At 45.2% G+C, this 1,046,699-nt stretch overlaps 5 protein-coding genes, 1 long non-coding RNA gene, 1 other non-coding gene and 2 pseudogenes across 11 annotated transcripts; 7 read left to right on the plus strand and 2 right to left on the minus strand.

The window, feature by feature from the left end:
- The first annotated feature begins 112,282 nt into the window (after positions 1 to 112,282).
- On the plus strand, positions 112,283 to 129,165 carry LOC139239095 (olfactomedin-4-like). The gene is made up of 5 exons (XM_070867618.1): positions 112,283 to 112,335; positions 117,631 to 117,783; positions 119,240 to 119,449; positions 123,937 to 124,087; positions 127,289 to 129,165. The coding sequence occupies exons 1-5, from the start codon at positions 112,288 to 112,290 to the stop codon at positions 128,125 to 128,127; spliced, it is 1,401 nt and encodes a 466-aa protein (XP_070723719.1). The 5' UTR covers positions 112,283 to 112,287; the 3' UTR covers positions 128,128 to 129,165.
- A 29,473-nt stretch (positions 129,166 to 158,638) lies between these two features.
- On the plus strand, positions 158,639 to 180,171 carry LOC139239044 (olfactomedin-like). The gene is made up of 6 exons (XM_070867549.1): positions 158,639 to 158,734; positions 167,234 to 167,305; positions 168,516 to 168,668; positions 171,688 to 171,897; positions 173,127 to 173,277; positions 179,342 to 180,171. Exons 1-6 carry the CDS (start codon positions 158,639 to 158,641, stop codon positions 180,169 to 180,171), a joined length of 1,512 nt encoding a protein of 503 aa, XP_070723650.1.
- A 5,360-nt stretch (positions 180,172 to 185,531) lies between these two features.
- LOC139239218 (ryanodine receptor 1-like) lies at positions 185,532 to 691,999 on the minus strand. Of its 5 annotated transcripts, none has more exons than XM_070867894.1 (105): positions 691,877 to 691,999; positions 627,104 to 627,223; positions 609,113 to 609,217; positions 589,819 to 589,893; positions 586,819 to 586,897; positions 586,025 to 586,137; positions 584,898 to 584,997; positions 578,205 to 578,301; positions 576,338 to 576,412; positions 575,149 to 575,305; positions 573,708 to 573,872; positions 572,680 to 572,801; positions 571,142 to 571,328; positions 569,154 to 569,289; positions 564,336 to 564,431; positions 563,439 to 563,557; positions 562,938 to 563,071; positions 561,631 to 561,872; positions 558,009 to 558,201; positions 549,171 to 549,387; positions 545,226 to 545,330; positions 543,908 to 544,011; positions 543,728 to 543,811; positions 538,893 to 539,052; positions 533,183 to 533,330; positions 531,904 to 532,109; positions 530,284 to 530,458; positions 528,446 to 528,654; positions 525,534 to 525,892; positions 524,426 to 524,552; positions 520,748 to 520,908; positions 518,568 to 518,733; positions 515,628 to 515,714; positions 508,602 to 508,828; positions 507,512 to 508,385; positions 503,315 to 503,515; positions 501,490 to 501,601; positions 500,380 to 500,526; positions 479,819 to 480,092; positions 476,733 to 476,847; positions 470,949 to 471,081; positions 446,773 to 446,867; positions 445,631 to 445,766; positions 441,334 to 441,520; positions 437,332 to 437,440; positions 433,090 to 433,210; positions 429,601 to 429,770; positions 428,022 to 428,242; positions 424,576 to 424,666; positions 416,818 to 416,958; positions 414,835 to 414,998; positions 413,162 to 413,240; positions 406,377 to 406,466; positions 406,079 to 406,222; positions 403,887 to 403,964; positions 403,599 to 403,674; positions 398,448 to 398,571; positions 390,450 to 390,565; positions 385,253 to 385,320; positions 379,167 to 379,288; positions 368,840 to 368,889; positions 360,825 to 360,885; positions 360,244 to 360,482; positions 357,646 to 357,727; positions 354,406 to 354,536; positions 350,301 to 350,621; positions 346,885 to 347,125; positions 344,175 to 344,262; positions 337,883 to 337,975; positions 331,733 to 331,750; positions 324,294 to 324,461; positions 321,715 to 321,774; positions 319,312 to 319,449; positions 310,302 to 310,414; positions 298,590 to 298,686; positions 283,550 to 283,656; positions 278,612 to 278,663; positions 276,278 to 276,343; positions 272,149 to 272,248; positions 271,233 to 271,312; positions 270,913 to 270,989; positions 261,593 to 261,666; positions 261,158 to 261,175; positions 259,419 to 259,439; positions 248,545 to 248,625; positions 240,527 to 240,615; positions 239,602 to 239,730; positions 237,764 to 237,868; positions 228,556 to 228,637; positions 223,836 to 225,121; positions 223,228 to 223,295; positions 221,650 to 221,962; positions 218,746 to 218,832; positions 216,116 to 216,355; positions 212,493 to 212,623; positions 211,499 to 211,541; positions 211,022 to 211,152; positions 210,493 to 210,553; positions 209,617 to 209,763; positions 209,368 to 209,502; positions 207,774 to 207,930; positions 202,675 to 202,739; positions 199,199 to 199,299; positions 198,155 to 198,206; positions 185,532 to 188,152 (listed from the first exon to the last, which is right to left on the minus strand). In XM_070867894.1, exons 1-105 carry the CDS (start codon positions 691,922 to 691,924, stop codon positions 188,057 to 188,059), a joined length of 15,180 nt encoding a protein of 5,059 aa, XP_070723995.1. In that variant the 5' UTR covers positions 691,925 to 691,999; the 3' UTR covers positions 185,532 to 188,056. The 5 variants fall into 5 exon arrangements, with proteins under 5 accessions (XP_070723995.1, XP_070723999.1, XP_070723996.1 ...); XM_070867898.1 differs by lacking the exon at positions 691,877 to 691,999 and adding an exon at positions 632,771 to 632,800; XM_070867895.1 differs by lacking the exon at positions 331,733 to 331,750.
- On the plus strand, positions 449,720 to 464,760 carry msantd1 (Myb/SANT-like DNA-binding domain containing 1). The gene is made up of 3 exons (XM_070867900.1): positions 449,720 to 449,973; positions 455,445 to 455,723; positions 464,502 to 464,760. Exons 1-3 carry the CDS (start codon positions 449,720 to 449,722, stop codon positions 464,758 to 464,760), a joined length of 792 nt encoding a protein of 263 aa, XP_070724001.1.
- LOC139239272 (U2 spliceosomal RNA) lies at positions 502,729 to 502,879 on the minus strand (annotated as a pseudogene).
- LOC139239256 (U1 spliceosomal RNA) lies at positions 663,921 to 664,056 on the plus strand (annotated as a pseudogene).
- A 509-nt stretch (positions 692,000 to 692,508) lies between the features above and the next one.
- Positions 692,509 to 750,540, plus strand: LOC139239220 (uncharacterized). The gene is made up of 3 exons (XR_011588616.1): positions 692,509 to 692,525; positions 694,400 to 694,511; positions 750,337 to 750,540. It is a non-coding gene; the product is annotated as an uncharacterized lncRNA (long non-coding RNA).
- A 67,594-nt stretch (positions 750,541 to 818,134) lies between these two features.
- LOC139239096 (myb-related transcription factor, partner of profilin-like) lies at positions 818,135 to 903,474 on the plus strand. The gene is made up of 4 exons (XM_070867619.1): positions 818,135 to 818,154; positions 858,752 to 859,014; positions 859,290 to 859,520; positions 903,413 to 903,474. Exons 2-4 carry the CDS (start codon positions 858,787 to 858,789, stop codon positions 903,449 to 903,451), a joined length of 498 nt encoding a protein of 165 aa, XP_070723720.1. The 5' UTR covers positions 818,135 to 818,154; positions 858,752 to 858,786; the 3' UTR covers positions 903,452 to 903,474.
- A 124,629-nt stretch (positions 903,475 to 1,028,103) lies between these two features.
- Positions 1,028,104 to 1,028,259, plus strand: LOC139239257 (U1 spliceosomal RNA). The gene has a single exon (XR_011588627.1). It is a non-coding gene; the product is annotated as a U1 spliceosomal RNA (small nuclear RNA).
- Positions 1,028,260 to 1,046,699: the final 18,440 nt, after the last annotated feature.

Here is a 1,046,699-nt window from a genome sequence, read left to right on the forward strand (position 1 = left end):
GGGATCGGTATTCGAGTGAAGTTAAGTTTTAGAGTGAGGGACTGCATTAGAGTGAGGGTCAGTATTAAAGTGAGGGACCAGTATTAGAGTGAGCGATCAGTATTAGAGTGAGGGTCAGTATTAGTGTGAGGGATCAGTATTAGTGTGAGGGGTCAGTATTGGAGTGAGGGTCAGTATTAGAGTGAGGGATCGGTATTAGAGTGAGGGTCAGTATTAGAGTCAGGATCAGTATTAGAGTGAGGGTCAGTATTAAAGTGAGGATCAGTGACGGGTCAGTATAAGAGTGAGGGTCATTATTGGAATGAGGATAAGTATTAGAGTGAGGGACTAGTATTAGAGTGAGCGATCAGCATAAGAGTGAGGATCATTATTAGAGTGAGAATCAGTATTAGAGTGAGCGTCAGTATTAGAGTGAGGGACCAGTATTAGAGTGAGGCTCAGTATTCGAGTGAGGGGTCAGTATTAGAGTGCGTGTCAGTATTAGAGTGACGGTCAGTACTAGAGAGTGGGTCAGTACTAGAGTGAGGGTCAGTACTATAGTGAGGATCAGTATTAGAGTGAAGGTCAGTATTAGAGTAAGGATCAGTATTAGAGTGAGGGATCAGTATTAGAGTGAGGGTCAGTATTAGAGTGAGGGTCAATATTAGAGTGGGGGTCAGTATTAAAGTGAGGATCAGTGACGGGTCAGTATAACAGTGAGAGTCAGTATTGGAATGAGGATAAGTATTAGAGTGAGGGACAAGTATTAGAGTGAGGGACCAGTATTAGAGTGAGGGAGCAGTATTAGAGTGAAGATCAGTGTTGGAGTGAGGGTTAGTATTTGAGTGAGCGACCAGTATGAGAGTGAGGGACAGTATTAAAGTGAGGGACTAGTATTAGAGTGAGCGATCAGTATAAGAGTGAGGATTATTATTAGAGTGAGAATCAGTATTAGAGTGAGGGTCAGTATTAGTGTGAGGGATCAGTATTAGAGTGAGGGGTCAGTATTAGAGTGAGGGGTCAGTATTAGAGTGAGGGTCAGTATTAGAGTGAGGGATCGGTATTAGAGTGAGGGTCAGTATTAGAGTCAGGATCAGTATTAGAGTGACGGTCAGTATTAAAGTGAGGATCAGTGACGGGTCAGTATAAGAGTGAGGGTCAGTATTGGAATGAGGATAAGTATTAGAGTGAGGGACCAGTATTAGAGTGAGCGATCAGTATAAGAGTGAGGATCATTATTAGAGTGAGAATCAGTATTAGAGTGAGCGTCAGTATTAGAGTGAGGGACCAGTATTAGAGTGAGGCTCAGTATTCGAGTGAGGGGTCAGTATTAGAGTGCGGGTCAGTATTCGAGTGAGGGGTCAGTATTAGAGTGCGGGTCAGTATTAGAGTGACGGTCAGTACTAGAGAGTGGGTCAGTACTAGAGTGAGGGTCAGTACTATAGTGAGGATCAGTATTAGAGTGAAGGTCAATTCTAGAGTGAGGGTCAGTATTAGAGTGAGGGACCAGTATTAGAGTGAGGCTCAGTATTCGAGTGAGGGTCAATATTAGAGTGGGGGTCGGTATTAGAGTGAGGGGTCAGTATTCGAGTGAGGGTTCGGTATTAGAGTGAGTGTCAGTATTAGAGTAAGGATCAGTATTAGAGTGAGGGTCAATATTAGAGTGAGGGCAAGTATTAGAGTGAGGGCAAGTATTAGAGTGAGGGTAAGTATTAGAGTGAGGGATCAGTATTAGAGTGAGGGTCAGTATTAGAGTGAGGGATCAGTATTAGAGTGAGGGTCAGTATTAGAGTGAGGGTCGGTATTAGAGTGAGGGTTAGTATTCGAGTGAGGGTCAGTATTACAGTGAGTGATCGGTATTAGAGTGAGGGTCAGTATTGGAATGAGGATAAGTATTAGAGTGAGGGTCAGTATTAAAGTGAGGGACCAGTATTAGAGTAAGCGATCAGTATTGGAGTGAGGATCAGTATTGGAGTGAGGATCAGTATTGGAGTGAGGGGTCAGTATTAGAGTGAGGGTCAGTATTAGAGTGGGGGTCAGTATTAGAGTGAGGGATCAGTATTAGAGTGTGGGTCAGCACTAGAGCGAGGGTCAGTACTAGAGTGAGGATCAGTATTAGAATGAGGGTCAGTATTAGAGTGGCGGTCAGTATTAGAGTGAGGATCAGTATTAGAGTGGGGGTCAGTATTGGAGTGCGGGTCTGTATTACAATGATGGGTCAGTATTAGAGTGAAGGTCAGTATTTGAGTGAGGGTCGGTATTAGAGTGAGGGGTTTGCATTAGAGGGAGGGATCGGTATTAGAGTAAGGGGTCAGTATTACAGTGAGGGTCAGTATTAGAATTATGGTCAGTATTAGAGCGAGGGTAAGTATTAGAATGCGGTTCAGCATTAGAGTGAGGGTCAGTATAGAAGTGGGGGTCAGTATTAGAGTGGGGGTCAGTATTAGAGTGGGGCTCAGTGTTAGTGTGACGGTCAGTATTAGAGTGAGGCATCAGTATTAGAGTGAGGGTCGGTATTAGAGTGAGAGGTCAGTATTAGAGTGAGGGACCAGTATTAGATTGAGGGACAGTATTAGAGTGAGGGTCAGTATTAAATTGAGAGACCAGTATTTGATTGAGCGATCAGTATTCAAGTGAGGGATCAGTATTAGAGTGTGGGGTCATTATTCGAGTGAGAGATCGGTGTTAGAGTGAGGGGTCAGTATTAGAGTAAGGATCAGTATTAGAGTGAGGGTCAGTATTAAAGTGAGGATCAGTGAGGTGTCAGTATAAGAGTGAGGGTCAATATTAGAGTGAGGGATCAGTATTAGAGTGAGGGTCAGTATTAAAGTGGGGGTCAGTATTCGAGTGAGGGATCGGTATTCGAGTGAGGGTCAGTATTAGAGTAATGATCAGTATTAGAGTGAGGGTCAGTATTAAAGTGAGGATCAGTGACGGGTCAGTATAAGAGTGAGAGTCAGTATTGGAATGGGGACAAGTATTAGAGTGAGGGACAAGTATTAGAGTGAGGGACCAGTATTAGAGTGAGAGAGCAGTATTAGAGTGAAGATCAGTGTTGGAGTGAGGGTTAGTATTTGAGTGAGCGACCAGTATGAGAGTGAGGGACAGTATTAAAGTGAGGGACTAGTATTAGAGTGAGCGATCAGTATAAGAGTGAGGATTATTATTCGAGTGAGAATCAGTATTAGAGTGAGGCTCAGTATTAGAGTGAGGGATCAGTATTAGAGTGAGGGTTCAGTATTAGAGTGAGGGATCAGGATTAGAGTGAGAGTTCAGTATTAGAGTGGGGATCAGTACTAGAGTGAGGGTGAGTTTAAGAGTGAGGGTCAGTATTAGAGTGTGGGTCGGTATTAGAGTCAGAGGTCAGAATTAGAGTGCGGGTCAGAATTAGAGTGCGGGTCGTAATTAGAGTGCGGGTCGTAATTAGAGTGCGGGTCGTAATTAGAGTGCGGGTCGTAATTAGAGTGCGGGTCGTAATTAGAGTGCGGGTCGGAATTAGAGTGCGGGTCGGAATTAGAGTGCGGGTCGGAATTAGAGTGCGGGTCGGAATTAGAGTGCGGATCAGTGAGGGGTCAGTATAAGAGTGAGGGTCAGTATTGGAATGAGGATAAGTATTAGAGTGAGGGCCAGTATTAGAGTGAGTGATCGGTATTAGAGTGAGGGTCAGGATTGGAATGAGGATAAGTATTAGAGTGAGGGACCAGTATTAGAGTGAGAGTCAGTGTTAGAGTGAGGGTCAGTATTAGAGTGAGGGACCACTTTTAGAGTGAGTGACAGTATTAGAGTGAGGGTCAGTATTAAAGTGAGGGACCAGTATTAGAGTGAGCGATCAGCATTAGAGTGAGGATCAGTATTGGAGTGAGGGGTCAGTATTGGAGTGCTGGTCTGTATTACAATGATGGGTCAGTATTAGAGTGAGGGTCAGTATTCGAGTGAGGGTCGGTATTAGAGTGTGCGGATTGCATTAGAGGGAGGGATCGGTATTAGAGTAAGGGGTCAGTATTACAGTGAGGGTCAGTATTAGAATTATGGTCAGTATTCGAGTGAGGGTCAGTATTCGAGTGAGGATCAGTATTCGAGTGAGGATCAGTGTTAGAGTGAGTGTCAGTATTAGAATGCGGGTCAGTATTAGAGTGAGGGTCAGTATTTAAGTGGGGGTCAGTATTAGAGTGGAGGTCAGTATTAGAGTGGGGCTCAGTGTTAGTGTGAAGGTCAGTATTAAAGTGAGGCGTCAGTATTAGAGTGAGGGTCGGTATTAGAGTGAGACGTCAGTGTTAGAGTGAGGGACCAGTATTAGATTGAGGGACAGTATTAGAGTGAGGGTCAGTATTAAATTGAGGGACCAGTATTTGATTGAGCGATCAGTATTCAAGTGAGGGATCAGTATTAGAGTGAGGATAGGTATTAGAGTGAGGGTCAGTATTCGAGTGAGAGATCGATGTTAGAGTAAGGGTCAGTATTAGGGTAAGGATCAGTATTAGAGTGAGGGTCAGTATTAAAGTGAGGATCAGTGAGGGGTCAGTATAAGAGTGAGGGTCAATATTAGAGTGAGGGATCAGTATTAGAGTGAGGGATCAGTATTAGAGTGCGGGTCAGTATTAGAGTGACGGTCAGTACTAGAGAGTGGGTCAGTATTAGAGTGAGGGTCAGTATTAGAGTGAGGGTCAGTATTAGAGTGAGGGATCAGTATTAGAGTGAGGGTCAGTATTAGAGTGAGGGTTAGTATTCGAGTGAGGGTCAGTATTAGAGTGAGTGATCGGTATTAGAGTGAGGGTCAGTATTGGAATGAGGATAAGTATTAGAGTGAGGGTCAGTATTAAAGTGAGGGACCAGTATTAGAGTAAGCGATCAGTATTGGAGTGAGGATCAGTATTGGAGTGAGGATCAGTATTGGAGTGAGGGGTCAGTATTAGAGTGAGGGTCAGTATTAGAGTGGGGGTCAGTATTAGAGCGGGGGTCAGTATTAAAGTGCCGGTTGGTATTAGAGTGAGATGTCAGTGTTAGAGTGAGGGTCAGTATTAATGTGAGGCGTCAGTATTAGAGTGAGGGTCGGTATTAGAGCGCGGGTCAGTATTAGAGCGCGGGTCAGTATTAGAGAGAGGGTCAGTATTAGAGCGCGGGTCAGTATTAGAGCGCGGGTCAGTATTAGAGCGCGGGTCAGTATTAGAGCGCGGGTCAGTATTAGAGAGCGGGTCAGTATTAGAGAGCGGGTCAGTATTAGAGCACGGGTCAGTATTCGAGCGCTGGTCAGTATTAGGGAGCGGGTCAGTACTAGAGTGAGGTTCAGTACTAGAGTGAGGATCAGTATTAGAGTGAGGGTCAGTATTAGAGTGAGGATCAGTATTGGAGTGGGGGTCAGTATTAGAATGTTAGGTCAGTATTAGAGTGAGGGTCAGTATTAGAGTGAGGGCCGGTATTAGAGTGAGAGGTCAGTGTTAGAGTGAGGCGTCAGTATTAGCGTGAGGGTCAGTATTAGAGTGAGGTTTGGAATTAGAGTGAGAGGTCAGTGTTAGAGTGAGGGTCAGTATTCAAGTGAGGGACCAGTATTAGAGTGAAGGTCAGTATTAGAGTGAGGGTCAGTATTAGAGTGAGGGTCAATATTAGAGTGAGTGATCGGTATGAGAGTGAGGGAAAGTATTAGAGTGAGGGTCAGTATTAAAGTGAGGGACCAGTATTAGAGTGAGCGATCAGTATTAGAGTGAGGATCATTATTAGAGTGAGAATCAGTATTTGAGTGAGGGTCAGTATTAGAGTGAGGGATCAGTATTAGAGTGAGGGGTCAGTATTAGAGTGAGTGATCAGGATTAGAGTGAGGGATCAGGATTAGAGTGAGGGATCAGGATTAGAGTGAGGGTTCGGTATTAGAGTGAGGATCAGTACTAGAGTGAGATTCAGTCCTAGAGTGAGGGTCAGTATTAGAGTGAGGGTCAGTATTAGAGTGAGGGATCAGTAAAAGAGTGAGGATCAGTATGAGAGTGGGTGTCAGTATTCGAGTGAGGGTCAGTTTTCGAGTGAGGGTCAGTACTAGAGTGAGGGTCAGTAATAGAGTGAGGGTCAGTACTAGAGTGAGGATCAGTATTAGAGTGAGGGTCAGTATTGGAGTGGGGGTCAGTATTGGAGTGGGGGTCAGTATTGGAGTGGGGGTCAGTCTAGAATGATGGGTCAGTATTAGAGTGAGGGTCAGTATTAGAGTGAGGGTCGGTATAAGAGTGAGGGTCAGTATTAAAGTGAGGGATCGGTATTAGAGTGAGGGTCAGTATTAGAGTGAGGGTCGGTATTAGAGTGAGGGTTCTGTATTCGAGTGAGGGTCAGTATTAGAATGAGGGATCGGTATTAGAGTGAAGTTAAGTTTTAGAGTGAGGGACTGTATTAGAGTGAGGGTCAGTATTAAAGTGAGGGACCAGTATTAGAGTGAGCGATCAGTATTAGAGTGAAGGTCAGTATTAGTGTGAGGGATCAGTATTAGTGTGAGGGGTCAGTATTGGAGTGAGGGTCAGTATTAGAGTGAGGGATCGGTATTAGAGTGAGGGTCAGTATTAGAGTCAGGATCAGTATTAGAGTGAGGGTCAGTATTAAAGTGAGGATCAGTGACGGGTCAGTATAAGAGTGAGGGTCATTATTGGAATGAGGATAAGTATTAGAGTGAGGGACTAGTATTAGAGTGAGCGATCAGCATAAGAGTGAGGATCATTATTAGAGTGAGAATCAGTATTAGAGTGAGCGTCAGTATTAGAGTGAGGGACCGTATTAGAGTGAGGCTCAGTATTCGAGTGAGGGGTCAGTATTAGAGTGCGGGTCAGTATTAGAGTGACGGTCAGTACTAGAGAGTGGGTCAGTACTAGAGTGAGGGTCAGTACTATAGTGAGGATCAGTATTAGAGTGAAGGTCAGTATTAGAGTAAGGATCAGTATTAGAGTGAGGGATCAGTATTAGAGTGAGGGTCAGTATTAGAGTGAGGGTCAATATTAGAGTGGGGGTCAGTATTAAAGTGAGGATCAGTGACGGGTCAGTATAACAGTGAGAGTCAGTATTGGAATGAGGATAAGTATTAGAGTGAGGGACAAGTATTAGAGTGAGGGACCAGTATTAGAGTGAGGGAGCAGTATTAGAGTGAAGATCAGTGTTGGAGTGAGGGTTAGTATTTGAGTGAGCGACCAGTATGAGAGTGAGGGACAGTATTAAAGTGAGGGACTAGTATTAGAGTGAGCGATCAGTATAAGAGTGAGGATTATTATTAGAGTGAGAATCAGTATTAGAGTGAGGGTCAGTATTAGTGTGAGGGATCAGTATTAGAGTGAGGGGTCAGTATTAGAGTGAGGGGTCAGTATTAGAGTGAGGGTCAGTATTAGAGTCAGGATCAGTATTAGAGTGACGGTCAGTATTAAAGTGAGGATCAGTGACGGGTCAGTATAAGAGTGAGGGTCAGTATTGGAATGAGGATAAGTATTAGAGTGAGGGACTAGTATTAGAGTGAGCGATCAGTATAAGAGTGAGGATCATTATTAGAGTGAGAATCAGTATTAGAGTGAGCGTCAGTATTAGAGTGAGGGACCAGTATTAGAGTGAGGCTCAGTATTCGAGTGACGGTCAGTACGAGAGAGTGGGTCAGTACTAGAGTGAGGGTCAGTACTATAGTGAGGATCAGTATTAGAGTGAAGGTCAGTATTAGAGTGAGGGTCAGTATTAGAGTGAGGGTCAGTATTAGAGTGAGGTTCAGTACTAGAGTGAGGATCAGTATTAGAGTGAGGGTCAGTATTAGAGTGAGGATCAGTATTGGAGTGGGGGTCAGTATTAGAATGTTAGGTCAGTATTAGAGTGAGGGTCAGTATTAGAGTGAGGGCCGGTATTAGAGTGAGAGGTCAGTGTTAGAGTGAGGCGTCAGTATTAGCGTGAGGGTCAGTATTAGAGTGAGGTTTGGAATTAGAGTGAGAGGTCAGTGTTAGAGTGAGGGTCAGTATTCAAGTGAGGGACCAGTATTAGAGTGAAGGTCAGTATTAGAGTGAGGGTCAGTATTAGAGTGAGGGTCAATATTAGAGTGAGTGATCGGTATGAGAGTGAGGGAAAGTATTAGAGTGAGGGTCAGTATTAAAGTGAGGGACCAGTATTAATGTGAGCGATCAGTATTAGAGTGAGGATCATTATTAGAGTGAGAATCAGTATTTGAGTGAGGGTCAGTATTAGAGTGAGGGATCAGTATTAGAGTGAGGGGTCAGTATTAGAGTGAGTGATCAGGATTAGAGTGAGGGATCAGGATTAGAGTGAGGGATCAGGATTAGAGTGAGGGTTCGGTATTAGAGTGAGGATCAGTACTAGAGTGAGATTCAGTCCTAGAGTGAGGGTCAGTATTAGAGTGAGGGTCAGTATTAGAGTGAGGGATCAGTAAAAGAGTGAGGATCAGAATGAGAGTGGGTGTCAGTATTCGAGTGAGGGTCAGTATTCGAGTGAGGGTCAGTACTAGAGTGAGGGTCAGTAATAGAGTGAGGGTCAGTACTAGAGTGAGGATCAGTATTAGAGTGAGGGTCAGTATTAGAGTGGGGGTCAGTATTGGAGTGGGGGTCAGTATTGGAGTGGGGGTCAGTCTAGAATGATGGGTCAGTATTAGAGTGAGGGTCAGTATTAGAGTGAGGGTCGGTATAAGAGTGAGGGTCAGTATTAAAGTGAGGGATCGGTATTAGAGTGAGGGTCAGTATTAGAGTGAGGGTCGGTATTAGAGTGAGGGTTCTGTATTCGAGTGAGGGTCAGTATTAGAATGAGGGATCGGTATTAGAGTGAAGTTAAGTTTTAGAGTGAGGGACTGTATTAGAGTGAGGGTCAGTATTAAAGTGAGGGACCAGTATTAGAGTGAGCGATCAGTATTAGAGTGAGGGTCAGTATTAGTGTGAGGGATCAGTATTAGTGTGAGGGGTCAGTATTGGAGTGAGGGTCAGTATTAGAGTGAGGGATCGGTATTAGAGTGAGGGTCAGTATTAGAGTCAGGATCAGTATTAGAGTGAGGGTCAGTATTAAAGTGAGGATCAGTGACGGGTCAGTATAAGAGTGAGGGTCATTATTGGAATGAGGATAAGTATTAGAGTGAGGGACTAGTATTAGAGTGAGCGATCAGCATAAGAGTGAGGATCATTATTAGAGTGAGAATCAGTATTAGAGTGAGCGTCAGTATTAGAGTGAGGGACCAGTATTAGAGTGAGGCTCAGTATTCGAGTGAGGGGTCAGTATTAGAGTGCGGGTCAGTATTAGAGTGACGGTCAGTACTAGAGAGTGGGTCAGTACTAGAGTGAGGGTCAGTACTATAGTGAGGATCAGTATTAGAGTGAAGGTCAGTATTAGAGTAAGGATCAGTATTAGAGTGAGGGATCAGTATTAGAGTGAGGGTCAGTATTAGAGTGAGGGTCAATATTAGAGTGGGGGTCAGTATTAAAGTGAGGATCAGTGACGGGTCAGTATAACAGTGAGAGTCAGTATTGGAATGAGGATAAGTATTAGAGTGAGGGACAAGTATTAGAGTGAGGGACCAGTATTAGAGTGAGGGAGCAGTATTAGAGTGAAGATCAGTGTTGGAGTGAGGGTTAGTATTTGAGTGAGCGACCAGTATGAGAGTGAGGGACAGTATTAAAGTGAGGGACTAGTATTAGAGTGAGCGATCAGTATAAGAGTGAGGATTATTATTAGAGTGAGAATCAGTATTAGAGTGAGGGTCAGTATTAGTGTGAGGGATCAGTATTAGAGTGAGGGGTCAGTATTAGAGTGAGGGGTCAGTATTAGAGTGAGGGTCAGTATTAGAGTGAGGGATCGGTATTAGAGTGAGGGTCAGTATTAGAGTCAGGATCAGTATTAGAGTGACGGTCAGTATTAAAGTGAGGATCAGTGACGGGTCAGTATAAGAGTGAGGGTCAGTATTGGAATGAGGATAAGTATTAGAGTGAGGGACTAGTATTAGAGTGAGCGATCAGTATAAGAGTGAGGATCATTATTAGAGTGAGAATCAGTATTAGAGTGAGCGTCAGTATTAGAGTGAGGGACCAGTATTAGAGTGAGGCTCAGTATTCGAGTGAGGGGTCAGTATTAGAGTGCGGGTCAGTATTCGAGTGAGGGGTCAGTATTAGAGTACGGGTCAGTATTAGAGTGACGGTCAGTACTAGAGAGTGGGTCAGTACTAGAGTGAGGGTCAGTACTATAGTGAGGATCAGTATTAGAGTGAAGGTCAATTCTAGAGTGAGGGTCAGTATTAGAGTGAGGGACCAGTATTAGAGTGAGGCTCAGTATTCGAGTGAGGGTCAATATTAGAGTGGGGGTCGGTATTAGAGTGAGGGGTCAGTATTCGAGTGAGGGTTCGGTATTAGAGTGAGGGTCAGTATTAGAGTAAGGATCAGTATTAGAGTGAGGGTCAATATTAGAGTGAGGGCAAGTATTAGAGTGAGGGCAAGTATTAGAGTGAGGGCAAGTATTAGAGTGAGGGTAAGTATTAGAGTGAGGGATCAGTATTAGAGTGAGGGTCAGTATTAGAGTGAGGGATCAGTATTAGAGTGAGGGTCAGTATTAGAGTGAGGGTCGGTATTAGAGTGAGGGTTAGTATTCGAGTGAGGGTCAGTATTACAGTGAGTGATCGGTATTAGAGTGAGGGTCAGTATTGGAATGAGGATAAGTATTAGAGTGAGGGTCAGTATTAAAGTGAGGGACCAGTATTAGAGTAAGCGATCAGTATTGGAGTGAGGATCAGTATTGGAGTGAGGATCAGTATTGGAGTGAGGGGTCAGTATTAGAGTGAGGGTCAGTATTAGAGTGAGGGTCAGTATTAGAGTGAGGGATCAGTATTAGAGTGAGGGTCAGTATTAGAGTGAGGGTCAATATTAGAGTGGGGGTCAGTATTAAAGTGAGGATCAGTGACGGGTCAGTATAACAGTGAGAGTCAGTATTGGAATGAGGATAAGTATTAGAGTGAGTGACAAGTATTAGAGTGAGGGACCAGTATTAGAGTGAGCGATCAGTATAAGAGTGAGGATCATTATTAGAGTAAGAATCAGTATTAGAGTGAGCGTCAGTATTAGAGTGAGGGACCAGTATTAGAGTGAGGCTCAGTATTAGAGTGAGGGGTCAGTATTAGAGTGCGGGTCAGTATTAGAGTGAGGGTCAGAACTAGAGAGTGGGTCAGTACTAGAGTGAGGGTCAGTACTATAGTAAGGATCAGTATTAGTGTGAGGGTCAGTATTTAAGTGGGGGTCAGTATTAGAGTGGAGGTCAGTATTAGAGTGGGGCTCAGTGTTAGTGTGAAGGTCAGTATTAAAGTGAGGCGTCAGTATTAGAGTGAGGGTCGGTATTAGAGTGAGACGTCAGTGTTAGAGTGAGGGACCAGTATTAGATTGAGGGACAGTATTAGAGTGAGGGTCAGTATTAAATTGAGGGACCAGTATTTGATTGAGCGATCAGTATTCAAGTGAGGGATCAGTATTAGAGTGAGGATAAGTATTAGAGTGAGGATCAGTATTCGAGTGAGAGATCGATGTTAGAGTAAGGGTCAGTATTAGGGTAAGGATCAGTATTAGAGTGAGGGTCAGTATTAAAGTGAGGATCAGTGAGGGGTCAGTATAAGAGTGAGGGTCAATATTAGAGTGAGGGATCAGTATTAGAGTGAGGGATCAGTATTAGAGTGCGGGTCAGTATTAGAGTGACGGTCAGTACTAGAGAGTGGGTCAGTACTAGAGTGAGGGTCAGTACTATAGTGAGGATCAGTATTAGAGTGAAGGTCAGTATTAGAGTAAGGATCAGTATTAGAGTGAGGGTCAGTATTAGAGTGAGGGATCAGTATTAGAGTGAGGGTCAGTATTAAAGTGAGGGATTGGTATTAGAGTGGGTGACAGTATTAGAGTGAGGGTCGGTATTAGAGTGAGGGGTCAGTATTCGAGTGAGGGTTCGGTATTAGAGTGAGGGTCAGTATTAGAGTAAGGATCAGTATTAGAGTGAGGGTCAATATTAGAGTGATGGCAAGTATTAGAGTGAGGGTAAGTATTAGAGTGAGGGATCAGTATTAGAGTGAGGGTCAGTATTAGAGTGAGGGTCAGTATTAGAGTGAGGGTCAGTATTAGAGTGAGGGATCAGTATTAGAGTGAGGGTCAGTATTAGAGTGAGGGTCGGTATTAGAGTGAGGGTTAGTATTCGAGTGAGGGTCAGTATTAGAGTGAGTGATCGGTATTAGAGTGAGGGTCAGTATTGGAATGAGGATAATTATTAGAGTGAGGGTCAGTATTAAAGTGAGGGACCAGTATTAGAGTAAGCGATCAGTATTGGAGTGAGGATCAGTATTGGAGTGAGGATCAGTATTGGAGTGAGGGGTCAGTATTAGAGTGAGGGTCAGTATTAGAGTGGGGGTCAGCACTAGAGTGAGGGTCAGTACTAGAGTGAGGATCAGTATTAGAATGAGGGTCAGTATTAGAGTGGCGGTCAGTATTAGAGTGAGGATCAGTATTAGAGTGGGGGTCAGTATTGGAGTGCGGGTCTGTATTACAATGATGGGTCAGTATTAGAGTGAAGGTCAGTATTTGAGTGAGGGTCGGTATTAGAGTGAGGGGATTGCATTAGAGGGAGGGATCGGTATTAGAGTAAGGGGTCAGTATTACAGTGAGGGTCAGTATTAGAATTATGGTCATTATTAGAGCGAGGGTAAGTATTAGAATGCGGTTCAGCATTAGAGTGAGGGTCAGTATAGAAGTGGGGGTCAGTATTAGAGTGGGGGTCAGTATTAGAGTGGGGCTCAGTGTTAGTGTGACGGTCAGTATTAGAGTGAGGCATCAGTATTAGAGTGAGGGTCGGTATTAGAGTGAGAGGTCAGTATTAGAGTGAGGGACCAGTATTAGATTGAGGGACAGTATTAGAGTGAGGGTCAGTATTAAAGTGGGGGTCAGTATTCGAGTGAGGGATCGGTATTAGAGTGAGGGTCAGTATTAGAGTAAGGATCAGTATTAGAGAGAAGATCTGTGTTGGAGTGAGGGTTAGTATTTGAGTGCGCGACCAGTATGAGAGTGAGGGACAGTATTAAAGTGAGGGTCAGTATTAAAGTGAGGGACTAGTATTAGAGTGAGCGATCAGTATAAGAGTGAGGATTATTATTAGAGTGAGGATTATTATTAGAGTGAGAATCAGTATTAGAGTGAGGCTCAGTATTAGAGTGAGGGATCAGTATTAGAGTGAGGGATCAGGATTAGAGTGAGAGTTCAGTATTAGAGTGAGGAACAGTACTAGAGTGAGGGTGAGTTTAAGAGTGTGGGTCGGTATTAGAGTCAGAGGTCAGTGTTAGAGTGCGGGTCAGTACTAGAGTGCGGGTCAGTACTAGAGTGCGGGTCAGTACTAGAGTGCGGGTCAGTACTAGAGTGCGGGTCAGTACTAGAGTGCGGGTCAGTACTAGAGTGCGGGGTCAGTACTCGAGTGCGGGGTCAGTACTAGAGTGCGGGGTCAGTACTAGAGTGGGGGGTCAGTACTAGAGTGGGGGGTCAGTACTAGAGTGGGGGGTCAGTACTAGAATGAGGGGTCAGTATTCGAGTGAGGGACAGTATTCAAGTGAGGATCAGTATTCAAGTGAGGATCAGTGACGGGTCAGTATAAGAGCGCGGGTCAATATTAGATGAGTGTCAGTATGAGAGTGAGGGATCGGTATTAGAGTGAGGGATCAGTATTAGAGTAGGGGTCAGTATTAGAGTGAGGGTCAGTATTAGAATGAGGGGTCAGTATTAGAGTGAGGGACAGTATTAGAGTGAGGGTCGGTATTAGAGTCAGTGGTCAGTATTCGAGTGAGGGATCGGTATTAGAGTGAGGTTCAGTATTAAAGTGAGGATCAGTGACGGGTCAGTATAAGAGTGAGGGTCAATATTGGAATGAGAATAAGTATTAGAGTGAGGGACCAGTATTAGAGTGAGGGATCAGTATTAGAGTGAGGATCAGTGTTGGAGTGAGGGTTAGTATTTGAGTGAGGATCATTATTAGCGTGAGAATCAGTATTAGAGTGAGGGTCAGTATTAGAGTGAGGGACCAGTATTAGAGTGAGGCTCAGTATTAGAGTGCCGGTCGGTATTAGAGTGAGAGGTCAGTGTTAGAGTGAGCTTCAGTATTAGTGTGAGGGATCAGTATTAGAGTGAGCGTCAGTATTATAGTGAGTGTCGGTATTAGAGTGAGAGGTCAGTATTAGAGTGAGGGACCAGTATTAGAGTGAGGCTTAGTATTCGAGTGCCGGTTGGTATTAGAGTGAGATGTCAGTGTTAGAGTGAGGTTCAGTATTAGTGTGAGGCGTCAGTATTAGAGCGCGGGTCAGTATTGGAGCGCGGGTCAGTATTAGAGCGCGGGTCAGTATTAGAGCGCGGGTCAGTATTAGAGAGCGGGTCAATATTAGGGAGCGGGCCAGTACTAGTGTGAGGTTCAGTACTAGAGTGAGGATCAGTATTAGAGTTAGGGTCAGTATTAGAGTGAGGATCAGTATTGCAGTGGGGGTCAGTATTAGAATGATAGGTCAGTATTAGAGTGAGGGTCAGTATTAGAGTGAGGGCCGGTATTAGAGTGAGAGTTCAGTGTTAGAGTGAGGCGTCAGTATTAGCGTGAGGGTCAGTATTGGAGTGAGGTTTGGAATTAGAGTGAGAGGTCAGTGTTAGAGTGAGGGTCAGTATTCAAGTGAGGGACCAGTATTAGAGTGAAGGTCAGTATTAGAGTGAGGGTCAGTATTAGAGTGAGTGATCGGTATGAGAGTGAGGGACAGTATTAGAGTGAGGGTCAGTATTAAAGTGAGGGACCAGTATTAGAGTGAGCGATCAGTATTAGAGTGAGGATCATTATTAGAGTGAGAATCAGTATTTGAGTGAGGGTCAGTATTCGAGTGAGGGTCAGTACTAGAGTGAGGGTCAGTACTAGAGTGAGGATCAGTATTAGAGTGAGGGTCAGTATTAGAGTAGGGGTCAGTATTAGAGTGAGGGTCAGTATTAGAATGAGGGGTCAGTATTAGAGTGAGGGACAGTATTAGAGTGAGGGTCGGTATTAGAGTCAGTGGTCAGTATTCGAGTGAGGGATCGGTATTAGAGTGAGGTTCAGTATTAAAGTGAGGATCAGTGACGGGTCAGTATAAGAGTGAGGGTCAATATTGGAATGAGGATAAGTATTAGAGTGAGGGACCAGTATTAGAGTGAGGGATCAGTATTAGAGTGAGGATCAATGTTGGAGTGAGGGTTAGTATTTGAGTGAGGATCATTATTAGCGTGAGAATCAGTATTAGAGTGAGGGTCAGTATTAGAGTGAGGGACCAGTATTAGAGTGAGGCTCAGTATTAGAGTGCCGGTCGGTATTAGAGTGAGAGGTCAGTGTTAGAGTGAGGGTCAGTATTAGTGTGAGGGATCAGTATTAGAGTGAGCGTCAGTATTATAGTGAGTGTCGGTATTAGAGTGAGAGGTCAGTATTAGAGTGAGGGACCAGTATTAGAGTGAGGCTCAGTATTCGAGTGCCGGTTGGTATTAGAGTGAGATGTCAGTGTTAGAGTGAGGCGTCAGTATTAGAGCGCGGGTCAGTATTAGAGCGCGGGTCAGTATTAGAGCGCGGGTCAGTATTAGAGCGCGGGTCAGTATTAGGGAGCGGGTCAGTACTAGAGTGAGTTTCAGTACTAGAGTGAGGATCAGTATTAGAGTGAGGATCAGTATTAGAGTGAAGGTCAGTATTAGAGTGAGGATCAGTATTGCAGTGGGGGTCAGTATTAGAATGATAGGTCAGTATTAGAGAAAGGGTCAGTATTAGAGTGAGGGCCGGTATTAGAGTGAGAGGTCAGTGTTAGAGTGAGGCGTCAGTATTAGCGTGGGGGTCAGTATTAGAGTGAGGTTTGGAATTAGAGTGAGAGGTCAGTATTAGAGTGAGGGTCAGTATTCAAGTGAGGGACCAGTATTAGAGTGAAGGTCAGTATTAGAGTGAGGGTCAGTATTAGAGTGAGGGTCAGTATTAGAGTGAGTGATCGGTATGAGAGTGAGGGACAGTATTAGAGTGAGGGTCAGTATTAGAGTGAGCGATCAGTATTAGAGTGAGAATCACTATTAGAGTGAGAATCAGTATTTGAGTGAGGGTCAGTATTCGAGTGAGGGTCAGTACTAGAGTGAGGGTCAGTACTAGAGTGAGGATCAGTATTGGAGTGCGGGTCAGTATTAGAGTGCGATCAGTATTAGAGTGAGGGACCAGTATTAGAGTGAGGCTCAGTATTAGAGTGAGGGGTCAGTATTAGAGTGCGGGTCAGTATTAGAGTGAGGGTCAGTATTAGAGTGCGGGTCAGTATTAGAGTGAGGATCAGTATTAGAGAGGGTGTCAGTATTAGAGTGCGGGTCAGTATTAGAGTGACGGTCAGTACTAGAGAGTGGGTAAGTACTAGAGTGAGGGTCAGTACTATAGTGAGGATCAGTATTAGAGTGAAGGTCAGTATTGGAGTAAGGATCAGTATTAGAGTGAGGGTCAGTATTAGAGTGAGGGATCAGTATTATAGTGAGGGTCAGTATTAAAGTGAGGGATCGGTATTAGAGTGGGTGACAGTATTAGAGTGAGGGTCGGTATTAGAGTGAGGGGTCAGTATTCGAGTGAGGGTTCGGAATTAGAGTGAGGGTCAGTATTAGAGTAAGGATCAGTATTAGAGTGAGGGTCAGTATTAGAGTGAGGGATCAGTATTAGAGTGAGGGTCAGTATTAGAGCGAGGGTCAGTATTAGAGTGAGGGATCAGTATTAGAGTGAGGGTCAGTATTAGAGTGAGGGTCGGTATTAGAGTGAGGGTTAGTATTAGAGTGAGGGTCAGTATTAGAGTGAGTGATCGGTATTAGAGTGAGGGTCAGTATTGGAATGAGGATAAGTATTAGAGTGAGGGTCAGTATTAAAGTGAGGGACCAGTATTCGAGTAAGCGATCAGTATTAGAGTGTGGGTCAGTACTAGAGCGAGGATCAGTATTAGAATGAGGGTCAGTATTAGAGTGGCGGTCAGTATTAGAGTGAGGATCAGTATTAGAGTGGGGGTCAGTATTGGAGTGCGGGTCTGTATTACAATGATGGGTCAGTATTTGAGTGAAGGTCAGTATTTGTGTGAGGGTCGGTATTAGAGTGAGGGGATTGCATTAGAGGGAGGGATCGGTATTAGAGTAAGGGGTCAGTATTACAGTGAGGGTCAGTATTAGAATTATGGTCAGTATTAGAATGAGGGTCAGTATTAGAGTGAGGATCAGTATTCGAGTGAGGATCAGTGTTAGAGTGAGGGTAAGTATTAGAATGCGGTTCAGTATTAGAGTGAGGGTCAGTATAGAAGTGGGGGTCAGTATTAGAGTGGGGGTCAGTATTAGAGTGGGGCTCAGTGTTAGTGTGACGGTCAGTATTAGAGTGAGGGACCAGTATTAGATTGAGGGACAGTATTAGAGTGAGGGTCAGTATTAAATTGAGGGGCCAGTATTTGATTGAGCGATCAGTATTCAAGTGAGGGATCAGTATTAGAGTGTGGGGTCAGTATTTGAGTGAGAGATCGGTGTTAGAGTGAGGGGTCAGTATTAGAGTAAGGATCAGTATTAGAGTGAGGGTCAGTATTAAAGTGAGGATCAGTGAGGGGTCAGTATAAGAGTGAGGGTCAATATTGGAATGAGGATAAGTATTAGAGTGAGGGACCAGTATTAGAGTGAGGGAGCAGTATTAGAGTGAAGACCAGTGTTGGAGTGAGGGTTAGTATTTGAGTGAGCGACCAGTATGAGAGTGAGGGACAGTATTAAAGTGAGGGACTAGTATTAGAGTGAGCGATCAGTATAAGAGTGAGGATTATTATTAGAGTGAGAATCAGTATTAGAGTGAGGGTTCAGTATTAGAGTGAGGGATCAGGATTAGAGTGAGAGTTCAGTATTAGAGTGGGGATCAGTACTAGAGTGAGGGTGAGTTTAAGAGTGAGGGTCAGTATTAGAGTGTGGGTCGGTATTAGAGTCAGAGGTCAGAATTGGAGTGCGGGTCGGAATTAGAGTGCGGGTCGGAATTAGAGTGCGGGTCGGAATTAGAGTGCGGGTCGGAATTAGAGTGCGGATCAGTGAGGGGTCAGTATAAGAGTGAGGATCAGTATTGAAATGAGGATAAGTATTAGAGTGAGGGCCAGTATTAGAGTGAGTGATTGGTATTAGAGTGAGGGTCAGGATTGGAATGAGGATAAGTATTAGAGTGAGGGACCAGTATTAGAGTGAGGATCAGTGTTAGAGTGAGGGTCAGTATTAGAGTGAGGGACCAGTATTAGAGTGAGTGACAGTATTAGAGTGAGGGTCAGTATTAAAGTGAGGGACCAGTATTAGAGTGAGCGATCAGTATTAGAGTGAGGATCAGTATTGGAGTGAGGGGTCAGTATTGGAGTGCTGGTCTGTATTACAATGATGGGTCAGTATTAGAGTGAGGGTCAGTATTAGAGTGTGGGGATTGCATTAGAGGGAGGGATCGGTATTAGAGTAAGGGGTCAGTATTTCAGTGAGGGTCAGTATTAGAATTATGGTCAGTATTAGAGTGAGGGTCAGTATTCGAGTGAGGATCAGTATTCGAGTGAGGATCAGTGTTAGAGTGAGTGTCAGTATTAGAATGCGGGTCAGTATTAGAGTGAGGGTCAGTATTTAAGTGGGGGTCAGTATTAGAGTGGAGGTTAGTATTAGAGTGGGGCTCAGTGTTAGTGTGAAGGTCAGTATTAGAGTGAGGCGTCAGTATTCGAGTGAGAGATCGGTGTTAGAGTAAGGGTCAGTATTAGGGTAAGGATCAGTATTAGAGTGAGGGTCAGTATTAAAGTGAGGATCAGTGAGGGGTCAGTATAAGAGTGAGGGTCAATATTAGAGTGAGGGAACAGTATTAGAGTGAGGGTCAGTATTAAAGTGGGGGTCAGTATTCGAGTGAGGGATCGGTATTAGAGTGAGCGATCAGTATGAGAGTGAGGGACAGTATTAAAGTGAGGGTCAGTATTAAAGTGAGGGACTAGTATTAGAGTGAGCGATCAGTATAAGAGTGAGGATTATTATTAGAGTGAGAATCAGTATTAGAGTGAGGCTCAGTATTAGAGTGAGGGATTAGTATTAGAGTGAGGGATCAGGATTAGAGTGAGAGTTCAGTATTAGAGTGAGGAACAGTACTAGAGTGAGGGTGAGTTTAAGAGTGAGGGTCAGTATTAGAGTGTGGGTTGGTATTAGAGTCAGAGGTCAGTGTTAGAGTGCGGGTCAGTATTAGAGTGCGGGTCAGAACTAGAGTGCGGGTCAGAACTAGAGTGGGGGGTCAGTACTAGAGTGGGGGGTCAGTACTAGAGTGGGGGGTCAGTACTAGAGTGGGGGGTCAGTACTAGAGTGCGGGGTCAGTACTAGAATGAGGGGTCAGTATTCGAGTGAGGGACAGTATTCAAGTGAGGATCAGTATTAAAGTGAGGATCAGTATTAAAGTGAGGATCAGTATTAAAGTGAGGATCAGTGAGGGATCGGTATTAGAGTGAGGGATCAGTATTAGAGTAGGGGTCAGTATTAGAGTGAGGGTCAGTATTAGAATGAGGGGTCAGTATTAGAGTGAGGGACAGTATTAGAGTGAGGGTCGGTATTAGAGTCAGTGGTTAGTATTCGAGTGAGGGATCGGTATTAGAGTGAGGTTCAGTATTAAAGTGAGGATCAGTGACGGGTCAGTATAAGAGTGAGGGTCAATATTGGAATGAGGATAAGTATTAGAGTGAGGGACCAGTATTAGAGTGAGGGATCAGTATTAGAGTGGGGATCAGTGTTGGAGTGAGGGTTAGTATTTGAGTGAGGATCATTATTAGCGTGAGAATCAGTATTAGAGTGAGGGTCAGTATTAGAGTGAGGGACCAGTATTAGAGTGAGGCTCAGTATTAGAGTGCCGGTCGGTATTAGAGTGAGATGTCAGTGTTAGAGTGAGCTTCAGTATTAGAGTGAGCGTCAGTATTAGAGCGAGGGTCAGTATTAGAGCGAGGGTCGGTATTAGAGCGCGGGTCAGTATTAGAGCGCGGGTCAGTATTAGAGCGCGGGTTAGTATTAGAGCGCGGATCAGTATTAGAGCGCGGGTCAGTATTAGAGCGCGGGTCAGTATTAGAGCGCGGGTCAGTATTGGAGCGCGGGTCAGTATTAGAGCGCGGGTCAGTATTAGAGCGCGGGTCAGTACTAGAGTGAGGTTCAGTACTAGAGTGAGGATCAGTATTAGAGTGAGGGTCAGTATTAGAGTGAGGATCAGTATTGCAGTGGGGGTCAGTATTAGAATGATAGGTCAGTATTAGAGTGAGGGTCAGTATTGGAGTGGGGGTCAGTATTGGAGTGGGGGTCAGTCTAGAATGATGGGTCAGTATTAGAGTGAGGGTCAGTATTAGAGTGAGGGTCGGTATTAGAGTGAGAGGTCAGTGTTAGAGTGAGGCGTCAGTATTAGCGTGAGGGTCAGTATTAGAGTGAGGTTTGGAATTAGAGTGAGAGGTCAGTGTTAGAGTGAGGGTCAGTATTCAAGTGAGGGACCAGTATTAGAGTGAAGGTCAGTATTAGAGTGAGGGTCAGTATTAGAGTGAGCGTCAGTATTAGAGTGAGTGATCGGTATGAGAGTGAGGGACAGTATTAGAGTGAGGGTCAGTATTAAAGTGAGGGACCAGTATTAGAGTGAGCGATCAGTATTAGAGTGAGGATCATTATTAGAGTGAGAATCAGTATTTGAGTGAGGGTCAGTATTCAAGTGAGGGTCAGTACTAGAGTGAGGGTCAGTACTAGAGTGAGGATCAGTATTAGAGTGAGGGTCAGTATTAGAGTGCGATCAGTATTAGAGTGGGGGTCAGTATTGGAGTGGGGGTCAGTATTGGAGTGGGGGTCAGTCTAGAATGATGGGTCAGTATTAGAGTGAGGGTCAGTATTAGAGTGAGGGTCGGTATAAGAGTGAGGGTTCTGTATTAGAGTGAGGGTTCTGTATTAGAGTGAGGGGTCAGTATTAGAGTGAGGGATCAGTATTAGAGTGAGGTTCAGTTTTAGAGTGAGGGACTGTATTAGAGTGAGGGATCGGTATTAGTGTGAGGGTCAGTATTAGAGTGAGGGTCGGTTTTAGAGTGAGTGTCGGTTTTAGAGTGAGGGTTCTGTATTAGAGTGAGGGTTCTGTATTAGAGTGAGGGTCAGTATTAGAATGAGGGATCGGTATTAGAGTGAGGTTCAGTTTTAGAGTGAGGGACTGTATTAGAGTGAGGGTCAGTATTAAAGTGAGTGACCAGTATTAGAGTGAGCGATCAGTATTAGAGTGAGGGTCAGTATTAGTGTGAGGGATCAGTATTAGAGTGAGGGGTCAGTATTAGAGTGAGGGGTCAGTATTAGAGTGCGGGTCAGTATTAAAGTGAGGGATCGGTATTAGAGTGGGTGACAGTATTAGAGTGAGGGTCGGTATTAGAGTGAGGGGTCAGTATTCGAGTGAGGTTCGGTATTAGAGTGAGGGTCAGTATTAGAGTATGGATCAGTATTAGAGTGAGGGTCTGTATTAGAGCGAGGGTCAGTATTAGAGTGAGGGATCAGTATTAGAGTGAGGGTCAGTATTAGAGTGAGGGTCGGTATTAGAGTGAGGGTTAGTATTAGAGTGAGGGTCAGTATTAGAGTGAGTGATCGGTATTAGAGTGAAGGTCAGTATTGGAATGAGGATAAGTATTAGAGTGAGGGTCAGTATTAAAGTGAGGGACCAGTATTCGAGTAAGCGATCAGTATTAGAGTGTGGGTCAGCACTAGAGCGAGGGTCAGTACTAGAGCGAGGATCAGTATTAGAATGAGGGTCAGTATTAGAGTGGCGGTCAGTGTTAGAGTGAGGATCAGTATTAGAGTGGGGGTCAGTATTGGAGTACGGGTCTGTATTACAATGATGGGTCAGTATTTGAGTGAAGGTCAGTATTTGAGTGAGGGTCGGTATTAGAGTGAGGGGATTGCATTAGAGGGAGGGATCGGTATTAGAGTAAGGGGTCAGTATTACAGTGAGGGTCAGTATTAGAATTATGGTCAGTATTAGAGTGAGGGTCAGTATTAGAGTGAGGATCAGTATTCGAGTGAGGATCAGTGTTAGAATGAGGGTAAGTATTAGAATGCGGTTCAGTATTAGAGTGAGGGTCAGTATAGAAGTGGGGGTCAGTATTAGAGTGGGGGTCAGTATCAGAGTTGGGCTCAGTGTTAGTGTAACGGTCAGTATTAGAGTGAGGGACCAGTATTAGATTGAGGGACAGTATTAGAGTGAGGGTCAGTATTAAATTGAGGGACCAGTATTTGATTGAGCGATCAGTATTCAAGTGAGGGATCAGTATTAGAGTGTGGGGTCAGTATTCGAGTGAGAGATCGGTGTTAGAGTGAGGGGTCAGTATTAGAGTAAGGATCAGTATTAGAGTGAGGGTCAGTATTAAAGTGAGGATCAGTGAGGGGTCAGTATAAGAGTGAGGGTCAATATTAGAGTGAGGGATCAGTATTAGAGTGAGGGTCAGTATTAAAGTGAGGGACCAGTATTAGAGTAAGCGATCAGTATTGGAGTGAGGATCAGTATTGGAGTGAGGATCAGTATTGGAGTGAGGGGTCAGTATTAGAGTGAGGGTCAGTATTAGAGTGGGGGTCAGTATTAAAGTGAGGGATCAGTATTAGAGTGTGGGTCAGCACTAGAGCGAGGGTCAGCACTAGAGCGAGGGTCAGTATTAGAATGAGGGTCAGTATTAGAGTGGCGGTCAGTGTTAGAGTGAGGATCAGTATTAGAGTGGGGGTCAGTATTGGAGTACGGGTCTGTATTACAATGATGGGTCAGTATTAGAGTGAGGGTCAGTATTAGAGTGAGGGTCAGTATTAGAGTCAGGATCAGTATTAGAGTGAGGGTCAGTATTAAAGTGAGGATCAGTGACGGGTCAGTATAAGAGTGAGGGTCAGTATTGGAATGAGGCTCAGTATTAGAGTGAGGGGTCAGTATTAGAGTGCGGGTCAGTATTAGAGTGAGGGTCAGTATTAGAGTGCGGGTCAGTATTAGAGTGAGGGTCAGTATTAGAGTGAGGATCAGTACTAGAGAGGGTGTCAGTATTAGAGTGAGGGTCAGTATTAGAGTGCGGGTCAGTATTAAAGTGAGGGATCGGTATTAGAGTGGGTGACAGTATTAGAGTGAGGGTCGGTATTAGAGTGAGGGGTCAGTATTCGAGTGAGGGTTCGGTATTAGAGTGAGGGTCAGTATTAGAGTATGGATCAGTATTAGAGTGAGGGTCTGTATTAGAGCGAGGGTCAGTATTAGAGTGAGGGATCAGTATTAGAGTGAGGGTCAGTATTAGAGTGAGGGTCGGTATTAGAGTGAGGGTTAGTATTAGAGTGAGGGTCAGTATTAGAGTGAGTGATCGGTATTAGAGTGAAGGTCAGTATTGGAATGAGGATAAGTATTAGAGTGAGGGTCAGTATTAAAGTGAGGGACCAGTATTCGAGTAAGCGATCAGTATTAGAGTGTGGGTCAGCACTAGAGCGAGGGTCAGTACTAGAGCGAGGATCAGTATTAGAATGAGGGTCAGTATTAGAGTGGCGGTCAGTGTTAGAGTGAGGATCAGTATTAGAGTGGGGGTCAGTATTGGAGTACGGGTCTGTATTACAATGATGGGTCAGTATTTGAGTGAAGGTCAGTATTTGAGTGAGGGTCGGTATTAGAGTGAGGGGATTGCATTAGAGGGAGGGATCGGTATTAGAGTAAGGGGTCAGTATTACAGTGAGGGTCAGTATTAGAATTATGGTCAGTATTAGAGTGAGGGTCAGTATTAGAGTGAGGATCAGTATTCGAGTGAGGATCAGTGTTAGAATGAGGGTAAGTATTAGAATGCGGTTCAGTATTAGAGTGAGGGTCAGTATAGAAGTGGGGGTCAGTATTAGAGTGGGGGTCAGTATCAGAGTTGGGCTCAGTGTTAGTGTGACGGTCAGTATTAGAGTGAGGGACCAGTATTAGATTGAGGGACAGTATTAGAGTGAGGGTCAGTATTAAATTGAGGGACCAGTATTTGATTGAGCGATCAGTATTCAAGTGAGGGATCAGTATTAGAGTGTGGGGTCAGTATTCGAGTGAGAGATCGGTGTTAGAGTGAGGGGTCAGTATTAGAGTAAGGATCAGTATTAGAGTGAGGGTCAGTATTAAAGTGAGGATCAGTGAGGGGTCAGTATAAGAGTGAGGGTCAATATTAGAGTGAGGGATCAGTATTAGAGTGAGGGTCAGTATTAAAGTGGGGGTCAGTTTTCGAGTGAGGGATCGGTATTAGAGTGAGGGTCAGTATTAGAGTAAGGATCAGTATTAGAGTGAGGGATCGGTATTAGAGTGAGGGTCAGTATTGGAATGAGGATAAGTATTAGAGTGAGGGTCAGTATTAAAGTGAGGGACCAGTATTAGAGTAAGCGATCAGTATTAGAGTGAGGATCAGTATTGGAGTGAGGGGTCAGTATTAGAGTGGGGGTCAGTATTAGAGTGAGGGATCAGTATTAGAGTGGGGGTCAGTATTGGAGTGCGGGTCTGTATTACAATGATGTGTCAGTATTAGAGTGAGGGTCAGTATTAGAGTGAGGGTCGGTATTAGAGTGAGGGGATTGCATTAGAGGGAGGGATCGGTATTTGAGTAAGGGGTCAGTATTACAGTGAGGGTCAGTATTAGAATTATGGTCAGCATTAGAGTGAGGGTCAGTATTAGAGTGAGGATCAGTATTCGAGTGAGGATCAGTGTTAGTGTGACAGTCAGTATTAGAGTGAGGCATCAGTATTAGAGTGAGGGTCGGTATTCGAGTGAGAGGTCAGTATTAGAGTGAGGGACCAGTATTAGATTGAGCGATCAGTATTCAAGTGAGGGATCAGTATTAGAGTGTGGGGGTCAGTATTCGAGTGAGAGATCGGTGTTAGAGTAAGGGTCAGTATTAGAGTAAGGATCAGTATTAGAGTGAGGGTCAGTATTAAAGTGAGGATCAGTGAGGGGTCAGTATCAGAGTGAGGGTCAATATTAGAGTGAGGGATCAGTATTAGAGTGAGGGTCAGTATTAAAGTGGGGGTCAGTATTCGAGTGAGGGATCGCTATTAGAGTGAGGGTCAGTATTAGAGTAAGGATCAGTATTGGAGTGAGGGTCAATATTAAAGTGAGGATCAGTGACGGGTCAGTATAAGAGTGAGAGTCAGTATTGGAATGAGGATAAGTATTAGAGTGAGGGATCAGTATTAGAGTGAGGAACCAGTATTAGAGTGAAGATCAGTGTTGGAGTGAGGGTTAGTATTTGAGTGAGCGACCAGTATGTGAGTGAGGGACAGTATTAAAGTGAGGGTCAGTATTAAAGTGAGGGACTAGTATTAGAGTGAGGGTGAGTTTAAGAGTGAGTGTCAGTATTAGAGTGTGGGTCGGTATTAGAGTCAGAGGTCAGTGTTAGAATGAGGGTCAGTATTCGAGTGAGGGATCAGTAATAGAGTGAGGATCAGTATTAGAGTGGGTGTCAGTATTCGAGTGCGGGTCAGTATTAGAGTGCGGGTCAGTATTAGAGAGGGTGTCAGTATTAGAGTGAGGGACAGTATTAGAGTGGGGGTCAGTACTAGAGTGGGGGTCAGTACTAGAGTGGGGGTCAGTACTATAGTGAGGGTCAGTACGAGTGTGAGGGTCAGTACTAGAGTGAGGGTCAGTATTAACGTGAGGATCAGTGACGGGTCAGTATAAGAGTGGGGGTCAGTGTTTGAATGAAGGGTCAGTATTAGAGTGAGGGACAGTATTAGAATGAGGGTTGGTATTAGAGTCAGTGGTTAGTATTCGAGTGAGGGATCGGTATTAGAGTGAGGTTCAGTATTAAAGTGAGGATCAGTGAAAGGTCAGTATAAGAGTGAGGGTCAGTATTAAAGTGAGGGACTAATATTAGAGTGAGCGATCAGTATAAGAGTGAGGATACATTATTAGCGTGAGAATCAGTATTAGAGTGAGGGTCAGTATTAGAGTGAGGGACCAGTATTAGAGTGAGGGTCAGTATTATAGTGAGTGTCGGTATTAGAGTGAGAGGTAAGTGTTAGAGTGACGGTCAGTATTAGAGTGAGGGTCAGTGAGGGGTCAGTATAAGAGTGAGGGTCAACATTAGAGTGAGGGATCAGTATTAGAGTGAGGGTCAGTATTAAAGTGGGAGTCAATATTCGAGTGAGGGATCGGTATTAGAGTGAGGGTCGGAATTAGAGTGAGGGTCAGTATTAAAGTGAGGATCAGTGACGGGTCAGTATAAGAGTGAGAGTCAGTATTGGAATGAGGATAAGTATTAGAGTGAGGGACCAGTATTAGAGTGAGGGATCAGTATTAGAGTGAAGATCAGTGTTGGAGTGAGGGTTAGTATTTGAGTGAGCGACCAGTATGAGAGTGAGTGACAGTATTAAAGTGAGGGTCAGTATTCAAGTATGGGACCAGTATTAGAGTGAGAATCAGTATTAGAGTGAGGCTCAGTATTAGAGTGAGGGATCAGGATTAGAGTGAGAGTTCAGTATTAGAGTGGGGATCAGTACTAGAGTGAGGGTGAGTTTAAGAGTGCGGGTCGGTATTAGAGTGCGGGTCGATATTAGAGAGGGTGTCAGTATTAGAGAGGGTGTCAGTATTAGAGTGAGGGACAGTATTAGAGTGAGGGACAGTATTAGAGTGAGAGGTCAGTGTTAGAGTGAGTCGTCAGTATTAGCGTGAGTGGTCAGTATTAGAGTGAGGTTTGGAATTAGAGTGAGAGGTCAGTGTTAGAGTGAGGGTCAGCATTAGAGTGAGGGACCAGTATTAGAGTGAAGGTTAGTATTAGAGTGAGGGTCAGTATTAGAGTGAGGGTCAGTATTAGAGTGAGTGATCGGTATGAGAGTGAGGGTCAGTATTAAAGTGAGGATCAGTGACGGGTCAGTATAAGAGTGGGGGTCAGTGTTAGAATGAGGGGTCAGTATTAGAGTGAGGGACAGTATTAGAATGAGGGTCGGTATTAGCGTCAGTGGTTAGTATTCGAGTGAGGGATCGGTATTAGAGTGAGGTTCAGTATTAAAGTGAGGATCAGTGAAGGGTCAGTATAAGAGTGAGGGTCAGTATTAGAGTGGGGTTCAGTACTAGAGTGTGTGTCAGTACTAGAGTGAAGGTCAGTACTATAGTGAGGATCAGTATTAGAGTGGGGGGTTAGTATTAGAGTGAGGGGTCAGTATTAGAGTGAGGGACAGTATTAGAGTGAGGGACAGTGTTAGAGTGAGGTACAGTGTTAGAGTGAGGGTCGGTATTAGAGTGAGAGGTCAGTGTTAGAGTGAGTCGTCAGTATTAGCGTGAGTGGTCAGTATTAGAGTGAGGTTTGGAATTAGAGTGAGAGGTCAGTGTTAGAGTGAGGGTCAGCATTAGAGTAAGGGACCAGTATTAGAGTGAGGGACAGTATTAGAATGAGGGTCGGTATTAGCGTCAGTGGTTAGTATTCGAGTGAGGGATCGGTATTAGAGTGAGATTCAGTATTAAAGTGAGGATCAGTGAAGGGTCAGTATAAGAGTGAGGGTCAGTATTAAAGTGAGGGACTAATATTAGAGTGAGCGATCAGTATAAGAGTGAGGATCATTATTAGCGTGAGAATCAGTATTAGAGTGAGGGTCAGTATTAGAGTGAGGGACCAGTATTAGAGTGAGGGTCAGTATTATAGTAAGGGTCGGTATTAGAGTGAGAGGTAAGTGTTAGAGTGAGGGTCAGTATTAGAGTGAGGGATTAGTATTAGAGTGAGCGTCAGTATTAGAGTGAGTGATGGTATTAGAGTGAGGGTCAGTATTGGAATGAGGATAAGTATTATAGTGAGGGTCAGTATTATAGTGATGGTCAGTATTAGAGTGAGGGTCAGTATTAGAGTGAGTGATCGGTATTAGAGTGAGTGTCAGTATTGGAATGAGGATAAGTATTAGAGTGAGGGACCAGTATTAGAGTGAGGGATCAGTATTAGAGTGAGGATCAGTATTGGAGTGAGGGGTCAGTATTAGAGTGAGGGTCAGTATTAGAGTGGGGGTCAGTATTAGAGTGAGGGATCAGTATTAGAGTGTGGGTCAGTATTGGAGTGCGGGTCTGTATTACAATGATGGGTCAGTATTAGAGTGAGGGTCAGTATTAGAGTGAGGGTCGGTATTAGAGTGAGGGGATTGCATTAGAGGGAGAGATCGGTATTAGAGTAAGGCGTCAGTATTACAGTGAGGGTCAGTATTAGAATTATGGTCAGTATTAGAGTGAGGGTCAGTTTTCGAGTGAGGATCAGTATTCGAGTGAGGATCAGTGTTAGAGTGAGGGTAAGTATTAGAATGCGGGTGAGTATTAGAGTGAGGGTCAGTATAGAAGTGGGGGTCAGTATTAGAGTGGGGGTCAGTATTAGAGTGGGGCTCAGTGTTAGTGTGACGGTCAGTATTAGAGTGAGGCGTCAGTATTAGAGTGAGGGTTGGTATTAGAGTGAGAGGTCAGTATTAGACTGAGGGAGCAGTATTAGATTGAGGGGCAGTATTAGAGTGAGGGTCAGTATTAAATTGAGGGACCAGTATTTGATTGAGCGATCAGTATTCAAGTGAGGGATCAGTACTAGAGTGAGGATTCAGTATTAGAGTGAGGATCAGTATTAGAGTGAGGGTCAGTATTAGAGTGTGGGGTCAGTATTCGAGTGAGAGATCGGTGTTAGAGTAAGGGTCAATATTAGAGTAAGGATCAGTATTAGAGTGAGGGTCAGTATTAAAGTGAGGATCAGTGAGGGGTCAGTATAAGAGTGAGGGTCAATATTAGAGTGAGGGATCAGTATTAGAGTGAGGATCAGTATTAAAGTGGGGGTCAGTATTCGAGTGAGGGATCGGTACTGGAGTGAGGGTCAGTATTAGACTGAGGGTCAGTATTAAAGTGAGGATCAGTGACGGGTCAGTATAAGAGTGAGAGTCAGTATTGGAATGAGGATAAGTATTAGAGTGAGGGACCAGTATTAGAGTGAGGGATCAGTATTAGAGTGAAGATCAGTGTTGGAGTGAGGGTTAGTATTTGAGTGAGCGACCAGTATGAGAGTGAGGGACAGTATTAAAGTGAGGGTCAGTATTCAAGTGAGGGACTAGTATTAGAGTGAGCGATCTGTATAAGAGTGAGGATTATTATTAGAGTGAGAATCAGTATTAGAGTGAGGCTCAGTATTATAGTGAGGGATCAGGATTAGAGTGAGAGTTCAGTATTAGAGTGGGGATCAGTACTAGAGTGAGGGTGAGTTTATGAGTGAGGGTCGGTATTAGAGTGCGGGTCGGTATTAGAGTGCGGGTCGGTACTATAGTGAGGATCAGTATTAGAGTGAAGGTCAGTATTAGAGTGGGGGGTCAGTATTAGAGTGAGGAGTCAGTATTAGTGTGAGGGACAGTATTATAGTGAGGGACAGTGTTAGAGTGAGAGTCAGCATTAGAGTAAGGGACCAGTATTAGAGTGAAGGTCAGTATTAGAATGAGTGATCGGTATGAGAGTGAGTGATCGGTATGAGAGTGAGGCACAGTATTAGAATGAGGGTCAGTATTAAAGTGAGGGACCAGTATTAGAGTGAGCGATCAGTATTAGAGTGAGGGACAGTATTAGAGTGAGGGTCAGTATTAAATTGAGGGACCAGTATTTGATTGAGCGATCAGTATTCAAGTGAGGGTTCAGTATTAGAGAAAGGGTTCAGTATTAGAGTGAGGATCAGTATTAGAGTGAGGGTCAGTATTAAAGTGAGGATCAGTGAGGGGTCAGTATAAGAGTGAGTGTCAATATTAGAGTGAGGGATCAGTATTAGAGTGAGGGTCAGTATTAAAGTGGGGATCAGTATTCGAGTGAGGGATCGGTATTAGAGTGAGGGTCAGTATTAGAGTAAGGATCAGTATTAGAGTGAGCATCAGTATTAAAGTGAGGATCAGTGAAGGGTCAGTATAAGAGTGAGAGTCAGTATTGGAATGAGGATAAGTATTAGAGTGAGGGATCAGTATTAGAGTGAAGATCAGTGTTGGAGTGAGGGTTAGTATTTGAGTGAGCGACCAGTATGAGAGTGAGGGACAGTATTAAAGTGAGGGTCAGTATTAAAGTGAGGGACTAGTATTAGAGTGAGCGATCAGTATAAAAGTGAGGATTATTATTAGAGTGCGGGTCAGTATTAGAGTGCGGGTCAGTATTAGAGTGCGGGTCAGTATTAGAGTGCAGGTCAGTATTAGAGTGCGGGTCAGTATTAAAGTGAGGGACTAGTATTAGAGTGAGGGATCGCTATTAGAGTGAGGTTCAGTATTAAAGTGAGGATCAGTGAAGGGTCAGTATAAGAGTGAGGGTCAGTATTAACGTGAGGGACTAATATTAGAGTGAGCGATCAGTATAAGAGTGAGGATCATTATTAGCGTGAGAATCAGTATTAGAGTGAGGGTCAGTATTAGAGTGAGGGACCAGTATTAGAGTGAGGGTCAGTATTATAGTGAGGGTCGGTATTAGAGTGAGAGGTAAGTGTTAGAGTGAGGGTCAGTATTAGAGTGAGGGATCAGTATTAGAGTGAGCGTCAGTATTAGAGTGAGTGATGGTATTAGAGTGAGGGTCAGTATTGGAATGAGGATAAGTATTAGAGTGAGGGTCAGTATTATAGTGAGGGTTAGTATTAGAGTGAGGGTCAGTATTAGAGTGAGTGATCGGTATTAGAGTGAGTGTCAGTATTGGAATGAGGATAAGTATTAGAGTGAGGGGTCAGTATTAGAGTGGGGGTCAGTATTAGAGTGGGGGTCAGTATTAGAGTGAGGATCAGTATTAGAGTGAGGATCAGTATTAGAGTGAGGGACCATTATTCGAGTGGGGGTCAGTATTAGAGTGAGGGATCAGTATTAGAGTGAGGGATCGGTATTAGAGTGAGTGTCAGTATTAATGTGAGGGTCAGTATTAGCGTGAGGGATCGGTATTTGTGTGAAGGTCAGCATTAGAGTGAGGGTCAGTCTTAGAGTGAGGGTCAGTACTAGAGTGAGGGTCAGTACTAGAGTGAGGGTCAGTATTAGAGTGAGGGATCAGTATTAGAGTGAGGGGTCAGTATTAGAGTTAGGGATCAGTACTGGAGTGAGGATCAGTAGTCGAATGAGGGTCAGTGTTAGAGTGAGGTTAGTGTGCGGATCAGTATTAGAGTGAGGAATCAGTATTAGAGTGAGAATCAGTATTAGAGTGAGGGTCAGTATTAGAGTGTGGGTCAGGATTAGAGTGAGGGTCAGTATTAGAGTGAGGTTCAGTACTTGAGTGTGGGTCAGTATTAGAGTGAGGGACCAGTTTTAGAGTGAGTGGTCAGTATTAGAGTGAGGGACCAGTATTATAGTGAGGGTCAGTATTAGAGTGAGAGTCAGTATTAAAGTGAGGGTCAGTATTAGAGTGAGGGACCAGTATTAGAGTGAGGGTCAGTATTAGAGTGAGGCTCAGTATTAGAGTGAGGGTCAGTATTAGAGTGAGGGTCAGTATTAGAGTGAGGGACCAGTATTATAGTGAGGGTCAGTATTAGAGTGAGAGTCAGTATTAGAGTGAGGGTCAGTATTAGAGTGAGGGACCAATATTAGAGTGAGGGTCAGTATTAGAGTGAGGGTCAGTATTAGAGTGAGGGTCAGTATTAGAGTGAGGTACCAGTATTAGAGTGAAGGTCAGTATGAGAGTGAGGGACCAGTATCAGAGTGAGGTTCAGTATTAGAGTGAGGGTCAGTATTAGAGTGAGGGTCAGTATTAGAGTGAGGGTCAGTATTAGAGTGAGGGTCAGTATTAGACTGAGGGTCAGTATTAGAGTGAGGTACCAGTATTAGAGTGAAGGTCAGTATGAGAGTGAGGGACCAGTATTAGAGTGAGGATCAGTATTAGAGTGAGGGACCATTATTAGAGTGAGGCGTCAGTATTAGAGTGAAGGTCAGTATTAGAGTGAGGGTCAGTATTAGAGTAAGGTACCAGTATTAGAGTGAGGTACCAGTATTAGAGTGAAGGTCAGTATGAGAGTGAGGGACCAGTATTAGAGTGAGGATCAGTATTAGAGTGAGGGACCATTATTAGAGTGAGGGGTCAGTATTAGAGTGAAGGTCAGTATTAGAGTGAGGGTCCAGTATTAGAGTGAGGATCAGTATTAAAGTGAGGGACCAATATTAGAGTGAGGGTCAGTATTAGAGTGAGGGTCAGTATTAGAGTGAGGGTCAGTATTAGAGTGAGGTACCAGTATTAGAGTGAGGTACCAGTATTAGAGTGAAGGTCAGTATGAGAGTGAGGGACCAGTATTAGAGTGAGGATCAGTATTAGAGTGAGGGACCATTATTAGAGTGAGGGGTCAGTATTAGAGTGAAGGTCAGTATTAGAGTGAGGGTCCAGTATTAGAGTGAGGATCAGCATTAGAGTGAGGGACCATTATTAGAGTGAGGGGTCAGTATTAGAGTGAAGGTCAGTATTAGAGTGAGGGTCAGTGTTAGAGTGAGGGATTGGTATTTGAGTGAGGATCAGTATTACAGTGAGGGATCAGTATTAGAGTGAGGGTCAGTATTAGAGTGAGGGTCAGTATTAGAGTGAGGGTCAGTATTAGAGTGAGGGATCAGTATTAGAGCGAGGGTCAGTATTAGAGTGAGGGTCGGTATTAGAGTGAGGGTTAGTATTCGAGTGAGGGTCAGTATTAGAGTGAGTGATCGGTATTAGAGTGAGGGTCAGTATTGGAATGAGGATAATTATTAGAGTGAGGGTCAGTATTAAAGTGAGGGACCAGTATTAGAGTAAGCGATCAGTATTGGAGTGAGGATCAGTATTGGAGTGAGGATCAGTATTGGAGTGAGGGGTCAGTATTAGAGTGAGGGTCAGTATTAGAGTGGGGGTCAGCACTAGAGTGAGGGTCAGTACTAGAGTGAGGATCAGTATTAGAATGAGGGTCAGTATTAGAGTGGCGGTCAGTATTGGAGTGAGGATCAGTATTAGAGTGGGGGTCAGTATTGGAGTGCGGGTCTGTATTACAATGATGGGTCAGTATTAGAGTGAAGGTCAGTATTTGAGTGAGGGTCGGTATTAGAGTGAGGGGATTGCATTAGAGGGAGGGATCGGTATTAGAGTAAGGGGTCAGTATTACAGTGAGGGTCAGTATTAGAATTATGGTCAGTATTAGAGATAGGGTAAGTATTAGAATGCGGTTCAGCATTAGAGTGAGGGTCAGTATAGAAGTGGGGGTCAGTATTAGAGTGGGGGTCAGTATTAGAGTGGGGCTCAGTGTTAGTGTGACGGTCAGTATTAGAGTGAGGCATCAGTATTAGAGTGAGGGTCGGTATTAGAGTGAGAGGTCAGTATTAGAGTGAGGGACCAGTATTAGATTGAGGGACAGTATTAGAGTGAGGGTCAGTATTAAAGTGGGGGTCAGTATTCGAGTGAGGGATCGGTATTAGAGTGAGGGTCAGTATTAGAGTAAGGATCAGTATTAGAGAGAAGATCTGTGTTGGAGTGAGGGTTAGTATTTGAGTGCGCGACCAGTATGAGAGTGAGGGACAGTATTAAAGTGAGGGTCAGTATTAAAGTGAGGGACTAGTATTAGAGTGAGCGATCAGTATAAGAGTGAGGATTATTATTAGAGTGAGGATTATTATTAGAGTGAGAATCAGTATTAGAGTGAGGCTCAGTATTAGAGTGAGGGATCAGTATTAGAGTGAGGGATCAGGATTAGAGTGAGAGTTCAGTATTAGAGTGAGGAACAGTACTAGAGTGAGGGTGAGTTTAAGAGTGTGGGTCGGTATTAGAGTCAGAGGTCAGTGTTAGAGTGCGGGTCAGTACTAGAGTGCGGGTCAGTACTAGAGTGCGGGTCAGTACTAGAGTGCGGGGTCAGTACTCGAGTGCGGGGTCAGTACTAGAGTGCGGGGTCAGTACTAGAGTGGGGGGTCAGTACTAGAGTGGGGGGTCAGTACTAGAGTGGGGGGTCAGTACTAGAATGAGGGGTCAGTATTCGAGTGAGGGACAGTATTCAAGTGAGGATCAGTATTCAAGTGAGGATCAGTGACGGGTCAGTATAAGAGCGCGGGTCAATATTAGATGAGTGTCAGTATGAGAGTGAGGGATCGGTATTAGAGTGAGGGATCAGTATTAGAGTAGGGGTCAGTATTAGAGTGAGGGTCAGTATTAGAATGAGGGGTCAGTATTAGAGTGAGGGACAGTATTAGAGTGAGGGTCGGTATTAGAGTCAGTGGTCAGTATTCGAGTGAGGGATCGGTATTAGAGTGAGGTTCAGTATTAAAGTGAGGATCAGTGACGGGTCAGTATAAGAGTGAGGGTCAATATTGGAATGAGAATAAGTATTAGAGTGAGGGACCAGTATTAGAGTGAGGGATCAGTATTAGAGTGAGGATCAGTGTTGGAGTGAGGGTTAGTATTTGAGTGAGGATCATTATTAGCGTGAGAATCAGTATTAGAGTGAGGGTCAGTATTAGAGTGAGGGACCAGTATTAGAGTGAGGCTCAGTATTAGAGTGCCGGTCGGTATTAGAGTGAGAGGTCAGTGTTAGAGTGAGCTTCAGTATTAGTGTGAGGGATCAGTATTAGAGTGAGCGTCAGTATTATAGTGAGTGTCGGTATTAGAGTGAGAGGTCAGTATTAGAGTGAGGGACCAGTATTAGAGTGAGGCTTAGTATTCGAGTGCCGGTTGGTATTAGAGTGAGATGTCAGTGTTAGAGTGAGGTTCAGTATTAGTGTGAGGCGTCAGTATTAGAGCGCGGGTCAGTATTGGAGCGCGGGTCAGTATTAGAGCGCGGGTCAGTATTAGAGCGCGGGTCAGTATTAGAGAGCGGGTCAATATTAGGGAGCGGGCCAGTACTAGTGTGAGGTTCAGTACTAGAGTGAGGATCAGTATTAGAGTTAGGGTCAGTATTAGAGTGAGGATCAGTATTGCAGTGGGGGTCAGTATTAGAATGATAGGTCAGTATTAGAGTGAGGGTCAGTATTAGAGTGAGGGCCGGTATTAGAGTGAGAGTTCAGTGTTAGAGTGAGGCGTCAGTATTAGCGTGAGGGTCAGTATTGGAGTGAGGTTTGGAATTAGAGTGAGAGGTCAGTGTTAGAGTGAGGGTCAGTATTCAAGTGAGGGACCAGTATTAGAGTGAAGGTCAGTATTAGAGTGAGGGTCAGTATTAGAGTGAGTGATCGGTATGAGAGTGAGGGACAGTATTAGAGTGAGGGTCAGTATTAAAGTGAGGGACCAGTATTAGAGTGAGCGATCAGTATTAGAGTGAGGATCATTATTAGAGTGAGAATCAGTATTTGAGTGAGGGTCAGTATTCGAGTGAGGGTCAGTACTAGAGTGAGGGTCAGTACTAGAGTGAGGATCAGTATTAGAGTGAGGGTCAGTATTAGAGTAGGGGTCAGTATTAGAGTGAGGGTCAGTATTAGAATGAGGAGTCAGTATTAGAGTGAGGGACAGTATTAGAGTGAGGGTCGGTATTAGAGTCAGTGGTCAGTATTCGAGTGAGGGATCGGTATTAGAGTGAGGTTCAGTATTAAAGTGAGGATCAGTGACGGGTCAGTATAAGAGTGAGGGTCAATATTGGAATGAGGATAAGTATTAGAGTGAGGGACCAGTATTAGAGTGAGGGATCAGTATTAGAGTGAGGATCAATGTTGGAGTGAGGGTTAGTATTTGAGTGAGGATCATTATTAGCGTGAGAATCAGTATTAGAGTGAGGGTCAGTATTAGAGTGAGGGACCAGTATTAGAGTGAGGCTCAGTATTAGAGTGCCGGTCGGTATTAGAGTGAGAGGTCAGTGTTAGAGTGAGGGTCAGTATTAGTGTGAGGGATCAGTATTAGAGTGAGCGTCAGTATTATAGTGAGTGTCGGTATTAGAGTGAGAGGTCAGTATTAGAGTGAGGGACCAGTATTAGAGTGAGGCTCAGTATTCGAGTACCGGTTGGTATTAGAGTGAGATGTCAGTGTTAGAGTGAGGCGTCAGTATTAGAGCGCGGGTCAGTATTAGAGCGCGGGTCAGTATTAGAGCGCGGGTCAGTATTAGAGCGCGGGTCAGTATTAGAGCGCGGGTCAGTATTAGGGAGCGGGTCAGTACTAGAGTGAGTTTCAGTACTAGAGTGAGGATCAGTATTAGAGTGAGGATCAGTATTAGAGTGAAGGTCAGTATTAGAGTGAGGATCAGTATTGCAGTGGGGGTCAGTATTAGAATGATAGGTCAGTATTAGAGAAAGGGTCAGTATTAGAGTGAGGGCCGGTATTAGAGTGAGAGGTCAGTGTTAGAGTGAGGCGTCAGTATTAGCGTGGGGGTCAGTATTAGAGTGAGGTTTGGAATTAGAGTGAGAGGTCAGTATTAGAGTGAGGGTCAGTATTCAAGTGAGGGACCAGTATTAGAGTGAAGGTCAGTATTAGAGTGAGGGTCAGTATTAGAGTGAGGGTCAGTATTTGAGTGAGTGATCGGTATGAGAGTGAGGGACAGTATTAGAGTGAGGGTCAGTATTAGAGTGAGCGATCAGTATTAGAGTGAGAATCACTATTAGAGTGAGAATCAGTATTTGAGTGAGGGTCAGTATTCGAGTGAGGGTCAGTACTAGAGTGAGGGTCAGTACTAGAGTGAGGATCAGTATTGGAGTGAGGGTCAGTATTAGAGTGCGATCAGTATTAGAGTGAGGGACCAGTATTAGAGTGAGGCTCAGTATTAGAGTGAGGGGTCAGTATTAGAGTGCGGGTCAGTATTAGAGTGAGGGTCAGTGTTAGAGTGCGGGTCAGTATTAGAGTGAGGATCAGTATTAGAGAGGGTGTCAGTATTAGAGTGCGGGTCAGTATTAGAGTGACGGTCAGTACTAGAGAGTGGGTAAGTACTAGAGTGAGGGTCAGTACTATAGTGAGGATCAGTATTAGAGTGAAGGTCAGTATTGGAGTAAGGATCAGTATTAGAGTGAGGGTCAGTATTAGAGTGAGGGATCAGTATTATAGTGAGGGTCAGTATTAAAGTGAGGGATCGGTATTAGAGTGGGTGACAGTATTAGAGTGAGGGTCGGTATTAGAGTGAGGGGTCAGTATTCGAGTGAGGGTTCGGAATTAGAGTGAGGGTCAGTATTAGAGTAAGGATCAGTATTAGAGTGAGGGTCAGTATTAGAGTGAGGGATCAGTATTAGAGTGAGGGTCAGTATTAGAGCGAGGGTCAGTATTAGAGTGAGGGATCAGTATTAGAGTGAGGGTCAGTATTAGAGTGAGGGTCGGTATTAGAGTGAGGGTTAGTATTAGAGTGAGGGTCAGTATTAGAGTGAGTGATCGGTATTAGAGTGAGGGTCAGTATTGGAATGAGGATAAGTATTAGAGTGAGGGTCAGTATTAAAGTGAGGGACCAGTATTCGAGTAAGCGATCAGTATTAGAGTGTGGGTCAGTACTAGAGCGAGGATCAGTATTAGAATGAGTGTCAGTATTAGAGTGGCGGTCAGTATTAGAGTGAGGATCAGTATTAGAGTGGGGGTCAGTATTGGAGTGCGGGTCTGTATTACAATGATGGGTCAGTATTTGAGTGAAGGTCAGTATTTGTGTGAGGGTCGGTATTAGAGTGAGGGGATTGCATTAGAGGGAGGGATCGGTATTAGAGTAAGGGGTCAGTATTACAGTGAGGGTCAGTATTAGAATTATGGTCAGTATTCGAATGAGGGTCAGTATTAGAGTGAGGATCAGTATTCGAGTGAGGATCAGTGTTAGAGTGAGGGTAAGTATTAGAATGCGGTTCAGTATTAGAGTGAGGGTCAGTATAGAAGTGGGGGTCAGTATTAGAGTGGGGGTCAGTATTAGAGTGGGGCTCAGTGTTAGTGTGACGGTCAGTATTAGAGTGAGGGACCAGTATTAGATTGAGGGACAGTATTAGAGTGAGGGTCAGTATTAAATTGAGGGGCCAGTATTTGATTGAGCGATCAGTATTCAAGTGAGGGATCAGTATTAGAGTGTGGGGTCAGTATTTGAGTGAGAGATCGGTGTTAGAGTGAGGGGTCAGTATTAGAGTAAGGATCAGTATTAGAGTGAGGGTCAGTATTAAAGTGAGGATCAGTGAGGGGTCAGTATAAGAGTGAGGGTCAATATTGGAATGAGGATAAGTATTAGAGTGAGGGACCAGTATTAGAGTGAGGGAGCAGTATTAGAGTGAAGACCAGTGTTGGAGTGAGGGTTAGTATTTGAGTGAGCGACCAGTATGAGAGTGAGGGACAGTATTAAAGTGAGGGACTAGTATTAGAGTGAGCGATCAGTATAAGAGTGAGGATTATTATTAGAGTGAGAATCAGTATTAGAGTGAGGGTTCAGTATTAGAGTGAGGGATCAGGATTAGAGTGAGAGTTCAGTATTAGAGTGGGGATCAGTACTAGAGTGAGGGTGAGTTTAAGAGTGAGGGTCAGTATTAGAGTGTGGGTCGGTATTAGAGTCAGAGGTCAGAATTGGAGTGCGGGTCGGAATTAGAGTGCGGGTCGGAATTAGAGTGCGGGTCGGAATTAGAGTGCGGGTCGGAATTAGAGTGCGGGTCGGAATTAGAGTGCGGATCAGTGAGGGGTCAGTATAAGAGTGAGGATCAGTATTGAAATGAGGATAAGTATTAGAGTGAGGGCCAGTATTAGAGTGAGTGATTGGTATTAGAGTGAGGGTCAGGATTGGAATGAGGATAAGTATTAGAGTGAGGGACCAGTATTAGAGTGAGGATCAGTGTTAGAGTGAGGGTCAGTATTAGAGTGAGGGACCAGTATTAGAGTGAGTGACAGTATTAGAGTGAGGGTCAGTATTAAAGTGAGGGACCAGTATTAGAGTGAGCGATCAGTATTAGAGTGAGGATCAGTATTGGAGTGAGGGGTCAGTATTGGAGTGCTGGTCTGTATTACAATGATGGGTCAGTATTAGAGTGAGGGTCAGTATTAGAGTGTGGGGATTGCATTAGAGGGAGGGATCGGTATTAGAGTAAGGGGTCAGTATTTCAGTGAGGGTCAGTATTAGAATTATGGTCAGTATTAGAGTGAGGGTCAGTATTCGAGTGAGGATCAGTATTCGAGTGAGGATCAGTGTTAGAGTGAGTGTCAGTATTAGAATGCGGGTCAGTATTAGAGTGAGGGTCAGTATTTAAGTGGGGGTCAGTATTAGAGTGGAGGTTAGTATTAGAGTGGGGCTCAGTGTTAGTGTGAAGGTCAGTATTAGAGTGAGGCGTCAGTATTCGAGTGAGAGATCGGTGTTAGAGTAAGGGTCAGTATTAGGGTAAGGATCAGTATTAGAGTGAGGGTCAGTATTAAAGTGAGGATCAGTGAGGGGTCAGTATAAGAGTGAGGGTCAATATTAGAGTGAGGGAACAGTATTAGAGTGAGGGTCAGTATTAAAGTGGGGGTCAGTATTCGAGTGAGGGATCGGTATTAGAGTGAGCGATCAGTATGAGAGTGAGGGACAGTATTAAAGTGAGGGTCAGTATTAAAGTGAGGGACTAGTATTAGAGTGAGCGATCAGTATAAGAGTGAGGATTATTATTAGAGTGAGAATCAGTATTAGAGTGAGGCTCAGTATTAGAGTGAGGGATTAGTATTAGAGTGAGGGATCAGGATTAGAGTGAGAGTTCAGTATTAGAGTGAGGAACAGTACTAGAGTGAGGGTCAGTATTAGAGTGTGGGTTGGTATTAGAGTCAGAGGTCAGTGTTAGAGTGCGGGTCAGTATTAGAGTGCGGGTCAGAACTAGAGTGCGGGTCAGAACTAGAGTGCGGGTCAGAACTAGAGTGGGGGGTCAGTACTAGAGTGGGGGGTCAGTACTAGAGTGGGGGGTCAGTACTAGAGTGCGGGGTCAGTACTAGAATGAGGGGTCAGTATTCGAGTGAGGGACAGTATTCAAGTGAGGATCAGTATTAAAGTGAGGATCAGTATTAAAGTGAGGATCAGTATTAAAGTGAGGATCAGTGAGGGATCGGTATTAGAGTGAGGGATCAGTATTAGAGTAGGGGTCAGTATTAGAGTGAGGGTCAGTATTAGAATGAGGGGTCAGTATTAGAGTGAGGGACAGTATTAGAGTGAGGGTCGGTATTAGAGTCAGTGGTTAGTATTCGAGTGAGGGATCGGTATTAGAGTGAGGTTCAGTATTAAAGTGAGGATCAGTGACGGGTCAGTATAAGAGTGAGGGTCAATATTGGAATGAGGATAAGTATTAGAGTGAGGGACCAGTATTAGAGTGAGGGATCAGTATTAGAGTGGGGATCAGTGTTGGAGTGAGGGTTAGTATTTGAGTGAGGATCATTATTAGCGTGAGAATCAGTATTAGAGTGAGGGTCAGTATTAGAGTGAGGGACCAGTATTAGAGTGAGGCTCAGTATTAGAGTGCCGGTCGGTATTAGAGTGAGATGTCAGTGTTAGAGTGAGCTTCAGTATTAGAGTGAGCGTCAGTATTAGAGCGAGGGTCAGTATTAGAGCGAGGGTCGGTATTAGAGCGCGGGTCAGTATTAGAGCGCGGGTCAGTATTAGAGCGCGGGTTAGTATTAGAGCGCGGATCAGTATTAGAGCGCGGGTCAGTATTAGAGCGCGGGTCAGTATTAGAGCGCGGGTCAGTATTGGAGCGCGGGTCAGTATTAGAGCGCGGGTCAGTATTAGAGCGCGGGTCGGTACTAGAGTGAGGTTCAGTACTAGAGTGAGGATCAGTATTAGAGTGAGGGTCAGTATTAGAGTGAGGATCAGTATTGCAGTGGGGGTCAGTATTAGAATGATAGGTCAGTATTAGAGTGAGGGTCAGTATTGGAGTGGGGGTCAGTATTGGAGTGGGGGTCAGTCTAGAATGATGGGTCAGTATTAGAGTGAGGGTCAGTATTAGAGTGAGGGTCGGTATTAGAGTGAGAGGTCAGTGTTAGAGTGAGGCGTCAGTATTAGCGTGAGGGTCAGTATTAGAGTGAGGTTTGGAATTAGAGTGAGAGGTCAGTGTTAGAGTGAGGGTCAGTATTCAAGTGAGGGACCAGTATTAGAGTGAAGGTCAGTATTAGAGTGAGGGTCAGTATTAGAGTGAGCGTCAGTATTAGAGTGAGTGATCGGTATGAGAGTGAGGGACAGTATTAGAGTGAGGGTCAGTATTAAAGTGAGGGACCAGTATTAGAGTGAGCGATCAGTATTAGAGTGAGGATCATTATTAGAGTGAGAATCAGTATTTGAGTGAGGGTCAGTATTCAAGTGAGGGTCAGTACTAGAGTGAGGGTCAGTACTAGAGTGAGGATCAGTATTAGAGTGAGGGTCAGTATTAGAGTGCGATCAGTATTAGAGTGGGGGTCAGTATTGGAGTGGGGGTCAGTATTGGAGTGGGGGTCAGTCTAGAATGATGGGTCAGTATTAGAGTGAGGGTCAGTATTAGAGTGAGGGTCGGTATAAGAGTGAGGGTTCTGTATTAGAGTGAGGGTTCTGTATTAGAGTGAGGGGTCAGTATTAGAGTGAGGGATCAGTATTAGAGTGAGGTTCAGTTTTAGAGTGAGGGACTGTATTAGAGTGAGGGATCGGTATTAGTGTGAGGGTCAGTATTAGAGTGAGGGTCGGTTTTAGAGTGAGGGTCGGTTTTAGAGTGAGGGTTCTGTATTAGAGTGAGGGTTCTGTATTAGAGTGAGGGTCAGTATTAGAATGAGGGATCGGTATTAGAGTGAGGTTCAGTTTTAGAGTGAGGGACTGTATTAGAGTGAGGGTCAGTATTAAAGTGAGTGACCAGTATTAGAGTGAGCGATCAGTATTAGAGTGAGGGTCAGTATTAGTGTGAGGGATCAGTATTAGAGTGAGGGGTCAGTATTAGAGTGAGGGGTCAGTATTAGAGTGAGGGTCAGTATTAAAGTGAGGGATCGGTATTAGAGTGGGTGACAGTATTAGAGTGAGGGTCGGTATTAGAGTGAGGGGTCAGTATTCGAGTGAGGTTCGGTATTAGAGTGAGGGTCAGTATTAGAGTATGGATCAGTATTAGAGTGAGGGTCTGTATTAGAGCGAGGGTCAGTATTAGAGTGAGGGATCAGTATTAGAGTGAGGGTCAGTATTAGAGTGAGGGTCGGTATTAGAGTGAGGGTTAGTATTAGAGTGAGGGTCAGTATTAGAGTGAGTGATCGGTATTAGAGTGAAGGTCAGTATTGGAATGAGGATAAGTATTAGAGTGAGGGTCAGTATTAAAGTGAGGGACCAGTATTCGAGTAAGCGATCAGTATTAGAGTGTGGGTCAGCACTAGAGCGAGGGTCAGTACTAGAGCGAGGATCAGTATTAGAATGAGGGTCAGTATTAGAGTGGCGGTCAGTGTTAGAGTGAGGATCAGTATTAGAGTGGGGGTCAGTATTGGAGTACGGGTCTGTATTACAATGATGGGTCAGTATTTGAGTGAAGGTCAGTATTTGAGTGAGGGTCGGTATTAGAGTGAGGGGATTGCATTAGAGGGAGGGATCGGTATTAGAGTAAGGGGTCAGTATTACAGTGAGGGTCAGTATTAGAATTATGGTCAGTATTAGAGTGAGGGTCAGTATTAGAGTGAGGATCAGTATTCGAGTGAGGATCAGTGTTAGAATGAGGGTAAGTATTAGAATGCGGTTCAGTATTAGAGTGAGGGTCAGTATAGAAGTGGGGGTCAGTATTAGAGTGGGGGTCAGTATCAGAGTTGGGCTCAGTGTTAGTGTAACGGTCAGTATTAGAGTGAGGGACCAGTATTAGATTGAGGGACAGTATTAGAGTGAGGGTCAGTATTAAATTGAGGGACCAGTATTTGATTGAGCGATCAGTATTCAAGTGAGGGATCAGTATTAGAGTGTGGGGTCAGTATTCGAGTGAGAGATCGGTGTTAGAGTGAGGGGTCAGTATTAGAGTAAGGATCAGTATTAGAGTGAGGGTCAGTATTAAAGTGAGGATCAGTGAGGGGTCAGTATAAGAGTGAGGGTCAATATTAGAGTGAGGGATCAGTATTAGAGTGAGGGTCAGTATTAAAGTGAGGGACCAGTATTAGAGTAAGCGATCAGTATTGGAGTGAGGATCAGTATTGGAGTGAGGATCAGTATTGGAGTGAGGGGTCAGTATTAGAGTGAGGGTCAGTATTAGAGTGGGGGTCAGTATTAAAGTGAGGGATCAGTATTAGAGTGTGGGTCAGCACTAGAGCGAGGGTCAGCACTAGAGCGAGGGTCAGTATTAGAATGAGGGTCAGTATTAGAGTGGCGGTCAGTGTTAGAGTGAGGATCAGTATTAGAGTGGGGGTCAGTATTGGAGTACGGGTCTGTATTACAATGATGGGTCAGTATTAGAGTGAGGGTCAGTATTAGAGTCAGGATCAGTATTAGAGTGAGGGTCAGTATTAAAGTGAGGATCAGTGACGGGTCAGTATAAGAGTGAGGGTCAGTATTGGAATGAGGCTCAGTATTAGAGTGAGGGGTCAGTATTAGAGTGCGGGTCAGTATTAGAGTGAGGGTCAGTATTAGAGTGCGGGTCAGTATTAGAGTGAGGGTCAGTATTAGAGTGAGGATCAGTATTAGAGAGGGTGTCAGTATTAGAGTGAGGGTCAGTATTAGAGTGCGGGTCAGTATTAAAGTGAGGGATCGGTATTAGAGTGGGTGACAGTATTAGAGTGAGGGTCGGTATTAGAGTGAGGGGTCAGTATTCGAGTGAGGGTTCGGTATTAGAGTGAGGGTCAGTATTAGAGTATGGATCAGTATTAGAGTGAGGGTCTGTATTAGAGTGAGGGTCAGTATTAGAGTGAGGGATCAGTATTAGAGTGAGGGTCAGTATTAGAGTGAGGGTCGGTATTAGAGTGAGGGTTAGTATTAGAGTGAGGGTCAGTATTAGAGTGAGTGATCGGTATTAGAGTGAAGGTCAGTATTGGAATGAGGATAAGTATTAGAGTGAGGGTCAGTATTAAAGTGAGGGACCAGTATTCGAGTAAGCGATCAGTATTAGAGTGTGGGTCAGCACTAGAGCGAGGGTCAGTACTAGAGCGAGGATCAGTATTAGAATGAGGGTCAGTATTAGAGTGGCGGTCAGTGTTAGAGTGAGGATCAGTATTAGAGTGGGGGTCAGTATTGGAGTACGGGTCTGTATTACAATGATGGGTCAGTATTTGAGTGAAGGTCAGTATTTGAGTGAGGGTCGGTATTAGAGTGAGGGGATTGCATTAGAGGGAGGGATCGGTATTAGAGTAAGGGGTCAGTATTACAGTGAGGGTCAGTATTAGAATTATGGTCAGTATTAGAGTGAGGGTCAGTATTAGAGTGAGGATCAGTATTCGAGTGAGGATCAGTGTTAGAATGAGGGTAAGTATTAGAATGCGGTTCAGTATTAGAGTGAGGGTCAGTATAGAAGTGGGGGTCAGTATTAGAGTGGGGGTCAGTATCAGAGTTGGGCTCAGTGTTAGTGTGACGGTCAGTATTAGAGTGAGGGACCAGTATTAGATTGAGGGACAGTATTAGAGTGAGGGTCAGTATTAAATTGAGGGACCAGTATTTGATTGAGCGATCAGTATTCAAGTGAGGGATCAGTATTAGAGTGTGGGGTCAGTATTCGAGTGAGAGATCGGTGTTAGAGTGAGGGGTCAGTATTAGAGTAAGGATCAGTATTAGAGTGAGGGTCAGTATTAAAGTGAGGATCAGTGAGGGGTCAGTATAAGAGTGAGGGTCAATATTAGAGTGAGGGATCAGTATTAGAGTGAGGGTCAGTATTAAAGTGGGGGTCAGTTTTCGAGTGAGGGATCGGTATTAGAGTGAGGGTCAGTATTAGAGTAAGGATCAGTATTAGAGTGAGGGATCGGTATTAGAGTGAGGGTCAGTATTGGAATGAGGATAAGTATTAGAGTGAGGGTCAGTATTAAAGTGAGGGACCAGTATTAGAGTAAGCGATCAGTATTAGAGTGAGGATCAGTATTGGAGTGAGGGGTCAGTATTAGAGTGGGGGTCAGTATTAGAGTGAGGGATCAGTATTAGAGTGGGGGTCAGTATTGGAGTGCGGGTCTGTATTACAATGATGGGTCAGTATTAGAGTGAGGGTCAGTATTAGAGTGAGGGTCGGTATTAGAGTGAGGGGATTGCATTAGAGGGAGGGATCGGTATTTGAGTAAGGGGTCAGTATTACAGTGAGGGTCAGTATTAGAATTATGGTCAGCATTAGAGTGAGGGTCAGTATTAGAGTGAGGATCAGTATTCGAGTGAGGATCAGTGTTAGTGTGACAGTCAGTATTAGAGTGAGGCATCAGTATTAGAGTGAGGGTCGGTATTCGAGTGAGAGGTCAGTATTAGAGTGAGGGACCAGTATTAGATTGAGCGATCAGTATTCAAGTGAGGGATCAGTATTAGAGTGTGGGGGTCAGTATTCGAGTGAGAGATCGGTGTTAGAGTAAGGGTCAGTATTAGAGTAAGGATCAGTATTAGAGTGAGGGTCAGTATTAAAGTGAGGATCAGTGAGGGGTCAGTATCAGAGTGAGGGTCAATATTAGAGTGAGGGATCAGTATTAGAGTGAGGGTCAGTATTAAAGTGGGGGTCAGTATTCGAGTGAGGGATCGCTATTAGAGTGAGGGTCAGTATTAGAGTAAGGATCAGTATTGGAGTGAGGGTCAATATTAAAGTGAGGATCAGTGACGGGTCAGTATAAGAGTGAGAGTCAGTATTGGAATGAGGATAAGTATTAGAGTGAGGGATCAGTATTAGAGTGAGGAACCAGTATTAGAGTGAAGATCAGTGTTGGAGTGAGGGTTAGTATTTGAGTGAGCGACCAGTATGTGAGTGAGGGACAGTATTAAAGTGAGGGTCAGTATTAAAGTGAGGGACTAGTATTAGAGTGAGGGTGAGTTTAAGAGTGAGTGTCAGTATTAGAGTGTGGGTCGGTATTAGAGTCAGAGGTCAGTGTTAGAATGAGGGTCAGTATTCGAGTGAGGGATCAGTAATAGAGTGAGGATCAGTATTAGAGTGGGTGTCAGTATTCGAGTGAGGGTCAGTATTAGAGTGCGGGTCAGTATTAGAGTGCGGGTCAGTATTAGAGAGGGTGTCAGTATTAGAGTGAGGGACAGTATTAGAGTGGGGGTCAGTACTAGAGTGGGGGTCAGTACTAGAGTGGGGGTCAGTACTATAGTGAGGGTCAGTACGAGTGTGAGGGTCAGTACTAGAGTGAGGGTCAGTATTAAAGTGAGGATCAGTGACGGGTCAGTATAAGAGTGGGGGTCAGTGTTTGAATGAAGGGTCAGTATTAGAGTGAGGGACAGTATTAGAATGAGGGTTGGTATTAGAGTCAGTGGTTAGTATTCGAGTGAGGGATCGGTATTAGAGTGAGGTTCAGTATTAAAGTGAGGATCAGTGAAGGGTCAGTATAAGAGTGAGGGTCAGTATTAAAGTGAGGGACTAATATTAGAGTGAGCGATCAGTATAAGAGTGAGGATACATTATTAGCGTGAGAATCAGTATTAGAGTGAGGGTCAGTATTAGAGTGAGGGACCAGTATTAGAGTGAGGGTCAGTATTATAGTGAGTGTCGGTATTAGAGTGAGAGGTAAGTGTTAGAGTGACGGTCAGTATTAGAGTGAGGGTCAGTGAGGGGTCAGTATAAGAGTGAGGGTCAACATTAGAGTGAGGGATCAGTATTAGAGTGAGGGTCAGTATTAAAGTGGGAGTCAATATTCGAGTGAGGGATCGGTATTAGAGTGAGGGTCGGAATTAGAGTGAGGGTCAGTATTAAAGTGAGGATCAGTGACGGGTCAGTATAAGAGTGAGAGTCAGTATTGGAATGAGGATAAGTATTAGAGTGAGGGACCAGTATTAGAGTGAGGGATCAGTATTAGAGTGAAGATCAGTGTTGGAGTGAGGGTTAGTATTTGAGTGAGCGACCAGTATGAGAGTGAGTGACAGTATTAAAGTGAGGATCAGTATTCAAGTATGGGACCAGTATTAGAGTGAGAATCAGTATTAGAGTGAGGCTCAGTATTAGAGTGAGGGATCAGGATTAGAGTGAGAGTTCAGTATTAGAGTGGGGATCAGTACTAGAGTGAGGGTGAGTTTAAGAGTGCGGGTCGGTATTAGAGTGCGGGTCGATATTAGAGAGGGTGTCAGTATTAGAGAGGGTGTCAGTATTAGAGTGAGGGACAGTATTAGAGTGAGGGACAGTATTAGAGTGAGAGGTCAGTGTTAGAGTGAGTCGTCAGTATTAGCGTGAGTGGTCAGTATTAGAGTGAGGTTTGGAATTAGAGTGAGAGGTCAGTGTTAGAGTGAGGGTCAGCATTAGAGTGAGGGACCAGTATTAGAGTGAAGGTTAGTATTAGAGTGAGGGTCAGTATTAGAGTGAGGGTCAGTATTAGAGTGAGTGATCGGTATGAGAGTGAGGGTCAGTATTAAAGTGAGGATCAGTGACGGGTCAGTATAAGAGTGGGGGTCAGTGTTAGAATGAGGGGTCAGTATTAGAGTGAGGGACAGTATTAGAATGAGGGTCGGTATTAGCGTCAGTGGTTAGTATTCGAGTGAGGGATCGGTATTAGAGTGAGGTTCAGTATTAAAGTGAGGATCAGTGAAGGGTCAGTATAAGAGTGAGGGTCAGTATTAGAGTGGGGTTCAGTACTAGAGTGTGTGTCAGTACTAGAGTGAAGGTCAGTACTATAGTGAGGATCAGTATTAGAGTGGGGGGTTAGTATTAGAGTGAGAGGTCAGTATTAGAGTGAGGGTCAGTATTAGAGTGAGGGACAGTGTTAGAGTGAGGTACAGTGTTAGAGTGAGGGTCGGTATTAGAGTGAGAGGTCAGTGTTAGAGTGAGTCGTCAGTATTAGCGTGAGTGGTCAGTATTAGAGTGAGGTTTGGAATTAGAGTGAGAGGTCAGTGTTAGAGTGAGGGTCAGCATTAGAGTAAGGGACCAGTATTAGAGTGAGGGACAGTATTAGAATGAGGGTCGGTATTAGCGTCAGTGGTTAGTATTCGAGTGAGGGATCGGTATTAGAGTGAGATTCAGTATTAAAGTGAGGATCAGTGAAGGGTCAGTATAAGAGTGAGGGTCAGTATTAAAGTGAGGGACTAATATTAGAGTGAGCGATCAGTATAAGAGTGAGGATCATTATTAGCGTGAGAATCAGTATTAGAGTGAGGGTCAGTATTAGAGTGAGGGACCAGTATTAGAGTGAGGGTCAGTATTATAGTAAGGGTCGGTATTAGAGTGAGAGGTAAGTGTTAGAGTGAGGGTCAGTATTAGAGTGAGGGATTAGTATTAGAGTGAGCGTCAGTATTAGAGTGAGTGATGGTATTAGAGTGAGGGTCAGTATTGGAATGAGGATAAGTATTATAGTGAGGGTCAGTATTATAGTGATGGTCAGTATTAGAGTGAGGGTCAGTATTAGAGTGAGTGATCGGTATTAGAGTGAGTGTCAGTATTGGAATGAGGATAAGTATTAGAGTGAGGGACCAGTATTAGAGTGAGGGATCAGTATTAGAGTGAGGATCAGTATTGGAGTGAGGGGTCAGTATTAGAGTGAGGGTCAGTATTAGAGTGAGGGACAGTGTTAGAGTGAGGTACAGTGTTAGAGTGAGGGTCGGTATTAGAGTGAGAGGTCAGTGTTAGAGTGAGTCGTCAGTATTAGCGTGAGTGGTCAGTATTAGAGTGAGGTTTGGAATTAGAGTGAGAGGTCAGTGTTAGAGTGAGGGTCAGCATTAGAGTAAGGGACCAGTATTAGAGTGAGGGACAGTATTAGAATGAGGGTCGGTATTAGCGTCAGTGGTTAGTATTCGAGTGAGGGATCGGTATTAGAGTGAGATTCAGTATTAAAGTGAGGATCAGTGAAGGGTCAGTATAAGAGTGAGGGTCAGTATTAAAGTGAGGGACTAATATTAGAGTGAGCGATCAGTATAAGAGTGAGGATCATTATTAGCGTGAGAATCAGTATTAGAGTGAGGGTCAGTATTAGAGTGAGGGACCAGTATTAGAGTGAGGGTCAGTATTATAGTAAGGGTCAGTATTAGAGTGAGAGGTAAGTGTTAGAGTGAGGGTCAGTATTAGAGTGAGGGATTAGTATTAGAGTGAGCGTCAGTATTAGAGTGAGTGATGGTATTAGAGTGAGGGTCAGTATTGGAATGAGGATAAGTATTATAGTGAGGGTCAGTATTATAGTGATGGTCAGTATTAGAGTGAGGGTCAGTATTAGAGTGAGTGATCGGTATTAGAGTGAGTGTCAGTATTGGAATGAGGATAAGTATTAGAGTGAGGGACCAGTATTAGAGTGAGGGATCAGTATTAGAGTGAGGATCAGTATTGGAGTGAGGGGTCAGTATTAGAGTGAGGGTCAGTATTAGAGTGGGGGTCAGTATTAGAGTGAGGGATCAGTATTAGAGTGTGGGTCAGTATTGGAGTGCGGGTCTGTATTACAATGATGGGTCAGTATTAGAGTGAGGGTCAGTATTAGAGTGAGGGTCGGTATTAGAGTGAGGGGATTGCATTAGAGGGAGAGATCGGTATTAGAGTAAGGCGTCAGTATTACAGTGAGGGTCAGTATTAGAATTATGGTCAGTATTAGAGTGAGGGTCAGTTTTCGAGTGAGGATCAGTATTCGAGTGAGGATCAGTGTTAGAGTGAGGGTAAGTATTAGAATGCGGGTGAGTATTAGAGTGAGGGTCAGTATAGAAGTGGGGGTCAGTATTAGAGTGGGGGTCAGTATTAGAGTGGGGCTCAGTGTTAGTGTGACGGTCAGTATTAGAGTGAGGCGTCAGTATTAGAGTGAGGGTTGGTATTAGAGTGAGAGGTCAGTATTAGACTGAGGGAGCAGTATTAGATTGAGGGACAGTATTAGAGTGAGGGTCAGTATTAAATTGAGGGACCAGTATTTGATTGAGCGATCAGTATTCAAGTGAGGGATCAGTACTAGAGTGAGGATTCAGTATTAGAGTGAGGATCAGTATTAGAGTGAGGGTCAGTATTAGAGTGTGGGGTCAGTATTCGAGTGAGAGATCGGTGTTAGAGTAAGGGTCAATATTAGAGTAAGGATCAGTATTAGAGTGAGGGTCAGTATTAAAGTGAGGATCAGTGAGGGGTCAGTATAAGAGTGAGGGTCAATATTAGAGTGAGGGATCAGTATTAGAGTGAGGATCAGTATTAAAGTGGGGGTCAGTATTCGAGTGAGGGATCGGTACTGGAGTGAGGGTCAGTATTAGACTGAGGGTCAGTATTAAAGTGAGGATCAGTGACGGGTCAGTATAAGAGTGAGAGTCAGTATTGGAATGAGGATAAGTATTAGAGTGAGGGACCAGTATTAGAGTGAGGGATCAGTATTAGAGTGAAGATCAGTGTTGGAGTGAGGGTTAGTATTTGAGTGAGCGACCAGTATGAGAGTGAGGGACAGTATTAAAGTGAGGGTCAGTATTCAAGTGAGGGACTAGTATTAGAGTGAGCGATCTGTATAAGAGTGAGGATTATTATTAGAGTGAGAATCAGTATTAGAGTGAGGCTCAGTATTATAGTGAGGGATCAGGATTAGAGTGAGAGTTCAGTATTAGAGTGGGGATCAGTACTAGAGTGAGGGTGAGTTTATGAGTGAGGGTCGGTATTAGAGTGCGGGTCGGTATTAGAGTGCGGGTCGGTACTATAGTGAGGATCAGTATTAGAGTGAAGGTCAGTATTAGAGTGGGGGGTCAGTATTAGAGTGAGGAGTCAGTATTAGTGTGAGGGACAGTATTATAGTGAGGGACAGTGTTAGAGTGAGAGTCAGCATTAGAGTAAGGGACCAGTATTAGAGTGAAGGTCAGTATTAGAATGAGTGATCGGTATGAAAGTGAGTGATCGGTATGAGAGTGAGGCACAGTATTAGAATGAGGGTCAGTATTAAAGTGAGGGACCAGTATTAGAGTGAGCGATCAGTATTAGAGTGAGGGACAGTATTAGAGTGAGGGTCAGTATTAAATTGAGGGACCAGTATTTGATTGAGCGATCAGTATTCAAGTGAGGGTTCAGTATTAGAGAAAGGGTTCAGTATTAGAGTGAGGATCAGTATTAGAGTGAGGGTCAGTATTAAAGTGAGGATCAGTGAGGGGTCAGTATAAGAGTGAGTGTCAATATTAGAGTGAGGGATCAGTATTAGAGTGAGGGTCAGTATTAAAGTGGGGATCAGTATTCGAGTGAGGGATCGGTATTAGAGTGAGGGTCAGTATTAGAGTAAGGATCAGTATTAGAGTGAGCGTCAGTATTAAAGTGAGGATCAGTGAAGGGTCAGTATAAGAGTGAGAGTCAGTATTGGAATGAGGATAAGTATTAGAGTGAGGGATCAGTATTAGAGTGAAGATCAGTGTTGGAGTGAGGGTTAGTATTTGAGTGAGCGACCAGTATGAGAGTGAGGGACAGTATTAAAGTGAGGGTCAGTATTAAAGTGAGGGACTAGTATTAGAGTGAGCGATCAGTATAAAAGTGAGGATTATTATTAGAGTGCGGGTCAGTATTAGAGTGCGGGTCAGTATTAGAGTGCGGGTCAGTATTAGAGTGCAGGTCAGTATTAGAGTGCGGGTCAGTATTAAAGTGAGGGACTAGTATTAGAGTGAGGGATCGCTATTAGAGTGAGGTTCAGTATTAAAGTGAGGATCAGTGAAGGGTCAGTATAAGAGTGAGGGTCAGTATTAACGTGAGGGACTAATATTAGAGTGAGCGATCAGTATAAGAGTGAGGATCATTATTAGCGTGAGAATCAGTATTAGAGTGAGGGTCAGTATTAGAGTGAGTGATCGGTATTAGAGTGAGTGTCAGTATTGGAATGAGGATAAGTATTAGAGTGAGGGGTCAGTATTAGAGTGAGGGTCAGTATTAGAGTGGGGGTCAGTATTAGAGTGAGGATCAGTATTAGAGTGAGGATCAGTATTAGAGTGAGGGACCATTATTCGAGTGGGGGTCAGTATTAGAGTGAGGGATCAGTATTAGAGTGAGGGATCGGTATTAGAGTGAGTGTCAGTATTAATGTGAGGGTCAGTATTAGCGTGAGGGATCGGTATTTGTGTGAAGGTCAGCATTAGAGTGAGGGTCAGTCTTAGAGTGAGGGTCAGTACTAGAGTGAGGGTCAGTACTAGAGTGAGGGTCAGTATTAGAGTGAGGGATCAGTATTAGAGTGAGGGGTCAGTATTAGAGTTAGGGATCAGTACTGGAGTGAGGATCAGTAGTCGAATGAGGGTCAGTGTTAGAGTGAGGTTAGTGTGCGGATCAGTATTAGAGTGAGGAATCAGTATTAGAGTGAGAATCAGTATTAGAGTGAGGGTCAGTATTAGAGTGTGGGTCAGGATTAGAGTGAGGGTCAGTATTAGAGTGAGGTTCAGTACTTGAGTGTGGGTCAGTATTAGAGTGAGGGACCAGTTTTAGAGTGAGTGGTCAGTATTAGAGTGAGGGACTAGTATTATAGTGAGGGTCAGTATTAGAGTGAGAGTCAGTATTAAAGTGAGGGTCAGTATTAGAGTGAGGGACCAGTATTAGAGTGAGGCTCAGTATTAGAGTGAGGCTCAGTATTAGAGTGAGGGTCAGTATTAGAGTGAGGGTCAGTATTAGAGTGAGGGACCAGTATTATAGTGAGGGTCAGTATTAGAGTGAGAGTCAGTATTAGAGTGAGGGTCAGTATTAGAGTGAGGGACCAATATTAGAGTGAGGGTCAGTATTAGAGTGAGGGTCAGTATTAGAGTGAGGGTCAGTATTAGAGTGAGGGTCAGTATTAGAGTGAGGGTCAGTATTAGAGTGAGGTACCAGTATTAGAGTGAAGGTCAGTATGAGAGTGAGGGACCAGTATTAGAGTGAGGATCAGTATTAGAGTGAGGGACCATTATTAGAGTGAGGCGTCAGTATTAGAGTGAAGGTCAGTATTAGAGTGAGGGTCAGTATTAGAGTAAGGTACCAGTATTAGAGTGAGGTACCAGTATTAGAGTGAAGGTCAGTATGAGAGTGAGGGACCAGTATTAGAGTGAGGATCAGTATTAGAGTGAGGGACCATTATTAGAGTGAGGGGTCAGTATTAGAGTGAAGGTCAGTATTAGAGTGAGGGTCCAGTATTAGAGTGAGGATCAGTATTAAAGTGAGGGACCAATATTAGAGTGAGGGTCAGTATTAGAGTGAGGGTCAGTATTAGAGTGAGGGTCAGTATTAGAGTGAGGGTCAGTATTAGAGTGAGGGTCAGTATTAGAGTGAGGTACCAGTATTAGAGTGAAGGTCAGTATGAGAGTGAGGGACCAGTATTAGAGTGAGGATCAGTATTAGAGTGAGGGACCATTATTAGAGTGAGGGGTCAGTATTAGAGTGAAGGTCAGTATTAGAGTGAGGGTCAGTGTTAGAGTGAGGGATTGGTATTTGAGTGAGGATCAGTATTACAGTGAGTGTCAGTATTAGAGTGAGGGATCAGTATTAGAGTGAGGGTCAGTATTCGAGTTAGGAACCAGTATTAGAGTGACGGATCATTATTAGAGTGAGGGACTAGTATTAGAATGAGGGTCAGTATTAGAGTGAGGGACTAGTATTAAAATGAGGGTCAGTATTAGAGTGAGGGGTCAGTATTAGAGTGAGGGTCAGTATTAGAGTGAGGGTCAGTATTCGAGTGAGGGATCAGTATTAGAGTGAGGGATCAATATTAGAATGAGGGTCAGTATTAGAGTGAGGGGTCAGTATTAGAGTGAGGGTCAGTATTAGAGTGAGGGACTAGTATTGCAGTGGGGGTCAGTATTAGAGTGAAGGATCAGTACAAGAGTGAGTGTCAGTACGAGAGTTAGGATCAGTATTAGAGTGAGGGTCAGTATTAGAGTGATGATCAGTATTAGTGTGGGGGTCAGTATTAGAGTGAGGGTCAGTACAAGAGTGAGTGTCAGTACGAGAGTTAGGATCAGTATTAGAGTGAGGGTCAGTATTAGAGTGAGGGTCAGTATTAAAGTGATGATCAGTATTAGTGTGGGGGTCAGTATTAGAGTGAGGGTCAGTACAAGAGTGAGTGTCAGTACGAGAGTTAGGATCAGTATTAGAGTGAGGGTCAGTATTAGAGTGAGGGTCAGTATTAAAGTGAGGGTCAGTATTAGAGTGAGGATCAGGATTAGAGTGAGCGTCAGTATTAGAGTGAGGGGTCAGTATTTGAGTGTGGGGTCAGTATTAGAGTGAGGGTCAGTATTAGATTGAGGGTAAGTACTGCAGTGAGGGATCAGTATTAGAGTGAGGGGTCAGTATTAGAATGTGGGGTCAGTATTAGAGTGAGGGTCAGTATTAGAGTGAGGGTCAGTATTAGAGTGGGGTTCAGTACTGGAGTGAGGATCAGTATAATTGTGAAAGTCAGTATTAGAGTGGGGGTCAGTCTTCGAGTGAGGGTCAGTATTAGAGTGAGTGTCGGTATTAGAGTGAGGAGTCAGTATTAGAGTGAGGATCAGTATTCGAGTGAGTATCAGTAGTACAATGACGATCAGTATTAGAACGAGGGATCAGTATTAGAGTGACGGTCAGTATTGGAGTGATTGTCAGTATTAGACTGAGGGTTCGGTATTAGAGTGAGGGTCAGTATTAGAGTGAGGGTCAGTATTAGAGTGAGGGACCATTATTAGAGTGGGGGTCAGTATTAGAGTGAGGGACCAGTATTAGAGTGAGGATCAGTATTAGAGTGAGGGACCATTATTAGAGTGAGGATCAGTATTAGTGTGAGGGACCAGTATTAGAGTGAGGATCAGTATTAGAGTGAGGATCAGTATTAGAGTGAGGGACCATTATTAGAGTGGGGGTCAGTATTAGAGTGAGGGATCAGTATTAGAGTGAGGGATCATATTAGAGTGAGTGTCAGTATTAATGTGAGGGTCAGTATTAGCGTGAGGGATCGGTATTAGTGTGAAGGTCAGCATTAGAGTGAGGGTCAGTCTTAGAGTGAGGGTCAGTACTAGAGTGAGGGTTAGTATTAGAGTGAGGGTCAGTATTAGAGTGAGGGATCAGTATTAGAGTGAGGGGTCAGTATTAGAGTTAGGGATCAGTACTGGAGTGAGGATCAGTAGTCGAGTGAGGGTCAGTGTTAAAGTGGGTGTCAGTATTAGAGTAATGGTCAGTATTAGAGTGAGAGCCAGTATTAGATTGAGGGTCGGTATTAGAGTGCGGATCAGTATTAGAGTGAGGGTCAGTATTAGAGTGAGGAATCAGTATTAGAGTGAGAATCAGTATTAGACTGAGGGTTCTGTATTAGAGTGAGGGTCAGTATTAGAGTGAGGGTCAGTATTAGAGTGAGGGACCATTATTAGAGTGGGGGTCAGTATTAGAGTGAGGATCAGGATTAGAGTGAGCGTCAGTATTAGAGTGAGGGACCAGTATTATAGTGAGGGTCAGTATTAGAGTGAGAGTCAGTATTAGAGTGAGGGACCAGTATTAGAGTGAGGTTGAGTATTAGAGTGAGGGTCAGTATTAGAGTGAGGCTCAGTATTAGAGTGAGGCTCAGTATTAGAGTGAGGGTCAGTATTAGAGTGAGGGTCAGTATTAGAGTGAGGGACCAGTATTATAGTGAGGGTCAGTATTAGAGTGAGAGTCAGTATTAGAGTGAGGGTCAGTATTAGAGTGAGGGTCAGTATTAGAGTGAGGGTCAGTATTAGAGTGAGGGTCAGTATTAGAGTGAGGGTCAGTATTAGAGTGAGGGTCAGTATTAGAGTGAGAGTCAGTATTAGAGTGAGGGACCATTATTAGAGTGAGGGGTCAGTATTAGAGTGAAGGTCAGTATTAGAGTGAGGGTCAGTGTTAGAGTGAGGGATTGGTATTAGAGTGAGGATCAGTATTACAGTGAGTGTCAATATTAGAGTGAGGGATCAGTATTAGAGTGAGGGTCAGTATTCGAGTTAGGAACCAGTATTAGAGTGACGGATCATTATTAGAGTGAGGGAGTAGTATTAGAATGAGGGTCAGTATTAGAGTGAGGGACTAGTATTAGAATGAGGGTCAGTATTAGAGTGAGGGGTCAGTATTAGAGTGAGGGTCAGTATTAGAGTGAGGGATCAGTACTGGAGTGAGGATCAGTAGTAGAGTGAGTGTCAGTGTTAGAGTGGGTGTCAGTATTAGAGTGAGGGATCAGTATTAGAGTGAGGGGTCAGTATTAGAGTGAGTGTCGGTATTAGCGTGAGGGATCAGTACTGGAGTGAGTCTCAGTATTAGAGTGAGGGTCAGTGTTAGAGTGGGGGTCAGTATTAGAGTAATGGTCAGTATTAGAGTGGGGGTCAGTATTAGAGTGCGGATCGGTATTAGAGTGCGGCTCAGTATTAGAGTGCGGCTCAGTATTAGAGTGCGGATCAGTATTAGAGTGAGGGTCAGTATTAGAGTGAGGGTCAGTACAAGATTGAGTGTCAGTACGAGAGTTAGGATCAGTATTAGAGTGAGGGTCAGTATTAGAGTGATGATCAGTATTAGTGTGGGGGTCAGTATTAGAGTGAGGGTCAGTACAAGAGTGAGTGTCAGTACGAGAGTTAGGATCAGTATTAGAGTGAGGGTTAGTATTAGAGTGAGGGTCAGTATTAAAGTGAGGGTCAGTATTAGAGTGAGGATCAGGATTAGAGTGAGCGTCAGTATTAGAGTGAGGGGTCAGTATTTGAGTGTGGGGTCAGTATTAGAGTGAGGGTCAGTATTAGATTGAGGGTAAGTACTGGAGTGAGGGATCAGTATTAGAGTGAGGGGTCAGTATTAGAATGTGGGGTCAGTATTAGAGTGGGGGTCAGTCTTCGAGTGAGGGTCAGTATTAGAGTGAGTGTCGGCATTAGAGTGAGGAGTCAGTATTAGAGTGAGGATCAGTATTCGAGTGACTATCAGTCGTACAATGACGATCAGTATTAGAGTGAGGGATCAGTATTAGAGTGATGGTCAGTATTGGAGTGATTGTCAGTATTAGACTGAGGGTTCTGTATTAGAGTGAGGGTCAGTATTAGAGTGAGGGTCAGTATTAGAGTGAGGGACCATTATTAGAGTGGGGGTCAGTATTAGAGTGAGGATCAGGATTAGAGTGAGTGTCAGTATTAGAGTGAGGGGTCAGTATTTGAGTGTGGGGTCAGTATTAGAGTGAGGGTCAGTATTAGATTGAGGGTAAGTACTGGAGTGAGGGATCAGTATTAGAGTGTGGGGTCAGTATTAGAATGTGGGGTCAGTATTAGAGTGAGGGTCAGTATTAGAGTGAGGGTCAGTATTAGAGTGGGGGTCAGTACTGGAGTGAGGATCAGTATAAGTGTGAGGGTCAGTATTAGGGTGGGGGTCAGTCTTCGAGTGAGGGTCAGTATTAGAGTGAGTGTCGGTATTAGAGTGAGGAGTCAGTATTAGAGTGAGGATCAGTATTCGAGTGACTATCAGTCGTACAATGACGATCAGTATTAGAGTGAGGGATCAGTATTAGAGTGATGGTCAGTATTGGAGTGATTGTCAGTATTAGACTGAGGGTTCGGTATTAGAGTGAGGGTCAGTATTAGAGTGGGGGTCAGTATTAGAGTGAGGGACTATTATTAGAGTGGGGGTCAGTATTAGAGTGAGGGACCAGTATTAGAGTGAGGATCAGTATTAGAGTGAGGGACCATTATTAGAGTGAGGATCAGTATTAGTGTGAGGGACCAGTATTAGAGTGAGGATCAGTATTAGAGTGAGGATCAGTATTAGAGTGAGGGACCATTATTAGAGTGGGGGTCAGTATTAGAGTGAGGGATCAGTATTAGAGTGAGGGATCAGTATTAGAGTGAGGGATCAGTATTAGAGTGAGTGTCAGTATTAATGTGAGGGTCAGTATTAGCGTGAGGGATCGGTATTAGTGTGAAGGTCAGCATTAGAGTGAGGGTCAGTCTTAGAGTGAGGGTCAGTACTAGAGTGAGGATCAGTACTAGAGTGAGGGTCAGTATTAGAGTGAGGGATCAGTATTAGAGTGAGGGGTCAGTATTAGAGTTAGGGATCAGTACTGGAGTGAGGATCAGTAGTCGAGTGAGGGTCAGTGTTAGAGTGAGGTTAGTGTGCGGATCAGTATTAGAGTGAGGAATCAGTATTAGAGTGAGAATCAGTATTAGAGTGAGGGTCAGTATTAGGATGTGGGTCAGGATTAGAGTGAGGGTCAGTATTAGAGTGAGGTTCAGTACTTGAGTGTGGGTCAGTATTAGAGTGAGGGACCAGTTTTAGAGTGAGTGGTCAGTATTAGAGTGAGGGACCAGTATTATAGTGAGGGTCAGTATTAGAGTGAGAGTCAGTATTAAAGTGAGGGTCAGTATTAGAGTGAGGGACCAGTATTAGAGTGAGGGTCAGTATTAGAGTGAGGCTCAGTATTAGAGTGAGGGTCAGTATTAGAGTGAGGGTCAGTATTAGAGTGAGGGACCAGTATTATAGTGAGGGTCAGTATTAGAGTGAGAGTCAGTATTAGAGTGAGGGTCAGTATTAGAGTGAGGGACCAATATTAGAGTGAGGGTCAGTATTAGAGTGAGGGTCAGTATTAGAGTGAGGGTCAGTATTAGAGTGAGGTACCAGTATTAGAGTGAAGGTCAGTATGAGAGTGAGGGACCAGTATCAGAGTGAGGTTCAGTATTAGAGTGAGGGACCATTATTAGAGTGAGGGGTCAGTATTAGAGTGAAGGTCAGTATTAGAGTGAGGGTCAGTGTTAGAGTAAGGGATTGGTATTAGAGTGAGGATCAGTATTACAGTGAGTGTCAGTATTAGAGTGAGGGATCAGTATTAGAGTGAGGGTCAGTATTCGAGTTAGGAACCAGTATTAGAGTGACGGATCATTATTAGAGTGAGGGACTAGTATTAGAATGAGGGTCAGTATTAGAGTGAGGGACTAGTATTAGAATGAGGGTCAGTATTAGAGTGAGGGTCAGTATTAGAGTGGCCCTCAGTATTAGAGTGAGGGTCAGTATTCGAGTGAGGGATCAGTATTAGAGTGAGGGATCAATATTAGAATGAGGGTCAGTATTAGAGTGAGGGGTCAGTATTAGAGTGAGGGTCAGTATTAGAGTGAGGGACTTGTATTGCAGTGGGGGTCAGTATTAGAGTGAGGGATCAGTATTAGAGTGAGGGTCAGTATTAGAGTGAGAGGCAGTATTAGACTGGGGGTCAGTATTAGAGTGAGGGTCTGTATTAAAGTGAGGATCAGTATTACATTGAGGGATCAATATTGGAGTGAGGGTCAGTATTTGAGTGAGTGTCAGTATTAGAATGAGGGCCAGTATTGGAGTGAGGGTCAGTATTTGAGTGAGAGTCAGTATTTGAGTGAGGGTTAGTATTAGACTGGGGGTCAGTATTAGAGTGAGGGGTCAGTCTTAGAATGAGTGTCAGTATTAGAGTGAGGGCCAGTATTGGAGTGAGGGTCAGTATTTGAGTGAGGGTCAGTATTAGAGTGAGGGTCAGTATTAGAATGAGGGGTCGTACTAGAGTGAGGGTCAGTACTAGAGTGAGGGTCAGTATTAGAGTTGTGTCAGTACGAGAGTGTGGGTCAGTATTCGAGTGAGGGACCAGTTTTAGAGTGAGGGGTCAGTATTAGAGTGAGTATCAGTATTAGTGTAAGGGTCAGTATGAGAGTGAGGGATCGATATTAGAGTGAGGTTCAGTATTAGAGTGAAGGTCAGTACTAGAGTGAGGGTCAGTACTAGAGTGAGGGTCAGTATTAGAGTGAGGGTCAGTATTAGAGTGAGGGTCAGTATTAGAGTGAGGGATCAGTATTAGAGTGAGGGTCAGTATTAGAGTGAGTGTCGGTATTAGAGTGAGGAGTCAGTATTAGAGTGAGGATCAGTATTCGAGTGAGTATCAGTGGTACAATGACGATCAGTATTAGAGTGAGGGACCATTATTAAAGTGAGGGTCAGTATTAGAGTGAGGGACCATTATTAGAGTGAGGGTCAGTATTGGAGTGAGGGTCAGTATTGGAGTGAGGGTCAGTATTAGAGTGAGGGTCAGTATTCGAGTTAGGAACCAGTATTAGTGTGAAGGATCATTATTAGAGTGAGGGTCAGTATTAGAATGAGGGACCAGTATTAGAATGAGGGTCAGTATTAGAATGAGGGTCAGTATTAGAGTGAGATACCAGTATTAGAGTGAGGATCAGTATTAGAGTGAGGGGTCAGTATTAGAGTGAGGGGTCAGTATTAGAGTGAGGATCAGTATTAGAATGAGGGTCGGTATTAGAGTGAGGAACAGTATTAGAGTGAGGAACAGTATTAGAGTGAGGATCAGTATTAGAGTGAGGGTCAGTATTACAGTGAGGATCAGTATTCGAGAGGGGTCAGTATTAGAGTGAAGGTCAGTATTAGAGTGAGGGTCAGTGTTAGAGTGAGATATTGGTATTAGAGTGAGGGTCAGTATTAGATTGAGGGTAAGTACTTGAATGAGGGACCATTATTAGAGTGAGGGTCAGTATTGGAGTGAGGGTCAGTATTGGAGTGAGGGTCAGTATTAGAGTGAGGATCAGTATTGGAGTGAGGGTCAGTATTGGAGTGAGGGTCAGTATTGGAGTGAGGGTCAGTATTAGACTGAGGGTTCGGTATTAGAGTGAGGATCAGTATTAGAGTGGGGGTCAGTATTAGAGTGAGGGTCAGTGTTAGAGTGAGGGATCAGTACTGGAGTGAGTCTCAGTATTAGAGTGAGGGTCAGTGTTAGAGTGGGTGTCAGTATTAGAGTGAGGGACCAGTATTATAGTGAGGGTCAGTATTAGAGTGAGAGTCAGTATTAGAGTGAGGGTCAGTATTAGAGTGAGGGTCAGTATTAGAGTGAGGTACCAGTATTAGAGTGAAGGTCAGTATGAGAGTGAGGGACCAGTATTAGAGTGAGGATCAGTATTAGAGTGAGGGACCATTATTAGAGTGAGGGGTCAGTATTAGAGTGAGGATCAGTGTTACAGTGAGTTTCAGTATTAGAGTGAGAGTCAGTATTAGAGTGAGGATCAGTATTAGAGTGAGGGACCATTATTAGAGTGAGGGGTCAGTATTAGAGTGAGGATCAGTGTTACAGTGAGTTTCAGTATTAGAGTGAGGGATCAGTATTAGAGTGAGGGTCAGTATTCGAGTTAGGAACCAGTATTAGAGTGACGGATCATTATTAGAGTGAGGGACTAGTATTAGAATGAGGGTCAGTATTAGAATGAGGGACTAGTATTAGAATGAGGGTCAGTATTAGAGTGAGGGTCAGTATTAGAGTGGCCCTCAGTATTAGAGTGAGGGTCAGTATTCGAGTGAAGGATCAATATTAGAGTGAGGGATCAATATTAGAATGAGGGTCAGTATTAGAGTGAGGGACTAGTATTAGAATGAGGGTCAGTATTAGAATGAGGGACTAGTATTAGAATGAGGGTCAGTATTAGAGTGAGGGTCAGTATTAGAGTGGCCCTCAGTATTAGAGTGAGGGTCAGTATTCGAGTGAAGGATCAATATTAGAGTGAGGGATCAATATTAGAATGAGGGTCAGTATTAGAGTGAGGGGTCGTACTAGAGTGAGGGTCAGTACTAGAGTGAGGGTCAGTATTAGAGTTGTGTCAGTACGAGATTGTGGGTCAGTATTCGAGTGAGGGACCAGTTTTAGAGTGAGGAGTCAGTATTAGAGTTAGGATCAGTATTCGAGTGAGTATCAGTGGTAAAATGACGATCAGTATTAGAGTGAGGGACCATTATTAAAGTGAGGGTCAGTATTAGAGTGAGGGTCAGTATTGGAGTGAGGGTCAGTATTGGAGTGAGGGTCAGTATTAGAGTGAGGGTCAGTATTCGAGTTAGGGACCAGTATTAGTGTGAAGGATCATTATTAGAGTGAGGGTCAGTATTAGAATGAGGGACCAGTATTAGAATGAGTGTCAGTATTAGAATGAGGGTCAGTATTAGAGTGAGATACCAGTATTAGAGTGAGGATCAGTATTAGAGTGAGGGGTCAGTATTAGAGTGAGGATCAGTATTAGAGTGAGGGGTCAGTATTAGAGTGAGGGGTCAGTATTAGAGTGAGGATCAGTATTAGAATGAGGGTCGGTATTAGAGTGAGGAACAGTATTAGAGTGAGGATCAGTATTAGAGTGAGGGTCAGTATTACAGTGAGGATCAGTATTCGAGAGGGGTCAGTATTGGAGTGAAGGTCAGTATTAGAGTGAGGGTCAGTGTTAGAGTGAGATATTGGTATTAGAGTGAGGGTCAGTATTAGATTGAGGGTAAGTACTTGAATGAGGGACCATTATTAGAGTGAGGGTCAGTATTGGAGTGAGGGTCAGTATTGGAGTGAGGGTCAGTATTAGAGTGAGGATCAGTATTGGAGTGAGGGTCAGTATTTGAGTGAGTGTCAGTATTAGAATGAGGGCCAGTATTTGAGTGAGGGTCAGTATTTGAGTGAGGGTCAGTATTAGAGTGAGGGTCAGTATTAGAGTGAGGGATCAGTACTGGAGTGAGTCTCAGTATTAGAATGAGGGTCAGTATTCGAGTTAGGGACCAGTATTAGTGTGAAGGATCATTATTAGAGTGAGGGTCAGTATTAGAATGAGGGACCAGTATTAGAATGAGGGTCAGTATTAGAATGAGGGTCAGTATTAGAGTGAGATACCAGTATTAGAGTGAGGATCAGTATTAGAGTGAGGGGTCAGTATTAGAGTGAGGATCAGTATTAGAGTGAGGGGTCAGTATTAGAGTGAGGGGTCAGTATTAGAGTGAGGATCAGTATTAGAATGAGGGTCGGTATTAGAGTGAGGAACAGTATTAGAGTGAGGATCAGTATTAGAGTGAGGGTCAGTATTACAGTGAGGATCAGTATTCGAGAGGGGTCAGTATTGGAGTGAAGGTCAGTATTAGAGTGAGGGTCAGTGTTAGAGTGAGATATTGGTATTAGAGTGAGGGTCAGTATTAGATTGAGGGTAAGTACTTGAATGAGGGACCATTATTAGAGTGAGGGTCAGTATTGGAGTGAGGGTCAGTATTGGAGTGAGGGTCAGTATTAGAGTGAGGATCAGTATTGGAGTGAGGGTCAGTATTGGAGTGAGGGTCAGTATTAGACTGAGGGTTCGGTATTAGAGTGAGGATCAGTATTAGAGTGGGGGTCAGTATTAGAGTGAGGGTCAGTATTAGAGTGAGGGATCAGTACTGGAGTGAGTCTCAGTATTAGAATGAGGGTCAGTGTTAGAGTGGGTGTCAGTATTAGAGTGAGGGACCAGTATTATAGTGAGGGTCAGTATTAGAGTGAGAGTCAGTATTAGAGTGAGGGTCAGTATTAGAGTGAGGTACCAGTATTAGAGTGAAGGTCAGTATGAGAGTGAGGGACCAGTATTAGAGTGAGGATCAGTATTAGAGTGAGGGACCATTATTAGAGTGAGGGGTCAGTATTAGAGTGAGGATCAGTGTTACAGTGAGTTTCAGTATTAGAGTGAGGGATCAGTATTAGAGTGAGGGTCAGTATTCGAGTTAGGAACCAGTATTAGAGTGACGGATCATTATTAGAGTGAGGGACTAGTATTAGAATGAGGGTCAGTATTAGAATGAGGGACTAGTATTAGAATGAGGGTCAGTATTAGAGTGAGGGTCAGTATTAGAGTGGCCCTCAGTATTAGAGTGAGGGTCAGTATTCGAGTGAAGGATCAATATTAGAGTGAGGGATCAATATTAGAATGAGGGTCAGTATTAGAGTGAGGGGTCAGTATTAGAGTGAGGGTCAGTATTAGAGTGAGGGACTAGTATTGCAGTGGGGGTCAGTATTAGAGTGAGGGATCAGTATTAGTGTGAGGGTCAGTATTAGAGTGAGAGGCAGTATTAGACTGTGGGTCAGTATTAGAGTGAGGGTCTGTATTAAAGTGAGGATCAGTATTACATTGAGGGATCAGTATTGGAGTGAGGGTCAGTATTTGAGTGAGTGTCAGTATTAGAATGAGGGCCAGTATTTGAGTGAGGGTCAGTATTTTTTGTGAGGGTCAGTATTAGAGTGAGGGTCAGTATTAGAATGAGGGGTCGTATTAGAGTGAGGGTCAGTACTAGAGTGAGGGTCAGTATTAGAGTTGTGTCAGTACGAGAGTGTGGGTCAGTATTCGAGTGAGGGACCAGTTTTAGAGTGAGGGGTCAGTCTTAGAGTGAGTGTCAGTATTAGAGTGAGGGCCAGTATTGGAGTGAGGGTCAGTATTTGAGTGAGTGTCAGTATTAGTGTAAGGGTCAGTATGAGAGTGAGGGATCGATATTAGAGTGAGGTTCAGTATTAGAGTGAGGGTCAGTACTAGAGTGAGGGTCAGTATTAGAGTGAGGGTCAGTATTAAAGTGAGGGTCAGTATTAGAGTGAGGGATCAGTATTAGAGTGAGGATCAGTATTAGAGTGAGGGGTCGATATTCGAGTGCGGGTCAGTATTAGAGTGAGGTTCAGTATTAGAGTGAGGGATCGGTATTAGAGTGAGGGTCAGTATTCGAGTTAGGGACCAGTATTAGAGTGAAGGATAATTATTAGAGTGAGGGACAGTATTAGAATGAGGACCAGTATTAGAATGAGGGTCAGTATTAGAATGAGGGTCAGTATTAGAGTGAGATACCAGTATTAGAGTGAGGATCAGTATTAGAGTGAGGGGTCAGTATTAGAGTGAGGGGTCAGTATTAGAGTGAGGATCAGTATTAGAATGAGGGTCGGTATTAGAGTGAGGAACAGTATTAGAGTGAGGATCAGTATTAGAGTGAGGGTCAGTATTACAGTGAGGATCAGTATTCGAGTGAGGGGTCAGTATTAGAGTGAAGGTTAGTATTAGAGTGAGGGTCAGTGTTAGAGTGAGATATTAGTATTAGAGTGAGGGTCAGTATTAGATTGAGGGTAAGTACTGGAATGAGGGATCAGTATTAGAGTGAGGGATCAGTATTAGAGTGAGGGTCAGTGTTAGAGTGAGATATTGGTATTAGAGTGAGGGTCAGTATTAGATTGAGTGTAAGTACTGGAATGAGGGACCATTATTAGAGTGAGGGTCAGTATTGGAGTGAGGGTCAGTATTGGAGTGAGGGTCAGTATTAGAGTGAGGGTCAGTATTGGAGTGAGGGTCAGTACTGGAGTGAGTCTCAGTATTAGAGTGAGGGTCAGTGTTAGAGTGGGTGTCAGTATTAGAGTGAGGATCAGTATTACAGTGAGGGATCAGTATTAGAGTGAGGATCAGTATTAGAGTGAGAATCAGTATTAGAGTGTGGGTCAGTATTAGAGTGAGGGACCAGTTTTAGAGTGAGGGGTCAGTATTAGAGTGAGGGTCAGTACTAGAGTGAGAGTCAGTACTAGAGTGTGGGTCAGTATTCGAGTGAGGGACCAGTTTTAGAGTGAGGGGTCAGTATTAGAGTGAGTGTCAGTATTAGTGTGAGGGTCAGTATTAGAGTGAGTGTCAGTTTTAGAGTGAGGGATCAGTATTAGAGTGAGGATCAGTATTAGAGTGAGGGGTCGATATTAGAGTGCAGGTCAGTATTAGAGTGAGGTTCAGTATTAGAGTGAGGGGTCAGTATTAGAGTGAAGGTCAGCATTAGAGTGAGGGTCAGTGTTAGAGTGAGGGATCGGTATTAGAGTGAGGGTCAGTATTACAGTGAGTGTCAGTATTAGAGTGAGGGTCAGTATTCGAGTGAGGGGTCAGTATTAGAGTGAGGGTCAGTATTACAGTGAGGGATCAGTACTAGAGTGAGGATCAGTATTAGAGTGAGGGGTCGATATTAGAGTGCGGGTCAGTATTAGAGTGAGGTTCAGTATTAGAGTGAGGGGTCAGTATTCGAGTGAAGGTCAGTATTAGAGTGCTGGTCAGTGTTAGACTGACGGATCGGTATTAGAGTGAGGGTCAGTATTAGAGTGAGGGTCAGTACTAGAGTGTGGGTCAGTATTCGAGTGAGGTACCAGTTTTAGAGTGAGGGGTCAGTATTAGAGTGAGTGTCAGTATTAGTGTGAGGGTCAGTATGAGAGTGAGGGATCGGTATTAGAGTGAGGGTCAGTACTAGAGTGAGGGTCAGTAGGAGAGTGAGGATCAGTACGAGAGTGAGGGACCAGTTTTAGAGTGAGGGGTCAGTATTAGAGTGAGTGTCAGTATTAGTGTAAGGGTCAGTATGAGAGTGAGGGATCGGTATTAGAGTGAGGGTTAATATTAGAGTGAGGGTCAATACAAGAGTGAGGGTCAGTATTAGAGTGAGGGGTCAGTATTAGAGTGAGGATCAGTATTAGAGTGGAGGTCAGTATTAGAGTGAGGGTCAGTATTGGAGTGAGGGTCAGTATTAGAGTGAGGTTCAGTATTAGAGTGAGGGGTCAATATTAGAGTGAAGGTCAGTATTAGAGTGAGGGTCAGTATTAGACTGACGGATCGGTATTAGAGTGAGGGTCAGTATTACAGTGAGTGTCAGTATTAGAGTGAGGGATCGGTATTAGAGTGAGGGTCAGTATTCGAGTTAGGGACCAGTATTAGAGTGAGGGATCATTATTAGAGTGAGGGATCATTATTAGAGTGAGGGTCAGTATTAGAGTGAGGATCAGTATTAGAGTGAGGGATCAGTATTAGAGTGAGGGGTCAGTATTAGAGTGAGGATCAATATTAGAGTGATGGTCAGTGTTAGAGTGAGGGATCGGTATTAGAGTGAGGGTCAGCATTAGAGTGAGGGTCAGTACTAGAGTGAGGGTCAGTACTAGAGTGAGGGTCAGTATTAGAGTGAGGGTCAGTATTAGAGTGAGGGTCAGTATTAGAGTGAGGATCAGTATTAGAGTGAGGGGTCAGTATTAGAGTGAGTGTCAGTATTAGAGTGAGGGTCAGTACTAGAGTGAGGGTCAGTATTAGAGTGAGGGTCAGTATTAGAGTGAGGGTCAGTATTAGAGTGAGGGTCAGTATTAGAGTGAGGGTCAGTATTAGAGTGAGGATCAGTATTAGAGTGAGGGGTCAGTATTAGAGTGAGTGTCAGTATTAGAGTGAGGGTCAGTACTAGAGTGAGGGTCAGTATTAGAGTGAGGGTCAGTATTAGAGTGAGGGTCAGCATTAGAGTGAGGGTCAGTACTAGAGTGAGGGTCAGTACTAGAGTGAGGGTCAGTATTAGAGTGAGGTTCAGTATTAGAGTGAGGGGTCAGTATTAGAGTGAGTGTCAGTATTAGAGTGAGGGATCGGTATTAGAGTGAGGGTCAGTACTCGAGTTCTGGACCAGTATTAGAGTGAAGGAGCATTATTAGAGTGAGGGTCAGTATTAGAATGAGGGTCAGTATTAGAATGAGGGTCAGTATTAGAGTGAGATACCAGTATTAGAGTGAGGATCAGTATTAGAATGAGGGATCAGTATTAGAGTGAGGGGTCAGTATTAGAGTGAGGTTCAGTATTAGAATGAGGGTTGGTATTAGAGTGAGGGGTCAGTATTAGAGTGAGGATCAGTATTAGAATGAGGGTCGGTATTAGAGTGAGGAACAGTATTAGAGTGAGGATCAGTATTAGAGTGAGGGTCAGTATTACAGTGAGGATCAGTATTCGAGTGAGGGTCAGTGTTAGATTGAGATATTGGTATTAGAGTGAGGATCACTATTACAGTGAATGTCAGTATTAGAGTGAGGGATCGGTATTAGAGTGAGGGTCGGTATTCTAGTTAGGAACCAGTATTAGAGTGCGGGATCATTATTCGAGTGAGGGTCAGTATTAGAGTGAGGGACTAGTATTAGAATGAGGGTCAGTATTAGAGTGAGGGTCAGTATTAGAGTGAATGTCAGTATTAAAGTGGGGATCAGTATTAGAGTGGGGGTCAGTTTTAGAGTGAGGGTCAGCATTAGAGTGTGTGTCAGTATTAGAGTGAGGGTTAGTATTAGAGTGAGGGTCAGTATTAGAGTGGCCCTCAGTATTAGAGTGAGGGTCAGTATTCGAGTGAGGGATCAGTATTAGAGTGAGGGTCAGTATTAGAGTGAGGGATCAGTATTAGAGTGAGGGTCAGTATTAGAGTGAGGTGTCAGTATTAGAGTGAGGGTCAGTATTAGAGTGGGGGTCAGTATTAGAGTGAGGGATCAATATTAGAATGAGGGTCAGTATTAGAGTGGGGGTCAGTATTAGAGTGAGGGATCAATATTAGAATGAGGGTCAGTATTAGAGTGAGGGTCAGTATTCGACTGGGGGTCAGTATTAGAGTGAGGGTCTGTATTAAAGTGAGGATCAGTATTACATTGAGGGATCAGTATTGGAGTGAGGGTCAGTATTTGAGTGAGGGGTCAGTCTTAGAGTGAGGGTCAGTATTAGAGTGAGGGTCAGTATTGCAGTGTAATCTATGTATCAGACTGCAGTATTAGCGCTGATTATAGTTCACAGGGTGACAGAAAGCCATTAATTACAAGTCCAGGCAATGTAATTCATGCTGTATTGTCGGAGGTGCCGTCTTTCAGATGAGACGTTAAACCGAGGTCACGCTGCTCTCTCATGTGAACGTAAAAGATCCCATGGCACTATTTCGAAGAAGAGCGAGGGAGTTCTCCTCGGTGGCCTGGGCAATATTTATCCCTCAATCAACATAACTGTAATGTATTTGCTTCCTGGGTTCTTTGCTTAAGAATTCAAAACAACACATTGCTGTTAAGCACTAGTTGGTTTATTAGCGAAAGGTTTAACAATCACACTACACATTACCAGTTCATCCACCGGGCTCACAACTGCATACCTCATCGTGGATCCCCTGAACCCAACTGGCTAGGGTTTTATTGAGTCTTGTGAACATCACGTGACTGGCTAATCCACTCACAACTCAACAGCTCTACAAACCTGTGAGCTCCCTCACAAGTGCACACATTGCAATAACAAAAACAGATTATCTGGTCATTATCACATTGCTGTTTGTGGGAGCTTGCTGTGTGCAAATTGGCTGTCGTGTCTCACACAATACAACAGTGACTACACTCCAAAATTGCTTCATTGGCCGTAAAGCGGTTTGAGACGTCCGGTGGACGTGAAAGTGCTAAAGAAATTCAAGCCTTTCTGTCTTTCTTTTCCTTCCACAGCGTGCAAATCCCAACTGGGCTTTGGACGGAAGATTCTGGAATACCAGAGGAGCTGCTGGAGGATGACACCCTCAGGTATGCTGGCCTCCAATTTCTCACAGTTCAGGTTTATGTTTTGTGCCAATCAGGGTAAGGGATGTTAGCGCCGGGGAATGGAAGAGGTGCAGAGGAAAGCTCCCAGTGCTCTCTGCTCGAGCAACAGTGTCGTATTATTTCCAATCGCCAATCCAGCCATCTCTTGCGATTAGGATAGTCTCTCTCCTTTATTCCTAATTCAGGCATACGGTGGGGGGCGAAATTCAGTCTTCCTGTCAAGACAACGCCTTCTGTTACTCGGTGTCAAAAGTGTTTTTATCGCAATCGCTCTTGTTACGCACCTTGGGACATTTTGCTCTGTTAAAGGCGCTATATGAATGCAAGTAGTTATTGTTGGATTCAAGAGCTAGCGAGACATCTGGCAAATAATCTTTATTGATTACACAGCCCATTACATATAGTGCTCATGAGATTCATGTCAATTATATTCTAAAGCAAAGATTTCTACATTTTACAGCACGGACACAGGCCATTTGGCCCAACGGGTCCGTGCCGGTGTTTATGGTCCACACCAGCCTCCTCCCACTCCTCCTCATCTCACCCCATCAGCAAATCCTTCTATACCTTTCTCCCTCATGGGTTTATCCAGCTTCCCTTTAAACGCATCGATACTATTCGCCTCAACCACTCCCTGTGGCAGCGAGTTCCACATTCTCACCACTCCCCGGGGTTAAGGAATGTCTCTTGAATTCCCTGCTGGATTTATTAGTGACTATCTTATCTTTATGGCCCCGAGTTTTAGATTTTCCCACAAGTAGAAACATCTTCTCGACATCTACCGTATCAAATTGCTTCGTCATGTTAAAGACCTCTATCAGGTCACCCTCGGCCTTCACTTTTCTAGAGAAAAGACCCCCGGCCTGTTCAGTGGTCCCTGATAGATAAGCTTAGTCTGGATTTTCGTCACCGTCCATTTTGTGGCGTTATTCATGGCGGGGCGGTAATTATAGCGCCCAAGAAATGTTTGCGCCTCAGTCAGCAAAATTCATCAGCTGGGCCCTGAGTGTGGGGCGGGTCGCTGGGGGTTGGCGTTACACACCTCTCTCAGGGCGCTAGGCCGGCGGAGCAGCTGAAAATCCCGCTGCTAAACAGCCGGCCTCGGAGCGCCCGAAGGGAGGATTCTGCGGCAGAAAAAAAAAAGGCACCTAAAAACACAACAATACCTTAAACACGCCACAATAAGCAACGTCACAAAAGTAAAACTCAACAAAGCAATCGAACTTGCCTCATTCACCGATTGCACTGCTCACCGGCGCTGCCGGGACAGCCCTGCCCTGCGGTTTTCCAGGCCGTCCCACCGCAGCGCACTAGGGGGCGCTACAGGGTCAGCTCACCACAAATGTCAGCGCGCAGTCGATGCCTATGGCGTTGAACATTGTGCACCGGCTTGACGCTCCTGGGCGGTGCTGCTCCGCGCCTCCCCCCCCCCCCCCCCCCCGCTAAAACCAGAAACTAATTTGCTGTTGGGGCCGTCCGGAAACCATTCCCGCCGCCATTACCAGCCCTCCCGGGGAGCGAACAGAGGCGGTGACATAGCGAAAAATCCAGCCCAACCGCTCAGTTCTGCTATCGTTCTTGTGAATCTTTTTTGCATCTTCTCCACTGCCCTGAAATCCATTTTTTTTTTTGTAAAATGGAGACCAGAACCGTGCATGCTATTCCAAGTGTGATTTTGTCCCCTGACTGGTCAATGGGAGACTGGGTCGGTTCCGAAAGTGCGGCGATTGGCGTACACTACCTCAGTATGGTCCATTTGTAGGATCTTGCGGAGGCATCGTTGGTGGTGTCTACTCTACCTGGTCCATGTCTCTGAGCCATACAGGAGGGCGGGTATCACTACAGCCCTGTAGACCATGTGTTTGGTGGTGGATTTGAGGGCCTGATCTTCAAACACTCAGGTGGACGAAGGCTGCGTTGGCACACTGGAGACGGTGGTGAATCTCGTTGTCAATGTCTGCTCTTGTTCATAGGAGGCTTCCGAGGTATGAGAAATGGTTCACATTGTCCACAGACGCACCAACATTAGCGTCCCCCGACCAGGCCAACATCCCCAGCATCGAAGCACTGACCACACTCGATCAGCTCCGCTGGCCGGGCCACATTGTCTACATGCCAGACACGAGACTCCCAAAGCAAGCGCTCTACTCGGAACTCCTTCATGGCAAATGAGCCAAAGGTGGGCAGAGGAAACGTTACAGGGACACCCTCAAAGCCTCCCTGATAAAGTGCAACATCCCCATCGACACCTGGGAGTCCCTGGCTAAAGACCGCCCTAAGTGGAGGAAGTGCATCCGGGAGGGCGCTGAGCACCTCGAGTCTCATCGCCGAGAGCGTGCAGAAATCAAGCGCAGGCAGCGGAAGGAGCGTGCGGCAAACCAGACTCCCCGCCCACCCTTTCCCTCAACCATTGTCTGTCCCACCTGTGACAGGGACTGTGGTTCTCGTATTGGCCTGTTCAGCCACCTGAGGACTCATTTTAAGAGTGGAAGCAAGTCTTCCTCGATTCGGAGGGACTGCCTATGATGATGATGGTCCATTACGTAAGGTAAGCGCGGGATTCGCGTGTTACCGCGCTCTGGTTACGTGCGGTTAGCGCGTAGGTGCCTGGGATGAATGGAAAAGTGCGCCAGCAGTCAGGGAGAGCTGCTCTTGCTCCCGGGCATGCCCATTGGTGTCACCACCTGGTGATTGTCCTCCCAGCATTTTCCAAACATGAGTAACCGCACGTCTCCTTCACAACAATCACTTTCTTATCTCCTTTAGAGATTTATTACCATGACTTCCAGACATTCTGGCACTAGTCCGATAATTAGCATTCCATTCATACACCAGCCTACTGTCAGGGTAATGGAAAACTTCAACACTGAGAGCGACAGGTTTTTGTTGGGCAAGCATTGCGGAACCAGGGCGGGTAGGCGGAGTTAAGATACAGGTTTGCCGTGATCGACTTGAATGGCGGAATAGGCTCAAGGAGCTAAATGACCTACTTCTGTTCCTTTGTGTGTCTGGAGTACGGTTTAATCCAGTTTTAAACCTTAATACTATTCTAGCCTAACCAATTCTGCCTGTTTTACCAACTCTTAGACTACCACATAGCCTCTCTGAGAGAGATTGCTAAGGATGGGTTGATTTTTTTTCCCATTCTAGTGATTTGAGCACATAAATGTAGGCTGACATTCCAGTGCAGTGCTGAGGGAGTGCCGCACAGTTGGAGGTGCCGTCTTTTGGATGAGACCCTGTCTGCTCTCTCAGGCGGACGTAAACAATCCCATGGCACTATTTCAAAGAAAAGCAGGGCAGTTCTGTTTCAGGGATAAATATTGGCGAGAACACCAGGGAGAACTCCCCTGCTCTTCTTCAAAATAGTGCCATGGGACCTTTTACATCCACCTGAGAGAGCAGACAGGGCCTCAGTTTAACATCTCATCCAAAAGATGGCACCTCCAACAGTGCAGCACTGGGAGTGTCAGCCTAGATTTATGTGCTCAAGTTCCTGGAGTGGGACTTGAACCCACAACCTTCTGACTCAGAGGTGGGAGTGCTACCCACTGAGCCACGGCTGACACAGGACTAAGGATACCATGTTTCGTAATCAGCAATGAGCACAGATCCGCATTCATACCTGGAACCTTCTGATCTGCTCAGCTCTGTCGCAAATTGCGAGGTGTCAGCCGTGGCTCAGTGCGTAGCACTCTCCCCTCTTAAGTCCTGAAGGTCATGGGTTGAAGCCCCACTCCTGAGCCTTGAGCACCAACCGCAAGATCCTACAAATCCCCTCGGAGGACAGACGCACCAATGTTGGCGTCCTCAACCAGGCCAACATCCCCAGCATTGAAGCACTGACCCCATTCGATCAACTCCACTGGGCAGGGCACATTGTTCACATTGCCAGACATGAGACTCCCAAAGCAAGCGCTCTACTCGGAACTCTCTCACGGCAAACGAGCCAAAGGTGGGCAGAGGAAACATTACAAGGACACCCTCAAAGCCTCCCTGATAAAGTGCAACATCCCCACTGACACCTGGGAGTCCCTGGCCAAAGACCGCCCTAAGTAGAGGAAGTGCATCCGGGAGGGCGCTGAGCACCTCGAGTCTCATCGCCGAGAGCATGCAGAAATCAAGCGCAGGCAGCGGAAAGAGCGTGCGGCAAACCAGTCCCACCCTCCCTTTCCTTCAACAACTATCTGTCCCACCTGTGACAGGGACTGTGGTTCTCATATTGGACTGTTCAACCACCTAAGGACTCATTTTTAGAGTGGAAGCAAGTCTTCCTCAATTCCGAGAGACTGCCTATGATGATGATGCTGCACTGTCCGAGGTGCCGTCTTTCGGACGAGACGTTAAAGCGAGGTTGCATCTTCCCTCTCAGATGGGCGCAAGAAATCCCGCGGCACTTTTCGAAGAAGAGCAGTGGAGTTCTCCCCTGTGTCCTCGAATATCTCTCAACCAACATCACAAAAATAAATGATCTGGTCATTGATCTCACTGCTGTTTGTGGGAGCTTGCTGTGCACAAAAATGGCTGCCACGTTTCCAACAGTAAAATGCTTTGGGACGTCCCATGGTCGTGGAAGGCACAACATCCAACCAGCGAGGCCACGCTGAGCACTCTGGGAATCAGTGCTGACCTCACAGAGAAGCTCCGGACGTGCTGATTGGCCGACACAAGTTGGCATTGGTCAAGACGCTCGGAGAAGGTAAGGACATGGGCTCGGTTAGCAGGGGGGGCGGCACTTCCCCACCGAAGTGAATGCGCAGATGCGATCATCGTGGGCCCTGGCTTCTGAAGGGCAGGCCCGTCTAGTGCAATGGGTTGACCTGAGGTCACGGACATCTCCTGGAAGTGTAAAAAAGAACAAGGGAAAGTGGAGGCAGCTTTGTGCCAGTGCATGAGGCGAAATGCCGGGGGCAAAAGGATCAAAGGCGACATGAGGAAAAACTTCTGTTGCGCAGCGAGAGGTGAGGATTGGGAACGCGCTGCAAGGGCGGTGGAGGCTGACTCAATCATGGCTTTCAAAAGGGAGTTGGATCAGTATCTGAAAGAAAAATAGGGAATTCTTTTACCCAGAGGGTGGCGGGGGTCTGGAACTCACTGCCGGAAAGAGTGGTAGAGGCAGAAACCCTCACCCCATTTCAAAAGTACTTGGATGTGCACTTGAAGCGCCTTAACAGACTCAATCGTGGCTTTCAAAAGAGAGTTGGATAAGTACCTGAAAGAACAAATTTTGCAGGGCTACGGGGAAAGGGCGGGGGAGTGGGACTGGCTGAGGTGCTTTTGCAGAGAGCCGGCACGGGCTCGATGGGCCGAATGGCTTCCTTCCGCGCTGTAACCGTTCTCTGATTCTGTGATAAATTCAATTCTTTCTTTTTCTTCAGCAGCTGAGCCACAGAGGGGCCACTGGCTCTCAATATTTACAGCATGCTTGCGATCATTAAACGCCTACTTGCTCTGTTCCAGCCACGCCTTTGATCATCTGATGCTGGTGGTGATGGAGGACGATGGCGATGATGACCCGCGGAGTGCCGCGTGTGGAACGAGCCTGAGCTTCTGACTCCTCAAGCACCAAACACGATGATTCCAGCCTCGGGGGAAAGCTAACACTGCTGTCAGATAATGTTGTGCATGGAAGCATTTCCTTCTTGCTGAATGTAAATAAAGGCAGTGTTGGAATGATTAGGATGGAGTGTAAAAAGCTGACAGAAAGTCGTGTCTTGCTCCGCTAAGGAATGTGATTAACCAGCAGGCCCCGAGTAAGACCATTAGTTATCACTGCAAGGCTAACAACTACAGGCACGATGTGATTGCGCTAGAGAGGGTGCAGAGGGAATTTACCAGGATGTTGCCAGGACTGGAGAATTTTAGCTATGAGGAAAGACTGGATAGGCTGGGGTTGTTTTCTCTCAAATAGAGGAGGCTGAGGGGAGACTTGATTGAGGTGTATAAAATTATGAGGGGCCTGGATAGAGTGGATAGGAAGGTCCTATTTCTCTTAGCAGAGAGGTCAACAAACAGGGGGCATAGATTTAAAGTAATTGGTAGGCGGTTTAGAGGGGATTTGAGGGGAAATATTCTCATCCAGACGGTGGTGGGGTCTGGGACTCACTGCCTGAATGGGTGGTAGAGGCAGAAACCCTCACCACATTTAAAAAGGATGTGCACTTGAAGTGCCGTAACCTACAGGGCTACAGACAAAGAGCTGGAAAGTGGGATTAGGCTGGCACGGACACGATGGACCGAAATGGCCTCATTCCGCAGTGTAAATTCCTATCATTCTGTGATTCTAACACGGCCTCGTAGATCTCGCTGACGGAGTCGCTTACACCGGTGAGTGGTATGCATCAATAATACCGCGCTTGCTAACATCACGTGAACGTCGCAGAGCTCAAAGCTCTCAACAGGTCGGGCAGCATCTGTGGAGAGAACAGAAAACAGGACAAATCACAGAAATAAAAGGCAGATATAAAAACAGGGAGGAATACACACAAATGGTGTCAGGAGATGGGATGGGGCAGGTAGAAGGGGAAACTGGAAATGTTACCCACAGCAAGGGTGCAGAGCACCTCATCAACACTGTGCCCCACAGAGCGTCCAACAATGTCTTTTATTTCTTTGTTCTCGCTCATTATTATGTTATCATTCTGCCATTTCGCCATCATCAGCTTTTCCTTTAAGCACTTAAAGTCATTCTACAATTATTTAGGGCCCTGGTGAGATTGCACCTGGAGTATTGTGTACAGTTTAGGTCTCCTTACCTAAGGAGAGATATACATGCCATAGAGGGAGTGCAACGAAGGTTCACCAGACTGGCTCCTGGGATGGGGGGATTGTCCTATGAGGAGAGATTGAGTAGACGAGGCCTATATTCCCTCGAGTTTAGAAGAATGAGAGGTGATCTCATTGAAACATATACCATTTTTAAGGAGCTTAACAGGGTTAATGATGAGAAAAAGTTTTCCCTGGGAGTCTAGAACCAGGGGTCACAGTCTCAGAATAAGGGGTCAGCCATTTAGGACTGAGATGAGAAGTTTCTTCACTCAGAGGGTGGTAAATCTTTGGAATTCTCTACCCCAGAGGGCTGTGGAGGCTCAGTCTTTGAGTATATTCAAGACTGAGATCGATAGATTTTTGGGAACTAAGGGAATTAAGAGATACGAAGATCGGGCGGGAAAGTGGAGTTGAGGTAGAACATCAGCCATGATCTTGTGGAAAGGCGGGCAGGCTCGAGGAGCCGAATGGTCGACTAATGCTCCTAATTTTATTGTTCTTATGTATCTGTGTGAGAGTGTGTATCCAAATGTGAGCGTGTGCATATATATGTATATTTGTACATGTATATGTGCATGTATGTGTGTGTTTATATGTGTATGTATGTTTGTGTGTCTTCCCATCATGAGAAGATGCTCGAAGAGATCCTAAGATCAACAGGATCACTAAGATGCCCTTCATGACCATTGTGAAAGAGAAGGAGCCATTAGAGATAGTCAACAGTGCGTCCTGAAAAGAAGGTTGTGTCTTACAAACCTGTTTGAGCTTTGAAAGATGTCACTTGGTTAGTGGATGAGGGAAATCATGTTGACATTATCAACCTGGAAAGCCTTCGATAAGGTAACTCACACTAGTATACTTCACAGGATGGCATCCTGTGGGATGAGTGGGAATTTGAAACGCTGGGTCAGGAATTGGCTCCAACCCCACAGTCAGATGTTATAATGAACAGGATGGGGTTGAGCCTGGAGATACGTTACTGGTGGTGTCCCCCCAGGGCTTGCCCCTAGGCCCACTGCTCACGGTCTATATTAATGATCCGGACAACAGTGCTGCGAGTTTGGTCAATAACTTTGCAGTTGATACCAAAATCTGTGCAAGTGTTAAGACAGTAGAGGATGCAATCGAATGCAAAGAGGTTGAGGTGTGCATGGTTTCACACCTCAACCTCTTCCACCTCGATAATTGAACATGCATGTAGGTCGGGCCAACACTGACTACCAATATCATTTACTGGGAACAATGCTGAAAATGGTTTCAGGATTAAAGGGTCGAGGTGTTGTGCACAGATCACTGAAGAATCCAGTCGGCGATCAGAGGGTTGTTGGGACCATCGGCGGGGTCGGGGCCCAGGTGCAGGAGGAGAGGTGGTGAGCAGCAGAGGAGCGGCGAGAGATCATGGTGGAGGAGCAGCGAAAGGTTGGGGCCCAGGAGCGGCACGATCAGGACCCAGGAGAGGCGCGTGGTCGGGGCAGCGGGGTCAGGGCCCAGGAGCCGCGGGGTCAAGGAGTGGTGGGGTCGTGGCCCAGGAGCGTCGGAGTCGAGGAGCCCAGCAATGAGGCAGAGGTCCTGGAGCGGCGCAGCGTATAACAACAGCGGGGTTGGCGCCCAGGGACGGTGCAGCACGGGCCCAGCCCACACTGCGATATGTGTGTACAATAGGTCCGTGCAGCAGAGCAGGTCTCCAGTCGTCTTGGGTAACCCTTGCCACTGGACCAAGACCTAGCTCCGTCAAGCCCGTGTGGTGGCTGGTGTGCAACGGCCACCCCACGTTCAAAAAGTCCACGCACAGGCATCTTCCACCCTTCAGGATGCAGTTCGGGAAAAACCTGTGAACTCATCCTTTTTGGTGTGAAAGCGGGTCATCGTCGACACGAGGGACTGTTTAATACGATACTATACTCAGGATTCATTTTCAATGCAGAGAAGTTGTAACTAAAGGAAACAGGGTATTGACTGGTATTAATAGAACCACTCAGTATAAATCAAAACACACCATTCTGTGATTATACAGGTCGTTGGGGAGGCTGCATTGGGTGCACTGCACCCAGTTTTGTATCCCTCACATGGAGTATGTTCTAGTGGCCTTGGAAAAGGCTCAGAGGTGAGCTACAAGAATTATTCCTGTATTGTATTTGCTTCACGGGTTCTTTGCTTAAGAATTCATAGCAACACATTGCTATTAAGAACGAGTTGGTTTATTAGCAAAGGTTCAACAACCACACTACACATTACCCATTCAACTATTTTAGTTGTGCACTTTAAACAAAATATTTTTTTTCCAGTGTCCTTTTTTTTTGGGGGGGGGGTGGGGTTTAGGGTACTAAAAACAGAAATTATACAATTGTCCCCTGGCTAAAAGGGGGGGGCACTAAAACCGGAAAATTAAACAAATTTAACTTTAAACTTAAATGATCAAATTAAAATTTGGTTGCCAGGGGTGATGATGCACTCCAGTCCCTCCGGCACCCACCTAAACATTACCCATTCCCCCACCAGGCTCACAACCACCTGCCTCATCGTGGATCCCCCGAACCCAACTGGCTGGGGTTTTATTGAGTCTCGTGTATGCTCACAGCTCTACAAACCTGTGAGCATGCTCACAGGGGCACACATTACAATGCCTAACTTAAAGAACTTTTGTTACTCAGATTGGTTTAAAGAGCTGGGACTATTTATTTTAGAGCATCGTAGATTTAGAGGCGACCTGATAGAGATCCACACCATGAGGTGCCCTGTTTGACCCAGTACCACACCATGAGGTGCCCTGACTGACCCAGTACCACACCATGTAGGGCCCTGTTTGACCCAGTACCACACCATGTAGGGCCCTGTTTGATCCAGTACCACACCATGGGGTGCCCTGTTTGACCCAGTACCACACCATGTAGGTCCCTGTTTGACCCAGTACCACACCATGTAGGGCCCTGTTTGATCCAGTACCACACCATGTAGGGCCCTGTTTGACCCAGTACCACACCATGGGGTGCCCTGTTTGACCCAGTACCACACCATGTAGGTCCCTGTTTGACCCAGTACCACACCATGTAGGGCCCTGTTTGACCCAGTACCACACCATGCAGTGCCCTGTTTGACCCAGTACCACACCATGTAGGGCCCTGTTTGACCCAGTACCACACCATGGGGTACCCTGTTTGACCCAGTGCCACACCATGTAGGGCCCTGTTTGACCCAGTACCACATCATGTAGGGCCCTGTTTGACCCAGTACCACACCATGTAGACCCTTTTTGACCCAGTACCACACCATGAGGTGCCCTGACTGACCCAGTACCACACCATGTAGGGCCCTGTTTGACCCAGTACCACACCATGTAGGGCCCTGTTTGATCCAGTACCACACCATGTAGGGCCCTGTTTGACCCAGTACCACACCATGGGGTGCCCTGTTTGACCCAGTACCACACCATGTAGGTCCCTGTTTGACCCAGTACCACACCATGTAGGGCCCTGTTTGATCCAGTACCACACCATGTAGGGCCCTGTTTGACCCAGTACCACACCATGGGTGCCCTGTTTGACCCAGTACCACACCATGTAGGTCCCTGTTTGACCCAGTACCACACCATGTAGGGCCCTGTTTGACCCAGTACCACACCATGCAGTGCCCTGTTTGACCCAGTACCACACCATGTAGGGCCCTGTTTGACCCAGTACCACACCATGGGGTACCCTGTTTGACCCAGTGCCACACCATGTAGGGCCCTGTTTGACCCAGTACCACATCATGTAGGGCCCTGTTTGACCCAGTACCACACCATGTAGGGCCCTGTTTGACCCAGTACCACACCATGTAGGGCCCTGTTTGACCCAGTACCACACCATGAAGTGCCCTGTTTGACCCAGTACCACACCATGAAGTGCCCTGTTTGACCCAGTACCACACCATGTAGGGCCCTGTTTGACCCAGTACCACACCATGTAGGGCCCTGTTTGACCCAGTACCACACCATGTAGGTCCCTGTTTGACCCAGTACCACACCATGTAGGGCCCTGTTTGACCCAGTACCACACCATGGGGTGCCCTGTTTGACCCAGTACCACACCATGCAGTGCCCTGGATCCAGAACCATGACATTCCTAGATTGCAAAGAGCGGGCGGGAATCAGGAAGTCGTGGATTGAGTTGGGGTTTAAACAGCTGAAAGTTGTAGGAGATGCAAGCGTGAACCAGACATGAACTTTCTGGGCGATGGATAATTTGAGTGTCAGCAGCCGCTGCTATAACCGAAATAAAGAATTAAAAGGCTCAGCTCCAAGCTCGTTTCTCATTTGCAGTTCACATCCCCAACACAGTGACCCGTGTGTCGTAAATCACTCCACTGGCTGTGACTCTACTAAGCCCACCTGTAAGTCACTCTCTTTGTGCAGAAGATCTTCCACAGTTTATAGTGTCAGCTATGGCTCAGTGGGCAGCACAATTACCTCTGAATTATAGAAGGTTGTGGGTTCAAATCCCACTCCAGGGACTTAAGCACAAAAATCTAGGCTGACCCTCCCAATGCAGTGCTGAGGGAGTGCTGCACTGTCAGAGATCTGTCTTATGGATGAGATGTTAAACTGAGGCCCTGTCTGCCCTCTCAGGTGGATGTAAAAGATCTCACAGCACTATTTGAGCAAGGTGAGTTCTCCACAGTGTCCTGGCCGATATTTATCCCTAAAACCAGATTATTATCACATTGCTGTTTGTGGGAGCTTGCTGTGTGCAAATTGGCTGCCGTGTTTGCTACATTACAACAGTGACTACACTTCGTTGGCTGTGAAGCACTTTGGTGATCTCCTGAGGGTGTGAAAGGCGCTATATAAATGCAAGTTATTTTTTTTCTTACATTAGTCCTAAATTTGTCGTCTGCTGGTCCTGTCTTTATCGTCGGGATTGTTCTCATAAATGTTTTCTGGAAGTCTATATGAACTTCTCATAGAGGTCAAAGGGGATTGAAAAAGTGACCAATTAAAGGAATCAGCACGGTGGGTCTGTCACCAGTGGATTCAATCGGATCAGCTTCGGTTCTGATGCCATCCCAGGGCACAGGGAGAGATTTTCCTCAACTTGTGATTGGGTGCCGAGGATTGTCTGGGCATGGTGGGAAATCGGGAGCAGACAGGAGGTTTGTACGGCGGCAATGGAGCTGTCCACTCTTCTGCCCGTTTAAAGTTCTGTGCTAAAAAAGCAGCTCCATTATAAACGTACTATTTCGCCACCCGATTCCCCTCTCTGTGTTGTTACATCGGATTTACAGCCCAGAAACAGGCCATTCGGCCCAACGGATCCATGCCGGGGTTTATGCTTCATACCTCTTCATCTCACCCTATCAGCATATCCTCCTATTCCTTTCTCCCTCATGTGCTTATCTAGCGTCCCCTTAAAGTCATCATCATAGGCAGTCCCTCGTATCAAGGATGAATTGCTTCCACGCCAAAAAAAAGGATGAGTTCGCAGGTGTTTCAATGAAGGACCTAATCGTTCCAGATCCCGAACTACATCCTGAAGGGTGGAAGATGCCTGTGCGGGGATTTTTTTAACGTGGGGTGATCGTTGCACACCAGCCACCACACGGGCTTGACAGTGCGAGGTCTTGGTCCAGTGGCAAGGGTTAACCAGGACGACTGGAGACCAGCTCTGCTGCACGGACCTAGTGCGCACACATAGGCTGGGCCCGTGCTGCCCCTGGGCCCCTGGCGCTGAACTCAGGCACCCCGGGCCTCAATAACGTCCCTCTACAATCTCTCGCCGCTCCTTCGCCCCGACCTCCCCGCTCCTGCTGTACCTGCCCACGCTCCAATCACCGACCTGGACCTTGATGATGTCACTCTCCGTTACCGTCGCCCTCCTGCACCAGCTCACGCTGCTCCCTGGAGTAATATGCCTCCACGCTGTCCAGCAGCCGCTCGCTGCTCCCTCCACGGCCTTTTATGCGTGAGAACACCAGTGGTACGTCGGGGCGATAAAAGGAGCGGTGAGTGGCGGACAGCTGGACAGCGTGGCGGCCCCGACCTGCATGAGAACACCGGCGGCAGGTCTCTCTCCCCTCAAAGGTATCTCTGCCATTGGCCTCAATCACCCCATGTGGCAGTGAGTTCCACATTCTCACCATGTTGTGCCCCAGGAAACGCTTTACACTCAATTATAAGTCAGGAGAGATCTGCCCCATGCAGTCTAACAATACTCCCTGGCCTCCTACAATGGAAACATCACTTGGGTAAGGTCACAGAGGCGACTACCATCTGCGGCCCCAGTGAGAGTCAGGATTTTATTGATTCACGGGGTGTGGGCGTTGCTGGCAAGGCCGACATTTATTGCCCATCCCGAATCGCCCCTTGAGAAGGTGGTGGTGAGCCGCCTTCTTGAACCGCTGCAGTCCGTGTGGTGAAGGTGCTCCCACAGTGCTGTTGGGGAGGGAGTTCCAGGATTGTGACCCAGCGGCAATGAAGGAACGGCCGATATATTTCCGAGTCAGGATGGAGTGTGACTCGGAGGGGAACGTGGAGGTGGTGGTGTTCCCATGCACCTGCTGCCCTTGTTCTTTGAGGTGGTAGAGGTCGCGGGTTTGGGAGAGGAGGGGGCAGGGGCAAATGGAATTGAAAAAATGGGTGAAAGTGATGGGCTGTAACTGGCTCTGGTGGAATATCACTCTGTAAATCTGACTTGCACTGAATCAGAGTTTTAAAAAAATGACACACTCGAAGATTAAAAGAAAGAGTGAATGATGTGTTGTCAAGTAAGCTCCAATATCGAACAATGATAGATGCTCTCAGGTAATACATAAACATTGAACACATTCTATTTAACAAAGGCTTATTGTTGAGTTACTGGCATAAGAACCGAAACAAACATAGTTCAGTGACACTGTTATTGTGGCTGGGCCCAGCTCCAGGGCTCGATCACTGAGGGAGAACCGGTTCCAATATTGTGCAAGACACACCCTAGGGTCACATTAGTGAAGAACGAAGAGAGCGAGAGAGAGAGAAAAAGAACGTGTGCAAAGTTCCCTGTAATGAAACTGTCATGTATTCAACTATCATTGTAACCCATGTATAAACTGACCTAAGTTGTACACTGTGAGAACATTGACCACTAGGCAGTGAACTTGTGGGAGACACTCCTAACCTGGACTTTCAGGTATAAAAGGGGAAGCCCCACCCAACTTCATCACTTGAGGTCTTGGTAATAAAGGTAACTGGTCACAGAGTGACCTTCTCTCAAGTATGGGCCTCGTGTGCATTTGTACTGTATAGTAAGGATATATCATTGGCGACGAGAAACTGGGATTTAAACCACGCGACCATGGCCACTAGCAGCACAGACGAGAGGTACTGTGTTGGTGATGATTGGGACGATTTTATTGAGACTACAGCAAAGTTTCGTCACCAAGGAATGGTTGGGACAGGATTCGGCCGTCAAACGCGGGGCTCATCTCCTGACGGTTTGTGGATCCAGGACGTACTCCCTGATGAAGGACCTTCTAGCGCCAGAGAAACCGGCGGACAACACTTTTGAAGAGCTCAGTAAGTTGATCGGGGAACACCTTAAACCGGTGAGCAGCATACACATGGCGAGACACCGGTTTTACACACACCGGCGGCGAGAAGGGCAAAGCGTTCCAGACTTCATGGCAGACCTCTGGCGACTGGCGAGCCTATGTAAGTTCCCAGATGCATGCAGAGTGGACATGCTGCGAGACTTTTTTATTGAGGGCATCGAGCACGCTGGGGTTTCCAGGAAACTGATTGAGACCAAAGACTTGACCCTGGAAACGGCGGCTTTGATGGCCCAGACATTTATCTCAGGGGAGGAAGAGACCAGAATGATGTTTGACAAAATTCTTGGTTTAAATGCAGCAAATGGACAGGGAGTCAACATTGTTAACACGGCACACAGTTCTCCAGACAGACAAGGGCAATCGGACATGCCCCAGCATGTAGTCGAACCCAAAGGGAGAATTCAATAGAGACAATGGCTAGCTGAATGGCGATTCATGTCATCGCAAAGGACAATGCGGCCAGTAATGGGGCCATCAACACCTGTCAATGGTGCAGTTAAGGACAGTTACAGAGACAGTCAGAGACAATCGACTGGTAATGGACCTTTTGTTGGAGGTGTGGAGGCAAACACACAGCCAGAGCTTACAGGTATCAGCAATATACCTGCAGAAACTGCAACGTCAGCGGTCACTTGGCGCATATGTGCAGGAAGCCTGCAGCCAGGTTGATGTACGAGGAGGACGGGCCCGATGTAAGCCCTACGAGGCCAAATGGACACTGGGGGAAATCGCTGGAAGCTGAAGTTCAGCGAGTTCATGTGGAGCACACATACTCCACCGATAATGATGAAAGTGCTCTTCAATGGCATCCCAGTATCAATGGAGCTAAACACGGGGGCCAGCCAGTCCCTGATGAGTATCAAACAGTTCGACAAGTTGTGGGCGTCCAAGGCCAGGAGGCCAAAATTAGTGCCAATTGACGCACAGCTACGGACATATACAAAGGAGATCATTCTGGTGCTAGGCAGCGCCACGGTAGTCATGACCCACAAAGATTCGGAGAACAGGTTGCTACTCTGGATTGTCCCGGGGGACGGTCCCGCACTGCTGAGGAGGAGTTGGCTTGCTGTCATGAACTAGAAATGGGGTGATGTCAATGCAATTTCTTCTCTGGAGCGAATATCATGCTCACAGGTCCTGGACATATTTCAACCCGGCATTGGCACTTTCATGGGGACCAAGGTAGTGATTCACACAAACCCGGACGCCAGGCCAGTACACCACAAGGCCAGAGCAGTGCCGTACGTCATGTGGGAAAAGATAGAAGGCGAATTGGACCGCCTGCTGAGGGAAGGCATCATCTCGCCAGTCGAATTCAGTGACTGGGCGAGCCCGATTGTGCCGGTGCTCAAGGCAGATGGGTCGGTCAGGATATGTGGTGATTACAAGGCCACCATCAATCGGGTGTCACTCCAAGACCAGTACCCGCTACCGAGAGCGGAGGACCTCTTTGCGACGCTATCCGATGGCAAACTTCTTTCAAAATTGGACCTGACCTCAGCTTACATGACCCAGGAGCTGGCGAGTGAGTCGAAGAAGCTGACCACCATCACGACACACAAGGAGTTGTTTGAGTACAACAGATGTCCATTCGGGATTCGCTCGGCCGCCATGATCTTTCAACGAAACATGGAAAGCCTCCTCAAGTCGATTCCAAGGTCGACAGTTTTTCAAGACAACATCCTCATCACGGGTTGCGATACTGAAGAACACCTCCACAACCTGGAGGAGGTGCTACGCGACTGGACCGGGTAGGTCTGCGACCGAAAAGGCGAAGTGCGTCTTCCTAGCTCCAGAGGTAGAATTCCTAGGGATGAGGGTAGCAGCAGAGGGGATCAGACCTACTGCATTCAAAACGGAAGCGATCCAGAGAGCACCCAGACCCCGTAACAGGACTGAGCTGTTTTGGTAACTTTCTTCCCAAATTGAGCACGCTGTTACAGCCGCTACACGTGCTCCGACGCAAAGGTCGCAAATGGGTCTGGGGGGACAACCAGGAAAGGGCTTTTGATAGAGCACGCAATTTGTTATGCTCCAAAAATCTGTTAACGCTATATGACCCATGTAAGAAACTTGTTTTAACGTCGTCCTATGGGGTTGGGTGTGTGTTGCAGCATGTTAATGGCAAGGGTCAGTTACAGCCGGTAGCTTATGCCTCCAGAAGTCTTTCCCAGGCAGAAAGGGGCTATGGGATGGTCCAAAAAGGAAGCGCTTGCAAGTGTATATGCAGTAAAAAAAATGCACCCGTACTTGTTTGGCAGGAAGTTTGAGCTGGAGACAGATCACAAACCCCTAACATCCCTTTTGGCCGACAACAAGGCCATAAATGCAAATGCGTCGGCCCGCATACAGAGGTGGGCACTCACGTTAGCCGCCTATGACTATACAATTCGGCATAGACCGGGCACTGAAAACTGCGCCGATGCACTCAGCAGGCTCCCACTAGCCACCACCGAGGGGGCAACCGAGCATGCTGCTGAGATGGTCATGGCTGTTGAAGCTTTCGAAAGCGAAGGCTCACCCGTGACAGCCCGTCAGATCAAAGTCTGGACAAACAGAGACCCGCTACTGTCTTTAGTCAAGAAATGTGTCCTGAATGGGGACTGGGCAGCCACATACAGGGCATGCCCTGAGGAATTTAAACCATTTCACAGGCGCAAGGATGAACTCTCGATTCAGGCCAATTGCCTACTATGGGGAAACCGAGTAGTCATGCCCCAGATGGTCAGAGAGGTGTTCATCAGAGAACCCCACAATGAGCACCCGGGCATTGTCATGATGAAGGCAATTGCCAGGTCACACGTTTGGTGGCCAGGGATAGATGTAGACCTGGAACTTTGTGTTCGCAGGTGCAACACATGTGCCCAGCGGGGCAATGCGCCCAGGGAAGCCCCCCTTAGCCCCTGGTCTTGGCCCGCCAAGCCATGGTCACACATCCATGTGGACTATGCAGGTCCTTTCATGGGAAAAATGTTTTTGGTTGTAGTAGATGCCTACTCCAAATGGATCGAGTGTGACATTCTCAATTCAAGCACATCCTCCATCACGGTATAAAGTCTACAGGCAATGTTCGCTGCCCATGGTCTAACGGACGTCTTGGTCAGCGACAATGGCCCATGCTTTACAAGCATTGAATTCCAGGACTTCATGGCAGGAAATGGTATCAACCATGTCAGTACGGCACCGTTCAAGCCGGCCTCAAACGGCCAGGCGGAACGAGCAGTGCAGATAATCAAACAGGGGATGCTCAGAATCAAAGGGGGTTCCCTACAAAGCCGCTTATCACGCCTCCTGTTGGCCAATAGATCCCGACCACACTCGCTCACAGGGGTTCCACCCGCAGAGCTGCTAATGAAAAGAACGCTCAAAACCAGGTTATCCGTTATACACCCCACCATGAAAGAAATTGTTGAGAGCAGGCGCCAGTCACAATGTGACTACCATGACAGGAATGCGAGGGCGCGATGTATTGATGTCAATGACCCTGTCTTTGTCCTCAACTACGCTGCAGGGCCCAAATGGCTCGCATGCACTGTGATTGCCAAAGAGGGGAATAGGATTCTGGTAGTTAAACTTACCAATGGAAAAATCTGCCGCAAACTCGTGGATCAAACAAAAAGGAGGTTCAGCAACCCCATAGAAGAAGCAGAGGAAGAACACGACGTAGAGTTCACTCCACCACAGGTGACCGAACACCGGAACCAAGTGGAGGAGAGCCCAGTCACTGGGGACAGTCCGGACAGGCCTGAGGCACCGCAAACAGCAGACACTCAGGCCAGCGCCCAACAACCGGAGCCCCAACTCAAGCGCTCTACAAGGGAGCGTAAACCACCAGAGAGACTTAACCTGTGATCCCAATAAGACTTTGGGGGGGGAGGTGATGTCATGTATTCAACTATCATTGTAACCCATGTATAAACTGACCTAAGTTGTACAACGTGAGAACACTGACCACTAGGTGGTGAACTTGTGGGAGACACTCCTAACCTGGACTTTCAGGTATAAAAGGGGAAGCTCCACCCAACTTCTTCACTTCAGTGCTGGAATAAAGGTTACTGGTCACAGAGTGACCTTCTCTCAAGTATGGGCCTCGTGTGCATTTGTACTGTTTAGTAAGGACATATTAGAAACTTAACGCAGAAAAGTGCTAAGTGATACATTTTGGTGGGAAGAACGTGGAGAGGCAATATAAACAACGGAGTGACTCTTGTCAACAAACTGGAAGCTACTGGAAGCTGCACAGTAGCACAAGTGTCAGGTCCTAAAGATTAACGGTTCTAACAGAATTCTCTAAATCTGCCTCTTTATTCCTCACTTTGGGAGGTCCAGCGACAACTAACAAAACATAACATTGCAACTGCGTAAGTCTGACGACTTCATTGGCAGCAGTCCCTTTAAACACAGTGGTCCAATCCTGAAGTGGGTGCATGAACAGAGAGACCTGGGGGTATGTGCACAAATCGCTGAAGGTGGCAGGGCAGGTTGAGAAAGCGGTTAAAAATGCTTACAGGATCCTGGGCTTCATAAGTAGAAGCTAAGAGTACAAAGGCAAGGAGGTTATGATGAACCTGTATAAAACACTGGTTCAGCCCCAACTGGAGTATTGTGTCCAATTCTGAGCACCGCACTTTAGGAAGGATGTGAAGGCCTTAGAGAGGGTGTAGAAAAGATTTACAAGAATGGTTCCAAGGATGAGGGACTTCAGTTACATGGATAGACTGGAGAGGCTGGGGCTGTTCTCCTTGGAGCAGAGAAGGTTGAGAGGAGATTTGATCGAGGTGTTCAAAATCATGAGGGGGTCTGGTCAGAGTAGATCGAGAGAAACTGTTCCCATTGTCGAAAGGGTCGAGAACCAGAGGACACAGATTTAAGGCGATTGGCAGAAGAACCAAAGGCGACATGAGGAAAAACTTTTTTACGCAGCGAGTGGTTAGGATCTGGAACGCACTACCTGAGAGGGTGGTGGAGGCAGACTCAAGCGTGGCTTTCAAAAGGGAGTTTGATAAGTACCTGAATGAAAAACAATTGCACGGCTACAGAGAAAGGGCGGGGGGAGTGGGACTGCCTGAGATGCTCTTGGGGAGAGCCGGCACGGGCTTAACGGGCCAAAGGCCTTCTTCTGCGCTGTAACCGTTCTGTGATACTAATTTTCTTTGGCACGCACGGCTCCTTTAAGGTACTGCACGAGCCAATCAAAATAGCCGCATGCGCAGTTTTTGCATTGAAAAACCAGCAAGTCGGCTGTACGGGATCCTTGGAGCGTATGTGTGTGTGAGTGTATGTGTGAGTGTGTGTGTGTGTGTGTATGTGTGTGTGTGAGTGTGTGTGTGTGTGAGTGTATGTGTGAGTGTGTGTGTGTGTGTATGTGTGTGTGTGTATAAACATAGAAACATAGAAAATATAAGCAGTTGTAGGCCATTCGACCCCTCAAGTCTGCACCATCATTCAGTATGATCATAGCTGATCCTCTATCTCAACACCATATTCCTGCTTTTTCCCCATACCCCTTGATGCCTTTTGTTTCTAGAAATCCATCTATCTCCCTCTTAAATATATTCAGTGACTTGGCCTCCACAGCCTTCTGTGGTAGAGAATTCCACAGGTTCACCACCCTCTGAGTGAAAACATTTTTCATCTTGGTCCTAAATTTCCTACCCCGTATCCTGAGACTGTGACCCCTTGTTCTAGACTTCCCAGCCAGGGGAAACATCCTCCCAGCATCCATTCTATCCAACCCAGTCAGAATTTTATACGTTTCAATGAGATCCCCTCTCATTCTTCTAAACTCTAGTGAATGCAGGCCTAGTCGATTCAATCTCTCCTCATACGACAGTCCTGCCATCCCAGGAATCAGTCTGGACTCCCTCTGTGGCAAGTACATCTTTCTTAGGTAAGGAGACCAAAACTGCACATAATACTCCAGGTGTGGTCTCACCAAGGCCCTGTATAACTGTAGTAAGACATCCTTGCTCCTGTACTCAAATCCTCTTGCAATGAAGGCCAACATACCATTCCTAACTGCTTGCTGCACCGGCATGTTTACTTTCAATAACTGGTGTACAAGGACACCCAGGTCTCTCTGTACATCGACACTTCCCAAGCCATCACCATTTAAATAATACTTTGTCCTTATGTTTTTCCTACTAAAGTGGATAATTCACATTTATCCACGTTATACTGCATCTGCCATGTGTTTGCCCACTCACTCAACCGATCTAAGTCGCCTTGCAGCGTCTTTGCATCCTCCTCACAACTCACAATCACACCTAGTTTTGTGTCGTCAGCAAACTTGGAAATATTACATTAGGTTCCCTCATCCAAATCATTTATACATATTGTGAATAGCTGGGGCCCCAGCACTGATCCCTGTGGTACCCCACTAGTCACTGCCAGCCACCCCGAAAAAGACCCCTTTATTCCTACTCTCTGTTTCCGGTCAGTTAACCAATTTTCAATCCATGCCAATACATTACCCCCAATCCTATGTGCTTTAATTTTGCACACTAACCTCTTATGTGGGACTTTATCAAAGGCCTTCTGAAAATCCAAATACACTACATCCACTGGTACTCATTATCTATTCTATCAGTTACATCCTCAAAAAACTCCAGTAGGTTTGTCAAACATGATTTTCCTTTCATAAATCCATGTTGACTTTGTTTAATCCCGTTGATATTATCCAAGTGTGCCGTTATCACATCCTTTATAATAGACTCCAGCATTTTCCCTACTACTGATGTTAGGCTAACTGGTCTGTAGTTCCCCATTTTCTCTCTCCCTCCTTTTTTAAATAGTGGGATTACATTTGTCACCCTCCAATCTGCAGGAATTGTTCCATAATCTATAGAATTTTGGAAGATGACAACCAATGCATCTAGTATTTCCATGGCTACCACTTTTAGTACTCTGGGATGCAGATCATCAGGCCCTGGGGATTTATCTGCCTTCAGTCCCATTAGTTTCTCCAGCACTTTTTTCTTAATAATTATCATTTCCTTTAATTCCTCTTGCTCACTAGATACTTGGTTCCCTAGCATTTCTGGGATGTTATTTGTGTCCTCTTCCATGAAGACAGAACCAAAGTATTTATTTAATTGTTCTGCCATTTCCTTGTTTCCCATTATAAATTCTCCTGTTTCTATCTGTAAAGGACCTACATTTGTCTTCACTAATCTTTTTCTTTTTACGTACTTGTAGAAACTTTTGCAGTCGGTTTTTTAATGTTCCTTGCAAGTTTACTCTCATAATCTATTTTTCCTCTCTTAATCAATCTCTTGGTCCTTTTTTGCTGAATTCTAAACTGCTCCCAATCCTCAGGCTTGATACTTTTTCTGGCAACTTTGTATAACTCTCTTTGGATCTAATAGTATCCATGTGTTTATGTGTGTGTGTGTGTGTATCCATGTGTATATATGTGTGTGTGTGTGTGTGTGTGTGTGTGTGCGTGTGTGTATCCATGTGTATATGTGTGTTTGTGTGTGTATCCGTGTGTATGTGTGTGTGTGTATCCGTGTATGTGTGTGTGTGTGTGTGTATATCCGTGTGTATATGTGTGTGTGTGTGTGTGTATCCATGTGTATGTGTGTGAGTGTATCCGTGTGTGTGTATATGTGTATGTGCGTGTATGTATGCATTTGTATATGTACATGTGTATAGATTACAAATTTGATTGAGCTTTTTGGAGATGTCACTAGGCTAGTGAATGAGTGAGATAGGATCACACAGGATCTACAACACAGAAACAGATCATTTGGCCCAACCAGTCCATTCCGGCGTTTATGCTTCACTCGAGCCTCCTCCCATCTTTCCTCATCTAAATCTATCAGCATAACCCTCTATTCCCTTCTCCTCCATTTGCTTGTCCAGCCTCCCCTTAAATGCATCGATACTATTTGCCTCAACCACTCCCTGTGGCAGCGAGTTCCACATTCTCACCACTCTCTGGGTAAAGAAGTTTCTTCTGAATTCCCTATTGGATTTCTTGGTGACTATCTTATATTGATGGCCTCTAGTTATGCTCTTCCCCACAAGTGGGAACATTCTCTCTGTATCCACTCTATCAAAACATTCAGAATTTTAAAGACCTCTATTAGGTCACCCCTCAGCCTTCTTTTTCCAAGAGAAAAGAGACCCAGCCTGTTTACCCTTTCCTGATAGGTATACCCTTGCATTCATGTTGACATTGTCTACCTGGACTTTTAGAAAGCCTTCGATAAGGGAACTCACACTAGTATGCTTCACAGGATGGCATCCTGTGGGATGAGTGGGAATTTGAAACGCTGGATCAGGAATTGGCTCCAACCCTACAGTAAGAATGTTCATTATAGATTTTTTAACCAATAAGGGAATTAAGGGTTATGGGGAGCGGGCGGGTAAGTGGAACTGAGTCCACGGCCAGATCAGCCATGATCTTGTTGAATGGCGGAGCAGGCTCGAGGGGCTAGATGGCCTACTCCTGTTCCTAATTCTTATGTTATGTTATGTTCTTATGTAGCTACAACACTGGCATCTATCTGACAATGTGGAAAACTGCCCAGGTATTTCCGCAGTATAAACGCAGCATAAATCCAGCCCGGACAATTACCGTCCCATCAGTCTACTCTCAATCATCAGCAAAGTGATGGAAGGTGTCGTCAACAGGGCTATCACGCGGCATTTACTCATCAATAACCTGTTCACCGGTGCTCAGTTTGGGTTCTGCCAGGACTACTCGGCTCCAGACCTCATTACAGCCTTGGTCCAAACATGGGCAAAAGAGCTGAATTCCAGAGGTGAGGTGAGAGTGACTGACCTTGACATCAAGGCAGCATTTGACCGAGTGTGGTACCAAGGAGCCCGAGTAAACCTGAAGTCAATGGGAATCAGGGAGAAAACTCTCCACTGGCTGGAGTCATACCTAGCACAAAGGAAAATGGTTGTGGTTGTTGGAGGCCAATAATTCAGCCCCAGGACATCGCTGTAGGAGTTCCTCAGGGCAGTGTCCTAGGCCCAACCATCTTCAGCTGCTTCTCAATGACCTTCCCTCCATCATAAGGTCAGAAGTGGAGATGTCATTCGGGCTTGGGCTGATAAGTGGCAAGTAACATTCGCGCCACACAAGTGCCAGGCAATGATCATCTCCAACAAGCGAGAGTCGAACAACTGCCCTTTGACATTCTTTGGCATAACCATCATTGAATCCCCCATCATCAACATCCTGGGGGTTACCATTGACCAGAAACTTAACTGGACCAGCCACATAAATACTGTGGCTGCAGGAGCAGGTCAGAGACTGGGCAAGTTCTGGACAGTTCTGCGGCAACTGTCTCACCTCCTGACTCCCCAAACCCTTTCCACCATCCACAACAACAACAACTTGTATTTATATAGCGCCTTTAACGTAGTGAAATGTCCCAAGGCGATTCACAGGAGTATGATGGAATACTCTCCACTTGCCTGGACGATTGCAGCTCCAACACTCAAGAAGCTCGACACCATCCAGGACAAAGCAGCCCGCTTGATTGGCTCCCCATCCACCACCTTCAACATTCACTCCCTCCATCACCGGCACACCGTGGCTGCGGTGTGCACCATCTACAAGATGCACTGCAGCAGCTCGCCAAGGCTTCTTCGGCAGCACCTCCCAAACCCGCGACCTCTACCACCTAGAAGGACAAGGGCAGCAGGCGCATGGGAACACCACCACCTCCACGTTCCCCTCCAAGTCACACACCATCCCGACTTGGAAATATATCGGCCGTTCCTTCATCGCCGCTGGGTCTTCACCACACGGACTGCAGCGGTTCAAGAAGGCGGCTCACCACCACCTTCTCAAGGGGCAATTAGGGATGGGCAATAAATGCTGGCCTTGCCAGCAATGCCCACATCCCATTAATGAATAAAAAAATGTGTGCTAGGGGAGTGAGCCATACAATGGCACATCGCATTTAACCTTGATAATTGCATATAGGTCAGGCCAAAACTGACCACATGAATCATTTACCGGGAACAATACTGAGTGTGGCTAAGCGATTGAAGGATCTCGGTAATAAAAACAGAAAGTGCTGTTGGGTCAGGCAGCACCTGTGGAGAGAGAAACAGAGTTAACATTTCAGGTCGATGACCCTTCATCAGAACTGGAATGGAATCAAAAGGATCTCGGTGTTGTGCACAGATCACTAAAGGGAATAAGGGGTTATGGGGAGCGGGCGGGGAAGTGGAGCTGAATCCATGATCGGATCAGCCATGATCGTATTAAATGGCAGTGCAGGCTCGAGGGACCGCATGGCCTACTCCTGTTCCTATTTCTTATGTTTTTATGTTATCAAAACAGGAAAGATGTAGCTGGACCAAGCAGGTATTGGGTTGTTGAGTATCCTCGATTGTAATCGCTCCACCAATACTGGCCGTGCCTTCAGGTCCCAAGGTCCTAAGCTCTGGAACTGCCTCCCTTAACCTCTCCGCCTCTCTAACCCTCTTGCCTCCTTTAAGATGCTCCTTAAAACCATGCTATTGCCCTAATATCTCCTTCAATGAGTGGTGTCAAATTTTTTGTTGATAATCGCTGCAGTGAAACGCCTGGGACGATTTCCCACATTAATGGCGCTATATAAATGCAAGATGCTGATGTTGTTGCATTAATAGAAGCGTTCAGTATAAATCAAAGTGATTCTGTCATTAAACAGGTTGTAGGTTAGATCGGGTCTGGTAAGGTTGGGGAACGGAGGCAAGTGCCATCAGGGGCCCCAGCGAGAGTCAGGAGAGGAGGGGATGAGGGAGTGGGGCGAGGGCAAATGAGGACGTAATCGCAATTTAGAAATTGGTGAAAGTGATGGTCTGTAACTGGCCAATATGGATTCTCACCCTGTAATCCGGGGGTGTTCGGCATTTGGGAAGGATTTTGACGGGACGGGGCGGGTTGGGTGCGGGGGGAGTGTTCCCGGAGTTGGGTGGTCCGGAGCCGGGGGGTGGCACGCTCTTGGGATGGGGCGTGGGTTGTTTGGGGCTGGGATTGGGAGAGACTTCTTCACTCGGGTATTTTTTGTTGGCCTGTGGAGTTCCCTGCCGCGGAGAGTTGTTGATGCCAGTTCATTGGATGTGTTCGGGAGGGAGTTGGATGTGATCCTTGCAGCTGGGGGGGGTCAGGGGGTATGGAGGGGGCGTGGGGGGGGGGGCGGTGCTGGGGTGGGTGATCAGCCATGATCTTGTTGAATGGCGGCGCAGGCTCGAAGAGCCGAATGGCCTACTGCTGCACCTATTTTCTATGTTTCTATGTTTCTATGTAATCTGACTCACACTGAATCAGAGTTTAAAAAAAAAGCACACACCAGAAGATTAAAGGAGATAAAAAGTGATGTGTTGTCAAGAAATGTCCAATGTTGAACAATGATAGATGCTATCAGGTAATGCATAACCACTGAACACAAAGGTTTATTGTTGAGTTACTGGCATGATAAATATAGCTCAGTGACTCTGTTATTGTGGCTAGGCCCAGCTCGAGGGCTCGTGTCACTGAGGCAAAACCAGTTCCAATATTGGGCAAGACCCGAGAGTCGCGTTAGTGAAGAAAGGAGGGGGAGAGAGAAAGAATCGGCAGGAAGATGGAAAGAGGGATATAAAGAAAGAAAATAAAGAAAGAAAGAGTGAGAGAAATAAAAAGTGAAAGAAAGAGAAAGAAAAAAAAAGATAGAAAGGAAGAAAGAAAGAGGGAAAGAAAGAAAGGAAGGAAGGATGAAAGAAAGGAAGAAAGAAAGGAAGAAAGAAAGGAAGAAAAAGAAAGAAAGAAAGAAAGAAAGAAAGAAAGAAAGAAAGAAAGAAAGAAAGAAAGAAAGAAAGAGTTATATATTTAATCCCTTGTGACCTGCACCACACCTGACCACCAGAGGGCCTACCTGTTAGAGTCTCAATGGATCCCAACATCCCTTGGGAGTACAGTGTATAAGCAGGCCACCCACGAGGTACCTGTACTCTGGAACTACAATAAAGGAGCTAAGGTCACACTTGCTCATTACACACAGTACTCGGTCTGACCATTTATTATGAGTATAAAAATTGCCGACGAGATAACGAACCGCGCAAAAATGCAAAGAACAGTCGGCATCCTGGAGAAGTTCTCAGAAGGGAATGATTGGGAGGCCTACGTGGAGAGACTCGACCAATACTTCGTAGCCAACGAGCTGGAAGGGGACGAGAACGCGACCAATCGAAGGGCGATCCTCCTAACCGTCTGTGGGGCAACAACCTATAGCCTCATGAAGAATCTCCTGGCCCCGGCTAAACCAACAGAGAAATCCTAGGGAGAACTGTGTACGTTGGTCCGGTAGCACCTAAATCCTAAGGAAAACATTTTGATGGTGAGATATCGGATCGACACGTGTCAACGATCGGAGGGCCAGGAAGTGGCGAGCTGCGTCGTCGAACTAAGGCTCCTTGCAGGACATTGTGAGTTTGAGGAATTCCTAAAACAAATGCTCAGAGACATCATAGTTGACCACAAAACAGAACTCACCATCCCCAGCAACCTGGCAAGGCCGGCTGCCCAACAGCCCGATGAAGAACTGACCAACCCACCCACACCAGTATTTGTACCGAGACGATCGACAAGGGAGCGCAAAGCCCCAGATCGTCTCACCTTGTAAGTAAGTGTATTGTTGACTTCACGGGGGATTTAATCCCTTGTAACTTGCATCACACCTGACCACCAGAGGGCCTACCTGTTGGAGTCCCAAGGGATCCCAGCATCCCTTGGGAGCACAGTATATAAGCAGACCCCCATGAGGTACCTGCACTCTGGAACTACAATAAAGGAGCTAAGCTCACACTTGCTCATTACATACAGTACTCAGTCTGACCATTTATTATGAGTGTAACAGGGTGCAAAGAAGATTTACCAGAATGGTACCTGTAATGAGGGACTTTAATTATATGGTGAGACTAGAGAAACTGGGGGAGTTTTCTTTAGAACAGAGAAAATTATGGAAACATTTATGGAGTTGTTCAAAATTGTGAGGGGATTTGATAGAACAGATAGGGAGAAATTATTCTCACTGGCAGGAGGGTCAGTAACCAGAGGACACAGATAAAAGGTCATTGGCAAAAGAACCAGAGGTGAGATGAGGAGCTCTATTTTACGTAGCGAGTTGTTGTGATCTGGAACGCGCTGCCTGAAAGGGCGGTGGGAGCAGAATCATTGGTAACTTTCAAAAGAGGAATTTGATAAATATTTTGGGGGGGGGGGGAAGAAATTATAGAGCTACGGGAAAGAGCTGGGGGAGTGGGACTAATCGGATCACTCTTTCAAATCGTCAGCCCAGGCATGATGGGCGAATGGCCTCCTTCAATACTGTGCACTCTGTGATTCCTCATTGAGTGACTGCTGAAATGATGCTTTCCCCGAGTGACATTGAAACAAGCTCATCCCCAGCTGATCCTAGTGAAGCCGTGGTTCTGCCCGGTTCGGGCACTATCCAATTTCTAGGCCCACATTTCTCTTAAACATCTCAAAATGCTTCGCTTACACCTTGAATGCAGTGGCTGTGGTATGTTACTAAACAAAGAAAGAAAGACAGACCTTCCTTCCTTCCTTCCTTCCTGTTATATTCATAATAAATGGTCAGACTGAGTACTGTGCGTAATGAGCAAGTGTGAGCTGAGCTCCTTTATTATAGTTCCAGAGTGCAGGTACCTTGTGGGTGGCCTGCTTATATACTGTGCTCCCAAGGGATGCTGGGATCCATTGGGGCTCCAACAGGTGGGCCCTCTGGTGGTCAGGTGTGGTGCAGGTTACAAGGGGTTAAATAACACACCGTTTCCGAGGTTTGTTGAGTGTCACTTGAATGTTACATTTTTTACAGGGTTCAGACAGGTTACGGTGGAATCGTGGTTATGTTACTGGATTAATGATCCAAGGGCCTGGACTAATAATCTGGAGATGTGGGTTAAAGTCCCACCCATTCAGTTAATTAAATAAATCTGGAATTAAAAAGTTAGTATCAGTAATGGTGATCATGAATTAGTCTCACCACCTGATTCACTAATGTCCTTTCGGGAAGGAAATCTGCCGCCCTTACCCGGTCTGGCCTACACGTGACTCCAGGCCCACAGCAATGTGGTTGACTCTTACCTGCCCTCTGAAACGTAACAACCCGCTACAAAAAACTATAATAAGAATAAAACCAGATGGACCACCCAACGACAATGGCAGACCGAGCCCAGTCAACCCTGCAAAGTCCTCCTCACCAACATCTGGGGACTTGTGCCAAAGGAGAGCTGTCCCACAGACTAGTCAGGCAACAGCCTAACATAGTCATACTCACAGAATTATAATTCAGCCAATGACCCAGACTCCTCCATCACCATCCCTGGGTATGTCCTGTCCCACCGGCAGGACAGACCCACCAGAGGTAGGGGCACAGTGGTATACAGTAGGGAGTGAGTGGCCCTGGGAGTCCGCAACATTGCCTCCGGACCCCATGAAGTCTCATGGCTTCAGGTCAAGCATGGGCAAGGAAACCTCCTGCTGATTATCACCTTCCGCCCTCCCTCAGCTGATGAACCTGTTCTCCTCCATATTGAACATCATTTGGAAGAAGCACTGAGATAGCAAGGGCACAGAATGTACTCTGGGTGGGAGACTTCAATGTCCATGACCAAGAGTGGCTCGGTAGCACCACTACTGACCGAGCTGGCCGAGTCCTGATGGACAGAGCTGCCAGACTGGGCCTGTGGCAGGTGGTGAGAGAACCAACACAAGGGAAAAACCTACTTGACCTTGTCCTCACCAATCTACCTGTCGCAGATGCATCTGTCCATGACAGCATTGGTAGCAGTGACCACCGCACAGTCCTTGTGGAGACGAAGTCCCGTCTTCACACTGAGGACACTCTCCATCATGTGTGTGGCACTACAACTGTGCTAAATGGGATAGATTCAGAACAGATCTAGCAGCTCAAAACTGGGCATCCCTGAGGCGCTGTGGGCCATCAGCAGCAGCAGAATTGTATTCCACCACAATCTGTAACCTCATGGCCCGGCATATCCCTCACTCTACCATTACCATCAAGCCAGGGGACCAACCCTGGTTCAATGAGGAGTGCAGAAGAGCATGCCAGGAGCAGCACCAGGGGTATCTAAAAATGAGGTGCCAACCTGGGGAAACTATCACAGGACTACATGCATGCCAAACAGCAGAAGCAGCATGCTATACACAGGGCTAAGCGATCCCACAACCAACGGATCAGATGAAAGCTCTGCAGTCCTGCCACATCCAGTTGTTGAATGGTGGTGGATCATTAAACAACTAACGGGAGGAGGAGGCTCCATGAATATCTCCATCCTCAATGTTGGCGGAGCCCAGCACGCGAGTGCAAAAGACAAGGCTGAAGCATTTGCAACCATCTTGAATGGATGATCCATCTCGGCCTCTTCCTGAGGTCCCCACCATCACTAAAGCCAGTCTTCAATCAATTTGATTCACTCCACGTGATATCAAGGAACGGCTGAGCGCACTGGATACAGCAAAGGCTATGGGCCCTGACAATATCCCGGCTGTCGTGCTGAAGACTTGTGCTCCAGAACTAGCTGTGCCTCCAGCCAAGCTGTTCCAGTACAGCTACAACACTGGCATCTATCTGACAATGTGGAAAACTGCCCAGGTATGTCCTGATCACTAAAAGCAGGACAAATCCAATCTGGCCAAATACCGCCCCATCAGTCTACTCTCAAACATGAGCAAAGTGATGGAAGGTGTAGTCGACAGTGCTATCAAGCGGCACTTACTCACCAATAACCTGCTCACCGATGCTCAGTTTGGGTTCTGCAAGGACCACTTGGCTCCAGACCTCATTACAGCCTTGGTCCAAACATGGGCAAAAGAGCTGAATTCTAGAGGTGAGGTGAGAGTAACTGCCCTCGACATCAAGGCAGCATTTGACCGAGTGTGACATCAAGGAGCCCTAGAAAGAAAGAAAAAAAGACTTGAATTTATATAGCACCTTTCACGACCACCAGACGTCTCAAGGCACTTTACAGCCAATTAAGTATTTTTGGAGTGTAGTCACTGTTGTAATGTAGTAAAATTGAAGTCAATGGGAATCAGGAAGGAAACTCTCCACTGACTGGAATCATACCTAGCACAAAGGAATATGTGGTTATTGAAGGCCAATCATCTCAGCCCCAGGACATCGCTGCAGGAATGCCTCAGGGCAATGTCCTAGACCCAACTATCTTCAGCTGCTTCATCAATAACGTTCCCTCCATTGTAAGGTCAGAAGTAGGGATGTTCGCTGATGACTACACCGTGTTCAGTTCCATTCACAAGTCCTCAGATAATGGAGCAGTCCATGCCCACATGCAGCAAGACCTGGACAACATTCAGGCTTGGGCTGATAAGTGGCAAAGTAACATTCACGCCACACAAGTGCCAGGCAATGACTGTCTCCAGCAAGAGAGAGTCTAACCACCGCCCTTTGACATTCAACAGGATTACCATCGCCGAATCCCCCACCATCAACATCCTGGGGGTCACCATTGGCCAGACACTTAACTGGACCAGCCACATGAATACTGTGGCAACAAGAGCGGGTCAGAGGCTGGATATCCTGCGGTGAGTGTCTCACCTCCTGACTCCCCAAAGCCTTTCCACCATCTACAAGACACAAGTCAGACATGTGATGGAATACTCTCCAGTTGCCTGGATAAGTGCAACTCCAACAACACTCAACAAGCCTTTGCGTGTAGAAGTCCTTCCTAACTTTACTCTTGAACTCTTAGACTAATCCCCTTAGTCCTCAACTCCCGAACCAGCAGAAACAGTTTCTCTCTATCTATCCTGTCAGTTCCCCTTAATATCTCAATTCAATTCCTCTTTGAAAGTTACGACTGAATCTGCTTCCACCACTGGTTCAGGCAGATCACAACAACTCGCTGCGGAAAAACAAACAATTCCTCATCCCCGTCTGGTTCTTTTGCTAATTATCTTCAATCTGTGTCCTCTGGTTACTGGACCCTCCTGCCACTGGAAAGTTTCTCCCCGAGCTACTGTATCAAAACTCCTCATGATTTTCAACACCTCTATTAACCTTCCTCATCGCCTTCTCGGCTCTAAGGAAAACAATCCCGTAGCTTTTTTAAAGTGTGATGTATTTGCAGCCATGCTCTGTACCGTGCTCTGTACCATGTAATTACATGTAACAGCCAACAGATGGGGAAAGCCCGGGAGGCACACATTACTGCACCTCGTGCTGCCCCCATATATAAAGCAGGCTCCCCTTGCAGGTTTCACTTTTGGAGTTTACATTAAACCTAAAGGTCACAAGGTGATCAGCTTCAGTAGTGGGCCATGTGTGATCATTACAGTGATAAGTATATGTATCATAAAGGGTCGGTACAAATACAAAGGGCCGAATGGCCTCCTTCAGTGTCGTGGGTCTCTCTGATTCCTCATTGATTGACTGTTGAAACAATGCTTTCCCCGGTTGTCAGTAACACAAGCTCATCCTCAGCCAGTGGCTCAGTGGGCCGTACTCTCGCCTCTGAGTTAGAAGGTTGTTGGTTCCAACCCCACTCAGGAACCTAAGTATAAAAACAATCTACGCTGACACTCCAGTGCCAGTAGTGAGGGAGAGCCGCACTGCCGGAGATGCAGTCTTTTGGATGAAACATGGCCCCATCTACTCTCTCAGGTGGACAAGATCCCACGGCACTATTTTGAAAAAGAGCAGGGGAGTTATCCCCGATGTCATGGCCAAAACTTATCCACTCAATCAACATAATAAAAAAACAGATTATCTGGTCATTATCACATTGCTGTTTGTGGGAGCTTGCTGTGCGCAAATTGGCTGCCGTGTGTCCCACATTACCACAGTGACTACACTCCAAAAAGTATTTCATTGGCTGCAAAGCGCTTTGGGACGTCCGGTGGTCGTGGAAAGTGCTGTAACAAAAGCAAGCGCTCTACTCGGAACTCCTTCACGGCGAGCGAGCCCCAGGTGAGAAGAGGAAACGCTACAGGGACACCCTCAAAGCCTCCCTGATAAAGTGCAACATCCCCACCGACACCTGAGAATCCCAGGCCAAAGACCGCCCTAAGTGGAGGAAGTGCATCCGGGAGGGCGCTGAGCAGCTCGAGTCTCGTCGCCAAGAGCACGCAGAAACCAAGCGCAGGCCGCGGAAGGAGCGTGCGGCAAACCAGTCCCACCCTCCCTTTCCCTCAACTACTGTCTGTCCCACCTGTGACAGGGACTGTAATTCCTGTATTGGGCTGTTCAGTCACCTGAGAACTCACTTTTAGAGTGGAAGCAAGTCTTCCTCGATTTTGAGGGGCTGCCTATGTTGATGATGATGATATATAAATGTCTTTCTTTCTTGCCTCTTGTCTCAAGACTTGACGAGCTGCCTGAGCAAGTGTCAAGAGAAGGGGCGAGGCCGAAGGAGATATTTCCAGTAATTAGTTTACACAATGGTTACACTGTGGTTATTTCCCATTCACAGCTTGTGCAGAGACCTGAGGGTAAAAGGATTAGTGAGAAGGCTGCATCTAAGTGGTTTAAGATTTCAGGGCCAGATTCATTTGTGGGCAATTAGCCACAGATTCTCAGCATCACGTTAGGTTCAATGAGAAACTGTAGGACGCAGACTTCACAGGCAAAGTCCACGGACAAGCGTAATTTTACATGGCCGCAACTTCAGAATTTCCGTGTTAGGCTGCGCACGCGCTCAGTCCTGAACGGCCAGTTTGAAAGGTGAAATGACGGTGAGCGCTGAAAGTTCGGCATCATCAGGAGTGCAAATTCCGGGCTATGATCTTGAAAACTTCGATCAAATCACCCTTTAATCTCCACTAATAGGTACAATCCTAAAGGGGGCTGCATGAACAGAGCGATCTGCGGGTATATGTGCACAAATCGTTGAAGGTGGCAGGGCAGTTTGAGAAAGCGGTTAAAAAAACATACGGGATCCTGGGATTCATAAATAGAGGCACAGAGTACAAAGCATGGAGGTTATGATGAACCTGTATAAAACACTGGTTCGGCCTCAACTGGAGTATTGTGTCCAATTCTGGGCACTGCACTTTAGGAAGGATGTGAAGGCCTTAGAGAGGGTGCAGAAAAGATTGTCGAGAATGGTTCCAGGGATGAGGGACTTCAGTTACGTGGGTAGACTGGAGAAGCTGGGGTTGTTCTCCTTAGAGCAGAGAGGAGAGTTGATAGAGAGGTTCAAAGTCACGAGGGGTCCAAACAGAGTGGATCGAGAGAAACTGTTCCCATTGGTAGAAGGGTCGAGAACCAGAGGACACAGATTTAAGGCGATTGGCAGAAGAACCAAAGGCGACATGAGGAAAAACCTTTTTACGCAGCGAGTGGTTAGGATCTGGAATGCGCTGCCTGAGAGGATGGTGGAGGCAGACTCGATCGTGGCTTTCAAAAGAAAATTCGATAAATACCTGAAGGAAAAGAAATTGCAGGGCTACGGGGAAAGGGCGGGGTGAGTGGGACTGGCGGGGTGAGTGGGAGTGGGAGTGGCGCTTGCAGAGAGCCGGCACGGGCTCGATGGGCCGAATGGCCTCCTCCAGTGCTGTAACCATTCTCTGATTCTAAATTCCAGCAAAGACAACCATCATTTGTGTAATCACTCCTCGTAATTTAACCCTTGGAGGCCAGGTGTCAAACTGTTAACCCTACGCTGTACTCCCTCCAAGGCAAATGTACACTCCCTAAGGTGTGGCACCCAGAACTGCTCACAGTGCTCCAGGGTCTAACAGGACTTTTACCTGACATTGCTGTACCTTTCCAGTCAGTGCTGATGACCTAGTTCTTGCCTGGTGTATTTCTAGGGCTCAGGTACTGCAGCTTGTCATATCACGGCCTAGAAATTGGATCGCACTGTGCCAATTTTTACAGGTCCAAAACAGCGAGAATCAGGCGCTCGCTAAGTCCTCGACGGACGTGCGCCACCCACCTTATTGGTTCAGGGTCCTCCTTACATGTCCGGGGCATTTACTTTCAGGCCCATTCGCAAAATTAGCACTTGTGAATGACCAAATCCTCTGATGATTTCATCTCCCCCCCAACCCAGCTATTCGCACTCTCCCGAGGACCTCAACTGCTTTCTGAGCCGGATGAATTCTTGATGTCATCCTGAAAGAAAATGAAGACTTTCATTTATATAGCGCCTTTCACGACCACCAGATGTCCCAAAGCGCTTTACAGCCAATGAAGTACTTTTGGAGTGCCAGTCACTTTTGTAATGTGGAAAACGTGCGCACAGCAAGCTCCCACAAACAGCAATGTGATAGTGACCAGATAATCTGCTGTTTTTTGTTACATTGATTGGGGGGTCCTCAAGGTCGGTGATTGGAGTGTGGGCAGATACGGCAGGAGCGGCGAGGTTGGGGCGAAGGAGCGGCGAGAGACTGTAGAGGGACGTGATCAGGGCCCAGGGGAGGAATGAGTTCGGGGACAGGGGCCCAGGGGCAGCACGGGCCCAGCCCACACTGCGATATGTGCGCGCACTCGGTCTGTGCAGCAGAGCAGGTCTCCAGTTGTCCTGGTTAACCCTTGCCACTGGACAGTGAGCAGTAAATGTGTCTCAGGATCCCAGGATCTGAGTACCTATTGTGCAGCAAGTTTAATCTAATGATGCAGTAATTGCACCACTTGACTATCCTCCAGTTCAAGAGGATTAAAATCCAAACTCTGAATGGGCAGCTGATATTCCTTAATATCTGCTGCTGGACATAACTAGTTTCCCTCTTTGAGTTGTGTGACTTCCTGGAGACCCACTACTTGGATGAACAAGAGATGAACAAAAAGCTTGGAGATCTCATCACCAACCTGAAGAGACTGGGAGCCCCTGAGAATGGCCTGGGAGAGTACCTGTTTGACAAGCACACCCTGGGGGAGAGTGATTAAACTGACCGATGGTATCAACGCTTTGTGCTTAGTAATTGTATGTGTGTGTATATAATATATAGACACACACGCAATCGTCCTACTGCTATACCGAGCATGGCAGTGGTGTAGATGTCAGCTAATGCAGAGGACATGTGTTGCTGGCGAGGGCTCACTGGGGATGGTGTTGCACTTTTTCCATTTCAGTATAAATATTCCAATAAATGTGTGTTCGGATCGGTGTGGTGGCTGGTGTGCAACGGCCACCACACATTAAAAAAATCCACGCACAGGCATCTTCCACCCTTCAGGATGTAGTTCAGGTCCTTCATTGAAACACCTGTGAACTCATCCTTTTTTGGTGTGGAAGCAAGTTATCCTCGTTCGGAGGGACCGCCTATGATGATGAAATATTGGCAAACTCGCTGGCCTCCCACGACCACCTGAAGAAAGTAGCCACCAAGGCAAAGACAGGGGGCATTCTGGTCCAAAAATCTGGGAAGCACAATCCGGGGAACATCAGTGCTATGGACATCAGCGATGGCCCTTGTGTTCTCCATCGCCGAGTACTGTCCACGGACCAGAAGCAGCCACACTCGACTTGTTGATGTCCAACTGAACACCGCAGTGCGGTACATCACTGGAACCCTCAAGTCGACCCCAACAGTCTGGAACCCGAGCCACACACTCCCCCCACCCCCCCCCCAATCCATTGGCCGTAAGCCTCCCGGAATTCCAGCCAGTCGTGGAAAGCTAACGTCTCCCCATCCATCAGGGTCTCAACCCCGTACCCCATCATCGCTTCAAGTCACATCAAGCCCCTTTGGACCCACGCGCTTAACCTTCGACAACGCGAGGTCAACCCTGATGATGCTTGGAAAGCCGACTGGTGTTCACAAGAAGTCACAAACAAGCAGCCGGTGAGAGATCTCAGAGAGCTGTGGAAGCCGGGACATTGAATAAATTTAAGACAGAAATAGACAGTTTCTTAAACGATAAGGGGATAAGGAGTTATGGGGAGCAGACAGGGCAGTGGAGCTGAGTCCATGATCGGATCAGCCATGATCTTATTGAATGGCGGAGAAGGCTCGAGGGGCCGTATGGCCTACTCCTGCTCCTATTTCTTATGTTCTTATGTTTTGTTCTTCGGTCTTCAGCGAAGCTTAAGGGAAGCCCTGAACCACAGCCGCACCAACCACAGCAGAAGTGGATACACAAATGCAGATTTTAAAGCTCTCCAGTGTGCGACTGTGGTCACCCAGAACAGACCATGGATCATCGAATGACTCAATGCCCCATTCACAAATACAATGGAGCATCACAGCGATTCACTCCACCACTCCTGCTACAACTATCAGCTTACCAGTCTGTGCCAGCTGTGCCAGCTGTGGCTCAGTGGGCAGCACACTTGCCTCTAAGTCACAAGGTTGTGGGGTCAAGTCCCGCTTCAGGGACTCTGAGCTTAAAAATCGAGGCTGACACTCCAGTGCTGTACTGAGGGAGTGCTACATTGTTGGAGGTGCCGTCTTTCAGATGAGATGTTAAACTAAAGTGCTGTCTGCTCTCTCAGGTGGGCGTAAAGGATTCCCTAGCACTATTCTGAAGAAGAAAGGGGAGTTATCCCTGGTGTCCTGGCCAATATTTATCCCTCAATCAACAATACCAAATAATAGATTATCTGGTCATTATCACAGTGCTGTTTGTGGGAGCTTACTGTGTGCAAATTGGCTGCTACATTATAACAGTGATTACACTCCAAAAGTACTTCATTGGCTGTGAAGTGTTTTGGGGTGGCCAAGGAAGGCGCTATATAAATGCAAGTCTTTCTCTTTTAACCAGGCAAATGTAAAATGATGTTGCTCTACTCCTACATCAGCCAATAGTAATGAGTGATTTTGATATGCGCTGAGTGTCTCGAGACGTGACCAACAATTGAGCAAGGGGCGAAGCTGGTGGGGCCTTTCCCAAGAACAGGATTACACAATGCCCGCACTGTGTTGTGCTTCTTGTTCACAGGTTGCGCCGAGCCCTGAGGGGAGAAGGATCAGTGACTGAGACCGCGCCTTCACCGGGGAGCTCTTGCTCAATAACCAGAGACAGGCGGGCTGCACCTCAAGGGCGACGGGAGCCACTGATTCCCACGTTACCACGGTGACCACACTCCAAGAGCACTTCATTGGCAGTAAAGCGACGTGCGGTGGTCGTGAAAGGCGCTATACGAATGCAAGTCTTTCTTTCCTTAGTGTGTGATGGCCTGGGGGTGTCTCTGTTGCTCAGGCGCTGTGTTCGCTGCTAGCGCAGGCCGCTCACCCTCAGCCCGTACAGCAGTTCCAGCTTCTCGAGGGCCACTCGAGGTGGGCAATAAATTCCGGCCTCGACAACGACAAAAAAACGCCCTGCAGTGCCACACATTTCCCCCAGCATGGCCTCTCCCCACCTCCCTCAATGCACTCGCCACTTCTGCAAACACACAGTGACACCCCCTTCAGTGTATACACAAACCTCCGTCAGTGCAGCACTCCCTCAGCACTGCACTGGATTTTTGTGCTCTTGTCCCTGGAGTGGGACTTGAACCCACAATATTCTCAAAGACTGAGCCTGCACAGCCCTTTGGGGGTACAGAATTTCAAAGATTCACCACCCTCTGAGTGAAGAAATTTCTCCTCATCTCTGTCCTAAATGGCCGACTCCTTATTCTGAGACTGTGACCCCTGGTCCTAGACTCCCCAGCCCGGGGGAAACATCCTCCCTGCATCTACCCTGTCAAGCCCTGTAAGAATTTTGTATGTTTCAATGAGATCACCTCTCACTTTTCTAAACTCTAGAGAATATAGGCCCAGTCTATTCAATCTCTTCTCATAGGACATTCCCCCATCCGAGGAATCAGTCTGGTGAACCTTCGTTGCACTCCCTCTATGGCAAATATATCCTTCCTTAGGTAAGGAGACCAAAATTGTGCACAATACTCCACGTGTGGTCTCACCAGGGCGCTATATAATTGCAGTCAGATGTCTTTATACTTTTACAGGTGCAGCATCAAGAATCCAGGGTTCCAAAGTGGCAGCCAAATTGAGCACACCGATAAACACAGGCGAAAAAACAAAAAAAAAATTAAGATTACATTGTAAATACAATAAGGAATATACAATAGTAAAATCAGTATAAAAAAGATTAATTATAATTAAACAAAATTAAATTATATATACCATAATTATTAATCAAGTTAAAATTGGAAAATCAACAATTGAAACAAATTAAATTAGTTTTTAGCTTTCTTTAAGATTCATTCCCTGTCCAGTGATTTAATTAATATGAAAGAAACAATCACTGTCCTCCATCCTTGCGATGTCATAATTGTTATATATGTAAACCTGTAAATACCTTGTTTAAACCACCAGAGGGCTCATCCCCTGGAGTCTCAAGGGATCCCACAATCCCTTGGGAGCACCTGTACATAAGGAGGCCTCACAGGCTGGAGAAGCACTCTGGAGATCTGTAATAAAGGACTACGATCACACCTTACTTTCAGCTCACAGTATCTGGTCAGACTCTTTATTCAATACATAACAATAATTTTATTACTTTTTATTTCTCATTTTGTCCTCTTGATAGGACATAATAGCTCCAGGCTTGAGCTGCCTCCGCTGTCATGGAGACGCTGATGTTTAAATCTTTAAATGTTTAAATCTTTAAATGTTTAAATCTCCATAATATTGTGAATAGCTGGAGCCCAAGCACAGATCCTTGCGGTACCCCACTAGTTACAACCTGCCAACCTGAAAATTACCTGTTTATTCCTACTCTCTGTTTTCTGTCCGTTAACCAATTTCCAATCCAATCCCATGAGCCCTAATTTTACTTAATAACCTCTTGTGTGGCAACTTATCGAATGCCTTCTGAAAATCCAAATACACCACATCCACTGGTTCCCCCTTATCTATTCTGATAGTTACAACCTCAAAAAACTCTAACAGATTTGTCAAACATGATTTCCCTTTCATAAATCCGTGTTGACTCTGTCCGATCTTATTATTTTCTAAGTGCCCTGTTACTACGTCAATAATAGATTCTAAGATTCTAGTATTTTCCCTACTACTGATGTCAGGCTAACTGGTCTGTAATTCCCCGTTTTCTCTCTTCCTCCTTTCTTAAATAGCGAGGTTACATTTAGAAACATAGAAACATAGAAAATAGGTGCAGGAGTAGGCCATTCGGCCCTTCAAGCCTGCACTGCCATTCAATAAGATCATGGCTGATCATTCCCTCAGTACCTTTTCCTGCTTTCACTCCATAACCCTTGATCTCTTTAGCGGTAAGGACCATATCTAACTCCCTCTTGAATATATCCAATGAACTGGCATCAACAACTCTCTGCGGCAGGGAATTCCACAGGTTAACAACTCTCTGAGTGAAGAAGTTTCTCCTCATCTCAGCCCTAAATGGCCTACCCCTTATCCTAAGACTATGTCCCCTGGTTCTGGACTTTCTCAACATCGGGAACATTCTTCCCGCATCTAACCTGTCCAGTCCCGTCAGAATCTTATACGTTTCTATGAGATCCCCTCTCATCCTTCTAAACTCCAGTGAATAAAGGCCCAGTTGATCCAGTCTCTCCTCATATGTCAATCCAGCCATCCCTGGAATCAGTCTGGTGAACCTTTGCTGCACTCCCCTAATAGCAAGAACGTCCTTCCTCAGATTAGGAGACCAAAACTGAACACAATATTCCAGGTAAGGCCTCACCAAGGCCCTGAACAACTGCAGTAAGACCTCCCTGCTCCTATACTCAAATCCCCTAGCTATGAAGGCCAACATACCATTTGCCTTCTTCACCACCTGCTGTACCTGCATGCCAATTTTCAATGACTGATGAACCATGATACCCAGGTCTTGTTGCACCTCCCCTTTTCCTAATCTGCCGCCATTCAGATAATATTCTGCCTTCGTGTTTTTGAACCCAAAATGGATAACCTCACATTTATCCACATTATACTGCATCTGCCATGCATTTTCCCACTCACCTAACCTGTCCAAGTCACCCTGCAGCCTCTTAGCGTCCTCTTCACATCTCACACCGCCACCCAGTTTAGTGTCATCTGCAAATTTTCTATCTTCCAATCCACAGGAACCATTCCAGAATCTAGAATTTTGGAAGATGACAATCAATGCATCCACTATTTCTATAGTCACCTCTTTCAAAATCCTAGGATGTAGACCATCAGGTCTAGGGGATTTATTGGCTTTCAGTCACATTAATTTCTCCAGTACTATTTTTTACTAATCCTAATTTATTTCAGTTCCTCATTCTCACTAGACACTTGGTTCTCCACTATTTCAGGCAAGTTTTTTTTGCGTCTTCTTCTGTGAAGACAGGCACAAAGTATGTGTTTAATTTTTCTGCCATTTCCTTACACCCCATTACAATTTCACCCGTCTCAGCCCGTAAGGGACCCACATTTATTTTTGCTAATCTTTTCCCTATAGAAGCTTTTCCAGTCTGTTTTTATGTCTCTCTGGCTCAGCTGTGGCTCAGTGGGCAGCACACTTGCCTCTGAGTCAGACAGTTGAAGGTTCAAGTCCCCACTCCAGGGACTGAAGCACATAAATCCAGGCTGACACTCCAGTACAGTGCTGAGGGAGTGCTGCACTGTTGGAGGTGCTGTCTTTCGGATGAGACGTTAAACCGAGGCCCCGTCTGCTCTCTCAGGTGGATGTAAAAGATCCCATGGCACTATTTCGAAGAAGAGCAGGGGAGTTATCCCCAGTGACCTGGTGCTAATATTTATCCCTCAATCAACTTCACAAAAAAGAAAAGATTATCTGGTCATTATCATATTGCTGTTTGTGGGAGCTTGCTGTGCACAAGTTGGCTGCTGCGTTTCCCACATTACAACAGTGATGGAAGGGCATTGAGTTCTTTGAGTCTCAACGCCGAGAGCGTGAAGAGGTCAAGCGCAGACAGCGGAAGGAGTGCGCGGCAAACCAGCCCCACCCACCCCTTCCCTCGACGAATGTCTGTCCCACCTGTAACAGGGTCAGTGGCTCTCGTATCGGACTGTTCAGCCACCAGAGAACTCACTTTGGGAGTGGAAGCAAGTCTTCCTCGATTCCGAGGGACTGCCTATGATGATGATGATGACAACAGTGACTACATTTCAAAAGTACTTCATTGGCTGTAAAGCCTTTTGAGACGTCCGGTGGTTGTGAAAGGCGCTATATTTATTTATTTATTTATTAAGTTTCTTCTTCTCCTCCTCCTCTTCTCCCTCCCTCCCTCCCTCCTTCCCTCCTTTCCTCCCTTCCTCCCTTCCTTCCTTCCACTAGTTTATTCTCATATTCTAATTTCTCTTTCTTTATCAATCTCGGTCTGCCTTTGTTGAATTCTAAAATCCTCCGAATCCTCAGGCTGACTGCTCTTTTAGGCAAAATTATAAGCCTCTTTCTTTGATCTAATACTATTTCAATTGTTCTTTTTACCCACGGTTGGACCACTTTTCCTGTGGTGTTTTTGTGCCTTAAAGGAGTGTATATTTGTTGTAAATTATGTATTCATTATTTAAATGCTATTCATTGCTTGTCTACTCTCATACCTTTTAATGTAGTTTCCCAATCTACCATAACCAACTCGCCCCTCATACCTATGCAGTTTGCTTTCTGCTAACTTTGTTCACGCTTTACACTGTATCCACTTTCTCTTCGCCCTCTTGTTCAATCGCCGCAGTCTGGAGTGCATCTTCACTGCACAATGTCTAGTTAAACAATAACATGGTATACTGGGCAAAAACTCACTTTCAAGGTAGTTGTTAATAAGACAACTGGCATTGCACAATCATACAGCTAGTTTAGCACCCTCTGTCTGTCAGAGAGAGAAGGGGAAATAAAGACTGGCATTTATATAGCGCCTTTTATGACTGCAGGACGTCCCGAAGCACTTTACAGCCAATGAAGTACTTGTTGGAGTGTGGTCACTGTTGTAATGTAGGAAATGCGGCAGCCAATATTTCACACAGCAAGCTCCCACAAACAGCAATGTGATAATGACCAGTGAAATACAAACAGAAAATGCTGGAAATACTCAGCAGGTCAGGCAGCATCTGTGGCGAGGGAAACAGAGTTAATGTTTCAGGTCGATGACCCTTCATCAGAACTCCACAGATGCTGCCTGAGCATTTTCTGTTTTTATTTCAGCTTCCAGCATCCGCAGTATTTTGGTTCTGTCTGTCTGTTTTATTGGTGTTGATTGAGGTATAAATACCAGCAGCAGGGAGAATTCTCCTCCTCTTCTTCATAGTGCCATGGGATCATTTACTTCCACCTGAGAGAGCAGGCAATGCCTCAGCTTAATGTCTCGGTTTAATGTGTCATCTGAAATACAGCCCCTCCGACAGTGCATCATCATCATCATCATCATCATAGGCAGTCCCTCGAAGCGAGGATGACTTGCTTCCACGCCAAAAAGGATGAGTTCACAGGTGTTTCAATGAAGGACCTAATATTCCAGGTCCTGAACTACGTCCGGAAGGCTGGAAGATGCCTGTGCGTGGATTTTTTTAACGTGGGGTGGCCGTTGCACACCAGCCACCACACGGGCTTGACAGAGCTAGGTCTTGGTCCAGTGGCGAGGGTTAACCGGGACGACTGGAGACCTGCTCTGCCGCACGGACTGAGCATGCACACATATCGCAGTGTGGGCTGGGCCCGTGCTGTCCCTGGGCCCCTGGCCCCGAACTCGCGCCTCTCCTGGGATCCGATCTATATATAAAATATACACAATTGGACTAACATTTGGGTTCTCATTTCAAATAAACTAGAAATTCAACTTGGACCTTTACAAAGGCAAATTATGAGCTAAAGAGGGAGACTTGTAGAAAATGCACTTGCAGTACCCCACTAGTCACTGCCTGCCATTCTGAAAAAGACCCATTTATTGGCTCCTGTCAACCAGTTCTCTACAGCATTTAGTTATCAGCCGAGATTTTTGTGTTCAATGTATCTGGAGTGGGACTTGAACCCACAACTTCCTGCCATAGAGGCAAGAGTGCTGCCTATTGAGCCACAGCTGATACCTAAAGGAACGGGCTAGCAGGTACCACTGGTTACGACCCAATACCTCTGTGCGCTGGGTAAACTTGTCTCCTCCAATTTTAGATGGGTGTTGCCAGAAAGTTCTCCTTTTCTGACATATACCCAAAAGAATGTTCATTTGGGGAGGAGTTTCCGGTGAGCCTGTTATTTAAAGCTGTTCTGCAACCCATGCTTCTGCATATTGAAGGTGAGCAAAGAAGCAGAATGAAGATGCTGTTCCTCCTGCTGCTTGCAATCTTCCTCCGGCTTTCCGTAAGTTTATTTCTAATTTACATTGCCTTGAAGTCAGGTTATGTGTTTGTCATTTATATTTTGGGTCTTTCTGTGCTTCAGTCAGCTGTGGCTCAGTGGGCAGCACTCTCATCTCTCAGGCAGAATGTTGTGGGTTCAAGTCCCACTTCAGCGACTTGAGCATATAATCTAGGCTGATGCTCCCAGTGCAGTGCTGGAGGTGCTGTCTTTTGGATGAAACGTTAAACTGAGGCCCCGTCTGCCCTCTCAGGTGGATGTAAAAGTTCACAGGGCTCTCTTTGAAGAAGAGCAGGGGAGTTCTCCCCCAGTGTCCTGGCCAATATTTGTCCCCCATCCAATATCACAAAAAACAGATTATCTGGTCATTATCACATTGCTGTTTGTGGGAGCTTGCTGTGCGCAAATTGGCTGCCGCGTTTCCCACATTACAACAGTGACGATGCTTTGAAAAGTACTTCGTTGGCTGTAAAGTGCTTTGCGATGTCCTCAGGTGGTGAAAGGCGCTATATAAATGCAAGTCTTTGTGTGCACAGTCACTACAAGGATCCCTCACAATTCACTCAGTTTGAACTGAGACAAAAAAAAGACTTGCATTTATATAGCGCCTTTCACAACCTCAGGACATCGCAAAGAGCTTTACAGCTAATGAAATACTTTTTGAAGTGTAGTCACTGTTGTAATGTAGGAAATGCAACAGCCAATTTGCGCACAGCAAGCTCCCACAAACAGCAATGTGATAATGACCAGATAACCTGTTTTTTTTGTGATGTTGATTGGGGGATAAATAATTGGCCAGGACCCCAGGGATAATGCCCCTGTTCTTCTTATAAATAGTGCCATGGGATCTTTTACATCCACCTGAGAGAGCAGACATGGCTTCAGTTTAACGTCTCAGCCAAAAGACGGCACCTGTGACATAACATAAGAAATAGGAGCAGGAGTAAGCCATTCGGCCCTTCGAGTCTGCTCATTCAACAAGATCGTGGCTGATCTTCTACCTCAACTCCACCTTCCCTCATTATCCCCATATCCCTTAATTCCCTTAGTTCCCCAAATATTATCGACTTCTGTCTTGAATATACTCAACGACTGAACCTCCACAGCTCTCTGGGGGTAGAGAATTCCCAAAGATTCACCACCCTCTGAGTAAAGAAATATCTCCTCATCTCAGTCCTAAATGGCTGACCCCTTATTGTGAGACTGTGACCCCTGGTTCTAGATTCCCTAAACAGGGGAAACATTTCCTCAACATTAAGAATTTTATATGTTTCAATTAGATCACCTTTCATTCTTCTAAACTCCAGGGAATATAGGCCTAGTCTACTCAATATCTCCTCATAGGGCATCCCAGGAACAAGTCTGATGAACTTTCGTTGCAATCCCTCTAAGGCAAGTATGTCTTTCCTTAGGTAAGGAGACCAGAACTGCACACAGTACTCCAGGTGTGTCCTCACCAGGACTCTATATATAATTGTAGTAAGACATCTTTACTCTTATACTCTAATTCCTTTGTAACAAAAGCTAATTGCTTGCTGTACCTGCATCTTAATTTTCTGTGATTCATGTACAAGAACACCCAGGTCCCTCTGAATACAAACATTTCTCAGTCTGTCGCCATTCAACAAATATTCTGCTTTTTGGTTTTTCCTACCAAAGTAGATAAATTCACACTTCCCCACATTGTATTCCATTTGCCATGTTCTTTCCCACTCAGTCAACCTGTCTATATCTCTCTGTAGCCTCTTTGCATCCTCCTCACAGCTTACTTTCCCACCTAACTTTATATCATCAGCAAACTTGGATTTGTTACACACAGTCCCTTCATCTAAATCATTTAATATAGACTGTAAATAGCTGAGGCCCCAACACGGATCCTTGTGGCACCCTGCTAGTTACAGCCTGCCAATCTGAAAATGACCCATTTATCCCTACTCTCATTCTCCTGTTCATTAACCAATCCTCAATCCATGGTAATGTATTACTCTCAATCCCATAAATCCTAATTTTGTGTAATAACCTCTTGGGTGGCACCTTATTGAATGCTTTTTGAAAATCCAAATACACTACATCCACTGGATTCCCCTTTTCCACCTTACTAGTTACATCTTCAAAAAAACTCTAATGGATTTGTCAAACACGGTTTCCCTTTCATATATGCCTAATCATATAACGATTTTTTAGATGCCCTGTAACCACGTCCCTAATAATAGATTCTATCATTTTGCCTGCCGAAATTGCAAGATACTCCATTTCCCAGTGCTAACATCCCTCACTTTGGTACACTCCAAAATAACATTTACATGGTGGTGTGGTGTGCCTGGGTCCATTTTAAGGCTCCCTTTCTATTTGGCTGCATCATCCACAAGGTCCATTTATTAAAAATAAAGAAATGAATTAATTCCGGGCTATTTATTGTGTAAAATGTGGGCCGAGTTGTGCTATAGGAAGAGTTAGACTTGGGTCAATATGCCTGTTCTGTCAAACTCTGAACACATCACGGTAAGTTGTGCCTCTGAGTCGGAAGGTTGTGGGTTCAAGTCCCACTCCAGCAAATTGAGCATAAAATCTAGGCTGACACTCCCCGTGCAGTGCTGAGAGGGTGCTGCACTGTCGGAGGTGCCGCACTGTCGGATGAGACATTAAACCAAGGCCCCCGACCGTCCTCTCAGGTGGATGTAAATGATCCCATCGTGCCACTTTAGAAGAAGAGAAGGGGAGTTCTCCCCAGTGTCCTGGGCCAATTATTTATCCCTCAACCAACATCACTATAACAGATAGCTGGTCATTGTCACATTGCTGTTTGTGGGAGGTTGCTGTGACAGTTCAGTAAGCACCAGTGTGAAACATTCTGGAATGTTGTCTCCAGACACACTCCAGGTCGTAGATACAGAATCTATAATTAGACTGTTGGGTGGATGTAGAGGGACGTGATCGGAGCCCAGGAGAGGTGAGAGTTCGGGGCCCAGAAGAGGCGAGGGCCCAGGGGCAGCACGGGCCCAGCCCACACTGCGATATGTGCGCGCACTAGTTCCGTGCAGCAGAGCTGATCTCCAGTCGTCTTGGGTAATCCTTGCCACTGGACCAAGACCTAGCTCTGTCAAGCCTGTGTGGTGACTGGTGTGCAATGTTAAAAAAATTCACGCACAGGCACCTTCCATCTTTCAACATGTAGTTCAGGACCTGGAATATTAGGTCCTTCATTGAAACACCTGTAAACTCATCCCTTTATTGGCGTGGAAGCAAGTCCTCCTCGATACGAGGGACCGTCTATGATGATGGGACGTAAGCCTTTCTCTTCAGTTCAACACAAGTGCAGACCAGAGATAGATCTATAATCTGATCTCCAACTCACGCTCACATCCAGCGATGTTCCACATCAGCAGCAGAGCCTCGTGAGATGACCCCTAATGTCAGACTATTCACACAAGGACAAAGGCGACAACACTGGCAGTGCTCAATCAGCTTTGTGGAATCGGCAGACTGGTGTCATTTCTCTATCGTTTGTTGTATAAGAATTAAGCTTTCAAAATGATGCAGGGTAAATGCAGAGAAACTGTTGCCACTGGCAGCAAACCGGAGGGCACAGATTTAAGGTCATTGGCAATAGAACCAAAGGGGGGGTGACGCGATTTGGAACGCCGCTGCCTGAAAGGGCGGTGGCAGCAGATTCAATCATAACTTTCAAATGAGAATGGGATAGATAGTTGAAGAGAAAATAACAGGACGATGGGGAAAGGGCGGGGCTCATCGGATAGCTCTTCCAAGGAGCTGGTACAGAGACAATGGGCCAAACGGTCTCCTGCTGTGTTGTGTGATCAATGAGCTGTCCGGTAACACACTGACTCTCGAATCTCGGAGCAGCTCAATCTCACATTAGTGGGGACCGAAAACTGGCAGGAATAGATCGGCCATAAAACAGAAAGGAAAATTGGGCAGGACATATAACGGGCAGGGCATATAACGGGCAGGACGTATAGCGGGCGGGGCGTATAACGGGCAGGACGTATAACGGGCAGGGCGTATAACGGGCAGGACGTATAACGGGCGGGGCGTATAACGGGCAGGACGTATAACGGGCGGGGCGTATAATGGGCAGGACATATAACGGGTGGGTTTTTAACTGGCGGGCATATAACGGGTGGGTGTATAACGGGCAGGGCATATAACGGACGGGGCGTATACGGGGTACAGGCGGAGTGTATAATATGTGGCCAATCCGTTACTACCAGTTTCCGCCCCCGTCCCCCCACCAGATGTATTACCTGCCCCGGGGGAGGGGTGAGGGGTGAGGCCATGTTACCTGTCCCGGGGGCGGGGAGGGGCGAGGCTGTGTTACCTGTCCCGGGGGAGGGGGGAGGGGTGAGGCCATGTTACCTGTCCCAGCGGGGGGGGGGGGGGGGGGGGAGGGGTGAGGCTGTGTTACCTGTCCCGGGGGAGGGGGTGAGGGGTGAGGCCATGTTACCTGTCCCGGCAGGGGGGGGGAGGGGAGGGGTGAGGCCATGTTACCTGTCCCGGCAGGGGGGGGAGGGGAGGGGTGAGGCCATGTTACCTGTCCCGGCGGGGCGGGGGGGGAGGGGAGGGGTGAGGCTGTGTTACCTGCCCTGGGGGAGGGGGTGAGGGGTGAGGCCATGTTACCTGTCCCAGCGGAGAGGGGGGGGGAGGGGTGAGGCTGTGTTACCTGCCCCGGGGGAGGGGGGGAGGGGTGAGACCATGTTACCTGTCCCGGCGGGGGGGGGAGGGGTGAGGCCATGTTACCTGTCCCGGCGGGGTGGGGTGGGGGAGGGGTGAGGCTGTGTTATCTGTCCCGGGGGAGGGGGGGAGGGGTGAGACCATGTTACCTGTCCCGGCGGGTGGGGGAGGGGTGAGGCTGTGTTACCTGTCCCGGCGGGGCGGGGGGGGGAGAGGGGAGGGGTGAGGCTGTGTTACCTGCCCTGGGGGAGGGGGTGAGGGGTGAGGCCATGTTACCTGTCCCAGCGGAGAGGGGGGGGGAGGGGTGAGGCTGTGTTACCTGCCCCGGGGGAGGGGGGGAGGGGTGAGGCCATGTTACCTGTCCCGGCAGGGGGAGGAGGGGAGGGGTGAGGCTGTGTTACCTGCCCCAGGGGAGGGGGGGAGGGGTGAGGCCATGTTACCTGTCCCAGCGGGGGGGGGGGGGGGGTAGGGGTGAGGCTGTGTTACCTGTCCCGAGGATGGGGAGGGGTGAAGCTATGTTACCTGTCCCGGGGGAGGGGTGAAATGACATTACCAGCCCACACAGTACTGTATGAGGTGCACTAATTCTGATTTCTATGGTTACAGCTTGCTCAGACTGCCAATGGGACAGTGAGCAGCGATGGAGTGTGTGTCTGCTCGGTGATTCTGCCTGACAACACCTTTCCGGTGCAAAGAATGGAATATTTGGAAATATCATCACAGGAACTCAGTGTCAGTGTGCAACGTGAAATCAGCAAGGTATGGCTATTCCTGGTACACTTCAACCTCCTTCAGACCCAGTGCTAACTAATTCATTATTATATTCAAACACCCTAGAACCAGAGTCAAAATAATGGTGAGACAATCGTGTGAGGCAATATCAACCCCATGGTATTAATAGAGTGATACTGACCGGTGACATGATGAGGTATTTATCAATGGGGGATATTGATACATGTTAATATTCAACTATTAGTCAACCTCTTCCCTTCTATGGTTCAAAATGGCACATTTCGAATATGCACAAGATGGTAGAGTAAACGGAAGAGTCTTTATTGATATCTCGTGTAGGTGCTGTTCCTCGAGCTTGCGTTGAGCTTCGTTGGAACAGTGTAGGAGGCCGAGGACAGAGAGGTCAGAGTGGGAGTGGAGCGGGGAATTAAGATGACAAGCGACCGGAAGCTCGGGGTCACGCTTGTGGACTGAACGGAAGTGTTCCGCAAAACGGTCATCCAATCGACGCTTGGTCTCCCCAATGTAGAGGAGACCGCATTGTGAGCAGCGAGTATAGTGTGTTAAATTGCAAGAAATACAAGTAAGAGTGTTTGGGGGCCTGGTCAGTGGGAAGGGAGGAGGTCAAAGGGCAGGTGTTGCATCTCCTGAGCTTGCACGGGAAGGTGCCGTGGGAAGGGGAGGGGGTGCTGGGGGTGACTGCGGAATGGACCAGGGTGTCACGGAGTGAGCGGTCCCTTGGGAATGCTGAGAGGGGAGGGGAGGGGAAGATGTGATTGGTGGTGGGATCACGCTGGAGGTGGCGGAAATGGCGGAGGATGATCCGTTGAATGTGGAGGTTGGTGGGGTGACACTCTATCCAGACTCATCTTTTCTTTCTTAACTTGTCCCATTGCCATCTCCTTTTGCCTGGCACCATCGTCCCTTTTGTCTTTTAATCTCTCCTGCCTTCCACCCTATCACAGACCTTCCCTTTTGTCGTGGTTCTGAGAGGGAGGGGAAGGGGTGGGGAAGAGAATGGACACGGTCGAGGGCCATGTTAACCGTGGCGGAGGGGAATCCTCGGTTGAGGAAAAAGGAAGCCACTCCAAGAAGTCCAACAATACAACAATTCCACCCTTGGGGTGGACTTTCGGCTCCCCTTCGCTCTGTTAATCGCCCCGGAGCGGCGGCAATGGCAGCGGTCAGCCCCCAGCGCCCCGTGGCGATCCTTGGGTCCGATTTTGTGGCAGCCCGGAGGAGTGCGCCTGGTGTGCATCGCCTCTGGTTGCGACACCGGCGCTAGGTTTGACTCCTGCCCGACCCCCCGCCCCGCAGCGCACCACGCAGTGACCGCCTGGGAAATCAGAGCGGTCCAACGATACCAACTGCAGAGAGGTGAGTAATGCCGCCCTAAGGTGAGTATGATTGTTTTTTTGGCGAATAGTTCAGTATCTGTGGAGGTGGCTGTAACTCTGTGTGTTCGCTGCCCCACTCCATCCAGGTGCAGCAATATTCGCGGACTCTCTCTGTGTACTCTGTGAAGCTGGTGAATCTGACACGGCGCGTGCAGAGAATGGAGACCGGAGGCTCCTACACCCAGCTCGACTTCGAACTGCTGAAACTGGAGATCCGAGAGCTGGTGTCCCTCACCAGCCGGCTGAGGCTCACAGTCAATGGAAGCAACACCATTATCGAGCAGCTCTACAGCGAGGTCATAAAAATAAGCCCAAATAATCCAATTTATTACATTGTGTTTCTCTGTCCTTTATTGGTTGAACATGTTTTGTGTTTTGTTTAAAAATGGATCACCAGGGGAACAGACTGTAGAGAGTGACTGACCTGATGGAGGCGGCCCATTAGCTCGACAACAATTTGCATTGATATAGCACCTTTAAAATAGCAGAATGCCCCAAGGCACTTCACAGGAGCAATTATCAAACAAAATTTGACACCTAGCCACATAAGGCGATATTAGGGCAGGTGACCAAAAGCTTGGGTAGGGACGTAGGTTTTAAGGAGCGTCTTAAGGAGGATAGCGTGGTAGCAAGGATTAGGGAGGGAATTCCAGATGAGGGCCCAGGCAACTGAAGCCACGTCTGCTAATGGTGGATGCGCAAGGTCGGGATGTGCAAGAGGCCAGAATCGGAGGAGCGCAGAACCATAATAACCATTGTACTTGCCATAGAGGGAGTGCAACGAAGGTTCAACAGATTTATTCCTGGGATGTGAGGATTGTCCTATGAGGAGAGATTGAGTAGACTAGGCCCATATTCTCTCAACGAAAATTAGAGGTGATCTCATTGAAACATACTGAATTGTTACAGGGCTTGACAGGGTAGATGTTTCCCCGGGCTGGGGAGTCTAGAACCAGAGGTCACAGTTTCAGAATAAGGGATCGGCCATTCTGGACTGAGATGAGGAGAAACTTCGTCACTCAGAGGGTGGTGAACATTTGGAATTCTCTACCCCAGAGGGCTGTGGAGGCTCAGTCGTTGAGTATATTCAAGACAGAGATCGATAGATTTTTAGATATTAAGGGAATCAAGGAATATGGGGACAGTGCAGGAAGGTGTTGAGGTGGAAGATCATCCATGATCTTATTGAATGGTGGAGCAGGCTCGAGGGGACGAATGGCCGACTCCCACTCCTAATTCTTATGTTCTTATGTTCTTAATAGCAGTAACCATTATAGGAACAATATTAGTTACAGGCACTATGGCCTTCGCTGTGCTGGGATTTCTATATTCTGTAACCCAGACATCTGCAATCCCAACATTGTAACTGCGTGTTTTAATTCAGTCCCTCACACTATTGGCCTCATTAACTCCAGTCAGCTAGTTTCTTCGTAACCTCAGTTAATGTCACCTGTATCCATTCTTAATCTGCAACACTCACTGATCAGTGGAACTAAATATCAATGGAAATATTAGTCAGCCTTCCACAGGTTAATTGTTCAAAAGGAAGCCAAATGTTTAGATTGAGGTCTTGATTGTGAGTTCTGAACTTAACTGAGGTCCTAATGGTGAGACTCCCTCTTTTATTGGGTTACTGATGGATAGATACTCTGTATAGTTGGGTTCCCGATGGTGAATTTGTGTCTCTAGTTGAGCCCTGATGGTGAACTTGTCTCACTAGTTGGGCTCCTGATGGTGAATTTGTCTCACTAATTGGGTCCCTGATGGTGAATTTGTCTCAGTAGTTGGGTCCCTGATGGTGAATTTGTCTCACTAGTTGGGTCCCTGATGGTGAATTTGTCTCACTAGTTGGGTCCCTGATGGTGAATTTGTCTCACTAATTGGGTCCCTGATGGTGAATTTGTCTCACTAGTTGGGTCCCTGATGGTGAATTTGTCTCACTAGTTGAGTCCCTGATGGTGAATTTGTCTCACTAGTTGGGTCCATGATGGTGAATTTGTCTCACTAGTTGGGTCCCTGATGGTGAATTTGTCTCACTAGTTGGGCTTCTGATGGTGAAAGTCTCTTTCATTATGTTTCAGCCTGCAACCTCTTGTTGGAATCCCTCCAATTCCGTTTCCAGCCTCCCCACAGTACCAAAACAGCTCTAATCAAAGTCACAAATGATATTCTGTGTGTCTGTGGCACATTCTTCCTTCTCATACTCCTTGACCCCTTCACAGCCTTTAGTCAGGTTGACCTCACTATCCTCCTCCAATGCCTCTCCTCAGTTGTCCATCTCCATGCAACTGCCATCACTAGAAGCCACTCTTACCTCTCCAACTGGAGCCTGAGCAGTTCTAGCAAAGGCTTCTCTTCCCATTCTCACATCTTTTCCTTCAGGGTGACCCACAGTTCTATCCTTGCCCCTCCTTCCTCTTCTTCTGCATTTACCCCATTAGCAATATCATCCGTAGACAATGATTCAGCTCACAGCTAATACATGTCCACTGATGATACCCAGATCCACCTCTCCTGATCCCTCCGACTCCCTCCACTGTCACACTCCATCTCTGACCCCCCAGTCCATAACTTCCTTTAGTTAAACATTGGGAAGGCTGAATCCATCATCTTCAACCCACCGCCGCCCCCCCGCCCCCCCCCCCACTCCTCCTCCCCACCCTCCCCCCGATTCCTCACCACTGAAAGAATCAACCTTTGCAGACATGGCAAAAGAACCCGAGACAGGAGATGAAGAGAATCATCTCATGATCTGGAATGCACTGCCTGAAAAATGGTGGAAGTAGTTACATTGCTAACTTTCTAAAGGGAATTGGATAAATACTTGAAATGGTAAGATTTTCTGGGCTATGGGGAAAATTTAGTGGATTGGGACCAATTGGATAGTTCCCGCCCCAAATTTTTCCGCCTCTTTATATCTCTCCTGTTTCAAGTCCCTCCTTGGGCACAATCTTTTCAACCAAGATTAAGGGGTGATCTAACTGATGTGCTTAAGATCATTAAAGGAGTTGATAGGATTGTGAGCAAAATGATCACATCTGGTGGGAGAATCCAGTGCAAGGGGTGTATAACCTTAAAATTAGAGCCAGGCCGTTCAGGGGTGATTCAGGAAGCACTTCTTCACATAAAGGGTGGTGGAAATCTGGAACTCTCTCCCACAAAAAGCTGCCGAGGCTGCAGGATCAATTGAATGTGACAAAACTGTGATTAATAGTTTTTTGTTAGTTAAGAGTTACAGAACCACAAGAACACCAGAGCACAAGAAATAGGAGCAGGAGTCGGCCATTTGGCACCTCAAACCTGCTCCACCATTCAATACGATCTTGGCTGATCTGATCATAGACTCAGTTCCACTTCCCTGTCCACTCCCCATAACCCTTTTTTCCTTATCGCTCAAAAATCTGTCTATCTCCGCCTTAAATATGTTCAATGAACCAGCCTCCACAGCTCTCTGGGGCAGAGAATTCCACAGATTTACAACCCTCTGAGAGAAGAAATTCCTCCTCATCTCAGTTTTAAATGGGTGGCCCCTTAATCTGAGACTATGTCCCCTAGTTTTAGTTTCCCCTATGAGTGGAAATATCCTCTCTGCATCCACCTTGGAAAGCCCTCTCATTATCTTATATGTTTTGATAAAATCACCGCTCATTCTTCTGAACCACAATGAGTCAACCTATCTTCATAAGTCAAACCTCCTCATTTCCGGAATCAACCTAGTGAACCTTCTCAGTGCAAGTATATCCTTCCTTAAATACGGAGACCAAAACTGCACGCAGTACTCTAGGTGTGGCCTCACCAATACTCTGTACAGTTGTAGCAACACTTCTCTGCTTTGAAACTCTATTCCCCTTGCAATAAAGGCAAATATTCCATTTGCCTTCCTGATTACTTGCTGTACCTTCATACTAACCTTATGTGTTCATACACAAGGACCCCCTGGTCCCTCTGTACTGAAGCACTTTGCAATTTTTCTCTATTTAAATTATAATCTGCTTTTCCATTTTTTTTCTGCCAAAGTGGATAACCTCACATTTTTAGACATTATACTCAATCTGCCAATTTTTTGCCCACTCACTTAGCCTGTGATTTGCTTAAGATCAATAAAGGAGTTGATAGGATAGAGCAGATTGTTTGTGTCCTCCTCACAATTTGCTTTCCCACCCATCTCTTTGTATCATCAGCAAACTTGGCTACATTATACTCGGTCCCTTCATCCAAGTCGTTAATATAGATTGTAAATAGTTGAGGACCCAGCACCGATCCCTGCGGCACCCCACTAGTTACTGTTTGCCAAACAGAAAATGACCCATTTATCCCGGCTCTCTGTTTTCTGTTAGTTAGCCAATCTACTATCCATGCTAATATATTACTCCCAATCCCGTGAACATTTATCTTGTGCAGTAACTTTTACGTGGCACCTTATCGATTGCCTTCTGGATATCCAAATACACCGCATTCACTGGTTCCCTCTTATCCACCCTGCTCGTTACATCCTCAAAGAACTCCAGCAAACTTGTCAAACATGGTTTCCCTTTCATAAAACCATGCTGACTCTGCTTGATTGAATTATGCTTTTCCCAATGTCCTGCTACTGTTTCCTTAATAATGGACTCCAGCATTTTCCCAACGACAATGTTAGGCTAACCAAGGGGGGTAGACGGAGTTAAAGTACAGATCAGCCATGATCTCACTGAATGGCGGAACAGGTTTGAGGGGCTGAAGGACCTCCTTGTGTTCCTATGATTTCAAACACTGCTCTCTTTAACGGCCCTGTTTATTTCAGATTGCGAACATGTCACGCACTGTCAGCCAACTGGAGACATTCGATAAAGAAAACGTGCTGGCGGTCCGCAGAGAAATTGCGTTGCTGAAGAAACGGCTTCAGGACTGTGAAGAGAATCAAGTTGCTCCGACTCTTGCTCCCGTTGAGTACGGTGAGTTATTAATCGCGGTTAGCGGTGACTGGGTGAAACAGTGTGCCACTTAAAGGGGAAGGGAAGGCATCAGCTCGGGATCATGATTCGGCCAATAAACTCACAAATGTAATGACATCACTAGAGTCATAATATACATCATTGCTTTCAAAGTACGACATTGCATCACTTCCTGTGACATCACTTATGAGCAATGTTTCCTCAGAATTTCTCCTTGTTATTTAAATGCCAGCCATGGCTCAGTGGGCAGCACTCTCACTTCTAGAATCAGAAGGTTGTGGGTTCAAGTCTTGAGCACAAAAATCTAGGCTGACGCTCCCAGTGCAGTGCTGAGGGAGTGCTGCACTGTTGGAGGTGCCTTCTTTCAGATGAGATGTTAAACCGAGGCCCATCTGCTCTCTCAGGTGGACATAAAAGATCCCGTGGCACTATTTCCCAGAAGCGTTATCTCTGGTGTCTGGCCAATATTTATATCTCAATTAACATAACAAAAACAGATTATCTGGTCATTATCACATTGCTGCTTGTGGGAGCTTTCTGTGCACAAATTGGCTGCCACAACAGTACTTAATTGGCTGTAAAGTGCATTGGGACATCCTGAATCATGAAAGGCGCTAGATAAATTCTTCTCTTATTTATTTTATTTTTGAAACCATCTATGTTATGAAGCCTGTTATTTAGAACACACAGTGTCACCTGCCCAAAGCGGGCGGGGCCCATCTTTAAATATGCAAAAATTGCACTCACAAATGAAAGACTTTTTTTAAAGGTAGATTAGGAAATGTATCCTTTAAGTAAATGACGAAGCGTTTTTGTACTGTTTTGTACGGTTCAAATGCAGATGACATCATCGAGCCCCAAGTGCAATTTTAACTCAGGCCTGAGCGAGGAAACATAAAAACATAGAAAATAGATGCAGGGGTAGGCCATGGCTGATCATGCAACTTCAGTACCCCACTCCTGCTTTCTCTCCATACCCCTTGATCCCTTTAGCCATAAGGGCCACATCTAACTCCCTTTTGAATATATCCAACGAACTGGCCTCAAACAACTTTCTGTGGTAGAGAATTCCACAGGTTCACAATTCTCTGAGTGAAGAAGTTTCTCCTCATCTCAGTCTTTTGTGCCGTTCCTGCCAGGGTGAAGTTTAGGCCTCACCTGCGCCCTTCCCTTCCACAAGACCCTCCTGGAACCCCTGACCACATACTTACCTGAGCGCTGGCCTGATTTCTGTCACAGTGGGTGAGTTTCCACTTCATCACCCGACCCTCCCTAAACCTTGCCTGGAATCAGTTAAAATCACGCTCGATCTTCAGGTGACGCGGTATTAGAGGACAGATTGGACTAAGATGCTCAGATGTAATTGCATCCCTAATTTAAAGTCACATATGCTGCCCATTTTATTATAATAGCTCGGAATTTGTGGTCTGCAGCGAATGGCAGGCCCAAAGTATGCAATCCCCCAATCGAGAACTTTGGGTTTTCCAACCTTCAATTCAATTCAACGGACTGTAGCGGGGATTCCCTAGCGCGAGCTGCTGTGATGTCAACATGCTGTCTGAGCAGCCAATCAAAAGGCAGAATTCTCACAGGCAGCAAACAGGGAAGTGAGTAGAGAGCAAAAGAAAGATTGGGGCTCTCGGATAGGAAAAAGCAAACCTGAAATAAAGATGGACAAACTTTTAAAAAAATAACTTTTTTTTCCTGAAAAGTTTCTTAAAATGTTCAGTGGGTATCACTTTTGGCTTTGGGCCGAAAGGTTGTGGTCCCACTCCAGTGACCCACTCCAGAGACTTGAGCACAAAGTAAATCTAGGCTGACAATCCCATTGCAGCGCTGTGCAGTCCTTCGGATGAGACGTTAAGCCGAAGCCCCGTCTGCTCTCTCAACTGGATGTAAAAGATCCCACTATTTCGAAGAAGAGCTGGGGAGTTGTCTTGGCCAATATTTGTCCCTCAATCAACATAACAAAAACAGATTATCTGGTTATTATCACGTTGCTGTTTTTGGGAGCTTGCTGTGTGCAAATTTGCTGCCGCGTTTCCCACATTACAATAGTGACTACATTCCAAAAGTACTTCATTGGTTGTAAAGCACTTCGAGACATCCAGTGGTCGTGAAAGGTGCTATATAAATCCAAGTCTTTCTTTCTTTCTTTCCACCTAATCTCATTGGGTTTAACTTTCAGTGGGGAATTTAACAGCGTAATTACTGGAGATGATACAGCACCACCATGGGGCAGGAGTGCACAATGACAGTGTGACAATTTACATAGGTAGTTGCTTTATAAAAGTGGAAATAGCAATTTGGAAAAGGCTTTACACAAAAGGGTGAGAAAAATTTGCCAATCCAAAGTGGATGCAGATGTAAGATATTCTGCATACAGTTTTGGTCTCCTTATTTAAGGAGCGACATACAGTTAAACCTCTCTTATCCGGAACCCTTGGGACCAGACCCGTTCTGGAAAAGGGATTTTTCTGGACGAGGGGAGGTCACGTTAAATTGTATGGTACAGATACTGAGCAAGGGGCTTTCGGGGCTGGCTGGCTTGGGGCTGGGAGTGTGGCAGAGAGAGATTGTGAGGGGGAGGGGGGGGCGGTGGATCGCGGGGTCAGGCCAGCGATTGCGGGAGTCGGCAGCGAGGAAGGACTTCAATTTGTTCATGTCGGAGTTCTGCGCATGCGCCACCCGCTAGCCGGGAATGGTTCCAGACAAGGGGTGGTTCTGGATAAGGGAGTTCTGGATAAGAGAGTTCTGGATAAGAGAGTTTCAACCTGTACTTGCATTGGAGACAGTTCAGAGAAGGTTCACGAGGTTGATTCCTGGGACGAAGGGGTTGTCTTATGAAGAAAGGTTGAGCAGGTTGGGCCTTTCCCCAGAGCCCTACAAATTTATTTCCTTCAGGTACTTATTCAATTCCCTTTTGAAAGCCACAATTGAGTTTGCCGCCACCACCCTCTCAGGCAGCGCATTCCAGATCCTAACCCCTCGCTGCGTAAAAAGGTTTGCCCTTATGTCGCCTTTGGTTCTTCTGCCAATCACCTTAAATCTGTGCCCTCTGGTTCTCGATCCTTTGGCCAATGGGAACAGTTTCTCTCTATCTTTCTCTGTCCAGACCCCTCATGATTTTGAAACCAAAACATCAAATTGGAAAAAATGCCAATACCGAAAGCTGAACTCGACCGTACTTTTTTCAAACAGGGAGCTGCGATCATGGTGGCCTTCTGAATATAACTGAGCCCTTCGTAACCCAACTGAACTGGAGAGGATTCAGTTATAAGTATGGAGGCTGGGGCAAAGATCCAGCTCCACTGCCCACTAAAAAGGAGGTGTATTGGGTGGCACCACTGAACACAGATGCACGAATACTTTACAGCTTCAGACTCTACTCTTCATACGATGATTTACTGCTCTACAAGAACCAAGCAGACAAAGTGATTTCAAGATATTCCTCAAACTACGGGCAGGGAAGTGGAATGGTTTTGTACAGTAACTTCTTGTATTACAACTGTTACAACTCTCAGAGCATGTGCAGGTATAACATAGACACTGCTGCTATACAGAAGCAGACTCTTGTTAATGCTGCTTACAACAACAGGTTTTCTTATGCAGGCGTTACATACCAGGACATGGACTTTGCTGTTGATGAAGCCGGGCTGTGGGTCATTTACTCCACCGAAGCTAATGCCGGAAATATTGTTATCAGTAAAATTAACGTGACCTCTTTCACTGTGGAAAGGACATGGGTCACCAGCCAGTATAAACCTGGCGTGACCAATGCCTTCATGATATGTGGGGTGTTGTATGCAGTTAAGCCCGTGAGCACACGGATTGAAGAGATTTTCTATACATTTGACACCAGAACTGGTGAGGAAGGTAAGGTGAACATAAAGATGGATAAAGTATTGGAGAAACTGCAAAGTGTTAGTTACAATCCATCTGACCACAAGCTCTATGTGTACAATGATGGCTACCAGGTAACCTACGATGTGATATTTAAACGTAATGAACAACCATCAACTCCACAATTAGCAAACTGATTAACAGGGACTGGGAATCATGGGGGGGATCCGGGTCCAAATTGGAATTTCTCGACCTGAATCTTGGGTTCGATTTAGACTCCATCTTACATTCTTCTTACCAGCACAGTTTAACCTGCAGCACCACAGATCCCGAAGCTACATTCACCCAGAGTAGCTAGCATGTGTCCTCCAAGGTCTGATTCACCCTATCTGAAGAGGTTCATTATCTCAGTGTGAATCATTACATATTACATAGCATTTACAGCACAGGATCAGACCAATCATCCCAAGCAGTTTATGCTCCACTCGAGCCTCCTCCCATCTTTCCTCATCTAAATCTATCAGCATAACCCTCTATTCCCTTCTCCCCCATATACTTGTCCAGCCTCCCCTTAAATACATCGATACTATTCGCTTCAACCACTCCCTGTGGCAGCGAGTTCCACATTCTCACCGCTCTCTGGGTAAAGACATTTCTTCTGAATTCCCGAGTGGATTTCTTGGTGACCATCTGATATTGATGGCCTCTAGTTATGCTCCTCCCTACAATTGGAAACATTCTCCCTGTGCCTGCTCTCTCAAAACCTTTCATCATTGTAAATTAAACCAAAATTAAAGCAAACATAATTACAATTGGCAGTGTTTGGGCTGGAAGGGCATTCAGTGTGAGAGTTGCCAGCTGGGTATCTGCATTGAAACTAAGGCTGCACCTTCGGGCTTGGAGGAAAGGCGAAGTCACAATGGGTTCAGTGCAATCTGCAAAATAGCTCTTGGATTGATCTAGCAAATGCAAGAGGCAGGCGATCTATTTGTTAAGGTGTAATTCACCTGAGCTCTCGCTCAACCAGTCCTTTCAACTGTTGGACAAGTGACACAGTGAGTGTGAAGAGGTAACCTTTCTGATCGATGGTAACATTCTGACTGTGAGAGAATCCATGGGTGTGACGGTTCATTAAATATCTGTAACTGTCCTGCTCGCTGGGCAGATTGTAAAAACCTTTACGCCGGGAGAAAGTGCTTTTGACATTGCTTGGTGTTGTATTCATTCATTGTCTGTCTCTGTCGCTAATTATTATCGAAGTTAATGATCAGATACAAGTGTTTATTTGGAGATTTACACTGGAATTTTTGGCAAATTTACTAATAAACAGCAGCATCTACAACGATTGTGTTGTGTGTTACTAAACGCGTTATTTATTCTAAGTTTCTTCACTTTTCAGCCCTTCAGTCCCATGTATAAACATTTTTATTTCCTCCTCCCCATCTCTATCACTCCACAGCCTCACTGATAAGAGAGCCAAGGATTATGGAGAGCAGGCAGGGAATTGGAGTTGAGGGCAAGATCAGATCAGCCCTGAACTTATTGAATGGCGGAGCAGGCTCGAGGGGCCGAATGGCCGACTCCTGCTCCTACATAAGAACATAAGAACTAGGAACAGGAGTAGGCCATCTAGCCCCTCGAGCCTGCTCCGCCATTCAACAAGATCAAGGCTGATCTGGCCGTGGACTCAGCTCCACTTACCCGCCCGCTCCCCATAACCCTTAATTCCATTATTGGTTAAAAATCTATCTATCTGTGACTTGAATACATTCAATGAGCTAGCCTCAACTGCTTCCTTGGGCAGAGAATTCCACAGATTCACAACCCTCTGGGAGAAGAAATTCCTTCTCAACTCGGTTTTAAATTGGCTCCCCTGTATTTTGAGGCTGTGCCCCCTAGTTCTAGTCTCCCTGACCAGTGGAAACAACCACTCTGCCTCTATCTTGTCTATCCCTTTCATGATTTTAAATGTTTCTATAAGATCACCCCTCATCCTTCTGAACTCCAACGAGTAAAGTCCCAGTCTACTCAATCTATCATCATAAGGTAACCCTCTCATCTCCGGAATCAGCCTAGTGAATCGTCTCTGTACCCCCTCCAAAGCTAGTATATTCTTTCTTAAGTAAGGTGACCAAAACTGCACACAGTACTCCAGGTGCGGCCTCACCAATACCTTATACAGTTGCAGAAGTATCTCCCTGCTTTTGTACTCCATCCCTCTCGCAATGAAGGCCAACATTCCATTCGCCTTCCTGATTACCTGCTGCACCTGCAAACTAACTTTTTGGGATTCATGCACAAGGACCCCCAGGTCCCTTTGCACCACAGCATGTTGTAATTTCTCCCCATTCAAATAATATTCCCTTTTACTGTTTTTTTTTCCAAGGTGGATGATCTCACATTTTCCAACATTGTATTCCATCTGCCCAACCTTACCCATTCGCTTAACCTATCTAAATCTCTTTGCAGCCTCTCTGTGTCTTCTACACAACCCGCTTTCCCACTAATCTTTGTGTCATCTGCAAATTTTGTTGCACTACACTCTGTCCCCTCTTCCAGGTCATCTACGTATATTGTAAACAGTTGTGGTCCCAGCACCGATCCCTGTGGCACACCACTAATCACCGACTTCCAACCCAAAAAGGACCCATTTATCCCGACTCTCTGCTTTCTGTTCGCCAGCCAATTCTCGATCCATGCTAATACATTTCCTCTGACTCCGCGTACCTTTATCTTCTGCAGTAACCTTTTGTGTGGCACCTTATCGAATGCCTTTTCGAAATCTAAATATACCACATGCATCAGTACACCTCTACCATGCTCGTTATATCCTCAAAGAATTCCAGTAAATTAGTTAAACATGATTTCCCCTTCATGAATCCATGCTGCGTCTGCTTGATTGCACCATTCCTATCTAGATGTCCCGCTATTTCTTCCTTAATGATAGTTTCAAGCATTTTTCTCACTACAGATGTTAAACTAACCTGCCTTTTGTCTGCCCCCTTTTTTAAACAGAGGCGTTACATTAGCTGCTTTACAATCCGCTGGTACCTCCCCAGAGTCCAGAGGATTTTGGTAGATTATAACGAATGCAATAGCTATAACTTCCGCCATCTCTTTTAATACGCTGGGATGCATTTCATCAGGACCAGGGGACTTGTCTACCTTGAGTCCCATTAGCCTGTCCAGCATTACCTCCCTAGTGATAGTGATTGTCTCAAGGTCCTCCCTTCCCACATTCCCGTGACCAGCAATTTTTGGCATGGTTTTTGTGTCTTCCACTGTGAAGACCGAAGCAAAATAGTTGTTTAAGGTCTCAGCCATTTCCACATTTCCCATTATTAAATCCCCCTTCTCATCTTCTAAGGGACCAACATTTACTTTAGTCACTCTTTTCCGTTTTATATATCGGTAAAAGCTTTTACTATCTGTTTTTATGTTTTGCGCAAGTTTACTTTTGTAATCTATCTTTCCTTTCTTTATTGCTTTCTTAGTCATTCTTTGCTTTCGTTTAAAATTTTCCTAATCTTCTAGTTTCCTGCTAACCTTGGCCACCTTATGCACATTGGTTTTTAATTTGACACTCTCCTTTATTTCCTTGGTTATCCACGGCTGGTTATCCCTTCTCTTACCGCCCTTCTTTTTCACTGGAATATATTTTTGTTGCGCACTATGAAAGAACTCCTTAAAAGTCCTGCACTGTTCCTCAATTGTGCCACCATTTAGTCTGTGTTTCCAGTCTACTTTAGCCAACTCTGCCCTCATCCCATTGTAGTCCCCTTTGTTTAAGCTCGTTTGAAACACTACTTCCTCACCCTCAATCTGTATTACAAATTCAACCATACTGTGATCACTCATTCCGAGAGGATCTTTTACTAGGAGATCGTTTATTTTTCCTGTCTCATTACACAGGACCAGATCTAAGATAGCTTGCTCCCTTGTAGGTTCTGTAACATACTGTTCTAAGAAACAATCCCATATGCATTCTATGAATTCCTCCTCAAGGCTACCCATGCGATTTGATTTGACCAATCAATATGTAGGTTAAAATCCCCCATGATTACTGCCGTTCCTTTTTCACATGCCTCCATTATTCCCTTGATTATTGCCCGCCCCACCGTGAAGTTATTATTTGGGGGCCTATAAACTACGCCGACCAGTGACTTTTTCCCCTTACTATCTCTAATCTCCACCCACAATGATTCAACATTTTGTTCATTAGTGCCAATATTGTCTCTCACAACTGCCCTGATATCATCCTTTATTAACAGAGCTACCCCACCTCCTTTCCCTTCTTGTCTATCTTTCCGAATTGTCAGATACCCCTGTATGTTTAATTCCCAGTCTTGGCCACCCTGCAACCACATTTCTGTAATGGCCACTAAATCATACCCATTTGCAATGATTTGTGCCGTCAACTCATTTGCTTTATTTTGAATGCTGCGTGCGTTTAGGTAGAGTGTTTTAATACTAGTTTTTAAAACATGATTTTTAGTTTTGACCCCTCCTGCAACCCCTTTATATTCATACATATTGTCCCTTCCTATCACCTTGTGGTTTACACTTACCCCAGTGCTACTCTGCTCTGTTGCCTCCTGCCTTTTGCATTCTTTCTTGGGGTCCTGTTCATCTGAGCTCTCACCCACTCTAACTTGCTCAGAGCCCTCTCCTGGGTTCCGAATACTCCTCGCATTGAGGCACCGAGCTTTCATGCTGGCCTTTTTATTACACTTTAACCCTTTAGAATTTTGCTGTACAGTGGCCCTTTTTGTTTTTTGCCTTGGGTTTCTCTGCCCTCCACTTTTACTCATCTCCTTTCTGTCTTTTGCTTCTGTCTCCATTTTGTTTCCCTCTGTCTCCCTGCATTGGTTCCCATCCCCCTGCCATATTAGTTTAACTCCTCCCCAACAGCACTAGCAAACACTCCCACTAGGGCATTGGTTCCAGTCCTGCCCAGGTGCAGACCATCTCTGCATTCGGGCTACAGCTAATTGGAAGTGGGGACTTTGGATGGAGAATTGATGTTAGGGGTTCATGGTCCATAACGATGATAAACTTACGATAATACAAATATTTGTGGAACTTCTTGATCCCAAAAATTAATGCCAAAGCTTCCCTTTCAATTTGCGCATAATTGCTCTCACTGGCACTGAGGGTGCGTGAAGCAAAAGCATTTGGTCTATCCTCCCCACTACGTAATACATGAGAGATTACTGCTCCAACTCCATACGGAGAGGCATCACATGCTAGCTTAATCTCCTTAGATATATCGTAGTGAACTAACATGGTGCTCTCTACCAATTTGCTTTTACACTCCTTGAATGCTGTATCGCATTCTTTTGACCACTTCCAATGGACCTGTTTTTTCAATAGTTCATTCAGTGGATGTAATACTGTAGCCAAATTTGGTAGGAACTTCCCATAATAGTTCAAAAGACCCCAAGAATGAACGACGTTCAGTGACATTCCTGGGAGTGGGTGCATTTCTGATTGCATCCAACTTTCCCATGGTTGGATGTAAACCATCTTTGTCTACTCTGTACCCTAAGTACTCCACTGAGTTTTTAAATAACTCACACTTACAAGCAGACACTCGAACTCTGTGCTTCTCTATCTGTTTGAGGACTTCATTCAATATGTTATTATGAATTTGCCTATTTGGTGCTGAAATTAATATGTCAGCCAAATAACATACTACCCCTTCAATACCTTGCAAAATCTGGTTCATCACCCCTTGGAATATGGCAGGGGCGGAAGACACTCCAAACGGTAGCCTATTAAATTTATATAGGCCTAGATGAGTATTTATAGTCAAACATGACTTGGACTTCTCATCTAGTTCAAGCTATTTGTAGGCATACGTAAGATCCAGTTTTGAGAAGATCTGACCACCTGTCAGTGTTGTGAACAAATCTTCTATATTCGGCAATGTATTGGGGACATTACCCTCTAGAACCTGGTTTACGGTTACTTTATAATCACCACACAATCTTACCTTACCATCGGACTTAGGTACAACAACAATGGGTGTAGCCCAATTACATCAATCTATCTTACAAATAATGTTCTCAGTCTCTAGTCTTTTTAGTTCTTGCTCAACTTTCTCCTTGAGTGCATATGGTACAGAACATGACTTGCAGTAAACTGATCTAGCATCCTTCTGTATCCTGACACTCACCTTGAAGCCTTGGATCGGACTGCCCGTTTCACAGAACACCTTCGGATACTTCTTGATATCATCTGTTGATGCAAATCTCGCTTCCACACGGAAAATCTTACTCCAATCCAGCTTCAGTGATCTCAACCAATTTCTTCCTAGTAAGGTAGACTTGTCTCCTTTCACTACTATTAGAGGCAAGTTCTGAAATTGATCTTTATGTTTCACCGGTACAGTGATATGACCTACCACAGGAATGTTGTCTCCCGAGTAGTCTCGCAGCTCTATCTTGGATTTCTCCAATGGGAAATCACGCAATTTGTCGAGGTACAGCGACTCCGGTACTACACTCACGGATGCACCCGTGTCGATTCCCATTGGTATCTTGAATCCCGCAACATCTATGTGGATTTTGATACTTTCCGAATCGCTGTCCATTAACCTCGTGCTCCTGATGACGTGTAACTCTAACATCTCCAGGTCCTGTTGTTGTTCTTCCATGCTACGTAGTCTCTGGGGATTTCTATACATAGCTTTAAACGCTGGACACATAGCTTTGAAAGCTGGTTTACCCTTCAGTCGGCATGCCTTCGCAAGATGCCCAGTCTTTCTGCAGAAGAAACACACTGCCTTCACATATGGACAACTTTGAGCAATGTGTTGTCCCAGGCACCAATAGCACGACTTCGATACTTTTACTTTGAATCTGCAGGCGATTCATCTCGGTTGACTGACGATTGTAATTATTATTTAATTCTCGGGAATATTGATCGGCTCTGCCCATTGACCTCACTGTCTGACAAGCAATCTCAAAAGTCAAGTCATCCGTTGTCAATAACTTTCTTCAGATCACATCATTTTTCACCCCACAAACAAATCGATCCCGCAATGCTCGGTTTTGAAAGTTTCCGAAATTACAGTGAACAGATAGCTTTGTTAATGCTACGATGTAATCACTGATATATCATCAGCCTTTTGATTTCCTATACCAAAACGATAGCTTTAAGCAATTTCTAATGGTTTGGGGTTATAGTGCTGCTCCAGCTTCATTAAAATCTCTTTAAGCGTTGTGTCTTTTGGCTCGTCAGGCACAAGCAGATTTATAAGGGTTTCATACAATTCAGGTCCAGCTTCCGATAAGAAGTTAGCTCACTTCCGTTCCAATATCGCCTGATTCTGAACTGCATTGTCTTGAACTTCAATTATGTTATTTGCAGTGAAATACATTTCTAGCCGATCCATATGCGCTTTAAATCGATCCCAGTCATGTCTATATTCACCCAAATGTCCCATTACACCTGCAGGTGCTGTCATTTTAATTTCTAGCTGTTCACACAGTGTGCTGTATTTTACATCAGATTTTGTAACTTTTTCCAAGGACAGAAGCTTCCAAAGTCTCTCTGTTGACTGGCTGAATCCTTCATCAACAAAATTTCAGCTTTAATCATCCAAAAAATCCTATCCTCGCCACCAAATGTGATATATTCACAGAGCACAGCACATACACAGCTTTCTAACATGGCAGGTAGCTCTCTCGGAAGTCTCCGGAACCTGCTTCTTCTGTTTAATTATTAACTCTGTAGTTGCAGCACACAATAATTCCACATTCACAGTGTGGAGCTACAAACATTACAAGCTTACAGACATTACAGGGGGGGGGGGGGGAAGGGTGTCAGAGAGAGAGAGGGAGTGGTCAGAGAGAGAAAGGGAGGGGAGAGAGAGAGAGCGGTCAGGGAGGGGTCAGAGAGAGAGGGGTCAGGGAGGGGTCAGAGATAGAGAGGTCAGAGAGGGGTCAGAGAGAGGGGTCGGAGAGGGATCAGGGTGGGGTCAGAGAGAGAGAAGGGTCGGAGAGGGGTCATAGACTCTGGACTCTATCTGGAGCCCTCATGACTTTGAACTCCTCTATCAAATCTCCTCTCAACCTTTGAGGGAGAACAACCTCAGATTCTCCAGTTTATCCATGTAACTGAAATCCCTCAACCCTGAAACCAACCTTTTAAATCTTTTCTACACCCTCTCCAAGGCTTTTGTATCCTTCCTAAAGTGTGGTGCCCAGAATTGGACACAACACTCCAGTTGAGGCCAAACTAGTGTTTTATACAGGTTCATCATAACCCCCTTTCCATTGTAGTCTATGCCTCTATTTATGAAGCACAGTGTCCTGTATAAGCTTTTTTAACCACTTTCTCAACCTGCCCTGCCACCTTCAGCGATTTGTCCACATATACCTCCAGGTCTCTCTGTTCAAGCACCCCCTTCAGGATTGTCCCCTTTAGTTTATATTGCCTCTCCTCACTCTTTCTACCAAAATGTATCGTTTTGAACTTTTCTGCGTTAAATTTCATCTGCCACCTGTTCACCCATTCCACCAGCAGTCTATGTTCTCTTGGTCTATCACTCTTCTCCTCACTGTTCGTTATACTTCCAAGTTTTGTGTCATCTGCAAAGCTTGAAATTGTGCCCTGTACAACCACGTCTAAGTCATTAATATACATCAGGAAAAGCAGTGGTCCCAGTACCGACCCCTGGGGAACACCACTCTATACCTTCCTCCAGTCCGAAAAACAACCGTTCACCACTACACTGTTTCCTGTCACTGAGCCAATTCCGTATCCATGCTGCCTCTGTCCCTTTTATTCCATGGGCTTCAGCCTTGCTGGAAGGCCTATTATGTGGTACATTGTTGGATGTCGTTTGGAAATTCATGTCCATGTACACCATGTCAACCGCATTGCCCTCATCAACAATAAATATGTCACTCAGTAAATACCCTCTTCAGATGCTGTCAGTCAGCTTTTCCACATAAGTTCTCAGCTGAACTTCGAGTAGATCCTTGAAGGGCTGGAAATTTGTTATAGCCGAGGAACGGGCAGTTTAGACTAAAAATGGTGAATTAGTGCCAGGCGAGTATCGTCAAGGCTGCATGCAAAATTCATCCTCACTCCTCATTGAAATGAATGGAGCCTAAAATCCCAAGCTCATTGGTGATACACTGAACAGATGGACCAATATCAGGGAGCAGCGTGAGCTGGTGCAGGAGGGTGACGGCAGCTGAGAGCGACGTCATCAAGGCCCAGGTCGGTGATTGGAGCGTGGGCAGGTACAGCAGGAGCGGCGAGGGCGGGGCGAAGGAGCGGCGAGAGACTGTAGAGGGACGTGATCGGGGCCCAGGAGAGGCGTGAGTTCGGGGCCAGGGGCCCCGGGGGGCAGCACGGGCCCAGCCCACACTGCGATATGTGTGTGAGCGCACTAGGTCCGTGCAGCAGAGCAGGTCTCCAGTCGCCTTGGTTAATCCTTGCCACCTGGCTCTGTCAAGCCCGTTCGGTGGCTGGTGTGCAATGGCCACCACGCATTAAAACAATCCACGCACGGGCATCTTCCATCCTTCAGGATGTGGTTCGGGTCCTTCATTGAAACACCTGTGAACTCGTCCTTTTTTTGGCGTGGAAGCAAGTCATCCTTGTTGCGAGGGACTGCCTAGGATGATGATAATGGACCAATATCAGGGGCAGTCCAAATCAGCATCATCATAGGCGGTCCCTCGTATCGAGGATGACTTGCTTCCACGCCAAAAAGGGATGAGTTTACAGGTGTTTCAATGAAGGAGCTAATATTCCACATCCCGAACTATACAGTGAAGAGTGGAAGATGCCTGTACGTGGATTGTTTTAACGTGGGGTGGCCGCTGCATACCAGCCACCACAGTCAGATGCAAGTAATGATTGCTACAGGGGCTTTTTTCATTGCTTAAAGGGGAGGTTCATTGATGCTGCAGCTCCTCATTTTCAGCATTGCTGGGTGAGCAGCCGCCTCAACAACCATAAGAAGGACAAAGAGAAGGAGCACATTTACAAATGCTGATGGCAGATCGCCTCCCCAGGGAAAGCCCTCGGTCCCAGATCAGCCGTGATCTAATTGAAAGCTGGAACAGGCTCGAGGAGCTGAATGACCTCCTCCTGTTCCTGTGTAACAGGTTGGAGGGACTGAATGGCCTCCTCCTGTTCCTGTGTAACAGGTTGGAGGGACTGAATGACCTCCTCCTGTTCCTGTGTAACAGGCTCGAGGGGCTGAATGACCTCCTCCTGTTCCTGTGTAACAGGCTCGAGGGGCTGAATGGAGTCCTCCTGTTCCTGTGTAACAGGTTGGAGGGACTGAATGACCTCCTCCTGTTCCTGTGTAACAGGTTGGAGGGACTGAATGACCTCCTCCTGTTCCTGTGTAACAGGCTCGAGGGGCTGAATGGCCCCTTCCTGTTCTTGTGTAACAGGCTCGAGGGGCCGAATGACCTCCTCCTGTTCTTGTGTAACAGGCTCGAGGGGCAGAATGACCTCCTCCTGTTCCTGTGTAACAAGCTCGAGGGGCTGAATGGCCTCCTCCTGTTCCTGTGTAACAGGTTGGAGGGACTGAATGGCCTCCTCCTGTTCTTGTGTAACAGGCTCGAGGGGCTGAATGGCCTCCTCCTGTTCCTGTGTAACAGGCTCGAGGGGCTGAATGGCCTCCTCCTGTTCCTGTGTAACAGGCTCGAGGGGCTGAATGGCCTCCTCCTGTTCCTGTGTAACAGGCTCGAGGGGCTGAATGGCCTCCTCCTGTTCCTGTGTAACAGGCTCAAAAGGTTGAATGGGCCTCCTGTTGCTGTGTAACAGGCTCGAGGAGCTGAATGGCCTCCTCCTGTTCCTATGCCAGATTTCCACCAGGCGGAGGGAAGTTAAAACCCCACTCTGTACTTTTTCAGAATGTTTATAAGAATATAAGAATTAGGAGCAGGAGTAGGACATTCGGCCCCTCGAGCCTTCTCCGCCATTCAATGAGATCATGGCTGATCTTCTCCCTCAACTCCACTTTCTCGTCTGATCCCTTGATTCCCCAAGAGTCCAAAACCTATTGATCTCAGTCTTGAATATACTCAAAGACTGAGCCTCCACAGCACCCTGGGGTAGAGAATTCCAAAGATTTACCATCTTCTGAACAGAAATTCCTCCTCATCTCAGTCCTCAATGGCCGACCCCTTATCCTGAGATTGTGATCCCTGGTTCTGGACTCTCCAGCCAGGGATACATCCTCCCTGCATCTACCCTGTCAATCCCCCTCAGAATCAGTCACTGTGATGAGCAACGTGTGACTGTGACAATAAAACTTGGTGCACCAACAGAGACTGCGCTCTGTAAACCTGTGTCTGCCCCATTTTAAGGACCATCTCAGTCCTAATTCAAACTGCTCCCCAAATGAGGCCCAATTGCTGACGTGCTTGTGTAGGGAGTTGGCACAGCATGGAATCACATAATGACTGGGCTTTTAAAGACAGGGGCAACAGCAAATACCATGGATGCTGGAACCTGAAATTAAAACAGGAAATGCTGGAAATCTCAGCAGTTCAGGCAGCATCTGTGGAGAGAGAAACAGAGTTAGCATTTCATCAGTCAAACACGAGAAGGGAAACAGAAAGCAAATAAGTTTCTTAACCGATAAGGGATTAAGGGGTTATGGGGAGCGGGCAGGGAAGTGGAGCTGAGTCCATGATCAGATCAGCCATGATCGTTTTAAATGGTGGAGCAGGCTCGAGGGGCCGTATGGTCTACTCCTGCTCCTATTTCTTATGTTCTTATTTTCTAAGATGAACAAGGTAAAAGAGACAAATGGAAATCCTGTCTGAGGGAAGAGCAGAACTTCAAGGTGCTGTCTGTTTCCGTTCTTGTGTTTGACCCACCTTGACGAACTGCTCTTCCCTCAGACGGGATTTCCGTTTGTCTCTTTTACCTTGTTCATCTTCTTTGCTTTCTGTTTCCCTTCTCGTGTTTGACTCCTGAAGAATCTGTTCTTTTCAAACATTCGCCAGTTCTGACGAAGAGTCATCGACCTGAAACGTTAACTCGGTTTGTCTCTCCACAGATGCTGCCTGACCCGCTGGGATTTCCAGCGTCTTCTGTTTTTATTTTAAAGACGGGGGTTTGAAACCATCTCCCCGAGCCAGCTTCAACAACAGCTAACTTCTACCGCTGGTGAGGACTGGCCTTGGGGCTTGCTGGCGCCCAGAAATGAGAGTCATTTGGAAGTCCCATAGCATGAAAACTCTTTCTGTGCACACTGGGTTCATTATTTCCAGGGGAGAAGATTTCCTCAGTGTGTTTATAAACCTGCAGACTAGCACCCGGACAAAATATCCCCCCCTCCCATTACTAAAAGAAGCTGTTGCAGGTCGTGGTCACAAGGCCCCTCATAAAAAGGACAAACTTTATGTAATAAATGTAGGTCATAAACTTCCAGGATGATGAGATAGCTGCTGCAATTAATGTATTTTATACAACAATGGCTTTGTTTCTGTTTGCAGCCCTTATTGTCAGATGGCCACGTTGTTGCCTCGTTACAGGCAGTTTTGTATGGCGGGCACACAGTGCTAATAATCCCCTTTTTAATCTCATCATAGGCAGTCCCTCGGAATCGAGGAAGACTTGCTTCCACTCTTAAAATGAGTCCTTAGGTGACTGAACAGTCCAATACGAGAACCACAGTCCCTGTCAGAGGTGGGACAGACAGTGGTTGAGGGAAGGGGTGGGTGGGACTGGTTTGCCGCATGTCCTTCCGCTGCCTGCGCTTGGTTTCTGCATGCTCTCGGCGACGAGACTCGAGGTGCTCAGCGCTCTCCTGGATGCACTTCCTCCACTTATGGCGATCTTTGGCCAGGGACTCCCAGGTGTCGGTGGGGATGTTGCACTTTATCAGGGAGGCTTTGAGGGTGTCCCTGTAACGTTTCCTCTGCCCACCTTTGGCTCGTTTGCCGTGAAGGAGTTCCGAGTAGAGCGCTTGCTTTGGGAGTCTCGTGTCTGCCATGCGAACTATGTGGCCTACCCAGCGGAGCTGATCAAGTGTGGTCAGTGCTTCAATGCTGGGGATGTTGGCCTGGTCGAGGACACTAACGTTGGTGCGTCTGTCCTCCCAGGGGATTTGTAGGATTTTGCGGAAACATTTTTAATCTATTGACATTCTTCACACACAGTCTCTTTTAATGCAGCACTCACATACGCTCAAAGATGCCATTTCTAGGCCATTAACTATAGTCAGCCCAAGAGCCTCCACGACTTGAATACTGGCCCCATATCTCAAGAGATTATTCTAACACCTCTCCCAACACTGATAGATTACCAGAAACAGCTTGTCATCTGATAGATTCTTCTCTCACCTCTAGCCTTCAGCCTGTCGAACTCTTGCTTCTCTTTCTCTGTTTTGTCAATGCTACTATAGTCAGTGTTTCTCTGAACTTTCTTCTTTTAATCACTCTACCATTAGTGGCCGCGCTTACAGCGGTCTGGGCCCCAAGTTCTGTAATTCCCTCTTTGCCTCTCTACCTCTTTTTCCTCCTTTAAGATGCTCATTAAAGCCTAGGTGATCCGCCCTAATATTTCTTTATGTGGATCAGTGTCAAATTTTGTTTGATAACGCTCCAGTGTGTCAACCAATGGCTCAGTGGGCAGCACACTCGCCTCTGAGTCAGAAGGTTGTGGGTTCAAGTCCCACTTCAGAGATTTGAACACCTAAACCAGGCTGACACTCCCAGTGCAGTGCTGAGGGAGTGCTGCAATGTTGGAGGTACTGTCTTTTGGATGAGATGTTAAACCGAGGCCCCGTCTGCTCTCTCAGGTGGACGTAAAAGATCCCACGGCACTATTTCGAAGAAGAGCAGGGGAGTTCTCCCCGGTGTCCTGGGGCCAATATTTATCCCTCAATCAACATAACAAAAACAGATTATCTGGTCATTATCACATTAGAAACATAAAAAATAGGTGCAGGAGTAGGCCATTCAGCACTTCGAGCCTGCACCACCATTCAATAAGATCATGGCTGATCATTCACCTCAGTACCCCTTTCCTGCTTTCTCTCCATACCCCTTGATCCCTTTAGCCGCATGGGCCATATCTAACTCCCTCTTGAATATATCCAATGAACTGGCATCAACAACTCTCTGCGGTAGGGAATTCCACAGGTTAACAACTCTCTGAGTGAAGAAGTTTCTCCTCATCTCGGTCCGAAATGGCCTACCCCTTATCCTAAGATTGTGTCCCCTGGTTCTGGACTTCCCCATCATCGGGAACATTCTTCCCGCATCTAACCTGTCCAGTCCCGTCAGAATCTTGTAAGTTTCTATGAGATCCCCTCTCACCCTTCTAAACTCCAGTGTTTAAAGACCCAGTTGATTCAGTCTTTCCTCATATGTCAGTCCAGCCATCCCGGGAATCAGTCTGGTAAACCTTCGTTGCACTCCCTCAATAGCTAGAGCGTCCTTCCTCAGATTAGGAGACCAAAACTGAACACAATATTCCAGGTGAGGCCTCACCAAGGCACTGTACAATTGCAGTAAGACCTCCCTGCTCCTATACTCAAATCCCCTAGCTATGAAGGCCAACATACCATTTGCCTTCTTCACCGCCTGCTGTACCTGTATGCCAACGTTCAGTGACTGATGAACCATGACACCCAGGTCTCGTTGCACCTCCCCCTTTCCTTATCTGCCGCCTCAGATAATATTCTGCCTTCGTGTTTTTTCCCCCAAAGTGGATAACCTCACATTTATCCACATTATACTGCATCTGCCATGCATTTGCCCACTCACCTAACCTGTCCAAGTCACCCTGCAGCCTTTTAGTGTCCTCCTCACAGCTCACAACTCCACCCAGTTTAGTGTCATCTGCAAACTTGGAGATATTACACTCAATTCCTTCATCTAAGTCATTGCTGTTTGGGGGAGCTTGCTGTGCGCAAATTGCCTGTCGTGTTTCCCACATTACAACAGTATCTACACTCCAAAAGTACTTCATTGGCTGTAAAGCGCTTTGGGATGTCGGGTGGTCGTGAAAGGCGCTATATAAATGCAAGTCTTTCTTTCTTTCCTGTGAAGGACCATGGGATGTTTTACTATGTTAATGGCGCTATATAAATACAACTTATTGTTGTTCCATTCCTCCTAAGCATCAAACACTCCGTTCCATTCACTCTTCCTTTTCGCATGTCATCGCTGCTCACTGCAGTATCTTCTCTGAGCTAAGTCTTTCCATGGACCTCCGATTCTTCAGACTTTCATGGCCTGAGTTTTATATTGGCTAATAACTTCATCCTGATTCACTCGTCTTTTCAAAACTCGTTACAAACTTCTTGCTGCCCGGCCGATGGGTCTTTGTTCTTCTCCTGGGCTTTTATTCGAAGGGAGTGTTTTGAGGTTGCCCAAACTCATTTCACGCAAGACCCTTGAAACCATAAGCGTGGGCTGCACTTGACGACAGGCTGCAGAGCTGGATGGACAATGAGTTTTTCGCTCCCAAGCCTGGCTCTTCACCGAGGAGACCCCTGTTGTCCAACGCGCGGTAAACTAACAAACAGTTTTCTTGATTTGCTGTCAGATTCACTTTTTTATGAAATCAGGTCCCTTTTCATTTTATTTTTGTTCAACGGGAGCGAAAAAGGAAGTCAATAACCCGGCAGCACTTCTCAGGAGATCGAACTGCATTAGCAGGAGGAGATTAGGATCACCGAGGAACGGCATTGGGGCTGAAATTCAGGGTCGCTCTCAGGCCCGATACCGTTGTTTAGAGGCGGCCATGCGGCGGAATCGAGTGTCCGCCATGTTGCGGTCCATTGGCCGCCCCCCCGACCCAAATTCAGCTCGGGGATTTTTCGGCCTGTCCCTACTTCCGGCCCGCTGCTGCCGACCGCCACAAGCGCGTCATTAATGTACGTGCTGCCGATATCGCGCACCTGCACTGCAATCCGCCCCAAACTTACCTTAAAAAATCCACGAGCCTCTGCACGGTGCCCCCGACAGCATTTTCTGTCGGTGCACCTTCTGCTGACAGTGTGCGGCCCGGCAGCGCAGCGGCACTTCAAGGGGAGGGTGCACTGCCGCGGCCGCCATGGTTTTATTTTTGCCGGCCGACCTCCTGATCGGCGCGACGATTATGCCCCGGGTGCAATACTGAGGTGCCGTCTTTCGGATGAGACGTTAAACCGAGGCCCCATCTTCTCTCTTCGGTTGGCGTAAAAGATCCCGCGGCACTATTTGGAAGAAGAGAAGGGGAGTTATCCCTAGTTTGTGGGATCTTTCTGTGCACAAATTGGCTGCAGTGTTCTGGAATCAACATGCAATGGCTTCCTCCTACGCCAGTCACTATTGGTCAGGGCATTTGGGCTGCTAAAGACATGGCCCATGAGCTCATTGCACAATGCAACGATACCAGCATTTCGATAACATGCTCCACCGTATGTTGTCAAGTAGCAATTCTGACCCATTGACAAATTGGCTGGGGCAATGGGAGAAGCATAGAAACATAGAAAATAGGTGCAGGAGTAGGCCATTCAGCCCTTTGAGCCTGCACCGCCATTCAATGAGTTCATGGCTGAACATGCAACTTCAGTACCCCATTCCTGCTTTCTCGCCATACCCCTTGATCTTCCTAGTAGTAAGGACTACATCTAACTTCTTTTTGAATATATTTAGTGAATTGGCCTCAACAACTTCCTGTGGTAGAGAATTCCACAGGTTCACCACTCTCTGGGTGAAGAAGTTTCTCCTCATCTCGGTCCTAAATGGCTTACCCCTTATCCTTAGACTGTGACCCCTGGTTCTGGACTTCCCCAACATTGGGAACATTCTTCCTGCATCTAACCTGTCTAAACCCGACAGAATTTTAAACGTTTCTATGAGATCCCCTCTCATTCTTCTGAACTCCAGTGAATACAAGCCCAGTTGATCCAGTCTTTCTTAATATGTCAGTCCCGCCATCCCGGGAATCAGTCTGGTGAACCTTCGCTGCACTCCCTCAATAGCAAGAATGTCCTTCCTCAGGTTAGGAGACCAAAACTGTACACAATACTCCAGGTGTGGCCTCACCAAGGCCCTGTACAACTGTAGCAACACCTCCCTGCCCCTGTACTCAAATCCCCTCGCTATGAAGGCCAACATGTCATTTGCTTTCTTAACCGCCTGCTGTACCTGCATGCCAACCTTCAATGACTGATGTACCATGACACCCAGGTCTCGTTGCACCTTCCCTTTTCCTAATCTGTCACCATTCAGATAATAGTCTGCCTCATATTTATCCACATTATACTTCATCTGCCATGCATTTGCCCACTCACCTAACCTATTCAAGTCGCTCTGCAGCCTCATAGCATCCTCCTCACAGCTCACACTGCCACCCAACTTAGTGTCATCCGTAAATTTGGAGATACTACATTTAATCCCCTCGTCTAAATCATTAATGTACAGTGTAAACAGCTGGGGCCCCAGAACAGAACCTTGCGGTACCCCACTAGTCACTGCCTGCCATTCTGAAAAGTACCCATTTACTCCTACTCTTTGCTCCCTGTCTGCCAACCAGTTCTCAATCCATGTCAGCACACTACCCCCAATCCCATGTGCTTTAAGGGAGTGCTTTATGATTGGCCAAGGAGCGTCGAACCACTGTCACCTGCTGCACGCTGATTTAACCTCGGGGCTTTGTACAGAATGATATTTCCTTTCACATTTCATCTCTCATCACAGATCACTTCACACATGCGGTGTGGAGCCCGAGGATGCTCTCCCGCCTCTGTCGAGGATTAGCTGTGTTTGTTTTCACTATCTGCGGTGTAGCTGGGGCTTTGATGTGTATTGGCGGCAGTGCAACCCGAGCGGCAATAGACGTCTTCAGATGATGTTTGCACACTCTCTTATCATCACTGAATTGCCGCAATTACCTTTCTTCCTCAACCAGCCACATCTGCGTTTTTCACTTTCGTCACACGACTGCTTGTGACACTGTTAGCCATGGAAACTTCGCCAAGTGCCAGTGAGCTCAAATATAACCTGGTGTCGACGACCCCTCATCACCCGCCTTATCTCCACATGTCCTGGGCATAATTCCTGCTACAGTAGCTCCAGCTGCCTGTTCAACTCTCAATAAGAAATAGGAGCAGGAGTAGGCCACCTGCCTTGAGCCTGCTCTGCCATTTAATGCCTGATCCGACCACTTCCCCACCCGCTCCCCATAACTCTTTACTCCCTTATCACTCAAAACTTTAAATATACTCAATGACCCAGCCTCCAAAGCTCTCTGGAGTAGAGAATTCCACAGATTTACATCCCTCAGAGAAGAAATTCCTCCTCATCCCAGATTTAAATGGGCGACCCCTTACTGTGAGACTATGGGCCCAATTTTCCCCAGCCCCTTTTTTCGGCGCACTTACCTTAAATGCGCCGACTTTGCGCGTTGGAAACGGCGCCGAAAGAATGTGGCCCCATCCTGCCCGCTCTGCCGAGTCTCCAGTGTCCCAGCGAGGCGTAGCTAATGCAGTGGGAGGGGGGGGCGGAGCAACAGCCCAGCGCAGAAAGTACTGCCGGCGGCTGCGCGCATGCGCAGTGAAGTGTGTGCGCATGCTCCTCGCCCTCCCAGCGTGTCCTGCGGGCTGTGAGCAGGACCCGATGCTTGCAGCCCCTATCTGCGGCCGAAGGGACGCCCCGATGTTCTCCGCACCCTATCCCCGGCCGAATGGCCTCCCGCACCAGCCGGCCGTCCCCCTGACTTCCCGGGCCAAGGTAGGACTTCAGTTTTATTTTTTATTTGTTCATGGTTGTGCTTTGTTTCGTGAAGAGAGTTTTGATTGGCGGGGGGGTGGGGGGAGGAGGAGGAGAGTTTTGATTGGCGGGGGAGGGGGTGGGGAAGGAGGAGGAGAGTTTTGATTGGCGGGGGGGGGTGGGGAAGGAGGAGGAGAGTTTTGATTGGCGGGGGGGTCGGGGGAGGAGGAGGAGAGTTTTGATTGGCGGGGGGGTTGGGGAAGGAGGAGGAGAGTTTTGATTGGCGGGGGGGTTGGGGAAGGAGGAGGAGAGTTTTGATTGGCGGGGGTCGGGGGAGGAGGAGGAGAGTTTTGATTGGCGGGGGTCGGGGGAGGAGGAGGAGAGTTTTGATTGGCGGGGGGGTTGGGGAAGGAGGAGGAGAGTTTTGATTGGCGGGGGTCGGGGGAGGAGGAGGAGAGTTTTGATTGGCGGGGGGGTTGGGGAAGGAGGAGGAGAGTTTTGATTGGCGGGGGTCGGGGGAGGAGGAGGAGAGTTTTGATTGGCGGGGGTCGGGGGAGGAGGAGGAGAGTTTTGATTGGCGGGGGTCGGGGGGAGAAAGATTGTTTTGATGGGGGGTGGGGAACTTTAAAAAAAAAACTTGATTCCGGCATAAATGTAGGACTTCTATTTTTTATTTGTTATTGATTGATTGCTTACTACTTTTTGTGCTTTGTAAGTCTTGGTGCAAGACCTCAGCTTTCTTGTATTTTTTATTGTTATTGAAAGCTTATTTTTGTGCTTTGTTTAGTGCTTTGTAAGTCTTGGTGCTTTAAATGTACTAACCTGAGCCGAATTCTTAACTGCCTGTTTTTCAGAGCTGGCCACATACGCTGACCTAAGTGGATTTGGAGTAAGTTTTAGCTGGCCAAATTGGCATAAATGGCCAAAACTGGCTAAGTGTCTGGGAACGCCCCCTTTTGAAAAAAAACTGAACTAAAAAAAAATCATACCTAACTGACTTACTCTGGAGCAAATTTTGGGGGGAAAATGGCATTTTTTAAACTTAAGCCAGAAAAAACAACTTACTCCAAAAAAATTGATGCAAGTCACGGCCAAAATTGGGCCTCATGTCCCCTAGTTTTAGTTTCTCCTATGAGTGGAAATATCCTCTCTGCATCCAACTTGTCGAGCCCCCTCATTATCTTATGTGTTTCGATAAGATCATCTCTCATTCTTCTGAACTCGAATGAGTAGAGGCCCAACCTACTCAACCTACCCTCAGAAGTCAACCCCCTCATTTCCGGAATCAACCGAGTGAACCTTCTCTGAACAGCCTCCAATGCAAGTATACCCTTCCTTAAATACGGAGACCTTAACTGTACGCAATACTCCAGATGTGGCTTCACCAATACCCTGTACAGTTGTAGCAGGACTTCTCTGCTTTTATACTCCATCCCCCTTGCAGTAAAGGCCAACATTCCATTTGCCTTCCTGATTACTTGCTGTACCTGCATACTAACTGTTATGTATGCAAATCTGTAAATACCATGTCTAACCACCAGAGGGCTTACCCCTGGAGTCTCAAGGAATCCCACAATCCCTTGGGAACACCTGTATATAAGGAGGCCTCACAGGCTGGAGAGGCACTCTGAGGTCTGTAATAAAGGACTACAGTCACACCTTACTTTGAGCTTGCAGTATCTAATCTGACTCTTTATCCAAGATATAACAACTGGCGACGAGATACAAATGACGAACCCCACCGCAACAATGCAGAGAACCGTGGGCATCCTGGAGAAATTTTCAGAGGGCGATGATTGGGAAATCTTCATGGAGTGACTCGACCAATACTTCGTGACCAATGAGCTGGAAGAAGAAGCGAACGCTGCCAAATGAAGGGCGATTCTCCTCACCGTTTGCGGGGCACCAACGTATGGTCTCATGAAAAATCTGCTCACTCCAGCGGAACCCACAGGCAAGTCGTACGATGAGTTGTGAACACTGGTCCGGGAGCATCTAAACCTGAAGGAAAGCGTTCTGATGGCGAGGTACCGGTTCTACATGTACAAGAGGTCTGAAGGCCAGGAAGTGGTGAGCTATATCGCCGAGCTAAGGCGCCTTGCAGGACATTGCGAATTTGAAGGACACTTGGAGCACATGCTCAGGGACTTCTTTGTACTTGGCATTGGTCATGAAGTAATACTTCGCAAACTTTTGACTGGAGCGACCCCAACCTTGAGTAAAGCCATAGCGATAGCCCAGGTGTTCATCGCCACCAGTGACAATACCAAACAAATTTCTCAGCACACGAGTGCTGTTGCACATACTGTGAACAAAGTAACGTTGTTTTCAAATCAAAATGTACATGGCAGGACTTACACGCAGATGACTCAGAGTCCACCATCAAGGGTGGTGAATACAAGGCCATTAACACCTTGTTGGTGCTGTGGGGCTGATCATTGTTTCCATTCATGCCACTTCAAAGGATATGTTTGCAAGGGCTGTGGAACAATGGGACATCTCCAATATATGTGTAGGTGAGCTGCAAACCCTGCTAATTCTGCAAACCACCATTTTGTTCATGGGAATAAAACTCATTTTATTGTAGGAGAGAGCAATTTCAGATAAATTTTTGTTTATGTTGCAGAGGAGGATGGATCCACGGTGGATCACAACAAACCAGAGCCTCAGACCGAGGAGGCAGAGGTAATCGGCAGTACTACCGTAAAGGTCTCCTACGATGGAGCGGTGCATGAGTTACCACTCTGGGTGGTACTGGGCGATGGCCCCACGCTGTTCGGCAGGAGCTGGCTGGGAAAGTTACGCTGGAACTGGGACGACGTCCGAGCGCTTTTGTCCGTCGACGACATCTCATGTGCCCAGGTCCTAAACAAGTTCCCCTCGCTGTTCGAACCAGGCATCAGGAAGTTCCAAGGAGCAAAAGTGCAGATCCATTTGATTCCGGGGGCGCGACCCATCCATCACTAGGGTGAGAGCGGTACCTTACATGATGAGAGAGTGGAGATCGAGCTGGACAGGCTGCTACGAGAGGGCATCATTTCGCTGATCGAATTCAATGGGTCAGTCCAATTGTTCCAGTCCTCAAGGGAGATGGCAACTTCAGAATCTGTGATGATTACAAATTAACTATCAATCGTTTCTCACTGCAGGATCAATACCCGCTACTGAAGGCAGACGACCTATTTCCGACGCTGGCGGGAGGGAAAACGTTCACGAAACTGGATTTGACCTTGGCCTACATGACGCAGGAGCCGGAGGAATCATCGAAGGGCCTCACCTGCATCAACACGCACAAAGGTCTCTTCATTTACAGCAGATGCCCGTTTGGGATTCAATCAGCCGCGGCGATATTCCAGAGGAACATAGAAAGCTTGCTGAAGTTGGTCCCGCGTACCGTGGTCTTCCAGGACGACATCTTGGTTACAGGCTGGGACACCGTCGAGTAGAACCTGGAGGAGGTTCTTAGTCGGCTTAATCGTGTGGGGCTCAGGCTAAAATGCTCGAAGTGTGTTTTCCTGGCACCTGAAGTGGAGTTCCTGGGGAGAAGAATCGCGGTGGATGGCATCAGGCCCACCGATTCGAAGACGGAGGCAATTGAAAACACACCGAGGCCACAGAACGTGATGGAGCTGCGGTCGTTTTTAGGACTCCTGAACTATTTTGGTAACGTCTTACTGGGTCTTAGCACATTGTTAGAACCTCTGCACTCTTTACTGCGTAAAGGAGATGAATGGGTATGGGATTAAAGCCAAGTAAATGCCTTTGAGAAAGCTAGGAAGCTGTTATGTTCAAACAAATTGCTTGTGTTGTACGATCCATGTAAACGTTGGTACTAGCATGTGATGCATCATCGTACGGGGTCGTGTGTGTATTGCAACAAGCTAATGAATTTGGGAAATTGCAACCGGTTGCTTATGCCTCCAGAAGTCTGTCTAAGGCTGAGAGGGCCTACAGCATGACCGAAAAAGAAGCATTAGCGTATATTTATGGGGTAAAGAAAATGTATCAATATCTGTTCGGGCTCAAATTTGAATTGGAAACCAACCATAAGCCCTTTATATCCCTCTTTTCTGAAAGTAAGGGGATAAATACAACTGCATCGGCCCGCATCCAGAGATGGGCGCTCACAACTACATCATCTGCCACAGGCCAGGCACAGAAAACTGCCAATGCTCTCAGTAGGCTGCCATTGCCCACCACAGGAGTAAAGATGGCACAGCCCACAGATTTAGTCATGGTAATGGAAGCATTCGAGAGTGAGCAATTACCTGTTACTGCCCGACAGATTAGAACCTGGACGAGCCAGAACCCCTTAATGGGCCCAAGTTTTGGGTGGAGTTGCTCCTAGTTTTTTGGAGCAACTAGTTTAGTTTGGAGTATGTTCGAAATTGCAATTCTCGGATATTAGTTTGCTCCAGTTCTAGTGAGTTAGTTTAGGTTGGCTTTAGGTAAGGTACCTTTTTTTCAAAAGAGGGTGTGTCCAGCCAGTTTTGCAAGTTTCGGCAGTGAAAACTTACTACAAACTAACTTAGGATGGAGTAAGTGTCCACTTTTGTAAGTTCTGAAAAACCTTACCTAGAGTTAAGTTTAGTGCAGGCACAGCCAGAGAAGCATTAAACACAAAGGACACATCAACATCACAACAGCGGGGGGTAAGAGAAGTTAGAGGATTTTCCATAAATACCTTCACAACAACATTAAAGAAGCAAAGTACACTTAAAGCACTAAGCACTAAACGAAGCACAAAAAGTAATAAGCAATTAATTAATAAAAAATAGAAGGAACCCTGCACCTAAAGCATCATGACCAAAGTAATAAGTAATCAATCAATAAAAAATAGAAGTCCTACCTTTATGTGAAGGGAAGGTGTCTCATTCAGTGTCTCTCTCTGTAGTGTCTCTCTCTGTAGTGTCTCTCTCTCTCTCTCTCTCTCTGTATCTGACAGTGAGGGGTGCAGGGGGTGTGTGTGTATGTGTGTAGGAGTGGGGTTGTGGGGGTGGGGTGTGGGAGGGGTGGGGTGTGGGAGGGATGGGGTGTGTGTGGGGGTGTGTGTGTGTGTGTGTGGGGGGGGGGTGTGTGTGTGTGGGGGTGGGGTGTGGGAGGGGTGGGGTGTGGGAGGGATGGGGTGTGTGTGGGGGTGGGGTGGGAGGGGGTGTGTGTGTGTGTGTGTGTGGGGGGGGTGTGTGTGGGTGGGTGGGTGTGTGGGTGGGTGTGTGTGTGGGTGGGTGTGTGTGGGGGGGTGGGTGGGAGGGGGGTGTGTGTGGGTGTGTGTGTGGGGAGGTGGGAGGGGCGGGGTGTGTGTGTGTGTGGGTGTGGGGGGGGTGTGTGTGGGTGGGTGGGTGTGTGGGTGGGTGTGTGTGTGGGTGGGTGTGTGTGGGGGGGTGGGTGGGAGGGGGGTGTGTGTGGGTGTGTGTGTGGGGAGGTGGGAGGGGCGGGGTGTGTGTGTGTGTGGGGTGTGGGGAGAGACTGGAAGGAGGCACCCCTGCTCTCTCCTCTGGCCCTTCGATCATTGAGTGCCCCCCAACTCACGCTCCCCCTCTACCCCTTGCCATGCTCCCCCCCTCCCCACCCCGGTTGCCACGCGCCCCCCCCCCGGTACCCACGCTCTTCCCCCAGTACCCACGCTCCTCTCCCCCCCCCCACGCTCTTCTCTCCCCCCCCCCCGGTACCCACGCTCTTCTCTCCCCCCCCCCCGGTACCCACGCTCTTCTCTCCCCCCCCCCCGGTACCCACGCTCTTCTCTCCCCCCCCCCCGGTACCCACGCTCTTCCCCCAGTACCCACGCTCCTCTCCCCCCCCCCACGCTCTTCTCTCTCCCCCCCCCCGGTACCCACGCTCTTCTCTCTCCCCCCCCCCCGGTACCCACGCTCTTCTCTCCCCCCCCCCAGTACCCACGCTCTTCTCTCCCCCCCCCCACGCTCTTCTCTCCCCCCCCCCCGGTACCCACGCTCTTCTCTCTCCCCCCCCCCCGGTACCCACGCTCTTCTCTCTCCCCCCCCCCCGGTACCCACGCTCTTCTCTCCCCCCCCCCCGGTACCCACGCTCTTCTCTCCCCCCCCCCCAGTACCCACGCTCTTCTCTCCCCCCCCTCCCAGTACCCACGCTCTTCTCTCCCCCCCCCCCCGGTACCCACGCTCTTCTCTCCCCCCCTCCCAGTACCCACGCTCTTCTCTCCCCCCCCCCCAGTACCCACGCTCTTCTCTCTCCCCCCCCCAGTACCCACGCTCCCTCCTCCCCCCCCCCCGGTACCCACGCTCTCTCCCCCCCCCCCTGTACCCACGCTCTTCTCTCCCCCCCCAGTACCCACGCTCTTCTCTCCCCCCCCCCCCCAGTACCCACGCTCTTCTCTCTCCCCCCCCCCCCAGTACCCACGCTCTTCTCTCTCCCCCCCCCAGTACCCACGCTCTTCTCTCTCCCCCCCCCCCAGTACCCACGCTCTTCTCTCTCCCCCCCCCCAGTACCCACGCTCTTCTCTCTCCCCCCCCCCCCCAGTACCCACGCTCTTCTCTCTCCCCCCCCCCCGGTACCCACGCTCTCCTGAGCCATTGCGCAGACGCCCATGCTCCAGCGCGCCTGCGCAACACTGCCGGCTCTGAGAAGAAGGCATGATCCCTAGCCCCGCCCCCCTGCAGGCAGGCTCCTCCCCAGGGAGTCTATGCTGCGCCACGCCACTCCATGCCATGGAGAATTGATGCAGAATATTCCGGCGCACCTTCGAGCCCAGGCAGGTCACTAAGTCTCGGGGGTGTGCCGTTTTCACCAGATGCCGAAACTTGGGCCCAATGTCCTTAGTAAAAAAACCGTGTGCTCCAAGGGAGTTGGTCAAGTGTCCCGTTAGAGATGCAGGAAGAAATAAAGCCGTACCAGTGGAGCAAAGATGAAATGTCTACACAGACAGTCTGTCTCCTATGGGGTAATCGGGTAGTGGTGCCAAAAAAGGGCAGGGACACTTTCATCAGTGATCTCCACAGTACCTACCCAGGCATCGTAATGATGAAAGCGATAGCCAGATCCCTCGTGTGGTGGCTCGGGCTCGGTATCGATGCAGACTTAGAGTCCAGCGTGCACAAATGTAATACATGTTCACAGTTAAACAATGCACCCAGGGAGGCGCCACTAAGTTTATGGTCCTGGCTCTCCAAACCATGGTCCAGGGTCCATGTCGACTATGCAGGCACATTCTTGGGAAAAATATTCTTAGTGGTTGTAGATGCATACTCCAAATGGATTGAATGTGTGATAGTGTCGGCAAGCACGCCCGCTGTCACCATTGAAAGCCTATGGGCCATGTTTGTCACGGCCTGCCTGATGTCCTTGTAAGTGACAATGGGTCATGTTTTACCAGTGCCGAGTTCAAGGAGTTCATGACCCGCAATGGGATCAAACATGTCACATCTGCCCTGTTTAAACCAGCGTCCAACAGTCAGGCAGAACGAGCAGTTCAAGTAATCAAGCAGAGCTTGAAAAGGGTAACTGAAGGCTCACTGCAGACTCGCTTACCCCCAGTCCTGCTTAGTTACCGCACTAGACCCCACTCACTCACTGAGGTCCCTCCTGCTGAACTTCTCATGAAAAGGGCACTTAAGACAAGGCTCTCGTTAGTCCACCCTGGTCTACACGAACAGGTAGAGAGCAGGCGGCTTCAACAGAATACATATCATGATCGCGCAAATGTGTCACGCGAAATTGATATAAATGATCCTGTATTTGTGTTGAACTATGGTCAAAGTCCCAAGTGGCTTCCTGGCACTGTTTTGGCCAAAGAGGGGAGTAGGGTGTTTGTGGTCAAACTCTCAAATGGACTCACTTGTAGGAAACACTTGGACCAAACCAAACTCAGATTTACAGACTATCCAGAACAACCCACAATAGACTCCACCTTTTTCGACCCTCCAACACACACACACACACACAAGTGGCAACCGACCCAGAGGTTGACTACAAAGCAGAACCCATCACCCGCAGCAGCCCAGCAGAACTCACCACACCAGGCAGCCCAGCAAGGCCAGCTGCACAGCAGCCCAGTGAGGGCTGAACAAACGACTACCAAAACCAACATTTGCACTGAGACGCCAGAGAAAGGAAGGCTCCAGATCGACTCACATTGTAAATAGTTACACTATTGACTTTGGGGCCGGGGGGGGGGGTGCGGGGGGGAGTGTTGTTATGTACGTAAACCTGTAAATACCATGTCTAACCACCAGAGAGCTTATCCCCTGGAGTCCCAAGGGATCCCACAATCCCTTGGGAGTATCTGTATATAAGGAGGTCTCACAGGCTGGAGAGGCACTCTGAGATCTGTAATAAAGGACTAAGGTCACATCTTACTTTGAGCTTGCAGTATCTAGTCTGACTCTTTATTCAAGACATAACACTAACTTTTTACGTTTCATGCACAAGGATCCCCAGGTCCCTCTGTACTGAAGCACTTTGCAATTTTTTTCCATTTAAATTATAATTTGCTTTTCTATTTTTTCTGCCAAAGTGGATAACCTCACATTTTCCTACATTATACGCCATCTGCCAATTTTTTGCCCACTCACTTAGCCTGTCTGTATCTCTTTGCAGATTTTTTGTGACCTCTTCACAATTTGCTTTCCCACCCATCTTTGTATCATCAGCAAATTTGGCTACGTTACACTCGGTCCCTTCATCCAAGTCATTAATATAGATTGTAAATAGTTGAGGACCCAGCACTGATCCCTGTGGCACCTCACTAGTTACTATCTACCAATTGGGAAAAAAAACATTTATCCTGACTCTCTGTTTTCTGTTAGTTAGCCAATCCTCCATCCATGCTAATATATTACCCCCAACCCCGTGAACTTTTATCTTGTGCAGTAACCTTTTATGTGGCACCTTATCGAATGCATTCTGAAAATCCAAATACACCACATCCACTGGTTCCCCCTTATCCACCCTGCTTGTTACATCCTCAAAGAACTCCAGCAAATTTGTCAAACATGATTTTCCTTTCATAAAACCACGCTGACTTTGTTTGATTGAATTATGCTTTTCCAAATGTCCTGCTACTGCTTCCTTAATAATGGACTCCAGCATTTTCCCAACAACAGATGTTAGGCTAACTGGTCTTAGTTTCCTGCTTTCTGTCTGCCTCCTTTCTTAAATAGGGGCCTTATATTTGCGGTTTTCCAATCCGCTGGGACCGCCCCAGAATCCAGGGAATTTTGGTAGATTACAACCAATGCATCCACTATCTCTGCAGCCACTTCTTTTAGGACCCTAGGATGTAAGCCTTTAGTCCCATTATTTTACCAAGTACTACTTCTTTAGTGATAGTGATTGTATTAAGTTCCTCCCTCCCTATAGCCCCTTGATTATCCACTATTAGGATGGTTTTAGTGTCTTCTACCATGAAGACCGATACAAAATTTTTGTTCAAAGTGTTCAATGTCATATCTGACTGCTAGCTAGCTCAAAACATGCTAGACCAGAGAAGGAGTTATTTAGTTTCCGATCATAACGACTAACCCAGGCCCCTTTTTAACAACAAACTTTTCCAGTCATCTTCGCCTCCCACACCACCGCCAAGAACTTGTATTTATATAGCGCCTTTAACGTAGTGAAACGTCCTCAGGAGTATTATGAGATAAAAAATTTGACACCGAGCCATGTAAGGAGAAATTAGGGCAGGTGACCAAAAGCTTGGTCAAAGAGGTATGTTTTAAAGAGTGGCTTGTGGAAGGAGGGAGAGGTGGAGAGGCGGAGAGGTTTAGGGAGGGAGTTCCAGAGCTTGGGGCCCAGGCAACAGAAGGCACAGCCACCAATGGTGGAGCGATTATAATCAGGGATGCTCAAGAGGGCAGAATTAGAGGAGCGCAGACATCTCGGGGGATTGTGGGGCTGGAGGAGATTACAGAGATAGGGAGGGGCGAGGGCCATGGAGGGATTTTAAAATAAGGATGAGAATTTTGAAATCGAGGCGTTGCTTAACCGGAAACCAATGTAGGTCAGCGAGCACAGGGGTGATAGGTGGGGGGGACTTGGTGAGAGTTAGTATTATGTCTCAAATAAAGCAATGTGATGGCATACTGTAGACTTGAGCAAGTGTGACCTTAGTCTCTTTATTCTGACTCCAGTGTGCTGGCACAGCATTGGAGGCCTGCTTATATGCAGTGCTCCCAAGGGATGCTGGGATCCCTTGGGACTCCAGCAGATGCGCCCTCTGGTGGCGGTAGAATGCTGGTTACAAGGTGCTGCATACATAACAGTTAGGACATGGGCAGCTGAGTTTTGGATCACCTCTAGTTTACGTGGGGGAGTGTGGAACTCGCTGCCACATGGAATGGTTGAAGCAAATAGTATTGCTATCTTTAAGAGGGAAGCTTGATGCATACATGAAGGAATAGAGGAATGGGGGCGGGATGGGAGGAGGTAGTTAGAATGAGAGGAGTATGAACACCAGCTGGGCCAAGTGAGAGAAAGAATGTAGACAATGGCTCCAAAGATGCAGGGACCGAAATCCCCGTGGTTGCACCAGAATAATGCCCACCTGTGCTCTCCGGCAGTGACCTGCCACTGCTCGAGCACCATCGGAGCAGGCTGGGGAGCGGAAGGAGCAGTGTGGCGGCATACCTCTCCAGGGAGCAGCCCGTACTGGAGCAGGAGAGCAACGGCAGCGTAGAATGTCATCACCAAGATCCAGGTCGGTGATTAGAGCGTAGGCAGGTACAGCAGGAGCAGCGAGGTCGGGGCGAAGGAGCAGCGAGAGATTGTAGAGGGACGTGATCGGGGTCCAGGAGAGGCAAGAGTTCGAGGCCCAGAGGAGGCGAGGGCCCAGGGGCAGCACGGGCCAGCCCACACTGTGATATGTGTGTGCACTAGGTCCGTGCAGCAGAGCTGGTCTCCAGTTGTCCTGGTTAACCCTTGCCACTGGACCAAGACCTAGCTCTGTCAAGCCCCGTGTGGTGGCTGGTGTGCAACGGCCACCACACGTTAAAAAAATCCACACACAGGCATCATCCACCCTTCAGGATGTAGTTCGGGATCTGGAATATTAGGTCCTTCATTGGAACACCTGGGAACTTTTCGGTGTGGAAGCAAGTCATCCTCGACTCGAGGGACTGCCTATGATGATGATGATGATGCCACTGTTTGGAGGGTTAGCGGGAGAGGACCCCATTCACACGGGGCTGGCGGTTGCTCACTGGTCACTAGGGACGCATCCCCAACGTGCACCAGTCCTGTGTAACCAGAAAAGCTGGTTCCAGCCCGCCATTGAGGGTGCAATAAAGATTTACCAGAATGATTCCAGGGATGAGGGACTTGAGTTACATGGATAGACTGGAGAAGCTGGGCTTGTTCTCCTTGGAGCAGAGAAGGTTGAGAGGAGATTTGATCGAGGTGTTCAAAATCATGAGGGGTCTGGACAGAGTAGATCGAGAGAAACTGTTCCCATTGGCGGGAGGGTCGAGAACCAGAGGGCACAGATTTAAGGCGATTGGCAGAAGAACCAAAGGCGACATGAGGAAAAACATTTTTACCGCAGCGAGTGGTTAGGATCTGGAATGCGCTGCCTGAGAGGGTGGTGGAGGCAGACTCAATCGCGGCTTTCAAAAAGGAGTTGGATAAGTACCTGAAGGAAAATAATTGGCAAGGCTTCGGGGAAAGGGCGGGGGAGTGGGACTGGCTGAGGTGCTCTTGCAGAGAGCCGGCACGGGCTCGACGGGCCGAATGGCCTCCCGTGCTGTAACCGTTCTCTGATTCTATGAGGTGGAAAATGATATTCAGAAACCGTTGAACTACGTGTTCGCTGAGCAGGCTCCAAAATGCGGCTTTAGTACAAAACAAGTCAGCGACTGGAGAAAGGAAAGCCGAGCGAGAGTTTCGCAACCTTTATGTGAGATGTGCAGCTGGGAACAACACAATTGGATCAGGATTGAGCCAAGAGGATTCACACTGAGGAGCTGAGCCAAGGTTCTGTGTGAGGATAGCTGCTGACAGCAGCTGGGACCTGTGGGGAATGAGCTGTTTATCTGAAATAATCCCACGGATGGTATTGTCAGAGCTGAGCAAAAAGCAGGCCATGAATATTCCAAGATATTGGAAAACAAACATCATAAATAAAGATGAGAATCAGAAGATAAAAGTGAGCCAGGGATCAGAGGCGTGGGTGGGGTCAGTGAGGAGAGATGCTCACGGAGAGGACGGGAATTGCTTTGTTCCCGATAAACGAGAGAACATTCACAACAAAGGATCTTAGAGCATGGATCTACTCCCCAGGTTTAATCAGTTAACATTGGCCCAGAAATTCCTGCCTCCCGGGTCAGTGCCGAGTGTCTATGGACCCAGAAAAGCATGCGCTGAAAACCAGCTTTTCCAATCTGTTAAGTTTCTGGCTTGACAGATCCTCCATATCTCGGGAGCGAAGACATTTGCAAGGGCAAGATTGTGGGATTTGCCCATATCTTGCCCGGCAAATGTCCTCAAAACTCTTGCGCCTGATAAAACCAGGCACATAGCCTACTGTTACAGGCGTAAGAGTTTAAAAACATACAAAAATATAAATTAATTAAAGTAAAAAAACACATATTATTATTAAAAACCCTGCCCAATACATTACATTTATTTTTAACCATAATTAAAACTTTTTTAAAAAATTGGCAAATTGTTTTTCTTTAAAAAACATTTCTAACAACTTTAATTTCTATTAGTGTGTTTATGTGAGGTGTTTCTTTAATGTTTTATGTCATCATCATCATAGGCGGCCCCTCGTATCGAGGATGACTTGCTTCCACGCCAAAAAGGGATGAGTTCACAGGTGTTTCAATGAAGGACCTAATATTCCAGATCCCGAACAGGTCCTGAACTAAATCTTGAAGGGTGGAAGATACCTGTGCGTGGATTTTTTTAACGTGGGGTGGCCGTTGCACACCAGCCACCACACGGGCTTGACAGAGCTAGGTCTTGGTCCAGTGGCAAGGGTTAACCAGGACGACTGGAGACCTGCTCTGCTGCACGGACAGAGGGCGCATACATCACAGTGTGGGCTGGGCCGTGCTAGGCCCTCGCCTCTTCTGGGCCCCAAACTCACGCCTCTCCTGGGCCCCGGTCACTTCCCTCTACAATCTCTTGCCGCTCCTTCGTCCCTCTTGCTGTGCCTGCCCGCACTGCAATCAGTGACCTGGCTTCACAGCCCTCGCCCTCCTGCAGTGGTATACCGCCACACGCTACTCCCTCTGTTTTATGTAGTGTTAGTGTGTTTGCGGGTGTTTCTCATTCATAGTAATAGCAGCTTCAGATTTACGAAACTCCTATTACAATGAATGAGAAAATACTTTGCCGTGATTAGGTGTCCAGGCCCACGTGACTCCTGCGGACGTTCCAACGAGAACGCGCTCCGTTGCGCAAGAAGATGAGGCTTCGAGTCTGGGATCTCGGGCGGGCGTTTGACCAAAACATAAGTGCGCAGCTTTTCTCTTACTTTTAGTCGAATGCCCGCGGGAAGAAGAATCAGGAATTTTTGGGCCATTGTGTTACACAAGTTCACTGACTGTGATTGGCCAACATCAACAACTTGCATTTATATAGCGCCTTTAATGTAGCAAAAGGCGCTTCACAGGAGCGTTATCAATCAAAATTTGATACCGAGCCGCATAAGGAGAATTAGAAAAGCTTGGTCAAAGAGGCCAGTTTTAAGGAGCGTCTTAAAGGAGGAAAGGAAGAGCATTTTTGTTTTAATTCGTTCTGGGATGTGGGCGTCGCTGGCAAGCCCGGCATTTATGGCCCATCCCTAATTGCCCCTTGAGAAGGTGGTGGTGAGCCGCTTTCTTGAACCGCTGCAGTCCGTGTGGTGAAGGTGCTCCCACAGTGCTGTTAGGGAGGGAGTTCCAGGATTGTGACCCAACGACGATGAAGGAACGCCGCTATATTTCCAAGTCAGGATGGTGTGTGACTGGCATGGGAACATGGAGGTGATGGTGTTCCCATGCGCCTGCTGCCCTTGTCCTTCTAGGCGGTAGAGGTTGCGGGTTTGTGAGGTGCGGCGAAGAAGCCTTGGCGAGTTGCTGCAGTGCATCTTGTAGATGGTGCACACTGCAGCCACGGTGCGCCGGTGATGGAGGGACTGAGTGTTTAAGGTGGTGGATAGGGTGCTTTGTCCTGGATGGTGTCGAGCTTCTTGAGTGTTGTTGGAGCTGCACTCATCCAGGCAAGTGGAGAGTATTCCATCACACGCCTGACCTGTGCCTTACAGATGGTGGAAAGGCTTTGGGGGGTCAGGAGGCGAGGCCTGGATGGCTGGAGGCACAGCCACCAATGGTGGGGAAAAGGAATTGGGAGATGCACAAGATGGCCAGGATTGGAGGAACGCAGATTTCTTGAAGGGTTGCAGGGCTGGAAGTGGTTACTGAGATTGAGCACAAGCGACACTTCCTTGGCTGGCCTTGTCAATGAAGGGGTTGGAGTAGATTGCTACCGAGTGAGTTGAGGGTGTTGGTCTTGAAGTAGCTTCCCTGGCTAGGACGTTTGAGGCTGGTTGCTGTCCTTTTGTTACTTGACTCGAACTCTCTGATCTTTTAGCAGGACATTTGCTTTTATGACGGACAACCCATATGAAGGGCCAACGCAACACCGAATGGGAAGAGTAATGGAGATGAGCTAAATCAGTTAGAAATGTTTAGGTAACGTCAGTCTTGGGTATTTAAAGCCTGAATGCTATTTGGGGAAGAAAACGTTGAAGAACGTTAATGATTTTGAGGTCCACCAAGGCTCATGGCCTACAGGACTGTAGTAATAACTGCCCTCCTGTATGGCTCAGAGACATGGATGATGTACAGAAGATACCTCAAGTCGCTGGAGAAATACCACCAACGATGTCTCCGCAAGATCCTACAAATCCCCTGGGAGGACAGACGCTCCAACATTAGCGTCCTCATTCAGGACAACATCCCCAGCATTGAAGCACTGACCACACTTGATCAGCTCCGCTGGGCAGGCCACATTGTTCGCATGCCAGACACGAGACTCCCAAAGCAAGCGCTCTACTCGGATCTCCTTCAAGGCAAACGAGCCAAAGGTGGGCAGAGGAAACAAGGATATCCTCACAGCCTCCCTGATAAAGTGCAACATTCCCACTGGCACTTGGGAGTCCCTGGCCAAAGACCGACCTCAGTGGAGGAAGTGCATCCGGGAGGGCGCTGAACACCTCGAGTCTCGTCGCCAAGAGCATGCAGGAAACAAGCGCAGGCAACGGAAAGAGCGTGCAGCAAACCAGTCCCACCCTCCCTAACCCTCAAATCTATCCCACCTGTGGCAGGGACTGTGGTTCTCGTATTGGACTGTTCAGCCACCTAAGGAGTGGAAGCAAGTCTTTCTCGATTCCGAGGGACTGCCTATGATGATGATTTGAGGTCCTATAGTGCGAGTTACAATAGGAGACTGTCCAAGAGCCTTGATTTCAAGGCAGTGAAGATGCCGGGATGGGAAGGGGCATGTAAGAGCTTCCTCGAGTTCAAAGCTTTAGAGGACCACCAACGATGGTAATAGGGAGGGAAGACAGGTTGACAAAAACAAGGTAGCTGAAGGGTAGATGTGACAGGGGAATCACCGTTGTTTTTCAGGATCTTTTTCCACAGAGGGTGAATCGTACCCAGCTACAACTCTCCAGGTGAGGTGCAGAAATGGACCGTGCCAACGGAACCTCCTCTGTTACAAAATGCCCAGGCTGCTTGGCTGGAACTCGGAGACAAAGCAACAACTACAACAACAACTGATATTTATATCGCGCCTTTGTTGGGGTTAAAAAGGAGGCTTCTCTTCTTCAAGGTGGCTAACTGATATAGTTAACCGACACCTCGCCCAGCTTCCCACTGTATAACGACGACGAAACCTCAGCTTTATCGGTTTTATTACGAGCAATGCACGGGAAGGTTCAGCCTTAAACCTGCGAAATACAAGAGGTTTCAAGTAGAACTTATACAGGTTTTGGAGAGAAGCACTCTCCTACAAAATCCTCCATAGGTCTAATTCTATCAGCGAAGTTACACTGATTTGTCGACTCTTATCAAACTGTCTCTGAGTGGTATATACATTGCCCATCTTCTATGGTGTTGTTCCATGACTTGTTCTTTGCCACAGTATAATAGACGCCTAAACTGGCTTCCTTACCGCTTTCTCGGAGACCTCGGATCAACAACTGCTGATTTTGCTGTTTAAGTATTACAGAGGTTACGGATTCAGTTTAATGCGTTATACATTTGTGCTATATCTACATAAACAAGTGTTCCATATATAGGCAGTTATACACACTCTCCTAATACTGATAAGTTCACTACCTTCAGCATCATTCTGACCACCTATTTGCTACTCTTACAATTTATCCCTTACAGCCTTTAACGTAGTGAAATGTCCCAAGGCCCTTCAAAGGAGTATTATGAGATAAAAATTTGACACCGAGCCGCATAAGTAGAAATTAGCGCAACCGCTCGGTCAAAGAGGTAGGTTTTAAGGAGCGTCTTAAAGGAGGAAAAGGAGGTAAAGAGGTTGAGGGAGGGCGTTCCAGAGCTTGGGGCCCAGGCAACAGAAGACACGGCCACCAATGGTTGAGCGATTATAATCAGGGATGCACAGGAGGGCAGAATTGGAGGAGCGCAGACATCTCGGGGGGTTGTGGGGCTGGAGGAGATTACAGAGATAGGGAGGGGGCGAGGCCCATGGAGGGATTTGAAAAGGAAGAGAATTTTGAAATCGAGGCGTGGCTTAACTAGGAGACAAAGTCACTGCAGGCTCCACCATTCAATGGACCTGGCAGCAAATGCCTTGAAAAAAAATCAATACGCTCAGTAAACTGCCACGGTAGTGCTACTGGGCACTGCACAACACCAAGTCAATGGACAATGGATCCAGCCCACAGTGCGTTCTCTCATCATGTTCCATTCTGACTGAGAATACATGTAAGCCCTCAGAAAGTAGCTTTTTCTAAGCTTTGCACGTGGAACAGCAGCATTAGACACATTAGTCAGAAGGTTCAAGCCCCACTCCAGAGACTTGAGCACATCAATCTAGGCTGACACTCCCAGTGCAGTGTGGTGGGAGTGCTGCACTGTCGGATGAGACGTTAAACCGAGGCCCCGTCTGCTCTCTCAGGTGGACGTAAAAGATCCCAGGGCACTATTTTAAAGAAGAGCAGGGGGAGTTCTCCCCGGTACCCATGCCAATATTTATCCCTCAATCAACATCACAAAGCAGATTATCTGGTCATTATCACATTGCTGTTTGTGGGAGCTTGCTGTGCACAAATTGGCTGCTGCGTTTCCTACATTACAACAGTAAACTCCAGAAGTACTTCATTGGCTGTAAAGCGCTTTGGGACGACGAGTGGTCGTGGAAGGTGCTATATAAATGCAAGTCGTTCTATCTTTCTCCCACCCCGAAGGTGCAGTGAGATAAACACTTGCGGTGGGAGATGTCAGAGTTAATTGGTGGTGTGTTGAAAGACAAACTTTGAAACCTGCTGCTGAGTTCCCAAGATTCAGAAAGGGATAGAGTATTGCTTTGCACAGCTGTCACTGGGCGCTGCTCGTATCCGTGAGAGCCCTTTGATCCTACCTTCAAAGTTTACCGAGCCGGGTAATTCGCGGTGCTGGTAACAATAAAACAAGATAAGGTGTGTGATGTGCACTCAGTGACAGGCCTATATAAACCTGGGCCTCCCTGGGCTCCATATCCCAACCCGAGCACCTCCACTGTCCTGCTCGTCGGCACCCCAAGACAAGCAGCACTCGCTCCGCTGACCATCCATACTCGGGTAAGTCCCACTGCTGATCAGCTTTCTCCCCGGGAGCAGGTTGTCCAATCAGCGGGATTCGTTGAAATGGGTTACATTAACATTGATTATCCAGACCAGCGACTCTGCCGTCTGGCAGCTTTACCCTCGGGATGCTTTTCATTGTCGGGGTACAGACAGTGAGGATCAGCGGTCTGCTCCACCACAGGGCCACCGCGACCAAGCTCAATTCTGCCCTCACTTTCCAGCGGATTCACTTTGTAGGCCTCCCGGTTCCCGGGTAAGCAACGCCTCGATTTCAAAATTCTCATCCTTGTTTTCAAATCCCTCCATGGCCTCGCCCCTCCCTATCTCTGTAATCTCCTCCAGCCCCACAACCCCCCGAGATGTCTGCGCTCCTCTAATTCTGCCCTCCTGTGCATCCCTGATTATAATCGCTCAACCATTGGTGGCCGTGCCTTCAGCCTGGGCCCCAAGCTCTGGAACTCTCTGCCTAAACCTGTCCCTCTCTCTCTCTTTCCTCCTTCAAGACGCTTCTTAAAACCTACCTCTTTGCCCAAGCTTTTGGTCACCTGTCCTAATTTCTCCTCATGCGGCTCGATGTCAAATTTTTTATCTCACAATATTCCTTTGAAGCGCCTTGGGACATAAGAACATAAGAGATAGCAGCAGGAGTAGGCCATATGGCCCCTCGAGCCTGCTCTGCCATTTAATACGATCATGGCTTATCCGATCATGGGCTCAGCTCTACTTTCTTGCCCACTCCCCATAAACACCTTATCCTCTTACCGATTAAGAAACTGTCTATTTCTGTCTTAAATGTATTCAATGTCCCAGCTTCCACAGCTCTCTGAGGCAGAGAATTCCACAGATTTACAACCCTCTGAGAGAAGAAATTTCTCCTCGTCTCCGTTTTAAATGGGCGGCCCCTTATTCTAAGATCACTACGTTAAAGACGCTATGTTGTTGTTATCGCATGTGTGAACTCTGGCTGATTTTCAGCTCTCCGGCCCACAATTGTGACAGGTCCCTGGAGCAAGTAGCAGTTGTAGGTGTACATAGTGTGTTACGCATCAGTCAGTTGCTGCACAGAAGCCCTGGATCAGTAACTAATGAAACTCCCACACTGCTGTTCAAGTGAGCAGGGGCACTCCAGCCACTTCGGTTGCCAAGTGAAGACGGGGTCAAACTGTGAGCGTCCATGATAGTAAGTTTGGTAAGAGGGAGAACTGAGACTGGGGGGATAGGAACACAGGCCATTCAGCCCCTCGAACCTGTTCATGGCTGATCTAATCAGATAGGGTCTAACCAGAGCTCTATACAACTGCAATATAACTTCCCCCCTTTTTGTATTCCAACCCCCTTGAGATAAAGGTTAACATTCCATTAACCTTTTAAATTATTTTTTGTACCTGTCCTCTAGTTTTTAGTGATTTCTATACCTGGGTCTCTAGTTCTCTCTGTTCCTCCACAGTTCATAAGAACATAAGAAATAGGAGCAGGAGTAGGCCGTACGGCCCCGCGAGCCTGCTCCGCCATTAAATGGGCGGCCCCTTATTCTAAGATCGTGCCCTCTGGTTCGAGTCCCACCCATCAGTGGAAACATCCTCTCTGCATCCACCCTGTTAAGCCCCATCATATTCTTATACGTTTCGATAAGATCACCTCTCATTCTTCTGTATTCCAATGAGTAGAGGCCCAACCTCCTCAACCTTTCCTCAGAAGTCAACCCCCTCATCCCCAGAATCAACCGAGTGAACCTTCTCTGAACTGCCTCCAAAGCAAGTATATCCTTTTGTAAATATGGAAATCAAAACTGCACGCAGTATTCCAGGTGTGGCCTCACCAATACCTTATATAGCTGTAGCAAGACTTCCCTGCTTTTATACTCCATCCCCTTTGCAATAAGAACCAAGATACCATTGGCCTTCCTGATCACTTGCATACTAGCCTTTTGTGTTTCATGCACAAGTACCCCCAAGTCCCGCTGTACTGCGGCACTTTGCAATCCTTCTCCAATTAATAACTTGCTCTTTGATTTTTTTCTGCCAAAGTGCATGACCTCACACTTTCCAACATTATACTCCATCTACCAAATTTTTTCCCACTCATTTAGCCTGTCTATGTCCTTTTGCAGATTTTTAATGTCCTCCTCGCACATTGCTTTTCCTCCCATCTTTGGATCGTCAGCAAACTTGGCTACGTTATACTCAGTCCCTAGCACCTTGCCATTTAGAAAATACTCTGATCTATCTTTCTTGGGTTCAAAGTGGGTGACCTCACACTGAACTCCATCTGCCACAGTTTCGCCCAATCTGTCAATGTCCCTTTTTGCTCCTGTCTACACTACTTACTGTGCCGCCTAACTTAGTGTCATCAGCAAACTTAGAAATATGGCTCTCTATTGATTCATCAAAGTCATTGATCAATATAGTGAAAAGCCAAGGCCCCAGCACAGATCCCCGGGAAACACCACTGGTCACATCCTGACAATTGGAGTATGGACCCATTATTCCTACTCTCCGTTTCCTGTCTGCTAACCAGTTCCCTCTCCGATCGAGTGCTTGAGCGACCCCCTGGTCAGCTTCAGGAAGGATAAGGGTTTGATCAACTGAAAGGTTACTGCCCATCTCTATCACCGATTACCATCTCTGTTGTGGGAAAGAGAACTTTGTGCAGTGACTTTATCTCATAACAAGTCCACAACTGTTAATGGAAAAGGGATTGGAGCAGATGAAGAATTGGTACCAGAGTAACCACAATGGGCAAAATGGACTCATTCTGTGCTGTAATCTCTAAATGTGATAAGGAATTCTTGGTGAGCCTGCTGTTTAACCTTTTCTGAAACGTATCCTTCTGCAGTTTGTTGCTGAGCTTAGAGGTAGAACGAAGATGTTGTTCCTGCTACTGGTTGCAGCCACTCTGCAGCCCTCCGTCCAACTTTACGTGAGTTTACATCTCGTTGATATTCGCTTAAAATGACTCCAGGATAAAGGCTTTTACATTTCCGGGTGTTTCTGTGTTTAAGTCACCGTGGATTGAGGAGATCACAGGGCTGATCAGTCAATGGTCTGGTGTGTGCAATAGCTGAGGGGTGAGACTGAATTGCATTGAGATTGTTTCCCCATTAATGCACCGGTCACTATAGCACCATCAACATCATCATCGGCAGTCTCTCGGAATCGAGGAAGACTTGCTTCCACTCTAAAAATGAGTTCTTAGGTGGCTGAACAGTCCAATACGAGAACCACAGTCCCTGTCACAGGTGGGACAGATAGTCGTTGAGGGAAGGGGTGGGTGGGACTGGTTTGCCACATGCTCCTTCCGCTGCCTGCACTTGACGTAGCACCATGTGTACAGTCACTGCAAGGAGCCCTCGCACTGCACTCTGTGCAGATCGAGCCCCTTCCTACTGTCGCGAGTGAAGCCGTAGCAATAGTGTGGTGGTTAAAGGCTGCATGTTGTCTAAGCTTTTCTTTCCTGATGGTGGATATTACTCTCTGGTCCAATTGCTGTACCTCACTGTATTTTACACTAAATTTATTTTATAAACAGCATTGTATATTACCTTCGATACGTTAATTGAGGAAATCACATCAAAGTTAACTCTGAGATTACGGCCAGGAGATGCAGGTTTAAACTAGAAAAAGGCAAATTCAGGAGCAATGCTAGGTAGTTGTACTTCACACCATCAATAGTCAACACATGGAGAGGGAGGGTAAGTAGGGTGTAACTATGAATTATTTCGGAAAGAATGATGGAAGACTATAGAGACCTTCTGGGTGGTTGAGGTAATATGGGTTGACTGAGCTACATCACCCACATTGGTCTTGTGAACATGCAGAGAGATATCACCTTTATATCGGTGAACATAATAAGGTCTGCAGCCTCTCTCCTCAGTGTGTTACTGAAGAACTGTGCAGATATGGGAATAGTTCCACAGTTACGAACCCACATGTTAATGTTGTTACTACAACACTACTCTAGACACCATTGAAGGTGCTTTTTTGGGGCACTTGTTCACTTTTTAGTACCAGTCGAGTTTAGTGAACTGTGATATGAAGATGTCACTGAGTTACTGAAGAACTGTGCAGATAAGGAAATATTTCCACTGTTGCTAATCTACATGTGGATGTGGTTACAGATCTCCCAGGCTGTCAATGGGACAGTCAGCAGCGATGGAATGTGTGTCTGCTCAGTGATTCTGCCTGATAACACCTTCCCGGTGCAAAGAATGGAATATTTGGAAATATCATCACGGGAACTCAATGTCAGCATGCAACGTGAAATCATCAAGGTATTACTAGATATTACTGGTACATTCCGTCCCCTTTAAAGGCTCCGAATTCATGAGCTGTATCATCCATATGAAAGGTGAATGCAGACTGCTCCCTGATGTTTCACTGGGCACATTCCCCGACCGATAGGACATATTGGCTCAGAAATCCCGGTTTCTCCTTCCCGCAGGATTCAAATAGATTTTAGAAAAAAGATGCGCACCTACCTGAAGCTGCTGGGCCCACTCGAGTTCCCGGTCCTGAGGCCTCCACTGACTGCGCATCGCAACACGTGCACGTTGGGAATGCGCAGTGCTGGAGCTGGAGTCACATGGCTCTGGGCAGCCAATCAGGTGCGGTATATTCTCATTCATAGCAATAGGAGTTTCGTAAGTCTGAAACTCTTATTACTATGAATGAGAAACACTCCCAAAACATTAATAAAAGATTTTAAAAATGCACATCATATTTTTATTAATTTAAATTAAAGTTATTAATGTATTTAAAAAATAAATATTTTGCAGATTTAAAAAAAAGTTTTTTTAAAATTATGCTTTAAAATAAACTTATTGTAGTGGGGAAGGTTTTTAAATGGTAAAATTTGTTTTTATAACTTTATTTTAAAATGTTTTTGTGTATTTTAAAACTCTTACGCCTGTAAAAGTAGGCCATGTGCTTGCTTTTATCAGGCACGAGAGTTTTGAGGATATTGGCTGGGCAAGATATGGGTAAATAACCCAATCTTGCTCTTGCATATGTCCTCGTTCCCGAGATACAGAGGATCTGTCAAGCCAGAAATTTGACAGATTGGAAAAGCCGGTTTTCAGTGTATGCGCATTGCGCGCTGAAAACAGGCTTTTCCAATGCCTTCCTAGGTCCGTAGAAACTCCGTATAGACCTGGGGAGGCCGCGATATCTGGGCCGATCACTCCAGAGACTTGAGCACAAAATCTAAGCTGACACACTCCACGCAATGCACCGTCGGAGGTGCTGTCTTTTGGATGAGATGTAAATCCCAATTCGGGATGGGCAAAAGTGCTGGCCTTGCCAGTGACACCCAAAACCTATGAACGAACAAAAAAAACTCCAAGTGTGGTCTAACCAAGATTCTGCCATGATCTGCTTTTGTTCTAGATCAGCAGCATTTGTGGGTTTCTCTTTCCATTGGTCTTCCCTTTAAATGTTGATCGCCTGTCAGCATTGAAGACATTTCACTCCAGGGACTGGAGCACATAAATCTAGGCGGATACTCCAGAGCAGTGCTGAGGGAGTGCTGCACTGTCGGAGGTGCCGTCTGTCACATGAGAGGTTAAACTGAGGCCCCGTCTGCTCTCTCAGGTGGACGTAAAAGTTCCCATGGCACTGAAGAGCAGGGGCGTTATCCCCGGTGTCCTGGGCCAATATTTATCCCTTAATCAACATAACAAAAACAGATTATCTGGTCATTATCACATTGCTGTGTGTGGGAGCTTGCTGTGTGTGGGAGCATGCTTTACGCACATTGGCTGCTGTGTGTGGGAGCTTGCTGTGCAGATTATTTCAAATGTATCACCCTTTAAGAACACTTTTTTTGTAAAAATCGGTTTGAAATTTACTCTTCACTATTTTTTTCCTCTTGTCCTATTGGTCTGGCCTACCTTGAAGTAATATTCTGGGTGCAATATTTAACAGCTTAGATACTTCAGTGAAGCAGTTCCCCTCAAACGACCTTCTGACTAGACTGTGGAGCTTTTATGCTCTCTCATTTTTCCTCTGAACTCACCAACTTATACTTGCTCCTTTCTGCACTCCCCCAGTGCTACTATGACCCTCTTGAAGTGTGGCATTGTTGAACTTGGCGCAGTATTTCTGCTGGATGAGGGGAGTTTCCACAGGCAGGAAGCTGGTGGAGCAGATTGTCCACCTGATCTTCGTTTCCATTGCACTGGATGGAAATGAGGATTGGACAGGGTCCGTCGGGATGGGCGATACCCTCCACCAGTTTACTGTCCCTGAGCTGAGGGTGAAAGTTGCCCTCAAGGTCTGACCAGTGCATTAAGAAGCCTCAGCATAAATTCTGTGACTTGTACTCTGCCGTGCTACATTGCCCCATTTGTTTTAATTATTTCTCCTTGATGTTGAAATTGTCACTCCCAGCTCTCTTTCAAAGTCTACCTGCGCTGTTCACATTGCAATCGTCAGTACTGAATTTCATCTGTCTAATTACATAACCACACCCCATTCACTGACATCAGTGCAGTGAGGTGTAACTGGTTCAGTGACCGTGAAGGTGGTTGTAACTTAGAACATAAGAAATAGGAGCAGGAGTAGGCCACTTGGCCCTTCGAGCCTGCTCCACCATTCAACAATATCATGGCTAATCTTCTACCTCAACTCCACCTTCTCGCCTGATCTCCATATCCCTTAATTCCCATAGTTCCCAAACATTTATCGACCTCTGTCTTCAATATACTCAACGACTGAGGTAGAGAATTCTAAAGTCTCACAACTCTTTGAGTGAAGAAATTTCTCCTCATCTTAGTCCTAAATGGCCGAGCCCTATTCTGAGACTGTGACCCCGTGTTCTAGATTCCCAGCCAGGGAAACATTTTCTCAACATTAACCCTGTCAAGCCCCTTAAGAATTTTATATGTTTCAGTTGGATCATTTCTCATTCTTCTAAACCCAAGAGAATATAGGCCTAGTCTACTCAATCTCTCCTCATAGGACAATCCCCCCATCCCAGCAACCAGTCTAGTGACCCTTTGTTGCACTCCCTCTATGGCAAGTATGTCTTTTCTTAGGTAAGGAGACGAGAACTGTACACAGTACTGCAGGTGTGGCCTCACCAATGCCCTGTATAATTTTAGTAAGACTTCTTTACTCTTACACTCTAATCCCTTTGTATCAAAAGATAGTATACCATTTGCTTTCCTAATTGCTTGCTGTACCTGCGTGTTAACTTTCTGTGATTCATGTACAAGGACACCCAGGTCCCTCCGAGTGCAAATATTTCCCAGTCTCTCACCATTTGTGTGTTCGCTGTTCCACTCCATCCAGGTGCAGCAATATTCGCGGACTCTCTCTGTGTACTCTGTGAAGCTGGTGAATCTGACAAGGCGCGTGGAGAGAATGGAGACCGGAGGCTCCTACACTCAGCTCGACTTCGAACTGCTGAAACAGGAGATCCGAGAGCTGGTGTATCTCACCAATCAGTTGAGGGTCACAGTCAACGGAAGCAACACCATTATCGAGCAGCTCTACAGCGAGGTCAGGGAGAGACATATCCGGAACTCAATTCTGCTCATCGGTGTGAATAGTCAATGTTTCATCATTGATGGAAGGAGCTGGAGGAGTTACTGATCTGACAGTGCAATGCTGCTGAATTAATGTTAGCAGAGCCAGCCACTGATCTTTTCATTGACTCTGTGTGTGTGTAAATTCAGCTCCTCACACCATTAGTCTCAGTAACTCCTCCCATCAACCCTTAATTGTCACTGGGTCAAAATTCTGGAACTCCCTTCCAACGTTCCCTCTAAGCTGAGGGGTCCTGACTTCTAAATTTACAAAAAACACGCACGTGCGGAATTTTGAGTGGACCCTGCGGCCCATTAAAGAGTGAAAAATTATACAGAATTTTGCTTCATCCCTAACAGCACTGTGGGAGCACCTTCACCACACGGACTGCAGCGGTTCAAGGTGGCGACTCACCACCACCTTCTCAAGGGCAATTAGGGATGGGCAATAAATGCTGGCCTTGCCAGCGATTTCCACATCCTCAGAATCAATTGAAATAAAGACAATCCTCAATAACCTCAGTAACTGCCATCAGTCGAAATGTTAATCTAAGGTTTGACAGCAAGAAATGGAACAAGACACAAAACAGAAGCTATTGAAACGAATTATTCACGCGCGGTTAATTTTATAAAGGAATTCAGAGGTTGAGGTTGTTTTCCATTGAGATCTTGATTTTCCTCTTTCACTTTTTTTAAGGAGTGCAGTAGAATAGTGGTCATTTTACTGGACCAGTAATCCAGAGGCCTGGGCTCATGATCCGGAGGCCCGAGTTCCAATCCCATCATGGCAGCTGGGGAATTTAAATTCAATTAATTAAATAAATCTTAAATAAAAAGCTAGTATCAATAAGCTGAAAGATTGTTGTACAATCTAATGGCCTGTAGGGAAGGAAATCTGCTGGCCTTACCCGGTCTGTGCTATATGCGGTTGACTCTTAAATGGCCTAGCAAGCCATGTATTCAGGAAGGCAGCTCACCACCTTATTGAGGACAGTTAGAGATGGGCAATAGTTGGTGCTGTGGCTATTCCTCCTCTGAGGCTGCTCTTGTCTACAATGAAGACTAAAGGACAGCAGGATTTGGACATTGAGCTTAAATTAGTTTGGCGAGCCAAGCCAGGCCATTGGATAAGATGTCCAGTTACATCAACTGGTTGGTATGATTTCTAACTGCTTCTCCCTTTAACCATTCCCCGTGCTGCAGATTGAGAACATGTCCCTCATCGTCCACCAGCTGGAATCCTATGATAAGAACAATGTGCTGGAGATCCGCAGACAAATCACAACCCTGAAGAAACGACTGGAGGAGTGTGAGAATAACAAGGTCCCACCAATCCTTCCTCCCATTGAATACGGTCAGTTATTGATCAAGGTTTAATGGGAACTCATTGAATGAAAGGGGGGGGGGGGGTTATTATGTCTGTCCAGTTCTGAGGAAACCATTTTCCTATTTCTGAGTTATGTTCAACGCAATGATAGCGTTATTGCAAACAAAAATGGAGCCAGACATTTGCAATTTGCACAACTATGTACATGTTTTATTCCCTGGGGGGCTATCAAAGGATCTGGCCAGGAAAATAGTGCCAATATGCTCCTTGATGAACTTCTCATCACTTCTGGCTGAAGCTTTCTCTGCTCTTCAATCTGTCTTTTCTTTCTGACTATCTCTCTCCTCTTCCCCCTCTGTGTATTTTTCTCTCTCTCCTCTTTTCCTTGTTTCTGTTACTCTCTCGATTTTCCCCTCTGTCTCTCCTGCTCTCTCTTTTTTTGTCCATCCTGTCTCCTTCCTATTTGTCTCGTCAACATTCAATTAGACACTTTACAGCCTTCTGGATTCAACATCGAGTTCAACAATTTCAGACCATAACCTCTGCCCCTATTTTTTCTACACAGCAGCTATTGATGATTCTGACATTCCCATTTACACCTCTGGACCCATCCTTTGTTTCTTTACTTGTTTCATTGCCATCTCCTTGTGCGTTGTACAATCATACCTTTTGTTATTTAATCTCTTCTGCCTTCCACCCTATCGCAGACCTTCCCTTTTGTTCTTTCCTCCACTCCCTCCTTTCCCTGTCTCTGCACTTGCTTAAAACCTGATACATTGCTAACTTTTTCCAGTTCTGACGCAGGGTTATCGACCTGAAACGTTAACTCTGTTTCTCGCTCCACAGATGCTGCCTGACCAGCTGAGTATTTACGGCATTTTCTGTTTCTATTTCAGTTTTCCAGCATCTGCAATATTTTGCTTTTGTCTCTTCTTCCCTTTTTTGTCTCTTTTTTTCTCTCCTGCCAACCTTCTCTCTTCGGGTCTCTATATTATGAACAGGGTACAGAGACACTGGAGAAGGTTCAAAAAAGATTTGCAAGGATGGTACCAGAACTGAGTGGTTATACTTATCAGGATAGATTGAGCAGGCTGGTACCTGTACGCTCTTCTCTAGAGGAGAGAAGGCTGAAGGGTGACCAGACATCGAATCGTAGAAACTTACAGTACAGGAGGCCATTTGGCCCGTTATACCTGTGCTAGCTCTTTGAAAGTGCACTCGTGCTTAGTCCCACATCCCCGCTTTTTGTCTGTAACCCTGTAAGTTCCTCATCCCCAAATACCTGTCCACCTCGCTTTTAAAATTATTGATGGAAACAGCTTCCACCAATCAGGTAGAGTGTTACAGATCCTGATAACCTGAGTGAAAAAATTTCTCCTCATCCCCCTCTAGATCTTTTGATTTTAAATCTTTAACCTCTGGTTATTGACCCACTCACTAGAGAGAATAAGTTTTTCTCTATCCATGCTGTAAAAGCCTCTCATCAGCTTGAAAAACTCTTATTAGGTCTATTATCAGCTTGGACCTTTGTTCCAAGGAGAACAGCCCTAACTTTTCCAAGCTCTCCTCATAACCGAAGTCCCTCATCCCTGGTAACAACAAGTGGAGCTCTTTATGATTATGAAAGGGTTTGATAGAGTAAACATACAGAGATGTTGTGGAGACAAAAATTAGGGGTCATCAATATAAGACAGACACGAATAAATCCAGCAAGGAACTCAGGAGAAACTTCTCTACCCAGAGAGTGGTTAGAATGTGAAACCCTCGACCACAGGAAATGGTTGGAATGAATAGTATCGGATACATTTAATGGGAAGCTAGATAAAGACGTGAGGGAGAAAGGAATAGAAGGATATGGTGATGGGGTGAGATGAAGAGGGTTGGGAGGAGGCTGGTGTGGAGCATAAACACTAGCACGGACCTGTTGGGCCGAATGGCCTGTTTCCGTGCTGTACATTCGTTCCTATCCTTCCCCTCGTTCTTCTTTCTGTTCTCTCCATTCTCTTTTCATCCTCTATACTCCTTCCTTTTAACTGTCACTCTCTTCTCTTCCTTTATTGCTCCCTCATGTTTCTCTTGTTTACTTCCCTGCTCCTCCTCATTTTCTGTTACCTTCGTCCTTCCCGTCTCTTGCCTTCTTTTTTTTTACCTCACCTTGCTTTTAGTTTGCTTTTTCTCTCCCTTTTCTGATTCACTCACCTGTTTCTCTCCTTTTGTTCCTGTTCTGAATCTTCCTCCGCCCTCTTCTGGCTCTCCCCTTCCTATTTGGTTCTATCTCTTTCCCAAAAAGTTAGTTTGCAGGTGCAGCAGGTAATCAGGAAGGTGAATGGAATGTTGGCCTTCATTGCGAGAGGGATGGAGTACAAAAGCAGGGAGGTCCTGCTGCAACTGTACAGGGTACTGGTGAGGCCGCACCTGGAGTACTGCATGCAGTTTTGGTCACTTTACTTAAGGAAGGATATACTAGCTTTGGAGGGGGTACAGAGACGATTCACTAGGCTGATTCCGGAGATGAGGGGGTTACCTTATGATGATAGATTGAGTAGACTGGGTCTTTACTCGTTGGAGTTCAGAAGTATGAGGGGTGATCTTATAGAAACATTTAAAATAATGAAAGGGATAGACAAGATAGAGGCAGAGAGGTTGTTTCCACTGGTCGGGGAGACTAGAACTAGAGGGCACAGCCTCAAAATTCCGGGGAGCCAATTTAAAACCGAGTTGAGAAGGAATTTCTTCTCCCAGAGGGTTGTGAATCTGTGGAATTCTCTGCCCAAGGAAGCAGTATGTATTCAAATAACAGATAGATAGATTTTTAACCAATAAGGGAATTAAGGGTTACGGGGAGAGGGCGGGTAAGTGGAGCTGAGTCCACAGCCAGATCAGCCATGATCTTTTTGAATGGCTGAGCAGGCTCGAGGGGCTAGATGGCCTACTCCTGTTCCTAATTCTTATGTTCTTATTTATCATTTTCTCTCTCTCCAGCCTTATTCTATCTCTTCTCCCCCATCCCGCTTCTCTCTCCTCTTCTGTTCCTCACTCTCCTCCATATCCATCTCTCCCCTTGTCCTTTTTGTTCTCTGTCTCTCTCTCCCTGAAGGAGCGGGGAGATGGCCATTCGGCCCCTCAAGCCTGCTCCGCCATTCAATAAGATCATGGCTGATCTACCTCAACTCAACTTTCCTGCACTATCCCCATATCACTTAAGATCCAAAAATCTATAGAAACATAGAAAATAGGTGCAGGTGTAGGCCATTCAACCCTTCGAGCCTGCACCACCATTCAATAAGATCATGGCTGATCATTCACCTCAGTACCCCTTTCCTGCGTTCTCTCAATCTCTGTCTTGAATATAGTCAACGACTGAACCCCCACAGCCCTCTGGGGTAGAGAATTCCACAGATGCACAACCCTCAGTGAAGAAGTTTCTCATCTCAGACCGAAATGGCTGACCCTTATTCTGAGACTGTGACCCCTGGTTCTAGACTCCCCAGCCAGGGGAAACATCCTCGCTGCATCTACCCTGTCAAGCCCTGTAAGAATTGTGTATTTTTCAATGCGATCTCCTCTCATTCTTCTAAACTCTGGAGAATATAGGCAGAGTCTACCCAATTATATAGGCCTAGTCTGCTCAATATATAGGCCTGGTCTACCCAATATGGAGGAACACTGGCAGGAAATTTAATAGAGAGAAATGAAGCATCTGTGTTGAAGGGACTTGCATGATGGACACTAGATTGTTCTCTGCCTTGCTCCCTGAAGGAGCAGGAGGGAGGAGTATAAGGGAAGTGGGAAGGATGGGATTGGGATTAGTTTATAAGAACATAAGAAGTAGGAGCAGCCAATCAGAGATAACCCAGGCAGCCCTACAAGCTATCTGCATGAGCGTACTCATTGGCCTAGAAATTGGGTCACGACCCCTGTGTCTGAATGGCAAAGCCAGGGGTGCCCCCAATTTTGCATTGAGCCAGTGAGCTGTGGATAACAGGCAGCTTCCCTGCGATGCGCAATCGATGATTGGGCCACTGCTGACCTTGCAATGGCCCTCAGGTAACCGAGGAAAGGCTCAGGTTGGGTCCAGAGGGGAGGGCGCGGTGGTGGTTGTGTGGGGTGGGGGTAAAGGGAAAGAAGATGGCACAACACTACATCTCAGTGTCAGCTGTGGCTCAGTGGGCAGCACACTTGCTCTCTGAGTCAGAAGGCTGCGGGTTCAAGTCCCACTCCAGCAACTTGAGCACAAAAATCCAGGCCAAGCCTCCAGTGCAATGCTGAGGGAGCATTCCCTTGTCGGAGGTGCTGTCTTTTGGATGAGATGTTAAACCGAGGCCCTCTCTGCTCTCAGGCCGATGTAAAAGTGCCTATGGCACCACTTCAAAGAAGAGCAGGGAAATTCTCTCTTGGTCCTGGGGCCAATATTTATCCCACAATCAACATAACAAAGCAGATTATCTGGTCATTATCACATTGCTGTTTGTGGCAGCTTGCTTTGCACAAATTGGCTGCTCTGTTTCCCATATTACAACAGTGACTACACTCCAAAAGTACTTCATTGGCTGTGAAGCACTTTGTGACGTCCGGTGTTCGTGAAAGGTGCTATATGAATGCAAGTTTTTTTTTGTTCATCCAAATCCCGAGAAGGAAGATCCAACTGCCATGGGCAGACCTTGCATAAATGGACGGGGTGTTGCCGTGCTACCAGTCAGGCAGCGTTGATCACGCCGACACACCTTCCTACATGCAGTGTCTCTAAAAGCAAAGCATATGGTTTTAGGTTTGTTTCTATGACCCTTTTGGGACCTAGTAGCCCAGCTTCCTTTGGGAAGACATGCATCAAAACGCACTAAAGGTCTACCAAAGCGAGACATTTTACGGGCACATAGAATCTTTTGTACATCATTCTGTAGGTCTTGCTGCCATTCCGTGGGATTCCCATTGTAGTAATCGTGCTGGGGGGAGGAGCGGGGGCAGAGAAATAAACTATTGATCAGAACTGGTGCAAAGTCTCATCAGAAAATGTGAAAAGAGGAAGAGAAAGCACAAGAAAATGAAGAAAAATATTCAAGAAAAGACTAAAACACCTTGGTATAACTGATCCTCTGCATGGTTTGCAGAACACACACTGCCGCCTAACAACCCTGGAGGCCTATTTTACGAGGACTTTCTTATAGAGCAGAATTGGGGCAAGAGGCATGGGCTGACATGGTCCCTTAGCACCTATTAAAATGAGATGTACTTTATAATAATAAATACCCAGAAGGTTGTGGACGCTCAGTCAATGACTATATTCAACACCGAGATCAATAGATTTAAGGGAATCACAGGATATGGGGATCAGGCGGGAAAGCAGAGTGGTCTACTCCTGCTCCTATTTCTTATGTTCTTAGGTTTGCGATGGGCACTTGTACAACTGCTCCTTGCCCTCACCAGAAAATGCCCCAGGAAAAACAAAAAAGACTTGCATTTATATACATTCGACCACCGTATGTCCCACCGGATGTCCCAAAGTGCTTTACAGTCAATTAAGTACTTTTTAATGTGTAGGCATTGTTGTAATTAGGAAATGCAAATTTGTGCCCAGCAAGCTCCCACAAACAGCAATGTGATAGTGACCAGATAACCTGTTTATGTTATGTTGATTGAAGGATAAATATTGGCCAGGGCACCGGGGATAACTCCCCTGCTCTTCGAAATAGTGCCAGGGGACCTTTTATGTCCACCTCGGAGAATAGGCCTAGGTTTAACGTCTCGTCCGAAAGACGGCACCTCTGACAGTGAAGCGCTCCCTCAGCACTGTACTGGTGTGCCTTTATGTGCTCCAGTCCCTGGAGTGGGACTATGAACACACATCCTTCTGACTCACAGAGGCAGAGGGTGCTACCCACTGAGCCACAGCTGAAAGGGACATAAATCCGTCAAATTTTCAGTGGGGTGGGACGTTCGACAATGATCCTCAAATAGCCACCAGAATAGCATCCGGAAACAGGGTGGTACCAGGGGAAGGAAAATACAGGCTGATGGGTTGACACACTGTACAGATGGAAACGTCACATATGAAATAAAATTGATCACAAATATCCTTTTATTTGTTTAACAGGGAGCTGCGATCATGGTGGCCTTCTGAATATAACTGAACCCTTTGTAACCCAACTGAACTGGAGAGGATTCAGTTATAAGTATGGAGGCTGGGGCAAAGATCCAGCTCCACTGCCCACTAAAAAGGAGGTGTATTGGGTGGCACCACTGAACACAGATGCACGAATACTTTACAGCTTCAGACTCTACTCTTCATACGATGATTTACTGCTCTACAAGAACCAAGCAGACAAAGTGATTTCAAAATATTCCTCAAACTACGGGCAGGGAAGTGGAATGGTTTTGTACAGTAACTTCTTGTATTACAACTGTTACAACTCTCGGGACATGTGCAGGTATAACATAGACACTGCTGCTATACAGAAGCAGACTCTTGTTGATGCTGCTTACAACAACAGGTTTTCTTATGCAGGCGTTACATACCAGGACATGGACTTTGCTGTTGATGAAGCCGGGCTGTGGGTCATTTACTCCACCGACGCTAATGCCGGAAATATTGTTATCAGTAAAATTAACGTGACCTCTTTCACTGTGGAAAGGACATGGGTCACCAGCCAGTATAAACCTGGCGTGACCAATGCCTTCATGATATGTGGGGTGTTGTATGCAGTTAAGCCCGCGAGCAAATGGCTTGAAGAGATTTTCTATACATTTGACACCAGAACTGGTGAGGAAGGTAGGGTGAACATAAAGATGGATAAAGTATTGGAGAAACTGCAAAGTGTTAGTTACAATCCATCTGACCACAAGCTCTATGTGTACAATGATGGCTACCAGGTAACCTACGATGTGATATTTAAACGTAATGAACAACCATCAACCCCACAGTAATAGCGACAGATCAATTGTAACAATTAGAAAACTGATTAACAGGGGCTGGGAATCACCGGTGGGAATCCGGGTCCAAATTGGAATTTCTCGACCTGGATTTAGACTCCATCTTACATTCTTTTTACCAGCACAGTTTAACCTGCAGCACCACAGATCCCGAAGCTAAATTCACCCAGAGCGGCTAGCATGTGTCCTCCAAGGTCTGATTCACCCTATCTAAAGAGGTTCACGGTTTGTGGATCTAAAGTCTCCCAGTAGGATTCAGTCAAACATTGGCTCAACCCTAATGAGAATCAGCTGGTTGATGTGAAAGATCACGCTGGGCTGTGGATGGTTGGTGTGGGTGTAACGATATCTTCTGGTGGAGAATGCAACATGAAGGGTAACATTGATCCTGAAGGCATTGCGCATTTCAATCGCTGGGACATTGTGAAATTAATACAAAATCGCTGCAAAAGCCCCAAACAATCGCTAATAATGAAATAAGTAAACTTAATCCTTGATTAAAGGCTGATGCCATTAGAAATTGATACGGTCATAAGGATTTAATTGTTTAACATGTATAAGAAATTCATTGTCTTTGAGTTGGAAGTGTATCTGTGAGAAAGGACCCAAATACACGGGAAGGAGGAGGAGGGGAGGGGAAGGAGGAGGGAAGGAAGAGGAGGGCGGGGGGAGAGGAATGTGAAACGAAAGAGTAATTTTTTGTGCGAAACAAGTTTGTGAAAGCCAGACTGTGTGACCAGCACCGGCAGTTGTATAGGGATATCAGATCACGCAGCTGAGAGTGAGAAACTGTTAACAGCCTGTTAAAGTGCTGATAGAATCATAGAAATTTACAGCACAGGAGGCCGCATTCGGCCCATCGTGTCCGTGCCAGCAGACAAAGAGCTATCCAGCTTAATCCCACTTTTCAGCTCTTCGTCCGTAGTCTTTTAGGTTGAGGCACTTTAAACACATATCCTAGTACTAGAGGTTTCTGCCTCTACCACCCTTTCAGGAGGCAAGTTCCAGAGCCCCATCACCCTGCATGAAAACGCTTCTCCTCAACTCCCCTCTAATCCTCTACCAATTACTTTAAATCTATGCCCCCTGGTTGTTGACCTCTCTGCTAAGGGAAATTAGTCCTCCCTATTCACTCTAGGCCCCTCAAAGTTATACACCTTGATTAAATCTCTCCTCAGCCTCCTCTGTTCCAAGAAAACAACCCCAGCCTATCCAATCTTTCCTCCAAGCTAAAATTCTCCAGTTCTGGCAACATCCTTTTAAATCTCCTCTGTACCCTCTCCACTGCAATCACATCTTTCCTGTAATGTGGTGACCAAAACTGTACACTGTCATAGGCAGTCCCTCGAAATCGAGGAAGACTTGCTTCCACTCTAAAAGTGAGTTCTCAGGTGACTGAACAGTCCAATACGGGAATTACAGTCTCTGTCACAGGTGGGACAGACAGTGGTTGAAGGAAAGGGTGGGTGGGACTGGTTTGCCGCATGCTCCTTCCGCTGCCTGCACTTGATTTCTGCATGCTCTTGGCGATGAGACGCGAGGTGCTCAGTGCCCTCCCAGATGCTCTTCCTCCACTTGGGGTGGTCTTTGGCCAGGGATTCCCAGGTGTTGGTGGGGATGTTGCACTTTATCAGGGAGGCTTTGAGGGTATCCTTGGAATGTTTCCTCTGCCCACCAGGAGATCGCCTGCCGTGTAGGAGTTCCAAGTCGAGTGCTTGCTTTGGAAGTCTTATATCGAGCATGCGGACAATGTGGCCCGCCCAGCGGAGCTGTACACTGTAGTCTAGCTGTGGCCTAACAAGTGTTTTATACAGTTCAGCATTAACCTGATAATGGGAGGCAGCCTTTGAGAGAAATTGCTGAGCGCAGGTAAAGATGAAAAACAAAAAGTTGTGCTTGGACTGAAAAGATGCAAAAACAAGCTGTCATAACCGCTAAGGCAGTTGAGTGACACACCCCAAGCAGCCAACTGGTAATGTCTAACAATGAATCATGGAATGGTTACAGCACGGAAGGCTATTCGGTCCGCCAAGCCCTTAGTGGCTCTCTGCACTTCAGCTAGACCCACACCCCCACCATTTCCCCGTAGCCCTGCAAAATTTTTTCCTTCAGGTACTTATCCAATTTCCTTTTGAAAGCCGTGATCGAGTCTGCCTCCACCACCCTTAATTATTTTTTCTAATTCAAGCAGTCCAATTTCGGGTGGTATTGTAGATTCTGATCTGCTAGATTACAATTACTAGCAAGACTCATGTCTTTGTTTGACTGTATATTCTGTAACTCTTCCATCACCTCCGCCATATTATTCAGCTTCTCCTCGTTCAGCTGCTGCAGGCTCAAAGAGCTGAGGTCAGGCAACGACATGTTGGCGAGGATTCCTCACTCACTCACGGATCTTCCCCGAACTTTAATTTATGTCTCAACTGGCTGATACATTAAAAGACATTACGGCATGTCTGGGGCTGCAGTCGATGTGCGCGCCAAGGTCGTCATCTAAGGGAGGATCCAAGTGGTCTGATCAGCCAGGTACACTTGAAAACTCCTAAGAAATGTCGTTTGTGATAACCAATCTGTTTGATTTACGATTGTGAAATAAACAAGATTTCTGTGTGACCTCAAGGTGTATTAGTGTTGCTGCTAAGAAGGATTCAGGCTCAAAAACCACCTTTTGTGGGGGGGATGCGGAGTTTAAAAATCCCACACACCTTACCTTAGCTTGAGAAAACCGAGTGGCCTCAGTTCTGATTTTTAATGTTGTAAAAGAAAGATGACCTTCACGAGCCCAGAATGTCCCAAATAGCTTTAGTCAATGAAGTATTTTTGAAGTCTAGTCATTATTGCAATGTAGGAAACATCCAATTTGCGCACAAGCTCCCACAAATAGCAATGTGTTAATGACCAGGTAATCTATTTTTCAGTGATTGAGGGATAAATATTGGCCAGGACAACGGGATAATTCCCCTGCTCTTCTTTGAAATAGTGCCATGGAATCTTTTTCGTCCACCTGAGAGAGCAGACAGGGCTTCGAAAGACGACACCTCCAACAGTGCGGCACTTCCTCAGTACTGGACTGGAGTGTCAGCCTGGATTATATAAATGTAAGGTGCATAGAATATACGAATTACACAAGTAGTATTTCTTCAACTTTCATATAATCAATGCCTGCAGCTTCCAACAACTGAGACAGATTCAAGACGCCTGGTAACACATTGGCTGCATGTATAACTATGGGTGTCAGGGTTAACTAAATGCAGGGAAACCTGTACTGATGGGTAAGTAGGTGGTTAAAAGCTTCCAGTAGCAGAAAGTGTCTTCAGAAGCAGAGTCATTACTGGATGTTGTATTCATTCAATTTCTATCTCCATCACTGATTATTAGAGGAGTCAATTATTGGACATGGTTCCAAGTGGCAAGTTCTTACATAAGAAATAAGAATGTAATAAATAGCAGGAGTAGGCCATTTGCCCCTTAAGCCAGCTCCACCATTCAAAAAGATCATGGCTGATCTGAAGAATCATCAATAAATGTATTAAGAAACAGCATCCACAAAGAGTTGGGTCATATGTTGGTAATTGTGTCAATCTATGCTTTTTATTCCAAGTTAAATTGTATCTGCTTTTTACTTCCCCTCTCATCTCTGCACCTGTCTGTGCCACACTCGGCTACCTCACTGACAGGTCAGGTAGCAGGCCGCTGTCCTGACTTGATCCAACCACCACATAGCACACAAACATTTCATGGGACTGGAGTTCTGTGGAGTGTGCTTCTTTTGTACTTTAAAAAAAAAATTCATTCCTGGGATGTGGGCGTCGCTGGCAAGGCCGGCATTTATTGCCCATTCCCAATTGCCCTTGAGAAGGTGGTGGTGAGCCGCCTTCTTGAACCGTTGCAGTCTGTGTGGTGAAGGTGCTCCCACAGTGCTGTTAGGGAGGGAGTTCCAGGATCTTGACCCAGCAACGATGAAGGAAAGGCCGATATATTTCCAAGTCAGGATGGTGTGTGACTTGGAGGGGAACGTGGAGGTGGTGGTGTTCCCATGCGTCTGTTGCCCTTGTCCTTCTAAGGTCGTGGGTTTGGGAGTTGCTGCAGTGCATCTTGTAGATGGTACACACTGCTGTCACGGTGCGCTGGTGGTGGAAGTAGTGAAAATTTAAGGTGGTGGATGGAGTGCCAATCAAGTGGGCAGCTTTGTCCTGGATGGTGTCAATCTGGAGGCTTCAAAGCACTGCCCTCCAAATAAAACAATTTCACAGAAGATTTTCAATTTAAAATCATGCAGGGCAAACCTTCATATTATGCTGTAGAAAACAGATGTGTAACACATATCTCCAAGTACCATTAATACAGGCAAGACATAAATATATTTTTCCCCACTGTTTATCTATTTCCTTAATTGTAAATAAGAAAAATACAGACTAAACAGGTTGGATTAGCGCAATGTGTACATCCAAAAATGTGTTTGTGATGCAGCCAAAGTTGTGTGAGCACTGTTGGTATTGGAAAGACTCTGGCTGACTCTGGACATTGTGTTCCCAGAACCCAAATATAGCTAATGGGAAGGCACAGCTCTCAGTTGGGATCCCTCAGCCGTCCGTTATATTTGCACGGTAACTATCTTGCTCACACTGCTGCTTTGACTTCAGTGCAGCAGAAAATCAGGTGTTCTGTAAAATGGATGGCCGAACTATCGCTTGTGGGGCGATTTTAACCCTACTCGCTCTGCAGAAACCTAGCGGGTGGGCAGTTAAAAGTTCCCCTGACTCTTACCTGTCCGAAAGCCACCATGATCGCAACACATACAACTTTAACCAGCCCTCCTGAGCAGGCAGCAAGGACTCGCTCCCGGAGCCAAAAGGGTCCTTCTTTATATACGCATGTTGCGGCCTAATGACACCATCGAGGCCTGACTGCAATTTTAACTCAAGCATGAGCGGGGAACCCAGCTGGAGTTACAATCGGGGCTTAATTCTTGGGATATGTGCATCGCCAGCATTTATTGTCCGTACCGAGTTACCTTCAGAAAAAGGTGGTGAGCTGCTGCACTGAAATGGCGATATATTTCCAAGTTAGGATGGTGTGTGACTTGGAGGGAAACTTAGAGGTGGTGGTGTTCCCAGGCGCCTGCTGCCCTTGTCCTTCTCGGCGGTGGAGGTCGTGTGTTTGGGAGGTGCTGCTGAAGAAAGGGCTTTGCATTACTGCCGGAGATCTATTTCACCCCCACTGAGTTTCCTGTAAGGTTGACAGGAGGACATCAATGGGCTGAACAGATACAAATGGTTTCAGTTTTATTTTCGTTCACAAATAGATTTTTCAGTTTTGCCGTTGACAGTCAGGAGAAACTACAGAAAAATAGCTTGCAGAGTTTAACCAGTTTATTTCGAAATGCGTGACGTTGTAACACTGCTTTGAGCCGCAAATCTGCTTCGCAAAAGTCTGTCAGTATTGTAGATTCCTCCACAATTTCTTAATACAACGAAAAACAAAATTGTCTGACATGAATTATAGATCTCTGCTTGAACTGTTAGAACTCTTTCACCATCAGAAGGCATATTTGCTACCCTGCTGAATTTCCCTGCTTTATATAGCTGAACAATGATTAACTAGCAAACTAGTTTTATTTGTGCAAGTGGAGATGGGAACTAAGTTGGTTTCCCCAGAGTTAAACTTTTTATAGGTCATAATTAGTGCAGACATTAAAGCAAGTTTAATTTGATCTCTTGTGCCGCCTTTGATCTATTCACGTCGTTTGATTTGTTGGCCTAGAAATATGTTTTGGGCGTGGTGTAAAACAGACGATATCGGATGGGCCGCCCGTTAAACACAGCGTCTGATAGCCAGTTCCACTGCAGTCAATGCCACTGAATATCGGGCGCTGCGTATAACAGGCGGCAAGTCTGATAGCGTCCAATTTGCACCACCGACTAAGATGAATTTCTAGGCCATTGTATTTTACTACAACTCTAGAAATGCAACCTACATTATTTTAATATTTTTCCAGAGCCAACTGGCTGAAGAATTGACCCTGAGCACTATACAGGCAAGGCCACAGAATGAGATTTTAGCCTTATTTGTAAAGTGCATTCATATCAGCTAGATTGCATTTGAGTTTTCCTATAATTAACAATTTGCACCATATAAGTGCTCCTCTTTTTTCAAAAACTTTGAATTGGATTTATGTGAACACGTTGTGTGAGTTATGTGCTCATTGGCTGTTCCTGGATGATTTTTACATTTAGAGAGGAACATTCAAGAGGGATGTTCAAGTCTAACTTGGAATAAAACTGCATTCATTCCTATCCTTGCAGAAAAGTTCAATTTGAATGAAAATTGCAAACAAAACTGGGCTTCTAAGCGCTATAGTCATCACCCCTTTCCGAAACAACGAGCAGAACTAGGGGGGCATAGTCTCGGGATAAGGGGTTAGCCATTTAAGACTGAGATGAGGAGGAATTTTTTCACTCAGAGGGTTGTGAATCTTTGGAATTCTCTACCTCAGAGGGCTGTGGATGCTGAATCGTTGAGTATATTCAAGGCTGAGATCACCAGATTTTTGGACTCCAGGGGAAATCGAGGGATATGGGGATTGGGCGGGAAAGTGGAGATGAGGTCGAAGATCAGCCGTGATCTTACTGAATGGTGGAGCAGGCTTGAGGAGCCGTATGGCCGACTCCTGCTCCCAATTCTGATGTTCTTTTGAGAAAGAAACCTTTGCAGCCACTTTCGAAAGATCTACCAACAAAGCATTGAATATACCTATTCTAGATGCAGCACGTGTGGTATAAATATCTGGTATCAGGCTGCTCAATGACTCATACAATACACTCCTCTTATACACAAGATGGATCTGTCTGAGCAAAATAACTTGCATCAACAGATCATAAACTTAGAAAAGATATGAGTAGCAGTTTGAGACAACATAAATAGCAAATTAAATAAATACTTGATTAAAGATACTTCCACAAAGTGAATTCTTTTAGTTATAATAATTATTTCAACTTAAAAAATGTCAGGATCCCAGTGTAATATTTAAGCTTCGGGAGCACATTTTTAAAAATCCATTAAAAACGTACCTTCCTGTCTTCATGTGGGTGAATCCTTTTTACCTTTGGTATCCATGGGTCTGATCTGGCTATCCATTATAAACAGGTGCTCAGGGCATTATCTAAAAATGCTGTTCAGGTGCCAGCATTTAGGTATAGAGTTAAAAATATTGTATTATTTGTTGTTTTGAATGCATTGCCTGCTCTAGTTAGCATGTCTTTTGATGGCAATAGACAGGTTTTGGGAACTCCACATCAAGTAACACTGCGATCGGTAATATTGCAAGTACAATATAGCTGCTTGAATTCAAAATGGCTATTTCAGTGATTAGTATTGAAATAATTATCAGAAGTAGGATGCAGTTACTATGGTTCCAACTATACTACCAAAAGTTACAGAAATGTGGCATCCCCATAGCAGCACGTCAGAAAAGATAAAAAGGCCTTTGTTCTATATAACTTATTACAGGATAAGGCTAAGGCACTTATTTTCAACCTTTTTCCCCATTCACAAAAAAAGTTACACAAAATATTTATCCAGGCTTTTCGATGTATACTAAAGTACAAATCTATATCAAGGCTCATTAACTGGGTCGTGTGTGCAAAAGCAGCATGTCCAGTTTACATATGCAGTCAAGTCCGATCCAGGTATTCTGTTTAAAAAAACTGTATATATAACAAAATCCACTTTAGGTATTTGTTCTTTGTACAAGCATTTGTCACACAGTAAAAGTGGCGACTCTCATTCCACAAACTTTAGCAAGGATCCAGGTAGAATTCATCGGTCGTTACAAGTGCAGTATTCCAGCAGCTGCTCCCTCAGCTGCAGAGGCTCGCTCCTATCCAAGCTGATCCTCATATTGCTTCCGGAAGCAGTCGCCAGCAGGGAAGAAATCCCAGCATCGTTCCTGGTACATTTTCCACACGTAGGATTCCTGCAACACACAAGGGCGAGACTGGGTCAGTCGGCCTATGGCTTACTCTCGAAACCTGGGGAGTAGATTTTTCACGTGGCCGTTTGCATTGGGTGGGAGGTGGGCCGACGAGCCCGCTGCCAGCCCGTTACACACGCTGCAAAGCCCCTAGACCACCTTCATTGTCAGGCCTCGGGTGCATTTGCCGGCGAGCTGCTCGTGCTTTTGAAGTAGCTCGCTGGTCCGAACGGGCAGGAAATCTAGTGGCCCCACTGTGGATTCCAGCTGCTGCAGGTAAGTTAAGAAGTAGGGTGTGGGGGGGGGGGGGAAGCGATCCCTTTGGATGGCCATGGAAGGGGTGGAGTCTATTTTTTGTGGGACCAAGTGCAGCGGTCCACCCACTGGTACTTCAAAATTCAGGGTCCGGTTGACGTCACAGGGCCCTGACCTGTATGGGCTAATGAGGTTGGCACCTATTTTGGGTTGGACGCCTGGGTCGTCCATTTCAATGGCCTCACCAAAATGGCGGCGACCCAGATGTTGGTGGGAATGGATGGCAAGTGCTGCACTACTATTCAGATCGCACTACTGCCCCATTCCCTCCAAAGGAAGGGGATGAAAACTGGCCCCATGGAGACAGAAATTCTCTGGTCAATATTGTAACGCTTAGGTGCCCTCTGTCCGACATTTTGCTGGTAATAATGAGAAAAGGAAATTTTCACGAGCATATTTTCTAAGCATATATTCAGACCCTCAGTTCATTCACTGAGAAAAACCCTAAAATCCTCCCATTTCAGCATCCAATTATTGCATAAAAGATTCCACTGTTTTCATCTCCACTCATTTTATTGGAAGTCTACAGGTTGCTCACTCTTTGTATTTCAATTTTCATTTTACTATTTGTGATAGTCCCCATATTTAACTGAAATATTCCAGATTTACCTTTTGTATTGTCTTAAACATCTTAAAAACTCTTGTAAGGTCAGCTCTCAGACATCATGCCCACGTTTCTTCAGCCTTTCCACAGAACTCAGACAGTTGTCCCTTGGGGGGGTAATTTAACCCCCATTAAATGGGTGGGTTTGGGTCGGGTGAGATGTTAAAATGTAAAAGATCTCAAACCTGACTTCCAACCCGTCCACTTGTGGGTTTAGCGGATGCAGGACAGGGGGCTAGGAGCCAACGCGCTCACCCGTCTTAAACTGTGAACATTTGCTCACAACTCATCATTGTTTAAATAAAAATATTCAAATACGCCAAAGGAACTGGCCACAGCAAAAAAAGTGTTCATTCTTTTCAACATAAGCAGGTTCTCAGGCAATAAAGTTACTGTACCACAACTGCTTAATCTTCAGGCAACATCAGCGTGCATCAGTGACACACAGAGCACAAACCAGCAAAACCAGAGACTCAACATGGAATAAAGCCAACTCCATGAACTTCACAGTACACATAACATCAGATAAACTAATATCCTGAAATAATTCTAAGGTTGTAATGTTTTCATCGGAACTTCATCTGAGCCCTTCACCAAGATTACTGTCTGCAATCGCTCACGGGTGCCCATTATTACCCATATGGAGCAGTTTCATTACGCAGCTGTCCACAGTTGAAATTCCAGTAGGCTTCAGTGACTAGATCACAAATGTAATCTTTTGGTGAATATATAATCAAAAATTGACAATGTCACCCAGTGAGAAAAAAACCCAGCCCTTCGGAATGTAACAGGCCAGACTTAGGCCCCTATTTTCTCCAATAAAGATTTCTGGCGCCCACTTACCTTTACGTACATTTTTCTCCCCAACGCCAGTGCCCCCCTGCCCCCAAAAAAAGTTTCCCAGAAGTGAAAGCTATTTTTAGTGCCGCGCTACGATCGTCCATTTCAGGGGGACGGAGCTTACAGAGTGCGCCGAAAATTCACTGCGCATGCGCTTTTAAAAACTCACTGCACTGTATAAAAAAAACATTTCAGCACGTGTCGGGTCTGCCTGGTCTGGATCACCAGTGAGAACCCATTGGTGGCAGAGGTGGATTTGCAGATAGGAAATACAGCTTCAATCAAAAGATGGATGCAAGGGAAAGATGCAGTGAAGGCGAAAGGGTCAGAGACAGAGACGGAGAAGGGGAAGCTGTAAGAGCCAAGAGATTTCTCGTGGAAGAAACTGAGCCCCTAGTAAACATAATTGAGAGTACATGGGAAGTTCTTCAAAACAAAGGGAGCTTTGGTAAAAAGAAACTTAAACCCTCTGTACTTGTAAAAGTTTGAGACCAGGTTGCAGTAGAGTGTAGTGCAATGTCCATTACCCCGAGAAGCTCAAAATGAAACATAGAAAATAGGTGCAGGAGTAGGCCATTCAGCTCTTCGAGCCCTGCACCACCATTCAATAAGATCATGGCTGATCATTCACCTCAGTAACCCTTTCCTGCTTTCTCTCCATATCCCTTTAACCGTAAGGGCCATATCTAACTCCCTTTTGAATATATCCAATGAACTGGCCTCAACAACTCTCTGCGGTAGAGAATTCCACAGGTTAACAACTCTCTGAGTGAAGAAGTTTCTCCTCATTTCAGTCCTAAATGGCTTACCCCTTATCCTTAGACTGTGACCTCTGGTTCTGGACTTCCCCAGCATCGAGAACGTTCTTCCCGCATCTAACCTGTCCAGTCCCGTCAGAATTTTACATGTTTCTATGAGATCCCCTCTCATCCTTCTAAATTCCAGTGAATACAGGCCCAGTCGATCCAGTCTCTCTCATATGTCAGTCCTGCCATCCCAAGAATCAGTCTGGTGAACCTTCGCTGCACTCCCTCAACAGCAAGAACGTCCTTCCTCAGGAGAACAAAACTGTACACAATATTCCAGGTGAGGCCTCACCAAGGCCCTGTACAACTGCAGTAAGACCTCCCTGCTCCTATACTCAAATCCCCTAGCTATGAAGGCCAAAATACCATTTGCCTTCCTCACCGCCTGCTGTACCTGCATGCCAACTTTCAATGACTGATGTACCATGACACCCAGGTCTCGTTCTCCCTCCCCTTTTCCTAATCTGCCGCCATTCAGATAATATTCTTCCCTCGTGTTTTTGCCACCAAAGTGCATAACCTCACATTTATCCACATTATACTGCATCTGCATTCATTTGCCCACTCACCTAACCTGTCCAAGTCACCCTGCAGCCTCGTAAGAGTCCTCCTCACAGTTTACACTGCCTCCCAGCTTAGTATCATCTGCAAACTTGGAAATATTACATTCAATTCCTTCATCTAAATCATTAATGTATATTGTAAATAGCTGGGGTCCCAGCACTGAGCCCTGCGGCACCCCACTAGTCACTGCCTGCCATTCTGAAAAGGACCCTTTTATCCCGACTCTCTGCTTCCTGTCTGCCAACCATCCGCGTCAGTAGATTACCCCCAATACCATGTGCTTTAATTTTGCACACCAATCTCTTGTGTAGGGCCTTGTCAAAAGCCTTTTGAAACTCCGAATACACCACATCCACTGGTTCTCCCTTGTCCACTCTACTAGTTACATCCTCAAATAAATTCTAGAAGATTTGTCAAGCATGATTTCCCTTTCATAAATCCATGCTGACTTGGACCGATATTGTCACTGCTTTCCAAATGCGCTGCAATTTCATCTTTAATAATTGATTCCAACATTTTCCCCACCATTGATGTCAGGCTAACCGGTCTATAATTACCCATTTTCTCTCTCCCTCCTTTTTAAAAAGCGGTGTTACATTAGCTACCCTCCAGTCCATAGGAACTGATCCAGAGTCGAAGACTGTTGAAAAAAGATCACCAGTGCATCCACTATTTCTAGGGCCACTTCCTTAAGTACTATGGGATGCAGACTATCGGCCTTCAATCCCATCAATTTCCCTAACAAAATTTCCCGCCTAATAAAGATATCCTTTAGTTCCTCCTTCTCACTAGACCCTCGGTCCCCTAGTACTTCCGGAAGGTTATTTGTATCTTCCTTCGTGAAGACAGAACCAAAGTATTTGTTCAACTGGTCTGCCATTTCTTTGTTCCCCATTATATATTCACTTGAATCTGACTGCAAGGGACCTACGTTTGTCTTCACTAATCTTTTGCTCTTCACATATCTATAGAAGTTTTTGCAGTCAGTTTTTATGTTCCCAGCAAGCTTCCTCTCATACTCTATTTCCCCCCTCAAAATTAAACCCTTTGTCCTCCTCTTCTGAATTTTAATTTCTCCCAGTCCTCAGGTTTGCTGCTTTTTCTGGCCAATTTATATGCCTCTTCCTTGGATTTAACACTATCCTTAATTTCCTTTGTTAGCCACGGTTGAGCCACCTTCCCCGTTTTATTTTTACTCCAGACAGGGATGTACAATTGTTGAAGTTCATCCATGTGATCCTTACATGTTTGCCATTGCCTATCCACCGTCAACCCTTTAAGTATCACTCGCCAGTCTATTCTAGCCAATTCATGTCTCGTACCATCGAAGTTACCTTTCGTTAAGTTCAGGACCCTAGTCTCTGAATTAACTGTGTCACTCTTCATCTTAGAAAAGAATTCTACCATATTATGGTCACTCTTCCTCAAGGGGCCTCGCACAACAAGATTGCTAATTAGTCCTTTCTCATTACATAGACATAGACATAGACATAGAAAATAGGTGCAGGAGCAGGCCATTCAGCCCTTCTAGCCTGCACCGCCATTCAATGAGTTCATGGCTGAACATGAAACTTCAGTACCCCCTTCCTGCTTTCTCGCCATAACCCTTGATCCCCCGAGTAGTAAGGACTTCATCTAATTCCCTTTTGAATATATTTAGTGAATTGGCCTCAACTACTTTCTGTGGTAGAGAATTCCACAGGTTCACCACTCTCTGGGTGAAGAAGTTTCTCCTCATCTCGGTCCTAAATGGCTTACCCCTTATCCTCAGACTGTGACCCCTGGTTCTGGACTTCCCCAACATTGGGAACATTCTTTCTGCATCTAACCTGTCTAAACCCGTCAGAATTTTAAACGTTTCTATGAGGTCCCCTCTCATTCTTCTGAACTCCAGTGAATACAAGCCCAGTTGATCCAATCTTTCTTGATAGGTCAGTCCCGCCATCCCGGGAATCAGTCTGGTGAACCTTCGCTGCACTCCCTCAATAGCAAGAATGTCCTTCCTCAAGTTAGGAGACCAAAACTGTACACAATACTCCAGGTGTGGCCTCACCAAGGCCCTGTACAACTGTAGCAACACCTCCCTGCCCCTCGCTATGAAGGCCAACATGCCATTTGCTTTCTTAACCGCCTGCTGTACCTGCATGCCAACCTTCAATGACTGATGTACCATGACACCCAGGTCTCGTTGCACCTTCCCTTTTCCTAATCTGTCACCATTCAGATAATAGTCTGTCTCTCTGTTTTTACCACCAAAGTGGATAACCTCACATTTATCCACATTATACTTCATCTGCCATGCATTTGCCCACTCACCTAACCTATCCAAGTCACTCTGCAGCCTAATAGCATCCTCCTCGCAGCTCACACTGCCACCCAACTTAGTATCTTCCGCAAATTTGGAGATACTGCATTTAATCCCCTCGTCTAAATCATTAATGTACAATGTAAACAGCTGGGGCCCCAGCACAGAACCTTGCGGCACTCCACTAGTCACTGCCTGCCATTCTGAAAAGTACCCGTTTACTCCTACTCTTTGCTTCCTGTCTGACAACCAGTTCTCAATCCACGTCAGCACACTACCCCCAATCCCATGTGCTTTAACTTTGCACATTAATCTCTTGTGTGGGACCTTGTCGAAAGCCTTCTGAAAGTCCAAATATACCACATCAACTGGTTCTCCTTTGTCCACTTTACTGGAAACATCCTCAAAAAATTCCAGAAGATTTGTCAAGCATGATTTCCCTTTCACAAATACATGCTGACTTGGACCTATCATGTCACCATTTTCCAGATGCACTGCTATGACATCCTTAATAATTGATTCCATCATTTTACCCACTACTGAGGTCAGGCTGACCGGTCTATAATTCCCTGTTTTCTCTCTCCCTCCTTTTTTAAAAAGTGGGGTTACATTGGCTACCCTCCACTCCATAGGAACTGATCCAGAGTCAATGGAATGTTGGAAAATGACTGTCAATGCATCCGCTATTTCCAAGGCCACCTCCTTAAGTACTCTAGGATGCAGTCCATCAGGCCCTGGGGATTTATCAGCCTTCAATCCCATCAATTTCCCCAACACAATTTCCCGACTAATAAAGATTTCCCTCAGTTCCCCCTCCTTACTAGACCCTCTGACCCCTTTTATATCACCCAGTCTAGGATGGCCAGCCCTTTAATTGGTTCCTCGACATATTGGTCTAGAAAACCATCCCTAATACACTCCAGGAAATCTTCCTCCACCGTATTGCTACCAGTTTGGTTAGCCCAATCTATATGTTGATTAAAGTCGCCCATGATAACTGCTATACCTTTATTGCACGCGTCCCTAATTTCTTGTTTGATGCTGTCCCCAACCTCACTGCTACTGTTTGGTGGTCTTTATACAACTCTCACTAGCGTTTTCTGCTCTTTGGTATTCCGCAGCTCCACCCATACAGATTCCACATCTCCAAGCTAATGTCCTTCCTTATTATTGCGTTAATTTCCTCTTTAACCAGCAACGCTACCCCACCTCCTTTTCCTTTCTGTCTATCCTTCCTGAATGTTGAATAACCCTGGATGTCGAGTTCCCAGCCTTGGTCACCCTGGAGCCATATCTCCGTGATGCCAATTATATCATGTTCGTTAATTGCTGCCTGCGCAGTTAATTCGTCCACCTTATTACGAATACTCCTCGCATTGAGGCACACAGCCTTCAGGCTTGTCTTTTTAACACACCTTGCCCCTTTAGAATTTTGCCGTAATGTGGCCCTTTTTGATTTTTGCCTTGGGTTTCTCTACCCTCCACTTTTACTTTTCTTCTTTCTATCTTTTGTTTCTGACCCCATTCTACTTCCCTGTCTCCCTGCATAGGTTCCCATCCCCCCGCCATATTAGTTAAATCCCTCCCCAACAGCACTAGCAAACACTCCCCCGAGGACATTGGTTCCGGTCCTGCTCAGGTGCAGACCATCCGGTTTGTACTGGTTCCACCTCCCCCAGAACCGGTTCCAATATTCCAGGAATTTAAATCCCTCCCTTCTGCAACACTCCTCAAGCCACGTATTCATCTGAGCTATCCTGCAATTCCTACTCTGACTAGCACGTGTCAGGACCTCGGGCAAGCAGTGACTCTAAGTAATATTTTTATTTAAATGTATTTACATTTATATTTATGCACTGCAATAACAGTGTAAATGTGATTCATCTGTGTGTGTGTGTGTGTGTGTGTGTGTGTGTGTGTGAGTGAGAGTGTGCAGAAGGACCTTCTCTTAAAAAGTTCTATTTTCATCTTTGCAGAAGATGGTGTCACAGAACAACAGATCAACCGAGAGCGGTCACAAACTGGAGGAGGTCCGGAAGTAGGCTGCAACTAACAGCCAGGGAGCAGAGGATCGCGTACATGATTAAATCTTACAGGAGACGACCAACCACCAACGCTGAAGTTGGGCCCAGTTTATCAAGAGCGGGTAAGCCCCGCAAATTACACAGTCTGGGTTGGCTAAATGTTAAGTACTGCGTGTGCTGGCTACGCTTCCCTTTCCTCCCTGCTAACCAAGCATTCCTGTTATGTTTTGCAGATGTTGCGCATCAGGAGGAGACAGAAGGTGCACCTGAAGTAGAAGAAGAGCATGTTCAGGAAATCGCCATTCCAGATATTCTACATCAGGAGAATGAAGGGCAGCAGGAAAACTCCATTAACGAGATGGTTACACTGGAACTGGAGATGGTGAACGCCCTGAGGATTCCAAGCCCTTTCCTGAGCGAATCAACCGACGCGACATTTCAAGGTGAACCATCTGAGGCTGCGGGTCTCAGTGTGTCACAGCAAGCCACGCCTGCGAGACGGCAGAGGAGGGTGGAAGAGAGAGCTGAACCAGAAACACAGAATGCAGTGAACATAGGACATCTCGTGGGGATGAGTGGCGAGAACATCCAACTAACGAGATTGCTCCTGGAAACTTCGGTAGGGTGAGGGTAGAATTAGCGGGACTGCTTTTCTATGAACAAGTCAAGATCCATGAACACCTTGGTACTAGTATGTAATCTTGTACAGCCAGGATTTTCAAATGTGACCCAATGCGAGGCAGTTAATGAATGATGGGAGCCTGGTGGCACAAACAAACAGACCCATTTAGGCGGGTTTCAATTTAGCGCAAAAGTATTATGCTCAATTCGTATTTGACCAGGCTCTTTGCAATAACTACTACAGAGAGTGCAAGACATTTTAGAGATTCTAATAAGGTCTACGCCAATCATTATTAATTTTAATCGGTAAGAATATCTGATTGGGAATCAAGTTGTCATTAGGCGGGTTTCAATACAAGGTAGTAAACATACTTATAGAAACATAGAAAATAGGTGCAGGAGTAGGCCATTCGACCCTTCGAGCCTGCACCACCATTCAATAAGATCATGGCTGATCATTCCCTCAGTATCCCTTTCCTGCTTTCTCTCCATACCCCTTGATCCCCTTAGCCGTAAGGGCCTCTTGAATATATCCAATTATGTGGTTGATCAGGCCCTATTCTGGTGGGTAATAAAATTTTTACATAAAATATCCCTTAAAATATATTATTGTTTATTCAGGTCAACCTAAGCATTGCAACATTGTCTTCACACATTGCAAATGTAAGGGAGACTATTTAAAAACAGAAATTAATGTCTAGTCTTTAATATAATGCAGTGATCCTTTCCAAGGTCCTCCCTGCACATGGCTGGCTGCTATCCCTGTGTAGCACTGTCTTGTGTGGAGGACCTTCGGCCAGGGATAGCAGTGGGTCGGGTCGACTGCGTTGCAAAGTTTCTCTCCGAAGGAAAAGGTTATCCTGAATGTTTTCTGAAAGCTTCTCTTGATGTGATGTGCCTGCAGTTTGGTCTTTGAGAGAAGAGGCTACTCTGAATTTTTTGTGATGTGCCTGAAAGTATCTTTGGAAGTTTGGCTGGAGTTGGAACTTTGAGGGAAAAGGCTGCTCTGAAAGATTTGTTTTAAAGTTGGCTGCAGTTTGCTCACCCATGAAAAAGGCTCAACAGTAAGTGTTATTTTGCCTGGTTTACTTTTAACCTCCAGTTAATTGCTCCGAAAAGCGTTGAGGACCTTCGGCCAGGAATAGGAGTGGACCAGCACCGATTTCATAAAGTGAAGGTAGGGTTTTTCCAAACGGTCTTTAATGCCTCTGAGTGCGTTTTTTTTAAAAATCGGTTGGCGGGGGCGGGTGGGGGGAATGGCCAAAAACAGCGCGGAATCACTTTTCTACGTAGACCAGTGCCAAAATATATGGCGCCAAAAATTCTGGCACCCAAACATTGAGGAAAATTAGAACTGCCCATCTATGCCAATAAAAAAATTGCTGGCCGCCAATTTTGGGGAAAATAGGGGCCTTAATATTTACTTTAAGCAATTGTAATAAAATAATCAGTCTAAAGATTCAGATAGCAGTTAACCACTTCCACGTCACTTCTGACAACATTTAAACTTTCTTGTCAGCAAGATGCAAGCACTTTGTTTTCAGATTCAATAAACCAATGAAAAGACTTCTTGGGGTACAAGTGCTGTAGCTGTGGAGGGTTCATACTTCCCGTTGGATGAATTATCCTCTTGGCTTGTAATAGTGAGCCAGTCGTTATCCTTAGTGAGGCTATTTTCTTGTAAGCAATCCAATCTGCTGATTTGTGCTTTGACTTTTAAAAGAGGTATTAAATGGGGACGATATGCAATTCCAAAGCTGTCTGCTTTTTGTAATTTTGACTGAATGCTCAAGTTTTATTTTTTAAAATTGTAGTTCCACCATGAGCACCTACTGAGTTAAGCAAAACTTTCCACATTTTCATGAATGAGGCCAAGTGCTGCTGGTGTAAACACTTCACACAGCCAAGGCCACAAAGGCAGCTTACCTGACCCGTGTGCTCCGTTTCATCTTTATTGATCAGATACATCAGGAAGAACCTGAAACAGAGAGATTACAAATGTGAAATGCTATGAGAAGATGAAGTTATTATTTAAATGGAGAAAGATTGTAAAGTGCTGCAGTACAGCGGAACTTGGGAGTACCTGTGTATGAAACACAAAAGGTTAGTATGCAGGTACAGCAAGTGATCAGGAAGGCCAATGGTCTTTATTGCAAAGGGGATGGAGTATAAAAGCAGGGAAGTCCTGCTACAGCTATATAGGGTATTGGTGAGGCCACACCTGGAGTACTGAGTACAGTTTTGGTTTCCATATTTACGAAAGGATATACTTGCTTTGGAGGCAGTTCAAAGAAGGTTCACTAGGTTGACTCCGGGGTGAGAGGGTTGACTTTTGAGGAAAGGTTGAGTAGGTTGGGCCTCTATTCATTGAAGTTCAGAAGAATGAGAGGTGATCTTATCGAAACGTATCAGATTATGAGGGGGCTTGACATGGTGGATGCAGAGAGGATGTTTCCACTGATGGGGGAGACTAGAACTAGAGGGCGTAATCTTAGAATAAGGGGCCACCCATTTAAAACTGAGATGAGGAGAAATTTCTTCTCTGAGGGTTGTAAATCTGTGGAATTCGCTGCCTTGGAGAGCTGTGGAAGCTGGAACATTGAATGAATTTAAGACAGAAATAAACGATAAGGGGATAAGGGGTTATGGAGAGCGGGCGGGGAAGTGGAGCTGAGTCCATGATCAGATCAGCCATGATCTTATTGAATGGCGGAGCAGGCTCGAGGGGCCGTATGGCCTACTCCTGCTCCTATTTCTTATGTTCTTATGATTCATGCTACAACCAACAGGTTGAAAGCAGGTGCCAGCTGTATTGCTGAGGTGAAAACTCCGAGACTTGGGACACCAGCTCCTGGAAGCTGTTACCTGGCGGTTAGGGATGAGTACATTTATATACCTGATTTTATAACAGATTGTATTAAAATAATTTTTTTAAGCTATGGCTCAAGTATTTGCCAAACGATTTCTTACATGTAATTTGCTAAGTTGTGTTCCTCCAAAGTGTGCGTTTCAAACCCATGTGGCGTTGTGTCAAAGTAGTCACTGCCGATTCCACAAATGAAGCACTTGGTCTGTTAAATCAAACAGAAACAAAGAGGTGATTATTAAAACAAAAGTACAGCCCTAGATATAAGCCGATACCACACAACTGTCACACAGAGTACAAAGAAAAATTGCAACACCGAAGTTAGTGGAATTCTTTGAAGGTTTGGCGCCAACATGAGGTCGAGAAGCAAATGGATGATGGAATACGGACGAGCTCAGACAATACACGGATCATTTTGTGAGACTCCGCTGCTGGTGTAGAGTTTCGTTAGCGGCAGGGTGACCAGCGATATATGTTATAGCCTTAACATCATAGCCCCAATTCCCCAACTCACGCTTGCCACTGGCGTGGCTCTACACAGGCAGAAATACTCCCTATATTGCAGTAATGCCCATAATGAAGAAAATTGGAAGCAGTGAGAATTTTTGAGACATTAGATGGTAGATTGTAAACCCACTGAAGTTAAGAGGTTTTTTTTGTACACAGAAAGAGTTTATAATATTTTAACGAACACCAAATCACTAAGCAAGGGAAGCTTTGACACGGATTAGGAGCAGAAGCCTGTATTGCCAGGACTCCATCCCGTTCGGAAAGCTGCATCAGGCACTGAGGTTCCATCATGGTGAGGGTAGGCAGTTCCTGCCTGACACAGGCGGGAACATTTAAAGTACATGGACAACAGAGGAGTGCATGATAAGAGAGAATATGAAGGGATTAGGAGAGAAGTCAAAAAAAACAATTAGGCAGGCAAAGAGCAACTATGAAAGTAAATTATCAAGGATCATAAAACAAAATAGTAAAATATTTTACAGGCAAATCAAAAAAAAAAGGAAGGCTGGGATGGGAAGAGGGCCATTAAGGGATAGACAGGACACTATCACTATTAACGATAGGGAGATGGCAGAAATATGAAATCATTATTTCACTGCGGTATTTACCAGGGGCATTGAATGATGAGATAAATGCATTTAAAAAGAGGATATATTAAATAAACAAATCAAACTCAGAGGCTAAAACTCCTGCTCCGGATGGATTTCATCCACGCATTTTAAAAGAATCTAGGGAAGAGATAGCGGAGGCATTACTATACATATTTAATAATTCGTTAGAAAAAGGTGTAGTGCTAGAGGATTGGCGGATAGCTAACGTAATACTTATAGTTAAGAAGGGGGTTAGAACATGTCAATGGAATTCTAGACCAGTCAGCTTAACATCGGTGGTAGAAAAAAATAATGGAATCCCTAATAAAGGAGAGAATGAAAAGAAAATCTAGAAATAAAAAGTGTAATAATGAATAGTCAGCATGGATTTCAAAAGGGAAAGTCTTACTTGACCAACTTTATTGAATTTTTTGAAGAGGTAACAGAGAGAGTAGACAAGGGTAATGCAGTAAATATAATTTATCTAGATTTTCAAAAGGCCTTCGATAAGGTACCCCATAATAGACTGATGAACAAGGTCAGTGAATGCAGAGTCAGGGGACAAGTAGCAGAATGGATCGTTAGTTGGCTTCAAGACAGAAAGCAGAGAGTAGGGGTAAAGGGTAGCTATTCACAGTGGCAGAAGGTGGGTAGTGGTGTTCCACAAGGATCAGTGCTGGGACCACTGCTGTTCATAATTTACATCAACGATTTAGACTTTGGAATCAATAACACAATTTTAAATTTGTGGATGATACCAAATTGGGGGGATAGTCAATACTGCAACAATTTACAGGAGGACATTAATAAACTTGCAGAATGGGCAAATAATTGGCAAATGAAGTTCAACACAGATAAATGTAATGTAATACATTTTGGTAGCAAGAATAGGATGCTCACATTTCTTGGAAGGTGTGAGTCTAGGTGGGGTAGAGGAACAAAGGAGTACAAATACATCAATCACTAAAAGTTGCGACACAGGTTAGCAAGGCCGTAAAAAAAGCAAACCAAGCACTAGGGTTTATTTCTAGAGGGATAGAGTTGAAAAATAGGGAAGTTATGCTAAACCTGTATCGAGCCTTGGTTAGACCACACTTACCATGCAGTTCTGGTCGCTATATAAAAAGGATATAGAGGCACTGGAGAGGGTGCAGAGAAGATTTACAAGGATGAATGTGAGGGTAAACATATCAGGATAGGATGAACAGGCTGGGTCTCTTTTCTCTTAAAAAAAGGCTGAGGGATGACCGAATAGAGGTGTTTAAAATGATGAAAGGTTTTGATGGAGTGGATACAGAGAGAGTGTTTCCACTTGTGGGGAAGAGCATAACTAGAGGCCATCAATATAAGGTAGTCACCAAGAAATCCAATAGGGAATTCAGAAGAAACTTCTTTACTCAAAGAGTGGTGAGAATGTGGAACTCGCTGCCACAGGGAGTGGTTGAAGCGAATAGTATCGATACATTTAAGTGGAGGCTGGACAAGTATATGGGGGAGAAGGGAATAGAGGGTTATGCTGATAGATTTAGATGAGGAAAGACGGGAGGAGGCTCGAGTGGAGCATAAACGCCAGCATAGACTGGTCAAATGGCCTGTTTCTGTGCCGTATCTCCTATGTAATCCACTTAAATGATGCGGAAGTGACACCTGCCTTGAAGACTGCCCATTAAACCAGGTAGTAGTTGTGGGACCGCACCGTCAGATACCTCAGGTGGTAAATTTGGTAGTTCTTTGGTGCAGCAACACTGCACTATGTGGATGGAGGCCATTTGGCAGCTGTAGCTGACTTTATGCTGCAGCAGTCCTTTAAGGCTTGCAACACCAGACAACGTCTTATCCCCGATTTACAGCAAGCTTGGTTGTACTAGCTCACGGACGCAGGTGATCAATACGAGTCAAAAATAAAACATTTGCATTTTTATTTAGACCTCAGTTAGAATTTGTAGAAATTTTAACTCAATAAAAACGTTTTCTTTTTTGTTTCTTTGCTTTTTCCTGACCATCACTTATCATCCTCTGCCTGGTGCTCTCTCCCAGGCTTTTATCAATCCTGGGGGAATAATTTTTAACTTATCTTTGGAGTGTAAAACCAGGCGCCCGTTATAGAAACAGTACTATTTTCCCTTCCATTGCCTGATTCACAATGCTGGTTTTACGCATCCGTAATAAGTTCAAAAATTTCCCCCGTTCTTTAATAGAAACATTTTCCATTCTGAAGATAAAACATCTCATCTCCTGACACCTCCTCCTAGCTACTTTGCAAAGACTCACAACTCAAAGGGTTATTGCAAGCCATCCCGGCCATAAAACCCCATTGCACAAACCATAAAACATTGCTATTGGGGCACCATTTTACATGTTTGTATTTAATCTGACACCTCCCTGACACTCATCCATATAAGTAAGATATTACAGTTTATTTATCACACACATAGTGATACACGGATGGATAAACAGTAGCTACTTGATGCTATTCCTACCTCCATGTCCTCTTTCACTTGCTCCTGCTGATCTCTCAGCTCACCAAAGGCATCAATAATCAAACCTGAGGGAGGAAACAATATGGCGCTGTTAACATAGAAACATAGAAAATAGGTGCAGGAATAGGATATTCGGCCCTTCGAGCCTGCACCACCAATCAATATGATCATACAACTTCAGTACCCCATTCCTGCTTTCTCTCCATACCCCTTGATCCCTTCAGCCGTAAGGGCCATATCTAACTCCCTTTTGAATATATCTAACGAACTGTTAATCCGTCTCCCGCACAAAGGTCTAGTCAGCATTCACAAACAAATGCTTAATCAAAAATCGATTATTCTTTTTTGGAAGCGAGCACGAGAAAAACAAAAGCATAACTTCTTTTCAATTATGAACTACACGGTATCAAAATATTTCATGAAATTATAATTTTTTTTCTGTAAATAATAGACCTGCAACATAAACATTAGTGTATATATTAGGGTAGGAAGCAGGCTGGTATAACCTTCCCTCCCACCAGTGTGCTGCACTCCCAATCTCGGTGTTGCTGTGGTGAGGTACTGCCTGTCTATCGGGCGCTTTCCCACAAATGGAAAGAAAATCAAACAGATCATCAGCATAGGCCTCTCTCACACAACTACCGGTGGCTTAATGTGGACTGACGTTTGGTGCCTGGGAGCACTACAGGCATGGCTGGTGCACTTGCACAGAGAATCACCTGGAATTTTTTTCTCCTGCCGTAACTTCAGCTGAAAGCTTGGGAGCAACAGCATAAATGTTCATTTAGGGTTTCACCAGGCTATTTGCTGCAGTTACGGCTGGTGATTGGGAGAACTCCGTGGAAATTCCATCCCAATATAAATACCTTGAATTATGTGCGTGCTCTTTTAAAAAGAAAACTCAAATATGTGCATGGCTCTACTAGAATGCTGTTCTTCAGATAAGACATTAAACTGACATAAGACATGCCTGTTAGATGTTAATGATGTCATAGCACTATTTGAAGAGAGCAGACATTCAACGATGTGCCTGGAAAACATTCTTCCTTCAGCTCACAGCACCAAAAAAACAGATTAACTGTTTATTCACCTTATTCTTACTTGTGAGATATTGTTGGCACAGAATGGTTTATTCGCCTACATAACAGTACTCCCATGCCAAAATAAATCATGGAGTTGTTTGATATGTTTTGATGATGTGATGAGCTACTAGATAAGTGGGTGTAGTGTTTGCCTTTCTCTTTTATAAGTAGTCAGAGGTGTCGCGGTATACAAAGTAGGCAAGAGTGTTTAAAAGGAAAATCAAGATATCAATTTAAAGTAAATTGGCAACGGGAATACAGGCTCAAACTAGTAACAGGAAAATTTAGGACTGATATCGAGAAGTTCCTCTTCACACAGAGTGATCAATGATAGCACAGATTGCCAGATATAGTGGATGAAAACCCGAACATTTAGGGAACAATTGGATGCTGCAATGGGGGTACTGTAGGGTGTTTCTGGACGGATGAATTAAGATGGAACAAATGAACTTCCTCACTCATAATTATCTGGTGATCTTGGTCCCAAAACCACATTGGAAGGCAAGAACTATGGGTCAAAAAGTTAGTAGCCCCCAGGAGGGAGGATTAACGTCAGACATTGGGCCCGAAATTCAGTACCGCTGGAAATCTGGTGCTGCGCCCATCTTTATGTGGCCATTAGCGCCAACATTATTAAGCGGATGGACCACCCCATATTCAGCTCCAAAAGTGAACAAATGGGTTCCAGCGCTAACGAACCCTTCCAAAGTGAATTTTTCATCGGTGATGCTGTCTTAATTTGAGCATTATCACCATTGAGTAATTCAGCATGCAGGTAAGGGTTTCTAATGAGCCAGCTGCCTCCTGGCCTGTTTAAAGGCCCGGGTTTGCAGCAAGGACCTGAGGGGGGGGCAAGGGGTTTGGAAGGATAGCTGGTGTAAGAGGTGCAAGGAGAGCCAACAGGTTCACTGATGTGGAGCTCGAGACACTGATGGACGGTGTAGAGGACAGAAGAAGAATATTGTTTCCTGACGTGGGGAGACCTGGCAGACAGGCAGTACATAATGCTAGGAGGGAGATTGCAGGGGAGGTGTCAGACACCTCCATATCTGTGAGGATGCATCCTCCCAGGAGGGTGCTGGCCAGAGTGGCAATGGGTCGACCCCTCCTAGCTCTGGGACGACGGGGATCCTCCTCCTCCTGCGCCTCCTCCTTCTCAGGTGATACTGCTGGCTCAACCTCCAATGGGTTGCCCCCTCATGATGGCCAGGTTGTGCAGCAAGCAGCAGACCATGACGATTATGGAGACCCGTTGAGGAGAGTACTGCAAGGTGCCACCAGAGCGGTCCAGGCACCGGAACCTCTGCTTAAGGATGCCTATGCACTGCTGTATGATGCACCTGGTGGCACAATGAGCGTCATTGTATGCTTGCTCTGGCGCTGTCCTGGGGTTCCGCAGAGGAGTGAGCAGCCAAGTGCTCAGGGGAACATCCCTTGTCCCCAAGCAACCAATCGCAATCCTGATTCGGGCCGGTGAAGACGGCAGGCACACTGGTCTGGCGCAGAATGAACGAATCATGGCTACTGCCTCCCTTGCCCGCTGCCTGTCTGCACGGTGCTGACGGTGACACCTTCTCCTGCGCGCCGCCCTGCTTCTAACCAGGTGTCGCCTCCCAACACTCCTCCCATCCTCAGGGTGAACCCTGCCAAGCAGGTCTCTGCAGCCCACAGGACTCCACTAAAGAGTCAGACCTGAAAGTTGTACAAAAGTACAGGGATATGTGCAAACCTCTGAGCAGCACTCAGCAGGTTTAATGGAACCAAAACAATGAATAAAATTAAATGAAAAGTTAAATACTGCGGATCATGGAAAATGAAATAAAAACACTAATAATTAATAAAACTATATGAAAAGATAAATACTGCAGATGCTGGAAAATGAAATAAAAACACTAATAAGTAATAAAACTATTTATCTGCCAAAGGGTCCCAGCCGTGTCGCGTTCAAGCACTGCATCGAAAACCTCGCGGGGGCACTGCCGGGTAAAGTCCTACCTTTTCCTTGGTGAATTTCGCGGTCCTGGTGGCTTTTCAGTGGTCTGCACGCTGCAGAGCTCACTGCTGGAAACTTCCCTTTACAGCGGCTTCACCGCGCCGTTTCCGGCGGAAGTGAACACCGCTCAAATCCTCCCCGAGCTGAATATGGCTCAGGGAGGGAAAAGTACCCGACCGCGGTGGTCCATCGATTTTTTCGATCGATCGTTCAAACTCCACAGGGATGGTGAATTTCGGGTCCATTATCTTTAGTTTGTTTGGAGTATATACATTCCAAAACATAAACAAATAGGGAGGGGGAGTGAATAACAAAATAAATTGCATTACATAAAAACATAAGAAATAGGAGCGAGCCTGCTTCGCCATTTAATAAGATCATGGCTGATCTGATCATGGACTCAACTCCACTTTCCCGCCCGCTCCCCATAACCCTTTACTTCCTTATCACTCAAAAATCTGTCTATCTCCACCTTAAATATATTCAATGTCCCAGCCTCCACAGCTCTCTAGGGCAGAGAATTCCATCGATTTACAACCCTCAGAGAGAAGAAATTCCTCCTCATCTCAGTTTTAAATGGGCTGCCCCTTATTCTGAGACTATGCCCCCTAGTTTTAGTTTCCCCTATGTGGAAATATCCTCTCTGTGTCCACCTTGCCAAGCCCCCTCATTATCTTATATGTTTCGATAAGATCACCTCTCATTCTTCTGAACGCCAATGAGTAAAGGCCCAACCTATCTTCATAAGTCAACCCCCTCATCTCCGTGAACCTTCTGTGAACAGCCTCCAATGCAAGTATAAATACGGAGACCAAAACTGTGCAGTACTCCAAGTTTGGCCTCACCAATACTCTGTACAGTTTTAGCAGGACTTCTCTGCTTTTATTATTCCCCTTGCAATAAAGGCCAACATTCCATTTGCCTTCCTGATTACATGCTGTACCTGTATACTAATTTTTTGTGTTTCATGCACAAGGGCGCCCAGGTCCCTCTGTACTGAAACACTTTGCAATTTTTCTCCATTTAAATTATAATTTGCTTTTCTATTTTTTCTGCCAAAGTGGATTACCTTACATTTTCCCACATTATACTCCATCTGCCAAATTTGTGCCCACTCACTTAGCCTGTCTATATCCCTTTGAAGATTTCTTGTGTCCTCCTCACAATTTGCTCTCACACCCATCTTTGCATTATCAGAAAACTTGGCTACATTACACTCGGTCCCTCCATCTAAGTCATTAATATAGGTTGTAAATAGTTGAGGCCCCAGCAACGAACCCTGTGGCACCCCACTAGTTACTGTTTGCAAACCGGAAAATGACCCGTTTATCCCAACTCTCTGTTTTCTGTTAGTTCGGCAATCCTCTATCCACGCTAATATTACCCCCCAACTCCGTGAACATTTATCTTGTGCAGTAACCTTTTATGTGGCACCTTATTGAATGCCTTCTGGAAATCCAAATACACCACATCCACTGGTTCCCCTTTATCCACCCTGCTCGTTACATCCTCAAAGAATTAAGCAATGCAGGAGTGTGACTTAGATGCCCCAATGCATCACCAAGTGAGCTTATTGTGAAACAGCAACAACCACAAAAGAAGGCAGAAGTGAAGAAGAATCAAATTGAAACTCTGATAATGGAATGAGGAAAAACTTTTTTTAAGCAGCAAGGTGTGAGGATTTGGAATGCACTGCTTGACAGGGTGGTGAATACAGATTCAACAGCAGCCTTCAAAACGGAATTGGATAAATACTTGAAGGGGTAAAAATTGCAGGATATGGGGAAAGAGCAGGTGGGAGTGGGACTAACTGGATTGTTCTTCGAAGGAGCCGGCGCAAATTCGATGGGCCGAATGGCCTCCTTCTGTGCTGTACTGTTCTGTGATTCTATTCGATGGTGTTCGGAGACGAACATTCCATATTGAGATGTACTGGATCACCTCTGAATCAATGTTTATTTAATCGGAGACTATATTTTCCCAGTGTTTTAAGGAGAGGATTATTACATCTCCCGCAGTCATACCTTGGATGATAGCCAGGAGGATAACAATGACAAAGAAGAAGAAAGTAATGTCAAAGACAACACGGTAGAGCTCATAATCATCCCCGGCTGGGTCTTCAATCTCATCACCAATGCCACCTCCAGCTCGCACACCCACATACATGTGGAAAAGGTAACACTGTAGAGTGGAGAGAGGGACAGAGTTAGAACAGCATCAGTGCCCCTCCAACTTATAAACACAATAGTTTCACTCGGTGCAAGTTTGACAAGTGAAATCTCAAATCAGCTGACTCAGTGCATAGATCGGTCGGAATGACAAGTCTGTGTTACTTTCACTGAAATGTCCTTACTGAATCATACCTTACAATTGTCAGGGCCTGTCATAACAGCTCCTAATTCGCACTCCTATTGAATAATAGTGGCACAATATGAGAAGTTTCAAAAATAATAGATCTTACTCATGCACTTCTGCTCCCATTGTTTTGAACGGAGATGCAGCATTATGGATTTTTGCCGACATTTGTAATTGAGTCCACCCAATTTCTGTCCAAGAATCAAGCATATTTGATTGGAAAATCTGCACCTAATCACTGTACAGCAGACCGATGGACCTCTGCAGAATGGTGCCCAGAAACATTAACCTGTCTTTCTGTTCCAGGTGCGCACAAACCTGTTGTGCAGTTACAGCTACAGCATGTTCTGCTTTTACCAATGGTAAAATGTGACTCTGACCCAGTCATTCCCTAGATCTTGGCTGCACCATCGTTGGGAAACACCAACGCTCTTCCACAAAATGGGTGAAACCAAACTGGTCACTGCTCCTGCACACTTTCCAATGGCTGATTCAATCAACATCTGTTGATAGGGTGAGGTGATGTTAGGTGGAAGGAGGCTCGCGTGGTGTACAAACACTGGCATGGACCTGTTTCAAACAGGCTGAATGTCCTGTTTCTATGCTGTAAAATTCTCTGGGCTGGAGTTTAGGCTTTTCTGTTTTCAGGGTGAAAACGGAGGCGGGGCGGGAAGGTTACCGGCCAGGAATAATCTGCGTTTGGTAAGGAATTTTCACCATCTGGGCCCTGCATCAGGGGGAGCAGCGCGAAGGGAGGCGTTGTACACTTTTTGAGATGCAAAAATGGGAAACTCGCGAAGTAAAGAGCTGGGCCATGTGCACTCAGAGAGAGGCCTTGGGGAGGTGGGGGGGGGGGGGGAAAAAGAGAGATTTTAAAAAACCTTAAAAAACCCCACAAAAACATTCCCAAAACATTGCCCACGCCACCACAACACAATTCACTAAAAAAATGTAAAGAACCAACACTCGGACTTACTTGTACAGTACTTTACCTTCATCACCGCCGCTGGCATGGTTGGACCGTACTGATTTTTCCAGGCAGTCCTTGCGAGGCACGACTCCAGGCGTACGGGCCGGACAGGAGTCAAAACTCAGAGGTGTCGCAAGGGAGAGGCATCGCACACCCGGCGGACCAGAGGATCGCGGTGAGGTGCAGGAAACCTGAACGCCGCTCTGGGGCGAAACCCGGATCGCAAAGGACCACAAATTCCAGCCCTATGTGAGTTATGTCATTTTTAAATGAAATAAACTTGAAAAACTTACTGTCATCATATCATCGCACTTCATATCTGGCTCATCTTCATCCTCACTCTTGTTATAAAATTTGCGGAAGAAGTTGAAGGCCACGACTGTGTAGAGGTACACGACGACAGCCAGCAGGCCCACAGTCATCATCAGCTGCAGGCAACAAGGAAAACAGCAACATTTTTGCTGGGATAAGTAGCTCATTAGGCAGCTTAAAAAAAGGGTTTTTCATATCTTCAAACTGAAGTAAGGTGTTGTAAGCCCTACCTGTTTGCCATTGTGAGTTACAGAGGACAGGATGGTGCGAAGGGTCTTGACACCCATTGCGATATCCAGCAGGTGAGCAGCATAGAAGAAGTTGTTGTAATGACCAAGGGCAGACATGACCATGTACCAGCACAGATACAGGAAGGACTGATGGAAACAATACAAAAGTAATTCAAATTACAACCCATATTACTCCAAACCATGCTGTTGAACTAGTCATACATAATGGCTGGCATTTTATTTAAATAAAACTGATCTTTTTAAAAAAAAAACACCAGTCAAAATTTTCTAGGGTAAAGATTTCTTCTATAAAATGAAAGAAAGATTTGCATTTATATAGCACCTTTCACAACCACTTGATGTCCCAAAGAGCTTTACAGACAATGAAGTACTTTTGAAGTGTAGTCACTGCTGTAGTGTCTGAAACGCGGCAGCCAACTGCGCACAGCAAGCTCCCACAAACAGCAATGTGATAATGACCAGATAAACTGTTTTTGTTATGTTGTTTGAGGGATAAATATTGGCCAGGACACCTGGGATAACTCCCCTGCTCTTATTCGAAATAGTGCCATGGGATCTTTTATGTGCACCTGAGAGTACTTTGAATAAAAAGTACGTTGAATGTAGAATTATTTTGAATAAAAAGTAGTCCCCAAGCTTTTGATCCCCTTTCTTCATGCATACTTCAGACGGAGGGAGTAAAGACACTGTTTGGTAAACCTTTATACTGCTCTCTCCAATCCTCCACAATTAATCCATGCGTTGCTTTCAATCCAAACAAATCCATTAAGGATTACAAAAAAGAGTTCTGTTCAAAACATTTTCTTTCTGTTTCATTTTACAAATTAAAAATGTGCAGTGTTTGCAATTACTTACATTGTCAGTGAATATCACCCCAAACTTCCAAATCTGGTACTTGATGTCCAAAGATGTAATCCTAGAACCAAAGCGAAAGAAAGATTAAAAATAGGAAATGCACAACAAGCTTACCAGTATCTGGAAGAACAAAAGAGGGTTCATGTTTTGGGTGTAATCCTGTAAAGTATTTGCTCAATTTTACTTCAGACTGGGCATTCACAGCTTTATTTTGGTGCTTTCAATTAAAGAGTCTTCTACTACTCAAATCACCACACACATTCACAAAATAGAGACGCGATAAGGAACTTCTTTGTGTGGCATCTTGACCATTTCATATGACATTTTGTAACAGTTTATAATCTGGCCGTATAATATGCAACAGGTTGAGTGACAGTGCAGGAGCCAGAATCCAACTGTATGAATGTAGTTTGGATTTTGTACATTCGATTACATAATCAGCACCAAAATGACAGCTTATTTCCGATCGAAACCATCGAATGGATAAGTGTGTTTGCTAGGTCATTGCAAAACAAAGGCAGGCACTGACCATGAGAGAACAGAGCTGTCAGTGGTGGGTTTCTTCTCCTGAGGCACAGTGACATCCAAGGCACTCATGTCCATTCCCAGCAGCTCTGCGATGCGCTCCCTGCCGTAGATATCACCATACTTATCCAACACCTGGCAATGCAGGAGAAGATATTAAAGCTCTCGATGTTGTTCCTAAACTTCTTTTCTATATCGAGATTTAGCTCATCACTTGCAATACTTTGTTATACATTTGTTATAGTTCTATTCATGGCATGCACACAATACGGAATAGCCCACCACAAATATAGAATGTCAACATCGCTCTAAATTGCATCCCATTTAAGATAAACTTTTCATGAAACAATTGGAATTGATTAGAACTGCTCAATACAGGAACTGTAACATCTATAATGAGAAACAGCAGTCTAGTATCTGTGAAAAAGTCAAGTATATTTTGAGGCATATTTGTGATTAATCTTGAAAAATACATATTTACCTTTCTTTTAACAAACTTGTCCCAGTAGTTATTTGGGAATGACCTACAGAGGATGACAGAAGAAAAGCTCGTCAATGTGAAAGTGGGCTTGATCCGATCAAAACACTGATATTTAGCAAATGTACAGGATACAAGGTAGAACTGTTGTCGAGGAGGGTGATAAAGAACTGGTAGTGAGGTTTAGACCACTGTTATATATAAAATCAGCATGGGGCAGGGAAGACGAAGTCCTGACTGCTGAGAGTAGGAATTTTGTAAAGGACTGTGGCCCCAGGTGATCCTGCCAGATATGACAGGCAGTGAACAAAACACGAAACCTATGTAGCAGCCGATGAGATGTTAATTGCAGAGATGTTAGTTAGGCTGTGCTTATACCGTAGCTGTCAATCTGTGACCATGGCCAGGAGAGAACAATGTACGTGTGCAGAGCTCTGTTCCTGGACAGCAAATCTTAAAATGTACTGAAAGCACGAATTGGACTGTTACAAACAGTTTAAGTTTATACAATGGCCATGAGGTTTAAAGGGCCCAGAGTACTGTTTAACCCTAGTTTGACACTACACTAGAGTTATAATCTACGAGGTGTCAAGTCCAAGTGATGCAACATGGGCTCCCCCACACTGCTGCACTGTGAGAGCTGACTGTAGTTATACTGGCCATTTGTTCATCACTGTGAAGTGGAAAGTGACAGTATAGGGCCAATGTGCTGACTATGCATTGCCAGCAGGGAACCCTTATCTGCCAGCCATGCATATTGGAAAATCATGTACAGGCTGCCACAACTTTCCATCCATCGCAGTCAACGGTGTGTCTGTGATTATTGAATATGCGCAAGAGTGCATTCAGAATATTAGCCCATGTAAGCACAGCCTTACATGACTCTTATACAAGCAGCACATAGTTGAAGGTTTAAATAACTCTGATGTTTGACTGTAGGTTCATGCGTTTTAGTCGTTTTGACATGCAGCAAAATTGGGTGCGTCTCAGCACTTACGGCGTATTGAGAACCAGCCGATCCCACTGCCCTTTGATATCATCATCAGCAGGCTGCTCTGTAATATATAAACCATCAAATTCCAATTTCCTGGCAAGCTCCTTCTCCCGTTTAAAGATGACCAAAGGAACCTTAAAGAGGTTTCAGAAAAAAAAACAATTACATCTTCATTTAATGATTTGAGTTGAGATTGAAAATAACCCTTTGGTTGATTAGATCAGCAAATAGCAACAACAAAAGGCCCATAATTTTCGGTAAAATTAATGGCGAGGCTAGCAGCACTCATGGTTAGTTATGCGCAAATGCTGCAGCGACTTCAAGTGAGGGTAGATGCGCAGTTAAACACGGAAATCCAAATGTCTGGATTGTGCCGCTTCACCGTTACCTTTGCGGTAACAGCAGCAGCTCTCTGTCTGCCTCACCAATGAAATGCATTGAATGGTGTGAAGTTGCTGTGTTTACACAGTAGATATGAACCAAACTCGCCACAGAAAGTTAACTCTTGTCCATTTCTGTTTAAGTACCGGTTTAACGACATGTCATGTGTTAGTTACTGCCAATCAACCACTCTGGCACTGAAAATTAACTATGACTAATGAAGTCTTATTCTTTCAGATTTTAATATTAGAGATTTTTAAATTGTAGCACTTCTTTCCCTTTCCTGACTTTTTTTTATCTTGCTCTTAATCCAGTCTTTCTTTCCCGCTCTTTATTTCTCTTTGATTTGACAATGCATTCACCCATTCTATCTTGCACTTCCTTGGACTGTTCATTTCACAATTCTCCAACCTGATTCCTAAAGAGATGCACAGTTGCTTGCCCTGTTTGCTCAGGCCTCAGATGCCCGGTTTCCCTCGTTGCCCCTTATCAGCTCGCACTTTCAGCGACTTACCACGCAACAAATTTAAAAGCCTAAACGTCACAAGTAAATTATGGCCTATTATAAATCACTTGGTTAACCCGATTACAGGAATTCAAAGCTTGCTAAAAATTATTTCAACCAGTGTGGAACGATTGTTTTTAAAAGTACTCCCAACTTGATGTTTAATTAAATTAGGAGCCTATAAACTGTGGGCCTAAATTTGCTGAAAACTTGTGCCATATATAATGGTGTAGCTATGATGCCCGGCATTATTATGGTGCAGAAATTCTACAAAATTATAGTGTGAGTGACATACCCAATGCTCACTGGGACTTTTGGGTTGCTGCAGGAGACCCTGGCTGGAAAAGTGGAACAGTTCATTAACCTAACTCTGCCCCCCACTAAAATGAACGGAGAGATCGAGTTTGCTGAATTAACTCCACTGTGCTCACCATTTATACCTTTACAGAATGGCACTGGAGGGCTCAGCATCAGTGAAGTATTCAATTGCTCGGCAGGTCGCCTGAGGGTAATATTTTTAATGACTTATTCCAGGAACCTCATTGAAATATTAAACCTCAATTAAGTACTAAAACGTGTTCTGGCAGCCAGCCATTCTTCTCCGACCGATATTATCTTTACATTAAAATTTATGGAACTTGTGCGCTAAGCAGGGATTGCAACCGGTGGTTAAATATGGCGACTTTTATGGTTATTTAACAACTGGTGAAATTAGTAATGTTCCTTTGTGAAATGATCGTACAGGCAGTGGGCATTTTCTAAGCTATTCACTCACTCTGCTTCGAAAGTGGCAGGACTTACATTTGTACAGTAATGGTATTTATTTATTTGTTATAATAAAGAATGGATTGCTAGTACAGGTATACTAATAATTATTAGACAACCAACTCAAAAGGCAGTAATCTTACATAAATATTTGGAGTTAAAAACAGTTAAGGATTATGGACCGTGACTTTTATGGAAACGTTAATAACCTGTTGTGTGTCCTGGCACTTTGGATGTGTATGCACTTCTGACTCGACACCATGCTCGCTGCGGCACACTCTAAGCAGTTCTACAGCTAATTATGGTGTAAATTCGCCCTTGGGGGATTGGGGAGCACTATGTTCTAACTTATGGTGTCCGTTGTTAATATTACAGCAAATTCCAGGCCAGGAGTTTTCAAAGGATGTAAATGGAAACAGCTTTATTTTGTTGACAAATATTAACTTCCAGATTGGGTGAGGGGGTTTGTGATTTAACTATTCGTTCATTATCTTTCTTGCACACAGGCAGACTCTCACTGTCCTACATAATTTGGGTTGTGGCAGCTCCAACCTAGTTCTGTAGTGCATGGATGTATATAATAGTCAGACTATGGGGCTGAAATTCATCCCCGCCGGAAACGGGACGCATTTATCGTTTTTCAGCCGTTTTCACTACCGCGGTGGATGTGCTGGCCCCTTGCGCAAAATTCAGCTCTTTGTCTTTTTTTTCCAGCGGGGCGGTCGGTCATAATGGGGGCGGAAGTAGGGACCGCCATAAAAAACATCAAGGTGAATTTCACGAGCGGCGGCCATTCCACAAAAAATTGGCGGTCATTCGACACCGCCGCGTGGTCGCTGCTTTCCGGTGGTAACAGGCCTTATCGAGAGGCTGAATTTCGGCCCCTATATGTGTAGACATAGATTCACCTATCATGGAAGGAGGGCGTTCAGGCTGAGCCAGCTCTTCGACTGGACTTCTCGTCTAGGCTTTTCAGTATGTCGCTTGCCCATTTCCCCGCAGATCTCGAACAGGTGAATGGTGAAAGGTGCTGAGGGATACGCTCTGCTGCATTCTGCCGCCTCCCAATCCCCACATTCCCCCCTCTGTGAGCCCCAGTTCTAAGCTTAGGTATAATATGTATAATAATGGAATACAGATAAAGGGCCATCTTGTTCTGTGCCATTTGCACCATTAAAATGCTGGATGCAAGGGCCATCTTTTTGGCTCAGGAATCCAATGTTTAATGCTGGGTGGTGTAGAACACTATAGAACAGTAATATGTCAGAAGCCAGGCCTGTGTAAGTATCCAAGGAGCACTGCATTTTACAGGCCCAAGAAAAGGGATATGACTTCTCCATATAAATCGCTGGGTTGAAACCTAGCTACGCTAAAACTCCTCCCTCTTTTTGACTCGGGAGTGCACCTCCAATATGATAGTCACCCTGAAGCTGGAAAATCGTCAGGGGTCCGCAGAAATCCCGTAAAAGAGATGATTAAATTTGGATCCCTGAATTTAGATATATTGCAATTTAGATGATATCCATAAAGGTACATAATAGATAGAATCACAGAATTATACAGTACAGAAGGAGACCATTCGGTAGAGCTATTCAATTAATTCCACTTTCCTGCTCTTCTGTAAAATAAATTCCCTTCAAGTATTTATCCAATTCCGACCCTCTAAGTACAACCAAAATATTTAATATGGTCGTCGCCAACCAGACAACATTTCCCTCTAGCTCCAGCAGAGGTCTATAAGGACTAAACTATGAAACATCAAGAACTCTCCTAAAATCTCAGCGTGCCATTGTCAAAGTAGCCACTAAAATATTACTGTCACATTGAAGAATCTAAAATGGCAGACTTTCTCATGAATTATGAGCATTACAAAATGATCAAAATGTTGTCCAACTTGTGGGTGAATTATGAGTGTCGTTGGTGCTGGGAAAAAATCATTAGAAGACTGGCTTTACTTTTAAATGTTTGTTTTTACCTTTAAGTAGTTGTATCCGATAATACAGAGGAAGGAGAGGAGTGTGTGAAGAATGGAGAGGGTTTTCAATGTTGGCGCCATATAACCTGTACTCTCCTCAAGGACAAAATAAACCAATGAATCTTCATCCTCCTCGTCCTCTCCATCTCCATTCCCATTGCCACTTCCAAAGCCAACGCTTGATATTTCATCGTCAAAGCCTGATCCTTCAAAGTCTTCTTCATCTTCAACCACTGCCACCTATCATGCACGAAAAAGTGATAATTTAGCGACTACTTGTCAAACTCTGATTTACTTAGTCAGGCTATGTGAAACAGCTAGCCAGATCTTTCATTGGCTATTTTCCAACAGGCATCAGTGTAATGTGAGGCTATGTTTAATTTGGTAAGAAGATATGAGGAAGAAAATATAAGTGTTAATTTGTCAGTCTTGCATCCGTGCAATGCACACTTTATAAAGAAAGAAAGATTTGCTTCTATAAAACACCTTTCATTACTTCAGGATATCTCAATGTACATCCCAGTCAATGAAGTACTTTTGAGACATAGTGCGTATTATAATGTAAGCTGCTATTGAGAGAAATGTTAGCCAGAACATCAGGAGAATTCCCCTGCTCTTGTACCACAGGATTTTTGGAATCCAGGCAGTGTTCTGGTTTAGCTTCCCATCCGAAAGATGGCACCACTGACAAATGGCATGCTGGCCTTCACAGCTAGGGGATTTGAGTATAGGAGCAGAGAGGTCTTACTGCAGTTGTACAGGGGCTTGAGTATTGTGTGCAGTTTTGGTCTCCTAATCTGAGGAAGGACATTCTTGCTATTGAGGGAGTGCAGTAAAGGTTCACCAGACTGATTCCAGGGATGGCAGGACTGACATATGAAGAAAGACTGAATCGACTAGGCTTATAATCACTGGAATTTAGAAGAATGAGAGGGGATCTCAAGAAACATGTAAAATTCTGAAGGGATTGGACAGATTAGATGCAGGAAGAATGTTTCCAATGTTGGGGAAGTCCAGAACCAGGGGTCACAGTCTAAGGATAAGGGGTAAGCCATTTAGGACCGAGATGAGGAGAAACTTCTTCACTCAGAGAATTGTGAACCTGTGGAATTCTCTACCAGAGAAAGTTGTTGAGGCCAGTTCGTTAGATATATTCAAAAGGGAGTTAGATGTAGCCCTTACGGCTAAAGGGATCAAGGGGTATGGAGAGAAAGCAGGAATGGGGTACTGAAGTTGCATGATCAGCCATGATCATATTGAATGGTGGTGCAGGCTCGAAGGGCCGAATGGCCTACTCCTGCACCTATTTTCTATGTCTCTATGTTTCTGATATGGCACTTCCTTAGTACTACACACAAGTGTCACCCCAGATTATGTGCTCAAGTGGGGCTTGAAATCACAGCCTTTTGACTGAGCCAAGCTGACACTTGTCAAAATTATATATATTAAAAGATTACAATTGGATTGACGGGGACAGGCTACTGATGCAAGATTAAAATGGTTCTATAAAAACTCAAAATATACTATATGCTGACACCGCATACCAAAAGAGGGAAGTATGCTGGTATGGGTTTGGTATTTCATTAGGCCCTGATTGGGCGTAAATCAACGAAAACCTTCTAAATTTGGGCATATACAACAACAAAAACAACTCGGATTTTAACATAATAAAATATCCAAAGGCACTTCACAGGAGCATTATCAAACAAAATTTGATAACTAGTCTCAAAGAGATATTTGGACAGGAGTGGTAGGTCTTAAAGGAGGAGAGAGAGGTAGAGGCGGCGAGGTTTAAGCAGGGAATTCCAGAGCTTAGGGCCCAGGCAGCTGAAGGCACGGCCGCCAATGGTAGAGCGATGTAAATCGGGGCTGTGCAAGAGGCCAGATTTGGAGGAGTGCAAAGATCTATTAGAGTTGCAGGGCTGGAGGAGGTTACAGAGAGAGGGAATAGCAATGCCATGGAGGGATTTGAACAGAAGCATGATCCTTTTTTAAATCAAAGTGTTGCCGGACCGGGAGCCAATGTAGGTCAGCGAGCACAGGGGTGATAGGTGACTGGGACTTGGTGCGAGTTATGGTATGAGCAGCAGAGTTTTGGATGAGCTGAAGTTTACTGAGGGTAGAAGGTAGGAGGCTGACCAAGAGAGCACTGGAATAGTCGAGTCTGAAGGTAACAAGACCATGGATTAGCGTTTCAGCAGCCGATGGGCTGAGGCAGATGCGGGGGCAGGCAATATTACTTAGGTGCAAATAGGCTGTCCTGGTGATGGGGACAATATGTGGTTGGAAGCTCAGCGTCAACTAGGATGCTGAGGTTGAAACAGTTTACTTCAGCCTCAGATAATAATAATGAGATTGGGAGGACACTTGGGTGCAACTTGACATCGGCAAAATTGGGCGCAGCGTCGCGTGCAATTTTGGGTGCAACTTCCGGGTTGCTCCCAAAGGGAATCAAGGGGTATGGGGATAGGGCAGGAAAGTGGAGTTGAGGTCGACGATCAGCAATGACCTTATTGAATTGCGGAGCATGCTTGAGAGGCCGTATAGCCTGCTCCTGCTCCTAATTCTTATGTTCTTATGAAACTCATAAGAAGTAAAGGTATACCTTTGTTTTAATAAACTAAATTTACCTTATAAAAGAGGAGGATAAAGTTGATTGCAAATGCCACGAACAGAGCCAGGAAGCGGAGATTGTAGAAATTCCTTGACAAATAATTCTGAAGTAAAAAGATAGAAAAATATGTCACTTATTGCATGCCACACAGTTACACATGTAATTGTATTCTGCATCTAAACTAAATTCATCATTGGTTTCTCATTTAGATAAATAGAAATTACACAACTCGATTTTATTCTGGATATTGTTGAATAAACTGGAACTCTATAGTCAGGACAACAAAGTTGGCACTGGTAACACAATTAGAATTGCCTCTGTGATGGACTCAATTTGGTTTGAACAATAGATTTCCTGGCTACTTGGCTTTTCTGTTGTACTCACTGTTCGGGCTATTTCCCAATAGTGTCACTAATTTATGGTGTCCACACAAATCAGCTTCCATAGCTAAGCACATGCTTCCAATGAACCAAAGCATGATCTGATATATGAAGTATATGGCGCAGTCTGTGCAAAGGGCCTTAAACCGCGCAAATATTTGTTGTCACGAATATGTTTTGGCGAATGATGGCACATGTACAGAATTTGGGGGAAAGGTTGGAGAATTCCTGCGTGAAGGAGTAGCAGAATAATCACCAAATGGGAGCACTGGTAGTTGTGGAGGAGAGCTCCATTTCAGCAAGCCATGGAGTTGAGTTTGCTGCCAAAATGGGAAGTGGAATCCGATCTTAGTCAACTTAAGATCTCCCTTATAAGCTGTGCTTGCAACTGCTTAGCAATTCGCACAACTCAGTTGTTGCTTCATGCAACCTTTTCAAGCATTGTCAAGGTGCCACAGTGGTTGTCTGGATTTGCAGAGGAGATACACGAGTACTAGTAGGCAGTGGCCAGATAGTGCATAAAGTGCCGGTTCAACCTGGCATCTCTGCAGCGATCCTCTTTGTTTCTATTCTTGGGATATGGGCAAAGCTAGCAAGGCATATGTATTCCCCATCTCTACTTGCCCTGAGGGTATTAAAAATCAGCCTTTACGACAATCTGTCAGCTATCATGGTAATTTTTCAGGTGCTAGGCCACAATTTATCGGATTTTATTGAATTCACTTTCACAACCTATCACCATTTAAATCTAATTGTGGCAATGACATAACAAATGGGGGGAAATGTTTAACATTATTAATAGAATACCCCAAATGGTCTACAGTGGTGCATTATTCTAACTTCCGATTTATATTATTCAGTATTAGGAATTTCCTGAAAATTGTTTCTGCAGATGTTTTTAATATGGAATGCTTACGTAACTAGCTTGTAAATAAATGCCCAATATGCTTCTATTAAACAGAACGTATCAAAGTAATTTCTTGTAAACAATTCCTGTGTATAAACACCAATTGCTTTGAAGTGAATCAAAGACAGTGGCAGAGATTTGTCACGAGTCTGTGTTTTGTATAAAAATAAATGAAGAGTTTTAAAGATTTGGTCCTCACAAAAACATAGGGGCGAAGTTTCGGCCTGAGTTGCTCTTGGTTTTTTGGAGCAACTGGTTTAGAATGGAGTATCTTAGAAATTGCAATTCTCGGCATTTAGTTTGCTCCAGTTCTAGTCAGTTAGAACAGTTTCAGTTTGGAACAGATTTTTTTTTTTCAAAAGGGGGCGTGTCTGGCCACTTACGCCTGTTTTGAAAGTTTAGGCAGTGAAAACTTACTCCAAACTAACTTAGAATGGAGTAAGTGTAGATTTTTGAACGCTCAGAAAAACCTTGCCTACACTTAGAAAATCAGGCGTAGGTTACAAATCAGGCGTAGGGAATGGGGGGGGGGAGCGGGTTTAAAGGGAAGTTTCCAAACATTAAACACTTCAGTTTTAAAAATAAAGCGCTATCATCAATAATAAATGATAAATACATCAATAAATCAATCAAAAAAAATTAATAAAAAATAAATGTTTTAAAAAAATCAATAAATAAAACAATTGGAGGAGGGGGGGTGGGAGAGAGGGGAGGGCAGGGGGAGGGAGAGAGAAGAGGAAGGGAGGGGGGAGAGGGATGGGGGTGAGGGAGGGAGGGGGAGAGGGGCAGAGGGGGAGAGGGGGAGAGGGAGAGGGAGAGAAGGGAGGGGGAGAAGGGAGGGAGGGAGGGAGAGAAGGGGGAGCGAGAAGGGAGGGAGGGAGGGGGAGAGGGGAGGAGGTAGGGGAGAAAGGAGAGGGAGGCTGAATGGGCTGGGCCCGGCTAGGCCCAAGGGGTGGGGTCCGCCCCCAGCACCGGATTTACAGGTAGGTGGCCGGGGGTCGGGTCTGGTTCGGGGGAGGGGTCGGGTCTGGTCCGGGGTCCGGGAGGAGGGGAGTGGGAGTCGGATCGGGGAGTGGGAGTCGGGTCGGGTCTGGGGCAGTGGGGGGTCGGGTCCGGTGGGCGGGGGCGGGTCGGGTCGGGAGGAGAGGAAGCAGGAGCTGGGCAAGGGAGGTGCAGTCTGATCCACGCAGCCCCAGTGAGGCTATTCGGCCAGGGCCTCTCCCACACAGTTTTGGCCGCTTGGAGCTACTGCACATGCGCGCCCACTGTAGCGCGCATGTGCAGAGGTCCCGGCACTGTTTTCAGCGCAGGGACCTGGCTCCGCCCCCCCACAGCTCTTGCTGCGCCGCGCCCAGCTCCAGATGACCTGCAGGGAGTCGGAGAATAAGTAAGTATTTTTTAGGCGCACTTTGTGGCGCGAAAAACGGGCGTCCAGGTCGGGGCTGCGCCGTTCTAGGCGCGGCCCGAAACTTGGGCCCCTTATCCTACTGTTCAAAAACCAGTTCAGAAATTGTGTTAATACAAAAGTTGCAAAGGGTTTGCTTGTCTGCCTTTTGATTGACCCAGTTAACAAACGCTTTTAATATAGCATTCCTGATAGATTTTCAGAATTTTAAGAAATGTTCATACTTACCAAGAGCTTAGTCTTGTAACTTTCAAACTCGTTCCAGAACTCCATTACTGCCTCTGGTTCCTCCCTTGTCCTCTCCTGTTTGGCTTTCTTCCTCGCCTTCATTGCTGGTGTAGCTTCTTCCTCTTCTTGTTCTTCTGCCCCTTCTGCCTTTTCTGCTCCTTCGGCTCCATCTGCTTTTTCTGCCCCTTCTGCTTTTTCTGTTTCTGCCACTTCTGCCTTTTCTCCTTCCTCTGCCTTTTCCCCTTCTCCTTCTGGTTGTTCTAGTACTTCTTTTTCTTTCATATCCTTCTCGGCCTTTTCACCATTCTCAGTGCTTTATAAAGGTAGAACACAAACACCATTCAATGCCACACCAACACTTAGGCTGCACAACAATGATCTATATGACAATTGCAGGATTGTGATTAGGGCTGGTGGAAAATACTATTAGCCCATCTAGCTAACAACAATTAGTAACATATTATATATTTTTTTATTCATTCACGGGATGTGGGCGTCACTGGCAAGGGCAGCATTTATTGCCCATTCCTAACTGTCCTTGAGAAGGTGGTGGTGAGCCGCCTTTTTGAACCACTGCAGTCTATGTGAAGAAAGTGCTCCCACAGTGCTGTTGGGGAGGGAGTTCCAGGATTTTGACCCAGCAACGATAAAGAAATATTTCCAAGTCAGAATGGTGTGTGACTTGCAACCACAATGGTGGAAAGTCTTTGGCGAGTCAGGAGGTGAGTCACTCGCCAAAGAATAGCCATCCTCTGACCTGCTCTTGTAGCCACAGTATTTATGTGGCTAGCTCAATTAGCTTTCAGATCAATGGTGAGGCCCCAAGATATTGATGGTGGAGGATTCACAATGGTAATGCCTTTGAATGTCAAGGGGAGTTAGTTAGACTTTCTCTTGTTGGAGATGCCTAGCATTTATGTGACACAAATATTACTTGGCACTTATCAGCCCAAGCCTGAATGTTGTCCAGGTCTTGTTGTATGCGGGCACAAACTGCTTAATTATCTGAGGAGTTGTGAATGAAACTGAACACTACAATCAGTGAAAAAATCCATGTCTATCCTTATGATGGAGGGAAGGTCATTGATGAAGCAGCTGAAGATGGTTGACCTTAGGACTCCTGCAGCAATGCCCTGCGGCTGAGATGTTTGGCCTCCAACAACCCAACCATCTTCCTTTGTGCTAGGTATGACACCAGCCAGTGGAGAGTTTCCCCTGATTCCCATTGACTTCAATTTTACTCGGGCTCCTTGGTGCCACACGAGGTCAAATGCTGCCTTAATGTCAAGGGCAGTCACTCTCACCTTACTTCTGGAATTCAGCTCTTTTGTCCATGTTTGGACCAAGGCTGTAATGAGTTCTGGAGCCGAGATCTGACAGAACCTAAACTGAGCATCGGTGAGCAGGCTTTATCTTATTTGTATTACACTTCAATTTGGAGTTCCATTCATCAACTCTATTTTTAAATGATCTATAAGGGGGCAATGTTTAACATTTTTATTTTGCTGTTATGAAGTGACATTTCCACATGCTTATCTACTGCCATTCTGTGCAATAATTAAATATAAAAACACTTACTCTACTTTCTCAGCTTCAGCCTTGAGTTGATCTTCTGCCTTGGCTTCTAACTGAGCTTCAATCTGTTGCTGTTAAAAGGCAAAAAGCTCATTTTATGATTGGTACAATAATCTGTACTGCGGAACCAGGCATTGCAATAAAAATTCTTGACAGAGGCCTAAAGGATGGCCTCAGATAAAACAGTGGTTAGAGGAATGTCATATGCACATGCCAAGAGTTCATCTACTAACAGTAATTGTGAGATTATGATGGGTACTGGAATTTTCTTGGCTAGTCCTTCACCAGCCAGCATATGTTTGAGTCTGACTTTTCTTTCAATATTCAGGTTTTATTTTGACATGAGAGTCTTCTAATAAGTTGGGAAGGAAAAATAAAGTGCAGACTCAATACTTATAGCTTATTTGTTTTTTAGTTTGAGGTGTTATTTTCTGCTTCAATGCCATGAGCAAAATAATTATTATTCAACTGTAGGAAGGAAACTGGTGACAGCTGCCTTATGATCGCTGTTAAAAATGTGTTATATTTGGGGGTGCGGGAGTGGAGGGGGAAATTAAATCTTAGACATAGTTTTGATACATATCATCTGGAAGGAAGTGAAAGATACTTACCCGGACTTTCCTGAAACTTGGTGGTGTTCCCTCAGGGGTCGCAGGGTCAGCTGTTGCAGATTCTACAATGTCACCAAGTCCCAGGTTGGAGTCAGGTGAGCTCATCCTCATTTCCCTCTTTGCATCGGCCTGGTCAGCCATTTCCTCTTCTTTAGCTTGATCTTCAAATTCTGATTGGACAGCCGTTTCCTCAACCTCCGTCTTGCTAATGTCAGGAGAATCAGCGTGGACCTCGTCCTGTGTAGGATCAGGCATACTGGCCAGGAGTTCAGTGACAGTCAGATGTTTGGCCCCTTCAACCAAGCCACCTCCAAACAAGGTATTCCATACTATCATGAAGAAACCACTGCAGATGCTATAGATAAATTGCAAAATGCCTATGAACAAAGTCCAAAAGAAGGACACTAGGGCCATCACCATCTCTTTAATTGTCATCTTCTTTATTTTTTTGCACTTTTTCCTTATATTCTTAAAGGTGAATATTTTAAAAAAGTTGACAACACTGCTAAGGAATGATGCAAATGCAGATGGTGACTCAGCTGTAGAAGATACTTTCTCAGCTTCTATCCCCTCAGCATTCTCCCCTTCCTCCTCTTCATCTTCTGACTTTTCTCCCTCTTCCGTTTCAGAGATCTTTGAAGCAATTTGCATCTCAAAGATGGTATCCTCACAGAAGTTGACAAAGAGTTCCATCTTTTCAGACTCTCCGCCTTCATTCACTACATCAAAGATGAACTGTCGCTTAGACTCTTTGACTTGAGGCATCTCCCACTGTGTTTTATTGGCCTCACTAATCTCAAAGTAAATGCGCTCTATCTTCTTACTAGCACCCATGATCTCAATGCGGCCTAAGAAAGGTTGGAAATAGTTGAGAATACTCTCTGCTAATGCCAAGAAGTTTTTCAGCCTTGTGTCATGAGGCACGTGTTCGGACAGGTTAGTGAGTAACACAGCAATGTTAAAACCAATGTCCTTGGCTGGCTCTTGGAACCGGTTTGCAAATTCCTCATAGTTTATCATTTCATTCTCATCTGCTTCTGAGCATGAGAGTAGGAACTGGATCTCAGAAGATGTGTATTGCTTCTGGCTGTCCATTGCCTTCTGGAAGTCTTTCTTTGAGATGAGCCCTCTGGGGTCAGTGACATAATCTTTGAATGCATCGGATGCCACAATGTCCTTCAACTTCAAGAACATATCAAAAAACTTTAGGATCATTTCAACATTGCTAGATGACTCTACCAACATATCCACCATTTGTTTAGCGATAGTTCCATTAACAACATTTCCTGAAAATAACAAATGAGATACATCATAGTCTTAAAAAATAAAAGTTTCTAGTTACAGTTCAAGATTGAAGAAAAAATCTATTGCTGCATCACCGCATCCTTTTTTGGGTGTGTATTTGTTGTGTAGATCATCTAACATCCAGTATAATGGTTAATTTTACTAATTAAATAGCATTGCAAAATATCTTACATAAACCAGGATATTATGCATACATTAACGTCACAGTAAATAACAATAATCTTAACAAAATATTTATACAGAAGTCATAGGAGTAAAACAAGTAGTTTATGGCCATAATTCAAACCTCAGAAATTGAAATACTAATCATATTCACAAGAACATAAGAAATAGAAGCTGGAGTAGGCCATTTGAACCCCCAAGCCTGCTCCACCATTTAATATCATGGCTGATCTGATCATGGACTCATTTCCACTTCCCTGCCCTCTCCCCGTAACCCTTTATTCCCCTATTGCTCAAAAATCTGTCTATCTCCGCCGTAAATACATTCAATGACCCAGCCTCCATAGCACTCTGGGGCAGAGAATTCCACAGCTTTACAACCCTCGGAGAAGAAATTTCTCCTCATCTCAGTTTTAAATGGGCGGCCCCTTATTCTGAGACTATGCCCCCCTAGTTTTAGCTTCCCTGTGAGTAGAAATATCCTCTCTGCATCCAACTTGTAGAGCTAATTATCTTATAAGATCACCTCTCATTCTTCTGAACTCCAATGAGTATAGTCCCAACCTATCTTCATTATTCAACCCCCTCATCTCCGGAATCAACCGAGTGAACCTTCTCTGAACAGCCTCCAATGCAAGTATATCCTTCCTTAAATATAGAGACCAAAACTGTCCACAGTACTCTAGGTGTGGCCCCACCAATACTCTGTACAGTTGTAGCAGGACTTCTCTGCTTTTATACTCTATCCCCCTTGCAATAAAGGCCAACATTCCATTTGCCTTCCTGATTACTTGCTGTACCTGCATACTAACTTTTTATGTTACATGCACAAGGTCCCTCTGTACTGCAGCACTTTGCAATTTTTCTCCCTTTAAATTATAATTTGCTTTTCTATTTTTTCTGCCAAAGTGGATAACCTTACATTTTCCCACATTATACTCCATCTGCCAATTTTTTGCCCACTCACTTAGCCTGTCTATATCCCTGTGCAGATTTTTTGGGTCCTCCTCATAATTTGCTTTCCCACCCATCTTTGTATCATCAGCAAACTTGGCTACATTACACTTGGTCCCTTCATCCAAGTCATTAATATAGATTGTAAATTGTTGAGGCTCCAGCACCGATCCCTGCAGCACCCCACTAGTCACTGTTTGCCAACCAGAGAATGAACCATTTATCCTAACTCTCTGTTTTCTGTTAGTTAGCCAATCTTCAATCCATGCTAATATACTATCCCCAACCCCGTGAACTTGTATCTTGTGCAGTAAACTTTTATGAGGCACCTTATTGAATGCCTTCTGGAAATCCAAATACACCACCCCCTTATCCACCCTGCTCTTTATATCCTCAAAGAACTTCAGCAAATTTGTCAAACATGATTTCCCTTTCATATGTCAGTCCTGCCATCCCGGGAATCAGTTTGGTGAACCTTCGCTGCACTCCCTCAATAGCAAGAATGTACTTCCTCAGATTAGGAGACCAAACCTGCACACAATACTCAAGGTGTGGTCTCACCAAGGCCCTGTACAACTGCAGCAAGACCTCCCTGCTCCTATACTCAAATCATCTCGCTATGAAGGCCAACATGCCATTTGCTTTCTTTACTGCCTGTTGTACCTGCATGCCTACTTTCAATGACTGATGTACCATGACAACCAGGTCTCGTTGCACCTCCCCTTTTACTAATCTGTCACCATTCAGATGATAATCTGCCTTCCTGTTTTTGCCACCAAAGTGGATAACCTCACACTTATCCACATTATACTGCATCTGCCATGCATTTGCCCACATGTCCAAGTCACCCTGCAGCCTCCTTACAGCTCACACTGCCACCCAGCTTAGTGACATCTGCAAACTTGGAGATATTACATTCAATTCCTTCGTCTAAATCATTAATATATATTGTAAATAGCTGGGGTCCCAGCACTGAATCTTGCGCTACCCCACTAGTCACTGCCTGCCATTCTGAAAAGGGCCCGTTTATTCCCACTCTTTGCTTCCTGTCTGCCAACCAGTTCTCTATCCACGTCAATACATTACTCCCAATACCTTGTGCTTTAATTTTGCACACTAATCTCTTGTGTGGGACCTTGTCAAAAGCCTTTTGAAAGTCCAATACACCACATCCACTAGTTCTCCCTTATCCACTCTACTAGTTACATCCTCAAAAAATTCTAGAAGATTTGTCAAGCATGATTTCCCTTTCATAAATCCATGCTGACTTGGACCGATCCTGTCACTGCTTTCCAAATGCGCTGCTATTACGTCTTTAATAATTGATTCCAACATTTTCCCCACAACTGATGTCAGGTTAACCAGTCTATAATTCCCGGTTTTCTCTCCCCCTCCTTTTTTTAAAAAGTGGGGTTACATTAGCTACCCTCCAAGGATCTGTCAAAGATCGGGAGAGGGGTAGCCGGCGCAAGGTAGGCCCAAGGCTTCCTTGTGAAGACCGGAGGAGCACTCCTGAACCACAAGGAACCCTGAACTTTAAAACTTACCTTTTGGGCCTCTTCTGGCCTAGGGTCGGTCTCCTGACAGGTTTGCCTGGCACTGCTCCCTGGCTCATGCCTCAGGTTGACATTGCAGAGCAGGTCCCGATGACATCACGAGACCCGATTTACAAACTTGAGTATGACCTGGTTTCCTTCTTGTGGGTGTCTTGCTTGCCTGTGCAAAATTGATGTCGGGACATGGCAGGAAGGCAATAGGATTGGGAGGGGGTATGTGATTTTTATTATTTTAACTGCCCCTGCCCGGTTTCTGCCAAGTGGGGTGGGAGGGGCTGTTAAAATTGGGCCCTGAGGATTGTGTTTAAAAATTATGGCCAATAAAAGAAAATAGGAAATGCAGGATTTTTTTTTTTTACTAAAGCTGGTGGTGAAACAAGAAATCTTAATGGGCTTCAAGAAGGAAATAGACAGGTTCTGGCCAACCTTTTTGGAAATGCACCAAGGGAATACTGGGGTAGGTGGGCTAGATGGTCTTCTTGCTAAACGATATTACATGGCATCGACTGCAGTCAATGTCTTAATCACTTTGTATACAAAGGTGATCAGAGCAATATTTCCAAGTTTATTTTTTGTCTTGGGTTACAACTTGTCTTGCTATATAGGTCTGGTTATGGAGGGAGTGGTTAGTTCAAGATAGATAGTACAAGCAAGGGCTTGTTGGGGTGAGTGGATTTTAGCTTGTTCTATGCTTTCTTATAATCTGAGCATCCTTTCCCCATTGAATGCACCATTGCATTTACCTTCCAGTAAAGAGAGCAGCATCACCACCATGTCCTTCTGCAAGTCCAGGAGCTCCTTCAGCAATTCAATCTGGCTAGAATCCTGTCAATAAATGTAACACTGTTAAGAAAGGACTTCAATGCTAGTGTCATCTTACCACCAGATAAAATTAAAGATTATGAACATTCCATCTGAATGAGAAAAGAAAAGTATTATTTAGTTATGTTTTATGGCACTAATGAGAACTGGATGGAATGACAAAGCAGCTTTATTAAAATAACTCTCCTGGGTAGTGAATCTGTTAAATTGGTTGGGAGGGAGTAAGTAATTTCTTTCACTGGACTAAGCATTCAAAATAATAAAAACACACAAAACAGGCACAGAAAAACTGTTACTGAGGCCTGATCAACATCTCAGATAGTGACTCATGATGGTTTGCCTCCTGGTAAGAATTCTAGTGATACACCAACAAAAATGTTTGGAAACAATATGGGGGTTAATATCCTCTTAGTGAGTAGAGATTGTGTTAAATTTAGCTCCTTTTAAACAAAAAGTACACTCACAGGAACACCCAATTCTACTCAGTGCACTGTGCAAAATCGGATGATCATCAAACTAACTCACAGCCGAGAACACACTTGCAATAATGCTCGGAAGCACTCACCCATTGTCACAATAAGGCCTTTACCGTGGAGAAGAAAAAAACATTCATTGGTGCTTCAGAGAAGTGTAGGGAAAAATGTGAGTTTTAAGGAGGAGAGGGAGAGATTTCGGGTAGGAATTCTAGAAAGTAGGCCCAAGTAGTTGAAGGCATGGTGAGGTGAGGAAGAAATTGGCCAGGAAGAATATGGGATAGGCTACAGACAGCAGAGATTTAGATGAGCTAAAGTTAACGGAAGGTGGAAAGTCGGATAGCAGAGCACTGAAATAATTGAGTCAGGAGGTGAAAAATGCATTTAAATAATTCTCATTGTGCCAGTCCAGCTGTGCAGTGTTAATAGAGTGGTCAAGTAGAGGCTAGTTCGCTAAAGAGACCCATCAGATTATCGTGACAGCACAAAGGAATTGCAGTATGTTCTCTATCAGTCAGACCAACTGACCAATAAAAGAGGGTTCACTACCTGTGGGATGCCCTGGGAGCACGAGAATGCAAAACTGTTCCCGCTGTGTCAATCCTACCACAGTTAGTGTCCGACTTGAAGGTAAGTGGCATGCTAAGCAATGAGGATGATCAGCAATGACCTCACACTGCACTTTCCTTCGCAGAATATAGGGTCCTTCAACAGTCACCAATTTATGGATGACAAGTGAGACTCAGCAAGTAAAAACCATACCCACTATAAGAAAACCTCATGCAGATCAGGAGCTGGGAGGTCAAAGACGTTCTGGGGCATGGTAAAGATGGCAATGTTTTGTGGCCAAAATAATTTTAACCTTCGTCCACTTGAAAGCTGTATTTGTGCTCCATTGCAAGATGTAACGTAGCGTCATTACAGCACCAATAAACAAGACCATGCCCTTGTATTCATCACGTGACATATTTTTCCTCACCAAGAAGGAGGAATCTGGTACTGCAAGGCAACAGTGCTCATCTCAGCACTTTGCCTCATCCACATAATACGAGAAGACACTGGTCCAGTCCATGACATTTTGGAGAGTCTGACTGAGCTTAAGCCGGGAACACACCAATCATGGATTGGGCAGAGGTGATGACTAAAGAAGGGTTTGCTGCTGTTGAGTGGAGGCTCAGCATGGCCCAAGGCCTTACCATATTGCCTTGTGATTCACACTTGATAGGGTTACCAGTAAAATGGGTACGTCATAAGTGTCAACTGGTGAAGAAGTCATTGGCCTCATTCAACACCAATAATGGGTGCTGGCTTGGTGTTGGCAAATCAATCAGACAGTTATTTGTTAATCATGAAAGGGGGATTCGGAGATCCTATAGTATAATCTTCTCTGTGGCTGCTGGCAAGAGTCAGTCTCCAAAAGTACGTGCATAGAAAAGCATAGACATAGGTGGGTGGCTCTCAATTTGTCACCAGCTCTTTGGGCACATGTTTCTGGGCAAGTGACAGGAGGAGCACACCTACACACGTAGACCCCCCCACAGCTGGTATGAAACAGGCAATTCCTGCTGGCACCCTGTATCTGGGTCTGTATCACAGAGGTAGACAACCAGCAGATTCCTGAGCAGGTTCTCAGAAAGACTACTTCTTTCAATAAGACATTACTTACGATTAATACACATAGCATAAGGGGACATCAAAGTAGCACAACATTAAAAACACGTGAATTGCCTGATTACCCTTGAGGAGAGCGATGAGTTCCTGAATTGGCAACAAATATTTGGTTTTGCCTCTCTCAGGAAAGAAAGAACTTGCATTTATATAGTGCCTTTCACGACCACAGAAAGTCCCAAAGTGCTTTACAGCCAATTAAGAAGTAGGGGAGGGGGAAAGGAAAGGGTGTGGACTAAGGGCATGAGCCCACTAAGAACTGTGGCCAGGAGATATGGGCCTGATACTACTTTTTCTGAGCGCATAACATACAAAGATATAATTATTTTCTTACAGGGGCTGACAGATACAAAGGATGGGCTGCCCATATTTTTTCTCCCTCAGGCAATTGGCAGACTCCAAGACAGGTTCTGCCTGGGTACTGTGCTTAAAAAGAACTGAGAGAAAGTCGGGAGTGCAGGCCCTCTTGTTGTTGCTGCTAGAGGTCAACATCCGAAAAGCTCCATGTGCTAGAAGTTGTCCTGGGGCACGATGGGGGAAGAGTAAAAATGCTACTTTGCTCCCAAGTCTTCAGGCTTCCCACTGGCTCTCAGGGCAATCCCATGCCAAACTTGCTCACTGAGCAAATTCCCTAGAAAATGAGGCAGCAGGCTGGAAACGCCCCTCCTATTTCATTAAAATATCTGCAATGAACCTGCACCTACTACATTGTGGGGAAGCCCAGGAGTCTTGAAAAACAGGTCACCGTCTATTTTTCATCTGTCATGTCATCTGCAGGGCAAAGGAAAATCTTCCCTTTATACACCTACATAAACAAAAGCAAATGCTCAACATCATATATAGTGCAGTCGTTTTTTATTCTAAAAAAGGTTAGTTGTGAGCAGGTAACATCTTTCAGGACCAATTTTGCATTCTATTCTAAACATGGAGGGATCGCCTTTGATTCTCAGCAAATATGCATCAAAAGCACTTGCTATGATATGAGATTTCGCTTGCATCATTCTTTGGCCAGAGGTCACATATCATCAGTACGTTCAAGAATAGTAACCCTTTCTGTGGAAAGATACTTTTGTGGAAAAACGAGTGCCATCAATGGCATAGTGATCTCGGAGAATACCACATAACTCAAAAATACCGTCTCTCTAGCTGGTGTTGTGTGCAGGTGCTGAATGTTCTGTGCACTATCACGTGCTGAAAAAGGACACATTAATCTGTGATTCAGCAGCGAACAGCATATTGATTGATCCTCGTGAAGTCCATTGCTGGTGCCTGGAAGCACTCAGAGCAGTGCTTACAGTCTTTAGTGGAGAGACAGAGGGGCTAGAAGACCAGGTCGTTGAGGAAGCATCGCCTGGTGCCTGTTCTGATTGGTGGGAGATGTAGCTCTTTGAGGCAGCGGTTTTGCAAGATAATTGCCTCGCTGCCTTGATCACATACAGAAGAAAAACAATTCAAATTCCACTCAAATATTAAAGCACTACTTTAACATGACGAATTTTCAGACATTGGTTTTTCTGTTATTTAAAATGCCCCTAAAACTAAACTGTTAAATTAAAACCGTCGTCATTTAAAAAAAAAAGGATCTTGGGAGGTTGGGTTTTGATGCAATAAGAAATGTAATTTAAAAGCTGATGTTTAAAACTTACCTCGTGCCGCGCTTTAATCCAAAAATGCTCCTTTTTTGCATGATAACAAATAATAAATATTATACATTAAAACAACATCATACCTGAGGTTACATGATTACCTTTCCTTTTTACAGCGTTCGTGGTGAAATGATATGGCCTAGTCCCTGTTTATAGGTCAGCCAGACTTTCCAAAAATGACACGGAGATTTGATCGATAAAGCATACACATCTTTCGAAGGGATATTGTAACCCATGTAAAGGCCCTCGTAAACTATTCTGAAAGTTTTATGATGACTTCAAAGCAATATTGAATGTGGATTTGAAATTGTAAACAAAATACTGACTATAAATCGTATTACAAAGAATTACACGTTACTTTCACCTTTCTTGGGGCACGGTTTGAAGTATTACTCTCTTTATTAAGTTGTACTATGATAGAATAGTGCACATTCAATCCAGTCTGTTCCAGTTTACTTGCTCTCCTCAGTCAGGTAAAGTGACTGTAATGAGAACCTCTCCACAACAAGCTGACAAAGAAGCAATGGTGTTGGGGTGAGCTATTTCAATAGTCCATCTAAATCAAAAAAAACTGTGGGCCAAGTGAAATGGAGAGATCTCTGTTATTGATTTTATTCCAGAGACAATAGGCATCCACTTTGTAATATCTATATATCTATATTGGTGGTTAAAATTGAAAATTTATTTTGTATGACAAACAAACAAACAATGTCTAAAGCTCACTACTCTTGTAGAACAATGCATCACTAGGAACATTTCTGGGAATCTTGCCATGTGGTAGATGGTATGAGTACTGCAGAGGAGGACTGTTTTTTTTTAATGCCAAATAATTAGGACTTGAGCCTAGCTGTAAACCACCTTAACTGGATGACAGTCTCTTTTTATTGTTAGAATATTAAGAACATAATTGGAAGACCAAAAATCAATTACATTTAATATCGTGTATGGCGATCATGCAGACTTAAGTGTGTGCTGTTAATTGGGCTAATTTCATTACTTTCATAACTGAGGGTACTAACTGGACAGCAGAGGTTGCAGAAGTCTGTTCCACTGGATGCTCACTGGGTTTTGGGCCCTGCTGTATCTCCCAGTTGGGTGTGGGGAGTGTGTCTGAAGCAACCATCCGAAGCAGATGGGAACTATATTTGTGCGTGTAAAGGGGGTGCGGAATGGAGTCATGCCATGTTCCAGCCCGAGTGTGTCGATTGGGAAATTTCCAGCACACTCAGGAAAATCTGGTGGGAAGGATGGTCATAGTAGCCAAGAGCATCAGCTAAAACTGTAGCACTGCATCAGGCTATCCAATCAACAGTCATTTGCAAGCAGTGCAGGAAAGAATCACTAGCACTGTACAGAGTGTCGTCACTATAATCCTGCCTGTGAATCATCATTCTGAGATCGTTTTATTTCTATTAATTAAAAAAAACATGCTCGTATAAGAAATCAAGCAAGTTTCGCATTGTTTTTTTTTAAAAAAGTGTAATATTCTAAATTTGTCTCAGTTAACCACTGTACATAAAAACGTTTTTGGAGACCAGCCAGCTATGGAACAATGAAAGGATTCAAGGATACTAAATATATTGATTCGCTCACAGGTGTATGAAACACATCCTGCAGATCAAAATACTGCGGGCACACAAAGCACCAGGCAGCAAATACTTTTCAGATTCAACAAGAGAAGTCCAAAACACCACACAATTATTTTGTGGGAGTGAAAATTATGGAATGATAATTCAGACAAGTGGAAAATAAAACTCACAATAAACACAAGAGAATCCCAGGCATTATTCGCCCTCAAAATATATAGAATATCTCACCAGTGACGGGGAATCCCGATTTGTGAAAAAAGGTAGCATGAGTTACATTTGGAGGGATTTTGATCTTGTGAAAGATCAGCTTTAGCTGTCACCACTGGCGAGATATTTGTGTAATCAATTAGGCATTAAACAAAGGTAGGGTGATGGGTTATAGGCAAACACAACAGTTAGACTGCAGTTTTATAGCATCACACTAGACTGTTTGTTTGCTTGCCATCACAGTAAATCCTGAGTACTTTCAGGACACAATCCCTTCTAATAATAATATTTGAAAAGAAATATGATTAATATTACAAAAAGCAGATGTAAACTTAGGATCACAATGTGATAAAATGCCATTCGTATTCTTCCAATATACTGAAAAACCTGACATTAATTTCATGTTCTGAAATGATAGATACACTAAAGGTTAATGCAAAGATTTACAATGGATTTTACAGAGCAAAATTATAGAATCGAGCAAATGGAAGATACACAATAATATAAATAATCATTCCTTTTGTATGTTAGAGACCAAAGCAATTGCGCAGTTAACATATCAGCCCGATAGCCTAGACGTAATAGTGCTGGCTCCATACAAGATGGCTCGTGGTTTAGTTCCTGGGTTGCCCGATACTCCTATCTGTTTATAATAATAGTGATGAAGTGCAAAAATCTCAACAGCACAGATGTCCCCTCTGTTGGCTGAGTAGTATCAACAGTACTGATGGCCTAAACTGTTTTGCACTCCTGGTAGAAGATGATAAAGGAAATGTATAGCAAGTGGGTGGTGAGCAAGATTAGGCACAACATAAATGGTCCGATAAACTGCAATAGTTCATTACTACATGTGAGCCGTTTATTAGATGAGTGAAATTTTTGGAGAACAGAAAGCACACCATTTCTGCATCCATTTCATACTTGTTTACATAAAGCAAACTGCCAAAGGGATGTTTGGATACCAAAAATTAAATTTTACTCATCATTGAAATCATGTTAAATGTAAAGACATGAAGAATATTTTAAATAAAAAGTCAAATTATTGCTTTCTCAGCCATTAGTTGAGCTAATCTGTTCTTGCGATATGTTTGGTAACATTTGAAGCCAGATAATGTGAAAGTGCCTTTGAGATAATGGTGAATTTGTTTTTGTGCATTATTATCTTGGACAGGTGGTAGGCAGTTCCTTCAGTCATTCCCATTGTTTTTAGTGAAGCAACCATAGAATGCGTAGGGCAGTTTCCCATCAGTGAAGTCTAAGAGTGGTCTTGCAGTAAGAAAACCCGATCTTGGCAGGTCTGCACTCAGAGTAAAAAAAAACTTTAAAAAAATTATTCAAATATAGTATACTGGTAAAAGCAAAGTCCCAGTTCTTGAAATGGATGCTTAACAGGTGAATCTTCCTTCCCTTGTGATTTGTGAATGGATATTGAGGAAACTTAAATCCACTTTTAATAAAGTGCTTAAATTCAACAGCGACTTGAGCATTTTGATAGAAAGCCAAAGTTAAGCCTGATGTTCCACTGAAACAGGTAATAAAAGAAAACTACAGAGGTTTGCGCCCAAATTAAAATTACAATGACAGCGTTTATGGCAAACAATTTGCATGAGATGGCAGCTGCAGTACACAAAATTCTTACGCTATTTCTGGATCCTCGATTATCAGGCACCTGTTATTCATCAGAATAAAAATGATATTTAGACACTTTCTGATTTAAATTCATTCATCTTCCCTACATTTTTCCTTTTAAAGCAATCTTTTGTCCAAACACAGTATTTCTACAGAAACAAATATTTCAAACGACAAGTGGACTGTGAGTATTTTTGTAGAGTAGCTCTGGGCACATGGCTATTTCCACAGAAGTACCTCTGGTAACATTGCTGGAGCAGTATTTCCACAGACATTCTTTGGCAAACAATGATGGCATTCCACACAGCTTCTCAGGACACATTTTCCCTCAGAAATTATAATTTAAATAGATTAAAACAATGTACAAATGCTAGTAAATCACCAATATTTATACTTTAAAAATGCTGTGCTGCATTCTTGGTTCTATGAAAACAGTGGCAATAATGGACAACAAAACCACTTGCAGATAAAATATTTAAACCTTTATTGATACTCATCGTTATACCTCTGGCATTCCAGAAAATGTCATACTTCTCATCTGATATTTTAGGCCTAGAAATTCGTCTCGGGCAGTGGCGGTATCGAATCATCCTGCCGTTATACGAGGCGTCTGATGATCAGTCCTATTTCAGACCGGAGTCAAATTTCTAGGCAGTAATTGTTTACTTCATGCATTTCAAGGCTCAAGAATCACCTATTACAGTAAAACTATTATTGATATTTCGGGAGAAGTGTAATTACTGTCTTACTTAATTAATAAAATATACACTTTCCGAAATAAAAAGCGGCTATTTGTAGTCTTGAGTTTCCTGTCATCTCTTTTTCTCCCCCATTCTTTCTACTATATTCTCTATGTTATTCCTTATTTTACGTTATTTCTTATTGTGCCTTTACCATTTACTCACTTGTTTTTCTCCACCTTGCCTGGTCAGCCATACAGTTTGGAGCTGCGGCCAAGATTATTTAAAACCTGCAACTCATTAGCTGCAAAATGGCTACAAAGGCCACTTTTTAAGGCCAGTTTCAAGACAGGATATTGCAGTTTTGTCTTACTGCCCATTACTCGGTGACATTACCACTTTTCTGGAGGGATAGTTGATTCCACACATAACAAGATACAATGCCTTTCTTAACTAAAGGTGTAACGTAACTGAAGCTTAAAATCAGATTTATAAATAGACTATTTGCTCAAAATTTGTGAATGTTATAAGGTCTTAATTGTTGAAATATTCTCTTTTAATCTTTAGTGATTTCATAGTCTTTGGCTCAGCATTCACTCAACAGCCTCATTAGAATTTGCTGTCAGAAGCAGCGCGCATTGCTAATACAGCTAAGCTAGCTATAACAACTGCAGTGTTAGATAAATATAGGCTAAACAGCCATTGACTATGATATCACAGGACTCTTTACAGTGTCAATTGTGGGGATTGAAGCTGTTTCTTTTATATATGACCAAGAAGCCTATTGGTAAAATAAAACACAAGAAAGTTTGTGTTAATACTGCGAGGACCACCTTCTGGCAAAATGGTCTTGACGAATAGTCAGAGCTATGATGACCATAACCTTACTGAAATTGTTTCTTCAAATTCTTCAATATGTTAGTGTATTTATTTTACATACTTGAATTAAGAAAGGAATCATGAATACTCAATTCAGATCAGAGAAATTATTGAAAATGACTTGACCTAGGATCCTGAACTACCATTACAGAAGAGAACTTCACCTCGACCATCTGGACTGGAGCTGAACCAAGGTCCGAAAGGTGACAAGACTGTGCTCTAATACACTGCACTATTCCATCTTCTTGTACAGTGTAATGGACATTATTACAGATAAACAGAATAACATTTTAGATAAATGATTTGAAAAGGGTGACAAAAAATCTGCATTCATTTGCTATTGGAATAACCTACTTACCTGTGCAAGCTTCATCATCATGTGAGCAAAGATATGGAGAAAGCCAACAACTGCATCCCACAGCCTGCTGTGAGCCAGGCTCTGCTGGTTACCAGTGCATGGACCCTGTAACACATTTTGGTACACCGTAATTCACATCAAACACGCACTTGAATGGAGCTCTCAGTCTGCCAAGGTATTTCGTTAACGTATTCATCAAATTGTAAGAACTTATTTGTTTAAAATATTCGAAATGAGACATGGGTTACTTATGGACAGCTAGCAACGACTTGTAAAAGGCATGTTGTGTCTGAAATAATTAAGAGTTATTTGAGGAAATAATGGATTGTTTTTATAAAATAAAACGCAGTGGATCATTGTATATATAAATTTTGAAACAGTGTCTAATAAGGTACATATAGGTGACTTGTTAAAATTAAGGCACATTATTAAAGGGAATATTGCAGCATGGCTAGGAAGTTGCCTAAAGGGCTGAAAACAAAGTGTAGTGCTTAATGAATATTTTCCAGACTGGAGGGATGTAAAGAGCGGTGACCCTCAAGAGTCAGTCATCGGACCATTGCTAGGTGATCTGGACACAGGCACAAGGGAAAATATCAAAAGTTTCAGATAGCACAACGTAGGTTAGTAGGCTGGGCAGGTAGATGCCAGATCAAATTTAATGCGAGAAATATGAGGCCATACACTTTGTGATCAAGAATAAGGAATGGAAATATACTATAAGGCAAACATGTTAAAGGAGTAGAAAATCAGGACATTTAGGAATTTAGATATACAAATCTTTAAAAGTGGAAAGACAAGTTGATAAAGTTGTAAATAATTGCAATGCTAGATTTTATCAACAACAACTTGCATTTTTATAGCACCTTTAACATAGTAAAACATCTCAAGGCGCTTCATTCACCAGGAGTGTCACCAAACAAATTTTGGCACCGAGCCACAGAAGGAGATATTAGGCCAGGAGACCAAAAGCTTACACAAAGAGGTAGGTTTTAAGGAGTGTTTTAAAATGAGGAAAGAGAGGTGGTGAAGGTTTAAGGAGCAAATTCCAGAACTTTAGGGCCCAGGCAGCTGAAGGCACAGCTGGCAATGGTTGAGCCATTAAATCAGGGATGCGCACGAGGCCAGAATTGGAAGAAGTGCAGAGTCTTGGAGGGTCGTAGAGCTGGAGGAGGTTACAGGGATAGGGAGGGGCGAGGCCATGGAGAGATTTGAAAACAAGGATGAGAATTTTTAAATTGAGGTGTTGCTGGAGGGGGAGTTAACATAGGTCAGACAGCACAGGAGTGATGTGTGAATAGAACTTGGTGCGAGTTAGGATATGGGCAGCCGAGTTTTGGATGAGCTTAAGCTCAAGTTAATGAAGGGTACGTCTAGAGGTAACAAAGGCATGGATGAGGGATTCAGCAGCAGATGAGCTGAGGAAGGAGAGGGGTATTTGGACAATGTTATGGAGGTGGAAGTAGGCGGTCTTGGTGATGGCGCGGATATATGGTTGGACGTTCATCCCAGGGTCAAATACGATACTAAGGTTGCGAACGGCTTTGGTTCGGCCTCAGACAGTTGCCAGGGAGAGGAACTGAGTCTGTGGCTACATCAGTAGCAGCACAGAGTACAAAAACAAAGAGGTAATGTTAAAATAGTATCCCCCATTTTGGGCATGTTGGTTTTGAAAGCATTTGACGCCAATGGCAATGATACAGAAGAATTTTACAAGGACGATTGCAGGATGAGAGGCTTTCATTACGAGGAGAAACTAGAGTTTTACCTCGACCAGAGAAGGTTAAGGTTAAGATCTGATACAGATTTTAATAAGATGACGACTGATGTTTTATTACCTGAATATATTCAGTAAGACTGTTAAACACTTGTTTGGCTACTGCCATGGCCTTGGAGAAGTTCCTTTTCCCTTGTTCATCAACAACATCTTTCCCAGAGTAGTACCAATAGAAATCACTAATAGATTCCTGGGCCAGACAAAGACAACAGGATTAGTGGCGGTGTCGTGGGAAGTCCAGACAGCTCATTATTTTACAAATATAAATTACGCTCTTTTTTATGAATGTGAGACAGACTTTCCTTAAAGTGAAGGAATATATCTGCAACAACGACAATCTCTTTTCTAAAGATTCAAAATAGAAACTACTGATTCCAGGCTTGAGTTTTTTATTTTACATTGTGCACACATGCATAGTTGCAATTATATTGTAGTCAGACATGTATGTTGTACCTGCTATGATATCATCATCATCATCATCATAGGCAGTCCCTTGGAATCGAGGAAGACTTGCTTCCACTCTTAGCATGAGTTCTTATGTGGCTGTACAGTCCAATACGGGAACCACAGTCTCTGTCACAGGTGGGACAGATAGTGGTTGAAGGGAAGTGTGGGCGGGGAGCCTGGTTTGCCGCACGCTCCGTCCGCTGCCTGCATTTCTGCATGCTCTCGGCGACGATACTCAAAGAGCTCAGCGCCCTCCCGAATGCACTTCCTCCACTTAGGGCGGTCTTTGGTCAGGGACTCTCAGGTGTCAGTGGGGATGTCGCATTTTATCAGGGAGGCTTTGAGGGTGTCCTTGTAACGTTTCTGCTGCCTGCCTTTGGCTCGTTTGCCGTGGACGAGTTCAGACTAGAGCGCTTGCTTTGGATACACTATATTTAGCAGACTTGAGATTGAGTGGACTATAACACAGTTTCCTCATTACAATCTTCAGGCAAATACAAACACCCAGAACTTCAAAACGTTAAAAGAAAAGTTAGTACCTGTAGACGAAGCAGGTAGTCGACAGTGCAAATAATGATGTTGATAGTTGTGGTGTTACCTGTTTGAGTTCGCAGGTAATTCTGGAAATCTGAAATTAAAATACATTTTCAGTGTTAGCTTAGCTCTTCCTTAAGAAAAGAGTAACATTTCTCTTAGGTTCTTGCATTTGTAATGATGCTATGAATATCGTTTTAACTTTACTGCACTGAAAGTAATATTCACCGCTTTCTAGTCAATGCACCACAAGCAACACCTACAGAACAACTTTACATTGTCCAGAATTGTTACAAGTACTAACATATTAAACAGCAAATAGGAATAAAAATGGACAGCCATGTTCTTATTTGTACAGATCCCTCATATATGCTCTTATAAGCATGGACAAATATGGTAAATAATCTACTGGCATGTGTTCTTAACTATTATTTAATTTAACATTAAAATCTAGGAACCACAGCACCTAACTGAAAAACAATTTTGATGAGGAGTGGGACAGGGATACAATCCCAACTGGGTTTAACTATTATTCCTACTCACCGCAGTTTTGCTATAATTTAATAGCGCAAAGTAGTCTTCGTTATTTATTTGTTCCATGAATCTTCACCGTTCCAATTTTTTCACTCTTCTTACGTATAATGAACAAAACTGGCTGAAGTAGGCTCATAATGATTTGGTCAATCCTAATTAATCTGGCGAGCAATAAACTCTGACACAGTTGTTTCCTAGGGCAGAACTCCTACCAGGTGTAGCTCTTACCGGCATTTGGACAGAAATGTTCCACGGAGGACTGAAACTTCAGAAGTCGGAAACCAATGCTTTAAGCTTACTGATTTTCAAATATCCACTGTTTATTACTGCTTGGATTTGAGAAATACTGCTTCGGTGTAAATTGTTTAACTGTTAAACTCAGTATACTTCCGATTCATCAAATATTTGATGAAACTTTAAAATGTTGTTGAAAAAAATATAGACGCTTAACAGACTATATAAATGAACTATCCTTAGAAACATTGGGGCCAAGTTTCGGCCTGAGTTGCTCCTGTTTTTTTTGGAGCAACTGGTTTAGAATGGATTGACTTAGAAATTGTAATTCTCGGCATTTAGTTTGCTCCAGTTCTAGTCAGTTAGAACAGTTTCAGTTTGGAACAGATTTTTTTTTTTTAAAAAGGGGGCGTGTCCGGCCACTTACGCCCGTTTTGAAAGTTTAGGCAGTGAAAACATACTCCAAACTAACTTAGAATGGAGTAAGTGTAGATTTTTGTACGCTCAGAAAAACCTTGTCTACACTTAGAAAATCAGGCGTAGGGAATGGGGCGCGGGGGGGGGGTTTAAAGGGAAGTTTACAAACATTAAACACTTCAGTTTTACAAATAAAGAGCCATCATCAATAATAAATGATAAATACATCAATAAATCAACCAATGAATCAATCAAAAAAAAATTAATAAAAAATTAAAAAAATTAAAAAATCAATAAATAAAACATTTTCTACTTACCGACTGCAGCACCGGGAGTCCTCCAACAGCTTGCTGGGACGGGCCCCCCCAGTGTATCTCTGTCAGTGTCTCTATCTCTCTGTCTGTCTGTGTGTGTGTCTCGCTCTCTGTGTTTCTGACAGCGAGGGGAGGGGGAGAAGGGGGGTGGGGAGAAGGGGGGTGGGGAAAGAGTGGGGGGAAGGAGGGAAGGAGGGAACGAAGGAGGGAGGGAAGGAGGGAAGGAGAAAGGAGGGAGGAAGGGAGAGGAGGGAGGGAGGGAGGGAAGGAGAGGGGAGGGAAAGAAGGAGAGAGGAGGAAGGGTGGGAGGGAAGGAGAGAGGAGAGAGAGAGAGGGAAGGAAGGAGAAAGGAGGAAGGGAGAGAGGGAAGGAGAGAGGAGGGAGGGAAGAAGAGGGGACGGAGGGAAGGAGAGAGGAGGGAGGGAGGGAAGGAGAGAGGAGGGAGGGAGGGAAGGAGAGAGGAGGGAGGGAGGGAAGGAGAGAGGAGGGAGGGAGGGAAGGAGAGAGGAGGGAGGGAGGGAAGGAGAGAGGAGGGAGGGCAGGGGAGGAGGGAGGGAGGGAGGGAAGGAGAGAGGAGGAAGGGAAGGAGAGGGGGGGAGGAAAGGAGAAGGGGGGATGGAGGGAAGGAGAGGGGGGAGGGAGGGAAGGAGAGGGGGTCGGGAGGGAGGGAAGAGGAGGAAGGGAAGGAGAGGGGGGGAGGGAGGGAAGGAGGGGGGAGGGAGGGAAGGAGAGGGGGGGAAGGAGAGGAGGGATGGGAGGGAAGGAGAGGGGGGAGGGAGGGAAGGAGAGAGGGTCGGGAGGGAGGGAAGAGGAGGGAGAGAAGGAGAGGCGGGGAGGGAGGGAAGGAGGGGGGAGGGAGTGAAGGAGAGGGGGGGAAGGAGAGGAGGGAAGGGAGGGAAGGAGAGGGGGGGAGGGAGGGAAGGAGAGGGGGGGAGGGAGGGAAGGAGAGGGGGGGAGGGTGGGAAGGAGAGGGGGGGAGGGAGGGAAGGAGAGGGGGAGAAGGAGAGGAGGGAAGGGAGTGAAGGAGATGAGGGGAGGGAGGGAAGGAGAGGGGGTCGGGAGGGAGGGAAGAGGAGGGAGGGAAGGAGAGGGGGGGAGGGAGGGAAGGAGGGGGGTGGAGGGAAGGAAGGAGAGGGGGGGAGGGAAGGAAGGAGAGGGGGGGAGGGAGGGAAGGAGGGGGGTGGAGGGAAGGAAGGAGAGGGGGGTAGGGGGGAGGGAAGGAAGGAGAGGGGGGGAGGGAGGGAAGGAGAGGGGGGAGGGAGGGAAGGAGAGGGGGGGAGGGAAGGGGGGGGGGGGGAGAGGAGAGGGAGAGAAGGAGGATGAACGGCTGGGTCCAAGACTTCGGGCTGGATTTACAGGTAGGTGGCGTCGGTTCCAGAGGGGGGGGGTGTCGCGGATATTGGGGGGGGGGGGTGGAGAGAGAGTCGCGGAGGTCGGGGGAGGGAGAGAGTGTCGTTGGGGGGGGGGGGGTGAAGAGAGAGAGTCGCGGGGGGGGGGGGGAAAGAGTCGCGGAGGTCGGGTCGCGGGGGGCGGGGGGGTGGAAGTGGAGGTCAGGTCGCCGGGGGGACCGGAAGCACGGAGGTCGGGTTGGGTCGCCGGGGCGGGGCGGGGGAAGAGAGTTGGGGGAGCGGAGGTCGGGTCGTTGGGGTGGGGAGAGCGGGGGTCGGGTCCGGGGAGCGGGAGTCAAGTCGTGTTGGGTTGGGTGGGAGGTGAGCCTTATCCACGCAGCCACAGTGAGGCCATTCAGCCAGGGCTAGGGTCTGCGTGCTTCGGGCCCCTCCCACAGTTTTGGGCGCCTAGAGATACTGCACATGCACGCCCACTGTAGCGCGCATGTGCAGAGGTCCCGGCACTGTTTTCAGTGCAGGGACCTGGCTCCGCCCCCCACAGCTCATGCTGCGCCGTGCCCAGCTCCAGGGAGCCGGAGAATAGGTGAGTTTTTTTTAGGCGCACTTTGTGGCGCGAAAACCGGGCGTCCAGGTCCGGGCTGCGCCGTTTTAGGCATGGCCCAAAACTTGGGCCCATAGAAAATAGGTGCAGGAGTCGGCCATTCGGCTCTTCGAGCCTGCACCACCATTCAATATGATCATGGCTGATCATTCACCTCAGTACCCCTTTCCTGCTTTCTCTCCATACCCCTTGATCCCTTTAGCCGTAAGGGCCATATCTAACTCCCTCTTGAATATATCCAATGAACTGGCATCAACAACTCTCTGCGGTAGGGAACTCCACAGGTTAACAACTCTCTGGGTGAAGAAGTTTCTCCTCATCTCGGTCCTAAATGGCTTTCCATCATCTTCTCGCCGACTTCTAGCTTAACTTTTCACTAATTCACTTTTATTTAATGAATCCAGGAGTTGAAACCAATTTTTATTTAATGAGCAGGAACACTTAGACCAGACTTATTCAAAATTAATTTAATGCTAGGAACACACTTTGGGTATGAGTTTCAAAATAATTTATATCTATGCTGTCTAGGCAACCAAAAAAAGGAATGATGTCAAAATTGACTTCTATGTTCAAGTGAAGACACATTTAAGTGCCACACACATAGAATAACCAGAGGATACTGCCCAGGGACAAAAGAAAATGTCAAGGATGAAAAATGCCATTCTACCCATTAAGCTCATTCCTTTATTACTCCAACTCACTCAGCCTAGTACCAACTGGGTATTCAGAAGAAACTTCTTTACCCAGTGAGTGGTGAGAATGTGTTACTCGCTACCACAGGGAGTAGTTGAAGCAAATAATATAGATGCAGTTCAGGGGAGGCAAGACAAACATATAAGGGAGAAGGTTATGCTGATAGCGTTAGATGAGGAAAGACGGGAGGAGGCTCGAGTGGTGTATAAACGCCGTCATGGATTGGTTGGGCCGAATGGCCTGTTTCTGCCCTGTATGTCCTATGTAATCCTATGTATCTGCAAATTGAATTCCGCTAATATCTTTGATTCCACCGCCTTACCTGGCAGATTATTCTAAATGTTTATCTCAAATGTTCATCGCTCTTATGTAAAGATTTTGGGGTGGAAATTTTGTCGCGACTCTGTTGCGGTGTTAATCCAGACGGAGTGGTAAAGTTTGCTCCGTGAAATGGTTTGCGTCTCCAGTCTCAAAATTCACCAACTGGGCCCTGATTTGGAGCGCAGTGCTACGGGAGGCTTTCCACATCTCTTTTAGGGTGCTAGGCCGGCTGAGCCACAGAAAATTCCGAGCTAAACCGCCGACCTGGGAGCGGCTGAAGAGAGGCTTCCATAGGGAAAAAAACCCACCAAAAACATTCCCAATTCATTACTGACACGACCCCAACATAAATCGCAAAAATAAAATGAAACAATCACATTAACCTGAGGTAGACATTTCTTCAATCACATCGGCCGGTACAGCTTGGAATGCCAGCTTTCACTGGTGTTCCCACTAGGGCGCGCTACGGAGTGGGCACGATCAAATACCAAGCCAGTGTCGCAACCAGAGGCGTTGCACACCGGCTCGCCTCTCCCGGGCGGTGCCGCTCCTTGCCCTCGCAAACCCGCCGCCGAATGTGCTTTCCGCTGCCATTGCGGCTCCTCTGGAGCGCTAAGAGAGGCAGCAAAAGACCGAAAATCCAGCCCTTTAAATTTACTTTGCACTAATTTTAAATTATGTCATACTGACCTGACTTACCTTGAAGTAATACTCCGGGTTTATCGCATCCGTATCGTTTAATACTTTATATACAATGAAGTAATGGGCCCAAGTTTCCACATGATTTGCGCCTGATTTTTTAGGAGCAACTGGTGGAGAATGGACTATTTTAGAAATCGCAATTCTCCACATTTTTTTTTCTGCAGTTCTAGTCAGGTAGAACAGTTCTAGTTTAGAACAGAATTTTTTCTTCAAAAGGGGGCGTGTCCGGCCACTGACGCCTGATTTGAAAGTTTCCACAGTGAAAACGTACTCCAAACTAAAGTAGAATGGAGCCAGTGAAGATTTTTGTAGAACTGAAAAAACCTGTTCTACACATTAAAAAATCAGGCGCAGGTTACAAATTAAGCGTCCAGAACGAGGTGGGGGGGAGGGGGGGGGAAGGGAACTCATTAAATTCGAAAATAAATCCTTATTTATACTTCTACAAATATTATACAAATAAATCCAACCTGAATAAACATTTATAAGCCAAGAAAAGATTAAATAAACCATCTTCCTACCTGTGTGAAAGTGCTTCAGCCAGGGAGAATTCTGCAGCCGTTCGTGCCGCTGAGCGGGAGGGGGGGGAGAGAGAGAGAGAGGGAGGGAGAGAGCGGGGGGGGGGGGAGGGAGCGGGTCGGGTCGGGGAACAGTAGCGCGGGTCGGGTCGGGTCAGTCGGGGGGGGGGGAGGGGGAGCGGGTGTCGGGTCGGGGCGGGGGGGGGGGGGTGTCGGGTCGGGGGGGGGGGAGGAGCGGGTGTCGGGTCTTGTCGGGGGCGGGGAGCAGGAGCTGGCCGTGGGAGGAGCCCCAGTGAGGCCATTGGGCCAGGGCTAGGGGCTGCGTGCTTCGGGCCCCTCCCACACAGTTCGGCGCCTGGAGCTACTACACTTGCGTGCCCACTATAGCGCGCATGTGCAGAGGTCCCGGCACTGAGGCTCCGCCCCCCCCACAGCTCGTGCTGGCTGCGCCGAGGGCCAGAGGACCTGTAAGTAGGTGCAGAATACCGAGGATTTTTTTAGGCGCCGTTTTAGGCGCGAAAAACGGGCGCCCAGCTCGAAGGGGCGCCCGTTTTTTTTCTTGTGGAAACTTGGGCCCAATATTCTGGGTTTATTCTTTCCACACCATTTAATACCTAAACCTTCTCTCTGGATTGCAGAGCATACATTTCTCTTATTGCTCACCAACTTTACAATTGGGAACTTTTGTTGCTTTTCTCTGCAACCCGTCCAATCCAGGTTTGCAAGTTATTGAATAAAGTATTGACTTCATGAGTGAAGGAAATCACATAATTAACAAAGGGTGAGGCTGGGTGTGAGTTACACAAATTTAGTTGTGCTTAGTCCTTACTTTTTACTTGACTGATTAGTGTTCAAGAATGTTAACATTGTTTAAGGATGTTATTTAATTCACACACATCTGCAGTCCTGTTCCAACCTACCTCTTCCAATGAGACTGATGCATAGATTCCCAGCACATTTTGATAAAATAGAAATCAAATGATAATTTTTTTAAACATACATTTTGGTAAGAAAATTTGCAGGCCTCAAATCTTCAGATTTTCTGTGCTTATTGATTTTCTGTGTAATATACCAGAAATTCCCACTGTTGCTCCGTTACTTATCGTATCTTTCTTAACTACTATTCTAAGTGTTTGCGGCTCCATTTCTGAAGTATTTTAATAAGTTGTCTCAGTGCATTTCCACCCCCAAATAAATGTACCATTCTTGGACCAAGAGGGATGGGTAGCTGAGCTTCTCGAGTCAGATGGAGAGAACACTCTCTTTGATTTTCCCTCTCTCCCTATGGGTCAGCAGCCAGTCTCCGATTGGTACGCCTCACTGCCAACCAAGTGGGGAACCGCAAATAAGAACATGCTATCTAGTGGCACAGCACAATAAAGCATTAGAATGCTTTTCTAATGGCACTAAATGTTAAACAGTTCAAGGTTGGTGTTGGCAGGAGCAGAATATGATGACAATAAGGGCAGAAAATGTTAAGAACTTTATTTGGCATCAATTCCCACCTGACTCAAGTTAAGGGCCTCAATAATATATGATAATTGGGGCCCTTTGATGTACATAGGACCCCAATGGAATTTTAATAGCGTAGTGAGTAGGTTGCCTGGGCGGGCACCTCATTCAGTAAAACTTGTTGCGGAAGAACCGGAGGCCCAGAAGGTAAGTTTTAAACTGGTCTTCATGGTGCCAGGAATGCTGTGCTGGGCTGCGCCCTACAAAGAAAGTCCGGGCCCAGGTTATCCCGCCTTCCTGACCCTGCCAAATGCGCCCCCAGTGACTTAAATGGGCGCCCAGCAAGCCACCCCTTCTTCGTCTGCCAGCTGCCTCTTTGCACCCATTTCACGAGGAAAGCTAATTGGCGAGATGTAAATGAGGCCATTGTGGTTAACATCAGCAAGGTCTCCCACAGAGACTCCCCAGTTGACAGCCCAGCCATCTTCTGATGTCCTACGCAAAGTTAAAATTCCCCCAAATGTTTCAGACTTTTCCTGAAGCCTACAACTCAAATCATTCATCTACTATCTGAGCATCAGCAATTCAGTTCTTATTTTGTATTCCACGTTGCACACTTGATTCAGAAGTGTAATCCCCATGGCCCAATTTGTCACATCTTGGAAAGCACTAAGTTAGAAGTTGTTACGAATAAGCTATTTAAAATATATCAACTTAAAAAATGTGAATGTATAATTTTCAAATTAACAGAAAAAGAACTCAATTCAAAGAAATTGAACCTTGAAAGAATTAAACATTGGTTTAGATGCGAGGAAGAAATACTTGGTTTTCTGAACATAAAACTATTTGTTGAAAGAATGATAATGTGGAAGCACGAATATTGTATACCATTATTGTGTCCTTCACAGAGCAATTGCAGGAACCTGAAAAGATCTTGAGTAAATTCATCGTCTGACATCACCTTCTCACCTACACAGAAAGACAAGTCATTATCCTGCAGCAGAAACACACTCGAGAACGGAGTACAAGAAATTAGCATCTCTTCAATAGGATATTGTTAGTAATGAAATCGTGCAGAGAATTATAATGGCTTCAGTGTCAAACCTTAGACATGTATGTGGTGACTACATTGTTGAGGTGAAACTAACCTACCTACAAGCACTTAAGAAAATCAGAAGCAAACTTACCTTCTTAGTATCAGGCATTCCATAGGTCTAGTTTCCCTGAGGCAATGATGGCGCTGGCTGCCTCAGAGAAAACCAATCTTCCAGCGGGGACCTCAAGAAGGCAAAGGCCCTTTATTGGCATATGCCAGGGGCCTAACACCTGCTTCAGGCGTGGGTAAAGGGCACCTCTTGTTTGTCCTTACACAATATGGTGAGCAGTGCACCTCCAATCAGAAGTGTGCACCTCCTGCCCGCTGATTTGAGAACGTGGGATGCTGTGTTGCACCTGAACAATGGGTGCTAAGCAGCCCAATTTTTAGGCACCAGAGTTTGATTCCTGGTTTGAGCTGAGTTAGTTGATCTCAGCACAGGTGGAGGGGGAGGGGGGGTGAGGGGTGGGGTGGAACATCAGCCAGGGTTCCTGATGTTGACTGCTATTTACTGATTCCCACTGCAAGGACGCATACATAGATGTTGGATGGGGGAAACATCAGGCTTGGTTGTGTATCACCTATCGTGCCACTCACTGTTCAGCCTAGGCTACTTGGGCAAAGCAGTGGAGGGTAGCGAGCCTCTGTACAACCTACTTATCATTGCCTTCAGAACAGAAGGGAAGAAAATGGAGGGGAAATAATTGCAGTTTAAATGAAATCTACTTTTGATGAGCTTTACCAATGTAACTTACAATATAACTTTCCCACTACTTGCACTATGAACTGATGAGCTCTAAACATAACTTTCCAGTGGTCAGTTAACACAGGTGTTGCCAGTCTGTCCCTGCCTTCTGCTTTTGTCCTCGTCGCAACAGTTTGTGGAACTGACCTGCAGGGTGGCTGTCTACTATGGTTGAAAAGTAGAATGTGCACATTTTAACCACACGGTAGTTTATAATCCACCATTGCTTGCCCTGTCTAACTAGAATCGTGACCAGTCTAATATGTAGGTCAGCTATTAGATAAAGAACCAAAGTCACACAGCAGGTAAGTTTAATTGTTTTCATCAAAAGCAAATACTGGGGTAAGGTTCACAAATATAAGTTTTGAGAGGCTTTCAGTGGGATGGTGGGGCGGGGGAGGGGGGGGATAGGGGGAGGTATATGCAAGTCAAAATCTCAACCACAAATCTGTGCACTTGTTATCTGACACAACTGTTCAGATGTTAACTGTATTCATACCTCAACAACAACCAGTGAATTAGTAATTTGTTTAGAAACAAATTAGGACTGAAATGGGCATATATATTATATACGAGAGGTCTATAATGTGTAGGACAATTATATTCTTATGGTTTAGACGTTAGAAACTGTGCGAGGTTCCCTTTTGTGGCTTCTGTTTACTGCTTTGGTTTATGAAATCATGTATGGTTGATGATGCCATCCTATTATTATGTTATCACCTTAATGGCTCCCTGACGCTCAGTGCATTGATATCAAAATCTTTCAGGAATCCCTCACCGGCTTCACTCTGTGCTACCTCTACAACTTCTACCAGCTCCATGTCCAGCTTGCAGTCTCCTCTCTGTATCTTTGCTCTGCTCCACGACTGGAGGCAGAGTCTTTTACTATTATCTGGAATCTTTCCAAACACCGATGTCTGGCTACATCTCTCCCCATTCTAAAGGGCATCTCAAAACCTTGATTTGTGGCTCCAAATGCTCCCACTGACTCTTCTCTCAATTCCTGTGCTTGGCTTCCAATTTGCTCACTTCGCAAAAACACTTGGCAACGTTTCATTAGATCAAAGGCGCATTGTAGATTCAAGTATTGTAACATACCAGACTCTGTGTTATCCTAGCTATAATGTACTATGTTTTTTTTAAACCCTAACAGTTTCCTGTGACAAGATGAGATCAGACACAAAGGAGAGGTGGCACTCTGCTGAAGATGGAACACGGGCTGTGTCACTGACACTAGCTCTATTCTTTGTACATTAGTAACACTGATAATGTTAAGAAAATCACTTCAACAAGAAAACGTTAAAAGAAAATCTGGGCAAAATTTTCATCTGAAATGGAACTAACCTTGGACTGAATTTTCGCCACCATTTTGCACCGTTTTTTTGGCCTACGCTGCTTTTTTTGGGAGTAGACTAAAATTTGCAAGTTTCGCCAAAGTTTCTGCACTATTCTAAAGTAGGTATGTCCGATTTTTTAATGGCACTGGGGGCGGAACCTGCCGGGTGCGCCATTTCTAGCCATTTAAACGAGTTTGGTCAACTGCGATTTTTTTTCTAAAATGGGGCACTACACTGTTCTGAAAAACCTTACCTACACTTAAGGAAATCGGCGCAGAGAAGAGAAAATCGGCAGAGAGAACATGCCATTGTTTCAGCAGAGCTTTCGGCCCGGGATAGAAGCGGGCCGGTGCGGGATCCTTTTGGCCCGGGATTGCAGTGGCATCGGCACTGTAGAGGTGAAAAAATTCTATAAATGCTATAAAGGAATTTCATATTGTTTCATATATTGAGATTTCAGTCTGTTGTCCCAAGTCTCACTTTGTGATCTATTTTACAAAGGGGAAATGCTTTATTTGTACCTCTGCCCTTCAGTGTGTCCCTCGTTACCCTGGCAACCTCAGTCTTTCAGTGCAGACCTTAAGCTCCACCACAGAGCTTAAGGACAATCTGTGCCGTTCCAAAATGAAAGGTTATGCCGGCAAAACGTTGAACTTTTTTTTAGCGCAATTGGGCCACTAAAAAAAAAAATCGGACGTACCTCTCGACAACTGCGCCAAAACAAGGCCATGTGGAATTTAGGGCCCATAATCCCTGGTGCAATTGTAACACGAGCGCATTATATTGTAAAGATAATAGACTGCTCACCTATAGCTTAATGGATATGATTCTTCAAATGAAGGTTGCCAAACCCATCTGGGAAAGTAGAATAGCAGGGCTATTTAGACCGACTGACCAGAATCATCAAACCTTCCCTTTCCCACCAAATAGGAATGCAAGCCCCACAACCATTCTCCGCTTTTTTGACATAAGAACATAAGAATTAGGAACAGGAGTAGGCCATCTAGCCCCTCGAGCCTGCTCCGCCACCCAACAAGATCATGGCTGATCTGGCCGTGGACTCAGCTCCACTTACCCGCCTGCTCCCCATAACCCTTAATTCCCTTATTGGTAAAAAATTTATCTATCTGTGATTTGAATACATTCAATGAGCTAGCCTCAACTGCTTCCTTGGGCAGAGAATTCCAGATTCACAACCCTCTGGGAGAAGAAATTCCTTCTCAACTCGGTTTTAAATTGGCTCCCCCGTATTTTGAAGCTGTGCCCCCTAGTTCTAGTCTCCCCGACCAGTGGAAACAACCTCTCTGCCTCTATTTTGTCTATCCCTTTCATTATTTTAAACGTTTCTATCAGATCACCCTCATCCTTCTGAACTCCAACGAGTAATGACCCAGTCTACTCAATCTATCATCATAAGGTAACCCCCTCATCTCCGGAATCAGCCTAGTGAATCGTCTCTGTACCCCCTCCAAAGCTAGAATATCCTTCCTTAAGTAAGGTGACCAAAACTGCACGCAGTACTCCAGGTGCGGCCTTACCAATACCCTGTACAGTTGCAGCAGGACCTCCCTGCTTTTGTACTCCATCCCTCTCGCAATGAAGGCCAACATTCCATTCGCCTTCCTGATTACCGGCTGCATCTGCAAACTAACTTTTTGGGATTCATGCACAAGGACCCCCAGGTCCCTCTGCACCGCAACATGTTGTAATTTCTCCCCATTCAAATAATATTTCCTTTTACTGTTATTTTTTCCCCCCCAAGGTGAATGACCTCACATTTTCCGACATTGTATTCCATCTGCCAAACCTTAGCTCATTCGCTTAACCTATCTAAACCTCTTTGCAACCTCTCTGTGTCCTCTACATAACCTGCTTTCCCACTAATCTTTGTGTCATCTGCAAATTTTGTTACACTACACTCTGACAACAGGAGGCATTCAGTTCAAGGTTCACAGGTTAGACCACTCAAGTCCCACTTCCCTCACGACAGAATGAACTACCCGTCTAATTAATTATACATCAAAAATATTTTTATAATTATTTTATTCTAAATAAAACTGCACAGTGCACAAGATGAAGCATACAATAAATATTTATATATGAGGAGCCTGTAATGGAAAGCTTACAGACATGTCCTAAAGGTGAGAGGGGAGGGATATATAGGATTCTTTAATTTAAGAAATGATTACTACTACACTGAAAGTTGAATCTACCTTAATTCTATACTTCAAATACCATAGGGGACCTCTACTAAAGCAGTGTGTCAATAGGATGTGGGCAGACCAATATGTCCAGTTCCAAACTGCATATGAATGCTTATGTGGCCTCGCTTCAGATATACATCATCAAATAACGTTGGCTCATCATTGCCACGGTCTTAGCAAAGTGTCCTCTAGTAATATTGGGGCATTCACTCCTGTGAATTCATTAGGAGAGGTCAATGGATTCAGTCAACTAATGCATCAGGTCCAGGAAAAAAGGAGCCTAAAGTCCCAATTATATGAGACAAATAGTTACAAAGATTCTACATTTCCCCTTGGTGGAATTAAAGTCAACTTCCAATGTACACATACTTTCACCATTCATTTTGTTATTTGTTAAAAGGTCCCAGCTCAAGCAATCCCGGCCAGCAGTGACCACCACGACTGTCCTGACACTGCCAAACTTTTCTTTTGCAGGAAGAGGAGCATAAGCTGAATATACTTCCCACTAAAAGCAAAATCTGTGGCAAACAGTTGGACAGTTTTTCTAAGCTGACGTCGCCACAAACTCTGTTCTTTAGCCCCCGACTCCATCCCTCTCCCCTCCCTCTTGTCTGAGGTTAAACCAGACCGTTTGCAACCTTGGTGTCATATTTGACCTGGAAATGAGCTTTTGACCACATATCCGCTGCAAAACTAAAACCGCCTATTTCCACTTCCATAACATTGCCTGTCCCCGCCCCTGCCTTAGCTCATCCGCTGCTGAAACCTTCATCCATGCCTTTGTTACCCTTAGACCTGACTATTTCAACTCACTCCTGGCTGATCCAAAACTCAGCTGCCCGTGTCCTAACTCGCACCAAGTCCCGCTCACACATCAACCCTGTGCTCGCTGACCTACATTGGCTTCCTGTTAAGCAATGTCTCGATTTCAAAATTCTCATCCTTGTTTTCAAATCCCTCCATGGCCTCGCCCCTTCCCTATCTCTGTAATCTCCCCCACGCCCCCCCCCCACCCCCGAGATGCCTGCGCTCCTCTAATTCTGCCCTCCTGAGCATTCCCGATTGTAATTCCTCAATCATTGGTGGCCGTGCTTTCTGTTGCCTCGGCCCCAAACTCTGGAACTCCCTGCCTAAACCTCTCTTTACTCCTTCAAGACGCTCCTTAAAACATACCTTTGACCAAGCTTTTGGTCACCGGCGCTAATTTCTACTTATGCGGCTCTGTGTCAAATTTTTATCGCATAATACTCCTGTGAAGTGATTTGAGACGTTTCACTACGTTAAAGGCACTATATGAATACAAGTAGTTGTTGTAATATTGACTCCCAGTTAAGCAACACCTCGATTTTAAAATTCTCATCCTTGTTTTCAAATCTCTCCATGGCCTCGCTCCTTTCTATCTCTGTAACCTTTCCCCCCCCCCCCCCCCCCCCAAGATATCTGCGCTCCTCTAATTCTGGTCTCTTGAGCATCCCTGATTTTAAGTCAGTCCACCATTGATGGCCATGCTTTTAGCTGCCTCAGCTCTGGAATTTCCTCCCTAAACCTCTCCACTTCCCTACCTCTTTCCTCTTTTAGGACGCTCCTTAAAATCTACTTCTTTGACCTCATCTGCCCTAATATCTTCTTATGTGGCTCAGTGACAAATTTTGTTTTATATTTGTGAAATGCATTGGGACGTTTTACTATGTTAAAGGTACTATATAAATACAAATTGTTGTTGTAGTAAGGCACTGTTCTATCATTATAGTAGTGGAAGTATTCTCGGCATCAATGTGGAACATGTAGTCCTTTCCTGATCTCTGGGGTACTGGATGAAAAGAAACGGTAACTTTCTTAAAAGGTAAATTTTCAAGATCACCTCAGGCTGGAAGTTAGGGAGTGGATGAAAGCCACTCATTGGGCTAGAAATTTGGTGCATTTGCGCCTCCCGTTGGCACAAATGTCTTACTGACCGGATGCGATGCTGCCAACGATTCCCACCATATTGGGCGGGAGTTTAGCGACGGCACTACGGCTTAGCGCCCCGATATCCTGTGCCCGGAGATCCTGACGTCATCGCCACGCACATCGCCCCGGCCCCGAAATTCACTTTCGACTTCTGCAGCAACGCCGGGCGAAAGCAGCGACAGCTGCAGGAGGCGCGGATCGGGTAGCTGGCCGCTACCGGAGCGAAAATTAAAGGCCAAGTGGCCGATGCAAATGACAAAATAAAACTAACCTTGGTTTTCCCGCTGCTGCTCCACTTTCTTTGCGGGGTCCTGGCCGCGATCGCTCAGCCCGGCATTCTGCTTGAGTGCCAGTTTGATCACAGGGCATCCCCATTCCTTCGCAGACTGCAGCGTGGGCCCTTGAGGGAATTGCCCCTAGGACGTGGCAGCGCTGCATGGCCCAGTGTGCAGCACTGCTGAGATGTCCACCCCATTAGTGTTCCAAGAAGGAAGTAGAGCACTTGATTTAGCGCTCCACTTCCTTCTGGGGGCGGTAACCCGAATTATTTGAGAGGGGCGAGACTTCAACGGCTTGGGCTAAGTCTCGTACCACCCAACTGTTACCGCCCCTAAACAGAGCAATAATGAATTTCACCCCCATTGACTTCCTGACCTATGGTGATTCACGGACTAAAATATGGAGCTCACCCTTCTGGCTGCGCAGTAACTCTGCTGTTATAGGTACCTAAGGAAAATCAAGGACAAGAAAAGGCCATTTGGTCAATTCCTCCTGTACCCAGGCTCTTCCATTATTGCATCCAACTGCGTTCTGAATGTTTTAAGAAATCTACTGTCCTGCCTTTAGATTATTCCAAACATGCATTATCTTTTGAGCTGTTTCATATATTTGTTAAAAACTTAATTACACTGATTTAAATTATGTCCTCTGATTCTACTTTCTATTCTGGGTTTACCTTGTCTATACCATTTAAATTTTGGCATATTTCATTGAGGATCCCTGTCCTTTAATTGTCTTTTTTAGACTGTAAAGTTTGAGCATCTTCATTCCTTTCTCTTAGTGGATGTACTTTACACTGGGAACTAGGGCTGTTAGTCTCAGTACCTTCCCCAGTGCTTGTAAATGTTTATGTTGTGGGGAGGGTGGGGGGTGACAAGAACTGAATACAGAACTAAATGTGATCTGATCAGTGTTATAAAGACTTAACATAATATCAGAGGTCGTGCACTGGATATATATCCTGACCTTTAGGACTGTTGTACCAATTGAAAGTTAAAGCGACAAGGAAGGTAATGTCTATTATCCCCTCGTTCCTTAACACTCCTTCTGATGATTCAATACTATTCACTGTACGCTGAAATGACCCATAAAGTTTAAACCAAGCTCAACATCTTACATTTGTTTTAAATTGTCTGTGCCTCTTGTAGGCTCAATAACAACCAATAAATTATTTTATCTCTATTATTTTCTCTATCTTTACGACTATTTCTTTCTCAATGTCATCAGCAAATTTAATGAGCTTACGCATCATTTTGATAGCCAAGCCACGGAAGTAGATTAGAAACACGGGGACAAGCACTGACTTCTGTGGGATCCATTCAACACCTACATGCTCCTCCCCCACCCCCCTCTCCTCACATACATGTTGACTTCTTGACATCACAAGTATTTTCTAGGGTGGAAATTAACACAATCCCAACAGGTTTGCCGCGGCTCAGTGGGTAGCACTCTCGCCTCTGAGTCAGAAGGTTGTGGGTTCAAGTCCCAATCCACGTAAATCCAGGCTGACACTTCAGTGAGGGAGTGCTGCACTGTCGGAGGTGCTGTCTTTTGGATGAGACATCAAACTCAGGCCCTGTCTGCTCTCTCAGGTGGATTTAAAAAAAATCCCATGGCACTAAACTGAAGAAGAGCAGCTGGGCTTGGTGTGGCATTTCGGTGTCCGGTAGATCAAACTTTAAGATGGCAAGAGCTGGTATGTGAGGAACAAGGCAAGGAAGTGAGAAAGAGTGTGGAATTGTCAAGGGTTAGAGTTATTTTCCAGTCCTGTCAATTATATGAAACTTTACCGTGTGTATTCTTGACATACAGGAGTTGCTTGATGTATTGCAAAAGCTTTGGCTGGCTTATTAATTTTTGGAAGATTTAGCACTGAGATGAAGAGGAATTTCTTCACTCAGAGGGTTGTGAATCTTTGGAATCCTCTACTCCAAAGGGCTATGAGTGATGAATCGTTGAGTATATTCAAGGCTGTGATCGATAGATTTATGGATTCAAGGGATATGGGGATCAGGCAGGAAAGTGGAGCTGAGGTCAAAAATCAGCCATGATCTTACTGAATGGCGGAGCAGGCTCGAGGAGCCGTATGGTCAACTTTTGCTCCTAATTCTTATGTTCTTGTGATCATCATTGTTGGCCTCTTGGCTGTTTGTGGATTGTAAGGAATCCTACTTCATGGATATGCCTGTTTGCAAAGCAAAAATATGCAGCATACAACAACTACTGCGGAAAATAAGGGCTGTATTCTAAAGCTCCGGGACCAGTTCAGAAAGCTGAAGCATGTTGAGGAAATCAGTTGGTATGGTCTATCATATTGTCACAAGCATGCACCTCATTGCCTCTATTGTTTCTTTCTGGTAGCAACTGCCGCGTAGGTTTCATAATTGTTGCAAAGGGTAGTCCTGGTCTCCCAGCAGCTGACTGGCTGGAAAATGGAGAACTGGTACAACAACAACTTGTATTTATATAGTGCCTTTAACATAGTAAAACGTCCCAAGGTGCTTCACAGGAGTGTTATAGGACAAATACCTGACATCGAGCCACATAAGAAGAAATTATGGCAGATGACCAAAAGCTGGGTCAAAGAGGTAGGTTTTAAGGAGTGTTTTAAAGTTGGAAATAGAGGTAAGAGAGGTGGAGAGGTTTGGGGAGGGAGTTCTAGAGCTTGGGGCCCAGGCAGCTGAAGGCACCGCCAACGATGGTTGAGTGATTATAATCAGGGATGAAGAGGGCAGAATTCGAGGAGCGCAGACATCTCGGAGGATTGTGAGGCTGAAGGAGATGACGGAGTTAGGGAAGGACGAGGCCATGGAGGGATTTGTAAACAAGGATGAGAATTTTGAAATTGAGGTGTTGCTTAACCGGGAGCCAATGTAGGTCAGCGAGCACAGGGGGTCATGAGTGAGCGGGACGGGCAGCCGCGTTTTGGAGTACTGAGTATCTCAACAAGTCCCTTCTTTAATCCATTAATTTTGTACAGTGGACGACTTGATTATTGTAGTGCACATAAATTACTTGTCCCTACTATGGGCGGGGGGCGGGGTGGGGGCGGTGAATTTCAACTTCAGTGGAGGCATGAAATGTGCTGTTGCAGACTGGCTGCCCATTTCACACCTCATCCAATTTTCCTTTCCATTGACCTCAATGGAATAGAAAATCAAGCTGGGTGTACAAAGGGCAGCTGATATCCTTCTGCCCGTTTGATGCCTGCACCAAAGTAGAATTTCACCCCGTAGCAACAACTCTAAGCAGAAATTAATTGTGTACCGTACTGCACACCAAAATGCCTGCCCATTAGCATGCAGACAATATTTTAGTGAACCAACTGGGTTTTACCTCTTTCCTGATAATGAAAGAATTCGATTTCACATCATGGCATTGTGGGATCTGAACTCACAACCTCTAGGCTACTAGTTTAGTACCATAACCCCCACAATGCTGTTCCACTCAAAATGGATCAGTCATTCCAGGTAGCTGATTGTGGAATGTAATGAATGAGCAGCTTTATTTTCTCCAATTGCACACTACCACTTAAATATATATAAATGAGACAGCTACACAGATGGCACTAGTGTCATTTTCTTGACTCTTCCAGTGATGGTTAGGATATCAGATGGAGCAGACAAAGCAAGAACATTATCACAAGGACCTTTTTCTCTGCCTTTATGCTGGTGATATAAATCTACTTTCTTCCAAAACAAAAGCAGCTTTTAGACGGCATATTCACATTTAAGGTCCGATCTGCGGTTTGCTTAGTTTTTAAATTGTGGCGATGCTGGGGGTTACTTATGTCTGAATCAGGCGACCCCTTTTTTTGTATAGCTGCGAGAAAGCATAGTGATGCGCTGACAGCCACTAACACTACATTTGCACTAGCTGATGGAATCAAAGCAGACTTGGCTTGGCCGACATTGGGTTGCACCATTCTGTTGACGTGAAAATTTCGCCCACTGTTTCTCAACAATATTAAATGGGGAAACGTAGGTAGCCACTCAACATGGATGGGGATGAATTAATTACAGACAGTATTAATCATGGATATATGAGATAAGATCTACTCTATGGAGAATGTATAAGTAGATGAGTGAGAGTTCCAAAAATAAAAACACACAATGCAACAATCCTTTTACTGGCAATGCTCATCAACATACCAGAACCGTTTTGTTTGCCTTCTGAAAAATAGATTAACCAATAGGGGGTTAAACACAATTAACTATTGTACTTTTAGTACTCATCAAATCATTTAAATGTCACTGCCTTCTCACAAATGCGTTTAAAATAATCCAGTTGTTAATTTTAAAGCACATACATACACAATCAGTATTCTGCAGGTGTTAGGTACTCAACTCACACGAGAAACTCTCAGCTGGAAAATGCACTGGATCTTGAGAATGTTCAAGATTATAAAATGTACCAAGCAAAGTCAGACAGACATTCATTCAAAGTATCATTGAACATGCATCGCAGATCTTCATGAACCAAAAAAGCAACTATCTGATCAAAACGATGAGATGGAGATTTAAAAAGATCAAAATCAATATCCCTCTTTATAGTTGTTTATTCTAAATTCAGTATTAGTTTTGAAATTCTGTATTAATTGGCTTAATTTTTTTTTTCTGCCACATAATCCTGCTTTGCTATTCAGGGATTCGGCACTTGAGAGTCCTTCATTAATTTTGAGAAATGTGTTCTAGAAATGTCCTTTCAGTTATCTTTCCATATAAAACAAAAGTTTTATTTTAAAATCTCATTGAAAACAATCGGAATGCTATTGTGAATAGGAAAGCTAAACTGCCCTTTCTATTAGAACTACCCGATCCATTGTGGTGCACAGACATGTGTCATGCATTAGTGAGGTCTGAAGACTCATGTCCAGAGTGAGCCTTACAGACCAGAAAGTCCCCAAATTTCATTCCCAACCTGTTCTCAGCTAGCCGGAGCACTACAACTGGTTTCATTGAGATGTAGAGATCAGAAGCCCGGAAATACAGTTTTTCCAGAGGTCCGGCCGAATTTAATAGCGGAACACGATTTAAATTTTTGGACATCGCATCCAGCCAGAGTAGGTTAGCCGCCCACCCCCTCCAACCCACCTCTCATTCTTGAAATTTTAACCCCATCGCCCGTTCTGGGGGGCTTAAAATGACCCCCAATATGTCTCACTTGGGATTTTTAAGTATGACGAATTAGTTAAGTTTTCCTATTGTGACATCAGTAAAGAAGTGTACTCTGCCCTGGAGTAAAAGATGTGGGTGTCAATTGCACTGTTCCCCAAATGGCAGGCTCCTCACCTGAATATTCCATGGGGGAAATGTATATTCCCCCGTGGGAAGGTTAGCAAAATGAGTCAACCCAGACCATTGTTGTTTAACCATATGGCTAGTTATATAGTACAACTAATAGAGGTCCGAGAGCAAGGATGCCCAACTACCCTCTCAGCTGGAGATTGATTTGTCATGCTGACAGAAGGAGGGAAAACTTAAAAAAGAGGGGGAGAAAAATATCCAGCTCTCAGTGATTCAAATAATGCCACTTTGAGAAATAGGTGTGTTATCTGTTTAGGAGCTTAGAAAAAACATTTGTACGAACAAAAAATTGATTGTCACAGGAATTTTGTGCCATGAGCACAAATTGACTTGTACAGGTTTTGTCTTTAACGCTCTGTTTATTCTGGGCTGCTTTTCCATCAGATTCAGAAGCAGCAAATTAACATTGAGATGAAGGGTTTTCAAATCCCACTTCTAGTTAGTACTTGGTCAGGTCTGTACTGCACACATTTACCAAGCAAGGGATCGTGGGGCGGGAGGGGGATCAGATGCTGTTTTGTTGGTTTTGACCTGCACAGAGATCACGTGAAAAAAAACAAGGAAAAGCCTAAACAATTATTTACCACGTTCACGTTTGATGACTGTGGATCAGAGAAAAGTGAAAAAGAAAAAAAAGACAAAAAATGAGTAAAAAATAGGAAACAGAAATCCAATCACAATCATTCAGTAAATATTATTGAACCAAAATCAACTGAAACAATTAGAACCTAGAACATATTGTTTAATTCATTGACCTTGTCCTAACTTAGAAAATAAAACAACAAAACTCAATAAAGCAAGTGAAAAAAATTAAAGTAAAATATATCAGGATGTCGGGTACCGTTCCGTGACGAGAACAGATCCTCCACTACACCAATGTTTTTATGAAATTTCAAGGAGAATGTTTATTTATTTCCCCCTAATTCAATGATAGTTTCAAGGATACAAGTTTATTATTTCTTATTTTATTTTTGTTTTGAACCCACTTATTACTTGAGTCGTAATACAGAGCTACTTACTAGTTCCATCTTCCGTGACCATTCCTAGGCCTTCAGCCTTGTTCTGTCTTTCAAAGGCATTTAGATCCAGCACACTGTTAACAGATTGGTAAGGCACAGGATTTCAAGTTAGCAACGTCTTGTTTACCCCGAATATCAACCGAGAAAAATCTAAGAGGATGGCAAAAAACTTTGAAGATTTCATGATATCAAGTTTCTGCTCCTGACCCTGCTCTGCTCTCTGGCGATACAGTTTTTCTTTATACTGCAGTGGAAGCAGGAGATATAAGAACAGTCACAGATTAGAACAATCCTTGGTTAGACCACACTTAAGAGTATTGTGTACAGTTCTGGTCGCCATATTATAGAAAGGATATAGAGACATTGGAGAGGGTGCAGAGAAAATTTACAAGGATGATACCAGAAATACGAGGGTATACATATCAAGAAAGGATGAACAGGCTGGGTCTCTTTTCACTTGAAAAAAGACTGAGGGGTGACCTAATAGAGGTCTTTAAAATTATGAAATGTTTTGATAGAGTGGATACAGAGAGCGTGTTTCCACTTGTGGGGAAGAGCATAACTAGAGGCCATCAATATAAGATAGTCACCAAGAAATCCAGCAGGGAAGTCAGAAGGAACTTCTTTACCCAGAGAGAGGTGAGCATGTGGAACTCGCTGCCACAGGGAGCGATTGAAGTGAATAGTATCGATGCATTTAAGGGGAGGCTCGACAAGTGTCATGTTTGTAACCTTCACATAACTTTAACCAATATGTAACAACACTGTACACTGTATACAACTGTGAAATACACACCTTGACCACAGGGGGTGAACTTGTGGGAGACACTGCTTACCTGGTCAGCCAGGTACTTAAAGGGAGGCTCCACGCAGGCTCAGACTCCTTGGTCCGGGGAATAAAGATGCAGGTCATGAGTGACCTTGTCTGCAGTATATGCCTCATGTGAATATGTTCTAGAGTTGAGAACTCTACATCTAGTGACGAGAAATGGGAATCACTGAACCACAAGGATGGCCACCGGTTGCACAGAGGAACGTTACTGTGTGGGTGAGGACTGGGACGATTTTGTGGAGCGACTCCAGCAGATCTTTGTCACAAAGGCCTGGCTGGAGTGGAAGCGGCTGACAAGCGGAGGGCGAATCTACTGACAAGCTGCGGGACAAAAACGTACGCGCTGATGAAAGACCTGCTTGCACCTCACAAGCCGGCTGACAAGTCCTTCGAAGAGCTCAGCCAGCTGATCAGCGAACATCTGAAACCGGCGAGCAGCATACACATGGCCCAGCACCGGTTCTACACACAACGGCGTCGGGAAGGGCAAAACATCTCGGACTTCGTTGCAGACCTGAGGCGCTTGGCCAGCTTTTGTAAGTTCACAGACGCCTGCAGGGGGGAGATGTTAAGGAATTTTTTAATTGAGGGCATTAGTCATGCGGTATTTTCAGGAAGCTTATTGAGAACAAGGACTTGACTTTGGAAAGGGCAGCTTTGATAGCTCAGAACTTCTTGGCGGGGGAAAAGGAGACCAAGATAGTTTACGCAAGCAGCCCTGGTTTTAACGTTGCGATGAACCAGGGAGTTAATGTTATAAAAGTGATACAGAACCCCGCAGGCAGGCAAGGGCAATTCGACACCGCCCAGGCAGCCACAGACTCTAGGGTGGGACAGCAACAGAGACAATGGCAGGAGGATCGGCAGTTCACGCCATCAAGAGGAACAATGCGTCCCGTGATGGGACCATTGACACTCACCAACAGAGTGCTTAGAAACAACCATGGGGACAATCAGAGAGGAATGCCTGGTAACAGCCCCTTTGTGAACAACAATCTCAGCCAATGCTGGAGATGCGGGGGTAGACATACCGCTAAAAGCTGCAAGTTCCAGCAGTTCACCTGCAGGAATTGTAATGCCAGAGGACATTTGGCTAGAATGCGCTGAAAGGCTGCAGCGAGGCTAATCTATGAAACAGAGGAATCAGACGAGGGGTCTGCGATGCAGGATGATGCCTGGGGCAAAGTCATGGATGCTGAGGTTCAGAGGGTTCATGTGGCTGACGTCCGCAGCTCATACACCAAAATGCCACCCATGATGATGAAAGTTTTATTGAATGGCATCCGGTGCGCATGGAGCTGGATACGGGAGCCAGCCAGTCCCTCATGAGCATCCAACAATTTGAGAGACTATGGCCACACAGAGCTAGCAGGTCCAAACTGGAACGCATTGACCCGAGCTACGCACATACACCAAAGAAACCATCCCAGTGCTAGTCAGTGCAAACCTGGTGGTAACACACAATAGATCACAGAACCGCCTGCCACTCTGGAGTGTTCCGGGAAATGGTCCCACGCTTTTGGGAAGGAGCTGGCTAGCCGAGATGAACTGGAAATGAGGAGATGTGCACGCCATTTCGTCTGTGGAGCGAAGTTCATGCTCGCAGGTCCTACAAAAATTCTGATCACTGTTTCAACCCGGCGTCGGAACGTTCAAGGGCACCAAAGTAGTGATACACATCACTCCGGACGCCAGACCAGTGCACCACAAAGCCAGAGCGGTGCCGTATGTGATGCGTGAGAAAATTGAGAGTGAATTGGACAGGCTGCTCAGAGAGGACATAATTTTGCCCGTTGAATTCAGTGACTGGGCAAGTCCCATCGTTCCTGTCCTTAAAGCGGATGGCTCGGTCAGGATCTGCGGCAACTACAAAGCCACCATCAACCGAGTGTCGCTGCAGGACCAATACCTGCTCCCGAGAGCGGAGGACCTTTTTGCCATGTTTGTAGGTGGCAAGCTGTTCACTAAGTTGGACCTCACTTCGGCCTACATGACTCAGGAACTGGCTGAAGAATCCAAGCTTCTGACCACCATCACGACGCACAAGGGATTATTCATCTACAAGAGGTGTCCGTTTAGCATTCGTTCAGCGGCCGCAATCTTCCAGAGGAACATGGAAAGCTTGCTTAAATCCATTTCCGACACAATCGTATTCCAAGACGACATCCTAATAACGGGTCGAGACACTGAGGAACACCTCCACAACCTGGAGGAGGTGCTACGCCGACTGGACCGGGTAGGCCTGTGGCTGAAAAAGGCGAAGTGTGTGTTTTTGGCCCCAGAGGTTGAGTTTTTGGGCAGGAGGGTTGCTGCAGACGGGATCCGGCCTACTGAATCCAAAATGGAGGCGATCTGTCGAGCGCCCCGGCCTGGCAACACATCGGCATTGCGATTGTTCCTGGGACTTTTGAACTATTTCGGGAACTTCTTGCCTAACTTAAGCACATTGTTGGAGCCGTTACATGTGCTCCTGCGTAAGGGTTGTGACTGGTTCTGGGGGGAATGTCAGGAACGGGCTTTCAACAGGGCACGGAACCTGCTTTGTTCCAACAAACTGTTGACTGTGTATGACCGTTGTAAAAAACTAGTTTTAACATGCGATGTATCATCATACGGGGTTGGGTGTGTGTTGCAGCAGGGAAATGACGACGGCCGACTACAACCGGTGGCTTATGCCTCCAGGTCGCTCTCCCAGGCAGAGCGTGGGTACGGCATGGTCGAAAAGGAAGCACTCGCTTGCGTTTACGGTGTGAAAAAGATGCACCAGTATCTTTTCGGCAGACCGTTGGTGTTAAAAACGGATCACAAGCCATTAACATCCCTGTTGTCGGACAGCAAGGCTGTCAATTCCAATGCATCAGCTCACATACAGCGATGGGCTCTCACGCTGGCTGCGTATGACTACACCAGACGGCACCGGCCAGGCACCGGAAATTGCGCTGACGTGCTCATCAGGCTTCCACTGGCCACCACCGAGGCGGCAGCGGAGCAAAGCACTGAGATGGTCATGGCCATTGAGGTTTTTGACACCGCAGGCTCCCCCATCACAGCCCGCCAGATCAAACTCTGGACCAACAGGGACGCCCTCCTATCCACAATAAAGAAATGTGTCCTGACTGGGGATTGGGCGCCCGGACACTGGGCGTGCCCCGAGGAGGTCAGACCATTTCAGAGACGGATGGATGAGCTCTCCATCCAAGCCGACTGCCTACTATGGGGCAGCCAGGAAGTCATGCCCCAGAAAGGAAGGGAAGCATTCATCAGGGAACTCCACAGCGAGAACCCTGGCATTGTGCTAATGAAGGCCATTGCCCGGTCACATGTATGGCGGCCGGGGATTGACTCAGACCTGAAACACTGGGTTCGCAGGTGCACGATGTGTGCCCAGCTGGGCAATGCCCCCAGGGAGGCCCCGCTCAGCCCGTGGCCCTGGCCCACCAGGCCATGGTCATGCATCCACGTGGACTATGCAGGACCGTTCATGGGAAAAATGTTTTTGATTGTAGTCGATGTATACTCAAAATGGATCGAGTGCATCAGATTAAACTCGTGCACGACATCCATCACCGTGGAGAGTCTGCGCACGGTTTTCGCGACCCACGGCTTGCCGGACATTCTGGTCAGCGACAATGGCCCGTATTTCACCAGCCATGAATTCCAGGAGTTTATGTCAGGTAATGGCATTAAACACGTCCGGACGGCGCCATTCAAGCCGGCTTCCAATGGCCAGGCAGAACGTGCGGTCCAAGTCATAAAACAAGGCATGCTCCGTATCCAGGGATCCTCTCTTCAGTACTGCCTATCGTGCCTCCTGCTGGCCTATAGGTCCCGCCCGCACTCGCTCACGGGAGTTCCGCCAGCGGAACTCCTCATGAAACGCACGCTCAAAACTCGGCTGTCCCTCATTCACCCAAGCCTGGCAGACATTGCTGAGGGCAAGCGGTAGTCCCAAACCGAGTGCCATGATCGAAACTCAAGGGGGAGGTGTACAGAAATGGATGACCCGGTATTTGTGCTTAACCATGCACTAGGACCCAAGTGGCTTGAGGGCACCGTAATTGGTAAAGAGGTGAATAGGTTCATAGTGGTCAGACTAAACAATGGGCAGATATGCCGCAAACATCTGGACCAGGTAAGGAAAAGGTTCAGCATGGACACTGAGGAACCTGAAATAGACCATGGGACACCACTGCCAGTGAACGAGCAACAAGGACAGTCAACAGCATGCACAGTCCCTGCGGCCAGCCAGGACAGGCCGGAACCAACTCAGGCGACAGAGACGCATGTCACAGCTCAACCACCAGAGCCACAACTGCGGCGCTCCACGAGAGAGCGTCAACCGCCTGAAAGACTCAATCTTTGACCCAAAGACATGAGGGGGAGGTGATGTCATGTTTGTAACCTTCACATAACTGTAACCAATATGTAACAACACTGTACACTGTAAACAACTGTGAAATACACACCTTGACCACAGGGGGTGAACTTGTGGGAGACACTCCTTACCTGGTCAGCCAGGTACTTAAAGGGAGGTTCCACGCAGGCTCAGCACTCCTTGGTCCGGGGAATAAAGGTGCAGGTCATGAGTGACCTTGTCTGTAGTATATGCCTTGTGTGAATATGTTCTAGAGTTGAGAACTCTACAACAAGCATACGAGGAAGAAGGGAATAGAGGGTTATACTTATAATGGTAAGAGTTAGAGGAGGGCAGACGGGAGGAGGCTCGAGTGGAGCATAAACACCAGCATGGACTGGTTGGGCCGAATGGCCTGTTTCTGTGCCGTATATCCTATGGAATTAGTATTTGAAGCAGAGAAAGGTACAAGGCTATTGGGAGAGAGCAGAATAGTGAAATTAGTCTTTGATTGGTCTAGCAAAGAGCAAGCAAAGACATGATGAGTGAATGGCTTTCTGTTCTATAAACATCTATGATTCTGTAAAATAAGACATGCATTACATCGAACGGCACATAAATTTTTATTTTCTAATGCAATCATTTCAAGGCAACTGACTGGACTGTAAAAGACTGGATATATCGCTTTTATTCAGGGCCATTCTTTTGACTGACTCGAAACATTAGTGTACGCTTATCAAAGATTTTAGGGAAAAGTTTAGATCTACCAGAGTACAACATGCATTTCAGATCAATTTCCCCCAGAGTTTTGCTGCTTGATTTTGTTGATGTAATTCAAATCAATCCTCAAAATCAGTCTCCAGAATATGAATGGAGATAGTTTAAATAAGTGCCAGTGAAACCAATTCTTGTATCTTATAAACGCAAAATAATACGGATGCTTAAAATCTGAAATAAAAACAAAAAATACTGGAAATACTCAGCAGGTCAGGCAGCATCTGTGGAGAGAGAAACAGATTGTTGTGACCCTTTGTCAGAACTGGAAAAATATGGAGATGTAACTGGTGTCAAGCAAGTGCAGGGGCAGGGAAACGGGGAGGGTAGGAATGAACAAAAGGGAAGGTCTGTGATAGGGTGAAAGGCAGGAGAGAGTAAATGACAAAAGGGATGATGGCACAAGGAAAAAGGTGATGGTAATGGGACAAGTAAAGAAACAAAAGATGTGTCTAGATAGGGTGTAAATGGGAATGGCAAATCATCAACAGCTGCCATCTGAAAAAATGGGGCATAAGTTATGGTCTGAAATTGTTCAACTCAGTGCCGAGTCTGGAAGGCTGTAACATTCCTAAATTAAAGTCGAGATGTTGTTCTTCGAGCTTCTGTTGAGCTTCATTGGGACAGTGTAGTAGGCCGAGGACAGAGAGATCAGAGTGGGACGAGAATTAAAGTGACAGGCGACCGGAAGCTCGGGGTCATGCCTGCAGACTGAATGGAGGTGCTTCGCAAAGCAGTCACCCAATTTGCATTTGGTCTCCCCAATGTAGAGGAGACTGCATCGTGAGCAGTGAATTAGTATACTAAATTGCAAGAAGTACACCTGGAAGGAGTGTTTGGGGCCCTGGATGGTGAGATGTGAGGAGGTAAAAGGGCAAGTGTTGCACCTCCTGCTCTTGCACAGGAAGGTGTCGAGGGAAGAGGATGGGATGCTGGGGGAGATTGAGGAGTGGCCTGGGGTGTCACGGAGGGAGCGGTCCCTTCGGAATGCGGAAAGAGGGGAAGATGTGTTTGGTGGTGGGATCATGCTAGAGGAGGCGGAAATGGCGGAGGATTATCCGTTGAACTTGGAGGCTGTTGAGGTGGAAGGTGAGGACAAGGGGAACGCTATCATGGTTCTGGGAGGGAGTTGTAGGGATGAGAGCAGAAGTGCGGGAAATGGAATAGACACGGTTGAGGGCTCTATCATAGATCTTCCCTTTTGTTCTTTCCTCCCCTTTCCCTGTCACTGTACTTGCTTAAATCCTGTTACATCTCCAACGTTTTCCGGTTCTGATGAAAGGTCAACGACCTGAAATGTTAACCGCTTCTCACTCCACAGATGCTGTATGACCTCCTTGTATCTTACAGTTACATAATGAGGTTCACATTGTGGAGGCTGCTGCTGAAAATGTCACAACTGTCGAACAGAATTTCCAAGAGAAAAGAAATGAACGCTCATTATTGTTTTAGTCTGTGCTCATCACGATGATGGATGATGGTCCTGGGGAGCTTACTATTTTTTACAATGCATTAAGTGACATCCCCAGGCACTCGTTGGTTAGCAATGATAGCACTGATCAGACGTAATTCAAGCCTCACCCTGCAAGGTGCGCACTACACAACAGTTATAGAATGAGTGGGAAGAGAGTGCGGAGGAGAATCAAAATCTAATTATGGAGAAGCTGATAAAATTATTTCCTATAGTTCACATGTAAAATTCTGGCTGGGAATATACGGGACTTTGAATATCTGCCCTGCCCGACAACATACACCGCACTTGTGTGAAGTACTCATTTTTCTTTATCTTCTGCTCCATAAACATTGAATGAAAATTATACATTAGTACTAAACTCAAGTGCAGTTATGTACTGATCTTAATCATTTCATCCTCACATAGACCTTGACGTGTTATGCTTTCTTAATGTTTACAGATGCTCTGACTTCCTTCTCCTCCCACGTCTCATAGCTACACACAGTGAAAAATGACTGATCAGCCTGAGCCTGGGGGGGGGAGTTGGGGTTGGGTGAGATCAATGTTCCCTCTAAGCTTGGTTGCCGCACTATAATGGGAAAGGTCCCGCACAGGCCGCTCACCGGCTTCCCCACTGTAAATACCGCGTGCCCGGAAATTTAAAGGGACCACACACTAAAAGAGACAGGCCGTGTAGGACAAAGCGCGGCCTACAGGAAACATCAGGTGAGACATAAAAACATTTTTAAATCTCAAACCCGAACCCAACTCGCATCCGACCTGCCTACTTTCACGTTTTAATGGAGGCGGGACAGGAGACAGGCAGCCAACCTGCTCCCGGGAGGCGGGTCGTCCATTTAAATATTACAATAAGGCTGGGAGCCTCACACTTAACCTGCCTTACAGGTTTAACCCTAGCTGGTTGGATTTCCCAGCCCTCGGGAAACTCGTCAGCTGAAGTGAGGCGAATACATCTTCGGGGAAAAGGTGAGCGTCATTACAGCACTGCCTGTGGGCTAGGGGGAGCAGAGTACTTCCTCCCAGCCCACCAAGATACTTTCTTCCCTACCATTGGCACCGCCAACCGCCCTCGGAACAGGGGTCCAAGCCTCCCCAAGATCCAGACTCCCACCCCTACGAGCACAGCAGCAGGTTCCTTATCTGCTTCTACGGCCTCCACCAAAATGTTCCCCGCCTGACAATGAGCCAAGCCTGGCAATCAGGCTGGTTTCCAGGCATGCGGGCCCGGCCAAAACTCCTTCCTCCTCCCTGCTTACGCAACCCACCCCTGTCAATATCAGGGTCCAGGGATCAGAATCATGATGGTAAAGTGACCCAGAGAGTTCATCTCGTGTTGGCTCCAGATAGGCTTACACCACAGAAGGAAGGCATTAGCCTTTAAAAGATGCAATTGTCTCTGCCTTAACCATTCTTCATGGAAAAATATTTCATGCTCCAGAAACTCTCTGCATAAAGAACATTCCGCTAATCCTTCTCCGCACTTTTAGCCACTATTTTAAATTGATCACCGACTCTCCAACCAGAGAAAATGGTCTTTCCCTACCGAATCTATCAAAGCCCTTTGTAATTTTAAAAACCTCCATTAAATCTCCTCTTACCCCTCTCTGCTCCAATGGAAATAGTCCCAGTATCTCAAAACTCTCCTAATAAATATGATTTTTCATCCCTGGCACCATGCTGGTTCTGGGTGTTATATATAATGTAGTGAAACACCAATGCATAGACAGAACTCTGTCTTTTGAGGGTATAGAAGAGGTGGTAAAATGGGCGATCTAGACTGTAGAACATTCGTGTCCACTGGAAATAGAATTGAAAACTCACTACATTATAAATACACAGAATGTACCTTGCAATGTCACAGAAATGAACCACTCAAACCCACTCACCTGCAGGTTTGCATGAGAGCTTGAACGCTTTGGAAGAAACCAATTTCCTTTTTTTCTTTTAGATAGTCCAGCATTTTCTAAACAAAGAGTACAATAGTTGAAAACTCAGTGAACAGCCATATCGTGCTGTGGCTATCATCTTAATCAATTGGACAACTGTGATGAATATATTTTTCTCATATCACAACCACCATCATACATATTTTATATATATCTCCTTTGACTGCAAAAATGTACAACATTTCATGATAATGCACAAGTGATATTCAGTATGAAAATATTGAATAAGGCAATAATAATGATGTATGATAATTGTCTACCTGTTGAACCTCACAATTACCACCATTCAGAATGGAAATACCAAGTTTCAGGGTTGAGGAAACCATTGCACCCGGCTCGCCTGAAAAATGGATCAGAAGAAAAATATTGGCAAAAGGGTTATCTGTATCATTTTCAAGAATATAATTTAACTGAAGCTAATGAGACTGCTCCCTTACAATAGCATTGTGACTATGCCCTAAGTTTCAGTTTAATACATTAGTACGTCTTTTTGTGAAGGTATTTGTGAAGTTTCATCATGTGCCATATTACTTGGGTTTGCACGAGGTGAAAAAGAAACTACTTAAAAGGCACTGGCCTAGAAATTGGGCACTCTTAATTCCCCAAAATGGCAAGTAGAAAGTTGGAGCGCACTTCTATCCGGAAGTGCGCTGCTCGCCATGTTGGGTAAGGGCAAACAAGATGGCGTCCTATACCCACCCCTGAAGCAGATGTGAGGCTATTTGCAGATGTCCCCGCGGCAAGATTGGTTTTCCCTGAGCCAGACTGCGCCATAGATGGCTGCATTCAGTGAAATCAACCCTACAGAGCACCTGCAACAAAAAACGCAAGTTACTTACCTCGGAATGTGGAGTCGGAGAAGCAGGAATGCTCCTCCTGCCCCCATATTAGACCACCCACCCGATCGCTGCTGCTCCTGGCTTGCCAACCCTGCTTCCCTCCGCCCCCACCACCCTCATCCCAAATACAAATATACAAGTTATTGGATGAGCAATGTGCAGCTTAAATTTTTGTACAGAATGCACTTCACTCAACAAGACTGCATCGTTGCTAGGCAGAAGACATACAGATACACAGGAGGTCGGGAAGGTATGTTGGCACCTTACTCTGAGTCTTCTAGCAGATTGGACATTACATTGATGAAACTGAAAAATAAAGATTTTTTAGAATCCATACCCTTGCATGCACTAATCATCTGCAGCACCATCTCAGCAGCTCCACGGCTGTGCAATCTGGATTGCTGGTACAGGAGTCTTTGCTTCTCCATCTCCTTTTCCTAAGGGAATAGTACAGTAGAATGAGTTTTCTCAGACCAACACTAAAAAAATATTATTGACTTGCGGTCCTTTAAACCAACTTAAGAACAAGACAATGAATGTATATTGACTGTACCTCTGCAATAGCTTAGGATGGTTAGTGGCGATGATTTAGGATTACTTGAACATGGATTCAAGGCTTCTGTACTCTCACCAGGCATTTCCTCAGAGGTTCTTCTGATTCGCTGCTGTAGCTTCAGCAGAGATTTGTCAGAAGCCCCGGATAAACCGCGTAAATGAGGTTTGCATTGATCTCCGATTGAAGTTACAGCAGAGGATGGGGAGCATCCCGGAGGAAATTTCTTGTGTCTATCTCTTGTGTGCTTTGTTTTATATACACATCCAGGACAGAAAAGTGACAAAAGGTGGGTCCATCTCATGTAACTTGTATTTATATAGCACCTTTAGTGTAGCAAAATGTCCCAAGGCGCTTCACAGGAGTATTACCAAACAAACTTTGACATCGAGCCACATAAGGAGATATTAGGACACCGTGATAGGTTTTAAGGAGAGTCTTAAAAGAGGAGGAAGAGAGTTAGAGAGATGGAAAGATTTAGGGAGGGAATTCATCAGGGCCTAGGCAGCTGAAGGCAAGCAAGTGTTGGAGAGATGAAAATCAGAGCTGCGCAAGAGGCTGGAAATGGAGGAGTTCAGAGATCTTTAAGGATTATAGGACTGTAGAAGGTTACAGAGCTAGGGAGAGGCGCAGCATGGAGGGATATGAAAACAAGGATGAGATTTTTAAATCAGAGCATTGATGAATGGGGAGTTAATGCAGGTCAATGAGCAAAGGTTTTTTGGGTGAACAGGACTTAGTGTGAGTTCGGATGCTGAAAAATAAGAGAGTGGCAGAAATGCTTACTACGTATTTTGCTATGGTTTTTACAGAGGAACATGAAAGTGAGACTGTAGGAGGACCGGAGGAGAATATGGAAGAGCCGCTATTGGAGATAAATATTCAAAAGTATGCTTTATGAAAGAAGTTAATGGGACTCAAAATGGAAGTGTCATCTGGCTAAGAGTACTAAATGAGTACTTTGCATCTGTCTTCACCAAGGAAGAAGATGCTACCACAGACATAGTAAAGAAGGTAGAGGAGATACTGGATGGTATAAGAATTGATAAAGATAAGGTACTAGAAAGGTTGGCTGTACTTAAAGTAGATAAGTCACCAGGACTAGATGGGATGCATCCTAGGACGCTAAGGGAAGTGAAGGAAGAAATCACGGAGGTACTTCCAATCCCCCTTAGAAACACGGGTGATGCCAGAGGACTGGAGAGTTGCAAATGTTACAGCCTTGTTCAAAGAAGGGTGCAACGATAAACCCAGCAACTATAAGCCCGTCAGTTTAACCTCAGTAGTGGGGAAGCTTTTAGAAACAATAATCAGGGACAAAATTAACAGTCACTTCGACAAGTGTGGATTAATTAAGAAAAGCCAGCATGGATTTGTTAAAGGCAAATCGTGTTTAACCAACTTGATCGAGTTTTTTGATGAGGTAACAGAGAGGGTTGATGAGGGCAATGCATGGATTTCCAAAAGGCGTTCGACAACGTGCCACATAATAGGCTTGCCAGCAAAATTAGAGCCCATGGAATAAAAGAGACAGAGGCAGCATGGATACAAAATTGGCTAAGTGACAGGAAACAGAGTAGTGGTGAACGGTTGTTTTTTGGACTGGAGGAAGGTATAGAGTGGTGTTCCCCAGGGGTCAGTTCTAGGGCCACTGCTTTTCTTGATATACATTAATGACTTGGATATGGGTGTACAGGGCACAAGTTCAAAATTTGCATTTTATACAAAACTTGGAAGTATAATGAACAGCGAGGAGGATAGTGATAGACTTCAAGAGGACATAGACAGGCTGATGGAATGGGTAGACACGTGGCAGATGAAATTTAATGCAGAAAAGTGTGAAGTGATACATTTTGGTAGAAAGAATGAGGAGAAAATATAAACTAAAGGGTATAATCATCCTAAAGGGGGTGCAGGAACAGAGACACCTAGGGGTATGTGTGCACAAATCGTTGAAGGTCAGGTTGAGAAAGCAGTTAAAAAAGCTTACGGGATCCTGGGCTTCATGTATAAAGGCATAAAGTACCAAAGCTTGGAAGTTATGATGAATTTTTATAAAACACTGGTTCGGCCTCAACTAGAGTATTGTGTCCAATTCTGGGCATCGCACTTTAGGAAGGATGTGAAGGTCTTAGAGAGGCTGCAGAAAAGATTTACGAGAATGGTTCCAGGGATGAGGGACTTCAGTTACGTGGATAGACTGGAGAAGCTGGGGTTGTTCTCCTCGGAGCAGAGAAGATTGAGGGGAGATTTGATCGAGGTGTTCAAAATCATGAGGGGTTGGACAGAGTAGAGAGAGAAACTGTTCCCATTGGCAGAAGGGTCGAGAACCAGAGGACACAGATTTAAGATGATTGGCAAAAGAACCAAAGGCGGCATAAGAAAAAAATGTTTTTATGCAGCGAGTGGTTAGGATCTGGAATGCACTACCTGAGAGGGTGGTGGAGGCAGACTCAATCATGGCTTTCAAAAGGGAGTTGGATACGTGGACCATTTCCCGTATCTCGGGAGCCTCTTATCAACAAAGGCAGACATTGATGCGGAGATTCAACACCGCCTCCAGTGCGCCAGCGCAGCCTTCGGCCGCCTGAGGAAAAGAGTGTTTAAAGACCAGGCCCTCAAATCTACCACCAAACTCATGGTCTACAGGGCTGTAATAATACCCGCCCTCCTGTATGGGTCTGAGGCATGGACGATGTACAGAAGGCACCTCAAGTCACTGGGTGTCTCCGCAGGATCCTGCAAATCTCCTGGGAGGACAGGCACACCAACATCAGTGTCCTCGACCAAGCTAACATCCCCAGTATTGAAGCACCAACCACACTCGATCAGCTTCGCTGGGCAGGCCACATAGTTTACATGCCAGATATGAGACTCCCTAAGCAAATGCTTTATGCGGAGCTCCTTCGTGGTAAATGAGCCAAAGGAGGACAGCGGGAACGTTATAAGGACACCCTCAAAGCCTCCCTGGTAAAGTGCGACATCACCACTGACACCTGGGAGACCCTGGCCGCAGACCGCCCGAGGTGGAGAAAGTCCATCCGGGAGAGTCTTTGAGTCTCGACGCAAGGAGCATGAAGAGACCAGGCGCAGGCAACGGAAGGAGCGCGCGGCAAACCAGCCCCACCGACCCCTTCCCCTGACGAATGTCTGTCCCACCTGTGACAGGGTCTGTGGCTCTCGTATTGGACTGTTCAGCCATCAAAGAACTCACTTTGGGAGTGGAAGCAAGTCCTCCTCGATTCCGAGGGACCGCATATGATGGATAAGTATCTGAAGGAAAAGAACATTGCAGTGCTATGGGGTAAGGGCGGGGGAGTCGGACTGGCTGAGGTGCTCTTGCAGAGAGCCGGCACAGGCTCGAGGGACCGAATGGGCTTCTTCTGTGCTGTAACCATTCTCTGATTCTAAGATGGTATGCATCCAAGGAGGAGATACTGGGGGCATTAACCATAACTTTCAAAACATCTTTGGAAAAAAGAACTTTACCAAAGGATTGAAGGGTAATAAATGTTATACACTTGCTCAGAGAAGGGGAAAAGGATAATCGAGGAAATTATAGGCCAATTAATTTTGTGTCTGTGGCGCATAACCTTTTAGAGTCCATAATACAGAATTAAATTGAATATGTGCTAATTAGGGATGCAGTATGAATTTATAAAAAGCAGGTTATGTTTGACTAATTTAATTTAATTTTTGACGGTACTCATAGTACATAAAGGGATTGGCAGTAATTTGCATACTATTGATATGCTACATTTTACAGTGGAACTGCAGCTGTATAAGCAGCTGCCTAATATGTGTGACTTTCAATCAGTGTAAAGACACAAAGAAATTCTTCAACTGTCTGATTGCTTTATGTGATGGATTTGAACTTACATTATTTGAAACCTTTGTAGTTCATTACACTTACTTCAAAGGTAAGCTCTACACCTTCCTCATCTTCTTCCTCACCACCTTCTTCTTTAATGTGACAACTCTGAATATCAAAGAATATGAGAGATAAGCCCCAAATCAGCAACTTACTAACTTCAATCATACAAAGGACCACAGTAGGATTTGGACTATAAAATTAAAACAAAATATACATTTGTTCTATAGTTCCATACTTTTCTAAGCTTGTAATAATTAATAGAATAAATTCAGTACTCTGAAATGAATGCAATTTCCCATCAAATTAAACAACGGAGGATGATTGCTTAAGTTTGAATACTTTCTTCCGCCCTCTCTTGAAGTGTTGACTTGTTACTTGTTATAGTTTCATAAAACTATGTCCTTGTGGCCATCAATCATGTACGAGCCTCGACAGTATCAATAGGCTATTTGCTGCAGGAACATCACAGCCACGGCTTACTTCCAGCAGGACAGGCTGGATAGTGATCTGGAAGGGGAATCTGATCAATTGTCCCCATGACTCTAGAGGCCAATGCTCGTGAGCCGACCGCTGTCCTTGTTGAGATTAGCTAACACAGCAGATTTGGTACAGCTGCTCACTGAATAAACTTGCATCGGCAGGGCCCAGGCACAGAGGAGCGAGAAGGTCGGGGTGGATGAGTGGCGAGTGTTTGAGGCGAGATGCGATGAATGTTTATGGTGGAGAAGCGTGAGAGATTGTAGCGGAGGTGCGACAGATGAGGGTACAGGGCCCAGAAGAACAGAGGGCTCAGGGGTAGCACGGGCAACCCACACTGTGATATGTGCGCGCACTAGGTCCGTGCAGCAGAGCAGGTCTCCAGTCATCTTGGTTAACCCTTGCCACTGGACCAAGACCTAGCTCTGTCAAGTCCGTGTGGTGGCTGGTGTGCAACAGTCACCACACGTTAAAAAAATTCACGCACAGGCATCTTCCACCCCCTTAATTGGAGTTCAGGACTGGAACATTGGGTCCTTCATCGAAACACCTGTGCACTCGCGGAACCAAGTCATCCTCGTTCGAGGGACCGCCTATGATGATGAAACTTGCTGAGCCTGAAATTCTAGTTGGGTTCAGTAGATCTCCAGTCAAGGGACCGAAGGTTGCCTTTTTTTAAGCACCAGGAGAAGGGGGAAAGCCATGAGTGGATCTTCTGTCTGACTTTGCCTGTGTCAAGGAAGCACGTTAAGGATAGTTACCAGACTACCCAGGAATTCCATACTCTATAGCTTTAAAAGGTGAACTAGCTTGTGTTCCGCCGGCAGCCTCGGCCTCGTCAGGTAATCGATCCTGAATGGGATTGATTATCTTACTGTAACAGAGTTATGGCTCCCACTGGAGCTGAATATCCCTTAGAGCCACAATTCTTTGCACGGGAAAGGGCCCCCAGATGCACCTTGTGCAGCGGCTGCATGCCACTCCCCATTCCTATTGGCGGATCCGGATGGGTGCCACTCGTGTACACTTACAGGCATGAAGCACCCTTCCCGAACATACTAATGACCTTGACCCTCAAAATTTTAGGATGGGGTCAGCGTTTGTGGCTGCAGGTGGCTAGGAGACACATGCTATTACATTATTGATTGAGGAGTAGAAACTCTGAGATTTTTGCCTGGCCGAGTCATCAGGGAGTCACTAGCTTGAATTGTAAATTCTGGGTTCCTCAAGGTTTTTTTTTTAGGTAAACAGTAACATGATAAGCTGCAACTGATTAAAACAAAAATGATTGATCATTTTTGAATTTTCAAACATGACAAATATAATCTGGATTTTCTGTCTTTTGCTGACCCTGTTAGTGCCCCGGAGGGGCAGCACAAAGCACTTCCGGGCGGGCGGCCAGTTTCCAGCGCCCCGCCAGGATATTCGGTGCCGGTTTTGAGGGGGCGCGGAGCATTACCGCCTGGGAGAGGTGAGCCGGTCGGTGTGCAACCTTCCTGGTTGCGTCACCGGCTCAAAATTTTAAACTTGCCCAATCCGTGACGTAGTGTTGCACGCCCTAGTGGGAACGTCTGAGAGTGAAGTAACGTGGACCTGAGGTAAGTGTGATTGTTCTGGCATCAGTAATGTATTGGGAGTGTTTTAGGCTGGCTGTTTAGCTCGGGATTTTCATTTGCTTCCTTAGCGCTCCAAACTATTTGCCGGCGCAAATTTACTGCTGTCTGGGTTAACGCCGCAACAGAGATGCAACCAAATTTCCACCCCATGATGTCAAATGTATAAGACGCTGTAGTTTTACAAGTTTATTACTTTTTTAAAAAAATCACTGCATACTAATCTGTTTGGTATCTATTGAAATAGTTCAAAATATTTCATAAAATAAATGGGTGTGCTGACCTTTGCCATGATATCAGCATACGACATGTAGAGATGGTCCACTTCTAGTTTGCTGAGAGTGAATCAAAAAACATTGCTTTTTATACTGAAACCTGAATAAACATGCAATTGAAACAAGACAATTCTAAAATGTACCATTCCATCTCAGTTAGCCCAGTAATTGTCACAAATCTAAGCATGCAGTGAAGCACTTTTTTGTTACTTGCCAGTTGAAAAAGCACAAAATATAGACTTTACCCTCACAATGCTACCACTCCCACAATTTTTTCAGCAGAATATACAAAAATGTTTTTAAAGACCCACAGTAAACCATAACAAATCACTGAATGATTTTCATTTTTACAATGTCACGCAGTGCTGGAATTTAATTTATATGGTATATAAATCATATATATGATTTAAAAAGAATGCTCTTACTTCTCAGACTACGGAAAATCTAAATAAGGAAGCAAGCAGCGAAAGACAGCTTGTAACATAAATTGCTCAGAAACGGAATTATTTAGTAATGTACAACTCCATTAATTGCATTGTATTTATAACTGGACTCCTATATGCTATTTTCCAGATTGTAATGCGATTTTATTTTATTTCTATTAATAAACAATCGTAAACAACAATGCTAGGATGGTCGCCAAGCATGAGAGTATTTAATGCTGCAATGAATAATCATCTTGTCCCGCTACCAATTTGATATTTTAAAGTCACTTTGCTGGTACTCGCTACAGGATCTAATAAAACCCATGTCCCCTCGCCTCTCACACCATCGCAAACGCAATGTTAGTTTACATGGAAATAGCTCAAAACAATACAGATCTTTATCGGCAGGGTGCTTTATACCAAGTAACTGCCACCCAGCTCCTGGGAAAGAATAACTTTTTCCACAAAATGCACTCCTGCTATTAGGACAGTAATACATTGCAGCAAGGCTATAAAATTATAGTGTGTTCAAAAATTAACATATCAAAAGTCCAGAGCCGGCTTTATCTGGACTGGCCGATAATATTGGGTCACTCAGCGCCGCAAGATGTAAACTGACATACCACAGTATCCATTTTCTGCCACCAGCTGAAAGTCTATTTACAGCTCATTGAAAAATTGCACCTCTAGAAACAAATACTGCATCACCGTAATATTAAGTCGGTTCTTGTAAATGTCTGAGAATTTGAGCACTTTGCTACTGTCAGGTGTCTGACTTCTTGTTATTGGAAAAGAATGAACCAGTTGAATCTTTTTCCTTTTAGAACATAAGAAATAAAAGCAGGAGCAGGTTACCTGGTCCTTCGAGCCTGATCTGCCATTCAATAAGATCACGGCTGATCTGATCATGGACTCAGCTCCACTTCCCTGCTCGCTTCCCATAACCCTTATCGCTCAAACATCTGTCTATCTCCGCCTTAAATATATGCAATGACCCACAGTCCACAGCTCTCTGGGGCAGAGAATTCCACAGATTTACAACCCCGAGAGAAGAAATTCCTCCTCATCTCAGTTTTAAATGGGCAGCCCCTTATTCTGAGACGATGCCCCCCTAGTTTTAGTTCCGCCTATGACTGGAAATATCCTCTCTGCATCCACCTTGTCGAGACCCCTAATTATCTTATATGTTTCAATAAGATCACCTCTCATTCTTTTGACCTCCAATGAGTATAGGTCCAACTTACTCAGCCTATCTTTATAAGTCAACCCCCTCATCTCCGGAATCAACCTAGTGAACCTTCTCTGAACAGCCTCCAATGCAAGTATATCCTTCCTTAAATACAGAGACCAAAACTGTATTCAGTACTCTAGGTGTGGCCTCACCAATACCCTGTACAACTGTAGCAGGGCTTCTCTGTTTTGAAACTCTATTCCCCTTGCAATAAAAGCAAACATTCCATTTGCCTTCCTGATTACTTGTTGTACCTGCATACTAACTTTTTGTGTTTCATGCACAGGGACCCCCAGGTCCCTCTGAACTGCAGCACTTTGCAATTTTTCTCCATTTAAATTATAATTTTCTTTTCTATTTTTTCTGCCAAAGTGGATAACCTCACATTTTCCCACATTATACTCCATCCGCCAAATTTTTGCCCACTCACTTAGCCTGTCTATATCCCTTTGCAGATTTTTTGTGTCCTCCTCACAATTTGCTTTCCCACCATCTTTGTATCATCAACAAACTTCATCCAAGTCATTAATATAGATTGTAAATAGTTGAGGACCCAGCACTGATCCCTGCGGCACCCCACTAGTCACCGTTTGCCAACCGGAAAATTATCCTTTTATTCCAACTCTGTTTTCTGTTAGTTAGCCAATCCTCAATCCATGTAAATATATTACCCCCAACCCCGTGAACTTTTATCTTGTGCAGTAACCTTTTATGTGGCACCTTATCGATGCCTTGTGGTAATCCAAATACACCGCATCCACTGGTTCCCTTATCCACCCTGCTCGTTACATCCTCAAAGAACTCCAGCAAATTTGTCAAACATGATTTCCCTTTCATAAACATAGGGGTTGTAGTCTTAAAATAAGGGGCCACCCATTTGAAACTGAGATGAGGAGTAATTTCTTCTGAGGGTTGTAAATCTATGGAATTCTCTGTCCAAGAGAGCTGTGGAGGCTGGGTCATTGAATATATTTAAGGCGGAGATAGACAGATTTTTGAGCGATAAGGTAGTAAAGGGTTATGGGAAACGGGCAGGGAAGTGGGGCTGAGTCCATGATCAGATGAGCTATGATCTTATTGAATGGCGGAGCAGGCTCGAGGAGCCAAATGGCCTACTCATGCTCCTATTTCTTATGGTCTTAAAACAATGCTGACTCTACTTGATTGAATTATGCTGTTCCAAATGTCCCTGCTTCCTTAATAATGGACTCCAGCATTTTCCCTGATGACAGGTGTTAGGCTAACTGGTCTATAGTTTCCTGCTTTTTATCTGCCTCCTTTTTTTAAATAGGGGCTTTACATTTGCAGTTTTCCAATCCGCTGGGACCACCCCAGAATCCAGGGAACTTTGGTAGATTACAAGCAATGCATCCACTATCTCTGCAGCCGTTTTTTTTAAAACCCTAGGATGAAAGCCATCAAGTCCAGGGGACTTGTCCGCCTTTAGTCCCATTATTTTACCGAATACTACTTCATTAGTGAAAGTGATTGTATTTCTCTCTCCCTATAGCCCCATGATTATCCACTATTGGGACGTTTTTAGTGTTTTCTACCATGAAGACCGATACAAAATATTTGTTCAACATCTCTGCCATTTCCCTGTTCTCCATTATTAATTCCCCAGTCTCATCCTCTAGGGGACCAACATTTACTTTAGCCACTCTTTTCCTTTTTATGTACTTGTAGAAATCTGATTTTCTATTTCGTGCTAGTTTACTTTCATACTCTATCTTCCCTTCTATTAGTTTTTAGAAAATAGAAAACTTGGAGGAGACCTGGTACAGATCTTTAAAATTATGAATGGGCTGGACAGGGTAGATGTGGAGAGAATGTTTCCACTTATGGAAGAATCCAAAACTGGGGCTAACAATACAGGTTATCATCAATAAATCCATTATGGAAATGAGGAGGAATTATTTTATGCAGAGTGGTTAGAATGTGGAATTTGCTGCCGCAGGAAGTGTTGAGGGAAATAGCTTCGATGCTTTCAAAGAAAAGGGAATAGAAAGAAATACTGAAAGGCTGAGATGAGGTAGCTGGAATAGGAGGAAACTCGTGTGGACTATAAACACCAGCACAGACTAGTTGGGCCGAATGGCCTGTTTCTGTGCTGTATATTCTATGCAGAATATTTCTCCATGCGTGAACTGACCAATATTGAAAGATCTGAGAACTTTTGCATATCTCCAACCTGCAATTCTATTTTTTGCATTTCAAAAATGTGGCCATTATATCTGGAGCTGGTGCAGTATTTACTCATCAAGATGCTGGTGCTGGAAATTTCCATTTTAGACACCCTGCGCTAGCACTCGCAGATCAGATCTACCACAATTAGATGCCGAGTAAATCTGCTAATGCTCTATCCCAACAATATGTCTTAACCCCAAGCTGAAAACAGCACCCCGACTGCATTCGGATGAGATTTTGACTTTCCTCACCAATAATCCTTGGGCTGGATTTTTGGTCTTCTGCCGGTCCTGTTAACGCCCGAATGAGGCGGCAAAGGCAGCCAGCTTCCAGTGTCCCGCCGGGACATTCAATGCCAGTTTTGAGCGGGGCGCGGAGCATTACCTCCCGGAAGTGGCGAGCTACTGTGCAACGTCCCTGGTTGCGACACCGGCTCGATATTTGGATCACGCCCGACCTGTAGCACTCCCTGGTGGGAACGACTGTAGAAGCTGATCTTCCAAGCTGTAGCGGCCACGGTGAGGTAAGTAATGTCGCCCTGAGGTATGGGTGATTGATTTTTTTTTTGGTTGCGTTTTATTAGGAAGGTTTTAGGTGGGTTTTTTTCTCCAGATTTCGTTTTAGGTCGCCCTGAGGCCGGCTCTTTAGCTCGGGATTTTCACTTACTCAGCCAGCCTAGCGCCCTAAAAGAGGTATGCAACACCTCCCCTAGCGCTCCGCTCCAAACTCAGGGCCCAGCTGATGAATTTTGCAGTGGCAGATGCAATCCATTTGCCAACACAAAATTTTACCGCTCCGCCCGGGACAACGCCGCAACAGAGGCACGAGCGAATTTCTCTCCCCTTGTGTTTTGTTTTGAGTGAGGCTGCAAATTTTGCTCCATAGCTCTGTTGTGGACCCACACTCACTAGGAAGTGAACTGAGATTGCCAAAAGCTCCTACACAAAGGACCCCTGAAACAGTCCATCAGAGCCGAGGTGAAAGGACAGCGTGCTAACTTACCCTCTTTCTCTGACGCCACCCCCTGACTTAGTGCAACACTTTAACAAAAACTGCAAGTAATTCTTCGAGCTAAACTGCACAAAGTATTATGTAAATCCCACCTTTTCTCAGTCAGTGCAGTACGGCTAAAGTGTAGAATCAGCTGGTGAAGTGGATCAGGTTTTGTCTCTTTTGCCTCTTCCTCCTCCTCTTCTTCTTCACCTGATTTCTATTCATACATCAACCACAATTAACACCGTCCCTTTAATAAAAGAGCTGAACAAACTTCACCAGGCTCCAATGTGATGTTACACACACATTTATTCATAATGCAACATGCTGCAAAATCTTTACTGTGCAAGATTGTCCCCAAGTAATCTTGCATTAAAATTCCACACTTTAATTACACAGTTCACCACTAACTTTATCAGTGCTTGAAGATTTAAAAAAAAAATCTCTCTATTTACTAACACAACTTCCACGTACAAACGCACCCAAATCAGAACCATTTGCACATGTAACACACACGGATGTGATTTCTTTTTCTACAGGCTGACACATATCTTGCATTAAAGTGCATAGATAAGTGTCTATTGTGCACATACAGGCATGCAGCATTGTTAATACATTATTAGTTTCAACAGAGGAAGAGTCACTTTGGAAGGCAACACTTTGTAGGAGATTGTAAAAAATAGATTATTAAAAAAAAATTAAGTTCCATATTTTGAGAAACTGTCATGCAATTGGATTCCTAGTCTTCTTTCATGAAGCGTCACCTGCTGTATTTCTGGACCTTTTCTATTAGATTTGTTTTATTGTACAATAAACATCAGGTAGTTTCACATTTAATAATTTTGAAGGGCAGAGATGCCATTTCTATTGATGAGCTGTCCCTGTTTCAGACCTATGTGCTTTCACAAAGTCAAATGAAAGCCAGTGTTCGAGTGAACTGTCTTATTTCAAAGATAGTTAATAAGATAGCCCAGGGATTCCACATATCGTTTAGAGTGGATCTCTGATAACCGTGCAGACAATAGGCTAGATTTTCATCTTCACTGCCTGGGCGGTAATCTGACAAAGCAGATCACCCAACCATTATAGAATCCGTCCAATCTGTCTCCCACTGAAATCACAGTAAGGAAATCGGGAATCGGGTGGGTTCTGCAATGGGCAGCTGATGCACTCCACCAGATTACCAACCAGAGACCTCCAAGATAAAAGTACTTTCTCAGCTGTTACAGATCTTTTGTTTCTGAGTAACAACAGCACATGATAATTGTAGGTGACGATAACAGGATTTATTTTCCCGTGTTTCCTTAATTTATTGCATGATCTGAAGGCTGTTTAAAAAAAAGCATATGCGGTCCTTGGTTTTAATAGTGGAATTGAGTACAACAGCAAAGAAGTTATGCTAAACATTAATAAAACAATTGTTAGGCCTCAGCTGGAGTATTGTGTTCAAACTGGGCACCACACTTTAGGAATGATGTCAAGGCCTTGGAGAGGATGCGGAAGAAATTGTCTAGAATGGTGCCAGGGACGGGAGGACTTTAGTTATATGGAGAAACTAAAAAAGTTGGGTTGTTCTCCTTAGAGCAGAGGTTAAGAGAAGATCTGATAGTGGTGTTCCAAATCATGAATGGTTTATGTAGATGAGATAGAAGGAAACGGTTTCCAATTGCAGAAGGGTCCGTAACCAGGGGACACGGGTTTAAGGTGATTGGCAAAAGAACCAGTGGCAATATTTATTTTTGTTCGTTCCTGGGATGTGGGCATCGCTGGCAAGGCCAGCATTTATTGCCCATCCCGAATTGCTGTTGAGAAGGTGGTGCTAAACCACCTTCTTGAACCGCTGCAGTCTGGCGGTGAAGGTGCTCCCATAGTGCTGTTAGGGAGGGAGTTCAAGAATATTGACCCAGCAACGATGAAGGAACAGCCGATATATTTCCAAGTCAGGATGGTGTGTAACCTGGAGGGGATCTTGGAGGTGACGGTGTTCCCATGCACCTGCTGCCCTTATCCTTCTAGGTGATAGCAGTCGCAGGTTTGGGGGGGGGGGGGGGGGGGCTGCTGTCAAAGAAGCCATGGTGAGTTGCTGCTATCACGGAGTGCCGGTGGTGGAAGGAATGAGTGTAAGGTGCTGGATGGAGTGCCAATCAAGTGGGATGCTTTGTCCTGGATGGTGTCAAGGTTCTTGACTATTGTTGGAGCTGCACTCATCCAAGCAAGTGGAGAGTATTCCATCACAATCCTGACTTGTGCCTTGTAGATGGAGGAAGGGCTATGAGGAAGTGAGACACTCGCTGCAGAATACCCAGCCTCTGACCTGCTCTTGAAGTCACAGTATTTATGTGGCTGGTCCAGTTAAGTTTCTGGTCAATGGTGACCCCAGGCTGTTGATGGGTGGGATTCAGCGTTGATAATACCATTGAAAGCCAAGGGGTGGTGGTTAGACTCTCGCTTGTTGGAGACAGTCATTGCCTGGCACTTGTGTGGCGTGAATGTTACTTGCCACTTATCAGCACAAGCCTGTATGTCGTCCAGGTCTTGCTGCATGTGGGCATGGATTGCTTCATTATCTGAGGAGTTGTGAACACTGTGCAGTCATCAGTGAACATCCCCACTTCTGATCTTATGATGGAAGAAAGGTCACTGATGAAGCAGCTGAAGATGGTTGGGTCTAGGACACTGCCCTGAGGAACTCCTGTAGCGATGTCCTGGGGCTGAGATGATTGACCAACAACCACTTTACTTTGTGCTAGGTAATACCCCAGCCAATAGAGAGTTTTCCCCAATTCCCATTGACTTCAATTTTACTCGGGCACCTTGATGCCACACACGGTCAAATGCTGCCTTGATGTCATGGGTAATCACTCTCACCTTACCTCTGGAATTCAGCTCTTTTATCCATGTTTGGACCAAGGCTGTAATGAGGTCTGGAGCCGAGTGTCCTGGTGGAACCCGAACTGAGCATTGAAAACATAAAGAACATTTTTTTTTACACTGCGAGCTAAATTCTGGAATGCACTACCTGAAAGGGTGGTGGAAGCAGATTCAAAAGTATCATTCAAACGGGAAACAGATAAATACTTGAAGGGAAAAATTTTACAGGGCTATGGGGAAAGAGCAGGAGAATGTGAGTAATCGGATAGCTCTACTAAAGAGCTGGCACAGGCACGATGGATCGAATAGCTTCATTCTGTGCTGTATCATTCTATGATTCTATCTATTAATGTGAAATAACATAAAAGCATCATTTATTATTTATAAAAATGTAGTCCGTTTATAGTCAAATGACTGTACTTGGTTCTTCAGCAAAAAAAGTAAAAATTCAGGTATTTATTTATCCTTTATAAAAACCTGAGGAATACGAGGTTATAATTTATGCTATGCAATATACAAACTTTTAAAGCAAGTATGGACCTACTTTTTCTACTATTTTAATGCAGGTTATATTAGTGTGTGAACGCTTCTGCTAAACTTGCAAAGTAATTTCATGTGAACATGTCGATAGTTAAATCACAGCATCATTTGTAGGCTTTAGTCGGAACACAATTTTTTTCCCTTTGTACTTGAGATTTATGCACAAAATTAAGATAAGCTTTAATTCAGATTGTTCTTCTGCATGAATAGTATTTCCAAAAGGTCACAAAGTAGTAAGTACCACTCTGCATACAGAGAACAGAGAAAAGTAACAAGCAGTGATGAAACAACACAATACGTTTGCACCTCTTGCTTCCTAGTTGTGGTTTACTTTTCGTAAATATTTCTACAGGGTGAGAGAGAAAAAAAATTAACATCTTTTTTAGTATCATGAGAGTGGGTGTAATTTTCTGTGGCCTTATTTGTGAAATGGCATGTATTAGTGACTGGATATGGAAAACAGCTGAGAAGCTGGTGTACAGGCTGGGAGTTGTGGGAATACTTCACTGATTACTGTTTCATGAAGTTGAAACTCTTAACTTCACTACCTCTCTTCTGACCTTTAGAGACATGCTGTCATTCTGTAATAATCATTTAACATTGTGCCCTACGAGGTAGCACACTCAGATTTTTGATTTTAAAATATATAATAATTTATTCTAACATAATCTTCATACACAAAAGGACTGTGTGATATACATTCACACTTCTATATGTATTTTTCATAACTGTTTATAAGATTTATTTTATTTTGGCATCCATCACTGATGCCCAGTTATACCACATGCCTTACTCTACTGAGCTTATGTTGGCTCAGTCTTATGATTTAGATGCAAAACCACCTGGAAGAGATCTCATAGTGTTCGTAGTCTGCATCAGTATGTTTGTAGAAAGCATGACAATAGTACAAAATCACCCCATTGTAGACCCTCTGGTGTAGAAAGAAAGCCACTATTTGCCAGCCTGAACAATCAAATTGGCTACAAAAGCATCAAACAGATTATCTCAATCTTGTCAGTTTTACAGAGTACAAACAATGAAAATTAGAGCAAAATGATGAATTCATTTCATTAGGACAGAGTCTGAGAGCATTGAAGCAAACATAGAACATATGTCCAGACAACATCAGCATACAGATTGTGCATTCAAGCTTGCATGTGCAGAGCTCTAGGGAATGTAACAATAAAGCAGTACATGTAGGTAATATAATTCTGTGCAGCCAGCTTGCATTGCCCCAAATGAAGTGTTTCATATTGGTACAACATTCTAGAGTCCTGGATTAGCAGAGAATCTCTAACGATGAATTATTTTACATCTACATACAAGAAAGAGAAATCTTAATGTCATGTCATATCATATTATATACAGAGAAGAAATATCATAAGTATTTTGGTTGTGTATTATTTTTCCACAGCTGATCTCTTATATTGGAGGATCCAATTTCTTACCCAAATGGATATTAAGCTACACTATCAGAGAGGAAGGGCATTAGCCTAGAAATGGAACAAAAAGTAAATGTAAAAATATTGAGAAGATTGAAGAAAATATAAGCAGGCAAAATAAAGAGAGAAAAAGGGTTAGAGAAACATCTTAAAGGAAAATGGATGCTCAGGGCTAAATTATTGATCAGGCAAATGATAAGGCAAGTCACAGCCAGAATTCTAGATGATTGTTTAGGTAAATTTATGTCCTATTATATAATAGCAATCACAAGCCATTTTTTTGACTCCTGACTTCACTTTCCTACCATTATAAACAAGTGTAAAGCCCAAAGAGGTGAATGAAATACATGGCCACTGCCAGCCCAAATGCTCCTTCCTATCCTGGTACCTGTACTGCTGCAGATGAACCAACACTTCCTGGTATGGTGTCTCCTCTGGTAAGTGTTCAAAATTCTGAGAGAAAAGGTTGTATTTTTTGCATCAGCTGTCGTGCATGTACAATTTTTAAATGCTTTTTTCTCTCCCAGAACTTAGAACATATATGGCAGAGTCACCATACAGCTGACTACTGTTAAAATAGGGTGGTTTCAATAGCAGGAGTTACAAGTTGGGTATTTGGTTGCGAGTTAATTAGCTCAAGTTGTGCAATGGTGCATTAATGGAGTGACACGCTTGTATTTCTGCTTTCATGTCTCTGATCTTCATCCATCTTGAGATCAGCACTAGACAGCTTCATAAGGAATAAAGGAGAACACCAGATGTGGCAGAGTGAAGAAACATAGGCTCTCTGGACCAAATTCTCAGCAACAAAGAAAATGAAAATAAATAACAATCTTGAATATGGAAAACCCACCAGCCCCAAGTGAGGAATTATAGATTACTGTAACAGTACATTCACATGCTGCAAGTCTTGTGATGATATAAAGCTGCTCAACTTTTAACTAATGCCGAACTTGGAGTGTAAATAAGAAGTATGGCTCTCACTGACTCTGACGTAAAGTGGAATAAGACTTTCTCCTCAAGAATGTCTCATGCCACTTCATTCCAGTGTCTCGTTGTAAATGCACACTTAAGAGACACCCCATTATCATAGAAATCAGTACAAGAAGCCACCTCTGTACTTGTACTAGTGCGCAAGTCAGATCTACACATTCAGAAGATATGGCTTGGATGAAGGTGTGGCCTACCCAGCGGTCTCATGGTACTGAGGGAGCGCTGCACCGTCGGAGGTGCCATCTTTCAGTTGAGACGTTAAGCCGAGGCCCCGTTTGCCCTCTCAGGTGGACGTAAAAGATATTTTGAAGAAGAGCAGGGGAGTTATCGCCGATGCCCAGGCCAATATTTATCCCTCAAATCAACATTACTAAAACAGATTAGTTGGTCATTCTCCCATTGCTGCTGTGGGAACTTGCTGTGTGAAAATTGGTTGCCGCATTTCCTACATTACAACAGTAGCTACTCTTCAAAAAAGTACTTCATTTGCTGTAAAGCACTTTGAGATGGTTGTGTGTAAGACTACGGCATTTTTACGTCTCATTTTTCTGTTAACAACCGTGCTTACAAACTGCTCCAAGATGGCCAAAACATGGCTTGACCATTTTTTTTAATGACCAGAAATACTGTGTGGTCAAAAGACTTTCTCATGAGTTTTAACACCTCACAGCTGCAAAACACTTGTCTGGGAACTGTGCAAAAGACTGTCCAGGAGATAAGAGAACGAAAGATCTATTCACCGGAGAGAGGGTCCCTTTGTCCTCACAGCTCTGGGAACTGTAGAAAACAGACTGTCCAGGAGATAACACAACAAAAGACCTATTCAGAAGATAAGAGAATGAAAGACCTATTCATGGGAAGGATTCGTGTACTGTCCAGGAGATAAGAGAATGAAAGACCTTAAGAATATTCCTTTGATTTAAACCGAGACAATTACGCACACGGTGGACCACCATCCAGAAAAATTGTATATAATGGCTCTAACAAGTGAGATAGGTACTACTGCAGTAAAGAGATTGGTAACCTGGTCAGTTTCTAAGGGAATCAGGGAGTTAATAGAAACATAGAAAATAGGTGCTGGAGCAGGCCATTCAGCCCTTCAAGCCTGCACCACCATTCAATGAGTTCATGGCTGAACATGCAACTTCAGTACCCCATTCCTACTTTCTCGCCATACCCCTTGATCCCCCTAGTAGTAAGGACTACATCTAACTTCTTTTTGAATATATTTAGTGAACTGGCCTCAACAACTTTCTGTGGTAGCGAATTCCACAGGTTCACCACTCTCTGGGTGAAGAAGTTTCTCCTCATCTCGGTCCTAAATGGCTTACCCCTTATCCTTAGACTGTGACCCCTGGTTCTGGACTTCCCCAACATTGGGAACATTCTTCCTGCATCTAACCTGTCTAAAGCCGGCAGAATTTTAAACGTTTCTTCGAGATCCCCTCTCATTCTTCTGAACTCCAGTGAATACAAGCCCAGTTGATCCAGTCTTTCTTGATATGTCAGTCCCGCCATCCCGGGAATCAGTCTGGTGAACCTTCGCTGCACTCCCTCAATAGCAAGAATGTCCTTCCTCAAGTTAGGAGACCAAAACTGTACACAATACTCCAGGTGTGGCCTCACCAAGGCTCTATACAACTGTAGTAACACCTCCCTGCCCCTGTACTCAAATCCCCTCGTTATGAAGGCCAACATGCCATTTGCTTTCTTAACCACCTGCTGTACCTGCATGCCAACCTGCATGATTGATGTACCAAGACACCCAGGTCTCGTTGCACCTCCCCTTTTCCTGATCTGTCATTCAGATAATAGTCTGTCTCTCTGTTTTTACCACCAAAGTGGATAACCTCAGATTTATCCACATTATACTTCATCTGCCATGCATTTGCCCACTCACCTAACCTATCCAAGTCACTCTGCAGCCTCATTGCATCCTCCTCGCAGCTCACACCGCCACCCAACTTAGTGTCATCCGCAAATTTGGAGATACTACATTTAATCCCCTCGTCTAAATCATTAATGTACAATATAAACAGCTGGGGCCCCAGCACAGAACCTTGCGGTACCCCACTAGTCACTGCCTGCCATTCTGAAAAGTACCCATTTACTCCTACTCTTTGCTTCCTGTCTGCCAACCAGTTCTCAATCCACGTCAGCACACTACCCCCAATCCCATGTGCTTTAACTTTGCACATTAATCTCTTGTGTGGGACCTTGTCGAAAGCCTTCTGAAAGTCCAAATACACCACATCAACTGGTTCTCCCTTGTCGACTCTACTGGAAACATCCTCAAAAAATTCCAGAAGATTTGTCAAGCATGATTTCTCTTTCACAAATCCATGCTGACTTGGACCTATCATGTCACCTCTTTCCAAATGTGCTGCTATGACATCCTTAATAATTGATTCCATCATTTTATCCACTACCGATGTCAGGCTGACCGGTCTATAATTCCCCGTTTTCTCTCTCCCTCCTTTTTTAAAAAGCGGGGTTACATTGGCTGCCCTCCACTCGATAGGAACTGATCCAGAGTCTATGGAATGTTGGAAAATGACTGTCAATGCATCCACTATTTCCAAGGCCACCTCCTTAAGTACTCTGGGATGCAGACCATCAGGCTCTGGGGATTTATCGACCTTCAATCCCATCAATGTCCCCAACACAATTTCCCGACTAATAAGGATTTCCCTCAGTTCCTCCTTCTTACTAGACCCTCTGACCCCTTTTATATCCGGATGGTTGTTTGTGTCCTCCTTAGTGAATACCGAACCAAAGTACTTGTTCAATTGGTCTGCCATTTCTTTGTTCCCCGTTATGACTTCCCCTGATTCTGACTGCAGGGGACCTACGTTTGTCTTTTCTAACCTTTTCCTCTTTACATATCTATAGAAGCTTTTGCAGTCCGTTTTAATGTTCCCTGCAAGCTTCCTTTCGTACTCTATTTTCCCTGCCCTAATCAAACCCTTTGTCCTCCTCTGCTGAGTTCTAAATTTCTCTCAGTCCCCGGGTTCCTGCTATTTCTGGCCAATTTGTATGCCACTTCCTTGGCTTTAATACTATCCCTGATTTCCCTTGATAGCCACGGTTGAGCCATCTTCCCTTTTTTATTTTTACGCCAGACAGGGATGTACAATTGTTGTAGTTCATCCATGCGGTCTCTAAATGTCTGCCGTTGCCCATCCACTGTCAACCCTTTAAGTTTCATTCGCTAATCTATCCTAGCCAATTGGCTCCACATACCGTCAAAGTTATCCTTCTTTTAAGTTCTGTACCATGGTCTCTGAATTAACTTTTTCATTCTCCATCCTAATGTAGAATTCCACCATATTATGGTCACTCTTCCCCAAGGGGCCTCGCACAACGAGATTGCTAATTAATCCTCTCTCAGTTGCTGATCACTCCAAAAGTACTTCATTGGCTATATTGAGACGTCCGGTGATCGTGAAAAGCGCTATATAAATCCCAAGTCTTTCTTTTGAATATACTCAACGACTGAGCCTCCACAGCCCTCTGGAGTAGCTAATAACAAAGATTCACCACAGGTAAGGTCAGGTAACAATCCAGAGATTATTACCTTTGAGGTTCTGCTTTTTAATTGGGATCCCAACTCCTTAAACTCTCTCAGCATAACCTCATACCTGGTTCTACCTATGTCATTGGTTCCTACGTGGACCACGACAACTGGATCCTTCCCCTCCCACTCCAAGTTCTTCTCAACCCGCGAGGAGAAAAAAATTTCTCCTCATCTCAGTCCTAAATGGCCAACCCTTTATTCTGAGTCTGTGACTTCTGGTTTGGCCAGTCTAGATGTTGATTAAAGTCCCTCATGATTACTCTATTACCCTTTACATGAGTTTCTAATTTCCTGATTTATTCTCTGCCCTACATTACAACTATGGCTTGGGGGCCTATAAACAGCTCCCAATAATGTTTTCTGCCCCTTGCTGTTTCTTAGTTCCACCCAAACTTCTTATTTTTTGGAGCTAAGATCCTTTCTCTCTACTGTCTTTATCCCTTTCTCTCTACTGTTTTTATCCCATCCTTTATTATCAGGGCTACCCCTCGTCCTTTTCCAATATCCTGGAATATTTAGTTCCCAACCTTGGCCACTTTGTAACCATGGCTCCGTAATGGCTATTAGACCAAACCTATTAATTTATATCTGTGCAATGAACCTATTTTGTTGCAAATGCTTGGCATTCAGATATAGTGCCTTTAGCTTTGACTTATTTTTGTTCTTCCCTGATGTCACCTTCGTCACTAAAGCCTTATTACATTTGTTACTTTCTCTTCCGTTCCTGACCCACTCTGCTTATTTTTACCCAAAACTCTACTCTGCTCTAGAGCCTTAGCATTTCTCTTGATGCTTTTAAATGTACACTTTCCTGAAATCTCCCACTCCCTCACCCCCTTCATTAGTTCAAAGCTCTGTCTACTGCCCTAGTTTAAGTGGAGCCCATCCCAACAGAATAGCTCCCGCTTTCCCCAGAACTGGTGCCATGCCGTATGGACTGAAACCCCTTCTTCCCACACCACTCTTTGAGCCACGAATTTAAACCTCTAATCTGACTGTCCCGATGCCAATTTGCACGTAGCTCAGGTAACAATCCAGAGATTATTACCTTTGAGGTTCTGCTTTTTAATTGGGAACCCAACTCCTTAAACTCTCTCAGCATAACCTCATACCTGGTTCTACCTATATCATTGGTTCCTACGTGGACCACGACAACTGGATCCTTCCCCTCCCACTCCAAGTTCTTCTCAACCCGCGAGGAGATATCATTAACCCTGGGACTGGGTAGGTAACACAACCTCCGGAACTTCCGGTCACAGCTGCAGAGAACAGAATCTATCCACTTGACTTTACTGTCACCTACCACTACCACATTCATTTTTACTCCCCCCACTTGAACGGCCTCGTGTATCACAGCGCCATAGTCAGTTTGCACATCCTCCCTGCATCCATACAGGTAGCAAGTACTTCATACCTGTTGGACAAGGACAAGGGCTGAGGCTCCTCCATGCTCCCTAGGTAAATGGCGGAAGCACATGGTGCTGATTCATTCAGATTGAAATGAAATTTCTTTCAGAAAATAATATTTTTGGATAGAGTAATGAGTAATTTGAGACAAAGTGGTAAGTGCAGTATACTTGGGAGGAACAGCTGACATGGACCCAAGATTCCCAAAGTTTCCATCCCGGGCAGTTTCTTCACCTCATGTCTGGGTTTGCTGTAGACTCATTGAGAGAGATTAATTCCCGTCATTAGTCAGCATGTTTTATCATGCTACCAGGATGGACTATGTTACAATGGTGACTACATTACAAAAGTACATCAATGGCTGCAAAACACTTTGGGACGGTCTGAGGTAGTGAAAGGCGCTATAGAAAGTTCTTTCTCCTTTGGTTACAGTTAAGCAGACTACCAAAAGTCTCCATTCTTCACTGGAAGAGGCAGTGGCATTTAGATGGACAAACATTTCAAGTAATTCAAGTAGGTGAATGGCTATTTGATCTCCAAGAGACACGGCCATCTGCTGCTTTTGCTTCAAAATAACTACAGAGTAGCCGTTGCCACCTTGTCACCAAGATAAGAATCGGGCTTCAGTCCGCGCTAGTGAGCTTGATTGACAGCTGTGTCAATGAACATTCGACGGGGCAATGGATTAGCTGTACTCTTTAACGGAGAGCTCAGGGTCAGAATTCTACTATTACAGATTATACTGGGCCACACGCAAAGTTCAGCAGACAGTTTGCAATCAGCGTTTAAGCTTCACAGCCAACAGCTGCAGAGCTATTGAAAGAGCTATTGAAAGAATTGGTGCTAAGACCACTGTTGTTCACCATTTACATAAACCATTTGGACTCGGGAATCGGAAGCACCATTTCAAAATTTGTGGGGGTGTAGTTAATAGAGGAGGACTGCGACAAAATACAGAAAGACATTAATAAACTCACAGAATAGATGTGTAATTGGCAAATAAACTTCAATATAGGCAAGTGTGAGGTGGTGCATTTTGGTACGAAGAATAAGGAGGCCACATACCCCTTGAAAAATAAATGTCTAAATGGGGTAAAAGAACAGAGGGATCTCAGAATACAAATGCACAAATCACTGAAAGTAGCGACACAGATTAATAAGGCCATTAAAAAAAAATCAAACAGAGCACTCGGGTTCACTTCTAGAGGGATAGAATTGAAAAGCAGAGAAGTTGTGTTAAACTTGTATAGAACCTTGGTTAGACCACACTTGGGAGTAATGTGTACAATGCTAGTCTTCATATTATAATAAGAATATCGAGGCACTGGAGAAGGTGCAAAAAAGATTTACTAGACTGATACAAGAACTGAGAGGCTATACCTGTCAGCAAAGATTGAACAAAGATTGGGGCCCTTTTCTCTAGAAAAGAAGATTAAGAGGTCTGATACAGGTCTTTAAGATTATGTAAAGGTTTGATAGTCTAGAGGTAGAAAAGATGTTTCCACTTGTGGGAGAGACCAGAACTAGGGGCCATAAATATAAGATAGTCACTAATAAATCCAGTTGGGAATTCAGGAGAAACTTCTTTACCCAGAGAGTGATTAGAATATGGAACACGCTACAACATGGAGTAGTTGAGGCGTCTAGCAGAGATGCGTTTAAGGGGAAGCTTGATAAACACATGAGGGAGAAAAGAATAGAAAGACATGTTGACAGTGTTAGATGAAGAAGGGTGGGTGGAGGTATGTGTGCAGCATAAACACAGGTATGGACCTGTTTGTGTTGCAAATTATATACAATACTACATAAACTTCTTGTTGGCTTGAAAGTCTCGGTTTGGTAAGAGTGCAGATTCAGCCAAGTAGAATCACGTGGCAGCAGGCGACACATTTCAATAGCTTGTAAACTGATCAAGGGTTCTCTCTTATGATCGCTAGGTCTCACTACTGTTTACTTAGATATTGGGCCAAAAGGTACTCTCTGGATTGTAGGGGGTGTGAAGTCCTGGTGATGTTACTCCACAAAAACATCTAGCATGCAAACCTATAAATATGGCATTCATAAATGCAATATATCACACAGCGTTAAACAGGGAAAAGCCTAATATTTTGGTTTTCCCATTGTGATCAAGTTTATGGTGCAAATAGTATAAATAGATTAATTATTATAAGCCAATTCCTTGCAACATTGCTGTTGCACAATAAGAAAGATAACATTTCTGTATCTTTATTTTCATATAACTGCCTCTGCTGATTTCCCAATTTCTAATTCTTTGGGCTAAAAATTAATTATAACCCTGTTTGAGGCGGTAATACTGCTTGGTCGCTAACTTTCGTGCCGGGCGATGTTTACCGCCTCAACCGCGATATTCACTTTTAGCGCCCCAAGAGGGGAGTGGAGCGCTAAGGGAAGCGCTCCACACTTCTCTCAGGGCGCTAAGCCTGATTACTGGAGCACTGTGGCGGGAGCGCTGCTGAAGTTCTGGCGCTTGGAAACTGGCATCCCAGCGCATAAAGGGAAGGTCAGCTGGACCACCCGAAAAGTCAAAGAAAAGCCCAGGCAGCTAAACCACAGTGTCCAGCATCTAGAAGAGATGTATTAATGTAAAATAAAATAATTTTAACTGCCCACCTTCTCCATGTCTGCTTTCCCTGTCGGAAGTAGCGCCAGGCACTACGACAGGCGAGAGCAGTCAAGTTCGCGACTGCGGCGCTACTGGGGCACTGCACACTCAGACATCACCCAGTGGATGGCGCTAGAGTGCGCAGTGCTAACTGTCAGCGCTGCCGGTAGACCACTGAAGGTCGCGGGAGGCGCTGCCAATGCAGCACTCGGGCAGTAAGGATTTAGCAGCCAGTTAGTGACTCTCTCGGGCGCTAACTGGTGGTGCTAAGCAACCGAATTTCTAGCCCTTTGTGTTTCCTTCATTCTGTCGTAGTCTTCCAATCCTTCATGTTCTTCACTCTTCTCTCTCACTTTAGCTTAGAAATGAGTGCTGGTAATATAGAAGTACTAAGGTTTAATGCATTTGTATGGAAGGCCTTTGTTTCCTATTTTATCAGAGCTGCTGGTTAGGGAGAATAAAGACATGAACTGTCCAGGACCTTAGCATATGGCCCTGCTTTTAAAAGAGGGAAGATTTGGGTCATGTAAAGCAGAGGCTGAGCAAGTCAGGTATGGAGCACTGGGCTAAGTCTGGTGGCAAGAGGAAAGGATGGGATTCATGTTAGACAAGAGCGGGTTGTACAGACTGGTAAGCAAGGCTACAGGGCAGCTCATAAAAAGCAGCACTTGAAGCCAGATCATCTATTAGTTTATCTTTAAATGATTGTTCTCCATATCAATCCAGAAATTTGAAGTCCAGGACTTGGCTATTTGTGATAAGATATTTATAAAATGACAAAACACACCACCAAAAATAATTTAAAATATAGTAAACGAAATTTAGAAGAGCAAAAAAAAGGAAGCATGAGTAAAAATAAAAATAGTCTTGTGGAATTCGTTCTCGGAATGACTCTATGATTGGCCTGTGGTGAGTACACGATCATGTGGTTAGCATGGGCCCTTTAGCAAAGCTGAAGGCAATAATAATACATTCTTATAGGCACAAAACATTTAATTGTATAGATAGATGTATAGCTATATAATACCCCAAAAGGTGCTTATTAATTAGGGAATAATGAATATGGCTTATTGTAAGTTAAGGATTACTTTGATTAGGAGAAAGTGAGTCTACATTTGTGGAACATATGCAAATTGAGGGCTACCAACTGAATTACTGTGTACAAATCATTTACATGGGCAAATATTCTTTGCAGTTAATTCAAGTCATCATTACCCAAACCATTGTTTATTAGATGAATGTATCATATCATCGAGTTTACACTTCATTCTTTGACCTCTTTTGATATTAATCCAGATCCACTGGTCCTGGTGTACACAGTTCCAGTTCTAGTGTAACTAGTCCTTCAGATGGCAAATAGGCTCGTTCGGCTGAAAACTAGACCTGTGAACTTTGTGAAGGATAATCAAGTACTTAGAGGAACAAACTAAATCAGAAGAATGACTTGCAGACTTTGTTGTAAAAGGTTTCTTAGCTGAAATGCAGTCTTTATCATAGCTCTGCCATACGAAAGACTTCATTCCTTGGGTGCAGCTATTTCTAGTTTCCAGTCATGCAACACAAAGTGACAGGAGACAAGGCATAACTGTGCCACAGACTTGACGTAAAAATACAAGCGACAGCATATGGTGCAGAAACAGGGTTGTATGTACTGGTACAGCATGGCTGCACGCCCGCTCACAGAAACCAGTACTTACAGCCAGATCATCTATTAGTTTATCTTCAAACGAGTGCTCCTCGGTGTCAATCCAGGAATTTCTATAACCTTCGATGAAGAGGTTAGATGCGCGATGCCTGAGGAAAGGCGAGAGTGAAAATAGGAGTGGTTGGGAATAAAGCCACGACTTTAGTGGTTACACTATCTTATCACACAACTGTTAGAGACAGCACTTGTACAATTTTGCTCCGCTGATAGGTCAGAGAACACGGGAAGGGGTAAACGAAGACCTCATTATCTTTATGGTAATTTCTTTAACTTTGTATTTTGTATTTACATTTCTCCACAATAGATAAATATGACTATGTCGGGTAGGTTCAGGCAATACCAATTACAGAAAATCTAGGCAGGTTATGCACCAAACATTTTCAAATCTAATCATTTTTATGTAACTAGTATGAAGTTATTTGTATGAAGCATTTATAGAGATGGCCTTGAAATTACACTGTGTGAGTGCTCAATGCATTCACATGAAACTCTTTTGATTGCCACTTTAAAAGTGGCATTAATTCTTGCTGATAGTCAAAGTATGGGGCTCCATTTTCCACATGGATGATTTTTGGCGCAGTTGAAGAGGTACGTCCAATTTATTTGTGGCCAGACTGCGCCAGAAAAAAAAAGTTCTGAGCTTCGCTAGAATTAACTTTCAATGTGGTGCAGCGCACATTGGCCTTAAGCTCTGTGCCAAAAACTAATGTTGCCAGGGTAACGAGGGGCACTCTGAAGGGCTGAGGCTGGGAATGGAAACTGAAGAAGGGCTGAGGCTGGACTGGAAATGGAAAATGATGCCGCTGCTATCCCGGGCCAAAAGGACCCCCGTCGGTGCCGCTCCTATCCCAGGCCGAAAGGCCCTCCGCTCCAGCCAGTGCCGCTCCTATCCCGAGCTGAAAGGCCATCTCCTGCCCCAGGTGCTGCTCCTATCCTGGGCTGAAAGACCCTCCCCTGCCCCAGGTGCTGCTCCTATCCCGAGGTGAAAGGCCATCTCCTGCCCCAGGTGCCGCTCCTATCCCGAGCTGAAAGGCCATCTCCTGCCCCAGGTGCCGCTCCTATCCTGGGCTGAAAGGCCATCTCCTGCCCCAGGTGCCGCTCCTATCCCGAGCTGAAAGGCCATCTCCTGCCCCAGGTGCCGCTCCTATCCTGGGCTGAAAGGCCATCTCCTGCCCCAGGTGCCGCTCCTATCCCGAGCTGAAAGGCCATCTCCTGCCCCAGGTGCCGCTCCTATCCTGGGCTGAAAGGCCATCTCCTGCCCCAGGTGCCGCTCCTATCCTGGGCTGAAAGGCCATCTCCTGCCCCAGGTGCCGCTCCTATCCCGAGCTGAAAGGCCATCTCCTGCCCCAGGTGCCGCTCCTATCCTGGGCTGAAAGACTCTCCCCTGCCCCAGGTGCCGCTCCTATCCTGGGCTGAAAGACCCTCCCCTGCCCCAGGTGCCGCTCCTATCCCGAGCTGAAAGGCCATCTCCTGCCCCAGGTGCCGCTCCTATCCTGGGCCGAATGGCACCCCCCCCACCGCCCAAGGAGCTGCTGCTATCCCGGGCCGAAAGGCACCCACTGAAAAAAATTCCAGTTTTGCACGTGATGATTGTGTTGTGCTGCGCACTTTCAGAGCTGCTTGTGAGTATAAAAGTCGGAGATGCTGCAATATGGATCATGGGACAAAGAACAGGAATTTTCAAGCAGATGAAACTGAGGCCCTGGTTTCTAGCATTGAGAGCAGATGACAGGAGCTTCAGAACAAAGGTCCAATTAAAGTAAAGCCCAGAGAAATGAACAAACATTGTGTTATGTATTAATGCTTGGGGGTCACCAGACAAATTGTAATGACTCAAGAGTTTGGCTACTGTAAACTCACTCAGGTGCAACTTGATCCATCTTTATTCCAGCCCAAGAATGCCAGCGTGACAAAGACACCCAGCTTATATACAGGTGACCAAGCACAAATGCCACCAGCGAACAGCCCGATGACCTCTGACCGCGGCGTCCTCTGGTGTCTGGTGACCCCCAAGCATTAATACATAACATCCCCCTTTTAAAATCTTAACAACAGTCTTTTTACAAATTAAGACGGTCTGGGATTTTCCTCTCACGAGTTGATCGTCTCAGTTCAACTTTGGCTCTGGGTGAACGTTCTGAGTCTGTTGAGACTGAGGGCTGAGTAGCCGATCTGATGGGAGAGGTCAAGATCACATCAGAGACTGAAGGTTCAGAGTCAGTAATGTCAGCAGAGTCCTCTGATGAGTGAACAATGGTTGGTTGGTCACTGACTGCATCTTCCTCACTCGCTTCCAGTTCATCCGTGTGCCGCGGTTTAACCTGGTCAAGGTGTTTCCTGCATGTTTGCCCATTCTTGAGCACAACAATAAACACTCTGTTACCCTCCTTGGCTGTAACAGTGCTGGCAATCCACTTTGGAGCTTGACCATAGTTCAGTACATAAACCGGATCGTTGACCGAGATGCCACGTGACACGGTAACATGATCATGACACTATTGCTAACTTCGACGTTTGTTTTCAACACGATCATTTAAATCAGGATGAACAAGAGAAAGCCTGGTCTTGAGATTTCTCTTCATCAGTAGTTGAGAGGAGGAAGCCCAGTAAGCGTATGAGGTCTTGACCTGTAACTGAGCTATATACATGACAACCGTCTCTGCAGTGAGCCCCGAGTTACACGTTTCATACTTTGCTTGATCGTTTGAACGGCACGCTTTGCTTGACCATTAGAAGCAGGTCTGAATGGAGCTGATCTCACATGTCTGATGCCACTGAGTTTCATGAACTCCTGGAACTCAAGACTAGTGAAACAAGGTCCGTTGTCACTCACAACAATGTCAGGCAAACCATGAGTAGCAAACATGATACGAAGGCTCTCAATAGTAGCTGTAGACGTGCTGGATGACCTAATAACACACTCTATCCACTTAGAATATGCATCTAGTACGACAAAAAAACATTTTTCCTAGGAACGGGCCCGCAAAATCAATGTGGATCCTCAACCAAGGTTTGGATGGCCACGACCAAAGACTGAGCGGAGATTCCGCTGGTACTTTACTTTGCTGCATGCAAGTATTACACTGATGCACGCATGATTCCATATCAGAGTCAATTCCAGGCCACCATACATGAGACCGAGCAATGGACTTCATCATGACAATACCAGGATGAGTGCAATGAAGTTCACGTACAAATTTTTCTCTATCTTTCTTAGGCATGATTACACGATTACCCCACAGTAAACAGTCTGACTGAATGGACAGCTCATCCTTGCGACGGTTGTAAGGTTTGGTCTCCTCACGCATCCATAGGTATGGCAGACCAATTCCCACTGAGTACACACCATTTCCCAACAATAAAATAGGGCCATGGCTGGTCCAGATCCTAACTTGTTGAGCAGTAACTGTAGATCTGCAGGTTGAGGCATCTCAATTGTGGGTGAGGGCAGACGACTCAGTGCATTGGCACAATTCTCAGTATCAGGTCTATGACAGATGATGTAATCATAGGCAGACAATGTCAGCGGCCACCTTTGAATGCGGGACGATGAATTGGTATTAATACCGTCGTTTTTCGCAAACAATGAAATGAGTGGCTTGTGATCCGTTTCTAGTTCAAAACGAAGACCAAACAGGTACTGGTGCATTTTTTTTTACCCCGTACACACAGGCCTAAGCTTCTTTCTCTACCATACTGTAAGCCCTTTCCGCTTGAGACAGATTTCTCGAAGCATACGCAACAGGTTGTAGCTTGCCCGATTCATTTGCTTGTTAGAGTACGCAGCCAACCCCACATGATGAAGCATCACAGGCCAATACAAGACGCTTACGCGGATCATAATGAACAAGCAACTTGTTTGAACATAGCAGATTCTTGGCTTTCTCAAAGGCTCTGTCTTGAGACGCACCCCAGACTCAGTTGTCGCCTTTTCTTAGTAACACCTGCAATGGCTCTAGCAAAGTGCTCAATCTAGGTAAGAAATTACCAAAGTAGTTGAGTAGCCCAAGGAACGAACGCAGCTCTGTCACATTCTGAGGCCTAAGCACATTTTTGATGGCCTCTGTTTTCGAATCAGTGGGCCTGATGCCATCAGCAGCAATCTTTCTCCCGAGAAATCCGACTTCCGGTGCCATGAATACACACTTCGAGCGTTTCAGCCTGAGTCATTCTTTGTCCAGACGTTGTAGGACTACTTCAAGATTGTTCAGATGTTCAGCAGTGGCGCGACCTATGACCAGAATGTCATCTTGAAACACGACAGTTCTAGGAACAGACTTCAGTAAACTCTCCATATTCCTCTGAAATATGGCTGCAGCCGAACGAATCCCAAAAGGACACCTGTTGTAGACGAACAGTCCTTTATGGCTGTTGATGCAGGTAAGTTTCTACGACGTGTTGACAAGCTCCTGGGTCATATAGGCAGATGTCAGATCCAGTTTCGTGACCGACTTTCCACCAGCTAGCATGGCGAACAGCCCTCAGTAACCGATACTGATCCTGTTTCGAAAATCAGTTAATCGTAACCTTGTAGTCTCCACAAATCCTGACAGTGCCATCACTCTTCAACACAGAAACAATGGGACTGGCCCACTCGTTAAACTCGACCGGTGATATGATCCCTTCACGCTGGAGTCTGTCAAGCTCAATTTCAACCTTCTCCCTCATCATGTACGGAACAGACCGAGCTCTGTGATACAGTCCTTGCATTGGAGTCTGCACCTTGGCTCCCGTAAAATTACCAATGCCCGGTTCAAATAAAGAAGGAAACTTTTTCAATACTTGAGCACACGAAGTATCATCCACCGAAGACAACATCTTGACATCATTCCAGTTCAGCTTGATTATCTCGAGCCAATTCCTGCCGAACAGCGTTGGACCATTACCTGGGACGATCCGTAATGGTAGCTCGTGAACCACACCGTCATATGACACCTCGATTGCTGCACTGCCGAGCACCGGTATGAGTTCCTTAGTCTAAGTACGCAACCTGGCATTGACTGGACTCAGCTTCGGTTTCGCAGCCTTTGTGTCACACAGCTTGTTGAATTTCCTTTGTTTTATTATCGACTGGCTCGCACCCGTGTCCAGCTCCATTGATACAGGCATGCCATTCAGCTTCACATGAACGACTATCGGCTAGCTCTTGCTCAGGAATGAATACAGTCCATTCACTTCCTCCTCGGGTTGCATATCCGAGCCATCACAGAACTGGTCGTCATCAACCACGTGGTGAGCCGCACCATGCTTACCCCGTTGTGGACACATCCTGTGAAGATGCCCCACTTTCGAACATCCATTGCATGAGTATTGTCTAAACCGACACTGATGAGGCCGATGATTGCCCCCACAACACCAACAGGGTGAAATCTGGATCGAACCAGTTGCCGGCTCTGAGCAGAGGCAGGTTTCGCGTAAGCAGCTCTGCCCGAAGACGATGCCATCTTGTTTACAGTACTTGCCATGGAACTCCGACTCGTCGATGATATCTGCCTCAAATTATCATCAGTCGTCATGCATGCCTGGGCAGTCGCGATGGCCTTTTTCAAATCCAGCGTCTCTGCAGCCAACAGCTTTCTGAGGATTGCATCATGGCTGATGCCTATCACAAAGACATCACGCAGCATGCCTTCCAGCAAGTTCCCGAACTTACACGGCTCAGCAAGACGTCACAGGTCGGCGACAAATCCCGACACGTCCTGGCCCTCAGCATGAACATGCGTGTAGAAACGGTAGCGTGATATGATGATCCCCTCTTTTGGCTTCAGATGGCTACCCACTAACGTACACAATTCCTCGTACCCTTTTTCCGCCGGACGTACAGGCGAGAGAAGATTCTTCACGAGGCCGTAAATTTTCGGACCATAAACAGAGAGGAGAACTGCCCTGCGCTTAACTGCGTAGGCCTCTGCCTCCTTGCCGTTGGCCACAAAATACTGATCCAGGCGGTCAACAAAATCCGCCCAATCCTCGCCCTCTACGAATCTCTCCAGGATTCCAACAGTGCCCATTGTGCATGCAAAGGTTCTTAAATTACCTCGTCACCAATTGTAATGACTCAAGAGTCTGGCTACTGTAGACTCATTCAGGTGCAACCTGATCCATCTTTATTCCAGCCCAAGAGTGCCTGCGCGACAAAGACACCCAGCTTATATACAGGTGACCAAACCACATGCATACAACCCGATGACTTCCGGCCACGGCGCCCTCTGGTGTCTGGTGACCCCCCAAGCATTAATACATAACACGTTGGGACAACGTTGGAGATGATTTCTCTGTAATGGTGACTACTCAGAGGACCGGCAGGCAGTGCAAAAAGTGGCAGGACCTTGGCCAAATAGTTTCTGTAAGTAATATTTTCATTTATGCACTGGAATTACAATTGTAAATGTGACCACCTGTGTGTGCCACCACAGCAGACCCCTTCTCTTAAGTTTTATGTTCATCTTTGCAGAGGAAGGTGGCGCACATAAACAGAGAGCGAACAAAAACTGGAGGAGGTTCCGCAAATATGCACCCACTGACACCCCGGAAGCGAGGATCGCTGGTATGATAGGTGTTGGCTCTTGAAGGTCAACAACCGGTGCACAAGCTGGGCCTAGCTTACAGAGAAGGGTATGGCCTCATTCATCATGGTCCTTCAAATGAGCCTGCACTGTGTGAGCCTACTCATGCCACCCTGTCCCCTTCTCTGTTACTAACCAATCGTCTGCTGTGTTATATTTTGCAGAAGTTGCGTCCATCCCTGAGGAAGCACAACCCTTGCCAAAGAAGAACATAATTCAAGGAGGAGCCTGACCTAAATGCAGAACTTCCACAGGAAGATCAGGAAGAGGATGAGCAGGAAGATCAGGGGGAGCGGGAAGACCCCAATATTGGGACTGTGACACTAAATCTGGATGCGGTGGTGCCGCACATGGATGTGCCAACTCCTTTCCGGACTGCTGGACATTTCATGGTGTCCCACAGTCTGAGGTTGCGGGTCCCTGTGCGTTGCAGCGAGCCACACCCAGGGTGAGGACCAGGGTGAGGATGGGAAGGAGAGCTTGAGAGCGCTCTCCTGACATGCAGGATACAACAGAAGTGGTTCAGTTCAGTGCAATGAGTGGGGAGATCATCAAGCTTCCCCAATCACTCCTGGACACCATTGGTGGGGTGAATCATGTGATAATGGGATTGTCGTCAGTAGTAACGACACTTGGGAGAAATGGGAACACTGTCGCAACACAATACGGAGGGAATGTCGGAGGTAGCCAATACGCTGTCGGGGCAGATTAAGGAGGGAATGTTGGAATTAGCTGCTGCAATAAGGGAACACGTCCAGGCTCTCATTGGCCAGCGGTGAATGACGGATTCAATGGTGACACTTCCACTCCAATCCCCAGACTAACCTCAGGTCGTGTGCCGGTGCATCCACAGTCTGAGGAAGAGGCGGAGGGGCCTGAGCCAGGCCTGCCATAATGCCGTCTCTTAGGGCCCACACCTGCCAACAAGAACATCACTGTCCACGAGATGCTCAAAAAAAGCAACTTGGTTCCAGCGGGAGAAGGCCTGAGTCACCGACCAGGGGTAGAGTCAGCAAGGGCAAGCACGTGGCGGGCGGTATTAGAATAAGGGGGAGGAGAGATAGCTGCAGCTAAAGTTTGTTTGTTGTTGTTGTTACTGTTGTTCTTAATGTTATTGTTATTTAACTGATTTTAATTGAAAAGTTTAAAGTTTTTCAGTCATGGAACTTGAAAAGCAAGTTTGGAGGTGATCTTAATGGAAAAGTTTAAAGTTTGTAACAAAAATATTTTTTAATCAAAGTTAAGTACAAGTGTCCAAATGTTTAATAAACGTAATTCTTTTTTCAATTAAACCAGAATCATGAACATTATTCTTTAAATTAATGCAAGTCAACCAACATGGTGAAATTATTCTTTAAATTAACAACATTCAACCAACATGGTGCATGATCAAATGTGCCGCCTAGCCTTCATGCAACAAAGCGTTCAAGGGTTAGCCACTGACACAAGGTTCTTGCAATGGCTATAGGTGCACAAGGGCCCCCTCCTCCGCCGTTGTCCTGCGGGTTGAGGTGGTGGCATTGCTTCCTCCTCCTGCTGCTGATCCTCCTACTCCTCGTCAGCTTGCTCGTCCAATCTCCTCATCCCCGTTGACTGAGGTTGCTCTTCAACTTCCAGTGCCTGTTGCCTCATGATCACTAAGTTGTACAGCATGCAGCACACGACAGTGAACTGACCGACCATCTCAGGGGAGTATTGCAGGTAGCTTTCAGAATGGTCCAGGCATCGGAAATGCTGCTTTAGTATTCCAATTGTCCTTTCAATGATGCTGCATGTGGTTATGTGGGACATGTTGTACTGACGCTCAGCTTCTGTCCAGGTATTACGTAAGGGGGTCATGAGCCAGGTGGCGAGCCCGTAACCCTTGTCCCCCAGTAGCCAGCTCTGCCCTTCTGGCTGCTGCTGAAAAATGGCAGATATAGCGCTCTCGCGTAAGATGAATGCATCATGGGTGCTCCCAGGGAATCTGGCATCAACTGCATGACATCGCGGATCAGCTGGACATTTAGTGAGTGGAACCCTTTCCTGTTCCTGTAAACCTCTGAATCGATCAAAGGTGTTCGCAAGGCGATGTGGGTGCAGTCTATCACACCTTGCACCTAGGGGAAGCCAGCACTCCAAGAAGCTCACAGCCCTGTCATGCATTGCCTGGGCAGTCATGGGGAACTTGATGTAGTTGTCCCTGCGGGCATACAGTGCAGTCGTAACCTGTCGAATGCAGCTATGTGTCGCATGCTGGGAGATGCAGCATATGTCCCCATTTGAAGCCTAGGATGAGCCAGAGGCATAGAAGGCTAATGCTGCAGTCACCTTGACCTCTATGTATAATGCAGTCCTCCTCCCACTTCTAGGCTGCACATCTGCCCTGATCGGTTGGCAGAGTTCGGTGATCACCTCCTTCCGAAAACACAGCCTGAGAATGCAGTCTGCCTCAGTCAGGTGCGGGTATGAGCGCCTCTCGCTGAACACCCGATCCAGGTAAGGCCTCCTCGCCATCATTCTTCGAGCTCTCTGGTTCCTGAGATATTGTTGTCTTATTAATCTGCCCCTTTGCATAGCCTTGAAGCAAAACGCTCTTACTACATGAGGCATTGCTAGGATCACACCCATTGTTTTTTCTTAGTTGCAAACAAAATGAAACTACTCACACAAAGCACTCACACCTTTTCCCTCTCCCTGCAAAAGGTTGACGCCATATTCCATGGACCACATGCTGGTCTGCACATGCGCATCACTAGGCGCAGTTTCTATGGTGATGTGACGCTCGAGGCAGAGATTTGGAACGCATACAGCACAAAATACACAGGATAACATGAAGGTTGGGGGTAATATTCACTATTTATTGTTAGCTCTGCAACAAACTGGTTTTCTCCACTCTCCAATGATCACCGAGCTCGAGGCACGGATCGCTGGCCGAAAGGCCCCCCCCCCCCCGCCCGCCGTCATCCCAGGCCGAATGCCACCCCTCCCACTGTGCCACTCTCTCCCGGACCGAATGGCCCCCCTCCCTCCAGTGCTGTGTCTTCGGCTCAGCTAAAACAATGGCATCTTCTCTATACCGATTTCCTTAAGCGCAAGGAAGGGTGCAATGCGCCATTTTAGAAAGAAATCATACTTGGCCAAATTCCTTAAATGGCCAGAGGTGGCGCACCTGACAGGTTCTGTCCCCAGTAACGTCAAAAAATTGGGAACTAAAAAAAAAATCGGACGTACCTACTTTAGAACGGCGCAGAAAATTTGGCAAAACTTAGATTTTAGTCTACTCCAAAAAAAAGCATCATACGCCAAAAAAACGGTGCAGAATGGTGGCCAAAATTTAGCCCATAGTTTCAAGGCTAGAATATTTTGCTATTGGTAAAAATATATCAGGTCAGTATAACTTTCTGTCATCAGTTTTAGATTCACTGTGACTTATTTTCCTTTCAGAATTCCTATTTATTTTAAGGTGTTAAAAAAAATCACTACTACTTAATTTATCTCACCTGTTTTTTTTGACTTGATGTTCTGCTTGGTCATTCACCCACACGTCTTAAACTCATTGCACTAATCCTGACTAAATAGGATGTCCATTAGTTTGTGTTTACTTTAGATGCTCCAATTCCAAACTAAAGGATAATTTCAGATCCGCAACTTGTTGCTCTGACCAATCAGATATTGCTGCAATTGTACAACAGGCTTGTCAATGGACCATGTGCATTGCTAACTAAGATTTAGTGTAGTGGTGGTCACGCTAAGTCTACGTTACCATCAGTAGGTATACTAGACTTGCAAAGTCCGTTCCCTCACACGCTCTGCGAAGCCACAATTCTCGATAGGCGTTCATGAAGTAATAGCTAATTTTGTGTCTGAGAGAAGAGGACAAATTTTCTACATTCAAGTCTTTCTGAGCAATATAACCATTGCAGAAATTGTTTAGACACCAACATAAATCACAAATGGGTACGGAGAACAAAAGATGTTTAGTTAAATACTGTAACACTTTCAATATGCATTCACAAAAAAACCCAGATGTTAAAGCTGTAACAAAACTTTGGTATTTGACTTTACTGATTTTGTGCAGTGTTCTTCAGCTCAGCTCTCACTCCTGTAACGCTCTAAACACTTGTTTGTTACAACCACAGTATGCATGTGTTAAATCTCAACAAAGCAAGTACTCCAGCCAGCAATAGTCAGTGACCGACATAGTATTTTAAGCTTGTTAAAGCTCCAGAACATGGGGTAATTTTAGCAGGATGGTGAATGTGCCGACCACAAAATGCACCCACTACCAGTTCTGTTAGCCAAAGGCTTCCTGCTTCCCCTTCTCCTCCATTCTTAAAATACCGTAAGCACAATGGCCTAGAAATGGCCTGTTGTTGTGTGACGCTCACCAGCTCGATGGAAATACGCCTCGGGCCTCTTCATTCAGGCGCAAGGAGCAATCCCACAGTGTATATTAAACCCTGAGATTGACAGACATGGTTCGGAATCAAAGTCCTTGACTATTTCAGACTACCCAAACTTAGTTCATACAAGACCCTTAACAGTCATCATAAAGAAAGACAGCCTCACCATCTTATATTGTTATGAGCCGACAGGTATGAATAAACATAAATCAGATATATCTTGCATTGAGATCTTGCATAATACCACTAAAGAACTGTTTGCAATACAAATTTTGTTTGTAAAAATTTTCTGTGAATTGAAAATTGCTGAAACAAAAGAAAGTTAACACGCCTGGGTTTTATTCCAACTGCTAAAATAAATGGTGGAAAAATATATAAAGTTGGATCATGGAGAGAAGGGCAGTGTAAACGTTATCTAGAAGTTTCCAAATCTTCAGGGCAGGTTTTATTTTGTTGACAGTTTCTGTTCGACTTCGTTGTATTGAGAGAGCACACAACAGTGAACAGATTATAATTCAATATTCAGGATTTCCTCATATGATTTTAATTTTCTGGAGCTAATGATTTATGGAAACAAATTAAACACTACTGTCTTGAAAGACCATAGACTATTGGCCTAGATTTATTACTCCTTCATAGTCAATGGGCAAGAAAATCGAATGTTGAGCAATTTGAAATACATATATACTGGCATGATAACTGGAGGGGAAAGCACCTTTCTCTGGGTCTATGTTACTTTGCATGATATCTTACCTTGGTAAGTTATACAGAGGGGTCATTCTGAAACACGCGACCACAGCTCTCCTGCGCTGCTTAGACAACAGCTTGTGCCAGACCATCTTCTTGGACTTGAAAGGATGTTCTGTCTAAACAGCAAAGAAGTTCCAGAATATCACTGACATGAAAATTCATACAAAATACACATGCTCACGCTCAATATAATCGCCTTTTAATGCATTACCTACTGCAACAGATACTAGCCCTAAAGGTCACCGACCTGAAACGTGAACTCTGTTTCTCTCTCCACAGATGCTGACCGACCTGCTGAGTATTTCCAGCATTTTCTGTTTTTAGATGCAGCACTGGTGGCGCTTGGTGGGCTAGATTTGATGCCCATTCATAGTCAACGAGGACAAAATCTAGCACAGCATCTTGGGGACAGTAACACGTTGCAGTAAAAAGGTACTGTTGCGTAATCTTTAAGTAGCTGGTTCCCCCCACCTCAGCAATGATAAATGCACTGCTGGTCATTATTACTAGTTTAAAACCACATCCCTTCTACTAAACGTGAAAGAAACGGGGGACAGTAACTGATATGTCCTTACTATAAATGCATACGAGGCCCACACTTCAGAGAAGGTCACTCTGTGACCAGTTACCTTTATTACCAAGACCTCAAGAGACAGACGGTGGGTGGAGCTTTCCCTTTTATACCGGAAAGTCCAGGTTAGGAGCGTCTCCCACAAGTTTACCCCCTGTGGTCAGTGTTCTCAAGATGTACAACTTAGGTCAGTTTATACATGGGTTACAATGATAGTTGAATACATGACATCACCTCCCCCCCCAAAGTCTTATTGGGATCACAGGTTGAGTCTCTCTGGTGGTTTACACTCCCTTGTAGAGCGCCTGAGTTGGGGCTCCGGTTGTTGGGTGCTGGCCTGAGTGTCTGCTGTTTGCGGTGCCTCAGGCCTGTCCAGACTGCCCACAGTGACTGGGCTCTCCTCCACTTGGTTCCGGTGTTCGGTCACCTGTGGTGGAGTGAACTCTACGTCGTGTTCTTCCTCTGCTTCTTCTATGGGGTTGCTGAACCTCCTTTTAGTTTGATCCACGTGTTTGCGGCAGATTTGTCCATTGGTAGGTTTAACTACCAAAATCCTATTCCCCTCTTTGGCAATCACAGTACCTGCGAGCCATTTGGGCCCTGCAGCGTATTTAAGGACAAAAACAGGGTCATTGACATCAATACATCGCGTCCTCACATTCCTGTCATGGTAGTCACATTGTGACTGACACCTGCTCTCAACAATTTCTTTCATAGTAGGGTGTATAAGGGATAACCTGGTTTTGAGCGTCCTTTTCATTAGCAGCTCTGCGGGTGGAACCCCTGTGAGCGAGTGTGGTCGGGATCTATTTGCCAACAGGAGGCTTGATAAGCAGCTTTGTAGGGAACCCCCTTGGATTCTCAGCATCCCCTGTTTGATTATCTGCACTGCTCGTTCCACCTGGCCGTTTGAGGCCGGCTTGAACGGTGCCGTTCTGACATGGTTGATTCCATTGCCTGCCATGAAGTCCTGGAATTCAGTGCTTGAGAAGCACGGGCCATTGTCGCTGACAAAGACGTCCGGTAGACCATGGGCGGCGAACATTGCCCATAGACTTCCTACCGTGGCAGAGGATGTGCTTGAATTTAAAATGGCACACTCAATCCATTTGGAGTAGGTGTCTACTATAACCAAAAACATTTTTCCCATGAAAGGACCTGCGTAGTCCAGATGGATGTGTGACCATGGCTTGGCAGGCCAGGACCATCGGCTAAGGGGGGCTTCCCTGGGTGCGTTGCCCAGCTGAGCACTCGTGTTGCACCTGCGAACACAAAGTTCCAGATCTTCATCTATCCCTGGCCACCAAATGTGACCTGGCAATTGCCTTCATCATGACAATGCCCATTGGGTGCTCATTGTGGAGTTCTCTGATGAACACCTCTCTGCCCATCTGGGGCATGACTACTCGGCTTCCCCATAGGAAATCGGCCTGAATCAAGAGTTCATCCTTGCGCCTGTGAAATGGTTTAAATTCCTCAGGGCATGCCCTGTCCCCATTCAGGACACATTTCTTGACTAAAGACAATAGCGGGTCTCTGTTTGTCCAGACTTTAATCTGACAGGCTGTCACGGGTGAGCCTTCACTTTCGAAAGCTTCAACAGCCATGACCATCTCAGCAGCCTGCTCGGTTGCCCCTCGGTGGTGGCTAGTGGGAGCCTGCTGAGTGTATCGGCGCAGTTTTCAGTGCCCGATCTGTGCCGAATTGTAGTCAAAGGCGGCTAACGTGAGTGCCCACCTCTGTATGCGGGCCGATGCATTTGCATTTGCATTTATGGACTTGTTGTTGGCCAAAAGGGATGTTTGGGGTTTGTGATCTGTCTCCAGCTCAAACTTCCTGCCAAACAGGTACTGGTGCATTTTTTTTTTACTGCATATACACTTGCAAGCGCTTCCTTTTCTACCATCCCGTAGTCCCTTTCTGCCTGGGACAGACTTCTGGAGGCATAAGCTACCGGCTGTAACTGACCCTTGGCATTAACATGCTGCAACACACACCCGACCCCATAGGATGACGCATCACACATTAAAACAAGTTTCTTACATGGGTCATATAGCATTAACTGATTGTTAGAGCACGCAATTTGTTATGCTCCATCAAAAGCCTGGCTGTCCCCCGGACCCAATCGCGACCTTTGCGTAGGAGCATGTGTAGCGGCTCTAACAGCGTGCTCAATTTGGGAATAAAGTTACCAAAATAGTTCAGGAGCCCCAGGAACGAACGCAGCTCCGTCATGTTACGGGGTCTGGGTGCTCTCTGGATCGCTTCCGTTTTGGACGCAGTTGGTCTGATCCCGTCTGCTGCTACCCTCCTCCCCAGGAATTTTACCTCTGGAGCTAAGAAGACGCACTTCGCCTTTTTAAGTCGCAGCCCTACCAGGTCCAGTCTGCGTAGCACCTCCTCCAGGTTGTGGAGGTGTTCTTCAGTATCGCGACCCGTAATGAGGATGTTATCTTGAAAAACCACCGTCCTTGGAATCGACTTGAGGAGGCTTTCCATATTTCGCTGAAAGATCACGGCGGCCGAACAAATCCCGAACGGACATCTGTTATACTCAAACAACCCCCTGTGTGTCGTGATGGCGGTCAGCTTCTTCGACTCACTTGCCAGCTCCTGGGTCATGTAAGCTGAGGTCAGGTCCAATTTTGAAAAAAGTGTGCCATTGGATAGCTTCGCAAAGAGGTCGTCCGCTCTCGGTAGCGGGTACTGGTCTTGGAATGACACCCGATTGATGATGGCCTTGTAATCGCCACATATCCTGACCGACCCATCCGCCTTGAGCACCGGCACAATCGGGCTCGCCCAGTCACTGAATTCGACTGGCGAGATGATACCTTCCCTCAGCAGGAGGTCCAATTCGCATTCTATCTTTTACCGCATCACGTACGGCACCGCACTGGCCTTGTGGTGTACTATCCCGGTGTCCGGGTTTATGTGAATCACTACCTTGGTCCCCATGAAAGTGCCGATGCCGGGTTGAAATAATGAGTCAAATTTGTCCAGGACCTATGAGCATGATACTCGCTCCACAGAAGAAATTGCATTGACATCGCCCCACTTCCAGTTCATGACAGCAAGCCAACTCCTCCCCAGTAGTGTGGGACCATCCCCCGGGACAATCCAGAGTGGCAACCTGTTCTCCGAATATTTGTGGGTCACGTCTACCGTGGCGCTGCCGAGCACCGGAATAATCTCCTTTGTATATGTCCGTAGCAGTGCGTCAATCGGCAATAATTTTGGCCTCCTGGCCTTGGACACCCACAACCTTCCGAACTGTTTGATACTCATCAGGGACTGGCTGGCCCCCGTGTCCAGCTCCATTAATACTGGAATGCCATTGAGGAGCACTTTCATCTGGTGGCGTCCTGGTATATGAACTGTATATGTGCTCCACCTGAACTCACTGAACTTCAGCTTCCAGCGATTTCCCCCAGTATTCATTTGGCCTCGTAGGGCTTACGTTGGGCCCGTCCTCCTCGTACATCAACCTGGCGGCAGGCTTTCTGCACATACACGCCAAGTGACCACTGACGTTGCAGTTTCTGCAGGTATATTGCTGATACCTGCAAGTTCTGGCTGGGTGTTTGCCTCCACACCTCCAGCATGAGCTGAAGGCCCTATTGTTGGACACAAAAGGTGCATTACCAGTCGATCGTCTCTGACCGTCTCTGTAACTGTCCTTAAGCGCACCATTAACAGGCGTTGATGGCCCCATTCCTGGCCGCATTGTCCATTGCGATGGCATGAATCGCCGTTCAGCTAGCCATTGTCTCTGTTGAATTCCCCCTTTGGGTTCGACTACATGCTCGGGCATGTCCGATTGCCCCTGTCTGCCTAGAGAACTGTGTGCCGCGTTAACAATGTTGACTCTCTGGTCGTTTGCTGCATTTGAGCCAAGATTTTTGCCATAAATCATTCTAGTCTCTTTCTCCCCTGAGATAATTGTCTGGGCTATCAGAGCCGCCGCTTCCAAGGTCAAGTCTTGGGTCTCAATCAGTTTCCTGAAAACCCCAGCGTGCCCGATGCCCTCAATAAAAAGTCTCGCAGCATCTCCGCTCTGCATGCATCTGGGAACTTACATAGGCTCGCCAGTCGCCGGAGATCTGCCATGAAGTCTGGAACGCTTTGCCCTTCTCGCCGCCGGTGCGTGTAAAACCGGTGTCTCGCCATGTGCATGATGCTCGCTAGTTTAAGGTGTTCCCCGATCAACTTACTGAGCTCTTTGAACATCTTGTCCGCCGGCTTCTCTGGCGCTAGAAGGTCCTTCATTAGGGAGTACGTTCTGGATCCACAAACCGTCAGGAGATGAGCCCTGCGTTTGTCGGCCGAATCCTGTCCCAACCATTCCTTAGTGACAAAACTTTGCTGTAGTCTCTCAATAAAGTCATCCCAATCATCACCAACACAGTACCTCTCTTCTGTGCTCACGTGGTTTAAATCCCAGTTTCTCGTCGCCAATGATATGTCCTTACTATGCAGTATAAATGTACACGAGGCCCATACTTCAGAGAAGGTCACTCTGTGACCAGTTATCTTTATTACCAAGACCTCAAGAGATAGACGGTGGGTGGAGCTTCCCCTTTTATACCGGAAAGTCCCGATTAGGAGTGTCTCCCACAAGTTCGCCCCCTGTGGTCAGTGTTCTCAAGGTGTACAACTTAGGTCAGCTTATACATGGGTTACAATGACAGTTGAATACATGACAGTTACAATCCTGCTGTGTTTTCTTTTACAGCAAATCAAGAAGCTGGATTTTGCACTGTGCAAACCAAGCGGTGTGGTTGTTGGCAGGGGTGAGGGAAGGTAAATGTTGGATCTCTGAATGAAAAGGTATTGATCAGGCATTCGAAAAGCCTAATTTTGAAACATATTTCATCTCCTCCCCGTATTGTAATTAAAAAAAAAGAACATTTAGACACAAGTTAATTTTCTTTGAGCTGGTGTCCAATTTGTTATTGGGTCAGACTGTAAAACAGCTTTATATTAATAATAGTCATTAAGTGTATGTAGTGTTTTTAGTCGCAAATAATGTAATGCACAGTCTCAGCTGTGGCTCAGTGGGTAGCACCCTTGCCTCTGAGTCAGAAGGTTGTGGGTTCAAGTCCAACTCCAGAAACTTGAGCACAAAAATCTAGGCTGACACTTCCAGTGCAGTGCCGAGCCGAGGGAGTGCTGCACTGTCCAAGGTGCGTTTTTCGAATGAGACTTTAAACCGAGGCCCCATCAGCCCTCTCAATTGGACGTAAAAGATCCCATGGCACTATATCGAAGAGAAGGGTCAATATTTATCCCTCAATCAACATAACAGATTAACTGGTAATTATCACATTGCTGTTTGCGGAGCTTGTTTGTGCGTAAATTGGCTGCCGTGTTTCCTACAGTGACTACACTCGACGAGATCCAACACCGCCTCCAGTGCACCAGTGCAGCCTTCGGCCGCCTGAGGAAAAGAGTGTTTGAAAATCAGACCCTCAAAACTGCCACCAAGGTCTACACGGCTGTAGTAATACCCGCCCTCCTGTATGGCTCAGAAACATGGACCATGTGCAGTAGGCACTTCAAGTCGCTGGAGAAATACCACCAACGATGTCTCCGCAAGATCCTGGCAGGACAGATGCACCAACATTAGCATTCTCGACCAGCATTGAAGGACTGACCACATTTGATCAGCTCCATTGGGCAGGCCATATAGTTCTTACTCCAGACCCGAGACTCCCAAAGCAATCGCTCTACTTGGAACTCCTTCATGGCAAACGAGCCAAAGGTGGGCAGAGGAAACATTACAAGGACACCCTCAAAGCCTCCCTGATAAAGTGCAACATCCCCACTGACACCTGGGAGTCCCTGTCCAAAGATTGCCCTAAGTGGAGGAAGTGCGTCCGGGAGGGCGCTGTGCACATCGAGTCTCGTCGCCGAGGGCATGCAGAAATCAAGCGCAGGCAGCGGAAAGAGCGTGCGACAAACCTGTCCCATCCACCCCTTCCCTCTGTCCCACCTGTGACAGGGACTGTGGTTCTCGTATTGGACTGTACATTCACCTAAGAACTCATGTTAAGAGTGGAAGCAAGTCTGGTGCAATGTCGATGATTTTGTAGGAGGGTAGCCCCTCTCCAAAAACTGTATAAATTATACTTGAAATCTCTTGTATTTTGAAGGTTCCTCGATTGAACTTTCCCTTGTATTTGTTCGAAATAAAGCCGGTTGAACTGAAGATTTAGTTTGTTTGATTCCATGGTCGTTATACGGAGGACGAGGGCGAGGTGTCAATTACCTATATCAGGTAGTCCGCCCCGTGAAAAAGTCTTCCTTTTACCTCAACAGAAAGGGCAGGTGTCGACTTCCTATCTCAGGTAGTCTGCCTCGAGGGAGAGAAGTCTTCCTTTTACGCCAACACCAAGTCTTTCTTTTAATTAAGGCAGGAAGGCACTATCTAGGTGGTGTAAGCAATCCCTTTGCATGGATCATTCAATCAAGATAGGATAGTCAGAGGCACCATTAATCAATGAATGGACATTTTTCTTGTATTTACCTGGAACTCACCATGTATTTCAAAGACTAATGGGACAATAAAGTCTGTGAACAGGAGGAAAGCTAGAGAGAGGAGGATGGAATCACAAAACCAGGATGAGCCTGGGTGTAGGAGAACCAAATGTGATTGTTGGAGCATGTTACAAATTGAAGAGACTATCACTATATTCACTGGTGTCAGGAACAGAGTTCACTTTTGAAAGACCAGGCGATTTATTGCCGTTATTGCACGTGAGCATGTGCTGTTCTAGATGTTTAGTTTCAGTAAATAAATCTAGTTAATTACTTTGTAATCTAAGCCCAGCCTGAGCATGATTATTCTGGAATGGTTTGGTGATAAATATTGGAGGGCATTAATGACCCAGATCTGAGAGCATCCTAAAGGATATGAAGTCTCTGGAGTGGCAATAAGCTGCAGTGCTGCAGCTTCTGGTTTGCAGCAAATATCAGGTCTGCTGTGGGACAAAAGGGAAGACCATTGCAAGAGGGAACGCCTCCTTAAAAACCCCCAAATAATTGTACTGGTGGCAGCAAGCCGTGAGGCAAAACTATAGCAACACAAGCGAGAGGGAAAATTCATTACTGATAATTATGATGAATCTGAGGGAGATTTTGTGATGTGGATCTACATGTAGTGGGACCTGGTTTCATGTTGTCTCTCATGGTCACTTGTGACGATTTCCTGGAGTGAAATAACTTCTAAAGCACCATGACCCAAAAAAGTGTCATAATTATACTCAGCTCAATACATTGGGGGGAGCGGGGAAATCACATAAATTAATTATCCTTTAGTGATCTGGGTGTCATGGTTCATCAGTCACTGAAAGTTGGCATGCAGGTACAGCAGGTGGTGAAGAAGGCAAATGTTATGTTGGCCTTCATAGCGAGGGGATTTGAGTTTAGGAGCAGGGAGGTCTTACTGCAATTGTATAGGGCCTTAGTGAGGCCTCACCTGGAATATTGTGTTCAGTTTTGGTCTCCTAATCTGAGGAAGTACGTTCTTGCTATTGAGGGAGTGCAGCGAAGGTTCACCAGACTGATTCCCGGGATGGCAGGACTGACATATGAGGAGAGACTGGATCGACTGGGCCTGTATTCACTGGAGCTTAGAAGGATGAGAGGGGATCTCATAGAAACATATAAAATTCTGACGGGACTGGACATGTTAGATGCAAGAAGAATGCTCCCGATGTTGGGGAAGTCCAGAATCAGTGGACATAGTCTAAGGATAAGGGGTAAGCCATTTAGGACTGAGATGAGGAGAAACTTCTTCACTCAGAGAGTTGTTAATCTGTGGAATTCCCTACCGCAGAGAGTTGCTGATGCCAGTTCATTGGATATATTCAAGAGGGAGTTAGATGTGGCCCTTATGGCTAAAGGGATCAAAGGGTATGGAGAGAAAGCAGGAATGGGGTACTGAGGTGAATGATCAGCCATGATCTTATTGAATGGTGGCGCAGGCTCGAAGGGCCGAACGGCCTACTCCTGCATCTATTTTTTATGTTTCTATGTAATGGCCTCGATATTTACTTGGGGTCGTGACAAGAGCTGGGTTCGGGAAGTTGGATCTTGCGGGGAACGTGGTAGGAGGAGATCGCAGTGGAGGATAGTGGGATTGATCGTGGGAGGAGTTGAGCTGTTGGGAGATCTGAGCCCAGGTCAGTACCTTTCCAAAGCAATAGGGCCCAGATTGGGAGCTCAGCAGAGTACAAATCCAACATTTTATAGTTTCACATGTTGAGTCTTGCAATGTGTTGAGTCACTTTAAGATTAACAATACATTGAAAAATACACAATCCCAGTGATTGGGTATTGTTGCTACTCTTTCATAAAGTACGATGTTCCTATTGTTATTTAACTCTTGTGACTACTGTGCACCAAACATATTTGCACATGTGTCACAGATGCTTTTACCTGCTCCAAGTGAAACAGGACTGCAGAGACCTCCTGCACCCGTTTCACAATCTTTTCAGGATTATCGCTGTCTTCAGCTTTGCCAGCTATGTCCTTGTACAACGCCATTTGCCATCGCATAGCTGAAGAATTCTCACACTACAAAATACATTTATAAAATGAATAAGTTACTGATTCAGTTCAGTCCATTTACCTTACAATTCGGCCCAGCAACTCCCACCCCAATTAGCAATCGCTGAGAAATACTACAAAAGCTTCCAGTTTGCACATACATGATCATACCAACAAGTTGCATTTATATAGCACCCTTAATGTAGCAAAACATCCCAAAGCATTTCACAGAATCCTAATCAAGACAAAAATTAACACTAAGCCAAAGGAGGAGACATTCGAACAGGTCAAGGGTGTTTTTTTTTTAGGGGGGTGATGACGGTAGAATTGAAAGGAACCAGGGACAGTACCCGAGGAGAGGGAACTATTGACAGTATCAGCTAGAATGGGGGCGAGGAAATGGTCAGCAGTTTGGTGGGAATAGGGCTGAGAGAATAGGAAGTGGGTCTCATAGACAAAATAATCTTGGAGAGTGCATGAGGGGGAAATCGGAGAGAAACTCGAGAGATATATGAGTTTAGATCTATGGCAGGGGGAACATTGGTGGAAGCTTGGCTTGTTGGGCTCGATCAAGGGAGGGGTGCGGCCGAGGCAGCTGAACAGGTGGTCTCAATCTTATTGACAAATACTTAGTTTTGTAGTTTCTTATGCCTTCAAATTGGGCTCTTCAAATCTTGATGTATGAATACTGAGGGTTGGATTATCGGCTTTTGTGATGGGTGGCAATGGCAGCGGGGCGGTACAGATACTGCCCGGAAAATGTTTGCGCCCTCATCTGCAAAATTCGGCAAAAAATGAGGTTCCATGATCGGGGGTCCAAAATCAGGCGCTACACAAAGAAGTTTTTGAGCCCCAGTCCAATCGTGGGGAGTGGGTGATGCAGATAAACTGGATCTAGCAGGTAAGTGGAAAAACACTTACCTCCTGGATCCAGCAGTCCTCGCCTCCTTTTAGCAGCTGGGTTTCATGAGGCTCGAGAAACCGAGCCGGCCAGAGTTAAATTTAAAATGGTGGTTAATTCTGAGGCGTGCAGCTTCATTGTATTTAAATGACCAACCTGCTTGTCACTTGTCACTTGTCCCGCCTCCATTAAAACCAAAAGTTGACAGGTTGGAGTCTGGTTTCAGATTTTTTTCCATTTTTACCTGTAACCTGACCCAAACCAACTCATTTTTGGGGGTTAAAATTCATCTAATTATTCCAATGCCGGCTTCCTGAAATCTGCCCTTCACAAAGTGTAAATTGTCTGATCTCCATGGGCTGCATTCTATTCTTCACTACATTCTGCTTCTCTACCCTCTCGAACCTTTACTGGCTTCTAAACTCCCAACAAATCTTATTTCAAAATCTTTCCCCACAAATACCTTTGATGGGAGAGAAGGTCCCTCCCATTGAAAACTGAGAAATAGCTTTATAGTCTTTCACTTTATTTCATTATATTTTTAAGCCTTTTAAATGGTGATCAGTGGAAGGGAGGTGGATGTATATGTTATAGATCTTGACATTAATACTATGGGGCCAATAAAGTGTCAGCCGTGGCTCAGTGGGTAGTACTCTCGCCTCTGAGTCAGGTGGTGCGTTCAAGTCCCACTCCAGTGACTTGAGCACAAAAGTCTAGGCTGACCACTCTACTACAGCACTGAGGGAGTGCTGCACTGTCTTTTGGAAAGAGGTGCCATCTTTCGGATGAGACGTTAAACCGAGGGTCCGTCTGCTCTCTCAGCTGGACATACAAGATTCGGTGGCACTATTTCAAAGAAGAGTAGGGGAGTTATCCCCAGTGTCTTGACCAATATTTAGTCCTCAATCAACATCACAAAAAAACAGATTATCTGGTCATTATCACATTGCTGTTTGTGGGAGCTTGCTGTGCGCAATTGGCTGCTGTGTTTCCTACATTACAATAGTGACTACACTTCACTGTAAAGCACTTTGGGATGTCCCGAGGTCATGAAAGGCACTATATAAATGCAAGTCTTTTTTTTCCAATAATGAAGCCTGGTATCAACTGCTGACTATCGGGTGATCCGTACATAAATTCATTAATGGATAGAAAATAGGGCGACCTCTGTATGGGCGGGAAAACCTCCCAGTCCAAATTTCCTCCATGTGTGGGGCCCAGATGGCCCCAAGTGCAGTAACAGGAAAATCCGCTGTATGGTGTTAGTGATAGATTACAATTTGAAATTTATAGTTATCTGGTGTCTGAAAAAACACTGAATTATGGAATGAAATGAAACTGATGATAAAAGAGAAGGGCTTCTTTCTTTATTTGAAATGATGTTCTTTTACCTTTCCTTGCAAGTGGAGATTGTCCTGAAGAAACTCTTGCACTTCTTCATCTGTATCTTTCTGTCAGGATTGTAAGAAAGGAGATAGTAGGTCAGTCCTACAGCAAACAAGCCAGCAAAGCATTCAACAACAACAACTTGTATTGATATAGCACCTTTAACGTAGTAAAATGTCCCAAGGCAGTTCAATAGGAGTATTATAAGACAAAAAATTTGATACTGAGTCACAAAGAGAAATTAGAACAGAAATGTCGTGGTGAATGGAGGGCCAAAGGCTGGACAATTCAGGTCAAAGACGTACGTTTTAAGGAGCGTCTTAAAGGAGGAAAGAGAGATGGAGAGGTTTAGGGAGGGAGTTCCAGAGCTTAGGTCCCAGGCAACAGAAGGCACGGCCACCAATGGTGGAGCGATTATAATCAGGGTTGCTCAAGAGGGCAGAATTAGAGGAGCGCAGATATCTCGGGCAGTTGTGGGGCTGGAGGAGATTACAGAGAAGGGAGGGGGCGAGGCCATGGAGGGATTCTGGAATAGTGAGCAATTTTGGCATACAAGAGCAGGACCCAACAATACTTTATGTGGTCCAGCCAGATCTAGTGGTGTATGGGTAAACCAGTTGACCGCCATATCCATTCAAGTCTGCGTTTCTTGCACTTAAGGGAGTGAAGGTAAAGGCTGCACCAAAGGGAATGGCCAGGGTGAGAGAGAGTAATTGTTTTAATAGGGACTAGGTGGTCAAACGTGGTGCTGAGGGTTTGGATGAGCAGATTGCTAGCTGCAGAAATGTTGTGGTGAATGGAGGGCCAAAGGCGGACAGTTCAGGTTTTGTAAGTGCAGTTGTAAGAGAGTTGGGAGAGAGTTTTTTCCAGGGGTGGACACAGAAGGAAGTAGGGTTGGGGGAGTGGAAGAGGAATGTGGGTGGAGTGCGATACAAGGAAGTGGTCAGAGATGATTTTATCTGCAATTGACACGTTGGTAGTAGCCACGAGAGATGGCAAGGTTGAGAGGTGGCCATGAATATGGGTTGGTGAGTTTACATGGAGGGCGAGATTAAGGGAGGATAGGAGCCTAGTAAACTCAGAGCAGTGAGAGCATGATAAATTGAGATGGAGGTTGAAATCACTGAGGATGAGAAGTCGCTTGGTGCAGGGGCTGAGGGAAGAAAACCTTTAAATTGGCACAAAATCAGTACTTTTGTTTGAAATAATACCTACGAAAAAATAATTTCACTTTGTCATTTTTGCATGAAACTGAAGATATTTTGTGTTGGACATTCTCCATACAGCGTATATAGTCTTTGACACAACCAGGATTTAGAAATATAGAATTCTTCTCTCCTTTAGAAATCTAGCACGGAGTCTTGTACCCATGTACATTAAGCACTTTAGCATCTGTTTTATAACATACAAAAGTAAATTTACAAATCCTGCGTCGGGTTACAACATTGCAGCACCAATTCTCTTGTGCGATGTGTGCGTTGGGTGAATTTATTATGCAACTTATAATGTACTTTCCGGGCTAAACTAGTTTCCATCATACGATGCCCTGGTTCAGAAGTTCTTCAGTTGTCTTCCCTCCTCCTCGGAAGGTGCGCCCTATGATGTTCACAGGCACCTTGCCCAAGTAGCCAATCTTCCTGTGCAAGCCTGGACGGTCATGTTGGCAGGCAAGCCAGCTGCATGAGGTATCACGGCTGAGCCAGATCCTGTCCTTCCCCCGATATCCACATATACCCAGTGTACCTATAGATCCTATTTAGTACTTAAAATACTTCAATATTTTATATATCTTCAGCTTTTTAGAAGATTTCAGCTGGTTGGTTATGGCTAAATGCAAGGGTATACATATCTGGAAAGGATGAACAGGCTGGGTCTCTTTACTCTTGAAAAAAGAAAGCTGAGGGTAACCTTATAGAGGTCTTTAAAATTATGAAAGGTTTTGATAGAGTGGCTACAGAGAGAATGTTTCCACTTGTGTGGAAGAGCATAACTAGAAGCCAGCAATGTAAGATAGTCAGCAAGAAATCCAATAGGGAACTCAGAAGAAACTTCTTTACCCAGAGGGCAGTGAGAATGTGGAACTTGAGGGTTATGCTGATAGATTTAGATGAGGAAAGAAAGGAGGAGGCTCGAGTGGAACATAAACACACCAGCATGGACTGGTTGGATTGAATGGCCTGTTTCTATGCCGTATATCCTGTGTGAAGCAATAGAAACCTTATCCCTTCTGTTCAGGCTGTGTCCTCAAGCTTCTCTAATCTTCCCTCAGAGCTCATCCCCTTTACTGTGCCCTTTCCAATACATGCATTACATGTGGTACAGTAAGCATGTTTCTCTATATGCCCAGGCTAGTGTATTGTACAGCATTCACATTAACATCCGTAGCCTTGCTTTTCACTGTTCTGCCTATACAATCTAGCATTCTATTAGCAGTTAATTGATTCACCACATAGTCGAGCCAGTCAAAGTGATGCGTCTACAATTCCTCCCATGCCCTTTTTTAAATAGACACATGGAAATACTATGTCAAGCATTTCAGAAACACATTCATTAGTGTAAATATACCTGAAAATTTATCACTTACCAGGCTATATCTTGTCTTGGCTATGTTGATCAGCTCTTGATCAGCAGGCGAACACATGTTCAGGCCAATAGGAAGCATTTTTTTAAGGGTTGCTACAATCAGTGATGTCTGAATGGAGTAACGATCACCCCGCCGCTGCTTTTTTGTCCTTTCCTCAGACCCGCCAGACTGAAGTCAACAGTGAAAATGGTTTACAAAAATCACATATTCAGTACAGTGCCCTTCATTAAGTAACAGGTAATAAGGTGTCAACCCAAAGTTGCAGGTGGAAAAGTATGTTATCAACAAAGACTCTGTAGCTGCACACAAACATATTCCTATGAAACATCCCCAATAGGTGTTACATTCGAAAATAAATAAATAGAATATTGCACCAGTGATGGTTGCCCTTTCATGAGTATAAAGGTCCTGCAACAACTGAGCACAACGGAAATTTAAGCAGTAGAATTAACCATTACCTGGTGTAATATTCTATATATTTTATAGGCATTTGAGGTTAAAATGTTATCGGAAAAAGAACTATTAGGTGATGTTGTCATATGAGTGAAATATTTTTACTTCAACAGCCGGGAAATACCATTCACAGTGACTGTAAATATAACAATGCCCATAGAATAAATATATTTATACAGGGCTTAAGATAAGAACTCGAGTCACAAATACATTGAAAGCATTTGACTAAATATTATAAATTTACCACCATATTATTTACAAAACCTAAATAAAAGTGGAAAATTTCCTAAAATGTCAGCAACAGTCTCCTATCTGAACCCCTGTTTATATACACAATGCCACACATGCATACACTCAGTAAGTATGGGCATAACATAGACTTTAACACCTGCAACTTTGGCTAGTAGAGGAGACTATTGTGTTCCTCTGTTGTCTTCTCCTCGGTCTACTGAAGGCACTGATTAGTGCCAGGGCTCCACAGACACCAGCTTCACTCCAGTACCTCACGCAAGCGGCCACTCTTCCTGTGTGAACCTCCAAAGTGAGTGTCGGATGGTTACGTAACATTGGGAGGCATAACAGCAGAGCCTGAACCAGTCCTCATTTGATGACCATACTTTTCAGCAGAGATCAGAGAAAAGCAATTGGAGCAGGAATTCTTCCCGCCTTCCTTGGGCCAGGAGCATCGAGACTCAATTACAGCACGTGGGCCGAGATAAACTAACGGAACAGATGATTTTAACTCTATACGCCCAGCAGCACCGGGTAGGGTGTTAAAATGTCCCGAGATACCTACCTGGATTTTAACCTGGTTTCTTGAGCAGAGGCAAGGACACCCTCCCAAAGCTGGTTGGGTCCTTCTTTAAATATGTCGGTCCTTTGACGTCACTGGGACCGGACTACAACTTTAAACTCGGGCCTGAGTGGGATATCCGCTGCAGCTTTCCTGCCAGGTCAACCCAGGCCAGAAGAGGATCAGCCCCAGAAAAGGCCAAAAAAAGGTAATTGTTTTTGTTCCCTTTGTGGGTCCAGGAGGAGCAGGAGTGTTCCTTCAGACACCACGGGGAACCCTTGCCCCCTCCCTTCCTGAATGCGAGACCACTGTCCGGTGTCCCCGGAGCCTGATCTCGCCATGGGTCGATGGACAGCCATAGTCTCCCTGATTTTCCTCAGGTCAGCAGCCACTTCCCGCTCATCCCGGGAGTTAAAATAGCCTGAGCCTGATTTCTGCAGCAGTGGATGTTTTCAACTCACCTCGCCACCTAACCGCTCAAAGCCTGTCTGGAGTTAAAACTGGGGCCTATGCATACAAGTCAAATCAAGGACCTTATTAGTTGGTACAAGCCTGTACTGTATTAGCTCACAACATTGATGCTTCTTACTTCCACACAATTAGCCCTGAATTTAACTCGTGGCACGAGTGCGGTGTGTGAGATGTAGACCAAGCTGCACCAGGGTGTGACCTTGGCCGTTTTAACCCCCAGCCTCATTATTATTTTTCAGGAGTCTGATGCCTGATCCTGGTGGGGATGACAAGGAAGCCGACGGGTAGAGGTCAGCAGGGGGAGGAGAGAGGTGGGGTTTGGCAGGTGATTATGATCAGGGGACAGGGTGGAAGCTCCGGACAGGGGACCAAGGTTTCCTGTGGGGCCTAGAGGAGCACTCCTGTTCCCCTCTGGCTCATAAGTGAACCATTTAAAATAATCTACCTTGTTGGACCTCGTCTGGCCCTGGATTCTTCTGATGCCAGGTTTCCCGGCATGACCGTGTGCAAGTCACGGGATTAAGAATGTCAGGTCCTGATAACGTCACCTTACCCAGCCTTCTGAATATTTATGAAGCCCTCGCCTGCCTGCAGTGAGGGCCTCACGCCCTTCCAGAAACCCGGGTTAAAACAGTGGCCGATGGGAGTGCAGTGCCAACGAGGAGGTAAGTACTCTGCCCCTAATTTAATCCCTGCACACCCTGTTGTCGCTAATCAAACTATAGATGAAGAAAAAAACACAAATGATGGAAATCTGAAATAAAAACCCTGAAAACAAGGGAAATGCACAGGTCAGCAACCTACTTTTCTCTTTCAGAAACTAACGGACTTGCTGTGCATTTCCAGCATTTTCTTTTATCGTGGAATGTAACTGTGGTTTTATGTTTCATTTTAAAAAAAATGTCCATTTACAACCTTGACCCAATTAGGATAAAAGCCTGGAGTAATGACATAGTTATCAAAATTGTTGCTATTAAGATTACAACTCTGGTTAAATAAGAGCATGTTTGTGGGTGAGAGTTTCCATGAGAATTTAGAGAAGACAATTTAGATAGGATTTAAGTTAATTTCAGCTTGGATGACCAAATGTTTTGAAGGACTGTGGGTGCAGGGGGGAGGGGAGAGGGTGGTCTTCAATGGCAGTGCAAAGCGGGCGACAACAAATCAGCATCCCGTTTTAGACCCCGCCTGATTTTCTGTTCCAACAATGGGTGTAAAACAGGCTCGTTCACATCCATTTTACGCTACTGCAGAAGACCAATTTCATCCTGTGAGATATAATATTGCAAATGAAAATAAATTCATGTAATGAAGCTGAATTGTGGGGTAAAATTCTGCAAATGCCTTTCACTTGCAGTGCTCGACTATAAATAAGTTTGCTTACTCACTCACCAGGAAAAATGGAATTGGAATTGTGTAAAATTGATGCTGTTGAGCTGACATTAGTTTGGTTTAGTGACCCACAAGTCTGTTAAATTATATATTATAAATGATAAAATTTGGCTCTTCTAAACTGAGCTTAACCTTAAAGGCTCTGTGTCATTCTCCAAAAATATGTACACACACATATGACAGATCACGGTAACTACAAAAGCCAAAGTTTTTACTATAGTAAAAGGCATCACTTAATTAAATCAAAAATCTAAATGGGAGTCAACTGCATTATTTTGGAGTTTCAAAAAAAATAATTTTCATACGTTTTATCTCTGCACCTGTAAATGACTGAAGTGCAATTGTAACACTAATAATACTAGTAACATTTAAAATGATTCATTTTGTTTGGAAACAAATGTTGGCAATGCAGAAATTCCTGATGACATGAGCCTTCAAGAGTCAGTCATCAAGGAGCAATGAACAGTTCAGACTTGTCTTATACTCTTCAGGTGGAAATTACTTCAACATTATTTCTTTCATTATTCTGCTTTGGCTTTTGGTTTTAACCCAAACTGGGGATGTTATTGGTAAAATTGTAAGAGAGAATTTGTAGTGTTTTAATCAGAAAAATAACCTCATATCTTAATAAAGGTATTAAAACAAAATCAAATGATGAGTGACTTGAAAGGGCAAGTCAAACCTGAATTGCTCTCAAATACCTATCACTCATTGTGTGTGGTCTAGGCATGTCAAGGCTGTTGTCACAATGTATTAACCACTGTATTAAGGATTATTATTTATTGTTATTTTTCTTGGTAACTAAACACACTTAGTCCAGGTTTGACCATTAGTTATGGGGTTTCTAACCCCCACACTCATTTTGTGCTGTTTACACTGATCATAATTACTGTTGCTTATTATTACTGTGATGAACGGGATTGAGACGGCATGTTTACTGTCAGGAATATCAGTATAGCATGCTATGGTGACATCCCGAATCTGCAAAATCTCATCACACAGATGAACTATAAATGCATATAAAATAGTAACAAAGATAGAATATACTGGCTTTTAACTTGGGTCTTGCTTAGACTTAAAAGTACTAATGTTTGACCTTTCTATTGTGCTGTTGCACAATTAATTTTTCCCTCTCACACATAATGCAATTTCAGTCCAATTGGCACTATTCACACGAGCTGCTAGACAATAATCTATCATCTATCCAATTTTATACATTTTGAGAGAGCATTAGTGGCTATTAGAAATGTTTTAAAATCCCAAAGCAGATGTAAATAATTCACTAACACATGGGCCCAGAAATTCCAGCCTCCCGGGTCCGTATGGAGTGTGCACGGACCCGGGAAGGCATCGTAAAAGCCGGTTTTCAGCGCACAATGCACATGCACTGAAAACCGGCTTTTCCGATCTGTCAAGCTGAAACTGAAGCTTGACAGATCCTCCACATCTAGTGAGCGAGGACATTTGCATGGGCAAGATTGCGTTATTTACCCATATCTTGTCCAGCAAATGTCCTCAAAACTCTTGTGCCTGATAAAAGCAGGCGCATAGCTTACTTTTACAGGCGTAAGAGTTTTAAAATACACAAAAACATTATAAAATAACATTTTAAAAAACACATTCTATTGTTAAAAACCATCCCCACTATGGTAAGTTTATTTTAAACTATAATTAAAAAAAATTGGGAAAATATATATTTTTTTATAATACATAAATAACTTTAATTTAAATTAATGTTAAATATGTGGTGTATTTTTTTAAATTTTTTATTAGAGTTTTGTGTATGTGTGGGTGGGGAGGGGAGTTCTCATTCATATTAATGGGAACTCCAACTTATTATGAATGAGAATTATACTTTACCTTGATTGGCTGCTCAGAGCCATGTGACTGCAGCTCCAACCCTGCGCACGTTCTGACGTGCTCGTGCTCCGACACGCAGTCAGTGGAGGCCTCAGGACCGGGAACTCGCGTGGGTGCAGCAGAAACAGGTAGGTGCGCATCTTTTAAAAACTTTTTTACCAGATCGCCCGTGGGAAACAGCCAACTGGGATTTCTGGGCCGTGAATATATTTTATATGGTTAGAGAAGTAAAATAATAGTTCACTTTCTGCCTTAACTCACCCCAAGTCTGAAGGTATTTGGTATATTTTTTTAATTCCATATTTAAAAGATACTCCTATCAAAATTAAATAATGGGGTAGTGGGTTAGCACACCTCTGGAACCAGGGCCCAGACTAAGATACAAAACCAACTATAGTTTGATGCATTAAGACGAAGTTCACAGCAAATTAGTAGTTTAATTGAGAAAGGGCATGGCAATGCTGGTATGAGGAACAAGTCATTCTACACTGTTGTTTTAGGGCGTGCTCTTGCGAAGTTGCAGTTGAAGAACTCTGCTGGAGCTGAGTAAAGTGGAAGATCAATTGCTGTGGGTCGAGTCAGCCTCATTCTTTGAGCGAAATTAAACCGCCACATGAAAATAGAAAAGTCACTCTGTCCATTGGGGAAAACATTCTCTTAAAGGTCAAATGTCCCTTTACATTTTCAAGCTTTCTGTTATACAAACAGCAGGCGGATGCCTAAAACATGCATTCGACCCCTTGAATATATAAATGAGAGGCCTACGATCTGCTCTAAAAGGACTCCTTTTCGAAAAAAATTATTAAAAAGAAAGTTCCCGTGGAGTCGGAGAAGCAGAAGTGTTCCCGATCAAGTGTGTTTAATATCTGGTAATCAAAGTTTAGTATGGTAGTATATCTTAACCCCCATAATGTGAACACAGTTGCCGTGTAATACTTCAGGAAAATAAATGGGACAAATATGGAAATAAAAGGGGAAATTAACTACTTGGAACCAATGCATTTTAAAATACATAAAAGTATATAAATTGATGTCTAGCAACATCATGTAAATAGTGTCTTTGATTCATAAATCTGACATAGAGGTGAAAAATTAGCATAGTGAGAGTTAATGGTTAAATAATCTCTTTCTTAAGACTGCAGACAAACCATCACCTCTGATATATCAGTGTAAGAACAGGCCACAAGGCTGATGGAATTGGGCCATGTAAATTAAAAAAAATAATTTCTGCACCTCAATGTATTTCTGCGCAAGGACAGAACTGCAACTGAACTAAAGTAGTCACTTAGTGTTGTTGTGGTGCCAAAGAAATGGAGTAACAATATGGAGTGCAACAAAAGTTCTGAATGCTGGCAGCTCACGGAGACATCAGTTCCCATTCTGTCCTAGCATCATAATGAGAATTATAGCTGCCTTCATTAGAGGTTGGCCAGACAGTGGCCCATGTGACGAACAGGACGCTAAGCAATTACGCTGTTTTAAAATATTATTGCTCAATAATATGATCATGGGGTTGGTCCTTGGGTTAGTAAATGGCTACCTGGTCAGAAGCTAAACAGAACTACATGGAATGGGTACCTGACCTCTTTAGTGGTTCAATGATTCCTACGTGTTACTCAATGTAAAACATTTTGTAGTTTGGGTTAAATTCTAAAGGTGAAGATATTAATGAACACTGCAAATATGTTAAACAGTTTGTTGTTTAATAATCAGTATGTAATGTAATCTTGGGTTCCATGAGCCTGCAGAAACAAATATATGAATGGATTTATTTTAATCTCCTATTGCTGATTCGGAGATTTCATATTTTGTTAATTGTGTCTTTATAAATAATCTTTTCTGTTACTAATAATAATTTCTAACCCCAAACATTTTTTTTTTTTAAAAAGAACAAACCCGGACAAGAAAAACATTGTAATTGTGCTATCATATGAAAGCAACATGCTAGCGCTGACAATTAAGGCATTAATCAACACCTGCAAGTGGCTTTCCCGTATCATTACGGGTTTCGCCTCCCCTCCAATCCATTAAAAAAAAGCAAATCAACAACATTGAGGGCGGTTCAAGACTTCATCGAGCTATTCTTGACTTGCTTGCCAGTGGCTGAGGCTCTCTTAATTTAATAGCTCAGCCTAACATTGTATAGCCAAACCACGCTTAGTCTATTCTGTCACCAGTCTGAAGTTTGCTTATTTAGATAATGGCTTCGGAATAACAATTTTTGGTTTCCCAGAGCAAATTGTACCAGCGATTGCCAGTAGCCTTTGATCGGTGTAAATGGTAAGAAAGATAGCGATATATTTTAATTTTAATAAATAAAACTCTGTGCCCGATTCCATGAGCCTGGTGATAGAAACTAAAACAGCACGGCTAATCGGAGGGCCTTAGCGGGAGAATCTGGGAGAATGCCATCAGCAGTGCGAAGCTAGCTGCACAGCGGATGCACATTTATATCATCATGCCCTCTGACCTGTCCATCCTCTCCAGCCTATTCAGGCAGACACGGTTGCAGATATCAATATGCCAGAGAAAAGATACGGAATTAGCAGATTATTAGAGAATTCACTTATTTTCAAATCTCAGCACAGGAGTTGTCAAATATGGCAACATAGCAAACCTATACAAGATATATATATATATATATAAATACATAAAATAAATCTAATGAGCAACTTTCACTGAAAATGCCATAGAGACACATTTTTAGCCTAGAAAGGCTCTTAGGCCACACCAGTTTAGGAACTGTGAATTCTGTAAATACCTAAATCAACAGGCAAGCTAAAATGATATCCTAGATTTCAATTTCAACACAAGTTAATCTTTTATAATGAAGTTGTAGTAAAGTCATGTAGTAATCATAACAGGAACAATAACTTACCAAAAGGAACAGGCAACTTGTTGCGAAAGATGTTAACATATTTCTCATATTACACTAAATAATGACGTCATATTTTACGATGCAATTGCTCGGAGACTATACAGTAGTTTCCTAGTGAATATATTTGCTTTGCAGTTTTGTTAAAACAGCATGGCTGGAAGAAATAGTTTTTTGGGGAAATTTACTAGACCAAGACTGGAGTCCACTGAACTTTGTTTGTGGTACACTCTTCAAATGTTTCAATAGAAAACAGCAGAAAACATTGCAGAAATTATATACAGATCGACAAATAATTCAATACTTCAGGTAATAACTCTATTTAATACTCGTTAACATTTTGATTATTTTGGATTGGTAATCCTTTGGTCCATCATTCAACCAGCACAGCGCTAATCCTGGCAGATTTTATAGGCTCACAACACAACTTGTTCAGGGAGGCGGCAGTGAATTTACTGTCGGCTCTACTAACAGATCCACCATTGCTGGCCAAGATCTAACTTGGATTAATACATTTAAATAAACCAATGTCTGCTGAGTGATGTTGTAGGCTGCAATGGACATTTACCCTAGCCACTTTTTAGGGAGATGACATGGAGCATTGGATACTGTCCAAGTGTATTCGTGCGGTACATACTGTTTTTTTAAAAGATACCATTTAACATTTATTTTAAACATGTATCTATCATCAATCTAGCAATCAAAACAGACAATGGTACCTACAACAGCCTACACACCTATCAGTGGGGCCAGCCAATTTGCTAGTGGTCCACTTTCAGTAACACTCAGAAAAACAGCAAAAGTTCTGAAAAAAATTGGTACGACTTCTAGTTGGTGAAAATTAAATTAATGTCACTAGTAGTATTACTGGCGGATTAATCCGATTCAATACAATGTCAGGTACAAATTGACTATGGGTGTGCACAACTTATACTGTACAAGTATACTGCAAATTGGGCAATTTGTATGCTCATCATAGCAGAGGATCTGGTATCTAAGAGACGAATAACTTGTGCTGGTAATGAAAGAACTGATATTTATTTAATTATTATCTAAGAAAGGCACAGCAGCTGCATAAATACCTCTTGTACGGTATGCTGTCAATTTTTATAAAGAGTATACTGTAGTTTGTTCTGATAAACAAGGTTGATATTACTCTTGACAACCTTGTTCTCTTACAGATGTTGATGTAGATGTTCTGAGCAAGGCATATAATATAAGGATATACTGCTGTAGAAGAATAGCATTTCTAATACATACACATTTGGTTTGCCAGAGCTAGCTAACAGTTTTGGTAGTAAGTAGAACTTACTAGGGTAAAAAAATAGGTGAGACACCTGAAAAGCATTTTCAAGAACTGGTGCAAGGACTGGTATTTGTGACCAGGCAGATGCTTTAATCTTCAGAGATTTAAATTAAGGGTTATGGGGAGCGGGCGGGTAAGTGGAGCTGAGACCACGGCCAGATCAGCCATGAGCTTGTTGAGTGGCGGAGCAGGCTCGAGGGGCTAGATGGCCTATTCCTGTTCCTAATTCTTATGTATGTTCTTATGTAAATTAAATTATACACATAGCCGTGACACAAGGAAGTTGAATTTCACTCATTTCGTGTATTCTGTTTTAAGCCACATTCAATCACATTTTGAATTATACTGTTAGAAACTGCCTGGAACATTTCAAAATAGTACTTAGATCTACAAGATGGGACATATTCTTTCAGAACTCCTGTAATAGATATAATTTAATCACATAAGGTGGCCCGTTGCAGATAATGACACTTCGGAAACTTGTTTTAGTGATAAAAGTTGTTCATTTCCAAGTTATCAAGCAATGGTTTAGGTAATTTTATTTCTTATTCCACAATGACTCACTTTGGCCCTGAAATTATGCTATGGTGTACTGATGTACGAATGCTTAATGCATTCATCTTTCTCCACTATTTTAGCAAAATTTCAGACGAACAAGTTAAGGGCTCGTACACAACTATCCCACACCATAACCTCAAGGCCTTTGTGCCTTAAGAAATAAATTGTGAAATAAATTACAATCTAAAATAAGTGTGGAACTCTAAAGACTGTGACATTTGGTATTGGGCCAGAAATTGCTTATAAAATAACAGCGCGTGAACATTAATGTGTAAATCAGCCAGCAACTTTTGTCGAGGAAGAGATACCTCGTGAATTGTGAACCATCACAAGGTGCCAGACGATTTGCGCCGCTCTGCTGTTAACTTTGTGAAAACAGCCTCTCGCCCTTAACCTCCCTTGCGAGCTTCACGAAGTTGCTGCATTTTGCATATTAACTGCTCGTTAAACTTGACAGAAAGTTAAGTCGAGCAATTAATAATGCAAGCACCTTTTTAACTATATGATCATCGTTGATGACTGCTGATCAACCACTCTGGCCCAGAAAGTGAATAATTAAATGTGTGGAATTTCATTAGTCAATTTCTATTGGAGATTTCTTTTTAAAATCTTACTTTTTCTTTTTTTTTGCTCTCTCTCAATCCAATCTTTCTTTCCCTCTCTTTCTTTCCCTTTCTGTACCTGATTTGACGTTGAATTCTCCCACTCTTATTCACCCTCCTTCTCTGTCCTTCCTCTGTTTATTTCTCAATCCGTATATCCCACTGTTGGCCCAGTCGTTCACCAATGTCCCAGATGCCCTGTTGCCCTTGCTGCCCAGTTATCAGCTTGCACTTCCATCAACTTACAGGGCAAAATAATTTTGAACTGAAGGGTGCAGAAAATAGTCCAACTAACTGGGCATACCATGAGATCCATAGAATAGTAGAGCACAGGTGGAGGCCATTCGGCCCATCGAGTCTGCGTCGGCTCTTCGAAGAGCAATCTAGTTAGTCCCACTCACCTGCTCTTTTCCCATATCCCTGCAATTTTATCTCCTTCAAGCATTTATCCAATTCCCTTTTGTAGGCTACTATTGAATCTGTATCCACCACTCTATCAGGCAGTGCATTCCAAATCCTAACTACTCATGTGTAAAAAAAACTTTCCCTCATGTCACCTCTGATTCTTTTGCCAATCACCTTAAATCTGTTCCCTCTGGTTATCGACCCTTGAGCCACTGGAAACAGTTTCTCTTCATTTATTCTATCTAAACCTGTCATGATTTTAAACACCTCTAATAAATCTCTTCTTAGCCTTCTCCTCTAAGGAGAACAACCCCAGCTTCTCCAGTCGATCCACGTAACAGTAATCCCTCATCCCTGGAACCATTCTAGTAAATCTCTTCTGTATCCTCTTCAAAGCCTTTGCATCCTTCCTAAATTGGTGCCCAGGATTGGACACAATATTCCAGCTGGGGCCGGACTGGTGTTTTATAAAGATTTAGCATAACTTGCTGGCTTTTGTACTCGATGTCTCTATTTAAAAGCCCAGGATCTCACATGCTTTATTAACTGCTTTGGTAACCTGTCCTGACACCTTCAAACATCTGTGCACAACACCCTTTTTGCATCCCCTTTAAAATTGCACCATTTAGCATCTATCGTCTCTCCTCATTCTTCCAACAAGATGCCCCGCTCCAGAAAATTCCAGCCCATTATTAAAAGATTCACAAACAGAGCCAATTAAATGGCAAATTCATGAGGAAAAGAACTATTATTTAAGTCACAAACACAGTCATCTGCCACTCTTGCTAATCTGTGTTATCATTTTGTGCAGCAATCTAGCTTGCTACAATTTTCCCCGCAACAGTGACATATCGTGCGTAAACTGGGCACAAAGTCAGATCTTTTTTGTAGATCAATTTCTAGTTGAACGGAATTATAGTTCTAGCAGAATGGAATTACGCATTACGTTACAAACTGCAGACCCCTGAAATTTCCACGGGGCTTTTTCTGATCTTTCGCTGTAACCTCTGTGAAAGATCGGCAGAAACCACAGAAAAATGGCACGAGTGGCTGATGCTGCCACTTACTTGGGTTTCAGCCGATCTCCTGCCAAATTTAGGGCAGGATATTGTGGGGAGTACCCCAGTGGAAATCCTAGCCCTGATTCCAGAAACAAATTATGTAAATAGCATTCTACAACCTATTTCTCCAACTAATGGGATCATATTGTTATATGTTATATGGAAACCTGGGCAATAAGGACTCGGATTATCCCTGCGGTACAGCGTGAAGAAGCCGTAAAAGGCTTACTTGCTGTCTAAAGATCAATAGTAGTGAATCGTGCATTATATCAAGTATATTAAGAATAATCAAGGCAAAGTGAAAGGGACTTGAATACCAATTTCCATCCCTCCCCATGACAATATCACTGAAATCAGAAACCTGCTGAGTGACGACCGGTGCATGTGAACCTAGTTTCACCATTCTGTTGGTGCAGCAGGTCAGTATATCAATATACTAAAACTAAAAGTTTTAAATTACTGTAGTAGCACTTTCAGTGCCAATTACAAAGACTGCATAAAGAGCTAGAATGTGTGATTATATCCAGTATGAAATAAATGCTGACATTTTTATAAAAGCAATTTTATTGTTTCAGCACCACAGATGAGCTTACCCGACCTTCAGAGCCACTTTTGATATATAAAAATTCATCATGCAATTTGACAAAATTATAGCCAAATCAATTTCCTAAGTCTAGCTTTCGATTTGCTGAAATAAACAACCTTCAAAACTACTTTTCATCCAATCGGAAAAGAAAACTCGATCTCCCCTTCAAAATGGATGGTGGCAGCCAAGAGGAAACGGCAGCTAATAAATATTTAAATGGTTTGTTTTGCAGGGGAGAAGAGGAAATGGAAGTGGGAAAAGTTAGAATAGGTTTATCGTTTAAAAAAGTCAAAGGTAAAAAAATGTAGGATAATGAGAAATAAGAGACTGGGAAAAATAGGAACAAGGAAGCAGAATTTAAATACTTTATTTCTAATTAAAATTGTGTTTAAAGTGCGTGTTTTAGTTCTGTACAGTTAATATTAATGCATGAAAGCTAAGCCTGACATCCAAGTAGCAGCTTTATTTTTAAATATTAAGGGAATCAAGGGATATGAGGATAGTGCAGACAAGTGGAGGTGAGGTGGAAGATCAGCCATGATCTTATTGAATGGCGGAGCAGGCTCGAGAGGCCGAATGGCCTACTCCTGCTCCTAATTCTTATGTTCTTATTATTGTAATATTAGTGTTTATTTCATCATCTCGGTGTGGGAACTGATAACTTTCAAAAATGATCAATCAAGGGAAACTGTGTTTTCCCTCAAACAGACAGCAGTCGAAAAGTTAATTTTACTGCAATAGCTTAGCATCTTGAAAACCAGATTGAAAATGTTACAGAAGCTACATGTTTTAGTTCATTGTACTGATTGGAATAAAGACAGTGAGGGAATGAAGACAGCCTAAAAAAAAGACTGTATAGAATTTGTATTTTAACATTTACAGGAAAATATGCAATTAACAGCTTACTATTAATATCCTGGTTATTGATGTATCATCACATTTCACAATTGTTACACCAATGAAAAATCATGTTGTGGCAGCCTTAATTATAGCAAAATATTAGCTACGACAAAGGTGGGTAGGTGGATTTTATTGAAGTGAAATGCGCCATACGAACACTCACACTCGACCACCCCTATTCATTTTCATTTAGCATTTCACTTTCTGGATTGTATTTCCGTGTTCTGGATGAATGTAACACGTTAAATTGCATTTTTGAAAATTCTCTACAAAAAGGTGCGTCAGCCGTGGAAACGAAGGTCTGACAGATTAAGCTTGACACCTTACCTTGGACATCTTGCTTTTGCTGTCTGCAGTGAGAAATGACATGTTGTTGATTTCATTCTGCACCACAAAGTTCTGCTCCTCTCGTTTGAAATTCTGAGAGAGAAAAATAAACTTGAGGAACTGTGGCAGTTTTGTACTGTACACTCATACTGACTAGGGACTAGTTTCAGCTGTCCAAACCCATTTAACTTATGGCTACACCATACAAGTATGCCCATAGCGGTACAAATTTGCAAGAAAATGAAGTGTGTAGTTGCTAAACTGCACTTTAATTTGGCTGATTTATCGACACCCAATCCCACCTAATTAGGTGTCTTTGTGTTGCAGTACACTCTGATGGCTCCAGTTAAAAAATTGGACCCAATTTAACATATGCAAGAAAAAATGTACTTTGTGATTGCACTCTCTACTTGCCACCATCAGACCGACATGCCCTCCTCTCAGTCTACTATTCTTCAACCAGTAAGTGAATGAAGCGTGTGGTTGAGTGAAACAGGCCGAGTACTTCAGTTTGCTCTGAAGCACAGCCACTATTGTGCAAGTGTAGGCAAAACCGTAAATAACCTGTATGGAGTTGAAAATGAGGATGAACTGGAGACAGCGAACATATTAAATAGCTTTTTCTTGTGAAATTTTAGAACATAAACAATATATCAGCATCAAACACAAATCATATGTCCTTCAGGACTTTTACATGAGTAAAGCTAAGGTTCAAAATAGCTCAAGGGGCAGAAAATCAACAGATTAGAAACAGGCAAATAGTTCCCATATTCAAGATAGAAGATAGAGCCATACTTGGCAGCTAGAGACTCTTTACCTGACCATAATAATCAGGAGCTAATGAGATCAATAATCAGGAGTAGAGTGGGATCTGGGGGTCCTTGTACATGAAACACAAAAGGTTAGCATGCACGTAGCAACTAATTAGGAAGGCAAATGGAATGTTGGCCTTTATTGCAAGGGGGGGTGGAGTATAGAAACATAGAAAATAGGTGCAGGAGCAGGCCATTCAGCCCTTCTAGCCTGCACCGCCATTCAATGAGTTCATGGCTGAACATGAAACTTCAGTACCCACTTCCTGCTTTCACGCCATACCCCTTGATCCCCCGAGTAGTAAGGACTTCATCTAACTCCCTTTTGAATATATTTAGTGAATTGGCCTCAACTACTTTCTGTGGTAGAGAATTCCACAGGTTCACCACTCTCTGGGTGAAGAAGTTTCTCCTTATCTCGGTCCTAAATGGCTTACCCCTTATCCTTAGACTGTGACCCTTGGTTCTGGACTTCCCCAACATTGGGAACATTCTTCCTGCATCCAACCTGTCCAAACCCGTCAGAATTTTAAACGTTTCTATGAGGTCCCCTCTCACTCTTCTGAACTCCAGTGAATACAAGCCCAGTTGATCCAGTCTTTCTTGATAGGTCAGTCCCACCATCCCGGGAATCAGTCTGGTGAATCTTCGCTGCACTCCCTCAATAGCAAGAATGTCCTTCCTCAAGTTAGGAGACCAAAACTGTACACAATACTCCAGGTGTGGCCTCACCAAGGCCCTGTACAACTGTAGCAACACCTCCCTGCCCCTGTACTCAAATCCCCTCGCTATGAAGGCCAACATGCCATTTGCTTTCTTAACCGCCTGCTGTACCTGCATGCCGACCTTCAATGACTGATGTACCATGACACCCAGGTCTCGTTGCACCTTCCCTTTTCCTAATCTGTCACCATTCAGATAATAGACTGTCTCTCTGTTTTTACCACCAAAGTGGATAACCTCACATTTATCCACATTATACTTCATCTGCCACGCATTTGCCCACTCACCTAACCTATCCAAGTCACTCTGTAGCCTCATAGCATCCTCCTCGCAGCTCACACTGCCACCCAACTTAGTGTCATCCGCAAATTTGGAGATACTACATTTAATCCCCTCGTCTAAATCATTAATGTACAATGTAAACAGCTGGGGCCCCAGCACAGAACCCTGCGGTACCCCACTAGTCACTGCCTGCCATTCCGAAAAGTACCCATTTTACTCCTACTCTTTGCTTCCTGTCTGACAACCAGTTCTCAATCCACATCAGCACACTACCCCCAATCCCATGTGCTTTAACTTTGCACATTAATCTCCTGTGTGGGACCTTGTCAAAAGCCTTCTGAAAGTCCAAATATACCACATCAACTGGTACTCCTTTGTCCACTTTATTGGAAACATCCTCAAAAAATTCCAGAAGATTTGTCAAGCATGATCTCCCTTTCACAAATCCATGCTGACTTGGACCTATCATGTCACCTCTTTCCAAATGCACTGCTATGACATCCTTAATAATTGATTCCATCATTTTACCCACTACTGAGGTCAGGCTGACCGGTCTATAATTCCCTGCTTTCTCTCTCCCTCCTTTTTTAAAAAGTGGGGTTACATTGGCTACCCTCCACTCGATAGGAACTGATCCAGAGTCAATGGAATGTTGGAAAATGACTGTCAATGCATCCGCTATTTCCAAGGCCACTTCCTTAAGTACTCTGGGATGCAGTCCATCAGGCCCTGGGGATTTATCGGCCTTCAATCCCATCAATTTCCCCAACACAATTTCCCGACTAATAAAGATTTCCCTCAGTTCCTCCTCCTTAATAGACCCTCTGACCACTTTTATATCCGGAAGGTTGTTTGTGTCCTCCTTAGTGAATACTGAACCAAAGTACTTGTTCAATTGGTCTGCCATTTCTTTGTTCCCCGTTATGACTTCCCCTGATTCTGACTGCAGGGGACCTACGTTTGTCTTTACTAACCTTTTTCTCTTTACATACCTATAGAAACTTTTGCAATCCGCCTTAATGTTCCCTGCAAGCTTCTTCTCGTACTCCATTTTCCCTGCCCTAATCAAACCCTTTGTCCTCCTCTGCTGAGTTCTAAATTTCTCCCAGTCCCCAGGTTCGCTGCTATTTCTGGCCAATTTGTATGCCATTTCCTTGGCTTTAATACTATCCCTGATTTCCCTAGATAGCCACGGTTGAGCCACCTTCCCTTTTTTATTTTTACGCCAGACAGGAATGTACAATTGTTGTAATTCATCCATGCGGTCTCTAAATGTCTGCCATTGCCCATCCACAGTCAACCCCTTAAGTATCATTAGCCAATCTATCTTAGCCAATTCATGCCTCATACCTTCAAAGTTACCCTTCTTTAAGTTCTGGACCATGGTCTCTGAATTAACTGTTTCATTCTCCATCCTAATGCAGAATTCCACCATATTATGGTCACTCTTCCCCAAGGGGCCTCGCACAATGAGATTGCTAATTAATCCTCTCTCATTACACAACACCCAGTCTAAGATGGCCTCCCCCCTAGTTGGTTCCTCGACATATTGGTCTAGAAAACCATCCCTTATGCATTCCAGGAAATCCTCCTCCACCGTATTGCTTCCAGTTTGGCTAGCCCAATCTATGTGCATATTAAAGTCACCCATTATAACTGCTGCACCTTTATTGCATGCACTCCTAATTTCCTGTTTGATGCCCTCCCCAACATCACTACTACTGTTTGGAGGTCTGTACACAACTCCCACTAACGATTTTTGCCCTTTAGTGTTCTGCAGCTCTACCCATATAGATTCCACATCATCCAAGCTAATGTCTTTCCTAACTATTGCATTAATCTCCTCTTTAACCAGCAATGCTACCCCACCTCCTTTTCCTTTTATTCTATCCTTCCTGAATGTTGAATACTCCTGGATGTTGAGTTCCGAGCCCTGATCATCCTGGAGCCACGTCTCCGTAATCCCAATCACATCATATTTGTTAACATCTATTTGCACAGTTAATTCATCCACCTTATTGCGGATACTCCTTGCATTAAGACACAAAGCCTTCAGGCTTGCTTTTTTAACACCCTTTGTCCTTCTAGAATTTTGCTGTACAGTGGCCCTTTTTGTTCTTTGCCTTGGGTTTCTCTGCCCTCCACTTTTCCTCATCTCCTTTCTGTCTTTTGCTTTTGCCTCATTTTTGTCTCCCTCTGTCTCCCTGTATAGGTTCCCATCCCCCTGCAATATTAGTTTAACTCCTCCCAAACAGCACTAGCAAACACTCCCCCCTAGGACATTGGTTCCGGACCTGCCCAGGTGCAGACCGTCCGGTTTGTACTGGTCCCACCTCCCCCAGAACCGGTTCCAATGCCCCAAGAATTTGAATCCCTCCCTGCTGCACCACTGCTCAAGCCATGTATTCATCTGCGCTATCCTGCGATTCCTATTCTGACTAGCACATGGCACTGGTAGCAATCCCGAGATTACTACTTTTGAGGTCCTACTTTTTAATTTAGCTCCTAGCTCCTTAAATTCTTTTCGTAGGACCTCATCCCTTTTTTTACCTATGTCGTTGGTACCAATGTGCACCACGACAACTGGCTGTTCTCCCTCCCATTTCAGAATGTCCTGCACCCGCTCCGAGACATCCTTGACCCTTGCACCAGGGAGGCAACATACCATCCTGGAGTCTCGGTTGCGTATAAAAGTAGGGAAGTCCTGCTATAACTGTACAGGGCGTAGGTGAGACCACACCTGGAGTACTGTGTACAGTTTTGGTCTCCTGATTTAAGGAGGGATATACTTGCACTGGAGGCTATTCAGAGAAGGTTCACGAGGTTGATTCCTGAGATGAAGGGTTTGTCTTATGAAAAAAGGTTCAGCAGGTTGGGCCTATACTCATTGGAGTTTAGAAAGGTATAAGATTCTGAGCGGTCATGACAGGGTAGATGCAAAGAGGATGTTTCCCCTCGTGGGGGTATCTCGAACTAGGGGGCATAGTTTCAGAATAAGGGGTTGCACATTTAAAATAAAAATGAGGAGGAATTTCTTCTCTCAGAAGGTCACGAATCTTTGGAATTCTCTACCCCAGAGAGCTGTGGAAGCTGGGTCATTGAATATATTTAAGGTGGAGACAGACAGATTTTTGAATGATAAGGGAGTCAAGGGTTATGGGGAGTGGGCGGGGAAGTGGAGTTGAGGCCAAGATCAGATCAGCCATGATCGTATTGAATGGCGGAGCAAGCTCGAGGGGCCAAAAGGCCTACTCCTGCTCCTATTTGTTAAGTCCTTATTTGGCGTTATGGAATTAAACAAATAAATGACGGCCATAACAGCTTCAGATAGGATTGGGATGAAATTCCCCAGTTCCCAGCTTGGGGGGCAGTAACCGAGTCGGGGCGGGACTTCCTGCGCCCGATGCCGAAGTCCCGCCCCCGCCACGAAATAGCGGTTACCGCCCCTCATAGGAAGTGGAGCGTAATGTTGCGCTACTGTGGCGTGTTCAGCAGCGCCTCGTGGCTTCTCCGCGTAGCGCTGACATGTTTCAACGCCCCTCCCCCTTCCGGTAACGGGGAGAGCCAGTGCGCACTCTGCTGGGCCTCTGATGGTCTCCACTGGCCTACGAGGGCGGTGTGGTGCCGAGGCGCAGCCCAGCACCCAAACAGAGTGCCAGGCTACACGACGGCGGCCTGGACCATGCCATGAAGGCTCAAGACGGAACGGGATAATGGCAGCGCGTGGAACTTCCCACCTCCCCTTTATAACTTTCGCGCCGCGAGTGGATGTCGGCCCAATTTGTTACCCGCAAGGCTGGTGTTGACCCTGCTCACGGCAGCCTCGCCGGGTAAATTTCTGCCACGTATGGCGATGATGTCATCGCTGGTTGCGCGGCAGCCTGGGACGCAGCGCTACTGTGTTGCCGCCTCTGCTAACTTCCGCACAGTTTCGTGGGAGCCGGCAGCACCACACCCACCTTCCCCTCCCCCAGTTAGCGCCTCCCAAACCTGCATAGTTAGAAAGAAATATACCAGTATACACTTATATTTTTCAAACTGGCTTGAAACTATTTTCTGATATTCATTTTGCTTCAGATAATGCTTGATGCTGTTCATTAGAGCTGACAGCAGAGACTCATTCAACATTGTTTATGACCTGCACAAGCACTCACTCATGAAAATCATGTTCTGAGATATGCTTATATCTCATTATATTTGATGTACTGTGTGTGGAATACCATCCTGAAGAATAGATACTGAAGATTACATCAAAAGTATCAAAGTGGGCTTTATGTGCTTCATACTAATCTTTGAAGTTTTTAAAACTACTTTCACTATTTCAGTATTGTGTGATTTTTCGCTAGATGCCACCTATATCCCGTAATTAAGTTGTATGTGCAAAACAGACAAGAGAGATAATCGGCAACAAGGAAATCTAGCACTAATGAAGGCTGATAATCTTGATCCAGTTTGATGAAGATTGTGTAACTTACATGTGACTTTGACCACAATATGAAGATGTCTCCCACCATTCTGAATAGCTCTTCAGCATCAGGGTCTGGTTCTGTTAACCATTTGGCTCTGTGAATATAAATAAAACCAAAAATAACAACCGTAAAAAGTTGAATAGATATTTTTCTAGAAAAGAAAAAAAAGTGTACTTTGTATAAGCTACTAGACAATGACGGTTAAACAAAAAAACTCCCCCCAAACACTCGACGTGAGAAAAGGTTCCAGACATCCGGTGGTCATCAAAGGCGCTATATAAATGCAAGTCTTTCTTTTGTTCAAAATGAGTTGGAAAGCAATATTAAATAAAGGTACTGCTTCAACACCAATACAAACTTTGACTACCTATTAATTATCTACTAATCTGTTGAATGAACTAACTTATTTGCAAGTAACCAACTGCAAATGATTACTTGATAAATGAGGACTAATTACTTCACACTTGATGACCATTGATAATCTTGCAGATTTTTTGCAACTTATTTCATTAAAAAAAATAATTTGCTGTTATACCTTCAATTTACTGTACTGACACTGAGCAAATCTAAATGTGCTCAATAAAATTGGGTTCCCTTTTGTACAATAATATTGGTACTCTTGCTCAAGCCACAGCAGAAAGCAATGTCCTTCCTAATATATATGTGATGGCACAAACAAATGCATTGTGATCTGCCTGGCACCATCCATTAAGGGAATGAAGGGCCCACCACATGCAACAACACAAGTTTCATTTACTTCCATTTAGGGTGGGTGCTGAGCTGTTAACCACCACCTAAACCAACACAGAGAACTGGTAAACTTCTCACTGCTTATTTAGCCAGAAGGACCTTAAAATGAAGGCACAGGCTTTCAGGGTTACTTGGAGCTGACTGGGTGGAACCTCAAACCTCACCTCACAACTTGGCCCAGGATCTCGCACATGGGCCAGAAAATGTCCTTCTATTACATGGCTCTCTGGTGTGCCTTCAAGAGGGAGATAGACCGATTCTGGACGGTGGCAGATATCACACCATATACAAGGTAAGTGGATTAACGGATACCACATGACGAGTGATCGTGGAGCAATGTGATCGGGGCCCAGGAGAGGCGTGAGTTTGGGGGCAGAAGAGGTGTGGACCCTGGGGCAGCATGGGCCAGCCCCACTGCGATATGTGTACGCACTAGGTCCATGAAGCAGAGCTGGTCTCCAGTCGCCTTGGTTAACCCTTGCCACTGGACCAAGACCGAGCTCTGTCAAGCCCGTGTGGTGGCTGGTGTGCAACGGCCACCCCACGTTAAAAAAATCCACCCACAGGCATCTTCCACCCTTCAGGATGTAGTTTGGGACCTGGAATATTAGGTCCTTCATTGAAACACCTGTGAACTCATCCCTTTTTGGCGTGGAAGCAAGTCATCCTCGATATGAGGGACTGCCTATGATGATGAACACATGGCTCATGTGATCTCCTGGACTGGTTTTGATCGCCTGAGAGGGTCGGTGGGGAATTATTCAAAGTAATTGTTCCCTTATTGGCCCTGGGATGTTCTCTGTTTATTTTCCCTGCCCAGGAGATTACATATCTTCAGGAAGTGAGGGGGTTGGAGTCGGTGGTAGTGGTCATGTTCTTTAGCCATCCTGGTCTTTTCCTGCCCACTATTTTTGTATGTTGCACGCTGGGCCGTCAACTTTTTTTTGTCGGCCAACTCTCGGGTTGATGGCCCGAGCGTGGTCCGGGCCATCATCATGCAGCCGGGCACTCTGACTTGGGTGCCGACCTGCTGGCCCAGTCGCCCTGGTGGCCCAGTGGAGGCCATTTGGGGCCATTCAGCGGCTCTCCCCTTTTAGCGCTAAGTGGAGCATCGACTCCCCGCCCCAGTTGCGCCCCGGTTACCGTCCCCAAAGGAAGTGGAGCGCGGGAGATTGTACTCCACTTCCTTTGAGAGGTGGTAAGCCCAATTCAGCGGCAGGGGTGGGCACTAAAAGTTCTGGCCCCGAAGGTTACCGCCCCCAACGGGACACAAGGCAATTTCACCCCCTTTATCTCTGTTCCCCCAGCCGGCAGCCAGCCAGACTGAGAGGCTGGCTGGCTGACAGGCAAGAAGGTCTGCGGCACCAGGCCACAGCCGAGGAGCGGAGAAGATGGAGGGAGAGAGAGATTGGAGGGGGGTGGGGTAAGGAGGGGGGGGAACACATTGTGGAGGGTCGGAGAAGGCATCGAAGGGGCGGAGAAGAAACTTAACTGCTTCTTGTACCATTCATGCCACTATTACTTAATGCTCAATGCTGGGGATGTTAGCCTTGACGAGGACACTGATGTTGGTGCGTCTGTCCTCCCAGGGGATTTGTAGGATCTTGTGGAGACATCTTTGGTGATATTTTCCAGAGACTTGAGGTGATATTTTCCAGAGACTTAACTGCTTCTTAAGTCCTTCTCGCCTCCCTTCAGCTGCCGGGTTTCTCAAGGCCTGGGAAACCCAGCCCGCAGGTGTTAAAGTAAAACACAAAGTGACATTTTCGGCAAGCATCCTCACAAAAATATTTTATGGCAGAGTCGCCTCTGGAAGCAGATTAGCCGCCCCCACTCCAAACCCGCCTCTGTTAAAGTTGGCGCTTTGGAAGCGGTTTTCCGACTTTTACATTTTTACCCCTGCCCACTCGTCCTGTGGGATTAAAATTACCCCAAAGTGTTTGATATTAAACAGTGGCAAATTCACCTGTTATTGTCCACATAACGAATCAGCAGTGGATACAAAGCATATAAATCACGACAGAGGACAGAAAATTCATCTCGAATTAGTGTTTCGCTCTCCACAGTGTCACCCTTGCCCTCCATACGCAGCTGATCCTCTTCAGCTACCACCTTTCCTGCTCTCTTCTTTAACTTCTCCATTGTAGGTATAAAATGGGATTTCAGCAGCTCAGGTTGGGCCTTGCTGATAATTGGTTGTGCAAAAACTGGGTGGAGTGAAACATAAAATAAGCGCTGAGAAACAAATCAGTTGTAATATATGGAGAAGAAAATATATAAACATTTTCAAATTCTTTACTTTGGCATGTTGTGCCTTTTTCAGTACAAAATTAGTTTGTACCATTTAAGCTATACATATAATTTACATAATAAAAACAGAAAATATTGGAAATACTCAGCAGGTCAGGCAGCACCTGTGGAAAGAGTTAATGTTTCCGGTCAGAACTGGAAAATGTTAGAGATGTAACAGGTTTTTAAGCAAGTGCAGGGGCAGGGAAGGGGGAGGGGAGGATAGAACAAAAGGGGAGGTTTGTGATCGGGTGGAAAGCAGGAGAGATTAATGGACAGAAGGGATGATGGTGCAAGGCAAAAGGAGATGGTAATGGGACAAGTTAAGAAACAAAAGATGGGTCTAGATAGGGTGTAAATGGGAATAGCAGGATCATCAACAGCTGCCGTGAGAAAGAGAAAAAAAAACTGAAAAATAAAATAAATTGCTTTTGTATATATTTTACAGGCTGAGATGCAGGAAAAAATCTACATGAAAACAATTTCAGGATTTCTTCAGTTTTGACATTGTGGTTTTTGTAAACATTAATACTGGTGAAAAAACAAAGAGGGAGGGAAAGTTATAATGTAGAAAGAAAAACAAACAAAGTTATCTACTTATTGCATGGCATGACAGTCCAGTTTAAAAAAAAACAAGTATAAGTGTTCATTTTACATTGCATAACTCAATAAACACCTATGCTAAGAAAATGTAAAAATCCTGCCTCTTGTACCATTCATGCCACTATTACTTAATGCTCAATGCTGGGGATGTTAGCCTTGACGAGGACACTGATGTTGGTGCGTCTGTCCTCCCAGGGGATTTGTAGGATCTTGTGGAGACATCTTTGGTGATATTTTCCAGAGACTTGAGGTGTCTATTGTACATGGTCCATGTCTCTAAGCCATACAGGAGGACAGCCCTGTAGACCATGAGCTTGGTGGCAGTTTTGAGTGCCTGGTCTTCGAACACTATTTTCCTCAGACGGCTGAAGGCTGCACTGGAGGTGGTGTTGGATCTCGTTGTCAATGCCTGCTCTTGTTGATAGGAGACTCCCGAGATATGGGAAGTGATCCACAGTGGGCAGGCCACATAGTTCGCATGCCAGACATGCGACTCCCAAAGCAATCGCTCCTTGACGGCAAACGAGCCAAAGGTGGGCAGCGGAAACGTTACAAGGACACCCTCAAAGCCTCCCTGATAAAGTGCGACATCCGCACTGACATCTGGGAGTCCCTGGTCAAAGACCGTCCGAAGTGAAGGAAGTGCATTCGGGAAGGCGCTGAGCACCTCGAGTCTCAATACCAAGAGCGTGCAGAAATCAAACGGAGGCAGCGGAAAGAGCGCGCGGCAAACCAGTTCCACTCACCCCTTCCCTCAACGACTATCTGTCCCATCTATGACAATGTCTGTGTCTCTCGTATTGGACTGTTCAGCCACTAAAGAACTCACTTCAGGAGTAGAAGCAAGTCTTCCTCGATTCCGAGGGACTGCCTATGATGATGATAATGACTTAATGTTCACTAAGAATGCAATGAAATCTATGCAAAACAGGAGGTTTGTGGGCAACTCCATCCTCACTTTTCAGATGCAATACTATGTTTGCAAGGCAGAAGGAAATGACCATACTCTATGCAGATTTGGCCCGGAAGCCATGTTTACAAGTAGAAGGTGCAAGTCAACTAAAATTTAACAGGAAGAATTTCACCTCCTCAATTACAATCCTATGTTTGATAGTTAACATGTCTGGATTCCGTACCACCTGAATGTGCAAGCCAAATTCTGGGACTCCCTACTGTAAAGGGTTAATATCTTCATGGAACAAAGGCCAGTCTTGTTAATGGCTCTACTTCCAGGACTATTATAAATGTGCTTGTTAAATTAATGCTTTCTGTCTGTAAAGCACAGATACACAATCACCGAGACTACTCTTGTTGATGGCTTTACACAAAGGCCCTATCTTTAAGGCCCGATTTATTATTAGCCTTACGGAGTCGACTATTGTAAATATGCTCGCCGCTTGGGGGTAATATATTAGCATGGATAGAAGATTGGCTATATTGAATGGTGGTGCAGGCTCGAAGGGCCGAATGGCCTACTCCTGCACCTATTTTCTATGTTTCTATGTTTAATGTTCCCTGTCTGGAAGCTACAGTCACAATGACCGGAGGAGATGGGACCTGATCGCTAGATTGGAACACGATGATCCGATCATCAACTAAACAAAGCGAAGCTCAGATAGCCATCAACGAGGAATGTGACTAATGCATATTGACGAAAGGTATAAGAAAGTTAACTTCCAGACCCCTCGCCACATGGAGGAGACAACTTCAAGGAAGGAGAGCGGGTGACCAGAGAGATATCACACGTCAGCGTGTTCCATCGTCCTTGGTTGTACGGGAAGTAAAGCGTGTATTTTAACTAAGTCATTACTGTCCAAGTTTGTATAAGGCATGCTGTATGTGCTTAATAAACTGTTCTGCTTTACTAAAGCGAGTAACCTCGCCATCACCATTTATGCCAGTCGAATCTAAGTAAATAAAGGCACTTAAAATTCTCTACACTAGCTAACAGCACTGTGGGAGTACCTTCACCACATGGACTGCAGTGGTTCAAGAAGGCGACTTCCACCACCTTCGCAAGGGCAATTAGGAATGGCCAATAAGTACTGGCCTTGCCAGCGACGCCCACATTCCATGAACAAATAAAAAGAAGTTGTTGAAGCTTTGAGTGCAGCATCTATTTCAGAAAAATAAGTCAGCTCATCCTGTAACTGTTGCACATTCAACTAGCTAAGCTTCAGGATCAACATTGGAGAACAGAGGTTCTCGACTCCCGTGCCTATTTTCCCACGTAAAATGAGGAGAGATAGCGCGAGTTAAATGCAACTTAAAACTAAGTTGACTGAAAATTATAGTCTTTTCTTCTATGGCTCAATTTTGGGGGAAAATTAGTATTTAACTGAGCAACAGAAGGTTCTTTTTTACAAAATTTAGCAAGTTGAATATATGACTCTGTTAAGAACTGACAAATTGATGGCAGAATTCTTGCACGGGTTAAACCTTATGTCCTTCTAATTATACAGCATGCTTTCCTACTTGGTTGACATGTACCTGCAAGTCTTTTCATCCAGGATGCTTCGTCAATACCTAAGTTGTTAACTATGATTTTCAGAATATTTCCCAGCAGGGCATTAAGGTGTTCAGAGGTGACATTAGTGCAGTATGCTGTGTTCTCATCACCAATGTTCTCGGGTCCCTGTTCCCACCACCGCGGCAGGTAGTTACACAACATAGGAAGTGTAATTTCAATAACATGTGGCATCTCAGTGTAACGGGCACCAGACTCTGCGAGATCATTAATTTCTTTCACGAGATAGTCCAAATCAGGAATATCTGAACACATTTCCTCAACGGTGTTTGGCAAACCCAAAACTGTTGTAAGAGAATAAATTCAAATTAAATTATATCAATCAGTTCTGTGACTATTATAGTGCACACTTTTTATAATGCAGTGTTTAAAGGCAATAAAAGTACAGTATTAAGAGATGAGCTGGATTTTCGGGCATCTGTCACCCGTTAGGGGCGGCAATGGCGGCGGTAAGTGCTTACGGATGGGCGGCTAGCTTCCAGTGCCCCGCCGGGACCTAGAGGCAAGTTGTTGTACAACATCCCTGGTTGCTACACTGGCTTGGCCCTTCGTGCTCCGTAGAGCGCAGTGCTTGGACCGCTTGTGGAAGCTGGCTTTCTGAGCTGTAGCGGCCACATTGAGATAAGTAATGTCGACCTCAGGTAAGTGTGATTGGGTTTTTTTGTGATTTATGTTGTATTTATTGGTAAAAAAAATTTTTACCCCCCAGGCCTCTCTTACAGCACTCCGTGGCCGGCTGTTTAGCTTGGGATTTTCACTTGCTCGGCCGGCCTAGCGCCCAAAGAGAGGTGTGTAACACCTCCCTTAGCACTCCGCTCAGGGCCCAGCCGATGAATTTTGCTGATTGAGGCGTAAACTGTTCCTGGCGCAAACTTTATCACCCTGCCGCCATTACCGCCCTGAAATGAACAGAATCAAAAATCCAGTCCATGTTACCTCTCCTTCAATGACTCACTGAGTAACCGGGGTTAGCTGAGCCATACAGAAAGGGCCCAAGTTCATCTGTGCTAAGTTACCTGATTTTACCAAGTAGTGATAGGGATGCTAGAATTAGCTTTGGCACCTCTGAGTTTGGGAGAGGAAAAAAATCTAACAATGTTTGCACTGCTGACTGCCATCCAATGACCCCTGTTAAAGTGGATACCAAATGAATGGAGAATTGAGATTGGCTATATGCTTTGTGCAGTCCTGACATTTCCTGTTGTATATGAATAATAGCCACTTGGGTGAGGTATCCATGAGCACCTATGGATCTATGTCACAATAAGGAGTTAACATGCTCAGAAAAGGAAGGAAGGGGAAAATTAGTGGAGGAAACTACTGAGGAAATAAAGAGGTATATTACGATAAAGGTCTGCTATTTACTCTGTAGGAAAGTGACAACGCTTTATTTAAGCAATTATTTAAAATAAGATTTTTTCAATTACATTCAGGAAAGTTTACCTGCTTGCTTGAATTTACAGTACAGGTTGCATTGCATGTTACTTGATACATACCTGTTTTCTCTAAAAAAAATACTGAGGGGTTACCTAATAGAGGTCTTTAATGGAGTTTGAGTTTTGTACATTTTGTCGGCACTAAGTATTTTGTTGGCACTAAGTATTGAAGTCAGGGTCTTAGGTTGGACAAGGCGGGTAGGTGGGCTCACTACACACTGGGTTTTAGAAGGGACATTGATATGGGAAATAGGAAGCCAAGTTCCCAAATCTACCAGAAGTTCTGAAGTCTCTTTCAACTGGACTCATTTTAGCAATTTCACAGAATTACATAAAACTACAGCACAGTAACAGGCCATTCGGCCCTACTGATCTGTTCTTCATCTAACCATGTCAGCATACCTTTCTATTGTTTTATCCCTCATGTAGTTATCTAGCTTCCCCTTCAAAGCAACTATGCTATTTGCCTTAACTACTCCATGTGGTAGGGAGTTCACATTCTAACCACTCTCTGGGTAAACTCCTGAAATCCTTATTGGATTTAGTAGTCACTATCATATTTATGACCCTTAGTTTTGGACTCTCCTGTTAGTGGGAGCAGCTTATCAAGCCCCATCAAGTCTACCCTTATCAAACCCCTTCATAATTTTAAAGACTTCTATTAGGTCACCCCTCAGCCTTCTCTTTTCTAGAGAAAACAGCCCCAGCCTGTTGAATTTTCTGACAGTTCGAACGTCTCAGTTTTGGTATCATTCTTGTAAATCTATTTTACACCTACTCCAGTGTCTCTATCTTTTTTGTAATATGGAGACTAGAACTGTGCACAGTATTCTAAGTGTGGTTTAACAAAAGTTTCATATAAGGTTAACATAACTCCACTGCTTTTCAATTCTATTCCTCTGGAAATAAACCCCAGTGCTTTATTTGCATTTTTATAGCCTTGTTAACATGCGTTACAACTTTGAATGATTTGTGAATCTGTACCCCTAGATCACTTTGCTCCTCAACCCCATTTAACTCTTATTTTCCAAGAAATATGTGGCTTCCTTATTCCTCCTACCAAAATCACCACCTCACAATTACCTACATTGAAATTTATTTGACATTTATATGCCCATTCTGCAAATTTATTACTGTCTTCTTGTATGTTATCCCTATCTTCCTCAGTATTAACTATAATCCCCTCCCCCCCAATTTGGTGCCATCTGAAAATTTTGTAATTGTACTTCCTCAGTCCAAATCATTAATTTCTAACTAGAAAGACATGTATGCTTTAAGTACTGCACTTATACTTATTACACCCACGAAGTTAGGCCAATTTAAAACAGTTCAGGGGAGGGAGAGATTATTTGATATAGGGGTTATAGAGGTTTTAAAAATGTAATAGCTGATAAAATTGTTTTCTTTCGGATGAGACGTTAAACCGATGTAAAAGATCCCATGGCATGATTTCGAAGAAGAGCAGCGGAGTTATCCCCAGTGTCCTGGGCCAATATTTATCCCTCAATCAACATAACGAAGAAACAGATTATCTGGTCATTATCACATTGCTGTTTGTGGGAGCTTGCTGTGTGGAATTTGGCTGCTGCATTTCCTACATTACAACAGTGACTACACTGAAAAGTACTTCATTGGCTGCAAAGTGCATTGAGACGTCCAGTGATGAAAGGGGCTATATAAATGTAAGTCTTTCTTTCTTTCAAATGAAATTTAGTTAACATATTAAAATGCAAATAAAGGTTTATAATCATACCATGTATTATGATATTCACTGAAAATATATAACAGAACTATATCAAGAGGAAAATCGGTATTTTAATTCCCTACTCCAACTCATTAGAAATATTATTTTGAGCTTTCAGAGGTTTCACAAAACAGGATGTGAAAAAGTAGCACACAATCGACATCACTCACTATATCGAAAATTATAAAGACCAATTCTCACTTTAACCCAATGTGCCAACTCCAAATGATCACTTTAATTATTGCTTTTGGCATTTCTGTATAAATCAGTTTTTATGAACATTTGGCAACTCTGCCAAGTGAATGTTTCTCTTTGTTTGAGAGTCATGTAAAAGAAATGCTCTGTGTCATCCATTTTTGCGTTTTTTTTGGTGCACATTCAGATGTTGGATTTGTTGTAGTTGGATTTGTTGTAGTTGGAAAAGTGAATACTTTCTCAATTAGGGCGCCCAGTGTCAGCATCAAGGACCCCAAGATAAGCTGTTAGCACGTTTAAATGCAAAATAAAGCTTCCACTACTCTGTCCCAATGATGTGCTTCCTCCTCAACCTCAGATAAGCATTACACCAGCACCCACACCAGTCTTCCTATAACTTCTCTGCGTGAGATTGCTATTCGGTGCGGAATTAGCAACAACTTTGTGCTGTGGGCCCATGCCCATTTCGAACAGTGCTAGACTACCGAAATTTATTTCAAGTGGGACTCTTAAAGCAAAAATAGAGAGACTTTTATCCATCAGTTTGGGCTAAGTTTGAACCAAGATCTCAGACATCCTTTAGTCATTTATATTTAATGCTTCATTAACTCCCCCCCTATAACCAAATCCACACAATACACTGAACTCTAACATTTGGTTAATGCAGCAGTGTTTGGTTCCTTTTGTACTTACTGACTCTTTCCCGTGGTGTCTTCGTGTTGTAAACTGAGCACAGGTTGTGTTCATTAAGATGATGCTCAAGGAAGGCCACTGGCATGGCAGCTGCCAGTCGGGCAAGGCATTCACCCAGAGAGGGACGCTGCCTGTAGAAAAGGACCAACATTTTTTTTAATTTAAAATATACTACAACACTGTAATCCTAAACATAGTCCAGGACATTGTCGACGTATTTACTGAGGCAAAGAAAGCATGGGCCTTACGCTAAACATCCATAAGACAAAGGTCCTCCACCAGCCTGTCCTCGCCGCACTGCACTGCCCCCCCAGTCATCAAGATCCATGGCGCGGCCCTGGACAATGTGGACCATTTCCCATACCCCGGGAGCCTCTTATCAACAAGATGACGAGATTCAACACCGCCTCCAGTGCGCCAGTGCAGCTTTGGCTGCCTGAGGAAAAGTGTGTTTGAAGACCAGGCCCTCAAATCTGCCACCAAGCTCGTGGTCTACAGGGCTGTAGTAATACCCGTCCTCCTGTATGGCTCAGAGACATAGACCATGTACAGTAGACACCTCAAGTCACTGGAGAAATACCAACGATGTCTCCGCAAGATCCTACAAATCCCCTGGAAAGACAGACGCACTAACATTAGCGTCCTCGACCAGGCCAACATCCCCAACATTGAAGCAGTGACCACACTTGATCAGCTCCGCTGGGCAGGCCACATTGTCCGCATGCCAGACACGAGACTCCCAAGGCAAGCGCTCTACTCAGAACTCCTTCACAGCAAACGAGCCAAAGGTGGGCAGAGGAAACATTACAAGGACACCCTCAAAGCCTCCCTGATAAAGTGCGACATCCCCTCCGACACCTGGGAATCCCTGGCCATAGATCGCCCTAAGTGGAGGAAGTGCATCCGGGAGAGCGTTGAGCACCTCCAGTCTCATCGCCGAGAGCATGCAGAAATCAAGCGCAGGCAGCGGAAAGAGCATGCGACAAATCTGTCCCACCGTCCCTTTCCCTCAACGACTATCTGTCCCATCTGTGACAGGGACTATTGGCCTGTTCAGTCACCTAAGGACTCATTTTAAGAGTTGAAGGAAGTCTTCCTCGATTCCGAGGGACTGCCTATGGGTGTTTCAATAGTACAGCCACATTTAAAGCAATGGGAATGAACACTAGGGTACTAAACTCCACAGGGTGGGCTGTAAAAGTGCTGGAGCGATGGGCCCTGGAACATCGTGCCCCCCCCCCCCCACCGACCTGCGAGAGAAAAGCTCCGCAGATCGGGCTATAAAATAGCTGGAGCGGCATACCACTTCAACCTCCAGCATGAGCTGCTCCAAGTGTGCAACGATTTTGAGATGGGCGACGTCATCAAAACCCCGGTCGTCGTTTTGGAGCGTGGGCAGGAAGATCGGCAGGGACCAGGTACAGAGGAGTGGGAAGGTCGGGGCGGATGAGCGCCGAGTGTTTGTGGTGAGATGTGGTGAATGTTTATGGCGGAGGAGCGGTGAGAGATCGTGGCGGAGGTGCGACAGATGAGGGTATGGGGCCCAGAAGAGCCAAGGGCCCAGGGGTAGCATAGGCCAGCCCACACTGCGATATGTGTGTGCACTCGGTCCATGCAGCAGAGCAGGTCTCCAGTCGTCCTGGTTAATCCTTGCCACTGGACCAAGACCTAATTCTGTCAAGCCCGTGTGGTGGCTGGATTAAAAAAATCCACAGACAGGCATCTTCCACCCCCTCAATTGTAGTACAGGACTGGAACATCAGGTCCTTCATAGAAACACCTGTGAACTCATGGAAGTAAGTCATCCTCATTCGAGGGACCGCCTATGAGTATGAGACTAAACAATAAAAGTGTGATGATAGCGTGAGTACCAATGCTTCTGGATATGCAAGATATATGACAATTGTAACAACTATCACTTCCCATATTTTTGATCATTGCAAGCCATAAGAACATAAGAAACGGGAGCAGGAGTCGGCCATACAGCCCCTTGAGCCTGCTCCGCCATTCAATAAGATCATGGCCGATCTTCTACCTCAACTCCACTTTCCTGCACTATCCCCATATTCCTTGATTACCTTAATATCCAAATAATATCCAAAACCATCATAATTGAGATCAATTATCAGGCAAGAATACTGGTCAGGTAAATAGCCTTTCTGCTGGTCAGTTTCTCGGCAATGTGGCAAAATTAACTATAATCTCAGACTTGACCTTTACAATGTTTTAAAATGATTAGGGTTGATCATTTTTAGCCCATTGGCAGAATAAGAATAATGCTTTACGCTATAATACTTTCAGTCTTAATGTAGATTATTTATTAATGAGCTTGCTCTGTTGTCCAACACACTAACTGATAATTCGTGGTGAGCAATGAGAAAGGTTTTATTTTATCAGTTAGGAATACCTGTACTATATAACTTATAGCATTGTAGGCAAGGAAACAGTTATGCATCATAGCATTGTCATCCTTGAGGAATTGGTATTAACTATTAAATCCAAAATCAAAACCTCTGATCAGGTTAATCACACCACATGTTTGAAGTTTATAAGAACATAAGAAATAGGAGTAGGAGTAGGCCATTTGGCCCCTCTAGCTTACTCCACCATTCAATGAGATCATGGCTGATCTTCTACTCAACTCCACTTGCCTGCACTATCTCCAAAACCCTGATTCCCTCAATATCCAAAAATCTATCGATCTCTGTCGTGACTATGCTGAACGACTAAACCTCCACAGCCCTCAGAAGTAGAGATTTCCAAAGATTCACAACCCTCTGAGTGAAGAAATTTCTCCTCATCTTAGTCCTTTATTCTGGCTTGTTTTCTTTGTAAAAGATTATTTTTGAAGTAACTGATTTCAAGTTTTCAATATTCCTAAGGAAACTGATCAAAGTTGATCAGGGTAAATTGTTCACTATGGAAAATGGTTACAATATTTAGTGATGCAAATTAAAAATTTGGAGGCTAGGAATAAGAAGGTGAGTCGGGTGAAATTTTCATCCGCAGGGTAATAAACTTGTGAAGTAACCAAAGGAAGTCACTGAATTGGACATCATACATAAATTCCAGGTTGTATCTGAAGACAGAAGGGATTGAGAGATTATAGTTAGACGGTAACTAGGCACGGTTGACAAAGGAACAGCCTTACTGGGCCGAATTGTTTTTTCCTGTTCTTAAAAATTCTTGACTTCCTTCCCCACAAACTGAAAGTCAGACTTGACGTATGAATTTGACTACCTTTCCACATATGTGTTCTTTGTGGTTCCAAGGGAATAAATACTGGACAGGATTCGGTAGCACGAGACTTGAACATCGTCCACTGAAAAATAAGAAAAATATCAAACAATTTTACTGCATAACTTTTATACGGGTATAAAAGTAACTCAGATACAAAAAAATGATTCAGCTCACTCATTTCTTTAATATATGCCAGTGAGGTACTGATACAGTATCCTGGAGGTGGCCATTTGTAGTTATTCTATAATTAATTATCATCAGACTAACCAAAGTAACGGGATAGATTTTCACCTTCACCGCCTTGGTGGTAATCTGGTGACGCGGAATGATTTAATTCCACTGATTTCAAGGACCAACTATCGGGCAGGTTCTATAAAGGATGGACAATCTGCGAAGCTGAAAATCTATCTGCAAACCTCTACTGTGCCGATTCATTCATTTAATTTTATCACTGCTGCACAAATATCTCAGGATGGGAATACATGGACAGTGCATCAAAGTGAATAAACAGTCCTTCAATAATCTCTGCCTCCCACTGCTTTTCACAAACACATGCATCTACTTCCCTTTCCCCGCTCCTGCCCAGTCCACTCTATGCACCTCTGCCTACGTTTATTTAGCTGGTACGGTTAAGTTGATCATTACTCGAGCAAGTATCCAGCAGGCAGGCTAGTCCAGCCTCTAGAACAAATGGAAAGGCTCTATTAACATTAGAGTGCCAGTGTTGTTAATACTCCGCAATCACTCATTTTATGGAGGTCAGGAAAACCCCCATCTCAAAATAAAATTCCTTTGTTTTCCTGTGCTGAAAACAGAGGGGTACCAATGCTGAATCTTAGCAACTGTCGACAGCAGCTGATCAGAGGCTGGGTATTCTGCAGTGAGTGTCTCCCCAAAGCCTTTCCACCATCTACAAGACACAAGTCAGGAGTGTGATGGAATACTCTCCACTTGCCTGGATGAGTGCAGCTCCAACAACACTCAAGAAGCTCGACACCATCCAGGACAAAGCAGCCCGCTTGATCAGCCCCCCATCCACCATGTGAAACATTCACTCCCTCCACCACAGGCGCACCGTGGCTGAAGTGTGTACCATCTACAAGATGCACTGCAGCAACTCGCCACAGCTTCTGTGACAGCACCTCCCAAATCCACGACCTCTACACCTAGAAGGACAAGGGAAGCAGGCGCATGGGAAAACCATTACCTCCACGTTCCCCTCCAAGTCACACACCATCCTGACTTGGAAATATATCGCTGGTCAAAATCTGGAACTCCCTCCCTATCAGCACTGTGGGAGTACCTTCACCACACGGACTGCAACGGTTCAAGGCGGCGGCTCACCACCACCTTCTCAAGGGCAAGTAGGGATGGGCAATAAATGCTGGCCAGCGAGGCCCACATCCCAAGTACGAATAAAAAAAAGCGAGGGGTGGGAGGAGCAGGGAATAGACTGAAAGCACAGAAGATGGCAATCTTACACAACAACATTTCTTCTCTTTACACCCCTGTATGTGTTGATCGCGCACCTTGGTATACAAGCACCATCACTGCCCCACATCCCCCTACACCTTCAATTGCTTGTAACCATGCAATCATTATTCATGTTTAAGTCTTCACAGTTAGAATCAAGATGCTTTTCAATCATGAGGGAGGGCATAAAGAGGAGAGGGAGGCAGTACAGCAAAGCGCAATCCTATCCTCGCCAAACATCTACACGCAAACAAGGATCAATGACAATCAGGAACAGGAACCCGAGCCAATCTTCTCCTCCCAGGCCCAGCCCAAATGTATTGCTCCAATAGCCAGTCCGCATTGTCTACACAACTTAACCAATCACGGAGTAAGCTCACGGAGTCATTGCTGTAGCCCTTGTAGTTGTACTATTGAATTGTTACTCGGCATCAGCTTGTGAATGCAAAAAAAAAGGTGCAGCTGCATTACAGGAAGCAAAGGGTATTTAATATGGATCAAGTTACGACAGCATGGATAATATTTATTTAATGGAAATTTGTAAATGCGTATTATTGCATCGAAAAGTAGTTGGTAATTTTAAATTGTCTACCAACAGCCAGACCAGAATGAGGTTTTCTAGTAGAAATGCAACATTTGGCAGTCATGCGAGTTCCAAGTTCATATATGTGACTTGCCGATCTCCTGTGACACTGCACACTCAGCGTTCAAACCAGGTGTGGTCTTCAGGTGAAGCGGAGTTAGTGACTGGGAGATAATTGAGCCAGGCCTGCTGATATCATTCACTCCCTATTTTACATTCATGCATTCTGTCCTTATTTTTACATTTCCACTGTACATTTATTTCTTTATGTTTAGAATTCAAACTAGCTATGTAAACTTGTCATGTAAATACATTCTCCTGCCAGTAGTGGCATTTCAGCACGCCTGCTGGCAGGAGGGTGTAATTACAACATGACATGTTTACATAGCCAGTTTCCATTTTAAATGTGGAAACAGGAATTCATAATGATAAGATTTTTTATATATTTATAAAGTAACTGGTCACTGATTAGTGTGTAAATATATATGCATTGCGTAACCATTAGCAGGAATGCTGCTTGCTTTGCATTGTTCGATACCTACAGATGACATCATCTCCGAACTGATGTTGTGCCACGTGATCATACAGCGAAGTAAGTACAGGCAAAAGAGCCACTGTGGTGTAGTTGACATTCTGAGCAACTCCTTTCACTTGTGTTCGACCCTGAGAGACTTTGCCAAGCTTCAGATTCTCCACAGTTTTCTCAATATCTTCAGAAGCTCCCTCAAAAAATGACCGCAGACCTGCTTTCACTATTTCAGGGCCAGATTTCATCACAGTCCTGTTAACAAGTTTCAAAGTACATGTTGGAAATTTGCAAGCTTTGAAACAAGACAAAAATTCTTTACAAATGCCTGTCGATGGTTGTCAATGCTCAGATAGACAATGGCTACAAGGGCAAAGCAGTTAGAGGGTGCCCGATGCCCATGGACTCCCCACCAGGGAGTCAATGCCTTTGAGTGTGGGCAGGGGGCAAATTTAGACAGAAAATAATAAAAGGATTACAAAGAAAGATTGATAGTACCAGAGTTGAGCCGTCAGACAGAAGACGGGGGGGCTCTTGTCAAGCATGCCCAAAGCATGATTCAAAACCAGGGCTTCAAGGGCAGAAAAATGTACTCACCTGGCATCCAGAGATCTTGCCAAAATATGCAAACAGTTTATAACTGCAGAGGCATCAGTACCTGTTTAGTAAATGAGAACAGTTAGATATGCACTAAGAATGTTCCAACCTGTAATTTTAACAATTATTTTTATATCAGATTACACATGCAGTGAGAATTGGGGGAATTGCACACAAGCTTTGCTCCCACGAAGAAACAATGCCAATATCTGTACTTGCCACAATAATTAATGTAAGTCTCATAATTTTTTTTTAAAAATCAGTCATAAAATTGGGATGACTCTGGGAGGAGAAATTGGCCTCTTTGCGCCTCCCGTTAGTCACTGGGATGATACTAGGGCACTACCGGCTCAGTGACTGGCCGGGGCGAGAATACCGATGCCCGCAAACTCAACATGGAGGTTTGTGATGGCGGTAACCCCTAGCGGCTGAGCTCTTGCGCCCCGAAGATAGTGAGGTCATCCGTTGCGCAGTGCCCCTGATGCAAACTTCAGTTCCGTTCCCTGCAGCATCGCCGGATGTCAACATCGGCAGTTGCAGAAGGCGTTGTAAGGGAGGCCGGCTGTTTGGGGAGTGGTATTTAAATGTGATGCCACTCGGGTAAGTAAAAAATTTGTTTTCAGCCCTTAGGTGATTGTTTTCTGTTTTATTCTGCCGCGCTTGATCAGCCCTGCCCTCTGTTGGCATGCTTGGGGCTGATCGTCGCAGATCGTGGCTGCCATCAGCGACGAGGGAAATCCTTGTAATGCACAGCCTGCAGCAATGGCCCTGCCCTTTAAGGGAGGGAAGGAGCCTATGATCCAGGCAGCACTGCACTCAACATTGTGCAGCGCTGCACTGCGACTGCCCCTATTGCAGGCTTTAGCGCTCAAAGGAAAGTGGTAGCACTTGATTTAGTGCTCCACTTTCTTCCGGAACGCTAAACTGGAAGATAATTTCCATGGCGCCCGGCGATATTTTTGCGTTCCCGCGTAAGTTATCGTTCCAAACGGGGTGCTACGCAATTTCTAGCCCTAGATTTTTCAGTATATTTTGCTTGGACTTTTGAATATTTTTGTTTAAATTATGTCAACTTTTGTTCAGTGGTATCACCCTTGCCTCTGAATCAGGGTTCCAAGTACCTCTCCAGAGACTTGAGCATATAATCGTGGCTGATTCTTCAGTACTGAGTACTGAGGGAGTGTTGCACTGTTGGAGATGTCGTTTTTTGGATGAGACGTTAAATCAAGGCACTGCCAGTCTTCTAAGGTGGATGTAAAAGATCTCATGGCACTATAAGAAGAAGAGCAGGGCAGTTTTCCTAGTTTCCTGACATTAACTGTTAGCCAACACCACTTAAACTGATTATCTGGACATTTATTTCATTGCTGATTGTGGGAGCTTGCTGTGCACAATTCTGCTGCTACGTTTGCCTAGGTTATAACAGTGTAGTCACTTCTAAACCAAAGTCATATAAATGCACATTTGTTCTTTAAATTGTAAAGGTTAAGAACATTAATAAGAGGACAGGTATCAAACCCAATAGTGAGAGAGAGAAATTATCAGCTGAAATATGATCATTACTTTCGGATGTTTTAGTAATTGTGTTATTTCAATTGTCTATGAACTGACTGATTCACCAACTATTTAAGTAGAATTAAAAAAGGAAAAGAATATTAGACTATGCACCTTAAACATAGTTGTTCTCGTTCTTTGAATATGATCAACTTTAATATACAAATAAATATATCAACCGCATGGAGGAATTATTGACAATGGGACTTTTAAGACTTTAACATCCTGGCATTAGCTGTACAAACCATATAATCTTTCCCCAGCCAACTTCCTTTGTTTGGATTTAGACCTCAATTCATCTGAGAGAGGCAACGACACACCAAATACTCTAGGCAAAACATTACACCCAAAATGATAAACCAGGTCAGAAAGAAAAAAAAACAGGGTTGGAAAAGATGAGGCTTAAATGCAATTCAGATCTAGCAAATGAGGAAGATCTCACTATACGCAAGTAAACTAACTCTCTCACTCATTTATACACTGGAATTAGAAAAAAAAACTGACTTTGGAGGCCACCCTAGTTAGATGAGGAAAGCAATTTTTTCATAAAAGCATTCATAATACCATGAGAGCTGCTAAATGTAACTTGCTTGAAAAGAAGTGTCATATGCTGTCTGCAGCCCCTCCAGCAATCATTCCTCTGATCCTTTGCCAGAATTCTCCTTTCCATCTCTTCCATCCTGATGGTTTGGTTACCAGCTCACCCGAAAGTGAAAATTGAAGTTTTGGCTCAATTTTCTCCCCTAACCTCTCTTGATGAACTATAATCCTGATGGATCTCCCTCCTTCACTTTACTCTGACCGTCGAATGAAGCAATATTTTTCATCTTCAGCCAGGTCTGTCAGATCCTTCATTCTCTGGACTTCCACAATGCCTCTAGCCCGAATAATATTCTTCTTAATATCCTAAAGATCTGTGCATGTGAAATGGATTATTTTAGGGCTCCCCCCTCTCTTTCCCCATCCACTCAGCTGTTCTGCAATGCTGTACTCTCTCTCATTGGGACTTTCCTCCACTTTAAGCTCTGTCCATCAATTCCAATGCTTTGTGCCCTTGAAAGGAACTTCCACATCTCTTTTATATCAAATCTGCCTCAAAAAGATTTGTGTTTTTCTTATTAACTCTTAACTCTCCATAAGACCTGTCCAATATTGTTCCCATATCTGGGAAGGTTCTCCTAGCACCTTTCATAATCTTTGATAGGACACAAGAATGTTTTTTTCCCTACAACCAATCCCTCTCTTGCCTGTTACCTTCAATCTCTCTCTCCATTGCAAACCTTCTGGACTTTATTTTATTCATACTATTATGGTAATCTCTCCTTTGAGCTTCTGCTCTGATATGTTGTCCTACTCCGCTCTCCCCACAAAACGGACACTCCTTGCCTACTTCTTCCATTCTTCCTTGGCTCTTAAAATGTAACATGCTCTCACTTATTCACTGCTTCTTGATTTGTGTAATTTTTATCTCCTACTCTTCACTTTTGGTAGTGTCCTGCACTATTAGCCTTGGCTCGTCACTTAGGTTTCTCCATGGAGGAAAAAAAATCTTTCCCAATCAAACCCTGAGAGTTTAGAAGATGATACATGGAACTCTGAAACGACCTGATGTTGATTTGGCTGGAGGAGTGACATTTATTAAAGCAACAATGCCCACTACAGCATATATTTACATGAAAGTCAGAGTGTTAATACCAAAACAAACTGGTTTCAAAGTACCTCCAAAGTCTAATTAAGTTACTAATTGAATTATTTAAGCTATCAAATCACAGGAAATGGCTGCTTGAGCCTCAAGTTTTAAGACTTTGGCCTCGATATTAATTCTAAGGTGTGTTGGAAGTCTGGGGAGGGCGGGGTCCTATATCACGTAGGAATTCCAGAAGTTCAGCGCACCTGACTGTGGCATTTTACCGCAGGCACATCATTATTATTTTATTTCTGGGTTTGACGGCTCTGCATTACATGATCTCAACTCCAGTATTCCAGATGGAATTTGGAGGAGTTGGGAGCTGGAAGCAAAACAATGGATTCAGGATGGGCATGCCGATTTAATGACACCTCCCTTGATGCACCGCTGGGGCAGTGAGAAGCCGCAGAGAGCTATTCTTTCCCGGCAACGGGAAGAAGAAACATGCTGCTGCCACAAAGACGGCATGGCTGGAGGTGGCCCAGGACATCAGCAGCAGGAGCACTGTATCACGCGTCAGGATTCAGTGCAGAAAGCGCTTTAATGATCTAATCAGGTCAGAAAAGGTGAGTAAAGTTGCATATTCATCTATATCCTGCTGTGTGCATCACCCCAGTTCCTCACTACTTTGTCAAGCCGACTCCATCACATCACTCCTTGCAAGTGCATCCATCCTTCTCTTTCTATGCACTTTCTCACATCCCCATTTATCGATCCACCACTGCCACCACCCTCATCCTTATACAATTCGATGCCACTCCGATAGTCACCCTCACCAAATGCACTCCATCCATCGGGTTAACACAAGCCATTACAGTCACTCATAGGTCTGTTCTTTTCCTCATTGCAAGAGAAGAGAGTGCAAAACACAAGGGAGAGAACCAGAGGTGGGCCTCCACAGATCTTACAACTGGGCAAGGGGGTCCTCCCAGCTACCCGTGACAGAATTAAATATAATGCACACACCTTCATACAATACTCAAGTCATACTGACTTGATTTCAGCAGCGAGTGAAATATGATCAACGTCATAATGATAAGTTGCAACATTCTTGCCTTACCAATACTAATTCACATCTTCTCTCTCAAACAAGATCTTCACGATTGCAGCAGATGTCCATGGACTTGGTGGACAACGAATCCTCAGAGTAGCTGATTCCTTCTGAGGGTGGACTCATGCTTGCCATTCACCAGCTCAGATACTCGCACTTTGGTGGGAGATAGTTGGGAGATAGTTGGGCTTTCACTTGGTGATTCACACATCACAAGTGAGCAAGAGCAGACAGAGAAAATTTTGGAGAGTTCGCATTGGAGGAAGCAGCACTCTCCAAGCTCTGTCCAGCTGGACACAGATACTGTATCCTTGGAGCCAATGAAAAGGATAATCATTGAGGAGCACCAGAAAATGTGTGATGTACTGACATAGAAAATAGGTGCAGGAATAGGCCATTCGAGCCTGCACCACCATTCAATAAGATCATGGCTGATCATTCATCTCAGTACCCCTTTCCTGCTTTCTCTCCATACCCCTTGATACCTTTAGCCGTATGGGCCATATCTAACTCCCCCTTGAATATATCCAATGAACTGGCATCAACAACTCTCTGCGGTAGGATTCCACAGGTTAACAACTCTGAGTGAAGAAGTTTCTCCTCATCTCAGTCCTAAAAGACTTACCCCTTTATCCTTAGACTATGTCCCCTGGTTCTGGACTTCCCCAACATCGGGAACATTCTTCCTGCATGTTCCGTCAGAATTTTAGATGTTTCTATGAGATCCCCTCTCATCCTTCTAAACTCCAGTGAATACAGGCCCAGTCGGTCCAGTCTCTCCTCATATGTCAGTCCTGCCATCCTTGGAATCAGTCTGGTGAACCTTCGCTGCACTCCCTCAATAGCAAGAACGTCCTTCCTCAGATTAGGAGACCAAAACTGAACACAATATTCCAGATGAGGCCTCACTAAGGCCCTGTACAACTGCAGTAAGACCTCCCTGCTCCTATACTCAAATCCCCGAGCTATGAACGGCAACATACCATTTGCCTTCTTCACCGCCTGCTGAACCTGCATGCCAACTTTCAATGACTGATGTACCATGACATCCAGGTCTTGCTGCACCTCCCCTTTTCCTAATCTGCCCCATTCAGATAATATTCTGCCTTCGTGTTTTTTGCCACCAAAGTGGATAACCTCACATTTATCCACATTATACTGCATCTGCCACGCGTTTGCCCACTCACCTAACCTGTCCAAGTCACCCTGCAGCCTTTTGGCGTCCTCCTCACAGCTCACACTGCCACTCAGCTTAGTGTCATCTGCAAACTGACAAGGTCTTCCAAGCTCAATGTCCATGATTACAGAGGGAATGGAGGAGTCATGTGGTCATGCCCATTTAAGACGGAGACGAGGAGGAATTTCTTCTCTCAGAGGGTTGTAATCTTTGGAATTATCTACCCCAGAGAGCTGTGGCAATTAAGTCATTGAATATATATTTAAGGCTGAGATCGACAGATTCTTGAACTATAGGGGAGTCAAGGGTTATGGGGAACAGGCAGCAAATGGAGTTGAGGCCAAGATCAGATCAGCCATGATCTTAATTGTCATGTATGTAACCAGCATACTATTGTAACCCTTATACAATTGTAACCCTCATGTAACTACTACATACTGTACATACTTACTAGAAATGCACACCTTGACCACAGGGGGTGTACTTGTGGGAGACACTCCTTATCTGGAGATTCAGGTATATAAGGGGAGGTCCCTCGCAGGGCCAGCACTCCTTGGTTCAGGTAATAAAGGTGAAGGTCACAGAGTGACTGTGTCTGCAGTACGTGCCTCGTGTGATTATGTTTAAGAGTTAAGGACTCAACATTACTGAATGGCGGAGCAGGGTCGAGGGGATGTATGGCCAACTCCTGATCCTATTTCTTATGTTCTCATGTCTGCCTCAAGCATGAGTGAGTTGATGTCATAGGGTATTGCGATAATATCTTCTTGCGTGGACAGAGTGATCAACTCCGTGGAACATTAATCGGACAATAAAACAAGTTCATGCACGCCTTGACCACGGCCGTGCACACTCTGGATGCCAACATGTCTGCCACCTTAAATAGGATGACATATACCTTAGTCTTGGCCTTACAGCAACTCACGGACCTGCTCTCCAGTACAATAGTAGCAGTGAATTGCGGCTGGCTCACGAGATGAATGATAGTGAAAGGGGAAATGGAAGTGGGGACTCCACTCAAAGTACTCCCATTTCTTACCAGTTGCCCCCCTCAGTCAGTACCAGACATGCTGCCTCCTGTCCTGATGACCGAGTCTGCCCCTGCACAGGTGCAGGTACAGGTGGAGCTGTTTTTGGCATGGCCCTCCTGGACTCCACAACCTTGATGTCATCGGCCAAGGGCACCTCAGCAACCAGGGCAGGGATTTGAGCAGCCTGTCTCTACCTTCATTGAAGTCAGAGGAATTGCACCACATAGGAGTGGTAGGAATAGTAAGAGTAAAGCTTTGTAGTTCACCTCGGGTGTATGAGGGAATGTTTTGTTGAAGTTTCCGTTCTTTGGATGAATCACATAAAATGTGTTACTTTGCACCACTTTCCTGTCTTGCCCATTCTTGCAAATAATGATTAATATATTCATTTTCATCAAAAATAATCTAGATTTTAGTCAGTCAGTCATAATAGAAATATTCATAAAGCCCAACAAATGTGAAATACTGTCAAACACTAGTTGTTGCATTTGCTATGCTACTCAGATAATACACCTGCTTACTCAACAGGATGAGATTCAAAATCAATTTTCTTATTGATTGTAGCTAATCAATTTAGTGATCTTCTGGGCTACCCCTAAATTATTTTTAAAAAGTACTTTTTTCCTCTTCCAATAAGTTAAAACTTGTAACAGTTCTGAAGCATATATGGAACATGAACTTCTCTCCCAGTCCCAGAGCACATTTTATATTTTTATATATATTTTAAGTGTACAGACACTTGTATATAGATACACTCACAGATAATTTGAAATGACTAATTTTCCTTAGTATGAGGAACAAAGTATTATTCACTTACATACAATTGTCTTGCTTTATAAGTTAGAAATAACATTCCTACTGTTTAAAGAAAAATGTTAAGCTGGGCACATATGTCCACGCCATAATGACACATTTAGCTGCACACGGCACCAAACAGTTAAGTAGCATAGTACAGTATTTGTACGTGTCTGTATGTGTCTGTACAGGCACACTGTAATACAAGCACACAAAAATGAGAAAATATGCTAAGGATGGATACTTGCATAAAATTAACACCTTCTAAACACTTGTTTAGAAACTGAGACAATGAGGCACAAGAAACAGAGAAGCTAAAGCCCAAATGAAGCTTTCTTGAGAGTTTTGGAGTGAAACAAAAGCTGCTTTTATGTTGATCTTTTAATTTGAGAAAACTGAGTCTAAGGGTTTGCTGCCAGGCTCCTTTCACAAATGTAATGGCTTAATTGTTCAATGTTGGATTCCTAGAAGCTGAATTAAAAGGCCAACATAAAATGCGCTGAAGAGGATAAAGGTGAAGTACAAGTACACTACATATTCTACACAATAGATTTCAAATCATTATTTCAACACAATATTATTGCAACATTTCCATTGGAGAAAAGTAAAGTTTTACGTAGAAAGTAAAAAAAACCCCGAGCTACAGACAGAAAGACAGCATGACTGAACAGTACAAGCTTCAGAAAGTAACACTATGCTCCAACACTCCATGCTGCTTACCAAAGAGGGAGACTCTATGTCTGATCAAAGCTGCGAGTTTGCAGAAGATACTGAGGCAGAGAAACAATGAGGAAGAAAAGAAGTGAGAAGATGTAAGAACAGGCAGTAGCTATTTATCATCAGAGAGGAATTAACAATGAGAGAAGCCTGTAGCAAATCAGGCTGAGCTGATCTACAATGTGGCGCAATTGGCTAGCTCGAGACATGTATTTTCCTTTAGTTGCAAGGTACAAAGCCTCCAGTAAGTGGACAAAGTTGCTCCTTTTACGCCACATCATATATCAGCCCAAGACAGGGTAAGATTTACTCATCCCGAAAACAAATGTTTCATAAAAATATCCAATCTTAAAATTCATTTTTGCAGTTTCTTTTAGCTTTCTTGTATAACTCAAAAATAAGATTTGCTTTACTTTTGAGATTTGAACCCAACTCCCAAACTGACAGCAAAAAATAGGATTGTTTTGTCTTAATGCATCTTTAAATATTGGCCACAGTGACTGTTCATTATAGATTTTGACAGCTTAATGTTCTTTTTCAAATAACTGTATTTTTCTATACTGTATTAACCATCTAACTTCAAAAGACTCTTATAACTCAAAGTTCTGATGAAGGGCATTAGATTATCTCTTTTCTTTACAGATGCTGTGCATTTCTAACATTTTCTGGTTTTATTTCATAGTTCAACATTTTACCTATTCCTTTTTATTTAACAGGCAACTCTCGATTATCTGGGTCACTCGGGGATTTGGCTATGCCAGATAAACGATTTCTCCATTAGAGCAATTGACATTATAAAGTTAAAACCCGATGCCTTCCCGGGCCGAAAGGACTCCGATGTCAGTGGCCTGATGCCTTCCCAGGTCGAAATTTTAAATCCTGTTGCAATGGTTTCCCGTTGCATCAATGTGCGGATAATTGAGAGTTGTCTGTATATATATTTTATGGTTCAAATGATGCAACAGCTCCAGTGTCACACAAACCTAGGGATTAGTGTATAACTACTTTAAAATAGCAGTCACAGCCACATTTTACCCTTTTGTCAAACCACCTTTTCTTCTTGTGTCACTTTAGCACACAATACCTTGCTACATTCGCTCTCCCAACACCCCCTACCCACAGTCTTTTGCTGTGAATCAGAAGACCAAAAAACTGACAATATTTTCCATTTGTACTGAAAACCCTGATAGTACCAGAGGACATAGACTCAAATGGCAAAATCTACAAAGGGTAAATTGAGAGAAGTGGAGAGTATTAATAAAAATATTCAAGGGGAGTTTGAGGTTGAAGTGTGAAGTTCAATTGTAATAGTTATTTAACCAGAGTTTGTGCCTCTGCTGAAAGTGCACATGTGGGCAGGATCAAGTTCAGCTGGGATGTACCCTGAAGCTCAAAAGCCTGTCGACATTGACAGTCACACGAGTAATTGCTGAGGTGCTACAGGCTGGCTGGCACCCTTGGAATGTTGGCCAGCAAGCATGAATGCCTTCAGCAAAGAATTAGCAAGTAGAAAACTTGAATAGAAAAGAGAAAATAAAAATTGTGTAATAAGAACTCTTTAGCTACAGATTTGCACCAAACTGGTTTAGATGTATGAGAATAAACTTCAGGAATAGCATCGGTTTCCCAATACTCCGGTAACTGTTAAGCAAGGGCATTAAAAAAGAACAATAATAAAGGGGTTACCAACACCAGAACAAAATCATTTTACACATAATACAGAACAAGAGTGGATGAATCATAAGGTGATGTACCTATTTCCTTTACTTTTAGATATCCTCAATTTAGATAGGTTAACTACAACATTGTAGTGCCTTTTCAGGTGGGAAGATTCTTGCATTCAAATGCCCAGTATAAAATCTATCTGATAAAGGCTCACTGCCAGTATTCTGCTCACAAAAGAGAAAGATCCACATACTTCAGCTTAATGTAGTGGCCAAATGGCACTTTGTGGCATTTGCACATGTCTGAAAGTGGATTGGTATGGAACTGGTGCATGAAATAACAACTGTTCTGATGGAATACTTAACGACTTTGCAGAGTTTCAACCTGTCAATTAGGAGCAATTCTGCGCTCGCAGTGGGAAGCTGTGCTCAGAGGAAATGTGGGTCAGGGAATCGGAGCTGCAATGTTACAGTCCCAACTCTGACCCATGCTCCTTGTGATCAAAATTCCACATTGGGAATGTGGGATTACAGAACTATCCCCATTGACCATGTACTTGATTAACTGTTTGACTACCTGTTACTAGGAAATTGGATACTCTTAAGGTGAAAACAAGGGGACACATGTTTGGACTTTGACAAAATATCTTACATAGACACAAAGGTATTGTATGCAATGGTCCTGAGAGAATTCCAGTTCTAATTTGAGGTGGAGAGAGAGAGGGCGGAAGGTCTACCAAAACTAAAATTAACTGGACAGAGACCTAGGGTAAAGCCAAGTCTTCAAAAGGAACCTCTACCTCTGTAACTTCCTCCAGCCCTAGAACCCTGATCTCTGTGCTCCTCCAATTCTGGCCTCTTGCGCATCCCCGATTTTTATTGCTCCAACACTGGCGGCCGTGCCTTCAGCTGCCTAGGCCCTCAGCTCCAGAACTGCCTCCCTAAACCTCTCTGTCTCTCTCTCTCCTGACGCTCCTTAAAACCTATCTTTTTGACCATACTTCTGGTCATCCATCCTAATATCTCTTTGTGGCTCGGTGTCAAACTTTACTTGATAACACTCCTGTGAAGCGCCTGGGACGTTTATTACGTTAAATGCACTATATAAATACAAGTTGTGAAGTAAAGATGGCTGACCAAAAGACTCGTTAGTCACCGAGATCTCTGCGCGATGGGTCATCTACCCAAAACATTAACTCTGCTTTCTCTCCACAGATTAATTTTTTATTACGCTAGTCACTGATCCTGTTTGCAGAGACAAAAGCCATCAGAGTTGTCTGTCTTCTTTCATTGGTAATTTAAAGCACAAGTATGCGTGGAGTCTTGGGAGGGATGTTGCAGTCTTTTACATGAGATAATGAGCTAAGAAAAGCCACTATCTGCACTCTGATCAATCTGAGCTTGTTAGATCCTACCAAACTACTCAAACACAGAATCCCATACAACACTGACTACTCCATAATAACAGTACCAAAGAGCAAGCCTATTTCATAATTTTTTGAAGCAAACCACATTCCTTGTCACTATGATAATCTCACCATAAGTATTGAATATTTTAGTTTTTCTGCAACCATAAAATCAGATATGACTGCAAGACTCTACCTCCCAGTTCAAAGAAATAAATTATCCTATTTGGAAAATGGACAAAGTGAATCATAAGTATTAAGGACATCTGGACATAATGAACTTTTCTCATACCCTGTCCTCTTGGATCTTCTGAAGGTATAAAGAAATACATACAGCAAAGTTCTGAGAAATTTGTGGTACTGTACTGTATTTAACATAAAGGGCCCAAGTTTCCACATGATTTGCGCCTGATTTTTAGGAGCAACTGGTGGAGAACGGACTATCTTAGAAATTGCAATTCTCCACATTTTTTTTTCTGCAGTTCTGGTCAGGTAGAATAGTTCCACTTTGGAACAGAATTTTTTCTTCAAAAGGGGGCGTGTCCAGCCACTGACGCCTGATTTCAAATTTTCCACAGTGAAAACGTACTCCAAACTAACTTAGAATGGAGCAAGTGAAGATTTTTGTAGAACTGAAAAAACCTGCTCTACACATTAAAAAATCAGGCGCAGGTTACAAATTAGGCGTCCAGAACGAGGTGGGGGGGGGGAAGGGAAGTCATTAAATTCTATAATAAATCCTTATTTATACTTATACAAATATTATACAAATAAATCCAACCTGAATAAACATTTATAAGCAAAGAAAAGATTAAATAAACCATCTTCCTACCTGTGTGAAAGTGCTTCAGGCATGCCTTTCGGGACCGGAGGCTGAACGGGCCGGCCCGAGACTTCAGGCAGGGCCCGTCCCCAGCATCAGATTTACAGGTAGGTGGCGTTGGGTCGGGTCGGGGAGGTTCAGTTCGGTTCGGGTCGGGGGGGAGGGAGGTAGAGAGAGGGGGAGGGAGAGAGAGGGGGGGGTGGGGGGAGGGAGAAAGATGGGGGGGAGGGGGGAGGTCAGGTCAGGTCGGGGGAGGTCAGGTCGGATCCAGTCCGGGGAGGGTGGGGGGGGGGGGGGGGGGGAGAGCGGGAGCAGGAGCGCGGGTCGGGTCGGGTCCAGTCAGGGGGGGTGCGGAGCGGGAGCGGGAGTCGGGTCGGGTCCATTGGGGGGGGGGGGAGCACAGGTCGGGTCGGGTCCAGTCAGGGGAGGGGGGGAGCAGGTCCAGTCGGTGAGGGGGGGGGGGGGGGCGGAGCGGGAGCCGGAGCCAGGTCGGGAGGGGGGGGGCGGGAGTCGGGTCGGGTCCAGTCGGGGGGGGGGGAAGCGGGAGCAGGGGTCGGGTCGGGTCCAGTCGGGGGGGGGGGGGGGAGCGGGAGCAGGGGTCGGGTCGGGTCCAGTCAGGGGAGGGGCGGAGCGGGAGCGGGAGTCGAGTCGGGTCGGGTCCAGTCGGGGGGGAGCAGGAGCGCGGGTCGGGTCCGGGGGGTGGGAGCAGGAGCGGGAGCGGGAATCGGGTCCAGTCCGGGGGGGGGGGGGGGGGGCGAGTGTCGGGTCTAGTCGGCGGGGAGGGGGGGGGGAGAAACAGGAGCTGGCCGTGGGAGGAGCCTTATTCACGCAGCCCCAGTGAGGCCATTCGGTCAGGGCTAGGGGCTGCGTGCTTCGGGCCCCTCCCACACAGTTCGGCGCCTGGAGCTACTGCACTTGCGTGCCCACTGTAGCGTGCATGTGCAGAGGTCCCGGCACTGTTTTCAGCGCAGGGACCTGGCTCCGCCCCCCCACAACTCATGCTGCGCTGCGCCGAGGACCAGAGGACCTGCAGGGAGGTGGAGAATACCGAGGATTTTTTTAGGCGCACTTTGTGGCACGAAAAACGGGCGTCCAGGTCGGGACTGCGCCGTTCTAGGCGCGTGTGGAAACTTGGGCCCAAAGAATCAGAAATTTTGAAAACCTGTTTCAAGGAAAGGCAATCTTTAGCTAGCCTAATTTCAGGGAATAAAGGAATCAATGTGCTTTGGGCCGACTTCTAGTCTGGGGAGGCGCCCCATTCTTGAGGAATGGGGGTAATACATTAGCATGGATAGAGGATTGGCTAACTAACAGAGAACATAGAGTCGGGATAAATGGTTCATTCACTGGTTGGCAATCAGTAACTAGTGGGGTGCCGCAGGGATCAGTGCTGGGACCTCAACTATTTACAATCTATATTAACGACTTGGAAGAAGGGACTGAGTGTAACGTAGCCAAGTTTGCTGATGATACAAAGATGGGAGGAAATGCAATGTGTGAGGAGGACAGAAAAAATCTGCAAAAGGACAAAGACAGGCTAAGTGAGCGGGCAAAAATTTGGCGGATGGAGTATAATGGAAAGTGTGAGGTCATGCACTTTGGCAGAAGAAAATGAAAGAGTAAGTTATTATTTAAATAGAGAAAGATTGCAAAGTGCCGCAGTATAGCGGGACCTGGGGGTACTTGTGCATAAAACACAAAAGAATAATATGCAGGTACAGCAAGTGATCAGGAAGGCCAATGGTATCTTGGCCTTTATTGCAAAGGGGATGGAGTAGAAAAGCAGGGAAGTCTTACTACAGCTATGTGAGGCCACACCTGGAATACTGCGTGCAGTTTTGGTTTCCATATTTACGAAAGGATATACTTGCTTTGGGGGCAGTTCAGAGGAGGTTCACTAGGTTGATTCCGGGGATAAGGGGGTTGACTTATGAGGAAAGATTGGGTAGGTTGGGCCTCTACTCATTGGAATTCAGAAGAATGAGAGGTGATCTTAACGAAATGTATAAGATTATGAGGGGGCTTGACAAGGTGGATGCAGGGAGGATGTTTCCACTGATGGGGGAGACTGGAACTGGAGGGCATGATCTTAGAATAAGGGGCTGCCCATTTAAAACAGGGATGAGGAGAAATTTCTTCTCTGAGGGTTGTAAATCTGTGGATTTGTTGCCTCAGAAGCTGTGGAATCTGGGACATTGAATAAATTTAAGACAGAAACAGACAGTTTCTTAAACGATACGGGGATAAGGGGTTAAGGGAAGCGGGCGGGGAAGTGGAGCTGAGTCCATTATCAGATCAGCCACAATTTTATTGAATGGCGGAGCAGGCTCGAGGGGACATATGGCCTACTCCTGTTCCTATTTCTTATGTTCTTATGATTGACAGGTAGCCTAAAACTGAGTTCTCAAGTTCTAAAACATCACAATTTGATCATCCAGAGATCCACCTTTGAGTGAAGGTCCTGTTTGTGACCTGATGGAAAGACTGGTTTGGGGAACCTCGTGCTTGCTTAAGAGATTTAAGCTAACCTATTTATCTTTCCTGATTCTCTTGGTCAGTCAAATGACCCTTCTATGGAATGTGGGGAATTTGTGGTACTAACATAAAGAAACAGAAGTTTTGAAAACCTGTTTCAAGGAAAGGCAATCTTTAGTTAGCCTCATTTCAGGGAATAAAGGAATCAAGTGCTTTGGGCCGACTTCTAATCTGGGGAGGCTCCCCATTCTTGAGGAATACATCGAGGGGAAGAACCAAAAGTAAATTCTGATGAAGCTGGATTCCTTGGAGAACTGTGCCTCCTTTGACCGTGAAGAAGGCATGATTCACCCTGATGAAACAGATCACCGTTACAAGGGCGTGAGCAAACTGAGCGAGAGGTATGCGAAAAGAATAGCGCGGGTGCTTATAGTCCTTGTACTTTGATATACAGACTTGCGAGAATTTATGATCTAGTAAAAGAAAAAAGACTTAAGAAAATTCTCTGACAGGGTCATAATCTGCAACTGAGTTTGCAACTTGGTTTCAGATGATCAAGTGCAGATCTATCTAGCTGTTGTATTGTTCTTTATATTATTTGTATCTGCATCTACTTTACTTCTTGGATTGTTTGTGTTCTTCTAATTTCTAATTAATTATATCCCTCAGTTTTGTTATTTTCTGAATTACCAATCACATTCTTCAACTACATTTCAGAATGCATCTGGAACTCATCAAATCGGGTACAGAGGAGGGCTACAGACTACCACCATCTTGGAAAACTTTGGCTGTAGGAATGGAACATGGCAAAGTTGAATGGAACATAGTCATAAGTCACAGTCCTCTCTCCTTCCAACCACAGCCCAGACCTTGCCCTGAGCCTTAGCTTATACCCACCGGCCTCAGCCTAATTTCTGCCCACACCAGGCTTGGCCCAGTCTCAATGCTTGCTTCGTCTCAAGACCATGAGGCGCGGCTTTGCTTTATCCTGAGCTTCAGATCTGTCTGCACCTTGCCTCATAGACTAACTTGATAGACTCAAGTAAGCTGTGGAAGATGCACTGGTATGGGTGTAAATTATTATAATAGTGCATGAATTAATTTTTTTTTATGATTAAGGCAAATGGGGAGCGGGGCAGCGGGGGGACTTGACGAACTCACTTGTGTACTATTTGTAAAAAAATTGCAAACATGCTGATGATTTCACTACAAAGAGTGAACTGAGAAAATTTTTCCTCATGGAATGGAGCTAATCTACATAGTGTTAAAGTGATCTGTAGATGAAGAAAAAGTGTTATAACCAGGAAAATGACAGAATTATTACTGGTACTCTGCAGTATGATTAGTATCTGTGAGACACAGTACAGTACCATAATTAATAACATCCGTAGCTTGGTTTAATTTACTGGAATGTCTGAGTGATGTTTGTCAAATTCAGTTCCCAGCTTTCCAAGTGCATCTGTTAAAACTCATCAAATCTGATCAGTAATTCATTGGAGGATAACTATAGAAGTCCTTCTGCATATAATTTATGATGAACAGAGACAGATGACAGCACATTCCTCTAATTATGAGGAACTTCATGTTAACAAAAGCTCACACAAAAGCCTTTCATTAAATGGAGAATAATGAATAGCTGGGAATGATTACCAGGCAGAAATCTGAACAAGAAGTTCAGATGATGTCATACCTCATGAGTGCCCTCCAGCAATTAATAATCATATTCTGAATCCCATAATGAGATTACAGCCTCAAAGTTCCAAATTGATCCAATTTACAGTGTGGAGTGGATGGGTTTTTTGTTCTGTGGGTGGTGGGGTAGGAAAGGGTCATGGCAGACAACACGTGCTCCAAACAACACATGCATCATACCACCCTCACCACAAGATTAATGACCAACATGTAACTAATGCTAATTTATTAAGACATAATCTGTCAAGACTACTTAAAACTGTGGAGTACATTGCAAAATATGGAAAATAGTAGATTCAATTATAATCTGTCTGTGTGAAAATTTATTGTTTGTCACATTAGCCAAATTAATTTATAATTCCAGTTTCCATTTTTTTTCCAATCAACCATGGTGATTCTATTTTAGGTTACATTTACACTATAACCATAGCATCAATGTAAAGCGGGTTCACTTTGTACCAGTCTGAACTTGTAGTCTGAATCTGGAGTCAGTTGTAGTATAAATGTAGTCGTTAAATAATCAAGTTTAACCTCGGTAGTGGGGAAGCTTTTAGAAATAATAATCAGGGATAAAATTAACAGACACTTGGACAAGTGTGGATTAATTAAGGAAAGCCAGCATGGATTTGTTAAAGGCAAATTGTGTTTAACTAACTTGATCGAGTTTTGTGATGAGGTTACAGAGAGGGTTGATGAGGGCAATGCGGTTGACGCGGTGTACATGGATTTCCAAAAGGCATTCGACAAAGTGCCACATAATAGGCTTGCCAGAAAAGTTGAAGCCCATGGAATAAAAGGGACAGTGGCAAAATTGGCTAAGTGACAGGAAACAGAGAGTAGTGGTTGTTTTTCAGACTGGAGTAAGGTATAGAGTGGTGTTCCCCAGGGGTCGGTAGTGGGACCACTGCTTTTCTTGATATATATTAATACTTGGATATGGGTGTATAGGGCACAATTTCAAAATTTTCAGATAACACAAAACTTGGAAGTATAGTGAACAGTGAGGAGGATAGTGATAGACCAGCTGAATGGGTGGACACCTGGCAGATGAAATTTAATGCAGAAAGATGTGAAGTGAAATATTTTGGTATAAAGAATGAGGAGAGGAAATATAACCTAAAGGATACAATCCTAAAGTGGGGTGCATGAACAGAGAGACTTTGGGGTATATGTGGACAAATCGTTGAAGGTGGCAGGGCAGGTTGAGAAAGCAATTAAAAAAGCTAACGGGATTCTGGGCTTCATGAATAGAGGTTTAGAGTACAAAAGCATGGAAATTATGATGAACCTGTATAAAACACTGGTTCAGCCTCAACTGGAATATTGTGTCCAATTTTGGGCACCACACTTGAGGAAGGATGTGAAGGCCTTAGAGAGGGTGCAGAAAAGATTTACAAGAATGGTTCCAGGGATGAGGGACTTCAGTTGCATGGATAGACTGGAGAAGCTGTGATTGTTCTCATTAGAGAACAGAAGATTGAGAGAGATTTGATCGAGGTGTTCAAAAGCATGAGGGGTCTGAATAGAGTAGAGAGAAACTGTTCCCATTGGCAGAAGGGTCGGGAACCAGAGGACACAGATTTAAGGGGATTGGCAAAAGAACCAAAGGCGACATAAGAAAAAACTTTATTACACAGTATGTGATTAGGATCTGGAATGCGCTACCTGAGAGGGTGGTGGAGGCAGACTCAATTGTGGCTTTCAAAAGGGAGTTGAATAAGTACCTGAAGGAAAACAGTTTGCAGAGCTACGGGGAAAGGGCGGGGGAGCGGGACTGGCTGAGGTGCTCTTGCAGAGAGCCGGCACGGGCTCGACGGGCCGAATGGCCTCCTTCTGTGTTGTAACTATTCTATGATTCGATGAATTTGGGGATCTGGCAGCATGGTAGTTAAACCATTTGTATTGCTACCGATTGTTCAAGTGTCAGGCCATCTGACTTTGAATCTACATGATAATCGTGTGGGGATATTGATCAGCTTTGAAGGCATTTGCTGGATAAATTGATCAAAACAGGTGAAAGTAAACATTTCCAATGACTTTCTGACTCCAGTTTCAAGTGTCACTGGTACAGATGGAATGCTGTGCAGTATCAACAAGAATTAAACGCAGTGTTTTTTTTTTGAGTCAACCCGATAGTTGAAGGAGGCTCTAAAGAAGAAGGATTTAGAAAGAAAGCTTGATGAATTATTAGCCACAATGATTCGAGTTTATTTAGCTGACTGAAACAATTATATTGCTATTTAATTTGCATCATCACCTATAGCACATACCTGGCTATCATTTCCTTCTCTTTGTTTGATGCATACCCTCCACTGCCCAAGAGCTCCGCTGGAGTAGAAAGGAAGTATAAGCAATGGTTCTTGAAGTATTGATTTATCAAAGGGAGTAAAACCTGAGGAACAAAAATTAATGCATTAATAGTTTCAACATTGAACTGCCATTTTTAATGAGCTGAGCAATTAGTTGACTGATCAATATATCTTTCAATATGCATCCAGACAGTGGATGAACTAATACATCATCTATGTCAACATATCTTCAACTACACTCAAATACTATCGTACATGACATTCGCTGGTAAAAATATTATGCAAGATTTGTTCTATAAAAGTACTTGTTTAGCACCAATGTAAATGTTTCTGCTGATTTTAAGGATTTGCCATAAGGCAGGCTTGTGCAAACAAGTTTTAGATTTGTTTTTGAAGTATTGTTAAATATTTAACTCTATGAACATCTACTGAGATTAGCTAAAAGTTTCCGCTTTGGGCGCAATCTGCGATCCAGGCACAAATTGCGCTCAAAATTCAGCTAGTTCGGCAGTATTTCTTTTGCTCAAGTTTCTGCTCGAACTCATTTGCATATCGGCGATAGTAAAATCTTCCATGAAACAGCACATTCGGGCAGAATTTTAGAATGTAATTAAAAAATGTTCTTCACATTATAAAATATTCCTTGATATATTTAAGAGTTGTAACGATTTTATTAGTTTATCTGAAAATGGGTTTATCACAAAAAATAAACATTTTTAATCCATGTCTGATCCACCACTTGTAAGCAACCTGATCTTAAATAACCGAGAATTACTTAAAAAAAAGTATGCAGATCCATTTACTAGTTATATTGGTGTACAGTTGTCAGTTTCTTAGTGAATTAAAAAAATATTTAAAAACTTTTAAAACATGCCTATTAGTGCCCTTATGCCTGAAGAAAAAGCTCAATTTTAAGAGCCTCCTTGAAGGCCGACAAATGGGCGCAATTCACAGTGTTGTGTATCTGTAAAGTATGCACTCCCATATTCCGCCATCAGGGAGCGCATCCCCTGACGTCCCAAGGGATCCCAGCATCCCTTGGGAGCACTGTATATAAGCTGTTCCCCACTCTGGAGTATCTTAATAAAGACTGAGGTCACTGTTACTTTAACCTCCCTGTGCGCAGTCTCATCTGTGTGAGGAACACAATAACTAGCGACAAGAATATGAATCCAATGCAAAGATGCAGCAAACTGTGGGCATCCTGGAGAAGTTCTCGGAGGGTGAGGACTGGGAAGCCTATGTCGAACGGCTAGACCAGTACTTTGTAGCCAACGAGCTGGACGAGAATGAAGCGCTGCAAAAAGGAGAGCGGTCCTCCTCATGGTCTGCGGGGCACCGACCTACAGCCTCATGAAGAATCTTCTGGTTCCGGTGAAACCCACTGATAAGTCGTATGAGGAGCTGTGTACACTGGTTCGGGAGCATCTTAACCCAAGGGAGAGCATGCTGATGGCGAGGTATCGGTTCTACACGTGCCAGCAATCTGAAAGTCAGGAAGTGGCGAGCTACGTCGCCAAGCTAAGGTGACTTGCAGGACAATGTGAGTTTGATGGCTACCTGGAGCAGATGCTCAGAGACTTTTTTGAAAGGGCATTGGTCACGAGACCATCCTACGAAAACTTTTGACTGTAGAGACACCGACCTTCAGTAAGGCCATTGCGATAGCACAGGCGTTTATGTCCACCATTGATAACACCAAACAAATCTTTCAGCACACAAGTGCTAGCAATGTTCATAAAATAACTGGAACTGTGTTTGCGAGCAGAAATGTACAGGGCAGAAACCACAAGTCTGCAACTGCCAGCAGACGTCAGATGACCCAGATGACTCAGAGTCCGCAACAAAGGATGAATGCAAGGCAATTCACACCATGTTGGTGTTGTGGAGGCTCTCATTCAGCCTATTCATGCCGCTTCAAAGGGTATGTTTGCAAGAGCAAAACCTGCTAACCACCACGTAGCAGAGGAAGATCGGTCCATGGTGGATCAAAGCAATTTTGAGCCTCAGAGAAGGAAGCAGATGCTGAAGTACACAGGGTGCACATATTTTCGACGAAATGTCCACCTATAATGCTAAATGTAAAATTGAATGGCTTACCCGTAGCCATTGAACTGGACACTTGATCCCAGAGGCACGACCCATTCACCACAAGGCGCGAGCAGTACCTCACACAATGAGGGAGAGAGTGGAAATCGAGCTGGACATGCTGCAGTGCGAGGGCATCATCTCCCCAGTGGAATTTGGCGAGTGGGCCAGCCCGATTGTTCCAGTACTCAAAAGTGATGGTATGGTCAGGATTTGCGGCGATTATAAAGTAACAATCGTTTCTCGCTACAGGACTAATACACGCTACCTAAGGCAGACGACCTATTTGCGACGCTGGCAGGAGGCAAGACGTTCACCAAGCTCGACCTGACTTCGGCCTACATGACACAGGAGCTGGAGGAGTCTTCAAAGGGCCTCACCTGCATCAACACGCACAAGGGACTGTTCATTTACAACAGATGCCAGTTTGGAATTCGGTCGGCTGCAGCAATCTTTCAGTGAAACATGGAGAGCCTACTCAAGTCGGTACCACGCACAGTGGTTTTTCAGGACAACATGTTGGTCACAGGTCCTCCAGTGACTGGATCACGTAGGGCTGCGGCTGAAGAGGTCGAAATGCGTCTTCATGGCAACAGAAGTGGAGTTTTTGGGGAGAAAGATCACGGCGGACGGCATTCGGCCCACAGATGCCAAGACAGAGGCTATCAGGAACGCGCCCAAGCCACAGAACGTCACGGAGCTGCGGTCGTTCCTGGGACTCCTCAACTATTTTGGAAACTTCCTACCGGGATTAAGCACCCTCTTAGAGCCCCTACATGAGTTATTGCGTAAAGGTGAGAACTGGGTATGAGAAAAAAACCAAGTAATTGTTTTTGAGAAAGCCAGAAACATTTTATGCTCCAACAAGCTGCTTGTATTGTACAACCCGTGTAAAAGACTTGTGCTAGCACGTGATGTGTCGTCGTACGGAGTCGGGTGTATATTACAACAAGCTAACGTTGCGGGGAAGTTGCAGCCCGTCACCTATGCCTCCAGGAGCTTGTCTAAGGCCGAGAGGGCCTACAGCATGATTGAGAAAGAGGCATTAGCGTGTGTGTTCGGGGTAAAGAAAATGCATCAGTACCTGTTAGGCCTCAAATTTGAGCTGGAAACCGATCACAAGCCCCTCATATCCCTGTTTGCTGAAAACAAGGGGATAAATACTAATGCCTCACCCGCATGAAAAGGTGGGCACTCGCGCTCTCACTGTATAACTATACCATCCACCACAGGCCAGGCACCGAGAACTATGCGGATGCTCTCAGTTGGCTACCATTGCCTACCACGGGGGTGGAAATGGTGCAGCCTGCAAACTTGTTGATGGTGGTGCGGCCCGCAGACTTGTTGATGGTCATGGAAGCGTTTGAAAATGATAAATCACCTGTCACGGCCCGCCAGATTAGGACTTGGACCAGCCAAGTTCCTCTACTGTTCCTAGTACTGCATAGGAGCTGGGCCAGCATCCCCGTTGAAATGCAAGAGCTAATCAAGCCGTTCCAGCAGCGAAAGGACGAGCTGTCCATTCAGGCAGACTGCCTGTTGCGGGGTAACCGCGTAGTGCTACCAAAAAAGGGCAGGGAGACGTTCGTCTCCACAGCACACACCCGGGTATAGTAATAATGAAAGCGATAGCTAGATCCCACATGTGGTGGCCCGGTATCGGCTCTGACTTAGAGTCCTGTGTACGGCAATGCAGCGTGTGTGCTCAGTTGAGCAACGCGCCCAGAGAGGCACCACTAAGTTTGTGGTCCTGGCCCTCCAGACCATGGTCGAGGATCCATGTCGATTATGCGGGCCCGTTTCTCGGTAAAATGTTCCTGGTGGTGGTGAATGCTTTTTCAAAATGGACTGAATGTGAAATAATGTCGGGAAGCACCGCCACTGCCACCATTGAAAGCCTGAGGGCCATGTTTGCCACCCATGGCCTGCCTAACATACTGGTCAGTGACAACGGCCAATGTTTCACCAGTGCCAAATTTAAAGAATTCATGACCCTCAATGGGATCAAACATGTCACCTCGGCCCCGTTTAAACCAGCCTCCAATGGGCAGGCAGAGCAGGCAGTACAAACAATCAAACAGAGCCTTAAACGAGTCACAGAAGGCTCACTCCAAACCCGCCTGTCCCGAGTACTGCTCAGCTACCGCACGAGACCCCACTCGCTCACAGGGGTGCCCCTGGCTGAGCTACTCATGAAAAGGACACTTAAAACCAGACTCTCGCTGGTCCACCCCAACCTGCATGATCAGGTAGAAAGCAGGCGGCAGCAATAAAATGTAAACGATGGTCGCGCCACTGTGTCACGGGAAATTGATCTGAATGACCCTATGTATGTGCTAAACAATGGACATAGTCCCAAGTGGATCGCATGCACGGTGATAGCTAAAGAAGTGAGTAGGGTGTTTGTAGTCAAACTAGACAATGGACAAATTTGCAGGAAGCACCTGGACCAAACGAGGCTGCGGTTCACAGACTGCCCTGAACAACCCACAGCAGACACCACCTTTTTCGAGCCAACAACACACACCCAAAGGATCAACGACACCACCCCGGACCAGGAAATTGAACCCATCACGCCCAACAGCCCAGCAAGGCCAGGCTCACCTAGCAGCCCTGCAGGGCCAACAACACGCCAGCCCAGCGAGGGCGCAGCCAACACACCAGAACAGACATTTGTACCGAGGCGGTCCACCAGGGAAAGAAAGGCTCCCGACCGCCTCACCTTGTAAATAGTTTTCACTTTGACTTTATGGGGGGGGCGCGTTGTGATGTCGTGTATCTGTAAAGCATATTCCGCCACCAGGGAGCGCATTCCCTGAAGTCCCAAGGGATCCCAGCATCCCTTGGGAGCACTGAATATAAGCCGGTCCCCAAGGCCTGTTCCTCACTTGGGAGTGTCTTAATAAAGACTGAGGTCACTGTTACTTTAACCTCCCTGTGTGCAGCCTCATCTGTGTTCGGAACACAATACACGGAAACTCGCAATAATGATTAGTTTATTCTGGGAACGTGGTCAGCTTTGTGGGCGGAGCCAGCTTCTAGTGCAATGTTTTTGCAGTTCTATAATGTACTTGTGATTCTGAGTTGGCAATACAAATCCTGTACTGGAAACTGTAACATCTCATTAACCAGGAAATATTTATTGCTACTGATCATATCCTGATAGCAAAGCGTGAGATACCAATATAACGAGGAGACAAGCTGCACTGTTGTTTTATAATTACTGTAGTGAGAATGCATTAAAATTTTCAAGAATTCCACATTATTCCACATAAACTAGAGGTGATCCAAAACTCGGCTGCCCTTGTCCTAACTCGCACCATGTCGCACTCACCCATCACCTCTGTGCTCATTGACCTACATTGGCTTTCGGTTAAGCAACACCTCGATTTCAAAATTCTCATCCTTATTTTCAAATCTTCTCTACCTCTGAATCTCCTCTAGCCCCACAACCCCATGAGATGTCTGCGTTGCTATAATTCTGCCCTTTTGAGCATATATAATCGCTCAACCATTGGTGGCCGTGCCTTCTGTTGCCTCGGCCCCAAACTCTGGAACTCCCTGCCTAAACCTCTCCGCCTCTCAACTTCTCTTTCCTCCTTCAAGACGCTCCTTACTGACCAAGCTTTTGGTCACCTGTGCTAATTTCTACTTATGGGACTCAGTGTCAAATTTTTTTATCACAGAATACTCCTGTGAAGCGCCTTGGGACTATGTTAAAGGCACTATATAAATAAAGTTGTTGTTGTTGTTATGATCAATAATACCAAAGACACAAGATCTGCTTCCATGAGAGGGCACTCACAAAGCTTAAGTAAAGCACAGTGCCTAATTTAATGAAACACCCTTTTAATCCATATAACAATCTAGTTTATTACTTATTACACAAACACAATGTGCTACTGGGCTCATCACTGCTATTATAAATAGCTCTGGATGAGTAAAGCTCTCATATTTACCTTGACAAAGAACTTGATTTCCTGTTCATGAGGGGATTTCTCAACTCTTCCACTGCTTACAACAGCCTCTGCATTATTGAAGAAAGAGATAACATTAGAGGGAAGCACTTTTACAACTATCTCTATCAAAAGAATGAATGCAGTGCTCAGACAGCGCTTGCATCCAACTTGTATTAAGTCTGTTGGATATGACAACCGTGTGTGTTTTTGTCATTTTTTTTGAATGGTACCATTCTCCACACAATACTGGAGTAAGCACAAGTCACTGACCAAGCACTGATGTACGGTTACCGTAATACCATCCTTACCTCTGTCTTTTCTCATGTGGAATCGAAAGAAATATATAGAAGTTGCAACACGGAAATAGGCCATTCAGCCCATCCAATATATCTATGTCAGTGTTTACCCTCCACACAAGTAAATAGTTCTAATCACGTTTACCTACCATGTTCCCACATTCCTTTATCCACCAATCCAATGTAATATTTAATGTTGACATACTTGCTGCCTTAACCGATAATCCTGGAAGTGAATTCCACAGCCTCACAACCAATGCTCCCTGCAATTTTTTTGGGGTGCACGGCGCCTTTAATGTGCTGCCTGGCCCATTCAATTTCTTGCACATGCGCTGTTATTTCCATTGTGAAGCCGGTGAGCGGCCTTGGCCGCGTCTGCATAGCTTAGCAGGACCGTTTATTAAGGATGTCATAGCAGTGCATTTGGGAAGAGGTGATACGATAGGTCCAAGTCAGCATGGATTTGTGAAAGGGAAATCATGCTTGACAAATCTTCTGGAATTTTTTGAGGATGTTTCCAGTAGAGTGGACAAGGGAGAACCAGTTGATGTGGTATATTTGGACTTTCAGAAGGCTTTCGACAAGGTCCCACACAAGAGATTAATGTGCAAAGTTAAAGCACATGGGATTAGGGGTAGTGTGCTGCGTGGATTGAGAACTGGTTGTCAGACAGGAAGCAAAGAGTAGGAGTAAATGGGGACTTTTCAGAATGGCAGGCAGTGACTAGTGGGGTACCGCAAGGTTCTGTGCTGGGGCCCCAACTGTTTACACTGTATATTAATGATTTAGACGAGGGGATTAAATGTAGTATCTCCAAATTTGCGGATGACACTAAGTTGGGTGGCAGTGTGAGCTGCGAGGAGGATACTATGAGGCTGCAGAGTGACTTGGATAGGTTAGGTGAGTGGGCAAATGCATGGCAGATGAAGTATAATGTGGATAAATGGGAGGTTATCCACTTTGGTGGGAAAAACAGAGAGACAGACTATTATCTGAATGGTGACAGATTAGGAAAAGGGGAGGTGCAACAAGACCTGGGTGTCATGGTACATCAGTCATTGAAGGTTGGCATGCAGATACAGCAGGCGGTTAAGAAAGCAAATGGCATGTTGGCCTTCATAGCGAGGGGATTTGAGTACAGGGACAGGGAGGTGTTGCTACAGTTGTGAGGCCACACCTGGAGTATTGTGTACAGTTTTGGTCTCCTAACCTGAGGAAGGACATTCTTGCTATTGAGGGAGTGCAGTGAAGGTTCACCAGACTGATTCCCGGGATGGTGGGACTGACCTATCAAGAAAGACTGGATCAACTGGGCTTGTATTCACTGGAGTTCAGAAGAATGAGAGGGGACCTCATAGAAACGTTTAAAATTCTGACGGGGTTAGACAGGTTAGATGCAGGAAGAATGTTCCCAATGTTGGGGAAGTCCAGAACCAGGGGACACAGTCTAAGGATAAGGGGTAAGCCATTTAGGACCGAGATGAGGAGGAATTTCTTCACCCAGAGAGTGGTGAACCTGTGGAATTCTCTACCACAGAAAGTTGTTGAGGCCAATTCACAAAATATATTCAAAAAGGAGTTAGATGAAGTCCTTACTACTAGGGGAATCAAGGGGTATGGTGAGAAAGCAGGAATGGGGTACTGAAGTTGCATGTTCAGCCATGAACTCATTGAATGGCGGTGCAGGCTAGAAGGGCCGAATGGCCTACTCCTGCACCTATTTTCTATGTTTCTATGTTGCTCACAACTCTCCTTGCAAAGAAGTTTCTCCTTCACTCTATACGAAATTGCTCACATTTTATCTTGTAACTTGTTCTAGATCCCCTATATCCGAATCATTGAATTACAGCGACTAGAAGTGGCCCCAAAACCGAACCCTATAAGATTCCACCACCCACTTCCAACTACTCTGGAAAAACAGCCCTTTGTTGCAATTTTTTTCTCCCTTATAACCAATGTTTAAAATCATTAAGCTATCCTCCCCCAATTCCATTCCCTTAACCTTCTCTGGTAATCTCCTGTGTAGTACCTCATCAAAGGCTTCCTAAAGTTTATGTGCATTACATCCATTGCATTTTCTTCATTCATCATCTGATACCTCCCCATAGAATTCCAGAAGGTTTATCAAGCACAATTGTCCCTTTTGCAATCTGTGCTGGCTACTTCTATTTTCTCTTTATTTAATATGTGGCAATTTTATCCTTCATTAAAGACTCTAAAATGTCCCATACTACATATGTTAACCTAACTGGCCTGTAAATACGCAGCTTGGCTCTATTTCACTTTGTACCAGCCAATCTTCAGTCCTCCAGTACACATCTACACTGACAGAGCTCTGAAATACAGGGCCTTGGCAATTTGCTCTCATCTTCATTAGGATTCTAGGTGCATCCCATTCTGCTACCATCGTCTTCTTCAGTAAATAGTAATCATTTAATAGCTGAATTAGTTTAACTGATCCTCGGTTTCGATCTTGTTTGAACGATTAAGAGATCCCAATTCTCTTCGATAATACTGAGAATTTTCTACTGTTGTGTTTCGTTTCTATAGCTATGCTCATTTCTAGTTTCCTCTTTGTATCTATAATGACCTTTTCCCACCATTTTTAGGTTCCCGCATTCCTACCAGTGGTTCCCCATTGAAGCTCTGTAGCGTTTGTATTGTCTTACTAATTCATTTAGGGTCACACTTCTTCAATCTGCACTTACTAATCCTTGGTATTCTGCATCCATTGGCCTTCAAATAAGGTTTGCTTGGAGATGATCCATAATCAGCCACAGACTCTGGTATCCCATTCCAGAGCGTAATGACTCTTTGCAAAACAGAATACTTCCTATTATATAAAGTATTTCTTTAATACATGTTGCCTAGTTTTACCATTCCTATCTCGGATAACAAATCCAACGGGACAGAATCCTCAACCATATATCTTCCATATCAAAAGACTCAACCATACATTCTCTAAGCTTGTATTTCTCGAATGAAAGTAGCTCAGTTCTCTAACCCCATCCTGATAACCAAGAGCAACACCTTCTCCGTGACTCTACTGGTCCTCTATATCCCCCATAATGGCCAGGATTTTGCTAGCGCTTAGAGGATGGATCTACTGTCAAAATATAACCGATTGGGTTGGGATCCTACAGTGTACCCCCCTCCGTGTCAGTTTCCCAAGTGCCGAGTCTGCCTGCGCTTTACAGACACGAAACTAAACGGCAGGTGAGCCAATTGAAATAATTTAGAGCTTGTTAAAAGGTACTCCAACAGCGTTTTAACATCTACTTCAGATTTTTTCAGCTTTTTCACGAGATTCCCGGCGCTCGAGGATCACGCCGGGTAAGTACGTCGGGTGCTCAATGACTTTCCATTCATCTGAAAAGATGACAGCTGCAAAAGTGATATAACAGCTACTATTTCACAGCTGTTCAAGTTCCAATCTTAGAAGCTGGAGCCTTCAGGATTTGGAACACACTTTTGAGCTTTATGCAGTTTGGAAGTGTAAACTCTCTATCCACTGTCACCTTCTTGGAACAACCTATCTCACCACTGGCAGATCGCATCTGTCATCTCAACTTCAGCTGCCATCTATTCCAGCAGCATCGGTTCCCTTGAAAAAAAATCTCGCCTTGGTCCTCAGAATTCCACCACGATCCGCAACACCAACATCGCCAGGCACACTAGCATCACCAACAACAACACCAACCTTCTCCGCAATTACCTGATCCTGGACAGGACACAGAGCATCAGCACCCGACCACATTGATGCCCGGAATGTCAGGGATGGTCTCATCATGGCCATATTTACTTCATTTGATGCTGTACACCCTGGCTGCCAAATGATGCACTAGGTTGGCACTACCCCACACCAACACAATAAAGCATTACTGCAATGCCCAAACCATTCCTTTCACACTGCGGGGTGTACCCCTATGTCTCACCATTCACTACAACTCACTAAGCCACTTCGAAAAGGTGCACGCACATCTGTCCAAGGAGGCAAAGTATTGCAAATAAGGATTTCAATGTTTGACAACATATTAACAGAAACTTTATATGAACATTGGCTAAAACACCCAAGAGCCTACCTTTGTGTATTGTTAGTTGGTATGATTGGACAAGGTTGAGGGTGAGTGTGAGAGTTGGGCTCATGAGATGGGAATGTGATAATGTAGATAGAGAGATATGGATGGGTGGAGATGCAAGGTATGTTGATGTAAGAATATGCAGCAATAGTGTAGAGAAGGCAGAGTGATTGGGATGTAATGAGTGGCACAGCAGGATGAGGTCGAGTGTGGCTTTGCAGTAATGTTTCGTGATCTACTGAGTTCATTGAAATATTTGTGCCACGACAGCCACTGACGACATTCCTGCTTGTTTCCTTCTGTGCAATGTGCAACCAGGAGAAAAAAAACAGGCTGCGTTGATCTCCTGGGAAGGTCTCTTCTGCCCATTGGGAAGGGAACCTCCCTGCGTGTTGTGACTCATGGGAGAGCCTGGGTGCAGCCGTGTACCTCTGTGCATGCTCATCAGTGTTTGCAGCGCCTCAATGGTGTAGAATACTGACAGCACAACTGTCAAAATAAAGTTGGCCATGGTCCCTTTAAGGAAACCGGCTGATGATGTATCATTAAATTATATAATCAGACCCGCTTCCTTTTAATTGGCCGGGAACCTCGCTGGGCAAGCCTAATCAGGGTAAAGTTGTGGGGGAAGCTGGCATGGAGACAGGAGCGGGGTTGGAACTCGCCCCTGATGTCGTCCGCCTCGCTCCTGACCCGGTAGGCGAAATCACGGCCCACGTATGGGATGAAAACTGAACACCAGAGTGTGCACATATCAAAGTCAATATATTTTATTACACAATATATAAATATAAACAAATAAAGTCATTTCCCCAGTTATACCTATATGAGCAACAAACTCTTGAGCTATGTCCAACCACTGCAACAATTTCTTCAGAAAACCATAGGCAAATCTCTTCTCAATTGATGATGTGTCCAGTTCCATGTCCTTCAAACCTCTATAGAAGATTTAAAAAAATTGTTACTTTACATACATTAAAAATATTAAATGTTCATGCAATAAAATGGTTTCAAAATCATGGATTTCTTGGTCTCCAAAATTGAGACCATTAGATCATTTGTCTCAGCCTCCCTCTTCTCTATGCCTTGGATCAGAATACTCTGTAGTTTCTTTTTTATTTATTTATTTCTTCATGGGATGTGGGCAAGGCCAACACTTATTGTCCATTGCTAATTGCCTTTGAGGAGGTGGTGGTGAGTCGATTTACTAGGCCATTTCAGAGGGCAGTTAAGAGTCACCACAATGTTGTGGATTTCGAGTCACATAGAGGGCAGACCGGGTAAGGGCGACAGATTTCCTTCCCTGAAGGACATTGGTGAACGAAATGGGTTTTTACGACAATCCGACAGTTTCATGTTTCCTTCTCCAACTCCATGAGGCCCACAGCCTGCTCCCTTTGCTCTCTCTCCCGAGTGCTCAACTTTCCTTGGCTATGTACTCATGCATCGATAACTGCTCCCTTTCTTTGCGTACTGTTCCCTTCCTCACTTCAAAACAGCAGTCAGTACCCCCCCTCAAAAAAAGAACACGAAGCTACACTGTACTCACCAACTGCCACGCATTTCCAACCTTTCTTTTCTGCCTCATGGCCTTGAACAAATCATCATGATCCAGTATTGCAAGCACCTCTCCCAGTACTGCCTGTTGAAATGTCTTTGATCTCTCACAGCACCTAAGCCAGTCTGCAGTCACCTAAGATGCCCTGTGCAACTTTAACTATGACACATTATTCCTCCCTATCCTCTTCAATCTCTTCATAGTCTTTAATACAGTTGATCACTCCGAACCCCTCCACTGTCATATAATGGTTTCCTTCCTCCCTGACCTCTCCTGAGATGACTTCTCCAGCCAATCCCACATAATAATCCCCAGTTGGCCCTATCCTTTGTCCTTTTTCTTATTTACCACTGTCTCCGGTAACACTACCCATAAACATGGGGTCAGCTTCCGTACATATGCTGATGGCAATCCTCTGCCGCCACTTCAGATTAAAAAATAATGATTTATTCATTCACTGGATGTGTGCATCACTGGCGAGGCCAGCATTTATTGGCCATCCCTAATTGTACATGAGAAGGTGGTGGTGAACCGCCTTCTTGAACCACTGCAGTACGTGTGGCGAAGGTACTCCCACAGTACTGTTGGGGAGGGAGCTCCAGGATTTTGATCCAGCGACAAAGAAGGAACAGCGATTTCTTTCCAAGTTGGGAGAGTGTGTGACTTGCATGTGCTGGTGTTCCCATATGCCTGCTGCCCTTGTCCTTCGAGGTGGTTTGGGAGGTGCTATCGAAGAAGCCTTGGCGAGTTGCTGCAGTGCATCTTGTAGATGGTGCACACTGCAGCCACGGTGCGCCGATGGTGCAGGGAGTCAATGTTGAAGGTGGAGGATGGGGTGCCGATCAAGTGGGCTGCTTTGTTCTGGATGGTGTCAAGCTTCTTGAGTGTTGTTGGAGCTGCACTCAACCATCCATCGCACTCCTGATGTGCCTTGTAGGTGGTGCAAAGGCTTTGGAGATGAGTCACTTGCTGCAGAATACCCAGTCTCTGACCTACTCTTGTAGTCACAGTATTTATGCGACTGCTCCAATTAGGTTTCTGGTCAATGGTGACCCCTAGGATGTTTATGGTGGGGGATTAGACGATGGTAATTGTTCTGTATGTAGGCACCTTTAGTTATGACTCCAAGAAGCAGGGTATGATACTTAAACTGTGCAGACCTGCAGTCCTTTATTTGCAGCTCCTGAGTGACGACAACAAGCTGTGAGTTTCCTTTTATAATGGGTTACCTGCTGTGTGCAGGTAACCCTTAGGTCTCCAGCAGTAGCACCCTCTGGTGTACAGGCAAGATGTGTACAGTGTAAAGGTACATTCAGTGTTGCATAACAGTGTTACAGACATCACTCAGTAAACAGGCATGCATACACAATAACACTTCCCCCCTAAGCATTTTTCATTTCCTTATTGTCATGCCCAGGGGAGGTGATCAGTGGTGGGCTATGGGAGGTTGTGGTGAGGGTTGTGTGGTTGCCAGGTGTGACCCCTGTGCTTGAGGCTGGCCTCGTACGTTTCCCCTCCCTCACACACAGGCCATGTGGGTGTCACTGTTGTGGGATCCCTCGGGTGGGGAGCCACGGCAGCAGTGGGTGGTGTATATACACTGTGATGTGGGTAGTTGTGGGCAGGGCCACAAGACCGGGTGGGCTCCTTGTCCACCAATTGGGATGAGGGTCAGGTCATCCCAGGGCTTGCCAGGGAAACTGGAGGGTATTGGCCTCATGCTCCTGGTGTTGGCCCTGGTGGCCAGGGGTTGTCGGGCTGATCTGGTGCAGGTTGCCATTGGTGGTGGCTGGGCTGCCCATTGACCACTGCACCTGTAGTGGGTCTGCTCCCACTGCCTGTGTGTGTGTTCTGCAAGGGGCATCACATTCGTTCCAAAGGTCCAGGCTACATGGTCAGGTAACCTGCTGGACCTGGGGGTCTCCCACAGGGACATTCCATTGGCATCAGCATGGTCCCTGTAGGACCCAATGTCCTTTAGCAGTGTCCTACCGGTATACATGACACCTTGGCTCTGATCACACATAATCGAGCCTGCATTATACATTCTAGCATTTGCATCACTTTTGGGTGTCCTGGTTTCAACAGACATGGTTACATTAGGCATTTCACATTCTTTATCATTATTATTAAGCATAATAAACTTGTTCTTAACCTTACTGACACCTGCATTCATCTCATTAGTCACATTAGTTCAACCAGCATCACAATTCATGGTTACATTGCATACATTTTCATACTTGCACCCTTTAATTGCATCTTTAGCTTTAAAGTCCGTGTACTCAAATAGTTGAAACTTCCCCTTTAAATTTTTTTCGTTACTGGTCTCCTTTAAGAGAGCCTTCAAATCCGATTGGCCGCTCGATGTCACATGATGCTCCTCCATGTTCACTCGTGGCATGGCGGAGGCCATTTTGATTACAAGTTCTGCTGCTTGTGGTGCTGCAGCCATTTTCTGGTCTTGCTGCAGGTAGGCTGTGGTGCTCTTTTCTTCCACAGGTTCAATCCTGGATGTTGGGAATCCATTTCTTTCGTCGATGTTCACCTCTTGGAGTGCTGCCCCGACCCGGAAAGTGGAGTTTGGATCCTCGGTCTCGGAGATTTTGCCGGGGTGCTGTGGGCAGTCGAGCTGGACAGTGGAATCTCTGGATGCTGCGATGGATCCATGTTCAAGGTCGATTGCTGGAGCCCGGAGGCCTGGGAGCAGCTTCGTGTGGACAGGCTGCTGTTGTGGTCGATTGGCGGGATTCATCCAAAGTTCTTCAAAGGTCGCTTGGCTCATCACAGACTGGCTCGCCCCTGTGTCGCTCTCCATAGAAATTGGGACCCCATCAATGTCTACTTTCATCGCCCACGGAGAACTTTCGGTGGAGCAGGTATGAGTTCCATACTCTTCTTCTAGGGGTTGAGCAACTTCACCTTCCTCTGTGTCGGAGCCCCGGTGATCAGCCAACTCATCAGAGACGCGGTGAGTTTTCTGCACATTCTCTGAAGGTGCCCTTTCTCTTTGCAGCCTTTGCATGCGTAGTCTTGATTCAGTGAGCAGAAAAGCGCATGCGTGGCCATCTTTGTGCAGGAGTAATGTGAGAGCCCTGTATAATGGTGGGCCCTGTGGTTTCCTCCACACCGTCAGCACGGGGCCATCCGGTTTGCCCCATGTGATGGACTCAGGGTTGCATAACTTGGGGCAGCATTTCTGCCTTTAGAAGTATCCATGCGATGCACTGCGCTCGCCGGTTTAGAGTCCTGGGTCAGTATTCGCCTGGAGTCACTGGCCGAAACCATGTAGGCCTGGCTCACTTGAATTGCTTTCTGCAGGGTGACCGTGATGTCAGCCGAGAGCAATTTGTGCAGGAGGCCTTCGTGGCCGATTCCGATGACAAATACGTCTCTTAGTGCTTCATTAAGGTGGTCGCCAAACTCACACGGTGCAGCCAGTCTTCTTAAGTGTGCAGCATACTTGGCAATTTCTTGGCCCTCAGGTCGCCGGTAAGTGCAGAACCGGTGCCTGGCTGTGAAGATGCTTTCTTTCGGTTTTAGTTGTTCCTGTATGATTGTTACAAGTTGCTCATAGCTCTTGGTGGTTGTCTTCTCCGGGGCTAGTAAGTCTCTGACGAGACCGTAGATGGTGGGCCCACTGCTAAGAAGGATGGCCCCGAGTTTGTTCGCTAGTGTAGCCGGTGTGTCCCCGTCCAGGTCGTTGGCTATAAAGAAGTGTTCCAATCTTTCCACAAAAGCATCCCAATCTTCCCCCTCTGTAAATTGCTGAAAGTTGCTGAGGTTAGAGATGTTGAGCATGTAAGTTCGTGACCTCGTATTCCCATCGCCAGTTGTTCTGTATGTAGCACCTTTAGTAATGACTCCACGAGGCAGGGTATGATACTTAAACTGTGCAGACCTGTAGTCCTTTATTTGCAGCTCCTGAGTGATGACAATAAGCTGGGAGTTCCCTTTTATACTGGGTTACCTGCTGTGTGCAGGTAATCCTTAGGTCTTCAGCAGCAGCACCCTCTGGTGTACAGGCAAGGTGTGTACAGTGTAAAGGTACATTCAGTGTTGCATAACAGCGTTACAGACATCATACAGTAAACAGGCATGCATACACAACAGTCATGCTGCTGAATGAAGAGGTGGTTAGACTTTATCTCTCTGGAGAGGGTGACTGTCTGGCACTTGTGTGGCATGCATGTTACTTGCCACTTATCAGCCCAAGCCTGAATGCTGTCCAGGTCTTGCTGGATGCCTGAACTGGTGCCAGATAGTATGACAGCAAGTCATGTATAAGCCACAACTTCCACCAGTTTAACAATGACAGCACAGAAACCATTCTATTTGGTTCTTACCAGAAACTCTACACCTTTGCCCCCAATTCTATCTCCTTTCTTGATGAATGCTCAGGCTGAACATGATAGCATCCTGCAGGAGTCTGAAAGCTTCTAACCTACATCGAGTCCATCATCAAAGCTGCCCTTTTCACCTGAAATATTGATCAACTCTGTCTCTATCCCAACCCACTGCAAAAACATTCAGCCCTGTCTTTGTCGTCTCTAGACTCGACTTTTTCAGCACCCTGCTAGTAGACCTTCTGAGCTCCATGCTACACAAGTACATCCTAATGATGTACTAAGTCTAATTCAATCATCACCCCAATAACTACTGACTTCCACTGGCTCATCGCCTAGTGTAATGAATTCAAAATCCATGCCCTTGTTCCTCCATGACTTTTTCCTCCATGTGTCTCTGCAACCTCCTCCAACACGATGTCCTTAATCTGCCCATATATATTTCTCTGCTCTCTCCACTACCACTCTCAGGGTCACATCCTACAACCATCACATCATTTTACTTCTATGCAACTGGCACCTGTCAGACCAGCAGCAGAGCAGCCATCAGCATCAGCCAGCCAGCAATATTATGTGATGTTTAAGGTTAGTTATGACCCCATTAATCGTCAGAATTTTAATCTTGAATTGGTTGGAAAAAAATATCCTTTAGAGCTTGTTTTAAGCAAATTAGATGCCACTTCTTTGGATTTAGCTCTACGTTCAAAATGGTTGGATGAGCCCAGAAGGCTCGGGAAGCATTCATGTACATTAAAATTATTTTTAAACAAAGAGACAGGATCGGTAGAAAAGGGTATTTTGCTTTAAAAAAAAAAGCAAAATTAAAGTAATAACAAAAGTGGAAGGGACAGGATCAGAAGTAAAAATATTAAATTGTTTTTAATTGTTATTTAAGTATTTGTTTAAGTTGCATAGACTTTTTATTAAAATTATAAAGCTGACACTTGAGCAGCTTTACCACGATAATATTGTATCTGTTTCAGTGTCACAGTATGTGAACTGAAAACTTTTGAAATGGCTGGCCTAGAGAGTCAGAACTTTCCCTTGATCTGGTGGCAGTGTAAGAGTTAAATGAGTACTGATGGACAGGGAAATATGACAGCATATGATTGCATGTTTCTTCACATTTAACGTCTCTAATCTCATCAGTTGTTGAGCTTAATAGTGGCACTGGGAAGAGGTTGCCTGACTGCCTTCTCAGACAGGGAATAGTATGTTGTGGCGAAGCTGGAAGGAGTCAGAGGTGAGAAAATAAATGAATTTTAAAAGAGAGACACAAAAACATATGGGTACTATTGGTAAAATTCGCTTTTAATAAAAATTTGCCATTACCACGAATGATTCAATTCAGGGATCTATACGAGTTATAGAATAATATGTGATATAATACTAAACAGAAACTTTCTTTGGAAGTCATGGATGCTAATGTGATTCATCAATGCAAAATCAGTTTTGCATCTTTGAATAACTATATCTTGATGAGGAACCTTAAGAACGGATTCAATAGACATAGAAATTGCATTAGTGCTACTTTAAAAAAAAGATATAATGAAGACATAAATTTAATTTGTATTATAATTTATTTGAAACCATCTCAGTGCTAATTAATTTATACAATGGGGCAGATTCTGCGGTTGGCAGCGTACCTACGGTGCCGGCATCCGAGAGAACATGAACTTACGTGATTGGGACCCTCCTTTGTGAACTTGTTCTCTGACGCTGCGTAGTTGAAGACAGCGTAATGGCCCATGGATGCCAGGGGCACAGCGTGTACTTGGGATCACGTGGGCCTGGTGCTCCAATCAGCACACCGAAGGGAAAGTGTCTACCGCAAATACTGGTAATGTTCTTACATGCATTTCACCCAACCTTATATTTTTTTTACAAAATTATCTGCAATTGGATGTATTTTCAGAAGACTAAGGACTAGGAGAATAAAAAATGACCCGCTCTCTCACAGTTGCAAATTGATATTAGATTCTTTACTTTTCAATAATTTAACTGTATTACAGTAAATTGTACCATATTTATTCACGATATCAAATTATATTACTGCTTATCTAGAATGAAAAAAAACTTTTGATAAATTAAAAAAACTACACACCTTCAAGCATTTTAGCTATATCCGAACCACTCTGGCTGGATGCAAGCTCTTATTTATTTTCACCATTTACACAACTTAATCTGCAAAAGAACGGAAAGGTGGTTCCTTTCACAGTGGCACAGGCTCCTACGCCTGCTTTCACTAATCGTAACATTTTCGTCCGTAATTACTGGGCAGTTGATGGGCAAATAGCCCAACTCTGCGCCAGCAATGAATTTTTCCCAGTCAGTGCAGTTCATCTGTCAAGGCGGGGCTGGACAGGTTAGATGCAGGAAAAATGTTTCCGATGTTGGGGAAGTCTAGAACCAGGGGGACATAGTCTAAGGATAAGGGGTAAGCCATTTAGGACTGAGATGAGGAGAAACTTCTTCACTCAGAGAGTTTTTAACCTGTGGAATTCCCTACCGCAGAGAGTTGTAGATGCCAGTTCATTGGATATATTCAAGAGGGAGTTAGATATGGCCCTTACGGCTAAAGGGATCTGGAAAGAAAGCAGGAAAGGGGTACTGAGGTGAATGATCAGCCATGATCTTATTGAATGGTGGTGCAGAATTAAAGGGCCGAATGGCCTACTCCTGCACCTATATTTCTATATTTCTATGTAACTTGACGCATCGCAAGTTCGCGATTTAACACCTATGCGGAAATCCTGAACTAGCGGTTAATTTTGAAGATGGTATGACAGTGTACTCCGAGTACGCCGTCAAACCCACCGCAAAATCTGCCCCATTAACATTACCAGATCCTCTATATAGGAATATAGCATACCCAGATAATCAATACATTTTGCTTAATTTGACTGCGGATCAATTTACCTTGTTACAGCATATCCATGCATCTGCAAGAATCTGAGCAACTCGTAAGCTTTCTCCCTGTCTCGAGCTTTCTCCTTAGCAGTCAGTGTATCATACGGGACCAAAAGTGGATGGCTTCCACCACCTTATAAAAACAAATGAAGAAAGATAGAAATGGAATAGAATGCAAGATAGCAAGATGAACAGAAGGTTGCTCAGGCAAAGATCTGAAAAACGGCTTACAAAAACATTGTAGATCAAATAAATTATAGGAATGGCAAATGGTGGTGCTAGGAAGTAACATATGCATGACAACTAGGTACAGGCAAAGGAGGGGGGAATGCACTTCTAATGATAACTTGCGAGTGTGTGAAAACAAACATAACACACTAGCATGTAGATCATAGGTCCTGGATTATGAAGCCATTTTATCTGGATTGCCCTATCAGGTGGAACATGAGTGAATTGATCAGCTATTTGTGAGTTGGGGGGAGGTGGCGGGAAGACAGGGAACTCTCATATATGGCTTTCCTAACATTTCTTTCTTTTGAAATCTTTCACTGAGTAATTCTTGAGCTGAAATTTTTTTTAATTGAGATACAATTTAAAGAGAATTGTGTGTAAAAGGGATCAGAGAATAGTCATAATGGTTGGGTGACAACTGAAGGAAAAGGAAACATGTCAAGAGAGCACGAGAAAAATAAAGTGAAAAGGAGGGATAAATAGAAACTTAGTGAGAATGGGGAGCAGAAAAAATGCCACACAGGGGAAAAGTAACCTAGAAAGAGTGAGAGAAAGGGAAGTGGGAAGGGATATGGTATACTCAGAGAAACTCAGAGAGAGAGGGAAGAGTAATAGACACAGATAATGAAAGAGAGAAACATGGCGAATAAGGAGGAAGAGTAAAGTGACACACAGAGGTAGTGAGGGGAGAAAAACACAGAGATGAGAAAGAATTTCTTCTCCCAGAGGGTTGTGAATCTGTGGAATTCTCTGCCCAAGGAAGCAGTTGAGGCTAGCTCATTGAATGTATTCAAGTCAAAGATAGATAGATTTTTAAGCAATAAGGGAATTAAGGGTTACGGGGAGAGGGCGGGTAAGTGGAGCTGAGTCCACGGCCAGATCAGCCATGATCTTGTTGAATGGCGGAGCAGGCTCGAGGGGCTAGATGGCCTACTCCTGTTCTTAATTCTTATGTTCTTATGATAGGGGAGGAGCAATAGAGCATATGAGGGTGAGAAAACAGATACAAACAGACAGTAACAGTGATGCAGCCCGATTCAGACGTATGCAAGTTCAATCGATGAGGTGAGCTGGCCATGTGTGAATATAATTAGTGACTTGAACTAGGTTACACTTTCACTTCATCGTGTTTAAATATACAGGTGTCAAAATTTGGTATCGCCCCGTTTGAGGGTGGTAACCAAGGTGAGGTGAGATTTTCTGCGCCCGGCGCTGAAGTCCTGTCACAGCCACGAAATTGGGAGTACCGCCCTCGAGAGAAAGTGGCGCGCAATGTTGGGCGCTTCACTTCTTTTCGGTGACAGGACCAAGGCGGTGAGCGCGTGAATTTGCCAGCGCTATGCGGCCTCTCAGTGTAACGCTGACGAGAAATCGTTTGCGTCCCGTTAGCACCCCCTGGGAGCGCTAACGGGAGGCGCAAACTATGCGAATTTCACCCCTCACAATTTCTTTTTTAAAAATATGATTACATCGGAGTGCTGTTCCTGTTCAGCTGATAAAGCAGCAAAACAATATGATCAACATTTGGAATGCATTTCAGCTAGATCTTCTCATCTTAGGCAGTCCCCCAGAGTCGGGGATGACTTGTTTCCACATTAAAACGAGTTCTAAGGTGACTGATGAGACCTTTGCCAGGTCCCAAACTGTATTTTAAAGGGTGGAAGATGCCTTTGCGTGAATTATTTTAACGTGTAGTGGCCGTTGCACAACAGCTATCACACGGGCTTGGCAGAGCAAGGTCTTGGTCCAATGACAAGGGGATCCAAGACGATTGGAGACCAGGCTCTGCTGCATGGGCCTAACACACACACATATATAGTCATACTAACCCTAATCCCCTCCCTCAGATCACCTCTCCTTGTTTTTCAGTTTGTGTATTTGTCCATAGAATTCTGACACTGCATCCTGGGCCCCCCTGGCTCCAGCTCCATGCTGCTCTCCATGCGCAGGCTCTGCTGCGCTTTTCCGTGCTCTCTCCAGCCACTCATGCTTTGGTGGTTGGTTACCACACGTATACAGGTCTCGTGTCCCGACCTCGCTGCTGGCCTCTTAGCACAATTATTGCTATCCTGGCTCGCGATCAGCGAACTCAACATAGACCAGGTATTATACCTCCAACCTTTCTAGTCTGCGTGGTCCAGCATCTACCAGCTTAGCCATCAGGGGAAGCTCCTTATTTTTATTTTTAAACCCATAACTCACAAACTCGCAAGTTGACATCATTTACTGGAGCTCTCCCCTATCCCCCCAGATATTTTCTTCTGCAGAACTTATCAATGAATTAAAGCACGGGAGCGTATTTTAATTAGGTTTATTGTCTAAACTGACATTGCTTTTATTTTGGGGAGAGGCACCAGTAAATAGGGGGGGGGGGAATAGGGGAGGGGCACCAGTAAATATAGGGGAGGGGCACTAGTAAATGGGGGGATAGGGGAGGGGTACCAGTAAATAGGGGAATGGGGAGGGGCACCAGTAAATAGGGGGATAGGGGAGGGGCACCAGTAAATGGGGGGATAGGGGAGGGGCACCAGTAAATGGGGGGATAGGGGAGGGGCACTAGTAAATGGGGGGGATAGAGGAGGGGCACTAGTAAATGGGGGGATAGGGGAGGGGCACCAGTAAATAGGGGGATAGGGGAGGGGCACCAGTAAATAGGGGGATAGGAGAGGGGCACTAGTAAATGGGGATAGGGGAGGGGCACCAGTAAATGGGGGATAGGGGAGGGGCACTAGTAAATGGGGATGGGGAGGGGCACCAGTAAATAGGGAGGGATAGGGGAGGGGCACCAGTAAATGGGGGATATGGGAGGGGCACCAATAAATGGGGGATAGGGGAGGGGCACTAGTAAATGGGGGGATAGGGGAGGGGCACCAATAAATGGGGGGGATAGGGGAGGGGCCCCAGTAAATGGGGGGGGGGAGGGGGGTAGGGGAGTGGCACCAGTAAATGGGGGGGGGGTGAATAGGGGAGGGCTCTAGTAAATGGGGGTAGGGGGGGTAGGGAGGGGCCCCAGTAAATGGGAGGGGGATAGGGGAGTGGCACCAGTAAATGGGGGGGGGAATAGGGGAGGGCTCTAGTAAATGGAGGGATAGGGGAAGGCTCCAGTAAGTTCAGCTAGATACTAGAGGAAGTATTACTGAGGAATGAAAATAATGATATTAGATTAGGACGTACTGACGAAGGAATGTACATGTACATTGAATGGTTTCTTCGTTTAGGTTTGTTAAGGTCTTAAACATTTACAAAACAAAACTGTACATTTGTACTGTAGCTCTTTTATAATGGGACTCTAGAAAACAGGGTGTTATGTACTGGCCAGTACACCAATGTTACCCTTTAATCGTCATGAAATATTTACTGTCCAAGAGATAACTAACTGTAGACCTGTTTTAACATCTTGAGAAAACTGTGGTAATGGTAAACTGAAAGACAATGTGCGCATTGTAAACAAATAGAAATGCAATATTCTGAACATAATTACTTCACAAATAATGCACAAGCTATTATTGAAAACCAAACCATTTATTACAATAAATATGGACTCTATTGTGATTCCATCACCATTTTTCTATAATGACTTAATAACAGGTATATCAAAATCAGATGTCTGGCAATTCCTTTCTAGTATGTGGTGTGCTACTTTTTAATAAGGATGAGGGATAGGCGGTTAACATTTTCATCAAACTTTTTCCGTAGAATTTTATTTAAAAAGAGAATGTTATAGAGAGAGCACTTTCAAAGTAAAGCTCTCCCTCAGGAAAGGGAGAGGGAGCAGCAGAAAAAGGTGGAGAATGCATCAGTGAGCAACTCACAATGGAGTAACGCTGATCAGAGGTTATTGGTGCACGACTGAAGTCTTTCATTACTGACTGATCTCTCAGCAGTATGCAGAACCAGAAGAGATACTAATTCATGTCACTGGACATCAACTGACCTACCACTTACATCAGCTGAGCAACTACTGTCCAACAGTTTCAACATTGAATATATTTAAGGTGGCGGTAGACAGATTTTTGAAATATAACGGAGTCGAGGGTTATGGGGAGCGGACACGGAAGTGGAGTTGAGGCCAAGGTCAGATCAGCCATGATCTTATTGAATGGTGGAGTAGGCTCGAGGGGCCAAATGGCAGACTCCTGGTCCTATTTCTTATGTTCAAAGTGGCCCTCAAGCAACAAAAACCACTTGTATTTATATAGCGCCTTTGATTTAGTAAAACGTCCCAAGGCACTTCATAGGACTGTTATGACAACTATTTGACATCGAGCCACATAAGAAGAAATTATGGCAGATGACCAAAAGCTTGGTCAAAGTGGTAGTTTTAAGGAGCGTCTTAAAGGAAGAGAGATAGTTAAATAGGGTAGAATGTGGGAGGCCAGCTGGGCGAACGTTGGAATAGTCAAGACTAGAGGTAACAAAGGCATGGATGAGGACTTCAGCAGTGGATGAGCTGAGACAGGGGAGGAGACGGGCGATATTACAGCAGTTTGTGAGGGGAGGAAAGCCAGGTCTCTTCACCCACTTCACAGCAATGTAGTTAAACCCACAGCTACCTAGTTATCTCACTGTTTAAATACTGTACTGTACAGTGCAGTACATCGGAGGAATTAGTCACCCTCTTCACACCTCCCAGCTGGAGGCTGGCTGTCCATCATGTTGTGGAGACCTGGTTTTTCTCCCATTGCAAACTGCTGCAACATCGCCCGTCGTCGCCCCTGCCTCAGCTCATCCGCTGCTGAAGCCCTCATCCATGCCTTTGCTACCTCTAGTCTTGACTATTCCAACATACTCCCAGCTGGCCTCCCACATGCTACCCTACCCATAGCATGATGAAACTGACAGGGGGAAATAATTAAATGAATATAATTATGGTAATAGACAATGCACAAAACATTTGGAAAGTTATTTTAACGTATCATGCACTCTAACCTTTGGCTTGTAGCTCCAGCTTCTTCTTACGACCCCAGGTGTTGTGGTAATTTTCTGCAAGTTGCTCTGCCATTGACTACAAAATATAAGGGCTCTTGTTTAAAATCCAGATACACTATAGAATGTTTCAATTTGTCTAATGTTTTTGGTAATTTGAGGGTTAGAAATTCCTCTGTTAACAAAAAAATTAAAACTTTTTTTTTAATGGTTATAATGCACTAAAATGTCAGCTGCAGCCAATTTTTAAACAGTGCATTTTTTGTGTTTAAGTAAAAACAAGCTCTGTACCTGCAGCTCACGGGACAATGTCATGTTCAGCAGCTCAGGGGACTGTGGATTGTATCCATGACTAGGGTCATAGACAACCTGCAACAGAAATTAATAAAGGATAAAATATACTCTAAAACAAATTACTGACAGCATTGTGAAAGTGAAATCATATGTGAAACTGTACAAAAATCATTAGTGCAGTGTAATTGTTTGCCTTCTTATTTCAAAGTTTTCAGCACGGTATAAGAAAGTTCTACAATTCTTTTCAGCAATTTTAAATTATTTATTGTTCATAATTCTTAAGAAGAAGCCTTGACTAAGCCAGAATGGATATGCTTGTAAAAATGGCATTATCTCTTTTTATAACGTTTATTTGTTAAATTTATATAGAACCTTGGTTAGACCACACAGTTCTTCTATCGATATTACAAACAGGTTATAGAAGCACTGGAAAAATGCAAGAAAGATTTACAAGGCTGATGCCAGAGCTGAGAGGGTACAACTATCAGGAACGACTGAATAGGCTGGGCTTTTTTCTCTCAAAAAGAGAAGACTGTGAGGTGACCTGATAGAAGTCTTTTAAATTATGAAGGGGTTTCATAGGGTAGAAATAAAGAAGGTGTTCCCACTTGTGGGGAGTTCAAAACTAGGGGTCATAAATATAAGATAGTCACTAATAAATCCAGTAAGGAATTCAGGAGAAACTTTTAGTCAGTAGTTAGAATGTGGAGCTCTCTACTACATGGAATGGCTGAGGTGAATAGCATAGATGCATTTAAGGGGAAGTTAGATAAGTACATGAGGGAGAAAGGATTAAAAGGATATATTGATAGAGTGAGATGAAGTAAAAAGACTTGCATTTATATCATCATCATAGGCAGTTACTCGGAATCGAGGAAGACTTGCTTCCACTCTTAATGAGTCCTTAGGTGGCTGAACAGTTCAATACGAGAGCCACAGTCCTTGTCACAGGTGGGGCAGACAGTCGTTGAGGGAAAGAGTGGTTTGCCGCACGCTCTTTCCGCTGCCTGCGCTTGTTTTTTGCATGCTCTCGGCGACGAAACTTGAGGTGTTCAGCACCCTCCCGGATGCACTTCCTCCACTTAGAGCGGTCTTTGGCCAGGGACTCCCAGGTGTCAGTGGGGATGTTGCACTTTTTCAGGGAGGCTTTGAGGGTGTCTCTGTCACATTTCCAATGCCCACCTTTGGCTCGTTTGCCGTGAAGGAATTCTGAGTAGAGCGCTTGCTTTAGGAGTCTCGTATCTGGCATGCGAACAATGTGGCCTGCCCAGCGGAGCTGATCAAGTGTGGTCAGTGCTTCAATGCTGGAGATGCTGGCCTGGTCGAGGATGCTAATGTTGGTGTGTCTGTCCTCCCAGGGTATTTGCATTTAGATAACACCTTTCAAGACCACCGGACGTCTCAAAGCACTTTACGGCTAATTAAGTACTTTTGGAGTGTAATCACTGTTGTAATGTGGGAAACACGGCAGCCAACTTGCGCACAGCAAATTCCCACAAACAGCAATGTGATGGATATTATGTATGCAATCCTAGGTAACCTGCATCATACCGCCACCAGAGGGCATACCTGTTGGAGTCCCAAAGGATCCCAGCATCCCTTGGGAGCACTGTATATAAGCAGGCCTCCCACGCTGTACCAGCACTCTGGAGTTTGAATAAAGGAGCTAAGGTCACACTTACTTATGTCTACAGTACTCAGTTACATTACTTTATTATGAGCTTAACCAGATAATCGGTTTTTGTTATGTTGATTGAGGGATAAATATTGGCCAGGACACCAGGGATAACTCCCCTACTCTTCTTGAAATAGTGCCATGGGATCTTTTACATCCACCTGAGAGAGCAGACGGGGCCTCAGTTTAACATCTCATCCGAAAGATGGCACACCTCTGACACTGCAGCACTCCCTCAGCACTGCACTGTCTATACATAAGACTAACTTTTTAGTTCTAGTCAGCCTAGATTTATGTGCTCATGTTCCTGGAGCAGGACTTGAACCCACAACCTTCTGACTCAGAGACACATGTGCTACCCACTGAGCCACAGCTGACAGTAAGTCTTGTGTGGAGCATAACTATCGACCGGTTAGGCTGAATGGCCCGTTTCCGTGCTGTAAGTTCCAAGTTGAGTGATGACGTGGTTTCTACTATTGAATTCAGAATAAAATTTTACTAAATGTTCACTCACCTGGGCGGATTGTGAAATCTTGCGGGTTTTCTTCTCTCCCTTCTCACTCTTTTCCACTCCCTCACCTGCTTTTTCAACTGTCCATTCCCAGGCAATCATAGCTTTTAGGGACTCTTTGATTGGCCATCTGTAGATTTCTCGGTCCTGGAAACAACCATGATAATTGTTAAAAATTGCAACATATGAACTTTATAAAAAATTAAATCTAGTACACAGTAGTAGATATAATCTGTGGTGACATGGATGAAGGCCTTTACATGACTGGGCTCTGAATATAGTAATACAGTAATATTTATACCTTTTCAGAGAATGTTTTGTATGGCCTCAACCACGGGTGAGTCTGGGCCTCTTCATCAATAGTTTCACCATAACTCCAGTTATTTTGTATCTGCAATGAAAAATAAACTGCATTTTACTTTGGGTTTAATATCTCACTGTAGAGTTTAAGATTTATTTATACAGGAACACACTTTCCTTTGCACTTTTAAATGACATTCCTGAAAACATCATTGATTATTGCAGCAGTGCGAGTTATCTGTACTTTTGTTTTTGGACAAAATTCTTTCAATCCCATGCTAAGGCAATAGGGCCGGTTCTAACTCCGGGCAGGAAGCTGGCGAGAGCAGACAGCATTCCTGGTTGGGAATCGGATGATCTGGCTGATCTTAACTGCTGGGCCTCATTTTAATGCGGCCAATCAGCTGCTCACCTGGTTTGGGTAGCAATTGGCTGGCAACGAAGATCAAAAGAAGATCATCTGCAGCAAGAAAAGCCACAAGAGAGAGGGGGTTGTTCTGTGGGTCTCAAAGCAGGGGTGGGGGTGGGGGAGAAAGAGTGGGAAGAAGCAGAGTCTAAGGCAGCAGAGTCTCGTCTTTCATTGTGGGGCCCAAGAAGCACCCCTGCTCCTCCTGATCCTACTAAGGGAAGTTTTTCCACTTACCTTCAGTGGTCTTGCTGGCTTTCCAACAGCTTCATCTGAGGGGGCAGCGAGCTAGGCTCAGGAGCAGATTAAAATGCCATCTGGACCAAGGGACCCTAATGTGCATATATTAATGAGGTTTCTGCCGAAGTCTGGCTCGGAGCCTCGTCTGCCAGCAAACAGCAGCATTAAAATGGGGAATGAGAGCTGTACGGCAAATGGAGACACTCTATTATAACTGCTCTCCTGCTCCATTGCTACTGATCACGGAGAATTAAAGCTCCCCCCAATTATTTCAGCAGTCAAAAAGAATATGTGGGAATTAAGAAGTGTTCATACAGAATTGAACTTTCTCTTTACAGAAACTAGTTTGTAAGTGAATATTTAGAATTAACTTTTCCAATCCTTTAGTTCAATTATACCTACTTTAATATAGGTTGCAGGTTGCAATAAATCCACGCTGCGGAGTGCAATGGCCGGCGATTTTCCCTGTAATGGCCGCTGTTATGTATGCAACCCTATGTAACCAGCATTCTACTGCCACCAGGGTCCCAAGGGATCCCAGCATCCCTTGGGAGCACGGTAAATAAGCAGGCCTCCCATGCTGTACCAGTACTCTGGTAAAGAGACTAAGGCCGCACTTACTCACGTCTACAGTACTCAGTCACATTGCTTTATTCAAGACATAACAACTGGCGACGAGATAACGAACCATACAGAGAACTGTTGTTATCCTGGAGACATTTTCGTGGCCGAGTTGAAAGGGTGTGCGAACACTGCCAAATGAAGGGCGATCCTCCTCACTGTCTGCGGGACAACAACCTACGGCCTCATGAAGAATCTTCTTGCTCCAGTGAAACCAACAACCAAATCGTATGAAGGACTGTGTACGCTGGTCCGGGAGCACCTAATCCGAAGGAGAGCGTTCTGATGGCAAGGTATCGATTTTACACATGTCAACGGTCTGAAGATCAGGAAGTGGCGAGCTACGTCGCCGAACTAAGGCACCTTGCAAGACATTGCGAATTCGATGGATTCCTGGAGCAAATGCTAAGAGACTTTTTTGTGCTTGGCATTGGCCATGAGGTTATCCTTCACAAACTATTGACTGTTGAAACACCGAACCTGAGCAAAGCCATAACGATAGCCCAGACATTTATATCCACCAGCGATAACGGCAAACAAATTTCGCAGCATAAAGATGTTTCGGCAAGTACTGTACACAAAGTAACGTCGTTTTCAGGCAGGAATGCATATGGCAGAATGTACACGCCTGCAGCTGCACAACCTCAGATGACTCAGAGTCCGCCATCAAGCGTTAATGTGAGGCAATTGACACCTTTTTGGAGCTGCAGAGGTGATCATCGAGCCCATCAATGTCACTTCAAACACTATGCGTGCAAAGGCTGTGGAACAATGGGACACCTCCAGTGAATGTGCAAACGAGCTGCAAACCCTGCAAACCACCATGTTGTAGAGGAAGGTCGATCCATGGCGGATCAAACTGAACTAGAGACTCAAACCGAGGAGGCAGAAGTGTACGGGGTATACGGGGTACACAGCTTCACCATGAAATGTCCACTGATCATGTTAAAAGTTGAACTGAACGGAATTCTAGTATCCATGGAATTGGACACGGGTGCGAGTCAGTCCATCATGGGCAAAAAGGCCATCAACAGGCTGTGGAGCAACAAGGCACACGGGCCCAAGCTGAGCTCTATTCATACCAAGTTGAGAACTTACACTAAAGAGCTGATCCCTGTAATTGGCAGCGCAGAAGTAAAAGTCTCCTATGATGGAGCAGTGCACAAACTATCACTATGGATTGTACCAGGAGATAGCCCCACACTGTTCGGCAGAAGTTGGCTGGGAAAAATCTGCTGGAACTGGGACAACATCCGTCGACGACACCTCATGTGCCCAGGTTCTGAGCAAGTTTCCATCGTTGTTTTAAGCCAGGCATCGGAAGTTTCTCTGGGGTGAAGGTGCAAATCCACTTGATTTCCGGTACACGACCCATCCACCACAAGGAACGGTCGGTGCCATATATGATGCGAGAGAAAGTGGAGATCGAGTTAGACAGACTGCATCGAGAGGGCATCATCGTGCCGGTGGAGTTCAACGAGTGGGCCAGTCCGATTGTTCCAGTTCTCAAGGGCGATGGCACGGTCAGAATTTGTGGGGACTATAAAGTAACCGTTTTTCGCCGCAGGACCAGTACCCACCACCCAAGGCAGATGACCTATATATGACGCTGGCAGGAGGAAAGACGTTCACCAAGTTGGATCTGACCTCGGTCTACATGACGCAGGAGCTGCCGGAATTTTCGAAATGCCTCACCTGCATCAACACGCACAAAGGTCGATTCATCTACAATAGATGCCCGTTTGGGATTCGATCGGCCACGGCTATTTTTCAAAGGAACATGGAGAGTCTGCTAAAGTCGGTTCCGCGCACCGTGGTTTTCCAGGATGACAAACTGGTCGCAGGTCAGGATACCATCGAACACTTGCAGAACCTGGAAGAGGTTCTAAGTTGGCTAGACTGTGTGGGACTCAACTGAGAGGCACTGCTAAGTTTGTGGTCATGGCCCTCCAAACCGTTGACTTCGCTGGCCCGTTTCTAGGCAAAATATTCTTGGTTGTTGTGGATGCTTATTCAAAATTGATTGAATGTGTAATAATGTCTGTAAGCACGTCCACTGCCACCATCGAAAACCTACGAGCCATGTTTGCCACGCACGGCCTGCCTGATGTCCTTGTCAGCAACAATGGCCGTGCTTCACCAGCACTGAATTCAATGGGATCAAGCACATCACATCTGCCCCATTCAAGCCCGCATCCAACGGCCAAGCAGAACGGGCAGTCCAAACCATCAAGCAAAGCTTGAAACGTGTGTCGGAAGGCTCCCTGCAGACCCGCCTATCCTGAGTCCTGCTCAACTACCGCACTAGACCCCACTCGCTCAAAAGGGTTCCCCTAGCTAAGCTGCTCATGAAAAGGGCGCTCAAGACAAGGCTCTCTCTCGTCAACCCTGATCTCCATGAACATGTCATGGGCAGGTGGCATCAACAGAGCATGTACCATGATCGCGCAAATTTGATACGCGATATTGAAGTCAATGACACTGTATTTGTACTCAACTATGGACATGGTCCCAAATAGCTTGCTGGCACTGTCATAGCCGAAGAAGGGAGTAGTAGGGAGTTTCAGGTCAAACTCGCAAATGGATTAACTTGCAGAAAGCATCTGGACCAAACCAAACTGCGATTCACAGTCAGCCACGAGCAACCTGAAGAGGACACCACCAACTTCGACCCTCTGACACACACACACACACAAGTGGCAACCGACATCACGGTTGACCACGAAGCTGAACTCATCATCCCCAGCAGCCCAGCAAGGCCAGCTGCCCAGCAGCCCAGCGAAGAAACAACCAACTCACCTGCACCTGCATTTGTACCGAGACGATCGACTAGGGAGCGGAAAGCCCCAGATCGTCTCATCCTGTAAATAAGTGCACTATTGACTTTGGGAGGGAGTGATGTTATGTATGCAACCCTATATAACCAGCATTCTACCGTCACCAGAGGGCTATCTGTTGGAGTCCCAAGGGATCCCAGCATCCCTTGGGAGCACGGTATATAAGCAGGTCTCCCATGCTGTACCAGTACTCTGGAGTTAGAATAAAGAGACTCTAAGGTCACACTTACTCACGTCTACAGTACTCAGTCACATTGCATTATTCAAGACATAACAGCCGCCATTATCAAAATTCCGCTCCTGCGGTATCCCGGCGGTGACCCGTTCCCCACCTACTGCTCCGCTGCTTCCGATCCGTCCTAAGTGCGTCATCAGAGTATGCACTGCCGATGTCTCCCCCAAATCCCGATGGTGAAATTCCGCCGAGAAAATTTTCCTCCTGACCTGCTTTTATGATACAGTGCAGTGAGGCTGTGACCTTCTAAAATGGCGGGGCGGCTCTCATTAAAAGGGAGGATGCACTGTCGCTGCCACCATATTTATTTTGTCAGCTGACTGCCATGTCGGGCTGACAATTATGCCCCTGGGTTCGGCCGGGCCACCAACAGGCAGCCTGGCACTGACTCTTGGGTGCCTGGCCGCTGGCCCGGCCGAAACCCTCCCTGGTGGCCCAGTGGACCGCACTTTAAAAAGCGCAGGCTCTCCCCTTTAAGTGAAGGGGAGGGCCATGGTGACACGGCGCCGTGATGACATCATCAGCGCTACGCTGATGACTGACAGCGGCGGCCACTCCGCACCCCCCCCCAACTTCCGCCCCTCAAGTGTGCTCACCACCACACTATCGCTCCCATTATGAGCGACTTCTGGTCCGCTGAAAAAAAAGCCAAAACGCAGAATTTCGCTCAAGAGACCACTTCATCCACCGCGCCGGTGAAAACACAAGACACGGGGTGGTAGCGCCCCATTTCCAGCGGTGGGCAATTTCAGCTCCGAGGACTAATGTCGTGGACAGGAATATCACCTTATCCAATTGCAAACATCATATCAGAATGTTTCTTCCAAAAATCTTGCTCATTATTAAATATGTTATGAAGATATTTTAACCTGTTGTAGACTGATTTTATCTTTACTGAGTATATGCACCTTCAGAAACTTCTTGGGCTGGAAATTGCCTGCCGCCCTATTTGGGGCGGATAATTTGAATTAGTCGAATTATCATCGCCTGGTGGGAGTCGGAGTAAAGAGACGGAAAATTCGGCACTTTAACTTTGTCACCGCCTCCCAGCGTCTTGGGGCGCTGTTTGAGGCGGTGTAGGGGCGGGTTTATGTCGGGAGCGGGGCACCCACTGGGAGGGTGCTGGGCTGCCTATTGGACGCAGAATCGGCCTACAATTAAAACAGCATTACGCCCTCCCCTTTAAGGGTGGGCGCACCACCCAGCCACTGCCAGTTTCCCGCCTCGCAAAGTTGTCGTGGGCACTGACCGGTGGTGGCCGCGTTCCTGCGGGGCAATTTCCCCCACGGGGTAGAAAAGGGGTTGCCACCAGGTGCTAATGGGTCGGTGCGTGGCCGACAAATGTTCGGAGCGCTGGGCGGGGTGGAAAGTCCGGATGCGGCAGAAACCCAGTCGGTACGGCCTTATCGCCCCGTTACCGTCTCTTGTAATGGGCCTTAAAAAAGGAGGCAATTTTGGCCCCCTTGTGTTTTACTGCTTTTGTGCAATAAATCTTTACAGTTCAACTTGAAAATAATAGTCTGACAATTTGGTATTTGCTGCCTATTGTAGACAGGAGAGCACGGTGGGCATCCTATGAGTTCTTTGATGTGGTATACCGAAACCAGTACACAAAACAACCCACTTAACATATGCTCTGTATGGATTAGAGTTTTTACAATACACAAAAATTGGAACATTAGTATAGTAAAGAAAAGTGGCCAGGAAATTGGGTAGTGCCCCGTTTGGGGGCCAGTAACATTCGCAAGCCGGGATTCCCTGCATCAGGCACAGAAGTCCCACCCCGCTCGCGAAATTGGGGTTACCGTCCCCGAGAGGAAGTGAAGCGCAAAAAAACATGCTCCACTTCCTCTCTGGAGTGCTAACGGGGCCACGTAGCACTGCCATGTAGGAGAGGTCCTCCCCTTCATTAAAGGGAGGGCCAAGCTGCAGAGTCTGCAGGGCCCTACTTGGACCACCGGGGAACGGGGTGCCTTGCCATCAGCCCGGCACTCAAGCAGATTGCTGGGCTGCCAGATCGCGGCATGGACCCCGCGTTCAAGGAGGCAACGGACCGCGACAAGCAAGTTGGATGATTCTTTACTCACGTGCACGCCACCTCCCCTTTAACTTGCAACCAGTGTGTGGCCGGCTGCCATGTACACGCCCTCTGAAGTTGTCGCTGGCATCACCCAGTACAGCTTCAGGGGACCGATACAAAATTTTTCTCCAGGGCGAAACTGGGTCACTGCACACGGTGATGAAGTTGTCAATCGCCATCGCTGCGGAGTGCGGCACTACTGGTTAATCGCTAAACTCCAGCGGAATTTAGTGGGAGTCATTAACGGCCCCTCGCCCGGGCGTAAAGTCACTTGACCCTTGGGGGCGCTAATGGGAGGTGCAAACAATCCCAATTTCTCCCCCAGTGTATTGAAATTAAGGAATTCAAAGAAGCAGAAATATCATACCTTCTCAAAAGCCCACTTGTCATGTGTGTACTCTGCATACTTGTTGATAATGGCATCCAGTTTTTCAGGAATTATGACACTGTAAAAAATCACCACATATCACCAAACAATTTGGTTCACAAATGAAATTTTGAAAAATCCTCTGGTCCTCTCGCTCCACATAAACTCTCCTATCTACATTGGCGGTTAAACCCCGACCATGCTATCTCACATGGTTTCTCTACTCCCATGTTCTCAATCACAGACAAGGCCATCTCCAACCACTTTCTTGAATCCTTCACCACCCATATCCTCCGATCCTTTTACTTCCTCCTACATCCATCCCTGAAAGAAATTGCACTTTCAAGCCGGCCTTTTATTCACTATGATACGTCTATAGCTGTCGATCTATTCAACCACTCTCTCACCTCCACATTTGATTTTCGAGCAAAACCTTTACTCTTTTCAACCCTGATCGTTCCCCTTTGATATGTTTCCATTCTTTGCTGCTTCAAGTCCAAGGGATTCTAACTTGAGCATGACTGGCACACAACTGGTTTAGCTATCAATCACCAGATCTAGCTGGACCATGTCAAACACCATTGAGCCTCTTCTGCCAAAACGCCCACTACTCCTGTATTATCCTGGAGCGTCTTTGCTCCTTTACCAACGGCTTTCTTAAACACTTGGCTAATATTTATCCCTCAACCAACATCACTAAAAACAGATTATCTGGCCAATATCACATGTGGGACCTTGCTATGGGCAAATTGGCTGCCACATTATCCTACATTAGAACACTGACGATATTGGCTCCGATGCTAAATGATATAGTCTTCCTCCTTTCAATACCACCTTCGCTGCCTCCCTCCCCTCAAAGAACTTGCCTTTGACTCCTCTGTCCTTGCACCCACCTAACCCTGATTCTTCTCCAAAGTCCTTGAACGTGCTTGTATCTCCCAAATCCATGCACGTCTTTCCCACAACTCCAATTCCTGCTTGCTCATCACTTCAGTCCGTGCTGGCCTAAGTTGGCTCCAAGTTCCCGAATATGTGCAATTTTAAATTCCATCCCAGTGTTTAAATCTCTTCGTGACCTTGCCCCTTCCTACCTCTGTAACCTCTTTTCAGCCCTGCAACCCCTCCATGGGGCTCCTTCCTGCAACTGTGGCCTCAAGTGCCCCACTTCACCCCACCATTGGCGGTTGTGCCTTTAGCTGTCTACACCTCATGCTCTGGAATATCCTTCCCGAGCCCTTTCACTTCTCCACTTTTCTTCATTCTTCTCCTTTAAGACCCTCCTTAAAACCACCTCTTTGACCAAGCATTTATTCGCCCTTTGAATATCTCTTTCATGCCTCTACATCCACATTTGTCTGATTACACTCTGTGAAGCTTATTTTTATTGTTAAATTTGAGATTCTCTTGTAGATTGATAATTAATATTGATTGTTATTCATATCACTTAAAAATTTTCTAGCAAATTTTCTCCAAAAATCAATTTGAGAAAGAACAAATAATTTTTTAAATGAGCTACGAGAATGCAGCATTGTCCTCCTTTACTAACTAGATATCTATTTTTGTGTGACTCAAAACACAAATTAGATCATACAAATCAGAACAGTGACTAACAGAAACAGTTCATTCACCAAAGTCTGAAATTGAGCTGAGAAAAAGATTAAAACAATTCGTACTTCATAGTGTCTGCAGGTTTAGGGTCAAAGTTGCCTTCTGCATCCACCGAAGCTTTTTTCTCGGCCTTGGAGGAATAGCTGGCGTCAACATAATCTGGTGGTAGTGCACCAGCTATCGCACACAGGCACAGCATGACTATCTTGAACAAGTCAGAGTCATGTTTCTGCAAAACAGATGTAATCTGATTATATCTATATTTCTACCCCAAGATTATCAATACAATAAATTCCTCAACTATAAATCACAACATCCAAGGAAAACTGTACTGTTAAACAAAAGTTTCCAGCATTGTTGAGCCTTAAATAAAGCACTTTTTTCCCATTCATTCATGGGAGGTGGGTGTCGCTGGCTAGACCAGCATTTATTGCCCATCCCTAATTGCCCTCGAGAAGGTGGTGGTGAGCCGCCTTCATGAATCGCTGCAGTCCGCATGGTGACGGTAGTCCCACAGTGCTGTTAGGAAGGGAGATCCAGGATTTTGACCCAGTGTGTATGAAGGATATATTACCAAGTCAGAGTGGTGTGTGACTTGGAGGGGAACTTGGAAGTGATGGTATTCCCATGCACCTGCTGCCCTTGTCCTTTTAGGTGCAGAGGTTGCAGGTTTGCGAGGTGCTGTCGAAGAAGCCTTGGCGAGTTGCTGCAGTGCATCTTGTAGATGGTGCACACTGCAGCCAGTGGTGGAGGGAATGAATGCTACTGGCGGTGGATGGGGTGCCAATCATATGGTGACTAGGATTAAGTAGAGTAAATTTTACAATAAAAATAGCTCTAAAGGATAGAATTACCAAGTTGTTACTTGCCTTGCAAACTTATTATGTGCAAGAGATTGATGGAGGTTTCCCTACTGGCTTAGAAAGTTTACTGTGGTGAGTAGCTGAAGGAGAGGATGAGAGCAAGTTGCCTTGGGGACGTGGTAAAGTAAAAAAAAAACTGATGGCAATAAGATTCCCATATGGGAGAGTAGATCCAGCTCAGGATTACTTACTTATTTCTGAGTTTCTCAAACTGAATTAGGTAACTGTACCCTGAGTGATAGCAACTAGTGGGAGAATGTGCTTCATTACCTGAATGCCACAGGTTTTATTCCAGTGCTGCCAGACACTTACAACTGCCAGTTTTTAGCTGATCTGCAATGTGAAGTTATTGGTGTGAATGCAGAGCCTTTAATTACTGCAAAAAATGACTTCCCCCCCCCATGAAGTCCTCATCCAGGTCGAATCATAAATTGAGATCAGTGATTATAGAAAATTCAACCAGGGAGTTTGTGGCAAACAGTCACAAGCACATTAACCTTAAACCTCTTGGTTAGTGTGCATAACACTAACTTTTTTAGTTCATATATAAAGTATGGCCACAACACACAACTGAATTAATAACCTGTAGCTCACGATCGTAAACTCCCAACCAAGGCCTATAGTCTTTCAGGAGTGAAGAGCTCCTATTTTCTGCCATATTCGAATGTACATTTCTTTTAAAATGATCACAAAGTGCTACCAATGGCCGAGTGAGCAAGGAGTTGCCAAGATCAGAAAGTTTGATTCCTGGTTGTGCTAAGTTAGCTGGTCTCAGGTGAGGGAGTAGTTATAGGACTATTAGGGGCCTCAGCAATCCTGCGCTAGAGAGGGAAAAAAGAATCATCCAGTGTCCACGCTGTTGATCACTATTCAGTGACCCTTACTAGAAAATGCACAGGTGTAGACTGGGCATACCTGGGCTATCCTCTGCAGTTGAACTGGTGGCTTTCACTGATGCAGTAGGCTACTGCTGAGGTTGATGTTGAGACACATTATTGAAGCAGAGGCAGTAGAGATTTACCTGAACTGTAAAAACTCAAATGCTGACACTGCATGACAAAATTGGTAAAAGTGCTTCATTCCCCAGCACAAATATGCTTCACTTTGACACCTTACCCTCCAAAGAATGATAGTTTGACATAACAATGATTTATATCAGCTACATATCTATCCCTCTCAGCATACCTTCTGTGACACTGACTCAAAGATTCCCCAGAAGAGTTTACGAGTCAGATGGAGTTCTTCCTCAGAGGTTACACCATAACTCGCCCATCCAGATGGGAGGCAGTAGTACTTCCAACATCTGTCATAATGATTGGTGAGTAACTAGAGAGGCAGAAACAGAAGAAAGACATTTAGCCATTACATGCCAATAGGAACTGGACATCTGTCATGACTTACATTGAGAAGCTACAGTTTAACTGTACAACATATGCAATGAAATTATTTTTCCACAAATATGAGATCCCAACATTAAAGTAAGACCAGAAAGCGGCTACAAATGATTTTTCCATTGTGGAGAAGATGATAAATTAAAATGCAACTATTTTCCTTGTAGTTAATAACACCTCATAAGAACATTAGAATTAGGAGCAGGAGTAGGTCATACCGCCCCTCGAACCTGCTCTGCCATTCAATAAGATCAAGGCTGATTTTCTACCTCAAATCCACTTGAACACTATCCCCATAGAAACATAGCAAATAGGTGCAGGAGTAGGCCATTCGGCCCTTCAAGCCTGCACCACCATTCAATAAGATCATGGCTGATCATTCCCTCAGTTCCCCCTTCTTGCTTTCTCGCCATACCCCTTGATCTCTTTAGTCCTAAGGGTCATATCTAACTCTCTCCTGAATATATCCAATGAACTGGCATCAACAACTCTCTGCAGCAGGGAATTCCACAGGTTAACAACTTTCTGAGTGAAGATATTTCTCCTCATCTCAGTCCTAAATGGCCTACTCCTTATCCTAAGACTGTGTCCCCTGGTTCTGGACTTCCCCAACATCGGGAACATTCTTCCCGCATTTAACCTGTCCAGTCCCGTCAGAATCTTCTCCGTTTCTATGAGATCACCTCTCATCCTTCTAAACTCCAGTTGGTCCAGTCTCTCCTCATATGTCAGTCCAGCCATCCCTGGAATCAGTCTGGTGAACCTTCGCTGCACTCCCTCAATAGCAAGAACGTCCTTCCTCAGATTAGGAGACCAAAACTGAACACAATATTCCAGGTGAGGCCTCACCAAGGCCCTGTACAACTGCAGTAAGACCTCCCTGCTCCTATACTCAAATCCCCAAGCTATGAAGGCCAACATACCATTTGCCTTCTTCACCGCCTGCTGTACGTGCATGTCAACTTTCAATGACTGATAAACCATGACACCCAGGTCTCGTTGCACTTCCCCTTTTCCTAATCTGCCGCCATTCAGATAATATTCTGCCTTTTGTGTTTTTGCCCCCAAAATGGATAACCTCACATTTATCCACATTATACTGCATCTGCCATGCATTTGCCCACTCACCTAACCTGTCCAAGTCATCCTGCAGCCTCTTAGCGTCCTCCTCACAGCTCACACCGCCACCCAGTTTAGTGTCATCTGAAAACTTGGAGATATTAAACTCAATTCCTTCATCTAAATTGTTAATGTATATTGTAAAGAGCTGGGGTCCCAGCACTGAGCCCTGCGGCATCCACTAGTCACTGCCTGTCATTCTGAAAAGAATCCGTTTATCCCGACTCTCTGTTTCCTGTCTGCCAACCAGTTCTCTATCCACGTCAGTACCTTACCCCCAATACAATGTGCATTGGTGTGCAAAATCAATCTCTTGTGTGGGACCTTGTCTAAAGCCTTTTGAAAGTCCAAATACACCACATCCACTGGTTCTCCCTTGTCCACTCTGCCAGTTACATTCTCAAAAAATTCCAGAAGATTCGTCAAGCATGATTTCCCTTACAATCCATTCTGACTTGGACCGATCCTGTCACTGTTTTCCAAATGCGCTGCTATTTCATCCTTAATGATTGATTCCAACATTTTCCCCACTACTGATGTCAGGCTAACCGGTCTATAATTATCCGTTTTCTCTCTCCCTCCTTTTTTAAAAAGTGGTGTTACATTAGCTACCCTCCAGTCCATAGGAACTGATCCAAAGTCGATAGACTGTTGGAAAATGATCACCAATGCATCCACTATTTCTAGAGCCACTTCCTTAAGTACTCTGGGATGCAGACTATCAGGCCCTGGGGATTTATCAGCCTTCAATCCCATCAATTTCCTTAACACAATTTCCCGCCTAATAAGGATATCCTTCAGTTCCTCCTTCTCACTCGACCCACTGTCCCCTAGTACATCCGGAAGGTTATTTGTGTCTTCCTTTGTGAAGACAGAAACAAAGTATTTGTTCAACTGATCTGCCATTTCTTTGATCCCTATTATAAATTCACCTGAATCTGACTGCAAGGGACCTACATTTGTCTTCACTAATCTTTTTCTCTTCACATATTTATAGAAGCTTTTGCAGTCAGTTTTTATGTTCCCTGCAAGCTTCCTCTCGTACTATATTTTGCCCCTCTTAATTAACCCTTAGTCCTTCTCTGTTGAATTCTAAATTTCTCCCAGTCCTCAGGTTTGTTGCTTTTTCTAGCCAATTTATATGCCTCTTCCTTGGTTCTAACACTATCCTTAATTTCCCTTGTTAGCCATGGTTGAGCCACCTTCCCCATTTTATTTTTACTCCAGACAGGGAAGTACAATTGTTGAAGTTCATCCATGTGATCTTTAAATGTTTGCCATTGCTTATCAACCATCAACCCTTTGAGTATCCTTTGCCAGTCTATTCTAGCCAATTCACGCCTCATACTGTCGAAGTGACCTTTCCTTAAGTTCAGGACCCGAGTTTCCGAATTAACTGTGTCACTCTCTATCTTAAAGAATTCTACCATATTATGGTCACTCTTCCCCAAGGGGCTTCGCACAACAAGATTGCTAATTAGTCCCTTCTCATTACACATCACCCAGTCTAGGATGGTCAGCACTCTTGTTGGTTCCTCGACATATTGGTCGAGAAAACCATCCACAATACACTCCAGGAAATCCTCCTCCACCGCATTGCTACCAGTTTGGTTAACCCAATCAATATGTAGATTAAAGTTGCACATGATAACTGCTGTACCTTTATTGCACACATTCCTTATTTCTTGTTTGATGCTGTCCCCAACCTCACTACTATTGTTTGGTGGTCTGTACACAACTCCCACTAGCGTTTTCTGCCCTTTGGTATTCCACAGCTCCACCCAAACTGATTCCACATCATCCAGGCTAATGTCACGCCTCCTTTTCCTCTGTGTCTATCCTTCCTAAATGTTGACTACCCCTGGATGTTGAGTTCCCAGCCTTGGTCACCCCAGAGCCATGTCTCAGTGATGCCAATTACATCATATCCATTAACTGCAATCTGTGTAGTTAATTCGTCCACCTTATTCCAAATGCACCTCGCATTAAAACACAGAGCCTTCAGGCTTGTCTTTTTAACACACTTTGCCCTTTTAGAATTTTGCTGTAATGTGGCCCTTTTTGTTTTTTGCCTTGGGTTTCTCTGCCCTCCACTTTTACTATTCTCCTTTCTATCTTTTGCTTCTGCCTCCATTTTATTTCCCTCGGTCTCCCTGCATTGGTTCCCATCCCCCTGCCATGTTAGTTTAACTCCACCCCAACAGCACTAGCAAACACTCCCCCTAGGACATTGGTTCCGGTCCTGCCCAGGTGTAGACCGTCCGGGTTGTACTGGTCCCACCTCCCCCAGAAACGGTTCCAATGTTCCAGGAATTTGAATCCTTCCCTTCTGCACCACTCCTTAAGCCACGTATTCATCTGAGCTATCCTGCGATTCCTACTCTGACTAGCACGTGGCACTGGTAGCAATCCTGAGATTACTACTTTTGAGTTCCTACTTTTTAATTTAGCTCCTCGCTCCCTAAATTCGTCTCGTAGGACTTCATCCCGTTTTTACCTATATCGTTGGTGCCTATATGCACCACGACAACTAGCTGTTCACCCTCCCTTTTCAGAATGCCCTGCACCCGCTCCAAGACATCCTTGACCCTTGCACCAGGGAGGCAACATACCATCCTGGAGTCTCGGTTGCGGACGCAGAAACGCCTATCTATTCCCCTTACAATAGAATCCCCTACCACTATAGATCTCCCACTCTTTTTCCTGCCCTCCTGTGCAGCAGAGCCACCCATGGTGCCATGAACTTGGATGCTGCTGCCCTCCCCTGATGAGTCATCCCCCTCAACAGTACTCAGAGCGGTGTATCTGTTTTGCAGGGGGATGACCGCAGGGGACCCCTGCACTACCTTCCTTGCACTGCTCTTCCTGTTGGTCACCCATCCCCTATCTGGCTGTGTACCTTTAACCTGCGGTAAGACCAACTCGCTAAACCTGCTATTCATGCCATTCTCAGCAGTGAATCCACCCGCAGCTCCAGTGCCGCAATGCAGTCCATCAGGAGCTGGAAGCGGATATACTTCCCGCACATGTAGTCGTCAGAGACACTGGAAGCCTCCCTGACTTCCCACATAGCACAGGAGGAGCATAACATATGTCCGAGCTGTCCTGACATGTCTTAACCCTTAGATTAACTTAATTTGGCAACAACAAAGCTAAAGGTTACTTACTGATAAAGAAAAGAAAAAAGAAAAGCTACTTACCAATCACCAGCCAATCACTTACCCCCTTGGCTATGACATCACCTTTCGATTTCTTTCTACTTCTTTTTGCTTCCCCGCTGCAGCTGCACTAGCTGGGCCTCTGACGACACTGCTCCCTGCAACTGCTGGGCCTCTTGTAGGTCTCACCAATGTCCCACTCCGCCTCCGACGACGCTGCCGCTGCTCCCTGCAACTGCTGGGCCTCTTGTAGGCCTCACCAACGTCCCGCTCTGCCTCCGACGTATCCAAAAATCTATTGATCTCTTTCTTGAACATACTCAACGACTGAGCCTCCACAGCCCTCTCGGGTAGAGAATTCCAAAGATTCACCACCCTGAGTGAAGAAATTTCTCCGTATCTCAGTCCTAAAATCCAGGAACTTGAGCACATAAATCTAGGCTGACACTCCAGTGCAGTGCTGAGGGAGCGCTGTACTGTTGGAAGTTCCCTTCAGACCGCTGCGTAGCCCCACAGCTTAGAGGGAACATGAACTGTGACCCCTAGTTCTAGACTCCTCCCTTCATCTACCCTATCAAGCCCTGTAAGAATGTTATATGGTTCAATGATCACACCTCTCATTCTTCTAAATTCTAAGGAATATAGACCTAGTCTACTCAATTTCTCCTCATAGGGCACTCCTCCCATCCCAGGAATCAGTCATGTGAACCTTTGCTGCACTCCCACTAAGTCAGGTAAATTCTTCCTTAGGTAAGCAGACCAACACTGTACACAATTCTCCAGATGTGGAGGCCGAAATTCCGGTGCACCAGAAAGCTGGCGGACCTATGATTTTTAGAGTGGTACTTACCGCTGGGAGCTCCGATGCAGTCGGAAGAGCCATTTTCATGACTGAAATTTTTTCAAAGTCCCACAGGAAATGACTCATAATGAGGGTGGGCCATAAACTTAAAGTCAAGCTGACTGGCTGAAAATCGGTTGGACAGGAACTCCGCCACTGTCAATCAGCGATGGAGTAGTGGTGACGTCACAGCGCGTGTGCGTCACCACGCTCTCTCCCCTACGTTAAAGGGGAGAGATTCTGTTCGTTTAAATCTTTGGCCACTGGGCCGCCAGGGAGGGTTTCGGGCAGCCAATGGCCTGGCACCCCCTCTTGGGTGCCTGTTGGCGGCCCGGCCAAAACTGGGCGCAGTATTTTGCTGGCCGATTGGGAAGTCGGTCGTCAAAATTTTTTACATTGCGGCCGCGGCAATGGGCCCTCCCCTTTCACTCTGCAGAGAGTGCATCGACAGAAAAACCTGTCTGAGGCACCGTGTGGTGGGGGATTGACGATGGAGCTGAATATCAGATTAAATTTTTGTTTAATAAAATTGGCGGTGCAACCCCTGATGACTTGCTTTCGGCAGTCATCTGAATCGGGTGGGATCGGGTCTAGGCCAAAAAACGGCGACCTGAATTCAGGTCGGGTTGGCCAGTTGACCTCAAAGTGGCAGCCATTTGATTTTTAAGAATGGCCGCCGGAAACGGGCATTAACGGGTATCTTTGAGACCCTGAATTTGAGCCCTGTGGTCTCACCAGGGCCCTATATAATTGCACCCTCTGATCTGGAGAGAACACCAACCTCAGGTTGGGGCTATAAGAGCTGGAGCTAGCCCCTGCAGGTAGCAGCACGAACCGTTCCAGGAGTGCGACAGGTTCAAGGAGGGTGACTGGACTGATGTCATCAGAATCCAGGTCGTCAAGTGGAGCATGGGCGGGACCATTGGCGGTGTCGGGGCCCAGGTGCAGGAGGAGAGGCGGCGAGCAGCAGAGAGAGATCGTGGCGGAGAAGCGGCGAAAGATTGGGGCCCAGGAGCCACGCGATCATGGCCCAGAAGAGGGGCGAGTTCGGGGCCCAGGAAAGGCGAGAACTCTGGGTGGTGGGGTCATGGCCCAGGAGCGGCGAAGTTGAGAAGTAGTGGACCAGGAGCAGCGGAATCGAGGAGTGGCAAGGTCTGAGTTGAGGAGTGGTAGAATGATGGCCCAGGAGCAGCGGTGTCAAGGAGCCCAACAGCGAGGCAGAGGCCCTGAAGTGGCACAGCGTATAACAACAGCGGGGTTGGGGCCCAGAGACAGTGCAGCACGGGCCAGCTCACACTGCGATCTACGGACAGTAGGAGTATGTGTGTGTACTCGGTCTGTGCAGTAGTCTTGGTTAACCCTTGCCACTGAACCAAGGCCTAGCTCTGTCAAGCCCGTGTGGTGGCTGGTGTGCAACGGTCACGCCACGTTAAAAGAATCCACGCTCAGGCATCTTCCACCCTTCAGGATGTAGTCTTGGAAACACCTGTGAACTCATCCCTTTTTGATGTGGAAGCAGGTCATCCTCAACACGAGCGACTGCCTAATACTATACTACTGTAATATATCATTGCAGTAAAACTACTTTACTCTTATACTCCAAATCCTTTTGTAATAAAGGCTAACAATTGTTTCCCAATTGCTTGCTGTACCTGCATATTAACTTTCAGTGATTCGTGTAGAAGGACACCCAGGTCCCTCTGAACACCAACATTTCCCAATCTCTCACCATTTAAAAAATACTCTGCTTTTCTATTTTTCCAACTGAAGTGGATAACTTCACATTTCTCCACATTATATTCTATCTATCATATCCTTGCCCACTCACTTAACCTGTCTATATCCCTTTGCAACCTCTTTGCATCCTCCTCACAACTTACTTTCCCACCTAGCTTTGTATCGCCAGCATCCATGGTGTCTTGAGGGGGCATTCAAGCAGAGTTATATAACACAAGAGTTATTTCCATGGAAGTGATAACATTACACCTACGCAGCAAATAAAAATTTTAATCACTGAACAAGCCTGCTTCATGTAACAGGTAATTAATTATCTGTCATTGTGCTCCCAGGTGAGGAGCCTTGTTTATGATTTTACAAGAATTAATGGTTGGGAAGTCTGCAGATTAATGCCTGAAATTCCGACGGATGCTCCTTGCAGATGAGACTCCCTGCCAGGAGCGCAAAATCATAAAATGATCCCTGTAGTCTCACCAGCTGCTACAAAATCTGAATTTCCCCATATATAAATAACAAAAAATAAGAAATCTTCTCAACGGAAATTTTTAGGATTTATCAACATTACGTAATCAAGGTATCTATTTTCAGTCAACAAATTTTTTAATGATCTTTTAGCAACTGGATCATGCATTTGTCACCACAGCATCCCAACAAGCATATTCAATAAAAACAGGAAGTTGTGCAAGATGAAACTAACCTTCAGTGGCATCTTGGCATATTCATTTAATATTGGTACATCAAACACCAGTCGACGTAGTAAGTGCTGCAGCATTGAGGGACGGAGGAAGCTATAACAGCAGAAGAAAACCGTCAGTCTTAATTGTGGTACAGTGCCCCCACTCCAGGGGCTTGATCACATAAATCTAGGCTGTCACTCCAGTGCAGTGCTGAGGGAGTGCTGCACTGCAGGAGGTGTCGTCTTTCGGATGAGACGTAAAACGAGGCCCCGTCTGCCCTCTAAGGTGGACGTAAAAGATCCCATGGCACTATATCGAAGAAAAGCAGGGAAGTTATCCCCGGTGTTCTGGCCAATATTGATCCCTCAATCAACAAAACTAAAAACAGATTATCACATTGCTGTTTGTGGGAGCTTGCTGTGCGCAAATTGGCTGCCGCATTTTCTACATTACAATAGTGACTACACTCCAAAAGCACTTCATTGGCTGTAAAGCGCTTTGAAACATCCAGTGGTTGTGAATGGCGCTATATAAATGTAAGTCTTTATTTTTTAACTGGATGAATATTTATATAATAAATAGGTTAGAACAGTCAAACGCTTGGATAATTGTGTTGTGTGAGCTGCTGGAATTTAAATGTTCCCTATAGCAGCTAAGTATACAACTGTTGAACCAATTCTCCGACAATTGTTGACTCTGAGGGGAGAGATATTCACTGGCGCCACTGGGCGGAAACATGGCGGTAGTGCACCCAAGATGGTTGGGAAGAAATTGCTCTCCCATTTCCTCTCCCAATCCTGCCAATGCCACCTTCGGAAAGGCCGACCACTGGGCAGACGGTGTGCCCCCTCGAATCAGCTAGTCGGCCCTTTTACCATACAAATTGGGGTCCTATGTTGTACATAGGACTCCGACTGCCATTTTGCAGCCACAAATGGGTGGAATGTACAGTGTGCACACATTGTCCAGTTTCATCTGCTGTCCTGCTGAAAGAGGTTCAAAAGTGTTAGGGGTCGAAATTCGTTATGGCCATTTTTAAGGCGGTGTTATCGCCCGAGTGCTCATTTTAGCGCCAGATGTTAGGCGCAGCCTCATAGTTCTAAATTTAATTTTCACACCCGAAGATGAGGGAGAGCGCTAAAAAGTGGCATTTAACACTCATCCTCGGGCGGGAGCTCAGGAGGCCGACTGAATTCCCTGACGGGAGGTTGCCGCCATGCTAGAAAAAGAACGGGAAGAAAAAAAACGAACTAAAACTTCTCCCGATCCACACACACACTTTCCCACTCTTTGAGATCCTGAATTTCGGCCCCATTATTTGACCTGAAAGTATTTGGCCTGGAATTTCTGCTTGGTTGCACTGTTTTTTCAATTTGCTCAAAATCGGCTACATCAGCACAAAGATTGCAAAATTTCAAATTACATCCAGTGCAAATCGAGTTTCCGCAACCTTTGCGCTAGTTTAAAAATATTGCGCTAGAAGCAGGTCCCGCGCACAGATCGAATTAATTACCAATGGGAGTTTCCGCTAATTGCGCCCGTTTGCGGGCCTTCGAGGAGTCTCTTAAAATTAAGCTGGTTCTTTTGGGTGCAGGGACATGTATAGGCACATTTTTAAACTTTGAATATCATTTTTTTTAATTTATTAAGAAATGACTGATATATACCAATGAAGTTAGAAAATGGTTCTGTATAGTTTTACTGAAAGTCATTTTCAGTTACTTAAAATCGGGTTACTCACAGGTGGTGAGGAGGAATAGACAGTGATTAAAAATGCTTATTTTTTATGATAAACCCATTTTCAGCTGTATTAATCAAACTGCACCAAGTTACCACTCTTAAATATATCCATTACAATAGTGACTACACTCCAAAAGTTGGTTATAAAGCGCTTTGAGATGTCTGGCGGTTGTGAAAGGCGCTATATAAATGCAAGTCTTTCTTTCTTACTATATATCAAGGAATATATTTTAAAGCAAACATTTTTTGAAAAAATTCTGTTCTAAAATGCTGTCCAATTGCGCTGGCTCATGGCAAAGTTTACATTCTGCGATATGCAAATGAGTTTGAGAAAATAAAACACTCCTCAAAACTAGTGCAATTTTGGGCGCAATTTGCACCCGGATGGCCGATTGCGCTCAAAGTGGAAACTCTATGGGCCCAAGTTTCCACATGATTTGCGCCTGATTTTTAGGAGCAACTGGTGGAGAACGGACTATCTTAGAAATCGCAATTCTCCACATTTTTTTTTCTGCAGTTCTAGTCAGGTAGAACAGGTGTACTTTGGAACAGAATTTTTTCTTCAAAAGGGCGCGTGTCCAGCCACTGACGCCTGATTTCAAAGTTTCCACAGTGAAAACGTACTCCAAACTAAAGTAGAATGGAGCAAGTGAAGATTTTTGTAGAACTGAAAAAACCTGCTCTACACATTAAAAAATCAGGCGCAGGTTACAAATTAGGCGTCCAGAACGAGGTGGGGGGGGGGGGTGGGGGGGGGGAAGGGAAGTCATTAAATTCTACAATCAATCCTTATTTATACTTCTACAAATATTCTACAAATAAATCCAACCTGAATAAACATTTATAAGCAAAGAAAAGATTAAATAAACCATCTTCCTACCTGTGTGAAAGTGCTTCAGCCATCGTTTGTGGCCGCAGAGGGGAGGGAGGGGAAGGAGACAGCGGTTTGTTGCCGTGGAGGGAGGGGAAGGAGACAGCGGTTTGTTGCCGTGGAGGGGAGGGGAGGGAGGGGAAGGAGACAGCGGTTTGTTGCCGTGGAGGGAGGGGAAGGAGACAGCGGTTTGTTGCCGTGGAGGGGAGGGGAGGGAGGGGAAGGAGACAGCGGTTTGTTGCCGTGGAGGGAGGGGAAGGAGACAGCGGTTTGTTGCCGTGGAGGGGAGGGGAGGGAGGGGAAGGAGACAGCGGTTTGTTGCCGCGGAGGGGAGGGGAGGGAGGGGAAGGAGACAGCGGTCTGTTGCCGCAGGGATGGGGAGGAAACCGCCGTTTGTTGCCGTGGAGGGTGGGGAGGGGAAGGAGACAGTGAGAAGGGTAGCCTCAGTGCTGATGTGCTGATGGCAATGTGCTTTTATTAAAAAATGTTCAAAAATTAAACAGCTACAAAGAACTACAAAAATGGCCGAGTGCCAATGTTTCCTTCACACTGCGCGTGCGCGAACGCTGCAACGCGCACGCGCAGCGTTTCCAGCAGGAAAAAAACTAATTTAAATAGTACCCGCCCCCTCCCACTTACAAAATCGGCGCGAGTGTAGGCTCCGCACCCCTGGGCGCCGCGCCAATCAGACAAGGAGCTGCAAAGCGCTCGAGAATAGCGTGTTTTTTTTCTGGCGCCGTTTTAGGCGCGAAAAACGGGCACCCAGCTCGGAGGGGCGCCCGTTTTTTATCCTGTGGAAACTTGGGCCCAAAATGCTGTTATTTTTATATTGCATTTTACAATAAACATGCTCACCTGCACAATGCCATAAGACACTCTTCAATAACATCCCTCTGCGCCTTAGTGAGTGAGCGGCCTCTGGACAACCGGTAAATGGTGTGCAGCATTGAATCAATCATAATGGCTCGATGCTCTGTTCCAGCAAACAGTGGCGCGCACTTAGTTATCAGAGGAAGCACTGCAGTACAGAGGTAGCGGTTCAAAGCCAGAGCCATCTCGGTGGTACTGAAAGCAACCTGTGAAAGCAGTTGGGAGAAGCAAGTCATGCATACTGTACAATAATCAAACTCCACTCTGTACACAGCAGACTCAAATTCTGTTCGCTAATCTTCCTGTGAAGCACCTTGGAATGTTTTATTACATTAAAGGCGCTATACAAATGCAAGTTGTTGTTGCTGCTTTCGTTGACTCTTAACAAGTTGGTTGGCTGACTAACACAGAACATCACTCACAGCCCAAATTTAAATCCCAATCTAAATCTAAATCTAAATTGAGCGACCTACAAATATAAAAATATGGGCAGGAAAAGATTCAGCTGGTCCATCAAGTCTGTCCCATACTCATGAGACCTGGAGCATCATAGCTAGACACTTCCAGCACCATGGAATCTCCTGGGAGAGGCAAATAAAAAACCCAGAAAAAAACCTAGGGCCAAAAAGAGAAACAAAAAAGCTGGAAAGTTCCTGTTTGACATCTCAGACGATGTAAACCAGTGCAGATCATCACATTGACGATGCGTGTGTTAATTGTTAAGCTACTTACCGTTTATATGATGTGATCTCTGCTCCAGCTAAGAAGCAACCCAGCTCCCTTTTGAAGGTTTGCAGCGAGTCAGCGCACACCGCACAAGCCAGCAACGCATTCCAGAGGCCGTTGGGAAAAGAACTGCCAAACATCTCGTCTATTCCTACACTTGTATAGTTTAAATGCCTGACCCCTATTCACCCAAATCTGTCAAACTGAAATAATCCATCGATAGGCACACAATTCATTATTTTATATACCTCCATCAAATCACCTGCAAGTCTAAAGTAAATAGATCCAGCTCCTTAAGCCTATCTAACTACGGTTACAGCACAAAGTATTATGCAGGACATCTCTGGGAAGCGTCAAAAGGAGATGCCCACACAGTTCTGCACAGCATTCTTCCTGTTCACTGACTGTTGCCAGTCGCAGATTTATGAACAAGATCATTCTACCTTCCCAACTAAATGAGGGACTTAAGAAGGCAAAAGATGCATATTAAAAGGCACATTTGAAAATATTGGAGCTCAGTATGATTTCCTCAGAAATCACAAGAGTTCCAGAATCCAACAATCTGCTGGTTACACAGTTCTATGAAATACTATCAGGAACGTCTGAACTGTTTAGCTGTCTGACTTTCACCAAGTCATTCCGTGTCACATTTATCTACAATAAACTTCTCATATGGAGTTGTACTAGTATCTGGTAAGCCCTGATACACTCTTATGAAAATAAACTTGCACAACTGCACCCGGTAGCTGTAATGACAAAATATGTGACTGCAAATGCAGATTACACTCGAGTAAAATGTTGAGTGAATTTTATGAGCATTTAAAATCACATTACTTACAGTATCCAGGGAGGCAGCAGCTCTCATATCAGGCAAGAAGCCAACCTCCAGTACATGAAGGAGAAAATCCTGATTTTCTATCCCATAGACACGATCCAGAAACAGCACTGTGGGAGCCTTATGGTCAGGAACAAAACTGGCTGACATTTTAGGCTCAATAAGGTTGCCGTCTAGAAATCAGAAACAAGTGATCAAAACCAGAGATTCAGACTGTGATAAACATTAAACTCCATTCTCCATCAGAAGAGAAAATTGTTTTGCATTGTATCTTTTTGATATGAAATTGAGCTAAGCCCATGTACTGAGACCATGAGATAGAAATGTGTTGTTTCATTCTGAAAGGAACTCTTTTATCTTGGTTAAGCGATATGTAATACTATCCCAAGTTAAGTTAGTTTCAAGGCTAGGCGACCCGCCTCGGTTTATATTATTGCATATGGTCAAAACCTGTTGAGTTTAAGACGGTGTGGCTAGTACATCAGGTTTGTAAGAAGTATGCAAGTTTATAATGGTAAGGCAAAGAAATTTGTTTTCTGTGATTGTCACAACCACTAAGTGGGTATCATGCCAATAAGATTTACTTCAGATCTGACCAAGTAGACACCTCTCCAGATAGAGAGGGCTGAAATCCACAACCTCATCCATCTGGGTGATAGAAATAATTATCATAATTGCTGGACTGTTGATCAAGAACTAGGGGCTTCTTCATAGGAACAGGCCACGTATGAAAAGTCTCCTTTGATGGGTGGTTGACAGCTTTGTGCTCAGAGACCTCAACTAGAATTTAATCTGCAGGCTGTTGTCCATTTCTTCAGTTCACATGCTTACACCATTTAAATCCACGTAACAGCAGTTAGATAGAACTCTGTAGCAGCAGAACATGTAAAAATTCAGACTTAGTTCAAAAGATTCCAAATAGGATTTTGGAGCACCTCATGGTGGTAATTTGCAGCCCCGATGGGCCATGCACGTTCCGGATTTAGGCATGCTCTAAAGCCTGGAACTTGCAATCTGTCAAGATCGTACAGATCCCCCAGAAGAGGGCAGTCGCGGGCAGAGAGTTGGGTTATTTGCTATTTGCCCAACTTCTGCCCGTGAAATATTTACGCCTGGTAAAGAGCAGGCATAAGGCCTGCTTGTACCAGCATAAGAACTTAACATTTTATTTTTTTGCTTTTTTAATCAATACTTTTTACATTGGAAAACCTGTGAAATAAGGTAAGTTTATTTTTAGCCCCTTTAAATTAAGTGAATTTATTTTTCAAAAAATTAAATTTTTGTTTTAAATATTTAATAAGATGTCATTTTAATGAATTGTAAATATGTAAAATTTTTTTCTTTATTTGAAGTGCAGATGTATTTTATGGGATATTCCCATTCATACTTAGGGGGATCCCCTTCGGTCATTGGTTGGGCTGGCCCACATGATCCCAGGGGCGTTTGCGAACTTCCTGCGCCCGAGATACGTGGGCCTCTGCGCACGCATACATGGAGAGGCCCATGACCTCGAACCGCCGCACCAGCCGGACCACCAGGTATGTGGGCATTTTATTTGTGGAGTGGAGGCATTTCCACGCGGGAAGCCTCTGACTGCAAATTCAGGGTCATTATTTTCCATTAGGGCAAAACAAACAGTGTCAACGTTTAACACGGTATTTTGTTCTGTTGTTTCACGTCTGTGTAGCTTTAATTCTTGTAAATAAATGTAACGTAGCTTCTCCTGAAAAATGCAGTCCAACAGCTTGGTATTTTCCACCCTTCAGAAAGGGCAGAACCTGTGGTGGGCAGCCCACATGGAACTACGATAAAAACTGTCAGCAAAGGGGCAATTGTTGCTAATCCATTCACGTTATGAATTTCAGATTATAGGAGTCTATCTGCTTTTTGCTATAAGCATGAATAAAACCTATTGGGCCAGTACTCTAATTGTAAGAGTCTTTCCTGGGAACTGAATAGATTTTGCTTACAATACATACAGCAACCAGAAGCTGTAAGCTAAGGTCTGACAATTTTAACTTGACTGCTATGTTAGGTTTTAATCATTTTGCAGCTGTCATTTTAACAGATTTTATTTTGATTTGTATCAATATGGGGTAATTCGGAATGCAATTATCCCATTGCCTCTATTTATAATGCACAAATTAACAGAGCAGGGATGTACAGTCAGTAATTCTGCATTAAGTTGCAAATATTTTTTATTGAAGACCTGAATAATATGACCTCTGGATCATGAAAGTCAATGTATAAAGTCAAGGTTAGAATTATATGAGGTTATGAGCTGAGCCAGTGTTCTGCAGGGAGTCAGGCCTCAAGTCAAGAAATGTGATTGGCTGAGCTATCAACAGTTCAAATTAATTGGCATCCACTGCACCACTGGATATCTCCCATGGTAGATATTAAACAGATTCAATAGAGATATCTCAAGCCGTCACCAGCATAAATAAAAGATGTTTCATGGTTAGCAATGCGATTTAACTTTTATTTCATGCCAGTGTATATGAAACTCATTGATGCCCAGGCATGAGGACACAAAAATTTCTCAACAGTATATCGAATCCTTCCTACGCAAAGATATCATTTAAAAAAGTGAAAATATGTAAGAATATTAAATCAAACAACTGGATAGTTGATGCTACATTATATTACCCTCTGTTGCGCAAAGGCAGTAAAAAAAATTAATGTTGTTTAAAGTACAGTATAAAGTAATTATCAAGTTAGAATTTGGTCTTAAGCACAGCAGTTGTTTAAATGGTAACAACGGAGCGGAGTGGAGGTGAGCGGCCCAAGAGCAGCGTGGAGGCCCCGACCTGCGTGAGAACACCAGTGGCAGGTCGGGGCCATAAAAGGAGCAGCGTGAAGGCCTTGGGGATCAGCGTGGAGGCGTCGCCGATCAGCGTGGAGGCGTCGCCGATCAGCGTGGAGGCCTTGGCGATCAGCGTGGTGGCCTATTACTCCAGGGAGCAGCACGAGCTGGTCCAGAAGGGTGACGGCAGCGAAGAATGACGTCATCAAGGTCTAGGTTGGTGATTGGAGCATGGGCAGATGCAGCAGGAGCGACGAGATCCGGGTGAAGGAGCAGCGAGAGACTGTAGAGCGATGTGATTGGGGCCCAGGGGAGGCGCGAGATTAGGACAAGGGGCAGCACGGGCCAGCCCATACTAGGTCCGTGCAGCAGAGCTAGTCTCCAGTCGTCTTGAGTAATCCTTGCCACTGGACCAAGACCTAGCTCTGCCAAGCCCGTGTGATGGCTGGTGTGCAACGGCCACCACATGTTAAAAAAATCCACTCACAGGCATCTTTCACCCTTGAGGATATAGTTTGGGTCCTTCATTGAAACACGCATGAAAGCAAGTCATCCTCGTTCCGAGGGACCACTTATGATGATGATGATGACCAACGTATCTAGCACATATTAAATATGTGCCACAATTAATGATTTAAACATACAATCCCAGTCAAGGTTTCAAAGCACTGTCAGCTTAGCTTTACCTTTTCCAAAGGAAGGTATCTGCACTGGCAGACTTATAACACCAACCAAGTCTTCAATGGGAACCAGGGATCGCAGGATTGCTCGGATTCTCAATGCTTCACCTTTTCCAGCTTGGATCAGCTGTTGCAAAAAGAGAAATTAAATGACGAACCAAGTTATCTCATAAGCTGGTTTTCAATATAAGGCAAATACTGCACAGGAAACCAGCACAGAGCAGCATGTATTAAATACATGTTATGTGTCAGTACCAAGCGTATTTTACTAATTCATTAAAAAATTCTTATTTACAATCCATTAAACATTATGATGGAACATGAAGTTTTCTAATGAACGATGTTTGATACTATTTTGTAGCCAGAAGGCAAAGTTATGCACCTGTAATCCTTCAATACTTCTCAAGGAGCCAAGAAGTGACTTATCCAAGATGAATATTAAAGTTTGCTCTTACAGCTATGATTTGCCTTACAATTTGGCTGTGTGGTTGATAATGAAGAGGAAAGTCATGGGCTGCAGGAGGATATCAATCTACTGGTCAGGTGGGAAGAGCAGTGGCAAATGGAATTTAATTCGGAGAAGTGTGAGGTGATGCACTTTGGGAGGGCTAATAAGGAAAGGGTATACACATTAAGCGGTAGGCCACTTAATAGTGTAGATAAACAAAGGGACCTTGGAGTGCTTGTCCACAGATCTCTGAAAGTTGCAAGCCAGGTGGATAAGGTGGTTAAGAAGGCATACGGAATGCTTGCCTTTATTGGCCGAGGCATAGAATATAAGAGCAGAGAGGTTATGTTTAAATTGTATAATACTTTGGTTAGGCCACAGCTGGAGTACTGCATGCAGTTCTGGTCGCCGTATTATAGGAAGGACGTGATTGCATGAGAGACAGTGCAGAGGAGATTTACGAGGATGATGCTTGGAATGGAGAATCTTAGTTATGAGGACAGATTAGATAGGCTGGGTTTGTTCTCATTGGAACATAGGAGGTTGAGAGGAGACTTCATTGAGGTGTACAAAATATTGAGGGGCCTGGACATAATGGGTCTATTTCCACTGGTGGAAGAGTCCATTACGAGGGGCATAGTTTTAAAGTGGTTGGTGGAAGGTTTAGAGGGGATTTGAGGGGGGGGCGGGGCTTCTTTGCATAGAGGGTTGTGGGGATCTGGAACTCACTGCCTGGAAGAGTGGTGGATACAGAAACCGTCACCACTTTTAAGAGATGGTTAGATGGGCACTTAAAGTGCCATAACCTGCAGTGTTACGGACCTAGAGCTGGTAATTGGGATTAGACTGGATGACCTTTTGTTGGACGGCGCAAATATAATGGTAAGTACTGCAGGGAACAGAATACGGCCAGGGTGATTTCCTGGACTAGTTTCGATCGCCTGGATGGGTCTGAGAGGAATTTTCCCAGATTTTTCTCCCAAAATTGGCCTGGGTATTTATCTGGTTTTTGCTTCTCCCAGGAGATCACATGGCTCCAGTTGGGGTGGAGTGTAGAATGTTTCAGTATAAGGGGTGTTGCAGTTGTGTGGGGCAGACTGGTTGGGCAGAGTGCTCTTTGTCTTTCCGTCATTATTCATAGGTTTTTTGTAACCTTTAGGGCTGCTGACCAAGGGCCGTGCGGCTCTTTTTCAGCCGGCGCGGACACGATGGGCCGGAATGGCCTCCTTCAGCGCTGTAAATTTCTATGTTTCTAATTTAGCGAGATGGTCCAATTGCAAGATTTACTAATTTTGCCCCAACTGTCTCGATGTTCTGCTTAAAGGAGACATGGCAGGTCATTTGTAGATTTAGAGTAAGGTCCCCAACAAAAATACAGGCAAGATGTGTGAAGATACACAACTTAAGGTGCATAAATAGTGATAGCAGAGGATATAAATGGGTTTTAAGAAAAGTCACAAGTTGTTAAAAATATTCACACAAAAAACTTGAGTGACAATCAATGTTCTCATTTTTTTTTAAGGTGCGCGGTCACTGTAACTGGCTGCGCAGCCTATTTGAATTTTCGTGTATGTGCGGTTTGTTCCATGTAAAAGGCAGTAAGCGGCCTGTGCGGGACTTCCAGGCTGCTCTGCAGCTGTGCACCTTAGTGGGAACATTGGTGACAATATATTACCCTCATGGCTAAGTATGGTTACATACTCATTGACCCGCTCTACTCTTCACAGAGCAAGCTGCAACAAATGGTCTTCAAAGAACAAGTCATGAGACATTATCACCCAAACTTGTAAACGGTACCAGTACAGATACATTTTGTGATAATTAAATGGTGATGTGGATAAGACATGATATAGCATTAGTGATGAAGGGGCATAGTAATGAGGGTAATAAGAGCTCAGGAGGTAATGAGCAGAAGTCCAGTATTCTGACTGCCTCTCCTATGTTGTCTGTGGATAAATACCTTATTTGACCCATTTCCTAGTGGATATTGCTAAAGCGCACAGGCCTATAATTTTTACGCAAGTGGTGTCAACTCTCCAGTGTAATTTGAGTAGATTAGAACATAAAATGCAACAAGAGCCAATATAGAATAATTCCAGAGCTCACTGAAAGATCAAGACAATGTGACCTTCAAGCATCTGTCTAGTCGCCCAGATGGTTGGCCTCCTGCTGGTTGCTGCTGAGTATTTCCTGGTCTACTGTGGCTCCTAATCAATTGTCTATAGTGAGATCTATATCCATGGCAATATTATGTAGCATGTACCTTATGACTATGTTGATCTTCTCTGGACATATTTTGAATTATTCCCTACCCTCGATTCCTGTCCCATCCATCTCAATCAATCCAAGCCTCGTTTTACCTCCCCATTTATCTAATAAGTAGAGACCTTTCTTTACCTATGTACCTTGGTAGATTTATTTATTCACTGATGGGAGTATGATTGTATAAACATAGCAACATAAAAATTTACAGCGCAGAAGGAGGCCATTTCGGCCCATCGTGTCCGCGCCAGCCGACAAAGAGCCGCACGGCCCTCGGTCAGCAGCCCTAAAGGTTACATACAAACCCATGAACAATGACGGAAAGGCAAAGAGCACCCAGCCCAACCAGTCCACCCCACACCACTGCAACAACCCTTATACTAAAAACATCTACACTCCACCCCAACCAGATCCATGTGATCTCCTGGGAGAGGCAAAGACCAGATAAAAACCCAGGCCAATTTAGGGAGAAAAAATCTGGGAAAATTCCTCTCCGCCCCATCAAGGTGATCGAAACTAACTCCAGGAGATCACCCTGGCCGTATTCTATTCCCTGCAGTACTTACCATTATATCTGCGCTGACCAACAAAAGGTCATCTAGTCTAATCCCAATTACCAGCTCTAGGTCCGTAACCCTACAGGTTACTGCACTTTAAGTGGGACTAACAACCATGGTTCCAATCCAAGGCTCATATTGCCAAAGAATTGTACTTCTCCAATCAACTGTGCTATCTTTGCCTGTATTAGAATGAAAACCTGGGATAAATTTCAACTTTCCACCTGAGCGTAAAACTAGTATTGAGGACCACCCGCCAGTTAATAGAAAACATCCGATTTTCATTTCCACTCAACAATGGAATCCTCAAAGGGAAATCTAATATTTTATGTAGAGTTCCATATAAATTCTCAGCAAGCCTCACAAAGTACTTATAAATGTTCAGAAACGAAGTAGTGGAAGTGACTCCCAGCCAAAACAATGTTACAGAATCACACTTCTGTATTACATATCAACTACTGATCACGTCGCCCCCCCCGTGGGCTAACCTACAGGCTCAGTAGCATCATCTTTGCATTGGTGATGATTTTCAAGGATGGTTAGTGAGGAGAAGCACAGGGAGATCGGAGGACACTTGTCCATGCCGCCTGCTTCATCTAAATGCAGCAAAGCGTGCTTGTCGTCCATTTTCTTTGGGGGGGGGGGCGGGGAGTTTTGGCATAGGGCTTCTCCACCCCCATTTACTTGTTGGACCTGAAAATAGGCATTAGCGATGAAAGGACTTAGCAATGCCCCTTAGGAATAGGAAATCCAGGCCTTAATTTCTAGCTTCAGGATTAACTTGCTCAGCAAAATAATTCACTTGTAATTGACCGAAGACAGAACTAAGTGTCTATTTTTCTGTCTTTTAAAGAAACTTACACTTTGAAGTGTGACAGATGTTTGTGAAAACAGATTTGGAATATAAAAGTAGGATAACTCAGGGGTGTGGCCCAACTCAGGAACCAGCAGTTTGTTCATCACTATTAGGCAATCACTTACATGCATCTCCGGAGCACATCGGCCCAACAGGTCAATGAGTGCTGAGTAGAAAGACATGATGGCATTACCCAGATGGACACGATTTTCTTCATGGACCTCTTCACCATATCTACAAGGGATGAAAAGCAAATTATGGTTCACAATACAATATTTAGTTGCACTTGAGTTTTATTTTACCCACCTATAGGATTTACAAAACTGATTTTACAGCCATATTGGTCCCCATGATTCAGTTAGGACAAACAACATTATTTGCTGCATTGTTTTACACTCAGACTGACAGTTCATGTGGGACAAATTGTGCTTTATGATGTCAGTTGACAGTAACTTCTACTTTGTTGATCAATGACATCAAATAACAGGGTGTAGTGAATATAATGGGGTGAAATTGGACTCCAGCGGTAGAAGTAAAACGCGCGATGGAAAATCACTCTATCGCACATTCTGTACTGATGTCCAAGACCAATTTCACTCCTAATATTCCTGGATGCTGCAGCTCATAAGCCAATCATGTTTATAATTATTCTAATTATATACTGAATACACAGATGCACACGTGCAGAAGGATTAATTCTGGATTTCGGACAAGCAGTCTGACAATTTGGAGACAGTGGAGGGGGTCGAGAGATGATAATGAGGTAAAGCTGGATGTCGTCAGCCCATCTCGCAGTAATGCTTATACTGGGGCCATGCAGGCTTGGGGCTCAACCACCTCCTCTGCCTTGGACAGATTGAATGGATAGGGGCTTCAATCAGATTGTAGATCATAGATCATTTAGCGTTTGTTCTCCTGCTGATCAGGTGTGCTGAGCCGTAGCTTAGTAACATGGGAAGTCATGCAGTGTGAATGGAACATGTCATTTCTCATGATGACAACTCGTTATCATCTGAACCCTTGAACCACTGCCCGCTCTGTGCCTTAGGGAAATGAACATAGGAATTAGGAGCAGGAGTAGGCCATTCGGCCCCTCGAGATTGCTCCGCCATTCAATAAGATCATGACTGATCTTCCACCACAACTCCACTTCCCTGCACTGTCCCCATATCCCTTGGTTCCCTTAATATTCAAAAATCTAGCAATCTCTGTCTTGAATATACTCAATGACTGAGCCTCCACAGCCCTCTTGGGCAGAGAATTCCAAAGATTCACCACCCTCTGAGTGAAAAAGTTTCTCCTCATTTCAGTCCTAATTCTAAGACTGTGACCCCTCTGACTCCCAAGCCAGAGGAAATATCCTTCCTGCATCTAGCCTGTCTAGCCCTGTAAGAATGTTGTATGTTTCAATGCCTTGTCTGCTCAGTCTCAATGAGATGCCTAGTCTGCTCAACCTCTCCTCATAGGACAATCCCCCCCATCCCAGAAATCAGTCTGGTGAACCTTTGTTGCATTCCATCTATGGCAAGTATATCCTTCCTTAGGTAAGCAGACCAAAACTGTACACAGTGCAATCTCACCAAGGCCCTATATAATTGCAATAAGATGTCTTCACTCTTATACTCAAATCCTCTTGTAATAAAGGGAAACATACCATTTGCTTTCTTAATTGCTTACTGTACCTGCATGTTAACTTTCAGTGATTCGTTTACAAGGACAAGGTCTCTCTGAATACCAACATTTCCCAATCCCTCACCATTTAAAAAATACTCCGCTTTTCTATTTTTCCTACCAAAGTGGATAAGTTCACATTTCTCCACATTATATTCAATTTGCCATGTCCTTGCCCATTCACTTAGCTGTTTATATCCCCTTGAAGTCTCTTTGCATCCTCCTCGCTTAGCTATATTCCCACTTAGCTTTATATCATCAGCAAACTTGGATATATTACATTTGACCCCCTCATCCAAATTATTGATATAGATTGTGAATAGCTGGGATCCAAGCGCCGATCATTGTGGTACCCCACTAGTTACAGTTTGCCAACCTGAAAATTACCAGTTTGTTTTCTGTTCGTTAACCAATCCTCAATCCATGCGAGTATATTACCTCCAATTCCATGATTCCTAATTTTGTTTAATAACCTCGTGTGGCACCTTATCGAATGCCTTCTGAAAATCCAAATACACCACATACAGTGGTTCACCCTTATCTATTCTACTAGTTACATCCTCAAAAAACTCTCAACAGATTCATCAAACATGATTTCCCTTTCATAAATCCGTGCTGACTGCCCAATCTTATTATTATTTTTATAAGTGCCCTTTACCACATTCTTAAGAATAGATTCTAGCATTTTTTTTACGATTGATGTCAGACTAACTAGTCTGTAGTTCCCCGTTTTCTCTCTCCCTCCTTTCTTAAATAGTGGGGTAACATTAGCTACCTTCCAATCTGCATGAACTGTCCTATAATCTATGGAATTTTGGAAGATGACAACGTTTGCTTCAACTTTTCCAAATTCTGACAGGATTGGACAAGTTAGATGCAGGAAGAATGTTCCCGATGTTGGGGAAGTCCAGAAGCAGGGGACACAGTCTAAGGATAAGGGGTAAGCCATTTAGGACCGAGATGAGGAGAAACTTCTTCACTCAAGAGAATTGTGAACCTGTGGAATTCTCTACCACAGAAAGTTGTTGAGGGCAGTTCGTTAGATATATGCAAAAGGGAGTTAGATGTGGCCCTTACGGCTAAAGGGATCAAGGGGTATGGAGAGAAAGCAGGAATGGGGTACTGAAGTTGCATGATCATATTGAATGGTGGTGCAGGCTCGAAGGGCCGAATGGCCTACTCCTGCACCTATTTTCTGTTTCTATGATGGTGACATATCACTAAATTTCACCTTACAGCCAAACTAATCAAGCAACAGCATACATCAGCTAAAAGTACTCATATTTAAACTGCAGTTATTTTCTTTCTTGAAACACTTCACTAGATAAAGGAATCTGTCAGCACTTCCAAGAATAATTCATTGTACAAAGCATTTGAAAAATTTCAACGTGATAAAGATGCTGTATAAATTCATGTTTTAGATTTTTTTTCTCATAATCCTGAAAGTTTACATGGATTGATTTTCTGACTCTGCCTCCAGCCAATTCCTATATCTAACATGGATCTCTGTCCCTTTTATGTTGTCCCAGTATTTCCTGCACTTCCCTGAGGAGTGAGGCAGATTAGGTGTAGCCCCAACTCCCAACATACTCATTTGAATGAGGTTGCAGGGACCATTTCTAAGCCACTCAACACGTTATCCTGTGATTTGATTCGTCGACTGCAGAGATACAGGGGAATCAAAGAAGATGACAGAGGGCTTTGTTCCAGTGACCCCTCAGTTTGGAGAGCCGGAGGCTGAAAGGCTATAAAGTAGATTCCCACTTTTTTGGCCAAACAAGTAGCTTTTTTGGCCTGGGAGCCTTATAAGAGACAAAAAAGATATTGGCCCTGAATTTACAGTTGGAAGCGTACCTTCGGAGTATGTCTGCCTCCGATCCGCAAAATACTTCTGTCCCTACCTCCTGGCTCCACAGCTATGGAGAGATTCCTTCTCGGGCCTGCAGGCATACGCCTGCGTAAAGGCCCACGGATCCCAGGGGAACACGCGTTCGGAAGCGTGGGATCTGTGGGCCTTTACGCACCAAAATATTCCATTTACTAACGGAATCCCCATAAATTTGGGGATTTATTTAATCTCCAAATAAGAATTCACACCACTTAATTAAAATTAAATGTTCCCATGTTAAAATTAATTAACAGACCTTTTACTTAAGCATTTAAAATAAAAATTTAATAATTTTAAAACAGGCCAAAATTTACCTAAACTAATTTTAAATGCATGTGTATGCTTAAATCATTAAAAAATGTATTTGAACATTTATTTGAACAGTTACGCTGGTAAAAGGCAGCCTTATGCCTGCTTTTACGTAGGCCTTCGCTGGGCAGTAGTTGGGCAAATACTCTGTGCCCAGTGAAAGTGTTTTTGCAGTAGATGCGAATGATCCGTCAATGGGAAACTTGTAATTTTAGACCCATTATATTTTGCACTGGTTGAAGTTAACGGATTTCCTTACAATTCTCGTCTCCGGTCTTTCTTGACCGTTGGTCCATCACGGGCAGGATCCTCAGAAATCTTGATGGCGTCTTCAATGGCCCCGAGTAAACCACTACCACCTTCACCCCGTAGGGCTGGCCCAAAGCACTCAGGGCGACGGATCAGCAAGCGCACAACAACGTTGGCATTTTCTTCAACACTTTCACCTGCGATCACACAAAACACCCCACAGGCAGGAGGATAAGAAGCAACAAAACAAGAAGACGTCAACAAAAACAAGTTACTGTGGATGCTGGAAAACTGAAATAAAAACAGAAAATGCTGGAAATACTCAGCAGGTCCGGCAGCATCTGTGGAGAGAGAAACAGAGCTAACGTTTCAGGTCGGTGACCTTTTGTCAGAATTGGACAAAGTTAGAGATGTAACAGTCTTTAAGCAAGTACGCGGGGGGGGGCACGGGGGCGGCTGGGGAGGGAAAAACAAAAAGAAAGATCTGCGATAGAGTGGGTTTAAATGAAAAAAGGGATGATAATGGTGTTTCTTTTCTTGTCCCATTACCATTTCCTTTTGCCTTGCACCATCTTCAGTTCTGATGAAAGGTCGTTGATCTGAAACGTTAACTCGGTTTCTCTTTCCACAGATGCTGCCTGACCTGCTGAGTATTTCCAGCATTTTCTGTTTTTCTTGAAGAAAGTGTCAACAGACTTCCCACACTCAGAAATGCAAAGACTTTTAATACAACTTATGTTTTTCATCACTTTGTAAATAAATGCATTAAGAACATCTAGTAGTTGCAGTCCACTACTGCACAGATTTTCTTTTCAGTCATGAAATATTTTTCATTATTTGTAGGCACATATTTGCCAGCAACCTTTCTTCATGTGATGATGCTTCTATAATGCTTTAATTAATTTACTTTAAAAAATGTTTTGTATGAAGGGATCGAATTGTGCAGTTGGCAGTAAACGAGTGAAAGTTCTAGAGTGTTAACTGGGGTGGAATAAATTTCACAAGGCCTGGGCTTGGAGGCTTGGTTTTTGAGATCACATTAAAGAAACATTTTTTTTTTAAATTTAAAAGTGGATTTTGGGGAAATAAATGTCCAAAGGAGGAAAGAGAGAATGTGTCAGATAGCTGCAGTGGGAATGACATGGTTAAAATTTACTCATGCTTTTATGAGTAGTTCACCTGATTGCTCAGCAGTGAGCATCCAATACAGAGAGACCAGCTAGATCCCAGGTTGAGTCCCTTATCTGTGCTGAGTTAATTGCTGTCAGCCAGGATAGTGGTAGGGTGCTGCAATTGAGCCAAGCACCTGTAGGTTAGAGATCCCACATCAGATTGTCGGGTAATGACTCCCGATATGTGCGTGCATGAGAACATGATGAAACTCAAGCTATTAGTCCCTCAATGTTGTTGTATCCTGCCAGTAAGCACTGTCCAATCTCGTGCATTATGACTGTCCACTTTGGTGAGATATTGGAAAGCAACTGATGACCATGCAACTGGTAGGAAAAGCAGGAAAAAGTTTTTGATGCTCACGTGATCAATATTTTCAAACAGCTTGGAATGGATATAGTCTATGTCATAAGTGAGAAATGGTTCATAAACTGTTGGTGGTCACATATTCCAAGCTTGTTTTCTTCATGTATTCTGAAATAGTTCAATTAATTTACTAATTGTGAATTCAGTGGAATTTCTTGAGTTTTAATTGTGGTGGAAATTATCACCTGGTTTCTGGAACTATGGGCCCAAGTTTCCACATGATTTGCGCCTGATTTTTAGGAGCAACTGGTGGAGAACGGACTATCTTAGAAATCGCAATTCTCCACATTTTTTTTTCTGCAGTTCTAGTCAGGTAGAACAGTTCTACTTTGGAACAGAATTTTTTCTTCAAAAGGGGGCGTGTCCGGCCACTGACGCCTGATTTCAAAGTTTCCACAGTGAAAACGTACTCCAAACTAAGTTAGAATGGAGCAAGTGAAGATTTTTGTAGAAACATTAAAAAATCAGGCGCAGGTTACAAATTAGGCGTCCAGAACGAGGTGGGGGAGGGGAGGGGGGGGAAGGGAAGTCATTAAATTCTACAATAAATCCTTATTTATACTTCTACAAATATTATACAAATAAATCCAATCTGAATAAACATTTATAAGCAAAGAAAAGATTAAATAAACCATCTTCCTACCTGTGTGAAGGCACGGAGAATGCTGCAGTCAGCCTGAGGCACCCGTTCTTCCCGCGGGGGGAGGAGGAGGCGCCCGTTCTTCCTGCGCGGGGGGGGGGGGGGGGGGGGAGTAGGAGGCGCCCGTTCTTCCTGCGGGGGGGGGGGAGGTAGGAGGCGCCCGTTCTTTCCCGCGGTGGGGGGAGGAGGCGCCTGTTCTTCCTGCGCGGGGGGGGGGAGTAAGGAGGTGCCCGTTCTTTCCCGCGGGGGGGGGGGGGGGGAGGGAGGAGGCGCCCGTTCTTCCTGCGCGGGGGGGGGGGGGGGGGGGAGAAGGCGCCTGTTCTTCCTGCGGGGGGGGGGGGGGGGAGGAGACAGTGAGAAGGCTGCAAGTGCTGATGGCAATGTGCTTTTATTAAAAAAAAATTCAAAAATTAAACAGCTACAAAGAACTACAAAAATGGCCGAGTGCCAATGTTTTTTTCACACTGAGCATGCACGAACGCTCCAACGCGCACGCGCAGCGTTGCCGGCAGGAAAAAAACTAATTTAAATAGTACCCGCCCCCTCCCACGTACAAAATCGGCGCGAGTGTAGGCTCCGCCCCCCTGGGCGCCGCGCCAGGCAGACAAGGAGCTGCAGAACGCTCCAGAATCGCGAGGTTTTTTTTAGGCGCCGTTTTAGGCGTGAAAAATGGGCGCCCAGCTCGGAGGGGCACCCGTTTTTTATCGTGTGGAAACTTGGGCCCTATGAGTGAAAATGTTCATGAACTTTTGGAGTAAATTAAAATTCTGCAGTTCCTGTTCACTGAAAGTCTCTGATGGCAGAAACCTGCTACTACCCACAAGTATATTTTCCACCTCAGTAGGTAATAGAAGGGTAGAAATTACTGTCAAGGATGTTATCATATGAACAACTTCCTACTACTTTAACAAAGGCATTAACGTGCTCATTTGAAATGAGTTAATACTTCTATTAAAATATTTTTTTTTTAATTCGTTCTGGTTTATGGGTGTCGCTAGCAAGGCCAACATTTATTGGCCATCTCCAATTGCCTTTGTGAAGATGATGGTGAGCTGCTTTCTTGAACCGCTGCAGTCCTTATGTTGAAGGTACTCCTGCAGGGCTGGGTTTGCCGTTGTGTCCAAAGCCGGTGACGAGGTTAATATAGGGTGGTCCGTCTGGTTTTATTCTTATTATTGTTTCTTGTAATGGTTTGTTACAACTGAGTGTCACGCTGGGCCATTTCAGAGGGCAGTTAAGAGTCAACCACATTGCTGTGGGTCTGGAGTCACACAGAGATCAGACTGGGTAAGGATGGCAGATTTCCTTCCCTAAAGGACATCGGTGAACCAGATGTTTTTTTATGACAATCCGATAGTTTCATGGTCACCATTACTGACACTAGCTTTTTATTCCAGATTTATTTAATTAACTGAATTTAAAATCACCAGCTACCATGGTATGTTAACTCACGTCAGCAGATCATTAGTCCAGGCCTCTGGATTACTAGTCCAGTAATATAACTACTATGCTACCATTCCCAATCAACTTGCTATGAGCAGTTAATGCATTCACCTGATAACATTCCTACTTGAGCGTTTTGTAGATGATGTTCAAAATAAAGGCATAATCACTATTCAGATTTCCAGGAATTCGCAGTATTGGGAAACAGGAACTGGCCGAAGAGCAACTGGTATGGTGGAAATGGCTTTTTAGTCGCATACAATATTTCAGGAAGTCAGAATCATATTCACTACATAGCAGGTAAGAGCTCACTATTTCCATATATAATGTATATATTGTGTATGGCTGTTTGTCAATTCCTGTACATTAATACTGTGAGATATGTAAGCTCTATGACTACTGTGCTAAGGGAAGGAATATTTGAGAGCAGGGCAATTTGAAGCATCTGGATGATTTAGATAGGTTCTGTTAAACAATCAGCAACAATTATGCATATCGTCCATTATGTGTGGCATATGACTACAGCTGTATGTTGATAGGTCCCACATGATATATTTAGATTATTTATACTGGTGCCAAATATTTAGTGTGGAATATTTAGTATACAATATGAATCCTGACTCCACAAAGATAGTATAAAGGACAATTATTCATCCTTTACTGATGTTTGCTAAACTGATCTATTCACCATTAACAAATACAGCAAACCGCAGAAAGTCTAGATAACGCTCTCCTCCAACAGGATTCCACGCAATGTCTGGATATCCTTTTGCCAGAAGAATAGGGCAGCTCTGCAGTCCACACCCTGCCAGGTACAGCACCACCTAAAATTGGAAATAAATGGTAAAATTCAACCGAGAATGATTTTTAAAATTACTATCGTAAAGCTACAGGCTGCCATTCAAAGCTTTCATGAATGAAATATGCACAATGTGCAATTTAAAGCATGCAAAGTCAGAATAAACTGTCAACCCATCTATCATATTCCAGATCACCTTTTAGGGCCTATTCCCCAATTTTTTAACATTACTTTTACCCAAACCCACATTCATCCACTGAATGAGGAACTGATCTATTTCCTTTAGGTGTACCTTTCTGTCTGATCCTCAGTTCCTTTTCTAATTCAATGCAACTTAGCGCATTGTTGTTTGAGCATAGCTGAAGGATAATTTTCCAGCTTTACACTCTTGACATGTTTATACCAGCCAGGAGATGATATTGCAAACTCGATGCACAATTCAAGAATTTTTCTGATCATTTCGATCATTGCAGAGTCAGAAAATTAAGCCTACAAATTCCTCATTGTATGAATTGTCTCTCTCTTGCTACCTCATTTCAGTGAAACTGAGTACCAGATCCATTTTACTTAATTCCAAGTGAACCGCCAGACATTTCAAAAGAAACTCAGTTGTTTCTTGAAGAAAAGCAACAAAGTAATAAAATGGGAAACAAGTGACATGCACAGAGATATTTTCTCATCTTCGGAGTCAGCATGTTCCCTCTGGCCCTGGAAATATGATGCCAATGTCATGATGGCATTTATGTTGTAATGTTTTGGGGAAAGGTCATAGTAGTTTTTGATATTTTCTCAGTGGAAGGTGATACCATCTTGTTCCTAAACCCGCAATATGTTGAGAATTAAAGGCGCAGATTTTTCACTAGTTTTTTCCACCCCTTCAAAGCAAAATGGAATAAAATATTTAACATAATAGATCATTCTCCACATGGTAGCGCACTCTTTCATTTCTTTCTGCAACGTAAGTGCTGTTCAGGTTTAATAACTAATGTTGGTTGCAAATATATGGAAACATTACAGCTTTACAGCATTACCTTTTCCAGATCTGGTTCCTGCAGAGCCAAGGCAAGTTCATTGTTGTCAATGCATGAAGCAGCTGCCACATCTAGTGGCGTGGAACCTCGCATACCTGAGGGAAGTCAACAAAGTAACACAATGCGAAACCTCGTCAATGCAAGAGAAATTCCTCTAGACACAAGTAGCAACATTAACCCTGTAAGGATTGCAGTAGCATTTCTGAATTGAAATGTGAACAGAATAATGCAATAGGTCTATCTTTAGCATTCACAGAATACAGCAACAAACAAAATCTTACAGTTCAGCAGCTTTTTATGATTATGTCACAATCATCTTCACAATGACACAGAATTAGGATGCATCATGTTCAAGTTTTGCCTTTTTCAGTGTGGCTGTGGCTCAGAGAGTAGCACACTTGCCTTGGAGTCAGAAAGTTGTGGGTTCAAGTCCCATGCCAGGGACATGAGCCTATTTTTTAAAAAAATCTCGGCTGACAGTGCTGAGGGAGTGCTGCACTGTCGGCGGTGCCGTCTTTCGGATGAGACGTTAAATTGCGACGTCTGCCCTCTCAAGTAGATGTAAAAGTTCCCGTGGCACTATTTCGAAGAAGAGCAGAAGATTTATCCCTGGTGTCCTGGCCAATATTTATCTCTCAATCAACATAACAAAAACAGATTATCTGGTCATTATCACATTGCTGTTTTTAGGAGTTTGTTGTGCACAAATTGGCTGCCGCGTTTCCCACATTACAACAGTGACTACATTCCAAAAGTACTTCATTGGCTGTAAAGTGCTTTGAGACATCCGGTGGTCATGAAAGGCGCTATATAAATCCAATTCTTTCTTTTATGATTATCTCACAATCATCTTCACACTTCACAGAAATAGGATGCATCATTATGTTCATGTTTTGCCTTTTTCCAACTTTGGGATTGCTGTGTTTACATTTAAAGCAAGCACGTTTAGCAGTGAATGAAGTGATGTCACTGAGATCCTCAGTTATCATAATATGAGAATATGGATAATGCTTCTTCAGCAAGTATGCAAGACCAGTGTAATTTGTCTTTTTACAGTCATCTAGAGGCCTTGGTCACTGGTAATGTTTCAGGAGAATAGTGCACTATAAGAGTTAGCAGATACAATAATTATTGAGAGCAAAGAATGTTGAAACACTATTTTCAACACTGTTGAAAGTATTTAAAATACAAGAATATGGACACACGTTGCTCTAAGTAGAAACTGCTGTAAAAATAATGTTTATTTTGATTTATTTACCATTCATGTATTTGGTGTTCTTTCCAATCTTCAAATAATCTTGTGTAAATGCTAATGGTTCAATAAATTTGTTACAAAATTATCTATTGCTGAAAACATTTCACATAAGATCTGCAACCCATCTGCAAATGCATTAATATCTCTACGTACAGCAACTTCTGCATATTATGTATTGTTTTTGACAATGCAAGATCAGTGCTTACCATAAGTTTTCAATAACAGCAAGAATTTTTACAGCTGTATTAGCACTGAAATTGGTAGCTAGAGTACTGATCTGCAGCCAGTACTGGGTGATTTATACTGCCTGTCTCATTCTCCCATTACAATTTGTTCTTCTTTTAAAGTATTTAAAATATAACATGAACAGGTGATGCCATAAACAGAAACTGTTGTAAAAATAAGCTTTATTTTGATTTATTTAACATTCAAGTATTTGATTTAATTCCAATCCTCAAATGAACAAATTGTATCATTCTCCCAGCCAATAGAGAAACCTGCCTATCCCAGCTGACAATCTTTAACTGTACTTCGAACACGGGCGGGAGCAGCCACTTCTCAAAATCGCTTTCAGTTTATAAAGTGCCTGCAAGGTCCAATGGTACCCTGAACCTTTTCTAAACCTAGCTTGACACAGTATTGGAGCTATGCGCCAAACTGTATGAACTGGCCTGCTCGAGGTGATCTCATAGGTGATCTCAGTTCTCATAAAGATGCCTGCAAAAGCAGTCAGATCGGGACGAGCTCCCGAGTCATACTGTCGCTTTTGCATTACTGGAAAGCAAAATTGTCTTTACAATTCAAAAGTACATATATAACGGGACACCTTAGTTACTAAAATGAATAGCAGTTGTTGTTAACATTATATACTGCGGATTTATCTATTTTGTGGTGTCTCTCATTCTACCATGCTATTGTATGTCATAGGCCATTATAATAAAGCACCTTTTGTAATATTTGCATTAGGGAACCAGAAGCACCCAGAAGTAATAAGATGAATCATAATTAGGATCAAAATGAGTCAGTTATATCTGCAATACAGAAAGGCACCACGTTTTAAAATTAAATTAACACTTCAGATACAGAAGTCGATGAGGATAGCATTTTCTTAAGCTAAATTACAGTATTTTTCTGTTGATAATGACTGAACCAGAGGACAATGTAGCTAGTCACATGGAATGAATTTATTTCAGGCTTTCAGTTCTTAATTACATTAATTAACACTTCCGACAGATGGTTAATTCAAAGGTTTCAACTGAAAGCTTTTAGAATTAAAGAGCAACCTGCAATACATGGAGCGAACCAATTAAAAGCTTTTAAGTCAAGTAGCATCATCAGTTAGACCATTACTGATACAATGTTACCCTGGCAACAGCCACTTTACTGCAAGAGCTAACAGGCACCAGCTCAAAAAAGCTTTAAGTATTTAAATACAGCACAGAATGCCAAAATCCTGCACCCTTGACAGACGGTAGCATTCTAGAAGCTTTCATCCAAAAGCTTTCACTTGAAAGAACTTGTGTTAGTCATCCATCATCAACCCTTTTATCTAAAACCCTTTGAATGTTTTCTAAAAGGGTTTTTAGAACAGCTTGCCAGAACCTAAAAGCTTTTCAATTAGTCATCAGTCATGAACTCTCAGAGATAAGATGTTTAAACCTTCTTCTCACGATATGTTGATGTATTTCCAAAATGGCAGCCTGTAATAGTGGCAGCAGCAGTTCAGCTGCTCAGATAGGCAAACCAAAAAGATCAAGTAACTGGACCGAGGTTGAAACAAGCGCTCTGATACGTATATGGAATGAATATTTATCAGACCTTCGAACAGCCAAGAGAAATGCTAAAGTATATGAAAAAATAGCTGAAGAATTTTTCGAAGCTACTGGAATAAGTCGTGATAAGGATCAAATTAGAACCAAAGTTACTAATTTGACCTTTCAGTACAGGTAAGCACTATGTATGTATTGTAAAATATGATTAAACCTCAATACTGCTTTTGCTGAGGATAATTTTTTATATTAATACTGTACCGTTTACTAATTGTATGAATAATCAATATCTCTGCAAGACGCTAAAAGCTCTTTTTATGTCAGAGCATCTACAAAACGTTGCAATTTTATGTAGGAGCCCAGCAAACATTGATCCGCAGGCTATGGCTTAATTCAAGGATACCCAAAGCAAACTTAAAATGTATAGCCTTTTAATACTTTTTTGGTGGTCAATGTACCTTCAGTATTCTCTGGGTTAGAAATTTCTATATTTGTGTTCTGTAAATGCATGCCCCAAATTATTTGTTTAACTGGTGGTCTATTGGATCAAGCAGCTGATCATTTGGCCACCAAATGGGAAATGTCCTTTCTTGAGTTCCAATATTCTATTCATACTCTAAGTTACCTACTTTATTGGGAGAAGTCGGTCAGAAGGGAAAAATAACTTGGTGCCAATTACCCCACTGCCAATTGCTATTAAGTTCATGTTCCTCAAGTCCATTCTATACATCAGATATGGAATGCTGAGGTTGCAAAATAATCACGTCACATAGAATCATACAATGGTTACAGCACAAAAGGGAGCCATTCAGCCCGTCTTGCCCATGCAAGCTCTGCAAGAGCACTTTATCTTGTCCCACTCCCCCGCAGCCCTGCAAGTTCTTTTCCTTCAGGTATGTATCCAATTCCCTTTGAAAGCCATGATTGAAGCTGCCTCCACCACTTTCAGGCAGTGCATTCCCAATCATAACCACTCGCCATATAAGTTTTTTCTCATGTCGCCTTTGGTTCTTCTGTCATTCATCTTAAATTGGTGTCCTCTGGCTCTCGACCCCTCCGCCAATGGGAACAGTTTCTCTCTATCTACTCTGTCCAGACCCCTCATGATTTTGAACATTTATCAAATCTCCTCGTAACCTTCTCTGGTCCCACGAGAACATCCCCAGCTTCTCCAGTCTATCTACGTAACTGAAGTCCCTCAACCCTGGAACCATTCTTGTAAATCTTTTCTGCACATCCTTCCTAAAGTGTGGTGCCCAGAATTGGACACAATACTCCAGTTGACACTGGTTCACCATAACTTCTTTGCTGTTGTAATCTATACCTCTATTTATGAAGCCCAAGATCCCATATGCTTTCTCAACCTACTGTCACATTCAATTATTTGTCCACATATACCCCCAGGTCTCTCTGTTCATGTACCTACTTTAGGATTGTACCCTTCTGTTTATATTGCCTCTCCTTGTTCTTCCTACCAAAATGTATTACTTCGCACTTTTCTGTGTTAAATTTCATCTGCCACCTGTCTGGCCATTCCACCAGCCTGTATGTCTTCTTGAAGTCGACACTATCCTCCTCACTGTTCACTACTTCCAAGTATTGTGTTATTTGCAAATTTTTAAATTGTGCCCTATACACCCAAGTCATTTAATATATATCAGAAAAAGCAGTGGTCCTAGTACCGACCCCTGGGGAACACCACGTATATCTTCCTCCAGTCCAAAAAACACTACTGTTTCCTGTCACTTACCAATTTCGTATCCATGCTGCCACTGTCCCTTTTATTCCATGAGCTTCAAATTTGCTGGCAAGCCTATTATGTGACACTGTATCAAACATCTTTTTGGAAGTCCGTGCATACCACGTCAACCACATTGCCCTCATCAACCCTCTCTGATACCTCATCAAAAAACTCGATCAATTTAGTTAAACATGATTGGCTTTCGACAAATCCATGCTTGCTTTCCTTAATTAATCCATACTCGTCAGTACTTGGACCACTGCTTTTCCTGATATATTAGTGACTTGGATTTGGGTGTACAGGGCACAATTTTAAAATTTGCAGATGACACAAAACTTGAAGTATAGTGAACAACTTCAAGAAGACATACTCAGGTTGGTGAAATGGGCTGTACCTGAAGCATCTCCTCTTTAAAGGCAGCCCATTGTTCGGTTACAGTTTTGCGTGCCAATCTTTGATTGCAATTTACCAGGGCCAGATCCATCCTCAACCCGCTGAAATTGGCCCTCCTCCATTAAGTACTTTTTACTCTAGATTGCACCTTGTCCTTTTCGATAGCTAACCTAAACATTATGATACTGTGATCACTATTCCCTAAATGTTCCCCTACTGACACTTACCCCACCTCATCCCCCTGAACCAGATCCAGCAATGCAGCCTCCCTCGTAGGGCCAGAAATGTACTGATCCAAGAAAGTTCTCCTGAACACACTTCAGAAATTCTTCCCCCCTCTGCCCTTTACACCATTACTATCCCAGTCTATACTAGGGTAATTGAAGCTCCCCATTATCAAATGGAGGATGGTAAATGTTATAGTTCTATTCAAAAGAACTGGAAAGGAATAATCTGAGTCATTGCAGACTCAGCCTCATGGAATATTGCCATAAAGAGAAAACATTAGTGAATACTTAAAGTTATGGGAAACTGGGAACATACCAACAGATTTATTTAGGGCAGGTCATGATTGACTGAAAATCACATTTTTCAAGAAATTACCTAGCATATAGAGAAAGGAAATGCAGTAGAAGTGGTATATTTGGCCTCTAAAGAAATTATTTGATAAAGTGATATAAAGACATGATATTAAAAGTAAAGTGGAAGCATGGATGCAGGATGGCTGAAGGATAGAAGAACAGAAGGAGTAAATAAATGTTCCTTCAATAGTTAAGATGTAGCTAGTGGCGTGTCATAGATATCTGTGTTGCAGCTTCTCTTGATTGAGATGTACATAGACGGGATAGTATCAAAATCTTCAAATTGTAGCAAATTAGGAGCATGCAACACTGCAAGAAAGAATTCAAGAGACTACAGAAGGATATAGACAGGTTCAGGGCAGATATGTGGCAAATGCAGTTCAATGTAGAAGTTTGGAACTCTCTTCTGCAAAAGGCAGTTGATGCTGGGTCAACTGTTAATTTTGAAAAGTGAGATTGGTAGATTTCTGTTAACCAAAGTTATTAGGGACTATGGGGCAAAGGCGGGTAAAAGGAGTTCGGTCACAGATCAGCCACGATCTCATTGAATAGCAGAGCAGGCTCGAGTGTCTAAATGGCCTACACCTGTTCCTATGTCGGTTTCGGCCTTGGCTCAGTGGTCAGACTTGAGCATTTAATCTAGGCTGACAATTCAGTGACGTATTAAGGGAGTGCTGCACTGTCAGCACCAGAAAAAGCATAGAATGGTTCCAGCACAGGAGGCCATTCGGCCCATCGAGCCCCTGCCACCTCTCGAGCAAGGGCACTTCAGCTAGTCCCACACCTCTGCCCTTTCCCTGTATCCCTGTCAATTTTTTTTCTTCAGGTATTTATCCAACTCACTTTTGAAAGCTACGATTGAAACTACCTCCACCACCCCTTTCAGGCAGTGCATCCCAGATCTTAACCACTTGCTGCATAAAAACGTTCTCCCTCATGTCATCTTTGGTTCTTCTGCCAATCATCTTAAATCTGTGTCCTCTGGTTCTCGACCCTTCCGCCAATGGGAACAGTTTCTCTATATCTGTTCTGTCTCGACCCAGCATGATTTTGAACCTCTATCCAATCTCCTCTCAACCTTCTCTGTTCAAAGGAGAACAACCCTAGCTTCTCCAGTCTATCCATGTAACTGAAGTCCCTCATTCCTGAAACCATTCTTGTAAATCTTTTCTGCACCCTCTCAAAGGCCTTCACATCCTTCCTAAAGTGTGGTTTCCAGAATTGGACACAATGCTCCAGTTAAGGCTCATCATAACTTCCTTGCTTTTGTACTCTATGCCTCTATTTATGAAGCTCAGGAAATCTTATGTTTTTTTTTAAAACCACTTTCTCAACCTACCCCAAAAATGTGTAAGTCTAGATACACAGATCTTTAAAAGCAACACTGCAAGTGGGAGAATATTAAAAAGAGTAAATGGGATTCTGGATTTATATATATAAAAATCTTTGCAATATATTGGTTAGGCCATAGTTAGAATGCTGTGTACAGTTTTGGCTGCTATATTACAGAAAGGATATTGAAGCCATGGTAAACACAATGTAGATTCATTAGAATTACATCATGGATAAGAGGATATAATTATGATAAGTTAAAAATGAAACTGTATTCATTAAAGTGAGGAAGTTTAGGGTGATCCAGCAAGTATTCAAAGCTTTGAACGAAGTTGAGCTTTGAACGAAGTTGAGAGGATAAATGTTTAATAGTAATTTTGTTAATGAATCAAAAGCAAGAGGGATTACATTTAGGATTATACTAAAAGCCGGTTAATAGAATTTTTTCAGTTATTAAGAGTATGGAATATATTACTTAAGTGGCCATACCAGCTGAGCCAGTTAAGAAGGAATAAAGTGTTTGAAGAAGAATATTGAGTGCAAAGCAGATGGGATTAGAATAGATAGCTCTGATATGCAGCTTGAACTGGCATTAGATACAACGGGCTGAGTGGCTTCCTTCGGTGCTGAAAGTTCAATGATTCTGTAAAGTCGCAAGGGTCTAATTTTTATTGAAGTAAATCTGTATTGGAGTTCTCCATACAGCAGACAAAAAGACCTTATTGACTGTTTTGAATTATTCATACAATGGAAATAGATGTGCATACCTCTTCCATACATTTGGCAAAAAAGGCCTCATTAGCTGTAGTCTGAATGTAGTAATTTCACTTGTACTCTGGAGGATTAGATAGCTTGCCTCCTAATACTTCCTACTGTAACAACTGCAAATTTCAGGAAGTCTGTACAGTAATCCTTCACTACTGCCAGATGCCACTATAAATGGTCTCTAATATGTATTTTGTTCAGTGTAGGAAAGCTTTCACAATAAGCAGCATCATCCATCTAACTGAATCCTAGGAAATGTTATACTTGAATTCTACATAATGCAATGAACGACTTGGACTCCATGTTGGAATTCTATTTTGGATAGTGTGTGAATTTATCTAAGCTTGACAACATCATTATAAAACTGAAAATATTTATCTTTTTAGTAGGCCAATCATTACAGCAGATGGCCACATCAGTAGTTTCTAACCATGTGCTTATTTAGATCATGTAAGCTTTGATGCTGCTTATCAAAGTATTTTGCAAGAAAAGCTAATCATTTATCGGTCATTTATTAGAGAATTTCAATACTTTAACATACATGTTAACTGAAAATTGGCAATTCCTTTCTACTGTCTATAGCTATAGGATTACAACACTACATTATTACAATTTAAAAGATTGTTCTTCACTGTGTATAATTCCTTCTGTAATCTGTTTCTCTTTAAGGGAATGAGGTTGGCTCTACTCTTCTGGCTTAACTTTATAAATCAATATTCCGATCAGTGATATAATATCTTACTATAATTAAGTGAAACTACAGTACTAAACTTGTTTGCTTCCTCCTCGAGTTATAATGCAAAACATTTCAAACTAATACTTCATCTTTCAATTAGAAAACTCAAAGCTACATGTGGAAATGTAGCTTCATCTTCATACTGGCCATATTACGAGGCTATCCACAGGATGCTCTCTCAGTTCCCTGGACAGGATGAAACCAGTCTATCTGAAAGTATGCCACAGATACCTTCAGCTTCCAAATCAGAAGCTCCCTCACCCCCACCGGAACCAACACCACTTGCAAATGTATCTGAAGATGTCTTGATATCTGAGGGAAGTTCTTATGAGTCTGATCTCCTGGAAAATTCATCTAGTTTTCATTCTTCACAACTCGGGTGAGTCCAATATGAGTACCATTTATATTTTTAATTATGGACCGAGTCTAAATTGTAGTGGCTTAAGTTTGAGACCTTACTCAAATCATTTACATATGAACCATGGAGATAGCTGGCCACTTGCTAATTCCATGTTGCTTAAATGAGCTTTGCTTCGCAAAATTTATTTTTACTTGGTAATAAAATGATGCACCATTGTGTTCAGCAGAATAAATGGTAATCTTCAAACTTAACTAATATACATCTGATAATTTCTCCGTACTCTCTCCATTTGTATTTCTCTTCTCAGTAGGAGAGTTTTGCAAAGCAGGTCGACAGGAGTGATTTATGAATAAGAAAGATATCAGTCAAGATTGGGGTTCAAACTTGTTTCCCAAGTGGGAATTAACACTGTTCTACCAGGTTTCCTTGATTCCCAATTTTTAAAAACTAATGGACAAAATCCTCCCAAAGAACAGACATTTTCCAGATCTGTCCCCATGCATTTATATTGTAATATAAGTATATTGCGTTAGCTGAAATTTTATGTTTACACTTGTGTAACTGTCCTCTTGAAGTTCTAAGGTTGTCTCTTAAAATTTTTCTTGTAAGTTACCTTTGCTTCATATTTGGCCAATAATGTTAGGTAAAGTTTTATTGAATGGCAAAAGTTATAAAGTTTAGAAATATTATTATTCACTGTATTATAGAAAAAGCAAAACACAATTGAATCTAAATATGAATTTATATCCTGGTGGTAGCTGTTTTAAACCTGAAACATAAAAATAAGAGTGAGAAAACGCCATTTTGTCCATCCATACAGACATTTAAGCTTAATGGGCCCAAGTTTCCACATGATTTGCGCCTGATTTTTTAGGAGCAACTGGTGGAGAACGGACTATCTTAGAAATCGCAATTCTCCACATTTTTTTTTTCTGCAGTTCTAGTCAGGTAGAACAGTTCTACTTTGGAACAGAATTTTTTCTTCAAAAGGGGGCGTGTCCGGCCACTGACGCCTGATTTCAAAGTTTCCACAGTGAAAACGTACTCCAAACTAAGTTAGAATGGAGCAAGTGAAGATTTTTGTAGAACTGAAAAAACCTGTTCTACACATTAAAAAATCAGGCGCAGGTTACAAATTAGGCGTCCAGAACGAGGTGGGGGGGGGGGGGGGAGGGAAGTCATTAAATTCTACAATAAATCCTTATTTATAATTCTACAAATATTATACAAATAAATCCAACCTGAATAAACATTTATAAGCAAAGAAAAGATTAAATAAACCATCTTCCTACCTGTGTGAAAGTGCTTCAGCCAGGGAGAATTCTGCAGTCCGCCTGAGGCGCCCGTTCTTCCCCGCGGGGGGGGGAGAAAGAGAGGAGGCGCCCGTTCTTTCCCGCAGGGGGGAGGGGGGGGAGGTGCCCGTTCTTTCCGGGGGGGGGGGGGCGCCCGTTCTTTCCCGGGGGGGGGGGGGAGAGGCACCCGTTCTTCCCGCGGGGGGGGGGGGGGGGAAAGGGGAAGAGTGTAGGAGGCGCCCGTTCTTCCCGCAGGGTGGGGGGGAGGGGGGGGAAGGAGACAGTGAGAAGGCTGCAAGTGCTAATGTGCTTTTATTTAAAAAAATTTCAAAAATTAAACGGCTACAAAAATGGCCGAGTGCCAATGTTTTTTTCACACTGAGCATGCTCCAACGCGCACGCGCAGCGTTGCCGGCAGGAAAAAAACGAATTTAAATAGTACCCGCCCCCTCTCACTTACAAAATCGGCGCGAGTGTAGGCTCCGCCCCCCTGGGCGCCGCGCCAGGCAGAAAAGGAGCTGCAGAACGCTCCAGAATCGCGAGTTTTTTTTAGGCGCGAAAAACGGGCGCGCAGCTCGGAGGGGCGCCCATTTTTTATCGTGTGGAAACTTGGGCCCATAGTCTGGACTCTAGACAGATCCAGCTTGTGTCTCTTCTATTTCAGGAGTTCCCTTCCCCCGATCGATGTTTTACTTGGAATTTCTCCAAATCCTTCATAAATGTTCAACCAAGTCAGTGTTCACTTAACTCTTCCCCGATATGTCTAAGAGGAAACAGGTTACTCTTTAAATTTAATTGTCTTAGCACAGTTTTTTTGCCAGCTTATCTTGCCCTCAGATTGTTTTCCCTGGATTTACGAAAAGGATCTCTCTCTATACAATTTATTAATTCTCATCGTGACTTCAGTCTTGTCTTCACTTTCAATCTATTTATAGCTTTATACTGATAAGAGGGTTTAACTAAAAGCATTTATAAACTGCACTTCAATTCAGGCATAGAATAGATGAGGAGATCGAGAAATGCTTGCATTGGCTGCACTTTGAAGTGATCTAAAATTGGATCTTGGCCATTTCCCATTTAAATCAGTGAAGCAACAGCCTCATAGTTAAAGACATTTTTCAGATTTTTTGATATTACAACTTTGAAAGGCACAAATATTACAGAAGAAATCTTAAAAGCTAATTCCTCCCATTGTTGGTCAGAATCATCACTCTAGCCTGTCCTTCCGTCACTGGGAGTTGGGTTGGGGTTCATCCCATAGGCACAGCTGGTTCCTGGTGGGATTCCTGGGAGCACACTATTGCTCAACCGCAAATTCCTGTGATGCTGTAGCAGGTGCGCAGCTGAGGCGGCCAGGCAGTTAAAGGGGCCGAGAGCATCAAAGAGCTGGAGATTGGTTTCCTGGGAGGGCTCAGCAGGGACCAAAGCCTGCACAAGAAGGTAAGTGGGGGCAAGACTTTAGGGAGTGGAGGGGGCTGCAAGGCCCTCTTCCTCTATGTGAGCGGAGGGGTGGGGGGGGGTTAGTGGTCTACTTTAGCTAACTCTGCCCTCATCCCACTGTAGTCCCCTTTGTTTAAGCAGAGTACGCTCGTTTGAGACACTACTTCCCCACCCTCAATCTGTATTACAAATTCAACCATACTGTGATCACTCATTCCGAGAGGATCTTTTACTAGGAGATAGTTTATTTATCCTGTCTCATTACACAGGACCAGATCTAAGATCTAAGGTTACCAGATAAGGGGGACCTCCTAGTCGTTGCTGCTGCTGCTTCCCTCGGCAAACTGCCACCTTCCCTATGACAGCTCTGGGAAGCAGCAGTAACTGGGGTGGACAGACAGCTGGATATCTGGTAACCTTAGATCTGGTCCTGTGTAATGAGACAGGATAAATAAACTATCTCCTAGTAAAAGATCCTCTCGGAATGAGTGATTACAGTATGGTTGAATTTGTAATACAGATTGAGGGTGGGGAAGTAGTGTCTCAAATGAGCGTACTATGCTTAAACAAAGGGGACTACAGTGGGATGAGGGCAGAGTTGGCTAAAGTAGACTGGGAACACAGACTAAACGGTGGCACAATTGAGGAACAGTGGAGGACTTTTAAGGAGCTCTTTCATAGTGCGCAACAAAAATATATTCCAGTGAAAAAGAAGGGCGGTAAGAGAAGGGATAACCAGCCGTGGATAACCAAGGAAATAAAGGAGAGTATCAAATCAAAGACCAATGCGTATAAGGTGGCCAGGGTTAGTGGGAAACTAGAGGATTGGGAAAATTTTAAACAGCAAAGAATGACTAAAAAAGCAATAAAGAAAGGAAAGATAGATTACGAAGGTAAACTTGCGCAAAACATAAAAACAGATAGTAAAAGCTTTTACAGATATATAAGACGGAAAAGAGTGACTAAAGTAAATGTTGGTCCCTTAGAAGATGAGAAGGGGGATTTAATAATGGGAAATGTGAAAATGGCTGAGACCTTAAACAATTATTTTGCTTCGGTCTTCACAGTGGAAGACACAAAAACCATGCCAAAAATTGCTGGTCACAGGAATGTGGGAAGGGAGGACCTTGAGACAATCACTATCACTAGGGGGGGTAGTGCTGGACAGGCTAATGGGACTCAAGGTAGACAAGTCCCCTGGTCCTGATGAAATGCATCCCAGGGTATTAAAAGAGATGGTGGAAGTTATAGCAGATGCATTCGTTATAATCTACCAAAATTCTCTGGACTCTGGGGAGGTACCAGCGGATTGGAAAGCAGCTAATGTAATGCCTCTGTTTAAAAAAATGGGGCAGACAAAAGACAGGAAACTATAGGCCGGTTAGTTTAACATCTGTAGTGGGGAAAATGCTTGAAACTATCATTAAGGAAGAAATAGCGGGTCATCAAAATAGGAATAGTGCAATCAAGCAGACGCAGCATGGATTCATGAAGGGGAAATCATGTTTAACTAATTTACTAGAATTCTTTGAGGATATAATGAGCATGGTGTATAGAGGTGTACTGATGGATGTGGTGTATTTAGATTTCCAAAAGGCATTCGATAAGGTGCCACACAAAAGGTTACTGCAGAAGATAAAGGTACGTGGAGTCAGAGGAAATGTATTAGCATGGATAGAGAATTGGCTGGCTAACAGAAAGCAGAGAGTCGGGATAAATGGGTCTTTTTCAGGTTGGAAATCGGTGGTTAGTGGTGTGCCACAGGGATCATCGGTGCTGGGACCACAACTGTTTACAATATACATAGATGACCTGGAAGAGGGGACAGAGTGTAGTGTAACAACATTTGCAGATGACACTAAGATTAGTGGGAAAGCGGGTTGTGTAGAAGACACAGAGACTGCAAAGAGATTTGGATAGGTTAAGCGAATGGGCTAAGGTTTGGCAGATGGAATACAATGTTGGAAAGTGTGAGGTCATCCACCTTGGGGTGGGGGGGGGGGGGGGAAGAGAGAAACAGTAAAAGGGAATATTATTTGAATGGGGAGAAATTACAACATGCTGAGGTGCAGAGGGACCTGGGGGTCCTTGTGCATGAAACTCTTTTTGGAGTTTATCTGCAAAACAAAAAACATTAAACCGTGCCACCCGACCTGGGTGACAGACCAGACATTTACAAGGCCCCTTTTTTTTTTTCTTCTTTTTTTGTGTTTTTCTTTTTTTGGTTTTTTTTGGGCACTAAAATCACAATTTTTCCCCAGTGCCCCCTATAAAAGGGAAGGGGGACACTAAAAGCACCGGCAATTAAATCAAATTAAACTTTAAAACGTAAAATCAAATTAAAATTTGGTTGCCGGGCGTGATGATGCACTCCAGTCCCTCCGGTGCCCACCTCTCGCGGAAGGCCGCGAGCGTACCGGTGGACACCGCGTGCTCCATCTCCAAGGACACCCTGGACCGGATGTAAGAGCGGAAGAGAGGCAGACAGTCAGGTTGAACGACCCCCTCGACCGCCCGCTGCCTGGACCGGCTGATGGCACCCTTGGCCGTGCCCAGGAGCAGTCCTACGAGGAGGCCTTCGGACCTACCCGCTCCCCTCCGCACACGGTGCCCAAAGATCAGGAGAGTGGGACTGAAGTGCAGCCAGAATTTCAGGAGCAGCCCCTTCATATAATGGAACAGGGGCTGCAACCTCGTGCATTCAATAAAACATGGAACACGGACTCCTCCAGACCGCAGAAATTGCAGGCGGCCTGGGAGTCCGTGAACCGGCTTAAAAATTTATTGCACGGCACTGCTCCGTGCACCACCCTCCAGGCCAAGTCCCCGATGAATAGTGGGAGGACCCCTGCGTAGAGTGCCCTCCATCGGAGACCCCCGCCTCCTCCGGACGGCAGGATGGTACGCCATGGCGTGTCCGGACAGCAGGCGAGGATGGCAAAGTTGAGTGTGCAGGAGCAGCCCATACAGGAAACCCCTCCGCGCGGAACTGAAGGGCACGGAGGGGATTTCCCCGAGGCGGCTCAAGTTGTGAGGCACCGGCCCCCGAAGGAGTTTCCGGGGTTTGGCGCCAATGAGGAATTCCATCCGGACGGGGGTCAGTTCGGACGGGATCTCCCCACGTGCTTGAGCCTCCTCGATGCACCTAACGGAGTCAGGGCCCAGAGCTGTTTTTAGCGACTCGATGGCATCGGCCGTGTGGCGGACGTTGGCAGAATTTAGGCGCCGCGCCAGCGTGTCTGGCGCCATTTAGCCCGCTCCTCCGCCATCGAGCAGGTCCCTGACCCTGGTCACCTCACCAGCCACAGCCCTCTCTTCCGACCGCCACATAAAACCTCGGTCGTGGAGGTACGGATTCCCGAGCAGCGGCTCCTGCAGGACGGCCGCCACTCCAGCCGGCGGAGAGCTGCGCTTGGTGGAGACTTTGTTCCAGACCCTGATGAGTTCCCTGTAAAAGACAGGCAGCTCCCGGAGGGCGGTCCTGACACCCCCCAAGTTCACAAACAGGAGCTGCGTGTCGTAATTGAGGTCGCGCTGCTGGCGGAAGAAATACGTCGCCAGAGCACACCACCTAGAAGGGGGCTCGACGTAAAGGTATCTCTGCAGGGTCTGAAGACGGAAAGTCGCGAGCTGGGCGCTGACGCACACCAACGACTGACCGCTCTCCTCAAGCGGGAGACTCAAGACCGCAGCAGAGACCCAGTGCTTCCTGTTGTTCCAGAAGAAGTCCACCAGCTTCTTCTGTATCTTGGCGACAAACGCAGGGGGAGGGGTCAAAGTGACCAGCCGGTACCACAACATTGCGACCACCAGCTGGTTTATGACTAGCGCTCGACCCCTGTAGGACAGCACTCGGAGCAGTCCTGTCCAGCGCCCTAGGCGAGCGGCGACCTTGGCCTCCAGCTCCTGCCAGTTCGCCGGCCAGGCTCCCTCGTCGGGGCTAAGGTAGACTCCCAGATAGAGGAGATGGGTCGTGCTCCAGGCAAAAGGCCTGAGCTCCTCCGGCAGGGAGTCCACCCGCCACTGACCCACCAGGAGTCCGGAACATTTCTCCCAGTTGATCCTGGCGGAGGACGCGGCCGAGTAAATCTCCTGGCACTCACGCATCCTCCGCAGGTCAGCGGGATCCTCTACCGCGAGGAGCACGTCATTGGCGTAAGCCGAGAGGGCGACCTCCACGCCCGGCCCTTGCAGAGCCAGTCCCGTCAACCTCGTCCGCAAGAGGCGCAGGAAAGGCTCCACGCAAACGGCGTATAACTGGCCGGACATGGGGCATCCCTGGCGCACCCCTCTCCTAAAGCGAAGGGGCGCCGTCAAGGACCCGTTAACCTTAATCAGACACTCCGCGGCGGCGTACAAAAGTCGGATCCGGGCGACGAAATGCGTCCCGAACCCGAAAGCGCGCAGAGTTCCGAGCAGATAGTCGTGATCCACCCTGTCGAACGCCTTCTCTTGGTCGAGGGATAGGAAGGCGACCGACAGACTAGCCTCCTGGGAATGAATCCCAAAAAGTTAGTTTGCAGGTGCAGCAGGTAATCAGGAAGGCGAATGGAATGTTAGCCTTCATTGCGAGAGGGATGGAGTACAAAAGCAGGGAGGTCCTTTTGCAACTGTATAGGGTATTTGATAAGGCCGCACCTGGAGTACTGCGTGCAGTTTTGGTCACCTTACTCAAGGAAGGATATACTGACTTTGGAGGGGGTACAGAGACGATTCACTAAGCTGATTCCGGAGATGAGGGGGTTACCTTATGATGATAGATTGAGTAGGCTGGGTCTTTACTCGGAGTTCAGAAGGATGAGAGGTGATCTTATAGAAACATTTAAAATCATGAAAGGGATAGACAAGATAGAGGCAGAGAGGTTGTTTCCACTGGTAGGGGAGACTAGAACTAGGGGGCACAGCCTCAAAATACGGGGGAGCCAATTTAAAGCCGAGTTGAGAAGGAATTTCTTCTCCCAAAGGGTTGTGAATCTGTGGAATTCTCTGCCCAAGGAAGCAGTTGAGGCTAGCTCATTGAATGTATTCAAGTCACAGATAGATAGATTTTTAACCAATAAGGTAATTAAGGGTTACGGGGAGAGGGTGGGTAAGTGGAGCTGAGTCCACGGCCAGGTCAGCCATGATCTTATTGAATGGCGGAGCAGGCTCGAGGGGCTAGATGGCCTACTCCTGTTCCTAATTCTTATATTCTTATAACCACCCTGCCACCATTTGCATGTGGCGGACAGGAACTGAGTGGACAGCAGTGGCGATGGGAGGAGGTGGATCCTGCTCAGCTTGGTGAGGAGACGATGAGCCTCACTGCCCATATTCTCCACCATTCTCTGCCGGGATCCTGCCCGATTTCAGATGGGGAATATGTGGGGAGATTCCTGGCCATTGTCACAGAAATTTACACCATCAGAAAATCATAATACCCAAGAACTGAGTTGTGGCTGCCAAACTCACTTCCTGCAGCTAGCAAAGAAAAGATGTTCATCCCAGTCTGGGCTGGATTTGAATCCAGGTCCCCAGAGGTGAAACAATACTTTCCAGCCCATTGCACCATCTAGTGCTCCGGTTGATTACTTCATCCCACAAATGGCGGGTGATTTTTCAACTGCTGCCTACCCGTTTCCCACCTGAAGAACTGGCGACCAATAGTTCAAAATTGGCAGGGTACCTTGTCAAATTTCTCCCTCAGTGCTTTCTTTTTCTGCTAAAATCATGGCCAATATTTATACCTCAATAAACATAACAAAAACAGATTATCTGGTCATTATTACATTGCTGTTTGTGTGCTGTGTGACCCACATTAAAACAGTGTCTCAAAGTACTTAAATGGCTGTAAAGCGCTTTGAGATGTCTGGTGGTTGTGAAAGATGCTATATAAATATAAGTCTTAAACTGCACAATTGAAGTTACTTTAACATGTTACAAACAGTCCTACTTTTACATCACACAATCGACCGAAATCATAAGTTTTGATTATCAGCTTTAAAGTCGGCAAATAGTCACTGAACCTTTCATTTAGTTCAGGCGTTGTAGATAAGCACTCTGTATCTCCTTTTTATCATTGCAGATATGAAGCACATCCGAGTAAAAAGAGGAAAGCATCAAATACTGACTTTCATAAGAAGCGTCTAAGACTAATGGCGTCAATGCTGGAAGAACAAAAGAAAATAAGCGCAGCCGTGGAAGAAACAAACCGAGGTGTGCAGAGAATCCTTGACCAACAAACTCTCTTATTAAATCAAAGCCTGCAGCTGCAGAAGCACATGTTACATTTGTTAGAAAAAGTAGTTTGCCAGCATAGTCCAAAAAAGCCAAATGTTTTTTAAATTTTAAATGCAGTCTGAGACTATTTAAATAACGTGCATGTGTGTGTGTTCAGTTCCACACCATGTATACAAGATTTTAAATGTAGTGGGCCTTATTTTACACTTGGCACTCCAGCAAACAGCACAGATACATCATCAGGAAAATAATCTTCACCGGGTGAAAACAGCAAAAATGCTAGGTCATCTCGCAATGTTCCCCATCCCAAGGACAATGGGAGAAATGCAGCACCTCGCTGGTAGAGGCAGCTGAATGCTCATCAGTCAGGGTTAAAAACGCAAACTGTCTGCTTATTTTGCCCTTTCTCTATCACTAATAAAAACATTGTTGGGGAAGTCCAGAACCAGGGATCACAGTCTAAGGATAAGGAGTAAGCCATTTAGGACCGAGATGAGGAGAAACTTCTTCACCCAGAGAGTGGTGAACCTGTGGAATTCTCTACCACAGAAAGTAGTTGAGGCCAATTCACTAAATATATTCAAAAAGGAGTTAGATGAAGTCCTTACTACTCGGGGGATCAAGGGGTATGGCGAGAAAGCAGGAAGTTGCATGTTCAGCCATGAACTCATTGGCTGTGCAGGCTAGAAGGGCTGAATGGCCTACTCCTGCACCTATTTTCTATGTTTCTATGTTTCTATAGATCTAATTAAAAATTGGATTTATCTCCATTTTGGAGGCAGTTACAATCTCAAAATTGAGAATTACTCACTACTATGGGAATCCAGTGTTATGTATATATTTGGTGGTGGCAAAGTAAATCACGATTATTCACTAGAATTTTGAAGAACATTAATATACAGAAATAATAATTGTCCACTAAAGCAGTTTGCTGATGAATTTGTAGCACTGTGACAAATATGAGGATTTCTGTTATTTGATGTCAGGATAGTTGGGGTAAATCTAATTTAAAAATGGCTTCAGCCAACTTTGTTTTTGGAAAGGGCATTCCATTAATATGATTAAGAATCACAGTTTTTAAAATATATACTTTTTAAAGTTTATAATATTTCTGCTTCTACCTTAATCCTATGTGTATATCCCAATCTTTATTTCACTCAAATTTATGAAAAGTAAATTAGAATCTCTACATTTTACTTCCTGGTTTGCTGTCTGAGAATTCTGCAGTGTGATTTGGCTGCTTAGCCAGCTGGATGACATATCACTGTTGCTGAGCGCTGGAGATTCGCTTGATTTGGCGCCAGATTCAAACTCAGGTCAGGAGAGCAGAAATCAACACCACCGATCTCACTAGATCTTTGTGGGTAGCTCTCTTCGAGGTCACTGAAAGCAGTCGCTTCGCTGCTGACTGCAAATTCCGGGCCAATGCCTTTGTTTAATTAAACCAAAAAAGTTGACTTGTATAGTTCATTTCATTTTAAATGTTAACTTGTGTGTACTGAAGGCAGTGGAGTAATCTCCTTTGGGCCATTTAAGGGAAACATATTGAGGGAAGCATCAATACTCAGCCACTGACACCTCAGCTCACAAGGCGTAAAATCCGTTAAACTATCAGTCTGTTTGATTACTTTCAGGAACCGATTGTAATATTAAAGACAACCCATGCTATAAGTCACGGCTCTGTTTCTCAGCTTTAGTTCTGGCAAGAGATCCGAACTGAAATTTCTATTGTCCCCACACATGTCACACCTTAAAAGGTGTACCAAGAGACAAACTTCACTTTCATCAAGAAGTCCTGCTGCTCATTTGACTTTGAGAAACATTTCTAAAATAGGTATATTAACCCCTTGTGGATTGATTAAATATTTAATGTTTTATTAAAGTGTTGTGCTCTTTCAGTATCTTGCTACGTCTGTCTTGTTCGATATATTATTCAGCTTGTAAATAAATCTTATCAAGTCATTTCAGCCTATACACATTGGTCTGATTGTGTGTTATTTGCTGCCTTTTGGAAGGGAGAGGAGAGCATGGTGATTGATTGATTTACTTTTTAGTTATTGAAACACCACAATTAGAGGCTAGTTGTTGAAGACTGTGTGCTAATCCCATGCATGTATAAAGGAGCAGGTTTCTGTTTATAGGAGACAGTCTGCTTATGGAAGTTGTCTTTTAGCTGTGAACAGAACACAAAAGTGGAGAAAGCCTGAACTATAACAAGCACATTATTATTTACATAGCCCTGGGGAATAAAAGAAGGATTTACTGTCGGTGGTGTGAAACTAATTGTGCTAGATTCCAAAATGGCCCAATTTAATTGTCGAACTTAATCCACTTACTGTACTTTGTATTTGTCTATTGTAATCACTGAATCTAAATAGAATCCTAATAAATAAATACTATTCTTTAACTTTGAGTTTGCCCTTTTTAATAAATGCTGTTGTAAAATTAATGTACAACCAGTTATCCTTAAGTTAGTGAGCTTAGATATTGCTAGATTATTGTAAAGAAATATAGGAACAGGAGGAGGCCATTCAGTCCCTCAAGTCTGTTCCACCATTCAATTAAATCATGGCTGATATGTATCATTGTTCCATATCTTCTGAATAGGTTAGGATATCAATCTCAGTCTTGAAAGCTCTAAATGACCTAGTCTCAACAGCTTTTTGACAGAGTTCCAGACTTCCGCTACCTTTTGGTATGGAAAAAGTATTTTCTGACTTCACTTTTTTTAAAAGGCCTAGCTCTAATTGTAACATTTTACCCTCTTGGTCCAGATGCCCGCACCAGAGGAAATCGTTCTGTATCTACCCTATCAGGTCCTTTTATAATTATAAGTCTCTTGATTAGATGATCTCATCTTCTAAACTCAAGGAATACAACCCAAGTAAAGGAGCAATGCTTGAAACAAAAATATGCAGAAGAAAATATTCCAGAATGAGTCCAGTCACTCAAAATTAGTACCATATGTCCTTAACCTGGCAATATTAGCTTGCATCTGTTTTATTTTATCTCCTAATATTCTATAAAATGGGGAGCTTCAGAAGTTCCAGCAAATTATATCATAAGGCAACAGAGAGTTGTTATCAGTTCGTTGGATATATTCAAGAGAGAGTTAGATATGGCCATTATGGCTAAAGGGATCAAGGGGTATGGAGAGAAAGCAGGAAAGGGGTACTGAGGTGAATGATCAGCCGTGATCTTATTCAATGGTGGTGCATGCTTGAATGGCCTACTCCTGCACCTATTTTCTATGTTTCTATGAAACAAAATACTGATACATTAATGATAATAATGAACACAATCTGCCTGCACGACCTATACTAGGATTACATAGGATTTACAGCACAGAAACAGGCCATCAGCCCAACCAGTCCATGCTGGCATTTATGCTCTACTCGAGCCTCCTCCCAACTTTCCTCCTCTAACTCTATCAGCATAATCCTCGATTCCCTTCTCCCTCATATGCTTATTTAGTCACCCCTTATTCAGTTCAACCAATCCCTATAGTAGCGAGTTCCACATTCTCACCACTCTTTGGGCAAAGAAGTTTCTTCTGAATTCTCTATTGGATTTCTTGGTGATTATCTTATATTGATAATGATCTAATTATGCTCTTCCCCACAAGTGGAAATATTCTCTCTGTAAGCACGCTATCAAAACCTTTCAGAATTTTAAAGACTGCACCAATCCAGACTTTTGGGTTCAACATTCCCAAAGATGGGCACCCAAATCTGTGAGGGAAGTGATGCAATCAGTAGACCATTTAATATATTTAACTCCTTGAAACCATCATTTTAATCCATCAGATGTCTCCTGTTTGACTTTAATACCCTGGAATAATGAAGCATGGGAGGGGGTGGAGGTGAAGAGATGATGACAGCAGAAATTATTTAATTTACATCCCGCACATTTCAAAGTTTCGTCAACACTATAATGTGTGAGATGTGGGTACGCATTCTTCCGCTAATGTCAGGAATTTCAAGGTGCATCATCTTAACTGGGGACAAAATAGCAACAGATGTAATTAAGACAGATCTAACTAGGACTAGTACAAAAAAGGTTCCTCTCCTTTTGGGCAAGCCTGTACCTATCTCTTGAGATAATTAGGATCTCTTCTTGGACATCTTCATAGATCCTGGCTGATTTGTAGAGAGCTGATTTGTAAAGAGCTAGTTCAGTCAGCATTGTCAGCTGGTTCTGATAAATGGTTCATGATGCCAGTGGTGTCAGTACTAATCCTGAGGTGAGGAAATGGATTGCTTCATAAATCTGTATAAATCCTGCCATATTAGCTGTAAAATCTCAAGATGGAAAAATTGATTCAAGATCATTTTTTTAGGTAAGTGGAGAGGTTATCAGAATCAGAGTGGCTAATAATTCCATCAATGTTGTGCCTGCATCAGTTATGCTTCAGTTGAAGAATATGAGGAATGGCTCACTTTCTTAGCTGCCACGTCAATCGACATCCATGTGTTTTAAGAGCTACTTGCAACACCAAAGTACTTTCCACAACCTCTTGATATAATGCTATCTCTAGTTCAGCTGGAGGAACCATCTGCATGAAGGATCAAGTGAAGATAGTTGTTTGAAGAATTGCCCTCCACTGAATCAAATGTTTATTTTTTATTCATTCCTGGGATGTGGGCATCGCTGGCAAGGCCAACATTTATTGCTCATCTCCAAATGTCCCCGAGAAGGTGGTGATGAGCCGCCTTCTACTCCCACAGAGCTGTTAGGGAGGGAGTTCTAGGATTTTGACCCAGCAACGATGAAGGAACGGTGGTATATTTCCAAGTCAGGATGGTGTGTAACTTGGAGGAGAACTTGCACGTGATGATGTTCCCATGCACCTGCTGCCTTTGTCCTTCTAGGTGGTAGTAGTTGTGGGTTTAGAAGATGCTGTCGAGAAGCCTTGGCGAATTGCTGCAGTGAATCTTGTAGATGGTATACACTGCAGCCACAGTGCGCCGGTGGTGGAGGGAGTGAATGTTTAAGGTGGTGGATGGGGTGCTGATCAATCGGGCTGCTTTGTCCTGGATGGTGTCGAGCATCTTGAGTGTTGTTGGAGCTGCACTTGTCCAAGCAAGTGGAGAGTAATCCATCACAAACCTGACTTGTGCCTTGTAGATGGTGGAAAGGCTTTGGGGAGTCAGGAGGTGAGACACTCACCACAGAATACCCAGCCTTTGACTTGCTCTTGTTGCCACAGTATTTATGTGGCTGGTCCAGTTAAGTTTCTGATAAATAGTGACAACCCAGGATGTTGATGGTGGGGGATTCGGCGATGGTAATGCCGTGGAATGTCAAGTGGCAGTGGTTAGACTCGTGCTTGCTGGAGGTAGTCATTGCCTGGTATTTGTGTGGCGCAAATGTTACTTGCCACATCAGCTCAAGCCTGAATGTGATCCAGGTCTTGCTGCATTCAGCATGGACTGTTTCATTATCTGAGGAGTTGCAAATCATCAGGGAACATCCCCACTTCTGACCTTATGATGGAGGAAAGACCATTGATGAAGCAGCTGAAAATAGTTGGGCCTAGAATACTGCCCTGAGGAACTCCTGCAGCGATATCTTAAGACTGAGATGATTGACCACCAACAACTACAACCATCATCCTTTGTGCTAGGTATGACTCCAGCCAGTGAAGAGTTTACTCCTGATTCCCACGGACTTCAATTTTATTAGGGCTCCTTAATGCCATTCTGTTAAATGCTGCCTTGATGTCAAGAGCTGTTACTCTCACCTCTGGAATTTGGCTCTTTTGTTCATGTTTTAATCAAGGCTGTAATGAGTTTATAAAGGGCCATTTTAATAAAGGTTGGAGAAGGTATCACATTGTTGGAATATGATGTAGGAAAACAACACAAGTAGGAAGTTGGTCACTGGGAAGGATCTATTTTGGGAAGCATTTGAAAATGGAAGTGCTAACATGGTACTCAAAATTTGTTTGATCAAAATTAGTGTCAATGATTAGTAAGCAGGAATGGGGTACTGAAGTTGCATGTTCAGCCATGAACTCATTGAATGGTGGTGCAGGCTAGAAAGGCCGAATGGCCTACTCCTGCACCTATTTTCTATGTTTCTATTCCAAGTTTTCACAAGAGATGAAAGAAAGCTGTACATTTTCTGTAAAAGAAACTAACAGAAATACAATACACTATTTAAAATTTAAATTTGCCAATTAAAGAGATTTGAATTTATTCCTGTATGATTTACGTTTGTGCAGAAGTCACATTTCTGCTTACGACACCAGCGGTAGCCAATATCTTTCAGCACAAAATTAATTCCTTACCCAGTCCAATGCCACTATTATCCAGTAGGTAGCTTAAGTGATCAAACATGGCTCTCTGATTCTGGCGGCTGATGCGACAGAAATAGCACAGGAATCGGCAGCAGTTTGTCACCATTCTGGGGAACCGTATTTCCTACAAAAACAGGGCAATTATCTCAGTGAAAGCTTCATGAGCATTTTCTAACATAAAAAAAATTCACGAATACCCTATATAGTATGTGCAGCTGTCATATTAAATATCCATTATAATTGAAACTAAAAATATAAAAATGTTTACCAATAACAACTTTGGAGTTATATGTAAAAAAAACACGACCCCACTGAGGCCCCATTGCCAGTACGATGCAAAAGGTCAGATGGCACTATTCAAAGAAAGGCAGGGAGTTTTCCCAGTGCTCTAGCCAAGACATCAGTCCCTCAACCAACACCACGCAAAAATAGATTAATTGGTTATTTATCTTTATTGCTATTTGTGGGAACTTATTGTGCACAATTGGATGCTGTGTTTGCCTCCATAACAAGTGACTGCATCGCATTAGTAATTAATTGATTGTGAAGTGTTTTGAGATATTGAGGACTGATGAGGCATTATCAAAAAGCTTTTTTTTTAAATCTTCCTTTCTTTCTTGGTAAACCAAACGGAAGGATGTCGCTGTCCTTTGTGCACTTACAGTTAATGACATTTGCACATTCTATAAAGCAATAGCTACTGAAAATATGAAGGGCAATACCACAATCTGGTGCTCACAGAAGACAGTGACACTTGCAGGAAGCGCATTGTGGAAATCATCGGTCTAAGCTCATGATTTTCAAGATGTGCTGTCAGCTCCCTGTTGGCAATGCAGCATCACCCTCTAATGTTGCATATTAGAAAACCGTATCTGTTGCAGATCTGTGTACTTGAATTTTATTTTATTACAATATTTGCAAATGCTGATTTCAACCGTGGCATTGAAAAAAACCTTTCAGCAGTTGTGAACGGGGCTTCTGTACTCGCATTTTTCATGAGACCCCATTAATGCATATTTCATATCCAGTTGGGATTTTAGTACCGTTTCTAACCCAGCAATTAAGGCAACACATTGATTTACTGATTAATAACCTAAAAATTGGGTTAATCGTTAACCAGGGCAGGGACTAGAATGAAACCAGAGAGAATTCAACATGAGCAACAAAATTAGAGAAGGGACTATAGAGATTAGAACAAGCAGTAAAATTAGACAGGGAAGTATAGAAATTTAAGTGAATAAAAACAAGGTTTATCAGCTTTTCAGAAGTTCTTGAAAGATTCTGAAGATTGTTCAGGATGTAAAACTGCAACAATATGAAACAATTTTGCCTACAGAAATAAATTTGCTGGTTAGGGTTCTTGGTCATTAAATTATATCCTGAGATACCAGTGCACTGTGGGCTGGATTTTACTAACCTCGGCGGCTCGATGTCAGGGCGGGTCTCGGCCTCGCAGCTGGTTGCAGCCCGCTGTGTAAAATGATTTTCTCCTGATGGGGCTTGTTAAGCCCGCCCAGCACATGTGCTGCCAACTGAAGGAGACGGGTCTGATGACGTCATTTGATGACACGCCATCGGCCAGTTTCCATAAAGGGACCATGCGCATATTGATTTTGACATTTGTGCTGTCAGTGTTCTACAGCATTGAGGTGCTGCAAACACTGACAATCGCGGCACAGGCGTGCAGAGCTGCACCCAGGCTCGCCCATGACTACCACCATATGCTTATGGAGGGATTAAGAACACACAGGAAGGTTCTCTTCCCTTCCAATGGGCGGAAGTGACCTCCCAGGACACCAACACAGCCTGGTTGCACATTGCACATTGCACATTGCACATTATCACTATCACATTATCACCAGTGTCCTAAGCTTAAATAAAGGAGACTACAAAGGTATGAAGACAGAGTTGGCTAAAGTGGACTGGGAAAATGGATTAAAGTATGGGATGGTTGATGAGCAATGGCAGACATTTAAAGAGCTATTTCATAACTCGCAACAAAAATATATCCAAATGAGGAAAGACTGTAAGAGAAGGAATAATCATCCGTGGCTAACTAAGGAAATAAGGGATGGTGTCAAATTGAAAACAAGGGTATACAATGTAGCTAAGACAAGTGGGAGGCCAAAGCATTGGGAAATTTTTAAAAGCCAGCAAAAAACAACTAAAACTATTTATAAAGAGAGGGAAGATAGATTATGAAAATAAACTAGCACAAAATATAAAAACAGATAGTAAGAGTTTCTACAGATACATAAAAAGGAAAAGAGCGGCTAAAGTAAATGTTGGTCTCCTAGAGGATGAGATTGGGGAATTAATAATTGAGAACAGGGAAATGGCAGAGACATTATAGAAACATAGAAAATAGGTGCAGGAATAGGCCCATTCGGCCCTTCGAGCCTGCACCACCATTCAATATGATCATGACTGATCATGCACCTTCAGTACCCCATTCCTGCTTTCTCTCCATACCCCCTTGATCCCTTTAGCTGTAAGGGCCATATCTAACTCCCTTTTGAATATATCTAACGAACTGGCCTCAACAACTTTATGTGGTAGAGAATTCCACAGGTTCACAATTCTCTGAGTGAAGAAGTTTCTCCTCATCTCAGTCCTAAATGGCTTACCCCTTATCCTTAGACTGTGACTAAGGACTTCCCCAACATCGGGAACATTCTTCCTGCATCTAACCTGTCCAATCCTGTCAGAATGTTATATGTTTCTATGAGATCCCCTCTCATTTTTCTAAATTCCAGTGAATATAAGCCTAGTCGATCCAGTCTTTCTTCATATGTCAGTCCTGCCATCCCAGGAATCAGTCTGGTGAACCTTCGCTGCACTCCTTCAATAGCAAGAATGTCCTTCCTCAGTTTAGGAAACCGAAACTGTATACAATATTCAAGGTGTGGCCTCACCAAGGCCCTGTACAACTGCAGTAAGACCTCCCTGCTCCTAATCTCAAATCCTCGCTATGAAGGCCAACATGCCATTTGCCTTCTTCACTGCCTGCTGTACCTGCATGCCAATTTTCAATGACTGATGGACCATAACACCCAGGTCTCATTGCACCTCCCCTTTTTCTGATCTGTCACCATTCAAATAATATTCTGCCTTCATGTTTTTGCCACCAAAGTGGATAACCTCACATTTATTTACATTATACTGCATCTGCATGCATTTGCCCACTCACCTAACCTGTCCAAGTCACCCTGCAGCCTCTTAGCATCCTCCTCACAGCTCACACTGCCACCCAGCTTAGTGTCACCTGCAAACTTGGAGATATTACATGCAATTCCTTCGTCCAAATCATTAATGTATATTGTAAAGAGCTGGGGTCCCAGCACTGAACCTTGCAGTACCCCACTAGTCACTGCCTGCCATTCTGAAAAGGACCCATTTATTCCCACTCTTTGCTTTCTGTCTGTCAATATATTACCCCCAATACCATGTGCTTTAATTTTGCACACTAATCTCTTGTGTGGGACCTTGTCAAAAGCCTTTTGAAAGTCCAAATACACCACATCCACTGGTCCTCCCTTGTCCACTCTACTAGTTACATCCTCAAAAAATTCTAGATTTGTCAAGCACGATTTCCCTTTCGTAAATCCATGCTGACTTGGACCGATCCTGTCACTGCTTTCCAAATGCTGCTATTACATCTTTAATAATTGATTCCAACATTTTCCCCACTACTGATGTCAGGCTAACCGGTCTATAATTCCCTGTTTTCTCTCTCCCTCCTTTTTTAAAAAGTGGGGTTACATTAGCTACCCTCCATAGGAACTGATCCAAAGTCTACAGAGTGTTGGGAAATGACCACCAATGCATCCACTATTTCTGGGGCCACTTCCTTAAGTACTCTGGGATGCAGACCATCAGGCCTTGGGGATTTATCGGCCTTCAATCCAATCAATTTCCTTAACAATTTCCTGAATGAGAGATGATCTTATCGAAACATACAAGATATTAGTCTCAGAATAAGAGGCCGCCCATTTAAAGCTGAGATGAGGAGGAATTTCTTCTCTCAAAGGGTTGTAAATCTATGGAATTTGCTGCCCCAGAGAGCTGTGGAGGCTGGGTCATTGAATATAATTAAGACAGAGATAGACAGATTTTTGAGCGATAAGGGAATAAAGAGTTACGGAAAGCGGGCGGGGAAGTGGAGCTGAGTCCATGATCAGATCAGCCATGATCTTATTGAATGGCGGAGCAAGCTCAAAGGGCCAGGTGGCCTGCTCCTGATCCTATTTCTTATGTTATAATGTCCACTTCCCCATCTCACTAGCCACCGCTCATACTCAGCAATCATACCATTATGGCAGAGAGTAAGGGTAAAGAGTAGCTATTCAGAGTGGCAGAAGGTGGAAAGTGGTGTTCCACAAGGATTGGTATTGGGACCACTTGTTCACAATTTATATTAACGATTTAGACTTTGGAATCAAAAACACAATTTTTAAATTTGCAGATGACAGTAAATTGGGAGATAGCTAATACTGATTACAAGAAGACAGTAATAAACTTGCAGAATGGGCATATAATTGACAAATGAAATTCAACACAGATAAATGTGAGGTATTACTTTTTAGTAAGAAAAATGAGGTCACATATTACTTGGAAAATAAGAATCTAAATAGGGTAGAGGAGCAAAAAGTATCGACACAGGTTAACAAGGCCATAAAAAAAACCACATCAAGCACTTAGGTTTATTTCTAGAGAGATAGAATTGAAAAGTAGAGAAGTTATGCTAAACTTGTATCAAACCTTGGTTAAACCACATTTGGAGTACTGTGTGCAATTCTGGTTGCAATATTACTAAAAGGATACAGAGGTACTCGAGAGGGTGCAGAGAAGATTTACAAGGATGATTCCAGAAATGCGAGGGTACACTTATCAGTAAAGGACGAACAGGCTGGGTCTCTTCGCTTGAAAAGAGAAGGCTGAGGGGTGACCTAATAGAGGTCTTTAAAATTATGAAAGGTTTTGATAGAGCGCTTCCACGTGGGGAAGACCTTAACTAGAGGCCATCAATATAAGATAGTCACCGAGACATCAAATAGAGAGTGGTGAGAATGTGGAACTCGCTACCACAGGGATTGGTTGAAGCAAATAGTATGGATGCATTTAAGGGGCAGTTAGATAAGCCTATGAGAAAGCAAAGGGGATTCTGGGCTTTATAAATAGAAGGAGAGAGTACAAAAGCAAGGAAGTTATGATGAACCTTTATAATAGTGGTTCGGCTTCAACAGGAATATTGTATCCAATTCTGGGTACCACACTTTAGGGAGGATGTGAAGGTCTTAAGAGAGCGTGCTGAAAAGATTTACAAGAATGATTCCAGGGTTGAGAGACTTTTTGTGTGCTTAACATATTGCAAACTTTATTTCTAGGTTCTCAGCTTAGTAAGAGTCCAAGATGGCTTGCAAAATAATTTTCATAAATATATGTTTGGAGTATTAAAAAAAATTATTATTTAGCAGATTGGCCTACTTCATACATCCTTAATTATTATTGGAGGCTTTGTGGTTTATGATTGATATGTTCCACCCGTAGGTATGCTGCCTGAAGTGTGACAAAACATGAACTAGATGCAAGATTCTATATTGATATATTGATGGCTTCACCCAGCTGCTAAAATAATGTGCCCCACCTGTGGAAAGCAAAATGTAATTGAAGCCCTGGATATTTTTTGTGCAATGAGATGTGACAAATTATGACAAAACGTAAAATATATTTTGTGTAGAACTCAGTTTAACAGAGTTAAAGTCAGATTTGTACCTTAGAATCGCCACCTCCCAACACATTCACCATTACTTCCATAACAGTTTCATGCATGCCCAAAGCACGCATCAAGTTTGGATGCTGATAGAAGACTTTATTGTTCATAATGTTTCTGCAAAGCAATAAAAAAAAATAACCATTTGTAAAAAGGATGTTCTCCTTCTACCTTCATGAAAATATGTACTGTTAAAATTCTATCGCAGGTTAAATTGTAATTATTAGTAGTATCATAGTATAATTTTTTAAACTATGATTTATATTTATTAAACAATATTACTTTATATTTATTTTGAAATTCTAATTCTGTGCTTGCTTGTGGTATAACAGACTATTACTAGTCATTGTAACTCTATTCTCAGTCACAGGAATTCTACAAGAATCACAATCCCTCCTCCTTCACTCAAAGTGATGCCCTGATATATTTTTTGAACGGAGATGTAGGGATTGGTGGTTGTTTTGGTTTTTCTATGGGAACTTTCGGTGAATAATAGTGTATAATCTTCACTAAGTTTTTGGTAAGCATTTTCTGCCAGATGATGATGTATAACACAAAAAATCTGCAAAAGGACATAAACAGGCTAAGTGAGTGGGCAAAAATTTGGCAGATGGAGTATAATGTTGGAAAGTGTGAGGTCATGCACTTTGGCAGAAAAAAAAATCAAAGAGCAAGTTATTATTTAAATAGAGAAAGATTGCAAAGTGTTGCAGTACAGCGGGACCTGGGGGTGCTTGTGCATAAAACACAAAAGGTTAGTATGCAGTTACAGCAAGTGATCAGGAAGGCCAATTGAATCTTGGCCTTTATTGCAAAGGGGATGAAGTATAAAAGCAGGGCAGTCTTGCTACAGTTATACAGGGTATTGGTGAGGCCACAACTGGAATACTGCATGCAGTTTTGGTTTCCATATTTACGAAAGGATATACTTGCTTTGGAGGCAGTTCAGAGAAGGTTCACTAGGTTGATTCCGGGGATGAGGGGGTTGACTTATGAGGAAAGGTTGAGTAGGTTGGCCTCTACTCACTGGAATTCAGAAGAATGAGAGGTGATCTTATCGAAACATATAGGATTATGAGGGAGCTTGACAAGGTGGATGCAAAGAGGATGTTTCCACTGATAGGGGAGACTAGGACTAGAGGGCATAATCTTAGAATAAGGGGTCGCCCATTTAAAACTGAGATGAGGAAAAATTTCTTCTCTCAGAGGGTTGTGGAATTCGCTGCCTCAGAGAGCTGTGGAAGCTGGGACATTGAATAAATTTAAGACAGAAATAGACAGTTTCTTAAACGATAAGAGGTTATGGACAATGGGCAGGGAAGTGGACCTGAGTCCACGATCGGATCAGCTATGATCGTATTAAATGGCGGAGCAGGCTCGAGGGGCCGTATGGCTTCACTTGCTCCTATTTCTTATGTTCTTATGATGGGGCAGAATTTGGGGTTTTGAGGGCAGGGGTGGGAGGCGGTGGGACTCATTTGGCCTGGTACCCCAGATAAATCTGTTTCTATACGAGAAATGGAGGGATGAAAATCACATTTGCTGGACAACTCCATAATGGGATTAAAGTGTTTTCTAAGGTAAAGAAGAGAGCTTTAATCTTCTGGCCTCTGGTATACCTAGATTAGGAGTGTTTGCTTCTGTAGAAAACTACATTCCACTGTACTGGCATCCTTCAAAGAGCAAAATAAAATAAAATAAAAATGTCATAGAATAGAATCATATTTAGATTCCGGTCAACCCCAAAAAGCTCTTGAACAGTAATTTAGTGTTAGATTAGATGACTGATCTGCAAAGTTGGCACAAAGGGAAAAGAGTACTCACAGGTTACTATTTCTTTGAGCTACAGTTATAACATGCAAGGATTTCCTTAGTTATACACTGGCCTGATATTTATGGGGAGGGAACAGGGAGGAGTTCCGGACGGGAGACTCGGAAGTACGGGTTTCCCCAATATCCTGCTGAAATTAACAACAGGACGCATTTAAAAATTTTTCACCAAGTTACCTGCCAGAAAGATGGCTGCCTGCCTCTAAAGTGGGAAAGCCAGTATAAGCCCACAGTCAGGGAGCAGAGAGGAAGGAGGGAGAGATCGTGGTCGGAGATGTGGGGGCGGGGGGGGGGCGGAAGAGAGATCGCGGATGGGGGACAGATGTTCGCGGTCAGGGGAGGAAAATCGTGGCCGTGAAAGTGGGGGAGATCACGATCGGGAGGGGGAATTCGTGATTGGAGGGTGATGTCGCGGTCAGGGGAAGAATAGATCGTGCAGGGTTGTTGGGAAGGACTGGTGTGGTCGGACAAGCGAGGGCTTCAGGCGTATTTTGTGGGTAACGGAGAGATATGTTGTTCACAATTTATATTAACGATTTACACTTTGGAATCAAAACCAAAAAAATTCTAAATTTGGCAATATCACCAAATTGGCTGGGGCAGAGTGGAGTGGGAAATAAATACGGAGGATGACTGCAACAAATTACAAGAAGTCATTAATAAACTTGCAGAATGAGTATATAATCAGCAAATTAATTCAACATATATAAGTGTGAGGCATTAGATTTTGATAAGAAAAAAGGTCACATATTACTTGGAAAATATCTACCATATTATAAAAAGGATATAGAGGCACTGAAGAGGGTGAAAAAAAGATGTACAAGGATGATACCAGAACTGCAATGTTATACCCAACAGTCTGTGTCTCTTTTCTCTTAAGGGGGCGACCTAATAGAGGTCTTTAAAATTATTAAGAGGTTTGATAGAGTCGACACAGACAGAGTGTTTCCACTTGTGGGGAAGAGGAAAACTAGAGGTCATCAATATAAGATAGTCACCAAGAAATCAATCTTTACCCAGAGAGTGGCGAGAACGTGGAACTTGTAGTTGAGATGTATCGTATAAATGCATTTAAAGGGAGGCTGGATAAGCATATGAGGGAGAAGGGAATTGAGAGTTTTGCTGATAATGTTAGATGAGGAAAGACGGAAAGAGGCTCAAGTGGAGCATAAACTTTGACATGGACTGGTTGGGCCGAATGACCTGTTTCTGTGCTGCATATTCTATGTAATCCTATGAAATAATTTATTTTACATACCCAATGCTCTGGATCATAAGCCTCTCTTCTTCTGGACCCATTTGGACAATGAGCAATGAGCGGATCTGACCCAGGCATTCCAGCAAATTCATGGTGTCCTCCACAGATGTAGCATTAATGATATAGGCCTTAGGCATAGCACGGATAAGCTCTCCAACACCATCGTACTGTCTGTGGAGCAAGCTGAACATCAACCGCACCAGTTCAGGATTCTGGATGAAGGCTTCCTGGGCCCAATGCACTACTGTGTGAGAGATCAGCTCCTGCAGTGTACCTTTAATAGAAAGTAACACAAAATATCTGTAATACCTGACCATATAAATGTTATTGTTCTGAAACATCACGCATTAAAAATAGCATTTTCTACAGAAGTGAAAGATCTTTTCATTGCTTGGTACTCTAGAAGCTCCAAAATTGCAATGTTGACAATTTCAGGTTTCTGCCTGTAGATTGTCTATGCCCTGCATCAGCGGTATGGAGACTGATCTCGTCAACAATGTGAAGTTAGCCCTTCTCTCAAACAGCAACAGGTTCCCATCATCTGAAAATGAGCATTGGGAGCCAAGGGCAGAATCAGCAATTTTACAAAAAGGTTGGTAAAGAAACTTTGGAAATATAAAAAAATTGGCAGATTCCACATCAAATATCCCAATACAGGGAGTAAAATGAAACTAAGTATCCCTGCTTCCACTAAAACAACATTTCAATGTACTTTTAAAATGGAAAGATAGCTTTAGCAGGCTGAATAATAATCCGTCCATTTCTAATTGTATCAAGAGTTTACACATCTTTTTGTATTATTTGTCCTCAGAACGTGGATGATGCTGGCAATGCTGTATGTATTGCTCATCACCTACTGAGAATGAATGGACTATTGAGTGGCTCACTGGGCCACTTCAGAGGGCAGTTAAGAGTCAGCCATTTGGTGTTGATTTAAGTCACGTGTATGCCAAACTGGATTAAGATGGCTGCCTTCCCTTTCCTCAAGGACATTTGTGAACCGGTTGGATTTTTACAGCAATCTGGCAAACTTTCCATGTTCATTGCTGTGGTGCGAGTCCACAAGTTACCAGATTTATTGAATTCAGTTTCAAATGTCATGGTGGCATTTAAATTCTTGTCTGCTTTCTTCTTTTGGCAGGTAGTGTGGGTGTTGGTGCTAAGTGACCCTCCAAGAACAGACTTCACAACTGCTTACTCTTAGCCTCCTTTGAAACAAAATCCATGAGTGCAGTTCCTTTATTGGCCAGACAGTGGCACCAACCCTGATACTGCAGTCTCCAGATGTGACTGCTTACACAAGTCTGGATTTTCTGCTTCAGCCGGCCAGTGTAGAAAGATAAATTGGGCAGCCAGGAAAAGAAAAAGTCTCTGAGAATGCCACCCATTTTGCACTGTGTCCGCAGTTCTGGGCAGTCGGGACCAGCAGCATTGGAGGCTTCTGTGGAAGCACAGCAAATAACAGTCGTTTTTTTAAATTTGTTCCTGGGATGTGGGCGTCGCTGGCAAGGCAGCCATTTATTGTCCATCCATAATTGCCCTTGAGAAGGTAATGAGTCGCTTTCTTGAACCGCTGCAGCCAGTGTGGTGAAGGTACTCCCACAGTGCTGTTAGGGATTGAGTTCCAGGATTTCGACCCAGGGACAATGAAGGAGTAGTGATATATTTCCAAGTCAGGATGGTGTGTGACTTGGAGGGGAACTTGCATGTGATGGTTTTCCCACGTGCCTGCTTCCCTTGTCCTCCTAGGTGGTAGAGTTTGGGAGGTGCTGTCAAAAAAGCCTTGGTAAGTTGCTGCAGTGCATCTTGTAGATGGTACACACTGCAGCCAAGGTGCGCCGGTGGTAGAGGGAGTGAATGTTGAAGATGGTGAATGGGGTGCCAATCAAGCAGGATGTTTTGTCCTGGATGGTATCGAGCTTCTTGAGTGTTGTTGGAGCTGCATTTATCCAGGCAAGTGGAGAGTATTCCATTACACTCCTGACTTATACCACATCGATGTCTTGCATTTAGTGGGATTGCATGAAAGAATAAACAACAGCTAGAATACTCTGATTAGATGTACTGCCAAGGTATCAGCAACAATATCTGCAGGTTCTGCCATGCTTACCTAGCAATGTCCTTGAGGAACTGTTTTTTCAGTGTTCAAATTAGGAGAAAGCTAGTTACAAAGCTTGAAGAACACTAGCCAAGGTACATGGAGCATAGGGCTGGTATATCCAGTGAAAATAACGATCAGTTATAGGCTGAAACATGGCTCTACAGGTTTGCAGGCATGATGTAATGCTGAACTATGGCATGATGTCATGGAGTGGCAGAGAGAACCACCCTCCTCAAAGCCACTTCATATAGCACATCTCCACTTCAGCAGTTGTCAAATGGGACCAGGTATGAGTTTGTTCCATTACATGCCTGCAGATTTTGTGACTGTGTCCCAGGTTTCCTTTATTTTTGCCTATCTTTTTTACTGTCTACTCTCTTTCAGGATCGGTAAAGCATTGAGTCTTTCTGAGCCTTTTCAAAGGCTAGCAGAATTTGTGTCCCCATATTCTGGCACTCCTCTTTAACTGTCCCCAATTTTACTTCCACAAAATTTTCCACTCTCACCAACAGTATGCTTCCTGAACCCATCTAAATCTGCAGCTAAAATTGTAAATCAGCTAATTTAGGAAAACTGGCTGCAAACAGCATACTTCCATTTGGATCTGTCTCGACACCTCACTTTAGGTCCATATTTTCCTCTGCTAAGTAATTTTAGTCTGGTATAAAATGTTGTCCAATATCCTTAAATGGATTGAGGAAAGTTAGCTCATTCTGGTTTGTAATAGATTCTTGCAGGTCATTCATGAGGAATCCAAGCAATACTCTGAAACTACACAGTCAAATTAAGAAGCAAGTATTTACTCCAGGTCAGACCTGACATTAGCGTGCTTAGTAAACAGGAAGATTTTAAAGCATCGCCACAGCTAGATGGCTCATATGCTATCTTTTGTGGCTTACTTTTTACACATTAATGAATTCTCCTTATATTTTTGCATCATTAATTAATAAAAAATCTCTCAGATATGCTAACTCTACCATACATTGTACCTTCCATCACAATGACATTATCCAAGATTAAATAAACCCCCTACATTGTACAGGGTATTGGTGAGACCACACCTAGAGTACTGCATACAGTTTTGGTCTTGTATTTAAGGAAAGATATATTTGCATTGGAGGCTGTTCAGAGAAGGTTCACTAGATTGATTCTGGAGATGAGGGGGTTGACTTATGAAGATAGGTTGAGTAGGTTGGGCCTCTACTCATTGGAGTTCAGAAGAATGAGAGGTGATCTTATCGAAACATGTAAGATAATGAGAGGCCTCGACAAAGTGGATGCAGAGAGGATATTTCCACTCATCAGAAAAACTAGAACTAGGGAACATAGTGTCAGAATAAGGGGACCGCCCATTTAAAACTGAAATTAGGAATTTCTTCTCTCAGAGGGTTGTAAATCTGTGGAATTCTCTGCCCCAGAGAGCTGTGGAAGCTGGTCACTGAATATATTTAAGGCGGAGATACAGGTTTTTGAGCGATAAGAGAATAAAGGTTGTGGGGAGCGAGCAGGGAAGTGGAGCTGAGCCCATGATCAGATCAACCATGATCGTATTAAATAGCGGAGCAGGCTCGAGGGGCTGTATGGCCGACTCCTGCTCCTATTTCTTATGTTCTTACGAATGATAGAGCATGCGAGAGCTCAACAAAAGTAGGCAAATATTTGCAGCGGACTAAATTCCTATGACAGTATTAGTTTTGTCTCAGTTCCATTTCTGCAAAATTCACACATGGGGAAGGTAATTTTTTATTGTTATATTTGATTTTAAAAATAAAAAGTAAAATGTTTTGGAACATTGATGCCGCCATGTGTTTTCTTGCATCATTATAGCAATATCCTAGGCTTAAGCGAATTGTGTATGAGATTTTCTAGATTGTCATAGGTTGACTAATAACGTTGAATAAACATGTTTCAAATCCCCACCTGATCACACTGGGCAAGTATTTCTTGCAGGTTTTACTTCATGTCCCTCGTACCTTAATTTCATCCAGTGATATAATTAAGAAGACACTGAAGTATCAGTGACTGATCTTTGGAAACAATGAAGCAATTAATGCACAGACTGGTGAAATATAAAACTTTTTAAAAAACTTCTTAGTGAACCAGTGGCAAATAACAGAAAAAGGTTTGGGCATTATTAATTGCTACGGGAGTAGAGTATTTTAAGGTGTGATACAAAGAATGCCATTTGTTTTAGCATTAGTACATAACATGCATTAATGTTATTGCTAATATATAATCATTAGGTATTTATTTAAAAGCTTTCTTAAAATGTCAATCATCACTGAACAAAGTTCCAACAGGTCCTTTCAATGGCCCTCAAGCTGAGCAGTAGGTGAAGCTAAAATTAATTTACACCTTTGTCAGCATGGCCTATAAGTCTGGTAAAGAGCCAGTAGGTGATCTTACACACTTGCAAGGTTTACAAATTATGATATCTAGTGTCACATGCCAAATTATTCATGTCAACAATTTTGCAGCAGAGTAAGATCACTCTTCCATCAACCCGAGCAGATGGCTGGCTGCCTCAGATCTACACTTGTGTTTTGGACTCAACAATTAGGAGTGTACTAATGGCCCAGGAAGATCTGGCTTCCATTTCAAGTCCGACCTGCTGGCAAAGTACCTACTTCTTGCTCAGTGTCATCATTCTGTTCTTCAGCTAAATGGAATACTTGAGCTGAAATATTCAGTGTCAGGAAATTGGAATCTTAAATTTGGCACCTTACCATTAGGAACAAGAGTAAACCAGTCACCCCCTTGAGCCTGTTTCGCCATTCAATTAGATCATGGCTGACCTGTATCTCAACTCCATCTACCCGCCTTAATACCCGTGCCTAACAAAAATTAATCCACCTCAGTTTTGACATTTTTAACTGACGCCCCCCCCGCCCCCAGCCATAACAGCTTCTTGGGGGTATAGAGTTCCAGATTTCCACTACCCTTTGTGAGAACAAGTAATTTCTCACAACAACCCTGAACAGCCTAGCTCTAATTTTAAGGTTATACCTCCTTGTTCTGGATTCCCCAGCAGAGGAAATAGTTTCTCTCTGTCTACCCTATCAAATCCTTTAATCATCTTAAACACCTCAATTAGATCACCCCTTAATCTCCTATACTCAAGGGAATACAAGCCTAGTCTAAACTGGACCTCATCATTTAATCCTTTCAGCCACTATCATTCTGGTGACTCTGCACTGCACCCCCTCCAAGGCCCATATAATGAATCTGCTTTCATCACACTTTCAGGCAGTGCATTCCAAATCACAAAAACTAGCTATTAAAAAAAAAATGTTTCCTCTGTTCTTTTGCCAATCGCCTTAAATCTGGGTCCTCTGGTTACTAACTCTTCAGCTACTGGAAACAATTTCTCCTTATTTACTATATTTATCTTTATTTATTATATCAAAACCATTCATGATTTTGAACACCTTAATCAAATCTATTAACTTTCTCTACTCCAAAGAGAACAACCTCAGTTTCTCCAATCTTGCTGCATATCTGAAGTCCCTCATCCCCAATACCATTCTAGTAAATCTTCTCTGCACCCACCCTAATGCCTTGACATTCTTCCGAAAATGTGGTGCTCAGAATTGAAGACAATACTCCAGCTGTGGCCTAACCAGTGATTTGTAAAGGTTCAACGTGACTTCCTTGTTTTTGTACTCGTCTCCATTTATAAAGCCAATGGTCCCATATGCATTTTTAACAGCCTTCTCAACTTGTCCTGCTACCTTCAAAGATTAGTGTGCATAAACCCTTGGTCTCTATTCTTGCAACCTCTTTAAAGTTGTTTATATTGCCTCTGCTCATTCTTCCTACCAAAATGTATCACTTCACATCTCTCTGCGTTAAATTTCATCTGTCATGTGTCTTCCCATTTCACCAGTCTATGTCTTCCTGAAGTCTGTTACCATCTTCCTCATTGTTTAGTACATTTCCAAGTTTCATTATGTGGAACCTTGTCGAAAGCCTTCCGTAGACACAACCTTATCTACCACGTTACTTAACTCCTCAAAAAAGTTCAACTAGATTTGTTAGACAGAACTTATCCTTAATAAATCAATGCTGGCTCTCTCTGATCAGTTCAAATGTTTCCAATTGCTGAGTCACACTGTCTCTAATAACAGATACTAAGTAACTTCCCCACAAGTGATGTTAGACTAATCATCATCATAGACAGTCCCTCCAGATCGAGGAAGACTTGCTTCCAATCTTACTTAACATGAGTTCTTAGGTGGCTGTTCAGTCCAATATGAGAATCACAGTTTCTGTCACAGGTGGGGCATATAGTCGTTGAGGGAAAGGGTGGGCAGGGAGCCTGGTTTGCTGCACGCTCCTTCCGCTGCCTGCGCTTGATTTCTGCATGCTCTTGGTGACGATACTCGAGGAACTCAGCGCCCTCCCGGATGCAGTTCCTCCACTTAGGGCGGTCTATGGCCAAGGACTCCCAGGTGTCAGTGGGGATATCGCACTTTATCAGGGAGGCTTTGAGGGGGTTCTTGTAATGTTTCCTCTGCCTGCCTTTGGCTCGTTTGCCATGGACGAGTTCCGAGTACAGCGCTTGCTTTGGAAGTCTCGTGACTGGCATGCGAACTATGTGGCCTGCCCAGCGGAGCTGATCGAGTGTGGTCAGTGCTTCAATGCTGGGGATGTTGGCCAGGACGAGGACACTGATGTTGGTGTGTCTGTCCTCCCAGGGGATTTGCAGGATCTTGCGGAGACATTGCTGGTGGTATTTCTCCAGCGACTTGAGGTGTCTACCGTACATGGTCCACGTCTCTGAGCCATATAGGAGGGCGGGTATTACTACGGCCCTGTAGACCATGAGCTTGGTGACAGTTTTGAGGGACTGATCTTCAAACACTCTTTTCCTCAGGCATCCGAAGCTGCACTGGCGCACTGGAGGCGGTGTTGGATCTCATCATCAATTTCTGTTCTTGTTGATAGGAGGCTCCCGAGATAGGGGAAGTGGTCCACGTTGTACAGGGCTACGCCGTGGATCTTGATGTTTGCGGGGCAGCGCTGTGCGGCGAGGACAGGCTGGTGTAAGACCTTTGTTTTACTAATGTTTAGCGTAAGGCTGTTAGCTGTTAACACCCCAGGCCGTGGTGCAACTGGCAAGGAAGTCATCGCCATGCAAGGCAACCCTTTAGCGCTGCGCACTGCCCCCTTTCCGCCCGCAGGGGAAATTGGCCAGCGCCCCAAGAAACCGCTGAGAATGGTGTGAGTGCCAGCCTCGCAGGTCACGAACTGGGCCGCTATCCGCTCGCAGGGCGGAAGTTAAGGAGGAGGTTGGGAGTGCCGTGCACCGTCATTTTTTTTACAGCTCACTGGTTGGCCCCTTATTTGTTTCTTTGGCATGGTCCGGGCTGCCATCGTGGAGCCGGGCACTCCATTTGGCTGCGGCCTCGGCTCCACGCCACCCTGGTGGTCCAGTGGAGGCCATCAGAGGCCTGGCAGAGTGCGCAGCAGCCTTCCACTCTAACAGAAGGGGAGGGGTGTTGCAACAAGTCAGTGCTACGCGAACCAGCTACGTAGCGCTGACGAACGCACCAGAGTAGCACCCCTGATCCCATCCCAACAGGAAGTGGAGCTTTCTGTGAGGGGTGATAACTGCAATTTTGTGGCCGGGGTGGGACTTCCGTGCCGGGCAGAGGAAGTCCCACCCAGAGTCGGTTACTGCCCCTAATTGGGGCGATGGGGAATTTCGCCCTGATAATTTATCTCTCTTACCCTTCTCAAATAGTGCAGTGGCATTGGCAATTTTCCACTCCAAGGAGACAATTCCATGGCACATTGTATTAGAGCAACAATGCATTCCAGTACACTAGTGCCCGATATGTCAGTGTCAGCTGTGGATCAGTGGTTAGCACACTTGCCTCTGAGTCAGAAGGTTGTGCGTTTAAGTCCCACTCCAGGAACTTGAGCACATAAATCTAGACTGACACTCCAGTGCAATGCTGAGGGAGTCCTGACTGTTGGAGGTGCCATCTTTCGGATGAGATGTTAATCCGAGGCCCCGTCTGCCCCCTCAGGTGGACGTAAAAGATCCCACAGCACTATTTCAAAGAAGAGCAGGGGAGTTATCCCCGGTGTCCTGGCTAATATTTATCCCTCAATCAACATAACAAAAACAGATTATCTGGTCATTATTATTGCCTTTCTAACACAGATGAGACTGCACACAGGGAGGTTAAAGTAACAGTGACCTCAGTCTTTATTAAGACACTCCAGAGTGAGGAACAGGCCTTAGGGGCCGGCTTATATACAGTGCTCCCAAGGGATGCTGGGATCCCTTGGGACTTCAGGGGATGAGCTCCCTGGTGGCGGAACATGGGAGTGCATGCTTTACAGATACACAACATCACTCCCCCGCAAAGTCAAAGTGAAAACTATTTACAAGGTGAGGCGGTCGGGATCCTTTCTTTCCCTGGTGGACCGCCTCAGTGCAAATGTCTGTTCTAGTGTGTTGGCTGTGCCCTCGCTGGGCTGGCGTGTTGTTGGCCCTGCAGGGCTGCTGGGTGAGCCTGGCCTTGCTGGGTTGTTGGGCGTGATGGGTTCGATTTCCTGGTCCGGGGTGGTGTCGTTGATCCTTTGCATGTGGGCTCGAAAAAGATGGTGTCTGCTGTGGGTTGTTCAAAGCAGTCTGTGAAACGCAACCTCTTTTGGTCCAGGTGCTTTCTGCAAATTTGTCCATTGTCGAGTTTAACTACAAACACACTACTCCCTTCTTTAGCTATCACCGTGCCTGCAATCCACTTGGGACCATGTCCATAGTTTAGCACATACACAGGGTCATTCAGATCAATTTCCCGTGACACAGTGGCGCGATCATCGTTTACATTTTGTTGCTGCCGCCTGCTCTCTTCCTAATCATGCAGGTTGGGGTGAACCAGCGAGAGTCTGGTTTTAAGTGTCCTTTTCATGAGTAGCTCAACCGGGGGCACTCCTGTGAGCTGTGAGACAGATACACTGCTTTGAGTACTGTTGAGGGGGATGACTCCTCAGGGGAGGGCAGCAGCAGCCAAGTTCATGGCACCGTAGCTGGCTCTGTTGCACAGGAGGGCATGAAAAAGAGTGGGAGAGCGATAGTGATCGGGGATTCAATTGTAAGGGGAATAGATAGGCGTTTCTGCGGCCGCAACCGAGACTCCAGGATGGTATGTTGCCTCCCTGGTGCAAGGGTCAAGGAAGTCTCGGAGCGGGTGCAGGACATTCTAAAAAGGGAGGGAGAACAGCCAGTTGTCGTGGTGCACATTGGTACCAACAACATAGGTAAAAAAAGGGATGAGGTCCTACGAGACGAATTTAAGGAGCTAGGAGCTAAATTAAAAAGTAGGATCTCAAAAGTAGTAATCTCGGGATTGCTACCAGTGCCACGTGCTAGTCAGAGTAGGAATCGCAGGATAGCGCAGATGAATACGTGGCTTGAGCAGTGGTGCAGCAGGGAGAGATTCAAATTCCTGGGGCATTGGAACCGGTTCTGGGGGAGGTGGGACCAGTACAAACCGGACGGTCTGCACCTGGGCAGGACCGGAACCAATGTCCTAGGGGGGAGTGTTTGCTAGTGTTGTTGGGGAGGAGTTAAACTAATATAGCAGGGGGACAGAGGGACACAAAAAGGAGACAAAAGCAAAAGAGATAAAGGAGATGAGTAAAAGTGGAGGGCAGAGAAACCCAAGGCAAAAAACAAAAAGGGCCACTAAATATAAAGGGGCTGCAGGAGGGGTCAAAACTAAAAATCATGGATTAAAAACTCGGATTAAAACACTCTACCTAAATGCACGCAGCATTTGAAACAAAGTAAATGAGTTGACGGCACAAATCATTACAAATGGGTATGATTTGGTGGCTATTACAGAAACATGGTTGCAGGGTGGCCAAGACTGGGAATTAAACATACAGGGGTATCTGACGATTCGGAAAGATAGACAAGAAGGGAAAGGAGGTGGGGTAGCTCTGTTAATAAAGGATGATATTAGGGCAGTTGTGAGAGACGATATTGACTCTAATTAACAAAATGTTGAATCATTGTGGGTAGAGATTAGAGATAGTAAGGGGAAAAAGTCACTGGTGGGCGTAGTTTATAGGCCCCCTAATAATAACTTCACGGTGGGGCGGGCAATAATCAAGGGAATAATGGAGGCATGTGAAAAAGGAACGGCAGTAGTTATGGTGGATTTTAACCTACATATTAATTGGTCAACTCAATTCGCACGGGGTAACCTGGAGGAGGAATTCATAGAATGCATACGGGATTGTTTCTTAGAACAGTATGTAACAGAACCTACAAGAGAGCAAGCTATCTTAGATCTGGTCCTGTGTAATGAGACAGGAAAAATAAACGATCTCCTCGTAAAAGATCCTCTCGGAATGAGTGATCACAGTATGGTTGAATTTGTAATACTGATTGAGGGTGAGGAAGTTGTGTCAGAAACGAGCGTACTATGCTTAAACAAAGGGGACTACAGTGGGATGAGGGCAGAGTTGGCTAAAGTAGACTGGGAACACAGACTAAACAGTGGCACAATTGAGGAACAGTGGAGGACTTTTAAGGAGCTCTTTCATAGTGCGCAACAAAAATATATTCCAGTGAAAAAGAAGGGCGGTAAGAGAAGGGATAACCAGCCGTGGATAACCAAGGAAATAAAGGAGAGTATCAAATCAAAGACCAATGTGTATAAGGTGGCCAAGGCTAGTGGGAAACTAGAGGATTGGGAAAATTTTAAACAGCAGCAAAGAATGACTAAAAAAGCAATAAAGAAAGGAAAGATAGATTACGAAGGTAAACTTGCGCAAAACATAAAAACAGATAGTAAAAGCTTTTACAGATATATAAGACGGAAAAGAGTGACTAAAGTAAATGTTGGTCCCTTAGAAGATGAGAAGGGGGATTTAATAATGGGAAATGTGGAAATGGCTGAGACCTTAAACAATTATTTTGCTTCGGTCTTCACAGTGGAAGACACAAAAACCATGCCAAAAATTGCTGGTCACAGGAATGTGGGAAGGGAGGACCTTGAGACAATCACTATCACTAGGGGGGGTAGTGCTGGACAGGCTAATGGGACTCAAGGTAGACAAGTCCCCTGGTCCTGATGAAATGCATCCCAGGGTATTAAAAGAGATGGTGGAAGTTATAGCAGATGCATTCGTTATAATCTACCAAAATTCTCTGGACTCTGGGGAGGTACCAGTGGATTGGAAAGCAGCGAATATAACGCCTCTGTTTAGAAAAAGGGGGCAGACAAAAGGCAGGTAACTATAGGCCGGTTAGTTTAACATCTGTAGTGGGGAAAATGCTTGAAACTATCATTAAGGAAGAAATAGCGGGACATCTAGATAGGAATAGACGCAGCATGGATTCATGATGGGGAAATCATGTTTAACTAATTTACTGGAATTCTTTGAGGATATAACGAGCATGGTGGATAGAGGTGTACCGATGGATGTGGTATATTTAGATTTCCAAAAGGCATTCGATAAGGTGCCACACAAAAAGTTACTGCAGAAGATAGAGGTACGCGGAGTCAGAGGAAATGTATTAGCATGGATAGAGAATTGGCTGGCGAACAGAAAGCAGAGAGTCGGGATAAATGGGTCCTTTTCGGGTTGGAAATCGGTGGTTAGTGGTGTGCCACAGGGATCGGTGCTGGGACCACAACTGTTTACAATATACATAGATGACCTGGAAGAGGGGACAGAGTGTAGTGTAACAAAATTTGCAGATGACACTAAGATTAGTGGGAAAGCAGGTTGTGTAGAGGACACAGAGAGGCTGCAAAGAGATTTGGATCGGTTAAGCGAATGGGCTAAGGTTTGGCAGATGGAATACAATGTTGGAAAGTGTGAGGTCATCCACCTTGGGGAAAAAAAAACAGTAAAAGGGAATATTATTTGAATGGGGAGAAATTACAACATGCTGAGGTGCAGAGGGACCTGGGGGTCCTTGTGCATGAATCCCAAAAAGTTAGTTTGCAGGTGCAGCAGGTAATCAGGAAGGCAAATGGAATTGCGACAGGGATGGAGTACAAAAGCAGGGAGTTCTTGCTGCAACTGTATAGGGTATTGGTAAGGCCGCACCTGGAGTATTGCGTGCAGTTTTGGTCACCTTACTTAAGGAAGGATACACTGGCTTTGGAAGGGGTACAGAGACGATTCACTAGGCTGATTCTGGAGATGAGGGGGTTACCTTATGATGATGCATTGAGTAGACTGGGTCTTTACTCGTTGGAGTTCAGAAGGATGAGGGGTGATCTTATAGAAACATTTAAAATCATGAAAGGGATAGACAAGATAGAGGCACAGAGGTTGTTTCCACTGGTAGGGGAGACTACAACGAGGGGGCACAGCCTCAAAATACGGGGGAGCCAATTTAAAACCAAGTTGAGAAGGAATTTCTTCTCCCAGAGGGTTGTGAATCTGTGGAATTCTCTGCCCAAGGAAGCAGTTGAGGCTAGCTCATTGAATGTATTCAAGTCACAGATAGATAGATTTTTAACCAATAAGGGAATTAAGGGTTACAGGGAGAGGGCGGGTAAGTGGAGCTGAGTCCACGGCCAGATCAGCCATGATCTTATTGAATGGCGGAGCAGGCTCGAGGGGCTAGATGGCCTACTCCTGTTCCTAATGCTTATGTTCTTATGTTCTTATGTGGGGTCTCGTGCGGTAGCTGAGCAGTACTCGGAACAGGTGGGTTTGGAGTGAGCCTTCTATGACTCGTTTAAGACTCTAATTGATTGTTTGTACTGCCCGCTCTGCCTGCCCATTGGAGGCTGGTTTAAACAGGGCCGAGTTGACATGTTTGATCTCATTGTGGGTCATGAGTTCTTTAAATTCGGCACTGGTGAAACATGGCCCGTTGTCACTGACCAGTATGTCAGGCAGGCCGTGGGTGGCAAACATGGCCCTCAGGCTTTCAATGGTGGCAGTGGCGGTGCTTCCCGACATTATTTCACATTCAATCTATTTTGAAAAAGCCTCCACCGCCACCAGGAACATTTTACCGAGAAATGAGCCCACATAGTCGACATGGATCCTCGACCATGGTCTGGAGGGCCAGGACCACAAACTTAGTGGTGCCTCTCTGGGCGAATTGCTCAACTGAGCACACACGCTGCATTGCCGTACACTGGACTCTAAGTCAGAGTCGATACCGGGCCACCACACGTGGGATTTGGCTATCGCTTTCATCATTACTATACCCGGGTGTGTGTTGTGGAGATCCGAGATGAACATCTCCCTGCCCTTTTTTGGTAGCACTACGTGGTTACCCCACAACAGGCTGTCTGCCTGAATGGACAGCTCGTCCTTTCGCCGCTGGAACAGCTTGATTCGCTCTTGCATTTCAACGGGGTTGCTGGCCCAGCTCCCATGCAGTACACAGTTTTTTATTAGGTACAGAAGAGGATCTTGGCTGGTCCAAGTCCTAATCTGGCAGCCGTGACAGGTGATTTATCATTTTCAAATGTTTCCATGATCATCAACAAGTCTGCGGGCTGCGCCACCATTAACAAGTTTGCAGGCTGCGCCATTTCCACTCCCGTGGTGGGCAATGGTAGCCTACTGAGAGCATCCGCACAGTTCTCGTGCCTGGCCTGTGGCGGATGGTATAGTTACACGCTGATAGCGCGAGTACCCACCTTTGTATGCGGGCTGAGGCATTAGTATTTATCCTCTTGTTTTCAGCGAACAGGGATGTGAGGGGCTTGTGATCAGTTTCCAGCTCAAATTTGAGGCCAAACAGGTACTGATGCATTTTCTTTACCCCGAACACACAAGCTAATGCCTCTTTCTCAATCATGCTGTACGCCCTCTCAGCCTTAGACAAGCTCCTGGAGGCATAGGCGACAGGTTGCAACTTCCCTGCAACGTTAACTTGTTGTAATACACACCCGACTCCGTACGACGACGCATCACATGCTAGCACAAGTCTTTTACACGGGTTATACAATACAAACAGCTTGTTGGAGCATTAAATGTTTCTGGCTTTCTCAAAAGCAATTACTTGTTTTTTTTTTTCCATACCCAGTTCTCACCTTTACGCAATAACACATGTAGGGGCTCTAAGAGGGTGCTTAACCCCGGTAGGAAGTTACCAAAATAGTTGAAGAGTTCCAGGAACGACCGCAGCTCCGTGATGTTCTGTGGCCTGGGCGCGTTCCTGATAGCCTCTGTCTTGGCGTCTGTGGGCCGAATGCCGTCCGCCATGATCTTTCGCCCCAAAAACTCCACTTCTGTTGCCATGAAGACGCATTTCAGCCTCTTCAGCCGCAGCCCTACGCGATCTAGTCACTGGAGGACCTCCTCCAGGTTTTGTAGGTGCTCGACGGTGTCCCGACCCGTGACCAATATGTCGTCCTGAAAAACCACCGTGCGTGGTACCGACTTGAGTAGGCTCTCCATGTTTCTCTGGAAGATCGCTGCAGCCATCGAATTCCAAATGGGCATCTGTTGTAGTTGAACAGTCCCTTGTGCGTGTTGATGCAGGTGAGGCCCTTCGAAGACTCCTCCAGCTCCTGCGTAATGTAGGCCGAAGTTAGGTCGAGCTTGGTGAACGTCTTGCCTCCTGCCAGCATCGCAAATAGGTCATCTGCCTTAGGTAACGGGTATTGGTCCTGTAGCGAGAAACAATTAATCGTTACTTTATAATCGCCGCAAATCCTGACCGTGCCATCACTTTTGAGTACTGGAACAATCGGGCTGGCCCACTCGCTGAATTCCACTGGGGAGATGATGCCCTCGTGTTGCAGCCTGTCCAGCTCGATTTCCACTCTCTCCCTCATCATGTGAGGTACCGCTCGCGCCTTGTGGTGAATGTGTTGTGCCTCTGGGACCAAGTGGATCCGCACCTTCGCCCCGGAAGCCTGGCTCAAAAAGGGTAGGAAATTTGTTAAGAACCTGGGTACATGAGGCCTCATCGACATGTGATAGCGCTCGGATGTCATCCCAGTTCCTGTGGATTTTTCCCAGCCAGCTCCTTCCAAGCAGTGTGGGGCCATCGCCCCAGATAATCCAGAGTGGCAGTTCATGCACCGTGCCCTCGTAAGTGACCTTGACCATGGCGTTGCCCAGAACAGTGATACACTCTTTGGTGTACGTTCTCAGTTTCGTGTGGATGGGGCTCAGGGCTGGTCTGAGTGCCTTGTTACACCACACTCCCTCAAACATCTTTTTACTCATGATGAATTGGCTAGCGCCAGTGTCCAGTTCTATGGCTGCGAGTAAGCCATTCAATTTTACATTTAGCATTATAGGTGGACATTGCGTCAAAAATGTGTGCACCCCATGTACTTTAGCATCTGCCTCCTCTGAGGCTCGAAATTGCTTTGATCCACCATGGACCGATGTTCCTCTGCCACGTGGTGGTTAGCAGGTTTTGCAGAGCTTGCAGCTCGTCTGCAAGCTCGTTGGAGGTGCCCCATTGTTCCACAGCTCTTGCAAACATACCTTTTGAAGTGTCATGAATAGGCTGAATGGAAGCCTCCACAACGCCAACAGGGTGTGAATTGCCTTGCATTCATCCTTTGTTGCAGACTCGGAGTCATCTGGGTCACCTGAGGCCTGCTGGCAGTTGCAGACTCGTGGTTTCTGCCCTGTACATTTCTGCTCGCAAACACAGTTCCAGTTAATTTATGAACATTGCTCGCACTTGTGTGCTGAGAGATTTGTTTGGTGTTATCACTGGTGGACATAAATGCATGTGCCATCGTAATGGCCTTACTGAGGATCGGTGTCTCTACAGTCAAAAGTTTTCGTAGGATGGTCTCGTGGCCAATGTTCAGTACAAAAAAGTCTCTTGAACATTTGCTCCAAGTAGCCATCAAACTCACATTGTCCTGCAAGTCACCTTAGCTCGGCGACATAGCTCGCCACTTCCTGACCTTCAGATCGCTGGCACGTGTAGAGCCAATACCTCGCCATCAGCATGCTCTCCCTCGGGTTAAGATGCTCCCGAACCAGTGTACACAGCTCCTCATACGACTTATCTGTGGGTTTCACCGGAGCCAGAAGATTCTTCATGAGGCTGTAGGTCGGTGCCCCGCAGACCGTGAGGAGGACCGCTCTCCTTTTTGCAGCGCTTCCTTCTCCGTCCAGTTCGTTGGCTACAATGTACTGCTCTATCCATTCGACATAAGCTTCCCAGTCCTCACCTCCAAGAATTTCTCCAGGATGCCCAGTTTGCTGCATCTTTGCGTTGGATTCGTATACTCGGATGAGACTGCATACAGGGAGGTTAAAGTAACAGTGACCTCAGTCTTTATTAACACACTCCAGAGTGAGGAACAGGCCTTAGGGGCCGGCTTATATAAAGTGCTCCCAAGGGATGCTGGGATCCCTTGGGACTTCAGGGGATGCACTCCCTGGTGGCGGAACATGGGAGTTCATGCTTTACAGATACACAACAATTATCACATTGCTGTGTGCGGGAGCTTGCTTGTGCGCAAATTGGCTGCCGTGTTGCCCACATTACAATTCCAAAAGAACTTCATTGGCTGTAAAGCGCTTTGAGAAGTCCAGTGATCATGAAAGGTGCTGTATAAATGCAAGTCTTTCTTTTCTTTCTTTTTATAAAAACCTTTAAATATGTTAATATTGCAAAGAATGTAAACCATTGAAGCTTCTAATAATTACAAACAACTCGTACCATGGAATTACTCCATTTGACTCGTGATCATTTGCAAGATGATACATAATCTGCAGGATCAATGAACCTTCATGTACCAATTTTAGAATTAATTACCAACAGTTTTAGATAAACAGCACTTTATTTAATATTTTAAAAATCTTATTTCTGAAGTGGAATTAAATGAGCTATTTGTGTATTTTGCAAATATAACACTGGATCATCTCTACATCTTCCTTTACTGTGAGTTTTTCTCACCGCAGAAAGTGACGCAGCTGACAGCTGAAGTACTGTCTAGCGCCTATTACTTAAAACATACATCAAATCAGCTTACCATAGATGGACTCCCGGCGGCTGAGCCTTTCAACTAGCAGAACTATTTTTTACTACTGGAATGTCATAAGCAGCTGCAATTTGACCTCTGTGGGAAGGGTTTTTGATGCGTTATGTTAGTTGAGAGGTGGGTTTTCTGTAACATTTTACACAGCGCAGCTATGTTAGTCCTGCCTCGCGGTCGCAGCAGCTGCCAGTGTCCATCATAGCCACAACAGCTGCGAGGGCAGTAAACACACAGGGAATGAGGTCCACAATATAGTCTGCAGGCTGAGATATCAGCTGGCAATGATACATCCTTGTCGATTTCACTAAGTAACTAATTTCTTTAAATTACTAACAAGGAAAGCTCTAGAAAATGGTCAAATCCGTTACTAACATCGTCTCCCACAGTACTTGGGATAGGATGAACCCTATTGACGGGCTTTACCGGGGTCATTTTCCCACCAATGTAAAACATTGACAGTAAATTTCAAAATAGAGAAAAGCTGGATCATAAAAATCAGGATTTAGCATCAGTAGAGGATAGAAATCCAAGTTGACCCAAATTTGAATGGTCAGATTAGGGCAGAATGCAACTGACATTATTCTCGGTGGGATGCAGATTTTTGTGAGAAATAGTAGAATTTAGCAATTAACAAAAAAGTATTTTTTAAATGTATTTCTATTGCTCATGAATCACCGAGGTACAAAGAAATTCTTCCAAACCCAAGTGCACAGGTGGAAACAGGGTTGAAAGTGTTTGTGCATCCACGGCTCAGAGTCAGTCGAATTTTCAGTCTAATGAGCCACTGGAGAGTCCTTGGCACCGATATTGATAGGGAGGTGGGAAGGGTGCGGGGAAGCGCGGTGACGTGAGGAAAACCCGATAAGGCCAGGATCTTAACAGCAGGGCCTCATATAAATAACCTAATGCAGACTTCAGCTGGAAAGCCGGTCAAATTGAGAGCCTGGCTGGAGGGCGGGAGTGCAAATGAGCAGCAGGAGACTGCAGCATCCCCATGGGCCCCAGCAGTTAGTGGAGTGTCTGGCCGCAATTGGGGGGAGGAGAAGTATCAAGCCATGATTGGGGGATGGTGGGGCAAGGGAGGACCAGGGCTTCCTCGTGAGGCCTGGAGGAGCACTCCTGGCGATTCCACCCACCCTCCCCGCGCTCAGGCCTCAGGTTGTAATTGCAGTTCCGGTCCTGATGGCAACATCTGCAAAGTTAAAACAGGACCTCCACCTCCCTTGGGCAGATGTCCTGCTCTCCTGCTCAAAAGAGCAGGTTAATATGGAGACGTGACAGGAAGAAAGCTGAATCAGTGGGTGTAACTCATTCTCGTTATTTTAAGAGCCTCCATCCGCCTGGCCCAGATGGGGGCAGTTATAATTGGGGCCCTTGTTTCTTTTAATTAGAGTAAATCTCAAAAATGAACAAGTGGTATTAAACATCCAAAGCTCTTATTATATACATCCTAGCAGTGTACAAGCTGCCCTGTGAATTTACTAATAACAGAACAGACTGCCAATGTCTTCTTTGCTATTAGCTTAAAAAGGTATATTCTGGGCAAGAAATATTTTAATTCTTCACAGGTAAAATTACCTGCATGAAAATTCTTCCACTTAGACAGTAGCATTTGTCTTAATGACATCCTACATTAAATGAACCCATACACTACAACAGATAAGCTTATTCTTCGAGGTACTGCTGTGTTGCAGGGACTGTCGATGGGTTTCCTTCCTGGACCTTCCCAGACAAGCCTCTCCTCTTTCCTGGATTTCGTGTTTTGGCTCCATTCCTCAGATGCAGGCATGGTTTTCTCCTTATATATTTCTGCTTCAAAATACATTCTATTTCTTTGCCCTGGTGAAGCACCCATTTTGTGCGTGAATGGTAGAATATTTGATTTTGACAAAGGAGGGATGCATTCTGCAGATCGGAATGTGACAAAATGCACAGCCGCGGGACTTGCAGAGGTCGCAAGGACTGAATGACAATAGTTTTTAAGGCTACAGATCCCAGAGGATAAGATACAGGGTTGGCTTGCAGACTAAAGGGCAACATGTACATAATAGCAAGTGGACACATGGCTTCAAAGGTGGGTGTTGGATCAGGCACAGTCTGATTAAGTACTCTGGTATGACGGCAAATTAAATAATGGACTATAAGTGCAATATGGCATTGCAAGCAATTGAGGTAAGGATTTATAAATACCTCCCAAACTTAAAATCATATCAAGCAAATCTTATACAATCAGATTTGTATTTTAATACACACTTTTTCCATGCCAGCTGGCATTGTATATAATTCCCTCTCCTCAGTTACTGTCCCCCCCGCCTTTCAAAACAGCCCATCATCAACACCTCCTTTTAGCCTCAACATGCCACTCATTGTCGTCTTGAGTCATTCCTGGAGTTCTGATAGGGGAAACAACTCTGCTGTACACTGTGGCCACAAGTTCCTAATAGGTCTATAAGACTCAAAATTGGATCACCCTGTGCCTATTTTATAATGTTCTTGTCCCTCTCACTGTTCCAGTACTGTTCCAGTAAAACACCAGCTTTATTTAGATTCGACACTTGAAATTTTGCAATGCAATGAGGATCAGAATTTTGAAATCGAGGACTTGCTTAACCAGGAATCAAAGTAGGTCAGCGAGCACAGTGGGTGATGGGTGAGCGGGACTTGGTGCAAGTTAGGGCACGGGCAGCTGATACAATTACAACAATAGTATTGTGTCCTAGATTGCCGTTATATTCATTCCTGTCTCCAAACGATTCTGTAAGTTTCCAGCTCACATGCTACGATACTCAGAAATAAGACTTCTGAAGGGTCTAAAGAAAACTTTACAATATTAATCCTAAAAAATCAGTTGTATGCAAGTGTGCTTTAAAAAAATAATAGTCCATTTCCTGTGTTGCTGCAAATTGAAGATTAAGCAGATTTATATAGCATCTTTAACGTAGTGAAACGTCTCAAGGTGCATCACAGGAGTATTATGGGATAAAAAGATTGAAGCTGGCAACAGAGAGTCTGGGATATTCAAATAGTTCTTGATATTTTGCTTAACAATTTGATGGTGTATTCACATGAGATCAATAAAGTAACAAATCCCTTCTACCTAACCCAGAAGGGTAGCGGTCGATGTTCAATTAATTTAGCTGGAGATCCACTGCTCATAAATCTTAGTGACGCTGGAGTCCACAGTTCTGAAATAAGTACAAGTAGGTTTGCACTGTACAATATTAGCAACAGCATGAAAAGCTCTAAGCTCTGGAATTCCCTCCCTAAACTGTTCTGCTTCTCTACCTCTCTATCCTCCTTTATGAAGCTCCTTAAAACACCTAGCTCTTTGACCAAGCTTTTGGTGACCTGCCCTAATTTCTCCTTATGTGGCTCAGTGTAACATTTTTTGTCTTAGAATATTCCTGTGAAGTGTTTTGGGACGTTTTACTTCATTAAAAGCGCTATATAAATTCAAGTTGTTGTGGTTGTAATTGTATGAGAATAATACTCACTGGGTGATTTGTTTTCTTCTTCAACCGGAGCGTCCTCGGTCTCTTTCTTCCTCCCTAAACTTTTGACTTTGTCAATAAGACTAAACAATCGACCTTTGAGTGATGTATCCTTTTCTTCCTCTTCCTCCTCCTCTTCTATTTGAATGCCTGTCAGATAAAATAATTCTCACTTAGCAGAGTATGCAATCATACCATCATTCAAGCTTTATAGCTTCAAATGGTTAAGTTTTGGACCTATTTGGCCTTATCTTCAGTACTTGGGAAATGTACAGGAATCAGATGAAACAGATGTAACAGTCTACAGCAGTAACAAATAGCATATACAGAAGAACCATGAAATAATATATTTCCCCCCCATCATGGACTAAATACATTAATCGCCAACTTCCATAATTCAAATTAAGTTTTGCATTTATCAGAAATCAAAATATACCGTAGCTTCCAGCAACCAAGATATTACTTGGGTTTTAATTGGATCACCTTAGCTTGGTTCAGTGGAATGATGATGAGGTAATCTATTGGTTAAAGCACTAAGGACAACAGTTTTCATTAAACTTCAGAGTACTATGGTCCCTTGCACTTGTGCCAATGGAGTATTTGTGGCAGACAGCGAGACGATGGAATTTTCCTTTTCGCCCTCCCCCACTTCCCCCAATTAAAAAAAATGCTACAAAGATAAGGCTAGGGATCCAATTTTCCCTTACAAAAAAATTTGAGGTCGGGTTCCTGCAATACCTGAAAACTGGCTAATAAAAATAGCAGACTCCAGTTTCTGATGCAAAATTAACTTTGGACCGTGAACATAAATGATGATTTATAAAGTACCAAATATACCAGTCTTTTACAAACTCCCACAAAATCTTGGTTATTAGCATACCAAATGTAATGACCTCACACAAACATACACCTACTGTATTTTAAATGAAATATTGGCAGCATAAAGATAAAGAACTCTGTGATTAAGGTTTATAATTTGGTTACAAATCCACAGAAAGAGTAATGCTTCAAAACTATGCTAGATATTCAAATAATGACAATAGTGATACTTGCATCTGAATTACATCTGTGGAGGTATCGCTTTTAAATGGAGTACAGTGCTCACATGCTTACCACAGTGAGTAAGAAGTTGTGTGTGGAAGTGGAGCAACACATCCCTCACTTTATCTGGGAGAGGACATATCTCTTCATCTGGCCCCAGTTTAAAATTCATCAGCATATTAATCTGCAACGAATAACCACAATCCAACATGAAATATGAAGATTTAAAATAATGTTCATTACATATTTGGCTAAACAAGCCAAAGGAAGATATTAGCTCAAAATTTATAGTAAATTTAAATTATTCTGGAAAATAAGCTTTGGGATACCCAGTAAATAGTTTGCTAGCATTCTTGGGTGATAATTTTGTGGAAACGAGGGTTCACACTACCCGAGTAGCTCGATATTCTTTCTGAGCAGTCTGTGGGATTAGCACGCAATGAGTTAAAACAGCTTTCTGCTGAGCAGGTGTTGTAAATTGTGTAACGGGGTTTAAGGCAAATGTATATCCACGGATCAGAGGTCGATCAGGTCACTTGTGGTCATGGTAATAAAAAGCTAGCGTCAGTTATGGTGACCATGAAACTATCGGATGGTCATAAAAACCCATCTGGTTCACTAACGTCCTTCAGGGAAGGAAATCTGTTGCCTTTACTTGGTCTGGCCGATATGTGACTCCAGGCCCACAGCAATGTGGTTGACTCTTAACTGCCCTCTGAAATGGCCCAGCAAGCCACTCAGTCATACAAACCGCTACAAAGCAGCATGGATTGCAGCGGTTCAGGAAGGCGACTCTCCACCACCTTCTCAAGGGCAATTAGGGATAGGCAATAAATGCTGGTTTTGCCAGCGACACCCACAATCCATGAACGAATAAAAAAATTAAAAATAAAATATTTAGAATAGCTAAAAGCATGTTTGTTGGGTTTATGTTATTATTCTGTTGTCAGTTGTCTGTATCTTTGATGTACTATGATGGTATGCATGGAATGTAGTGATCGAAGGTAAAGAATGGTATAAGATTGCAAATGATTCGGTATTTTAGAGCTCACACTAGAATTGTGGAGTATGATTCTCGGCAGCTCATACAGTTTGTGAATAGTATGATGTCTCCGCTCTCATACTGGTTTTCTGAAGTATGAGGTTTCAATAAAGATTGATCCTGCATTGCTACAACATTCGTTCCTGGGACGTGGGTGTCGCTGGCAAGGCCGGCATTTTTTTTTTTTTGCCAATTCTTGTCAGATCAACTCTAGCGCCAAAGATAATTTTGCGCAATTTACGCTTGATCTTAGCCAAAAGGCCGAGAGGGGAAGCTGCACCGTTCCTGGATACACTGCAATACCAGGTCGGCAAGCCCCTGTTCCAGCTCCCTGTCCAAAAAAACAATTTAATATCAGGTCCCCATAGGGGATATTAAACTGATAAGAACAGATACTACACTTGATCTTAAGGCCGGCATTTATTGTCCATCCCCAATTGCCCTTGAGAAGGTGATGGTGAGCTGCCTTCTTGAACCGCTGCAGTCCGTGTGGTGAAGGTGCTCCCACAGTGCTGTTAGGGAGGGAGTTCCAAGATTGTGACCCAGCGACGATGAAGGAACGGCCGATATATTTCCAAGTCAGGATGGCGTGCAACTTGGAGGGGAATTTGCAAGTGATGGTGTATCCCGCTCCCTCATTGGAGAGCTGTCATATTTGGTAATCCACTGCATTTAAATAATACCTATCTATTACAGTGCTAATGTGAATAGTCTGGTACACTTGAATGAAGTTGCATTGTAAAAGCATTCTGTTTTCTTACAAAAAGAAACACATGTAACCACATTGCACTTACCCTTGTAAGCTTTTTACTCTTTCTCATCCCACTTACCCTAAGTAATATATACTGGACTTACTTGTTCTTGTGGTGGTGAGCGGAATTCCCTTGTTTTTCTAGCAGTCTCAGCTGCACTCATTTGAAAGGATAACATGAGGTCACGGTAGCGCTCCCTCTGATCTGTTTGCATTCTATTAACAAATTTATCAGCTAATGAAGCAATTGCTTCAACCCGGTGACGAAGTTCACAGTCACAGAAGAACCGCAAAAGCTTGCACATCTGTGTGGAGAGAGAAAGTTAGTTAGGAAACCAGAATTATGATTAATTTTTCATTTAGGGTTAGGGTTTGGCTTCCAATGCATTAATTGATAATCTGACAAAATAAGCATGCTGACATGAATATTAATGTATCATGAATTTTTATTAAGTATTATGCGTATTCTACCTTCAATATTTTAAAATCATTGAGTTGCTTTTTGATTAATGGAAGCAAAATATTACTGTAATGACCCCACATAGCATGATTCCTGAAAGATTATCTAGTGTAGACTAGTTGAATAGATGGTTAAATATAGACCCAGAATCACGTAACAGGAATTTCTCTCAAATAATATTCACAAGAAAAAGGAATGAAATGTTTTAGGATAGAAAAAGGCTATTGTTTTTATTTTCTATATATCCTGCCAGGCGAGAAAGCCCATTGGTGCTGGATCTTAAAGTTCTCACTAAGAATCTGTAATGGGCAACTAAAGCTGAAATCAACATGTATTTCAACAAAAATTATCCTACCGCTTCTGAACGGATAAGAAAGATAGCCTTCAGTCAGTGTCAAGAAACATGTGCTGTAATTGCTTGCTTTACGGACAACATTACTGCTTTTCTGTATCTGAAGAATGTGGTCTGTCTGATCTCCACCACAATAAAGTACGGATCACCAGACCAGAAACCACGCACACGACTTCAATTACCATAACAACAGAGAGGTAGCAGCATCTCTTGAAGTTAGTGAATCACCTGTTGATGAGCACTGAATACAGACGTTGTAACAAACTCACAGGTTGAGTCTGAATTGAATTCTCTGCGCCAGGGGGCTGTGGATGCTGCGTCTCTGAATATATTCAAGGCTGAGATAGATAGATTTTTGGAGTCTAGGGGAATCAAGAGATATGGAGATCGGGCCGAAAAGTGGAGTTGAGGTCGATGATCAGCCATGATCTTATTGAATGGTGGAGCAGGCTCAAGGGACTGTATGGCCTACTCCTGCTCTTATTTCTTATGTTCTTATATTCCAACTCCAACAGGTTCTGCTTTAAAATAACATTATTGGAGACCAACAAGGCATCTACAAAAGCAGTGGTTTCCATGCATACTATGATGGCGAGAGGTACTAGGAATCATGGAGAGATTTATCTCAGAGATGAGTAACTCAATTTCTTATATCAGTACATAATGAGCTGGACTGATCGATGAACTGCACTACAGCCCAACATGTAGGAAATGTCAACCAACATGGTAGCTGCAATGGAAAATATGGCCTTCCAGGGACTGGTACTATGTCTCATTCAAGGCCTACCATCCAAATAACTATATTCAAGGTCAACAAACGTGGAGAAAGAAAACCCATGTAGGGACATTTCTCTGCCATTACAAGATGCACAGTAATCTGGTATCCATCTTTGGAACAGGTTTTCAACTAATTAAAGGCCATTATTTAGGAGTTAGGAAAACATGAAAATCAGTTAAGATAGATTTTACAGGAACAGAGAGTTTCCACTTGTGGGGAAGAGAAAAACTAGAGGCCATCCATCAATATAAGATAATCACCAATAAATCAAATAGAGAATTCAGAAAGAACTTCTTTACCCAGAGAATGATGAGAATGTGGAACTCGCTACCACTGGGAGTGGTTGAGGTGAATAGAATAGATGCATTTAAGAGGAAGCTAGATAAGCATATGTGGGAGAAGGGAATAGAAGATTATGCTGATAGAATTAGGAGGAAGGATAGGAGGAGGCGCGAGCGGAGTATGAACGCCAGCATGGTCTGGTTAGGCCGAATGTCCTATTCCTGTGCTGTATATTCTATGTAATTCTATGTAAGCCTAGCTGTTTATTTATATCCAAATGTATCAGTTAAATGTTTTTTTAATTATTTGTGATAAATTAATTACATATGAATAGTTTTATTACTGTAACATTAATGGTTATTGCAGAATCACAACATTTAAGCTAAACACATTTTAAGAAAATGCTTCCAAAGAAAATATGGAATTTCCCAGAACTTGTTGGCAATGGCTTGGTACAGCTTAGCATTACCCATCTGTAGAACATAAATTGTCAGCTAATAGGCAAACTGTTGTCCTAGAAATTAGGCCACATAGCATCTGTTTTTCTGGCACTATGTGGCCTCTTCAGTGCCCAAAATGGCAGCCAGGAAGCGAGTGCACACTTCTGACTGTAAGTGCATCACCCACCATATAGGGTAAGGTCAAGAGATATTTTGGCAAAGCCCACATTTATTGCCCATCCCTAATTGCCCACGAATGGTTTGCTAGGTCATTTCAGAGGGCAGTTAAGAGTCAACCACATTGCCATGGTAAGGGCAGCAGATTTCCTTCACTAAAGAACATTGTTGAACCAGATGGGTTTATATGACAATCCGGTAATTTCATGGTCATCATTATTGATACATTGCTTTTTTAAAAATTCTAGATTTATTTAATTGAATTTAAATCCCCAGCTACCATGGTGGATTTTGAACTCACATCTCCAGATTATTAGTCCTGGTCTCTGGATTATTAGTCCAGTAACATTACCACTATGCTACAGTTCCACCTTTACAGACACCTGAAGCAGGTGCTGGTTCCTTTGCAAATACAAATAAGGGTTCAAATGCCTGCTTGAGGTCCCCCCAGAAGATTGGTTTGTCCGCACTCAGACAAACCAAAATATTAAGTTACTTACCTGACTATGGAAGCAGAGCAGGGATGTGCCTCCCAGCTCCATAGTCATTGGCCCCGAGATTCCCAAACTCTCTCCCCAGCAGCCTTGGGTTTCCCCTCCCCTGATTTCCAGACTCAAAGATTCCCTGACCTCAAAGGACAAATTACAGTCTTGAAATTCCCAAAAGCTTGTTCTGTTCATATCTCTTCATTAGATTTGATTATATCTAGGATAGATTTTTCTCACCATGAGGCTAATGAAATGCCATGTATTGCCATATTGCCATTCCGCAGTTTGGGGCACTTAATCCAAGTCAATTGCCAGTAATCTAAGCAATTCAGTTGTAATGATAACTTTTAACTGTTTTCATTTCGTTTATTATAAAAAGACAAATCTAATTTACCTACATTTCCTCCAGCTACAGCCAATATTACTCAAGAAATATCCCAATCAATATTCCAGTCTACTTTCACTGACAAAATATACATCATTTTTATTGTATTTGGTTTGGGGGAAGACTGTTTTTGTTCAGTTTAACTTCACATTTGAAAAGTCATGCCCACCATAATTGCATTGTACTGCATATGGTTCATTTGATGAGATAGTCTATTCAGTTTTGTGCTGAAATTAAATGTTGGTACAGAAAGCAACAGTCATGGCGAAACAGCGCCATCTTGGACCCATGTGAGCATGGCAACGGTATGTCTCTTCAACTAATCCAATTGAATAATTTTTACTGAGACACAGGAAAGTCTAAACCAGAAGTGCAAGTTAGACTATTTCATGTAATGTAAAATCATGGAGAAAATAAAATAGAGAGGGAAAGTAAGATGGAATTTAATAGACAGACAAAAGGTTAAATTAAAAAAAAAATCTCCAACAATAATTAAAATCTGAAGGAATGAGACTCCATACTTGTAAAAGTACATTTTTAGTGCCAGAGAGGGTAATTAAGACTTACCACGCCATTAAAAATTAACTTACACTTGAATGGATAAGCCCTAACTTTTACTGTTGTGTTTAGTGGGTGTCTAGTTCATAAGTAACCTAACTTCACGCCGCTCCACATATGTGACTGCCGAGTCTCTTGGCGAGGTACCAGTGTAGCAAAGTGGCGGAGCAGGGCAACTCGGACAGCGACTTCCTGATTCCCACATTTAACTGCGTATGCGCGGTCTCTGAAAGTTGCTCTCCGAGTTACTACTTAATAACGTCTCACCGTTATTCTTACTGCAAAATCTGGGCCAATAACTATGATTATCCCAAGATCTAAATGCTACTATGTAAAAATATATGAATAAATATATTCAAATGGAACAATATATTTTCATACCTGTAATTTGACAGACTCCGGCAATTTCATCTGCAAAAGTCCCTCCTCTAATTCTTCCTCCTTCACTTCTTCTCCTGTTTCCTCAATCTTGTCTTCCGTAGGCTCATTAACCTCTTCTTGTTCTTCTTTCTCCTCTGATTCTTCGCCTTCCCCCTCTTCCTCGGTTGTTGGTTCTTCTTCTTCCTTGGCAGTTTCATCCTCCTTCTTTTCAATTTCTTCTTTGACCTCGATAAACACATTAGGTTCAATCATCTTAAGTATGTGTTTCACATCTTCGTCATCAAAGATTCCCATAATGAGGAGAGTGCTCACAAGTTTTAGCACTGGCACGAACTGGAATTCCACACTTCCCCCCACAGGATCCCTTGTGTGCTGGCCACCATCATGGACGGCTTCAGTCAGCATGTTAATAGCTTTGGTTTTAAGAATGTCCAGTGGGATCTCAGGACTGAAATGGTAACGGTCATCACTGGTGCCCACAAAAGCTAAAGAGGCAAAATGCAGCGGGGGTCTCAAGCATGTGGTAACTCCTACGCCAGGCAGGCCATGAACATTGCTCTTGTCTGGGAACAAGGTGATTTGTTTTGTTTCTTCAGTCATGGGAACAATGAACTCATTATTCATCATCAATCGAGATCGTTTAGCTGACTCCAGATGGACACTAATAAGTAGATCATAGTAGCCACTACGTAGGAGGCCCGATATGTACGTGTTCTCAATCGTGTAAAGTAACTGAAATTCATCAACATGGCTACATATAGCATGGGCAACCCGGTTGTTGCCCAATGCACACACAGCACAGTAGAGTAGCAATGTGTGGTAGTGGAATTTCAATAGGTCCTTGCGTTCAGAAAGTTCCAAGATGTCAATGCACCTGCATGAAAATATTTAAAAGCATATACATTAAAATACGTTTAGGCTACAAGTACAAATGAAAAGTGAAATTACATAAAGCAGCATAACTGACAATTCACAACTATAATTAAAAATTAAAATGTAATGCTATTGCAGTTTTGTTAAGATGTTAAAGATAGTTATTAGAGAAATTATGTGGCTTAATTTATGGACTATTAAACAACTATTTCCTCACCTGTTCTCCTCAGGAATATGCAGTGCCATCATGATAAGTGGGTCGACGCATTCTACCATCCAGCCGTGCCGCTCACTGACGCGCCCAGTTTCAGTGTGCAAAAAGTCATTGGGCATGCGACTCCACACTACTGGTGTGATCATTTGGACATCAAGTCGGGGAGGACATTGAGGGATGCTGTTCTTCCGTTCGCTCTTAAACATAGCTGCTGAAATAGGCATAATATTCTGTAAAATGCAAAAGGAAGAATTAAGCATTCATTGTCCTGCTGTCACTTTTATTTAACACAGTCAGGTGCATAAGTTGTGTTACATGGTGGATGCTTTAGCAAAGGTACTACTAATCATACTAGTTAAAGACACAGAGACATCAACTCAAGTGCTAATTCAGTCAAATGCAAATTAGAAAGATTTGTTTCAAGAAATAATATTTTGGGATACAGTTATGAGTAATTTGAGACATGACGCACTGTGGCTGGAATCTTCCCAGCCCTGCAAGTGCGGCTTTGGAGGCTGTTGCTGATAGACAGCGGGTTGGGATCCGGCTCTGAAACCGCCTCCATGTGAGTTTCTGAACTATCAGATCTGCATTTGGAGAGCAGACCCAATCGCAAGCGGCAGGACAAGTAATTATCATGAAAAGGTACTAAAATGCTAGTTAAGAGGCTTAAAAGCAGGCACTTACACTTTTACCAACCTTTTGATGGGTATGCCGTGACTCGGAGAACATGCCAGGTAAGCGGAGTTGGGTTCTCAGTGACTCTATTGCTTTGGCTAGTTAACAGCTGCAGAAGTGGTACAAAAGCTACCATTTGACAGCTGTTCACTTTCCAATGTCAGAAGCTGAAGCCTTCAGGATTTGGAAGAGACTTTTGAACTGTATGCACTTGGGAAGTATTTGCAGTGAACTCTCTATTCACTGTCACCTCCTTGGAGCAACCTCTCCCACCACAGACAGGATGCTTCTGTCATCTCAACCTCACCTGCCATCTACTCCAACAGCATCGATGCCCTTGAAAAAATCTCACCTTGGTCCTTAGAATCCCACCACGATCAGCCCCAACACCAACATCACTAAACACGCCAACATCACCACCACAAACGTCAACTTTCTCCGCAATCATCTGATGCTGCACAGTACACAGGGCATCTGTACCCGACCACATTGTTGCCTGGGAGGCCAGTGATGGCCTCACTATGGCCACATTTACTTCACTTCACACTGTACACCCTGGCTGCCACATGATGTGCCAAGATGGCACCATCCCACACCAGTTCCATAAAGCATCCCTGCAATGTTCAACCCACTCATCACCATTGTGAGTGTACTTTTATGTCTAACCAGTCATTATAACTCACTAAACCACTTCCAAAGGTGCCCACATATCTATCCAAGAACCCAAAGTGCTGAAAATAATGATTTCAATGTTTGACAACACATCAACATTAACTATACATGAAAATTGGCTAAGAACCCAAGTGCCTACCCTGGTGTGTTGTTAGTTGGTATGATTAGAGAAGTGCGTATGAGGGCGCATATGAGAGGTGGCTAGTGAAATACGGAACTGAAAATGTGGATTGAGAGAGGGGATGGGTGCAAGGTAAGTTAGTATGAGCAAGGATGTACAGGGGTGCAGTAGGGAAGACAGAGTGATGGGGATGTGATGAGTGGCATAGCAGGATGAGGTCGAGTGTGGCTTTGCAGTAACGTTTCATGAGCTATGGAGATCATTGAAAGGTTTGCGTCACTGCAGCCTGGTCCTCCCTGCTTGTGCCCTCCTGTGCAATGTGCAACCAGGCTGCGTTTGTGTCCTGGGGCGGTCCCTTCTGCACATGGGAAGGGAAGAAGACCTCTCTTTGTGCTGTGACTCCCTCCATAAGCATCTGGGTGCGGCTGTGCACCTCTGTGCAGTGCCACATAAAAGGTTACTGCACAAGATAAAAGTTCACGGGGTTGGGGGTAACATATTAGCATGGATAGCAGATTGGCTAACTAACAGAAAACAGAGAGTCGGGATAAATGGTTCATTCTCGGATTGGCAATCAGTAATGAGTGGGGTGCCGCAGGGATCAGTGCTGGGACCCCAACTATTTACAATCTATATTAACAACTGGAATGAAGGGACCGACTGTAACGTAGTCAAGTTTGCTGACGATACAAAGATGGGAGGAAAAGCAATGTGTGAGGAGGACACAAAAATCTGCAAAAGGACATAGACAGGCTAAGTGAGTGAGCAAAAATTTGGCAGATGGAGCATGATGTTGGAAAGTGTGAGGTTATGCAGTTTGGCAGAAAAAAAATCAAAGAGCAAGCTATTATTTAAATGGAGAAAGATTGCAAAGTGCTACAGTACAGCGGGACCTGGGGGTACTTGTGCACGAAACACAAGAGGTTAATATGCAGGTACAGCAAGTGATCAGGAAGGCCAATGGAATCTTGACCTTTATTGCAAAGGGAATGGAGTATAAAAGCAGGGAAGTCTTGCTACAGTTATACAGGGTATTGGCGAGGCCACACCTAGAATACCGCATACAGTTTTGGTTTCCATATTTAAGAAAGGATATATTTGCTTTGGAGGCAGTTCAGAGAAGGTTCACGAGGTTGATTCCAGAGATGAGGGGGTTGACTTATGAGGAAAGGTTGAGTAGGTTGGGCCTCTACTCATTGGAATTCAGAAGAATGTGAGATGATCTTGTCGAAACGTATAAGATTATGAGGGGCCTTGACAAGGTGGATGCAGAGAGGATGTTTCCACTGATAGAAGAGACTATAACTAGGGGACATAATCTTAGAATAAGTGGTCGCCCATTTAAAACTGAGATGAGGAGGAATTTCTTCTCTCAGAGGGTTGTAAATCTGTGGAATTTTCTGCCTCAGAGAGCTATGGAAGCTGGGTCATTGAATAAATTTAAGACAGAGATAAATAGTTTCTTAACCGATAAGGGAATAAGGAGTAATGCAGAGCGGGCAGGGAAGTGGACCTGAGTCCATGATTGGATCAGCCATGATCATATTAAATAGCGGAGCAGGCTCGAGGGGCCATATGGCCTAGCCTACTCCTTTTTCTTATGTTCTTATGTTTGCAGCACCTCAATGCTGCAGAACACTGACAGTATTAATGTCAAAATCAATGTGGACATGGTCACTTTAAGGAAACGCTTCATCAAATGACTTCATCAGACCGGCTTTTCTTAATTGGCCGGGAAGCCCGCAGGGCGGGATTAACTAGCACAATCATCGGATAATTCGCGACAGAGAGCAGGCATGAGTCAGACTCAGACTTACCATGCGCCACCAACCCTGGCCGCATCAATCCCAGCGCGTGCGATGAAATCGCAGCCGGTAAGTGTACCAGGCTTAGGAGGAACAGGTGGCTGAGAAATATGGTTCTCAAAGTTTTCCACCGCTGGCCGTTTATACTGGTTAGTGATGAAGCAGGAGCTTGGAGATTAGTAACTGTTAATACTATATTAAATTATTAACTTGAATTAGATACACCGTAGTCTTAAGTTTCTGTAAAGTTAGTTAATAGTCGAATAAATAAAGGCTTGGCAGGCAAGGAAGAAATCGCAGAGTTACTAGCCATAATTTTCCAATCCTCCTTAGAAATGGCAGAGTTGCCAGAGGACTGGAGAATTGCAATTGCTATAAAAAGGTTTAAAGATAAATGCAAGCAATTACCGGCTTGTCAGTTTAATCTCGATGGTGGGGATGCTTTTAGAAACAAGAATCACAGGCAAAATTAACAATCACTTGGACAAGTGTGGATTAATCATAAGAATATAAGAAATAGGAGCAGGAGTAGGCCATTTGGCCCCTCGAGTCTGCTCCGCTATTCAATAAGATCATGCCAATCAAGCAAAGCTAGCATAGATTTGTTAAAGGCAAATCCTGTATATGCAGCTTGATCGAGATTTTTGATGAAGTAACAGAGAGGGTTAATGAGAGCAATGTGGTTGACGTGGTGTACATGGATTTCCAAAAGTCATTCAACAATATGCCACATAATAGGCTTGCCAGTAAAGTTGAAGCCCATGGAATAAAAGGGACAGTGGTAGCATGGATACAAAATTGGCTAAGTGACGGAAACAGAGAGTAGTGGTGAACGGTTGTTTTTCGGACTGGAGGAAGGTATACAGTGGTGTTCCCCAGGGGTCGGTTCTAGGACCACTGCTTTTCTTCATGTATATTAATGACTTGGATTTGAGTATACAGGACACAATTTCAAAATTTGGAAGTATAGTGAACAGTGAGAAGGATAGCGATAGACTTTAAGTGGACATAGACGGGCTGGTGAAATGGGCGGACATGTGGCAGATGAAATTTAACGCAGAAAAGTGCAAAGTGATACATTTTGGTAGAAAGAATGAGGAAGGAAAATATAAACCAAAGGGTACAATCCTAAAAGGGGCGCAAGAACAGCAAGACCTAGGGGTATATGTTCACAAATCGTTGAAGATGGCAGGACAGGTTGAGAAAGTAGCTAAAAAAGCTTACAGTATCCTGGGTTTCATGAATAGAGGTATAGAGTACAAAAGCGTAGAAATTATGATGAACCTGTATAAAACACTGGTTTGGCGTATCGTGACCAATATTGGGCATCACACTTTAGGAAGGATATGAAGGTCTCAGAGAGGGTGCAGAAAAGATTTACGAGAATGATTCCAGGGATGAGGAACTTCAGTTATGTGGATAGAAGGGGGAAGCTGGGGTTGTTCTCCTCCGAGCAGAGAAGGTTGAGAGGAGATTTGATTGAGGTGTTCAAAATTGTGAGGAGTCTGGACAGAGTAGATAGAGAGAAACTGTTCCCATTGGCAGAAGGGTTGAGAACCAGAGGACATAGATTTAAGGTGATTGGCAAAAGAACCAAAGGCGATATAAGAAAAACTTTTTTACGTAGCGAGCGGTTAGAATCTGGAATGCACTGCCTGAAAGGGTGGTGGAACCAGACTCAATCATGGGTTTAACAAGGGAGTTGGATAAATACCAGAAAGAAAAACATTTGCAGGGGGCTACGGGAAAAGGGCAGGGGGAGCGAGGTGCCCTTGCAAAGAGCCGGCATGGGCTTGATGGGCCAAATGGCCTTCTTCCGTGCTGTAACCATTCTATGATTCTATACCGTCTTTTGTTTGTGTCTGTTGTAGACTAATTGATAGAGATTGATTGCCATGATTAGCCTACAGTTCCATTTGTGTTGCATCACGTGACTACTAGGATGATAGATGGCAAAGTAGATGAACCATGGTCTTTTTTTCATCCAGCAATTCCTACGTTCCTGAATAATATGCTAGTGTCTTCCACTGGCATACCACCACTAATCATGCACATATATTTTCACTAACTATTCGCAAAAGAAAATATAACCCAATTTCAGTGCAGATTTATAGCTATAGAAAATCTTATACTAGTTTTCATAAGAATAAGAATTAGGAACAGGAGTAGGCCATTTAGCCCCTCGAGCCTGCTCCGCCATTCAAAAAGATCATGGCTGATCTGGCCGTGGACTCAGCTCCACTTACCCGCCCGCTCCCCATAACTCTCAATTTCCTTATTGGTTAAAAATCTATCTATCCGTGATTTGAATACATTCAACTGCTTCCTTGGGCAGAGAATTCCACAGATTCACAACCCTGTGGGAGAAGAAATTCCTTCTCAACTCAGTTTTAAATTGGCTCCCCCGTATTTTGAGGCTGTGCCCCCTAGTTCTAGTCTCCCCGATCAGTGGAAACAACCTCTCTGCCTCTATCTTGTCTATCCCTTTCATTATTTTAAATGTTTCTATAAGATCACCCCTCAGCCTTCTGAACTCCAACAAGTAAAGACCCAGTCTACCACTCAATCTATCATCATTACCTCATCTCCGGTTTTAAGCCTGGTATTCCCAGGCAGTCTCCCATACAATTACTAACCAGGCCTGACTCTGCTTAGCTTCCAAGATCAGACAAGATCTGTAATTTTCAGACTAGTGTGGCCGTCTACTACTTTGCTCATCTACTTTGCCATCTACCATCCTGGTAGTCACGTGATTCAGAATATCAATGCATGAACTGATTTTCTGGTAGACTTGAAATGCCAGGATGTTACCTCTTTTGTACTAAACTGAAAAAGGAGAATTGGGCCATGAAGGATTTTACAGGGGCTGATGCAGATATAGATCAAAAACCCCACTAGAGGGTATGCAGGTTGAGTGTAGGGATATAAGGCCTAAACTGCAATGATAAATAATAACTTGTATTTATAAAATGCCTCAATTCAAATCATTTGTAAGTACTTTACATATTAGAATTACTTTTGAGGTGTAATTACTGCAGGAAAATTATGTTGATGCTTGGCCACACAAGGTGACCTGCACAGTCAGCAAAGTAATTTGTGCTATTTGAGTGGCCTGTTTGTATGTGTTATGATCAAAGTCTACATTTGTAGCTGCAGTATACTGCTTAATATTTAAACTAAAGGTAAAACTACGACACAACTGGGATCTAGGGAGGTTATATTTACAATAGTTTTGCACCAATACACAAATTCAGTTTCAAATTTTTGCTACCAAACCATGTTGGCTCCTGAGCTGCACAAAGTTTGGGGTGGGAAGGTTTACACTGGGTATTTGAAATCAGATTTAAACCAGCATAAACTAGCATGAACAGGGCTTCAAATATTCCTGGACCCTGTACTCATGCTGTGGGATACTAGTGTATGCATGTCTACTGCTTTTTGCAGAAACTTTAGCACACTACACCCATATTACACAAAAAAAGCTTGTAAGATACCCAGTTGTAATTCCTTTTTTCTTTGCTGTACTATATACATTTACTTTATTTTCAGTGAGAAAGTGAATAGGGAAACAGAGTTAATTGCCAAGACCAGTTTTACTGCAAAGCCACTGGTTTTCTTTATTGTAGAGTCATTAATGTTAAACATGAAACAGAAAAATAATCGTTTCTGAGCTGAAGATCAACTCTGTAAAGCTGGAATAGTAATTCTATATGCAGTTTACAAGCATGTCCCACATCCCAATGTCACACATACCTTCAGCTTTCCAAGTTCAAACTGGAACATATTCTGACTGGCAGGCAGCACAAATACTGCAGGGAATAGCTTCTTACTTGGTTCAACCTTTTAAGCAAAATAAAGAGAAGAGCAAACAGCAATAAAAAGTCTGTGCAACCGATGTCTGTCAAATCAAGAGAGATTCTTGTCTAATTTGTTTTTAAATATACTTCCATGGAATATTTATGCATAAAGCTCATGAAAGAAGCTACTTAGGATTAGATTAAGAAACGTATCGGTATTATAAACTTTCATCCTACTAGTTGGTGACAAAGGATATTGGAGTTCCATCACATTCTGCCCCAGTGCCCTGGGGTACTGATGTTTAACCATCTAAAATGCTGATCTTACAAAATAATGTACAATCCTCTTGATTGAAACATCTACGTCATTTTGTTCTTATTAATAGGTTATTGAATATAACTAACCACACTTGGCAAGACTGCTGAATTCTGATTGCTAGGCCACTATTCTTTCAAACACAGTTAAGAATAGCTCTACACAATTGAAGATGTTCTCTTATGATGGGCAGTGCCTCACAATACTCTACCAACCTGAGCTGACATTGCCAGTTTCTAGACTCAAAAAATTCTGATTATGTTTGTTTCCCTCAAACTTTGAGCGATGATTTAATAGCACAAATGTTATTTTTATACATCCTGTAGCAAAAGATCAAAGCCACTCCAGTTAACATCAACTTTGTATAGTGCTCTTAAGGTAACAAGAGACAGATCAGGTGGAGTAGAATTAGGAGAGGGCAGATTTTGAGGAAGAGGAGAGAATGGAAAGTGGGATATCCCTGTAGTAACTGTGCAGGGGTAGGAGAAGAAACTATTGCTGGAGATATGCTAGCTCTGTTGGGCCAAGTAGGAATGGAACTAGAGATGAATGATTTCCGCAAGGCGAGGAGGTCAGGAAGGATGGAGTGACCTGCCATGTTGAAGAGCCATGGAGCGGTCAAGGAGGACAAGGGATGATGCACCTGGATGCATTACAGCCCATTAAAGAAAATGACCAGTCATGAACAATCTTTTGAGGAAGGAGCTAAAGTAGTAGACAAGGGAATGTCTATGGATGTAGTTTATACGGACTTCCAAAAGGCATTTGATAAGGTGCCACAAGCAACTGCTAGCTTTGGAAGGAAGTGACTAGTGGTGTTCCACAAGAATCTGTGCTGGGGCACCCACTATTCACTATGTTTATTATTGACGTAGATAACACAATAGAGAGCCATATATCCAAGTTTGCTGATGACACAAAGATTGGTGCTATAGGAAGTAGTAGACGTGACCATAACATTACAAAGAGACATTCATAGATTAAGTGAGTGGGCGAAACTGTGGGAGATTGATTTCAATGTAGATAAATGTGAGGTCATCTGTTTTGGATTAAAAAAAGGTTAGATGAGAGTATTACTTAAATGATGAAAAGCTAGGAACTGTAAAGGTCCAAAGAGATTTACAGATTCATCTATGCACAGATCACTAAAATGTATTAGTCAGGTACACACAAAAATAATCAAAAAGGCTAATGGAATGTTTTGCTACAGCTATACAAAGCCTTAGTTATATCACATTGGGAGAATGGTGTACAGTTCTGGACATTGCAGGACAAAGCTTCTGGCTGGTAGGAGAAGGCAGAAATTCTGAAAGGGAACAGGATTTTTGCACTCAAAAGAATTACAATTTAAATTAAACCCAAATATCTTGCAAATTGCTAAATACTTAGAAATCACCTTAAGAGGAGAGTCAAGGCAACAATCCGCTGCCATCTGCCACATTGCAAGACGATCAGCAGGTCGGAGCCACTGCAGGGGGCAGCGTGCGGCGGCCCGGCCCGGAAATCGGCGCGGTCACAGCCTACAAGACCATCAGCAGGGAGCAGTGTGCGGCGGCATACCACTGCAGGGAGCAGCGCGAGCTGCTGCAGGTGGGAGACGGCTACGAAGCCAGGTCGCTGATTGCAGCGCAGGCAGGCACAGCAGGAGGGGCGAAGGAGCGGCAAGAGTTTGTAGAGGGAAGTGACCAAGGTCCAGGAGAAGCTTGAATCTGGGGCCCAGAAGAAGTGAGGGCCCAGGGGCAGAACGGGCCAGCCCACATTGCGATATGTGTGTGCAGCAGAGCTGGTTTCCAGTTAATCTTGGGTAATCCTTGCCACTGGACCAAGACCTAGCTCTGTCAAGCCCGTGTGGTGGCTGGTGTGCAACGGTCACCCCACGTTAAAAAAATCCAAGCACAGGCATCTTCCACCCTTCACGATGTAGTTCGAGATCTGGAATATTAGGTCCTTCATTGAAACACCTGTGAACTCATCCCTTTTTGGCATGGAAGCAAGTCACCCTCGCTTCGAGGGACTGCCTATGATGATGATGTAAAGTTCTGGGCACTGCATCTTAGAAAATATATAATAGTCTTGGAAGGATTCATCAGAATGTTACCAGGGATCCAAGGGTTAGATTATAAGGAGAGATTACATAAACTAGGCTTGGACTCCCTGAAATAAGGGGTGATCTGATTCAGGCTTTTAGGATGATGAAGGGAATTGATAGAAAGAAACTTTTCACTGGTCGGGGAGTCTAGGATAAGTGGACATAAAATCAGAGCCAGGCCATTCAGGAGAGAAGTTCGGAAACACTTCTTCATGCAAAGGGTGGTAGAAGTGTGAACTCTCTCTCACAAAAAGCAGTAGGTGCTAGCTCAATCAATAATTTTAAATCTAAGATCAAAAGATTTTTGCTGGACAAGAGTATAAAAGGAAATGGAGCTAAGGCGGGTGGATAGGTAAGATATAGATCAGCCATGATCTCACTGAATGGTGGAACATGCTCCGGGGAGGGGGTTCCTAATTGTACATATGTTATTGCATGAGTAAAGCTTGATTTCCATATCTGCTCATCTGTTGACAAAGAACCATCATTACCTGGTAGTAGGTGTTGATGTCTTTTCCATTAGCTGTGAAAGTCATGAGACCTGTAGCCAAATCGACGAGGCAGCCAATATCCAGATCAACATTACTGCGGCTTGCTTGCTGGGTGTTGCTACTAAATTCACCTCCCCAGACCATGTAACAATTGCTGCGCTTCATACTGTAGAGAAAACAAAAGCATTAACAGTACACACATACCTTGGTGTTGCTATAAAAATGCAACATAATAGTGTCTTACTGTACATTCAAAGTCCAAAAGTTTAACATTGGTGAGAAGCAAAATTTGATGCTAAAGTTGGAGTGTAATCAGGTATGAAGGCCTGAACTAACTCCAAAGCGAAAGGAGTGAGAATACCACTTCCAACGAGTCTCACTCTTTCAGTGTCAAGTCGTGCACTTACACTATAACTGCACCGTTTATGCAAACTGCTTCACACTGATGCTACAGTTTCTGATGTGAATGCACTGTTAGTGCCTCTGTGAGAGTTGGATTGAAAATAAATAATTAGAACTAATTTGGGTGGTCTCCAGCCAGTTCAAAATGCTTGCATGTTCACAGCTAAAAAGACTGCCTCATAACCTTACAGACAGCTAGACTATGCAGAACTGGTAAACAGAACCTACATTACCCTAAAGAGATTGAGTTTTAAGCACAAGATCATATTTGGAATTTCACTTTTTAGTTATGCTTATTCTGAAATCACACAAAGGATTTTTGCCCCCTATAAAGTAATTGTATGAAACTACCTGCTCAGTTTGACAGCGTGCTCTTCATTGTAAGGAAGATCTTAGCTTAGAAATGATTATTGGCAATATTCAGTTACAAAAGTCAGCTTGAAGCTGCTTTGATTCCATAGTGGCCCAACTCATCATCTACTCAAGGAGGACAACCACTAGTTGGTTCTTAGACAATTGATAAATACTGGTTTGAACTTTTTCTAGGTGGGTAGTAGGTACCAGGAGTTCCTCATGAGCGGCATAGTGAGCAATACCATTCGCCATTAATTTTTTTTTTTTTTTTTAAATAGTGCTTTAAAGCACAATTGCTTAAATTACTAAAAACCCATGAGTGTATTCAGGAATAATATGAAAAGTAGTTTGAAATTTGTAAATAATGCACAATATTATGACATTTTAAAATATAGTGTGTGCTATCCTCAGTAAAATAAACCAGTAAGACTGCAACATCTATTACATGATTAACAACGATTGCTTCAGTAAAGTCCTGCAATACCAAAAGTAACTATGTACCTTTACACATTGCTGGTAGAATACTTGCCAAAAATGTCTGTTTACAAACCAGGAGCAGTACTTCTATATAGTATATAGAAGGTTTCAAGGTTGAAGTTAAAACGAGATTGACAAATCATTAGATCAAAATTTAAGTTTAAGAGCATAAGAATTAGGAGCAGGAGTAGGCCATACAGTTCCTCGAGCCTGCTCCGCCATTCAATAAGATCACGGCTGATCTTGCACCTCAACTCCACTTTCCCGCCCGATCTCCATATCCCTCGATTCCCCTACTGTGCAAAAATCGAGCGATCTCAGTCTTGAATATACTCAACGACTAAGCATTCACAGCCCTTTGTGGTAGAGTATTCCAAACGGTGTTCAATATCCTACTAATATCAACCAGATCTTCCATCAACCAGATACCATCATTATCTTATTACTAATTCTATTTTTCTTATTTTGTATTTTTCACAAATTAGGTCAAATAATTCTTTATGGAGTTAATATTTTTCAATATTTAACTTTTTTCAAACTGTATGAAAAAAGTGTCAGGCAAATACCTTTTCATACCTTAATTTATTTAGAGATTGGTTTGATGTCATTATCTAGATTTTGCCACAATTGTTATGCATTTGTGTTACTAATTAGAATTAAAACAATGAGGCTGTTACTTCGAGTGAAATGAGTCAATGGACTATATATAAAGTATGCAAATGAAACAATTCTACAGGAAACAATTATAGGTTTAAACCTTGAAGTAATATAATTTATGCATTTCATTAAATAAGTGATTTATTAAAGCTGATTATTGAATTGGATTTGGAGTGAAAAGGTTCAGAATTTACATCTAGATCATAATTTGTCTGCAAGAAACAAACAGGAAAGTGCTCGGTAATTTAACATAAGCTACTTTATAAAGTTGACTGTATTAACTCAGATACCTGTCATGGACTTTTCCTTGGTCATCTCCCACCGACACCGTGACTGTGCGGACTTTGGATAGATCAAAGTTGCCGTCGTATTGATGAAAGTCTGGGGTTACCCAGCCAACCCACACTCCGGTTGGTTCCTGCCCAGCAAATATCTTCACAGAATAGTAATACTGCCAGAAGGAAACACTAACATTAGAAACTAGGACTACTAGATCATTAGGGTCTTGGTTGCACTGTGGGTGAGGTCTAAAAAGAAACAAAGACTTACATTTATATAGCGCCTTTCATGACCACCAGATGTCTCAAAGTGCTTTACAGCTAATTAAGTACTTTTTGGAGTGTAGTCTCTGTTGTAATGTAGGAAACATAAAAGCCAATTTGCTCCTAGCAAATTCCCACAAACAGCAATGTGATAATAACCAGATAATCTGTTTTTGTTATGTTGATTGAGGGATAAATATTGGATAAATACGGAGATAACTCCCCTGTTCTTCTTTGAAATAGTGCCGTGGGATCTTTTACATCCACTTGAGTGAGCAGACAGGGCCTCGATTTAACGTCTCATCCGAAAGACAGCACCTCAGAACTCTGAACTCGCAACTCAACGAGGTTGTGTTCACATCTCACCATAGAATTGTAAAACTGAATTGAATAGGTCAGGCGATTTGTGGGTTCGCACCTGGAAAAACTGGCTCACTAATGTGCTCCACAGAAAGGAACCTTCCACCCTTATGTTGTTTGGCCTATATGTGATGTGTGTGGCAGTTCCTTAATCCCCTGCAGTGGCAAGTTGGTGGAAGACAGCTCACCACCACTTTCTCAGGGCAACCAGAGATGGGAAATACATCCTGAACTAAAACTAAAAAAAAACACTTGGATTGGGGAACGGCTGTAAGTGCTGGGTCCATTTTTTGTTCCCAATTTTTTTCAGGTGTTTTCACTTTGACATGGGGACACAATATGAAAATGTGTTGGCAATGCAAAAGAGGTGGTTTGTCAAACAGCAAGGTGGACTTTGAAATACTTCAGGAGGACATCGATAGATTAATGGAATAGGTCGACAGGTCTAGATGCAATTTAATATGGAGAATTATATTTTGGAAGGAGAAACAGGGATACGGAGCACGTACTCAATGGAAAGATGCTAAAAAGTGTAGAGGAAAAAAAAGAGACACCGAGGGGTGCAAATGCATAATTCCTTGAAAGCATGAGTGCAAGTAGATAAAGTAATTTTAAAAGATGCCAGTAGCATTTTGGGATTTATAAGTATAAATATAAAGTACAAGAACAAAGAGGTAATGGTAAATTTATACGAGGCAATAGTTAAACCCAGGTAAAGTACTCTGCCGTTTTGAACACCCAGTTATAAGAACACAACATAAGAAATAGGAGAAGGAGTTGACCATTTTATCGCTCGAGCCTACTCCTGCATTCAATAAGATCATGGCTGATCTGAAAGGACTTTAAAGCCAGAGAGAGCCGACTGCATTGCTTCACCAGGATGACACCAGGGAAAAGAAACTTCAGTCTTGGGAGAGACTCGAGCAAAGAAGCTTGAGGAGATCTAATGTAAGTATTTTAAATTATGAACAATCTTGATAGGGTGAAACTATTGCCTTCTGTTGAGGAGTTAGCGACAAGGGGTCATGAATGTAAAATTGTCACTAATAGTGTGGTGGAGAGGTTGGAAGTATTTTTTTCTTGCAGAGTGCAGCTGGCACAGAGTTGTTGAAATAGAGCCAACTACACCTTTTACAGAACAAGTGGAAAATATTTGAAGCAGAGGAAGATACAGAGCAATGGGGGGAGCAGGGCAGTGGAATTAGTTTTGGATTGATCTAGTAAAGAGTTATTGCAGGTGTCGTCATGAGAGCAGGTAAAGAAGCCCTAGAAATAGTGGATGCATTGGTCATCATTTTCCAACATTCTATTGACTCTGGATCAGTTTCTATGGACTGGAGGGCAGCTAATATAACACCACTTTTTAAAAAAGGAGGGAGAGAGAAAATGGATAATTATAGGCCGGTTAGCCTGACATCGGTGGTGGGGAAGATGTTGGAATCAATTATTAAAGATGAAATAGCAGCACATTTGGAAAGCAGTGACAGGATCGGTACAAGTCAGCATGGATTTATGAAAGGGAAATCATGCTTGACAATTCTTCTAGAATTTTTTGAGGATGTAACTAGTAGGGTGGTCAAGGGAGAACCAGTGGATGTGGTGTATTTGGACTTTCAAAAGGCTTTTGACAAGGTCCCACACAAGAGATTAGTGTGAAAAATTAAAGCACATGGTATTGGGGGTAATGTATTGACGTGGATAGAAAACTGGTTGGCAGACAGGAAGCAGAGAGTCGGAACAAATGGGTCCTTTTCAGAATGGCAGGCAGTGATTAGTGGGGTGCCGCAGGGTTCATTGCTGGGACCCCAGCTATTTACAATATACATCAATGATTTAGATGAAGGAATTGAATTTAATATCTCCAAGTTTGCAGATGACACTGAGCTGGGTGGCAGTGTAAGCTGTGAGGAGGATGCTAAGAGGCTGCAGGGTGACTTGGACAGGTTAGGTGAGTGGGCAAATGCATGGCAGATGCAGTATAATGTGGATAAATGTGAGGTTATCCACTTTGGTGGCAAAAACAGGAAGATAGAATATCATCTGAATGGTGACAGATTAGGAAAAGGGGAGATGCAACGAGACCTGGGTGTCATGGTACATCAGTCATTGAAGGTTGGCATGCAGGTATAGCAGGCGGTGAAGAAGGCAAATGGCATGTTGGCCTTCATAGCTAGGGGATTTGAGTATAGGAGCAGGGAGGTCTTACTGCAGTTGTACAGAGCCTTGGTGAGGCCACACCTAGAATATTGTGTTCAGTTTTGGTCTCCTAATCTGAGGAAGGACGTTCTTGCTATTGAGGGAGTACAGCGAAGGTTCACCAGACTGATTCTCGGGATGGCAGGACTGACATATGAGGAGAGACTGGATCAACTGGGCTTGTATCCACTGAAGTTTAGAAGAACGAGAGGCGATCTCATAGAAACATATAAAATTATGACGGGATTAGACAGGTTAGAGGCAGGAAGAATGTTCCCGTTGCTGGGGAGTTCCAGAACCAGGGATCACAGTCTAAGAATAAAGGGTAAGCCATTTAGGACCGAGATGAGGAGAAACTTCTTCACTCAGAGAGTGGTTAACCTGTGGAATTCTCTACCGCAGAGAGTTGTTGAGGCCAGTTTGTTAGATATATTCAAAAGGGAGTTAGATATGGCCCTTACGACCAAAGGGATCAAGGGGTATGGAGAGAAAACAGGAAAAGGGTACTGAGGTTGAATGATCAGCCATGATCTTATTGAATGGCGGTGCAGGCTCAAAGGGCCAAATGGCCTGCTTCTGCACCTAATTTCTATGTTTCTATGTTTGTCAGCTCAAGGGCACTTGCAGGGAAAAAAAAAATCTGACCTCATAAACTATGTAGTAGGACTTCTTAGAGTGTTGTTAATTTAGATAGCTTAAACATATTTCGAAATCAATCATAAAATATTTGCTGTCTTGTGAATAATATTCGCAAGTGCTTTGTGACTTCAGGAATTTTCATTCCCGGTCAGTAGCCCTGAATGGAATGAGTTTCTTGTTTCTGTCATTCATAAGACTGTAATTCTTTACTGTTTGCAGTTTATTATTTACCGTTGTTGTGTTCAAAATAATCTCTGGGTCATCCCTGTCATCTGGCACAACATCCTGTATTAAGCGGGGAACAGTTGGTATAACTGGTGGTGCAGCAATAAAGGCAGGTTTCTTCTTGAATAAGAACCTAAAATGCAGCAGAAGTAAATAGATCATAATATGGACCATGTCTTCAAACATTAAATTGTAAATAGCAGGCCATCAAAACTCAACGGCCTAGAAATTCATTTTGGGTGGTGGCGTAAAACGAGCTGTATCGGATCAGCAGCCCATTATACGCAGCGCCCGATATTCCGTTCCACTGCAGTCAATTGAACTAAATATCAGGTGCTGCGTACAATGGGCGACCGATCCAACACCGGCCATTTTACATCACCGCCCGAGAGGAATTTCTAGGCCAACATCACTTAAAGTGGAAGGAAAATATAGAGAAGTGTTAAAAAAAGATCACAAAATTTCTGTTTCAACGTTTAAAAAAAAAAAATTGCATTTTTCTCTTCTGCGAGGAGATCCGTGAGGCCAGGTCTCTCTTCCTCAGGCCATTCTAGCATGTCACCAACAGAGGGCAACGCCATGTGTTCTGGAGCAGAAACATAGGCCGGAGATGTTCCCAGGTGGGCCGCGACCTCCAAGATAGGGGGGAAACCCGGGATACCACATAAGAAACCTCTGGCAAAAAGATAATTGCACATGGAATTAAGGGGAATGGATAGAGAGATGGCTAAAAGGTAGAAGCAACAGGTAGGGATAAAGATGCGGCAAAGGGTAGGGATAAAGATGTGGCATTCCACAGGGGTCTATGATGTGCCATTTTTATTTATTATACATAAATAAATGGACTGAGGATTTGAGGCAACAATATTGAAATTTGCTAATGACATCAAACTGGGAGAGGGTGTGACAAATTGTGTCGAGGATTTTGCTAGATATGGATTTTTCTTGTGGAATCATATTTTACTGATCTATAGATAACCTAAAACCCTTTCTTTGGCTCCTGAAACCGACACAACAGAAACATGCAGCTAGCAACTAGTATTGGTTGCATTGCTCTGCTTTGCTCATCTCAGCAACCCTCTCGATCTACCCTGAGAACCTTAAAAATACGAACCTTGTTTTGGGTTTACTTTTCTCAGAGGAGGAATCTTTATCATTCTCGGTCTTGGCCAGCTCAATGGGTGCTTCCTTCGAGCCCTCCTTTTCATTGGCAGGTTCAGTTTGAGTCCGGCTGGCTGACTTTTTAAGAACTTCAAACTCTGAATCCACATCAATATCTTCCACTTCTTCTTCCGGGATTGTCATTCTGGTCAATGGTGTAGTTCCAGGGGTGCATTTGAATGAGTCATGGAACTCAACAGGCATGCTGAGTCGGAAGAACAGCATATCAGTATTGCTGTTCTGAGACCCAAAGGTTTTATGAAAAACTTTCAAGCAAGGAGGGTTGTCAATTGTTCCATCAATTCTTGCAACCTGTGTAAATACAGATAAAATGCTCAGGAGAAATAATTTCACAATTAAAATCAAGGAAGTCAATACAACAATGCAGAATAACTTGTCTTCTGATATAATTAATTCTAATCCGTACTTAGGACAATTTTTCAAACAGCACAACCCAACTTCACTTTCAACTAACGGCTGTTACCCACAGCTTAAACTCCAATCATATTGACGAGTCAGGACTATCGTCAATAGTCATACCAATTACACAAAAAAAAACTGCGTACAGTTCTAGCCACCTCATTACAGGAAAGATGTGATTGCACTAGAGAGGGTACAGAGGAGATTTACAAAGATGTTGCCAGGACTGTTGGAATAGAATGTTGGCCTTCATTGCGAGAGCGATTGAGTACAAAAGCAGGGAGGTCCTGCTGCAACTGTACAGGGTATTGGTGAGGCCGCACCTGGAGTACTGCGTGCAATTTTGGTCACCTTACTTAATGAAGGATATATTAGCTTTGGAGGGGGTACAGAGACGATTCACTAGGCTGATTCCAGAGATGAGGGGGTTACCTTATGATGATAGATTGAGTAGACTGGGTCTTTACTCGTTGGAGTTCAGAAGTATGAGGAGTGATCTTATAGAAACATTTAAAATAATGAAAGGGATAGACAAGATAGAGGCAGAGAAGATGTTTCCACTGGTCGGGGAGACAAGAACTAAGGGGCACAGCCTCAAAATACGGGGCAGCCAGTTTAAAACCGAGTTGAGAAGGAATTTCTTCTCCCAGAGGGTTGTGAATCTGTGGAATTCTCTGCCCAAGGAAGCAGTTGAGGCTAGCTCATTGAATGTATTCAAATCACAGATAACTAGATTTTTAACCAATAAGGGAATTAAGGGTTATGGGGAGCGGGCGGGTAAGTGGCGTTGAGTCCACGGCCAGATCAGCCATGATCTTATTGAATGGCGGAGCAGGCTCGAGGGGCTAGATGGCCTCCTCCTGTTCCTAATTCTTATGTTCTTATGACTGTAGAATTTTAACTATGAGGAAAGATTGGATAGGCTGGGGTTGTTCTCTTTGGAAGAGAGGAGGCCGAGGGGAGACTTAATTGAGGTGCATAAAATTATGAGGGGCCTAGATAGAGTGGATAGGAAGGACCTGTTTCCCTAACTAGGGGGCATAGATTTAAAGAAATTGCAGAACGATTAGAGGGGATTTGAGGAGAAACTTTTTCACCCAGAGGGTGGTGGGGGTCTGGAACTCACTGCATGAAAAGGTGTTAGAGGCAGAAACCCTCATCACATTTAAAAAGTGCTTGGATATGCATTTGACGTGCCTTAACCTACAAGGCTACGGACCAAGAGCTGGAAAGTGGGATTAGGCTGGACAGCTCTTTTTCAGCCTGTGCAGAAATGATGGGCCGAATGGTCTCCATCTGTGCTGTAAATTTCTAACCATAAAGCTAAATATACACTCATTCAAACATAGGGAAAATCCAATCAAAATACAGATCTGTGCCAGAGAAAGGGTGAAAGAACTACGAGAAAGATTTACATTTCTATACATAGAAATCACAACACGGAGACAAGCTGTTGGGTACAACCAGCCCAAGTTTATATTTATCCTAAACATGGGCAGCAGTCTCAATACCATGTGCCCACCATTTTTTCATATCCCTTTATCCCCCTTTTTTTCAAACAAGCTATCTAACCTATTCTTAACGTTGGAATAGTCTCTACTTCAATCACTACCTCCAATGGTGGATTCCACTGCCTCACAACCCGCTGTGTGAAAAATGTTCTCCTGCTGTCTATCCGAAATCCCTTGCATATAATATTATATATTGATGTCCATTCATTCTACACCTCTCAATCAGTGGAAACAGTCTGTTTCTATCTGCTCTGTCTCATCCCTGCATAACTTTAAATTCCTGTGCCAAATCACCCTCAGTTCTAATAAAAACAGCTCCAGTTTTTCAAATCTTTCCTCGTACCAGGCAGCTTGTAGAAAAATAAAAACAGGAAATGGTGGAAACACTCAGGCAGCATCTGTGGAGAGAGAGTTAACGGGGGTAATTTTAACCCAACTCGACTGGCGGGACACCAACGGGATCGGGTAGATCGTTGGATTTACGCCCCGCCCGATATTCTTGTCTGTCAACTTCAATGGAGTGTAAAATAGCGGAGTGTAAAACTAGCATTGCACCCGATCCCATCTGCTTCCCGACTGGTGTGTTAGATTAAAATAGCTTTCAACGTTTCAGATCGATGACCTTTCATCAGGAAACATTAACTCTGTTTCTCTCTCCACGGATGCTGTCCGACCTGTTGAATGTTTCCAGCATTTTCTATTCTGTTTCAGATTTCCAGCAGTAATTTTTTTTTTTTAATAGCTTCATAGAGAATCTGTGAAATACCCTCTATACGGTGTCAACATCCTTCCTAAACTGCACACAGTACTCCAATTGTAGTCTAAGGTTTTATATAGATTCACAATTACATTGCGATTACTATACACGGTTGAATCACAACACTAATAAACTACATCACTCGTACACTTAGATAACTTTTACTCCAAACCTTACCTCAACGTGACTGTGGTCTCCGGGAACAGGAACAAACTGAGGCAAGCTTTTGCTGAACCACATTGTGATGTCTCGTTTCATATTTACAGCAAATGGTTCAAAGCCTTCCTGCAGACCACATATGGTGAAATATCTCAGGCTGCTAACATCTTGCCCCAGGTTAATGCGTCCAACTTGAGAAAGGCCCAGGCTGCACACAGGAACGTACCCTGAAAAAGTACATTGTGTCAAATACAACTGGGAAATGAAATGGGAGCAAATTAACTGGGGATGTTGACACATCCTTAACAGCAATAGCGTTCGTCCCTAGATATTTTAAAATATCTATTACAATATAACTTTTATCTAAACATGGCAGGAGGTAGACAGGAAGGATTCAATTTATGCAGACTACCAACTCTGACAGAGTAAGAGTATTTCCATTTTCTTCTGGTTTTGAACAAAAATGAATCATAAAAACTCCAATTTATCTAGTGTTGGAGCTTACTGTAGATGAAATTTAGAAACATCGGCCCGGAATTTGCGGATGGATGAGGGTGAACCAGCAGTGCTCGCCGTCATTCCGCCTTTAAAACTGACCGCAACTGCGGGATTTGGTGCACTGCGCAGGCACATGAAGAAATGCTGAAGTTGCGTCGGTCATTCACTGCTCCGGCACAGGCTGTGCCATGCACCACCCCGCCTCCCCCCACCCCCAGAGCCGGCAATCAATGAAATCTCTCAAATCAGGGAAACGGACGAGAACTTCGGCTCCTCCACAGTAATACCGCTGTTAAATTACCTACTAAAAGTTAGGAGTGTAACTAGGGTTTTAACTGAGTATTAACTGCTAAACAAAGGTTGTGGCCCTGAAAAACTAATTTGAATTTTATGCTGTCAAATTTATCCATTTTAATAAAAAGTTACATTTTTAAGTCTGTTGCTCTTTATTTCAGGTTTGTCTTTTCCCCCATGTGAGAGCCCAATCTTTGTTTTGCTCTCTCTAACATTTTTAAAAAGTTAGAATTTTAAGAGCATACCCACTTCCTTTTTTGCTGTCTGAGAATTCTGTGCTTCGTTTGGTTGCTTAGACAGCCTGTTGACATCACTGCAGCTCGCACGAGGGGATCCCTACTAAACTCCGTTGTTACCAAATACGTGTCGGAAAACCCAAACTATTCACCACAGAGATTGCAAAAACCCTGTGCAAAACTTACTTCGGGGCCAGCGACGAACGCCTTTGCTTCACCGCTGACCGCAAATTCCTGCCCATCATATTTTTAATGCTGCAAGAAAGTGTTCCTGAATCATCAAATGTAGCTCAATAATTTGGATTTGCGATGCATGTATATCCAACACTGCTGATTTACAAGTTACTAACTGTTACAGAATATTAGCAAATATTTGTAGGTTTCATTTTGACATGCTATATCATCCAACTCGAGCTAGAATATACTTATCCTTGCTAAACTGTTCTGACTATTATTTGATTTATTTCTTATGTGGATTTATATATAAAATAAATATCTTGCACTTCTCTTCCATCTTCATCTACAAAAATGGTTGTATGACAATTTCCAATGATTAGTGGTATAAACAGGAATTGGAGAATTCATGACATTCTGGATTCTTTTAGAAAATGTTAATCTTGGTCATTTTGATTTTCCTGCTTAAATGTGACTGCGGTCCTCAAAGGATTAATACTAGTGGCCAACGTTTTTACTTTAAGGTAACTAGGCCACTGTTTTGTACAGGGATAATATTGCGGTCTTGGTATTATTAGAGACATTGTCTAAGCTATTCATCATCTCTAGAATAAGTCCTTCTCTGCACCTTCTCGAATCGCAGCAAGGACTCACCGTCGCCTACTTCGATGTCCTTGAAAGCCAGCTCAGAGCCAGAATCTCTGATGAGCATCTCGCCATTAAGTGTGAACATGATGTTCATTTCATTCAAGTCAATCATACAACCAACTACATCGCCTGACTGCCAGGTACGGCCAAACGGTTCACTCCCTATGTGCCAGCGCTGCCCCTGTAGTACAAAGGATAGACAAAGGACAAGAGAAAAGTTAACACCATAGATGATAATTAGAAGTTTATCTCATTTTTTAATACAATTTTGATAAACTAGCAAATGATTAAATATAAACTGAAAATGACAATCAGAATAGCTTATGGCAAGCAGTGATTTACTGAACGCGTTTCCGTCACAATGCTGCCCTCAAGACTGTTTGAAAGTATTTATAGTCTGTCAAAGCAACGGGTGACCGGTGATTATGCATTTATACACAGGAAATTGTAAACTTAATCTTGGAATGATTGGGCCGAAGATTGAGGCCTCGCCGGGTGCATACGATGTGCACACGCACCAGAAGAGGCCTCGCAAATGCCAGTTCTGGGCGTGCGATGCTCATGTGCCAAGAACCGGCTTTTGCGATCTGTCAAAATTTATCGCACGCATCCTCACAGGAAGGACATCCGCGGGGCAGGGATTGGGCTATTTGCCCAAATCTTGCCCAGCGAATGTCCTTCAAATTGTTACGCGGTAAAAGCAGGCGTATAACCCAAGAGTTTTAAAACATTAAAAAATTAAATGTAATCATTAATTTTTGTACTAAAGACCCTGTCCATTAAGGTAAGTTTATTTTTAACCCCATTAAAACACATCTTTTCAAATAATTTTTTTTCCTAAAACATTTAATTACATTCAATTTCAATTAATTTTAAATATGTGGTGTTTTTTTATTTATTGTGTTGTGTTCCTTGTTTTTGGGGGTATTCTCATTGATAGTAATGGGAGCATGTACAAACGTAATTCCCATTATTATCAATGAGAATACCAGAAGTTCATTGGTGGTCCAGACCCTCGATCTCAAGATACGAATACGCACCTGGAGGACATGTTCCCTTACGCTGAACTGCGAAACTAGGCCTCCGACCGCAACCCTACATTCCTCTGCGACCACCAGGTATTTTTCCGGTCAGAGGCGTTCGCCCGAAGGAAGCCTCCGAATGCAATTTTCTCCCCATTCTGTTATATGCTTAACAAATATTTATTATAAACACTTAAAAGAAATCAGCGGTGAACTCTGTCACTCTGGATTACAAGTTTATGTCACTTTGTTCTGTAAGTTACTAATTAAAAATAAAGTTTAGTTCCAGGTCATGCTGGCTGGGTTAGTGGGATGGACCGGGGAAGGCGGCGGGGCGGGGCGGGGCGGGGCGGGGAGGGTGATGAAATCAACCAGGGCTTGCACTCAATCAATTTCCAGTGATCCTTGTTGGACAATCAACTCTATTCATCAGGCTTGGCTGTAAAGCATCCATGTGCTAAAAGTTTAATGTCACTGACTGTCTATAATCACACAGGATGAGCAAGATTGGAGAGGGCTTTCACTATCTTGGAGCCACACCATAGTGTGAATGGCTAATTTCTAGAGAGATGGGGACAAAATTGTAAAGAAAAGCACAACAAACCTTATATCCATTAAACACGAAGGCGAGGTCATCGGAACCCAATGGCAGATCAGGCCTGCAGTCAGGTAGTGCCCATCCTACCCTCATTTCTCCTACAGTCACAGCTTCAAACTCAAAGTACCATTTCCCACTCTTCACTGCATACGACTTCTCAGCACGGAATACCCGTACCTTCTCACTGCGGCCTTTGCCTGTGGTATAGGCAGCTAGCACAATAAAACACAAAGTGAGTGATTAAAGATAGTATTTTAAGTCCTCCAACACTTCAACAGGACATAAGTAACAAGATGTTAATTATTTAATACTATATGATGTACACAGTCTTGAAATATTTACATAACTCCTATGATTATTTCAGAAAATTTGCTATACAACAGAAGGGCACTTCTCAACTTCCACTGAGTGGGAGGGAAGGTGAAGAAGGATTACAGAACCCTACAATTTTATTATTTTCAGGTGCCTTCTGCTGATTTTGAAACTTCTGTACCTTGGTAGAAGTATTTAACATAGGGTAGATTAAGATCTGGGCTATAATATTTGGGGACATTGTCTTAACATGTTCATTATTGAAGTGCAATAGATACAAAATTGTCAACTGCACATTGTGAATAGGCAAATAATTATCAAGGATCGCTGATCTGCAGTTCACAGAAATACGGTGGGAATTGTGGAATGTGATCTCAAGACACCAACAAAAGTCTGAATACCATGCAATAAAAACATAATCTGAGAGACAGTAGCTGTAAAATAGTGGCCCTGATAATCACAAATTCAATGTACTTTTGATTCAGCAGAAATTAGTCTGGGCGATAAACTTGGGGCTGCCAGTGGGCATGCAATTAATAAAGGGGATTCACCCACATGTACCATCTCGCCTAATTTCACCACTCAAAGCTTTTCAATTTTTCATAATTCATTCAGAGTTTTGGTTGCAAGGAATGAACTTTTGTATTATCCCCCTTGCCAAGTGCTAAGTTACCCTTCAATAAGAAGTCAAAAGTCTTTGAGGGTTTTCTTGAAGACATTCTAGCATAGAAGCAAGACTGTTCAAAAACGAAGAAAGGTTTGTCGCTACTTTTTCACTAAAATTATTTGACTGAGTAAAATATGTCCCTTAGCGAGTACAAATAGTGTACAACAAGCAACAAAAATTGGAGGGTCATTCAAGTACTGCTAATTTATTTTTGGATAATGCAATATAATATTTCCCTAGTCACTCCAGCCATTACCAATCCATTATTCATGCTAGATAACTATTTCAGATTGTAAGGTTACATACTGGCTTCTTGATCTGGTGGCTCAATGTTGTAGCCATAACCAATCAGGGTGCGGACAGCCTCACACAGACTGTCTCGGTTTGTTTTCTTAGTGCGTTCATCCAGGAGATTGTATGGTACAAGGCGGGGATTTCTCTTGTTCATAATGTCCTGCAAGCACAAAGGGAACAGAAATTTATCTCTGAAAATAGGATGCTCATTACATCTGAACTTCAATTTGATTTGTAAATTGGATCAGTGGGGTTGCTGAACAATACAGCGCTCTAGAATAGTATTCTTTCATGTCCGGACCCGGAATTGGAAACCAGTGAAGACAAAAGGCATATCTATCACTCTTCCAGCAATTAAGTCTGCAAAATAATGTCCTTCTGTCATAATCTAATTTTCACTGAAGTGCCTTCATGCAGGTGTGAAGTTGTGCAGATGCCACTAGCCCTCTGATAGTCTCGAAAAATATTGATTGGTCGAGAATTTGCTGGGAAAATAATGAAGAGTTTAATGTGCGCGCCTTTACAAGTGTGTAAATAGCCCAGCAATTTGTGGCAAAGAGATACCCTGTGAGTTGCGAATCGGCACAAATTGCTGGACAATTCCCTATATTCCCGAGAGTTTAGAAGAATGAGAGGTGATCTCATTGAAAAGTATAAAATTCTTAATGGACTTGACAGAGTGGATACTGGAAGGATGCTTCCCCTGTCTGAGGAGTCTAGAACTGTCTCAGAATAAGGGGTCAGCCATTTAGGACTGAGATGTGGAGAAATTTCTTCATTCGGAGGGTTGTGAATTTTTGGAATTCTCTACCCCAAAGGGATGTGGATGCTCAGTCGTTGAGTATATTCAAGGCGGAGTTCGATAGATTTTTGGATACTAAGGGAATCAAGGGATATGCGGAACAGGCGGGAAGGTGGAGTTGAGGTCGAAGATCAGCCATGATCTTACTGAATGGTGGGGCAGGCGCGAGGGGCCAAATGGCCTACTCCTGCTTCTTATGTAAGACGAGATTTATGTTCCTGGAATACCACTCACCCTGAAGGCCCAGAAAGGGAAAAATCAAAACTGTGGAGTCTCATTCCTGCAGGTAGTAGATTGTTCCCAGAGGTTTATAAAATTTAAAGATAGACTGACAGTCCCTTCGTTCACCAAGGTCTTAGATGCGCCATTATCAGCTTATACTTCTGGCAATTTGCAGCACAGCATTTTTCCGAGCTGAAGAATGAGGAAATAAATCTAACAAATGGGGCATGCTATGAGATGCCCCGTACCAGCAAATATTGGGTCATTTATTAATGAATGAGCCCAAACAATGAGCTTTGGCAGATTGCGTGACAATGGAGGACATCTAAACCGAACCCAATCATATCCTCTACTGATATCCTTATTTATCGGGCCCAATATTTACTGGTTCAGGGGAGAGTCATGGTCAAGAAACCCGGAAATGCATCACAAGACTGCAGCCTAGGAGTATATAGGTTTAGTGGTGGCGGGAAAGGTGGGGTGGGGGGTGGAAGGAGGGGGGGGGGGGGGGGAGATATCGCGGAGAGAAGCTAACAGATCGCATGGGGAGATCGGGGGTGGAGAGGAAGCTGACAGATTGTGGGCTGGAAGAGGAGATGAGGGGGTCGGGGGAGATCGGTGGGGTGGTGCAATATCGTGGAGGTGGATGGTGGGGTTGGGTTACAGGTTACTGGGGCTGGAGGAAACATGTCTGCTTCTCCTGACATTATGGATCCAGCCCTTCTCACCTCCTTTTACCTGCCAGGTTTCCTGAAGCCAGGGAAACCCAGCCCACAGTAGTTAAAAAATAGACGCCTTGTTAAAATAGAGGCACGCTGTTTCTTGAGAACAGGTTGGTCACTTGCCCTCGCCCTGCAACTGTTAAAACCTAGGGAGAATCAGGGGGGGCGGGTTTGAGGCAGGTTCGAGTTGTGTTTGAAATTCGTAACATTTTTACATCCCACCCGACCCAAACCCACCCATTTCCCTCCATGCACTGGACAATAATCAGGATTAAGAAGCCTGATGCTCCTTCTCCTGATCGAAGAACATTTGAGGCTTGTCAAAAAGGATCAGCAATAGTCATCGGCGATTTTAACCTTCATATTGATTGGACAAAGCAAATTGGCCAGGGTAGCCTTGAGGAAGAGTTCATAGAGTGTATCCGGGATAGTTTTGTTGAACCAACCAAGGAGCAGGTTATCTTAGATCTGGTACTGTGTAATGAGCCAGGAGTAATAAACAATCTCCTAGTAAAGGATCCTCTAGGAATGAATGAACATAACATGGATGAATTTCAAATTCAGTTGGAGGGTGAGAAAGTTGGATCTCAAACCAGTATCCTAAGCTTAAATAAAGGAGACTACAAAGTTATGAAGGCAGAGTTGGCTAAAGTGGACTGGGAAAATAGATTAAAGTGTGGGACGATTGATGGGCAGTGGCAGACATTTAAGTGGATATTTCATAACTCGCAACAAAAATATATCCCAATGAGAAGGAAAGACTGTAAGAGAAGGGATAGCCATCTATGGTTAACTAAGGAAATAAGGGATGGTATCAAATTGAAAACAAGGGCATACAATGTGGCCAAGACTAGTGGGAGGGCAGAGGATTGTGAAACTTTTAAAAGCCAAAGAACAACTAAAAAAAAATAAAGAGAGGAAAGATAGATTATGAAAGTAAACTAGCACGAAATATAAAAACAGATAGTAAGAGTTTCTACAGATACATAAAAAGGAAAAGAGTGGCTAAAGTAAATGTTGGTCCCCTAAAGGATAAGACTGAGGAATTAATAATGGGGAACAGGGAAATGGCAGAGACATTGAACAAATATTTTGTATCAGTCTTCATGGTAGAAGACACTAAAACCATCCCAGTAGTGGATAATCAAGGGGCTACAGGGAGGGAGGAAATTAATACAATCATTATCACTAAAGAAGTAGTACTCGGTAAAATAATGGGACTAAAGGCAGACAAGTCCCCTGGACCTGATGGCTTATATCCTAGGGTCTTAAAAGAAGTGGCTGCAGAGATAGTGGATGCATTGGTTGTAATCTACCAAAATTCCCTGGATTCTGGGGAGATCCCAGCGGATTGTAAAACCACCACAAATGTAATGCCCTTATTTAACAAAGATGGCAGACAGAAAGCAAGAAACTATAGACCAGTTAGCCTAACATTGTCGTTGGGAAAATGCTGGAAGCCATTATTAAAGGAAGCAGTAGCAGGACATTTGGAAATCATAATTCAATCAAGCAGAGTCAGCATGGTTCAATGAAAGGGAAATCATGTTTGACAAATTTGCTGGAGTTCTTTGAGGATGTAACGAGCAGGGTGGATAAGGGGGAAACCAGTGGATGTGGCATATTTGGATTTCCAGAATGAATTCGATAAGGTGCCACATAAAAAGTTACTGCACAAGATAAAAGTTCACGGGGTTGAGGGTAACATATTAGCATGGATAGAGGATTGGCTAACTAATAAAGTCGGGATAAATGGGTCATTTTCCAGTTGACAAACAGTAACTAGTGGGGTGCCGCAGGGATCGGTGCTGGGGCCTCAACTATTTACAATGACTTGGATGAAGGGACCGAGTGTAATGTAGCCAAGTTTGCTGATGATACAAAGATGAGTGGGAAAGCAAATTGTGAGGACACAAAAAAATCTGCAAAGGGATATACAAAGGCTAAGTGAGTGGGCAAAAATTTGGCAGATGGGAGTATAATGTGGGAAAATGTAAGATAATGCACTTTGGCAGAAAAAAATAGAAAAGCAAATTATAATGTAAATGGAGAAAAATTGCAAAGTGCTGTAGTACAGAGGGACCTGGGGGTTTTTGTGCATGAAACACAAAAAAGTTAGTATGCAGGTACAGCAAGTAATCAGGAAAACAAATGGAATGTTGGCCTTTATTGCAAAGCGGATAGAGTATAAAAGCAGAGAAGTCCTGCTACAACTGTACAGGGTATTGGTGAGGCCACACCTAGAGTACTGCGTACAGTTTTGGTCACCTTATTTAAAGAGGGATATACTTGCTTTGGAGGCTGTTCAGAGAAGGTTCACTAGGTTGATTCCTGAGATGAAGAGGTTGACATGAAGAAAGGTTGAGTAGGGCCTATACTCATTGGAATTCAGAAGAATGAGAGGTGATCTTATCCAAACATATAAGATAATGAGAGGGCTCGACAAGGTGGATGCAGAGAGGATGTTTCCACTCAGGGGAAACGAAAACTAGGGGCCATAATCTCAGAATAACAGGCCGCTCATTTAAAACTGAGATGAGGAATTTCTTCTCTCAGAGGGTCGTAAATCTGTGGAATTCTCTGCCCAAGAAAGCTGTGGAGGCTGGATCATTGAATATATTTAAGGCGGAGATCAACAGATTTTTGAGTGATAAGGAGATAAAGGGTTATGGGGAGCGGGCAAGAAAGTGGAGCTGAGTTCATAATAAGATCAGCCACAATCTTATTAAATGGCGGAGCAGGCTCGAGGGGCTAAATGGCCTACTCCTGCTCCTATTTCCTTATGTCCTTATGTTATTATGTAGCCTTTATATTAGAATTTACTTATTACCATTCAATATTGCTGAGCACCTCGAGTCTCAACGCCGAGAGCATGCAGAAATCAAGCGCAGACAGCAGAAAGAGCGTGCGATGAACCAGTCCCACCCACCCTTTCCCTCAACGACTATCTGTCCCATCTGTGACAGAGTCTGTGGCTCTCGTATTGGACTGTTCAGCCACCAAAGAACTCACTTCAGGAATGGAAGCAAGTCTTCCTCAATTCAGAGGGACTGCCTATAATGATCGGGGGGTAACATTTAAAAAATGTCTGAGTATGTAGTTTAAATTGCATAGCTAAATTCAATCAATCAGTCGTTGCCTTCTCAATGGCCTGTTCCATTTATAATCTCAGAAGCCAACTCTGGGGCATTTTTCTTGAATGCTTGTTCAACACATAACTTTATCAAGTGGATTAATACATTAAAAAATGGGACAAAAACAATTTGGGTGTTAATACCTATATATTGTATAGATTCATGATTCAGAATTTTTCTACGTTTGATTCCTCCCAGTAACACAAGAGGAACACCCTGATCTAATTCATCAACTAATTTAGTATTTAACTCCAATCTGCTAAAATAAAATCAGGAAAAGTATACACAAAATCTTTGAGGTTCCAAGAAATGGGATGTGTGAATATATCTGAAGTACAGGTGCAGCATAAAATATCCGGAGTTTCGGAATCCGGGATGATTGGTGGCAGGGTCATCCGGAATCCGTAAAATGTTCCAGAATCCGGACCCGCCGACTTTGGGGGCCCTGCCGCTGCCCGACCTCGGGCCTCACCTCGCCGCCACTCACCTTGCCCGCTTCACCGCCCTTACCTCGGGGCCTCGCCACCGCTGCCCTTACCTTGGGGCCTCCTCGCCGGCCCACCCGAACACCTCCTTGTTGGGGGCCCTCTTCTCCCCACCACCGTCTTGCTGACGTTCCGAAATCCGGAAATACCCAAACCTGGGCTCAGGTGTTTCTGGATTCGTGTTGTCAGAAACACGTTCGAAAGTCCGGAAAAACACAAAGTCCAGAGTGGCCTCGGTCTCAAGGGTTCCGGATTTTAGGTGCTGCACCTGTATACTGAAATGTGATCACCCATATTGCTTATCCATGCTCTTTCAGAACCTCAAGCAACTTCCTAGATCCCGTTGCAGCCTCTTACCTGCAAGATACTGTACGTCCACCCCTGACGGATGCGGTCCCTTGCCCAGACATTGTGACCATTTTCAGCCAGTTTGTCCACCAGAGTATTTTGAGCTGGAGTCAGTTTGACATGGGAAAGGTCAAGTGGAGCAGGTTTGTATCCACTTGACATTAGGTACCTGTGACAAAAGTGCAAGAGTTCTCATTAAAAAATGAACAGAAACAAAAGGTAGAAAGTCCATTTGGCGAAGTTCATGTACTAACACTTAGACCACTTGCACTATAATTCCTGTGTGGGCTATTTTTACTGACATTAACCCTTACATTTTAAATGGGTTTGCAACCGCTTACAAATAGCACCAATGCGAACGAGTGCAAGTGCGTGGAGTGTTTATACACAAACTTCATTGATTGACAGTTCTATCCTATCAAATCCACACTCTTAGCTAGTTCAGTGTAGATGTGAAAAGTGAGTTATTGTTGAATTTTTTTCCTGACAGTACTTTGATGATCAATATGAAGGAAGCTGCAGCTGAAGTATATCATTTTATATCACAAGTATACATGCGTACATATTCAAAGGTCCACACGACTGGCATGGACTGGTTGGGCCGAATGGTCTGTTTCTGTGCCATATATCTATGTAAAGAATCATAAACTTACCATAGTGGTGGTTTTATAATTAATATAATTAGTGCAATTTTTCAAAAACAGTATCATAAATAATCATGATTTTCACTCTGCGAGTCAAAAACAGAGTGAAACAACACAAGTATGGTACAAAACTGCCCTGCCATTAATCTACATGCCAAATCTTAGTTTTTTATGCTAACATTCAACTTTAAAGTAACAGTGGTAGCATTTCAGATGGAAAATCAGCTTCCCACTGAAATTGGAAGTTATTAGTATGAACCAGTTAGATCGGTTGGAGGACAGGGCAAAAAGCTGCTAGAATCAATCAATTAGATGTTACTTCCCACAACTGTTGGTTGCACCATGTAAGGCTGAAATGTTGAAAGAGAAGCTGAGAGTCACATTTACAGGATATGTTTACGTAACATTTATTCCCATAGGCATTATATATAACATGTTGCTTTAAAAACTTTGGAGGAGAAATTTGGGGCGTTTGTGCACCTGGGGCGCCAACGACTTTTCGCCCGGGCGCGGTGCCGCTAATGACTCCCGTGAAATTCCGCAGAGGTTTAGCAGCGACGGTAACCGGTAGAGCCTTGCTCTGTTGGCGATGACAACGTCATCACCGTGTGCAGCGACCCGTTTTCGCCCTGGAGCAAAAATTCGGTAGCGCCTCCTGAAGCTGCACCGGGGCGAAGATTAAAGCAGGTGGGGAATTGAAAACAAAATAGCTGACTTACCGGGTTGCGGCCTTCTTCCTGCTCAATCCCGGCAGTCCGGCACTCTACTTGTGTAGCGGGATGCTGTCACGGCACCCCGCTCCCTGGTGGTCCAGAGATAGTCCTGTTTCTCGGCTGCAGAATCGGTAGTTTGGCCCTCCCCTTTAATGAAGGGGAGGGCACGGTCTACACGGCAGCGCTGCACGTCCCATCGCGTAGCACTGCGCCCCTCGCGGAGTCCTTCCGCCCCGCTGAGCAAGTGGTGCGCGATATTTTGCGTTCCACTTCTCTCGAGGGCGGTAACCTGAATATAGGTTGCAGGGTGGGACTTCCGCGCCTGACAAAGGAACTCCCGCCTTGCGGCTGTTACCGACTCCACACACACAATTTTTCCCCCTTTGTAGTATCCTTAAAATAATTTTCTGGAGCATATTCAGCTTTCATCTAATGTAAAGATTTACTGGCTGCGAATTCCCTCAGAGCTGCAGCTACTCTGCCACTGTAAAGCCGCCAGAAGTGCAACGGGGTTTCCGCCAAACTTCTGCCGAAGTTAAGGCAGTGGAGTGGAAGCAACTCTAATAAAATTCCCAACCATTTCATGAAAACTAGTTGCTGCCACTTTTTGTTTCTGAGCTGAGGGAGAGTACTGACTTGTGTTACTACTAACTGGTTTTATGCGAGTATTCCTGTAACTTCATTTGTGGAGCGGCTACGGTGTAGAAATAAAGTACGGAGAAAGATTGGACTGGCAATAAGTTTCACTTCATTTTTTAAAAATACACCGAGATTCCCCTATTTAAGATCTTACAACACTGCATTGCTATGATGTGTGCTGCAGACTGTTGGCCTGTTTGTTTGAGTCATAGGGGCTGAAATCGCCCCTTTTATTAAGGCCTCTGGCCGCCGGAAAGCGGCAGCGGGATCTCGTTGCGGAATGGCCGTCGATTTTTTTGTGAATTGTCTGTCGTTTGCACAATTGCCCTGAAGCGTTTTCCGGCAGTGACCACATCCGCCCGGCTCCCCCCAATTCCGCCCCGCTGCTGCCGAAGCCGCCTAAGTGCGTCATCAGAAGTCCCGGCCCGGAAGCGAAATTCACCTTCAAAAGTCTTGCAGCCGCCATTCGGTGCCCCCGACAGAATTTGGTGTAGGTTCAATCCTTGTTGGTCGGCGGCAAGGCCGCTTTTAAAGGGGACGTGGTGCTGCCGGCAACGCCATTTTATTTTTTATTTTTGAACAATTATCCACCCGAGTTAGGCCGGACCGCCAACAAGCTACCTGGCGTCCCTCTTGGGTGCCAGGCCGCTGGCCTGACTGAAACCCTCCCAGGTGGCCCAGTGAACCGAACTAAAATAAACGCAGAGTTCGCAGGAGCTCTCCCCTTTAACTGAAGGGGAGACACGAGGTGATGCGCTAGCGTGATGATGTCACTAGCCTGGTGCTGATGACTGACTCCGTCCTGTCCCCACTTCTGCCCCCATTATGACCGACTTCTGCCCCGCTCGGGAAAAAAAAGACAAAGAGCTGAATTTTACTGGATAGGCTGCCACATCCATTGCAGCGGCCAGAACACATCAAAAACAGGAGGTGGAGGTATATTTCTACCCCATAGTGCATGAAAATACAATCATTTTCTCCCTCGCTATCTTGACGGAAGGTATTAAATCATTTATTTTAACTTCACCCTGTAAAATGGTGTTGCCATAAGTAAAATAACTGGAAACCTTTTGCAAAAACTTAGTTACTGGTTAAAAGACAGTGGCCGATATTTTCTTGGGCCAGGGAAGAGAGGGGGAGTGGGGGGGGTGGGGTTAGCGGATTTTTATTCAGGAAAGTCAGGATTGGGGGGCGGGGGGCGTTGGATTGGGAGAATTGGGCACTGCAAGGTGCAAGGGTGGTGGAAGGAAATCAGGCTCAGCGGGGGGGTGGTTCCAGGCACTACAAGGCAGTGAGGGGTGGGGGGGTGGAAATCAAACATTGTAGTGAAAGCTGGCCCTAGGAGAGGAAAGTAATACAGCCAGAGTATCTGCCATTCTGAAGATAATTAGGAAATAAAGGCATTGCAAAGGCTGGAGCGACCTACTAGGCAGAACCACATTTTTTATTTTTTACTGAACTTGCCCGGGGTGAATTTCCTCAGGGGGAAATTTTGGAGGAACTTACAATATTCTTAATATTCTGGAGCTCAGCAATAGTGACATTTTTCTTCAAGGTAGGGCTAAGACTGTACAGCATTAATAACTCATTACATGCACTATTGAAGCTTATGTCAGATGTCAATCCATCAGCCTTTGGTAAAATATATAGTTCAGTACATTGCACTATTATTGTAATTATCATAATTGATATAAGATAAAAATATAACATTTTAATAAACTAACCAATGTAGCAGGAAGATGCAGTTGAACTGAAAATAATAATGGCCCCGATATGAATGGCGAGACAGAGAAGGGGCGAGGGGTGAACAGTTTCCCACGCAGGTCCCGCCGAATTTAACAGCAGGAGCACAGGACCTGATTACCATTTTTGGACTCAGTTTTCCTGTCACAGAATGCCAGATTGAGAAGCTGGCTGGCTGGCAGGTGGGTAGACCTTCAGCAGCAGGCTGCAGCCCGTGAGTGGAGAGGAGAGGGGGAAGAATGCTCGAGGTGGCCGGAGAGATCAGTGCGGGGAGGAGAAGATCGTGGAAGGGGTCGGAGATATCACGGGAGGAGGGCAGAAGATTTCAGAATGGGTCACTGGGATCGTGAAGGAGATCGTGGAAGGGGCTAGAGAGATCCGGGAGAAGTTCGCAATGGGCCTGTGGAGAACATGGGCGGGCGGGGAGTAGGGAGGATGCGGAGTTGGGATCCGATCACTGTGGAGCTTGCATGGGCAGCATTTCTGCTTCTCCTGGCCCACAAGAAGCGCTGTAAAAGCACTTACGTGTTCCATGCAGCAGTCTTCGCCTCCCTTTAGCTGCCGGGTTTCCCGAGGCCCGGGAACAGAGAAAGAAATCTGAGGCACTCAGCCTCATTCAAACAGTTTAATGTGACCCGCCTCCTGGGAACAGGCTGATCGTCCACCCTCGTTAAAACTATAACTGGGAGAGGTCGAGGCGGGTTGGGCTTGGGTTTAAGATTTTTTACATTCCTTTCTTCCCACCTGACCCAATTTTGAAATCAAAATTCCCCCTAATAACTCTGTCTTTATTTTCAATATTTTAATGTTACTTTATTATATCTGAATCATGCCATCAAAAAAATACAGGTAAGAGGATCTCACAACTGCCAGAGGCGCTCTCAAACTGCCAGAAAGCGTATACAAGTATCCTATAATAGTCTGTGCGACAATTCTCCAGTTCTTCTGGATAAGCTAGCACCTACTTAGCTTCTCTCAGTGAAAGAATTCGCACTTTAAGAAACCGTGGACACATCATGCCACCCCATGGCTCACCATATTTCATTCAACCCATTTAAATGTAATTTATAAACATTTAACAGCCTATAAAACAAACAAAACCTACGATTTGGCCATTTTTATTTTCTTCAGATTTTCCTCTGCCTTTTCATCAGCCATTCCAACATGACAGCCCAACGCCAGCAGGGTTCTGAGGAGAGATGTTGAGAGAAAAAAAACTTTTAAGTGTGTATCTGTTCAGCTGGAACAAGATCACATGCAGTAATCAGAATTGAATGGTACTTACTTCAGAGTTTCACCCGACATTTGTAAGTTATAGTTTCTCTCGGGTTCAGGCAGTCTATTAAACTCCACAAGACATGGATGCAGCTTCTTGTTGTCATCTCGAATCTACAGGGGGGAATAAAAGCAATGATTAGTAGCGATAATCTTCTCCACACTGGAATATTCCTCATGCTTATTCCACATGTGAGAATATAAAAACCAGGAGCAGTAGTGTCTATTGGAATCCAAAAATACACAAATCTGCTCCCAATCTTAACAAGCGCAAAGCAATTCAGTGCTGCCTAAGTGTACTATTACGGATTCCTCCATTCTACAAATTAGCCCCTGCTTCACAGAGTATGGTACAATAACTGCACAATGTTATTACAAAATATTGTATAGGATCCTATCGGAATACCTATTTTCATTATTAAGATTTGGGTTCTGGAGCTTCCCTACTCGTGGACCGTTGGGTAACCTGTGCTATACAATGGGCAGATCGGGATTTAAGTGCATGCTGCAATAATTTTCACTCTGATCTCTCGAGGCTGGGGCTGCAAATGGGGTCTGTTAATATTTATGCTAAGTGGCACAATACATTGGAGCTCTGGTGCACAATAGCATGGAGTGGTAGGAAGCTGGTTTACATTCATATGCCTAGGTTGTTGATGTACATGTTAGATCAAAATTTAAGGATTCTCCTCATCTCCCACATCTATTATTCTGATGGCCTCATTGATCAGGACAAACAACAGAGGTTCTACTTTACAAATGATATATAAAAAAACCTTGTAAATTAAGCCATGTCACCTTAAACTTAGCTCAAGGCTAATTTTTTTCCAGAAAATTATTGCCCAACAAAATCAAAAATGTTTAGTTTCATCACCTGAGAAATACCATTCTGGCGGTTTTTCTTCCTGAATACTCGCTCAGACATTAGTAACATATTCATTACATGATTATATCTTTCTGTTGAGGCAATATAATTATGCCTAGGTTGTTGATGTACATGTTAGATCAAAATTTAAGGATTCTCCTCATCTCCCACATCTATTATTCTGATGGCCTCATTGATCAGGACAAACAACAGAGGTTCTACTTTACAAATGATATATAAAAAAACCTTGTAAATTAAGCCATGTCACCTTAAACTTAGCTCAAGGCTAATTTTTTTCCAGAAAATTATTGCCCAACAAAATCAAAAATGTTTAGTTTCATCACCTGAGAAATACCATTCTGGCGGTTTTTCTTCCTGAATACTCACTCAGACATTAGTAACATATTCATTACATGATTATATCTTTCTGTTGAGGCAATATAATTAAAAAGAAATTTCTTACTGTTCCATACGTCCAACCTAACTCGATCTTTGTCAAAGACCAAAGTTCATGGATGTTTTCGGCTAATTTCTCTCGTATCCGTTCCAGATGAGGTGGTAGAACAATCTAGAAAAAGAAAAAGGAAATGCTTACTGAAACGGAGCCTTTATTTTAATGCCACTTAAAACCACAATCTCTCGATGGAGCTACAGGAAGTCATGTTTGAAACCTGGAAATTGTAAGCGGACAGTGCTGTTAAAATCATGAATTGGGGCAAGGAAAGATTGACCAGCATTTAACTTTGTAAAACCTGTCAGGCTTTGAATAATTTATCAAGAGCTAAGGGGCTGGATTTTCGTCTTGTTGCTGCCTCAGTTTTTGCCCCATAGGGGCGACATGGCGGCAGCAAGCTTACGGGCGGGCGGCCAGCTTCCAGCGCCGTGTCAGGATTTTCGGTACCGTAATTCGGCGGGGCGTGGAGCATTACAGCCCCTGGTTGCGACACCGGCTTGATTTTTGGCTCTCGTCCGATCCGTAGCGCTCCGTAGAGCACCATGCTGGGACCGCTTGTCGGTCCAAGCTGTAGCGGCTGCAATGAGGGAAGTAACGTTGAGCTCAGGTAAGTGTAATTGTTTTTTTTTGCGCTTTATGTTGTGGTGGCGTGAGTTATTTATTAGGAATGTTTTTGGTGGGGTTTTTTCAGGTTTTTTTCTCCCCCGGCCTCTCTTACATCACTCAGAGACCGGCTGTTTAGCTCAGGATTTTCACTTGCTCAGCCGGCCTAGCGCCCTAAGAGAGATGTGCAAAGCCTCCTTTAGCGCCCCGCCCCACACTCAAGGCCCAGCTGTCCAATTTTGCTGACTGAGGCGCAAACTGTTCCTGGGCGCAAACGTTACCGCCCCACTGCCATTACTGCCCCGAAATGAGCTGAACCGAAAACCATCAAGTAACTTTTCTAAACCCAGCAGGCACAAAAAAATTGAGAAGAAGAAAAGCTTTGAATTTAGAAATTTTGAACAGATCTCTCCTCGACTTCCAGGGCTCTTTACCTCAGAACAAGGCTAGCATCAGGAGCTCCAAAAAAAGACTTAAATATGTAATATAGTGCTTTATGAGGCCTAATGTGAAAAGAAAAATTGTTTTCTAAAAGAGGGGTTACAACAACGACGACTTGCATTTATATAGCGCCTTTAACATAACAAAATGTCACACAAGAGCATCATCAATCAAAATTTGACACCAAGCCACATAAGGAGGTATCAGGACAGATGCCCAAAAGCTTGGTCAAAGACGCTGGGATGGATTTTAGGCTTTTCTGTTTTCGGGGCGAAAACGGAGGCGGGGTGGGAAAGTTACCGGCTGGGAATAGTTTGTGTTTTAGTATGTAAGTTTGGCCATCTAGGCCCTGCGTCGGGGACACAGCGCTAAGGGAGGCGCTGTACATGTGTCATGGCACAACGATGGGAAACGGGCGAACTAAAGTGCTGCGAGAGAGGCCGGGGAGTGGGGGCAGAGAAACCTTTAAAAAAAAAACACAAAAATATTCCCAAAACATTGCTCACGCTACCACAAATAGCTAAAAAAAATTAAAAGAACAAACATTCGCACTTACTTTTGTAGTAATTTACCTTCCTGTGCACTGCCGGCTATGCTGAACGCTCTGATTTCTCAGGTGGGCATTGCGGGTGCACTTCTGGGCGGACAGATCGGGCAAGAGTCCAAACTACTGCCAGTGACGCAACCAGGGGCGTTGCACACCCAGCGCAGCTCTTCCCGGCGGTGCTGCTCAGCGCCGCCACAAAACCCGACCAGAGGATCGCGACGGGGTGCAGGAGACCTCACCGCCATCTTTCACGCTGCTCCTTGGCAAAACCCAGAGCGCAAAGGACCGGAAAATCCAGACTAATGTTTAAAGAAGCATCTTAAAGGGTGAGAGACAGTTTGAGAGAGAGAGAGAGCGAGCGAGAGAGAGGGAGAGGTTTAGAGAGGGAATTCCAGAGCATGGCTGCCAATGGTCGACCTATTAAAAACGGGGCTGTACAAGATGCCAGAATTGGAGCAGCGCAGATATCTCAAAGGCTTGTGGTGCTGGAGGAGGTTAGAGTTAGGGAGGGATGAGGCTATGAAGGGATTTGAAGATAAGAATGAGAATTTTAAAATTGAGGCATTGCAAGACCGGGAGCCAGTATAGGTCAGCACAGGGGTGATGGATGAATGGGACTTGGTGCGAGTTGAGATGTGGGCAGCAGAGATTAGGATGACCACAACTTTAAGTAGGATGGAAGATCGGAGGCCATCCAGGAGAGCATTAGAATAATCAATTATAGAGGTAACATAGGCATGGATGAGTGTTTCAGCAGCAGATGAGCTGAGGCAGGGTCAGAGTAGGGCGACTTTAGAGGTGGAAGGCGGCAATCCTGGTAACGGAACAGATATGTGGTCAGAAGTTCATTTCAGGTTCACCGGTTGCGACACTTGCCAGGGAGAGGAATTTAAAAGGTGACCAGGGAGCAGAATTTGTGGTGGGGACCAAAGACAATGGCTTCGGTCTTCCCAATATTTAGTTGAAGGAATTTTTTGCTCGTCCAATACTGGATGTTGGACAAGAAGTATGACAAATCAGAGATAGTAGAGAGGCCAAGAGAGGTGGTGGTGAGGTAGAGCTGAGTGTCTTCAGAGTACATGTGGAACCTGACACTGCGTTTTTAGATGATGTAGATGAGAACTAGAAGGTGGCCAAGGATAGATACTTGGAGGACACCAGAGGTAATGATGCGGGAGCGGGAAAAGAAGCCATTGTAGATGATTCTCTGGCTACGATTGTATAGATAAGAATGGAACCAGGCGAGTGCAGTTCCACCCAGTTGGACAATGGAGGAGGAGAGGAGTTGGAGGAGGATGGAGTGGTCAACTGTGTCAAAGGCTGCAGACAGGTTGAGAAGGATGAGGAGGTATTGTTTGCCACGGTCACTTTCACATAGGATGTCATTTGTGACTTTGATAAGGGCTGTTTCAGTACTGTGACGGGGGCAGAAATCTGATTGGAGGGAATCAACATGGAATTGCAGGAAAGTGAGGTTGGAGATGGGGCAGTAGTTTGCAAGAACAGAGGGGTCAAGAATTATTTTGTGAGGAGAGGGGAACAGTACCCGAAGAGAGAGAACCATTAACAATATCAACTAATTTTTGAGGGCCAAGAAGGAAAGTTGGGTGTTCAGCAGCTTGGTAGGAATAGGGTCGAGTTAGCAGGAGGTGGATCTCATGGACAAGATGAGCTCTCGGAGAGAGAAGAATAGGAGATAGGATACAATCTGGAGAATAATGCAAGTTCGGGGCTAGGCCAGTGTGGAACATTAGGGGAAGTTTGGCCCAGTGTGAGGAGGAGGGGGAAGTGGCAGAGACAGCTGAACGGATAGCCTCGATCTTTGTGAGCAAAAAAATCCATGAGCTCCTCACACTGGTTATTGGAGCTGAGGGTGGATTAAGAAGACGGCTTGTAGTGAAGAGAAGCTGAGGGTTGTCTTTGCAATTCAGGATGATCTTTGAATAAGTGAGCAGTTTCAGCAAAGGAAAGCAGAACCTGTTCGTGCTTTATGTGGTCCAGCCAGATCTGGTGAAGAATTTTGCTTCTGGGTAAAAAGTGATTAGCTCTCATGATTCTTACATTCAAGCTCACTGTTAAGGAAGATTTTAGAATTCTTCAGCAATATATATTATATATAGTTAGCAAGAAAATTAACATAACTTTGAAATTATAAAATATAAATGACAAAGTACCATTGCAGGATTTGAAGAGTTCTACAGGTTTTTTGACTAGCTATGATTGGAAGTATACATGATTATATTTAAGTTCATATCAACAGCTTCAAGAATAATTAAGAATTTTTAATCAGTGTGTGCAAATTCAAAAGCTGGAGAGAAAAATTTGAGGAACGGCATTTGAAAGGTTGAAGGATCAATGGTTACCTGGGCTGTATCCACAGGAGATGGAGCAAATGCAGTATGTGATAGTGATTGGGTGGGGCCCAGGAGGTTTCGAATGCCATCAAAGTCATGCTTGTATTCCTTGATGGGCTCCATTCTCATTCTTTCCTTTGGCAGTACTGCTTCAAAACAAGGAGAATAACCAGGAGGAGGCAAGAACTTGAAATCACCATGTCTACCACCTAGTAAAAATCGAACCCTGCAAACCAGGAAGAAACAAAATTCAGAACACTTAATATCTACAGAAAGCACCCTTAATTGAAACCTATTATTTATTGATAATGTTAGAATAAACTACAGTAATTAGCAGTAGTGAACTGTCCTCTAAACCACAATATCTAGTTAGCAAATGTTGTGATCTTAAGTATTGTGCATCTCGAGTATTGTGTACAGTTTTGGTCCCCTTACCCAAAGAAGGATATACTTGCCATCGACGAAGTGAAATGAAGGTTCACCAGACTGATTCCTGGAATGGGGGAATTGTCCTATGAGGAGAGATTGTATAGATAGGGGCTGGATTTTCTGGTCCTTTGCGCTTCGGGTTTCGCCCCAGAGAGGCGTGAATGGCGGCGTTCAGGTATACTGCGCCCCCGCCACGATCCTCCGGCCGGTTTTGCGGCGGCGCTGAGCAGCACCGGTGGGAAGCGCTGCGCCGGCTGTGCAACGCCTGTCGTTGTGACACCGGCAACAGTTTTGACTTTTGCTCAATCGGTCCACCGGAAGTGCGCCTGCAATGACTGCCTGGGAAATCAGTACGGTCCACCATAGCCGGCACGCAGAGGAAGGTAAAGTACACCAAAGGTAAGTGTGAGTGTTTGTTCTTTTAATTTACTGAGCGATTTGTGTTGTGGTGGCACGGGCAATGTTTTGGGAATGTTTGTGTTTTTTTTCCAAAGGTCCCCCCACCCCCCGGCCTCTCTCGGAGCACACGCGTCCCGGCACTTTAGTTTGCGAATTTCTCATCCTTGCGCCACGAAAAGTGTACAACGCCTCCCTTAGCGCTGCACCCCCTGACGCAGGGCCCAGATGCTGAAACTTCCTTATCAAAGCGAAAACAGAAAAGCATAAAATCCAGCCCTACGCTTATATTCTCCAGAGTTTAGAAGAATGAGGTTATCTCATTGAAACATACAAAATTCTTACAGGGCTTGACAGGGTAGATGCAGGGAGGATGTTTCCCCTGGCTGCGGAGTCTAGAACCAACGGGTCACAGTCTCAGAATAAGAGGTTGGTCATTTAGGACTGAGATGAGGAGAAATTTCTTCACTCAGAGGGTGGTGAATCTTTGGCATTCTCTACCCGAGAGGGCTGTGAAGGCTCAGTCTTTGAGTATATTCAAGACAGAGATCGATAGATTTTTGGATATTAAGGGAAACAAGGGATATTGGGATAGTGCAGGAAAGTGGAGTTGAGGTAGAAGATCAGCCATGATCTCATTGAATGGCGGAGCAGGCTCCTATTTCATATGTTCTCAAACCTTACAGTTAATCACACAGAGTGTTCCCTCCTTTGTTTCCTCTTATTTCCATAGACCACTCTCACTAAGATTTATAGATTTATATGAACCACCCATCAGAAGGGAGACCTTTGCTGGTTTACATGTTTTTATTTCTGTCTAGAAAACAACCCTGAGGAGATTGGAATTCAATTTCGGAGAATTGTTGGGAAAAACAAATATACCAACATTTTATGCCACTGAATTACACTGAACTATCATCTGACCATTCTTAGAGACCAAGGAGCTGTATTCAACCCGATGAGAACGAGGCGGGCGGGTGCTAAATATCTATCTTATATATATATATATATATGACGATCGTGGCATTTCAGCCCAGTGCTGCGTCTGCCGGCGATACCCGACGACAGGCAGGATTGTGGTCGGATGAGCACCAGGCAAGTTTTATTTTAAAAAGCATGGACTGTGATCTTTCATAAACTTAACAAAACATGAATATTTCTTGAGTTCCACAGGATGATGTAATTAATGAGCCCAAATGGATAACCTAAAGCAGAGGAATACAAGTTAAAGGCTCTATAGCACAATTAAACTGCATAAAACCCACTGAATGTGCCCAAGAGAATAAATGTCACATGATATTACCTACTCCATGAAGGAAAGAGTCCAACCTCACAGTTTCAACTACCTTAGTAACTGAAATGCAGAATAATGTTTGGCAATTTTTTTTCCATCAATTTTTCTACTCTCTCCAACTTTTCTTTCCAACGTGTTGAAACATTGCTTGGATAAAGTTCGACAAATGACAGTCAAACAAAGTGGCTGAGATTCACATGAGAGCTTAGACAGTAACTGTGGAGAGATTTTGATTTGTGCAGGTTGCAACTGAAAATGGAATTCCTCCATGTAAATGCTGGGCTAAACATTTGATAGGACCGAAAACAAGCATGGGGATCGCGAAGCGCAATTGGCCCGCACCCTTTGAAAGTAATCCAGGCAGACAATATTCCCTGTGAGTTTTTTGTTGTTGCGCGGGCCATTTAACTGGCTGCGCGGCCCTTTCAATTTTCATGCATGCGCGGTTATTTTCCACTGTAAAGTGCTTGAGTAGCATGCGCGGGACCTCCAGACTGCTGCACGGCTGTGCAGCTCAATAGGAAAATTGCAGGCAGCACACGACATTCATTCTGCCTGCTAATTACCATGATTTTGCGTACAGCCCAGTGCTGAGTGGCTGAACGCTCAGCAGGGGACCTGGCTCTATTTTAAAGGCAGTCTGCACCACTTAAAGATGAGGTGCATTCTGGATTCAACAGCTGCTGGAAGTGCTTGCCACTCAATAATGGCTCAACAGGGCAAAGAAAGGGCACCATAGTTCTTCAACGCAGCACTAGCGGCTTTAGTGCAGGGGTTAGAACGGAGGAAACAGTTCCTCTACACACTGGGGACTAAGAGGTCCTCCAGACAAGACAGTGGGAGCAAATAGCTGAAGCAGTCACGACCAGCGGTCTTACCCCGAAGACCTGGAACCAATGCCGAAAGAAGTTCAATTACCTCACACTAGTGGTCAAGTTCAGTGAATGCATCTTCCAAAGCCGTCTCCCACCAACTTCACACACTGCTCTGAGAACCATACCCCCATCACTCACCTACCAATACCCTTTTTCAGTCATGACTTATACTTCACGTTTATTGCTTCACTCACCCTCACTCACTTACCACTGCTGTAAGCCTCAAACCCACATCTCACACCTTGAACACACTGGGGCTGAAATTGCCCCTTTCTACAAGGTCTCTGGCCCCTGACAGTGGCGGCCATGGCCCAGTGCGCAAAGGCCGCCGAGTCTCTGCGGAGGGCCTGCCATTTTTGAAATTGCCCTTCCTCAGGTTTGGTTTGGTGTTGGGGACTGCTCCGCCTGTTTTCCTGCGACGGCATGCATGTGCCGACCCCTTACCGACCGATGGCGACCCTTTCCCGAAATTGCCCGGCGACAAATTGCCCCTGTCCCAGAACTGCCGCGTGGGGGATGTCGATGATGAGGGATTCGGCGATGGTAATGCCGTTGAATGTCCTCTCTTGTTGGAGATAGTCATTGCAACTAACATTCGTGCACTTGTGTGGCGCGAATGTTAGTTGCCACTTATCAGCCCAAGCTTGAATGTTGTTCAGGTCTTGTTGCATGCGGGCACGGACTACTTCATTATCTGAGGAGTTGCGAATGGAACTGAATACTGTGCAATCATTAGCAAACCCGACTTTGACCTTATGATGGAGGGAAGGTCATTGATGGTTGGGTCGAGGATCTCCTGCAGCAATATGCTGGGGCCGAGATGATTGGCCTCCAACAACTACAAACTTCTTCCTTTGTGGTAGGTATTACGCCAGCTAGTGGAGAATTTTCCCCAATTCCCATTGACGTTAATTTTACTGGGGCTCCTTGATGCCACACTCAGTCAAATGCTGCCTTGATGTCAAGGGTAATCACTCTCGTCTCACCTCTGGAATTCAGCTCTTTTGTCCATGTTTGGACCACGGCTGTAACGTCTGGAGCAGAGTAGTCCTGTGGAACCCAAACTGAGCATCGGTGAGCAAGTTATTGGTAAGTGCCGCTTGATAGCACTGTGAAGACACCATCAATCACTTTGCTGATGATTGAGAGTAGACTGATGGGATGGTATTTGGCTGGATTGGATTTGTTCCGTTTTTCATGGACAGGACTTTTCTAAGCAATTTTCTACATTGTCGGATAGATGCCAGTGTTGTATTGTAACAGCTTGGCGAGAGGTGTGGCTAGTTCTGGAGCATCAGTCTTTTGGACTACAGCCGGGATGTTGTCGAAGCTCATAGCCTTTACTATACCCAGTGCGCTAAGCTGTTTCTTGATACCACACAGGTGAATAAATAGAATAAAATCTTTGGGCCCAAGTTTCCACATGATTTGCGCCTGATTTTTAGGAGCAACTGGTGGAGAACGGACTATCTTAGAAATCGCAATTCTCCACATTTTTTTTTCTGCAGTTCTAGTCAGGTAGAACAGTTCCACTTTGGAACAGAAATTTTTCTTCAAAAGGGGGCATGTCCGGCCACTGTCGCCTGATTTGAAAGTTTCCACAGTGAAAACGTACTCCAAACTAACTTAGAATGGAGCAAGTGAAGATTTTTGTAGAACTGAAAAAACCTGTTCTACACATTAAAAAAATCAGGCGCAGGTTACAAATTAGGCGTCCAGAACGAGGTGGGGGGGGGGGAGGGAAGTCATTAAATTCTATAATAAATCCTTATTTATACTTATACAAATATTATACAAATAAATCCAACCTGAATAAACATTTATAAGCAAAGAAAAGATTAAATAAACCATCTTCCTACCTGTGTGAAAGTGCTTCAGGCAGGCCTTTCAGGACCGAAGGCTGAACGGGCCGGCCCGAGACTTCGGTCAGGGCCCATCCCCAGCACCAGATTTACAGGTAGGTGGCGTTGGGTCAGGTTGGGGAGGTTCGGTTCGGGTCGGAAGGAGGGAGGGAGGGAGGGAGAGAGAGAGAGAGAGAGGGGGGGAGGGAGGGAGAGAGAGGGGGGGAGGGAGGGAGAGAGAGGGGGGGGGAGGGAGGGAGGGAGAGAGAGGGGGGGGGAGGGAGGGAGAGAAAGGGGGGGGGGAAGAGAGAGGGGGGGGAGAGAGAGGGGAGGGGTGGAGAGGGGGGGGGGAAGAGAGGGGGGGGGGAAGAGAGAGAGAGGGGGGGGAAGAGAGAGAGAGGGGGGGGGAAGAGAGAGAGAGGGGGGGAAGAGAGAGAGAGGGGGGGGAAGAGAGAGAGAGAGAGAGGGGAGGGGAAGAGAGAGGGGGGGGGAAAGAGAGAGGGGGAGAGGAGAGAGGGGGGGGGGAGAGGAGAGAGAGGGGGAGAGGAGAGAGAGGGGGAGAGGAGACAGAGGGGGGAGAGGGAGGGAGGGGGGGGGGGAGAGAGGGAGGGAGAGGGAGAGGGAGGTCAGGTCGGGGAGGGGGAGGTCAGGTCGGATCCAGTCCGGAAGCGGGAGCAGGAGCGCGGGTCGGGTCGGGTCGGGTCCAGTCCGGGGGGGGGGGGGGGGGCGGGAGCGGGAGTCGGGTCGGGAGCGCGGGTTGGGTAGCTTCCAGTCCGGGGTGGGGGGGAAGTGGGTGTCGGTTACTGGTCCGGAGGCGGGGGGGGGGGGGGGGGGGGGGCGGGTGTCGGGTCTGGTCGGTGGGGGGGGGTGGGGGGGATACAGGAGCTGGCCGTGGGAGGAGCCTTATTCACGCAGCCCCAGTGAGGCCATTCGGCCAGGGCTAGGGGCTGCGTGCTTCGGGCCCCTCCCACACAGTTTCGGGCGCCTGGAGCTACTGCACTTGCGTGCCGACTGTAGCGCGCATGTGCAGAGGTCCCGGCACTGTTTTCAGCGCAGGGACCTGGCTCCGCCCCCCCACAGCTCGTGCTGCGCCGCGCCGAGGGCCAGAGGACCTGCAGGGAGGTGGAGAATACGGAGGATTTTTTTAGGTGCACTTTGTGGCGCGGAAAACGTGCGTCCAAGTCGGGACTGCGCTGTTCTAGGCGCGTGTGGAAACTTGGGCCCATAGAATGGTTTCAGCAGAGAAGGAGGCCTATCGGCCCATCAAGCCTGTGCCGGCTCTCTGCAAGTGCACTTCAGCTAGTCTCATTTCCCCATAGCCCTGCAAATTTTTTTCCTTAATTGAATCTGCTTCCACCACCCTTTCAGGCAGTGACCTCAGGAGGCTGAGATGGATCATCCATTTGTCATTTCTGGGGTTGGCAGCGAATGCTTCAGCCTAGTCTTTCTGCCACGTTTCACTGAAACCTACTTTAATCATATTGATTTTTTTTTCCACTACTGTAGATTAAGCTGCGACTTTTAACAAAGTTAGTGTGCAGTTTAAGTTAATTGGATTCATTGAAGTCTGCCACCATAAAAGATTTACTGCCATATTAAATCTGTATCAACAACAGCTTACATTTATATAGTGCCTTTAAATTAGTAAACATGCCAAGACACTTCACATAGGAGGAACGGATTTTGAGCTATAGAAGTAACTGAAGGCATTTGCTGAAGAGGTGAGTTTTATGGAAGCCTTTGAAAATGGAGAAGGAATTCCACAAAGAAGCTCCATGACTGAAGGGTTTGCCACCGAGAATTTTTAAATCAATGTGGACATGGGATCAATGGAATTCAGCAAGCATGGGACGATTGGACTAGCTAGATTTAGCGTGATTGTCCAAGTTTTGGACCTGTTGGAATATATGTAAACCAATGAAAAAGGCATTCGAGTTCCCTAGATACAACAAAAGCAGGGTTAAGAATTACAGTGTTAGTGGGAGTGAGGTAAGTGTGGAGGCATGTGATGTTGCAGAGGTAAAAAACAGTCTTGATGATAGAGTATGAAATTCAGCATAGGTTTGAATGGGACACCTAGGTTATGCACAATTAGGTTCAGCCTTAGTGCCCAGACCATTTTCAGGTCCAGATCTTATTAATATCTGCCGTCAGGCTGTGGGTGAATAATGTGCACCCCAGGGCAGCCCACCTGCTCCACAAGAAGGAGATGGAGGACAATATTGGGACGGGGGACTCGAAGCTGGTTCTGTGGAGCTCTGAAGAGCAATCATGCTCCTCCCAGGCCTAAAACGATAAACACAAATTTAACTGTCAGGTCTTTTTCGGCTGGACCGCCAATTGGTACTGGGCATTCCAGCCACCCAGCAGTGGGACTGGGGGAAGTATGCTCTGGCACAGCAAGGGCAGAAACAGTGCTATTGTTCATTCTCTATCAGTTTCCTCTGGGCAGGAGGTCTCAAAATCTATCCTTCAGCTCTAATTTTCCGTCCATTATATCCAATGGAAGGAAATTCAATGATATGAGTGTACAATTGATAGTGAAATTATTTTTAAAAAGCCAGACTTGCATTCATATAGCGCCTTTCATGACCTTAGGATGTCCTAAAGCTCTTTACAACCAATTAAATACTTGTAGTCACTGTTGTAATGTAGGAAATGTGCCACCCCTATTTAGGCAAAGCAAAATCCCACAAGCGGCAATGTGATAATGAGCAGATAATCGGTTTAGTGATGTTGATTGAGGGATAAATATTGGTCCCAGGACATCGGGGAGAACCCCCCTGCTCTTCTACAAAATAGTGGCAGGGGATCTTTTACGTCCACCTGAGGGGGCAGACGGGACTTCGGTTTAATGTCTCATCCAAAAGACGGCACTTCCAACAGTGTAGCACTCTCTCAGTACTGCACTAGAGTGTCAGCCCAAATGTTGTGCTCTTGTCTCTGAAGTGGGGCTTGAACCCACAACCATCTGACTCAGAAGGAAGAGTTCTACCACTTAAAAAAAGAGGTAGTGTACATTTCCTTGAACTTCATGGGTTACAGTTGGTAACTTCAAAATATATAAAAAATTAGATCAATATAGTATTTACGCAGATTAAATTGTAAATTATTTTAGGCTGATTAGGAACTGGCCAATCTTATTTCACTAAGGTGGCAGGCCGCAGAACAAAAAGACTTCATCCCACCAGACTGATCTAGATTCAAATGCAAAATGACAGTGTTCTAACATAATGCACCACCTAACGCTGAGAACTGTCTTTTTAAATTAGAATTTCTGGCTATAATAAAGCAACTTATCAAAAGTTAGATGACAAGAATTTCAAAGCAGTGTTTTTTTTCCTGTGAAGCTGAAGGTTTCAGAATTAAATGTTCTAAATGATTCTAAATTTACAGCAGCAGAAATACTCTCATTCCGATGTGGGATTAACAACTCGTATTTATAAAACGCCTTTAAAGTAGTAAAATGTTCCAAATAAAATTTTACACCAAGCCACATAAGGAGATATTAGGGCAGAAGACCCAAAGCTTGATCAAAGAGGTAGGTTTTAAGATGCGTCTTGAATGAGAGGTAGAGAGGTTTATCAGGGAGTTCCAGAGCTTAGGGTCGAGGCAACAGAAGTCATGGCCACCAACGGTTGAGCGACTGAAATCAAGGATGCTCATGAGGGCAGAAATAGAGGAGCACAGACATCTCGGGGGGTTGTGGGCTGGAAGAGATTACAGAGACAGGGAGGGGCGAGGCCATGGAGGGATTTGGAAACAAAGAGAATTTTAAAATCAACGCGTTGCTTAACCGGGAGTTAGTTAGGTCAGCGAGCACAGGGATGATGGGTGAGCGGGACTTCGTGTGAGTTAGGACACGGGCACCAGAGTTTATGGAAAACTTAAGGTAATTAAAAAGAAAGTTTTTATTTTACATGATTTTCCTAAAATTGCTGCAGCTTTTAAACCACAAAACAGGGTAATTTATCACACAAATACACCATAAGGAATATATCAAAGCACTTACCTTATTCCTGCAGAGAAGCTAACGACAGGGAAGAAGAGACCATCAACGTTAAAGTTCTCAAACATGCCTTGCACAGGGTGGCCATTAATCCGGATAGATATACTGGGGACACTCAAATCAAGGCAGCAGCTAACAACATCATCAGCAGCAAGCATGTGTGCGTCAGGTGAAGCAACTGCCTTGGCAACATGTCCTGTACACAAAAGAAGAAAATAAGTCAAATTTTCTGCTTTCAAAATACCCTCTTTGTATACAGTTCTTATTATTCTGTCACTCCTTTCTGGCGTGTATTTAGAAACCACAGCCTATGGGAAAATTATGATATTTGTTATGGCATATGATATTAGCACTTTCCCATATCAAACAGGCTGTATCAAAGGGTATGTATTAGCATTATACATACAGAGCATTCAAACTGCATTTTCATTCTGATAACGGAACTGGTCTTATGATCAAATATCAAAATTAGTAATTTGCTTAACTGATTTTGTTATAGAAGAAACTATATTTTCCTGTATTGAACTTTGTTTAGCCTTTAGCCTACTGAACATCTTAAATATATTTGAATGCCAAATTCTCCACAGGGCACAAGGGTTGCTGTGATTCTATCTACCTTGTCCCATCATTTCACAATTTGAAACATTTTGGTCATGTCACCCTGTAATCTACTTTGTTCGAATGAAAAAAATATTTTTTCAAGCCTTTATTTTCAGCTATATTTCCTCATACCAGCCAGCATCCAAGTGAATCTACATTGTACCCTTTCTAAAGCCTAAATGCCCCTCCTAAAGTGTGGAGTCCATACAATATTCTAACCCTTCATGGTCTCGCCTTACTCTATCTCTAACTTCCTCCAGACTCACAACCCTCTGAGGACTCTGCGCACCTCCAATTCTGGCCCTTTGTGCATCCCCAATTTCTATCACCCCACCATTGGCAGCCTTCAGCTTCCTAGGCCCTAATTTCTGGAATTCCCTCTCTAAACCTCTGCCTCTCTCTTTTCCTTTAAACTGCTCTTTAAAACTTACCTCTTTGACCAAGCTTTTGGTCACTGGTCCTAATATCCTGATGTGGCTTGGTGTCAACTTTTTGTCTGATAATACTCCTTAGGATGTTTTACTATGTTAAAGGTGCTATATAAATATAAGAGATTGTTGTTATCTAAAATGTCCTTTGATGAAATGATAATATTGCTCAGCTCATTCACAACCACTTCAGATTTCAGCTCTTCTCCAATAGCCTTCTCTTTAGTAAAGATCGATATGAAGTATTTATTAAGCACCTCTGCCATTTTTTGATTACCATTTACAAAAGTGACAATCCTCTCCTCTCAGGCTTTCTGAAGAATTCCCTTTTTATTAATATACACTGTTGTTTTTGATGTTTTTTGCTCGTACTCCTACTTAGCTTTCCTGATCCGGATTTTAATCTCTTTTCTTATTTTCTCATATTTTCTGTTAGGTTTTTTATTATTGTTATTCTTATAGTCCTTATAGGCCCTCTTCAAGTTTAGTTGGTTACATAAAAACATAGGGATTGCTAGTTCATAGAATCATAGAATAGTACAGCACCGAAGGAGGCCATTCGGCCCATCGAGTCTGCGCCTGCTCTTTCGAAGAGCAATCCAGTCAGTTCCACTCTTTCCCCTTAGCCCTACAATTTTTTCTCCTTCAAGTATTTATCCAATTCCATTTTGAAGGCTACTATTGAATCAGTATCTACCACAAGGAGGCCATTTCAGCCCATCGTGTCTGCGCCGGCCGACAAAGAGTTACCCAGCCTAATCCCACTTTCCAGTTCTTGGTCCATAGCCATGTATGTTAAGGCACTTCAAGTGCATATCCAAGTACTTTTTAAATGTGCCTCTACCACCCTTTCAGGCAGCGAGTTCCAGACCCCCAACACCCTCTGGGTGAAGAAATTTCCCCTCAAATCCCCTCTAAACCTCCTACCAATTACTTTAAATCTATGCCATTATCGACTCTTCAACCATTGGAAACAGTTTCTCTTTATTTACTCTATCTAAACCCTTCATGATTTTAAGTGCCTCTATTAAATCTTCTCAGCCTTCTCTGCTCCAAGGAGAACAACTCCAGCTTCTCGAGTCTATCCATGTAACTGTATTTCCTCATCCCTGGAACCATTCTAGTAAATTTCTTCTGTTCCCTCTCCAAAGCCTTCATGCCCTTCCTAAAGTGTGGTGCCCAAAATTGGACACAATACTCCAGCTGGGGCAGAACTAGTGTTTTTTATAGGTTTAGCATAACTTCCTGGCTTTTGTATTCTCTGCCTCTATTTATAAAGCCCAGGATCCCATATGCTTTATTAACTGCTTTATTAACCTGCCCTGTCATCTTCAACGATTTGTGCTCAAGCACCCCCAGTTCTCTCTGTCCCTTTTAAAATTTTACTGTTTAGTGTGTATGGTCTCTCCTCATTCTTCCTAACCTCATACATCTCTGCATTGAATTTAATCTGTCATGTGTCCGACCATTCCACCAGCCTGCCTATGTCTTCTTGAAGGCTATTGCTATCTTCCTCACTGCTTACTACACTTCCAAGTTTTGTGTCATCTACAAAATTTGAAATTGTGCCCTGTGCTCCCAAGACATTAACGTATATCAAAAACAGTAGTGATCCTCGTACCGAACCTTGGGAACGCCACTCTGAAAAACAGCCAGCCGTTCACCACAACTGTTTTCTAACCCTTAGCCGATGTTGTATCCATGTCGCTACTGCTCCTTTTAGCCCATGGGCTTCAATTTTGCTAACAAGCTTAGTATGTGGTACTTTATCAACTGCACAGCCCTCATCCACCCTCTCTGTTACTTCATCAAAAGAACCCAATCAAATTTGATGAAGAAAGATCAGTTTCAGCCCTTTGGTACCTTGGTCAAATGGGTATTCTTCAAATGGCGAGGCCAGCAGTGAATATCAGGTATCAGTTTGAAAATGGAGGGCCTCAGAACGGAGACAGATCCTGTTCTCACCCACGCACATTTTACAGCAAGTCACCGGACCACAAATGTAAAGGAAAAACTCTGGCTGATATTTCCCCTCCTTAGCCCAGGGTGCTAAGGCCAAGTGTACCATCTGTTGCTTCAGCTGAGATCAGTGAACCCAGCATAGACTGGAATCTACATTAGGACCTCCTACTCTCTATTGTGTAATGCTGCAACAAGCCCAGCATTTATCCACTGGGTCATCAGAGAAGCACTGATTCTTTTGTGTAATTTTAGGAATATATTTTATTATATATTTCTAAAAAATAAAGCTGATCCTCTCTCTGACAGATTGTAAAATAAAAACATTATTCATACCTATATCTCATGATGCAAAGAAAAAAGTACAAAAATGTAAAAGGAATTAAAAATGCCTTAGCCCCTCAACCTCTACATCAACATCACCACCATCCCCCCATATTGTGCACCTATCAGGAAATAATACAGTACCATGTCCTTAGCTATTACCACAACCAGGTAAATATGCAAATATATCCATTCCAAACATTAATAGTTACCACCATCGCATATTCTAAAATGACAGAATAAAGGAGTCAACCTCAAGAGCAGTTTTGCAATAGTGCCAATAACAAAACCTCAGGAGGAGTATAATCACTGACCTGACCACAGGTGAAGTCCATCGAAGCCATAGGAATACAGATCGTCTCCAACTCCATTGCTTCCCCAGCCTTCACCTCCTCCTGGGTAAGGGCTGTAACCTTCTGTTAAAGCCCAGCCCACTCGCAGATGAGTAGGTTGCGGTGTTACAAATGAGTCAACATAATCCACTATCAGTTCAAAGTACCACTTCTTGTACTGTGTAGAACCTTCATATGTACCCACATAGATATTTGGCCTCATACTGTAATTAAGAAATAAATGTAAAGTGTTTAACTACTGTTTATGATAGATATATAATTAGTTAAACTTTAAATGAGCTAAAACAAGAAATTATCTGAATCTTTATATACTTTTACAGAAAAATAGTATTTCTTATGTCCACTGGAGCAAGATAGGTTTAACTTATGCGTGTTTGACATTAATCCACCAGACATTTTATCACGTGATGGAGAACGACATACTCCCTTTGGAAGAGGAACGAAAAAAAAACACACTCGGAAACAAGGGCCTTTTTCTTTCTTCCAAGTGAACCATCCTCTACACATTTTAGGAGAGGTCCAAACACATTGCCATTCAGAATAGAGAAACTTCTAAAGACAGTTTCACGTTCAGAAGACATTCACCAGCGCTCACCAGGGTTGTTGCACAAGTTCATATGCATAGTCTGCACAATGAGCCAGGATAATACTCCAGAATCTGCAATGAGGCATCCATCAGTTGCCTTAGATGATTAAAGCTCAGTCTTGAGATACTGGTTGCATATAACTTGAGGGCACCATCAGTGTCTGTTGCTGAGGGAGAGAAACTCTGAGGCCTGGATTTGGTTAAAGGAGGCAGAGGGACCATTTAAATGGCACTTCATCTTTCTGTAATTGATTGCCATTAGCCTGTGGCCCCATTTTAGGCCCAATACATGACCTACGTCTACACTCAGCAGACACGGGTTCCGCTAGACCTATTGGAACGTTTCAGATGAAATTCCTGGGAACACGTCCAGAAACTGCTGGTGCAACACAACATATCAAAAGTGGGCGGAGGCAGCACCTTGCTTCCCCACCCCCCCATCCCACCTCAGCGAGTCATTACATTCTCTATTATCAAGGGCTAGAAACCTGCTGGATCCAAATTTTGCCTGAAAATGTACTCTCATATTTTCAAAATTACGGTATAGTAGCATGCCCCCAATTCTGGGCTACTAACTCTTATGAAATGTATTTAGTTCAGGAGATGAAATAGAATAAAAAACTGAAAATGAATTGAAGCAGTGTATAAGTTCAGCAATTTTGTGAAGAATTGAGCATTATACCTGGTGACATAGTTAATCAGGTTAGTTTGGAGCAGCAGATCACGACCTGGAAATAGATTCTCCGCAATAAGATTTTGATTGGATCGTACAGCCACGCCGTTGCAGACACAGAGAGAGCGCAATACATCCAGCACCTACAAAAAGGGCAAATATTTCAAGACATTTCTTAAGTGGCTATATTACAGACTTAGCTGATAAGAAATGGAAGTTCTAAAGGCAATCTCCATCTGAGAACAATTAGTTGGGTATGTGGGATTTGATCCATCAAAAAGCAATGATCTTATTCAGCCAAATGGCTTGCATGTAGATAAGTATTGATTCTGTTTCAGCTTAAATGGCTTTGATTTAGAAGAGCAGAAAAATGAGAACACACTATAGATGTCTCAAGCAGTGATTCTTGTGCTCCTATTCCCATTTTTGAGGACCCCAAGATAAGAAGAATTAAGGTATTCCTCATTTTATCACTAGCCCCGCATTAGCAGCATTCATTATTGTATGTACCTTATGATTTCGTCCATGCTTGTCCAACAGAGAGATAATTGACTTAATATGGCTTTCCGTTATGATGTTCAGAACTTCGGGGCTTTCAATCAAAACACAGTACAGCACTTCCAGGATACCTATAGCACCACATGACATCAAATATATATCAACGACAATTTGCAATATAGTGTCTTTCACAGCAGTCTAAGGAAAAAAATAGACACAGAACTAAAGAAGGTATTAGGAGGGGTGACCAAAAGCTTAGACAAAGAGCTGGGTTTTATGAAAGGGCTTAAAGGAAAGGGAGGTAAAGAAGTGGTGGGCTTTCGGGGGAAATTTAAGAATAGGGTCTAGGTGGCAGAAGGCATGTTGCAGTACAGGAAGGGCAAATGCACAAACAACTTTTGTTTGTTAGCAGAATCACCTAAAAAGTAGGTTAAACAGTAATTATCTTCAGGTGCGTGTGGGGGGGAGGGAGGGGGAGGTGGGGCACATGGGTAGGAAATTTGGTATCCACATGCTTGACTGAAAACTAACTGGAAAAGTGGTGTTAAAAAAATTAGACGATCGGGATTAAATGTCAGGCACTGCATATACCGGGCGGCCGATCCGATCCCACCCATGTTGCGCCTCCACCCCAGATGAATTTTTAAGCCAATATGGGGGGATTTTATTGGAGCTACAATCACTCCGCCGCAGAAAGAGTGTTTAAAAATATAAATGGGGTTTCCGCTGCAGTTCAGTGAGGTTATGCCAGAGGAGCGGGAGCAGCTATGAGGAATTTCCCTGCCAAAATCTTTTTTTTACAGACAAATTCTGTGCAATAACAAAACTGCAATACATCCTTTACACCACAACAAATGCTTGGCAAGGTGAGCCTCTGTTTATTAGAACTATTACGGGTTAGGAAAGTACCTGAGGAAGCCTCTAGTCGATCCAGCTTACTGACCAACCAGTCTAGGTTATCAGAAAAGAGAGCACAGTTTCTGCGATTGCCACGGATGAGGGAAGCTATCCATCAGAGAAAAATATTATTACAATAATAACTGATAAAACAGTACAAGCAATTTGCATTTATATCGTCTTGTAACATAGAAAATATCTTAAGGTGCATTACAGAAGCAAAACTTTAATAGAGGATTTAACACTGAACCATGTGGGAAAATTAGAAGTGACTGACAGTTTGGTCAAAAGGATAACCTTGAAAGGTGAGATAGAAGTAGAGGCTGAGGTGTTCAGGGAGGCAGTTCCAGAGAATAAAGCCAAGGAAGATGAAGCATTTATCACCAATGGCGAGATGATGGGAGACTAAATGCATAGAAGGCCAAAATCAGTTTTCTAAAGTGGGAAGGTTGCAATGGTAGGGCGATCTGACTATGGAGGAACTTCAAGATGAGGACAAGGAGTTTAAATTCATTACACTAGGGGCATGTGGATCAGCAAAGACTGAAATAAAAACATAGAAAATAGATGCAGGAGTAGGCCATTCGGCCCTTCGAGCCTGCAGCACCATTCAATAAGATCATGGCTGATCATTCACCTCAGTATCCCTTTCCTGCTTTCTCTCCATACCCCTTGGTCCCTTTAGCCGTAAGGATCATATCTAACTCTCTCTTGAACATATCCAATGAACTGGCATCAACAACTCTCTGCGGCAGGGAATTCCACAGGTTAATAACTCTCTGAGTGAAGAAGTTTCTCCTCATCTCAGTCCTAAATGGCCTACCCCTTATCCTTAGACTATGTCCCCTGGTTCTGGACTTCCCCAACATCGGGAACATGCTTCCTGCATCTAACCTGTCCAGTCCCGTCAGAATTTTATGTTTCTATGAGATCCCCTCTCATTTTTCTAAATTCCAGTGAATACAGGCCCAGTCGATCCAGTCTCTCCTCATATGTCAGTCCTGCCATCACGAGAATCAGTCTGGTGAACCTTCGCTGCACTCCCTCAATAGCAAGAACATCCTTCCTCAGATTAGGAGACCAAAACTGAACACAATATTTCAGATGAGGCCTCACTAAGGCCCTGTACAACTGCAGTAAGACCTCCCTGCTCCGATACTCAAATCCCCTAGCTATGAAGGCCAACATGCTATTTGCCTTCTTCACCGCCTGCTGTACCTGCATACCAACTTTCAATGACTGATGTACCATGACACCCAGGTCTCGTTGAACCTCCCCTTTTCCTAATCTGCCGCGATTCAGATAATATTCTTCCTTCGTGTTTTTGCCACCAAAGTCGATAACCTTACATTTATCCAGATTATACTGCATCTGCCATGCATTTGCCCACTCACCTAACCTGTCCAAGTCATCCTGCAGCCTCTTAGCGTCCTCTTTACAGCTCACACCGCCACCCAGCTTAGTGTCATCTGCAAACTTGGAGATATTACACTCAATTCCTTCATTTAAATCATTAATGTATATTGTAAATAGCTGGGTCCCAGCACTGAGCCCTGTGGCACCCCACTAGTCACTGCCTGCCATTCTGAAAGGACCCACTTATCTCGACTCTCTGCCTCCTGTCTGCCAACCAGTTCTCTATCCACGTCAGTACATTACCTCCAATACCATGTGCTTTAATTTTGCACACCATTCTCTTGTGTGGGACCTTGTCAAAAGCCTCTTGAAATGATAGGCAAATGAAACTTAGTGCACAATAGGATATAGGCAGCTGTGTGTGACAATATCCTGGAATTCCCTAGCTAATGCCATTGTGGGAACACCATCATATTTGCAGCATTTCAAGGAAATGGCCGACCACCATCTTCTCAACTAGGCAACTAGGATTGAACAATAAATGCGCCTTGCCAGCGTCTCCCAAACACCAAAAACAGCTTTTTTAAAAAAGGAGGCGATGAAGGAAGATGAAACAGCCAACCATGTTGAACACGGCAGAAAAGTCAAAAAGACATGAAACGACATGGTCCTAATACAGAGAATGCCATTTGCAATTTTGGCTAGGAATTGTTCTGGACGAGGGGTGGTTCCAGTTAAGGGAGTCTGGATAAGGGAGATTCAACCTGTACTGCATGAGTAAAGGAAATGCCTCATGGTTGCCAGGAGGTATTAATTGAGCAAGCAGGAGTTGGGTGGAGAATGGAAAAACTGTAGGTCTCATGGAAGAACTAAAAAAAGAACTTGCATTATACAGCACCTTTCATAATCTCAGGACATTAAAGCAAATAAAGTATACTTTTAGGAACACAGGAACAGGAGTAGGCCATTGAGTCCCTCAAGCCTGTTCTGCCATTCAATGAGATCATGGCTGATCTGAGACCTAACTCTGCCTTTGGCCCATATCTCTTTATACCTCCAGTTAACAAAAAGCGATCAATCACCAATTTAAAATTAACAATTGATCTCGCATCAATTGCCATTTGCAGAAGAGGATTCCAAACTTCTACCACCCTTTGTGTGTAGAAGTGTTTTCTAGGTAACGTGGGTTGATGAAGGTAACGCGGTTGACATGGTGTACAAGAATTTCCAAAAGGCATTCGACAAAGTGCCACATAATAGGTTGCCAGCAAAGTTGAAGTCCATGGAATAAAAGGGACAGTGGCAGAATGGATGAAGTGACAGGAAACAGAGAGTAGTGGTGAACGGTTGTTTTTCGGACTGGAGGAAGGTACAGCGATGTTCCCCAGGGTTCGGTTCTAGGACCACTGCATTTCTTGATATATATTAATGGCTGGGACTTGGGTGTACAGGGCAAATTTCAAAATTTGCAGATAACACAAAACTTGGTAATATAGTGAAAGATGAGGAGGATAGTGATAGACTTCAAGAGGACATAGACAGGCTGGTGTAATGGGCGGACACGTGGCCGATGTAAATTATACGTAGAAAAATGCAAACTAATACATTTTGGTAGAAAGAATGAAGAGAGGAAATATAAACTGAAGGGTACAATCCTAAAGTGGGTGCACGAACAGAGACCTAGGCATGTATGTGCACAAATTGTTGAAGGTGGCAGGACAGGTTGAGAAAGCAATTAAAAAAGCTTATGGGATCCTGAGCTTCATGAATAGAGATTTAGAGTAGAAAAGTGTGGAAATTATGATGAACCTGTATAAACCACTGGTTCAGCCCCAACTGGAGTATTGTGTCCAATTCTGGGCACCAAACTTTCGGAAGGATGTGAAGAAGGCCTTGGAGAGGATGCAGAAAAGATTTATGAGAATGAGTCCAGGGATGTGGCACTTCAATTACGTGGATAGACTGGAGAAGCTGGGGTTGTTCTCCTTGGAGCAGAGAAGGTTGAGAGGAAATTTGATCGAGGTGTTCAAAATCGTGAGGGGCCTGGACAGAGTAGATAGAGAGAAACTGTTCCCATTGGTGGAAAGGTCAAGAACCAAAGGACACAGATTTAAGGTGATTGGCAAAAAACCAAAGACGACATAAGAAAAAAAAACTTTTTTTTTTAAACACAGCGAGTGGTTAGGATCTGGAATGCACTGCCTGAAAGGATGGTGGAGGCTGACTCAATCACTGCTTTCAAAAGGGAGTTGGATAAGTACCTGAAAGAAAAAGATTTGCAGGGCTACGTGGAAAGGGCGGGGTAGTGGGACTAGGTGAAGTGCTCTTGCAGAGAGCTGGCACTGGCTCGACAGACTGAATGGCCTTCTTCCGTGCTGTAACCATTCTATGATTCTAATTTCACTCCTGAAAGGTCTGGCTCTAATTTTTAAACGATGCCCCCTTGTCCTAACCAGCTGAAATAGTATCTATCTACCCCATCAGTTCTCCTTAATATCTTTAAAATTTTGATCAGATCGCCCCTTAACCTTCTAAATTCTACAACCCTAATTTGTGTAATCTCTCCTGGTAACAACCTTTGATTACAGGTATAATTATGTACACCTACGCTGCACTCCCTCCAAGAGCAATATATTCTTCCTAAGATGTGGTGCCCAGAACTGCTCACAGTACTCCAGGTTTGGTACAACTGCAGCATAATTTCTAACCCCTTGTATTTTAGATCTCTAGATATAAAGGCCAGCATTCCATTAGTCTTTTTAATTACTTTTTGTATCTGTTTGTGACATTTTAATAATCTATGTACGTGGAACCCCAAGTATCTTTAGACCTCCACTGTTTTTAGCTTTTCACCATTTAGAAAGTTCCCTGTTCTATCCTTTTTAGGTTCAAAGTGGATGATCTCACATTTCTACATTGAAATCCTTTGCCAGTCTTGCCCAGTTACTTAATCTGTCGATATCTCTTTGTAATTTTATGCTTTCATCTACACTGCCACTTATTTTTGCGTCATTAGCAAATTTGGATATATGACTTAATATGCCATCAAGTCGTGTGAACAGTGGCAGCCAATTTGTGCACAGCAAGGTCCCACAAACAGCAGTGAGATAAATGGCCAGACAATCTGTTTTTAGTGATGTTGTTTGAGCGATAAACAATAACAAGGAGACTAGTCAACCCACAACTTCATCTAGCAGCTAAGTGTTTATATGAAATAAGGACAACTCCATCATTCTGACAAGTACATTTAAGTCTAGATTCTAGGACATCTAAAGGGGCAAGGGGTCCATTAGTTGTCATCATTTATTAAAAAGGAATATAATTAGGTCAGGAATTTACTTGTACCAGATAATGGTGTTTATCACTACACATTTTGTGGTAATTATATTAGTGTCATCATGGGGAGAGCAGAAGAGATTAAAAATTCTGTTCTCCTGTCGTTCCATCTGTGTGTATTGTGTTTAAATTCCGTACCAAGCAGTTCATAAAGAAGATTAACAATTTCTTTCCAAGATTCAGCTGCTTCTTCTCCTGCAAACTCTGAGAAATGAGCTGCACTGTTATACACATTCAGTCTGTCAATGCAATCCAATACTAGCTGGATCATGCCCTAAAACAAAAGCATAATGCATAATTATTACCAATCATTACATGTTATACCTGATCAAAGCTTGCCGCTTTGGCTGTGGAATTTGTGTCTTTTTGTACTTCTTTGAAACATTCAACAAAATTTGATAAGCTGGGACCGATTATCTAGTCCTAAACACTGCATGCACACTAGTTCAAAGGGTGTTACACCACAAAAATAGGCGGAGATCTGTACCGCTAGAGCTCTGCTACTTTGTGCATCACACTCATTTTGCTTGAAACAGGCAGAAGGTTCATAATAATATAATTGACTCAGGAGCACGGTTCTTATGCTTCCCGCGCCTTATGTGGGACAACAATACCACTGGGATCCAAGGTTGCTAAGCACAGGGGAGTAGTACACAGAAGGGAAATCTATCAGCCAAAACAAACAATAATTCCATTTCTGGCCTCATTTGTTCTCTCCTGGTATTTGAGTTGTCAGAAACCTGTGTGTCAATTATGCAATGTTGGTTTTCTGCAGTATCATTAGTGCCATCAATGGATTTCCCAATGGCAGTTCCTCTATCAGAGTGCACGCAAGAAAGAGAACCAGCAAAAGGCTGCCAGTCAGGCTCTTCGAATCTCAACGATGTGAGCATGAAGAGGTCAGGTGCAGGCAGCAGAAGGAGCGTGTGGTAAATCAGTGCCACCACCCCCACACCCCCCCTTCCCCCGACGAACATCTGTCCCACCTGTGTCAGGGTCTGTGGCTCTCATGTTGGACTGTTCAGCCACTAAAGAACTCATTTTAGGATTCCGAGGGACTGCCTATGATGCCAGTCAGGTTCAGCTACATGAAAGCTGCTTTATGTCCACCCACTGGTACCTTCACACCTGCAACTGCAGTCAGAGCTTACCAGATGGAGGACTCAATTCTAAATGTAGGTTGTGCCAGCAGAGCCAATGCCGCAGATATGTGCGAAAGTTCGAACAATATTTAGCTTTTCTGCAGTGCCCCAATCACGACATGTCATTCTATGAGTGGTACTGTGTGCACGCCATTCTATAAGTGGTACTGTGTGTACGCCATTCTATAAGTGGCACAGTGATCATCGGTCAGTAAAACCTAATTGGGCACAACCATCATGATGATAGCAGTGTTACGCCTACCTGGCAAATATCTTCACAGGGTCTGGTTCAGCAGGCAGCCAGGCACAGAGTTGTACCATCTGCTGCAGGGACCCCTGCTACTAACATATACCACAGAACTGGCAGAGCCAGTGACAGTACCAGTCATCTGCAGCCTTAAGCCTGCACATAGAGTTCCTTGTTACTTCTTAACTCCTGTCACTTCAGCCTTCGAAAAGGCTGCTAACGACTTTTACAACTTTCACCCCCTCATTGAAGCACATCTTTTTAATTGTCCAATCCTTTCAAATTTCACGTAGACAATTTTCTGCTCGCTTCACTGATGTGGGGAGCTGAAATGAAATCGTAGCAGTGAATGGAAAGGAAAATCAGGGGCAGTGTATAACTGGCAGCAGATTTGCTTAGTCTTTCCCCGCGCTCTGTTCGCGCCCCCCACCCCCCGAGCCGAAGTTCACCCCTGTGGTCCCTACACTTGTCAAGTCTGTACATGGATTATCTATTATTTTGAGTTTTAGTAACAATTTTATAATCTAGAACTTGGCACAACTTCAACAATAAGGCAAGTGTACTAATCATTAGATTTACTAATGCATAAGTATCGTGGGGTGCAATTAGTCTTCTTGAAATCAATGGAAAACAAATCAAAAGGACTACCAATTAATTATTGCTCGTTTTACGCCAACACTGAAGACAAATTTCACCCCTATAGTCTCTTCTTGTTCCAAGATTGTTTGTTAACTTACCTCTTCCTGGAATAAATTCTGTCTGTTTTTGAGTGAGCGCAATTTAGTCTGTTTCTCTTCATGCGCAAGCTGTTCGTCCGGATGCTGGAAGTAGCTGATCAGATCCTGAAGGCTCAGCACTATCGTATCAATAGGTAGGGTCACTGGAGCTGAAGACTTATTCTTCCCAGTTAGCATATCCAGACCTCTTAATTAAAAATACAAAAGTACCATGAACACATGTAGAACAATTCTGAAAAATACGGTTCTGTATATTCAGCAGCCAATTTAGTGTCCTGATGAATGTGTATGGTCACAATTTCAAATATTTGCAATGTTTTTTTTTAAAAGAGATAATATTCATTTACGAATTCTACTGTCTTCCAAAATATAAATTAACTTTTATCAGAGCAGAAATTTCTAAATTCTAGACCATATTAATATGTGACACCAGTACAATCGAACAGAATTGAATAATGGAACTCTGGAAAATGCTCCAATTAGTGATGTCAGGCAGTGTTATAAATGACAAACATGTTGGAAACATACAGTAGGTCAATCAGCATCTGTGAGGAGAATAGGTAAGTTACCAATTTGGGACAGAACCCTTTGTTAACTTATTATCTCCTGGATGCTGACTGACCTACTGTATGTTTCCAAAGGGGCCGTAATTGCCCCTTTGCGCAGGGCCAGTTAGCGCTATCGGCCGGCGCTATCGGAGCACTAATACATTAGTACGTGGGCATGGCGGCTATATCGACCCTCGCGGATTTGCCCTCGGTGCTCCGCTGGCGAAAAGTGGTTTGTGTTGCGCCCCGCAATTATTGTACTGGCAGGGCGCATGCACAGTGATGACATCATTGCCATGCGCGTCGACCCCTTTGCGCCCTGTGGGGGAAATTGCCCCGCGGGAGCGAGGTTTACGCAGGGCGATGCCACCGACAGCTTCTCGGTGCGAGAAACTGTGATGGCTATGGCGCCCCGGCCGTCCTTAAAGGGGAGATGCCACCTCGGCGGCTGCCATCTTTTTTGTGTCGACCGACTTTTCAGTTGGCCTGACAAAGTCGCCACTGGTTTGGCCAACATCCTCCCTGAATGTGCTGCTCAGATCTCAACGTACCTCCCTTTTAAGCGGCGCCATGATGCGGCACATCAGCAACGGGTTGACTTCATCAGCGCCGCGCTGATGTTCTGAAAGTGGCGCTGAAAGTTGCGCCCCACAAGCACCGCATAAATGCTGGGAGAATGGTTGGTTAGCGCAGTATTTTTTTTGCACAAAGAGCCCAAATTTGCGCCGAGTTTGGCGCATCCCCGCGCCAGCGCATAAACATCTCCATCAGCGAAAATGACCACCCCAAACCCAGCACGGGGCAATTTCGGCCACAAAATGTTTTGCTTTCGTTAAGATTTCTACTATTTTTCTATTTACTAGTGTTACAAATGCCTATTAACAGAGGGGTTTTCTACAGCCATTCGTTATTCTACATGTGGACAAAGACGGCGTCCATAAATTGAATCAAAAATAGACTGAAAATAAAATAAAGGAAAAAAACACATACTTAATGAATTGGTTGAAGAGACCATTTGTGCTGTAGATCATTCGAGAAGCCTGGGACTCCTCTTGTTGTGAGCGTGATAGTGAAAGTGCATCATCCATGTGTCCTTCTTGGTGTAGTATAGCCTAAAACAAAGTTTGTTTAAATGGTTACCCATTTCAGGACTGAAAGATCTAGTTTATAAAGAAAAAAAATCTTGGTAAAATATATAAGGACAGAAATTCATCGCGGCCGGAAGCAGAAATTGAGCGGTAGCAATTTGGCCACCTGTTCTGCTCCCCGCTCAATATTCAGTTCCATTGAGTTCAATAGAATTGAATATCAAGTGGGGCACATAACAGGGGTCTGCCCTTGATGCATTTTTACCCCCGATTTAAAAAATTATATTCTGCCTCTCCCAAAATGATTAATATTACAGAACATGAATAGGACTTATTGCCATTTGCCAAGTTCACGTATCCATGTTGGTTCAAGTAGATGCTACTTAAATGAACATACATTTTCATATCCAGGGTAGCCATATGCATGCAGAGTCAGGGCATTCACAAATATACAATAAAAGATGTGTAGACACTCATGTGAACTTGGATAGTAAGATGCATAGAATAGTTAAAGTTGCTGCTAGGCAGTCGGTTGCAAGCCAAACTGGGGTTAAGAGGAGCAGGACTGGGCATTGTGGATAGCAGAGAGCGTTTATATCATTAAATTTAAAATGTAAGCAAAGAAGCCTGTCCATATTCTGAGTTACAGAAATAATCTCCGGTAAAAATTACAATGGTCTGGAAATTGCAGTCGGAGGCTTGCCACCCGTGTACTTACCTTGCTTCGGACTCTTGCGGTCTTGGACCTGCAGGTGTACACCTGCGTAAAGGGCCACGCATCCCAGGGACGCATGCGGTTCGGGAGCGTCCCTGGAATCACATGGGCTAGACCAACTAATCCAGACCATTAACTTTAATAACACTAACAAGGTTTATGATCTTATCTTATCTTATTTTACAAAAATAGTAAATTGGCAAGTATGTACTTACTTTCCTCTTCAAGGGTCCCAAACGGACTGTTTTGGTATCAGCTGCTGCGTAAGTCAGCCAAAGTCCACTGTTCACATGTTGAACAAAGCACATCGATTCACCGTACTTGATCTCAGGGATTCCCATGCCTTCTACATCTCTTTTATGAGCTACATCGATTTTATCCTGGGGAAGCACAGGGTTTGGGTTCAGTACCACTTCAACGTAATGTGATTTATGTAAAGGTTATGTCAACTTGAAAGTGACTATCAATTGTTCTTTTATTTGTGTTCCCGATAATGGCTTTTGTCTCTACAAAATATGTTGGGGATAGAAGGGCAAGACTTTTTTACGATTTCCACAACAGTGTAACAAATTCCATAGTATTGTCATTGTATACAAGTAGAAGCAGAAATTGCGTTCTGTATAAATGTAAATCTAAGGATGAAGATGGTCGGCAACGTGAGCATATCTGGCTTTAAGAAGGCGACATTAAAAGAGAAAGCGTTTGGGTGCTATGAAAAACAACTTCCTGTGGATTATTCAACTTGGATATGGGGTCTGTCAGAGGAAGCATTACATCATTAATATGTATGTCTCTTGTATCTACCCAGATGTCACCATGTATTCTCGGCAGTTCACAGGCTTAAGAACTGACAAGAGTAGAGAAAATGAAAAAGAGCAAGAACCATTAGTGTGTTCCCCTCATTTTAATATCATTAGCATGCACTTTCCCACACATCAGTCAGCCCAATATAGTCCAGCGGCCTGCCTATCGGAAAGTGGGGAAGGCTCTGCCACATTCATTAGCCATTTCTGGCCTATTCGCCCAAGATCTGTCAAGAATATAGTGGGAGAAGGTTGAAGAATCTAGGCAATATTTAAGTGGAAATGAGGGGCTAAGAGAATAACACAGACAGCAACAGAAGAAAAAGTTGGTGTGCAGCTGTGAGAAGCCGATTGAGTGACAAGGTGACAGAACAAGTTTGAAATGAGAGAAGGTAAAAGGCAAGAGAGTGTGCAGTGTTAAAAAGAGGGCCAGAATCTACAATACTAGGGCAAGTAAGCAAAAACATTTTTTAGTGTAGTACTTGTGAGTAGCTGGTCATCGTTCCTTCTCCTACAAAGATCTATTTTATGTTTGATTGTCTCAGATTGAAAATAATCCTGCATACCCCTGGATTAGTTGATCAATCAGGAGGCTGATTTCCCCCCCCTCCCCCCCCCCCCCCACCCCTTCTCAACACCAGGAGATAGATTTTTCTTTTATGCTGCTCAATTCTGCAAACAAGAGATCCCGATCCTCATTCACAGTATCCCTAATGCTGTCCCACCCAAGATCAACTAACTCAGCAAAGACCAGGCATGAATGTGACAACTTTCTAGTCTGTACACTCATTAGGAAGCTTTACACAAATTAGCACCTGGAAAATAACTTTCCTTTTTCTCAACTTTCTCTCACCTTTGAGATTCGGAAACAAAATGACGTGATTTTGATGTTTGATTTATCCTGATCAAAAAGTAAAAGCCCTTTCTCTTCGTCCAGCCCCAAGTATTTGCCTGTGGTAACGTGACGAATACGGAAAGACTGACCCCATTTCATGTGGCCACCACTCCAGCTGTTGAGAAAAATACCAATTCTTCAGAAAACAATGAAAACCAACATCTCTATGAATTAAAATTAAAGAAAACTTAAAATTTACAATTTATCCACTCATAACGAGCTACCAAATCCTGGCATCTAAATTTTCCACATTGCATTTTATATGACATTATAGAAAATTCATTACAACGTATCGACTGTTTGATTCCCAAAGACCAAGTCATAATGAGAATATAATCTACTACATAGAAAGATATAAAAATAAAAATGTTGTCACTATGCAGTAGCATTTCTATTTTAAGTAGTGGATTTAGGAAGACATTGACAAAACAGTCACAGATTCACGATTCTTGGGTAGGTGTGTTGTCACTGGATTCCTAAGGATGCCAGTTCGACATCTTTAGATACTTAAGTGTAGCTCTAGTAAGTTCATACAGTTTGTCAGAATGGCTTATACCCGGATTAGTATTGTAACATAATGGCACTTGAATCATATCTGTTAACATTGCTAAATGTCCAAGTGTGAATGACATTGCTGGTGGAATATGCAACAATGCAACAAAATATTCAGCTAGACTTCAGTTAATTGAATCTCCTACTGCTGCCAGTAATAATTGGCTCAATGTGGTTTCAATCAATTGGCTTGAAACGTATTAAACCTACATTGGCATTGTCTAAAATTAACCTTAATGTTGTCATTTTTCAAGACAGTAAGTCAAGATTAAAATTACCAACAAACCAAATATAGTTCGTATTTGTGCTCATTAGCTTTTCATCCAAAAATATTTGTGCTCATTAGCTAGTCATCCAAAAAAGTTTTCCTGATTAATTTAGCCAGCATATTCTTTACAATTTGTAAAACTAAACTTGAAAGACTTCAAGAAAAGGTAATTCAAGTTACAGTTCGGTATCTGTTTTATTGATTACTACATGGTTCCAGTCTTCCTTGTTAATCTAATTATACAAACTTTTCCAGGTTTAGATTTTTCCCCTAAAATGATGTGGAACCTATACGGTCACTTCTGTAAGCCAAGCCCAGTCTCATTACCTGATGCGCAGTGGCTCCAGTCTCCACAAGGACCTCGCATGGCTGCACACTGTACCACCTTCATAGTGAACCAACCTACAGGGCATAAAAAGGATATGCATTCAGAATTCAATGTATTCACATAATTAAAACGTGTAATACGACTGACAATGTTTGGTATTTTTCTAAGGGATTTCAAGGGGTAGCTTTTTTTAAAAAAAGTTGGGGTTGTTTAATTAGGCTTTGTTGATCTATCGATTGTCAGGTAATTATGAGAACTTGTTCTTGCTCCAACTTCGATCAATGTACTTTATTTTTCTATTATCTTTCCTTTGTATTCATACTTGGAAATCACAGCTTTCATTTACTTTTTGCACAAACTGAAGCAAAATAATGAACAAAAATACTCCAAACCTATGTCTGTACATAAAGGTATAATGTTCCTGTAGGCAGCAGCAGACAGAAAAAACAAATACGGTAATGGCATCATCTGAGGGAGCCCCAAGACTACAGGCCCTCATCAGCTACTTTATCATTTGCTCAAATTTGTGTCCACAATTTCCCAAGGATTGATGGGGTCAAGAAAAACACACTGAAAGGCTGAATTTTTATCCAAAAGTAAAATATTTTATACAACAGTGCCTATTAACACCTGCCATAAAGATTGAACTGATTAACCTTGTCTCAGGATGGGGTAGCTAGCAGTGACAACAGGTGTATGAATTCTGCCTGCCACTGAGAAGCAAGACTCATAACAGCAGCAAAATCAAATTTCTGCTGAGTGCACTCTAATTATTTCTGTAGTCTACATGGCAAGGCTATTAGTTTCAGTTCTAAAGGTAATATCTGTAACAGCTGTGCTTAATAAAACTAGGAAAATGCCAAGGCCAAGCTATCAACAAGGCAGAGGCAGCCAGATTTGGCATTATTTTAAAGTCTCTCCCATTCTCAAACACCAGGAATGCTTCATAATGCTCTGAAACAACAATCAAGGTGGCATGTTAGTTTTTCTCATTCTGTATATTGTTACTATAAGATATTGCTCCTACATCAGAAACAAGACCTCATTAACAGGCCGAGTTGGTAAAAACAGCAACAAAGTAATTATGCTAAGTATAATACAACAAACTCAAACCATTTTTTCTATAAAAGGAATATTCCAAGAAGGTTTCTGGAAAAAAAACATTTCTTCCATCTGACTTTCTACCCTTGAACTTGTTGGCATCAATTATTTTAATTAAACTATAAAGCCAAGTGTCCCCTTATTAAAGAGGCACTAGAACTGACAAATTAACTAATAAAATTTTGTAAACCTTAAACGGTCAAAGTAAAATTTGGTTGCCGGGGGTGTTGATGCACTCCAGTCCCTCCAGTTCCCACCTCTCGCGGAAGGCCGTGAGTGTACCGGTAGACACCGCGTGCTCCATCTCCAGGAACACCCTGGCGCGAATGTAAACTTGGTGGCATCATGCTGGGATGCAGTACTACAGGTGTCAAAGTGTGTGATGAGTGACTATTCTTCACTTGTAAACCAAGCAAGCTAGCTATTTGGCTGTGGGGGCCAATGTTGCACACATATGCACATACTTTCTAGCAGGAGGTCACAGAATAATAAACAGATACAGAAGTTGGACCCAATCTTTTCCCCTCCCTAGCCTGGAGTTACTGTGGTCAATTGTAGCACCTCCGCTGCTATCCCAGCTCAGAGTGGGCAGCTGAACATAAACCTGGTCGTATGGTGCAGTGCCACACCAAATGGTACATTTACCCAAACTTTATTAGCCAAGGCCTCTGAACTTTTTCTTGCCAGATACTTTTATTGGTCTCAACAGAAACCTTGTAGCTGAACCTTTAAAAAGAGTGAAAAATGCTAGATGCATAAACTGACCTGCGTTGATCTTCACCCTGATCAAATGCTGATACTGTGAGACATTCATCCATGTGGCCATGAAAGAGGCGTAGAACATGTCCACCAGTCAGGTAACCTTTAAATATAAAGAAAACAAACACCCATGAGCTCCTCTGAAATATATCAAACTGCCTTTTCAACAGTTCTCTCCTCTTCCAAGTATTTACAGGTGAATGGATTTTGCTCTACTGAGTAAATTAGTTTGAGGAAGGGTTAAAGGCTTGGTCATTTTGATGTGGTTCAAAGCTTTAAAGCTCATGTTTCAGTCTATTTCTACCTCGTTCATCCTGACCTTATTTTATGCTTTTGATCTAAAATGGAGACTGATACTTTAATATTTTGCTGACTCAAAATCTGTAAATTCTAATATGCAAATAAAATAGCTTTGTTACAGCACTAATATCACCAAGCAAGTGAATTCTGGTTAAGAAATAACTAAGTCAATTAACACTTATGGGGTTATTTGTGTTCTCTCGTCAGGTGGGAACAGGGCGGTATCACGATGAAAATGGCAACACAGCGCTTCCAGCCCATTCCCATCAACAGTTTGGTGGGGGGCCTTGAAATGGGCGACTCAGTCACTCGTGAAAACAGTTGGGAGGCTCATTAGCAATGCAAATAGGGGTCCTGTAACGTCTATAGGAGCCCAATGCAATTTTCAAGTGCCAATAGGCAGCTCACTTTCCATTCTTTGGTACTTAGCATTAATGGTCTTTAAAGGGAGCAGTAAAGATGCTACAAAAAGGGTTTTTAACCATCACTACTCCTGACCCCAACAAAAATCATTCCCCAACACCAACCCCGATGTACAGCCCTCCACATCCCTTCCCTGAGATCGCCCTTAATTACCTGCACTGGTAGAGTTCCACGGTGGAACTACTGAATTCCTAGCCTTAAATCGGTCAGCTGCTCCAAAACTCATGCAGCTTCCTGACATAATGCAAATGAGGCCCGATCACGAAAATGTTTCAGCCTCTGACGGCTTCTATCCCATTAGTTATATGCAATCACAATGGGCCAGAATTTGTGGTGGGTATGATGGCGTACTTAGACGAAGGGTCAGACCTGAAACGTTAACTCTGTTTCTCTCCATAGATGCTGCCTGACCTGCTTTTACTTCAATAAGCAACTAATGTAAGGCATCTTATAGATTGATATCGTGGTCTTGGATTCTGATCCAGGAAATAAGTACTGACAAAGGACACAATTGGACGCTGCTAATTCTAATCTTTCCTGGCCAATATTTATCCCTCAATCAACATAACAAAACAAGTTATCTGGTCATTATCACATTGCTATTTGTGGGAGTTGCTGTGCGCAAGTTGGCTGCTGGGTTTTCCACATTACAACAGTGAATCCAAGCGACTGCCTAAGAGAAAACAACAGTGACTACACTTCAAAAGTAATTCATTGGCTGTAAAGTGCTTTGAAACATCTGGTGGTCATGAAAGTTGCTATATAAATGCAAGTCTTTCTTTCTTCTTTCATTTCTGGCGCAGCCATCTCCTAATCAGAATCCAGGCTGCCCAGGTGTCATTTTGCAGAATCTGCTAAAATAAGTTTTCTGATGATCCCATAGGTCGCACTGGAAGCAGCATTCCCAACTGGAGATTTTGAATGGAGAGTTATTCAAGTCAGTTCAAAAAACTCAACATCGTTGAAGCAGTTCATGATAGACAAACTTCTCAGTTGGGATCTTTTCATTAGCTTAGCAAACATTTCTCAAAAAGATGGAGAAATGTTTTCTGCAACAGTAGTCACCTGACCCCTAGTAATTAATGTTTCTCAAAATGACATAGGCATCTAACCAATGGAGTTGATTGAGGCTTGGCTTTGTGTCTGTTACAGCAGCAAAGTTGTTGGATCTTTACAGCCATGTAACGCTTTGATATACAGTCAGGTATACCAAGATATGCTGGGTGACAGGTTACCCAGGAGCACACATCTGTTATAACAGTGTTGATTTGATAGTTTTTTTCCTTATATATTTTTTGTAGCGCCAAAAGAACAAGGGACCAAAATTGCCCTCTGCCCAAAACGGGGCGCACCTACCGTTTTTTAGGTGCTCCGTCCACCCCAATGCATGGGGCGGACATTCCGCCAATTTTCAGCTCTTTGGCTTTTGTTTCCGGTCGGATCGGAGTTGACGCCACTAGCTGGGCGGAAGTAGGGGCGGATCGGAGTGGCCAAAGCTCCAAGTCATCAGTGCCGCGCTGATGACATCATTGCGCTGGCGCGTTCAATTAAAGGGGAGGGCCGCTGCGAACTCTGCAGCCATTTTAGTGGAAAACATTGGGCCACTAGGATTTCGGCCGGGCCAGAGGCCAGGCACCCAAGAGAGAGTGCCAGGCTGCCTGTTGGCGGACCGGCTGAACCCGCGGCCATAAATGTCTGCCCGACCTGGCATTATAGGCAGTCCCTCAAAACAAGGATGACTTGCTTCCATGCCAAAAAAGGTTGAGTTCATAGGTGTTTAATTGAAGGACCTAATACACCAGATCCTGAACTACATCCTGAAGGGTGGAAGATGATTGTGCGTGGATTTTTTTAACGTGTGGTGGCCGTTGCACACCAGCCATCACATGGGCTTGACAGAGCTAGGTCTTGGTCCAGTGCCAAGTGTTATCTAAGACAACTGGTGTAAGGTTCGAAAATCCACGGCCGCATTTTATTGGAACACCCGAAGGACAAGAAAACTACCATGGGATCGTCCGATACATTAAATGAACATTTTTGGCCATGTAAAATCCTCAGACCAGGCAAGCTGGGAAACGTGTGGGCCGATACAGATATTGTGGAGTCTGGCTCACAAGCGAGACAGAGGCACTGGCCAATGGGGGAAAAGTGCATTCCGGCAGGCCAATCAGGGGTCGAGTCGGGCCTGAAGCGGGGAAATCCTCAACCAATGGGGACTACCTGGCCCAGTTTGAAAATATGACTCACCCCAAATGAATGTGGACCATCATCTACCTAATGGCCCATCAAAGGTGAGGCTCAACCCGATTGACTCCCAGGACTGTTACAATGGACCAGCAGACTTTGAGGCACCAATGTGCACTGAAACAAGACCCCTGTACCTGTGACATCTTCTGATTAAATATTCAAAGCTATCTCCCCGCCCAAACTTACACAATGGACCACCAACTGAGTTTGAGCGCGAAAAGGCCAGAACTAAATTGGATACAAAGATAGGACCTACAGAACCAGCAGTGAGGGGGAACAGCTGGGGCAGTAGGAGAAGGAGTCGAGGAGCAGTACCAGTCACAGAGAGATAGATACCGAGAGGCAAATGCAGTTTTGGCGCGAAGATGAACTGATTCTAAGGAAAGCTGCAAAAACAGACGGTGGGGAAGGAGTTGGAGTCAGCTTTTGGAAGCAGTGGGAGTCAGCTTTTGGAGCAGTTGGAGTCAGCTTTTAGCAGTTGGAGTCAGCTTTTGGTTGTTGGAGTCAGCTTGTGGGAGTTGAGTCAGCTTTTCACTGGGCCCTCGCTCTGGGGAAGGTGTGCTTAACTTCAGCAGTTTTTTTGCTTAGGAGCCAACAGAGAGGCAAATAGAAGAAACCGATGCAACATCGAGGAGGAAAACCGAACCGACCAACAACATAAAACACACCCAAGAGGGACCCCGAACTGAAATAAGTGTCCCCCAGAACCCCGGAGTTGATAGGATTGAGAGTATAGCCGAATCCCCCTCACAGACTCAATTTAGGATAGGAATTGGTAAGAAGGGTGAAAGTGGGAGGTGTGGTTGTGTGTGAGTGGAATGTTTTAACCTCTTATTTTCCCTTTCCCTGTTACGAGATTTTTCGTGTTGTTGAGTGAGATTGTGCCATTACTGCTATTTATGACCTCTTCCTATGCTCTCTATCTTGGTGTTTACTATTCTAAATAAACAACATTAGCCATTTTGTACTCTTACCTGCTGTGTCTGGTGCCTCATTACTCACCCATCCTCATAAATCACATGTACAGAACCCCAGGGGAGTGTGGATTCGAACCCACACCCCAAGCTCCCCTTACACTGGAGACCTGCTCTGCTGCACGGACCTAGAGCGCATACATATCACAATGTGGGCTGGCCCGTGCTGCCCCTGGGCCCCTGGCCCCGAACTCATGCCTCTCCTGGACAGCAGACAAATGTATAGTGTGCTCATGACATTCCTGTCCAGTAGTTTAACAGAGGCACTTAATTGTTTTTAAAAAAAACATACCATTCAAATTGTGGACAGGAAGCATGTCATACAATATTCATTTGTTAATGTCGCCAACAATAAAAAATAAAACGGAGTCGCTGGCAGCGTCAAAAAAGGTTCTGACAGAAAAAGCTGTCGGGAGCACGGACGACGCTCCCACGGGGCAATGCTGCAAAGGGCAATTTTGGAAAAGGGGTCGTCGGCGGTCGGTATGGGGTCGGAGTTCATGACGCCGCGGGCAGGAAAATGGGCAGGGCAATCCCGACATGGCTCCAAAACTAAAGGAGGGCAATATACAAAAAGGCAGCCCCTACACGGCCAGTCCGCAGTGACCCATGGCCGCTGCTTTCAGGTGGCGACGGGCCTTACAGAAAGAGGCAATTTCGGCCCCAAAAGTCTGTCTTGCAGGTTGCGTGTATAGAAGCCATTTTGAAGATTGTATCATTCTGAAAAGAACCGGGGTAAAATTGCCGAAACGGGACGCTCCCATCTTGTTTCGATGTTTTTACCGCAACTGCAGTGAGGTCGCCTCTTGCGCAACATTCGGCTTTTTGGAGTTTTTTTTGTTTTGATCCGGAAGTCGGTCATAATGGGGGCAGTGACAATACCCAAGAGGCAAAAACACGGTGGTGACAGCAACTGAAGGACGGAAGTTGCGGGGGGGGGGGGTGATGCGGAGTCACGGCCGCGATGACGTCACCCCCCCCCCCCAACTCCTTATAGGGGGGAGCCTCCGCACTTTTAAAACTTCGGGCCACTGGTCCACTTGGGAGGGTTTTGGCTGGGCCAGCGGCCCGGAACCCAAGAAAGGATGCCAGGCTGCCTGTTGGATGCCTGGCCGAACCCGGGGGCATGTGTGTCGGGACAAAAAAAACATGGCGGCAGTGTTAGTGCATCCTCCCCTTTAAGGGAAGCCGCAACACCGTTGCAGAAAGCCACAGCCTCACTGGATTATCGAGCGAAAGCTTGTTTTGGCACCACCGCGCGGGTCGAAGATTTTTGGAGATGAATGTCATAGTTGGGGGGGGGTTAGATCGGCGATGTGCACGGTGATGACGCGCATACCGCAGATCGGTTGCAGTGAGCAGTAGTGGGGAGGGGGGGGGAGAGATCGGGGCACCACCGGGAAAACTCGGGAGGGCAAATGGGCTATCAGCGGCCATTCCACGAAAAGTCAACGGCCACTCCATTCCGCAACGTGACAGGCCTTAAGAAAAGGGGCAATTTCGGTCACCCTGTTTTTTAAGCTAAGAAATCTACAGAGAAAAATGCTCAATTTTTGTCACATACTCTCAGCGGTTTAAAGATCTGGGTTGTGTGCTATCTCATTCTCCCCTTTTCTCCAATGTAAGATGTTCAGCTATTTGAATCTCTTCATAATTTAAAGACCTAAGTCTCACAATCATCTCTACTGCTCTTCCCTGAGCTCTATCTAGGTCATTGGTATTCTATCAAAAAGTAGGATATGCAAAATTGCATTCAGTATTATAAATATGACCACATCACCAACCTACACAAGACTAAATGTCTGTTTTGGTTACAATCAACTGCACGGAGATGCTTCTTGGTTCCTAATTGGCATTGCTGTTCAAGGTTTTACTGAATGTCAATGTTCAATAATTACTCTCAAATTCCTTTCCACTTTTTTAAAAGACACCCCTTCAAGTTGTGCACTAGTTTTGAGCTTACCTCACATTTATTCACAATAAAATCCATTTATCATTAGTGAATTTGCTCAATTGTTCAGACCCTTTTGAACAGCATCAATCTGCATATAACTGGTGCCTGGTCATACAGCTTGGCTTCATCAGCAATTGTCACACGAAGTACTTTATTTTATTTATGAATACTGTGAACAGGTGTTTGGAAATGTGATTAAACAAAAACTTCAATTAGCAGTCAGTAATAATCCTGAAGCAGTCACGATTCCCACTATAACCTCAATGTGGGCGCATTTAAACTATATAATTTCAGCACGGTCAACTAAGTCAACAGCTGCACTGTCCCCAATTTAGCCAGCACTTTTGACAAAGCATCTACATTCTCATGTTGGCAGTTAATAATGCTCTCCAAGTAGCACTGGCTCCTTAAGTCAGAATAAATAGTACCACTCAACATTTGACTGGGTTGCAATATTTGATTGCAAAACATTAGATAATCCAAGTGCTCCTTGACACAATGATTAGCACATGAAAGTTGTTAAAAATCCAGAGTAAAAATAGTTTCAAGGACATTTTTTCCATTTTTGACTTAGATATTTTTTTCACAGGCCAACACAAAATATTTTATCAACTGCATTGCTCATCAAAATGTGTATGGTTCTTGTGTTCTACTCGAAGAAATTGAACAAGCTTGTTGGCTTGGTAACAATTAGGGTTTAAAACCATTGGTTTTAAACATTGCTCTTAAGTGTGTTTCAATCTACCTTAAGCTAGCAATTTAGTTCATTAACTGACAACATGGTAACATTTCATTACTGACCTTCAGCTAGCTCACAGCCTGAACAGATAGGGTTCATATTCCAAAGTGTCTGCATGAAGGAGGCATCCACTTGTAAATCTCCACTGGCAGAAGACAAATGCTGTGAGAAAAGACGATATACTTAAAGAAATTAGCAGCATCGTGTTTTCTATGGTTTGCACCACAGGACACTTCACTCGAGAGGGGAACTATTTTTCATATTGAACAACCCTAACAATAAGCAATGAACCTTCGGTGCTCCATGGCCCAGAGCTCTGCAATTTACTTTTACAATGTTATGAATATTGTAGTCAGCATTACTAAAAAAATTGTTGCTTCACAATCTATTGAAAGCAGAGAAGAATTACAGTAAATCAATTAGTTTTATACTTCCAATACCTTAAAATAGTAACATAGGAATTATAAATGCTCTTGCAATTAATTGCTGCATTCAGTTCAGATTTCAAATATAGTCAGCTTTTGTGTATTTGAAGAATCAATAAACTGTATTTATAATAGCCTGTATTATAAAATAAAAATATATATTCAATTTTATAACAAGCTGAATGTATTTTAATATTACTTTCAGGATTATTTTCCTGCTAGCAATAGATAGCTGGGTTAGAAGAGCAGTATCCAAAGAACATAAGAAATAGGAACAGGAGAAGGCCATATGGCCTCTCGAGCCTGCTAAGCCAATCAGTAAGATCATGGCTGATCATAGACCTCAACTCTATTTTCCCGCCTGATCTCCATATCTCTTGATTCCCCTACACTCCAAAAATCTATCTATCTCAGCCTTGAATATACTCAGAGAATCAGAGAACAGGTAAACTAAGAGTTTTTTTGGCAGCTATTTAATTAGCTGCTCCATTTTATACAGGGTAGCATTACAATGTTATTCACTTTAAAATACAGTTATTTAAAAAAAAAAAGAAACTTTTAAACCACTGTCCTGAACCCTGCTTGGGATCTAAGCATCGTTTTCCAGCTTAGTTCCTCTAAATGTTTCTTACACATGTCCGCATACCTCAAAGTTCCACTACTGTGTTCAGCCATTTCTACTTTACACTCAGAACAAATATGACATTGTCCCAGTTTACTTGCCATTGAATTCTATACAGGATAAAAAAATAGCATATACTCACCAGGTATCTCTCCGAGGAAACACTGACGAGGATGAGGTCATCACCTACACGTACTTTCTCACCCTCAGACCTTTGTTTGGAGGCTGGATGAATGGTCCACCAGCAAGCTTCTCCTGCACATATCACATCAGTAACACATGTCATGGTGGAAATTCTCTTGGATTTTTACAACTTATTAATTGAATATTTTGAAAATGTTATAGATCAATACATCCAACGCTCATCCTTTTTTAGACTTAAAACAAAAACAGAAATCTTCACATTCCTCCTTCTCCATCCTTGTTGATTTTCTGAGATATTAAGATTAAAGTAGTTAAAGGTATGCTCTCGACTAATGCCCCCTTTATAATGTGTAAACATGGTCACACACATACATTATATACAAGAATAATAGAAGATCAAAGTGTTTTAGGTGTGAAACTTTTAAGTGATTTATCACGAAGAAATCTATAAAACATGTTTTTTAATTGGGAAGCTACATTACCAATATTTTTTGACAGCAAAGCTTTAAGTCTAATCCAGGATTTTTTTCCTTTTACCCTTCCTTTTTTGAAAATAAACACCTGTGCCAGTAATTTCCACTGGGGTACTCCCAATCTCCCACCGTAACTTTAGCAAGAGACTACAGAAATCTCAGCTGCCCTTTAAACATTTTCCCAGGGTTTCCACTGATCTTCAACCAAAGTTATGGTAGGCGACTGGGCAACCAGCCTCGCCACAGAAATTTTTCCCTTTAGTATATAAAACAGCACAGCCAACCAATTAAAACAAACGTCGCTCTTCTTCGAAAATACCTGAAGCATCTTCTTGCAGTCCAACGTCAAAGGATAATTTGTCTGTCATAGACCTTGAGGTTGTCAAACAACATAAATACTAGAAAGCAAAATGATGGTAAGGGTTATATGACTATGATCAGTGAAATACTGAAAATTCAAATTTGAAATTACATTCATTCTCATTATAAGAGCTTTAGTTATAACCCTATGAACAGAACTTTAGAGGCAGAATTGTTGCCACACAAATGGGGTAAGAGTTCTAAAAGCCACTGTACAATGTTTTACACACACACGTCAAAACCAAGGGGCTGAAATTGCCCCTTCCCTTAAGGCCTGTTACTGATGGAAATTGGCAGCCTCGCTGCAGAGCGTCCACCGATTTTTCGTGGAATGGCAGCCATTTTGAAAATTCCGCTGTTGTGGTATCCCGGCGGTGACCCTCTCCTCCCGCTACCGCTCTGCTATTGCCGATCCATCCTAAGTGCGTCATCAGAGCACGCATCGCCGATGTGCCCGCCGAACATGAAAATCTTCCTCCCGCTGCTCGGTGCCATTGACAGCTTTTTCTGTCGGTGCAGTGTGCTTGGGGTGCTGGCAAAATGCAGCTGCCATTAAAGGGGAGGATCTACTGCCACGGCCGGCATCTTATTTTTTTTGTCGGCCAACTGCCAGGTCTGCCGACAATTATGCCCCTGGGTTCGGCCGGGCCACCAACAGGCAGCCTGGCACCCTCTCTTGGCCGCTGGCCTGGCCGAAACCCTCCCTGGTGACCTAGTGGACCTAACTTTTTTTTTTTTTGAAATTCGTAGCCAATCGTTCCAATTCTTTGTCAAATCACAAACGCCAGAGGTCACCTTGCACATGCCAAGGATCACTCTGCGCCAATGCTCTTAGCCAAAAGGCCTAGAGCCACTGCACCGTTCCTGGAAGTACTGCAATACCAGGTTCGTGCCATGGAGGTGGATGGGTCAAGCCACCCCACACACCTCCGTGGAGGTGGATGGGTCAAGTCACCCCACCCACCTCCTGTTTCCAAAAAAGCAAGCATATACCTTCCTGACCAGGGAGAAACCACCCGGAGGTCATGGTGGCTGGTCAGGTCAGTTACGCATGATCTTAGCCGTGGAGGTGGAGGTGGATGGGTCAAGTCAAGCCACCCCACCCACCTAGTGGACCTAACTTAAAGAATAGCAACGGCTCTCCCATTTAAGTGAAGGGAAGAGACGTGGTGACGCGCTAATGTGATGGCGTCATCAGCACTATGCTGATGAGTGATAGCGGCGGACACTCGGCCCACTCCCCACTTCCCCCCCTCCCCCCCCCACTTATCGAACTTCCGCTCACCACTGCACTCCACCCCTATTGTGACCGACTTTCGGGCCTCTCGGGAAAAAAAAAACAAAGAGCAGAATTTCACAAAAGAGGCTACATCTACTGCTGCGGTAAAAACAATCGAAACACGGTAGGTGCAACCCGTTTTCGGTGGGGGCCAATTTCAACCCCCAAGTGAAACTGGGTTAGAGGGAAGGAAATAATCAGACCAAAGCAAACATAATGCAGTTCCATTTTAAAGTAATCCATTCTGTACTTATTTTGTATAATACTTTTATTTGATATTACTATTGAGAGTTCAATAGAAAAGCTTACACCAATTGGGGAAGCAGAGAAGTAGGGTTGGTTGGAGCAGAGGAGTTTGTCTGCAGTCCAAGCCGAGCAGCAAAACGGAGGTGCAACACTTTTGGAAGGCCGGTGTGATTACAGCTTGACAAGTTTACATAGACAGTTCCATTATAAATGTGGGCACACAAGGGGGCCGAAGTTCAGGGTCGCAAAGAGACCCGTTAATGCCTGCTTGCGGCGGCCATTCCGAAAAATCGAATGGCCGTCGTTTTGGGGTCAACAGGCTGACCCCAACTAAATTCAGGTCGGGGATTTTTCGGCTTGGACCCCAGACCACCCAAGTGGCATCACCGCCAATGAAATGAATAACAATAGAAATACTTACCTAACGATTTTCACCTCACTCCGGTCGGTGCACCTTTGCAGAGTGACTGCGGGCCCAGCAGCGCGGCTGCCCTTAAAGGGGAGGGCCCACTGCCTTGGCCACAGCTCAAGAATTTTTGCCGGCCAATTGTTGATCGGCCAGCAAAATACTGGCCCCGGATTCGGCCAGGCCGCCAACGGGGTGCCCAGTGGCCAAAGTTACAAAATAGCCATCATCTCTTCCCCTTTAACAGAGGGGAAAGAGCATGATGATGTACATGCGCTGTGACAGCGCCACGCTGATTGACAGCGGTGGGCGGGCCTGCCAACCCATTTTCAGCCAGTCAGCCTGGCTTTGAGTATAAGGCTGATTATGATCCATTTCCTGCAGGACTTTGAAAAAAATTCAACGTGCTGAAAAGGGATCGACTCACCAAACCAAGAGTTCCAGCGGTAAGTATCAACTCATCGGTGCGCCAGTTTCTGCCCCATTTAAAAAAAAATGACCTCACCCTTATGGGAGAGTGCTCCCTTCAGATCTATCCCACAAACCACAATAAAAATGCACTCTCTCTGTGAAATTTCATATATATTTTATATTTTCCATAAATGCTATTACGATTCGACAATAATTTATTGACTGATGTCCCTAATTCTATTAGAGAAATCTCTACAGATGAAATAGCCTCCCCAGCAGATGAGATCAGACTTTAGTGCATTTTTTATTTCCTACTATGTAGATGGGTTAGCTAAAAGACCAGTCGATTTTAAAGGATAGAGGTCCAAACAGCAATGCTTAGCAAACATACAATGATTGCTTCGCATTGCAGTCCTGAAGATATTTTGAAAAGTGAAATGTTTAGGTTTGCTGAAAAGTGACATGGCAGTCGGTAGTCACTCTGTACATTTTTCTTCCCATTAATTGATAGCAATGCAGTTCACTAAACTTTTGCAAAGATTGTTTAGAGATTAAAAAAAAAAGGAAAAAATGTAACTTAAAAAAAAACATATTATTGCCCAATTCCCATTACTTACCATGCTACTGTGGGAATGCCGGAGTAGAATAGCATGACCATACAAGAGGGTTCTATGGCCTCCTCCCTGAGAAGACTGCACATAAAAAAGGACAAACATTATCAGTTTCATAAATCAACACTTGACATACTAAACTAACACACCAGTGAAAAGAATGAAATCTAATATATGCTCTGCAACAAAACAACTTTTTATTTGTTGATGTGACTTAAGATAAAAACTACTGTAATTTAAAGATTGGGTTCCAGGTAACAAAATGTTTTTAAATCCCTTTGACTTGATGCTTGGGATAAAGAATGTCTGGAGCAATAGGTATCTACATGTTTGGGGCCGGGATCAGACGGAGATGGAAGAGCCATCAAGCAAACTGGTTCCTCTCAGTGCCATTGTTGTCTATCTACATAAATTAATTGTATCCGAAGCTACCTCGTGACCTTGAAATGTTAATTCATGCAAAGTTGGTAACTGAAGAGAGGACACAATGCCTTAGGCCATCAAAGGAATCGCATACCAATCACAATTCTAATCTACACTGTTTTATGCAGAGGAAACAACTTAAGAGACTGCCTATTGGCTCTTATTCACGTCCTGTCTAGAGTGTTATTAATATCATGACACTTTCATCTATGTCTCAAAGGAACTCTGTCTTTCGAAGCCCAGAAGAACTGGGACAATCGTAGAGCTTTTAGTTCTGTTTGACTGCTTGTTTCCACACTCAGGCTTTGAAAGGAGCTCCATGCGCATCCTTGTCATGTAAGATCCATCTGAGATTCAGTTAGATAATTCTGAAAAGAATCTGAAAAGATTTTGGACTCTTATTTTTCAGTTCAGTTATAGTATTGTACAGGTCAAAAATTATACTTGCTGCATTTATTTGCAAATAAGCTTAACTGTTATTTTTAGCCTGAATACAATGGCCTGACTGTGGTATTTTCTGGCTGAAAGTGGACAAGAAACCGTGGTGTGAAGCCCACGTAGGTCTCTGGCATATCATATACTGATAAACAGAGTGACTGGTGCCAACGAACTGGAAGATACCGGAAGCTGCTCAGAGGAATTCTGCACAAAGATGTTAAATAACCAATTCAACTTTTGATTTTGTTCAGTTCGGCAGATCACTTTCCCCCCCCCCCCAACGCAGAAACATTAACTTTCTCTCTCGTTTTCTTCAGCTTGGCAGCGCATAAACGTTAAATGTTATTTTCTTCTTCCGACGCGGCTCGGTTCGGCAGGAGCGATCAAACTTTTAATTTCGATTTTCTTCAGTTCGGCAGCAGCGATCACTTTTCGCCACTCTCGCCCCTCCTTTCTCTCACACCAATTTGTGGGAAGTCCGATGAGAACAACCAAAAAAACCACTGGAACTGCGCATGCGCAACTACTTTGCTTTGTTGGTAGTAGTCGAGTCCATTGATAGTTCCATAGCACACAATTCCATTGTGTCAGACATAATAATACAGATTTCCGTTGATGGAAGATGCAAGTCTGTTTTCGGAAACAATCTTTGAAGTGTATATATGAGTAAAGGTTGTTGGAGAAAGCCCGATTGTAACGGTCAGCTACCATAAACAGAATTACTTCAAACTTTATTAACAGTCAATATGCTCTACACTCCTGATGCACTGAAACAAATATATCATCCAGTTCATGTTTTACAATGTAGGCGTTAATCTGAAGACATACTTTGTTAAAATTAAATAAAACTGCCTTCTAATTATATTGCCTAATTTACAAACCATAATTCATAACATTACTCAGGCCATAAGATTAAGAGGTATAAAAACAGAAAAAAAGGATAGAAACAGAACTAAAAAGGAATGAAATCCAAAAGAATGTAAAGAGAACTTGATGTACTTCAAAGCAAAATGACCAGTGTTGTTTATATGGATAATCAGAGAACTTGAATGTATTAAAACTGAGCCTTCAGCTCAATAAATGGTTCAATATTAAATTCAAATTCAAATTAATCATCCTGTAACCTCACTTCAGAAAAAAATTACAGGATTGAGGTGTGGTAAGCTGAAGGCTAGGTCTGTCATGAAAATAACCCCTCCATTTCCATTTCTAAAATACAATTTTTGAATCTTATATTTACATCATAGAAAACAACACATCAACAAGAAAGGCAGCAGCGACATGCAGAAAAATAAATATTCCAGCTATGGAGATTCAGCAATGTGAATGTGGCACATCTGCCGAATATTAGTTTCAAATAGCACACCTGGATTTTGATCAGGACACACGATAAACAGGCATTATCCAGTAGGAGAGAGAGAAATGATAGATTACCTACCTTTGGTCTGGTCTTCCTCATTCTTCAATTGATGTTCAAGCCCAACTTACAGTAGGATATTGTTTGCAGTCCACCAAGCAGGGGACACTCCCTTTTAAGAAGCTCCTTAAAACTTACCTCTTTAATCAAGCTTTGGTCATCTGCTGTAATTTCTTCTTCTATGGCTCGGTGTCAGATTTATCTGTTTTGTCTTGTATCACTACTGTGAAGCGCCTTGGGACGTTTTGCTACGTTAAAGGCGCTATATAAAAGTTGTTGTTGTTGTTAAGAAACTCCCTTTACAGATCATTAGTGGATGAAGGTTAATATATCCTACCGTAGGTGGAGGTTGAACATAGGAAAAATAAAAGATTAATGCAAAATTCAGACACATTCAAATGTTTCTGGAGTCATGAAGGAAACAGTGACAAGAACGTATTGTAGAAGTATAGGGCCCAAGTTTCCATAGGATAAAAAACAGGCGCCCCTCCGAGCTGGGTGCCCGTTTTTCGCACCTAAAATGGCGCCAGAAAAAAAACGCGCTATTCTCGAGCGCTTTGCAGCTCCTTGTCTGTTTGGCGCGGCGCCCAGGGGGGCGGAGCCTACACTTGCGCCGATTTTGTAAGTGGGAGGGGGCGGATACTATTTAAATTGGAGCGTTCGCGCACGCGCAGTGTGAAGGAAACATTGGTACTCGGCCATTTTTGTAGTTCTTTGTAGCTGTTTAATTTTTGAAAATTTTTAAATAAAAGCACATTGCCATCAGCACATCAGCACTGAGGCTACCCTTCTCACTGTCTCCTTCCCCTCCCCACCCTCCACGGCAACAAACGGCGGTTTCCTCCCCCTCCCTCCCCTCCACAGCAACAAACCGCTGTCTCCTTCCCCTTCCTCCCCTCCACGGCAACAAACAGCGGTTTCCTCCCCCTCCCTCCCCTCCACGGCAACAAACGGCAGTTTCCTCCCTCTCCCTCCCCTCCACGGCAACAAACGCTGGTTTCCTCCCTCTCCCTCCCCTCCACGGCAACAAATGGCAGTTTCCTCCCTCTCCCTCCCCTCCACGGCAACAAACGCTGGTTTCCTCCCTCTCCCTCCCCTCCACAGCAACAAACGCTGGTTTCCTCCCCCTCCCTCCCCTCCACGGCAACAAACGGCAGTTTCCTCCCCCTCCCTCCCCTCCACGGCAACAAACGGCAGTTTCCTCCCCCTCCCTCCCCTCCACGGCAACAAACGCTGGTTTCCTCCCCCTCCCTCCCCTCCACAGCAACAAACGGCGGTTTCCTCCCCCTTCCTCCCCTCCACGGCAACAAACGCTGGTTTCCTCCCCCTCCCTCCCCTCCACGGCAACAAACGGCAGTTTCCTCCCCCTCCCTCCCCTCCACGGCAACAAACGCTGGTTTCCTCCCCCTCCCTCCCCTCCACAGCAACAAACGGCGGTTTCCTCCCGCGGGAACGAACGATGGCTGAAGCACTTTCACACAGGTAGGAAGATGGTTTATTTAATCTTTTCTTTGCTTATAAATGTTTATTCAGGTTGGATTTATTTGTATAATATTTGTAGAAGTATAAATAAGGATTGATTGTAGAATTTAATGACTTCCCTTCCCCCACCCCCCCCCCCCCACCTCGTTCTGGAGGCCTAATTTGTAACCTGCGCCTGATTTTTTAATGTGTAGAACAGGTTTTTTCAGTTCTACAAAAATCTTCACTTGCTCCATTCTACTTTAGTTTGGAGTACGTTTTCACTGTGGAAACTTTGAAATCAGGCATCAGTGGCCGGACACTCCCCGTTTTGAAGAAAAAAATTCTGTTCCAAAGTACACCTGTTCTACCTGACTAGAACTGCAGAAAAAAAAATGTGGAGAATTGAGATTTCTAAGATAGTCCGTTCTCCACCAGTTGCTCCTAAAAATCAGGCGCAAATCATGTGGAAACTTGGGCCCATAAAGTGGTTGTATTTTCATTTTAAATTCTTTATCAACAGTATTCTCTATGAAAGTGTTCAGCAATCTATCAGACACAAATTCTGGCTGAGAGAGTTTCTGAACATAGCCTTTCTGATATCAGCATTTTTTACATATAGAGGAACAGAAGCAAAGGTAGCTTAATCCTGTAATAAAATGGCTTGATCGATCATCAATCTATGCTTGCCTATGGGCTAACTATATAAATAGGGTCCATGATGTACATGGGATTAATTACAAAACAAATAGGGAATTGTAGAATGAGAAACCACTAATGTTAAAATTCATTTGCTTATTGTGCTTCAAATATTTTTGTACAGTTCAATTATAAATACTATGAATTTTTCTAAGTAGTAAGTTTTATTTTGTAAGGTAACATTGGCTCTCAAACATTTCTCATACAAGGATTTTGTGTAATGCTATATGATCTGCATATACACGAGGGAAATAGATTTTCAAAGAAATTGCTCTGAACAGACTTGTAAACAGAATAGGATTGCTGTTCGGAATATGTGCCACCAGTTGGAAGCTGTAGAAGCATGGGTAGCACACATGTGGTTTTCAATATGCACAGCATGTGGGCATGACTCCTTTCCCCCCACACCCTTAATCCTAAAATCAGCCCTCCAGTGTACAACACTAGTTCATAATCTGGAATTTGAAGAGCGGCACTTTTACATTGGGACTGGTTTAGCTGTGATGACAGAAAAACAATGTTCCTGTGATAGACTCTCATATTTACATTGCTAAAACCAATCAGTGATAGAATTGTAGACCCAGGAAAATATCAGAAACAAAATGAAACACTCAAATTTTCTGAATCCCTGCTTGTGGCAAACTCTTTAGAACAGCTACAATTAAGCCTGAAAAAAACAAGGACGGTCACATTGGTTGGCCTTCATTCAAAGAACAGGATTAAACAGGCCAAACTTATTTCATAAGACTTGCAGTCAACAGAAGAGGGAGAATTGCATTCCATCAGTAGGGGCTGAATCCAGGTTCTACAGCTAAAAAGGACAGTGCACTGGCTCACTGCAGTACCCATTCCGACCAAAATGTAATTTGAACTCCTGGCAATACTTTCAATCTGGATGAATATGCTCTGTCTTCATAGTTTTCTATTTTATAAGCCAGCAAGCTTTACTTATTGTAATGTACTATCGAACGCTGTGTGTTTTATTTTACCATTATGGTGGGGTGTTATTTTTGTGTACAGTATTTGAATCAGTTCAATACTGCCCTGAATTTTCCAGGAGGTATCAGTCTAATATAAAATTCTATGGTGACACAATTTTAAAACATATCGGATTGAAATTTGACTTTGGCCACAGTGTAAAATGGGCGACAGCGAATTGGCAGCCCGTTTTAACCTCGTCCGATTTTCTTTTCCATTTACTTTACTCGAAAATAAAATCGGGTGGAATGTAAAACAGGCTGCCGATTTGCTATCACCCACTTGTGCTACTGCTAAAGTCATATTTCATCCACAAAAACTGCTGAATTTATTGCTAATAGAAAGTTAGAAATGGGTATATTTATTGACATTTTAGGTATAACTGGCCGAGTAATTCCTTGCTTTTGAGGCAAGTTAGAGATACAAATGTATCAATATTTTATTTAGTCCCTATTAAGGTTTCATCATAAGTGATCCCTCATTAAGGTTTACCTCTTGTAGAGTTACACATGAATCTACTTGCTACTGCACTATATTTCTGTGGGAATGATGATAAAAAAGAGATTATACAACTTACGGCGATACATAAAATGTCCTTAAAAGGGGAAAGCATTATTCATTTCAGCTTAAGAGCTATATCTGTACTATATTTCAATTGCATAGTTGCTCTCTGACATTACTTATGCCCTTCAAAATATGCATCCTTTTAAAAAAAAAATCTCAAACAGATTTGTAAAGTATCAAAGTAATAACTAACTGGAAGTGATCTACAGTGAATGCAAACAGCAATAAAATGGTTTCAAAATCAAGAGAGAATACAGTTTTAATTACTGATTTCAACTATGGAGCTATGATAAAACAATAATGATACAAATTACCTACCTGATTAACAATGAAGACACCTCCATTTTACAAATAATGGTGTTATCAGATCATAATAACAACCATTTCACATTTAAAATTAATGTTATTTTAACTTTAGTAATCTGTATTAGCTAAGTAACCCTTTAGCTACCAGGTAAAATGTTATACAAATCACCACAAAACAAATAAACAGAGAAAATACAGAACACACCAGGTAAAATCATTTCATATCTTCTACTGTGCAGCTTACAGATGTCTTAGTGTTAACATTTCTATGTGTCGACTGCAATTTACAGAAGCCGTATTTTAGATAGGTGGAGCAGCCATAAAAGGTCATGCTGGAGATGTGGTGTATGCCTTTTAGTACAATGGCATACAGCTGTACAATGCCTTTATATGCACTTTTACGTGGTGTGTACTGTACTTTGGCTTGCTAAGGGGTTGTAACACTGGGAAGGAAAAGTGGCCCTGTTCAGCCAAATACAATGTTGTTGAAAGTGTGGCAATTTCTCATTGTCACATTTGGATGGCAAGAGAAACAAATTGGTCTAAAAAATATTACAGTAAAAAAAAAGTGTGTTCAGTAAACAAAAGTGTGTGCTCACAATATAGTGTGAACGTGCTTTTGGCTCCCAAAAATGCCAACAGTTAATTTTTAGAAGTTCAGTAACAAACCAGCAGTATCTAAATGTCGAAGTAGCTCAGGGTATACATTTAATTAAACAAAGGTGGGAATTCATTTTATGGAAGGTATTTATTATTCTCTTATCTAAATTTAGTGAGTTCAAGCTTCTGATTAGCATCGTTGCTTTCTCCCGTGATCATGGAGATGTGTTAGAGAAATATCATTCATTGTAGGGGAAGAGAAGTATTTTCAATGTACAGTTAAAAATGATGCAGAACCTGACTTTGAAAGATGACAAACATAAGATCTGAACATCTATAACTTGAGAGCAGAGAATATGTGATAAAGATAGTTGTTAAATATAATATCTATTGGTCAATTTTGTATCAGAGTTGATATGCAGGCAATTCATAATAAATGATTCCTATTGTTTTCATGATGAAATTTCCAGAGCTATGAGTGCTTTACTCTTGAGCCCCCTCCCAAGTTCATCATGAAAGAACTGCTAAATAACCAAGACGTTGGTCACAAGAGAGTAATCCTCAAAAGAAAATAGTTAGTATTGGGTCCACCAGCTACAGAGGCAACTCTACTTCAATGCAATTATATACGGCATTAGTGAGACCACACCTGGAGTAACGTGCACAGTTTTGATCTCCTTAACTTAGCAAGGATATACTTGCCTTAGAGAGGGTGCAACAAAGGTACACTAGATTGATTCCTGGGATGAGAGGGCTGTCCTATGAGCAGAGATTGAGTAGAATGGGCCTATAGAAACATAGAAAATAGGTGCAGGAGTAGGTCATTCGGCACTTCGAACCTGCACCACCATTCAATAAGATCATGGCTGATCATTCACCTCAGTACCCCTTTCCTGCTTTCTCTCCATACACCTTGATCCCTTTAGCCGTAAGGGCCACATCTAACTCACTCTTGAATATATCCAACGAACTGGCATCAACAACTCTCTGCGGTAGAGAATTCCACAGGTTAACAACTCTGAGTGAAGAAGTTTCTCATCTCGGTCCTAAATGGCTTGCTCCTTATCCTTAGACTGTGACCCCTGGTTCTGGACTTCCCCAACATTGGGAACATTCTTCCTGCTTCTAACTTGTCCAGTCCCGTCAGAATTTTATATGTTTCTATGATATCCCCTCTCATTCTTCTAAATTCCAATGACTACAGGCCCAGTCGATCCAGTCTCTCCTCATATGTCAGTCCTGCCATCCCGGGAATCAGTCTGGTGAACCTTCGCTGCACTCCCTCAATAGCAAGAACGTCCTTCCTCAGATTAGGAGACCAAAACTGAACACAATATTCCAAGTGAGGCCTCGCCAAGGTCTTGTACAACTGCAGTAAGACCTACCTGCTCCTATACTCAAATACCCTAGCTATGAAGGCCAACATACCATTTGCCTTCTTCACCGCATGCTGTACCTGCATGCCAACTTTCATGATGTACCATGACACCCAGGTCTCGTTGCACCTCCCCTTTTCCTAATCTGCCACCATTCAGATAATATTCTGCCTTCATGTTTTTGCCACCAAAGTGGATAACCTCACATTTATCCACATTATACTGCATCTGCCATGCCTTTGCCCACTCACCTAACCTGTCCAAGTCACCCTGCAGCCTCTTAGCATCCTCCTCACAGCTCACACCGCCACCCAGCTGTCATCTGCAAACTTGGAGATATTACACTCAATTCCTTCATCTAAATCATTGATGTATATTGTAAATAGCTGGGGTCCCAGCACTGAGCTCTGCGGCACCCCACTAGTCACTGCCTGCCATTCTGAAAAGGACCCCTTTATCCAGACTCTCTGCTTCCTGTCTGCCAACCAGTTCTCTATCCACGTCAATACATTACCCCCAATACCATGTGCTTTGATCTTGCACACCAATCTCTTGTGTGGGACCTTGTCAAAAGCCTTTTGAAAATCCAAATACACCACATCCACTGGTTCTCCCTTGTCCACTCTAGTTACATTCTCAAAAAATTCTCGAAGATTTGTCAAGCATGATTTCCCTTCATAAATCCATGCTGACTTGGACCGATCCTGTCACTGATTTCCAAATGCGCTGCTATTTCATCTTTAATAATTGATTCCAACATTTTCCCCACTACTGATGTCAGGCTAACCGGCCTATAATTCCCCGTCGTCGATGCCTGCTCTTGTTGATAGGAGGTTCCCGAGAAATGGGAAGTGGTCCACAGTGTCCAGGGCCGCACCGTGGATCTTGCTGACTGGGGGGCAGTGATGTGCGGTGAAGACAGGCTGGTGGAGGACCTTTTTCTTACGGATGTTTAGCGTAAGGCCCATGCTTTCGTACGCCTCAGTAAATACGGCGACTATGTCCTGGAGTACAGCCTCTGTATGTGCGCAGACGCAGGCGTCATCCCCGTACTGTAGCTTGACGACTTCTTCGACCTTACAATGCCTTTGGCACTGTCAACCACGAGGGTCTATGGAGCGTCCTCCTCCGTTTCGGATGCCCCCAAAAGTTCGTCACCATCCTCCGCCTGCTTCACGACGACATGCAGGCCGTGATCCTTACCAACGGATCCATCACAGACCCAATCCACGTCCGGACTGGGGTCAAACAGGGCTGCGTCATCGCCCCAACCCTCTTCTCAATCTTTCTCGCCGCCATGCTCCACCTCACAGTCAACAAGCTCCCCGCTGGAGTGGAATCAAGGGATATGGGGATAGGGCGGGATAGTGGTGTTGAGGTAGAAGATGACATTATTGAATGGCAGAGCAGGCTCGAGGAGCCGTATGCTCCTATTTAGGTTCTTATGTAATGTACCCAGAACCAGGGGTCACAGTCTAAGGATAAGGGGTAAGCCATTTAGGACCGAGATGAGGAGAAACTTCTTCACCCAGAGAATGGTGAACCTGTGGGAATTCTCTACCACAGAAAGTAGTTGAGGCCAATTCACTAAATATATTCAAAAGGGAGTTAGATGAAGTCCTTACTACTCGGGGGATCAAGGGGTATGGCGAGAAAGCAGGAAGGGGGGACTGAAGTTTCATATTCAGCCATGAACTCATTGAATGGTGGTGCAGGCTAGAAGGGCTGAATGGTCTGCTCCTGCACCTATTTTCTATGTTTCTATGTTTCTATGTATTTCATGAAAAATTTATGTTTGGAGGAAGAGACAATTACAAACTCAATCTTATTCCTTCAAGACTCAAACTGGAATATATGTACTGATACCATATGTATTACTAACCAACAACCTGATTTTGTGTCTCAAAAATGGCTTTGCTTTATCCAACTGTATCTGAAGGTCCCAGGTTCAATCCCTACTCTATATTAGGTAGCCAATTGACCTGGACAGCAGTGAAGGTTCTGTCATTGATATTAGCATTGCAGACTAGAAAAAATTGTAAAAAAATAATGGAATTCCTGAGTCTAATGGCTATGCAGACTCTTTTGCATCAGTTATTTCAGTGTCGGTATCGGGGAGAGGTACGAGCAGGCTTGATAGCACAAGTGACTGAACAGCCCATTGTCTGTGGTGAAGTACCAGATGGCCACTGATGCCGACTGAGTTCCATCTTCAGGAAAGGAGGGGTGAGAGAAGAAAATGAGACAGCAAAATTGAGGAAGAAAAATAAAAATATTTCATTCTTGAGATGTTTAAAGTTCAAATCAAAAAGATTCCCAGACCAGAAGGTACCTGTCCAAATATAGCATGGCTTTGTAGCAGGTAGGACAATATGCAAACGAATGCTGAACCTCTGACATACGTTTGAACAATGGGACTGGCATCTAGGAGTCAGATCCTGATGTGGACGGATGCAAATATCCGAGTTCAACTGCAGCTAAAGGAATAGGAATCTGCTAAGTACATCTGGACAGGTCGCAGTCATGAGGATCTCCAGCTTTTCAACTCATAGTAAAGTAAATATTTCCTCTCAGGAAGAAGGTGTAGCAAAATAACTTTTATTGTGGGTAGTACTATACATTGAAATTACTTTCCCCACAAAGTGACCATCTTCTTTCCAAAGTCTATGGGCCCAAGTTTCCAAAGAAAAAAAACGGGCGCCCCTCCGAGCTGGGCGCCCGTTTTTCACGCCTAAAACGGCGCCTAAAAAAATCCTCGGTATTATGCACCTACTTACAGGTCCTCTGGCCCTCGGCGCAGCCAGGTCCCGGCGCTGAAAACAGTGCCGGGACCTCTGCACATGCGCGCTACAGTCGGCACGCAAGTGCAGTAGCTCCAGGCGCCGAACTGTGTGGGAGGGGCCCGAAGCACGCAGCCCCTAGCCCTGACCCAATGGCCTCACTGGGGCTCCTCCCACGGCCAGCTCCTGCTCCCCGCCTGACCAGACACGACACTCGCTCTCGCTTCCCGCCCACCCCCCGCCGACCAGACCCGACACCCGCCTCGACGCGACACCCGCTTCCCCCCCCCCGACCCGACACCCGCTCCCCCCCCCGCCCCGAGACCCGCTCCCCCCCCCCCGATCCGACACCCGCTCCCCCCCCCGCCCTGAGACCCGATCTCCCTCTCCCCCCCCTCTGCCATCCCCCTCTCCTCTCTCCCCCTCCTCTCTTCCCTCCCCCACCCTCTCCTCCTCTCCCCTCTCCCCCTCTCTCTCTCTCCCTCCCTCCCCCCCCTCCCCCCCTCTCTCTCCCTCCCCCCCTCTCTCTCCCTCCCCCCCCTCTCTCTCCCTCCCCCCCCTCTCTCTCCCTCCCTCCCTCCCTCTCCCTCTCTCCCTCCCTCCCTCCCCCCTCTCTATCTCCCTCCCTCCCCCCTCTCTCTCTCCCTCCCTCCCCCCTCTCTATCTCTCTCTCTCTCTCCCCCCTCTCTTTCTCCCTCCCTCCCCCTCTCTCTCTCTCCCCCCCTCCCTCTCTCTCTCTCTCTCCCCCTCCCTCTCTCTCTCTCTCTCTCTCCCCCCCTCTCTCTTCTCTCTCCCCCCCTCTCTCTTCTCTCTCCCCCCCTCTCTCTTCTCTCTCCCCCCTCTCTCTTCTCTCTCCCCCCCTCTCTCTTCTCTCTCCCCCCCTCTCTCTCTCCACGCCCCTTTCTCTCTCCCTCTCTCTCCCTCCCCCCCTCTCTCTCTCCCTCCCCCCCCCCTCTCTCTCTCTCTCTCTCTCCCTCCCCCCCTCTCTCTCTCTCTCTCTCTCCCTCCCCCCTCTCTCTCTCTCTCTCTCCCTCCCCCCCTCTCTCTCGCTCTCTCCCTCCCCCCCTCCATCTCTCTCTCTCTCTCTCTCTCTCCCCCCCTCTCTCTCTCTCTCTCTCCCTCTCCCCCCCTCTCTCTCTCTCTCTCCCTCTCCCCCCCTCTCTCTCTCTCTCCCCCCCTCTCTCTCTCTCTCCCTCCCCCCCCTCTCTCTCTCCCTCCCCCCCCTCTCTCTCTCCCTCCCTCTCCCTCCCTCCCTCCCTCCCTCTCCCTCCCTCCTTCTCTCTCTCCCCCCCCTCCCGCTCAGCGGCACGAACGGCTGCAGAATTCTCCCTGGCTGAAGCACTTTCACACAGGTAGGAAGATGGTTTATTTAATCTTTTCTTGGCTTATAAATGTTTATTCAGGTTGGATTTATTTGTATAATATTTGTAGAAGTATAAATAAGGATTTATTGTCGAATTTAATGAGTTCCCTTCCCCCCCCTCCCCCCCACCTCGTTCTGGACGACTAATTTGTAAACTGCGCCTGATTTTTTAATGTGGAGAACAGGTTTTTTCAGTTCTACAAAAATCTTCACTGGCTCCATTCTACTTTAGTTTGGAGTACATTTTCACTGTGGAAACTTTCAAATCGGGCGTCAGTGGCCGGACACGCCCCCTTTTGAAGAAAAAATTCTGTTCTAAACTAGAACTGTTCTACCTGACCAGAACCGCAGAAAAAAAAATGTGGAGAATTGCGATTTCTAAAATAGTCCGTTCTCCACCAGTTGCTCCTAAAAATCAGGCGCGAATCATGTGGAAACTTGGGCCCTATGAAACTATCAAGAAATTTGCTGGGAAAAAAAGGTGAGAAACCCTACGATCAGGTAGAGTGCATTACCAGATATTCCATTATTATTCCCAACCTCAGCAAAGCACCCTTTGCTTTGTCAAGTGATACTTTTCTTTCAGTGGTAGCAAAGATGAGAAATCTAGTGAAATGAAAAGCAAAGAAAACCAGAGACAAAATCTGAACATAAACTAGATAACAGTCAAGATAATTATGATTATAAAAGCAACAGGTGTAATAGGTTAAGAAATTGTTCTTTGTGAGTTATGAATTATGAGATTTTACCTATGTTCTTGAAACTACAAAGAATAACAACCTAAAGTGAATTTGTTTTCCTGTGAAATATTGTGTTCTTAGTTAACATTGACACCATTTAAAAAAAGGACTTCAGAGGAAAGAAATGATTTAACATATTGTGGTAAAATGAATGCAATGACATGAGATCTTTATGTAATGTATGAACAGGGCCTTTATGAGTGAAGTGAAATGTGTTAGAGCTCATGCACTGACTGCTAATCACCTATAAAAGGGATTTAAAATGGTTTAAATAAGGGGCACAGCAACAAAACCACAGAGCAGTACAGACACACAAACATACCCATTTGTCCAGATCAAGAGGCTTGCATAGTGGATAAAAAATGAAAAGCAGAAAAAGTATATTATTTTCAATTTGCACCACATTCTGGACTGTTCCCCGCCCCACCCCACTATTCCAGTGGCCAACGACAACTCTGATGACACAGTGATCTAGAACAAAGCAGATATTACGATATGTCCAATTAACTGAAATCTGGTGAAGTATAATATCTGGTAAAGTATAATATCTGATGGCCAAAAATAGTGGTAACGGTGACACAATGGTCATTGGCTATTTTAGATTGCGGGCTAGTTAATCACTGGAATCTAGGGCAATTTATCTCCTGTTAACTGCTGCAAGTGGGGAAGCCACAGTATTGACCCAAAAATTTTTTTTATTTCTAACCACAATCAGAAATATTTTACGAAATGTAGTTTGCTGTAAAATAATAGAAACAAAAAGATGACATGTACTGCAGTTACCAAAACGCATTCTTTAACTATAACTTGTCTAATCAGATCTAGAGCAGTATAAAACTTGTGGTTTCAGATAAAGTCAGCTCATCATTTAAAATCCGTCATAACATAGTCCTGCTAGTACAACATACATTTACTCGCAGATATCCAAATGTATAGCATCAGTGTTTTGCAATGAAATAAATAAAACATACCACTTGTGCATACTGCAGGGTTACTTGTATGTGACCTGAACCTTTCAAGTATCTTTGCACATATTTTTATCCTGTGTGTATGCCTTAATTCAAAAATTTACCCTACAAATATCAAACTACTAATATCAGAAGACTTGGGCATTTTTGTGTACATTGGGTTATGCCCATAAGACCTATGCTAAATTTAACACTAAAAAGTCAGAAAAATTGTTGACAATGTTTATTCGGATCAAAGTTGAATTCTGGTTTGTTGATGGAAGTGCAAGGATTGTCTGACAGAAATGGATCCAGGTTGAATTTGGACTCCAAAGGGCAGCACAGTAGCTATGTTACCTGTGAAGATTGTGAGACTCAGAAATGTGGTCTGTGATGCAAAAAGCATTTTATTTATTCAAGGATAGCTGTGGAAAATAATTGCATTAGGTGTAAAGTTTTTCCACATCACAACTTGTAATGCAGTCAATTGTTTTCAACACCAGTCCAATTAATTGTGTCAGAGAAAGTGAACTATATGCACTGTTAAAGTAAGAATTTTCATGGCAGAAGGAGCTTAGTTCTGCAGAAAAACTAGCTAAAGCGTAAATAAGTGTTTTTAATTGATTTTTCTTGAGCCAGATGGTTAAGTAATTTAATCTGGATGTTCAGCACTTGAATGTCAAATAGAATTAATTACTTAACTTCAGTTAAAGTCAGAAGACCAGTCTGAGTCAGGGTTTCAGGTCCAGCAGGCAAACAGGACTTATGCTTGGACTTATTGGAGTTTAGAAGAATGAGAGTTGATCTTATTGAAACATATAGGATTCTGAGGGTGCTCGATAGGGCAGAATGGAGGAATCTAGATCTAGGGGGAATAGTTTCAAAATAAGGGGTCGCCCATTTAAGACTGAGATGAGGAGGAAGTTCTTCTCTCAGAGGGTTGTGAATCTTTGGAATGCTCTACCCCAGAGGCTGGGTCATTGAATATATTCAAGGCGAAGATAGACATATTCTTGTATTACAGGGGACTCAAGAGTTATAGGGACAGGCAGGAAAATGGAGTTGAGGCCAAGATCAGATCAGCCATGATCTTATTGAATGGCGGAGCAAGCTTGAAGGGCCAAATGGTCTACTCCTGCTCCTATTTCTTATATTCTCATGCCACCAACATTTTCCCCAAGAATATCTCATTTTTAAATGAAAACATGCGAGTCGTATCTACACGTGCGCTTTCAAGAAACCAAGCATAAGCTTGAGATGTCAGACTAAGTATGGGAACCTTTCCAACAGTGTCTACTATATGCTGTTGACCAAACCCGTGCAATATCAGAAAGTAGCTACCTGTGGACTACGTTACTTATTACCAATTTAATGATTTCACTGACACGTCTAAAGTGAATAGCCAAGAACCTACAGGTAACTAGACGCAGTCAAACTTTACATGAAACCACACAATTAAAATGAAATGGTTAACTAGCAGTGACTTGACATATAAGCATGAATCAATGACTATGGAATGTATTCAGCATGCTGAATGAAAAACACTTTGAAAAGACGAATTAAATTTAAGTTTCTATCCGGAAAAATACAAATCTCCAAAAAAAATCAGCTCAGAATAATAACCTGAAAAATACTGAACATATGCTAGTAAACACAGTCATAACTTTGCAATTATCAAAGAAAAATTCAGTAGAATTTTGATTAATTTCAAACTTTGTAGTTACTGTATAAAGTTGTAAAATACATAGACAAATTGCTTACCTGCAATGGTCTTCTTCACACCATAGGAATATAGCTTAGTTTGGTAAGTGAACTTGTACTGAGCACACATAAAAATGTTGTCATGACATTGCAGACAGGCAGTGTCACACAGTTAAACAAGATATCACACAATGAAGTTCTACGACCTGTGTCATTTCAAAAGTACATTTTGATCTGAGGCTAAGCTGAAACTAACCAGCCACTTAATAATAATCTTCTCCTCCCCTCAAAACTGTACACCTGCATGACCTGTGGGACAGATAGATGTGGGTATAGAGTATAGAGGATGGATATCATTCAAAGAATGCATATGATTGTACAGTGACAGCAACTTGTTTTTATATGGCAACTTTAACGTAGAAAACAAATGATGTTACTAATTATATTGGTAGATTGACAAACTCGATGTCCAGTCGGCTTTTGACGACATTCAGTGAGTTGATCAATAACACGTAACAGGAGCAAAGGTAAAAGCATGGATCAGCCTTGTTTGAGAACATTGACTGTGAAATTCTTTGGGACATCCTGAGGTGGTGAAAATTCAAGTAATTTATTTCTATTTCCTCAAAATCCCCTCAGTCTGTGGATGGGTCACTGGAACCTCTAAGTGAAATGAGGCACATTGGAACTTCAGCAATGCAACCACCGGAGGGTTACATATCCCCACAGTCAGTATAAAGTTAAGCTTGTCTCAAGATATTTTCTTGGGTTATAGTTTAGGAAGCCTCCTAAAATCCCCGAGAGGTTATTCAATTCTGAATGAATTACTTCAGTAGTAGTACTGGGGTTGTTGTATGAGGTGATTCCTATGTTACTGGACTGATAATTTATTCCTTGAGCGGGATCAAATTTAATTTGCCTTAATTGCTCAGTGTTAGTTTGGTAATGTCTTAGTGCTGGCATTCTCTATGCTAATCAGTGCCAATGGACAGACAATACCCAGGACTTCAAGAGGTTTCACAGCACTGTCTTGGCATTGTCCGACTCAAGCAAGTGCCCAGTATAGGTGAAGTAGTCGAGTCCCTAGCCTGAGGCAGTGTCAGTGCTTACCAGCACTGATGAGTGTTCAACGACACAGCTGGATGTGACTGGATTTCTTAGACCTCACTGTGCTTCTTTATCGTAATATGATTAATATATAATACAATGCAGCCATTTTTTGCAGGCATGTTTTTTAAATCCAAAGCAAATTTAACACATTATGTGTGGGTGACTAGACTTTTATGCAAGGATTGTGAGCATTAGCAATTGTGAACATACTATAGTATTTTATACATTTTTAAAAACCTTTGTAGGTACAGAGATCCTCACCCAAATATATAGACACTTCATTTGCTTTGATGCCAACAAGTATACTGTACAACCATAGCCCAACTGGAGAACGCTTTCTGTACTGAGTGTAAACTTCAATTTTGCACCTTAGCGTGATCTTTAGCTTACTGATTTCTGCTTCATTAATTGTTTTCTATAAGCACTTCAGTGTGAACACCCGAGAAGAAACATAAAAACCTGGACAAATTTACAAAATGTTTTTTAAAAGCAATGTCTAATTAATCGAATCTATTTCTGCAGAGATTGGAAACAGTATCCTAAACTTGGAGTGGCTACAAGTCTGACACAAGGAGAAAAGATCCTTTAGCTTGGGAAAAACTAATTGCCACTGCCACTCATCGACAAGATCATGATGCCATTTTTATATGTGTGCTCAGCATATGATTTCTCTACAACCTGTCAAGCCAGGCTATAATCCTACATTGTGTGGAGAAGAGAGAATGAAAAATAGCCATTATTTCATTCAACCCTTTGAGGTTACAGCAGTAGTTTTGGATAAGAACACTTTATAAAAATAGTTTGTGAAAAATTTACAAATGAAGAAAGATTCCACGTGTTTACTCTGTGGTTTGATCAGTATTAGGAAACCATGGGCTTTGAAAGACTCATCTCACCATTAGCACAAACTCAGTACAGAAGATACTGGAGGAGAAGTTTAATATTTTAAACAATTGGCATATTGTTTGGGAGCACCCACTAGTGATATCAACATTGATTAAACACATATATTAAATAACTTCCCCCGGTTTTCTACTAAATATGTGAAGTACCAGGTACGATTGAATACCTCACATACATTTCACCAACATTATCTCCCAAAATAGTCCTGTTCACTCTCCCATCTGTTTCTGGTTATTTTTCTTTTCCGTTATACATTTTATTCTATTATACACCTTGCGTTCATAATGTTGAATTGGAATTGAAGGTTGGTAATCAGCAGATACTGTAATCTGAATATCTGTTACTAAGAAAGCAAAGTTGAAACTCAATACAGTCAATTTATCACCAAGATTTCTAATTTTGCTCAAGGTTTTTTCCCTCACAATCGGGTGCTGGAATATAAAACAGCTAATTAACAAATGCTGAATCAATAAATTATAGGTGCACTAAACATTCAACTAAAATCTGCAAGTAAGTACAGTAAATCTATTATTTTATCCGATTTGGATACATATGTACATGTCAAAATATTTCACAAATATTTCAGCATTATAGAAAAATAATGGCATTGATAATAAAATGTTTCCAAAAAAACATTTTATGAAGTTGCAGGCATGCTCTTTCCAGGCATATTTTATGTAAAATGTCACTTTGGTGGCCAGTGCTGCATATATGACGGTTCAAATAATACGAGACCGAATGTGAGTATGGTCCCATATCCACAACATTGATAGAGATATCGTCAAGCTTTATGTTTCAGCAGGCTACCCATTTATATATTTTTAAACCGTACATCCAGGAATATTGTTCAATAAGGATTTCATAATAAAGTATGATTTATTGATAGATTGCTTTTTTTGAAATTTCTAAATTTCTTCCAACATTAAATTCAAGTTAAATTTCAACAATTTTGGGGACCACAAATTGGCATCAGATATCCCCATCAATCATCAATTCTGATCACAAATCCATCTATAAATTCTTCATTTTTTCAACCCATTGAGAACATATTTTTAGTGAACATATATATTATTGAAATGCTGTCACTCAGAAAATTCATTAAAGGTAAAAAAAAACTGTCATATTCGATACGATAAGCAATTTATTAAAACAGAATTACTTCGTATAACTAGTACCCAAAGCATGCAGTTTCAATTTTTTGTAAATCACACAAATAATATTGTCAACTATAGAGCGCCAGCCTTATACACTTTACCCGCCAACCATGATTATGCAATTACCATATTTTATTAATGCTCATTTTGATATTACTATAGATAACCTCATAATTCAGTTTATTGTTGATCTATAATAAGCAAACTTTTAAATAATTTTAAAACAAATTTGGGTAGTTGATTCAAAGCAAGACATTTTCCATACAGAGTGGTTATGGAGTTAAAATGTTAAATAATAAATGTCTTGCACCCCATCTAAGAAGTTACTTTGCAGACCTACCTCATTACCCTTTTCAACGGTGTTGGCCAACATCTCCTGTAGGGCTCGCACAGAGAGCGACTGCTCCAGCACAAGGCTGCAAATTGCAAGGTCTGGAGGAACATTCTGCAAGTAGAAAGGGCATGCAAGTTTATTGCTGTACTTTACACAACTTAATTTAACTGAAGGATGTGTTTCCATGTTAGTCAGACGACATAACTCAATTTACCAATAAATTAAAAGTTATAGTATTAAAAATGTCATGAAATGAGCTGACAAGCTAAGTAATTTGGAATCTTAAGGTCATTTCCTCAATACCTGCTTTAGTTTTATTAAATTATCCATAGTTCAATCTACTGGAATATGACATTCACAGCAGGAAATAGCACTTTTTCTCCAGGATACAATACTAAACCTTCACCATTATAGTTTTGTGATCATACCTTTGACTGCACGCTCTAAAGGAAGTTCCTGTAAGTATTTCATAATTTTTATGTAATTATTTAAGTAGAATATATAAAATATTTTTACATATCTATCTATATCTATATCTATATGAACCTGATTTCACACTACCTCATATATTTAATCTGTTCCTCTGGACCTTTCCTCTACGGTTGCTTGTATGAAATATGCAAAATCTAGCAATACCTTCATTATATATATTTAAACACACAATCTTCCCCTATCTTCACACAAATTTAAATGAAATGAAAATGACACTAAGGCATCGGGAGTGGGGGGTCGGTGAGAGGTCGGGAGCGGGGGAAGCGGAGGTCGGGTCCGGTGGTGGGAGGGGGCAGCGGGAGTCAAGTCGGGTCAGGTCCCGATCCGGAGGAAGCAGGAGCTGGGCTGGGCCTGATCCACGCAGTCCCAGTGAGGCCATTCGGCCAGGGCTAGGGGTTGCATGCTTCGGACCCCTCCCACAGTTTTGGGCACCTGGAGCTACTGCACATGCGCGGCCACTGTAGTGCGCCTGTGCAGAGGTCCCGGTACTGTTTTCAGCACAGGGACCTGGCTCCGCCCCCCACAGCTTGTGCTGCGCCGCGCCCAGCTCCAGAGGACCTGCAGGGAGCCGGAGAATAGGTAAGTTTTTTTTAGGCGCACTTTGTTGCGCAAAAAATGGGCGTCCAGGTCGGGGCTGCACCGTTCTAGGCATGGCCCGAAACTTGGGCCCACGGTTTCTAAATATAGGTAAATAGATCGCAGCAGATCTTCTATGGCATAACTTTACAACTGGGCTCATCATCATAGGCAGTCCCTTGGAGTAGAGGATGACTTGTTTCCACTCACTGGGCCCAAGTGGATCAGGCTGCACCTCCCACGCCCAGCTCCTGCTTCCTCCCAACCCAACTCGACTCCCCCCACTGGACCTGACCCCGGACCGGACCCCTCCTTCCTGGACCCGACCCCCGCTCCATGCCCGGACTCGAACCCTGCTCTCCCACCGCCCCCCCCCCCCCCCGGACCCGACTCCCACTCCCACTCTTCCCCCTCGCCCCCGGACCCGACCCGACCCCCGCACCGGACCCGACTCCCGCTCCCACCCCACCCCCGAACCCGACCTGATCCCCGCCCCCACCCCGGACCTAACCCCCCCCCCGGACCTGCCCCCAGACCCGACCTTCCCCCCCGGGCACCTACCGTTAAATCCGGTGCTGGGGGCGGGCCACGACCGATGTCTTGGGCCTGGCTGGGCCCAGCCAGCCTCCCTCTCCTCTCTCCCCTCCCTCCCTTCTCCCCCTCCCTCCCTCCCTTCTCCCCCTCCCTCCCTCCCTTCTCCCCCTCCCTCCTTCGCTCCTTGCTTTGGGAGTCTCGTGTTGGGCATGCGAACGATGTGGCCCACCCAATGGAGCTGATCGAGCGTGGTCAATGCTTCGATGCTGGCCCAAGTGAGAACACTGATGTTGGTGCATCTGGCCTGCCAATGGATTTGCAGGATCTTGCGGAGGCAGTGCTGGTGGTACTTCTCCAGCATTTTGAGATGTCTGCTGTATATAGTCCACGTCTCTGAGCCATATAGGAGGGCAGGTATCACTACTTCCCTGTAGACCATGAGCTTGGTGCCGGATTTGAGGTCCTGGTCTTCAAACTCTCCACCTCAGGCGACCGAAGGCTGCGCTGGCGCACTGAAGGCGGTGTTGGACCTTGTCGTCAACGTCTGCTCTTGCTGACAGTAGGCTCCCGAGGTATGGAAAATGGTCCACGTTGTCCAAGGCCTCGTTGTGGATTTTGATAATTGGGGGGGCAGTGGCTGTGTGGCAGGATCAGGTTGGTAGAGGACCTTTGTCTTACGGATGTTTAGCATAAGACCCATGCTCTCGTACGCCTCGGTGAAGGTGTTGATGATGGCTTGGAGTTCGGCCTCAGAGTGTGCATAGACGCAAGAGTCGCCTGCGTTCAATGACAGAGGATGGGACGATTTTGGATCTGGCCTGGAGGCAGCGGAGGTTGAACAGATTCCCATCTGTTCGATAATTTAGCTCCACTCCAGCGGGACCTTGCTAAGCATGAGATGGAGCATTGCAGCAAGGAAGATCAAAAAGAGCGTTGATGCAATGACGCAGCCTTGCTGGACCCCGGTCCAGATGTGGATTGGGTCTGAGGTGGATCCATTGGTCAGGATCACTGCTTGCATGTCATCGTGGAGCAGATGGAGGATGGTGACAAATTTTTGAGGGCAGCCAAAAAGGAGGAGGAGGACGCTCCATAATCCCTCACAGTTGACAGTGTCAAAGGCCTTTGTGAGGTCAAAGGCGGCCATGTACAAGGGTTGGTGCTGTTCCCTGCATTTCTCTTGATCTTTACCGCATGACAACTACATGTCTGTTGTATCCCTTAGTGCACAGAATCCGCATTGCGACTCTGGGGGGAGCTCTTCAGCCACAGGGAGAAGACGATTGAGGAGGATTCTTGCAATGATTTTCCCTCTGGCCGACAGCATTCGCTCTATATTTACCGCAGTCGGACTTGTCCCCTTTTTTAAAGATGATCACGATTACGGCGTCCCCGCGAACTCCTGGCATGCTCTACTCCTTCCAGATAAGAGAAATTAGGTCATGTGTTCGTGCTAATAGTGCTTCTCCACCATGCTTTAATGCTTCGGCCGGAATTCCATCTGTTCCTGTTGCCTTGTTATTCTTCAGCTGACTGATGGCCTTTTCTACCTTGTGCCGGGCTGAGGTTGTGCTGAGATGGTAGTGGGTAGCATGCTGCGGGATGTTGTCAAGGACACTCGCGTCAAAGGCAGAGTCTCGGTTGAGGAGATCTTCGAAATGCTCCTTCTAACGGGCACTGACTGACTTTCTGTCCTTGATGCTACTGACTTAGTGACTGACGTCAAATTCCACATTAAATATCTGGTATTCTGAGAAATAAACTGGTGCTTTAGGGATCACTTTAGTCATGAAAACAATAAATTAGTAAAAAAACAATAGATTAATCATATAATCCATCTGATTATATGTCCTTTCCTTGTTCACTCAGTTCTTACCTTATACAGGTTTAAAGGCCAAGATTCTTTCTTCTTCTTAGGCAGTCCCTCGGAGTCGAGAATGACTTGCTTCCACACTAAAAATGAGTTCTCATGTGGCTGATGAGTCCTATGTGGGACCTACAGTCTCTGTCACAGGTGGGGCAGACGGTGGTTGAAGGAACGGGTGGGTGGGGTACTTGGGTTGCCGTGCGCTCCTTCCGCTGTTTACGGTTTGCTTCAGCTTGCTCTCGACGTAGAGACTCGCTGCCTTCCTGGATGCTTTTCCTCGTGTCGGAGCTCCGAGTAGATTGCTTATGTTGAGAGTCTTGTATCGGGCATGCGGACGACGTGGCTCGCCCAACGGAGTTGATCGAGGGTGGCCAAGATACACAGCAGATGGCAGACAAGATGAGGTTGCAAACAGGTACCCGGGGTTTAGTAACAGGAGGTGGCAAAGATGTCTTGGGCTTTGGCAACAGTGAGTTGGTGATCCTAGGGTTTGGCAATGCTGTAAAGAACCTGAGGCTTGGCAGAACTGAGGAGTGGAATGTTATGGTCTGTCTCATTGATGGTTTCCTGGGTGTGGCAGAAATTAGGGGAAGTGGGGCTCATGATCTGCAATACTGAGGGTCATCCCCAGTGCTTGGCAGTTAGGATTTGGGATGTTGAAGGATGCGGGCACGTGGCAGGAAGTGAGACAAAGAGAATTTGCCTCAACTCATTTCCAGGCTGTTGGACCAGCCTCTGGCTTGTTCCTAACCTGAAGCTGGTTTTCTTTACTTTAACACCATACTTACCAAGTGTAATCGTAACTACAGTCAGCAAATACACACAGAGCAGAACACTAACTTTGGGCCAAGAACAGGCTGCGGCTATCCTGAAAGGCTGAGGATAGGGTGGGTGTGCTGGGAACGGGTTGTGGCAGGTCATGGTCAATGCAGTTCAGGACGTGGCTGATTAAGGCGAGGTCGAGTGAGGGAAGGTACAGCAGCAGCATTTTTAAAGGGCTTCATGACATTGCTTAGGATCAGCGAATGAGACTAGAAATTGCAGTAGGACCACTGACCATGGATTTGGAGCCAAACCTCACTCCCAGGCTCCTGACGCAGGTTAAGCCTCAGCTGGCAAAGCTTAAGAGCTATAATTCCAGTAAGATTTGGACAATTTTAGAAGTAAGTTGAATTTTCTAAATAAAAGTTTACATTTTCACAAGTTTGTTTCTAAATTGTATTGTTTAATCCCGTGTGCAGTCGGCCGGTTAAAGCAAAACAAAGCATCTGAATTATAAATATATATATTTGCAACAACTGAATTCGTTCGCCTTTTAAAAACAATTGGGAGATGTTGCTGATCAATCTTTTTAGAATTGCAGTTTGTTTGAACTTCCTAATTAACGCAGGTGGAGGCTGCACGTCATCAGGCAAGCGGTCCCTGACTTATGCAGCAGGATCCACTGCAGGCTGAACCGAATCTCCCAGTCTGCAGTGCACAGCTGCAGCAAGTAGGTCATCAATGCTTTCTTTGCCAGAGTAAATCAGTCCATTCATTTTACAATGGATGCCAACAGCCAAAATGAAAGTGCTCTGCGATTTGCAGCAATGGCTGGCTTCCCTCAAGTCTAGTGTATTATTGTGCAGAATGCAGTAAACTACAATAAAGGGGCCCACTTTTTCTGGGCCATATTGTAGAGAGTCCTCAGATCGATCGAGGCACCTGATTCTTTAAAATGCCAATTGGTATGCCCTGAGGTTCCTGATGGTCCCATGGCTGTCGTGCCCAGGCATGGTGGTGCCCTGATAGCGACAAGCACTCTTGTCGCTATCAGGGCACCAGAAGGCGAGCCAGGAACTAATGTCAACAGGAAAGCCTTCCACTCCATCAACGTTCAACTGGTATGCGAGCACCCAGAAGGATAACCAAGTGTACGCTAGTTTTGTTGGTAGCGGTCACAAAACCTTCATTCTGCGGCATTCATCCATCCTCCCCATTTTTTCCGCCCATTTGCTGGGTTGCTGGGTACAAGGGGCATCCCCCCATATCAGGCTGTTAACACCCCTTCTCAACCCCACCATGCCTGGGCACCACAGGTACAATGACAGCCATGGGACCATCAGGAACCTCAGAGCATACCACTGGCATTTTGAAGTAAAGAATCAGGTGCCTCGATCGATCTGAGGACTCTCTACAATATGGCCCAGAAAAAGTCGGCCCCTTTATTGTAGTTTACTGCATTCTGCACATCCTGGCAGTGCTAAGAGGATTGGAGTTGGAGGAGGCACAGGAACAAGAGGAGGCATCATCAAACAAGGAAGAATTGGATGAAGGCGAGGAAAAGAACAAGACACACTGCAGCTAGACAGGCAGTTAACAGTGACCTGCTCAATCCCTTTACCAGAAAAGTCAGAAAATGTACCTCAGCCTTGCACTCAGACCTTTGAAAGCCATAATAAATCCCACATTTTAAATTGGAAATGTTGTTTCCCTCATTCCCCAATTCAACATATGCAACATTGCTGTTGGATAAAATGTTGTCAAATGTCTGCTTGTTAAAAAAAATGATGGAAGCACATTTGTAGGTATTTCTATGAAGATATACCACTTCTTTCACCCCTTAACAATAATGTGGTTCAAATACTCATATCAAACTTGACCTTTAAGGCACTTATAATAATTTGTATTTTTTTTAAAGCCACTCTAGCCCTCTTTATATTAGGTAAAAAGTATTAGCAAAACTATTTTATAACGATGAAGTAAATGGGAGGTAAAGAGACACGGTTTTATGAAAGGGAAATCGTGTTTGACATATCGAAGAATTTTTTTTTTTTTTTAAGGGTGTAACTAATAGGATAGATGAGGGAGAAACCAGTGGATGTAGTATATTTGGATTTTCAGAATTGACATTCGATAAGGTGCCACACAAGAGGTTGTTACACGTGATTAGGGGTATTAGTATAGATTGGTTAACGGATAGAAAATAGAGCAGGAATAAACAGGTTATTTTCAGGATGGCAGGGTGTAACTAGTGGAACAGTTTTTGGGCCTCAATGACTTAGATGAGGGGGATTGAGTGTAATATATCCAAGTTTGCTGACAATACAAAGCAAGGTGAGAAAGTAAGCTGTGAGGAAGACGCAAAGAGGCTGCAAAGGGATATAGACAGATTAAGTGAATGGGCAAGGTGGCAGATGGAGTATAATGTGGGGAATCGTGAAATTATCCACTTGATAGGAAGAATGGAAAGGCAGCATTTTTTTTAAAAAAAGGAGACAGACTCATAAATATTAGTTAATAGAGAGATTTGCGGGTCCTTTCCTTGTACATGAATCACAGAAAGTTAATGTGCAGGTACAGCAAGCAATTAAGGCGGCAAATAGTATGTGAGCCACTAATTTAGGGGGTTGGAATAGGAATAAGGAAATCTTCCTGCAATTATATAGGGCTTTGGTGAGCCCACACCTGCAGTATGGAGTACAGTTTTGGTCTCCTTACTCAAGGAAGGACATATTTGCCTTAGAGGGGGTGCAACAAAGGTTGACTAGATTGATTCCTGGAATGAGAGGGCTGTTCAAAGTGGAGAGATTGAGTAGAATGGGCTTATAATCTCTGGAGTTTCGAAGAATGAGAGGCAATCTCATTGAAACACATACAATTCTTAGAGGGCCTGACACGGTAGATACTTAGAGGCTGTTTCTCCTGGCTAGAGATTCTACAACTAGGGGCCATTTAGGACTGAGATGAGGAGAAATTTCTTCACTGAAAGGGTTGTGAATCTTTGGAATTCTCTACCCCAAAGGGCTATGGATGCTTAGACGATGAGACTGAGATCAATAGATTTTTTGGGCACTAAGGGAATCAAGGGATATGGGGATTGTGTGGGAAAGTGGAGTTGATGTGGAAGTTCAGTTGTGACCTTATTGAATGGCAGAGCAGTATTGAGGGTCCATATGGCCTACTCCTGCTCCTATTTCTTACGTTTCTTAGCAGTACAAACAGTTAAGTAGTCCACATTGAAGATTCCTTTGGGAAAACCTGGATTATGCCAGCTTTCTATCGATTGCTATCAATGTTCTTCTTTTGTACCACTTTTCAGTAATGAGTGCCCCACATTCAGCCAGGCAAATGGAAACTTATTTTATTGCACTTTTACTTCATCCTATTGTTGGTTGTCATGGAAACTAACAATCGAAATTATAGATGCTGCAGATGCATTAAAAATCTGTAATTCAGCTCTGGAAGCTCTCATGATTAATTATGTGCTTTTAAGTTCTAAATATTGCAATTTAGATAAGAAAATGACAATATCCAAATGTAATGGCTTTAAAAGACCAAATCATTCGATATTTTGACCCATTTTAATACATTCAGTCTTGTTATCTGCCGTGATGTTCTGAAGAAATAGAAATGCCAGGATTAGCTTTATCAGTGGCTACAAATGTTTCGGAACCAAATGGAACTGGATATATTATCAAAATTTTAATAGGAATTTCTTTATATTTGATTTACTGTATAGTGAAATACCACACAAATGTTAAGATCCCAACAAATTTATCATGTAACTAATTAAAAGACATATCTACTATTAAAAGACATATAGGCATTGAATATTAGAGTGCCAATCCTCTATAATTAAGCCCATGTTAATAAGCACCAAATAAGGAATATAGTTCTGGTGTATGGATTGATCATTTACCCTCTAAATGTTTGCTCCAATTCAGCTATGGGAAAGAACCAAAAGGAGCATAATCCTTTTTACAACATATGAAATCAGTTTCAGGTCGGATTCACATGCATAAGCAGCACAGAAAATGGAGCTTCTTTGAATTACAGGGTCTTTTAATACAGGAATTTCAAATCAAATTGATTAACGACAGATTTACCTGCATTACACAATAGTACCATGATGGTTAATATTAATTATCAGCATTATTTATTGGAATAATTTTTTATATGTAGTATTCTACCAAGATTTTTTTTTAAAAGGCAAAACTACACAAAATTATATTTTTTTCCAAAGGAAAGTGATTACACAGCTCAGAGCACCACCAGAGAAAGTGCCACGATCTTTATATTCAGGGGAGCAAAAGGATTACAAGAGGTGCACTAAATGTGTAACAATAAGGAACAGCTGTAAAACAGGAGGGAAAATTAATGGAGCAAAGGAGGTCAAACGAGTCTCTGGTGTTCGGAGAAAAAGTTCAGTTTAAGAAGGGAAGAAGAAAGAGTAGTAATACAATATTAGTAAAAGTTTGTGGTTTGTGTACAGCTAATGCTGCTAAAAAATCAAGCTAACAGGTCTATGATTTGTCTACTGGCGCAAAGGTTAAAGATATTAAGCAGGAAATAAGGAAGTCAGTTCAGGGAATGAGACACGAGCTAGCAGTAATTGTACATGTTGGAATAACTGACAGAAGGGACAGACAGCCTGATACAGCTGTGCAGTGCACAAACAGCAAAGAAAACGGTCAGAAAAATAGTTAGATGCTTTTAAATCAGACAAAGTACCAGGCCCAAACAATGTTTAGTCACAGATTTACAGGAAGCAGAGAACTACATTTTTGAAAGTTCCATAGATTCAGGAGGGATTTTTAATAATTGGAAAAGGGTACAATGTATCTATTATTTTTAAAAACAAGGGGAAGCACACCTGGAAGCTATAGGCTGGTCAATTTACCATCAGTTATTGGGAATTTAAAAAAAATTAATGAAACTAAATTTAATCTAAAATGGAGATTAATACCTGTGCAGGTCTTTGCATGTACAGTGGTGCTCCAAGCTTTAAAAGAACCAGTGCATTCTGTGCGTGCTGTCTACTACACTTAACCAGGCACAATGACACTTACTTATTAGTTTGAGTCAAATGTGCGAGGTAGAGGGGGCCTCAGACGTAGTGACGGGTAAGCATATGCAACAGTTTTGCAACATGACAAACACTGGTTTCAGGGCTACATCTGGAACTAGAACAAACTGTAATTAACATAGTGCTATTCCAGCATCAGGCCACCTGCATAATTAGGTTCATCCGGTGTGTTCATTTTAGAGTCAGAAGTGTAATATAAATTTGGGCTGATGGTAGTGTTAATGCAGTGTCAATTTTATAGCCCATAGTGCCTTATCCCATTGAGTGAGTGGTAGCCAATTATTTAACCATTGGAAACATCAAAGTTGAATCTCGTTCTCATCCAGGTAACTCAGCACAGTACCTGGTACCCTCTTGGTCTGTATGGATAGCAGGGGAGTTCCAACAGGGTGGATCATGCATCTGAGTTAATTACAACTGACTACTATTCCATCACCATTTTCACCTGCCATTATTTGATTAACTCAACATTCATCTGTCATGTATCTTACATTATTATATATAACTGTATCCTAACATGCTATACATGACTGTAATAAGATATGACCTGTAACCATCAGCATACCTTACCACCAGGGGTGCACTTGCAAGAGAAAAGTATGCAAGGACAGGTCTCAGGCAAGTGCAGCATTCCAGAGCTGTGAAATAAAGGTGCAGGTCCAGAGTGACCTTGACTTCACTACATGCCTCGTGTGAATCTGAACTGAGGGAACAGGACTTTACAGTGGCGACGAGTTACGGGATTACAGAATCCACAGAAAGGTGAACAACGGATCAGATGAAAAGTACAAAGCGGGAGACAATTGGGAGGACTTTATAGAAAGGCTCCAGCAAAGCTTTGTAACCAAAGACTGGTTAGGCGACGATAAGGCAGACAAGAGAAGAGCCCATCTCTTGACCAGCTGTGGGTCGAAAACATATGCTTTAATGAAGGATCTGTCGGCACCCGAGAAACCAGCAAGCAAGTAATTTGAAGAATTGAGCACACTGGTAAGAGACCACCTGAAGCCAGCGAGCAGCCTACACATGGCCAGACACAGGTTCTACAACTACAGATGCTGTGTGGACCCAACTTCGTGGCGGAACTTCAGAGGTTGGCTAGTTCATGTGAGTTCTCCGATGAACTGAGGAGAGAAATGCTGAGAGACTTTTTCATTGAAGGAATAGGCCACGCAGGCATATTCCGAAAGCTCATAGAGACCAAGAACCTGACCTTAGAGGCAGCAGCACTGGTTGCACAGACATTCTTGGTAGAGGAAGAAGAAACGAGGTTGATTTACAATGCAGGTACGACAACTAACGGAATATCGGAACAAGAAGTTCACAGCACTAAACAAGCTGCTACCCCCACACACAGACAAAACCGGGAAAACAGGCTCTCGACAGCAGGCAGAAGCCATCAAGGGCCACAGGAACGGCCGTTCACACCTTATCAACTACAAACTGAGAGAAGCTCAAGAGAGATCAGCCAGACGCAGCTCATTCTTTGGGAACACTTTGAACAATGGAACAGGTCTGTGCTGGAGGTGTGGGGGTGGGCACTCGTCAAGGGGATGTCGATTTCAGCAGGCTGTTTGCAGAAATTGTGAATATATGGGGCATTTAGCCCGCATGTGCAAAGAAACGCAGCTCGGCTGGTATACAAATCAGATGGGTCGGAAAGCGGACCAGAAGATGGTGGGGACAGTACCCGGGACACCGATGTACAGCGGGTCAACACGATCAATGGCCGCTGCTCCTACAACAGGACGCCTCCTATAATGATGAGGGTCTGACTCAACGGGATATCTGTCAACATGGAGCTGGATACGGGAGCGAGTCAATCTCTCATGGGCGCTCAACAATTTGAACAATTGTGGCCGCATAAAAGAGACAGACCAAAACTCACAAGGGTCGACACCAAACTAAGGACCTATACCAAATAAATCGTACCAGTCCTCGGCAGCGCCATGCTCTCTGTCACACACAAAGGGACAGTGAACCGACTTCCCCTGTGGATTGTTCCCGGAAACCCCCCAGCACTGCTGGGGAGAAGCTGGCTGGCAAAACTAACCTGGAAATGGGATGATGTCCATGCCATGTCATTAGAGGAACGGACCTCCTGCTCAACAGTTATAAAGCGATTTGAACATCTCTTTCAGCCAGGTGTGGGCACTTTCAAAGCAGCCAAAGTCAAAATCTACATCACACAGGATGCTAGACCGGTCCATCACAAGGCCAGAGCTGTACCCTATGTGATGAGGGAAAAGATTGAACACGAACTAGACAGGCTTCTGCGGGAAGGCATTATATCACCTGTGGAATTTAGCGACTGGGCAAGTCCCATCGTCCCAGTCATGAAGCCTGATGGATCCGTACGAATCTGTGGGGACTACAAATCTACTATAAACAGAGTCTCCCTACAGGACCAGTACCCGCTGCCCAGAGCAGAGGACTTATTTGCCACATTGGCTGGAGGTAAACTTTTCTCAAAATTAGACCTCACATATGCGTATATGATGCAAGAATTGACCGAGGAATCCAAGCTACTCACCACCATCAACACACAGAGGCCTTTTCATGTACAATCGATGCCCATTCGGCATTAGGTTGGCAGCTGCCATATTCCAGCGCAACATGGAGAGTCTGCTCAAGTCCATCCCGGGGACGGTTGTATTTCTAGACGACATACTTATCATGGGCAGGGACACCGACTCCCATTTCCGTAGTTTGGAGGAAGTACTAAAGCGGTTGGATCGGGTAGGCCTACGAGTCAAGAAATCCAAGTGCCTGTTTCTCGCACCCGAGGTTGGATTTTTGGGCAGAAGGATTGCCGCTGATGGAATCCGCCCAACAGAGTCCAAAACAGAAGCAATTCGCCTGGCACCCAGGCCCCTGAATGTCTCAGAACTGCGCGCCTTTCTCGGGCTACTCAATTACTTTGGGAACTTTATGCAGAACTTAAGCACGCTGCTGGAGCATCTCCATGTGCTACTCAGGAAGATGTGTGATTGGTTTTGGGGGGACGCCCAGGAACGCACCTTCAATAAGGTACGCAACCTTCTGTGTTCCAACAGTGTTTTGACTTTCTTTGACCCAGGTAAAAAGCTAGTTCTCACATGCGATGCGTCAGCGTATGGGGTAGGGTGCGTTTTGCAACATGTGAATAGTGCGGGCAAATTACAACCCATAGCTTATCCTTCCAGGTCACTTTCGCGGGCGGAGCGCAGGTACGGAATGGTGGAGAAGGAGGCGCTCGGGTGCGTGTATGGTGTTTTCGAGGCCAAGTTCGCGTTAGAAACCGACCACAAGCCCCTCACGTCCTTCCTATCCGAGAGCAAGGCAATAAACGCCAACACCTCGGCGTGAATTCAACAGTGGGCACTCATGCTGGCGTCCTACGACTATACCATAAGTAACAGACCAGACACAGACAACTGTGCCGATGCGCTCAGCAGGCTACCCCTGGCGACCACGGAATGGTCTGACGAACAGGACTGTGGGATAGTCATGGCAATCAATGCCTTTGAGTCCACAGGTTCGCCCATGATGGCTTGCCAAATCAGAGCCTGGACGGCCAGCGACCCCACATTATCCTTAGTAAAAAGATGTGTCCTAACCGGTGACTGGGCAGAGGCTCGCGATGCCTGCCCCAAGGAATTAAAACCCTTTCACAGGCACATGCATGAGCTATCCCTACAAGCAGACTGCCTGATGTGGGGCAGCCGAGTAGTCATGCCTCTGCTGGGAACTCAACATCCAGGGGTATTCAACATTCAGGAAGGATAGAATAAAAGGAAAAGGAGGTGGGGTAGCATTGCTGGTTAAGGAGGAGATTAAGGCAATAGTTAGGAAGGACATTAGCTTGGATGACGTGGAATCTATATGGGTAGAGCTGCAGAACACCAAAGGGCAAAAAACGTTAGTGGGAGTTGTGTACAGACCTCCAAACAGTAGTAGTGATGTTGGGGAGGGCATCAAACATGAAATTAGGGGTGCGTGCAATAAAGGTGCAGCAGTTATAATGGGTGACTTTAATATGCACATAGATTGGGCTAACCAAACTGGAAGCAATACGGTGGAGGAGGATTTCCTGGAGTGCATAAGGGATGGTTTTTTAGACCAATATGTCGAGGAACCAACTAGGGGGGAGGCCATCTTAGACTGGGTGTCATGTAATGAGAGAGGATTAATTAGCAATCTCGTTGTGCGAGGCCCCTTGGGGAAGAGTGACCATAATATGGTGGAATTCTGCATTGGGATGGAGAATGAAACAGTTAATTCAGAGACCATGGTCCAGAACTTAAAGAAGGCTAACTTTGAAGGTATGAGGCGTGAATTGGCTGGGATGGATTGGCGAATGATACTTAAGGGGTTGACTGTGGATGGGCAATGGCAGACATTTAGAAACCGCATGGATGAACTACAACAATTGTACATTCCTGTCTGGCATAAAAATAAAAAAGGGAAGGTGGCTCAACCGTGGCTATCAAGGGAAATCAGGGATAGTATTAAAGCCAAGGAAGTGGCATACAAATTGGCCAGAAATAGCAGCGAACCTGGGGACTGGGAGAAATTTAGAACTCAGCAGAGGAGGACAAAGGGTTTGATTAGGGCAGGGAAAATGGAGTATGAGAAGAAGCTTGCAGGGAACATTAAGACGGATTGCAAAAGTTTCTATAGATATGTAAAGAGAAAAAGGTTAGTAAAGACAAACGTAGGTCCCCTGCAGTCAGAATCAGGGGAAGTCATAACGGGGAACAAAGAAATGGCGGACCAATTGAACAAGTACTTTGGTTCGGTATTCACGAAGGAGGACACAAACAACCTTCCGGTTATAAAAGGGGTCGGGGGGTCTAGTAAGGAGGAGGAACTGAGGGAAATCCTTATTAGCCGGGAAATTGTGTTGGGGAAATTGATGGGATTGAAGGCCGAAAATCCCCAGGGCCTGATGGACTGCATCCCAGAGTACTTAAGGAGGTGGCCTTGGAAATAGTGGATGCGTTGACAGTCATTTTCCAACATTCCATTGACTCTGGATCAGTTCCTATAGAGTGGAGGGTAGCCAATGTAACCCCACTTTTTAAAAAAGGAGGGAGAGAGAAAACAGGGAATTATAGGCCGGTCAGCCTGACATCGGTAGTGGGTAAAATGATGGAATCAATTATTAAGGATGTCATAGCAGTGCATTTGGAAAGAGGTGACATGATAGATCCAAGTCAGCATGGATTTGTGAAAGGGAAATCATGCTTGACAAATCTTCTGGAATTTTTTGAGGATGTTTCCAGTAGAGTGGACAAGGGAGAACCAGTTGATGTGGTATATTTGGACTTTCAGAAGGCGTTCGACAAGGTCCCACACAAGAGATTGATGTGCAAAGTTAGAGCACATGGGATTGGGGGTAGTGTACTGACATGGATTGAGAACTGGTTGTCAGACAGGAAGCAAAGAGTAGGAGTAAATGGGTACTTTTCAGAATGGCAGGCAGTGACTAGTGGGGTACCGCAAGGTTCTGTGCTGGGGCCCCAGCTGTTTACACTGTACATTAATGATTTAGATGAGGGGATTAAATGTAGTATCTCCAAATTTGCGGATGACACTAAGTTGGGTGGCAGTGTGAGCTGCGAGGAGGATGCTGTGAGGCTGCAGAGCGACTTGGATAGGTTAGGTGAGTGGGCAAATGCATGGCAGATGAAGTATAATGTGGATAAATGTGAGGTTATCCACTTTGGTGGTAAAAACAGAGACATAGGCTATTATCTGAATGGTGACAGATTAGGAAAAGAGGAGGTGCAAAGAGACCTGGGTGTCCAGGTACATCAGTCATTGAAGGTTGGCATGCAGGTGCAGCAGGCGGTTAAGAAAGTAAATGTTGGCTTTCATAGCAAGGGGATTTGAGTACAGGGGCAGGGAGGTGTTGCTACAGTTGCACAGGGCATTGGTGAGGCCACACCTGGAGTATTGTGTACAGTTTTGGTCTCCTAACCTGAGGAAGGACATTCTTGCTATTGAGGGAGTGCAGCGAAGGTTCACCAGACTGACTCCCGGGATGGCGGGACTGACCTATCAAGAAAGACTGGATCAACTGGGCTTGTATTCACTGGAGTTCAGAAGAATGAGAGGGGACCTCATAGAAACATTTAAAATTCTGACGGGGTTAGACAGGTTAGATACAGGAAGAATGTTCCCAATGTTGGGGAAGTCCAGAACCAGAGGTCACAGTCTAAGGATAAGGGGTAAGCCATTTAGGACCGAGATGCGGAGGAACTTCTTCACCCAGAGAGTGGTGAACCTGTGGAATTCTCTACCACAGAAAGTTGTTGAGGCCAATTCACTAAATATATTCAAAAAGGAGTTAGATGAGGTCCTTACTACTAGGGGGATCAAGGGGTATGGCGAGAAAGCAGGAATGGGGTACTGAAGTTGAATGTTCAGCCATGAACTCATTGAATGGCGGTGCAGGCTAGAAGGGCCGAATGGCCTACTCCTGCATCTATTTTCTATGTTTCTATGTCCGGGAGCTTCACCGCGAGCACCCGGGGATCATTCTCATGAAGGCCATAGCCAGATCCCACGTCTGGTGGCCTGGTATTGATGTGGACTTGGAGCTCTGCGTCCGAAGTTGCACCATTTGTGCCCAACTCAGCAATGGCCCCAGGGAGGCTCCACTGAGCCCCTGGCCTACCAAACCGTGGTCGCGGGTGCACGTCGACTATGCGGGTCCATTCATGGGCAAAATGTTCCTCGTAGTTGTAGATGCATTTTCAAAGTGGATCAAATGCACCATTTTAAACTCGAGCACAACCTCCACCACTGTGGAGAGCCTCACAACCATGTTTGCAATGCACGGAATCCCTGACATATTGGTCAGTGACAATGGTCCGTGCTTCATCAGCGCAGAATTCCAAGACTTTATAATTGACCACGGCATAAATCACGTCAAGACGGCACTGTTCAAGCCGGCCTCCAACGGCCAGGCGGAGAGAGCAGTGCAAGTCATTAAACAAGGCATGCCTAAAATCCAAGGTCCCACGCTGCAGGGTCGCCTGTCGCGACTGCTGCTGGCATACAGATCTCATCCGCACTCATTGACTGGGATCCCCCCCCCCGCGCAACTGTTGATGAAAAGGACTTTAAAAACAAGGCTCTCATTAATCCTCCCAGATATGCATGAAATCATTGAGGCAAAGCGCCATAAGCTGACTGAGTACCATGACAGAAATTTGAGGGAGAGATGGAATGAGATAGGGGATAAAGTGTTTGTACTAAACTATGGCAGGGGTCCCAAATGGCTTGCAGGGACAGTAACGGGCAAGGAAGGAAACAGGCTACTGGTAGCACAAATGGACAATGGCAAAACCTGCCGGAGGCATGTAGACCAAGTCAAAAGCAGATTTACCAACAACACTGCGGAACCAGAGGCAGACTACAATGTGGAACTCGCACCACACCTGGTGGACAGACAGAGGGAACAACCTGAGGAAAGGGCAATCCCAGCAGACAGCCCAGGCGAGTCAACAACAATCACACCAATCGAAACAGACAGCCCAGGCGAGATACCAGCAACCACACCCAAAGAAAAACAGACACCAAGGCAAACAACTGAACCACAACTCAGACGCTCCACGCGAGAGCGTAGACCACCTGAGAGACTGAACCTATAAAGACAATAAGACCTTGGGGGAGGGTGATGTCATGTATCTTACATTATTATATATAACTGTATCCTAACATGCTATACATGACTGTAATAAGATATGACCTGTAACCACCAGCATTCCTTACCACCAGGGGTGCACTTGCAAGAGACAGGTATATAAGGACAGGTCTCAGGCTAGTGCAGCATTCCAGAGCTGTGAAATAAAGGTGCAGGTCCAGAGTGACCTTGACTTCACTACATGCCTCGTGTGAATCTGTACTGAGGGGACAGGACTTTACATCATCTACACACAACCCACCATAAGTTTTTTTTTAATTGCCCAACTGCAAAAAACATTATAAAAAGCTATCACTTAAGAAAAGGGTAGAAAATAAATAAAATTAAGCAACAGCACAAGGATAAGCACCTGTGAAAGTGGAGGAAATTGGTTGTATACCCCTTTCACGAGAGCGCTCTGGTCTTTATAGATGTAATCAGAACAGTTAATTCTTGTTGTGGTGTTACTTCAGAATGTTGCTTTGACTGTTAATTACTGATGGCCATTTTTGATTTTGCCATCATTTTTGTTCAGTTAAAGCCATAATTTTATTGAAATATTTTACATATGATAAATGCCTTAAGACATTTGCTAGGATAAATGCCTTCATGTGGCCTAAACAATGAAGATAATTTTTCTCAATAGAAATTATAGCTCTGAAATTATTTTCCCGTGTTCTGGGCGCAGTGGGAAAAGAGAATCAGGATCTGAGTCAAGGCATCTGATTTGCACTTGCCCCAGGTTTTCTGATGGGCATGCACTCGGGGTGCAGGAGGATTGACCTGCTCCAAGATGCAAGCCTCATTTTATCATTAATTTGAGGCAAGCTGGGGTGGGGGGTGTCCTTGCTACAAGAATTCGGATTAATTACACTGTTACTTCCCAAATAATCAAGGAAATTCACGATGAAAAACCGTTGCAACTCTGTTCTTACCGCTGCAGTTATGCCAAAACATGAGGAAATTCCAGGTCAAATACGTTTATTTTACACAGAGTAGATATACCTTTGCAGTTGATGTAACTTCAAGGAAGCAGAGTCGGTTTCCAAATCCTTCAGCAGCAAGGCAGAGCTTAACCTGCGTTTTGACAACAGTCGTACTGCACTGAAAAACTATTTCATCATCCTATCAGACAGAAAAAGAGTAGACGCATTAACAGATCAGCATTATTCCTTTAACCTCACATACTTTAGATATAAAGTAATGACATTGAATAAAAATAAGCTTCTGACCTTTTTGAAAGTAAAGGTCCTGCACAAAGCAGTGAGTGCAGTGAAATGGTGGCTTTAGATTGCTGATTGCTGAATCCAGGCAAAAAGTATTAGCATTTTCTAAAATAGTGGTTCTGGTCATTTAAAAAATCTGCATGAAGATGAGATCTCAAATATTCCATGGTTATATTTTTTCATAACACTTCTATTAATGCATTGCTGAAAGGCTGATCAATAATCCAAGGCAGACTGATACTTCATAGCAGCAAAGCGGCCAACTGATATCAGCCACAGAAAACCATTAGAAAACTGAGATTGCTAATCAGCACCTAGGAATTAAACCTATCCTATTTTCCATTTTGCTGAGCAGACATCATTAATGACAAGACCCATTGTTATTTATATCATTAATTACTATGGCTACCTCTGCACCTACCTGTTTAATGGAGACTAAACTATTTATTTAAAGTAGAATCGTTTTTTAACTCAGAGCGGGAGTGGTGCATTAATTGGCCTGGATGAGCGACAAACTCGCATACCGAGGCCCAGAGAGATTTTAACTCATTTCCACATTCAGAAAACTTCCATACGAAACTGGCAGGGCAATAGTGGGAATTCGGGCGGCAGGAGGCTGTCTCCAGGGATCAGCTGGAACCACTCCTGGCCCAAAAGAGAACTTCAAAATAAATATTAAAACCTTGCTTTGCTGGGCCTATTCTGGGCCTCGATCCAGCTCTCGGCAAGTTTGGCCTGTTAGGGAAGTCAGCACTGCTTAAAATAGCAGATTGGGCCGCAATTACATCATCGGAGCTTGGTCTGCATATTTAAAGAGGACCCCGATTACTTGGGGAGAGTGTCCTTGCCAACTGCAATTTAAAATAGCGGTCAGTCAAATCAGGAATAGCGGAGGCAAGCCTCCTGCTCCATTTAAACTGCCCTCCTGCCTAGTTTCAGTAGGTGCGAGGAGTTAAAATTGAGGCCAGTTTCTGAAAAATAGTGACCATTTTGATTGTCCAATAAACATTTTTTGCTGTCAAAAGATTTTTGCCAAAACTTAATAGGACTTCAAGTGAGTTATGTATTTATAGGCATGGTTTCTCTCGCTAGCAGTTCATTATTATTCAGACTCAATTACTTCCTCCAAAACCATCTTTTTTTGCCCCAGCAATCTATTCAATATTTGAATAGGATACTAGATGTTATGCTCTTGAAATATATTGCTAAGCAATTTGATTCAGAATGTTTCATGGCTAATGGTATCGTATTAATGGCTAACTAACAGAAAACGGCAAACAGTGACTAGTTGGATGCCGCAGGGATCAATGCTGGGGCCTCAACTATTTACAATCTACATTAATGACTTGGATAAAGGGACAGAATGTAATGTAGCCAAGTTTGCTGATGATACAAGGATGGGTGGGAAAGCAAATTGTGAGGACACAAATAATCTGCAAAGGGATATAGACAGGCTAAGTGAGTGGGCAAACATTTGGCAGATGGAGTATAATGTGGGAAAATGTGAGGTTATCCACTTTGGCAGAAATAATAGAAAAACAAATTATAATTTAAGTGGAGAAAAAGTCAAAGTGCTGCAATACAGAGGGACCTGGGGGTACTTGTGCATGAAACACAAAAAGTTAGTATGCAAGTACAGCAAGTAATCAGGAAGGCAAATGGAATGTTGGCCTTTATTACAAGGGGAATAGAGTATAAAAGCGGACCGGGAGCGCACTCGGGGCCAGGGTCAGGTGGGGGAACATATCGGCAAGCCCTTCGGCCTGGGCTAGGGGCGGGGAGCAGACCGGGAGTGGACTCGGGGCCAGGGTCAGGTGGGGGAACGGATCGGCAAGCCCTTCGGCCTGGGCTAGGGGCGGGGAGCAGACTGGGAGTGGACTCGGGGCCAGGGTCAGGTGGGGGAACATATCGACAAGCCCTTCGGCCCGGGCTAGGGGCGGGGAGCAGACCGGGAGTGGACTCGGGGCCAGGGTCAGGTGGGGGAACATATCGGCAAGCCCTTCGGCCTGGGCTAGGGGCGGGGAGCAGACCGGGAGTGGACTCGGGACCAGGGTCAGGTGGGGGAACATATCGGCAAGCCCTTCGGCCTGGGCTAGGGGCGGGGAGCAGACCGGGAGTGGACTCGGGGCCAGGGTCAGGTGGGGGAACATATCGGCAAGCCCTTCGGCCTGGGCTAGGGGCGGGGAGCAGACTGGGAGTGGACTCGGGGCCAGGGTCAGGTGGGGGAACGGATCGGCAAGCCCTTCGGCCCGGGCTAGGGGCGGGGAGCGGACCGGGAGGGCACTCGGGATCAGGGTCGGGCGGCAGAACTGGCTCTTTAAAAATGGCCGATTGCCAAATCCAAGCTGTACTGAGCATGCGCGTCCATTGGAGCAACGTCAAAAATGTAATCTTTTTTTCCCGCGCATGCACAGAAGGCTCGGATTCATTTTTTGGAGCAGACTGGACACGCTGCGCAGCTCCGAATTCGATTTACAGATCGGGGAAAGTTTGGACAAATATTTATGCAGCATTTCTGGACCTAAAAAGCTGGCGTAACTCTGGTAATACGCCAGAAAACGGGCTTGGGCAAAATTGAGCCCATAGTAATACCAGAAAGTCTTTTATCCAACAGGTATAAAAAGCTATTTATCATAGATAATAGGCCACAAAAGGAGGTCAGTGGCTCATCATGCCTGTGCCGGCTCTTTGAACGAGCTATCTAATTAGTCCCACTCCCCTGCTCTTTCCTATAAATTGTTCCTTTTCAAGTATATATCCAATTCCTTTTTGGAAGTTACTATTGAATCTGCTTCAGGCAGTGCATTCCAGATCACAACACCTCTATATGTAAAAAAAATCATCTCCCTTTGGTTATTTTGCCAGTTATCTTAATTCATCATCATCATAGGCAGTCCCTCAAATGAGGATGACTTGCTTCCACACCAAAAGAGATGAGTTCACAGATGTTTCAATGAAGGACCCGATATTCCAGTCCTGACCTCCAGGGATGGAAGATGCCTGTGCGTGGATTTTTTTTAGACATGTGGTGACCGTTGCACATCAGCCACCACATGGGCTTGACAGAGCTAGGCCTTTATCCAGTGGCAAGGGTTCACCAGGACGACTGGAGACCTGCTCTGCTGCACGGACCTAGTGCGCACACATATCGAAGTGTAGGCTGGCCTGCGCTGCCCAAGCTCTTGGCTCTTCTGGGCCCCGTACCCCCATTTGCCCCGCACCTCCACCACGATCTCTCACCGCTCCTCCCCACAAAACATTCGCCGCACCTCTGCAACAATCTCTCACCGCACCTCCGCACCAAACATTTGCTGCACCTCTGCCACGATCATGCGCCGGATCTCAGCCACGATCCCTCACCTCTCCGCCCGGATCATCAGTTGCATTTCTGCCTTGATCTCTCGCCGTTTCTCCGCCTCAATCATTCGCCGCACTTCCGCCACAATCTCTCGCCGCTCATCCGACCCGATCTTCCCGCTCCTCTCCTGGGTCCCGCCAATGTTCCTGCCCATGCTCCAAACGGCGACCTGGGTTTTGACGACGTCACCAGTCACCCACCTCGAAACAGCTCGCGCTGGAAGTTGTAGTGGTATGCTCTTTTATAGCCCGACCTGCGGAAGTGCCCTCTCGCAAGTCGGGTTGGCTCACGATGTTGCAGGGGCCCGCGTCCCAGCTCTTATACTCCCGACCTGCGGTGGTATACACTCGTAGGTCGGGGTGGCCCACGATGTTGCAGGGGCCCACGCTCTAGCCCTTATACTCCCGACCTGTGTTCTCTGGATAGTGACCCTTTTGCCAATGGAAGCAGTTTCTCCCTACTATCAAACGCTTCACAATTTTGAACACCTCTATTAATTTTGAACACCTCTTCCTTCTCTGCTTTTGAAATGTAATCACTCATGTAATTAGGGGATCACGACAGCCAATTTGCGCACAGCAAGGTCTCAGAAACACCAATGAGCTACATGACCAGATGGTCTGTTTAACGATCTTGGTTCAGGGACAAATATTGGCCAGGATACTGGGGAGAACACCCTTGCACTGCTTCTTCTTTGTTATCAATTCTGGCAGCTGAACGGTGCTGACCATGGGCTCAGTGGGACTAATGGTTGGTGAGAATAGACAAAATAATCCCAGTTAAGTCCTGGAATCCTTGTGAAATGGTCATGTTAAGGCTATCCTACAAGGCATCTACTAAAGCAGTCATTGCTTCCACTCCAGAAGCCACTGTTCTTCGAACCTCATCCTGATACTTGGTTCTCACAGATACCCTCTTAACTATCATACCCTCCAAGTGCATACCATGTCAGCCATGGCTCAATAGGCAGTTCACTCGCCTCGGAGTCAGAAGGTAGTGGGTTCAAGTCCCGCTCCAAGAACTTGAACACATAAATCTAGGATGATGCTCCAGTGCTGAGGGAATGCTGCACTGTCAGAAGTGTCCTCTTCTGGATGAGATGTTAAACCGAAGCCCCGTCTGCTCTCTCAAGATCCAAAAGATAGGTTGGGTTTGTTCTCATTGGAACAGAGGAGGTTGAGAGGAGATCTCATCGAGGTGTACAAAATATTGAAGGGCCTGGACATAGTGGATAGTAAGGGTCTATTTCCATTGGTGGAGGGGTCTATTATGAGGGGGCATAGTTTCAAGTTTCAGTGATTGGTGGAAGGTTTAGAGGGGATTTGAGGGAGGGCTTCTTTACACAGAGGGTTGTGGGGATCTGGAACTCGCTGCCTGGAAGAGTGGTGGATGCAGAAACCCTCAACACTTTTAAGAGATGGTTGGATGGGCACTTAGAGCAGTAATCTGCAGGGTTACGGACCTAGAGCTAGTAATTGGGATTTGACTGGATGACTTTTTGTTGGACTGTGCAGATATAATGGTAAGTACTACAGGGAATAGAATACTGTTAGGGTGATCTCCTGGACTAGTTTTGATTGCCTGGATGGGTCTGAGAAGAATTTTCCCAGATTTTTTTCCCCTAAATTGACCTGTGTTTTTATCTGGTTTTTGTCTCTCCCAGGAGATCACATGGCTCCGGTTGGGGTAGAGTACAGCTCCATACAGCTGAGCCACCCGTGGTACCGTAGACTTGGCACTGGCTGCACTGTCAGTGGCACTATCGCCCCCACCGGTACTCAGAAGAGAATACTGGTTGGAGAGCGAGATGGACTCCTGCACTACCTGCCTAGTACTCCTCTTTTGTCTGGTGGTCATCCACTCCCATTCTGCCTGCACACTCTTAAGCTGGCTCATCTTCTGGCTGATCATCATTTAGGAGGGTTACCAAGGGAGTACTTTTAGGAAATTTGGACCCATATACAACTTTGAAGATGTAAGTGAGCAATAATTGGAGACCTTACAATTAAGATGACCATCTGGAGGCAATAACAATTTACTGTAATCTACACAATCCCTTTAGGTACCAATCTGTTTCTGGAAGCTCACCTCTACCTTACCCATCTTCCACTGCCTCCCCAGTGCATCCTCCGAGGGAGTTCCAGCATTTCATTATGTATATTTCATCATAGGCAGTCCCTCGGAATCAAGAAAGATTTGCTTCCACTCTTAAAATAAGTCCTTAGGTGACTGAACAATCCAGTACGAGAACCGGTCACAGGTGGGATAGATAGTCGTTGAGGGAAAGGATGGGTGGGACAGTTTGCCGCACGCTCTTTCCACTGCCTGCGTTTGATTTCTGCATACTCTCGGCGATGAGACTCGAAGTGCTCAGTGCCCTCCCGGATGCACTTAGTAGGCTGATGATTGCCACTCCTCTTTCCAGCTCTTTGCCACTGAGTGTGGGCAACATTTTCCTTTGTAAGCAGAATACAGATTGAGAAAGGGACCTAATCGACAACATTTAATTTCACCCAGGTATACAATGCTATTGCAAGTTGAGAATTCTTTCAGGCTTGCAAATATTGGTGGCATTCCTGTCTCCGAGTATGAATGCTGTGGGTACAAATTCCACTCCAGGACTTGAACACAAAATCTAAGTTGATACTCAGTGCAGTACTGAGGGAGTGTTGCACTGTCGAAGTGCCGTCTTTCGGATGAGACACCGCTGCCCTCTCAGGTAGATGTAACTATTTTGAAGAGCAGGGGAGCAATGTTCTTTTTTTTGGCCCGCGTTGCCCCTCTAAAGGACTGTGCAGGACATTCAAAAGTCCGCACATGTGCGGTTTTTCTATTTAAAAGCGGGACCTTCAGAGGGCTTTAAAGGGAACATTGCAGGGGAGTTATCCCTGGCATCCTGGTCAATATTTATCCCTCAACCAAAATCACTAAAAAACAAATTGTCTGGTCATCGTCACACTGCTGTCTATGGGACTTTGCTGTGTGCACAAATTGTCTGCCGAGTTTCTTACATTGCAACTTCAAAAGTACTTCATTGGCTGTAAAGTGCTTTGGGGTATCTAACTGAAAGTCTATATACTTTATACTATGAGGACATGGTAGGTATGAAGGTGGTTGTGCTTCCAGCATTCTTTCACTTATCTCATGAATTAATTGAACAACTTTTAGCACTGTACAATTATATGTGGGGTAGCCAAGATGGCAATGACTGCCTGCATTAGCTCTCGCTATACTGTCAGCATCCTCTTCTACAGCTGTTCACCACACAAAAGGAAGCAGGTGGTCTCTCCTTGCCTTTATCTCTGCCAGCAGAATATTCACAGAAGTATACCAGAATCTGAGCTCTTGCCACAGCTGACTCACCCAGTGTTGCTCCTCCTTCTATTTCAATGTTTTCCCAAATTTGGTTTGCTTTTGGCTCTTTAAGCACCTGTTACTTTTTAAAAGCTGCAGCTGTACCATGGCCTAGAAATTTGATGATGCTGCACCCATTTTATAGGCGTAAAATAGGCACAAAAGCAATCAACATGGAAGGTGTTATATGTGTGTCCATTCTGAGCTGGAAAAGCACCACCCACCATATTGCCGTAAGCATCAAAAGAGGCGACCAGAACCCACGCCAAAACAGGAGTTAGGGTCTATGCATATGCAAAGAGGGGAACGAATGCCTGTTTACTGCCCCCTTAAAGGGACTGCTACGAACAGTCCTAAAAAGCTAAGTTTTGTAAACTGTATTTCCTTGAATGTGATGATAGGAGGAGGCATGCTCCTTCCATCTCCAGACTGTTGCGGCTCCCACTTGGGCCCCCTCCCAATCACCTCCCCCTACTTCAGTCACCACCCCCACCATCCTTCCCCGCCCAACCCGGATCTACCTTAGAGCTGCTCCCAGTAACTCAAAATTGCAATTCTCTACACCAGCAAACTGCCTGGGGACGCCCTGCAGAAGTTTGAATCTCATCGGTCTCATGTAAAGGCCAAATATCGGGTGGTCCTTCGGCCTACCCATTCTGGCGCAGGGGCAATTCCCGATTCATGCCGAAGCGAACCAATTTCTAGGCCCTTCTCAGGAGCACCGAAAGCCCATTCTGCATATCAAATGAGAAATGCAGCAGGTTGCTAAAGCAAAAGCATCCATGTCAAACTTAAAACTAGCAAAAGCTGACCAACAGCTTCAAGTAAGCTGACTTAGCTCCTAAAATGCTGACAACTTAAGAATACGCTTGAAGTAAAAACAAGTATTGATATGGGCTTGTAACTGAAGTGAGCAATACATAACATTCCTGCACTTACATTGTAGGGAAAAATAAACTTAACTAATTAAAATCTAAAGAAAAAAATCAAATAGTGGTACATCAAATGTCAACCATGGCTCAGTAGCACACCTGCCTCTGGGTTTAAGTCCCACTCCAGACGCTTGAGCACAAAAATCTAGGCTGAAACTCTAGTGCAGTAATGAGAAAGTGCTGCACTGACAGAGATGAGCCGTTAAAACGATGCTGAGTCTTCCCTCTCAGGTGGACGTAAAAGGTCCCACGGCACTATTTCGAAGAACAGTGGAGTTCTCCTCGGTGTCCTGGACAATATTTATCCCCCAATCAACATCACTTAAAAAAGCAGATTATCTGGTCATTAGCACATTGCTGTTTGTGGGAGCTTACTGTGTGCAAATTAGCTGCCACTTAACAACACTTACTACATCATCATCATCATAGGCAGTCCCTCGAAATCGAGGAAGACTTGCTTCCACTCTAAAAATGGACAGTCCAATACGGGAATTACAATCTCTGTCACAGGTGGGAAAGACAGTGGTTGAAGGAAAGTGTGGGTGGGTAGTCTGGTTTTCCATACATTCCTTCTGCTGCCTGTGTTTGGTTTCTGCATGTTCTCGGCAACGAGTCTCGAGGTGCTCAGCACCCTTCCGGTTGCTTTTCCTCCACTTAGGGCGGTCTTGGGCCAGGAATTCCCAGGTGCCGGTGGGGATGTTGTACTTTATTAAGGAGGCTTTGAGGGTATCCTTGAAACGTTTCCTCTGCCCACCTGGGGCTCGCTTGTCATGTAGGAGTTCAGAGTGGAGCGCTTGATTTGCGAATCTCGTATCGGGCCTGTGACGAGGTGGCCCGCCCAACGGAGCTGCTCGACTACAATACTACAACAGTGACTACACTTCAAAAAGTACTTCATTGGCTGTAAAGTGTTTTGGGACGTCCGGTGGTCGTGAAAAGTGCTATACTTTTTCATTTCTAGGACATACTCTTCTGGAAATATTTTTATTTTTTACATTAAAAATGATGCATTCTGGTTAATTTTAAGCATACTGACTTAATTTTAAAAAAAGGAAAAAAAACATGACATTTGTATTTTCAATGGACCAATCATACCATTAAATACTCAAAAATTACCTCACAAACACTCTATTACATACATCACTTTCACCTTCACTATCCAGTTCACAAGGTGCCAGCAGTGAAGATCCAAAGTGGGACCAATTGGTTCATTAGCCCCCAGACATGCAAGTTGTAGAACAGGGGCGTGGGGAGGCATTGCGCCAGCAAACATTCACATCCTGATGGGGCCCGTAAAATCCTAAAACTTTTACTGTCAACGTGATGGTCAGTGCGCAGATGAAATTATTCTCTTTGTTATTTGTAAAATTGCAATTGATGATTTCCTAACAAACTGCAGAAAGTTTGCACAAAACTGCATTTTAACAGCTTAGCAATAGTTGGAAAGTGAAGAGCGAACTCTGTATTGTACCTAACTAATTCAATTATCTGACCTATAGGAATACTAAATATTCACAATAAGTGTCCTGAAGAAACATCTACTATTTCTCAACTTAGTCATGGAGGAAAAATTTGCGTAGTTTGCGCCTCCCCTTAGTGACCTCAGGCGCAGACGACTTCTCACCTGGGGCGCGGGGCTGCTACCACCTCCCGCAAAATTCTACGGGAGTTACTGGAGGCACTAACCGGTAGCACCCCAGGCCGCTGCACCAGCGATGACGACATAATTACCGTGCATAACAACCCGTTTTCGACTCCAGAACGAAGATTTGGTAGCACCCAGTGAGGCCACTGCAGGCTATGCCCGGACCAGCTTCGTGGGTTACAAACTGGGCTCACAGAGCAAAAATTACAGGGGCGGTGCGTCGTGAATTTCTTTTAAATGGCCAACTTACCAGCCGCGGCCTTGCCTTTTCCAATTCGCGAGGTCCATGCCACAATGTTGTAGCCCGGCATTCCGCTTCTATGTCAGGCAGCTGCCACAGTACCCCGCTTCCCGGTGATGAAGTGGTGGCCTCTTCTCCCCGATGCAGAGTCAGCAGCATGCCCTCCCCTTTAGCGGAAGGGGGGACCCTGTACTCACCAGCTCTACGCAGCGCTCCGTGTAGCACTGGAAAATTTCCTAGGTTAGCGCCTCAGTCCTGCCTCCAAGTGGTAGTGGTGCACGCGACATTGTGCTCCACTTCCTTTCGGGGACAGTAACCCCAATTTCTGTGCCGGGCGCAGGAAGTCCCTATTCGCAACAGTTACCGCCCCCAAATGGGGAAGTACCAAATTTCGGCCTCAGAGTTTATTGAAAAACTCTTCCTTCCCTCCACCATAAATGTTAATAACTCAATCTCCTACACATGTATTTAGCCCTTAGCGTCTCCTTTAGAACCTAGACATACTAACAAAGACAAGTCACAGCTCTCTAAAAATAAATTGCATGCTGATATTTTAGAAGTTTCCCTTGCCCCTGTGCAAAGATCACACAAAGCTTTACAGCAGAAATGTGTTGAGTAAAATCAATTATTATGGGGCCAAGTTTCGGCCTGAGTTGCTCTTGTTTTTTTTGGAGCAACTGGTTTAGAATGGAGTATCTTAGAAATTGCAATTCTCGGCATTTAGTTTGCTCCAGTTCTAGTCAGTTAGAACAGTTTCAGTTTGGAACAGATTTTTTTTTTTCCAAAAGGAGGCGTGTCCGGCCACTTATACCCGTTTTGAAAGTTTAGGCAGTGAAAACTTACTCCAAACTAACTTAGAATGGAGTAAGTGTAGATTTTTGTACGCTCAGAAAAACCTTTCTATACTTAGAAAATCAAGCGTAGGTTACAAATCAGGCGTAGGGAATGGGGGGGGGGGGGGTTTAAAGGGAAGTTTACAAACATTAAACACTTCAGTTTTACAATAAAGAGCCATCTTCAATAATAAATGATAAATACATCAATAAATCAACCAAAAAAAATTAATTAAAAATACATTTTTAAAAAAAAGCAATAAATAAAACATTTTCTACTTACCGACTGCAGCACTGGGTGTCCTCCAACAGCGTGCTGGGACGCCCCCCGCCCCCCCGTGTGTGTCCCTGTCAGTGTCTCTATCTCTCTGTCTGTCAGTGTCTGTGTTTCTGACAGCGAGGGGAGGGGGAGAGAGGAGGGGAGGGGGAGGAGGGGGGTGGAGAGGAGGGGAGGGGGAGGAGGGGGGTGGAGAGGAGGGGAGGGGGAGGAGGGGGGTGGAGAGGAGGGGAGGGGGAGGATGGGGGTGGAGAGGAGGGGGGGTGAGGGGGTGGAGAGGGGGGGTGAGGGGAGAAGGAGGGGACAGGGAGAAGGGAGGGGGGGGGAAAGAGAGAAGGGAGAGAGAGAGGGGTGGGGGAGAGAAGGGAGAGAGGGAGGGGGGAAGAGAAGGGAGAGAGGGGGGGAGAGAAGGGAGGGGGGGAGAGAATGAAGGGAGGCGGAGAAGGGAGGGAAGGGGGGGTGGGGGAAGAGAGAGAGAGAGAGAGAGAGAGAGAGAGAGAGAGAGAGAGGAGAGAGAGAGATAGAGAGAGAGAGAGATAGAGAGAGAGAGAGAAGGGAGAGAGAGAGATAAAGAAAGAAAGGAGAGGGAGGCTGAACGGACGGGCCCAAGACTTCGGGCTTGGATTTACCGGATTGACAGGTAGGTGGCATCGGATCCGGGGGGGTTGGGAGTGGAGGTCGTGGGGGGGGGAGCAGGGAGGCGGAGGTCGGGGGGGCGGAGAGGTGGAGGTCGGGGGGCGGTCGGGAGCGGAGGTCAGGGTGGGAGTCGGGAGCGGCGGGGTCGGGGGGGAGTCGGGAGCGGAGGGGGGGTCGGGAGCGGAGGTCGGATGCAGAGGTCGGGGATGGGGGAAAAGAGGTCGGGTCGGGGGCGGGGGGGAGTCGGTCGGAAGCAGGAGCTGGGCCTGGGAGGTGCAGCCTGATCCATGCAGCCCCAGTGAGGCCATTCGGCCAGGGCTAGGGGTTGCATGCTTCGGGCTCCTTCCACACTGTTTTGGCCGCCTGGAGCTACTGCACATGCACGCCCACTGTAGCGCGCATGTGCAGAGGTCCCGGCACTGTTTTCAGCACAGGGACCTGGCTTCGCCCCCCACAACTCGTGCTGCGCCGCACCCAGCTCCAGAGGACCTGCAAGGAGCCGGAGAATAGGTAAGTTTTTTTTAGGCGCACTTTGTGGCGCGAAAAACGGGCGTCCAGTTCGGGGCTGCGTCGTTCTAGGCGCGGTCCGAAACTTGGTCCATTAATTCAGTATTCATGAACTAGTATCACTAAATTGGACTCTTGGGAATGTTCTGATACAGTGTTATAACAATATCTCATCTATCGTCTTCATTATATATGCCTATAGATCAGAGAGCTCTGATAAAAATATTACACATTATTATAACTTTCATGAAATGGTGTCACTTGCTGCAGTCCTACTGACACACATTCGATCCTCCAGTCAGCCACTTTAACGCAAGTTAATACTTATCCAATTGGTTTTGATACAAAGATGGGTGGGAAAGCAAGTTGTGAGGAGGACACAAAAAATCTGCAAAGTGATATAGACAGGCTGAGTGGGCAAACATTTGGCAGACAGAATATAATGTGGGAAAGTGTGGGGTTATGCACTTTGGCAGAAAAAAAAGCTAATTATTATTTAAATGGAGAGAGATTACAAAATGCTGCAGTACAGAAGGACCTGGGGGTCCTTGTGCATGAAACACAAAAAGTTAGTAAACAGGTACAGCAAGTAATCAGGAAGGCAAATGGAATGTTGGCCTTTATTGCAAGGGGGGGATGGAGTATAAAAGCAGAGGAGTCCTGCTACAACTGTACAGGGTATTGGTGAGGCCACACCTAGAGTACTGCGTACAGTTTTGGTCTCCTTATTCAAGGAGGGATATACTTGCATTGGAGGCAGTTCCGAGAAGGTTCATTAGGTTGATTTCCGAGATGAAGGGGTTGATTTGTGAAGAAAGGTTGAGTTGATTTGTGAAGAAAGGTTGAGTAGGTTGGGCCTATACTCATTGGAGTTTAGAAGAATGAAAGGTGATCTTATTGAAACATACAAGATACTGAGGGGGCTCGACAAGGTAGATGCAGAGGATGTTTCCCCTCGTGGGGAATCTAGAACTAGGGGGCAGTTTCAGAATAAGGGGTCGCCCATTTAGAACTAAGATGAGGAGAAATTTCTTCTCTCAGAGAGTCGTAAATCTGTGGAATTCTCTGCCCCAGAGAGCTGTGGAGGCTGAGTCATTGAATATATTTAAGGTTGAGATGGACAGATTTTTGTAAGATAAGGGAGTGAAGGGTTATGGGGAGTGGACGGGGAAGTGGAGCTGAGCCCAAGATCAGACTAGCCATGATCTTACTAAATGGCAGAGCAGGCTCGAGGGGCCAAATGGCCTACTCCTGCTCCTATTTCTTATGTTCTTATGTATATCAGCACTATACAATGGTCTGCAGTGTTAATGTTATAATGGACCACTGGAAATATTACACAATGTATAAAAGGTATACAAGTGCAGAAACTTTAGTTGCAGTCTGAAAGAGTGTTGTAGAATTTTGTCATTGTTTGAGAATCATGATTGGTTACAATGATCAGTGCAATCCAAAATTATAAAATTGAAGACGAGCAAACCTAAATATATTAATTTTTATAGCTTTGACATACCCATTGCTCTTACCTTCAGTCAACCTGGCCTAGCTACTTCTGCTGCAGTGCACTCTAGCCCAAAAAAACCCTAGATACGACCAGGCCTATGCATTTCCCCTCCCGTGCAAGCAGGTGTTACAGCTTCCGCTCCGCACTTTCCCACTCGGCACTACAGATCAGAAACTGAGCACATGGTGACCAAACTTATTGATTGTTTTTTCTTTGTGTGTGCTCTAATGCCGAGAGTCACTTTTGTGATTTGAGATCTAAAGTAAAAACTGTTTAATTTTTGAAATTTGCAAAGCTAACAAATCACACACTTGGTTATATCTGGAAATGCAAGTACCTGTAAAATGAAAACTGACAAGTAATTTCTTTGACCAGTGTACCTGATACAAAAATAACTATTTTCTAAAATTACCAGAAAATTTCCCTTTGGTTGACCTGAAAGAGAGCAACCCAAGTTAAAGTCCATCCACCTGCAGCACTATTTTTCTATTCCTTTTTCTTCTCTCCTCTCCCAGGGTTCAAGTTTCGGGCCCGACATGGACGCCCGTTTTTCGCGCCTAAAAGCGCGACAAAAATGTACCTTGCAATTCTCGGGCTCCCTGCAGGTCCCTCGAAGCTCGATGCGGTGCACAGACATCAACGGGGGGCAGAGCCACAGAGTCGCGCCGATTCTGCAAGTGCAGGGGGGGGGCGGAGCTAAGTCAAATGAGAGAACATCGTGCCGACAGCCCTGCGCGTGCGCGTTGGAGCGCGCGCGCACGCGCAGCAGCCCATAAACATTGGCACTCGGCCATTTTTAAAGGAACTTGAAGAAAAGTGCTGATTTATCTCGTGGACCTCTGGAAAGGCTTGGGATTGAATTTTGGTGATTTTTTTGGTGTCTGAAGGGAGTGCTTTTAGCAGCACTGTTGAAGAAATCACCTGCTGGAAACAGTGAGTGCTGCTTTTCGCTGCTAAACTTCCAGAAAAGGTGCTGCATAGGTGCAGGCAAAAACAGTGTGTTTTGAAAAATATGAGTGTCAATTCAATACAGCAATGGAACAACGTCCACCAAGAATAAAGAATCTCTTGCATGAGGAAGTGGAGATATTAGTCAACGTCATTGAGCAGAGATGGCAGGAGCTAGATACCAGCAACAGAGGTCGCATAAAAGTGCCACCTAAAGAAATGAAGAAACGTTGGAACCAAGTTGCAGAAAATTACTGCACAGTGGTGCATACCTTGGGATCTGGAAGCCAGAGTAAAAAGAAATGGCACGACGTTGGTCAAGTAGTTAGTGTAAGTAATTGTAATGTCTGTCAGCTTGTAATATTTGTAGCTCCACACTGTGGATGTGGACGTATTGTGTACTGCAAGTGCATAGTTAATCATTAAACAGAACTGGGCAGTTTCCGGAGACTTCCGAGAGAGCTGTCTCCATGTTAGGAGCTGTGTGTGCTTGTGCTCTGTGAATATATCACAGTAATATTTTCATTTTTCAATGTAATCAGAATTGTAATGTGACTATCTGCAGAAAGACGCACTCTGTAAAAAGTTATATTTTACTCTTTGCAGAAGAAATTGGCCCACAACAGAAGGGAAGCAACTCGAACAGGAGGAGGCACACCCAATCTGCATCCACTGACACCCTTGGAACAGAGGGTAGCTGCCTTGCTGAGTCGTACATGGAGAAAAGCAATCAGTACAGCACAAGCTGGGCCCGCACGTGAGGAAGAGGGCAAGTCCTGAAAATGCATCGTGGCCCTTCAAATCAACCTGCTGCTTGGCCTGCTATGTGTGAGAATACTCATGCCATCCATCCTGCCCCCTCCCTTGCTGTTAAACATTTGACTGTTCTGATATATTTTGCAGAACATGATGATGATGGTCAACCCTGAGGATCCTGAAGATACAGAACAAGAACCACTACAACCAGATGCGGACGAACCAGACTGGATGATGGCAGCGATGACTGAAATGCCTACAGGGGAGAGCTTCCAAATTAATGTTTATGAGCCCCCATTAAGGGGCATCAGAGTTTCAACCCCTTGCATAGGTTCTGGTTCCACCTTCCGTGGTTTTGATTCTGATGTTGCGGGTCCCAGTGGTGCTGCTGGTGTAATGCAGCAGTTTACAGCCAGTGCACCACCATCCGAGCCTGCGCCTCCCACTCGCATAGGTTCTGGTTCCACCTTCCATGGTTTTGATTCCGACGTTGCGGGTCCCAGTGGTGCTGGTGATATCATGGAGCAGTTTACATCCATTCACCCACTATCCCAGCCCACGGCTCGCACTCGAGTGCTGCCGTTTGGAACACCGAGCGTCCCACCATCCCAACCCGCGCCTCTCTCTCTAGTACTGCCGTCTGGAACACAAGAGCGTTCCACCATCCCAGCCCACGCTTCCCTGTGTTGTGGTGCCGCTTGGAACACCGAGCGTCCCACCGTCCCTGCCTGCACCTCCCAGTGTAGTGGTGCCGCGAGGCAGACCCAGGCAGAGGAGAAGATTGGAGACACGCTCTCCTGAGATGCAGCGTGCAACATATGCGGCTCAGGTTGTGTCATTGGGTATGGAGACCAATGAGCTTACCCGATCACTCATCGGTAGCGTCAGTGCAGAGGGTGAAGAGGTGACGGTCCTGAGAAATAGCAGTAATGACATGGAAACTTAGGGAGGGACTGTCCGAGGGAGTACAATCGACGGCACAGGCTGTCAGGGAGGGCATGCAAGTGACGGCACAGGCCATCAGGGAGGGTATGCAAGTGGGGGCACAGGCCCTCATGGAGGTAGCTGCTGCAAATTTGACAGCCCCGCCAATCAAATGACACCCCCATGAAAGAAGTGGATGAGAGATGGTTGCAGCCTTTCTTTGCTGCTTTTGTTCTTATTCTTGATGTAGCTGTAGTAGCGTTTTTCAAATTGAAATTGTTTTGTAAGTTTTGTAACTTTACAACTTAGTGATCTTTGGGTTTTTAAGTGATCTTATAGTGTAAATGCTCTCACTTTTTGTAACTTATTTAATTTTACACCTAAAAAGTGATCTTGAAGCTTAAGTGATCTTAAGAGTGTAAGATTTTTCATTGAAATTGTAACTTTACAAGTTTATAAGTGATCTTCAAGAGTTATATTAAAAAGTAAAGTTTGATACAACAAATATTTTATTATAGTGACATTAACTTTTCAATAAAATATTTTATCATTAAAACTGAATCATGTTCCATTAACACAACAGAACATAAGAACAACTCCAAAGAATAAACATGTCCATGCGCAACAGTGGTCGCAGAGCCCTCAGGCATCAGTAATTGAAGCGTTCACGGATGAGCTGCTGGCGCAGGGCTCGAGCAATCGTTAAAGGAGCACGATCGACGGCCCTCCTCCGACCTCGTGCTCCGGCATCAGGCACTTACATGCTTTCCTGATCATTGTCATCATCCTCATCCTGCTCTTCCAAATTACTATCATGAGGCACTGGCCCCTCATGTGGGTCTTCTGGTTCCACTACCAGCTCCTGCTGCCTCATGATGGCTAAATTATGGAGCATGCAGCACAAGTGAAGTGACCGACAATCTGAGGAGAGTATTACAAGTGACCTCCGGAATGGTCCAGGCATCGGAAACGCTGTTTCAATATACCAATAGTCCTCTCAATGATGCTACATGTCACAATGTGCGCCATGTTGTATTGATGGTCAGCTTCCGTCTGTGTCACGCGTAGGGGCATCATGAGCCAGGTGGCCAGGCCATACCCTTTGTCTCCTAGTAGCCAGCTCTGCCCTTCTGGCTGCTGCTCAAACATGTCAGATATAACGCTGTCGCGTAGGATGAACGCATCATGGGTGCTGCCAGGGTATCTCGCATCGACTGACATAATGCGCTGCTCGTTGTCACACACGAGCTGCACATTGATAGAGTGGAAACCTTTTCTATTCACGTACTGCTCGGAATCCTCCACAGGTACTCGCAAGGCTATGTGGGTACAATCAATGCAGCCCTGAACCTTTGGGAAGCCAGCAATCCCGAAGAAGCCCACAGCCTCTCATGGATCGCTTGTGCGGTCATTGGGAAATTGATGAAGTTATTCCTCCGCGCATACAGTGCAGCCGTGACCTGGTAAACGCAGGCATGTATTGCACGTTGAGAGATGACGCACACATCTCCAGTTGTAGCCTGAAACGATCCCGAGGCAAAGAAGGCAAGTGCAGCTGTTACCTTCACTTCAACAGACAAGGCAGTTGGCATTCTGCTTCTGGGCTGCAAATCTGCTCTTAGCATATCACAGATCTCAACGACAACTTCTCTGCAGAAACGCAGCCTTTTGACACAATCAGCCTCACTCATGTCCAGGTACGAGCACCTGGCTCGATATTGCCGACGTGGGTAAGGTCTCCTGCCCATCAGCCTACAGGCTATGACTTTCCTGGTGCAGTGAGCTCTAATCAATTCTCTCCTATGCAGTGAATTGCTGGCGAACCATAGCATAATCCGTGGTGTTGACAATGCAGCACCCATTCTGCAATTACAAATTTAAGCTTCAAATTGGCTACCTGTTGCCTCTCCCTTCCGGTGCTTTGCACGCCTACCCTGTCCCTTGGCCGAATGGCCTCAGCCTCCCTCATAGCTCAAAGGCTGCTTCCTGTTTCTTCGGCTGCCGTCAAGCCACTGATGCCGCCCCTATCCCGTGGCCGAATGGCCTCAGTTACCCTCGCAGCTCGAAGGCTGGCTGCTGTGTCTTCGGCTGCCGTCAGCCACTGCCGCCGCCCCTATCCCGTGGCCAAATGGCCTCAGTTACCCTCAGCTCGCAGGCTGCTTGCTGTTTCTTCGGCTGCCGTCGAGCCACTGACGCCGCCCGTCTCCTACGTGGAAGGAAGATCGGCATGAAGCACCGCAGCTCAAAGGCTGCTTGCTGCCACTGTTGTTGGGCTGCTGTCGAATCACTGACGCCGCCCCTGTCTCCTACTTGGAAGGCCTGCCTGAAGCACCGCAGCTTGAAGGCTGCGGCTGCTTCACACAGGTAGGAATATTCAATATTTTGTATTTGCTTTGTTTATAATTTTTTATTCAGGATGGCTCTTTATTTGTATAAATAAGACTGTTGAATGCTTGTCGAATTTAATTACTTCCCTTCACCCCCTCCCTCCACCCCCCCCCACCCCCGCCCCTCGTTCCCTATGCCTGATTTGTAACCTACGCCTGATTTCTAAAGGTTTTTCTGAGCGTACAAAAATCTACACTTGCTCCATTCTAAGTTAGTTTGAAGTAAGATTTCACTGCCTAAACTTTTAAAACAGGCGTAAGTGGCCAGACACGCTCCCTTTTGAAAAAAAAAATCCAAAATGAAACTGTTCTAACTGACAAGAACTGGAGCAAACTAAATGCTGAGAATTGCAATTTCTAAGATACTCCATTCTAAACCAGTTGCTCCAAAAAAATAGGAGCAACTCAGGCTGAAACTTGACCCCCCAGTCTTATCCTGATGTCACCTCCGTGCTGGAGTATTGGTCCAATAGTAATCCTCCCATTTAATCATTTTTCATTGTAAACATCATTGAAGTTGTTTTTTTCTATTGCCGATTTAAAAACCAGTGTTTTTTGGGTGAATTTCAGGGTCTATTTTTAGCATCAATGACTGGAAGAAGATTACACCCACCCCCTCCCCTTTCCCCAACCCCACCAAAAAAAAGGGAAATTTGCAGAAAATCAAAGAAAAAAAAGTTTCTATTTGAATCAAAGGAAACATTCAGAGCTAATTATTTAAAGTGGGTTGATGCTTGATTTTCAGCCATCCAAAACAGTTCCAATAGTGGGACACATCACTACTAAACCATCCACCAGGTACAAGTTTGAGATAATGAACAGTTAGGATGAGATAGTATGACAAATTCAAGGAAAGAAAAAGTAACAGATTTTCAATTTTTCAGCTCTTTAATTTCTTTAAATCTAAAAAGATAGGCATTTCTGTGGGCCAGACAAAAGTCTTCACAGTGCCACTAATCTATATCTGCATGAAATGAAGCACATTATTACCTGTTTGCAAATTTCAGTTACTTGATTGAATTTTCAGGTAACTTCATGGAGTGGAGGAAAAAATGCTAATAACTAGAATTAGACAGTGACTTTTTTATTTCATTTTTTATTCACTTTCAGCTGACATCACATTGTTAATGGTGGAAAAAGGAGGGGAATCACACACAGGACAAACCAAACTCTCAATGCTGCATACTTCTGAACTGACTTTAAGACAGTTCCCCATTGAAAAAATTTGGTACTAGAAATCAGATCCCGAGATGGGCTCACTTTGCATTCATGCTATCATGACAATACATGATAATGTCACACACAGTACATTCATCACGCAATGTGTGTTATGACTTCACAAACACAATGTGCAAGCATTTCAGGGCCCAATTTTGAGCACCAAGGCCAAGGAGAATTTGGGGCTTTAAAATTGAAAGATTGGGAGACTTGTTTCTTTAATGATCCACCATTTCAAAAACATTCCAAGGATTTCTGGTAGAAAGAGGATTAAAAAATGACTTTAATCATCTATATTCATGTCTGAGCACAGTGAGTTTCAGCAAGTTATTTTACCTCGCAGATATCGCAATGATGCCTGTTCATGTCATCACCCATGTACAGATAGAAACATAGAAAATGGTGCAGGAGTAGGCCATTCGGCCCTTCGAGCCTGCACCACCATTCAATAAGATCATGGCTGATCATTCACCTCAGTACCCCTTTCCTGCTTTCTCTCCATATCCCTTGATCCCTTTAGCCGTAAGGGCCACATCTAACTCCCTCTTGAATATATCCAATGAATTGGCATCAACGCCTCTCTGCAGTAGGGAATTCCACAGGTTAACAACTCTCTGAGTGATGAAGTTCCTCCTCATCTCAGTCCTAAATGGCTTGCCCCTTATCCTTACGCTGTGTCCTCTGGTTCTGGACTTTCCCAACATCAGGAACATTCTTCCTGCATCTAACCTGTCCAGTCCCGTCAGAATTTTATATGTTTCTCTGAGATCCCCTCTCATTCTTCTAAACTCCAATGGATACAAGCCCAGTCGATCCAGTCTCTCCTCATATGTCAGTCCTGCCATCCCAGAAATCAGTCTGGTGAACCTTTGCTGCACTTCCTCAATAGCAAGAACTCCTTCCTCAGATTGGGAGTCCAAAACTGAACACAATATTCCAGGTGAGGCCTCACCAAGGCCCTGTACTACTGCAGTAAGACCTCCCTGCTCTTATACTCAAATCCCCCAGCTATGAAGGCCAACATACCATTTGCCTTCTTCACTGCCTGCTGTACCTGCTTGCCAACTTTCAATGACTGATGTACCATGACACCAAGGTCTCATTGCACCTCCCCTTTTCCTAATCTGCCACCATTCAGATAATATTCTGCCTTCGTCTTTTTGCCACCAAAGTGGATAACCTCACATTTATCCACATTATACTGCATCTGCCATGCGTTTGCCCACTCACCTAACCTGTCCAAGTCACCCTGCAGCCTCTTAGCGTCCTCCTCACAGCTCACACCACCACCCAGCTTAGTGTCATCTGCAAACTTGGAGATATTACACTCAATTCCTTCATCCAAATCATTAATGTATATTGTAAATAGTTGGGGTCCCAGCACTGAGCCCTGCGGCACCCCACTAGTCACTGCCTGCCAATCTGAAAAGAACCCGTTTATCCCGACTCTCTGCTTCTTGTCTGCCAACCAGTTCTCTATCCGCGTTAGTACATTACCCCCAATACCATGTGCTTTAATTTTGCACACCAATTTCTTGTGTGGGACCTTGTCAAAAGGCTTTTGAAAGTCCAAATACACCACATCCACTGGTTCTCTCTTGCCCACTTTACTAGTTATATCCTCAAAAAATTCCAGAAGATTTGTCAAGCATGATTTCCCTTTCATAAATCCATGCTGACTTGGACCAATCCTGTCACTGATTTCCAAATTCGCTGCTATTTCATCTTTAATAATTGATTCAAACATTTTCCCCACTACTGATGTCAGGCTAACCGGCCTATAATTCCCTGTTTTCTCTCTCCTTTTTAAAAAAATGATGTTACATTAGCTACTCTCCAGTCCATAGGAACTGATCCAGAGTCGATAGACTGTTGGAAAATGATCACCAATGCATCCACTATTTCTAGGGCCACTTCCTTAAGTAATCTGGGATGCAGACTATCAGGCCCCGGGGATTTATCGGCCTTCAATCCCATCAATTTCCCTAACACAATGTCCCGCCTAATAAGGATTTCCTTCAGTTCCTCCTTCTCACTAGACCCTCGGTCTCTTAGTATTTCCAGAAGGTTATTTGTGTCTTCCTTCATGAAGACAGAACCAAAGTATTTGTTGAACTGGTCTGCCATTTCTTTGTTCCCCATTATAAATTCACCTGAATCTGACTGCAAGGGACCTACGTTTGTCTTCAACTAATCTTTTTCTCTTCACATATCTATAGAAGCTTTTGCAGTCAGTTTTTATGTTCCCAGCAAGCTTCCTCATACTCTATTTTCCCTAATTAAACCCTTTGTCCTCTGCTGAATTCTAAATTTCTCCCAGTCCTCAGGTTTGCTGCTTTTTCTGGCCAATTTATATGCCTCTTCCTTGCATTTAACACTATCCTTAATTTCCCTTGTTAGCCACGGTGAGCCACCTTCCCCATTTTATTTTTACTCCAGACAGGGATGTACAATTGTTGAAGTTTATCCATGTGATCTTTAAATGTTTGCCATTGCCATTGCCTACCCACCGTCAACCCAATTCTAGCCCATTCATGTCTCATACCATCGAAGTTACCTTTCCTTAAGTTCAGGACTAGTCTCTGAATTAACTGTGTCACATAGAAACATAGAAACATAGAAACATAGAAAATAGGTGCAGGAGCAGGCCATTCAGCCCTTCTAGCCTGCACCGCCATTCAATGAGTTCATGGCTGAACATGAAACTTCAGTACCCCCTTCCTGCTTTCTCGCCATAACCCTTGATCCCCCGAGTAGTAAGGACTTCATCTAACTCCCTTTTGAATATATTTAGTGAATTGGCCTCAACTACTTTCTGTGGTAGAGAATTCCACAGGTTCACCACTCTCTGGGTGAAGAAGTTTCTCCTCATCTCGGTCCTAAATGGCTTACCCCTTATCCTCAGACTGTGACCCCTGGTTCTGGACTTCCCCAACATTGGGAACATTCTTTCTGCATCTAACCTGTCTAAACCCGTCAGAATTTTAAACGTTTCTATGAGGTCCCCTCTCATTCTTCTGAACTCCAGTGAATACAAGCCCAATTGATCCAATCTTTCTTGATAGGTCAGTCCCGCCATCCCGGGAATCAGTCTGGTGAACCTTCGCTGCACTCCCTCAATAGCAAGAATGTCCTTCCTCAAGTTAGGAGACCAAAACTGTACACAATACTCCAGGTGTGGCCTCACCAAGGCCCTGTACAACTGTAGCAACACCTCCCTGCCCCTGTATTCAAATCCCCTCGCTATGAAGGCCAACATGCCATTTGCTTTCTTAACCGCCTGCTGTACCTGCATGCCAACCTTCAATGACTGATGTACCATGACACCCAGGTCTCGTTGCACCTTCCCTTTTCCTAATCTGTCACCATTCAGATAATAGTCTGTCTCTCTGTTTTTACCACCAAAGTGGATAACCTCACATTTATCCACATTATACTTCATCTGCCATGCATTTGCCCACTCACCTAACCTATCCAAGTCACTCTGCAGCCTAATAGCATCCTCCTCGCAGCTCACACTGCCACCCAACTTAGTATCATCCGCAAATTTGGAGATACTGCATTTAATCCCCTCGTCTAAATCATTAATGTACAATGTAAACAGCTGGGGCCCCAGCACAGAACCTTGCGGCACTCCACTAGTCACTGCCTGCCATTCTGAAAAGTACCCGTTTACTCCTACTCTTTGCTTCCTGTCTGACAACCAGTTCTCAATCCACGTCAGCACACTACCCCCAATCCCATGTGCTTTAACTTTGCACATTAATCTCTTGTGTGGGACCTTGTCGAAAGCCTTCTGAAAGTCCAAATATACCACATCAACTGGTTCTCCTTTGTCCACTTTACTGGAAACATCCTCAAAAAATTCCAGAAGATTTGTCAAGCATGATTTCCCTTTCACAAATCCATGCTGACTTGGACCTATCATGTCACCATTTTCCAGATGCACTGCTATGACATCCTTAATAATTGATTCCATCATTTTACCCACTACTGAGGTCAGGCTGACCGGTCTATAATTCCCTGTTTTCTCTCTCCCTCCTTTTTTAAAAAGTGGGGTTACATTGGCTACCCTCCACTCCATAGGAACTGATCCAGAGTCAATGGAATGTTGGAAAATGACTGTCAATGCATCCGCTATTTCCAAGGCCACCTCCTTAAGTACTCTAGGATGCAGGCCATCAGGCCCTGGGGATTTATCTGCCTTCAATCCCATCAATTTCCCCAACACAATTTCCCGACTAACACTCTATCTTAATAAAGAATTCTACCATATTATGGTCACTCTTCCCCAAGGGGCCTTGCACAACAAGATTGCTAATTAGTCCTTTCTCATTACACATCACCCAGTCTAGGATGGCCAGCCCTCTAGTTGGTTCCTTGACATATTGGTCTAGAAAGCCATCCCTCATACACTCCAGGAAATCCTCCTCCACCGTATTGCTACCAGTTTGGTTAGCCCAATCTATATATAGATTAAAGTCGCCCATGATAACTGCTGTACCTTTATTGCACGCATCCCTAATTTCTTGTTTGATGCTGTCCCCAACCTCACTACTACTGTTTGGTGATCTGTACACAACTCCTCCCACTAGCGTTTTCTGCCCTTTGGTATTCCGGAGCTCCACCCATACAGATTCCACATCATCCAAGCTAATGTCCTTCCTTACTATTGCGTTAATTTCCTCTTTAACCAGCAACACTACCCCACCTCCTTTTTCTTTCTGTCTATCCTTTCTGAATGTTGAATGCTCCTGGATGTTGAGTTCCCAGACTTGGTCACCCTGGAGCCATGTCTCCGTGATGCCAATTATATCATAATCATTAATTGCTGCCTGTGCAGTTAATTCATCCACCTTATTACGAATACTCCTTGCATTGAGGCACAGAGCCTTCAGGCTTGTCGTTTTAACACACTTTGCCCCTCAAGAATTTTGCTATAATGTGGCCCTTTTTGATTTTTTCCTTGGGTTTCTCTGCCCTCCACCTTTACTTTTCCTCTTTCTATCTTTTGCTTCTGCCCCCATTCTACTTCCATCTGTCTCCCTGCATAGGTTCCCATCCCCCTGCCATATTAGTTTAACCCCTCCCCAACAGCACTAGCAAACACTTCCTGCTGTCTTCACTGGCGAGAAATCTTCAACAGCTTCCCTTCTCAAGTCAGAGGTAAAATTGCAATCGGGCCCAATGACTTTAGCAGACCCCGAAGCTGCATATTTGATGACGTGGCATCAGCCAGTTTACTTAAAGAGACCATGTCCACATTCATTTGGACAGTTATGCTATCAGTGTTCTACAGCATCGAGGTGCTGGAAACATTGACAATCACTGCACAAAGGTGCCCTGCTGCACCCCAGGCTCTCCCATGACTATCTCTAGATGCTTATGGAGTCACAGCACGAGGGATATTCTCTTCCCTTTCAATGGGAGGAAGCAACCTCCCCAGAACATCAACGCAGCTTGGTTGCACATTGCACAGGAGGGCACAAGCAGGGATGTCGTCAGGAGGAGCTGGCTGCAGTGGCACAAACCTTTCAATGATCTCAGTAGATCACGAAACGTGACTGCAAAGCCACACTCAATCTCATCTTGCTGTGCCATTCATCACATCCCCATCACTCTGCCTTCCCTACCCTACTCCTGCACATCCTTACTCACACTAACGTACCTTGCACCTCCACCCCTCCCTCTCTCTCTACATTATCACTGCCCCATCTCATTAACCACCGCTTACACTCACCCTCATCCAATTCCAATCATAACAACTAACAACACACAGGGGTGGGCTCGGGTGTTTTAGCCAATGTTCATGTAAAGTTTCTGTTGATGTGTTGCCAAATATTTAAATTTTTATCTTCAACACTTGGACAGTTTTATGTACACATTTGAAAGTGGCTTAGTGAGTTGTAGTGAATGGTGAGACATAATGGTGCCGCCCTCGCCATGGTGAGGAGTGTGAAAAGAATGGCTTGGACATTGCAGGGATGCTTTATGGTGCTGGTGTGAGGTGGTGCCAACCTAACGCATTATGTGGCAGCCAGGGTGTACAGCATCAAGTGAAGTAAATGAGGCCGTCCCTTACCTCCTTGGCAGCAATTTGGTTAGATGCTGATACTCTGTGTCCTGTACAGCATTAGGTAATTGCAGAGAAGGTTGGTGGTGTTGTTAGTGATGCTGGTGTTGGGGCTGATCGTGGTGGGATTCTGAGGACCAAGGTGTGATTTTTTTCAAGGGCACCAAGGCTGCTGGAATAGATAGCAGCTGAAGTTGAGATGACAGAAGCAATCTGTCAGTGGTGTGATAGGTTGTTCCAACAAAGTGACAGTGGATAGAGAGTTTACTCCAAACACTTCCAATCTGCATAAAGCTGGAAAGTGTATTTCAAATCATGAAAGCTCCAGCCTCTAAGACTGAAAAGTGAACATCTGCAAAATGATTGCTTTTATTCCAATTTTGTAGCTGTCAACTAGTCAGAAGAATGGAGAGTCATTGAAAATCCGACCTACTTACACAACGTGCTCCCCGAGCACTAGGAACCTCGTGAAAAAGCTGGAAAAATTCTAAGTGTGTGATAAAATGCTGTTTAAGTACCTTTTAACAAGCTCTTAACTATGTCAAATGGCTTCCCTGATGTCGGGTCTACAAAGCGCAGACAGACCCGACACTTGGAAAACTGAAGTGGAGACAGGTTGACAACGGGCTGTTGACTCGCTGTCAAACTTTTATATTTTGACAGTGGACCCGCCTCAGAACCCGCCCTCTCAGCGCTGGCAAAATTCCGGCCATAAGGTTGGGACAGAATTCTTCTTGTTTGGACAAGTGGCCTGCCAACAGGCTCCCAAAAGGAGTGCCTATCTGGTAGCTTTGACTGGAAATATAGTGACATTAGCATGTGCTAGATAATAAGCTGATACAACACATTCTGTGATTACATCACATTAATTTACATTTTTTTACTTCTAAACAAGCAAGTAGCTACTTTCAACCAGAGCAGCTTTTCTCTTGTATAAAAGGAACATGTTCCAAATACAGGTACAACCTCCGAAATCCAGAAACCTTGGGACCGAGGCCATTACGGTTTTTCCGGAATTCGGAACAGAAATCCGACGTCCCGAATCTGGAAACCCCGGACTGAGTTTCGGGTATTTCCGGATTTCGGAAACAAAATTCAAAGTCTCGAATCTGGAAACCCCATGGCCGAGTTTCGGGTATTTCCAGATTTCGCAGATGAAATCCGAAGTCCCGAATCCGGAAACCCTGGAGCCGAGTATGAGGCTATAAGAAGGTTAGAGTGGGGAGGGTTGAGAAGGAGAAAGATTTATTTTGATTTTGCTTTAATAGATACTTACGATCGATACTATGGGCTAGAAATTCACCAACCTTTTGCCCGCTAGTTTCGCCTAAGTCTAGTGCTGGCGGTTTTTAAATACTGTTGAAAAGCAGACAGCTGGCATGCAAGACTGGAAATAGCGATTTCGCCTTAATTTTGACTTTTGACGCACCCGTATTCTAGGCGAAAAAAATCACCCGAGCAAAACCTGTGTTGCAGCCCCAATAACAGCAGTCGGTATGAAGACCTGCAAAAAAAGCTAAGTTAAAGTTTTTATTTTTCAGCGATGCAATAGTTAAGTATCTTGTGGATGTTTTGTGGGGTTTTATTTTTTGTTTTTTTGCTACTTTTTGGGGGGATTTCCCCCCCCCCTCCCAAGGCCTCGCTCATCACAGTCGGCCTCGGACTAAAGTTGGCAAGGACCGCGGTTTCTGCCGATTTTTACCGCTGGGCGCATTTTCTAACGAAACTTAGGCCTTTAAAAAATATTGGTGTGTTCAGCGGTATTTTTGGCGAAAACTGCCGAAAAAATACCGTCATCACCAAAAAACAAATTTCCAACCCTTTGAGTGCAAAAGTGCTTGTATGCAAACTTCACTGATGGGCCCTTCTACCCTCAGACTATCTAGTCAAGTTCCTTTGTGTGCGTGTGTAGGGGACTGACAAGTTGAAACACTTCTAGATTAGGTTAAAAATAGGTGGACTGCCATCTCACTTTTAGTGACAGTATCGCGTGTTTTTAGCCAATAATCAGCTCCTCAAAGCTCCGGAACCATACCTCAAGAAGGATCAGCGATTTTGGATGTTTTGAAATCGTGAAAGCTGCAATATAAATGCAAGTTGTTCTTTCTTTTCAGGAGGGTGGGAAAAGATTTTGGTGGTGGGGGAAAATAAGAACATAAGAACATAAGAATTAGAAACAGGAGTAGGCTATCGAGCCTCTCGAGCCTGCTCCGCCATTCAATAAGATCATGGCTGATCTGGCCGTGGACTCAGCTCCACTTACCCGCCCTCGCCCCGTAACCCTTAATTTCCTTATTGGTTAAAAATCTATCTATCTGTGACTTGAATACATTCAATGAGCTAGCCTCAACTGCTTCCTTGGGCAGAGAATTCCACAGATTCACAACCCTCTGGGAGAAGAAATTCCTTCTCAACTCGGTTTTAACTTGGCTCCCCCATATTTTGAGGCTGTGCCCCCTAGTTCTAGCCTCCCCTACCAGTGGAAACAACCTCTCTGCCTCTATCTTGTCTATCTTTTTCATTATTTTAAATGTTTCTATAAGATCACCCCTCATCCTTCTGAACTCCAACGAGTAAAGACCCAGTCTACTCAATCTATCATCATAAGGTAACCCCCTCATCTCCGGAATCACCTAGTGAATCGTCTCTGTACCCCCTCCAAAGCCAGTATATCCTTCCTTAAGTAAGGCGACCAGAACTGCACGCAGTACTCCAGGTGCGACCTTACCAATACCCTATACAGTTGCAGCAGGACCTCCCTGCTTTTGCAGTCCATCCCTCTCGCAATGAAGGCCAACATTCCATTCGCCTTCCTGATTACCTGCTGCACCTGCAAACTAACTTTTTGGGATTCATGCACAAGGACCCCCAGGTCCCTCTGCAACGCAGCATGTTGTAATTTCTCCACATTCAAATAATATTCCCTTTTACGTTTTTTTTTCCCAAGGTGGATGACCTCACACTTTCCGACATTGTATTCCATCTGCCAAACCTTCGCCCATTCGCTTAACCTATCCAAATCTCTTTACAGCCTTTCTGTGTCCTCTACACAACTCGCTTTCCCACTAATCTTAGAGTAATCTGCAAATTTTGTTACACTGCACTCTGTCCCCTCTTCCAGATCATCTATGTATATTGTAAACAGTTGTGGTCCCAGCACTGATCCCTGTGGCACACCACTAACCACCGATTTCCAACCCAAAAAGGACCCTTTATCCCGACTCTCTGCTTTCTGTTCGCCAGCCAATTCTCTATCCATGCTAATACATTTCCTCTGACTCCGCGTACCTCTATCTTCTGCAGTAACCTTTTGTGTGGCACCTTATCGAATGCCTTTTGGAAATCTAAATACACCACATCCATTGGTACACCTCTATCCACCATGCTCATTATATCCTCAAAGAATTCTAGTAAATTAGTTAAATATGATTTCCCCTTCATGAATCCATGCTGCATCTGCTTGATTGCACTATTCCTATCTAGATGTCCCGCTATTTCTTCCTTAATGATAGTTTCAAGCATTTTCCCCACTACAGATGTTAAACTAACCAGCCTATAGTTACCTGCCTTTTGTCTGCCCCCTTTTTTAAACAGAGGCGTTACATTAGCTGCTTTCCAATCCGCTGGTACCTCCCCAGAGTCCAGAGAATTTTGGTAGATTATAACGAATGCATCTGCTATAACTTCCGCCATCTCTTTTAATACCCTGGGATGCATTTCCTCAGGACCAGGGGACTTGTCTACCTTGAGTCCCATTAGCCTGTCCAGCACTACCCCCCTAGTGATAGTGATTATCTCAAGGTCCTCCCTTCCCACATTCCTGTGACCAGCAATTTTTGGCATGGTTTTTGTGTCTTCCACTGTGAAGACCGAAGCAAAATAATTGTTTAAGGTCTCAGCCATTTCCACATTTCCCATTATTAAATCCCCCTTCTCATCTTCTAAGGGACCAACATTTACTTTAGTCACTCTTTTCTGTTTTATATATCTGTAAAAGCTTTTACTATCTGTTTTTATGTTTTGCGCAAGTTTACCTTCGTAATCTATTTTTCCTTTCTTTATTGCTTTTTTAGTCATTCTTTGCTGTTGTTTAAAATTTTCCCAATCCTCTAGTTTCCCACTAACCCTGGCCACCTTATACGCATTGGTCTTTGATTTGATACTCTCCTTTATTTCCTTGGTTATCCACGGCTGGTTATCCCTTCTCTTACCACCCTTCTTTTTCACTGGAATATATTTTTGTTGCGCACTATGAAAGAGCTCCTTAAAAGTCCTCCACTGTTCCTCAATTGTGCCACCGTTTAGTCTGTGTTTCCAGTCTACTTTAGCCAACTCTGCCCTCATCCCACTGTAGTCCCCTTTGTTTAAGCATAGTACGCTCGTTTCTGACACAACTTCCTCACCCTCAATCTGTATTACAAATTCAACCATACTGTGATCACTCATTCCGAGAGGATCTTTTACGAGGAGATAGTTTATTTTTCCTGTCTCATTACACAGGACCAGATCTAAGATAGCTTGCTCCCTTGTAGGTTCTGTTACATACTGTTCTAAGAAACAATCCCGTATGCATTCTATGAATTCCTCCTCCAGGCTATCCCGTGCGATTTGAGTTGACCAATCGATAGGTAGGTTAAAATCCCCCATGACTACTGCCGTTCCTTTTTCACATGCCTCCATTATTCCCTTGATTTTTGCCCGCCCCACCGTGAAGTTATTAGTTGGGGGCCTATAAACTACGCCCACCAGTGACTTTTTCCCCTTACTATCTCTAATCTCTACCCACAATGATTCAACATTTTGTTCATTAGAGCCAATATCGTCTCTCACAACTGCCCTGATATCATCCTTTATTAACAGAGCTACCCCACCTCCTTTCCCTTCTTGTCTATCTTTCCGAATCGTCAGATACCCCTGTATGTTTAATTCCCAGTCTTGGCCACCCTGCAACCATGTTTCTGTAATAGCCACCAAATCATACCCATTTGTAATGATTTGTGCCGTCAACTCATTTACTTTATTTCGAATGCTGCGAAAATGGGGATAGTAATTGTACAGTATTGTGTAAGAGTTCTGGTTGAGTTGAAGTAAGTTTAATTTGATCAAGAGGAATTTGACTATATCTGTGTGGACTGATTATACAGAGAGACGCCATTAAAAAAAAGTCCAGATTTTGGAACATATTTCTGGATTTTGGAATTTCAGATTTGGGAGGTTGCACCTGTACTGTTTAGCCTATGTTGTATCTTGCTATCTCCCATATCCATTTCTTTACTGTATCTTCTGAGTTACACAACAACCAGACCGGAGTTTAGACGCATATTGGCTACTTGCTGATTAGCAATTGGAGTTATCAAGTTACGAGTGATAATTGAATAGCTTCCATCATACATTTGTAAAATTAATGGATAGTGAATCTAGTAGGACCACTGGCCTCAGCGTCCAAATTCCCACCATACACTCGCTCCATGCTGGGATGGGAATTGATAAAATCTGCCTTAAAACATTCAGGACAGGCTTCGTATTAATACTAGCTGGCTGCAAAAAATTTGGGGGAACTATTTTTATGCTGATTTAGGTAGCTGGCAATAAAGATACTTTAATGACAGTTTGCATATTCTGATGTTGATTTAATACGGTGGTGAATTAATTTACATCAAGGAACTAAACACCAAATCAGCCATGATGCGTTCATAATAAAAAATGAAACCGAGTACTGTGTACAATGAACAAGTGTGACCTCAGCTCCTTTAGTGAGACTCCAGAGTGCAGGTGGCCTGCTTATATACTGTGCTCCCAATGGATGCTGGGATCTCTTGGGACTCCAATAGGTAGGCCCTCTAGTGGTAGTGTAATACAAGTTGCAAGGGGTTAAATACATAACATCACTCCCCCGTAAAGTCAATAGTACACTTATTTACAAGGTGAGATGATCTGGGGCTTTTCGCTCCCTTGTCGATTGTCTTGGTGCAAATGTGGGTGTGGGTGAGTTGGTTAGTTCTTCACTGGGCTTCTGGGCAGCCGGCCTTGCCGGGCTGCTGGGAATGGTGAGTTCTGCTTCGTGGTCAACTATGATGTCAGTTGCCACTTGTGTGTGTGTTGGAGGGTCAAAGTTGGTGGTGTCTTCTTCAGGTTGTTCGTAGCTGTTGGTGAACCTCAATTTGATTTGGTCCAAATGTTTTCTGCACGTTAGTCCATTGGCCAATTTGACCTGAAACACCCTATTCCCCTCTTTGGCTATGACCGCGCCAGTGAGCCATTTGGGACCATGTCCATAGTTGAACACAAACACAGGGCCTTGACCTCAATATCGCGTGACAAATTTGCGCGGTCATGGTATACACTTTGTTGATGCCGCCTGCCCTCCACGTGATCATGCAGATCAGGGTGGACAAGAGAGAGCCTTGTTTTGCGCACCCTTTTCATGAGCAACTCGGCTGGGGGAACCCCGGTGAGTGAATGGGGTCTGGTGTGGTAGCTGAGCAGCACTCGGGATAGCCGGGTCTGCAGGGAGCCTTCCGACACTCGTTTCAAGCTTTGCGTGATGGTCTGAACTGCCCGTTCTACCTGGCCGTTGGATGCGGGCTTGAATGGGGAAGATGTGACGTGCTTGATCTCATTGCAGGTCATGAATTTCTTGAATTCAGCACTGGTGAAACACGGTCCATTGTCGCTGACCAGGACATCAGGCAGGCTGTGTGTGGCAAACATGGCTCGTAGGCTTTCAATAGTGGCCGTGGACGTGCTTAGACATTATTGCACATTCAATCCATTTTGATTAAGCATCCACGACAACCAAGAACATTTTGCCTAGAAATGGGCCCACATAGTCCACGTGGATCCTTGACCACAGTTTGGAGGGCCACAATCACAAACTTAGCAGTGCCTCTCTGGGTGCATTGCTCAGCTGAGAGCAAGTGTTGCACTGGCGCACGCATGACTCTAAATCTGAGTCGATGCCGGGCCATCACAAATGGGATCTGACTATGGCTTTCATCATTACAATGCCCAGGTGGGTGCTGTGCAGTTCAGAAATGAACATATCTCTGCCTTCCTTGGGCAAGACCACGCGATTGCCCCACAACAGACAGTCCGCCTGCAGGGACATTTCGTCTTTGCACCTGTGAAACGGCTTAATTGCCTCCTGCATCTCCGCTGGAACGTTGGACCAGTTCCCATGGAGAACACAGTTTTTTTACCAAGGACAGTAAAGGATCCTGGTTGGTCCAGGTCCTGATATGGCGGGCCATAACGGGGGAGTTTTTGTTTTCGAATGCATCCATTACCATGAGCAAGTCCGTGGGCTATGCCATTACCATGAGCAAGTCCGCAGGCTATGCCATTTCCATCCCGTGGATGGGCAATGGCAGCTGACAGAGCATCAGTGCAGTTCTTTGTGCCCGGTCTGTGGTGGGTTACATAGTTGAGTGCCGACAGCGTGAGCGTCCATCTTTGGATGCGGGCAGAGGCATTGGTGTTAATCCCCTTGCTCTCAGAGAACAGCGATATGAGCGGTTTGTGGTCAGTTTCAAGCTCAAACTTAAGACCAAATGAGTACTGATGCATTTTCTTTACCCCGTAAACGCACACCAGAGCCTCTTTTTCAATCATGCTGTAGGCCTTTCGGCCTTGGACAAACGCCTGGATGCATACCGACCGGTTGCAAAATCCCTGATTCGTTAGCCTGTTGTAACACACACCCGACCCCGTATGATGACGCATCGCAAGCTAGCACTAATCGTTTACACGGGTTATACAGGACAAGCAGTTTGTTAGAACACAACAGATTCCTGGCTTTCTTAAAGGCAGCCTCTTGTGAATTCCCCCATATCCAGTCGTCTCCCTTGCGCAATAGCACATGCAGGGGTTCTAGCAGGGTGCTTAACCCAGGTAGGAAATTACCAAAATAGTTAAGGAGTACCAGGAACCATCGCAGCTCTGTCACGTTCTGTGGTCTCGGCGCGTTCTTGATGGCCTCCGTCTTGGCGTCGGTGGGTCTGATGCAGTCTGCTGCGATTCTTCTTCCCAAGAACTCGACCTCCTGCGCCAGGAAAACTCACTTCAAGCGTTTCAACTTGAGCCGCACGCGATCCAACCGACTAAGAACTTCTTCCAGATTCTTCAAGTGCTCAATGGTGTCCGGACCAATAACCAGTATGTCCGGACCTATAACCAGTATGTCGTCCTGGAAAATCACGGTGCGAGGAACCGACTTTAGCAGACTCTCCATGTTCTGTTGGAAGATTGCCACGACCGACCGAATCCCAAACAGGTATCTGTTATAGATGAACAGACCTTTGTGCGTGTTGATGCAGGTGAGGCCTTTCGAAGACTCCTCCAGCTCCTGCGTCATGTAGGCCGAGGTCAGGTCCAGCTTGGTGAATGTCTTCCCCCCAGCCAGGGTCGCAAATAGGTCGTCTGCCTTGGGTAGCGGGTACTGGTCCTGCAGCGAAAAACGGTTAATCGTTACTTTATAGTCCCCACAAATTCTGACCGTGTCATCCTCTTTAAGTACCGGGGCAATCGGACTGGCCCACTGTTGAATTCCACTAGCGCGATGATGCCTTCTCGCTGCAGCCTGTCCAACTCAATTTCCACTTTCTCAAGCATCATGTATGGTACTGCCCGTGCCTTGTGGTGGATGGGTCGCGTACCGGGAACCAAATGGATCTGCACTTTTGTCCCAGAGAAGCTTCCAATGCCTGGCTCGAACAATGATGGAAACCTGCTCAGAACCTGGGCACATGAGGCGGAATCAATGGACGAAAGCGCTCGGATGTTGTCCAGTTCCAGCGGATTTTTCCCCAACCAGCTTCTGCCAAACAATGTGGGGCCCTCCCCGGCACAATCTACAGCAGGAGTTCGTGTACTGCTCCATCATAGGAGACTTTGACTTCTGCACTGTCGATTACAGGGATTAGTTCCTTGTGTGAGTTCTTAGTTTGGTGTGAATGGGGCTGAGCTTGGGTCTGTGTGCCTTTTTGCCCAACAGCCTGTCAAAGGCCTTTTTACTCATTATGGACTGACTCGCACCCGTGTCCAGTTCCATAGATACTCGAATTCTGTTCAGTTCAACTTTCAACATTATTGGTGGACATTTTGCGGTGAATGTATGAATCCCATACACTTGTGCCTCTTTGGTACGAGTTTCAAATTCAGCCTGATCCACAGTGGATCTACCTTCCGCTGCAACGTGGTGCTTTGCAAGGTTTGCAGCTCGCCTGCACATTCGTTGGAGGTGTCCCATTGTTCTGCAACCGTTGCACGCATAGTGCTTGAAGCGGCATTGATGGGGCCGATGATCACCGCCACAGCGCCAACTATGTGTTAACTGCCTCGCATTACCGATTGTTGGCGGACTCTGGGTCATCGGAGGTCGAGCAGCAGCAGCCGGTGTGTACGTTCTGCCATGTATATTCCTGCTCGCAAACGACGTTACTTTATGCACAGTACTGGCTGAAACTTCTTTACTTTGTGAAATCTGTTTGGTGTTGTCGCTGGTGGACATAAATGCCTGGGCTATCGTTATGGTTTTACTTAGATTCGGAGTTTCAACAGTCAACAGCTTGCGAAGGATTACCTCATGGCCAATGCCCAGTACAAAAAAGTCTCTAAGCATTTGTTCTAGGAATCCCTTAAATTCACAATGTCCTGCGAGGCGCCTTAGTTTGGCGACATAGCTTGTCACTTCCTGGCCCTCCGACCGTTGACACATATAGAACCGATATCTTGCCACCAAAACGCTTTCCTTAGGATTTAGGACCAGCGTACACAATTTTTCATAGGATTTAGCTGTTGGTTTTGCCGGAGCTAGGAGATTCTTCATGAGGCCATAGGTTGTTGCCCCACAGACAGTTAGCAGGATCGTCCTTCGTTTGGCAGCATTCTCGTCCCCTTCCAGCTCGTTGGCCACAAAGTATTGGTCGAGTCTCTCCATGAAGGCCTCCCAATCATCTCCTTCCGAGAACTTCTCCAGGATACCAACTGTTCCTTTCATTTTTGCGCGGTTGTTCATTACCTCGTTGCCAATTAATGCGTTCATAATAAAGGATGAAACTGAGTACTGTGAGCACGTGTGACCTTAGTTCCTTTAATGAGACTCGAGTGCACGTACCTCATGGGTGGCCTGCTTGTATACTGTGCTCCCAAGGGATGCGGGATCCCTTGGGACTCCAATAGGTAGGCCCTCTGGTGGCTGTGTAATACAGGTTGCAAGGGGTTAAATACATAACAAGCCAATTATTTAAGAATAAATTCAAGTCACCGAAGAGTACATGCTACTACAACTTTTAAAGCGGTGTATTTCACCAGAACTCACATGGGGGCTGAAGTTCTGTTGAAGGGGAAGGCAGTGCCAGCACACTTGCTCGATTTTAGGTGCAGAGTTTACTGAGGTCCTCTCATTTACATATTACTGGTGGACTCCCGGCATGATTTGCAGCACGTACTTGAAGTGCGGAGGTTGGGGTATGGTGGATAGGTGGCAGGAATTTCACGGCTGCAGCACAAATGTTCTAATGCAGCTCCGTAAAGCTGTTCTCTGAAAATTGTTCAGTTCTCCTTATTTTGATTTGTGCTGAAACGAACCAGGAGTCTATCAATTCCCAGGCGGGTGGCAGGCAGCTGACATTACGCAGAAATATGTTGATGGAAGGGATGGCATGGAGAAGAGATGACCTAGCAGGTGCATGCGGTTTCTGTAATAAAATGGTTATCCTCCCACATGAAGAAATTCAACACCTTGGAAGACGTTTGTCAAGGTAGATACCTACTGCAGTTATCCTTCGACAGCGTAATGCAATAGTACACAACACACAGATGTACTTTACCCTCAACCAGCTGCACAATCATGTAAACCGCTCACTGCACTCACTTATTGAGGGTGCGACCATCAAACACCTCCCAATACCCGCTGCATACTGCATATTCTGGCACGTGTTTGTGGGAAGCACAATGACTAATTGCACTGTGTAATGTATGCACCTGTGAGTATGTCCACAGGTTTACTTACCTGGCAGGGGAGTAACCATGATCAAGAGGGTGGTTCTCCCAGGATGAGGCTAGCCCATTGCACTTCGGGTGTGCTGATGTCTGCGATGTCCCCAAATGCAGGATACTCGACTGCAAAATTTGTTGAGCTGTTACACTGAGTGGCATAACCAGTCACATGATGTTCACAAGACTCAATAAAACCCCAGTCAGTTGGGTCTAGGTCATCCACGATGAGGTATGCAGTTGTGAGCCTAGTGGATGAACTAGCAACGTGTGGTGTGATTGTTAAACCTTTGTTAATAAACCAATTAGTTCGTAATACCCATCTCCATTTACCATCTTTTAATCCATATCCCTTGCTACCCTGACCTAACAAAAATTTATCGAGCTCAGTCTTAAAAATGTCAATTAACCCAGCATCCACAGCTTTTTGGGGGAAGAGAGTTTGTCATTAAATGTGTTCATCTTAAAATTCCCTCACCACTATTTGAGCAAAAGCATTAACCTGCTTATTTTAACTGTGCGTGCAAATAGGGAAAAACGTAAGACAAACAAACTTAAGTGCTTGCCCACTAGTATCTGACAGCTTAACTTCAGGGCACTGGTTTTAAACACAATCATATTGTTGTTGATGCTGCACTCTTAATTTTCAAATCTCCAAGCATTAGTATCATTGGTGCAGCTGTGCTGGGATTATCTGCAATATCACCATGAAATGCAATCAGCTCATTGGGGAGTGTTCATTATTGGGACTTTGGCATTAGATAATATTTCAACACACTTTTGCTCTATCCAGCACCATTTCACCAAATTTTACAGATTGATATTTGGTTAGTCTGCCACACAGTGCATCAGAAGATCATATTTCTTTGCATAATTCCTTTAAAGGCATCAAAATAGCTGAATAAAAGTTAAATACTTTTTCTTTGGAACAGCTGTCAAATTTCTTAGAAATTACATATCTAGATCATAAAATGATAGAACTTACAGAACAAAGAGAGGCCATTTCTCCTTAAAAAAAGTACAATTCCTTAAAAAAGTACAATATACCCATCGACACCTGGGAATCCCTGACCCAAGACCGCCCAAAGTGGAGGAGAAGCATCTGGGAAGGCACCCGAGTATCTTTGCCGGGAGCATGTGGAAGCCAAGCACAAACAGCGGAAGGAGTGAACGGCAACCCAAGCACCCGTCCCTTCAATCACCGTCTGCCCCACCTGTGACAGAGACTGTAGGTCCCGCATTGGACTCAGTCACCTGAGAACTCATTTTTAGTGTGGAAGCAAGTCATCCTCGACTCCGAGGGACTGCCGAAGAAGATTGGCCCTATCTTGCCTATGCAGAGCAATCACTGGAACTGTCTACTTTAAATGATATTTCCTCGTAGCTTTATCGTATTCATTTTCATATATTTATCAAAGTCCTTCTTAAGTTATGTTACCGTCCCTTCCTCAATTGTGTGAAAAAAGCTGCTTCTAACTTCCCTTTCATTCTTCTAGTGATAATCCTGAGCAGACGACTCTTCGTTAATCACCTGCCAACCAGTGGAAAAATGTTTTCCCTTTCAAAAACTGTCGGAATTTTAAAAACCTCTAACATTTCTCCCTCAACCGTTCATGTTCAGTGAAAATACTATAACTCCTCATTCCTATTATGCATAAAATGTAACAAGGCAAAAAAAATCAAATGTTTCTTTTATTTTTTCTGAAATTATTGTATTGCTTTAATTTAACATTGTTGATCCTATCTAGGTACACACACCTTGGGCAGATTTTCCTGTTAGTCAAATCGAACTGTTTAATAACAGGAATTCAAAGGCAATATTTGGAAACCAACTACAAAATTCAGACTGTGACCTTCTAAACTAAAGTTCCACAATTTCTTTACAGTTTCAATTATTTGTTGATTTTTAAAACTAAAGAAACAAACAAACTTATATAGTGCCTTGCATATTCTCAGGACATCCCAAAGAGCTTAACAGCTGCAAAGTACTTTTGAAGAATAGTCACTTTTATAATGTCGGCAAACATTGCAGCCAATTTGTGCATAGCCAAGTCCGACAAACACTGAGATCAATGACCAGACACTGTTAGTTGAGGGTTAATTGTTAGTTAGGACACTCCCTGCTCTTCTTCAAATAGCGCAAACTCTTATGCCCACCTGAACAGATACAGCCTCGGTGTAACATCTCACCCAAAAGACAGCACCTACAACAGTGCAGCACACCTTCAGTACTACAACGACGTGTCAGCCTATATTATGTGCTCAAGTTTCAGAAGTAACGTTTGAACCCATGATGATCTTGTTATGTATGTATGCAAACCTCACCAAAATCAGTCTTGCCACTAGGGGGCACACCTGTGGGAGACCTAAAGGTCATCTGTGCACCTTGGGGAAAGCAGGTATAAAAGGTGATTCACCATGCTGCTTATCCACTCTGGAATCTGAATAAAGAGACCAAGGTCACAACAGTCTGAGCTTGCGATACAGTCCTGTGGATTTATTCTGAACATAACAAATTGGCGACGAGTAACGACGAACTTTCACGCGGTAATAGCTGCCGTTGGTATTCTTGAGAGATTTATTGCGGGTGATGATTGGGAAGCCTTCGTTGAGCGCCTCGACCAGTACTTTGTGGCCAATGAATTGGACATGGCTGAAAGAGCGATCAAGCGCAGGGCGATTCCCCTCGCTGTATGTGGGTCATCGGTATATGGCCTCCTTAAATTTTTGCTGGCACCAGTCAAACCAATGGAAAAATATTACACAGAGCTGTGTACACTGGTTAGGGAACACCTCAAGCCAAAGGAGAGCATCCTGATGGCCAGGTATCGCTCTTACACGCACCATCGCTCAGAGGGCCAGAATGTGGCGAGTTTTGTCGCCGACCTAAGAAGCCTTGCGGGGCAGTGCGAATATGCAGGATCCTTGGGGGAAATGTTGCAGGACTTTTTCTTGCTTGGAATTGGCCACGAGGTCATTCTTCGCAAACTGCTGTCTGCTGAATCCCGAGATCTGAGCAAGGCCATCAGGATAGCCCAAGCCTTCATATCCACAAGCGATAACACGAAACAGATAACTTCACAGAATCGAAGCTCACCTGCAAGTACTGTGTATAAAATAATGTTTTCAGCAGGTAGATCTGTTCAGGGCAGCGCTCACACGACTGCAGAGGCCAGCACTAGGCCTAGAATGACTCAGAGTCCACCGTGGGGCATGAATGCATTATCCATGAGCACCATGTTGGCGCTGCGGGGGCAGCCATAGAGCTCATCAATGTCGATCCTGTTGTGTATCTGTAAAGCATGCACTCTCGGTTGTGTATCTGTAAAGCATGCACTCTCATGTTCCGCCACCAGGGAGTGCATCCCCTGAAGTCCCAAGGGATCCCAGCATCCCTTGGGAGCACTGTATATAAGCCAGCCCCTAAGGGCTGTTCCTCACTCTGGAGTGTCTTAATAAAGACTGAGGTCACTGTTACTTTAACCTCCCTGTGTGCAGTCTCATCTGTGTTAGGAACACAATAACTGGCGACGAGTATACGAATCCAATGCAAAGATGCAGCAAACTGTGGGCATCCTGGAGAAGTTCTCGGAGGGTAGACTTCTCTGGGAAGCCTGTGTCGAACGGCTAGACCAATACTTTGTAGCCAACGAGCTGGACGAAGAAGGAAGCACTGCAAAAAGGAAGCGGTCCTCCTCACGGTCTGCGGGGCACCAACCTACAGCCTCACGAAGAATCTTCTGGCTCCAGTGAAACCCACAGATAAGTCGTATGAGGAGCTGTGTACACTAGTTCGGGAGCATCTTAACCGGAGGGAGAGCGTGCCGACGGCAAGGTATTGGTTCTACACATGCCAGTGATCTGAAGGTCAGGGGGTGGCGAGCTACGTCGCCGAGCTAAGGCGACTTGCAGGACAATGTGAGTTTGATGGCTACCTGGAGCAAATGCTCAGAGACTTTTTTATATTGGGCATTAGCCACATGATCATCCTACGAAAACTTTTGACTGCAGAGACACCGACACTCAGTGAAGCCATTGCGATAGCACAGGTGTTTATGTTCACCAGTGATAACACCAAACAAATCTCTCAGCATACAAGTTCTAGCAATGTTCATAAATTAACTCGAAGGTACAGGGCAGAAACCACGAGTCTGCAACTGCCAGCAGGCCTCAGGTGACCCAGATGACTCAGAGTCCCCAACAAAGGATGAATGCAAGGCAATTCACACCTTGTTGTCATTGTGCAGGCTTCCATTCAGCCTATTCATGCCGCTTCAAAGGGTATGTTTGCAAGGGCTGTGGAACAATGGGGCACCTCCAACAAGCTTGCACATGAGCTGCAAGCTCTGCAAAACCTGCTAACCACCACGTGGCAGAGGAAGATCGATCCATGGTGGATCAAAGCAATTTCGAGCCTCAGAGAGAGGAGGCAGATGCTGAAGTACACGGGGTGCACACATTTTCCACGAAATGTCCACCGAAAATGCTAAATGTAAAATTGAATGGCTTACCCGTAGCCATGGAACTGGACACTGGCGATAGCCAATCCATCATGAGTAAAAAGATTTTTGAGAGACTGGTGCAACAAGGCACTCAGACCAGCCCTGAGCCCCATCCACACGACACTGAGAATGTACACCAAAGAGCTTATCACTGTCCTGGGCAGCGCCATGGTCAAGGTCACCGAGGAGGGCACGTTGCACGAACTGCCACTCTGGATTGTCCCGGGCGATGGCCCCACATTGCTTGGAAGGAGCTGGCTGGGCAAAATCTGCTGGAACTGGGATGACATCCGAGCGTTATCACATGTCGATGAGGCCTCATGTACCTAGGTTCTTAACAAATTTCCTTCCCGTTTATGAGCCAGGCGTTGTAAACTTTTCCGGGGCGAAAGTGCGGATCCACTTGGTCCCATTCACCACAAGGCGCGAGGGGTACCTCACATGAGGGACAGAATGGAAATCGAGCTGAACAGGCTGCAACGTGAGGGCATCATCTCCCCAGTGGAATTTAGCGAGTGGGCCAGCCCAATTGTTCCAGTACTCAAAAGTGATGGCACGGTCAGGATTTGCGGCGTTTATAAAGTAACTATTAATTGTTTCTCGCTACAGGACCAATACCCGCTACCTAAGGCAGACGACCTATTTGCGATGCTGACAGGAGGCAAGACGTTCGCCAAGCTCGACCTAACTTCGGCCTACATTACGCAGGAGCTGGAGGAGTCTTCGAAGGGCCTCACCTGCATTAACACGCACAAGGGACTGTTCAACTACAACAGATGCCCGTTTGGAATTCGGTCGACTGCAGCGATCTTCCAGAGAAACATGGAGAGCCTACTCAAGTCGGTACCACGCACGGTGGTTTTTCAGGACGACATATTGGTCACGGGTCGGGACACCGTCGAGCACCTACAAAACCTGGAGGAGGTCCTCCAGTGACTAGATCGCGTAGGGCTGCGGCTGAAGAGGCCGAAATGCGTCTTCATGGCAACAAAAATGGAGTTTTTGGGGCGAAAGATCATGGCGGACGGCATCCGGCCCACAGACGCCAAGACAGAGGCTATCATGAACGAGCCCAGGCCACAGAACGTCACGGAGCTGCGGTCGTTCCTGGGACTCCTCAACTATTTTGGTAACTTCCTACTGGGGTTAAGCACCCTCTTAGAGCCTCTACATGAGTTATTGCGTAAAGGCGAGAACTGGGTATGGTGAAAAAAAAACAAGTAATTGCTTTTGAGGTCAGCAGAAACATTTTATGCTCCCAACAAGCTGCTTGTATTGTATAACCCGAGTAAAAGACTTGTGCTAGCATGTGATGCGTCGTCGTACGGAGTCGGGTGTGTATTACAACAAGCTAACGTTGCGGGGAAGGTGCAACCTGTCGCCTATGCCTCCAGGAGCTTATCTAAGGCTGAGAGGGCCTACAGCATGATTGAGAAAGAGGCATTAGCGTGTGTGTTCGGGGTAAAGAAAATGCGTCAGTACCTGTTTGGCCTCAAATTTAAGCTGGAAACCGATCACAAGCCCCTCATATCCCTGTTCGCTGAAAACAAGGGGTTAAATACTAGTGCCTCAGCCCGCCTACAAAGGTGGGCACTCGTGCTATTAGATTATAACTATACCATCCACCACAGGCCAGACAACGAGAACTGTGCGGATGCTCTCAGTCGGCTACCATTGCCCACCACGGGGGTGGAAATGATGCAGCCTGCAAACTTGTTGATGGTGGCGCAGCCCACAGACTTGCTGATGGTCATGGAAGCATTTGAAAATGATAAATCACCTGTCACGGCCCGCCAGATTAGGACTTGGACCAGCCAAGATTCTCTGCTATCCCGAGTAAAAAACTGTGTACTGCATGGGAGCTGGGCCAGCATCCCCGTTGAAATGCAAGAGCTAATCAAGCCGTTCCAGCGGCGAAAGGACAAGCTGTCCATTCAGGCAGACTGCCTGTTGTTGGGTAACCGCGTAGTGCTACACAAAAAGGGCAGGGAGCCGTTCATCTTGGATCTCCACATCACACACTCGGGTATAGTAATGATGAAAGCGATAGCCAGATCCCACGTGTGGTGGCCCGGTATCGACTCTGACTTAAGAGTCCTGTGTACATCAATGCAGCGTGTGCTCAATTGAGCAACGCGCCCAGAGAGGCACCACTATGTTTGTAGTCCTGGCCCTCCAGCCCATGGTCAAGGAGCCATGTCGACTATGCGGGCCCGTTTCTCAGTAGAATGTTCCTGGTGGTGGTGGATGCTTTTTCAAAATAGATTGAATGTGAAATAATGTCAGGAAGCACCACCACCGCTACGATTGAAAGCCTGAGGGCCATGTTTGCCACCCACGGCCTGCCTGACATACTGGTCAGTGACAATGGCCCATTGAAGGCTGGTTTAGACGGGGCCAAATTTAAAGAATTCATGACCCTCAATGGGATCAAACATGTCACCTCGGCCCCGTTTAAACCAGCCTTCAATGGGCAGGCAGAACGGGCAGTACAAACAATCAAACAGAACCTTAAACGAGTCACAGAAGGCTCAGTCCAAACCCGCCTCTCCTGAGTACTGCTCAGCTACCGCACGAGACCCCACTCGCTCACAAGGGTGCTCCCGGCTGAGCTGCTCATGAAAAGGACACTTAAAACCAGACTCTCGCTGGTTCACTCCAACCTGCATGATCAGGTAGAGAGCAGGCAGCAGCAGCAAAATGTAAACGATGGTCTCGCCTCTGTGTCATGGGAAATTGATCTGAATAACCCTGTGTAATTGCTAAACTATGGACATGGTCCCAAGTGGATCGCGGGCACGGTGATAGCTAAAGAAGGGAGTAGGGTGTTTGTAGTCAAACTAGATAATGGACAAATATGCAGAAAGCACCTGGACCAAATGAGGCTGCGATTCACAGACTGCCCTGAACAACCCACAGCAGACACCACCTTTTTTGAGCCCACAACACACACCCAAAGGATCAACGACACCACCCCAGACCAGGAAATCGAACCCATCACACCCAACAGCCCAGCAAGGCCAGGCTCACCCAGCAGCCCTGCAGGGCCAACAACACGCCAGCCCAGCGAGGGCACAGCCAACACACCAGAACAGATATTTGTACCGAGAGGGTCCACCAGGGAACCAAAGGCTCCCGACCGCCTCACCTTGTAAATAGTTTTCACTTTGACTTTGGCGGGGGAAGTGATGTTGTGTATCTGTAAAGCATGCACTCCCATGTTCCGCCACCAGGGAGTGCATCTCCTGAAGTCCCAAGGGATCCCAGCATCCCTTGGGATCACTGTATATAAGCCGGCCCCTAAGGCCTGTTCCTCACTCTGGAGTGTCTTAATAAAGACTGAGGTCACTGTTACTTTAACCTCCCTAAAGTCTCATCTGTGTTAGGAACACAATAGATTCAAGCCCTATGTGTGCAAGGCTCGTGGAACAATGGGGCACCTCCAGCGAATGTGAAAACGATCTCTGACTCACCATGTGGCAGAGACAGGAGAAGACGACCGATCCAGCGAGGATCACGATGAACGAGCAGCGGAGGCAACGCAACCTGAGGATGAAGAGGAAGTATATGGGATACATACCTTCACCACCAAAAGCCCTCCGATAACTGTAAAAGTTGAACATAACGGCACTCCAGTCCCCATAGAACTAGACACGGGGGCGAGTCAATCAGTTATGAGCCAGAAGGCATTCGAGAAGCTGTGGGGCGACGAAGCATAGCGACCCAAGCTGAACCCGATTCAGGTAAAGCTGCGCACCTACACCAAGGAACTGATACCAGTTATTGGTAATGCGGACATAAGAGTATTCCATGAGGGAGCAGTGCATGATTTACCACTGTGGATTGTTTCAGGTGATGAGTCAACGCTGCTTGGCAGGAGGTGGAATGGGGAAGACCTCTGTGTACCTTCTCCGGTGAACAACATCTCCCCTTCTCAAAGGCTGAGCAAAACCCCACCTTCAGCTGAACGAGGCATCAAAGTGCAGATCCATTTGCAGATCCCCAAGGCACAGGCCGCTCATCACATCGACGTGGTGGTGAAGATCAACCGAGCAGCGGTACAGGCGCGGTACCCACCATCCGAAGCAGACGACCTCTTCGCGGCGATGGAAGAGACTCCAGGTCGACCATGCAGAGTGAGACTCCAGCCGAAACAATCCGAATGCGTCTCCCTGACGCCAGAGGCCAAATACCTGGGGAGGAAGATCACGGCACGGACGAGAGACCGTCCAGATCACGGGACGAAAGTGCGTCCAGACCACGGGACAAGAAGGCGTCCAGACCACGGGACGAAGGTGCGTCCAGACCACGGGACGAGAGAGCGTCTAGACCACGGGAGGTTTCCAGAACGGAATGGAGGAATGTGTCGCCCAGCAAGGAAGACGACTGTGTTTGGGGCAAAGGTAAAGGGGCAGCCGCTGAGAAGGCCAGAAGTTCACTGCGCTCCAATAAATTGTTTGCACTATGTAACCTTTGTGAGCGGTCCTTCGCGGCCAATGATGTACCATTATATGGGGTTGGGGTAACTTACAAGAAGCCAAAGTAGCGGGTGAACTCCAACCGGTCGTATATGTATCTGACAAAGTACTTGTAACAAGTGATGTGTTATCACACGGGGTCGGGAGAGTTGTGCAGCAAGCAAAAGTAGCGGGCGAGCCCCAAACTAGTGAACATGCATCCAATAAGTTAACTAAGGCAGCAGCCTGTATACACGGGACTAAAGAGACGTACCAAAGAGTGTTCCACTATGTGCTCGAGTCAGACAAGCTGCTCATCCCACAAGTTTCGAAGAGCAGAGGCACCATTATCGATGCGTTGTTTCAAGAATGCCTAACACTCAGTGCACTGTAATATGATCCACCACGGGCCAGGCACTGAGAACGGCACTAATGCCCTCAGCTGGCTACCATTGCCCACCATTGTGGTGGAAACAGCGCAGCCTGCAGACCCACTCGTGGTCGTACAGCACTAGAAAGCGAGGGGTCAACCGCAACAGCCCCCCAGCTCAGGTCCTGGACCAGCCAGGATCCCACGTTACCGCCTGCCAAAGGTGAACTGCCAGAAGGGATGTTGCAACCCATCCGTCGCAGAAACGATTGGCCCATCCCAATGTTGCAAAGTAAGGCAGGGTGGCTACACACAGTCGGTGGTCCGGGGCCCCCATACCAAGGCGCAGGATCCACGGGGACCACTAGGCCTCCCGCCATTACCGAAAGTCTGAAGGCCATTGCGGCCATTCTGGGCTTGCTAGACCTCAGGGTCAGCGACAATAGCCCGGAGCAGGCAGCCCAAAACCCTAAACCTAGCACCAGGCATGTCACGGTAGACTCCCTACAGACCCAGCTATCCTGGGTGCCATGCAGTCACCAGACAGAATCACTCAGAATTGAGCCTTCTGTATGCCATCAGCAGAGAATGCACCATGATTGCACGCGACATGAGAATAAGTGATGTAGACCATGTTCAAGCCCCCAGTTGGGCCGTTAACACCACATTAGCCAAGGGGGGGAAACGGAGTGCACGTGATGAATATGGAGAGCTTGATTGTGAAACCATGTACCAGGTTAACGCGTAAAGCATTTGGACCAGACCAAATTGCGAACTACAGATAACCAGGAACTACTGTGAAAGGACCTGGCCCCCAGCAACCCACTAACACAATAGACTTCGCTGTCAACCATGAGGATGAATCCACATGTCAGGACTTCAATCCAGGCGATCGATCCGGGGACACAGGGCGCCAGATTGCCTCAACTTGCAAATAACATGTACACAAGACTTGGGGGGGGGGGGGGCGGTGTGGGGGCGGGGGGTGATGTTATGTATGTATGTAAACCTCACCAAAATGTAAGTCTTGCCACTAGGAGGCATACCTGTGGGAGACCTAAAGGTTACCTGTGCCCCTGGGGCAAGCAGGTATAAAAGGTGATTCACCATGCTGCTTCTCTACTCTGGAGTCTGAATAAAGAGACCAAGGTCACAACAGTTTGAGCTTGCGATACAGTCCTGTGGATTTATTCTAAACATAACAGATCTGACTGTGAGTGCTACCACTAAGCTAAGGCTGACACCTACAATGAATGTCAAGTAAAGTTTGTCCCTGCTTTTTCTTATTTATGTATTGAAGTTAAAAAGATGATATCCTACCAGTGACAATGAAGTATGATATTTTTCCCAAAACTTTGACGGGATCTTAACTGCTTGATTTATTTTCTTACTTTATGCTCCTAAATATTTTGCTTGCCAAACATGCAGCCTTATGTAACTGAGGATGGCCAGAAGATTTTAGGTCAAAATTTCTCCACGGCCATCAGCCTACAAAACATAATTCTAGAACAAGTCAATTAAAGAAAGACTTGTATTGATAAACATCATTCAAGACCACTGGACGTCTCAAAGTGCTTTACAGACAATTAAGTACTTTTGGAGTGCAGTCACTGTTATAATGTAGGAAACGCGGCAGCCAATTTGCACACAGCGAGCTCCCAAAAACAACAATGTGATAATGACACCAAAGACTACCATCTGAGACTGATCAGCTGTTTTAGTGCGTATAGGGTCTACACAAAGATGATTGCTTAACATTGCTAGGACTGTTGCTAAGTGGGAAAAATGTTTGATTCTATAGTTTCGGTGAAGTGGATTGAGGGGTAAATATTGGCCAGCATACTAGGGATAACTCCCCTGCTCTTCTTTGAAATAGTGCCACAGGATCTAACATCTTGTCTGAAAGACAGCACTTTCAACAGTACAGCACTGGAGTGTCAGTCTATATTTATGTGCTCAAGTCTCTGGAGTGTGACCTGAACCCACAACCTTCTGACTCAGAGGTAAGTGCGCTATCAACTGAGCCACAACTGACACAGCTTATTAAATGCGAACAGAAGTACCATACCATTTCAGCTACCAGGCTGTACTAAAGTAACAAGCTGCCTAGTTTAATTACACCTTTTATGTTAATTCTGGTCTTTCTTTTCTTTTTAAAATGTGCATATGTCTTTACATTTGGCACAGCAGGTGGGAATATTGTCAAATTAAAAACAAAAAGGGATAAACTGGCATTCTTCTAAACCATTTAAAGACTTACAGTACTCAAGTTATTCTGGTTAAGAGCACCAATAGATGTCGCTTTCGGACTCGGCTAATGTTTGGCTAATTCTGGTGATTAAAAATTCACCAAAGTCGAGCCAATTTTTTACGCTGTTTAAACAAAAATACTGAAAAATTTTGTCAACCAACTGGCTGCTAGAGAAGAAAAACAACATAGGCCTGTTCCACTGAACTGCACTGATTTTGGTATCCGAAAGGGTTACAAATGGCAGTGGACCATACGCTGATCAAGTATCACATTCCTGAAATATTTCTAGGCCTTCCAATGCTGAGTCGTACAGGAATCACTGAACAGCTGCTGCCTTCATCATCCCACGTGGATGGACTCACATCATCAGCACCAATTTAAACTGCACCTTCTGGCACCCAATATTTAGAAGTGGGGCACATACAAATTCCAAATAAACTGTAGCAGTTCCAATATTGGGAGGCAAAAATGGGAAAATTATTTTCATTAGTAAATTTAACCCAAACTTCTGGATTATATAAAATCTTATGAATCTTTGTAAATTGAACTCCGGCTCTCCCAGTCAGAGACTGGTTGGCTTATAATTCAGAACCAGACCTTCCCCCGAACGTTTAGCACAAAGAAACAAAACAGTATGTAGTATAATATATATATAAATAACAGCATAAAAATGTAGGTCTCCTTCAAATTTCTAAGTTACCAATGCCATAGAATGCTTTCGGGATTGGGTGTTACTGTTATAAACATATCTGAAATGGGTTTTAACTTCCTGTTATGTTGCCCCCATCTCTCTCACTGTTGATAACACTGTTGAGAACACATGTTTATGGCGGAGGTGCAGCGACAGATCGTGGTGGAGGTGCAGTCAATGAGGGTACAGGGCCCAGAAGAGGCGAGGGCCCGGGGGCAGCACGGGTCCAGCCCACACTGCGATATGTATGCGCACTAGGTCCGTGCAGCAGAGCAGGTCTCCAGTCGTCCTGGTTAACCCTTGCCACTGGATAAAGGCCTAGCTCTGTCAAGCCCATGTGGTGGCTGATGTGAAACGTCCACCCCACGTTAAAAAAATCCACACACAGGCATCTTCCACCCCCTCAATTGGAGTTCAGGACTGGAATATCTGCGGCGGGAGCAGGACTGCCACGCTGGGGGCTAAAATTCCCGGCCCCAAGATGGGAGCCTGTGCGGGGAGGCAGAGGGAAGATGAGGGGAGACGGGGGCCGGGGATGGAGGGGAGAGTGGTGGAGGTGGGGCGCGGAGAAACCCAGGGCGGGGGACGGGAGGGGCCACATTGTAGCGGAGGTCTGGGGGGGGGGGGGGGCGAAGTGTGTCGGAGGGGCGGGCCTGGGGGCTCTGTGCCTCGTTGCGGTGAGTGTTCGGAGTGGGGGTGGACGGGTTGACTGCGCATATGGCAATTGTTGGATGTGGTGTGGCTGCCGTCGCGGGGGCGTGGCCGGGGCTGGGGGCTCGACATCCAGGAATGTTCGGCATTTGGGAAGGATTCTGACTAAACGGGGTGGGTTGGGTGCATGGGGAGTGTTCCCGGTGTTGGGTGGGTCCGGAGGCTGGGGGGGGGGGGGGGGGGGGCGGCACAGTCTTGGGATAGGGGCTGGGCTGTTTGGGGCTGGGATGGGGAGAGACTTCTTCACTCGGGGAGTTGTTGGCCTGTGGGGTTCCCTGCCGCGGAGAGTTGTTGATGCCAGTTCATTGGATGTGTTCGGGAGGGAGTTGGATGTGGTCCTTGCGGCTGGGGGGGTCAGGGGGTGTGGAGGGGGCGTGGGGGGGGGGGTGCTGGGGTGGGTGATTAGCCATGATCTTGTTGAATGGCGGTGCAGGCTTGAAGGGCCGAATGGCCTACTCCTGCACCTATTTTCTATGTTTCTATGTCCTCCATTGAAACATCTATGAACTCATCCCTTTTGGAAGCAAGTCATCCTCGTTCGAGGGACTGTCTATGATGATGGTATAAACTTAATTCTGATTAAGGTATTCTGACACAAGTCAAGCTATACGTTTCGTTGAGAAAGAATTGCAGTTATCAGAACAAAAGAAACCCTCTTTCAGCTGCAAGTTGCAATCGTAGTAAAAACGTAGCAACTGTAATTAAGCATCTCAACAGTTTCCATGCTTGTGTTCAGTAATGTTGTGCTATTGAACAATACTTTATAAAGCTGGAGTATCCTAGCCCCTGCACACATCTGCAGCTACATCAGAGCTGGCATTTCATTTTTTGGATGTTTTAATTACATCTGCACAACAATATCGAAAATAAACCAGTATGAAACAATACTCCAACTTCTTTTACATAACCTAGTTGAGGAGGCATATTAACTCATGGAAGAGTATTGTTGAGTCCCAATTAAGATGATCTGGAGGCAGTGTAGGACCTCATCATCGATGTCTGCCCTTGCTGATAGTAGGCTCCCGAGGTATGGAAAATGTTCCACGTTGTCCAAGGCCGTGCCGTGGATTTTGATGACCGGGGTGGGGGGGGGTGAGGGGCGGGGCGGACAGTGCTGTGAGGCGGGGTCAGGTTGGTGGAAGATCTTTGTCTTATGGATGTTTAGTGTAAGGCCAATGCTTTCATACGCCTCAGTGAAGATGTTGACGATGGTTTGGAGTTTGGCCTCCGACTCGAGACTCCCAAAGCAAGCGGTCTAATCGGAACTCCTACACGGCAAGCGAGCCCCAGGCGAGCATTTCAAGGACACCCTCAAAGCCTCTTGTGCAACATCCCCACCGGCACCTGGGAATCCCTGGCCCAGGACCGCCCTAAGTGGAGGAAGTGCATCCGGGAGGGGGCTGAGCACCTCAAGTCTCATCGCCGAGAGCATGCAGAAACCAAACGCAGTCAGCGGAAGGAGCTTGCGGAAAACCAGACTACTCACCCACCCACCCTTTCCTTCAACCACTGTCTGTCCCACCTGTGACAGAGACTGTAATTCCCATATTGAACTGTACAGTCACCTGAGAACTCACTGTTAGAGAGGAAACAAGTCTTCCTTGATTTTGAGGGACTGCCTATGATGATGATGAATCATTCTGTGACATTTTGGTGATTTACAATCCCAAGCTTGACTCCCCTTGAAAACTTATAGGTCAGATTTGCTGATTCTCAACCAAACTGCTAATGAAGCTGCAACACATCACAGAACTGTCTTGTTTCTAATCATAAACGCTTTTGTATTTGTGATATTTCTCGATAGAATTTTGATAACTGGCCAGCTGGTGACCACTTTAATTTGTTTACTGTTCAATGGAAACATTGCAGAGGCAGGCACCATAACAGGTGTTAATTGCCAATTGCACATAGAAGACAGAGAAACGTAATACAGATTGCATGATTAAAGAAGATACAGCTAATCATTACTGATTGTGTGTCTCAACAGGGGGCTCTGCAATTTGGGTTCCCACCATAGTGCCGCATCCTGTATTGATACCTGAAAGTTTAAGCTCTCAATTAATATTCTGGCCCCAAGTTTCCACATGATTTGCTCCTGATTTTTTAGGAGCAACTGGTGGAGAACGGAGTATCTTAGAAATCTCAATTCTCCACATTTAAGTTTTCTGCAGTTCTAGTCATGTAGAACAGTTTCACTTTGGAACAGAATTTTTTTTTCAAAAGGGGGCATGTCCAGCCACTGACGCCTGATTCCACAGTGAAAACGTACTCCAAACTAACTTAGAATGGAGCAAGTGAAGATTTTTGTAGGCCTGAAAAAACCTTGTCTACACATTAAAAAATCAGGCGCAGGTTACAAATTAGGCGTCCGGAACGAGGTGGGCGGGGGGGGGAAGGGAAGTCATTACATTCACAATAAATCCTTAGTTATACTTAGACAAATATTATACAAATAATTCCAACCTGAATAAAAATTTATAAGCAAAGAAAAGATTAAATAAACCATGTTCCTACCTGTGTGAAAGTGTTTCAGGCAGGGAGAAGGCTGCAGGAAGCCTCACAAGTTGCGGCAGCTGTTCCTGACGGCAGCAGGGGGGAGTCAGTGAGGAGGCAGCCGTTCCCGACGGCAGGGGGAGGGGGTGGGAGGGGGGAGGAGGAGGCAGTAAGGGCCCGACCGACGGCAGCGGGGGGGAGGCAGTGAGGAGGCTGCAGGAAGCCTCAGAAGTTGAGGCAGCCATTCCCGACGGCGGGGGGCCGGGGGGGGGGCGGGGGGGAGGCCCCCCTGCCGCTGGTCGGGCCCGTCGGGAAACAGCTGCCTCAACTTCTGAGGCTTCCTGCAGTCTTCTCACTGCTGCAAGAAGCCTCAGTGCTGATCATGGAAGGGCAATGTGGTTTTATTAAAAATTTTTTAAAATTGAACAGTTACAAAGAACTACAAAAATGGCCGAGTGCCAATGTTTCCTTCACACTGCGCGTGCGCGAATGCTCCAACACGCTCGCGCAGGGTTGCCGGCACGAAAAAAACTCATTTAAATGGTGCCCGCCCCCTCCTACTTGCAAAATCGGCGCGAGTGGTAGGCTCCGCCCCCTGGGCGCTGCGCCAAGCTGACATCGAGCTGCAAAGCGCTCGAGAATAGCGCGGTTTTTTTCAGGCGCCGTTTTCGGCGCGAAAAACGGGCGCCCATCTCGGAGGGGCTCTGTGTCAGCCGTGGCTCAGTGGGTAGCACACTTGCCTCTGGGTCAAAAGGATGTGGGTTCAAGTCCCACTCTAGGGTCTTGAATACACAAATCTAGACTGAACCTCCAGTGAAATAGAAGGATTATCGCATTGTTTGAGGTGCTATGTTTCAGATGAGACATTCACCTGAAGCCCTGTGTGCACTCTCAGGTTAACATAAAAATTCCATTGCACTATTTCAAGGAAAAGCAGGGTAATTATCCCATGTGTCCTGGCTGATATTCATTCCTCAATCAACATATTAGCTGATCATTATCGTATTATGAGAAGGGAGATTTAATAATGGGAAATGTGGAAATGGCTGAGACCTTAAATAATTATTTTGCTTCCGTCTTCACACAAAACAATGCCAAAATTTGCAGGCCACAGGAATGTGGGAAGGGAGGACCTTGAGACAATCACTATCACTAGGGGAGTAGTGCTGGACAGGCTAATGGGACTGAAGGTAGACAAGTCCCCTGGTCCTGATGAAATACATCCCAGGGTATTAAAAGAGATGGCTGAAGTTATAGCAGATGCATTCGTTATAATCTACCAAAATTCTCTGGACTCTGGGGAGGTACCAGCGGATTGGAGAGCAGCTAATGTAACGCCTCTGTTTAAGAAAGGGGGCAGGCAAAAGGCAGGTAACTATAGGCCGGTTAGTTTAGCATCTGTAGTGGGGAAAATGCTTGAAACTATCATTAAGGAAGAAATAGCGGGACATCTGGATAGGAATAGTGCAATCAAGCAGACGCAGCATGGATTCATGAAAGGGAAATCATGTTTAACTAACTTACTGGAATTCTTTGAGGATATAACGAGCATGGTGGATAGAGGTGTACCGATGGATGTGGTGTATTTAGATTTCCAAAAGGCATTCGATAAGGTGCCACACAAAAGGTTACTACAGAAGATAAAGGTACGCGGAGTCAGAGGAAATGTATTAGCATGGATAGAGAATTGGCTGGCGAACAGAAAGCAGAGTCGGGATAAATGGGTCCTTTTCCGGTTGGAAATCAGTGGTTAGTGGTGTGCCACAGGGATCAGTGCTGGGACCACAACTGTTTACAATATACATAGTTGACCTAGAAGAGGGGACAGAGTGTAGTGCAACAAAATTTGCAGACGACACTAAGATTAGTGGGAAAGCGGGTTGTGTAGAGGACTCAGAGAGACTGCAAGGAGATTTGGATAGGTTAAGCGAATGGGCTAAGGTTTGGCAGATGGAATACAATGTCGGAAAGTGTGAGGTCATCCACCTTGGGGAAAAAAACAGTAAAAGGGAATATTATTTGAATGGGGAGAAATTACAACATGCTGTGGTGCAAAGGGACCTGGGGGTCCTTGTGCATGAAACTCTTTTTTGTCCTTGTGCATGAATCCCAAAAGGTTAGTTTGCAGGTGCAGCAGGTAATCACGAAGGCAAATGGAATATTGGCCTTCATTGCGAAAGGGATGGAGTACAAAAGCAGGGAGGTCTTGCTGCAACTGTATAAGGTATTGGTAAGGCCGCACCTGGAGTACTGCGTGCAGTTTTGGTCACCTTACTTAAGGAAGGATATACTAGCTTTGGAAGGGGTACAGAAACGATTCACTAGGCTGATTGCAGAAATGAGGGGGTTACCTTATGATGATAGATTGAGTAGACTGGGTCTTTACTCCTTGAAGTTCAGAAGGATGAGGGGTGATCTTATAGAAACATTTAAAATCATGAAAGGGATAGACAAGATAGAGGCAGAGAGGTTGTTTCCATTGGTGGGGGAGACTAGAACTAGGGGGCACAGCCTCAAAATACGGAGAAGCCAATTTAAAACCGAGTTGAGAAAAAATGTCTTCTCCCAGAGGGTTGTGAATCTGTGGAATTCTCTGCCCAAGGAAGCAGTTGAGGCTAGCTCATTGAATGTTTTCAAGTCAAAGATAGATAGATTTTTTAACCAATAAGGGAATTAAGGGTTACGGGGAGAGGGCGGGTAAGTGAAGCTGAGTCCACGACCAGATCAGCCATGATCTCATTGAATGGCGGGGCAGGCTCGAGGGGCTAGATGGCCTACTCCTGTTCCTAATTCTTATGTTCTTATGTTCTTATGTATTGCTGTTTGTGCGAGCTTTCTGTGTGCAAATTGGCTGCTGCGTTTCCCACATTACAAGTGATTACACTCCAAAAGTACTCAATTGGCTGTAAAGCGCTTTGAGACATCCAGTGGTCATGAAAGACGCTATGTCAATTGGTAAGTCTTTCTTTTTTTTTAAATAAAATATTTAAGCACATTGGGATGATTCTTCTATGTAAAAGGTGCTATATAGATGAAAGTTATTGTTCTATGAACATTTACTCAACCTAAAAGTTCATATCTGAAAGTTAAGCAGACCTTGACTCAAATGAGCTGGATTTGCCATTTTCGGGGCGAAAACGGAGACGGGGCGAGAAAGTTACCGCCTGGTTAACGTCTGCGCTGTGTGGAAACATTTTTGCCATCTGGGCCTTGCGCCAGGGCGCAAAGAGAGGTGTTGTACAACTTTCGCAGCGCAAAAATGGGAACCTCGCCAACTAAAGTGCGGGGCCAGGTGCGCTCCGAGAGGCCTTGGGAGGGAAAAAAAAAAACACAAAAACATTCCCCACACCACCACAACACAAATCGTTACAAAAAAATAAAACACTGGAACTTACCTTTTTGCACTTTATCTATCTCACCGCCGCCAGCAGGGCTAGACCGCTCTGTTTTCCCTGGCGGTCATTGCAGAGCACGCTTCGGGGCGTACGGGTTGGGTGCGAGTCCAAACTACTGCCGGTGACGCAATGAGAGGCGTTGCACACCCGGCGCAGTTATCCCCGGCCGTGTTGCTAAGCACCGCAGCAAAACCCAACCGGAGGATCGCGACCGGACGCAAAAGACTTCACTGCCCCATTTCTCGCCGCTCTGGGTCAAAACCTGGCTAAGCCCAGAGCGCAAATGACCCGAAAATCCTTATGGTTCAGCTGTCCTCAATTATCTTGTTTCCATATATAATTGCAAGCTGATTCTCTTCATATAAAGCCATATCTTTTCCCCATCTATTTTGCTGGGGGATAGGGGGTTCTCTCCTTCCCTTCCCCACCCCACATTGTCAGGTATTTACATACATTCTCTGGTGGTTCAAGTAATCTATGTCATCACTCTGTGTGTCCAATTCCATGTCAGTCTAGTTGTGTCTTGCATGCATTCAGATTCCTTGGTGGTCCAACGAAGGGGGGAGAATTCTTTCTGGTGACCAGAAAGGTTTGTGCTACTGTGATCATGTTTAATATTATGAAACCGGATATATTTATTTTAAGATCTCTGAACAATGTCCAAAATAATATTTCTAAAAAGACATCCCTAATTGCCCACAGGCCTTGTAAATGAAGATTGCAGCCTCATAATCATGGAGTAAGTTTATTCTTTTGAAAAAGGACAGATATTAAACTAAATAATATTCTGCCCTGAAACTGGCCTTTTCTATTCCCCAAAACAATTTAAATGTAGGTAGACCTTGCACAAGTATAGCTAAAGGTGTGTGAGATTTATTCAGTTTCATAGGTGAAACTGAATAAACCTCACACACCTTTAGCTATGCTTGTGCAAGGTCTACAATATTTTTCCAAAATCCTACAGGTGTCACTGTTTGATAATGCTGTTGGGGAGGGGTTAAACTAATATGGCAGGGGGATGGGAACCTATGCAGGGAGACAGAGGGAAGTAGAATCGGGCAGAAGCAAAAGATAGAAAGAAGAAAAGTAAAAGTGGAGGGCAGAGAAACCTAAGGCAAAAAGCAAAAAGGCCACATTACAGCAAAACTCTGAAGGGGCAAAGTGTGTTAGAAAGACAAGCCTGAAGGCTCTGTGCCTCAATGCGAGGAGTATTCGGAATAAGGTGGACGATTTAACTGCGCAGATAGCAGTTAATGGGTATGATGTAATTGGCATCACGGAGACATGGCTCCAGGGTGACCAAGGCTGGGAACTCAATATCCAGGGGCATTCAACATTTAGGAAGGATAGACAGAAAGGAATAGGAGGCGGGGTGGTATTGCTGGTTAAAGAGGAAATTAATGCAATGGTAAGAAAGGACATTAGTTTGGATGATGTGGGATCAGTATGGGTGGTGCTACGGAAAATCAAGGGCAGAAAACGCTAGTGGGAGTTGTGTACAGACCACCAAACAGTAGTAGTAAGGTTGGGGACAGCATCAAAGAAGAAATTAGAGATGCATGCAATAAAGGTACAGCAGTTAGCATGGGTGACTTTAATCTACATATTGATTGGGCTAACCAAACTGGTAGCAATGCAATGGAGGAGGATTTCCTGGAGTGTATTAGACAAATATGTCGAGGAACCAACTAGGGAGCTGGCCATCTTAGACTGGGTGATGTGTAATGAGAAAGGACTAATTAGCAATCTTGTTGTGCGAGGCCCCTTGGGGAAGAGTGACCATAACATGGTAGAATTCTTTATTAAGGTGGAGAGTGACAGAGTTAATTCAGAAACTAGCGTCCTGAACTTAAAGAAAGGTAACTTCGATGGTTTGAGGCGTGAATTGGCTAGAGTAGACTGGCGAATGATACTTAAAGGGTTGACGGTGGATAGGCAATGGCAAACATTTAAAGATCACATGGATGAACTTCAGCAATTGTACATTCCTGTCTGGAGTAAAAATAAAACGGGGAAGGTGGCTCAACCGTGGCTAACAAAGGAAATTAAGGATAGTATTAAATCCAAGGAAGAGGCATATAAATTGGCCAGAAAAAGCAACAATCCTGAGCATTTGGAAAGCTGTGACAGGATCGGTCCAAGTCAGCATGGATTCATGAAGGGGAAATCATGCTTGACAAATCTTCTGGAATTTTTTGAGGATGTAACTAGTAGAGTGGACAAGGGAGAACCAGTGGATGTGGTGTATTTGGACTTTCAAAAGGCTTTTGACAAGGTCCCACACAAGAGATTGGTGTGCAAGGTCAAAGCACATGGTATTGGGGGTAATATATTGACATGGATGGAGAACTGGTTGGCAGACAGGAAGTAGAGAGTCGGGATAAACGGGTACTTTTCAGAATGGCAGGCAGTGACTAGTGGAGTGCCGCATGATTTAGTGCTGGGACCCCAGCTCTTTACAATATACATCAATGATTTGGATGAAGGAATTGAGTGTAATATCTCCAAGTTTGCAGATGACACTAAACTGGGTGGCGGTGTGAGCTATGAGAGGGACGCTAGGAGGCTGCAGGGGGACTTGGACAGGTTAGGTGAGTGGGCAAATGCATGGCAGATGCAGTATAATGTGGATAAATATGAGGTTATCCACTTTGGGGGCAAAAACACGAAGGCAGAATATTATCTGAATAGCGGCAGATTAGGAAAAGGGGAGGTGCAATGAGACCTGGGTGTCATGGTTCATCAGTCATTGAAAGTTGCCATAAAGGTACAGCAGGCGGTGAAGAAGGCAAATGGTATGGTGGCCTTCATAGCTAGGGGAATTGATTATAGGAGCAGGGAGGTCTTACTGCAGTTGTACAGGGCCTTGGTGAGGCCTCACCTGGAATATTGTGTTCAGTTTTGGTCTCCTAATTTGAGGAAGGACGTTCTTGCTATTGAGGGAGTGCAGTGAACGTTCACCAGACTGATTCCCGGGATGACAGGACTGACATATGAGGAGAGACTGGATCGACTGGGCCTTTCTCCATTGAAGTTTAGAAAGAGGAGAGGGGATTCTGACGGGACGGGACAGGTTAGATGCGGGTAAATGTTCCCGATGTTGGGGAAGTCCAGAACCAGGGGACACAGTGTTAGGATAAGGGGTAGGCCATTTAGGACTGAGATGAGGAGAAACTTCTTCACTCAGACAGTTGTTAACCTGTGGAATTCCCTGCCGCAGAGAGTTGTTGATGTCAGTTCATTGGATATGGCCCTTACGGCTAAAGGGATCAAGGGGTATGGAGAGAAAACAGGAAAGGGATACTGAGGGAATGATCAGCCATGATCTTATTGAATGGTGGTGCAGGCTCAAAAGGGCCAAATGGCCTACTCCTGCACCTATTTTCCATGTTTCTATGAACTCCCTTCCAGTGAGACTGGAATGAGCTGTTCCCATTACTTGCACTTTTTGCACGGAGGCCAAGCACATTTCAGTCTGAAGCATTTGATTATCCATGTCTGTGAAAAAATTTAAACTCTCTGACTTGTTTCAATTTTTATATTAATCCCAAAGGAAAATTAATTTAAGAAATCTTTTGTTGAATTATCTAAGGACTTGAATATCAACTTTCATGATTAAGCATCTCTAATTAATTTTTCTTCATTTTCAACAGGCCATTTGATGGTAACAGAGTATGCTAACTTATGCAAAAGTAGGATAGAATGACTGCCTTGCCTCGCCAAAGTAGGCATCCGGTCAGCAAATCACAGACCACCATTTAAAGCAATCATTTTTCCAGTCTGACTGAAGAATGAAAATGATGAAGTAATTTTACAGCGCAAGCTCATTACAGTGAATTCAGAATTCCATAGAGCACAGAGACAAGAGTGGCTAACCATATATATTTACATTCACACATCATCCAGTCTTCAACAACAACTTGTATTTATATAATGCCTTTAATGTAGTGAAATGTCCCAAGACGCTTCACAGGAGTATTAGATTAAAAATTTGACACGAAGCCGCATAAGTAGAAATTAGGGCGGGTGAAAGAGCTAGGTTTCAAGGAGTGTCTTGAAGGAGGAAAGAGGGGTAAATAGGCGGATAGGTTTAGGCAGGGAATTCCAGAGCTTAGGGCCCAGGCAACAGAAAGTATTCTGTTCTCATTCTCTTTCTTGGCATCTCGCTACTTCCGATTCCCATTTTAACTACATAACATGTTTAGGTTTTTTTGTTGGATCTGATGATCAGATGCTTCCCAAATGTGAAGTGCTGTTTGTGTATTGCGATTAACAGGGTAGTATGAATAACACTGAAATATAAAAAGAAAATGCTTTGGATTAAAACCTTCTATTTTAGCATCACAAAAGTCAAAAATATTTGAATCACTTTCTTGACAGAGCCATTATATTTTTATTTAAAAAAAATCAAAAAAAGTCTTCCACGATAGTCTTCAATAACGATTATTAGATGGAAAAATATTTTTATTCAGTGTTACCCTCATGACTGGAATAAACCTATTGTAAAGTATTTTATTTATAAGTACATGTAGGATGGTTTTGACACAATGACCAAGAGTTTCCGCTTTAGGCGCGATCATGATCCGGGCACAAATTTTGCTCAGAATTGCTCTAGTTTCAAAAAGATGGGTTTTTTGCTCAAGTTTCCACTCAAACACATTTGTATAATGCCGAACATAAACCTTCCATGAACCAGTGCAATCGGGCAGTGTTTTAGAAAGTAATTTTAAAAATGTTTGCATTAAAAAACATTCCTTGATGTAACCTTGTGCAGTTTTATTAATACATCTGAAAATGGATTTATCACAAAAAGTAAGTATTTTAATTAGTGTCTTGTCCACCACCTGAGTAAATCGATCTTAAATAGCTGACAATTATTTAAAAAAAACGAAACAGAACCATTTACTAGTTACATTGGTATACAGTAGACAGTTTCTTAGTAAAACATTTTTTTAATTAAAAGCTTCAAAACATGCCAATTAGTGTCCATGTGCCATTATAAAATAGCTTAATTTTAAAGAGCCTCATAGAAGGCCGACACACGGGCGCAATTAGTGGCAACTCACAATGGTGATGACTTTGATCTGGGGGCGAGGCCGCTTCTGTAGGCAGGGCCGGTTTCTTGCATGATATTTTTTTAACTAGATCGCGGAAACTCGATTTGTGCTGCATGTAATTTGTGTTCAATATTCCTTGATCTTTTGTGGGGGCAATTTCAGGCGAATTTTGGTGGGGTAAAAAAACAGTGGAACTAGCACAATCTCTGCCCAATGTGTTTTAGGGTTAAGAACATTTTACTTGCCATGGAAGAGGGGTGACATCACTATGATGTAGCAGAGCCTGGTCACTATGGTGAGAAGATAGTGTCAGCTTGGATTCAGAAATGTGAATCTCCAGGAGATGGAAAGGTAAATCTTCAATTGGCAGTAATGCACAATGGGATAAATGCATTTGAATCGAACTGTCTGAAAGCTTTCCTCATTAGGGCAGTGAAGTCCAATGGTAGAATCTACATATTCAATGTTTGAAATGGTGTGGGTGAAGAATGTTATGTTTCATTTATTCCCAGCGACAGTCACAGTTTGTAATAAAAAAAGTTATACATCTTTTTTAAAAAATAATTCATTTCAATTATTTCTCCAAAGATATCTCTGGTTCCAATGGTAATGGAACGTGAGAGAATATTGTGAGTTAGCAATTGAGCTTACCATTTCGGACAGACATAGATAGATTCTGAAACTTAGTTCAATTGCCTTAGTTACTAGCTTTAGAGAGGCAACATGGTCATTTAATGAAAAAAACGACTTGCATTTATATAGTGTCTTTCATGACCTCAAGATGGCCAAAGCGCTTTACAACTAATTAAGTATTTTTGAAGTGTAATCACTGTTGTAATATAGATAACACAATAGTCAATTTACACACAGCAAGCTCCCACAAACAGCAATGAGATAATAACCAGATAATTTATTTTAGTGATGTTGGCTGAGGGATATTGGCCAGGACACCAGGGATAACTACCCTGCTCTTCTTCGAGATAGTGCCAAGGGATCTTTTACATCCACCTGAGAGACCAGACTGGGCCTCAGTTTAATGTCTCAGCTGAAAGACTGATACAGGTCTAGCTGATATATTTTTGTTGTTACAGAAATGTCTTGCATAAAAGTTCTCATCACACTTAAGCGGTTTTGCTACCTAGCAAACTGGCAAAAACATACTAACCAGCCCAACTCCAATTTTAAAATCACGGTCAACTCAGAATTGGAATTCTCTGTGTATGCTGTTTTTACATTGCTCTAGGACCTTTCAATGTAAGAGTTTAATTTTACTGTGTTGGTGAAGTTAAAATTGTTAAGTTTTTGACAATTCAGTAACAAGTCAATATATAAAAAAATAACATTCATAATTAACCATCTTTCATGTCCGAAGGTTATTTCTCCCAAATTATCACTAATGAATTACTTTTGAAGTGTAGTCACTGTTGTTATGTGGCACATCTCATGGCTAATGTGCACACAGTAAGGTCCCACAAACCGCAATAGGATGAATAACCAGCCAATCGATGTTGCTGCTGTCAGTTGAGGATATTGGGAGAACTCCCTGCTCATCAAAATAAAACATGGGGTATTTTATAATCATCTGAACAGACTGATGGTTTAACATTTCATCTGAAAGGTAGGACCTCCAACAATGCAGCACTTCCTCAGTACTGCACATAGTGCTGGCCTAGATTATGCACTCAAGTTGTGGAGTGAAGCTTTAAAGCATCACTTTCCGATTTAGAGGAGTAGTACACCAAGCCAAGCTGAGACTATCTACTAATAAGATTATTTTTATTGATAAATCTTGTCAATATTGAGTTCTGAAAGTTTCAGAGTCATTAGAACATTTTCTAATTTAAATTTAGTACTTAAAAAAAAGTCTTCAAAATGAAGGACATCTATGATTTATGGAAAGGGGATACGTTTGTTCAAACTTAATGGCTTTTTCCTGTTCCTAAAAAAAGTGTCATGTTTCTGTGTCCAATTCAGCTCTTCTAGCGAGTGGATAATGTTCTACTGAATTCCAATCTCAGTGAAATGTGACACAGTCAAAAATATTCACCTTGATTTTTTAATGCCTGGCATTTTCACCCCAATAAACCTTCTGCCAAATAACAATACATCATGCACCATTAACTATAATTGTACCCTCCTTCAAGAACAAAGAGGGTCTGTTATGTCCTTTGTTCTGTATTTCATAATACTTTTTCTTATTATTAAGGCTTATCAGTAGTATCAATCCAAGGAATAAAACATTTTGTTTTATCTTGGACTTTATACAATTATGGTATTTAGGCAAATTGTAGTTTCTCATTTTCCAATGGTTCATCAAGTTTATCCAGTGAGTAATTGAGCTGTGTAGACCAAGAAAGTCCACACTCAGTATCTGGTTTGTACAGAGTTCGTTGATCTGAGTTGGAACAGCACCGGGGATGCCACAATTAGCTTTAATACCTTTGTTGACGTGGAGAAAAATTGGCTAGGGTTCCTGCTCTTGAATGGTGTTCAACAAGCCCTTGTTTGAAGTACATGTATATGAATGTCAGGTGAGGACAGGATCCAAGCCATTTCCCACACTCAACTCTTCCCTGCAGTCGCTGTCAAGACTTGCACACGAAGAGTGGCCGTTTGGGCGAGACGAGCAGCTGCCCATGGAAATGTACTCACCAAGGCGTGAATGCCTTCAAGGGACCAGGGGTGGAAATTTTAAAAAGGGATATCATTAGCATCCCTAATGAGAGAGGTCCTCTAATGGCCTCCGATCTAATTTCCTTTTTTTAACCAGATGAGAATTTAGTATGCAAGTCATAAATCATAGAATAAAAATGACATCAGAATGAGGGCAGCAGCAGCAAGATTCTGCTTCTAGCTGACAGGGGAGCAGACAGGCAGCAAAATCTCCAGAGGCAGATTTATTACACCAACTATATATAACACAGAATGTGCATTCTCAGCACAGGCAGTGTTGCAACTTGAAACAGTTAGTTTAAAAGCTTGTATTTGCAGTATATAAAAGAGTAGTCTGAATTTTCCAGATATAATTTATCATCTGGAGCAACTTTATATATTTTAAGTCTTAAGTCCCGTTCCGCCTCGCCCACCCCACCGCCCCCAACTATAAGCTTTGGATGGTTACAGATAGCTTTTTTTTTGCATTAATAATGCTACTATAATATTTTAAACACTCCTTACTGCACAGTTACAAAGAATTAACAGCACACTTTTGAAGAATTGAGTCCCACATGCGATCCATTTTTTGTTTCTGCTCACGACACAAATTTCGGATGACCGCACAGTTATCAACTATAGTGTTGATTAAAACATCTCTGGTTACAGCCCAAGTCATATTTTAATTTGTTAACGTACAGCTGACAATTCCCCCAAAAATCAACTACCTTAGTTTTGAGAAGGCATCAATTGCCAGCTATTTCGGTCGTGGAAATACGACCCAAAATTGACATGCACATATGGTAAAAGCAAAATTCGCAATATAACTCTGAAACACCTGTTGTTCGCTCAGATGCAGAACCTTTGCAAATAAATGAAAATTCAGAGTTATTGGAATTAAGCCAATAACAACCCGCCCCACACACACACACACACACACACTGCATGGCATGTACTCGATACCAGTTCGGTTTTGTCTTCAGGGGAATAATTCTGGCTGGCTGTCATTCCAGCAGCTTCTTTGGGGGGTATAACATTCATTTCAAATGGCAAATATATATATAGAGCGAGGTATGAGTCAGAGAATAAGAGCCAGCACCATGCAGCATTTCGTTCCTTCATATTCTGAGTCACGATAAAGTCCAACAATATTTCTCAGAGAATAACAAGAGCGGCAATTTTCGAGAACTGCAGCTCATTGCAGAATAAAATGTTAAAATTCCAGTGATATTAAAGCGCCTCAACCTTTCTTTCTCGCAATGATACCGACAATGTTGCAGCTTGTGACACTCGTATCTCTTTAAACAGAATCACGTTTCCCTTCACTGACACACCGATATTCGCAGCAGATGCGCACTAAATTGTTTGTCGAGACCTGCACTTACTGTTCTGAGGAACAGGATCTCCTCCTCTCCTTCTCCGCCCTCAGCCATGGTTGATGTTTCTCTGGCGCGCTCGCGCTCGCGCTCGCGCTCTCTCTCTGTCCGCCGCTCGGCCCACTAACGAACGCGGGGAGCCGCCGCGCCAGCCAGCGCCAAGCCAGGCCACGCCCCCCACACCGCAGCCTATTGGACAGAAAGTGCGGCTGGGAGGAGAAGGTCGAGAGCGGATTGGTTGAGCGGAGATTTGAGGGGGCTACGTGTGTGCTGGGGAGGTGGCCTCGCGCGCCGGCCGGCCGCGTGCCGACTGGGCGGTTGGCAGATGGTGCGTTGGACGGTGAAGCGTTGGCAGATGTTGCATTGAACGGTGAAGCGTTGGCAGATGGTGCGTTGGCAGATGGTGCGTTGGACGGTGAAGCGTTGGCAGATGGTGCGTTGGACGGTGAAGCGTTGGCAGATGGTGCGTTGGCAGATGGTGCGTTGGACGGTGAAGCGTTGCCAGATGGTGCGTTGGCAGATGGTGCGTTGGACGGTGAAGCATTGGCAGATGGTGCGTTGGCAGATGGTGCATTGGACGGTGGTGCGTTGGACAGTGAAGCGTTGGCAGTTAGTGCGTTGGCAGACGGTGCGTTGCACGGTGAAGCGTTGGCAGATGGTGCGTTGGACGGTGAAGCGTTGGCAATTGGTGCGTTGGTGCGTTGGCAGTTGGTGCGTTGGACGGTGAAGCGTTGGCAGCTGGTGCATTAGACGGTTGAAGCATTGGCAGTTGTGCTTTGGCAGTGGATGGTAGTGGGTGGGCGGTGGACGGTTGTGCATTAGTGGTTGCTGATTTTGCATTGGCGGTGGGCAGTGGGCGGTTGGCGGTGGATGATGGTGGATTGGCGGTGGAGCGTTGGCGATGGTACATTGGTGGTGGGCGGTTGGCAGTGGTGCATTGACGGTTGGCGGTGGTGCATTCGCAGTGGGCGATGGTGAGTGGGCAATTTGGTGGTGGGCAGTTGGTGCGTTGGCGGTGGGCGATGGTGGGTGGGCAGTTGGAGGTGGGCAGTGTGCGATGGTGGGTCGGCGGTGAGTGGTGGTATATTTGGAACTCATTCAGTGGAGGTGATAAAAATAAAAGTTTCAGCATTACAGTGTCAATATTTAGTACTTTTAAAATGATTCAAATAAGGAGTTTAGTTTTAAATGTATATAAAATAGTGTTGCCCTAGCAGTGAATTGCTGTTGGGAGATCTATGGTTGGTTTCAGCACCTAGGTAAGCACTGACAGAAACATAATTAAAGTCATGGGGCAATGACTGAATATACTCCAAAAAAGAGTAAATGATACCAGAAAGACAAGGCTCATTATGGACTTGTGTTTTTTTCCAAGGGACTTGAGCATATTAGCTAGGCTGACACTCCAGTGCAATACTGAGGGAGTATTTCAGACAAGACATTAATCCCGTGCCCCGTCTGCTTTCTCAGGTGGATGTAAAAGATCCTATGGCACTGTTTCGAAGAAGGTGGGCGTTCTCATAGGAACATAGGAACAGGAGTAGGTCATTTAGCCCCTCGAGTCTTTTCTGCCATTCAATTAGTTCATGCCTGATCTGTGACCTAACTCCATATACCTCGCCTTTGTCCCATATCCCTTAATACCTTTGTTAATTTTTCAAAATCAATTTCAGACTTAAAATTAACAATTGACCCGGCACCAATTGTTTACGAAGAGATTTCCAAACTTCTACCACCCTTTGCATGTAGAAATGTTTCCTAACTTCACTCCTGAAAGGCCTGGCTTTAATTTTTAGACTCTGCCCCCTAGTTCTAGACTCCCCAACCAACAGAAATAGTTTCTCTCAATCTACCCTATCAGTTCCCCTTCATATCTTGAAAACTTCAATCAAATTACCCTTAACCTTCTAAATTCCATGGAATACAACCCTAATTTGTGTAATCTCTCCTTGTAATTTAACCCTTGAAGTCCAGGTATCATTCTGGTAAATTTATGCTGCATTGGTGTCCTGGCCAATATTTATCCCTCAACAACATCTACTAATCAATAAAGAAAGATTATCTAGCCATTATCTTGTTGCTGTTTGTGGGACCATGTTCTGCACAATTTTGGCTACATTACAACAATGACTAATCTTCAAAAAGTACTTAATTGACTGTAAAGCACTTTGGAACCTTCTACAGTCATGAAAGGCGCTATGTAAATGCAAGGCTTTCTTTCTCTTTTATTGAATATACTCAAAAAAGGAGTAAATTAGACTAGAAAGACTAGGCTCATTATGGACTTTAAAAAAAAATTATTACATTTCACAAAAGAAAATACTATCATCTGAAACTATTGATAAAACTAGAAATTGGTACAACCAATTCATACAGGGTTTGGATTTTCTAGTGCAAGCCTTTTTGTGGCATAACTCACTCCTTAAATCAAATTATCTTACAGCTACTAGTACTAATTAAGGTATGCAACAACCACATATTAAGAATAACTATATTCACTAATTATTTTTTTTCAATTGTTAACACTTTCAGCATCGTGGAAATGCTTACTTGCCCAGTTCATGTCAGACAACACTGATGTGGCTACTTTGTTGGCAACACTCTTCCTGGTCTGAAGTGCAAAATATAAAGAAGGAAAGTAAAGGTAAGTAAAATTTCTTAAACAGAATTTCTTAAGGGAGGAAAAATTAATAAATGCAGATTGGGTAGATTAGGAGAAAAAAGAGTAAAACCAGAAATTAACTCGAAATCTGGCACCATGCATGCAGTCAATGATGCCCTGTACATGAGGGAAGCCAGCCACGGCTGCAAATCTCAGAACTCTCTCATTCTAGCTGTTGGAATCCATTGGGAAAATAATGTACTGATTGACTCTGGTTAAGAGGGCATGAATGACCTGCTTAATGCAGCTGTGGACTGCAGACTGAGAGACGCAGGTAATGTCTCCTGTAGCCTGAGGCCAATACAATCAGGTGCGACTTTCATAACCACTAGTAAAGCAGGGCCTGCTGGTCCAGCAGGCGGCTGGTCCTGCTGCAGAAGGCTGCACAGATCTGTAACAGTCTGCTGATGCACTGCTCCTCTGAGATGTCCAGGAAAGCAACTCTTGGCGCATGGACCTTTTTGGCCAAGTAAGGCCTTTTACAAGCAGTCCTTTTCACCTGTTGTACTCTAATAGGCCAGCTGATGCTCATCATGGTTGCCAAGGCAGCTGCTGCTCTTCCGCCAACCGTTTCTTCCTCCAGAATAGAGAAGGAAAAAAGGCACCCACGATGAGATGGAATTGCTAATTCAGGGTGATTAGGGAAAACATATCAAAAAGAAGCAATCTTTTAACTCTTAAAATGCCTTGGAAATCCAGTAATCAGTAAAGTACAGAGATCCTAATAATTTAAATGACTGCAGGCAAATGTCCCTTTAGATAGTTCTTCTGAGGCCTATCCCATTAGGAGTTGCTGAGGGGACCGGCCTCTCGGCCTGCCCACTTACAATAGCGGTATGGTACCAATGACATCGTGGGACCCGATGTGCACATATAGGGCTCAATTTTGCCCGGTCATTTGTGCCGTTTTTCTGGCACGCGCCATTGTTTTCTGGCGTATTTATTTGTTTCCAAGTTTCCCCCTGCGATCTGCGCCAGCGTAACTGACTTAGTTACGATTTTTCGAGGCCAGTTTTTTTTGATGTCATAGGTTCCATCATGTCTGCGCTGGTTTTTTCAATTGTTCGCAGTTTGGTCAACATTTTTTTCTCTTAGGTTGGCGTATCTGGCCACTCCCGAAAAACCTTCTGGTGAGTTAAGAAAACCAACGTACATTCACAAATTTGCGCTGAAAGACGCCATTGTTTTTAAATCGAGGATTTTGGAGGGAGTCAAAATCAATAATAAAGTTCAACTTTTTAAAAATCTATCAACATGGAAGTTTAAATTAGTAGGATTTCAGAAGTTTTCTCATTTTTTTACTCACTCATATGCCACCACCGAACATTTTGAAGTAGGACTGGAGGGTCGTAGCTTTTGGCCGGCAGAATCAGCCTCGCGCCTGGACACAGTGTCTCGGGGTTCGGGCTACAAATCAAACTGTGGGGGGGAGGGGGAGGAGAAAGAGAGAACAAGGTGCCGATCGGAAGGCTTGGAGCCCAGGGAGGGGGAGGGAGAGAGAGAAGTCACAAAACTCCAATTTAGTAAAGGCTGGCGGGGAGGAGGGTGTGAGGAGGGGGGGCGGGGTGGGGGGGAGCTGCTGAAGAGGAGAGGAGAGAGATGCCGATTCGAAGACTTGGAGCCCGGGGAGGGAGAGTGAAAAGTCATAAGACTCCAATTAGTAAAGGTTGGGGTTGGGGGAGGCGGGGGGCGGGAGGGGAGGAGAGAGCGAGAGGAGAGAGGTGCCGATCGGAAGGCTTAGAGCCTTGGAAGGGAGAGAGAGAAGGCACAAGACTCAAGGGGGGGGGGAGGGGAGAGAGAGGAGCAGTCACAAGACCTTTGGGTGTGGTCCATTCATACCGACCTGGAGAGATACAACTGCGAACCTGTGCTGCCTGCTTTCCTGCCATTTTGAACTTCTTTCAAAAGTTACATTTAAGTATGGGGGCAATACTGACAATGCCTTACCTTGTGCGAGCCTTCTGCATCATGGTGCTACGTAGGAGACAATTGATTCGATTTCATCACATCAGGAACATCAGAGCCCATGGAGTACTGGGCAGGAGGCCTTACCCACCTCGGGTATAGCGAGACAGACATTTGCACCTCCACCTGAGTGATGCAGACTGTGTTAGAAGGCTGCGTTCTGCAAAGAAGTTGTAAGTGAGATCTGTGAGTTGGTCAAAGCAGACTTGCAGCCTAGAAGCATCAGGAGGACTGCTTTGTCAGTTGAAGTGAAGGTTACTGCTGCGTTTTCATTCTATGCCTCCGGATCGTTTCAAGCTGCAACTGGGGATGTGTGCGCCATCTCTCACATAGCAACACATGGCTCCATTCGCCAGGTCACGGCTGCACGCGTAGGAATTACTTCATAAAGTTCCCCATGACCGCCCAAGCAATCCATAATAGGGCTGTGGGCTTCTCCAGGATTGCTGCTTCCCAAAGGTACAGGGCTGCATTGATTGTACCCACATTGCCTTGCGAGCACCTTTGAAGGATTCCGAGATGTGCAGGAACAGAAAAGGCTTCCACTCCATTAATCTGCAGCTCATGTGTGACAACATGCACCATATCATGTCAGTCGATGCAAGACACCCTGGCAGCACCCATGATGCGTTTATCCTATTAAACAGCGTTATATCTGCCATGTTTCAGCAGCAGCCAGAAGGGCAGAGCTGGCTACTGGGAGAAAAAGAGGATGGCCTCACCACCTGGCTCATGACGCCCCTATCCGTAACCCTGACAGAAGCTGACCATCAATACCACATGTCGCACATTGCGACGCACAGCATCATTGAGAGGACCATTGGCATATTGAAACAGCATCATTGAGAGGACCATTGGCATATTGAAATAGCATTTCCAATGCCTGGAGCATTCTGGAGGCTCACTTGCTGTACTCCCCTGAGATTGTCGGTCAGTTCACTGTTGTGTGCTGCATGCTGCATAACTTAGACATCATGAAGCAGCAGCACCTGGTAGTGGAAGACCCACCTGTGGTGAGAGTGGCTGATGATAATGATGTGGAAGATGCAGAAGGAGGAGGAGGAGGACGACGAGGATGAGGAAGCCATGCAAGTGCTTGAGGCCGGAGCACGACGATGGAGGAGGCAGACCATCGTGCTCCTTTAACGATTGCTCGAGCCTTGCGCCAGCAGCTCATCCGTGAATGCTTTACTGATGCCTGAGAGCACAGCGAGAACTATTCCACATGGACATGTTTACTATTTGGAGCTGTTCCGTAATGTTGTGTTGTGTTAATGGAACATGATTCAGTTTTAATGTAAAATATATTTTATTCAAAAGTTTACAGTGTACTTAACTTTAATAAACTTATTCTTGTATCAAGCTTTACTTTAATATCACTCTTTAAGATCACAAAAACTTTAAGATCACTTATAAATTTGTAAATTTACATAACTTTCAAAAAACTTTTAAGTTGAGAACAGTTACAACAGTAACAATAATAACAACAGCAGCAGCAAAGAAAGTTTGCACCTATATCTCATCACCCTTATTCAAAGACCGCCTGCTGCGCTTGGTCTTGGGACGTGGCGCAGTGTTTCTGGGCTTGACATCAAGCTTATTCTTGGGTACTGCGCACCTCTTGAGGGTGGGGGGCGTCGGAGTCAGGTGACAAGTTGGAGGACCAAGGCGGCAAGTTGGGGGGGCCCGGCTTTAGGCTCTTCAGAGACTGCTGTGAGGATTGGAGTGGGAGTTACATTTGATTCTGTCAATAGACGTGAGGTCTGGGCGTGTTCCCTTATTGCAGCAGCGAACTCCAACATGGCATCCCTCATGTGCCCTGACAATGTCTCAATGACCTGCAACATTCCCTCCCTCAAGTTGAGCAAAACTGTCTGAACTACCTGCAACATTCCCTCCCTCATGGTCAGTGACATAGTTTGTATTGTGTTGAGAACACAGATGAGGCTGCACACGGGGAGGTTAAAGTAACAGTGACCTCAGTCTTTAATAAGACAGTCCAGAGTGAGGAACAGGCCTTAGGGGCTTATATACAGTGCTCCCAAGGGATGCTGGGATCCCTTGGGACTTCAGGGGATGAGCTCCCTGGTGGCGGAACATGTTGTGATGATACACAACATCACTCCCCCCACAAAGTCAAAGTGAAAACTATTTACAAGGTGAGGCGGTTGGGAGCCTTTCTTTCCCTGGTGGACCGCCTCGGTACAAATATTTGTTCTGGTGTGTTGGCTGTGCCCTCGCTGGGCTGGCGTGTTGTTGGCCCTGCAGGGCTGCTAGGTGAGCCTGGCCTTGCTGGGCTGTTGGGTGTGATGGGTTCGATTTCCTGGTCCGGCATGGTGTCGTTGATCATTTGGGTGTGTGTTGTGGGCTTGAAAAAGGTGGTGCCTGCTGTGGGTTGTTCAGGGCAGTCTGTGAACCGTAGCCTCGTTTGGTCCAGGTGCTTTCTGCAAATTAGTCCATTGTCTAGTTTGACTACGAACACCCTATTCCCTTCTTTAGCTATCACCGTGCCCGCGATCCACTTGGGACCATGTCCATAGTTTAGCACATACACAGGGTCATTCAGATCAATTTCCCGTGACACAGTGGCGCGACTATCGTTTACATTTTGTTGCTGCCGCCGGCTCTCTACCTGATCATGCAGGTTGGGGTGAACCAGCGAGAGTCTGGTTTTAAGTGTCCTTTTCATGAGTAGCTCAGCTGGGGGCATCCCTGTGAGCGAGTGGGGTCTCGTGCGGTAGCTGAGCAGTACTCGGGACAGACGAGATTGGAGTGAGCCTTCTGTGACTCGTTTAAGGCTCTGTTTGATGGTTTGTACTGCCCGTTCTGCCTGCCCATTGGAGACTGGCTTAAACGGGGCCGAGGTGACACGTTTGATCGCATTGCGGGTCATGAATTCTTTAAATTTGGCACTGGTGAAACATGGCCCGTTGTCACTGACCAGTATGTCAGGCAGAGTGGCAAACATGGCCCTCAGGCTTTCAATGGTGGCAGTGGCGGTGCTTCCCGACATTATTTCACATTCAATCCATTTTGAAAAAGCATCCACTACCACCAGGAACATTTTAGCGAGAAACGGGCCCACATCGTCGACATGGATCCTCGACCATGGTCTGGAGGGCCAGGACCACAAACTTAATGGTGCCTCTCTGGGCGCGTTGCTCAACTGATCACATACGCTGCATTGCCGTACACAGGACTCATAAGTCAGAGTCGATACCGGGCCGCCAGACGTGGGATCTGGTTATTGCTTTCATCATTACTATACCCGGGTGTGTGCTGTGGAGATCCAAGATGAACGTCTCCCTGCCCTTTTTTGGTAGCACTACGCGGTTAACCCACAACAGGCAGTCTGCCTGAATGGACAGCTCGTCCTTTCGCTGCTGGAACGGCTTGATTGGCTCTTGCATTTCAACGGGGATGCTGGCCCAGCTCCCATGCAATACACAGTTTTTTACTACGTACAGCAGAGGATCTTGGCTGGTCCAAGTCCTAATCTGGCGGGCCGTGACAGGTGATTTATCATTTTCAAACGCTTCCATGAACATCAACTAGTCTGCGGGCTGCGCCACCATCAACAAGTTTGCAGGCTGCGCCATTTCCACCCCCGTGGTGGGCAATGGTAGCCGACTGAGAGCATCCGCACAGTTCTCGATGCCTGGCCTGTGGCGGATGGTATAGTTATACGCTGATAGCGCGAGTGCCCACCTTTGTATGCGGGCTGAGGCACTCGTATTTATCCCCTTGTTTTCAGCGAACAGGGATGTGAGGGGCTTGTGATCGGTTTGCAGCTCAAATTTGAGGCCAAACAGGTACTGATGCATTTTCTTTACCCCGAACACACACGCTAATGCCTCTTTCTCAATCATGCTGTCAGCCCTCTCGGCCTTAGACAAGCTCCTGGAAGCATAGGCGACAGGTTGCAACTTCCCCGCAACGTTAGCTTGTTGTAATACACACCCGACTCCGTACGATGCTGCGTCACATGCTAGCACAAGTCTTTTACACGGGTTATACAATACAAGCAGTTTGTTGGAGCATAAAATGTTTCTGTTTTTTTTCCCCATACCCAGTTCTCACCTTTGCACAATAACATATTTGGGGGCTCTAAAAGGGTGCTTAACCCTGGTAGGAAGTTACCAAAATAGTTGAGGAGTCCCAGGAACGACCGGAGCTTCGTGATGTTCTGTGGCCTGGGCGCGTTCCTGATAGCCTCTGTCTTGGCGTCTGTGGGCCGAGTGCCGTCCGCGCGATCTTTCTCCGCAAAAACTGCACTTCTGTTGCCATGAAGACGCATTTCGACCTCTTCAGCCGCAGCCCGACGCGAACCAGTCACTGGAGGACCTCCTTCAGGTTTTGTAGGTGCTCGGCGGTGTCCCGACCCGTGACCAATATGTCGTCCTGAAAAACCACCGTGCGTGGTACCGACTTGAGTAGGCTCTCCATGTTTCTCTGGAAGATCACTGCAGCCAACCGAATTCCAAACGGGCATCTGTTGTAGATGAACAGTCCCTTGTGCGTGTTGATGCAGGTGAGGCCCTTCGAAGACTCCTCCAGCTCCTGCGTCACGTAGGCCGAAGTCAGGCCGAGCTTGGTGAATGTCTTGCCTCCTGCCAGCGTCGCAGGTATTGGTCCTGTCACGAGAAACGATTAATAGTTACTTTATAATCGCCGCAAATCCTGACCGTGCCATCACTTTTGAGTATTGGAACAATCGGGCTGGCCCACTCGCTGAATTCCACTGGGGAGATGGTACCCTCGCGTTGCAGCCTGTCCAGCTCAATTTCCACTCTCTCCCTCATCATGTGAGGTACCGCTCGCGCCTTGTGGTGAATGGGTCATGCCTCTGGGACCAAGTGGATCCGCACCTTCGCCCCAGAAAAGTTTCCAATGCCTGGCTCAAAAAGGGAAGGAAATTTGTTAAGAATCTGGGTACATGAGGCCTCATCGACATGTGATAGTGCTCAGATGTCATCCCAGTTCCAGCAGATTTTTCCCAGCCAGCTCCTTCCAAGCAGTGTGGGGCCATCGCCCGGGACAATCCAGAATGGCAGTTCGTGCAATGCGCCCTCGTAGGTGACCTTGACCATGGCGTTGCCCAGGACAGTGATAAGTCCTTTGGTGTACGTTCTCAGTTTTGTGTGGATGGGGCTCAGGGCTTGTCTGAATGTTGTACCACAGACTCTCAAACATCTTTTTACTCATGATGGATTGACTAGCGCCAGTGTCCAGTTCCATGTCTACGGGTAAGCCATTCAATTTTACGTTTAGCATTATAGGTGGACATTTCATTGAAAATGTGTGCACCCCGTGTACGTCATCATCTGCCTCCTCTCTCTCAGGCTCGAAATTGCTTTAATCCACCGTGGACCAATTTTCCTCTGCCACGTGGTGGTTAGCAGGTTTTGCAGAGCTTACAGCTCATATTGGAAGTGCCCCATTGTTCCACAGCCCTTGCAAACATACGCTTTGAAGCGGCATGAATAGGCTGAACGGAAGCCTCCACAACGCCAACAAGGTGTGAATTGCCTTGCATTCATCCTTTGTTGGGGACTCTGAGTCGTCTGGGTCACCTGAGGCCTGCTGGCAGTTGAGAACTCATGGGTTCTGCCCTGTACATTTCTGCTTGCAAACACAGTTCCAGTTAATTTATGAACATCGCTAGCACTTGTGTGCTGAGAGATTTGTTTGGTGTTATCACTGGTGGACATAAACGCCTGTGCTATCGCAATGGCCTTACTGAGGGTCGGTGTTTCTACAGTCAAAAGTTTTCGTAGGATGGCCTTGCGGCCAATGCCCAGTACAAAAAAAGTCTCAAATCATTTGCTCCAGGTAGCCATCAAACTCACATTGTCCTGCAAGTCGCCTTAGCTCGGCGACGTAGCTCACCACTTCCTGACCTTCAGATCGCTGGCACCTCGCCATCAGCACGCTCTCCCTTGGGTTAAGATGCTCCCGAACCAGTGTACACAGCTCCTCATATGACTTATCTGTGGGTTTCACCGGAGCTAGAAGATTCTTCATGAGGCTGTAGGTCGGTGCCCCGTCGACTGTGAGGTGGACCGCTCTCCTTTTTGCAGCGCTTCCTTCTCCGTCCAGCTCGTTGGCTTCAAAGTACTGGTCTAGCTTTTTGACATAGGCTTCCCAGTCCTTGCATCTTTGCGTTGGATTCGTATTCTCGTCGCCAGTTATTGTGTTCCTAACACAGATGAGGCTACACACAGGGAGGTTAACAAACCAGTGACCTCAGTCTTCAAAAAGACACTCCAGAGTTAGGAAAAGGCCTTAGGGGCCGGCTTATATACAGTGCTCCCAAGGGATGCTGGGATTCCTTGGGACTTCAGGGGATGAGCTTCCTGGTGACGGAACATGGGAGTGCATGCTTTACAGATACACAACAGTTTGGACTACCTCTGACATTTCCTCCCTCATGGCCACTATTACCTTACTGATAGTCCCGGATATCATTCCAATTTCTCATGTCATTGCTGTTACTTCTCCCGACAGTCCCGCTACCTCATCACTCACTCCACTGATGACGTCTAGAAGGGTAAGGTCAATGCACTCTGCACTCAATGACCACATCTGTTAGATCCTGCACCTCAGGAGAGCATGGTCGAGCTCTCCTTCCCCTCCTCCCCATGGGTGTGGCTCACACCCCAACACTGGGACCCGTAGCCTGGGACGGTGGGGCCCTGGGTGTGCCTCGCTGCACCACATCACTGGGACCCGCAACCTCGGAAGGTGAGGTCTTGGGTGTGCCTCGCTGCACCCCACCACTGGGATCCGCAACCTCGGAAGATCTGAAACCATGGAATGTCCCAACAACACTCAAACCACTAGTCACAGAACGGGCTGTCACCTCCGTGAGCGGCACCTCCTCCAAAGTCAGTACAACAGTGGGAGCTTCATCCCCTCCCCCTCACCCTCACCCCCATGTTCTTGATCTGGAGGGTTGGATTAGAAAATGTTCTCCTCTTAAGGCTCATCCTCTTCTGAATCTTCTGCATTGTCAGGATTGGCCTCAAGTTCTGCAAAAGATAACAGAACAGTCAAATGGTTAGCAGCAGAGGAGAGGGCAGGAGTAGGCTCACACATCACAGGGCAGGCAACAGACTGATTTAAAGGACCACGATGAATTTACAGGACATACCCTCTCCTTCGAGTGTGGGCCCAGCTTGTGCAGTACTGATTGCTTTTTTCCAGGCAGGACCCATCAAAGCTACGACCCTCTCTTCCAAGGGTGTCAGTGGGTGCAGATTTGCCAGGCCTCCTCCTGTTTGAGACCTTTCCCTTTTATTATGTGCCACCTTCCTCTGCAAAGATTAAAATGTAACTTTTTAGAGAGAGTGTCTTTCTGCTGGGTGGGACATATACAGCTGGTCACATTTACAATTGCAATTGCAGTTCCATTGAGTAAATGAAAATATTACACTAACTATTTGACCAAGATCCTGTCATTTCTTTTTACACTGACCTCCAGATCTTGTGGTGGTCACCACTGCGCAGTAATCTTCTGCAACTTGGTTCCAGCGTTTCTTCATTTCTTTGGTTGGAACTTTTATGTGACCTCTGCTGGTGTCCAGCTCCTGCCATCTGTTCTCAATCACAGTAACTAGTGCCTCCACTTCTTCCTGTAAGAAATTCTTGGTCCTTGCACTGTATTGCTGCAGCTGTGATTTTTCCAATGCTCTCACAGCACTCCCTCTCATACACACAACTGGCTCTTTAAAAATGTCTGATTGCCAAATCTGAGCTGTACTGAGCATGCACGTCCATTGGAACGACGTCAAAAACGTAACTTTTTTTTCCCATGCGAGTGCAGAAGGTGCTGCTTCGTTTTTCGGCACAGACAGCAGGCTCCACCCCCCGAGGTGACTGGACACGCTGCGCGGCGCCAAATGCGAATTATACATCGGGGAAACTTTGGCAAAATATTTCTGGCACATTTCTGGCCTAGAAAAAGGGGTGTAACTCTGGCAATGCGCCAGAAAACGGGCTTGGGGAAAATTGAGCCCGTTCACTGGTTTCCAGCATCTGCGTTTCCAACCTCAGTCAGTCACACCGTGTTTCTGATGGGGAACACGGTGTTACATTGATGCCCAGGATTTCAACCACTCACCTGGGTAGGGTTAAAATCAGACCACTAGTAATTATAGCAATGGAAGTGCCACCATTGAAGATCAATCCAGAGTGATCACTGACTTTGGGAATGCACTGATATGTGGTTTATGAGACAGTCTATAAATAAATTGTCTTTTGATCGAATCTGGGTCAGTGCAGTAGCTACAAATGCTGGTTTAAATCTATCGTATCTATGTCATTGGATCTTTTATGCTACAATTTTTCAACTTCTCTAGCTTTTTTGTGTTCTTGGTGTATAATGCATATATTTAACTTTTGGAAACATGCATTTGTTTTACCATCAATTGTACATACTTTTACTTTATATCTTCATGTAAGACTTAGTCCTGCTTTTTGGGCATGGCCCTTCACCTGGCTTTGTCAATTCGAAAAAAACTCTTGTCTGACCTGCAGTTTAATTCCTTTCAGTTGTGCTCTCATGGGTTTGGTTTTCATTACACTGACCCACATGGTATTTGTTTCTAACCATGTTTCTAGATCAACTTACATACTTACATATTACGTAATATCACCTGTCCCTGCCTCATCTCATAAGCTGCTGAAACCATCATCCATGCCTTTGTTACTTATAGACTCATCTATACCAATGCTCTCCTTGCTGGCCTCCTACCTTACATCCTCCATAAACTTGAGCTCATCCAAAACTCTGCTGCCCATATCCTAGCTCTCACTAAGTCCCGTTCACCTATCACCTCTCGCTGACTGACATTGGCTCCCATCCAGCAACGCCTTGATTTTAAAATTCTCATCCTCATGTTCAATTGCCCACATGGCCTCGTCCCTCCCGATCTCTGTGACCTTCTCCAGCCCTACAACTCTCTATGTCAGCCCTGGCTCAGTTGGTAGCACCCTTTCCTCTGGGTCAGAAGGTTGTGGGTTTAAGTCACACTCGAGAGACTTGAGCTGACACTCCAGTACTATACTGAGTGAGAGCTGCTGTTTTTAAATGAGATGTTAAACTAAGTTCTGCTCTCAGGTGGACATGAAAGATCCCATGGCATTATTTTGAAAAAATCAGGGTTGTTTTCCCTGGCCAATACTTATCCCTCAATCAAGATCATTGAAACATCTGGTCATTATCACATTGCTGTTTGTGAGAGCTTACTGTGCGCAAATTGGCTACTGCGTTTCCTACATTACAACAGTGACGGCACTCCAAAAATGCTTCATTGGCTGTAAAGCGCTTTTGGACGTCCTGAAGTCATGAAAGCCGTGATATAAATGTAAGTCTTTTCTTTTTTTAACCGAATGTAGCACCTTTTTACATAGCAAAACCATCCCAAGGCTATTCTAGGAGCGTTGTGGAAGCAAACTTTGACACCAAACCACATAAGGAGATGCTAGGACAGGTGACCAAAAGATTGGCCACAGAGGTAGGTTTTAAGGAGCATCTTAAAGGCAGAGAGATTTAGGGAGGGAATTCCAGAGGTTAGGACCTAGACAGCTGAAGGCATGGCCACCAATGGTGGATCGATGGAAATCAGGGATATGCAAGAGACCAGAATTTGAGAGCGCAGATATCTTGATGGTTGTAGTGTTTGATGAGGTTACTTACCTGACTGCAGCTAGGGATCACTTTTAACACTGGCATACGATCCCTCCCAACTGATCCTGCCCATGATTTGTGGGCAAGTTTTAGAATGGGCAAATGATGAAGTTGAAAATGAGAGTAGAATCCTACACCTCAAAAAAGGTAAATCGCTTTAGGAAGTGCAGTGGTCGTGAAAGGTACAAGTCATTTTTTTTCAAAATCTCTGCTTTCCTCCAATTCTAGCCTCTTGTGCATCCCCAATTTTCATTGTTCCACCATCAGCGGCTGTGTGTTCAGCTACCTAGGTCCTAAGCTCTGGAATTCCCTCCCTCAACCTCCTCTCTACCTCTCTCTTCTCCTTTAAGATGCTCCTTAAAACCTATGGGTCCAAATATCTCCTTATGAGGCTCGGTGCCAAATTTTGATTGATAACACTCCTGGGGAATTGTACTACATTAAAAGCGCTATATAAATGCAAGGTGTTGTTGAGTGACAAGCGGTCACCAATTTAAAACTTACTAAGAGGTTAAGAAGAAAAGTTAAAACTTATTTAAGGGAAGAATAGCTGAACATTTGAAGCAGAGCAAGATACTGGGCTATGGGGAGAGATTGGCAATGGATTTGTTTTTGTTTACTCGAGCAAAGTGCCAGCAGAAGCATGATGGGCAGAATGGTCTCTTTTTGTGCTGTAAACTGCCATGGTTCTATGAACAGATTTTGAGTTTGCTCAGCCCATCTGTGGTCTGGGTGGATTCTATTCGTATAATGGCTAATTAATATTATTATGGAAATTTTGTTGAGTTCGACACATGCATAATGTAATTACAGTTTTATATACTGGTCCACTTTTTTTGCATGCTTAACGCCCATTTTACAGCTGAAATGACGTTATACGCCCATATATTGCCCATTTTGGCACAAAATGGAAACTGATGGGCATTTTTAGAAAACTTATTGGCGAGCGTTACTTTCCCCATCTGCTTAACGCCAGGAAATAATATTACCGCCCGCCCACTTTTTTGGGGCGGAATCAGCAGAATGGGCGAAATCAACGCACATAATATCGCCCAGTATTAATTTTCGCATTGATTTAACGCCAAGGTTCAATAATACTGCCCGCCCACTTTTTTTTGTTGTATAGAGCATATTTACCGAAACTAGTGGCCATGAGATCGCCCAGCGTCAATTTCATCACCTCGCACACATATCACCCACAATATCGCTCGCCCAAAAAACTGCCCAGAAAAAGTGGAACTTACCGGAAGTAATCACAGCGTTATGGACGCCATGTTCTAGATCACATGACGCGTCCTTTAAAAGACTGCTGTGCTTCAACCTCGGCGGAGTTCGAATGTACTCTGCAGGTCGTTGGAGTTGATGTGAACTCTCTACAAACATCTTGACCATACTGTGACCGATTGGAATTGAATAGGTGTCTTTGTCAGGACATTCCTTGTTTGTGACCAATCGGTAGAAAACAGAGAGCTGCTGCAATGGGGCCTGTCCTTTCTCACCCTCTCTTAGTGACCAATTATATACAGCAGACTCAAGATTGCCGAAGGAACGCTCCATTGCATTATGTGCCCAATGTAAGACGTAACAGATTGATGAGGAGGACCAGACGTTACACCCCCCTCCGCAAGTACAAGGAGAAGCATTCTTACCTCGACTTGCCCGACACCACCTGCCTTTGGAGACTGTGCTTCCACAAAAAGGTTATCACTGAGGTATGCCAGTTGATAAGGACAGATCTGCAGCCTGCCAGCACCATCAGTACTGAACTGTCTGTCGAGGTTAAAGTCACCGCGACACTGTCGTTCTACGCCTCGGTGGAAAACAGAGAGCTACTTTTCAGGCCACAGCTGGAGACATTTCTCAGCATGCCACACGGCTGCATTAGACAGGTCACTGAAGCCCTGTACGCACGCAAGAGGGACTTGATCAGCTCCCCTATGACCAGGAAGGCACAGAGTGAGATGGCTTTAGGATTCGCCAGAATTGCAAACTTCCCCAAGGTGCAGGGAGCAATAGTCTGTATGCACATCGCGATGCAAGCACCTTTTCAGGATGCAGAGGTTTTCAGGAACCGCAAGGGATTCCACTCACTGAATATCCAACTGGTTGTCGACCACCAGCAAATTATACTGGCAGTGAATGCTCAATTTCCGGGCAGCATCCATGATGCTCACATCCTGCATGAGCGCACTGTATCTGACTTGTTTAACAATCAGCCACAAGATCAATGCTGGATGCTTGGTGACAAAAGATATGGTCTCGCCACCTGGTGATGACCCCCCTGCGTAACACCCACACCGAAGCCGAGAGGCGATATGAGAGCCATAGAGCAACTCGCAGTATCGTGGAGAAAACCATTGGAGTGCTGAAGCAGCGCTTTAGATGCCTGGACCACTCAGGAGGTGAGCTCCAATACCACCCTGAGCAGGTAGCTCAATTCGTGGTGGTGTGCTCCATGCTGCACAACTTGGCTATCATGAGGGGCCAAGAATTGCCTGATGAGTCTGACAGTCCACCTCACCAGAGAGAGGAAGAGGAGGATGAGGAGACAACGCTGACATCGACCCAGACAATCAGACTGATGCTGAGGCCATGCCCCCGCCCCCCTGTAGACCGCATGAAAGAGCCCATGATGGCATGATAGCTGTAAGAGCCTCACGTTAGGAGCTCATTAATGATCGTTTTGCCTGAAAGAACGTTGGTGTTATTTGCAAGGCTGACACACTGCTGGGTGTGCGGGTGATACATCAATGGTGAGCATCACCTTGGTGACAGTTAAAGTTTAAGTTGATTGAAGTTAAGTGTAATTATACCCTTCGATGTTAAGGAATCACCAGTGTGTAACGGTGCAGCGATCTGAGCCAATGCATTACAAGGTTTTGTTAAATAAAAAACACTTAAACCGAACATTAGTCTGAAATCATCAGTAATTTTGTACAAACCAACCCTCCCTGCCAATTTCCTCCCTGCTTCTCCTCCTCAACTCTACCCCTTCCCCTCCTGACTCCAAGCCGATTGGCCGAGGAGCTCCTCAGGCGATGCTTCATGGGGGGCACGGGGGTGGGGTTTGACGGCCGAAACGCTGCTTGGACGGATACGGGAGAGCACGGTCCCAATGTTGCAGTTGGCTCTCGTGTTGTTGGCAATGGGGGTGTGGAACCTTGGGGTGCAGTGCGGTGCTCTGGGACCACTGGGAGCCCTCTGCCACCAAGGTTCCTGGCTTCCAGCTCCAGGGCCTCCTCCATCCCTTCCATGTTATATCTCATTTGCTGGACAAAAAACTCAGTGCCAACTATATTCTTGGTGCTTAGTAGGCTTTTTGCTACTGGTGAATCTCCGTCATGCCTCCCGCAACAGCCAGACAAGCACATACCACAGCCACACACGCTTTCAGTGCTTCTGAGCTCCCTCTCTGTCTTCTCTTCTACACATGTCATGATGACCCTTGACCTCCTGAATTGCGGGAATCAAGCGTTGCCATGCCGTTGCTAAGGATAGCGACACTTTACGGCAGAAGGTCAAAAAAATTTAACGCTAATGCCCATTTCAGATCGCCCGCGGTAATGGCCATTTTTAAAAATGGAGACTAGGTGCTTTGAGAATGGGCGAGAAGCCAACGATCTAAAAACCCTTTTTTACCGCCTATGCTGGAATTATCACCCATTTAGCACAAAAGTGGAGGTTCTAGCCCGTAGTGTTGTAAATTTGAATGTAAGAAAAAAAGTAAATGGATTATTACATTGGACTAATATGGTTGTGTACTATATCTAACAACAACATCAACTTGCATTTATACAGTGCCTTTAAGACGAGACCAAAGAGGGTTTTTACTCCTACCTCGAAAAATCCCTGATCTGCGTCCCCGCGGATGACAAACTGATCCTCCTCGGTGACTTTAATGCCAGGGTCAGCAAGGACACAGACCTCTGGGGAGGCTTGATTGGCAGAGAGTGGGTAGGGAAAGCCAACCTCAGCGGTACCCTACTCCTGACAAAATGTCTAGAACATAAACTTATCATCACCAACACCTTGTTCCGCCAGAGGGACAAATACAAGGCATTGTAGCAATACCCTCGCTCCAAACACTGACACCTGATCGACTATATCATCGTCCGAGCCAGAGATCGCAAGTGCCTGCGCCATGACAGGAGCTGATGATTGCTGGACGGACCACCGCCTAATCCGATCCAACATTGACATCAACATAGCCCCAAAGCCGAGGGGGCAGCAGAGGCAGTGCCGCAAAAAAGTCAATGCCGGGGCATTTAAGGACCCAGCTAAGAGAGCCCTCACAGCTAACCTGGCGTGCCTTGATGACCCTGAGACGCAGAATGCCCACAGCGCTCGGTCTACCCTCCAGGCCTCCATAACCAGTACCTGCAAAGAGACACTCTGTCACTCAACCAGGACTGGTTTGATGAAAATGATCAGGAGATCCAATATCTAATAGATCGCAAGCACAGGGCATTTCTGAGCCTTAAACAATAACCCAACTCGGGAGCAGCAAAGCAGCATTACAGACAGCTCAAGGCTGAGGTCCGACAAAAAACTCGGGACCTAAAGAGCAGGTAGTGGATGGAGAAAGCACAAGAGATACAGCAGCTGGCCGACAGCCATGATGTGCGAGGATTCTTCATTGCAGTCAAGGCCACCTATGGTCCAAGCACCCAAGGCCCCACCCCACCTATGGTCCAAGCACCCAAGGCCAAGAATGGGGAAACACTTATCAAGGACACCGAGGCAGTCAGGGCCCGGTGGAAGGAGCACTTTGAAGACCACCTCAGTCGAAATTCTGCCTTTGACTCGAGTGTTCTCGACTCCATCCCGCAGCATGCTACCCGCCACCACCTCAGCAAGACCTCAACACTGCGTGAGGTAGAAAAAGCCATAAGACAGCTTAAAAACAACAAGGCTACGGGTGCGGATGGAATCCCTGCTAAGGCACTGAAGTATGCCGGAGAGGCACTGTTGGCGCGAATACACAGTCTCATCTCTCTCATCTGGAGGGAGGAGAGCATGCCGGGAGATCTCAGAGATGCAGTGATCGTGACAATCTTGAAAAAAGGGGACACGTCTGACTGTGGCAGAGGAATCTCCCTGCTATCAGCCACTGGGAAAGTCGTTGCTAGAGTCCTCCTCAACCGTCTTCTCCCTGTGGCCGAGGAGCTCCTCCCGGAGTCGCAGTGTGGATTTCGTCCCCTACAGGGTACAACAGACATGATTTTTGTAGCATGACAGCTGGAGGAAAAATGCAGCTTATACATGGCCTTCTTCGACCATACAAAGGCCTTTGACACTGTCAACAACGAGGGTCTATGGAGCGTTCTCCTCCGTTTTGGATGCCCCCAAAAGTTTGTCACCATCCTTTGCCTGCGCCACGACGACATGCAGGCCGTGATCTTCACTAATGGATCCATCACAGACCCAATCCACGTCCGGACCAGGGTCAAGCAGGGCTGCGTCATCGCCCCAACCCTCTTCACAATCTTCCTCGCTGCCATGCTCCACCTCACAGTCAACAAGCTCTCCACTGGAGTGGAGCTAAACTACAGAACCAGTGGGAACCTGTTCAACCTTCGCCATCTCCAGGCCAGGTCCAAGACCACCCCAACCTCTGTCGTTGAGCTACAGTACGCAGACGATGCAAGTGTCTGCGCACATACAGAGGTTGAACTCCAAGTCATAGTCGACGTATTTACTGAGACGTACAAAAGCATGGGCCTTACGCTGAACATCCGTAAGACAAAGGTCCTCCACCAGCCTATCCTCGCCACACAGCATTGCCCCCCAGTAATCAAGATCCACGGGGGCCACTTCCCATACCTCGGGAGCTTCCTATCATCAAGAGCAGGCATTGAGGGCGAGATTCAACATCGCCTCCAGGGCGTCAGTACAGCCTTCAGCCGCCTGAGGAAAAGAATGTTTAAAGACCAGGCCCTCAAAACTGGCACCAAGCTCATGGTCTACAGGGCTGTAGTAATACCCGCCCTCCTGTATGGCTCAGAGACATGGACCATGTACAGTAGACACCTCAAGTTGCTGGAGAAATACCACCAACGATGTCTCCGCAAGATCCTACAAATCCTCTGGGAGGACAGACGCACCAACATTAGCGTCCTCGACCAGGCCAACATCCCCAGCATTGAAGCACTGATCACACTTGATTAGCTCCGCTGGGCAGGCCACATAGTTTGCATGCCAGACACAAGACTCCCAAAACAAGCGCTCGACTTGGAACTCCTTCACGGCAAACGAACCAAAGGTGGGCAGCGGAAACATTGCAAGGACACTCTCAAAGTCTCCCTGATAAAGTGCAACATCCCCACTGACACCTGGGAGACCCTGGTCAAAGACCGCCCTAAGTGGAGGAAGTGCATCCAGGAGGGTGCTGAGCACTTCGAATCTCATCACTGAGAGCATGCAGAAATCAAGCACAGGCAGCGGAAAGAGCGTGCGGCAAACTAGTCCCCTTCCCTCAATGTGACAGATACTGTTCAGCCATCTAAGAACTCATTTTAAGAGTGGAAGAGGCTCTAAGCTCAAGAATTCACTCCCTAAACTGCCTCTCTACCGCTCTCTCCTCCTTTAAGAAGCTCCTTAAAACCTACCTTTTTGATCAATCTGTCCTAATATCTCCTTATGCGGTATGGTGTCAAATTTTGCCTTATAATACTGTGAAATTCCATGGGACGTTTTACTATGTTCATCATCATCATCATAGGCAGTCCCTCGGAATCGTGGAAACATAGAAACATAGAAACATAGAAAATAGGTACAGGAGTAGGCCATTCGGCCCTTCGAGCCTGCACCGCCATTCAATAAGATCATGGATGATCATTCCCTCAGTACCCCTTTCCTGCTTTCTCTCCATACCCCTTGATCTCTTTAGCCGTAAGGGCCATATCTAACTCCCTCTTGAATATATCCAATGAACTGGCATCAACACAGTTCATTGGATATATTCAAGAGGGAGTTAGATATGGCCCTTACAGCTAAGGGGATCAAAGGGTATGGAGAGGAAGCAGGAAAGGGGTACTGAGGGAATGATCATCCATGATCTTATTGAATGGCGGTGCAGGCTCGAAGGGTTGAATGGCCTACTCCTGTACCTATTTTCTATGTTTTTATGTTTCTATGTTTCCGCGATTCCGAGAGACTGCCTATGATGATGATGATGAACATAGTAAAACGTCCCATGGAACTTCACAGTATTATAAGGCAAAATTTGACACCATACCACATAAGGAGATATTAGGACAGATTGATCAAAAAGGTAGGTTTTAAGGAGCTTCTTAAAGGAGGAGAGAGTGGTAGAGAGGCAGTTTAGGGAGTGAATTCTTGAGCTTAGAGCCTCGGCAACAGAAGGCACGGTCACCAGTGGAGGAGTGAAGGAAATAGGAGATGCACAAGAGGCCAGAATTGGGGGACCGAAGAGATCTTGGATAGTTGTAGGCCTGGAGGAGGTGACAGAGATAGGGAAGGTCGGGCCATGGAGGGATTTGAAAACAAGGATGAGAATTTTAAATTTGAAGCATTTTTGGACCATGACCCAATGTCGGTCAGCAAGCACAGGGGTGATGTGTGAATAGAACTTGGTGCGAGTCAGGATACGGGTAGCAGAGTTTTTGAATTTTAAATAGTACAGTGGTGCTTGGGATCAGGTTCCTTGTGAGATGCAGGCTTGACAAAGAATTTTTAACAGTGTTAGGATGTTCTGTTGCTGGCAGTCAGTTATACTGTTGCTCGCAATAATATTGTAAATATATGTTGTTTGCTTAAATCAACAGTTCAGCTCTTGTAAAAGCACAACAAACAACTGAACTGCCCTTCATCTTCTTCAGTGGATTTAATTGTTTTTTGTCAATGTTTTTTGTTATTTGAGTTTTTTTGTATATATTCACATTTAAGTTTATTCAAGTGTGTTAGCATAATTATGTTTTGTAACTGAAGTTTGACTTTGAAGAGAATGATCACATGGTGCAACTCATGATGATCCAAAGTAATATTTTGAAAATGATGCACTGCACTGATGTTGCACACATTGCTTCAGAGAAATAGTAGCTTTTAATCATTTGTTAGCACAGATTTAACAGAGGACTGAGATGGCTGATGTATTTGCTACACTGATGAATTATTTTGTTTTCCTGTATGTGGAAGATACGACATTTATTGAGCAAAAAAATCAAATGATGCCTTGTTAATTGATTGATCAATGGATTATTGGTGTTTGCATCTCTGCAGACAAAGTTGTTTAATGCTGATTTGATTGAAGGAATTTTGTTGAGCTCCAAACTTACAAATTGTGAATATTTGTATGTATGCAGATAGCATTGTATGTGAAAATGTAATACATTCAGGTGTAAGTGAACTTTTAACAGCGTGATATGTCTTAATTACTGCCAAGCAACTTCTCTGGCCCTGAAAATTTAATTTTACAAGTGTGGAGTTTCATTTCTTTGGAATTTTACTACTGTTGGAGATTTTAAAAACAGTTTTAAAACTTTTTAAAAACTTATTTTTTCTATCTCTTTTATCTCTCTCTCTTAATCACATCTTTCTTTCCCTCACTTTATTTTGCTTTCTGTACATGATTTTGCATTAAATATTCTAATTGATACTTGTTTAAACTCTGTTTAAACTTGTTTAAAGTTTAAACTCTGCATGTCTCAGTGAGGATTCTTCAATCTGATTTGTTGAAGAGACACGTTGTTGCTTGGCCTGCTCACACATGTCACATATCCCCTAAAGAGTGCATCGAGCTAAAAAGGATCTCTAATTACCATAAAATGCTTCTCAAAGGCTCACGAAATGTCTGTAGGCAATTGTAAACGTAATGCCGTTCCTTCGCTACTGATTTGTACAAATGTTTAGAAAATTGAATATATGCAGTTATTAACAAACACCAAATAGATAAAATAATTTAACGGTTATAAATACATCCAATAGACAATAATAGTGACCAATTGCGATACTCATTTGCTGACTGCAGTGGATGGTTCACAGCTGATTACTGCTGTGGTACATCATCCTCATGATCTGCCATGCTATGTTGTAATATCTTGCATTTATATAGCGCCTTTAATGTAGTAAAACATCCCACGGTGCTTCACAGGAGCATCTTAAAGGTTGAGAGATAGAAAGGCAGAGAAGTTTAGGGAGGGAATTTCAGAGCTTCGGGCCTAAGCAAAGAATGTATGGCCACCATGTGAGGTGAAGGAAATTGGTGATGTGCAAGAGGTCAGAATTGGAGCAACATAGAAATCTCAGAGGGTTATAAGGCTAGAGGAGATTATAGAGATAGGGAGAAACAAGGCTATGAAGTCATTTGAACACAAGGATGAGAATTTTAATATCAAGCCCTTACTGCACCAGGAGCCAATGTAGGTTAGTGATCGCTGGGTTGATGGGTGAACTGGATTTGATGTTACTTAGAATACAGGCAGCAGAGTTTTGGATGAATTGGTTTATGGCGGGTGGAAGGTGGGAGGCCAGCCATGAGATCATTGGAAAAGTCAAGTCTGGAGGTAGCAAAAGCATGGATGAGGGTTTCAGCAGTAGATGGGCTTAGGCAGGGGTAGAGACAGGTGATATTAAAGAGGTAAGCAGTCTTGATGCTGGAGAGGTTATGGGGTCAGAAATTCAGCTCAGGGTCAAATAGGATGGCGAGGTTGTTAACAGTCTGATTAAACCTCAGATAGTGGCCTGATAGGGGGAGTTAGTTAATGGTTAGTGAACGGAGTTTGTGACGTTGCTCAATTAAGTGTATAGCAAACCCTCTATCCAATGCATTATTGTGTATCATACTGTTAGAATTTTATAGATCTTTTCTAGGGTATTTTATGAATTTTCCCCCCAACCCCACTGGTCCATGTATCAGAAACAAAGCTTTAGCATCATAAATGTTTCCTTAATGAGGTTCCGTGTTGCCCATGTACCTCACTACTTGAGTTCTACAAAGGTGTGATTACTACTTGTTGCACTCCTTCACTTCATCATTACGTGAAAACCTTGCTTTGAAACATTAGACCCATGTTGATTATAGAGGTTACTTTATAAATTTAAATTAATTTATTTCTCTGGAAACAGATTGCTTATTGTAATATTTATAATAACTACTACCCAACTCAGTCACATTAATGTTCTTCCTGTCTACACTAAGACAGAGTAAATGAACAGATTTAAACTTATTCATTTTTGTTCCTCTACATATCTATCCTTTCCTGCTGCTTTATTTCTGCCTTATCTGGTGCTTTTTCAAGCTATGAATCATCTTCTCGACCTCCTTCTAGCCTCCCTCAGTTGTCAATCCAGACCGCCCATGCATATTGCTATGCTTTGTCTCTGGAGCACGCTTGTGAGCTACATGAGATAATCTATAGGAACTCTTGGTCGAGTCAATGAAAAATATTTTTGAATTTTGACACTTTCCTATTTCTAAAAGTTTTTATGCACTAGCATAGCTGAGTAAAGATTTTTATTATTAATACTTTTAAAGTGCCTTATTAGCTACTTGAAAAGTGCAAAAGGAGCCTTCTTGTAGGTGCATGGTGTTTTTCTTGTTTTCTTTCTTTCCTTCTTGCTAATAAAATTGGGTTGCAAAAAATTGCCATGATAAAAATAGTTCTCACCAATCATTTTGATTGTTGGCCACTAAAACTTACAAAAATGGAGTTATTAATCCTGTGAAGAAATAGAGTAAAATATAACTCTCTTGGGTATTGTGATATGACAGGAAATTGCCTTAGGGCTGCAATTTCAAAGCTGAGAGAATTCCTTTCTAAATACATTACAAATTTATACGTGCAAAAAAGGCATCGTTCATGTGAATTAATTCAACCCAATCCTAAGCAGTACCCAACCCAGTCAAAAGCAATACCAAACCTTGGTCCAAGAGGTGGTTTTAAGAAGGTTCTTTAAGGAGGAGAGGTAAGTGGAGGGGTGGAGTGCTTCAAAGAGGGAATTTAGAGCATTGGGACTAAGTGGCTGAAGATATAGTCACCATCGGGGGCGCGAGGGTAGGAGAGGGTGAACAAGAGGCGGAAATCAGAGGAACAGAGAGTTGGGGGTGGGGGGTAGTTGGGGAGAGGATTATAGGGCTGTACAAAATTACAAAAATAGGGTGGGGTGAGTTCTTGAAGGGTTTTCAACACAAGGATGAGAATTTTAAATTTAAGACATTGAGAAACCAAGGACCAATGTAGGTCAGCAAGGATAGGGGGTGATGGGTGAGTGGGATTTGGTGCAGAATAGAATACAGGCAACAGAGTTTTGGATGTATTGAAGTTTATGGAACGTGGAGAGTAGTGGTATTGTCAATTCTGGAGATGAAAAAGTCATGGTGAGGGTTTCAGCAGCTGATGGGTGATGTTGTAGAGATGGAAGTAGGTGGTCTTTGTGATGGAAGAGATATGGGATTGGAAACTTGGCTCACAGTTTGATAGGAACATTGTGGTTCAACTTGAGATGAACAGAGGGATGAAATCAATGGCAAATTCAAGGTATTTGTGGCAAAGCTGAAGACAATGGCTTTGTTTGGCTGAAGTAGTTCTTCCAAGACTGAATGTTGGGCAAGCAGTTTCACAATATAGAGGCAGTGGAGACGGGGGTTGTGAGTGATGCTGTAGAGGTAGAGCTGAGTGTCGTCAGCATAAATGCAGAAACTGATCCCATGTCTTCAAATTTATGTCACCAAGGGGCAGCATGTAGATGAGGAAGAGTAGGAAGCCAAGATTATATCTTTGGTGGACTCTGCGGTAACAGTGTGGGAAGAGAACTAGAGTAAAATAGCAGTGAAGAGAAGCCAATGCTCTTACTATAATCAGATGAGTAAAAGTGGAACCAACTGAGTGGTACTACTGAGCTGAGCAATGGAAAAGAAGTATTGGAGGAAGATGGAATGATCGACCATATCAAATGCTGCATATATGTTGAGGAGTGATAAAACATCACAGTCAGAGTGCTGTGGAAGATATTCAAAGAGGGAGTCGCAAAAAAGAGGGGAATTGAGTTGGGAGGTAAAAAGATGTTCGAGGAAAGAGACTGGAGATGGAGTGGTAATTTGCAAGGGTGGATTTTTTGAGGAGTGGAATGATGCTGGTGGTTTTGAAAGGGAAGGGACAGTACCTGAGAAAAGGGAACAATTTAGTGTTAGCTAACATGGGGCCAGGAAGAGAAGCTGGATGGTTGGCAGTGAGAGAATGGGGTCAATGGAGCAGGAGGTGGGTCACATTTATGAGATGAGCTTGGAGACTGCATGAGGTGAGATAGAGGACAAACAGTTCAGGACTATGGCAGGGGAAAGCCTTGGGCAAGGTTTGGTTTGAAAGCGAGAGGAAGAAGCAGGGGCAACTTAACCAATGGTCTCAATCAGTGACAAAGAAGTCTATGAGCTACTTGCACTGTTGTTAGAGATGAGGGTGGATGGAGCAAGGTGTAAGGAGACAATTGGTAGAGGAAAAAAGAAGCCGGTGTAATCTTTGCTCTCCAGGATGGTTTTGGTTTGAATGGTCCAGCCAGATCTGGTGATGGATAGCCAAATCCGTTGTGCCCGATATGCACAAGTCTACTCCCATCAGACTTGATTGAGGGAGTAATTATGAGCTTCATACCAGGGGGAATATGGGGTTCATACCAGGCCGTTCAGGGGTGATGTCAGGAAGCACTTCTTCACACAAAGGACGTGAAAATCTGGAATTCTATCTCCCAAAAAGCTGTTGCGGCTAGGTCAATTGAAAATGTCAAAACTGAAATTGCTAAGTTTTTGTTAGGCTTATGGAACCAAGGCAGCTAGGTGGAGTTAAGATACATAATCTGATCGAACGGTGGCACAGGCTGAGTGGTCTACTATGAATGATTAGAGAGTAATGAGTTTGCTATGGACAAGGGTATCAAAAGTGATCGAGGGAGTATTTGAGCAAATTGACAGCTGCAGAAGTATATCATGGTGAGTGGAAGGGCAAAGAATAGGCAGTTGGTGGTTTAAAGTGCAGTTGAAAATGACTTAACCCACTTCTAAGTATTTATATACAACCCTTTCTACAACCATTCTTTACCACTTTCTATACATTGGAGTTTTTTTTACGTTGTTATGCTTCACATGACTGGGATCTAGTTAATTTCCATTTCAAAGGATCTTCCTTAAATACTTGTAAAGTCATTAGCTATTTTTATGTTGGCATTGGGTCTTTGTACAAATAGTTCCTGAACTTTGCGTCTTCCAAGTTTCAGTCCTCAGTGGATTCTGCGGAGTTCTAATGGTTACGACCAGCTGCATGATACCCCCACTGCAATACTGACACCACAAACACCCTACTGAAACAATTTTGTACACCTCGGTGAAGGTGTTGATGATGGCTTGGAGTTCGGCCTCTGTGTATGCGCAGATGCAAGCGTCATCCGTGTACTGTAGTTTGATGACAGAGGATGGGACGACCTTGGATCTAGCCTGGAGGCGACGAAGGTTGAACAGGTTCCTGTTATATATGTATACTTGTATTTACTCTGTACAGCCACCTGGCTCATCCCCTGGAGGCCCAAGAGATCCCATAATCCCTTGGGAGCAGAGTTATTTAAGGAGACTTCACAGGTTGGAGAGGCACTCTGGAGACCTGCAATAAAAAACTAAGGGTCACACTTTACTTTGAGCTCACAGTGATCAGTCTGACTCTTTCTCCATACACAACAACTGGTGACGAGATACACATAGCGAACCCAAAGATGCAGAGAACATTGGGCATCCTGGAGAAATTTCCGGAGGGAGATGATTGGGAAACTTTTGTGGAGCAACTCGACCAATACTTTGTGGCCAACGAGCTAGATGGGGAAGAGAGCGCTGCCAAACGAAGGGCGATCCTCCTCACCGTCTGTGGGGCACCAACGCATGGCCTCATGAAGAATCTGCTCACTCCAGCGAAACCCACGGAGAAATCGTACGACGATTTGTACACACTGGTCTGAGAGCATTTGAACCCGAAGGAAAGCGTTCTGATGGCGAGGTACCGGTTCTACACCTTCAAAAGGTCTGAAGGCCAGGAAGTGGCGAGTTATGTCGCCGAGCTAAGACGCCTTGCAGGACATTGCGAATTTGAAGGACATTTGGAGCACATGCTCAGAGACTGATTTGTACTTGGCATTGGCCACGAAACCATACTTTGCAAACTTTTGACTGTAGAGACCCTAACCTTGAGTAAGGCCATAGTGACAATACGAATCAAATCTCTCAGCACACAAGTGCTGCTACAAGTACTGTGAACAAAGTGATGTAGTTTTCGAATCATAACGTATACGGCAGGTCATACATACCTGCAGCTGCACGTCCGCAGATGTCTCAGAGTCCACCATCAAGGGTGATGAATGCAAGGCCATTAACACCTTGTTGGCGCTGTGGGGGTGATCATTGTTTCCATTCATGCCGATTCAAAGAGTACGTTGCAAGGGCTGTGGAACAATGGGACACCTCCAACGAGTGTGCAGGCAAGCTGCAAATCCTGTTAAACCTGCAAACCACCATGTTGCAGAGGAGGACAGATCCATGGAAGATCACGATGAACTAGAGCCTCAGATAGAGGAGGCAGAGGTACATGGCGTGCACACATTCACCACGAATTGTCCCCCGATAATGCTGAATGTTGGACTCCCGGTGTCAATGGAGCTGGACACGAGCGCGAGCCAGTCCATCATGGGCAAAAAAACTTTCGAAAAGTTGTGGTGCAACAAGGTCTCAAGGCCAGTCTTAACTCTAGTTCGCACGAAACTAAGAACTTACACGAAAGAACTGATTTCTGTAATCGGCAGTGCTACCGTAAAGGTCTCCTACGATGGAGTGGTGCACAAGCTACCATTCTGGGTGGTTACGGACGATGGAACCTACGCTGCTCGGCAGGGGCTGGCTGGGAAAGTTACGCTGGAACTGGCCCGCTTACAACACTTTGTGTGCCCAGGTCTTGAACAAATTTCCTTCGCTGTTCGAACCAGGCATCGGGAAACTCCAAGGAACAAAAGTGCAGATCCACCTAATTCCAGGGGCGTGACCCATCCATCACAAGGCGAGAGCAGCACCGTACATGATGAGAGAAAGGATAGAGATCGAGCTGGACCGGCTGCAACGAGAGGGCATTATTTCACCGATCATGTTCAGCGAGTGGGCCAGTCCTATTGTCCCAGTCCTCAAGGAAGATGGCACTGTCAGAATCTGTGGCGATTACAAAGTAACTATCAATCATTTCCCCCTGCAGGACCAATACCCACTACCAAAAGCCGACGACCTCTTTGCAATGCCGGCAGGAGGAAAGACGTTCACAAAGCTGGATCTGACTTCAGCCTACATGACGCAGGAACTCGAGGAATCATTGAAGGCCCTCATCTGCATCAACACGCACAAGTGTCTTTTTGTTTATAACAGATGCCCGTTTGGAATCCGATCAGCAGCAGAAATATTCCAGAGAAACATGGAAAGTTTACTGAAGTCGGTCCCGCACACCATGGTCTTCCAGGACGACATCTTGGTCACAGGTCGGAACACAGTCGAGCACCTGCAGAACCTGGAGGAGCCTCTTAGTCGACTCAACCGCGTGGGGCTCAGGTTAAAATGCTCGAAGTGCGTTTTCCTGGCGACTGAAGTGGAGTACTTGGGAAGCAGGATTGCAGCGGACGGCATCAGGTCCACCAACGCGAAGACGGAGGCAATCGAGAACACACCGAGACCACAGAATGTGACGGAGCTGCGGTCGTTTCTGGGACTCTTGAACTACTTTGGTAACTTCTTAGCACACTGCTAGAACCACTACATGTCTTACTATGAAAAGTGGGTGAATGGGTTTGAGGCAAAAGTCAAGAAAATGCCTTTGTAAAAACGAGAAAATTGTTATGCTCAAATAAATTGCTTATGCTGTATGATCCATGTAAGCGTTTGGTACTAGCATGTGATGCGTCGTCATATGGTGTCAGGTGTGTATTGCAACAAGCTAATGATTTCGGGAAACTGCATCCAGGAGTCTGCCTAAGGCTGATAGAGCCTACAGCATGATTGAAAAAGAAGCGTTAGCGTGGGTAAGGAAAATGCATCAATACCTGTTTGGGCTAAAATTCGAATTGGAAACTGACCATAAGCCACTTATATCCCTGTTTTCCGAGAGTAAAGGCATAAATACCAAAGCATCGGCCCGCATCCAGAGATGGACGCTCACGTTGTCTACATACAACTACGCCATCCGCCACAGGCCAGGCACAGAAAACTGCGCCGATGTTCTCAGTAGGTTGCCATTGCCCACCATGGGGGTGGAAATGGCACAGCCATCAGATCTAGCCATAGTTATGGAAGCATTTGAGAGTGAACAATCAACCGTCACTGCCCGGCAGATCAAAACCTGTACAAGCCAGGACCCCTTATTATCTCTAGTCAAAAGCTGTGTGCTTCACGGGAGCTGGTCCAGTGTCCTAGTGGAAATGTAGGAAGAGATAAAGCCATTCCAATGGCGCAAAAATGAAATGTTTATACAGGCAGACTGCCTTCTGTGGGACAATCGAGTAGTAGTCCCCACGAAGGGCAGAGACACCATCATCAGTGACCTCCACAGTACCCACCCAGGCATCGTAATGATGAAAGCGATAGCCAGATCCCACTTGTGGTGGCCCGGTATCGATGCGGACTTAGAGTCCTGCGTTGACAGATGTAATGCATGCTCACAGTTAAGCAATGTACCCAGGGAAGTTTATGGTCTTGGCCCTCCAAACCGTGGTGTAGGGTACACGTCGACTATGTAGGCCCATTTTTGGGTAAAATGTTCCTTGTGGTTGTAGTTTAAGTGTATCTAAGGGTTAAGACATGGCAGGAGAGCTCGGTCGGGTGTTATGCTCCTCCTGTACCATGTGGGAACTCAGGGACACTTCCGGTGTCCCTGACGACTACGTGTGCGGGAAGTGTATCCGCCTCCAGCTCCTGACGGTCCGCGTTACGGAATTGGAGCTGAGGGTGAATTTACTCTGGAGCATCCACGATGCTGAGAATGACGTGAGTAGCACGTGTAGCGAGTTGGTCTTACCGCAGGGAAAGGGTCCACAGCCAGATAGGGAATGGAAGACCAGCAGGAAGAGTAGAGCAAGGAAGGTAGTGCAGGGGTCCCCTGCGGTCATCCCCCTGCAAAACAGATACACCGCTTTGGGTACTGTTGAGGGGAATGACTCATCAGGGGAGGGCAGCAGCAGCCAAGTTCATGGCACCGTGGCTGGCTCTGCTGCACAGGAGGGCAAGAAAAAGAGTGGGAGAGCGATAGTGATAGGGGATTCAATTGTGAGGGGAATAGATAGGCGTTTCTGCGGCCGCAACCGAGACTCCAGGATGGTATGTTGCCTCCCTGGTGCAAGGGTCAAGGATGTCTCGGAGCGGGTGCAGGACATTCTGAAATGGGAGGGAGAACAGCCAGTTGTCGTGGTGCACATTGGTACCAACGACATAGGCAAAAAAAGGGATGAGGTCCTACGAAACGAATTTAAGGAGCTAGGAGCTAAATTAAAAAGTAGGACCTCAAAAGTAGTAATCTCGGGATTGCTACCAGTGCCACGTGATAGTCAGAGTAGGAATCGCAGGATAGCGCAGATGAATACGTGGCTTGAGCAGTGGTGCAGCAGGGAGGGATTCAAATTCCTGGGGCATTGGGACCGGTTCTGGGGGAGGTGGGACCAGTACAAACCGGACGGTCTGCACCTGGGCAGGACTGGAACCAATGTCCTAGGGGGAGTGTTTGCTAGTGCTGTTGGGGAGGATTTAAACTAATATGGCAGGGGGATGGGAACCAATGCAGGGAGACAGAGGGAAACAAAAAGGAGCCAAAAGCAAAAGACAGAAAGGAGATGAGGAAAAGTGGAGGGCAGAGAAACCCAAGGCAAAGAACAAAAAGGGCCACTGCACAGCAAAATTCTAAAAGGACAAAGGGTGTTAATAAAACAAGCCTGAAGGCTTTGTGTCTTAATGCAAGGAGTATCCGCAATAAGGTGGATGAATTAATTGTGCAAATAGATGTTAACAAATATGATGTGATTGGGATTACGGAGACGTGGCTCCAGGATGATCAGGGCTGGGAACTCAACATTCAGGGGTATTCAACATTCAGGAAGGATAGAATAAAAGGAAAAGGAGGTGGGGTAGCATTGCTGGTTAAAGAGGAGATTAATGCAATAGTTAGGAAAGACATTAGCTTGGATGATGTGGAATCTATATGGGTAGAGCTGCAGAACACCAAAGGGCAAAAAACGTTAGTAGGAGTTGTGTACAGACCTCCAAACAGTAATAGGGATGTTGGGGAGGGCATCAAACAGGAAATTAGGGGTGCATGCAATAAAGGTGCAGCAGTTATAATGGGTGACTTTAATATGCACATAGATTGGGCTAGCCAAACTGGAAGCAATACGGTGGAGGAGGATTTCATGGAGTGCATAAGGGATGGTTTTCTAGACCAATATGTTGAGGAACCAACTAGGGGGGAGGCCATCTTAGACTGGGTGTTGTGTAATGAGAGAGGATTAATTAGCAATCTCATTGTGCGAGGCCCCTTGGGGAAGAGTGACCATAATATGGTGGAATTCTGCATTAGGATGGAGAATGAAACAGTAATTTCAGAGACCATGGTCCAGAACTTAAAGAAGGGTAACTTTGAAGGTATGAGGCGTGAATTGGCTAGGATAGATTGGCGAATGATACTTAGGGGGTTGACTGTGGATGGGCAATGGCAGACATTTAGAGACCGCATGGATGAAGTACAACAATTGTACATTCCTGTCTGGCGTAAAAATAAAAAGGGGAAGGTGGCTCAACCGTGGCTATCTAGGGAAATCAGGGATAGTATTAAAGCCAAGGAAGTGGCATACAAATTTGCCAGAAATAGCAGCGAACCTGGGGACTGGGAGAAATTTAGAACTCAGCAGAGGAGGACAAAGGGTTTGATTAGGACAGGGAAAATGGAGTACGAGAAGAAGCTTGCAGGGAACATTAAGGCGGATTGCAAAAGTTTCTATAGGTATGTAAAGAGAAAAAGGTTGGTGAAGACAAACGTAGGTCCCCCGCAGTCAGAATCAGGGGAAGTCATAACGGGGAACAAAGAAATGGCGGATCAATTGAATAAGTACTTTGGTTCGGTATTCACTAAGGAGGATACAAACAACCTTCCGGATATAAAAGGGGTCAGAGGGTCTAGTAAGGAAGAGGAACTGAGGGAAATCTTTATTAGTCGGGAAATTGTGTTGGGGAAATTGATGGGATTGAAGGCCGATAAATCCCCAGGGCCTGATGGACTGCATCCTAGAGTACTTAAGGAGGTGGCCTTGGAAATAGCGGATGCATTGACAGTCATTTTCCAACATTCCATTGACTCTGGATCAGTTCCTATGGAGTGGAGGGTAGCCAATGTAACCCCACTTTTTAAAAAAGGAGGGAGAGAGAAAACAGGGAATTATAGACCGGTCAGCCTGACCTCAGTAGTGGGTAAAGTGATGGAATCAATTATTAAGGATGTCATAGCAGTGCATCTGGAAAATGGTGACATGATAGGTCCAAGTCAGCATGGATTTGTGAAAGGGAAATCATGCTTGACAAATCTTCTGGAATTTTTTGAGGATGTTTCCAGTAAAGTGGACAAGGGAGAACCAGTTGATGTGGTATATTTGGACTTTCAGAAGGCTTTCGACAAGGTCCCACACAAGAGATTAATGTGCAAAGTTAAAGCACATGGGATTGGGGGTAGTGTGCTGACGTGGATTGAGAACTGGTTGTCAGACAGGAAGCAAAGAGTAGGAGTAAACGGGTACTTTTCAGAATGGCAGGCAGTGACTAGTGGAGTGCCGCAAGGTTCTGTGCTGGGGCCCCAGCTGTTTACATTGTACATTAATGATTTAGACGAGGGGATTAAATGCAGTATCTCCAAATTTGCGGATGATACTAAGTTGGGTGGCAGTGTGAGCTGCGAGGAGGATGCTATTAGGCTGCAGAGTGACTTGGATAGGTTAGGTGAGTGGGCAAATGCATGGCAGATGAAGTATAATGTGGATAAATGTGAGGTTATCCACTTTGGTGGTAAAAACAGAGAGACAGACTATTATCTGAATGGTGACAGATTAGGAAAAGGGAAGGTGCAACGAGACCTGGGTGTCATGGTACATCAGTCATTGAAGGTTGGCATGCAGGTACAGCAGGCGGTTAAGAAAGCAAATGGCATGTTGGCCTTCATAGCGAGGGGATTTGAATACAGGGGCAGGGAGGTGTTGCTACAGTTGTACAGGGCCTTGGTGAGGCCACACCTGGAGTATTGTGTACAGTTTTGGTCTCCTAACTTGAGGAAGGACATTCTTGCTATTGAGGGAGTGCAGCGAAGGTTCACCAGACTGATTCCCGGGATGGCGGGACTGACCTATCAAGAAAGATTGGATCAATTGGGATTGTATTCACTGGAGTTCAGAAGAATGAGAGGGGACCTCATAGAAACGTTTAAAATTCTGACGGGTTTAGACAGGTTAGATGCAGAAAGAATGTTCCCAATGTTGGGGAAGTCCAGAACCAGGGGTCACAGTCTGAGGATAAGGGGTAAGCCATTTAGGACCGAGATGAGGAGAAACTTCTTCACCCAGAGAGTGGTGAACCTGTGGAATTCTCTACCACAGAAAGTAGTTGAGGCCAATTCACTAAATATATTCAAAAGGGAGTTAGATGAAGTCCTTACTACTCGGGGGATCAAGGGTTATGGCGAGAAAGCAGGAAGGGGGTACTGAAGTTTCATGTTCAGCCATGAACTCATTGAATGGCGGTGCAGGCTAGAAGGGCTGAATGGCCTGCTCCTGCACCTATTTTCTATGTTTCTATGTTTCTATGTTAGACGCGTACTCCAAGTGGATTGAATGTGAGATAATGTCGGATAGCTCGTCCGCTGCCACTACTGAAAGCCTGCGGGCCATGTTTGCCACACACGGCTTACCTAATGTCCTGGTGAGCGACAATGGGCCATCTTTTACCAGTGCTGAGTTCAAAGAATTCATGACCCGTAACGGGATCAAACATGTCACACCTGCCCCGTTTAAACCAGCATCCAAGGGTCCACCAGAGAGAGCAGTGCAAACCATCAAGCAAGGCTTGAAGAGGGTAACTGAAGGTTCACTGCAGAGTCGCCTATCCCGAGTCCTGCTTAGCTACCACACGAGACCCCACTCGCTCACTGGGATCCCACCTGCTGAACTGTTCATGAAAAGAGCACTTAAGGCAAAGCTCTCGTTAGTTCACCCTGATCTACATGAACAGGTAGAGAGCAGACGGCTTCAATAAAGTGCATACAATGATAGCGCAAATGTGTCACGCAAGTATTTGTTTTAAATTATGGACAAGGTCCCAAGTGGCTTCCCGGCACTGTCATGGCCAAAGAGGGGAGCAGGGTGTTTCGGGTCAAACTTTCAAATGGACTCATTCACCGGAAACACTTGGACCAAATCAAACTCGATTCACGGACTATCCTGAGCAACCCACCTTGGACCCTACCTTTTTTGATCTCCCAACATATACACCAGTGACAACCGGCACCACGGTTGACCACGAAGCAGAACCCATCATCCACAGCAGCCCTGCAGGACCCAACGCACCAGGCAGCCCAGCAAGGCCAGCTGCACAGCAGTCCAGCGAGGGCCCAACAAATGATTCAACAACATCAGTTTTCACACCGAGACGATCAACCAGGGCAAGAAGGGCCCCAGATTGACTCACATTGTAAATAGTTACACTATTGACTTTAGGAGGGAATGTTGTTATATATGTATACTTGTATTTACTCTGTACAGCCATCAGAGGGCTGATCCCCTGGAGTCCCAAGGGATCCCATAATCCCTTGGGAGCACAGGTATTTAAGGAGGCTTCACAGGTTGGAGAGGCACTCTGGAGACCTGCAATAAAAGACTAAGGTCACACTTTACTTTGAGCTCACAGTGTTCATTCTGACTCTTTCTCCATACACAACAGTTCCCATTGGTTCTATAGTTTAATTCCACTCCAGTGGGGAGCTTGTTGAGAATGAGATGAAGCATTGCAGCAAGGAAGATTGAGAAAAGCGTTGGTGCGATGATGCAGCCCTGCTTGACTCCGGTCCGGACGTGGATTGGGTCTGTGGTGGATCCATTGGTCAGAATCACGGTTTGCAGGCGAATCGTGGAGCAGCGGAGGAAGGTGACAAACTTTTAGGAGCAACTGAAACAGAGACAGACGCTTCATAGTACCTCATTGTTGACAGTCAAAGGCCTTTGTGAGGTCAAAGAAGGCCATGTACAAGGCGTATGAAAGCATGTGTCTTACACTAAACATCCATAAGACAAAGGTCCTCTATGAACCTGACCCCGCCACACAGCACTACCCCCCAGTAATCAAAATCCACAGCACGGCCTTGGACAACATGGACCATTTTCCTTGCCTCGGGAGCCTATCAGCCAAGGGCAGACACCTCCAGTGTGCCAGCACAGCCTTTGGTCACCTGAGGAAGAGAGTGTTTGAAGACCAGGACCTCAAATCTGGCACCAAGCTTATGGTCTGCAGGGCAGTAGTGATACCCACCCTCCAAAATAGCTCAGAGACGTATATCAGGCACCTATCGCGAAGTACCCATGACTAAAATGGCTCAATAGGGCACCATCGAATCTGTCCAACAGACTGTGCATATGGCTATGATCTGCACAGAAACCTCCCCATTAAACCCCTAAGGCTTGGTTGGGATACACGATATCCCTTCACACTGTGCGGTCGTCTAAAGGATGTGTGGGCTGGGATAATACTCACCAGTTACCCCTCTGGCTTACTCGCTGCTTCTCCCGATGAGGCGTATCTTCTGGTTTCATACCAATCTGTGGCTTCCAAGTACAGTCTCAAGGTCAGCTTCCCAGTCACAGGCAGCTGATACACTGTCGGTGAACATGAGGGAGGGAATGTCGCAGATAGCTGATACACTGTCTGTGAACATGAGGGAGGGAATGTCACAGGTAGTTGATACACTGTTGGTAAACATGAGGGAGGGAATGTTGCAGGTAGTTGATACACCATCAGTGAATATGAGGGAGGGAATGTTGCAGGTAGTTGAGACACTGTCGGTGAGCATGAAGGAGGGAATGTCGCAGGTAGCTGATACACTGTCAGTGAGCATGAAGGAGGGAATGTTGCAGGTTGTTGAGATACTGTTAGGGCACATGAGGGAGGGAATGTTGGAGTTAGCTGCAATAAGGGAACACGCCCAGACCCCGTGGCCATTGATGGAATCAACTGCCACTCCCACGCCAATCCCCAGACCAGCCTCTGAAGAGGCCCAAGCCGGGCCTTCCACATTACCGCCTGCCCACGCCCCCCATCAAGAAGTGCGCATTACCCAAGATGCTCGAAAGAATAAGCTTAGTACCAACCCGAGAAACGCTGCGCCACTGCCCGCAGGCAAGGGTAAAGTCACCAAGACCACGTGCAGCTGGCGGTCTTAGAATAGGTGGAGGAGAGGTGGGTGCAGCCTTTCTTTGCTGCTGTGTTGTCATTATTATTGTTACTGTTCTTAAATTAAAAGATTTTTGTAAGTGATGTGAATTTACAAGTTTAAAAGTTTGTAAGTGATCTTAAAGCTTGTAAGTGATCTTAATTGAAAACTTTAAAGTTTGATAGATGAATATTTATATTAAAGTTAAATTAAGTACAAACAGGAGTTAAACTTTTGAATAAAATATATTTTAAATTATAACTGAATCATTTCTATTATTTATTCCATTATTAACACAATTTTTTGAACTAAAGAAGAATCATTTCCATTATTTGTTCTATTATTAATACAACTTTTTAAACTAAAGAATCACTTCCATTATTTGTTCCATTAACACAACACAACATTACGGAACAGGTCCAAACAGTAAACATTGTCCATTTGGAATAGTTTTGCTGAGCCTTCAGGCAGCCTTCAAACGTTCACGGATGACCTGCTGGTGCAAGGCTTGAGCAATTGTTAAAGGGGCACGATGGCCCGCCTCCTCCACCATCGTGCTCTGGGTTCAGATAGTTGCATGGCTTCCTCCTCCTCCTCCTCGTCATCTGCATGTTCCTCCTCATCACCTCAGGTGGGTCTTCTACTACCAGCTGCTGCAGCTTCACGATGGCTAAGTTTTGGAGCATGCAGCACACAACAATGAACTGACCAACAATCTCAGGGGAGTATTGCAAGTAGCCTCCGGAATGGTCCAGGCATCGGAAACGCTGCTTCAAGATGCCAATGGTCCTCTCTATTATGTGGTGCGTCGCAATATGCGACATGTAGTATTCCCGGTCAGCTTCCGTCCAGGTTACGCGTTATCCTTTGTCTCCCAGCAGTCAGCTCTGCCCTTCTGGCTGCTGCTGAAACATGGCAGAATTAGCTCTTTCGCGTAGGATGAACACATCATGGGTGCTCCCAGGGTATCTTGCATCAATTGCCATGATGTGATGCATGTCATCACAGACGAGCTGCACATTCACGGAGTGGAAGCCTTTTCTGTCCCTGTACATCTCGGAATCCTCCAAAGGTGCTCGCAAGGCAATGTGAGTACAATCAATGCAGCTCTGTACCTTTGGGAAGCCAGCAATCATGGAGAAGCCCACAACCCTGACATGCATTGGTTGGACGGTCATTCCTCTGGGCATATAGTGCAGCAGTCACCTGCTGAATGCAGATATGTGTTGCATGTTGAGAAATGGCACACACATCCCCAGTTGTGGCCTGGAATGATCCAGGTGCATAAAATGAAAGTGCAGCTGTAACCTTTACTTCAACTGACAAAGCAGTCCTCCTGATGTTTCTAGGGTGCAGGTCTGCTTTTACTAACTCGCAGATCTCAGTTACAACTTCTTTGTGGAAACGCAGCCTTCTCACACAGTCTGCATCACTCAGCTGCAGGTATGAACGCTTGTCTCAATATACCCGATGTGGATCTTCTCCTCCGCAGCACTATCATGCAAAAGGCTTGCACGAGGGTATGGCGTTGTCAATATTGCCCCTATAATTAAATTTTAGCTTTGCACGAAGTTCAAAACAGCAGGACAAAGCACTCAAACCTTCTTTCACCTCTCTCTCCCCAAGGTCGACGCCCTAGTATGGACGTCACGCTGGTCTGCGCATGCGCAATAGACTTGCTTAGAACGGGAAGCTAGGCATTCAATGAAGACATTTGGGGCAACGAAGTCTAATGCAATTCTTTGATTTTTGAATTTTTTCAAAGTACCACCCCACCAGCGACCCAACGTCTCCTCACCGGGCTCGAGGGTCGACCGGCGGAATCGCTCCCTTGCCCGCCACCACCCCGCCCCCACCCCTCCGGGCTTCTTTTGAAGCTGCTATATGTCTAAGGGTTCTCATCCCTTCAGTTCAGCTTCCACCCCCTCCCCCCCCGAGCTTCTTTTGAAGCTGAGCCCCTGTGTCTGAGCGAGGGAGCGATTCTGCCGGCTGACGCTCCGACTCTTGAGCTAGGTGAAGAGACGTTCGGTGATGGCGTGGTACTTTGAAAAAAATCCAAAGTTAAAGAATTGCATTAGACTTCCATTTTCTCCCTTTTGACTTTGAAAAAATTGTGCTTCATGATGTATATTCTTTGTCTTCTTGACTCCCTCCAAAACCCTTCGCCTAAAAACAATGGTGTCTTTCTGCGCCGATTTTTTAATGTGTCCAGAAGGTTTTTTGAGAGTGGTCACATAGGCCGTCCTAGGAAAAATGTAAGTTGACCAAACTTGCTTAAATGTGAAAAGCTGGCGCAAGCATCAGGTTTACACCCCCTATGACGCTAAAAATACTAACCTAAAAAAACTGTACCTACCTGAGTTATGCTGGCGCAAAAACTTTGGGGAAACTTGCCTTTTTAAATTTATGCCAAAAAAAGCGCCGCACACCAAAAAAACGGTGCAGATAACTGGGGAAAATTGAGCCCAAAGACTTGCTGATCACTTTTAACCCACCTCACGCAGCAAGAAGGGGACTCGTTCCTTTAAAATCGAGTGTTTTCACTTTCTGTCCCATTTCCAGCGTAATCGCGCTGGTTGCTATTTTAACTGCCCACAGCATTCCGGCGGCTGAGTTTCCTGATGGAATGCACGCAAATCAGGACCCCTTGCTCTAATTAGGACCCTGTCGCAATTTTAACTGGGCGAGCCAGAAACCCCACCCAATGGCCAAAACACTGCGTAAAACCTCGCGGGTTTGACTTTAGGCACTGGCTGATTCACTGGAAGCACTATTTAAAGAGGCACTCGGCTACTGGTACTCAGATCATAAGGATCTGTGTGCTATTATAATTAAACGTCAGTGGGAGTTTTGAACTTGGAGATTGTTTGTTTCTATTATTTTTTTTGCCTTACCCACACTGAATAAGTTCCCACAACTGATTATGGGAGCCAGGTTTGCTTCATTGCTTTGGGTGGAGGAACAGTTGGAGGAAGAGAAGCAGCAGCTTCAACAACCAGGATGAGGACAATGTGGGCCTATTAGAGTACAGCAGGCAAAGGGGATCTGCTCGTAGAAGGCCTTACCCAGTCACCAGGGTCTATAGGCCAACAATCACTTTTGTTGATATGACTGAGAAGGTTGAGGGGCAGTGAGCGAGCGCATGAGTTGCCCCTTCAATGCTCCCATTGCACCATGGCTATTCCCATGGTGCTGAGTCTTATCAGTCCCACTGATCTGCGGGAGAGCCGACTGGAAGAGATGTGATGCCTTGAAAGCCCTATGTATTTGGTCCGCCAATCTCTCCAAGGTGGAGCCCAGAGTCTGGATGCCAATCGTTTGAATTGCCACCTGCGCAGGCTGGTACCATCGACACCTATTGTGAGGGCCCGGCTGAAGCATCCCTGGAACTAACCTCATGCTCCAAGGTAGACTGAATGGTGATCCCTTGTGAGATGACACCACAGCCAAGATGCTGAAACTCCTTGGCATGCCTAAACAATGGGCTGGCTTGCCGTTCCTGACGTTATCAGGTAGGAAACCCACGCCAGTCAAATTGAAATGTGGCCTGTGAGTTAAAATACCCTGAGCCTTAAACCTTGTGCACTCACCCCAGCCCCAGCCCTGGCCGCCAGAAACAGTCTGGAAATTCTAGTAGTAGCTAATGGAAAAAGCTGGAAGAGTAGATTTCGAAGAAGTTTCCACCTCAGTTTGCCTGAATTACTCTGAGGGGCTAGCGTAACTCGAGTGAGAAATTTAGACTACGATCAGGTAAAGGGGGCATTTATTGCCCCCTTTACCTGATTTCTGTCATGTTCAAGGCACATAATTGCTAATATGATTTTCTTGCTCCATTTGTTTTTGGCTGACAGCGCGCTGCACCTCTTTTCCGTTGTTGACAGTTTCAGAGGGTGCCTATTCTATAATGATTTGCCCGTATATTCTTGGCCTTCAACATTTCCATTTTCCATTGAGCATAATCAACTCAGCCACTTTTAATTCACACATTGGCGTACTGGAATCTGCTCTGTTCTTTATTTTGTTTTGTCATTTTATCAGTCCAGATGATCCTGAGAATCTAGCGATGTCATTTTCAGGTAGATTTTCATCTTTGTCATCTGGGCATTAAAGAAAGAAAGACTTGGATTTATATAGAGCCTTTCACGACCACCAGACATCAAAGTGCTTTACAGCCAATGAAGTACTTTTGGAGTGTAATCACTGTTGTAATGTAGGAAATGCAGCAGCTAATTTGCTCACAAGCAAGATCCCACAAACAGCAATGTGATAATGTTGATTGAGGGATAAATATTGGCCAGGACACCAGAGATAACTCCCCTGCTTTTCTTCGAAATAGTGTCATGGGATCTTTTACGTCCTCCTGAAAGAGCCTCCTGAGATGGGGCCTCGGTTTAATGTCTCATCTGAAAGACGCACTCCCTCAGTACTGTACTGGAGTGTCAGCCTAGAAGGGAAATTAGCCAGGTTTTATAAGGGCCATGCAAACCTTCCTGCCAGATTTTCTTTTCTATAATCCACCAGGTGATGCTGAATGCCCCAGCAGTAAAGATGTCAAAAGTTTTAAATTTCTACTCCGTCCGCCCAACCTTTGGCAGTGGATAGGTTTTAGTGCCATTTATAGGGTGGATGAGCATTGCTACTTAATAGTCTGATCTTTACTTTGAGGGTTAGTTTAGTATTTCTCCAAATGTTATCCAGTTTGTTTCAAAGCACTGGGATTAATTTTAACTTTCGGCATTGCGGCTCGGCTGATAGTTATACACCCTGCTGGATTTTCCTTTCTTTTCCTTTGATTATTGTCAGTTTTCCACCCGGCGACAAAAGTTAAAACCTATCTCACTAGCTGCTTTCCCACTCTAGCTAATACCTCTCTTCCAATATTAGCATAACTTTCAGCACTACAGAAATAATTGCATGATTTATTATAGTCAACGGACAGATTGGCTCTTCTCGATTTGATGTGGTCACAAACTAGCTACAGATCAAGGGCTAAATGTCAAATGTCTTCCACACTTAACTAGAAAATCAGCCTCTCCCACTAAAGCTTCCTGAGTGCTTGTGTTTCTCTATGAATTTCTATTAGTTATTCACTAAGCAAAGAATTCTTTGTGTTCAGGAAATAAGTTGTGTAAGTTATGTTTGGAAAAATCCATTACGACATGATTGATTCCCTTGACAATCTGACATGCCCAATTTTTCATAAAATTCCTTAAAAGCCTTGTTGATTTCCATGGAGTAAAATTTCAGTATAATATTCAGGGTTATAACTTTTTAATTTTTTGAAGTAATAGGGTAATAGTTATTCTACCAGATCCTTGTGTTCCAAACATTGTGCCCTAGTTTTACATAATAGAAACTACATTACCTGTACAAAAGCATTAAGTTTCTAATTAATGCAATTTGGCTTCTATATAATCTTGTGAATCTGATACGCTGCATACTGCAAACCACTGCCTTTCTTTGTCATGCAGTAATGTACCATTTATTTATTTCCTTCAGTGGAATGTAATTTATTTTTTTGACATCTGCTCCTTTGAAAGCTTAGGGACAGTTATTGATGCTGAGGTTAGCATCAGCGCCTCTGGGAGAAATCAGCCGGAGATCCTGCTCTGAATCTGTATTGTACAGCTTCTTCTGGAGGTGCACGTGACTTTTGTAACCTAAGATAGTGAAAATGCAAAGTGTTATGTATGTATGTCAATGTATGTAACACTAAACCACTGAATGTACCTTCACCCTATATACACCATACCAGTACCACCAGAGGGTGCTACTACTGGAGACCTAAGGGTCACCTGTACACTGCAGGTAACCACGTATGAAAGGGAGCTCACCTCTTGGTGTCCTCACTCTAGGAGCTGCAATAAACGGACTAAGGTCACTACAGTTCAAGTACTATACCCTTACCTAGTGGAGTCATTATTAGAATGCTTGCATATACTACAACTGGCGACGAGGTTACGAATTTCCATGCACAACATGTCTAACCTAAGCAACTTCCAACAATTCACTGATGGGGAAGATTGGGATGCCTTTATGGAAAGGCTCGAACACTTTTTCATCGCAAACGACCTGGCTGGAGACACACCGACCTCGCTGGCGGACAAGCGCAGAGCCATCCTGCTCAGCAGTTGTGGGCCCAACGTCCATGGCCACGTCAGGGACCTGCTAGCCCCAGTGAAGACGACAACCAAGACTTATGCGGAGCTCGTAACTATAATACAAGAACAACTCAAACCTAAAGAGAGCATCCTCACAGCCAGACACCGGTTCTACACCCACCAGCGGCCCGAAGGCCAAGAAATTGCGAAATATGCTGCAGATCTGGGAAGATTGGCTGCACTATGTGATTTTGACGACCACCTCACCGAAGCACTAAGGTACATCTTCGTTATTGGAATCGGCCACGAGGGCCTCCTCCATAAACTGCTCTCTGCGGACACTACAGTCACCCTGCAGAAGATAATCAAAGTGAGCCAGGTATTCATGATTTTGGTCTGCGACTCCAAGGGGATGATGATTCACACCCAGGACTCTAACCCAACGAGTACAGTGAACCGAATGGCGCCTTTCAGAGACAAGACTGCTGCCCTGAGTCCTGCAAACCTGAGTCGCTACATGGGGCCAAGCGGCTAGCCCCGTGCTGGCGCTGTGGAGGAAACCACAGGGCCCACCAGTGCTGATATACCTGCAAAGGCTGCAACACTAAAGGTCACCTTCAGCGAATGTGTAGAAGAAGTTTTACTCACTGAGTCGCTGAAGAGTTGGCCGAGCACCCGGGCTCCAGCGCTGATGAAGACGAAACAAAGCGGCTCAGCCCCTAGAAGAGGTGTATGGAGTGTATACCTGCTCCACCAAGAGTTCCCCTGTGGAAAATGCAAGTAGAAACCAACGGTGTTCCAGTCTCGATGGAGATTGACACAGGGGCGAGCCAATCGCTGATGAATCAGATGGAATTCGAGAAACTCTGGGACAATCCTGCCAAATGACCCAAAATGTCCCCAATCCAGGCGAAGCTGCTCACCTACACAAAAAGCACCATCCCAGTCGTTGGCAGGTGTCCCATGGCGGCGCGATGTACAAGCTTCCTTTGTGGATCGTTGCCGGTGATGGTCCAACGCTGCTGGGAAGAAGATGGATAAAGCAAATCCAAATCTGTTGGAGCGACAAGGCCTCCAGGCCCCGGCGATCAACATCCTACGCGGCCCCAAATTTGGATCCATCATAGCACCTGAAAATCTTACCATCCGACTCGACTGTGTGAAGACGACACAGACTGCACAACTCAACGGCGAAATGATCCAATCTGAACGACCAGACCTCACCCTCCGGGCTCTAGTGGCAGGTCTCTGAAGGAAGAAGATCAGCACAAAAGGTAGATTCCTGGCTTCTGTGGCAGAACCTGGGGAGAAAAGTATCACCACAGCCTACCTCGTGGAGAGAAATAAGATGGCACCCGCACCACGAGCTGAAGCACCAGAAATCAAGGTGGCCGCGACCAGACCACGAGGAGCAGCGTTGATGGAGCAACACGTGTTGCTGAGCGGCGAACCGGATTGGGGTAAAGATTGCAAGGCCCTCTTAAAGGATTTCGACAACTCAAAACAATTAAAGGGACAGTTCCACTCTTGGCACAGCGATGCCGGTGACACTAAAAGTGTAATTAATGAATGCAGGTATATAAATGTACTGTTGAACGGTGATGCCGGTAATGCTAATGAGAAAAATGTAACCAACAAAGGCAGGTATCCAAATGTAACCTTGCACGAAAACACTGATAGTACGCAGGAAAGCGTTGTAACTGACAAATGTGAAAGTGTAAAGAGAAATAACAATGTTGAGTCGGCTAGTTGCAGTCGGAGCCAATGTATCATGAATGCTAATGATAAAATGAGAAATTATGCTGGGTTCTACATGTATGCGGACAATGCCAAAGGAAACCCCCCATGGGAAACACCCAGGTCCAGTGGGCTACCTGATCATGTAGCCGGCGCTTCCGGAACCAATGATCCCCCAGGGACAGTTCACACATACCCAGTGGGAGCATGCCCACTGCAGGGACAGTGGTCAATGGACGGCACAGCCACCACCACTGGCAACCTGCCCCAGATCGGCCCTACCCCCCCCCCACCCGGCCACCAGGACCAGCACTGGGAACAAGAGGTCAGTACCATCCAGCTTTCCCAGCGAGATCTGGGATGACCAGACTTCCACCACCATGAATGGGCCTCCAATGGAAGACAAGGAGGCCACACCACCCTGTGGCTCTGCCCAGCACTAAACGTCCTCACCCATCCAATCAATAATCTTACCTATAAGGTCGCCCTGCTGGAGGGTACTGGCCTCTTGTTTCCAGTGCTGGTCCTGGTGGTCTGGGGAGGGGTTGGGGGTAGGGCCGATCTGGGGCAGGTTGCCAGTGGTGGTGACTGTGCCGTCCATTGACCACTGTCCCTGCAGTGGGTATGCTCCCACTGGGTATGTGTGAACCCTCCATGTACTTACTCCACCACTGCCTAATCCTCAAACAGTGACATAACCACATGGTCTATGTATGGGGGAGGGGGGGGGGTGGTTGGTGGGGAAATGGATGTGTGCAGCCATGAACACATGGATCACACCCGGAACCCACACAACCCTCACCACAACCTTCAACCGTCCACTACTGACCACTTCTCCATGTCATGGCAATAAGGACTTGGGGAAGACTTAGAAGGGAGTGTTGTTATGTATGTATGTCAATGTATGTTAATGTAACACTGCACCACTGAATGTACCTTCACCCTGTATACACCATACCTGTACCACCAGAGGGTGCTACTGCTGGAGACCTAAGGGTCACCTGTACACTGTAACCAAGTATAAAAGGGAGCTCACCTCTTGGTGTCCTCACTCTAGGAGCTGCAATAAACGGACTAAGGTCACTACAGTTCAAGTACTATATTTTACCTCGTGGAGTCGTTATTAGAGTGCTTGCATATACTACATAAAGTACCTGATGAAAAGAATGAAAAGAATTCTACCTGGCAATGTTGCATTTTAATTGAGGTTACCGAGTCCAGGCTAGAGGAATTGTGGTCCGGTGAGTGGGGAGAGTGGTGGGGAGTGTCCTCAGGGTTGGGGACCTAGAACGACAGCGACCTAGACTGTATTTTTGGAGCTTGGAGGAGAGCTCCAGCTGATCCCGGACCCACAAAAATAAATCAAAACGTACCTGCTGGGTTCCTCGTCGGCTGGTACTGTGTGGAGCATGTAGAGCACACGCTTCACCTGTACTGTGCAGTCGGCCGTAGGATCCCGTTTTGCATATTAAATTTGGCCACTGGACCTCCACGTCCCCGACCCTGCCGGGTTTCTCCTGCTATACCGTGGTCCCCCATATCCTCCCAGTCTTTCATTAATATCAGGGTCATAGACTTAAATAGAAATAGCATAAGTGGTACCTTTTATGAACCAGTAAGACTAAATCTACTAGGTAACTACTAAAATCCTCAAAAAATTTTATTACTATGTTATGCTATGTTAAATTGAATCCAGTTTTTTTAATTTCTAAATTAAGTTGCTGTGTTTTTGTGATGAATATTTTCAGTCAAGTTATCAGGTTTCATTACATGCAATCATGTTTAACTAATTTACTGGAATTCTTTGAGGATATAACGAGCATGGTGGATAGAGGTGTGCCGATGGATGTGGTGTATTTAGATTTTCATAAGGCATTCGATAAGGTGCCACACAAAAGGTTACTGCAGAAGATAGAGGTACGCGGAGTCAGAGGAAATGTATTAGCATGGATAGAGAATTGGCTGGCGATCAGAAAGCAGAGAGTCGGGATAAATGGGTCCTTTTCCGGTTGGAAATCGGTGGTTAGTGGTGTGCCACAGGAATCGGTGCTGGGACCACAACTGTTTACAATATACATAGATGACCTGGAAGAGGGGACAGATTGTAGTGTAACAAAATTTGCAGATGACACAAAGATTAGTGGGAAAGCGGGTTGTGTAGAGGACACAGAGAGGCTGCAAAGAGATTTGGATAGGTTAAGCGAATGGGCTAAGGTTTGGCAGATGGAATACAATGTCGGAAAGTGTGAGGTCATCCACCTTGGGAAAAAAAACAAAAAAAGGGAATACTATTTGAATGGGGAGAAATTACAACATGCTGCGTTGCAGAGGGACCTGGGGGTCCTTGTGCATGAAACTCAAAAAATTAGTTTGCAGGTGCAGCAGGTAATCAGGAAGGCGAATGGAATGTTGGCCTTCATTGTGAGAGGGATGGAGCACAAAAGCAGGGAGGTCCTTCTGCAACTGTATAGGGTATTGGTGAGGCCGCACCTGGAGTACTGCGTGCAGTTTTGGTCGCCTTACTTAAGGAAGGATATACTGGCTTTGGAGGGGGTACAGAGACGATTCACTAGGCTGATTCCGGAGATGAGGGGGTTACCTTATGATGATAGATTGAGTAGATTGGGTCTTTACTCATTGGAGTTCAGAAGGATGAGGGGTGATCTTATAGGAACATTTAAAATCATGAAAGAGATAGACAAGATAGAGGCAGAGAGGTTGTTTCCACTGGTCGGGGAGACTCGAACTAGGGGGCACAGCCTCAAAATACGGGAGAGCCAATTTAAAACCGAGTTGAGAAGGAATTTCTTCTCCCAGAGGGTTGTGAATCTGTGGAATTCTCTGCCCAAGGAAGCAGTTGAGGCTAGCTCATTGAATGTATTAAAGACAAACGTAGGTCCCCTGCAGTTAGAATCAGAGGAAGTCATAACGGGGAACAAAGAAATGGCAGACCAATCGAACAAGTACTTTGGTTCGGTATTCACTAAGGAGGACACAAACAACCTTCCGGATATAAAAGGGGTCAGAGGGTCTAGTAAGGAGGAGGAACTGAGGGAAATCTTTATTAGTCGGGAAATTGTGTTGGGGAAATTGACGGGATTGAAGGCCGATAAATCCTCAGGGCCTGATGGACTGCATCCCAGAGTACTTAAGGAGGTGGCCTTGGAAATAGCGGATGCATTGACAGTTATTTTCCAACATTCCATTGACTCTGGATCAGTTCCTATCGAGTGGAGGGTAGCCAATGTAACCCCACTTTTTAAAAAAGGAGGGAGAGAGAAAACAGGGAATTATAGACCGGTCAGCCTGACCTCAGTAGTGGGTAAAATGATGGAATCAATTATTAAGGATGTCATAGCAGCATATTTGGAAAAAGGTGACATGATAGGTCCAAGTCAGCATGGATTTGTGAAAGAGAAATCATGCTTGACAAATCTTCTGGAATTTTTTGAGGATGTTTCCAGTAAAGTGGACAAGGGAGAACCAGTTGATGTGGTATATTTGGACTTTCAGAAGGCTTTCGACAAGGTCCCACACAAGAGATTAATGTGCAAAGTTAAAGCACATGGGATTGGGGGTAGTGTGCTGACGTGGATTGAGAACTGGTTGTCAGACAGGAAGCAAAGAGTAAGAGTAAATGGGTACTTTTCAGAATGGCAGGCAGTGACTAGTGGGGTACCGCAAGGTTCTGTGCTGGGGCCCCAGCTGTTTACATTGTACATTAATAATTTAGATGAGGGGATTAAATGTAGTATCTCCAAATTTGCGGATGACACTAAGTTGGGTGGCAGTGTGAGCTGCGAGGAGGATGCTATGAGGCTGCAGAGTGACTTGGATAGGTTAGGTGAGTGGGCAAATTCATGGCAGATGAAGTATAATGTGGATAAATGTGAGGTTATCCACTTTGGTGGTAAAAACAGAGAGACAGACTATTATCTGAATGGTGACAGATTAGGAAAAGGGGAGGTGCAACGAGACCTGGGTGTCATGGTACATCAGTCATTGAAGGTTGGCATGCAGGTACAGCAGGCGGTTAAGAAAGCAATTGGCATGTTGGCCTTCATAGCGAGGGGATTTGAGTACAGGGGCAGGGAGGTGTTGCTACAGTTGTACAGGGCTTTGGTGAGGCCACACCTGGAGTATTGTGTACAGTTTTAGTCTCCTAACTTGAGGAAGGACATTCTTGCTATTGAGGGAGTGCAGCGAAGATTCACCAGACTGATTCCCGGGATGGTGGGACTGACTTATCAAGAAAGACTGGATCAACTGGGCTTGTATTCACTGGAGTTCAGAAGAATGAGAGGGGACCTCATAGAAATGTTTAAAATTCTGACGGGTTTAGACAGGTTAGATGCAGGAAGAATGTTCCCGATGTTGGGGAAGTCCAGAACCAGGGGTCACAGTCTAAGGATAAGGGGTAAGCCATTTAGGACCGAGATGAGGAGAAACTTCTTCACCCAGAGAGTGGTGAACCTGTGGAATTCTCGACCACAGAAAGTTGTTGAGGCCAATTCACTAAATATATTCAAAAGGGAGTTAGATGAAGTCCTTACTACTAGGGGGATCAAGGGGTATGGTGAAAAAGCAGGAAGGGGGTACTGAAGTTGCATGTTCAGCCATGAACTCAGTGAATGGTGGTGCAGGCTAGAAGGGCTGAATGGCCTACTCCTGCACCTATTTTCTATGTTTCTATGTAAGTCACAGATAGATAGATTTTTAACTAATAAGGGAATTAAGGGTTATGGGGAGCGGGCGGGTAAGTGGAGCTGAGTCCACGGCCAGATCAGCCATGATCTTGTTGAATGGCGGAGCAGGCTTGAGGGGCTAGATGGCCTACTCCTGTTCCTAATTCTTATGTTCTTATTATGTTCAATCAGTGAAATAAAAGGCTGGATTTTAATGTTCAGGAGTGCGTGGGGTTGTCACGTAACATATGTTAATCGCTCAATTAAAGCAATATTGACATAGATTTTTAACTTTAACTTTGGGTCCACGGGTTTCCCGAGCTGTCTGGAACAGTGAAAACAATACGAGTACACAGCAGCAGTTGAGGGAGCTAAAACGACGTCAGGGAAAAATGGCAATAAGTACTCAGGACTATCAACTGCTTTCTTAGCTGTCAGTGGAAAAGGATTTGCTCACAGTGCTTTACACATTTTGGAGGTTTCTTCAACACTTTGGACGTTTGGAGGTCTGATCTGCACTTTGGAGTTCTGATCTATCAGATCAGCATGGGTGACACTTATGCTGCCTTAGATTGAACGTCAGATGAGTACCAAGATGACCAGTAACAGCACCAGCGACGGCGGCAGCAGTAGCCTCCTGGTTACAGATTGTAGCTGCATAGGAGAGAGTGGGGTAGCTGAGAGATGCAACTCACAGGAGGCCATAACCGGCACATAGGGTCTTCAGGCAGAGGATAAGCTTCCTCGACATGTCTAAATACCAGTGTCTCAGGAGGGTCAGGGTGTCGCATGAGGTAAAGGGAGACATTTGTAGCCTGCTGGAACAAGTCCCGCTGACAGCTGGACCTTGATGGAGAAGGAGGAAGGCGAGAAGGAGGAAGGTGATGGGGGCAATGCACCACCAGCGTGGCATATTGCTGCCCAGGATGCTTTGATTATTGCTCGGTTCACTTAGGTTCCAACAGTGCACCTATCTCACAACCTCATGCAAAAGCCACTTTTGCAGTTCAACCCTCCACACCCCACCTCCCCCCCAGCCCCCCAATGCTACTAACATAAAACAGTCCTGCAAACAACCAAGCATCCCTTTCACATCCCCTATTGGTCATCGTTAATTCAGGTCTTCCCAGTCATCATCAAACAATTGAAAAGGCCGCTTGTAACCAGCAACTAAGAGTGAACAACACCGGAAAGTGGTGCAATATAATAATACAGTAAACTCTCGTTTACCCGGATTGTTTGGGGATTCGGCAACTCCGGGTAAACAAATTTTCCGATAGGGCGAGTTTACATAAATCGCAAAAAAAATTAAAAGCAAAAACAATCTCATTTACTTTAGGACGGCATTACTTACTTCTCTGCAGTCAGTATAGGTTGGACCACCCGTATTTACAGCCAATGATCCTCTCATTTTTGTTTAGTTGCCGAATGTCGCAATATTTTAAATTCCGTTACAGCGGGTTTTTTTATCCGGGTAAACGAGAGTTTACTGTATTATTATATTGCACCACTTTCCGGTGTTGTTCACTCTTGGTTGCTGGTTACAAGTGGTCTTTTCAGTTGGTTGAGTGAACAAATGAGACTTAACAGTACAAAATGTACATGCCCATGTGCATAGCCTTGCGCAACTACAAATCTTTACTCTTTTCCTATTACTTCTACGTGGTGCAATCCCTGTGGCTTCAACAAAGGTTGCTCACATCGCCGCTCTGACTGTTGAGTTGCTCCTGGCCAACATTTTCTGTGTTTTGGAGCCCATGAGAGTCCTGCCAAAGACTGTTGTACATGCACCTGTGCAGGGGCAATATAATAATACATTGGGACACGGGACGGCATATCAGGTATTAACTGAGGTGGGGGAGAACAGGTGAGAAGTGGAAGCGCTTCGAGCAGAGTCCCCACATCATCATCATCATCGGCGGTCCCTCGATCGAGGATGACTTGCTTCCACATGAGTTCACAAATGTTTCAATGAAGGACCCGATATTCCAATCCTGAACTCCAGTTGAGGGGATGGAAGGTGTCTGTGCGTGGATTTTTTTTAACATGTGGTGACCGTTGCACATCAGCCACCACACAGGCTTGACAGAGCTAGGCCTTTACCCATTGGCAATGGTTAACCAGGACTACTGGAGACTTGCTCTGCTGCACGGACCTGGTATGCACACATATCACAGTGTGGGCTCGGCCCGTACTGCCTCTGGACCCTCGGCTCTTCTGGGTCCCGTAACCTCATTTGCCACACCTACGCAATGATCTCTTGCTGCTCCTCTGATACAAACATACGCCACTCCTCCGCCACAAAACACTCGCCGCACTCCGCCACGATCTCCTTCCGCACCAAACATTCGCCGAACCTCCACCACGATCACTCACCGAATCTCAGCCACGATACCGCAACGCTCCTCTACCTCGATCATTCACCACACCTCAGGCACGACCTTCCCACTCCTCTGCTTTACCAGGGCCCTGCCAATGCTCCTGCCCACACTCCAAACAGCGACCTGGGTCCTGATGACGTCACCCAGTCGCCCACCTTGAAGCCGCTGCATACCTGGAGCAGCTCGTGCTCTTTTGTAGCCGACCCATGTAACTGTTCTCTCACAGGTCGGGGGCCCACCATGTTCCACGGCCCGCCGCTTCAGCTCTTTTATAGCCGACTTGTGGAACTGTTCTCTCACAGGTCGGTGGTGCGACAATATAGAATCATAGAACATAGACGGAGGCCATTCAGCCCATTGTGGTTGTGCCGGTTCTTTGAAAGAGCTATTCAATTAGTCCCATTCCGTTGCTCTTTCCCCATAGCCTTGTACATTTCTCCTCTTCAAGTACATATATAATTCCCTTTTGAAAGTTACTATTGAATCTGCTTCCACCATCTTTTCAGGCAGTGCACCCCAGATGCACTGTATCATAACTTGAAGTATATGAAGGCATTAATTGTGGAAGAACTGAGGCTAGACATTGTTGTCAGGAGAATAACTTTCCCAGCAAGTCAGATCAGAACAAAGATTTTTTGCCAAGTTTGGAACAGGCCTCTAACTTCTGAAATTAACAGTTAAATATTTGCTGAGAGGCAAGCTTATTAAGCAATATGGAGCTAAGGTGGATAAATAGAGTTCAGGTACAGATTAGACATGAACCTACTGAATGGCGGAGCAGGCCCGAGTGGCTGAACGGCCTACTCCTGATGCTATGCCTATGTCATGGCCTAATGGTGTGTTTTATGGCCGGGAGATTATCGCTTCAATCGAAACAATAAATCCAAAAAATAAAAGTTGTGCAAAGCAGTTGAAATCTAAACCGAACCTTTCTGGACAATAGTCAAAAAGGTAAATGTAATTTGGAGCTTTTTCCCCCCATACTTTCCACCCTTTTCCCCCTATTTTCTACTTTTTTTGTGTTATGTCAAAGATTTCCCTACAAATTTAAGATTACGCGTATTATTCGTTTCAGAAAAACACAGATAAAATCCTCCCCTTTATATTCCAGCTTCCTTGAGATAAAGGCCAACATTTCAATAGCCTTTTTGTCTATTTTCTGTTTCTGTGCACTAGCTTTTAGTGACCTTTTAGCTCGATACCCAAATCCCTTTGCTCCTCCACAGTTTCTAGTCTCTCCATTCCATTTTTATTTGTTGTAGTTTGAAGTATTTGACTAGCTCCATTGTAATAGCCAAGTGCGCCTTTGTGTTTTTATGTTCTTCATTATCAATCCACTGAAGTCATCCTAGTGTTCTATTTAATGCAAGCTTGTTTTGAAATCTCCAGCAAATGTTAAGGATCCATATTTAACTGTTAATTTCCCCGCAAACACGTCCCCTTTCGCCATCATCCCTCTCATGGCCCAGCTCCCCTTCCCTGCTACTACTGTGCTGGAGAACACTTTGCTGCAGATCAGTTGGGCACTAAAAGGCCAAGGCTAGGGTATATTTCATCCTATTTAAGGTGGCATACAGAGTGTGAAAGCCCTTGTTGAAAACCTGCATGCACTCTTTCGATTGCCACGTTTGATGCTCCATGCAGTTGGCTATGACCTGCGACAGCAACCTACTTATCCTTGAGGTGTACTCTCTGAAATTGTGGATGGCTTTGAAAGCCTGTCAATATATCGTTTGCGATACAGCATCTGCATCCAGCTGAGCAGAGTTTGGAGAGCCCTGCGCCCTCCATTGCAGACTCTCCACTGCTGTCCTTGATTCCACCATCTGCTCTTGCTCACTTGTGAAGTCTATCTCTCTAACTTGTCTCACCTAAGTGCAAGTATCTGAGCTGGTGCAGGGTTTTCATAAGCCCTGTGATGGTGTACCCTCAGAGAAATTGACCTCCTCTGAGGAGTGATCGACTGCAGCAACCTCAACCTGATGGACGTGTGCAGGCCCTGTGGGAGATAAAAGACATGCAAGTGTACTGTCAAGGTAAAAATGTTTGAAGTTATAAATACACTCATTTTTCACTCACTGTTGACATCAAGTCAACACAACTGAGTGTTGTATGCCATGTCCGATATTTAATTCTGTCACCTGTTAACTGGGAGGCCTCCATTTGCATATCTCCAACGGCCAGGCCTGCCGAGACTCCACTGATCTCCAGCATGTCCTCCTCTAGCAATTAGTTGCGAGATGTCTGGAGAACCACCTTGGTTCTCTGCCTCTCCCTGGTGTTCTGTGCTCTCTTCTCCTGCAAGAAGGGAAAGAAGAGACCTATGAGGGAGAGTAATGGCATGAGTTGAATGGATGGATGGATAGCATTTGTTGAGGGTGACTATGAGCGAGAGGCATGACATTCATAAGGATGAGGGTGAGTGTCAGTGGTGGATGGATAGATGGGGATGTGAGAAATTGGATGGACAGAGAGGAATGTGTGGACCTGCAAGGTAAGTTAGTGTGAGTGGTGATGTGCTAAAATAGGCTTGAGAAGGCAGAGTGAGGGGGTTGGGGGTGATACGCACATCAGGATGTAGGTGAATGTGCCATTGCTCTCATCTTTCCTTCCCTGCTTTGATCATTGAACTACTTCCTGTATTAGATCCAGGAGCATGGCACTACGCACATCCAGGGAGGTGTTGATGAAGCACGGCGCAGCCTATGACCGTCTACCTTCCATGGCTACACTTTCACTCTCGTTCTCAACTCCAACTGCTCCAACTGTTAGCAATGTCCCTTTAAATATTGGAGTTGAGTTTGCATCATGCGGGTTGTCATTACGCCCGCTGAGGCTATTCGGCTGGGAAACTCATAAATCAGATGTCAGTGAAGTGGCTGTGTTAAAAAGTTACTACCGACATGCTTCACATATTTCCAGGTTTGCCATGCATGCCACCGCTCTCAGTGGTGTCTGCGCATTAAAATCCAGCTCAAAGTTGTTATTGTTAATATCTTTGGGGTGTGCTCAGAGTTTGGGGAAGAATTGCCACTTTTTATAGTCCTGTTAGCTCCTCCGGGGGGCGCTAAAGGGCACACGGCAGTTTTCACCTGGGGTGGGGGGCTGGCGCTACCCGCTCCCAAGAAATTGCCCTGGTGGATTGGGAGACGCTGTCCCGGGTTAGCGCCCCGAGCCGGCGCGCAACTGGTGATGACATTATCGCCGTGCACGATGACCCCACACCGTCCTGCGCCGACCCCTTACCGCCCCACAGGGAAAATTGCACCGTAGGCCATGAGGCTTGTGCGTGCCAGTGTCGCACAATGGAGCGGATGTCCACCAGCGAGTCACTAAGCTGGTGGACATCCGCTCTCGGGCTGCTGTTTAAAGGGGTGATCTGCAGCACCGTCATTACCTGGGCTGCCATTGTTATTTGTCGGACGACTCTTGGGTCGTCCTGACCATGGTGTTCCTAGCGTAGACCTGGCCGCCATCGTGCAGCCCAGATTCCAAAGGGCCATGCAGAGTGCACAGTGGCTCTCCCCTTTAATAGAAAGGTGAGGGGTGTTGTAGTGCACTACCGCCCCAGCACTGCCCCCAAAGGAAGCTGAGTGCCAGAGACACCCTTCCTTTGAGGGGTGATAGGCCCAATTCTGCGTTGGTGGCGGGACTTCTGGGCCGGGTGCTAAAAGTTCCGGCCCCGGAAGGTTACCGCCCCAATTGAGGCACGGGGCGATTTCACCCTCAAAGGGATTTTTTGCTTTTGTTAAGTTGGTGAATGAACAGTGTCAGCTTTGGCTCAGTGGGTAGCACATTTGCCTCTGAGTCAGAAGGCTGTGGGTTCAAGTCCCACTCCAGAGACTTGAGCACATAAATCTAGGCTGACACTCCAGTGCAGTGTGAGGGAGTGCTACACTATCGGAGGTGCCGCCTTGGGATGAGATGTTAAACCGAGGCCCCGTCTACCCTCTAAGGTGCACGGAAAAGATCCCATGGCAGTATTTTGAAAAAATGCAGGGGAGTTATCCCTGGTGTCCTGACCAATATTTATACCTCAACCAACATAACAAAAACAGATTATCTGGTCATTATCACATTGCTCTTTGTGAGAGCTTGCTGTGCACAAATTGGCTGCTGTGTTTCCTACATTACAACAGTGACTAAAAATAGTACTTCATTGGCTGCAAAGCGCTTTGGAACATCTGGTGGTCATGAAAGGTGCTATATAAATGCAAGTCTTTTTATGTAGAACAATTCAAGATCCAAATTAGGCACCACAAACAAAACCCTCAAACAAATGTAGTCCTTTAACACAATGGAGTAATGTTGGTTAGTTTATAATTGGTAACCAAACTCATAAACATGAAAATATTTCCTGACCCTCTATTATTTATGAGATACATACGTGTTCAATTTGTTTTAATTATGTTTTTGCTCCAAATGAGCTGCCAATATTAACTTAAACTACTCATGCAGATTTTACTCTTAAGGCATACTGACATTAATAGAAGAGGATAAATTATTGTGATATCAATACTGTATATTTCTCAAACGTGATCACTGTGGAAACTTGTGAAAAATCGTGCAAAATCCATGAAAATGTTCTCATGTTCACGCACTCACACACACTCTTCTACTTAGGCGGCCCCTAGTATCGAGGATGACTTGCTTCCATGCCAAAAAGGGATGAGTTCACAGGTGTTTCAATGAAGGACCTACTATTCCAGGTCCCGAACTACATCCTGAAGGGTGGAAGATGTCTGTGCGGTGATTTTTTTAATGTGTGGTGGCCATTGCACACCAGAGCTAGGTCTTGGTCCAATGGCAAGGATTAATCAAGACGACTGGAGACCAACCCTGCTGCACGGACCTAGTACGCACACATATCGCAGTGTGGGCTGGCCCGTGCTGCCCCTGGGCCCATGCCTCTTCTGGGCCCCGAACTCATGCCTCTCTTGGGCCCCGATCACATCGCTCTGCAATCTCTCACCGATCCCTCGTCCCAACCTTGTCGCTCCTGCTGTACCTGCCCACACTCCAATCACTGACCTGGATTATGGTGACGTCCAATCCAGTCGCCCTCTTCACTGCCGTCGCCCTTCTGCACCAGCTCACACTGTGGCCCCGACCTGCTGCAGATGTTCCTTGCAGGTTAGGGGCCACATTGGCTGCCGGGCCGTTACGCTTGCTGCTCCTTTTAAGGCTCTAACCTGCTACAGATGTTCCTCGCAGGTGTGTGCGAGCCACGAAGCTGGCATTGACATCTGCTTGCGCCAGCCTCGTGGCCCATGGGGGAATTTCCCCTGCCGAGTGGTAAGGGGTTGATGGGGCGGTGAGTGGTCACTGCGCAGGACGATGATGTAATCGGCGGTTGTGTGGCAACGTGAGGCGCTACCTGCTAGGCGCGGCACTGCCATGGCAATTTCTGGGAGCTGGTAGCGCCTCCCCCACCTTGGGAGAAAAGGCTCTTTCGTCCCGTTGGCAACCCCCTGAGGCAAGAGGCAACGCTGCACCGGCTAACACCACCCGTTTGGTGGCGTCATCCAGCGTACAACGCCTCTTTGATGTCTCTGTCACGATATTTGTTTTGTACGGCTGCCGTACAAACAGGCGGCCATACAACCAGGAAAAAGTGGTCGTTGAAGAGCGGATCTCGGGCAGTATCACATAGAAAGGAAGGTAAGTTTTTCTCTTTATTTATTTCTGCATGTTTCAATAGTTTTAAGAGTGGAGAAGTGTGTGTGCGTGGATCACAGAAGTTTTAGTTCTTTCTTTTTTCTTCCCTTTTTCTTTCTAGCATGGCAGCAGCCTCTGGTCGGGAAATTCAGTAGGCCTCCTGAGCTGCCGCCGAGGAAGTGCCACCTTTGGGCGTAAAAACTGGAATTTAGGACTTTGAGGCTGTGCCTCACATCCGGCGCTAAAACCAGCACTCAGGCGGTGACACCATCTCAAAAACGGCCATAATGAATTTTGACTTCTCTCTCTCTCACACACACATACACACACACATTGACTGGTGCAGTCTTTGTTGCTTTGTACCAATTTGATTGCTCCATGGAAATCATGTGAGCCATGTCTGCATTCGTCTTCCAGCAATTAGATTGATTTCTGTGAATCAAGTGAGGAATACCGTCAATTAATCTTTATGATAATGCTGATTGGTCACTGGGAACCTTATGTTCTCATAACTCCATTTAGCTGCCTACAGCATGCACAAATCTGTCAGATCAGCAGCTATTAATAAATACTGACCTGTTTTATGAACATATGAAAAATGACAGACAGGAAAAGACCTACTAGTCCATTCAGCATGTCCCATATTGTTGATACGTACACTCCCCATCCCACCCTGTGGCAGCTCATTCTATTACATTTACTTTGTATCTTTTTATTTTTTATTATTTTTTTCAGCACTGCCTTTTTAAAGAACTGATGGTTTAGGTGCTTTAGGGTTGAAGTTCAACCTATTGCTATTTTTAATATCTAAATTTATCTTCCACTTGTTTTCACACTCTTTTAAAGACATAATCACTCATTCAATTTTAACTAGTTCCATTTTTTTCACAACCTATTGAAAATAGATCTGTTTCCTTTCCCTTGTGGCATTTCTTAGTTTTCTGAATAAAGGCACACTCAGTCTGAAAGTTGTGAATTCATTAAATGCAGATTATTTGTCCCTAGACTCATACTAATGTATACAGTGTACTGCAGTGAGACAGAGATAGATTTAACTTAAGAACATAAGAATTAGGAGCAGGAGTAAGCTATTTGGTCCATCTAGCCACCATTTCTCCACTATTTAACAAGATCAGGGCTAATCTTCTACTCCACCAAATTCCTAATATTGCTAAATTTCTATCTTCCATTCTGTTTGCGACCCACTCCGATTACGATTTACCCAGTTCTGTGCTTAACCTCGGTGATGGGAAAGCTGTTAGAAATAACAATCAAGGAGAAAATTAAAAGCCACTTGAACAAGCATGGACTAATAAAGGAGAGTTAGCACAGATTTGTTAACGGTAAATAGTGTTTGACTAACTTGATTGGGTTTTTTGATGAGGTAACAGAGAGGGTGGATGAGGGCAGTGTAGTTGATGTGTATATGGACCTTCAAATGGCGTTGATAAAGTACTACATACTAGGCTTGATGGCAAAATTGAAGCCTACGGGATAAAGGGGACAGTGGTAGCATGGTTACAAAATTGGCTAAGGGAAAGAAAATAGAGAGTTGTGGTTAATGGCTGTTTTTCGAACTGGAGAGAGGTATATAGTGGCATTCCCCAAAGTTCAGTACTAGGATCACTGCTATTTTTGATATACATTATTGAATTGGAATTGGGATTCAGGGCACAATTTGAAATCTTACGATGACACGAAACTTGGAAGTGTAGTGAACAGTGAGGAAGACAGTAATAGACTTCAAGAAGATATAGGGGCCGAAATTGGTGAAGGCTCCCGCCCAAGTACCGTCCAAAGGACCGCCGATGGCCGCCGAGGTACCTGACGGTACTTTGGGCGGGGTTTTCATTGAAAAGGTCCTTTAAAGGTCGGCGGGCGGCAAAAGAGGGACTTACGCTGCCAATCTGGGCGGCAGCCGGCGGGAGCTCCCAATCTTGGCTGCAAAGGTGCTTGCCGCCCAAGTACCACCGAGGATGGAGTCGGGCTCATGGAGGGTCGAAGACCTGAAAAGGAAAAGCGTCAAAAGAAAACTATCGGAAGACCTTCAGGGGACCCCATCCAGGTAAGTCCCTGTAAAGAAAAAAATTATAAAATGTTTACTCACCTTCTTTTCAGATCTTCATACTCACCGCCAGGAACAGACCAGCCTCCAGCCAGCGGTCCATCCTCGTTCATGCTCCGATTCCCGCCCGCATTAATATGGCATCTCGGCGGGTGGGAGTCCACTTGCGTCACTCGGCCATCTGCTGATGTCAGTGGGTGGTTCCTGGCGGCTCTCCCCAAGCCCGCTCCAGCCCAAATCGAAAGTGGCACTGGCTGCAACTTGAGGAGGAATGTCGGCGGCAGTCTGCAGCAGTGGACGGTAATGTAAGAGGTGGTTTGCAGGGGGTCAGCTTTCCCTTCTGACCTTATATGAGCGGTTCCGAATCGCTCCCACATCCTTGGTTCTAGACACTGGAATTATGAAGGGACTGTGACAGACTTGGACAGACAATCGGTTTCAAGGTAGGAAGCAGGTATGGCTTTATTGTGTTTAAAAAGAAGTAAAAGGCACATCTTTAATAACACACACAGACCAATACACACTGAGGGGTACAACACATTGAATAAAGTGTCAAATTACAGCCTGTGGGCAAAGAATACAGCTTAAACTCTAAATGGGGTAAAGAGGAGAATGCAGATACATTTACACAAGTTATCCCAGCCTCCCCCCTCCCAATTCCCCTGACTAAGTTATAGTTCTGAGGGTTCAGGGGCTATGCTCACCAATCCCTTTAGACAGTTGCCGGTGAATCGCAGTTTCGGGGTTCGCTGCACTTGGCCTTCGAGGCGAGCTGCACCCCAGACAGAGGAGAGGACCTCGGACTGCGTAGTCTTCGGTTGGGGTGCGTCCGTTGATGCGCTAAGTTGCGTTTTGGATGTATGGGGTAAGTACCTACTTTCTTTGGTTAGGGATAGTTTTAGTTAGTCCCTTTTGGTAATTTCTCCCCCGTTGGGTCGTTCAGAAGTAGATTGTAGAATGGTCGTCAATTTGGTTGCTGACAACCTTCCATTTCATGGGCCTCGTGGTCGGTCAGTTCTGGTAGTTTCCTTCACTATTCCATTTCTTCACTGTAGAGGAAGCAGGCTGCTTATGTCTGTGTCTGTGTCCAGTCTGTGTCCTTGTTCGAGTCTGTGCGAGTTCCAGTTTGTGTTCTGTTAGTTTCTGTGCGAGTTCCAGTCTGTGTTCTGCTAGTTTTTGCTTGTAAAACTGGGGGATAGATATATCTCCAAAAAAGGCTCCATTATCTCCCATCAAATCTCTTGGGCTCTGTTTAAACTGTTCTGTCCATTAATTTTCAAATGTCTCCTTTGTCAGCAGTAACTCGATTAGGGTGTGAGAATGTGCTATCACTGGTTTTGCATTGTTTTAGGATTGTCCAGTTTCCTGACCATGATTTCCCTTGTGCTTGATTGGGTAATTCGATTATCTCTTAGGGGGTGAATAGCCTGGGATCCTTAATACACGAATTTGCTTCAGAGGTTGGCCCCACCTCCTGTATTTGGTAACTCTTTCTCGCAGCCAAAATGTTGTAGAATCTTAAAATTGATATGCTCCTTTCCATAGATGTTTAGGGGATCTCAAGCTTCTATAATTTAGGTCCATTTTGAATTCCCTTTCTTTTGAGTCCAAACACTGGGGGGGGGGGGGGGTCTCCATGAATGCATCCCCTTTTATCCCCCGCAGGCTTCGTCTGCCCCTTTAAACTCATTTTAAAAGCCCAGAAAGGGATTCTTCTCCTCTGCAGAGGAAAGGTACCTGGAATCTTTGCGAGATATTGGTAAATTCTACAGTAAGGCCATCAATTTCAGCCCCATAGAGTCTGGTGGAATGGGTGGACACATGGCAGATGAAATTCAATGCATAGAAGTGCGAGGTGATACATTTTGGTAGGAATTATAAGGAGAGACCATACACACTAAATGGTACAATATTATGTACACGAACAGGGATACCTGGGGCTGCTTGTGCACAAATCTTTGAAGGTGGCAGGACAGGTTAACAAAGCAGTTAATAAAGCAAATGGGATCCAGGGCTTTATAAATAGAGGCATGGAGCATAAAAGCCAGAAAGTTATGCTAAACCTATATAAAACACTAGTTCGGCCCCAATTGGAGTATAGCGTCCCATTCTGGGCACCGCACTCTAGGCTTTAGAGAGGGTCCAGAAAGATTTACTAGAATGGTTCCAGGGTTGAGGGAATACAGTTACATGGATAGTCGAGAGAAGCTGGGGATTTTCTCCTTGAAATCATGAAGGGTTTGGATAGAGTGAATAAAGAGAAACTGTTTCCAATGGCTGAAGGGTCGACAATGAGAGGGCACAGATTTAAGGTAAACGTACTAGAGGGGACATGAGGAAAAACTTATTTATGCAACAGGTGGCTCGGATTTTGGAATGCACTGCCTGATAGGGTGGTGGATACAGATTCAATAGTAGCCTTCAAAAGGGAATTGGATAAATAATTGAAGGAGAAAAAATGACAATGAAAGAGTGGGGGAATGGGACTGATGGGCTGAATGATTCTATGTAAGCAAGGAAGAAAAGTATTTTGTTGGTTATGTTTTTGTGAAACTGCACATTGATCCAAGATGCAGAAAATGTAAACCCATCTTCCTGAGAAGTTGAAGGTGGGTCGGCGGGTGGGTTGGTGAGCACCACGTAAAGAGTCTCCAGGATCGGCACTATGGAGACTATTCTCTGCCGGGCCGTCTCAATTCTATACAATAATGACCTCTCTATTAACTAACTCCAATGCTCTCCTGGCCGGTTACCATCTTCCACCCTCCATACACTTGAGCCCATCCGAAACTCTGCTGCCCGTATTCCTAACTCCTCCCATTCATCCATCATCAGTGTGTTTACTGACTGACACTAGCTCCCAGTCCGGCAACACCTTGATTTCAAAATTCTCATCCTCATGTTCATGACCTCACAGCTACCTATATTTATAACCTACTCCAGGCCGACCACCTTCCGAGAACTCTACATTCCACCAACTCTGGCCTCTTGTGCATCCCCTATTTCTTTTGCTCCACCATTGACAGCTGTGCTATCAGCTGCCTAGGCCCTAAACTCTGGAATTCTCTCTCCAAACCTTTGCTTCACCACCACTCTGCTGCTTTAAGGCGCTGCTTAAGCCCTACCTCTTTGACCTCTTTCATCACCTGTTCTTCTTTGGCTCTGTGTCAACTTTTGTTTGATTTACATTCCTGTGACGTGCTTAGGGATGTTTTACTAGGTTAAGGGTGCCGGAGGATTGGAGGATTGCTAATGTAGTACCCTTGTTTAAAAAGGGAGAAAGAGATAGGCCGAGTAATTACAGGCCTATCAGCCTAACCTCAGTGGTGAGAAAATTATTGGAAAAAATCCAGAAAGACAGGATAAATCTACATTTGGAAAGGCAAGGATTAATTAGGGATAGTCAGCTTGGATTTGTTAAGGGAAAATCGTCTTTGACTAACCTAATTTTTTGAGGAGGTAACCAAAAGGGTCGATGAGGATAGTGCACACGATGTAGATAGGGACTTTAGCAAGGCTTTTAATTAGGTCCCACATGGTAGACTGGTCATGAAGGTTACAGCCCATGGGATCCAGGGCAAAGTGCCAAGTTGGATTCAAAATTGGCTTGGAGGTAGGAAGCAAAGGGTAATGATTGATGGATGTTTTTGTGACTGGAAGGATGTTTCCAGTGGGGTTCCTTTAGATGAAGGAATTGAATGTAATATCTCCAAGTTTGCAGATGACACGAAACTGGGTGGTGGTGTGAGCTGTGAGGAGGTTGCTAAGAGGCTGCAGGGTGACTTGGACAGGTTAGGTGAGTGGGCAAATTCATGGCAGATGCAGTATAATGTGGATAAATGTGAGGTTAACCACTTTGGTGGCAAAAACAGGAAAACAGAATATTATCTGAATGGTGACAGATTAGGAAAAGGGGAGGTGCAACGAGACCTGGGTGTCATGGTACATCAGTCATTGAAGGTTGGCATGCAGGTACAGCAGGCGGTGAAGAAGACAAATGGCATGTTGGCCTTCATAGCTAGAGGATTTGCGTATAGGAGCAGAGAGGTCTTACTGCAGTTGTACAGAGCCTTGGTGAGGCCTCACCTGGAATATTTTGTTCAGTTTTGGTCTCCTAATCTGAGGAAGGACGTTCTTGCTATTGAGGGAGTACAGCGAAGGTTCACCAGACTGATTCCCGGGATGGCAGGACTGACATATGAGGAGAGACTGGATCAACTGGGCTTGTATCCATTGGAGTTTCGAAGAATGAGAGGGGATCTCAGAGAAACATATAAAATTCTGACGGGACTGGACAGGTTAGAGGCAGGAAGAATGTTCCCATTGCTGGGGAGTTCCAGAACCAGGGGTCACAGTCTAAGAATAAGGGGTAAGCCATTTAGGACCGAGATGAGGAGAAACCTCTTCACTCAGAGAGTGGTTAACCTGTGGAATTCTCGACCGCAGAAAGTTGTTGAGGCTAGTTCGTTAGACATATTCAAAAGGGAGTTAGTTATGGCCCTTACGGCCAAAGGGATCAAGGGGTATGGAGAGAAAGCAGGAAAGGGGTACTGAGATGAATGATCAGCCATGATCATATTGAATGGCAGTACAGGCTCGAAGGGCCAAATAGCCTGCTCCTGCACCTAATTTCTATATTTCTATGTTTCTATGCTCAGTACTGGGTCCTTTGCTTTTTGTGGTATATATATCAATGATTTAGATTTGCATATAGGGAGTATGATTAAAAAGTTTGCAGACGACACTAACATTGGCTGTGTGGTTGATAATGAAGAGGAAAGTCATGGGCTGCAGGAGGATATCAATCTACTGGTCAGGTGGGCAGAGCAGTGGCAAATGGAATTTAATTCAGAGAAGTGTGAGGTGATGCACTTTGGGAGGGCTAATAAGGAAAGGATATACACATTAAGCGGTAGGCCACTTAATAGTGTAGATGAACAAAGGGACCTTGGAGTGCTTGTTCACAAATCCCTGAAAGTAGCAGGCCAGGTGGATAAGGTGGTTAAGAACATAAGAACATAAGAATTAGGAACAGGAGTAGGCCTTCTAGCCCCTCGAGCCTGCTCCGCCATTCAACAAGATCATGGCTGATCTGGTCGTGGACTCAGCTCCACTTACCCGCCCTCTCCCCGTAACCATTAATTCCCTTATTGCTTAAAAATCTATCTATCTTTGACTTGAAAACATTCAATGAGCCAGCCTCAATTGCTTCCTTGGGCAGAGAATTCCACAGGTTCACAACCCTCTGGGAGAAGAAATTCTTTCTCAACTCGGTTTTAAATTGGCTCCTCCGTATTTTGAGGCTGTGCCCCCTAGTTCTAGTCTCCCCCACCAATGGAAACAACCTCTCTGCCTCTATCTTGTCTATCCCTTTCATGATTTTAAATGTTTCTATAAGATCACCCCTCATCCTTCTGAACTCCAAGGAGTAAAGACCCAGTCTACTCAATCTATCATCATAAGGTAACCCCCTCATTTCTCGAATCAGCCCAGTGAATTGTCTCTGTACCCCTTCCAAAGCTAGTATATCCTTCCTTAAGTAAGGTGACCAAAACTGCAGCAGTACTCCAGGTGCGGCCTTACCAATACCTTATACAGTTGCAGCAACACCTCCCTGCTTTTGTACTCCATCCCTTTTGCAATGAAGGCCAACATTCCATTTGCCTTCCTGATTACCTGCTGCACCTGCAAACTAACCTTTTGGGATTCATGCACAAGGACCCCCAGGTCCCTCTGCACCACAGCATGTTGTAATTTCTCCCCATTCAAATAATATTCCCTTTTACTGTTTTTTTTCCCAAGGTGGATGACCTCACACTTTCCGACATTGTATTCCATCTGCCAAACCTTAGCCCATTCGCTTAACCGATCCAAATCTCCTTGTAGCCTCTCTGAGTCCTCTACACAACCCGCTTTCCCACTAATCTTAGTGTCATCTGCATATTTTGTTGCACTACACTCTGTCCCCTCCTCTAGGTCATCTGTGTATATTGTAAACAGTTGTGGTCCCAGCACTGATCCCTGTGTCACACCACTAACCACTGATTTCGAACCGGAAAAGGATCCATTTATCCCGACTCTCTGCTTTCTGTTCGCCAGCCAATTCTCTATCCATGCTAATATATTTCCTCTGACTCCGTGTACCTTTATCTTCTGCAGTAACCTTTTGTGTGGCACTTTATCGAATGCCTTTTGGAAATCTAAATACACCACATCCATCGGTACACCTCTATCCACCATGCTCGTTATATCCTCAAAGAATTCCAGTAAGTTAGTTAAACATGATTTCCCTTTCATGAATCCATGCTGCGTCTGCTTGATTGCACTATTCCTATCCAGATGTCCCGCTATTTCTTCCTTAATGATAGTTTCAAGCATTTTCCCCACTACAGATGTTAAACTAACCGGCCTATAGTTACCTGCCTTTTGTCTGCCCCCTTTTTTAAACAGAGGCGTTACATTAGCTGCTCTCCAATCCGCTGGTACCTCCCCAGAGTCCAGAGAATTTTGGTAGATTATAACAAATGCATCTGCTATAACTTCCGCCATCTCTTTTAATACCCTGGGATGCATTTCATCAGGACCAGGAGACTTGTCTACCTTCAATCCCATTAGTCTGTCCAGCACTACCTCCCTAGTGATAGTGATCATCTCAAGGTCCTCCCTTCCCACATTCCTATGACCAGCAATTTTTGGCATGGTTTTTGTGTCTTCCACTGTGAAGACGGAAGCAAAATAATTGTTTAAGGTCTCAGCCATTTCCACATTTCCCATTATTAAATCCCCCTTTTCATCTTCTAAGGGACCAACATTTACTTTAGTCACTCTTTTCCGTTTTATATATCTGTAAAAGCTTTTACTATCTGTTTTTATGTTTTGCGCAAGTTTATCTTCGTAATCTATCTTCCCTTTATTGCTTTTTTAGTCATTCTTTGCTGTTGCTTAAAATCTTCCCAATCCTCTAGTTTCCCACTAACCTTGGCCACCTTATACGCATTGGTCTTTGATTTGATACTTTCCTTTATTTCCTTGGTTATCCACGGCTGGTTATCTCTTCTCTTGCCGCCCTTCTTTTTCACTGGAATATATTTTTGTTGCGCATTATGAAAGAGCTCCTTAAAAGTCCTCCACTGTTCCTCAATTGTGCCACCGTTTAGTCTGTGTTTCCAGTCTACTTTAGCCAACTCTGCCCTCATCCCACTGTAGTCCCCTTTGTTTAAGCATAGTACTCTCGTTTCTGACACAACTTCCTCATCCTCAATCTGTATTACAAATTCAACCATATTGTGATCACTCATTCCGAGAGGATCTTTTACGAGGAGATCGTTTATTTTTCCTGTCTCGTTACACAGGACCAGATCCAAAATGGCTTGCTCCCTTGTAGGCTCTGTTACATACTGTTCTAAGAAACAATCCCGTATGCATTCTATGAATTCCTCCTCCAGGCTACCCCCTGCGATTTGATTTGACCAATCGATATGTAGGTTAAAATCCCCCATAACTACTGCCGTTCCTTTTTCACATGCCTCCATTATTCCCTTGATTATTGCCTGCCCCACCATGAAGTTATTATTTGGGGGCCTATAAACTACGCCGACCAGTGACTTTTTCCCCTTACTATCTCTAATCTCCACCCACAATGATTTAACATTTTGTTCATTGGAGCCAATATCATCCCTCACAACTGCCCTGATATCATCCCTTATTAACAGAGCTACCCCACCTCCCTTCCCTTCCTGCCTATCTTTCCGAATCGTCAGATACCCCTGTACTGATTAATTCCCAGTCCTGGCCACCTTGCAACCATGTCTCCATAATGGCCACCAAATCATACCCATTTGTAATGATTTGTGCCGTCAACTCATTTATTTTATTTATAATGCTGCGTGCATTTAGGTCGAGTGTTTTCATCCTAGTTTTTAAACCATGATTTTTAGTTTTTACCCCTCCTGCAGCCCTTTTATATTCAGTTGTCCTTTTTCTTTCTTGCCTTTGGTTTCTCTGCCCTCCACTTTTACTCATCTCTTTTCTGTCTTTTGTTTTTGTCTCCTTTTTGTTTCCCTCTGTCTCCCTGTATTGGTTCCCATCCCCCTGCCATATTAGTTTAACTCCTCACCAACAGCACTAGCAAACACTCCCCCTAGGACATTGGTTCTGTTCCTGCCCAAGTGCAGACCGTCCTTAAGAAGGCATACGGAATGCTTGCCTTTATTGGCCAAGGCATAGAATATAAGAGCAGGGCGGTTGTGCTTAAATTGTATAATACTTTGGTTAGGCTGGAGTACTGTGTGCAGTTCTGGTCGCCGTATTATAGGAAGGATGTGATTGTACTAGAGAGGGTGCAGAGGAGATTTACTAGGATGCTGCCTGGAATGGAGAATCTTAGTTATGAGGTCAGATTGGATATGCTGGGTTTGTTCTCATTGGAACGGAGGAGGTTGAGAGGAAACCTCATTGAGGTGTACAAAATATTGAGGGGCCTGGACATAGTGGATAGTAAGGGCCTATTTCCATTGGTGGAGGGATCTATTACAAGGGAGCATAGTCTTAAGGTGGTTGGTGGAAGGTTTAATGGGGATTTGAGGGGGGGCTTCTTTATGCAGAGAGTTGTGGGGATCTGGAACTCGCTGCCTAGTAGAGTGGTGGATGCAGAAATCCTCACCACTTTTAAGAGATGATTGATGGGCACTTAAAGTGCCGTAACCTGCAGGGTTACGGACCTAGAGCTTGTAATTGGGATTAGACTGGATGACCTTTTGTTGGACAGCGCAGATATAATGGTAAGTACTGCAGGGAATAGAATATGGCCAGGGTGATCTCCTAGACTAGTTTCGATAGCCTGGATGGGTCTGAGAGGAATTTTCCCAGATTTTTTTCCCCTAAATTGACCTGTGTTTTTATCTGGTTTTTGCCTCTCCCAGGAGATCACATGGCTCAAGTTGGGGTGGAGTGTAGAATGTTTCAGTATAAGGGGTGTCGCAGTTGTGTGAGGCAGACTGGTTGGACTGGGAGCTCTTTGCCTTTCCGTCATTGTTCATAGGTTTATATGTAACCTTTAGGGCTGCTGACCAAGGACCATGCGGCTCTTTGTCGGCCGGCGTGGACACGATGGGCCGAAATGGCCTCCTTCTGCGCTATAAATTTCTATGTTTCTAAATGCAAGTTACTGGCATAGTGTCTAACCTGCGTTTTCAGATTTCTGTTCCTCTGCTGGGAATTGTTCGCTCTCTGCTGAGTTAGCTGCAATCTGCTGGTTTCTGCTGGTCCCTATGCTGCTCTGGATTCTGTTTCGCTGGTGCTGAATGCCCTTGCTTGTTGGATTTATTGGGGCTAAAATTCCGGTTGGAAGCTTGCTTCGAATGAACACCTCCGACCCCAAAAAATCTACAAATCTACCGGTTGGTCCCGGAGAAACGTAGGATCCCGGTCGGAGGCCTAGATTCGCTGCGCATCACAGGAGGACCTGTTTTCAAGGTACGTAAGTCCAAGCTGGAGTCACATGGGCCTGGACAACCAATCACGGTGCAGTATTCTCATTGATAATGATGTGAACTCCGTTTCTCCGAGTTCCCATTACTATCAATGAGGAAAAACCCCTGAAACACCCAAACACAACATAATAAATGAATAAAACACTTTACATATTTAAAATCAATTGAAATTAAATGTTTTAGGAAAAATATAGTTTTTTGAAATTTTTTATTTTAATGTGTTTTAATACGGCTTAAAATAAACTTACCTAAATGGACCGGGTTTTTAACATAAAAATGTGTTTTTAAATTTAATTTTTACATGTTTTAAAACTCTTACGTTGGTAAAAGTAGGCTATGCGTCTGCTTTCACCAGGCGTGTTTGAAGGACATTCGCTGGGCATGAGTTGGGCGAATGTGCTTCCTGCAGAGATGCGGAGGATCTGTCAAGACAAATCTTGACAGATTGGAAAAGCCGTTTTTTGGCGCATGCGCATCGCGCCCCGAAAACCGGCTTTTGCGAGGCCCTGCCGGGTCTGTCCGCACTTCGTAGGCACCTGGTGAGGCCGGAATTTCAGCCCCACTGTCTTTCCTTCTCCAGGATTCCATTCCTTTCAGTTCGCTTGCTCCATCTCATGCTTTATCTTGGTGCTCCCTCTTGTGGAAATCCATGCTGAAGTCCTAACTTATGAACATAAGAATTAGGAGCAGGAGTAGGCCATACGGCCCCTCGAGCCTGCTCCGTCATTCAATATGATCATAGCTGATCTTCAATCTCAATTCCACTTTCCCATCCAATCCCCATAGCCTTTGTTTGCCCTAGAGTCCAAATATCTATCGATCTCAGCCTTGAATATACTCAACGATTCAGCATTCACAGCACTTTGGGGTAGAGAATTCCAAAGATTCACAACCCTCTGAGTGAAGAAATTCCTCCTCATCTCAGTTTTAAATGTCGTCCCCTTATCCTGAGACAATGGCCTGTAGTGCTAGGGGAAACAACCTCAGCATCAAACCTGTCAGCGCTCCCCTCATAACTTATATGTTTCACAGAGATCACCTGTCATTCTTCTAAACTCCAGAGAGTTTTTAAAATTCATTCCTGGAATTAGGAGTCGCTGACAAGGCTAGCATTTATTGCCTATCTCTAATTGCCCTTGAGAAGTCCATGCAGCGGAGATACTCCCATAGTGCTGTCAGAGAGAGAGTTCCAGGATTTTTGACCCAGTGATGATGAAGGTATGTCGATTTATTTCCAAATCAGGATGGTGTGTGACTTGGAGGGGAACCTGGAGATGATGGTGTTCCTTTGTCCTTCTAGATGGTATGTCAAATCCATTGATGTCCAGATGAATTCTACAATTAGAATCATCACTGTCATGCTTTTATCGACACCAAAACTTTGGTTGCCTATGCTTGCGAACATCACACCACCACACCAACGCCGCGAATATACAGTCTCCAGAGAACACAACTGCTATACCAGTAAAGGTTTACTGATCTAGACCAACTTGAACAACCTACCACCAACCCATCTCAAATCTAGAAGACCATTTTGGACCGTCGCCGAAGCCCTTCAGCGATGTTTCCTCAGCCTTGATGACCGATGGCAATATGTTTGGAAGAACTGTGACATATGGAATGGATTCCTTATAGTGTACCCCACAGTACAACCTGAAGGTTCAAACCTTCCTCGCAAACAGTGAACAAGCATCAACCACCTCAGAACTGGTCATGGTAGATGCTGCCACCTTCTCCATAGATAGAAGATTAAAGCATCCCCATCATAAGAACATAAGAGCAGAAGTAGGCCATACGACCCCTCGAGCCTGCCCTGCCATTTAATACGATCATGGCTGATCCAACCATGGACTCAGGTCCACTTCCCTGCCAGCTCTCCATAACCCCTTATTCCCTTATCATTTAAGAAACTGTCTATTTCTGTCTTAAATTTATTCCACAGCTCTCTGAGGCAGCAAATTCCACAGATCCATAACCCTCTGAGAGAAGAAATTTCTGCTCAAATCAGTTTTGAATGGCGGCCCCTTATTCTAAGATTATGCCCTCTAGTTCTATTCTCCCCTATCAGTGGAAACATCCTCTCTGCATCCATCTTGTCAAGCCCCCTCATAATCTTATACGTTTCGTTAAGATCACCTCTCATTCTTCTGAATTCCAATGAGTAGAGGCCCAACCTACTCAATCTTCCCTCATAAGTCAACCCCCTCATCTCTGGAATCAACCTTGTGAACCTTCTCTGAACTGCTTCCAAAACAAGTGCATCCTTTTGTAAATATGGAAACCAAAACTGCATGCAGTATTCCAGGTGTGGCCTCACCAATATCCTATACAACTGGAGCAAGACTTGCCTGCTTTTATACTCCATCCCCTTTGCAATAAAGGCCAAGATTCCATTGGTCTTCCTGATCACTTTCTGTACCTGTATAGCAACCTTTTGTGTTTCATCACAAGTACCCCCAGGTCCCGCTGTACTGCAGCACTTTGCAATCTTTCTCCATTTAAATAATAACTTGCTGTTTGATTTTTTTTCTGCCAAAGTGCATGACCTCACACTTTCCAACATTATACTCCATCTGCCAATTTTTTGCCCACACATTTAACCTGTCTATGTCCTTTTGCAGATTTTTTGTGTTCTCCTCATCTTTGTATCATTGGCAAACTTGGCTACGTTACACTCGGTCCCTTCCTCCAAGTCATTAATATAGATTGTAAATAGTTGGGGTCCCAGCACTGATCCCTGCAGCACCCCACTGGTTACTGATTGCCAACCGAGATGAACCATTTATCCCTATTCTCTGTTTTCTGTTCATTAGCTAATCCTCTATCCATGCTAATATATTACCCCCAACCCCGTGAACTTTTATCTTGTGCAGTAACCTTTTATGTGGCACATCATGTGACTGTGGAGCTCCTGATCAGACCCTGAAGCACATCATGAGCACTGCCTTCGGAGAAAATTGGCAGGCAGCCTACAAGATATCCACGCTGTTATACTGGAAGCTTTGGCCTGAATTTCTGACTTAGACATTGACATTTGATTTGCTTTGCTACTACCATATAATCGAAGAAGAAGAAGATAGTAGAGGTCGCGGATTTTAGGAGGTGCGGTCAAAGAAGAATATAGACCCAAATCTACTCAATCTCCCCTCATAGGACAACCCTCTCATCCCAGTAATCAATGCAGTGAACCTTTGTTGCACCACCTCATATAAGGAGACCAAAACTGTGCACTGTACTCCAGACAAAGTCTTACTAAAGCCCTGTACAATTGTAGCAAGACTTCCTTACTCTTGGACTCCAACCCTCTTGCAATAAAGGCCAACATGCCTTTTGCCTTCCTAATTGCATGCTATACCTACATGTTAACTCTCTATGTTTCCGGTGCCTCACCCTGTGTAGATCCCGGTTCTATAGAACACCAAAGTCTCTCTGAATGCCAACATTTAATAGTTCCACACCATTTAAAAAATACTATTTTTCTATTCTTCCTGCCAAAGTGAATAACCTCATATTTTCCCACATTAGACTCCATCTGCTTCCTATTGCCAACTCACTTAACCTGTCTATATCCCTTTTCAGGCGCTTTGTGTCCTCCTCACAGCTTACTTTCCTACCTATCTTATATCGTCAGCAAATTTGGGTACATTGCATTTAGTTCCTTCATCTAAGTCATTAATATAAATTGTAAATAGCTGAGGCTCAACCACTGATCACCACGGTCTCTTCGGGAGTGTACCATCATTTCCAGACTGGAAATTCTGGGCTCCATTCTCAGCGCACAGCCCTGGCCAATTTTGTTGCCAGGAAGCTCTTTGGCAGGCTTGCCATTGCACCTCGCATTTCAGTTTGCATGCTCATCACCCTTCTACTGAAGGCCTCTCCATTGAGGTCCTCATCTGAGTCCTGTGCAGCAGAACTTGCGTGCAATATCACCCTCCGGGATCTGGCCTCTGAGCTACCCTTTCGCCCTGGCTTTGCTGCAGCCCACTCGTGCCCAGTGCCTCACCCTGTGTAGATCCTGCTTCTATAGTACCCTCTAAATTATACACCATGCCAGTGTATGAGCTGGTTTTTGCGAGTGACAGATGCAGTGACACTGTGTCACTTCTTCTCCCCCCTCGCTTCTCTCCATTGCCTCGGCGACAGGCTGAGGTGCTGCTTTGCCTTGATTATCTGAAAGCAGCAAGGCACAAGAGTTGGATTATGGTGAGGAGAGCGGGGACTAAAGCAAGATATACATGTAAACAGCATCAGGAGGTTGTAAGTGAGAAGAGATTGTGGGGTGAGGGGGGAGTGGGTGGTGAGAAGGATTAGGAATGAGCATACCGTTGTTGCTCCCAAGGGCTTCAACCTCACCAGTTGCCATGGCCTCCGTGACTTCCTGCCTAATGATGTCCAGCACTCGCTCTCCAGTTGGCTCAGAGCTTGTAAGGCAGCTTTCCCCCACCTGTCTGTCGCTTCTCCTGATGATTATGCGCCACCTTGGCCTGCAAGAGAAAGGAAAGTGTGTGAGTAGGGCAATGTGTTTGGGTGATGTGTCTGCCATAGTTGAATAGCTGCTAGTGTATGCAAAGTATGAGATGTGGGTGTGAGTTTTGCAGCAGTAGTATGGTTGTGAGAGTGACGTAAAGAGCATATTTACCGAAACTAGCGGCCATGAGAACACCCAGCGTCAATTTCGGCACCTCGCACACATATCGGCCACAATATCGCTCACCCAAAAAAAGGCCCACAAAAAGTGGAACTAACCGGAACTAATCACAGCGTTATGGACGCTATGTTCGAGATCACATATCGCGTCCTTTAAAAGGCTGCTGTGCTTCAACCTCGGCGGAGTTCGGATGTACTCTGCAGGTCATTGGAGTTGATGTGAACATCTGTAAAAACATCTTGACCTTACTGTGACCTATTGGAATTGAAGAGGTGTCTTCGTCGGGACATTCCTTGTTTGTGACCAATTGGTGGAAAATAGAGAGCTACTGCAATGGGGCCTGTCCTTTCTAACCCTCTCTTTGTGACCAAATACATGCAGCAGACTTGACATCACCGAAGGAACGCTCCAATGCATTATGTGCCCAATGTAAGACGTGACAGACAGATGAGGAGGACCAGACATTACACTCCCCGGAAGTACAAGGAGAAGCATTCTTACCTCGACTTGCCCGACACCAGCTGCCTTCGGAGACTGCGCTTCCACAAAGAGGTTATCACTGAGGTTTGCCAGCTGATGAGAGCAGATCAATACTGCAATGTCCGTCGAGGTGAAAGTCACCGTGGCACTGTCGTTCTACGCCTCGGGTTCTTTTCAGGCCACAGCTGGCGACATTTGCAAACTTTCTCAGCATGCCACACATCGCTGCATTAGACAGGTCACTGGAGCCCTGTATGCACGCAGGAGGGACTTGATCAGCTTCCCGATGACCAGGGAGGCACAGAGTGAGAGGGCTCTAGGATTCTCCAGAATTGCAAACTTATTCAAGGTGCAGGGAGCAATAGACTGTACGCACATCGCGATGCAGGCACCTTTTTAAGATGTTGAGGTTTTCAGGGACCGCAAGGGACTCCACTCCCTGAATGTCCAACTGGTTGTCGACCACCAGCAAATTATGCTGGCAGTGAATGCTCAATTTCCGGGCAGCACCATGATGCACGCATCCTGTGTGAGAGCACTTAATCTGACTTGTTTATAATAATGAGCCACAAGGTCAATGCTGGATGCTTGGTGACAAAGGATATGGCCTCGCCACCTGGCTGATGACCCCCCTGCTTGACACCCACACCGAGGCCGAAAGGCAATACAATGTTTAAAAAAGGAGGCAGACAAAAGGCAGGTAACTATAGGCTGGTTAGTTTAACATCTGTAGTGGGGAAAATGCTTGAAGCTATCATTAAGGAAGAAATAGCGGGACATCTAAATAGGAATAGTGCAATCAAGCAGATGCAACATGGATTCATGAAGGGGAAATCATGTTTAACTAATTTACTGGAATTCTTTGAGGATATAACGAGCATGGTGGATAGAGGTGTACCGATGGATGTGGTGTATTTAGATTTCCAAAAGGCATTCGATAAGGTGCCACACAAAAGGTTACTGCAGAAGATAAAGGTACGTGGAGTCAGAGGAAATGTATTAGCTTGGATCGAGAATTGGCTGGCTAACAGAAAGCAGAGAGTCGGGATAAATGGGTCTTTTTCGGGTTGGAAATCGGTGGTTAGTGGTGTGCCACAGGGATCGGTGCTGGGACCACAACTGTTTACAATATATATAGATGACCTGGAAGAGGGGACAGAGTGTAGTGTAACAAAATTTGTAGATGACACAAAGATTAATGGGAAAGTGGATTGTGTAGAGGACACAGAGAGGCTGCAAAGAGATTTAGATAGGTTAAGCGAATGGGCTAAGGTTTGGCAGATGGAATACAATGTTGGAAAATGTGAGGTCATCCACCTTGGGGAAATAAAACAGTAAAAGTGAATATTATTTGAATGAGGAGAAATTACAACATGCTGCGGTGCAGAGGGACCTGGGGGTCCTTGTGCAAGAATCCCAAAAAGTTGGTTTGCAGGTGCAGCAGGTAATCAGGAAGACGAATGGAATGTTGGCCTTCATTGCGAGAGGGATGGAGTACAAAAGCAGGGAGGTCCTGCTGCAACTGTACAGGGTATTGGTGAGGCCGCACCTGGAGTACTGCGTGCAGATTTGGTCACCTTACTTAAGGAAGGATATACTAGCTTTGGAGGGGGTACAGAGACGATTCACTAGGCTGATTCTGGAGATGAGGGGGTTTACCTTATGATGATAGATTGAGTAGACTGGGTCTTTCCTCGTTGGAGTTCAGAAGGATGAGGAGTGATCTTATAGAAACATTTAAAATAATGAAAGGTATAGACAAGACAGAGGCAGAGAGATTGTTTCCACTGGTCAGGGAGACTAGAACTAGGGGGCACAGCCTCAAAATACGGGGGAGTCAATTTAAAACCGAGTTGAAAAGGAATTTCTTCTCCCAGAGGGTTGTGAATCTGTAGAATTCTCTGCCCAAGGAAGCAGTTGAGGCTAGCTCATTGAATGTATTCAAATCACAGATAGATAGATTTTTAACCAATAAGGGAGTTAAAGATTATGGGGAGCGGGCGGGTAAGTGGAGGTGAGTCCACGGCCAGATCAGCCATGATCTTGTTGAGTGGCGGAGCAGGCTCGAGGGGCTAGATGGCCTACTCCTGTTCCTAATTCTTATGTTCTTATGTTCTTATGAGAGCCACAGAGCAACTCGCAATATCATGGAGAAAACCATTGGAGTGCTGAAGCAGCGCTTTGGATGCCTGGATCACTCAGGAGGCGAGCTCCAATACCACCCTGAGCAGGTAAGCTCAATTCGTGGTTGTGTGCTCCATGCTGCACAACTTGGCTATCATGAGGGGTCAAGAATTGCCTGATGAGTCTGACAGTCCACCTCACCAGAGAGAGGAAGAGGAGGAAGAGGAGGCGGATGCTGTCATCAGCCCAGACAATCAGGCTGACACTGAATCCATGCCCCCAACCCCCTGTAGACCGCATGAAAGGGCCCATGGTGGCATGATAGCTGCAAGAGCCTTACGTCAGGAGCTCATCAATGATCGTTTTGCCTGAAAGAATGTTGGTGTTATTTACAAGGCTGACACACTGCTAGGTGTGCAGATCATACATCAATGGTGGGCATTACCTTGGTGACGGTTAAAGTTTAAGTTGATTGAAGCTAAGTGTGATTATACCCTTTGATGTTAAGGAATGGTGCAGCTATCTGAGCCAATGTGCTACAAGGTTTTGTTAAATAAAAAACATTTAAACCGAACATTAGGCTGAAATCATCAGTATTTCTGTACAAACCAACCCCATCCTCCGCCGCCCCCCCTCCCCCCCACTTCTCCTCCCCACCTCTACCCCTTCCCCTTCCGCTCCTGACTCCAAGCCGCTTGGCCATGGAGGTCCTCAGGCGATGCTTCATTGCGAGGGGGGGGGGTGACGGCCGAAGCGCGGCCCCGAGGTGGGCACGTGCTCCGAGCCAGAAGCAAGATGGTTGGCAATGAAGGTGAGGCACCTTGGGGTGCAGTGCGGCACTCCGGGACCACTGGGAGCACTCTGCCACCAATGTTCCTGGCTACCAGCTCCAGGGCCTTCCATGTTATATCTTATTTGTTGGACAAAAACTCAGTGGCAACTATGTTCTTGGTGCTTAGTAGGCTTTTTGCTACTGGTGAATCTCTGTCATTCCTCCCACAACAGCCAGATAAGCACACATCACAGCCACATAAGCTTTCAGTGACTTCGAGCTCCCTCTCTCTCTGTCTCCTCTTCTGCGCGTGTCATGATGACCCTTGACCTCCTGAATCGCGGGAATCGAGCGTTGCCATGTCATTGCTAAGGATGGCCACACTTTACGGCAGAAGGTCAAAAAAATTTAACATTACCGTCCATTTGATATTGCTCGCGGTAACGCCCATTTTCAAAAATAGAAACTAGGTGTTTTGAGAATGGGCGAGAAGCCGGCGAACTGAAAACCTTTTTTAACACCCATGCCGGAAATAACACCTATTTTTGGGCGATAACCACAAAAGTGGAGGTTCTACCATAAGAATTAGACTGGACATGATATTGGCCCAGCTGTTGAGCAGTAAGCCAATGAGTAGCAGTCTTAGAGCTCAGATCAGAATTATAATCATGTTATTGAGATCTGATCACGAATTTTGCATGCTATCTCGACCAGTTTGACCTGGAGTAGCTTAATAGCACTGGACCACGGGGCGGAGATACTGGAGAAATTCACCTCTGGGTTTTTATTTTCTCGGGGTAGATGTCGTGGCGGCTCAGGGGCAGGAGTGCCCTTGCAACGGGTCAGCCGCCCCGACCAGTCATCAGTGTCGCGCTGACGCGTCGCGATGTCCCTCCCCTTCAGTTAAAGAGGAGAGCCGCTGCGAATTCGGCAAAGATTTTAGTTAGGTCCACTGGGCCACCAGGGAGGGCTTTGGCCGGGCCAGCGGCCTGGCACCCAAGAGGGGGTGCCAGGCTGTCTGTTGGGCATAATTGTCGGCCCGACCTGGCAGTCAGCCGACAATAAAAAATAAAATGACCGCTGTGAATTCTGCACAGTTTCTGGTTAGGTCCTCCAAAGGGCTCATTGTGGCCGTCGTCACTGTCTCCTCATGAGGGTCAACCCCAACTGTCCCATGCTACTCTCTCACCAACCTTGCTGCCCAGCTTGCCCGTGGAGGGCTACCCTTGCCAATTTCCTCCCCGTCTAACTCGTTCCTCCAAATGCTAACCCTGTGTATGCTGGCAGTGGATCAGCAATCATTGATCCTCTCTGGTTTTCCTTGCAAACTGTCCGTTCACTTGCGAACAGGCCCTTGCCATCCATGAGCTTATCGCAGATGATTGCATCGACATGGCCCAGAAGGAAACTTGGCTGAGGGGTAATGACACCTTATCTTTAAATGAAGCCTCCCTGCCTGGCTATAACTTCCACCACTTAACCCATCCGGATTGTCATGGTGGCGGTGTAAGGGGTGGTCCCGGGGGTCAGGTTCACCTCTGGCCTACTTGAGCAGTTCAAATCGCTCCCACTCCCTTGGGTTCTAGACTCTGGATTTATTTGGGGGTGTGATAAAGTGCAAAGGACAACTGGTTTGATGCAAAGAATTTTGATTTTATTGCAAACAAGAAAAATACAATGTCAAACTTACAATCACTCTAATAAAGAACAATACATTACACATTCAAAGGAGGTTATAGTAAAAATTACACCTCCCACCTCCCAATACCTAATCCTAGCTAGGTTAGACTCCAGGGCAGGCAGGGACTATGCTTACAAATCCTTTCTGGTCAGTTAGCGGTAGTTCGCGATTTTGGCGTTTTTTGAATTCTGTAGGTTCTGCTTGCCGTACCCCAAATGTTGGAGAAGACTTCTTACTGCGCAATCTTCAGTTGGGTTGAGTCCGCTGATGCGGTAAGGTGCGTTTTGGATCTATGGGATAAGTACTCGGTTTCCTTCTTTAGAAATAGGTTCAAAGTCTCCTTAGGTAATGCTTTCACCTGTTGGTAGTCAGGACTTAGATTGTAGAGTGGAAACTTTCGATTCTTCGGTTTCTTTCTGTTGGAGTTTTGTTTCGAGTTTGATCAATCACGGTGGTTTTTCGGTGCTACCACGTTGGCTGTGGTTGGTTGCTGTCATGATGTTGACGTTCTTCCTTCCTTTTGGACTTCAGGACTTCGAGGCTGGAAAAGTTAGCTTACAACTGTCGTGTTGGCTTCTCTCCCTCCTTGATGACATAGGCACAGTATGGCACATGCGCAGTATGGCACCTGGCGTAGTATGGCTTACCCTCTGTTAAAACATAGAAACATAGAAATTAAGTGCAGGAGCAGGCCATTCAGACCTTCGAGCCTGCACTGCCATTCAATAAGATCATGGCTGATCATTCAACCTCAATATTCCTTTCCTGCTTTCTCTCCAGACCCCTTGATCCCTTTGGCCGTAAGGGCTATATCTAACTCCCTTTTGAATATATCTAACGAACTGGACTCAACAACTTTCTGCGAGAGAGAATTAACCACTCTCTGGGTGAAGAAGTTTCTCCTCATTTCGGTCCTAAATGGCTTAGCCATTATTCTATGAGATATCTTCTCATGCTTCTAAACTCCAGTGGATACAAGCCCAGTTGACCCAGTCTCTCCTCATATGTCAGTCCTGCCATTTCAGGAATCAATCTGGTGAACCTGCGCTGTACTCCCTCAATAGCAAGAATGACCTTCCTCAGATTAGGGGACCAAAACTGAACACAATATTCCAGGTGTGGCCTCACCAAGGCTCTGTACAACTGCAGTAAGACCTCTCTGCTGCTATACTCAAATCCTCTAGCTATGAAGGCCAACATGCCATTTGCCTTCTTCTCCGCCTGCTGTACCTGCATGCCAAACTTCATAAGAACATAAGAATTAGGAACAGGAGTAGGCCATCTAGCCCCTCGAGCCTGCTCTGCCATTCAAAAAGATCATGGCTGATCTGGCCGTGGACTCGGCTCCATTTACCCACCCGTTCCCTATAACCCTTAATTCCCTTATTGGTTAAAAATCTATCTGTGATTTGAATACATTCAATGAGCTAGCCTCAACTGCTTCCTTGGGCAGAGAATTCCACAGATTCACAACCCTCTGGGAGAAGAAATTCCTTCTCAACTCGGTTTTAAATTGGCTCCCCCGTATTTTGAGGCTGTGCCCCCTAGTTCTAGTCTCCCCGACCAGTGGAAACAACCTCTCTGCCTCTATCTTGTCTATCCCTTGCATTATTTTAAATGTTTCTATAAGATCACCCCTCATTCTTCTGAACTCCAACGAGTAAAGCCCAGTCTACTCAATCTATCATCATAAGGTAACCCCCTCATCTCCGGAATCAGCCTAGTGAATCGTCTCTGTACCCTCTCCAAGGCTAGTATATCCTTCCTTAAGTAAGGTAACCAAAACTGCACGCAATACTCCAGGTGCGGCCTCACCAATACCCTGTACAGTTGCAGCAGGTCCTCCATGCTTTTGTACTCCATCCCTCTCGCAATGAAGGCCAACATTCCATTCGCCTTCCTGATTACCTGCTGCACCTGCAAACTAACTTTTTGGGATTCATACACAAGGACCCCCAGGTCCCTCTGCACCGCAGCATGTTGTAATTTCTCCCCATTCAAAAAATATTTGCTTTTACTGTTTTTTTTCCCAAGATGGATGATCCCACATTTTCCAACATTGTATTCCATCTGCCAAACCTTAGCCCATTCACTTAACCTATCTAAATCTCTTTTCAGCCTCTCTGTGTCCTCTACACAACCCACTTTCCCACTAATCTTTGTGTCATCTGCAAATTTTGTTACACTACACTCTGTCCCCTCTTCCAGGTCATCCATGTATATTGTAAACAGTTGTGGTCCCAGCACCGATCCCTGTGGCACACCACTAACCACCGATTTCCAACCCAAAAAGGACCCATTTATCCCGACTATCTGCTTTCTGTTAGCCAGCCAATTCTCGATCCATGCTAATACATTTCCTCTGACTCCTCGTACCTCTATCTTCTGCAGTAACCTTTTGTGTGGCACCTTATCGAATGCCTTTTGGAAATCTAAATACACCACATCCATCGGTACACCTCTATACACCATGCTCATTATATCCTCAAAGAATTCCAATAAATTAGTTAATTGATTTCCCCTTCATGAATCCATGCTGCGTCTGCTTGATTGCACTATTCCTATCTCGATGTCCCGCTATTTCTTCCTTAATGATAGTTTCAAGCATTTTCCTCACTACAGATGTTAAACTAACCGGCTTATAGTTGTCTGCCTTTTGTCTGCCCCTTTTTTAAACAGAGGCGTTACATTAGCTGCTTTCCAATCCGCTGGTATCTCCCCAGAGTCCAGAGAATTTTGGTAGATTATAACGAATGCATCTGCTATAACTTCCGCCATCTCTTTTAATACCCTGGGATCCATTTCATCAGGACCAGGGGACTTGTTTACCTTGAGTCCCATTAACTTGTCCAGCACTACCTCCCTAGTGATAGTGATTGTCTCAAGGTCCTCCCTTCCAACATTCCCGTGACCAGCAATTTTTGGCATGGTTTTTGTGTCTTCCACTGTGAAGATCGAAGCAAAATAATTGTTTAAGGTCTCAGCCATTTCCCCATTTCCCATTATTAAATCCCCCTTCTCATCTTCTAAGGGACCAACATTTACTTTAGTCACTCTCTTCCGTTTTATATATTGGTAAAAGCTTTTACTATCTGTTTTTATGTTTTGCGCAAGTATACTTTCGTAATCTATCTTTTTTTTCTTTATTGCTTTCATAGTCATTCTTTGCTGTCGTTTAAAATTTCCCCAATCTTCTAGTTTCCCACTAACCTTGGCCACCTTATACGCATTGGTTTTTAATTTGATACCCTCCTTTATTTCCTTGGTTATCCACGGTTGTTTATCCCTTCTCTTACCGCCCTTCTTTTTCACTGTAATATATTTTTGTTGAGCACTATGAAAGAGCTCCTGAAAAGTTTTCCACTGTTCCTCAATTGTGCCACTGTTTAGTCTGTGTTCCCAGTCTACTTTAGCTAACTCTGCCCTCATCCCACTGAAGTCCCCTTTGTTTAAGCATAGTACGCTCGTTTGAAACACTACTTCCTCACCCTCAGTCTGTATTACAAATTCAACCATACTGTAATCACTCATTCCGAGAGGATCTTTTACTAGGAGATTGTTTATTATTCCTGTCTCATTACACAGGGCCAGATCTAAGATAGCTTGCTTCCTTGTAGATTCTGTAACATATTGTTCTCAGAAACAATCCCGTATGCATTCTATGAATTCCTCCTCAAGGCTACCCCATACAATTTGATTTGACCAATCGATATGTAGGTTAAAATCCCCCATGATTACTGCCGTTCCTTTTTCACATGCCTCTATTATTCCCTTGATTATTGTCCGCCCCACCGTGAAGTTATTATTTGGGGGCCTATAAACTACGCCCACCAGTGACTTTTTCCCCTTACTATCTCTAATCTCCACCCACAATGATTCAACATTTTGTTCATTAGAGCCAATATCATCTCTCACAACTGCCCTGATATCATTCTTTATTAACAGAGCTACCCCACCTTCTTTCCCTTCTTGTCTATCCTTCCGAATTGTCAGATACCCCTGTATGTTTAATTCCAAGTCTTGGCCACCCTGCAACCATGTTTCTGTAATGGCCACCAAATGACTGATGTACCATGACACCCAGGTCTCGTTGCACCTTCCCATTTCCTAATCTGTCACCATTCAGATAATATTCTGTCTTCCTGTTTTTACCACCAAAGTGGATAACCTCACATCTGCCATGCGTTTGCCCACTCACCTAACCTGTCCAAGTCCCCCTGCCGTCTCTTAGCATCCTCCTCACAGCTCACACCGCCACCCAGCTTAGTGTCATCTGCAAACTTGGAGATATTACATTCAATTCCTTCATCTAAATCATTGATGTATATTGTAAATAGCTGGGGTCCCAGCACTTAACCCTGCGACACCCCACTGATCACTACCTGCCATTCTGAAAAGGACCCGTTTATTCCGACTCTCTGCTTCCTGTCTGCCAACAGTTCTCTATCCACGTCAATACATTATCCCCAATACCATGTGCTTTAATTTTGCCTATGATCTCTTGTGTGGGACCTTGTCGAAAACCTTTTGAAACTCCAAATACACCACATCCACTGGTTCTCCCTTGTCCACTCTACTAGTTACATCCTCAAAAAATTCTAGAAGATTTGTCAAGCATGATTTCCCTTTCATAAATCCATGCTGACTTGGACCGATCCTGTCACTGCTTTCCAAATGGGCTGCTATTTCATCTTTAATAATTGATTCCAACATTTTCCCCACTACCTATGTCAGGCTAAGCAATCTATAATTCCCCATTTTCTCTCCCTCCTTTTTTAAACATGGGGCCAGTTATACGGGTTGAGTTGTCCGTATCTTCGCACCAAATCAGTCCAGAATTCTTTGTTTAAGTTTGGCGGGCTTGATATTTCTTTGTAATATTTTGGCGGGCTCATTAAAAGTTAATATGTCTTTGGTGGGTTTCTCTTCTAAATCTGTTTGCTGATGGAAATATTAGCTTGGTAATCGCAATGTCCTTTTGTGCTTGTTTTTTGCATACAGGCTGTAGTGGGCCCTTTTTTCTTATTCATGTTGAAGATGGCTTTTCTCGGTTTAGTTTTTAAAACTGGCCATCTCTGAGTTATTGTTGAAATGTTAGTGCCACTTGTGGAGAAGGGTTTTCGAATACTTATTTCTCCAGACAATTTACCTTAGTCCCAACACCCAGACAGTTCCAATAATCAAGCTGGCTCATGTAGTTCCTTAGGCCCGCCCACAGACTTAAATTTGTCTTGTAAAAGTCCAAAATTCGATTAAAGTTCATAGTTTCTTCCATAAGCACTTTAGGATTTCAAACTTTCCATTAGATAGCCCCAAATTAAATTTCCTTTCCAATGAGCCCAAACACTGGGGGGTGGATTCCCGTGAATTTTGACCTTTCAGTCCCCCCCGTGACACTCTACACACTTGAGTGTCAAGCAAGATAAGCAAAATTCCTGATCCCGAGATTCAACCTTCTCCGCATTTATACTAGCTAAACATTAACGTGCATCCCCCTTTAAAATGCGATGCAATTTACAGGCGAATACAATCACTACAATTCGGTTACAGCATAGAGGGGGTACGATGCCCCTCCTTTACTCAGTTTTCACAGTAAAACAACGGTATACAGTCAAACACAACTTTAAGTTCAGTAAAATAAAGGTACATAGTCAAACTCATTTTAAGTAACACTCTTACAACACTCGATATTTTGTGGTTTACAGCAGGTAAAATCAAACACAAATTAAACATGGAGTATAGTGTCACCCCTCCCTGCGCGATTCCCAAGTTCGGCCAAGGAGCGTATAGCACCCTTTTGGTGCCTGACCTGATGGCCTCTGCATTTCACTCGGCAAGTGAGACACCATAAGTAAAGAATAATCGCAAGTTGACAGATAACTAAAGTATGGGAAGCGATTCGGATCCAGACTGGGACTTGTATATTTCTGAAAAGGTCCCACCAAGGCGGAATTGTGATCTCGAGAATCTTTTTTCCTATCTCAATTGTTTTCTGTTCGAGAGTGCAGAAGTGTTTTTGTGAGATAATTACAGCTTTTAGCAGAGCGGTAAAATGTTCGGATAGAGGGGGAATTGCATAGCCAAAATGTACAACATAATCCTGTTGTCCGATCATCCCCTCCGGTGCTGCAGCGCCCCGCCCCTTTGGGGTGGCTGCATGGTTCATTTCGTCCCCTGGGGGTTCTGCCTGGTCAAGGGTTATAGGCTGGGGACTTCCACTTGGTGGCTGGTCCACCGCTATCTCTTCTGGGGGACCCTCGTTGCCCGAGGCTACCGGCTGGGTGTCCCTGCTCACGGGCTTGTCTCTGACCTTAGGTACCCTTTTGTGGCTGGTCCCTTTCCCGGGGCTGAACCATTCAAATTGGTGTGCTGGTGACCACGGTGTCTTTGGCCGTGGTGTGCGGGGAGTCCTTCTTAAGGCTCTGGCTGCTGGGGGTGCGTCCGAGTCCCAAATGATTGAGGGGGGACAGGTCCGCCAGTAACACAGTCCACCGCCCCTCTAGGTGCAGTCTGTGGGTCTGCCACATCCCCTGTGGGATTTCCACAGTTGGGGGCTGTTGGCTGGGGGACCCTGTCTTTAGTACGGTTTACAGGTTTTGGCTGTCCCTGATGTTTTGCTACCGCCCCCGGATTGAAAAGTTTGCACTGATTTATGTGGAACCATTTTGTACGGCGGGGCATTTTTATGGCATAGACCATGGGACTTGCCTTGTCGACAATGTGGTACGGTCCCATGTACAGTGCCTCAAAGACCCCTACTCTAGCGTAGTTCCTTACTGTCATGTATTCAACCAGCATTGTAACCCATGTATAAACTGACCTAAGTTGTACACTGTGAGAACACTGACCACGAGGTGGGAGACACTCCTATGCTGGACCTTCAGGTATAAAAGGGGAAGCTCCACCCACCTTCATCACTTGAGTGCTAAGGAATAAAGGACAGGCCACAGACTGACCTTCTTGCAAGCATGGGCCTCGTGTGCATTTATACTGTGTAGTAAGGACGTATCAATGGTGACAAGAAACTGGGATTTAAACCACGCGAGCATGGCCACTAGCAGAACAGACGAGAGGTACTGTGTTAAGGAATGGTTGGGACAGAGATTCAACATTGTTAAAGCAGCACACAGTTCTCCAGGCAGACAAGGGCAGTCAGGCATGCCCCAACATGTAGTCGAACCCAGAGGGGGAGTTCGACAGAGACAATGGCAAGCTGAACAGCGATTCACGCCATTGCAGGGGACAATGCGGCCAGTAATGGGGCCATCAACACCTGTTAATGGTGCACTCAAGGACAATAACAGGGGCAGTCAGGGACGATCGACTGGCAAGGGACCTTTTGTTTCAAACCGCAACTCATGCTAGAGGCGTGGAGGCATACATTCAGCCGGAGTTTGCAGAGATGAGCAAAATACCTGCAGAAATTGCAGAAATGGACACTGGGGGAAATCGCTGGAAGCTGAAGTTCAGCGAGTTCATGTGGAGCACGTATACAGTTCATACACCAGGACGCCACCGATAATGATGAAAGTGCTCCTCAATGGCATCCCAGTATCAATGGAGTTAGACACGGGTGCCAGCCAGTCCCTGATGGGTATCAAACAGTTCGAAAAGTTGTGGGCATCCAAGGCCAGGAGGCCAAAATTATCGCCGATTGACGCACAGCTACGGACTTACACAAAGCAGATCATTCCGGTGCTAGGCAGCGCCACAGTAGTCATGACCCACAAAGATTCAGAGAACAGGTTGCCACTCTGGATTGTCCCAGGGGACGGTCCCGCACTACTGGGGAGGAGTTGGCTTGCTGTCATGAACTGGAAATGGGGCGATGTCAATGCAATTTCCTCTGTGGAGCGAGTATCATGCTCACAGGTCCTGGACAAATTTGACTCATTATTTCAACCTGGCATTGGCACTTTCATGGGGGCCAAGGTAGTGATTCACATAAACCCGGACGCCAGACCAGTACACCACAAGGCCAGAGCGATGCCGTACGTGATGCGGGAAAAGATAGAAGGCGAATTGGACCGCCTGTTGAGGGAAGGCATCATCTCGCCAGTCGAATTCAGTGACTGGGCGAGCCCGATTGTGCCGGTGCTCAAGCCGGATGGGTCGGTCAGGATATGTGGTGATTACAAGGCCACCATCAATCGGGTGTCACTCCAAGTCCAGTACCCGCTACCGAGAGCGGAGGACCTCTTTGCGACGCTATCCGGTGGCAAACTTTTTTCAAAATTGGACCTGACCTCAGCTTATATGACCCAGGAGCTGGCGAGTGAGTCGAAGAAGCTGACCACCATCACGACACACAAGGGGTTGTTTGAGTACAACAGATGTCCGTTCGGGATTCGCTCGGCCGCCGCGATCTTCCAACGAAATATGGAAATCCTCCTCAAGTCGATTCCAGGGACGGTGGTTTTTCAGGACGACATCCTCATTACCGGTTATGATACTGAAGAACACCTCCACAACCTGGAGGAGGTGCTACGCAGATTGGACCGGGTAGGTCTGCGACTGAAAAAGGCGAAGTGCGTCTTCCTAGCTCCAGAGGTAGAATTCCTGGGGATGAGGGTAGCAGCAGACGGGATCAGCCCTACTGCATCCAAGACGAAGCGATCCAGAGAGCACCCAGACCCCGTAACACGACGGAGCTGCGTTCGCTCCTGGGGCTCCTGAACTATTTTGGTAACTTTCTTCCCAAATTGAGCACGCTGCTAGAGCCGCTACACGTGCTCCTACGCAAAGGTCACAAATGGGTCTGGGGGGACAGCCAGGAAAGGGCTTTTAATAGAGCACACAATTTGTTATGTTCCAACAATCTGTTAACGCTACATGACCCATGTAAGAAACTTGTGTTAACGTGCGATGCGTCGTCCTATGGTGTCGGGTGTGTGTTGCAGCATGTCAATGCCAAGGGTCAGTTACAGCCGGTAGCTTATACCTCCAGGAGTCTGTCCCAGGCAGAAAGGGGCTACGGGATGGTAGAAAAAGAGACGCTCGCATGTGTGTATGCGGTAAAGGAAATGCACCAGTACCTGTTTGGCAGGAAATTTGACCTGGAGACAGATCACAAACCCCAAACATCCGTTTTGGCCGACAACAAGGCCATAAATGCAAACGCATCGGCCCGCATACAGAGGTGGGCACTCATGTTAGCTACCTATGACTACACAATTCGGCACAGACCGGGCACCGAAAACTGCGCCGATGCACTCAGCAGGCTCCACTGAGGGGGCTACCGAGCATGGTGCTGAGATGGTCATGGCTGTTGAAGCTTTCGGAAGCGAAGGCTCACCCATGACAGCCCGTCAGATTAAAGTCTGGACAAATAGAGACCTGCTATTGTCTCTAGTCAAGAAATATGTCCTGAATGGGGACTGGGCAGCCACGTATAGGGCATGCCCTGAGAAATTTAAACCATTTCACAGGCGCAAGGATGAACTCTCGATTCAGGCCGATTGCCTACTGTGGGGAAACCGCGTAGTCATGCCCCAGATGGGCAGAGAGGTGTTCATCAGAGAACTCCACAATGGGCACCCGGGCATTGTCACGTTTGGTGGCCAGGGATAGACGCAGATCTGGAACTTTGTGTTCGCAGGTGCAACACGTGTGCCCAGCTGGGCCATGCGCCCAGGGAAGCCCCCCTTAGCCCCTGGCCATGGCCCGCCAAGCCTTGGTCACGCATCCATATGGACTACGCAGGTCCTTTCATGGGGAAAATGTTTTTGGTTGTAGTAGACACCTACTCCAAATGGATCGAGTGTGACATTTTAAATTCAAGCACATCCTCTGCCACGGTAGAAAGTCTACGGGCAATGTTCGCCGCCCACGGTCTACCGGACATCTTGGTCAGCGACAATGGCCCGTGCTTCACAAGCACTGAATTCCAGGACTTCATGGCAGGCAATGGAATTAACCATGTTAGAACGGCATCGTTCAAGCCGGCCTCAAACGGCCAGGCAGAACGAGCAGTGCAGATAATCAAACAGGGGATGCTCAGATTCCAAGGGGGTTCCCTACAAACCCGCTTATCACGCCTCCTGTTGGCCTATAGATCCCGACCACACTCACTCACAGGGGTTCCACCCGCAGAGCTACTAATGAAAAGAACGCTCAAAACCCGATTATCCCTGATACACCCCACCATGAAAGAAATTGTCGAGAGCAGGCGCCAGTCACAATATCACTACCATGACAGGAATGCGAGGGCGCGATGTATTAATGTAAATGATCCTGTTTTTGTCCTCAACTACGCTGCAGGGCCCAAATGGCTCGCAGGCACTGTGGTTGCCAAAGAGGGAAATAGGATTCTGGTAGTTAAATTTACCAATGGACAAATCTGCCGCAAACATGTGGATCAAACAAAAAGGAGGTTCAGCAACCCCATAGAAGAAGCAGAGGAAAAACACGATATAGAGTTCACTCCACCACAGGTGACCGAACACAGGAACCAAGTGGAGGAGAGCCCAGTCACTGTGGGCAGTCCGGACAGGCCTGAGGCACTGCAAACAGCAGACACTCAGGCCAGCGCCCAACAACCGGAGCCGCAACTCAGGCGCTCTACAAGGGAGCATAAACCACCAGAGAGACTCAACCTGTGATCCCAATAAGACTTTGGCGGGGAGGTGATGTCACGTATTCAAACAGCATTGTAACCCATGTATAAACTGACCTAAGTTGTAAACCGTGAGAACACTGACCACTAGGTGGGAGACACTCCTAACCTGGACCTTCAGGTATAAAAGGGGAAGCTCCACCCACCTTCATCACTTGAGTGCTAAGGAATAAAGGACAGGTCACAGACTGACCTTCTTGCAAGCATGGGCCTCGTGTGCATTTATACTGTGTAGTAAGGACGTATCACTTACCATATCCTGGTCCCCTATATCTCCCATTCATGGTGTTTGTGGGGTTCTAGCAGTAGTCGGTTGCTCCGATGCTGTTTTCCCATGTTGTTAGCAGTCTGCTAGTGAATCTGTTTAAGGTGTTCAAACAGATTCCTGACAAAGCTGTCCCAGTTCGCTTCCCTAAGCTGATCTTCCGTGAGTACTGGGGCTAACACATGGCTGGGGGTTAGCATGGCTCTGCCGGTCATGAGTTCGTACGGGGAGTACCCCGTGCTCTTTGACTGACTTGACCGGATCTCCATGAGGACCAGTGGTAGGACCTTTACCCACCCCTTGGGTGAGTCCCGCCTCTTTGCGCAGCCTTTCTTTGATGGTGCGGTTTAAATGCTCCACAGGCCTGGATGACTGTGGGTTGTGGGCAACATGCCATTTTCCTTTGATGCCGAGCACCTTAAGGGTCTCCTGCATCACCTGCCCGGTGAAGTGACTCCCTTGGTCGGACTCCACGTATTGTGGTAGTCCCCATGAGAGAACTCTTCTCTGACCAAGATCCTGGCTGTTCCCAGGGCAGTGGCTGTTCGATATGGGAAGGCTTCCACTCATTTGGTAACTACGTCCACCAATACTAGGCAGTACTTGTAGCCTCCCTGAGTAATGGGTATGGGCCCGATGTAATCGATTTGGATCGACTGCCAGGGTCCCTCTACCCTCCTGATATGTCCCATCGACACCTTTCTTTTCTGGGGTCGGGGTTGTTGGCCACGCACACCAGACAGCTAGCACAGAGCTCGCGGACGTCTTCCCTGAGTCCTGGCCACCACCCTGCCTGTTCCACTCATTGCCAAGTGGTCTCAGGTCCGGGGTGTCCTGCTCCTGGACCCTCGTGGGCCAGCTGGAGAAATTCTCTCCGGTGTTGTTGCGGTACTACCCATTGCTCCCCCCTGAACAGCATGCCTTCTTTAATGGCAATTGCTGTGGTGTTGTACGGGCCGTCTACCCTTTCCCCTTTAGCTAGTGTGTTCAGGACAGTTTTGAGGACGGGGTCTTGGGTCTGAACCGTTTTTAGGTCCGGGGGCAATGCTACCCCTGCTCTACCTGTCGTCCTTATCCTGCCCCTAACCGCTGCAATGCGTCCTGGGTTGTATGGATCCCAGAGCTTGCCCGTGTGGGCCCCCTACTTGGCCAACATGTCAGCCTGCTGATTTCCCTCGCTACGGGGTTCGGTGGTGGAATGTGCCTTCACCTTATGTATATAGATATTCCTTTCCTACGGCTTTCATGATCTTTTCCAGTAGGGGCTTAATTTCCAAGAGTCTCCCGTCTGTGGATGTGTACCCGCGACGGGACCAGATAGTCAAGTACTCTGTACACGAATTGCATGTGAACATACTGTCCGAGCAAATCGTGTATGGGGTAGGGAATTCTTCAGGGTGTGTGACTACGTACACCACTGCAGACAGTCAGCGTGCTGGACGCTCATAGTACTGGGGAGTTTAATCACCAGGGCAATGCCTACCTCGGAGCCATAAACTCCGCAGCCTGTGAGTCGTTCACCTGCAGATACTGTGCTCGAACCGTCCACATAGATCTCTCGGCCTGTGGGGTGTAACCCAACACAAAAGCCTATGTTAATTTCCCATACCCCTTCTGCGGAACACCGGTGGGCTGTCCCTGGATAAATAATGTTGGCTGAGAGTTTTGGCTCCTTAGCTCCATTTGAGTGAGGAGCAGGGTCCAGCGAGCAATGCGGGCACTACTCACTGTCTTGTCCTTGATTCTCCCATCCAGGAGCATTTGGATGGGCGTATGCTGGGTAAGGAGTGTGATAGGGGACCCCCCCCCGTAAAGATCAGTGATCTTTTCACAGTCCAGTGAGTGGCTAGGAGGTGCCGCTCACAGTTGGAATATTCCTTCTCCACATCCGTGAGTAACCTGGAGGAGTAGACCACTGGCCTCAGCCGGCCGTGCCGCTCTTGGAGCAGTACTGCGCTCAGGCTGTCCCCATTGGCTGCTATCTCCAGGAAAAACTCTTTACCCCCATCGATGGCCCCTAGAGCTGGTGCGGTCTGCAGGTCTTTCTTGAGTTGGATAAATGCTGCCTCGCAACCTTTGTCCCATTCCCACTCCACTCCCTTGTGTAGGAGTCGGAGCAGAGGGGCTGCGGTGGCTGCATAATCCTCAATGAAATCTCTGCAGTACCCGGTTAGCCCGAGAAAAGATCTTACTCCTATTACTGTGTTGGGGATGGGTAACTTCTGCACTACTTTCCTTCTAGCTTTGTCAATGGCTCTTTCCCCAGTGCGCACAGCCAGTCCAGGAATTTTACTTCCTTCGGGCGAGCAGTGGGGAGTCTGGGGATCGGCGGAGGCCTATAAAGGCACAGCAGTCGACGGAGGCGTGAGTGTGAGCAGCGAGGAGTCCGGGGATCCGCGGAGGCCTATAAAGGCACAGCAGTCGTCGGAGGCGGGAGTGCGAGCAGCGGGGAGTCCGGGGATCGGCGGAGGCCTACAAAGGCACAGCAGTCGTTGGAGGCGGGAGTGCGAGCAGCGAGGAGTCCGGGGATCCGCGGAGGCCTATAAAGGCCAGCTGGTGCAGCTGCAGCAGGGAGAGATGGCAAAAAAGTAGAAAAAAATCGAAAGGTGACGTCACAGCCAAGAGGGTAAGTGATTGGCTGGTGATTGGTAAGTAGTTTTTCTATTTCTTTTCTTTATCAGTAAGTAACCTTCAGCATTGTTGTTGCCAATTTAAGTTTATCTGAGGGTTAAGTCATGACAGGAAACTTGTTATGCTCCTCCTATACTATGTGGGAAGTCAGGGACGCTTCCAGTGTCCCTGACGACTATGTGTGCGGGAAGTGCATCCGCCTGCAGCTCCTGACAGACCACATTGCGGCACTGGAGCTGCGGGTGGATTCACTCTGGAGCATGCACGATGCTGAGAATGACGTGAATAGCACATTTAGTGAGTTGGTCTTACCGCAGGTAGGGAATGGATGACCAACAGGAAGACCAGTGCAAGGAAGGTAGTGCAGCGGTCCCCTGCGGTCATTCCCCTGCAAAACAGATACACCGCTTTGGGTACTGTTGGGGGGGGGGATGACTCATCAGGGGAGGGCAGCAGCAGCCAAGTTCATGGCACCGTGGGTGGCTCTGCTGCACAGGAGGGCAGGAAAAATAGTGGGAGAGCTATTGTGATTGGGGATTCAATTGTAAGGGGAATAGATAGACGTTTCTGCGGCCGCAACCGAGACTCCAGGATGGTATGTTGCCTCCCTGGTGCAAGGGTCATGGATGTCTCAGAGCAGGTGCAGGGCATTCTGAAAAGAGAGGGTGAACAGCCAGTTGTCGTGGTGCATATAGGTACCACTGATCTAGGTAAAAAACGGAATGAGGTCCTGCAAGACGAATTTAGGGAGCTAGGAGCTAAATTTAAAAGTAGGACCTCAAAAGTAGTAATCTCAGGATTGTTACCAGTGCCATGTGCTAGTCAGAGTAGGAATCGCAGGATAGCTCAGAAGGGAGGGATTCAAATTCCTGGGACATTGGAACCGGTTCTGGGGGAGGTAAGACCAGTGCAAACCGGACAGTCTGCACCTGGGCAGGATCGGAACCAATGTCCTCGGGGGAGTGTTTGCTAGTGCTGTTGGGGAGGAGTTAAACTAATATGGCAGGGGGATGGGAACCTATGCAGGGAGACAAAGGGAAGTAGAATGGGGGCAGAAGCAAAAGATTGAAAAAAGAAAAGTAAAAGTGGAGGGCAGAGAAACCTAAGGCAAAAAACAAAAAGGGCCAAAGTGTGTTCGAAAGACAAGCCTGAAGGCTCTGTACCTCAATGCGAGGAGTATTCGGAATAAGGTGGACAAACTAACTGCGCAGATAGCAGTTAACAGATATGATGTAATTGGCATCACGGAGACATGGCTCCAGGGTGACCAAGGCTGGGAACTCAACATCCAGGGGTATTCAACATTTAGGAAGGATAGACAGAAAGGAAAAGGAGGCGGGGTGGCATTGTTGGTTAAAGAGGAAATTAATGCAATAGTAAGAAAGGACATTAGTTTGGATGATGTGGAATCGGAATGGGTGGACCTACGGAATACCAAAGGGCAGAAAACGCTAGTGGGAGTTATGTACAGCCCGCCAAACAGTGGTAGTAAAGTTCGGGACAGCATCAAACAAGAAATTAGGGATGCATGCAATAAAGGTACAGCAGTTATCATGGGTGACTTTAATCTACATATTGATTGGGCTAACCAAACTGGTAGCAATGCGGTGGAGGAGGATTTCCTGGAGTGTATTAGGGATGGTTTTCTAGACCAATATGTCGAGGAACCAACCACGGAGCTGGCCATCCTAAACTGGGTGATGTGTAATAAGAAAGGACTAATTAGCAATCTGGTTGTGTGAGACCCCTTGGGGTAGAATTCTTTATTAGGATGCAGAGTGACACAGTTAAATCAGAAACTAGGGTCCTGAACTTAAGGAAAGATAACTTCGATGGTTTGAGGTGTGAATTGGCTAGAATTGACTGGCAAATGATACTTAAAGGGTTGACAGTGGATAGGCAATGGCAAACATTTAAAGATCACATGGATGAACTTCAGCAATTGTACATCCCTGTGTGGAGTAAAAATAAAACGGGCAAGGTGGCTCAACCGTGGCTAACAAGGGAAATTTTGGATAGTGTTAAATCCAAGGAAGAGGAATATAAATTGGCCAGAAAAAGCAGCAAACCTGAGGACTGGGAGAAATTTAGAATTCAACAGAGGAGGACAAAGGGTTTAATTAAGAGGGGGGAAATAGAGTACGAGAGGAAGCTTGCTGGGAACATAAAAACTGACTGCAAAAGCTTCTATAAATATGTGAAGAGTAAAAGATTAGTGAAGACAAACGTAGGTCCCTTGCAGTCGGATTCAGGTGAATTTATAATGGGAAACAAAGAAATGGCAGATCAATTGAACAAATACTTTGGTTCTGTCTTCACGAAGGAAGATACAATAACCTTCCGGAAGTACTCGGGGACCGAGGGTCTAGTGAGAAGGAGGAACTGAATGATATCCTTATTCGGCGGGAAATTGTGTTCGGGAAATTGATGGGATTGAAGGCCGACAAATCCCCGGAGCCTGATAGTCTGCATCCCAGAGTACTTAAGGAAGTGGCCCGAGAAATAGTGGATGCATTGGTGATCATTTTCCAGGAGTCTATCGACTCTGGATCAGTTCCTATGGACTGGAGGGGAGCTAATGTAACACCACTTTTTAAAAAGGGAGGGAGAGAGAAAACGGGTAATTATAGACCGGTTAGCCTGACATCAGTGGTGGGGAAAATGTTGGAATCAATTATTAAGGATGAAATAGCAGCGCATTTGGAAAGCTGTGACAACATCGGTCCAAGTCAACATGGATTTATGAAGGGAAAATCATGCTTGACAAATCTTCTGGAATTTTTTGAGGATGTAACTAGTAGAGTGGACAAGGGAGAACCAGTGGATGTGGTGTATTTGGACTTTCAAAAGGCTTTTGACAAGGTCCCACACAAGAAATTGGTGTGCAAGATCAAAGCACATGGTATTGGGGGTAATATATTGACGTGGATAGAGAACTGGTTGGCAGACTGGAAGCAGAGAGTCGGGATAAACGGATCCTTTTCAGAATGGCAGGCAGTGACTAGTGGAGTACAGCAGGGCTCAGTGCTGGCACTCCAGCTCTTTACAATATACATCAATGATTTAGATGAAGGAATTGAGTGTAATATCTCCAAGTTTGCAGATGACATTAAATTGGGTAGCGGTGTGAGCTCTGAGGAGGATGCTAAGAGGCTGCAGGGGGACTTGGACAGGTTAGGTGAGTGGGCAAATGCATGGCAGATGCAGTATAATGTGGATAAATGTGAAGTTATCCACTTTGGGGGCAAAAACACGAAGATAGACTATTATCGGAATGGTGGCAGATTAGGAAAAGGGGAGGTGCAACAAGACTGGGTGTCATGGTTCATCAGTCATTGAAAGTTGGCATACAGGTACAGCAGGCGGTAAAGAAGATAAACGGTATGTTGGCCTTCATAGCTGGGGGATTTGAGTATAGGAGCAGGGAGGTCTTACTGCCATTGTACAGGGCCTTGGTGAGGCCTCACCTGGAATATTGTGTTCAGTTTTGGTCTCCTAATCTGAGGAAGGACGTTCTTGCTATTGAGGTGGGGCAGCGAAGGTTCACCAGACTGGACTGACATATGAGGAGTGACTGGATCAACTGGGCCTTTATACATTGAAGTTTAGAAGGATGAGAGGGTATCTCATAGAAACATAGAAGTTTCTGACAGGACGGGACAGGTTAGATGCGGGTAGATTCTTCCCGATGTTGGGGAAGTCCAGAACCAGGGGACACAATCTTAGGATAAGGGTAGGCCATTTAGGACTGAGATGAGAGTTGTTAACCTGTGGAATTCCCTGCCGCAGAAAGTTGTTGATGCCAGTTCATTGGATATATTCAAGAGGGAGTTAGATATGTCCCTTACGGCTAAGGGGATCAAGGGGTATGGAGAGAAAGCAGGAAAGAGATACTGAGGGAATGATCAGCCATGATCTTATTGAATGGTGGTGCAGGCACGAAAGGCCGAATGGCCTACTCCTGCACCTATTTTCTATGTTTCTTTGTTTCTATGATCTGTGCCTTCTTGGGGTTTACTTTAAACCCTTCTTCTTTCAGCAGCTCCAGCAGCTCAGCCAGCAGTGAGCCATGCTCCTCCCCCTCATCTGTGAACAGGAGCAGGTCATCCACATACTGTACTAACTGCTGGGGGTCTGCTGAAACTCTTTAAACAGTTGGCCATACACTGATGGAAAATACTGGGGCTGTTGTGAAAACCCTGAGGGAGACAGTTCCAAGTGTATTGCTGTCCTTTAAAGGTAAAGCAAACTTGTACTGATCTTCCCTTCTTAAAGGTCTGAACGAGAACCCGTTGGAAATATCCAGCACTGTGAAGGTGGTCGCGGAGGCTGGGATACTTCCAATGAGGTCGGCGACGGCAGCAACGGTGGGTTCACAGGCGGGGATGTTACGGTTGAGTACTCGATAGTCCACCGAGGCGCTCCAGGAGCTGTCCGGTTTCTTAACTGGCCACAATGGAGAGTTCACATGGGTAGCTATTGGTCTCAATAGTCCCTGTTTAACCAGAGAACCCATGGCTGTTTCCATGTCTGCCTCCGCTTCCCTGGGGAAGTTGTACTGTTTCTGTGCTCGGGTCAGGGGGTCCCCATCTATGCTAACCTTGACCTCGTTTATTCTCCCTCAGTCGTGTTTGTGAGTGGCAAAAGCTGCAAGGTTTTTCCTCACATATTCTTGGTATTCTATCGGAGTGTTACTGACCAGTGATTCAAGGTCGTAACCCTCCTTTGGTTTCATGGTGCACACCGTCCCATTTCCCTGTTTTCCTGGGATAACCATCACCTCACTCTCCTGTCCCGTACAGACTGACCCCCAAAGACAGTGGTTTCTTAAATCTACTCGGATCCCGTGGCCTAGGATGAAGTCAGCCCCCTGGATCCCTCTCCCTTCCTGTTCCCACTTCATCAGGACACAAATCCACTAAGTGTGGAATGTTCCTAAATGAATGGAAAGCAGAACGGAGAATGAGCCAGTCTGTCCAGTACCTGTGAAACCCACCAAGCTGTAGGGGACCCCGCTAGACAGAGGTGAGGCGGTGGGGTTAGCTGCATAGACAAGGGTGCTTGAGGCACCAGTGTCCAGCAGGTAAGTCCCTTTCACCTTTTCCACTTCCATCTGAACAGTTGGTCTCCCCCACGCATCATACTCGAGGGGACACAGGTGGACAGGTTGCACCTGTCCTAGTCACGGTTTTGGTTGGGATGGGGCAGATGGGATTTCGGTACCGGTGGCGGTGGCTACCCTCCCAGGGCCATCTAACATGGTTCGGAGTGTGGTTAGAAAGATATCGAATGAGTGGGGAGGGACTGGCTTATCGGTCTCGGCTCTTTTGGCCGGGGCTGGAGAACTCTTTCCTGCGCTACTCTTCCAAGGATTTCTACAATTCTTTCTCCAGTACCCACTTTTTCCGCACCTGAAGCAGGAACGTTTTGTATTGAAGGGGTTGCCCCCCTCGTGACGCCATTCCCTCTTATCCTGGCTAGGTTGGATTTCGTGGACCCTTCCCTTTTGTGGGTGCTCTTCCGTCCCTCTGCCGTTCCAGTAAGCTAGGGTCAGTTGCCTAAGCACTCCCTGTTCGGTGGTTTGGGGATCTCTTGGGTCGAACCAGGCCTCAGCCTTAGCTCTTATTCGGGGTAAACTGTTAGCCACTAGGCTTCGGAGCCAGTGGGCTAACTCGTCCGGGCTTAAGTGATTTCGGTCGAGGTCCCCACCATAGGCACTCTGGTACACAGGCCACACCGTCGGTCTATGAAAGCCTCTGGGGTTTCCCCTGTGAGCTGCACCGTTTTCTTTACTCTGGATAAGGGACTCCTGTCAGTGCAGCCCATGGCTTCTAAAATGTCTTTCTGGATCGTGGCAAGTGTTCTCCGTCCCCTTTTGCTCTCAGTAGAGAGGGACTGGTACAGCTTAGGGATAGGAGGAACATCTTTGCTATTTCTGCATCATCGCACCCATTAATATCCCCTGCCTGTTCCACCTCCATAAAGTGGACCGAGGGGTCTCCCTTTGGAGTTAGCTTTCCCAGGTGGCCTATCATAACCCTAAGCTGTTGGGGAGTGTGGGGGACCACAAATTGACTTTCCAGGGGCCCTGGACCCCCGGCACTGGTGGGCGGACCAAACTTCTGTTGCCGGATCGGGCACATTGGCCCTGGTTCTGGCTCTCCCTGTTCTGGCTCGCCTACCCCTCCTCCCTGCTGCCAGACCGAGCTGAAACTCGGCGCCACAGGTGGTGGTGGTTCGCTATCCCTGACTGCCTCGCAACTCGTTCGCCCCTCCTGCTGCTGCACCAGTGTAGTCACCAGTGCCACAAGTGGTGGCAGAACAGTTTCTTCCTTCTCTTCCGGGCTTATTAGGCATACCATGCCTTTTGCCTTGGACAGAGCAAGGTTTAAACTTTTGATTTGGTGCTGGCAGGGACCGTGGTCTCCCGATTCAAACCCATTAGTGCTAGCTACTTTATACGCTGCTTGCACATCTTTTAATTTTTCCTGGAGCTCTTTTACTTGTAGGGTGAGGCGAGTGCTTTCCTCCCGCAGTAACTTTTCATTATTTTTGGCCTCGGTAACCTGACATTGAAAATAGTCCTGACTGTTTTTAAACCTTTCCATTATCTGGGTCTTTCCCTCTTTTAGCTTACGGAGTTCTCCCCATAAGCTCTCTTCTGTCATAGCCCTTTCTTGGTGGGCCTCTGCGCATTCCCATAGTTCTGCCTGTAGTGACGCATTGGTTTTGTCTAGGAATTGGACCTGTCCTATAGACAGACCAACCAAACCCTTCTCTGCTGCTTCTTTATGATCCTTGCTTGCTGTTCACTGGGCTGTAGCATCCGCTGGACGCTCAGCGCGCAATAGACCAAGCACCCACTCTTTCGTGACATTCACTTTCTTATACACATAGGAGGAAATCCTCTCTTCCATCTTGGTTCTTTCTCCCAAACCAGCGCTCTCCGCATCACACCCTTTGTATCAGAGTCCTGCCGCGGTTGCCATTTTGTAGGGTGTGGTCCCGGGGGTCAGGTTCACCTCTGACCTACTTGAGCGGTTCGAATCGCTCCCACTCCCTTGGGTTCTAGACTCTGGATTTATTTTGGGGGTGTGATAAAGTGCAAAGGACAACTGGTTTGATGCAAAGAACTTTGATTTTATCACAGACAAGAAAAACACAATGTCAAACTTATAATCACTCGGATAAAGAACAATGCATTGCACATTCAAAGGGGGTTACAGTAAAAATTACACCTCCCACCTCCCAATACCTAATTCTAGCTTGGTTAGACTCCAGGGCAGGCAGGGACTATGCTTACTAATCCTTTCTGGTCAGTTAGCGGTAGTTCGCGATTTTGGCGTTTTTTGAATTCTGTAGGTTCTGCTTGCCGTACCCCAAACGTCGGAGAAGACTTCTTACTGCGCAATCTTCAATTGGGTTGAGTCCGCTGATGTCCGGTAAGGCGCGTTTTGGATCTATGGGGTAAGTACCCGGTTTCCTTCGTTAGAAATAGGTTCAAAGTCTCTTTAGGTAATGTTTTCACCTGTTGGTAGTCAGGACTTAGATTGTAGATTGGAAACTTTTGATTCTTCGGTTTCTTTCTGTTGGAGTTTTGTTTCGAGTTTGATCGATTGCGGTGGTTTTTCGGTGGTACCACGTTGGCTATGGTTGGTTGCTGCCGCGATGGTGATGTTCTTTCTTCCTTTTGGACTTCAGGACTTCGAGGCTGGAGAAGTTAGCTTACAACTGTCGCGTTGGTTTCTCTCCCTTCTTGATTACATAGGCACAGTATAGCACACGTGTAGTATGGCACCTGGCGTAGTATGGCATACCCTCTGTTATAACAGGTGGCCTTTTATACGGTTCGAGTTGTCCTAATCTTTGCGCCATATCAGTCCTGAATTCTTTGTTTAAATTTGGCGGGCTTGACATTTCTTTGTAATATTTTGGCGGGCTCGTTAAAAGTTAATATGTCTTAGGTAGGTTGCTCTTCAAAATCTGTTTCCTGATGGAAATATTAGCTTGGTAATTGCAATGTCCTTTTGTGCTTGGTTTTTGCATAGAGGCTGTAGTGGGCCCTTTGTTCTTATTCATGTTGAAGATGGCTATTCTCGGTTTAGTTTGATGGCTGGCCATCTCTGAGTTATTGTTGAAATGTTAGTGCCTCTTTTGGAGAAGGGTTTTCGAATATCTATTTCTCCAGACAATTTACCTTAGTCCCAATACCCAGACAGTTCCAATAATCAAGCTGGCTCCTGTAGTTCCTTAGGCCCGCCCACAGGCTTGAATTTGTCTTATAAAAGTCCACAATTCAATTAAAGTTCATAGTTTTTTCCATAAGCACTTTAGGATTAGAAACTTTCCGTTAGATAGTCCCAAATTAAATTTCCTTTCCAATGAGCCCAAACACTGGGGGTGGGGGTTCCCGTGAATTTTGACCTTTCAGCGGTGTACCTCTCATCAGCAGATCACACCTTGGTCTGTCCCCCTACTCCTCCGACACTTTCTCCTCCTTTGAGCATCTCACCTTATACCACCCCTCTCACATTTAAAATTCTCGTTTTCTACCACCACCCAAGTATGATAAAAATGTTATTGCGGAGATATCTTCACTGCTTTCCCCCCTCCGCCTCTACACCGAGAGGCTTCTCATCTGCTGTGATTTCAATATCCATCTCAATTCATCATGCTCTCTCTCCACAAATACAAAAGCTCTCTCTCCTCTAACATCACTACCCTCCTGTCCTCCCTTAATCTCTGCCTCCATGTGAATTCCTTAACCCATGTTCACGGCCACCCTTTGACCTTGCCATCTCTCGTGGCCTCACTATTCCTACTGTGTAAAATACAGATAAGACTATCTCTGACCATTTCCTTGGATCGCTCTCCACTCACATCCCCCTTCTCCCACCCAACCATACTTCCTTCTGCATCTGCCCTGGATAAAACTCTCTCCAAACTCTCTTACAACTGCACTTATCAACTCCAGCCTTTGGCCCTCCTTACACTATGATCTGCTCAACCACACCCTCACCACCACCTTTGATGACCTAGTCCCTACTAAAACCATTACTCTCTCTCACCCTGGCCGTTGCCCCAGGTACAGCCCTCATCTTCGCTCCCTCAAGTGCAAGCGGATGTGACAGACAACTGGTTTAGCCATTCACCGCTAGATCTGGCTGAATCACATAAAGCATCCTCTGGAATGCAAAGATAACCCACGGCTACTATTCTATACTGCTAATCGTCTTCTTAAACCCCTCTCCCCTGTCTCCAAAGCACTCACCTCCAACAATGTGTGAGGAGATTCTTTGTCTCAAAGATTGAAACCATCCGATCATCTGCCTCTTCCAGTTCCCTTCCTTCCCCTAGCCCATGGGGGCAAAATTCCTCTGAGGTCCCTCCCTTGTCCTAGTTCTAAACTCGCATCCTTCTCTAGTTTCTCACTGATTTCCCCTCTTGACCTCTCCACGCTCATCTTGTCCATGAGATCCACTTCCTGCTCCCTTGACCTTATTCCCACTAAACTGCTGACTACTGAACTTCCTTTTCTGGCTCCCATGTTAGCTGACATTGTTAACGATTCTCTCTCCTCGGATATTGTACCCGCTCCTTCAAATTTGCAGTCATCACCCCTCTCAAAAAAACACCCTTGATCCCACTTTGCTTGCTAGCTACCGCCCCATCTCCAACCTCCCTTTCCTCTCCAAAGTCCTTGAACGTATTGTCGCCTCCCAAATTCGTGCCCATCTTTAGGGGAACTCCATGATTGAATCCCTTCAATCTGGTTTCCGCCCCTGCCACAGTACCGAAACGGCTCTCATCAAAGTCACAAATGACATCCTTTGTGATTGTGACAAAGGTAAATTATCCCTCCTTGTCCTTCTTGACCTGTCTGCAACCTTTGACACAGTTGACCACTCCATCCATCTCCCATGCCTCTCCACCATTGTCCAGCGGGGAGGGACTGCACTCACCTGAATCCATTCCTATCTATCTAATCGTAGCCAGAAAATCTCCTGCAATGGCTTCTCTTCCCACTCCCGCATTGTTACCTCTGATGTCCCCCAAGGATCTATCCTTGGCCCCCTCCTATTTCTCATCTACATATTGCCCCTTGGCGATATCATCCGAAAACACAAAGTTAGCTGACGACACCCAGCTCTACCTCTCCACCACTTCTCTCGACCCCTCCATGGCCTCTAAATTGTCAGACTGCTTGTCCGACATCCAGTATTGGATGAGCAGAAATTTTCTCCAATTAAATATTGGGAAGACCGAAGCCATTGTCTTTGGATCCCGCCACAAACTGCGTTCCCTAGCCACTGACTCCATCCCTCTCCCTTCGCAACCTAGGCATCATATTTGACCCTGAAATGAGCTTCCGGCTACATATCCACGGCATAACTAAAACGGTCTATATCCACCTCCGTAACATTGCCCGCCCCCTGCCTCAGCTCTGCGCTCCTCAAATTCTGCCCTCTTGAGTAACCCTTATTATAACTGCTCAACTATTGGTGACCGTGCCTTCAGCTGCCTGGGCCCTAAACTCTGGAACTCCCTCCCTAAACCTCTCTGCGTCTCCTCCCTCCCTAAACCTCTCTGCCACTCTTTCCTCCTTTACGACACTCCTTAAAACCTACCTCTTTAACCAAGCTTTTGGTCATCTGCTGTAATTTCTTCTTATGTGGCTCAGTGTCATATATATTTGTTTTGTCTTACAACACTACTGTGAAGCGCCTTGGGACATTTTACTACATTAAAGGCTTTATATAAATAACAGTTGTTGTTGTTGTTATTGTAGTAGTGTCTAGCCTGCTGCTGCGTTTTCAGATTTCTGCTCCTCTGCCGGGAATTGTTCACTCTCTGCTGGGTTAGCTGCAACCTGTTGGTTTCTGCTGGTCTCCATCTTGCCCTGGGTTCAGTTCCACTGCTGCCGAATGATCTTTGCTCAGTGGATTTTCTGCCTTTTCTTCTACGGGATTTATTCCATTCCTTTCCATTCTCTTGCCCGTCCATGCTTTATTTTGGAACTCCCTCTTGTGGTAATCCATGCTAAAGTCCTAACGTAAGAACATAAAAATTAGGAGCAGCAGTATGCCATACGGCCTCTCGAGCCTGCTCGTCATTCAGTAAGATCATGGCTGATCTTCGAACTCAAATCCTTTTTCCCGCCCGATCTTCATATCCCTTGATTCCCCTAGAGTCCAAAAATCGATCGATCTCAGCCTTGATTATACTCAACGATTTGGGGCAGAGAATTTGAAAGATTCACATCCCTCTGAGTGAAGAAATTTCTTCTCCATCTCAGTCTTAAATGCCGACCCCTTATCCGGAGATTATGGCCCATAGTTCTAGACTTTCCAGCCAGGGCAAACAACCTCTCAGTATCTACCCTGTCAATCCTCCTCATAATTTTACGTGTTTCAATGACATCACCTGTCATTCTTCTAAACTCCAGAGAATATAGGCCCAATGTACACAATCGCTCCTCACAGGACAATCCTCTCATCCTAGGAATTAAGCCAATGAACCGTCATTGCGTTGCCTCTAAGACAAATATGTCCTTTCTCAGAAAATGAGACCAAAACTATGCACAGTACTCCAGATGTGATCTCACCAAAACCCTGTACACTTGTAGCAATACTTCCTTACTCTTGTACACCAACTGCCTTGCAATAAAGGCCAACATACCATTTGTCTTCCTAATTGCTTGCAGCACCTCCATGCTAACTCACTGTCATTCCTGAATGAGGACACCTAAATCTCTTTGAACACCAACATTTAATAGTTTCTTACCATTAATAGTTTCTTCATTTTTCTATTCTTCCAACCAAAGTGAATAACCTCACATTTCCCCACATTATACTCCATCTGCCACCTGATTGCCCACTCACTTAACCTGTTGCAGGCTCTTTATGTCACAGCTTACTTTTCCACCTAGCTTTGTATCATCAGTATATTTGGATACATTACACTCGGACCCTTCATCTAAATCATTAATATAGATTGTTAATAGCTGAGGCCCAAGCACTGATCCTTGCGGCACCCCACTAGTTACAGTCTACCAACCTGAAAGGGACCCGGTTTCTGTTTTCTGTCCGTTAACCAATCCTCTATCCATGCTAATATATTACCCCCAACCGCATGAGACCTTATCTTTGTATGGCACCTTATAGAATGACTTTTGGAAATCCAAATATACTGCACCCACAGGTTTCTCCTTTACCCTACTAGTTGCATCCTCAATAATTTTGTCAATCATAATTTCCCTTTCATAAGACTATGCTGACTCTGCCTAATCATAGTATGATTTTCTATGTGCCCCGATACCACTTTCTTAATAATAGATTCCAGCATTTTCCCGATGACTGATATCAGGCTAACTGGCCTGTAGTCCACTGTTTTCTCTCTCCTCCTTTCTTGAATAGCGGTCTTACATTTGCTACCTTCCAATCCACTGGAAATGTTCCAGAATATAGGGAATTTTGGAAGATCAAAACCAGTGCATCCACTATCTCTGCAATACCTCTTTTAGAACCCTGGGATGTAGGCCATCAAGTCCAGGGGATTTGTCGGCTTTTAGTCCCATTAATTTCTCAAATGTTTTTTCTCTACTGATATTAATTACCTTAAGTTCCTCACTCTCATTAGCCCATTGGTTCCCCACTATTTTTGGTTGGCTTTTTGTGTCTTCTACTGTGAAGACAGATACAAATTTTTTTTTTTAAGTGTCTGCTATTTCCTTATTCCCCATTAGAATTTCTACTGTCTCACTTCTAAGGGACCAATGCTTACTTTTGCTACTCTCTTCCTTTTTACATACTTATAGAAGCACTTACAATCTGTTTTTATATTTCTTGCTAGTTTATTCTCATTCTATTTCCTCCCTTTTTATGTCATTTTTTGATCAATCTTTGCTGATTTCTAAAGCTCTCCCAAACCTTAGGCTTACTACGATCCTTCACAACATTAAGAACATAAAAACATAGAAACATAGAAAATAGGTGCAGGGGTAGGCCATTCGGCCCTTCGAGCCTGCACCACCATTCAATAAGATCATGGCTGATCATTCACCTCAGTATCCCTTTCCTGCTTTCTTTCCATACCCCTTGATCCCTTTAGTCGTAAGGGCCATATCTAACTCCCTCTTGAATATATCCAATGAACTGGCATCAATAACTCTCTGCGGTAGGAAATTCCACAGGTTAACAACTCTCTGAGTGAAGAAGTTTCTCCTCATCTCAGTCCTAAATGGCTTACCCCTTATCCTTAGACTATGTCCCCTGGTTCTGAACTTCCCCAACATCGGGAATGTTCCTCCTGCATCTAACCTGTCCAGTCCCGTTAGAATTTTATATGTTTCGATGAGATCCCCTCTCATCCTTTTAAACTCCAGTGAATACAGGCCCAGTCGATCCAGTCTCTGCTCATGTGTCAGTTTGGTGAACCTTCACTGCATTCCCTCAATAGCAAGAACGTCCTTCCTAAGGTTAGGAGACCAAAACTGAACACAATATTCCAGGTGAGGCCTCACTAAGGCCCTGTACAACTGCAGTAAGACCTCCCTACTCCTATACTCAAATCCTCTAGCTATCAAGGCCAGCATACCATTTGCCTTCTTCTCCGCCTGCTGTACCTGTATGCCAATTTTCAATGACTGATGTACCATGACACCCAGGTCTCGTTGCACCTCCCCTTTTCCTAGTCTGCTGCCATTCAGATAATATTCTGCCTTCGTGTTTTTGCCACCAAGTGGATAACCTCACATTTATCCACATTATACTGCATCTGCCATGTGTTTGCCCACTCACCTAACCTGTCCATGTCACCATGCAGCCTCCTAGCGTCCTCCTCACAGCTCACACCGCCATCCAGCTTAATTTCATCTGCAAACTTGGAGATATTACATTCAATTCCTTCATCTAAATCATTAATGCATATTGTAAATAGCTGGGGTCCCAGCACTGAGCCCTGCGGCACTCCACTAGTCACTGCCTGCTATTCTGAAAAGGACCCGTTTATCCCAACTCTCTGCTTCCTGTCTGCCAACCAGTTCTCTATCCATGTCAGTACATTACCCCCAATACCATGTGCTTTAATTTTGCACACCAATCTCTTGTGTGGTACCTTGTCAAAAGTCTTTTGAAAGTCCAAATACACCACATCCACTGGTTCTCCCTTGTCCACTCTACCAGTTACATCCTCAAAAAATTCTAGAAGATTTGTCAAGCAGGATTTCCCTATCATAAATCCATGCTGACTTGGACCGATCCTGTCACTGCTCTCCAAATGTGCTGCTATTTCAGCTTTAATAATTGATTCCAACATTTTCCCCATTTCTGATGTCAAGCTAACCGGTCTATAATTACCCATTTTCTCTCTCCCTCCTTTCTTAAAAAGTGGTGTTACATTAGCTACCCTCCCGTCCATAGGAACTGATCCAGAGTCGATCGACTGTTGGAAAATGATCACCAATGCATCCACTATTTCTAGGGCTACTACTCTGGGATGTAGACTATCAGGTCCGGAGATTTATCGGCCTTCCAACCCATCAATTTCCCTAACACAATTTCCCGCCTAATAAGGATTTCCTTCAGTTCCTCCTTCTCACTAGACCCTTGGTCCCCTAGTATTTCCGGAAGGTTATTTGTGTCTTCCTTCATTCCCGATTGCCTCCGTCTTCGCGTTGGTGGGCCGTCCGCCGCAATCCTCTTTCCCAAGAACTCCATTTCAGGTGCCAGGAAAACACACTTCGAGCGTTTTAACCTGAGCCCCACGCGGTTGAGTCGACTAAGAACCTCCTCCAGGTTCTGCAGGTGCTCGACTGTGTTCCGACCTGTGACTAAGATGTTATCCTGAAAGACCACAGTGTGCGGGACCGATTTCAGTCAACTTTCCATGTTTCTCTGGAATATTGCCGCCGCTGATCGGATTCCAAACGGGCATCTGTTATAAACAAAAAAATCTTTGTGCATGTTGATGCAGGTGAGGGCCTTCAATGATTCCTCCAGTTCCTGCGTCATGTAGGCTGAAGTCAGATCCAGCTTTGTGAACGTCTTTCCTCCCACCAGCGTTGCAAAGAGGTCGTCGGCTTTTGGTAGTGGATATTGGTCCTGCAGGGAGAAACGATTGATAGTTACTTCGTAATCACCACAGATTCTGATGGTGCCAGCTCCCTTGAGGACTGGGACAATAGGACTGGCCCATTTGCTGAACTTGATCGGTGAAATGATGCCCCCTCGTTGCAGCCGATTTAGCTCGATCCCTACCCTTTCTCTCGTCATGTACGGTACTGCTCTCGCCTTGTGGTGGATGGGTCGCGCCCCCAGAATTAGGTGGATCTGCAATTTTGCTCCTTGGAATTTCCTGATGTCTGGTTTGAACAGTGAAGGAAATTTGTTTAAGACCTGGGCACATGAAGTGTCATCAGCGGGTGATAGTGCTTGGACGTCGTCCCAGTTCCAGCGTATCTTTCCAAGCCAGCTCCTGCCGAGCAGCGTGGGACCATCACCTGGTATCACCCAGAGTGGTAGCTTGTGCACTGCTCCATCATAGGAGACCTTTACGGTAGCACTGCCGATTACAGGAATGAATTCTTTGGTGTAAGTTCTTAGTTTCGTGCAAACTGGAGTTAAGACTGGCCTTGAGACCTTGTTGCATCACAACCTTTCGAAAGTCTTTTTGCCCAAGTTGGCTCGTGCTTGTGTCCAGCTCCATTGACACCGGGAGTCCATTTAGTTCAACATTCAGTATTGTCGGGGGACAATTCATAGTGAATGTGTGCACCCCATGTATCTCTGCCTCCTCTATCTGAGGTTCTGTTTCGTCATGATCCTCCCTGCAACATGGTGGTTTGCAGATTTAACAGGCTTAGCAGCTCGCCTGCACACTCGTTGGAGGTATCCCATTGTTCCATAGCCCTTGCAAACGTACCCTTTGAATCGGCATGAATGGAAATGATGATCACCCCTGCAGCGCCAACAAGGTGTTAATGGCTTTGCATTCATCACCCTTGATGGTGGACTCTGAGTCATCTGCGGACGTGCAGCTGTACATTACAATTCGAAAACAACATACTTTGTTCACAGTACTTGTAGCAGCACTTGTGTGCTGAGAGATTTGCTTCGTATTGTCACTGGTGGCAATAAATACTTGGGCTGTCGCTATGGCCTTACTCAAGGTTGGTGTCTCTACAGTCAAAAGTTTGCGAAGTATGGTTTCATGGCCAATGCCAAGTACGAAAAAGTCTCTGAACATGTGCTCCAAATGTCCTTCAAATTCGCAATGTCCTGCAAGGCGTCTTAGCTCGGCAATATAACTCGCCACTTCCTGGCCTTCAGACCTTTTGTAGGTGTGGAACCGGTACCTTGCCATCAGAACGCTTTCCTTCGGGTTCAAATGTTCTCGGACCAGTGTGCACAAATTGTCGTACGATTTCTCCATGGGTTTCTCTGGAGTGAGCAGATTCTTCATGAGGCCATACATTGGTGCCCCACAGACGGTGAGGAGGATTGCTCTATGTTTGGTAGCGCTCTCTTCCCCACCTAGCTCGTTGGCCATGAAGTATTGGTCGAGTCGCTCCACAAAAGTTTCCCAATCATCTCCCTCCGAAAATTTCTCCAGGATGCCCACTGTTCTCTGCATCTCTGGGTTTGCTATCAGTATCTCGTCACCAGTTATTATGTATGGAGAAAGAGTCAGACTGAACATTGTGAGCTGAAAGTAAAGTGTGACCTTAGTCTTTTATTGCAGATCTCCAGAGTGCCTCTCCAACCTGTGAAGCCTCCTTAAATACCTGTGCTCGCAAGGGATTATGGGATCCCTTGGGACTCCAGGGAATGAGCCCTCTGGTGGCTGTACAGAGTAAATGCAAATATATATATATATAACAAGCACCACGTATAAATGTTCTTCGGTCCATGACCCAATGTACATTGACTCTATGTGCTTGAAAATTTCAATGGGAAACCTGGCACCCAGACTAACCTGGCAGCAACTTGCTGTTTCCTGATATTCAACATGCTCTGATCTGGTCATGCCCATCAAAGCCAAGTTGTTCAGTTTTTTAGCCAGCTGTATGCGTAAGTGTTGATGGTTATCTTTTATCACCAACGTCATAGCCGTTAGTAAGGTCGAACGTTGTACCGTTGGCACCTTGTTTTTGGTCAGATACTTACAACAATATGTAAGTACATATTTATGATTGATCCTTCCTAGTTCTTGCAGTGACTCAGCTAATCTAATTTGAACAAATTCATCTTCATTAGAAAGCAAATTGATAATCATGTTTATCGAACGTTTTATTCTGTTCGTCACCATTTTGCTGGAATTCAATCAATTCTCTTGTATCAGACAATGTGCCCTAGTAATAACCACACTATGTGCTACAACACAGAGCTCTCTGCTTTTACTCACGGATTATCAGAGTATTGCTGATGTTATTTTGTCGATTTGATGTTTCGACGTTTAGTTGTCTCCGCCCTAACACGGGCTCTCTCTCCTGTGAATGGATGTTCTCACACACAGAGATATCTGTCCTATGCAGACTTTTCTTTGTAGATTCTTAATTCGATGGTCTTGAAATAGTTAAATGTTTGAAAGCGTTTGGTTGATTGTTTTAAAAAGGTTCTTTTGAAAACTCGTTCCCTCCTTCTCCTCGTGGTCAAACAAAAAGTTTAACTGCTGGATGACCAAGAAGCCGACAACTTTATTTGAAAAAGACGCTGTGTCATTATTTCCTGCTTTTGTGAAGTCACAAATTTAATTGTGACATCTTGTGGCTCGAGCTGTCAAATGACCTGCCAAGTGATGACCTCACTGGTGAGGGTGACCTCACAATTGATTGAGTCGTGTATCTATGGGTTGATTGTAAAACTGCTTTTAAAATTATTTTTTGGAAAGCTAATGATAATACAGATGTATGACAGGGTGCACTGACCCTTCAAGCCTCAGATTCCCATTCTGTGCTCCCAATGGGTGAAGCTCAGCTATGGGAGTCTGAGTTCGTAAAGTCTCCCTTATACAGCATCATTACTAGGGCATCATGACAACTGGTGATATCACAATGAGCTCCAATGATGTCACAACGAGCTCTGATGACATCACAATGAGCTCCGATTATGTTACAACGACTATTGATACAGCAGTCGACTCTGCATTATGTGGTTGACAACACACGATTTGGGGTTTAAGGTTAAAACTCTCTCCCAATTCACTTACAACCACACTTTCAAATTACCAACTGTCTAGCATTTGGCCCCCATTGACCATGACATTTCTGCAGCTACTGATCTGCTGAACTACATCCTTACCACCACGTTTGATGCCCTAGTCCCCATTAAAAGCATTACTCTCTCTCACCCTGGCCGTTCCCCCAGTACAGTCCTCATCTCCACTCCCTTAAGTCCAAGGGACGCAACTTGAACAGATATGGTGAACAACTAGTTTAACCATTCATTGCCAGATCTGGCTAGAACACAAAGCACTATCGGGTCTTGCTTTCGTCTGCCAAAACTTTGTACTATTCCAGTTTCATTCTGGATTGCAAATTTAACTCCCGGCTTATTTTCTCTACTGCAAACCGTCTTCTTAAACTCCTCTCCGCTGTCTCCCCCACTCTCACCTCCAACAACAGATGCGAAGAGCTCATGGAGATTGTAAAGTGAACAGCTGTGAAATGGTAACTTTTATATCACTTCTGCAGCTGTCAACTAGTCAAAGCAATAGAGAGTCACTGAGAACACAACACAGCGGACTTCAATCACGGCCATTTTGACAGCAGGCCTGTCTCCAAACCTGAACTCGCAGGGTTGGTAAGATTCAGGCCTATCTGTCACTTTCTCTGTCATGTATCCAGACATGTTTACTGCCTGTACTATTACATATGATGTGCCACCAGAGGGCACTATTATGGGAAACTTGTACACCAGCTGTATGGTCACTAAGGTGTACCACCAGAGGGCACTGCAGTGGGAGACTTGTAGGTTACCTGTACAGGTGGGCCAGGCCTAGTATAAAAGGCACGCCACCATGTGTGATCCTCACTCTGGAGTTATATTAAATGGACTACGGTCACTACAGTTCAAGTACAACACATTGCCTCGTGGAGTCATTATCAGAGCATCCAAAGACATAACAATTGGTGACGAGACTACAGACTTTCACGCGGAAATGGCTAACCTTGGTACGTTGCAGCAGTTCGCCGATGGTGATGATTGGGATGCTTTTGTGGAGAGGCTCGACCATTTCTTTACAGCAAACGACCTGGCAGGCGACAATCTGGCCACATTGGCTGATAAGCGCAGAGCTATCCTGCTAATCAGTTGTGGACCCACCGTCTATGGCCTCGTCAGGGACTTGCTGGCACCACGGACGACAACAGCCAAGACGTACGAGGTCCTTGTAACGCTGATCAAAGAACAACTCAAGCCCAAAGAGAGCATCCTCACAGCCAGACACTGGTTTTATACACATCGACGGCCTGAAGGCCAGGAAATCGTGAAGTATGCTGCAGACCTCAGGAGGCTGGCGGCACTGTGTGATTTCGGCGACCACTTCACCAAAGCACTGCGGGATATCTTTGTTATTGGAATCGACCACAAGGGCCTTCTTCACAGGCTACTATCTGTGGATACCACAGTCACACTGCAGAAGGCCATCACCATGAGCCAGGCATTCATGACTTCGACCTGCAGTTCTAGGCGGATGACTCATCCTCAGGACTCAAACCTGGCAAGTACTGTACACAGAATGGTGCCTTTTAGAGGCCGGACTGTAGAATGTGAATCTCCTCAGGGAAGAGAGAACAGGCCCCCAGAGTCCCTTAACTCAGAGTCCGCCGAGGGGGGCTAATCGAGTAGCACCATGCTGGCGTTGCGGAGGGAATGACAGGGCTCACCAGTGCCGTTTTAAGGACAATGTGTGTAAAGGTCCAGCACAAAGGGCCACCTCCAGCGAATGTGTAAAAGAAATATGACTCACTGTGTTGATGAAGAGTCTGCAGATGGCCATGAATTCAGCGTGGATTATGAAACGATAGTCAGAGAGGCAGCTCAGCCCCACGATGAGGTGGACGGAATGTTTACCTGCACCACAGAATGTTCCCCGTTGAGGGTGGAAGTCGAGATAAACGGAAGTGGACACAGGTGCGAGCCAGTCAGTAATGAATCAAGAAGCCTTTGAGAGGCGATGGGACAATCAGGCTGAACGACCCAAGTTGGTCCCGGTTCATGCAAAGCTACGCACCTACACCAATGAACTTATCCCAGTCGTTGGTAGTAAAGGTACTTCATGATGGCGCGGTGCACAAGTTACCACTGTGGATTGTTGCAGGTGATGGATCAACGCTACTCGGAAGAAGGTGGATGAAGAAGATCCATTGGAGCTGGGAAGATTTCACCACTCCAGCGATCGACGTCCCCCGTGCTCAGAGGCAAAGCAAGCCCCCACATTAGGTTGGATCCAGCACCAGAGAGCAGACCAGCAGAGCACCTGAGGCACAGACCGCTCAGCACGACTGCGTGGAGATGATCCAGCTGAGACGACCCGAACACATCTTCCAGGCTCCAGTGGCAGGACTCCAGAGGAAGAAAATCGGATTCAGAGGTGACTTCCTGGCTTCGGTGACAGAACCCAGAGAGAAGAGGATCACAGCAGTTGACATCGTGGAGGGAAGAAAGATGGCACCCAAACCACGAGGTGAAGCGCTGAAGAAAAAGATGGCGGCGGCCAGACCACGCGGTGCAGCGCTGATGGAGCAACACGTGGCACCAAGCGAAGAAGAGGATTTGGGGTAAAGATAGCAAGGCCCTCTTAAAGGAGGCCAGCAACCCACCACACGTAAAGGAACAGTTCCACATTCTCAATCAATGTAATAGCAACTGTGAGTCAAATGTAAAGCTTGTAATTGATGATCAGAGTTTTATGCATGTAGTAAGCAAAAAACAGTCGTACGATTGTGATCGGAGTTTATCTACAATGAGTAATGAAACGTTGTGCGATGTAGGATTTCAACTGCATTCTGATTATGGCAAACACCCATTGGGAGCACACAAGTCCAGCGGACTATCCAATGCTGTAGCCTGTGTTCCTGGGACCAGAGTGATGCACCACGGAGTGTGGCCACAAGCAGCTAATGTAGACAAGCTGCAGAGCAAGCGATCTCAGGAGGGCAACATCACCGGTATCGGTACCCTGTCCCTGATCGGCTCCATCTCTCAGGCACCCGATGGCACCAACCGCCACGAGCCTGAAAGAGCAAACCACACTTAGGCGCAGCCCCCAGACCCTATCGCCATTAAGGCTACACCCGGGAATGAAGGGTCACCTGCAACTGTCCTCCCAAATGGGACCGGGACCAGCCAGAATCCTAACCCAAATAACGCCCATGCAACTGAGTCAGCAGTTCCCTGTGCACTGCCAGACGACTGCCCCTCAGGGAGCAGCAGCAACCCGGGGTGCAAGAAAAGGACAGGGAGGTCACAGGCCCTTGTGAACCTGCCTGATGCTCGGAGCAACGGCAAAGACCCCGAGAGCAGGCAACTTGAGCCAACCAGGTTCCCACTGCTAGCACTGGGCACCGCGCTGCCACCAGACTATCTGGACACCACCCAGCAGTTCTGGAACTAGTTTGTCCTCACGCACCGGTGCTGACATCAGCACTGACTCCAAGTATGTATCAAGAATGTACCTCACCAGTCAAATGTACTTGCCTCACAACTGTACCACAAATGTAACAATGTAAATGCAAAATTTTTTTTCTGGACTTGAATGTATATGAATGTAACTAGCCCCCGGCATAATCTATATGTGGGGGGGGAGAAAATGGAGTGGTCATGGACTCACAAACAGAAACCACCAGCACCTCTACTGCCAACGAAACACCACCTACTCACCCAAGATGGAAACGACCCTCCAAGGGTCAACCAGATAGAGCTAAGCCCAGAGCACAGTCAATGCATGAAGGTGATTTGCACTAAGGACTTGGACTTGGGGGAGAGTGATGTCATGTATCTAGACATGTTATTGCCTGTACTATTACATATGATGTGCCACCAGAGGGCACTACTATGGGAAACTTGTACACCAGCTGTATGATCACTAAGGTGTGCCACCAGAGGGCACTGCAGTGGGAGACTTGTAGGTTACCAGTACAGGTGGGCCAGGCCTAGTATAAAAGGCAGACCACCATGTGTGATCCTCACTCTGGAGTTATAGTAAATGGACTAAGGTCACACAGTTCAAGTGCAATACATTACCTAGTGGTGTCATTATCAGAGCATCCAAAGACATAACATTCTCGAAGCACTTTATCAGAATAATATCCAGTATAGCACAAAAATTGTAACAATCATTGTGAATGATTTTTACAGTTCAGATTTATTTTTACGCACTCTCAAAGTCCTCAGGGTGGTTCTGTTAATATGTTTATCTAACTTCACTATATGGAGCCACTCAGGTGATTTATTTATTCACCTTTCTTATCAGAGCCTTTCCACTGATATTAATTTAAGTCCCTATTGTCCTGAAAAACTTTCTATTGATACTTATTAATTTCCGTGTACTTCACAGCGTTTTTTTCCTTTTTTGCCATGCAGTACTGAAGGATTGCTGAAAGTGCTGTCCTTCAGATTGGAGATTCATCTGCTGCCTCATCTGCCTGTGGGTGTTAAAGATCCCCTGGCACTGTTTGAAGAAGAAAGGGGAGTTTTCCTGGCCAACATTTCTCTCTTAACCAAATACCACCAGAAACAGATTTAATCCAGCCTTCATCGCTTTGCTGTTTGTGGGATCTTACTCTGTACAAAATGGCTGCTGCAGTTACCTACATAATGGTCACTGCGCTTCAAAGACATTTATTGTATGTCAGCCGCTGCGATACTTTTCCGAAAAAAGTGAAACGGTGCCATACGACTGCAACTGGTTTTTATAATGTGGTTCTCCAGTCTCCCCAGAGCCTTCCCATTGATTGTTTATGCATTAGAGTACCGAGAATTAAATAAACATCAGTGGAAAGTGCTCAAAAGCTCCCTTGCCACAAGTGCTCCTGTGACTCAAGCCTCCCTCCCCTACTGAATGCTTTCTTTTAATGTACTATTTTGAAAACTGACAGATAAATGAACAAGTAAACTAACAAATGAGTTGGCCCGAGGCCAAAGTTATGGTGCAAGCTGTATAAAGTAACAATAAATCCAAAGGTGTGCTCTTACTGTTTATTATACTATGCTATTGTTTGATTTAGTGCTTTGTTTAATCTTGTGCCAAAACAATCACTGATGTAATTAAATAACAGAAGTATGGATATCACAAAGTTTGTGATCAAAGTAATTGAGAAATTCTATGAGCGCGGTAATGCTCCCTCTAAGATGCATGTGTACTCAGCCACGCAGCAATCTGAAATCTACCGTTTATTGAAATAAACAGGGCGCTCACAATATACATATGTGTCAGTTATGGCTCAGCTGGTAGCAGCCTTGACTCTGTGTAAGAATGCCGTGGGTTCAAGTCCCACTCCAGAGACTTGAGCACAAAAATCTAGGGTGACAAAACAGTGCAGTACTGAGGGAGTTCTGAACTATCGGATGAGACGTTAAATCAGGTGGACGTAAAAAAATCCCCTGACACTAATTCGAAGCAGAGCAGGGGAGTTCTCCCCGGTGTCCTGGCCAATATTTATCCCTCACATCAACATCACTAAAACAGATTATCTGGTCATCATCACGTTGCTGTTTGTGGAAGCTTGCTGTGCGGAAATTGGCTGCCGCGTCTCCCACATTAGAACAGTGACTGCACCCCAAAGATACTCATTGGCTATAAAGTGATTTGAGATGTCCAATGGTTGTGAAAGGCTCTATATAAATCAACATAAGAACATAAGAATTGGAAGCAGGATTGGGCCATAAGGCCCTTTGAGCCTGCTCCGCCTTTAATAAGATCATGGCTGATCTGATCTTCACCTCAAGTCCACTTTCTTGCCTGTTCCCCATAACCCTTGACCCCCCTGTAGTACAAAAATCGCAGCCTTGAATATATTCAATTACTCAACCGCCACAGCTCTCTGGGGTAGAGCACTTCAAAGATTCACAGCCCTCTGAGAGAAGAAATTACTCCTCATTTCCGTCTTAAATGGGCGACACCTTATTCTGAAACTATGCCCCCTAATTCTAGATTCTCCCACAAGGGGAAACATCCTCTCAGCATCTACCCTGTCAAGCCCCCTCAGAATTTTATATGTTTCAATAAGATCACCTCTCATTCTTCTAAACGCCAATGAGTACAGGCCCAACCTGCTCAACCTTTCCTCATAAGACAACCCCTTCATTCCAGGAATCAATCTAGTGCACCGCCTCCAAGGCAAGTATATCATTCCTTAGATAGGGAGACCAAAACACTGCACAGTACTCCAGGTGTGGTCTCACCAAGGCCCTGTACAATTGTAGCAAGACTTCCTTACTCTTATATTCCAACCCCCTTGCAACAAAGGCCAACATGCCATTTGCCTTCCTTATTGCTTGCTGCATACCATCTTTCTGTGCTTCTTGCACGAGGACACCCAAATCTCTGAACACCATTTAAAAGTTTCTCACCATTTAAAAATATTCCGGTTTTCTATTCTTCCTATCAAAGTGAGTAACCTCACATTTCCCTACATTTTACTCCATTTGCCACCCTACTCCCACTCACTTAGGCTATCTATATCCCTTTGCAGACTCTTTGTGTTCTCCTCATAGGTTACTGTCCCACCGAGCTTTGTATCATCAGTAAACTTGGATACATTACACTCCGTCCCTTCATCGAGGTAATTAATATAGATTGTAAATAGCTAAAGCCCCAGCACTGATCCTTGCGGCACTAGTTACAGCCTGCCAACCTGAAAAAGACCCGTTCATTACTACTCTGTTTTCTGTCTGTTAACCAATCCTCTATCCATGCTACTATATTACCCCCAACCCCGAGCCCTTATACTGTGTAATAACCTTTTAAGTGGCATCTTATTGAATGCATTTTGGAAATCCAAATATACTACATCCACTGGTTCCCCTTTATTTACCCTGCAAGTTACATCCTCAAAAACTCAATAAATTTGTCAAACATGATTTCCCTTTCATAAAACCATATTGACGCTGCCTAATCATGTCACAATTTTCTAATACTACATTACTCAAATAAAGTGAGCCACCTTGGCCTGTAAGAGAAAGTGAAGTGTGCGAGTGAGTGTGGTGCAATATGTTTGGGTGATGTGTCTGTTGTGGTTGTATAGCTGGCATTGTATGCAAGGTTTGAGACATGGCTGTGAGGCTTGCAACACTGGTAAGTGAGGCTGAGGTGAAGCTATGATTGTGAGGACTGAGTTGTGATTGCAGAGATTGATGGGGATGTGATGCATTGAACAGTATGTGGGATTAGTGGTGTAGTTGGTGGGATATGGCATTTGAAGATGCACTCACTCACTTTGACCACTCATGTGAGGTCATTAAACTTCTTCCAGTACTGGATCCATGTCCTGGGGGAAAGACTAGTAGTATTGACCGCTTCAGCTATCTCCTCCCACTGCCTTTGAACAGTGTGTCTGGAAGGCCTCATCTATGCTCAAGAGAATACAAGCCTGGCGCCCGAACTTGGTGAATGCTAAGGCCCACCCATTTCTTGGCGGTCCCCGGGCGGAACATATCTTTTTGCCGCCCGCTGCCTCTGGGGCCAGTCGGGAGCGGCAGGCAGCGGGAGTCGGTGGGCGGGAGTGGGCGTGAGCTGGTGGCGGCAGCAGTGGCAGCTAGGTGCAGGCCTCTCACCTCGGCAAACATCGGAGGCCATGCACCGCACATGTGTGACACTTGGGATTTTGTTTTGTAGTTTCCTCTGGCTGATGACATTACTTTTGCCGCGATTGGGGCTGATGGCATAGCTGCGCACGCTCATAAAAGATGTGCACTCACTTGCACCTGCCAGTTGGAGAAGGCTCAGTTTTGGAGAGAGAGATACAAACTAATCATCAGCCATCCATCAAGGAAAGTAATAATGAGTGCAAAAAATGTTTCCAAGAAGTCTGATGGAGCCAAGCCCAGAGCTCCCTGGTTTAATGATGATGATCTGGTAGAGCTTGTATGTGAGGTGGAGCGCCGGTATAAAGACCTCACCCGGGATGGTCCTGGCAAGCCTTCACCAGCCCAATATAGATGCATTTGGAAGGAGATTGGTGAGGCCGTGTCCTCAGTGGGCAACATTGTGCAGGATGGAGAGCAGTGTCGGAAACGATGGAACGATGTGATGGCGTCAGCAAGAGTGAGTAAACATTTATTGGGCCACTCCTGTGCAACTCCAAAAGGTTCTGTGCCAGTTGTGTCTGTGTATGTGTGAGTGTGTGTGCTGCATGAACAAAAGGGGTAAAGGCTGCAATGTTTCTTTCTGCAGAAGAAAAGAACATCCAAGGCATCAAGCCTGAGTGCCACGGGAAGGGGCCCGGCAGATGTCGTCGAGTTGAGCAGCCTAGAGGAGCGTGCCTTGGCATTGGTGGGTGACCAATGCCGTGCCACCACAAAGGGTGATGCAGATCTCGTGCTAGAGCATGGTAAGCTTATACTAAACTCCGGTTTGCGTCACGCTCATGTCATGAAAGGTCATGCAATGTTAAGTCAAATGCCTTTTAATGCAGTGTGTCGGCCATTAATGGTGTGCTTATGTAGCAATGGAACTCCTTGAAGTAAGAATGTGAAGTGTAACGGCTGACATGTCAGCTTGACCAACCGCACCCCCCAGTTATACACTGAAATGTTGTCTTCTATTTGCAGATGTTGAACCGGACAGCACCGAGCAATGCACCCCATCCACCTCTGGCACACAAAGGCCGAGTGTGACACCAACATCTCCCACCCTGACGTTGTCACCAGCCCAACACACCAGCTCCTTCCTCCAGCCCCTCCGCCCCCTCCCCCCCCCCCAAGATCACCCATATCCACTGCACCCACCTCCACCACCCAGAGTCAAGTAAAAAAACCAAGATGGTCCAGTTAAATAAAATGGAACCAAGCTACATTAAACAAGGTGATACAATGGTCACTATGGTAACTGTGGGTGGTAATCTGCCAATGGGTCATTCGACATAGCCGGTGCTAGTGGAGCAGCAACTCAAACACAATTTCATCCATTTAGTACGTGAAATTCACCAAGACATAAACATTTGGCACACATATACTTGTGCAGTACAACACCTAGATGAACAGACTCAGTCGGAGACTTGGTGAGCAAGACTGGGCTTTCTGCGTAAAGCCTGACTGGCACAATGGCTACAGTGGGAAGTAATCGTTGCCTGTTGTAAAGGACACTTGCCCATGTGAGTAACACAATAAACCTGCAGCACTTCCAAGTGATTCGCTCAGGAGAGGAGGGAAACGTGCCAGTCTTTGAACCACTTGAGGTCGAGGAGGTGGAAGAGGAGGTCTCCAGCCGCCTGCCATGTGTGCCAACTATCCGGCCAACATCGGTGTCGGGGTCCGACTTCTTAGGATTCAAGTAGGATGACGCAGGAACAAGTGCTGGGGGGCGCAGAGGCCGTGCCGGAAAATCCACCAAGCCGCAAGCACCCAGGATGATGCCACAATCCGATGAGGATGGAGGATGGCTCGCAGCAATTCACGAAATGGTCCAGCTGTCGAGGATGATCGTGGAACTAGGCCGAGATGTGCTGCAGACCATGGCTGGGATAGCTGCCAGCATCGCCACCTTTGCTGAGCAACATACTGCCAGTATGGAGCGGTTCAGTAATGCGGTGGAGCTCAACACTGATGCTGTTGAGGCGATGAGGCAAGCGATGGCTTCTGGCCATGTCACGCAACCCCTCCGAGCCCACACCATCGACGCCGACAGATTCCGAGGAGCCGGAGATGCCGGCGCCTTCAATCACGCCCCCTACCTTCTCTCCAAGATGAACACATTAGCAGCGCTCCTGCTGCCCTCCTGCACAACGTGATGTAGCAGGGGCGGTGAGGGGGGCAGGGGTGGGGCTCGCCATGGTGAAGGCGGACCCATGTAGAGGACGATGGGCCTCACATCGAGGGGGGAGAAGAGAGATGGTGGTAGTGGGTAGAGGGTTGGGTGTTGGTGGTGGCTGTTGTTTCACATGGTTCATTGTCAATGTCACTTGACTGGTCTCGGAACAGTTGTGCATATGTTGGATTCAATCGTTTGCATGGTCTGTCACTTTCGCATGCTGCACTATTCAATACAGTCACATTATTCACCCACTCTTGGTCAGTGTCTCATTTGTACATTATTTGGGATGCGTTCTGAGAAAATTACAAATCTCCTTCAGGTGTACTGCTGTACAAGGAATATCTTGCCCTCCATATATGATGCGACTGTTTAATGGGTCCTGTCATTAGGCGATTACGATACGACAAGTAAAGGTCATCAATGCAGGAAGGCTGCCATTCAATGAGAGACAGTAGCACTACTTGTAGGGCACACATTAAGGCTTGCACTTCAGTCCACTTTTTCTTAGGTTCACCATCGCGGAGTCCCACCCCTGATATCACATGTTCCTCAGTGACCTTGCAGTCCATTATATATCTTTTTCTATTTTGTATACTTGAGGTGATGCTGTTCTCACTATCACATGCTGCGACCTGCCAGAACATTACATGGTCGCATTTTCGCCTATTTACTCTGACAGAAGCTCAGACTATCTGTGCTCTCACATTCTGTCAATAACTCTGTTCTTCCTGCAATGGTCTAAAAACTCTTGTAGGGCATCTCCGTTAAGCCTTTACCATCTCTCGGAACTCATTGCCGCTTCCTCTACCACACCTTCCCTTCAACGGAACACTTCTCATTTACATGTCTGAACTCATTCTGTGCAGGTTAAGGTCGATCACATAACTAATTCTGAGCCTCTGATAAAGGTGCAGGATATGGACGCTACCCGGGATGTGCAGCGCTGCAGCACTCTGAGCGATTCTCCCTACCGCCCAATTCGCAGCCAGCTCACACCACTTTTTTGCCAGAGGTCCTTCTGGTGGGCGGGAGCATGATCTTAGAGGATCGTGCATGAGGAATATTCCTGTTTTTGAGCCTCAGGCATGGGCGGGCGGCAGGAAGTTGCACCGGTGGCACTTCACTGGGCGGCAGGTGGGTAGTACCTGAGGAATATGTTAAAAAAAAAATTTCAGCCGGAACCTTGGCGGCTGTGGGCGGAACTCTCACCAAGTTCAGGCCCCTAGTCTATGCAATCTGTCCTCACAAGTTATCCCTTTTAGTCCCGGTATCATTCTGGTGAATCTGTGCTGCATCCCCCTCCAAGGCCAATACATCCTTTCAGATGTGTCCAGAACTGAGCGCAATACTCCAGGTGTGGTCTAACCAGAGCTTTGTAACCCATAGCATAGCATCCACCCCTTTGTAGGGGAATTAGGTTCTATTTGCAACTTTAGGCAAATTGCCCTTTCCTCGGCTGACACTCCCAGTGCAGTGCTGAGGGAGTGCTGCACCATTAGAGGTGCCGTCTTTTGGATGAGCTGTTAAACCGAGGCCCCGTCTGCCCTCTCAGGTGGACGTAAAAGATCCCACGGCACTATTTTGAAGGAGAACAGGGGAGTTCTCCCAGGTGTCCTGGCCAATATTTTCCCTCAATCAACATAACAAAAACAGATTATCTGTTGGCTATCACATTGCTGTTTGTGGGAGCTTGCTGTGCGCAAATTGGCTACCACTTTTCCCACATTACAACAGTGACTACACTCAAAAAGTACTTAATTGGCTGTAAAGCGCTTTGTGACGCCCAGTGGTTGTGAAAGGCGCTATATAAATGCAAGTAGTTCTTATCTTTCTATTGTAGACCCCTTGAGATAAAGGCTAACAATCCATCAGCCTTTAAAAAGAAATTCTCCCCTTGTGTCCACAGTGCGCACTAAAGCAATATCAGTGGGTTAGGGTAACTAGGTTTTATTTGCTACTTTAGGCAAACTGCTCTTTCCTGCCTGAATACTGCAGTACAGCAAATATTCCAACAGATGTCCCTCTCATACTATGCGCACTCCAGTTGCAGTTTTCAAAGTACTGTTTCTGGAATACTCCAGAGTCTTTTGATGGTCGATGGTTATTATTTTGTAACCCATACTGAAGGCATTCTTTGGAGACCATGAGGCCGAAATTGCCCACCGCTGGAAACGGGGCGCATGCACCCTGTTTCTCGTGTTTTTACCAGCGCTGTGGACGCTGTGGTCTCTTGAGCGAATTTCCGTTCTTCGGCTTTTTTCTTCCAGCGGACTGGAAGTTGGTCATAACGGGGGCGGTAGTGCGGCGTTGAGCACACTCGGGGAAGTTGGGGGCAGGCGGAGCAGTCGCTGCTGTCAGTCATCAACGTAGCACTGATGACATCATCATGGCACCGCGTCACCATGGCTCTCCCCTTCACTTAAAGGGGAGAACCTGCGCGATTGTTTAAGTTCAGTCCACTGGGCCACCAGAGAGTGTTTCGGCCGGGCCAGCGGCCTGGCACCCAAGAGGGGGTGCCAGGCTGCCCGTTGGCGGCCCGGCCAAACCCGAGGGCATAATTGTCAGGCCGACATGACAGCAGTGCGCTCTCGCCTTTAATGGGATCCGCACCGCCATTTTACAAGGAGTACAGCCTCACTGCGGCGCCAGAAAAAAGCAGCTTTTGCCACCGCCCGGCGGGAGAAAGACTTTTTTGGCAGAATTTCACCATCAGCGGGGGGGACATCGACGGTGCGTGCTCTTATGACGCACTTAGGACGGACCGGCAGCAGCGGAGCGGTGTGGGGTTCGCGGGTCTCCGTGGGGATACCGCAGGAGCGGAATTAAAAATATGGCGGCCATTACATGAAAAATTGGCGGCCATTGCACTCTGCAGCGTGGCTGCCAATTTCTGGTGGTAACAGGCCTTAAGGGAAGAGGCAATTTCAGCCCCCAGGTCTTATCAGTTCCTTGATTACAAATGGTCATAAACAACATGTCAGAGGTGTGGGCATATCAAAGAGTGGGAGAGTGAGTAAATTGCCATAAATATTTTCCCACACAGCACCAATATAAATGTGTACTATTCACTCAGATTAGCACATGGGTCAGTGAAGCATGTGTGTCACCAGAAGCCATGGAAGCACCAAACAGTGTGGGCCCCTTTCCTTCTGGCCGACTCCATCAACTCCCAAATCCAACAAGGGCCAGGGATTATCAAACAAACAGGAAGGTTTCAACAGCCATTGCCCAACCAACACTTCACACTCCACCAAAACGTCAGCTACAAGCAAGTGGCATCTCGCCCCCTTAATCCATCCCGGTTTAACAAAGCTTCCTGTTAACAATGGGTCTCAACATTTTGGAGGCATAATGCCATTCAAATATACAGAGTCAAAGATCTTTGACGTATTTGTGAGTGTTGTGTAATCTGTAAAATACCATAATCAGCAAAGCATCTACACAGTCCATTGATCAATATCTTTTTTTCAAAGTTATTGAAAAGACATTTAGGATTTTTGTTGATGTTGAAGTATGTATAAATTGTTTTGTTGGTGAGTATCCTCAGACCACTAGGAATCTTTTTAAGAATCAATTACGAAGAATTCTGCTTAACGTTATTTATGACTATTTCACTTGATTTTGTCGAAGCAGTAAGTGGTGTCAATATCAACAGGACCATTGAATTAGCACTTACCGTTGATACCAAATTATCTTTAAGTTTGTGATTGATTTATAAATAGCGGCATTGAATACAAAAACAAGGAAGTCATGCAGAACTTTAACAAATCTCTGGTTAGTCCTCAGCTGGAGTATTGTGTACAATTCTGGGCAACCACTCTTGAGGAAGACATGGGAGAGGGTACAGAGGAAGTTTTCCAAGATGATGCCAGGGACGAGGGACTTCAGTTACGTGGGGAGATTGGAGAAGCTGGAATTGTTCTCCTTAAAGCAGAGAAGGTTAAGGGGAGACCTAATAGAGGTTTTCAAAATTATGAAGAATTTTGATAGAGTAAGTCGGGAGAAACTTTCTCTGGCAAATAGGTTGGGAACCAGAGGTCATAGATTTAAAATAATTGCCAAAAGAGCTAGAGGGGAAATGAGACATGTTTTCACAGAGGATTGTTAAGATCTGGAAGCACTACCTGAAAGGATGGTGGAATCCGATTCCATAGGAACAATCAAAAGACAATGGGACATGTACATGAAGACTAATTTGCAGAGTTATGGGGAAGAAGCTTGGGTGTGGGGCTAAATTGGACAGCCCTTTCAAAGAGCCAGTACAAGTATGACAGGCTGAATGGTCTCCTTCTGTGCTGTAGTGTATCATTTTGTTTCATGTGGCAGCGAAGTGCACCACATATTCACAAAAATTAAGTTTGGAATCTAAATGGTTGGCTGGACAAGAGCATCCTGAGAAGCTAGTAAAAGATCACATAATTAACAGTAACAACACCAGTTTTTTTTTATCATTGATGAATGAATGTATTACATCGACTGCTCAATTTATTTACTTAAACTACATTTAAGCCCTCCTCCCTTAGAATCTACTCCAGTTGCCACAAGAAAATATTAAGAGGCTTACTTTTAGCACACTGGCTAATGAATATGCTGTTTTGCATAATTAAGCAGGTAAATTAACCCATTCAAAATAAATAGGTTAATGACCACATTATATCAACACAGACAGAAATTTAACACAAACGTCTTAACCATTGCGCTAAAAATAGCTCACGTAGGAAATTAAACCCCAAATTGGGAAAGACACTCCAGGACAAATGATGAATAATATATCAAAACCAGTATGATTAACGGAAATGTGCATAAATCATTGTGTCCTTCTGCAATTATAACAAACTTTGCTGTAGCTGGCATCGAATCCAGGAACATAACTGCACTGACAGCACACCAGGATGAACAGTTCCTTAAATCACATGAACAAGATAACATGACAGACCAAAAATGTTTAAAAACTGTCTCATCTACATTTCAGCTCCGTAGCAATTTGGCAAGATGTCTTCCAATTCAGGATAATCTTCACAAGAAAACTGTGTGACCACCAGGACAGCTGCATTATATCTTGAAAGCTAGAAGCTCAATTTCAAAACACTTGCAACTTCCTATTCTGTAGTCTTCCACTGGGATAGCATTGGTGATCCGTACCTTCAGTCTGAGACTTGAGGAATATTGCACTTTTTTTTGGAAGCCAGCAGGTTAGTTGTCTCACGTCAGTCGTATCCGCTCTAAATCACCTACCTGTGTGAACCTCCAATTTTGGTCTCATATGTGTAATGTATTTGCTTCAAGAGTTCTTTGCTTAAGAATTTGTAGTAACACTTTGCTATTAGGAATTAGTTGGTTTATTAGCAAAAGGTTTAACAATCTCACTACACATCACCAGTTCAACCACCAGGCTCACAACCACCTGCTTTATTGTGGATACTCTGAACCCAACTGGCTGGGGTTTTATTGAGTCTTGTGAACATCACATAACTGGCTAAGCCACTCCCAATTCAACAGCTCTACAAACCTGTGAGCATCCCCAATTTTCATCGCTCCAACATTGGCAACTGCGTCTTCTGAGGGAGTGCTACACTGTCAGAGGTGCGGTCTTTCAGATGAAACGTTAAACCAAGGCCCTGTCTGCTCTCCCAGGTGGACGTAAAAGATCTTATGTCACTATTTTGAAGAAGAGCAGGAGAGTTATCCCTGGTATCCTGGCCAATATTTATCCCTCAATGAACATCACTGAAACAGATTATCTGGTCATTATCTCATTGCGATTTGTGGGAGCTTGCTGTGTGCAAGTTGGCTGCCGCGTTTCCTACATTGCATCAGTGACTACACTTCAAAAAGTACTTCATTGGCTGTAAAGCGCTTTGGGACTTCCAGTGGTCATGAAAGGCGCTATAGAAATTCAAGTCTTTCTTTTAAAAGTGCAATATAAATACATGTTGTTGTTAACTTATAAAGAATTTGTGTGAAAGGTGTATATAAATAGTCTTGTAGTTTCCTTCAAAGCAAGTGTGATCTAGAAGAGTCTTAGACCAGGTGGAGGCACATATCTTGTGCAGGTCTTTGTCCAAATAAGCAAAAAATAACTGACCTGTGTGTAAGGAACTCTAAATGGATCTGTAGAGTTCCATATCCACAATGATGCACTACTTATAACAGCCAAGCCAACTGTAATCAACCATGAAGAAATATCAAGCATATGCTATTAATATCTCCAGCCCTTAGTCACCCTTCTCAATATATATTTATCTAACTTCTTTTTAAAGATATCACATGACCCCAAATCAACTTTTTTTAAAAGCCTGTTCCATTTAAAGGGATCCTTGTTGGTACATGAGGGAGAGAATTACCTTCGCCTAGCAACTGTCAAGAGAAGGAGAGAGAATGAATTACAGATCACCTTAGGTACAGCCAGTGTTCAAAATTGAAGTAAGGCCTTGTCATGTTTATGATAGTGCCCTACACTAAACATCCCACTACATACTACCTCAACTTTGCAAAAGGATGTTGATGTACGTATGTTGTAAAGAAATGTAAATTTGTGTGCAAAAGAATTGGCTGACATAGAAACATAGAAAATAGGTGCAGGAGTAGGCCATTCGGCCCTTCAAGCCTGCACCACCATTCAATAAGATCATGGCTGATCATTCACCTCAGTACCCCTTTCCTGCTTTCTCTCCATACCCCTTGACTCCTTTAACCATAAGGGCATAATCCAACTCCCTCTTGAATATATCTAACGACCTGGCATCAACAACTCTCTGTGGAAGAGAATTCCACAGGTTAACAACTCTCTGAGTGAAGAAGTTTCTCCTCATCTCGGTCCTAAATGGCTTACCCCTGATCCTTAGACTGTGAGCTCTGGTTCTGGACTTCCCCAACATCGGGAACATTCTTCCTACATCTAACTTGTCCAGTCCCATCAGAATTTTATATGTTTCTATGAGATCCCTTCTCATTCTTCTAAACCAGTGAATACAGGCCCAGTCTATTCAGTCTCTCCTCATATGTCAGTCCTGCCATCCCGGGAATCAGTCTGATGAACCTGCGCTGCACTCCCTCAATAGCAAGAACATCCTTCCTCAGATTAGGAGACCAAAACTGAACACAATATTCCAGGTGAGGCCTCAACAAGGCCCTGTACAGCTGCAGCAAGACCTCCCTGCTCCTATACTCAAATCCCCTAGCTATGAAGGCCAACATGCCATTTGCGTTCACCGCCTGCTGTACCTGCATGCCAACCTTCAATGACTGATGTACCATGACACCCAGGTCTTGTTGCACTTCCCCTTTTCCTAATCTGCCGCCATTCATATAATATTCTGCCTTCATGTTTTTGCCACCAAAGTGGATAACCTCACATTTATCCACATTATACTGTATCTGCCATGCATTTGCCCACTCACCTAACCTGTCCAAGTCAACCTGCAGCCTCTTAGCATCCTCCTCACAGCTCACACTGCCACCCAGCTTAGTGTCATCTGTAAAGTTGGAGATATTACACTCAATTCCTTCATCTAAATCATTGATGTATATTGTAAATAGCTGGGGTCCCAGCAATGAGCCCTGCGGCACCCCACTAGTCACTGCCTGCCATTCTGAAAAGGACCCGTTTATCTCGACTCTCTGCCTCCTGTCTGCCAACCAGTTCTCTATCCACGTCAATACATTACCCCCAAAACCATGTGCTTTAATTTTGCACACCAATCTCTTGTGTGGGACCTTGTCAAAAGCCTTTTGAAAGTCTAAATACACCACATCGACTGGTTCTCCCTTGTCCACTCTACTAGTTACATCCTCAAAAGATTTTAGAAGATTTGTCAAGCATGGTTTCCCTTTCATAAATCCACGCTGACTTGGACCGATCCTGTCACTGCTTTCTAAATGCGCTGCTATTTCATCTTTAATAATTGATTCCAACATTTTCCCCACTACTGATGTCAGGCTAACCGGTCTATAATTACCCGTTTTCTCTCTCCCTCCTTTCTTAAAAAGTGGTCTTCCATTCGCTACCCTCCAGTCCATAGGAACTGATCCAGAGACGATAGACACGGACACGGCATTGACTGGAGACTACCACATAAGCCAAGGCCATTTCCAGTTTGCTAAGAAGAAAAACTATGTATAAAAAATAAGCTTTATTTTAAATTTTCAAAGAAAGAAACGTACAAGGATGAGCACTGCCTATGTTAAAATCTACTGACTCTGCTTGTAAACTCTGTTATACTCTGAAGAAATGAAGTGATTCGAACCAATAAGACTGAATTTGTTACCAAAGTGAACAATGGAAGATTGTTTAAAACAACAATCTTGACCTCCATTAAGGTAAGTTTCTGATTGGTCATTTCAGGCTGCTAGGGTGCTTGTTGCACCTGTTTTGGCTGAAATTACAATGTTTCCAAATGTCTTTAATCTATTTTTGGAAGTGCAGCAGTTATTCTATGTTTACAATTCTGCGTAGTTGCTGTTGTCATGGGTGTTGTACGGGTCTGCCAGAAGAGAAGCACCAGCAAGAGAGAGCCACGGATATTTAAAATGCAAGAAGAGAGAGAGAGGGGGGAAGCCACAATATTAATGAATCACGAAGATCAATTGCTTTACTTAATAGCGCCCACATGCTCAGGCATGTGCTGCATGTGCGGCACTGATTCGACATCCAAAAACGGCCATGGAGCAATTTCTACCGCCATGAATGAACATCTGTGGGGCCAGGTACAGTCTCTCAACATGGTGGCTGAAAACTAAGTAGCCTTGGTTTCCCTCTGTAGTTTGAACAACTGTGCACCAATGGAATTTGAAACCTGGAATGTGCTATTGAATTTCTGGAGGCATTTATTTCCTGAACTGAACTTTGAAAAGCATCAAGTTGGTTTGTAAGATTTACAATTTAGAACCTCAGTCTCATACATTTTATCCTGTGGTATCTATTAACTCGATTGAGGTCTGATGTAGAAGATTGTTCTTTCATCTTTGATAAAAGATGATGATTCTTTATAGCGTGTGTACATATTGTCAGCTTAGAAATTTCTTCCTACTGTGAGTTACAGAGCACTAAGGAGACAAGTGGTTGAAGTAGGCTCCAGCATCGAGGACATTACTTTTAATCAACAGCCTTACACTAACTAATGTCAGCCATGACTCAGTTGGTAGCACCGCTGCTTCTGAGTCAGAAATTTGTGGGTACAAGTCCCACTCCAGGGACTTGAGCACAAAAATCTAGGGTGACACTCCAGTGGTGTGCTGCACTGTCGGAGATGCCATCTTTCAGATGAGATGTTAAATCGAGGCCCTGTCTACCCCCTCAGGTTGGACGTAAAAGATCCCACGGCACTATTTTGAAGAAGAGCGGGAAAGTTATCCCTGGTGACTTGGCCGATTTTTATCTCTCAATCAACATAACAAAAACAGATTATCTGGTCATTGTCACTTTTCTATTTGTGGGAGCCTGCTGTGTGCAAATTGGCTGCCGCGTTTCCTACATTACAACAGTGACTACACTCCCAAAAAGTACTTCATTGGCTGTAAAGCGCTTTGGGACGTCTGATGGTCGTGAATGGCACTATATAAATGCAAGTCTTTCTTATTTTTAACCAATCTTTTAAAGTTTGGACGCAAGTTCACAGTTCATAAACGTGCATAGTTTACACCTGAAATAACAATCCTGATTTCATTTAAATGGCGTAGCTCTACTTTTAAGATTGTTTGCCTTAGTTCTGGATTCCCCTAAAAGAAGAAATAGTTTCAATGGGCCCAAGTTTACGCCCTCTGTAAAAGAGGTGTGCTGACTTTCAGGAATAAAAAAGGGCGCTGAAAACTTACCTTGTGATTCTACGAGCTCCTCAGGATGTCTTCGGCCTTGGCGTGGCGCAGCACAAGGGGTGGGGGGGTGGAGCCAAGTCCCGGCGCTGAAAACAGTGCCGGGACCTCTGCACATGCGCGCTAGAGTGTGGGCGCATGTGCAGTAGCTCCTCGCAGCCCGAATCTCTGCGATGCTGCGTGAGAGGGGCCCTGTCCGAATGGGCTCCCTGGACATTGAAGAACGGGGATCGGGACGCGGGCTTCCCTCCCGTTCCGCTCCCCCCCTCTCCCTCCCGTTCGGCACCCTCTCTCCCATTCAGCCTCCCCCCCCCCCCCTCTCCCATTCCTTCCCTTTGTATTCCTACTCCCTTGAGATAAGGGCCAACATTTCATTAGCCTGTTTGATCACTTTTTCTACCTGCAGACTAGCTTTTACTCGTTTGTGTACCTTTGAAACCCAAATCATTTTGCAGCGCCACAGTTTCCACTCTCTTGACAGTAAGAAAATATTCCAGTTTGTCTGTCTTGGATCCAAATTGGATGACCTCACATTTCCCCATATTGAACTCCATCTGCCACAGTTTAGCCCACACACTTAATCGGTCGATGTCCCTTTGTAACCCTGCTCCTATCTACACAACATACTGTGCCTCAAAATTGACACCTATGTTGTAAAACTTGCCTTGTTAAAGAGTAAATGGATTTGAATTGAACATTTATGAACAATCGTTCCCTCCTAAGACCAGATCTGGGCATTGATATGGGATCTGCAGTTATTCTGTTGGCCAAGAGGAAGCTACATTACAGTATGGTTTTGGGGGCTGTGGTAGAACATACTCCTGGCTTTGGCTCCTCTGGCAGGTTTCTCTGGAGCACAAAGGTCTAGAATGCCGTGGAAACATTGTGTGAACTACATTTTTCATGGTGGGTGCCCCCCATCCAAAGCAATATCACTGCACGGTATCTCATTGGGCCTGGATCTCAGATCACATTAAGCCCTGGGCATTTGTGACAGGTTGAAGCATATTCATCTTGTTTGTAATCTCCTGCCAGACCTTTGTTTTAGCCCCAGGGTTCAACTTGGCCTTGCTCTTGCCAAACATCTTGGACTCATTTCTGCAGATTATTTTCAGAATATTTATCTTTACATTGACATGGAGGGATTTCCTTTTATTATTCTGAAAGAACAATGGAAAGTTAAAAAGTACTTCCACCCTGGTTCTGACTCGTTTGACACAATGTTGGATTTTTCACAGCTTTTTTGAAAAACAGCATTTTAGTTTGGATTCAGTCGGGTTAAATAAAGGCTACAGCAGGACATTGATTAACTGGAATCAATGGAATATTGTTCTAAGGACATAAGACCAGAAGAAATAGGAGCAGGAGTAGGCCATTCGTCCCCTCGAGCCTGCTCCGCCATTCAGTAAATTCACGGCTGATCTTCTACCTCAACTCCACTTTCCTGCACTATCCCCATATCCCTTGATTCCCTTAGTATCCAAAAATCTATCAATCTCTGTCTTGAATATACTCAACGACTGAGCCTCCACAGCTCTGGGGTAGAGAATACCAAAGATTCACAACCCTTTGAATGAAGTTATTTCTCTGTATCTCGGTTCTAAATGGCTAACTCCTAATTCTGAGACTGTGACCCCTAGTTTTAGACTCCCCAGCCAGAGGAAACATCCTGCCAGCATTTAATCTGTCAAGACCCTAAAAATTTTATGTGTTTCACTAAGATCACCTCTGATTCTTCTAAACTCTAGGAGGACAAAGAACATAAGAACATAAGAAATAAGAACAGGCCCCTCGAGCTTGCTCCGCCATTCAATAAGATTATGCCTGATCTGATCATGGACCCAGCTCCACCTCCCTGCCCACTTCCCATAATACTTTATCCCCTTATCGTTAAGAAACTGTCTTAAATTTATTCAATGTCCCAACTTCCACAGCTCTGAGGCAGCGAATTCCACAGATTTACAACCATCTGAGAGAAGAAATTTCTCCTCATCTCAGTTTTAAATGGGCGGCCCCTTACTCTAAGTTCTAGTCTCCCCCATCAGTGGAAACATCCTCTCTGCATCCACCTTGTCAAGCCCCCTCATAATCTTATATGTTTCGATAAGATCACCTTTCATTCTTCTGAATTCCAATGAGTAGAGGCCCAACCTACTCAACCTTTCCTCATAAGTCAACCCCCTCATCTCCGGAATCAACCTAGTGAACCTTTCCTGAACTGCCTCCAAAGCAAGTATATCCTTTCGTAAATATGGAAACCAAAACTGCACGCAGTATTCCAGGTGTGGCCTCACCAATACTGTAGCTGTAGCAAGACTTCCCTGCTTTTATACTCCATCCCCTTTGCAATAAAGGCCAAGATTCCATTGGCCTTCCTGATCACTTACTGTACCTGCATATTATCCTTTTGTGTTTAATGCACAAGTACCCCCAGGTCCCACTGTACTGCAGCACTTTGCAATCTTTCTCCATTTAAATAGTAACTTGCGCTTTGATTTTTTTTCTGCCAAAGTGCATGACCTCACACTTTCCGACATTATACTCCATCTGCCAAATTTTTGCCCACTCACTTAGCCTGTCTATGTCCTTTTGTAGATTTTTTGTGTCCTCGCAGATTTTTTGTGTTTTCCTCCCATCCTTGTATCATCAGCAAACTTGGCTACGTTACACTCAGTCCCTCCTTCCAAGTTGTTTATATAGATTGTAAATACTTGGGGTCCCAGCACTGATCCCTACGGCACCCCACTAGTTACTGGTTGCCAACCAGAGAATGAACCATTTATCCTGACTCTCTGTTTTTTGTTCGTTAGCTAATCCTCTATCCATGCTAATATATTACCCCCAACCCCGTAAACTTTTATCTCGTGCAGTAACCTTTTACGTGGCACCTTGTCAAATGCCTTCTGGAAGTCCAAATACACCACATCCACTGATTCCCCTTTATCCATCATGTTCGTTCCATCCTCAGGAATTCCAGCAAACCCTAACCCTAACTCCTCCATAAAGGTCTAGTCTACTCAGTGTCTACTCATAGGACAATCCCCTCATCCCTGAAATCAGTATAGAAAACATACCATGCACTCCCTCTAAGGCACGTATATCCTTAGGTAACGAGAGCCCATTATAAACTTCTAACATTTGTTGTACTGAGTTCCCCCCCTCTTCCCCCCGCCCTCAGTTTGTGAGTACAACAGGGCAATAAATAACACACAACATGGCAATTTAACAAAAATAACCCAAATGATAAAGAAAATAAAGACTTGCATTTCTACAGCACCTTTCACAGCCTCAGGTTGTCCCAAAATGCTTTACAGCCAATGAAGTATTTTTGAAGAGCAGATATAATTTATCTAGATTTTCAAAAGGCCTTCGATTAAGTGCCCATAATGGCTAGCTGGCTTCAAGACAGAAAGCAAAGAGTAGGGGTAAAAGGTAGCTATTCACAGTGGCAAAGGTGGGTAGTGGTGTTTCACTAGGCTCAGTGCTGGCACCACTATTGTTCACAATTTATATAAACGATGACTTTGGAATCAAAAATACAATTTCTAAATTTGAACATGACACCAAATTAGGGGTGTGGGGCAGTGGTGATAGTCAATATTGAGGAACACTGCAACAAATCACAGTGGGATATTAATAAACTTGCAGAATTGGCATGTAATTGGCAAATGAAGTTCAGCACAGATGAATGTGAGGTATTACATTTTGGTAGGAAGAATAGGGAGATCACTTATTACTTGGAGGGTGCAAGTCTGTGGGGTAGAGGAACAAAGGGCTCTCGGAGTACAAATACACAAAACACGAAAAGTTGCGCCACAGGTTAGCAAGGCCGTAAAAAAAGCAAACCAAGCACTCGGGTTTATTTCTATAGGGATAGAGTTGAAAAGTAGGGAAGTTATGCTAAACCTGTATCAAACCTTGGTTAGACAACACTTGAAGTACTGTGTACAGTTCTGGTCGCCATATTATAAAAAGGATATAGAGGCACTGGAGAGGGTGCAGAGAAGATTTACAAAGTTGATAGCAGAAATGCAAGGGTATAAATATCAGAAAAGGATGAACAGGCTATGTCTCTTTTCTCTTGTAAAAAGAAGGTTGAGGGGTGACCTAATAGAGGCCTTTAAAATTATGAAAGTTTTTGATCGAGTGGATACAAAGAGAATGTCTCCACTTGTAGGGAAGAGCAAAACTAGAGGCCATCAATATAAGATAGTCACTAAGAAATCAAATAGGGAATTCAGAAGAAACTTCTTTACCCAGAGAGCGGTGAGAATGTGGAACTCGCTGCCACAGGGAGGGATTGAAGCGAATAGCATCGATGCATTTCAGGGGAGGCTAGACAAGTATATGAGGGAGAAGGGAATAGAGGGTTATGCTGATAGATTTAGATGAGGAAAGACGGGAGGAGGCTCGAGTGGAGCATAAACGCCGGCATGGACTGGTTTGGCCGAATGGCCTTTTTCTGTGTTGTGTATCCTATGTAATTCTATGTAATTTGCACACAGCAAGCTCTCACAAGCAATGTGATAATGACCAGCTAATCTGTTTTATGTATTGTTTTATTTGTTTTTGGAGTTAAAGGAAAGACTTGCATTTATATATCGCCTTTCACAACTAAAGGAAGTCCCAAAGCACTTTACAACCAATGAATACTTTTTGAAATGTAGTCACTGCTGTAATGTAGCAAAAGTGGCAGCCAGTTAGCGCAAAGCAAGCTCCCACAAACAGCAATGTGATAATGACCACATAATCTGTTTTTTTGTGATGTTGATTGAGAGATAAATAATCAGTGTAACTATTTATACTGCACTTTTTTTGACAGACATGTGTCTGTCAAGCCCCGCCCCCTGTCAAGCTCCTCTCCCCTTTCCCGGCCTGAATTATTCCCTCCATGTTGTGCTGAGAGGCAGGACCTGAGGCTCCGACTCTCTTCGCCCGCTCAGGCCCCGGCCCTGGCCCTCTCCCCCCACCGTCCCTCGCCACTCAACTCTCTCCCTCCCGACTCTCCCCCCGCAACCGGCCTGTGGCCGAGGGTGGCTGGCCTGGGGTCGAGAGTGGAGGGCCTGGGGCCGAGAGCGGTGGAGTCGAGCAGAGAAGTGGTGGGAGGCTGAGAGGGAGAGAGAGAGACTGGGGGACAGAGAGAGACTAGGGGAGAGAGAAAGAGGCTGAGGGGAGGGAGAGAGACTGAGGAGAGAGAGAGAGAGAGAGACTGGCGGAAGAGTGAGAGAGGCTGTGGGGAGAGAGAGAGAGAAGCTGGGGGAGAGAGAGAGAGACTGGGGGAGAGCGTGAGAGGCTGGGGGGAGAGAGAGATGGGGGAGATAGAGAGACTGGGGAGGTGAGAGAAATGGATGGGGGGGTGGTGGAGAGAGTGGTGGGGGGGGGGGGGATCGGAAGGGAGAGAGGGAACTCAGGGAAGACGGATCACGTTCTTCCAAACTCCTATAAGGGACATCGTTGGAGTGGATGATATCCACAAGTCACGACACTGTCACATAGAAACATAGAAAATAGATGCAGGATGAGGCCATTCGGCCCTTCGAGCCTGCACCACCATTCAATAAGATCATGGCTAATCATTCACCTCAGTACCCCTTTCCTGCTTTCTCTCCATACCCCTTGATCCCTTTAGCCGTAAGGGCCACATCTAACTCCCTCTTGAATATATCCAATGAACTGGCATCAACAACTCTCTGCGGAAGAGAATTCCACAGGTTAACAACCCTCTGAGTGAATATTTTGGTTCTGTCTTCACGAGGGAAGACACGAATAACCTTCCAGAAATACTAGGGGTCCGAGGGTCTAGCGAGAAGGAGGAACTGAAGGAAATCCTTATTAGTCAGGAAATTGTGTTAGGGAAATTAATGGGATTGAAGGCTGATAAATCCCCAAGGCCTGATAGTCTGCATTCCAGAGTACTTAAGGAAGTGGCCCTCGAAATAGTGGATGCATTGGTGATCATTTTCCAACAGTCTATCGACTCTGGATCAGTTCCTATGGACTGGAGGGTAGCTAATGTAGCACCACTTTTTTAAAAAGGAGGAAGAGAGAAAACGGGTAATTATAGACCAGTTAGCCTGACATCAGTAGTGGGGAAAATGTTGGAATCAATTATTAAAGATGAAATAGTAGCGCATTTGGAAATCAGTGACAGGATCGGTCCAAGTCAGCATGAATTTATGAAAGGGAAATCATGCTTGACAAATCTTCTGGAATTTTTTGAGGATGTAACTAGTAGAGTGGACAAGGGAGAACCAGTGAGTGTGGTGTATTTGGACTTTCAAAAGGCTTTTGACAAGGTCCCACACAAGAGATTGGTGTGCAAAATTAAAGCACATGGTATTGGGGGGTAATGCATTGACGTGGATAGAGAACTGGTTGGCAGACAGGAAGCAGAGAGTCGAGATAAACGGGTCCTTTTCAGAATGGCAGGCAATGACTAGTGGGGTGCCGCAGGGCTCAGTGCTGGGACCCCTGCTATTTACAATATACATCAATGATTTAGATGAAGGAATTGAGAGTAATATCTCCAAGTTTGCAGATGACACTAAGCTGGGTGACGGTATGAGCTGTGAGGAGGATGCTAAGAGGCTGCAGGGTGACTTGGACAGGTTAGGTGAGTGGGCAACTGCATGGCAGAAGCAGTATAATGTGGATAAATGTGAGGTTATCCACTTTGGTGGCAAAAACACGAAGGCAGATTATTATCTGAATGGCAGCAGATTAGGAAAAGGGGAGGTGCAACGAGACCTGGGTGTCATGGAACATCAGTCATTGAAGGCTGGCATGCAGGTACAGCAGGCGGTGAAGTAGACAAATGGCATGTTGGCATTCATAGCTAGGGGATTTGAGTATAGGAGCAGGGAGGTCTTACTGCAGCTGTACAGGGCCTTGGTGAGGCCTCACCTGGAATATTGTGTTCAGTTTTGGTCTCCTAATCTGAGGAAGGATGTTCTTGCTATTGAGGGAGTGCAGCGAAGGTTCACCAGACTGATTCCCGGGATGGTAGCACTGACATATGAGGAGAGACTGGATCGACTGGGCCTGTATTCAGTGGAGCTTAGAAGAACGAGAGGGGATCTCTTAGAAACGTATAAAATTCTGACGGGACTGGACAGGTTAGATGCAGGAAGAATATTCCCGATGTTGGGGAAGTCCAGAACCAGGGGTCACAGTATAAGGATCAGGGGTAAGCCATTTAGGACTGAGATGAGGAGAAATTTCTTCACTCAGAGAATTGTAAACCTGTGGAATTCTCCTCCGCAGAGAGTTGTTGATGCCAGTTCGTTAGATATATTCAAGAGGGAGTTGGATATGGCCCTTACGGCTAAAGGGATCAAGTGGTATGGAGAGAAAGCAGGAAAGGGGTACTGAGGTGAATGATCAGCCATGATCTTATTGAATGGTGGTGCAGATTCGAAGGACCAAATGGCCTACTCCTGCACCTATTTTTTATGTTTCCAGGAAACTTCAAGGTGTGGCTTAACCTCAAAGGGGACCAATTGTAGACAAAGGGTGGAGCATGGTGGCCAGTTTTGCAGTACAAATAAGCATATCCATAAATGTTGGCCTGGACACCGGGGATAACTTCCCTGCTCTTCTTCGAAATAGTGTAATGGGATCTTTTACATCCACCTCAGAGAGCTTCACAAACATTCTATCAACATTTATTCCAAGCATTCTCAGAGGACCTCACCTAAAATGAGTGTGCTGTTTTATTCTGCCTCATTGGACACCTTATGGGAGTCACCAGGAGAACGGGAATGCTTGGTCATTGGCATCTTGCTAGAGGATTCCCTTGGTCTGCAGGAGAACTAGGGGAAGAGATGAGGCCAGGCAGAGCAGCACCAACTGCTGGAGGAGAGGGACAGGAGAGCCTCTCCAGATTAGTGGTCATATGAGAGACAAGCCGTTACCACCGGCAATTGTGCCAAAGCGTTAAGCTCAGGAGCCACAAGAGGAGGAGATTGAGGAGGAGAGGGGGACAGGAGGGTGAGGTGGACTCCTTCCCCACTGCGGGGACATCACTCCTCCACTAGGACCTCTAGTGCTGCATCCGAGAACCTGTATGCCCTTTCCATGAACCATCCTGAAACCTGCCGCAGTGTATCAGCCAGCCCACACCATACCATCCGTAGAAGTGGGTGAATGGAGCCAACATATGCTGCTCCACAAAAATTGCATCTAATCAGCACTTGAGTGCTAAAACTGCAGGTGTCTCTGTTTTAGCATCTCCCGGCAAGTTCAATTTATGGTAATCAGAAATTAGGACCAAAATTACATGCTAAAGCCAAACTTTCAAACAGACGTGTCTTATTAGCACAGCACTTATTTAGTGCCTGCTTTCACACTTCCACCAAAATAACCCCCTTAGATATTACAGCATTGGAGGCCATTTGGTCTATTGCACCTATGCTGGTGCCACTCTTGAACTAGAGTGAATTAACCTAGTCCCATTTCCTGTTTATCTCCCCATACACTTTTACATTCTTCCTTTTCAAATAATTAACCAATTCCCTTTTACATCATGTGTAGTCCCTGCCTCAGTACCCACTTTTGATAAAGTATTCCACATTCTTAAAACCCTGTGTGAAAAAAGCTCTTCCAACTTCCTTTTAGTGATAATAGTTCGTGCCTTCATGTTAATGATTGCGAACTAGTGAAAACAGTGTTTCCCAATTTACTCTCTCAAACCATTTCCTAATTTTGAAAATCTCTTAGTTCCTAACTTAATATTCCTGGTATCATTCTCACGATACCCTTTCTTTGGCTCCAATATCCTCTCTATAATGAGGTTCCCATAACTGCACACAATAATCCAACTGCAGCCTAACCAATGTCTTGTACCAATTCTACATCACTTCTTTACTTTTGTATTCAGTGCTTCTATATATGAGATACAAGAATCTAATTTTCCTTTTTTATGGTCTTTTCCACCTACACTCAAGTATCAGATTTTTGAAGTCTACGATAATCAAGGGATATGGGCATTGGGCGGGAAAGTGGAGTTGAGGTTGAAGATCAGCCATGATCTTATTGAATGGTGGAACAGGTTCAACGGGCCGTATAGCCCACTCCTGTTCCTAATTCTTATGTTCTTATGTTTTTATTGGTTCAGTTGGTAGCACTCTTACCTCTAAGGCAGAAAGCTGTGAATGTAGTCACAGGATTTGAGCACATAATCTAAGAATATACTCCAGTGTACGACTGAGGGTGTGCAGGACTGAGGGAGTGCTGCACTGTTGGTGCTGTCTTTAGTATGAGATGTTAAACTGAGGCCCCATCTTCCAGTCAGGTGGAAGTAAACAATCTCATAGCATTGTTCGAAAAAGAGCAGGCGGCCTTGGGGCCCAAATCAACATTTCTTCCTCCATTTGCACCAGCAAAAACAGATCCGCTAGTCATTCATCTAAAAAATGTCAAAGGATTATTATTGCAGGTGCATAACAATTGGTTAATATTCTGTTATTATCGCTAACAATAAGCATTTTCCCCGGAATCATTAATGTTAAGGGCTCATTTTAACACCAACAACAGGCTCTTCTGATAATATCAGCAAGAGGACTTTCAGTGCGCTGCTATGCACAGAAACTAATTGCAACTTGCAAAGGAGAAATTGAGGCATGCCTAACTTGCGAGTGATGTTTTTTGACAGTTTTATTTCCTCAGCATAACTCTCCAAATCCCAGTTTTGAAGCATCCAATACTCATCGCACGAGAGAGTGATAAATCTGTCTAAATCCAGAGCAGGATCCTGAACAAAAAAAACTTCAAAGCAAAACGAAACAAGTCCAAGCCTCCATATGTGAAACCAAAGGAAGGCGCCATGCTCCAGACGGTGAGGCTGACATTGCTTGAAAGATGCGTCTGATATTATATAAAGGATTGCCTGCAGCTGTTGTATTGGCTGCTTCTGATGTTGTCCATGGTGACATCAACATGTTGCTTTGACCTCCTATTTACAAACATTTTCCAGCATTTCAGGATTTCCTCCTGGAGAGATCATGGCCTAAAAATGCATCAAGGCCATGCCCGTTTTACAGGCGTGAAACGGGCACCTGATCACTAATATGGCGGCCGGCTTGTGCACGCACATTCCACGGCAGAAGCGCGTCGCCCGCCGTGTTGGTGAAGGCTGAAGAAAAGGGTTGCAAAATTAGGATCTGTAGCACCCGTGGTTTGGAGGCTATGGGTACCTTTGGACGCTTGACGGGCATCCGCGAATTGTGCCGGAAGCCATATTGGTGAGGGCGTTATGATGCACGCAGCTGACGTTCGCTGGAAGTATGCAGAGCAGGCAGATCATGACGTCAATCAGCGGTGATTGAGCTCACTGAGGCTCTCTATTCATTAAGAACTAACCACATTTCATTCTCTCTTGCCAGAGACCAGCAGGTGGAGCGAGCACGAGACTTTGCTAGTATTGCAGGCTTCCTCATGGCGCAGGGAGCCATCGCTTTGCGGGTGCTGCATGCCAACTCTGCCGTGTACCAGAAGAGAAAGGGATTCCACTCCCTCAACGTCCAGCTGGTGTGTGACCATAAGCAGCGGATCATGCAGGTCAATGCTTGGCATCCTGGCTGCAGTCACGATGCCTTCATTCTGTGGCAGTCCACTGTGCATCTGCATTTGAGCCACCATGACAAACCAAAGGGTGGCTACTGAGTGACAAGGGCTATCCGCTGACGATATGGCTCATGACTCCAGTGTTCAATGCACGCACATGTGTGTAGCATGCATAAAATTAAAGTCATGCTGCCAAATGTGATAGAGCAGATCATTGGCATGCTGAAACAATGCTTCTGCTGGAGAAGTCCAACAGTACTCAAGATGTCAAGATGATTGGTGGTCTGCTACATGCTACACAACCTCGCCATCATGAGGGCACAGCCCTTGCCACCAGTTATAAGGAGAACAACTGAGAAGCAGGAGGAGGAGGAGAAAGCAGAGGAGGAAGAGTTGAGACAACCTCGATAGCCCCCTTCTGCTCGTGTTGTTTGTGAAGAACCACTTTGAGTGTGCTACCTGTAATCGCAACCTCAATACCCCATTCACCATCAGGCCCTCTGTCATTGCCCTCACAGCATCCGCTTGGCCACAAGGCAAAAATAAAAGCCACCACAAAATAAAAATTCCAAACCAAATTTATAAATGTAATCATGCCACATTGCATACAAGTACCAATTAATCACCCTTAGTGCCTGTCTTCCGTGTGTCTTTGCCTGTCCTAGTGCTCCTACAAAGTGCTACCTCAGTAACTGAAGCATGGCTGGTGGAAGGCTGCTGACTTTCAGTAGAGGACACTGCAGATAGCCTTGGAGGAAGACCTCGTGCAGCTCTAGGCCTAAAGGGCCCGGCTACGGACTGCACCACCTTGACAAGTGCAGCAGCAGTCTGGGCTGACTGGCAACAGTAAGGGCACTGGCCGAGTGACAGTGGTGGGAGGACGAATGCTACCTTCCTGAAAGGGGACAGCAAGTTCGTGCTCCATGGAGCCATTGCCACTCCCCCAGGACGGCGCCTCAGCAATCCTAGTAATCTGTTGGTGGATAGATTGTTGGACTCCGTGACACCCTACCAGCCCCTTTGTACACTGTAATCCAGAGCCATGATGGCAGCAGTCTGAGCTTGAACAGCAGGAATCTGAGCTTGCATGGCAGCAGTCTGAGTTTCCACTGCAGCACTCAGACGTTGGGTGGCTTCTGTTTGTGCTGCCAACAGATGCTGCATCATGATTGGGTTCACAGGTGTGCTAATGGAGTTGGCCACCACTTCCATGCTGGAAAAGATGGGCTCCAAGCTTTGCGCAAAGCCCTGTACCAAGTTGGTGCTGGACTCCTCCATTGCACATAGGCTTTCTGGCAGGCTTCCCAATGCACCAAGTATTTCATTGTGATACCCATCAGCCTTCTTCTGTAGCCTGGATCATTGAAGTCCTCATCTGAGTCTTCTGCGACCTTGCTCTCCAGTGAGCTGGCACCTGTGCCATCCTTTCCCCTGCCCTGGCTGCAAGCCACTTGTGTACAGTGTCTCACCATGTGCAGATTCTACCGTAGTCTTTCCTTTAAATTATGCGCTGTGTCAGTATCTGAGCCGGTGGCTGTGAGTGTGAAATCGTGATGCTGTGTCTTCATCATCGCTCTCTTCTTGAAGTTCCTCCATTGCTTGACCAGGCTGCACTTCCTGGGTATCTGAAAGGAGAAAGGTACAAAGGTAAGGTTGTGGTGACAGGACGGGAAGAAAGTAAGAGATGCATGTTTACATCATCTACAGCTTGTAAATCAGAAGAGATTGTGAGATGAGGGGAAAGTGAGATCTGAGAAGGAGGATTAGATATGAGGATTCCGCCATCTTCGATGGTTTCAGCCCTGCCACTGGCTACAGCCTCACATTAGCTGTTCCAATAGCGGGAAGAACCGTCTCCTCCATGGGGGTTAGGACATGCAGGCACGCCTGTCCCCCACCAGTTTGGGCCTATCCCTTCCGGTTGTGCGCCACCTTGTCCTGCAAGAGAGAGGGAAGTGTGTCGGTGAGCGTTGTGCATTCTTTTTGGAAAATGTGGTTGTCATGGTTGAATAGCTAGCAGTGTGTGCAACCTGTAGGATGTGAATGTAGCAATGCTAAGTGTGTGAGAGTGAGGTGAAGCATATGAATGTTAGTTATGAGTCCTGGTTGATTGTTGGCAGGTGAGTGATGGGGTGTGGTTGAGGCTAGTGGTGCAGTTGGTAGAATATGGCATTTGAAGATGCACTCAGTTCTTGACCACTTATGTGAGATCATTGAACTTCTGGCAGCACTGCAATAAGTCCTCTGGGTTTGACTCCTGGCATTGACCAACATGGCCATTTGCTCCCACTGCCTTTTGAGTGTGTGTCCTGGCTCCCTGCGGATACAGGAAATCTCTCCTACTTTCCACCTCCTCCACCAAGGCCTCCAGTGCAACGACTGAAAACCTTGGAGCCTACTCTCTCCCACTTGTGCCATTCTTCACTGATTCTCAGGTCATATTCACTTCCTGTACGACTCCCAGCCACAATGTATATCCCCCTTTAAGAGGTGAAGGCCAGTTTAAGGAGTGCAGGCTAGCATTAATTGGTGCTAGCAAGTTACGATTTTTGGGCCCCTGCTGATGCGTGCAGCCAATGAACAATGTAGTTAGTGCTGGCTGGACACTGAACTCGTTATAATGAGCAGGGGTGCTGCCTGCATTGCAATCAACAGGCGTAGGTTAGTTGCGCATCACGATCCCCATGCCCATTTTCGGAAGTTATCCAATTTAGCACCCTAGGCGGCCAGGGACTGCCCCTGAAACAGGCTATAGGCCCTTTGCACATGTGAATAGAGGGCCAGACGCCCGTTTCAAGACTCCTTCCTGAAATTGGAATTTAGGCAGCGTGGGGCCTGCTGCTTTCAGGCTAACCAAGTCTACATGCGGCCTAACCTCCCGCTTGCCTCCCCCCTCCCAGGATCTACCCAAGGGCCACTACCAGCGATACAGCAGCCCGAAATTTCAATCTGCTTGCTGGCGAGCTGCCTGGGGATGCACAGCAGGGGTCCGCAGCTTGTCGGACTCATTTAACTGAGGCCTGAGGCCTAATATCAAGTGTGCTAAGCATGGCTGCGACTTATATTGACCTTCCTTCGCACTGTTAATTTCCAGGAAGTAGCACAGCACCCTTGATATCCTCAGCCTTCATCTGGAAATATTCTGACACTCACGAGCAATTATCAAAGCTAGCTCCTGCTCGATGGGCTGAGTGGCCTCCTACTATGCTGTAATAATTCTATGATTCTATGATCATACTAAAAGCCTCACTTGATGCACACGCCCAATGTTCCCTTTAATTTTTGGGGGGGATGCGCGGCCCCTTTAAGATGCTGTTTGGCCCATTCAAAATACCGTGCATGCGCAATTTTCCCCATTTAAAAGCCGGTGAGCTCCAGAATGCTACGCAGCCATGCAGCTTAAAGGGAACATTGCATGCACCTGGCATTGCATTCACTCCAAGAGTTGCGGTTAAAAATTGCAGTCAGCCAGAGCGGAGCGGTAATGGAGTGGGGAAGTTTCCTACCTAGTTTCCGCCAGCCGGAGTTGAAAACTATCCCATCCGCTCCATGGAGAATTAGATGATGAAGCAGCGAAGCACAGAGCACAACCGAGCAGGAGCCGCTGATGGAGGGTCCGGATCCTCAGGCCCTTCGGTCAAGGCACACCATATCCTGTCAGCAACGTCTTCTCCCTCATGCTTCACCATCACGACTGACTTAGAATTACATAGAAATTACAACATGGAAACAACCCATTCGGCCCAACCAGTTTGTGTTGGTGTTTATCCCCCATACAAGCAGTAGTCCTAACCCCATGCTCCCACATTACTTTCATCCACCTTTTCTTCATCTCTTGTTCTTTAAAGTAGACATGGTCTCTGCTTCAATCACCAACTATAATCATTCCACAGCCTCACAGCTCTCCATGTAAAAACACTTCTTGTGTTCTGTCTGAGCTGAGGCTCAGTGGGTAGCACCCTCACTTCTGAGTCAGAAGATTGTGGGTTAGGGACTTGAGCACATAAATCTAGGCTGATGCTCCAGTGCAGTGCTGAGCAAGTGCTGCACTGTCGGAGGTGCTGTCTTTCGGATGACACGTTAAACCGAGGTCCCATCTGCCATCTCAGGGGAGTTATCCCCGTTGTCCTGGCCAATATTTATCCCTCAATCAACATAACAAAAACAGATTATCAAGTCATTATCACATTGCTGTCTGTGGAAGCTGCTGTGTGCAAATTGGCGTTTCCCACATTACAACAGTGACTATATTTCAAAAAGTACTTCATTGGCTGTAAAGCACTTTGACACCTCCGGTGGTTATGAAAGGCGCTATATAAATGCCAGTTTTTCTTTTCACTGCCAGCCTAGAGCTGTGTATAAATACTGTAAAGGTGCTTCCAGAGCATCAAAACATATGTGCACTGGGGAGAGTGCCACACAGTGTGCTGCAACTGGTAGCTTGAGTCAGATTCTGAGAGGTGGGCAGCGACCTCAATCACAGGAGGCACTTATTGACACATGACAGCCAGCCACTTCACAGACTGGGGGAGCACTTGGACAAAGATTGGGCACATGTCACCAAGGGAAGCACAGTAGAAGCAGGACACTAGGCAATCACACACGCTTCATCACTCGACAATAGAAAGCGCAAGAAACCCAAGTATCAGCCACTTGCTTGATACATCGAGAGGCAGATGATTGATTGGGCTAGGTTGCTGACGTGTCTGGTGGAAGCCTGACTGGATCCCAAAACATAACAAAGTTAAAAAGGATTGTGACCTTGACAGGACAGCTGAAATTGTGCTGGAGCCTAGTTGTGGGTCTGGTTGGAGTATGCAGCATAACTCTTGTCTCTTGTAAATTGCAGCTTTAACAGTCTTGTTTGCTATTATAACAAATGGAGATATTTGTGCCTTTGTAGAGTCAGATAGAGGGTGCCTCTGTAGAGTCAGCACGTGGTGAGTACCATGGCTGTGACCACCCTGACCGTCACACTGAACTCCAGCGGACCGCTGACCCTCTCAATGCCTGCCCCAACCAAGTAGCAGGCCACCTACCATCAAGGGTGCTACTCAGCGCCAAGCTTGCGGCCAACATCTCACCGTAGGCCACTAGGCTCATACAGCAGTGCCCGGTCTCCAGTCGTCTTGGACCCTCTTGCCACTGGACCAAGACCTTGCTCAGCTAAGCCCGTGTGGTAGTTGGTGTGCAACGGCCACCCCACGCTAAAAGAACTCATGCACAGGCATCTTCCACTCATAGCCGTTCCGCCATAGTTGCCCAGGAACTTAGACGCTTTGACATCGACATTGCTGCCCTAAGCGAGACCCGGCGGCAGGGGAAGGCCAGCTCAAGGAATATGGTGGAGGTTATACCGTTGTCTGGAAAGGAAAACCAGAGGAAGAAGGGCGCCTTCATGGTGTTGGCTTCGCCGTCATAATGAACTGGTCGGCCGCCTCAAAGACTCCCCCTGCGGGGTTAACGAACGCCTCATGACCCTTCGCTTTACCCTATCCCGGAACCAATGTGCCACAGTCATCAGTGCTTACTCCTCAACACTCGATGCAATGGATGAGGCTAAAGAGGGTTTTTATTCCAACCTCGAGACATCCCTGTCCCGCATCCCCATGGGCAACAAATTGATCCTCCTAGGTGATTTTAATGCTAGGGTCAGCAAAGACACAGCCCTCTGGGGAGGCGTGATTGGCAGAGAAGGGGTAGGGAAATCCAACTGCAATAGCACCTACTCCTGACAAAATGTCTAGAACATGAACTCCTCATCACCAACACCGTGTTCCACCAGAGGGACAAATACAAGGCATCGTGGCAACACCCTCGCTCCAAACACTGGCACCTGCTGGACTATGTCATCGTCCGAGCCAGGATCGCAAGGATGTGCGCATCACCCGCGCCATGACAGGAGCTGACGACTGCTGGACGGACCATCACTTAATCCGATCCCTCATCAATATTAACATAGCCCCAAAGCAGAGAGGACAGCAGAAGCAGTGCCGCAAAAAATTTAATACCAGGGCACTTAAAGACCCAGCTAAGAGAGCCCTATATAGCCAGCACCTCACAAATATTCTGGCGAGCCTTGATGACCCTGAGATGCTCGATGCCCACAGCACTTGGTCTGCCCTCCAGGCCTCCATAACCAGTGCCTGTGAAGAGACACTTGGTTACTTAATCAGAAAACACCAGAACTGGTTTGATGAAAATGATCAGGAGATCCAAGAGCTAATAGATCATAAGCGCAAAGCATTTCTGAGCCTCAAGCATCAACCCAACTCGGGAGCTACAAAGCAACGTTACAGACGGTTCAAGGTTGAGGTCCAACAAAAAACCCGGGACCTAAAGAACAGCTGGTGGATGGAGAAAGCACAGGTGATACAACAACTAACCGACAACCATGACACACGTGGATTGTTCACTGCAGTCAAGATCACCTACGGTCCAAACTCACAAGGCGCCACCCCACTCCTGGCTAAGAACGGGGAAACACTCATCAAAGACACCGAGGCTATCAGGGCCCGCTGGAAGGAGCACTTTGAAGATCTCCTCAATCGGGACTTTGCCTTTGATTCGAGTGTTCTCAACTCCATCCCGCAGCATGCAACCTGCCAGCACCTCAGTGAAACCCCAATGCTGCACGAGGTTGGCAAAGCCATAAAACAGCTCAAGAATAACAAGGCTACGGGTGCAGATGGAATTCCTGCCGAGACTCTAAAATATGGCGGAGAGGCGCTGTTGGCGTGGATACATTACTTCATCTCTCTCATTTGGAGGGAGGAGAGCATGCTGGGAGATCTCAGAGATGCAGTGACCATGTCCATTTTTAAAAAGGGGAACAAATCCGACTGCAGCGACTACAGGGAAATATCCCTGCCATCGACCACTGGGAAGGTTGTCGTTAGAGTTCTCCTTAACCGTCTTCTCCCTGTGGCCAAGGAGCTCCGCCCGGAGTCACAGTGCGGATTTCATCCCCTACGGGTGTCACGTATTTAACCTCTATGTAACACCACTGCAATACTGTATATACTCAAGCAATGCACACCTTGACCACAGGGGGTGAACTTGTGGGAGACACTCCTTACCTGGTCAGCCAGGTATATAAAGGGAGGTCCCACGCAGGGTCATCACTTCTTGGTCCTGTGAATAAAGGTTCAGGTTATAGAGTGACCTTGTCCATAGAATGTGCCTCGTGTGGGTTTTGTGCCATTGAGTAAGGACATCACATTGGCGACGAGAAACGGGAATCAACGACCCACGAGAATGGCCACCGGTAGCACAGAGGAATAGTACTGTGTTGGTGAGGACTGGGAAAATTTCATTGAGAGGCTCCAGCAAAGCTTTGTCACGAAAGAATGGCTGGGAGATGCAGCGGCCGACAAGCGAAGGGCCCATCTGCTGACCAGCTGTGGACCTAAGACTTACGCGCTCATGAAGGACCTACTAGCACCTGAAAAGCCGGCGGACAAAATCTTTGAAGAGCTCAGCAAACTAATCGGTGAGCACCTCAAACTGGCGAGCAGCATACACATGGCCCGACACAGATTCAATACCCACCGACATCGTGAAGGACAGAGCATACTGGACTTCGTTGCAGACCTCCGGCGTTTGGCCAGCCTCTGTAAGTTCACAGACGCCTGCAGGTGGGAGATGTTAACGGACTTCTTTATTGAGGGCATCGGTCATGCGGGGATTTTCCGAAAGTTAATTGAGACCAAGGACTTGACTTTGGAAGCGGCAGAGTTGATGGCTCAGACTTTCATGGCAGGGGAGGAGGAAACCAAAATAAGATACGCGCGCAATTCTGCCTCCAACGCGGTGGGGGATCAGGGAGTCAATATCATAAACGCAACTCAGAGCCCCGCAGACAGGCAAGGGCAGTTCGATACACCCCAGGCAGCAATAGACCCCAGAGTAGGTTTTCAACAGAGACAATGGCAGGCTGAACGAACATTTACGCCATCACAGTGGACAATGCGGCCCAGGATGGGGCCATTGACACCCACTAACAGGGTACTCAAGAGCAGTCAAAGGGACAATCAGCGAGGAATGCCGGGTCATAGCTCCTTTGTTCACAACAATGGGAATATCAGCTCATGCTGGAGGTGTGGGGGCAAACATTCTGCCAGGATTTGCAGGTTTCAACAATTTGTCTGCAGAAATTACAACCTCAGTGGCCATTTAGCTCGAATGTGCAGGAAGCCTGTAACCAGGCTAATTTACGAGACGGATGGACCAGAAGAGGGGTCTGTGAGGCAGGATGACTATTGGGGCAAATCAATGGACGCTGAAGTTCAGCGGGTTCATGTGGCAAACATTCACAGCTCATATACCAAAACGCCACCAATGATGATGAAGGTTTTATTAAATGGCATCCCTGTACGCATGGAGCTGGACACGGGGGCCAGCCAGTCACTCATGAACGTTCAACAATTCGAAAAGCTATGGCGACTCAAAGCCAGTAGACCCAAACTAGAATGCATTGAGACACAACTACGGACATATACCAAAGAAATCATTCCAGTACTAGGCAGTGCCATGTTGGCGGTCACACACAATGGATCAGTGAACCGGCTGCCGCTCTGGATTGTCCTGGGCAATGGCCCCGCACTATTGGGGAGGAACTGGTTAGCTGAGATGAACTGGAAATGGGGGGATGTGCACGCAATGTCATCTGTGGAGCGAAGTTCGTGCTCACAAGTCCTACAACAGTTTGAGTCACTATTCCAACCTAGCGTTGTGACTTTCAGAGGTACCAAAGTAGTGATATGCATCACCCCAGACGCCAGACCAGTGCACCACAAAGCCAGAGCGGTGCCGTGTGTGATGCGGGAGAAAATTGAGAGTGAATTGGACCGTTTGCTGAGAGAGAGCATCATCTCGCCTGTTGAATTCAGCGACTGGGCTAGCCCCATCGTTCCTGTCCTCAAAGCGGATGGTTCTGTCAGGATCTGTGGCGACTACAAGGCCACTATCAATCGGGTGTCCCTACAAGACCAATACCCACTCCCGAGAGCGGAAGGTCTTTTCGCCACGCTGGCAGGCGGCAAGCTGTTTACCAAGTTGGATCTCACTTCAGCCTACATGACCCAAGAACTGGAGATGTATCACCAATGATGTCTCCGCAAGATCCTGTAAATCCCCTGGGAGACAGACGCACCAACATCAGTGTCCTCGCCCAGGCTAACATCTCCAGCATTGAAGCACTAACCACTCTCGATCAGCTTCGCTGGGCAGGCTACTTGTTCGCATGCCAGACACAAGCCTCCCCAAGCAAATCATTTATGTTGAGCTCCTTCATGACAAACGAGCCAAAGGTGGGCAGCGGAAACATTACAAAGACACCCTCAAATCCTCCCTGGTGAAGTGCGACATCACCACTGACACTTGGGAGACTCTGGCTGAAGACCACCCTAGGTGGAGAAAGTGCATCTGGGAGGGCATTGAGCTTCTCGAATCTCAACGCTGCGAATGTGAAGAGGTCAGGCGTAGGCAACGGATGGAGCGTGTGGTAAATCAGTCCCATCCCCCCCTTCCCCCGACGAATATCTGCCCACCTGTGACAGGGTCTGTGGCTATCGTGTTGGACTGTTCAGCCACCAAAGAACTCACTTTAGGAGTGGAAGCAAGTCTTCCTCGATTTCGAGGGATTGCCTATGATGATGATGAGAGTCAAGTATGGGGGTGCTGGCAGGTAGAGTAACTCCAAAAGAAAAGAAAGACTTGCATTTATATAGCACCTTTCACGATCACTGGATGCCCTAAAGCTCTTTACAGAGTGTAGTCACTGTAGTAATGTGGGAAACGCAGCAGCCAATTTTCCACAGCAAGCTCCCACAAACAGCAATGTAATAATGACCAGTTACACTGTTTTTGTTATGTTGATTGAGGGATAAATATTGGTCAGGTCATTGGAGAGAACTCCCCTGCTCTTCTTCGAAATAGTGCTGTGGGACCTTTACGTCCACCTGAGCGAGCAGACGGGGCCTTAGTTTAATGTCTCATCCAAAAGACATCACCCATAACAGTGCTGTGCTCCCTCAGAACCACACTGGAGTGTCAGCTTAGATTTTTGGGCTCAGTTCTCTGAAGTGGGACTTGAACCCCCAACCTTATGATTCAGAGGCGAGAGTGCTATCCACTGAGCCATGGCTGACACTTCAGTGCAGCCTCACCTGCCTGGCAGCCCTCCATTGGTCCTGCTTCCCCCAAAAGGCAAAGATAGGAAGATTCCAAAAAGCAGCAGCAGAGAATTATCATAAAGATCCCCATAAACCTAAATGACAGCAGAAAACATACCCAAAGTTCAGAAGCGGCCTACTAATTGCTCACTGCATGTTCTCAGTAGGTTGTATAAATGAAGCCGCATACACAGATGAGCATTTACCAACTCTGTCTACCCATTTTATAACCACAAGTCTTCAGCAATGCCTGAATGGAACAACAACTTGCATTTATATAACACCTTTAACATAGGAAAAACATTCCATGAGACTTTGCAGAGGTGTACTCATAAAAAATTGCCAAAGAGGGAGATAGTGGGAAGAATAACTAAGAGCTTGGTCAAAGAGGTGTCTTTTGAAGAGTGAATGCTGAAGAGGGGGATGTGGAAGCATAAATGTAAGGATGAAAATTACATCATCCCAACTTCAATGAAAGTTCACAATGAAGCTCGCACTTCATGCTCCCATTTAATTTGGCTCTGGAATGCACATGATGTGCAGAAGGGGCAGAGATCTGTGTGACAGATCTGTGCCCAATTTTTGTTTTAGTATTTTTTTTAATGTTCAATAATCAGGCATTGCAGGTACTAAAATATATCATTGTGCATTTGAATCATTGAGTCCTTCCTGCATTTATTCTGATCTTTGATCGGCTCATGTTGTTTTTAAAGTTTGATTAGATACTCATTCATAACATGTTTAACCAAAATTAGTTTTTCAAGTAGAAATTCAATGGGAATTCAGAAGAAAATTCTTTACCCAAAGGATGGTGAGAATGTGGAACTCGCTACCACAGGGAGCATTTAAGGGGAGGCTAGACAAGCATATGAGGGAGAAGGGAATAGATGATTATGCTGATAGATTTAGTTGAGGAAAGACAGGAGGAGGTTCGAGTGGAGCATAAACGCCGGCATGGACTGGGAGGGCCGAATTCCTGTTTCTATGTGGACTTTCCTATGTAATCATATTTGATTGCATTTTAGCCTCAACAGATCCAAGAGTTTCATATTCCAGGTAAAGACATCCATCACTGGTTGAATTTTAGATAATCACAGAAGACTTAAAAAGCAATATATAATTCCTATACCAACAGTTGGTGCAACAGGTACTCACTTTCATCAAACGAATTATGTCATTCAGTCTTTTCCGGCATTAGATTGCCATCCAATTATATATGGAGGCCCCCGACACCTCGCCTGCAATCTTCCTCCAGGCATTGCTGAAGACTTGTCAAGTTGGTCTCCCTGGATCCAGATAAAGGACTCTGCCTCCTTCCCTCAAAATCCTGAATGTGGGTCTCCAGCTCCGCATCAGAGAATCGCCTTGCCTTCCTTCCCACATCAGCATCAGTACCAGCACCAGCATCAGCCATGACCTTCACTGAAAGACCTTCCCTCTTCAGCGCCTAGCTGCAAACCCTGGCCTTGAAAGCCAAGGAGCCGCTGGCTCTTTGGCTACAAATCACCATAAGGGTGAATTTCCCTGTGTCACTAGCACCCCAATCAACCCACCCACACCACTGCAAAGTGCCAATTTGGAAGGGCAATTAGCACTGGAGGACATTTTCTCCAAAAAAAGGTGAGTTTCGCTCCATTGGATACCGAAACCATAACGGTGGTAATCGCAGGAAAAAGGCGCTGGTGTGCCAGCTTTCTGGCAGCACTGAATTTCGGCCCCGAGGAGGAATTTCTTCTCTCAGAGGGTGGTGAATCTTTGGAATTCTCTACCCCAGAGAGCTGTGGAGGATAGAGAATATATTTAAGGTGGAGAAAAACAGATTTTTGAACTATAGGGGAGTCAAGGGTTATCGGGAACAGGTGGGTAAGTGGAGTTGTGGCCAAGATCAGATCAACCTTGATCTTATTGACTAGCGGAGAAGGCTCGAGGGGCCAGATGGGCTACTCCTGCTCCTATTTCTTATGTTCTAATGTTAACAAAGTCAAGCCCAACTGATTGATAGTGATGTTTCGCAGGATCTAGACATAGCTCCATTTCTACCTGCTTTGTGTTCTTTTTGAATGAATGAGAAAAGTTTTCCATATCTATAACCCCAACTGGCCCTTTTCTGAGATTCCCTTTAAGTATGGCTGGTTAGGTTGCTCAAGAACAGGAAGCACCAATTGGAGCTAGTGCAGTTGGTTATTGTTGTGCTCGTTCCATAAAATGGGCACAACAAAGTTAGATTTAGACCTCATATTCTCTGACTTATTGAGAGTAACACCACAGGACATCTGCTTGTCATACATCAAAAGCCTTGTACATGTGCATGCTTCCATAAATGTCAAACTTACTTCCTATAACACTTGCTGGTTATTCTCATTCCCATCACCTGCCTGCCATGTCTAAACTATACCTACTTTACTTATCTCATAATTAACTTTGATTGAATCCTCCCAGCTCACTTCTAAACCATAGGTGGATATTGTTATATCTTTAATACTCTTATGAATGACTCCATGAGGTCTAGTATTGTACTTGAGCTGTTGTGACCTTAGTCCCATTTATTGTAACTCCAGAGTGAGCCACAAGCATGATGGGCAGCCTTTTATACTGGGCCCTGCACACCTATGCAGGTGACCCTCAGGTCTACCATCGCAGTGCCCTCTGGTGGCATACCTTATATGACTATACAGCTCGTATACATGGTCTACCTACATGACATCACTTCCCCCCAAGTCTTTAATTCGAATTGACTCGTACATTGATGGTGACCTGGGCTTTGCTCTTCCTGGTTGACCATTGGAGGGTCGCTTCTAGCTTGGATGGGTTGGTAGTGAGATTTGTTGCCAGTGGAGGTCCCAGTGGTTTCTAGTTGTGAGTCCATGACTACTCCATTCTCCCCCCCCCCCACACAGATATCATGCTAATGGCCCATTACAGGCAAGTTGCATTCAAGTTTACATTTACATCTTGGTACATTTGTTGGGTGGATTACAGTTGTGTTTCTTTTTGTGTGGTACACTTACATGATCAGTACAGGTATATCAGTATAGGTACACAAGGACAGTCTAGTTCCAGCACGGCCGGATTAGATCCGGGCCATCTGGTGGTGGTGCAGCGCCCCATGCTAGTGGGTCTGTGGGTGAGGTGAGCTCATTTTGCTCGAGTTGCAGGAGCTCAGGGCTCTTGCCGTTATTCCTAGTGTTGAGAAGGCCCAAAGGCAGCTGATATGTCTGTGACCTCCCTGTCCTTTCCGTTTGTACAGTGTCGCTGCTGCTCCCTGGGAAGCGGTCTGAGCGAGTGAGCGTTTCGTCTAAGCGACGGTGGGGCTGCCTCATCTTTCAAGCAGTTCGCAGGGGACTGCTGACTCGCTTTCCTTGAGGGCACCATTGTGAGCATTCTCTAGTTTGGGATCCTGGCTGGTACACGTCCCATTCGGAGGAGCCGTAGCGGGTGACCCTTCGCTCTTGGGCATTGCTGTGGTGGCGAGTGGGATTGTGGGCTGCGCCTTTTCCACCCGGGTGCTAGGCGACGGTAGCCGACTGCGAGCATAGGCGTAGTTTACTTTTCTGGCCCCTGACGGTTCATGCAATCGGGTGCCTGCAATGTTAAACCGATCTGAGGCAGGGTATCGCTACCGGTGCCTCTGCTCTCCGGGGATCGTTTACTCTGCGGCTTGTCTACTTCTGTCAGCTGTGGGGACACTTTATGATACATCGTTCTGGTCCCGGGGACACAGGCTACAGTATTGGGTAGCCCGCTGGACCTGTATACGACCGATAGGTGTTCGCCCGCTACATTGGCTGATTACAATTTGCACCCGACATCGCTCAACAACATTTTGCTCGTTACAGCTGGACTTTTACATTGGTTACCAATTTCAAGCAGTTCATTCAAAAATGGCAGGTTGCTGGCCTCCTTTAAAATGACCTTACTTTTACCCCAATTGTCTTCCTTGCGTGGAACCACGTGTCATTACTCCATTAGCGCTGCACCTCGTGGTTTGGACGCCATCTTTTCCTTGTCCATGATGTCGACTGCCGCGATCTTCTTTCCCAGGGATTCTGCCACTGAAGCTGGGAAGACGGCCTTGGATCCAATCTTCCTCCCCAGGAGTCCTGCCACTGAAACCGGAAGCTGCGTCCGGGTCGTCTCAGCCGGATCATCACCACGCAGTCATGATGAGTGGTCTGTGCCTCGGGGGCTGCGCGAATCTGCTCTCCGGTGCCTGGTCCAACCGCAGGTGGGGGCTTGCTCTGCCTCTGAGCACGGGGGACGTCGATCGCTGGAGGGATAAAGTCGTCCCAGTTCCAATGAATCTTCCCCATCCATCTTCTTCCAGGTAGCGCTGGTCCATCACCTGAAACAATCCACAATGGTAAATTGTGCACTGCGCCATCATGGGATACACTTACATTCGCACTACCAAAACTGATATCAGTTCCTTGGTGTAGGTGCGCAGCTTTGCCTGAACCGGGACCAGCTTGGGTCATTCAGCTTGATTGTTCCATAGCCTCACAAAGGCTTCCTGGCTCATTACTGACTGATTCGCCCCCGTGTCCACTTCCATGAAGACTGGAACGCCATTTATCTCGACTTCCATTATCACTGGAGGACAATCTGTGGTGCAGGTATATACTCCATACACTTCGTCCTGAGACTGAGCTGCCTCTCCAGCCATCTCCTCATAATCAGCGCTGGATTCACAGCCATCTGCTGACTCCTCTGCCACGTGGTGAGTCACAGCTCTTTTGCACATTTGCTGGAGGTGGCCCTTTGTGCTGCAGCCTTTGCACACATAGTCTCTGAATCGACACTGATGAGCCCTGTGATTACCTCCGCAACGCCAGCATGGTGCTACTCAACTTACGTTTGCACCCCTTGGCAGACTCTGAGTTAAAGGACTCGGGTTCCCGTATGCTCTGCCCTGGGCAGATTCACATTCAACAGTTCTGCCTGAGAAAAGCACCATTCTATTTACAGTATTTGCCGAGTTTGAGTCCTGAGAGTGAGTCATCATCTGCTTGGAGCTGCAGCTTGAGGTCATGAATGCGTGGCTGATGCTGATGGTCTTCTGCAGAGTGATGGTGGTTTTGGCAGACAGTAGCCTGTGAAGAAGAGCCTCATGAGCGATGCCAATTGTGAAGATGTCCTGCAACGCATCGGCAAGGGATGCGCTGAATTCACATGGTCCTGCCAGCCTCCTGAGGTCGGCAGTGTACTTCTCGATTTCCTGGCCCTCGGGCCGGCGGTGTGTATAAAATCGATGCCTGGCTGTGAGGATGCTCTCCCTCGGTTTGAGTTGGTCCCTAATTAGCACTTTCAGCTCCTTGTATGACTTGGTCATTGTTTTCTCTGGTGCAAGCAAATCCCTGACGAGGCCATAGACCGTGGGCCCACAACTAGTCAACAAGATAGCTCTGCGCTTATCTGCCAGTGTGGCCGGATCATCGCCTATCAGGTCGTTTGCTACGAAATATTGGTCAAGCCGCTCCATAAAGGCTTCCCAATCTTCACCCTCTGAGAACTTTTCTAATGCACCAACGTTAGTCATCTTTGCGTGAAAGTTTGTAATCTCGTCGCCAATTGTTATGTCTTTAATAGTCTTATGAATGACTCCACGAGGTTTTGAGCTGTTGTGACCTTTGTCCCATTTATTGTAACTCCAGAGTGAGGCACAAGCATGGTGGGCAGCCTTTTATACTGGGCCCCGCATACCTATGCAGGTGACCCTCAGGTCTCCCACTGCAGTGCCCTCTGGTGGCATACCTTATGTGACTATACAGTTAGTATACATGGTCTACATACATGACAGATATTTGGGTGCTGTGTTCAACAGAGCCACCCAGCTGAGGCCTACTGAAATTTGGCTTCTAGTCATCTCTCCACTGTGACCCTGAGTGGCTGCAGATCTGCACACCACTCCCCCCACACTCCCCCAGTAGATATCTAGGGAAATCATTTGATTTTTCCGTTTTTCTCAGATCCTGTTCTGTTCTACTTATTCCTCACTTCTCTCTTTTTTAATAGCTCCTCTCTGCTTTTTTTTCCCAAACTCCCGCTCATGTTTAATTCAATTCCTGATTTTCCCATGCTTTTATTTTCCATTTTCTTTTTGTAATGTATTTGCTTCATGGGTTCTTTGCTTAAGAATTCATAGCAACATGTTGCTATTAAGAACTAGTTAGTTTATTAACAAAGTTTTAACAATCACACTACACATTACCAGTTCATCCACTGGGCTCACAACGCCATATCTCATCATGGATGATCTAGTCCCAACTGACTGGAGTTTTATTGAGTCTTGTGAACATCACGTGACTGGCTAAGCCACTCACAATGCCACACCTCTACCAATGTTAGTAAAGACAAACGTAGGTCCCCTGCAGTCAGAATCAGGGGAAGTCATAACGGGGAACAAAGAAATGGCAGACCAATTGAACAAGTACTTTGGTTCAGTATTCACTAAGGAGGACACAAACAACCTTCCGGATATAAAAGTGGTCAGAGGGTCTATTAAGGAGGAGGAACTGAGGGAAATCTTTATTAGTCGGGAAATTGTGTTGGGGAAATTGATGGGATTGAAGGCCGATAAATCCCCAGGGCCTGATGGACTGCATCCCAGAGTACTTAAGGAGGTGGCCTTGGAAATAGCGGATGCATTGACAGTCATTTTCCAACATTCCATTGACTCTGGATCAGTTCCTATCGAGTGGAGGGTAGCCAATGTAACCCCACTATTTAAAAAAGGAGGGAGAGAGAAAGCAGGGAATTATAGACCGGTCAGCCTGACCTCAGTAGTGGGTAAAATGATGGAATCAATTATTAAGGATGTCATAGCAGCGCATTTGGAAAATGGTGACATGATAGGTCCAAGTCAGCATGGATTTGTGAAAGGGAGATCATGCTTGACAAATCTTCTGGAATTTTTTGAGGATGTTTCCAATAAAGTGGACAAAGGAGTACCAGTTGATGTGGTATATTTGGACTTTCAGAAGGCTTTCGACAAGGTCCCACACAGGAGATTAATGTGCAAAGTTAAAGCACATGGGATTGGGGGTAGTGTGCTGACGTGGATTGAGAACTGGTTGTCAGACAGGAAGCAAAGAGTAGGAGTAAATGGGTACTTTTCGGAATGGCAGGCAGTGACTAGTGGGGTACCGCAGGGTTCTGTGCTGGGGCCCCAGCTGTTTACATTGTACATTAATGATTTAGACGAGGGGATTAAATGTAGTATCTCCACATTTGCGGATGACACTAAGTTGGGTGGCAGTGTGAGCTGCGAGGAGGATGCTATGAGGCTACAGAGTGACTTGGATAGGTTAGGTGAGTGGGCAAATGCGTGGCAGATGAAGTATAATGTGGATAAATGTGAGGTTATCCACTTTGGTGGTAAAAACAGAGAGACAGACTATTATCTGAATGGTGACAGATTAGGAAAAGGGAAGGTGCAACGAGACCTGGGTGTCATGGTACATCAGTCATTGAAGGTTGGCATGCAGGTACAGCAGGCGGTTAAGAAAGCAAATGGCATGTTGGCCTTCATAGCGAGGGGATTTGAGTACAGGGGCAGGGAGGTGTTGCTACAGTTGTACAGGGCCTTGGTGAGGCCACACCTGGAGTATTGTGTACAGTTTTGGTCTCCTAACTTGAGGAAGGACATACTTGCTATTGAGGGAGTGCAGCGAAGATTCACCAGACTGATTCCCGGGATGGTGGGACTGACCTATCAAGAAAGACTGGATCAACTGGGCTTGTATTCACTGGAGTTCAGAAGAGTGAGAGGGGACCTCATAGAAACGTTTAAAATTCTGACGGGTTTGGACAGGTTGGATGCAGGAAGAATGTTCCCAATGTTGGGGAAGTCCAGAACCAGGGGTCACAGTCTAAGGATAAGGGGTAAGCCATTTAGGACCGAGATGAGGAGAAACTTCTTCACCCAGAGAGTGGTGAACCTGTGGAATTCTCTACCACAGGAAGTAGTTGAGGCCAATTCACTAAATATATTCAAAAGGGAGTTAGATGAAGTCCTTACTACTCGGGGGATCAAGGGGTATGGCGTGAAAGCAGGAAGTGGGTACTGAAGTTTCATGTTCAGCCATGAACTCATTGAATGGCGGTGCAGGCTAAAAGGGCTGAATGGCCTGCTCCTGCACCTATTTTCTATGTTTCTATGTTTCTAATCTGTGAGCATACTCACAGGTGCATACATTACACCTTTTATCAACTCTTTTAAAGCCGCATTGTGACTATAAAACTCATTGGCCTAGAAATTCATCTTGGGCTGTGGTGCAATCGGGCAGTATCTGATCGGCCACTCATTATATGCAGTGCCTAATATTCAATTCCAGTGCACTCTTCGAGATGTTTTTCTAGGCTGCTAAGACTTAACAAGCAGAAAGAGGTTTTTAACAGAACTTTTCTGAAAAAAACTGTGTTTTATGTAGTATATCCTCCAACTGCTGGGCAATGCTATAGGTGAGCTACTAGTGTCAGCTGTGGCTCAGTGGGCAGCACTCTCTCCTCTCAAGTCAGAAGGTTGTGGGTTCAAATCTCACTCCAGAGATGTGAGCACAAAAATTTCTAAGCTGACACTCCAGTACAGTTCTGACGGAGTGCTGCACTGTCAGAGGTGCCCTCGTTCAGATGAGATGTTAAACTGATGCCCCGCCTGCTCTTTCAGGTTGACATAAAACATAGAAAATCGGTGCAGAAGTAGGCCATTTGGCCCTTTGAGCCTGCACTGCCATTCAATGAGTTCATGGCTGAACATGCAACTTCAGTACCCCATTCCTGCTTTCTCGCCATACCCCTTGATCACCCTAGTAGTAAGGACTTCATCTAACTCCTTTTTGAATATATTTAGTGAATTGGCCTCAACAACTTTCTGTGGTAGAGAATTCCACAGGTTTACCACTCTCTGGGTGAAGAACTTTCTCCTCATCTCGGTCCTAAATGGCTTACCCTTTATCCTTAGACTGTGACTCCTGGTTCTGGACTTCCCCAACATTGGGAACATTCTTCTTGCATCTAACCTGTCTAAACCCGTCAGAATTTTAAACGTTTGTATGAGATCCCCTCTCATTCTCCAGAACTCCAGTGAATACAAGCCCAGTTGATCCAGTCTTTCTTGATATGTCAGTCCCACCATCCTGGGAATCAGTCTGGTGAACCTTCGCTGCACTCCCTCAATAGCAAGAATGTCCTTCCTCAAGTTAGGAGACCAAAACTGTACACAATACTCCAGGTGAGGCCTCACCAAGGCCCTGTACAACTGTAGTAACACCTCCCTGCCCCTGTACTCAAATCCCCTCGCCATGAAGGCCAACATGCTATTGGCTTTCTTAACCGCCTGCTGTACCTGCATGCCAACCTTCAATGACTGATATACCATGACACCCAGGTCTCGTTGCATCTCCCCTTTTCCTCATCTGTCACCATTCAGATAATAGTCTGTCTCTCTGTTTTTACCACCAAAGTGGATAATCTCACATATTTATCCACATTATACTTCATCTGCCATGCATTTGTCCACTCACCTAACCTATCCAAGTAACTCTGCAGCCTCATAGCATCCTCCTCGCAGCTCACACTGCCACCCAACTTAGTGTCATCCGCAAATTTGGAGATACTACATTTAATCCCCTCGTCTAAATCATTAATGTACAATGTGAACAGCTGGGGCCCCAGCACAGAACCTTGCGGTACCCCACTAGTCACTGCCTGCCATTCTGAAAAGTACCCATTTACTTCTACTCCTTGCTTCCTGTCTGCCAACCAGTTCTCAATCCACGTCAGCACACTACCCCCAATCCCATGTGCTTTAACTTTGCACATTAATCTCTTGTGTGGGACCTTGTCGAAAGCCTTCTGAAAGTCCAAATATACCACATCAACTGGTTCTCCCTTGTCCACTTTACTGGAAACATCCTCAAAAAATTCCAGAAGATTTGTCAAGCATGATTTCCCTTTCACAAATCCATGCTGACTTGGACCTATCATGTCACCTCTTTCCAAATGCGCTGCTGTAACATCCTTAATAATTGATTCCATCATTTTACCCACTACCGATGTCAGGCTGACCAGTCTATAATTCCCTGTTTTCTCTCTCCCTCCTTTTTTAAAAAGTGGGGTTACATTGGCTACCCTCCACTCGATAGGAACTGATCCAGAGTCTATGGAATGTTGGAAAATGACTGTCAATGCATCCGCTATTTCCAAGGCCACCTCCTTAAGTACTCTGGGATGCAGTCCATCAGGCCCTGGGGATTTATCGGCCTTCAATCCCATCAATTTCCCCAACAAAATTTCCCGACTAATAAGGATTTCCCTCAGTTCCTCCTTCTTACTAGACCCTCTGACCCCGTTTATATCTGGAAGGTTGTTTGTATCCTCCTTAGTGAATACCGAACCAAAGTACTTGTTCAATTGGTCTGCCATTTCTTTGTTCCCCGTTATGACTTCCCCTGATTCTGACTGCAGGGGACCAACGTTTGTCTTTACTAACCTTTTTCTCTTTACATATCTATAGAAGCTTTTGCAGTCCGTCTTAATGTTCCCTGCAAGCTTCCTCTCGTACTCTATTTTCCCTGCCCTAATCAAACCCTTTGTCCTCCTCTGCTGAGTTCTAAATTTCTCCCAGTCCCCGGGTTCGCTGCTATTTCTGGCCAATTTGTATGCCACTTCCTTGGCTTTAATATAATCCCTGATTTTCCTTGATAGCCACGGTTGAGCCACCTTCCCTTTTTTATTTTTATGCCAGACAGGGATGTACAATTGTTGTAGTTCATCCATGTGGTCTCTAAGGCCCCAAGTTTCCACATGCGGCAAAACGGGCGTCCCTCCGAGCTGGGCGCCCTTTTTTCGTGCCGAAAACTGCGCCTGAAAATAAACGCGCGATTCTCGAGCGCTTTGCAGCTCGATGTCAGCTTGGCGCGGCGCACAGGGGGCGGAGCCTACCACTCGCGCCGATTTTGTAAGTAGGAGGGGGCGGGTACAATTTAAATTAGTTTTTTTCGTGCCGGCAACCCTGCGCGTGCGCGTTGGAGCGTTCGCGCACGCGCAGTGTGAAGAAAACATTGGCACTCGGCCATTTTAAAAAGTGCTGCAGAAAAAGTGAAAATTTGTTTATTGAACCCTTGCAAAGACGTGAATTTTAATTTTCTTGATATTTCTGTGTGTGAGGGTGAGGGAGTGCATTCTGTAATTAAAGATAGACTGTGATAAACGGGACACATGCACTTGTTTGAGACTATTCAAATTCTTTGTAGCTGTTCAATTTTTAACATTTTTTAATAAAACCACATTGCCCTTCCATGATCAGCACTGAGGCTTCTTGCAGCTTTCTCCCCCTGCCATCCGTCGGGCCCGACGGCAAACGGCTGCCTCAAGTTCTGAGGCTTCCTGCAGCTTTCTCCCTCCCTCCCTCCCCTCCCCCTGCCGTCGGTCAGTCCCGACGGCAAACCGCTACCTGAAAGGCCTGCCTGAAGCACTTTCACACAGGTAGGAACATGGTTTATTTAAACTTTTCTTTGCTTATAAATTTTTATTCAGGTTGGATTTATTTGGATAATATTTGTATAAGTATAACTAAGGCTTTATTGTAGAATTTAATGACTTCCCTTCCCCCCCCTCCCCGCCCACCTCGTTCCCGACGCCTAATTTGTAACCTGCGCCTGATTTTTTAATGTGTCGACAAGGTTTTTTCAAGCCTACAAAAATCTTCACTTGCTCCATTCTAAGTTAGTTTGGAGTGCGTTTTCACTGTGGAAACTTTCAAATCAGGCGTCAGTGGCCGGACACGCCCCCTTTTGAAAAAAAAATTCTGTTCAAAAGTGAAACTTCTACCTGACTGGAACTGCAGAAAACTTAAATGTGGAGAATTCCGATTTCTAAGATACTCCGTTCTCCGCCAGTTGCTCCTAAAAATCAGGAGCAAATCATGTGGAAACTTGGGGCCAATATGTCTGCCATTGCCCATCCACAATCATCCCATGGCTCTATTTCAAAGAAGAGCAGGAGAGTTATCCCTGGTGAACTGGGGCCAATATTTATCACTCAATCAACACAACAAAAAAACAGATTATCTGGTCATTATCACATTGCTGTTTGTGGGAGCTTGCTGTGCACAAATTGGCTGTCGTGTTTCCTACATTACAACAGAGGCTACACTTCAAAAGTACATCATTGGCTGTAAAGCGCTTTGAGACGTTCGGTGGTCATGAAAGGTGCCATATAAATCCAAGTCTTTCTTTACAAGTAATTATAAAACAGACACCCAGCACACATCTCAGTCTCCAACCATCATGCTTTTGGAGTTGCAGATGCAAAACAATTTTAATATGAGAAAAATAGTTACGTTCTCTAACGGAGAGCTTGAAATTAAAAACAGCTGCGAAGCCTTCGAAATGACCTGAATTTGCTTATTTAAGCCAGTTCCCCATAGAGTATATTTATTTGAGAAATGGCCTTAAAGGGATCGTTGTAGGGGTCCAGCACCCAATATCTGTCATGGTTAGCCCACGAAAAAGGTGCAGGAATTGCAATTACCCCATGTCGGTTGTGTGGAATGAAGGCAGCACAGTAACTTCGTGCTGCCTGCTCATTATAAATATTTCTGTGGCAGCCAGCACTCCCCACACTGTTTTTTGGCTGCACGCAATCAGCAGGAAGCCCAATATAGTTAATAACTTGCATTAACTTGCCACAAACTGCGTTCCCTAGCCTCTGACTCCATCCCTTTCCCTAGCATCTATTTGAGGCTAAACCAGACTATTCGCAACCTAGCCGTCATATTTGACCCTGAAATGAGCTTCCGGTCACATATCCGATCTAAAACCGCCTATTTCCACCTCCGTAACATCACCCGCCTCCGCCCCTGCCTCAGTTCATCTGCTGCTGAAACCCTCATCCATGCCTTTGTTACCTCTAGATACGACTACTCCAACACACTCCCACATTTTACCCTACGTAAACTTGAGATCATCCAAAACTCGGCAGCCTGCGTCTTAACTCGCACCAAGTCCCAATCACCCATCACCCCTGTGCTCGCTGAACTACATTGGCTCCTGGTTAAGCAATGCCTCGATTTCAAAATTCTTATGCTTGTTTACAAATTATTCCATGGCCTCACCTCTCCCTATCTCTAATTTCTTTCAGCCTCACAACCCCACAAGATGCCTGCACTCCTCAAATTCTACCCTCTTGAGCATCCCTGATTATAACTGCTCAACCATCGGTGGCTGTGCCTTCAGTTGCTTGGGCCATAAGCTCTGGAACTCCCTCCCTAAACCTCTCCCCCTCTCTACCTCTCTTTCCTCCTTCAAGACGCTCCTTAAAACCTATCTCTTTGGTCATCTGCCATAATTTTTTCTTATGTGGCTCGGTATCAAATTTATCAAATTGTCTTACAACATTGCTGTGAAGTGCCTTGAGATGTTATACTATGTTAAAGGTGCTATATAAATAAAGTTGTTGTTTTACTTAAATGGGAGGTGCATTGTGACTGGAGCAGGTGCTGAGAGTCATTCTTTACGGTAGAGGACACTAACAATATTCCAACAGTGGATAGTCAAGGGGCTATAGGGGGGGGAGGAACTTAACACAATCACAATCACTAAGGAGGTGGTACTCAGTAAGATAATGGAACTAATAGGCAGAATAATTCCCAGGACCTGATGGCTTGCATCCTAGAGTCTTAAGAGAAGTAACGGCAGGGATTGTGGATGCATTGGTTGTAATTTACCAAAATTCCCTGGATTCTGGGGAGGTCCCAGCAGATTGGAAAACTGCAAATGTAATGCCCCTATTTAAAAAAGGAGGCAGACAAAAAGCAGGAAGCTATAGACCAGTTAGCCTAACATCCGTGGTTGGGAAAATGTAGAAGTCCATTATTAAAGAAGCAGTAGCAGGACATTTGGAAAAGCAAAATTCGGTCAGGCAGAGTCAGCATGGATTTATGAAGGGAAAGTCATGTTTAACAAATTTGCTGGAATTCTTTGAGGATGTAACGAACAGGGTGGATAAAGGGGAATCAGTGGATGTGGTGTATTTGGACTTCCAGAAGGCATTTGACAAGGTGCCACATAAGAGGATACTGCATAAGATAACAGTTCACGGGGTGAGGTGTAATATATTAGCATGGGTAGAGGATTGGCTAACTAACAGAAAACAGAGAGTCGGGATAAATGGTTCATCTCTGGTTGGCAACCAGTAACTAATCGGGTGCCGCAGGGATCAGTGCTGGGACCCCAACTATTTACAATCTATATTAACAACTTGGAAGAAGGGACTGAGTATAACGTAGCCAAGTTTACTGATGATACAAAGATGGGAGGAAAAGCAATATGTGAGGAGGACACAAAAAATCTGCAAAAGGACATAGACAGGCTAAGTGAGTGGGCAAAGATTTGGCAGATGGAGTATAATGTTGGAAAATGCAAGGTCATGCACTTTGGCAGAAAAAAAATCAAAGAGCAAGTTATTATTTAAATGGAGAAAGATTGCAACGTGCTGCAGTACAGTGGGACCTGGGGGTACTTGTGCATTAAACACAAAAGGATAGTATGCAGGTACAGTAAGTGATCAGGAAGGCCAATGGAATCTTGGCTTTTATTGCGAAGTGGATGGAGTATAAAAGCAGGAAAGTCTTGCTACAGCTATACAGGGTATTGGTGAGGCCACACCTGGAATACTGCAGCAGTTTTGGTTTTCATATTTACGAAAGGACATATTTGCTTTGGAGGCAGTTCAGAGAAGGTTCACTAGGTTGATTCCGGAGATGAGGGGGTTGACTTCTGAGGAAAGGTTGAGTAGGTTGGGTCTCTACTCATTCGAATTCAGAAGAATGAGAGGTGATCTTATCGAAACGTATAAGATTATGAGGGGGTTTGACAAGGTGAATGCTGAGAGGATGTTTCCACTGATGGGGGAGACTAGAACTAGAGAGCATGATCTTAGAATAAGGGGCCGCCCATTTAAAACTGAGATGAGGAGAAATTTCTTCTCTGAGGGTTGTAAATCTGTGGAATTTACTGCCTCAGAGAGCTGTGGAAGCTGGGACATTGAATAAATTTAAGATAGAAATAGACAGTTTCTTAAACGATAAGGGGATAAGGGGTTTTGGAGAGCGGGCAGGGAGGTGGAGCTGAGTCCGTGATCAGATCAGCCATGATCTCATTGAATGACAGAGCAGGCTTGAGGGGCCATATGGCCTACTCCTGTTCCTATTTCTTATCTTCTTATGTTCTTATTCTGCAAGTGAATCTGACCTGGGAAACTGAAGAACGGCTGACCATGGGAAAGCAGACACCCAGGTTTTTGGAAGCTGCCCTGGAAGTCTTGTTGGAGGAGGTGGAAAGGAAGAGAGATGTCCTGTTTCCTCAGGGGGGCAGGAGGTCCCCCAGACACATGATAAGAAGGCAGTGGGAGCATATAGCCATGGAAGTCAATGCCAGCAGTGTTGCCCCAAGGACCTGGATTCAGTGCCGGAAGAAGTTTAATGATCTCACACGAGTGGTCAAGGTGAGTGAATTCATCTTCAGATGCCATATACTACCAACTGCACCACTAACAGCCACTGCTCAAATCACCACACACCCATCACTCACCTACCAACAATCTCTATCAATCACGACTTGTACCTAACATTCATATGCTTTACCTCACCCTCACACACTTAGCACTGCTGCAAGCCTCAAACCCACATCTCACAGCTTGCATACACTGCCAGCTATGCAACCATGACAGCCACATCACCCAATGTATGACACACTGACACATTTTGCTCTCTGTTGCAGGAGAAGGTGGCGCACAACCGGAGGCAGCAAGAGCTAATCAGAGGGAGAGATTCGTGCCTGCATGTTCTAACCCCCATGGAGGAGACAGTGCTGGCTATTATGGGAAGAGGCATTGCTGAGGCCATAGCCACCGGCAGGGAGGAAGCTATTGAAGATGGTCACCTGATCTCCTTCTCTCATCCCACTTCTTCCTCATCCATAGTCTCTTCTGACTGGGAAACTGCTGATGATGTAAGCATGCACTTCCTACTTTCTCCTCTCTCCTCACCACAACCCTATTAGAACATAAGAATTAAAAGCAGGAGTAAGCCCTACGGTCCCTCGAGCTTGCTCCGCCGATCAATAAGATCATGGCTGATCTTCAACCTCAACTCCAAGTTCCCACCTGATCTTTATATCCCTTAATTCTTCTAGAGTCCAAAAGCCTATCGATCTCAGCCTTGAATATACTCAACGATTGAGCATGCACAGCCCTTTGGGATAGAGGATTCCAAAGATTCACAACCCTCAGTGAAGAAATTCATCCTCATCTGAGTCTTAAATCACCGACCCCCTTATGCCCTGTAGTTCTAGACTCTCCAACAAAGGGGAAACAACCTCTTAGCATTCATCCTGTCAATCCCCCTCAGAATCTTACACGGTCTCTAAAATGTCAGTCTGCTTGTCCAACATCCAATTCTGGATGAGCAGAAATGTTCTCCAATTGAATATTGGGAAGACCGAAGCCATTGTTTTCGGTCCCCTCCACAAACTCCATCCCTCTCCCCAACTTCTGTCTGAGGCTGAACCAGACTGTTCGCAACCTTGGTGTCACATTTGACCCTGAAATGATTATTTGACCACATATCTGCAGCATAACTAAGACCGCCTATTTCCAGCTCTGTAACATTGCCCGTCTCCACCCTTGCCTCAGCTCATCTGCTGCTGAAACCCTCATTCATGCCTTTGTTACCTCTAGACTTGACTATTCCAACACACTCCTGGCTGGCCTCCCACATTCTACCCTATGTAAACTGGAGGTGATCCAAAACTCGGCTGCCCGTGTTCTAACTCACACAAGTCCCATTCACCCATCACCCCTGTGCTCGCTGACCTACATTGGATCCCGGTTAAGCAACGCCTCGATTTTAAAATACTCATGCTTGTTATCAAATCCCTCCATGGCCTCGCCCCTCCCTATCTCTGTAATCTCCTCCAGCCCCATACCCCCTGAGATGTCTGCGCATCTCTAATTCTGCCCTCCTGAGCATCCCTGATTATAATCACTCAACCATTGGTGGCCATGCCTTCTGTTGCCTTGGCCCCAAGCTCTGGAACTCCCTGCCTCAACCTCTCTTTCCTCCTTCAAGACACTCCTTAAAACACACCTCTTTAACCAAGCTTTTGGTCACCTGCTCAAATTTCTCCTTACGTGGCTCAGTGTCAAATTTTTAATCTCATAATACTCCTGTGAAGTGCTTTGGGACATTTCGCTATGTGAAAGGCGCTATATAAATACACGTTGTTGTTGTTAACTCGCACACCAAAGGCTGCCTGCAGCATGCCGAGCAGGCTGATCGTAATGCCAATCAGCAATCAATACTGATTTGATGCTAGTGCTTATTTTGGATCGCATGACAGCAGTTGTAGTTTCCACTCTGGCACCCAGATGTTGGGTAGATACTGCTTGTGCTGTGATGGAAGATGAGACATCGGCCATCAGATACTGCATCATGGTTGGCTCCACAAGTGTGTTGATATAGGTGGCCACCTGTTCCACGTTGGAAAGGATGGGCTCCAAGCTCTGCGTAAAGACCTGTGTCAAGTTGGTGCCAGACTCCTCCATGCCCTTTGACATTGAACGCAGGCTTTCGAGTGCACCAAGCATTTGGGTGTGTATATCCTTTAGCCTTCTACTGTAGCCTGGCCCATCAAAGTCATCATCTGAGTCCTCTGCAGCAGAACTAGTGTGCGACTTCGTCCTCCAGCGAGCTGTCCTTGCCCCATGCCCTGGCAACAGCACACTTGTGCCTGGTGTCTCACTACGTGCAGATTCCATTGCACATGTGCACATAGAGGTCCAATTTAGTGGACCAACTTTCCTTGCTCAACTCGTGCTGGAAATTGGTTTGGGGGCTGGCAGTTGGCTAAAACAAGCATCGGGCTCCTTGAATATGCTAATAAGTAGATAACTGTTTCCAAACCAGAAACTAGTATGGGCTGACTGCAGCAGGATTAGCTGGTGTACATGTGGTCAAACCAGTGGTCCTTAAAAGCTGGAGGTCCCCACCAAAAAGTGAACTTTCTAAAAAAAATTCTTTACCCAAATATGGAGCTCGGAAGAGTGGTCCTTCCAACTCCACATTAAAACTGCGGTACACTATAGGCTCCCTGCAGATTGCCTCCACCAGCAACCCCCCTCTCCCCGGCCCCCCCCACCAACGCCCGCACCCTGGACTCACTGTACGTCATAAGAACATAAAAAATAGGGGCGTGAGGAGGCCACCTGGCCCCTCGAGCCTGCTCTACCATTCAATAAGATCATGGCTGATCTGATCTTGGCCTCAACTCCACTTTCCTGTCCGCTCCCCATAACTCCCCATATCATTCAAAAATCTGTTTATCTCTCTCTTAAATATATTCAATGACCCAGCCTCCACAGCTCTCTAGGGCAGAGAATTCCAAAGATTCAAACCCTCAGAGAAGAAATTCCTCCTCATTTCCATGGGCGACCCCTTATACTGAAACTATGTCCCCTAGTTCTAGATTCCCCCACGAGGGGAAACATCCTCTCTGCATCTACCCTGTCAAGCCCCCTCAGAATCTTACACATTTCAATAAGATCATCCCTCATTCTTCTAAACTCCAATGAGTATAGGCCCAACCTGCTCAACCTATCTTCATAACACAACCTCTTCAATGCAAGTATATCCTTCCTTAAATAAGTAGACCAAAACTGTACGCAGTACTCGAGGTGTGGTCTCACCAATGCCCTGTACAGTTGTAGCAGGACTTCCCTACTTTTTACTCCATCCCCCATACAATAATGGCCAACCTTCCATGTGCCTTCATGATTCCTTGCTGTACCTGCATGCTAACTTTTTGTGTTTCATGTACAAGGACCCCCAGATCTCTCTGTATTTCAGGTTTTTGTAATCTCTCCCATTTAAATAATAATTTGCTTTTTTATTTTTCCTACCAAAGTGGATAACCTCACATTTTCCCACATTATACTCCATCTGCCAAATTTTCGCCCACTCACTTAGCCTGTCTATATCCCTTTATAGATTCTTTGCATCCTCCTCATAACTTGCTTTCCCACCTATCTTTGTATCATCAGCAAATTTGGCTAAATTACACTCAGTCCCTTCATCCAAGTCATTAATATAAATTGTAAATAGTTGAGGCCCCAGCACTGATCCCCAATAGTTATAGTTTGCCATCCTGAAAATGACCCATTTATCCCGACTCTCTTGTTTTCTGTTCGTTCGTCAATCCTCTATCCTGGCTAATATATTACCCCAACCCCGTGAGCTCTTATCTTGTGCAGTAACCTTTTATGTGGCACCTTATCGAATGCCTTCTGGAAATCCAAATACACCACATCCACTGATTCCCCTTTATCCACCCTGCTCGTTACCTGGTCCTTGGTCACGAGCCAGTCGGCCATTCTTATAACCATCCGGGGGATTTTGTCACATGACCTCCCGCTTCCAACCGCCCTTCCCCCACACTCCCATGATTGGCTGCCCTTCACACTCCTCCACACGACGCACTGCCTATCACACCAATTGGATTGCGAAGAGACTCTTTGTTAGCCGATTGAATGGTTTCTTGATTTGTCAGTTAACCAGCCCTTTTACGTCATCTGCTATATTATTAAGGCCCTAAGCTCTGAAATTCCCTCCCTAAACCTTTACACCCCTCTCCCTCTCTTTTCTACGTTAAGACGCTCCTTAAAACCTACCTCCTTCATTGCCCTAATATCTCCTTATGTGGCTCGGTGTCCAATTTTGTTTGATAATGCTCCTGTGAAGCGCCCTGGGATGTTTTACTATGTTAAACACAAAATACAAGTTGTAGTTGTTGTAATAAACAAAAGTATTTAAAGAAAAATAATTTTAAAAACTATTTTTTTTAATGCCCCTATGATTTTTCTTTCTGGTGTTGCTCAGAGCAGTAGCCAGAAGATTAACCTTTAATTCCTAAAAACTCTCGGACAATCAAAAGACCCAAGTTGTGCTGGGATCCTGGTCTATCATATTTAAATAGGATCAAGTGGGTGTGGTGAAATCTACTTTCCCCGATTTTACCTCTACTATCATTTGGGTCCAAAAAATAAGCAATAATATCCAGAAATGAATTCTAAGCTCTGTTATATATGAATAAAGAGTCTGACCAGATACTGTGAGCTCAAAGTAAAGTGTGACCGTAGTCTTTTATTTCAGGTCTCCAGAGGCCTCCTTAAGTACAGATGTTCCCAAAGGATTATGGGATCCCTTGGGACTCCAGGGGATGAGCCCTCTGGTGGTTAAACAAGGTATTTATAGGTTTACAAATATAACAACACTCCCCCCCCATCCCCCCAAAGTCAATAGTGCAACTATTTACAAGGTGAGTCGATCTAGGGCCTGTCTTTCCCTGGTTGATCATCTTGGTGCAAATGCTGGTTTTGGTGAGTCGTTTGTTGGGCCCTCGCTGGACTGCTGTGCAGCTGGCCTTGCTGGGCTCCCTGGTGTGGTGAGTCCTGCTGGGCTGCTGTGGGTGATAGGTTCTGCTTCGTGGTCACACGCTGTGTCGGTTGCCATTGGTGTGTGTGTTGGTGGGGTCAAAAAAGGTAGGGTCTAATGTGGGTTGCTCTTGATAGTCCGTGAATCTGAGTTTGGTTTGGTCCAAGTGTTTCCTGTAGATGAGTCCATTTGAAAGTTTGACCCAAAACACCCTACTCCCCTCTTTGGCTGCGACAGTGCCGGGAAGCCACTTGGGACCTTGTCCATAGTTCAACACAAATACAGGATCATTAATTTCAATTTCACGTGACACATTTGCGCTATCATGATATGTACTTTGTTGAAGCTGCCTGCTCTCTACCTGTTCGTGTAGATCAGAGTGGACTAATGAGAGCCTTTTCTTAAGTGCCCTTTTCATGAGCAGTTCAGCGGGGGGAACCCCAGTGAACGATTGGGGTCTCGTGCAGGACTCAGGATAGATGAGTCTGCAGTGAGCCTTCAGTTACCCTCTTCAAGCTCTGCTTAATTGTTTGCACTGCTCTCTCTGCCTGACCATTGGATGCTGGTTTGAACGGGGCAGATGTAATATGTTTGATCCCATTGCGGGTCATGAACTCTTTGAACTCGGCACTGGTGAAACACGGCCCGTTGTCGCTCACAAGACAGGCATGCGTGGCAAACATGGCCCGCAGGCTGTCAGTGGTGGCAGCGGACGTGCTTGCCGACATTATCTCACATTCAATCCATTTGGAGTACGCATCTACAACCACTAGGAACATTTTACCCAAGAACTGGCCTGCATAGTCAACATCGACCCTAGACCACGGTTTGGAGGGCCAAGACCATAAACTTAGTGGCGTCTCCTGAGTGCACTGCTTAACTGAACATGTGTTACATTTGTGCACGCAGGACTCTAAGTCCGCATCGATACCGGGCCACCACACGTGAGATCTGGCTATCGCTTTCATCATTACAATGCATGGGTGAGTACTGTGGAGATCACTGATGAAAGTGTCTCTGCCCTTTTTGGGTACCACAACCCGATTACCCCACAGAAGGCAGTCTGCCTGTATAGACATTTCATCTTTGCGCCGCTGATACGGCTTTATCTCTTCCTGCATTTCTAATGGGACACTGGACCAGCTCCCGTGAAGCACACAGTTTTTTACTAAGGACAGTAAGGGGTCCTGGCTCATCCAGGTTCTAATCTGTTGGGCAGTAACAGGTGATTGCTCACTCTCGAATACTTCCATTACCATGACTAAATCTGCGGGCTGTGCCATTTCCACCCCCATAGTGAACAATGGCAGCCAATTGAGAGCATCGGCACAGTTTTCTGTGCCTGGCCTGTGGTGGATGGTGTAGTTGTATGCGGACAACGTGAGTGCCCATCTCTGGATGCGGGCCGATGCATTTGTTTTTATCCCCTTACTTTCAGAAAAGAGGGATATCCGTGGCTTATGGTCAGTTTCCAATTCAAATTTGAGCCCAAACAGATATTGATGCATTTTCTTTACCCCATAAACACACGCTAACGCTTTTTCAATCATGCTGTAGGCCCTCTCAGCCATAGACAGACTTCTGGATGCATAAGCAACCGGTTGCAATTTCTCAGATTCATTAGTTTGTTGCAATACACACCCAACACCGTATGACGCGCATCACATGCTAGTACCAAATGCTTACATGGATCATACAACACAAGCAATTTGTTTGAGCATAACAGTTTTATAGCTTTTACAAAGGCATTTTCTTGGCTTACCCCATACCCTTTATGCAGTAAGGCATGTAGTGGTTCTAACAGTGTGCTGAGACCCGGTAAGAATTTACCAAAATAGTTCAGGAGTCCTAGAAACGACCGCAGCTCCATCACATTCTGTGGCCTTGGTGCGTTCTCGATTGCCTCTGTCTTCGAATCGGTAGGCCTGATGCCATCCACCGCGATTCTTCTCCCCAGGAACTCCACTTCAGGCGCCAGGAAAACGCTCTTTGGCATTTTAACCTGAGCCCCACACGGATAAGCCGACTAAGAACCTTCTCCAGGTTCTGCAGATGCTCGACTGTGTCCCGACCTGTAACCAAGATGTCGTCCTGGAAGACCATGGTGCGCAGGATCGACTTCAGTAAGCTTTCCATGTTTCTCTGGAATATCGGCGCAGCTGACCAAAACCCAAACGGGCATCTGTTGTAAATGAAGAGACCTTTGTGTGTGTTGATGTCGGTGAGGCCCTTCGCTAATTCCTCCAGCTCCTGCATCATGTAGGCCGAGGTCAAGTCCAGCTTCGTGAACGTCTTTACTCCTGTCAGTGCGCAAAAAGGTCGTCTGTCTTTGGTAATGGGTATTGATCCTGCAGGGAGAAACGATTGATAGTTACTATGTAATCACCACAGATTCTGACTGCTGTCTCCCTTGAGGACTGGAACAATCGGACTGGCCCACTTGTTGAATTCGATCGGTGAAATGATGCCCTCTTGTTGCAGTCGGTCCAGCTCGATCTCCACCCTCTCATCATGTACGGTACTGCTGTCGCCTTGTGATGGATGGGTCACGCCCCCGGAATTAGGTGGATCTGCACTTTTGCTCCTTGGAACTTCCCGATGCTTGGTACGAACAGCGAGGGGAACTTTTTTAAGACCTGGGCACACGAAGTGTCGTCGACGGATGAGAGCACTTGGATGTCGTCCAAGTTCCAGTGTATCTTCCCCAACTAGCTCCTGCCGAGCAACGTGGGGCCATGACCCAGTATCACCCAGAGTGGTAGCTTGTGCAACGCTTCATTGTAGGAGTCCTTTACGATAGCACTGCCAATTACGGGAATCAGTTCCTTTGTGTACGTTCTCAGTTTAGTGCGAATGGGAGTCAGGACTGGCCTTGAGTCCTTGCTGCATCACAATTTATCGAAAGTCTTTTTGCTCATAATGGACTGGCTCGTGCCCGTGTCCAGCTCCATCGACACCAGAAATCCATTTAATTCAACCTTCAACATTATCGGGGTACACTTTGTGGTAAATGTGTGCACCCCATATACCTCTGCCTCCTCGGTCTGAGGCTCCACAGCCCTTGCAAACGTATCCTTTGAAGCGGCATGAATGGAAATGATGATCACCCCCGCAGCGCCAACAAGGTGTCAATGGCCTAGCACTCATCACCCTTGATGGTGAACTCTGAGACATCTGCGGACATGCAGCTGCAGGTATGTGAGGCCTGCCCTGTATGTTGCGAGTCGAAAACAACATTACTTTGTTCACAGTACTTGTACTAGCACTCATGTGCTGAGAGATTTGCTTGGTATTGTCACTGGTGGCTATCGCTATGGCTTTACTCAATGTTGGGGTCTCTCCAGTCAAAAGTTAGCGAATTATCACTTCATGGCCAATGCCAAGTACAAAGAAGTCCCTGAGCATGTGGTCCAAATGTCCTTCAAATTCACAATGTCCTGCAAAGCGTCTTAGCTCGGCGACATAGCTCGCCGCTTTCTGGCCTTTAGACCTTTTGTACGTGTAGAACCGGTACCTCGCTATCAGAACGCTTTCCTTCGAGTTAAGATGCTCCCGGACCAGTGTGCACATTTCATCATACGATTTCTCTGTGGGTTTCACTAGAGCAAGCAGATTTTTCATGAAGCCATACGTTGGTGCCCCGCAAACGATGAGGAGAATCGCCCTTCGCTTGGCAGCATTCCCTTCTCCTTCCAGCTCGTAGGCCACGAAGTATTGGTCGAGCCGCTCCACGAAGGTTCCCCAATCATCTCCCTCCGAAAATTTCTCCAGGATGCCCACTGTTCTCTGCATTGTTGCGGTGGGGTTCGTCATCTGTATCTCGTCGCCAGTTGTTATGTATGAATAAAGAGTTTGACCAGATACTGTGAGCTCAAAGTAAAGTGTGACCATAGTCTTTTATTTCAGGTCTCCAGAGTGCCTCTCCAGTCTGTGAGGCCTCCTTAAGTACAGGTGCTCTCAAGGGATTGTGAGATCCCTTGGGACTCCAGGGGATAAGCCCTCTGGTGGTTAAACAAGGTATTTACAGATTTACATATATAGCAACATAGAAAATACGTGCAGGATTAGGCCATTCGGCCCTTCGAGCCTGCACCACCATTCAATATGATCATGGCTGATCATTCATCTCAGTATTCCTTTCCCACTTTCTCTCCATACCCCTTGATCCCTTTAGCCATAAGGGCCACATCTAACTCCCTCTTGAATATATCCAATGAACTGGCATCAACGACTCTCTTCGGCAGGGAATTCCACAGGTTAACAACTCTCTGAGTGAAGAAGTTTCTTCTCATATCAGTCCTAAATGGCCTACCCCTTATCCTAAGACTGTGACCCTGGTTCTGGACTTCCCCAATATCGGGAACATTCTTCCCGCATCTAACATGTCCCGTCCCATCAGAACATTATACGTTTCTATGAGATCCCCTATCATCCTTCTAAACTCCAGTGTATAAAGGCCCAGTTGATCCAGTCTCTCCTCATATGTAAGTTCTGCCATCCTGGGAATCAGTCTGGTGAACCTTCGCTGCACTCCCTCAATAGCAAGAACATCCTTCCTCAGATTAGGAGATCAAAACTGAACACAATATTCCAGGTGAGGCCTCATTAAGGCCCTGTACAACTGCAGTAAGACCTTCCTGTTCCTATAGTCAAATCCCCTAACTATGAAGGCCAACATGCCATTTGCCTTCTTCACCGCCTGCTGTACCTGCATGCCAACTTTCAATGACTGATGAACCATGACACCCGGGTCTCGTTGCACCTCCCCTTTTCCTAATCTGCTGCTATTCAGATAATATTCTGCCTTCGTGTTTTTGCCACCAAAGTGGATAACCTCACATTTATCCACATTATACTGCATCTGCCATGCATTTGCCCACTCTCCTAACCTGTCCAAATCACCTTGCAGCCTCTTAGCATCCTCCTCACAGCTCACACCGCCACCCAGTTTAGTGTCATCTGCAAACTCAGAGATATTACCCTCAATTCATTCATCCAAATCATGAATGTATATTGTGAAGAGCTGGGGTCCCAGCACTGAGCCCTGCGGTACTCCACTAGTTATTGCCTCCCATTCCAAAAAGGACCCGTTTATCCCGACTCTTTGCTTCCTGCCTGCCAACCAATTCTCTATCTACGCCAGTACATTACCCCCAATACCATGTGCCTTGATCTTGTACACCAATCTCTTATGTGGTACCTTGTCTAAGGCCTTTTGAAAGTCCAAATACACCACATCCACTGGTTCTCCCTTGTCCAATCTACTAGTTACATCCTGAAAAAATTCCAGAAGATTGGTCAAGCGTGATTTCCCCTTCATAAATCCATGCTGACTTGGACCGATCCTGTCACCACTTTCCAAATGCGCTGCTATTTCATCCTTAATAATTGATTCCAACATTTTCCCCACTACTGATGTCAGGCTAACCGGTCTATAATTACCTGTTTTCTCTCTCCCTCCTTTTTTAAACAGTGGTGTTACATTAGCTACCCTCCAGTCCATAGGAACTGATCCAGAGTCGATAGACTGTTGGAAAATGATTACCAATCCATCCACTATTTCTAGGGCCACCTCCTTAAGTACTCTGGGATGCAGTCACTCAGGCCCTGGGGATTTATTGGCCTTCAATCCTGTCAATTTCCCGAACACAATTTCCCGCCTAATAAGGATATCCTTCAGTTCCTCCTTCTCACTAGACCCTCGGTCCCCTAGTACTTCCGGAAGGTTATTTGTGTCTTCCTTCGTGAAGACAGAACCAAAGTATTTGTTCAATTGGTCTGCCAAATCTTTGTTCTCCATTATTAATTTACCTGAGTCCGACTGCAAGGGATCTACGTTTGTTTTCACCAATCTTTTTCTCTTCACATATCTATAGAAGCTTTTGCAGTCAGTTTTTATGTTCCCAGCAAGCTTCCTCTCATACTCTATTTCCCCCCTCCTAATTAAACCCTTTGTCCTCCTCCGCTGAATTCTAAATTTCTCCCAGTCCTCAGGTTTGCTACTTGTTCTGGCCAATTTATATGCCTCTTCCTTGGATCTAACACTATCCTTAATTTCCCTTGTTAGCCACGGTTGAGTCACCTTCTCTGTTTTATTTTTACTCCAGACAGGGATGTACAACTGTTGAAGTTCATCCATGTGATCTATAAATGTTTGCCATTGCCTGTCCACCATCAACCCTTTAAGTATCATTTGCCAGTCTGTTCTAGCCAATTCACGCCTCATGCGATCGAAGTTAGCTTTCCTTAAGTTTAGGACCCTAGTTTCTGAATTAACTGTGTCTCTCTCAATCTTAATAAAGAATTCTACCATATTATGGTCACTCTTCTCCAAGGGGCCTCGCACAACAAGATTGCTAATTAGTCCCTTCTCATTACACATCATCCAGTCTAGGATGGCCAGCTCTCTAGTCGGTTCCTTCACATATTGGTCAAGAAAACCATCCTTAATACACTCCAGGAAATCCTCCTCTACCGCATTGCTACCAGTTTGGTTAACCCAATCTATATGTAAATTAAAGTCGCCCATGATAACTGCTGTACCTTTATTGCACACATCCCTTATTTCTTGTTTTATGCTTTCCCCAACCTCACTACTACTAATGGCGAGAAAGCAGGAATGGGGTACTGAAGTTGCATGTTCAGCCATGAACTCATTGAATGGCGGTGCAGGCTCGAAGGGCCGAATGGCCTACTCCTGCACCCATTTTCTATGTGTCTATGTTTCTATGTTTGGTGGCCTGTACACAACTCCCACCAGCGTTTTCTACCCTTTAGTATTCCGCAGCTCCACCAATACCGATTCCACATCATCCAAGCTAATGTCCTTCTTTACTATTGCATTAATTTCTTCTTTGACCAGCAACGCCACCCCACCTCCTTTTCCTTTCTGACTATCCTTCCTAAATGCTGAATACCCCCGATGTTGAGTTCCCAGCCTTGGTCACCCTGGTGCCATATCTCTGTGATGCCAATTACATCATATCCATTAACTGCTATCTGCGCAGTTAATTCCTAATACTCCTCGCATTGAGGCACAGAGCCTTCAGGCTTGTCTTTTTAACACACCTTGCCCCTTTAGAATTTTGCTGAAATGTGGCCCTTTTTGTTTGTTGCCTTGGGATTCTCTGCCCTCCACTTTCACTATTCTCCTTTCTATCTTTTGCCTCTGTCACCCTTTTATTTCCCTCTGCCTCCCTGCATAGGTTCCCATCCCCCTGCCATATTAGTTTAACTCCTCCCCAACAGCACTAGCAAACACTCCCCCTAGGACATTGGTTCCGGTCCTGCCCAGGTGTAGACCGTCCGGTTTGTACTGGTCCCATCTCTCCCAGAACCGGTTCCAATGCCCCAGGAATTTGAATCCCTCCCTTCTGCACCACTCCTCAAGCCACGTATTCATCTGAGCTATCCTGCGATTCCTACTCTGACTAGCACATGGCTCTGGTAGCAATCCTGAGATTACTACTTTTGAGGTCCTACTTTTTAATTTAGCTCCTAGCTCCCTAAATTCGTCTCGTAGGACCTCATCCCATTCTTTACCGATATCGTTGGTACCTATGTGTACCATGACAACTGGCTGTTCACCCTTCCTTTTCAGAATGTCCTGCTCCCGCTCCGAGACATCCTTGATCCTTGCACCAGGGAGGCAACATACCATCCTGGAGTCTCGGTTGTGGCTGCAGAAATGCCTATCTCTTCCCCTTACAATGGAATCCCCTATCACTTTCGCTCTCCCACTCTTTTTCCTGCCCTCCTATGCAGTAGAGCCAGCCAAGGCTGATGCTGCCCTCCCCTGATGAGTCATCCCCCTCAACAGTACCCAAAGCGGTGTATCTGTTTTGCAGGGGGATGACCGCAGGGGACCCCTGCACTACCTTCCTTACACTGCTCTTCCTGCTGGTCACCCATTTACTATCTGACTGAGTACCCTTTACCTGCGGTGTGACCAACTCGCTAAACGTGCTATTCTCGTGGATGCTCCAGAGTGAATCCACCCGCAGCTCCAGTGTCACAATGCGGTCCGTCAGGAGCTGCAGGCGGATGTACTTCCCGCATATGTAGTCGTCAGGGACACCGGAAGCGTCCCTGACTTCTCACATAGTACAGTAGGAGCATAACACGTGTCCGAGCTCTCCTGCCTTGACTTAACTCTTAGATACACTTAAGTTAGCAACAACAATGCTAAATGTTACTGATAAAGAAAGAAAATGAAAAGCTACTCACCAATCACCAGCCAATCACTTACCCCCTTGGCTGTGACGTCACCTATCGATTTCTTTCTACTTCTTTTTTGCTTTCTCCCTGTAGCTGCACAAGCACGCCTCTCCACGCACCTCCCACGCCATGAAGGTTGTGGTGAACCGCCTTCTTGAACCACTGCAGTCTGTGCGGTGAAGGTGCTCCCATGTGGTCAAACAGTCTGTACTCATCAAAAGTGGCAACAAAACAGTTCTCTATCTACAGCTACTTTCCACCATCATCTTCCCTTTTGTGCCAGTAATTTACTTCAGTAGCTCCTAATTTACAAATTGTATAGAGTTGTATCACATGTTGGGATGTATTAAAAGGTCAATATTGATCCAAAATAGTGAGGTAATCTGCTGCTTTACAAATCATTGGTGCGACTGTTTACAATATACATAGATAACCTGGAAGAGGGGACAGAATGTAGTGTAACAAAATTTGCAGATGACACAAAGATTAGTGGGAAAGCGGGTTGTGTAGAGGACTCAGAGAGGCTGCAAAGAGATTTAGATAGGTTAAGCGAATGGGCTAAGGTTTGGCAGATGGAATACAATGTCGGAAAATGTGAGGTCATCCACCTTGGAAAAAAAACCAGTAAAAGGGAATATTATTTGAATGGGGAGAAATTACAACATGCTGCAGTGCAGAGGGACCTGGGGGTCCTTGTGCATGAATCCCAAAAAGTTAGTTTGCAGGTGCAGCAGGTAATCAGGAAGGCGAATGGAATGTTGGCCTTCATTGCGAGAAGGATGGAGTACAAAAGCAGGGAAGACCTGCTGCAACTGTATAGGGTATAGGTGAGGCCGCACCTGGAGTACTGCGTGCAGTTTTGGTCACCTTGCTTAAGGAAGGATATACTAGCTTTGGAGGGGATACAGAGACGATTCACTAGGCTGATTCCGGAGATGAGGGGGTTACCTTATGATGATAGATTGAGTAGACTGGGTCTTTACTCGTTGGAGTTCAGAAGGATGAGGGGTGATCTTATAGAAACATTTAAAATAATGAAAGGGAGAGGTTGTTTCCACTGGTCGGGGAGACTAGAACTAGGGGGCACAGCCTCAAAATACAGGGGAGCCAATTTAAAACCGAGTTGAGAAGGAATTTTTTCTCCCAGAGGGTTGTGAATCTGTGGAATTCTCTGCCCAAGGAAGCAGTTGAGACTAGCTCATTGAATGTATTCAAATCACAGATCGATAGATTTTTAACCAATAAGGGAATTAAGGGTTATTGGGAGCGGGCGGGTAAGTGGAGCTGAGTCCACGGCCAGATCAGCCATGATCTTGTTGAATGACGGAGCAGGCTCGAGGGGCTAGATGGCCTACTCCTGTTCCTAATTCTTATGTTCTTATGTTTTTATGACTGCATTTAAAATACTGTTCCTGTCACCACAATGTAAAAATGATATTGCAACTGTTGAAAGGATACAGAGCGGAGCCACCAGAATGATCGAGGGGATGCAGCAGTTGGATTCTGAGGAATGATTGGGCATTTCCTCACTGGAAAAGATGTTGGGAGGTGATATGATGTAGGGAGGGTGATTCCTCTGGTTGAGGAGTCTAGAACTAGGGGTCACAGTCTCAGAATAAGGGGTCGGCCATTTAGGACTGAGATGAAGAAAAAGGTCTTCACTCAGAGGGTAGTGAATCTTTGGAATTTTCTACCCCAGAGGGGGTTGTGGAGGTTCAGTCTTTGAGTATATCCAAGACAGAGATCGATAGATTTTTGGATATTAAGGAAATCAAGGGCTGATGGGGATAGTGCAGTAAAGTGGAGTTGAGGTAGAAGATCAGCCATGATCTCATTGAATGGCAGAGCAAACTCGGAGAGCCGAATGGCCTACCCCTGCTACTAATTCTTATGTTCTTTTGACTGCTCTTTTTAGGTTTCTAATGTTGACCATGACAAGCTGTTTCACTTTGATTAGAACCAATAGTCACGTCTGCACTTCATGAGTGGTAAATTCAAAGCTAATCTGTGGAAACAGTGGCCCAGATTTTTCCACTGGGGGTTGAGTTCGGTACGGGTGGGAGGGAAATCCCCACGGGAACTTCACTTAAATATTGCAGCACTGCCTCCCGCCTGAAACTGGCGGGCTGACGTCTGGGCCGGTGAGCGGGAGTGGGGAATCGGCACGGGAGCCTGAGAATGCTGGTGACCTGAAGGAACGGTCCTCAGCATAACATGGGTGCTTGGCAAGGGCTTTGGCAGATGATGGCAGCACGCAGATCATAAAGAAGGAGTTCGGGAACAAAGGAGAGGAGGGGACTGAAAGCGCGCGTCACTGCCCGCCGCTGTTACACAGCACCTCACAGCCGATAGAGAATGATTGTGACAATTACTGCTCTCACTGACACAGACTAACGTGAATCTTCAATGTGAAGGGAGTTTCAATAAAAAAAATACGGGTAATTTGAACTCAGATTACTGTAACAAAGAGATCAAGTTGGACTATGCTAGTTTTGTGGCTGCCAGACTTTGGTGTGATGTGAAGTTTTCTAGTAAATACAAAGGACTGGTGCGGAAAGATTTGAACAAGAAAATACTGTTTAAGCAACTCCACAGTACATCCATTCTTACAGTTCGGCAGATATAAAAACATTTATCAACAAATAAATCATTACTGACACAGACTTTCTTGTAGCTCTTGTCACAACACAAACCCTTGCTCTGTCCATATTTTGTACCGAGGCATTTGATACTCTGTTCGAGGGATATATTTGCTCAGTCTTTGACACAATATTTAGAAAAGCCACTTATTACTTACAAAGCTAAATATTTGGCTAACCTTTACGAGTTGGAATCAAAACTGCACAAAATGCCTGGGTGGAGCTTTGCTCCGCTCAATCCTGCCAACATTCAGTGTATCTTCACATTCAAGTTATTATTTCCATATTGAAAAAGCTGTCAATGTACAAGGCTTAATGATTAATAATCTAGGGTACTAAAAAATCTTTTAGTCTCAACGCGTTCCTGCATAGTCTGATTCCTGAACAAACTTGAGAAATGTCAGTTTTATTAGACTTTTCAGGCTTAATTTTAATCTTTTTTATTTAAAACTAATTCCTAAATGAACATCACATATTTCTGATGTTCCAATCAACTAATGGGTTGTTTGTTAGAACATGGAGTGGTTTTGGAGCTCTCTACCAGGCTTTCTGAGGGGCGGGGGGTAGGGGGGGAGGGGGCAGGGGGGGGTGTTAAGAAGGGAAAATTGAATGAGGGTGGGTCAAGCCCCTTCCCACACTGCTCAGACATATTCCTTTTTGCCCTTTCAAGTAAGGATGGTAGTGTGATTGTCAGTAGTCGGCCAAGTGATGGAAGCCTTAAAATAGCAGGGAGTGGGGAGGTGAGTCGGAAGGGCTGGGGCTCTTTGCTCTAGATAAGAGAAAACAGAGGAGTGGCCTAATACAGATCTTTAAAATTATGAAAGGCTTTGATAGGGTGGACATAGACAAGATGTTTGCACTGATGGGGAGTCCAAACCTAGGGGGAATAAATATAAGATAATTACCAATAAATCCAATAGGGAATTCAGGAGAAACGTCTTTACCCAGAGAGTGGTAAGAAACATAGAAACATAGAAAATAGGTGCAGGAGTAGGCCATTCGGCCCTTCGAGCCTGCACCACCATTCAATAAGATCATGGCTGATCATTCACCTCAGTACCCCTTTCCTGCTTTCTCTCCATACCCCTTGATTCCCTTTAGCCGTAAGGGCCATATCTAACTCTCTCTTGAATATATCCAATGAACTGGCATCAACAACTCTCTGCGGTAGGGAATTCCACAGGTTAACAACTTTCTGAGTGAAGAAGTTTCTCCTCATCTCAGTCCTAAATGGCTTACCCCTGATCCTTAGACTATGTCCCCTGGTTCTGGACTTCCCCAACATCGGGAACATTCTTCCTGCATCTAACTTGTCCAATCCCGTCAGAATTTTATATGTTTCTATGAGATCCCCTTTCATTCTTCTAAACTTCAGTGAATACAGGCTCTGTTGATCCAGTCTCTCCTCATATGTCAGTCCTGCCATCCCAGGAATCAGTCTGGTGAACCTTCGCTGCATTCCATCAATAGCAAGAACGTCCTTCCTCAGATTAGGAGACCAAAACTGAACACAATATTCCAGGTGAGGCCTCACCAAGGCCCTGTATATTGCAGTAAGACCTCCCTGCTCTTATACACAAATCCCCTAGCTATGAAGGCCAACATACCATTTGCCTTCTTCACCGCCTGCTGTACCTGCATGCCAACTTTCAATGACTTATGTACCATAACACCCGGGTCTTGTTGCACCTCCCTTTTTCCTAATCTGCTGCCATTCAGATAATATTCTGCCTTCGTGTTTTTGCCACCAAAGTGGATGACCTCACATTTATCCACATTATACTGCATCTGCCATGCGTTTGCCCACTCACCTAACCTGTCCAAGTCACCTGCAGCCTCTTAGTGTCCTCCTCACAGCTCATACCGCCACCCAGCTTAGTGTCATCTGCAAACTTGGAGATATTACACTCAATTCCTTCATCTAAATCATTAATGTATGTTGTAAATAGCTCAGGTCCCAGCACTGAGCCCACTAGTCACTGCCTGCGGGCAGGCATGTGGAACACTCTACCATATGGAGTGATCGAGGCGAATAGTATAGATGCATTTAAGGGGAGGCTAGATAAGTGCATGAGGGAGAAAGTAATAGAATGTTATGCTGATAGGGTGAGGTGAAGTAGAGTGGGAGAAGGCTCATGTGGAACCATAAACACCGGCATAGACTAATTGGGCCAAATGGCCTGTTTCTGCGCTGTAAATGTCTGTGTAATTCCATGTAACCTCTTTCCTCCAAAAAACACTAAATTTCAAAATCATGAAATATTGCAACAACGATGCTGTGCCATTTTGTGTAAACTCTGTCACTGGCTGATGTCAGGAGTATGCAAAAAGCATGGCTGAGATTCAATCCATGACCTCAATGCAACAGACAGTGAAAGCAAAGAAGCATAAATCTGACAATAAAAGTAAGAGAAACACTCTTGGGACTTCAATCCTGATGGATACATTACATCTCAGTGTTCAAAGCTGGTGGTTAGTTTAGGGAGCTACATCAAATATAGGAACTGATAACTTAGAACCAGGTGCTTCCAATCAGTATTATTTTGTTAGACTAATGCACCATTCCATTTTTGGCAAAAGACCTCCCTCCCGTCCATTCTATTCTGTGAATAACCTGCTTTCCCTGATATTTTGTTAATTACCAGGAATTCAAATGAACATTACCAGTAAAACATTTCTGTTACACAATCACTTGCGTATATCAACTGAAATGGGAAATTTTCCAATTGTTGAAAAACCTCATTGACAGGAATTTACAGAAAAGGGATTTAGTTATTAGTGATACAGAACTTTAAAAAAAAGTGTCTTGAATTTTAATTTTCCATGTACTTATCAGGTATTACCTTAAGCAGTGTTCAAAGTACTTCAATGTCCTGTTTATTTGCCTATAACATGTTGGTAGCGGTTACCAATAGCTCGAGCTCAGAGTTAGTGCGAATGAGATAGACTCTTCATAAAACTTTCATTTTGACGTATTGTGGGTGCTGTTATCTTTCAGATGAGCAGCATGATGAACATGGGAGGTCAAAGGGAATCTGATTGCCGGCGAATTTAGTTTTGATTGCCATGTGCCAAGGCAAATAACATCACGTACCATTTGGCCTGCGATCAGGTCATAACTACCTTTTTTAAAATATTCGTTCATAGGATGTGACTGTCGCTGGCAAGGCCAGCATTTATTGCTCATCCCTAATTACCCTTGAGAAGGTGGTGGTGAGCCGCCTTCTTGAACCGCTGCAGTTCGTGTGGCTTAGACCCATAGGAAACATTAGACAGACTTGTGCATAATGATTAACGGATATAATAAAATATTAGCCCTAGATAAGCCTGGCATTCTCCTATTTTCACACCAGCAAGCCACTTCCATTTCTTAAACTTGCTGTTACCCTAATTAGGAATGCACCTAACCGAGGAGACATGGGTAAGGATAGTTCTAAAGTTCTTTGCATGACTGAACTAAGTGCCTTCTGCGTGCATCTCACGGTCTCCACTCTTGAAAACTGTACTTCTCATCCTGAGGATATAATGCTTGAGCTGGTGCCCGGTATGCTCCTCCTCTGGCAATCATACTGCTGAAAACAGACCTCAGAGTGGAGGCGGAGGAATCAGCAACGCTCCTTGATGAGTGTATCAGGGCAGGAAGTGAATCAAACAGCAAGAGATAGATTGCTCTCAGTGGGGAACCAGAAGGAATATAACAGTGGCTGTACGACAGCAGGGATCAGCTGTTGTCAGGAGGTCCATCCTGTGGTCTCTGCAGAGCTGAATTCAGCCACTAGTGGTGGGCCACTTGGAGTACTGTGCACAATAAGAATATTTCCTTCTCAAGGTGGGGAAATGTAAGAAATGGTGGATTGGAAGAAATAATAGTTTGTTATGGGTTCCGTAGCTCAGTAGTGTGCTTAAGTTGAGGACACAGAAAGATTCCAGTCATGTCAGGAAAAGAGTTGTACAGAGAGCTGAGTTGCGAGGTCAGAGAGTAAAAAACAAGCTTTCACGGTATAACTATGCCGATAAGGAATTTTAGCAAAGAACCTTAAAGATAATAAAAACTTTCTGTAGAAGAACAACAAGTCATTTAGACCAGAGATAAGGAAAAAGCTGACCTCAGGAAGATGGGAGGGGGCTGTCAGAGGTACACACCCCTGTAATTGGACCATGGAATGGGTAAAAGTGATTGACACCAACCCATCAAAATAAGGTATAAAAACGGGCGACCGAGAGAGAAAAACAGGCAGTTAGGGGGAATAATTTCCCCGAGTTGGACGTATGCTGGCTACGGCCTAACACCGAGGGCAAGCTTAACCGCTGGGATGGATCGAAGCTGGCTGATGGCCTAACACCTCCAACAACTCAAGGGACGACCCTACAGAAGTGACCGCTGCTGCAGGCTGCAGGGATCCATTATAAGACAAATTTCCTTGGATTCCAAGTAGCTTTACAAACAGCTAAAGACTTGACTGCCCTTTCACGTCCCATTCATTGATAGCAACAAACTGCTACCTTAGATAGGCATCAACTGATGTTTCAGTTAACCAGTTGCTAGGAAACAAGAGATGCCCCCTCTAAATCTGTCTGAAGACAGCCCTCCGCAACCCACCATGCTTGGGCACCACAGGTACAATGACAGCCATGGGACTATCAGGAACATCATTGAACATACCATTGGCAATTTGAAGCAAAGATTCAGGTGCCTTGACCGTTCTGGGGACTCCCTACAATATGGCCCAGCCAAAGCGGGCCGTGCCATTGTAGTTTGCTGCAATCTGCACAACCTGGCAATACAAGGATCACTGGAGTTGGAGGAGGCACACCAACAAGAGGAGGCATCATCAGACAAGGAGGAATTGGATGATGGCGAGTGTGAACCACAAGACAGAGGACCAGCAGAATACACTGCAGTTAGAGAGATCAGGGTGCAATTGATAGAGCAGCACTTTCAGCGACTTCCTCAATTCTTTCGCTCAAAAAGTCATAAAAAGCCCTGCAGCATTAATGGTCCTTGTCACTCCTTCACCGTGACCTTTATTCTGCATTAAAGAACATTGAAACTGCACACTTCTATGTCAATGAAATTCTGACAATACAGACTAAGGGGGAAACATTCAGTTGGATTAGCGTCCTCCACGAGGGGCGATAAAGGGTTAGCGCCAGCGAGTGTTGACAGTAGCGCCGCTCGGCAACTTCAGTTACCGGCGGCGCTGAGGAGTATCGCCCGGGAGCGGTGCGCTGGTGTACAAGGCACCCGGTAGCGACACGGAAGCAAACTTCGGTTTGCTCGTCACCCTTAGCGACTCACTGTGACTTCGCCAGAGAAAACCTGGCATGCAGAGCTGTCACGAGGCGTTAAGGGAAGGCATGACTGCATCAGGTAAGTGCGATTGAGTTCTGGAGAAAATATGTTTTTCAATATAACTTTATTTGGGGTGAATCATATACAGTGAATATTTTTTGGTGTGAGGTTTTTTGTTGCAGTGAGGCCTCTCTTAGGGCGCTACAAAGCCCACTCTTTAGCGCGGGATCTTCAGCTGGCCTAGCGCCCTAAAAGGGCGCTGAAACTGAATTTTGCTGGGCCCGCCGCTAAAAATCTTCCGGCGCTAAATTTCTAGCCCTAAAAATATAATGTTGCAAATGCAATGCAGCTGTTGATTTTAATTCTAGTGCTCAACCTATAACCTTAAAAGAACTCTATCTCTGCTACGAGGTGCTCCCCATGGTATCCGATGATCTGCGAGAGAACAGACTGCAGAAGGTGAGTAACACCTTCCAAGTTCCTATCCATCAACCACCAATCTCTCCAAGGGGAAGCACAGCTATTGAGCTCAGGTTCAACATGGCAGCTATTTGAGCTTCTGTCAAAGTCATGTGTTAGCCGTGGCTCAGTGGGCAGCACTCTCACCACTGAGTTAGGAGGTTGTGGGTGGGTTCGAGTCCCACTAGAGAAACTTGAGCACAAACAATCTAGGCTGACACTCCCAGTGTAGCACTGAGGGAGCGCTGCACTGTCAGAGGTGCTTTTTCAGATGAGATGTTAAACAGAGGCCCCGTCTGCTCTCTCAGGTGGATGTAAAAGACCACATGGCACTATTTGGAAGAAGAGCAGCGGAGTTATCCCTGGTGTTCTGGCCAATATTTATCCTTCAATCAACGTACCAAAAACAGATTATCTGGTCATTTTTACATTGCTGTTTGTGGGAGCTTGCTGTGTGCAAATTGGCTGCCGTGTTTCCCACAATACCATGGTGACTACACTCCAAAAGTACTCCATTGGCTGTAAAGCGCTTTGAGATATCCGGTGGTTATGAAAAGTGCTATAGAAATCTAAGGGGTGGATTTTCCGGAGCGGCGGCAATGGCGGCGGTGAGGTGTTCTGGGCGGGCAGTCAGCCTCCAGAGCCCCGAGACGATCCTCGGTTCTGGTTTAACAATGCTGCAGAGCATTACCGCCTGGAAGAGCTGCGCCCGGTGTGCAACGCCCCTGGTTGCGACACCGGCGTGAGTTTTGACTCCCGCCCGACCCGTCTGTCCCACGATGTGCCCCGCACTGACCACCTGGGAAATCAGGGCGGTCCAACGATACTGACTGCAGAGACGTAAGTAATGCCGTCCTAAGCTAAGTGTGATTGTTTTATCTTTTAATTTTTTTTGCGATTTATGTTGCGGTTGCGTGGGCAATGTATTTGGAATGTTTTTGTGGGGTTTTTTTCAGGTTTTTTTTTCGCCCCAGGCTTCTCTCGGAGTGATCCCGGGCGAGCTCTTTAGCTCGGGAGTTTCCCATGCTAAGGCCCTTAGAGAGGTGTACAACGCCTCCCTTAGCGCTGCACCCCCTAACTCAGGGCCCAACTGCCCAATTTTGATGACTGAGGCGCAAACTGTTCCTGGGCGCTAACTTTACCACCCCGCCGCCGTTACTGCCCCGATATCATCAAAGTCGATAATCCAGCCCAAAGTCTTTCTTTTAACAATATCCCTGTGTGTTTGCACCATTAGTTTTGCAAAGAGCACCTGTAGACAGAATGTGGTTTAAATGGCTTCCCTGAATGATTATGGCTTTCATCACTGCATAAGCCTAATATGATCTGAAATCTTTGGGTCCTTAATCCTATTCATTGAAGGTGTGAGATAAAATCTTTTTTATCTTCATTCACTATTATAGTACATTCTGGGGTTTCATTACAAAATTACTGCAAATGAAATTACTGCTATCTGAACCATAAAGTGTCAGTTCGCTATTCCTATAAAGAGTTAAATACATTTCAATAAGAAGGTTTACTGCAGGTTAAATATTTTATCTATCTATAGATTGGGATCCTGGGCTTCATAAATAGAGGTATCGAGTACAAAAGTGTGGAAGTTATGATGAACCTGTATAAAACACGGGTTTGGCCCCAACTGGAGTATTGTGTCCAATTCTGGGCACCGCACTTTAGGAAGGATGTGAAGGCCTTAGAGAGGGTGCAGAAAATGTTTACGAGAATGATTCCAGGAATGAGGGACTTCAGTTACATAGATAGACCGGAGAAGCTGGGGTTGTTCTCCTTAGTGCAGGGAAGGTTGAGAGGAGATTTGATCGAGGTGTTCAAAATCATGAGGTGTCTGGACAGAGTAGATAGTTTCCATTGGCACAAGGGTGGCGAACCAGAGGACATAGATTTACGATGATTGGCAAAAGAGCCAAAGACAATGTGAAAAAAAACTTTTTTACACAGCGAGTGGTTAGGATCTGGAATGTGCTGCCTGAGAGGGTGATGGAGGCAGACTCAATCGTGGCTTTCAAAAGGGAGTTGGATAAGTACCTGAAGGAAAATCATTTGCAGGGCTACAGGGAAAGGGCGGGGGAGTGGGACTGGCTGAGGTGCTCTTGCAGAGAGCCGGCACGGGCTTGACGGGCCGAATGGCCTTCTTCTGTGCCATTTTATGATTCTAAGATTCTATATATTAATTTGGCTTCTCTTTATCTTTCTTTGAGTAGTTCAGTAAGTTTCATTACAAAATCATTCCAAATGCTTTAGGAAACTCTCGCAGCTTTTTGCTTCTAAGCTTTATTTCCAATACCTTTAAAATATATATATATATATACACATTGCTGAATAACGTCCCTGATCTTGACTTTACGTATCGTTCAGCTGAGTTTGGAGGTGATTAAACCAATGAGCTGGATTTTCGGCCTTTTGCCGCCCCTCTTAATGCTCTGGAGGCACGGCAATGACGGTAGAAAGCACTTGCGCCTGGGCAGCCAGCTTCCAGCGCCCCGCCGCGACATTCAGAGCTGGGTTTGTGGGGGCGCGGAGCAGTACCGTCCGGGAGAGGCGAGCCGGTGTGCAACGCCTCTGGTTGCGATACCGTCGATATTTGGATCGCGCCCGATCTGTAACGCACGCCTGTGAAAGCTGGCAGTCCAAGCTGTACTGACCTCAGGGAAATGTGATTGTTTTTATTTTTTTTATTTTTGCGATTTAAGTTGAGGTCGTGTGAGTTAGGAATTGGGAATGTTTTGGTGTTTTTTTTCAGGTTTTTTTTTCCTTCTGCACGGAAGCCTCTCTTAGGGCGTTCCCAGGCTGGCTGTTTAGCTTGGGATTTTCAGTTGCCCAGCCGGCCTAGTGCCCTAAAAGAGGTGTAGACACCTCCCGTAGCTCTGTGCTCCAAATTCAGGGCCCAGTTGATGAATTTTGCAACGTGAGACACAACAGTGAGGCGCAAAATGTACAGCTCCTCCGCAACAGAGGCGCGATCGAATTTCTCCCCCAATGTGTTCAGATGACAGAAAGAAAGAGAGAATTGCATTTATATAGCGCCTTTTACGATGTTCCAAAGTGCTTTACAGCCAATGAAGTACTTTTGGCGTGTAGTCACTGTTGTAATGTAGGAAACGTGACAGCCAATTTGCGCGGAGCAAGTTCCCACAAGCAGCAATAACCAGTTCATCTGTATTTTTGCGATGTTGAGTGAGGGAGAAATATTGGCCAGGACAACTCCCCTGCTCTTCTTTACAATAGTGCCGTGGGATCTTTTAAGCCCACTCGAAAGAGTAGATGGGGGCTTCCCTCAGCACTGCACTGGAGTGTCAGCCTAGATTCTTGTGCTCAAGTCCTTGGAGTGGGACTTGAACCCACAATTTTCTGACTCAGAGGTAAGAGTGCTACCAACTCAGCCATGGGTGACATCACTCCTGAGCGGCCTGGATTTGAATATGAATGTAAGACAAACCTGGTCCTAAAGTCCAAACGTTCATTATAGAGGCTGCTTCAGTAGATAAGAACATAAGAAATAGGAGCAGGAGTAGGCCATATGGCTCCTCGAGTCTGCTCCGCCATTTAATACAATCATGGCTGATCCGATCATGGACTCGGGCCCACTTCCCCACCCGCTCTCCATAACTCCTTATTCCCTTATCGGTTAAGAAACTGTCTATCTCTGTCTTAAATTTATTCAATGATCCAGCTTCCACAGCTCTCTGAGGCAGCGAATTCTACAGATTTACAACCCTCTGAGAGAAGAAATTCCTCCTCATCTCAGATTTAAATGGGCAGCCCCTTATTCTAAGATTATGCCCCAGAGCTCTAGTCTCCCCTGTCAGTGGAAACATCCTCTCTGCAGCCACCTGGTCAAGCCCCCTCATAATCTTATACATTTCGATAAGATCACCTCTCACGCTTCTGAATTACAATGAGTAGAGGCCCAATCTTTTCTCATAAGTCAACCCCTCATCTCCGGAATCAACCTAGTGAACCTTCTCTGAACTGCCTCCAAAGCAAGTATATCCTTTCGTAAATATGGAAACCAAAACTGTCCGCAGTTTCTAGGTGTGGCCTCACCAATACCCTGTATAACTGTAGCAAGACTTCCCTGCTTTTATACTCCATCCCCTTTGCAATAAAGGCCAAGATTCCATTGGCCTTCCTGTACCTGCATACGAACCTTTGGTGTTTCATGCACAAGTACCCCCAGGTCCCACTGTACTGCTGCACTTTGTAATTGTTCTCCATTTAAATAATAACTCGCTCTTTGATTTTTTTCTGCAAAATTTTTTTGTGCATAATCTCACACTTTCCAACATTATACTCCATCTGCTAAATTTTTGCCCATTCACTTAGCCTGTCTATGTCCTTTTGCAGGTTTTTTGTGTCCTCCTCACATATTGCTTTTCCTCCCATCTTTGTATCATCAGCAAACTTGGCTACATTACACTCGGTCCCTTCATCAAAGTTGTTAATATAGACTGTAAATAGTTGGGGCCCCAGCACTGATCCCTGTAGCACCTCACTGGTTACTGATTGCCAACCCGAGAATGAACCATTTATCCCGATTCTCTGCTATGAGACAAAACATGGTTACAGTTCAGCGTACGAAAGGTGACAATTCATTGAGTGCCAGCTCCTGAGTAAAGGATTTGAAAGTGTAGATCGAGAGAAACTATTTCCTCTGGTGGGAGAATCCAGAACAAGGGACTTAACCTTAAAACTAGAGCCTGGTCATTTAGGGGTGATGTCAGGAATTACTTCTTCACAAAAAGGGTAGTGTATATCTGGAACTCTCACCCACACTAGACAGGGGTCAAAGAGGTAGGTTTAAAGGAGGAGAGGTGGAGAGGTTAAGGGTGGGATTTCCAGAGTTTAGGGCCAAGGCAGCTGAAGGCATGGCCACCATTGGCGGAGTGAAGGAAAACGGGTATGCGCAAGAGACCAGAATTAGTGGAGCACAGATATCTCGGGGGGGCGGGGGGGTTTGGGGCTAGAGGAGGTTACAGAGATAGGGAGGGGCGAGGCAATGGAGGGATTTAAATACAAGGATGAGAATTTTTAAATTAACATTGCTGGACCAGGAGCCAGTGTAGGCCAGGAAGCACAGGGAGGATGGGTGATGTTATATATGTGAACTTATAAGGGATCCCATAATTCCTTGGAAGCACAGGTATTTAAGGAGGCCTCACAGGTTGGAGAGGCACTGTGGAGATCTGCAATAAAAGACTAAGGTCACACTTTATTTTGAGCTCACAGAGTTCAGTCTGACTCTTTTTCTATACATAACAACTGGCGACGAGATACAGATAGCGAACCCAGAGATGCAGAGAACAGTGGGCATCCAGGAGAAATTCTCAGAGGGGGCTGATTGGGAAACTTTTGTGGAGCGACTCGACCAATACTCGGCCAATGAGCTAGATGGGGAAGAGAACACTGCCAAATGAAGAGTGATCCTCCTCACCATCTGTGGGGCACCAACATATGGCCTCATGAAGAATCTGCTCACTCCAGCGAAACGCACGGACAAATTGTACGATGAATTTTTCACACTGCTCAGAGAGCATTTGAACCCGAAGAAAAGCGTTCTGATGGCGAGGTACCGGTTCTACACCTACAAAAGGTCTGAAGGCCAGGAACTGGTGAGTTATGTCGCCGAGCTAAGATGCCTTGCAGGACATTGCGAATTTGAAGGTCATTTGGAGCACATGCTCAGAGACTTTTTCGTACTTGACATTGGCCATGAAACCATACTTTGCAAACTTTTGACTGTAGAGACCCCAACCTTGAGTAAGGTCATTCATTGCCACCAGTGACAATACTAAGCAAATCTCTCAGCACACAAGTGCTGCCACAAGTACTGTGAACAAAGTGATGTTGTTTTCGAATCGTAACGTACAGGGCAGGTCACACATACCTGCAGCTGCACGTCCGCAGATGTCTCAGAGTCCACCATCAAGGGTGATGAATGCAAGGCCATTAACACCTTGTTGGCGCTGCTGGGGTGATCATCGTTTCCATTCATGCCGATTCAAAGGGTACGTTTGCAAAGACTGTGGAACAATGGGACACCTCCAACGAGTGTGCAGGCGAGCTGCAAATCCTGTTAAACCTGCAAATCACCATGTTGCAGAGGAGGACAGATCCACGGAGGATCACGACGAATCAGAGCCTCAGACCAAGGAGGCAGAGGAACATGGGGTGCACACGAATTGTCCCCCGATAATGCTGAATGTTGAACTAAATGAACTTCCGGTGTCAATGGAGATGGACACAGGCGCGAGCCAGTCCATCATGGGCAAAAAGATTTTCGAAAGATTGTGGTGCAACAAGGCCTTAAGACCAGTCTTAACTCCAGTTGGCAGGAAACTAAAAACTTACACAAAAGAACTGATTCCTGTAATCGGCAGTGTTACCGTAAAGGTCTCCTACGATGGAGCGGTGCACAAGCTACTACTCTGCGTGGTGCCGGGCGATGGTCCCACGCTGATGGCAGGATGTGCTGGGAAAGATATGCTGGAACTGGGACTATTGTGTAGGCATGCCTGTTCACTGTGTGATGTCTGTAACACTGCTTTGCCACATTGAATGTACCCTTGTACTGTACACACCTTACCGGTACACCAGAGGGTGCTGTTGCTGGAGACCCAGGGGTTGCCTGCACACGGCACGTAACCCAGTATAAAAGGGAACACACAGATTGTTGTCTGCACTCAGGAGCTGCTATTAAAGGACTGCAGGTCTGCACAGTTTAAGTACCATACCCTGCCTCGTGGAGTTATTACTAAAGGTGCCTACATACACTCCAACTGGCGACGGGAATACGAGATCACGAACTACACGCTCAACATGTCTAACCTCAGCAACCTTCAGCAATTTACAGAGGGGGAAGATTGGGACGCTTTTGTGGAAAGATTGGAACACTTCTTTATAGCCAATATCGGCCACACTATCGAACAAAAGCAGGGCCATCCTGCTTAGCAGTTGTGGGCCCACCATCTACGGTCTCGTCAGGGACTTACTAGCCCCAGAGAAGACAACCACCAAGAGCTATGAGGAACTTGTAACAATCATACAGGAACAACTAAAACCGAAAGAAAGTATCCTCACAGCCAGGCACCGGCTCTACACTTAGCGGTGACCTGAGGGCCAAGCAATTGCCAAGTATGCTGCACACTTAAGAAGACTAGCTGCACAGTGTGAGTTTGGCGACCACCTTAATGAAGCACTAAGGGACATATTTGTCATCGGAATCAGCCATGAAGGCCTACTACACAAATTGCTCTCAGCTGACATCACGGTCACACTGCAGAAAGTAATTCAAGTGAGCCAGGCCTACATGGTTTCGGCCAGCGACTCCAGGCGAATACTAACCCAGGACTCTAAACCGGCGAGCGGCGCAGTGCACCGAATGGCTACTTCTAAAGGCAGAAATGCTGCCCGAGTCCCGCAACCCTGAGTCTGCCTCATGGGGCAAACCGGATGGCCCTGTGCTGGCGCTGTGGAGGAAACCACAGGGCCCACCAGTGCCACTACTATGCATGCAAGGGCTGCAAAGCAAAAGGGCACCTTCAGAGAATGTGCAGAAAAGGCTGTACTCACTGTGTTTCTGATGATTTGGCTAATCACCGGGGCTCCGACACAGATGAAGATGAAGCTGCTCAAACCCTGGAAGAAGAGTATGGAATCTTTACCTGCTCCACCGGAAGTTCTCCGTGGATGATGGAAGTGGACATCGATGGGGTCCCAGTCTCCATGGAGATTGACATAGGGGCGAGCCAGTCTGTGATGAGCCAAAAGACCTTTGAAAAAATTTGGATGAATCCTGCCACTCGAGCAGACCCACTACAGGGACAGTGGTCAATGGGCAGCCCAGCCACCACCAATAGCAATCTGCACCAGACCAGCCCTACAACCTCTGGCCATCAGGGCCAACACCAGGAGCATGAGGCCAATACCCTCCAGCTTCCCTGGCAAACCCTGGGATGACCTGACCCTCATCCCCATTGGTGGCCAAGGAGCCCACCCAGTCTTGTGCCCCTGCCCACCACCCCACAACTACCCACATCACAGAGTATACACACCACCCACTGTTGCCGTGGCTACCTCCCCGAGGGATCCCACAACAGTGACACGCACTTGGTTTGCGTGTGAGGAAGGGGAAACGTACGAGGCCAGCCTCAAGCACCTGGCAACCACACAACCCTCACCACAACCTCCAATAGCGGACTTAGAGTCCTGTGTTGACAGATGCAATACATGCTCGCAGTTAAGCAGTGTACCCAGGGAGGCGCCGCTAAATTTATGGTCTTGGCCCTCCAAACCGTGGTCTAGGGTTCATGTCGACTATGCAGGCCCATTCTTGGGTAAAATGTTCCTTGTGGTTGTAGACGCGTATTCCAAGTGGATTGAATGTGAGATAATATCGGCTAGCACGTCCGCTGCCACTACCGAAAGCTTGCGGGCCATGTTTGCCACTCACGGCTTACCCGATGTCCTGGTGAGCGACAACGGGCCATCTTTTACCAGTACTGAGTTCAAAGAATTCAAACCCGTAACGGGATCAAACATGTCACTTCTGCTCCATTTAAACCAGCGTCCAATGGTCCGCCAAAGAGAGCAGAGCAAACCATCAAGCAAGGCTTGAAGAGGGTAACTGAAGACTCACTGCAGACTCGCCTATCCCGAGTCCTGCTTAGCTACTGCATGAGACCCCACTCGCTCACTGAGATCCCAGCGAAGGCCCAACAAATGATTCAACAATACCAGCTTTCACACCGAAACGACCAACCAGGGCGAGAAGAGCCCGAGATCGACTCACATTGTAAATAGTTATACTATTGACTTTGGGGGCGGCGGAGTGTTATATATGTGAACTTGTATTTACTCTGTACAGCCATCAGAGGGCTCATCCCCTGGAGTCCCAAGGGATCCCATAATCCCTTGGGAACACAGGTATTTAAGGAAGCCTCACAGGTAGGAGAGGCACTCTGGAGACCTGCAATAAAAGACTAAGGTCACACTTTACTTTGAGCTCACAGTGTTCAGTCTGACTCTTTCTCCATACATAACAGGTGAGCGGGACATGGTGCGAGTTAATACATGAGCAGACGAATTTTGGATGATCAAGTTGATCGAGAGTGATAAATAGGAGGCTAGCCTGGAAACCATTGGAATAGTCAAGTCTGGAGTATTTACTATATATGTATATATGCTTCCTGCATGCTAAAGATAATCAAGCAAAAACCTAGACTATTTATCTGTCCTCACAACGACACTAATTCAGTGCAAAGCTGCCCTCACAAACATAACATTATGGGCTCCACAATACCACCCGCCAGCACAACAGACAGCATGCTCTGTGTACTATTTCATCAACTCAATCCAGATCTCATTCTTATAACCCCAGGCCCATTCCCAATCCAGGAATTTATCCAACTGAAACTCAAGGAATTAGCTGATCCTGCCTCAATTGCTTTTTCTGGAAGACTGTTCAAATAATCTATGCGGGCCATCTGTCTTCTAAAGTCCAGTCTCGCTTGAGGTGACATATGGAATGGGTTCCTTATCGAGGAGCCCACAATACAACCTGAAGGATCAAACCTTCCTCGCAAACAGTGGACAACCATCAATCGCCTCAGAACCGGTCATGGTCGATGCTGCCACCTTCTCCATAGGTGGAAGATTAAAGCCGCCCCATCATGTGACTGTGGAGCTCCTAATCAGACCCTGGAGCACATCACTAAGCACTGCTCTCTGAGGAAATTCGCAGGGAGCCTACAAGATATCCACGCTGTTTAAAGCGGTCATCCATTTAAAACGGAAATGTGGGTCATGAATCTTTGGAATTCTCTGCCCCAGAGAGCTGTGGAGGCTGGGTCATTGAATATATTTAAGATGGAGATGGACAGATTTTTGAATGATGAGGTAGTCAAGGGTTATGGGGAGCGAGCAGGGAAGTGGAGTTGAGGCCAGGATCAGATCAGCCATGATCTTATTGAATGGCAGAGCAGACTTGAAGGGCCGTATGGCCGACTCCTGCTCCTATTTCTTATATTCTGATGTTCTGCTACACCAGAAGCTTTGGCCTGGATATCTGACTTAGATATTGACATTTGATTTGCTTTGCTACTACTATACGAAAGAAGAAGGCAGCTTGAGGTTTGTTAATCTTAAACATGTGTCCTCGAGGTCTGTGCTGATTTTATGATTGGTTACGTTTGATCACTGGCATACAATGGAGTTAAATCAGAAAAAGGGGTGACCTGTGCTGTCAGTTCTTCAGCCATTTAGCACCACATGTAGATTCGCAATTTGGATTCAAGGCAGTGCCAAGTGCGCCCATGTATCAAAATGAGCCAGAATAATATAATAAAGCCCTTCTTAATTTTCTCAGCGTTCCTGTGGGAAATATCGCAAATTCACTTGCATGCACATTTTTTAAACATCGGAAAGTTTTTGAGGACTATTTTAAATCTTTTACCTTGTTTTGTTTTGTGTTTTGTTTTGTCTTTTGCAGTCCACTTAATCTGTCAGCTTGTGCCAATTGGTGGGGCACTAACTGACACTGGCAATATCAAGAATAGTAGCCAACGGGCTTTCTATTTCCTTGCGTATTTTTAAGGATGAGGGCCACCAATATGAATGCTACCTGGGTCAGATTGTACCAACACTGATCCGCCCATCCACCGATGTCCTCACACCTGTATCTACAGGCAGAGGTGCATGAGCTTCTGTTTGTTGGAGGATCAGTGCTCGTGGAAGTTAGATTTAGAATGGAAGTTATAACAGAATTGTGTTGCAAACTCCAAGGTCACCTGCAGCCAAAAACCTCTCCAGGCACATTACTTCAACCTCCTTTAACACTTTGGGATCATCTCATACTGCCACTAAGAAAATCAGCAACTTAAAAGAAAGAACTTGCATTTCTATAGCGCCTTTCATGACCTCAGGACCTCCCAAAATGCTTTACAGCCAATGAAGTACTTTTTAGAGTGTAGTCACTGTTGTAATGTAGGCAATGCAGCAGCCAATTTATGCATAGCAAGCCCCCACAAAGAGCAATGTGATAATGACCCAGATAATCTGATATGGTGATGTTGATTGAGGGATAAATATTGGTCAGGACACCGGGGGTAACTCCCCTACTCTTCTTCAAAATAATGTCATGGGATAAAGCAGAAACAGTACAGGCAACCTGTAAACAGGCTTCCTACAGGTCACATGTATCGGTATCTGGTTGGACACCCTGGCCCCGATATTGATGGGGAAGCGGGGAGGGTGATTGCATCGATCTGCATATTTAAGACAGGACCCCGCCTCCTTGCATCGGGTGTCCTGCTCGCCGGCACAACATGGGGAGGAGGCGGGGAGGAGGCAGGGAGGCCGCTGGATCTGTGGGGGTAACTTTACTGAACCAGCCACATGAATACTATGGCAACAAGAGCAGGGCGGAGGCTGGGTAGTCTGCGGCGAGTGTCTCACCTCCTGACTTACCAAAGCCTTTCCACCATCTACAGGCACAAGTCAGGAGTGTGATGGAATACTCGCCACTTGCCTGGATGAGTGCAGCTCCAACAACACTCAAGAAGCTCGACACCATCCAAGACAAAGCAACCCACTTGATCGGCACCTCATTCACTCCCTCCACCACCGGCGCACCGTGGCTGCAGTGTGTACCATCTACAAGATGCATTGCAGCAACTCGCCAAGGCAGCACCTCCCAAGCCCATGATCTCTACCCCTAGAAGGACAAAGGCAGCAGGCGCATGGGAACACTAACACCTCCACGTTCCCCAACAAGTCACACACCATCCTGACTTGGAAATATATCAGCCGTTCCTTCATCGTCGCTGGGTCAAAATCCTGGAACTCCCACCCTAACAGCACTGTGGGAGCACCTTCACCACACGGACCGTAGCTGTTCAAGAAGGAGGCTCACCATCACCTTCTCACGGGCAATTAGGGATGGGCAATAAATGCCAGCCTTGCCAGCGACGCCCATATCCCATGAACAAATTTTTAAAAAAGTGACTCCCATTACTTTAACTGTCCCGCTGCCCAGTATCCGCCAGGTGGGGGCAGTTAAAATCGGGGCCCCTGATCAGAGGAGCAGGTCTCAGTGATTCAGCATTGGTGGAATGCTCTGGCAGATGTTCATTATGAAATAAACAAGGTGCTAACATGATGCAGCTGAAAAAGTCTGTGCTCAGGAAGCTGAGGTATCACTCCTGCGCTCACCGGCACCCTCCTGGCAGTCGCGGACTTCTATTACAATGAGCTTTATTGTTTCAATATCTTTTCATGTCAAGCATTACAGTCTTATTCAATAACAAACACATGTGACCTTTTTAAATAAATAAGGATTAGCAGCGCTAACAAAGAACTGAAGTGTAACAGAAATAGGGTACTTACTTCAGAAGATGATGCTGCGTAGTATCGTGTCAAGTACAATTTTATTTCAGAATGCTTTATGATTGTTTTGTACATATGCACTTGGCAAGAACTACGGCTTATGACAACTGTTTTTCTGTGGTCTAAGGTGAATCGAGATGATTATAACAACAACAACAACTTGTATTTATAAAGCATCTTTAATGTTGTGAAACATCCCAAGGCGCTTCACAGGAGTATTATGAGACAAAAAATTTGATACCGAGCCGCATAAGGAGAAATTAGGGAAGTGACCAAAAGCTTGGTCAAAGAGGTAGGTTTTAAGGAGTGTCTTGAAGGAGGAAAGAGAGGTAGAGAGGCGGAGAGGTTTAGTCAGCGAGTTCCAGAGCTTCGGGCCGAGGCAACAGAAGACACGGCCAGCAATGGTTGAGCGATTATAATCAGGGATGCTCAACAAGACAGAATTAGAGGAGCGCAGACATCTCTGGGGGGTTGTGGGGTTGAAGGAGATTACAGAGATAGGGAGAGGCGAGGGCCATGGAGGGATTTGAAAACAAGGTTGAGAATTTTGAAATCGAGGCGTTGCTTAACCGGGAGCTAATGTAGGTCAGCGAGCACAGGGGGTGATGGGTGAGCGGGACTTGGTGTGAGTTTTGGATCACCTTTAGTTTACATAGGGTAGAATGTGGGAGGCCAGCCAGGAGTGTGTTGGAAAAAAGCAAAATGACTTGACTTGCGTCACAGCAGAACTGAGAATGATGCTGTTTTCATGATCTTTTGTTAAAAAAAGAAATTAATCAAGATTTCTGAGTAAGATGTCAGAAATGTGATCGCAAAGTCGATTGAGGTTAACTGAAGGGATCGTCAGAAGAGGCAAAGAGGGCAAGAGAAAGAATTTTCCTGAACAGCAGCAAAAGAAAGACTTTCATGCCTTCTGTAAATGGCTTTGTCCCTGATGGTTTTGAATCACCCCTCTTACAACAGTTCTAGATACCGGAATTATAGTCGTGAACAATAATATACAGTCATAGACAGATTTTTTCGGTCTCAACCATCACAATGCTTTTATTCAAGTTAAAGCATACATCTGCACCCAGTAAAAACACACCCTGTTAGTGTAATACAAACAAACACAGTACAACACACAGTCTGGCCCGTCTAAACGGGCCCCTAATGACACATCTAAAACACCCCTGCTCAGATTCAAAATTGCACCACGGAAATCTGTCCAACAGAATATGCGTACGCTTATGATCCTTGCAAAAACCTCCCCACTAAAACCCCTAAGGCTTGGTTGGGACACATGACTCCCTTTCACACTATGCGGTGGTCTTAAAGATGTGTGGGCTGAGATAAATGCTCATCAATTACCCCTCTGGCTTACTCGCTGCTTCTCCCGATGAGGCGTATCTTCTAGGTCTTAAAGTCTAGTTTCAAGGTCAGCTTCCCAGTCGAAGTAGTGAGGCTCTCCAGTGTTTCTTCTCTCCGTCCCAAGACGGAGTGCTCAGTCCTTGTGCATTGAACAATGCAAGCAGGCGTAGAAGAGGAGAGAGAAAGAGAGAGAGAGAATGGCAGCCAAAACTGCCTCTCTTACACTTGCAAAAATGCTTCTTCTCACACCAAAAGTCCAACTGTCTTTCCCCTGAGACTGTGCAACTCAAAAGTAAAAACAAGTCTTTGGGCTGTTCCTTTGTTAACTGGGTTGTACCTCGATGTGTGGTTCTGATGAGTCTGTGGTCGAATAGCTTTCCTTTGTCTTTTGATGGCCTGAAACCCCGGCCACTTTACTTAATGTCTCACTGATTGCAAGACAAAAGGCCTGTCCATCAACTATTCCTGCCATTGATTCTTTGTCCACCTGATGTGTATTCCTGTGGGGCATGTCTAGACCTGCTCCACGTCAGTGCTGTCTGCTCTCTGCAGTAACAAAAAATGTGTCCAAGCAATGTCCAAAACTTTAAGTTTTTGCTGTTGATGTTTTTGCCAAATCTTACAGTTGCCCCATGATATTTCAAGAATCCTTCTGAAATATCAAACGTCCGCTGGTGAAAACACGCCGTGGTCCAACCAACCCTATATACTTTACTGTTAAACACCCCAAATACATCCCTTAAAATGCAACACGAACACATTCGTACAACATATATACAGAGAAAAACATTCAGATTCAAACTTTAACCAAGGCCTCCCACTGACTTCGGAGCGCCTTGCTTCGCCTTTTGCAAGACAGCCGCAACAAATATATTAAATGAGAAACTGTACAATTACAAGAGAGTGCGAGCAAATACGGACTCACTGAGGAACTTCTACATTCAAATCAAAGTCCCACCCTTTAATTTCCCCCCCCCGTGTTCTGGTTTGTCTGTTCCAATGTAAAATAATGTTTCTGCGAGAGCTCAACGGCTTTTATTAATGCTGTGAGGTGTTCGGGCAGAAAAGGAATCTGATATCCGAACTGTGTGATGTACTGCTGCAGATTATGGATTGTGTCGTTCACCGTGATGTGTACTGAGAATGGCTTTGGGATTGGAAGGATACGCTCTTGGGCCACTTGAACTTCGGTGTGGGGTTTGAAGCAGAAAGTCATGTCGGTGACTGGACACCAAGTGTCACAGTGCACCCGGTACTGGTCCGCACTCGTCGTGACGCAGTACGTCCCGTTGCCCACATATGCTACCTGAGGTGGCACGTGGCTCTGGGCCATCACCTCCATGGTGCAATTAATAGGCTCTGCACTCTCTGATTCAAATCAGCACTCTGGCCGATCGAATTTGTTCAAGTGCTGGGGACACAATATGACATTTGCGCCCCTGCTCTGGCACCCCTTGAGGTCAATGCTGGCCATGGCATGCTCCCACTTTATTGCAAACGCTGGGGCCCCATGGTACCGCACGTGCACCCCATCCCCTAAAAAGCCATTCTTTTTTACTAGCCTCACTGGCCTTTGTTTCATTTACCTTGCCCTTACTTGGTTTGACCTCCTCCTCTGAGCCGATTTTAAAGGCCAGGCTCGTGTGACGGGGCATTCCGATCTCCGTATTCGTGAGGTCCTCGAAGTCAAACCGGGCCTCCGCTTTTACCCTTATTCGTGGCAAACTGTTTACTATGAGGATCCTGAGCCAATGGTTTCTCGGCCCCCCCTCCCCCCCCGTGCAATTATGCTCTGTCGAGCAACCCACCCGTGGCCATTTCGTAGATGGGCCAGAGCTGTCCACAAATGTCTGAGGTGCTTCCCCTGCCAGTTGCAGTGTCCTCTCTACCCGAGAGAACGGACTACCCTGGGTGTGACCCATGGCTCTCAGGATTTCTCCCTTCAAGCCGGCCGTGGTCCTCTGTCTCCATTTGGTCTCGGCGGACAGGGCCTGGTACAGTTTCCCATCCAGAGAAAATAGCAACTGTTTGTAAGCCTCGGGCTCACTACACCCGTTAATCACCCCAACCTGGTTCACCTCGGTGAAGTGAACTGAGGGGTCCTCTTCTTTCTTTAACTTGGGCACCCCCCCGAGATCATATTCTGCAGCTGCGAGGTGGTGAACAGAATCATGAGATCGCTTTGCAGCGCGCCCTGACCCGCGCCGTCTATGGGCGGGCCAAACTTCTGCTGCCGTATGGGCCGTTTGGCGCTTCAAGCGGTGATCGAATGTTCCTGCCCGGCCCCCAATCCTCGCTATCTTCTCCTTCCTCTTCCAAGTCCACCCGAGCTTCCCCTTGGGCCATCAAGCAAACCATGCCTTTGGCTTTGGCCGGAGCTTGAGTCAAGTGATTCCCACTCTCAAACCCCCTACTGCTAGCTACTCTGTAAGCTGTCTTAACATCTCTCAGTTGCCTCTCCAGCCTGTCAACTTTACCCGTTAAGTGGACGTTCTCATCCCTTACAGCCTGCTCATTGAGCTTGGCCTCAGTGACCTGGCATTGCAGGTACTCTCCTGTGTTACGGGAGGTTTCCTCCTGAGTACGCCTTTCCTGCCTTTCTTTGTGTAAATCATCCACTAATCTGTTGCGGCTGACTGCTGCTCTGACTCTTGGAGCTCTGCCTTAAGCTTACCAACCTGCTCCCTGAGCAGCTGGACTTGCTTCTACAAACACAGGAGCCAGATGGCCTTTTCTTTTGCCATTTTGTGCTCCTTACTCCCTGTCCACTCTGCAGCTCTGTCCTATGGACTCTCAGCCCACAACATGCCTAACCCCCACTGTTGTGTTACGTTAACTTTTCTGAATATGTACGAGGAAATCCTATCCCCCATTGCTGATCTCTTGACCTTGAGATCTTCCACGACTATCTGTTCACTCATACTGGAGTCCTGCCATGGTCACCAGATTCTGTAAGTGGTTTTGCCCCTGGTGGTTTCGAATCACCCCTCTTACAACAATTCTAGACACTAGAATTATAGTCGTGAACAGTAATATACAATCATAGACAGATTTTCTTTGGTTTCAACCATCACAATGCTTGTATTCAAGTTAAAGCACACACCTGCACCCAGTAAAAACACACCCTGGTAGTGTAATACAAACAAACACAGTACAACACACAGTCTGGCCCATCTAAACGAACCCCTAACGCGAAGTACCCACGTTTAAAACATCCCTGCTCGGATTCAAAATTGCACCACTGGATCTGTCCAACAAAATGTGTGTAAACATATGATCCTTGCAAAAACCTCCCCACTAAAACCTCTAGGGCTTGGCTGGGACACACCTTTTCACACTATGCGATGGTCTTAAAGATGTGTGGGCTGGGATAAATGCTCACCAATTACCCCTCTGACTTACTCGCTGCTTCTCCTGATGAGGCATATCTTCTGGTTCTTCAAGTCCAGTCGCAAGAACAGCTTCCCAGTCGAGGTACCGAGGCTCTCCGGTGTTTCTTCTCTCCATCCCAGACAGGGTGCTCAGTCCTTGTGCATTGAATGAAGCAAGCAGGCCTAGAAGAGGGGAGAGAGGGAGAGATGGCAGCCAAAACTGTCTCTCTTACACTTGCAAAAATGCTTCTTCTCACGCCAAAAGTCCAACTGTCCTTCCCTTGAGGCTGTGCAACTCAAAAGCAAAATCAAATGTCTCGCCTGTTCCTTTGTCAGTTGGGCTGTACCTTGATGTGTGGCTCCGATGTGTTTGTGGTCGAATAGCTTTCCTTTGTCTTTCGCTGGCCTGAAACCCCGGCCACTTTACTTAATGTCTTACTGATTGCAAGACAAAAGGCCTGTCCATCAACTATTCCTGCCATTGATTCTTGTCCACCTGATGTGTATTCCTGTGGAGCATGTCTGGACCTGCCCCACGTCAGTGCTGTCTGCTCTCTACAGTAGCAGAAAATGTGTCCAAGCAATGTTCAAAAACTTCAAGTTTTTGCTGTTGATGTTTTCGCCAAATCTTAAACCTCAGGACGTGTCAAGATGCTTTACAGCCAATTAAGTAATTTTAAAGTCTCATCACTGCTGTAATGTAAGAAATGCGGCAGCCAATTTGCGCACAACAAGCTCCCACAAACAGCAATGCAATAAATGGCTGGATCCTTTGTTTTAGTGATGTTAGTTGAGCAACACATTGACAAGGATCCCGGGGATAACTCCCCTGCTTGTTTTCGAAATAATGCCATAGAATCTTGTGCATCCACCTAAGAGGACAGACGGGGCTTTGGTTTAATGTCTCATTCGACAGTGGAGCATTCCCTCAGTACTGTACTGGAATATCAGAAAGACAATTTTCAGCTATACAGAGTATATACATAATAGATAAAGTGTAAAGGACAAGTTAGATCATTGCAGAGAATCGGGGAATGGCAGGAATATCAAATGTGTTCTTCACATCACAAATGAAGATGCTAGGCATATTTTGGATAGAAACATAGAAACATAGAAAATAGGTGCAGGAGTAGGCCATTCGGCCCCTCCAGCCTGCCCGCCATTCAATGAGTTCATGGCTGAACACGCAACCCCAGCACCCCACCCCCCGCTCCCCCGCCACACCCCCCGCCCCCCCCAGCAGCAAGGACTTCATCCAACTCCCCCCTGAATACATCTAGTGAATTGGCCTCAACAACCCTCCGCGGCAGAGAACTCCACAGGCCCACCACTCCCCGGGTGAAGAAGTTCCTCCCCATCCCGGTCCGAAATAGCCCACTCCTTATCCTGAGACTGTGACCCCTGGTTCTGGACTTCCCCAACATTGCAAACATTCTTCCTGTATCTAACCTGTCTCAACCCATCAGAATTTTAAACGTTTCTATGAGGTCCCCTCTCATTCTTCTGAATGATCAGTTATCTTAGCTCAGGAATCTGTAACATATGCAGCCACTAAAACATGTATTATTAAGAAGACTGAAGAAATAAAGGGCTAATTCTACACATAATAGGAAGCTGCACTCACAGCGATCATAGTTTGGAAACTTGGAGCTGCAGACTCATAGCCTAGCAACGGTCTGTGCTCCCCTGGGCTGTGGTTTTGTCGCAGAATCTGCCCCTCATACCCCCAACAGGGTATCTAGGCAAGGTGGGACACTGCAAACTGGAAGAAATGAGAGTTAAGACTGGAAAATTCTGGAAATACTCGGCGGGTCAGGCAGCATCTGTGGAGAGAGAAACAGAGTTAATGTTTCAGGTCGATGATCCTTCGTCAGAACTGGAAAAAGTTCAAGATCTAACAGGTTTTTAAGCAGGGGCAGGGAAAGGGGGGTGGGGGGGAGGAAAGAACAAAAGGAAAGGTCTGTGATAGGTTGGAAGGTAGAAGAGATTAAGAGACAAAAGGGATGATGGTGCAAGGCAAAAGAAGATGGTAATTGGACAAGTAAAGAAACAAAAGATGCATTTAAATATGGTGTAAATGGAGATGGCAGAAACATCAACAGCTGTCGTGGGAAAGAGAGAAATAAACAGGGAAAAAAAGAGGGCAGAGTTTATGGTCTGAAATTGTTGAACTCGATGTTCAGTCCAGAAGGCTGTAAAGTGCCTAAATGAAAGTTGAGGTGCTGTCCCTCAAGCTTACATGGAGCCGAAACCCTCCCTGGTGGCCCAGTGGACCTGGCTAAAAGAATCGCAGAGTTCGCAGCTGCTCTCCCCTTTAAGTGAAGGGCTGATGACTGACAGCGGCGGAGACTCCATCCCGCCCCCATTATGATCGACTTCTGGTCCACTTGAAAAAAAATGATAAAGTGCAGAATTTCACGCAGAAGGTCGCCTCATCCACCACGGCGGTGAAAACACATCGACAGCAGTAGGTGCGACCCGTTTCGGGCCCCTATGCCTATATTCATGAAGCCCAGGATCCCGTAAGCTTTTTTAACTGCTTTGTGGTTGTGGGGAATTTACTCACGAGCACTTTTAGTGCTATATGATTCTGTGCATTCCCAAAACCAAAATGCCACCATTAGAGTGGTGACTATTTTACCTCGTTTTGCCAACAGTCTCTCCTCAGGGACTCAGCAGTGTTTCCTAGTGGCTCAGTTTGTGAGGGAAGATTTGTTTAGCACATTTATCTTGAGTATTCTCTGGAACCAACAATCTTACCTCATCTTTGTGAGATCTGGAACACTAACCTGAGAATCTTGATCGTCTGGATTACAAATGGGAGGCGATTTGACAAGCTTTGTGGGTGGGTGACCCAATTGTAAATTCGTTGTGATGTTTGTTTGCACAACTGATATTACTGAGATTTGTGATATGTGCTAGAACAGCTGCCATTAAAACAGCAAGATCCTCTTGCCTTCTCACTTTACAGATGTTGACTGCTGTGTAATTCCAAATTCTGCTGTTTTTATTTGTGATAAGACAGTTCTCACACATATTGTGGCCCTGTCTTCTTGGTCGAGGCATTTTGGACCATGATTCTTGAAGGAGAAAAAGTTCCCGGGTTATGCGGAAAGAGCAGAGGGAGTTGGACTAACCAATTGCTCCTCGAAGGAACCGTCCGTCGCAGACTCGATGGACGAATGGTCCCCTCCTGTGTTTAATATTCTGTTCAGCTTCCTCAGAGAGCATTTCCACAGCCATAAAAGCCTTCTTGCACTCTTACACTGAAGATCTCAAGACTTTTGCAGTGACTTCTTGTCAGTGATTGCATTTAGGGTTATGGGCAACAACTGACAGCAATTCACAGATTTGTATATTGAAATGGGTGAGTTTTTATGAGCAGCAATAATACATTTATTTTTTTCCATTGCAGTTTTTGAATTACAATGCATTATGTCTTACACACTTTTGACATGGAGAAACCATTGTATTAAAAGGAGTTGCTGGTTCTTGAAGTCTCCTGCTGTTCCAATTCCTTTGAAATTCAGACAGTGTTACCAAATGCATATTGGATGTTTCTTACACTTTTGGAATGTGTAACTGTTTGATCTTCTTATGCAAGGAAAGATAAATCCTGGGGCACAGAAACAATATCACCCACTGGTACCTATGTATTTTGTTTTTTAATTAAATTTTGCTTGATTCAGTGATCCTGCAAGGTTTGTTCTCATCATTGTCATTGTAATTTGTGCTGTTTGGTATGGTGTTCACAGAATCTTACAGCACAGAAGGAGGCCATTCGACCCATTGTGCCTATGCCGGCTCTTAGAAATAAAGACAAATTTTCTTTCAAACTTTATCATGGCTTTGTGAAAGGACTTTGAAAACGCTACAGTATTTACAGAACTAGGAGGCATAGTTTCAGAATAAGGGGTCGCCCATTTAAAACAGAGATTTCTTCTCTCAGAGAGTCGAGAATCCGTAGAATTCTCTACCTCAGGGAACTGTGGAGGCTGCGTCATAGAATATATTTAAGGTGGAGATAGACAGATTTTTGAACGATAAGGGAGTGAAGGATTATGGGGAGTGGGCGGGGAAGTGGAATTGAGGCCATGATCTTATTGAATGGCCGAGCAGGCTCGAGGGGCCAAATAGCCGACTCCTGTTCCTATTTCTTATGTTAAGCATATCCTATAAAAATGTTGATTTGTAACATGTCTTTACACATTTGTAGAGCGTGTTCTAATTGAGATAAGCTTCAATCGCAGAGAACGATGCATTGGTTTGGAGTTCAAGATATTCGGGAAATGACTGGACTAAAGCCCAGAAATTCAAGGATCCTTCATATCCAGTTGTCATTTTTCACACCTCTGCACATGGCATGGTTGATGGGGTCCAATAACACTTTGTCGCTGTGCTAGCTTCAGCCCAGTCACAGGAGCAGATCCACCTTGATCGTGGAGTGGATTGCTGGGAAAGGAAACACCTTGCTTTCTTGACCATAGCGTCACTGTCAAGCAATTCCAAGTTAAATATTGTAGTGTATGCAGGCACCTTTGGTAATGACTCCACAAGACAGCGTATGGTACTTAAACTGTGTAGACTGTAGTCCTTTATTTGCAGCTCCTCGAGTGAGGACACCAAGCTGTGAGCTCCCTTTTATACTGGGTTACCCGCAGTATAGGTCTCCAGCAGCAGCACTCTCTGGTGTACAGTAAGGTGTGTACAGTGTAAGATGCATTCACTGTTGCTGGCCTCCTACATATCCCCTCCTTCACACACAGACCATGTGGGTACCACTGTTGTGGGATCCCTCAATGGGGTAGCCATTGCAGCAGTGGGTAGGGTGCATGCTCTGTGATGTAGGTAGTTGTGTAGTGGTAGGCAGGGTGACAGGACTGTATGGGTTCCTTATCCTCCAGTTGGGATGAGAGTCTGGTTATCCCAGGGTTTGCCAGGAAAGCTGGAGGGTATTGGCCTCTCGCTCCTGGTGCTGCCCATTGTCCACTGTCCACTGACCACTGTCCCTGTAATGGGTCTGCTCTCACTGGGTGTGTGTGTGTGTTCTTCCTGGGGCATCACACTAGTTCCAAAGGTCTAGGCTACATGGTCTGGTAGCCAGCTGGACCTGGGAGTCTCCCACGGGGGGATTCCTCTAGCATTTGCATGGTCCTTGTAGAACCCAGTGTCCTATAACAGTGTTCTACCTGTATACATGACACCATGGCTCTGGTCATACATAGTCGAGTCTACATTATTGTCTGCCTTTACATTGTTAATAACAGCATTTGCATCACTTTTGGGTATCATGGTCTCACCAGACATGGTTACATTAGGCATTTCAAACTCTCTGCCATAATCATCACACATAACAAGCTTGTTCTTAACCTTACTTACACAAGCATTCATTTCATTTGTCACATTAGTTACACCAGTATCACAATTCATGGTTACATTATCATACTTGCACCCTTTTACTGCATTTTTAGCTTTAAAGTCCCTGTCATCTTTAAGTTGAAACTGCCCCTTTAAATTATTTTGGTTACCGGTCTCCTTTAAGGGAGCCTTCAAATCCGATTGGCCACTTGGTATCACGTGTCGCTCCTCCAATGCTGCCCCTCGTGGTCTGGTCGTGGCCATTTTGATTTTAGATTTTTTTCCTCGTGGTGTGGCAGGTAGGCTGTGATGATCTTTTCTTCCTCAGGTTCGGCCGTGGATGTGGGGAATCCATTTCTTTCGATGATGTTCACCTCTTGGAGTCCTGTCCCAGCCCGGAAGGTGGAGTTTGGGTTTTTGGTCCTTGAGATTTCGCCTTAGTGTGGTCCTGGAGATTTCGGCGCGCAATCGAGCTGGACAATGGGATCTCTAGATGCAGCGATGGATCCATGTGCGGGGCTGCGTGGGATATCGATTGCTGGAGCCCGGAGGCCGTCGCCACTTTGACTGAATTGGACTGGGTTCATTCAATTCCTTCCCAGCAGCATGGGACCATCTCCGGCAACGATCCACAGGGAGAGTTTGTTTAACATGCCGCCCTGGGAGACCTGGACGTCCACGCTGCCAACGATTTGGATGTTACCTTTGGTGTAGGTGAGCAACTGCGTCTGGACAGGAGACAGTTTTGGTCGAGTGGCGGGATTCATCCAAATTTTTTCAAAGGTCGTTTGGCCACATCACAGACTGGCTCGCCCCTGTGTCGATCTCCATGGAAACTGGGACCCCGTCGATGTCTACTTCCATTGTCCACGGAGAACTTTTGGTGGAGCAGGTATAAACTCCATACTCTTCTTCCAGGGGTTGAGCAGCTTCACCTTCATTTGTGTCGGAACCCTGGTGATCAGCCGACTCTTCAGTGACGCGGTGAGTAAAGCTTTTTCTGCACATTCTCTGAGAGTGCCCTTTTTCTTTGCAGCCTTTGCATGTATAGTCTTTGTAGCGGCACTGGTGGGCCCTGTGGTTTCCACCACAGCCTCAGCACGTGGCCATCCAGTTTGCCCCATGTGGTGGACTCAGGGTTGCGGGACTCATGGCAGCATTTCTGCCTTTAGAAATAGCCATGCGGTGCACTTAGTTCACCGGTTTAGAGTCCTGGGTCAGTATTTGCCTGGAGTCGCCGACTGAAGCCATGTCGGCCTGGCTCACTTGAATTGCTTTTTTCAGGGTAATTGTGATGTCGGCAGAGAGCAATTTGTGTAGGAGCCCTCGTGGCTGATTCCGATGACAAATATGTCCCTTAGTGCTTCATTAAGGTGGTCTCCAAAATCACACGGTGCATCCAGTCTTCTTAAATGTGCAGCATAATGAGTAATTTCTTGGCCTTTGGGTCGCCGGTAAGTGTAGAATTGGTGCCTGGCTGTGAGGATGCTTTCTTTTGGTTTTAGTTGCTCCTGTATTAGTGTTACAAGTTCCTCATAGCTCTTGGTGGTTGTCTTCTCCGGGGCTAGCAAGCCCCTGACGAGACAATGGATGGTGGGCCCACAACTGCTAAGCAGGATGGCCCTGCGCTTTATTGGCCATGTAGCCAGTGTGTCCCCATCTAGGTCGTTGGCTATGAAGAACTGTTCCAGTCTTTCCCATCGGTAAATTGCTGAAAGTTGCTGAGATTCGACATGCTGATCGTGTAGTTCGTGACCTCGTCGCCAGTTGTAGTGTATGCAGGCACCTTTGGTAATGACTCCACAAGGCAGAGTATGGTACTTAAACTGTGTAGACTATCGTCCTTTATTTGCAGCTCCTTAAGTGAGGACACCAAGCTGTGAGCTCCCTTTTATACTGGGTTACCCGCAGTGTGTAAGTAACCCTTAGGTCTCCAGCAGCAGCACTCTCTGGTGTACAATAAGAGGTACATTCAGTGTTGCTGGCCTCAAATATATCACATTTTTCTTGGGCACTGAATGGCGTCCTAAGCCTCCAATAAGGTGGACAGGAAATGAGTTCATTCTAGGCCGGGATTGCACCACCCACAAAATCAGCGTCTAGGGCCCACATCTCAAATAAGCTTTAGTTACCTGAATGTGGAGCTTGGAGGAGCAGGAGTGCACATTTAATGAAAGCTCACCACCACTGCCAAAAAACCCCTTGCTTCCAACATCTGGCCTCCTCTCCCTATTTTGTTACCGTTCTAATTTTATTTTAACTACACTCTTTTCCAAACGTATCCTAACTTCTTTTTATCTGAGAAAAAAAGTTACAATTTTAAAGTTTGCCTTACTTCTCCAGTTAGCAGGGGAGCAACCTTGGAAATAGTTTTTTTTTATTCGTTCCTGGGAGCTGGGTATTGTTGGCAAGGCCGACATTTATTGCCGATTCCCGAATTGCCCTCAAGAAAATGGTGGTGAGCCGCCTTCTTGAACCGCTGCAGTCCACGTGGGAAGGTACTCCCACAATGTTGTTGGGGATGCAGTTCCAGGATTTCATCCCAGCGACAATGAGGGAACGGCGATATATTTCCAAGTCCGGATGGTGTGTGACTCGGAGGGGAACGTGGAGATGATGGTGTTCCCATGCACCTGCTGCCCTTGTCCTTCTAGGTGGTAGAGGTCGTGGGTTTGGGAGGTGCTGCCAAAGAAGCCTTGGCGAGTTGCTGCAGTGCATCTTGTAGATGGTACACACTGCAACTACAGTGCGCTGGTGGTGAAAGGAGTGAATGTTTAAAGTGGTAGATGAGGCCAATCAAGCGGGCTGCTTTGTCCTGGATGGTGTCGAGCTTCTTGAGTGTTCTTGGAGCTGCACTCATCCAGGCAACTGGAGAGTATTCCATCACACTCCTGACTTGTAGATAGTGGAAAGGCTTTGGGGTGTCAGGAGATGAGACACTCACTGTAGAATACCCAGTCTCTGACCTGCTCTTGGCCACAGCATTTATGTGGCTTGTCCAGTTAAGTTTCTGGTCAATGGAGACCCCCTAGGATGTTGATGGTGGGGAATTCGGTGATTGTAATGTCAAGGGGAGATGGCTAGACTCGTGCTTGTTGGAGATAGTCATTGCCTGGCACTCTTGTGGCGCAAATGTTACTTACCACTTATCAGCCCAAGCCTGAATGTCATCCAGGTCTTGTTGCATGCAGGCATGGACACGCCCTGTCATTGGCTGAAAACCAGCTTGCATGGCTGATTTTTGGTTGCTTAAGCGCCAGAACTAAACAAATCTGTATGTTTGTGTCATGGATGCAGCCAGGTTCGTGTTTGCTTTAAAGCATCAGACAAGTGTTAAACGGATTCAACTATGAGTAAGGTTGCTTAGACGAGGCTTGTATTCCGTCGAGTATTGAAGATTAAGGGTTGATCTAATTGAGATGTTTAAGCTGATTAAAGGATTTAGGGTAGATGGTGAGAAACGATTTCCTCTGGTGGGGAGTCCAGAACAAGGAGGCATAACCTTAAAATTATAGCTAGGCTATTCAGGACTGATGAAGGAAGCACTTCTTCACACAAAGGGTCGTGGAAATCTGGAACTTTCTCTCCCAAAATTTGCTGAGGCTGGGGGTTAATTGAAAATGTCACAACTGTGATTGATAGATTTTTGTCAGGTACGGGTAGTCTGGGATACGGAACCAAGGTGGGTAGATGGAGTGAGATACAGATCAGCCATGGTCTAATTGAATGGCGGAATAATCCCGAGGGGCTGAATGGCCTCCTCCTGCGCCTATGTTCCTGTGTTCCTAGAAACATGTTACTGTAGCACGATTGTGGGAGATGTAAGGTAGATTTCCCATTCTAGTGCTGATCTCAATTCTCTTTCGAATGGTTTGCCTTTGAAAACTATGTCCCACAAGAAACGGATCTCCCGAGTATTGCTATGTGAGATGGGGACAAGCCAGAGAGCATGTGGAATGTATTCAGCTTTCATTCTCAGAATACTGGGTAATTGGAAACTAATGAGACAATTATCAGGTGAGATCATAAGAGATGGTTAGAACATGGCACAGAAATTGGGAATAATGACTGGCCCTGAATATGAAAGTGATCCTAATGCTCTGGATTGTGGATACTTTCCAATGTAATGATTTCAGTCTTTGATAATATGGTGATTCATTTCAATAAAAAGTAGCCAAAGTTCAACCACAATATTACAATAGCTAACAGAGACTGGATCCAATATATTCTCCTGATATAAAAATGGAAAATGTTGGAAATTCTCAGCAGGTCAGGCAGCATCTGTGCAGGGCGAAACATTTTTTTTAAATGTAAAGGGGAGAAATTTGGGTCGTTAGCACCCTTGGTGGCTCAGGTAGGGACCTACAGAGTCAGAAGCTTGGCGCTCCCCTTTAACCCGATGGCAGTGCTATGTGTCCCAGCCGCCTGTCACAGGAAGTCTCGCCTCGCGGCTGTTACCGCCCCCAAATGGGGACGCTACGCAATCCCCCCCCCCCACCATGTTTTCCTTGCTCTCACTTTTTTCTCTCTCTCTTCATTCAATCTTTCTTTCCCTCTTTATTTCGCTTTCTGTACCTGTTTTTACATTGAATTCACCCACTCTAACATACACTTCCTTCTCAGTCCATGCGCTGTTAATTTCACTATGCTTGAATCTGATTGGTTAAGGAGATGCACAGTTGCTTGCACTGTTCGCTCAGGTCCCAGATTTCCTGTTTCCCTCACTGCCCCATTATCAGCTCGCACTATCAGCAAGTCTAACTAAGGGCAGAAGCCATTAGATGCCTCACTACGGCCAAATCTGGTCCAATATCCACGCCCTTTAGCTGCACTGTTAGCTGCTAGGTTGTTCCTCAGTAATACTATAGTGAAAATACGATTACACTGTTCAAAAAACGTTTAATTTTATGAATTTGAATATATTTTGTCCATGGCTGCATCATGTGCTTTTAAAGAAAGAAAGACTTGCATTTATACAGCGCCTTTCACGACTGCCGGATGTCTCAAAACATTTTACAGCCAATGAAGTGCTTTTCGAGTATATTCACTGTTGTAATGTGGGCAAAGCAGCAGCCAATTTGCACATAGTAAGCTCCCACAAACAGCAATGTGATAATGACCAGATAATCTGCTTTTGTTATATTGATTGAGGGATAAATATTGGCCAGGGCACCGGGGATAACTCCCCTGCTCATCTTCAAAATAGCGCCATGAAATCTTTTTACATCCACCTGAGAGAGCAGATGGGGCCTCGGTTTAACGTCTCATCCATTAGCGGCACTATTTCGAAGAAGAGCAGGGGATTATCCCTGGTGTCCAGCTCTCGCTTGAAGGAATTCAGCGAATCAGCATCCACCGCACTAGACGGCAGCCTGTTCTAGAGGTCAACTATTCTCTGGGACAAGAACTATCTCCTGGCATCTAAACTAGATCTGGCCTTATGAAACTTAAAATTGTGACCCCGGGTCCTCCCTATGTTCCTAATCATCCAGTGCTGACCCCCCTTGTTCCTGCATTCTCCCTGCTATTGTGTGCATGTTGAGAGGAAGAAGCAGCATGTTTGGGCAAGAGGTGTGAAGAAACTATCACGATTTGAAGATATGAGTGCCATCAGAAGAAGGTGCAGTGAAGTCTCTTGTTGTGATTACAGTAGGAGTATGGGATACGGCAAAGAGAAGGAGTGCTTGTGCTGTGACGAAAGTAGGCTGTGCAGAGAGTAAGAGAGATGTGAAGGAGATATCTTACCTTGGCTGCCTTAATGTGGTCCTTAAATTCTTTCATGCAAAGCAACTCGGTCCACTTGCTGACATTGATGTGTCCTGCTACCTCTCTCTATTTGTCATGCATGTATGCTTGGAGTTACTAGCCACCAGGTGGCGCCACTGTCGGTGATCATTGGGCTGTATGCACGTGTGTGCGGCCCAGGTATAAACAGCAAGCCATCATGTAATATAATCACTTTGGGCCCTAATAAAGCAGAGTCAGGTTTGTACCTGTGTTAGTTTACAGTATTCAGTCTATCGAGTTATTACATACATAACACTATTGTTGTTGGTAAATTTTCCAGGACACCCGGCACCCATCAAAGGGGTAGAAGGGGCCTCGCCGGCTGCTCATTTGCACTGTGAGCATCATCAGAAAATCTGGAGGCCAATCACAAAGTCATTTTGCCAGCAGATTCATAAAATCGATTGACACTAACCATTGAAGAGTGGACTTCCCTTTTAACAGATGCAGGCTCCCTTTAGGTAACGGCAGGTTGACTGGATTTTCTACCTTCCCAAACGGCAAGGTGCTCCTAGTGAATTGACACCTGTGTGTTTGATACAAATGCACATATTGACAAGTGCTTCAACAGCACCTCCCATACCCGAATTCTTCACCACCGAGAAAGACAAGGGCAGCAGGTGCAATGGGAACACCATCCCGACTTGGAAGTATATTGCCGATCCTTCAATGTTTCTCAATCAAAATCCTGGAACTCCCTCCCTAACAGCACTGTGGGAGCACCTTCACCACACGGACTGCAGCGATTCAAGAAGGTGGCTCACCATCACCTTCTCAAGGGCAATTAGGGATGGGCAATAAATGCTGGCCTTGCCAGCGACGCCCACATCCCCAGAATTTATTTTTAAAATATGCTGCAATACTCAGGCGGTAAAGAGAAAAGACAAATTTTGGGTGTATACCTTTCAATATTTCCAATATTCATACCTTTTTTCAAGCAAAATTCTATGAATTCAAATGCTGATTTTTCCATATTGTCACCAGAATTACTACTTATCGTGACTCTTACAGGCTAATGTCTGAGGCTGTGTTAAAACATTAAACCAGAGGGGTCAGGGCAGTGCCATAAAGTAACAAATGTATGAAATTTATGGATATCCTCCAGAGCTTGTTATGATCTTTAAAACACAGCCAGATTTATTTTAAATACTATGCATTAATTCACTTTTCTATCAACAATTGTCTGGCGGTTATATCATCCGTTGTTGCCACCAGTTATTTCTTAATACCATCATTAGAGTCATCAAACACCATCAGGCAGCTTCTCACCATGTGACGTGAAGTTTTGTTTTGAATCAGGAGATTCATCTATTGATTGACTCCTGGGATGGAAGGGTTTTCCTATGAGGAGAGATTGAGTAGATCGGGATCGTACTCTCCGGAGTTTAGAAGAATGAGAGCTGATCTTATTGAAACATAGAAGATTCTGAGGGAGATTGACAGAGTAGATGCTGAGAGGTTGTTTCCCCTGGCTGGAGATCCTAGAACCAGGGGGCACAGTCTCAGGATAAGGGGTCAGCCTATTAAGACTGAGATGAGGAGGAATTTCTTCACTCAGAGGGTTCTCAACCTTGATTTCAAATCCCTCCATGGCCTCACCTCTCCTTACCTCTGTAATCTCCTCCAGTACCACAACCCCAATGAGATGTCTGCGCTCCTCTAATTCTATCCTCCTGAGCGTCCTTGGTTATAATTGCTCAATCATTGGTGGCCGTGCCTTCAGCTGCCTAGACCTCAAGCTCTGGAACTCCCTGCCAAAACCTCTCTACCTCTCTTTCCTCCTTCAAGATTCTCATTAAAACCTACCTCTTTGACCAAGCTTTGGTCACCTGCCTTAATTTCTCCTTGTGTGGCTCAGTGTCAAACACATTTTTTTGTATCATAATACTCCTGTAAAGCACCTTGGATGTTTCACTATGTTAACGGTGCTATATAACTACAAGTTGTTGTTGTGAATCTTTGGAATTCTTTACCCCAAAGGGCTATGGATGCTGAATCATTGAGTATAGTCAAGGCTGAGATAGATAGATTTTTGGACTCGAGGGGAATCAAGGGATGTGGAAATTAGGCAGGAAAGTGGAGTTGAGGTCGAAGATCAGCCATGATCTTATTGAATGGCGGATCAGGCTTGAGGGGCCAAATGGCCGACTCCTGCTCCCATTTCTTATGTTCTTATCTTTTACTGAAAAAAATGTGTAATGTTCTCACCAGACAAGAAATATAGAAACATGGAAAATAGGTGCAGGAGTAGGCCATTCAGCCCTTCGAGCCTGCACCACCATTCAATAAGATCATGGCTGATCGTTCACCTCAGTACCCCTTTCCTGCTTTCTCTCCATACCCCTTGATCCCTTTAGCCGTAAGGGCCATATCTAACTCTCTCTTGAATATATCCAATGAACTGGCATCAACAACTCTCTGCGGTTGGGAATTCTACAGGTTAACAACTCTCTGAGTGAAGAAGTTTCTCCTCATCTCAGTCTAAATGGCTTACCCCTGATCCTTAGACTATGTCCCCTGGTTCTGGACTTCCCCAACATCGGGAACATTCTTCCTGTATCTAACCTGTCCAGCCCCGTCAGAATTTTATATGTTTCTATGAGATCCCCTCTCACCCTTTTAAACTCCAGTGAATACAGGCCCAGTCGATCCAGTCTCTCCTCATATGTCAGTCCTGACATCCCGGGAATCAGTCTGGTGAACCTTCGTTGCACTCCCTCAATAGCAAAAACGTTCTTCCTCAGATTAGGTGACCAAAACTGAACACAATATTCCAGGTGAGGCCTCACCAAGGCCCTATACAATTGCAGTAAGACCTCCCTGCTCCTAAGCTATGAAGGCCAACATACCATTTTCCTTCCTCACCGCCTGCTGTACCTGCATGCCAACTTTCAATGACTGATGTACCATGACACCCAGGTCTCGTTGCACCTCTCCTTTTCCTAATCTGCTGCCATTCAAATAATATTCTGCCTTCGTGTTTTTGCCTCACATTTATCCACATTATACTGCATCTGCCATGCGTTTGCCCACTCACCTAACCTGTCCAAGTCGCCCTGCAGCCTCTTGGTGTCCTCCTCACAGCTCACACCTCCTCGACGCAATGTCATCAGCAAACTTGGAGATATTACACTCAATTCCTTCATCTAAATCATTAATGTATATTGTAAATAGCTGGGGTCCCAGCACTGAGCCCTGCGGCACCCCACTAGTCACTGCCTGCCATTCTGAAAAGGTCTCGCTTATCCCGACTCTCTGCTTCCTGTCTGCCAACCAGTTCTCTATCCACGTCAGTACATTACCCCCAATATCATGTGCTTTAATTTTGCACAGCAATCTCTTGTGTGAGACCTTGTCAAAAGCCTTTTGAAAGTCCAAATACACCACATCCACTGGTTCTCCCTTGTCCACTCTACTAGTTACATCTTCAAAAAATTCTAGAAGATTTGTCAAGCATGATTTCCCCTTCATAAATCCATGCTGACTTGGACCAATCCTGTCACTGCTTTCCAAATGCGCTGCTATTTCATCTTTAATAATTGATTCCAACATTTTCCCCACTACTGATGTCAGGCTAACCGGTCTATAATTACCCGTTTTCTCTCTTCCTTTTTTCTTAAAAAGTAGTGTTACATTAGCTACCCTCCAGTCCATAGGAACTAATCCAGAGTCGATAGACTATTGGAAAATGATCATCAATGCATCCACTACTTCTAGGGCCACTTCCTTAAGTACTCTGGGATGCAGACCATCAGCCCCTGGGGATTTATTGGCCTTCAATCCCATCAAATTCCCTAACACAATTTCCCGTATTGAAAAACAATAGACTTTCCTTTACGGGTAATGGTACTCCTGGTTATAATGCAACCTTTACCTTCGGGAAGGAAAACTATTTGAAATAACTAGATATCCAGTCATTCAACTTTTCTTTTATAATTTCAGTTACATTTTGAAGCCTTTTTTGATGTTAGATTTTTCTCTGATTTAAAAAAAAACGATTTGGATTTCTACTGCTAATGCCGCCTCTTGCTTCTCAAGCATACATGCTTCCTCTACTTGTCCTGCATTCTGATTGTTAAGCAATCCTCATTGTTACTTTTTCTCGCACGAAGAATAAATACTGATTGGCCTCTTGTGCGTCGCTCCTCCCATCATCCTACCATTGCTGCCCACGCGTCTGGCCCCAGTCTCTGGAATTCTCTCCCTGAACTCCTCCATCTGGCCTCCTCCTTCAAGACCCTCCTTGGAATCCACCTCTTTGAGTAAACTTTTAATCATCATTCCTGATATCTACTTTTGGTGGACATCCTTTTTTGTCCTTACACCTCTGTGAGAGCTATTGGGATGTTTTTCTATGTTAAAGATGCAAGCTGTTGATAATGAGATCAGTTGAAAATTTGGACGGCGTAAGAACATTTCATTTCCAATAGCACCAAACATTTGATTGTTCAGGGGGGTGGGGGGGGGAGGGGGGCGGGGAGCCGGGGGGTGGAGGTTCGCCCTTATTTTCTCTATTTTTGAAGGGCCACAACAAAAATGTACCAAGGAATTTTTTTCTAAAGTAAACGTAATAAGGCAATGGGGTGGAAATTTGGTTGGAGGCTAATTAAGGCGCTAATTCCAGGACATAGTTGACGTATTTACTGAGGCATACGAAAGCATGGGCCATACGCTAAACATCCGTAAGACAAAGGTCCACCACCAGGCTATCCTCGCCGCACAGCACTGCCCCCCAGTCATCAAGATCCATGGCGTGGCCCTCGACAATGTGGACCCTTTCCCATACCTCGGGAGCCTCTCATCAACAAGAGCAGATATCAACAACACCGCCTCCAGTGTGCCAGTGCAGCCTTTGGCCGCCTGAGGAAAAGAGTGTTCGAAGACCAGGCCCTCAAATCTACCACCAAGCTCATGGTCTACAGAGCTGTAGTAATACCCGCCCTCCTGTATGGCTCAGAGACATGGACCATGTACAGTGGACACCTCAAGTCGCTGGAGAAATACCACCAATGATGTCTCCGCAAGATCCTACAAATCCCCTGGGAAGACAGACACACCAAAATTAGCGTCTTCTACCATGCCAACATCCCCAGCATTGAAGCACTGACCACACTTGATCAGCTCCGCTGGGCAGGCCACATTGTTCGCATGCCAGACACGAGAATCCCAAAGCAAGCACTCTACTTGGAACTCCTTCATGGCAAATGAACCAAAGGTGGGCAGAGGAAACGTTACAAGGACACACTCAAAGCCTCCCTGATAAAGTGCAACATCCTCACCGACACATGGGAGTCCCTGGCCAAAGACTGCCCTAAGTGGAGGAAGTGTATCCGGGAAGGTGCTGAGTACCTCGAGTCACGTTGCCGAAAGCATGCAGAAAACAAGCGCAGGCTGCGGGAAAGAGTGTGCGGCAAATCTGTCCCTGTCTCCCTTACCCTCAACGACTATCTGTCCCACCTGTGACAGGGACTGTGGCTCTTGTATTGGACTGTTCAGCCACCTAAGGACTCATTCTAAGAGTGGAAGCAAGTCTTCCTCGATTTCGAGGGACTGCCTATGATGATGATAATAGCGGCGGGATGGTAAATTTTGCGCTGGGAAATGGTTTGCGTCTGCAGCCTCAAAATTCACCAGCTGGGCCCTGAGTTTGGAGCGCAGTGCTACGGGAGGCGTTACCCACCTCTCTTAGGGCGCGAGGCCGGCTGAGCCACTGATAATCCCAAGCTAAACAGCCGGCCTCAGAGCGCCCGAAGAGAGGCTTCCCTGGGGGAAATAAAATCTCCAGAAAAAACACAAAAATCATTGCCAATACCTTACTCACTCCACATCAACATAAACAATAAAAAAAAAATCACACTCACCTTAGGGAGTCATTCCTTCCCGCACCGCCGCTGGAACAGCTCGGACCGGCAGCTTCCCCAGGTAGTCCCTCCAAACAAATTTCACAACGGTGCTGCAACCAGAGGCATTGCATACCAGCTCGCCTCTCCAGGGCGGTGCTGCCCCCCACCTCCCGTAAAACCGGCACCAAATGTCCCGGCGGGGTGCTGGAAGCTGACCGCCCACCCGCAAATCATTTGCACCGCCATTACCGTTCCTACGGGAAGCGAACAGAGGCGGCACCAGACTGAATTTCCACCCCAGAGCTCTTAAAAAAAGGAAGAAATTCTTCTAAGCTTAGTTATCAACAATCAAACAGTGGGAATTGAGGACGCATAGAGGACTACCTTGATTTTATCTTTCACTTGACAACTCTCCGAGCCGAGAGATGAAAACCAGTTTTTCTTTTTAATCCAATAGTCAGTGGCCAGTGATGTAATGTGATGTACAGAGAATAAGATAATTAAAACCTTTAAGAATCTTAATCCTCTCTGGTATTTTCTTCTTCTCCATCAAACGCAGCGCGGTGGGAACGAACAAGCTGTCAACAGCTAAGACTTTGTGGTCAGGTATGTTCAAGAGATAATGCTGGTTACTGAGCAAGCTAAATCCCAGTCAGTATACCTGTATTCTAAAGGAGCATAGTGCCAGCCTTTATAAAGGTAATGAATACTGCTTTGTGTCAATTAGTGAGCAAAAGAAACTGGGGATCTGTCAAGTTTCCTCACAGTATCTGAGTGTGTATGTTTCCTAAATCATCCACTTTTGGGTTTGGAGTATCTTTAGTGAGGATTTGCTTGGTAAATATTTAACAATCAACCATCAAATATGGCCATGCTGAAAATGTGACCTGATTGTTTACAACAGTGTATTTTGGGATAAGAAAGAATGAAAGACTTGCATTTATATAGTGCCTTTCATGACCACGAGACATCTCAAATCACTTTACAGCCAATGAAGTACCTTTGGATGTAGTCACTGTTGTAATGTGGGAAACGCGGCAGCCAACTTGCGCACAGCAAGCTCCCATAAACAGCAATATGATAATCACCAGATTGTCTGCTTTTGTTAATGTTGATTGAGGGAATTATTGTCATCATGTTTCACCCTTTAGCCAAGAGGGCCAAATCAACATGTCTCAGAACCTCTATTGATGCCATATTATGTTTAGCGGACAGATAAGATTGATTCCATAGGACGGGAGCCGATCAGTCATTCTGTCCTACCTCTCTTCCTCCAAAGGTGAAGTGTAGTTTTTACTGTAAACAATTACAGCTAATAAGCTGAATGAGAACTGATTCTCTTGGCCCAGTGAGGATTATGACTATTAGTCAAGTTTGTGATCAAACTTCTCATTGGGAGTTCAACAGTCCGCACTATCCCTGTTGAGTGATCTACTGATACAGTATCAAATATCCACATGTTCTATCACTAGATACAACTCCAGTCAAAATTCTACTACCGAGCCCCTCTGTTTAGTGCTGTATCCCTAGAGTTACTGGCCTACCTTTGTTTAATCCCCTACTGCCTACGTTACTAGGCAGCTCTGGCGCTTTCAGTCAGTGCTTCACTCCGGTTATATAGAATGTTATCTGAACCCCTCCATCACATTACTGCCTCGTATTATTGCCAGCTATCCATGATGGTCCTTAATTGAAGTTTTGAGAATAAAGCTTCCCACTTTGCACATCATCACTTCAAACTTCAAAGCAGAATTATAAAAAGGCACAATGGGTGACTTAGACAATAGGAGTAATTTTGTGGGACTCCCAGTGCAAATGAAAGACTTGCATTTCTATAGTGCCTTTCACAACCATCAGATGTCACAAAGTGTTTTACAGCCAATGAAGTACTTTTTGAAGTGTAGTCACTGTTGTAATGTGAGAAACACAGCAGCCAATTTGCACACAGCAAGCTCCCACAAACAGTAATGTGATAATGGCCAGATATGCTGTTTTTGTGATGTTGATTGAGGGATAAATATTGGCAGGATAATTCCTCTGCTCTTCTTCAATATAGATCTTTTTACCTGAGAGAGCAGACAGGATCTCGGTTTTAATATCTCATCTGAAAGACAGCACCTCCAACAGTGCAGCACTCCCTCAGCACTGCACTGGAGTGCCAGCTTAGATTTTTGTGCTTAAATCTCTAGAATGGGATTTGAACCCACAATCTTCTGACTCAGAAGTGTATGTGCTACCCACTGAGCCATGGCTGACATACAGTGCAGTGGTGAAGTGAAGTGTAGCCATAGGGCTACAACATTGCAGCCTTTCTTTTTAATGTTAATCAGAACTTCTTTTGAGTCTGATATTTAAAGGATCCCAACGTGAAACTTTTTTTTTAATGAAAGTCTTTTCAATATCTGACAATGGCATTGTTTGCTTCATGGTTTCTTTGCTTAAGAATTGCAACTTGCTATTAAGAAATAGTTGGTTTAGTAGCAAAGGTTTAACAATCACACCACACATTATCAGTTTATCAACCAGGCTCACAACCACCTGCCTCATCGTGGATCCTCCGAACCCAGCTGGCTGGGCTTTTATTGAGTCTTGTGAACATCGCGTGACTGGCTAAGCCACTCACAAGTCAACCGCTCTACAAACCTGTGAGCATCCTCACATGTGCATACATTACAGGCAGATGACACCAGATTGTCTTGGTAATAGTTCAAAAGTTTTTCATTGGCTGTAAAGCACTTTGGGACATCCTAAAATAACGAAAGGCACTATATAAATGCAAGTCTTTTCTTTCTTTAATAGACATCATAGGCATCTTTATATTTATGTTTATATTTAATTACTATAACAGGCTCAATGATTATCCAAGAGAATTGTCCGCCATCATCATCATCATAGGCAGTCCCTCGAGGGATGACTTGCTTCCACGCCAAAAAGGGATGAGTTCACAGGTGTTTCAATGAAGGACCTAATATTCCAGATCCCGAAGTACATCGTGAAGGGTGGAAGATGCCTGTGCTTGGATTTTTTTAACGTGTGGTGGCCGTTGCACACCAGCCACCACACAGACTTGACAGAGCTAGGTCTTGGGCCAATGGCAAGGATTACCCAAGACTAACTGGACCAGCACTGCTGCACAGACCAAGCACGCATACATATCGCAGTGTGGGCTGGCCCATGCTGCCCCTGGGCCCACGCCTCTTCTGGGTCCCAGATTCATGCCTCTCCTGGACCCCGGTCACTTCACTCTACGGACTCTTGCCGCTTCTTCACCCCTCCTGCTTTGCCTGCCCGCACTGCAGTCAGCAACCTGACTTCATAGCCGTTGCCCCCCTGCAGCAGCGCTGCTCCCTGCAGTGGTATGCCGCCACACGCTACTCCCTCCAATGGCCCCGGCCTGCTGATGGTCTTGCAGGCTGGCACTGCGCCGATTTCTGGGCCGGGCCGCCGCATGCTGCTCCTTCCAATGGCCTCAGCCTGCTACACTGACAGGTAACAATGGGGCAAATGAGGTCTCATTTCTGTATCTGTAGATTGCCTTTTTTGACATTTGTCTAGTTAAGAATCAAGACACCAGAATGCTCATGGCATCTTTTCCTTCTCCAGAAAAATATCAATCTGGACAATTAAACTCTTCTTGCAAAGGTGAACAAAGTAGGAGAGACCTAAATATGCAAAAATCAGTAATATTTAACCAAAATTTAAACAAGCTTGGTATACAAAAGACAACAGGGCTCGAAGAAAAATCTCTGAAACTGGACTCCAACAATTCTGGGGAGGGCGGGGGGATTGTCTGCCAACTACCTTTCATGCTCCAGTGAGGGTGCATAGTCTTTCCAATTGCTTCCTTGGGTTTCTGCCATAATGTGAAAGTCTGATGGTTTGGTTGGACAGAAACTCAGCTGATCTATCTGGAAGGATAGGTAACAGAATTTGAGATGTAGCTCGCATCCATCAGGCTTCCACCCTGATTATGTATAGAATTATGAGGGGCCTAGATAGAGTGGATAGGAAGGACCTATTTCCCTTAGAAAAGAGGTCAACAACCAGGGGGCATAGATTTAAAGTAATGGTAGAAGGATTAGAGAGGATTTGAGGTGAACTTTTAACACCCAGAGTGTGATGGGAATCTGGAATTCACTGCCTGAAGGTAGAATCATAAATGCTCATAGCATTTAAAAAGTACTTGGATATGCACCTGAATTGGTGTAACCTGCAGGGATATGGACCAAGAGTTAGAACATGGGATTAGGCTGGATAGCTCTTTTGTGGCCAGCACAGACATGATGGGCCTAATGGCCTCTTTCTGTGCAGTACATTTCTATGATTCTATGATCCACCCCATTTATGTTCCACCATAAATTTCACCAGAAGTGAAGACGAAAGAAAGGTGCACCCTCAACACAAGAGTGCAGTCGGGCAACTGATGGCTTTAGGTTCAGATGATGTAAGCTGCCCTAAATGTCATCATGGTCACCTGAGGAGCCTCCCACCTGTGATATGCCACAAGAGAATAGGGATATCTTAGATCAGCAGTTGAGGAATGCATATGTTGGGCTCTTGCAAGTAAACTGTATTATTTCAGCGAGTGTGAGGGGAGAAAGCTCCAGTATATTTGAGTCTCCTTGTTCCTTCAAATAGGCAACACAGGCACGATGGGCCAACTGGTCTCCTTCTGTGCTGTAAGATTCTAGGGCTGGAAATTCGGTATCGCCAACTTTGAGGCAGTGACGTTGCTAGGGCGTCACCTTTAGCGCCGGGCGATGTCTACCGCCTCAAAGTGGGATATTCAGTTGTAATGACCTTAGAGGAGAGTGGAGCGCTAAGGGAAGTGTTCCACATACCTCTTGGGGCGCTTACGGAGCGATAGCGCAGGAGGCCAACTCCATTTTTTGCCACTAGGATGCCAACAGCCTAGCGCCAGAAGCTGGAAAAAAAAATCCCAGTGAAAATTTCAATAAACTTATACCCTCCACCCTCTTGTTCCACCTGATCGCAGTGTCTTAAGCAGTTCCAGCCCATACCCTCTATGCTACTGACCTTAGACGACTGCCCATCCCTCACTCCTGACACTCCATCATTGGAGGTCAATCTTACAACCACTACGCCCTGATCTTTGGAACTCTCCGTTCCTGCCTCTCCTCCTTTCGCTCAGGTGGACGTAAAACATTCCACGGCACTATTTTGAAACAGCAGGAGAATTCTCCCTGGGCCAATATTTATCCCTCAACCCACACCACTAAAAAAACAGATGATCTAATCATTATCACTTTGCTGCTTTTGGGGCCTTGCTATGCACAAATTTGCTACCATAAGAACATAACAATTGGAGCAGGAGTTGGCCATACGGCTCCTTGAGCCTGCTCCGCCATTCATTCATGGCTGATCTTTGACCTTAACTCCACTTTCCCGCCCGATCCCCCTATCCCTTGATTCCCCTAGAGTCCAAAATCTGTCTATCTCAGCCTTGAATATACTCAACGATTCAGCATCCACAGCTCTTTGGGTTAGAGAATTCCAAAGATGAAGAAATTCCTCCTCATCTCAGTCTTAAATGGTCGACCCCTTATCCTGAGACTATGCCCCCTTGTTCTAGACTCTGCAGCACAGGGAAACAACCTCTCAGCATCTACCCTGTCAATCCCCATTTCCCTTCATTACGACAGTGCCTGAACTTCAAAATAAAGTACTTAATTGGTTGTAAAGTGCTTTAGGACATTCTGTGGATGAGAAAGGTACTATATAAATCAAAATCTTCCAAAAAACTTTGGCCATGCCTTCAATCTGCTCCTTTTATCCTGCCTGTTTCCTGTTTAGCTGCCAGCTCTCTCCCTTTGTTAACACAACTTATACAGAGGAATGCAACATGTAAATGTAGGATGTTGGCGATGGAAACCTTGAAAACAATGAACAGGAATGTGCTGGGAGGGCAGTGCAGTCGCTCTAGAGATGGTCATGGAAGCCCTGTACTTGTGCTCTTAGAAAACTCAATACATATAACACTAGTTAGGCCACAGCTAGAGTACTGCGTGCAGTCCTGGTCACCGCATTACAGGAAAGGTCAGATAGGCTAGGTTTGTTTTCTTTGGAACAGAGGCGGCTGAGGGGAGATCTTATTGCGGTGTACAAATGTATGAGGGGCCTCGTTAGAGTGGATAGGTAGGACTTATTTCCCTTAACAGAAGGGTCAACAATCAGGGGGCATCGATTTAAAGTAATTGGTAGAAGGTTTAGAGGGGATTTGAGGGGAAATTTCTTCACACAGAGGGTGGTGTGGGTCTGGAACTTACTGCCTAGAGGCAGAAACCCTCACCATGTTTAAAAAGTACTTAGATGTGCACTTGAAGTTCCATAACCTATAGGGCTATGGACCAAGAGCTGGAAAGTGCGATTAGGCTGGATAGCTCTTTGTTGGTTGGCGCGAACACGATGGGTCGAAATGGCCTCCTTCTGTGCCGTAAATTTCTATGATTCTATGAATTCAGTATAATCTGCACCTCTGCTATCCTCTCATACTTCCTGTTGCTCGGCACATCATCAGTGGGTGCAATAATTTTCCACAACACATATAACTAATGTTTAAGAACATGCAATTCTCAGGGGAGCCCAGAGCAAAAAGGTTAATCAAAGCTAGTATGGTTACTGATTATGGGCATAAACATGATGCTCATTGGTGATATAACCCAAATCTTATAGCAGACATATAACTGCTGCTGTACTCTGAATATTTTCCAAACGTTGTACAACAGGTATTAAAGAATGAAGGGAAGAACTGTTTGACGCATTAGGGGGCTGAATTTTTAACTCCTCTCTGCTCCGTTTTTCGCCCCGGAGCAGCGGCAATGGCAGCGGTGAGGTGTTCTGGGCGGGCGGTCAGCCTCCAGCGCCCCGCGGCGATCCTCGGGTCCGGTTTTGCGGCAGCGCAGAGCAGCACCGCTCAGATGAGCTGCGCCCGGTGTGCAACGTCACTGGTTGCGACACCGGCGCGAGTTTTGACTCCCGCCCGACCCGTATGCTCCGCAGTGCACCCCTCACTGACCGCCTGGGAAATCGGGCGGTCCAACGATACCAACTGCAAAGAGGTAAGTAATGGACTCCTAAAGTAAGTGTGGTTGTTTTATCTTTTAATTTTTTTTGCCATTTGTGTTGTGGTAGTGGGGGCAATGTTTTGGGAATTTATTTGTGGCTTTTAAAAAAGTTTTCCTTCCCCCCCCCCCGCCACTCCCCAGCCGTCTCTCGGTGCGCTCACAGCCTGGCTCTTTAGCTTGGGAGTTTCTCATACTAGCGCCCAAGAGAGGTGTACAATGTCCCCCCTTACCGCTGCACCCCCTGACTCAGGGCCCTGCTACCTAAACTTACTTACTGAGGCGCAAACTGTTCCCGGCCACAAACTTTACCGCCCTGCCTCCGTGACTGTCAAAAAACATCAAAGCATAAAATCCAGCCCTCGATTTCTCACAGTTTCTGTCAAAGTTCAATGTAGGCAATGGAGGTTCAATGGAGGTTAACCTCTGTTACAAATCAGTACACAGTTTAATTTACTCTTTCACCTCAATATTCACTTCATGCTTTTTTTAATTTGAATATAATAATGTTGTTTAATATAACCTCATTATTTTGAATTCTGTTTTAAATCATTGAAATGCATCTCCATCCCTCATGTACCAAAGGAGAGAAAAGAAAGACTTGCATTTATATCATCATCATCGGCAGCCCCTCAAAATCGAGGAAAACTTGCTTTCACTCTAAAAGTGCATTCTCAGGTGACTGAACAGTCCAATACGGGAACCACAGTCTCTGTCACAGATGGGGCAGACAGTCGTTGATGAAATGTGTGATATATTCACAGAGTACAAGCACACATAGCTTCCAACATGGCAGCCTCCGGAAATCTGCCTAGTTCTGTTTAATTATTAACTGTGCAATTGCAGTACACAATACGTCCACATCCATAGTGTGGAGCTACAAACATTACAAGCGTACAGATATTACACTTTTCCCTCCTTAATGAAGAAGCCATCATAACAAACATCATATATAACTTTCATGTTTATACATAACACAGGATATAAACTTTTTTTTTTTCATATTTACAAATTTAACTTTACCACTTGTTTTCTGTTTCAAAGAGGATATCTTCCCTCTCGAACAGAACCTTCCAAACATGGTGTCGATTTCACACTCATTCGAGGCTCATCCTGAGGAATGTTTTCCTCCACGGAATTTCCTTGATTTTCATTTGAACTCACTCTAACTTCAGGCTCTTTGTTTTCCTGACTCGGACTCAGACTTTCATTCTGATTCTCTCCTGGATTTGTTTCCAGTACATTGGATTTAGGATTTGTTACTGGTGTATCAAAACTATCTGATGAGTCAGAAATAATTGAACCATTCCCACCTTCAACTCCTTCCATGTCTGTAGGTAAAATATGATTAATATGAACAAACCTAACCTGTCCATTATCAAACACCTTTACCAAATATGTTCGAGGACCACATATCTTCACCACTCTTCCTGGTAATCACTTTCACCATTTATGGTGATGGTTCTTCACCCTCACCTTCTGGTTTAATTTCACACTTCTCTCTTTTACTCTACCTCTATCATGATTCTCTTTCTGTCTTAATTGTGTCTCTTCTACGGACTGTGCCAAATTTGGCTTTAACAACGAGAATCTGGTTCGTGGCTGTCGTTTGAGAAACAACTCTGCTGGTGTTCTACCAGTAGTTGTATGAGGAGTATTTCGATATGTAATCAAAAAATTAGCCAATTTGTGATTCAATGACAACTGTCGTTTCCTTGGATTTGGATCTAACATTTGTTTTATGAGGGCACATTTTACAATTTGTACAGTGCGCTCTGCTGCACCATTCGAAGCAGGATGGTATGGTGGAACCTTGGTATGTTTCACACCATTTTTGCTCGTGAATTGTGCAAATTGTGGTCCATTATCCGAAACAATCTCTTCAGGGAGGCCAAATGAAGAAAATAATTTTCGTAAAATGTCCAATGTTTTACTTGTTGTTATTTTCCACATTGGAAACACTTCAACCCATTTCGAATGGCTACCAATCACAATGAACAATTGTTGTCCTTCGAACTCAGCAAAATCAATATGTAGCCTTTGCCACACCCTGGGAGGCCATTTCCATGGCTGTAATGGTACTGGTGGTGGTTGCTTGCTTACTGATTGACATGTCGTACACTGACTCACGATGTACTCTATATCTTTATCACGACCTGGCCACCATAAATAACTGCGTGCAAAACTCTTGGTCAAGCACATTCCCAGGTGTTGGTCATGGGTCACCTAATAATTTGGGCCTGAATTTATTTGGTATAACCACTCTTGCACCCCACATGATACAATCTTTATTGACTAATAATTCATTCCTACGAATGAAGAATGGATGTGTATCTTTGTCTGCTACCTGGTTTGGCCATCCATTTGCAATATACTCTTACACCTTTGACATCACTGGGTCACGTTTGGTTGCTCTACCAATCTCTTCAGCTGTGACTGGCAGTTCATCAGTGTATGAAAAATAAAACACTTCTTCCCTATCCAGTGTAACTTGTGATGGGGAAGGCAATCTAGATATTGCATCAACATTACTGTGATCAGCTGATCGTCTGTATTCAGTATCATATGTATATGCTGACAAAATTAAAGCCCTTCTCTGCATTCGGGCTGCAGCTAATGTTGGAACTGGGGACTTTGGATGGAGGAATGCTGTTAGGGGCTTATGGTCCGTAATGATGGTAAATTTACGACCATACAAGTATTTGTGGAACTTCTTGACCCCAAAAATTAATGCCAAAGCTTCCCTTTCAATTTGAGCATAATTTCTCTCACTGGCACTGAGAGTGCGTGAAGCAAAAGTAATTGGTCTCTCCTCCCCACTACTTAATACATGAGCGATTACTGCCCCAACTCCATACAGAGAGGCATCACGTGCAAGCTTAATCTCCTTAGATATGTCATAGTGAACTAACATGGTGCTCTCTACCAATTTGCTTTTACACTCCTTGAATGCTGTATATCATTCTTTTGACCACTTCCAATGGACCTGTTTTTTCAAAAGTTCATTCAGTGGATGTAATACTGTAGCCAAATTTAGTAGGAACTTCCCATAATAGTTCAAAAGACCCAAGAATGAACAAAGTCCAGTGACATTCCTGGGAGTGGGTGCATTTCTAATTGCATCCAATTTTTCCATGGTTGGATGTAAATCATCTTTGTCTACTCTGTACCCTAAGTACTCCACTGAGTTTTTAAATAACTCACATTTACGAGCAGACACTCGTACGCTGTGCTTCTCCAGCCGTTTGAGGACTTCATTCAATATGTTATTATGAATTTGCCTATTTGGTGCTGAAATTAGTATGTCATCCAAATAACATACTACCCCTTCAATACCTTGCAAAATCTGGTTCATCACCCCTTGGAATATGGCAGGGGCGGAAGACACTCCAAATGGCAGCCTATTAAATTGATATAGGCCTAGATGAGTATTTATAGTCAAACATAACTTGGACTCCTCATCTAGTTCAAGCTGTAAGTCGGCATTTGTAAGATCCAGTTTTGAGAAGATCTGACCACCTGTCAGTGTTGTGAACAAATCTTCTATAGTCGGCAATGTATTGGGGACATTACCCTCTAGAACCTGGCTTACAGTTACCTTATAATCACCTCACAATCTTACTTACCATCAGACTTAGGTACAACAACAATGGGTGTAGCCCAATTACATTGATCTATCTTACAAATAATGTTCTCAGTCTCTAGTCTTCTGAGTTCTTGCTCAACTTTCTCCTTGAGTGCATATGGTACGGAACGTGGCTTGTAATAAACCGATCTAGCATCCTTCTATACCCTGACACTCACCTTGAAGCCTTGGATCGGACTGCCCGTTTCGCAGAACACCTTCGGATACTTCTTGATAACCTCATTCGTTGATGAAAATCTTGCTTCCACACAGAAAATCTTACTCCAATCCAGCTTCAGTGAGCTCAACCAATTTCTCCCTAGTAAGGCAGACTTGTCTCCTTTCACTACTATTAGAGGCAAGTTCTGAAATTGATCTTTATATTTCACCGGTACGGTGATACGACCTACCACAGGAATTTTCTCTCCCAAGTAGCCTCGCAGCTCTATCTTGGATTTCTCCAGTTGGAAATCACGCAATTTATCGAGGTACAGCGACTCCGGTACTACACTCACAGATGCACTCGTGTCAATTTCCATTGGTATCTTGAATCCCGCAACATCTATGTGGATTTTGATGCTTTCCGAATCGCTGTTCGTTAACCTCGTGCTCCTGATGACGTGTAACTCTAACATCTCCACGTCCTGTTGTTGTTCTTCCGTGCTATGTAGTCTCTTGGGATTTCTACTCATAGCTTTGAACGCTGGACTCATAGCTTTAAAAGCTGGTTTACCCTTCAGTCGGCATGCCTTCGCAAGATGCCCAGTCTTTCTGCAGAAGAAACACTTTGCCTTCACGTATGGACAACTTTGAGCAATGTGTTGTCCCAGGCACCTATAGCATGACTTCAACGCTCTGTTAGAATTTCCAGTTTCTGAGACTTTGGGCCCCTACCATCTTTTACTTTGAACCTGCAGGTGATTTACCTCGGTTGACTGACGACAGTAATTATTATTTAATTCTCGGGAATATTGTTCAGCCATGCCCATCGACCTCGCTGTCTGACAAGCAATCTCAAAAGTCAAGTCATCCGTCATCAATAACTATCTTCTGATCGCAACATTTTTCACCTCACAAACAAAACGATCCCGTAATGCGCGGTTTTGAAAAATTCCAAAATTACAGTGCATCGATAGCTTTTTTAATGCTATGATGTAATCACTGATACGATCATCAGCCTTTTGATTCCGAATCCCGAAACGATAGCTTTCAGCTATTTCTAACGGTTTGAGGTTATAGTGCTGCTCCAGCTTTGTTAAAATCTCTTTAAGCATTGTGTCCTTTGGCTCGTCAGGCACAAGCAGATTTACAAGGGTGTCATACAATGCCAGACCTGCCTCCGATAAGCAGATCGCTTTCTTACATTCTAACACAGCCCAGTTCTGAACTGCATTGTCTGGAACTTCGATTATGTTATTTGCAGTGAAATACATTTCTATCCGATCCACATACGCTTTAAAATGTTCTCGGTCGTGTCTATATTCCCCCAAATATCCGATTACACCTGCCATTTTAATCTCTAGCTGTTCACACCGTGTGCTGTATTTTACCTTGGATTTTGTAGCTTTTTCCAAAGACAGAAACTTTCAAAGTCTCTCTGACGGCTGGCTGAATCCTTCACCAACAAATTTTAAGCTTTAAATCATCTGAAAAATCCCATCTCAATTCCCATATGTGATATATTCACAGAGCACAAGCACACACAGCTTCCAACATGGGAGGCAACTCTCTCGGAAGCCTCCGGAAATCTGCCTGTTTCTGTTTAATTATTAACTGTACAATTGCAGTACACAATACGTCCACATCCATAGTGTGGAGCTGCAAACATTACAAGCTTACAGACATTACAAAAGGGAGGGTGGGATTGGTTTGCCGCATGCTCTTTCTGCTGCCTGTGCTTGTTTTCTGCAAGGCTCTCGGCGACAAGACTCGAGGTGCTCAGCGCCCTCCTGGATGCTCTTCCTCCACTTAGGGTGGTCTTTGGCCAGGGATTCCCAGGTGTCAGTGGGGTTGTTGCATTTTATCAGGGAGGCTTTGAGGGTGTCCTTGAATCATTTCCTCTGCCCAGCAGGGGCTCGCTTGCCGTGAAGGAGTTCCGAGTCAAGCGCTTGCTTTGGGAGTCTTGTGCCAGGCATGCGAACAATGTGGCCCGCATTTATTTATGCCTTTCACGACATTCTAAAGTGCTTTACAGCAAATGAAGTACTTTTGAAGTGTAGTCACTGTTGTAATGTAGGAAATGCGGCAGCCAATTTGCGCACAGCAAGCTCCAACAAACAGCAATGTGATAATGACCAGATAATCTGCTTAGTGATGTTAGTTGAGGGATAAATATTAGCCCTGGACACCGGGGAGGACTCCCCTGCTGTTCTTCGAAATAGTGCTGTGGGATCTTTTAGATCCAACTGAGAGGGCAGATGGGGCCTCGGTTTAACGTCTCATCCAAAAGTGCAGCACTCCCTCAGCACTGCACTGGCGTGTCAGCCTAGAATTTGTGCTCAAGTCCCTGGAGTGGAATTTGAACCCACAACCTTCTGACTCAGAGGTGAGGGTGTTACCCTCTGAGCCACAGCTGACACCAGCCTCAATATAATGTTTTGCTTAAAAAGTAGATGGTTATATATATTCCTTTTCAAATCTTCTCTCCTCCTCTTGAAGAAATTGACCACTGCTGGATTATGATTCCAAACTGCTGGTCAGTTTCCATCCTTCTTGTCCAAGTCCTGTCAGTAAGTGTGTACAGGCTATTTAGCTATTGGGAATATCACAGCCAAACCTCATCAAGTCATGGCCCAATGTTCGTGTATATGCTCTTCCCAGAAGTGTCAGCGGCAAGCAAGCAGGAGTTGGAACAGCAATAACAACTTGTATTTATATAGCGCCTTTAATGTAGTAAAACATCTCAAGGCGCCTCACGGGTGCGGAATCAGACAAAAAGAAAATGATACCGAATTAAAGAAGATGTTAAGACAGGTGACCAAACACTTGATCAAAGTCGTAGGTTTTAAGAAGTGTCTTAAAGGAGGAAGGAGAGCTGGAGAAGCTTAAGGAGGTAATTCCAGAGCTTCGGGCCCAGATGGCTGAAGGCACAGCTGCTAATGGTGGGGTGAAGGAAGTGGGGGATGGGCAAGAGGTCAGAATTGGAGGAGCGCTGAGTACATGTTTCAACAACACTTTGGCCCCGATAGTTACTGGGGCCAGAATTCCCAAGTAGGAGTGGAGGATCTATGGTCGGGATCCCTGAATGGCAGGGAGATGTGTGCATGTTTTGTTTGAACAGGTGTCACGCCTGTTCGCCAGGCTTGGCTGCCTGTTAGGCAGGGAATGTCCAGAAAAGGCTGCAGCCTAGGAACAGGCAGGTTTAGTGCATGTTGGGGGTAGAGATTGTGAGGGTGGGTAGAGAGTGAATCGGAGGGTTGGGGCTGATTGCAGGGGAGTGATTCGGTGAGAGATTGTAGATTGGGGACAGAGTTGGAGGGCCAAGGGAAGAGTCTGGAAACTGGGGGGTAGGCCAGGGAGAGATCAGAGGGTGGTTGGAGATTGTGGTCAGAGATGGAGGGGTCAGAGGGATGTCAGAGATCAGGGTCCACCTGAGGGAGCAGATGGGGCCTTGGTTTAACGTCTCATTCGAAAGACAGCGACAACGCAGCACTGCACTGGGAGTGTCAGACTAGATTTATGTGCTCAAGTCCCTGGAGTGGGACTTAAACCCAAAACCTTCTGACTTAGAGGAGAGAGTGCTGCCCACTGAGCTACCGGCTGACTGAAGAGCAAGACCAGAGGGGCAATAACCAAATTCTATACAAAATCTCAGTAATGTTCAAATACATAGTTGGATCGTAAATAAGTTATGAAGGTATTCAGCTTCTTAATATTAGAAATATAAAGCATAAGAGCGTCATAATTCTTTCCGAGATTGAGCAAGAAGCTCTCAAGATCAGTGATCTTTCAAGAGCGCCGTGCATTGGAGATGGCAAGGCTGAGGCCTTCGCTAAGCAGCATCTCGGGCTATTACTTGCACCCCTTCACGTACCTGCAAAAATATCACACATTGGCAACTTCACGCTCCTTTGCCAAGCCTGTTGGCTGCTGCTGTCCACCCTGTCAATACCAGGAAAACCTTTGTTCCTCTTCTCTTCCCTCGAGATCCTTCTCAGCAGCCCCATGGGAGTAGCAGTAGGACATGAAGGACGCGCCTGATGCCCTCTCTCAGCGCGGCTGCTCTCTCGCCAAACCCTCCACCAAAATCCACCCCGGTGCCGAAAGGTCAGCTGGGTCTGACTGGTCCCGACGGCAGCTGAGGTGTGGCAGTCTGCAGCTTGCCGCTCAGAAACTCGAGCGCCCAGAAATCGCTGGCCATGAGCATCTGGAAGGGTCCCATCGTGAGCAACAGCTGCTTTCAACAGCCTTGCTAAAAACCACTGGGGGCACACCTCGTTGGAGTAGTCAAATTCGAACAACTTCCTTTAAGAAAGGTACTATGAGGTGGCACTTGGGCGAGAAATAAATTCCAGGCAATTATTGGGCCACAAATAATTGCGCACGCACCTGTAGAGGCCCCGTATGCGCCTAAAACCGACATTTACGATCTATCAAAATGTCTTTTGACAGTTCTAATGCATCCCCGGGAGTATGGCCTTCATGGGTGGAGATTTGGGCTATTTGCCCGACTCCTGCCCAGCAAATGTCCTTCACACTCTTACGTTGGTAAAAAACAGGCGTGAGGCCTGCTTTTACCAGCTTAAGAGTTTTAATAGATTTAAAAATAAGTAATAACATTTATTTTTTTCTATTAAAAACCCTATCTATGAAGGTAAGTTTATTTTTAACACTATTAAAACATTTTTTTAAACATTTCAAAAAATTAACATTTTCTCTAAAACATTTAATTTAATGCGATTTCTATTCATTTTAAAAAAGTGGTGTTTTTTTATTTGTGTTTGCGTTTTATTTGATTTTAAGGGGCATTCTCATTGCAATGGGAGCTCGGAACGCCCATTACTATGAATGAGAATACTACTTTGTAATTGGTGGTCCAGACCCACATGATCTCAGAATGCGCATACGCTCCTGGAATACGTGGGCCCCTACGCTGGGCTATGCAGCTAGGCCTCGGAGCGCATGTCTACATTACTCCGGGACCACCAGGTATTTCCGTTAAAAAAATTTTGGTCAAGGCATCCACCCGCGGGAAGCCTCCGACCACAATTTTTGGCCCACTGTGTTTGGCAAGAAATTAATCTCCTCTATCACATTAGGCACTTCGATATGTGGTGTGTTTATGCAACAGCATTTGAATCTGCTGTGTCAGTATACCATTGGTATAAAAGTTGGCTCAATTGATTTTGATTTTTTTTGAGTAGGCCTATGTATTGAGCAGACCAGGTCTATATTCCCTAGAGTTTAGAAGAATGAGAGGTGAACTCATTGAAACATACAAAATTCTTACAGGGCTTGACAGTGTAGATGCAGGGTGGATGTTTCCCCTGACTGAGGAGTCTAGAACCAGAGGTCACAGTCTCAGAATAAACGGGGTGGCCATTTAGGATTGAGATGAGGAGAAACTTCTTCACTCAGAGGGTGGTGAATCTTTGGAATTCCCTAACCAGAAGGTTGTGGAGGCTCAGTCTTTGAGTATATTCAAGACAGAGATCGATAGATTTTTGGATATTAAGGAAATCAAGGGATATGGGGACAGTGCAGGAAAGTGGAGTTGAGGTGGAAGATCAGCCATGATCTCATTGAATGGCGGAGCAGGCTCGAGGGGCCGAATGATCTACTCCTGCTCATAATTCTTATGTTCTTATGTTGTTAAGTATTAAAGGAGAGGTAAGGAGGTACAAGGTCTGTTAATGCAGAAGTGCTTGTGTAGCATTTCAGCAGAGGGGAATAAGCAAGTTTCCAGAAGCACTGCCCTTGCAATTGATTTCTGGCACGTCTGGCTGTACGGTGCTCTAGACTGCACTTGTAAGCCATCAAGGCACTAGAAGACAGGAAGTGTCCTCCTCTTTCTGTTTCTACCTTGCCTTCACCCAAGTCTTCCTCATCAGAGAGTGACTGTCTCTGTTGCTCTGCCTCCTTGAACTTCAATCCCCATTGTGTTACCATGTTGTGCAATATGCTGCATACTGCACTGATACAACAGGCTTTGTGTAGACCATAACTTAGGGAGACCCCAGACCTAGCCAGGCACCTCATCCTTTGCTTTAAGAGCCTTGTAGCGGTGCTCAATGACGTTCCTGGTTATATCTGACCTGTTCAGCTGTGGTAGGAGTTCAGATGGGTGTCACAACCCATGCGTGGAAGAGTTTCCCTTGCTTCCAAGCGACCAACTTCTCACATTCCTATGAAGGCTGGAATAAGTTGTAGCTGGTTGATTGTCGCAGGAAGAAGACATCATGACAACTGGCTGTGAAACTCGAACATGACTTGCATGATCCTTATTGTTGTGTATGCATGCCTGTTTACTGTGTGATGTCTGTAACACTGTTATGCAACACTGAATGTACCCTTACACTGTACACACATTACTTGTACACCAGAGGGTGCTGCTGCTGGAGACCTAAGACACGGCCGGTAACTCAGTATAAAAAAGAGCTCACAGCTTGTGGTCTTCACTCAGGAGCTGCAAATAAAGGACTATAGGTCTACACAGTTTAAGTATCATACCCTGCCTCGTGGAGTCATTACTAAAGGTGCCTACATACACTACAACTGGCAACGAGAATACGAGGTCACGAACCACACGCTCAGCATGTTGAATCTCAGCATCTTTCAGCAATTTACTGAAGGGGAAGATTGGGACGCTTTTGTAGAAAGATTGGAACATTTAAGGAGACAGGCTGCACCATGCGACTTTGGCGACCACCTAAATGAAGCACTAAGGGACTCTAAGCCGACGAGAGCAGTGCACCACATGGATACTTCTAAGAGCAGAAACGGTGCCCCGAGTCCCGCAACCCTGAGTCCGCCACATGGGGCAAACCGAATGGCCCCGTGCTGACGCTGTGGAGGAAACCACAGGGCCCACCAGTGCCGCTACAAAGACTATGCATGCAAAGAGAAAAGGCACCTTCAAAGGATGTGCAGAAAAAGCTGTACTCATCGCATCACCGAAGAGTTGGCTCATCACCGGGCCTCCGACATAGATGAAGGTGAAGTTGCTCAACCCCTGGGAGAAGAGTATGGAACTCATACCTGCTCCACCAAAAGTTCCCCGTGGACGATGAAAGCCGACATTGACGGGGTCTCAGTTTCTATGGAGAGCGACACAGGGGTGAGCCAGTCTGCGATGAGCCAAACGACCTTTGAAGAACTTTGGATGAATCCCGCCAATCGACCACAATGGCATCCTGTCCAAGCGAAGCTGCTCCCAGGTCTCCAGCATTCGGCAATCGACCTCAAACATGGATCCATCGCTGCATCCGGAGATTCCACTGTACAGCTCGACTGCGAAGCGATGACTCCACAGCACCCCGGCAAAATCTCCAAGACCGAGGATCCAAACTCCACTTTCCGGGCCGAAACAGCACTCCAAAAGAGGAACATTGATGAAAGAAAGGGAGTCCCGACATACAGGATCGAACCTGTGGAAGAAAAGAGCACCACAGCCTACCTGCAGGAGAGCCAGAAGATGGCTGCAGCATCACGAGGAGCAGAACCTAAAATCAAAATGGCCGTGGCCATACCACGAGGGGCAGCATTGGAGGAACATCACGTGACACCGAGCGGCCAATCGGACTTAAAGGCTCCCTGAAAGGAGACCGGTAACCAAAGAAATTTAAAGGGGAAGTTTCAACTATTTGAGTACACGGACTTTAAAGCTAAAGATGCGATTAAAGGATGCAAGTATGAAAATGTATGCAATGTAACCATGAATTGTAATGCTGGTTTAACTAATGTGACTGATGAGATGAATACAGGTGTCAGTAAGGTTAAGAACAAGTTTATTATGCTTAACAATAAGGATAGAGAATGTGAAATGCCTAATGTAACCATGTCAGTTGAAACCAGGACACTTAAAAATGATGCAAATGGCAGAATGTACAATGCAGGCTCGACTATGTGTGATCAGAGCCAAGGTGTCATATATACTGGTAGGACACTGCCAAAGGACATTGGGCCCTACAGGGACCATGCTGATGCCAATGGAATGTCCCTGTGGGAGACCCCCAGGTCCAGCAGGCTACCTGACCATGTAGCCTGGACCTTTGGAACGAATGTGATGTCCCTTGCAGGACACACACACAGGCAGTGGGAGCAGACCCACTACAGGGACAGTGGTCAATGGGCAGCCCAGCCACCACCAATGGCAACCTGCACCAGATCAGCCCTACAACCCCTGGCCACCAGGGCCAACACCAGGACATGAGGCCAATACCCTCCAGCTTCCCTGGCAAACCCTGGGATGACCTGACCCTCATCCCAATTGGTGGACAAGGAGCCCACCCGGTCTTGTGGCCCTGCCCACAACTACCCACATCACAGTGTATACACACCACCCACTGCTGCCGTGGCTCCCCCCCTCCCCCCCCCGAGGGATCCCACAACAGTGACACCCACTTGGTCTGTGTGTGACGGAGGGGAAATGTATGAGGCCAGCCTCAAGCACAGGGGTCACATCTAGCAACCACACAACCCTCACCACAACCCCCCATAGCCCATCACTGATCACCTCCCCTGGTCATGACAATAAAGATATGAAAAATGCTTAGCGGGGAGTGTTGTTGTGTATGCATACCTGTTTACTGTGTGATGTCTGTAACACTGTTATGCAACACTGAATGTACCCTTACACTGTACACACCTTGCTGTATACCAGAGGGTGCTGCTGCTGCAGGTAACCCAGTATAAAAAGGAGCTCACAGTTTGGTGTCCTCACTCGCGAGCTGCAAATAAAGGACAACAGGTCTACACAGTTTAAGTATCATACCCTGCCTCGTGGAGTCATTACTAAAGGTGCCTACATACACTATACTTATAGTGATCAAAGACCTGCTTGAGAGTCAGTGGAGAGGAAGCCCTTCCTGTTGATGGCTGGTTTTCTGGTTCCTTGATGGCTCCAGGAGGGCAGTCCATAACGCCCTGGATATGAGGGAAAACAGACACTGCTGCAAATTCCAGAGCTCTCATTTTGACTGTTGGCATCCATGGGAACTGTGATGTGAAGGTTGGCTCCAGCAAATGGAGCATTGGTGACCTGCTTGATGCACTTGTGCACGACAGACTGAGGGATACAGAAGTCCTAGATCTGAGCATTCACAGTTCAGCATTGGGCTCATGTTCAGTAACAGTTGGATGGTTCAAGGCTGAGTTTAGTCAATTAATTCAACCCTTGGAGGTGATCAGACCGTTTCAAACAAAAAGGGGGAGAAACGGACTCTTTTTTAGAGTCCCATTAGTACCTCTGGAAGACATTTTTTCCCTGGGGTGGGGGGGGTGGGGGTTGCTACCGGCTCCTGGAAAATTGCTGTCCGCGGTAACCCCTCATTACCATGCGCAGACCCCTTGCTGCCCCATGGGGGAAATTGCCCCATAGCCTGTGAGTCTGGTGCGAGCGGATGTCAACTCGCGCGGGGTGTAACTTATGGCGACCATCTTTACTGGTTTGCCGACTCTCAGTTTGGCTCCAGTATATGATCCTTGTGTGGTCCGGGCCACTATCGTGCACCATGCTATTGCCCCCAATCGGGGCGCAGGGCAATCTCTCCCCCAAGATATCTTCGCTCCTCCAAAGGCCGAGGCTCTGATTGCACATCTTTCCCACACAGCAGAACCAGGAGCTTAACCAAACACTTCGGTAGTGAATCATTCTGAACTTTCAGTATCTCCAAAAACTAGGCAATGTTGTAATAACTCATTCCTACATGATGCTATCTGTGAGGTGGAAATGCTTCCAATTGCTGTGTGATGTCGTAAATACATGAGCGAAGGTCTCCTCACCATCTTCCAAATGAATGCTCAAGAGGGAGAAGTGCAATATAGTGTGCCACCTAGTGGCTTACTGCTCCACCTGGTGGACTACTGTGGTACTGCAGCTGCTGGTGTAAATATAATAAAAGGGTCATGTGTCAAGGTCACATGACAAGTTCCTGTAGCGGCATCTTGTTTCTGTGTGTTTGTGATTTAGTAAAAAATATATCACAGTAATCATCACAAATGGTGTCATTGTGCGTAGCATGAAGAGAAATTCTTACCCCATGTTTGGCTTTTCCGTGGCTAATACATGTGTTTATGGGCTGGAAATTCGGTGCTGCCCGCTTTGAGCCGGTGACACTGCTTGGCCACTAACTTCAGCACAGAGCGATGTCTACCACCTCAAAGTAGTAAATTCAGTTGTTTTCCCCAAAGAAGAGAGTGGAGTGCTAAGAGAAGCATTCCCCCTCCTCGGGTGCCAAAGGAACGGTAGCGGAGGAGGCCGACTCCATTCTTTGCCGCGAGGATGCCAGAATCCTGGCGCCTGAAGATGAGGAAAAGAATGTTCGTGAAAATTTCAGTGACTGACACCCACACTTCCTCACTGCTGCGATAAACAAATAGAAGCTAAATAAATTAAATTTCACAACTTATCTCACTCTCCAGATGATACCACCCAGGGATCACTGATGTACCGTCTGCTTTTCCTGCCAGGAACAGCGCCTGCTGGTAAAGCAGGCCATCCAATTCAATATTGTCCCCGCCGCGCCAAGGGGGTGTTGCACGCTCGATGACATCACCATGTGGGCGGCGCTAGAGTGCGCAGTGCTATCTTGAAGCACCGCCCCATCTCTCCATTGAAGTTTTCAGCAGGCGAGAACAGCGCGCCGCTGCGTTGGTAGGTGCTTCGCGGCTCGTTAGCAGCCCTCTCCGGTGCTAATGGGTGTCGTAAACCACCGAATTTAGGCCCCTATGACTTTATGGACACGCCACCATTCTTTAGCTCCAGGAGTAAGAGCTTACTGGGGCGAAAGTCCATATTGCAAAAGCAGGTACATGTTGAACCTCCCTGATCCGGAATCCTCGGGACCTGGCTTGTTGTGGATAAGGGATTTTTCCGGACGAGGGGTGGTCACGTTAAGTTGCTTGGTACAGGAACTGAACAAGGGGACATTGGGGCTGGCTGGCATGGGGCTGGGAGTGCGGCAGAGAGATCATGGCGGGGGGGGGTGGAGGGGCCAGCGATTGTGGAAGTCAGCAGCGAGGGAGGACTTCAATTTGTTCAATTTGTTTATGTCGAGTTCTGCGCATGTGCCACCCGGTGGCCGGGAATGGTTCTGGACAAGGGGCGGTTCCAGATAAGGGAGTTCTGGATAAGGGAGGTTCAACCTGTACAACCTCACAGTTTCCCACCTGTTTATCTTGTTGTCCACGCCATCATTTATCCCTCAACCAGCCCACCAAAAACAGATTATCTGGTCATATATCTCATTGCTGTTTGTGGGAGCTTGCTGAGCACAAATTGGCTGCCATCCTCTCCAGAATACTTAATTCGGTGTGAAACGCTTTGGGATCATGATTCCTGAGATCATGAATAGCGCTGTATAAATTTAAATTCTATTCTTTTGAACAGAAAAATCATGAACAACTTATGCTCAATTTTGCAAAAAAGGCTCTTATGCCCCATTGCTGAAGAGGAAAATCTACCACTATGGCTTTTTAGAAATTGTAACCGTTCCCTTTTCAACATTCCCAATTTTTTATTCTGAAATATTTGACCCTGAAATGAGTTTTTGACCACATATCCGCAGCATAACTAAGACTGCCTATTTCCACCTCCGTAACATCACCCGTCTCTGCCCCTGCCTTAGCTCATCCGCTGCTGAAGCCCTCATCCATGCCTTTGTTACCTCTAACCTTGACTATTCCAACGCACTCCTGGCCGGCCTCCAACATTCTACCCTACGTAAACTAGATGTGATCCAAAACTCGGCTGCCCGTGTCCCAACTCGCACCAAGTCCCACTCACCCATCACCCCTGTGCTCTCTGACCTACATTGGCTTCCGGTTAAGCAATGTCTCGATTTCAACATTCTCATCCTTATTTCCAAATCCCTCCATGCACCTTCCTATCTCTGTAATCTCCTCCAGCCCCACATCCCCCCGAGATGTCTGTGTTCCTCTAATTCTGCCCTCTTGAGCATCCCTGATTATAATCGCTCCACCATTGGTGGCTGTGCCTTCTGTTGCCTAGACCCCAAGATCTGAAACTCCATGCCTAAACCTCTTCGCCTCTCTACCGCTCCTCCTTCAAGATGCTCCTTAAAACCTACGTCTTTGACCAAGCTTTTGATCACCTGTGCTAATTTCTACTTATGCAGCTCAGTGCCAAATTGTTTTATCTCATAATACTCCTGTGAAGCGCCTTGGGACATTTCGCTACGTTAAAGGCGCTATATAAATACAAGTTGTTGTTGTTGTTGTAAACACGGATTTTAGCGAGGCTTTTGACAAGGTCCCACATGGTAGGCTGATCAAAAAAGTAAAAGCCCATGGGATCCAAGGGAGAGTAGTGCTGTATAAAAACAAGCTCTTGTTGTCATGCTATGTAATGTTGGAGTTTGTAGACAGCAAGACTGTCCCGGATTGTCACATCTGCAGGAAATGTCTCTGCCTTGAATCAGTATATAAATACAAGTTGTTGTTGTTGAAATCTGCCTTAATATTGCCTCCTAGTTATGCTATCCATCTTGTGAAGATAGCAGTGGATATAATCTGTCTCAGTTACCGGCACCCACATGTATACAAGAAGTGGGATAATATAGCAAGGCTGCATATCGTAAAAGAATGAAGTTCCATAGCTGGGCTCTGGCTGGTACTGCCTTCTCTTACATAAACCTTTTCACACCATTATGAAAAGATTAAGCATGAACAGAGCACAGATCAAATCAACTAAGCCGATTAGACTTATCATGTTACAGTTGTCTTGTTGCAAAATCTGTAACACATGGCAAATTCTGCATAACTAAACATTAATGAAAGTAAACAATGAGCACGCAAGCAGAGAAACCCTCTCCCTTTCATCTTGGGTTTGATTAATGGCAGTTTTCCTGGTGCTGAGGTCCATAGGGAGCGGGAAGGCGCCTTTGGCTTTTGGAGTGGACAGATCATCCACTTCACTTACATTCCTCTTCATTTAGCGACAATGAAATCTGAAAGACTAATGCACCAGCAACTCTGTCATATTTCATATTCACTTCAGAACTTGTTAACATTTGCTAATCGTCTTCATATGTGGGCTCTCTTGACTCATTCCTGTTGCCTCAGAATCATGGACATGGACATGAGTAACAAATAGTGCTTATTTTACTCTGTCTGATAAATTACTCCGACTCTCTCTGATTCTGTACAAACACATTTTGGAGCATTAATAAAACATTTTCAGGGAGGATTGACTGGTACAAATTCTCAATTTGTTCCTGGTTCGTTGGAAGTGGCTAGCTCCATTTCAACTCCTTTTTCGTCTTCTTAGGCAGTGCCCCGGAGTCGAGGATGACTTGCTTCCACACGAATATGAGTGTAAGATGACTGATGAGACCAATGCGAGATCTACAGTCTCTGTGGGACAGGTGGGACAGACAGTGATTGGTGGGCCGGGTGGGTGGGGTGCTTGGTTTGCCGTGCGTTCCTTTCGCTGTTTGTGCTTGGCTTCCGCGTGCTCCCAGCGAAGACACCCAAGGTGTTCGGTGCCTTCTCGGGTGCTTCTCCTCGACTTGAGCGGTCTTGGACCAGGGATTCCCAAGTGTCGGTGGGATGTTACATTTTTTCAAGGAGGCTTTGAGGGTGTCCTTGAAGTGTTTTTTCATTCCAGCTCATTATCATAGGCAGTCCCTCGGAATCGAGGAAGACTTGCTTCCACTCTTAAAATGAGTCCTTAGATGGATGAACACTCAAATACAAAATCCACAGTCCCTGTCACAGGTGGGACAGTCGTTGAGGGAAAGGGTGGGTGGGGAGTCTGGTTTGTCGCACGCTCTTTCCGCTCCCTGTGCTTGATTTCTGCATGCTCTCAGCGATGAAACTCGAGGTGCTCAGCGCCCTCCCAGATGCACTTCCTCCACTTAGGACGATCTTTGGCCAGGGACTCCCAGGTGTCAGTAGGGATGTTGCACTTTATCAGGGAGGCTCTGAGGGTGTCCCTGTAACGGTTCCTCTGCCCACCTTTGGCTCGTTTGCCATGAAGGAGTTCCGAGTAGAGCGCTTGCTTTGGGAGCCTCGTGTCTGGCGCGCGAACAATGTGGCCTGCCCAGCGGAGCTATCAAGTGTGGTCAGTGCTTCAATGCTGGTGATGTTGGCTTGGTCCAATGTTGGGCTGACAGCTGGCACGGGTGAGATCCAACGATATCAGAGGATTATGGAACTTGATCCGTGATTCAAGTGCTGTTGCGCTTTCGAACTCACCAGTTCTGAACCACGGCACGTGTATTTAATGTTCAGTTTTCCAGTACTGCCTCCCCAGTCAGCCGTGGCTCAGTGGGTAGCACTCTTGCCTCTGAGTCAGAAGGTTGTGGGTTCAAGACTTGAGCAGAAAAATCTAGCTGACACGCTAGGGCATACTGAAGGAGTGTTGCACAGTCGGAGGAGCCGCCTTTCAGATGAGACCTTAAGCCGAGACCCCGTCTGCTCTCTCAGGTGGATGTAAAAGATCCCGTGGCACTATTTCGAATAAGAGCAGGAGAGTTATCCCCGGTGTCATGGCCAATATTTATCTCTCAATCGGCATCACTAAAACAGATTATCTGGCTATTGTCACATTGCTCTTTGTGGGAGCTTGCTGTGCGCAAATTGGCTGCTGTGTTTCCTACATTACAACAGTGACTACACTTCAAAAGTGCTTCATTGACTGTAAAGCACTTTAAGATGCCCTGAAGTTGTGAAAGGTGTTCTATAAATGCAAATCTTTCTTTTTCTTTTCAATCAGGTATTCTATGTTTTTATTAAAATTATATATAGGGGCGGATTTTTGGCTCCGCTCCACTCCATTTTTGCCCCGAAGCGGAGGCAGTGGCAGTGCTTTGGGCGGGCGGCCAGCCTCCAGTGCCCCGCGGCGATCCTCGGGTCGGGTTTTGCCCCTTGTTGCGACACCAGCGCGAGTTTTGACTTCAGCCGACCCGTACGTCCCAAAACATGCCCTTGCAGTGAACGCCTGGGAAATCGGGCGGTCCAACGATACTGACTGCATAGAGATCAGTAATGCAGTCCTCTGGTAAGTGTGATTATTCTTTCTTTTAATTTTTTTAACGTTTTGTGTTGTGGTGGCGTGGGCAATGTTTTGAGAATGTTTTTGTGGGGTTTATTTTAGGTATTTTTCCCCCCCAGGAGTCTCTCGGAGCACACCCAGCCCAGCTCTTTAGCTCAGGATCTTCCCATGCTAGCACCCAAGAAAGGTTACAACACATGATGCAGGGCCCAGCAGCCCAAAATTACCGACTCAGGCGAAAACTATTCCCAGCCACTAACTTTGCCACCCCGCCGCCATTACCGCCCCAAAATCATCAAGGCCGAAAATCGAGCCCACTGTTTGTCTGTAATACAGTATTACAATTGCTGAATTAATTCTTGCAGTTTATTCCAATAGCTACAGTACTAGATTGTTGGCTTCCCTGCCTATGAGAACTCAGTTCAAAGTTGCAGTATTACAGTCAGCCTTTCCACAGGAGATGAAAAACCTCTGCTTTGATCAACTCATCTATGAATAGACAAATGATGTGTGGCGGGGGGGGGGGCGGTGGGGGTGGAGGGGGCGGGAGGGTGGTGGGGGAGCACGGTGAAATATTCCCATCTCTATCTTTTGTGTCAGTTGTGGCTCAGTGATAGCATTCTGAGGTGAATGATCAGCCATGATCTTATTGAATGTTGGTGCAGGCTCGAAGGGCCGAATGGCCTACTCCTGCACCTATTTTCTATGTTTCTATGTTTTTCGCCTCTGAGCCAGAACATTGTGAGTACATAATCTTGACTGATGCTCCAGTGCAGTACTAAGTAAGTGCTGCGCTGTCAGAGGTGCCGTCTTTCGGACGAGACGTTAAACCGAGGCCCCGTTTGCTCTCTCAGGTGGACGTAAAAGACCCGATGGCACTCTTGGAAGAAGAGCGTGGGAGTTCTCCCCGGTGTCCTGGGCCAATATTTATTCCCCGAACCCACACTTTAAACAGATCTGGTCATCATCCCATGGCTCTTTTGTGGGATCTTGCTGTGCAGAAAATTGGCTGCCGTGTTTTTCACGTTACGACAGTGACTACATGTCATTGGCTGTAAAGCACATTGTGGATGTCCTAAGGTCGTGAAAGGCGCCATATAAATGCAAGTGTGTCTTGTTTTTAGCCTGAGGAGGCACCCGTGTCCCATGATCCGAGAAGACACTCAGGAGCTCTGAAATAGGAGACAAAAAGATCGAGAAGATTGGGGGAAGCAATTTAAAGGGGAATTCACTGCTACCCGAGTTTCCGCATTTGAAGTCATTCCCACATCATAAGTACACCAGGAACTGCGTGGAAAGTCACCCCCTTGGGCTTTTGACCCTGAAAGGATATAAAAGGCAGTCCGAGAGGCGGGTGTTCGTGGCGTTGGTGAGGCCTATAAAGGCCCAGTGGCAGCGAGAGGCGGCGGAAGTCTGAGAGGCGGGAGTTCGTGGCGTTGGTGAGGCCTATAAAGGCCCAGTGGCAGCGAGAGGCGGCGGAAGTCTGAGAGGTGGGAATTCGTGGCGTTGGTGAGGCCTATAAAGGCCTAGCCGGTGCAGCTGCAGCGGGGAGAAAAGGCAAAAAAGAAGTAGAAAGAAATCAAAAGGTGACGTCACAGCCAAAGGGGTAAGTGATTGGATGGTGATTGGTGAGTAGCTTTTCTTTTTCTTTTTTATATCAGTAAGTAACCGTTTAACATTGTTGTTGCCAATTTAAGGGTATCTAAGGGTTAAGTCATGGCAGGAGAGCTCGGTCACGTGATATGCTTCTTCTGTACCATGTGGGAACTCAGGGACACTTCCGGTGTCCCCAACGACTACGTGTGTGGGAAGTGTATCCGCCTCCAGCTCCTGACGGACTGCGTTCCGGATTTGGAGTTGAGGGTGGATTCACTCTGGACCATCCACGATGCTGAGAATGACGTGAGTAGCACGTGTAGCGAGTTGGTCTTTCCGCAGGTGAAGGGTCCACAGCCAGCTAGGGAATGGAAGACCAGCAGGAAGAGCAGTGCAAGGAAGGTAGTGCAGGGGTCCCCTGCGGTCATCCTCCTGCAAAACAGATACACTGCTTTGAGTACTGTTGGGGGGGATTACTCATCAGGGGAGGGCAGCAGCAGCCAAGTTCATGGCACCGTGGCTGGCTCTGTTGCACAGGAGGACAGGAAAAAGAGTGGGAGAGCGATAGTGATAGGGAATTCAATTGTAAGGGGAATAGATAGGCGTTTCTGTGGCCACAATCGAGACTCCAGGATGGTATGTTGCCTCCCTGGTGCAAGGGTCAAGGATGTCTCGGAGCGGGTGCAGGACATTCAAAAAAGGGAGGGAGAACAGCCAGTCGTCGTGGTGCACATTGGTACCAACGACATAGGTAAAAAATGGAATTTAAGGAGCTAGGAGCTAAATTAAAAAGTAGGACCTCAAAAGTAGTAATCTCGGGATTGCTACCAGTGCTACGTGCTAGTCAGAGTAGGAATCGCAGTGGTACAGCAGGGAGGGATTCAAATTCCTGGAGCATTGGAACAGGTTCTGGGGGAGGTACCGGACGATCTGCACCTGGGCAGGACCGGAACCAATGTCCGAGGGGGAGTGTTTGCTAGTGCTGTTGGGGAGGAGTTAAACTAATATGGCAGGGGGATGGGAACCAATGCAGGGAGACAGAGGGAAACAAAAAGGAGACAAAAGCAAAAGACAGAAAGGAGATGAGTAAAAGTGGAGGACAGAGAAACCCAAGGCAAAAAACAAAAAGGGCCACTGAATATAAAGGGGCTGCAGGAGGGGTCAAAACTAAAAATCATGGATTAAAAACTCGGATTAAAACACTCTACCTAAATGCACGCAGCATTCGAAATAAAGTAAATGAGTTGACGGCACAAATCATTACAAATGGGTATGATTTGGTGGCCATTGCAGAAACATGGTTGCAGGGTGGCCAAGACTGGGAATTAAACATACAAGGGTATCTGACGATTCGGAAAGATAGACAAGAAGGGAAAGGAGGTGGGGTAGCTCTGTTAATAAAGGATGATATCAGGGCAGTTGTGAGAGATGATATTGGCTCTAATGAACAAAATGTTGAATCATTGTGGGTGGAGATTAGAGATAGTAAGGGGAAAAAGTCACTGGTGGGTGTAGTTTATAGGCCCCCAAATAATAATTAAATGGTGGGGGGGGCAATAATCAAGGGAATAATGGAGGCATGTGAAAAAGGAACGGCAGTAGTCATGGGGGATTTTAACCTACATATCGATTGGTCAACTCAAATCGCAGGGGGTAGCCTGGAAGAGGAATTCATAAAATGCATACGGGATTGTTTCTCAGAACAGTATGTTACAGAACCTACAAGGGAGCAAGCTATCTTAGATCTGGTCCTGTGTAATGAGACAGGAAAAATAAACGATCTCCTCGTAAAAGATCCTCTCTGAATGAGTGATCACAGTATGGTTGAATTTGTAATACAGATTGAGGGTGAGGAAGTTGTGTCAGAAATGAGCGTACTATGCTTAAGCAAAGGGGACTACAGTGGGATGAGGGCAGAGTTGACTAAAGTAGACTGGAAACACAGACTAAACAGTGGCACAATTGAGGAACAGTGGAGGACTTTTAAGGAGCACTTTCATAATGCGCAACAAAAATATATTCCAGTGAAAAAGAAGGGCGGTAAGAGAAGGGATAACCAGCCGTGGATAACCAAGGAAATAAAGGAGAGTATCAAATCAAAGACCAATGCGTATAAGGTGGCCAAGGTTAGTGGGAAACTAGAGGATTGGGAAAATTTTAAACAACAGCAAAGAATGACTAAAAAAGCAATAAAGAAAGGAAAGATAGATTACGAAGGTAAACTTGCACAAAACATAAAAACAGATAGTAAAAGCTTTTACAGATATATAAAACGGAAAAGAGTGACTACAGTAAATATTGGTCCCTTAGAAGATAAGAAGGGGGATTTAATAATGGGAAATGTGGAAATGGCTGAAACCTTAAACAATTATTTTGCTTCGGTCTTCACAGTGGAAGACACAAAAACCATGCCAAAAATTGCTGGTCACAGGAATGTGGGAAGGGAGGACCTTGAGACAATCACTATCACTAAGGGGGTAGTGCTGGACAGGCTAATGGGACTCAAGGTAGACAAGTCCCCTGGTCCTGATGAAATGCATCCCAGGTATTAAAAGAGATGGCGGAAGTTATAGCAGATGCATTCGTTATAATCTACCAAAATTCTCTGGACTCTGGGAAGGTACCAGCAGATTGGAAAGCAGCTAATGTAATGCCTCTGTTTAAAAAAGGGGGCAGACAAAAAGCAGGTAACTATAGGCCGGTTAGTTTAACATCTGTAGTGGGGAAAATGCTTGAAACTATCATTAAGGAAGAAATAGCGGGACATCTTGATAGGAATAGTGCAATCAAGCAGACGCAGCATGGATTCATGAAAGGGAAATCGTGTTTAACTAATTTACTGGAATTCTTTGAGGATATAACGAGCATGGTGGATAGAGGTGTACCGATGGATGTGGTGTATTTAGATTTCCAAAAGGCATTCGATAAGGTGCCACACAAAAGGTTACTGCAGAAGATAAAGGTACGCGGAGTCAGAGGAAATGTATTAGCATGGATAGAGAATTGGGTGGCGAACAGAAAGCAGAGAGTCGGGATAAATGGGTCCTTTTCGGGTTGGAAATCGGTGGTTAATGGTGTGCCACAGGGATCGGTGCTGGGACCACAACTGTTTACAATATACATAGATGACTTGGAAGAGGGGACAGAGTGTAGTGTAACAAAATTTGCAGATGACACTAAGATTAGTGGGAAAGCGGGTTGTGTAGAGGACACAGAGAGGCTGCAAAGAGATTTGGATAGGTTAAGCGAATGGGCTAAGGGTTGGCAGATGGAATACAATGTTGGAAAGTGTGAGGTCATCCACCTTGGGGAAAAAAAACAGTAAAATGGAATATTATTTGAATGGGAAGAAATTACAACATGCTGCGGTGCAGAGGGACCTGGGGGTCCTTGTGCATGAATCCCAAAAAGTTAGTTTGCAGGTACAGCAGGTAATCAGGAAGGCGTATGGAATGTTGGCCTTCATTGCGAGAGGGATGGAGTACAAAAGCAGGGAGGTCCTACTGCAACTGTATAGGGTATTGGTAAGGCCGCACCTGGAGTACTGCATGCAGTTTTGGTCACCTTACTTAAGGAAGGATATACTGGCTTTGGAGGGGGTACAGAGACGATTCAATAGGTTGATTCCGGAGATGAGGGGGTTACCTTAGATGATAGATTGAGTAGACTGGGTCTTTACTCGGAGTTCAGAAGGATGAGGGGTGATCTTATAGAAACATTTAAAATCATGAAAGGGATAGACAAGATAGAGGCAGAGAGGTTGTTTCCACTGGTAGGGGAGACTAGAACTAGGGGGCACAGCCTCAAAATACGGGGGAGCCAATTTAAAACCGAGTTGAGAAGGAATTTCTTCTCCCAGAGGGTTGTGAATCCGTGGAATTCTCTGCCCAAGGAAGCAGTTGAGGCTAGCTCATTGAATGTATTCAAGTCACAGATAGCTAGATTTTTAACCAATAAGGGAATTAAGAGTTACTGCGAGAGAGCAGGTAAGTGGAGCTGAGTCCACGGCCAGATCAGCCATGATCTTATTGAATGGCGGAGCAGGCTCGAGGGGCTAGATGGCCTACTCCTGTTCCTAATTCTTATGTTCTTATGTTCTTATGATTGAAGGCAGACCTTTCAGAGATATGTAAGGTAGTGAATGGGACAGAAAAGGTAAATCTGAAACACAAAGGCAGTTCAACGTCGGTCTGGCAAGTGAAGACAAAGGGGGTAATTTTATCCCCCCACGATGGGCGGGAGAGGGTCAGGGGGAATTAAATCGGCAAATATGCAAAACCCACCACCAACACGCCTGCTGCCATTTTAACCACGGCGGGTTAGGGAGCGTCTGAGTGACCCACTCTGGAGGGATCGGTCGGCCATTATGATATGTAAATGAGGCTTTGTTCCTGACATTTCGGCAGCCATTTAAATTTACAACAACTGCAACAACTTGTATTTATATTTGGCCTCAGCACTGGCCGTCCAGATTTCCCAGGGCTCGTGTAAAGTGGCAGCTAAAGGGAGGCGGGAGCGGCCGGAGGCAGCAGGTATGGACTTTTTATAGCACAGCTTGTGGGCCAGGAGGACTGGCGTGCTTCCTCCCCCCGCCCCTCCCCGGGCCCCTCAAGCAAATCATCTGCTGTGATTGGCCGATCCCCCCCACCAATCACAAAGTTTCCAGGTTCCACCCTCCCTCATAATTGCCGGTCCGACTCCCCACCAACCTGCGATGTTTCCTGGTTGCTGGGGACCGTTCCTTCTACTGCTGGCTTTCCCGCCCAGGAGCCGACCAGATTGACAGGCTGACTGGCTGCTGGATGGAAAACAGAGTATAAAAATCAAAATGAGAACCTGCCGTTAAATTCGGCAGAACCCAGTGTAATGGGTTCTTTGCTTAAGAAATCATAGCAACACATTGCTATTAAGAAGTAGTTGGTTTATTAGCAAAGGTTTAACAATCACACTACACATTACCAGTTCACCCATTAGGCTCACAACTGCATATCTCACCGTGGATGACCTAGACCCAACTGACTGGGGTTTTATTGAGTCTTGTGAACATTACATTACTAGCTAAGCCACTTCCACCTCAACAGCTCTCATTATCATCATCATTATAGGCAGTCCCTCAGAATCGAGGAAGACTTGAAGTGAGTTCTTTGGTGGCTGAACAGTCCAATATGAGAGCCACTGACTCTGTCACAGGTGGGACAGATATTCATCGAGGGAAGGGCTGGGTGGGACTGGTTTGCCACATGCTCCTTCCGCTGCCTGCGCTTGACTTTACGCTCTCGGCATTGAGATTCGAAGAGCTCAACGCCCTCCCGGATGCACTTTCTCCACCTAAGGCGATCTTCGGCCAGGGACTCCCAGCTGTCAGTGGTTATATCGCACTTTATCAGGGAGGCTTTGAGGGTGTCCTTGTAACGTTTCTGCTGCCCACCTTTGGCTCGTTTGCTGTGAAGGAGCTCCGCATAGAGCATTTGCTTAGGGAGTCTCATGTCTGGCATGCGAACTATATGCCCAGAGAAGCTGATCGAGTGTGGTCATTGCTTCAATGCTGGGATGTTAACCTGGACGAGGACACTGATGTTGGTGTGTCTGTCCTGCCAGGGGATTTGCAGGATCTTGCGGAAACATCGTTGGTGATATATCTCCAGCGACTTGAGGTCTCTTCTGTACATCGTCCATGCCTCTGATCCATACAGGAGGGCGGGTATTACTGCAGCCCTGTAGACCATGAGCTTGGTGGTAGATTTAAGGGCCTGGTCTTCGAACACTCTTTTTCTCAGGCGGCCGAATGCTGCACTGGCGCACTGGAGGCGGTGTTGAATCTCCGCATCAATGTCTGCTTTTACTGATAAGCGGCTCCCGAGGTATGGGAAATGGTCCATGTTGTTGAGGGCCACACCGTGAATCTTGATGACTTGGGGGCAGTGCTGTGTGGCGAGGACAGGCTGGTGGAGGACCTTTGTCTTATGGATGTTAAACGTAAGTCCCATGCTTTCATATGCCTCGGTGAATACATCGACTATATCCTGGAGCTCAGCCTCAGAATGTGCGCAGACGCAGGCGTCGTCCACGTACTGTAGCTCAACGACAGAGGTTGGGGTGGTCTTGGGCCTGGCCTGGAGGCGGCGCAGGTTAAACAGCTTCCCACTGATTCTGTAGTTCAGTTCCACTCCAACGGGGAGCTTGTTGACTGTGAGCTGAGCATGGCAGCGAGGAAGATTGAGAAGAGGGTTGGAGCGATAACACCTCCAACAGTACAGCACTGGAATGTCAGCCTAAATTTTTGTACTCAAGTCTCTGGAGTGGGACTTAAACCCACAACCTTCTGACTCAGAGGTGAGAGTGCTGCCTGCTGAGCCACGTCACCATTGCTTGCCAAGATAAGATAACTCTCTATGTTAAGGGTTTGACTTGGGAGGGTTATCACACTTGACTGGGAAAAATCCCAGCTCTGACTCTCACACCTACTTCTCCAGGTCCAATGGTGGCTGATCAATCATCAACATTGCCTTGGGGCACCGAGAACCTGTCTAAATCAACTACTGAAAACCAAGTCTGCTAAGTGTATAGCCTTGGTGCCAATCTCTCTTTGCTAAGTATTCCAACTTTACCCCAAAGAAATCTCACTTACTTCCTCCCAAGGATGATAGTCCTATGTTGTGTTATTCTGCTCTTCTAATGTCTCTGAAGTTCAATCTGCTTTCCTTTTATGGCCAGAATCTATTATACCCGCACAATCCTCCTGATTAATTGGACAATCTTCTGATTATTGATTGAGTTACTTTCATTTCAGCTATCTCATGGACGATGGGAGATTCGATAGCATGATCAAACGAGATTCCCTAAAAAAATGTTCATTACCAACAACAAAAAAAGACACATTCTTCATGGCGCTAGCTGCGTACATTGATGACAAAGATGGCTGGTGTCACGGAGGACAAGCCTTCCGCTTTGAAATCCGTCCAAGGAACAAAATAATCCATCTTATTATTTTTATCAAATTGAAAGCAAAGCCTCATTTCGAAGTCAGTTTTGTTGGTGGACTTGATGCTGCCTTGTGATAATTGATGATTTATACATTTCGTTACCTCTCTTGTCTGCATTCTTCAATAACCCTACAATACTGTTATTTTTGCAGTAACTAATGGTTGCATCAACCCAATTAATTCTATTGCCAACTTCGAGGCACTGGCTGTTTTATGTACTGTATGTATTTGAATTTCAGTTTTTGAAAAACGCACCACAGTGGAATTCTATTGAGGTCAGGAGGCACAAGATAGTGTCTTACAACCCAATAGGACCTAGGTAACGACCTGTTTAACCCTTTCTTTGAGCAAGCCTGGTCATGCAGATATTCTCAGAGGACTATTTCAGCATGTTCACTTTGTGTAGTCCTTACATAAAAATGTTTTTTTCATTTCATGAGAATTTACTAAACCAAATCCATTTTATTTATTCTGACCCCACGCAGCTGGATTTCATCATTGTTAACTGAAAAATAAGGATTAAAATTCTAAGAATTAAAAATAAAAATAAAATTACAGAAACTGACCATTCGGCCCAATTGGTCCATGCCGGTGTTTATGCTCCAAACGAGCCTCCTCCCACCCCTCTTCATCTCACCCTATCAGCAAATTCTGATGTGGCTCACTGGGTAGCACCCTCACCTCTGTGTCAGAAGGTTGTGGGTTAAAATCCCACTCCAGGGACTTTAGCACATAAACCTAGGCTGAACGTGCAGTGCTGAGGGAGTGCTGCACTGTCGGACGAGACGCTAAACCGAGGCCCCGTCTGCTCTCTCAGGTGGAGGTAAAAGATCCCATGGCACTATTTCGAAGAAGAACAGGGGAGTTATCCCTGGTGTACTGGCCAATATTTTTTCCTAAATCAACATCACAAAAACAGATTATCCAGTCATTATCACATTGCTGTTTGTGGGAGCTTGCTGTGCGCAAATTGGCTGCCGCGTTTCCCACATTACATCAGTGACTACACTCCAAAAGTACTCAAAAGCACTTTGAGACATCCACTGGTTGTGAAAGGCACTATATAAATGCAAGTTGTTCTTTTTATTTCTCCCTCATTGTCTAGTTTTTCCTTAATTGCATCCAGCTATTCGCCTCAGATGCTCAATAACAATACATTTGGATGACAGGTTGATACAGCTTTAAATAGAATTTTAAGTTTTATCTCAAGGGCTACAGACAGGCTGGTGAATGGGCAGGCAAGTGGCTGATGAAATTTAACGCAGAAAAGTGAGAAGTGATACATTTTGGTAGGAAGAATGAGGAGAGGCAATATAAACTAAAGGGTACAATCCTAAAGGGGGTGCAGGAACATAAGAACATAAGAAATAGGAGCAGGAGTAGGCCATACGGCCCTTCGAGCCTGCTCTAACATTTAATACGATCATGGCTGATCCGATCATGGACTCAGCTCCACTTCCCTGCCCACTCCCCATAACCCCTTATCCCCTTATTGTTTAAGAAACTGTCTATTTCTGTCTTAAATTTATTCAATGTCCCAGCTTACACAGCTCTCTGTGGCAGCGAATTCCACAGATTTACAACCCTCTGAGAGAAGAAATTTCTCCTCATCTTTGTTTTAAATGGGCAGCCCCTTATTCTAAGATCATGCCCTCTATTTCTAGTCTCTCCCATCAGTGGAAACATTCTCTCTGCATCCACCTTGTCAAGCCCCCTCATAATCTTATACATTTCGATAAGATCACCTCTCACTTCTGAATTCCAATGAGTAGAGGCCCAACCTACTCAACCTTTCCTCAGAAGTCAACCCCCTCATCCCTGGAATCAACCTAGTGAACCTTCTCTGAACTCCTTCCAAAGCAAGTATATCCTCTCATAAATATGGAAACCAAAACTGCACGCAGTATTCCAGGTGTGGCTTCACCAAAACCTTATATAGTTGTAGCAAGACTTCCCTGCTTTTATACTCCATCCCCTTTGCAATAAAGGCCAAGATACCATTGGCCTTCCTGATCACTTGCTGTACCTGCATAATATCCTTTTGTGTATCATGCACAAGTACCCCCAGGGCTCGCTGGACTGCGGCATTTTTCAATCTTTCTCCATTTAAATAATAACTTGCTCTTTGATTTTTTTCTGCCAAAGTGCATGACCTCACACTTTCCGACATTATACTTCATCTGCCAAATTTTTGCCCACTCAATTAGCCTGTCTATGTACTTTTGCAGATTTTTTTGTGTCCTCCTCACACATTGCTTTTCCTCCCATCTTTGTATCATCAGCAAACTTGGCTACGCTATACTCAGTCCCTTCTTCCAAGTTGTTAATATAGATTGTAAATAGTTGGGGTCCCAGCACTGATCCTTGCGGCACCCCACTAGTTACTGGTTGCCAACCAGAAAATGAACCATTTATCCCAACTCTCTGTTAGTTAGTCAATCCTCTATCCATGCTAATATATTATCCCCAACCCCCAACAGAGAGACCTGGGAGTATATGTGCAGAAGTCATTGAAGGTGGCGGAGCAAGTTGATAAAGAGGTTAAAAAAGCTTACAGGATTCTGGGCTTCATAAATAGAGGCTCAGAGTACAAAAGCAACTCTGGGCTACGCACTTTAGAAAGGACGTGAAGGTCTTTGCGAGGGTGCAGAAATAATTTCCAAGATTGGTTCCAGGGATGAGAAACTTCAGCTCTGTAGATAGGTTGGAGAAGCTGGGGTTGTTGTCCTTAGAGGAGAGAAGTTTGAGAGTAGGTTTGATAGAAGTGTTCAAAATCATGAGGGGTCCAGACAGAGTAGATAGAGAGAAATTGTTCCCATTGATGGAAGAATCGAGTACCAGAGGACACAGATTTAAGGTGATTGGCAGATTTACCAAAGGTGCCATGAGGAAAAACCTTTTTACGCAGCGAGTGGTTAGGATCTGTAATGCACTGCCTGAGTGAGTGGTGGAGGCAGACTCAATTGTGGCTTTCAAAAGGGAATTGAATATGTATCGGAAAGAACAAATTTTGCAGGGCTACGGGGAAAGGGCGGGGGAGTGGGACTAGCTGAGGTGCTCTTGCAGAGAGCCGGCATGGGCTCGACGGGCCGAATGGCCTCCTACTGTGCTGTAACCATTCTATGATTCTATATAAAAGCCAAAGTACTGATAAGAAATGTTCTCTCTAATATTTTTTCCCTGAGTGGGTCCTTTAAACTTTGTGCTTGGCCGTGTATACACATTATCTCTGTTAGCGGCAGCAGCTGTTGAACGGCCTACGCAGGACCTCTCTGACGCAGCCGCACACCTTACGGGCAACATTGCTGATGAGCCTGTATAAAACGTTACTGAGACCTATGTGTAGTTTGGGCTCCACACTATAGGAAGCGTATTGAGGCTTTCGAGAGGGCATGGTGGAGATGCACTAGCATGCTGACTGGTCTGAGGCAATATAAATACAAATAAAGACTTGAAAATTTGGGATAGCTTTCACCAGAATAATGCAGATTACAGTATGATAGGGTATAAATGTTTAAACTTAGGGGAGGTTAGGTAATTGGCTAGAAGTACGGCAGCATAGTGGTTATGCAACTGGACTAGTAATCCAGAGGCCTGGACTAATGATACGAAGACGTGAGTTCATAATCCCACCACGACAGCTGGGAGAATTTAAATACAGTTAATTAAACAAATCTGGCATTTTTTTTAAAAGCTAGTCTCAGTAATGATGACCATGAAACTATGGGATTGTCAGAAAAACCCAACTGGTTCACTAATGTCCTTCAGGGAAGGAAATCTGCCGTCCTTACCTGGTCTGGCCTACATATGGCTCCAGAACCACAACAATGTGGTTGACTCTCAACTTCCTGTGAAATGGCCTAGCAAGCCACTCAGTTATATCAAACCGCTACTACAAAGTCAGCACTGTGGGAGCATCTTCACCACACTGACAGCAGCGGCTCAAGAAGGCAGCTCACCACCACCTTCTCAAGGGCAATGGGCAATAAATGCTGGTCTAGCCAGCGACGCCCACATCCTGTGAAGGAATACATTTGTAAAAAGCAGACTGTTTCCTGTAGTTGTTGGCCGCTGCTACAAACTACGTTCCCTAGCCACCGACTCCATCCCTCTCCCCGGCCACTGTCTGGGGCTGAACCATGGCATCCTACTTGACCCTGAGTTGAGCAGCAGGATGGGCTGAGGCAGGAGCGGTGATATTACGGAGGTGGAATTCGGCGGTCTTGTGATGGAGGGGATATGGGGTTTGAAGCACAACTCAGGGTCAAATAGAACGCCGAGGTTGTGAACAGTCTGGTTCAGCTTGAGTCAGCATGAATGCGATGGGCCACATTACCTCCTTCTGTGCTGTAAGCTTTTATGGTTTCATGGGTCTATGTTTCTGCTCAACCTGTCACAGTAGTAAAAACAGGAAGTTAGGACTGAAAGAACATTCCAAGGGGAGGCATGGAAGTCATAAGAGGTATGGAGCAGCAGGGCTGCTGGATGTAGTTTCAGCTAAGGCTCAGTGGGCAGCACTCTTGCTTCTGAGTCAAAAGGTTGTGGGTTCAAGTTCCCCTCCAGTGACTTGAGCACATAAATCTAAGCTGACACCCCTGGTGCAGTGCTGAGGGAGCGCTGCACAGTCAGAGGTGCCATCTTTTGGATGAGATGTTAAAATGTGGCCCCTTCTGCTCTCTCAGGTGGATGTAAAAGATCCCATGGCACTATTTTGAAGAAGAGCAGGGGTGTCCTAAGCTAATATTTATCCCTCAATCAACATAACAACAAAACAGATAATCTGGTCATTATCACATTACTGTTTGTGGGAGATTGCTGTGTGCAAATTGGCTGCCGCGTTTCCTACATTACAACAATGACTACTCTCCAAAAGTACTTTATTGGCTGTAAAGCGCTTTGAGACATCCAGTGGTCGTGAAAGGTGCTATATAAATGCAAGTCTTTCTTTCTTAGTTTCTGATCCATTGTGGCCTCAAATCTCAAATGACTCTTAACATCTTGGTGCCTAGATCAGAACATAATCTCGCAGTAGAAGTTGCAGGATAGCTGTCAGGAGCAGCATGTTCTCTTCCATAATTCCATGAGGCTAATTGTTGTGCCCCGAGCAGTATATTGACTGAGATAAGCCAATTCAGCAAAGGCCTGGAATAAAACCTGTTCCTGCAAGGCTAAGTTACTCGCTCGAGAATTGTATTAAAGCATTGTCAGAGCTGCTGTGAGTGTAATATATTTTTTTAATTTAATTTTAAAAACATAAATTATGTGTACTTTCTGGATAGTGTGATTGAGTGTGAAATGACTGTAGGGTGCCATAAATGGTTGTTTTTCCTTTTTTAAGATTAAAAACACATCAACTATAACAGTGTTTAAAGAATAGCCAGAACGCACCATTTTTAATATTTAAAACATTCTCGGGGAGCATTCCCTCAGGACCCCTGGAAATGTACCAAGTGTTGGAGGGGGAGGCAGTATTGAGAAGGACTTAGACAGCATCTCTCAAACCCGCGAGCTCTACCCAATAAATGCCAGCAACACCCATATCCCTGGAATGAATTTTTTTTTAATTGCAATTGTAAATGTTATATCTTTTGGATGAGACATTAAACTGAGGCTCCGTCTGCCCTCTCAGGTAGACGTAAAAGATCCCATGTCACTATTTTGAAGAAGAACAGGGGAGTTCTCCCCGGTGTCCTGGCCAATATATATCCCTCAATTAACACAACAAATAAATAGATTATCTTGTCATTATCACATTGCTATTTGTGGGAGCTTGCTGTGCGCAAATTGGCTGCCATGTTTGCTACATTACAACAGTGATTACACCTGAAAAGTACTTCATTGGCTGTAAAGAGCTTTGAAACATCCGGTGGTTGTGAAAGGCGCTATATAAATGCAAGTCTTTCTTGTTTCCTCTTTCTGGACTTCTGTACTTAGAATGAAGGAATGTTTGGTATATTTAAGTTACAAGCCTACGAGTCACTGCACGTGGAATGTGATGACTTGCTTTCATGTGTCAGTATTTAATTTGGAGCCTTTGTTGAGTTGTCAGCTTTTTTGGGGGCCATTGCCAGCATTATTGAAGCTGTCCGTCAGCTTGTGTAGGTGTTCTATGTGCACCGAGCATGGGATGGCGAAGGGAATGGATCTTATTTTCTGCAGGAAAAAATGAAAAGAAAGACTTGCATTTATATAGCGCCTTTCACGGCCACCGGATGTTTCAAAGCGCTTTACAGCCAATGAAGTACTTTTGGAGTGTGGTCATTGTTGTAATGTGGGAAACGCAGCAGCATTTGCACACAGCAAGCTTGCATAAATCGCAATGTGATAGTGACCAGATAAACTATTTTTGTTATGTTGATTGAGGGATAAATATTGGCCAGGACACCGGGGATAACTCCCTTGCTCTTCTTCGAAATAGTGCCATGGGATCGTTTACATCCGCATAAGAGAGCACACGGGGCCTCAGTTTAATGTCTCATCCAAAAGACAGCACCTCCGACAAAGCAGCACTTCCTCAGCACTGCACTGGGGTGTCAGCCTAGATTTAAGTGCTCAAGTCCTTAGAATGGGACTCAAACCCATGACCTTCTGACTCGGAGGCGAGTGTGCTATAACAGTCAGGAAATATCAGAGGGAAAGAACTCAGAACAGTAAAGATAGCCTTACTGATCCTTTAGTTTTCCAGCCTAATTCCGGAACTACTCTTACCCACACGATGTATAGATTTAAAGTAATTCGTAGAAGGATTTCAGGGAAGTTGAGGATAATCTTTTTCACCCAGAGGGTGGTGGGAGTCTGGAACTCACTGCCTGAAAGGATGGTAGAGACACCTTGGCTGCCCATGTTTGCAAACATCGCACCACCACACCTACACTGCGAATATGCAGTCTTCACAGAATACAACCCCTACACCAGCAAAGACATGCAGATCCAGGCCGACTTCAACAACCTACCACCAACCCGTCTCAAATCTAGAAGGCCATTTTGGACCGTCACCGAAGCCCTTCAGCGATCTCCCCTCAGCCTTGATGACCGATGGCGAAATGCTTGGAAGAACTGTGACATATGGAATGGATTCCTTATAGAGGACACCACAGTACAACCTGAAGGATCAAACCTTCCTCGCAAACAGTGGACAACCATCAACCGCCTCAGAACCGGTCACGGCCGATGCTGTCACCTTCTCCATAGGTGGAAGATTAAAGCCTCCCCGTCATGCGACTGTGGAGCTCCTAATCAGACCCTGGGGCCCATCACTGAGCACTGCCCTCAGAGGGAATTTGCAGGCAGCCTACAGGATATCCACACTGTTACACTGGAAACTTTAGTCTGGATATCCAACTTAGATATTGATATTTGATTTGTTTTGCTACTACCATATGAAATAAGAGGTAGAAACCCTCATTGCATTTAAAAAGTACTTGGATGTGCATTTGAAGTGCCATAACCTACAGGGCTACGGACCATAAGCTGGAAAGTGGGATTAGGCTGGAAAGCTATTTTTTGGCCGACACAGACACAATGGGCCAAATGGTTTCTTCCTGTGGCATAAACTATGATTCTATGATTCAGAGAAGGCAGTGACTTTTGTACGTGGAAAGGAGGAATACAAATTGAGAGAAAAATATTTTAAACAAAAACAAAAAATAATAAAAAGACTTGCATTATAGAGCGCCTTTCACGCCATCAGGACGTCCCAAAGTGATACAGCCAATGAAGTACTTTTGGAGTGTGATCACTGTTGTAATGTGGGAAATATGTGCACAGCAAGCTCTCACAAACAGCAATGTGCTAAGCTCTTTTCAGATAAGCTCTTTTCAGTGATGTTGATTGAGGGATAAATATTGGCCCAGGACATAACGCCCCTGCTCTTCTTCAAAATAGTGCTACAGGATCTTTTACATCCACCTGAAAGATGGCACCTCCAACAGTGCAGCACTGCTCAGGAGTGTCAGCCTAGATTTTTGTGCTCAAATTCCTGGAGTCACACTTGAACCCACAACTTTCAGACTCTGAGACTAACGTGCTACCCACTGAGCCACAGCTGACACCATCTCATAATCTAATTTTAAACTGAGGTCTCCATCATTTCTGAAGAGAGTTTTGCAAATGCTTACCCTTGCATTTTTTTATGTCCAATTTTGGCAAAAGCTGTATTACATAAAGCTATTAATTAAAACAATTCTCCTTTTTGAAAATTCTCTCCAATTTTTCATAAAATGTTAAAAGAATCTTATCCTTCTCCCTGGTAATAAATCTCCACAGAAAAAACATTCATACCAGAATGATAAGCGCAAAATATTTATTTAAGAATATTTCTAGTTACATTAAAACCCTGGTCAAGACAGATCAAACTATCCTGAAAAATTAATTGGTCTGAAATAGCAGTGCTTAATGACTAATATGGATAGTGTTACTGAGGGTTACTTAGGGTAAAATAACTACAGTATTTCTAGTTAGAAGGATTCATATATAACTGTACTTTCTTCCAATTATACAGTGCAGTTTTGTGCTTGTTAATGGATGTCAGTCCTGGGAAAAGAAATATTTTGTCACCACTATACAATCAGTGCCAGTTTTTGCATGTGATGCAAAATCAGGGCCAGGTAGTGGGGTTGGTTTGTGCCCCCAAAAAGAAAGACTTGCATTTATATAGTGCCTTTCACAACCACCGGACATCTCAAAGTGCTTTACAGTCAATGGAGTAGTTTTGGTGTGCAGTTATTGTTGTAATGTGGGAAATGCGGCAGCCAATTTGCGCACAGCAAGCTCCCACAAACAGCAATGTGATCATGATCAGATAATCTGTTTTAGTGATATTGATTGCTTAACTTACATAACTGGAATTTATCAGTTTAAACACTCCTCTCAATTTTAATAAGCATTCTGCACATCAAAGAAACAACTAAAAGTACTATGTTGGGGAGGGGGGTGGCGTCAACAAATATGCAGCTGGTAAAGCGCCTTGGGACGTTTTACTACGTTAAAGGCACTATATAAATGCAAGTTGTTTTCTGTTGTTGTTGTCCTCTGCTTACTTTTAAAGAAGCGGTGATTTTTCTGTTGCACATGTTTTCCACTGGCCTGGATGAGTTCAGCTCCAACAACACTCAAGAAGCTCGACAGGATAAAGCAGCTCGCTTGATCGGCACCCCACCCACCATCTTCAACATTCACTCCCTCCACCACCGGCACACCGTGGCTGCAGTGTGCACCATCCACAAGATGCACTGCAGCAATTCACCAAGGCTTTTTCGGCAGCACCTCCCAAACCCATAACCTCTACCACCTAGAAGACAAGGGCGGCAGGCGCATGGGAACACCATCACCTGCAAGTTCCCCTCCAAATCACATTTGACTTGGAAATATATCGCCATTCTGTCATTGTCGCTGGGTCAAAATCCTGGAACTCCCTCCCTAACAGCACTGTGGGAGAACATTCACCACACGGACTGCAGTGGTTTAAGAAGGCGGCTCACCACCACCTTCTCGAGGGCAATTAGGCATAGGCAATAAATGCCGGCCTTGCCAGCGACGCCCACATCGCAGGAACTAATTAAAAAAACATATTTGCTCGTTGAAAAGTAGAAGATGGTGCTACTGCTGCAAGAGCTCTTTGGTACAAAGAGGATGCTCAACTCGGCCTTTTAATGAGAAGGGCTTGGGTGTCCTGCTGCACGAGGTGTAATAAAGAAGGGTAGCCATCTTGTGAGGGGAAGACCACCATGAAAAGTGAAGCACAAATTGCCTTGATCAGTGCTGCCCTGTGAGGTAATACCTGTAGTGCCCAGTGAAAAAGGAGGAAGAAGTTTTCCGATGTCAGGAATAGTACCAAGGTAATGTTTCTATTACGGCTAAGGGGTTCAAGGAGTATGGAGAGAAAGCAGGAAAGGGGTACTGAGGGAATGATCAGCCATGATCTTATTGAATGGCGGTGCAGGCTCGAAGGGCCAAATGGCCTACTCCTGCACCTATTTTCTATGTTTCTAAGTATTATTATAGCTATCCATTCTGCTACTTGTTCCCTGATACCGCATTCTCTGATCTTGTTCATTAGTCTATTATGGGGTACCTTATAGAAGGCCTTTTGAAAATCTAGATAAATTATATCTACTGCATTACCTTTGTCTACTCTCTCTGTTACCTCTTCAAAAAATTCAACTAGGTTGTGAATCCACGCTGACTATTCATTATTATATTTTTGGTTTCTAGACAACACAAATGTTGAAATGTGTACTTAGAACCAACACTGCCATCACATTCATGCTGCATTGTAATGAACTCACACAAGGAGGGATATAGGTTGACCCCAGGGTTGGCCATTCCAGGGGTTTTAGCAGTTTGCAACATCTGAATGTTCTGTGTGTTCTTTGGTGTGAGTGAAAGCTATCATAAACATTGAGCACACACTTCCACCAGAAGTGGATCTGCTCGTCTCAAGCTGCAGTCACGCATTGAGGAGATAGCACAAAGCATTTTTGAGATATGGTCTGCGGAAAGAGAGGGAGAGATTGGAAACATGGGTCTCAATATTGATCCCGCACCACAATAGGTGGGAGAGGGTTGGGGTGGGGGGGGGGGGGGGTGGTGCTAAGTGTTAAAATTATTAGTTGGTTGTGTGCACTGAAATTAGACTGGAATTTATCAACTACCTTGTTATGCTGAATGATTCCTAATTGGTGTTTGAATGGACAAGAGTTAAGGATACAACCAAAGTGAAGCTGTAACTTTAGCAAGTCACCTGACTGAAATGTGAACATTTAATGGGACGGAGCTACGATGGGTAGAAGGACATTGTCACTTCATTCAAACAAAATGTATAGCGTATAAGCAACCACTTTTCCAGATTCCTGAGCTTCCATCTACAACTACTGTATCCTGCAAATCCATTGGCAGTATAGGCGCACCAACGTTAGCATCCTCTCTCAGGCCAACATCCCCAGCATAGAGGCATTGACCACACTCGATCAGCTCCGATGGACCGGCCACATTGTCTGCATGCCCGCTACTAGACTCCCAAAACAAGCACTCTACTCCGAGCTACGTCACGGCAAGCGAGTCCCAGGAGGGCAGAGAAAACGCTTCAAGGACGCCCTCAAAGCCTGCTTGAAAAAATGTAACATCCCCACCGACTCTTGGGAATCCTTGGCCCAAGACCGCTCAAAGTGGAGGAGAAGCATCCAGAAAGGCGCTGAACACTTCGAGTCTCTTCGTCGGGACCATGCAGAAGCCAAGTACAATCAGCGGAAGGAGCACACGACAAATCAAGCACCCCACCCAGTCAGAAGGTTGTGGGTTCAAGTCCCACTCCAGGGACTGGAGCACATAAATCTAGGCTGACACTCTCAGTGCAGTGCTGAGGGAGTGCAGCACTGTCGGACGTGCCGTCTTCCGGATGAGACGTTAAACCGAGGTCCCGTCTGCTCTTTCAGGTGGATGTAAAAGATCCACGGCACAATAATGAAGAAGAGCAGTGGAATTCTCCCTGATGTCCTGATCAATATTTATCCCTCAATCAACATAACAAAAAAACAGATAATCTTATCATTATCACATTGTTGCTTGTGGGAGCTTGCTGTGCGCAAATTGGCTGCCGCGTTTCCTACATTATAACAATGACTGCACTCCAAAAGTACTAAATTGGCTGTAAAGTGCTTTGAGAAGTCTGGTGGTCGTGAAAGGCGCGATATAAATGCAAGTCTTTTTAATAAATTTGGGGTGAAATTGGATATGTGCGGGATGCAAAACAGGCTGAATCGTAGTTGCCGCCCGTCATACGGCACGCTCGCTGTTCATTTCTATTGACGTCAGTGGAACTGAATATTGGGAAAGGCGTATAGCGGCCGCCCGGTGCGATTCAGCCTGTTGTGCACCCCTGTTGAATCCAGCCCTGGGAAAAACATATTGCACGATTGCAAGTGTTTCAGCTTGGGGGGCTTTGGGACCGAGATTTATTCGCGCCCGACACCGAGAGCGATTTGTGCAGCACTGGCTTCTGAGCTGGCCTAGGACCGCGGGTGTTTCCGGGACTAGGGGTAGGAGGGGGGAAAGGGGCACCGAGGAGGGACGGTGCGGGGAGCGATTATGAGGGGGGAATTCTGAGCGTGGGCTAACAGAGGCCACAGGCTTAATGTGGAGGCAAGCTCCGGCATCTTCGAACAGGACGAACAGGCGCAGTTGCCTCGTTCCGACATCAAATTGAGGTTCTGTGCTCAGCCTAAAAATAAAAGCCTCGCTCAATTTACCAGCATTGCACACGTGCTCGAATCGGGCGCGGTTCCTCCCCCTGCTGAATATGTTGTCGTTGGGCCCATTTCACGCCTGTAAATTGGGTGCTACATTGTTGACTTTCTGCCACTTTTGCTCTTCCAGAAAGTCCCTGACATGTGGGGCCAAGGAGAGAATGGATGTCGGGCTGTACAGAGTGTAAGCGCAAAATGGGGTTTCCAGCTTCATATTCAAGGAAATGTTGCTAATGTCTTGATTTCAAAATTCTCATTCTTGTTTACGAATCCCTCCATGGCCTTGTCCCTCCCTATTTCTATAATCTCCTCCAGCCCCACAACCCCCACCCCCCGAGATATCTGCGCTCCTCAAATTCTGGCCTCTTGAGCAACCCTGAATATAAGCGCTCCACCATTGGCTTCAGCTGTCTGGGCCCCAAGCTCTGGAATTCCTTCCCTAAACCGCTCCACCTCCCTCCCTCTCTTTCCTCCTTAAAACCTACCTCTTTGACCAAGCTTTTAGTCATCTGCAGTAATTTCTTATGTGGCTCAGTGTTAAATTTATTTGTTTTGTCCAATAACACTCCTGTGAAGTGCCTTGGGACATTTTACTATGTTAAAGGCGCTATATAAATACAAGTTGTTGTTGTTAATATCAAAAAATTCCAGGAACTATGGCCCTCTGCTACCTCAGTTACTGTGGCTGATCTTAACATCTCATTTTGCAAATTCGCACACTCAGCTGGGAGTGCATATCAGAAATTCCAGATCTGCTCCGCATGATATTCCAACTGTTTGAAATAATAGTGGAAATAATGTGCCAGAAATTCTGCCTCGTCTCTCCGTGGGTGAGGCTCCCCTCTCAAGGTCCGAAAATTGCCCTCAGCAATATGAAAATGAGAAGGATAACTACACTTAAACTGATCATTTCTTTCCCCCTTTTCTCTCTCCCTCCTCTCCTTCAAGGTGTTGACTTCTGCCGCAGGATTTACCCCACTCACGCATCCAGTCCATGGCCTAAAGATTCCGAGCTGCCTAGCAACCCGTTGCTTGGGTGCTAGTGTGCTACATTGGCTCAAAACTGGCGTCATTTTGGCGAGGTCATTTGCGTCAGCGCAGGGAGCGAGTGCAGGAAGTGTGCAGAGTACACAGCTCGGGATGTCAATCAGCGTGCAACTCTGATTTAATGCCAGTGTTGCCACTTTCGACCTTAGCGCTCTCTCTTAACCTCCCACAGCTGAAAATACATAGAGAAGCAGGAAGGACCCCCTCCCAGTGCTATTTAAACGGATCAACACCTGCTTTCAGGTTAGTTCGCTGATTGATTGGAGCTGGCTATTGGTGAGTTTGCAGAAGTGTTTGGTGTTTAGTTATCTTATTTGAAGTTTCTGAAGTGCTCAGGGAATGGTGTGGGAAGTTACTTTAAGGGTTCTGGACAGACAAGTTGCTCCTAGAATGGGTCCAGTAGTTTGTATCCTCCTTGGCCTGTAGCATGGCAGGGAGAATGAGCAGTGGGGACGCAGAGGAGGACAAGCTGCTCGAAGAGAGAGGAGGCAGATGGGGAGAAGGGCACTCAGCAGGAGGCCATATCCATCCACGGTCTTCAGGGAGCAATTCTCCTACCTCAACCTCAGCAAGGAACAGGGCATACGACGTCTCTACTTCACTAAAGAGGTGCTCACTGAAATCTGCCATCTGTTGCAGGCAGAACTGCAGCCTCAGAGCAGGGCAAGGCCAGCATTGCCAGTGGCTGGGAAGGTGAGCGTGGCCATGAATTTTTATGCATCGGGCTCCATCCAGGTTGGAGCAGGCGATATTTCCAGTTTGACATGCACTGTTGCATAAGGGTGGTCACTGAGGTTCTGTCTGCAGAGAGGTGAATATATTTAATTCCTAGATAATACTTATCCTTCAATCAACATCACAAAAAACAAATTATCTGGTCATTATCATTGCTGTTTGTGGGAGCTTGCTGTGCACAAATTGGCTGCCGCGTTTCCTGCATTACAACAGTGACCACACTTCAAAGGTACTTCATTGGCTGTAAAGCTCTTTGAGACGTCCGGTGGTTGTGAAAGACGCTATATAAATGCAAGTCTTTCTTTGGCGAGAGGCGGGAGCAGTGTTGGTGAGGCCTATAAAGGCCCAGCGGGAGGTCGAGAGGCGGTGGCAGTCGATGAGAGGCGGGAGCAGTGTGAGTGAGGCCTATAAAGGCCCAGTGGGAGGTCGAGAGGCGGTGGCAGTCGGCAAGAGGCGGGAGCAGCGTGAGTTGGAGAGGCGTGCTTGTGCAGCTCCAACCGGGAGAAAAAGCAAAAAAGTAGAAAGAAATCAAAAGGTGATGTCACAGCCAAAGGGGTAAGTGATTGGCTGGTGATTGGTGAGCAGCTTTTCTTTCTCTTTTTTATATCAGTAAGTAACCTGTTAACATTGTTGTCGCCAAATTAAGTGTATCTAAAGGTTAAGTCATGGCAGGAGAGCTCGAACACGTGATATGCTCCTCCTGTACCATGTGGTGTCCCTGACGACTACATGTGCGGGAAGTGTATCTGCCTCCAGCTCCTGACGGACCGTGTTGCGGAATTGGAGCTGAGGGTGGATTCACTCTGGAGCATCCACGATGCTGAGAATGACGTGAGTAGCACGTGTAGTGAGTTGGTCTTACCGCAGGTGAAGGATCCACAGCCAGATAGGGAATGGAAGACCAACAGAAAGAGCAGTGCAAGAAAGGTAGTGCAAGGGTTCCCTGCGGTCATTCCCCCTGCAAAACAGATACACCGCTTTGAGTACTATTGGGGGGGATGACTCATCAGGGGAGGGCAGCAGCAGGCAAGTTCAAGGCACCGTGGCTGGCTCTGCCGCACAGGAGGGCAGGAAAAAGAGTGGGAGAGCGATAGTGATAGGGGATTCAATTGTAAGGGGAATAAATAGGCGTTTCTGTGGCCGCAACCAAGATTCCTGAATGGTATGTTGCCTCCCTGGTGCAAGGGTCAAGGATGTCTCGGAGCGGGTGCAGAACATTCTGAAAAGGGAGGGTGAACAACCAGTTGTCGTGGTGCACATTGGTACCAACAATATAGGTAAAAAACGGGATGAGGTCTTACGAGACGAATTTAAGGAGCTAGGAGCTAAATTAAAAAGTAGGACCTCAAAAGTAGTAATCTTGGGATTGCTACCAGTGACACGTGCTAGTCAGAGTAGGAATCGCAGGATAGCTCAGATGAATACTTGGCTTGAGCAGTGGTGCAGCAGGGAGGGATTCATATGCCTGGGGCATTGGAACCGATTCTGGGGGAGGTGGGACCAATACAAACCGGACGGTCTGCACCAAGGTAGGACTGGAACCAATGACCGAGGGGGAGGGTTTGCTAGTGCTGTTGGGGAGGAGTTAAAATAATATGGCAGGGGGGTGGGAACCAATGCAGGGAGACAGAGGGAAACAAAATGGAGACAGAAGCAAAAGTTAGAAAGGAGATGAGTAAAAGTGGAGGGCAGAGAAACCAAAGGCAAAAAACAAAAAGGGCCACTTTTCAGCAAAATTCTAAAGGGTCAAAGTGTATTAAAAAGGCAAGCCAATGCGAGGAGTATTCGGAATAAGGTGGACGAATTAACTGTGCAGATAGCAGTTAACGGATACGATGTGGTTGGCATCACGGAGACATGGCTCCAGGGTGACCAAGGCTGGGAACTCAACATCCAATGGGAAAAGAACATAAGGACATAAGAATTAGGAACAGGAGTAGGCCATCTAGCCCCTCGAGCCTGCTCCGCCATTCACCAAGATCATGGCTGATCTGGACGTGGACTCAGCTCCACTTACCCGCCCGCTCCCCATAACCCTTAATTCCCTTATTGGTTAAAAATCTATCTATCTGTGATTTGAATACATTCAATGAGCTAGCCTCAACTGCTTCCTTGGGCAGAGAATTCCACAGATTCACAACCCTCTGGGAGAAGAAATTCCTTCTCAACTCGGTTTTAAATTGGCTCCCCTGTATTTTGAAGCTGTGCCCCCTAGTTCTCGTCTCCCCGACCACTGGAAACAACCTCTCTGCCTTTATCTTGTCTATCCCTTTCATTATTTTAAATGTTTCTATAAGATCACCCCTCATCCTTCTGAACTCCAATGAGTAAAGACCCAGTCCACTCAATCTATCATCATAAGGTAACCCCCTCATCTCCGGTATCAGCCGAGTGAATCGTCTCTGTACCCCCTCCAAAGCTAGTATATCCTTCCTTAAGTAAGGTGACCAAAACTGCACGCAGTACTCCAGGTGCGGCCTCACCAATACCCTGTACAGTTGCAGCAGGACCTCCCTGCTTTTGTACTCCATCCCTCTCGCAATGAAGGCCAACATTCCATTCACCTTCCTGATTACCTGCTGCACCTGCAAACTAACTTTTTGGGATTCATGCATAAGGACCCTCTGCACCGCAACATGTTGTAATTTCTCCCCATTCAAATAATATTCCCTTTTACTGTTTTTTTTTCCAAGGTGGATGACCTCACATTTTCCGACATTGTATTCCATCTGCCAAACCTTAGCCCATTCGCTTAACCTATCTAAATCTCTTTGTAGCATCTCTGTGTCCTCTACACAACCCGCTTTCCCACTAATCATTGTGTCATCTGCAAATTTTGTTACACTACAATCTGTCCCCTCTTCTAGGTCATCTATGTATATTGTAAACAGTTGTGGTCCCAGCACCGATCCCTGTGGCACACCACTAACCACTGATTTCCAACCTGAAAAGGACCCATTTATCCCGACTCTCTGCTTTCTGTTAGCCAGCCAATTCTTGATCCATGCTAATACATTTCCTCTGACTCCGCATACCTTTATCTTCTGCAGTAACCTTTTGTATGGCATCTTATCGAATGCCTTTTGGAAATCTAAATACACACACATCCATCGGTACACCTCTATCCACCATGCTCGTTATATCCTCAAAGAATTCCAGTAAATTAGTTAAACATGATTTCCCCTTCAAGAATCCATGTTGCGTCTGCTTGATTGCACTATTCCTATCTAGATGTCCCGCTATTTCTTCCTTAATGATAGCTTCAAGCATTTTCCCCACTACAGATGTTAAACTAACTGACCTATAGTTACCTGCCTTTTGTCTGCCCCCTTTTTTAAACAGAGGCGTTACATTAGCTGCTTTCCAATCCGCTGGTACCTCCCCAGAGTTCAGAGAATTTTGGTAGATTATAACGAATGCATCTGCTATAACTTCCGCCATCTCTTTTAATACCCTGGGATGCATTTCATCAGGACCAGGGAACTTGTCTACCTTGAGTCCCATTAGCCTGTCCAGCACTAGCCCCCTTGTGATAGTGATTATCTCAAGATCTTCCCTTCCCACATTCCCGTGACCAGCAATTTTTGGCATGGTTTTTGTGTCTTCCACTGTGAAGACGGAAGCAAAATAATTGTTTAAGGTCTCAGCCATTTCCACATTTCCCATTATTAAATCCCCCTTCTCATCTTCTCAGGGACCAACATTTACTTTGGTCACTCTATTCCATTTTATATATCGGTAAAAGCTTTTACTATCTGTTTTTATGTTGTGCGCAAGTTTACTTTCGTAATCTATCTTTCCTTTCTTTATTGCTTTCTTAGTCATTCTTTGCTGTCGTTTAAAATTTTCCCAATCTTCTAGTTTCCCACTAACCTTGGCCACCTTATACGCATTGGTCTTTGATTTGATACTCTCCTTTATTTCCTTGGTTATCCACGGCTGGTAATCCCTTCTCTTATCGCCCTTCTTTTTCACTGGAATATATTTTTGTTGAGCACGATGAAAGAGCTCCTTAAAAGTCCTCCACTGTTCCTCAATTGTGCCACCATTTAGTCTGTGTTCCCAGTCTACTTTAGCCAACTCTGCCCTCATCCCACTGTAGTCCCCTTTGTTTAAGCATAGTATGCACGTTTGAGACACTACTTCCTCACCCTCAATCTGTATTACAAATTCAACCATACTGTGATCACTCATTCCGAGAGGATCTTTTACTGGGAGATCGTTTATTATTCCTGTCTCATTACACAGGATCAGATCTAAGATAGCTTGCTCCCTTGTAGGTTCTGTAACATACTGTTCTAAGAAACAATCCTGTATGCATTCAACATTTAGGAAAGATAGACAGAAAGGAAAAGGAGGCGGGGTGGCGTTGCTGGTTAAAGAGGAAATTAATTCAATTTGTAAGGAAGGACATTAGCTTGGATGATGTGGAATCGGTATGGGTGGAGCTACGGAATACCAAAGGGCAGAAATCGTTAGTGGGAGTTGTGTACAGACCTCCAAACAGTAGTAGTAATGTTGGAGAGGGCATCAAACAGGAAATTAGGGGTGCATGCAATAAGGGTGCAGCAGTTATAATGGGTGACTTTAATATGCACATAGATTGCGCTAACCAAACTGGAAACAATATGGTGGAGGAGGATTTCCTGGAATACGTAAGGGATGGTTTTCTAGACCGATATGTCGAGGAACCAACGAGAGGGGAGGCCATCTTAGACTGGGTGTTGTGTAATGAGAGAGGATTAATTAGCAATACCATTGTGCGAGGCCCCTTGGTGAAGAGTGACCATAATATGGTGGAATTCTACATCAGGATGGAGAATGAAAAAGTTAATTCAGAGACCATGGTCCAGAACTTAAAGAAGGGTAACTTTGAAGGTATGAGGCGTGAATTGGCTAGGATTGATTGGCGAATGATACTTAAGGGGTTGACTGTGGATGGGCAATGGCAGACATTTAGAGACCGCATGGGTGAACTACAACATTTGTACATTCCTGTCTGTCGTAAAAATAAAAAAGAGAAGGTGGATCAACCGTGGCTATCAAGGGAAATCAGGGATAGTATTAAAGCCAAGAAAGTGCAAAGGTTTCTATAGATATGTAAAGAGAAAAAGGTTAGTAAAAACAAACGTAGGTCCCCTGCAGTCAGAATCAGGGGAAGTCATAACGGGGAACAAAGAAATGGCGGACCAATTGAACAAGTACTTTGGTTCCGTATTCACTAAGGAGGACACTAACAACCTTCCGGATATAAGAGGGGTCAGAGGGTCTAGTAAGGAGGAGGAACTGAGGGAAATCCTTATTAATCGGGAAATTGTGTTGGGGAAATTAATGGGATTGAAGGCCGATAAATCCCCAGGGCCTGATGGACTGCATCCCAGAGTACTTAAGGAGGTGGCCTTGAAAATAACGGATGCATTGACAGTCATTTTCCAACATTCCATTGACTCTGGATCAGTTCCTATCGAGTGGAGGGTAGCCAATGTAACCACACTTTTTAAAAAAGGAGGGAGAGAGAAAGCAGGGAATTATAGACCGGTAAGCCTGACATCGGTAGTGGGTAAGATGATGGAATCAATTATTAAGGATGTCATAGCAGCGCATTTGGAAAGAGGTGACATGATAGGTCCAAGTCAACATGGATTTGTGAAAGGGAAATCATGCTTGACAAATCTTCTGGAATTTTTTGAGGATGTTTCCAGTAGAGTGGACAAGGGAGAACCAGTTGATGTGGTATATTTAGACTTTCAGAAGGCTTTCGACAAGGTCCCACACAAAATTTAAAGTGCAAAGTTAAAGCACATGGGATTGGGGGTAGTGTGCTGACATGGATTGAGAACTGGTTGTCAGACAGGAAGCAAAGAGTAGGAGTAAATGGGTACTTTTCAGAATGGCAGGCGGTGACTAGTGGGGTACCGCAAGGTTCTGTGCTGGGGCCCCAGCTGTTTACACTGTACATTAATGATTTAGACGAGGGGATTAAATGTAGTATCTCCAAATTTGCGGATGACACTAAGTTAGGTGGCAGTGTGAGCTGCGAGGAGGATGCTATGAGGCTGCAGAGCGACTTGGATAGGTTAGGTGAGTGGGCAAATGCATGGCAGATGAAGTATAATGTGGATAAATGTGAGGTTATCCACTTTGGTGGTAAAAACAGAGAGACAGACTATTATCTGAATGGTGACAGATTAGGAAAAGGGGAGATGCAACGAGACCTGGGTGTCATGGTACATCAGTCATTGAAGGGTGGCATGCAGGTACAGCAGGCGGTTAAGAAAGCAAATGGCATGTTGGCCTTCATAGCGAGGGGATTTGAATACAGGGGCAGGGAGGTGTTGCTACAGTTGTACAGGGCATTGGTGAGGCCACACCTGGAGTATTGTGTACAGTTTTGGTCTCCTAACCTGAGGAAGGACATTCTTGCTATTGAGGGAGTGCAGCGAAGGTTCACCAGACTGATTCCTGAGATGGCGGGACTGACCTATCAAGAAAGACTGGATCAACTGGGCTTGTATTCATTGGAGTTCAGAAGAATGAGAGGGGATCTCATAGAAACGTTTAAAATTCTGATGGGTTTAGACAGGTTAGATGCAGGAAGAATTTTCCCAATGTTGGGGAAGTCCAGAACCAGGGGTCACAGTCTAAGGATAAGGGGTAAGCCATTTAGGACCGAGATAAGGAGAAACTTCTTCACCGAGAGTGGTGAACCTGTGGAATTCGCTACCACAGAAAGTAGTTGAGGCCAATTCACTAAATATATTCAAAAAGGAGTTAGATGTAGTCCTTACTACTAGGGGGATGAAGGGGTATGGCGAGAAAGCAGGAATGGGGTACTGAAGTTGCATGTTCAGCCATGAACTCATTGAATGGCGGTGCAGGCTCAAAGGGCCGAATGGCCTACTCCTGCACCTATTTTCTATGTTTTCTTGCTGTCTTGCCAGAGAGAGGCTGGTGGAGCGAGCTGGAAGAGAAAACCAACACAGCCCCTTTCTGGCCAGGCAGCTCATGATCAACTCATCTGACTGTGGTACCAGTGAACACAACCCCAATTCCCCATTCATCCACAGTCCCACACCTTACCTTCCCTCTGTTACAGACCATCACAGCGTCCTTTTGGCTGTAATGCTACACTAAAAGCCCCCACAAAACTAACATACCAAACCAACTTTGTACAATCCATCCAATAATACATACCAAAGTCAATTAATCATAGTTGTGCTTTCCCTTGGTGCCTGCTTTCCGTGTGCCTTTGTCTGTCTAAGTGCTCCTACGCAGTGCTACCCCAGTGGCTGCAGCATGGCTGGTGGAAGGCTACTGACTTCCAGTAGGGGAGACAGTAGATGCCCATTGTTACATCTTTGGATGCTCTGAAAATGACCCCACGAAGCAATACGCTGTACTTGAACTGTCGTGATCTTAGTCCTTTATTGATAACTCCAGAGTTACACTAGGCCAGGGACATCTGTACAGGTAACCTACAAGGCTCCCACTGCTGTGCCCTCTGGTGGCACACCTTGTGATAGTGCCAATAGTAGCCATGTAGGATGCATGACATCACTCTCCCCCAAGCCTTTAGTGCAAATCACCAATGCATTGACTGTGCTCTGGGCTTAGCTTTATCTGATTGACCCTTGGTGGGTCGTTTCAATCTTGGGTGAGTGGTTGGTGTTTCGTTGGCAGTAGAGGTGCTGGTGGTTGCTGTTGGTATGTGTCCCTGACCACTCCATTCTCTCATCCCCCACATATAGATTATGCCGGAAGCTCATTGCATTCATATACATTAAGTCCAGAAAAACAAGTTTGCATTACAATTATGGTTCAGTTGTGAGACAAGTACGTTAGACTGGTGAGATACGTTGTCGATTCATACTGGGGATCGGTAACCGGTGCGTAAGGACAAGCTAGTTCCAGAACTGCTGGATGGTGTCCAGGCAGCCTGGTGGTGGTACGGTGCCCAGTGCTGGCAGTGGGAACCCAATTGGCTCAAGTTGCCTGCTCTTGGGGCTGTTGCCGTGGTTCCTAGCGTCGAGCAGGTTCACAGGTACTTGTGACCTCCCTGTCCTATCTTTGCACTCTGGGTCACTGTTGCTCCCTGAGGAGCAGTAATCTAGCAGTGCACAGGGAACTGCTGACTCGCTAGCCTGGGCGTTGTTTGGTTTGCGATCCTGGCTGGTCCCAGTCCCCTTTGGGAGGACTGTTGCAGGTGGCCCTTCATTCCCGGGTATAGCCTTGGTGGCGATGGGGTCTGGGGGCTGCGCCTTAGCACAGCTTGCTCTTTTAGGTTTGTGGCGGTTGGTGCCATCGGGTGCCTGAGAAGCGGAGCCGATCAGGGGCAGGTATCGATACTGGTGCCATTGCCCTCTTGAGATCGCTTGCTTTGCAGCTCATGTGTATTGGCTGCTCCATGGTGCATAACTCTGGTCCCAGGGACGCAGGCTACAGCGTTGGGTGGCTCGCTGGACCTGTGTGCTCCCGATGGGTGCTTGCCCACTGCATTGCAGTTGAAATCCTACAACGTTTCATTACTTATTGTGAATACCCTGTTGCTCCGATCGCGATTGCGTGACTTTTCCTTGCTTGTCGCATGAGCACAATTTTGATCATCAATTACACATTTTACCTCTAACTCACAGTTGCTATTACATTGTCCCTTTGAGTGTGGTGGGTTGCAGACCTCTTTTAAGAGAGCCTTGCTTTCTTTACCCCAATCCTCTTTGTTTGGTGCCACGTGTTGCTCCATCAGCGCTGCAGCTCGTGGTCTGGGTACCGCCATCTGTTTCTTCAACGCATCACCTCGTGGTTTGGGTGCCATCTTTCCTCCATCCACAATGTCGACTGCGGTGATCCTCTTCTTCCCGGGTTTTGTCTCCAAAGCTTGGAAGTCGTCTCTGGATTTGATTTTCTTCCTTCGGAGTCCTGCCACTGGAGCCTGGGAGGTGCGCTTGGATCATCTGTGCTTCGGATGCTGTGCATGGCCATCTGCAGAATCTTCATCAACACAGTGAGTTATATTTCTCTTACACATTCGCTGGAGGTGGCCCTTTGTGCTGCAGCCTTTGCCTACATAGTCTTTAAAACGGCACTGATGAGCCCTGTGATTCCCTCCACAATGCCAGCATGGAGCTACTCGATTATCCCCCCTCGGCAGACTCTGAGTTAAGGGACTCTGGGGCCTGTTCTCTCTTCCTTGAGAAGGTTCGCGTTCTACAGTCCAGCCTCTAAAAGGCACCACTCTGTGCACAGTACTTGCTGGGTTTGAGTCCTGAGGGTGAGTCATCTGCCTCGAGCTGCAGGTCGAGGTCATGAATGCCTGGCTCACAGAGATGGCCTTCTGCAGCATGACTGTGGTAGCTTATGAAGGCCCTCATGGCCAATTCCAATGACAAAAATGTCCCTCAGCGCTTTGGTGAGGTGGTCGCCAAAATCACAAGGTGCTGCCAGCCTCCTGAGGTCTGCAGCGTATTTTGTGATTTCCTGGCCTTCGAGCCGTCGGTGGGTGTAGAACCGGTATCTGGCTGTGAGTATGCTCTCCTTGAGCTTGAGTTGCTCATGGATCGGTGTTACGAGCTCCTCGTACGTCTTGGTCGTTGTCTTCGCTGGTGTCAGCAAGTCCCTGACGAGGCCATAGACGGTGGGCCCACAACTGGTTAGCAGGATAGCTCTGAGCTGGTCAGCCAGTGTGGCCGGGTTGTCTCCTGCCTGGTCGTTTGCTGTGAAGAAATGGTCGAGCCTCTCCACAAAGGCATCCCAATCATCACCATCGGCGAACTGCTGCAATGTACCAAGGGTAGCCATTTGCGCGTGAAAGTCCGTAATCTCGTCACCAATTGTTATATTTGATAATGACGCCACAAGGCAATGTGTTGTAATTGAACTGTAGTGACCTTAGTCCTTTATTGATAACTCTTGAGTGAGGATCACACCTGGTGGCCTGCCTTTTATATTAGATGGCACACCTTGTAATACTGCCAATAATAGCCATGTAGGATACATGACACCCTTGAAGGTTGACTTCGAGCAGCTCTGGGCCGAGAAGGCATGGCTTTAGACTGCACCACCTCACCTTCTGGGCTGGCTGGCTGACAGGCAACAGCAGGGGCACTGCAGAGTGGCAGGAGTGGGAGGACGAATGCTGTCAACCTGAGAGAGGATAGCAAGTTCGTGCTCCTCGGAGCCCCTGCCACTCCCACAGGGCGGCACCTCAACAATCTTAGTAACCTGTTGGAGGACAGATTGCTCAATTGCTGTGACACCCTGCCAGCTCCTTTCAACACTGGTAACCGCAGACATGATAGCAGCAGTCTGTGCTTGTGTGGCAACAAGCCGAGCTTATATGACTTCAGTCTGAGCTTCCACTGCAGCACTCAGACGTTGGGTGGCTGCTGCTTGTGCTGCAATGGAAGTTGAGAGATCGGCCATCAGACGCTGCATCATTGTTGGGTCCTCAAGTATGCAAATGGAGTTGGCCACCACTTCAGCTGGAAAGGATGGGCTTCAAGCTCTGCGCAAAGTACTGTGCAAGCTTGGTGCTGGACCCCCTCCATGCTTCTTCACTTTACATTCAGGCTTTCTGGCAGGCCTGCTGATGCACCAAGCATTTCATTGTGCATACCCATCAGCATTCTTCTGAAGTCCTCATCTGAGTCCTGTGCAGCAGAACTCATGTGCGACCTTGCCCTCCGGGGAGCTGGCACCTGCGCTACCCTTTCCCCCTGCCCTGGCTGCAGCCCGCTCGTACACTCCGACATCCGGGCATTGCCAGTATCTGAGCTGCTGGCTGCGAGCGTGAGATCAAGTGACAGTGTTTCTTGTTCATCTGTATCTTCTTTCTCTTCCATCACTGCCTGCCCAGGGTGAAGCTCTTGGGTATCTGAAAGGAGAAAGGCACAAGGGTAGGGTTGTGGTGAGGGGAGGGGAGAAAGCAAGAGGTACCCTCTTACACCACGTGTAGTTTGTAAATAAGAATAGATTGTGGGATGAGGGGGCAGTGGGATGTGAGAAGGTGGATTAGGTATGAGCATACCGTCATCTTCAGTGGTTTCAGCACTGCCGGTAGCCATGACCTCAGTCATGGCCTCTCCAATAATGCCAGGAACCGTCTCCTCCATCGGTGTTAAGACTTGTGAGAGTAACTGTCCCCCTACGGTTAGCTCCCGCTGCTAACCTTCTCCTGCAAGAGAGAGGGAAGTGTGTCAGTGAGTGTAGTAGGGGCAATGTGTTTCGTTGATTTGGCTGTCGTGGTTGAATAGCTGGCAGTGTGTGCAAGCTGTGAGATGCAGGTGTGAGGCTTGCAGAAGTGTTTGAGGGTGAGCTAGAGCTATGAATGTGAGGTATGAGTCATGATTGATAGAGATTGTTGGTAGGTGAATGATGGGATATGGTGCATTGAGCAGTGTGTCAGGCAAAGTTGGCTAAAGTGGACTGGAAAAATAGATTAAAGTATGGGACAGTTGATGAGCAGTGGCAGACATTTAAGGAGATATTTCATAACTCGCAATAAAAATATATCCCAATGAGAAGGAAAGACTAAGAGAAGGGATAACCATCTGTGGCTAACTAAGGAAATAAGGGATGGTATCAAATTGAAAACAAGGGCATACATGTGGACAAGACTAGTGGGAGGCCAGAGGATTGGGAAACTTTTAAAAGACAGCAAAGAACGAATAAAGAAATGATAAAGAGAGGGAAGATAGATTATGAAAGTAAACTAGCACGAAATATAAAAACAGATAGTAAAGGTTTCTACAGGTACATAAAAAGGAAAAGAGTGGCTAAATATTGGTCCCCTAGAGGAAAATTAAGGAAGAACAGGGAAATGGCAAAGATGTTGAACAAATATTTTGTATTGGTCTTTACAGCAGAAGACCCTAAAACCATGCCAATAGTGGATAATCAAGGGGCTATAGGGAGGGAGGAACAAACGCTATCACTAATGAAGTAGTACTCGGTAAAATAATGGGACTAAAGGCAAACAAGTCTCCTGGACCTGATGGCTTATATCCTAGAGTCTTAAAAGAAGTGGTTGCAGAAGTGGATGCATTAATTGTAATCTACCAAAATTCCCTGGATTTTGGGATGGTCCCAGTGGATTGGAAAACCGAAAATGTATTTAAAAAAGGAGGCAGAGAAAAAGCAGGAAACTATAGACCAGTTAGCCTAACACCTGTCTGGGGAAAATGCTGCAGTCCATTATTAAGGAAGCAGTAGCGGGACATTTGGAAAAATATAATTTAATCAAGCAGCATAGTTTTATGAAACGGAAATCATGTTTGACAGATTTTGTGGAGTTCTTTGAGGATGTAACGAGCAGTGTGGATAAGGGCGAACCCCCTCATCTCCAGAATCAACTTAGTAAACCTCCTCTGAACAGCCTCCAATGCAAGTATATCCTTCCTTAAATACGGAGACCAAAATTGTACACTGTACTCCAGCTGTGGCCCCACCAATGCCCTGTACAGTTGTAGCAAGACTTTTCTGCTTTTATACTCCATCCCCCCCTTGCAATAAAAGCCAACATTCCATTTGCCTTCCTGATTCCTTGCTGTACCTGCACAATAACTTTTTGTGTTTCATGCACAAGGACCCCCAGGTCTCTTTGTACTGCATTACTTGGCAATTTTTCTCCATTTAAATTATAATTTGCTTTTCTATTTTTTCTGCCAAAGTGGATAGCCTCACATTTTCCCACATTATACTCCATCTGCCAAATTTTTGTCCGCTCACTTAGCCTGTCTATATCCCTCTGCAGATTTTTTGTGTCCTCCTCACAATTTGCTTTCCCACCCAGCTTTGTATCAGCAGCAAACTTGCCTACATTACACTTGGTCCCTTCATCCAATTCATTAATATAGATTGTAAATAGTTGAGGACCCAGCACCGATCTCTGCGGCACCCCACTAGTTACTGTTTGCCAACCAGAAAATTACCCATTTATCCTGACTCTTTGTTTTCTGTGAGGTCATTGAACTTCTTTCATTATTGCATCCAGGTCCTTGGGGAACACTGCTGGCATTGACCTCCATGGCTAGCTGCTCCCACTGTCTGTCTGGAGGCCTCCTGCCTCCTGCCTCCCTGTGGGTAGAGGATCTATCTCCTCCTGTATACCCTCTTGTGCTGCCTTGGAGAACCTTAGAGCCCCCTCTCCGGCATATTGTACCATTCCTGTTTCTTTCCCAGGTCAAATTCACTTCTGGAATGACTTCTCGCACTTGATCTCGTCAAACTGCACCTCCCCTTTAAGAGGTGCAGGCTACTGTAAGAAGTGCAGGCTAGCTTTAACTGGTGAGCTGCTCAGCAATGCTGGGCTGCATGTTGCAATCATGTAAATTACCACCAGCATGAAGTTTGCATGTTGCCTGCATCGGAAGGAATGGGCGTGGGGTGATCACGCATCGCAACTCTTGTCCTTTCTCCTGGCTTATCGAATTTCTAGGCAACCATGCCTGTAAAGGGCAATCAGATGACTATGACACTGAGTCTGAACCAAGAGAGGAAACATCATTAAACACAATGCAAATTTGTTTGATGCCATGACCTCAATAAAGTCACTACCATCTCCATAACTTTTTCTACACTTTTTATCAAGACATTTTAGATATTTTAATATTTTCTCCATCTTGCATCCAATGATGTTCTGGTGCATCTAGGTGCTATAATATGTTTGAAGTTTCATTCCTTTGTGTGCTGATTTAATCCTGATTGGATCAGGAATTGGATCCACAGTTTTCATTTCCCAACTAGAACATAGGAAAGAACAGAACTGGCAAAGACTCTGCAGCCCATCTGGCCAGTACCACAAACGAATGGCCGGCACTGTTCGCCACTACCCCTCAATACCCACAAATACCCCTCAAACACTCACTCTTTGAAATATCTATCCAGTGCTCACTTAAATTTTTCCACACAACCTGCTTCCTGAACAACCTGCTCCACACATGCACCATTCTCTGTGTAAGATAGTTAAATCTAAACTGTGTGCGCATTGTTACACTTGTAACCTCAAGGCATTAATTGACATAGGAATGGACCATTCAAGATTGAGCCATTTTGTTAGTCATGCAAGCTCTATCATTTTTACCATAAACGTGAATCTTTTATTTCCCAAGTAAGTATCTATTGACATCACAGATCAGGCAGTAGCAGATTTTTTTTTAAACTGCGGAATATGCAAGAGATAAGGGGGGAGAAATTTGGCTGTTTTGCTCCTCCCGTTAGTGCCTGGTGGGTTACCAACCAGGCGTGGTGAATTCAGCGACACCCGCTGTTGTGTTTGGAGAAATAGTCAGACTGAATACTGTGAGCTCAAAGTAAAGTGTGACCTTAGTCTTTTATTGCAGGTCTCCAGAATGCCTCTCCAACCTATGAAGCCTCTTTAAATACCTGTGCTCCCAAGGGATTATGGGAACCCTTGGGACTCCAGGGGACGAGCCCTCTGGTGGCTGTACAGAGTAAATGCAAGTATACATATATAACACATGCGAACCTCCCTGCCGGTTTAGCTGGCGCCAACACTTACCGCCTGGGCCGCTAACTCCTCGCAGGTCATGACATCATAAAGTGCGCAGCACGCCGTTATCGCTCTGGATGTGAAATTCGCTCCCACTGCCTGCCGGGCGTAAACAACGGCAGAAAGAGGAGGCTGGCTGCTTGGGGAGCGCTAATTAGAGGCAGTTGTATTCAGGCATGCCAGACTTTATTCTTTGCCCCAGTCTGGTGCCTACTGAAAGTTTTTGACGCCTCACTGCTGTGTGATATCCAAGCCCTCCACTCTCTGAGAGTGATTGGGGCTGTAATAGCAGTCGCGCAGGTCTGCTGGCCCCACAAAACTCAGAAGAAGAATGTTGCAACCTATCATTGGCCCCTCCCTTTAAGCAAGGGAAGGAGCCTCTGATGCTGGCAGCACTGCACTGCACATTCTTCAGCGCTCTCCCGCTAGCATCCTGCTCACACACATTAGCGCCCTAAGAGAAGTGGTTAATGCTTGATTTAGTGCTCCACTTCCCTCTTGGAGCACTAAAGATGAATTTCCTAGGAGCAGAAAATGTTGATCGCCTGGTGATAGTTTTCCGATATTTCAAAAGTTATCGCCTCAAACGGGTTGTAACAGAATTTCTAACCCAAGAGCGTACAGATATGCCAGGTGATGCTTTGTGTTGCAATATGGTGTTATCTAGAGGGAAAAAAGAAAGGAAGACTTGCATTTATATCATCCCATCATAGGCGGTCCCTCGCAACGAGGATGACTTGCGTCCATGCCAAAAAAAGGGCGAGTTCACAGGTGTTTCAGTGAAGGACCCGAACTACATCCTGAAGGGTGGAAGTTGCCTGGCCCCGAACTCGCGCCTCCCCTGGGCTCCGATCACGTCTCTTCACAGTCGTCGCACTCCTGCACCAACTCGCGTTGTACCTTGTAGTTGCATGCCTCCATGCTGCCTATGGCTTCCGCTCGCCACTCCTTTTTATGGCCCCGATCTGCCGCTGGTGTTCCCTCACAGGTCGGGGCCTCCACGCTGCCCATGGCCGCCGCTTGCTGCTCCTTTTATGGTGCCTTTCACAACCACTGGATGTCCCAATGAGGTACTTTTTGAAGTGTAGTCACTGTTGTAATGTAGGAAACATGACAGCTAATTTGCGCACAGCAAGCTTCCACAATCAGCAATGTGAAAATGACCAGATAATCTGCTATAAATGTTGATTGAGGGATAAATATTGGTGAGGACATTGGGAATAACTCCCCTGCTCTTCTTCGAAATAGCGTCATGGGATCTTTTATGTCCACCTGAGAGGGCAGGCCGGGCCTCGGTTTTACGTCTCATCCAAAAGACAGCACTTCCAACAGTGCAGCACTGCACTGGAGTGTTAGCCTAGATTTCTGTGCTCAAGTCTCTGGAGTAGGACTCAAACCCACAACCTTCTGATTCAAAGGAGAGTATGCTGCCCACTGAGCCACTGCTTACACTGTTCGACTGCTTTCATTTCTATAAATTATTTCATCTGTGTGGAAAACCACAGGTTCGCTATTTGGGTCCAGCCAGCTTCTCCAAAATAGTACTTTCGACCGAACCACTGACATAATCCAAAACTGACACGTGGCGATACAAGTGAAAAATAAAAAAAGTCGTCACTGGAATAAACTATCAAAGAGCCGAAGGTATATCAACCAGACTGATTCATTCTCGCATTTCATTGAAGTACCTTTCCAGACGCCAGTAGTGTGATATTGTCTGATGCCAATATAGTTATTCTTATCCATCTTAGAGTCTGTTCTGAATTATTACCGTTTGATGGTCTTACCTATTCAGCCCTCCTGCATGGACCTAAAATCTGCATTGGCAATGATCAGCAACTCATAGTGATTGATGGTGTTTGTTGCGACACCTACACACCCAACAACTGTGACCTATAACATGCCTCACTTCCTACTCGTGTTCTTAACCTCAAAACACGTCATATGAGACACATTCCTCCCTTTCTCAATGCTAACCTTCCTCACTTGAGCTGCCACGAAGTGGTTTTGCTCTGCGCCTTGGAAGTTATTAGTGAAGTTGACCTGAAGTTGGCTGGGGGATGATGGGGAAGGGATAGAGCAGCTCGGTCTGTCGAGAAACTCAACAGGAGCGGGATGCCTCATGCCGGATGTGGTTTTCTTTCGAAAGTTCGATATTTTGAAATGTTTGCACCAAGTTCCAAACGCAGACATCTGGTAGTGCTAATGTCAGGAATTTACATTCCTCACTTGAAAAACAAACATCCTTCAAAGTCGTGGGCTTAAGAAGTTCTATAACGTAAATAAATCATGATCTGGTGAACAAAGATTCAAACTGTGGCAATTTAGTAGCTTTAAACAGGAATCATTTCTCTGAATCGTTTTGGACAAATTGCTTCCACATTTCAGGAATGGTTCTGTTTTCTAATTGTTCACCTGAATCATCCCACAAAGGTGCTCCTGCTCTTATACATTGCCAAGTTACGTGTGGTTGAATCTAGCATGAACTTCATTTCACAATCAACGTAATGCTGCAGTGCAAACCCATTAGTTCACTGTTCCGGCTGTGGATTTTGTCTGGGAATGATACTGCTATATTTGTAGTGTCAGTAAATGGTTGGTTTGTCAGCAGACTCACCCAACATATAAGATTCTGCGGCGGCTTGACAGGTTAGATGCTGAGAGGTCGTTTTCCCTGGCTGGAGAGTCTAGAACTAGGGGTCACAGTCTCAGGATAAGGGGTCGGCCATTTAGGTCTGAGATGAGGAGAAATTTCTTTATTCAGAGAGTTGTTAACCTTTGGAATTCTCTACCCCAAATAGCTGTGGATGCTCAGTTGTTGAGTATATTCAAGGCTGAGATCGATAGATTTTTGGACTCTAGGGGTATTAAGAGATATGGAGAGCAGGGAAGGGAAAGTGGAGTTGAGGTTGAAGATCTGCCATGATCTTATTGAATGGCGGAGCAGGCCCGAGGAGCCGTATGGCTGACTCCTGCTCCTCATTCTTATGTTCTTATGTTCACTGTAGCCAAGCAACAGGAACACAAAATCTATAGTTGAAGGTTGTTCTACCTGGACCCTCATTCAATGTCATCATCAAATCCTCCCAGATCAGTAGTCCAAAACTCTGCTGCCTGTATACTAACTCACACCAAGTACCATTCACCTTTCAACCTTGTGTTCACTAACCTACAGTGGCTCCCGACCTGGCAACAGTTCAATTTTAAAATTCTCTTCCTTGTTTTCAAATCCTTCCCTGGCCTCTCTGCTCCCTATCCCTGTAACCTCCTCCAGCCCCACAATCGAAATTGCTGCGCTCCTCGAATTTTGGCCTCTTGCGTATCCCAGAATTCCTCTGCCCCAGCCTTCAGCTGCCGAGACCCTAAGCTCTGGAATTCCGTCCCTAAACCTCTCTGCCTATCTACCTTACTCTCCTCCTTTAAGACACTCTTAAAACCTCCCTCTTTAACCAAGCTTTTGGTCATCTGTTTCTTATTTGGCTCATTGTTTCTTATTTGGCTCCCGGATGCACTTCCTCCACTTAGGACGATCTTTGGCCATGTGCTCGCTGATCTACCTTGGCTCCCGATAAGCAACACCTTAATTTCAAAGTTCTCATTATTTTCATATCCCTCCATGGCCTCGCCCCTCCCTATCTGTGTAATCTCCTCCAGCCCCACAACACCCCCCCCCCCCGAGATGTCTGCACTCCTCTAACTCTGCCCTCATGAGCATCCCTGATTATAATCGCTCAACCATTGGTGGCCGTGCCTTCTGTTGCCTGGGCCCCAAGCTCTGGAACTCCCTGCCTAAACCTCTCTGCCTCTCTACCTCTCTTTTCTCCTTCAAGATGCTCCTTAAAACCGACCTCTTTAACCAAGCTGGTCAGCTGTATTAATTTCTCCTCATGCGGCTCGGTGTCAAATTTCTCATCTCATAATACTCCTGTAAAGTGCCTTGGGACATTTTACTATGTTAAAGGCGCGATATAAATACAAGTTGTTGTTGTTATAGTATGAGAGCTAAATGCAGAGTACAACAATGTGCCTCAACTCCTACTTCAGAAGAGTCCCATACATCGCAGTGTCACATCTCTCCATTTCCCACAGCAGCCACCCTGTGGCCTCTCAGTGAGATGACGGTGGTGCTGAATTAGTGCACAGTTTGCTGCTGTGGGTAGTGCCCCACAAACACCGATACACACTGGACATGGACAGGCAGCAGCAGGTTCCATTTTGAAAAGAACTTACAGGTGCAATCAAAAGACTTGCATTTACGTGGTGCCTTTTACAACCACTGAATGCCCCAAAGCACTTTACAGCCAATGAAGTACTTTTGAAACGCAGCAGCCAATTTGCAAATACAGCAAGCTCCCACATACATCTATGTGATAATGACCAGGTAATTTGTTTTTAGTGATGTTGAGGGACAAATATTGGCCCCAGGACATCGGGGATAACTCCTCTGCTCCTCTTTAAAATAGTACCACGGTATCTTTTACGTCCACCTCAATTTAACATCTGACCTGAAAAAGTGTCAGCCTAGATTTTTGAGCTCAAGTTTCTGGGGTGGGATTTGAACCTACAGCCTCTTGAATAAGGAGGCAAGAGTGCTACAAACTGAGCCACAGTTGACACTTGAATCAAGTCTCAATATAGGACCTCTTTCATGTATATTAGACTATAAAGATTATTTTGGACATTCTGCATTCATTACATTTATGCACAGAGCTCATCCAACAACTTTCACAGTACGAAGGGATTAAATCGGTAGAGAAACTAAATTTCCCAGACATCATGACCGCCCATTGTACACCCAGCCTGATTTCTGATTGGGCTTCTTCGATATCACTCGGTTTACATCATTGTCTAAAAAGAAAGAAGGATTTATACAGCGCCTTTCATGACCAACGGACATCTCAAAGCACTTTACAGCCATTGAAATACTTTTGGAGTGCAGTCACTGTTGTAATGTGGGAAACGCGGCAGCCAATTTGCGCACAAGCAAGCTCCCACAAACAGCAAAGTGATAATGACTAGATAATCTGCTTTTGTTATGTTGATTGAGGGATAAATACTGGCCCCAGGACACCGGGTAGAACTCCCCTGCTCTTCTTCAAAATAGTGGCCGTGGGATCTTTTACATCCACTTGAGAAAGCAAATGAGTCCTCAGTTTAAGGTCACATCTGAAAGACAGCACTTACTGATAGTGCAGCACTTGCTCAGTACTGCTAGACCTAGATTTTTTTGTGTTCAGTCTCTGGAGTAGAACTTGAACCCACAATTTTCTGACTGAGGCAAGTGTGCTACCCGCTGAGCCACGTCTTCTGGTACAATCTTGAAGAGTTATGCAATCTGTGCCTGTGTCCTAGATAAGCTTCTATTCAGTGCCACGACAAAGCAGCTTTGAGCTTTGAACACTGTCCTCAATTGTTCTCTCAAGCCTTACCTCAATGCCGATGCCTGTTTGTCTGACAAAGTTGAATAGTTCAGTCAGGTTTGCTGCTTTGTTAACATTTCTTACCCTTAATATCCATGCTTTCGCCCTAGCTCCTGGTGTCAGCAGCAACACTGGGGCCGAAATTCTGCCCTCGGTGTGAGAGAGACTTGTGCTGCAACTCATTTAAATAATTACGGCTCAGAATTTGCAGTCAGTGGTGAAGCAGAGGCGTTCGGGCTGTTGCGGAGAGAGCTGCCCGCAAATATCTCGTGAACTCCGTGGTGAGAAGCTTGCCTTTTTCGACGCGCAAGTGATTTAGTGCAGTATAGTGGGAATCCCCTAGTGCGAGCTGCTGTGACATCAACAAGCTGTCTAAGCAACCAATCACAATGCAGAATTCTCAGACAGGGAACTCAGGCTGGCACATGGGTTGGCACACAGGTTGTGCACATGTCTGTCACTGTGATTCTTCAACTTCCAGCTTCCCAAGATGACCTTGCTGCGGGGACAACCAGATCAAACTGAGAAACGTAGATTTTTGGAGTCTAGGAGAATCAAGGGATATGGAGATCATGCGGGAAAATGGAATTGAATTCAATGGTCAGCCATGGTCTTCTGGAATGGCGGAGCAGGCTCGATGGACCGTAGGGCCTACTGCTGCTCCTATTTGTTATGTTTCTTATGTTCTTATGTTCAGTAAGTCACACCTGGAGATTTTCCAACTTCATCCACCCTCTTGTGACATACCCAAGAAGGTCGAGCGGGATGTGTGGACAGTCTTGCTGGCAATGGCGGGCAGCCTCACCACAGGCAGAGCCTTCCCTCATGAATTCTCTGGAAAACCCTCCAGCTCCCAGAGGGCAAAAGGAATTCCAAAGGAACACTCATGAGAGTAAGGGGGTGGTTGAGCAAACATCACTGACTGGTAGCTGGTAACATAAGAACATAAGAAATAGGAGCAGGAGTAGGCCACCTGGCCCCTCGAGCCTGCTCTGCCATTCAATACGATCATGGCTGACCTGATCAGGGACTCAGCTCCACTTCCCTGCCCATTCCCCATAACCCATTATTCCCTTAGCATTCAAAAATCTGTCTATCTCTGTCTTAAATATATTCAATGTCCCAGCCTCCACAGATCTCTGGGGCAGCAAATTCCATAGATTTACAACCCTCTGAGAGAAATAATTCCCCCTCATCTCAGTTTTAAATGGGCAGCCCCTTATTCTGAGACTATGACCCCTAGTTTTAATTTCCCCTGAGTGAAAATATCCTCTTTGCATCCACCTTGTCGAGCCCCCTCATTATCTTATATGTTTCGATAAGATCGCCTCTCATTCTTCTGAACTCCAATGAGTATCGACCCAAACTGCTCAACCTATCTTCATAAATCAACCTCCTCATCTCTGAAATCAACCTTGTGAACCTTCTCTGAACAACCACCAATGCAAGTATATCCTTCCTTAAATATGGAGACTAAAACTGTATGCAGTACTCTAGGTGTGGCCTCAACAATACCTGTACAGTTGTAGCAGGACTCATCTGCTTTTATACTCTATCTCCCTTGCAATAAAGGCCAACATTCCATTTGCCGTCCTGGTTATTTGCTATTCCTGCAAAATAACTTTTTGTGTTTCATGCACAAGGACCCCCCAGGTCCCTCTGTACTGCAGCACTTTGCAATTTTTCTCCATTTAAATTATAATTTGCTTTTCTATTTTTTCTGCCAAAGCGGATAACCTCACATTTTCCCACATTATATTCCATCCTCCAAATTTTTGCCCACTCACTTAGCCTGTCTATATCCCTTTGCAGATTTTTCATGTCCTCCTCACAATTTGCTTTTCTACCCATCTTTGTATCATCAGCAAACTTGGCTACATTACACTCGGTCCCTTCATCCAAGTTATTAATATAGATTGTAAATAATTGAGGACCCAGCACCGATCCCTGCGTCACCCCACTAGTTACTGGTTGCTAACCGGAAAATGACTAATTTATCCTGACTCTCTGTTTTCTGTTAGTTAGCCAATCCTCTATCCATGCTAATATATTACCCCCAACCCTGTGAACTTTTCTTTTGTGCAGTAACCTTTTATGTGGCACCTTATCGAATGCTTTCTGGAAATCCAAATACGCCACATCCAATCGTTCCCCTTATCCACCCTGCTCGTTACATCCTCAAAAAACTCTAGAAAATTTATCAAACATGATTTCCCTTTCATAAAACCATGCTGACTCTGCTTGATTGAATTATGCTTTTCCAAATGTCCCACTACTGCTTCCTTAATAATGGACTATAGCATTTTCCCAACGACAGGTGTTAGGCTAACCGGTCTATAGTTTCCTGCTTTTTGTCTGCCTCCTTTTTTAAATAGGAGCATTAATTTGCGGTTTTCCAATCAGCTGGCACTGCCCCAGAATCCAGGGAATTTTGGTAGATTACAACCAATGCATCCACTATCTTTGCAGCCACTTCTTTTAAGACCCTAGGATATAAGCCATCAGGTCCACGGGACTTATCCACCTTTAGTCCCATTATTTTACCGAGTATGACTTCATTAGTGATTGAATTAAGTTCCTCCCTCCCTATATATAGCCCCTTGATTATCCACTATTGGGATGGTTTTAGTGTCTTCTAGCGTGAAGACCGATACAAAATATTTGTTCAATGTCTCTGCCATTTCCTTGTTCTCCATTATTAATTCCCCAGTCTCATCCTCTAGGGGACCAGCATTTACTTTAGCCACTCTTTTCCTTTTTATATACATGTAGAAACTCTTACTGTTTTTATATTTCGAGCTAGTTTACTTTCATAACCTATCTTCCCTCTCTATCATTTTTTTAGTCGTTCTTTGATGGTTTTTAAAAGTTTCCCAATCCTCTGGCCTCCCAGTAGTCTTGTCCACATTGTATGTCCTTGTTTTCAATTTGATACCATCCCTTATTTCCTTAGTTAGCTATGGATGGTTATCCCTTCTCTTACAGTCTTTCCTTCTCATTGGAATATATTTTTGTTGCGAGTTATGAAATAGCTCTTTAAATGTCTGCCACTGCTCATCAACCATCCCATACTTTAATCTATTTGCCCAGTCCACTTTAGCCAATTCTGCCCTCATACCTTTGTAGTCTCCTTTATTTAAGCTTAGGACACTAGTTTGTGATCCAACTTTCTTACCCTCCAATTGAATTTGAAATTCAACCATGTTATGGTCACTCATTCCTAGAGGATCCTTTACTACGAGATCATTTAATAATCCTGTCTCATTACACAGTCCAGATCTAAGATAGCCTGCTCCGTGGTTGATTCCGCAACATACATTCAAGGAAACTATCCCGGATACACTTAATGAACTCTTCCTCAAGGCTACCCTGTCCAATTTGCTTTGTCCAATCAATATGAAGGTTAAAATCGCCAATGATTATTGCCGTTCCTTTATTACAAGTTCCATTATTTCTTGATTTATACTCCGTTCAACAGTGTAGCTACTGTTAAGGGACCTATAGACTACGCCCATCTTTCAACCGTGTCTCTGTAATGGCTATCAGATCAAACTCATTTGTATCTATTTGTGCCGTCAACTCTTCTATTATGTTACGAATGCTACGTGCATTCAGATAAAGAGCTTTTAAATTCGTTTTTGTACCATTTCATTCTGCTTTGACCCCACTTTCTGATTCACCTTTATGTTTATACATTCTGTCCCTTCCTGGCACACTCTGGTTTTAATTTCCCCTAGTGCTACCCTGCTCTATTGCCTTCTCCTTATTCATTGACTTTTTAAATTGTCGCTCACCTGAACCCTCCCCCCCACTAATTAGTTTAAAGTCCTCTCTGCAGCCCTAGTTATTTGATTTGCCAGGTCCCTAGTCCCAGCACGGTCTAAGTGGAGCCCATCCAAACAGAACAGCGACCTCATACCCCAGAACTGGTACCACTGTCCCACAAACCAAAACCCATTTCTCCCACACCAGTCTTTGAGCCACGTGTTTAACTCTCTGATCTTATTTACCCTAAGCAAATCTGCTCGTGGCTCAGGTAGTAATCCAGAGATTTGTGGTTTTGCTTTTTAATTTGGCCCCCGGCTGCTCATACTCCCTCAGCAGAACTTCTTTCTTCGTCCTGTCTATGTCGTTGGTACCCATGTGGACCACGACAACTGGATCTTCGTCCTCCCATTCCAAGTTCTTCTCCAGCCCTTCCGAATTGTCAAATACCCCTGAATATTTAGTTCCCAGTTCTGGTCATGTTGCAATCACGTCTCTGTAATGGCTATCAGATCCTACCCATTTGTATCTATTTGTGCCATCAACTCATCTATGTTGTTACGAATGCTACACGCATTCAGATAAAGAGCCACAGGAACCAAATAAAATCTAAACAGTTATTGGAACTGAATAAAGACCAACAGAAAAAAAGCAATGCTTCAAAATCAATATAATGGAAAAATAAAAAATAAAATCACTAAGATCAGGGAGGTTATGCTAGAACTGTATAAAACACAAATTAGGCCACATCTGGAGTACTGCTGCAGTTCTGGTCACCACATTACAGGAAAGATGTGATTGCACTAGAGAGGGTACAGAGGAGATTTACGGGATGTTGCCTGAACTGTACAATTTTCGCTCTGAGGAAAGATTCGATAGGCTGGGGTTGTTTTCTTTGGAACAGAGGAGACTGAGGGGAGACCTAATTGAGGTGTATAAAATTATGAGAGCCTAGATAGAGTGGATAGGAAGGACCTATTTCCCTTAGCAGGGGGCATAGATTTAAAGTAATTGGAAGGAGGTTTAGAGGGGATTTGAGGAAAAATGGTTTCACCCAGAGGGAGTTAGAGGTCTGCAACTCACTACCTGAAAGGATGGTAGAGGCAGAAACCCTCACCACATTTAAAAAGTACTTGGATGTGCACTTGAAGTGCCGTAACAGGGCTACAGACCAAGAGCTGGAAAGTGAGATTAGGCTGGATAGCTCTTGGTCAGCTGGCACGGACACGATGGGACGAATGGCCTCCTTCTGTGCTGTAAATTGCTATGATTCTATGATAATCCGAAGACAGTACAACCTTAGGAGGTGCAGGGAGGCACTTCCTCTGGCTGTGCACTCACAGGCTTGCTCTGTGCGCCAACCTTTTTGGGTGTACATAGGAGAAGCTTCCTATAATAGAGGAAAGCATCAGGGCCCACAGGACACATCACCAAAACGCCCCAAACACTTCAAATAATCAGTCGTACAAAAGCAAAATACTGCGGATGTTGGAATCGAAAATAAAAACAGAAAATGCTGTAAATACTCAGCGGGTCAGGCAGCATCTGTGGAGAGACCCTTTGTCAGAACTGGAACAAGTTAGAGATTTTTTAAGCAAATGAAGGGGCAGGGAAAGGGAGGGAGGGGAGGAAAGAACAAAAGGGAAGGTCTGTGATAGGGCAGATGGCAGGAGAGATTAAGAGACAAAAGGCGTGATGGTGCAAGGCAAAAGGAGGTGGTAATGGAACAAGTTAAGAAACAAAAGATAGGGTGTAAATGAAGATGGCAAAATTATCAAAGCTGCTGTGGGAAAGAGAGAAAAAACACCGAAAAAAACAACTAGGGGCAGAAAATGTTTGAAAATGTCTGAAAATGTTGAACTCGATGTGGAGTCCAGAAGGCTATAAAGTGCCTAAACAAAAGATTAGGTGGTGTTTCTCGAGCTTACGTTGAGCGCCATTGGAACAGATAGAGTAATCAGGTGTCCTCTCTGTCTGAACAAGCACTGTCCACTAATTCCAAGGTACCCTGGATACTTTGAAACCTGGTTTGATACAGCACTGGAAGGGACTCCACAAGGTGTCAAACTGCCTGCTCCAAAACGTTTCGCATGCATTTCATGAGCTGCCGAAACCCTCGTCCATGTATTTGTGACCTCCACATTCGATTACTCCAATGCTCGCCTGGCTGACTCTCTGTAAACTTCAGTGCGTTCAAAACTCTGCTGTCCACATCCTAACTCGCATCTGAAGTCTCATTCACTCATCACCCCTATTGTGTATGTAGGCACCTTTGGTAATGACATCACAAGGCAGGGTATGGTACTTAAACTGTGTGGACTGTAGTCCTTTATTTGCAGCTCCTCGAGTGAGGACACCAAGCTGTGAGCTTCCTTTTATACTGGGTTACCTGCAGTGTGCAGGTAACTCTTAGGTCTCCAGCAGCAGCACCCTCTGGTGTACAGGTACAGTGTAAAGGTACATTCAGTGTTACAGACATCATACAACAGTATAAGCATGCATACATAACAACACTCCCCCTATGCATTTTTCAAGTCTTTATTGTCATGACCTGGGGAGGTGATCAGTAGTGGGCTATGGGAGGTTGTGGTGAGGGTTGTATGGGTGCCAGGAGTGATCCCTGTACTTGAGACTGGCCTCATACATTCCCCCCCCCCCCATTTCACACACAGACCATGTGGGTGCCACTGTTGTGGGATCCCTCAGTAGGGTAGCCATTGCAGCAGTGGGTAGGGTGCATACTCTGTGGTGTGGGTAATTGTGTGGTGGTGGGCAGGGCCACAGGACTGGGTGTGCTCCTTGTCCTCCAATTGGGATGAGAGTCTGGTTATCTCAGGGTTTGCCAGGAAAGCTGGAGGGTATTGGCCTCTCGCTCCTGGTGGCCAGGGGGTGTAGGGCTGGTCTGGGGCAGGTTGCCAGTGGTGGTAGCTGTGCTACCCATTGACCACTATTCCTGTAGTGTGTCTGCTACCACTTGTAAGGGGTGGTCTCAGGGTCAGGTTCACCTCTGATCTTCTGAGCGGTTCGAATTGCTCCTACTCCCTTGGGTTCTAGACTCTGGATTTATTTGGGGGATGTGATAAAGTGCAAGAGACAACTGGTTTGGTGCAAAAGAACTTTGATTTTATTAAAGACAAGAAAATGCAATGTCAAACTTATAATTACTCTAATAAAGAACAGTACATCACACATACAAAGGGGTTACAGTGAATAATACACCTCCCACCTCCCAATATCTAATACTGACTAGATTAGACTCCAGGGCAACCAGGGACTATGCTTATCAATTCTTTATCGTCAGTTGGCTGTAGTTCGTGATTTCAGGGTTCGCTGGATTCTATAGGTTCTGCTTGCCGTATCCCGAACGTCGGAGAAGACTTCTTACTGTGCAATTTTCAGTTGGGTGGTGTCCGCAATGCGGTAGGGCATGTTTTGAACTTATGGGGTAAGTACCCGTTTTCTTTCATTAGAAATAGACTTAAAGTCTCTTTAGGTAATGTTTTCACCTGTTGGTAGTCAGTGTAGAGTGGAACCTTTCGATTCTTCGGTTTCTTCCTTGTGGAGTTTTGTTTCGAATTTGGTCGATCGTGATGGTTTTGGTGGTACCACGTTGGCTGTGGTTGGTTGCTGCCGCAATGGTGATGTTCTTCCTTCCTTTTCCGATTTCAGGATGTTGAGGCTGGAGAAGTTAGTTACAACTGCTGCGGTGGTCTCTCTCCCTTCTTGATGCTAAGCGTCCCTAGCAGTGTCTTCTGAGGCAGTAGCATCTGCATCGCATATCCTTTGTTAAAACAGGGCCCAGTTATACTGTTGGAGCTGTTCTAATCTTTGCGCCAAATCAGCCCGGATTCTTTGTTTAAATTTTGGTGGGCTTGGTATTTCTTTGTCATATTTTGGCGGGCTCATTAAAATGTTAACTTGTCTCGGATGTGTCGATCTTCTAAATCTGTTTCTTAATGGAAATATTAGCTTGGTATTTGCAATGTCTGTTTGTGCTTGGGTTTTTTCATGCAGGCTAGATGGGCTTTTGTTTGTTATGCATATGCTGAAATGGCTTTCCAGATTCAGGCTGATGGTTAGCTATCTCTGGGTTAATTGTTGCTATGTTAATGTCTCCTGTGGAGAAGGATTTTCGAGTATCCAGAATTCTCCAGACAATTTACTTTAGTTTCAATACCCAGACAGCTTCGATACTCAAACTGGTTTCTTCGTAGGATAGCCATCCTTTAGTTCTCTAGCCCTGCCCACACAGACGAATTTTGTCTCATAAAATCCCAAATTCGATTAAAGTTCGTAGTTTCTTCCATGTGTACTTTAGGATTTCAAACTTTCTGGTCGATAGTTCCAAATTAAATTTCCTTTCCAATGAGTCGAAACACTGGGGGGCGTTTCCCACGAATTTTACCCCCTTCACACTGTGTGTGTGTGGGCCCTTCCTGGGGCATCACATTTGTTCCAAAGGTCCAGGCTACATGGTCTGGGTGCCAGCTGGACCTGGGGGTCTCCCACAGGGGGATTCCTCTAGCATTTGTATGGTCCCTGTAGAACCCAGTGTCCTTTAGCAGTGTCCTACCTTTATACATGACACCTTGGCTCTGATCACACATAGTCGAGCTTACACTATTGACTGCCTTTACATTATTAATTACAACATTTGCATCACTTTTTGGTGTCATGGTCTCACCAGACATGGTTACATTAGGCATTTCAAACTCTCTGTCATAATCATCAAACATAACAAGCTTGTTCTTAACCTTGCACAAGCATTCATTTCATTTGTCACATTAGTTACACCAGCATCACAATTCAAGGTTACATTATCATACTTGCACCCTTTTACTGCATTTTCAGCTTTAAAGTCCCTGTCATCATTAAGTTGAAACTACCCCTTTAAATTTTTTTTGTTACCGGTCTCCTTTAAGGGAGCCTTCCAATCCGATTGGCCGCTCGGTGCCACGTGTCGCTCCTCCAACGCTGCCCCATGGCCATTTTGATTGCAAGTTCTTTTCCTCTTGGTGTAGCCGCCATCTTCTGGCTCTCCTCCAGGTAGGCTGTGGTGGTCTTTTCTTCCTCAGGTTCGGCCGTGGACGTTGGGAATCCACTTCTTTCGACGATGTTCGCCTCTTGGAGTCCTGCCCCGGCCCGGAAGGTGGAGTTTGGGTTTTCGGTCCTGGAGATTTCGCCGCGATGTTGTGGAGTCGTCGCCGCGCAGTCAGCTGGACGGTGGGATCGCTAGATGCAGCGATGGATCCATGTTTGATGCCGCTTGCTGGAGCCCGGAGGCCGTCGCCACTTTGATCGACTTGGATCGGGTTCATCCAATTCCTTCCCACCAGAGTGGGACCATCGCTGGCTATGATCCACAGGGGGAGTTTGTTCAACACACCGCCCTGGGTGACCTGGACGTCCACACTGCCAACGACCAGGATTTTACCTTTGGTGTAGGTGAGCAGCTTCGCTTGGACAGGATGCAGTTTTGGTCGATTGGCGGGATTTATCCAAATTTTTTCAAAGGTCATTTGGCTCATCACAGACTGGTTCGCCCCTGTGTCAATCTCCATGGAAACTGGGACCCCGTCGATGTCTACTTCCATCGTCCATGGAGAACTTTCGGTAGTATAAATTCCATACTCTTCTTCCAGGGGTTGAGCAGCTTCACCTTCATCTGTGTCGGAGCCCCGATGATCAGCCAACTCTTCAGAGACGCGGTGAGTAAAGCTTTTTCTGCACATTCTCTGAGAGTGCCCTTTCTCTTTGCAGCCTTTGCATGTATAGTCTTTGTAGTGGCACTGGTGGGCTCTGTGGTTTCCTCCACAGCACCAGCACGGAGCCATCCGGTTTGCCCCATGTGATGAACTCGGGGTTGTGGAACTCGGGGCAGCATTTCTGCCTTTAGAAGTATCCATGTGGCGCACTGCATTCACCGGTTTAGAGTCCTGGGTCAGTATTCATCAGGAGTCGCCGGCCGAAACCATGTAGGCCTGGCTCACTTGAATTGCTTTCTGCAGGGTGACTGTGATGTCCGCAGAGAGCAATTTGTTTAGGAGGCCCTTGTGGCCGATTCTGATGACAAGTATGTCCCTTAGTGCTTCATTAAGGTAGTCACCAAAATCACATTTTCTTAAACGTGCAGCATACTTGGTAATTTCTTGGCCTTTGGTTCACCAGTAAGTATAGAACCGGTGCCTCACTGTGAGGATGCTTTCTTTCGGTTTTAGTTGCTCCTGTATTACCAGTTGCTCATAGCTCTTGGTGGTTGTCTTCTCCTGGGCTAACAAGTCCCTGACGAGACAATGGATGGTGGGCCCACAACTGCTCAGTAGGATGGCCCTGCACTTGTTTGGTCATGTAGCCGGTGTGTCCCCATTCAGGTCGTTGGCTATGAAGAAATGTTCCAATCTTTCTACAAAAGCATCCCAATCTTCCCCCTCGGTGAATTGCTGAAAGTTGCTGAGATTCGACATGCTGAGCGTGTAGTTTGTGACCTCGTCGCCAGTTATTGTGTAAGTAGGCACCTTTGGTAATGACTCCACGAGACAGGGTATGGTACTTAAACTGTGCAGACTGTAGTCCTTTATTTGCAGCTCCTCGACTGAGGACACCAAGCTGTGAGTTTCCTTTTATTCTGGGTTACATGCAGTGTACAGGTAACCCTTAAGTCTCCAGCAGCAGCACCCTCTGGTGTACAGGTACGGTGTGTACAGTGTAAAGGTTCATTCAGTGTTACAGACATCATACAAAAATACAAGCATGCATATATTACCACCCCTGTGCTCGATTTTTAAATTCTCATCCTTATGTTCAAATGTCACACCTGATGCACACATCTGAGGGCCTCACCCCTCCCTATCTCTGCAACCTCCTCCCCTCCCTATCTCTGCCACCTCCTCCCCTCCCTATCTCTGCAACTTCCTCCCCTCCCTATCTCTGCAACCTCCTCTCCTCCCTATCTCTGCAACCTCCTTCCCTCCCGATTTCTGCAACCTCCTCCCTCTCCCTGTTATGCTCATAATAAAGGATGAAACTAAGTACTATGTACAATGAGCAAGTGTGACCTTAGCTCCTTTAATGCGATTCCAGAGTGCAGGTACCTCGTGGGTGGCCTGCTTGTATATCGTGCTCCCAAGGGATGCTGGGATCCCTTGGGACTCCAACAGGTATGCCCTCTGGTGGTAATGTAATACAGGTTAAAAGGGGTTAAATACATCACATCACTACCCCGTGAAGTCAACGGTACACTTATTTACAAGGTGAGACGATCTGGGGCTTTTCGCTCCCTTGTTGATTGTCTCGGTACAAATGTGGGTGTGGGTGAGTTGGTTAGTTCTCCACTGGGCTGTTGGGCAGCCAGTCTTACCGGGCTGCTGGGGATGGTGAGTTCGGCTTCGTGGTCAAACATGATGTCAGTTGCCACTTATGTGCGTATTGGAGGGTCACCGTAGGTGGTGTCTTCTTCGGGTTGTTCGTAGCTGTTGCTGAACCACAATTTGATTTGGTCCAAATGTTTTCTGTACGTTTGTCCATGGCCAATTTGACCTGAAACACCCTATTCCTTTCTTTGGCTGTGACCGTGCCAGCGAGTCATTTAGGATCATGTCCATAACTGAGCACAAACACAGGATCATTGATCTCAATATCGCGTGACAAATTTGCGCGGTCATGGTACAGACTTTGTTGATGCCATTTGCCCTCCACGTGATCACTTGTTTTAAGCGCTCTTTTTATGAGCAGCTCGGCTGGGGAACCTTGGTGAGTGAGTGGGGTCTGGTGCGGTAGCTGAGCAGCACTCTGGGCAGCCGGGTCTGCAGGGAGCCTTCCGACATGCGTTTCAAGCTTTGCTTGATGGTCTGAACTGCCCGTTCTGCCTGGTCGTTGGATGCGGGCTTGAACGGGGCAGATGTGACGTGTTTGATCCCGTTGTGGGTCATGAATTCTTTGAATTCAGCACTGGTGAAGCACGGCCCATTGTCGCTGACTAGGACATCAGGTAAGCCGTGCGTGACAAACATGGCTCGTAGGCTTTCAATAGTGGACATGGACGTGCTTACAGACATTATCGCACATTCAATCTATTTTGAGTAAGCGTCCATGACAACCAAAAACATTTTGCCTAGAAATGGGCCCACATAGTCCACGTGGATCCTTGACCACGGTTTTAAAGGCCACGACTACAAACTTAGCATGCCTCTCTGGGTGCATTGCTCAGCTGAGAGCAAGTGTTGCACTGGCGCACGCATGACTCTAAATCTGAGTCGATGCCGGGATCTGGCTGTGGCTTTCATCATTACAATGCCCAGGTGGGTGCTGTGCAGTTCAGAAATGAACATATCTCTGCCTTTCTTGGGCAAGCCCATGCGATTGCCCCACAACAGACAGCCTGCAGGGACATTTCATCTTTGCGCCTGTGGAATGGCTTAATCGCCTCCTGCTTCTCCGCTGGGACATTGGACCAACTCCATGGAGGACACAGTTTTTTTATGAAGGACAGTAAAGGATCTTGGCTGGTCCAGGTCTTGATCTGGCTGGCCGTAACAGGGGACTTTTCATTCTCGAATGCCTCCATGACCATGAGCAAGTCCACTGGCTGTGCCATTTCCACCCCGGTGGTGGGCAATGGCAGCCTACTGAGAGCATCTGCGCAGCTCTCTGTGCCCGGTCTGTGGCGGATTACATAGTTGTATGCCAACAGCGTGAGCGCCCATCTTTGGATGCGGACAGAGGCATTGGTATTAATCCCTTTGCTCTCAGAGAACAACGATTATGAGCGGCTTGTGGTCAGTTTCAAGCTCAAACTTGAGGTCAAATAAGTACTGGTGCATTTTTTTTACCTCGTAAATGCATGCCAGAGCCTCTTTTTCAATCATGCTGTAGGCCCTTTCGACCTTGGACAAACTCCTGGACGCATAAGCGACTGATTGCAAGATTCCCGATTCGTTAGCCTGTTGTAACCCACACCTGACCCCGTATGACGATGCATCGCAAGCTAACACTAATCTTTTACAAGAGTTATACAGGACAAGCAGTTTGTTTGAACACAACAGATTTCTGGCTTTGCTTAAAGACAGCCTCTTGTGAATTCCCCCATACCCAGTCATCTCCCTTGCGCAGTAGCGCATGTAGGGGTTCTAGCAGGGTGCTTAACCCAGGTAGGAAATTACCAAAATAGTTAAGGAGTCCCAGGAATGACCGCAGCTCCGTCACGTTCTATGCTCTCGGAGCGTTCTTGATGGCCTCTGTTATGTATTGTCCAGGTACATTAATGGTGCGCCACAGAGGGCGCTGTGGTGGAAGACCTGAAAGTACCTGCAAGACAGAGTATAAAAGGCTGCCCACCACACCTGAGAGGCACTCTGGAGTTGCACAATAAAGGACTAAGATCACAGCAGTTACTACAACACCAGACCTTGTGGAGTCAGTGATTTGAGTGCTACATACATCACAGCCTCCGTCTTGGCGTCGGTGGGTCTGATGCTATCTGCTGCGATTCTTCTTCCCAAGAACTCGACCTCCTGCACCAGGAAAACACACAGAGCGTTTCAACCTGAACCCCTCGCGATCCAACCGACTAAGAACCCCTTCCAGATTCTTCAAGTGCTCAATGATGTCCCAACCCGTAACCAGTATGTCGGCCTGGAAAACCACGGTGCGAGGAACTGACTTTAGCAGGCTCTCCATGTTCCGTTGGAAGATTGCCGCGGCCGACCGAATCCCAAACGGGCATCTGTTATAGATGAACAGACCTTTGTGCATGTTGATGCAGATGAGGCCTTTCGAAGACTCCTCAAGCTCCTGCGTCATGTAGGCCGAGGTCAGGTCCAGCTTGGTGAACGTTTTCCCTCCAGCCAGGGTCGCAAATAGGTCCTCTGCCTTGGGTAGCGGGTACTGGTCCTGCAGCGAAAAATGTTTAATCGTTACTTTATAGTCCCCACAAATTCTAACCGTACCGTCCGCTTTAATACCGGGACAATTTGACTGGCCCACTCGTTGAATTCCACCGGCATGATGATGCCTTCTCGCTGCAGCCTGTCCAGCTCAATTTCTACTTTCTCACGCATCATGTACGGTACCGCCTGTGCCTTGTGGTGGATGGATCACGTACCGGGAACCAAATAGATCTGCACTTACGCCCCCGAGAAGCTTCCAATGCCTGGCTCGAACAACAATGGGAACTTGCTCAGAACCTGGGCACAGGAGGCAGCGTCGACGGACGAAAGTGCTCCGATGTCGTCCCAGTTCCAGCGGATTTTTCCCAGCCAGCTTCTGCCAAACAATGTGGGGCCATCCCCTGGCACGATCCACAGCGGGAGTTCGTGTACTGTTCCGTCATAGGAGACTTTGACTTCTGCACTGCCAATTACAGGGATTAGTTCCTTGGTGTAAGTCCTTAGTTTGGTGTGAATGGGGCTGAGCTTGGGCCTGTGTGCCTTTTTGCCCCACAGCCTGTCGGCCTTTTGACTCATTTTGGACTGACTCGCACCCGTGTCCAGTTCCATAGATACTGGAATTCCGTTCAGTTCAACTTTCAACATTATTGGTGGACATTTAGTAGTGAATGTGTGTATCCCGTACACTTCTGCCTCCTCGGTACGAGTCTCCAATTCAGCCTGATCCCCAGTGGATCGATTTTCCTCTGCAACGTGGTGGTTTGCAGGGTTTGCAGCTTGCCTGCATATTCTCTGGAGGTGTCCCATTGTTCTGACTCGCACCCGTGCCCAGTTTCATACATACTGGAATTCCGTTCAGTTCAACTTTCAACATTATTGGTGGACATTTCGTGGTGAATGTGTGCACCCCGTACACTTCTGCCTCCTCGGTATGAGTCTCCAAGTCAGCCTGATCCACAGTGGATCGATCTTCCTCTGCAACGTGGTGCATTGCAGGGTTTGCAGCTCGCCTGCACATTCGCTGGAGGTGTCCCATTGTTCTGCAACCGTTGCACGCATAGTGCTTGAAGCGGCATTGATGGGGCCGATGATCCATCAGTGCCAACAAGGTGTTAACTGCCTTGCATTAACGATTGATGGCAGACTCTGGGTCATCTGTGGTCGAACAGCAGCAGCCAGCGTGTACGTTCCGCCATGTAAAATTTCTGCTCGAAACCGATGTAACTTTATGCACAGTACTGGCCGAAACTTCTTTACTCTGCGAAATCTGTTTGGTGTTGTCGCTGGTGGACATAAATGCCTGGGCTATCGTTATGGCTTTACTTAGATTCGGAGTTTCTACAGTCAACAGTTTGCGAAGGATTGTCTCATGGCCAATGCCCAGTACAAAAAAGTCTCTAATCATTTGTTCTAGGAATCCCCCAAATTCACAATGACCTGCGAGGCGCCTTAGTTCGGCGACATAGCTCGCTACTTCCCGGCCCTTCGACCGTTGACACGTGTAGAACCGATAGCTCGCCACCAAAACGCTTTCCTTAGAATTTAGGTGCTCCCGGACCAGCGTACACAATTCTTCGTAGGATTTCTCTGTTGGTTTTGCCGGAGCTAGGAGATTCGTCATGAGGCCATATGTTGTTGCCCCACAGACAGTTAGGAGGATCACCCTTCGTTTGGCAGCATTCTTGTCTCCTTCCAGCTTGTTGGCCACAAAGTATTGGTTGAGTCTCTCCACGAAGGCCTCCCAATTGTCCCCTTCTGAGAACTTCTCCAAGATACCAACTGTTCTTTTCATTTTCGCGCGGTTGTTCATTACCTCATCGCCAATTGTTATACTCATAATAAAGAATGAAACTGAGTACTGTGTACAATGAGCAAGTGTGACCTTAGATCCTTTAATGCGACTCCAGAGTGCAAGTACCTTGTGGGTGGCCTGCTTATATACCCTGCTCCCAAGGGATGCTGGGATTCCTTGGGACCCTCCTCCTGCCCTACAATCCTCCCTCTCTCTGTAACCCTATCCCTGCAACCTCCTCCAGCCCTACAACCCTCCCTCTCTCTGTAATCCTATCTGCAACCTCCTCCAACCCTACAGCCCTCCCTCTCTCTGTAACCCTATCTCTGCAACCTCCTCCATTCCTACAACCCCGCGACAACTCTGCCTTTCTCCAATTCAGGCCTCTTGCGCATTTCCGATTTAAAATCGCTTCAACAGTGGTGGCTGTGCCTTCAGCTGCCTAGGCCCTAAGCTCTGGAATTCCTTCCACCTCGCTCTCAACAACAACAACAACTTGTTTTTATATAGTGCCTTTAACGTAATAAAACATCCTAAGGTGCTTCCCAGGAGTATTATAAGACAAAAGATTTGTGACAGTAACAGAATTAGAGGACTGCAGATATCTCGGGGGGTGTGGAGCTGGAGGAGATTGAAGGTGCTTTAAGGTACTCCTTAAAGCCTACCTTTTTGACCAAGCTTTGGGTCACGTGTCCGAATAAGTTCACATTTGGTTCGGTGTCAAATAGTGTCTGATAATGATCCTGTGAATTGCATTGGGATATTTTACTATGTTAAAGGTGCTATATAAATGTAAGTTGTTGTTGGTATTGGACTAAAATAAAGTGTTGACCTCGGATCTATGCTGCAACGATAGTATCAGTGGGAAGTGAAATCTGTCTGCAGTGACAGGCTTCTTCTAAGGTAGTCCCCCAGATTTGAGGATGACTTGCTTCTACACTAATGTGAGTTCTAAGGTGCCCGATCAGATTAATGCAGGCCTGATAGAAACATAGAAACATAGAAAATAGGTGCAGGAGTAAGCCATTCGGCCCTTCGAGCCTGCACCACCATTCAATAAGATCATGGCTGATCGTTCCCCTCAGTACCCCTTTCCTGCTTTCTCTCCATACCCCTTGATCCCTTTAGTCATAAGGGCCATATCTAACTCCCTCTTGAACATATCCAATGAACTGGCATCAACAACTCTCTGCAGTAGGGAATTCCACAGGTTAACAACTCTCTGAGTGAAGAAGTTTCTCCTCATCTCAGTCCTAAATGGCTTACCCCTGATCCTTAGATTATGTCCCCTGGTCTGGACTTCCCCACCATCGGGAACATTCTTCCTGCATCTAACCTGTCCAGTCCCGTCAGAATTTTATATGTTTCTATGAGATCCCCTCTCATCCTTCTAAACTCCAGTGAATACAGACCCAGTTGATCCAGTATCTCCTCATATGTCAGTCCTGCCATCCCGGGAATCAGTCTGGTGAACCTTCGCTGCACTCCCTCAATAGCAAGAATGTCCTTCCTCAGATTAGGAGACCAAAACTGAACACAATATTCCAGGTGAGGCCTCACTAAGGCCTTGTACAACTGCAGTAAGATCTCCCTGCTCCTATACTCAAATTCCCTAGCTATGAAGGCCAACATACCATTTGCCGCCTACTGTACCTGCCTGCCAACTTTCAATGACTGATGTACTATGACACCCAGGTCTCGTTGCACCTCCCCTTGTCCTAATTTGCCGCCATTCAGATAATATTCTGCCTTCGTGTTTTTGCCGCCAAAGTGGATAACCTCATATTTATCCACATTATACTGCATCTGCCATGCGTTTGCTCACTCACCTAACCTGTCCAAGTCACCCTGCAGCCTCTTAGCATCCTCCTCACAGCTCACACCGCTACCCAGCTTAGAGTCATCTGCAAACTTAGAGATATTACACTCAATTCCTTCTTCTAAATCATTAATGTATGGTTCAGATGGTTTAGGTCCTGAACTTCATTTTAAAGGGTGGAAGATTTCTGTGCGTGAATTCTTTTAATGTGGGGTAGCCGTTAAACACCAGTTACCACACGGTCTTGGTCCAATGGCAAGAGTTAACCAAGACAATTGAAGACCTGGCTCTGCTGCATGAGCCTAGCGCACACACACACACACACACACACACACACTCCTACTGACCCCCTCCCTCCCTCCCTCAGGTCCTCTCCCTGGTTTTCAGAGATCGCAGTGTAGGTGAGCGCATTAATCTTGGAGCAGCTTACGAGTTTGTCTATGAAATACTGGCACTGTACTCCAGCCCCCCACCTGCCCCAGCTCCAGCTCGCTGCTTTCCTTGCACAGGCTCTCCTACGCTCTCTCCAGCCGCTCACGCTTCAGTCGTTGGCTCTTTACTAATGACCATGTGTATTCTGGCCTCAGGTCCTGACCTCGCTGTTGGACTCGGCCACCTGGCCCCGCTGCTGGCCCATGATGAACCTTCCCTGGGTCCCGGCCTCACTGCTGGCCCATGATGAACCTTCCCTGGGTCCCGGCCTCACTGCTGGCCCATGATGAACCTTCCCTGGGTCCCGGCCTCACTGCTAACCCATGATGAACCTTCCCTGGGTCCCGGCCTCACTGCTGGCCCATGATGAACCTTCACTGGGTCCCGGCCTCACTGCTGGCCCATGATGAACCTTCCCTGGGTCCCGGCCTCACTGCTAACCCATGATGAACCTTCCCTGGGTCCCGGCCTCACTGCTGGCCCATGATGAACCTTCCCTGGGTCCCGGCCTCACTGCTGGCCCATGATGAACCTTCCCTGGGTCCTGGCCTCACTGCTGGCCCATGATGAACCTTCCCTGGGTCCCGGCCTCACTGCTGGCCCATGATGAACCTTCCCTGGGTCCTGGCCTCACTGCTGGCCCATGATGAACCTTCCCTGGGTCCCGGCCTCACTGCTAACCCATGATGAACCTTCCCTGGGTCCCGGCCTCACTGCTGGCCCATGATGAACCTTCCCTGGGTCCCGGCCTCACTGCTGGCCCATGATGAACCTTCCCTGGGTCCCGGCCTCACTGCTGGCCCATGATGAACCTTCCCTGGGTCCTGGCCTCACTGCTGGCCCATGATGAACCTTCCCTGGGTTCTCGCCGCCCGCCGGTTACCGCCGGTATCTGCAGTGACAGTAGTGTTACAGAGTACAATTACTCTTAGACATCAGGACATACTGGGACTTAATTATTAATATTACCATAATGAAAGCATCTGTAATGATTGTATGACTCTAATAGTCATCCCAGATAACTATTTAATGTTTGCCTGAGGGGGATTGAGAGGGTAGATGCTGAGAGGTAGTTTCTGCTGGCTGGAGAGTTTAGAACTAGGGTTCACAGTCTCAGGATAAGGGGTCAGCCATTTAAGACCCTCTTCACTCAAAGGGTTGTGAGTCTTTGGAATTATCTGCCCCAAAGGGCTGTGGATGCTGAATCATTGAATATATTCAAGGCTGAGATAGATAGATCTTTGGACTCCAGGGAAATCAAGGGATATGTTCCTATGATCCCATTCCATTCTCTCCCTTTTCCTTTTATTACTTTTACTTTCATTTTTTTTTTCTATATTACACATATTCTATCTATTCTAATCCTTTTTTTAAGTTTAAAACATTGTCCTTGCTATTTTCTTGGACTCCTTTGTCAAAATTATCCTCCTTATTTTCAAATCCCTCCCTGTCTCTGTAATCTCCTCCAGCCCCACAACCCCTTCCTTCCCCACGCCCCCCCCCCCCCTCACCCCGCCTCCCCGAAATGTCTGCGCTCCTCTAATTCTGCCCTCCTGAGCATCCCTGATTATAATCACTCAACCATGGTGGCTGTGCCTTCTGTTGCCTGGGCCCTAAGCTCTGGAACTCCTTGCCTAAACCTCTCCGCCTCTCTATCTCTTTCCTCCTTTAAGACGCTCCTTAAATCCTATCTCTTTGACCAAGCTTTTGGCCACTTGCTCTAATATCTCCTTATGTGGCTCGGTGTCAAATATTTTGTCTCATAATACTCCTGAGAAGCGCCTTGGGACGTTTTATTACATTAAAGGTGCTATAAAAATGCAAGTTGTTGTTTACTGAAAATTGGCCCCATAGGCTTCTTTCAGCCAATTCAAAGCCGGTAATTTAAAGATTATTTGTCCATGTTTGTGATGCAACCAGGTCAATTGCGAATAAGGTTTTTCTGTGACAAAAATGGAAATGCTACAACTGGACAAGTTATCTTGTTTACTGCACCAGGAGCGCAACCAGGGTCCATTGACACCACTGTGTCAGCCAATGAGTTGGAGGCGGGGCCGACTTATGGCAGGACTCACAGCAAACAGTCTACTTCTCAGCAAAACAGAGTTTATTTACTCAGCAAAACAAAGTCTGTTTCAACAGCACACTACAGAGTCTATTTAAGAAGAGCCTCTACAAACTACAGCAAACAGAACACATGACCGAAACTGCAGCAATGTCTCCCAATAAAAGCAGGCTGATTATTCCAGCAAAATGCAGTGAGTGGAGAATAGTTATATACTACAAATTTTGTGCATAAAATCAGTCCCAGTCACTTATATCAGGCAGTTGCCAGGCGTGATTGATGGGGGAAATTACCCAATCATCTCGATTTTGGCCAGGATGTGTCACTATATGCAGCCGCGACATAATTCAACTGCTGCTCGGTAGCAGTTAAGCCTCTTAAAACTTTCTTGACTAAATCATACCTCAAAGGATCATAGTCAGGCATCTTTTCAAAAGGACAATCTGGCCCTATTTGAGGGACTCTTAGAATCTGTCTCTCTAGCGATGTTATTCGCTAGTTTGAAGACAGAAAGAAAGACTTGCATTAATATAGCGCCTTTCACTGGACGTCCCAAAGTCCTTACAGCCAATGAAGCATATTTTGAAGTGTCGTCACTGTTGTAACGTAGGAAATGAAACAAATGAAACGTTTTATTTATTGGAGAAGGTGCTAATTTTTCTCCCAGGTACTGAGTCACGAGTGAACAGTTATTTAAATAAAAGCCTTCAAGAGAGCAACACACTTAATTGTTTGAGAGATTCTTTTAGTGCTGCTGGCTTGCAATGCATCGTGAACTGGCTATATATAGCATCAGCTAGAGCAGGGCAGGCGTGTGGGTCACTTTCAACATATCAGCTGTCCACTGTCTGGCTCAGAACATGGAATGTGCAGAGCTTTGCATGGTCAGCTTTAGATAGATCCAACTGGAATTCACAGAATCTCACACCAAGTACCTGGTTAGTTACATAAATTGTCGGAGATCAAAAACCCATTGTGACACTGTCCCACATTAGTTCCCACTCACATTCACTTTACGGTATTCCTGATTTAAACATTTTGGGGGAGAGGGACGCTAAATGGCCGCTAAATACCTATGGCCCAAGCGCTGCGATGTCAGCTCCCACCGTGAACTTCAGTGAAGGTTCCGTCACCGGTGACGTCACTGAGTGTGCAACGTCCCCATAGTCCAGCGTTTGCTAACCTCACTCTTCCACCTGCTGTAGCGCCTGGCGCTGAGACCGGCAGTGGGAAGCAGTCGGTCCAGCGATGATCCCGGGGCGATATCGTCCGGAGTGCAAGGTAAGTGCTGAAATTTCAGTTTTTAAACTTCTATTTATTTGTTGCAGTAGTGGGGAAGTGTGGGCTTAGTTCATGGAAATTTTCATCAAGTTTTTTTTTTCATCTTCTGGCGCTAGGCTGTCGGCATCCTAGCAGCAAAACATTGAGTTGGCCTCCTGCTCTATCGCTCCGTTAGCGCCCCTAGAGGTGTGTGGAACGCTTCCCTTAGCGCTCCACTCTCCTCTTAGGGCGATACAACTGAATATCCCACTTTGAGGCGATCGACTTCACCCGGGGCTAAAGGTGCCGTCACTGCCTCAATTGCGGGCAATACCGAATTTTGGCCCCTGAAGATTTCTTCTGCAATCGGTGGGGTACAGAGGCAATAATCAACACTCATACTCGCATTATGATTTAATTAATATTTGTGCAATGTACCTGGTTATTAATTGTATGCTTTATATTTGTGTCACCCAAAGACACTTCCAGTAATGGTTTCTGATCCATCTGGTGACACTGGGGCAACTCAATATCACCCATACAGGTCTATAACGGCTTAAACAAGAACTAATGTTGTCTGGCATGTTTTCTCAAGCCTCAACAGTCTAAATGTTGACCCTCAGTTATTTTATTACTTGAAGGCAGCAATATGATTTATGAATCTATTTTATGACTAAATATTAACAGTTTTGTACTCTATCAATTTAGATTCAATGTTAAAGCAAATAACCAAATGATGATTTGAAGTTATATGGGGGCGAAATTGCCCCTTTTTATAGCCCCGTTAGTGCCTCCGGGGGGCGCCAACGGGTTGCAAGGCCCCTTTTTTCCCTGGGAGAGTTGGCCCTACAGCCTCATGGGAAACTACCCCGGAGGTTTGGGGGGCGCTGTCCAGGCAATGCTGCGTCCCGCGCCGGTGCACAACCAGTGATATAAGAACATGAGAACATGAGAATTAGGAACAGGAGTAGGCCATCTAGCCCCTCGAGCCTGCTCCGCCATTCAACAAGATCATGGCTGATCTGGCCGTGGACTCAGCTCCACTTACCCACCCTCACCCCGTAACCCTTAATTCCCTTATTGGTTAAAAATCTATCTATCTGTGATTTGAATACATTCAATGAGCCAGCCTCAACTGCTTCCTTAGGCAGAGAATTCCACAGATTCACAACCCTCTGGGAGAAGAAATTCCTTCTCAACTCGGTTTTAAATTGGCTCCTCCGTATTTTGAGGCTGTGCCCCCTAGTTCTAGTCTCCCCCACCAATGGAAACAACCTCTCTGCCTCTATCTTGTCTATCCCTTTCATGATTTTAAATGTTTCTATAAGATCACCCCTCATCCTTCTGAACTCCAACGAGTAAAGACCCAGTCTACTCAATCTATCATCATAAGGTAACCCCCTCATCTCCGGAATCAGCCTAGTGAATCGTCTCTGTACCCCCTCCAAAGCCAGTATATCCTTCCTTAAATAAGGTGACCAAAACTGCACGCAGTACTCCAGGTGCGGCCTCGCCAATACCCTATACAGTTGCAGCAGGACCTCCCTGCTTTTGTACTCCATCCCTCTCGCAATGAAGGCCAACATTCCATTCGCCTTCCTGATTACCTGATGTACCTGCAAACTAACTTTTTTGGATTCATGCACAAGGACCCCCAGGTCCCTCTGCACCGCAGCATGTTTTAATTTCTCCCCATTCAAATAATATTCCCTTTTACTGTTTTTTTTTCCCCAAGGTGGATGACCTCACATTTTCCGACATTGTATTCCATCTGCCAAACCTTAGCCCATTCGCTTAACCTATCGAAATCTCTTTGCAGCCTCTCTGTGTCCTCTACACAACCCGCTTTCCCACTAATCTTTGTGTCATCTGCAAATTTTGTTACACTACACTCTGTCCCCTCTTCTAGGTCATCTATGTATATTGTAAACAGTTGTGGTCCCAGCACCTATCCCTGTGGCACACCACTAACCACCGATTTCCAACCCGAAAAGGACCCATTTATCCCGACTCTCTGCTTTCTGTTAGCCAGCCAATTCTCTATCCATGCTAATACATTTCCTCTGTCTCCACGTGATGTCATCATCGCCGTACATGGCGACCCTTCAGCATCCTGCACTGACCCCTTACTGCCCCACAGGGCAAATTGCCCCGCGGGCCATGAGGCTGGCGGAAATTCGCTCCTGGGGCGCTGCTTAAAGGAGAGACCTGCAGCGCCCTGTGCCGCCATCTTTGCTGGTCAGGCTGAGCAACAACAATGGCGTGGACCAGCCCGCCATTGTGCAGCACGACACTCCGTCTTGGGTGCCGGCTGCTGGCCTTGTCTCACATGTCCCTGGTGGCCACCAAAGGGCCATGCAGAGGAGGGGCATTGTAGCACATCTTTCTACCGCCCCTGGAGCACCCTTCCTTTGAGGGGTGTATGGCCCAATTCCACGTCAGGGGCGGGACTTCCGGTCCGGGCGATAAAAGTCCCGGCCCCGGAAGGATACCGGCCGCAATCGGGGCGAGGGGTAATTTCGCACCCATAGAATGATAGAATCTTACAGCACAGATTTGGCCCATCACACTTGTGTCGGCTCTTTGAAAAGGATATGCAATTAGTTCCAGTGACCTGCTATTATCACATAGGCCTGCCAATATTTCCTATTCAAGTATTTATCCAATTTCCTTTTGAAAGATATTATTGAATCTGCATCCACTGCCCTTTCAGGCAGTGCGTTCCAGATCATAACATCTCTCTGTGTAAAAAATATTTTCCTCGTATTGCCTCTGTTTTGTTTGCCAATTACATTAAATCTGTGTCCTCTGGTTACCAACGCTTCTGCCACTGGAAACAGTTTCTCCTTATGTACTCTATCAAATTCATTCAAGATTTTGAATAGTGATATCAAATCTTCTCTTAACCCTTCCTTAACCGCAGTTTCTCTAGTCTCTCCACATAACCTAAATCCTTAATCCCCGAATCCCTGGTACAATTCTAGTAAATCTGCACCCTCTCTAAGGCTTTAACATCCTTCCCAAAGTGCAATGCCCATTATTGGCCAGAATACTCCAACTGGGGCTTAACCAGTGTTTTATAAAGGTTTAGCATAACTTCCTTGCTTTTGTACTCTTATGCCTCTATTCATAAAGCAAAGGGTTACATATGCCTTTTTGACAACCTTCTCAACTTGTCCTGCCACCTTCAAAGACGTGGATGTAAATCCTCAGATCTTCCTGTGCCCCCTTTAAAATTGCACTATTTAGTTTATATCGCTGCTCCTCATTCTTCCTACTAAAATGAATCACTTCACAATTCTCGGCATTAAATTGCATCTGCCATGTGTCTGTCTATTTCACCAATCTGTCTATGTCCTCCTGAGGTCTGTTACTGTTAGTGCATTTCCAAGTTTAGTGTCACCAGCAGACTTTGAAACTATGCCCCATATACCCAAGTCCGGGTCATTAATATATATCAGAAAGAGCACTAGTCCTAATGGGAGACAACAACAACTTTTATTTATACAGTGCCTTTAACTTAGTAAAACGTCCCAAGATGCTTCACAGCAGTGTTATAAAATAAAACAGATAAATTTTACAGAGTCACATAAGAAGAAATTACAGCATATGACCAAAAGCTTGGTCAAACAGTTAGGTTTTAAGGTGCGTCTTAAAGGAGGAAAGAGAGTGGAGAGGTTCAGGCAGGGAGTTCCGCTTGGGGCCCAGGCAGCTGAAGTCACGGCCACCAATGGTTGAGCGATTATAATCAGGGATGCTCAGGAGAGCAGAATTAGAGGAGCGCAGACATCTCAGGGGGTTGTGGGGCTGGAGGAGATTACAGAGATAGGGAGGGGCAAGACCATGGAGAGTTTGAAAATAAGGATGAGAATTTTGAAATCGAGGCGTGGCTTGGGGAGCCAATGTAGGTCAGCGAGCACAGGGATGATGGGTGAGCCGGACTTGGTGCGAGTTCGGACACGCGCAGCCAAGTTTTGGATCACTTCTACTTTACGTAGGGTAGAATGTGGGAGGCCAGCCAGGAGTGCATTGGAGTAGTCAAGTCAGAAAGCAACAAAGGCATGAATGAGACACCACTACATGTGAATGTAGTGCACATCTGCATAAAAAAACTTTTGTCAAAGGGTATAGTTGTACAGTCACTATTGCATTGGCTGTAGTTTCTGCTTCTCAATGATGCAACAGTAAACATATAACTCTGAATACAGGACCTGACTCTGGAATGCATCGGTGTAAGACCCTTTGCACAAGAAACCTCACATCCCTTGAGCTTGACACTATATGGACTGTAACTCAAGTGGGAAGTCAACCGATGGCTAGACAGTGTCTGGGGGAGGGGCAGGGGGAATTCTGGGTCTCCTGCGCACTTTATAACCAACATCAATAAAATAAATTAAATGGTCATCATCACATTGATATTTGTGAGATCATGCTGTGCAGAATTTGGCTGCTGATACCTGGACTTAAAGGGTTAAGTTACGAGGAGAGATCACACAAATCAGGGTTATACTCCCTCGAATTTAGATGGTTAAGGGTGATCTGATCGAAGTTTTCAAGATATTAAGGGGACCGGATAGGGTAGATAGAGAGAAACTATTTATGCTGGTTGGGGAGTCTAGGACTAGGGGAAGAGTCTAAAAATTAGAGCCAGACCTTTCAGGAGTGAAATTAGGAAACATTTCTACACACAAAGGGTGTTAAAAGTTCGGAACTCTCTTCCGCAAGCAGCAATTGATGCGAGATCAATTGTTAATTTTAAATCAGAGATTGATAGCTTTCTGTTAACCAAAGGTATTAAGGGAAATGGGGAAAAGGCGGGTATATGGGGCTCAATTTTTTCCAAGCCTGTTTTTTGGCCTGTTGCTAGAGTTCCGCCTGTTTTTCTAGGCCAGAAATGCAACGGAAAGAATTTGCCAAAGTTTCCACCAATGTATAATTCAAATTTGGCGCCGTGCAGCGTGTCCAGTCACCTCAGGGGTGGGGGGGGGGGGGGGGGTGGAGCCTGCTGTCTGCACCAAAAAACGCAAGCACATGTGCGGAAAAAAAGTTACGTTTCTGACGTCGTTGCAATAGACGCGCATGCGCAGTACAGCTCCGAGTTGGCAATCGGCCATTTTTAAAGAGCCAGTTGTGTGTGTGAGACCGTTGAGTGCTGTGTGAGAGCATTGGAAAAATCACAACTGGAGCAATACAAGATGCAACGCGGTGCAAGGACCAAGAATTTTTTACAGGAAGAAGTGGAGGCACTAGTTACTGTGATTGAGAACAGATGGCAGGAGATGGACACCAGCAGAGGTCACATAAAAGTTCCACCCAAAGAAATGAAGAAACGCTGGAACCAAGTTGCAAAAGATTACTGTGCAGTGGTGACCACCATGAGATTAGGAAGCCGATGTAAAAAGAAGTGGCAGGACCTTGGTCAAGTAGTTAGTGTAAGTAATATTTTCATTTATTCACTGGAATTGCAATTGTAAATGTGACCAGCTATATATGTCCCACCCAGCAGAAAGACACCCTCTTTAAAAAGTTAGATTTTCATCTTTGCAGAGGAAGGTGGCACACAATAAAAGGGAAAGAACTCGAACAGTAAGAGGCCCGGCAAATCTGCACCCACTGACACCCTTGGAAGAGAGGGTTGCTTCTTTAATGGGTCCTGCCTGGAGAAAAGCAATCACCACTGCACAAGCTGGGCCCACATTCGAGGGAAAGGAGAAGTCCTACAAATTCATCATGGTCCTTCAAATCAACCTGCTGCCTGGCCTGCGATGTGTGAGCCTACTCATGCCACCCACCCTACCCCCTCCTCTGCTGCTAACCATTTGTCTGTGTTCTGTTATATTTTGCAGAACTTGAGGCCAACCCTGATGATGCAGAGAAGATTCAGACGTGGACGAGCCTGTCGAGGAGAACATCTTCCAATCCAACCCTCCAGACCATGTGGGTGAGGGGGAGGGGATGAAGCTGGATGAAGCGCCCACTGTTGTACTGCCTTTGGAGGATGTCTGCTCATTGAGGTGACAGCCCCTTCCGTGACTCGTGGTTTGAGTGCTGGTGGGACATTCCATGGTTCACATCTTCCGATGTTGGGGGTCCCAGTGGTTTGGTGCAGCAAGGCACACCCAGGGCCCCACCTTCCGAGGTTGTAGGTCCCAGTGGTGGGTACAGCGAGGCCCACCCAGGGCCCCACCGTCCCAGGCTGTGGGTCCCAGTGGTGGGGTGCAGCGTGGTACACCCATGAGGAGGAGGGGAAGGAGAGCTCAACCGTGCTCTCCTGAGTTGCAGGATCTAACAGATGTGGTTCAGATGATGTCATTGAGTGCGGAGAGCATTGACCTTACCCAATCACTTCTGGACACCATCAGTAGCGTGAGTGATAAGGTAGCAGGACTGTCGGGAGAAGTAACGGCAATGGCACAAGAAATAGGAATGATATCCGGGACCATCAGTGAAGGAATAGTGGCCATGAGGGAGGGAATGTCAGAGGTAGTGCAAACCACGTCACTGACCATGAGGGAGGGAATGTTGCAGGTAGTTCAGACAGTTTTGCTCAACATGAGGGAGGGAATGTTGCAAGTCGTTGAGACACTGTCAGGGCGCATGACGGACAGCATGTTGGAGTTAGCTGCTGCAAACAGGGAACACGCCCAGACCTCGCGCCCAATGACAGAATCAACTGTTATTCCCATGGCCAATCCCCACACCAGTCTCTGAATAGCCCAAAGCCGGGCCCTCCAACTTGCTGCCTGGGCCCTCCAACTTGCTGCCTGGGCCCTCTAACTTGCTGCCTGGGTCCTCTAACTTGCTGCCTGGGCCCTCCAACTTGCTGCCTGGGCCCTCCAACTTGCTGCCTGGGCCCTCCAACTTGCTGCCTGGGCCCTCCAACTTGCTGCCTGGGTCCTCTAACTTGCTGCCTGGGCCCTCCAACTTGCTGCCTGGGTCCTCCAACTTGCTGCCTGGGCCCTCCAACTTGCTGCCTGGGTCCTCCAACTTGCTGCCTGGGCCCTCCAACTTGCTGCCTGGGCCCTCCAACTTGCTGCCTGGGTCCTCTAACTTGCTGCCTGGGTCCTCCAACTTGCTGCCTGGGCCCTCTAACTTGCTGCCTGTGCCCTCCAACTTGCTGCCTGGGTCCTCCAACTTGCTGCCTGGGCCCTCCAACTTGCTGCCTGGGCCCTCTAACTTGCTGCCTGGGCCCTCTAACTTGCTGCCTGGGTCCTCCCAACTTGCTGCCTGGGTCCTCCAACTTGCTGCCTGGGTCCTCCAACTTGCTGCCTGGGTCCTCCAACTTGCTGCCTGGGTCCTCCAACTTGCTGCCTGGGCCCTCCAACTTGCTGCCTGGGTCCTCCAACTTGCTGCCTGGGCCCTCCAACTTGCTGCCTGGGTCCTCCAACTTGCTGGGTCCTCCAACTTGCTGCCTGGGTCATCCAACTTGCTGCCTGGGTCCTCCAACTTGCTGCCTGGGTCCTCCAACTTGCTGCCTGGGTCCTCGAACTTGCTGCCTGGGTCCTCCAACTTGCTGCCTGGGCCCTCCAACCTGCTGCCTGGGCCCTCCAACCTGCTGCCTGGGCCCTCTAACTTGCTGCCTGGGTCCTCCAACTTGCTGCCTGGGTCCTCCAACTTGCTGCCTGGGTCCTCCAACTTGCTGCCTGGGTCCTCCAACTTGCTGCCTGGGTCCTCCAACTTGCTGCCTGGGTCCTCCAACTTGCTGCCTGGGCCCTCCAACTTGCTGCCTGGGTCCTCCAACTTGCTGCCTGGGTCCTCCAACTTGCTGCCTGGGTCCTCCAATTTGCTGCCTGGGCCCTCTAACTTGCTGCCTGGGTCCTCCAACTTGCTGCCTGGGTCCTCCAACTTGCTGCCTGGGCCCTCCAACTTGCTGCCTGGGCTCTCCAACTTGCTGCCTGGGCCCTCCAACTTGCTGCCTGGGTCCTCCAACTTGCTGCCTGGGTCCTCCAACTTTCTGCCTGGGCCCTCCAACTTGCTGCCTGGGTCCTCCAACTTGCTGCCTGGGTCCTCCAACTTGCTGCCTGGGTCCTCCAACTTGCTGCCTGGGTCCTCCAACTTGCTGCCTGGGTCCTCCAACTTGCTGCCTGGGCCCTCTAACTTGCTGCCTGGGTCCTCCAACTTGCTGCCTGGGTCCTCCAACTTGCTGCCTGGGCCCTCCAACTTGCTGCCTGGGCCCTCCAACTTGCTGCCTGGGCCCTCCAACTTGCTGCCTGGGCCCTCCAACTTGCTGCCTGGGTCCTCCAACTTGCTGCCTGGGTCCTCCAACTTTCTGCCTGGGCCCTCCAACTTGCTGCCTGGGCCCTCCAACTTGCTGCCTGGGCCCTCCAACTTGCTGCCTGGGTCCTCCAACTTGCTGCCTGGGTCCTCCAACTTGCTGCCTGGGTCCTCCAACTTGCTGCCTGGGCCCTCCAACTTGCTGCCTGGGTCCTCCAACTTGCTGCCTGGGTCCTCCAACTTGCTGCCTGGGCCCTCCAACTTGCTGCCTGGGCCCTCCAACTTGCTGCCTGGGTCCTCCAACTTGCTGCCTGGGTCCTCCAACTTGCTGCCTGGGCCCAACAACTTGCTGCCTGGGCCCTCCAACTCGCTGCCTGGGTCCTCCAACTTGCTGCCTGGGCCCTCCAACTTGCTGCCTGGGCCCTCCAACTTGCTGCCTGGGTCCTCCAACTTGCTGCCTGGGTCCTCCAACTTGCTGCCTGGGCCCTCCAACTTGCTGCCTGGGTCCTCCAACTTGCGGCCTGCCGCCGACTACCCCCCCGCAACAGGTGCGCAGTACCTGAGATGTTAGAAAAAAAAATCTTGGTACCAAGCCCAGAAACACTGCCACCGCCTGCAGGCAGGGGTGGTGGAGTGTCCAAGACCAAGCGCAGTGGGCGGTCTTAGAATAAGAGGGATGAGAGATGGGTGCAGCCTTTCTTTGCTGCTGTTGTTGTTATTATTATTGCTGTTACTGTTGTAACTGTTTTCAAATTAAAAGTTTTTTGTAAGTTATGTAAATTTACAAATTTAAAAGTTTGTAAGTATCTTAAAGTATTTAAGTCATCTTAAAGAGTGATCTTAAAGTAAAGTTTGATACAAGAATAATTTTATTAAATTTAAGTTAAGTACAAAAGAACTGTTTGATAAACTTTTGAATAGAAGATATTTTATATTAAAACTGAATCATGTTCCATTAACACAACACAACACTACGGAACAGCTCCAAATAGTAAACATGTCCATGTGGAATAGTTGTCGCTGAGCCCTCAGGCATCAGTAAAGCGTTCACGGATGAGCTGCTGGCGCAAGGCTCGAGCAATCGTTAAAGGAGTGCGATGGCCCGCCCTCCTCCGCCATCGTGCTCCAGCCTCAGGCACTTGCATGGCTTCCTCATCCTTGTCGTCCTCCTCCTCCTCCTCCTGCATCTTCCACATCATTATCATCAGCCACTCTCACCGCAAATGAGTCTTCTACTACCAGGTGCGGCTGCCTCATGATGGCTAAGTTATGCAGCATGCAGCACACAACAGTGAACTGACCGACAATCCGGAATGGTTCAGGCATCGGAAACGCTGTTTCAAGATGCCAGTGGTCCTCTCTATTATGCTGTGCATTGCAATGTGCGACATGTTGTATTCCTGGTCAGCTTCCATCCGGGTTATGCGAAGGGGCGTCATGAGCCAGGTGATGAGGTCGTACCCTTTGTCTCCCAGTAGCCAGCTCTGCCCTTCTGACTGCTGCTGCTGAAACATGGCAGATATAATGCTGTCGCATAGGATGAATGCATCATGGGTGCTGCCAGGGTATCTTGCATCGACTGACATGATGCGATGCATGTCGTCACTCACGTGTTGCACATTAACGGAGTGGAAGCCTTTTCTGTTCCTGTACATCTCGGAATCCTACAAAGGTGCTCGCAAGGCAATGTGGGTACAATCAGTGCAGCCCTGTACCTTTGGGAAGGCAGCAATCCTGTAGAAGCTCATAGCCCTGTCATGGATTGCTTGGGGAACTTTATGAAGTCATTTCTCCGCATACAGTGCAGCCGTGACCTGGCGAATGGAGACATGTGTTGCATGTTGAGAGATGGCGCACACATCCCCAGTTTTGCTTGAAACGATCCGGAGGCATAGAATGAAAGTGCAGCTGTAACCTTCACTTCAACTGACAAAGCAGTTCTCCTGATATTTCTAGGTTGTAGGTCTGCTTTGACCAACTCACAGATCACAGTTACAACTTCTTTGCGGAAACGTAGCCTTCTGACCACCTGAGTGATGCAGACTGAGGTACGAACGCCTATCTCGATATACCCAAGGTGGGTAAGGCCTCCTGCCCAGCACCTTACAGGCTCTGATGTTCCTGATGCGATAACGTCAAATCAATTGTCTCCTACATAGCACCATGATGCAGAAGGCTCGCACAAGGTATGACATTATCAGTATTGGCCCCATACTTAATTTAACCTTTGAAAGAAAATGATAGGAAAGCAGGTAGGACAGGTTTGCAGTTCTCTCTCTCCCCAAGGTCTGTATGGATGGATTCCCCCCAGGTCTTGTGACTTCTCCTCTCTCGCCCCCTCCCCCCAAACTAATTGCAGTCTTGTGACTTCTCCCCTTCTCTGCACTGCCCCCCCCCACCCCAGTCCCCCCCCTCCATCCCCCGTCCCACTCATTGCAGTCTTCAGAAGTTTTCCGATCAGCACCTCGCTACCCGGGCTCAAAGCCTTCCGATCGGCACCTCGCTCTCTCTCTCTCTCTCTCTCTCTCTCTCTCTCTCTCTCTCTCCTCCCCCCCCATTCCTTGATTGCTAGTTGAGCCCTGAGTCCCTGTGTCCGGGCGCGGGACCGATTCTGCCGGCCAAAACTACAGCCCTGCTTCAAGACATTCGGTGGTGGCGTGTGAGTGAGTAAAAAAATAAGAAAACTTCTGAAATCCAACAAATTTACATTTACTACGTTGACAGGTAAAAAAAGTTGAACTTTATTAATGATTTTGACAGAGTTCTTGACTCCCTCCAACATCTTTAATTTAAAAATAATAGCGTCTTTCAGCGCCGATTTCTCAATGTGCGCTGGTTTTCTTAAATGCCCAGAAGGTTTTTCGGGAGTGGCCAGATATGCTGACCTAGAAGGAAAAAATGTTGATCAAACCTCGAAAAATTATAAAAACCATGATGTCAAAAAAAACTGGCCCAGAAAAATCGTAACTAAGTCAGTTACACCGGCGCAGGTCGCAGGGGGAAACTTGGAAAAAAAAATATCCCAAAAAAAACAGCGCGTGCCAAAAGAACGACACAAATAACTGGGGAAAATTGAGTCCATGGAGTTAGGTCGCAGATCAGCCATGATCTCATTGAATGGCGGAGCAGGCTGGAAGGGTTGAATAGCCTACTCCTGTTCCAATGTTCCTATGCTGTGTTTCCTACATTACAGCACATTACAAATGTACTTCATTGGCTGTAAAGCGCTTTGGGACAGCCTGAGATCGTGAAAGGTGCTCTATAAAGGCAAGTTGTTCATTCTTTACACTTTTTAAACAGATTTTATAATGTTTCGAGAGAGCAGGCACTCCTAGTCCTAGTCTCAAAGACATTACAATTTAGTGGCACGGACTGAGGCTCTGCACATGTTTGGTCGCACACGTTCACAGAGCTCTCATCATGGTGGGAATACGAATTCCCAGCCACGCGCGCAGCCCACAGTATAACTGTCGCTCCCGGCTGTGAATGGCTGTGCCGCTACCAGCCTCCACCCGCTAATGCAGTCAGACCGCCACCAAAGCCTTTAACCGTTAATTGACTTCTGTCACGTTACAGTTGCGCTCCTCAAGTGCATCAAAGATTCTGACGCACACCACAAGGTTTCCAATGGAGAATCCAGAATCTATTTGGAGCCTTTTTATTAGTGACATGTGTATAACACCAGCACAATGATTTTGCCAGTCGGTCTGTCTGCCTGTAACTGAGACGGGTAACAGTTGTAATAACTCATCAAGTTGGATACAATTTTGTGAAGTGTTGAAACAGCACTAAAGAAAAATCTGTTTCAATTTAAAGGAAGCTTCTTCCTGACTCCACACCCAAATTAAAAAAATAATATTGCATGATATTACCCACATATCAGTCTTTGCGAAGGATATTGATTCAAGATATGAGTAAATGCCACAATCCCACGCTCCCAGCAGGGAAGCCACGCAGTGCGTGTTGGATATGGGCTGAAATATAACTCCAAATCCAGGTTCCTTGCAAGCACAACTTTCAGTTCAGAGACAGGAATTCGCTCTATAATCTTCAGCAAACCATCAATTGATGCACTGATGGTCACTGATGACTGAAGAACCTTCCTCAATAGATGCAATGCTGACTCAAGCAGTATACTGAGAAAGTCTTGCATTTATATAGCACCTTTCACAACCTCACCTCCCCAAAGGCCAATGAAGTACTTTTGGAGTGTAGTCACTGTTGTAATGTAGGGAAACATGGCAGCCAATTCCAGCACAGCAAGCTCCCACAAACAGCAATGTGACGATGGCCAGATATTCTGTTATTAGGTGCTGGTTGAGGGATAAATATTGACGAGGACACCGAGGAGAATTCCCCTGCTCCGCTTCGAAATAATGCCGTGGGCTCTTTTACATCTACCTGAGAAGGTAGAAGGGTCATTGACCTTAACTCTGTTTCTCTCTGACCTGCTGAGTATTTCCAGCACTTTCTGTTTTTATTTCAGATTCAGCATCCGCAGTATTTTGCTTGGCCTCCAACAGTGCAGCACTCCCTCAGTACTGCATTGGAGCGTCAGCCAAGATTCTACGTGTAAATTGCTGGAGTGGGACTTCAACCCATAATCTTCTGACTCAGAGGTGAAAGTGCTGACACTGAACTACAGTTAATGCCAAACTCAATGACATTACATAGTTAGTACCCTATATGGAGCTCTATCTAAATCATCATATCATAGGCGGTCCCTCGTATGAAGGATGACTTGCTTCCACGTCAAAAAGTAATATTCCAGGTCCCGAACTACATCCTGAAGGGTGGAAGATGCCTGTGCATGAATTTTTTTAACATGTGGTGGCCATTACACACTAGTCACCACACGGGTTTGACAGAGCTAGGTCTTGGTCCAGTGGCAAGGGTTAACCAAGACGACTGGAGACCAGCTCTGCTGCACGGACCTAGTGCGCACACATATCGCAGTGTGGGCTGGCCCGTGCTGCCCCTGGGCCCTTGCCTCTTCTGGGCCCCGAACTCACGCCTCTCCTGGGCCCCGATCGCGTCGCTCCACGATCACTCGTTGCTCCTTCGCCCCAACCTCACCGCTCCTGCTGTACATGCCCACGCTCCAATCATCGACCTCGAGTTTAATGACGTCCAATCCATTCGCCCTCTTCGCTGCCGTTGCCCTCCTGCACCAGTTCATGCTGCACCTTGCAGTGGTATGCCGCTACATTGCTCCAGGCCACCGCTCACCTTTTATGGCCCCGACCTGCCACTGATGGTCTCTTGCAGGTCGGGGCTGCATACTAAGGCCTAACAACCGCTTAATTTAGCGGGAGTCGTCAACAGCGCCACGCCCGGTCGCAAAGTTGTTAACGACCCCTAGGTCGTTAAAGGAAGGCACAAATGACCCCAATTTCTCCCCCTAAAGCTCTTCACTTACTGCACCTCCACATACAAACCATACAGTCCCTCCATCTATCAGGGATGCTGTGCCTTTAACTGTTCATACTTTCAGTCAGATAATCTCTTTTCCTTTCCCTCCCCTCGAGCCCTACTGATTGAAATCTCTTTCTGGCTGCATCCTTTGTACGTTTTCCTGCATTTATGCGATGCAGACCTGTACCTGTGTGGCCCCACACATTGCTAGTTCAGCTAAGATCCCATTTTACACCGGAAGTGTTTTTCCATTGCTTCACCTGGTTTTGCTATATTCAACTCAGCGACAATCTTTTCCTTAACTTTTAAACTAGCATCAACTAGCGTAATCTACAGCGTAAACCTTGCCTCAGTAGTAAGGAAAAATAGAAGTTGCACTTTTCACTGCCTCAGGACCTCTCAAAGCACTTTACAGCCAATGAAGTACTTTTGGACTGTAGTCATTGTTGTAATGTGGGAAACGCGGCAGCCAATTTGCACACAGCAAGCTCCCACAAACATGTGATAAATATTGGCAACGACACCGGGGATAACTCCCCTGCTCTTCTTCGAAATAGTGCCATGGCACCTTTTACCCCACCTGAGAGAGCAGATGGGCTTCGGCTTAACGTCTCCTCCGAAAGACGGCACCTCCAACAGTGAAGCGCTCCTCAGCACTGCACTGGGAGTGTCAGCCTAGATTTGCTCAAGTCGCTGCCGTGTTTCCTACATTACAACAGTGACTACACTTCAAAAGTACTCCATTGGCTGTAAAGCGCTTTAGGATGTCCAGAGGTCGTGAAAGATGCATGCAAGTCTTTTTCTCTTTGCTTCACAGGAGCGCAATCAGACAAAAATTGATGTAAAGCCAAGAAAAGAAATCGGCCGGGGGGGGGGGAGCGGACTGAAGACTTGAATATTTTTCTCCTTATGTTAATTTTACAAATGCATTTACAAATTCATTTGAACTAAAACAATGAAAAATCTATTGGCAGGTATCCGAATGTGAAGTGTCAGCGAAAGTGTTGACTTCCTCACCCTTTTTGAAGTTCATGTCAAGTTCTTATACATGTTCTCTTCTTTCTCAGTTGATGGCCTTTATGTTATGGGCAACCTTCACACGAGCCGCATGTTTGAAGTCACAGATTACACTTCCTGCAGTTCTCTTCATCGTGAATGAGTGCTGAAGGTTTGTTAATTTTGTGGACTATCTGAGCCCAACCTTTTGGACCAGCATCTATCTGTAACAGGCATTCCTGATGCTGTGCCAACAAAATGCATGATTTTGTTTGATAAATTATTTTCGTAGAATAAGTGTCATTCTGACTTAGCAACATGATTGGTATGATTATTGCTTTCCATCGGACATTTACAAAAGCCTCGGGAAAGAAATTCGCATTCACTAGTAAAGTTGCCGGTGTCACCAGCAACGGGAGTCAACGGCTGCTGAAAATGGATGCAACGTTAACGGGGCAAAATTCGTCTGGCGGGGGTGGAGATTGTTGGCACTGCACTTACCTGCCGTGCAACGCCGTCCTGGTGGCGTTGCCAGAGGCATCCGACCTGAAGTTCGTGTGCAGGAGCGCCGTTCAAGCCTCTGCAAGTGAGGCTTTGGAGCTCGCAAAGAACTGTGGGCAATGAAGAGACCTGAGAATTAAAGAGTCATGCACACTGCAGCAATAGAAAGAAACTGGTGTGCTGCTGACCAAATAGTAGTAGTGAGGTTGGGAATGGCATCAAACAAGAAATTAGGGATGCGTGCAATAAAGGTACAGCAATTATCATGGGCGACTTTAATCTACATATTATTGGGCTAACCAAGTTGGTAGCAATGTGGCGGAGGAGGATTTCCTGGGGTGTATTAGGGATGGTTTTCTAGACCAATATGTCGAGAAACCAACTAGAGAGTTGGCCATCCTAGACTGGGTGTTGTGTAATGAGAGAGGACTAATTAGCAATCTTGTTGTGCGAAGCCCCCTGGGGAAGAGTGACCATAATATGGTAGAATTCTTTATTAAGATGGAGAGTGACAGTGTTAATTCAGAGATTAGGGTCCTGAACTTAAGGAAAGGTAACTTCAATGGTATGAGACGTGAATTGGCTAGGATAGATTGGCAAATGATACTTAAAGGGTTGACAGTGGATAGGCAATGGCAGACATTTATAGATTACATGGATGAACTTCAACAATTGTACATCCCTGTCTGGAGTAAAAATAAAAAGGGGAAGGTAGCTCAATCGTGGCTCACAAGGAAAATTAGGGATAGTGTTAAATCCAAGGAAGAGGCATATAAATTGGCGAGAAAAAACAGCAAACCTGAGGACTGGGAGAAATTTAGAATTGAGCAGAGGAGGACAAAGGGTCTAATTAGGAGGGGGGAAATAAAGTATGAGACGAAGCTTGCAGGGAACATAAAAACTGACTCCAAAAACTTCTATAGATATGTGAAGAGAAAAAGATAAGTGAAGACCAACGTAGGTCCTTTGCAGACAGAATCAGGTGAATTTATAATGGGGAACCAAGAAATGGCAGACCAATTGAACAAATACTTTGGATCTGTCTACACTAAGGAAGACACAAATAACCTTCCGGAAATACTAGGGGTTCGAGGGTGTAACGAAAAGGAGGAACTGAAGGAAATCATTATTAGTCAGGAAATTGTGTTAGGGAAATTGATGGGATTGAAGACCGATAAATCCCTGGGGCCTGATAGTCTGCATCCCAGAGTACTTAAGGAAGTGGCCCTAGAAATAGTGGATGCATTGGTGATCATTTTCCAACATTTTATTGACTCTGGATCAGTTCCTATGGACTGGAGTGTAGCTAATGTAACACCACTTTTTTTAAAAAGGAGGGAGAGAGAAAACGGGGAATTATAGACCTGTTAGCCTGACATCGGTGGTGGGGAAAATGTTGGAATCAATTATTAAAGATGAAATAGCAACGCATTTGGAAAGCAGTGACAGGATCGGTCCAAGTTAGCATGGATTTATGAAAGGGAAATCATGCTTGACAAATCTTCTAGAATTTTTTGAGGATGTAACTAATAGGGTGGACGAGGGAGAACCAGTGGATGTGGTCTATTTGGACTTTCAAAAGGCTTCTGACAAGGTCCCACACAAGAGATTGGTGTGCAAAATTAAAGCACATGGTATTGGGGGTCAGGTATTGACGTGGATAGAGAACTGGTTGGCAGACAGGAAGCAGAGAGTCAGAATAAACGGGTCCTTTTTAGAATAGAAACATAGAAACAGAGAAAATAGGTGCAGGAGTAGGCTATTCGGACCTTCGAGCCTGCACCACCATTCGATAAGATCATGGTTGATCATTCCCTCAGAGACGATTCAATAGGTTGATTCCGGAGATGAGGGGGTTACCTTAGATGATAGATTGAGTAGACTGGGTCTTTACTTGGAGTTCAGAAGGATGAGGGGTGATCTTATAGAAACATTTAAAATCATGAAAGGGATAGACAAGATAGAGGCAGAGAGGTTGTTTCCACTGGTAGGGGAGACTAGAACTAGGGGGCACAGCCTCAAAATACGGGGGAGCCAATTTAAAACCGAGTTGAGAAGGAATTTCTTCTCCCAGAGGGTTGTGAATCTGTGGAATTCTCTGCCCAAGGAAGCAGTTGAGGCTAGCTCATTGAATGTATTCAAATCACAGATAGATAGATTTTTAACCAATAAGGGAATTAAGGGTTACGGGGAGCGGGCGGGTAAGTGGAGCTGAGTCCACGGCCAGATCAGCCATGATCTTGTTGAATGGCGGAGCAGGCTCGAGGGGCTAGGTGGCCTACTCCTGTTCCTAATTCTTATGTTCTTATGTTCTTATGTCCTTTCTTACTATTGCATTAATTTCCTCTTTAACCAGCAATGCCACCCCGCTTCCTTTTCCTTTCTGTCTATCCTTCCTAAATGTTGAATATCCCTGGATGTTGAGTTCCCAGCCTTGGTCACCCTGGAGCCATGTCTCCGTGATGCCAATTACATCACACCCGTTAACTGCTATCTGCGCAGTTAATTCGTCCACCTTATTCCAAATACTCCTCTCATTGAGGCAATAAGCCTTCAGGCTTGTCTTTCTACCACATTTTGCCCCTTTAGAATTTTACTGCAATGTGGCCCTTTTTGCTTTTTGCCTTAGGTTTCTCTGTCCTCCATTTTTACTTTTCTTCTTTCTATCTTTTGCTTCTGCCCCCATTCTACTTCCCTCTGTCTCCCTGCATAGGTTCCCATCCCCCTGCCACATTATTTTAACTCCTACTCAACAGCACTAGCAAACACTCCCCCTTGGGCATTGGTTCCGGTCCTGCCCAGTTGCAGACCGTCCGGTTTGTATTGGTCCCACGTCCCCCAGAACCGGTTCCAATGTCCCAGGAACTTGAATCCCTCCCTGCTGCACCACTTCTCAAGCCACGAAATCATCTGAGCTATCTTGCGATTCCTACTCTGACTAGCACGTGGCACTGGTAGCAATCCTGAGATTACTACTTTTGAGGTCCTACTTTTTAATTTAGCCCCTAGCTCCCTAAATTCATCTTGTAGGACCTCATCCCTTTTTTTACCTATATTGTTGATATCTATATGCACCACGACAACTGGCTGTTCACCCTCCATTTTCAGAATGCACTGCACCTGCTCCGAGACATCCTTGACCCTTGCACTATGGAGGCAACATACCATCCGAGAGTCTCGGTTGCAGCCGCAGAAACGTCTATCTATTCCCCTTACAATTGAATCCCCTATCACTATAGCTCTCCCACTCTTTTTCCTGCCCTCCTGTGCAGCAGAGCCACCCGTGGTGCCATGAACTTGGCTGCTGCTGCCCTCCCCTGATGAGTCATCCCCCTCAACAGTACCCAAAGCGGTGTATCTGTTTTGCAGGGTAATGACTGCAGGGGACACCTGCAGTACCTTCCTTGCACTGCTCTTCCTGTTGGTCATCCATTCCCTATCTGGCTGTGTACCCTTTTCCTGCGGTAAGACCAACTCACTAAACGTGCTATTCACGTCATTCTCAGCATCGTGCGTGCTCCAGAGTGAATCTACCCGCAGCTCCAGCGCCGCAATGCGGTCTGTCAGCCGCTGCAACCGGACACACTTCCTGCACAAGTAGTCGTCAGGGACACTGGAAGTGTCCTTAACTTCCCACATAGTACAGGAGGAGCATAACACGTGTCTGAGCTCTCTTGCCATGACTTAACCCCTAGATAAACTTAATTTGGCAACAACAAGGCTAAAAGGTTACTGATATAGAAAAGAAAAAGGAAAACTACTTACCAATCACCAGCTAATCACTTACCACCTTGGCTGTGACGTCACATTTCGATTTCTTTTTACTTCTTTTTTGCCTTCTCTCCCTGCAGCTGCACCAGCTGGCCTCTTGTAGGCCTCACCGATGTCCCCAAACTTCCTGCTGCTCGCACGGCCTCACCAACGTCCCCGGACTCCCTGCTGCTCGCACTCCCGTCTCTCTGATGCGCTAGGCCTCTTATAGGCCTCACCGACGTCCCCGGGCTCCCTGCTGCTCGCACTCCCGCCTCTCCAACACGCTGGGCCTCTTGTAGACCTCACCGACGTCCCCGGACTCCCTGCTGCTCAGCAGGCAGTGACCAGTGGGGTACCGCAGGGTTCAGTGCTGGGACCCCAGCTATTTACAATATACATCAATGATTTAGATGAAGGAATTGAATATAATAACTCCAAGTTTGCAGATGACACTAAGCTGGGTGGTGGTATGAATTGTGAGGAGGAGGCCAAGAGACTTCAGGGTGACTTGGACAGGTTAGGTGAGTGGGCAAATGCATGGCAGATGCAATATAATGTGGATAAATGTGAGGTTATCCACTTTGTGGCAAAAACAGGAAGACAGAATGTTATCTGAATGGCGGCAGATTAGGAAAAGGGGAGGTACAACGAGACCTGGGTGAGATGGTACATCAGTCATTGAAGTTTGGCATGTAGGTACAGCAGGCGGTGAAGAAGACAAATGGCATGTTGGCCTTCATAGCTAGAGGATTTGAGTTTAGGAGCAGGGAGGTCTTGCTGCAGTTGTACAGAGCCTTGGTGAGGCAACACCTGGAATATTGTGTTCAGTTTTGGTCCCCTAATCTGAGGACGGACGTTCTTGCTATTGAGGGAGTACAGCGAAGGTTCACCAGATTGATTCCCAAGATGGCAGGACTGACATATGAGGAGAGACTAGATCAACTGGGCTTGCATCCGCTGTAGTTTAGAAGAATGAGAGGGAATCGCATAGAAACATAAAATTCTGACGAGATTGGACAGGTTAGAGGCAGGAAGAATGTTCTCATTGCTGGGGAGTTCCAGAACCAGGGGTCACAGTCTAAGAATAAGGGGTAAGCCATTAAGAACCGAGATGAGGAGAAACTTTTTCACTCAGAGAGTGGTTAACCTGTGGAATTCCCTACCGCTGAAAGTTGTTGAGGCCAGTTCGTTAGATATATTCAAAAGGGAGTGCAATATGGCCCTTACGGCTAAAGGAATCAAGGGGAACGGAGAGAAAGCAGGAAAGGGGTACTGAGGTTGAATGACCAGCCATGATCTTATTGAATGGCGGTGCAGACTCGAAGGGCCGAATGGCCTGCTCCTGCACCTAATTTCTATGATTCCATGTTTCTCATTTATCTTGTCAGCAAATGGATCCACGTGGTTAGCCAGACAGCCATGGCATTGAACTTGACCTTTAGGAGCCTGATGTCATGTGTTCCCCAGTCCGGTATGCATATTACCGACTGTTGCCTCTGCATTACACCACTGTTGTACCATAAGGCCTTGGAAGGAATGAAGAAAAGGAGAAAGAAAGAAGGAAAAAAAGAAAGAAGAAAAGAAGGAAAGAAAGAAAGTCTTGCATTTATATAGCACCTTTCACAATCACCGGACGTCTCAACGCGCTTTACAGCCAATTAAGTACTTTTGGAATGTGGTTACAAATTAAAATGGTGAAACAATGCAGTTTTCAGCCCTTTCTGCCTTTAAATAAATATGTAATATTAAAAAGAAGTCCCAAATGGGAATATTCAGCTCTTAAAGCTGAATTCCCTTCCTATCCTCAAAAAAGTGGACAAATGCCTCAGTGCTAACACAAATGACTCAGCAAGCCAGGGAAGGAGCAGCTAGGGTCTCGTTGCATCACTCCAGCCTTGCACAGGGGATCAATTCAGCAAGACAGGCCCTCTACAGGGGACAGGAGGCCCTCCAGAAAGACACTGCCTGCAGTCTTGCCCCCCACCACCCGGCTTCAGTGCTCAAACAAGCTGCATGACCTGAACCACTGGTCAAGGTCAATGAATGTATCTTCAAAAGCTGTCTCCTACCAACTGCACCACTAGCCTCACACGCTGCTCAATGGACCCCCACCTCCAATCACTCACGTACCAACAATCTGCACCACTCACGAGGCACATTTCCCATTCTTAGTCTCACCTCACCCCCTTGGGGGAGACCAAGGGCTTGGCAGAGCCCTTGCCCAGCGGTGGGGCTGAAAGGATGAAAGATGCTGGTATCCTCACACGTCATCCTCCCTCTGGCATGCACCTCTGCTTTCCCGCCCTCCCCTCACCACAACTCCACCTTTGTGCCTTCCTCGTTTCACACACCCAAGAAATGCAACCTGCCCAGCCAATGGGTGATCAAGACGAGGGAGAGGAGAGTGTAGAAGAAGAAACACCGTCACTCGATTTGACATTCCCAGCCACCAGCTCCTCAAGGGTGACCTGCAAGGCCATCAGCAGTGTCCCCCACTGAGAGTCAGCAGCCTTCCACCAGCCATGCTCCAACCACTGGGTAGCACTGCGTGACATCAGTAGGATAGACAAAGGCACACACAAGACAGTCACTAAGAGAATGGATATGGTGATGAGTTGATTTCTTGATGTCATACTGGATGGCTAGATGTATATAGGTGGATTGGAAAGTTTACTTTGTGGTGGCTTTTATTTCAGCATCGTGGCCAAGAGGACGCTGTGATGGTCAGTAACAGAGGGAGGGTAAGATGTGGGACAAATGTTGAAAGGGGAATTGGGGATGTGGTCACTGGTATTGCAGGTGATGATTCCATTCTGGATATCCTGGCCACAAAGGTGCTGTCTGGAATGCCTCCTTCCTGCTGCCTCCCCTGTTGTAAATGTGAAATGACAGCATAATAAGCTGGAAATACCCAGCATGTCTGGCAACATCTCGACCTGAGACATGAACTATATTCTCTCTCCACGGATGTTGTGTGACCTGCTGAGTATTCGCAGCATGTTCTGTCTTTTCAAAGACCTTCATTTACCATCCAGGCCCTTGCAAGCTGTCTGCACACTTAAAAAAAACTTTTCACATCTATTGCAGCAAGCCATCACTTCAATAAAATCAACAAAAAAACATTCAAAACATTAAATTCAAACTTACCTAAACGGTGAAGTGCTGACATCACCACTGACAGCCTGCTTGCACGCCAGGTTCACCTGGCACCCAGTGCTGAGTCCAGTGCTTGGGTCGAAGTTCATGCTTGTGACCTCAAGTCACCATTGCCTGCCGATTTACGTCACAAGAGTGCCATTTTGTTGGGGATGGCATTGCCGGTTACCAGCAGCGCAAAAGTAGGAACCAAATGACGGTGCCGTTGGACTGCCAGCAGCTGGTAAAAGAGCGGCGGCCGCCATTCTAATGGCGCTATGGAGTGGCGCTAGGGCCACGAATTTCAAACCCCAAGTTTCTGGTTAGTAGAAATTTCAATACTTTTAAACAACGTGGCATTGAAGTAGTTTAACTTACTGTCGATAGTAAAGGGAATAGATAGCTGTATGAAAATTCTTTACACTGCGGCGGTAAATGAGCGCAGCTACTGTTTCAATCCCAAGGTAGGACTCTGGTGTGTCAGCCATGGTTCAGTGGTAGCACTCTCACCTCTGGGTCAGAAGGTTGTGGGTTGAAATCCCCACTTCAGAAGACTTGCGCACATGATTCTAAGCTGCCACTTCGATGCAATACTGGAGGTGGCATCTTTCGGATGAGACGTTAAACCGAGACCCCGTCTTCCCTCTCAGGTGGAAGTAAAAGATCCCATGGCACTATTTTGAAGAAGAGCAGGGGAGTTATCCCCGGTGTCCTGGCTAATAATTATCCTTCAACCAACATCACTAAAAACAGATTTTCTACTGATTATCACATTTGTGGGATCTTGCTGTGTGCAACTAGGCTGCCACGTGTCCTACATTACAACAATGACAACTCTTCAAAAATACTTTCGCTGTAAAGCGCTTTGGGATGTCCTGAGGATGTGAAAAACGCTATATAAATGCAACTTCTTTCGTTTCTGATCAGCCCAGTTTGCCTCGTGTCCTCTATTTGCAACACTTGCACGGTGTCTGAAAGGTGGGAATCACATGCACTCTAAAATTTCTCAACACAATGCTAACACAATACTCTAAAACCATTTAACAAATATTTCCAATCCAAAAAGTCATCTATGCCAAGCTGTATGTATAATAACATACCTGATTGTTTCATTGTCTACTTTAGTTTTTGTTCAAAGTATTTCACTGATAGGATTTTGGGTTAGGGTTAAAATCCAAGTTGATACTTAAAAGTGCTTTAATATTACTACACTATCTGGATGGGCAACAGTACTGTTCTAATCTTAGAAATAATTTACATTATAGTTTGTTGCTCAAATCTGGGGCCTAGAAACTGGCTTGCTGTGTGCAAATTGGATGCCACGTTTCCTACATTAGAATGATACTTCATTGACTGTAAAACACTTTGAAACATTATGTGGTTGTGAAAGGTGCTATATAAATGCAAGACTTTCTTTTTTTTCCATTTCCGCAAACTCGGCATAGGAAACAACCTCTGAGCTGGAATGGCTAGGCCCGAGGCCCACCCGATTATTGGGCCTCGGGCCTCATTTGCATTAGAGTGAGGAGCCGCAGCCACTTGCTGGGCACACCCAGGTACCTCGCCAGTGAAGAAGATTTCGATTTCGGACCTTCATGTTACCGTCAGCACTCTCTGGTAGGGGGAAGTGATCGGGAGGGAGGGGTCCGATCGGGGGGCTGGCAAGGGCACTCGGCACTGCAGTGAAGTCGGAAGGAACACAACGGCTCCTCCGGGCTCCGCATTCAGATAAATGTGTTTTTTTTTTCATTATCTTTTTGGCGGTTGCCTGCAGCGATCCTTTAAGGATTGCTGGTTAGGCCACGGGTATTCTATATTTTCCTGAATGCAGCAAGCCTGGCCTCAACTGTGTTCAGGGAAGCCCAATTTTGCACAGACTGCCTCAAACAGGAGTTGGCCCCCTATTTCCATATGTGTAATGTATGCATCTGTGAGCATACTCACAGGTTTCTTACCTGGCAGGGGAGTAACCATGATCAGGAATTTGCGTTTTCCCAGGATGAGGCTAACCCATTGCACTTTGGGTGTGCTGACGCCTGCGATGTCCCCAAATGCGGGATACCCGACTGCAAAAATTTATGGAGCTGCTGCATTGTGAGTGGCTGAGCCAGTCTTGTGATCACAAGACTCAATAAAACCCCAGTTAATTGAGTTCAGGTTCTCCACGATGAGGTGCGCTGTTGTGAGCTTGGTGGATAAACCGGTCAGGTTCAGTTTGATTGTTAAATTGTTGCTAATAAACCAGCTAGTTCTTTACAGCAAATGTGTAGCTGTGAATTCTTAAGCAAAGAATCCATGAAGCAAATACACTACAATATGTAAAGGGCATAATGCATGCTTCAAACACGGGCCCTGCACACCTTGTATTCTGCCTTCACCAATATGGCGCACAATGCACTTCTGGCACGTAATGAGCCACGCCATATTGGATGTTTAGACACGCGCTTTACGCCTGAAAAATGGCCGTAAATGAATGATATCGAACTGGCCGCCCATTATAAACTTTGCCCAATTTTTCTTTTTTTTTTAATGTCCATGGAAGGGATCCTCAGGCAGGGCATTTAATAGGCAGCCAATTATAAAAAGGATCTAGAGGCACTGGAGAGGGTGCAGGGAAGATTTACACGGATGATACCAGAAATGCAAAGGTATAATAATCAGGAAAGGATGAACAGGCTGGGTCTCTTTTCTCTTGAAAAGAGAAGGCTGAGGGGTGTCCTAATAGAAACTTCTTTACCCAGAGAGTGGTGAGAAATTGGAACTTGCTACAACAGGGAGTGGTTGAGGCGAATAGTATCGATGCATTTAAGGGGAGGCTGGACAAGCATATGAGGGAGAAGGAACAGAAGGTTAAGCTGATAGATTTAGATAAGGAAAGACGGAAGGAGCATAAACGGCGGCATGGACTGGTTGGGCCGGATGGCCTGTTTCTGTGCTGTATATCCTGTGGAATCCTATGTAATATCACCCATTGTACACCATCACTCAGAGTTAAAATTATCCCCAATATCTTTCGTTAACAACTATTTCCATCTTCATTTAAGTTGACTAAACCACTACTGAGGAAAAATAATTCAGCTCTTCAGACCAGTGCTTATTTTGTGCTTTCTTCGGGATCGAGCACTCACGTGTTTATTGTGACCTACCTATGGTTAGTGAGGCCTTTATGATATCACAGTTCCTGCGACAAGCAGGGTTGGGTAAATTTGAGTCAAAATTCTTGAATATTTCATTAAAATTGCAATTAAAGCAAGTTTGCTGCTTTTTTTATGTAACAATTCTCAGTATGCCTTTCATTAAGCAAATTTACTTTGGTTCAATAGTTTCTCTAACCTTGTGTGATAATGTTAATTGACAGACATGTGTAAAGAATAGCTTTGAATATTTTACATCATAGAAAACAGGTGCAGATTTGGAAAGATGAAAAGGTCATTGGGGCGAAATTCAATGCATTTGTGCCTCCCGTTAGTGTCCCCTGGGGGGCTAACGAAGTGCAAATGCCTTACCGACTGGGCGTGGCGTTGACAACGACTCCCACCATATTGGGCTGGAGTCTAGCGGCAGCGCTATGGCTTTGTGCCCCAATCTCCTGCGTCCGGAGATCGTGATGTCATCGGCGTGCACATCGCCCGTTGGCAACCCGGCCCCGAAATTCACTTTCCTGCCCTGCAGCAGCGTCGGGTGAAAACACCAGCAGCTGCAGGAAATGTGGATCGAGCGGCCGGCCACCACCGGGGCGATGGTTAAAGGCGAGGTGGCCGAGGTATGTAAAAAAAACTTATCTTGGTTTTCGCGGTGCTGCTCCACGATCACTCTGCTAGAATGCTGGGCTGATCGCGCGGCACCCCTGGCTCCATGGTGGTCCATTTGCGGAAGCTGCAGCATGGGCCTTTCCCTTTAAGTGAGGGAAGGGCCCCTCGGACGTGGCAGCGCTGCGCGGCCAAGTGTGCAGCGCTGCCGAGGCGCCCGTCCCGTTAGTGCTCCAAGAAGAAAGTGGAGCGCTTGATTTAGTGTTCCACTTCCTTCGGGGGGGGGGGCGCTAATCCCAATTTTTGGAGAGGGGCGAAACTTTAGCATCTGGCGCTAGGTTTCCCGCCTCTCAAATGTTACCGGGGCGGTAATGAATTTCTCCCTCATTTTTCCTTGAAAGGGTTGTCAGATAGTGAACATTTATTAATTGGGCAAAAAACAATTATATTACATCAGTGCCCTATAAATGTTTGTGTCTCAAGAGGACAATAAGCATTCCTTGATTTGCCTTGCAATTAATCCCAGCTTCGGAGCAGAAATACACATTTTACTGTTAAAAGTCAGTTGAGTCCTGGTAAATTCAAATAGAAAATTAATCTAACCACAGTCTGAACAAACAAAAGCACTCTCACTTTTATCTCATTCCAATTGTAATTGCCGAGTGTTTTAATTACCCGTGGTTCTCTCATCTCAGCCCTGTGTTAATTCATCAGTATTAATAAACAATATGTGGGCGGACAAGAATGCCGAGGTAATTTTCACAAACAAATATAATTTATTCTAACTTCTGTTTCATTTTAATAAATGTTGCCAAATGGGTTTCGAGAATTGCTAATTGCTGCTGCGTCCCTGAAAAAGGAAGTATGCTTGGTTGCCATGATGCTGCTCCACAAACACGGCCAGTAATTCCTTGAAAGTATTGCCCACAGTCAGCAGATCTGCGTGCAATGCAGTGAAGGAGGGAATCACTCATTTTGAATTGACACCGGAAAGAAAGAAAGACTTGCCTTTATATAGCGCTTATCACGACCACCAGACATCCCATTGCACTTTACAGCCAGCCAATGAAGTGCCTTTTGAGGTATAGTCACTGTTGTAATGTAGGAAACACGACAGCCAATTTGCGTAGGCAAGCTCTCGCAAACAGCAACGTGATAATGATCTGCTTTAGTTGGTTAAGAGATAAATATTGGCCAGGATACCAGTGAGAACTCCCCTGCTCTTCTTTCAATAGTGCCACAGGATCTTTTATGTCCACCTGAGAGGGTTTAGCATCTCACCTGAAAGACAGCACCTGCGACAGTGCAGCACTCCGTCAGCACTGCCCTTGACTGCCAGCCTGGATTGTTGTGCTCCAGTCTCTGGAGTGGGACTCGAACCCACAACCTTCTGACTGAACGGCAAAAGTACAATTTCCCAAAAAATGTCAACATTTATTCTTTAGTTATCAACTTATGAATCCTGCAACTTTAAGTTTCGAATTTGTAACAATTTGTGAGTATTTTAACAAAAATATCAATATTTTATTGCATCTTTTCAAGCATATCCTTTGGAATTGCTATCCCATGTTTGAACATTGTTTGAATTGATTTTGGCTGTAAATCACAGACTTGCTACAAAATATTACAAGACTGTTTTAACCTTGCCTGCTGCAATAAAATTAGTTATCCTGAATTCACAGTGCTGGGTGAGGAAAACTTGGAATATTACAAAGACATTATAGATAACCCTGAGGTGTAATTCGCCAGAGGGTTCAGGTGCATGAGCAATGTGCCACGAACAGCAAGAGATGAGTGACCAATCGATGCTTTGTTTTGGTGGTAATGATGGATGGAGGACCATTGGCCAGGACATCAGGAAAACTCTCTGACTTCTTCAAATAGTGTCACTGAGCCACCAGACCAGGTAGAAAAGTCTGTGGCTTGATGCCTCATGAGAAACAGCCACTTTGTGCACTGTAGGGAGAGGTCCATTAGTATCATGTAGCTGCGGCTCAGTGTGTAGTACCCTCACCTCTGAGTTCGAAGGTTGTGGGTTCAAGCCCCACTCCAGGGACTTGAGCACATAAATCTAGGCTGACACTCCCACTGAAGTACTGAGGGAGTACTGCACTGTCTTTCAGATGAGATGTTAAACTGAGACCCCGTCTGCTTTCTCAGGACGTAAAATAACCCACGGCACTATTATGAAGAGGAGCAGGAGAGTTCTCCCTGGTGTCCTGGCCAATATTTATCCCTCAATCAACATAACTAAAAACAGATTATGTGGTCATTATCACATTGCTGTTTGTGAGAGCTTGCTATGCGCAAATTGGCTGCCGCGTTTCCTACATTACAACAGTGATTACACTCCAAAAGTACATTGGCTATGAAGTGCTTTCAGACGTCCAGAGGTTGTGAAAGGCGCTATATACTTGCAAGTCTTTCTTCTTTCTACTAGCACAACTCCTAGGACTGAGTGTGTGAGAGAGCAAGATAACATAACATCCTATTGAGAAAGGGTTAATGAAGGTGAGAGATAGGAAGGTAATCATTTTATGGAAATTTAAATCGTACTATATATCACTATTGGAGTTATAGTAAAATTACTGGATTGATGGTAATTGGATTGAAAGGTTTTAAAAAAAGAGAATTACGCGAAGTCACGTAATGACGTCAAGCCTTCTTACAAACCTGCACAGGAGATAACCCTTTCCACTGACAGCTGTTTTATTTAGTTCACCAAACAACTTTAGCATCGCTGCATGAAATTAAAAAAAATACTGGACATTATTAATTTGGGTATCTTAATTTGAAGTGAATATTTTTCCACGTGCCAGAAGGAAAATAAATAAATTGTAACAGTTATAAAGAATATGGAAAGATGGAATTAACATATCTAGGGTACATAATAAGGGAAAAGACAAATGCCCAAGTTCAGAAAGGAGGCTATTAGATCGATACCAAAGTCAGGGACCGTGAAAGGGGTCAGGTACATTTGAAGGGCTCTACTGGTTGAGGTTATTGTTGTTAACATATATCGGGTGCATATATTGGGGCGTGGAGGCCCTGACCTGCGTGAGAACACCAGCAGCAGGTCGGGGCCAGGGGCCCAGGGGCAGCACGGGCCAGCCCACACTGCGATATTGCGCGCACTAAGTCCGTGCAGCAGAGCAGGTCTACAGTTGTCTTGGATAACCCTTGCCACTGGACCAAGATCTAGCTCTGTCAAGCCTGTGTGGTGACTGGTGTGCAATGGCTACCACACATTAAAAAAAACCTGCGCAGGCATCTTCCACCCTTCAGGATATAGTTCAGGATCTGGAATATTAAGTCCTTCATTGGAACACCTGTGAACTCATCCTTTTTTGGTGTGGAAGCAAGTCATCCTCGTTTCGAGGGACTGCCTATGATGATAATGATATTGGGAGCATAGGAATTACTAGACAAATAAAGATCAAGGTCCATCTAGTTCCACATACTTCTTCTGGAGAAGTGAGCAACTTGCTCGAAAATCAAATTAATAATTTTCTTCAGCCAACTTCTACAAGGGGAGTGTTCCTTTGATTTAAACTCTTCGAACATGGATGTGATCAGAATTCAGTATGGGTGAACCTTTTTTTTTGCTGACATTGCCGGCAAGGAGAGCATTTATTGCCCATCCCTAATTTCCCTCAAGAAGGTGGTGGTGAGCCTTAAGTGTCAGCCAGTTCTGTACCCCAGAGAGAAGTGAAAGCTGAGTCATTGAATATATTCAAGGTGGAGATAAGCAGTTTCTTGGACTATGGGGGCGTCAAGGGTTATGGGAAACAGGCAGAGAAGTGGAGTTGAGGCCAAGATCAGCTCAGCCATGATCCTATTGAATGAATCAGGCTCGAGGGGCTGTATGACCTACTCCTGCTCCTATCTCTTATGTTAACTGGCCAGACCGGGTAAGGGCGGCAGATTTCCTTCCTTAAAGGACATTAGTGAACTAGATGGGTTTTTACGACAATCCAGCAGCTTTACAGTCACTATTACTGATACCAGCTTTTTATTCCAGATTTTTTATTTTCAATTGAATTTTTAATTGAATTTGAACTCATGTTTCCAGATCATTAGTCCAGCCTTCTGGATTACTAGTCCAGTAAGATAAGCACTATACTACGGTACCCGTAAAGAGTACATTATGTCCCTTCCATGCTGTTGAGTGTGTTGCTGCTCGAACAGGTTTTGCCAAGACACCACTCATCGGGTTGGAAATTTGGTTGAAGGTTTTTTAAGGCATTAATGTCGGGCGGGTGCGGTTTGCAACAGCAGCCAAAAAATTCAGTGGTTGGGGAGGCGTTCCACATTTCTCTCAGGGTGCTAGGCCGGGTGAGCAACTGAATATCCCGTGCTAAAGAGCCAGCTTTGTAGTGTCCTAAGAGAGCCCTCCTTGCAAAACAAAATTGGACCAAAAACACAAAAAACATTCCCTATACATCACTCACCCCAAATAAAGTTAAATTGCAAAAACAAATATCAATCACACTGACCTCACGCAGTCATTCCTTCCCGTAGCGCCCCCAGGACAGCTCTGCATGCCAGCTTTCTCTGGCGGAGTCACTAGGGGGTGCTATGGGTGCAGCGCAAACCAAATATTGTCTCTGTATCGATACCGGGGGCGTTGCATACCGGCGCTACGCTCCCGCGATACTCCTCAGCGCCGCAGGTACCGGCACACTGAATTTGCCGTACGGCAAACGAATTTCTAGTCCGTATATGTCTTACAATTTCACCACTCAACATGAATCATCTTGTTCTTACCTGAAAGATGTCCTTGATTTCATTCATAGATTCATTTGGTCAAAGTATCAGATTGTAGCATCTTCCTCTATAACTTACTGCTAGTAATATTTGTGAATTAACATTTAACAAGTCCATATAACAGTCCTCTATAATAGCAAAGGCATTAAGGCATTTAAAATAAAAATATTGGAAGGGTTTTTAAAAATTAATTTGTAGGATGTGAGCATCGCTGGCAAGGCCGGCATTTATTGCCCATCCCGAATTGCCCCTCGAGAAGGTGAGCCGTCTTCTTGAACCGTTGCAGTCCGTGTGGTGAAGGTGCTCCCACAGTGCTGTTAGGGAGGGAGTTCCAAGATTGTGACCCAGCGACGATGAAGGAATGGCCGATATATTTCCAAGTCAGGATGGTGTGTGACTTGGAGGGAAACTTGGAGATGATGGTGTTCCCATGCGCCTGCTGCCCTTGTCCTTCTAGGTGGTAGAGGTTACGGGTTTGGGAGGTGCTGCCGAAGAAGCCTTGGCGAGTAGCTGCAGTGCATCTTGTAGATGGTACACACTGCAGCCACAGTGCGCCGGTGGTGGAGAGAGTGAGTGTTGAAGGTGGTGGATGGGGTGCCGATCAAGTGGGCTGCTTTGTCCTGGATGGTGTTGAACTTCTTGAGTGTTGTTGGAGCTGCACTCATCCAGGCAATTGGAGAGTATTCCATCACACTCCTAAATTGTGCCTTGTTGATGATGGAAAGGCTTTGGGGAGTCAGGAGGTGAGGCACTCGCTATTATTACCAACAGTCATTTTGGGGCTACAATAACAAATCCAAGAATTTAGATTGTTTAAAAAGAAAGACTTGGATTTATATAACGCCTTTGATGACCACCGGACATCTCAAAGCCCTTTACAACCAATGAAGTACTTTTGAAGTGTAGTCACTGTTGTAATGTGGGAAATGTGGCAGCAGCCAATTTGCGCACAGCAAGCTCCCACAAACAGCAAAGTGAAAATGACCAGATAATCTGTTTCTGTTATGTTAATTGAGGGATAAATATTGGCCAGGACACCAGGGATTACTCCCCTGCTCTTCTTCGAAATAGTGCTATGGGATCTTTCATGTCCACCTGAGAGAGCAGACGGGGTCTTGGTTTAACATCTCATCCGAAAGATGGCACCTCTGACAGTGCAGCACTCCCTCAACACTGTATTGGAGTGTCAGACTAGATTTCGGTGTTCATCTCCCTGGAGTGGGACTTGAACCCCCTTCTGGCATAGAGGCAAGAGTGCTGCCCACTGAGCCACAGCTGACAATTTAGTGAAATATAGTGACAAGATTTTCTCACTTCCTTCTGAACTTTAACTGTCCTTGCAGCACATACAATACGGATGTGTGCAAGTATCGGGAAATAATAAAAGTACATGACTCCCACATGAAGGTAACATTATGCCTTCGTTGTAGATTCAGTGCAAAGTTATTGTGACCCGCTGTGACATGACTAGAGGTCACTGAGGTTGTCATGTATCTTACATTATTATATATTACTGTATCCTAACATGCTATACATTACTATAATAAGATATGACCTGTAACCACCAGCATACTTTACCACCAGGGGTGCACTTGCAAGAGACAGGTATATAAGGACAGGTCTCAGGCAAGTGCAGCAGTGCAGAGCTGTGAAATAAAGGTGCAGGTCCAGAGTGACCTTGACTTCACTACATGCCTCGTGTGAATCTGAACTGAGGGGAGAGGACTTTACAGTGGCGACGGGTTACGGAATTACAGAATCCACAGAATGGCGAACAACGGATCAGATAAAAAGTACAATGCGGGAGACAATTGGGAGGACTTTATAGAAAGGCTCCAGCAAAGCTTTGTAACCAAAGACTGATTAGGCGACGATAAGGCAGACAAGAGAAGAGCCCATCTCTTGACCAGCTGTGGGTCGAAAACATACGCTTTAATGAAGGATCTGTTGGCACCCGAGAAACCAGCAAGCAAGTTGTTTGAAGAATTGAGCACACTGGTAAGAGACCACCTGAAGCCAGTGAGCAGCCTACATATGGCCAGACACAGGTTCTACAACTACAGACGCTGTGTGGGCCAGAGCATACCCGACTTTGTGGCGGAACTTCGGAGGCTGACTAGTTTATGTGAGTTCTCCGATGAACTAAGGAGAGAAGTACTGAGAGACTTTTTCATTGAAGGAATAGGCCACGCAGGCATATTCCGAAAGCTCATAGAGACCAAGAACCTGACCTTAGAGGCAGCAGCACTGGTTGCACAGACATTCTTGGTAGGAGAAGAAGAAACGAGGTTAATTTCCAATGCAGGTACGACAACTAACAAAATATTGGAACAAGAAGTTCACAGCACGAAACAAGCTGCTACCCCCACACACAGACAAAACCTGGCGAACAGGTTCTCGACAGCAGGCAGAAGCCATCAAGGGCCACAGGAACGGCCGTTCACACCTCTTCAACCCACAATGCGAGCAATCAACTACAAACTGAGAGAAGCTCAAGAGAGATCAGCCAGACGCAGCTCATTCTTTGCGAACTCTTTGAACAATGGAACAGGTCTGTGCTGGAGGTGTGGGGGTGGGCACTCGTCAAGGGGATGTCGATTTCAGCAGGCTGTTTGCAGAAATTGTGAATGTATGGGGCATTTGGCCCGCATGTGCAAAAAAACGGCAGCTCGACTGGTATATGAATCGGATGGGTCGGAAAGTGGACCAGAAGATGGTGGGGACAGTACCCGGGACACCGGTGTACAGCGGGTCAACACGATCAATGGCCGCTGCTCCTACAACAGGACGCCTCCTATAATGATGAGGGTCCTACTCAACGGGATATCTGTCAACATGGAGCTGGATACAGGAGCGAGTCAATCTCTCATGGGGGCTCAACAACTTGAACAACTGTGGCCGCATAAAAGAGACAGACCAAAACTCTCAAGGGTCGACTCCAAACTAAGGACCTATACCAAAGAAATCGTACCAGTCCTCGGCAGCGCCATGCTCTTTGTCACACACAAAGGGACAGTGAAACGACTTCCCCTGTGGATTGTCCCCAGAGACCCCCCAGCACTGCTGGGGAGAAGCTGGCTGGCAAAACAAAACTGGAAATGGGATGATGTCCATGCCATGTCATTAGAGGAATGGACCTCCTGCTCAACAGTTATAAAGCGATTTGAACATCTCTTTCAGCCAGGTGTGGGCACTTTCAAAGGGGCCAAAGTCAAAATCTACATCACACAGAATGCTAAACCAGCCCATCACAAGGCCAGAGCTGTACCCTATGTGATAAGGGAAAAAATTGAACACGAACTAGACAGGCTTCTGCGGGAAGACATTATATCACCTGTGGAATTTAGGGACTGGGCAAGTCCCATCGTCCTAGTCATGAAGCCTGATGGATCCGTAAGAATCTGTGGGGACTACAAATCTACCATAAACAGAGTCTCCCTACAGGACCAGTACCCGCTGCCCAGAGCGGAGGACTTATTTGCCACATTGGCTGGAGGTAAACCATTCTCAAAATTAGACCTCACATCTGCGTATATGACGCAAGAATTGACCAAGGAATCCAAGCTACTCACCACCATCAACACACATCGAGGCCTTTTCATGTACAATCGATGCCCATTCAGCATCAGGTCGGCAGCTGCCATATTCCAGCGCAACATGGAGAGTCTGCTCAAGTCCATCCCGGGGACGGTTGTATTTCAAGTCAACATACTTATCACGGGCAGGGACACCGACTCCCATCTCCGTAATTTGGAGTAAGTATTAAAGCGGTTGGATCGGGTAGGCTTACGAGTCAAGAAATCCAAGTGCGTGTTTCTCGCACCCGAGGTTGAATTTTTGGACAGAAGAATTGCCGCTGATGGAATCCGCCCAACAGAGTCCAAAACAGAAACAATTCGCCTGGCACCCAGGCCCCGGAATGTCTCAGAACTGCGCGCCTTTCTCGGGCTACTCAATTACTTTGGGAACTTTATGCAGAACTTAAGCACGCTGCTGGAGCCTCTCCACGTGCTACTCAGGAAGGGGTGCGATTGATTTTGGGAGGACGCCCGGGAACGCGCCTTCAATAAGGCACGCAACCTTCTGTGTTCCAACAGTGTTTTGACTTTCGTTGACCCAGGTAAAAAGCTAGTTCTCACATGCGATGCGTCAGCGTATGGGGTCGGGTGCGTTTCGCAACATGTCAATAGTGCGGGAAAATTACAACCCATAGCTTATGCCTCCAGGTCACTTTCGCGGGCGGAGCGCGGGTACGGAATGGTAGAGAAGGAAGGGCTCGCGTGTGTGTACGGTGTCAAAAAGATGCACCAATACCTTTTCGGGGCCAAGTTCGCATTAGAAACCGACCACAAGCCCCTCACGTCCCTCCTATCCGAGAGCAAGGCAATAAGCGGCAACGCCTCGGCGCGAATTCAACGGTGGGCACTCATGCTGGCGTCCTACGACTATACCATAAGGCACAGACCAGGCACAGACAACTGTGCCGACGCGCTCAGCAGGCTACCCCTGGCGACCAGGGAAGGGTCTGACGAATAGGACTGTGAGATATTCATGGCAATCAATGCCTTTGAGTCCACAGGTTCGCCCATGACGGCTCGCCAAATCAGAGCCTGGACGGCCAGCGACCTCACGTTATCCTTAGTAAAAAAGATGTGTCCTAACCGGTGACTGGGCAGAGGCTCGTGATGCCTGCCCTGAGGAATTAAAACCCTTTCACAGGCGCATGCATGAACTATTACTACAAGCAGACTGCCTGATGTGGGGCAGCCAAGTAGTCATACCTCTGCGAGGCAGAGAGGCATTTGTCCGGGAGCTCCACAGCGAGCACCCGGGGATTGTTCTCATGAAGGCCACAGCCAGATCACACGTCTAGTGGCCTGGTATTGACGCGGACTTGAAGCTCTGCGTCCGAAGGTGCACCATTTGTGCTCAACTCAGCAATGCCCCCAGGGAAGCTCCACTGAGCCCCTGGCCCTGGCCTACCAAACCGTGGTCGCGGGTGCACGTAGACTATGTGGGCCCATTCATGGGCAAAATGTTCCTCGTAGTTGTAGATGCATTTTCAAAGTGGATCGAATGCACCATTTTAAACTCGAGCACAACCTCCACCACTGTGGAGACCCTCGCAAGTTTCCTCATTAGATGACCCAAAATTATATGTTTGCAACGCACGGAATCCCTGACATATTGGCCAGTGACAATGGTCTGTGCTCAGAATTCCAAGACTTTTATAATTGACCACGGCATAAATCACGTCAAGACGGCACCGTTCAAGCCGGCCTCCAACGGCCAGGCGGAGAGAGCAGTGCAAATCATTAAACAAGGCATGCTTAAAATCCAAGGTCCCACGCTGCAGGGTCGCCTGTCGTGACTGCTGCTGGCATACAGATCTCGTCCGCACTCACTGACTGGGATCCCCCCCGTGCAACTGTTGATGAAAAGGACTTTAAAAACAAGGCTCTCATTAATCCTCCCAGACATGCACGAAATCATTGAGGCAAAGCGCCGTAAGCTGACTGAGTACCATGACAGAAATTCGAGGGGGAGATGGAATGAGATAGGAAACAAAGTGTTTGTACTAAACTATGGCAGGGGTCCCAAATGGCTTGCAGGGACAGTAACGGGCAAGGAAGGAAACAGGCTACTGGTAATACAAATAGACAATGGCAAAACCTGCCGGAGGCATGTAGACCAAGTCAAAAGCAGATTTACCAACAACACTGCGGAACCAGAGGCAGACTACAATGTGGAACTCGCACCACACCTGGTGGACAGACAGAGGGAACAACCTGAGGAAAGGGCAATCCCAACAGACAGTCCAGGCGAGTCAGCAACAATCACACCAATCGAAACAGACAGCCCAGGCGAGATACCAGCAACCACACCCAAAGAAAAACAGACACCAAGGCAAACAACTGAACCACAACTCAGACGCTCCACGCGAGAGCATAGACCACCTGAGAGACTGAACCTATAAAGACAATAAGACCTTGGGGGAGGGTGATGTCATGTATCTTACATTATTATATATAACTGTATCCTAATATGCTATACATGACTGTAACAAGATATGACCTGTAACCACCAGCATACCTTACCACCAGGGGTGCACTTGCAAGAGACAGGTATATAAGGACAGGTCTCAGGCAAGTGCAGCATTCCAGAGCTGTGAAATAAAGGTGCAGGTCCAGAGTGACCTTGACTTCACTACATGCCTCGTGTGAATCTATACTGAGGGAACAGGACTTTACAGAGGTTATCCAGTGTAATCAGCACATTTAAAGGGAAATTGCCTCTGTTTTGGAGGGGGAGGGAGCCCAGAGCAGGTGTGTCCTATCCTTCATGGCCGTGTCATGCCCTGGTGATGCAAAGGCACTTTACAAAGTGAATTTTATCCCCACAATGCAATGTTACATCACTGAACTTCCCAATAATTAAACAGTGAAAGAAAAGGTTTTCAGTTTCCATTTCCTAGATCACAGTAATAATAGTGTGTGACCTTTAACGTTGGGAAGCACGTGAGGGCTTTGGAGATGGTAGGGAAGAGATTAACTCGAATGGTTCCATGGATGAGGGATTACAATTACGTGGATAGACTGGAGAAGCTGGGGTTGTTCTCCTTGGAGCAGAGAAGGCTAAGGAGATTTGATAGAGGTGTTTAAAATCCTGAAGGATTTACATAGAATTAATAAACAAATTGTTTCCAATGGTTGAGGGGTTGATAACGAGAGGGCACAGATTGAAGGTGATTGGCAAAATAACCATGAGGAAAACCTTTTTTACGCAACGAGTGGTTGGTTAGGATTTGGAATGCTCTGCCTGATAGGGTGGTGGATACAGATTCAATAGTAGCCTTCAAAAGGGATTTGGATAAATACTTGAAAGAGATGCAGGGAAATGGGGAAAGAGCGGGGCGAGTGGGACTGACTGGTTTGCTCTTCGAAAGAGCCAGAGCAGACTCGCTGGACCGATCTCCTTCTGTGCTGTACTATTCTATGATTTAACAATGATTATAAGAATGTACTCCCCTATTCCTCACTATTCAAAATTTGTGCCTGTCTTATTTATTCATAGGCAAGAAGTTTCCACTGTTAATTCTAGTATTCTGCAGGCAATTTTACCCTCTGATTCCATCCATTTGTTCTCATTGATACATATATCGTGTCACCATTCTATATGTGAGTTCCACCAGTATCCATCCAACCTGTTACTTGTACTCGTGTGTATACTTGTGTAAATGCACAATGTATGCTCATATCATCTGAAGAGGGCTCACTGTGACTCTGAAACCTTGTGCTTTGTATCATAACAATACTTCTTTTAATGTAGTGCCTTATCGTCAATGCATCTTAAAACACTTCACAGTTTTACTTTGTCTCACCACCTCAGCTTTGGCTTTCTCCACAAGGCCTATCCAGAGTTGGGACCCAGCGTGTCAGTTTTGGAGGGTGCCAGTCTTCAGTCACGCATCATCCATGCATTATTCGTGCGAATCTCCTCCCTGTGAGCACTCCATTACTAATTGCAGGCTCCTCATTCTCATCTTCAAACACAATGTGGGCCTCAATGGCGTCTACAACATATGATTATACAGAATATACGGCACAGAAAAAGGCCATTCAGCCCAATCAGTCCATGCTGGCATTTATGCTCCACTCAGGCCTCCTCCTATCTTTCCTGATCCAAATCTATCAGCATAACCCTCTATTCCCTTCTCCCTCATATGCTTGTCTAGCCTCCCCTTAAATGCATCTGTCATCATCATCAAAGGCAGTCCCTCGGGGTCGAGGATGACTTGCTTCCACACTAAAAATTAGTTCTCAGATAACTGAAGAACTTTATTTTAAATGGTGCAAGATGCCTGTGCGTGAATTCTTTTAACGTGGGGTGGCCGTTACACACCAGCCACCACACGGGTTTGATGGAGCAAGGTCTTGGTCCAGTGGTAAGGGGATCCAAGATGACTGGAGACCAGGCTCCGCCTGTAAAGAGGGTGACTGGATTTGATGTCACCCAAATCGAGGGCGCTGATTGCAGTGCGGGCAGGTACAGCTGGAGCGGCGAGGTCGGGGCTAAGGAGCGGCAAGAGTTCGTAGAGGGACATGATCGGGCCCAGGAGAGACATGAGTTCAGGGCCCAGAAGAGCCGAGGGCCTAGGGGCAGCACGGGTCAGCCCACACTGTGATATTTGTGCATGATAGCTCCGTGCAGCAGAGCTGGTCTCCAGTCGACCTGGTTAACCCTTGCCACTGGACCAGGACCTAGCTCTGTCAAGCCCGTGTGGTGGCTGGTGTGCAACGGTCACCACACGTTAAAAAAATCCACCCACAGGCATCTTCCACCTTTCAACATGTAGATCGGAACCTGGAATATTAGGTCCTTTATTGAACACCTGTGAACTCATCCCTTTTTGGCGTGGAAGCAAGGCATCCTCGATACAAGGGACTGCCTATGATGATGATTCGCCTCAACCACTCCCTGTGGCAGCGAGTTCCACATTCTCACCATTCTCTATGTAAAGAAGTTGATGCTGAACCTTGTGAAACTTTAATCAGCATTGGTGCGCATGGTTTATACAACCATACTACATATCCTGTGCATTTGGATTGAAACCAATTTAAAAACACGAGTATAAACAAGTCTTCAGATAACTGCTTGTTTGGAGAATGGCTTTGCACTCTCCTCCAGCTGAATGTAATTTTATTTGAAAAATGCTAATGTTGGAGCTGAACCCTGACGAAATGTGATCTGGGAAAGGAGTGGAAGTGTGTTATTTGCCGGCATTCATAAACATTTTGTTCGACTTCAAAGCTGGTGTGGCTATATGTCTCCGAGCCTGGCATCCCATCAGCGGGCCGCTCATGCGTGAAATCTGTGTGAAATGATTATCAGCACATCCCACTCACTCCCCGGGGAATCTGCCATCCGTGGAAAAAATACATTCTCATGCATGCAGCACTCGGTGAATTCGAATAAACGCTGCCACCAAAATAGACACCGAGGTGGCCGTTTTAAGCTAACTCCACGGGTTTGGGAAAATCCCGGGATCGACCGGAATGATGGTTTTACACCCTGCCTTTCGGATGAGACATTAAACCGGGGCTCCATCTGCCCTCTCAGGTGGGCGGAAAAGATCCCATGGCACTATTTCGAAGAAGAGCAGGGGAGTTCTCCCCAGTGTCCTGAGGCCAATACTTATCCCTCAATCAACATAACAAAAAAAACAGATGATCTGATGATTATCACATTGCTATTTGTGGGAGCTTGCTGTGCACAAATTGGCTGCCATGTCACCCACATTACAATAGTGACTACACTCCAAATGTACTTCATTGACTGTAAAGTGCTTTGAGACGTCCGGTGATCGTAAGGGCGCTATATAAATCTCCTTCCTTCCTCCCTTCCTCCCTTCCTCCCTCCTCCCTCCCTCCCTTCCTTCCTTCCTATATTACTCTCTGTTGACCAGTCTGTTTCCCAGTTTTTGGGTCAGATTAAAATGCGGGAAAGTAACTCTCACCCTGAACACAACTTCCGCCTTCATGTGATACTTGATGATGTGTCTTGGGTCAAATCCTTAATCCAGCTTCTGGTTGCCCTTCAATAGACCCATGAGATGATCTTACTTCAGATAACATTGACTGAGATTACTAGTTAAATAACTCAACAGATCCAGGTTACTCTTCACATTTCATTTGAAAGGAGGAACCCTAGGTTTAATTTTTCCTTCTCAAAGTTCTCTTTCGACTTGCCCTGTAATATGAGCTATTCCCTGGCCAGTGGATAAGAGACCTGCTACGGAGCCTCTGTTAGTAACCAGCACTGAGGAATTGAATGAGAGGGGCACTGAATGACTCATCCACTGCTTGTTCACCCTTATGGCAAAGGATCTCGATTCCTCACAGCTCAGCCCAGGTGGCCTAGATTGGAAACATGGGGGTCCATTTTCTGTCCATTTTAAACTGTGAACTATTGAAGTCAGCTTGATTCCTGGCACGAGAGGGTTGTCCTCTGAGGAGAACGTGAACAGGTTGGGCCTATACTCTGGAGTTTAGAAAAATGAGAGGTGATCTAATTGAAACATGTAAGATTCTGAGGGGGATTGATGCTGAGAGGATATTTCTCCTGGCTGAATTCTCCACCCCAAAGGGCTGTGGATGTTCAGTCGTTGAGTATATTCAAGGCTGAGATCGATAGATTTTTCGACTCTAGGGGAATCAAGGGATATGGGGATTGGGCGGGAAAGTGGAGTTGAGGGTAAAGATCAGCCATGATCTTATTGAATGGCAGAGCAGGCTCGAAGGGCCTAATTCTTATGTTCTTATGTTCAACGGAGGTTAAGGTTGGGTGGTCTGTAATGTGTATGCATGCCTGTTTACTGTGTGATGTCTGTAACACTGTTATGCCACATTGAATGTACACTTATACTGTACACACCTTAGCGGTACACCAGAGGGTGCTGCTGCTGGAGACCCAGGGGTTGCCTGAACACGGCAGGTAACCCAGTATAAAATGGAACTCACAGCTTATTGTCGTCACTCAGGAGCTGCAAGTAAAGGACTACAGGTCTGCACAGTTTAAGTATCATATCCTGCCTCGTGGAGTCATTACTAAAGGTGCCTACATACACACGAACTGACGACAGGAATACGAGGTCACAAACTACATGCTCAACATGTCTAACTTCAGCAACTTTCAGCATTTTATGGAGGGGGAAGATTGGGATGCTTTTGTGGAAAGATTGGAACACTTCTTTATAGCCAAAGACCTGGACGGGGACACACCGGCTACACTACCGAACAAACTCAGGGCCATCCTGCTTAGCAGTTGTGGGCCCACCATCTGCGGTCTCGTCAGGGATTTACTAGCCCCGGAGAAGACAACCACCAAGAGCTATGAGCAACTTGTAACAATCATACAGGAACAACTAAAACCGAAAGAAAGCATCCTCACAGCCAGGCACCGGTTCTACACTTACTGGCGACCTGAGGGCCAAGAAATTGCCAAGTATGCTGCACACTTAAGAAGACTAGCTGCACCGTGTGATTTTGGCGAGCACCTTAATGAAGCACTAAGGGACATATTTGTAATCGGAATCGGCCATGAAGGCCTCCTACACAAATTGCGCTCGGCTGACATCACGGTCACCCTGCAGAAAGCAATTCAAGTGGGCCAGGCCTACATGGTTTCGGCCAGCGACTCCAGGCGAATACTGACCCAGGACTCTAAACCGGCGAGCGCAGTGCATCGCATGGATACTTCTAAAGGCAGAAATGCTGCCCGAGTCCCGCAACCCTGAGTCCACCACATGGGGAAAACCGGAAGGCCCCATGCTGGCTCTGTGGAGGAAACCACCGGGCCCACCAGTGCCGCTACAAAGACTAATCATGCAAAGGCTGCAAAGAGAAAGGGCACCTTCAGAGAATGTGCAGAAAAGGCTGTACTCACTGTGTCTCTGATGAGTTGGCTGATCATCGGGGCTCCAACACAGATGAAGATGAAGCTGCTCAAACCCTGGAAGAAGAATATGGAATCTTTACCTGCTCCACTGGAAGTTCTCCGTGGATGATGGAAGTGGACAGCGATGGGGTCCCAGTTGCCATGGAGATTGACACAGGGGCGAGTCAGTCTGTGATGAGTCAAATGACCTTTGAAAAAATTTGGGTGAATCCTGCCACTCGACCAAAACTGTCTCCTGTCCAGGCAAAGCTGCTCACCTACACCAAAGGTAAAATTCAAATTGTTGGCAGTGTAGACTTCCAGGTCTCCCAGGGCGGCATGTTGAACAAACTCCCCCTGTGGATTGTAGCCGGCGACGGTCCCATGCTGCTGGGCAGGAATTGGATGAACCGGATCCACATCAGGTGAAGTGGCCCTGTGGAAGAAAAGAGCACCACAGCCTACCTGCAGCAAGACCAGAAAATGGCTGCAGCACCACAAGCAGCAGAAACTGTAATCAAAATGGCCTCTGCCATGCCACGAGTGAACATGGAGGAGAATCATGTGACATCGAGCGACCAATCAGATTTG

Source organism: Pristiophorus japonicus, chromosome 26 (genome assembly GCF_044704955.1).
Source record: "Pristiophorus japonicus isolate sPriJap1 chromosome 26, sPriJap1.hap1, whole genome shotgun sequence".
Classification (NCBI taxonomy): Eukaryota; Metazoa; Chordata; class Chondrichthyes; family Pristiophoridae; genus Pristiophorus; species Pristiophorus japonicus.

Coding starts and splice junctions, on each gene's coding strand:
- LOC139239095 (XM_070867618.1), top strand. CDS start 112,288: ATGAAGATGCTGTTCCTCCTGCTGCTTGCAATCTTCCTCCGGCTTTCC. Junction 112,336..117,630: donor CAATCTTCCTCCGGCTTTCC/GTAAGTTTATTT, acceptor CTATGGTTACAG/CTTGCTCAGACTGCCAATGG. Junction 117,784..119,239: donor TGCAACGTGAAATCAGCAAG/GTATGGCTATTC, acceptor CACTCCATCCAG/GTGCAGCAATATTCGCGGAC.
- LOC139239044 (XM_070867549.1), top strand. CDS start 158,639: ATGGTATTGTCAGAGCTGAGCAAAAAGCAGGCCATGAATATTCCAAGA. Junction 158,735..167,233: donor ATGAGAATCAGAAGATAAAA/GTGAGCCAGGGA, acceptor ATCCTTCTGCAG/TTTGTTGCTGAGCTTAGAGG. Junction 167,306..168,515: donor CAGCCACTCTGCAGCCCTCC/GTCCAACTTTAC, acceptor ATGTGGTTACAG/ATCTCCCAGGCTGTCAATGG.
- msantd1 (XM_070867900.1), top strand. CDS start 449,720: ATGGCAGCCTGTAATAGTGGCAGCAGCAGTTCAGCTGCTCAGATAGGC. Junction 449,974..455,444: donor AATTTGACCTTTCAGTACAG/GTAAGCACTATG, acceptor TCTTTCAATTAG/AAAACTCAAAGCTACATGTG. Junction 455,724..464,501: donor TTTCATTCTTCACAACTCGG/GTGAGTCCAATA, acceptor TTATCATTGCAG/ATATGAAGCACATCCGAGTA.
- LOC139239218 (XM_070867894.1), bottom strand. CDS start 691,924: ATGGCTGAGGGCGGAGAAGGAGAGGAGGAGATCCTGTTCCTCAGAACA. Junction 437,441..441,333: donor AAAGACCGGAGACGAGAATT/GTAAGGAAATCC, acceptor CATCCCTTGTAG/ATATGGTGAAGAGGTCCATG. Junction 368,890..379,166: donor GAGAAGGAAATGATAGCCAG/GTATGTGCTATA, acceptor TCTCTGCCTCAG/TATCTTCTGCAAACTCGCAG.
- LOC139239096 (XM_070867619.1), top strand. CDS start 858,787: ATGGGAAAGCAGACACCCAGGTTTTTGGAAGCTGCCCTGGAAGTCTTG. Junction 859,015..859,289: donor ATCTCACACGAGTGGTCAAG/GTGAGTGAATTC, acceptor TCTCTGTTGCAG/GAGAAGGTGGCGCACAACCG. Junction 859,521..903,412: donor ACTGGGAAACTGCTGATGAT/GTAAGCATGCAC, acceptor TTTCTTCCTCAG/GTTCGGCCGTGGATGTGGGG.